At 55.6% G+C, this 1,069,809-nt stretch overlaps 316 protein-coding genes and 6 non-coding genes across 322 annotated transcripts in view; 153 read left to right on the top strand and 169 right to left on the bottom strand.

Annotated features, from left to right (window-relative positions):
* Positions 1-2,329: 2,329 nt before the first annotated feature.
* Positions 2,330-3,519, bottom strand: MFIFM68171_11083 (Squalene/phytoene synthase; the record flags this gene model as incomplete). Its single annotated transcript, XM_071066502.1, has 2 exons — positions 2,330-3,305; positions 3,368-3,519. The coding sequence occupies 2 exons, from the start codon at positions 3,517-3,519 to the stop codon at positions 2,330-2,332; spliced, it is 1,128 nt and encodes a 375-aa protein (XP_070922603.1).
* A 344-nt stretch (positions 3,520-3,863) lies between these two features.
* RAD5 (DNA helicase rad5) lies at positions 3,864-7,376 on the top strand (the record flags this gene model as incomplete). The annotated part of the gene is made up of 2 exons (XM_071066501.1): positions 3,864-7,243; positions 7,298-7,376. The coding sequence occupies 2 exons, from the start codon at positions 3,864-3,866 to the stop codon at positions 7,374-7,376; spliced, it is 3,459 nt and encodes a 1,152-aa protein (XP_070922602.1).
* A 361-nt stretch (positions 7,377-7,737) lies between these two features.
* Positions 7,738-7,823, bottom strand: MFIFM68171_t166. The gene is given in 2 exon segments: positions 7,738-7,773; positions 7,787-7,823. It is a non-coding gene; the product is annotated as a tRNA-Thr (tRNA).
* Positions 7,824-8,687: 864 nt separating this feature from the next.
* Positions 8,688-9,518, top strand: MFIFM68171_11081 (uncharacterized protein; the record flags this gene model as incomplete). Its single annotated transcript, XM_071066500.1, has 1 exon — positions 8,688-9,518. The coding sequence occupies one exon, from the start codon at positions 8,688-8,690 to the stop codon at positions 9,516-9,518; it is 831 nt and encodes a 276-aa protein (XP_070922601.1).
* Positions 9,519-12,226: 2,708 nt separating this feature from the next.
* Positions 12,227-13,612, bottom strand: MFIFM68171_11080 (Lipase 1; the record flags this gene model as incomplete). Its single annotated transcript, XM_071066499.1, has 1 exon — positions 12,227-13,612. One exon carries the CDS (start codon positions 13,610-13,612, stop codon positions 12,227-12,229), a length of 1,386 nt encoding a protein of 461 aa, XP_070922600.1.
* Positions 13,613-14,755: 1,143 nt separating this feature from the next.
* MFIFM68171_11079 (uncharacterized protein) lies at positions 14,756-15,300 on the top strand (the record flags this gene model as incomplete). Its single annotated transcript, XM_071066498.1, has 2 exons — positions 14,756-14,963; positions 15,026-15,300. The coding sequence occupies 2 exons, from the start codon at positions 14,756-14,758 to the stop codon at positions 15,298-15,300; spliced, it is 483 nt and encodes a 160-aa protein (XP_070922599.1).
* A 53,432-nt stretch (positions 15,301-68,732) lies between these two features.
* MFIFM68171_11078 (uncharacterized protein) lies at positions 68,733-70,727 on the bottom strand (the record flags this gene model as incomplete). Its single annotated transcript, XM_071066497.1, has 1 exon — positions 68,733-70,727. One exon carries the CDS (start codon positions 70,725-70,727, stop codon positions 68,733-68,735), a length of 1,995 nt encoding a protein of 664 aa, XP_070922598.1.
* Positions 70,728-71,929: 1,202 nt separating this feature from the next.
* On the top strand, positions 71,930-73,024 carry FAD1 (3'-phosphoadenosine 5'-phosphosulfate sulfotransferase; the record flags this gene model as incomplete). Its single annotated transcript, XM_071066496.1, has 3 exons — positions 71,930-72,168; positions 72,272-72,770; positions 72,848-73,024. 3 exons carry the CDS (start codon positions 71,930-71,932, stop codon positions 73,022-73,024), a joined length of 915 nt encoding a protein of 304 aa, XP_070922597.1.
* A 691-nt stretch (positions 73,025-73,715) lies between these two features.
* On the top strand, positions 73,716-74,957 carry MFIFM68171_11076 (Inosine/uridine-preferring nucleoside hydrolase domain-containing protein; the record flags this gene model as incomplete). The annotated part of the gene is made up of 3 exons (XM_071066495.1): positions 73,716-73,864; positions 73,950-74,304; positions 74,373-74,957. The coding sequence occupies 3 exons, from the start codon at positions 73,716-73,718 to the stop codon at positions 74,955-74,957; spliced, it is 1,089 nt and encodes a 362-aa protein (XP_070922596.1).
* A 2,316-nt stretch (positions 74,958-77,273) lies between these two features.
* MFIFM68171_11075 (Carbohydrate-binding module family 52 protein) lies at positions 77,274-78,076 on the bottom strand (the record flags this gene model as incomplete). The annotated part of the gene is made up of 2 exons (XM_071066494.1): positions 77,274-77,915; positions 77,978-78,076. The coding sequence occupies 2 exons, from the start codon at positions 78,074-78,076 to the stop codon at positions 77,274-77,276; spliced, it is 741 nt and encodes a 246-aa protein (XP_070922595.1).
* Positions 78,077-78,907: 831 nt separating this feature from the next.
* MFIFM68171_11074 (Aldehyde/histidinol dehydrogenase) lies at positions 78,908-80,470 on the bottom strand (the record flags this gene model as incomplete). The annotated part of the gene is made up of 2 exons (XM_071066493.1): positions 78,908-79,921; positions 79,985-80,470. The coding sequence occupies 2 exons, from the start codon at positions 80,468-80,470 to the stop codon at positions 78,908-78,910; spliced, it is 1,500 nt and encodes a 499-aa protein (XP_070922594.1).
* A 464-nt stretch (positions 80,471-80,934) lies between these two features.
* Positions 80,935-83,053, bottom strand: MFIFM68171_11073 (Magnesium and cobalt transporter CorA; the record flags this gene model as incomplete). The annotated part of the gene is made up of 5 exons (XM_071066492.1): positions 80,935-81,085; positions 81,152-81,700; positions 81,753-82,283; positions 82,339-82,645; positions 82,708-83,053. The coding sequence occupies 5 exons, from the start codon at positions 83,051-83,053 to the stop codon at positions 80,935-80,937; spliced, it is 1,884 nt and encodes a 627-aa protein (XP_070922593.1).
* Positions 83,054-84,836: 1,783 nt separating this feature from the next.
* On the top strand, positions 84,837-88,233 carry MFIFM68171_11072 (DNA repair protein RAD16; the record flags this gene model as incomplete). Its single annotated transcript, XM_071066491.1, has 9 exons — positions 84,837-85,792; positions 85,853-86,046; positions 86,103-86,180; positions 86,236-86,318; positions 86,375-86,430; positions 86,506-86,887; positions 86,949-87,462; positions 87,521-87,672; positions 87,769-88,233. The coding sequence occupies 9 exons, from the start codon at positions 84,837-84,839 to the stop codon at positions 88,231-88,233; spliced, it is 2,880 nt and encodes a 959-aa protein (XP_070922592.1).
* Positions 88,234-89,627: 1,394 nt separating this feature from the next.
* MP_IFM68171_r77 lies at positions 89,628-89,743 on the bottom strand. The gene has a single exon (XR_011606024.1). It is a non-coding gene; the product is annotated as a 5S ribosomal RNA (ribosomal RNA).
* Positions 89,744-90,239: 496 nt separating this feature from the next.
* On the top strand, positions 90,240-91,202 carry MFIFM68171_11071 (uncharacterized protein; the record flags this gene model as incomplete). The annotated part of the gene is made up of 1 exon (XM_071066490.1): positions 90,240-91,202. The coding sequence occupies one exon, from the start codon at positions 90,240-90,242 to the stop codon at positions 91,200-91,202; it is 963 nt and encodes a 320-aa protein (XP_070922591.1).
* Positions 91,203-91,994: 792 nt separating this feature from the next.
* On the top strand, positions 91,995-92,635 carry SCD1 (Scytalone dehydratase; the record flags this gene model as incomplete). Its single annotated transcript, XM_071066489.1, has 3 exons — positions 91,995-92,031; positions 92,093-92,190; positions 92,252-92,635. The coding sequence occupies 3 exons, from the start codon at positions 91,995-91,997 to the stop codon at positions 92,633-92,635; spliced, it is 519 nt and encodes a 172-aa protein (XP_070922590.1).
* A 465-nt stretch (positions 92,636-93,100) lies between these two features.
* On the top strand, positions 93,101-94,490 carry MDM10 (Mitochondrial distribution and morphology protein 10; the record flags this gene model as incomplete). Its single annotated transcript, XM_071066488.1, has 2 exons — positions 93,101-93,197; positions 93,250-94,490. The coding sequence occupies 2 exons, from the start codon at positions 93,101-93,103 to the stop codon at positions 94,488-94,490; spliced, it is 1,338 nt and encodes a 445-aa protein (XP_070922589.1).
* Positions 94,491-95,519: 1,029 nt separating this feature from the next.
* Positions 95,520-96,731, top strand: ZRT2 (low-affinity Zn(2+) transporter zrt2; the record flags this gene model as incomplete). The annotated part of the gene is made up of 1 exon (XM_071066487.1): positions 95,520-96,731. The coding sequence occupies one exon, from the start codon at positions 95,520-95,522 to the stop codon at positions 96,729-96,731; it is 1,212 nt and encodes a 403-aa protein (XP_070922588.1).
* A 647-nt stretch (positions 96,732-97,378) lies between these two features.
* Positions 97,379-99,498, bottom strand: MFIFM68171_11067 (Serine/threonine-protein phosphatase 6 regulatory ankyrin repeat subunit C; the record flags this gene model as incomplete). The annotated part of the gene is made up of 5 exons (XM_071066486.1): positions 97,379-97,936; positions 97,998-98,381; positions 98,468-98,620; positions 98,679-99,027; positions 99,101-99,498. 5 exons carry the CDS (start codon positions 99,496-99,498, stop codon positions 97,379-97,381), a joined length of 1,842 nt encoding a protein of 613 aa, XP_070922587.1.
* A 1,678-nt stretch (positions 99,499-101,176) lies between these two features.
* RPS19A (40S ribosomal protein eS19) lies at positions 101,177-102,033 on the bottom strand (the record flags this gene model as incomplete). The annotated part of the gene is made up of 5 exons (XM_071066485.1): positions 101,177-101,232; positions 101,286-101,591; positions 101,656-101,703; positions 101,762-101,777; positions 102,001-102,033. The coding sequence occupies 5 exons, from the start codon at positions 102,031-102,033 to the stop codon at positions 101,177-101,179; spliced, it is 459 nt and encodes a 152-aa protein (XP_070922586.1).
* Positions 102,034-103,783: 1,750 nt separating this feature from the next.
* On the top strand, positions 103,784-105,418 carry MFIFM68171_11065 (Ricin B lectin domain-containing protein; the record flags this gene model as incomplete). The annotated part of the gene is made up of 5 exons (XM_071066484.1): positions 103,784-103,951; positions 104,007-104,262; positions 104,320-105,041; positions 105,111-105,195; positions 105,252-105,418. The coding sequence occupies 5 exons, from the start codon at positions 103,784-103,786 to the stop codon at positions 105,416-105,418; spliced, it is 1,398 nt and encodes a 465-aa protein (XP_070922585.1).
* Positions 105,419-105,930: 512 nt separating this feature from the next.
* On the top strand, positions 105,931-106,800 carry ISA2 ([4Fe-4S] proteins maturation; the record flags this gene model as incomplete). Its single annotated transcript, XM_071066483.1, has 2 exons — positions 105,931-106,302; positions 106,366-106,800. 2 exons carry the CDS (start codon positions 105,931-105,933, stop codon positions 106,798-106,800), a joined length of 807 nt encoding a protein of 268 aa, XP_070922584.1.
* A 337-nt stretch (positions 106,801-107,137) lies between these two features.
* Positions 107,138-108,199, bottom strand: RPL7_2 (60S ribosomal protein uL30; the record flags this gene model as incomplete). The annotated part of the gene is made up of 4 exons (XM_071066482.1): positions 107,138-107,597; positions 107,652-107,818; positions 108,006-108,101; positions 108,152-108,199. The coding sequence occupies 4 exons, from the start codon at positions 108,197-108,199 to the stop codon at positions 107,138-107,140; spliced, it is 771 nt and encodes a 256-aa protein (XP_070922583.1).
* A 794-nt stretch (positions 108,200-108,993) lies between these two features.
* On the top strand, positions 108,994-109,685 carry RPS14B (40S ribosomal protein uS11; the record flags this gene model as incomplete). The annotated part of the gene is made up of 4 exons (XM_071066481.1): positions 108,994-109,078; positions 109,137-109,191; positions 109,315-109,475; positions 109,534-109,685. The coding sequence occupies 4 exons, from the start codon at positions 108,994-108,996 to the stop codon at positions 109,683-109,685; spliced, it is 453 nt and encodes a 150-aa protein (XP_070922582.1).
* Positions 109,686-110,847: 1,162 nt separating this feature from the next.
* On the bottom strand, positions 110,848-113,557 carry NIP1 (Translation initiation factor 3 subunit c; the record flags this gene model as incomplete). Its single annotated transcript, XM_071066480.1, has 3 exons — positions 110,848-112,113; positions 112,172-113,151; positions 113,203-113,557. 3 exons carry the CDS (start codon positions 113,555-113,557, stop codon positions 110,848-110,850), a joined length of 2,601 nt encoding a protein of 866 aa, XP_070922581.1.
* Positions 113,558-114,592: 1,035 nt separating this feature from the next.
* On the top strand, positions 114,593-121,776 carry PRP8 (pre-mRNA-splicing factor 8; the record flags this gene model as incomplete). Its single annotated transcript, XM_071066479.1, has 2 exons — positions 114,593-119,322; positions 119,385-121,776. The coding sequence occupies 2 exons, from the start codon at positions 114,593-114,595 to the stop codon at positions 121,774-121,776; spliced, it is 7,122 nt and encodes a 2,373-aa protein (XP_070922580.1).
* Positions 121,777-127,297: 5,521 nt separating this feature from the next.
* Positions 127,298-129,415, bottom strand: MFIFM68171_11059 (uncharacterized protein; the record flags this gene model as incomplete). The annotated part of the gene is made up of 3 exons (XM_071066478.1): positions 127,298-127,432; positions 127,513-128,427; positions 129,395-129,415. 3 exons carry the CDS (start codon positions 129,413-129,415, stop codon positions 127,298-127,300), a joined length of 1,071 nt encoding a protein of 356 aa, XP_070922579.1.
* Positions 129,416-133,444: 4,029 nt separating this feature from the next.
* Positions 133,445-137,044, top strand: rhp26 (DNA repair protein rhp26; the record flags this gene model as incomplete). The annotated part of the gene is made up of 2 exons (XM_071066477.1): positions 133,445-134,723; positions 134,781-137,044. 2 exons carry the CDS (start codon positions 133,445-133,447, stop codon positions 137,042-137,044), a joined length of 3,543 nt encoding a protein of 1,180 aa, XP_070922578.1.
* Positions 137,045-138,012: 968 nt separating this feature from the next.
* MFIFM68171_11057 (uncharacterized protein) lies at positions 138,013-138,942 on the top strand (the record flags this gene model as incomplete). Its single annotated transcript, XM_071066476.1, has 2 exons — positions 138,013-138,303; positions 138,406-138,942. The coding sequence occupies 2 exons, from the start codon at positions 138,013-138,015 to the stop codon at positions 138,940-138,942; spliced, it is 828 nt and encodes a 275-aa protein (XP_070922577.1).
* A 3,750-nt stretch (positions 138,943-142,692) lies between these two features.
* Positions 142,693-143,717, top strand: MFIFM68171_11056 (uncharacterized protein; the record flags this gene model as incomplete). Its single annotated transcript, XM_071066475.1, has 3 exons — positions 142,693-142,902; positions 143,018-143,293; positions 143,361-143,717. 3 exons carry the CDS (start codon positions 142,693-142,695, stop codon positions 143,715-143,717), a joined length of 843 nt encoding a protein of 280 aa, XP_070922576.1.
* Positions 143,718-144,578: 861 nt separating this feature from the next.
* On the bottom strand, positions 144,579-145,513 carry dot2 (ESCRT II complex subunit Dot2; the record flags this gene model as incomplete). Its single annotated transcript, XM_071066474.1, has 2 exons — positions 144,579-144,909; positions 145,044-145,513. The coding sequence occupies 2 exons, from the start codon at positions 145,511-145,513 to the stop codon at positions 144,579-144,581; spliced, it is 801 nt and encodes a 266-aa protein (XP_070922575.1).
* Positions 145,514-146,055: 542 nt separating this feature from the next.
* MFIFM68171_11054 (uncharacterized protein) lies at positions 146,056-147,525 on the bottom strand (the record flags this gene model as incomplete). The annotated part of the gene is made up of 1 exon (XM_071066473.1): positions 146,056-147,525. One exon carries the CDS (start codon positions 147,523-147,525, stop codon positions 146,056-146,058), a length of 1,470 nt encoding a protein of 489 aa, XP_070922574.1.
* A 3,136-nt stretch (positions 147,526-150,661) lies between these two features.
* CON7 (C2H2 finger domain transcription factor con7) lies at positions 150,662-152,208 on the bottom strand (the record flags this gene model as incomplete). Its single annotated transcript, XM_071066472.1, has 5 exons — positions 150,662-150,687; positions 150,742-151,068; positions 151,344-151,524; positions 151,606-151,835; positions 151,935-152,208. 5 exons carry the CDS (start codon positions 152,206-152,208, stop codon positions 150,662-150,664), a joined length of 1,038 nt encoding a protein of 345 aa, XP_070922573.1.
* Positions 152,209-163,185: 10,977 nt separating this feature from the next.
* DBP2 (ATP-dependent RNA helicase dbp2) lies at positions 163,186-165,597 on the bottom strand (the record flags this gene model as incomplete). Its single annotated transcript, XM_071066471.1, has 6 exons — positions 163,186-163,247; positions 163,316-163,471; positions 163,534-163,662; positions 164,148-164,255; positions 164,316-165,430; positions 165,497-165,597. The coding sequence occupies 6 exons, from the start codon at positions 165,595-165,597 to the stop codon at positions 163,186-163,188; spliced, it is 1,671 nt and encodes a 556-aa protein (XP_070922572.1).
* A 764-nt stretch (positions 165,598-166,361) lies between these two features.
* THI20 (trifunctional hydroxymethylpyrimidine) lies at positions 166,362-168,655 on the bottom strand (the record flags this gene model as incomplete). The annotated part of the gene is made up of 12 exons (XM_071066470.1): positions 166,362-166,400; positions 166,466-166,545; positions 166,612-166,808; positions 166,865-166,883; positions 166,945-167,053; positions 167,122-167,187; positions 167,242-167,392; positions 167,459-167,618; positions 167,714-168,110; positions 168,186-168,268; positions 168,341-168,522; positions 168,603-168,655. 12 exons carry the CDS (start codon positions 168,653-168,655, stop codon positions 166,362-166,364), a joined length of 1,536 nt encoding a protein of 511 aa, XP_070922571.1.
* A 585-nt stretch (positions 168,656-169,240) lies between these two features.
* Positions 169,241-173,734, bottom strand: MFIFM68171_11050 (uncharacterized protein; the record flags this gene model as incomplete). The annotated part of the gene is made up of 2 exons (XM_071066469.1): positions 169,241-172,733; positions 172,791-173,734. 2 exons carry the CDS (start codon positions 173,732-173,734, stop codon positions 169,241-169,243), a joined length of 4,437 nt encoding a protein of 1,478 aa, XP_070922570.1.
* Positions 173,735-175,315: 1,581 nt separating this feature from the next.
* MFIFM68171_11049 (Uricase) lies at positions 175,316-176,336 on the top strand (the record flags this gene model as incomplete). Its single annotated transcript, XM_071066468.1, has 3 exons — positions 175,316-175,452; positions 175,520-176,166; positions 176,230-176,336. 3 exons carry the CDS (start codon positions 175,316-175,318, stop codon positions 176,334-176,336), a joined length of 891 nt encoding a protein of 296 aa, XP_070922569.1.
* Positions 176,337-176,700: 364 nt separating this feature from the next.
* On the bottom strand, positions 176,701-177,341 carry MRPL23 (mitochondrial 54S ribosomal protein uL13m; the record flags this gene model as incomplete). Its single annotated transcript, XM_071066467.1, has 2 exons — positions 176,701-177,234; positions 177,321-177,341. 2 exons carry the CDS (start codon positions 177,339-177,341, stop codon positions 176,701-176,703), a joined length of 555 nt encoding a protein of 184 aa, XP_070922568.1.
* Positions 177,342-178,122: 781 nt separating this feature from the next.
* On the top strand, positions 178,123-179,282 carry CCS1 (copper chaperone; the record flags this gene model as incomplete). Its single annotated transcript, XM_071066466.1, has 4 exons — positions 178,123-178,146; positions 178,340-178,469; positions 178,550-178,627; positions 178,729-179,282. 4 exons carry the CDS (start codon positions 178,123-178,125, stop codon positions 179,280-179,282), a joined length of 786 nt encoding a protein of 261 aa, XP_070922567.1.
* Positions 179,283-183,268: 3,986 nt separating this feature from the next.
* On the top strand, positions 183,269-185,146 carry MFIFM68171_11046 (PaNoxR NADPH oxidase activator encoded by the PaNoxR protein; the record flags this gene model as incomplete). Its single annotated transcript, XM_071066465.1, has 5 exons — positions 183,269-183,502; positions 183,568-183,903; positions 183,959-184,123; positions 184,193-185,062; positions 185,126-185,146. The coding sequence occupies 5 exons, from the start codon at positions 183,269-183,271 to the stop codon at positions 185,144-185,146; spliced, it is 1,626 nt and encodes a 541-aa protein (XP_070922566.1).
* A 2,677-nt stretch (positions 185,147-187,823) lies between these two features.
* Positions 187,824-189,254, bottom strand: MFIFM68171_11045 (FAR1 domain-containing protein; the record flags this gene model as incomplete). The annotated part of the gene is made up of 1 exon (XM_071066464.1): positions 187,824-189,254. The coding sequence occupies one exon, from the start codon at positions 189,252-189,254 to the stop codon at positions 187,824-187,826; it is 1,431 nt and encodes a 476-aa protein (XP_070922565.1).
* A 749-nt stretch (positions 189,255-190,003) lies between these two features.
* On the top strand, positions 190,004-190,528 carry MFIFM68171_11044 (Mediator complex subunit 11; the record flags this gene model as incomplete). Its single annotated transcript, XM_071066463.1, has 3 exons — positions 190,004-190,111; positions 190,188-190,251; positions 190,311-190,528. The coding sequence occupies 3 exons, from the start codon at positions 190,004-190,006 to the stop codon at positions 190,526-190,528; spliced, it is 390 nt and encodes a 129-aa protein (XP_070922564.1).
* A 366-nt stretch (positions 190,529-190,894) lies between these two features.
* RPL34B (60S ribosomal protein eL34) lies at positions 190,895-191,627 on the top strand (the record flags this gene model as incomplete). The annotated part of the gene is made up of 3 exons (XM_071066462.1): positions 190,895-190,932; positions 191,025-191,148; positions 191,439-191,627. The coding sequence occupies 3 exons, from the start codon at positions 190,895-190,897 to the stop codon at positions 191,625-191,627; spliced, it is 351 nt and encodes a 116-aa protein (XP_070922563.1).
* Positions 191,628-192,494: 867 nt separating this feature from the next.
* MFIFM68171_11042 (NADH dehydrogenase [ubiquinone] 1 alpha subcomplex assembly factor 3) lies at positions 192,495-193,474 on the top strand (the record flags this gene model as incomplete). Its single annotated transcript, XM_071066461.1, has 2 exons — positions 192,495-193,131; positions 193,275-193,474. The coding sequence occupies 2 exons, from the start codon at positions 192,495-192,497 to the stop codon at positions 193,472-193,474; spliced, it is 837 nt and encodes a 278-aa protein (XP_070922562.1).
* A 642-nt stretch (positions 193,475-194,116) lies between these two features.
* MT2 (Sphingolipid C9-methyltransferase 2) lies at positions 194,117-195,902 on the bottom strand (the record flags this gene model as incomplete). The annotated part of the gene is made up of 4 exons (XM_071066460.1): positions 194,117-194,335; positions 194,391-195,142; positions 195,208-195,694; positions 195,792-195,902. 4 exons carry the CDS (start codon positions 195,900-195,902, stop codon positions 194,117-194,119), a joined length of 1,569 nt encoding a protein of 522 aa, XP_070922561.1.
* A 514-nt stretch (positions 195,903-196,416) lies between these two features.
* Positions 196,417-198,569, bottom strand: MFIFM68171_11040 (Maltase; the record flags this gene model as incomplete). The annotated part of the gene is made up of 7 exons (XM_071066459.1): positions 196,417-197,144; positions 197,236-197,624; positions 197,683-197,847; positions 197,906-197,992; positions 198,054-198,155; positions 198,212-198,325; positions 198,400-198,569. 7 exons carry the CDS (start codon positions 198,567-198,569, stop codon positions 196,417-196,419), a joined length of 1,755 nt encoding a protein of 584 aa, XP_070922560.1.
* A 983-nt stretch (positions 198,570-199,552) lies between these two features.
* Positions 199,553-200,479, bottom strand: MFIFM68171_11039 (Spp2/MOS2 G-patch domain-containing protein; the record flags this gene model as incomplete). The annotated part of the gene is made up of 1 exon (XM_071066458.1): positions 199,553-200,479. One exon carries the CDS (start codon positions 200,477-200,479, stop codon positions 199,553-199,555), a length of 927 nt encoding a protein of 308 aa, XP_070922559.1.
* A 1,057-nt stretch (positions 200,480-201,536) lies between these two features.
* Positions 201,537-206,307, top strand: eaf1 (RNA polymerase II transcription elongation factor SpEAF; the record flags this gene model as incomplete). Its single annotated transcript, XM_071066457.1, has 4 exons — positions 201,537-201,598; positions 201,676-201,828; positions 201,923-205,115; positions 205,174-206,307. 4 exons carry the CDS (start codon positions 201,537-201,539, stop codon positions 206,305-206,307), a joined length of 4,542 nt encoding a protein of 1,513 aa, XP_070922558.1.
* A 508-nt stretch (positions 206,308-206,815) lies between these two features.
* On the top strand, positions 206,816-208,342 carry MAK11 (the record flags this gene model as incomplete). Its single annotated transcript, XM_071066456.1, has 1 exon — positions 206,816-208,342. One exon carries the CDS (start codon positions 206,816-206,818, stop codon positions 208,340-208,342), a length of 1,527 nt encoding a protein of 508 aa, XP_070922557.1.
* A 2,030-nt stretch (positions 208,343-210,372) lies between these two features.
* On the top strand, positions 210,373-211,800 carry MFIFM68171_11036 (Insulin-induced protein-domain-containing protein; the record flags this gene model as incomplete). Its single annotated transcript, XM_071066455.1, has 1 exon — positions 210,373-211,800. The coding sequence occupies one exon, from the start codon at positions 210,373-210,375 to the stop codon at positions 211,798-211,800; it is 1,428 nt and encodes a 475-aa protein (XP_070922556.1).
* A 1,025-nt stretch (positions 211,801-212,825) lies between these two features.
* On the bottom strand, positions 212,826-214,433 carry MFIFM68171_11035 (LON peptidase N-terminal domain and RING finger protein 1; the record flags this gene model as incomplete). Its single annotated transcript, XM_071066454.1, has 1 exon — positions 212,826-214,433. One exon carries the CDS (start codon positions 214,431-214,433, stop codon positions 212,826-212,828), a length of 1,608 nt encoding a protein of 535 aa, XP_070922555.1.
* Positions 214,434-215,631: 1,198 nt separating this feature from the next.
* On the top strand, positions 215,632-216,148 carry MFIFM68171_11034 (uncharacterized protein; the record flags this gene model as incomplete). The annotated part of the gene is made up of 2 exons (XM_071066453.1): positions 215,632-215,890; positions 215,955-216,148. 2 exons carry the CDS (start codon positions 215,632-215,634, stop codon positions 216,146-216,148), a joined length of 453 nt encoding a protein of 150 aa, XP_070922554.1.
* A 199-nt stretch (positions 216,149-216,347) lies between these two features.
* Positions 216,348-218,954, bottom strand: MFIFM68171_11033 (THO complex subunit 1 transcription elongation factor-domain-containing protein; the record flags this gene model as incomplete). The annotated part of the gene is made up of 4 exons (XM_071066452.1): positions 216,348-216,647; positions 216,725-217,816; positions 217,867-218,625; positions 218,685-218,954. The coding sequence occupies 4 exons, from the start codon at positions 218,952-218,954 to the stop codon at positions 216,348-216,350; spliced, it is 2,421 nt and encodes an 806-aa protein (XP_070922553.1).
* A 406-nt stretch (positions 218,955-219,360) lies between these two features.
* MFIFM68171_11032 (Pre-mRNA-splicing factor) lies at positions 219,361-223,891 on the top strand (the record flags this gene model as incomplete). The annotated part of the gene is made up of 5 exons (XM_071066451.1): positions 219,361-219,623; positions 219,674-219,774; positions 219,822-220,208; positions 220,259-223,333; positions 223,398-223,891. 5 exons carry the CDS (start codon positions 219,361-219,363, stop codon positions 223,889-223,891), a joined length of 4,320 nt encoding a protein of 1,439 aa, XP_070922552.1.
* A 4,045-nt stretch (positions 223,892-227,936) lies between these two features.
* Positions 227,937-232,881, top strand: MFIFM68171_11031 (Eukaryotic translation initiation factor 4 gamma; the record flags this gene model as incomplete). The annotated part of the gene is made up of 4 exons (XM_071066450.1): positions 227,937-228,545; positions 228,615-232,292; positions 232,346-232,707; positions 232,761-232,881. The coding sequence occupies 4 exons, from the start codon at positions 227,937-227,939 to the stop codon at positions 232,879-232,881; spliced, it is 4,770 nt and encodes a 1,589-aa protein (XP_070922551.1).
* Positions 232,882-234,624: 1,743 nt separating this feature from the next.
* POL1 (DNA-directed DNA polymerase alpha catalytic subunit pol1) lies at positions 234,625-239,234 on the bottom strand (the record flags this gene model as incomplete). The annotated part of the gene is made up of 4 exons (XM_071066449.1): positions 234,625-236,400; positions 236,453-238,723; positions 238,784-238,887; positions 238,943-239,234. The coding sequence occupies 4 exons, from the start codon at positions 239,232-239,234 to the stop codon at positions 234,625-234,627; spliced, it is 4,443 nt and encodes a 1,480-aa protein (XP_070922550.1).
* Positions 239,235-239,815: 581 nt separating this feature from the next.
* MFIFM68171_11029 (Pentatricopeptide repeat protein) lies at positions 239,816-242,128 on the top strand (the record flags this gene model as incomplete). The annotated part of the gene is made up of 2 exons (XM_071066448.1): positions 239,816-240,331; positions 240,389-242,128. The coding sequence occupies 2 exons, from the start codon at positions 239,816-239,818 to the stop codon at positions 242,126-242,128; spliced, it is 2,256 nt and encodes a 751-aa protein (XP_070922549.1).
* A 2,706-nt stretch (positions 242,129-244,834) lies between these two features.
* On the top strand, positions 244,835-246,043 carry MFIFM68171_11028 (RRM domain-containing protein; the record flags this gene model as incomplete). The annotated part of the gene is made up of 4 exons (XM_071066447.1): positions 244,835-244,892; positions 244,949-245,085; positions 245,156-245,722; positions 245,786-246,043. 4 exons carry the CDS (start codon positions 244,835-244,837, stop codon positions 246,041-246,043), a joined length of 1,020 nt encoding a protein of 339 aa, XP_070922548.1.
* A 1,649-nt stretch (positions 246,044-247,692) lies between these two features.
* On the bottom strand, positions 247,693-250,611 carry YAK1 (dual specificity protein kinase yak1; the record flags this gene model as incomplete). Its single annotated transcript, XM_071066446.1, has 5 exons — positions 247,693-248,519; positions 248,575-249,313; positions 249,366-249,525; positions 249,582-249,781; positions 249,847-250,611. 5 exons carry the CDS (start codon positions 250,609-250,611, stop codon positions 247,693-247,695), a joined length of 2,691 nt encoding a protein of 896 aa, XP_070922547.1.
* A 2,779-nt stretch (positions 250,612-253,390) lies between these two features.
* PUB1 (E3 ubiquitin-protein ligase pub1) lies at positions 253,391-255,110 on the bottom strand (the record flags this gene model as incomplete). Its single annotated transcript, XM_071066445.1, has 5 exons — positions 253,391-253,593; positions 253,649-253,769; positions 253,825-254,472; positions 254,534-254,629; positions 254,733-255,110. The coding sequence occupies 5 exons, from the start codon at positions 255,108-255,110 to the stop codon at positions 253,391-253,393; spliced, it is 1,446 nt and encodes a 481-aa protein (XP_070922546.1).
* A 1,917-nt stretch (positions 255,111-257,027) lies between these two features.
* MFIFM68171_11025 (uncharacterized protein) lies at positions 257,028-258,351 on the top strand (the record flags this gene model as incomplete). Its single annotated transcript, XM_071066444.1, has 3 exons — positions 257,028-257,093; positions 257,158-257,301; positions 257,353-258,351. 3 exons carry the CDS (start codon positions 257,028-257,030, stop codon positions 258,349-258,351), a joined length of 1,209 nt encoding a protein of 402 aa, XP_070922545.1.
* Positions 258,352-258,687: 336 nt separating this feature from the next.
* On the bottom strand, positions 258,688-259,944 carry MFIFM68171_11024 (Glycoside hydrolase family 5 domain-containing protein; the record flags this gene model as incomplete). Its single annotated transcript, XM_071066443.1, has 1 exon — positions 258,688-259,944. The coding sequence occupies one exon, from the start codon at positions 259,942-259,944 to the stop codon at positions 258,688-258,690; it is 1,257 nt and encodes a 418-aa protein (XP_070922544.1).
* A 1,672-nt stretch (positions 259,945-261,616) lies between these two features.
* Positions 261,617-262,903, bottom strand: MFIFM68171_11023 (PH domain-containing protein; the record flags this gene model as incomplete). Its single annotated transcript, XM_071066442.1, has 2 exons — positions 261,617-262,627; positions 262,697-262,903. 2 exons carry the CDS (start codon positions 262,901-262,903, stop codon positions 261,617-261,619), a joined length of 1,218 nt encoding a protein of 405 aa, XP_070922543.1.
* Positions 262,904-264,701: 1,798 nt separating this feature from the next.
* On the top strand, positions 264,702-265,920 carry MFIFM68171_11022 (Aminoglycoside phosphotransferase domain-containing protein; the record flags this gene model as incomplete). The annotated part of the gene is made up of 3 exons (XM_071066441.1): positions 264,702-264,929; positions 264,988-265,466; positions 265,521-265,920. The coding sequence occupies 3 exons, from the start codon at positions 264,702-264,704 to the stop codon at positions 265,918-265,920; spliced, it is 1,107 nt and encodes a 368-aa protein (XP_070922542.1).
* Positions 265,921-266,483: 563 nt separating this feature from the next.
* MFIFM68171_11021 (uncharacterized protein) lies at positions 266,484-267,508 on the top strand (the record flags this gene model as incomplete). The annotated part of the gene is made up of 4 exons (XM_071066440.1): positions 266,484-266,502; positions 266,558-266,623; positions 266,686-266,811; positions 266,886-267,508. The coding sequence occupies 4 exons, from the start codon at positions 266,484-266,486 to the stop codon at positions 267,506-267,508; spliced, it is 834 nt and encodes a 277-aa protein (XP_070922541.1).
* Positions 267,509-267,944: 436 nt separating this feature from the next.
* CTU2 (Cytoplasmic tRNA 2-thiolation protein 2) lies at positions 267,945-269,358 on the top strand (the record flags this gene model as incomplete). The annotated part of the gene is made up of 2 exons (XM_071066439.1): positions 267,945-268,048; positions 268,113-269,358. 2 exons carry the CDS (start codon positions 267,945-267,947, stop codon positions 269,356-269,358), a joined length of 1,350 nt encoding a protein of 449 aa, XP_070922540.1.
* Positions 269,359-269,627: 269 nt separating this feature from the next.
* OAC1 (Mitochondrial oxaloacetate carrier protein) lies at positions 269,628-270,693 on the bottom strand (the record flags this gene model as incomplete). The annotated part of the gene is made up of 3 exons (XM_071066438.1): positions 269,628-269,866; positions 269,919-270,595; positions 270,677-270,693. 3 exons carry the CDS (start codon positions 270,691-270,693, stop codon positions 269,628-269,630), a joined length of 933 nt encoding a protein of 310 aa, XP_070922539.1.
* A 4,324-nt stretch (positions 270,694-275,017) lies between these two features.
* On the top strand, positions 275,018-277,138 carry MFIFM68171_11018 (uncharacterized protein; the record flags this gene model as incomplete). The annotated part of the gene is made up of 1 exon (XM_071066437.1): positions 275,018-277,138. The coding sequence occupies one exon, from the start codon at positions 275,018-275,020 to the stop codon at positions 277,136-277,138; it is 2,121 nt and encodes a 706-aa protein (XP_070922538.1).
* Positions 277,139-277,745: 607 nt separating this feature from the next.
* Positions 277,746-278,549, bottom strand: MFIFM68171_11017 (uncharacterized protein; the record flags this gene model as incomplete). Its single annotated transcript, XM_071066436.1, has 1 exon — positions 277,746-278,549. The coding sequence occupies one exon, from the start codon at positions 278,547-278,549 to the stop codon at positions 277,746-277,748; it is 804 nt and encodes a 267-aa protein (XP_070922537.1).
* Positions 278,550-279,196: 647 nt separating this feature from the next.
* On the bottom strand, positions 279,197-281,898 carry MFIFM68171_11016 (uncharacterized protein; the record flags this gene model as incomplete). Its single annotated transcript, XM_071066435.1, has 2 exons — positions 279,197-281,736; positions 281,808-281,898. 2 exons carry the CDS (start codon positions 281,896-281,898, stop codon positions 279,197-279,199), a joined length of 2,631 nt encoding a protein of 876 aa, XP_070922536.1.
* A 1,195-nt stretch (positions 281,899-283,093) lies between these two features.
* Positions 283,094-285,386, top strand: MFIFM68171_11015 (Heat shock 70 kDa protein 12B; the record flags this gene model as incomplete). Its single annotated transcript, XM_071066434.1, has 6 exons — positions 283,094-283,126; positions 283,193-283,271; positions 283,325-284,059; positions 284,128-284,440; positions 284,495-285,063; positions 285,142-285,386. The coding sequence occupies 6 exons, from the start codon at positions 283,094-283,096 to the stop codon at positions 285,384-285,386; spliced, it is 1,974 nt and encodes a 657-aa protein (XP_070922535.1).
* A 923-nt stretch (positions 285,387-286,309) lies between these two features.
* Positions 286,310-288,677, top strand: MFIFM68171_11014 (uncharacterized protein; the record flags this gene model as incomplete). Its single annotated transcript, XM_071066433.1, has 3 exons — positions 286,310-286,545; positions 286,606-287,062; positions 287,124-288,677. The coding sequence occupies 3 exons, from the start codon at positions 286,310-286,312 to the stop codon at positions 288,675-288,677; spliced, it is 2,247 nt and encodes a 748-aa protein (XP_070922534.1).
* A 1,258-nt stretch (positions 288,678-289,935) lies between these two features.
* Positions 289,936-291,175, top strand: MFIFM68171_11013 (Histone H3 methyltransferase complex and RNA cleavage factor II complex, subunit SWD2; the record flags this gene model as incomplete). The annotated part of the gene is made up of 3 exons (XM_071066432.1): positions 289,936-290,076; positions 290,128-290,362; positions 290,415-291,175. 3 exons carry the CDS (start codon positions 289,936-289,938, stop codon positions 291,173-291,175), a joined length of 1,137 nt encoding a protein of 378 aa, XP_070922533.1.
* Positions 291,176-291,723: 548 nt separating this feature from the next.
* Positions 291,724-292,419, top strand: MFIFM68171_11012 (Signal recognition particle 9 kDa protein-domain-containing protein; the record flags this gene model as incomplete). The annotated part of the gene is made up of 2 exons (XM_071066431.1): positions 291,724-291,795; positions 291,874-292,419. 2 exons carry the CDS (start codon positions 291,724-291,726, stop codon positions 292,417-292,419), a joined length of 618 nt encoding a protein of 205 aa, XP_070922532.1.
* A 598-nt stretch (positions 292,420-293,017) lies between these two features.
* On the bottom strand, positions 293,018-294,399 carry RNR2 (Ribonucleotide-diphosphate reductase (RNR), small subunit; the record flags this gene model as incomplete). The annotated part of the gene is made up of 3 exons (XM_071066430.1): positions 293,018-293,968; positions 294,025-294,294; positions 294,370-294,399. The coding sequence occupies 3 exons, from the start codon at positions 294,397-294,399 to the stop codon at positions 293,018-293,020; spliced, it is 1,251 nt and encodes a 416-aa protein (XP_070922531.1).
* A 1,120-nt stretch (positions 294,400-295,519) lies between these two features.
* MFIFM68171_11010 (PH domain-containing protein) lies at positions 295,520-296,478 on the bottom strand (the record flags this gene model as incomplete). Its single annotated transcript, XM_071066429.1, has 3 exons — positions 295,520-296,066; positions 296,120-296,331; positions 296,401-296,478. The coding sequence occupies 3 exons, from the start codon at positions 296,476-296,478 to the stop codon at positions 295,520-295,522; spliced, it is 837 nt and encodes a 278-aa protein (XP_070922530.1).
* A 946-nt stretch (positions 296,479-297,424) lies between these two features.
* On the bottom strand, positions 297,425-298,488 carry MFIFM68171_11009 (uncharacterized protein; the record flags this gene model as incomplete). Its single annotated transcript, XM_071066428.1, has 2 exons — positions 297,425-298,171; positions 298,231-298,488. 2 exons carry the CDS (start codon positions 298,486-298,488, stop codon positions 297,425-297,427), a joined length of 1,005 nt encoding a protein of 334 aa, XP_070922529.1.
* Positions 298,489-300,692: 2,204 nt separating this feature from the next.
* On the top strand, positions 300,693-303,466 carry DCP2 (mRNA-decapping enzyme subunit 2; the record flags this gene model as incomplete). Its single annotated transcript, XM_071066427.1, has 2 exons — positions 300,693-300,723; positions 300,795-303,466. The coding sequence occupies 2 exons, from the start codon at positions 300,693-300,695 to the stop codon at positions 303,464-303,466; spliced, it is 2,703 nt and encodes a 900-aa protein (XP_070922528.1).
* Positions 303,467-304,607: 1,141 nt separating this feature from the next.
* On the bottom strand, positions 304,608-308,114 carry MFIFM68171_11007 (NACHT domain-containing protein; the record flags this gene model as incomplete). The annotated part of the gene is made up of 4 exons (XM_071066426.1): positions 304,608-306,696; positions 306,746-307,361; positions 307,418-307,626; positions 307,684-308,114. The coding sequence occupies 4 exons, from the start codon at positions 308,112-308,114 to the stop codon at positions 304,608-304,610; spliced, it is 3,345 nt and encodes a 1,114-aa protein (XP_070922527.1).
* A 661-nt stretch (positions 308,115-308,775) lies between these two features.
* Positions 308,776-310,348, bottom strand: MFIFM68171_11006 (Negative regulator of differentiation 1; the record flags this gene model as incomplete). Its single annotated transcript, XM_071066425.1, has 7 exons — positions 308,776-308,989; positions 309,042-309,295; positions 309,344-309,859; positions 309,918-309,970; positions 310,025-310,118; positions 310,175-310,184; positions 310,284-310,348. The coding sequence occupies 7 exons, from the start codon at positions 310,346-310,348 to the stop codon at positions 308,776-308,778; spliced, it is 1,206 nt and encodes a 401-aa protein (XP_070922526.1).
* Positions 310,349-312,395: 2,047 nt separating this feature from the next.
* On the top strand, positions 312,396-313,345 carry MFIFM68171_11005 (Ser-Thr-rich glycosyl-phosphatidyl-inositol-anchored membrane family-domain-containing protein; the record flags this gene model as incomplete). Its single annotated transcript, XM_071066424.1, has 2 exons — positions 312,396-312,528; positions 312,603-313,345. 2 exons carry the CDS (start codon positions 312,396-312,398, stop codon positions 313,343-313,345), a joined length of 876 nt encoding a protein of 291 aa, XP_070922525.1.
* A 541-nt stretch (positions 313,346-313,886) lies between these two features.
* MFIFM68171_11004 (cyclin-dependent kinase) lies at positions 313,887-315,365 on the bottom strand (the record flags this gene model as incomplete). The annotated part of the gene is made up of 2 exons (XM_071066423.1): positions 313,887-314,742; positions 314,815-315,365. 2 exons carry the CDS (start codon positions 315,363-315,365, stop codon positions 313,887-313,889), a joined length of 1,407 nt encoding a protein of 468 aa, XP_070922524.1.
* A 498-nt stretch (positions 315,366-315,863) lies between these two features.
* On the bottom strand, positions 315,864-315,962 carry MFIFM68171_t165. Its single transcript has 2 exons — positions 315,926-315,962; positions 315,864-315,899 (listed from the first exon to the last, which is right to left on the bottom strand). It is a non-coding gene; the product is annotated as a tRNA-Val (tRNA).
* A 442-nt stretch (positions 315,963-316,404) lies between these two features.
* Positions 316,405-318,609, top strand: CRN1 (Coronin-like protein crn1; the record flags this gene model as incomplete). Its single annotated transcript, XM_071066422.1, has 7 exons — positions 316,405-316,438; positions 316,525-316,613; positions 316,691-316,833; positions 316,894-317,040; positions 317,091-317,512; positions 317,566-317,602; positions 317,655-318,609. 7 exons carry the CDS (start codon positions 316,405-316,407, stop codon positions 318,607-318,609), a joined length of 1,827 nt encoding a protein of 608 aa, XP_070922523.1.
* Positions 318,610-319,112: 503 nt separating this feature from the next.
* Positions 319,113-320,324, bottom strand: MFIFM68171_11002 (Zeta toxin domain-containing protein; the record flags this gene model as incomplete). Its single annotated transcript, XM_071066421.1, has 1 exon — positions 319,113-320,324. One exon carries the CDS (start codon positions 320,322-320,324, stop codon positions 319,113-319,115), a length of 1,212 nt encoding a protein of 403 aa, XP_070922522.1.
* Positions 320,325-321,185: 861 nt separating this feature from the next.
* MFIFM68171_11001 (Phosphoenolpyruvate/pyruvate domain-containing protein) lies at positions 321,186-322,359 on the top strand (the record flags this gene model as incomplete). The annotated part of the gene is made up of 4 exons (XM_071066420.1): positions 321,186-321,317; positions 321,377-321,544; positions 321,650-321,964; positions 322,054-322,359. 4 exons carry the CDS (start codon positions 321,186-321,188, stop codon positions 322,357-322,359), a joined length of 921 nt encoding a protein of 306 aa, XP_070922521.1.
* Positions 322,360-322,564: 205 nt separating this feature from the next.
* On the bottom strand, positions 322,565-324,728 carry GPI10 (glycosylphosphatidylinositol anchor biosynthesis; the record flags this gene model as incomplete). Its single annotated transcript, XM_071066419.1, has 4 exons — positions 322,565-323,852; positions 323,904-324,076; positions 324,126-324,356; positions 324,435-324,728. The coding sequence occupies 4 exons, from the start codon at positions 324,726-324,728 to the stop codon at positions 322,565-322,567; spliced, it is 1,986 nt and encodes a 661-aa protein (XP_070922520.1).
* A 1,098-nt stretch (positions 324,729-325,826) lies between these two features.
* On the top strand, positions 325,827-327,304 carry CAR2 (ornithine aminotransferase; the record flags this gene model as incomplete). Its single annotated transcript, XM_071066418.1, has 3 exons — positions 325,827-326,330; positions 326,411-327,112; positions 327,167-327,304. 3 exons carry the CDS (start codon positions 325,827-325,829, stop codon positions 327,302-327,304), a joined length of 1,344 nt encoding a protein of 447 aa, XP_070922519.1.
* A 4,999-nt stretch (positions 327,305-332,303) lies between these two features.
* Positions 332,304-335,341, top strand: ATG1 (Serine/threonine-protein kinase; the record flags this gene model as incomplete). The annotated part of the gene is made up of 3 exons (XM_071066417.1): positions 332,304-332,435; positions 332,561-335,123; positions 335,193-335,341. 3 exons carry the CDS (start codon positions 332,304-332,306, stop codon positions 335,339-335,341), a joined length of 2,844 nt encoding a protein of 947 aa, XP_070922518.1.
* A 1,181-nt stretch (positions 335,342-336,522) lies between these two features.
* TNA1_2 (High-affinity nicotinic acid transporter) lies at positions 336,523-338,443 on the bottom strand (the record flags this gene model as incomplete). Its single annotated transcript, XM_071066416.1, has 6 exons — positions 336,523-336,555; positions 336,679-336,893; positions 337,015-337,534; positions 337,608-337,861; positions 337,920-338,363; positions 338,425-338,443. 6 exons carry the CDS (start codon positions 338,441-338,443, stop codon positions 336,523-336,525), a joined length of 1,485 nt encoding a protein of 494 aa, XP_070922517.1.
* A 2,172-nt stretch (positions 338,444-340,615) lies between these two features.
* SAC7 (GTPase activating protein (GAP) for Rho1p) lies at positions 340,616-343,450 on the bottom strand (the record flags this gene model as incomplete). Its single annotated transcript, XM_071066415.1, has 3 exons — positions 340,616-342,690; positions 342,767-342,922; positions 343,240-343,450. 3 exons carry the CDS (start codon positions 343,448-343,450, stop codon positions 340,616-340,618), a joined length of 2,442 nt encoding a protein of 813 aa, XP_070922516.1.
* Positions 343,451-346,894: 3,444 nt separating this feature from the next.
* TIM9 (protein transporter tim9) lies at positions 346,895-347,333 on the top strand (the record flags this gene model as incomplete). Its single annotated transcript, XM_071066414.1, has 3 exons — positions 346,895-346,905; positions 346,985-347,054; positions 347,142-347,333. 3 exons carry the CDS (start codon positions 346,895-346,897, stop codon positions 347,331-347,333), a joined length of 273 nt encoding a protein of 90 aa, XP_070922515.1.
* Positions 347,334-347,890: 557 nt separating this feature from the next.
* MFIFM68171_10994 (uncharacterized protein) lies at positions 347,891-353,581 on the bottom strand (the record flags this gene model as incomplete). Its single annotated transcript, XM_071066413.1, has 4 exons — positions 347,891-349,300; positions 349,351-352,455; positions 352,505-353,435; positions 353,508-353,581. The coding sequence occupies 4 exons, from the start codon at positions 353,579-353,581 to the stop codon at positions 347,891-347,893; spliced, it is 5,520 nt and encodes a 1,839-aa protein (XP_070922514.1).
* A 639-nt stretch (positions 353,582-354,220) lies between these two features.
* On the top strand, positions 354,221-356,568 carry TRP3_2 (anthranilate synthase / indole-3-glycerol phosphate synthase; the record flags this gene model as incomplete). Its single annotated transcript, XM_071066412.1, has 2 exons — positions 354,221-354,540; positions 354,624-356,568. The coding sequence occupies 2 exons, from the start codon at positions 354,221-354,223 to the stop codon at positions 356,566-356,568; spliced, it is 2,265 nt and encodes a 754-aa protein (XP_070922513.1).
* Positions 356,569-357,187: 619 nt separating this feature from the next.
* MFIFM68171_10992 (uncharacterized protein) lies at positions 357,188-358,635 on the top strand (the record flags this gene model as incomplete). The annotated part of the gene is made up of 5 exons (XM_071066411.1): positions 357,188-357,407; positions 357,454-357,660; positions 357,717-357,820; positions 357,969-358,199; positions 358,255-358,635. 5 exons carry the CDS (start codon positions 357,188-357,190, stop codon positions 358,633-358,635), a joined length of 1,143 nt encoding a protein of 380 aa, XP_070922512.1.
* Positions 358,636-359,044: 409 nt separating this feature from the next.
* Positions 359,045-360,175, bottom strand: MFIFM68171_10991 (uncharacterized protein; the record flags this gene model as incomplete). Its single annotated transcript, XM_071066410.1, has 2 exons — positions 359,045-359,950; positions 360,005-360,175. The coding sequence occupies 2 exons, from the start codon at positions 360,173-360,175 to the stop codon at positions 359,045-359,047; spliced, it is 1,077 nt and encodes a 358-aa protein (XP_070922511.1).
* Positions 360,176-360,679: 504 nt separating this feature from the next.
* Positions 360,680-362,435, top strand: MFIFM68171_10990 (uncharacterized protein; the record flags this gene model as incomplete). The annotated part of the gene is made up of 4 exons (XM_071066409.1): positions 360,680-360,916; positions 360,967-361,236; positions 361,288-361,492; positions 361,549-362,435. 4 exons carry the CDS (start codon positions 360,680-360,682, stop codon positions 362,433-362,435), a joined length of 1,599 nt encoding a protein of 532 aa, XP_070922510.1.
* A 483-nt stretch (positions 362,436-362,918) lies between these two features.
* PTM1 (Membrane protein ptm1) lies at positions 362,919-364,881 on the bottom strand (the record flags this gene model as incomplete). Its single annotated transcript, XM_071066408.1, has 7 exons — positions 362,919-363,610; positions 363,666-363,908; positions 363,958-364,032; positions 364,083-364,123; positions 364,174-364,660; positions 364,713-364,746; positions 364,807-364,881. 7 exons carry the CDS (start codon positions 364,879-364,881, stop codon positions 362,919-362,921), a joined length of 1,647 nt encoding a protein of 548 aa, XP_070922509.1.
* Positions 364,882-365,731: 850 nt separating this feature from the next.
* MFIFM68171_10988 (uncharacterized protein) lies at positions 365,732-366,177 on the top strand (the record flags this gene model as incomplete). The annotated part of the gene is made up of 2 exons (XM_071066407.1): positions 365,732-365,787; positions 365,874-366,177. The coding sequence occupies 2 exons, from the start codon at positions 365,732-365,734 to the stop codon at positions 366,175-366,177; spliced, it is 360 nt and encodes a 119-aa protein (XP_070922508.1).
* A 77-nt stretch (positions 366,178-366,254) lies between these two features.
* MFIFM68171_10987 (uncharacterized protein) lies at positions 366,255-366,662 on the top strand (the record flags this gene model as incomplete). The annotated part of the gene is made up of 1 exon (XM_071066406.1): positions 366,255-366,662. One exon carries the CDS (start codon positions 366,255-366,257, stop codon positions 366,660-366,662), a length of 408 nt encoding a protein of 135 aa, XP_070922507.1.
* An 84-nt stretch (positions 366,663-366,746) lies between these two features.
* On the top strand, positions 366,747-367,451 carry MFIFM68171_10986 (uncharacterized protein; the record flags this gene model as incomplete). The annotated part of the gene is made up of 1 exon (XM_071066405.1): positions 366,747-367,451. The coding sequence occupies one exon, from the start codon at positions 366,747-366,749 to the stop codon at positions 367,449-367,451; it is 705 nt and encodes a 234-aa protein (XP_070922506.1).
* Positions 367,452-368,009: 558 nt separating this feature from the next.
* On the bottom strand, positions 368,010-371,822 carry MFIFM68171_10985 (uncharacterized protein; the record flags this gene model as incomplete). The annotated part of the gene is made up of 10 exons (XM_071066404.1): positions 368,010-368,063; positions 368,141-368,295; positions 368,359-368,467; positions 368,569-368,679; positions 368,737-369,033; positions 369,105-369,376; positions 369,468-369,750; positions 369,806-370,060; positions 370,160-370,174; positions 370,236-371,822. The coding sequence occupies 10 exons, from the start codon at positions 371,820-371,822 to the stop codon at positions 368,010-368,012; spliced, it is 3,138 nt and encodes a 1,045-aa protein (XP_070922505.1).
* A 1,747-nt stretch (positions 371,823-373,569) lies between these two features.
* On the top strand, positions 373,570-375,429 carry cyp8 (cyclophilin peptidyl-prolyl cis-trans isomerase Cyp8; the record flags this gene model as incomplete). The annotated part of the gene is made up of 1 exon (XM_071066403.1): positions 373,570-375,429. One exon carries the CDS (start codon positions 373,570-373,572, stop codon positions 375,427-375,429), a length of 1,860 nt encoding a protein of 619 aa, XP_070922504.1.
* Positions 375,430-375,743: 314 nt separating this feature from the next.
* MFIFM68171_10983 (uncharacterized protein) lies at positions 375,744-377,941 on the bottom strand (the record flags this gene model as incomplete). The annotated part of the gene is made up of 2 exons (XM_071066402.1): positions 375,744-377,648; positions 377,882-377,941. The coding sequence occupies 2 exons, from the start codon at positions 377,939-377,941 to the stop codon at positions 375,744-375,746; spliced, it is 1,965 nt and encodes a 654-aa protein (XP_070922503.1).
* Positions 377,942-381,419: 3,478 nt separating this feature from the next.
* On the top strand, positions 381,420-382,645 carry KTI12 (kti12, chromatin associated; the record flags this gene model as incomplete). Its single annotated transcript, XM_071066401.1, has 2 exons — positions 381,420-381,425; positions 381,500-382,645. 2 exons carry the CDS (start codon positions 381,420-381,422, stop codon positions 382,643-382,645), a joined length of 1,152 nt encoding a protein of 383 aa, XP_070922502.1.
* A 1,185-nt stretch (positions 382,646-383,830) lies between these two features.
* On the bottom strand, positions 383,831-386,029 carry SEC63 (secretory subunit; the record flags this gene model as incomplete). The annotated part of the gene is made up of 2 exons (XM_071066400.1): positions 383,831-384,003; positions 384,067-386,029. 2 exons carry the CDS (start codon positions 386,027-386,029, stop codon positions 383,831-383,833), a joined length of 2,136 nt encoding a protein of 711 aa, XP_070922501.1.
* A 1,169-nt stretch (positions 386,030-387,198) lies between these two features.
* On the bottom strand, positions 387,199-389,403 carry MFIFM68171_10980 (uncharacterized protein; the record flags this gene model as incomplete). The annotated part of the gene is made up of 3 exons (XM_071066399.1): positions 387,199-387,436; positions 387,495-388,656; positions 388,719-389,403. 3 exons carry the CDS (start codon positions 389,401-389,403, stop codon positions 387,199-387,201), a joined length of 2,085 nt encoding a protein of 694 aa, XP_070922500.1.
* A 1,291-nt stretch (positions 389,404-390,694) lies between these two features.
* MFIFM68171_10979 (uncharacterized protein) lies at positions 390,695-391,608 on the bottom strand (the record flags this gene model as incomplete). The annotated part of the gene is made up of 2 exons (XM_071066398.1): positions 390,695-391,113; positions 391,170-391,608. The coding sequence occupies 2 exons, from the start codon at positions 391,606-391,608 to the stop codon at positions 390,695-390,697; spliced, it is 858 nt and encodes a 285-aa protein (XP_070922499.1).
* Positions 391,609-392,814: 1,206 nt separating this feature from the next.
* Positions 392,815-395,438, top strand: MFIFM68171_10978 (uncharacterized protein; the record flags this gene model as incomplete). The annotated part of the gene is made up of 3 exons (XM_071066397.1): positions 392,815-393,627; positions 393,681-394,928; positions 395,010-395,438. 3 exons carry the CDS (start codon positions 392,815-392,817, stop codon positions 395,436-395,438), a joined length of 2,490 nt encoding a protein of 829 aa, XP_070922498.1.
* Positions 395,439-395,747: 309 nt separating this feature from the next.
* On the bottom strand, positions 395,748-396,745 carry MFIFM68171_10977 (uncharacterized protein; the record flags this gene model as incomplete). The annotated part of the gene is made up of 2 exons (XM_071066396.1): positions 395,748-395,831; positions 395,951-396,745. 2 exons carry the CDS (start codon positions 396,743-396,745, stop codon positions 395,748-395,750), a joined length of 879 nt encoding a protein of 292 aa, XP_070922497.1.
* Positions 396,746-397,238: 493 nt separating this feature from the next.
* On the bottom strand, positions 397,239-397,755 carry MFIFM68171_10976 (uncharacterized protein; the record flags this gene model as incomplete). Its single annotated transcript, XM_071066395.1, has 3 exons — positions 397,239-397,395; positions 397,452-397,600; positions 397,666-397,755. The coding sequence occupies 3 exons, from the start codon at positions 397,753-397,755 to the stop codon at positions 397,239-397,241; spliced, it is 396 nt and encodes a 131-aa protein (XP_070922496.1).
* Positions 397,756-399,878: 2,123 nt separating this feature from the next.
* Positions 399,879-400,966, bottom strand: MFIFM68171_10975 (uncharacterized protein; the record flags this gene model as incomplete). Its single annotated transcript, XM_071066394.1, has 4 exons — positions 399,879-400,215; positions 400,271-400,341; positions 400,403-400,581; positions 400,639-400,966. The coding sequence occupies 4 exons, from the start codon at positions 400,964-400,966 to the stop codon at positions 399,879-399,881; spliced, it is 915 nt and encodes a 304-aa protein (XP_070922495.1).
* Positions 400,967-404,831: 3,865 nt separating this feature from the next.
* Positions 404,832-407,207, top strand: ade1 (Bifunctional purine biosynthetic protein ADE1; the record flags this gene model as incomplete). Its single annotated transcript, XM_071066393.1, has 1 exon — positions 404,832-407,207. The coding sequence occupies one exon, from the start codon at positions 404,832-404,834 to the stop codon at positions 407,205-407,207; it is 2,376 nt and encodes a 791-aa protein (XP_070922494.1).
* A 952-nt stretch (positions 407,208-408,159) lies between these two features.
* On the bottom strand, positions 408,160-409,133 carry SLC1 (1-acylglycerol-3-phosphate O-acyltransferase; the record flags this gene model as incomplete). The annotated part of the gene is made up of 2 exons (XM_071066392.1): positions 408,160-408,356; positions 408,413-409,133. The coding sequence occupies 2 exons, from the start codon at positions 409,131-409,133 to the stop codon at positions 408,160-408,162; spliced, it is 918 nt and encodes a 305-aa protein (XP_070922493.1).
* Positions 409,134-410,799: 1,666 nt separating this feature from the next.
* MFIFM68171_10972 (uncharacterized protein) lies at positions 410,800-412,979 on the top strand (the record flags this gene model as incomplete). Its single annotated transcript, XM_071066391.1, has 2 exons — positions 410,800-411,565; positions 411,616-412,979. The coding sequence occupies 2 exons, from the start codon at positions 410,800-410,802 to the stop codon at positions 412,977-412,979; spliced, it is 2,130 nt and encodes a 709-aa protein (XP_070922492.1).
* A 1,200-nt stretch (positions 412,980-414,179) lies between these two features.
* MFIFM68171_10971 (uncharacterized protein) lies at positions 414,180-415,285 on the top strand (the record flags this gene model as incomplete). Its single annotated transcript, XM_071066390.1, has 2 exons — positions 414,180-414,535; positions 414,607-415,285. 2 exons carry the CDS (start codon positions 414,180-414,182, stop codon positions 415,283-415,285), a joined length of 1,035 nt encoding a protein of 344 aa, XP_070922491.1.
* Positions 415,286-416,270: 985 nt separating this feature from the next.
* TUP1 (proteinral transcription repressor) lies at positions 416,271-418,374 on the bottom strand (the record flags this gene model as incomplete). Its single annotated transcript, XM_071066389.1, has 5 exons — positions 416,271-416,519; positions 416,582-417,052; positions 417,102-417,993; positions 418,050-418,131; positions 418,239-418,374. The coding sequence occupies 5 exons, from the start codon at positions 418,372-418,374 to the stop codon at positions 416,271-416,273; spliced, it is 1,830 nt and encodes a 609-aa protein (XP_070922490.1).
* A 3,737-nt stretch (positions 418,375-422,111) lies between these two features.
* Positions 422,112-423,212, top strand: ERG3_2 (c-5 sterol desaturase; the record flags this gene model as incomplete). The annotated part of the gene is made up of 3 exons (XM_071066388.1): positions 422,112-422,359; positions 422,430-422,586; positions 422,646-423,212. The coding sequence occupies 3 exons, from the start codon at positions 422,112-422,114 to the stop codon at positions 423,210-423,212; spliced, it is 972 nt and encodes a 323-aa protein (XP_070922489.1).
* A 576-nt stretch (positions 423,213-423,788) lies between these two features.
* On the bottom strand, positions 423,789-424,205 carry MFIFM68171_10968 (uncharacterized protein; the record flags this gene model as incomplete). Its single annotated transcript, XM_071066387.1, has 1 exon — positions 423,789-424,205. The coding sequence occupies one exon, from the start codon at positions 424,203-424,205 to the stop codon at positions 423,789-423,791; it is 417 nt and encodes a 138-aa protein (XP_070922488.1).
* Positions 424,206-424,879: 674 nt separating this feature from the next.
* On the top strand, positions 424,880-425,581 carry MFIFM68171_10967 (uncharacterized protein; the record flags this gene model as incomplete). Its single annotated transcript, XM_071066386.1, has 5 exons — positions 424,880-424,919; positions 424,984-425,072; positions 425,131-425,154; positions 425,224-425,348; positions 425,407-425,581. The coding sequence occupies 5 exons, from the start codon at positions 424,880-424,882 to the stop codon at positions 425,579-425,581; spliced, it is 453 nt and encodes a 150-aa protein (XP_070922487.1).
* A 976-nt stretch (positions 425,582-426,557) lies between these two features.
* MFIFM68171_10966 (uncharacterized protein) lies at positions 426,558-427,905 on the top strand (the record flags this gene model as incomplete). Its single annotated transcript, XM_071066385.1, has 7 exons — positions 426,558-426,570; positions 426,637-426,668; positions 426,729-426,839; positions 426,905-426,992; positions 427,052-427,514; positions 427,568-427,712; positions 427,765-427,905. The coding sequence occupies 7 exons, from the start codon at positions 426,558-426,560 to the stop codon at positions 427,903-427,905; spliced, it is 993 nt and encodes a 330-aa protein (XP_070922486.1).
* A 912-nt stretch (positions 427,906-428,817) lies between these two features.
* On the bottom strand, positions 428,818-429,758 carry MFIFM68171_10965 (uncharacterized protein; the record flags this gene model as incomplete). Its single annotated transcript, XM_071066384.1, has 4 exons — positions 428,818-428,949; positions 429,008-429,097; positions 429,179-429,296; positions 429,388-429,758. The coding sequence occupies 4 exons, from the start codon at positions 429,756-429,758 to the stop codon at positions 428,818-428,820; spliced, it is 711 nt and encodes a 236-aa protein (XP_070922485.1).
* An 873-nt stretch (positions 429,759-430,631) lies between these two features.
* pli1 (E3 SUMO-protein ligase pli1) lies at positions 430,632-432,620 on the bottom strand (the record flags this gene model as incomplete). Its single annotated transcript, XM_071066383.1, has 6 exons — positions 430,632-431,034; positions 431,088-431,313; positions 431,370-431,469; positions 431,544-431,860; positions 431,920-432,345; positions 432,473-432,620. The coding sequence occupies 6 exons, from the start codon at positions 432,618-432,620 to the stop codon at positions 430,632-430,634; spliced, it is 1,620 nt and encodes a 539-aa protein (XP_070922484.1).
* A 748-nt stretch (positions 432,621-433,368) lies between these two features.
* Positions 433,369-433,814, top strand: MFIFM68171_10963 (uncharacterized protein; the record flags this gene model as incomplete). The annotated part of the gene is made up of 3 exons (XM_071066382.1): positions 433,369-433,531; positions 433,586-433,630; positions 433,687-433,814. The coding sequence occupies 3 exons, from the start codon at positions 433,369-433,371 to the stop codon at positions 433,812-433,814; spliced, it is 336 nt and encodes a 111-aa protein (XP_070922483.1).
* Positions 433,815-434,602: 788 nt separating this feature from the next.
* Positions 434,603-437,774, top strand: LAS21 (major facilitator super transporter protein; the record flags this gene model as incomplete). The annotated part of the gene is made up of 9 exons (XM_071066381.1): positions 434,603-434,823; positions 434,888-434,932; positions 434,991-435,282; positions 435,335-435,462; positions 435,514-435,884; positions 435,934-436,160; positions 436,220-436,503; positions 436,578-437,044; positions 437,137-437,774. 9 exons carry the CDS (start codon positions 434,603-434,605, stop codon positions 437,772-437,774), a joined length of 2,673 nt encoding a protein of 890 aa, XP_070922482.1.
* A 181-nt stretch (positions 437,775-437,955) lies between these two features.
* On the bottom strand, positions 437,956-441,156 carry YCG1 (chromosome condensation complex Condensin, subunit G; the record flags this gene model as incomplete). The annotated part of the gene is made up of 2 exons (XM_071066380.1): positions 437,956-438,395; positions 438,465-441,156. 2 exons carry the CDS (start codon positions 441,154-441,156, stop codon positions 437,956-437,958), a joined length of 3,132 nt encoding a protein of 1,043 aa, XP_070922481.1.
* A 317-nt stretch (positions 441,157-441,473) lies between these two features.
* On the top strand, positions 441,474-443,711 carry NOP4 (RNA recognition motif-containing protein; the record flags this gene model as incomplete). Its single annotated transcript, XM_071066379.1, has 1 exon — positions 441,474-443,711. One exon carries the CDS (start codon positions 441,474-441,476, stop codon positions 443,709-443,711), a length of 2,238 nt encoding a protein of 745 aa, XP_070922480.1.
* Positions 443,712-444,073: 362 nt separating this feature from the next.
* Positions 444,074-445,525, bottom strand: MFIFM68171_10959 (uncharacterized protein; the record flags this gene model as incomplete). The annotated part of the gene is made up of 1 exon (XM_071066378.1): positions 444,074-445,525. The coding sequence occupies one exon, from the start codon at positions 445,523-445,525 to the stop codon at positions 444,074-444,076; it is 1,452 nt and encodes a 483-aa protein (XP_070922479.1).
* Positions 445,526-447,025: 1,500 nt separating this feature from the next.
* MFIFM68171_10958 (uncharacterized protein) lies at positions 447,026-449,566 on the top strand (the record flags this gene model as incomplete). Its single annotated transcript, XM_071066377.1, has 2 exons — positions 447,026-447,920; positions 447,975-449,566. 2 exons carry the CDS (start codon positions 447,026-447,028, stop codon positions 449,564-449,566), a joined length of 2,487 nt encoding a protein of 828 aa, XP_070922478.1.
* Positions 449,567-450,530: 964 nt separating this feature from the next.
* On the bottom strand, positions 450,531-452,543 carry MFIFM68171_10957 (uncharacterized protein; the record flags this gene model as incomplete). Its single annotated transcript, XM_071066376.1, has 3 exons — positions 450,531-450,647; positions 450,709-452,153; positions 452,387-452,543. 3 exons carry the CDS (start codon positions 452,541-452,543, stop codon positions 450,531-450,533), a joined length of 1,719 nt encoding a protein of 572 aa, XP_070922477.1.
* Positions 452,544-453,842: 1,299 nt separating this feature from the next.
* On the top strand, positions 453,843-455,321 carry MFIFM68171_10956 (uncharacterized protein; the record flags this gene model as incomplete). The annotated part of the gene is made up of 2 exons (XM_071066375.1): positions 453,843-454,273; positions 454,328-455,321. 2 exons carry the CDS (start codon positions 453,843-453,845, stop codon positions 455,319-455,321), a joined length of 1,425 nt encoding a protein of 474 aa, XP_070922476.1.
* A 2,469-nt stretch (positions 455,322-457,790) lies between these two features.
* MFIFM68171_10955 (uncharacterized protein) lies at positions 457,791-461,302 on the top strand (the record flags this gene model as incomplete). Its single annotated transcript, XM_071066374.1, has 2 exons — positions 457,791-458,082; positions 458,130-461,302. The coding sequence occupies 2 exons, from the start codon at positions 457,791-457,793 to the stop codon at positions 461,300-461,302; spliced, it is 3,465 nt and encodes a 1,154-aa protein (XP_070922475.1).
* Positions 461,303-462,676: 1,374 nt separating this feature from the next.
* On the bottom strand, positions 462,677-464,472 carry MFIFM68171_10954 (uncharacterized protein; the record flags this gene model as incomplete). The annotated part of the gene is made up of 2 exons (XM_071066373.1): positions 462,677-463,933; positions 463,996-464,472. The coding sequence occupies 2 exons, from the start codon at positions 464,470-464,472 to the stop codon at positions 462,677-462,679; spliced, it is 1,734 nt and encodes a 577-aa protein (XP_070922474.1).
* A 1,315-nt stretch (positions 464,473-465,787) lies between these two features.
* Positions 465,788-467,298, bottom strand: MFIFM68171_10953 (uncharacterized protein; the record flags this gene model as incomplete). The annotated part of the gene is made up of 2 exons (XM_071066372.1): positions 465,788-467,174; positions 467,255-467,298. The coding sequence occupies 2 exons, from the start codon at positions 467,296-467,298 to the stop codon at positions 465,788-465,790; spliced, it is 1,431 nt and encodes a 476-aa protein (XP_070922473.1).
* Positions 467,299-469,035: 1,737 nt separating this feature from the next.
* Positions 469,036-469,895, bottom strand: MFIFM68171_10952 (uncharacterized protein; the record flags this gene model as incomplete). The annotated part of the gene is made up of 2 exons (XM_071066371.1): positions 469,036-469,709; positions 469,766-469,895. The coding sequence occupies 2 exons, from the start codon at positions 469,893-469,895 to the stop codon at positions 469,036-469,038; spliced, it is 804 nt and encodes a 267-aa protein (XP_070922472.1).
* Positions 469,896-471,055: 1,160 nt separating this feature from the next.
* On the top strand, positions 471,056-473,056 carry POB3 (FACT complex subunit; the record flags this gene model as incomplete). Its single annotated transcript, XM_071066370.1, has 5 exons — positions 471,056-471,066; positions 471,199-471,421; positions 471,471-471,967; positions 472,017-472,388; positions 472,453-473,056. The coding sequence occupies 5 exons, from the start codon at positions 471,056-471,058 to the stop codon at positions 473,054-473,056; spliced, it is 1,707 nt and encodes a 568-aa protein (XP_070922471.1).
* An 857-nt stretch (positions 473,057-473,913) lies between these two features.
* On the top strand, positions 473,914-477,192 carry LOS1 (pre-tRNA nuclear export protein; the record flags this gene model as incomplete). The annotated part of the gene is made up of 3 exons (XM_071066369.1): positions 473,914-473,925; positions 474,087-475,620; positions 475,682-477,192. 3 exons carry the CDS (start codon positions 473,914-473,916, stop codon positions 477,190-477,192), a joined length of 3,057 nt encoding a protein of 1,018 aa, XP_070922470.1.
* A 1,831-nt stretch (positions 477,193-479,023) lies between these two features.
* Positions 479,024-479,353, bottom strand: MFIFM68171_10949 (uncharacterized protein; the record flags this gene model as incomplete). The annotated part of the gene is made up of 1 exon (XM_071066368.1): positions 479,024-479,353. The coding sequence occupies one exon, from the start codon at positions 479,351-479,353 to the stop codon at positions 479,024-479,026; it is 330 nt and encodes a 109-aa protein (XP_070922469.1).
* Positions 479,354-481,420: 2,067 nt separating this feature from the next.
* Positions 481,421-482,976, bottom strand: MFIFM68171_10948 (uncharacterized protein; the record flags this gene model as incomplete). The annotated part of the gene is made up of 2 exons (XM_071066367.1): positions 481,421-482,820; positions 482,919-482,976. The coding sequence occupies 2 exons, from the start codon at positions 482,974-482,976 to the stop codon at positions 481,421-481,423; spliced, it is 1,458 nt and encodes a 485-aa protein (XP_070922468.1).
* Positions 482,977-491,365: 8,389 nt separating this feature from the next.
* Positions 491,366-495,977, top strand: MFIFM68171_10947 (uncharacterized protein; the record flags this gene model as incomplete). Its single annotated transcript, XM_071066366.1, has 4 exons — positions 491,366-491,571; positions 491,685-491,790; positions 491,844-494,516; positions 494,580-495,977. The coding sequence occupies 4 exons, from the start codon at positions 491,366-491,368 to the stop codon at positions 495,975-495,977; spliced, it is 4,383 nt and encodes a 1,460-aa protein (XP_070922467.1).
* A 1,232-nt stretch (positions 495,978-497,209) lies between these two features.
* MFIFM68171_10946 (uncharacterized protein) lies at positions 497,210-498,652 on the top strand (the record flags this gene model as incomplete). The annotated part of the gene is made up of 3 exons (XM_071066365.1): positions 497,210-497,848; positions 497,939-498,025; positions 498,359-498,652. 3 exons carry the CDS (start codon positions 497,210-497,212, stop codon positions 498,650-498,652), a joined length of 1,020 nt encoding a protein of 339 aa, XP_070922466.1.
* A 1,398-nt stretch (positions 498,653-500,050) lies between these two features.
* On the bottom strand, positions 500,051-503,413 carry MFIFM68171_10945 (uncharacterized protein; the record flags this gene model as incomplete). The annotated part of the gene is made up of 3 exons (XM_071066364.1): positions 500,051-500,564; positions 500,622-501,049; positions 501,098-503,413. The coding sequence occupies 3 exons, from the start codon at positions 503,411-503,413 to the stop codon at positions 500,051-500,053; spliced, it is 3,258 nt and encodes a 1,085-aa protein (XP_070922465.1).
* Positions 503,414-504,643: 1,230 nt separating this feature from the next.
* MFIFM68171_10944 (uncharacterized protein) lies at positions 504,644-507,793 on the top strand (the record flags this gene model as incomplete). Its single annotated transcript, XM_071066363.1, has 7 exons — positions 504,644-504,947; positions 505,028-505,413; positions 505,469-506,599; positions 506,655-506,987; positions 507,048-507,428; positions 507,531-507,641; positions 507,731-507,793. 7 exons carry the CDS (start codon positions 504,644-504,646, stop codon positions 507,791-507,793), a joined length of 2,709 nt encoding a protein of 902 aa, XP_070922464.1.
* A 4,364-nt stretch (positions 507,794-512,157) lies between these two features.
* MFIFM68171_10943 (uncharacterized protein) lies at positions 512,158-513,699 on the top strand (the record flags this gene model as incomplete). The annotated part of the gene is made up of 2 exons (XM_071066362.1): positions 512,158-512,431; positions 512,492-513,699. 2 exons carry the CDS (start codon positions 512,158-512,160, stop codon positions 513,697-513,699), a joined length of 1,482 nt encoding a protein of 493 aa, XP_070922463.1.
* Positions 513,700-514,163: 464 nt separating this feature from the next.
* Positions 514,164-516,053, bottom strand: MFIFM68171_10942 (uncharacterized protein; the record flags this gene model as incomplete). The annotated part of the gene is made up of 2 exons (XM_071066361.1): positions 514,164-514,215; positions 514,288-516,053. 2 exons carry the CDS (start codon positions 516,051-516,053, stop codon positions 514,164-514,166), a joined length of 1,818 nt encoding a protein of 605 aa, XP_070922462.1.
* Positions 516,054-516,952: 899 nt separating this feature from the next.
* RPS22 (40S ribosomal protein uS8) lies at positions 516,953-517,631 on the bottom strand (the record flags this gene model as incomplete). The annotated part of the gene is made up of 3 exons (XM_071066360.1): positions 516,953-517,142; positions 517,206-517,275; positions 517,499-517,631. 3 exons carry the CDS (start codon positions 517,629-517,631, stop codon positions 516,953-516,955), a joined length of 393 nt encoding a protein of 130 aa, XP_070922461.1.
* A 666-nt stretch (positions 517,632-518,297) lies between these two features.
* RPS12 (40S ribosomal protein eS12) lies at positions 518,298-518,952 on the top strand (the record flags this gene model as incomplete). Its single annotated transcript, XM_071066359.1, has 3 exons — positions 518,298-518,300; positions 518,432-518,747; positions 518,828-518,952. 3 exons carry the CDS (start codon positions 518,298-518,300, stop codon positions 518,950-518,952), a joined length of 444 nt encoding a protein of 147 aa, XP_070922460.1.
* Positions 518,953-519,251: 299 nt separating this feature from the next.
* Positions 519,252-519,789, bottom strand: PIN4_2 (Peptidyl-prolyl cis-trans isomerase pin4; the record flags this gene model as incomplete). Its single annotated transcript, XM_071066358.1, has 3 exons — positions 519,252-519,406; positions 519,464-519,566; positions 519,646-519,789. 3 exons carry the CDS (start codon positions 519,787-519,789, stop codon positions 519,252-519,254), a joined length of 402 nt encoding a protein of 133 aa, XP_070922459.1.
* A 513-nt stretch (positions 519,790-520,302) lies between these two features.
* On the bottom strand, positions 520,303-520,588 carry MFIFM68171_10938 (uncharacterized protein; the record flags this gene model as incomplete). The annotated part of the gene is made up of 2 exons (XM_071066357.1): positions 520,303-520,514; positions 520,570-520,588. 2 exons carry the CDS (start codon positions 520,586-520,588, stop codon positions 520,303-520,305), a joined length of 231 nt encoding a protein of 76 aa, XP_070922458.1.
* Positions 520,589-521,354: 766 nt separating this feature from the next.
* Positions 521,355-523,362, bottom strand: MFIFM68171_10937 (uncharacterized protein; the record flags this gene model as incomplete). The annotated part of the gene is made up of 3 exons (XM_071066356.1): positions 521,355-522,569; positions 522,624-522,930; positions 522,986-523,362. The coding sequence occupies 3 exons, from the start codon at positions 523,360-523,362 to the stop codon at positions 521,355-521,357; spliced, it is 1,899 nt and encodes a 632-aa protein (XP_070922457.1).
* Positions 523,363-523,746: 384 nt separating this feature from the next.
* On the top strand, positions 523,747-526,757 carry GEF2 (chloride channel; the record flags this gene model as incomplete). The annotated part of the gene is made up of 5 exons (XM_071066355.1): positions 523,747-524,634; positions 524,693-524,845; positions 524,898-525,012; positions 525,065-525,156; positions 525,207-526,757. The coding sequence occupies 5 exons, from the start codon at positions 523,747-523,749 to the stop codon at positions 526,755-526,757; spliced, it is 2,799 nt and encodes a 932-aa protein (XP_070922456.1).
* Positions 526,758-527,233: 476 nt separating this feature from the next.
* Positions 527,234-528,425, top strand: MFIFM68171_10935 (uncharacterized protein; the record flags this gene model as incomplete). Its single annotated transcript, XM_071066354.1, has 3 exons — positions 527,234-527,308; positions 527,370-527,396; positions 527,466-528,425. 3 exons carry the CDS (start codon positions 527,234-527,236, stop codon positions 528,423-528,425), a joined length of 1,062 nt encoding a protein of 353 aa, XP_070922455.1.
* A 336-nt stretch (positions 528,426-528,761) lies between these two features.
* MFIFM68171_10934 (uncharacterized protein) lies at positions 528,762-529,628 on the bottom strand (the record flags this gene model as incomplete). The annotated part of the gene is made up of 5 exons (XM_071066353.1): positions 528,762-528,846; positions 528,904-529,066; positions 529,180-529,317; positions 529,392-529,509; positions 529,614-529,628. 5 exons carry the CDS (start codon positions 529,626-529,628, stop codon positions 528,762-528,764), a joined length of 519 nt encoding a protein of 172 aa, XP_070922454.1.
* Positions 529,629-530,402: 774 nt separating this feature from the next.
* On the bottom strand, positions 530,403-531,239 carry VPS21 (Vacuolar protein sorting-associated protein 21; the record flags this gene model as incomplete). The annotated part of the gene is made up of 3 exons (XM_071066352.1): positions 530,403-530,965; positions 531,036-531,099; positions 531,162-531,239. The coding sequence occupies 3 exons, from the start codon at positions 531,237-531,239 to the stop codon at positions 530,403-530,405; spliced, it is 705 nt and encodes a 234-aa protein (XP_070922453.1).
* Positions 531,240-531,706: 467 nt separating this feature from the next.
* Positions 531,707-533,812, top strand: kri1 (Kinetochore protein Spc24; the record flags this gene model as incomplete). The annotated part of the gene is made up of 1 exon (XM_071066351.1): positions 531,707-533,812. One exon carries the CDS (start codon positions 531,707-531,709, stop codon positions 533,810-533,812), a length of 2,106 nt encoding a protein of 701 aa, XP_070922452.1.
* Positions 533,813-534,590: 778 nt separating this feature from the next.
* MFIFM68171_10931 (uncharacterized protein) lies at positions 534,591-538,052 on the bottom strand (the record flags this gene model as incomplete). Its single annotated transcript, XM_071066350.1, has 2 exons — positions 534,591-536,823; positions 536,884-538,052. 2 exons carry the CDS (start codon positions 538,050-538,052, stop codon positions 534,591-534,593), a joined length of 3,402 nt encoding a protein of 1,133 aa, XP_070922451.1.
* Positions 538,053-547,175: 9,123 nt separating this feature from the next.
* On the bottom strand, positions 547,176-553,508 carry ESP1 (separin protein; the record flags this gene model as incomplete). The annotated part of the gene is made up of 1 exon (XM_071066349.1): positions 547,176-553,508. The coding sequence occupies one exon, from the start codon at positions 553,506-553,508 to the stop codon at positions 547,176-547,178; it is 6,333 nt and encodes a 2,110-aa protein (XP_070922450.1).
* Positions 553,509-553,900: 392 nt separating this feature from the next.
* Positions 553,901-554,537, top strand: MFIFM68171_10929 (uncharacterized protein; the record flags this gene model as incomplete). Its single annotated transcript, XM_071066348.1, has 2 exons — positions 553,901-554,321; positions 554,380-554,537. 2 exons carry the CDS (start codon positions 553,901-553,903, stop codon positions 554,535-554,537), a joined length of 579 nt encoding a protein of 192 aa, XP_070922449.1.
* A 43-nt stretch (positions 554,538-554,580) lies between these two features.
* Positions 554,581-555,783, bottom strand: MFIFM68171_10928 (uncharacterized protein; the record flags this gene model as incomplete). Its single annotated transcript, XM_071066347.1, has 1 exon — positions 554,581-555,783. The coding sequence occupies one exon, from the start codon at positions 555,781-555,783 to the stop codon at positions 554,581-554,583; it is 1,203 nt and encodes a 400-aa protein (XP_070922448.1).
* Positions 555,784-556,752: 969 nt separating this feature from the next.
* On the top strand, positions 556,753-558,037 carry MMT2 (mitochondrial metal transporter; the record flags this gene model as incomplete). The annotated part of the gene is made up of 2 exons (XM_071066346.1): positions 556,753-557,332; positions 557,433-558,037. 2 exons carry the CDS (start codon positions 556,753-556,755, stop codon positions 558,035-558,037), a joined length of 1,185 nt encoding a protein of 394 aa, XP_070922447.1.
* Positions 558,038-559,229: 1,192 nt separating this feature from the next.
* RER1 (retention in endoplasmic reticulum protein 1) lies at positions 559,230-560,010 on the bottom strand (the record flags this gene model as incomplete). Its single annotated transcript, XM_071066345.1, has 4 exons — positions 559,230-559,315; positions 559,398-559,697; positions 559,765-559,882; positions 559,942-560,010. 4 exons carry the CDS (start codon positions 560,008-560,010, stop codon positions 559,230-559,232), a joined length of 573 nt encoding a protein of 190 aa, XP_070922446.1.
* Positions 560,011-560,770: 760 nt separating this feature from the next.
* Positions 560,771-561,743, top strand: MFIFM68171_10925 (uncharacterized protein; the record flags this gene model as incomplete). The annotated part of the gene is made up of 2 exons (XM_071066344.1): positions 560,771-560,939; positions 561,013-561,743. The coding sequence occupies 2 exons, from the start codon at positions 560,771-560,773 to the stop codon at positions 561,741-561,743; spliced, it is 900 nt and encodes a 299-aa protein (XP_070922445.1).
* An 80-nt stretch (positions 561,744-561,823) lies between these two features.
* On the bottom strand, positions 561,824-564,608 carry MFIFM68171_10924 (uncharacterized protein; the record flags this gene model as incomplete). The annotated part of the gene is made up of 2 exons (XM_071066343.1): positions 561,824-564,433; positions 564,528-564,608. The coding sequence occupies 2 exons, from the start codon at positions 564,606-564,608 to the stop codon at positions 561,824-561,826; spliced, it is 2,691 nt and encodes an 896-aa protein (XP_070922444.1).
* Positions 564,609-565,265: 657 nt separating this feature from the next.
* Positions 565,266-567,367, bottom strand: ATG15 (Putative lipase atg15; the record flags this gene model as incomplete). Its single annotated transcript, XM_071066342.1, has 4 exons — positions 565,266-565,602; positions 565,668-565,763; positions 565,824-567,091; positions 567,158-567,367. 4 exons carry the CDS (start codon positions 567,365-567,367, stop codon positions 565,266-565,268), a joined length of 1,911 nt encoding a protein of 636 aa, XP_070922443.1.
* A 1,340-nt stretch (positions 567,368-568,707) lies between these two features.
* On the top strand, positions 568,708-571,310 carry MFIFM68171_10922 (uncharacterized protein; the record flags this gene model as incomplete). The annotated part of the gene is made up of 2 exons (XM_071066341.1): positions 568,708-570,939; positions 571,122-571,310. The coding sequence occupies 2 exons, from the start codon at positions 568,708-568,710 to the stop codon at positions 571,308-571,310; spliced, it is 2,421 nt and encodes an 806-aa protein (XP_070922442.1).
* A 586-nt stretch (positions 571,311-571,896) lies between these two features.
* Positions 571,897-573,997, bottom strand: ain1 (alpha-actinin; the record flags this gene model as incomplete). Its single annotated transcript, XM_071066340.1, has 3 exons — positions 571,897-572,746; positions 572,807-573,786; positions 573,872-573,997. The coding sequence occupies 3 exons, from the start codon at positions 573,995-573,997 to the stop codon at positions 571,897-571,899; spliced, it is 1,956 nt and encodes a 651-aa protein (XP_070922441.1).
* Positions 573,998-577,084: 3,087 nt separating this feature from the next.
* Positions 577,085-580,128, top strand: PUS7 (multisubstrate pseudouridine synthase 7; the record flags this gene model as incomplete). The annotated part of the gene is made up of 4 exons (XM_071066339.1): positions 577,085-577,203; positions 577,262-577,355; positions 577,411-577,674; positions 577,732-580,128. 4 exons carry the CDS (start codon positions 577,085-577,087, stop codon positions 580,126-580,128), a joined length of 2,874 nt encoding a protein of 957 aa, XP_070922440.1.
* A 1,559-nt stretch (positions 580,129-581,687) lies between these two features.
* On the bottom strand, positions 581,688-583,357 carry MKK1 (Protein kinase C signaling pathway involved MAPKK protein; the record flags this gene model as incomplete). Its single annotated transcript, XM_071066338.1, has 3 exons — positions 581,688-581,844; positions 581,905-582,566; positions 582,635-583,357. The coding sequence occupies 3 exons, from the start codon at positions 583,355-583,357 to the stop codon at positions 581,688-581,690; spliced, it is 1,542 nt and encodes a 513-aa protein (XP_070922439.1).
* A 2,359-nt stretch (positions 583,358-585,716) lies between these two features.
* Positions 585,717-587,470, top strand: DBP8 (Putative RNA helicase; the record flags this gene model as incomplete). The annotated part of the gene is made up of 2 exons (XM_071066337.1): positions 585,717-586,348; positions 586,411-587,470. 2 exons carry the CDS (start codon positions 585,717-585,719, stop codon positions 587,468-587,470), a joined length of 1,692 nt encoding a protein of 563 aa, XP_070922438.1.
* Positions 587,471-587,681: 211 nt separating this feature from the next.
* MFIFM68171_10917 (uncharacterized protein) lies at positions 587,682-588,863 on the bottom strand (the record flags this gene model as incomplete). The annotated part of the gene is made up of 1 exon (XM_071066336.1): positions 587,682-588,863. The coding sequence occupies one exon, from the start codon at positions 588,861-588,863 to the stop codon at positions 587,682-587,684; it is 1,182 nt and encodes a 393-aa protein (XP_070922437.1).
* A 625-nt stretch (positions 588,864-589,488) lies between these two features.
* On the top strand, positions 589,489-590,645 carry MFIFM68171_10916 (uncharacterized protein; the record flags this gene model as incomplete). The annotated part of the gene is made up of 3 exons (XM_071066335.1): positions 589,489-589,530; positions 589,584-590,443; positions 590,510-590,645. 3 exons carry the CDS (start codon positions 589,489-589,491, stop codon positions 590,643-590,645), a joined length of 1,038 nt encoding a protein of 345 aa, XP_070922436.1.
* A 684-nt stretch (positions 590,646-591,329) lies between these two features.
* MFIFM68171_10915 (uncharacterized protein) lies at positions 591,330-592,262 on the top strand (the record flags this gene model as incomplete). Its single annotated transcript, XM_071066334.1, has 1 exon — positions 591,330-592,262. The coding sequence occupies one exon, from the start codon at positions 591,330-591,332 to the stop codon at positions 592,260-592,262; it is 933 nt and encodes a 310-aa protein (XP_070922435.1).
* Positions 592,263-592,775: 513 nt separating this feature from the next.
* CAF17 (ccr4 associated factor) lies at positions 592,776-594,017 on the bottom strand (the record flags this gene model as incomplete). The annotated part of the gene is made up of 1 exon (XM_071066333.1): positions 592,776-594,017. The coding sequence occupies one exon, from the start codon at positions 594,015-594,017 to the stop codon at positions 592,776-592,778; it is 1,242 nt and encodes a 413-aa protein (XP_070922434.1).
* Positions 594,018-598,004: 3,987 nt separating this feature from the next.
* On the bottom strand, positions 598,005-598,883 carry MFIFM68171_10913 (uncharacterized protein; the record flags this gene model as incomplete). Its single annotated transcript, XM_071066332.1, has 1 exon — positions 598,005-598,883. One exon carries the CDS (start codon positions 598,881-598,883, stop codon positions 598,005-598,007), a length of 879 nt encoding a protein of 292 aa, XP_070922433.1.
* A 5,404-nt stretch (positions 598,884-604,287) lies between these two features.
* Positions 604,288-606,705, bottom strand: MFIFM68171_10912 (uncharacterized protein; the record flags this gene model as incomplete). Its single annotated transcript, XM_071066331.1, has 3 exons — positions 604,288-605,402; positions 605,463-605,613; positions 605,668-606,705. 3 exons carry the CDS (start codon positions 606,703-606,705, stop codon positions 604,288-604,290), a joined length of 2,304 nt encoding a protein of 767 aa, XP_070922432.1.
* A 1,074-nt stretch (positions 606,706-607,779) lies between these two features.
* MFIFM68171_10911 (uncharacterized protein) lies at positions 607,780-610,953 on the bottom strand (the record flags this gene model as incomplete). Its single annotated transcript, XM_071066330.1, has 4 exons — positions 607,780-609,947; positions 610,004-610,298; positions 610,360-610,843; positions 610,907-610,953. The coding sequence occupies 4 exons, from the start codon at positions 610,951-610,953 to the stop codon at positions 607,780-607,782; spliced, it is 2,994 nt and encodes a 997-aa protein (XP_070922431.1).
* A 1,424-nt stretch (positions 610,954-612,377) lies between these two features.
* Positions 612,378-613,600, top strand: SUR2 (Sphingolipid C4-hydroxylase sur2; the record flags this gene model as incomplete). Its single annotated transcript, XM_071066329.1, has 2 exons — positions 612,378-613,056; positions 613,146-613,600. 2 exons carry the CDS (start codon positions 612,378-612,380, stop codon positions 613,598-613,600), a joined length of 1,134 nt encoding a protein of 377 aa, XP_070922430.1.
* A 3,057-nt stretch (positions 613,601-616,657) lies between these two features.
* MFIFM68171_10909 (uncharacterized protein) lies at positions 616,658-618,369 on the top strand (the record flags this gene model as incomplete). Its single annotated transcript, XM_071066328.1, has 3 exons — positions 616,658-616,692; positions 616,971-617,178; positions 617,236-618,369. 3 exons carry the CDS (start codon positions 616,658-616,660, stop codon positions 618,367-618,369), a joined length of 1,377 nt encoding a protein of 458 aa, XP_070922429.1.
* A 783-nt stretch (positions 618,370-619,152) lies between these two features.
* MFIFM68171_10908 (uncharacterized protein) lies at positions 619,153-621,762 on the bottom strand (the record flags this gene model as incomplete). Its single annotated transcript, XM_071066327.1, has 1 exon — positions 619,153-621,762. One exon carries the CDS (start codon positions 621,760-621,762, stop codon positions 619,153-619,155), a length of 2,610 nt encoding a protein of 869 aa, XP_070922428.1.
* Positions 621,763-622,187: 425 nt separating this feature from the next.
* MFIFM68171_10907 (uncharacterized protein) lies at positions 622,188-623,790 on the top strand (the record flags this gene model as incomplete). Its single annotated transcript, XM_071066326.1, has 2 exons — positions 622,188-623,618; positions 623,674-623,790. The coding sequence occupies 2 exons, from the start codon at positions 622,188-622,190 to the stop codon at positions 623,788-623,790; spliced, it is 1,548 nt and encodes a 515-aa protein (XP_070922427.1).
* A 246-nt stretch (positions 623,791-624,036) lies between these two features.
* Positions 624,037-624,798, bottom strand: MFIFM68171_10906 (uncharacterized protein; the record flags this gene model as incomplete). The annotated part of the gene is made up of 1 exon (XM_071066325.1): positions 624,037-624,798. One exon carries the CDS (start codon positions 624,796-624,798, stop codon positions 624,037-624,039), a length of 762 nt encoding a protein of 253 aa, XP_070922426.1.
* A 2,599-nt stretch (positions 624,799-627,397) lies between these two features.
* Positions 627,398-628,368, top strand: cdc42 (GTPase Cdc42; the record flags this gene model as incomplete). The annotated part of the gene is made up of 4 exons (XM_071066324.1): positions 627,398-627,558; positions 627,629-627,748; positions 627,853-628,231; positions 628,303-628,368. 4 exons carry the CDS (start codon positions 627,398-627,400, stop codon positions 628,366-628,368), a joined length of 726 nt encoding a protein of 241 aa, XP_070922425.1.
* Positions 628,369-629,961: 1,593 nt separating this feature from the next.
* MFIFM68171_10904 (uncharacterized protein) lies at positions 629,962-631,849 on the top strand (the record flags this gene model as incomplete). The annotated part of the gene is made up of 3 exons (XM_071066323.1): positions 629,962-631,459; positions 631,523-631,646; positions 631,723-631,849. 3 exons carry the CDS (start codon positions 629,962-629,964, stop codon positions 631,847-631,849), a joined length of 1,749 nt encoding a protein of 582 aa, XP_070922424.1.
* A 3,270-nt stretch (positions 631,850-635,119) lies between these two features.
* MFIFM68171_10903 (uncharacterized protein) lies at positions 635,120-637,510 on the top strand (the record flags this gene model as incomplete). Its single annotated transcript, XM_071066322.1, has 1 exon — positions 635,120-637,510. The coding sequence occupies one exon, from the start codon at positions 635,120-635,122 to the stop codon at positions 637,508-637,510; it is 2,391 nt and encodes a 796-aa protein (XP_070922423.1).
* Positions 637,511-638,495: 985 nt separating this feature from the next.
* MFIFM68171_10902 (uncharacterized protein) lies at positions 638,496-639,682 on the top strand (the record flags this gene model as incomplete). The annotated part of the gene is made up of 2 exons (XM_071066321.1): positions 638,496-638,552; positions 638,624-639,682. 2 exons carry the CDS (start codon positions 638,496-638,498, stop codon positions 639,680-639,682), a joined length of 1,116 nt encoding a protein of 371 aa, XP_070922422.1.
* Positions 639,683-639,886: 204 nt separating this feature from the next.
* Positions 639,887-642,246, bottom strand: MFIFM68171_10901 (uncharacterized protein; the record flags this gene model as incomplete). Its single annotated transcript, XM_071066320.1, has 2 exons — positions 639,887-640,272; positions 640,326-642,246. 2 exons carry the CDS (start codon positions 642,244-642,246, stop codon positions 639,887-639,889), a joined length of 2,307 nt encoding a protein of 768 aa, XP_070922421.1.
* A 409-nt stretch (positions 642,247-642,655) lies between these two features.
* CYS17 (Cysteine synthase 1) lies at positions 642,656-643,834 on the top strand (the record flags this gene model as incomplete). Its single annotated transcript, XM_071066319.1, has 2 exons — positions 642,656-642,779; positions 642,837-643,834. 2 exons carry the CDS (start codon positions 642,656-642,658, stop codon positions 643,832-643,834), a joined length of 1,122 nt encoding a protein of 373 aa, XP_070922420.1.
* A 96-nt stretch (positions 643,835-643,930) lies between these two features.
* MFIFM68171_10899 (uncharacterized protein) lies at positions 643,931-645,186 on the bottom strand (the record flags this gene model as incomplete). The annotated part of the gene is made up of 2 exons (XM_071066318.1): positions 643,931-644,988; positions 645,069-645,186. 2 exons carry the CDS (start codon positions 645,184-645,186, stop codon positions 643,931-643,933), a joined length of 1,176 nt encoding a protein of 391 aa, XP_070922419.1.
* A 293-nt stretch (positions 645,187-645,479) lies between these two features.
* Positions 645,480-646,300, top strand: MFIFM68171_10898 (mitochondrial 54S ribosomal protein bL19m; the record flags this gene model as incomplete). The annotated part of the gene is made up of 2 exons (XM_071066317.1): positions 645,480-645,639; positions 645,711-646,300. 2 exons carry the CDS (start codon positions 645,480-645,482, stop codon positions 646,298-646,300), a joined length of 750 nt encoding a protein of 249 aa, XP_070922418.1.
* A 3,630-nt stretch (positions 646,301-649,930) lies between these two features.
* On the top strand, positions 649,931-652,669 carry TRK1 (low affinity potassium transporter; the record flags this gene model as incomplete). Its single annotated transcript, XM_071066316.1, has 2 exons — positions 649,931-650,027; positions 650,082-652,669. 2 exons carry the CDS (start codon positions 649,931-649,933, stop codon positions 652,667-652,669), a joined length of 2,685 nt encoding a protein of 894 aa, XP_070922417.1.
* A 1,020-nt stretch (positions 652,670-653,689) lies between these two features.
* Positions 653,690-656,254, bottom strand: SSL2 (DNA repair helicase RAD25; the record flags this gene model as incomplete). The annotated part of the gene is made up of 1 exon (XM_071066315.1): positions 653,690-656,254. The coding sequence occupies one exon, from the start codon at positions 656,252-656,254 to the stop codon at positions 653,690-653,692; it is 2,565 nt and encodes an 854-aa protein (XP_070922416.1).
* Positions 656,255-656,771: 517 nt separating this feature from the next.
* On the top strand, positions 656,772-657,286 carry MFIFM68171_10895 (uncharacterized protein; the record flags this gene model as incomplete). The annotated part of the gene is made up of 3 exons (XM_071066314.1): positions 656,772-656,776; positions 656,857-656,900; positions 656,967-657,286. The coding sequence occupies 3 exons, from the start codon at positions 656,772-656,774 to the stop codon at positions 657,284-657,286; spliced, it is 369 nt and encodes a 122-aa protein (XP_070922415.1).
* A 393-nt stretch (positions 657,287-657,679) lies between these two features.
* On the bottom strand, positions 657,680-658,673 carry PRE6 (Proteasome subunit alpha type-4; the record flags this gene model as incomplete). Its single annotated transcript, XM_071066313.1, has 4 exons — positions 657,680-658,010; positions 658,079-658,519; positions 658,573-658,579; positions 658,643-658,673. The coding sequence occupies 4 exons, from the start codon at positions 658,671-658,673 to the stop codon at positions 657,680-657,682; spliced, it is 810 nt and encodes a 269-aa protein (XP_070922414.1).
* An 817-nt stretch (positions 658,674-659,490) lies between these two features.
* On the top strand, positions 659,491-661,194 carry DLD2 (D-lactate ferricytochrome c oxidoreductase; the record flags this gene model as incomplete). Its single annotated transcript, XM_071066312.1, has 2 exons — positions 659,491-661,101; positions 661,162-661,194. The coding sequence occupies 2 exons, from the start codon at positions 659,491-659,493 to the stop codon at positions 661,192-661,194; spliced, it is 1,644 nt and encodes a 547-aa protein (XP_070922413.1).
* Positions 661,195-662,558: 1,364 nt separating this feature from the next.
* Positions 662,559-664,840, top strand: MFIFM68171_10892 (uncharacterized protein; the record flags this gene model as incomplete). The annotated part of the gene is made up of 6 exons (XM_071066311.1): positions 662,559-662,562; positions 662,706-662,738; positions 662,801-662,823; positions 662,904-663,422; positions 663,476-663,619; positions 663,689-664,840. The coding sequence occupies 6 exons, from the start codon at positions 662,559-662,561 to the stop codon at positions 664,838-664,840; spliced, it is 1,875 nt and encodes a 624-aa protein (XP_070922412.1).
* A 966-nt stretch (positions 664,841-665,806) lies between these two features.
* On the bottom strand, positions 665,807-668,741 carry cdc17 (ATP-dependent DNA ligase Cdc17; the record flags this gene model as incomplete). Its single annotated transcript, XM_071066310.1, has 5 exons — positions 665,807-666,343; positions 666,403-667,171; positions 667,223-668,348; positions 668,397-668,593; positions 668,716-668,741. 5 exons carry the CDS (start codon positions 668,739-668,741, stop codon positions 665,807-665,809), a joined length of 2,655 nt encoding a protein of 884 aa, XP_070922411.1.
* Positions 668,742-669,499: 758 nt separating this feature from the next.
* Positions 669,500-671,100, bottom strand: PDA1 (alpha subunit of pyruvate dehydrogenase; the record flags this gene model as incomplete). The annotated part of the gene is made up of 5 exons (XM_071066309.1): positions 669,500-670,008; positions 670,063-670,149; positions 670,208-670,575; positions 670,659-670,792; positions 670,960-671,100. The coding sequence occupies 5 exons, from the start codon at positions 671,098-671,100 to the stop codon at positions 669,500-669,502; spliced, it is 1,239 nt and encodes a 412-aa protein (XP_070922410.1).
* Positions 671,101-672,199: 1,099 nt separating this feature from the next.
* On the bottom strand, positions 672,200-674,391 carry MFIFM68171_10889 (uncharacterized protein; the record flags this gene model as incomplete). Its single annotated transcript, XM_071066308.1, has 5 exons — positions 672,200-672,424; positions 672,477-672,825; positions 672,882-673,244; positions 673,299-673,897; positions 673,957-674,391. The coding sequence occupies 5 exons, from the start codon at positions 674,389-674,391 to the stop codon at positions 672,200-672,202; spliced, it is 1,971 nt and encodes a 656-aa protein (XP_070922409.1).
* A 2,297-nt stretch (positions 674,392-676,688) lies between these two features.
* Positions 676,689-677,894, bottom strand: MFIFM68171_10888 (uncharacterized protein; the record flags this gene model as incomplete). The annotated part of the gene is made up of 4 exons (XM_071066307.1): positions 676,689-676,884; positions 676,940-677,710; positions 677,778-677,794; positions 677,862-677,894. The coding sequence occupies 4 exons, from the start codon at positions 677,892-677,894 to the stop codon at positions 676,689-676,691; spliced, it is 1,017 nt and encodes a 338-aa protein (XP_070922408.1).
* Positions 677,895-678,772: 878 nt separating this feature from the next.
* HAT1 (histone acetyltransferase 1) lies at positions 678,773-680,246 on the top strand (the record flags this gene model as incomplete). The annotated part of the gene is made up of 2 exons (XM_071066306.1): positions 678,773-678,791; positions 678,847-680,246. 2 exons carry the CDS (start codon positions 678,773-678,775, stop codon positions 680,244-680,246), a joined length of 1,419 nt encoding a protein of 472 aa, XP_070922407.1.
* A 652-nt stretch (positions 680,247-680,898) lies between these two features.
* Positions 680,899-681,956, bottom strand: PRO3 (delta 1-pyrroline-5-carboxylate reductase; the record flags this gene model as incomplete). Its single annotated transcript, XM_071066305.1, has 2 exons — positions 680,899-681,836; positions 681,896-681,956. The coding sequence occupies 2 exons, from the start codon at positions 681,954-681,956 to the stop codon at positions 680,899-680,901; spliced, it is 999 nt and encodes a 332-aa protein (XP_070922406.1).
* A 652-nt stretch (positions 681,957-682,608) lies between these two features.
* Positions 682,609-683,563, top strand: MFIFM68171_10885 (uncharacterized protein; the record flags this gene model as incomplete). The annotated part of the gene is made up of 3 exons (XM_071066304.1): positions 682,609-682,764; positions 682,851-683,027; positions 683,090-683,563. 3 exons carry the CDS (start codon positions 682,609-682,611, stop codon positions 683,561-683,563), a joined length of 807 nt encoding a protein of 268 aa, XP_070922405.1.
* Positions 683,564-683,985: 422 nt separating this feature from the next.
* Positions 683,986-684,600, bottom strand: MNP1 (mitochondrial 54S ribosomal protein bL12m; the record flags this gene model as incomplete). The annotated part of the gene is made up of 2 exons (XM_071066303.1): positions 683,986-684,312; positions 684,385-684,600. 2 exons carry the CDS (start codon positions 684,598-684,600, stop codon positions 683,986-683,988), a joined length of 543 nt encoding a protein of 180 aa, XP_070922404.1.
* A 504-nt stretch (positions 684,601-685,104) lies between these two features.
* Positions 685,105-700,037, top strand: MDN1 (AAA ATPase midasin; the record flags this gene model as incomplete). Its single annotated transcript, XM_071066302.1, has 2 exons — positions 685,105-690,588; positions 690,645-700,037. The coding sequence occupies 2 exons, from the start codon at positions 685,105-685,107 to the stop codon at positions 700,035-700,037; spliced, it is 14,877 nt and encodes a 4,958-aa protein (XP_070922403.1).
* A 386-nt stretch (positions 700,038-700,423) lies between these two features.
* MFIFM68171_10882 (uncharacterized protein) lies at positions 700,424-701,566 on the top strand (the record flags this gene model as incomplete). The annotated part of the gene is made up of 1 exon (XM_071066301.1): positions 700,424-701,566. The coding sequence occupies one exon, from the start codon at positions 700,424-700,426 to the stop codon at positions 701,564-701,566; it is 1,143 nt and encodes a 380-aa protein (XP_070922402.1).
* Positions 701,567-702,126: 560 nt separating this feature from the next.
* YTA7 (TAT-binding protein-like protein 7, AAA ATPase) lies at positions 702,127-707,589 on the bottom strand (the record flags this gene model as incomplete). Its single annotated transcript, XM_071066300.1, has 3 exons — positions 702,127-704,244; positions 704,294-704,566; positions 704,620-707,589. The coding sequence occupies 3 exons, from the start codon at positions 707,587-707,589 to the stop codon at positions 702,127-702,129; spliced, it is 5,361 nt and encodes a 1,786-aa protein (XP_070922401.1).
* A 1,678-nt stretch (positions 707,590-709,267) lies between these two features.
* Positions 709,268-710,708, bottom strand: RPA49 (DNA-directed RNA polymerase I subunit rpa49; the record flags this gene model as incomplete). Its single annotated transcript, XM_071066299.1, has 3 exons — positions 709,268-710,110; positions 710,169-710,497; positions 710,552-710,708. 3 exons carry the CDS (start codon positions 710,706-710,708, stop codon positions 709,268-709,270), a joined length of 1,329 nt encoding a protein of 442 aa, XP_070922400.1.
* Positions 710,709-712,807: 2,099 nt separating this feature from the next.
* Positions 712,808-714,243, top strand: MFIFM68171_10879 (uncharacterized protein; the record flags this gene model as incomplete). The annotated part of the gene is made up of 6 exons (XM_071066298.1): positions 712,808-712,948; positions 713,001-713,195; positions 713,250-713,296; positions 713,350-713,637; positions 713,689-714,134; positions 714,233-714,243. 6 exons carry the CDS (start codon positions 712,808-712,810, stop codon positions 714,241-714,243), a joined length of 1,128 nt encoding a protein of 375 aa, XP_070922399.1.
* Positions 714,244-714,561: 318 nt separating this feature from the next.
* On the bottom strand, positions 714,562-715,768 carry MFIFM68171_10878 (uncharacterized protein; the record flags this gene model as incomplete). The annotated part of the gene is made up of 4 exons (XM_071066297.1): positions 714,562-714,867; positions 714,992-715,336; positions 715,408-715,607; positions 715,672-715,768. 4 exons carry the CDS (start codon positions 715,766-715,768, stop codon positions 714,562-714,564), a joined length of 948 nt encoding a protein of 315 aa, XP_070922398.1.
* A 348-nt stretch (positions 715,769-716,116) lies between these two features.
* MFIFM68171_10877 (uncharacterized protein) lies at positions 716,117-717,180 on the top strand (the record flags this gene model as incomplete). Its single annotated transcript, XM_071066296.1, has 6 exons — positions 716,117-716,150; positions 716,210-716,288; positions 716,348-716,388; positions 716,461-716,594; positions 716,662-717,041; positions 717,096-717,180. The coding sequence occupies 6 exons, from the start codon at positions 716,117-716,119 to the stop codon at positions 717,178-717,180; spliced, it is 753 nt and encodes a 250-aa protein (XP_070922397.1).
* A 198-nt stretch (positions 717,181-717,378) lies between these two features.
* On the bottom strand, positions 717,379-718,425 carry SWC5 (swr complex subunit; the record flags this gene model as incomplete). Its single annotated transcript, XM_071066295.1, has 2 exons — positions 717,379-718,039; positions 718,100-718,425. 2 exons carry the CDS (start codon positions 718,423-718,425, stop codon positions 717,379-717,381), a joined length of 987 nt encoding a protein of 328 aa, XP_070922396.1.
* A 728-nt stretch (positions 718,426-719,153) lies between these two features.
* MFIFM68171_10875 (uncharacterized protein) lies at positions 719,154-720,196 on the top strand (the record flags this gene model as incomplete). The annotated part of the gene is made up of 2 exons (XM_071066294.1): positions 719,154-719,218; positions 719,290-720,196. The coding sequence occupies 2 exons, from the start codon at positions 719,154-719,156 to the stop codon at positions 720,194-720,196; spliced, it is 972 nt and encodes a 323-aa protein (XP_070922395.1).
* A 318-nt stretch (positions 720,197-720,514) lies between these two features.
* MFIFM68171_10874 (uncharacterized protein) lies at positions 720,515-722,248 on the top strand (the record flags this gene model as incomplete). Its single annotated transcript, XM_071066293.1, has 1 exon — positions 720,515-722,248. The coding sequence occupies one exon, from the start codon at positions 720,515-720,517 to the stop codon at positions 722,246-722,248; it is 1,734 nt and encodes a 577-aa protein (XP_070922394.1).
* A 1,231-nt stretch (positions 722,249-723,479) lies between these two features.
* SNF2 (transcriptional regulator) lies at positions 723,480-728,068 on the top strand (the record flags this gene model as incomplete). The annotated part of the gene is made up of 3 exons (XM_071066292.1): positions 723,480-723,572; positions 723,653-727,723; positions 727,787-728,068. 3 exons carry the CDS (start codon positions 723,480-723,482, stop codon positions 728,066-728,068), a joined length of 4,446 nt encoding a protein of 1,481 aa, XP_070922393.1.
* A 1,419-nt stretch (positions 728,069-729,487) lies between these two features.
* NUC1 (nuclease) lies at positions 729,488-730,516 on the bottom strand (the record flags this gene model as incomplete). The annotated part of the gene is made up of 1 exon (XM_071066291.1): positions 729,488-730,516. One exon carries the CDS (start codon positions 730,514-730,516, stop codon positions 729,488-729,490), a length of 1,029 nt encoding a protein of 342 aa, XP_070922392.1.
* A 1,430-nt stretch (positions 730,517-731,946) lies between these two features.
* Positions 731,947-733,548, top strand: ZRT3 (Zinc transporter; the record flags this gene model as incomplete). Its single annotated transcript, XM_071066290.1, has 2 exons — positions 731,947-732,141; positions 732,205-733,548. The coding sequence occupies 2 exons, from the start codon at positions 731,947-731,949 to the stop codon at positions 733,546-733,548; spliced, it is 1,539 nt and encodes a 512-aa protein (XP_070922391.1).
* Positions 733,549-734,160: 612 nt separating this feature from the next.
* Positions 734,161-734,266, top strand: MFIFM68171_t173. Its single transcript has 2 exons — positions 734,161-734,197; positions 734,231-734,266. It is a non-coding gene; the product is annotated as a tRNA-Thr (tRNA).
* Positions 734,267-734,851: 585 nt separating this feature from the next.
* On the bottom strand, positions 734,852-737,170 carry PFS2 (pre-mRNA cleavage and polyadenylation factor (CPF) complex subunit; the record flags this gene model as incomplete). Its single annotated transcript, XM_071066289.1, has 3 exons — positions 734,852-736,552; positions 736,609-736,724; positions 737,056-737,170. The coding sequence occupies 3 exons, from the start codon at positions 737,168-737,170 to the stop codon at positions 734,852-734,854; spliced, it is 1,932 nt and encodes a 643-aa protein (XP_070922390.1).
* Positions 737,171-738,191: 1,021 nt separating this feature from the next.
* MFIFM68171_10869 (uncharacterized protein) lies at positions 738,192-740,025 on the top strand (the record flags this gene model as incomplete). Its single annotated transcript, XM_071066288.1, has 5 exons — positions 738,192-738,477; positions 738,532-738,572; positions 738,642-739,464; positions 739,527-739,715; positions 739,790-740,025. The coding sequence occupies 5 exons, from the start codon at positions 738,192-738,194 to the stop codon at positions 740,023-740,025; spliced, it is 1,575 nt and encodes a 524-aa protein (XP_070922389.1).
* Positions 740,026-740,361: 336 nt separating this feature from the next.
* Positions 740,362-741,388, bottom strand: STE14 (farnesyl cysteine-carboxyl methyltransferase; the record flags this gene model as incomplete). Its single annotated transcript, XM_071066287.1, has 2 exons — positions 740,362-741,219; positions 741,344-741,388. 2 exons carry the CDS (start codon positions 741,386-741,388, stop codon positions 740,362-740,364), a joined length of 903 nt encoding a protein of 300 aa, XP_070922388.1.
* Positions 741,389-742,001: 613 nt separating this feature from the next.
* On the bottom strand, positions 742,002-742,537 carry MFIFM68171_10867 (uncharacterized protein; the record flags this gene model as incomplete). Its single annotated transcript, XM_071066286.1, has 3 exons — positions 742,002-742,122; positions 742,176-742,469; positions 742,524-742,537. The coding sequence occupies 3 exons, from the start codon at positions 742,535-742,537 to the stop codon at positions 742,002-742,004; spliced, it is 429 nt and encodes a 142-aa protein (XP_070922387.1).
* Positions 742,538-742,851: 314 nt separating this feature from the next.
* Positions 742,852-744,945, top strand: MFIFM68171_10866 (uncharacterized protein; the record flags this gene model as incomplete). The annotated part of the gene is made up of 1 exon (XM_071066285.1): positions 742,852-744,945. The coding sequence occupies one exon, from the start codon at positions 742,852-742,854 to the stop codon at positions 744,943-744,945; it is 2,094 nt and encodes a 697-aa protein (XP_070922386.1).
* Positions 744,946-745,530: 585 nt separating this feature from the next.
* On the bottom strand, positions 745,531-747,159 carry MFIFM68171_10865 (uncharacterized protein; the record flags this gene model as incomplete). Its single annotated transcript, XM_071066284.1, has 1 exon — positions 745,531-747,159. One exon carries the CDS (start codon positions 747,157-747,159, stop codon positions 745,531-745,533), a length of 1,629 nt encoding a protein of 542 aa, XP_070922385.1.
* Positions 747,160-747,529: 370 nt separating this feature from the next.
* On the top strand, positions 747,530-748,163 carry RPO26 (subunit common to RNA polymerases I, II, and III; the record flags this gene model as incomplete). Its single annotated transcript, XM_071066283.1, has 4 exons — positions 747,530-747,564; positions 747,618-747,899; positions 747,951-748,070; positions 748,127-748,163. The coding sequence occupies 4 exons, from the start codon at positions 747,530-747,532 to the stop codon at positions 748,161-748,163; spliced, it is 474 nt and encodes a 157-aa protein (XP_070922384.1).
* Positions 748,164-748,709: 546 nt separating this feature from the next.
* MFIFM68171_t174 lies at positions 748,710-748,791 on the top strand. The gene is given in 2 exon segments: positions 748,710-748,746; positions 748,757-748,791. It is a non-coding gene; the product is annotated as a tRNA-His (tRNA).
* A 1,878-nt stretch (positions 748,792-750,669) lies between these two features.
* Positions 750,670-751,169, top strand: MFIFM68171_10863 (uncharacterized protein; the record flags this gene model as incomplete). The annotated part of the gene is made up of 2 exons (XM_071066282.1): positions 750,670-751,051; positions 751,102-751,169. 2 exons carry the CDS (start codon positions 750,670-750,672, stop codon positions 751,167-751,169), a joined length of 450 nt encoding a protein of 149 aa, XP_070922383.1.
* Positions 751,170-752,562: 1,393 nt separating this feature from the next.
* MFIFM68171_10862 (uncharacterized protein) lies at positions 752,563-754,600 on the bottom strand (the record flags this gene model as incomplete). Its single annotated transcript, XM_071066281.1, has 2 exons — positions 752,563-753,968; positions 754,027-754,600. 2 exons carry the CDS (start codon positions 754,598-754,600, stop codon positions 752,563-752,565), a joined length of 1,980 nt encoding a protein of 659 aa, XP_070922382.1.
* Positions 754,601-757,798: 3,198 nt separating this feature from the next.
* Positions 757,799-761,208, bottom strand: TIF32 (eukaryotic translation initiation factor 3 subunit A; the record flags this gene model as incomplete). The annotated part of the gene is made up of 3 exons (XM_071066280.1): positions 757,799-760,747; positions 760,800-761,063; positions 761,119-761,208. 3 exons carry the CDS (start codon positions 761,206-761,208, stop codon positions 757,799-757,801), a joined length of 3,303 nt encoding a protein of 1,100 aa, XP_070922381.1.
* Positions 761,209-763,122: 1,914 nt separating this feature from the next.
* GNG1 (Guanine nucleotide-binding protein subunit gamma) lies at positions 763,123-763,469 on the top strand (the record flags this gene model as incomplete). Its single annotated transcript, XM_071066279.1, has 2 exons — positions 763,123-763,283; positions 763,349-763,469. 2 exons carry the CDS (start codon positions 763,123-763,125, stop codon positions 763,467-763,469), a joined length of 282 nt encoding a protein of 93 aa, XP_070922380.1.
* Positions 763,470-764,385: 916 nt separating this feature from the next.
* Positions 764,386-765,099, top strand: MFIFM68171_10859 (uncharacterized protein; the record flags this gene model as incomplete). Its single annotated transcript, XM_071066278.1, has 2 exons — positions 764,386-764,481; positions 764,659-765,099. The coding sequence occupies 2 exons, from the start codon at positions 764,386-764,388 to the stop codon at positions 765,097-765,099; spliced, it is 537 nt and encodes a 178-aa protein (XP_070922379.1).
* A 2,081-nt stretch (positions 765,100-767,180) lies between these two features.
* On the bottom strand, positions 767,181-768,397 carry GLC7 (type 1 serine/threonine-protein phosphatase catalytic subunit glc7; the record flags this gene model as incomplete). The annotated part of the gene is made up of 4 exons (XM_071066277.1): positions 767,181-767,273; positions 767,341-767,640; positions 767,713-768,114; positions 768,218-768,397. The coding sequence occupies 4 exons, from the start codon at positions 768,395-768,397 to the stop codon at positions 767,181-767,183; spliced, it is 975 nt and encodes a 324-aa protein (XP_070922378.1).
* Positions 768,398-772,334: 3,937 nt separating this feature from the next.
* MFIFM68171_10857 (uncharacterized protein) lies at positions 772,335-776,362 on the bottom strand (the record flags this gene model as incomplete). Its single annotated transcript, XM_071066276.1, has 3 exons — positions 772,335-773,730; positions 773,786-774,816; positions 774,896-776,362. 3 exons carry the CDS (start codon positions 776,360-776,362, stop codon positions 772,335-772,337), a joined length of 3,894 nt encoding a protein of 1,297 aa, XP_070922377.1.
* Positions 776,363-779,920: 3,558 nt separating this feature from the next.
* Positions 779,921-782,589, bottom strand: MFIFM68171_10856 (uncharacterized protein; the record flags this gene model as incomplete). Its single annotated transcript, XM_071066275.1, has 2 exons — positions 779,921-782,455; positions 782,557-782,589. The coding sequence occupies 2 exons, from the start codon at positions 782,587-782,589 to the stop codon at positions 779,921-779,923; spliced, it is 2,568 nt and encodes an 855-aa protein (XP_070922376.1).
* Positions 782,590-790,702: 8,113 nt separating this feature from the next.
* MFIFM68171_10855 (uncharacterized protein) lies at positions 790,703-791,701 on the bottom strand (the record flags this gene model as incomplete). The annotated part of the gene is made up of 1 exon (XM_071066274.1): positions 790,703-791,701. The coding sequence occupies one exon, from the start codon at positions 791,699-791,701 to the stop codon at positions 790,703-790,705; it is 999 nt and encodes a 332-aa protein (XP_070922375.1).
* A 508-nt stretch (positions 791,702-792,209) lies between these two features.
* PDX1 (pyridoxine biosynthesis protein) lies at positions 792,210-793,573 on the top strand (the record flags this gene model as incomplete). Its single annotated transcript, XM_071066273.1, has 2 exons — positions 792,210-792,288; positions 792,360-793,573. 2 exons carry the CDS (start codon positions 792,210-792,212, stop codon positions 793,571-793,573), a joined length of 1,293 nt encoding a protein of 430 aa, XP_070922374.1.
* A 422-nt stretch (positions 793,574-793,995) lies between these two features.
* MFIFM68171_10853 (uncharacterized protein) lies at positions 793,996-795,997 on the bottom strand (the record flags this gene model as incomplete). The annotated part of the gene is made up of 2 exons (XM_071066272.1): positions 793,996-795,389; positions 795,451-795,997. 2 exons carry the CDS (start codon positions 795,995-795,997, stop codon positions 793,996-793,998), a joined length of 1,941 nt encoding a protein of 646 aa, XP_070922373.1.
* A 3,288-nt stretch (positions 795,998-799,285) lies between these two features.
* MFIFM68171_10852 (uncharacterized protein) lies at positions 799,286-802,741 on the top strand (the record flags this gene model as incomplete). The annotated part of the gene is made up of 6 exons (XM_071066271.1): positions 799,286-799,366; positions 800,054-800,483; positions 800,541-800,758; positions 800,814-801,165; positions 801,219-801,909; positions 801,973-802,741. 6 exons carry the CDS (start codon positions 799,286-799,288, stop codon positions 802,739-802,741), a joined length of 2,541 nt encoding a protein of 846 aa, XP_070922372.1.
* A 319-nt stretch (positions 802,742-803,060) lies between these two features.
* MFIFM68171_10851 (uncharacterized protein) lies at positions 803,061-804,089 on the bottom strand (the record flags this gene model as incomplete). The annotated part of the gene is made up of 2 exons (XM_071066270.1): positions 803,061-803,768; positions 803,856-804,089. 2 exons carry the CDS (start codon positions 804,087-804,089, stop codon positions 803,061-803,063), a joined length of 942 nt encoding a protein of 313 aa, XP_070922371.1.
* A 2,784-nt stretch (positions 804,090-806,873) lies between these two features.
* MFIFM68171_10850 (uncharacterized protein) lies at positions 806,874-809,983 on the bottom strand (the record flags this gene model as incomplete). The annotated part of the gene is made up of 7 exons (XM_071066269.1): positions 806,874-807,361; positions 807,491-807,732; positions 807,792-807,997; positions 808,049-808,244; positions 808,293-808,511; positions 808,572-808,911; positions 808,984-809,983. 7 exons carry the CDS (start codon positions 809,981-809,983, stop codon positions 806,874-806,876), a joined length of 2,691 nt encoding a protein of 896 aa, XP_070922370.1.
* Positions 809,984-810,773: 790 nt separating this feature from the next.
* Positions 810,774-812,276, top strand: CEM1 (Mitochondrial beta-keto-acyl synthase; the record flags this gene model as incomplete). Its single annotated transcript, XM_071066268.1, has 3 exons — positions 810,774-811,202; positions 811,344-812,066; positions 812,115-812,276. 3 exons carry the CDS (start codon positions 810,774-810,776, stop codon positions 812,274-812,276), a joined length of 1,314 nt encoding a protein of 437 aa, XP_070922369.1.
* An 802-nt stretch (positions 812,277-813,078) lies between these two features.
* MFIFM68171_10848 (Glycoside hydrolase family 16 protein) lies at positions 813,079-814,233 on the bottom strand (the record flags this gene model as incomplete). Its single annotated transcript, XM_071066267.1, has 1 exon — positions 813,079-814,233. The coding sequence occupies one exon, from the start codon at positions 814,231-814,233 to the stop codon at positions 813,079-813,081; it is 1,155 nt and encodes a 384-aa protein (XP_070922368.1).
* A 1,609-nt stretch (positions 814,234-815,842) lies between these two features.
* Positions 815,843-816,874, top strand: MFIFM68171_10847 (WW domain-containing protein; the record flags this gene model as incomplete). Its single annotated transcript, XM_071066266.1, has 1 exon — positions 815,843-816,874. One exon carries the CDS (start codon positions 815,843-815,845, stop codon positions 816,872-816,874), a length of 1,032 nt encoding a protein of 343 aa, XP_070922367.1.
* Positions 816,875-817,441: 567 nt separating this feature from the next.
* On the bottom strand, positions 817,442-819,865 carry MFIFM68171_10846 (Pre-rRNA-processing protein RIX1; the record flags this gene model as incomplete). The annotated part of the gene is made up of 2 exons (XM_071066265.1): positions 817,442-819,475; positions 819,536-819,865. 2 exons carry the CDS (start codon positions 819,863-819,865, stop codon positions 817,442-817,444), a joined length of 2,364 nt encoding a protein of 787 aa, XP_070922366.1.
* Positions 819,866-820,450: 585 nt separating this feature from the next.
* MFIFM68171_10845 (Filamentation protein) lies at positions 820,451-824,261 on the top strand (the record flags this gene model as incomplete). Its single annotated transcript, XM_071066264.1, has 4 exons — positions 820,451-820,453; positions 820,530-820,650; positions 820,748-823,557; positions 823,620-824,261. The coding sequence occupies 4 exons, from the start codon at positions 820,451-820,453 to the stop codon at positions 824,259-824,261; spliced, it is 3,576 nt and encodes a 1,191-aa protein (XP_070922365.1).
* Positions 824,262-824,585: 324 nt separating this feature from the next.
* On the top strand, positions 824,586-825,293 carry MFIFM68171_10844 (Dihydrofolate reductase; the record flags this gene model as incomplete). The annotated part of the gene is made up of 1 exon (XM_071066263.1): positions 824,586-825,293. One exon carries the CDS (start codon positions 824,586-824,588, stop codon positions 825,291-825,293), a length of 708 nt encoding a protein of 235 aa, XP_070922364.1.
* A 100-nt stretch (positions 825,294-825,393) lies between these two features.
* MFIFM68171_10843 (Ubiquinol-cytochrome c chaperone domain-containing protein) lies at positions 825,394-826,441 on the bottom strand (the record flags this gene model as incomplete). The annotated part of the gene is made up of 2 exons (XM_071066262.1): positions 825,394-825,941; positions 826,006-826,441. 2 exons carry the CDS (start codon positions 826,439-826,441, stop codon positions 825,394-825,396), a joined length of 984 nt encoding a protein of 327 aa, XP_070922363.1.
* Positions 826,442-827,307: 866 nt separating this feature from the next.
* Positions 827,308-827,410, bottom strand: MP_IFM68171_r76. Its single transcript, XR_011606023.1, has one exon. It is a non-coding gene; the product is annotated as a 5S ribosomal RNA (ribosomal RNA).
* A 556-nt stretch (positions 827,411-827,966) lies between these two features.
* On the bottom strand, positions 827,967-829,679 carry DUS1 (tRNA dihydrouridine synthase; the record flags this gene model as incomplete). The annotated part of the gene is made up of 2 exons (XM_071066261.1): positions 827,967-829,475; positions 829,548-829,679. The coding sequence occupies 2 exons, from the start codon at positions 829,677-829,679 to the stop codon at positions 827,967-827,969; spliced, it is 1,641 nt and encodes a 546-aa protein (XP_070922362.1).
* A 1,739-nt stretch (positions 829,680-831,418) lies between these two features.
* On the bottom strand, positions 831,419-834,079 carry BNI4 (bud neck involved protein; the record flags this gene model as incomplete). The annotated part of the gene is made up of 4 exons (XM_071066260.1): positions 831,419-831,466; positions 831,532-831,920; positions 831,983-832,958; positions 833,072-834,079. 4 exons carry the CDS (start codon positions 834,077-834,079, stop codon positions 831,419-831,421), a joined length of 2,421 nt encoding a protein of 806 aa, XP_070922361.1.
* A 4,980-nt stretch (positions 834,080-839,059) lies between these two features.
* MFIFM68171_10840 (Acetylxylan esterase) lies at positions 839,060-840,135 on the bottom strand (the record flags this gene model as incomplete). Its single annotated transcript, XM_071066259.1, has 3 exons — positions 839,060-839,236; positions 839,408-839,584; positions 839,722-840,135. 3 exons carry the CDS (start codon positions 840,133-840,135, stop codon positions 839,060-839,062), a joined length of 768 nt encoding a protein of 255 aa, XP_070922360.1.
* Positions 840,136-841,426: 1,291 nt separating this feature from the next.
* On the bottom strand, positions 841,427-843,867 carry CWC22 (pre-mRNA-splicing factor cwc22; the record flags this gene model as incomplete). Its single annotated transcript, XM_071066258.1, has 3 exons — positions 841,427-841,718; positions 841,799-843,538; positions 843,842-843,867. The coding sequence occupies 3 exons, from the start codon at positions 843,865-843,867 to the stop codon at positions 841,427-841,429; spliced, it is 2,058 nt and encodes a 685-aa protein (XP_070922359.1).
* Positions 843,868-844,427: 560 nt separating this feature from the next.
* On the top strand, positions 844,428-844,887 carry dpm2 (Dolichol phosphate-mannose biosynthesis regulatory protein; the record flags this gene model as incomplete). The annotated part of the gene is made up of 3 exons (XM_071066257.1): positions 844,428-844,430; positions 844,508-844,588; positions 844,702-844,887. The coding sequence occupies 3 exons, from the start codon at positions 844,428-844,430 to the stop codon at positions 844,885-844,887; spliced, it is 270 nt and encodes an 89-aa protein (XP_070922358.1).
* A 789-nt stretch (positions 844,888-845,676) lies between these two features.
* MFIFM68171_10837 (BCAS3 domain-containing protein) lies at positions 845,677-849,281 on the bottom strand (the record flags this gene model as incomplete). The annotated part of the gene is made up of 3 exons (XM_071066256.1): positions 845,677-848,962; positions 849,054-849,132; positions 849,275-849,281. The coding sequence occupies 3 exons, from the start codon at positions 849,279-849,281 to the stop codon at positions 845,677-845,679; spliced, it is 3,372 nt and encodes a 1,123-aa protein (XP_070922357.1).
* Positions 849,282-850,781: 1,500 nt separating this feature from the next.
* On the bottom strand, positions 850,782-851,337 carry MFIFM68171_10836 (uncharacterized protein; the record flags this gene model as incomplete). Its single annotated transcript, XM_071066255.1, has 2 exons — positions 850,782-851,053; positions 851,127-851,337. 2 exons carry the CDS (start codon positions 851,335-851,337, stop codon positions 850,782-850,784), a joined length of 483 nt encoding a protein of 160 aa, XP_070922356.1.
* Positions 851,338-851,995: 658 nt separating this feature from the next.
* MFIFM68171_10835 (Inhibitor of growth protein N-terminal histone-binding domain-containing protein) lies at positions 851,996-854,909 on the bottom strand (the record flags this gene model as incomplete). The annotated part of the gene is made up of 2 exons (XM_071066254.1): positions 851,996-852,142; positions 852,243-854,909. 2 exons carry the CDS (start codon positions 854,907-854,909, stop codon positions 851,996-851,998), a joined length of 2,814 nt encoding a protein of 937 aa, XP_070922355.1.
* Positions 854,910-856,133: 1,224 nt separating this feature from the next.
* On the bottom strand, positions 856,134-856,955 carry MFIFM68171_10834 (Polymer-forming cytoskeletal protein; the record flags this gene model as incomplete). The annotated part of the gene is made up of 4 exons (XM_071066253.1): positions 856,134-856,260; positions 856,333-856,431; positions 856,525-856,578; positions 856,666-856,955. 4 exons carry the CDS (start codon positions 856,953-856,955, stop codon positions 856,134-856,136), a joined length of 570 nt encoding a protein of 189 aa, XP_070922354.1.
* Positions 856,956-858,856: 1,901 nt separating this feature from the next.
* On the bottom strand, positions 858,857-860,128 carry MFIFM68171_10833 (uncharacterized protein; the record flags this gene model as incomplete). The annotated part of the gene is made up of 3 exons (XM_071066252.1): positions 858,857-859,534; positions 859,644-859,725; positions 859,833-860,128. 3 exons carry the CDS (start codon positions 860,126-860,128, stop codon positions 858,857-858,859), a joined length of 1,056 nt encoding a protein of 351 aa, XP_070922353.1.
* Positions 860,129-861,210: 1,082 nt separating this feature from the next.
* On the bottom strand, positions 861,211-862,837 carry MFIFM68171_10832 (C2H2-type domain-containing protein; the record flags this gene model as incomplete). Its single annotated transcript, XM_071066251.1, has 3 exons — positions 861,211-862,021; positions 862,156-862,733; positions 862,823-862,837. 3 exons carry the CDS (start codon positions 862,835-862,837, stop codon positions 861,211-861,213), a joined length of 1,404 nt encoding a protein of 467 aa, XP_070922352.1.
* Positions 862,838-867,854: 5,017 nt separating this feature from the next.
* Positions 867,855-869,126, top strand: MFIFM68171_10831 (uncharacterized protein; the record flags this gene model as incomplete). The annotated part of the gene is made up of 4 exons (XM_071066250.1): positions 867,855-867,906; positions 868,001-868,196; positions 868,542-868,752; positions 868,899-869,126. 4 exons carry the CDS (start codon positions 867,855-867,857, stop codon positions 869,124-869,126), a joined length of 687 nt encoding a protein of 228 aa, XP_070922351.1.
* Positions 869,127-872,740: 3,614 nt separating this feature from the next.
* Positions 872,741-873,747, bottom strand: MFIFM68171_10830 (S-adenosyl-L-methionine-dependent methyltransferase; the record flags this gene model as incomplete). Its single annotated transcript, XM_071066249.1, has 2 exons — positions 872,741-873,061; positions 873,139-873,747. 2 exons carry the CDS (start codon positions 873,745-873,747, stop codon positions 872,741-872,743), a joined length of 930 nt encoding a protein of 309 aa, XP_070922350.1.
* Positions 873,748-875,119: 1,372 nt separating this feature from the next.
* On the top strand, positions 875,120-877,368 carry MFIFM68171_10829 (Terpene synthase; the record flags this gene model as incomplete). Its single annotated transcript, XM_071066248.1, has 3 exons — positions 875,120-875,581; positions 875,627-876,151; positions 876,820-877,368. The coding sequence occupies 3 exons, from the start codon at positions 875,120-875,122 to the stop codon at positions 877,366-877,368; spliced, it is 1,536 nt and encodes a 511-aa protein (XP_070922349.1).
* A 48-nt stretch (positions 877,369-877,416) lies between these two features.
* On the top strand, positions 877,417-878,832 carry MFIFM68171_10828 (uncharacterized protein; the record flags this gene model as incomplete). The annotated part of the gene is made up of 4 exons (XM_071066247.1): positions 877,417-877,635; positions 877,714-878,016; positions 878,397-878,563; positions 878,628-878,832. 4 exons carry the CDS (start codon positions 877,417-877,419, stop codon positions 878,830-878,832), a joined length of 894 nt encoding a protein of 297 aa, XP_070922348.1.
* A 2,539-nt stretch (positions 878,833-881,371) lies between these two features.
* On the top strand, positions 881,372-881,893 carry PAM18 (mitochondrial import inner membrane translocase subunit TIM14; the record flags this gene model as incomplete). The annotated part of the gene is made up of 3 exons (XM_071066246.1): positions 881,372-881,422; positions 881,508-881,635; positions 881,752-881,893. 3 exons carry the CDS (start codon positions 881,372-881,374, stop codon positions 881,891-881,893), a joined length of 321 nt encoding a protein of 106 aa, XP_070922347.1.
* A 639-nt stretch (positions 881,894-882,532) lies between these two features.
* MFIFM68171_10826 (Good for full DBP5 activity protein 2) lies at positions 882,533-884,579 on the bottom strand (the record flags this gene model as incomplete). Its single annotated transcript, XM_071066245.1, has 5 exons — positions 882,533-882,695; positions 882,754-883,155; positions 883,213-883,974; positions 884,023-884,075; positions 884,145-884,579. 5 exons carry the CDS (start codon positions 884,577-884,579, stop codon positions 882,533-882,535), a joined length of 1,815 nt encoding a protein of 604 aa, XP_070922346.1.
* Positions 884,580-885,570: 991 nt separating this feature from the next.
* Positions 885,571-888,106, bottom strand: YKU80 (ATP-dependent DNA helicase yku80; the record flags this gene model as incomplete). The annotated part of the gene is made up of 7 exons (XM_071066244.1): positions 885,571-885,594; positions 885,685-886,160; positions 886,209-886,420; positions 886,477-886,874; positions 886,930-887,448; positions 887,505-887,565; positions 887,613-888,106. 7 exons carry the CDS (start codon positions 888,104-888,106, stop codon positions 885,571-885,573), a joined length of 2,184 nt encoding a protein of 727 aa, XP_070922345.1.
* A 445-nt stretch (positions 888,107-888,551) lies between these two features.
* Positions 888,552-889,225, top strand: MFIFM68171_10824 (Putative mitochondrial outer membrane protein; the record flags this gene model as incomplete). The annotated part of the gene is made up of 3 exons (XM_071066243.1): positions 888,552-888,589; positions 888,677-889,011; positions 889,080-889,225. 3 exons carry the CDS (start codon positions 888,552-888,554, stop codon positions 889,223-889,225), a joined length of 519 nt encoding a protein of 172 aa, XP_070922344.1.
* Positions 889,226-889,639: 414 nt separating this feature from the next.
* MFIFM68171_10823 (uncharacterized protein) lies at positions 889,640-890,194 on the bottom strand (the record flags this gene model as incomplete). The annotated part of the gene is made up of 1 exon (XM_071066242.1): positions 889,640-890,194. One exon carries the CDS (start codon positions 890,192-890,194, stop codon positions 889,640-889,642), a length of 555 nt encoding a protein of 184 aa, XP_070922343.1.
* A 1,695-nt stretch (positions 890,195-891,889) lies between these two features.
* On the bottom strand, positions 891,890-893,137 carry MFIFM68171_10822 (Steroid 5-alpha reductase C-terminal domain-containing protein; the record flags this gene model as incomplete). The annotated part of the gene is made up of 4 exons (XM_071066241.1): positions 891,890-892,305; positions 892,370-892,593; positions 892,648-892,712; positions 892,778-893,137. The coding sequence occupies 4 exons, from the start codon at positions 893,135-893,137 to the stop codon at positions 891,890-891,892; spliced, it is 1,065 nt and encodes a 354-aa protein (XP_070922342.1).
* A 918-nt stretch (positions 893,138-894,055) lies between these two features.
* On the top strand, positions 894,056-896,317 carry TOP3 (DNA topoisomerase; the record flags this gene model as incomplete). Its single annotated transcript, XM_071066240.1, has 5 exons — positions 894,056-894,139; positions 894,221-894,418; positions 894,478-894,826; positions 894,875-896,202; positions 896,282-896,317. 5 exons carry the CDS (start codon positions 894,056-894,058, stop codon positions 896,315-896,317), a joined length of 1,995 nt encoding a protein of 664 aa, XP_070922341.1.
* A 2,554-nt stretch (positions 896,318-898,871) lies between these two features.
* STB3 (DNA-binding proteins Bright/BRCAA1/RBP1 and proteins containing BRIGHT domain) lies at positions 898,872-899,963 on the top strand (the record flags this gene model as incomplete). Its single annotated transcript, XM_071066239.1, has 1 exon — positions 898,872-899,963. The coding sequence occupies one exon, from the start codon at positions 898,872-898,874 to the stop codon at positions 899,961-899,963; it is 1,092 nt and encodes a 363-aa protein (XP_070922340.1).
* Positions 899,964-901,847: 1,884 nt separating this feature from the next.
* MFIFM68171_10819 (SET domain-containing protein) lies at positions 901,848-903,554 on the bottom strand (the record flags this gene model as incomplete). The annotated part of the gene is made up of 1 exon (XM_071066238.1): positions 901,848-903,554. The coding sequence occupies one exon, from the start codon at positions 903,552-903,554 to the stop codon at positions 901,848-901,850; it is 1,707 nt and encodes a 568-aa protein (XP_070922339.1).
* Positions 903,555-905,321: 1,767 nt separating this feature from the next.
* On the bottom strand, positions 905,322-906,430 carry PHO13 (p-nitrophenyl phosphatase; the record flags this gene model as incomplete). The annotated part of the gene is made up of 4 exons (XM_071066237.1): positions 905,322-906,085; positions 906,146-906,214; positions 906,275-906,296; positions 906,362-906,430. 4 exons carry the CDS (start codon positions 906,428-906,430, stop codon positions 905,322-905,324), a joined length of 924 nt encoding a protein of 307 aa, XP_070922338.1.
* A 1,812-nt stretch (positions 906,431-908,242) lies between these two features.
* Positions 908,243-909,028, top strand: SOL1 (suppressor of los1-1; the record flags this gene model as incomplete). The annotated part of the gene is made up of 1 exon (XM_071066236.1): positions 908,243-909,028. The coding sequence occupies one exon, from the start codon at positions 908,243-908,245 to the stop codon at positions 909,026-909,028; it is 786 nt and encodes a 261-aa protein (XP_070922337.1).
* Positions 909,029-909,840: 812 nt separating this feature from the next.
* On the bottom strand, positions 909,841-911,272 carry MFIFM68171_10816 (Bifunctional protein FolC family protein; the record flags this gene model as incomplete). The annotated part of the gene is made up of 2 exons (XM_071066235.1): positions 909,841-910,247; positions 910,549-911,272. 2 exons carry the CDS (start codon positions 911,270-911,272, stop codon positions 909,841-909,843), a joined length of 1,131 nt encoding a protein of 376 aa, XP_070922336.1.
* A 2,159-nt stretch (positions 911,273-913,431) lies between these two features.
* On the top strand, positions 913,432-915,606 carry MFIFM68171_10815 (FYVE-type domain-containing protein; the record flags this gene model as incomplete). Its single annotated transcript, XM_071066234.1, has 1 exon — positions 913,432-915,606. The coding sequence occupies one exon, from the start codon at positions 913,432-913,434 to the stop codon at positions 915,604-915,606; it is 2,175 nt and encodes a 724-aa protein (XP_070922335.1).
* Positions 915,607-917,090: 1,484 nt separating this feature from the next.
* On the top strand, positions 917,091-918,863 carry MFIFM68171_10814 (uncharacterized protein; the record flags this gene model as incomplete). The annotated part of the gene is made up of 1 exon (XM_071066233.1): positions 917,091-918,863. The coding sequence occupies one exon, from the start codon at positions 917,091-917,093 to the stop codon at positions 918,861-918,863; it is 1,773 nt and encodes a 590-aa protein (XP_070922334.1).
* Positions 918,864-919,625: 762 nt separating this feature from the next.
* Positions 919,626-921,583, bottom strand: PACC1 (pH-response transcription factor pacc-1; the record flags this gene model as incomplete). Its single annotated transcript, XM_071066232.1, has 3 exons — positions 919,626-920,791; positions 920,955-921,252; positions 921,320-921,583. 3 exons carry the CDS (start codon positions 921,581-921,583, stop codon positions 919,626-919,628), a joined length of 1,728 nt encoding a protein of 575 aa, XP_070922333.1.
* Positions 921,584-924,261: 2,678 nt separating this feature from the next.
* Positions 924,262-927,678, bottom strand: MFIFM68171_10812 (SEH-associated protein 4; the record flags this gene model as incomplete). The annotated part of the gene is made up of 4 exons (XM_071066231.1): positions 924,262-925,664; positions 925,715-925,807; positions 925,867-927,048; positions 927,099-927,678. The coding sequence occupies 4 exons, from the start codon at positions 927,676-927,678 to the stop codon at positions 924,262-924,264; spliced, it is 3,258 nt and encodes a 1,085-aa protein (XP_070922332.1).
* Positions 927,679-928,114: 436 nt separating this feature from the next.
* Positions 928,115-929,015, top strand: efg1 (rRNA-processing protein efg1; the record flags this gene model as incomplete). The annotated part of the gene is made up of 2 exons (XM_071066230.1): positions 928,115-928,430; positions 928,489-929,015. 2 exons carry the CDS (start codon positions 928,115-928,117, stop codon positions 929,013-929,015), a joined length of 843 nt encoding a protein of 280 aa, XP_070922331.1.
* Positions 929,016-929,584: 569 nt separating this feature from the next.
* MFIFM68171_10810 (uncharacterized protein) lies at positions 929,585-930,765 on the top strand (the record flags this gene model as incomplete). The annotated part of the gene is made up of 3 exons (XM_071066229.1): positions 929,585-929,807; positions 929,862-930,093; positions 930,189-930,765. The coding sequence occupies 3 exons, from the start codon at positions 929,585-929,587 to the stop codon at positions 930,763-930,765; spliced, it is 1,032 nt and encodes a 343-aa protein (XP_070922330.1).
* Positions 930,766-931,091: 326 nt separating this feature from the next.
* On the bottom strand, positions 931,092-932,244 carry TPT1 (tRNA 2'-phosphotransferase; the record flags this gene model as incomplete). Its single annotated transcript, XM_071066228.1, has 2 exons — positions 931,092-931,805; positions 932,008-932,244. The coding sequence occupies 2 exons, from the start codon at positions 932,242-932,244 to the stop codon at positions 931,092-931,094; spliced, it is 951 nt and encodes a 316-aa protein (XP_070922329.1).
* Positions 932,245-933,740: 1,496 nt separating this feature from the next.
* On the bottom strand, positions 933,741-937,052 carry MFIFM68171_10808 (LPXTG-motif cell wall anchor domain protein; the record flags this gene model as incomplete). The annotated part of the gene is made up of 2 exons (XM_071066227.1): positions 933,741-935,702; positions 935,802-937,052. 2 exons carry the CDS (start codon positions 937,050-937,052, stop codon positions 933,741-933,743), a joined length of 3,213 nt encoding a protein of 1,070 aa, XP_070922328.1.
* A 5,219-nt stretch (positions 937,053-942,271) lies between these two features.
* CPP1 (tyrosine/serine/threonine protein phosphatase) lies at positions 942,272-944,761 on the top strand (the record flags this gene model as incomplete). The annotated part of the gene is made up of 1 exon (XM_071066226.1): positions 942,272-944,761. One exon carries the CDS (start codon positions 942,272-942,274, stop codon positions 944,759-944,761), a length of 2,490 nt encoding a protein of 829 aa, XP_070922327.1.
* Positions 944,762-945,970: 1,209 nt separating this feature from the next.
* HUT1 (UDP-galactose transporter) lies at positions 945,971-947,410 on the bottom strand (the record flags this gene model as incomplete). Its single annotated transcript, XM_071066225.1, has 3 exons — positions 945,971-946,188; positions 946,299-947,095; positions 947,160-947,410. The coding sequence occupies 3 exons, from the start codon at positions 947,408-947,410 to the stop codon at positions 945,971-945,973; spliced, it is 1,266 nt and encodes a 421-aa protein (XP_070922326.1).
* A 1,546-nt stretch (positions 947,411-948,956) lies between these two features.
* HEK2 (RNA binding protein, heterogenous nuclear RNP-K like protein) lies at positions 948,957-950,194 on the bottom strand (the record flags this gene model as incomplete). Its single annotated transcript, XM_071066224.1, has 3 exons — positions 948,957-949,100; positions 949,158-949,729; positions 949,786-950,194. The coding sequence occupies 3 exons, from the start codon at positions 950,192-950,194 to the stop codon at positions 948,957-948,959; spliced, it is 1,125 nt and encodes a 374-aa protein (XP_070922325.1).
* A 4,551-nt stretch (positions 950,195-954,745) lies between these two features.
* Positions 954,746-956,920, bottom strand: MFIFM68171_10804 (F-box/LRR-repeat protein 2; the record flags this gene model as incomplete). Its single annotated transcript, XM_071066223.1, has 1 exon — positions 954,746-956,920. One exon carries the CDS (start codon positions 956,918-956,920, stop codon positions 954,746-954,748), a length of 2,175 nt encoding a protein of 724 aa, XP_070922324.1.
* A 4,363-nt stretch (positions 956,921-961,283) lies between these two features.
* Positions 961,284-965,252, top strand: FUN31 (serine/threonine protein kinase; the record flags this gene model as incomplete). The annotated part of the gene is made up of 5 exons (XM_071066222.1): positions 961,284-961,321; positions 961,382-961,582; positions 961,723-963,166; positions 963,228-964,908; positions 964,987-965,252. 5 exons carry the CDS (start codon positions 961,284-961,286, stop codon positions 965,250-965,252), a joined length of 3,630 nt encoding a protein of 1,209 aa, XP_070922323.1.
* Positions 965,253-969,692: 4,440 nt separating this feature from the next.
* Positions 969,693-971,884, bottom strand: STE3 (a-factor receptor; the record flags this gene model as incomplete). The annotated part of the gene is made up of 4 exons (XM_071066221.1): positions 969,693-969,755; positions 969,840-970,569; positions 970,664-971,177; positions 971,236-971,884. 4 exons carry the CDS (start codon positions 971,882-971,884, stop codon positions 969,693-969,695), a joined length of 1,956 nt encoding a protein of 651 aa, XP_070922322.1.
* Positions 971,885-972,876: 992 nt separating this feature from the next.
* Positions 972,877-973,436, top strand: MTO1_2 (Mitochondrial Translation Optimization; the record flags this gene model as incomplete). Its single annotated transcript, XM_071066220.1, has 3 exons — positions 972,877-973,157; positions 973,223-973,311; positions 973,369-973,436. 3 exons carry the CDS (start codon positions 972,877-972,879, stop codon positions 973,434-973,436), a joined length of 438 nt encoding a protein of 145 aa, XP_070922321.1.
* Positions 973,437-973,922: 486 nt separating this feature from the next.
* MTO1_1 (Mitochondrial Translation Optimization) lies at positions 973,923-976,135 on the top strand (the record flags this gene model as incomplete). The annotated part of the gene is made up of 2 exons (XM_071066219.1): positions 973,923-974,038; positions 974,110-976,135. 2 exons carry the CDS (start codon positions 973,923-973,925, stop codon positions 976,133-976,135), a joined length of 2,142 nt encoding a protein of 713 aa, XP_070922320.1.
* Positions 976,136-976,685: 550 nt separating this feature from the next.
* Positions 976,686-977,652, bottom strand: MFIFM68171_10799 (uncharacterized protein; the record flags this gene model as incomplete). Its single annotated transcript, XM_071066218.1, has 4 exons — positions 976,686-976,824; positions 976,903-977,152; positions 977,234-977,555; positions 977,638-977,652. 4 exons carry the CDS (start codon positions 977,650-977,652, stop codon positions 976,686-976,688), a joined length of 726 nt encoding a protein of 241 aa, XP_070922319.1.
* Positions 977,653-979,588: 1,936 nt separating this feature from the next.
* On the bottom strand, positions 979,589-981,304 carry sge1 (Global transcription regulator sge1; the record flags this gene model as incomplete). Its single annotated transcript, XM_071066217.1, has 1 exon — positions 979,589-981,304. One exon carries the CDS (start codon positions 981,302-981,304, stop codon positions 979,589-979,591), a length of 1,716 nt encoding a protein of 571 aa, XP_070922318.1.
* Positions 981,305-982,154: 850 nt separating this feature from the next.
* Positions 982,155-984,649, bottom strand: MFIFM68171_10797 (uncharacterized protein; the record flags this gene model as incomplete). The annotated part of the gene is made up of 10 exons (XM_071066216.1): positions 982,155-982,362; positions 982,453-982,509; positions 982,623-982,807; positions 982,880-983,028; positions 983,093-983,153; positions 983,231-983,304; positions 983,386-983,426; positions 983,481-983,665; positions 983,719-983,901; positions 983,960-984,649. 10 exons carry the CDS (start codon positions 984,647-984,649, stop codon positions 982,155-982,157), a joined length of 1,833 nt encoding a protein of 610 aa, XP_070922317.1.
* Positions 984,650-986,433: 1,784 nt separating this feature from the next.
* MFIFM68171_10796 (uncharacterized protein) lies at positions 986,434-987,612 on the bottom strand (the record flags this gene model as incomplete). Its single annotated transcript, XM_071066215.1, has 1 exon — positions 986,434-987,612. The coding sequence occupies one exon, from the start codon at positions 987,610-987,612 to the stop codon at positions 986,434-986,436; it is 1,179 nt and encodes a 392-aa protein (XP_070922316.1).
* A 994-nt stretch (positions 987,613-988,606) lies between these two features.
* HRT1 (RING-box protein hrt1) lies at positions 988,607-989,139 on the top strand (the record flags this gene model as incomplete). The annotated part of the gene is made up of 4 exons (XM_071066214.1): positions 988,607-988,717; positions 988,774-988,852; positions 988,915-988,985; positions 989,041-989,139. 4 exons carry the CDS (start codon positions 988,607-988,609, stop codon positions 989,137-989,139), a joined length of 360 nt encoding a protein of 119 aa, XP_070922315.1.
* A 259-nt stretch (positions 989,140-989,398) lies between these two features.
* On the bottom strand, positions 989,399-989,824 carry MFIFM68171_10794 (uncharacterized protein; the record flags this gene model as incomplete). Its single annotated transcript, XM_071066213.1, has 3 exons — positions 989,399-989,596; positions 989,657-989,716; positions 989,774-989,824. 3 exons carry the CDS (start codon positions 989,822-989,824, stop codon positions 989,399-989,401), a joined length of 309 nt encoding a protein of 102 aa, XP_070922314.1.
* A 1,511-nt stretch (positions 989,825-991,335) lies between these two features.
* Positions 991,336-993,269, top strand: MFIFM68171_10793 (uncharacterized protein; the record flags this gene model as incomplete). Its single annotated transcript, XM_071066212.1, has 2 exons — positions 991,336-992,618; positions 992,690-993,269. The coding sequence occupies 2 exons, from the start codon at positions 991,336-991,338 to the stop codon at positions 993,267-993,269; spliced, it is 1,863 nt and encodes a 620-aa protein (XP_070922313.1).
* A 702-nt stretch (positions 993,270-993,971) lies between these two features.
* TIM8 (Mitochondrial import inner membrane translocase subunit tim8) lies at positions 993,972-994,402 on the top strand (the record flags this gene model as incomplete). Its single annotated transcript, XM_071066211.1, has 2 exons — positions 993,972-994,092; positions 994,239-994,402. The coding sequence occupies 2 exons, from the start codon at positions 993,972-993,974 to the stop codon at positions 994,400-994,402; spliced, it is 285 nt and encodes a 94-aa protein (XP_070922312.1).
* A 660-nt stretch (positions 994,403-995,062) lies between these two features.
* On the bottom strand, positions 995,063-995,842 carry RPL25 (60S ribosomal protein uL23; the record flags this gene model as incomplete). The annotated part of the gene is made up of 4 exons (XM_071066210.1): positions 995,063-995,150; positions 995,208-995,500; positions 995,567-995,631; positions 995,818-995,842. 4 exons carry the CDS (start codon positions 995,840-995,842, stop codon positions 995,063-995,065), a joined length of 471 nt encoding a protein of 156 aa, XP_070922311.1.
* A 293-nt stretch (positions 995,843-996,135) lies between these two features.
* BMT2 (25S rRNA (adenine2142-N1)-methyltransferase) lies at positions 996,136-997,005 on the top strand (the record flags this gene model as incomplete). Its single annotated transcript, XM_071066209.1, has 1 exon — positions 996,136-997,005. One exon carries the CDS (start codon positions 996,136-996,138, stop codon positions 997,003-997,005), a length of 870 nt encoding a protein of 289 aa, XP_070922310.1.
* Positions 997,006-998,766: 1,761 nt separating this feature from the next.
* UTR4 (enolase-phosphatase E1) lies at positions 998,767-1,000,024 on the bottom strand (the record flags this gene model as incomplete). Its single annotated transcript, XM_071066208.1, has 3 exons — positions 998,767-999,393; positions 999,834-999,874; positions 999,982-1,000,024. The coding sequence occupies 3 exons, from the start codon at positions 1,000,022-1,000,024 to the stop codon at positions 998,767-998,769; spliced, it is 711 nt and encodes a 236-aa protein (XP_070922309.1).
* A 5,343-nt stretch (positions 1,000,025-1,005,367) lies between these two features.
* On the top strand, positions 1,005,368-1,007,437 carry TPK2_2 (cAMP-dependent protein kinase catalytic subunit; the record flags this gene model as incomplete). Its single annotated transcript, XM_071066207.1, has 1 exon — positions 1,005,368-1,007,437. The coding sequence occupies one exon, from the start codon at positions 1,005,368-1,005,370 to the stop codon at positions 1,007,435-1,007,437; it is 2,070 nt and encodes a 689-aa protein (XP_070922308.1).
* Positions 1,007,438-1,009,530: 2,093 nt separating this feature from the next.
* Positions 1,009,531-1,012,033, bottom strand: MFIFM68171_10787 (Amino acid transporter transmembrane domain-containing protein; the record flags this gene model as incomplete). Its single annotated transcript, XM_071066206.1, has 8 exons — positions 1,009,531-1,009,699; positions 1,009,782-1,010,176; positions 1,010,232-1,010,297; positions 1,010,348-1,010,372; positions 1,010,429-1,010,564; positions 1,010,630-1,011,042; positions 1,011,107-1,011,796; positions 1,011,864-1,012,033. The coding sequence occupies 8 exons, from the start codon at positions 1,012,031-1,012,033 to the stop codon at positions 1,009,531-1,009,533; spliced, it is 2,064 nt and encodes a 687-aa protein (XP_070922307.1).
* A 1,022-nt stretch (positions 1,012,034-1,013,055) lies between these two features.
* Positions 1,013,056-1,014,915, top strand: MRH4 (RNA helicase; the record flags this gene model as incomplete). The annotated part of the gene is made up of 1 exon (XM_071066205.1): positions 1,013,056-1,014,915. The coding sequence occupies one exon, from the start codon at positions 1,013,056-1,013,058 to the stop codon at positions 1,014,913-1,014,915; it is 1,860 nt and encodes a 619-aa protein (XP_070922306.1).
* Positions 1,014,916-1,015,326: 411 nt separating this feature from the next.
* MFIFM68171_10785 (Magnesium transport protein CorA, transmembrane region) lies at positions 1,015,327-1,017,351 on the bottom strand (the record flags this gene model as incomplete). Its single annotated transcript, XM_071066204.1, has 6 exons — positions 1,015,327-1,015,815; positions 1,015,923-1,016,539; positions 1,016,614-1,016,795; positions 1,016,862-1,016,923; positions 1,016,989-1,017,072; positions 1,017,265-1,017,351. 6 exons carry the CDS (start codon positions 1,017,349-1,017,351, stop codon positions 1,015,327-1,015,329), a joined length of 1,521 nt encoding a protein of 506 aa, XP_070922305.1.
* Positions 1,017,352-1,018,954: 1,603 nt separating this feature from the next.
* On the bottom strand, positions 1,018,955-1,020,673 carry TPK2_1 (cAMP-dependent protein kinase catalytic subunit; the record flags this gene model as incomplete). The annotated part of the gene is made up of 4 exons (XM_071066203.1): positions 1,018,955-1,018,982; positions 1,019,036-1,019,410; positions 1,019,468-1,019,721; positions 1,019,780-1,020,673. 4 exons carry the CDS (start codon positions 1,020,671-1,020,673, stop codon positions 1,018,955-1,018,957), a joined length of 1,551 nt encoding a protein of 516 aa, XP_070922304.1.
* Positions 1,020,674-1,022,522: 1,849 nt separating this feature from the next.
* Positions 1,022,523-1,023,651, bottom strand: MFIFM68171_10783 (Vesicular integral-membrane protein VIP36; the record flags this gene model as incomplete). The annotated part of the gene is made up of 4 exons (XM_071066202.1): positions 1,022,523-1,023,279; positions 1,023,348-1,023,418; positions 1,023,477-1,023,500; positions 1,023,559-1,023,651. 4 exons carry the CDS (start codon positions 1,023,649-1,023,651, stop codon positions 1,022,523-1,022,525), a joined length of 945 nt encoding a protein of 314 aa, XP_070922303.1.
* Positions 1,023,652-1,024,170: 519 nt separating this feature from the next.
* TIM13 (protein translocase subunit) lies at positions 1,024,171-1,024,505 on the top strand (the record flags this gene model as incomplete). Its single annotated transcript, XM_071066201.1, has 2 exons — positions 1,024,171-1,024,254; positions 1,024,323-1,024,505. The coding sequence occupies 2 exons, from the start codon at positions 1,024,171-1,024,173 to the stop codon at positions 1,024,503-1,024,505; spliced, it is 267 nt and encodes an 88-aa protein (XP_070922302.1).
* A 343-nt stretch (positions 1,024,506-1,024,848) lies between these two features.
* Positions 1,024,849-1,026,144, bottom strand: MFIFM68171_10781 (Nuclear speckle splicing regulatory protein 1 N-terminal domain-containing protein; the record flags this gene model as incomplete). The annotated part of the gene is made up of 1 exon (XM_071066200.1): positions 1,024,849-1,026,144. The coding sequence occupies one exon, from the start codon at positions 1,026,142-1,026,144 to the stop codon at positions 1,024,849-1,024,851; it is 1,296 nt and encodes a 431-aa protein (XP_070922301.1).
* A 448-nt stretch (positions 1,026,145-1,026,592) lies between these two features.
* MFIFM68171_10780 (Phosphoinositide phospholipase C) lies at positions 1,026,593-1,028,633 on the bottom strand (the record flags this gene model as incomplete). The annotated part of the gene is made up of 2 exons (XM_071066199.1): positions 1,026,593-1,027,116; positions 1,027,178-1,028,633. The coding sequence occupies 2 exons, from the start codon at positions 1,028,631-1,028,633 to the stop codon at positions 1,026,593-1,026,595; spliced, it is 1,980 nt and encodes a 659-aa protein (XP_070922300.1).
* Positions 1,028,634-1,029,721: 1,088 nt separating this feature from the next.
* ARP8 (Actin-like protein arp8) lies at positions 1,029,722-1,032,086 on the bottom strand (the record flags this gene model as incomplete). The annotated part of the gene is made up of 3 exons (XM_071066198.1): positions 1,029,722-1,031,852; positions 1,031,909-1,031,987; positions 1,032,047-1,032,086. 3 exons carry the CDS (start codon positions 1,032,084-1,032,086, stop codon positions 1,029,722-1,029,724), a joined length of 2,250 nt encoding a protein of 749 aa, XP_070922299.1.
* Positions 1,032,087-1,033,068: 982 nt separating this feature from the next.
* Positions 1,033,069-1,033,833, top strand: MFIFM68171_10778 (uncharacterized protein; the record flags this gene model as incomplete). Its single annotated transcript, XM_071066197.1, has 1 exon — positions 1,033,069-1,033,833. One exon carries the CDS (start codon positions 1,033,069-1,033,071, stop codon positions 1,033,831-1,033,833), a length of 765 nt encoding a protein of 254 aa, XP_070922298.1.
* A 5,916-nt stretch (positions 1,033,834-1,039,749) lies between these two features.
* MFIFM68171_10777 (uncharacterized protein) lies at positions 1,039,750-1,042,044 on the top strand (the record flags this gene model as incomplete). Its single annotated transcript, XM_071066196.1, has 4 exons — positions 1,039,750-1,039,772; positions 1,039,842-1,040,200; positions 1,040,252-1,041,510; positions 1,041,568-1,042,044. 4 exons carry the CDS (start codon positions 1,039,750-1,039,752, stop codon positions 1,042,042-1,042,044), a joined length of 2,118 nt encoding a protein of 705 aa, XP_070922297.1.
* A 4,755-nt stretch (positions 1,042,045-1,046,799) lies between these two features.
* Positions 1,046,800-1,049,325, top strand: MFIFM68171_10776 (uncharacterized protein; the record flags this gene model as incomplete). The annotated part of the gene is made up of 3 exons (XM_071066195.1): positions 1,046,800-1,046,825; positions 1,046,910-1,049,060; positions 1,049,118-1,049,325. The coding sequence occupies 3 exons, from the start codon at positions 1,046,800-1,046,802 to the stop codon at positions 1,049,323-1,049,325; spliced, it is 2,385 nt and encodes a 794-aa protein (XP_070922296.1).
* Positions 1,049,326-1,050,457: 1,132 nt separating this feature from the next.
* LEU2 (3-isopropylmalate dehydrogenase) lies at positions 1,050,458-1,052,049 on the top strand (the record flags this gene model as incomplete). Its single annotated transcript, XM_071066194.1, has 5 exons — positions 1,050,458-1,050,508; positions 1,050,581-1,050,601; positions 1,050,712-1,050,783; positions 1,051,019-1,051,745; positions 1,051,814-1,052,049. The coding sequence occupies 5 exons, from the start codon at positions 1,050,458-1,050,460 to the stop codon at positions 1,052,047-1,052,049; spliced, it is 1,107 nt and encodes a 368-aa protein (XP_070922295.1).
* A 286-nt stretch (positions 1,052,050-1,052,335) lies between these two features.
* Positions 1,052,336-1,053,808, bottom strand: MFIFM68171_10774 (uncharacterized protein; the record flags this gene model as incomplete). Its single annotated transcript, XM_071066193.1, has 2 exons — positions 1,052,336-1,052,600; positions 1,052,724-1,053,808. 2 exons carry the CDS (start codon positions 1,053,806-1,053,808, stop codon positions 1,052,336-1,052,338), a joined length of 1,350 nt encoding a protein of 449 aa, XP_070922294.1.
* Positions 1,053,809-1,054,872: 1,064 nt separating this feature from the next.
* On the bottom strand, positions 1,054,873-1,056,674 carry MFIFM68171_10773 (uncharacterized protein; the record flags this gene model as incomplete). Its single annotated transcript, XM_071066192.1, has 3 exons — positions 1,054,873-1,055,925; positions 1,055,977-1,056,294; positions 1,056,372-1,056,674. The coding sequence occupies 3 exons, from the start codon at positions 1,056,672-1,056,674 to the stop codon at positions 1,054,873-1,054,875; spliced, it is 1,674 nt and encodes a 557-aa protein (XP_070922293.1).
* Positions 1,056,675-1,058,007: 1,333 nt separating this feature from the next.
* On the top strand, positions 1,058,008-1,059,443 carry MFIFM68171_10772 (uncharacterized protein; the record flags this gene model as incomplete). The annotated part of the gene is made up of 3 exons (XM_071066191.1): positions 1,058,008-1,058,083; positions 1,058,146-1,059,177; positions 1,059,238-1,059,443. 3 exons carry the CDS (start codon positions 1,058,008-1,058,010, stop codon positions 1,059,441-1,059,443), a joined length of 1,314 nt encoding a protein of 437 aa, XP_070922292.1.
* A 492-nt stretch (positions 1,059,444-1,059,935) lies between these two features.
* On the bottom strand, positions 1,059,936-1,061,155 carry MFIFM68171_10771 (uncharacterized protein; the record flags this gene model as incomplete). The annotated part of the gene is made up of 2 exons (XM_071066190.1): positions 1,059,936-1,060,045; positions 1,060,108-1,061,155. The coding sequence occupies 2 exons, from the start codon at positions 1,061,153-1,061,155 to the stop codon at positions 1,059,936-1,059,938; spliced, it is 1,158 nt and encodes a 385-aa protein (XP_070922291.1).
* A 2,900-nt stretch (positions 1,061,156-1,064,055) lies between these two features.
* Positions 1,064,056-1,065,214, bottom strand: TFC7 (C6 zinc cluster transcription factor-like protein; the record flags this gene model as incomplete). The annotated part of the gene is made up of 3 exons (XM_071066189.1): positions 1,064,056-1,064,197; positions 1,064,278-1,065,080; positions 1,065,179-1,065,214. 3 exons carry the CDS (start codon positions 1,065,212-1,065,214, stop codon positions 1,064,056-1,064,058), a joined length of 981 nt encoding a protein of 326 aa, XP_070922290.1.
* Positions 1,065,215-1,066,374: 1,160 nt separating this feature from the next.
* MFIFM68171_10769 (Serine/threonine-protein kinase ppk6) lies at positions 1,066,375-1,068,357 on the bottom strand (the record flags this gene model as incomplete). The annotated part of the gene is made up of 1 exon (XM_071066188.1): positions 1,066,375-1,068,357. One exon carries the CDS (start codon positions 1,068,355-1,068,357, stop codon positions 1,066,375-1,066,377), a length of 1,983 nt encoding a protein of 660 aa, XP_070922289.1.
* Positions 1,068,358-1,069,103: 746 nt separating this feature from the next.
* The window catches only part of MFIFM68171_10768 (Rab-GTPase-TBC domain-containing protein), a gene marked incomplete at both ends in the record, with an annotated part of 2,451 nt that continues 1,745 nt past the window's right edge, over positions 1,069,104-1,069,809 (top strand). The window contains 2 exons of the mRNA XM_071066187.1: positions 1,069,104-1,069,126; positions 1,069,193-1,069,809. The exon at positions 1,069,193-1,069,809 is cut by the window's right edge and continues 169 nt beyond it. Of these exons, the coding sequence (XP_070922288.1) occupies positions 1,069,104-1,069,126; positions 1,069,193-1,069,809 (640 nt within the window). The remainder of the gene's footprint in view (positions 1,069,127-1,069,192) is intronic.

Raw genomic sequence — 1,069,809 nt, 5'->3', positions numbered from 1 at the left:
GGGGAGCCCGGCTCGATGCTGCCACGGCGGACTTGAGGAACGGCCATGCAAAAACCGCACAATGACCACTCAGGCTCGTCCGTCGCCGAGAATAAGGTGAGAGAGATGCCGAATTGGTTTCAATGTCCGTTTTTCCAAACGAATTCCTGCTGCGTCGGGAACCTGGATTGCGCGGGTGCTTTTAAGACTGGGCACGGTGAGATCACAGCTTCGGCTCGGTTCGTTCGATGTTGGGAACCAGTGTATGTCTGGGCCAATTCGCAGGAGGAAAGCAAATATCCAGGTGGATAGGCCTGGTGGACTGATACATCACGAACTTTGGACTTTGTTCCAGCCATTCAAGGTCCGACACAACACATGCAGGCCCTTTAGACTATTTGTATGCCGTTCAATGACTGCGCGTTTCCCTGTCAGTAATTATGTGTAATCGATGGGCCAGGGGATCGGGAAGGGCCCCACCCAGTTAAACCTCGCGGCGATCTGCAGAACATCCGATCTCTGTTCCTCGGCGAGCGAGCTGTCGATCAGGGCCACTCTTGCATATTCACTCGTGCAACCTCTTTGAGTCGGAGAGTACAACGCATTTGCTTGTGCCTTGGAATCTCGTTTGAGAAGCATCGGAACAATCTATATGCCCCGTCCACAAGTTGGGAATTATTACCCAAAGGTATTTTCCAGTACTCTGTTGTTGAATGCTGTCTATCACAGGCAGGCCACCTGCAGGAGCCAGGCGTTCTAGGTCCGTGTGATTGCCCTCCCGCCCAGCGAAAACCAAGGGCCGGTCCGTTTCCCACCAAGCCCCATTGAGTGAGGTCACAAGGACCGTCATACTGCCCAGAACGTGCTGCCGACCCATACCCTGCCGTCTTTTGCGTCCTTCGACCCGGTCACCTGGGCGCAAAAGTTGGCCTTGTCTCCGCAAGGCGCCGAGAGAGGAGCGAGAAAGAAAAATTCTTGCACATCCCTTGTTCCATCATGTTCGATTTTCCGTTCGCGATATTCCAAGCCCAGCCCAGCCCAGCCCAGCGAGCTTTCTCTCTTGCACTCCTCCTGACACAATACGCAGTGTACGTGTACACTTAGACATCAGCAAAACAGCTTCTTTCCCCGCACGTCTTTTGATCGGCTCGAGCCGACCAACCCTATGAATCGGGGCCTCGGATCCTGCTCTCAACTATTCGTAGATCCCGTTACGCAGTCTCGTAGCTTCCCGTCAGCGGCATATACGATAGGTTACGAATTTTAAAAAAAGAAAAAAACGATCCTCTCCCAAAACGTCCAATTATTGCGTGCACAGAGTATCCTATCGAAGGCTTCAATGGCTATACCTCTCTGCCTGGGACCTAACCCTAAAAACCCGCCGGACTCGCCTCGGAATGTTTTCTCCGTTTTCGCATCCTCGGAGATGCTGGATCTCCAGTTTGAAGCGTTGCAAAGGGGTTGTTCTGTTGCAAAGCCTCCATGCGCCCGCTGATTTGACGAGTCTGCGTTCAAGTTACCTAAATCCCATGCACTAGTCAAGCCTGCCACTTTTTCATTGGCTCGCCCCTCCTCTAAACGCAGCATCACGTCACGTTCGCACCATCCGTCGGCTCGGTGTGGCTCGCGATTCGGGACTCGGGAAGAGTACAGCAATCGCGAAATATCAGCCGGTTACAGTACGTGTTAGAGAAACTTTGGTGCGCCGGAACACGAATTAATAAACTGAGCAGGTGGCGTGGGCAGAACCCCGCATCGGCTCTAGGGTCCGGCGCACCTCTGTCGGAGCCACCCGGTTCAGCAGGCCATCCGGGCCGGCGACCGGTCGGCTTTCGAAGCGTTTCCCGATGGACCAAAATTTATCTACGCTTTGCCTCCGCTTGGAATTACTTCATGCATTCATTGGCTGGTCCATTGCACTGGTTTTGTGGGGCTCAAGCTTTCGCCACTCTGTCTCATGGAACCATCTGGACTGTTGACCGTTCTTCCCAGTGCCAAGTTGGTGGCACCAGCCATGCATCTCTTGCTCCATGGATCGGGCCCATAAAACTGGGACTCATATACTACACAAACAAGGTCTGCTTGTGTTTTACTGTACCCCCTTTCCACGTCCAAAAGGAATAGTTGAGAAAAAAAAATTTTTTTTTTTTTTTTTTTTGGAGAAGTTTATAATCCTGCCGTCGGCTAGAGTCGGCTGGTCGCCGGTTGCCCATGAGACGTCGGCCTCCCACGGGTATTGCCGCGGGTTGGCTCCAGCTGTGATGTCAAATCGATATCTCAAGCATAAGCAGTATCCTTTGCATGTACGGCTTGTCGAAGCGCTAAATTATGTGCACGAAATATTATGGGCTCATATTTGTTGCCGCTTCAGCGCTCTCCAGAGTCCCCAAGGCAGTTTCCAACTGCCCCTGACCTTGAACGGGTTGAAATTGGCACTCTCTAAGCGCTGCAAGTAGTCCCCAGCTGCAATTGCCTCCAACAAGACACCGAAACCGCGCTGAATATCTGAGTTTGCATCCTCTAGAGAATGTGCGGCATCGGCGTATGCATGCTCTGCTTCGCCGTGATGCTCGTAGTCGTGTCCCGGGCCCTTTCCGGCCTGCAGATTTTTAAGCATCTCGCGCGCAGTAATGAGGTGATCGTTGGCACGCGTAGCGACCTGGAAGACCGCATCCTGCAGCCCCCCAGCGTTCGGCCCCTGGCGAAAAACATCCTCCTCCCTCAAGCCCACCTCAGCCATGACGTCGAGCGGGAGAAGTAGGGCGGGACTGTGGGTGTTGCCGACGCTGGATCCGGACGGGCCCTGGATGGGCTGGGAGGGTGCCGCAAGGACAGGAATGCCCCGCAACGTCGCAACTATGCCACATGCCTTGCCGATGTGACTCGAGAGATGGTCCATGTGCACAGACCGTAAGGGCATCGCCGCCAGTGTCATGTACATGAGAGTGGCATATGTGTTCTCGGCATAGTCTTCCAAGGCGGCCAGACTCGCGAAGGGCTTGTTCTCCATATGCCGCTCACGCGTGTCGATGAAGCGCAGTAACCAGAACTTGAGTGAATTCGCACCGCCGGGGCCAGCCCTTGCTGCCAGATCTGTAGCTGCACTGTGCAGCAAAATCGAGATGGGCTCTCGCGGCGGGTTGCCGGTAAAGGCGCCCTTGACGCTGTCACGCCAGAACTGCATCCGGAAGCGGCCGATGGTCGGGTTGGACACGGTCTCGGGCAGGCGAGCCAGCTCGAGGTTCAGCGTCCGGAGAGCATCATACGCATCCCGCGCCGACCGCGGGATGAATTGCCGGACGAGATATGCATCGTAATCGCCATGTCTGAGGAAACCATTAGTGATAAGTCCTCACTCATGAGCGTGCAATACCCGGGCAGGACAAACCTGAGCTGGTTTAGGCAGTACTTCCGGGCCTGCACCGCATCTGCAATTGAGTCCATGTGTGCATTCGTGTCGGTCACGACGCTGCGACGGAATTCCCGAATGCGTCTTGATGCCTGCTTCAGGCCATTGCCCAAGATGCGAACGGAAGACATGAGAAAGAAACGTCTAACGCAATAGCCCCATCTTTAGATAACCCGAGCTCCGTATGTAAGGCACCTCTTAGCGTACCAAACGCCCTCTCAGCGGGCAAGTGATGACGAGCACTGCATCAGTTCCCGCCGCAAAATGAACCCTGCCTGCCGGAAGTGCAGGGTGGGTCCGATCTATTAAACGCGGTGACGCGGTCACCTGACAGTCCCGACACCAAAAATCGCGGGTGACCCTGGCTCGTCGCGTCTCCCAGAGCCACTACCCAGGACAACCTAAGACTGCCAACAGATGGGACTCCCAGCTTGCACAATCCTAATTTCCCGATGACGGCCGAAACCTGCTAAAAATGGACTACACAGACTCTGACGAGCCTCCCAGCAAAAGACGGCGTTTCTTTTCAGACGCCGACGAGACGAGCCAGAATTGGCAGGCTGCCCCGACCACTTCATCCCCTTGCCACTCCAGAACGAGAAGCCCACCGCACATCGACGACGAGACCCGGTCGAAGTCTCCGCTCTCGGAACGAGACGTTGAAAGCTCCCTCAACCGAATCACTGGTCCACCGAGCGGGCATGACACCCACAATGCAGCACCAGCTCCCTCAGCATTCGACCAGGAGACATTCGAAAGTTTTGTTGGCGGGAATGTCAGCCCCAGCGCAATGACGGTTATCCGGGAGCACTGTGGCAATGACATAGAGAGGGCGGTTAACATGTACCTCGACGGCACCTGGAAGAACCTGAGAAGGAAGCAGCCGACTATGGCACCCGCACGTCTGTCCTCCTGGGCCACGGCGCCACGCAAACCCCAAGCTTCGGATTCCCCGCCTCGTCAGCCCTTCAAACTCAGATCAATGCCAGAGTCTCGGTACATTGGTGCCTTTGGCGTCGAGGGATGGGCAACACGGAGCGGTACGAACCTCTTGAAGCACGGCGACACTGTCAAGATCGAACGCCAAAGGATACAAGCTCCCAAACCGGCGGCTCAGAAAGGACAGGCCAAGCTTGCGGCAGCCCAGCAGACGTATCGCATTAGTGCCGCTGCAGCAAAGCGGGTTGATGTGATCGTCCGTTTCACTGACAGCGCCGGCAGGGAGCTCGGCCGTCTGGCCAAGGAGACGGCAAATTGGGTTTCGACTCTGATGGATCAAAACATATGCAAATTCGAGGGAAGGTGCGTCTACGCTCCCGAGAGACTGCGCACCAACGACACAGTCTTTCTCCAGCTCCGCTGCTCGCTCTTGAGGTCCGCGTTTTTTGCCTCGGGATTCCAAATCGCCGACAACAGGACGACTGGCCACTTTGACGAAGCAGAAACATCCGAGGAAAAGGCTCTACGGTTGAGACAAGTTGCACTCGTGAGGTTGTTCCAGGAGATCAACCTTCTCCCAACCAGAGGGAATGCTGCAGCATCGAAATATCAACGACAAGGTCTACTCGAGGCGGCCGAGATGGCCGAGAGCAAAGAAAAAGAGAGATCCAAGTCCCAAGGCCATGAGAGTCCTGTGTCCTCGTCTCGCTCAGACGATAACGATGAGGGTCAGGAGCTTGAGCAAGACCAGCTCGATGCACTGTACAAGAAGGCGCAATCATTCGACTTCGATACGCCCGAGGCAGAGCCCAGTGACACCTTTGTCATGACATTACGTCCATACCAAAAACAGTCACTGCATTGGATGCTGGCAAAAGAGAAAAACGTGCGAAACAAAGAGCGAGAGGCGTCAATGCATCCTCTGTGGGAGGAATACGCCTGGCCAACCAAGGACCACGACGACAAACAACTGCCTGAGATCGCCGGCCAGCCTGCCTTCTACGTTAACCCGTATTCTGGTGAACTATCTCTGGAATTCCCACGTCAAGAACAACACTGCCTTGGCGGGATCTTGGCCGACGAGATGGGGTTAGGGAAGACTATCCAGATGCTCAGCCTCATCCACACGCACAAGTCGGACGTAGCAATCCAGTCGCGCAGATCCAGCCATCTGGTCTCCTCAGTCAATCAGCTTCCGCGCCTCCCTTTCGCTCCCAGCCGGGACATCGTCACAGAGGCTCCTTGCACAACTCTGGTAGTCGCCCCCATGTCTCTCCTCGCTCAATGGCAGAGCGAGGCGGAGAACGCTTCCCGGGAGGGCACTCTGAGGTCGATGGTATACTATGGGACTGACAAGAATGTTGACCTGCCGGCGTTATGTTGCGAGGCCAATGCCTCAAACGCCCCTGACCTCATCATCACCAGCTACGGTGTGGTACTATCCGAATTCAGCCAAATTGCCTCCAAGAATGGGGACAGGGCCAGTAGTCGTGGTATCTTTTCGCTGAATTTCTTTCGTGTCATCCTAGACGAGGCCCACAATATCAAGAACCGTCAGTCAAAGACGGCCAAAGCGTGCTACGAGATTGCTGCAGAGCATCGATGGGTGCTGACGGGCACGCCGATTGTCAACAAGCTGGAGGACCTCTTCAGCCTTGTGAGGTTTCTCAGGGTTGAACCGTGGAACAACTTTTCCTTTTGGCGGACCTTCATCACGGTGCCCTTCGAGTCCAAGGACTTCATGCGGGCTCTGGATGTAGTCCAAACGGTCTTGGAACCGCTTGTCATGAGAAGAACAAAGGATATGAAGACCCCCGATGGGGAGCCCCTAGTGGCTCTTCCGCCAAAGCAGATCGAGATCGTGGACATTGAGCTCTCTAAGGCTGAGCGTGATGTCTACGACTACGTCTTCACGAGAGCGAAGCGCACCTTCTTCTCCAATTTCGAAGCCGGAACCGTCATGAAGGCCTTCACGAGCATTTTCGCGCAGATTCTCCGTCTCCGTCAATCATGCTGTCACCCCATTCTTGTCCGTAACCAGGACATCGTGGCCGATGAAGAGGAGGCCGGGGCAGCAGCGGACGCCGCCGCTGGATTTGCCGACGATATGGACCTCCAGTCTCTGATTGAGCGTTTTACGGCCACGACCGACGACGCTGCTGACTCCAATGCATTTGGTGCTCACGTTCTAAGCCAGATCCGAGATGAGGCCGTCAACGAGTGCCCCATCTGCGCCGAGGAACCGATGGTCGAGCAGACGGTCACAGGATGCTGGCACTCCGCCTGCAAAAACTGTTTGTTGGATTACATCCAGCATCAGACAGATCGCCATGTAGTGCCCCGCTGTTTCCAGTGCCGCGAGGTCATCAGCTCCCGGGATTTGTTCGAAGTGGTGCGGCACGACGACGAACCCGATGTCACCGTGTTCGGTCAGGGCCCCCGCATCAGTCTTCAGCGGCTTGGAGCCGGCAACTCTTCCGCAAAAATTGTTGCTTTGATCAACCATCTACGTGACCTTCGCAGGGAGGCGCCCACAACCAAGTCTGTTGTGTTCAGCCAGTTCACTTCGTTCCTCTCGCTCATCGAACCCGCGCTGGCTCGGGCCAATATGCATTTTGTGCGGTTGGATGGATCCATGTCCCAGAAGGCGCGCGCAGCAGTACTCAGCGAGTTCAAGGAGTCTAAAAAGTTTACCATTCTCCTTATTAGCCTCAAAGCCGGCGGCGTGGGGCTGAATCTCACGAGCGCTAAGAGAGTTTACATGTTGGATCCATGGTGGAGCTTTGCGGTTGAAGCGCAAGCAATCGACCGAGTCCACCGAATGGGCCAAGAGGATGAGGTGAAGGTATACCGCTTCATCGTGAAGGATAGTGTTGAACAGAGGATGCTAAGAATCCAGGAGAGGAAGAAGTTTATGTAAGTCTTGACCACCCACATGCCCTTCCGAGTCTTTCGTTGACAGCATCGCAGTGCAACATCTCTCGGCATGATGTCTGACGAAGAGAAGAAGATGCAGCGGATTGAAGACATCAGGGAGCTTCTTAGCTGATGTCGGCAGAGACTTGAGATGTTACTGCGCGGAAGCCGATATTCACAGCACAGCCTTCCCTTGGTCATAATTACGCTGCGTAATTAGTGGCTGGGGGGTGCTATGCACACGGAAGCTCTAAATGAGATTTTGTAACCTCCGGCAAATGGCCATAGATTATAGATTCCGCACGACTTAGGAGATACCATGTTCGACTACACCGGGCCATCGGATTGGGACAGAAATCGAAGGAGTATCAAAAGCGACAGCTTCCGCAGAAGGCGAGGTATACAAGACATGTTTCAATACAGAGTCGGTTGACAATGAGGAGAGGAAAAAGCAAGAGAAAACGAAAAACACAGCACGCGCTAGGCAAGTACCATGCCCACACCCGGAATTGAACCGGGAATCTCCCCATGAAACTCTTGTAATACGAGTGGGACGCCATAGCCATTAGGCCATGCGGGCTTCTCGTGCATGTGTGGTGTGTATGGTTGCGGTGGAGCGTGAATGGGTCCATGGATGGGGACGCCGCCTCGAAGGGGAGATTGCGTGGGACCAGAACCACACAATGAACTCCAGGAAATAGGGGCGCCGGAAGCCAGTGAAAGCCTGAGAACTTCAAGTCGAAGCCTACCAACCTACGGGAATTAAAAAATATTCAAGAAAAGGAAGGCAGCGCTTTGCAGTATAACTACACGATTAGGGAGGTCTTATATATGTCACCGCCATATTGAGGTTGCTTAACTAAGAGGTGCGAAGTACCTCGGGGCACGTAGGAGCTCCGTAGCGGGACTAGCCATGTAGTGCTTGCTCAGTCAGTTACACCACGCCCAGAAACAGGACACATTGTTAGGTTCCATGTTTGGGTTATCCGCAACTTTGGGGTCCAATTTATTATAAACGTTTCGACGCGATGTGTTTGTAGCGCAGTTCTGGGGGTGTGAAGCCGGCGCCGGCTCCGATTCCCACAAATGCGTTTCCCCGAGTTCATTCACGAGCCTATCAAGTGTCTGCAAAATCCGCGTTCTCGGATTGCCCGATTTGATTCCGTAGTCGGAGGCATTGTAAGCCTGCTTCCGCATAAGGCAGATGTCTCCCGCCTGCACCTGAAAAGAAAAATAAGTGCCTCAGCCTACGGCGGCTTACACGATAATTGCCCTGCCGCTGCGGCACATATGGGCTGCCGCATCGCCCCACGTCATGCCACCGAGAGAGATCGGGCGTTCAACCTTTGACCTATCTCACAACGTTAAGTTGCCCGCCACCCTTTCCTAAAAGCTATCATTTACCTCCCACCCTCTTCCAGTCATCACCAATACTTGAAGCAACATGACGAACCCCAAAACGTATTTCCTCACCCGCGGCTGGGACTTCCCCGTCAACTCCATCACCCTCGGCAGCATCATCACCAACCCCATGCAGCCCCAGCTGGCCCTCTTCCGGCCGTCTCCGGACAAGATGGGCTCGCCGGTCCACGTCACAGAAAAACCCCTCTTCTCCAGCGCCGACGGCGCGGGATCAGGCGGCAGCGGCGGCGGCGGCAAGCCGCCCGGTCTCTTCCGCACCTTTGTCAGCCTCTTCGGCCTCGGCAACGAGGAGAGCTTCCAGTACGACCGGAAGAGCGTGCTCGCCTACTCGTTCCGCGGCCTGCGGGCGTCGCGGTTCGAGCCCGGCGACGAGCTGATGCGCGAGGCGGTCGCGCAGGAGCGCCCCGCCCAGTTCTTGCGCGCCAGCGGGTACAGCGCGTCCCTGTACATGATCACGGGCGTCAAGTCCATCTGCGGCGCCGGCGTGACGACGGCCTCGGGCAAGGGGACGGGCTGGCGGGTGGCGCTGAGCGTGGGGCTGGAAGAGAGCGCGGACAGCGCGGATGGTGCCGCGGTTGGGTCGCCCGCTGTGTTTGCATTCCAGGTGGTCGAGTTGAAGGTCTCGAGCGATGGGGTTGTGACAATGGTTGGTGTGGCTGAACAGAGCGTCGCTGACTTCCAGGCTAGGTTGGATCGCGAGTTTGGTGAGGCGGAGTTTGAGGTCTCTGAGGGGCTTGATGAAGAGGATGGTGCATCGTGCAGAATTGTCGCGCCGAGTCCTGCGTGCGTCGACTTGCTGACGGCAGGATCGGCAAGGATAGATCATACCGTGCTGCATAGTGCCAGGGAATAATATATCCAGCCTTCGCGTGATCAGCTGCGAGTTAGCGTTCCCTTCTGGTAGACCATGGGGACATTTGGAGCTGCGCGGCGGTAGCTATGTAAAGAAGGATGGGTAGAGGGTAACTCAGATGATATTACAGAGTTTACGAATGTGGTACGGATGGGAGATCATTATCAAAGAAGGACATTGGTTAGACAGCATTTCTGCTATTTGCATCAGCCAGCAAGAGCCAAACTGCCCCTGTAAGAGCATTATATGATACGTCTCTATCAGGATGTTGACCGGATAAGTTAAGTGGCAGCCAGTTACTTCACTGCAGCATGAGTACCCCATATGCAGCCTGGGATGTACGTCAAGAGAGCATTCCTAGCTGCTTGTGTAGGAGGAACGGTTCGTTGCTCCCGTCCATTGCCTGCCTATAAACCACGTCTAAGGAGACACGTCAAGGGCCGTTCTCCTAATTGGCCACAGACCTATTTCTGGGAGTCTACGTCGTGCCTGGACAGAAAATCTTGGTTGGGCATGGGAATTTGTTATGCCGTATGTCGCCATGGCGAGTCGAAACCATTCCATCGGTTTCAATAAAACAGGAAGTGGTTCTTACGGGCTGTGCAATGGCGAGAGCCAGTCTCGGCTCATTTTGTCACGGTTGGAGACACAGCACCTCTGGTTCGAGCGATGCCATTGACGGGCTGCGGTACTGGAGCGAAGGCGTGGCTCGGAGGCTCGACGGCCTAGCGCTGCATGATACCGGCGAGTGATCGGGTGAGGCGTTCGTCCTGTAGCGGGCAAGTGAAAAATGGCGGATGTATGCGATAAAAGGGCCTTGGGTATATTGGGAGTTCTCGGAAAGCCCGACATAAGACCACTAGATCCACGGGCCTCTTATAATTAGAGGACAATCCCCAGTCACAGCCTCCGTTCCTTGCGCTAGTCTGATGATGGAAGGAACGCGTATCGCTGACCGTGATGGCCAGTTGGCTATCACGTCGGTGTCTCGGTCGGGTTAGAAAGCTAACCTGAGGCTAACTGGTCAAGCGGAGCCCCTGGATCGTCACGGTCCTACTTCGGCAGTATCTAGCCCTATGTCTAATGCCTCCCATGCCAGATACTTCTCCAACACGGCGGAGGAGTACCTTGCTCTCATCCTCGAAGGGCAGCTCCATCAACTTTACCCACTAGAAGCATACCTATTCTACTCACTCCTCCGATCCCATGCCGCTCAGATGCGCGGTGAGGAGCCCCAGGCCTTCTTTTTAAAGCACGTTGACGACAAAGGGGACCACTTGCTTGTAGATCATAACCATAACGTAGCCGGTGTCATTGACTGCCAGTTTGCCCGGACTGTTCCGGCCAGCGAAGCATTTGGCCCTTCTCTGCTGACGGCAGACCTAAATGGGCTCTATTCCCGAACCTCAACTATCAGCATGAACGACCGGCTTTTAGCAAACGCGTTGCGCGAACGAGGAAGCGAACCGTTAGCCAAATATATGGAGGAAGGTGACTTGGTGAGGAGATTCCAGTTCGGTATACCTGGTGGCCTGTCCCGAGCTGAAGCTTGTGAGTTACTGGCTGGTATAGTTGTTAGCCTCGGGGCCGATCCGGGAACTTTGGATATAGAGTCCTGGATTAGAGAGAGACGAGAGGATCTAGCTAGGACAGCTGCTGGCCAGGATGTGCTGAGGAAGATGGCAAAGGTGACCGAGTTGCAAGAGCAGTAGGTGGTTGTTGGATTCAGAGGCCATTATTGCAGATACTAGATGAAGATACCCGTTGTTACTGCACTAAACTGATTCCCGTTAACCCAGCGACGAGGGCTACCCTCGCCACTTGTTCGTACGCAACCTACCTAACCCCACCCCCGATAAATATCCCTCCTCCTCTCTCTCCTTATGCGGCAATAAATCTTCTTCAACCACCTGGTAGACTGGGATTGGGATATCTATAGTTAAAATCATTATTAGGGCATGGGGATACCTTTACTATCAGGAACTTGTCATAGGTTACAAGTAGTATACTTGTGATCTCGAATGTGTTCCCGCCCGGAATGGTGCTTTTCCTAATCGAATGTTGGAATGAGGTGGAGAAATCGAATATTTACGGTCAAATTTTACCCTTTCAGCAGCGATGGTGGCTCGGTTGCGCGTGTATTAATTAAGCGGACCGCGGCTATAGGGACAACCGGGACATGGATAACGAGAAGCGGATTAATGCAATAGAAATCCCATGCCCGGTCGAAGATCAAGGACAGACGCTTAGGGTCCATCCAATTCCCGAAGAAGATTGATTCCCCTTGCGTTTCGCCCCGGCATCCCCCTCACCCATGCCTCTTCGGTGAAGCCACGGCCAAGCTCTTGACACTAAATAACTAAGGAATCAAAAAGCAAGAGAAGTCTCTACGCACCATAGCAACCGGCATTTAAGAACGATAGACTCCAATCCCCGGAGAGGAGGGGAGTCAATTTTGTCTCCTGGTCCGCTGACACTTGAATGTGACAACTGCCACCGCCGAAGTAATTAGAGAGTCAGTTCCAAACACCTGGCGCAGATCCAGAGCCAACATCAGTAGTGGAAGTGTTCTGTCAACTTGTACTTAAAGTGTTCGATTGGGTCAACTACACAATTACAGGCTCTTTCCACCCATGTTCAATCATCATCCTATTGTCCAAGCCCTGATGTCAGGGTTAGGTATCTGCGTAGCTAAGCCACCTACCTCATCACGCGATCGGTTTTGCTAGATCCTGCATAAAAGTCAAGTCAACAGTTTGACACCCGGTCGCAGGAGCGGATAAAATATTGCTCCCATCCAGAACGTCCCCAAGGAAATCCAATGCCCGCTGCCGTCCATTCAGGAGCTCGTCATTGTGGCTCCCCCAATGATTTCGATGGTACAGGATATTTGCCCCCTGGTCGCAAAAGTGATTCACCAGAGTATCCGTGTCCTTTATCGGCGTCATGTCGTCCCCAACAGCGTGGTACATGAAGACCTTCGTATTCGGAAGACCGAACTGCCCCAGTGTTCCCTCCCTAAGAAACATGTTGACAATCTGCGGATCTTCCAAGTCCGCTTGCCCGCCGATGAAGTAGGCGAAAATGTCGACATAGCAAAAGTAGAGCAAAGACTGCCAGCCGCTCATGTAGCTTGCCCAAAAGAACTCGGTGGCATTGTACGGACCAGATGGGTTCAGTCGGCTGACAATGTATTCCCTCTGCGCCGGATATTGCGAAGTGACGCCGATGATGCCCTGGACCAGAAGCCCCGCCACCTGAGTCCGAGAAAGCAACGGCCCAGCAGCACCCACGTTCGCCGCCAGCCCCCCGATTGCAGCGCCGGCTATCTTCAGATTCGGCGCATACTCGGCAGCGAACTCGGCGGCCGCTTCGGTGGCAGACGCTCCGTTGCTATATCCCCATAGTGCAACGCGAGCATTCTTGAGACCATACTCGCTAGCGCTTGCATTCAGGACTGCCCGTATCGAGTCGAGTACAATGTGTCCGGCGACAATATTGGCCCCATATGAGGCAAGTGGTCCCTCAAAATCTGGAACCGACACCCACCAGCCGCGTGCCAGGGCTGCCGCCATCTCGCCGTAGGGCTCGCCCCATTGAAGACCAAAACTGGGGCTGGCATCTAGGCAAGAAGTGTCGTACGGCAGCTGGTAGGAGAGGATGGGCTGGGTGCAGTTGCTGAGATTGCTGGCGTCACAACGGGGCTTGTTTGGCAAGAACACTGTTGTCACGCCCCAAGTTGCGTTTTCTTGGCTGTCTGTTGAACGAAAGAGTACCTGGAAGGTATCCCTGACGTTTTTAATGGCGATTGGCGTCATGTTGTATGCGTGTTGCCGAATTCTCAGGACCGAGCCGGGCTCTGCAGTTTCCCATCCATCGGGCGCCCGATACCAAGGGTCCCACGACGGAAGGGGAAGATAAGTTCCGGTATCGTTAGCTTGCGCGGCAGCAATTCGGGCATTAAACTTCCAAGTTGGAACAGGAGGGTCAAATGAATCCTCGTCAATGTCGATATTGCGAAGTTTGGTGCCCCATGTTTCCGCGCCGGCCACTAGACAGGCGCAAAGAAGCAAGCAACCTGCAGCGCGAGCCATGTTTGGATTCTGTATTCCTTAGTAGAATCGTGTTGGCCAGATTTACGATAGCCACAGACAATCTAGCGGCAGTGTTATAGATCTTTCCCGGCAGGATTTTCCTAGCAACAACCGATACCAAGAAAGGAGTTATCGATTTAATGAGTCTGCAGCAGTGTCCTTCATCTACAATTCAGCGCAAAGTATCAAGGAAGGGGGGTAAGCAAAATGAGAGCGAAACGCTAAATGGGCCCGGATTTATTAACTCGATGCATGCAGGTACGTTGCTGCCGGCTGTTGTTATACGAACTATGTGAGTTGAGGTGTGATGACGCGGAAGATGTGGTCTACTGTAGCCAAGACCATATGCCGACCCTATTTGCCATCAGCTCTATCAGGGGTGGAAGGGTGGGGTAAAGGATCGATCCCACACCCGGATAGTTCATCCGGTAGAGATCATCTTCCTTTGAAATGAATTACAATTCCCCAGGGGCAACTGAGCACACACTCACCACAAATGACCAAACCTGAAACCTAAAAGAAACCGCCCGTAGGTCCCGCCAGGACGACAGAACGGGTCAGTCATTGGTGATCCTCTTTGGATAATGTTCCCAGTGCTACCTTGGACAATCTCTGAACGCGGTTCGGAAGACGTAAGCGGTAGAAATTCGGGTGGGAGATACCGGATGCTTCCGAGATTATATGCATTGTGTCCAGAGAAAGTCCCCTATCCCTGCTAGTTAGTTATAAGCACGGCCAATCCTGAGGCGGGTAGCTAGGGAGCGGCAAGTAAAGGCAGGTGTTCTATCTTAACCATATGCAGTGGTTCGGGTGCCGGGTTGCGGGGACCAGGCGTAGGACCAGGAATTGGAGGTATTGTGATCTCCATAGAACGGCCCTATCTGGGTGAATCGCCGGCTCCCCATGAATGTCCCCGCGTGATCTTTCTCGCAGTGAAACCGGCTAATCGCTGATGCCGTGTAGCGAATCAGAGCGTATATGATCTCGCGTGCCTTCTTCCAACCGACACGAGAGACGCTTATCATAGAATGCGGATGCCTACCAGGGTAATGATGGTCGGTATGTCGATAAATATGAAGGCAAAGCCCCCTGAGTATGACTAGTGTAAACTCCTTCCGACATATCCTGCCAGCCCGGTTCATGATGCGTTTAATATCCGTTCTCACACTACTGGCCACGCTCCTCGGGCCGGCCGTCGCGGCCGATGCTGTACCGCCTCCGCCAGGCGTACAATTCCTCTACAGCGCGAACATTACAGTCGGTTTGCCGATAGATGTTGGTGCCATCCCGGCGGGCAATGTCACAGTGATTCCAGTAATCGGCGGCGCGCTTACGGGACCGAAGATTGCCGGTATGTACTAAACCCTTTCCCCACGAGAAAGAAAGGGATAAGGCGGGCTAACTCGTGGAAAGGTAAAATGCTGGCAATCGGTGCAGACTGGAATTTGCAGACAAGTGCAGGCAACTATTACTCTGACATGCGAGCGCAGATCCGCACTATGGATAACTCGAATATCTATGTTCAGATGTCAGGGCTTATGCAGGGGAATAACGGGGTGATCTATGTGCGTGCGACATTCCAGACAGGAAGCACAGACTACTGGTGGTTGAACTACGCATTTGCGTTCGGCATCATGCGTCCGTCCCTCACTGGCTTTACGGTCGACATGTGGCATATGACTTACTAAACAACGGGACACTTGTGAGCTACCAATTCCATTTGATCGATGTTGTCGGTGTATCTAGCCTTAAATACACTTAAGCTCTATACATCATACGAGTTCTCGACACCCTGGGCTCAAGAGCTGGTTATTTCCTGCAACGTTGTATCTGGGTCATGTTCGTTCTCATGTCTGGCCCGAGAAACCACAGCAACATAACCCCGCGGTAATTATCAACGCAAGGTCTTGTGTTGGAAGAGGACCCCCTTTTCTTTGGGGGTGGGGAATTCCAGCGCTAGCCCACCACATACCTATCATACTCGGATGGAGCCGGTCATGCTAGGATCCTGCTTTACCATTCCTCGATAAGGACAATAAACCAATATACCCCAAATATATTGCTTCACAAGCAGAAAGGTGTAGCACAGCACCTCCCTTCAACAACATAATCCATTCAACTACGTCCTCGTCTGCGCTCTGTGCAGAAAGGCTGCTGCTTCAATCAACGGCTCATATAATTTTCCGAGATAGCTGCGCAACACGACCAAGTTATGAGAGAGTTCTTAGGTCCCAGAAGAAGTTTGATCTTTGCCAGCAGCTTCCCCACCTCCGAGGAATAGCAATATTAATCTAAAGAGGGAATTACCTTGGTGGTGGTGGTGGTGGTGGTGGTGGTGACGGAAGAAGGCCAATATTCTTAAGGTACGAAGAGTTGCAGCAATGCTTGTAGTTGATCCGCGTGCATTCGAGAGATGCAATCAGACTAACGTAATCCACCTACCTCCTAGCCACTCTAGTATCCTGGGCACCTTAATCGCGTCAAAAATCAGCCATAACACCAGGATCAATGAAGACAATACATCAGGTAAATTAGATATTACGGTGGGTAGTTAAAAAAAAAAAAAAAAACACCTAACCTCGCACTTGGCACCCAAATTCTAAACTTCGTCCTAACAATCTACAACTTCAAGATAGCTATTATTTCTACCTCCTCTATTAAGAAAACTAAATATAAGCATACTACACCTAGAAAACGTAATAGGATCATTGTCCAGTACGAATCTGGAACCACCACCTATGATATAGACGTCTAGAAAAGAGTTATTGAATTGTATATACGGAGCATTATTAAACGCTTCAAATTCCAGGACTATGGGATATCTCGACCTGGCTGTGGCTGATTATCTAAGCTAGGAGAGCGCGATCGATGACAAATATTGCGTGAGATAGTTAAAAATCCCTTCATTTAAGTCGAAACCTTATACTGTACTACCTACTCTCACATTAGCTATTATCATTATTCTTCTTCCTACACTGCTTTACTCAAGATAGAGTGTACTAGACCTTCTACTGCCAAATACATAGAAAAACTAAGACTCTTAGCCTTCGACTTCAAATTCGTCTACCATCTTCCTCCTTTTCAGCCTCTTCAGCTTCTAGTTCTAGCTGTCGAGCTAAATTATATTCTATTAAGCAGCCTGAATCTATTAACGTATATTATAAGCGAACGGTCCATATAAGCGAACGGTCTACTTTCTACAACCCTACAAATACTATCTGCAATTGCAACACAACAACACTAGGAACCAACGATAATTACATTAGAAACAGCTGAATCCGAGGATTCTGCAGCCTCCCGGCAAGTACGCGCATTATAGCCAGGCTTGCCACACACACCACAACACCGAACCTTCGTACGACCCCCCCCTGTACTACTACCTTCTGGCTGTGTATCTCCCACTACCTCCCTACCTACGGCCTTCTAGGCCAGTAGATCCTGTGCATCTTGTACAGTAAGTGACCCCCCAAGCTGTATACGTGTTCTTTTAGCTCTCCGGCGCTTGCTTAGTGCCTCGTTGGCTTTGCGGAGCGAAGAGACCTCTGACTGTAGAAGAGCAACTTGGTGCATTACAGCCATTGTACCCTTGGTAAGTTGATCTACAGCAGCTAACATCGAAGTCGGAGAGCTGTTTTGATGGTTGGTAATGCGAGTCTTGATAAGTATTGACTGCGATTCGGCTTCTCGGGGATTGTGTGGCGTCTGGAAGACCCAAGGTTGTACGGTATTCGACTGTAAGGCTGGGGGTGTTGGTATACGAAGCTGTATATCCAGGGTAGAAAGTACCCTCTCTGGATTGTACGGTACAAGGCCAGCCCCTGCAAAGCCACCTTGTATATTGCTCTCTGTCATAGAAGCAAAGAAGGCCTCGCGGAAGGCACAGAGGAACTCGAGCTTGCTGACGTGGTTGATATACATACGCATTAAGTCCTCGATTTGGCGACCGTATGCCTACTTCAGTGGCCCAAAGCAGCCAACATCAAGTAGCTGGCACTTGTGGGAAGAGTGCGGGGGCATACAGAGCGTAATGATATTGTTCTGCTTGCCGTAGAGCTCGAACTCGGTCGAGTGGTGGCTTTCGTGGCCGTCGAGGATCAACAACCGGTATGTGCCCTTTTTCCGGGATTTTGAGTGGTAGTCGAAGTGCTTGATCCAATCTAGGCCTACTACATTGGTAGTCCAGCCATTGTCGGTAGTCGCAATACGCCAGTTGGCTGGAAGGTTGCACTCTCGGTACCAGTTGGCAAGGTGGTAATGCCCGGCCAAGATAATGAAGGGAGGGATAACCCAGCCAAGGGCATTGACACCCTGGATCACTGTTGCCCACTCGCGGTTGCCAGGCTGGGCTAGCTTTGCCTTACCATAGCCGTCGGAGGTTGTAACGACCATACCCACAGAGATAATCCCCATCATAAACCCAGTCTCATCGAAGTTGTAGATATCGTCATCCACAATACCGTACTTGGCCTTGGTGTTCTGTACGAGTGCAAACCACTCGCCAATAACCTTTGGATCCTCGCACTTGGCCCTCTGGTAGTCGTACCGACGTGTCCAACGTGTCCGGAGCTCTGGCTGGCGTTTGACGAAGTTGTGGGCCCAGAGCTTGCCGACAGGGGGCGCGTCGCGTACACGTAGTAGTTGGTTGGCCATATCTTCCACACCACTCAGTCTAGGTGGGAATGCACGCTCAGATAGTTCAACTATATACTGAACTATCGTCAGCTCTTCGAGATCCGTAAGCTTCCGCGAGTTGGCTGGAATATCGCGTCGCGTAGGCCGGCCCTTACGACGGTTGCGAAGAGTAGTATGGCTGACGTTGTAGACCTTTGCTGCACCTCGTAGGCTTAGGTTTTTGTCATTTTGAAGAGCGTCAAGGGCCAGGATTAGCCTGGCTTCCTTTGAAGTAGGAGGTATGTTGGGTTGTTGAGAAAATCTGTGTTGAGTGCAAGGGTGGCGCGTCGCGTTGGAAAGTGGACCGTTCGCTTATGTGGACCGTTCGCTTATAATATACGTTAGCTAACCTAAAACTCTCCTTAACAGTCTGGGGTTCTAAGAGCTTTAGCCTTAAATACAAGGCTAAGGTCCTAGTAGGTTCAAATTTTTGAGCTTAGCTAAGTTCTAGACTTTAGTAGCATTGGATACTATATAACCAGGTATTCTACTATCTCCCAACATCCTCTATAGCTATAGTAGAGAGTAGGAAGATCTGAGATCTCCCGTTAGAATAGGAGGTTTCGTAGGCCGATAATTCTTATTCAGGTCTGTACTAGTGTAAGGAGTTGTTTACAGGTACGTTGAGGGAGTTGGGACACGATATACCAGTACCGATAAGTTAACGATTATAGGTAGAAGTCTTTACGAACAGCCTCCTTCTATCGACAGAGACTGATCCTTATAGATCAGAAGTTCCCCGCGTATACAGCTGCCAAGCAGAGTTCTTATCTACCAGGTAACGTATATTATAAGCGAGCTGACCATATAAGCGAACTGACCACTTTCCACTACCTCACCACTACTATCCTCAATTACAACACCACCGCTAGGAAATAACAATAACTGAACCAGAAATAGATGAATCGGACGATTCTCCAGCCTCCTGACACGTACGTGCATTATAACCGGGCTTGCCGTACGTACTATAGCACCGAATCTTCGTAGTAGACCCCCTTGTACTACCACTATCTTGTCGTCTTTCGTGGATTACCTGCTCATCTACAGCTTTTTGATCCAGTAGATCCTGTGTCTCTTGTATGGTAAAAGACCCTCCAAGCCGTATACGTGTTTTTTTTGGCTCTCCGTTGCTTACTAAGCCCCTTATTGGCCTTTCACAGTGCCGAGACCTCTGTACGTAAAGAGCTACTTCGTATATTACAGCTATCGTACCTTTGGCTAATTGGTCTATAGCAGCTAGTATAGGTATCGGAAAACTGCCTTGGTGGTTGGATATCCGGCCTTTAATAAAGTCTTTCTGTGAGGTAGCCTCTCGGGGGTTTTGTGGTATTTGAGATTGCCAAGGTAGTGCTGTATCTGGCTGCGAGATTAGTGGAGTTGGGGTTCGGAGACGTATATCCATTTTGGAAATGACCCTTTCTAGATTGTACGGCATAAGACCTGCTCCGGTAAAGGCTCCTTGGATATTCTTCTCGGTAAAAGAAGTAAAAAACACTACTCTAAATGCATAAAGGAATTCCAATTTAGTGATATATATAATATGTATATATATAAGTTCCTCGATTTAGTAGTTGTAAGCCCCCTTCAACGGTCTAAAACAACTAACATCTAATGGTTGGACTAGGTACGAAGAGTGTAGAGGCATATAAAGTATAATAATGTTATATTCCTAGCAGTAGGCCTTGAATTGGTCGGAGTGGTGGCTCTTGTGGCTATCGAGAACTAGGAGCCGGTATTTGCCTTAGTACGAGATGTTATATGAAAATCGAAATGCCGAATCCAATCTAGGCCTTTCTTATTGGTCATCCAGCCATTATCGGTTATACCGATATACCAGGTAGCTGGAAGATTGTATTTTCAATATCAACTTTCCTAGTAGTATTTCCCTTTCAAAAGGATAAATGGTGGGATAGCCCAGCATTAAGCATTTACTCCTTAGATAACTATAGCCCATTCGCGATTACTAGGCTGAACTTTTTTAGCTTTCCAATAGCCATCGGAGGTAGTAACAACTATACTAGTGGTAATTATATCCATCAGAAACCCGGTCTCGTCAAAGTTATATATATCTTCGTCGAGGATACTGTATTTGGCTTTAGTATTATATATAAATGTAAACCACTTGCAAATAACTTTAGGATCTTCGTATTTGGCCCTCTGGTAGTCGTTATATATAAAACGCGTCCGGAGTTCTGGTTAGCGTTTGACGAAGTTGTAAGCCCAGAGCTTACCGACAGGGGATGCATCGCATTCGCGTAGCAATCGGTTGGCCATATCTTCTATAAAACGAAGCCGAGGAGGAAATACGCGTATATATAACTCAGTTATATACTGAATAATCGTACGCTCCTCCAGATCCGTAAGTTTCCGTAAGTTGGGTCGAGCATCTTGTCGTATAGGTATACCCTTACGTCGGCTTCGAAGAGTGGTTTTATTGACCCCATAGATCTTTGCTGCAGCTCGGATACTAAGTTTCGGATTGTTTTTGAGAGTGTCGATAGCTAGGTTTATCTTAGCTTCGTACGAAGATATTGCCATTGTTAGTTGTAAAGAAATTTGGTATTTTGTATAAGGGGGACGCGTTGAGGTGGGAAGTGGTCAGCTCGCTTATATAGTCAGCTCGCTTATAATATACGTTAACGTAACGTTATTGCAGGGCATTCGCCTAGTCGTCCTAATTTCGTCGAGAGGCTCTCGTTATAATTATCCTCTCCCTTCAAATAACCTGTCCGTAGGCCCATCATAGACGCGTTATTAAAAGGTTCCATATTATTAGAGTAGTATCGTATTTGCATTAGAATCGTAGTGTATACATATAGGTTTCGCAGTCACGTTACTGTAGCAACGCGGTTTAATACGTGCGCAGCCTTAACACCAAAATAAAATGTCGCGATCTCTTTATCAGCAGGTTATCGTAGAAGAGTCCTGTACATTGTATATACGTAGTGAGTATACGGCTATAAATTGCAGGTGTATATAGGCTACCCTATATAAATATAAATATCCCGTATATCTTCAATTCTTTCTAAACTCTTCCCTCTTTTCTTCTTTAGGTCCTCGTCTCGTATGTACCGTCGTTTCTCTATTCCCACTCATCGTATGCTTTTCGCCTCCGCCTCCTCTATCGTAATGATCAGCTGTATCTCGTCGCCTCCGTCCTTATTTTAATGAACGTCAGTTCAGCCTCTACTTCGCGGTTAGCGCCGTATATATACTATATCGGTACAGCTCAGAAACAACTCGAGTGTATTAACGTATTTACGATCGACATTATCTGCGACTTCGGCCGCTCCTCCTCTTCGCGTTATACGGGCTACTAGGAGAAGAAGGAAATTTGCTCTATAGTAAGTTACGTCTATTTCACGTTATTTTCGCGCCCTAATTATATAGGCTCCGGGTAGTATAATCGGCGATTCGGTCGATCTTATATTAATACTCGTATTCAGTAATGCACTAGTATATATAGAGTCTGACGTATAGGATGACGATGTCTATACTTTTATAGAGGAGAATCGCTAGGCTATTGTAGCTGTTAACAAAGGCCTACTAAATACCTTTGTAGCTATAGAGATAGTGTATCGGCGTCAATTCGGCCTAGCTGGTACTAAAAAACCCTCTCTTATAAGTACTATAAAGGGTAGCTTTTGTATTTAACTCAGCTAATCATCATCTATAGCCTGCTTACGTTATATATATATCTCTAGTAACTACTTATCACCAACTTAATTTGCAGCTCCTTCCTCGTCCTATTCGGGCCGAGGGAGCTACTAGCTCCGAGGTTTGTCTTCTTATTCTTATCCCCGAGTTTTCGCTAACGAATCGGTAGTTCGCCGAAGAGGTATATATCTAGAATATACGTATTACCGTGTACCTAGAGATAGGGGACTTAGGGTTCGTAGCTTAGTCGAATACCAAATATACGTTCTTTATAAAGGTTCGGGAGTATATATAGGTAGACTTGTCTGAAGAGAATTGGTATATACTTATATGTCAGTCAGGAGGTTATATTATCTATATTCCTAATAGTTCTTTTTAAGGGGTTTAGGGCGTTTTTATAGGTATTTCGATATTAAGGGAATGATACCCCGGGTAATAGTTCGTCTATAGATCAATTGATCTCTCGTTGTTTTCTCTTCTATCGCGAATTATACTCTTTTCGGAACCAGATAATAAGCTTCTATATATTACCTATATCCGACTCTACTACCTACTAATTATATTCTAAGGGCTAACGTGCGTGATAAGCGAGCTGTAAAAACAAGCGAACCGTAAATTTTCCCCGTGACCCACCCTCTCTACCCTTCGCGACGTTTTCCTCCACCACAAGACATACCATCGCCGTCAAATGAAGCGCGGCTAATTCTAGCCCTCGAAGCTCTTAGAAAAGACCCAAAACTTCGTCTTTCTACTGCAGCAAAGACCTATTCTGTTCCTACAATACTCTCCGCGACCGACGCGCCAGTCGGCCTACACGACGCGATATTCCAGCCAACTCACGCAAGCTTACGGATTTGGAAGAGCAAACGATTGTTCGATATATAGTTGAGCTATATACACGTGCATTACATCCTCGGCTTTGTTACATAGAAGATATGGCCAACCGATTACTACGCGAATGCGACGCGCCCCCTGTCAACAAACGCTGGGCTCACAACTTCATTAAGCGCTAGCTAGAACTTCGGACGCGTTTTACGCGTAAATACGACTACTAGAGGGCTAAGTACGAAGATCCAGGGATTATTCGCAAGTAGTTTTCACTTATATATAATACGAAGGCTAAGTACAGTTTCTTTAATGACGATTCATACAATTTCAACGAGACCGGCTTTATAATTGGCATCATTATCCCTACTATAGTAGTTACTACCTCTAATAGCCGTAGCAGGGCTAAATAGGCCCAGCCTGGTAATTGAGAGTAGGCTACAGTCATCTAAGGAGTGAATGCTCTAGGCTGGGCTATCCCACTATTCATCATCTTAGCTAGGCAATATCACCTTGCCAACTAATATCAAGAGTATAACCTTCCGGCTACCTAGCACATTGCAACAACCGATAATAGCTGGACTACTAATAAGAAAGGCATAGATTGGATTTGGCACTTCGATTTCTATACAGCATCTCGTACAAAAGGCAAATACCGACTATTGATCCTCGACGGCCACAATAGCCACCACTCCGAAGAATTCGAGACCTACTGCCAGGAGCACAACATTATCATACTCTATATACCTCTACACTCTTCACATCTACTTCAGCCATTAGATGTTAGTTATTTGGGGCCGTTAAAGAAGGTATATAGCTGCCAGATTGAATAGCTAATACGGATAAACATCACATATATCAGCAAGCTAGAGTTTCTTTATAGGTTTAAAGAGGCGTTTTTTGCTTCGGTTACGGAAAGAATATCCAGGGGGGGTTTGCTGGAGCCGGCCTTGTACCGTACGACCCAGAGAGGGTGATATCCAAGCTGGATATACGTATTCGGACTCCAACACCCCCAGCCTCAAGCCCAACTACAGTACTACCTTGGGTCTCCTAAACGCCATACAACCCTCGAGAGGCCACCTCACAGTCAGCGTTTATCAAAACTCGAATTTCTAACTATCAGAGCAGCTCTCCCACCTCAATACTAACTGCTGTAGATCGATTAGTTAAAGGTACGACGGCTGTGATGCACGAGGTGGCTCTTCTCCGTGCAGAGGTCTCTTCGCTACGTAAGGCCAATGAGGAGCTTAGTAAGAGACGGAGAGCCAAAAAAACACGTATACGGCTTGGAGGGTCACTTACTGTACAAGAGGCACAGGATCTACTGGATCAGAAGGCTATAGGTGAGCAGGTAATCCAGGAAATACGACAAAATGGTGGTGGTGCAAAGGGGTCTCGTACGAAGATTCGGTGTTGTAGCGTATGCGGCAAGCCTGGCCATAATGCACGCACGTGCAAGGAGGCTGCAGAATCGTCTAATTCATCTGTTTCTGATTCAGTTATTGTTATTTCCTAGTGTTGTGGTTGTGTAATTGAGGATAGCTGTGAGGGGGTAGTAGCAAATTTACGGCTCGTTTATTTTTACGGCTCGCTTATCACGCACGTTACCCTGTCTACTTAATTAAGAGGGCGTCTCTTCGTACTATGGGAAATGTCTTTCAATACTATGGCCCCACTTAAAAATGGCCCATGCGTGCTCACTAAGCCTAATTCGGCTGCGTCCATCAAGATGGACATGACAATGGATATAAGGCACACAAATTCAAGCAAAAACGCCACTAAATACTGCAATTGCAATTGACGTTGTCAAAGTGCTCAATTCGCCTCAATTCGTTGATATCTTACAAGGCCCAAATAGGCGCTATTTTCCTATAGTTTAACGGCCCAGTTATCTATCTGCCTGTCCATCTGCCTGTCCATCTGACTAAGCGCCTCCCCTGCTTCCACGCCCTCTACTACGCCCTCCTCGCGATCGTTGTGGCGCCGCTTGACTGGCGATACTCTCGTTGTTGTTGTCGTTGTTGTTGTCGTTGTTGTTGTCGTTGTTGTTGTCGTTGTTGTTGTCGTTGTTGTTGTCGTTGTTGTTGTCGTTGTTGTTGTCGTTGTTGTTGTCGTTGTTGTTGTCGTTGTTGTTGTCGTTGTTGTTGTCGTTGTTGTTGTCGTTGTTGTTGTCGTTGTTGTTGTCTTCCTGCACGCCTGCGCCTTGCGCTCCACTGCGCCCAGACCTCCCCTGCCACGGCCTCCCCTGCTTCCACGGCCTCCCCTGCTTCTACGGCCTCTTCTACGCCTTGCTCGTTGCGATCCTGGTTGACTTACGTTGTCGTTGTTATCTTCTTGCGCCAGGTTAACGCCCTCCCATTGCGACGCGTGCCGGCGGATAGATGGCTGCAATCCTGTTGCCTTGGAGCGCTGGGAGCCCTGGACTGAAGCCTAGGTCGAGATGGGTGCAGTCGAACGCGGTGCGTTGGGATCTGCCGCGAAGACTTCTGTGTGGCGCGGGCGGCCACGTAAGTTGTTAACAGGATCGAATTCGTGGTATCGAAGATACTCATCCTCATCAGCTAGAGATCTATCCAGCTACTAGAATGGATAGAAATTTTCCTTCTGAAGCATGAGCCCGCCGTTCTGGTGTCGTTGAAGGAGCTTGTGTACGCAGGGAAGTCCGAACTGCGTAGTAAATTTGCCTGCATAGGGACAAAGAGGAGGGGGGTTCTGCTCTGTACGAGACGGTAAAGCTTCTATTATATGGCAATGCTCGTGTGTAATACGCTTTAAGGCGCTGACAGCGATCTTGAGAGGAGTATCGCCAAGCCACGTTTGGCCCAGAAATTCGCGTCTGAGGCGGTTTTTCTGCTCCCGCCGTGCCTCAGTGATATTGATCTTTATCTGGGCTACTATATTGAATGACTAGTTTACTACCTGCTTAACAGTACTGTTACTAGTGACTAAAAAGCTCTTGAGATACCTGTTGGCTGATTCTACTGGTGATATGGTTCGCTAGCGGAAGTTAAGATAGTTGTTGGTATAGCAAGTCGCCTAGTCAGCTACAACAGGTATGTAAGTCTCCTCGATGTACTGGATAATGGCTGTCTATATGGAAAAGAAGGCTTTCAGCTTTCCTACGTAAGGTTAAAGTCTTCCAAGGTAGTAGAATACAGTACGTATTGCCAAAGCTTGTATAAGTCAGTACGCGAGTATTCTACGGTCTCTGGAACTGAGCCAAGGTCGCTATCTTGTATAGAGAGCTGATTGAGGCGCGTGACAACTGCCTAATCCTCTTCGTCAAGATCGTTATTGTTGTTGTTATTGCCATTAGCTTACGTTGCAGTGTAAGCAGTAGCTACCTGGGCTGCAGCCTGCTTATCCCACTTGCGCTTGATGTATAAGACCACGTTTTTGTTGATGTAGAAGATACAGAGCTGCGCCTTCGCCTCTGGATAGATACATGCAACTGCGTTCCTCAACACCGCGTTATAATCCGTGATAGTAACTGTAGGAGGGCAAGCGTTAATCTCGAGGCGCAAGAAGTTAACTTGATCTATCAACTAGTTAAAACCCTCCTAGCGTTCGTTATTAATAAGGGCAAACGCGCAACTAAAGATCTTGCCTAACCCACCAACTCCCATTACCTGGAAAAAAGCGAGGCCCTTATTGTTGGTCTTATAGGTATTGTCGTAGAGCTGTACCCAAGGATTCAACGCCCACTGCTCCTTGCAAAAGTCGTCAGTCTAGAGCAAACCCTCTGGCTTATTCTGATCTTCTATAGACTAAAGCACTCGATAGGGAACGCCTCTAGCGTCGAGCATCCTCATAACCGCTTGGAATGGCGTATATCCATTAAGTACATCCTTGCACTGGTGATACCGTATATTCCTTAGTTGACGGCAGGTGAAAATGAGAGTAGGGAACCTCTCGTGCAATGCTACTACAAGCTGACGATTTATAACTAAGGGCTTGTCGATGTAGGTGGCCAGAAACGCCTTATGATCAGCGTTGAACTTCCGTAGAGACGAAATATCATCGCGACCTTCAGCTGGTAGGTGGTTATAGGTACCCTATCAGATTTCCAAGGTCCATTTGCAGTTATTGACCTTCAACGCCTTTGCAGTAGCTTACCAGTTGCAGTCTGCCTTCGTAGTAGAAGATACACGCCTCGCAATAGCATCGTCAGGTCGTATCTTATTCTTCAGGCAAGTAAAATCCACCCTACTATAGCCAAAGTCCTTGACATGGTTGACAGCGCGCAACTTGATGATATCAAAGCGCGCCTGCGCTGCCCATTCGTAGAGGTCGTCAGTCAGCTTAGCAAGAGTGTCGTATTCGTACATAAGAAGCTTGTGGTTGTACGGGGGGTTCGTCAACGGTTGAGGCAACTCTTCCTACTCGCTGTCGCTGTCGCTATCGCCATCGATTTCGACGTCGGCATCGAAATTCATCGCGGGAGGCTCACACGCAGCCATATCTATCACAGATTAGCAGTGGAATAAAGTCTACGCAAGCACTTACCTAGGTCAATTAAGCGCATAGTTCAACGCTCAATTGAAGGCGATCCTAGAGCTCTTGTCGGCGTTGTTGTACGCAAGATAGAAAAGAAGTTATCGTGATGGTGGTGGTGATGGATGGAAAAAAGGCGGTATGGGCAGTAGTGTGGCAGTATTCAATGGGGCTCTGCCAAAATGGGCCTAGTGTGGGCTTAGTGCACGCGCATGGGCCATTTTTAAGTGGGGCCATAGTATTGAAAGACATTTCCCATAGTACGAAGAGACGCCCTCTTAATTAAATAATACTATTTTCCTTTAAAATATCTTTTATCCCGAATCTCCTCGACTTCCTATTCTTTATTATCCTCTAGTTCTAGTAGAGGCATCTAGAGTAAATCGTCCTCTTTTCGACTATACTAGGGTTCCAACAACGATATAGGAAATATATTATACAAACGATCATACTTCTCTAACAAAGCTAAACGGTAGGTCAATAATCTAACCCGGTTTAGAACACGAAATAGGATAATGAATTTCGATATTAACTTCTTAGGTATCTTAAACTTTAAATTCCAGATAGATAGTAAAATAAAACCTCCTCTTCTAAACTCCTTTTCTATATAATTTTCGTTATAGTATCGCTTTTAGGTCGCTACTACTTCCAACTAATTCTACTCTAACTATTTTCTTAATTCAATAAGTTTTTCTACTCTTTCGATTGCGGTAGGTACCTTCTTCCCAATAGTATCGCCTTCGATATAACGGGAAATCGGAGGTTAATAGCCTATAAGAGCTTTAAAGGGACTTATCTTAATTGTCGAATTAACAGCGTTATTAACAACGAATTCTACTTCGGGAATGAGATTCGCCTCGATAACCGGGTTCTTGTATACAAAATAACGAAGGTATTAAATAAGTTTTTAGTTTACTCGTTCTATCTGCCTATCGGTTTGCAGGTGAAAAGTGGTCGAAAGGCACTGGTATACTTTCTGAAGGTAATACAGATCGCTCTAGAATTATAATATAAAGACTGACCTACAGTTGCTGATATAACCGTCAACGGCGCTATACTTGAGCTCGATTTCTCTATAGGCTAGCTCAGCCAACTCTTAGCTAGTAATGATAGTAGAAACGGAGAAGAATCGGTTTATCTTCGTATACCGGTCTACAATTACTAAAATAGCGTCCTTTTCAGAACCGTCTAGAGTACGGATCGCGGGAACACCTATGATAAAATCTATAGTAACCTCACTCTAGGGTCATATAGGAATCGGCAACGACTCGAGGGACCTATATAGCTTATACTGTTGTACCTTATTGACTTAGGGTTTTATATATAAACTTCTTTACTCTCTTCTATATAACGGATAATTTTATCCCTTTCTGTAATTAGTACCTTGATCCAGTTTACCCGAGTAATTTTGCTCTCTATTATAGGCATCTATTCAAGCCTGTCTAGGCTTTCTTGGTCCTTATAATCGGGTCTTCTCGAGGGCCTATCAGCCGGGTTTCACTTTCCAGGCTAGTGCTTGATAGTAAAGTCAAATCCTAATAAATATATATACCACCTAGCTTAGCGGCCACTTAATCGGTTCAGCTTTATAAATTGTAATGAGGTAACGGAAGTAAAGGTAGAATAACGAAGCAATCGACAAATGGTAGTAATGTAGTAAGAGCAGTAGAAGTAGGTTGAAGATAGTTGTATTATTCAGAATTACTGTATATCAAAATCTAAAATCTATCTTCAAGTGGGCTATAGCCGTATTTATAGAGCTAGCTTTAGTCTTCTAGAATTTTCTTCTATATGATTAATAGTGTAATTCATCGAATGACTCACTATGATTTATAATCATTGTAGAGCCTCTAAAATCCTATAGAATCTCATAGAATCCAATAGAATTTCTTTACATAATAATTACGTAAGAATATATATTAGTCATATAGCGATTATAAATCAGATTCCAAGATCTTCTAGATCTTACAGAGACTGATCCTTACGGATCAAAAGTTCTCCGTATAAGAGGATTTCCTACAGGGACTTTATCTACCCCAATATTATAATATCATCTACCGTCATTTGGCCGGTTTCCCTAGTTTTGTCCAGGGGCTCTCGTTAAAGGACCTCCCATTAGAAAAGAAAGTCCTATAAGTCAATAGTCCCTATTCGGACCTATACTAGCAGTGAGCTCTAGACTTTGGTAAGGTCCTAGTGCTTTCAAAGGGTCTTATTAGTAAATAGTTATTCGGGAGGACCTTCATCGGGTAGCCTAGTAGGCTGGCCTCCGATCTCCTTTTTCTAACGTGCCTCCCAAGCCTTGTTCAATGCCTCCTCTACTATCGGACCTAAATCATGTCCCTGACCCTGACCTCGACCCTGATCTTGATCCTGGGCCCAGCCTTATTCCTTGCCCTAGCTTATCCACTGGCTAATAGTAATTACCGCTTTTTCTGATACTGATAGCTGTTGTAGTAAAAGAGCCCTATAGCCTTGCCTTCGCCTCTGGAACCTTTTGTATATCCTGTTGCAAGCCTTTTAGATCAGTTAAAGATCATATTGCTAATAAAGATACCTATAATATAGACAGGAAGGGCTATCTAAAAGATAATAGCAGTAGCTATAAGGTTATTAAACTATATAAGGATTATAAGGTTTTTTAATATAACTAAGTAATTGTAAATAGTCTTAGATTTCGGATATAGCTGATAAGAATACTATTATTATTGCCAGTCCAAAAGGCTGGAGTAACAGAGATATCGATATTTCCTAGTTTCAGTACTTCGAACATATTAGTACCTTATACCCCTGATCAATATCGTCTATTGATCTTTAACGGTTATTTGAGTTATAACTTATCTTCTTTTATTCAATTTTATATTGATACAATATTATCTTTCTTTATTTACTGCCTTATTTAACTTATAGGATCTAGCTACTAGATATCTAGCTATTTTAGCCTATTTGGAAGGTATATAAGCAGCTTAATAGTAAAGAGGTATTACTTAAATCTATTAATATTAGTAATTAATAGTTTCTTTACTTCCATTGACGTAATTGCATAGCGAGTGGCTATATATAACAAGTAGCCACTTTTACTACCTCAATTGAACTCTCGTACAACATCGCCAATTTCTCAACAAAACATAGATACCATTACCAACTCTTGGAATCTAGATCTACGTAAAGAGTAAGTTATCGTATAAAGGGTTCTTAACTTATATAAGCAAAGATCTTCACTAGGCTACAATATAATAGAAGATATAGCTAACTTACTATATACGATGTATAGCACATCATGTATCGGGCTATACTAGGCTTCAAACTTCGTACAATGATAACTGGAGCTTTAGACATATTAGTCATGTCTATATAACTACCAGAGAGCCAAATACAAAGATCAAAAGATAATCGGTATATAGTTTAAGCTTTTCCGCAATACAATTGCGAAATATAGGATCCTTGGATCGGATATCTAGAACTTTAACAAGACTAGGTTTTTAATAGACTAGATCTCACCTACCTTTATTATCACCTTATCTGAAGGCTATAGGAGGGTTAAGAAGATCTAGACTGGTAATCGAGAATGGGTTACGGTAATCTAGGTTATATAGTTAGGCGGTAGTATTATCTCTCTATATATAATAGTTATAGGTAAAATCTACCTTGAAAGTTGGTATCGCGATAGCTCTTTCCTACCTGAATGGACTATCGATCTCTTAGAAACGGGTTAGACAAATAACTAGATCGGTCTTAATTGAATCAAGCACTTCGATAAATACTCTCGCCGTTATACAACAGGTAGAAAGCGTCTTCTAGTACTTAACAAGTATAAGAACTACCATGCAACCGAATTTGAAGATTACCATAAAGAAGATAACATTATTATACTTTATATATCTCTATACTCATCTTACCTACTTCAGCCACTTAATATTAGGTATTTTAGTATATTAAAGTACTTATACAGTAAGGAAATTAAGAAGCTCATATACAACTATGTTCACTATATTACCAAACCTAACTTCTTTCTCGTCTTCTACAAATATTCCAAATTACATCTCACCCAGAAATATACAAGGAGGTTTTCAGGAGGCAGACCTTATCCCATTCGACCCGTAGAGCGTAATTTCGTAGCTAGATAATTAAGCTTCGTACGCCAATACCTACGAAACCCCCCAAGGGCTTATACAACAGTTAGGTCTCTAAGACGCTATAGAATGCTACTGAAACTTCTTTCCAGATAGCGAGGTAGCTCTCTAACTCCAATTCTTAGAGTACTTAACCAAATTATAAAGGGTATAATGAAAGTTATATACGAGGTAGTATTGATAAAGGCTTATATACAAGAGCTTGAGGAAGTAATACAGCCTTAAGCAGATGCTAGAGGGCCAAAAAAGTTGTATCTAGCTGGAGGACTATTAGATATAAGCGATATTTTAGCTGAAAGGGATATACAAACGCAGCTAATAGAAGAAAAGCGGTTTAGGAGTGGTCGTACAAGGGAGTAACGCAGTAGGTTTACAGCACTATAGCAACTACAGCAGAATAGGACACAATTCTCGTATACCAGGACGATATAGAAATAGATGATAGATCAGATTCTAAGTAGTTTTAATTTATTATTTGTTTTGAGCCTGCCTTTTCGGACTGTAGTGTAGTGTCCCAGGATACTGTAGCCCCACCCAGCTTGAATACTATCAGCACATACCGCCTTTTTTTCCTATCCCGCCACCATACATCGTATCTTCTTTTCTATCCTACCTACCACAACGTCGACAAGAGCTTTGAAGTCGCCTCAATCTCGGTACAATTGAGCAAATTCAATCGCAGTAAGTATACACTTTCGCACGCTCTTCCAGTACTAATTTGCGGTAGAAATAGCAACGCCCGCTAGCTACTTTGATATGGATAACCTCGACTTCGATATTGTAAGCGACGACGAGCTAGAAGATTCGCCCTATCCGCTAGCGAATCTACTGCCTAACTAGTAGCTGCTTACATACAAATACGACTCCCTTACTAAGCTGACGGACGAGCTCTACAAGTAGGCAGCTCAGGCATACTTTGGCATTCGTAAGGCAAGGATAGCGAACTATATCAAGGAATTTGGCTATACCAGGGTGGATTTCGCTTGTATTAGGGACAAGATACGCCTAAGCGAAGGTGTTACGTAAAGAACCTTATCTATAACGAAGACTGGGTGCCGCTAGCAAGCCACTGCAAAAGCGCTAGCAAGCAACGGTCGCAAATAGACCTTAGAGATCCAGGAGGGTTCTAAAGCCCACAGCTATCCGCTTACTGAAGCTCGTCAAGATATTGCTATTCTTCGTAAGTTTGGTACGCCGAGCATAAAGCCTTCATTGCTACCTACACCCACCAACCGGCTATTTCGGACCGCCAAGTCACTACTATATTGCACAAGAGGTTCTCTAACCTAGTCTTTACTAGGAAAGCGCTGAGGAACCTACGATACCGCTAGCGCAAAGATACTCTCAATAGATATATGCCTCTCTAAGCTGTAATGAGGATACTTGATAGCCGTAGGATTTCTTACCACATACTCTAGGCCTTTAATAACCTAACTAAGCCTGAAGGCCTTATATAGACTAACGACTTTTATACGAACAGTGGCAATTAAATTCCTCGATTCAGCTATACGACATATATATAAGATTAATAACAAGGGGCTAGCTTTCTTCTAAGCAACAGGGATTAGGAGCCTTAGAAAAGTCTTTAGCTATGCGTTTGGCCTTATCAACAACGAGTACGAAGAAGGCTTTGACTAGTTGATGGTGCAAATCAACTATATTCCAAGGAAATCGAGGTTCACCTGCTTATAGTTACTATTATAGATTACGATATAGCGTTGAGGAACGTAGTTACGTATATCTACTCAGATGTAAAGCAGCAGCTGTATATCTTCTATATCAATAAGAACATTGTCCTCTATATCAAGTGCAAGTGGGATAAGAAAGCTGTAGCTTAGATCGCACTCGTCTATACTACTAGTTAAGCGAATAACAATAACAATATGTCGATAACAATGTTGATTTCGAGGAGGTTGAAGAAGATTAGGGCGTTGTCATATACTTCAACTAGTTTGTCAATGAAGGCACTGATCTTAGCCCAGTTCTTGATATATAGTAGAATACTCCTATGCTGGCTTTTACAAACTCTGGCTTTATATCCTGTATTCTATTACGATAGAGGACTTTAATAAGACTTGGGAAAAGTTGAAGACTTTCTTTGCTTTGTAGGGCGCTGTTATTAGCCATATCGAAGAGACTTATATACTTGTTATCAGGGACTAGGCTACTTGTTATACCAATAAGATTCTTAACTTTGATCAGTATACTATATCCCTAGTTAAATCTGCTAACTGTTATCTCAAGAGCTTTCTTGTTACTAGCAAAAGTACGGTGCAATAGGTAGTTGAGTAGTTGTTTAATATAGTCGCTGAGATGAAGATCAATATCGATAAGGCTCGACAATACTAAAAAAACTATCTTAGATGTGATTTCCTAGGCTAATTGTAGCTTAGAGATACTCTTTTGAAGATTGCCTTCAGAGGAATGAAGCTAATTATATACAAATACCGTGTTGTATAGGCGCCTTAAAGCCAGCCCCAGGGTATAGTAGCCAGATTGATCAAAGACTAGTTAAGGAGCCTTAGGATAGTAGCCGGGGCCTACAGGGCTACCCTTATCCGGAACCTTGAAACAGAGACTGGGGTGCCACCGCTGGACCTATATCTTAACAAGAGACTTGCAGACTTCGAAGTCCGGCTGTAGACTCCTCTTCTACAGGCTAGGCAAGGCCCAGAGACCCCAAGGCGCACACTAAGCTCCCTGATCTAAGAGGCTTGCAATAGGCTATATAGGAGGTTCCAGAGACGAAGACGAGGCCGTAAAGCTCCGTTACCATAACAGCCAACAATATCTGAAAAAGCTGCTATTACTATTAGCTAGTAAGTAAGCCAAGGGAGAGAGCAATGCTAGGTCCAGGGTCAGGATCAACAGAGTCAGGGGTTAAGAGCTGGACTAGGGGCCTACAGTTGAAGAAGCTTTGAGCAGAGCTTGGAAGATACCAATAGAAAAAGGAGGTTAGAGACTGGCCTACTAGGCTAGCCGACGAAGGTCCACTGATACAGGCCCAGATAGGAACTATCGGCCTATAGAACTTCCTTTTCCAACAGAGAGTTCTGAATCTCCCTACTCCCTACTATAGCTGTAGAGAGGGCCGGGAAATAGTAGAACACCTTATTATGTGGTGTCCGATACCACCGAAGCCTAGAACCTAACCAAGGTCAGAAATTCGAACCTACCGGGATCTTAGACTTGTGTTACAGGGCTAGGGCTCCCAGAACCTCAGGCTATTAAGGAGGGTTTTGGGCTGACTGATGGATTCAGGCCACTTAATGGAATACAACCTAGCTAGACAGCTAGAACTGGAAGCCAAAGAGGCTGAAGAGGAGGAGGAGATAGCGGACGAATCTAAAGTCGAAGACTAGAAGTCTTCAGAGCCCGGTATAAGACCTTCCTTTCTTTTACAACTAACCAGTATCTACTACAGTTGTTTTCCTATTACTTGTTGATAGAAGTTTTTTACCTGGCTTTTACAGCACGGTTTTCCTATGTATTTAGCGGTAGAAGGTCTAGCATACTCTATCTTGGGTAAAGCGGTATAGGAATAATAATAATAATAGGGCGCCTTACCTACCTACGTAGATCCTAACCTCCCTCTTCTAGATCTCTAAACTTAGTTAACGAGGATCGTAACGAACAGAGCGTAGAAGAGGGTATAGAAGCAGGGAAGCTCTGGGCGTAGGCGCCTAGGAAGACAACAACGACAACAACAACGAGAGTATCGCTAGTCAAGCGGCGCCACAATGATTGCGAAGAGGGCGTGGAAGAGGGCGTAGAAGCAGGGGAGGCGCTTAGTCAGATAGATAGATGGACAGGCCGATGGACAACTGGGCCGTCGAACTATAGAAAGATAGCACTTATTTAGGCCTTGTAAGATATTAACGAACTGAGACGAATTGAGTACGTTAATAACGTCAATTGCAATTGCAGTATTTGGTGGGCTTTAATGTGCGTCTTACGTCCATTGTTTTGTCTATTTTGGCTCTGTTAGAGTTGGGGTTATTGTCAAATCAAAAGAGGGATTGCGGGTAAGAAAAGGAGAGTGAAAGGATGATTCGCATTGTAGGAGCAGCGTCTGCGCAGCTATCGCTTCTAAGGAGGTGGTAGGTGACAGTGTTGAACTCTGAACCTTCCAAAACTTCCGGCGAAGCCGGCAATTTATAGGCCTTTGCGACTCCCCCCGCACCCGACGCCGGTAGCCGTATCCCTGACCCTGGCAATTCTCCTCCTGCACCTGACAGTTATATATGGAAGATGTCAGTGCACGTGCTATTTATCTGAGGCTACAGTATCCTGGGATACTACACTACAGTCCGAAAAGGTAGGCTCTTTGTTTTATAGTGCTGGTATATTATATGAGAGTTCAATTGAGGTGGTGAGAGTGGCCACTCATTATATATAGCCACTCGCTATGTAATCACGTTAATAGATATAATAAGCTATTCGAAAAAATATTGCTAGGACCTAGTATAGTGCTAGATTAATACCATTTAACCCCAATGTAATCTATATACGGCCGTGCTACTCTAGCCAACGTACTAGCCAACCTCGGCTCATTCAGCTATACCACTAAGCCTACTATCACAGACAGCATACCAGGAAATTAGATATTACTATGCAGTAGATACAGCCAAAATCTGTCATACAATCTGCCTAGTTAGTTGAATACATCAGGTTCTATCCTGAACTCCTAATATACAAGCTTGGTGAAGCTGACGATGCTTTGCAACGTAGCCTTCCTCGCTTTAATACAGGCTTCGTTATCCTCTGTCAGATCGAAAATTGGGATTGCTGTGAGAAAAGGAGAGTGAAAGGATGATTCGCATTGAAGGAGCGGCGTCTGCGCAGCTATCGCTTCTAAGGAGGTGGTAGGTGACAGTGTTGAACTCTGAACGTTCCAAAACTTCCGGCGAAGCTGGTAATTTATAGGCCCCTGACCCTGGCAGTGCCCCGCCTGCACCTGACACCCTCCTGCACCTGACATCCTCCCTTTTCTCCTGCTCCTTGACTAACTGTTAAAGACCTTCAACAGTTAGTATATATACGTCGCTAAAATACTGTCGAGTTATCTTTTTCCTTCCCTCCTTAGTCTTTGCAATAAACTTGTAGTTGATAGTTATTAACGTAATGTTATCTGCCTACGATACAAGGAACTGCTCTTTTTAAGAGCATCAATTCCTTTTTCAATAGACTTGTTACGGGGTTTCCGTCGTGGTCCTGTAACTGGTGACCTCGAGGGTGTTAGCCTTGATGCTGAGGTAGGCACTTCATGAACACTGGTATGATCTATGATAAAGTAAGATATGATGATGGTTGATTGAGTGAAGGTCCTCTGGGGACAAATCTGAGAGGGACGAGATGTAGGCTAGACATTGCTGTGCAGTGCTAGCCTCCGCTACGTAATAAGTGCCCCTCTTTCGAAGAGAAAGATAACCCCCCGGTTGTCACTATCTACTTTATAAAAGCTATATTTGTTCCTCCATTAGCTATCCCTTTGGCCCGAATTTCTTATCTGAGTATCGTTATCTTTTAACTCTTTAAAGGTCGAATAGACTAGAGAGCAGTATTCTTTTCCTTAGGCTGTGTGCCTACTGTTGTAGTACTCTATGTGCTCCTGTTATTCCTTACCTGCGTTCCGTTATCCTGAGCAGTCCTTTCTTAGATTGGGACGACCTGGTACTGTAGTTATTGTCGGGTACCTTATATTTATTAACAGACTTAGGTGTTTCGGGCTCTTAGATCGATCTCAGTATATTTGTTGTTTATTCTTTCTATAATACTGTTGTCTTTGACAGTTAAACTGTTAGCCTCTTCACTATTGAGATTTCCGACTTTAGTTTGTTTTCGAGATCGCTTAGATGCTTAGTAATATCAGCTTTAGTTTTTTTAACTGACTCTACGATCTTAAAATTGATTATTTTACTAATCGTTTTATTAACAGCTTTGTCGATAGCTTTAGCAACTGTATTATCGATATTCTCTTTTTATTTCTTAGTAAAGGAATGAATTATATCATTTACTTTAGCTATTACGTTTATAATGTCCGATATTAGGATAAAATTCTCTTGTATATTCTAGATCTTACTCTTAAGCTCTACGAGATGAATCATAGTTTTCTCTATAAAGGCGTTAATAATAACTGAATTAGTTGTAGTACGATATATAGTCTTAAATTAGTGACAAGGGATATACGATAGTAATGAAACTCGGTAAGGCCCAGCTCTATAAATAAGCTAGTGATTATACTATTTAAGTCGTTACTAGGCATATAATATTGTAGGGCCAGGACTTCCTTACAAGTCGGAGTTCCGACTTTAATAACGCCTATTTCCTCTATTTCGTATTTTATATAATATAATTTGTCTTTTATATAGCGAATATAAGTATTTATTATAAAGGAGTTTTACTCTCTAGATATAACTCTATTATAGTATCTAGCGGTTTCGTTACCGATATATTAGAGAAACTTATTGTTATCTTTAATTTTATTTTATATATACTTGATATATGTCTCTACTAGAGCAATAACTACATTATTACTCTCCTCTAAATAAAGAATACTGTATTTGATGCTCGGGTCAAGCTCTATAAAGACGTTGATATAGATAACAGGTCTCTATATACTATAGTCAAGGACGACCTAGACAACGATAAGGAGGAATAGCAAGTCGAAGAGATACTCGAGGCTAAGAAGACGAGGAGGGGTACCCGACTCCTAGTAAAGTAGACGAGCTATATACAGCCTATATAGGAACTCTTAGACAGGTTTTTAGAAACGGAGACCTTAGATATGTTCGAAACTAAGAACAGGAAAATCATAGAGTAACTAGGCCCTGAGAGGGAGGAGAGAGGTATTATGATAGGCTGAGCCCGGTATAGGCCTTGGCAACCCTCAGCCCGCTCCCTGGAGCACGGACTACCGAACCCCCTGAACGAAGCTATTCCCAGAACACACCCATAACACGTCCGGACCACCGCACTCGCCCTAATCAGAGGACCTACATATCTCCAGAATCTTCTGTTCTTTCCTTCTTTCCTCAAGTTCAGTATACTCGTAGAGTCGTCACCAGATAGTTGCAATACACTCCTAGGACCGTTATATTAGCTGAATAGGTTGCAATTTATCTGGTAGCAGTTGATTATCCTTCTAGTTCTCTCGGCAAGTAGTATAGTATATAACGAACTTCTTAACGTTCTACTACTTCTAATAGAAGTATATACCGTTAAGATCGGCTATTATCTTCTCTATTTTAAAATAGTATTTGTTATTATAGACTATAGTAAGGATATCCTTAATATAGGAGGTAGGTAAAATAAGACTTTACTCCTTACTGTTGTTGATATAGAAAAGTAGGTTGTCCTTGATCGTATATAGGCCGAATAGAAGCCTCGGTTGTCGGTGCTTTCTCTGACCACTTAGCATATTTATACTATTTTTCACTGTTTCTAATATTCCCTCCGCTAATATTATCGATTTTGCCTCTATGTCTTTATAGACGGCTCTATAAATATAACTATATTTACAGTCGGTCTTATATCCTTTAATAATAGTAACCTTCAACTCGTTACTGAGGATTAGTTATACGCTAGACCAATCGGCTGAATAGAAATCCTAGTCGCTATTAGTAAGAAAGTATACCTAGATATCGTTGAGTTTATCTGAGGTATCGGCTCGTATATATACTTTATCCTTCTTGTAGGTTAGTAATTACGAAAGGGTGTTAGGGACGACGTTCAGATTGCTAGGGATATAAAAGATATTGAGCTCAAATGGCGAAAGCTAATTGGCTACGTTAGTGAGCTTTAGGTTAACTTTAGCGAGGTCTATTGTTTAAATAATATATACCTTACTATCTTTTTTTCTTAAAGTATAGTCGGTTAGGATATTTACCGGGTAGCGGTTAGATTCGATTATCTTTCTGAGTTTTCTAACGATCTAAACAATAGCAGTGACTTCTATTTCGGTTAATCTATATTTCTTCTAGGTATTAGTAGTAGCTCGAGATAGGAATAGGATCAGCTAGATCTTTAAATTTGAAATGTCCTTACCTAGAATTAAGGTTATATCCTAATCGATACTAAGTTAAAAGGCGATAGCTCCAAATCTATTATAGTAGGCATCTAATTTAATAAATAGTAGTTTATTTGGCTAGTAATAGTGTAGGAAGGATTATTTATATATATATATAGTCTTGAAGAATTCTAAAAGCTTTTAATTCTTCTTCTATAGGGTTGAATTTGACGGTAGAGGTATATGCTTTGCGGACTCCCTTTGCCTTTATAACTAATAGGTCTTATTTAGCTCTTACTAATATAAAAAGCTCTATTTTCTTTCTTTATAATAGTATAATCTTCCTATTAAACTATATAACTATCTTCCTTGGTTATAAGGCTATAATACTGACATAGTATTCGAGATCGTCTAGGTTTTTGTAAAGGGGTTGGTTCTGGGAACACGTTCAGGGAGATGGATCACGATGTCTTAATACCGAAAAGACCTGGACCAGCGGGCGATATTTTGGTGAACAGCCTCCTATCAATTACACAGAGACTGATCCTTACGGATCAGAAGTTCCCCGCGTGAGAGGGTTTCCCACGGGGTTCTTATCTACTCTAGTACAGTGACATCATCCACCGTCATTCGGCCAGTTCTCCCGGTCTTACCCAGTAGCTCTCATTACAGTTTTACAGGAACCTCAGCTTCTTAAATATAGTAATGTAGTCGTCAGTTTTAGTAATCCCTTCGCTATTAACGATATATCCGAGTAGTCGGATAATAGGGTATACTATAAAAGACTTTTTGACTGAAATGTAAAGCCTAGCTTTATTAAGCAACTTGTAGACAATAGCCAAGTACTCAAGATACTCCTCTTCGGTTTTGCTAAATATAATAATATCGTTAATATAAGCTTTAACGAAGTACTTATATAACTCGAATAGCCTATCCATCTATTACTATCTAAAGGCAAGTAAGTTCTTAAAGCCTATAAGGACAACGTTAGATCTTTTGAGTCTTTAGGGACTCATAATAACTATTCGGTTACAATATTCAGTTGCGACTAGGAGCTAGTAGAAGAAACCGGTAGCGTCGAATATACTAAAGTATTTATTGCTTTATATAGCAGCTACTATATTATCTTAGTTGGAAAGAGGGTAGATATCTGGTATCGCCTATATATTAAAGAGGTGTAGGTCGACGACTATATAGTTCTTTATTTTGCCTATAACCTGCTTTTTAATAATGAAAGCCGGGTTGGCGATAGCTGCTGAGCTATATATAAAGTCGAGCTTACCTACTATAAGCATTGTATTAAGCTCGGTATCAAGGGGTTCGCTATTCTTATATCCTGATGGGTAAGTTCTGACAAGCTTTACCTTATTCTACTATCCTTCGATAAGTTCGATTCTTATCTTCTGACCCTCCAGTATTAGTACGATTTTATAGTAGTAGTATAGATTATATTTATCTATAGGTACCTTTATCTTTTCCGCTAGTTAGGGGTCTTTGTTGTAGATGCTGATACCTACTACAGATTTTATAATAGGTATATTATTAGATTTCTCGATACTGTAGGATAGTATATAATACCCGACTTCTATAGTAGATACAAGTTCTTATCTGAGAATAGCTCTGTTGTATTATAAGCCTTATCTCAGGGTACCATTATCTTTACAAGCTCTTCATTATCTACTTTAATATAGAGTTCAGCCTAGTTATAGAGTACTTCCTTCTATTCGATAGTAATCAGCTTATTATCTCTATCGTCGAGCTCTATGATATGTCTAAGCTTCTACCTTCTCTGATCTTCAGTAGCTTATCGGACTTATTATATACCATAAAGGCTTTTATTATTTTCTAGTCGATTCTAATATCTGTAATGTTAGAGTATTCGGATATAAAATATATTATAGGTATATTAGAATCTCTTAGACTAGTATATCTGTTATTAGCCTTAAGTAGTCTAGACAAGTCACACTAGTACGCCTACTTAATATAATTATTACTGTTTATACTGCTATAATATACCGAGTAACGCCTTATAGGGTTCTTTTAATAATTTCGCCTTCGACCTTTATATTAAATGTCGATTGGAATAAGTAAAGTCTATTAACGAGGTTGATACGAACGCTATATTTGACTATAGAGTTAGTACCGATTAATATCTTAGATCCTAGTCCCGTAATTACGTCTATATAAACTTGGAAATACCTATTAACAGGTACTCCATTAACCATATTAGGGATATAGAAATCGAATTCTACTTAAGTATCGATTTGGGTATATAAACTAACTCCTTTAATATAATATAGCTCGACTTCTATCTATCGAGGGTTCTTTACCTACTACGTAATCTATTCTCAGTCTTACTACGTTTATAAAACTCCCGATATTGAAATAAATATTAGTTAGCTTATCTCTAGAGTTCGAAATAATACTAATTCTCTAGTAGAATATTTTAGTCGGTATTTTAGTACATATTGTAATATAAGGATTAGCTTCAATAACGTATCTCTCGTTAAACGCAAGGTAGGTGTCCTCTATCTTATTATCCTTGACTTTACTAGTATTATCAGCTTTAACGTTCCTAGCTTCGAGCTCTATACTAATATCGTTTGTTTCGGGACTTAGTAGTAAATATCGAGGATATAGACTATATAGCTTTACCTTTATATATGTAGAATACCTCTTTATTGGTACTATAAACCTCTTTATCTATATCTTCTAATGGGAAGTATCCTACTTCTTCAAGCTATTAGGCCTTGTTATCAGTTATTCCATTGCTACTGATAATATAGGTTTCATTGATATAGATATATATATTGTCTAGGTTACTTTGTCTCTTAGTAAAGTAGCGTTTTCTCTGGAAGGTTTATTTTTACCTTCGGCTGTATCTACGGCCTCGGTCCTCTTAGGGATCGTCGAATCTACTATACTAGTTGTTTCGGCTAACCTAGGATCTACTACCTCTTCTAATAGAGGATCCTCTATTTTACTAATTGCTCGGGCTAGGCTAGTGAAATGGTGCAGAAACACACATCTACACCCACATACCCACTAAAAACAAGGGGGAGGGCAAAGACGGCCAAATGCCCGACAGACAAGATAGACAAGACAGGCCAGGCGACACCACCACAAATCGGGTCCCTGCAGCCTAAACAAGGTTAAAACAACATGTGCAGATAGAGCTCCCTCTGATCAGAGGGAGATCGCTTTGCACGCAAGGAGAGCTCGTCAATTGAGCTTACAACAAGTGTGAAGAAAGGTACTGAATTGATTGTCCTCCCTAAGGAGCAATGGCCAGGACGGCCCTACTTATGGTGCGAAAGAAAAATGGGCCCACGGCAAGTTCCAGCCCCTGGGCACCATCCTAGCAACCGTGTCCCTCTGATCAGAGGGACCCTGCCCTCTGGGGACTGTTTTCCCCAACTCATTAGTTCTAGCTTCACTCCCTTTTTAGGAACTGGTAGTTATTCTAACCGATATATCGACTGAAGTTTCTACAGCTTCTCTAAGTCGACAGTCGTACTACTCGTTGTTTGACCTCTAATATACTTCTTTATCCAATAGTTCGTAGGGGATTGTCTCCTCCACTTCGATATCTATATTATATCCTTTACGGATAGCGGTCTTTCTAACTCCCAAAGTATTACGATATACCACTCTATATTCTTAACGTGGTCTAGGTACTCTATAAAGCTTATTATACCTTCCTTAGATAGCTGGTACAGCTAATAAAGTTCAGGGTATAATTTGCTGTATAGTCGTATATATAGCGAGAGAAGTGTACTATCTCTCTAGACCTGTATATATGGAAGAGTTTTATAGTGAACTTCTTGATAGGTATATTATTAAGATTATCGGATACTAAACTTAGTTCAGATCTTATCGGTCTAGCTAACGATTCTGATATGAAGTAAAGCCTTTTCAATAACAGTAAGCTCTTCTTGATACTACTATAGTACCAAGTTAGTATATTTCTTTACGAAGTATATCCGAGTTGGTATAATGTATCTTATATACGAATAACATATATAAGCGAAGGCATACGAAATGCGACTACGTGACTTTCCACTTTCATCTAAAATACCTCTTCAGCCAAATATACTATAGAAAAACGACGAAAGTCAGGTAATATTAGTACTTTAGACTATATAAAATGACCTAAAGCTAAGTCCTCGAGCTACTGACAAAATCTACTCTGTAGATCACTAAAAACTGAGTTGTTGTAAACGCGGTATATAACAACGACGTGATACTCTAACCAATTTACGGAAATTGAACGACCTAGAAGAATCAGTTATTATTTAGTATATTCTCGATCTAAATTCTAAAGGATTTCCTCCCTACTTATCTAAAGTATAGAAGGTATACAACTTCGTTAAACGTACCTAGAGCTTACTATATGTTTTAATCGGAGATACGACTACTAGAGGGCCCTGTACGAAGATCTAGATATTATTTATAGCTAGTTCGTATTTGTATAGAATATAATCACGAAGTACGGTATCTAAAAGGTGAATATCTATAACTTTGACGAGACCGGGTTTCTAATGGACGTATTTCGACTATAACGGTTGTTACGAACTCCGAACGGCATAGTAAGGCAAAATCAAAATAGCCTAGTAATTATAAAAAGATAATAGTGATCTGGATATTAATATAACTAGTTAGGCAACCCCACTATTTATTATTATCAAGAGTAAATATTTTCTATTATCTTAGTATAAAGACAGCTTATTACTAAAGGATTAGGTTATCGCTGTCTCTAAAAACGGTTGGACTACCGATAAAAGAGGTCTAGAATAGGTTTAGTATTTTAATAGATATACTAAAGCTCGAATAACCGGAGTTTATTTCCTCCTTATCCTCGATAGCTATAACAGCTAATATTCAACTAACTTTAAGATAACGTACATTATCAGCGAGTCGTGGGTATCAGCGGGTCGTGGCTTTCTTGGCGTAACGCCATACCTCTCTACCTAACATCAGTTTCCTCTACCAGCACAATATACTGCCGCCTTCAAAGGAAGCCAGGGTTATCTTAGCACTTGAAACTCTTCGAAACGACAAGCAGCCAAAGCTTGAGGCCGTAGCTAAGCTCTATGACGTACCAGCTTCAACCCTCCGCGACAGACACGCTGGCCGACCTACACGACGCGACACCATGCCCAACTCGCGTAAGCTCACAGATCTGGAAGAGAGGGCAATAGTTCAGTATATAATTGAACTATCTGTACGTGCATTTCCGCCGAGACTGTGTAGTATGGAAGATATAGCCAACCAACTGCTACGCGTACGCGACGCACCCCCTGTCGGTAAGCTCTGGGCGCATCGGTTTGTCAAACGCTAGCCAGAGCTCTGTGCGCGTTATACCCGTCGATACGACTACTAGAGGGCTAAGTACGAGGATCCAGAGGTTATTAGCGAGTGGTTTACGCTCGTATATAATACTAAGGCAAAGTACGGTATCGTAGATAACGATATCTATAACACTGGGTATATAATGGGCATTATCTGTACGGGTATAGTGGTTACGACCTCAGATAGCTATAGCAAGGCAAAGCTAGCCTAGCCTGGTAACCGCGAATAGATAACAGTGATCTAAGGGATTAATGCCCTTAGTTAGGCCATCCCTCCGTTTATCATCTTAGCCCGTATAGTACTACCTCGCCAACGGGTATACTAAATATAACCTCTCGGCCGACTAGTATATCGCAACTACCGATAATAGCTAGACTACTAATATAATAGGCCTAGATTGGATCAAGTACTTCGACTACTATACAGCGGTCTAGACAAAAGGTAAATACCAGTTGTTAATCCTCAACGGCCACGAAAGCCACTACTCGACCGAATTCGAGCTCAACTACCAGCAGAACAACATCGTTACACTCTATATACCTCCGCACTCTTCCTATAAGCTCCAGCCACTCGATATTAGCTGTTTTAGGCCGTTAAAACAGGTATACGGTTGGCAGATCGAGGACTTAATACAGGTACATATCAACCACGTAGGCAAACTCGAGTTCCTCTATACGTTCTACGAAGCCTACTTTGCCTCTATAACAGAGAGGAACATTTGGGGCGGCTTTACACGGGCTGGTCTTATACTGTACAATCCAAAGAAGGTACTTTCCAAGCTAGATATCAAACTTCGTATACCAATACCCACGAACTTACGGCCTAGCACTACACAACCCTAGGTCTTCCAGACACTACACAACCCCCGAGAAGCCGAGTTACAGTCAACGCTCATTAAGACTCGTATTACCAATCATCAAAATAGCTCCCCGACTTCGATATTAGCTACTATAGACCAGCTTACCAAGGGTACGACAGCTGTAATATACCAGGTAGCTCTCCTTCAGATAGAGGTCTCTTCGCTTCGTAAGGCCAACGAAGCGCTAAGCAAGCACCGGAAAGCTAAAAAAACACGTATACGACTTAGAGGGTTACTTACTATACAAAGGACCTACTAGACTAGAAGGCTGTAGGTACAGAGGTAAAACAGGAAATGCAATTGGGTGGTATTAGTACAGGGGGAGATCGTACCGAAGTTCGGTACTATAGTATATACGGTAGGCCTGGCTATAATACCCGTACTTGTCAGGAGGGTACGGGATTATCTAATTCAACTACTTCTAATATAATTATAATTAGTTCTAGTATTATTGTATTGTAATTGAAGATAGTATTCGTAGGGTAGTAGAAAAGCTACAACTCGCTGATACCCACGACTCGCTAATAATATACGTTATACTATAAAGAAAATAATATTATTACCTTCTATATACATCCTTACTCCTCTTATATCCTCTAGCTACTTGATATTAGATATTTTAACCTATTTAAGACAGTATATAGTAAGTAGATCAAATAGATAATATAAACTAGTATAACCTATATTACTAAAAGGGACTTCTTCCTTATATATTATATAGCCTTTTAAATAGTAATACTATATAATAACATTTAAAGAGGTTTTCGAGGTACTAGATTTATTCCTTTTAATCCGAGAAGGTGATCTTATAGCTTGATATTCGTTTTAATATACCAATACCCCCGAATTTGTAACTCAGTACTACTTATACCTAGGTTTCTAAAACTCTAAATAACGTAAACGAAGCCTACTCGTAGTCTAATCTTATTACAACTCGAATTACCCAGTATCAAAACAGCTCCCTAACCGAGATTTTAAAAGCAGTTGACGTCCTTATAAAAAGGACATCTAAGATAATACATAAGGTAGTATTGATACGAGTGGAGATCCGGGACCTTCGAGCAGTAAATAAGGTATTAAGGAAGTACCGGAGTGCTAAAAATACGACTACAGGAAGGAGGATCGCTTATTGTATAGAATATATAGGATATGCAAGGCTAGAGGAATGTAGATATGCAGATTAAGGAGGAAGCGCAGGGCAGAAGTGGTCGGAGGCCGAGGACTAAGACGCGTGCACAGCGTTGTAGCAACTGCAACGAGCCCGGCCATAATTCGCGTACCTATTAGGTAGTAGTAAAGACGTCTGAAGAAGATGGTTCCGAGTAGTTTCAATTGTTTTGAGCCGTTTTAGTGGAATTTTTATGTTTCTTGTTAGATAGGTACGATTTCCTGTATTATTCGCTTATATATATTATTCGCATATAGGATACGTTAACTGATATTGGTATAGTTGTAAGGAGGTAACGGAAGTAAAGGTAGAATAACGAAGCAATCGACAAATGGTAGTAATGTAGTAGGAGCAGTAGAAGTAGGTTGAAGATAGTTGTATTATTCAGAATTTTTTTTATCAAAATCTAAAATATCTTCAAGTGGGTTATAGCCGTATTTATAGAGCTAGTTTGGTCTTCTAGAACTTTCTTCTATATAACTAATAGTGTAATTCATCGAATGACTCACTGTGATTTATAATCATTGTAGAGCCTCTAGAATCCTATGGAATCTTATAGAATTCAATAGAATTTCTTTACGTAATAATTACGTAAGAATACATATTAGTCATATAGTGATTATAAATCAGATTGCAAGATCTTCTAGATCTTACATTACTGCAATAACATCTCGATAACTAAGCGATAAGCCGTTGAAAAGGACTGGAATGCCTTTAAGGAATATACATCAAATTATATTCGAGACCTTGCCAATTCTAAGATTATAGTCGCTAAGCAGCCCAACGATACTAAATAGCGAAAGAACCAGTCCCCTTTAAATTTCTATTAATATCTAGAATCCCTCGAAGCCCAATTCCTATAGTAAGATAATAAGAGCTATATTCGGACGTTTTATACTAAACTTTTGCCCTTAATTATCAACTATATCGACCTATACGTCTATAACAAGCTAGAGACTTAGGAAGAAATAGTCAAGCTAGCTACCTAGATTTAGCTAGGATTCTAGTACCGAAGATATCGGGAATCCCTTTAGTATTCGTCCTGTTATATTCCTTATTTATCCTCGAATCGGCAACTATTATCCTGCTCTCGAAGAAGGTCGTCTTATCGAAATCGTTAGTATAACCCCCATTTTCCGACGCTATATACCAAATCTAACAACTACTCTAAGCGCCCCCCTTGTACTCCGACTAGTTAAATCCAATAGATAGTTATAGAAATCCATTAACCTGTTTCGTATATAGTAGTAACACCTATTTTGCTAATAATTGCCCCTAGAAGGGTATATCGGTTAGTAGGGTTACCCGGTTCTCAACCAGGGGATTCTACTGAAATTGCTAGGGAAACGGCAGATACCGGTAGGCATAAACTCCGGTTATACCAGTACCTCAGAAACAGGAGTTCCTACCGAAACCCGTATATATATTATCGGAACCCTATTAGGTTATTCCCCTAAACCCATTACAGTTAATCTAGATACCGGAACTGAAAGCGAAATAACCTCCGCGGAATAAGTCGGTATAGAATCGCCCTATATCCGGTATCTAGATTTCTATATTACCAAAGTTTTTAGTATTTACAAAGGTCCCTCTAGGATTAACGGACTGCCAAGGGATTACTAAGAAGATATCTATACCCTATACCGCCATTAATCACCCTATTGTCACTGATAATTCCCCTGTCCTCCTAGGAATAACAAGTCTGACTTTACTTAAGATTTTACTTTTCCCCTATAACCACATATAGTAGTTTATAACAGAAACGAATAAGGTTCGTATAGAAAGCTCTAAGAAATTCAAGAAGATATACTGGAGAGAAGCAAAAGTCTATTCCCTTATCCAATACCTAGATGTACTAGAGACACTATTCCTAGAGGAGGAGGAAGAAGAGAAAACCCCTTGAAAACTAGACGAAATCCCCTCTGAGAATACGGATTTCGTTGATGTTATAAACCTAATTGTATAAGCATTTTACCTTCTTATAAAAATACTAATTATACTATTGACCTACTCCCCAATATCATACCCCCTATTAATCCAATTTACCCTTTATTATAAAAGGAGCTTGCAATTCTTAGGGAATATTTAGAGGAAAACCTAGTGAAAGTCAGATTTACTTGTTCTAGAGCTCTATAGCAAGCTCTGTTCTTTTCGTACCCAAAGGGATAATACTCTATACCTTTATATAGACTACCGTAGCCTTAACTATATCACGGTTAAGAATCGTTACCTACTAACGTAATCCATAAGCGAGCAAGCCATACAAGCGAGCAAGCCACTTTCCACTACTCTACCACTACAATCTACAATTATCAAACCACAATACTAGGAAATAACAATAACTGAACTAGAAATCGATGAATCAGACGATTCTCCAGCCTCCTGACACGTACGTGCATTATAGCCAGGCTTGCCGCACAGACCACAACACTGAATCTTCGTACGAACCCTCCCTGCACCACCACCATTTGGCCGTGTTTCCTGGACTAACTGCTCATCCACAGCCTTCTGGTCTAGTAAATCCTGTGCCTCTTGTACGGTAAGAGACCCTCCAAGCCGTATACGTGTTTTTTTAGCCCTCCGTCGCTTACTAAGCTCCTCATTGGCCTTTCGTAGTGCCGAGACCTCCGTACGTAAAAGAGCCACTTCGTGCATCACAGCCATTGTACCTTTAGCCAATTGGTCTATGGCAGCTAGCATTGGTGTCGGAGAACTGTCCTGGTGGTTGGATATCCGGCCTTTGATAAAGTCTTTCTGTGAGGTAGCCTCTCGGGGGTTGTATGGCGTTTGAGATAGCCAAGGTAATGTTGTATCTGGTGAGGGTAGTGGAGTTGGAGTTCGAAGCCGTATATCCATCTTGGAAATCACCCTTTCTGGATCGTACGGTATAAGGCCAGCTCCGGCAAAGGCTCCTTGGATATTCTTGTCGGTAAAGGACGTAAAAAAAGCCTCTCTAAACGCATAAAGGAATTCCAACTTGGTAATATGTGTGATATGTATACGTATAAGTTCCTCGATTTGATAGCCGTAAGCCTTCTTCAACGGCCCAAAATAACCAATATCTAGTGGCTGGACTAGATGTAAGGAATGCGGAGGCATATAAAGCGTGATGATACTGTATTCCTGGCAGTAGGCCTCGAATTGGTTGGAGTAGTGGCTCTTATGGCCGTCAAGGATTAACAGCTGGTATTTACCCTTTGTACGAGCTGCTGTATGGGAATCGAAGTGCTGGATCCAATCTAGACCTTTCTTATTGGTAGTCCAACCGTTATCGGTTATTCCGATATACCAGGTAGTTGGAAGGTTGTATTCTTAATACCAATGAGTAAGGTGATATTTCCTAGCTATGAGGATGAATGGTAGGATAGCCCAGCCTTGAGCATTTACCCCTTAGATAACTATAGCCCACTTACGATTACCAGGCTGGGCCTTTTTAACCCTACTATAGCCGTCAGAGGTGGTAACTACTATACTAGTAGTAATCATACCCATCATAAAGCCGGTCTCGTCAAAGTTGTACAAATCGTCGTTAAGGATACCGTACTTGGCTTTAGTATTATATACAAGCGCAAACCATTTGTGAATAATCTCTGGATCTTCACATTTGGCCCTCTGGTAGTCGTATCTACGCGTAAAACGCGTCTGGAGTTCTGGTCGGCGTTTGACGAAGTTGTGAGCCCAGTTCTTGCCGACAGGGGGCGCGTCGCGTTCGCGTAGCAGTCGGTTGGCCATATCTTCCACAAAACGAAGCCGAGGAGGAAATGCACGTGCAGATAACTCAGTTATATACTGAATTATCATATGCTCCTCTAAATCCGTACGTTTCCGTGAGTTGGCTGAAATATCGCGTCGTGAAGGCCGACCGGCGCGTCGGCATCGAAGGGTATCCTTGTCAACTTTGTAGATCTTTGCTGCAGCTCGGATACTAAGCTTTGGATCCTTTTCAAGAGCTCTAACGGCTAGGTTCATCCTGGCCTCGTACGAAGGCGTTGCCATTGTTGGTTGTAGAGGAATTTGATGTTTTGTGCAAAGGTGAGGGGTCGCGTCAAAAAGTGGCTTGCTCGCTTGTATGGCTTGCTCGCTTATGGATTACGTTACCCCTAATTTCGGAAATTCTAGATCGAGCCTGTAAAGCAAAATTCTTCTCTAAGCTCGACCTTAAGGATATATACTATAGGATTCGCATCCGAGAAGGAGATAAATAGAAGACTGTATTCCGAACTCGATATAGGTTACTTAAATATCTTATTATATCTTTTAGCCTAACAAATACTCCAGTAACCTTCTAGAGCTATATCTATATAGTATTAGAAGGACTTCTAGATAACTATTATATATATTATTTGGATAATATCTTGATCTTCTCCCCTAACCGGGATACCTATACGACCTACCTCCGATATATCCTAGGACGGTTATAAGAGGTACAACTATATTACAACCCTAGTAAGTATTCTCTTTACCAGAATAAGTTCGTTTCCTTAGCTACGTCCTCAATTATAAGGGCATCGCTATAGATTTGCCGTGAATTCAGATAATCCAGGAGTAGCCAGAACTCTAATTATTCTATAATATCAAATCTTTTTAAGGTTTTACAATTTCTAACGCCGTTTTATTTACGATTATACTAAAATCGCCTTACCTTTGACCAACCCACTGAAAGGCCTATAAAAGAGACGGAAACTAAGAGACATTCGATTATAAGGCAATAAATATATAGCTTTTACCTGACTTAAGAATGTCTTTAACGAGGCGCTAGTCCTATACTACTTTGATCCCGATCTCCCTATTATTATCGAGACTGATACCTCTAACTTCGTAATAGGAGCCGTCTTATCTTAGGTACCAAAAGGTAGCCGAAAATATCTAATTACGTTCTAGTCGGCTAAGTTCTCTAGGTACTCCAAGGACTATAGTATGCCGGATAAAGAAATAATAGCTATTATAGAAGCCTTTAAGCATTAGAGACACTATATCGAAGGGAGTTAATACGAAGTTACTATATTTTCGGACTACAATAACTTATAAGGATTTATAAAGTAGAACCGATTAAGTAACTACTAAACTAGGTAGTATATATATTTTAGGATTTGACTTTACTATTAGGTACCAGCCTAGAAAGCGAAACCCAGCCAATAGGCCCTCGAGAAGACCCGATTACAAGGACCAAGAAAGCCTAAATAGGCTTAAATAGATACCTATAATAGAGAGCAAAATTACTTAGATAAACCGGATCAAGGTACTGATCATAGAAAGGGATAAAATTATCCATTATATAGAAAAGAGTAAAAAAGCTTATATATAAAACCCTAGTAAATCCACTAGTTCCTAGGTTGAAAGAGAGACTATAGGGAAAGGTGAAGATGCCTATTACATACTAGAAGATAGCGATTACCTATATACAAAACCCTAGTAAATTAGCTAGTTAGGAACCCGAAGGAATAGGTCATCTCCCAGAAGTTACTGTCGAATCACTGAAAGTTCGCTTATAGGAGCTTCGGGACCGAAAAGAAGCCGGATAGCTAGGATAAAACAAATTATCATTCGTCGGTATATAAGAGAATATGCCCGATTAGAAGCGGTTTATACCGTAAACCCGTTGAAATCAATAATAGAAATAATCCTAGAGCTATAAGCTATAGATCCAGTGACTTTAAAAATCAAGGAAAGGCTTATAAATCCTATATAAAGCCCGAAGGTATTACCTAAATAGGTATTAGGAAATTAATAGGAATTGCAGTACTAAAGACGATTATTTATTCTAACTGAAGAGGCCGTTAAACAGGAGTTACTCCGCTTATTTTATAACAATCCGATAACAGGCTATTTTAGTACCGAGAAAACTCTCGAATTACTATAACGGAAGTTCTTCTAGTATAGTATAAACCGAGATATAAAGGATTACTATAGAACCTACTATATTTACTAAGTCAATAAGGTATAACAGTATAAGCTGTATAGGTCCCTCGACTCGTTACTAATTCCTATACGACCCTAGAATAAAGTTACTATAGATTTTATTATAGGTTTTCCTACGATCTATACTCCAGATAGTTCCGAGAAGGACACTATTTTAGTAATCGTAGACCGGTATACGAAGATAAACCGATTCTTCTCCGTTTCTACTACTATTACTAGCTAAGAGTTAGCTGAGCTAGTCTATAGAGAAATCGAGCTTAAATACAGTGCTATTAACAGTTACATCAAAGACCGTAGGTCCGTCTTCATATTATAATTCTAGAGCGATCTGTATTACCTTCAGAAAGTATACCAGCACCTTTCAACCACTTTTTACCTACAAACCGATAGGTAGACAGAACGAATAAACTAAATACTTATTCAATACCTTCGTTATTTTATATATAAGAACCTGGTTGTCTAGACAAACCTCTATCCCGAAGTAGAATTCGTTGTCAATAACACTATTAATATAATAATTAAGATAAGTCCCTTTAAAGCTCTTATAGGCTATTAACCCCTGATTTACTATTGTGTCGAGGGCGATACTATTAGAAAGAAGGTACCTACTACAATCGAAAGAATAGAAAACTTACTGAATTAAGAAAATAGCTAGAATAGAATTAGTTGGAAATAGTAGTAACCTAAAAGCAATATTATAACGAAAAATTATATAAAAAAGGAGTTCAGAACAAGGAGGTTTTATTTTACTATCTACCCGGAATTTAAAGTTTAAGATATCTAAGAAGTTGATACTGAAATTTATCGGCCCGTTTTGTATTCTAAACCGGACTAGATCATTGGCCTACTATTTGGCTTTATTAAAGAAGTATAATCGTTTATATAATATATTTCCTATATCGTTATTAGAACCCTAGTACGGTCGAAAGAGGATAATTCGTTCTAGATACCTCTACTAGAACTAGAGGATAATAAAGAATAGGAAGTTAAAGAGATTCAAGATAAAAGATATTTTAAAGGAAAGTAGTATCATTTGGTTAAGTAGACGGGGTAACCCTCAGAATATAATTAGTAGGTCGTAGAATCGGATATAGATAATATATAGAAGCTTATTACCTAGTTCTAAAAGAGCGTAACTCGCGATAGAAGAGAAAATAACGAGAGATCAATTGATCTATAAACAAACTACTATCCAGGATATCATTCCCTTAATATTGAAATACCTATAAAAACACCCCGAACCCCTTAGAAAGAACTATTAGAAATATAGATAATACAACCTCCTAACTAATATACAAGTATATACTAATTCTCTTCGGGTAAGTCCGCCTATATATACTCCCGAAGCTTTATAAAGAATATACATTTAGCGTTCGACCAAGCTACGAACCCCAAGTCCCCTATCTCCAGGTATATAGCAATATATATATTCTAGATATATACCTCTTCAGTAAACTACTGATTTGTCAGTAAAAACTCGGAGATAAGAATAGGAAGACAAACCTTAGAGCTAGTAGCTCCCTCGGCCCGAATAGGATAAGGAAGGAACTGTAAATTAAGTTAGTAACGAGTAGTTACTAGGGACGTATATACAATATAAACGGACTATAGACGATAATTAACCGAGTTAAATACAAAAGCTACCCTTTATAGTAGTTATAGGAGAGGGTTTCTTAATACCAACTAGGCCGAATTGACACCGATATACTATCTCTATAGCTAAGGTATTTAGCAGGCTCTTATTAACAGCTGTAATAGCCTAGCGAATCTCCTCCGTAAAAGCGTAGACATCGTTGCCCTATACGTTAGACTCTGTATACACGGCTAGTACCTTACCGAATACGAGTATTAATATAAGATCGATGGAGTCGCCGATTATATTACCCGGAGTCTATACAATTAGGATGTAAAAATAACGCGAAATAGGTGTAACTTACTGTAGAGCAAATTTCCTTCTTCTCCTAGTAGCCCGTATAATATAAAGAGGAGGAGCAACCGAAGTTACAGACAATATCGATTGTAAATACGTTAGTGTATTCGAATTATTTCTGAGCCGTACCAATATAGCGTATATACAGTACTAACCGCGAAGCGGAGGCTAAACCGACGTTTATTGTAATAAGGATAGAGGTGACGAGATACAGCTGATTGTTATAATAGAGAAGGCGGAGGCGAAAAGCGCGTAATGAGTAAGAGCAGAGAAACGACAGCACGTACGAGACGAGGACCTAAAGAAGAAAAGAGGGAAGAGTTCAGAAAGAATTGAAGATACGTAGGGTATTTGTATTTCTATAAGGTGGCCTATATACACCTATAATTTACAGCCGTATACTGACTACATATACGTAACGTACGGGACTCTTCTATAATAACCTGCTGATAAGGTGATCGCAACATTTTATTTTGGTATTGAGGCTCTACGTATACTAAACCGCGTCGCTACAGCAATACAATTATAAAACCTATACGTATACACCACGATTCTAATATAAATACGATACTACCCTAATGACACGGAACCTCTCAATAACGCGTCTGCGATAGGCCTATAGATAGGCCATTTAAAGGGAGAGGATAATTGTAACGAGAGCCTCTCGACGGAATTAGGACAACCGGGCGAATACCCTGCAATAATGTTACGTTACCTGGTAGATAAGAACTCTGCGTAGTAGCTGCATACGCGGGGAACTTCTGATCCGTAAGGATCAGTCTCTGTCAATAGAAGGAGGCTGTTCGTAAAGACCTCTACCCGTAATCGTTAACTTATCGGTACTGGTACATCGTGTCCTAACTCCCTCAACGTACCTATGAACAACTCCTTATATATAAAAAGGAGTAGAATTGACTGAGTTGTGTGGTGTTGAAGCTGGTGATGATTTGGCAGCTTGGGAACTTGGTGGGGCAGCGATATGAAGATATTTAGGTGGCACATTAGCTAGGGTGGTACAGCCATATATGGATTACGTTAATAAAGTACTAGTATACTATTAGCTAGCTAGAACTCATCTATATAGCGAGACACCTTTTCTTAACATCTTTACTATAGTGCAGTTCTAAATAAGGGATTCCTAGTTACAAAAGTTAATAACTTGATAGACAGTTACTCAATAGTTATTCTATACTACTAAAGAAGATAATAACAGCTTTCAGAGACCACTTCCATATACTACAAGCAGATAACATCGCCCTCAAAACTATTAACTAGAAGTTCGTTAAGAAGCGGCTTAAGAGAAGGAAAAAGGTAGCTCGGAAACACTTTAGTGAGATACATATGTTTTCTATTAATAGCTTATCTGAGATGGTTTAAGAAATGGAGGGGAAGGAGGCTGAAGAAGTATAGTTAAGGTAAGGAAGACTATACTACGAGGTATAATTACGTTTGCAAAGATGTCTGTAGAATTTGGGCTATTTGAGTAACTAGGTAGGTTCTGAGACTTGATTTAGCTGTATCTACTACACTGTAATGTCTAATTTACTTAGTGTTTTATCTTGTTGATCCTGGTAATGTGGCTGATTTTTTGATGAGTTTGTGGTGGCCCGGATGTCAGGGTAGCCAGGAGGTAGGTGGATTACGTTACTTCTAGAATCTAGAGTCCTCAGGGCAGAAAAGCTAACTCAGCTTCCTATGTACTATTCTCCAACTTCTCTGCCAATGGCTAATGCCTTGCCATCTCTTTGTCTAAGACGTCATATATATTCCCGAATTGCTGGGATAGATTAACTTGAACCTCCAGACTAAACTGTCAAAGAGCTCTAGCACTGTATATCTCGTTTATCTCCTAGATCGAGGGCAACGATATAAGGAGTTGTTCACAGGTATATTAAGGGAGTTAGGACACGATATACCAGTACCGATAAGTTAACGATTATAGGTAGAAGTCTTTACGGATAGCCTCCTTCTATTGATAGAGACTGATCCTTATAGATCAGAAGTTCCCCAGCGTATACAGCTGCAACGCAGAGTTCTTATCTACCAGGTAATGTGATATTATTGTAGGGTATTCGCCCAGTCGTCCTAATTCCGTTAAGAGGCTCTCGTTACAATTATCCTCTCCCTTCAAATGGCCTGTCCGCAGGCCTATTACAGACGTGTTATTAAGAGGTTCTGTACTATTAGGGTGGTACTGTGTTTGTATTGGAATCGTGGTATATACGTATGGGTTTCGTAGTCGCGTTGTTGTGGCGACGTAGTTTAGTGTACGTACAGCCTTAATACCAAAATAAAATATCGCGATCCCCTTATTAGCAGGTTATTATAGAAGAGTCCTGTACGTTGTATATATATTGCCAGTATATAGCTGCAAATTGTAGGTATATATGGGCCACCTGGTATAAATATAAATACCCCGTACATCTTCAATTCTTTCTGAACTCTTCCCTCCTTTCTTCTTTAGGTCCTCGTCTCGTATACATCGTCGTTTCTCTGCTCTTACTTATCGTATGCTTTTTGCCTCCGCCTCCTCCATTGTAATAATCAGCTGCCTCTTATTGCCCCCGTCCTTATTACGATGAACGTCGGTTCAGCCTCCGCTTTATAGTTAGCGCTGTATATACATTGTATCGGTATAGCTTAGAAATAACTCGAGTATGCCAATGTGCTTACGATTGATATTATCTGCGACTTCGGCCGCTCCTCCTCTTCGCGTTATATAGGCTGCTAGGAGAAGAAGGAAATTTGCTCTACAGTAAGTTGCGCCTATTTCGTATTATTTTCGTACCCTAATTGTATAGGCTTCGGGTAGTATGATCGGCGACTCCGTCGATGTTATGTTGATACTTGTGTTCGGTAATGTACTGGTCGCGTATACGGAGTCCGACGTGTAGGGCGATAATATCTACGCTTTTATAGAGGAGAATTGCCAGGTTATCGTAGCTGTTAATAAGGGCCTGCTAAGTGCCTTTATAGCTATAGAGATAGCGTATCGGCGTTAATTTAGCCTGGTTGGTACTAAGAAACCCTTTTCTATAAGTACTATAAAGGGTAGCTTTCGTATTTAACTCGGCTGATTATCGTCTATAGCCTGCTTACGTTGCGTACGCGTCCCTAGTGACTATTCGTTGCCAATTTAATTCGCAGCTCCTTCCTTGTCCTATTCGGGCCGAGGAGCTACTAGCTCCGAGGTTTATCTTCTGATTCTTATCCCCGAATTTTCGCTAACGAATCGGTAGTTCGCCGAAGAGGTGTATATCTAGATTATGCGTATTGCCGTGCACCTGGAGATAGGGGACTTGGGGTTCGTGGCTTAGTCGAATACTAAACGTGCGTTCTTCGTAAAGGTTCGGGAGTGCGTACGGGCGGACTTACCCGAAGAGAATTGGTATATACTCGCGTATTAGTTAGGAGGTTATGTTATCTATATTTCTAACAGTTCTTTCTGAGGGGTTCGAGGCGTTTTTATAGGTGTTTCGATGTTAAGGGAATAATATCCCGGGTGGTGGTTCGTCTGTAGATCAATTGATCTCTTGTTATTTTCTCTTCTATCGCGAATCGCGCTCTTTTCAGAACCGGGCGATAAGCTTCTGTACGTTGCCTATACCCGACTCTACTACCTACGATTGTATTCTAAGGGCTACCCCGTCTACTTGACTAAATAATACTACTCCCCTTCAAACGTCTCTTATCCCGAATCTCTTCGACTTCCTATTCTTTATTATCCTCTAGTTCTAGTAGAGGCATCCGGAACGAATTGTCCTCTTTTTGACTATACTAGGGTTCCAACAACGATATAGGAAATATATTATACAAACGATTATACTTCTTTAGCAAAGCTGTAAGATCTAGAAGATCTTGGAATCTGATTTATAATCACTATATGACTAATATATATTCTTACGTAATTATTACGTAAGAAAATTCCATTGGATTCTATAAGATTCCATAGAATTCTAGAGGCTCTACAATGATTATAAATCACAGTGAGTCATTCAATGAATCATACTATTAGTCATATAGAAGAAAATTCTAGAAGACCAAAGCTAGCTCTATAAATACGGCTATAGCCCACTTGAAGATAGATTTTAGATTTTTTAAAAAAAACATGCAATTCTGAATAATACAACTATCTTTAACCTACTTCTACTGCTCCTACTACATTACTACCATTTGTCGATTGCTTCGTTATTCTACCTTTACTTCCGTTCCTCCTTACAAAAGCCAAACGATAGGCCAATGATCCAACCCGGTTTAGAATACGAAACGGGCTGATGAATTTCGGCGTCAACTTCTTAGGTATCTTAAACTTCAAATTCCGGGTAGATAGTAAAACAAAACCTCCTCTTCTAAACTCCTTTTCTATATGATTTTCATTATAATATCGCTTTTAGGTCGCTACTACTTCCGACTAATTCTGCTCTAGCCGTTTTCTTAATTCAGTAAGTTTTTCTACTCTTTCGATTGCAGTAGGTACCCTCTTCCCAATAGCATCGCCCTCGATACGACGGGAAATCGGGGGTTGATAGCCTATAAGAGCTTCAAAGGGACTTATCTTAATTATTGCATTAATAGCATTGTTGACAATGAACTCTACTTTGGGAAGGAGTTTCGCCTAGATAACCGGGTTCTCGTATATAAAACAACGAAGGTATTGAATAAGTATTTGGTTTACTCGTTCTATCTACCTATTGGTTTGTAGGTGAAAAGCGGTCGATGTCAGAAACACGACACCTCTGATTCTTGGGAAATGACAGTTGAGGATTTTATGTGTGTTGTCTTGATTGTCTTGCTTGTGTTCATTGACTTGCTCCCGTCTATCTTTGCTGGAGAGTTTGCTCCTTTTATAGACGAGATACGCGTATAGGATGACGTCCGTACAGTGGCGCAGTTAGCTGCCAGCCTGCTTTAGCTGACTAGAGTACATGGGTTTGACTCCTGCACTAGATCCTGTGATCTTGATCCTTGGACTAGCACCTGACACTTTTGACAGTTGAAAGGTGCCGGTGTACTTTCTGAAGGTAATACAGATCGCTCTAGAATTGTGATGTGAAGACGGACCCGCGGTCGCTAACGTAACCGTTAACGGCGCTATACTTGAGCTCGATTTCTCTATAGACTAGCTTAGCCAACTCTTAGCTAGTAATAGTAGTGGAAACAGGGAAGAATCGGTTTATCTTCGTATACCGGTCTACGATTACCAAAATAGTATCCTTCTCGGAGCCGTCTGGAGTACGGATTGCGGGAAAACCTATAATAAAATCTATAGTGACCTCACTCCAGGGTTATATAGGAATCGGCAACGACTCGAGGGACCCGTACAGCTTATACCGTTGTGCCTTATTAACTTGGCAAACGTAGTAGGTTCTATAGTAATCCTTTATATCTCAGCTTATACTATACTAGAAGAACTTCCGTTATAGTAATTCGAGAGTTTTCTTAGTATTAAAATGGCCTACTATCGGATCGTTATAAAGTAAGCGGAGTAACTCCTGCTTAACAGCCTCTTCAGCTGGGACGAATAATCGTCCTTAGTACCGTAATTCCCGCTGATTTCCTAATGCCTATTTAGGTAATAGCTTCGGGCTTTGTATAGGATTTATAAGCTTTTTATTGATTTTCAGAGTTACCAGATCTGTAGCTTGTAGCTCTAGGATCATTTCTGCTATTAATTTCGACGGGTCTACGGTATAAACCGCTTCGGATCGGGTATATTCTCTTGTATACTGATAAATGACAATTTGTTCTTGCCCTAGCTATCCGGCTTCTTCTCAGTCCCGAGGCCCCTATAAATAAACCTTCAGCGATCCGACGGTAACTTCTAGGGGATGACCTATTCCTTTGGGTTCCTAACTAGCTAATTTGCTAGGGTCTTGTGTATAGGTAACTCCGCTATCTTCTAGTATGCAATAGACATCTTCGCCCTTCCCTATAGTCTCTATTTCGACCCGGTAACTAGCAGATTTGCTAGGGTTTTATATATAAACTTCTTTACTCTCTTCTATATAACGGATAATTTTATCCCTTTCTGTAATTAGTACCTTGATCCAGTTTACCCGAGTAATTTTGCTCTCTATTATAGGCATCTATTCAAGCCTGTCTGGGCTTTCTTGGTCCTTGTAATCGGGTCTTCTCGAGGGCCTATCGGCTGGATTTCGCTTTCCAGGCTGGTACCTAATAGTAAAGTCAAATCCTGATAAATATATATAACTACCTAGCTTAGCGGCCACTCAATCGGTTCTGCTTTATAAATCCTTATAAGTTATTGTAGTCCGAAAATATAGTGACTTCGTACTAACTCCCTTCGATATAGTACGTCTAATGTTTAAAGGCCTCTATAATAGCTATCATTTCTTTATCCGGTGTACTGTAGTCCTTAGGGTACCTAGAGAACTTAGCCGACTAGAACGTAATTAGATATTTTCGGCTACCTTTTGGTACCTAAGATAAGACGGCTCCTATTACGAAGTTAGAGGTATCGGTCTAGATAATAATAGGGAGATCGGGATCAAAGTAGTATAGGACTAGTACCTCGTTAAAGACATTCTTAAGTCGGGTAAAAGCTATATATTTATTGCCTTATAATCGAACGTTTCCTGGTTTCCACCCCTTTTATAGGCCTTTTAGTAGGTTGGTCAAAGGTAAGGCGATTTGGTATAATCGCGAACAAAATGGCGATAGAAGATGTAAAACCCTAAGAAGACTTAAATGTTATAGAATAATTGGGGTTCTAGCTACTCCTAGATTATCTGAATTTGCGACGAATCTATAGCGATACCCTTATAATTAAGAATATAGCTGAGGAAATGAACTTTATTCTGGTAAAGAGAATACTTATTGGAGTTGCAATATAGTTGCGCCTCTTATAATCGTCCTAGGATACGTCGGAAGTAGGTCGTATAGGTATCCCGGTTAGGGGAGAAGATCAAGATATTATTCTAAATAATATATATAATAGTTATCTAGAAGTCCTCCTAACGCTATATAGATATAGCTCTAGAAGGTTGCTAGAATATTTATCAGGCCAAAAGGTATAATAAGATACTTAGATAACCTATATCGAGTTCGGAATATAGTCTTCTATTCGTCTCCTTCTCGGATGCGAATCCTATAGTATATATCCTTAAGGTCGAGCTTAGAGAAGAATTTTGCTCTAGAGGCTCGATCTAGAATTTCCGAAATCAGGGATAGTAGGTAACGATTCTTAACTGTAATGCGGTTGAGGCTACAGTATCTACGTAAAGGTATATAGTATTATCCTTCTATAAGAGGGCGCGCAGTAAACCACTCTGTCAATGAACCAAAAGATCCGCCAGTTCAATCACTCCGTGATTGAACGCTGCGTACCACTTGCTTATATCACGTACCCGGGGCTGCGCCCTCAGCCGGTCCCGTGACACCTTTTTAGGCACGAAAAGAATAAGGTTTACTACAGAGCTCTAGAATAAGCGAATCCGATCTTTCGCTAGGTTTTCCTCTAAATATTCCCTAAGAATCGTAAGTTCCTTTTATAGCAAGAAGTAAATTGGTCTAATAGAGGGTATTATATTAGGGAGTAGGTCAATAGCATAATCAATATTCTTATAAGAAGGTAAAATATTTGTACTATTAAGGTTCATAACGTCTACGGAATCCGTAATCTTAGAGGGGATTTCGTCTGGTTTTTAAGGGGTTTTCTCTTCTTCCTCCTCTAGGAATAGTGCCTCTGGTACGTCTAGATGTTGGATAAGGGAAGTAGACTTTTACTTCTCTCCAGCATATCTTCTTGAATTTCTTAGAGCTTTCTATACGAACCTTATTCGTTTCTATTATAAACTACTATACGTGGTTATAGAGGAAAAGCAAAATCTTAAATGAAGTTAGACTTGTTATTCCTAGGAAGACAGGGGAATCATTAGTAATAATAGGGTAATTAACGGCGGTATAGGGTATAGATATCTTCTTAGTAACCCCTTAGTAGTCCGTTAATCCTAGAGGGACCTCGTAAACACTAAAAACCTCGGCGATATAGAAACCTAGATACCGGATATAGGGCGATTCTATACCAACCTATCGGAGGTTATTCTGCTTTACGAATTCTATACTGACTATATTAATCTTAGCTCCGGTATCTAGATCAACTGCAACGGGTTTAGGGGAATAACCTAGTAGGGTTCCAATAGTATATATACGGGTTTCGGTAGGAACTCCTATTTCTGAGGTACCGATATAACCGGAGTTTACGCCTACCGGTATCTGCCGTTTCCCTAGCAATTTCTGCGGAATCCCCTAGTCGGGAACCAGGTGACCCTGCTAACCGATATGCTCTTCTAGAGGCAATTATTAGCGAAATGGGTATTACTGCTATAGATGAAACAGGTTAATGGATTTCTATAACTATCTGTTGGATTCAACTAGTCGGAGTGCGAAGGGGGCGCCATAGGGTGGTTGTCAGATTTAGTATATAGCGTCGGAAAGTGGGGGTTATACTGACGATTTCGATAAGACAACCCTCTTCGAGAGTAGGATAATAGTTACCGATTTAAAGATAAATGAGGAATATAACGGGACGAACGCTAGGGGGATTCCCGATGTCTTCGGTACTAGAATCCTAGCTAAATCTAGGTAGCTAGTTTAACTATTTCTTCCCGAGTCTCTAGCTTATTGTAGATATATAGGTCGATATATTTGATAATCGAAGGCGAAAGTTTAGTATAAAACGTCCGAATGCGGCTCTTATTATCTTATTATAGGAACTGGGCTTTAAAGGATTCCAGATATTAATAGAAATCTAAGGGGGACTGGTTCTCTCGCTATTTAGTATCGTTGAGCTATTTAGCGACTGTAGTCTCAGAATCGGCAAGGTCTTAAATACAATTCAATATCTATTCCTTAAAAGTATTCCAGTCCTTTTCGACAGCTTATCGCTTAGTTGTCGAGAGGTTGTTATAGTGACTATACTATCGGTTACGAGGCTTCTCTTCTATCTGGTCTAGGGCGAAAAGTATCCGATTTATATCGGTTTTGAACTACTTTAGGTCCCCTAGGAATATTCGGTATAAATCTTAAAGCTATTCTAGGCGGTGTCAGTAGGAGATATTGTCAGGAAGCTGGATAAGGTTCTTTACATTAATTGCTCTAATATACTCCTAGTCGCTAGATTCCTTAGAGGGGGACCGGTATCGCCTTCTTTTCGGGTAGGAACCGCTAGGTGATATATCCAGCTTATAGAGCAGCTACTCTTCTCGCTCTCGTAACTGTTTTACTTCCTTAAGTCGCTGGATCCGAGAACGGAGCGATTCTAATAGGTTTTCATGGCGTTTCGAAGGCGAAACCTGAGGGTCCGACAAGGTATAAGAGGGTATAGGCAGTCGACCAGCTGCTATAGGTGACTCAGATCGATGCAGCATTATAGGATGAGTAGGGGATTGCCGCCCGTTTCCTTAGCTATCTTCTCCGGATCCAGGGGTTGTAGGGGTGCTCATCGTGTACGCCATCTCGGTCAACGGTGGAACGAGAAGGATCAGGATTGTAAGGAGTTGTTCACAGGTACGTTAAAGGAGTTGGAATACGATATACCAGTACCGATAAGTTAACAATTAACGTATATTATCAGCGAGTCGTAGGTATCAGCAAGTCGTAGCTTTTCTACTACTCTATAAATACTATCTTCAATTATAATACAACAATACTAGGAACTAACTATAATTACATCAGAAGCAGTTGAATCAGATAATTCTGCACTCTCCTAGCAAGTACGGGCATTATAGCCAGGCTTGCCGCACATACTACAGCACCGAACTTTAGTACAATCCCCCCCTACACTAATACCACCCGATCGCATTTCCTGCTTTACCTCCCTACCTACGGCCTTCTAGTCTAGTAGGTCCTTTGCATCTTATACAGCAAGTGATCCTCCAAGTCGTATACGTGTTTTTTTAGCTTTCCGGCACTTACTTAGCACCTCGTTGGCCTTACGAAGCGAAGAGACCTCTGCTTGAAGGAGAGCCACCTAGTGCATTACAGCCATCGTACCCTTGGTAAGCTGGTCCACAGCAGCCAACATCGAAGTCGGGAAGCTATTTTGATGATTGGTAATACGAGTCTTGATAAGCGTTGACTGCAACTCGGCTTCTCGAGGGTTGTGTAGTATCTAGAAGACCCAGGGTTATACAGTGCCAGGCCATGAGTTCGGGGGTATTAGCGTACGAAGCTTGATATCCAGCTTAGAAAGTACCCTTTCTGGATTATACGGTACAAGATTAGCCCCTACAAAGCCGCCCTAAATGTTCCTCTCTATTATAGAGGCAAAGTAGACCTCGCGGAAGGTATAGAGGAACTCGAGCTTACTTACGTAGTTGATATACGCTCACATCAAGTCCTCGATCTACCGACCTTACGCCTGTTTTAGCAGCCTAAAATAGCCAATATCGAGTAGCTAGAGCTTATAGGAAGAGTATAGAGGTATATAGAGTATAACGATGTTGTTCTTCTGGTAGTAGAACTCGAATTCGGTCGAGTAGTAGCTTTCGTGGCCGTCGAGGATTAACAACCGGTATTTACTTTTTGTCCGGGCCGTCGTATGGTAGTCGAAGTACTTAATCCAATCTAGGCCTATGTCAGGTGCAGGAGGGTGTCAGGTGCAGGCGGGGCACTGCCAGGGTCAGGGGCCTATAAATTACCGGCTTCGCCGGAAGTTTTGGAACGTTCAGAGTTCAACACTGTCACCTACCACCTCCTTAGAAGCGATAGCTGCGCAGACGCCGCTCCTTCAATGCGAATCATCCTTTCACTCTCCTTTTCTTACAGCAATCCCCAATTTTCGATCTGACAGCCTACCGCATTAGTAGTCCAGCTATTGTCGGTAGTTACGATATACCAATTAGCTAGGAGGTTACACTCGGTATACCAGTTAGCGATGCGGTACTACGCGGCTAAGATAATAAACGGAGGGATAGCCTAACTAAGGGCATTAATACCTTGGATCACCGTTACCCATTTACGGTTACCAGGCTGGGCTAGCTTTACCTTGCTATAGCTATCTGAGGTCGTAACCACTATATCCGCGTAGATAATGCCTATTATAAACCTAGTCTTATCGAAGTTGTAGATATCGTCATCTACAATACTGTACTTTGCCTTAGTATTATATACGAGCGTAAACCACTCGCTAATAACCTCTGGATCCCCGCACTTAGCCCTCTGATAGTCATATCGACGGGTATAACGCATACGGAGCTCTGGCTGGCATTTGACAAACCGATACGCCCAGAGCTTACCGACAGGGGGTGTGTCGCGTACGCGTAGCAGTTGGTTGGCTATATCTTCCATACTGCACAGTCTCGGCAGAAATGCACGTGCAGATAGTTCAATTATATACTGAACTATTGCTCTCTCTTCCAGATCTGTGAGCTTACGCGAGTTGGGCGTGGTGTCGCGTCATACAGGTCGGCCAGCGCGTCGGTCGCGGAGGGTTGAAGCTGGCACATCATAGAGCTTAGCTACGGCCTCAAGCTTTGGCTGCTTGTCGTTTCGAAGAGCTTTAAGGGCTAAGATAACCCTGGCTTCCTTTGAAGGCGGCGGTATATTATGCTGGTAGAGGAAACTGGTGTTAGGTAGAGAGGTATGGCGTTGCGCCAAGAAAGCCACGACCCGCTGATACCCATGACTCGCTGATAATGTACGTTATGGGTAGAAGTCTTCACGAACAGCCTCCTTCTATTGACAGAGACTGATCCTTACGGATCAGAAGTTCCCCCGCATGTGTAGCTGCAACGCAGAGTTCTTATCTACCAGGTAACGTGACATTATTGTGGGGCATTCGCCCGGTCGTCCTAATTCCGTCAAGAGGCTCTCGTTACAAACGATCACCTTGCCATCTTTATTGATAGCTTAGATTAGTATGACGGTAACGTCGAGAGACTTGTATCGTTTCTCAAACGACTCCATTATTACTACAATGTCAAAATTTGCGTTTCCAGCTGCCTCAGGAATGTCTTCAGGGACGAGTTTCATATTTACCCTTCGTTGAGGATGGAACTTCTTACTAGGCCCAATATCGAGAACTACGTTCGTACGCGAATAGGTAGCAGCCCCGCGTTTCAAGGGTTACGGATACTTTACGCTGCTAGCGTCGAGGAATTGGAGTCCCAGATCATCGAGAAGGTAGACGGTGTCATTCTCTCGGTAGTTCTTGTCGAAAAACTCGTCGCCACCGCCCGAGATAACAATGATCTTCGGAAGATCTGGAAAAGTTCCCAACACCTTACCACCAGGACTAGAGGATCTCTTTAGTTCGATGCATAGGCGCCTAGGCTCAGTCCACCACGAGAGGGTATCTAAAATTCACCAGCTACTCTTTCGTCGGAATGAGGCCTCAATCACCCCTTTGGCGTGATCGAGTTCTAGATAGCTATCAATTGTCACGAGCTCACTGGGCTGTAACCTTGTCTTACGCAAGATGAAGTTTTGGGAATTCTCCCCATGGTGGAAAGGAAGCTAACCGGAGCGACAGGTGGGATTCTACAAGTTCTTCACGCGAATACCTCAGAGGAAGTCCCTGTTCTGCCATCGCAAAGGACATCTGTTAGATTTCTCCATCAAACGGTCTTTGACTGGCTAGAGCGCATCAGGCCCTTAATCGTCAAAGATGGGCCTGCGAACTATGATCCAAACCTAGCGCTGATATCCAATTTTGTTTCCCGGACTGAATGTCTCTAATGGGGAAAGGGAGCTCTCCCGCTCCCTATCTCTACGGCGTTTTCATCGTCGGATGATTTTGCGACCATTCACCAAAAACCTAGTTCAAGCTACTCCATATAATTGAGCAACTCCGGATTACTGATAATAGTGGCCGACAACCAGCCAGGATGTATCTCCCCGCCGAGGAGATTGACTTGGTTTCCTCCCATTCAGACTCGGCCGTTCGCTCCTGGCTCGCCATAAATTACGCTTGCGCACCATACCTTCGGGCAAGGCTTCAGGGCTCACATGCCATAGACTTGGAATTGACCCGAGTGTCACACATAGTTCTTTTCTGGTATTGGGACAGGTCGTAGATAGAGCTGTTGATAGTTACCGGTGTTGTTGTTGGTATCTGATTGAGCACCTTTACAGCCAGACACTAGATTTGGGTATAAAGACCTTTGAAATGCTTCCACAAGCAGAATACGCGCCTCTTTGGGTTTGGAAGAGCCCAATACACGAAAAGAGTGAGCATAGCAACAGATAGCCAAAAGAGTTTTAGCAAGCTCTCCGTACTGAACTTGGTGGGAAGGGATTCGTCGAGCTAGCTAGGATAAGGCGAGCTTTGAATGAGATCGAGCTGCCTCGGCCCCTGAGGTCGGCGATGTCAGCCAGAGCTAGGATAGCAGAGATGTACACTAGGATAAGCCCCCGGTAGTACGTCCAGCCACATGCGGAGACAGTCCTCCTGGGGCTGTTTGATTATTGAAGTTTGAAGGGTCTCTCTACTACAGCAGGAAAAAAGCTGATGACTTGGATACCAGGAAAATCTAGACAATAAAGCTTGCACAGTAAGTTCCTGAGTGCTATAGGGAAGCTTACCACCTCCCTAGTGTATTCCCGAGTGCGATACGTTCGCGGCCCGGGGGTCCATGTGGCTAGTAGCACGACTTATTGTGCGACAAACAGCTCGGTAAGTCGGCAAGCAAAATGTTAGCTATTGCTACCTGGTCCGGGCACAAAAGGTACATTATACCAAATGCAAGGCACTATGGGAGGGCCGAGAACGGGGTGAACACTCCCCAAGAAACAGCAATAGCTTGCTTTTGACAGCTGGTCAGAGGTAATCATTGACCAGCACTTGACCCAGGTAACCTCTACAATCAAAACTCGAATGGTGACACTGTAGTGCCCAGCCAGGTATCATCGTATCTCGACGAATAGTTGGTAGTATCGCTGTAGTTCGACAGATGTTGTCAATTTATTGCTATTCCCGCAAGACCGTAGATACACCCGCGGTCCTATAAGGCACGGGAGAAATGATTGTAGGAAGCCTCTGAGCACCAAGTGTATGAGGGGATGCTTGCGACTATATCTACATTGCTTATTAATAACATCATATCCAAAGGTTAGCGATGACAATTGCCTCCCATCGGCTTTAGATATATGACGCTGGGCCTGCACCTCCATACGTCGTCTCATAAACGGTCTTGTACTCGACGTCGCCGACGTAGCTCAAGCCGTTCATGTTAGCCTGATGCTCCATCATGTTGGCGAAATGATCTGCCTGTGCGTCCTGGAAGCCGACGCCACAGCTAGTGCCATATTCGTAGCCGGCATACTCCCCACCACCGGCGCCGTATTCAAACGTAGCCGCCACTTGTGTGTCTTGGAAGGCGGCAGCGTACTCCGACGCAGCTGCTGCGTGCGCATCTTGAATGGCAACGGCGTATTCCGATGCAGCAGTTGCGTGCGCATCCTGAATGGCGGTGGCATAATCCGACGCGGCTGTTGTGTAAGTGTCCTGGATGGCCGCAGCATACTCCGACGCGGCTGCGGCATGCGTGTCTTGGATGGTAGCTGCGTAATCCGGCGCAGCCGCTGCTTGCGCGTCCTGGGCAGCGCCGGCGCCATACTCATGACCGGCATACTCGTCATAACCAGCACCTTCGTCGCCGTAGTACCAGGCATACTCTTCGTAGTAATCTTCCCCCCAATACGTGCCGCCGGCGTCGTATCCGTCTGCGGGATCCTCATTCCATCCGCCTGCACCGTCACCGTGCGTACCCTCTCCGGCAGCCCCGCTTTCGCCTCCTGCATCACCGCCATCGACATCTCCGTCCCCAGCACCGCTGTCACCACCGTCCCCACCACCGAAATCGAATCCACTCGCATCGCCTCCCAGCGCAGCCAGCGTCCCCACTGTCAAAGCAGCCGCCAACCCCACCCCCCCGGCAGCATACCACTTTTTCTTGTTATTACTGCTAGACTTGGTAGCCTTAGCCTTGCCCGGTACGCCGGACGCATGAGTGGCAGATGATGGCGGCGGCGGCGGTGGTGCGCCCCCTCTGCCCCCTCTGTAACCACCTCTGCCTCGGCCTCGGAAGCCGCCCCTGCCGCGGAACGCGCCGGGGTGTGGTGGGTGTAGTGCGGGTCCGAGCCTGACTCCGGGCGCTGCCCGCCCAGCTTGAGGCGCGGCGGTTCCCACTGCTGCCGGATGAGGCGCAGCACCTTGGTTTGGAGCTTGCGCCTGCCTATCATTCCAGGGTGCGGTTGCGTGCGGCTGTATCCCAGTGGTGCCCTGCGCGAGAGAGCTACCAGGTGCGGGGCCGGTGCTCCTAGAGGCAGGAGCAGCGGCACCCGGCCACGCTGGTGGATGCTGCGCATTACCATGGATGGGAGAACCCGGTCCGTAGGCCTGGTTTGTGTTAGAGCCATACCCAGAACTAGTGCTAGTAGCCGGCAGCCCCGATTGCTGTGCTATGACGAGCGTCGTTCCGTAAGTGGATGGCGTCCCCGGTTTGGGCACCGCTGCAGCTTGAGCATTCGAGACGGCATTCTTGACGGCGCCTCCCAGCAGGCTCGCCGTCTTCTTGCCCCATTTCCCGACCGAATCCATCGTCTCCTTCCCGAAAACGGAGTTGGCCATAGATCCAATTCTTGGACCTGGTTGCGAAGGCGGGGAGGTGGTTGACGGGGGTGTATACACGGCTGCTTGGTGCAGCGAATACTGGGGTGGCAGCGGAGTCGGTTGAGTGTGGACCGGTTGAGAACCTGGGGGGGCAGGACCTGAGGGATGGGAACTGGTTGCATAACCTTGATGCGGCTGCAGCCCAGGGGTAATCTGAGAGCTCGGTGAATGTTGATGAGGGTACGTCCAAGACTGGGCCCGAGGTGACTGTGGATTATGTGGTGTCTGCCGGGGCGTCGGCGGATTCCTGATGGCCATTCCGGCCATAGCGGACGCAAGTTGGTGGTCGACAGCGTGAACAGGAGGCGAGAACTGGTGAGGCTGGCCCTGCTGAGGGTGCTGTTGAGGGCCGTATGCTGGCGGCTGCTGCGGCTGTCCATAGCCGAAATGGGGTTGTTGGTATTGGCCTGGATTATGTTGTCCCATGGCGGGCCCGTAGGCTGGGGCGCCGTTGTTGGACATGGCTGTGACGAGGTCGCTTCACGAATGCCGGCTCTTCGCGGGGTTAGTTTTGCTCAATGCTTTGGCACCGAGGCATCGTCAGCCGAGGAGCTTCAGACATTTTATGCCCAGGATACTACGTCTCGGTCAAGCAAGGGCCGGGGACCCGAAAAATGTCCAAAAAGACACTATTTACTGCGGCTGAACTTAGCGCCAGTACTGTTGCCAGTGATGATCTGTCGAGATGCTTGGCATGCAATCAGTAGGCTGGAAGGGAGCAGGCGCAGGGTTAGACCGCATAAGAAAATTCTTGATTGGGGCCTTGGTCCAATTTCAATAACGTCGATTATGCCCTGGACCCTTCTGGCGATGCTCCGGGTGCAAGGAAGTGGGCGGTTGGGCTCTGTGTTGGGAATCAGCGGGCGGCCAGAACAACAGCCCAGCCACCGTGTCAAATGCGACTGGCCCAGACAATTCAGTCAGTGATGCAAAGGCAAAGCATGATGCTCATACGCCGGAATGTGGCACTCTCCGAAGACGGCCTGTATCGCTTGCTGAGGTTACCGGAAGGGGCACCTAAATGTTAGCAAATCTAAGAGAGGCCTGCTCTCCGAACGCTATTATCGCCAGCTCGCTAACGCTAGTCTACGGCCTTGGCGCCCCAAGCGCTATCTAGAGTCGTATAGTGTCTCGGAAGAGTCATTGGTGCTGAACGGAGGTGGTATACTTTTGCCGGCAAGCTTGTACCGAGCCTTACTACAGAGGGCTTACAGGCGTCCTCGTTCAGGTGGTTGTAGGTGAAGAGCACCTCGTCTGGCGGCCCGTGGGGTCCACGTCGCCGTGGTGTTCCCAACGGCTCCGGTGGGGTTTCGGGCCCGGAGAATCGCCTATCTCATAGTGCAGATACCGGAGGCCTATAGCGGGATTATTATAGTATAATCAATAAAGGTTAATTGCGCCCGAGGACGTGGTTCCGCGCGCTTGTAACCGTTGCTTCTCTCTGGAGCGGCTAAACTTGAAAGCCCTGCAGATCCCATTGGAATGCATCTCGGGGCTTTTTTTCGGGCCAACTTCGGTTTTGTCGCTGCTGCCCCCACCGCTGCCCCGCGCCCCACCGCTGCTGACACCCGACGGTACTCAGCCCCGATGAAAGGAGCGCCGACTGTTCTCTTCCTCATGCGCAACAATTCTTGTCTCTCGTTTGTAGGTGGGAAGCCTTGGAAATGATACATGATCCCGTCTGCCGACACGATGATCCACGGATCAATGGCGTCGCTAAGGCACATGCCTCGGCACAGGCGCTTGCATCACTGCGACGTACACTACCCGACATCTGCTTCGAGCTTCGCGGCAAGATCGATGCCTTCCTCTGCGAGCAGACCGACGATGAAGTCTTGCGCAACGTGCAGAACCAGGTCAGGGTGTCGATGGGCGTGATCGGGGAGGCGCTGCGCCGATATGGGTAGGTGCTGCGTCACTTCAATGGCCGAGGTGAGGGCGGGGCCAGGATGGATACCAACTACGCGACAACTAGGCTGACCATGATATCCGGGGATTCACACAAGGCCCGATCATCTCTCGCTCTCGTACAATGGCGGCAAGGATTGCCTTGTCCTATTAGTGCTCATAATGGCCTGTTTACCCGCCTGGGCTTCTCGCCCAGCTTCTCCTCATCCCGATCCAGCAGCTCCTAGGCCGCCGTCGTCGCCGTCACCGCCGCCACCGCCATCCTCATCCGCCCGCCTGCCGAACCCCGGTGCTCCCGATCGACCGCTCCAGGCGATATACATTGTCTCTGCGCATCCGTTTACCGAAGTCGAGGATTTCGTGGCGAGCTCGGCGGATCAATACCATCTGGATCTCAAACGGTACGCGTTGCCCATGCGACCCGCGCTCGAGGCATATTTGGAGGACAGGCCAGCCATCAAGGCGATATTTCTGGGCACGAGGCGGACGGATCCGCATGGGGAGTTCTTGTCGCACTTCAACCCGACCGACGCAGGTTGGCCGCAGTTTATGCGAATCCATCCGGTCATTGATTGGCATTATGTTGAGATCTGGGCGGTAAGTCTTATCTTTTTCCCAGCGGAGCAGAACACGGCTAGCCATGTGGAGGGGACCGGGCGCTAACTCAGATACAGTTCATCCGGCACCTCCGCATCCCATTTTGTGAACTCTACAACCGGGGCTTCACCTCGCTTGGAGGTGTGACTGACACCCGGCCAAATCCGGCACTAGCAGTTAGCGGTGACACGACAAAGTTTCGCCCAGCCTATGAGCTTAGAGATGACGACGAGGAACGCCTTGGTCGAGACTGAGAAGGATACGTGCAAACCTTGGAAGGGTGCAAACCTTGGAAGGGTGCAAACCTTGGAAGGGCGCAAACCTCAAGGGGACTAACGGCGCCGCTGCTGCTTGGATGACGTTCTCGAATGTATAAACTCCACCTGTTAACCAACATCACCTGAATGCTGTTGGCCGGCTCGTCAACAGAAGGCTCAACTTTGGGTCACGCGAAGCATGCCGTCGTTGAACGCATGCCCTTCGCTTCGTAGAGGATAGAACATCATAGATGGCGTCTCGAGTCGGCCAGATCTAGCATTGGGGCCAGATCTCTCCAGTTGATGTCCCGCCGCTGCCGTGCCCATCAATCGCCCGCGGGATAGTTCTTCGCCGTGTGGCAGCGCCCCGACGGTTGCTGCGCGTTGACTTTCGCATTGCATGGGGATAGTCAACAGCGTATAGACGGTGACGGAGAGCAGACACGGGAATATTTGTAGCTTGCAGGACGTACTTTTTACGTAAAAGGAACTCGGCAATCCAAACCGTCAGAGCCCGTCCGGTTTTGCTACTGTGTGTCTATAACTTCGCGTTTGGGGCGTTAATGGAGGGTTAGGGTAATTGGAATCTGTCCCGTGACCCGGATCACCTCACAGGCCGTGTTCTCTGCCAACTGCGGGATGGTTTCCGCATTCTCCAGGCTGCCTACTATTTCGCTCAACAGCCGTGATGCCGCGAATTTTGTTTGCGGTAGCGGTCTGTGTGGTCCCTCTCCTAGCAGTCTCGGCCACGATTTGGCCCTCGCAGCAATGGCAAACCGACGACGCGGGTAGATCGAGGGGTCTGATTATCGACACTGACCTCTTTAGTGACGTCGAGTGAGTTCCGTGGCCCAGTCGCTCACTGTTCCTATTGTTTTCTTTCCATCGTCTTTTCTCTCCCCGCAGCTAATGCAGTACAAAGCGATGCGGGGGCGCTGCTGCTCGCAGCAACATCACCCTTGGTGCGCCTATTAGCGGTCAACGTCAACTATCCTTCATCATACTCGGCCCTCGCGGCATCTGCTATTCTGGCACACTACGGGCACCCGCGGACACCTATCGGCATAAAGCGACCACTCACTAATGCCACGTTCTTTGATTCCTGGTCTTTCGCACTGGGGGAGTACGCAAGCAAAATTGCTTACCGTTGGTCTGGAGGGACTTTACCCTGGGGCTGTGCCGACGACGCATGGGACCCCGTGTCACTGTATCGGAAGGTCTTGTCCGAGGCGCCAGACGAGAGCGTCACAATTGCGTCGATCGGCTTCTTTGAGAATGTGCGTGTTCATCTGACCAATACGGGACTTGTCGTTTGTTTTTTCTGCCAAGCTCACTAATACCTTAGTTGTCCGGTCTCTTGAATTCTTCTGCGGACGCATACTCTGAGCTAAGTGGGCCGGAACTGATCGCGGCCAAGGTCTCCGAGCTAGTGATCATGGGCGGCATGTACCCGTCCGGCTACGAATACAATTTCTGGGGCGATGATGCCTCACTAACCGCCCATGTCGTGAACAACTGGAAGGGGCCTATTGTCTTTTCCGGCTATGAACTCGGCGAGAACGTCATGTCTGGGATGCGGCTAATTGCTGAAGGGCCCCGAGCAGACCCCGTCCGAGCTGCCTATATATACTACACCTACAACACTTCCCGTCCTTCATGGGATATCCTGACGATCCTGTACGCTACGGATGGACTGGGAGACTTATTTGACTATGGCAATGTGTTTGGGTACAACCACGTCGCGGGAAACGGCTCGAACGAATGGGTATACGACGAGAGCGTCACGAACCAGCACTGGCTGAAACTTAAAGTATTGGAGGAGGTGGCGTCAGAAAAGATGGAAAGACGCCTAGTGGAGGCAGCATGGTCCCAAATGGGCAAGCCGAGGATGCTGCGGCAGAGCAAGGCCACGGTGGACGAGGAGCTTTAGATGCTTGTCTATGCAAGAGCCGTCTGGCGGAAGCCGCGTAATGCACGAGGTATGAATCCATATACACTATCACTGCGGGCCTCGTGGTTGACACCACTCAGGCCCCGCTATAAACTCAACTTCCAGGCCATGGTAAGAGTGGCCTAGATGAACTTTGTGCTCTGCGCACGTAGTGAGGCTCGGTTCAATCCGGGTCTGGACGACGATTATAACCCACACGGAAGGGTCGGTAGTTGTTACGACCAACACGAATGGCCGTTACACTGCTAACACTATGGTCGAAGGAGCTCAACACTCCGATTTTGACAATCCGCGCGGTAAAACACCGCGGAACGGGTCCTCGGGATCTTCCTCGTCAACCAACCCCTAGTCGGCAGGGAAAGTACTGCGTGCCCCACAGTCTCTGTCCAAGGGCCAAGAAGATCCAAGAAATGGGCGTCGTACGTGTGCAGGTTGATGTTGTTATCCACTACTGCCGGCACTCCGAGCCATCGGCGGTAATTTAATGACCGGACAGGTCCCTCTGGCCTCGAGGATACCTTACGTTGAGCGCCCAGGCGATTCGGTGTAGCATCGAGGACCCCCATTTTTCTTATCGTCTGCTGGAAAGAGCACGCAACACCCCATGCAGGCCCGCTGCAAACCTTAAGACCGATGAAGATGATGCACTCGTCTATTCAGATTCCTTGAACCGAACACCATTAGGGGCTTGCTTCCTCGACCATGGCACATACTCCTAACAGCAATCCTCTATTACGCCCACTATGTACTCCATATCCCGAACGCCCGATTCGGGGCTTGTCGGATCCATTGTGCCCCCCGACGACCTTCCATCGGTGCAAAAGGCTGCTTGACACGGAGATGAGCAAGAAACGGTGCTTGCAGCGATGCTCATCCTCAGGTTTCTTTCCATCCGTGAGCTAGCGTCTCCCGACCACAAGAATTGCGAGTGTGGAGGTGTGTTGGAAGTCACGGGCATGATATTCAGGTTCTCCAGCACGTTGCCACCTCGCTTCTCGCCGTTGGATGAGATGCCTACATGCCGCCCATAACCGGAACCAACCTGTAGGATACTAGGGTGCAAGCCCTGGCTGAAGAGTATGATGCGGGAAGCTGAATCAACAGGTCTGCATCGGTTACAGCGTAAACAGAGACCCCGCTCCGACTACCCTAGCCCATGTATGAATGTCGCGCGCCCCGGATCAGTATAACGTGCGATGACACTGAGGGCTACGTTGGTTTGGGGGGCACGGCAAGATCGGTCACGTCTACCGAGAGATGTACGATCGTTTTGGGTAGCTCATAGCATCCACTTGAAGCAGTGTCCAAGCTTCCATGCCTCTCCCTTGACGCAAGGGCATGTTTGATGTGGAATTTACCGAGCATGCAGCATATCATCCCCTTAACCCGCGTGGTCATCTCTCCTGGATGGCGTCGCCATCTTCTTGGCTATACAAGTTGCGCTTGGGCTAAGCGTACCAATTGTCGCTTCTGTAACGTTTGCCGATGCAGGTTTCCTGTCATGATGGCCTACGTTAGTGCATCGCCAGTGAAGAATACTGGAAAATGTAGGGATGGGGGCTTCTCAAAATGGAGCATACCAAGCATTGATTAGAGATATGGCAGGGAGTAACCGGAAGCTAATGAGGGGGTGATGACATCAATAAGTGCGATGACGCGGGTCGCACTTCCTATAAGTATTATACTAGAGGAGGATCACTACTCTGGCTGCCACCTGGTCCATCCTGATACTCGCGGCCGATGAAGGAGACTTGATGAGAAAGACATCAGGGCCTAATCTCGGCTGCGCTGCCTTGTTCAACTAACCCTTGTAAGGCATAGGAGGAGCCACATCATCAATTCGCCCTTCCTACTTAACTTCGGGACGACTGAGCTATACTCTGCCAGTGCAGTCGCTCACCAACGGGACCGGGAGGTAGCTGTGCTGGGCATCATTGACAATCTATTGAGCATGGGAAAGGGAGCCTCTACTATGCGTAGTAGCACTGTCGCCCCCTGAAGTTATGCCTAGCGTCGGCAATCGTCGTCGGCGATAACGTTCGATGCTTCTTCCACTACCAGGTTCTGTTATGTTTGTGACACTCGCCATTGGTTGAAAGTCATGCAAAGTACCAGCAAGCTTAATACGTCTGATGTAGTAGCGCTTCATTGATGTCATATATTACCAGTAGCTAACGAAGTTACCTGGTATAACAGCACGCTGTCCGCCTTTTTTCATATCCCGTATTATTCCCGGAAGCCAGGCGACTACCAACTCCTTTCTCTGACCATCGGATCCGAGCCCTGCCAATCGCTCTATGTGTACTGCCAAGCACTAATGGAGCCGCTCGGCAGGGGGTTGATCTTGAGGTTGATCGCGGGGCAGCCGTTGAGGATCGCCGCGTTCGTCTCGTTCTTAGCCACCAGGTTCCACTGGGTCCCGCCGCCGCCAGAGGCTCTGGGCGGGCACGCAACCCAACCCCAGCCGTTGCCGTTGAGGTTGACAAAGCCGCCGCCCTGGTAGGCGCCGAACCCGGCCGGGGTGCTGCCCGGCGGCATGAAGGCAGAGTGGGCCTGCGTGTAAGCCATGTTCCAGTAGGGGTCCAGGTAAGCCCGCTGGCCGCCAGGAACCATGACGTTCATGGATGCACCGCCGCCGCCGGCGACGATGGCCGTGATGTCACCGGGCGGGCAGGCATCCCCAACCTGGTCGGGGCAGTAGCTGCTCGTTTCACCGTCGATGTTCCAGTGCAGGCCGCCGGCGGTGATGGGCTTTCCGTGAATAGGGAGGGTCGGGTTGGACACGGTGAGGGTGAAGGGCGTCTCGACGGGCGGGAGGAGGGTGAGGACATTGTTCTCGCACTTGTACATGAACTTGCTGTAGCATGCACCGGCGCAGTGCGAGAGCGGCTCGCCCGCGGTGACGGGGCAGAGGAACTGGTTGTCCCAGCAGACGTGCTACGCGGCAATTTAGGGCATGCCCGGCCAAAGTGGCGGTATAGAACCGTGGTGATACTCACCTGTGCGGGGTCGAACTGAACCTCGCCGCATGTCTCCAGAGCAGCTAGGGCACCATGGCCGAGGCCGAGCAGTGCGGCAGCCAGAGTCAGGCGGGCCATGTTTGATATTGTGACTTGTGCGACTACTTGTCCGGTGGAAGCGAAGCGGATGAGGGGACATCGAAGGGAGCGGCTACGGCGGGATTCAGGTGAAATTTTATATAGATCCAATATCCTCAACCGCCTGTTCGTCGTGGATACGGGCTAAACAATCATCGTCATACTAACAGGGTTGTTAGGTAATCACCTAAGTGACCAGGAGGCGGGGTCTGCCCTTAGACATTGAAGCTCGTATTGTTGGTCATGGATATCATTGATCCCAAAGCAATTGCGCGCAACGGCCGGCGCCGTGATTGGTCGGCCAGTGGCCGGCTAGCATGGGGTTGGCGGGCTGCGAAACGCACCTCTGCTGGGAGACCAGTGGAACTTTTGGCTGTTGTCCTCGAAACGGAGGTACGAGGGGGGGTGGGTAAGGGTTGTGTGGGTGAGGACGGGGGGCCATCTTTGTCCTTCCAAGCCCCGGGAGGAAAGAATGTTGGTTCTTGACGGATATTGGTGCCGACTAACGGCCTGCTCTGCTGCGGGCGATCGCCTGCCAAGCCCACACACCCATGCCAACCTGCCCAAAAACTCGTATTCGACCTCTAGGTGGCCAAGTCGGTACCGCATTTGCACGCTCCACGGACCCAGCCCGTGTTTGCTTACTGAGAAGCTCCCGATGCGGCCTAAAAACAGCACCGAGCCAATGCGAACCGGTTTTTCGGCTGCTCTGTTGCAGGACTATACTGAGTAGAAGCTACCTCCTCACGACATGCATGCCAGCTCGACTGGGAACAAGCCCCAGCACACAGGCGGCCATGATCCGACGGTAGCATAGTTGCCCTGACATCATCAGAATGAGAACTTCATGCCAGGCTTCGCGAGCGTGATGATTTTCCGCTCCGTGAACTCCTCCACCCCGGCCATACCCCCAAACCGGCCATACCCGCTGTTGCCGCCGGTGCCGCCGTTCGGAAGGGGAGCTTCGACATAGACTGTGGGCCCGTTGATGTGGCAAGCGCCGGCTCTGATCTGTTTCGCAATGTCCATGGCTCTCATGACATCTTTCGAGAAGACGCTGGCGCAGAGTGAGAACTCGCTATCGTTTGCCGATGCTATCGCCTCCTCATCAGTCTCGAACTCGGAAAGTACCATGACAGGACCGAACGACTCTTTGCGCGCAATATCCATATCTCGGCTAACGTTTTCGAGGATGTGAGGCGAGATGATGGTGTTGTTAGGCCCCGCGACTGTGAGATCCCCGGTCAGCAGGTTGGCACCACCGCTTACGGCGCTACGGAGCATGTCCATGACCCGAGCGGCGGAGGCCGGTGTGAAGAGGCCGGAAACGGAGACGCCGGTGTCTTTCAGGTGGTTACCGGTCTTCAGGCTCACAGTCCTGCTGACAAGTTTGCCCTTGAATTCCTGGCTGATGGATCTGTGCAGCAGTACGCGCTCTGTTGACATGCAAATCTGGCCGCTGTATGAGAACGCGCCAAATACTACCGACTCAACCGCATCGTCAATGTTGGCATCGTCCAGCACGATGACGGGCGCCTTTCCGCCAAGTTCCAGGACGCATTGCTTCAGGCAAGTGGCGGCCCAGCCGGCAATGATTCTGCCCACCCGATCACTCCCTGTGAAGTTGACGCGGAGGACTTTTGGATGCTGGACTGCGAACTCGGTTACTTGCGGAGTCCTCTCCGGACCCGTAGGGAGGAAGTTGAAGCAACCAGGGGGCAGGCCTGCGGCGCTCAAGGCCCGCGCAACGAGAAACTGGCTCTTGGGACTGTACTCGGACGGTTTCAAGACAACGGTATTGCCGCAGACCAGTGGGCAGGCAACCGCTCGTGCCGTCAAGTTCACCTGCCCGTTTGATTAGCTCGTATTCTTTGCAGCGGGGCTTTGCCTTGGAGACAGGGGACGAACCGGAGCGTTCCAGGGTGCGATGGCGAAAACCACACCGACCGGCTGCCGTTCAACTAGGATAGACGTTCCGGGCCGATCTGCCGGCACGATTTCACCTTTGATATGAGTAACCAGCCCTGCCGTCTCCCTGAACAGCGCGGCGGTAGCGAAGATATTGACCTTGACCCAGTGCTGCGTTGCTGAGACCTCGTGGGATAGAAGCTCTGGCGCATCCCCTTCCATATATGACTCCAAAATATCGGCGACTTTCAAGAAGATGCGGCGTCTGGTCGAGGGGCTGGTTCGAGACCACCCTTGATATGCCGAATGGGCATTTTCAATGGCTGCGGCATAGTCGTCGATCGAGGCCGAGGCGCAATTGTAAATGACACTGCCTGTCATTGGGTTCCTGACTGGGAAGGTTACCGCGTCGGAACTTTCCCGGTGGTTTCCATCGATGTATAAGAGCTGCTGCTGGGCCAAAGCGCCAGCTTGGATGTCACTCATCGCGAGTTTGTTCTTGGACGTCATCATATGTGCGCTCGGCAACGTACTAACGGACGTGACACTAATGGACACACTCCCGAGACGTGAACTATACAATCAATAGCTAAACTAGACGCGAATGAGACGAACCAAAACAGCCCAACTTGGTTGATGGAGTATGTATTTACCATAGTGGGCATGCGAATACTTTGTAACAATCTGTAGGCCACAGTCCGTCTCTTGTCCCACGCAGACTTGTCCGTCCCCGCGCGGCTAGAGGGTAGACATGTCCTGGCGAAGCACCCCGGCCGGAAAGAGGGTTCCGGGAGATTGGGCAAATGCGGAGAACTCGGCATTTCGTCGAACATCAGATTTGAACGCAGCCGCAACCGAATGGGATTTCAGATCACTGATCCACGCATAACGTGATTCATTCACATGCTCTTACGGCGCCGTACTTCTTCCCAACCTAATGCTAAAAACACTCAGCGGCGCTTTTTATCACGCCGCCTCGAACGACGCTTCCTCAGGCGCCAAATGTAACGACGCTGAAGCAATGTCTTGCAATAGTCGTAGATAACTTCCCTGAGTAAGATGAGAGCGGTTGCAGTTACAACTGGGATAGCGATTTTCCAACTGGATTGGCAGTCAGTTGGCATGAGAATCGATCGGGAATAGAGTCACGAGGCCGATGGTACATACAAGTAGCCAATATCCTCATAAAGGACGGTAAACGGCTGAAAGTTTTGGCCAAAGTACCCTGTCAAGAAGGTCAATGGAAGGAATATGATGGTTGCGATCGTCAGTTGTTTCATCGACTCGTTCTGGTGGGCTGATATGGTGTTAAAGATCAATCCAATCATGCCATCTGCCGAGGATTTGAGCTGATTGAGCGTCTCAGTCATCAAGACGCAATGGTCCAGGACGTCTCCGAGATAGGTGTAAGTCAAGCGGGTGATGATGGGTTCGTGATTTGGGTCCAGCAGTGTTGCCATGGCCAGCTCCTGCGACACGTCCGTTTGGTGATCGCGCAGGGCATTGATGAGCGCTATGATGGGGTTGATGAAAGCGAGTAATTTGTTGATCTCGGTGATGAAAATGTAGAGTTTCTTGGTACGATCGAGATCGGGCCCGGTGAGGACATCGAGTTCTAGATCCCCAATCACGTCTCCGTAGCAAGCCGTGACAGGAATGGCCAAGTCGATGATGGCATCGATGATGGCCTGGCAGACCATCGACGCATCACAGGATCTGGTGCGACGAGCTGTTAGCGGCATGCCTGCTGTCACAGGGCCGGACTTACTGCCGGATGATGGTGTCGCTTGTCTGGAGACGTCGAATAATGGGTGTCTCGACATCTCGCGCTGACAGCTCGAAGAAACTAATGATAGTGTTGTCGTTGGTGATGAACATGGATACCTGTTCACAGGCTACTGCGAGGTCCCTCGATGCCAGGGCAGAATTCTTCTCCATGAATTGTGCTCGTGAGTCGTCAGGTGACGCGTGATACATCTGCAGGGTGCGGAGTTGGGAGATATCAGGAACATCCGAGAACCCACTCGCCTGCGACCTGAGGTATCCTCCCAGCTCGGCTGTACCGGATTGCTTGCCGGAGCCCAGGTCTTTGGGACCGTCGCCGCGGATCCCGCCTCGGAACACTCTCGTCAACTTCCTGACGAGTTTCCTCGGGAACCGTCCGCTCCGCTTACTCGGCCCGCTTGTCAGGCTTACACCATCGTCGTCGTCGTCCGAGTCTGACGAAGCGTCGCTATCCAGTTCGTACAGATGAACCAGCTTCTGGAGGGTTAACACCATAAAGGCGTGGGTGGGATACCTTGAGCGTAGGGTGAGACTCGGCCGCTTCTGCATACTGGGCTGTCTTTGCTTACCATTCAACCTTTGTTCGGTTCCTTGTATTCATCATATCCTCGATTGCCAGTTTGTGGAGCTTTTTGTGCCGTCCCAGGCTCTGAATGACATCCCAGCTGAGGCCGTTGACGTTGACCCAGCGGCACTTGACCCAAGTCGGTTGTGGTCGGTTCATGAACCCATTCAGTGTCTCGTTGTCTAGTTTCTGCATAGAGAATCGGTCTTCGGAGAAATCGACGACGGTGATATCGCAAGGAGCGCTCAGGGTCGGCATAGAGGCATGGCCTCCATCGGGCTTGCTGGGGTCTACACCTGGTTCGGCGCCAGCTGTGTATCGAGATAGGTCAGTAATCAACGCGCAGCAATGCTTGGGGACTATGGGGACGTACGGTGCCAGCCAGGCCCAACTTCAAAATCTTGAAAGTCATCCACCGTCTTGAACGTTCCTGTACGACCTGTGCGGCGGCGTATGCTGGGACTCATGGGCGCGAGAGTATCGGAGCGGCCGCGAGTCTGCCCGGTGGGATCCGGCACCGAACCGGTGTTTGCCGTGTCGGCGAGGCCGGGCTCGATGTTGAGCGCATAATGTGATCGTGTGTCCTCGTTGGTGCGGCTCCCGGTTGCGTCTCCGGGATCAAGGGGGGAGGAAGGCGGCGGAAGTGGTGTTGCTGCGAAATCGCGTGCAGCCGAGTCGGCTTCAACCCCATTGTTATTCGCGCTATCAGCATCGGACATTGCGACTACCGCGTCTGCATCCTGGGAGTGCCGAAAACCTGGAACTCGACTCTGCAATCGAAACCACAGTCGCTATTTATCCCGTAGTACATTCTCGGGCCAGATGATGTCGGAACTTTCAGAAGAGCTGAACAAAAACCAGGGCGGCAAGCAGCCCGCTGAATTTGGTGGGGGTTGCTGGGTGCTGGGTTGTCGGTTGCTCCCCTGGCCGTTGATTAACTAATCACATGCCCCAGTGCCGCTGATAAGGCTCCGGAAATTTCCAAACCAATAAATACCTCTGTACGGGGAAGCCAATCAGCGGCCAATGACGTTGAATGGGTACTGTAAGGCCACTCGCACCGAGTCAACAGACTACTAGGATTGTACAAGATGAGTGTGGCATTGATGCCTACCGAAGAGGCGATGAGACGACGGTATGTAAGAAGGTTTACTTACCACGTTTCCTGCCCACCTACTCAAGCATAGGATAGCTAGCTACCCTACATGGTAGGTTTCTCTTCATAACAAATGAGACAGGGTTCACAAACATGAATCGATCTTGCCGTGTCCGTCTTAGCCTTGCGGTCCGCAGATGCGGGATCTTTACTGGCTGGTGATTGTGGACACCAAGTATAAGTACTTTGACTTAAGGCAATCCATGTTGCAGTTGATTATACCGCTCGTTCTTTACCGGAGTACGGTAGAGGTATGCAATGGCCTTTGCCATCCGTTCATATAGCATAATATAGACACTAGCTGGTATTGACGCCTGGACTGTACATTTAATGATAATTTAACTAAGGAACAAGTTGCAGGTGAGCAGGATCTCGAAGCTGCCTGACTAAGCTTTCCCACGGACTTATACCAACCCTTGACTCTCTCACGTTCGCCAGTTCTTTCTTTCCTCCTGCAAAGATAGTGTACTGCAATATGGTGGCCGAAGCAGGAGACTTTGACTTTTACTTTCTCATCTGGTTTATTAATTCGCATACCTGTCCTTTCCTCCACTTCCCCAGCCGCCCGCCCATCCCACTGCCTATCAATTTTTCCTCCTCCTCCCCCTCCTCCTCCTCCTCCTCCTCCTCCTCCTCCTCCTCCTCCTTCTTCTTCTTCTTCTTCTTCTCTGTTCTCGGGGGACTCGATAATAACAAGCGCACAATCTTATTCCCATAAATCATCTCGGGCTCGAACAAGAGGAGTACGGGTAGCATTTTCATCTCTAGTGAGCACTCGCAAAGACGTATTCCTCGTTTCTCAGACTTCGCAATATTCATTCGTTGCTGCGCATCCTTCCAAATACAAACCAGCATCCTCCAACGCTTCTCTCGACTCCTCGTCCTTTCCTTGCTTTCCAAATACACTTGGCCGTTCCACCCGTCAGGGAAAATCAGCACCTCGGGAAAGAATCTCTCTATCGCACTCGCAACCATAACCTCTCGCCCCAGAGTACTCGCAACCCGCAACACCCGAATCTCGTCGTAGGAACTTTTCCAAAGCGTCCGCGCTACATCTCACTCGTGTTTATTTATTTCTTAGAATTTTTTTTTTTTTTTTTTTTTCATCAACCCACTTAGGTACCCATTTTCGGTTTTTCCAGCTCGCTCTTCGCATGTTTCCCAGAAAATTCGGGCACGAGGCTAGGTAGCCTTTTGGCTATGGTTGATTTCCCATTGGAACACGCTAACGTCTTAGCCTCCCTACCTCACCTACCAGCTATCAGGCATATTCAGGCATTCCAATCGTCGAGCCACATCCTCAAATTGGATTCTCCCACCACGCCCCCTTCAATCGAATCCACGTAATGGCGTCTCCAGCAGGACCGTCCGGTGATCCTACCATTCCCCTCCACGGCGGGAGTGGAAGCGAGCTCGTTACGAACCCGATGACAGCGCCATATCCAAGCCCAACGCCAAATGCCGCTGAGACCTTCACAGGCTCGTCTTTTGGGCTACAGCAAGCGCAAGGGCAAGCGCAGCGTGAGCCAGTCCACAAAGCAAAAAGAAGATGTGGCGACCGTGACAAGAGTGCCAAAGACTACTGGAGGCGGCAGTACGCCACCAGTCTAGCGCAACACAATTCAGACCAGCCAGAGTTAAAGCGAAAAGACACTGGCGGTGGCGAAGATTGGTACAGGTCGAAGAGACAGCGGGCATCTGAGGGCCTCGCGGCTTTGCAAAATGAGCAGAGTGTGTTACTTACCGCCGCCGTTGACAAGGACGGCCCGATTGCGGCGAGAGCAAAGCTGGGTGATGTTTCGATGCAGAATGACACATCCTGCAAGACCACAATTGAACAGCTCGGTATCATGCGAAAGGATATCGATCCCGCCAACCAAAAAGCCCTACAAGAACTAAGCCTGCTTCAAGAAGCAACATTGTCATTTGGGGTTTCGAGGTGCAAACCTGTGAGCGGAAAGTGGCGGCTCTCTGGTTTTGGCACTCCTCTCTATCATCATCAACTCATTGGCGTAAGATGGATGCTAGGTCGCGAGATGGCCCCACACGGTCCAAACGGAGGGATCCTCGCCGATGAGATGGGCTTGGGGAAGACCGTCCAGCTCCTTGCCTGCATGTCCCAGAACCTACCTGCCAAAAACGCCAGGGTAGACAAGACCCTCGTCGTTGCGCCCAAGAAGCTTCTCTACCAGTGGTTCAATGAAATCAAGAACCATTGCATAAACAAGGAGATGAAAAGGGTTTTCATCTATGCCTCCAACACGGTCATGATGGACAGGCAATGGGAGGACGAAAGTATCATGCAAGACCCCCACTCCTCCCTCGCGGTTCCATTTACCACCAACCGCTGACAGTGATATAGCCTCACTAACTACGAACAAATTCAACGTCAGTTACCACCGAAAGATAAACTCGAGGAGATTGAGAAACTGAGAGCGGCTCGGGATCCGGCATGGAAGACTGCTCTTCAGAAACACGGCGGCCCCCTCTTCCAGACCACCTGGCACCGGATTGTACTCGATGAAGCCCACGCCATCAACAATAGAAGCAGCCAAAGTAGGAAGCGTCAGCACTTGTGAATCGTGGGAGCCGGGCGCTGACATCTTGCCCAGCGTCGAGAGCTTGCAGGAATCTCATTAGCAACCTCCGCTGGGTCCTCACCGGTACTCCAATGACGAACAGTATGGATGGTAAGCTTCTGGCCCTCGTCAATATTCCATTGTAACACCCCCTAACGTGATATAGAATTTTTCTCGTATCTAGATTTTCTCATGACCCGATACAACCACTTTAACGAGTACCGGGACGCTATGGGTGATATCGAGAGTGTGCGTTCAATTGTTGATGCAGTCCCTCCTTGCCCGCCATCATTGTTGACAAGCAGCAGGAGCAGCACAAGGAGAAATTGGCAATGATTTACCAGGAGATATCATTGAGGCGGTAAGCTGCGGCAATGTCGCAATCACCGTAAACTGGTTGTTTAAGTTGTCACCCTAGGTAACTAACACAACATAGCCGAGTGGGAGACAAGTTTATGGGCAAGCCGATCATTCAGATACCTAAGACTCACCCCCCCGAGGTGATAAACGTGGCCTTCTCCCCCCTTGAACACGGGATTTACCGGGAAATCCGAGATAGGTATACCCAAATCTGTGACGACGCGAACACCTCGGCGGCACTCGGCGGTACGTCAGTGGTTCCCAAGGAGGAGATCGCCAAGCTTTTCCACTTCCTAAGGTATTTTTCCTCACACCCAGCTTTGTTACGCCCGGAGTGCCTCGCCTCCAATGAGAACCCTGAAATAAAGGGCCCCGAACCCTTGGAGGTGACTACGACAGTGATTCACTTTTACTGCAGGCTCTGCCGTAACGTGCTGGAGGAGCCTCGAATTGGAGTGGTAATTACGCGCTCCCTCGCCCTGCATTTGTTCTGTTCCAAGCGTTTCCTAACATTCATAGTGCGGCCATGCGTTCTGCAAGCGTTGCATCAGTGCCTACCGCAAGGTCAAGAGAGAGGCTCGTTGTCTGAGCTGCAATGCACAAGTGACATTAGAGAGGACCAAGCCGGCAGGTGATGACTGCTTCTATCCCATCTCTCACCACGAAGGCTTGGCAGGTGTGCTTGACGGGTCGTGCCAGAAGGGCAAACAGAGAACCGCAACCCAACGACGGAAGCCAGGTGATGACGAGTGCGGTTTGCAGCCGAGGCTGGCCGCAGGGGCTGCAAACAAAGATGGTCGTAGGAAGAACTCGGCAAAGCGAAAATCGAAGTCCACGGGCCGAAGGGAAAGGGGTAAGATCAAGAAGGCAAGAACGGATGACGGGATGGGCCCGATGCGTGCCAATGCTCGCGCGTTCCTGCGGCGATGCGACGAGGAGCCGTGGAATCCAATCCCGCATGGGGTAAAGACCAGAGCAGCTTTGGAGCTGGTACAGAAATGGCAAAAGGAAGCACCAGAGGACAATATAATCAGTGGGTTGCCATGTCTTCGTTTATAACCGTCGGCCCCTGGTGCTCACCACGATCGCAGTATTCGTCCAGTGGATTCCGATGCTCTGCATTCTAGGAAGAATGCTTTTCCAGAATGGGTTCCCATTTGTTTATTTCTGGGGTGAGATGGGAAACGGCGAGCAGCAGAGGAGCATTCAGGTTTTCCAGAAAGTTTCTGAGGTCAAGGTTATGGTGAGTACTCCCGGTGCCATTTGATTAGGTCATGACCGAGGCTGTCCCTTCACCCTCCAAGAAACATCTATCGCTAACCAACATGGCGAACACTAGCTCATTTCCCTCTCATGCGGTGCTCATGGGCTGAATTTGACTGCTGCCAACCGCGCCATAGTCTTTGATCACTGGTGGCACAAGTGCTTGGAACATCAAGCTTTCGCACGTATCCACCGAATCGGCCAGACCAAAGAGGTCCATACAGCGAAGCTTGTCGTAAAGGAGTCTCTCGACGAAAAGATTTTGAAGATGCAAGCTGCGAAGGAGGAAACAATCGCAAGTACTATGGAAGCCGGGGCCCTGACCCGAAAGCCAACGCGTCTCGAGATTCGTGACCTCCTTTGCAAGGACGGCCAGCTTGACGAGGAGCTGCTAGCGGGAGTGGATATGGATGATAGCGATAACAACGACAACGGCAGCAGCATGGCCGGGATTAGCAGTGACGACGATGACAATAGCGATGGCAACAGCAACAACGACAGCGACTACATGTGCACTGATGACGATAGTGATGGCGATTAGAATACGGATGCCGATCCTGGGGTTGGCAGCCTGCACGGGGTAGTTATCTGCTTATTCTGCACTAAGGCGACTGGGGGCGGTTGGCCAGCGAGCTCGAGAGCGTAGATGATTGATATCTATCATCTCTTCAACGCGTCTTCCCAAGGCCATCACCTTATTGGCCCTCAGGGGTGCTTACGAGAGAGGGGGCTATCGAGCGGCCGGATGATTCTAGCGATAAATGGGTTATGTAACTGAGTTAGTTGTATCTGAGGCCTTAAGGTTGGGACCGGACCTCTCGCCGATATACCTGCCAAACTAGCTGGAAAGCCGGTCTCGGGATGCCACTTAGCTCACCGAATCAATGATTTAGAAAGTCAATGAGCCTTACTGTTGCTCTGCGATGTGCAGCATGGCACTTATAAACCGGTCGGTACAGTAGAAACGAACCTTGAAGCGTATGACACAAGCAGGGAGTGGCTATGACAACAATCACGCGGGGGAGAGAACGTCGAGTGTCGACCATCAAAGTCTCTGGCTTACGCCATTGAGAGGGATGGATAGTGTACTTCTTGGTTTTGGGCCGTTTAACTAAGTAATCATCCGACTTAAACCACGGACTGGGTATTCCCTGTCCCCGAAATACATGTAGATGCCAATTTCCCACGGCGTATGTTCTACAGCAAGTGGTATGATCAAACTTCAAATGTGCGTAACCTTATCTAACCTTTTATGCTTCTGAGTGCACGCGATGATGTAGGGTCAATGGTTCCAGTCCTTACTTCAACCTTAAACCTGCCTGCGTCGAGGAAAGATACAAGCCTTTGGTCTTAGCGGATACCGGCTCTGCGTTGGGTCTTATTGGATAGAACAGAGGCCTTGCGCGACCGTCTTTGAACGCTCAGGTTTGGCAAACGGAATCCGACATTATGAGGATCTGTCCAAGAAGACCCCCCATACCCGTGTGACACATCTTCGGACTGGGGCTATCAGGTTCCACAGCGCAGCGAGTTGGCATATTTGACGCCGGTCCCCGGACATCGAGACATTGGCGATAACGGCATGTATATCTGAGACTGAATATCTTGCTGATCTGCCGGTCCTCTCATATCAACGGTGTATGCAGCTGTGATGGTATACATACGCGGGAGATTGCACGACCGTTTACATACAGACTTAAGTGGCGGGAATGAAGACCGGAAGATTTTTGACAAGCAATCAATTTGAGCAGGGCGTTCAATGAGATTCATTGTGTTTACATTCCAATGCCGGATGAAGTACTGACTGGGTTAGGGTTAAGACATATCGCAGAAAAATCGCCTAAAGCTTCTGGATGCCGCTCCAACAACAAGGAAGCCTCTTCCAATTGATTACTTGCCAATAGTTAAAGGAGTTCCCTGTCATCGAACAATCACATACGACCATACCTACTGGAAAGCTCGGGATCCCGTCCGCTCTCCCCTAGATAAACCAGTAAGGGCCAGATTAGTAGTTGGGTCGGTGACGACCAGCGAATCCCTGGTGTTGTATGTTTTTTTTAACCCTTGCGCAACCCAACGTAAATCATGGACTACGCCTATTTGAGCCATCTGCAGGTGCCTTCCTCGCTTACCGGCTCACTTGAATGTGTATTCCCAACTATTTTTCTCTTTAGACAGATTCGAGCCCGAACAAAGGTCTTCTGAGCAATTCATGCAGCTGAATATTCCTGGGTTTCATTGTCCTTGGAATTGAGGGAGATAAAGGTGAGCTTTTCCAGAGCCTGGGACGACTCTATTTCTCATCTTTACCTGTGTCTCGTGTGATCCTATTTCAGATTTACGGCGTCTACAACTGCGATCTAACCACCCACTGATTTAGCAGTAGCTACGAGTCTCGTAGATCGTTGTTACAAGACGACTTTAAAGGCAGTGGCCCAATTACACACGGCGCACAAGTTGGATGACAACCTCAGCAAATAAAAGACAATTAAAGGCATATCACAGCACAGACCCTCAACAATAAAACCACAACAAGCAGAAGTCACCATGGCGAAAGGGCCAACCAACCCGCCCCACGAACCGGCTGTCCGCGCATCTGACCCCCTGCCCAAAGGCTACCGCTTCGTCCCTAAGGGCAAAGTCTACATCACCAAGCACTGCCGGCGGCAGACGCACGACGCGCGCAAGACGCTGTACGTCGTGCTCGGGGGCGGCAAGACCAACAAGCCGGTCGGCTTACGCTGCCCGGCCTACATCTACCACTCCGTCATGTGCCAGCACAAGGCCACAGCGGCCCGGCGCGCGGCGGCCGTCCAGAAGCGCGACGCGGCCAAGGAGGGGGGCTTTGAGGACGCCATCGTCGAGCTCTTCCCGGACATTCCGAGGGGGGAGGTCCCGCGGATCGTCAAGCACGCCCTCAAGACGCACAGTCGGAGGGTGGGCAGGGCTGGGGCGGTGGGGTTGGAGGAGCGCGCCACGCTCGTGGTGCGGGCGCATATCAGGCACGTGCATACTGATTATGAGCGGTTGCTGAAGCAGGGCGTGGGTAGGCTAGAAGCGAGGGAGGAGGTTTGGGATGGGGTGAATGAGACGGTGAGGTGGTGGGGTGGTAGGGAGCTAAGACGGCCGGCTATGGTTCCTACTAAAGGGCAGGCGAAAAAGAATGGGAGGAAAGTTTCTCCTTTTACGCTTAAAAAGGCAAAGGCAAAAGGCGTGAAGAAGGCGGTGGTTTATGCAGACTCGGGAGATCATGTGGTTAGTCGGCGGATGGGCAGGGAGGTGTCGGGGAGCCCGAGAGGTGATGAGGCACCAGCACTCTCTGCTACTCCTATGGGCACCTGCCGCACGGCAAGAGGGATGCTACAATCGTCAAGAAGGGTTCACTATCTCGTCGACGACTTGGATGAGCTAGACGGGCATGCGGATGGCGGGGTGGAAGACGGTGATGCTATTTTCTGGGACGAAAGCACCAGCGGCTATGACAGCAGCTGTGGCGAGTGGGGCGATTAGTGCGGTGTTACCAGACAGTTGGCTACCGGATAATGTATGATGAGCGGCCCAATGTGACAGCCAACCTGCTTGGGCTAGTCGGGCCAGTTGGGTGTTGTTGGGCGTTATTGGATAAAGCAGGTGGCCATGGGAGCGTTCGGCACATGAACCTGTGTGAGAAGGGTTGACCAAGCAAAGCAACTTGCGACATATGTAGTGCTACTGATTCCGGAGAAACAACACTGGGCTTAACGAATAAGGACTCCGCGATCCCGAGCGGCGGAAGCATCTCAGCGGCGACTCATCTGGCTCGCTGGCTCGCCCCGGGAATGAAGCGGGGGGTTTCGGAGTATGGCACAGCTCAGCCGTCGGGGATATGTCTTTGTCCAACGGGAGCTCCGGTGAAATGCCTAATCACCATGCGTAAGGTTCAGGGATATGATGGGGTGTGAGTTGGGCCAGAATCCGGTCTCAATGGCGCGACGCGGGGATTGAGGGGCAGATTCCAGAAGCACTAGCGTGTAAGACTGGCCCAAACAGCCGCATGGTGGGAACCGAGGCGCAGGCCGAGCCACCGGCGGTGCTGGGTCCGGGTCTGGCCCGCACATCCCCACCAACCTCCGGGCTCCGGCCCTGTGCATAATTTCGCGGGGACTGCGGCAAACTGCGCGTCATGAAGGGTGACCAGTGATGGTGCGAGGGGTACATAAGGCATCGTGGCCTCCCACATGTGACTCGTGCCCGAGTGAGATCAAATCTAAGCCCCTGAACACTTTGCAACTAGACACTGCCTAGCAAATCGCACTTCACAAGATGGCCTCTGAGAAGAAACAGCAAATTACCTTTGAAGGTCTGTTTCGAGCTTCACAAATCCCCAGATGGTCTGAGGATGTCTGACTGACGGGCGATAGACTACCTCGGTGTCACCGAGGCGGCCTTTGAGTGGGCTGACAGTTACGACTCGAAGGACTGGGACCGCCTGAGGAAGTGCATCGCGCCGACTCTGAGGGTACGCTGACAAAGTGAACTTTGCCCCCTATGTCAGGTCGATGGACTGACGAGAACTCCAGATCGACTACCGCTCGTTCCTCAACAAGCTATGGGAGGCAATGCCGGCTGAGGAATTCATCGCCATGATCTCGGACAAGTCTGTGCTGGGCAACCCGCTCCTGCGGACGCAGCACTTCATCGGTGGTGCCAACAAGTGGGAGAAGGTGTCGGACACAGAGATCATCGGATACCACCAGCTGCGTGTGCCGCACCAGGTCTACACGGACGAGAGCCTGCAGAACGTTGCCGTCAAGGGCCACGCCCACAGCCACAACACGCACTACTACCGCAAGATCGACGGCGTGTGGAAGTTCGCCGGGCTCAACCCCAACATCCGGTGGTCCGAGTATGACTTTGACAAGGTATTTGCCGGTGGACGCGACAACTTTGGCGATTCGGCGTAGCGTGGAAACGGTCGGTTGCCGGATGGCTGCAGCAACGCGAGACGTTGCCTATTAGACAGGCGGACGAGCCGGGAGGGAAAGCGTAGTGCTAGCTCAGATACGCAAGAAAAAAAACTTTCTGGTACGAGCCACCATACTGGCCGAGGAGTGCATCTAAGTGCCGAGATTGTGCTATCCGAGATGTTTGTTTGTGGTTGGGTATGTCTTAGGTGATGTTGGGTTGGGATTACGGTGCTGTGTAGTGAGTGCGTGTGGGGACTTGCCAGTGATTGGTTACCGAGGTGGAGAGGTACTCCAGGTCATCGTGCTGCAAGCCATCAGCAATTATTTTACCTACCTTCTGATCCTTGGAAACGGACGACGCAGTCGAAGCTCGACTTCAGACCCGCCAATCCCGCCGATGACATACCAGAGGTGACACAGATAGCGTGCCAGCCCCGGCCGCGCGCAAATCCCATCAACGAGATGCGCGAGTTTATGCATTACATTACAAATGCCTTCTACGACGCGACCGGGTGGAACGAGGACAACACTTACAAGGAGCTCAATGCCACTGCTCGGGGTAGGCGGTTCTCGCCCGTTCTCCTCGCTTCTCCCTCTCTAACTGCTTACAGAACTCATCGACTTTCCCCTCCCTAGGGGGCTCCGTCTGATCCTCTCGTCGCTCGCAACTCCATACTTTGCTACAAGCTACCAGCTCGGCAGCGTGGGCATCGTCGATGGCTCCATCTCGTACCTGCACAGCTCCATCCCTTTGACAGACATCGCCGCGCAGTCGGATAAAATACCCCTACCGGCCTTGCTGCGGTCGTACCGGCGACTGCACGATCTCGGTTCGAGGGACACGGACACACCGGAAGCTCCAAAACTCCAATTGCCCGACGGCGCCGAGCCAGATTCGACCCGACACAGGCACAATCTCTTATATGGTCGACTCTACCTGCCACAGTCTCTTCTCGAGGGCCTGGTTGTTCGGCGCTTCAGCCCAGCCCTACAGGTCCAGCTCTCAGCCGTTAGCCAACAGTCACTGCGCAATGGCGGCACCGTATTGGGCTTAGTCCAGTATGACCAGGGAAAATATGGGGTTGAAGGTCTAGCCTCGACCGACGGTGGGCTCCTCGGCGTCCGGGGTATCTACAACTTTGGGGGAGACGCTTCATCACCAACCGCGAGCCAGGCAGCCAGTCCCGTCTGCTCTGACGGCAATGGCAACGGCCAGTCAGGGGAGAGAGAGCGGATCTACGGCCGCTTCAGCGCCGGCGGCGAGTTGTATTACGGGACGCTCAACAAATCCGGAGGCATGTCCCTAGGGGCGCGTTTCGCAACTCTGCCGGCACACCGAGGGACGCCACTGACGGCGACTCTAACCATCAACCCGCTCATGGGGAACATCAATGCCACATATGCAGTTTTGGCGAAGGATTACTGCTCCCTAGCTACAAGGATGGAATTCAACGTTTACAGCTACGAGAGCGAGTGGGCCGTGGGCATGGAGCTGTGGAGCAACCGAAGGCCGGCCGGTTTTTTGTTGGGCGCCGACCCTAGCTGTCAGCCCGAGGGCGATTCCGAGCCTCCCAGACCAAAGGAGAGAAGTTTCCAGGCGAAGATGGAGTGGCGATTGGACGACCCGGAGCCGGAACCAGAACCGCACGGCCGGGGGAATGGTGCCGCGGACAGGAGAAAAGAAGAGTACCTGGGTGTCCTGAAGGCGCGGCTTGACCAAAACCTCAGGATTGGCCTCCTCTGGGAGGGCCGCGCCAAATCGCTCATCTTCAGCCTCGGCACCGGGGTCGACTTGCGGAGGCTAGGCGAGCCGTTTCGAAACCTGGGTCTCGAGATACAATACTCGTCATGACTACCCTGGAGCGTTGTGTTGATGTTGCTGAAAAAAAAGGGCCGATGACAGCTGGGAAGGTGGGCCTCAGGTCGGGCGGGAACCTTGACGGTCAGGTTTCACGGGGCGTTTCCGGGTAGCGTCAGCATCTCATTTCGGTGGTGAACGATCGGACGATGTTGGATTCGAGGGACCGTTTGCCCTGGTGTGGGATAACCGCCTGAATGATGGAGGGAAGTGCACCGGCCGTCAGGCAGCCGACATAAAAGCTACAAGACCGGCTCTCCCAGCGGTCCAAAGCTGCCTGGGCACCTAGTGCTAGTTGAATCTCCCGCGACGCGCCATCGGCCCTCAAGGTCCTCAGGCCCTCCCGACTTAAGCCCTCCGTTCCGCTGCCTTCTCTTTCTGCAACGGTCTCCCGGTTACGCGGTCGCCGATCCCGCGCGTCCCACAACGATCGGATTCGATATCGCAACAGTCGGCGTCAATACCCTACCGGTATCTCCCTTCGTCACGCAGAATTACCTGTTGTTTCCATACGAGCAGGTTTCTGCGCTCGAGGAGTAAGTACAGCCTCGGCGCATGTATCTTGCTACTGCCCGCTGATGCTGACATCTGTGGCTCGAGAGTTTCTGGACTGTTCACCGTCAGGTGCTCGCAGCCGCCTGTTCACAAATATTGTCTGCAGAACAGCTTATCGATGCCACGTCACTGCCACGCTTTCTCGTGGCTTTGTTTCGTCGGAGAATCATTTATTTAACTCCAACCTGACCAAGCGGCCGAGACGCACATGTTCATATAATAGTTCCTCCGTAAATCGCCACGCTGCCACCAAGCAGAGCCGCCACTATCTACACAAACTAGCCATTTCCCACTGGCTGTGCGGAACGCCTGCTTAGCACAAAGAAAACGGTAGAGCCCCCCTACCTGACCAAGCTTGACCTGGACCCGTGTCAGATACCGTCTGCACACCAGCGACAACGCCATCGAGCACCGCGGTGCTACTCGAATACGGGAGCAAGGAATACAGGGTGCCGCCCATCAGCAACAATGCCCTTGTTGGCAATTCAATCACCGCTTCACCAGTCCTTGCTGGAGGCGCGGGTCGTAGGTGATGGCGAAGAGCCAATCGAAGGCTGTGACACCTCTATAGCTAGCACAACCTACTGGGGCCTGCGCATTGCCTCCATCTTCGTCATCCTGGCCGGTTCCGCACTGGGTGCCCTCTTGCCTATCTTCTTAGCCAGGACGTCAAGTATGCGAGTGCTGAAGATATGCTTCTTCATGGCCAAATACTTTGGCACCGGCGTGATTTTGGCGACGGCATGGATGCACCTTCTCTGCCCGGCGTCTGATAACCTCCGCGACGAATGCCTGAGTGGCACCCTGCCTGATTACGACTGGGCAATGGCTATCGGCTTAATGACGGTTATGGTCATGTTCCTCCTCGAAATCGTCGTATCTCACTTTGACTTTGGCTTCGGTTCCGCCCATGGGCACGGCCACGGGGCGCGCCATGAAGCTAAGCGTGATAGTGGCGCCGCAATTGGCCATCCCGGCGACGGACTGTCGCAGGATGTAGAACGTGCCGGCTTAGCTACCTCGGCTGCGGCATCCTCAGCCAGGCCTGGCACCGCTGCGACTAATAGCACGGGTTCTTACGGCTTGGACGGGGCTCGGACACTCCCGCCTGAGCTCTGCTATCCGCCACGTGGAGAGAACCATATGGGCCACCACCGGTACCATGTTGAGGGCGACGGACACGCCAACTACGCTGCGCAGCTGACTGCCATCTTCATTCTCGAATTCGGCGTCATCTTCCACTCGATATTCATCGGCCTCACTCTCGCTGTCACAGACAACTTCCTTATCCTGTTTGCCGTCCTGGTCTTCCACCAGACCTTTGAGGGACTCGGACTGGGTGCGCGTCTAGCTACGGCAACCTGGGCCCCGGGTGCCCGGAGTTGGACGCCGTATGCTCTTGGGATGCTGTACGCCGTCAGCACACCTTTCGCGATCAGAATGGGCCTCGTCGTGAGCAGCTCGCTCACGCTGGAGTCAACAACCAGCAAAATTGTCAACGGCGTCTTTGATGCCATCAGCGGCGGCATTCTTATGTACACTGGCCTCGTCGAACTGGTGGCGCACGAGTTTATGTTCAACCCGGAGATGCGTAAGGCGGGTCTGTGGATGCAGCTTGCTGCGTATGCCTGTGTTGCCCTTGGAGTTGGACTGATGGCTCTGTTGGCGAATTGGGCATGAAGCGGCCGGTTGGTAGGGAATTTGGTTTTAGAACTAGGATAGACGGATTCGCTTTTTCGGGACGAAATGAAGAATATTAGTAGAACGGTGGATTCGCGCGGCTCTGAATAGAGTGGATAGAGGTGGTGATGATTTGATACGCATGTGATGTGAGTAATACTTAATGCAGGTTTAGGCCTTGCGGGCTGTATCATTTGAGTTCTGCTAGACTGTCTGAGCAAAATGTCGGGGGATAATCAAATGGAAATATGCCCCTTGTGATGTGATTCTTGTGATACCTAAGTGTCCGCCGAAACGGTTCCTGATGGCACGGTTCAATGCTGCCGTCTCCCACCTCAGGAGTGGCTATCCCTATCCCTCTAACTCTGAGTCATTCCTATCGATCCCCACTAGCAATAGAGCCAGGCGAGTCGCGCCGTATTATAAATCGAAACGACCTCGAAACTGAACAAACAAGGCAAGGTGGTGGGAAAAGGTGGAAATTCAACGCCGGACTAGTTAATCAGCCATTCGAGTAAACCCCAACCTCAGACTCCCCTGATTGTCGAAGCGGTACCCAAATGCTTAACTCCCCAGAATCCTAGCTTGAGCTGTCCCAAAACTCCAGAAAAGAGGTGCGGCCACGAGGGACGTCGGGCGCCACCAGCTCAGGGGATCTCAACCCCAAGTCCTGCTCCTTGCTTCTGGCTGCGCCGGGCAACGCGAGCGAAGATGCTCCGTGTCCGGAATTTCGCATCTCTTGCGCTCTCCCGGGCACGAGACCTGTTGTTAGTCCGGTTCTGTTCCTCCCACTTGGCCCTCTTCCTCACCATCCATGATACGGACGATGACCGCCGCGCCGGCGACGAGGGCGTGGAGGGTGTGGCGGACGACGCTAACGCGATGGCGCCACCTCTATATGCGAACCTCTGGATGTCGTCTGCCGCGTTTGGCTGCAAGTTTGGAGCGGGGGAGGCAAAAAAGCCGGATCGGCCCGCTACCGTCGACACTGGATCAGGCCGCTCGCGGCTGGAGCTCCGGGTGGAGGTCCGGGCCCTGGGAGGTGAGGCCTGGGACCTGGGGGCCGGTGTGGCGGTTGTTGCGGTCTGCAGTGTTCCCTGTGCTTGGGAGCAGGCCGGCATTAGCTTGAATGATATAGGGTCGACTGGCTGACATCGGGGCTTAGCAACAGGCGCCTGGTCTGGCGCAGATACCCATACTTTCCACTATCAATATGGAGTTAGCGGTTTGATTAGTACTAAATGCGGAGCCAGTGCTGGGACCTACATCTTCTGGAGACGAGGTGGGAGGGACTCTGGCTTGGGTTGCCTGCTTGATAGGCGCGCGTGGTTGGGCCTCAACATCGCCATTGCCCGTACCGACATTTGTGTCATCACCAATATCCTCACCATATAGGACTTCCTCGCCATTTAGGACGTCCTCGCCATTCAGGACTTCCTCCTCTTCCAGATCCCCGCCTTCCCTGTTTTTGTCATTTTGATCGCGGGTGTTGTTGTCCTCAGCCGCCTTGAACGTCCGGACACACCTCTCACACTTACAAGCCCGGCACCCTGCCACGCTCTGACGGATTCCTCTCACGAGAAATGGACGCGGCTCGACAAATATATCTATGCCGGTCACCCGCTTGATTAAGTCGAGGAACTTCCAACACTGAACCGCCCGGCCAAATATCAGCGAAGGCCCGTAGCCACCGGGGAAAGCGCCAGCATAGATGCAGAAAAATGCATGAAACTTACATTCCCGCAAGGCCAATGGTCAAGTATAATCAAGGCTTGCTTCAAAATATCAGGCACAACGGCACCCTGCAGTTTGGGCATCTGTCTAAAATCCGTCGTCCCAAGGACAGCGTTCAGAGTGGCAATGACCCAATACATCGCCAGCTTTTTTTCCTATCGATTGGTTAGCAAGTCAGGGGCGTAGTACAGGAGCAATGTCCAGTGAACGAACGACATGGCATGCGTTGAAGCGTCCAGCATGCTCTGGAAGTGGCTTCCCATTCTTATCCCGAAAAGACCGGGATAAATTAAAACCGAGAAACTCGGAGACGTCCCGGACAAGACGGGTGTACTTGGAATTATCCAAGACAGTCTTGTTCCCCCTTTCGGTGTTTGACGTCCAGCCGCTAACGGCTGCCATTTTCACCATGGGATCCACAAGAGAGGCGATAACTCCCGTTGTCGCACTCTCGAGTTGTTGTTTGTCAAGTCTGAATACGTCTTCCGGTTTAAGCAAAACCAGTCTGTCGTCCGCTTTGTAGAGGAAAGAGCTCGAGAACTCATGTTCTCCTTCTAGGCGACTGGGTGCCAGACCTAATGTTAGCGAACAGCCGTAGATAGAAGCGGATGCCCCTCTCCGCCCAAGAAACAAACCTCGATGCACAGGCGGCGGGGTGCCGCAGGATTGTTGCAATGCGGGCACGTCTTTTCTCCTGCGTCTTAGACACGGCTCGCAGACCGAGGCGTCTGTAGGCATCCAGTTTACGAGTGAAAAAACTCGCTCTTCCATACTTGAGAGCAGTATGCCCTCTGTAATCTTTCAATGCTGTAGATGCCCCATTCCTTAGTAGGAGCCTCGCTATTGTTAAACGACCCGTCAAGACGGCTATCATCAACGGCGTTGACCCGTATGCGTCGCGGCTGTTTATGGTCTTTTTGCCGTCATCGGACCGCAGGATCTCTCGGACGTTCCGAGTTTCGCCTCCCAACACTGCGATGTGTAGGTCGCTGAGGCGCAGAGCCCGCCGATGCTCGCTTTTGAACCGGCCCATAGTGGTACTTCAGACACCTGGCGCTGGAATCACGTCAATGTCTGTCACCTATAGTGACGATTGAAACCAAGGACAAACACGAGACAAGATTACTGAGTCAAGATTCGCGGCAAGCAACGGTCATGGAAACAGTCATGGAAACAGTCAAAGTGAGCAAGGTTACGGCGAGCAAGAGCAAAAGCAGCTGAATCGAAAGCAAGTTGGGAACGATATAGAAGTCGCAGTGGTATTTAATGACGCGAGACCCGAGCAGGTGCCAAAGAGCCAAACGTGGCACAAACCTATTTGGAATAGAGTGCTGTTGGGTTTCAGAAGCGTGATCGGTCGCTTTCACGTAGTCGAACGGGAGAATTGCAGTGGTCGTAACGGACGGCGACGGTTAGGTGTGCCTATCGCAGAGTTGAAGGTGGAAGGGAGAAGAGTACGACAGCACTCCAAGAAGGAAGGATCACTGAGGCGAAGCAGGTGAACTTCGAGGAAGAGAAAGAGTTGATTAGGGGGGAAGGTTTAGGAGGAAAAGGTCTAGGAAAGAAGGTTTGAGAGGAAAGGATTGGGAGGAAAAGTTTAAGAGGAAGAGGGCTGCAGAGGTAGAAGAGGAAGATGAGAATCAAGAGTGGGCGAGAATTTCAAGCAGGAATAAATCTGGAAGAAGAATTTGGTAAGCATGTGAGTTACAGCTCAAATTACTATGAACGAAGGGGCTATACGGGCTATAATCCGTGCAGACAATCCCCATGGTCCGGCAAGACACTCTTGTTCCTTTGGATTTTACTCGGGTGGTGCTTCTTCCTGTGTTTCCGAGGCTGGTCTTTCTCCTCCTTCTGCCCCGTTGTTTTGGAAGACCCTTGATTATTGCACAAGAGCCGAGAATTGGATAGCCGCGATATTTCGCTTGATTGTTTGGGATTACGGTGGAATTCCGGGTGAAGAAAGGATGGTGATGGAGAGCCGCGGGAGAAGAAAGTGCTTTGGAGGAAAGAAGAAGCAAATTAGGAGCGGAAAAGAAGAGGGACAAGGGGCAAGCCTGCCGAATACCAGAATCCTCCGGATCTAGGATGGGAAGAATCGTAAGGCAAGACGAGGGGATCTAATGAAACGGCAAATTCAGGGGGAATAACGGCCAACGAGCACGAGATTTGGTGGAGCAGAGAAGGAAGAGCGGTGGTTTAATATTCGGCAAATGCTAAGCACGACGTTTTTCGAAAAAGAATGAGATCCAGACGAAGAAGGTCTAGAAAGGATGGAGAGGGGGGCGGGACATGGGGACGCGAAGTGTTTAATAAGGGGTTTAGCAACCAGGGACATGGTGATTGACTATGAGAAGAACCCTAAGGGTTACCAAGTAGACGACATGGCCGAGCTAGAACCGACCCACCCCACCGCCCGCGGTTTGCGGCGTTGAGGCATGGGCATGCCAGCACTATGCTAAAATATCACATCTGGCATGACCGAGGTTCGACGACACTTTTGTCTGGAGCAAGCTGATTGTGGAGGTAAATCAGGCAAGGCTCATGTGATCAAGCAAGCCGCAATCCTTTTATGACGCCTAAACCAGATGCTACCGGGAATCAAGACGGACCCATGCCGTGCAGTGCCCTCGGTTCCGATCCCACCCAAACATGTTGCCTTTGCTCATCAGAGAGTCCTGGGGTGTAAAGCAACTCCAAGAAGGACCGATTTACTCGTCATCCTCCTCCTCCTCCTCATCGGCCTCGGCAACAGTCTGGGCGATCCCTGTTTGTCCTCGAGTTAGAGCAGGTCAATACCCGGTTGGTGTGGTTACATACGGTCAAGATCACGCTGACCCTGCTGGGTGATGCGGCGGCCACCCTTCTCCTCGTCTTGCTCCAGAACCTGGATCTTCTCGAGCGCTTGCATGATCTTGCGGTCGACGCTGCCGCTGGCATCAACATGCTTCGAGGGACGGGTGCCGCGGTTCTTCGCGCTGCCGTGAACCCTGCGGAGACGGCCGACACCGACGGTCTTCCTCAGGTAGACGTGGCGGGCAACCGAGGCAGCGCGGACGTAGAACCAGTCAATGTCCTGAGGGGGCATCTCCTTGGCGGGGCCAGTCTTGACGGTATCGACCCAACCTGCACAGCGGACCGTGTTAGAGGACCGATCGATCGAGGCACAAAGGCGGTCGGTAGAACTAACCGGGCACAGGGAGCTTTCCCTGACGCTTCAAGAAAGCCGCGTAGGCCGCTGTCACGCATTAGCCACTGGTGAAGACCTCGTGATTGAATGGGGAAGCAAGACTTACCGACAAACTTGTGAGCCTTTCGTCCAGCAACACGATATTAGCATGATTCCGTCGTCAGAGATCTTTCGACCCCCTCACGCCTGCTCCCATCATCTTCCTGGTTGCTGCGATGGCCAACGGCCCATCATGGTCGGCCAGCGCGAGCCTCGCTAAGGAGGCTGGCAGCGACTCGGACAGCGAAAGAATGTTCGGGTCTCGGTCGCAGAGGCCATTCATGACAGAGAGCTGCAAGCACTTACATCGACATCGCGAACGGTGACACCTCCAGGCATTTTGGCGACTGTTTTTGAGGTCTGGGCGGAGATGGTAAAAACTGGTCGTTCGTGATGGCGGAAGTCGTGGTTTTCGGCGTGGGACAAGCCGCAGTCGCAATTGAAGACTCGAAATTCCTGGAGTGGAGGGGGGTCTTGGCGATCCTGGCTATCAATTAGGGCTGCGGCCCTGACTGCGTTTATCGGTAGTATAACCCTAACCCGAGCTGCTATTGATCCTAAATCCGGTATTGTACCCTTGTAACCCCACACATCCACTTGCGCGTCTTCATGACGCCGCACCAGAGTCACGCTTGTCTTACTGCGGGTGCCCATAAGATACGAGTAGTAATACTTGATGGGTTCGTTTGTTCTCGACAATGTGCTTTCGGGCGCAGGGACGGGTTGTGGCGGCGGCCATTTAGAAAGTCCTGTTTCGTGGCTTTGAAACAGCCGAGAAGCTCGGAATACAGGCCCTTTGTCGCCCATGGCGGCCAAATGCCTGGCCCGTCTTATTGACAAAAATGTAGTAACTATGGCTTGCAGCACTCACAGCATCGCCGGATCTTGTCGATATGGGGTCTGACTGGTGTCTCGGAGAATGGAGAACGGTTGGACGCCTTCGACTCTCTCAGGTCTGACATTCGGTCACTGTCTCAGCCCTATCGAGTTGTTAGTCTTTATCGAATAACCAATGCAGTTCGCCACTGAAGAAACGCATCTTGATCTACCTGGCGCATTTGCAAAAGTCGATGTTCCCTTATTTCGTTCTTGACAAGCCGCAGACGATGCCTACATGGATGGCATTGGTTATGGATCCAGGTTTATGGGTGAGCGCGGGAGATTGTCATGATCTTCAGATCGCTGCTCGGATTATTCCCGTGTTCGTTAGAAGCGGGTACGAGTAGGGTCCAAGCGAACCCAAGTAACCCCTGTTTCCAAACTTCCAATATGAGACGACTACCCCATATCGCCCATTCTGTGCCGCCCGAATGTTGGTGTATGCAAGCCCATTGCCCCAGTCTTGGCATCCCCTGTGACAGGTACCGTTTCACCATCCCAGCTGCAATCTCTAGGAACACAGCTATCATCCACCAGAGTGCGGGCTGGCGCTGATTAAGGTCGGATGCCCGAGATGTGCCGCAGGGATACTGGCCCTCCATTTCTGGCCAAACAAACGCCCCTCTTTGCAACACACGGTGGTAACCAGTAAGCTGCTCAGCGCAACCCCCATACAACCACCTTTCCCGCGCGCCTTTTCCGAGGTGCCACCCGAGCTGGCTGCCCCTGTGCTGCCTGTCATCTACGACGGTATCTCTGAAGCGTCAAATGATTGACTCCTCAAGCGCCCTCCAGGGCTCGTTGCCGTCATTGCCGGCCCAGCGGCTCGGCCGTACAACTTTCGGCACGAAACGGCCGTGCAAGTGAGTCTGCACGTCAGAGGATACCATGAAACTCTGCTGAGGAGCTAGGGACTCACACCCCAATCCCAGTGTGGGAGGTATACATACCAACCCTGCCGGCGCCTATACTACCTCGGAAGATGAAGCTATCATCAGGGGATAAGTAGTCCCGCACGGCCACCCGCTTCCTCGTGTTTCCTCACCAGTCTTTCCTTGAAGTCGTTCCTCCTAATGTGCTATCACAGATAGCACTATTCCTTCATTCCCTTCGATTCTTTGACCTGCCTGCTGGGCAGGCATCCATTCTCTTGGCCTTTTGAGTAGCGCCTCGGTTCATTCGCTTTGCTCCCCGTTGGCGTGTATACATCATGGTTTTTACGCTCTCTTCCCTGCTTGCCTTGGTAGCTGCCGCAGCCACCGCAGCCGCCAACCCCGTCAGTCATCGCGCCGTCGATTCTCTTAATGAAGAAGCTACTGCAGAGGCCCATCAGCGTGATAACGGAGCCACCCGCGCGTTCTCCAATGTCCAGATTAGGGTGTGTGTTGTGCGACAAGAAACGGAGACTTTGTCACGGCTGACGCTTATTTCAGACATCAGACGGGAGGTGTCTTTTCGTTGACAAGCTCTCGGGCGATTTCCGCGCCAACCTGACCCCGGTCCAGGTTGCCGAATGTGGTTCGACCGACGGACAAGGCTGGGACATTATCACAGCGGGTCGACATATCGAAGGCGACAATGCCATGCTTATCGTCAGCACGTTGACCCAGGCCTGCCTCAACTTTGATTCACGCCGACCGCCAGGAAACCAAATTGTGCTCTTCTCGTGCGGCGGGCGGGCTGACGGAGGTGCGTGACCTCCTGCCATGACGCTTGGCTTCTCCATGCTGACATCGCTTTTTCTAGACGGAGATGTGACCAACTCACAGCTCTTTGCCTTCGACGGTGGCGTTGGCCCTCTCTCTCTTCAACCACGGAACCAAGACGGATCTTGCCTCGTCGTAAAGGGCAATGCTGTCGATGTTGCTAACTGCAACGATCGGGATGACAACCAGTCTTTCACTTTTGGCGGTGCTGCCGCTGGTGGCGGTGGCAACGGCGGTAGGCGCAAGGGCAACAGGAAGGGCAAGGGCAATGGTAATGGCGACAATGGTGGGAGGTCGACAACGAGCTGCTCTAAGAGCACCCGGACGGTAACTATTACTCCGTCCTCAACCGAGGAGCGTGACCCGCCGGTCCAGACTTCCTTTACTTCAACCTCGACTACGGAAGCCCTGACGACCACATCCGTACCGGAGACTAGCGCCGGAGGCATCCTCACGGTGAATCCTACCGACCCCGTACCGGTGTCGCGGGCCGGCGGGACTCTGCAGCCCACGGCTGCCGCCGAGGCGCACCAACGTGATGAGACTGCTACACGAGCGTTCAGCGGCGTCTCCATCCGTGCTCCCAATGGGCAGTGTCTCTTCGTTGACCCGACGGCGGGTGACTTCCGCCAGAACCTGATTCCGGTCTCGCTGGTGGACTGCACAGGTGCTCCCAACGAGAAGTGGGACCTCATCACCGAGGGCAAACACAACCAGCCGAGCCGCAACCGGGACCCTGCTGCACTAATTGTTAGCGCATTGGTAAGTTGCTGATAAGGGCCGAGTTCCGCAGTGATCTTGCCCGCTAACCAGGCTGTTTGATGTTTGCAGACACAGGGCTGCCTCAGCTTTGATGGCAGGCGACAAGCCGGTGATACCGTCACCCTATTCTCATGCGGCGGCCGCGCCGACGGTGGTGGGTGCCTCTTTCAAACCTCATCTGTTCCGTTGCCTCTCTCTGACCCTTTATAGACGGCGGAACCGACGGCAACCAGCTCTTCCCTTTTATCGGACAAACGAGCTTCGCATTTGCGCCGCAGAACGAGAGAAACAGGATCTGCATTCTTCCAGGGGACGACAGGCTCGAATCGGGCCCCTGCCCTGATGATGGCTCTCAACTATTTTCCATCTTTGAATGAGTGGGAGATTGGTGTTCGGAGCTCGTCTGTCCCTGTTTTGGGCCCTGCCGATCTTGGATCAGGGTTGAGGTTTTGGGAAGCTCTAGGGCGCCACCTCCGATTGGCTTATAATTCTCTTCGTTTCTCTGGCATCTCCTGTATTATACCCAACCTTTTATCTTTTCATCATGAAATCTTGTGGAAGGCTGCAAAGCTGCTATTCGTATCGAAATATCACTCTCAATCCGGCTCTTCGTTTTCTTCTCTTTTTGTCCTTTTGGTGAAAGCCACAGACAAGGTATGGCCTGGATGATCGGTTGCGTGGGGTGAGCGCCCCGCGTTGATTCGTCAGCAAGCCAGGGACAGCCGGCCCCGGGCCACGGAGGGCTGACATCATGCCGAAATTTTGCTCCCGCAAAAAGACGCTCGGCGAGCCGATCCCACCATCCGTTCTTCTCGGCCAACGGCGAGATTCCCCGGGCAAGACCTGAACGCTACGCACAAACTCTACCTCTCGCAACTGCACAGGCGGCATGCCGCAACTACGCTGTCCCAACGCGCCAACACCAGCCAGCCTCTTCGTCCAGCTCAGCATGCGCCGTTTAGCGATAACCCCGTCAGGGCTTCCCATCCTCGATCTCCTCCTGCCACAAGGGTCGCGAATCACCAGCAGGCCCTCGATCCGCGCGCACCGCGCCGTTTCAACCGCGACAAAAACGTTTTCCGCAGCCCAGAGCCGCACCCCATGGAGAACCGCGCGCAGCCCTCCGACGCCCCTTGCCGCCCCTCCCTTCCGCACATTCACCATCTCCCCCGCCAACCGCGCAACTCACGCCCTCCTCAACCCACAACTCGACGAGGACGGCAAGGAAATGGTTCTCGAGATAACCCCGCGCGCAGCAAAGGTAGGCCCCCCCCTCGTTTTCCACCGTCAACTTCCCAGCTGACCCCGAGAACTGTTGTGATAGCGCCTCTCGGAGATCATGACCAAAGACTCCAACCCGCACCTCGCGCTCCGCATCCAAGTCGAGTCGGGCGGCTGCCACGGCTTCCAGTACCTGATGAAGCTCGTCACGCTCCCGGCGTCGCTGCCCACCAAGGGCTCGCCAGCGGATGAACATCGACAACTCAAAGAAGAACAAGGCGATGGCGAGGAGGAGGCGGCAGCGGTGGAGGAGATCCGCGAGGACGACACGATATTCACATATTCGCCCGACGGGACGCCCGGTTCGCCAGATCTGGCTGCGCCCAAGATCATACTCGACCTGCCCTCGCTGGAGTTGTTGAAGGGGAGCAAGGTCGACTTCACAATGGAGCTGATTGGCTCGCAATTCAAGATTGTAGACAATCCCCTGGCCACAAGTAGTTGTGGATGCGGCACGAGTTTCGATATCAAGATATGATACCTTGTATTTATTCCCACTTAGACTTAAGTAGATGAGGCGTCAATCCGCTTGTACAGTTACTGGAGACATAGACCTCAAAACGACAAGGCAAAAACACAGGCACAAATACACCAATCGTGCTGAGCAAATGTGTAGCATTGGGCCGCACCCTGGCCAATAGGGAGCAGACTAGATCACAAAGTTCCAAGGGTGAATCAGATGTGGTGCGCAAGAACGACATCGTGTTTGAATTCATTCCCCGTGAGCCACACCGGCTTTCTCATTTAACGCCAAGCACCCATGCAATTGCCCCTGACCGAGAGATAAAAACCGCAAAACCACCAAAGCCACCTTTTTAGTTCATCTGCCTGATCAGGGCATTAATGTGCTCCTCCCGGTTGCCAGTATCACCACCCTCGATGAAGTGCTTGAACTTGCGGGTGCGGAAGCCGCCAGTGGGGTTGCTGAGCTTGAAGGGCCACAGGAAGTTGGAAGCCTGCTTGAAGTTGGGGCCAACGGTGTAAATCTCGTGGATGAGATCCTCCATGCAGAGGATACCGAACTTGCCAAGGTTCTCCTCGATGATGGCATTGTCCGTAAGGGCGATGCGCTGGCCGTTGACCTTGCCATAGCCGCGCTTGTAGATGAGCTCCTTCACACTCTTCAGGTTGGGGTAGCCATAGGCAACCCACGGCTCGACGACCTTGATCATCTCGGCGGTCGCCTTGGTGACGCGGATGAAGACACCGTTGTTGATCTGGAGCAGACGGAGGAGCTGAAGGATCTTGCGGGGCTTGGGAGCTATTTTGTTGATACTGAGAGCTGTTAGTTACCAGATTTGATGCGGAAAATGTAGTAAGCCGACTTACCCCTTGATGCGGACGACGAAGATCAGCTTGGCCTCGGCGGGGATGTAGAAGGAGCCCTCCTGCTTGGCGACACGGGCAAGACGGATCTTCTCGCGCTCAGCATCACGGTACTCCTTGACGTACTTCTCAGCACGCTTAAAGATGACGCCGCGCTTCTCCTTGTTGGCCTACACAGAATATGTCAGCAATGTTGTCGACATTTCGCACTCTTGAGTTTCTGGATATTTTCTCCAATGGTTCGATCAGACCCGAAAGATGGTATAAGTTTAGCAACAGCATTGACGTGGGTCTAGTCGCTAGGTGTGTTGTGCATCATATCGCCTCGGGGAGTTACATGGAAAAGGGCAAACCGACCTGCTTCTTCTTCTCCTGCTCGGCAGCGTGCTCGGCGCGGGCCTTCTCCTGCGACTTGCGCTTCTTCAGGAGGGTCTCAGGGACCAGAACATCGTTCTGGGTCGGCACGGACCTAGTCAGTCAGATTAGTACGTAGTCCGACATACCGCAGTATGTGGTAGAGCGCCGGTGGAGAATTGCTGCTCGTGCGACATTCTCTCGTGGCTGACTCGATTGTTCAACGTTGATCGATGCGAGGCGCTACAGCCGAACGTCCCCCTGTGGGCGACGATGAACGGCGAAGCAGGCTCACATCTCTCAACACCTTAGACAGAGTCCAAGAAGCTATGCCAGCATTGGCCGCCTGAGGTTCCTTGTCAGGGCACGGAAACCCAGTCCAGGCAATTGACCACTGCTGCAATGGATTTAAGGGAGAAGGCAGAACCTTCAGCCCCAACACCCCGCGAGACATCTCTCAGTCTGCAAGCCGGTCCGGTTCCGAGCCTGGAGGAAAGAGGGAGAATCGCGGGAGGGATCGAGCTGGAGCGATTCCCGGTTCGCTTGCGAAACCGAGAAAAGCATCCAGTGAGAGGACCACGCCAATCTGCAGAATCTCGTCAAGTGACACGCGACGATACCATTCAGGAGTTCAAGGAAAGGCTTTGGGGTGAGGCATACGTGGAAGCCATCTTTCCGGATTTGTCGACCTTGTCGGCGGTGCTGAGAGTTGTCGTCGGTTCGGTGATCGAGGAAAAGAAATTTCGGTAGTGGGCATGAGAAAAAGGTCACCAAATTGGGGCTTGAGTGGGGCCCTGAGCGCCGAGGGTCCCTTAGGGCTTGCGCCAGAGATTTGTGGCCCAATCTCCATTTTCTGCAGCCTCTCACCGCCAGAATTGATAGGGCATTCTTCTCCCACTAGTGCCATCAAAATTCGACAAGTCGCTGCGGACGATCCATTTCGCAGGAATAACCACCGCATATCCAAAAGGGAAACCGGATCACCGTCAATATGGGCCCCAAGAAGTCCGCTCGCCCTGCGCAGGAGAACATCTCCCTCGGTCCCCAGGTCCGGGAGGGTGAGCTCGTTTTTGGCGGTACGTGACTCCCCCAAGTCGGACACATCGAGTGTTTCGCTGACATCTTCCGGCGTAGTTGCCCGTATCTTCGCTAGCTTCAACGACACATTCGTCCACGTCACCGATCTCAGGTTCGTAGGCCGCTAAACATGACACACGCGAGGGAGGCGGGTGGAGGAGGAGCTCGCACCCGTTCACCCCGCGATGAAGTCTTTGACACATGGTTCCGAGGCTAACGTTCTGGGTGATTCCAGCGGCCGCGAAACCATCTGCCGTGTCACCGGTGGTATGAAAGTCAAGGCGGACCGTGACGAGTCTTCTCCGTACGCCGCCATGTTGGCTGCCCAGGACGTCGCGGCTCGCTGCAAAGAGCTTGGCATTACTGCCCTCCACATCAAGATCCGTGCCACTGGTGGTATGTTTGGTTTGTTCTTGCATTATACTTGATGGCCGTTGACGTTTTGTTGCAATAGGTAACGGCACTAAGACCCCCGGCCCCGGCGCCCAGTCCGCTCTCCGCGCCCTGGCCCGCTCTGGCATGAAGATTGGCCGTATCGAAGATGTTACTCCTACCCCCTCCGACTCGACTCGTCGCAAGGGTGGTCGCCGTGGTCGCCGTCTCTAAACGAGAGCGATGGGTGCGTCTTCGGGGAGAGTCCGGTTCTCGTTTGGGTTTTTGCTGTGGCGTTGACAACTACGAGGGGAACGGCCTGAGATTGCCTGGTCTCCATATCCTGGCGCTTGTCACATTGATGCTTTTGGCACACCTGCAGCAGATAAAATAGAGAATCAAGGGATGGAGCTACAAAAGTAGCCCAGAACAACGCTGCCTTGCGTCTAGGTCATCAGCGACTCCCAATGACGGGTTCTTTCCAGACCGCACTGGTATCATGAAATCCCTTATGACCTCCGACTACACCTGTGACATTCGTCTTCCACATGGCATTTAGTGGAGTTGATAATTTTCAACCCGGGAATTCGTGAAGTCTGTAGAGGGTATATAAGGAGACCCCGAATGTAGGCAAGCTCGGTTTACGGAGGTTTCATATACTCGTTCTCTGTCAGCTGTGCGTGTGATTGGGATGTTGTTCGCTCAGCCCTGGCTACCGCCTAGACGCCTCGAGTGAACTGACATTCGGCACCGTCAGCAGCCTTACGCAATTCAGAAGGTTCAGTGGACTTGATCTGCGGCTCCGGATGAACAGCGCTTAAGTCAGGCGGGCTTTATACGGAGTGCACATGGCCACCTAGTCCTTATTTTACACTGAAGATCATGCAACGAAGGCCAAGATGAGAACCACGTACTGCTCGTCTTGGGCTCGATAGGCTTCTTGACTCTGATCACTGGCAGAAGCTAATGTTTCCTGCCATTGCACCGAGGGGTACTTATGATTTACAGATAGCAATCTCAGGTCGTGCAAAGCGTCGTTTCACCCGTCGGGAATGTTAGGGTTCCTAGTGACGCGCACCCATGGATGCTAAGAAGAGCTGTTGTCCCGCAGTGTTATCCAGACACGGCTTATACCACCTCTTACAAAGTTAGCGCTATAGATAGGGGGCCTTGAGGTATGGCCTGCATAGAACGAATGACGGGAGAGATGTATTTCAGCGACGTGTCTCTTCAAAGACATTGTTGTCCGAAAATGAGCCTCTGATTCTTAGTCTGCATCCGTTCTGGAATATCGAGGCCCCAAGCATTACCATACCTCAGGACCAGTTTTGATACGTAACATGTCAAGCCCAACGCAATAGCAAACGAAACCCATTTATTTCCCGCCGCCGCCCGCCTACGCACGAACCGCCGCACCAAGAGCGCCGCCTGTGAACTGTGTGCCGCCAGCTTGCCGCTGAGCATTGCCGCCAGTCCTCGCGCCACCCCTGCCTGTTCGTTGCCCGCCGGTCCTCGCACCGCCGTGTTGTCTGCCGTCTTTCCTGCTGAAGGCGTTGGCCGACCCTTGTGTCCTCAGCTCAAGTGTGCGCTCGTTTGTCTCGATCAGAGCGCTTGCCTTGTCCGATAGCGCCAGAGCCAAGCTCTGCAGGCGGCTGAGCTCCACACCTTTACGGAAGATCACTGTCTCAGTAACCTGATCAAGAGCAGCAGCGAGTTCCTCATGGCTGATCATCTTGCTGACCACGGCCGCTACCTTACGCGAGTCAAGCTCAAACATTGAGCTCAGCGTCTCGATAGCGAGCGTGTCATAGAAGGGAGCATATGTGAAGAGGTAAGTCCGCAGACCCTCTTCCTGAATCTGCTTGGCAAGCATGGCCTTGATGTCCTCCGCGCTCGGCATGAGGTCCCAGATCTTGATGCTGTGGATGAAGTGCGTAGCCTTCTTCCACTCACCAGCAGCGAGCGCCTTGGATGCCTGCATGACATGGTCGCGAGTGTTCTCGGGCGGGCCAGTGAAGATCTGCCTCTCATGGTATTCAAGCATGCGCCGGTACGTCTTGCTAATGATACGCTTCTTGATATCGGGTGAGGAGCCGGTCTGTGCCAGGAGCGGGATTTCGAGGAGCATGCTGCAGGTCAGGTAGACACACTCCAAGAGCTCCAGGTTGATGTGCATGTGGAAGGGCAGTTGCCGTTGCTTCTCGAGACGCTCTTGCTCTGGGGTAACTTGGCTGTACCGCTGGATCATCACACCCTGAGCGAGAAGCTCCTTTTGCCGGCCGCTGCCGCAGATATCCTGTAGCGTATTCTGAGCGTCGTAGACCAGCCCTTTCCGGAACGCACAGAGGCCGACCTGGACCAGGGTGCGATTGTAGAGGATCTGGGTGGCAACATCGAAGTTGGCAATGTTCTCTTGTAAATGCGAGGTGAGCATCATATCGCGCGCCTTGTAGTATTCGTCGTGCAGCGCCAGGAAATATATCTGGCAGAGCATGGCACGCGCCCGGATGATGCCTTCGCTGTGCTCAAAAAGGTAGTTGCAGAGGACGTGGACAAGCTGGCCAGCATCGCTCGACTGGGCGCGAGGGGTGATTGCAGAATCCACGGCGTCCGAAACTTGCTTCCAAGAATTCTCCTCCAAAATCTTCACGACTTGCGCCGGCTGATAACGAATTAGCAAAACCGTGGTGGGGTTCGATACACGACTCTGCGCCACATACCTTGAAGTAAATGTGATCCAGGCGCCGCTGGATGATTCGGTTCACGCTTTCTTGGGGAATTTCCAGGGAGGCGTCCTTGCGGATGGTCTCATAATAGAGAAGGCCCTGGAGGATGATGTTGTACAGCGATGCCTCGTCCGTCAACCGCTCAATGTATTCCGAGGTATGTGGATCGATGCTCTGCAACGAGCGGGTGAGTTCGTCATCGAGCCGCTCAATGTACGACACCACGCTACCCGGAACTTTGATGTACTTGTCGTTAGGGCCTAGGACGGGTGTCTTGTCGTCGTCATCCCACTCTTCTGCACCCTCAATCACAACGTGGTCCTTGTGCGTCTCGAGGAGCGTGAGCAGAGCCGCTAGTTCCTTCTCAGCTGCCTTCCAGTGCTCCAAGGGCATCGAAGACGCCGTGCCGGAACCGAGATCGAACCGAGCCGAAACCAGAGTCTGAAGCACCCGGATTTTGAGATAAGGCGTCTCGGCGACTTTATTGAGCTCCTCCATGACCCTGATCTGCTCCAAACGGTCCGTATTCTTCCTGCCTCTTGACTCGATAATTGCACGCAGGTGCTTTTGGATACTCTCGGGAGAGAACGGGATAGCCTTGCCACGCTTGTCGACTCTGGCGAATCCCTTCTCCTCATCATCCGCTGCCTCGGGAGCAAGTGCTTCTTGAAACCTGACCTTGGTGGGCTTCGGGAGGAGCTCCTCCTCCTCCTCGTCCGACTCCATGAAGGCATCGCTGTCTTTCCTGAAAGCATCAATCTGGGCCTGGTAGTCCTTATTGTTCTTCTTGATGCGTTGCTTGACAGCATTGAGACCACGGGCATTCGTGGCGTTCATCTTCTTTGGCGTCACCTTCTGCTTGGCCAGGGTCTCGTTCAGGAAGTCCTCCAACTCGGCGATGCACTTGATGTATGACTTGGGAGCCTTGCCACCATCTTGCAGCTTTGTGACCTGACGGTTGAGCTTGTCGAATTCTAAAGGGACGTTAGCACCACCGGCCTCGGTCAGGGAAACGGTAGACGTACCATTTGCGATGGAGCCCCAGTCATTGATCTTCTGACTGTTTTGAATGGTTGTAATTGTGGTCTCAAGCTCGTCGAACCGCTTGTCTTTGGCACTCTTGACCTTCGTTGTACCTTCGACCTCGCTCTCTTCGCTTTCGGAAGATGCCTGATCGAGTAGGAAACGGGAAATACCCGCCTTTTGCGGACCGGCTTCACCGTCACTGGACTCCTCGTCCTCATCCTCATCCTCTTCCTCCTCAGAAGACTCCTCCTCCTCCTGCTTCTCCTCCTCTTCCTCCTCGGTGGAGTACAACTCCTCCTCGTCAGAGCTGCTCTCGGTCGAGCTGTCGTCGCCGCCACGGAAGAACCGAGACATGGTTGCAATCAGTCCTTAATGAATGTGTGGATTATGCCGTTGTGTTGTTGTTGTATGACTGCAGTTCGCTGTACGCAGAGATGGTTTGCGGGTTGGCCAGTGATGCGAAGCGAAAACTGGGAGTAGAGGGGTCGAGAATTAATTTTTGGTGGATGGTGATTTTCTGGTGGGGCGATTTGGGGCTTGTTAGCGAAGGCTGCGGGAGGTACGTGAGTCACAGTGAGCCACAGTGAATCTCGGCGAGTCGATCAGTGCTGAAACTCGAAACCACAGGGCAAATGGTACCTGCTAACGTTATCATGCCCCACCTTTTCGTTAAGTACTTTGAGAGACCACTGGGCTGGAGCATATCTCCGGGCTTCCGCCTCCATCGTTCTATGACAGCATTTTTGGCATAAAAACACAACGCAACCACCTTGCCAAACGATTTGGGCTAGTTTATATCTTGCGTACAGAGCAAAGTCTTCCAGTTCCGGTGTCCGTTCTGGAAACAAGTTGCGCCGTGTCGAGACTGACACACGAGACTCTGCAGCCAGTTAAAGTGTCACGTGCGAATCTGATGAATTACGTGTTACATGTTCCGTATTAGTGTAAGTTTCGCGTAAACAGGTGAATCTTACGCAGAGAACCAAGGCGGAGCGCCACACACTTATGCGTCTTTACGGGGTGACTCAATAAACGGGGTTTCGGCTACAAGCTGTTGCACCTGGCAGGGGATCCGTGGCGCGCCTAGTACTCTCGCGCCACTCGTCCGTCGCGGGAGCTACTCCAGATTTTTTGTATCGAGCATCAACCAGCTCCGACTTCATCAAATCGCACACCAACGTACGCGCGATTACCGCTCAACGGATACGGTATCGTCGCCTTCATCTCGGCATTTTATGGATACTTTCTCCAAACCCGTTCGTTATTCTTGAACCCGGGGTCTGGCATCTGGCATCGCCGACAAATACAACTTCATTGAACACTAGCCCGACAGGCGACGCCTTCCTCTGGTGGTGAAGCTCGTCCGAGCTGTCAATCAACGACCTCGCGATGTCTTCTCTCCCACCGCCGCCCCCTCCCCCCGGCTGGGGCCCTCCTCCGCCACCACCTCCTCCCCCGCCGGGACCCTCATCGTCGCTCCCTCCCCCTCCTGCCGCCCCGGCGCCGCCGCCTCCAGGCTATCGCCCACCAGTTGATCCCCAGATCGCCAAGTTTGCGCAGAAGAAGAAGGAATGGCTTCGCACGCAGCGCAATCGGTTTGGCGAGAAGAGGAAGGGCGGCTTCGTGGAGACACAAAAGGCTGATATGCCACCGGAGCACTTGCGTAAGATCGTCAAGGATATCGGGGATGTCTCCCAGAAGAAGTACACAAGCGACAAGCGCAGCTACCTTGGCGCGCTGAAGTTTATGCCACACGCCGTCATGAAGCTGTTAGAGAACATGCCCATGCCGTGGGAATCGGCGAGGGAAGTCAAGGTTCTCTACCACGTCAACGGCTGTTTGACTCTCGTCAACGAGATACCCCGCGTCATTGAGCCCGTCTTCTTCGCGCAATGGGCTACCATGTGGACTACAATGCGCAAGGAAAAGAGCGATCGGCGGCTATTCAAGCGCATGCGGTTTCCGCCGTTCGACGACGAAGAGCCCCCGCTGTCTTGGTCCGAGAACATCGAGGATGTCGAGCCGTTGGAGCCGATCCAGATGGAGCTCGATGAGGATGAAGAAGCAGCCGTCTACGAGTGGTTCTATGACCATCAGCCGCTCCTTGACACATCGCACGTAAACGGCCCTAGTTACAAGACATGGAACCTTACGTTGCCTCAAATGGCAAGCCTGTTCCGTCTCAGCCTGCCGTTGGTGTCGGATGTCGTCGACCGAAATTACTTCTACCTCTTTGAGCTCAAGAGCTTCCTCACAGCCAAGGCACTGAACGTCGCTCTGCCGGGCGGCCCTCGTTTTGAGCCCCTCTACAAAGATATCGATCCCAATGACGAAGACTTTGGCGAGTTCAATGCCATGGATCGTATCATTTTCCGGAATCCCATTCGGACCGAGTGCCGGGTGTCCTACCCTTATCTCTACAACTCGCTGCCTCGAAGCGTGCACCTCTCCTGGCATTCCCATCCACAAGTCGTCTACTCCAGGGCCGAGGACCACAACCTCCCTGCATTCTACTTCGACACAAGCATCAACCCGATCTCCTCCCGTGCTGTTGCCCCAAAGAACCTCACGGTCAGCCATGAGGATGAGCTCTTTGGGAAGGGGAACATCGAGGAGGCAGAGGAGGAGGCGTTTGAGCTCCCAGCGGGTGTCGAGCCCTTCCTAGCAGATGAGGAATTATACACTGAGGACACGTCATCCGCCATCCAACTGTGGTGGGCACCTTTTCCTTTTGACCGCCGCTCGGGACGTATGGTGCGAGCACAGGATGTGCCCCTCATCAAGCACTGGTATTTGGAGCACTGCCCGCCTAAGCAACCAGTCAAAGTTCGCGTCTCGTACCAGAAGCTCCTCAAGACGTACGTGCTCAACGAGCTACACAAGAAGAGGCCCAAATCTCTGCAGAAGCAAAATTTGCTCAAGACGCTGAAGCAGACAAAGTTCTTCCAGCAGACGACGATTGACTGGGTAGAAGCCGGTCTACAAGTCTGCCGCCAAGGTTTCAACATGCTTAATCTGCTGATCCATCGCAAAAACCTCACATATCTCCATCTCGACTACAATTTCAACCTGAAGCCCGTCAAGACACTGACGACCAAGGAGCGGAAGAAGTCGAGATTTGGAAATGCCTTCCACTTGATGCGAGAGATTCTGCGGCTGACCAAGCTCATTGTCGACGCCCAAGTGCAATACCGGCTTGGAAACATTGATGCTTTCCAACTTGCGGATGGCATCCTATACGCATTCAACCACGTCGGACAGCTGACGGGTATGTACCGATACAAGTACAAGTTGATGCACCAAATCCGCTCCTGCAAGGACCTGAAGCACTTGATCTACTACCGCTTCAATGCTGGTCCTGTCGGCAAAGGTCCTGGTTGTGGTTTCTGGGCGCCCGCCTGGAGGGTTTGGCTGTTTTTCATGCGAGGCATAATCCCATTGCTCGAGCGTTGGCTTGGGAATCTTCTTTCCCGCCAGTTTGAGGGCCGACACAGCAAAGGTGTAGCCAAGACCGTGACGAAGCAGCGCGTCGAATCACACTTCGACCTGGAGCTTCGTGCCTCGGTCATGGCAGACCTGATGGACATGATGCCGGAGGGCATTAAGCAAAGCAAGGTCAATACAGTTCTCCAGCACCTCTCCGAGGCTTGGAGGTGCTGGAAGAGCAACATTCCCTGGAAGGTTCCCGGTTTGCCGGCGGCTATCGAGAACATTATCCTGAGATACGTGAAGTCCAAAGCCGACTGGTGGATATCGGTAGCCCACTACAACCGGGAGCGTATTCGCAGGGGTGCTACTGTCGACAAGACCGTGGCCAAGAAGAACGTGGGACGACTGACCCGGCTGTGGCTCAAGGCCGAGCAAGAGAGACAACACAACCACATGAAAGACGGGCCGTATGTCTCGTCCGAGGAGGCTGTGGCGATCTACACCACAACTGTCCATTGGCTTGAGTCACGAAAGTTTTCGCCCATTCCATTCCCCAGCGTCTCATATAAGCATGACACCAAGATCCTCATTCTAGCACTTGAGCGTCTGCGCGAAGCCTATTCCACCAAGGGCAGGTTGAACCAGAGTCAGCGGGAGGAGCTTGCTCTGATTGAACAGGCCTATGACAGCCCAGGAACAACATTGGAACGCATCAAGCGTTTCCTCCTCACGCAGCGGGCGTTCAAGGAAGTTGGCATTGACATGAACGACAATTACAGTACCATCAACCCAGTCTATGATATTGAGCCCATCGAGAAGATTAGCGATGCATATCTCGATCAGTATCTTTGGTACCAGGCCGATCAGCGTCACCTCTTCCCTGCTTGGATCAAGCCTTCTGATTCCGAAGTCCCGCCTCTTCTTGTGTACAAGTGGGCGCAAGGCATCAACAACCTCGACAGAGTTTGGGAAACGGCGAATGGCGAGTGCAACGTCATGATTGAGACCCAGCTCTCTAAAGTCTACGAGAAGATTGAGTTGACACTGCTGAACTCGCTGTTGCGACTGATCATGGACCACAACCTGGCGGACTACATCACAGCCAAGAACAACGTCACGCTGACCTACAAGGACATGAGCCACGTCAACAGCTACGGCATGATTCGTGGTCTCCAATTCTCGGCCTTTGTCTTCCAGTACTACGGCCTGATCCTTGATCTCCTCCTCCTCGGCCCACAGCGGGCGAGTGAGATTGCTGGTCCTCCCCAGAGTCCCAACGATTTCCTCCAGTTCCAGGACCGCGAGACGGAAACGAGGCATCCCATCCGACTTTACACCAGGTACATTGACAAGATCTGGGTTTTCCTGCGCTTCACCGCCGACGAGTCGAGAGATCTCATTCAACGATTCCTCACGGAGCAGCCCGATCCCAACTTTGAGAACGTCATCGGCTACAAGAGCAAGAAATGCTGGCCTAGGGACTCGAGAATGCGACTGATGAGACACGACGTAAACCTTGGGAGGGCCGTCTTCTGGGATCTCAAGAACCGGCTTCCGAGGTCGGTGACCACAATTGAGTGGGAAGACACGTTTGCCAGCGTCTACAGCAAGGACAACCCTAACCTCCTGTTCTCTATGTGCGGTTTCGAGGTGCGCATCTTGCCCAAGATTCGCAACCAGAACGACGAGTTCCCGGTGAAAGACAGCGTGTGGTCACTTGTAGACAACACGACCAAGGAACGGACCGCCCATGCGTTCCTTCAGGTGACAGAGGAGGATGTCCAAAAGTTCAACAACCGTATCCGCCAGATTCTCATGTCGTCGGGTTCGACGACCTTCACCAAGATCGCCAACAAGTGGAACACTGCTCTGATCGCCCTGTTTACATACTACCGCGAGGCTGCCGTTTCGACTGTCAATTTACTCGACACCATTGTCAAGTGCGAGACTAAGATTCAGACTCGAGTCAAGATCGGCCTGAACTCAAAGATGCCCTCGCGTTTCCCGCCGGCTGTGTTCTACACTCCAAAGGAACTTGGTGGTCTTGGCATGATATCGGGATCTCACATCTTGATTCCGACAAGTGACAAGCGCTGGTCGAAGCAAACCGACGTTGGTGTTACTCACTACCGTGCAGGCATGTCACATGACGAGGAGACGTTGATCCCTAACATTTTCCGCTACATCATCCCGTGGGAAGCCGAGTTCATCGACTCGCAACGCGTGTGGACCGAGTACTCACAGAAGCGCCTTGAGGCCAACCAGCAGAACAGGCGGCTCACCCTGGAGGACTTGGAAGACAGCTGGGATCGCGGCTTGCCCCGCATCAACACCTTGTTCCAAAAAGACCGCAGCACCCTGAGCTTCGACAAGGGGTTCCGTGCCCGGGCAGAGTTCAAGATCTATCAGCTGATGAAGAGCAATCCCTTCTGGTGGACAAGCCAGAGGCACGATGGCAAGCTGTGGAACCTAAATGCCTACCGTACCGACGTCATCCAAGCGCTGGGCGGTGTTGAAACTATCTTAGAGCATACCCTGTTCAAGGCGACCGGCTTCCCGTCCTGGGAGGGACTCTTCTGGGAGAAGAGCAGTGGTTTCGAAGCAGCTATGCAGTTCAAGAAGTTGACGAATGCTCAGCGTTCCGGTCTAAACCAGATCCCTAACCGGCGCTTTACTCTTTGGTGGTCTCCGTAAGTACCCCTTTTCTACGTGTGATCCAGCGTCTCCTTACATCAAACTAACACCCGAAAAGCACTATCAATAGGGCAAACGTCTATGTTGGTTTCCAAGTCCAGCTAGATCTCACTGGTATCTTCTTGCACGGCAAGATCCCAACCTTGAAAATCTCGCTCATCCAGATCTTCCGCGCGCATTTGTGGCAGAAGATTCATGAATCCGTCGTCATGGATCTCTGCCAGGTCTTCGATCAGGAGCTGGAGGCACTGAGCATCGAGTCCGTACAGAAGGAGACCATCCATCCACGAAAATCGTACAAGATGAACAGCTCATGCGCGGATATCCAGCTGTTTGCAAGCCACAAGTGGAACGTCACGCGGCCATCACTTCTTTTCGACAACAAGGACGTCATCGAGGCGACCACGACGAACAAGTTCTGGATCGACGTGCAACTTCGCTACGGTGATTATGATTCCCACGATATCGAGAGATATGTCAGGGCGAAATACCTTGACTATACCACCGACAGCATGAGCCTGTACCCGTCGCCAACGGGCTTGATGATCGGGATCGACCTGGCATACAATCTTTATTCAGCTTACGGGCAATATTTCCCCGGTCTGAAGATGCTGATCCAACAAGCCATGGCCAAAATCATGAAGGCGAACCCGGCGCTTTACGTGTTGCGCGAGCGTATCCGGAAAGGTCTGCAGCTTTACGCGTCTGAGAGCAATCAAGAGTTCTTGAATTCGCAGAATTACTCCGAGTTGTTCAGCAACCAGACGCAGCTCTTCATCGACGATACCAACGTCTATCGAGTCACGATCCACAAGACTTTCGAAGGCAACCTGACCACGAAACCGATCAACGGAGCCATCTTCATCTTCAACCCGCGCACCGGCCAGCTCTTCCTAAAGATCATTCATACCAGCGTCTGGGCCGGGCAAAAGCGTCTCGGACAGTTGGCGAAGTGGAAGACGGCGGAAGAAGTTGCGGCGCTGATCAGGTCACTTCCCGTCGAGGAGCAGCCGAAGCAGCTCATTGTCACCCGCAAAGGCCTGCTCGATCCTCTGGAAGTTAACTTGCTGGATTTCCCCAACATCTCCATCCGCGCTTCGGAGCTGCAGCTTCCGTTCCAGGCTGCGATGAAGGTCGAGAAGCTCGGCGATATGATTTTGCGGGCCACCGAGCCCCAGATGGTCTTGTTCAATCTCTACGACGAGTGGCTGAAGAGCATCTCGTCCTACACGGCATTCTCCCGCTTGATTCTCATCCTCCGAGCCTTGCACGTCAACCAGGATAAGACGAAGCTCCTTCTACGGCCAGATAAGACCGTGATCACGCAGGACCACCATATCTGGCCGACACTGTCTGACGACGACTGGATTAAGGTTGAGATGCAGCTGCGTGACCTGATCCTCAACGACTACGGGAAAAAGAACAATGTGAATGTGTCCAGTCTGACCACCAGCGAAGTGCGAGACATCATCCTGGGTATGGAAATTTCTGCGCCGTCTCTGCAGAGGCAACAAGCTGCAGAGATTGAGAAGCAGCAGCAAGAGCAGCAACAGCTCACAGCTGTCACGACCAAGACACAGAACGTCCACGGAGAGGAGATCATTGTGACGACGACGTCGCAGTTCGAGCAGCAGACGTTTGCCTCCAAGACAGAGTGGCGCACGCGGGCCATTGCGACATCGAACCTGCGCACGAGAGCCAACAACATGTATGTGTCCCCGGTGGATAGCGACGTGGACGAGATCACGTACGTGATGCCGAAGAACATTCTCAAGAAGTTCATCACGATCGCGGATCTGCGTGTGCAGGTGGCCGGTTATCTTTACGGGTCATCGCCGGCAGACAACGACCAGGTCAAGGAGATCAAGTGCATTGTCATGGTACCGCAGATCGGCGGGCTACGCAACGTTCAGTTGCCACAGCAGCTTCCTCAGCACGAGCTGCTCAAGGGCATGGAACCCCTCGGCATCATCCACACCATGTCGGGCAATGAGCTCCCGTATATGTCCGCAATGGATGTTACGGAGCATGCTAGGCTCATCGATGCCCACCCGACGTGGAATGAGCAAAACACGCTGACGGTTGCCGTGTCATTCACTCCCGGCAGCGTGTCCCTATCGGCCTGGGCGCTCACCCCGCAAGGGTACAAGTGGGGCGCAGAAAACAAGGACCTCGGCAGCGACCAGCCTCAAGGGTTCACCACGGCAATGGGCGAAAAGAGGCAAATGCTCCTCAGTGACAAGTTCAAGGGCTTCTTCCTGGTGCCGGAAAGCGGGAAATGGAACTACAGCTTCATGGGGAGTGCGTTCGGTGGGTTGGAGAAGAAGCCGATCCACGTAAAGCTAGACACCCCGATGCCGTTTTACAGCGACCAGCATCGCCCGATCCACTTTTCCAGCTTCAACGAGCTGGAGGATATTTGGGTCGACAGGCAGGACAACTTTGCCTAAGCGGATTGGGAAATACTAGGGTCATGGGCCGGAAAACGGGAGAACATATGGAAATGGGAGTTGCGCGAAGGGAACTGATATGGGTCAAGCAAAGATCGTTTGTGAGGAATGGGGAAACGTCGCTTACGGGAAGCAGCTACAGACTGTTTGATCTGCTCCTTTCGGATCTGTCTTGTAGAAATAATCTTTTGCATTTCTCTATCGTTTTTGCGGCGGCGTTTTTGCGTGTAAGGCGGGGGCATGTCTCATGTAACTCTTAGCAAAGAAAGGCATTACAATAGTTGCGGCGAGGAGCGGTTACCGCTTGTTTACTAGTAATTCAAGGGCTTATCTTGGGCTCTATATTAGGCTGTAAGATTACTTAGGCACTGAGCAAACATGCCTACCTGTCTTTGTAACTAAAGAAACTCTAACATGGCCGTATCTCCTCTTCTGCTATTGCTGCTATCTACTGTGTATGGTCAAGCATATCTTGATAACGTTTGTATCCTCTACAGTAGGAGATAACTTCGTTGAGTTGGACTCTGAGAATGAATAAATAAATAAATAGCGTTGCCAGATACCAGCTCACTTACAGCCAACTCGTTCCCGCTACGTTCTCAGGCGTGTTGTTTGACGCCTTGACATGCAAGACGGCCGCTTGCTGATGGTGTGGCAAAAGTAGGAACCGGGAGGCAATGATGAATGCGCGTCACCAAGAAGCGCTACCCACCATCCCGCAGAGCCCGGGAAGAACTATAACTGCCATAGATTAACCCCACGGTTTAGTAGTCATACTAAAGCACTACTGACTGGCCAGCGTGCGGGAGTAGCATTGCGTTCTTGCCGGGCAGTTGAAGAAGTGGGCAGCCGGGTGTCCGCGGCTGAGGGTTCCTCTTCCTGGGGGATTGGCATTTTTGCCCGGTCAAGGCGGTCAGTGTGACAGCCGCAATAAAGGAGTCCCTCGTGTCCGGTAGGACGATCGCCGGAAAGACGGGTCCTACGGCCCGCTACGACACTCCAGAGAAAAAGAGATCCTGCAGCCGTGAAATATATATTTATTGCCCACATGAACGAGTCGAGCAAGGTTTCCAGATGTTCTTGGCGGCGTGGTCGATGCGGTCGCTTGTTGCTGGAGGAAGAATTGAAAGTAGGAAGCGGGGAGGGAATTGAGAAGGAGATGATTGAAGGAAGGAGAAAACTGAGAGCGGTGAAAAAGAACGACCAAGGGAGAAAGATGTTGAGGAAACGCTTAATACATCACGCTTCATCAGCAAGTTCAACCCCGAATTCTCTGGCGTCGTTGGGGGGGGGGGGGTTCACGTCTCACGTGCTTAGGCTTAATCTAGCGTTATATTATCATTGATTATCAGGTTTTGCAGCTGGGAAGAAGCACGAACTAGTTCCACATCTTGGAGAAGAGGGTTGGCCGAATGAGCCAAGGGTTTAAGAGAAAAGGGTTAGACAACTTTACAAGTCGCAAAAAGGGGTTCAGGGGCAAACCCCACTATTACCAGCAGTGTATAACACCACTCTCTGCGCTGACCTGTTCTTGTAGGCCAATTTAGCCCGTAAACCAGGAGATATCTGCCTTTGGGGGAGCTGAGGTGCCTGGTTCTGAGATGCATATCACTCGACCAATCTCCAGGAGTTTGCTCCAGACAGCAGCCAGGTTTCAGCCAACCACGTCGGATACAGCACTGTTGTTGTAAAAGGCCGCAATAGTGTTCCTGCATGGCGGGCCGGTCTAGCTCCCCATTAACTCGGCAGATAAACCCCAGATATTAACAAGCAAACCCATAATCTAAGAGTACCGCCCAAGAGCACTAGCCGTGCGCGGTGCCCGGTGCTTATCCGCGCCCCGTTTCCTCGACCATGATCTCCTGCAACGTTGCGGGGACTACGGACCGATCAGTGCGTGTCCAGGGCGAACCTTGGTACCATAGTTGGCCAGGACCAGGCACGGTCGAGGGCGCGCGGTAGATCCCAGGGTCGTGACTTGGTGGTACTTCCCGGATCCAAAGCTTAGAAGCGGTAGCCAAGTTGCTCTAGTGCTTGGCACTGGCCACAGGGTTCTTTGTCGTGATTACCCGCTCCTGTCGGCCGCCTCGGCCTTGAAGATGGTTGAAGCCAGTGTGGGACAAACTTGGCCCAATAAGAGCCGGACACGCGAGGATGCGTTCCTTCTGCCTTGACGCGACGCGGTGTTCCTTGCATGCTCACCCGCATCTCCCTCGCTCACCGCTCCTCGAGCGAGGTTGGTGCTGTACTGCCTATGTCGGGCGCTTGTCGGGCCCGCCCCGCCCTCCCACTTTCTCTAGGACTAAGGTAGCAGCCCTTATACGTCCTGGAGGCATCGCTCGAGGCATCTCGACCGCAAAGACAACACGGCAGCGTGGGAAAGCTTTGGGTCGAGCTTGTTTATCGCATCGGTAATAAGCGCCTTCGGGTTCTGTCCGGCGCCTTGCCCGGTCGAGGATTTCTGGGTGGTCCCGGCTTATCAGGTCCTCGGTATACCTCATATAGCGGATGATATAGCCAGGACCTGAGGCATAAGATGTCCCACTATTGCAGAATGCCGTCGCTGGGCACCTTCCCCCAACCTCCAGGGCGAGTCCCGGCAACCAATCGGTTTATGCTCGCTCGAGGATTGCTCGTTTCAGTCCAGTCGCCCGGGTGGTTTTCCGGGCAACAAGCATGAAGACATTGAAAAGGTCAGCAGACACTGTGGGCCAGTCGTTTCTAGACCGCCCTAGGCGAAGTAACGACTAATGATATCGTTGCATCTGGCGAGGCCTCCTGGAAGCGTCCTGCACGCTGGGCGGGAGGTGCATGACACGGTCGAGACGGTGGGCGGTGCACGCGGTATTCCGCGTCGAGAAGGGTCCCGTACCCTTCAGGGCGCGTGAAATCTGTGCTGGCTCAGCATTCTGGCGGAAAGAAAGCGCCGCGATTTGACGCGGCATCAAGTCTTGGTTTGGTCTCTGGGATGAAGTTTCACCTCGTCGCCCGCATGACCAAATGAATCGCAATCAATACGCGACGGGGCAACAGAACTGTTGTCTCTCTCAGCTTCCTCATCTGGCGATATCACTAAGTTAGTGGGCGGGCCGGCCATTCTGCCGTTGAAGCACCGCGACAGGATAAAATTGTAGGGTATCCGACGCCCCCAAGAGCGAGTATCAACGATCGAGATGACATTGTGGTTCGACTTCGGCGGGCGTACACCGTAGGCGAAGGGGAGGATTGGAGACCGTGCAAGCATGAGACGTTATATTGGGCCTTAATCTCCGATTGGGTACACACCCGCCTGAGGTCGCACTGGTGGTCAGCCTCCGCACTCGCTTCAGCGCCTGTCCTGATATCAGGTTGCTCGGCCAGAACGGCGAGGGCGACAGGGGTGTGAAGAGAGCTGTCGTATGGGAGGGTGAACTTGGAGAAAAAACTTGACAGTGGCAATGAAAACCATGGGGTCCTGGCCGATCGACGACTCGACGGGGGGACTCTTCTTACACACAGTGTCCTACGCATAGTGAGGCTCGATGTTGGTGTTCTCTCGAAGTGCAGATCCAGCCGGGTACTTGGGTGCCCTGTCAGAGTCTGTGTCCTCTCGGATGCGCGGCGGAGAGAGATCGACCTGACAGCCGTGATGCGGGCAGGTCGACTGCCGCAATCTTCCTCGGATGCAACTCAACGTTACGTCTGGCCCCCTCCTGCCTAGCCCGGTTGCCCCAGGCCAAATCTCGGTGCGTTCCAGCGCGATGCTGCCCTAGGTAGCATCCTGACCGCTAAGCATGACGTACAGTCCCCAGGGTAATCTTCGCTTTTTGCCCCCGCTTCCCCGTTACTTTTGTCTTTAATTTTGTTGTCTCGGCGATGGTTCGCGGTTCGCAAAGTTGGGCGGGATGGGGAAGGAATAAGCTGGGGGTATTGGGAATAAAACAACTCTTAGCACTCTCTCGGATTGCTGCCGAGACAGCTTGCAGGATACCCTTGCCCTCTCCATCGAGACGTCTCGATGCGGAAAGGGACCTGGTTGCAGCAACAACGTGTTCAACTGTTTCAGGTCGCGCAGATGTAGCCCGCATCACGTCATGCAGCGCTTCGTTAGCAACTTCGCCCATGGGCAACGGCTGGAATGTTTCATTGAACGGGACTTGTGCTGCCCCGTACCTAGCTATCGCAATCCCCACAGTTGCCCCTCTCAGCGCCACCGGCTAAGCAATGCAGCAGCGCGGGGCTTCGGCGGCGGGACCTGCCCTGCGGCCAAAACATAGCACTGAGCCAAAACTCGCGGTTTTCCGGCAGCTGAATCAACATGAGACTCTCGTTTGCGCTCGCCTGGTTTCCAGGAGCAAGTTAAGTTGTTGCCTGCTCAAGGTTGGATACGGCAGGCCCTTGTTCACCAGGTGGGTCCTGTCAAAACCGTTGCGGCGCGGTGGGGGGATGTGGCAATGCTAGCAGCCAGTGGCCGAGGGCTGGGGGAGAGGGGGGGGGAGGGTGATGGGATGGAGGGGGTTCCGAGCATGCGGTACAGGGGCCGTAAACAGCATTCGAATCGAGCATCACCGTCCCTCGCCCCCACCCCATCTGTGCCTCTGCGAGAAGAAACAACAAAATAACACCATGTTTGGAAGGGCCGGCCCAATTAGTTAAACATTAAACAACTCTACAAGCAATGAATATGGAACCGAGGCAGTCGTTTCTAAGATAGCGGAGGAGAAGAGAAGGTAGGGTAAGGCCAAAAGAGAAAACAAACAATCGACCATGTTTCCGCGGCCCCGTCTCGCCCAACGTATGCCATGGTCTCCCCCCCCCCCCCCCCCCCCTCTGCGCGCTGTAAAGTCCGCCCAGCTTACGGCTTTACAACCAAAGCAAACTCCCCATCCCGACCCAAGCCCCCCGGTATGCCCCTAGGACGGTAACCAAAAATCGTAATCATCGCTCCGTCGCGTATAGAGATGTTATCGTGTGCATCGTTCCTCCCTTCCCCCAAAAGCCCACTTCTATGCTGTAGGAAACCAATGCTGTGCTGAACAATAAGGTAACTTGGAAACCGGCGGAGGGAAAAGCAATCATCGGCGGTTTCCGGGTATCTTCGTTATTAAAGCCCGCCCCTTTGAAGAGCAAATCCCAAAGTCGAACCTCGACACGTGGCCAAGACGAAGGAAAAAGTATATGTGATAGCGGAGAGCACAAAAGAAATGTTAAAAGACGAAGAAATAGGGGAAAAAAGTGTCGAGGGAGAGAGAGGGAGAAAGAGGCGTAGCCGACAGCCCCAACAGCCACCGCACGCCTCATTGAAACAAGGGGTACAAGTGATGCCAGGTATTGTCTCCGAGAGAAGTCGTGGGTGTGTTCGATGTCACTCGCTTTAGCAACCAGGGCTGGCGACGCAAACCTGTCTCCCTATTCGTGCTCGATAATCGCCGCTGAAAAGCATCGTGCGTGTTTTGCAATGCCGTCACTGCTGGAGTTGTGACGGATAGACGGTGGTGTCCCCTGCCGCAGGAGCCGGAGCTCCTGGCGGGGACAGCGATTGCTATAAGTTCTCGCCCATCAACTGCGCCGCCCTTTCACGGCAGGCTGCCGGCGTGAAGCCCGTCCCGACCTTGTTGGCGATGATGCGCCACTTCTCGTTTTCGTAGTCCTGCAGTGCCGTCCTGAGCTTCTGGTCCTGTTTTTCGTATTGTCTAATTAGCATGACAAGATCCCCATCAAATCGGCGTTCTCCCGAAGCGCCAGAGAGTTACTGACCGTTTCGTCTGTCCACTGCGTCGTTTTCGCCTTGAGCTTCGTGCAGTACCGCACTTGGAGCGTGCCGCTTGATCTTCCCGGGAAGAAGTCGGCGATTTGTTTCCATGTCAAACTCTTGTTCTCCTTCAGATCAATTAGAAGCTGGTCATCCTCTGGTGTGAACTTGAGCTTGGGACCCCTCGGCCGCGGAGCCGGAGGCGGCATCCCGGCCTGCCCCACTACGCTCGGGGCCCCTCCCCCTCCCCCTCCGTCCCCGTCCCGCCGCATGAGCTTGCTAGGGGGTCCCGTGTCCGGAAGTCGATGGTGATGATGGGTTGGCGGGGCTGTCGCTGCCTGCGCGTAAGCGCTGCCCATCGGCGTCTGTTGCATCGAGTCTAGATCGCTCTGTTCCAGGTCCGGCAGGCCGGGGACGGCGAGATCGAGGTCGTCGGGCCGCTGCCGCTTCACCCCCGCGGTAGCTCCGTGGGTTGGGGTTAGAGAAGGATAGAGGGGTGCCACGACGGCATGGGGCGACGGACCGGCACCAAAGTGTGGCGGTCCCGGATGTCCCATGTGCCGCGCGCCCGGGTGGCCCGCCAAGTGCGCTGGATCGGTGAGGATCGGATGCGGGTGGTGGGCGGCGGTATAGTGCTGCGGCAAGCCGTGGTGGGATGGATGCGGAGGCGGCTCATGTAGGGACGACGGCCCGCCATGCTGAAGCGAGCCTCGATGATGGTGCGCATCATAGGCGTGCGGAGCCTGGCTCTGCTCGCCCGAATGCGGCTCCTGTGGCGAGTAGTCGACATTGTAATCTGGTCCCACACGGTAGTTGCCCGCCAGCGTGCCTCCAATACATGGGTTCCGCCAGAGCGAACCGCTCTGGCTGGTCGCCGGACTCTGAATGGAAAGAATTTGTTGGAACTGAGCCCCGCGGGGCTATGTCGGCAGGAGCTGCGGTGTATCGCTCGGCTCGGGTAAGTCCAGCGTCCCTGTGATCCACGCCTTCCGTCGACCCCGAGAGCTGTCGGTAGCGTTGTGGTGGATTTGTAACCGGTGTCCAGAGGAAACCGAGAGGTATGTGGTGTCGCGAGAGGAAGCGAGGATGACGGGGAGAGGTAGCGGCGATGTCGGGGGCCCTGCGCCCGAAGTAGACGAGTTGGTTCCTAGAGGGCTGGGCGGACGGTGACAGAACCTTAGTGGGCCGTCCTCCAACAGCTCATTGCGTGGGTGTGGCTTCCCGTTCCTTTCGGCATGGACGTCTGGATGCGGGTGACTAGGAGATTCTGATGACGGTATGACAAGCCTCTTATTTCGTTCCTCCCCCTTGTTTGGTGCTCTACAGAGATGCAACGAAGAAATTTTGGAGTCCCGAGCCAGTAGCAGTGGGTATAAATGGGTATAAATGGCACTATATCGTCTGATGTTTGGTACCGTGGAGCAGAACGAGCGAGGTGCGGGTGCCCAGAGCTATGGGGGGGGAGGGGGCCGGCAGTAGGTTTATTACCTGCTGCCCCGTCTTGTCATCCAACTTAAAGCACTTGAGTGATTGCCCTAGTGCGAGACGACAGATCGTTCCTGAGCAGTGCGGAGCCAAAGTCACCTTGACCAACGACGGGTAGCATAATTTTGAGGATCTTATGCCATGGCCTGGCTGCCGGATATAGAAACAGGTACCCAGCCCTAGTTAATGATGCAACGGGCAGGGCAGGGGGGCCATGACAGCCAGCAGCAGCCAGGGTCGATGGCAGAACAAATTGTCAAATCCGAGAACCCCGGCCGGCTTAACCAAAACGAGGAGGCTGGACAAGGCAGACCGTCCAAAGAGAGACGTGGCCTGGAAAACGCATGGAAGGATACAAAACGTCAAGCCGGATGGAGAATAAAATGTGAAACAGGCCCTTACCATGCAGTTGGAGAAGGGCATGACGGTTGCCAACTCCTGGGGTGCTGTCAGCGCGACACCCAGCCCACCCTCTGCAGCCACGGCACTTGGCTCGCAGCGAAGCTTGGTAACGACCCTTCGCCGCTGTTCCCATCCATCCATCCTCCGACGTGTGGGAGATGGGAAAACGGTGGGAAGGATGGGGCTGGGGGGGGTGGCCAAAGGGCCCGAGTGCGGCCTGCGGCAGACTCCCTGGGAAGTCCCCGGGCGAGTTCAGATTGGCAGGTCAGACAAGCAGGTGGTGAAGATGCTCGTAGGAGACGGGGTGCGAAGATACTTGCTCCGCAGCACCTGCCGCTAGGGCCGGATAGAAGGAGGGCTTGCCGGGGCCAGGCTCCCGTATGTACAGTACTCGGAGGTACTCTCAGACGGGACCATGGTTCCTTGCGCGAGAGGCTGCTAGGCGTTGGAATGATGTGGGCGGCGAGCGGAGAACTTGGTGGGATTTGGCCGCGTTGTCCGAAAGAAGGTATAATGCAACCAGGGTAGTTATATCAGACGCGAAAAAGAGATCGGTGCCCTGGCTCGCCATAGGGCGAAGGGACAAGAAGGTTGACATGATTAGCTACCAGATTGCCGAACAGGGGAGGACAACAGGCAATACCAGACGGGCCCATGTCCCTGATCCTGTCGACCGGCAGGCCTTGATCCAACTCAGTTTGAATGCTTGATGTAACCCACACCCAGCGACGGGACTTGGCTCTCGACCTCTTTTGTCTAAGTGTAACGAGCTAACAACTGATGGCGGACTAGGGCTAGACCAGATACTCACAGGCGCGCGGGATGTACCACCTGAGCAGCCGGCGGGGGGAAATCCATGGTTCAACGGCATATCTCGTGTAGAGAAAGGCCGGTTTGCAGACAGGCTCATGGAGCATCGACGCGCCCTCATGGCGATCCACGCCGGGATGCGCGGGGGCCGACCAGGGAGCGCGTCGCTCAGCACTTGAACGAATGTACCAGATGCGCGGCCATCCGTACATCGGTGACAGGGCTGCAGAGAACGAGCTGTCGGATCCAGTACAAGCGGTGCAAATCAACCTGAATATCGCGCCGCCGTGGGCCGCGAGAAGCGTGATTGAGCTGGGCCGCGTTCCGTGGTAGCGTGGCTTGAAGAGGTTAGGTAATCTCGGAGACTCCAAGATTATCTTAATGCTCACCCCTGTCATTCTACCCAGCCATGAGCAGCGCGCTGAGCAGGCAGAAGGAAAAAAAAACAAAAAGTAATATGCAGATTACAGCGACAGGAATGCCCTTCATCTCAGAGAAAAAAGTTGCAATAACTGCAAGCAACGCGTGGAAGGATTACGTGCGCCTTGGCACAAGGAACTTGCAGCCATGGCGCGACACCCCGTGAGACCATGGAGGCTCTGGCCAAGCTGCGCATGAAGGAAACGTGTTTCATTCGAACCTTGCAATTAAAGGGTGTGTTATGCTTCGGCGAAAGGCAAGATTGAGGTGATCTTGGACTTCTAGAAAGCTGCAAGCTCCTTCTAGCTGCACGACTAGGGTTGGACAGGGCCGGGAGCCCCTGGGCTGAGCCTCAAGGTCGGTGGACATCAGAGCTCAGAAGAGCATCCGACGGGACCTGGCGCAACCCGGTCTTTGGTTCGCTGATCATCATCATAGAGAATTTGAAAGCCGAAGGCAGACACGGTGTCTTCGCAGTAGCAGCTGACAGAGTTATGCAGACGAGTGCCAGTACCTGTCGGACTCGAGAAATCTGCGGTTAGGAGTTCTTGAAGTTGGACTGCCTGGAGTGTTGATCTTTGGAAGCCGCTAATGGCCCCACACGTCACCCACCGCGCGAGATCCTGCTTTGCAGCCAATAAATTCCGATTGCAGAGAAGTGCAGCTATACTGCTTCCTCCGTGTTAAGATATTGTAGGTACAGTACTTCGCGCCTCACGATGAAATACGTATATTTCAAAAGATTAATGAGGGCAGAAAGCGATGGGGATCGAAAGGTCTGGGGTCTTGAGATGTCAGGGACGGAGCAATTGACGAGAATGCCCCTCTCCATCGCGGTGGATGCCAATCCGGGGGCTTGAAAAAGAGGGTGTCGAACCAGCGGGGCCCCAGACACACTTCCACGGCTGGGTCCCGGGAGACAGGGGGGTCATGTGGAACACTGGGAATCATCAGATGAAAACAGCCTCACTTGCTTTGTACTCCTGGTGGATGCATCGAATACGGGACACACACCCGCGAAAATGATAGAGGAGCAGCCAAAATGCCTCCCTTTTTCTTGACACCTCCGTGGCGCCCAGCCGCTACTTCTTCAGAGTTCGGGCTAGCTTCCGAGACTCCTGATCAGCGTTTTGACTCGGCCGGGGGACTGTGGAGGTGTTCTGTGCAACATCGCTCCGGATCGGGCTTGCCGTTGCCAAGGGGCTAGCCTCCCGAGACATGGGCAGGATCTCGAGAGGGAAGGGGGGCGAAGAAGAACCAACGAGCTGAACAACCTAACCCACGGCGGAGATTTGACAGATTCATGCTAGGTACCAAGGCCGCTAGTGCTGAGCCTACCTACAAACGCCTGGCCAACGCTCCAATCCAGCTGGAAGTTGAGCAACACCTGCGCCCAGAATAGACAAGAGCACTGGCCATTGATTCGGAGAATGGAGTCGCGGACTTTTTTCCCCCTGCAAGGGCATCTTGGCATGCGTCGCCCCGAATTCCATGTGAGGGACCATGCAATCCGACTTCCGACATCCGATGCTCGAGAATTGAGGTTCAGTAGACGCCTTGGCCAGGCGGTGCCGAGATCGACGTCTAGCATCCAGCAGTAGCTTGACTCCAACAACTGCAGTGGCCTAAAAGGGAAGATGAGCTGACCGAACGCATGAACGCATTGAACGCAATCTCTCGCGATCATCGTGTCCAATTGCTGAATCATACCTGACCTATCTCCTAACGTCCCAACTCCCAAGCAAGTTCTCGCCTCGCCCTTTCGGCTCGAGCCGCATGCGTCTCGGTTCCCAGCTCGTTGGTTGTACCCGCGTGCGATCGCCCTCGTCCCGGAGGGCCTGCAGGCTGCATCTCTCGTCCCAGCTGTCGGACGGGAACAGGAAGTCCCAATCTAGAAAGGTTCCTATATCTGTACGGGCCACGGCTCTCTCGAGCCATGAGGGAGCACAAGCGAGTCCCCTGGATAACCGGCAGAATATTCAAGCTTGACCACAGGCTCTTTACGCAGTATGCCCTGACGACCTAGGACACGATGGAGGCACCTCGAAGGGAGAGGGCTCCGCCTAGTGTCATAAAAATTGATGGGGAAATTTACGCAGGAAATGGCTCTCCATCACTACACTACTACTATAACATTGAAATGCCTAACGTTGGTGACCCTGTTAAGTATAAGCGAAGGTGCTGTCCTTCGCGCACTTCGTATGTCGAGGCTCGTAGTGTATTCATCGTCGATGCAGAACTTCAATGTATTGAGCTGGTGCAGGCCGATTGCGTCATGTCGGTGGGAATGGACTGCATATGCGCAAAGCTCGTCCGAGTTGCGGCCAGGAGAGGGAACAATGCTGATGAGTACTGACCTAGTAGCGCTTGGACACAGCTACCAGCGTTTGCGGCCGCGAATCAGCTCATGTGGAGATATAATGCACTTGCGAGACTTAACTTGCTTTCTTGTGTGCGAAAGCAGCGGAAGTGTTAGAGTCACCTCGTGATGCCCAGGCTGCAACACTTAGAATCACGTGAGACCGTGCCGAACGCCACCTCGTGGGTCGCGACTTCGCAGCTCGAGGTGCGTCATCTCTCTGGGTTCGCCATATTGAAATCGTTATCCTTGCAACCTTTTCTATCCCGCTCCTCGTTTCTCTGCCGAGAGTCCAATAGATTCATCGTGATTACATTTTTAATGATTTTCTTTATTTCAGTCAATGAGAATGCGACATTCATAACCCTACTGCCGGAATTCTTCACTAGACGTGCCTTTGTCCGCACGCTTACTCAATCCACACTTCCGCTTCCTTACCCTCCCCGTCCGCACGGCGCACCATGGTATCCTCACCCGGAAACTCCGCTATGCAGCCCGGTTCCGAGACGCTTGCGCCTTCCGGGGGATCGTCCGAGGAACGGACCCACGACGCCGATTCCACCTCTGTTGGTGATGCAGCTCCAACTCCAACCGCCGATGAGGCCGTAACACAACTCGACGAAGCACTCGCACTCAAGATCTTGACCGAAAATGTCCGAGACCAAGATGATCTCGAACGAGATATCACTCTCCAAGCGAGTCGTGCTTTGATCGAAGCCGAAGATAAACGGGACCAGAAGCGCATTGAGAAGGCCGAGTTGTCGAAGTCGAGACTCGAGAGCCAGCGGGAAACCCAACGGCGCAAGCTTCACACCACCCATGGCAACCCCGCCGCGAGACTGCGTATACAGCGAGAAATCGCACGCATTGAGGCGGAAATCGAGATTTGCGACAAGGACATTGCCGACTTCAACGCTCGTATTGAGCAGCGGAATCAGGAAGGCGCCGCAGACGCCGTGCCCTCCGCTGTCGGCGGGAGGCTCCCCAATGAGACACAACGTGAATACCTCATTCGGACGGGGAAGATCACCCCTTTCGCAACCTTCGGGGGCCCCCGGCCCGACGGTGTAGAAGGAGAGCTTGCCAATGCCATCATAGATGCCGAGGACGAGGCCATTGCCGAAGAACTAGAAGAGCAGACTGGGGATGGCCCTCGGTCGCACCAGAACCTGAGGCTGCCTGGCTTCGCTGAGGACACAGAGTCTCTCAGTTCCGCCGTGGAGTCCGAGTTCTCCCTACGTCCGCGTAAGAAACGCAAGGTACAACCAGCTGCCGCTTCCGACGACGACTTTGCGCCCGTCGAGTCTACATCAGAAGCGGCCACCCCTGAATCGTATGCCTCTGATGACTTCGATATGACTGATACCACCCCGAAGCGGAAGCGGGGGGGCACTGCCTTGGAGAGCGATGGCAAGGTCGATCTAAGTAACATAGACGACGGCAACGAAGCCGTCTACCAGAGGAGACTGAAAGACTGGGTGGAGCGAAGGAGTCGAGCGAGGCGCCGTCATCAGGAGAGACTGGGCCAGCCGGTTGACGATGGGGCGGACGGTGTGGAGGAGTGGTTCAAGCCCTCTCCCGATCAGCCCGACCATGAGTTTGAGAACGGGCTGAGGCTTCCAGGTGACATCTACCCGGCTCTGTTTGACTATCAAAAGACGGGCGTGCAATGGTTAGCAGAGCTGTATGCCCAGCAGGTTGGTGGCATCATCGGCGATGAAATGGGTCTGGGAAAAACAGGTTTGTGTAGCCGTCGCCTTCTCCGAGTTCTGCAACTTGAAACTCACTAGCGTCTAGTCCAGCTGATATCGTTCGTTGCTGCCTTGCATTACAGCAAGATGCTCAACAAGCCCGTCATTGTTGTCGCCCCAGCCACCGTCCTACGCCAATGGGTAAATGAGTTCCATCGCTGGTGGCCGCCGTTTCGCGTCTCCATTCTGCATTCATCCGGAAGCGGCATGTTCAATGTCCGCGATGAGGGCAAGATCGAGGACGATGTGGATGACTGGGATAAGAAGCAAACACCCAGCAAATCCAGCAAAGCGGCCAAGCGGATTGTCGACAGAGTGGTAAAGCACGGCCATGTGCTTGTGACCACATATGCCGGTCTTCAGACCTATGGAGACGTTTTGATCCCCGTTGACTGGGGCTACGCTGTCCTTGACGAAGGCCACAAAATCCGGAATCCGAACACGGCCATCACGATTTACTGCAAAGAGCTCCGCACGCCCAACCGGGTCATTCTGTCCGGCACTCCAATGCAGAACAATCTGACCGAACTATGGTCTTTATTTGACTTTATCTACCCTATGCGCCTGGGAACGCTGGTCTCTTTCCGCAGCCAGTTTGAAATTCCGATCAGGCTCGGAGGCTATGCGAATGCCACGAATCTACAAATCATGACTGCACAGAAATGTGCAGAAACCCTCAAGGAGACCATCAGCCCCTTTCTCCTCCAGCGCTTCAAGGTTGATGTCGCTGCTGATCTCCCAAAAAAGAGCGAGCAGGTACTCTTCTGCAAGCTTACCAAGCCGCAACGGGAAGCATATGAATTGTTTCTTATGTCTGGAGATATGGCCTCGATCCTCAACGGGAAACGCCAGTCCCTGTATGGCATCGACATTCTTCGCAAGATTTGCAACCACCCCGATCTGCTGGATCCAATGCTGAAGACCAAGCCTGGCTACACATGGGGCAGTGCCAGCAAGTCCGGGAAGATGGCGGTTGTCCAGTCACTGCTCCCCATGTGGAAGCGCTTGGGACACAAGACGTTACTGTTCTGCCAGGGCATTCAGATGTTGGACATTATTGAAGCCTTTGTCCGTAGGCAGGACAATATCAAGTACCTCCGTATGGATGGCAAGACGCCAGTCAAGCAACGGCAGACTCTGGTCGATCAGTTCAACAGAGATGCCGGGTTCGACCTATTTCTACTGACAACGAAGGTTGGTGGGCTGGGCGTCAATCTGACATCAGCCAACAGAGTCATCATCTTCGATCCGGATTGGAATCCTTCCACCGACGTTCAGGCGAGAGAACGAGCATGGAGACTTGGCCAGAAGCGGGAAGTCACCATATACCGGCTAATGACCGCCGGAACGATCGAAGAAAAGATTTACCACCGTCAGATCTTTAAGCAGTTCCTCTCGAACAAGGTGCTTAAGGATCCGAAACAGCGGGCATCATTCAACCTCCACGACTTGCACGATCTGTTCAGTCTCAGCTCTTACGAGGACGGAATGACGGAAACGAGCGAGATGTTCAAAGGCGGCGATATCAAGAACTTTAGGTCCTCTGGGCCGAAGGAGCTCATCCTACCCGGAAACGAACCCATTCCTCTCCCGCCGCCACAAGCCGGGATCGCCCAGAAGGCCGAATCCAACGCCACGGACGAGAAGGATGGCGACATCCGGCACATTGACGGAGTAGCAGGCCTTGAAACGTATGAAGATGATTCCGGCCCGCCGGCGAGCGAGGAGGATCGGCTCATGGAGGGTATTTTTGCTCGGTCTGGGGTTCACAGCACGTTAGAACACGACGAAATCATCAACGGCAAGAAAACGGTCAAGGCTGACCCCAAGATCCTCCAGCAGGAGGCTAACCGGATAGCTGCGCAGGCGGCCCTCAGTCTTCGACGCGCAGGTGAGCAAGCCCGCACCGTACCCATCGGTACTGTTACCTGGACTGGCGAAGTCGGAGAAGCTGGCCGCCCTACGAACGTCCGGCGCGGGCGCGGCGGGCCGAGCTCTGCACACATATTGGCTGGTGTCGCCGGCCGGCAGGGTCTTAACTCAGGCAGTGCGAGCAGTTCAAGATCTGGGACACCGGGCGTGGTGAACCAAAATCTTATGGCGAAGGATTTTGAGAAAATGATTCCGGCGTTTATTAAGCGGCATGGCGGAAAGGTGCCGTCTAAACTACTGGTTGATCACTTCAACCAGTACTGTACCGGTTCCAGACAGGCGGATGAGTTCAAGGCGGCGCTGGGGAAGGTGGCGAAGATGGAGAAGCGGGGATCGAGTATGCGGGCGGTCTGGAGTCTTAAGCCCGGGTACCAGTGATGAATTCACATCCAGAGTGTGTCCTGCCTCTGCAAAGGCTTTCTCTCTGGGCGAAAGAAGATGGGAATGTTAGACTATATACCACATGCCCACGAATTCCAGTGTGTGCTTCCCCGGAGCCACAAATCGTAGATCGCTATGAATAAACGAAGGGATGATAATGAGATCGAATTCGTGAAACCGTATGGTGCATGTTGTTGCATCGAGGTCCCGCGCGGTAATGGAGTACACCGAGCAGTGGAACTCTTGCTATTATTATCACACCCGACTATCCCGACGCCCTATAGACCGTACCAGCAGTCGACGATATGGTGATGCCCGGTCTCTTCTTGATAAAGCACTTTTTCTTTTTTTCTTTTTTTCTTCTTTTTGTCAGAGGAACGAGAAAAAGAAACAGGATAATATCACAGGGGCAATGAGTACTTCTCCTCTTTTGAGCATTGATGGCTATGTGATGAGACCAAACTAGCGAATGCTGGTGATGTATTGTTGTTGCACGTAGACCCCTGGCCGCCATCACCAGCGCGCGGATGGATGTACTGTACGGGAAGTTCTCGGCCAAAATCACCGCGCGGTTAAGGAGCCTCAACTAAACAAGCGGCGAAATATAACGGGGCTTGCATGATTGATAATAGCTTACGAGATCTGCGGGTGCGAGCCAATAAGGGGCGTTCTAGACACGAAATAGGCATGTCACTACATAAATCGGTCCCTGCGCCCCGGGATGCTTGCCTGAGACATCCCAATGGAGCAAGTATATCTTGGATCGTCCTGTTAACCTTTTCCATGACATTTCTGCAACTCCTAGCTCATCTTCATGCAGGTCATTCACCGTTCAACCACCACAACAAGGTTATTCTCAAAGCTCTATTTGTTGTGATATAAGACTTAGTAAGAATACAGTACGGGCGCTTTGACAACGTCAGCGCAATCTAACTCTATCACAACGCGAGTCAAACGCAAGAGCCATGGCTGAAGCCAGAGCAAATGAGTGCGCAGGTCCTGCGGATGCCGAATCTTCAACCGCAGAATCCAGACCGGACCACAGCTTGGTGGCCCCGGGAAACAAGGGGTGTGATACCGGGGCCGGTTCTGACTCCGTGTCCATTCCCGGCGGTGGTTCCGAGCCTGGTGCCGGCTCCGCATCCGGCCCTCGTCCCGAGACCGCACCGGAACCGGAACCGGAACCGACCCTACCGCCGCTCACCCCGCAAGAATTCCGCATCTACAACCGTCTAGCCGAGCAAATGGACTACTTTGTATATATCCCCTTCCCCTTATCAATTTCCTCTTCCACCTCTCCTACCTCATCACTTACCAACAAAATGAAACCTTTTTGTTTGGTTTTTTAAAAAATTTAGCATGAACATTTCCGCAAAACCTTCCGCCTCCTCCACCAAGCTTGCATCACAGGCCGCCGGCCCCAGAACCTCACCCTCAAACAGTTCCTCGACCAGGGCCTCAACCTCGTCCACTACTTGTCCACCCACCACACCATCGAGGAGACACACCTGTACCCCCTCCTGGCGCGGAAGATGCCCGAGTTCCGCGCCGCCTCTCACCACCACCACCAGTACCACGGGGGACCGAGCTCCAGCCGCGGCAGGGCGGCTGGGAGCGGGACGGAGCAGCGGCAGACGAAGAAAGGAGGTCCCGAGGGAGATTGCGAGCTGCTCCGCCAGCACAGGGAGATCCATCGGGGCATGGACGAGTTCGAGGCGTATCTCCGGCGGTGCAAGAACAGGGAGTGCGAGCTGGAGCTGTCGGTGCTCAAGGAGAAGATGGACTCGTGGGCGGAGGTGCTGCTGCGGCATCTGGATCAGGAGGTGAGGGACCTGGGGGCGGAGAATATGAGGCGGTATTGGACGCTGGAGGAGATGAGGGCGTTTCCTATTTAGAGCCAGGGGGCCGGGCAGGATGATTTGGGAGGTAAGGAGGTGGGGTATGAGGGTTCGTTGTGTATCCTGGAGGAGTCTCCTCTTGGGCTTGCAGGGAACATCTGTTTTCCTGCTCTAGGTCGGGTTAGGGCTGGACGACACAACAGACCAAGTTGGATAGTACTGTGAGACGCGTCGTACGATCGGAAATGACACTCTCGTATACTAAAATACTCTCATGGTTTGCCGTATCTGGGAGGCCGCTGTCTGTTTCGGGAAGGCGATAGAGGAGGCCAGTGTCAGAAGGGGCTGAGCTAGTAACGGGAACACGACTTTGGCCGAGATTATTCTCCCTGCGCACCTTATATGAGACCGTGATGCTGCAATACCATTACCGACGCTACTCGTTAAGCCCTAACCTCCTCCTGTATTCTATTCTTACACAAAATAGCCGTACACAAACCGCGTCCTCTCCAGTTCTTTGGACATCCAGTCCCAACTCTACGGGTGCCTTGCGTGGTGCTTCATCCCGCTGTGCAAGGCCACCTGAACTCTATCAAGGCGTGAGATCATTAGGTGGTGACACTGGGGTATCATTGCGTGTAGAGCCCAACAAACTAACAAATATGACTACCGCGAGTGACCGCTCAAGGCAGGATGCCGTTCTAACTCCCTCGAAACATCCAGAGCTGTTGCCTGTCCAATCTTAGCAAGACCCTTCCCCGTGAAGCACCGACCCATCTATACCCGGAGTAACGTGCGCCAACATATCGGCAGCGCCAGACTCGACTGCTTCCTCGCTCAATGCAATACCGAAGATGGCATCAGCTGTGTTAACGCTTTGGTAACTTTCTCCCTCGATGATTCCCGTGGCCGCAAAAAAAAGCTTCTCTTCCGCATTCTCGTCAGGGAGGGGCGTGTAGCAGGCCCGTGTATAATCCGAGTCGTCGCCAGGGAAGGGAATATTGTTGTTGTACGTCTCTTCAGGTAACGGAGAAAGCCTTTGTGCCGCTGTGGGAGCACCGTCCCCAGCGTATTCAACGGCCGATTCGCGTCCGTTGTGAAGTACAGCCAGCCTACTGGAGGCTGCATATGGCCCGGCCGTTCTGGCGAGGGTGGCTCTCGGTTGACGAACAGTGACTGAGGAGATCCGCGGACCAAAATGAATTGCTCTCTGGGCGTAAGCTTGCGGTCTCAATGCCTGGGGCTCGAAATGCGCTGGCGCTCTTGCCTTGTGATTTCGAGGCTGGCCGGGGTTAGAGATGATGAGCCTTCAGAAAATAATTCGGAGTTCTTACCAGAGGAACAGGTCGGTATCCGATATCCTTGACTACATCGGCATTTGCGTACGGCCTGCTCCCCCTGTATTCAAACGAAAACCCGACTGCTACAGTTGGCGGTATGTCCCCGTTTAGGACGCCGTTCAGGCTCACCCAGGATTTGTCGCTGCTGGGACTGTGGCAACGGTGGCAGGTCTTGTACCGGCACTCAAATTTCGAGTTAGGTACCCACGGCCTGCTGTCGTTAGGGTATTTCTGTCTGGCGTAATAGAATATTGGATGCTCAGTGAGGCTCCGTTCGTAATATATCGCTTCGTGAACCTACAGACGAAATGAGTAGGCAGTCACGGAAAATAATAGCAAAAGACGCACGCTATCCCGCTGCAAGAGCAACAAATTGAGCTGTTGAGGTGTGTATGAGCACATCTGCTCCGTAGACATCTCGTTGAGGAGGCTGTACTTCTCGCTCCGTGCGTCCGCGCCGAACTTGCCCAATGTCATCTCCTCGGCAAAATGCGCTCCAAGGTTATCAAAGGCAACCCACGGTCAAGTCAGCGAGATTTTGTAGAGATTGGCATATCCCACTCACCGAAAATCCCTTGGATTTCGCGTCCATGATGAGAGGGTCTCTGTCCACGGTGCACCGATAGAGGAATCCGAACGGGCACCATCGTTTGCAGGACTCGCACCTGAACATCTCCTGGTAGAGGCTCGACATAGTGGAATGGCTACATCTCGGTTCCCAAGGGGAGTGTGGAGGTTGAGGTGGGTGGGTGTTAAAGGTAGACAGCGGAACGGGCAGAGGGCCGTTGGACTGTGGTTCTTCAAGGCCTGGTGGCCTGTAAGCCTCAGCGACGTGCCTCGGATAGCTGCCGGAGGGGTTTGGGATCCCTGTGTCCATCTTGCCACCAACGAAGGTGCATTGAAGTGGTTGGTCGTCGCGTAGAGATACGGAAGGGAACGCTAACGCAGGTCCAGGTAGAAGAGGAATGGAAGTCAAGGCAGGCCTTTACTGCCCTTGTCGGTAACAACACATCCTGGGATCTTCTGGAAAAGGCGGGATGAGAGCTTAAGATAGCAGCAAGGTTAAAACACGCGCGCAGGGTAAGATGGGAAAGCAGGAGCACGCGGGGCGAGACCCGCCCGCATCAAGTCGAGGATCAAAGAGCGGCTGCCGGGGTGGAAATAAACACGCATGTTACTATATCGACAGTCCTTGGGGACGAACGAAAAGAAACAGCTCAAAGGTTCAGATCTTGATTGCGTTATCGGCGTGCGGCAGTCCTTTTCACTACAGCCCTATGGCGACTTCCTCGCCAAGTGAACATCTTGTTGGGGCTGCACGAACGTACGCACGTCCGCCGAACCATGACTTCGCCGTTCGCATCATCCAGCTCGAATTGCTGAAAAGCATATTCGGTATTGCTTGCCTGTCTGGGGTTGTATGAACTTTGGAATGCCTTACCCGGGCTCGTCGGTTCTACAATCCCCCAGTCGCGTACCGAAGACTTTGTCCATTGTCAAGATATCCTCACACCCCCTTGCAAGACACAGCTTGGGGCCCCATCTGTCAATCACACAATGGCATCGCGCCCTTCATCAACGGAGGTCAACTCAAGTCGTCAAGCGGAGGTCTTGGACATGGCATGCGGCTCAAACTTGGCGTCATCGGGCCAGCGCTTATCTTAGATTCGTGGATCAACCTAACCACCGCCACGGCAGTGGTAAGCCACAGATCGGATAGGGACGGGGGATCGAGAGACCAATGGATGCCGCGCGATGGGTCTGGACGCCTCTGCCTCTCTCTGCATCGACGAATGGTCGTGGTGGGTGGATGAGTGGTCGGGAAGCTCGGGCGGAGACGGCCAGCAGGGGTCGAGGAGCCAGGATGTTTCTCAGCAGATTCGGAGCAGTTCTGGGGGAAAACAAAGCCTCGGCCATCCGGCGAGGTGTAGCCAATCAGCAGGCCTTCCCCATGGCCTGCATTCAGGTCCCCACAACACCCGCCCCTCAGCGAGCGCTGGGCACAAGTGATCCCCCCAAAGTCGTGACGCCCAGAGACAGGGGGGGAGCTCTGCTTCCCTCCCCAAACCCCCCAATCCCCAAAAAAACCAGCCTCCCCGTTTCCAAGTCAGGTACGCAAGCCGAGATTTGCGACGGCCGCGCTGAACCTCTCATCTCCTCGTCTCCTCGCCATCAATCGTGAGTCCATGTTCCCTTCTCCGGCCCGCGTTGGTTGCAGTGCACTGGATCGCCGTCTCGACGCGCCATTTTGATCGTGCAAGGTCACTGTGGATCAAAACTCGTCATTTTCGCCCCCCCCAGAGTCGGATCTTATCCGGCTGTAAACAATAGTCGCTGGCCCGGCGGAACCCAGACATCGCAGACGAATTGTGCGCAACAGACAAGGGCAGGAATTGTGCGCGCGACTAATCAGGGCTCCATTCCAGGCTCCGTACACCGCTACATGTCGATTTGACCTACGCGAGCCATGTCGCTTAAATTCGAGCGGGACACGGTCAAGGAGACCGTCAAGGAGACGGTCAACAAGGGCGGTCTCGTGGGCGAGGCCGCCGTCGCCGTGGCCGAAGCCGCCACCGGGAACCTTCCCGGCACTAGCGGCAAGCACCCCATCGCCGCCGTCGTCGGCACCGCCATCACCGGCGGCAGAAAAAATGCGGGCACCAAGGGCTATCTTGCTGTACGTTCTGTCCTGCGGCCAACCCTCTTCCCCGGGGCGCCTGCGCGTCGCAGATTCGCGGCGTTGGAGGGATATGCAAAACATGGCAGCCCGAACTGACTCGTCCGCCGTCTAGGCCTACCTCCGGCAATTGGAGGAGCATCCCCTCCGCACCAAGATGCTCACGGCCGGCACGCTGGCTGGTGCCCAGGAGCTGGTAGCGTCATGGTTGGCCAAGGACCGCAACAAGCATGGCAACTACTTCACGTCGCGCGTGCCCAAGATGGCCGCCTACGGCGCGCTCGTCAGCGCTCCGCTGGGTCACTTCCTGATTTGGGTGCTGCAAAAGGCCTTCAGTAAGCGTACCAGCCTGCGGGCCAAGATCCTCCAGATCCTCGTCAGCAACCTGATTGTGAGTTGCCCCCCTTGTCCGTCGCCGCTTTCTTCTCCGGCTCCCGCCTTGCTAACATGGCCTCTAGATTGCGCCGATCCAAAACACCGTCTACCTCGTCGCCATGGCCTTGATCGGCGGCGCCAGGGAGTTCTACCAGGTCAAGGCGACGGTGCGCGTCAGCTTCTGGAAGGTGATGCGCGTGAGCTGGATCACTTCGCCCATCTGCCTCGCCTTTGCCCAAAAGTTCCTGCCCGAGCACACATGGGTGCCCTTCTTCAACCTTGTCTCCTTCGTTATCGGGACCTACATCAACACCATCACCAAGAAGAAGCGCCTCGATGCCCTCCGCAAGAAGCACTTTGGCGAGAGCCGCCCTCCCCGCGGCTCCGCCACCGGCCGTCCAGACGACTATCCGCCGCTGGGGCCCAACCCTTCGTACTAATAAGTCGGTTGCCGGAGATCTGGTGCCGGTTAGTGAGCGGTTGGGGCGACCGGTGGCGTTGGATCAATAACGCTTGCTCAGGAGGGACAAGGAGTGGGCAAAGGCGCATGCCGTGTGGAAATGGTTAAGGGGTTTACGATGGCATGTGTGTTAATGGGGGACTCCAAGGGAGTTTCGGGCGGTCGGATACCTGTATATTTCTGTTGTTATGTTACTGAACGTGAATTTACGCGCGCTTACGCGTTGATGGGTAGATGAATGCTAGTTAGGATACCTCGTACGTCTATTCAATAGCCTTAACCAACATGGAATCTGCTTCATCCAGGTCCAAAGCACTGTCCCAAGCCGTTTAGTCCACAATCTCAGCAAATCTCCTCTACGGGAGCATTACGTACTCCGAGCGCGAGGTTCGGGAGGACATATCATGGTTCTAACTTCCACTCATCTCCACCTCCCTTCCCGCGCCCATCAAGTCTCCCATTATCTAACCTGCCACCTCGCGTCTCCAAACCCTGTAAAGTCATGGAGCTGCTCTTGCCGAATCTATCAACCAGCACACCCAATCGCGCTTGTGAGATCTGTCTCCGACCCGCACAGTAGCGGTAACCATCGTGGCATCGACCGTAGGGAATCTCGGCGTGCCTGTCTCTTTCTTTCCGCTACTGCGACGCGCCTCATCCCTTCCAAAGATCTCTAGCGTTTGAGTCGTGCCTCAGCGCCGTGGGCGGGCGAGTTGAGCGGTAATGGCCCCGCAAAAGACCCAGATGCTCCTCCTAATTGTGAGATAGACGGCCATGCGCACAAATCACCCTCCCTGATGTCACAGGCCCAGAGTGTATTTAGCAACATCAGGCGAGCACCTCAACCCGCTGCTCCCCCCGACTCGTGGTTTTCGAGCATAAACCCGGGACTCCAGTACTCCCACTCCTCGCTCTGCTTATCCACCCAGAGCATGCCCTCGCCCACCAAGTCCTCGACGGCCGTCTGCGCCCGCGCCCGCATCCACTTGAGGTTGACCATCAGCATCGATACGCTGACGTACCCGAGCACCTGCACCGCCTCAAGCACAGCGCTCTGGTCCGTGTTGAGCTCCTTGGGCACCGAGCGGATGTAGGGCTTGCTGCCGACCTTGATGATGGAGTAGGCCGAGCCCAAGGGTTTCAGGGTGCCCACGGCACGAAGAATATCATCCCTTGTTTTTGGTTCTCCCATGTCAGCACGGCGTATTTTCCCTCTATCACTACACCAAAAGACCTAAGCTTGGAAAGGGGGAGAGAGGGGGAGAGAGAGAGAGAGAGACAGGGGAAGGTGGGAGGGATCACAAACTCGGTTATCTCGGCGCCGCCCTCGGCGCGGCCGCGCATCAGCCGCTCCCTCACCTTCCTGAGCTCGATGAGCCCGCCGTTCTCGCCCCTCGTCTCGCCGCACACCTCGACGACGCGCACGGCGAGGCCAAAGTAGAAGTCGTTGACGGTCCGCCCCAGCAGCTGCGCCCAGATGGAGCCCGCGCCGCCCGCCGCGCCGCCCGAGGCCGACGAGAAGGACGACGACGACGCCAGCGGGTCGACGCCGATGGCGGCGCACATGCGCGCGAACTGGGCGCGGAAGGTCGGGTTCGACCGTATGTCCTTGGCGTGCGTCGCGGCGAACTGCTGCAGCAGCGAGCGGAACACGGCCAGCTGCGTCTCGAGCGCCTGCGCGTTGGCCGAGCGCAGCGTCGACCCGTGGCTCGCGTACTGGGCCGAGGTCAGGCGGGAGCGGTCAAAGGCGGCGAGGCCGACGCCTTTGCGGGACATTTTCCTTTCTTTCCCTTTTTTCCTTTTTTACTCCTTTTTCGCTCTCCCTCTCTTTATATTTATTTCTTTTCTTTCCGTTCTACCGTGTGCGTTATTAATATGCGTGTCCGTGTGTATCTGTGAGAAAAGGTATTTCAATGTTGAATAATAGCAAACTAAGTCGATGAGATGACGTTGACAGGAGGCCAGTGAGCGAGGTTGACGGCTGGTGGGGCGATAAGATAAGCTTGCCATTGTAGGCCGCCTCCTGGTCTTCTCTGCCCCTGAACCCCCTGAGCTTATAGCCGGAGCGCCCACCGTCTGGTTTTGGTTTTAACTCGGGCTCCGGGCTCTAAAACCTGCGGTCAAACAACACTAACGTCGTAAGCCAGACTTTGGACCTAAAACCTGGGATTTCCGTGACTTCCCTTCCGCCCTTGGAAGCAACGATTGAACTGATGGCTTTAAACTCGAGGTACAACGCAGCATCCGAGCAAGTGAAGCAATATCCTGTTTCAATATTTATAGGTCATCCATTTCCCACCATCAACCGCACTCCTACTTTAATCCTCAAACCGCACCAGCCCGACCTCCCTCCCTTCCGCATCCAACTCCACCACAACAGGCGGGTCATCCTCCTCCTCGCTATCACCACCCTCCACACCCTCCTCCTTCCCTTCACTTACCCTGTCCCCCCTCGGTCTTCCATTCCCGTCCCCGTCCCCCCCTAGAACCCAACCCAGCCCGCGCAACCATCCCTCCAACTCCTCAAACACCTTCCACACCTCCCCGCCGGCCCCTAACTCCCTCAGCCTCCTCTTATACTCGCCCAACGCCGCCTTCAACCTCTCCTTACTGCGCGGTTTGCACATGTACAGCACCCTCTCCCCATCTGGCCCGCCACCGCCCCCCTCACCACGGTTGCCCGCACCTCCACCGGCACCCTCAGAAGCCGCCGCCTCGACAGCGTACTCAGCAAACCACAGCTGCGCGAACACCGTCTCAAGCATCCGCGTCGCCAGCCCAGACCACGGACCACTGGCAGCGAGGCGGTAGCTGCGCAGGACAATCTTGAGGACCAGGTCCCACCAGTGCGCGAGGCAGGCCGCGTTGGCGAGGAGGGTCCCACTGAGGAAGGCGAACTGCAGCTCGGCGAGGATGCTGTTTCCTTCCCGGTCCGCTGCCGCTGCCGCTGCGGTGGTGGAGGTGTGGAGGAGGGCGAGGACTCGCGCGGACGTGTCGGCTACGCTGGCTTGGGTGGCCAGGTTGGGGCTAGTATCGAGGAGAGCGAGGTCGGTTAGATCCTGGGCAAAGAGGAAGTGTAAGTCGCCGTCATTGATGCTGTTGCTGTTGCTGTTGCTGTTGCTGCTGGTGTTGCTGCTGGTGGGGTTGGGTTGGGTTGGGTAGGGGTGGTGGTGGTGGTGGTGGGAGGAGGAGGAGGATTTGGCGCAGTCCATCGAGTCGATGGGGTACTCGGTGACGGAGGTTTCGCCGGTAATGCGGGACAGAGTTTCGGGGGATATCGCCCATGCTAGGGTGTGCCAGAGGGGTTGCGCGCAGATCGGGTTCGAGACCTTGTTCCCGCGCTCAGTTGCTAGACTGGATGGTTGCAGTGTTGGGTAGACGGATTCAAGGCTGGCGAGCAGATCGCATGCTTCGGACTGGTTGGTGGGCTCTGCTAACACCTCGTTATACCGGTCCCACTGCTTTACTCGTACGGTACCCTTGTCTCCCGTCACGAACCAGTACCCGCATCGAGAGACGCTGTCCGGTTGTTGAACCCAGAGGAAATGGACACCCTTGGGAATTTCGCGGAATCCTGGAAGGCTCTTCATGGTGGTCATGGCCATGTCGTCGAGCCCGACGATGAAATGGTCTGGCAGGTTGAGCAACCTGAAGACATCGCCTTTCTCGAGCTGAGACGGTAGAGGCCGGATGCCGGCCTTCTCTATTGTGGAATCTGAAACCTGCTTAACTCTCTCACCGTTTGCGTCCCATAGAGGATCCATAGCAGCATCCGTTGTAGCCGTCATTCAGCCCGTTTGCTCGGTGTTTGCGGAGATGCAGGGGCGCTAGCTAGCGTGTAAATCTGTAACAGGGCGAAGCGGCTCTGCTCTTAGCGATTGGAGAAGGTTAAGGTAGGAGGAGAATGACAAGAGGTTCGGTGCAACGGTGCGACGGTGCCGGTGCCGGTGCCGGTGCCGCAAAGCTAACTGGGTTAAAGCGATGGTAGCTGACAACGCGCATCCAACTTGAGGTGGCAGACAGGCGAGATCGAGCATTAGGCGGCAACTTTGGCTTAGTTACCCCTGTCTCGGGGTGGCGGCAAGACTCGAGCTTTACACTAGAGGTGCATTTGACGTGACGCTTAAGCCGAGGTCTTTGACAGGTTGACGTGCAGCCCCACATATGCTATGTCGTCTTACCAGCGTCAATAGCGCGCATCGTCCCGCTAAGGTATTGCGAAAAGGATCGAGAGATGAGAATGCCCCCCAAAAAATGAAAACAAAAGAAAAAAAAAGGAATGAATGAATGGATGGGAAAAAAAAAAAATTAGATATACGTGTGCAGCTGCATGATATTGCTTTTTGGAACAGGTTCTTGATGTGATAGAACACTTCCTCTTCCATGCAATGAGGAGGGGCAGTGGATGTGTGGGCGGTGCGGGACGGGATACCGCCGTAAATCGGCGTGGCAGGCAGCGCACAGTGCCCGGCAATGTCTGTAACCTCCTCAGCCACAGTTCCCAGCACGCTGGATGACGCCTGACCCGTAACAAGCCTAGGTTCCGGGATTGGAGGTGCGTGAAAAAGATAATCGAAACCGAGAATTCTGGACTTTGCCAGAAGGAGCAGGTCGATTACGAGTATCCGTGTATGTTACACTGCTGTCACGACAGGGAGCTAAGACATCAATCAATGGCCACGAGGTGCGGGGCCCCACGGCTAGTTCCGCATGTTTGCCCTCTCCCCTCGTTTCAGGTGCTTCTGGAACCCTCTTCTTTATCAGATAATCTTCTTTTCAAGTTCATATAAAAAGGAACAGCGCGTCTCTACTCATATTCGGCCCGGGAAAACGCTGGTGGGATCTGCCCGCCGATGAAGCATGGCATACTCGCTGTGCTTCCCGGCTGTACGGGGGTACCGTACCATCGCTGGCAAGTTCGGTGGGCCGTGCAGCGGCTATGCGTCCAGGGCAGGAGTAGCGCTCGGGGTGGTTTAATCCATCTCGAAGCGATGGATGCCTTGCATATGCACTGCATCGGATTCGCGGCGGATGAGGGGGCCCGACATGTGCCAAGGGCAAATTAGCCTGTCTGCGTGCTCAGGGAGATGAGAGCCCTGACAACGTCGATGTGATGCCCGAGATGAATCGTCGCGAAGGCTGAAGTTGCTCGACTGCTCGTATCCATGCGGTGGACTAGGAGCTCCGTCCTACGCTCTCTGCCATCTGCCACTTTTTGGGAATTGTTGCGGAATACGTACGAGGCATATGACGTATAGCAACATCAGCACCGGCCAACAAGCAGCTCTGTAACATCGTGTCGCCCCAGCGCCATGGAACCAGGTGAGACCCGGGCCACCTGGAACAGGCCTGCTTCTCGATGAGCTTAGCGTATTAACTCGCTCCCTTGAATTAGCTTGCTGCACCTGGCCGCCCCGATGCCCATCCGGTTCCCGTACCCCCCCCCCCCCCCGGGCGCCGCCGCGCTTGTGCGACGGGAACCATGGCCAAGCGCTCCTTCGCTTTCTCTTCCGATGTGTGTGGTTACGCAAAGCTGAAGTAAGTGCCCACGTTTGCAGAATGATTTGCAGACCGCCACCCAGCCCTGGCCGTTTCAACATCAGAGTTAGCTCGTAGGAGGAGGCTAGACCGTATCGCGATAATTCCGTAGGTACATAGTTTTGGTGTTAGTATACGTACACTACAAAACATATTGAATTTCCTCGTTCGGTCGGAGCATCTAAGCTATGTTGGGTTTGCACCGCCTCAGTGTAACTGCACCACCACCTGGAAACGGTGATATCCACCCCCCTGCCGTGCCCGCGGCTCTCGGGCGTGCAGGGTGCTACGAGCGGCAGCCAAACATCAAGACTTCTTGTCATGGCCGGGCGTATTCGTATCACGGCTTGCTGATTGCAGTTTCGTCACGCCTGGACCCCTTGGTCCCGATGAGCGCTCCAGAAAAATTAATATATCGTCATCAATTGGAGTACATGGTGGACCAACCCTCTCTCGATTCGCTTGATATACACCGCCGTTCTTATCACGGAAGGCGTTGAAATACGCTCTCTCTTTCGAGTTGGCCCTGTCTACAAACACCCAGCTGGGTAGCATTGACATTGAATCCACAACCCGCCACAACAGGCATTAGTAACCTGTACATACCTCTCCCTCCCCTCCGCCTTCCAAACGCCCCATCTCCCCTGCCGCTGACAAGTTCAAACCGTTCTCAGTATCACCGCCAAAATAAAAATAGAAAATAATAGAGAAAAAGAACAAAAAAAGAACAACCCACCGCCTCCCCCAACCCCATAACCCCATAACCCCATCTCCCCCCATCGCTCCATCGCTCCATCCCTCAATCCCTCCATCCCTCCATCCCTCGCCGAGTCCCCCAATGTTGCTGCATGGCATTCCTCCTCTTTGATTATAATTGACCGTGAATGCAATTAAGCTTGACGGCACAGGCGGCAGACAAGACCATCAACTCCCACCCCACGCGGTGTCCCCAAGTGACCAGTATGATGCAAGCCTCCCCATGCCGGACCATGTAATGCTCAGAGTAGAATCGGTGAAACAGGTCTCAGAGAGGAGAAAGAAAGAAAAACATAAAAAAAAACAAAAAAAACATCATTGTGGTGGAAAGGCTAGGGTTCCGTCGACGATGTCGGGAAACTAAACTTTGCTCGAAATCAATATTAAGAAGGTAGGTGGGCGCATTACTGTCGCAATAGCGCGGTTTTAATCGTATTGTGGGATCGGAGCGCAGGAGCAACGGGGATCGGAAAGACAATCGACCTCGATCCTCCATGTCCAAGGCCATCCGCATGCAGTGACATCATTGGTACTTGGGTCCTAATACAATTCAGCCTAGCCGGCTTTCCCCTCGCTAGGCCAGCCTCCGCTCCGCTCCCAGCTTCGCAAAACTGTGTCCGCGTCAACGCTCTAATGGCTAGGCTGGCTGCCATTGTCTAAAACTAAGTTAGGAATAGGCCTGACCAGCAAAGCAGTAGAGCTCGACTTACGCTGGCCGTACATCTGCTGGTTCGTCTGCCCGTACGGCGATGCCGGCGAGTAGCTGGAATAGTTGTACTCGGGCATCGACTGGATGCCGGCAGAAGGGGGGGCCGAGTACTGTGTGGCCTGATAGGCGATCGGCGGCAACTGAACAGTTCTCGCTCCCGCATACGTTGTCGGCGGCTGGGAGCCGTCGGCGGCGGTTTGGCCTTCCGCGCCGCCGTTCTGCGCGGCAGCCGTGGCGGCAGCCTGGCGCTGGCGTTCCTCTTCGGCCTTGCGAGCAGCCTCCTCTTCCTTTTTACGCGCCTTCCACTCTTTGCGGATTTCCTTGAACTCTAGATTGTGGGAGTAATGTTAGTCAATGATCATACATTAAGAGTGCGGCAGCGGTTCCAGCAGCTTTGGTTGGCCCAGTTCGTCGACTTGAGAGCTGGCAAGGTGGTAGTAAGAGCCGCTTTTGACTGCATGGAACCTGATCTTCTGTGCGGCAAACAAGGCGATTCAACGGCTTTAGACACAAATGGTTGGACAATCGCCAACTGGTCAGAGGCAATTGAGGAAAAAAGAAAAAAAAAAAAATTATATACGCGACAAAGGGGAATATGCTCACCTTCTGGCGTCCGCTTCTGCCCATGAGCCTGCATCGTCACATGAGCGTTGAGATGGTTCAGGGTGCCGTAAGCCTTCTCGCATCCGTTCCAACCACACTTGTACATGCGTTCAATCTCCTCATACCGTCTCCTCGGCCGTTTGTGTTGTTGAGCGCCAGGAATCGGAACGAAAGAGTATACCTAAAATGAAGATTTGGTCAGCCAGAAGGGAATGGAACGAAGAAGGGTAGAGGTAACGAGCCCACCCGAAGCCTAACCTACCTGATTCGGCCGAGCTTGAGGAGTGGCTGAGGTTGGTGTTTGGGGGAAGACGTGGTGCGAGGGGGTGATCGGCGCGGCAGGCGATCCGGTGTAACTTCCCCAGTCAGGGCGGGTTTGAGGATACAGACTGCCTCCAGGATGGTAACCGTGGGACATGTCTTGAGGCGGAGCAGCGTAGGGTGAGTATTGTCCGTGGGGATACGTCGGACTCGCCGCCGCAATGGACGGATCTATAGGTACATTGCTGTCAGACTTGACCTCCTGAGGATTCCGATGGTTGCGTCCATCTGGCAAAGGCAGGGACGGACTTGTTGGTGTTTGCGCCATACCTGCGCTGCTGCCGCTGTGGTTGCTAGCTGCGTGGTATGTCCGCTGGACGTGCTCTGGAAACGAGCCGGACCGTGACGATGGAGGGTACGCGCTATAGTCTGACGCGGGAGTGGCCGAGGCTGAGTAATTGCCTGATCGCACCTCCTGCTGGGCCGCGTAAGGCGCAGCAGACGCGTGATCTACGGATGAGGCCTCAGACTGCGTGTCGCCGACGTTGCTAGGATAGGGCGAAGGCAAACCTGACTGCGCGTACTCGGCGGCACTGCGTTCCATAGAGGTGCCGAGAGGGGGGCGAACGCAAGTAGGCTGGCGATCGCGCTACAATCCTCCCTGCTGCTTTCCTGGCGACTGCCTGAAGAGCCGCGACGGCTGTTGGCGGTGTCGTAGACCGGCTTGGAATCAACGGGACGTTCTCTGTTGTCGTGGTCTCACACCACACCCATGCTAAGGCTGGACGAGAGGTGCTGCGGTGTGGGCGCGACTGAACGACTAGCCTGGCGCAGCTTTGGCGACAGTGTCTCTCCGGCCCTTGACGGTGGTGGTTTGGTTTGCTGTACCGGGCAGATGTGTGACGCTCAGAGACGGGTAGGTGAAGAGGATGACAAGAGGTTCAAAAGGGACAGGCTTGCAATGGGCTGATTGGCGCACAAGATAGCGCAAGAGGTCGAACGAGCTGGGGTCCCTGGGGAGGGGGGGATTCTTCTGAGGTTTTTACTTTTTTCCAAAAGTTTAATTCCCCAGTGGAAGGAGACAAGCAAGCTTCTTCTTGACCCGAACCGGATCAACTTCCACAACCAGGACAAGGGTAGACAAGCCTAAGCGGAGGCTAGAGGGGGATTGCTCGAAGCTGAGTGGGGGGGAAGGAAGCGAGAAAGGGCCCAGCACTATTTTAGTGCAAGTCGAATCCGAAAGGGCTGGGCCTTAAGACTGTTGGGGTTCCGCGCGAAACGGTTCCTCTCTGCATGCATCCAGCTGGTGGGATTTTTGGTGGACTAGCGCGAGGGTTGGCGACGCTAGGACGACCTGAGCGGCGGAGCCGCAGTGATGTAAGGCGGGCTAGTTCCCGATCGACGACGCGACCAGATGATTTGTTGTTTTGTTTCTGTCTTCTGATGCTCCCCTTTTGTGCAATTTGGGCTCAGATCGGGTCTAAGCGTGGCGTGCAGTTCACAAAGCACGAAAGTTTCGCTGAGGGAAAATCGAGTCTAGTGCGGTAAGGATTGGTTTTATACCAGAAGAGGTGGGGGAAGAAGGGGGGGGGGGGGGGGGGGGGAGTGTGTGTGTGTGCGTGTGGTGGTGGGAAATGAGGTAGATGCAAGCGCTGTCGTTCCTTTCCAGGCTCAAGGTTTGGTGAAGGAAATGGCCCACTGCACTTTCTTCACCGGCGAGGAGGGGCTGATTTTTTTTCGTTGCCAGCACTCTCTAAAAGAAGTGGATCCCGCTGGGCGAACCCCGAACAGACGACGCACTGTGATCACAGTCATTCGGCAGGCAAAACCGAGACGTCGTCCACCTCAAAGCCGCACTCCACTAGGTTACGGGTAGAGCTGTGATTTTCCCTTTATTCTTCTGCCCGTCCGTACCTGCGCTAGACGCAGTTCGTTAACCAGCCTGCTACTATCTAAGCGGATTCCGCGCCGCCTGCGTCCGCAGCTCCCTCGAGTCCCGTTTCCGAGTGGTGTTGATTATCATGCGGATTTTAAGTTACAGTACAGGACCTGGCTCAGCTCAAGGGCTGACCATCCAATCGCGCAACACAGCCGCGGGCCCCCAGCTTCCCCAGTGTGGTCAGGAGCCATCCAGGTGGGATTGCCTGCCCGGAATATGATATCCCATGTCCAGTACCCCACACCTCTGCAACGCCGCGTTATGACTCGCGCGCGAACCTTGCAACGCGCCGCCCTGATGCAGCTCTCATCCATTCACTGGGATGGAATGTATACAGCTTTTTGTTTTGTCAGGAGATGGATCCAAATACACCTAGTTTGTGCAATGATTAGATAAGCTCTGGGGCGGTGCGCCTGCGCTGTGAGCAGGATGAAGGAAACCGTCCAGGCTCGCCCTAGGGTGTTCTAAAGTGGCTGGGCAAGGAGGCAGCTCGCCGGACCTGTCGAAAGGAGGTCCGTACGCGCCCCTGGCTGTGCTCCTGATTCCCACAATCGCCTCACTGCTGTTGAAGGGAAAAATGTCCAGGGTGGCGGAAAGAGGGCGTTAGGAAAAGTGGGTAAAATAGTGGCGAGGGGCCACAAAATTGAATGGCTGACACCACAAAACCATGCCGGATGCTGCACTTTGTGGAGTTTCTCGATGGAGTCGGGGTCGTGTCAGGGGCCAGGGGCCTATGCTGGATAGTACACTATGTTGTGCACATACCACGGCACGGCTTGAGCTCAAAATGACGAGCTAGGCCGCAAGACTGAGAGCTAAGTTATCGAAGCGAGAGCTGCCTCGAGCGATCCCGACAAAGTCATTGCAGATCAGCACGCGCGCTCGGGCGGTGGCTGTTGCGTTCTGGGTTGGCTTAGTGTAGTTGGAAGACATTCAGGCAAGAGGGGTGTGGGCGCAATTCCTCAGAGGAACCTTGGGCCGCCTGGTGGGGTCGCACACGGTTCGCAACACTGTGCAGTGATCTGCGGGCTTTGGATGGGTCACTTCTGGGGTTTGCCGGGAGCAGCGTGGCTGGTCGGTTAGCCCACTTACTGTACGCTGGACCAGGATCGGGAAGACACAGATGCACAGGCTGCGAACGAGAGTGCCGAGGACTCGGGCATCGAAAGGTGGGCAGAGTGTGTGGTGGGTGGGGAAGGGGGAAAAGAGGAAAACTGACATCATTTTTGGTGCCGGCTTGTTGGTTGGTCTAGCTGGACTCTTCGCGCGACCGGTTCCTTCCGGCTTTTACGTCTCCATTTAGGCGGGCTTTGCAAGGGCAACCGCGGGTACAAGATGTCTACTCGTACCAGGCAGGCCGAGTACGAAGACTTTGGTGATAGATATCATTACAATAAATTGGCGTTTCTTGACAAGAAGTAGCAGATGGACGCCAGGATGAAGCGCATGAAAAATGATGGATACTATCTATTTCTTGAGAATTAGTTGCATTTCAATCTTTTTAGAGGGCATTAAGAGAAACGATAAGCTGTCAACTGAAACTGATGAAGTTGTCCATCAAAGTCGAACAGCTCATCTGCCGCAGACGCCATCCGTGCTGTTTAGGTTCCTAACAAGACTGGTTGATTTAAGGTTTAGAACTCCACGGTGCGGCGAGACTAAAATCGGGTTGGCGCTTGAGCTTGGGCTCTAGGATCCGAGTATCTGGGGGCGCATGCCGGACTAGAACGAGACGGCGCGTAGTAAAACCGGACTTTGATTAACGCCGTCGCGAGCTATTAGAAACCGCCTCAAATGACCACCGTGTGATCAGCCTTCTGGCCCCTCATGTCCGCCCTGCCGTTTCCATACAATGCCCGCTTGCTCAGCTGGGGCTATCGCCAAACCCGAACACCGAAAAAAAAAAAAAAAAAAAAAATTGGCGCGGGAAAGAAAGGAAAGGAAACGAAAAGAAAATTTAAGCGCAGAAAAATGAATGAAAAAACTAACATAATAAGATAAAGATAAGAACCGCAAGGGGAAAGTGAGCTGTCCAAGCCCTCATACGACCTCCCGCAAGTTTCTCTTAGCCAATGATGCAGTGGGACGTTCCAATCTTCGCTTGCCAAAAAAAAAAAAAAAAAAAAAAAAAAAAAAAACCTTGATGGGTTGGAAAAACGCGGTGAATAAACGAGTCCAGCTGGCCATTCCGAAGCACCATCCAGGACATGGTCCAGCTGCAAACGCTAGGTTCTGTCGACCCAGGGATCTAACAAGTCGCATGTGATGCTCAACACTTCTAGCATATTAACTGTCATTGCCTTGGAGGAATGGTCCGATGCCTGATGTATCGAGTTGTGATTCATCCCAGGATGAACCGCGCGGACTCGTCTGTCACACTCGAAAAGATATGGGCTGTCCAGCCAGGACCCAACTGGGGCGGATTGGTTCCTAGAGCAATCCCCATTCGGTGACTAACACTGGATATGACCCGCCAAAGGAGCCAGGACGGCGACGTCAGAGCTTCTTTGACCCGAATATCCGGATACACTAAAAATGCGTGTGATGTCTTGGAGGGGCACAGTGCACGCCGCGCGCCGCCAGGCTCGTCCCCTGGGCGCTAACATTCAGAAGCTGATGTTAGCGGGGACGGCCGAGCCAGCCACGAACCCGCCACGAATGATGGCTTGCAAGATGCAAAACTCGGAAGGGGCGGGCATGGCCGTTGCAGGTCCTCGGGCGAAGGTTGTTCTTCTCAAAGGGCTTCGCTGCCAAACACGAAAGGCTCGAGAGCGAACGCAGTGCCCCGTAACGAATGGAACAAGGCAATTTAGCCGTTCCGGTTATCGACCCTTGTATTACCGATCAACGGTGCAGGAAGCCCGCCACGTGTTGCGCAGCTTAGCGGTCCGATTCACGTGGGTGACTGGGAATATGTGGGCATTTTCTTCCGTTGCACAAAAATTCGTCGATAGCGGAAAATGAAAGTCAAAGGAACTTCGCCGGCACGCTGATGCTGGATGAAGAGATCGCGATATTGTGTGCCGTTTCAGCTCCCCCAAGAGTTGATGCGCCCAAAATCTGCAAGGACGGTTTTGAGATGCCTTTGACTCTTTGTTCCCCTACAAGTCCAATGAGATGGCGAAGGAGCGGAACATAGCATCCGGCGAGAAAGGTCGTAGACATGAAAAATTCGTAGATCAGCTGAATTGCCACTCCGTATACCGCCCCCTCGGTTGGTGAACGCGATTGACGACGAGAACATTGCAAACGGCGGTGACCAATGCGGGAGGGCTTCATTGGCCCCGCCGAGACTCGTGAAATTGTTCTGCAGAGATCAGGGAGCTGTGCCCGACTAATAAAAAGCAATTGCTTTGACCGCCTGGTCACAAAGCGTGCCCACTACTTCGCTTTGCGAATCTGCGTCTTCTCCGCATCGTCGTCCGCCCAAGGGAACAGGAGTACATTGTATTGGTGATACTTCGTAATCACACAACAGTGCAGAAAGAGGATGACAGGGTCTAGGATTCTTCAAGACAGTAGAGGACCTCTTCCATTCACACAGTGTCGCCTAATCAGGCCTCGCTTTCGGAGGCGGAGCAGGACGTGTCGGGCGGAAAAGCATGTAACCAACGCTGCAGTAATTGATCTGGGACATGCCTCGGCCCCAGCCTTTCGGGCGCTCCTCTGGCGGGCCGATCGCCCAGGGTAGGCAAGCAGGGCCTTGTCGCGCACGGCACACGAAGAGCAACACCCACCAATTCGGTCGCTGCCTGCCAATGCGGCAGCTGGTTGTGGTGCATGTTCTTGCGCCATGGTACCAATTATTGCCTTGGACACATTTTTCCCTCCCTCCCTTGTCCCTGCGGTTGCAGCATTATGGATCACTCTGATAGGGTCGCGAGCCGGAGCAGGCGGCAAGACGGAGAACCTGGGCATTTGCGAGATTTGCACATGACAGGCCATGTTGCGGTGAGCGGGGAAAAGAAAGGGAAATAAAAATAAAATAAAATAAAATAAATAAAAAAAGGAGGACAGAATGGTTTGGCTGTTCTCGAACGGAATTGGGCCGTTATCATTGCCGCGGCAGCCGGAGAGCCACATGACGACGACCGGAGCAGATGGCTCGTTGTCACGCTGGAAAGTCACGGCGGCGATTGGACGGCTAGCGGAGACCAGTAACTCTGCCAGCCGTAATGGATGGCACAATGACGCCGCATGGAGTTCAGAAGAAACTCAACCGCGTTTGCTTCACGAGCACAACGTCGAGGGACGTTCTACAGTGCTACCCTAACAGACGGGGCATGTTGAGTGCTCTGCGCTCTTTCTGCGGCTGGCCAGAGCAGAGGCGCTCCGGTTAGCTGAAAAGGGGATACCGGGGATGACGGTGTCCCCGAAATGCAGGCGGCTTGGAAAGGCAGCACTGCGGAGAGAATACAACGCCATATCAGAGTTCCTGCTGGATCGCGTTTTCTCAGAACGTGTAATCGCTGTACTGAGCTATTTTACTCAAAACGGTTAGTTTCCACTGCGCTACCGTCGCCAATCCATGGGGGCGGTACTCCCGCCATTATTCCGCCCGAGCACGCACCCAAGCCACGGGAACATGCCAAGGAAAGCACTGAGCAACCAGGGCCGCCCCCAAATTTCGACTCGTTCATCTGTTGCGCTCGATTTTGTCGGCACGTTCATGTGAACAGGAATCATGGGCGAGTTTTCGCTTCACTATCTCACCATTAAAACTGTGTTTCGTAAAGGTCCTTCTAAATCCAAGTACCTTTTGCCGGCGCTGCTCGCAACGCGGAAAGAGGGCAGGCCTGGCCCCGGTAGCTTGTCGATGCCCAGCTGTGCGACTTCCGATGCAGCAGCAGAACTGCACGTGACAGGCGCCAATACATTATTTCCGTTTCATCCACTGACTCGAGGTGTCTCCAGTTCTGATTCGTTCAGATGCAATGCTTCCGTCGTCAATAATCCAACATCGGCAGTCTCGGCAACCCGCTTCTTCGGGATCCGAAATACAATTCAGCAAACGTGCATGCACAGGGCCCGCGTCGGTCACGTATTCGTATGATTCGAGGTGTGCATCGTCATGCTATCTTTGGGAACTGTGACACGGCGCTGCAGGGCCGTCATTTTGGGTAACCTTGGGCCCCATCCCTGTGATCCGACGGTCGTGCGGTACCCGCCGTGTTCCCCTTCTGGTTTGATGAGTTGAAACCCCTGCCACTGGCGTCCAGTCTCGACCGGGTTGGCAGAGACCAGCCCAAGGGATGTGGGTGGGCATGCATTCGCAGCAGCCTTGGCCTGGCGGGTCAGGGTGTGCGGAGAGATTGGGGACTTGGGGGACACGCGGGGCGCGGTCCAAGCGCGGCAGGGTAAATGATTCGACAACGGACATCGGAGGAAGTTCCATTGGCTACCAGCGGTCCCACCGCTCTCGCTAGCTAGGCCGATTTTGGGGCATCTGATCGTTGTTGCCCCTGCTCCGCTCCTCTTTTGCGAATGGTTGCTGACCTGCAGGAAGGAAAGGGGGAAAAAGAAAAGAAAAAGAAAAAATTTTATTTGGAAATAGCATTTGGCGATGATGCCCCCTGTCCCGAGGTCCTTCATGTGGGGTGGAGTTAGCAAGATCACAGCTCTTGTCTCCGAATCACCCTTATCCTAGAGGGACGTTCTGAAACATCACTGCGCGAGCGGAGGGATCTGCCGGGACCACGACGATCAGTTCGCTGATACGCATCGTTAACGTATCGCGCTAACCGTCGGTCAGGTGAAAAGAACGTCCTTACCCTCCTAGCCGTCATCATGACACGCCATTGTGTGCGGGATCGGACGGCGCCGATGGCAACCGAGAGAACGCAACGTCGAGCGTCTCTCCTGGGATCATGCTGCATGAAAATTGGGGCATTGTGCGATCTCGTCCCGCACGTGTCCGAGTCGGTAGCGCGAGATCTTAGCCTCGAACCTAACCAACAGTCAAGAACTGCTTCGCCCCGTTACACCGGGACGCGCTCCGAGATACTCTTGTTCAACTTTGGCGCCATTTACGTCACGGTTGGTATGGATGTTCTTCTTTCGCCCCCTTTTTGCAGTACGGTCAGTCCCGGTCAGACGACGCCTCTATCGCATGCACCCAGGCGGTCCAAACAACACGCACCAAGCCGACCGCCTCCCTCAGAAACAAGCATCTGAATGTGGACCCACCAACATGGCTTTGAGAAAATAACAACATAACACACAGAGATTCCCCTCTCGGCAAGGAAAGACCTCGCCTTCCCCGCCCCTCCAGTCATTTGCTGGATCCGGGATCCAGCCAGAGCAGCGGGTCCCCGAAGATGCCCGTGAAACTAGTGCGAAATCAGATTTTGGTCTACCGGATGCGGTAATAGGCAGCTGCTGAGCAATAACCCAACGGGAGAGGAGATGATGGGTCGTGGTGCCATCACAGACATACAGCTGCGCTGAGCCGAGTTGGGACTTAGGGTAGTTGGCGCCGAGCTTTCGGCACGCACCAAGCAGCAAGCTCCCGCATGCTAGTGTAGGGCCCGGGTTGCTGGTTCTCCCCAAGCGGTCAAGTGCTGCGCCAGCCGTTCTTTGGTACGGACCCGCCGTGCTGGAGGGGAGCCGAATGCACCGGCGAGTCGGGCTAAGCTGGATACACTAAGCCCTGTGCCGTTGAAAGGATCATCTGGGGCTGCGCTGCTTTGCCGCTCCTCCGGCAGACCTAATGGCTGTCACGGGGATCCATGGCAAGCTATCGCAGTTGGTCTCAGAGCAATTCCGGGTAACAAAGACGGGAATAGCCCCTGAGATGCCGGGTGCGAAGGGACTGGTGAGCAGTGGGCTCCCTCCCATGCATTGGGTCGAGGGAGAAGCGGCGAGGACACTGGATCTGATGAAAGCGCACGCCCCCAAACATGGCTTTGGCCCTCGCGGATCAGGATTCGATAAAGAGCAGGGGACACTGAAAAAGAGGGGAAAAGTGACCCCTGCCGGGGTCTCGGCATCATTACTCGGCCGAGTGCTGACACTCCATCTTGTCCTCTGCATCCCTTCCGCATCGAAGCCGCCACCCGGTCACAGATGAAGGGTATTAGCAGTAGCCTGCAGCATCTGCCTCACCAAAGGAATTTCTGCTGTATGGGCGGCGGGATGCCTGATCTTGTATCCAAGAGGCCAGTAAACTCAAGGTGAAACTTCTAATCATGCAGAGGCGGTAGGCCACAGAGTCCAATATGTTTCGTCTCGTCGCTGCAGCACCTCCGCACGGCTCTGTATGTGCAGGGTTGGGGAGGGCATCGCCCGGTCCTCTGCCGCCCTTCTCCATCATCCGGTTCCGAAGACTACGGACAACTGCTCGCCGGATACCCCACCCGTAAATCGCCAGTTCCTTACGGATGTAGCTAGTGTAGCTCAGCGGAGGGGGGGGGGTTTCTCTCGTCCGTCCCATGGCGTCCACGCACTCGTTTCCCCAGCATTACGTGTATCACTAATCTATTAGCGGCGGGAGGGCATGCAGGCTATCGCTGGGACAGAGCCTGGCATCAACCACATGCTCACCCTATGTGACTGTCGCTATATAGATGATGTCAACCAGCCACCAGCGGCCAGTAAATGACGTCGAGCAAAGTTGGTTGACATCCGATTCACATCCTCCTCTCCTATCTTCGAATCTGTAATCCTCCAGAGAGATGAACGGCTAACTCCTCTATCTACACGTAAGGAGCATCCATCAACCCCAGCCCGTCACGGGGAGACAACAAATCGGCGGCAATGCCGGGAAATGTCTCCTGCCCCGCTCCTTGCCCATACAGGGCCAACCGTTGATGGCGAAGGTTGCAGGCGGACGGGGCGCACAGCTGCCGTGACGGACTTTTTTTACTGCGAGAACACTCCGTAACGACGTCCGGGGTTCCCGATATCGGCCATGTGCTCTCCTCTCCCACATCTGCTCCACCATACCGTGACCGCCCGGGGCCTGGGAGGCAGGATAATCCTCCCCAGTGCTGTTGTAGTTAACTAACTATGCCACTAGCAGAGGCGTCGGGCTGACCCATAAACAGCCACCAGGTAGGTGCGGAAGCCCGGAAAGTACAGCAGTTGCAGACCAAAGGGGAGCGCAGCAATCTCCGATCGCTGAGTTCTCCGTGGCGGATCGCAGAGAGAAGGGGGGGAAGAAGATCCAAAACAGGCACACTCCCGCCCGAGAATAGCCGAACTCCTGTCGCCAGCCAGGGGACTCCTTGACATTATTCTCATCTCTCTGTCAAGTGCGGGTATCCTATGATTCAGGCAAGCAGCTAAAACAGACACCTAAACTCACCACCACCCTCGGAGTTCCGCGCTTCCCATGGTCGTGACTTTCGGCATTGTATGTATTATCTCTGCTAGGACAACGCAATCAAGGCAAGTAATACGGGCTAAGCTCGAACCCAAACCGAGCCCCGCTCAACGCACACAAAGCGCGATAAGTAGGGGGAAAGAGACCAAGTTGGAAAAGAGGGTGTAAAGCTAGACAAGTCTGAGAAGTCGGCTGGCAATGCTTGATGAGGATACAATGCGAAAAAGGATAGGTGAGAGTAACTCCTTCCTCGACCGAAGGAGCTAAACGAAGCTACCGTTTTGCGAGGGTGTAGCGCCCCATCCCAATACATCCGTGATAAAAGGAGCCTGAAGAAACTGGGATGTCAATTCCTCCAGCAGCGAGCAAGCAATCAATCTCAGTTATGCAACCCCACCGAGTGACCATCAGGGGAATCGGTTTGAACATCAAACCCATGTGTCATTGCAGTTGTACAGGACGGTAAAGAACGAGACGCCAGGCAACCACCTGGCCCGACTCCTATGGCAGATGAGATGGCAAGACTGTACACATTCTACCGACATGCCTAGTGCTGTATTTGCTTTTAGCCCCCCCTGTTGCTACCCCTGCTAATAATTACAAGACATCCTTCCCCCCATCATCGCCACGATGGTCATCTTCTTCAAGACAAGGGGGGTAGGACAAGTAAGTGGTATGTGGTTTGTCCGTCTTTGTTCTGTCCGTGATTGACTGTTTGATACTTTTTCCCGGTTAAGTTCAAAGTCAAGGCAATTCTGCCAAACCCCTCCCTCACCGATATCCACGGCAAAATTGCCCGCAATAAAAATTGAGAGTATGAGAGCGTAATAGACGGATGGACTAATAGACATAACAGAGTAGTAGGGGCATTTGCTCGTTAGCATCTCCTCATCACCTCGACTCATCAGCCAGAAGGAAGGTCCGTAGAGACGAATGTCTGACGGCATCCAATCGATGGATGGATGGTTGGCCTGGGTGAACGAGCCGATGGTAAGACGGAGAGAGATGCTGCACCTGCGTGGTAAGCTCTTCGAATGCGCAGTTCCGGGGGAGGCCTTCCCCACCAACCCCATCAAGACGGAATCGCAAAAGAGAAGATGCGCCACAGCATCCGAGCTTGGCCCGAACTAATACAACACGACGCAACAGTAACAACCTCCAGCATCTAAGCCAGGAACCGACCTCTAAACCCCAAAGCCTCTACGATGAAACGCCGTGATGCCCCGATGCGCGGATGCCACGATTAGTGGGAAAACCAGTCATGGAAAATGAAATCCGGATCAATGTCCAGAGCGACATGGTAGTGAAGCGGCAGATTCTTACCACCGGCGGCTGCCGATAGGCATAGCGTTAGCGCCGTTAGCGCCGGCGCCAGAACGGCCTATCAGACATGAACGCGTAAGTAACAGGTTCCATGATCCCTCGTCGACAAATAGGATGATCACCTACCACCACGATAACCGCCACCACCGCCGCGGCCACGGTAGCCGCCATACCGGCTGCTGCCACCTCCGCCGCTGTACCGCACCATCTCGGCAAGCCGAGGATCAATGTGTTGCTTAGCCTCCTGGAGCACACCCACAAGATCGCGCGCCTGCTTAGCATCTAGTTGCAAATGTCAGCGAAAACCCGCCCGCAAAGACCCAACGGGGATGGGGAATACATACTGTCAGTGGTGAAGAACGTGATGGCTGTGCCCTTGGCGCCAGCACGGCCAGTTCTGCCAATACGGTGGATGTAATCCTCCGAATTGTTGGGGTAGTCATAGTTGAGCACATGAGTAATGTTGCGCACATCTTAAGCAAAGGAAATGGTTAGCGACAGCGAGCAGCTTCGGTTGCAAGCAACGTTCCAGCATGAACGAGCGGCGGATGACACGGATATCTAAGTATGTTTCGTGATCCTTTTGTTTTGGCTGTACTTCTCTCCTTGGCAGGCGGGCTGTCCGTTGCGGTGAAGATGCCGGTGGGAGATCCAATGCTCCAGGTCCTCGGGCCTTGGGAATCTTGGTGACAAGCTTGATCAGGGTCAAGAGATGCCTACTCCACGCTTGTACCACGGAAAAAGAAACGGTACAAGAGAAGGAATTACGGGCGTAGCACCAAGCAACTTTGTCTCGGCTACGTCACGAACCCAAGACTCCGTTCAGAAAGACCATGTAGACACGAGGTCAGGCAAGTTCGCGCAATCAAGAGAGCCCCTAGACACAAGAGTAAAGCACAGCACACTTCGATGCTGGAAGGTCGCCCAACAGGGTCGGGAGTTCTGGGGGGATACATACCGATACCACGAGACGCGACATCCGTGGCAACCATGATGGGGCTCTTGCCCGTCTTGAACTGGTCCAAGACCCAGTCCCGCTCATTCTGCTGCTTGTCGCCGTGGATCGCTGCAAAGACCGGTTAGCAACAGACGAGTCAAATCATCAAGCAGCAAGGAAGCTACTCACAAAGTGCCGGCCAGCCATCCTGGCGCAGGAACCGGGTGATATCGTCAGCCACGCGCTTGGTTCCGGTGAAGATGAGGATCTTGTTCTTGGTGTCCTTATCCTCCATAATCTTCTCGAGGTGCCGGATCATCTTGTCACGCTTCTCGCTCTCAGAAACGACCTCAACAATCTGAGTGATGCGGTGGTTGGCTGCCAAATCCATGGATCCAATGTTGACCTGGATGAAATCAGTCTGGAAGTCGGCTGCCAGGCTGCGGACCTCCTTGGGCCAAGTGGCGGACCACATGAGAGTCTGGCGGTCAGGCCTGATCTGGCTGATGATCTTGCGGATCTGGGGCTCGAAACCCATGTCAAGCATGCGATCAGCCTCATCGAGAACCAAGTAGGTGACGCGACGGAGGTTGGTCTTGCCAGACTCAAGCATGTCAATGAGACGGCCAGGCGTGGCAATGCAAACCTCGACGCCGCGTTGGAGGTCACGGATCTGGGGTCCCTTGGGAACACCGCCGTAGACGCAAGTGTTGCGAATCCTCGACGACTTTCCAAACTTTGCGATCTCCTGCTGAATCTGAACCGCTAGTTCACGCGTGGGAGCGAGAACCAGCACAATGGGGCCATCGCCGGGTGCGAGGAGGGGCTGGGCGTTGATGTGAACGATAGCGGGAAGACAGTAGGTCAGGGTCTTGCCAGAGCCCGTCTCGGCAATACCGACCACGTCGCGTCCAGAAAGAGCCATAGGCCAACCCTGTGACTGAATGGCGGTGGGCGCGGGGAAACCCTGGGCCTTGACCTCGTCCATGACATAGCGGGGGAACCCGGCCTCGTCGAAAGTCTCAACTGGCCTGGGGACGTCGCGGCCAGCGATGGTGATGGAATGGTCCCGGCGGAACTTGTCAACCTCGGCCTGCGAGCGGTTGGCGACGTCGGGATGCTCTTTGTAGAACGATTTCTCGAACTTGGGCAGCGTGCTGAGATCCCAGTTTTGTTTCTGCAAACCCGCGCCAAGGGCAGACATGCGATCACCGCCACCGCCCCCGTAGCTGCCACCGCCATATCCACCGCCATAGCCGCCGCCACCGCCGTAACCTCCGCCGGCGGAATAACCGTTAGATCCACTGCAGTCAAATGTTAGCGATTGACATTCAACGGGACGGCGTAAGGGATGGCAGTGGTAGACATACGAATAGCCGCCAGAATGACCACTGCCGTTACGATCATACCCGTTTGAATAGCCGCCGCCGCCGCCGCTGCGGGAGCCGTAGCCACCACCGTAGGAAGACATGTTTGGCAATTAATACGATTTAATAATCCCAGTTATTCTCTTTTCTTTTTCTTTTGGGACTCGTTTGACGCGCTCGTCGAAGCTTTCGGAATGCCGCGCGACCGAAGTTTGTGACTTGGCAGAAAGCACCGTGGCTGGGTGACCTGGCCGATCGAAACTGATTACGACGTGGCGAGTTTGTGCTGAATGACGAAGCGCTCGCGAAAGAAGAGGATGCCGGTGTGCTTAACGAAAGCGACACTGGCGCGCAGCGAATCGACTCGTCGTCAATAACGCAGATTAAACTAATGAGAGTATTGTACCTTGCGATGGTAGAGACTCCGCAGAACGGAGAAAGAGGATGGAGGATGCAAGTTTTGAGCAAGGTGAAAAATCTTTCGGGGTGATGGAAAGGATAAGGAAGGGATCGAGAGTCGCCCCCGGAATTTTTTTGGGGGGAACCAAAATTTGTTAGCAGGCGGCAGGGGCCCGGTGGCTCTGAAAATATTTTGCAGGCAGGCACCCTGCTCGGCTTGGCCCACGGAGCGATAAGCGAGATAACGATGGGTGCGGCTTTATGCCTCAGGCAACAAGACTTGTACTGTACCTGAACATATCGAAAAGGCATTGATCGCTAGTTACAGTATTGCTGCTACACTTTTTCTTGCGGCCCCCAATGCCAGATATTAGCGCCACGAGCCGCCGGTGACTTCATGCCACCGACCGATCAAAAGATACGATATCAACTACACGCAAACTCGATTCCCAGAGCGCGCGGCACCAATTCAGCTTGAACTATACATCTCCCAAAACGCAATCTCCATCTGCAAATGCAGGCCTGTTCAGCAACCAACGGCGATCAAGTCCACGTAAAGTGACTGGTACTGACCTTTGTTGCGTGGATAAAGATCTTGACCAGCTCTTCTATCCGTGCAGGGCTTTGACGCACCGCATGCCTCTCGAGCAGCTCTTTGTCCAGAGTCAGTCGTCGGCGCACTGTGTGTGCTATCATTTCATGTCTGCCATTGCACTCACCCGAGCCAGTCTTGACAGCCGTGACGTAGTCCTGGGCCACGTAATTCTCAATCCAAGTCCAGTAGATGTTGCCTTCTCTCTTGGACTGCGGGTCTGCGTGCAGCCGCTTGGCGATGACCCCGTACCCGAGGAGACAGGGCGCCATGGCTATCTGGAGGGCGAGCCAGTCTTCGGACTGGCCAACGTCAAGCACGTATCTCGGCCACGTTAGCAGCCTTCCTGTTTGCAATGTTCATAGGCTAGGACAAGATACCTTGTGTAAGCAGTGCATGCTGGTTGCTGTGTTAGTGCCTTTCGCCGTAAGATGTCTCATGGACGGGGAGGTTCGCGTGCCTTCTTTTTCTTCCGTGTTCTCCATCTCTCCTCTGGAGATACCAAAACCCGCACAGTAACCGATGTGCAGCTCCATCTCCTTGAAAACGTGTGTGACAATGGCCGCAGACTGTTGGTATGTACCTGTGGATCAGGCCACCCGCCTCACAGCATCTGCTAGGGTTTGCAAACACGTACCGCGGCAACATCTTCTATCGTCTTGGCCTTGTAAGAGCCGAGTGCGTTTGCACGGGCAAAGTGCGTCTGTATCAAGTCAGCAGGGGCTCGTGCGGTAAAATACCGCCGATGGGGACCGACAAGATAGAGGTAATCCTGGATCAAGTAACCCTTGAACGACTCCAGCGGCAGCGTCGCGTTCCCCATGGCCAGCACAAACGGGTGATTCACATGCCTGTCCCAGACCAGCGCAACATCAGGCCGCTCCAAGAGATACTCGACGAAGTGGCCCCTGAACCAGAATTAGCCACCAGCATATACAAAAGGAGAAGAAGAACAGGTTGAGGCGGAATCGTACGGCGAGAACGGCAGGGTATAAACCGAGTGGAAGTGATTTAGCGGCCCGTTACCGCTCCCCAGCCCCGGCGCCGTCCTGATGCCAGCCTCGACATATCTGCAAGCAGCTTTCACCGCAGCGGGAACATCCATCCCCTTTGCCAGGTTAGACGCGATAGCGGCTGCCAGAAGCACGTCAGTTACTCAACAACGCCATTCCATCACCGCGGAGAACGCCCTAAAAGGAAGAAGAGGGGGGGGGGGGGGGTTTACTCACAAGCCAAAGAACACCCAGTCCCATGCGTATTCCTTGTCTGACAAAAGTCCGTCTGCACCCTCACCACCACGTCCCCCTTGTCACCACCAACCAACACATCAACAACAATCTCCCCCTCTCCTTCATCCGCCACCTTCCCATCCCCCCTGCGAAAGGGACAGTGCCCGCCCTTGACGAGCACCCACTTCACTCCCAGCGCGCGCACCATCTCCTTGGCCATCGCCTCCAGATCGTCAGCGCACTCCACCGGAAAGTGGCCGCGCCCCGCGTCGGCAAGCAAGAGGCGAGCTTCGGGGACGTTGGGGGTGAGGATTGTTGCGCGTGGGAGGAGACGGGTTCGGAGGACTTGCAGAGCCTGTGGCGGGAGAAGTTGTGCGCCGGTTGTGGAGATCATGACCTGGGGGTAATGTAATAAATAAGTATCTACAGATGGGAAGAGGGGGGGGTTGGTGTATAAAGAAGAAAAACAAACGGGGTCGACAACCACTGTCGAGACATCATGAGCCTCGAGCGCCTCGGCAATGGTTGCAATTGTCCCTGCTGAGGCGAGCATACCTAGATTGGTTTGGCCGCCCATAGAGTTAGCTATGCGGGATGGGTACAAGTGGGCAGCGGACTCGGGCTTACCCGTCTTGACCACGTCGACACCAACATCCTCAATGACAGCATCGATCTGCTTCTTCAGAAACTCAGTCGGCACGTGGTGGACATCGTACACCCCTTTTGTGTTTTGCGCCGTGAGAGCCGTCGTTGCGGTCATGGCGTAACAGCCGTGGGCGGCAATGACCTTCTGGTCTGCCTCGAGGCCGCTGAGGTGGCAAGGTGTGTAAGTTAGCCCGTGAGCTGCCAATACGAAACTGAAAGCAAAGATGCAAGAAGAGCTACGCACGCTCCGCCTGAGCTGTCCGAGCCGGCAATTACTAGCACTCTCCCTGGCGCCATCCTGAACGGGTCAATTCGTATATGCTGTGAGCGTGGCTGAGATTGCTGGCGAAGTGAAATGGTGACGATGAAAATGCCTCTCGCTTTTCACTCGACCGACCGATATAGGCCCTGGGCTGTTCCACTGTTCCCGCGTTGCATTTCATGAATTGGGGGTGGAGATGGGGGAGGGCAGTGGGGTTTACAGCGCAGTTTGACGAGTTTATCTGGCGGCATCTTACGTACCCTATTAGTAACAGACCGCACGCCATGTCATGGGCAGACGGACACACTAGTCTTTCATGTCCCCAATGCTTGGGCTTCCATTCATTCGGTGCAGGAATAACTGGACTATTATACAGATGGGCAGAGAGAAATCCACATGGTTTGCTGAACGCCTACCGCTTTCCTATCCTCACCCAGCCCACCCAACCCCAATATGCAAGTCCAAGGTAAACCGTGACCGCCGCTGTCTCCCCCTGATTTTTCGTACAAAATACAAACGACGCCGGCTAGTGTTTCTCACTCATGCTGCAATACGCGCTACGCCGTCCCCGCTCCTTTCAACGTATCCAGAAAGAAAAAGAAAAAAGAATCGTGACGTCGTTACTGGCTCGGGCTACCGGCCAAGTCCTTTTCCCGTTCGCGCGGACCTCTTGAGGTCTCTGCCGGATCACTAATGCTCCTTTGCCTTTCTGTGCGTTGTTCATCACCCGAGCTCTCTCCATCCCGGCCTCCTTCATCTTCATCGTCTTCCTCTTCCTCCCCTTCTTCTTCTTCTTCTTCTTCGCCGTCGTCGTCGTCACCGTCGTCGTCGTCCCCTTCCTCCACCTCACTACCACTGCCTCCTCCTCTTCTCTCAACCTCGACGGCCGCGCCCGCCTCCTCCTCTCCCTCTTCCTCCTCCTCCTCCTCTTCCTCATCACTCTCCCCACTCCCCTCCTCATCCCCATCCCCACCTGCACCTGGACCAACCGTTCCTCCCCCATCCTCCCCGTACACCACCGCCCTCAACACACTCTTATCAAACAACCCCACGATCATATTCCGATCCGCCAACCGATAGTGATGGCATTCCAGCAGGCTCATAACCCTCCTAAACAGCCCAGGCTGCGAGAACCCCTTTACCGCGCCTGCGCCCGCGCCCGCGCCGATGCCCACACCCTTCGCTTTCTGCGTCTTGATCTGCATCAGCTCGTTCCTCGCCCGCCGGTGGAGCACCATGTTCGCCATGTCAATGACCAGCTCCAGGATGCGCTGGTTGACCGGGTCCGGGTCGAGCTGCACGCGGGGGATGGCGTCCTCGCCGTCCGCGTCCAGGAGACCGCCCGCGCCACCCGCGCCAGCACCGGCGGCGGCATCTTCAGCTTGCAGAGCCTTGAGGAGCGACTGCGACCTCGGGCGGGACGGGACGGCGGGGAGCCTCGCGGCCTCGGTCTTCTGGCTGTCGGGCAGCTCGATGGCGGTGATGGGCGTGTGCCTCCAGGGCTTGAGGGAGAAGAGCTGGGACAGGTCGGTGGGGATGCACAGCCCCAGCGAGTGGCCGAGGATGTTTGTGTTTGCGTCCCAGCCGTTTTCCGAGAGGATCTCCAGCCCGTGGATCGAGCGCGAGATGAGGCCGAGGACGAAGAAGGCGGTCCCGCGCAGGCTCATGACCTCGTGGTTCTGCGCGATCTTGACGATCTGCTCCACCACGTCGCAGGACTCGAGGAAAGGCGCCCCGAGCTCCATGGAGCCGACGTTGCCCACCGCCCAGAGGCAGCCTTTCACCTTGACAATCATCTCCGGGTCGTCCGACTGCATGCCGTGCTCGCGGATCGTGGCGGCGAACTCGTCAAAGTGGCCCTTCTCGCTGAGGAGTTTGCACCCCTCCTGCGTCCGGGTGAGCTCGCGGTAAAAGTGCGGAGGGACGTGGCTATCGGCTTCCATTTCCTGCTCATCATCAAACACGCTGATGCGGTTTGTGTGGTCGTCCTGGTGGTCTAGGAAAGAGCGCGCCAGGCTCGCCTCGATGACGCTGACGTACGAGTCGTTCCGGCCGAGGAACCAGTCGTCCATCTCGTTGCTGATGTAGTCCAGTCCATCGAGATAGTGGTACCCGATCGACGTCGACAGGAAGCGCAAGAGCAGGGGAGCTCCTATCTCGCCCAGATGATCGAGCGCCGGCCGGCACTCGACGATATGCTCGAGGTTGTTCTTTGTATTGCAGGCCTTCTCGAGGATCTTGACGGCCGTCGCGCAGACCTCGATCTCTGGATCGTAGAGCTGCGTCACGAGAAGCTGGATGGCCCACTTTGAATCTCCCGGCTCCTGGCCGTGGCCGTTTATTTGCGGGTGTGTCGCGTATTTGCGCAATGCGTTCGTAGCGTTGATCCTGATGTCCTTGGTGCCGGCTGTCAGGGCCTTGGACAGGAGCACACGCGGGTGGCCCTGGAGAGAATAGTCAAAGTTGGCGAGCATAAGCTTGATGAGGTCCGGACGCTGTTTGAGATCGAGAATGCGATACATCATGTTGAAGATGCGCCACCGGTCTAGCATCTGCATCCCCTTTGCGTCTCCGCTCAGGATGCCGAGCATGGGAAAGTAGCCCCCGCAGAGCGTGTCGGTCAGACGGTCCTTGGAGAACATGGGGTCTTGGGCCGTGAGCCCGCTTGTCGGGTCGCACTGCGCCAGGCACTCGGCAATCTGCCGCAGTAGTTTGTTGTCGGAGAGGTACTTGACGCCCTCGGGGCTCTGCAACAGTGCGTGCATCAGGGCACAGCCGGTTCGAACGTATTTTTGCGTATTCCTCGAGCTCTTGATCTCGGAAAATCTAAACTTGAAAGGGCGGTAGAAGCTCATGATTCGCTTCACAAACTTGGACGCCTTTATGGCCTCTTCGAGTCTCTTGCCGCTCGTCAGCGGTCCCTCAATCAGCCTCAGTATGACATCCCAATTCCACTTGTTGTAGTTGGAACTGCTCAGCACGTTCGAGTCGATCAGAAGCTGCCGGAATGTCGCGTCGTCAAAATTTACCGCAGTGTTGCTCCTAGGGTGCTCGTCGAGAGCACCAAGATCCATATTCTGCTGCGTCGAGGGCAGATAGGCTGCCGGCGACGACCTATACAGTGTCCTGCTGACGCTGCTTATCTGGTAAACGACACCGGTGGCGATGAAGTGGCTCTCGTCCTTGAGCCTGGCCGCGGAGACAAACAGCTCCGGGAGTAATTGTAGCTCGCTGCTCCACGACGGCGGGAGCAGGCGACTTGACAGTTTCAACACCTCTCCTATCAAGAGGGTTGATTTTCGCTTGAGCGTGTCACTCTCGCTGTCCTGAGTGAGTTTGAGAAGGGCCGGCACCACGCCAGACCTGACAAAGATCGCGAGCAATAGCGCAGTGTAGTGCTCGACAAAGTTCTGCTCGTCGCCGTCATCCTCGAATTCGGTATGGGAGCCCTTCTGGGTGGTCGACCTGAGATTCGAAACGCGGCCGTAGGTAGTGAGTCGCCGGCCGGCCAGGAATGACTGTGCCCATCCCGGGGTCTTGATGCGGAGAAGGGAGAATATCAGGTCCAAAATGGTCTCCCGGATAGGACCTGTTTGCACGACCATGCTACTGATCATGGATTTGATGGCGCGGAAGTTGTACATGGATAGGCTCATCAGCCCTGACCATGTCTTGAGAGCAGAAGCGACTGATTTGGCGCTTTGTTTCAGAAGCCGCTCGTTTGATGACAGCTCGTCAGTGAAGGCTGTGAAGAGAACCTCGAGCTCGTTCCCAGGGCGTAGGTACTTGCGCCGCCGCGGAGTGTCTAGGAGGTAGAGGAAGGCTGCCGTCAAGCTCTCCGAGGCCTTGTACGAACCATCCGCCAGCGCCTGGTGCAGCGGGGCCATGCCCCCTGAGGCGATCAACAGACGAGGGTCACGGACCAAGATCTCGGCGAGCGTCTCCAAGCAGATGGGCCGTAACCTCTCCTCGGGCTCTTCTGCTGCGGCGGCAATCGTCCTGACCACGGCCCTCGATATCTCACCGACCCCGTCTTTGACGTCGAGGAAGGAACGCACAAACTTGAGGGCCTGCTCACGTTCGACGTCGGATTTGCGGTCCTTGATCAAAGACCTATCGCAGTTTAGCGTGTCTGATGATGCCGACGGCCGACAGTTAAGCTAGACATACCATGTGACCAGATAGTCAGTGTTAAGGGAGCGGATGTTTCTGAGGGAATTTATATCCGAGATGGCGTATCGTATCATCCTATATCCCGCGGCGACCACCTCGGGGCTCTCGCTCAAGAGCATGGCTTGCATGCGGAGGCCGAAAATGGACCATACCAGGTCGTATTTGAGCGTGGGATGGCGCTTGAAGAGGTCGACCAAGCTGTTTGCCCTCGAGACATAGTAGTCCGCCGTCATGCCCGTTACCTCCAGAGCCTGGAGGATCTCGGTGAGCGCAAAAGTGGGCGACTCGGTGGGCTCGTCCAGGTCAGACCCGGCGCCGCTCCGAGAGGCGCTTGGGGGAGAGCGCAGGCCATTGGCGCCCGGGAACAAGCCGTCATTCCTCGTCCTCGTAGGTGTCGTTGGCTCAACCTTTGTGCGCTGGGCGTCCGTAATCTTCTGGCGCAGCTCCTTGATGCGCAGGTTCGACGAGTTCAGTTCAGCCTCAACCCGCTGGCGCTGCTCCTTGGTCTGCTTTGCCTTCTTGCTGTTCAGCGCTTCCAGCATGTTCTCGCTCCCCTCCTTGATTTTCATCTCGCGACTTAGCGCCTCGCGCAGGTAAGTGAGAGTTCGCTCCTGAGTCGGGCCATCGTCCTCGTCCAGCTTTTCTAAGGGAAAGACATCCGGACGCGAGCCGGCGCGGGAGAGGTTCAATTGGCTACGGAGCTCGGAACTGAAGCTGCCGGGCATGGGCGACGGGTTGAGCGACGAACCTCGCGGCGCAAAGCTCACGGCCGAGGCAGAGAGGTTCCGGCCTCCAGCAGGGGCTGGGGGTTGCAAGGCATCGCGCTCGAAGCTGGGCCGAGAGCCGGCGCTGTGCGCAGTGCCTCCCGCCTGCTGCTGCTGCTGCTGTTGCTGCTGTGGGACGTATGACTTTTGCGTGGGCGTCGCCGAGGAGCTCAGCATGGTGGTGGATGATGGCCCAGCCATTTGCCCTCCACGCTCGACGCTCTCGACGCTCTCGGCCCTCTTGTTGTTCGCATTCGATTTGCTAATCGGCCCCTCGCTCGGCGCATAAATACCCCGGTCGTTCAACGCATTCAGCAGTGTCGATGGGTGGCCGTTCTCATTGCACAGACACGCGGCCTCGCAGTCGCGTGTCGAGTCGCGTTCGTTCGCCTCTGGTTCTCTTGCCGAGTGCAGCAAGTTGAACAAGTTCCACTAGTGTTAGCACCTGTCGACGGGCAGTTAGTTCTGTCTGGGCCAGGATGGCAGAGGGTGGTCGGTGCACACACGAGGCCCAGCAACCGGCGCAAGTGGTGCCCCACTCGTCACTGCAGTGGCTCCCAGGCTTTCAGATCGAGGTGAGGGGTGACAGCCTTGTCAGGCAGAAAGTCTTTGACCACTAACAGAAGAACAAACAGGGCTATTGTGTGATAAGGCATGTTACAAGTATATTAACGATTGCATTTTGGCCGGTTTCTAAGCTAAGCGGAATAAACCGCAGCAGAAGTATCCTGTTCGATCCGTGCCCCGAGGACAACCTAGGACTTTAACAACCCAGGAACTCGGTCAAACTAGAGTTGGGGGTCAAGTGTGGGTGTAGTGCAGCTGTAATCACATCACATCTGTGAGCAAGTGAAAATCACAACAATGCCCATGGTGGTACTAGGTATGCATTCATCCATACTTCAATAGAAGGTGGTTTATAGGGACCGTGTGGCGAAGGGGCTGCAGGCACGGACCTGGGGTCAATATCCTGTATCTCGATATTGGAAACAGTGAGCCGAGGAACAAGTTTGGTTCAGCAAAGCTAGTAGAGGTGCAAGTGCCTCAGGGCACATTCGGGTGGGCAGGGCATGCATTATGGAGTGTATAAACTAAAGTTAGAGCTTATCCACGTCGGACGATGTTGGAAGGCGTCTGTGCCTACTTGTGTAATGACCGGTGGAGTTGCTGCACCTCCCCACAATTCGGCTCAGCCCGGAGTAACTACCTCTTTGCTTTTATTGTGGGGATCTCGGGGCTTGCCTGCCGGCGTCACTCGAACTCGGAAATTGAGTGAGCTAGGACGACGAACTGGTCTGTATCTCTTGTGTTTGATCAGTCGAGACAGGGAACATAACATGCCGGCTAGCGAGTCTCCTGGTCATTATTGCATTGATCGCTGAAGAAGGGATGGATGTCAGGCCGAGAGCCGACGCAAACCACATGGCCGGTTTCGCGGCCGCCCGGATGGCGTGGGAGCGAGGGGACCCAGGACAAGGTAGTCGGCGGATTCCGGCGCTCCACCTCTGCCCTCGCCGGCTGCGGGAAGGGGCCGTCCGGCCGTTTGCCCCCCTTGAAGATCCGTCATGCCGTGGTCGCTGGGAGACGCTTGAATGTATAAAAGTTAGCCCCTTCAGCCATAAAATATGCCTCCCCAGTCAATCAAATCTATTTGCCTCGTCATTCCGACTCGCCCCTTGCTGAAAGCCGTGCAACGTCGGAGGGCACCCGGCCATATTAGTATCTTCTTCAACTAAGATTTAATTACTTACTGCCACCATGCCTACGCTCGCTTCTGCCCGCTACGGCAAAGACAACGTCCGCGTGTACAAGGTGCACCGGGATGCGGAGACCGGAGTCCAGTCGGTTACCGAGATGACAGTGTGTTGTCTCCTCGAGGGTCAAATCGAGACATCGTAAGTTGAGTTTTCTCATTCCAATACAGCCGGGAAAGTTGTATAATCGACTAACACACCGTATCAGATACACAAAAGCAGACAACAGCGTAGTCGTAGCCACCGACTCGATCAAGAACACCATCTACATCAAGGCAAAGGAGCACCCCGTGAACCCGCCCGAGCTCTACGCCAGCTATCTCGGACAACACTTCCTCGACAGGTACCCACACATCACCGCCGCCCACATCAACGTAATCGTGCACCGCTGGACACGCATGACCATCGACGGAGCCCCGCACCCGCACAGCTTCTTCCGGGACGGCCAGGAGACGCGTAACGTCGAGGCGACGGTGGCCCGCGAGAGGGGCATCGACCTGAAGAGCAGCATCGTCGGCCTATCAGTGCTCAAGAGCACCGGCTCGGCCTTCCACGGATTCGTGCGGGACGAGTTCACCACGCTCCAGGAGACATGGGACCGCATCCTCTCGACCGACGTCGACTGCACCTGGACGTGGAAGACGTTCCCCACGGTGGCGGCCGTGCAGCACGGCGTCGAGCGCTTCGACAAGGCGTGGGAGAGCGCCCGCGCCATCACCATGAAGACATTTGCCACGGACAAGAGCGCCTCGGTGCAAAACACCATGTACAAGATGTGCGAGCAGATACTCGATGCGGTGCCCGATGTGGAGAGGGCCGGCTACGCGCTGCCCAACAAGCATTACTTTGAAATTGGTGAGTCTTGTTTCTTTCTGCCCAAAGCCGCGGACTTGGCAGCTAATTTACCGTCTTCTCCAGATCTGAGCTGGCACAAGGGCCTCAAAAACACAGGCAAGGATGCCGAGGTATACGCGCCTCAGTCCGGTCCTAACGGGCTGATCAAGTGCGAGGTTGTGCGCTCGTAATGTTTCTAATTGCGTAGTCTAATAGAGGAAAACTTCATGATCAAGGCGTACTAAGGTTTTTAGAGGCAGAGGGCGGCTAGCGTGGATGAATATCCTACCGTCATAAGCGTCAGGATCTGGATTTTGTTGTTTTATTAGCATCATCGTACCTGTATGATTCCGACAGAGTTGGGTGATTACCTCCAAACATAGACATTAACTCACTGCTCAAGATCCCCGCGAACCATCCTGACATGGTGGTATACAGCAATGTATTTGTTAATACACAGGACTCAGCGCCAGAGTCAAGATCTTGTACATGCCCGCCTCGCTCCACCCTAGCAAAGCCAGGGCCGTTCGATCGGTCCACGCCCTAACGGCCGTTCTATACTATCCTCGCCTTGTCCCCATCCCTCACGAGCCTCGCCATCTCCTCCCACCCCGCCTCCCCGACTGGCTTCCCGCCAAACCTCACGAGATTTTCCTTGTAAGGGTGCGCATCTCCTTCGAAAGCCTTCAGCCTCGCTAGCCTCTTGTCCCGCAGCCTGTTCTTGGGCAGCATCCCGCTGACGGCCTTGCGCAGCACCTCGGCGCCGCCGTGCTTGGCCATGAGCACGTCCATGGTGATGGTCTGGAGCGAGCCGGGCCGCGTGTTGTGCCGGTAGTAGGGCTTGCGCCACTTCTTGAAGCCCGTCGTGTGCAGCGCCGCGCAGTTAGTCACGACCACGTAGTCGCCGCAGTCAGTAGACGGGTCCCAGATCGGCTTGTGCTTGCCCATGAGGATGGTGGCGATGCGCGAGGCGAGCCTCCCCAGAGACGGCGGCGTGACGGCTTCGGGCGGGGATTTGACCGTGCTCAGCGTCGGGTGTGGCGCTGAGGCCGAGATGTGATGCCATACTCGGGAGTAGGCTAGTCGGGTCTGTTAAGCGAAGCGGTGGGTTAGGGAAGGTCAGGCATCTCCAGGGGGATTATGATGGCTTGTGATTGACGCGGACTGCTACTCACAGCTCCGATGGTTTGTGACATTGTAACGGGTGGTATTTATTTAGGGTGCCTGGGGCTCGTAGTGTGATTTGGAGAAGGACGAGCAGAGGCCCCTGGGAACGAGTCCCTCATCGAAGACGGCGACGTAGCCTCGGAGATGATCCACCGATCAATCGACACGCAAATCGGGGGGCGGCTGAGAAAATCGGTCCGTCGACCGGGCACCGGCAAGCAATTTGCAATTGGCGGGACGCGTCGTGTAGGTCGATGGCTGTTTCGCAAGGTTTGATGGAGCTTCGAGTGCCGGCGTGGGAAAAATCGGTAGTTCCGCCTCATGCGTGCGCCACATTTCCCGGGACTGCGGCGCAGCTCTCATCGACCCCTTCGAGACCCGAGATGACGCTAGGATCCCTGACACATGCGGCCCATTTGCCCCGCCATCAGTTTGGAGGATAGAAGCTGCCCCGCGATAAGCCGAGCAGCGGAGCAGGTTCCAGCATCCGATCGGATTTCAAAGCAAACGAATTGAAAACCGGGCGTATTCGTTGATGAGACGTGGACCTACTTGAGCTATTATTCTTGATTCTAATACGTCGGAGAGATACCAACTCCTCCGCTTACTATATCCTCCCCAGCTCTATTTTCCTGGGAGTCTGATCGCTTGATGCATTCCGGGCGCATTATTAGCACACGTCGTATCATTGGGATTTCTGGCTTAGCTTTCATCGCATCTGCTGGTAGTTTATACTCCTGGCGTCGGCAAAAAGTAAAGGAGGAGCAACAGCGATACCAGCTTCCACCCGAAAGGAAGAACCCGACCAACATGGCCGTAACAACCCCTTTTCAGGTCAGGCAAGCCACTGTTTCTTCACTGTTCAGTATCGTTTCTTCAATGTGCAGTTCAGCCGTCCCATCGAATCCCATCTCGCGCCTGAACGAACCCCCCTCCCCCCTATTTTTCGTTTCATGGTTCATACTGTCGCTCTGTCTCTCCTTGGCACGGCCAAACAAGAACCTCGGACTGATGAAACCTGAAACAGACACTCTTTGCGGTGCCCATGACCTGCGACGGGTGCGCCAAGGATATCTCAGGCGCCCTGCACAAGCTTCAGGGAATCACCAAGGTTGAGACCAATGTCAAGGATCAATTGGTATCAGTGGAAGGGACAGGTATGCCCCAGAAGACGTTCTCGTGGTGTTGCCTGGCTCTTTCTTTGTTAACATTAGGTACCTGAACCGGGGGGAAATAGCGGCACCGTCGGCCATAGTCGCAGCCATCCAAGCCACAGGGAGAGATGCCATCCTGCGAGGTTCAGGCAGTTCAAACAGTAAGTGCAGCGATGTGTTGGATTGCGCATCGCCAAGGCAGATCCTCAACTCTTCCGGCAACTCGAGGCTGATTAGATTTTGTTTTTCTCTCCTGGTGCAGGCGCAGCTGTCAGCATTCTGGAGACGTACTACCATAGATCGGACGAGGAGGTGACGCCTGCCGGCACGCCCGGGGGCAGTTGGGTGAACGAGAGGCTCGTCAGGGGCCTCGTGAGGATGGTGCAGGTCAGCCCAACAGAGACGCTGGTCGACCTGACAGTCCGCGGGGTATCTCCCGGCACGTACCGTGTTACCGTCCGCGAATACGGGAACCTGAAAGATGGGGCATCGTCAGCAGGGCCCGTCTGGTCAGCTCAGGGCCCGGGGGGTGAACACCCGCGCGGACTCCTTGGAACGGTAGAAGTTGGGCCCGGTGGGTATGGCAGTGCATTTCTCAACCACCCTTTTCAGGTCTGGGAAGTTATTGGTCACGCCTTGGTGGTTTCACGACAGGACGAGAACGATGGCTCGCCGCTAAAGAACGATGAAAACACGGTTGTTGGCGTCATTGCGAGGAGCGCCGGCGTGTGGGACAATGACAAGACCGTATGCTCCTGCACGGGAAAAACACTATGGGAAGAGAGGAAGGATGAAGTCTCCAAGGGAATGTTATGATAGCTGTTTCGGATGCTGAACACGCTACCAAGAAACTTGTATCACGAGCGGCACTAGGCTATCTGAGTTGGATTGTAGGTGAGCGATCGGATAGCCCGTCCCATGGCTGATTGGCGTGCCGACCCCGGACAGCGAACGACATGTGCCCAGATCTCGTCCGAGATCAAGCCCTGTCATGCCTGCAGCGACTATCCTGGAGGTCTTAGGTTCTCGACAGGAGGTCGAGACCGAGGCCCGCACTTTGTCGTCCAGAAGAGGTGAAAGCTCCATGTTTCAACCAAGACGCAGGCAGCCGAGAAACGACCCATTCGAGTGCCGATGCGCGAATGAGCCTTGCAGACGCAAGGTTCAACAGAGGACTCGGTATCGAGATCCTCTTCCGTACAGTTCTAACTCTTTCTTTCCTGCTGCAGACGGAAATCAAGGGGTGAGCTGCGTTGCAGCATGTTCACTGTCTTGGCGAAGATCATGCAGGAGAACGAAACGCCCTGGCGGCTCCTGGGAATGATTCCACTCCACGCCGCCGGAAGCGCGGCAGAAGTGTATCGACCAGAGGCTAGCAAAAAAGATGAGACGGAAAAGGGGGATAGGGCACGCTAGGCCCCACCCATCGTCAGCCTGGGGGAAATAAGCTGAACGGAGCAATTGTATGTGTATGCCGAGTGAGGAGGAAACTGTTTGTTGCTTATGATGGACGGCATCCTCTGCTGTGCCGATTCCTCTGCCCGCGACCGTCCACTAAGATCGCGGCGCGCTCTTGTGTCGCGATCGATCCCCGACCGGCAGCCGCCTTGAGGGAATGCAAATGTAGTATATGCCAAAGCAGTATAGGCCGGACCACTCTCGGGGTGACGTGTACGGAGTACTGACGGATTGATTACCGGAAGTGGGGGTCTGGGTCGTTGACCCGGCGCACGCCGCCCCAGCCCTGCAAGTCAGCATACAGACCAAAGTGACCTGGACCATGTGTGGAGAAGCTCGTGGCCCTCTTCGGCTGCACCCTGCAGTCCTACCCACCTTACCGGATGCCGTGATAGTCCAGCGTAGAATTCGTTCGTGCTCTCGGATTCTAGGTGTTAGGGGAACGGGTTTACAGGGTCCAAAGATGCAAGCGACTTTCGTCATGTTGTCAAGGTCTGGCTTTCGAGCTGGCATGCTCGATCTTCAGCATCAATTTGGAGTCCCTGTCCCTCTTTCACGGGGCTCAGCCCCACTATCAGTTAGTCTCATTTTTTCCGAGTCGCTCTGGGGCATCGCTTGCTCGCCCGGCTGCGACCTCAATGCCCACATGGCGCGGGAACACCACCTTGGTACAGCCACGAAGCGAGCGTTGAGCCTCCTCTTGCCATCGCTTCTGCAGGAGAACCGAGAGTAAACCACCAATATTTTTGTGATGGCGTGACAGAGCAGACGGGCGGCAAGTATTTGGTCGTATCGTCGTCCGCATCACTATCACTATCACAAAACTTGTGTTGTGCAGTTTGCCTATATCATCGCGAGGCCAACACGTTTTGATATTCCTGCAGGATTCCCAAGACACCACCAAGCTATTAGCCTTATCATGGTACCACCAACAGTGGTTGGAGATTTCGACCATGCTATTATAAAGCGCTGAGGCGGCCAACACTGAAGCATGAAGCGCGATGGCGGTTCGCAAAGGAACTTGATTGGGTAAAGTTAGGAAGTCCAGAAAGCGCGGCTTCTGCCTTCCAGAAGAACTATGCGCCTGCCAGCGCTGGCCGTCAAAACCGGCCAGAGAATGTGCTACTTGACAAGGCCACGGGCTGGTGGGATTCACGGGTTGCACAGCATCTTAGATCCCATTCTTTGATCTTGGAGAGGCTCCAGCCACAGCCTTTGCCGTCCCGCAGCAGCGTTGCGGACAGGACCCGAGGTTGAAATACGCAGTAGCCGCCCTGCAACGCAGGGGCTGGCACCTGCCGTGCGGTTGGCCCAATCAGGGGCCGGCCTGGGTCTTGGAACACTTGGTGCATGAAGAACGCTGGCCTGTGATTCGCAAGGGTTGCAAGATGTCTGTGACAGTCAATCACTTTGCATTGACCCCTCGGAGTCTCACCCACAGACTACCGCCGGGCCAAGCCAAAGTTCATTGAAGCCCGAAAGGACAACTAGACTCTGGTATTTTTGGGGATGCGATGCGCGAAATCGGGCTGCCGCCGTGGGGCTATTTGACTAGATATTCCATTCTCCCGGGGTTTATCTCTGCTAGCCTCCTCGGGCAGAAGTTTGCGTATATTGTAATGTACCGGCCTTGGTTGGCGCCTTCTGCATGGTACTTAGGGCATCGCTGAAGGATGGGCAGCGCGGTGACGTTTCCGGCTCCCGTCGATCCGGCAGCAGCTTGACATGGGACCGTTCGATCCCTGACACCCCAACTAACTCGGCGTCCGAGCCGAAGCGCCTTCCAAAAGAGAAATGGGATGCTTTTTCTTCAGGTGGTTCGACACCAATACAGAAAACATTCGATCGTAGATGTCCCATAGACACTATCCCGCTTCTTGTTGCCAGTACAGCTGGAATTGTGCAAACGAATGGGAGGGCACATCGCTGCTGCCCAAGCACACCTATCAGAGTGCCTGATCCGACCCCAGATCGTGTCGCCCTCTGGACCCGCTTTTTAAGAGTCTCGGATTGTTTCTTCTCTGCTGCCAGGCTGCCCCTAGCATCCAGGGAATCTGCACTGAAAAAAACGAGAGAGAGGAAAAGCACAATGCTTTTTACTCGTCGAGGATTCCCCTGTCGGCTGTAACAGCAGGCTTGATTGAGGAAACCCCCCCCTTCTCCCCCAACCATAGGGCGTCATCCACGTTTGGCGAGCGTAGCCCGGACCTGGCAGGCCAAGTTCCCCTTTGCGGGCCTGCATGATCACCTCCCCCAGCTCTGGCCGTCCCTAAACAAGCCCAGAAGCCGAACCCTCGCTTGTTGAGCCTGTTAGCTTGTGAGGAAACGCTCTCGTTCCTCTCTGCATGTAACTGGCATTTTGCCATCCCGCGCTGCCCCAATCATTCTTTTCCCCGTTGATCCCGCCTCGCAGGCTCTCAGATTCCCATCCTTTTTTTTTTTTTTTCCCATTTCCCCTTCAGAACCGACCTCTGGCCAGTCCTTTCCGCCAGCCCAAAAGGAAACACAGGTTCCCTAGGTTACTTTCATCATCGGCAAAGACCCGCCATTAATAGTAAGACATATTCGAGATTGGTGTCCGCGACCACCCACGACAGAATCCCGACAGCTCGGACTCGGTCTCCATACGCTGTGCTCTTTTGGTTCTTGTTGGCTGCACACGCTAGCGATAAAGCGACACGATCGTCAGGAACACCGGGGCGCTAGGCTTATCGGACGCCAACGGCTGCACCCGCCACAGTTGCCGTTCACGAGGCTCCAGGCACTGTACTCGCAGGGTTGGAAACACGAAGACGAGCAGCAAAGAGAGCTTTTATCGTCCGAGGAAACTAGCTGCTGGACAGTAACGTTGGACGGAGCCGAAGCTGTCGCTCCCGTCACATGCCAAGCAGCCGCTAACCCTTGACGGACCTGTCATCGATTCACCAGACCAGTGGTGCATTTCGCTTTTATTTTCGTTAGTTGACATACTGGGTCCCGGACGGAGCCGGACAGCCAGCAACCAAGGCAATTGGGTCTGCGAGACGAGCGGGGGAAATTCGAACCGTTTTCCGCACGGCGCCGAGCCGTCCACAACCACCCGCTGCTGACTCGAACAAGCCAGCCCCCCCCCCCTTGTTGCCGCCCAGCCCAGCTAGCGCACGGCGACCCCCTGTCGCGCCGCCTTTGCCTGCCCAGCTCCCAAGAACATTTAATAGCCACACACAACCCCTCAACAACGGGACGTTTCAACCGCCCGAACGCACAACCCTCCCCACCGAGGAACAGCCTCACGACACCTGCTCTCCCGAGGGCCGCAAAGACGGGCTTTGACAGCCTTTTCAACTGCAGCACCCTGAGACAGCATGTCGTTGAAACAGGTATGGAGACCAGACAGAGCCCCGCTGCCGTGGTGGATAACCCCGACTTACACACACATCTGTGTGCAGGAAATAGAAACATGGGTCGAGGCCCTCAAGTACTACGACAACAATGAGTTCGACGAGGCGCTCAGGTGCTTTGACAAGATCGCGGATACCTCCAAGATCCTGTTCAACATGGGCGTCATCAATGCGACGCTGGGTGAACACAAGCAAGCGGTAGGCGGCACTCTACCCCCGTCCTCTCTGGTTCTCGCCCCCGGGCGTGCTAACTCTTGGCCTAGGTCGAGTGTTACCAACGCGCCATCAAGCTCGACCAGTACCTCGCAGTAGCGTATTTCCAAGAAGGAGTCTCCAACTTCATCCTGGGCGACTTCGAAGAAGCCCTGGCGAACTTCAACGACACACTCCTCTACCTCCGCGGCAACACGCTGATCGATTACACGCAGCTGGGTCTGCTGTTCAAGCTCTACTCGTGCGAGGTCCTGTTCAACCGCGGCCTCTGCTACATCTTCCTCGAGCAAATGGAGGCCGGCATGCAGGATCTGCAGTATGCCTCCAAGGAGAAGGTGGTTGAGGACCACATTGTGATCGACGAGGCGATCCAAGACCAGGGCAAGGTCCGTAGCCGGCCGCTTCACCTTCTATTGACGTCCATGACTAACTGGTGTACAGGGCTACACTGTTTTCTCCATTCCCGTGTCTGTCGTCTACAGACCAAACGAGGCCAAGGTGCGGAACCTGCAGCAGAAGGACTACCTCGGCAAGGCCCGGCTGGTTGCCGCATCAGACCGCAGCAACGCTTTTACAGGCTTCGCCGGCACCGAGCTGAACAAGGTGGTGAGTTCGCATTCTTGCCGGTTGTCTTTTATTTTTTATTTTTATCCGTCAATGCTAACCTGCAACAAGGCTCCTCCGATAGCGCCCAAGGACGATAGGCCAGCAGAATCCCTCTCGTTCGCCGCCAACAACCTTGTCAAGCCCGGTCTGCAGAGCAGGCGACAGCAATCCGAGCCGCCGAACAACCGCAACGTCTTCCCTCCAACGCCACCACCCGAGAACGACAAGCCGTCGCAGATGAGTCGCGGCGCTTCGGTTCGCAACGGACCCAAACCGATCCCCGGCAGGCTCAACCTTGAGAAGACGAGGAGCAATGACCGCTACGAGAGGATGTCACCAGATGACGGCCAACGGTCCCGTCCGACTCGCTCTGCATCGGCCGCCCCGTCGCGTGGTTATTCTCAACGTGAAACCCCGAGAAGGAGAAGGGACGAGGAAGAAGACGCCTACCCGGATGATCTGTATGACATGTACCAGGGCGGTGGTGCTCGGAGCAGCAGGTCGCAACGGAGCGGCGGCGGCCGGGCACGGGACCGATATATCGAAGAAGAGGAGGAAGACGGCAGTGACTATGACGACGCGTCTTTCGACGAGGGCGAGTTCGAGATGGTCTCGAATCGCAGGCCGGGCACGAGTTCCATATCTGGCGGCTCCAAGCGGGGCTCCTCGAGGCGTGAGGTGCTTCGCACTGTCCGCGTCAAGGTCCACGCCGGCGACGTCCGCTACATCATGGTCGGCCCGGCCATCGAGTTCCGCGACTTTGTGGATCGCATCCAGGATAAGTTTGGTATCCGACGCAGGTTCAAGATCAAGGTCAAGGACGATGATTCGCCCGAGGGCGAGATGATCACCATGGGCGACCAAGATGATCTCGACATGGTCATGATGACGGTCAAACAAAATGCGAGAAAGCAGAAATCCGAAACAGGGAAGATGGAGGTGAGTCAAGGTCGTCGATATATCAATCAGTCGGGCAAAGAATACTGACGCAACCTCTTCCAGGTCTGGGTCCAAGAAGTGTAAAAACGCGACACTCGTTGACGCTGCGTTTACTGTTTTATACCCCCTGCCCGACGTGCCCGTAGCGTCTGGGTTTCGACTATGAAGTAATGACGGACGCTTTCACAATCATCCTCGTCAGATATGATCACGATATCCTTCGTCTCCATACCGCGCCGGAGTGTCAGTTGAAGCCAACCAGGGCTGCCCCGGCCCTGCTGGTCAGCCGGTTCAACGACCAGGACGAGAACAGCGACAATGGCACCCGGCACGTTGTTTTTGCATATTACATTGATTGAATTTTGCATAAGACTCAAAGAGCCCACGGAGGGAAGAGTGGCGTTTCTATGGGATGGATGGCTTTTATTTGGCACAGCACCACTCTAGCACAGAGAGTGTGTCAGTGGTTCGCTGTCTCTCTCCCTCTCGCAGAGACGATGCCAGCATAATATACTTGAGGATTCTTTTTGCCCCTGCCTATTTATCTATACCTGGATTTCTGTTGCATTATCCCTTTTTTGTCTCCCAAACCAGCATTACACTTACCCCTCTTGTTCCTTTCCTTTTCTTTCTTTTCTTTCTTTTTTCCCCCCCTTTTTATCGGATCGCAAGATGGGAGTTGGTTTGCTTGCTTTTTTCGTCCTCTTTGATGGAGGGAGGAAGCCTAGACAAAAACCGGTTCGAGCTGGGGCGTGATATACCGGGGATGGAAGAGGGGTTGTGATGAATGAATTAAATATATCCTGTTTATTTAGTTGATGCCCTATCCGGTCTGTCTCTTTGCGAGTTATCGTACCTGAACTTATACCCATGAACCATGTTTAGTGCTCGATCATCGTACACCTGGGACTGTCGCTTATGTGATGAGATATAGCCGAGACAAGATGGTGCGTCAATCGTACTTTAAGGGGGGGACTTGGGTAGGTATAAGAATCATCATCCTTTCAAGTACCTTCGTTATGGGACGGCAGGAAAGGTGTGAGAGGAAGCCTTTTTAGCCAATCGGAACTAGCTGGTACCACGCCAGGGAGATTATAATGACGAAGAGTGGCTGTCTCCCCCAGTCCACATCGGTGGACGTGCATATGAAGGAACGGAGGTATAGAGTGCGTCTGGGATGTATGGACTGGTGTCATTATTACCTGCCATCCCCCCATCCGACGTCCCATTAGTTCGCAAATAACCTACGCTGTACCCAGCGTAGTAAGGGAAATTGCCTTGGTCAATACAAAGTAACCATATCCAATATCCGTATTTTCGCGAGTGAAGCCCTACTCAACTGTTTAAACACCATATTACAGCTTTTCAAACACGGTCCAAAACCGGTTAGCGAGAGAAAAGAACGTCTTGGTTTATGGATTGGTATGGTTGGTATGTAGCACCACATTTAAGGGCTATGTCATCGTACATTTAGTGTAGACAGGTAGGGGCAAAATTTGGTAATTTTGTTTCGTCTTTGTCATGTACACACTGGAAACACGCAAAAGATCGCGGGCTGGCGGGCTGGCGGGCCATCCCTTCTTGCCACCCCCTGCTAATGTCTGCTTACCCGCAGTTGAAAACAGCAGAAGAAAAAAAAACACACTCGGATGACGCAGTGCCCATTCCTTTCCCCGATAGATGATGGACGAGGCGGACGTGCCTCACTCTTTCTTGGGTCGCCCCCTCTCCGGCTTCGACCGTGCTTAGTGGATGCCCTGACCGTATGCTGGCTTCTATGCCTGGGAAGGAATCGGAGAGAGGATGGAGGATGGAGGTAAACAGAAACTAGACAAACAACAGCAAAACAAACAAACGGTTGTGGCGGAAGGTAAAGCAGCCAAGCGTCTCGCCATATGTGGTAAGACGCCTGGGGAAGGTCAGAGCCAGCAGGCAAGGCATGGTTCAAAAAAAAAGAAGAAAAAAAAAAGGAAAAGAAAAACAAAAAGAACCAGGTAAAGGTAAAGGTACCTTCCATAGATGTCTGACCAAGTGGTAGGTAAGGTAACAGATCATTTTAACGCCGCCGAAACCTTTCCCCTTGATCCCTTAATCCCCCTGTGTCCTTGTCCCCCTTTCCCCGTATTGTTGCCGCTTTGTGGTTCGAAGACCAGGTAAAACAAAGCAAAGAGAAAGCCAACGCGTAAAGGATGATGAGAGAATGAAAAAAAAAAAAAGAAAAATGAAGCGAGACCTGGACCAGAAAAGAAGAACAAGGTCTGCACCAGAGAGAATATCTACACACTTTGCACACTGTCCAGATCCCGAGACGCCTGGGAAGGGAGAAAAAGAGCTACTACATGTACAATAGACGAAAAGGACAAATACCCCCCCGGTAGAGTTAAGAAAAAGAAACGCCGTCTTCCGGCTACGGGCCAGATGAACAGCCACAGTCTGCCCTTGCCATATCTCCCACTTCGGTTTCTTTCCATTTCCCTCTCACCAACAATGTGCTGCGTCTTTCTATATCCAGCAACGGTGGCTGTGCTACTCCCTGAGAACGGCAGGAAAGCAAGACCGAGGGGATCGGACGCGAATGGCCTGAGCTGTAACTAAGCCTGTGGCCCTGTAGTTGTTGTAGTTATTATTTTTTGGGTGGTGACTGTGTTGCGGACCGGTGTTGTCGCAACGTGCTTCGGTCTCATCCGTGTTCTCTCGATGATCGTAACGCGGCGGGTCCGAGGAGCGAGACGCGTCATCACGATTCGAGAGGGTTGATGAGCTACGAGCCGACCATCATACCCAGACGGCTCTCGTCCTCCATCATTTGCAAGCCGTCCAAGTTGCGCGGCTCCATTTGGGCAAGCCTACTTTCCACGCCGCCCAGCCGGCTGTCTACCAGAGACTGCATGCCTCCGTTCGCCAGGGAGCCGTTTCCGAGGCTGCTGCCGCCCATATTAGCAGGTGGCATGCTCGGGCCGCCCATGGAAGGCACACCGTTGCCGCCGAGCATCGCCGGTCTTCCACCCTCCAGCGCCTCGAGCCGCTTCTCGATGTTCTCCAGCCGCGCCGACAGCGCGTTCTCGAGTCGGTTGAGGCCCTGCGTCATGTCGTGGGCCATGCGGTCGACCTTGTTGGTCAGGCTCCGGAGGCTCTGGGCGACGGGCGTGTTCTCCTGCCCGGGCACGGCGGCGGGGATGCGCGCCTCGTGGTTGTGACGCGCCTCCTGCATGGCGAAGCGCCATTGGTGGCCGAGGTTCACCTCGCACACGGCTTTCGCGCGCCACGGGCAGTCGACCTTGCGCGTGCTGGGGTTGCGTTTCTTCGCCGTGCTGTTGTACTTGACGCCGCCCCTGTCGCACACGAGATCGTAGCGCGTCGGCTTGCCCTCGCGGTAGTTGCTCGCGCGCAGCTTGACGATGCCATAACCCTGCTCCTTGGCCGTCCGCTGGACCGAGGACAAGAGGTCGTCAAAGGTGCGGTAGATGCCCTCGGGAGGCGGCGCCAGGCCGGCCGAGGTGCCCAGCGCGGGCGACTGGGGAGGCATTGAGGATGATGAGGGTGGTGGCGGCGGCGGCGCGGCTGGGGCCGAGCCGGTTACCGACCACACCGGGATGTTGTAGCCGGTCGCGGCAGACGACGAGTTCGCCACGGCGGGCGAGGAGTCGCCGGCGGAATGATTGGCGCCGTACTGGTGCTGGAAGAAGGTGCGGTCCGGTTTGCCGGCCGAGACGGAGCCCCGCTGCTGCTGCTGCTGTTGCTGCTGCTGCTGCTGGGGCGGCGGCGGCGGCGGCGGCTGCTGCTGATGGTGCTGGTGGTGGTCGCCGGCGAGGGTGCTCAGGCTGCTCAAGCCGGACGTGTCGGGCTGCGGGGCGGGCGCGAGGGTCGGCTGCGGATCAGGGTACTGCGAGTGTTGCGGGGCGCTGTAGCCGTTCATCAATCCGTCGGGCTCGGCGACCTGGTGCGATCTCTCGAGCTGCTGCGACGGGAAGGTGGGAGGATGTTGAGTGGGCACGGTGTCGACGGGCGCGCGCACGGCCTGGCCGTGGTTATTCGCAACGGTGGCGGGTCCCCAGCCCTGGGCGGCTTGTGGAACGGGGGTTAGCGGGCCTGTGGTCGCTGTGTTTCCGGCTTCCGAAACGCGGGTGGTGCGAGGGCGCTTGCGCGGGCGTGGCTGGGCCTGCGAAGCTCCCGTAGCACCTGGGCCGTCCATGGTGATTGGCAATGTGGCACGGAACAACCAGTGGGAATATGTACTGTGTTGTGAGGGGGAGGTATGTACGGGTCTGGTAGAGGGGGGGAAAAAGGGAAAGGTGCCCTGGGCCTTGTTCTGCCGAGAGCGCGTGCGTGCGCGATCGACCTATCGATGCAGATAATAAACGGCTGACGGGTGCTGGGACAGGCGATGCGTTTTGCCTTCACGTCGCTGCACTGAATAGGGAAAAAAGAAAAAAAGAAAAAGGGTAAATTAAACCGACGGCGCCTGCTAGCGAGGCAAAGTCTGGTGTCACCTGCACTTGCTTTTTCCCCGCGCCCGGGTTGGTTGAATTGGTGATGGAGTCTGGCCAGCGGGCGACGAAGCGTGCTCTCCCCTTCTGTTGTTTGCACCCTTCAACCGAAAACCTGGCACTCGTTGGCCCGAGCTCCTACGGTCACAGCCTGCCAATTGCTCCGCGTCTCAGCCACAGTCTTGTTCGATTCTCGTCCTCCCATTTCCCTAAAGGTTGCACACCGGCAATCTGGAGTCCTGGGACCAATCACCCGTCTCATCCGCAGCAAACACCCCCGCCCCTTCTTTCATTGTTGGCTGTCGCCGTAATCACAGCACTCGAGATAGATCGACCAGCCACTGCACGCTCTCGTCCTTGTTGTTTTCCGAACAATATTTACAGCGCCTACATTTAATTTCGGGTACCCGCCGTCATTCCAGGCTGAGGGCGCCCCCCCCCCCTCCTCCCGACCATGGCATCTAACAAGCCGCCGATCCAGCCACAAGCGGCCAACAACGACCTGCAGGAGGAGGAGCGGCTTGAGGATGACCTCTATCGTTTGAACCAAATGCATCTCCAGGCAAGTCTGCCACAATAGTCCATTCGATACTGCCCTCATGGCGCTGAGTTTTACTTTTCTGACTTTTGCCGTGCAGCTGCGCCAACTTCGCTCGGTGCTTCCGCGCATGCTGGAGCCGCTGCGGACCAAGCATGCTTCGCGTGAGTCTTGCTAGTCCCGGACCGCGCGAGTCCACCAACAACTAACAGCACAACCTCAGCCCAGGCTGCCTTTGCCGCCTACATGCAGTCAGTCGAAAACGCAAGCAAGGAGGTCACCGGTTTCCGGGATCTTGTTAATGGCCCAGAGACCGAGGCCCTCTTTGCTAGGGCAGGCAGGAGCCAGAAGGAGAACCCAAAGGGCATCAAGCAGTGGCGTGCCCGCGACGACCCAGATTGGGCCAACGAGGAACGTAGAAAGCGGCCTAAGCCGTCTTGAATATATTTACTCAGGAGCTCGGTGTGTTTAGCATGGAACCGGCGTTCTGGGAATCGGAGGCGTCTGGGAGTTGCGGACGGTGTTAGAATGGGTCTGGTTATGGAAGCGCGTTTCATTTGGCGACTCACGTTTTACTGGATAATAGAAGTACGGAGTACACTAGCCACTTTGCTTTACGTAAGCCATCTTCTGCCAGCTGGTCCTGTGCCACTGTGCCACCGAGTGCCAACCCTTGCGATCGCAGCAGAGTGGGGCTTGCATTCCGCGCCCACACAGAAATTTGCAAACTGGATCTCAAAATTCATCCACCTAGCACACCGTGATCGAGTCGACGGAAACCATCACGACAACGCCAAAACCGCAGCAATGGCCCCCTCACGAGTCACCTACCGCCGCCGCAACCCGTGAGTTTCCCCGTTTTCCGCTGCCAGCGATGGTATTCGGCACGTGCAAGGATGATAGGAGGAGGAATTGGCTAACCAGGGCTTATTCGCAGCTACAACACCACGTCTAACCTGACGCGGGTTGTCAAGACTCCTGGCGGCCAGCTTCGCCTCCTCCACATCAAGAAGCGCGGAACTGCCCCCAAGTGCGGTGACTGTGGCGTCAAGCTCCCTGGTGTAAGTTTCTCGGGTTCCCAATATTGCAGATGGAGGGGAAAGGCGAGACATTTGGGCCGATCGAAGGCAGCCGGGATCGCGACGAGCCGATGCAGAGTCTGCAACACTACCGATTACCGGAATCGGCCAATCCTCCGCAGCTGGATTTGGCCGTTTCGTCAACTGCTACGACCCGCCAGCGGAAGTTCGCTCCAGGATACCGGCGTGGGAGGAAGCGGCTGAACCATTTGGATGTGGAATGCCACGGCAGTGGTCGAGCTATGGGCAGGCTGACATTTCGACCTTCACAGATCCCCGCTCTCCGCCCCCGCGAATACTCCCAGATCTCCAAGCCCAAGAAGACCGTCCAGCGCGCGTATGGTGGCTCAAGATGCGGCAACTGCGTCCGGGACCGCATCGTCCGGGCCTTCCTCATTGAGGAGCAGAAGATTGTCAAGAAGGTGCTGAAGGAGCAGAGCCAGGCCGAGAAGAAGAAATAAACGGGCTTGGTTTGGTTCGGGGCGGAAGAATGCTAGGTTGACGGTCTCATTGCTTCGGTGTTCATTTGGGAAATGGGCTCGCATGCCATACACACACAGCCGGGGTTGGCTGTCTCTGTTCTTAGGGCTGCTTTCTACTCCGGGAATGAGGTTCTCAATGGAAATGGACTTCAGGCCGTGCTTTCATGGAGCCGGGATATGGGGGCCATTGTGACATGTAAGACAGCGACGGGGTTTTGAGCGCCATGACAACCGGCTGGGACGACCGGGAATTGAAGCAAGAGTCCGCGCCCATAGGTGTTTCGAGTGGTGCTATGCTGCAGTGTTTTGGGGGCTTTACCGAATGCTATTGGAGGCCACGCTTACACTACTTGTCTAATCCTCAGACCAATCTAGCTGGTTAGACCCAAACTAAGAGAAAAAATATAGAAGCCGTGTTGGGTTGAGAAACAGCTGCCCGCGTTGTCTTAGGAGAAACCGACTCTACTACAAATTAGATCCGGCCCAGGCGCTACCCAATCTGTGTCATCTACATTCGAGTTTGGCAGTAAACACATCCAGCTTACTACACCGTAGATTGTCGGACGTTGAGCCATTTGTTTCTGTTTCCCCTTAGTTTATTTCTCTTCAAATTTCATTGTAACTAAGTACTGTGAGTGAGAAGATTGGGGAGGCAGGTTGCCCTGATGGAGTTTATCTAAGATCTTACCGAGCTGCTCCCGCACCCCTGCAATGACGTCGAGCTCCGCCCAATTTTCAATTGACGGAACTCCCGTCCCGACAGCATCCTTCACACCTCTACATCTCACAGCTAGCTCCGACACCTACCAAAGGCAAGGTAGCTCCCAACCTCACCAACCGCTCACAATGGCGACACAATCACCAGCAGCAGCGGCTCTACGGCTCTCCGCTATAAGCTGCCGTGCCCTCCGCCGAACTACCCCAGCAGCGACTAAAGCCAGACTCTACTCCTCCGGGCCGGCAAGACTATCACCACCATCACCATTACCACCAACCCCCCACCAACGCCGCCCGCAACTGCCCGCCACCAGCAGAAGGAGAAGCAGCAGCCAAGCCCGTAGCGTCGCGGGCGCCGCGACCAGCTTCCACACCAGCCAGCAGGACCCGCGGCAGCGCAGGCCGCTGGCCCACAACCGCGAGCCGGTCCCGGACCAGCCGCCGCCGACCGACTTCGGGCGGATGGACGTGCTGGGCGGGGCGCCGGTGCCGGCGACGGCGGTGAAGACGTGCCACGCCGACGGCTTCTCGCTGCAGTCGGGGACGCGCCTCGCTGGCGGGGACGGCGCGCTGCTCGTCGGCGGCGAGGCGTTTGCCTGGCGGCCGTGGCTGGGCGACGGCGCCGGGGGAGGAGGAGGAGGCGGGAGCGGGATGAGCGGGATGGGGGAGGGGAAGGGGAGGAGGAGAAGGCTGGTGAATGACAAGGGCCAGTGGGAGGTCGGCGAGGAGGGGTTCGCGCTGCTGGGGGTGCTGTGGCCGCGCCCTGGTATGTTTTCCTCATTTTCTTCATCTTCATCATCATCACTATTCCCCAACCACCCCCGGGCAACAGGTTACCGACCTACCTACCGTAGGGTAGGATTCTTGCGGTGGGTAAGAAGGCTGATTGGGATCTGGGGAAACCGCTAGATTTGTTGATTCTGGGCTTGGGACCTGAGATACGACCGCTCAGTCCGGCCACGAGACGCATCATAAGCGACCTGGGCATGAGGGTCGAGGTGCTGGATACGAGGAATGCGGCGTCGCAGTATAATATGCTGGCTACGGAACGGGGGGTTGGGGATGTTGCGGCTGCGCTGATACCCCTTGGGTGGAAGGACGGGGAATAGGTTTGAGGGGGGCGGTGAGGGAGTTGATCGTGACCCAATGCCATAAGGAGGTGTGAAGGGACGTGTACGAAAGGGGTTGTAAGAAGGGGGGATGGGGGGAGGCGCTGTAATGATAGAGCCATCAATGGGAGATGAGGATCTCGGGGGACTGTATGATATGACGATTGTGCTGGGGTAGGGACATGCTGAGGATCCCAATTTGGGCCCAGTGATGGAAGAGCAATGTGTCAATTTGCCGCACGCAGCCCATGTCAAAGCATGGACGGTTCAACCACGGGCTCCAAGGGAGCTGCTCCAACTACACTGCCAACGTCCGAGACAATCCCCGCCCTTTGGATGATCGAGACCAAACCCACTCTATTCGTCCCTTTAAACCGTGTTTCTAGCTTCTATGGAAACGCTGTAACCGCCGCATAAATTAGGCAAGAACTCAGCTTTTATGACCCTCATTATAATTCCCATTTTATCTACTTGATAGACAAAATAACCCACACTACCTTGTCTCGCCAGTCTCCCAGTTCAGTGGAAGCCACACCCCATCGCGCGATTCACTTCGGCAGGCCACGACTACAAACCGAGACCGCTCTTGGGTATCTTCACGGTATCTCCACGGTGCAACCAACGCCCATGTAAGACATACGCTTACTGAGCAGGGACGCTGGGGAATTCGACAGCGTTGGCCTCGGCCCACGCCTTGATATCGGCCTTGAAGGCCGCCTTCGCACCACTGAGGCCATGCTGCGTAGGAATGCCCTCGACGCGGTGGAACGCGTTGAGGTTCTTGTGGAGCACAATCTGGTAGCAGGTGGCGCTACCCTGGCGAGAGATGATGGTCGAGTACGCAAGGAAGAACTCCCAGATCTGCGTTCTCGGGTTAGCGTATGGAAGCGAGATATTTTGAGTTTGGATAACATACCCGGAACCACCTCTTGCCGTACTTCTGCTCAACCTTCTCGCGGTTGGCCATCCAGTTCCGGTACCACCTCCAGAGAGTGGCCGAGTAGTGCACGCCGATCGTATCGACAGCCTTGACCTCGAAGCCAGCGCCCTCCAGCCTATCGATGAACCAGCCGAGAGGGGTCGAGGCGTCGGCACCGGGGAAGACGTACTTGTTCATGAACAGACCCCAGACCAAGTCCTCGTACTGCCAGCTCTTGCGCAGACCGGCGATCTGGAGGAAGAAGGTGCCGTCATCATCCAGCATATCGTAGACCTGCCTAAGGAAGGTGTGGAAGTGACGGACACCGACGTGCTCGGCCATCTCGAGGCAGCTGATATTCTTGTAGCCGCCCTCGGGCACGGGAATATCTCGGTAGTCCATGCACAGGATCTTGCTCTGCTCCTCGGGGATGCCAGCCCTGCGCAGCGCCCCGTTACCCCAGGCGGTCTGATTGCGTCCCAATGTGATACCAGTAACCTTAGCGCCGTAGTTGACACTAGCGAAGCGGGCGAGGGTGCCCCAGCCGCATCCGATGTCGAGCAGGGTATCGCCCTGCTTGACGCCCATCTTTTCGCAGACAATAGTGAGCTTGTTGTCCTGGAGCTCTTCTAGCGTCTCTTCCCTGTTGGGATCGCTGATGATGCCCGAGGTGTAAATCATACGCGGCCCGAGGAACCAAGCGTAGAAATCATCGCCGCGGTCATAGTGGTCGCGGACCTGCTCCTCATCTGGTATCGTGGCGTTAGAACCACTTGCAAGAGGACCCCGGTGCGTGACATGCGATCCGACTTACCCTGAGACCGGGTGTGCATGATGACCTCCGGAACCATGCCCGTCAGGAAGTACTTGATCAGGCTGAAGGTGAAGCGGAAGTTGGCCCAATCGTGGCGGTACTCGAGCACGTCGAGAGCGTCGCCATTGAAGTCGACATCACCGTCAAAGTACATCTCATGGAACGTCTCCATGGGGATCTTGTTCCTGCCATAGTACTTGGCCTTGTCCTCCGGCTTCTTGAAAGTGAGGTAATGCTCCACGGGGCGGCCGGGGAGTCTAGCTTTCTCATTCTTGCGGGGCGAGAGGACGGAGAAGCCGATCCAGAAGGCGGCGAGCAAGGGAAGGGTGGTGAAGAGGGCGAAGAAGAGGGTCGTCTTCAGACCGCCCCCGACCTTCCATGACAGATAAAGCGGGACGCCTCCGAGGATGGAGAAGAGCAAGAGGTTGGAGAAGCTGTCGGTCCCAGAACCTTCGGCGGGCAAGGGGGCATTCTTGATGGTCGGGAACTGGAGGCGGGAGTCAGTAGGGCTCCAATTGGCCTGCTTGCGCCATGCGTCAAGCGTCAAAAGGCTAGGGAGGTCAGAGAAAACAATGCTAGCTCACCGACGTGGTGCGGACACCGCAGTCTTCGAACTTCTCCAAGGCCGGGGCCTTGGGAGTCTCGATGAACTCGAACTCGGACTCGCTGCCGTTGGCGCTCTGCGGCTTCGACATTGTGGCAACTGCTCAGCCCAATTGGCGGACTGTTTGAGCAGGAGAGAGAGGAATGGGGAAGGGAGAGAAGGGGAGGTGGTTGTGGGAGAGCTCTGCCCAGCACACTTTTTTAGCAAGATAGGAGGCCCATGAGTGGCTGGCTTAGTGGGGTTTTGGGAGAGCTTGGCACCCGATCCAGACTGCTTGCGGGCAAGGGTCCTGGCGGCTGCACTGTCGCACCACTGATCATAGCTCCCGCGCTGCCCCTTTTCCGCAAATTCGATGGGTTCCTGTCGTTTTGTTTTCACCGATGTTTTCGGCGATCGGCTGCGCTCTTGTGCTGACGATGGCTATCACTATTGTCTGCATATATGCAACGTGGCCTGTGGAAGAGAGCGGCGTCTCCCGTATCGACTTTTCATTTGTCCTTTCCGGATGCACCGAAATGCTGGCGAAGTCCGTTGGACGTCCACTGGATCAGAGACCGCTCGGCAGGAACCAACTGCAGTTCAGGAGTGATTCCAGCTTGTCTTCCTTATTCGCAGCCCGCCAGGTACAACCTCCCCTCCCACGGCCTCAGCTTCCGAGCCCTGTGGCCGTCCCCGTCGTCAACACCATCATCATAACTCCCAACCTTGAACGCCAACCCTTCATAGTCGGGCAGCTCAACCTCCTGGTCCTCCCCGGTGAAGTTCAACACCACCGCCGCGCGCTTTCCCCCAGCCCGCTTCCCAAAGACAAACGTCTTCTCGTCCTCCATCCCGAAGCCTTCAAAAGCCCCATGCACAAGCACCTCGGCGTGCTCTTTCCTGAACCGAATCATTCGCTTCCAGAACCCCAGCACAGACCCTTCACCCTCCTTCACCTGCTTGGCCACGTTGATCTCACCATACAAATCGTGCACCCGCATCCACGCCCCGTCCTTGCAGTCCGTAAAGCCGGCGTAGGGCGCACCGCCGTCCCACTGCATGGGCAGCCGCGCGTTGTCGCGCGACAGGATCTGCAGGCTGCGCATGACATAGTCGAGCTCGGCCGGGTCGTTGTTGATGGCCGCCGCCATGGTGTTGTAGAAATTGACCGACTCGATGTCGCGGTACGACGAGATGGGCCAGTCACGCGGGACGTTGATGGTGCCGATCTCCTGGCCCTGGTAGATGAAGAGGGTGCCTGTGAGGGAGCAGAGCATGAGGGCGAGGAGCTTGGCCGAGTGGACGCGGTGGGCAGGCGAGTCGGAGGCGTAGCGGGAGACGGAACGGCCTTGGTCTGTTTTATTTTTATTTTTCCACCCATCTGGTGAGTACGTGCCTACTGCGTTTGGTTGTGATTGCCGTTGAGTGGGCGGGTCGCTACATACCGTGATTCTCGCAGAACACCGTCGTCCAGCCGTCGGTGCCTTCGATGAACTGCTGCCACTTGGCGACGATGCCCTTCAGCAGCGGGAGCTTCCACTCCCCGAAGTGGTACTTGTGCTCGCGGCCTTGGCCAATGTCGACAATGTCGAACTGGAACACCATGCTCAGCTGCTTGTCAGCCGCCCCGACGTACTGCAGCACCTTCTTGGGGTCTGGCGTGTGCGGGAGCTCGCCGATCGTCACAGCACCGTATTTATTGAGCACCTGCTCGTTCATCTCCCGGAGAAACTCGTGCATCCTGGGGCCGTTGGCGTAGTACAGCCACGCCGGTTGCTCGTAGAAGTTGGCGTCTACGATGGGGGCGTCCTTGAATTCGACTCCTTTGGAGTACCTTGAGGACGGGCCATGTCAGTGGCAAAGTGGAACGGAAAAGAACAAGTCCCACTGACATGTTCACGACGTCGACGCGGAAGCCGTCAACGCCTTTGTCGAGCCAGAAACGCATCGCGCTGTCATAGATAGCCTTCCGTGTCTCCTCGTTTTCCCAGTTGAGGTCCGGCTGCTCCTTGGCAAACAGATGGAGGTAATACTCGCCCGTGTGCTCATCATACTCCCTGAGCGATAATGTCAGTCTTATCTCTCCTGCTTCGGACGCTTCGGAGAACAGCGCACCAGGTCGATCCGGAAAAATAGCTTCGCCAGTTCGTCGGCGGCAGCCGAGTGCCATCCTTTGCATACCGAGGAGGCTTCCAGATATACCTGCGGGTCAAGGTCAGACCCTTTTGTTCTTACGGTTGTAAGCAAGACGGGCCCGACCCACCAGTTACGCTTCGGGTTATCCTTTGAAGACCTCGACTCCTTAAACCAGGCGTGCTGGTCAGAAGTGTGGTTGATGACAAGGTCCAGGATTAGTTTCATGCCCCTTGTAGCCTTTAGCTGAACGCGGCAAATGACTTGAAGCCGGCCGGGTGGAATCACCTCTTGTGACAAGCTTCTATAAGTTCTTCCATATCTTTGACCGTGCCGTACGGAGGGTAGACCTTCTCGTAGTCCGAGATGTCGTATCCCATGTCAACCTGGGGGCTGTCGAACCTGCGGAGGGATGAACGATTAGCCCTCTGCATCGGATCACCGAGGCGTAGCTTAGCATAGAGCAGGCACGGTACATGGGCGAAACCCAGACGCCGTCAACACCAAGGTCCTTCAAGTAATCAATCTTGCTCAGAATACCCGGAATGTCGCCGAGTCCATCCCCATTGGAGTCTTTGAAAGACGCGGGGTAGATCTGGTAGAACACGGCATCCTTCCACCAAGGCTTCGTCGATGTGTCTGCCATATCCCAAAGTACTTCAATAGGCATGTCAACAAACCAAGGGAGAGATACGGAAGACAATGGAATTCAGATTTGATCTTAGTGAGACCATAGCACTTCCTAAATAGCTGCTGCTAGCCCGTCTACCCGAGAAAATTCCGAGAGGACTGGTAGGGTAAGGTAGGAGGCCATCTACGAAGCTGCCAGCGCAGAGGATGCCCCGCTATGCAGGACAAGAGCGGAGATTGTGGGAGACGGTTTGTAAACAAGGAAGAGGTACATGTAAAGTGGGCACTGGGCATCAAGGTGACAGTCGTACATCCGACCTCAACCCGCTAGGGATATTCCCCGCTAGGATGAGAACAGCCAATAAACTTGGGGGGGCATGTAGACGCCGTAACCGATGTTCATCCGCCGGCAGGCACCGAGTTTGGTAATGTTCGCACAAGGTCCTTCGGACGTTGGGTCAGGGTGAAGGCATAAAAGACTCAAAGCCGGACCACGCGTTATGCGATTAGCTTAGGTCGGCCGAGACCGATCTCATCTAAGGCTTCGGACAAGGGGGCCATCGGTGGCTAGCGGAAGTAAGGCGGCGAGAAAACGGATACTCAGCACACCCACCAGACTCACCTCAATGCTAGGTCCGGGAACGGATAGAGTTGCTGCAGTTTAGCCCCGGCACTTTCCGCTCGCCGGGGGGACGGGGGTTCCCGAGCGCATTACCGACGATACGAGCATCGAGATTCGTTTGTGACGATCTTCAGCACATATCACCTTCGTTGTGCCATCTTTCGCCTCTCTTCCCGGACCAAATGTCTGTTAGTGCATGGCACAAAGAAAGAGTGCAAAGTCACAAATACCCACTTAAATGAACTCCGAAGCAGAGATAAATACATAGTATCTCCCTTGCCGAAAACGTAAGCGCCCAAGGTGACGCTCTTTCTTTCGGGAAAGTTATCGGAGTGGTGGTATTCGGATAAGGCTGCAAAGGCTGCTGCAGATTCTTCCTATCTGTCTCGTCCGCGCTCTCGCTCTCGCTCTCGCTCCCGCTCCCGCTCCCGCTTGTAGCTGTCACCGTACCTATCATCTATCCGTTGGCGCTTCTTGCTCGCCTCCCTCTGGTAGTCGTCGAGTCGCGCCGGCCGGGAGTCTTTGACAGTCTTTTGGTTCCAAGCCCCGAGGTCCTCGGCACCTTTTGCATCCTTTGCGCCGAGTCCCGTAAGGTTGGCATGCCTAGTTACCTCTTTTACTTTACCCCTCATCTTTCCATCCCAGCCAAAGCTCCTGAGAAGGGTAGCGCCAAAGTCGTCGATGGGGACAGATTGGAAGTCCTCGGGCCGCGGTTCTCGGTCAGCGGCGTCGGAATCCAGTTTCCTGCGTTTTGGTGTACTTGAACCCAGAAGCGCCTCCATGGCTTCATCATCGATGCTCTTTGCGGCCTTCTCTCCTGCTCTTGTGTCTGGTTCAGATCCAGCACTGTCTGGCCGCCGTTTCGATTCCCCTTCTTTGGCCACCTTGCTGTCTTGCTTTGATTTCATGTTGATAGTTAAACCCCATTTGACTGGCTTGTCTTGAGACTCTGAGTCAGGTACTGGGCTACCATCGCGACGGGCTTTCTGGTCGGCGGATGCGTCTCCATGCTGACGCGTTGCCCTTCCATCACCGGTTCTGGCGGAGCCCCCATGCCTATTGTCTTCCTCATCATCTAAACCCGCGTCACTGGCGCCATAATGCGTAATAGCCTCCTGCCGGCCATAGTTCTGCTGCTCATTGTCGGCCGCGTCGTCTGATTCCGACTCCTCGTGGAGGGCGTGCGCTCGGTGTCGCTTTGCATAAGCCGGACGGGCGCGACTCTTGATGCCGTGTGGTGATGGAGCAGACGCTTTACCGAGCTGAATGGCTATCCGCGAGGATTTGCTGTCGCGGTCTGACATGGCGTGAATTGTTGCTCTTGTGGAGGATGGGAGTTGAGAGCACCCTGGAGGTACCGATATACTTTGGGGACGATGAAACGAAGCCCAGGAACCGAACTTTACATAGTGGGGCTGCCTGAGGCACAAACCAAGGCGCCGAGTTACGTTTTATTATCCGCAGCGGCATATCAAAGTTCCCCAACACACATCAGTCTCTCCACAAACCACCACGGAAAAGGCTACTCGTTTCGAACTCAATCTGCTTGTCTTTCACTTTCTTGAGTTGCTCCGTCCGGATCCGAGCTCTGGACCCAGAAACTCACCGCCCAGACAACACCAAAACAGCGGTTGCCAGGATGCGATCGGCCTGGGCCACTTGCCTTACCGTTCTTGGACCCTGCGGAGGCAAACAATGGTTCCTGAAGGCCGACGAGACCCGCGGCCTCACTCCGCCCAAGGTCGAGTGAGAGAAAGCCACGCAGGCTTTTCATGTCGTTCAAGGGGAGATGCCGATGTCACTGGCAACACTTCCTAGGGCGCAGAGTTCTCCGCCAGGCTCCCCGTTCCCCCCCGTCTTCACTCCCCTAACCCTCGTCTGCCGGATGCTGCTCGGTGTTCTTCGCCTGCCAAGCGGGAGGCCCCTCATACAGTATGGTCAGTCCAATATTTCGCAGTACCCGCACTGTGTTTCGGCTGCCTTCGGCGCACTTGAGCCTTCCAACCCCAGTGGAATTTCAGGCCTCCTTTCCCCCTACCGCAGCCCCGAGAAAGCAAGAACAAGGTCCGTTAGCGGTGGTGCTGACGACACTTCAGGCGCTGATGCATCCTGGATTAACATTTTTTTGATTCCGGCTGCATTGCACTCCCGCTGATACCCCCGTCTTCACAACCCCCTCAACACGGCACGACAGAGATTTACCGTCTGCTCGAGACCAGGTCACTCAATCAATCCAGCGTTGAAAGTCGCAACGCTCCCACTTTTTATCCTCTACCATCGCGATTTTCATATCTGCCAGCCTAGCCCGAACCGATATCGCCATCCGTTTGATCAAAAACGGATGTCGCGGTCGCCGATGACATGACTGAGGTCGGGCTCGCCGACCGCCAGAAGCTGCTGCGATCAAAGCGGGCGGAATCGAGGTGCGAATAGTTCCAATCGAGAGATCTCAATTTTCCGATCATTTTGATGGGTCATATTCGGTGTTAACTGGTCATAGATCAATTGTGCTGTCACGCAAGCGCAAACTGCGTGAGCTTTTCGCTGTTGCGACCGACGAAGATGGCATTCCGAACCACGACTTTAGCAACCCCGACGCGCCGCCAACCACACCTGCCGAAGCCAAATTCCTAATCGAGACCGACATTCTGCAGTAGGTTCCGTTGGGTTTTACTACGTTAATTTTTGGTCTCCCGGCATGTCGCGTCACGTCAAAAGATTGATTTTCTAATTCGTTATGCTTGCAGGGGTCGGCGACTGAATGAGCTGAATATACCTGCGCGCCGGAAGCCGTTGTTCGATGCACGCAAGCTTCGCGCGATATCCGATGCGGCAGCCGTCGAGAATGCACCACGTGTAGGGCCAACCCAGTCGATCGAGAACGGACTCCCTTTGACCAAGACCGACGACCCGATATCAAACGGCTCGAGGCCATTCTCTGGAGCAGCAGACCAGCATGCAGCGCCGCAGGTTCCAACAAAGGGCGTCCCGTCAGTTCAGACGCCTCTTGCCGAAGCAATAGTGCCAAAGGTTGTCGCGAAACCTAGGGATGGAGGAGAGTTGCAATTGAAGGATGCGTCCACCCGTCGAGAGGTTTCTGGCAAGGTGAATGGTGTTTCCATTCCGGATGGGCAGGGAGAGGTATTCTCAAACGGTCAGGCAAGTCTGCTGCCACCGGTGGATGCCGCTACTTCGTCAAAAGTCCCTCGAATCGACGCACAAGTCGCTCGGGCCAGCCAAGTTCCCTCGCCAACGGAACTTGACGGAAGGTTGAGTCCCAGGGACGCCGCATCCGGTATCGACCACCGGACGTCAGCTACCGACTCAACGCGCTTTACCGACGCCTTATCGTCCCCAGGTTCTACAGCTCAATCGATGCTGACCCCAGCCGTGCATGATGCATCCGCGGACACTAGCCCCGATAACGAAGGACCACAGTATCTGGAGCGACATGAGAATTCGCGTGGGGACAAGGCGCAGGAGGACGCTACGGAAGGGGAAAAACCAGATAATGCCAGCCAAGTCGTCCCACCGGCCGAGCCACCTACATTGGACGTCCCATTGCCAACAGCGATCAGCGGTGTTGAAGCGCAGCTGTTGCAGGAATCTGCGGCAGCTCAGCTCTCCCAACCGACTGGGTTCGTAAGAGCTTCTGCGCCATCACGAAATGAATCGGGGAGACCGGCAGAATTGTTAGAGGCACCTGGTTTGAGAGAACGCTCGGCAGGAGATGAGCATGTTGCGCCAGTGACTACGCAGCAAGACGATCAAGGGCGCAGCGAGAAACTAGCCGCCAGTTCCGTCAGAACCTTGCCGGTTGTTGATGTCGGTGGCGAGCAGGATGAAGGCTCCACCGTTCCCATGGAGCTTGACAAGCCAGACGGTCCGTCGAAGGCTGAGCTAAACCTGCAGTCCGCTATTCCCCCGCCTGCGCCCGCTGTTAGTGCCGCTCAAGAATTCCTAGCTGCAGACACACGCATAGTGGAGCCGCCATCCTCCGCCTCCAAGCCCCAGACCCTGGAGGAAACCGCCTCCGGCGAGGTTTCCCCAAGGCCACAGCCCACAGATGCCTCGTCCCCGCATGTTAAAGCTTTGAAGCCAGTTTCGAGGGACGCAAGTGGACCACAGACAACACAAGACCAGGAAAGCTCCAAGCCTCAGGCTCCCTCTGCTTCCCAACTCAAGTTGCTAGCCAACAAGACTCGCGATAAGCGACGAAGAAGCATCCCAACTGTGATTTTCGGCAAGCAGCCTGCGAGACATAGGCCATCAGATGACGGTTCATTAGCTGTCAACAAGCAGCGGCCAGGCCGGCTCCCATCCGATGATTATTTCATGCCTCTTTTCATTGAAGGCTTCACCCGACAGTCAACGTGGATGAAGCCGATCGAAAAACTTCTAAACCAAGCCCACAAGACGATATCAACGCCCGATCAATACATCTCAATATTGGACCACCAAGCTTGCAAGATCCTGAGGCGAGTTTATCATCTCCAGCAACACGACAAGTGGTCCTTACGGCAACCTGTACGATGCCCGGAACCGACAAGGCCGGCATCTCATTGGGATGTTCTGATTCAAGAAATGAAGTGGATGCGGACCGATTTCCGTGAGGAGCGCAAATGGAAGCGGGCAGTCGCGCGAAACCTCGCTTATGCCTGCGCGGAATGGGTTCACTCTGGCCCGGCCGAGCGGCTAGCGCTGCAAGTGAATGCAGTAGTTCCACCGCCGCCCATGGCTCTAGGGTCTGACGCTAAGATGGTCGACGCCCTTGATGCTGCCGAAGAATCCGTACCAGATCTGGTCCATTCCGATTCGCCCAGGGACAATGAGGATGAACCTATAGACGTCATGGTGGAAACCGTGGCCCCGTCGGCGATCTTCGCGCTGCAGGACGATGATGTGGTCTTTGGTCTGCAGCCGTCCAAAACAGCCGATCTCCTCTTAGAGAATCTTCCCATGTACGGGTCACCCTTGAAGATCCCAAAGTTCGACCTCTCGGGGCCGGATTACGACCCAGATGCCAAGTGGAAACGACCGGCGGTGCCTCTGAGCAAATTTGTCGAAGGCGAGATGGTTTTGGCAGATGGCGGGCCGCCACGGAAGCGCTGTCGATACGACTATCTCGCGGAAGATGAGGATGATGATGGCGATGAGGTCATCTTCGGTGCCGGTTCGGACCCCAGCGCAGAGTTGCAACCAGAAAACACCGCGGTGGCGCTGTTTAACCCTGAGATGAAAGTGATTCGAGATCGGCTACACGCTGGCCATCAATTCCGACCACCTACTGAGTATCCTATGCCCCCTCAGAGCTTCTTCGAGAGCCGTACAGCTTCGCAATGGACGTACGCCGAGGACGAACAACTAAAGTCCCTGGTCCGCGAATGCTCTTACAATTGGTCACTCATCTCGGCTATGGCGTCAACCACATCTGCCTTTGCGTCTGGGGCCGAACGTCGGACGCCGTGGGAATGCTTCGAGCGGTGGGTGAGCCTCGGGAGTCTTGAGGGTCTGCCCAACGACATGGCGAGAACCCCATACTTCAAAGCCTACCAAAGCAGGATCGATGCGGCGCAGCGGAATATTGCGCAACAAAACCAGACGGCGCAGCAGCAAGTCGGACCAAACGGGGCGGTTACGCCGGTCCCCAGGCGAAGAGCGACCACGAGCATTAGGGTTGAACGACGGCGCAATCAAAAGCATCTGGCCCTGATTGACGCCATGCGCAAACTAGCCAAGAAACGAGAAACGGCCGCCCAGAAAGCGCAGCATGCAGCCAACTTGGCGGCCATGCGCAAGGCGAATGAGGCTCCACGGCAACAGATCCAGAACAAGACGCCGCGGGACTACAGCATAATGAGATGGGAACGGGACCAACAGCTTGCTGAGAGGATGGCCGCATATGCTATGCGGCACGCGGACGCGAACTCAAGGAGATTGGTAAGGCTGAAGACTGGGGCACCATCATGATTCGAATGCTAACTCGAGCTAACCTCAGCAAAAGCAAACTCATCCCACCCAGCTCCCAGGTACACCTGGTGCCCTCCCAGTTCCCCAGAACGCAGCGCAGATCGCGGCTGCCACCAATGCCGTCAACGGCGCTCCTCGCCTCAACATGCCGGGGCAACTCGCCATGGCTGGGCAGAACCGCGCCCCAGGACGAGTTCCCATCCAAGCGCCTCCAGGAACAGTTCCTCCGGCCGTACAAGCGCGACTTGCGAGTGGCCTCGTACCACCACTTCAGATGGCAGGCGTGGCGCAGGCTGCCCAGCTCCAGGCGATGCAGGCGCAACATAGAATGCCCATGGCCAATCCGCAACCGGATATCAGCCTGATGATACAAGCCAGGACAATCCAGAGCCAGCAGCGAGCCGCGATTCAGCTGCAGCAGCAACAACAGCAACAACAACAGCAGCAGCAGCAGCAACAGCAGGCTCAACAGCAGACGCCGCAGGGGCAGCAGCAGCAAACACCGCAGCAGCAGCAACAGCAGCAGCAGCAGCAGCCTGGCACCCCACAACCGCTCCCGCAGCAACAGGTGGCTCAGCAACAACAGCAGCAACCTAGCCAGCAAGTGCAGCAACTCCCTCAAGCGAACGGGACACAAGCGTCGCCTACACCGATGCGTGCCGTTGTGAACGGCCTCAATCAAGGGGCATTCATGACCAATGCGCAGGCTATGATGGCGCAATTCAACGCGGCCAACGGCGCTGGCTTGGGCACGTCACCGGGCGCTGGTTTGAGTATGCCGGCCGTCGCAGGCAGATCGCCCGGCGGGATCCTGAACCACCATATCACGCAGCGACTCAACGACCTCGAGGCCCATTACCGGGCCAAGAACCCCAACATGCCAAGCGATGCGATTAGGCAGCTAGCAACGGAGCACTTGAGTAGGATGATTGTGCAGAGCCAGCAGCAAGCAGCCATGAACGCTGCGGCGGGGGCAGTCGCGCAACAACCAATGAATAGCCCGCATCAATATGCATCTCTTCTGCGGGCGCAGCAGCAAGCACAAGCACAGCAGGCAGCCCAGCAAGCCGCCCAGCAAGCCGCCCAGCAAGCCGCCCAGCAGCAGGCAAGTCAACACCAGAGACAGTCCAGCGGCAGCGCGACCCCGGCACCGGGCAAGTAGCCCCATGGTTATGGAGTTGGGTGTTAGTCGTACCTTGTATTATTCGAGCGGTGCTTGTGGGTTTCAAACGTTTAGAGGCCAAGTGTTGAGCGGACGGCGTCGATGATGAGACCAAGGCCAAGGACGCCTCTGAGGAACGTGATGACATATTCATGTAGATATTTATGATCGGTCAAGGAAATGATCAGCCGTATATATCGCTAAAGCCGGAAGCGGGCTGTTATGAATTCGAATAAAAGGCATGTAATAATCATTCTCATGTACTAGCCCTGCTGGAGAGCTGTCCTTGTTCAGGGGAGCTGTACTTGAGGAGGGGGCACGAGCGGGATGCCTGAGTGCTTGCTGAACCAGCGATAAGATAAGAGATGGGGCCCACTTAATTTTTCTATTTTCTTTTCCCCAGAAGAAAAAAAGAACAATAAATGCTTGGGATATCATTAAACAGCAACTATTCTACTAGAGTTTGGTAACGAGCAACTTCAACAACTAGCAAACGCCACTACCCACCATGGCTAAAAGGAAAAGAGAAGCCGCCGCAGGGAGCGAGACAAAAGTCCCGACAAAGAAAGCCAAAGCACCGCCTCGAACAAGTCAGCCGTCACCAGCCCCGAAATTAAGCGACAACAGCCCCGTGACAATTCAGATCGTTGCCGGGTCCTACGACCGGGTCCTCCACGGCATCACAGCGACAGTCAAGCCATCTTCAGCTCGATCCGCTCCCAAGAGCAAACCTAAGAAGGACAGCACTACCACAACCCCCAAAGAAGACGCCGGCGCCGTCGAATTCGCCGATACGTTCCTCTTCAATGCGCACAACTCGGCCATCCGGTGTCTGGCACTATCGCCGCCCTCGGCCCCGGCCGCGGGACAGACCCAGAAGGTGCTGCTCGCCACGGGCAGCACAGACGAGCGCATCAACCTCTACAACCTCTCGGCGCACCCCCCGTCCGACAACAGCAACGCACCGGGCGGCGACGCCGACGCCAAGCTCCTCTCGTCCCTCGCGCCGCGCCCGATCCTCGAGAACCCCAAGAACCGCGAGCTGGGGACGCTCCTGCACCACAGCTCCAACATCACCCGCCTGGCCTTCCCCAACCGCAGCAAGCTGCTGTCGGCGTCCGAGGACAGCACGGTGGCGGTGACGCGGACGCGCGACTGGGCGCTGCTGCACACGTTCAGGTGCCCGATCCCGAAGGCGCAGGGCCGGCCGAGCGGCGACACGGCGGCGGCCGGGGCGGCGCCCGCCGGGGTCAACGACTTCGCGGTGCACCCCAGCAACAAGATCATGATCAGCGTCAGCAAGGGCGAGCGCTGCATGCGGCTGTGGAACCTGGAGACGGGCAAGAAGTCGCGCGTGCTCAACTTTGAGCGGGCCGCGCTGGGCGAGATCGGCGAGGGCCGCCACTCCACCGGCGAGGCCCGCCGCATCGTGTGGGGCGAGGACGAGTTCGCCGTCGGCTTTGATAGGGATGTGCTCGTCTTCGGCATGGACTGTCGGGTCCGGTGTAGGGTTATGCGGGATACGAGGACGAAGGTGCACGAGCTCTGCTACGTGGAGACGGGGAAGGGGGAGGATGAGAGCGTGCTGGCTGTGTCGACCGAGGATGGGAGGGTTTTGTTCTTTGAGACGGGTCCCGAGGGGCTGGAGGCGCCGGCTGAGGGGAAGACGCTGCCGATGGCTCGGCTGGTTGCTCAATTGGGCGGGAAGGAGGCCGGGGTGCCGGGGAGGATCAAGGACTTTACGGTGTTACCGGTCGAGGGCGAGGATGGGAAGAAGTTGTTTTTCATTGTGACGGCGAGCAGCGATGGGCAGATCCGGCTTTGGCAGCTGGATGCCGATGACCTCGGCGGCAAGGACAAGAGCACCAAGCAGGTTGGCAAGCTTCTGGGGACCTACGGGACACAGAACAGAATCACTTGTGTGGGGGCTTTTGTCATGATACCCCGGCCAGAAGGAGCGGAGGAGAGCGAGTTTGAGTTTGACGACTCGGAAGGGGAGGAGGATGATGATGAGGACGACAGCGATGAAGAGTAGGCTGGTTATAGCAGTAGATTATGTTGAGCACCTGCCTTAGATTTGCTAAGGTAACGATCGACGATTCTGAGGACAACGCGATGAGCAGGCTGTCCATCATCAGATCTTAAACGTACTTCTAAATCTGCCAAGGTCAGATCGGCATGTCTAACAGCGGTGTGGCCCGCCCCTAGCGCCTGAAATCCAACATCTCGATCCACCAGAAGAACCTTACGGAAAGCTTGCGGGACCTATGTATGTAAGTAAACATGTTGTTTTGCAGCCGCAAAATAATGTCTTCGCGGCCATTGGCACTTGTCCGTGCGTAGTTAGCCTTCTTAGCTTCCAATCCCAAGGAGAGCGGCGGAAAACATGCCGAATTGATGTCATGTTTAAGAATTCTGGCCGTGGGCGGGCCCCATATCCGAACCAGCCCAGTCCTGGCGACTTCTGCTCTCTGACCAAAGAGCCCTGGCCTCTGAAAAACGATTCGCCCTAATACAATACGGTAAATACCTATAGATATTCCCAGAGTCATCGAAGCTGAAGACAGTCCCAGGTGGCCTCTATCCCCCAAGCAATCCCAGCACCATCCATATTTACAGCTGACGTATCCAACTACAGGCTTTGCCTAGTACATACCTAGGCACAGCGAACGGTCGTGGTTGCAGACGTCGGAAGCCTAGTTCAGCGCTAGCAAACGCTGCTCCTATTATTCCGCTTCAGGAGAACATGAGGCTTGCTAAGCGGTAGCGAAGAGTTATTGCCTTGCTTTTGCTGGATGCAGACTATACAGCAGAGCAGTCTAATATGGGCGATAAGACACACAAACCCGGCGGTTAGTGGGTTCCTGGTAGGTGTCCAGGCACGTAGCCTGCGGTAGCTTCATAGGGTTTTGTGGTGGTTCCCCGGCAGCCCCTAGACCGGTAATGTGCAGTGGTTTTCGTGGACTGTCGAGACAATAAACATAGCTAACATCACCAAGCTCAAGGAGGACGAAACAATCATCTTAACTCGGTATACTGCCAGCACTCTGTTGTTGAAGCAGCGCGAACAGGGTGGGCATTTGTTGGTTGCCGCGGCGTGTTGGTCTGCCGCTCGAGGCAGGCCTTGGTATGTGCTATACTGTACGTCACCTTACGATTCCTGTAGCTGCCCGCCGGATCTTGACCCAATGATCAATAGATCTTGAAGAAGCGGGCAAAGTGTGGGGTAATCGATGCAGGGCAAGTCATGCGACCGGCCCCGGATCTGGTGCGAGGATCACATGTGAAGGACTTCGGCCTGCCCCGCTCGCAGGGTCCAGGGGCCCCGGTCGCTTTAGCGCGTTTGCCGTGATCATTCCGGCTTGCAGGTCCCTGACTAGAGGAAGCCACATCTCCATTTTGCAGGAGACGCGATGGCTCCCTTCTCTCTGCCCTGGAACAGGTGCATGCACGCTCCCTCTGATACGGTACACCGCAGCCTGGGGGTTATAAAACATGGCAATGGCAATGGCATATTCCGTAGAGGGTGACTAATGCTCCGCGTGTTCATATTTCATGCTATTTGATTAGTAGCAGACCGTGATCCCGTGTTTAGCGCCCATGCAGGCGCTTTGAAATCCCTGCGCTGCACAGTGCACCCCAGCACTTTTGGCGCGTCGACGCACTCGATATTTGGACAGGTTTCCTCGTCTGAACCTGACGACGCAACTACCTCAGTCCGATTGTTACTTCAGCCACAGCTGGCCCGTTGCTCCGGCGTTGCGCACACACTGACTGGTTGTTTTTCATCCATTCCCGGCTTGTCTTGTGCACGACCTCAGGAGCACGAGTCATCCCTCGCCATATTTGACCGGGCCTGGTCTCTCCCTCCCCTGCGCCCAATCGACTTCTTCCCCAGCTTGCCATTCCGTGACATAGCTAGCTCAAAGGTACTCGCGTTATGTATCGAGTCTGGTGACGAAGAGCAAATCTACGTCAGCCTTCATCGCCGCGAGAGAGTGAGTGAGAAAGAGAGAAAAGCATACTCAACCACGGCGACCACAACAAAAAAAAAAAAAAAAAAACATGGACCCCAAACCCGGAGGAGGCCGCGCCTCCCCCGAAATCCTCCGCCCCATCCCGCGGCGCCCCTTCAAGCTCAACTTCTCCAGCCCCACACCCCCGGACGACAACGACGACAACGACGACAACGACACGTCAGGTCGACGGCCCACCCCAAACATCTCAGTCAGCGACCTGCGCTTCCTCGACCCAGCCTACCGACCGTCCCCCTCCTCCTCCTCCTCCCCCGCCATCGCCAGCCCCAACGCGAACCTTAGCACCAGAGACAGAGACACCCCGCTCAGCCGCGCCACCTCGTTCCTCAACCTGACCTCGTCCACCCTCTTCGGGATCTACTCCCCCTCCGCCAGGGCGGGAGGGCAGGGACAGGGAGGGGAGGACGAGGAGGAGGAGGACGGGGTGGCGGTCTTCCCGGACACGAGCGGGGTCAACACGCCACGCACGCCGGCGCGGCGGGCCGGCCTCGACGAGGCGACGTACGTGCTGATGCGGGAGCGCTCGCGGTCGCACTCGCATCCCGCGTCCTCGTCCGTCCCCTTCCCCTCCTCCTCGTCGTCGTCGTCGGTCAGGCTGGCCGGGGGAGGGTTGCGGATGGTCCTGGCGCTGGCGCTCAGGGCGGTGCTGCTGTTTGTGCTTGGGGTCGGGTACGGGGTGTTGGTGACGAGGTTTCCTAGGCGCGGCGGACAGCAGCAGCAGCAGCAGCAGCAGCAGGTGGCAGTGTGGGAGTGGCGGTATCTTGGATTCTGGGGGGTTGCTGGGGTGGTGTTGGGGGGGCTGTTGCCTTGGTTTGATAAGGTCTGGGAGAGGAGGGCGGCGGCCGGTTTGAAGGGGAAGAAGAGGAGCAGGGCGGATGGCGATGGCGATGGCGATGGTGAGGTGGATGTCGACGCCATTCCGACGGCTACCGCTACTGCTGCGGCGCCAGCCCAGGCCGAAACCGACTGGGCCCTCGTCATCCGCGGCATCGGCGCCTTTGTCGGCATCGTCTTTGCCATCCGCAAGCTCCCCTGGGCTTCGACCATGCAGGTCTCGCTCACCCTCGCCCTGACCAACCCCTTCCTGTGGTACCTCATCGACCGCTCGAAGCCGGGGTTCCTGCTCTCCGCCGCGGTCGGGCTGGCGGGGTCGCTCGCGTCATTGGTCATGGGCGTCAACACTGATATGATGATGCCCGCGCCTGCTGCTGCTGCCGGCCTGTCTGGTTCACCGGGTTCGGGCTCGGGTTCGTTATTTCCCAACATGACTGCCGCAGTGAGTAGCGGTCACGGCGCGAGCACCATGGGTGGCTTGGCCAGCCAGGAGACGGTCGAGACGAGCATCTGGATGTTGAGCGTGCTGTTTTGCAGCTGTGTGTGCTTTGGGAATATCGGGAGGAGGTTGGCGTTAAACTCGTCGGCCGCGGGACGGGGGAGGTGGGGAGGTGTGAGGTGATGTTGCTTTGTGCTTGTGCTTGTGCTTGTGCTTGTTGTTGTCGTGTTGTCGTGAATGAGCAGGGTTCTTCATTATGTGGGGAAACATAATCCACGGCCGGCAGCGGTTTTTGTATTTGATAATTGGCAGCTGAGGAGAAGGATATGATCATTGGGAAGGAGAAGAAAATACTCGGGAGAGCGAAAAGCGAATATGTTCTATCTGGCTTGGGGTCGGGTTGGTTGAAACGGGTGGGCAAGGCAGCGGGAGGCGGGCTTAATATCGATCGATACCTTGGTTTGGTTGCTATGGCATGGTAGGACAGGAAAGCAAATAAATTCATGAAAGTATCAACGACCTCATCCCGAGTTGGGCATCTTAATGGTCTTGCCTAGCGTAAAGCTTGAGCGGAAAATACGGTTGTAGATGTTGGTTAGTCTGTTAGTTCCAGTGCTTGTTGGCTTCCAGCCGCTTTGTCTTTGTTAGTTACACCGCCTTCGCCTCGACTCGGGGCCCCTTCATTCCGCTTCTTCCTCTCAAGCTATTGTTAGACTTGCTGGCAACAACAGACAATACTTGCTGCTGTTGTTGTTGTCGGTTTCTAGGAGCATGCACGATCAACCAAGACGTGACGTATCCGCCCAGTGACGGGTGAAGCCTGGAATAATCGGGCCGTCCAGAAATATATGAACGACGTCACATTTCAAAAGTCGAGACTGTTCGTCCCAGATATCATTTAAAGTGATACGCTAAAGTATGCCAACGCTGGTGCACCGCCTTGCCGTTTCCAAGCCCCCGGAAAACCCCTTAGCCGGCGCCTCTATCCGTACGGTAGCCAACTACATTACGCTGCATGATGAAGACCTGGTCGTCCGTCAATATATTCCTACACGTATCGGTCTGAAATCAGGTCTATCAGCCTGGGTATCGAGCCGGCGCCCTATCATTGCTCGCCGATGTAGTAATGTAAGGGATGTGTGGACTAGTTTGACGGAACGCAGGTGTATATCACGTATGGGAGGTCGGTGCTACAAAGGCCCAGCCACTTACCACGTTGCGTTCTCCCATATCATGATCCATCTACAGCAAATCTTCAGCCGTTCCCGCACGCTCGTCGTACCAAGCAACTTATACTTCTCGCCATCCTTAATGGGAAAGACGGCAGCAAACCACCATGAAAACAGGGCAGGGTCATCCGGACACGGCCCGTAGACGGCCCGGTCTCGTATAGAGAGCCATGTCGCTCCCTGGTTTTGCATGCGCTGGACAAAGTCGATGGCGAACCCCAGGAGATCTCGTGTTGGGGTTTGCTCGATCTCCTCAATCGATGTTGGGAACCTAACACGCAACCCGTCAACGTTGTCCAAAAGCTCGGCCGCCTCCTGCTCTTCCTCGTCGGCCACGCTGATGTCGTTGATTATCTGGATCCTCGCCACCATATACCCGTCTAGCGTATCGTGCTCGAGTATCCGGAACCTGGAGGTTCCGACCGTCTGGATAAAACTCCGTCCGTCAGGCAGGAACTCGTGCTTGACGATGCGAAGAAGAGTGCCAAGCTCCATGAAGCCGGCGGGATGATGCATGACCATACCGAAGGTTCGGTCTCCCTCAAGCGCGCGGCGAATCATCAGACGGTACCTTGATTCAAAAATATGCAGGAATGTCGGCATGGCCGGCAGTGATAGCGTGCACACGAATATGGCCCTGTCGCACCTCTGGCTTCCGTCATTCAGAGCCCCTTCAGCAGCCGCCCGTTTCCGCAACCTGACGACGTCCGGCCAGAAGGCGCTGATCATCTTGGACAGCAACTGGTTCGATGGGCACGATTCGGAATATATGCCAGGATGTATGGTCAAGGCGCGGCGGCAAAAGGGGCATTCCTTCGCATAGTCAAGCACCCGCTGTATGCAGGACCGGCAGAGTGTGTGGCCGCAGGTGGTCGTGACCGGGTTGTCGAAGAGTGTGTAGCAGAGTGAGCAGTCGACATTTGCTCTTGCCGCGCCTTTCACCCGAGCAAGGAGCTCCGCGTCAAAAGCCGCATGCTTCTCGGTCAGTGGACTCGCAAACGAGACCTCTGCGTCGTGCTTGAGATGCCCTTGCTGAGCCAGCGTGTACGTTGCGAGAAACGCTCCGCCCTGCAGAAGTCGGGATGTCGTCTCAGAATCCTTCAATGATGGGATGCCGGCCGCGGCCCACTGGTCCTTGACGATGGCGTGTGTCGTCAGATCCGAGGCCAACGGAGAGTTGCGTGCCTTTTCGAGTTCCTTTCCGATAGCGTCAAGGACGTCACCAAGGGCAACATCGACACCGCAGTCGGCGACAGCGTGGTCCTTTCCGCACTCGGGAAAAGGACACGGGAACGCATGTAGTCTGTCCGCGATGGCAGGATACGATATGTTCAATCGCGCATGACTTTCCGGCAAACAAGCGCGGCAGAGGGAGTTGCCGCAAGGCAGCGTCATGGGCTCACGCAACGGCAAAGAGCACGTGCGGCATTGTGTCAGACGGACAATCTGGCGCAAATGCTCTGGCAAGTGCCTGGCCTCTTCGGTAGAAGCCGAGGCATCGTCGTTCCCAGCGTCCAGGTCAGCCCCTGTGATATTAGGGGAAGACGATGGCCCCGCCGGAGCCTCGTCGTCTTGAGTCGAAGACATTCACACCAGCCGGATGGGTGGTGTATCGGAGTCGCACTGAGGGGTCTAAGTGGCCTCCCGCGTAGCCGGAGGCGATAGCAATGCGTCTAGGGATTGTTTGGACCAAGACCCGATGATTGGTGCGTGAGGGATGAAGGATGGCGAGACAGTGATGATGCTCGACCAACGGCGTAGCTCAAATTCACCCAGATATTCTACGCCAGGAAGGTGCACTCTCGGCGAAGGTTAACGACAAAGTTTGGGCAACTGGTAAAGCGGAAAGACATACTCACAACAGATGTTCGGTAAATCGTGACCTGAGACAGCTGAGAGGGTTGGCAGGAGTTGTCGGGGGGTGCCGGCTGGCGATCAGTGGAAAAGAGTTATGCTACTTGACACAGCGTGCAAGAGGCCTGCAGATGGCCAGACTCAACTGGCAACCGGAGGAAAATCAAGCGATGCAAAGTGCCGGACAGCGGCTGACCTGCAGAACATGATGTCGTTTGAGGTTGCAGGTGGGAGAAAAAGGTAAAACGGAGAGTTTGTCGAGAGACCGGCCGGGGTCCTCGCCCCCACTGCCCCGCGGTGATGCTGTGGGAGAAGCCAACCGGCCCGTTCTCACATATATCGGTGGGTTGCTTGTTGACGACGCTGGCTATTGTTTGGCTGCTGCTTACATGGCCTCCCACGCATGATGCTCAATCTTCCGAGACTGCCAGGCATGACTGGATGTCGGGCAGACGTCAGAGGCATCATGGCAGAACTTGGTCGGGAAGAATGCAGTGCAGTACACGATGGTCAGCCCTGGCCTAGACCAAGGACGGTTTAGTGCCATATCACTGTATGAGCTGCATTGCTTCTCTTTACTGCTACCATGCAGTCTGCGACAGAACGTCGTTTACCCTGCTGCCAGATTTGTTGTACAGCCTTTTACACTGAGCTTACGCACTAACGTACCCAATCTTGCCCTCGATCTGCCGCACATGAATATGCACATTGGGGGCCCGGTCACCCAACAGATCCCCAACCCAACCATGTATCCAGCTAATCTGAAGCCGACAGAAGCGGTCTTTAACAGAACTGCGGGGAAACACGCCCTAATCGACGCGCCTAGCGCAGATCGGCGTTGAGCAGACCGCTTTTTCTCTTCTCTGTCAGAGTCATCTGGAATTCAGCAAACTTTAACTTCCCAAAGAACCCAACCGTAACCAGTACCAACATGCCTTCAGCCACAACCGGCAGCGTCCTCCCGGACCCCGCCGTTCGCGAGAACATCACGACCCGTCTCGCCGAGCTCGTTGACGCCGTCCTAGCCCATCCCCAGATGCAGGCCCCGAACCGGAACCCCACGCTCTACCATGTGTGGGATTTCGCCATGCGCACAAAGTACATCGTCTCCGAGCTGGAGAATGTCGAGGCCGGCCGGCCGGTGCAGTATCCCGAGCAGCTACCCAACTACAAAAAACCCGATGTCGAGGGTAAGTCGAAACAGATAGTACGTTTATTTTCTACGAGTTATAATGAAGCGAAACACCCAGCAAGGCACTCCCAACCCAAGCAAAGCCAAGGAGCTGTGGACAGACGTCATGACCCGGTCCATGACCATCGACATGATGATGGCCAACCGGGCCATGCTAGCGCTCATGGGCCTACCGGACGTGGACTTTGGTGAGGAGGTCAAGGGGAAGGCCAACGCCGTGGTTGAGGCGCTCAAGGCTAGCAGCGACCGCTCTTAGGGCCATTAGGTAGTATCAAAGATCACCACCGCGCAACGTCGACAAGTTACTTCATGTCTATGTTTATGGGGTATCATGATACTCAGGGCCCGCCTCTTTAAAATAATCTCCATACAACCTTTACCATCCCCATCTCTATCTCTATTAGTCGGCCCACCAAGTCGGATCCAAACTCGATTCAATCCCTGGCAAATTCTCCTCATGAAGGAGCACCATCCCCCATCGCCACGTCCCCGCCCGCTGACGCCGCATCAGCACCCCCGCCTTCGGGCGCAAATATCACCGACTCCAGCACCTTCAACTCAGCCTCAACAACCGAACCATATAATGTCCCAGATTTAGCCTCGTCAGCCGCTTCCGTCGCCAACTTGACCGTCTTCTGGATCTCTTCCTCCCCCATGCCGGCCTCCTTCAGCCGCGCCTCCATAACTTCCGCAGCGGGCGGCCGTACAAAGATGAATCTTGCATCAAAGCCATTATCCTTGACCTGTTGCGCCCCCTGTTTCCCCGTCACCGTTAGCTCCTATACCCACGGGAAGCAAACAAACAAACGACAGAGAGCATCTAGATACTCACCTCATGGCTCAACTCCATCACCGGCACCCGGTCATTATCCATGATCCCCTCCACCACCCTCCTGCTCGTGCCATGGACATCGTCCCCTTCCTCGCTAAACTCCAAAAACTGGTCCCCGTCGCGCATGACGTTAAAGGTCTGGGCGTCCACGAAATGGTAGTCCTGCCCGTTGACCTCCCCTTCCCGCGGCTGCCGCGTGACGTGGGCGGGTACTCTGGTAAACGTCCTGGGGTACTGGGCAACCAGCTTCTTGACGAGCTCCGACCTGGAACCGGAACCAGGACCGCGGGCGAGGGCGGCGGCATCCACAACGACAATCGGCCTGCGGTCGTCGGGGAAGACGGCCTCGCCGTTTGCAGCAGCCTCTTCTGCCGTGTCCCGATCACCCTCGGGTTCCTGGGCGGGCTTCTCCTCAAAAATGACATCAATCTTGTCGTCGTCATCGATCTTATCAAAGACGGCGAGCTTGGACTTGCTGGCGATGCGCAAGGCCCGCCACGTCTTGCTCGCCTTCCCCTCTATCGCTTGCGCCTTCGTCTCGTCGTTGGTGGGCATCTCAATCTCAAAGTCGTCATCCGCGATGCCCCGCCTGAGGCTGCTGAGCTCGGGAGGGCGGTATCGCTCCGGGTCCTTGAGCTTCTCCATGGCCGTCTCCTCGTCTTCGTCGCCCAGAAAGTCGAGCGGTAGAGACCCCAGCGGCGTCGCCCGCAGCCGTTTTGTCGTGGCCAGTTTGGTCGCCTGGCTCCTGGCCTCGACGAACATTTCCGGGGATAGGAGTGGCAGCTCGATGGAGGGGCAGTTTTCGATCTTCCATCGCACCCAGTTCTTGTCCCTTGAGAGAACCGTCTCGACCATCCGGTTGAAGTAGGGTCCTTCTGGCCCTTGTTTCAGGTACTCCACGATGGCCTCCTTCATGTCCGTCACCCACTTTGTGTCGTCTTCGCTTAATTGTTGGTCCGAGTAGGTTACCGACTTATTAGGCGCCTTGACGCCGGCGAGCTTCTCCTTTGCTTTGGGGGAAAGCGCGAGGAGGAACTCCATGATTATGAGCGCCTGGACGAGAATGTTCCGGCGGAAGGCCAGATCGCTGATCTGCGGGTCGTGAGTAAGAATGCTGTCGCCGTTGACACTCTGGGACGTACCTCGAGCTTGAACAGGTCTCGGCTCGTAAGATATTTTGGGTTGAAGCCGCTGGAGAGCTCGTCGTCGATGTCGTCTCGCTTCCGTTTGAGGGCTGGCTTGACCTCGTCGGCATGCCTGTCCTGCTTCTCTTTGGTGCGTGATTGCTGCTCGGGCTTGATGCTGCGAAAGGTAGCCATCGTCGCCTCGAGTCCGGCCTTGAACGAAGCAAAGTGACTGGGCTCAAACAGCTTCTTGGGCTGGTTGAAGCTCTCCTGTAAAGACCAAAAAATGGGATATAGGGCATCCGGATCTAGTGGTCTATCCCTCTGTTGCCTTCCGTCCGTGTCCACGTCCATCTTGTCGGCCTCGCTGTCCGCAGAAGGGCCCTGATCAAAAGTTGTGACATTCTCGACGTGGTACTCGCCCCTCAAGTTGACCGAACTCTTGTCTCCCAGGGGGAAGCTCTGGAACATGAAGATGAAGACCCTCCCGCAAAAGGCCGGGTCGAGAGCTCTTGACAAGCGCCGGAGGAGTTCGTTGCAGGTGCGCAGAATGACCAACTGCTTCTGCTTAAAATGCTTGGCCGTAATGCGCTCCCGCCGCGACTCGAGAAAGTCAAAGACTTTGCGGCAGCCGGCGATCGTCTGGCTGTCGAGCAGCTCCTCGACCAGCCAGAACAAGAGGGCGGGGTCGCATAATTCGCTGTCGGAGAGGATCGACAGGATGTCGAAGAGGTTCCAGACCCGGACAAACGCTGGTGACTCGATTGATGTCGTCGCCTTGGGGGGGTAATTGGTGAGCCTCCGGGCGGACTGGCCAGCAACGGGGGTCAACTCACGATCATTGACTTGAATGTGTCGCGTACGGCAGTCTCGATGATGGCAAAGCGCTGAGTTCTTTTCGCATCGGCTGAGTCGTCAGCCATCAATTCGGGTCCAAGCGCATCGCTGAGTTGGCGCCGCAGATCTTCAAAGTTGGACTTGTCGAGGGGCGGCTCAACCGACGCTGTTCGCTTGACGGCTTCGGCGCGCTCGAGCAGGTTGTCCAGGAACGTGCCGGCCGCTGCGACGGCCTCGATGCCGTGGCTTCCTATGATTGCGGACGGCATCTTGTCGCCCTGGGAATCGCCGTGTAGAATAGTGCCGTCCCCAGTCGTTTCTCGCAAGTGGTGGGCCTTTCCTCGCCCTTTGAGCAAGACGGCAAACAGAAAAGCAGTGAGAGAAAGGACAAGGGTCAGCGATGTTTCGCGGCAACAAGCGACAAGGCTGGGGCTGCCCGCTGGGAGAATCAACCAAACAGTCTGTGGGTCAGCGGATCATTAGCCAGTAAGGTCACTGATGTGGGGTTACAGCGTGGCTTCCGCTGCAAGGCTGACCTGACGACCGGGAAGCTTGGAGCTCGTCCCAGGCGCCCGCATCAGTAATTCACGTCTTGATTTCGGAAATTTATGCGGGAGCGCGACACCTCGACCAACATCGGTTCCCGCACGCTGCACGCGACAGAAGAAATTCGAGATGCCTCCCGCCAAGCGAGTCAAGAGCAGCGCGGATGCCCGGCCGAATGCCGGGGTCTCAGGGCGACCGACCGTCGACGATTTGGAGGGCCAGAGCGAGTTTGCGACGCTTGCGCGGCAGCATTGGCTGAAGACGCCCCGACGGACCGCCAAGGTCAAGGTCAAGAACGACGTGCTCAAGCGGGAGATATGGGACGCGCTGGAGAGGGAGAACTTTCCGCTCAAGTCGCTCCTGGTCCTCGAGGGGCTGCAGATACTGGAAAGGTACCGATGTTGGCGCCGACGGGGTCCGATCTGTTACTGACTGATCGCAGCTACTTGTGGCCGGGCTACGGGGAGGATTCGTCCAACTATCATGTCCTTTTAATTGTTTTGATAGTCAACGCTAAGCGGAGGGAACGGCTGGACACATGGGGTGCGTCTCTCTGGAGTTGCTCTTCCTACGGTCGCTGACACTCGCAGACATCTTCGCCGACCGTCCCGCCGAATTCTCGGACCTCTTCCGCCGAGCCCTGTCCATGACACTCGACAGCTCACTGTCTTGGACCATCAGGACACATGTCCTGCTCTTCATCACCCATGCCTTCCAGAGTCTGGACTGCACCATCGTCCGCAAGGAGTGCGCGCCCCTCGTTTCCATTTCCATCTGGCACAACCTGTCGACCGAGGAGAAGAGGGATGCGATACTCGATTCGAACGGGCATCTGAGGAAGGCTTGGCGGGCATCCGCGAAGCGGTACGATGCGGCTGACGATGCCACGAAAGCGCGGCTGCGCTTCGAGAGGTCTTGGCTGTACACATCAGTCATGGATTTTATGGCCCTGCTCTACTCTGGCAATGCTAAGCAAGGTTTGTCGGCCCTGGGGGATTGTGTTCGTCACGCGGCTAACATACGCCAGGGCACGTCCTGTACTGCGAGCGCTTCGTAGAGTTCCTGACCGATTTGCAGAGCCAACTCCCGACCAGACGATACGTCAACACGCTGCTCCAAGACTTGCACATCCTCCCAGTTCTGACTTTGTCGCCTATCTTTAACGACGAGTCAAACGGCCTCTTACGGGACTTGTCCGATCTACTCTCCCACTACACACATTTTACCGTCGACGACCAGACAGGGGCGCAGCTCAGCCGGACAGAGGCGTACGATCGGCATTGCGCTGCTCTGGCCAAGCTCCAACGGACTGCCTTGAAACACTTCAAGGACAAGTTGACAGTCCTAGCACTGTCAAACTACGGTTCGATCGACAAGAGGACTGAGCTTGAGGGCCTCCTTCAAGCGCTCAGCGACGAGGAGCTCACGCAACTCTCGGCACTACTCGGCCTCCGGACAACCTACCCGGAGTCCGCCAAGGTGCCAACTGATCGTAGGTTTTTTATGGAGGTTCTCCTATCGACCTTTGAGCGGCGAAAGACGTTTCAGGAGGCTGCCCGTGACTTGAGTGTTCTCCCGACCGAGGAGACGCTCTTTGAGGTCGGCCTCAGGAGGACCGACCACTACGACGGATCTCGCCCCCTGGCTCTTCCGAAACTCAATCTACAGTACCTGTCTGTCGGAGACTTCCTCTGGCGCGCCATGGTGCTGTACCGCTGCGAGTCTTTTTACGCTATTCGTCAGGATATCGAAGACGCGTTGGCAAGGCTAAAACCCGAGAGCAGGCGTGCGGGCCAGACAACCTTTTCCGGTTTCTCGAGGATGGCGCTGCCCATCGCCAAACCAACCGTTCTTGAGGTCGTCCCGCCCCTCGTAGGTGACGACAAGCCCTCCACGGTGCGAGCCGAAGTGACGATCGATCTGCGGAGGCTATCACCGCACATCCGCCGAGACTGGGAGTCTCTGCGTCCAGATGACGTGCTCTTCCTCCTCGCCGTGGATGCATCCAAGTCAAAACAGGCTATTAACGGCAGCGGTCCCCCGTCCGAGGCCGAGAAACTAGGCTTAGTTTCGGTCCGTGCTGCCGAGGTCATCCAGGTGCTCGACGACAAGGGGCGGGCGATCCGGGACGCCCAGGCTTACTTTGAGGGGCACAGCCGCAGCGACTCGAGGAAGATCCAGCTCCGCCTGGACGCAGAAGCCTACAACGAGGACACCCAAGGTCGGCGGGACGTCTACGAGGGCATCAACCTCCTGCTCCGGAGAAGCGGGCGTGAAAACAACTTCAAGCCCGTGCTCGAGTCGATCCGGGATCTTACTCTGTCCGACGTCCCGCTCGCCTCGTGGCTGCACGAGGTATTCTTGGGTTACGGCGACCCTGCTGGCGCCACCTACAAGCAGCTGCCCAACCGCCTTAAAAAGGTCGACTTCCGCGATACCTTCCTGGACTGGCAGCATCTTATCGAGAGCCTGCCCGGCAAGATCATCGAGCCCAGCGACGACGCATCTGGGAGTTTCGGTCCACCCTACGTGCTCGAGACGGCCGAGAAGGCAGCAGAGGAGGCCGTCTCCAAGCCCTCTAAGAAGAGAAGGCGAGACGCCGAGCCGGCTCTTATCGCCGAGATCGAGACGATCAAGGTTTCCACGTACAAGCCGCCGAACAACGGGCCTTACCCGGTCGACGCGCCAAAACTCAACACCGTCCGCTTCACACCGACGCAGATTGAAGCCGTCATGTCAGGCACGCAGCCAGGCCTGACGGTTATTGTCGGCCCACCGGGGACAGGCAAGACGGATGTGGCCACCCAGATCATCAACAACATATACCACAACTTCCCGGAGCAGAAGACGTTGCTCATTGCGCACAGCAACCAAGCCCTGAACCAGCTGTTTGCGAAGATTGTAGCGCTCGATATCGACGAGCGCCACCTTCTCCGTCTCGGCCATGGCGAGGAGGAGTTGGAGACCGAGGGGAACTTTAGCAAGCACGGCAGGGTCGAGTCGTTTCTCGAGAACCGACAGCGATTTCTCTACGAGGTGAACCGCCTCGCCGCCAGCATGGGCGCGCCGGGCGCTCACGGCAACTCGGCCGAGACGGCTGGTTATTTCAATGCGGTCTACGTGGAGCCGGCGTGGGCCAAATTCAACGATTCCGTCAAGGGTGACGTGAGCGTCGAAGACATCGTCGGGGCATTCCCTTTCCACACCTACTTTGCCGACGCTCCCCAACCCCTCTTCCCTCCGGACGCGGACCGTGAGGCGGTATTGGAAATCGCCAACGGGTGCTACCGGCACATATCCAAGATATTCTCCGAACTAGCAGATGTTTTGCCCTTTGAGATCTTGCGACGTGACAAGGACAAGGCCAACTACCTACTCACCAACGAAGCCCGCATTATCGCCATGACGTCGACTCACGCCGCGATGAAGCGGGGCGAGATCGCCTCGCTGGGCTTCCAATATGACAACGTCATCATGGAGGAGGCCGCGCAGATCACCGAAATTGAAAACTTCATCCCACTGGCCATGCAGAAGCCCAAGGACGGCCAGGCAGCGCTGCAGCGAGTCGTTCTGTGCGGCGACCACTACCAGAACTCGCCCGTCATCCAGGGCCTTGCCTTCCGGCACTACGCAAACCTGGAGCAGTCACTCTTCTCACGGCTCGTCCGTCTCGGCGTCCCCACCATCAACCTCGACCAGCAGGGCCGCGCCCGCCCGTCCATATCGAACCTCTACAGGTGGCGGTACCCTCAGCTCGGAGACCTGCCTCACACGCAGACACACAAGGAGTTCCTGACCGCCAACGCCGGTTTCCGGTTCGACTACCAGTTCATCAACGTTCCGAACTACAAGGGCAAGGGCGAGACGGAACCGACGCCGCACTTTATCCAGAACCTGGGCGAGGCCGAGTACGCCGTCGCCATCTACCAGTATATGCGCCTGCTGGGCTACCCAGCGGCCAAGATCAGCATCCTGGCCACCTACGCCGGCCAAAAAGCCCTCATCAAGGATGTGCTGGCCCATCGGTGCGCCAAGAACCCCGTCTTCGGGCTGCCCCGGGTCGTGACCACCGTCGACAAGTATCAGGGCGAGCAAAACGATTGTCAGTCGCTCCCCCTCCCCCCCCACCCTTCAATCTGCTAACGGCGTACTGACCCGTGTGCTAGACATCATCCTCTCCCTCACCCGTACCTCCCGCGTCGGTTACCTCCGCGACATCCGCCGCCTCACCGTCGCCCTGTCGCGCGCGCGCCTGGGGCTCTACATCCTCGGCCGGCGCGACGTGTTTGAGGCGTGCTACGAGCTGCGCGACGCCTTCGAGCTGCTGCTCCAGCGGCCGGACAAGCTGACCCTGGTGACGGGCGAGCTGTGGCCATCGGAGCGGGTGCTCGCCGACGAGGCGGACAAGGAGAGCATCCCCGGGGAGGTGGTCATGGAAGGCGTTGAGCATCTCGGGCAGTATGTCTTTGAGATGACGAATACGAGGATCAAGCAGCTGCGAGCAGAGCGGGGTCTGCCAGAGGAGGCGCCGGTTGTGGAGGTCTTGGCGCTGCCGGAGGGAGAGGGAGAGGAAGGTTATCAAGGGGTGGATGGGGGAGAAGGGGAGCAAGGGGATGCCGAGGTGGTAAGGGCTGAGGGGTTCGAGGTAGAGGAGGAGTGAAAAAATCAGTAGTAATGCAGCATCGTCAATTATCCCCGATTAACAAAGACAAGGGTAAAAGGAGAAAAAAAAGTCAAGCCGCGGCCTCAATATGCGTATCATCGTCAAGGCCTGAGACCCCTAGTCTCTGGCGTACAGCCTCATTCCTCCGGCTGGGCGGCTGGGTGGGAAGGGGGAGCGTGGCTAGTGGAAGTCGTTGTGGCCCGGGCTCTATAGAGTGTAGGATCTCCAGACAATGGCTTCGCTGGCGTGAGTTTTGCCTATACGGTTTGATTGGCTTGTCGAAGTAGAGTTGTAAAAGCGGCCGAAACGTACAGTGCAAAGCGGTACCTCACGCCCAGCAGGTCTGAACACCCGAGACTAACCCAACCGTCGACAGCTTTGCATCCCCGCGGCGGATACCTAGTGGAGCCTGCGAAGAGCAGGTTCAACGGGAACATCGAAGCGGAACTTGTGACGTGATAACCTCGAGCCCGCTCTCTCGAAGTCAAGGAACGGTAACAGCCTTACTATAAATTTAGCTTAGCTCCGTGCTATGAGGTGCTAGAGATAACTCTTCATCGATCATCACGCATCTGCGGGGTTCTAGCCAAGAGCAGAACCCACAGATCCAACAGCTGCTCTCTCGTTTTATCTGACCAGCATCTTCAATGTATGGAGGCCAACGTCAGAGCCAAAAAGCAAGTGAACCAGTTTGTTGCGGTCCCACTATCACTGCATATACCATACAGTATTCTAGACGGAGAGCCGGCTTTTGCCGCTCACTATCTCCCTTATCTGATTGAATATCAAACTTCTCAATTAGAACAGTTGATAGTGGTTTCGTAGCGGGTACGTTGCCAACTAGGGTTTCCAATTCTCTCGTGCTTTCGCTCACACCGACGGGGCAGTTCAAATCACTTTTAGCCGCTGCCTCCGTGATTATCGCATAACTACTGTCCACGCCCCCTGTCTAAATAAGCGCTTGGGAACTTCCTTATACCTTCTCCTGATCGCTAGCGCTGAGCGACTAGCAGCCTTACGATAGATCTTAAGCGCAAATGATAGATTCTTCGACACAGCAACCAAGGGTGGTCTGATGAAGGTCAATGCATCTTGATTGATCCAGCTAATAAGTTCGAGATTGGCTGCTAGCAATCTCATCCTTCATCGGCTGAGGTTCAGCTGGCGTCACGTGCCTTACGAGTCACGTGTGTTTCCTCTCGGTATCCGGATTGTGTATCAATGAAGCGAAACTCCAATGTCGAACAATAGGAAACGGTAGCCCACTAGAGTTACATAGACTCGGGATAACTGGGAATTGTTCCAGCCACTTTCTGTATATCTAGGAACCCCAAAGAGCATTCAAAGCGACTGCTGCGATTTTACGACGGCTGAGGCCCTCAAACACGCCTGACCACAACACATCGGACTCAAAGCAACAGCCACTTTGCTGGGGTGAGTCAGAGCCTGTGTCGCAGACCGGTCTGCGGCACACAATTAGTCGTACGGCGCCTTATCTGCCAGTTAGCATCGTCGACAAGGCGGTGCACCGTGGCAATACCGGTTGGCACAAGCAGTTCGTCTTCCAGCGATTGGGTGTCGGCAACCGTCTCTTGGAAAGCCCAAGAAAGCCTTTGCACCAATCGACCGAGATCTTGTGTGATGGGGTCTGGTAGAGAAAGTGATCGGAAAAGGACCGCGGGGTGCCTTTGTCTCCCTCCCCGTTTGACCTGTCGCCCCACGGGCTTACGAAATGTGCGTCGCTTATTAGTCAAATCAAATCACAAGGTAGCGTTTGCTTTCCGTGGTTATGACGCAGACGAGCCGAGCCTCTTCCAGGAAGGGAAAACGTTACAGAGGAACCGGAGGGCAATCCCGGGTAAAGCAAACATATGCAAAGAAGACATCCATTACCAGGCTCGGCTTCTGTCGCACAACTTCAGGGTCTCGAAATGGGCCAAGAAACGGGGGATTCTCCCCCGATACAGGCGTATATTACCCGCAAAGAGCAGGCCATTTCTATGCTGCCTTTTCTCGACGCCGAGTTGGGAATAACACATGGTGATGCCGGTCGTTTGTTGCGACCTAAACCCAAACGGGGTTTCCCGCCAATGTTTCGTGGTTCCGGATCCGGTGTGGAGCGCGGCTCTGTCTCCTCCCGCCCTGGGCCCCGGCCTGGCCATTGACATGTCCAACACTACTCCCCACGCAGCAACGCATTGATATGCCTAGGAAAGAAAAGGAAAGAGGAGGGAAGACCTGGGAAAGTGGGAAATACGTAAATGGAAAAAGCGAAAAAAATAAATAAATAAAATAAAATAAAAAAGCAGTTGGGACATGGCTCCCACCCAGGCCTTTCCCTGATGTGGATCTTGATCCTGGTTGCCTAAGTGACTGTTCCCGCTAGGCCAATACATGACTCTGGAGAAAGTCGCACAGCTGCTGGTAATGCTGCAATATGGGACGAATTAATGTCTGCAGTTACTTGAACAAGCAGGGATCCTGCGGAGGGTTTCTTTTAGAGACTGTGTTTGATGTAGCAGCTGCAAGTAGAAGGCATGTGCTGGGACGATCGAGCCCGGCTCGCACTTAATGTTCCTGGGGGTGTCTCGAGTAGCTGACGGTGCAGAGACGACAAAGAAAATGGCTGTTGGATGCCAGGATAACCTGGTTAGCTCACCTGGTAAGAGGAACAATGGAAAAACCCCGGAGCGACAATATGAGCTGTGGCTTTTAAGTTGTCTCGAAAGGGCCTTTCTGCAGCGGACCACACCAGGCCGGACTCGACCGGGCTGACCCCACGCCACCGTCGGTGGGCCTTTCTGGAGAAGCACGGACGAAGGAAGCTTGGAGGAGCACATGTCTTGGGCCTCAGACTGGTTGCAGTACACCGGCAACCCACACGAAGAAGGCGGATCGAGGAAAATTGAAACTGCCGTATTTGCCCTCCCCGTTCTATCGGGAACACTCTGCCGGTGCCGTAGTCTACGAGGCGAAGTCTCGCTTAGCGTGTGCGTTCAGAGTCTTCGCTAGATTCCTTAGTCGCTTGACATCAAGTACCTACCTGTGCGAGAAAGCATCCGCGGACCCGCCTATTTGACGGCTTCGTTTGACACAACAAACTTATATTAACCAAGGTAGCCCGAAAACGGGCGCCGCGCTATCGCGGATTCTATCCCGTTGCTGTGTGGATCCATCTGACTGGTTTGTGTTGGTTGTTGCAGCACGAGTTGACATTGTGTGGTGGTAGGTATCTCCCACAGTCCACCGAAGAAGCCGCTAAATCCGAACCAAGCGTGGCAGCGTGTGAGAAGTGTCCGCTTAGTGAGGTGGGCGGATGACGAACCACCTGGCAGAGGTACCCTAACCGCAAATTAACGTGTGGTTGGTACGAAATACCCAAGTTTTCCCGGCACCTTCCCTGCCCTTTCGTTTTTGGTGTGCGCTGTAAAACCAGGCGGCGCACACGGCCCCCTCCGCTTCCCTCGCCATCTGGGAAGCAAAGTACCCCCAAAAATTTTCTGGCGCTTTCCTACCTCTTTTTTTTTTTCCCACCATCCTTCTCACAACCACCTTGTGAAAAGCCCCAGGGAGGAGTCTGTCTCGGATCGACGGATTCCCTTGTTTCTACACATAATATCTCTTGTATTTCTCCTTCTCGGGATTCCACATCCGGAGAACAGAGATCTACATCTCCACTCTCCCGTCTTAATTGCGAAACCTTTGGGCCACACAGGATTTCCGGTCCCGTTGCTCTTGGTCGCCTCGACAGGTTTTTTTTTTTTTTTTTTCTTTTTTTGCGCTAAAACCACCACACTCTTTATCATAGAGTTTTCTGTCGCCCAACCACCCGAACCGTCGAGTGTTAGCGGCATACCTAGAATCAGGCCGAGAGAGACGAAGTCTTGCGTCAGACATTCATTTCCCTTTCTGTCTGCGCGACACGCCGGATCCGAGATTCGACGTGGGATTTTGACCCGACATCTCGCCTTCGCACAACCCGAGTTGGACATCCACGCAACCACGAGACAGGACAAGGCTTTCGAGTCACCCGATTCCCCTTATGACTTCCACTGCGAGTCAACCGAATCAAAACCCGGCGCCAACCCCTTCCGCTCCCGCAGCCCCGTCGTATGCTTCCGCAGCCGGTGCGAACAAGAAGCCTACATCAACGACGCCGCTGATCGCGACGGGTTCTCATCCGCCCGTGGTGGTTGGCTCCTCTGCGCCCGCTGCCCAGAATGGCAAGCCCTCGACTGGCCCGCCGTTGAACGGCAGACCCAACATTACGCCGGCGATCCCCGTTGCTGCTCCGCCCGTTGCTCGTGGCAGCGCAATCGTCAATGGGGGAGCCACCGACCATTCCCGGAAGAGCTCGGTTACCATCAGCGCCAATGCGCCCGCCGGCCACATCGCAAACGGCGGTCCCGTCGGCGGCCGCAGCTCCATCCAGTTCGGTTTCGAATCGTCCCCCGCCGTGGCTCACAGCACGCCCCAGATGGGCGGCGCCGCGCCGATTCCTATCCCTGGAAGCGGCAACCCCAGAATTCCTTCCCCGGCAAATTCGCCATCGCCCATCCCGCAGATCCCCCAGCAAAGCGGCGGCCAACGGGCGCCAGCAATGTCCCAGGTGCCGCCTCCCACATTCGGCAGCTTCCCCGGCGATAACGATGTGAGTGTTCCTTGCGTCGTGCCCACAATCTTTGGTTCTCCGTTCCGTTGCTAATCGCCCCGTGTTCAGCGTCACCTTAAGCAGCACAATCCGGTGGCCATGGGCCAAAGCCCCCATGTCCGGCGCGACTCGCAGGCATCTACCCACGGCGAAGGCGTTGGCCATGGTGGCCCAGGACATGGTCGAGGCGGCTACCAGGGCCAAGGTCGCGGCCGCGGAAACTTCAACCCGCAATACAACAACTCAACCATGGGCTACACACCCCTCCGGAGCTTCTCCGGTAACAACGCGGGCCGAGGCGGCGTGCCGCCGTACCACCAGGGCCGCGGCGCAATGCAGCAGTTCCCTAACTCTCCGCAACCCCCGCGTGCGAGCCCGGCGGCCACCCCGACTATGTCTCATGGGACACCCAACATGCCCCCGGCCTCCGTAATGCCTCCGCCAGGGCCCCACTACTATCCAAATTTATTCCCCCAACAAGTAAAGTCCCCCATTATTACCAACGAACATCCCGCATTCAAGTCAAACAAGAAGATCAAGGGGACGCGTCGGGACTCGGAGAAGGCTCATCCTCATCTGCGAGCTCCCGGCGCTTCACAGAAACAGACAGGCATGGAATTCACCAACCGGTCGCGGCGCCAAACCAAGCGTTGGGACCCAGCGGTGGATTGTCATCAGGATTTCGACGGCGGCACAACCCCGCCAGAGTATTCGGATGTCACCCCTGCCTACTACAACTTCCAACCGGGACGCCCCGTCCCCATGCTTGCCCCTCCTTTCATGGGACCCATTGACTTGTCGCCAGAGAGTGGCGCTTTTGAGAAGCTGCTAACCGCAAATAAAACGCAGATTCCTCCTGGTGCTTATGGCATGCCGCCCGATTACCGTATGACCTATCAGCCGTACCCCAACCAGCAGATGCCGCAGATGCAACAGATGCAGCAGATGCCGTACATGCCACAGCACCCCCAGTTCCCCCCCGCTGCTCACGCACAGTTTGCCCCTCCCTCGTATGGACCAGGACAACCGTCAGCTCCGCCCATGTCTCGTAACGCCTCGCAGGTTTCGGACCGGCCAGTGTCGAGTACCGGACAGAATCAAGCACCTGCCATCGCCCAGGGCACTCCGCAGCAACAGCCGGCGCAAGCGGCACGCCCAGCCATCGTCTCGTCCTCGACATTTGCTCGGCCGCCCAAGAAGAGCGCGGCGATCGTGATCAAGGACTCAGAAGGTAATGTTGTCGACTTGGCTGCGGCGAGGAAGACCCCGGCCTCTCCGTCGCCGAGCATTCAGCAGTCCAAGACACCCCCCGCCGTTGCGCCCAGCCCGACCCCACCGCCCAAGTCATCAACGCCGTCTCACGGACGGACCGAGAGCACTGCTACCAACAAGACAGCGGAACAGGTGCGGAATGAGTTCAAGGACGCGGTTCGGAAGACGGCAGACGCTCCATCGGACGCCAAGGCGAAGGAAGAGGAGGCCGCCAAGGCTGCAGAAGAGAAGGCCGCTGCCGAGAAAGCCGCCGCTGAAAAAGCTGCTGCCGAGAAGGCTGCTGCCGAGGAAAAGGCCAAGGAGGAGCGTCGGAAGGAGGAGGAGCGTCTTGAGGCAGAGAGGAAGGCAGCAGAGGAGGCAAAGGCGGCGGCAGAAGCCAGGGCGAGAGAGGCGGCAGAAGCCGAGGCCAAGGCCAAGGCAGAGGCAGAGGCAAAGGCAGAGGCAGAGGCAAAGGCCGCCGCCGATGCCGCCGCCGATGCCGCCGCCGATGCCGCTAAGCAGCAGGAGAAGAAGGACGAGAGCAAGTCGTCCGGCCCTGGTGAGATGACCGACGAGGAGCTCGAACGTATAATCCGTGAGATGGAGGAGGAGGATGCTCGCCGTGAGAAGGAACAAGAAGAGATCTCAGCCAGGAAGAAAGCGCAACAGGAAGAAGAGAAGAAACGCCGCGAGGCTGAGAAGCTCAACAGCGCTGAGAACGATCGGAAGCTTCGTGAACAGGAGCGAGAGATGGAGAGAATCGAAGAGGAGCGCGAGCGACGGCGCAAGGAGAACGAGGCCAAGGGGCAGACAGAGTCAATGGCCGACCTGCTTGCCAAGAAGATCGATGACTTCAAATTGTCCGACAAGAAGGAGACGGCCGAGAAACCGAGCAGCCCTGCTGATTCGACATCGGCGGCCGCCAGCAAACCGAGTGCGGCCGACAAGTCCAAGACTAAGCCCGTCCCTCTAAACTTGACGCCTCTCAAGACGACACCGGTCGAGGCGCCCCAGCCCAGCGCAGCTCTCCAGTCCCTCCGCTCCGCCCGCTTCTTACCTGGAGTGGAGTACAACATCTACCCCGAGGGCATTGCGTCGCCCAATCCTGCGCTCAACTCTGCCGTCCATAAGAAGGGCAAGATCTTCAAGTATGACGCGCAGTTCCTTCTCCAGTTCCAAAAGGTCTTCACCGAGCAACCGTCGGTGGAATTCCACCAGCAGGTCAAGACACTCATTGGGGATACCGACGGCTCCCGATCTGCGTCTGCTCGTACTCCTGGCGCCGGTTCTGGCAGGCAAGGTTCTCGCGCCGGCCCCTCATCTGCGTTCCCCGGCGGAGCCATGGGCCAGTTTGGGGCAAAGACCCTTCCCCCCGGAACCACTTCAGAGCAGCGGTTCGCGATGTCTCAAGGCAATATGGCCAGACCCATGGGTGCTATGGCTCCCTTCAACCGCCCCGGTGCCTTCCCCGGCCAGCTGAGCCGGACGCCCTCCTCGGGTCCCGCCGGCCTGCCTTCTCCCCGGACCGGAAGCAGGCGTGTTGGCAGCAAGAAGGCCGAGACGCAGGCTGCTAAGACCATGCCGCTCACTCATGGCCAAGACGTCAAGCCTATCACCGTGTCGGAAACAGGTTGGAAGCCTACCAGCATCGGCAATAAGGCTGCCCAAGCGCCCACGGCTGTTATTGCGCAGGGCGGCCATCTCGAGCCCGCAATGGTGCAGCGCAAGGTCAAGGCAGCTCTGAACAAGATGACGCCCGAGAACTTTGACAGGATCTCGGATCAGATCCTGGTCATCGCTGGGCAGTCAAAGAACGAGCAGGATGGTCGCACGCTCCGCCAGGTCATCCAGCTCACGTTCGAGAAGGCCACCGACGAGGCTCACTGGGCGTCCATGTATGCCAAGTTCTGCAAGCGCATGCTTGAGACCATGAGCCCGGAGATCCGCGACGAGAATATCCTCGACAAGCAGGGCAATGTCGTCTGCGGTGGCGCTTTGTTCCGGAAGTACCTCCTGAACAGGTGCCAGGAAGAGTTTGAGCGTGGCTGGAAGGTCGACCTCCCCAAGCCTAAGGAAGGCGGGGACAAAGAGGCAGCCCTGTTGTCGGATGAGTATTACATTGCCGCCGCCGCCAAACGGCGCGGCTTGGGTCTCGTCCAATTCATTGGCGAGCTCTACAAGCTTGGCATGCTCACGGAGCGCATCATGCACGAGTGCGTGCGCAAGCTCCTCGAGTTCCAGGGCGTGCCGGATGAGGCCGAGATTGAATCTCTCACCAAGCTGCTCAAGACGATCGGCGGCAACCTGGATAGCGGCGACAAGGGCCGGGGCATGATGGATGCCTACTTCCAACGCATCGACAGCATTATCCATCTCCCCGAGTTGCCCAGCCGTTTAATGTTCATGCTCATGGATATTATTGACCTGCGGAAGGCCGGTTGGGTCTCCAAGGAGGCGAACAAGGGCCCGAAGACTCTCGAAGAAGTTCGAGCTGAGGTATGTTCATCTTGTATGCGGTCTGCTTACCATGAGACTAACATCGTTGATAGGCCGAGGCGCAAGCTGCACAGAAAGCAGCCGAGAATGCGCGCAACAGCCAGCGTGGCGGTCCGGGAGGCCGGCCGCCTGGTGCCCGGGGAGATACAAGGAACTTCTCGTACAGCAACCCCATCCCTAACCAGGTCGGCATCGATGACCTCCGGCGGCTCAAGGTTTCATCGAGCCGCACCTCGAGCCAGAACCCCTCGTTCGGTCCGCCGTCGATGTTCAATTCTCGGAGCAACAGCGGCCGGCGTATGGGAGGACCTGGTGGCGCTTTCGGTCGTGCCGGAGAGGACTCGGGCGCGTCGTCGCGTACTGGTACGCCGCCGACCCGTGACCGTGATTCGGTCGCACACACAAATGCATTTGGGTATGTACCTCTTTTCCGCCTGCCGGTGCCGTCTTTGATCGATGACTAACTAGTGCCAGACTTCTCGCTGATACCGGAGACCACCCGGGTTCTCCTCCCTCGACCGCCGCGTCGCCAGCGCTGTCCAAGGCGACCCTAGACACGGTGGCGGCTGGTGAGAAGAGGGAGGATTAGAGGGCGGTCTTTCCATTAGTACACGGTGTCTTGCATTCATGATCTCATGCATAGACCGGGCGGATATCTCCATTTGCATTCGTGGCGGGTTCACACCAAAAATTGCTTTTTGTACTGGGCTTGTTTCTTAAAAAGTTGGGCCGCATCATGATACCTCCTCCTCTATCTCGATAGACTCTTCCATCAGAGAGACGGCCCTCCGAGATATTCTCGTTGTTGTTTTTTTCCGCGGAGTTTTTTTTTTTTTTTTTTTTTTTTTTTTTTTTTTTTTTTTTTTTTTTTTTTTTTTTTTTTTTTCCTTTTCCGTTTACGGGATAGGATTTGACTCCTTACAAACATCCTTCCGCTTCGCTTCCGACCCCGGCTTGTGTTGATTATTACATGTTTGAAATGTCTGTATGTATGCGCATCATTTGGTACTGCCACTGCCGTTGCCGCTGCCGCTGCTCATTGCTGGATTGGATTTTGGGTTGGGCGGTGGTGTGGGTGGCGGGGAGATACGAAATGACTGGATGGCGGGAAATATGGGGGAAAGAGAGGGGAAAGGGGAGGAGAATGAATGCTTTGTTGTTATCTATCCCCTTTTTTTTCAACGCAATAACACGCATTGTCGTTTACCACATCATCTTCCCGCGGCGATACCTTTCGTTTTCGTGCGTGCGTTGCGTGTGTGTAATCATGCTCTGCCCCTTTCCCTGCTGAGGCCCAGAGGTTGAGGCTTGAAAAGTTGTTTTTTTCACCTCCCCCCCTGAAGGGTACTAATTAGCCAGCAGTAGTATGCGCTCGTGCCAAGTTTGCTGTGCTGTTAAAGTTCCTTGTTTTCTTGTCCAGGTTTCACGGCCTGCTCACTCCTCCTCCTCGCCCTCTTTTGTTCTTTGTTTCTCCTTGATTCACTTTTCTTTATCCTTTCGGTTGCCATTGGCAACATGTAATTTGCTGTGCTCTGAGCGGTCCCCGAAAGGGTAAGGAAAGAAACAAGAGGCAGAATAAGTTCGGGGGAGGTAATGTTGAACGAGTGGATGGTTGGCTGTTGCGTGGATACGGGATGGTTGGGATTCGGATCACGGATGGGGTGAGAGGGATGGGCGGAGATACGGGCAACGAAACACAGTTCTGCTTGGGGATAAATAAACCATCTTCCCACACTCTTCCTACTTTCCGGGATTAGGTGGTTAGATAATCCCCGGTGGACTGTCATGAGCCGAGTGGAGGGAAGGGGGTACGTTGGGTTTTGTTTCCTCCATGAGGGAGGTTAATCAGCGATATGTATTCGTTTGCTAGGCTGGTTGGTCTTGCTGGTTAGATAAAATGGATGGGAGGAATACTTCAGGGGGCGGGCATCATCCACCTCACTACTCTGGGATCAGCTGCAGACTTAGCGGGTCGAGGTTTGGATGAGCCCGTCTTTGCTATCCAATTTAACTCGTTGCTTTTGTCTTTAGTGTCGGTAACCAGCGATTCAAGGGCCTATCCAGATTGTTTTGTATTCGTGTTGCCGCGGTGAAGAATGTGCACCTGTTGGTTAGCTCGTAATCGTGGCTGCGATGCTACACAATATCACATTCCATGGCAAAACACCACACGTACTGCTGCCCGGGTATGTTCCAATAATGAGATCCATTAATCCAGACGAACGGCATCAACACATCATTAACCACTATCCCGAACTCAACCCGAACGCCAATCTCCCATGCCAACCAAGCCAAGCAATACAGACACAAGCATCACCCAACACATCTACCCTCAAGTACGAACAGGCCAAATCTTCGCAGATAGCGGGCCCATCGCTACCCACCGCCACCCACACTTATCCAAGTACTTATCCACCACGCCCTTGACGGTAGTAAACCTCACCCGGTTCTTCTCCGCCATCGTGCGGATCGTCTCCTTGCGCTTCTCAACACTCTCCTCTCCTTCATTCTTCACCCCCTCAGCACCAGCACCATCCCCAAAGTCCCCGGCTTCCGCCCGTTCCCTGGCCTTGTCCACATCCCACAAGCTCGCAAAGTACAGCAGCTGGTTATACATATCCTTCACACTGACTTCGTACCTCATTCTTCCAAGACAACCCCCCGTCAGGCCCTTGGGCCCAAGGCACCGTGCCCCGTAGACGCTCATCTGGCGGGTGCGGTTCCCGCAGCTTGAGTCATCGCAGACTAGCCAGCCCTCGTAGTAGCGGGCCGTCTGGGCGCGGACGGCGGCCTCGACCTGCGCGACGACCGAGAGGGTGGAGAGGGTGGCGTTGCAAGACGCGTTAGGGCAGGCGACGCCCGAGGCGGTGATGCGGTCCGGCGAGCCCAGGAGGCCTTCAAAGGGCGCGGACGTCTTGCAGGCGCGGCAGCGGAGCGTCAGGCGGGCGCAGTCGCGGAAGCGGATGCTGTCTGGGATTTGGGATTCGAGGCTGTGTATCTCGACATCGCGGCCGCCTGAGTTGGAGGTGGAGTTATTGTTGGCGTACCGGCGCACGTCGAGGCCGAGGTTCTCGGCGAGCTGCGCCGTGGATGTGCCGACGATGTTCGCGCAGAGGCGCTCGACGGGCGGGAATATCTGCTTGCCGATGTACCACTCCACGTCTGGGGTCAAGCCAGAATCGGCTTTAAGTACGTCGTGTGGAGTGTAGGCGCGCTTGGCCGGGGGTTCCGACGTCGTTTTGCTGTCGCCGGTGATGATGTACGAGATGACGTCCCCCTTGCGCATCGTCTTGCCGCGCGCCATCTCGCGGAGGGCGACCTGGACCTGTGGCATGCTGTCCGCATTGGGGTACTCCTTGGGATTCTTGCCCAACTGCGTGAGGATGATGTACTTTTGCGGAGCAACCGCCTGTTGGCGCATGTCGCCGGCAGTTTCGCGGAGGTACTCATGGATGCGCTGGACAGAGACCTCAGTGTCGTTGCCCGAAAGGATCTCGTCGAGGATGCGCTGCGAGATCTCTCGCGACAGGGGACAGTACTCGCGGCGCTTCATATCGAGCCCCTTGATTTCCATCTCTTCGGCGATCTTGCCGTTCATCTCGATCAGCTTGACGGCAGCGTACTTCTTCTTGGCCTGGAGGAGGATGCGACGGAAGACGTTGTCAATGTCGATCTCGAGCCGTCTATACCGCTTGTTGACTTCGTTCTTGAACTCGCGGCCGACCTTGAACGCGTCGGCCACGTTGTCAACGTTTGCATTGATCATGACAGAGTCGGTGTCGCCGTAAATGACCTGTAGCGACATGCTCTCGGCTAGCTCCTTGGTGCTCCGAAGAATCTCACGACCCTTGTACGTGGTGAGCACGGCAAGGGGTCTAGCGTAGAAGCGCGACTTGACATAGCCCAAGCAGCCGTACATGGAGTTGGCCGTCAGTTTCAGAGCAAGCTGCTTGATGTCCCAGGTCGCGAGCTGCTCAGGGGTAGCGCTCTTGTCCTTCATCAGGCTCTTGACTTGCCTCCGACGGTCGACCAAGGTTCTAATGAGCTTCGGGAGAATGCCCTGATCTTGCTCTTTCGGGACCGCAGGTACGGCATCTTCGTCATCAGACTGGGTACCAATTAGCAGATGGTCGGGTTCAGAGGCTGGGACTGAAACTCACCAAAGACGCCCGGTCAACGGTGGTGAAGCAGATGTTGAACTCCTGGATGATGGACGGATAAAGGGAGTTAAAGTCCATGACGAGCACAAACTTATCGTAGAGACCCTTCTCTGGCTCAAAGACGAGACCGCCCTTGTACTTGTCCTTCTTCTTACCCTCGCTGCCCTCTTCCTCCTGGGTCTCCTCGTCCAGGCGCGGACGTCCTTTGAAGGGCTGTTTGTCTGGGCAGATGTATTTGTTCCGGTGGAACTCATGGAGCAGAATGTACTCATTTCGCTCGGCGCGTGTGCCTGTGAGTGTTCTTGCCCAGGAGTTACCCGCCAAGTTCGTAAGAACTTGGGTGAGTGGGAGGATTTGGGTCCTGAGAGCCAAGGCTGCGATGAAGTAAGTGTCCGTCTCAGTGTGCGACAGGTAGTCCATCAGGCCATTTTTGGACGTTGCCCAAGTCTTGAGTGCTGCCTCGTTGTCAATGTCGCGCCGGTGGTTATCGCCCGAGAGATAGATCTTGCACATTTCGGACAAGCTCCAGGACTGGCACTTGAACATGACGGATTTGCCGGCCTCGTTAGCGAGATCGCACATGAGGCGTCCGGCCATGATGCGGCGTTCCGCGAAGACATTGCCGCCAAGCTTGCCGATGGGCGCCGGCCACGCGGATCGCCGCAGTCTTCCGATACGAGACCATTGGGGCGTCTTCTTCTCGTAGAAGCGGTTTAACAGAATGCTGTAATCGACGCCCTCCAACTGATGGCCCATGATCACGTCCGGGTCTGCGACGTCGACTTGTGCCAAGAAGAAGGACAGAATATCCTGCTCATGCTTGACGAGTTTGATTAGACCCTTTCTCCTTTCCTTAGCCATCGTCTCGAAACCAAGAGGGAAGGCAGAGCCTTGCGGTCGAATGATGGTGAAGGTGCGGCAGGGTAGTTTATCCGCAGGGGTTGTGTCGCTGAGAGACACATCCTCGTAGATCCTTGCGCTGATGGCAAAGACCTCTTGCTTGTTGTCCTTGGCATTGAAGATGGTGCGCATGGCAACGCTCATGAGGGTCAGGGGAGGCGTATCCGCGCTGTCGGCATCGCCTACTGGAGCGACCATGTTGGGGTGTTCGACCAAAACCTCCAGGCGGCAGTGCGAGGCATTCTTCAGCGCGCCAAAGTCGGCGTCCTGAATCTTCAACCAGCATGGACCCTTGATCTTCTTCCAGAGGACGAACTGCTCAAACAGAGCTGTGTTGGTGCCAAAGACATGCGAGAAAGTCTGGCCCGTGGTGCCGAGTTCGACGGCGGGCTTGGTGTAAGGGTAGAGCAGCTTCAAATACTCGCCCTCTGATGGGATTCCGGGAAGCTCGAATGCGTACTTGCGCGTGCAAGCCTTGATCTTGTACATGCCGACGTTCATCTTGGTCATGAGGGAGTCAACCTCGTTGTAGACGTCCATCATCTCGACCTGCGCAGTCGTCTCGACACTTCCGTGCACGCGGTGCTTGCGGGGTAGAAAATAGAGCTTCCGCAGGATATTATCGACCTTGACAAAGCAGCTGACATGATGACCGGTTTTCTTGTTGAGGACCTTCCCGAACAGACACAAGCTGCCGTTCTCCTCGGTGTAGTCGGTCCAAAACATGTTGAGGCTCCCGTCCTCCTCGATGGCATCTCTATAGTCGATCTTGCCGACTGTCCGGGTCTCTGCTTGGGAGCTGGTTACGACATTCAGCTTCTGGTTGATCTCATTCCAGGATGATGAGTCAACAGCGGCGTCGGGAGCCTTTACAGGGGAGGAGCTGGCAGGAGACGGATACGGGTCGGGCTTTATGATCTTCTTGATCTGTCGGGACGCGGAAATGTTGACGCTAGCGGCAGTAACGGTGCCAGCATGGGCAACTTCCATCTCATCATCGTCTTCTTCGGGAGGACTGGCCAGTGGCTGCATTCTCCGCTCAGCCACCTTAGCCGCGGGGGAAGAGGGCAAGGGGTCGCTCATGGCTACGTCGGGGACGGTAACCGGCTCGGTGTCGGCAGGGGGGATGAAGTCATCTTCAATCATGGGGGTATCGTCGACTAAAGGAGAAGATGGTCGATCGTCCAGCACCTTGGTCTTCTTGGTGGCCGGTTGCCGCGCCTCACGAGCAGGGGAGAGGGCGCGAGCCTTTCTCCTCTCGGCTGATCGGCCTCTCTTCTTGGGTACTCTGGATATGGGGGCAGGGACGTTCGCATCGACCTCACCAAGGAGATCGGCGAGGAACTTTTCGTCTTCTTCCGTTTTGATAACCTGGCCACCATGTGAGCTGGGTCAGTTCGGCACCGTTTTGAGGACAATGGCGCCACGTACCTTAGTTTTGGGTTGTACCTTGGCAGCACCCTTTGTAAAGTACTCGGAAATGTCACGGTCGTTGGCATCTCGTTTCGCCTGCTCTTCCTCGCGTTGCTTCTTGGCTGAGGGCAGACGGGTCAGCAGGAGGGGTAACAGGGGCTACCAAGCTTTGCCTACATTTTCGGTCTTTGCCGCGAGTTACCATGGCATCGTCACTCTCCGACTCGTACACGGGCACGCGGTCCCACTCCTCGCGGCCGTCGTCGGCGTATCCTTCGCCGTTGTCGTCGACCACAAAGTCATCTTGGTTGAGGCGGTCTCGCACAATCTTCTTGTACTGGTTCTCGTCGACCTCCTCGTAGAGATCGTCGACCTGAGCGACCTCGTACGTGTCGAACTTCTTCTTGCCCGCCTGGCGCAGGGCACGCAACTCGGCGAACCTCTCTCGCTTGTTGCCGGCTCTCGACATGTTTTCGTTTTGTTTACCTTGGTTGGGCAACGAATCGAACACAGCGAGAAGGGTTCACGTGGGTTCAAAGGCGTAAAAGTGGCATGCCGGCCCTGGAGTCCAAAGGGAAGGCAATTCAGGAGGAGGCGGTGGGCTGAACGGGTTGGGAGCAGAAAGTGGGATTGGCCCATTAATTGAGAGTTTGACGAGTTACAGTGTGGACGCGCTTTTCGCGTGTCTCGCGTCCTCCCCCAACGCGTACCCTTGTCGGCCATGCGGACCCTTGCGCCTTGGCAGCTGCCGATGTGCCCCACACAAACCAGGCCCCCTGCTCGCTCTGGTAGGGCAGCCAAACGAATCGAATTGACGAGACAGAGGATGGGAGAGGAAGAAAAAAAGAAAGAGGGAAAAAAAAAGTCAGCAACAAGAGGAGCAAGAAAACAAACAACACAATTGTTGACCCCGTTCCCGGCGAAACCCGGGTAGAACTCCGCACGAAACCATTCGATATCACATCTGCGACTAACCCGGGGAACGCATTGAGCAAAGCAACGACAAACGCACTCGGCAAACCTAGAATAAAGGTGCGAGGCACCGTAGCGATGTTTGTCTGTCGGGCCTGCCGCCGAAGCATTAGCGGGGTGAGCCCAAGTCCGGTCGAGTCACGGCTGCTGCGCCCGGTGCGGAAAAGTACAGGTCTGGGCTATGGCAGGCGAACGTTCGCAGCGACACACTTGACCAGGGAGAGATATCGACCGGATATCGTGGACGTAAAAGCTGCCCTTCTCGCCGAGACCGAGACCGAGACCAAAGCCCCAAACTCGCACGCACCCCAACCTAAGAAGAAGGGACCACCAATACCGGGAAGCAAGGATGCAAAGGAACTGTACAAGAACAGGCTGGAATGGGTCGTCAACAAACACCTCACCTATCTCAAGGACCCCGTCGACATCGCCGCCCATGTCAGGAGAGCACTGGACAAGGGCTCCTTCGAGGAGGCTCTCTTGATGGCGCGCAGGGCCAGCCGCAACACCAAGGTCGAGGTCAGCTGGAACCATCTGATCGACCATCACATGAAGAACCACCGGCTACATGCCGCGATAAAACTGTACAACGAGGTTCGCCTTGCTCGCTTGCCCCTGTACTCCCCGTCCGTTCGCTGACAGACCGCGCAGATGAAGAAACGCCAGCAGGTCCCCAATGCTAGAACATATACAATCATCTTCCGCGGATGTGCCCAGTCGATACACCCAAAGCTTGCAGTCGCCGAAGCCGTCAGAATCTACAACTTCATGGTCCACTACGGCGCTCAGAAACCGAACACGATCCATATGAACGCCGTCCTCGAGGTCTGTGCCCGTGCTCACGACCTCGACAGCATGCTCACCGTCTTCGCCACCGCCAACAACAACCTTCGTGCGCCTGACGCCCTCACCTACACCATCATCTTGAATAGCCTCCGACACGAGGCTACGAAAGCCGACAAGGGGCTGGGCCTCATCGACACCGAGGTCAAACAAACCATCCGTGGACACATCGACAGAGCAAGGGCGCTCTGGGCGGACGTGATTGCGCGCTGGAGGGGTGGCAAGATCCTCATTGATGAGCGTCTTGTGTGCGCCATGGGGAGGCTCCTTACTCTCGGTGACTATCACAGCAACGACAGCGTCCTCGATCTGTTCGAGCAGACTATGAGGATGCCGCGGTTAGATAAGACGGGCAACAAGCTCCCCGACGGTGCAGGAGAGGTCGAGGCGGCACCGGAAACCCAAGCAAATGCTGAATCCGACGTCGCCATGCCCAAACAGCCATCCGAAGTAGAAGCACCAGACACGCACAACATGGGACCCATTGCCCGAAGGGAGTTGGCCGCATCAAAGCCAGCTGGTATATATGCGAAACCCGGTACCAACACGCTATCACTGCTCATGACGGTTCTCGCCAAAACGAGAAAGACGTCGCTCGCGTCAAGGTACTGGGACTATTTTACGCGGGTGCTCGACGTCAAGCCCGACAAGGACAACTACGGCCGCTACCTTAAAGCGCTCTCGGTCGGCCACGCCAGCGCGCAGACGGTCAAGCTGGTCAGCGAGATGCCCGCCGAACTGCTAAACCACATCACCTTCCGCACGGCCTTTGGCGTCTGCATCCAAGACGCGCTTAACCCGAACGCTTTCGGGCATGCGTGCAACATCTTTGACATCATGGTGGCCAAGGTGCGCTATCCGGACCCGCTGACCATGCGCCTCTTCCTGCACACGGCGCGCAACGCCCAGGCGAGTCTTCTCAGGAAGGCACTCAAGGACGAGGCCAGGAAGGCCGAGGCCGACAAGAGCCAGGCCGAGACGACGGACGCCGAGCTGGACACGGCGGCAGCCGAATCTCTCACGACCACGGACTTCATCAAGATGGCCCTGGCCGAGGAAGCCAAGAAGAAGAGAAGCGCCGGACCAGTGCCCGAGGCAGCCGACGCGAAGCAACCCCCCAGAGGCGCGCCCACGCCCGAGGACCGCGAGCACGGCAGGCGCCTCATGGTCGCGCTCGACCGCATGTGGGAGCCCTTCCGGATCCTCCTCAGCTCCTTCTCGTACCCGGAGCAGCCGACGGCGTCGCCCGAGCACGAGGCGGACATGAAGCGCGCCGACATGCAGGAGGCCATGGCGACGGGCCGCGCCATGATCTCGGCCATCGTGTGGATCCTGGACCACGACATCCTGGACCCCGTCCGCGAGCGCAACTCGATCCGCGAGCTCAAGAACCGCCAGACGGTGCTCATCCGCCTCGTGCAGCGGTACGCGAACAAGCTGTACAACGAGAGGCAGGAGCCGCACGATAGGAAGGGGAAGGGGGAGGAGAGGAGGGATGCGGTGCGGGTTTTCGATGAGGACGATGGACAGGCGAGCCTCTATGCCTGAATAGAATCTTGGAGAGAGAGAGTATATGTATCTATGTGTGTGTGAGTGTGTGTGTGTGTGTGTGTGTGTGTGTGTGTGTGTGTTTGTTTATTTGTGGAGGTGGTGGTGGTGGTTGTGGAATAATGGTGTACAACTACTTGGGGCTTCGGATGTATCACAAATGTATTATTGCATGTACGATACCACAAGATTAGACAGGCATGCATGAGAAAGGGAGAGTCCTGGCCAGGATGGGCCTTTATAGACATTGTAACAACCGCACTTCCATTCTTCAATTTGCGATACACACAAACCCTCAACTGAAGTGGACATCATGTGGTAGGGTTTCGTCATATTGATAATCCAACCCCCCTTCTGTCTACCTACCACAGCCCTATGCTAACCAGCATTAATCTATATGCTATGAAAACCCCCCCCCCCCCCCCCCCCCCCCCCCCAAAAAAAAAAAAAGTGAACAGTAGCAGGACCCTCGTAGACACACCATAGCCGCTACGACATCACTATGCTTACCCCTGGATCCCACCTGCCACCATTTCCAAGCCTCCCTTGCCCCTTTCAAAGTCAAGCAAAACGGCCAGCACACCATCGTCAACCGCCTCGCCGCCTTGACAGAAAGAATAGAACGCTGAGAGTGGCCTTTCGGTTATCACGTCGGTGGGCGGCACGAACGTCCCGTCACCGGCCCGCTCGTTGCTCGGCTGCATTTGCTGGTGGTTAGCGTTGGTATTGCTGGCCTCATTCAGCCCTCGCTCTATCAGCGCCGCCGGCTTAGCCGCGTCTTCTTCCACTCCAACCCCTACCGTTTTCACCTCTGTCATCGCGAATTCCCCTTGTTTTTCTGGTTCTTCGCCGTTTATCTCTACGCATATGCCACCGCGGGTTGTTGATGTCGTCGTTGTTTCCGTGGGGTGGTCGGATGTTGGTGATGGCGGAGGCCTTACACCCGCGACATCACCAACACTGGGAGTGCATGCGCTTTGAAAGGCGGGATCGCCAACCATTGGGATTAGTGAGGCAACGGCTGCTGCTTCCGAAGAAGTTTGGCGGTATGGGCAGTCGGTGCTGGATGCTCGGTCAGGAGAGGTTGAGCATCTGGAAGGCGGAAATGGCTCATGCCCCTCGCTGCCGCCACCGCTGTCGCCGCCGTCGGTGGCGTGATGAGCCGTAGATGAAGACGAGAGCGAACGGCTTGACGTGCTACAGCCAGAATAACAGGTCTCAGATTCGGATTCCGGCCCGATGATTGACTTGGGAGACGACGGGACTTCAACGTGGGTGGAAGTAACTGGGCTGGTCCCGTCTGGTCCCCTGGTCCGTAGACAAAACGTATGTCAGCTCTTCGTTCACACAGGAGGTATAGCGGTTACCGACGTTGAAAGGTTGGGCAAGACCAAAAGAGAACGCATCATGGACTTGCGGGCCCGTGGTCGGAGACGTCTCGCAAGGGAATGGAACGAGGAGATCTCCGAAGCCGAGGGCTTCTTGTTCAGGCTGGCGGGAGGACTTGGTTTCAGCCCGCTTTCCTGGGGGCTATGTTCTGCCTCGTGGATAGCAGGCGCGTGGCGAGTACGGTCGGAGTGAAACCAACGGTGCTTGTTCCGCTTGGGCTCTACGAGCTGGGGCCCTTGATCCGCATCGTTGCCGGTTCTTTTGCGAAAGAGACGGGAGGCTTTGCAGCGGAGCGTGGACATAATCGATTGTGAGGATACTTTGGTGTTAATGCTCTCTTGTTCGTCTGATACCGACTGTCTCGACATGCCTGTTTTGTACCAAGAGAACAAGCAGTATAAGGAAAGGAACCAAGTTGAGCCCTCTGACAATGATGATGGATAGCCCTGTGCCGAGGTTAGCGATGCCTCACGCACCAATTGGCCAGGTTGACGATGGCAGATATATGATGAAGAGTCCTCAGCGGCAGAAAGGAGGAACAAGAAAAACGCATCATGATAACCATGGTTGTAGCAGTACACGAAGGAGTGACGGGTGCAAAGTAATTGGACAGGCACTACGTCCTGAGAGACCTGTCAGGGCAGGAGGCACCTATGGTGCACGAGTTTTGTATGGTGCCTTCCAGTCTAGCGCATCGAACCAAATACAACTGCACTATGCCACCAGGCAGCGAGCACCCGCGAGTGCCATGTTGTCTGCAACTTCAACATCACTCTCCAGAGACTTAAGAACGACCTAAGTCTCAACTAGAGACCGAAGTCCCAAGACTCAATACACAAATCAAGTCTCAAACTAAGATTGGGCCATAATGCGAGATCGGATGAGACGAGGGGATTTAAAACGAAAAACTCTTATCTCGAATGGCACCATGTGCCTGGTTGATCCCGTGGATTGAATAGTTGTATAGAGTCTAATAGGGTCTTATGGATTGATCAATTAAGAGGACAAAGGGGTTAATACTTCGTACCTCTATTGGACAACCGGAGTTGATCCGTGCGTTTGAGCGCCGGCTGTGATATGCAGTGCATGCAAGGGCCCCTGCAAAAGAAATGCCGTCTGACAGACGCGCTCGTTCAGCTGGTCGCCGATTGGAGAGTCGCGCAGGCGTTATCAATCACGACGCTTTCCCAAAAGCATTCACTCCAATTCACCTTGAACCATCTGAGAGAGGAACCTCTAGGCATCCGTCGTGATATTTATTCATACTCACAGTTCAGCGCCGAGAAACAAGCGGGTCTCGTCCAGCCGTCGCGCACCATGGCAGCCAAGGGCAACGCCAAAGTCGCCGCTGATTTTGAAAAGATCATCAACGAGGGTACGCCACGATGCGCCACCGAGATAGAAGACTGCGCTGACAAAGCCAATCTACAGGCCGCGACCGCAAGAAGAATGAAGCGCTCGCCGCAAAGATCTTCAGCAAAGACCGTCGCTCAAGCACTCCGGTGTCCAACTCCAAGTCCGCAGCATCCCCGTTTGGTACCCTCGCCAGCCGCGCAGGGGTGAAGAAGGTTCGATCTGCCGCCCCCCATCTCACAATCGCCTCTCCTTCAGCCCCCGTGACTGACATCCGCACCCCAGCAGCGCGCCGTATCCTCCGGCCGCCCGCGCCACAGCACAGGCAACATCGACGGCGAATGGACGCACGATCTGCACGATGCACAACCCCCGAAAGGCCCCAGAGCCAGCCGTAACGGCGCGGGCTCTCTCGCAGCCCGCATCACCGACCCAAAAGCCCCGCCGACTGGGCCGGCGAGCCATCGGCAGCAGCGGCGCGCTGCACAGGTTGCGCAAGCTCTGATAAGGTCAGAACTGCAGACCCGGGCGGCTCCAGGCGCGGCGCACGCGGCGCGGATGGAGCAACAGCGACAGAAAGCGCAGTCGGCGCTCGGCAATGGCACCACCGCAGCAAAGCCAACATTCAACAGGGGCATGACCATCCGGGGCCTAGCCGGCCCGTTCGTGGTGATGGCGCAGAACTTTGCCCCCGGTACCACGGCGGCCGACATCGAGAGCGCCATGACTCCCGTCGGCGGTATCATTACCAGCTGCCGACTGGTGAAGCAGCACCCCATCGTGATTGCCGAGATAATTTTTGAGAGCAAGGAGGGCGCCGACAACGTCATTGCCACGTTCAACAACCAAACCGTATGTCGCCCCACCTCACCCCCGGCTGACCCTGATCGGAACTGACCTCTCATCCAAAAACAGGCTGATGGCCGCGTCCTTAGCGTCTACGCCAAACCGGGCAACACCCCCTCCGCACCAGTCGTGGCCCGCCCCACGTCCGGCGACGATATGGTGGTAGACGGCTCGTGGGGCTTCGACGACCCCATGGAGACTACAGACCATAGCCAGTCTGCATCGGCCACGACGGCAGGCGGACTGTATAGCGATAACATAGTCAAGTCGAATCGCTCCGGTCGGGGCTTCAACCGGAATGGGCGGTTCGGCGCCGGCGCGAGATGAAACGAGTTGATTTTGGGTCAGTCTAATCACGTCGTCTCGGGCACGCTGCCCAGATCTCTTCGAATAAACCTTTCTTTTTCCCTCATTGTATTTAACGCGGGCCGCTGCTTCTGCTTTCGCAGTTTGACGACTAGGTATTGGAGAGACCAGGTCCATTTCCATTTGATCGAGCATGGCGTCCTTGGGCGTTTTCGGGATTTACAAGAAGAAGGGAAGGGGAAGGGGGTAGGTAGGCGAACGGGCGGGAAAAGCGCTGGCAGTGTACCATCAAGACAGGCAATAGAAATCAAGAACGTCGGTCCCGGCCGGTTATAATACGCATGGCCGACAAACTAGCTCCTGAGGGGAACTTAAAACTCCCAAAACACTTGTTACAGGGTCGTGGGCGCTTTCCAAGGAGGCGCTAAACATCTCAACAAGAAGAGAATGCAAAGTGCTCTATTTCTCACCCCATTCCCATCCTTACACCACGGCCTTGCTCCCCTTATCTGTCAACATCCAACACCATAACACAACCAATCACCCAACCCATTCAGCTCCCCAGTCTCCCACCGCTCCTCCATCCATTCCGTCGTTCCGCTCACTTGTTCTGCTTGAAACCAAAGAAACAAAGTAGTAAAAGACCAACTATGACACTGCAAGCGAATAACTAGCCAACCAGCCCAGTTAAAAACCAAACCCTCCACAACATAAAGCGACTCTGAAGGTGGGGGGCAGAAAGGGGGTAGTTGCTGAGTGTGCGGCGTGAAACAGAAAGGAAGAAAGAAATGTAGGAAAGAACCACAACATCAAAAGCATAGCGTATACCCGGCCCGCCTCCCCTCTCTCTCTCTCTCGCTTTCTTTTCGCTCGAAACGTTATCCTTCACACCGGCCCAATGCTCCCCTCTCCCCGCGCTGTATATAGAGATATGTGACCTGCCTCCCGCAACAAGCAGCCAGGCCGTCAATCCGTCCGTTCCTGAAGTGCCCGGCGCAGGCACACGGGCCGGCAGACGGACGGACGGAGAGGCAGGCAGGTAAGTACCCAGGTAAATCACCACCGAACTACCCCGCAAAGCAACGGGACCGATCAGTTAAGCTTATTCGATCGTCTCCCCTCCCCTCCCCCTCTGAATCCCGCCAAGCATGGCGTAGCACTGCTCGATGATCTGCTTGTAGCTGACCTGCCCACCGACCCCAACACCGCCGCGGCGTGCCTCGCAGGACCGGATAGGTGGGCGATGCGGGAAGGGAAAGCCTCAATGTCATTCATCAGGCGGGAGTTTGCTTGCGGCAGTAGCTGCTGCTGCTGCTCAATCTCCGAACTGGTCTGGAAGTTCTTAATAAGTACTGGGGCAATCTCGGCACACCCACATCCAACCCGCTCAAACAACGTTTCTGTGCAATTGCAGAGACTAATCTCGTATGTTGCGTGCATGCCTCACTCATCCAAGATAGGACACGCACAGCGGGCAAGATAAATGAGGATGACGACGATGACGACGTTTGATGATGATGATGATGATGATGATGATGATGATGCAAATGGGGTAACTAGCAAGTTCGAAGAACGCCGAATTGCAACGCAACCGTAACAAATAGAGGCGAGATCAATCTCCTCTGCATCTTTGTTATCCAACTACCACCGGATCTCTCGCGCTCAACGCTTCAGTGCCAAGGGGTCTGGCCGCTGCTGCCCATGAAGCCTTCTTCAAGCGTCCGCTCCTCCAGGTTTCGAATGAAATCGCGATTCCCTCGTCCCGTCTGCTGCGCTCGGCTCCCTCTCCTCACCGCCCTGCCCGGTGTCTGGTGGTCCATACCTGCTAAGCCCTCAGGAGGTGGTGGGTAATACGCAGGGCTGGGCTGGAGCCGAATAGGTTGGGTGGGGTCGAGGTGGCTGGCAACCCTCTGGATCGCGGCGGGGATTCCGCTCTGTTGCTGCTCCATTGTTGAAGCTCGCTGCCTTGGCCGGCCTTGCTGCGAGTACATGTTGGACTGCGGAATGCCTGCCGAATAGTTGGCTGGCGGCATCTGGACGGGTCCCTGTGACATGCTCATCTGGCCATATGCGCTCGACTGGCCAGAATACGGAGGCGGAGCCCCCGAATGTGCGCCGCCGGGGGAGTACATGCTGCTATTCGCATACATGGATGGCGGTTGCGCATGGCCCTGCTGCTGGTATTGTCCGGTAACCACGGAGCCATAGGCCCCTGGGCCTGTTGGGTTGGGATGCGCCTGAGCCTGGGCCTGAGCTTGGGCAGCCTGCGCTCTCTGTTTGCTCATCGCCTCCGCCTGCAGCTGTTGTTGCGTGCCGGGAGCTGGTGACCGGTTCAAGGAGCTCGACTTGAGGTTCATGGGCGGCACAAACTGTCCTGTATATTTTTGTTGTGTGATGAAAGGATGCAACTTCGCTTGCTGCGGCGACCATCTCTCGAGCGGATTGATGGTCAATAGGCCCCTCACAAAGTCTATAAAGGCGATGCGGTTGTTCATCTCTAAAACGAGTGAGTCAGCTCCGTCCACACAGGCCGGAGATTGCTTGTAACGTACCTCTATCGATCTCTGACTGCTTCATATTCTTTCGAGGCATCGGATATGACTTAATAATCTCTGGTAATGTGTTTGCCTGGAAGTACTTCTTGCTCGGCTGTTCCTTTGTGCCGCGCTCTCTCGAGTATTGCTCCATGCTCTTCAGGTGGTAAGTCCGCCTCCCGAATTCATCCTGCCTCTTTTCGAAGAAGTCCCCAGCTTGCTTGCCCATCTCGATCATCCAATTCGGGGGGTTGCCGAGCATCTCGACGATTCGCGAAACCTGGTTGTATTCTGACGAACCCGGGAATAGGGGGAGTCCCAGGAACAATTCGACCACGATGCAACCTAGCGACCACATGTCGATGGCGGAAGAGTAGGGCAGGCCGAGTAGCACCTCGGGTGACCGGTAGAACCTGGACTGGATGTACGTGTACACAGTCTGTCGCTCGTCGCACGCGGACCCAAAATCGATGATCTTGATTATCGGGCTCTCGAGGTTCTTCAGGAGGATATTTTCCGGTTTCAGATCGCAGTGGATCAGCCTCGCCTTGTTCAACAGCGCCAACCCGTTAAGGAGCTGTTGGGCAAAGACTCGGACGAGGGTCGTGCTCAGGCCGCGGAACTGATTCTGTTTGATCAGCTCATAGAGGTTCACACTCAGCAGCTCAAAGACTAAGCATAGATGTTGCCTGTGAATGAAGGTGTCCTTGAGCCGCAAGAGATGGTGGTCGTCGTTTTTGTCCAGCTTGGTATTAAGCTGGGCGGCGGTTAGCGCAGGGCGGCCGAGGTAGCGGACCACGGTAACTTACTAGATCCAAGACGGACACTTCCATCATGCTCTGGTTGAAGTAGGCGGTGCGGTTCTTGATTACCTTTACCGCAACCACCTCCTGCGTCTTGAGGTTTTGGCACTTGACAACCTGGCCGAATGTCCCCTGGCCGAGGACGTCCAGGATCAAATATCGGTTCCTGGGAAAGCAATTAGCCATCGAGATCTCTCATCGGGCCGCAGGAAATGGCCGTACTTGTGCCCCGCCTCCTCAGAGCCAAGAATATCGTTAACATAGAGAATGTAGTCACTGTCTTCGTTATCGTAGCCATCGTTCTTGACTCCTTTGCTCGGCTTTGTCAAGACCCGGCGAGGGTTTCGCGATGATTCGTACTTGAAGCCGGGGTTGCAGATTCGATAGGTGGCGGGCAGATGAACGGTGAGGGCTTGGAGGGGCTGTCGACGCGGGTCAGCGGCTTGGGCGGCAAGCGAGTCGGTTGGACGGCCGGGGGCCTACTCACGCTGATAAACCCTCCTTCAGGGTTAGCCCGTCGGAATGGCGGTTGATCGTTGACCTTCGGCCTTAGATCTGTCGGTCCCCGGATCCTCTTAAATTCTGGAACAGGACCCTTGTCGCTCATTGACATGCCCGATTGCGGGGCACGTTTCGGGGACTTGGGGTCCGCGTAAGAGCCGTCCATGGGGGTCACGGATGAAGGCGAGTAGCTTTCCGGCCCGGATGTGTAGGAATTGATGGGCGGCAGCTGGGGGGCCGCCTGACGGGTGGTATAGTAGGAGCTTTGCGGGGCGTAGTCCGACGGCCGGGTGGGCGACTGCCGTTGGGCGGGCTGCTGCGAGAACTGGCTGGCGCCGGCAGACTTTGGGCCGTACGGCGATGTGGGGGACAGAACCTCCATGGGCGAGTATCGCTGCGCGGCGGCAGACGGCTCTTGCTGGAGGTTTGCGGCTCGGCCGCCCGAGAGGTGCTGTTGATGATGGGGTCTCATGGGATAGGTGACCGTCGAATTCATGGCGCCGTAGGAATCGTGGGCATCCTGCATCTGGACGTCGCCGTTTCCGTCGCGCATCTGGGGGCTCGTCATTGGCGATGTCGCCGACGACGGGTTCAAGCCGCCTTGGTACTGATCATACTTGAAGCCGGCCGGGGGTTGCGCCGAGGCCTGGGCGCTGCTGCCATAGTCCCGCGGGGCCATCTGGCTGTTGCCATTATATCGTCTCTGAGCGCTGGCGCCGGCAGCATCGTTGTACGCCTGCCATTGCTCCATAGCTGCTGGAACAAGGGGACGACGCTTCGTAGGGTTTGCCGTTGTGATGCTGTGTTGATGTTTCGCGGCAAGCCCAGGTTAAGGCAGGTGAGTTTTGGGGTCCTTTGGGCTCTCGTGTACGGAGGGCGGGGGAGGGACCCGCACCAGCAGAAAGCGGGTCGGCGACTAAGGCAAAGGTCTCAGGGATGGAGCAGCTCAGAGCGAAGTGCTAACGTATGGGAGGGCGCTTGGGCGGACGCGTTTTGCAGGGAGCGCAGGACCCGCACGGCGCCCGAGATGGACGGACCAACAAAAAAACGAGGTGGGAATAGACGGACGTGAGGGAAATTCGCTCTGGCCAGATGCGAAGCACGGGATGCGGCCAAGAGTTGGTCAAGATTTCATTGTGACATCGTTTTGGGTGTGCGCACCTCGAAACAATACGGGTGTCGGTTAGAAGTGCCCGATGATGATCTCAGCGATGGGGGAATTGGAAGTGGAAGGTAAGATCAGGTTCCTGGACCAGCCGGGGCCCCTGCAAGTTTGCAACCCCAAACGAGTGCTGAGAACCTGAGAACCTTGCCCAGGTTGCTAGGTAGGCGAGCCAACCCCGCCGTCAGTTTTGAGTTTTGGGCTGCGCTGGGCAGCTGCAACTGGAGTTCTTCCACAGCTGACCAAAGCTATGGGTAGTACCATGCCTCTGTGAACCTGATAAGGAAACCAGAAGAAACAATGGAATGGTCCCGGTATTCGTTTTGTTGATCAAAGACGGTCAAGATGCTTTTCAAGCCGGGGATTTCAGAGTTCAGAGCAGCCTACCCGCCCCCCCCCCCCCCCAAAAAAAAAAAAAAAAAAAAAAAAAAAAAAAAAAAAAAAATTACCCCACCTAACACAGAACGGTCGATTTCCACAAGACTTGAAGATGCAGTCAACATGTGCCAGTTGCGCCGGCAGAAAACAAGGCGCCCAGCAACGCTTCAGCCCCCGATAATAAGTATATCCTGGCATTTACTAGTGCTAGAGACGGGCATTGTAAGATGAGCTGTTCAAGAACGGAGCCTGGTGAAAGCCATAGCAACATTCGGGTGCCTCCTGCGTCACATGCGTATTATTATACCCTAGACGTAGGTATTTACCAGGTTCTCATGGTGCGCGACTGCGACTGGGGGTAATTACCAAGTAATATGCACGAGCTGTAACAAATCTCCAGCAGTTGGTAAGGTACTTGGCCTACAGTACCAGAACTAGAGTTTACCACCGTAAGGCATGTTAACGTAAGGTGTTTCTCACTCGAGTCAGGTAGGGACTCAAGTAATCTGTGCAGACCCAGTGATTGTAGGATCGCCGGAACCCACAAAGCAAGGCAGGCGGTCCTGTCCTTTGCTCCGAACATAATGCCCCACGCCCCAGAGTTCTCGATTGACTTCTCGGCGCCTAAAACAAGATAGCCGGCGTTAGATCTCTTTGTTGATCGCGCATCCACAGCGACTGCATACGTTCGTAAACTCAATCCGGCACGTCTCCTGGAAATCTGAATTGTGCATGCTCGCGGGGGGGGCGGCATAAGCACAAACATCAGCTAAGTGAGAGATTGGGCATCAACCGCAAATCACCGCCACCGGGTTGCCCCCATCGACGAAAATCCATCACCCTGTAGCCGCCCCTCCAAAAAAAAGCCAATAATACGCCCTTTCATCACCGCAACCCGTCATTGGGCGGAGTGCGGTAAGCAATTGGCCACAGAAATACCCATTCAACTTGACCACACCACGCCACCCTGGAATCAGTCAGATCGCCAAAGACGAGCTGGAATGATCACCAAGAAACGAAGTACACAATGGGCGAAAACGTTGGGACAACAGACCAAAAGAATCTTTTCCAATCTTCCATTCTCCTCTCAATAACATAAAAAGAGTGGGATAACCAAAAATGGGTAATAATAGTAATAATAATAAACGAAATAAGAAAATGACATATAAAAAAAACAACCAAAAAAACAGCAGCGGTTGTACAGCCAGCCCAAGTTTTCCCTCATGACAACATCCTGCCTCTTTCTTTGCCCCCCGGTCGCGAAGAAATAGTAGAACGATCAGAAGTTGCCCGTCGCCTGCATGCCTGACCGACCGACTGATTCGAGAGCAAAAATATTGGCTCCTTGACTCCAATGGATCCATAGCAGTGTGAAGTGAGGGAAAACAAATCTCAGACCCGCCTTTTATTCCCCGGAAGACCTAGTTAGGGAAATGTGGTTCTGTAGCCCATTAAGTCAAATCAAGAAAACTCGTCAACTCGTCAACAAAGGAAGGCCGGCCAGCGAAAGAAGAATTTATGTAATGCTTCAAGTGGTATCCAGCGGGGTGAGACAAGTAGGGAAAACAAGTGAAAACCGGAAATCACGAGAGTTTTGTGCAGAGATGAAAACGTGCAGCTACAAGACCCAGAGGGAAAAGTAGGTCGTGCCCGTGGGAATCACTAGCAGAAGAAGACGAGAAACACATTCGCGTAGTACATCAAATCAAGGCGCAAAAGTAAAGCAAAGCAAAGCAAGCACCCAGTTTCCCAGCCAAAAGTTCCCCGAAAATCAACTTGATAGCTGTCTGAAGGTTCCTCAGATCATGAAAGAAGACGACGTTTTGGCGCAGATGAATCTGAAAGGCCCCCGTCCTGGGAAGCTGAGAGAGAAAGTAGAACGCAAACTTCAAGTTTCCCGCCAATGCATGACGAAAAAGAAGGCGCGAAAAGCAAGGCATGCCGAAGATGCCGTCGAGCTCGAGCTCAGCGCCGGCCTATCTCGGCGCGTCTATCCCTGGTAGCTAGAGAAACCGCCGTTGTTGAAGTTCTGGCCAGGGGGGGGCTGGTTCCACTGAGCGTTGGACTGCTGGCCGCGGCCGTAACCACCTGCGCTGGGGGGGCCACTGTATCCCATCGGCTGGCCGCCGTAGCCCGCCGGCGACTGAGCCTGGGGGCCGCCGTAGCCGCCCTGCTGACCTGGACCATAGGAGCCTATACTTAGCGTCAGCGACCAAGTTCAATGAAACCGCATTCCGAAGCTACCCACCACCGTACTGGTTGAAGTACGTAGAGGGCGTACCGGGATAACCAGGCGTCTGAGCGCTCTGAGGACTGTACTGCTGGTTCGGATCGAACTGCTGATGGTTCGGAGTCTTGTCCTTGCCCCACTATGCCCGTGTTAGATTCGTAAACCAGCCAAAGACCGCAGAAGGGAATACGTACGCTGCACTTGAGCGGGCGACCATTAACATTATAGCCGTTCAGTTGACAAATCGCCATGGCGGCGTTCTCGTGGCTGTCCATCTTAATGAAAGCGAATCCGCGGTCCGCCTGGAAACGAGATTCAACGACGAAGCCAAAGTTCTGGAACAGAGGAACAAGGTCGTTCTGGGTCGTGTACGGGGTCAAGTTGCCGACATAGCAGGTGGTCTGCCAAGCCGGCGTCTGGTTGACAATCATGTCATAGCTATGAACGCCATGAGTGGGGAAATGGTGGTGACCATACGGGGTGGTCGGCGTCATTCCCATCTGCTGCATCGCCTGCTGCTGAGCGATAGAGGGCTGGCCCTTCTGGTTGGCCCAGTTGCAGCGGATAGCGCGGGATCCAAGCCACTCGCCATCCATGGAGCTCAACGCCTTCTCAGCATCGGGGCGCTCGCGGAAAGCAACGAATCCGTAGCCACGAGAGCGGCCCGTCTTCATATCCCACATGACGCGAGCCTCGGAAACGGATCCGAAGGCGGAGAAGGCCTGGAGAAGGACCTCATCATTCACCTCATTGGAGAGATCGCCAACGAAGATGTGGAAGTGGTTCGAGGTATCCTCTTTGTTCGCATTGTTGGACTGGTAGGCCCAGTTGACACGAATTTCCTAGCAGAGCCAGTCAACATCGATTATCTCGGTTGTATAGTGCGGTTCGGGTCGAACATACCGATTGATGGACGCGACGGCCGTTCAGCGTCTGCATAGCGCGTTCGGCAGCACCGGGATCATCGTACTCGACGAAGCCATAGTTGTAGCCCTTAGCCTAAAGCATCCAAGATGCGTCAGCAGATGTGTCAGCGAATAGGCCTGCCGGGCGATAAAAAAAAAAAGAAAAGAAAAAAAGAAAAAAAAAAATTCTCGCTTACGTTCTTGTCAGGAATGATCTTGACGTTCTGAACATGGCCGGTCGTCTCGAAGATCTGACGCAGGACATCTTCAGTGACGCGGGGATCCAGGCCTCCAACATACAGAGCACGCTTGTTTGGCTCCGGGGCAGCGCGGCGACCGAACGGACCGCCGCTGGTGGGCGACATGATGCCGCTCTTGTCACCGCCGCCGCCCATCGGAGAAGTGATCGCGGTCGGGATCGGGTTCGTGTTCTGCGGGATATGCAGAGGCGGAGGCGGCATGTGAGCGGGGTTCGAGGGAGCGTTCTGACCGTTCTCGTAGCCCGGAGCACCGGCGTTGGGCTGGGGCGGGGGAGGCAGTTGACCAGAGGTCGTGGAAGGACCGTTGTCAGCCATCTTGGAGCAAGCCGTAGCAAGGGAGTCGCTTGGTGGAAGAGTGCAAGATCGCGACGACGAATAGAAGAGATGGCGCAGGGCTTTTCTTGGCAGCGCGAAAACCCCACTGAGGAGACGTCTCCGTCAAGGGTGCTTATTGCAGCGCGGCTGAAATCCCGGACCACGCAGCGCTTCCTGGCTGGAAGAACGAGAAAAGAGGGAGAAGAAGGCGGTGCTTCGAGCTCGCGTATTCTTCTCGCAGCGCAGTCGTGCGAGCAACAACGCAGTGCGGCTACCACGGAGGAACTGAAATGAATAGGTCGCGCCTGCCGCGAATTGCGAATTGCGAACCGCGAATTGCGAACTTGCGAATCGGGCTATTCAAACCAGAGGCGGGACTTGAGAGCTGCTCAAGTTGCGCCGAGAAAAGAGGGCTGGTTCAAAGCACAGACTTGCTCGGCGAAGAGGGCAACCGTCGCCGGAGACGACCGAAGGAGACGAATGTCAACGGAAGACGACAAAAACACGGCGTGCCAGGAGAAGCACGGCGGCGGAAGTTGAGATTCGAACTGCGACGAGGAGACGACGGTGTCGAGAAAGACCCAAGACAGAACAAGGAGGACGACGACGACGACGATGATGATAAGGGAAATAGATGTGAAAACAGCGTAAGAGTAAAAAGATGCCGGCCGTCAAAGGAGAAGCCCCCTGGATATCACAACAACAACAGCCGATCCAGAAGGATGCTCGCCAGAACTCCTCGATGGTCGAACGAGGTGAGGGGGAAAGAAAAATTCAAAGAGGGAGAAAGCTGCAGGCGTGACGAGGAGGGGAGGATTTTGACGGTGCCATTGTTCTGGGATTGGCAGCGAGGCATCACTGATTGGGACGAAGGGCAAGGACGTACGGGCCCCTAAGTGATCATAGCGTGCTGCCCCTCTCAAGCCGTCCGTCACCAGGCGGGATGAGACATTCAGGCCTGCCGGTGGTGTTCCGCTGCAGGCTGACCCCCTTGGCTGTGCAGCTCGCAGGGACTGAAGAATCTAAAGATGGTGCAGAGTCAGGGTAGGTTCACAGTATCGTGCAGATAAATTGGTCGCGGCGGTTTATCATGCTTGGTGCCGTCCTGCTATCATATCTACGGGTTGTTACTCGCTGAACCAGTGTTCCGGAATTTGGTGAATCAAGACAATTCATGTCTCTTTCCACACCTGATTTGATGTGGCCCGGGAGCACAAACGGCCAAGAACTGGACAAGAGATTTGAATGTCAGGCCCGGTGCCCCACACGGCTTTGGCCAGGGTTCTGGGAGACTGTTGGTAGTTTGTAGCCTACCGTACGTAGGCCAGCAGCGAACGGGCCAAACGAATCACTGGATAAGAAAAAGAAAAAAAAAAAAAGGATAAAAAAGAAAACCGACCCGCTGCGATACTCAATGCTAACAATTAGAGCACGTTCTTCCAAGATTGTAGTTGGACTGACCACATGATGCATTCCAGCGGGAGGAACCTTCGCCTCGTCTGATATGGGATGCAGGACGTGCGATGGCGGGGTCAGCAGGCGATCCTGGGGCTCCTGGGCAAACCTTACTGGGTTTAGGCGCACCCCAGGCGTCTTATCAAGTGATTGGCCCACAAAGAGCAGGGAAGCTGCACGCTTGCTTGACGCTGTGGGACGTGCAAGATGCACTTTAGCGAGCTCACTTTCGAACTCCATCAAAGTTGGTTCAGGAACCGTGAGCAATGCCGCCGTCGGCTTGCAAGTCTTGACACGTCCATCATCATATCTCATTGCCCACGGCCTTGATCAAGCGGTGAGGCGGTATATCCTCGATTCTACGGCCTGTTCACGGCCCATCTTTTGAATTTGTTGCGACCTGGCTTCGAATTGCTTCTAACTCTGTTTCGAAACAACACTATATATCTACGTTCCACCGAGATGGCGCCCCGCCCGCAAGGCGGGCAGCGGCCGGCGGACATCCTGCCGCACATCCTCAATGAGATCGTATGTGCTTCGCCTTCGCCTTCGCCTCCGTCTGCGACATTCATGTGCTGACCGGACACCTCAGGTCGTCGCAACTGGCAAGGCTTTCAAGGCCGCCAAACAGGACGGCACTGCAAGCCTCGCCGAGGTCGCTGCGGCGATGGAGGCGAGGGTTCCCGCTTCAATTGAGAGATTTAACTGGACGCTAGACGATCTAGAAAGTGACATCGTAAGTGCATTCGTGGTCCGACAATGCCGAGTCCGCCCTGACGTCGCAAAGCTCCGGGCCAAGGCCGTCTTCACGCGAGATCTCAATCTGCGAAGGGCAAATCGCAAGCCGCCACAGATAGAGCAGCAGCCGGTTGCCCCCCCGGCACCAATGACTGTTGACTTGACGTCCCCGAGGATGGTGGCAAAGGAGATTCCCACAGGCCAGTCGGCCCCTTCGCGGCCTGGAAACCCGGCTGACAAACCGGTCGCCCCGTTCCCGAATATGGGGTTTGATGTCACGTCGCCAGAAGTAGCTGCGGTACCCAGCCCGAAAATGACTCCCAAACTCAAAGAGGCCAAGAACCTTGCCCGGCCCGCCATGGCCGCAACCGCAACCGCAACCGCGGCCCCAGCCACCACCACAACCGCGGCCGGCAGGCCCGCCAGCGCGCCGCCAAAGAAGGAGACTAAGATTCCGCCGCCCCAGATACCCAAGCCGGGCACTGGCGCGGCATCAGTCAACCAGAGCCCTATCCCCACTCAAGCGCAAATCAAGGCGTCCTCAGTCCCGGCGCCAAACTTCCCGCCACCAGCGGCCGCACCGAACAATACACCAGCCGCCGTCGGGGGGCACGAGAATCTCTTCACTGACATGACGTTTTCTCTAGTGCCGCCAGGGGAGGCACAACCACAGGGCCAAAAGGAAGCGCCGGCGCCGGCGCCAGCTCCGCAAGCGCAGCGAAAGCAATCGCAACCGCAACCACCCGTCATCGACCTTACAAATATCGGGTCCGGATCCGGAGCGGGGGATGCGGGTGGGGAGGCACCTGCATCCGTAACCAACCCGAACTCCGGCAGAGCGGGCGAGGACACCAGTATCACCGACATTGATGCCGAGATCAACGGGCTGTTTGATCTGGGGCCTGGGGGCATAGACGATGTGGACCTCAGCTACGGTCTTGATGGTGATCACGGGGACAACAGCAACTTCAACGACATGTACTTTGGGGGGGGCGACAGTAGTGCGGCGGCCGAGTTCGATGATACCTATTTCAATCTCAATGGGTGATGATAATAGCAAAGATGTATCTTTTCTGGATCGGGTGTATGGTGTTTTATTTTCCTTCTTTTCGTCTCTTTTCTTTTCCTTTTTTTTTTTTTTTCTCCCTCTGGAGACGTGTAGCTACATAGGCAGATACCATTTAGGCCGGCGTTTCTCGGCGGGATTCTCATTGAAACTTTCTGATAAAGATATCATTACTATTTGACTACTGCAAGGCTAACTAACCTACCTAAGGGGCCTCGCCAGCTAACCCTTTTGAACCCTTCGTCAAGACCGCCCCCCGAACAGAGTATGCCCAATATATACGCACGAAGAAAGAATATCCTGGGAACGAAAAGCCATCTACGGACCCTGTGTCATCTGCCATATATTCTTCAATCTCTTAGGGAACCCCTCATTCCTCCACCCCTTCCACTCATAATCCATCAGGCCCCAGCTCTCGTCATGGTCCACGTTGCCCTGCCTCACATAGTAACTGCCCTGGATCGCCCACACGGCCCACTCGGCGTCGTTGCTCTCCAGATACGACACCAAGCACTCCAGGTACCGATTGTCCTGCTCGTTCAGGCCGTCAAACTCGCCACCCGTCATGCCGACGCCAAACTCGCTCATCATCAGCGGGCCCGTGTAGGGCTTGCCCTGCTCGAGCACGAAGCCGGAGAACAGGCCGTACTGCGCCTTGACCAGGTCGCAGTTCTTGAAGGGGTCGGGGAAGGTGACGGTGAAGCTGTAGGCGTGCATCTCCCAGACGTGCTTGCCGGGCCATCCGGACGTGTCGAGCATGTCGCCGGTGCGGATGTGGAGCAGGTCGGTGGAGCTCTGGACGCCGCCCACGACGACGAGGAGGTCCGGGTGGGTGCGGTGGACCAGGTCGCCGGCCTGCTTGACGAAGCGGTACCAGTCGGCGCGGCCGTTGAGGTCCTGCAGCAGGAAGGCGCGCAGCTCGTTGCGCAGCCCCATGGCCACCACCCCCCGGTGCGACTGCGCCCACGCCGCCATCGACTGCAGGCCCGTCAGCCAGTCCTGCGTGTGGAAGAAGCGGCTGTTCCACGGGTTGTAGCCAAACGCCTCGTCCCACCACCCGTTGCCGTCCGTCAGGTCGCAGCACCACGACGCCTTGGACACGTGGTTATCCAGCATGGTCATGATGCCGCGCGCCCAGAGGCCGTCGACGGCGGCGGCGAAGACGTCGCGCGTCGTGGCGTTGGCCACCCACGGGTTGTGCGAGAGGATCTGCGTGTAGATGGCCGTCATGTTGGCGACGGGGACGCCTGCGGCAGAGGCGGCAGCCGTGAAGGACTCGGAGACGGGCATGGCCGGGTCCAGGGCGTGGTCGGTGCTGTACGTGAGGCGGACGCAGTTGAAGCCTTGCTGGTCGATCCAGTCGATGATGTAGTCCATCGACTGGCGGTGCAGGCCCTCGGGGATGTTGGCTTCCATGTGCCCGGCCCAGTTGACGCAGCGGAGCTTGACGCGGTTGTTGTTGGCGTCGAGGATCCAGCGGCTGGATGACATGAGGGGGAGGGCTGGCGGCTCGGCGGCGTGAATTAGGGGTAGGAGGAGGCCTAGGACGGCCAGGAGACGACCGAGTTGAGCCATGATGGCTGGTACAACCCCTAGCCTAGAGTTGCGATATGGATGGGTTGAGTAGGTATAGACGGACCGAGTGTTCAGACAAAAAATCAATACAGTTATATGATGTTAGAGAGCTTCTAGCTTGCGGCGTAGGGAGTAGAACGTGGAAACGAGTGAAGCCTTCTCGTGGCCCAGTCCAACTCAGACGGCGGCAAGCCCAAGGGAACGTCTACCCCGAGAAACGAATGGTGGCAAGAGCGAGCGAGGCCAAGGGCAGCGTTTGCCCTTGCGTATTATAAGAGTGTCTGCAGCGCCGGCCGTCGAGTTGCACTTCACATCTTGGGGCTCGCCCTTGGATCAGATGCGGCGTAGCCGGCGCCGTCGATTTATACCATGTGTGCATCATTGGCCACCCCCTTGGCCATAAATCAGGGCATACTGGGTAGCACCGGCCTACAGATGATCTCTTCCCGGATAGGGGGTTGCAGTGACGTTACTGGCGAACCACACCAGGACAGTCTGCGAGGATTGCTGGGCGCTGCCGGTGCTACTCCCAGTTCCATAGGAGAGGGAAAGTACTTGAGTTTAGCCCCGCGAGAGCAGCGCCATACGTAGCGCGACAACGGGAGTTCTCCTTTTTAAGGAAGTCAAAAAATCTCTGGGCAGCTTTGCTCAACCCGTGGTTCTGGCTTATGATTGGAAGTTGCCGGAAATGGGGTTAATGAGGTAAGAAGCGAATGGCAGGGCGGGGGGCGGGGACTTTGGGATCTGGGGAAGTCAGAGAGACCTTGTTATCCCTCCGCTACCTTAATCCATCAAGTGCCGATGGAATGTGACCACTCAGACTTCGTGTTGGAAGAACAGGGAGGTCGCCACAGTTCCTACCATCATGCGAGGCCCATCAGCTAGGAAGGTGGGTAGTCGAAACCCCATGTCGCGGAGTAGTTGACCTTCCCTGGTCTATCGCCCGAGTCCGCCGCCGGACCGCATCAGACGATGCAAGGCACCGTCCTGAGATTGGTCAGTTGGACCACTGTAAGGTGCACAGGTGCTCGAACCAAGCCTGGGACCATATTGCAGTGTGGCGTTGTGCATGCTGAACATTCATGTGCGGCCAAGTTGTGAGGCCTCGTTGGGCCCCGTGGCTAGTCTTAGTGATCTGAGGGGTCTTGCCACGCTCCCCAAGATCTGATACCTCTTGTTCCAGGCGACATTCAGCTCTCCCCCGACCGCTCCTTCACCATAAACAGGTTTGGTCATATCCAACTTTGAAGCACAAATCCCCTGTGACCTACATATATCCCAAGAGTAAAATGACAAGCACAGCACATACTCCATGTCAAAGATCGGGGCTCTGTTTGCCCGCATTTCGGCCGGCCTCCACTCTGCACTGCAATATGGAACAACCCAATATGAATAAATAACACTCGTGTGAATTGCTGGCTTCCGCCACCAAGTCAACGCTTCTTAAAAATTATGCAATAAGTGTACGAAGAATGTCGGGGGCTGCTTCCAGCGAGCCAGAATTGGTATAACTAGGTACAGGCCAACTCATTCATATATCGTAAAATCGTCAAAGATGAACAAAAGAAAGTCGCGCTGCAAGCGCCATTAGGACTTTGCCATGAGCCACGCCGGCGATATACATCAGCCAGGATGAATATGTCCAAGAAAAAGAGAGAAAAATTAGTGGCGCCTAGTTAGGCAGCTGAGGATGAGGTTTGGCGGCGGTCTCTGCCTTGGCCTCCAGTTCGCGCCGCTTTGCCAGCAGACTCTTGAACGCGCCCAGGCATTGCACCAGGGCTTCTTCGTCGCGTGTGGCGAAGCGATAGCTCTTCTCGTCGGTGATGATTTGCAGGCAGTGTGTCTTGGTCCGGCTCAGGGGGTCGATGTCGACGACGTTGACGATCGAGGACATGTAGACGAGAAACAGGACCGACGACTCTGCCTCGTCCTTGTACAGAATGAAGTTCCTTGGGCGCAGGACGGCCCAAGACTTCTTCCACTGCCGCACCCCTCCTTTGCTGCGCAGGAACCACATCCAACCCTGCCAGACTACGCGGTCCGGATCGCTGTCGAGGTGGATGCCGCTGGCTTGGCTGGCATTCAGCGGCGCTGACGCCGGCCTGTTCGGCCCAGGTGAGGTCGGCGGAGGCTGGACAGCCAGGCTCTCGAACGAGGCGCCCGGAATTCGCTGAACGTCAGAGTCAGAGAAGTCAGAGTGACTCGCCAGTTCGGCCCCCGAGAGTCCAGACGAGTCGAGCTGCGACGGCCGCCTGGCATAGGGCTTTGCGAAACTGCGGACAGGAGGCTCGAGCGGCTCCGGAGAACTTGATGCGAGGCGGTCTAGCGAGGACACGGGGCGGTTGGGAGTCATGTCCTTGACCTGGTCGCCGCTGAAGAAAGAGGGCTGTCGGACCACCGGGCTTGCCAGAAACATCTCCTCCTCCTCCTCCTCGATCCTAGCATCCCGCCTAATCAGCTCGACCCATTCCTGAGCGTCCCGTAGCGTTGGGGCTTGGAAATGGTAGTTTTTCGAAGGAGAGAACAGGCCAAACACGTTGTCTCGCTTGTTCTTCGGGTCCTTCAGCAGCGTCACGGCTGTCAAGTCTGACAGAAAGATCTTGCGGCGAAGCTTTTCCTCCTTGTCCGACTTGTATATGGAGAGTGCGTTGGGCCGTAGCACTAGATAGATCGTCCTCCATGTCTGCGCCTGGCTGTTAGGACACTATTCTCTGTATCTATCGACGGCCCAAGCACATCAGGAGTTTCTTACCTTTGTCTTTTGGGTCCGCTTCTGCACGTAGCCGCTTTTGATGACGCGGTCAAACTCGAAGCTGCCGTTCTGGTTAACGGGCGAGTACGTGTCGACGGCGAGACGGTTTCTCGGTTTGGCAGCGGTGGAGGCTTCCGCATCTGCTCGGCTGTCTTGCGGATTGGTGCCTATGGACAAGGCCGCCAGTTGTGTCTGAACTTGTGCCATGTCGAAGGGCGCATGTAAACAAAATGAATTCAATTGTGATGTATACGGAGAAGCGTGTAAGTCGAGATGTCGGTCGAAAAAATATGGGAAGGGAATCTAATAAGCGAGCGACACCTTCGAGCGCGGAAGGGGGGGGGGCAGAAAGCGAGAGCTGTTAGCCGTCCGATGTTGATTCGAGTCCAAACGGCAGCGTTAGTGCAGGGCCGTGGCGGAAGAGGCAGGGCAAGGCCCGTGACTGGGGGCGATGCCCAAAAATGTAGCTGATACAGCGGTAACGAGAAGCTCGAATCCGACACGTGCGCTACTGTAGACCCCGAGAAGCTCGGAAGTGAGGCTTGTGGGGGCCGGCTCGATCCTGGCCCAACGTTTGTGCCCCGGGATTGATTCACAAGGGGAGCACGCACGTCCAGTGACGATTCGGCGGCGCTCGTGCCGTGATCTGAAGTTGTGAAACTGAAAATAGTCAAACGGTCGGCAGGAGGCGCTTCGTAGCACCCGGGGCTAGGGGAACCACAGGGACAGCCAGGAGCCGCAACCTACACTGTACCGTACGTGTAGGCGCGCGGCGATGGAAAAAAGCTTGGGACAAAGGCAGCTCCGAATCTAGTCGATTCGCCGGGGCGCGTCCAAGGCGACTCGAGGGGATTGAACGAGTCTCGCCATTTGATGGCGGTCAAAACAACTCGAGACAGTTCTTCATGCGATGGAGCTTGCTAGTCGTTGTTTGGCTGAAAGCACCGCGGAAGCGAAAGGGTGGTAGGGAAGCCGACCCTGTTTTCGGTTTCAGGATCGAGCATCCAGATCCAGACGTGGCGGCCGTTCTCCACCGGCCGATTGGCCGTCCTTTGTGTCATCCAAGGGGTTCCGGCACTTGGCTCGCCAAGCTCCAGGGCTATTGAGCCGTTGCAACGGGGTAAAACTGGGGAACCACCTCAAAGACAGCCCGGGCGCTGAGTTCCGCAGGGACAGGTGCTGAGGAATTTCATCCGCGTCTTTGAATTACTCTTCAGCTGGTGCAATGCTGCATCCCAGCTAAGGTTCGCTGAGCAACGCATTCGCATGGTTAGGTTGCACAGGTCTCGGATGTTGTCCTCGGGCGGCCCGAAGGTCGCCTCCTTTGACAGGTGGATTCATTGACGAGAGCTCGGAGGCCCAGATTTCATTGCTAATTATATTTTCCCCACTCCTGGATGGCTTCGTCTTTGTTGTTCTTCGCATTCGGGGCAGTCACGTGGTTCAGCTTGCGTCTTGCTTTTTTCCTTCGCGATCCCAACTTGCAATGTAAGCATGCTCCCGTCCGTACAGCAAGCGCGGCACCCTTCGTACAATTAGTGCGTGCACCGGCAAAGGAACCCATCTCCATTGTTCCGCAAAGCAGCCTATGTAGTAGTACATATTTCTAGGTTGCTGTCTCATCAACGATCAATCGGCCCAATTCCCCCGGGAAATTTGTGTTGTGCAGATGATCAATGTGCTCTTCGGCGAAGAGTCAGAGCTGTCGAAGTGTGGAGAGCACAGGCCATTATTGGCTCGTCGTGCAACCATCTGCAGTCCGCCCGCAACTCGTATCCCCACCCTTGGTGATCCTCTCAACGCTGTTGGACGAGCGGCTGCTCAAAGTTGCCTCATGACGGAAACATATGTATAAGTCGTTAGGACCTGCGGGATGGCCTGGGCTGTCGTGAACTTGATCTTTTGCAGAGGCCCAGGCTATCTGCTACCTTACCCTGGTTCTATCGAGACAGTAGTTTTGCAAGACTAACTGCTTCTTTGACTTGACCGCCATCGGAGCCCGACCATGGCGCATCCACAGAGTGCCAAATTGTCTGAAGAAGTCCTGCGGGAGCTCACCAGCACGGATTATGCGTGCTCCTCACTGGAGCCGCTGGCAGGAGGGACTGCTAATTTCATATTCAAGGGTGTCTTGGGCAGCCCTCTCCCCGACGGAGCCCGAGAGGTTGCCATCAAGCATGGGGAAAGTTTCGTTGCATCGATGCCCGATTTTCAGCTGTCCACGGCTCGTTGCGTACGTACTGGCCTCCGAGCCCCTACTGCTCTGCAATACTGACCATCAGGCTTGACAGAAAGCTGAAGAGGAGTGCCTGAAAGCTCTAAGTGGCTTGCCGCCAACCTCTGGACTCTACCCGGTTCGAGCTCCTAGGCTTTACTACTTTAACAAAGAGACGAACACCCAAGTGCTGGAGTATCTCGCCGACGCCGTGAGCTTGAAGGAGTATGCTCTCAAGCACTTCTCCTCTCGGGATCCGGCCAGGAAGCCCCTCTGCGAGGAGATCGGGCGGAGTCTGGGTGTCTGGCTACGGTGCTTCCACGAGTGGGCGGCGTCCCCGGAGCGGTCTAAGCTGTCCGAGGCGATACAGTCAAACCAACCAATGCAGCAGCTCAAGCACATGGTCAATTACACCGCCCTGGTTCAGATTGTCGATAACTTCCCGTCAATTCTCGCAGACGCAAAGGAGACGTTCAAGGAGTTGGAAGAGATGACAGCCAAAGAACTGGAGCGACCAGATCTCCAGGTGATTCATGGCGACTTCTGGACGGGAAAGTGAGTGGCCTACGGTTTGTGCACTTCGGACGACAGAAACTGACATCCGCACAGCGCTCTTTTGCCAGATCGGCCCCTGCGAGCCGGGGCAGAGATCCCCATCTTCATCGTGGACTGGGAGTCGTGCCAGTTCGGTCTGCGGCCGTTGGACGTGGGCCAAATGGTCGCCGAACTATATGAGCTCTCACTGTTCAAAGACATTGACGAAGGGAAATGGCTGATTGAGGGCTTCGTGGCGGGTTACGGTGACATAGACGATGGTTTCGCCTTTCGAACCACGCTCCACGTCGGCACACACCTCATCTGCTGGGGCAGTCGTGTGGCCGGCTGGGGATCCGAGGAGCAAGTGCAGCAGGTTGTCGGTAAAGGCAAGGAATTGATTCTGCACGCCTGGCATAAAGATCGCGCGTGGTTTGAGGCAGGCGATTTGGCATGCCTATTTAGCAGGCCGTGATCCCCACCATCTTTGCATCCGGATAGGGGTTTCGTCTGGGGCGCGTCGATCTTCGCAGCCGAAACGCTGGCGCACTCCCGAATTGGGCATGCCGGGCGGCCTAAACGGCATCTCTGAAACATACAGAGTCGAGATTTTGAGAATGCCATAGAGGAATTAGCACTTTTCCATCGCCCGCATCTCTTCCTGAAACTGTTAAATGGCGGTGCCGGGGGCAAGCCGTTCAACGCGCGGGCCGTCCGACACCCGAGACGGTCGGGTTGCATGCGCAGACGCTCCCGACCAGAACGAGTAGATCATTAGAGTTGGCGATTATAATCGGCGGTTCGCCCGTAGTGGTGTCCTCGGCTGCTTCCTCTTTGATCCAAGTTCCTATGATGCCAGACCGATCCCAGCATGGAGCCCCGTCGGTAGTCCTCCAGCTCGATCTGCTGCAAGCGAGGATGGTCCAATATCGGGGCCCATGGAATACGATCTGTACTTTTGACTATTCTTCTTCTCTCCCTCCACTCCGGATCTTCGCCGCCGGCGGTGACAGGTAGCGAGGATTACGGCGCGGGACAATGGCGCCGATGCCATCTTGTAAGCCCTGCACCTCCAGCCGAAATCTGGGTTTGACAGTCCTGACATTCTATAGGGATCCTCAAGGCTCCGCGGGTGGTTCTCATCGTCGTGTTCCCGATCATTAACTTTATTCTGTATTGTAAGCTCCCGTTGTTTATGATGCCAACGCCGTCCAAGCCCTTAAAATACTGACTACATCAGTAATTCTTTCACTCGGATGCATCACCGACTCTCTCAGCGGCATCTCCCCGGTAGTGGCGATGTCAAATGAACTAGTCAACGTCGGCGGTTCACAAATCCGTGTCGACCTACGTGTCGGGTTCTGGGGTAAGCTCTGCCTCACTCATCATCCCAGCCCGCCGTCCTCCCACACATATAATCTAACCAAACCCGTTCTCAAGGCCTCTGCTTCGGCCCGGCTCCTGTGAACTGCACCAGCAGCGTCGCGGTCTTTCAAACCAAGCGCGAGGCCGAGATAGCCCGCGAGATTCCCGTCGACCGTGGCGGCGGCAACTTTGCCCTGGCAGGCCTCGCCCTCGGCCTGCAGTCCAGCTTTGTCGTCCTCAGCGGCATCCCCGTCCTCCTCCTCCTCTTCGCCTCCCTGGTTGCAAACATGGTACAGATCTACTTCAACGCAAACGGGATGGGCGATAGGCACGCCCAGGCGGCGCTCTGGGCGCGGAGCCTCGACTGGGCGGCGGCTGCCGGGGTAGCGACCGGGTTCAGCGCGTACCAGTCGGTTGTGGCGGCCGCGTCGAGGCTTATACGGACCGTCTCTGGGACGCCGTTGACGGTAACTGCTGGGACGACTGCGTCGAATTTGTTCGCGGCGGTGGTGGGAACCACGGTTGCTGGCGCGTTGATCAACACTTTCTTGACGGCGGGCGATGCGGCGTTTGATGCGTACGTGGCGGCCAAGAAGAGAGAAGGGGCTGTAAAGGAGGTGAGGGCTGGGACTGGAAACGGAGATGGGTCGGCAAGGCTTAGTTTTAGGAGAAGACCTGCGTATGAGGCTTTCCCCTGAGGTGTTCAGAGGCTCAGGGGGAGCTGATGAGCCTAAGTGATGTGGTGATATTAGAGTACTTAATGGCTCGTTCGAAGAATCAACTGGCATGATATACTACTAGATAGACTATGGATGATACGGAAGTATCGAATATATTTCTAGGAGCTATCCTGTGCTTCATGATATCCGGTGTTAGATTCTCCAAGGAGCACTGGTTTAACCCTAACCCTCGTCATCCCCACCAACCATCCGGCATCCTTTTCCGTTTGCCCTGAACCCAACTAACAAACTTCGAGTGATACTTGCCAATGAGTGAAACCTAAAACTCGCCGAGTCTCCTTTGGATCAACCCTATATTTATTTTGGTTTACACGAATGATACCACGGTCTTTAGGGACGCCGTATTTTCCCCTTCGGAGCCATCCAGTCACCAGGTTCGTCGACCGAGTTGACGATGGAGTCAAAATCAGTGGCGAGGTCGGAGTCACTCACACGGCGCTGCGCAAAATGCCGTGCTCAAGAAGCGACACTTGATAGCAGGTCACAGGCTGTCTGCAAGTTAGTTGACGCATTTTTGATTCACCTCCATGCCACTCCATACAACAACTAATTCCGGTCACAGAGACTGCTTCATGAATTTCATCGCCACGAAATGCATTAAGCAAATCGCTATCTTGGGCAAGGAGACCCGTCCACCGCCGTCCACGTCTGGCGGTCCGCCGACGGGCACCCGCCGTTACCTTCTCGGTCTCTCCTTAGGCGTCTCTTCCACCGTCCTCCTGCATCTCCTCAACGGTAATATCGAGTTCCAGCTCGGCAAGGGCCGTAACGCCCCTTTTGAGCTTGTGGTCGTCCACGTCGACACCTCCAACCTTTCCTCGGAGCAGAATCAACCACACGATCAACCCTCCGCCGCAGCCGCCGCCCTCGACGCCTACCGGCAGCGCTACCCACGCTTCACCTTCCACTGCGTCCCGCTCTCCTCCATCTTCGACCCTAGTACACCTACTCCTATCGACTGGTCCTCCCTTATCTTTGGCCTTTCACTCCCTAAATTCCAATCAACTTCAAATCCTCAACAAAGTCTCCACTCCCTCCTCACCTCCCTCCCCCGGACCGCCGCCGCACACGCCGACATCCTCCGCCTCCTCACCCGCCACATCCTAGTCTCCCAATCCCACCTCCACAACTGCCAAGCCCTGCTCCTAGGGCACAGCACCACCGCTCTAGCCGAGCTGACGCTCGCCGAGACGGCCAAAGGACGCGGCTTCTCCCTGCCGTGGCTGATCAACGACGGGCCCAGCCCCATCGATGCCATCATCACCTCCCCCAATAGCAACACCAACCACACCACCACCAACAGCAACAGCAGCAACAATAGCAGCAGCGAGCACAACAGCAATGGCACCACCAACACCAGCGGCAAGACGAGCGGGTTACTCGTCTACCACCCGCTCCGCGACGCGCTGCGGGCCGAGCTGCGCACCTACGCCGCGCTCGCATCGCTCGCCGTGCCCGCGGACGCCGACCTGGCCGGTCCGGCAACGGCTGCCACCTCAGCAACGGGGGGGAAGACGGCGGTAGTCTCGCACAAGGACCTGAGCATCGAGCAGGTCATGGCGAATTACTTTGCCGAGGTGGAGACGAATTACCCCTCCGTCGTAGCCAACGTTGCGAGGACGACCGGCAAGCTTGTGAGGATTGGGCTGGAGGAGGGAGGTGAAGGAGGGGAGAGATGTGGGCTGTGCAGGATGCCGCTCGACGAGGCCGGGGACGAGCGGTGGCGGGGGGAGTTGGGGGAGGGGATTGAGACGCAGGGGGATGGTGGGAAGTTGTGCTATGGGTGCGAGAGGTCTACTGTTAGGTAGGAGCGGGTAGAGGCGGAATGAATTCGATGCGCGGTTGACGCGATCGTGTCTTGTTGATTCAATTTTCGGGTGTTTCAGATGTAAAAGGGGCGCTATCCTGCCACTACCCCATCCACCCATCCATCCATCCATCCCCACCCGCTGTCTAATAATGGTCTGTGGTACACAGGCCTGGTATAAACGCAAAGGAAAGAGATGCCCCGAGCCCCGAGCCCCGATGCGGGATTTATACCCAATAAACGCCAAATTATATAATGTCGGTAAATGCTTTATACTGTCTTTAAAGCAGCGCTGGGCAAGAGACGATCCTCCAGCTTCCTGACAAGCTTGTTGGTCTGCTCGGCCAGACTGAGCGTCAGGATTGTATGTGGTAGGATCCTGGCGAGATGAGGGATGACGCCCTTGTAGATGGCAAAAAAGCCCTCTGTCCGGATCGTCTTTGCCAGGCAGTCAAAGACGCCCTTATAAAGGTTGCCGTTTTGGTTGTAGAGGCGGGACATGATGGTATCTACGTAGGAGTTAGCCAACGTTGCGAGGATACGTGTGTCGCGACGACTTACCAGGGGGGTGCATAACGACGCAAACCACAAAGCCGCTGGCCGTACTGCTGGCGAGATGGAGAGCGGGTCCCTCCTCCATACCCAAATGGCGCATCAATCGCCGCTTCGCAAAGAAGTATGTCGGTAATTGCACGGAACTCCCGAAACCGGTCCGGATCATGGCCGCGCCGACGCCGCGGTAGAGCCCCCGAACCCCCTCCGCCCCATGAATTTGCCTCAGACCATCCCAAGCGTTGCGGTACTGGTGTTGCGTGCCCACGGGCAGGAAGGGCGAGTAGCTCTGCAGACGTGTCTTGACCAGGAAGAAAGGACTGCCGGCGGCGGCGCCCATGATGCCCGACGCCGCGCCGCAAAACATGTTGATGCCCAGACTTTGCGTATTACCGTCCTTGAAAATGAGCGTCGACAGCGTGTTGCGCATGGGCTCGTAGAAGCCCAGCCGGCAGCCGTTCAAGAGCACCTGGTAGATGTAGGCGCATCCGATGCCGCGGTAGATGCCGCGCAGCCCCTCGTTCCTGACAATGACGGACACGCCGTGGATCGGACCGCGGTAGTGATGCGGCTGGTGGCCTTTGTCCTGGAGCTCGCCCTGCAATTGCATGCGGATCTTGACCGTCTCGAACGGATGCGTCGCCGTCACGGCGCCGCAGGCCGCGATGCCGCCCGCGATGAAGGCGCTTGTGGGATAAAAGACATGTTAGAGTCTCTCTGCCACAAGCGCCGTTTGGATGTGCCGGCGGGGCGAAGATGGTACCTACCCAACTGTTGTCGACATTGTGCCGGGTGTCGAGCTTCTGTGCGATGCGCTGCTGAGGATCGGCCCGGCGCAGAGAGTGTTGCGGCTAGAGCCGATGTCTTAAACCGGTGTCGGAGGGAAGATGTTAGTCGGAGGCTCTAACCGTCAACTCTCTCGGCGCATGGGCATCAGAGATAAAACGAACCGAGTCGAAAGGAAATTGTCGGTGAAAGGTGAGCGATGCCAACTGCCAAAGGCCGCTTGTATCCGATTAATCATTCGCGCTGTTTCGGCTTCGTTGCTGTAATCCATGTGTTGCCTGTCGAGGCTTCCGTTTTCGGAGCGCGGCATCCGCCAATCACAGTTCAGCGCACGGACCCAAATTTTGTCCCTATTCCTGGATCGCGAGGTCAACAACTTCTGACGATAAATACTTTTATGCCCTCAGTCCCTCTGCCAAGATTCTGCCTTTCATCCCGCTCCCTTTCGTTTCCTCTGATTTCGAGTATCCTAACCAATGGCAAAACCTGACTCTTACAGATCACCGACGGTACGATGGTGCGGCCTCGATCAGTAGAACACCATCTCTGGGACGGAACGGTGTGCCTCGGCCGTGCCAGATTGGAACACCGAGGAGTTATCGAGAGGGGGAGAGTCTTGGCAGGCCGCCGACCTTGAGCGAGGTTGGCGCTTTTGGTCACTTGCTTCGGTTCAGTAGATCTGGGTGCCAGGCAACGCCGGTCTACCCCGGGGGAACCAGTTCCTCACGCTGCTTCCTTGACGGGTAGGCCCTGGGAAAGTCAATGAGAGGAAAGGGGAGGAGGTTTGCCTCGACCACGTTGTCAAACCCAGAATGATGACCAGGGATGAGATCCGGGGGACTCGGGCACCGTGCTGAGGGAAATAGTGCCTCAACATGTATCACTCGGCGCTTAGGGGAATCACACCCCCCAAGGAAAGGGAACAGATATATTTGGCGAGACGAATGATTTAAGAGCTTATTGGCAGTGAAGCCGATCTGCCTTGGGATCAATTGCACCTGTTGGCAGGGATCAGGCACTCTTGGCCTCGAATAGAAAGTCACCCTTGGAACGCGATCCAGCCAGGACCTCAACTGTAGCCGTGTCACATCTCGTCTGTTGGCTCGGACAGTCTGTCCTCGGCTTATTTTTGGCTTCACAGCGCAGCTATTGGCATAAACCCTTTGGGAGACCGCTTCCACTTGTCAGAGGCTTCATGCAAACTTTGTCCAAAGACCGGAGGTCAGAACCCCCCGGACGATATATTATCCCTCTGCGGCCGGGCCTGGTTGACCATGTAGGCTGTCTTGGGAAGTGAGGGCGGTTAGCTTTTGCTTTCCCAGGAAAGTGAAATAGGTGGCCTTGCCATGCCAGTTGTTTCCTCACCTCCTCTCTACACCAAACACGTGTGCTTCTTTAAGACAACGACCCTAACGAACCTTAGGCTCTCACGTCACTCGTCAACACTAATGTCCCATTACATTCACCAGCATGGGCGATTTCCAGAGCTGTCCTGCCATCTCAGGAGGGGCTTCTAATGTACGTTGCAAGGTATATTCTTGGGATACGTCTAACACTGTGTAGTCTCTTCTTTTATTCGACGAATTTGTTCGTTCGCTTTCAGATCTTGAAGACATTCCAAACAATCACAGGTTAGTTGGAAAACACACTCCTCGGTTCCTGGCTAACTGTGATATAGTTCAAACAAACTGTCTGTGTTTTCTGTGCGAAAGCGTGGGGGGTTGCTAACGCCCTGGCCCTCGAAATTCTCAATGCTGGCGCACGCTCCTCTCGCAAGCCGCAAGCTGGAGGGGTGTTAATCTGTCCCGAGTCAGGATGGCGTAGTAAATTCAGGGATATTTGCGCTAAAATTCCAAAACAGCACTAGCAAGGACGACGGGAGATCAGATCTGGTTTAATCGGCATCACATCTAGCACAGAAGAAAAAGACGGCCGATACCGCCTACCATGATACGCGCCCAAGTTGGAGGTCTCTCCGAACAGAAGAGACGGCGCTCGACGTTTCGGGAGGACCAGAAAACATCTCTACCAGTTCAAGTGCGCTAGTAACTGGTCAGCAGAGTGGGCAGACTGGCGAAGTTGATCTCCTCGATTTTTTCAGAACCTGGACCAGGCAGACCTTTAGACCTGCTTCCACCTTCAGATCTCTCCGACTCGCTCCTTGGTGAACTCCCAGGCTTCGAGAATCCCCACCATTAGCCAACGGCCCTCGACGCATCGAACGCCTGTGTGCAAGCCTCTGCCTCTGAAATTGGCACTCAGCCGGGTCCTGATTCGGCTCCATGGCCAGATCCTGAGAAAGTTGGCCAAGCTCCGGAAGAGCAGAAGTCACTTATCTGCGCCGGACTTGTAATTGCTATGGGCGAGCATCAAGTGACAAAACCTTCTAGAACCGCCCCAACAACACCCGAGCCAGATGCCACAGAGTTTGGATCACAGCACTTATGCGGGCTTGCGCTGCTTTTTGCATCATATCCAAGGAAAAGGAAGGTTTAATTTAGGATATTTGGGGGGATGAATTTGAAAGGATAAACCAACTCTCAACAGTGTACTCCACATCGTCCAAGCCAAACTATTCCAAGGTACACAAATGAGATTCACCGACAATTTCCTTTCTTCAAACGCCTCCGCTCATTGAGCCTTATCAGGCCATGTAGTGATAATTCTGCATCGATAAAGAACCTTCAAATCCTTGCCGCGCTTAGCCAGCTTTGAACCTAAGTGCGATACAGTGGTATGTTCGGAATCTCCCTGCTCATGACGACAATGCGGCGGATTTTTACCAGCTGGCAGATAGGCATGCATCTTGAATATCCTGCTGCCAGCTCTGTCGTCCGACATAGATTTGCCAATGCAGGCTTCCTTGCTTGCGGAAGTAGATTTCGCATCCATAATGACCTCTTTGCCCTGTACTAGTGCTTGGCGCGTCCGTGTCTATCTCCGCTGACATCTGGCACTCCTTTTACCCAATTGCCGCCGCCGTCCTGGACCATCTTCTCGACCACAACGGTCCTTTGCACAGCCCCGCCTCGGTTAGCCGCTGCGAAGTCAGTCACCATAGGTTCTGCATTTTCCAAGCAGTAGTTTATCATGTCGATCGTGACGCCTTCACAGACATGCTCCGAACGGCTTCCCTTGAAGCAGTCATCTGCTTCCGTCTTAATCTGGGCAGCCGCATCGTCTTCATTATCGACATTGACATTCTTGCTGCTCTATAACAGTGTTAATATTAATTTATGCAGGGTGCTCAAGAGAACGAGCACAACTTACGGACATCGTCACACTGCCAAAGAAAATCGTTATGATAGTAGCTTTTCTTCGGAACGTAGACAGCATCAAAAGAACTCCGCGGTGATCCTCGATGAACCCCGTAATGGACAAGGCCGCCGTCGATAATAGTAAGGCAGCTTCCCCGGACTGCGGGAGGGAAAACTACACAACCGGAGCCCCGGATAGGTTTATTCCCATCCCATGTGTCGTACACGGATGGACACAAGGGTTGTGCACAAGGGTGCTAGAAACAGGGCGACCTGTGGTCGGGCCTGATAGCGGTTCTGTAACCTATCATGTATTTTCGCTAGCCGCCAGAACTTCAACGAGTTTCCTGCGGCCCCAGGCATATTAGCTGCGGATAGACAGCAAGATAGGGGAGTTTGATGGGCTATTACTAATAAAAAGGCCGTAAAGAGAGCTATCTAACGGTATCAATATCATCTATCCTACTTAATATATTTTATTTTGCTGTGACATGAGGGCTGATTTTGTTCGCAACGGCCTCCGACCTGCCGGCGTGAGTTTTGTCAATGCCATTTGATTGGCTTGTTGAAGTGGGCCTACAAAAGTGGGTCAACAGGTACAAGCGATACCTCACGCCCAGTAGGTCTGAGCATTTGAGACTAGCAGACACGTGAGAGGGCAAGTAAAGGCTCCAGATGCCCCAAAATCGCTTTACTTGGACGAAAACCTCAGAAACCGCGTTTTTAGGCCGCTTTGCTCAGTATCTACAGATTCAACTATCCTGCCAGATTAGCGGTCTGGTCTGGCAAAGGGGGGGTTGGGGGGAGCCCGAAAAAGTGGGGCTGCCGTGGTGTTTGCAAGGCACAGCCCTGCGCCAGCCTTTGCGCCCGCCTACGTCCTCGCTGATGAGTCCCGCGCAGTCGCTTCGCAGCCTTGAGAGGGTCGAAAGGAGAATGGCGGAATTGTGTCGACTGTCGGGGGTTCTCAAGCGCCAGCTCTCGGAATGTCGGTCGATCTGGAACGCAAAGGCGAGCGATCGTGGACTGCTGTGCGCAACAGACGAGCGTCTTCGATGAGCTAGGCAAATGCAGGCCCTGATACATAAATCCAGGTGGCAGCAACAACTTCGAGAATCGTCGGCTGTCAAGCGGCTCCGCAATCGCCAGATTGAACAATTCCCTCTCACTCAACTGCAGGGACTCACCAATGGCTTCATCCAAGCGGCGACGTCGTCACGCTGGTCCCTCGGTCGGACTCAACGCACGATAACCCCCTTCTCAGTCGACTGCGATCAGCTCTTTGATCATGAGCTCTTGGGTTTGGGGCAGGGAGCTGATTCGCAGCTTGGAATTGTCCATGCTGGTGTGCTCGCCTGTATTCACCTCCTGTCAACTACCAGTGCCATCGCTCAACTCAGCTCTCTCATGCCCGATTTCACGGGAGGCAACTCGGTCTGGGACGAGCTGTTCGACGAGAAAGTAGCGCTCTATCTCCAATGCCTGATTATCGCCCACCACGCCCGTCCTCATCTTTACTCGTCACAAGAAGCCCTGGCCTCGAAGCAGCTTTTGCGGATTGCAATGGCTGGGCCCAACCCGAGCAGCTTTCCAACGATATCACTTGCCAAATTGTTCGGAACCGTAGGCCCTGATGCTGGATACACCGAGGTGCTTCCCGACAACTTCATCGGGGCGGTGCTTGACCGAGCGAGATTCGAGAACACGATCGGGAAGGAGCTCGACCGCTTGAGGGCTGGGCGTCGGTGGTATGAAGCCTACGCGCTCGTCAAGGCCCTCAACCCGCTGCTAAATCAAGAGCAGCGACATCAACGAGACAGGGCGAGTGCTCTCATGCAGAAGTTCATCCCATACTATACCTTCTGGGCAGCGTGGAAACCGAGCCGGACACGCGTTGAGCTATGGAAGGATCGCATCCCATCGACACATTGGTCAGATCTTGCCCCCATCTTTGACCTCGAGGGCCCGGATGTCACAGGTCAACAGTGCCATACCCTACGCGAGTCACCCAGATACCCCGTCACCAATCCGCCCGGATTCATCCGTCTTTGCGCCGAACCCCCAGTGCTTGTACGGGTTCTGGAGCTCCTCGACATCGCCGCATCAGTGGGACCGCACTCGATCGATTTGCTCATCCACAAGTGCATCAAGGGCGGCCCGCCGACGCCTGCGGCCCTTGCCCAGCTTACACCGGTGCTAGAGGCAGCCCGGGGTTGGGGCGAGGGTGACTGGATATCCAAGGTCGTGAAGGATTACCTCGCGGGCTTGAACGCATTACCAGATATGCGCCTGCCCTCCCTCAGCCAAGCCCTCACAGTCATGACCTGTATGCCAAAACTCCAAGCTACCTTCGGTACCGATCTCGACATCAAGCGTACCGCTGTTGATTCTCTCTCGTTCGCCCAGTCTAGGTTCTGCGACTCCCTTGAGGGCTTCACCCCCAACGAGGCCCTCGCCTACGGCATTGTTGCCCTCGGTCACGCCATGCTCGAGGCAGTCTGGTTGCACCCAGAATGGCATCCTTGGTACCTCGCTACGCTCAGGCAAATTCCCTCTCACGGAGAGGTAGAAGCAACCTTGCGCGAGCTCCGTACTGCCATCACGCAGAACAACACGTCTACACGCGAAGCCCTGATTGACCACCTCGGTACAAAGCTAGGAAACCGCTCCCGTCGCAATACCCAATCCGTCCTCGTCCCAGACACAAACCTTGTTCTCCTCCTCTCACAGGATCAAGTCTGGTACGAGCCCCTGGACCCCGACCGTGCCCGCCTTCGCGAGTTTATAAGAACCATGCCGGGGGTGTCTCCAACCCTGGCAACTACCTGCGTCAAACGCTCACGAGAAGAAGACAGCACCTTCATCCACGCTCTCGACGGTATCCTCCTCGGATACACGGACACGGTCTGCGTCAATCTCGCCAACTTTCTCGGCGCACGCACCAAGCACGCCCGCTTCCAGGTCGACGAGTGCTGGAAGGCTCTGCTCCTACACATGATGCGGCAGCGACCGCCTGGAATGCTACAGCGCGCGGCGGCTCCCATGGATCTGGCCAAGTGGCTAGCATGGGAGGCGGATATGCGTAGGTTGTTTGGTGGTGGGCATATGGATCCTCAAGGCCAGATGGGTTTTACGGCAGAGAAGGTACGTGAGATTACACGGGTCAAGACGGAAAATGTAGTAGGATGATAGTACAAGCGCAGATTTAATTGTATTTGGCATTTTGGGGACTGGTAACCTACAAACGGAGAGAAACATATCCTCCCCGAAGAGATCCACGCCCCATGTGATATCAGAGGAACTTTGGGACTTGAAATGGATTTTCAATTAAGATTCTTGGATTTCCTTATTTTCTTTCTACAGATAGAGCGAGATAAGATTCTCTTTGAAGAGCTCTTTTTTAATCACCGCAATTGACGTTCATACGTGGACACCTCTTGTCATCCTTCCAGTCCTTCCACGATACAGATCAGGCAACATCGTTAGATCCCCCTCCCCCTTCAGCCTTGACCCAGACCATCTCCTCTCAGCTTTTGCCCTTCTGGATAACGTATTACCAAAAGATGTGCACCTGAGAAAACCTTATTTGGCTCTGCTCAGGACCGCCTTTTCCGGTTCAAGCCGGGGGCCATGGAATCACTGATTCACACTCACGTCCTAAGCTTTATGGCGAAGGATGCGGCTACGCCCTTAAGTCTTCGGACAACTGCCGGGCCTTCGTGGACGCTTACGTTTTTGTTGTTGTTTTTTTCGCGCTCGAGCTCTCAAGTTCTAGTCGAAACGGATCACTTTTTTTTTACACCTCCATCTGCGTCCACCCCTCTCGATGCCTATACCTCGGCGGCTGATGCCTCGCCAGCGCCGTCTTCACCGCCCTCACCTCCCTTCTCTCATCCTCGCTCAACCCCTGCACTGTCCACGTATTCACCCGCCTGTGCACCTCGGCTAACATGGCATCGCTCTGCGCCCTTAACCTCTCCATCTCATCACTCCCCACCCCCGGCGCACTTTGCAGCGCCTTGAGCTGCGTATCGTTCCGAAATATCCTCACCAACAGCTCCGACACCCCCACGACTTCCCCCGCCTCCAACGCCCCCCTCCCGTCCCTCTCGTACACCTCCGCGTGGCTCGCAAACCGCGGGTAGTACTTATCCAGCCGCTTCTCAAACTCCGCCGCGTGGAACCCCCCCCATCCGGCTCCTCCCATCCCCTCTTCACTACCGTCCTCATGACCAGCCGCAAGCGTCTCCCCCGAATGCCTCCCCCTAGACAGCAACCGCGCCGCCCCCGGCCGCGGCTTCAACAGCGTTCCATCCTTGATGCTCCAGAATAGCCAGCCGACGCCCCAGACCAGGGCCACGGCGCTGCAAAGACCGAACACAACGGCCTCGGCGTTGCGGGAGCCGAGGTCAGTTCGGGCGGCGTTTTCGATGACGAAGGTTCCAGACGGAAAATTGTGCGTGTCGTTGAGGGCGCCCGGGATGGCGACGACGTTGGGCGGTAGCCACCCGAGATTCCATTCCGCCGTGGAGAGGTTCATTAGCTCGACCCATTTGGTCGGGAGGGAGGTGAGGTAGTTGTGGCCTTCCCAGGACTCCATATTTGGGGATTGGTTCAGGTTTTGGTCCAGTCGGGTTGAGCGGGCTGGGGTGGTTTGTTGATTTCTCCCCAGCCGAGCCTGGAGAGAGGACTGGAGAGGACTAGAGAGGACTGGAGCTGGAGTTGAGATGGTGTCGAGATCTGGGTCGAGACCGAACTAGACTGGGAGGGGTGAGTGAGGTGAGGAACTGACAAGGCTGCAGAGCTGCGAGACATGATGGGCTGATAGCATCGCATTGCCTCCACCAGACACGCGTTCCCAGCATGCAATGTCCGGCAAGGCCCTCCAGACAGGCCAGCTAATTTCATGGCCTAGCCGACACAGCCTTCTTTAGCCCCTTCTAGGAAACCCCCTCGCCGCGTTGAAGCAGGCGCCCAGGGGGCCATGGCGTCCGGGATTGACGGCGGGCAGGAAATTCTTGCAATTTTATTTCTTCTTTTCGCCAGATGGCTACGGGGGTACGTACTTGGTACTTCCCGGGCTATCCTGCGCAAAACGGACAGCCCCAATCCGTCACCTGCTCCGTTTCCATCTCGACGGGAAGAGAATTCGATGGGAATGGTGCGATGTTCAATCCTATCTACCCAATTTTGAGAAGCAGATTCAGAATCTGGCATGTTCGTTCTCGTGACAAACCGAGGCTAATATCAGGATGAAATAAACCGACCCTTCACAATGATGTGTTCAGAAGTTGTGTCATTGCTGCCGTCCCCAATCCTCACCATACACGGCTGCATCATTAGTCCAACTGCCGTGTCGACACCTGTCAATCCGCCTTCGTCGGCAAACCGATCGCCCGCCCGAACGAGATCCCCAGACTCGCATGGCTCGAGCATGACATGGGCACGTTGTGAGCCCATCTGCAACGACAAGATGCCCATATCATAGACAACCTTGAAGATCTGTGCCGGGACTCTAGAGTCCAACTGCCTGTTACTTAACCGCAAGAGCTTGTCCGTCAACGCTTTCACTACGCGGTCCACGTTGGCCTTGAACATGCCCGGATAGGTATGAGAGCCCTCGTGTTGCTGCATCGGATTTGGGTTAGCCTTCACTGCCTTCAAAAAGGCATCAAAAAAAGATGCTCTCCAGACATTGGTCGCTTTGTCGCCAGGAAATTCGAGAGATGTGCCTGTCAAGAAATTAGCGAAGACCACCAAAGATGAGGGAAGCTTCCACGAACCGTCGGATGTGGGCCGAGAGAAAAGGAGGTAAAGATGGTAAAGCCTCTCGAATCCCTCTCCAAGGCTTCCGAGACAGCCAAAGCCTAGAGGGAACTCGAAGAAGCCAGCTAAGATAACACTCCAGCATACACTTCGAACAAATATCGTCCAGCTGCGGTCTCGCTCATGTGGGTTCTGGTCGAGATAGTTTGTTGGGTCCAGCGATTTGTCGAATAAGTGTGTGCTGGGTCTTCCTACACCGGCGCTCAGGTTGGTGATCTGTTGCGAGATGGATTCCAGGAGCTGGACAAACGCACTATCCGATATCTGCACGTAGTATCTGTCCTGAGATCCGACGATGGTTCCCTGCAGAGCTTCGATGCGCTGTTGTTGCTTCTTCATTGCTTTTTCGACCTCAGTTTTGACCTTGCGATCGCCCTCTGCTTGCAACTTGTCGAGCTGCTCACGGTGTGCTTTGTTTTCTTGCAGAATTTGATCATTGAGCCTTTTGACCTCTTCGTCTCGCGAGGTTTTGAGTTCGGTGACCTGAAGTTCTAACCCCTCAACCTTTCGGCTGTGCTCCTCCCTGAGGTCCTGTGTTTGGCAGCTATGCTGTGACCGAAGCCTCCTCATCTCCTCAGCGTGCTCTCCCTTAAGATCCCGGGTAAGACCGTCATGTTCCAACTGAAGCATTCGGATGATTTCGGCGTGTTCTTTTCTCAGTTCCTGGATTTGGCCACCGTGTTTTGCCTGAAGTGTTTGGATGGCTTCAGCATGCTCAACTTTCTGACGTTCGTATGCTGCATTCAGCGTTGCCAGTTCCCGTTTAGTGGACTGAATGACATTGTTCAGCTCCACTTCCTCCTTGGCCGCTGCATCCTCCGCGTCTCTCCTCTCTTGCTCGATTGACTCGATAAGCTGAGAGTACTGAGTGATCTCTTCGCGGTGCTTCCGCCTCTCGTTCTCAAGATTCTTTGAAAGGGTTTTAATGTGTGAGTTGAGATCGTTGTTGTGTCTTTGTCCCGTTTCGAGTTCTACCCTCACGTCTTGAAGCACTTTTCTATTCACCTCCAATTCCTTCTTCGACTTCTCGAGCTCGTCCTTGTAAACCACGGATTGGCCAGCAGTGGCAGAGAGCTCGATCTGGCATTGGTTGAGCGTTTTCTCGATAGCGTGCTTGCTCTCCTCCATCCCACGGAGCTTCTGTTTAGAGATGTTGAGATCTCTCGAGTAGTATTCCAACTTCAGATTGGCCTGTGCCAGTTCTTGATCGCGCTTACTCGCAACATCTGTCATAAGCTTGACCTCGTTCAGAAGCCGCTTCTTCTCCCCGGCATCTTCTCTCAGCTTCTCCCGCAGTTTTGCATTCCCTCTTCCCAGGTCAGCAAGCTCGGCGTCTCGCCGTCCCTTCAGCTCAGATGTCCAATCCAAGAGGGTCGTAAACCAATCGTATCCAGCTTTCTTCGAAATTTTATGCTCAGTCAAAAACTCCTCGATCAGCCCGTAGATGTTTGACGCGTCTTGGAAGACGATCCTACCACCATTCAAGGTGGCTGGTGTTCGGCACCGGTCCGGATCGAGATCGTTCATGGGGTTTGGTTGGGGTACAGTATCCGCAGCCTCGACACTGTCCAATGCATCAACCCCCTGGTAGACAACCATCGCAAGCCTGTCTTCTCCATCACTGGACTTTCTTGAGTGTATGCTTTCAGCGTCCCCGACACTCGAAATAGTCAGCGTAGAGCAGTCATGAAGAACTGTGGCAATGGCGTTCTCTTGAACTTGACGGAGTTCGCTGGAAAGTTCCGAACCACTTTGGGATACCTGTTCTTGGTCTGCACCTTTGCGTTGAGATTGGTGTTCAGCATCAGCGGGCCTCTCTTTTTCTCTGCCGGTATCCTGTTGAATCTGGGCGTCCGAGTCATGCCCATCTGGAGCAGTAGCCTGCAATCCATCCTCCCCGATGGGTGGGCCTGCCGGGACGAGCTGAGACGAAGCCGGACTCTGCTGCCTTCCGTTGACGCCTATCTCATCCTGCAATGGAGAGTGTTCCAAGGCCACATTGGTTTGCTCGCCTGAAACTCGATTCTCATACTTCCCCGATCGCTGAACTTCGGCATCTTCAGGCCGACCCTCGACATCACCGCCTTCTTTAATTTCCCCTGCTTCCCTTGGGAGGGGGGCATTTTGCGATTGATTTTGAACAGGAGCGTCACAGCTATGTCTCAAGGGAGGACCCCGAGTGGCAGAGACATTTGTGAGTTGCCTTGTCAGTGGCACTGAGCATAGTGGGGTGGGTTGACCGGATGTCTTCACGGCCAGCCGAGCCGCAATCACAGATGTGCCCGTGACAGATGACTGAGAAGTCTGTCCAGCTGAATGAGGATGCTTTCCCGGGCTCGCACTGGAAGAGGTTGCTGAGGGCCTAGATGGCCTCAGAGGAGTTCTGGTAGAGGAAGCAGTTGAAGCGTCTTGGTAGGGTCCTGTATCCACTCCGTTTCTGTCTTGGATAGGATCTGCAGGCAACTCGATGTCTGTTTTGACGGGATTTCCGGGATTGTTTTGGAACCATCGTGATTGACGACCTGGGTGCGAAGTAGAGGCCGTTAGCGGTCTCTGAAAGGGCAATGGGGGTAAAAGGTTCTGTGGTGTGCGTCTGCCCGGATCTGGGTACCCAGAAGAGCCGTGGTGTTGTCTCGACACCGTCTTCAGGTCTTGGGAGGTCTCTGCGGTTGATGAACTAGGAACCGTGGTATCAAACAAGCCGCGTTTCGACTGTGGCTTTTGGGTCTTAGCTGGAGATTGTCGTTTTTGGCTTCGTGAGCCCGGAAGGAGGCTCGAGATTCCCATTCTGGCGACGATCTGAGAGTCCACCAAAAGACATGAATGATGTGTTGGAGACTTCTGGGCTGCTTCGTTTGGGGAGTAGGAAGAGGCCGAATGCGGCTTTCCAAAATGAAAGCGCCCATTGCGAGCCTGATGGACTCGGCCAGGCTCTGGGACATATGACGAGAGCTCTGATTGAACAATGGCTTTTCAAAACGGAAGAAAGTACCTTGGATGTACTCTGCGTCTTTTCAGCTCATGTCGGCGGCAAACAGCGTCACCACTGATTTGAAAAAGGCGCACCCCGGCTGGTGGGCCGCAGTGTTTGCCTCGCCGCTGTACGCGGCCCTCACCAGCGCCCACACAGGGGGTCAGCCGCACCACAGAGCGCCCGTTTCACTGCCTTCTCGGAGGATGCTCACAACTTGCTCTGCTCTGACAGGGTACCTCAAATATGCAGGTCTGAACCTTGCCGGCCAGCGAGTTTTAGCCTTTATACTCGTTCAGAATGTTCTCTTTCAATTGTTTCGGTTGCGTTGATGGGCGAGAGCAATCATGGCAGATCCCGACGAGGTCTCGCAGCTGACGGTAAGTTCTCCTCAACTTTCAGCAACCCATCGAGGCACATCCGTCCGTGCTGATGACTCTTCGCAGAGGACGTCGGCCATGCGAACTGAAAGTGGCAGTGGTCCCCGCCACATTCTCAGTGTCGATTATGGCACTACCTACACGGGCAAGTAGCGCCATGGCCTGTTGTTCCGTCGCTCGACCACTGATGCCATTTAGGTGTTGCTTGGATACTGACGAGTGGAGATGCCAATAATCCCTCAGGTATTGAGCAAATTCACACAATTGAGAATTGGGGTGGCCGTAACGAGCCCAAGGTTCCTTCCAAGATCACCTATACCGCCATCCAGGGCCGCACGGAGCGATGGGGCTACGGCGTTGGCGATAGCCCCTACGTCCTCAAGGAAACCAAACTCGACCTCGAAAAGCCACGACGTATAGAAGCGCTGGAAGATCTACTGCGGACTATCGCAGTCCTCGACTACATGAGTGTTCGCGAACACAACGTTCTCGCCGAGGACATCCCGAGACATGTCACGAAAACTCCGCTCGAAATTGTCACTGATTACCTCTGCCACATTGCCGCAGCCGTTCGGCGGAACATCCTCGCTGGGCCAGCTCATGGACTAGGACAGTTTCCCGTCGATCTCATCTTTACCCACCCAGTTGAATGGGACAAGCAGGGAATGAACCTCACTTTTCGAGCCGTCATGAGTTCTTTTGGCAAGGAGTTTCCCGAGATTGCTCAGACGAATGGGAAAATCTACATGGCGTCGGAGTCGGAGGCATGCGCACAGTACACGATGCGGGACTCCCAGGAGGCGGCCATTGGGAGTCTTGCAAAGGGCGATTGCTTCATCGTGGTCGATGCCGGTGGTGGAACAGTAGACTTAGCAGCTTACCTAGTGAAAGAGGTCGAGCCGTTTCGTGTGAAACTGGCGACAAATCCCACTGGTGAGCCCCTTTCCGTCTACTTGAACCCCCGATAGGAATTGCGCGGAAACCCACTGACGGAAAAGAAGGCCGACGATGCGGGGCTGCCCTCATTGATGACGAATTTATGAATGGCTTTCTTCCTTGTCGTCTCAGCGTCGCCGAAATTGAGCAGCTCAGGTTCTCAGGGGGGTCCGATGATCGATTCGGAGGCGCCGCACACAAATCGCTCCGCCGTGGCCAAGAGCAGGTTCTGTCAGAGTTCATCCATCTCAAGCACACTTTTGAGGGGCCGTTGGACAATGGAAACCACCCGGGACCAAGCTGGATCAATCTCCCGCGAGGCGTCGGGACCCCTGATGAGAGAATGCTCATTAGAGCTGGGCAGCTAGGCATAACTTGGTATGAGAATCACCTGGCGTTTCCTATAAGCATTTTGCTGACAGTCCACCGTAGCCAGAATATGATGGACATGTTCGAGGTCTCGCTACGTGGGACCAGAGAACTGATCGAGGGCCAGGTCAGGATGCTCGATGGGCTTCAACTTCCGGCGCGAGCCATTTTCTTCTCTGGTGGCCTTTCAAGGAACAAATACGCCTTGAAGGAGCTTACGGCCCTCGCCGGTGTCCTCGGTCTCGACCCCTTCTCCGGTTCGGACAGCTGGACAGCTGTGGCTAAGGGGGCTGCTTTGATGGCAATGGATGTCGGCTGTGGACCACTCTTGCAACCGAACATCCCATGCCCTTTCCATATCGGCGTCGTTTTGTCGACGAGGTACACATCGTATGATCACGATCTGCGGCAAAAGTACACGGATACGTTCGACGGAGTTAACCGCGCCAAAGATCACATCCAGTGGGTGGTGGCAAGAGGAGACTTGGTGACCATGGAAGGCATCAAGGAGAGAGTCAAGATCACCAGGAAGTTCAGCCCACATGGAAGCTTGAATGGGCAGATCAACGTGGTTGTATCTCGGTACGAGGGGCCACAAAATCCGCCCAGCAAGTTCACGGTCAATGATGATGGTGAGCACGGAAACATATATCTCACACTGCGAGATATAAGATGTTTTGGCCAGAGCAATTACTGACAGTTGGTTACAGAGTCACGCACCACCTACTCGCTGAACTACACTCTTGCGAGCATTACACCAGACAAGCGCAGGCGATGCCCGTCAGCCTACGTGGAGGTCCACAATGAGTCTGGTCCATCCTACTGCCAGGTGCAGCTTGAATTGGAGATTCAAGTCAGCCAGAGGTCGTCTCAGGCCGAGGTTCGGCTCATCTGGGGAAGAACAGGCGACCATGGGGGGTGGCCGTTGTCCAAGACCCAGTACATTCCGTTTTGAGCCGGACGGCTTTGCAGCAAAATCACAGAAGGTTTCTCAAAGTTTCCACGGCGCCAATGACTGGAATAATGGCTTCCAGAGGCCTTAGAAATTAGTATCCAATTTAGCTCCGATCAACTCTACTTCTGGTTTTTATAGCATCCATATAGGGGATCTTCTCCGAGATTCCATCTGAGGTGGTCAAAGCCAAATCAGATCACTGTTTTTCGGAAGGTGTAGAAGCCCATATTTCCAGCCATTGGCGCTATGTTCTCGGTTGGGCAGACCGTCACTCAGGTCTCCGAAGAGTGCATGCAGATCTCGACCCGCCAAACAAACGGTCGCTTCGGGATGCGGGTGGCGCCAGCCAGAAGCAATAGTCGAGGCACTGCAGTGAATACGACCTACAAGGTACATATGCAGTAAAATCCAAAGAAGGCGACCACTCAGAGCCTCGCCGGATGTCATCGGATCCAACTACGGACCGCCGTTTTCACCGTTTCGGAGCCTCGTCAACCTCCCTACTCAGAACATCCATCCGCAGAACATAGAGCACGCAAGCCAAGATGATTGAGAGAATAAATGCCTGCCTGCCTGGCCTAGGGGCTGGGGGGGCTGAGTAACTATTGCAGGTGGCGTGCGTCTGGATTGGCTTGGACGGCATGGATGGGTCATGGATCGGTCGTGGAATACGGAAGGACCTAGGGGAGGCATGAGAGCAAACGGCCGCTTTATCCACTCTAGTGGTGCTTCCTCAGCTCAGTTTTTTTTTGGAGGGGGGGATCGGATGAACCGGACTGACGTCCTTGATCGTGGCTTGGCTAATCGCCTTTCTTTTTGTGTTGTTTTGTTTTGTCTGCCAGTTGTTTGCAAGTTGGGACACACCACACCACGCGGAGTTCACGTCAGTTGACGCAGGCCGGCCACGGCAATCGATAGAAATCATGGCGACGAGAGGAACTCTCTCCAGCCTGCCCCCGCAGCCCCTTCCCAAGGGGGATCTTGTCGACAGCGTCTTCGTCACCATCTGGTGGTTTTCCTCGGCGTGCTTCGCCCTCATTCTCAGCTGGCAGTTGCGTACCCCGTATGCTGGGGCGCCGTTGAATTGGCTATTTCCAAGACGGAGGGCGACGTGGGATATATTCAGGAGTATATGTTTGGCTACGGGGATTCTTGCTTTGTGAGTTTTTGCTTGACTGATCGACTTTGGGAGATGATGCTAATATTTGGTGCTCTGCAGTTGGTACTTCTTCCTGATGATCGATCGATGGATTCGCTTCGACCAAAGAGCCTCGGTTGCCTACAGCTACATCGTCTTCGTCACGCTGATTGAGAGCCTGCGAGTTCTGTCAGCCATCATCTTTGCTTGGGGCAACTATAAGGTGGTGTGGGTTGAGGTTGAGACACGCTTCGACGAGATCTGGCAAGGGCGCTTGTGGACTGCTGCCAAGCTCGCCTTGTTCGTGGTGTCCCTTGTCTCCATCTTCTATGCTGTCTTGTACGTGGCCTTGGCAGGGGCATGGCTGGATTTTCTCAGTCTGAACTCGATTGCCGATATTGCTACGAAGAGGACGTCATTTGAAGTTGCCACGGCGGCTCTGTTGACCGTGTTTGCCCTGCTGGCGTTCGGATCGGCTTACTATGCCGTCCGGTACCAGTCTCGGAAGGTGGACGGGAAGGGCAATAATGCATTGAAAGTGAGCTTTGTGGTTTTGTTCCTTTTCGAACGAGTATCGCTGCTGACATATACCGGTTTAGAACCGCTGGTTGATACTCGCTGCGACGCTGCTATTCTTCATGAGATCCCTGATCGAGTTTGCGCTTCTTCTCCGTGTTCTACACCCGGAGGCGACACGAGGAAGCTTGACCCTCGCCCGCGATGTCTCATATGGCCTCCTGTCGTTCTTTTACCTGCTTGCCATCACCTCTTATGCTTCCAAGGTCTCTTCCCCTGACGACATGGGAAGAGCAGACACGCAAGATATCCGAGCCAATGTCCGTCGCTACATCGATGATAAGCTGAGCAGAGAGACCGAGGGGGAAAGAAAGGAAGCGCGCCCCTTTCTCGATATCATGGAAGAGATCGAAGAGGCCTTTGAAAACAACACGGACGGCCTCAGGGCCAGGTTTTACGCAGGTTCCACCCTCTCGGATGAAGTCAACAAGAAAACCATCGAGCAGTACTTCGTTATGCTCCGAAGCAACTACGGCCATCTAGGCTCAGATGACCCCGAACCAGCGGTGGCAAGCCCTTACCAATCCACGACGTCTCTCCTATCCACCATTGGGAATAGAATACTTGGTGCCGCATCTGACCCCGACATGCGTGGCACCTTCAGGGGAATGTGGAATCGGAGTCTGCTGGATGTTTTCCAAGGTAGTGGCCGCCAGTCGGCACCGCCGACAACGCCAGGTCGTCATGATGCCCATGATGAGGAACGGACTGCCAACATCGGCAGATTCGATCCGTTCGATACAGCCACGATATCCGAATGGACCCGGACCGAGTACATATCACGACGAGGCTCGGTCGCGAGGTCGCACCGCAACTCCTCTGCACCGAGCAGGCCCTTGGCGACACATATGGAATCGCAGTTCGAGATGGGTGCGGTAAACGGTTTTGGCCGAACCCGCGATTCTCGTATCGTCACAGACCCGACAGCCCTCAGCTCAGTGCAGGGGCGCTGGGAGCTCGCCGCCACGGAGCCACCCAGCCCTCGGGAACTGGGACCTGAACAAGCCCGTCGACCTGGGTATCCGCCTTACCAGGACAGGAGCCCACCCCGAATGCGGCGCCAGCGTGAGTCCATGGCGTCATACCGAGACCAGCGTCCGGATGGAGGATTCGAGCCGGAGCAGCCTTACCGGCCGTACCACCCTCAGGCAACCGCTGCCCCGTCCAATAATGGCCCAATAAACCCCTACGCCGTCACGAGACGCAGCCTCCGTCGGCAAAGAACGCCGGTGGAAACAGGGCTGCCTGCAACGCCGTACTTGCAGCAGGCCACGCCTCGTGTGCCGGTGAACCGTCACTATACTGCAACTCCAGAACAAACCCACTACGAACAAGGACTCTCTATACCGGGCGTCCCACCTACCAGTCAGCCGGACAATCCGCCATCCCAGGCTGTCAGCCCCCCAACACCACCGGCAACCGAGCCGGACGTTTCTGGACCGCTTTTGCCAGCCGCAACTAATACCGGCCAGCCTGGTTCTAGGCCACCGCAGATGACCATGCGGTTCCAGGTCGGGGCGAGGAACCGGCGGGCAGCGGCGAGACAGGCGTCGTCCTCTCAAGGAGTGGAGTCGTGATTTTCAACATATCTTGTAAAATCGAAAAAAAATGTAATAGATTGTATGAGGAGAGATCCCGCGCTGGAAATGATACCGAAAAATATCTGGGTAATCACACAAATCGGATAGATATAAACCCACGCCGAGTTGGAAATGTGTAATCAGAGATCACAATTATAATGATGCTGGGAAAACCTGGTGAACGCTCCTGCCCTCATTGTAGCGTGGAGAGACAGTTTCTGGGAGAGATACGATTTTGAGATGGAAAAATCCACTCAAAGATTAGTTAGATACCAGTTTCAACGGGAAGATGACCCAGCAGTTCTGTCGCAACAGATTGGGAGTTTATGTTCGTTGGACGAGTCGACGCAGAGCGCATGCTTGTGAGCGACCTAGACGGATAGCATTGGAAACAGATACCCCTAATGTCGGAAGGTAGTGTGCGGTGTAAACCGCCTCCTCGGGGCAAAAATTGCACTGAGAGGCTCGAGCGGCGTAATGTTGGATGATGGTACAGTACCGCTTAGGCAAGTCCACTTACAGCAGATGATATCAACCCGCCCCTGAGGGCCAAAATTGCAGTGATTTTTACTACTGCGCACGCAGTCACTTCAGAAATCGCAGTAAAACTGACTTTTATTCTTAGAATTTCCTAAATATGATCGCGATGGGACAGTATCCCAAATTTAAATCTCTTGAGCACCATGCTCCGGGGTTCTGGCTCTAAGATTATGGTATATAACCGTAAATCGGGGTGCCTTTTGGGGTTCCTGAGCTGTGAAGTGACTTTTGGCAGGTGCTCGGTGGTCCGAGCTCTGGGTCCCTCTGGAGGGTAGGAGGGTGCCGAAAAGAGCGGGCTGGGGCTCAGGACGGCAAAGCATGATTTCAATCTGTAATACCGACTGATGAGTTACCCGCTCTCGGAGCCGTAGAAAAGTGGTAAATGTGCCTTGAGCAGCAGGGCCGCTGCGGAGATCGGACCTATGCGAAGGGACGTCAGCGAGATTCGTGCTGCCGGAGTGGCTGCGCAAATGCTGTTGGGGGATGCAGGTCCGGTTTCCAGGGTTCTGGCACGGACCACGCTCTCCAGTCCTTCCGGCTTTCGGGGACCGTATCCGAGGAACCCTGGATTTGGTCAAGGTGGGGCAGCAAGGTTCACCGCCCGGCAGAAACCCATCGAGCTTGAGCTCCTGCCGGGCTTCAACTTTCCACATCTTCCTCCCTTGCACCTCCATCGAGCAGAGCCATTGGCGTTGCGAACGGCGGCGCATCCGAAATGGCCTCGACCCCAATGGATATTGATGATGCGTCCTCGGCGGCAGCAACTCCGTCGCTCAACATCACCCGGACGCTGGGAACTAACGTGCCCAGCACGACGGCTGTGAGCGATGTGATATCCATGTTTCGGCCGACAAAGGTATAGGCTGGATTGGCTCCGTTTCTGGTTTCCATACTTATCTATTTCTAGCTGTTTCAACGCGACGACATCAAGGAGGGAAAGCCGCAGCCATACGTTTTGTCAATTGACTTTGACGACCCAGGCGAGCTGTGCATGACCTCGGAGAGCGATGAAACGATCCAAATCTACAACGTGAAGGAAGGGAGACACGATAAGACCCTGCTCAGCAAGAAATACGGCGTGAAGCTGGCCAAGTTCACACACACAAGCTCAAGCATCATTTACGCTAGCACTAAGCAGAATGGTACGGTTTCGCGGTAGTTTGGCTCGCGCAGTGAGCTAACCTCTGTGTGTAGACGCGATCCGGTATCTTGCTACCCACGACAACTCCTTCATTCGATACTTCGAAGGGCACGAAGGTGCCGTTACCGACCTCGCCCTGCACCCTGGTTCCGACAACTTCATCTCCTGCAGCGTCGACAACACTGCGAGGATATGGAACATTGGGACGAAGCAGTGGACTGGCAGGCTCTTCTTGAACTCGCCCTATCTCTCGGCATGGGACCCTTCGGGCAACGTCTTTGCTGTGGCATCACTCATTAGCGGGAGCATCCTACTCTACGACTATCGCAGCTACGAGAAGGGGCCATTTTCGGTTTTCGACGTGCTGAAAGCCCGTGGCCCAGCAGACCCCGAGGCTGCATTCAGAGGTTGGACGAAGCTCGAGTTTTCAAACGATGGGAAACACCTGCTTCTTGGATCGCGCGGCGACGGCCACTTCCTCCTAGATTCATTTGACGGGAATCTCAAGGCTTATCTGAAGAAGCCGGGTGCGAGCACACGGCGGCTTGGCGTGGGAGAGACAGAGGGAGGAAATGTAGAGAGCAGCGGCGAATGCTGCTTCTCTCCGGATGGCCGCTACGTCTTGAGCGGCGCTAGGTCAGACCTCCTCGTCTGGGACACGATGATGACGCCGGGAAGCGACAAAGTTCTAGATACCGCGCACGTTCTGGAGGAGAAACGGGAGACGGCCGTGGTCGCGTACAACCCGCGGTTCAATATGATTGCCACAGCGGACCAGGAGCTCATGTTCTGGTTGCCTGACCCCCATGTGTAGGGCGGGATGGAGAGGTTGCTGGGATGATTGGATCTATGATATACTGGCGTGCGGCATTGAGTGCGGACTGTGAGATACCCAATTTGCATGTTAAAGGCGTACGGGCGCAGACTGGCGGTATTGTGTTTCTAATGTACTGTAACATAAAAATGGAAAGAGATGAGGGTTAATAAAAGCTTGTTCTGTGACGGTTCCGGAGATGTGGGCAAGGGACATGGAGCGACAAGCTCCCCGCACTCGGCTAACCCCACCAAAATATGGATCTCACCGATAGCACCCAAAACTCCAACCTCAATCGATCGCATGCGCAACCACTGACAGACCCGGCCCACCATACTTCGGCCGTCTCATCTGGTCTCTTCCCCCCCCAAAATAGAAATGCGACCCCTACCGCACATGTTTTGCAAATAGCCATCTTTTCTTCTGACGCATAAGCAGACCAGCGAGCAAGAAGCACGCGAGCTCCCTGGCATCCATCCTCTGCTCATCCATTGCCAACACCTCGACGCCCCAACAACTGGGGACAATCAACCATACACAAAATCAACATGCCTTACTACGAAAAATCCGAAGACTGGCTACACCAGTCCTCCCTCCTCCTCCAAGCACGCCCGGCAACGGTACGTACCCCGCAGGAGCCCTTTGTCTTGAATCCTTTAGGGTTCCTTCACTAACCATCGCCCATCAAAACCACACAGACGCGCATAACAACACGCTACCACCTCAAACCCGCCCGCCGCCCGACCAAAGCCGAAAAGAAGGCCGCCGCAGCCGCCTCGAAAGGAGGAGCTTCAGCCCGCACCCCCCAACAACCCGCAGCACAACAGCAACAGCAACAACAACAGCAGCAGCAGAGCAATCCTCCCAAACCGCCCCGCGGCCACCTCGTCCTGAAAACCTACGACGCCGCCACGGGCGCCACGCTGAAGTACAAGACGTCCAAGGCGGCCGAGGTGGGGCGGCTGGTGCAGATGCTGGGGAGCATGGGGAGACGGATGGCGGGGGTGGCGCCGGCGCCTGCGCACGAGCCGTCGGGGGCGGCACAGGAGGATGCGGTGATGGGGGACGCCGGGCCGGCGGTGGTGGAGGCGGGTGGCGGTGAGGGGCCCAGTGGGAGCGGGGTGCAGACGCCTACGGCTACGGCTACGACTACGGCGGGGCAGGGGCAGGGGCAAGCGCAGGCGCAGGGAGGGGGAGGTGGTGCGGGCGGAGGCAAGGGAAAGAAGAAGAAGGGCAAGAAGTGAGCCGGGTTATCATTGACTAGGTTAAGTTGGGGGGGGAAAGACGGTTGAGGAGGGTATGGTCTGTATGGGTGTGGGAATGGCGACCGGGGTCGGGAAAATATTACAGGTGTGCGATGGGGAAGGGACCTAAAATGAGCAAGATCATAGATGTGACGAGGAACTAGCATCAAAATCGAATTTCTGTGCTGAGGATGTTGGGGTAAGAAAAAGGAGCGATTACCATACGAGAACGTGCTTTGGCCGTAAACATCGATTCCTAATTATGAGAATCTACTCATACATCCTCAATCATGATGCTTTCTCCCGTCCACCACCCCCGTACGTAACCATAACCAGGCCCTAGCGGGTGTCATCCTTGCCTCTAACGCCAAACGCCGCCAACACAAGCAACGACCGGCCCGCGCTGCATTTTGTACATGTGATATCCAACGTCTCATAGTGAGAGACGTAAACTGAAAATTCCCGCCGTCTTCTCTACCAGAAGCATGCCGGAAAGAGGGGGAAAAAAAAAAGAAAAAAAAAAAGCAAATGCCGAGTACAGATGGGGTATTAGTGGACGAGTCGTGACAAAGGACATGAGAAACAGGCGGCAAGCACTTTAGAAGTCCTCGTCAAAGGTGAAGTCACTGCCGTTCTCGCCCTTGGCCTCGTCCTGCTCGTCCTGAGCGGCGAGCTTCTTGGTGCTGGCCATGACGCCGGCCTTCTGGTACTCGCCGACACGCTTCTCGAAGAAGTTGGTCTTGCCACCGAGAGAAATGTTCTCCATAAAGTCGAAGGGGTTCGTGGAGCGGTACACCTTCTCGTTGCCGAGGGCGACAAGGAGGCGGTCGGCCACGAACTCAATGTACTGCTTCATGAGATTGGCGTTCATGCCGAGCAGAGCGCACGGCAGGGCCTCGGTGAGGAACTCCTGCTCAATCTTGACCGCATCGACGATGATGTCCTCGATGACCTGCTTGCTGGGCCGGTTGTTGAGGTGCGAGTAGAGAAGGCAGGCAAAGTCCGTGTGAAGGCCCTCGTCGCGGGAGATGAGCTCGTTGGAGAAGGTCAGGCCGGGCATGAGACCGCGCTTCTTGAGCCAGAAGATGGATGCGAAGGCACCACTGAAGAAGATACCCTCGACGGCAGCGAAGGCAACGAGACGCTGGGCGAAGGTCGACTTCGTGTCGTTGATCCACCGGAGGGCCCAGTCGGCCTTCTTGCGGATGCAGGGGATGGTGTCAATAGCATTGAACAGGTGGGTGCGCTGGGCAGGCTCCTTGATGTATGTGTCAATGAGGAGAGAGTAGGTCTCGGAGTGGATGTTCTCCATCATGATCTGGAAGCCGTAGAAGCAACGGGCTTCAGGGACTTGGACTTCACCGCTGAAGCGCTCGACTAGGTTCTCATTGACGATGCCGTCCGAGGCGGCGAAGAAGGCGAGAATGTGCGAGATGAAGTACTTCTCATCGTCGTTCAGCTTGTTGTTCCAATCGTGGAGGTCCTTGGACAGATCAATCTCCTCGGCGGTCCAGAAGGATGCCTCTGCCTTCTTGTACATCTGCCAAATCTGTGGGATCTGTTAGCACGCGTTCCACTTTACGCGTCCGGACGCGTCGCACGTACCTCGTGGTACTTGATGGGGAACAGCACGAAGCGCTGAGGGTTCTCCTGCAGGAGGGGCTCATCGGCCTCGTCGGGCTTGATGGTGGCAGCTACAGCAGGCTTTGTGACCTCCTTGGCCGACTCCATTGTAGACTTCTTGTGGTTGGCGTCAATCTCCGCCTCTAAGGTGGCAAGGTCGGCATCGAAGGGGGCGTTCTCCTTATTCGCGGCAGAAAAGTCGAGCTTCTTCACGGGCGACGCCATCTTGAAAGCCTCAATGGCAGAGGCAGCCTGCATAGTGATGCGTGTTAGCTTTCGAAACGCGGCAAGACGCGTCGACGGCGGGACGCGGGGCAGTTCACTAACCTGCTTAGAGGGCGTGATCTGTGCGGTCATTGTTGAAGATGAAGAAGTGAGTTTGGTGTAGAGCCGACAAAGTGCCGTCCGATTGCCAAAATAATCAAGAGGCCAATTGCTGGGAGACGATGGTGGCGGGTTTGGAAGCTGTGCAGACGAAGATGGATGGGAGAAGAGAGGGAAACGGGAGCGCGATCCTTAAATGCTGCACGTCCGCACGTGGTCCCACCCTTCTAAGTCTGCGCGTCAGGGAGCAGGGATGCGCGTCGACGCGACTTTGGACCCAGCACTCTGCGGCGTCAACACCCAACCACCCCATTCACTCGCCATTCACTTGCCAAAATGATCCACTTTGGCGCTGGAAGCCTGGTCGGCCTTTCTCGCTCTTATCAGATCTTCGAGCCGGGCCAGCTGAGGCACGGCGCCCAGCGCGCCCAAGATCCCGCTTCCTTGTCAAAAGCCCTGCTTGAGGTTCCCAAAACCCATCCGCATCTCCACTATGACACACTCGTCCTTGACGGCGCTTGGAGCTTTGTCACGCTCCCTTTTCCTTCCGTCTTTTGTTCTCTTTTGTTTTTGGGGGGGTTGAAGAATGATTTGGATCCAACTACTCGCCAATGGAGCGATATATTTCCCTGTAGTCCTCACCGTCGGAACATCAGAGCTCAACCACGTCTGGGGTGTTAGTGGTGGGGAACCACTCTGCTTTACAAATCGATTTCTCCATCCGCTGCAGGCAAGCATCGGGAGATCCTTGCCGATTCCTGATTACAGATGATGACTTACAAACAGTGACGGCCCACCATCTTTTATCTCGGCAATCGCCGCCCTTCATACGCGTGCCAACGACCCGAAAGATCCCATCGAGCTAGCCCTCCTGCTGTCGCGCACACCGACTCGTTCATGGTTTTTGGGAATGGAGTTCATTGCTATTCCTAATGACTGACGTCTTCTTTTCTAACCCACTAGCCGATCTCCGATTTTGCACCCGCATAAACCACCATAAGCAAACTCCTTGACGCCGACACAATGCCCCGATGATATCTGATGCTAGTACCCAGTTCGCAATCTGTACGCCATGACCAAACAGACACTCAAATTTTCAGTCTGCTCAGGACGCAGCAATGTCCTCGCTCTAGCACACCTCCCATAGGCAACGTTAACCCCTCCGACCGTCCCTGGGGTCTTGCACCTGTCGTATCTGTCGTCCTGGAAGGCCGATTGTCCTCTGGCTTGTCAGACTCCGCACAGGTACTATTGATGGCCGGGGACCGCCTATGTTCCCTGTCGGAGGCGGTGTCGGCCGAGATGGTGTGCGTTGCGCGTGAGCGACAGGCGCGGGCACCGTCGGTGCTGGCTCGACAACCCTGCTTGGCTCGACGCCTGCCTCGACATCCCGGTCTCCTGGACCCATCCTTAGTTCGTCGGGGAGATTAACCTTTGTCTCGGTGTCTGGGTCGGTCAGGCCCTCTCTGCGAGCTTTCGCGACCTCGGTCAAGTATGCGTCAAGCAGCCAAGCATTGCGCGTGTTGGCCCGGTAGAATACGTCGATAACATCGCCAATGATGGGGACGAAGCCGGCGGCAAAGTCAATCAGGATGTTGGTGAACATCTGGCTGTACAGTCGCTTCGGCAGGCCGCCCTTAATCCCAGCAGCCGTCTTGATCAGGGCCAAGGCCATGAAGAAGTCGGCAAAGTCACCGATCCTGGCGGCAATCAGTAAAGCTAGACCGACGATCAAGTGGGGTGCAGCACTTACACAGGCAAGAGGCCGATGATGGATGACCAACCGAACTTGAGTCCAAAGCAACAGCAGGTAAATCCCATGTCCCACCGGTAGGCCCTCTTGCGGACGCGCCTGAGGATCTTCCCCTCCTCGTCCGTTAGACCCTGCGGCAGGGGCCTCTCCTGTGACTTGTACTTGACGATCTTGCCATTTTTCACGACCGGCACCCTTTCAAGATAGGGGTTCTGGTTGTCTGTGTTAGTCGACCCAGGTATTCAAGCTTGCATTGCCCGAGCGGAGGAGATGTTACGCACTTCCGCGTTAGTGTTTCTCTTGTCCTTGCGGAGTCTCCCGAGGGCCTTTTTCTCAAGTATCTTGAGTGCCGGGTTCATGATGACTTTTTGGCTAGGTCGGTGTTTGCAGAGTTCAGTGGCTGCACGGAGAAACAGAGAAACTCGGGCAGGGTGTCGGCCGAGATAATAAACTGTCGCTTTGTTGCGGCGTTTGGCGCTGCAGATCTGGCGATGAGGGCGACTTGCGGCGGTATTGGCCACGCGGGCTTGCTTTGTGCGTTTCAGGTCCGCGCTTGGAGGCCTGACTTAGAAACACTTTTGGCGCTGGCTCGATAAACGCCAACCCGGCCACCTGGTCGCTCTGGGGTTACGGGGTGAGAAGAAAAGTTAAGAGCCGCCCGTGGCCCACTGGGCAGCCCTGGTTTTCATTTATGTGTGGTTTCGGTCTCATGCCTGTGTCTAGCCCGTTCACCAAACCACGACGCCTGGCCATCCGATTCCTGTTTCTGGGCGATGACGTCCGTGGAGACCTCCCGTACATGCACAGCAAACACCCCTGCAAGCCCTGGAATGTGCCACTGCGACGTGTCGTCCATCGTCCGCACGTGGTTGGCCTCCCGCTTTGTTTCGCTAGCTTAGTGGCGTACTGTGCAGCACCGCCACAAATTTAGCGCTGGCAGCCATCTTGGATGGCCAAAAGGGGCCTAGCGCCAATATTTGGCTTATGACAGTTACTAACGATCGAGTATCCCGAAGCCGACGATGATGAAACGGAGGGAGGAAAAAAAAAAAAAAAAAAAGAAAATTGTGTAAGCCGGAAGTATATTTAATGAGCAACTAGGCCAATATTTTCTACCTCTCAGGTTTCGAGAGAGAAGCAGCCGGAGTAACGAGAAAGGGGTGGAGGGAAACAGGCAGAGATAAAGATCAAGTGAAAGAAGCAGTAGGAAAGACGGAGGCGCTACAAAGGAAGATACGGTTAGCGTTGGGACAAGACGTGGGGGCCGGGGAAGGAAGGAAAAGAGCAAGACGAGATGGCATATGTCTAAGGGAGATTCGCCGTGAAATAGTTGTGCTTCTTCCGGCGCAGTAAGTATCCGCCATCCACCTTCGCCCAGTCCTTTTTGACCGAGGACCTCGTGTTGCCTTTGTAGTCCTTATAATAATATTTCCCATGCTTCTTCGTCAGTTTGACAGTCTTCTCCTCAGGATCTTTCGGGCCCGCGGAAGATGCGGAAGGAGCTACTCGTGGGGCACGCAGGTCGCCACCGAAGGCAGACCCGGCCCTACTGAAGTAGGCCGTTTCCCAATCTTCTCCATCGTCTTCATCCCCATCAGTCTCGCCGCCCTCATCGTCACTTTCCTCGTCAAACCCCGCAAGGATCGCAGCCGCTTGAGGAGTGCGCTCTTGCATCGTAGTGTCGTTCGTCGCGTGCGGCCTGGTTGCGCCCGATGTGTTGTGCCTTATGCCACGTCTTTGATGAAACGCAGTGCGCCAGGTGTTCAGGGCTGGATACGAGTAGTCGATATTGTTGTCGCCATTCAAGGACATCATGGCCAAGGCCCACAGGGCAAGATTGGCTGTGAGACGGTGTCCATGCGCGATCCAAGGAATAATCTTGTGCTGCACGTTGAAATCCCAGTTCAACGGATTGTTATCCGAATAAAACCTGCTCAACGGTTGGCTGAGGTAGCCACTGCCGCTCCACATAGACACATCCGAAGAAGACTGGCTACTGCCGGCGGCATCGTCGCGCGAAGAACGGCCTGCGGCCAGACCTGCTCCAGTGTACTGGCGCGCAATCAGGAAACGACAAGGACGGTGTGTGTAACGATGAATCCGTCCCGGACTTGCCACTCCGCCGAGTATGACACGGTTTGGACAATGGCGTTTTGCCATTCGTGGAACCTTGCCGGATCGTCATGTAGCTCAGGCCACCATTTGGCGCTGATCTTGGTGTCGCCTGGGACGAGGTTGAGATACGACCCGCTTTCCTCATCTATTGCTGCATCCGAGACGCAGGACCAGTCGGCCTGGAAGCCACTGCCGATCCCCGGATACCGACCCCGGACATCGGAATCCAGCCACGGCTTATTCTTGAGTTGCATGTGGGGCCGGTCAGAAACGCCGAACTTTTGCCAAGACGGAAGCGCGCTCGTGTGGGCAAGGGCGGTATTAGTCTCAGAGACAAAAGGCGCCGATTATCCCAAGCTACTCACGCACTCGGGACTCAAACACTACTTGCAATCAGAACATTGCACATCACCCTATCTATTTCTATCGTTCCTTGTATCGCCACTTCCTTGACTATGCCGAAACACAAAGACACTAGTCGTCGCTCGCACAAGCCCAGCCGCCTGCCTCGCAACGCCAGGGCCATCGCTAGGGAGAGAGGCCTTGCGATGATGAGCGAGCCCTTCCTTGATAACAACATTATGGACGGCACACATCCCGGCTGCTCCCTGGAAAATTTTCAGAGACCACGCCTTCGACGAGCCCCTACGATCTAAGCTCTGTGACGTTCATTGAGCGCGTCAACTCGGACCCTAAACCTTTCTTAAGCATTAGTGAGCTTGACGGCGGGCTAGACGGGTACAACTGGAGGATCCGCTTCGAGAAGGGCGGTCCACCTTTTGTCTTGAAGCTGGTGGGTCGCGCACAAAGCTTCCTCTTTCCTACCAGGCAGACTCTGTTTTCGCCTTCTCGCTTGTGCTCTCTCTCTCTCTCTCTCTCTCTCTCCTATCCCCTGGGTCCCGCCTCTCTCACGCTAACCGCCCTCTTTCTTCACTAGTTCTGGGATGCTCAAGCTCCCGAGCCTCCACACTACTTCGCCACACAGCGGGAGTGCCAGAATACCGCGCTGTTCCAGATGATGCAGGCAGCCGTGTCGGAGGCGAATGCGGCGCTCGGCCCGATTTTAGTTGACCCATCACCGGAGACTCGGGAAGTGGCCGAGGCCAACCTGTTCGCCTTTTCTAACGAGGCCCGGGCACGCAATGCAACCTTGGAAAGCACCGCGGGCTTGATGCAGAATACACAGATGCCGCGTATACGGCAGTGCTTCGGCTGGATGCGCTTTACTGGCGAGGAGCTACTCCATCGGGTGCCCATGAGGCTGCTCCCGCGGTCCAGCGAGGTGAACAGGGTTATACGTTCTATTGATAAAGACGTGCTCTATACTGCTATTGTCTACGAGTTTGTCGAGAGAGGCGCAAACGACTCAGTGGTTGCGCAGGGGCGTATTGGATTTCTTGTGGTGCGTCGGTTTCGGCCACGTCCCAATCACGAAGGCAGACAATTACGAAGGCAGACAATTGGGAGAGCGGAGTTCTGCTTGATCATTCAGACATTGTTCATTGCATCGGGCACGGATGGGACCCGGCGTTTTTCGGGTATAGAACGGTAGATCAGATACTCAGATAGCCCACTTCTTAGAAGGGCGGCTCTATTTAGGGACAGCGAAGAAGGCTTACACCTCATCGCGAGCGAAACAAAGTACACAAGTGGTGGGGATACAAAAGATATACACGTTATCTAGAGGAGCATTCACCCCCCTGCCATTGCCCGAAGAACCTCGGGCGGATGGCATATTATTCCCCTGCCCGCTCCTGTTTTATGGAGATCATGCCGATGTTTCCCCTAATACACAATGCATCAGACGGTTTTGCGTCCATACCTGTTGCGGATGTGAGAATAGCCTCACTTGCTCGGAAATGGTTGAACAGCCAAACTAAAACAGAAACGTGCCAATGTGAGAAGGCAGTATCTGTTTCTCGTTCTAAGCTGGCCGATGGCAACCCGAGCGTGGTAGTGGGGGTACAATTAGGACCCAAACAGGAAGTCTGAGAGCGCCACAAAACATTGCCGAAATAGGCCTAGCTTACTTGGGCCATATGCTTGGGTTGTTGAGTTGGCGCGCCACACGTGCAACCGTCCCACTAGCAGTTATCGTGAGCCCGTGAGTGTGGGGCAAATGAATACCTTCCACGTCTGCACACGTCGCTGTCGGTCCCTGCCCTGCAAGAGAACATCGATAGCGCCCAAACAGCTCTGCCCAAAATCACTCACATTTCTCTCAAATCACCGAATTGAACTGTTTATCACAGGGCTTTGACGGAGCACCGCTGTCTTTGCGCAAGCTGGTGGGGGAAGTCGTTGCAGCTGATCCCCGCCCTTGGACCACCGACCGCGACCGACAACGACCGAGAACGACGGCTCAGCAACCCGGCAAGTCGGAGCAACGAAAAGAAACGAGATAAAATCATCACAATATTATCCAACGACGTGGATATGCTCGATACAACGCATCGCCATGGCCGAACACAAGATGACACTCGAGGATTGTATGTTTGCTCGACACCTCCGCTTAGTCCGCGCTATTCCTCTGCTTGGCCGCCCGCTGACTTGCACACAGGGTTGGACGACCTCTGCGTCCGCTTCATCATCAACCTCCCAAAGGAAGACCTCTCAACAGTCTCGCGTATTTGCTTCCAGGTTGAGGAGGCGCAATGGTTCTACGAAGACTTCATCCGTCCTCTGGACCCTACGCTGCCCTCCATGTCTCTCCGGAGCTTCTGCCTTCGCATATTCCAGCACTGCCCGCTGCTAGCATCCTTCTCAGTCGAGAACCACATGCGCGCATTCGAAGAGTTCCTCCAGTACAAGACACGAGTCCCCGTCAGAGGCGCCATTCTCCTCAACGAGGCCATGGACTCGACCGTGCTCGTCAAGGGCTGGAAGAAAGGGGCCAACTGGAGCTTCCCGCGAGGCAAGATAAATAAGGACGAGGATCACCTGGATTGCGCCATTCGCGAAGTGTATGAAGAGACTGGTTTTGACATCAGGGCGGCCGGCTTGGTGCCCAAGGACGACGAAGTCAAGTACATTCAGATCTCCATGAGGGAACAACAAATTCGACTATACGTTTTCCGCAACGTCCCGATGGACACTGTCTTCCAGCCGAAAACGCGGAAGGAGATTAGCAAGATCCAGTGGTATAAACTCTCAGAGCTGCCCGCCTTCCGGAAGAAGAGCAACAATTACGATGACGCCGCCGCCGCATCAAACGCAAACAAGTTTTACATGGTGGCTCCGTTCTTGGTGCCACTGAAGAAATGGGTAGTCCAGCAGAAGAAGAAAGATGCTGCCCGAGCGGCGGCAGCGAATAACTCTCAACCGGCTATCCAGCCCGAGATCCCCGTCGAGGAGCCCCTCACCGAGGACGACATTGGGGCCCAGACAGAACCCGTCGCCGCTCCTTCGAACGACACGCCAGCGATCGAGACGCTAGAAGGAGCTACACTCGAACTTCAGCGCCTTCTCAAGGTCCAGCCGCCGACACAGGGCGTACAGATGACACCGTCCGCTGCGCTACACCCGGACAAGGGAGAAGCACTGATGGCAATTTTGCAAAAGAAGGCCACCCTGACGCCGTCTGAGCAGGCCCATCAACCCGACACCCGTCTCCCACACACACCGTTTGATCATACGTACAGCAGCGCTCCTGAACCTCAGAGTCCGCATCATCACCATTCGACCCATCGGCTACCCGATCCCAACCCTCAACCGCCCCCAACCTTTACCCTTCCAACCAGCACGGCGCATAGCGTCTCCCCTAGGTATTTCAACCAAACTCGAGTACCTGCGCAGGTGCAGCCTCAGGTCTACGGCCCCAATCCGTTCATGAACGCGGCGCAGCAACCGCGGAAGGAGCCCGTCCTTGTACACCCTCAGCCGCTGCCGCCGCAGGTGCAGCAATCCCGCCTCACCAGGGGCATACTCTCCACTCCAGCTGTTCCAGAGACTGCCGGTCAAGCCGGTCAAGGTGGTCCGCAAACCCAACAGGGAGGTGCAAATACATTCACGGGCAACAGGTATGACGCCTACGCGCCTCAACAGCAAAGCGCAAAGTCGGTTCCATTGACCGGCCACGCTATGGCGCTGCTCAATACTTTCAAGAATAATGCAAACAACGAAAGCAAACCTACTAGCCAACCTAGCCAGGACGGTGCGGCTCTACAGGCGAATAACCAGCATCAGCAGCACCACATTCCTTGGACTAACCTGCCGGCCACACAATCATCAAACCCTGCAGCGCAATTTCTGCCACATCACATGGCGCCTGTCGCGCAGCCGAGGACATCACCCCGTGCCATGCAGCATCCAGAGGTATCCAACACCATACCTAGGCATACGCAGCTGCCAGATTCGCACCGATCGGCATTGCTGGACATGTTCAAACGATCGGGCCCCAGATCTCCATTGAGCAATGAGATCACTATGAAGCCCCGAAACGCACAAGACGGCCCGGGTTTCGCAAGGAGTGCGCAGCCTGGCAGTCCCGGCTACAAAACATCGTCCACGGCCAACGCGATGGCGTCGGCACCGGAAGTCAACGGTGTACCAGTACAGACGAACCCCGAAACCACACTCCCGTATCGGGCCGTCCAGATCTTGAGTCGCCCGAAGCAGCCGGAGGCCGGCAAAGTCCAAGATTTCACAGGAGCACAGACACAGATGCATCATTTGCAACAACGCCTCAGCCCCTTGGGGTCAGCCAGGCATGACGCCCGGAACTCAGGCCGCCCTAGCTTGCCCTCTCCCCGTGACCGCTCATTTCTGCACCAGATGGAACAAGACGCCAAGAGATCGCCCCAGCTCAACTACGCCGGTCAGGTGGCTGCCCAAGCGGCTGGGCTCCCATACACGCAACCCTTGCAGCATTCTCCAACCAGCGGGCATGCCGTTCTGCCGTTCCATCAACAGCAGCCGGCGGGCGTGCTCCGACGCCGACAGGACTCGAATCCCGAGCAGCGGCAGAAGCTACTGTCGCTGTTCGGTAGGGAGCATGCTTCGCCGACGGGGTTCACGGCCGACGACAAGGGCAAGGCGAGGGAGCTGCCGTTTGACCAGGCGCAGTCGACCACTCCTCGCTCCCGCGTAGCATCCATCGCTTCTGTTGGCCGCGGCGAGAATGTAACGAGCAGCTCGCCGACGTCGCGGCGGGGGAGCCAGACCCCGATCTCGCCGGCTGACCGCAACTTCCTGCTCTCGTACCTGGAATCCGTTTCGAATTCTGCACGGTAGGCATGGCGTCAATGGGAGGTTTACGTCTGAAGCTTTGGGGTTATAGTTTGTATCATTGGGATGCCACGGTATCTATCTTGAATGAACTAGGTGATATTTATCTCAGAAGCCAAGTGGGATACTGGATTTGAGCGGGGTCGGCAAAGCTCAGCAACGGAAGATGCAACCGTGATATGATGGATCCAACATGCAGCGCTGCAACATTGCGCCGCAGAATCTGATTCCTAGGTCATTACTATAGCAGACTCGAGCCAATATCATCTGGGATAGCTTGTTCGCCTAGATATGCATCGTGCGGACGCATACCTCTGGGCAATTCGCAACCTTACACTGGCCTGATGTCGTCGAGGTGAACCCGGATAAATCCGTAACCACAGGCGGGAAGTAGTTAGGGCAAGGAGGTAACAAGACTATCCTGCTTTAACGTACAGTTGCACTACCCAAATATACCGGGACGGGAGGAAGTGTTATGTCGAGCGACGGGAGAGTGATTCTTTCTCTAACACTAGTAACAGCGACGACCATCCCAAAAATGCCGAGAGTCAACAGCAACTCTAACATCGACAACGGATTACGGAGCAGACGGCGCGGCCAGGTCGGCCAGGCGGCTCAGTTGCCTCTGCATGAGCGACGACTTTGGAATATGTGTGAGTAGGATAGAGATCGATCGCAGATTGCTAGCCAACTAGGTCAAAACTGAGGGTGCTGCGAAGCATCATTGGCATAGAAGTGTTAGAACTAAGAAGTAGTGGTATGTTTTAGTGGATCCTTGGGGCCTATGATCTGGGGCTAGTGTAATAGGGTCCAGCGAGAACTGTGGTCCTGGCTGTAGAGCTGTCGGGCGCCTAAGTATGCGCCTCTTGCTCCGGAATGCTTATGACTAAGCTAGTTTTGCTGCTGAGACTGCGGCTAGTAGCCCCTAAGTGTTATTACCGACCCAATCAGCCTCGGATCTGGAGACGGAATGAAGGACATGTTGGGATTCCGGCGAGATTCTGACGGGCTCATGATCGAGGACGGTCATGGTGACTCTTGCGCGAGCTTAGGGTGACTGAAGTTGGTATCAAACCTTTACGGATCGGGCGATCAGGGGCAGAAGGGATGCAGTATAATGCGGGTGTTCAACGTCAGCGGTTCTATCTCAATCCTCATCTATAGCGCCATGGTGTTGTAGCAGTTCCGCCACCATGACTTTGTTCCGGTCCAACATTTCCACCTTCTCCCGACTCAAGTCTCCGCTGTCTATATCATCTTGAGTGATGTCCATCTGCGAAGCCTGTAGAGCAGTCCTATAAGGTCGGTTTTCCAGTATGAGATCCACCTCTGCTCCAGCTTCTATCAACCTTTCCACACACAGTACCTCTCCCCAATAAGCAGCAGCCACAAGGGCGCTACCGTACTTCCCACCCTGAAGCAGCATATTGATATCCGCACCTTCCCGGACCAGGTGCTCAACTATCTCCGTCTCGCCCCCCGCAGCAGCAGCAGCAAGGGCGCTACCGTACCTCCCAACCTGAAGCACCATATTGACATCTGCGCCTTGTCGGACTAGGAACTCGATGATCTCGACCTCCCCCCTGAATGCTGCTGCTATTAGGGCACTGCCGTAGTTTCCAACCTGAGCCGGCATATTTATATCTGCACCTTCCTGGACTAGGAACTTGATGATCTCGTGCCGCCCCCAGAATGCTGCTGCTATTAGGGCACTGCCGTAGTATCCAACCTGAGCCGGCATATTTATATCTGCACCCTCCTGGACTAGGAACTTGATGATCTCGTGCCGCCCCCAGAATGCTGCTGCTATTAGGGCACTGCCGTAGTTTCCAACCTGAGCCGGCATATTTATATCTGCACCCTCCCGGACTAGGAACTCGATGATCTCGAGCTGCCCCCTGTGTGCTGCTGCTATTAGGGCACTGCCGTCGTTTCCAACCTGAGCCGGCATATTTATATCTGCACCCTCCTGGACTAGGAACTTGATGATCTCGATCTGCCCCCTGTCTGCTGCTGCTATTAGGGCACTGCCGTCGTTTCCAACCTGAGCCGGCATATTTATATCTGCACCCTCCTGGACTAGGAACTTGATGATCTCGTGCCGCCCCCAGAATGCTGCTGCTATTAGGGCACTGCCGTAGTATCCAACCTGAGCCGGCATATTTATATCTGCACCCTCCCGGACTAGGAACTCGATGATCTCGATCTGCCCCCAGAATGCTGCTGCTATTAGGGCACTGCCGTAACGTCCAGTTCGAAGCGGCATGTTGACTTGCATTCCCCGCCTGACTAGTTTCTCACAGATAGGTCGGGAACCTCCTCTAATAGTAAGGACCAAGAGGTTCTCACCATTGTTGTTCGTTTGCGACAAAGGGATTTCTGCGTCAGCCCACCAGTCTGATAGCAATGTATAAAGCGAGAAACGGCAGGCCAGAAGGACGCTAGCTTCTGTTGGAGATATGTTTCCCCTTTCGCCCACAGAACGGCAAGGGGAATTGGATAGCTTGTGCGTAAAGATTTTGTCCGAGAAAACGCGGTGATGCCATTGCCGGTATTGAAAACTGCTCTTCTCGAAAGATCCGAGAAAGTCTTTTAACAGGTTGGCTAACACGGGGTCCGGCTCTTGCCCCTCTAAGGCCTGTACGTGCATTATCCAGTAATGCTGGATATACATCTGAAGCGGGTGATGTGGGTCAAACAGGCCAGGCGTCTTGCTCAAGTCGCCGCCCGAAATGCCGCCCGTATTGTTACCGAGCCCGTCAGGCCCGTGGGTTTTCGGCTCCTCATATGACCCAGTGAGTATCTTGAGGCATACTTTGGCTGCGTGACAGTGCGCCTGCAGCCGGTCCCAGTGGTTCTGTTCGAAGTATTCCACCACCGAGAGATGGGAGAACCTCCAAATTTTCCGCTGTGAGTCGAGGAGGAGCAGATTGTTGCAGAGATGAAGCAGCTGGGACTCCGTAATCTCAGAAGACAACTCGAAGGCGTCTGGATCCGATCCCAGCCGTACCGCGGATAAGAGCTCCTCGCTGTCCAGTGGGTAGCTAGCACACATCACCCACTTGAAAGCACGGTCCGCGAGGGCCCTGTCGTGCTTATTTCGAACTCCGATCTTCCCGTATATCTCGTCGTAGGCGGCCGCAAGATCGGCTGGAAGCTTTCCTAGCCGATCCCGTACAGCGGCCTCCGTCTCGAGCTCAAGTATCTGCTTGATTTGCAGATATACCCACTGAAACCTAGTCCATATTAGTCGATGTTCCTCACTATTCTCTCAATGCAACTTACATTCCATCACTGCGGTCGAGAAGGGCCTTAACAATCTCATCCCGCAACGACGGAGACATGTCTGCCCAGCCCTCGTGCTTGACAATCTCCTCGTCAACAAATTTCCGTATGTCGTTTTCATTGTGTCCCGCTCGAATTTCGATGTTGGGCTTGTCGAGGAATCGGCTTCGGATATCCCGGTCCGGGCGGCTGGAGATCAAGATCCTGAGTGGCTTCTCGGATTTGGACAGCAGGAACTCTATCGTGTCCACCAGTTCGCGACGCGAGTCCGGGTCGCATTCATCCAACGCGTCAAGTACAAGCGTGGTGCTTTGGTAGAGATTTACCGACTCCAGCAACTGCTCTCGGCAGGCTCCGAAGCCGAGCTCCGATCCCTCGAGAGTCATTTTATGCCATAGCTCTCGGAGCTTCTTGCGCATCTCTCGGGGGTGGCTAGCAGCGGTTGACAGTTGGCGGACATAGCTTCGAAGGACAGAAAGGGGTTTTCGACGTTCTTCCTCGTTCCGATTGCAGTAGAAGAATGCAAAGCCCTCTTGGTTCGGGGATCGTTCAAGCAGGCTCCGAATGTGGTCGATGACCTTGGATGTGAGAAAGGTTTTACCAGCGCCAGCTGAAACTGTTAGCCGAGATATTTCAAGAGCAGAGTGAGTGAGCCGGAGATAGAATACTAACGAGAACCTTGAAGCCACAGGACCACCGACGAACTAGTGCGCTCCCATTCCTGGAATTTCTTGTGCCGCAACAACCACTCGCATGTACCGGCTGTTCGAGCCTCTTTCACCGTATTGTGGTGCTTCCCGTATAGTATCGGCGATACCCATTCCAGAATCCTACGTCGCTCCTCGTTGTCTACCCGTTCAAAGTTGTCGAGAAGAAGTCGTCTGCTCGATGGAATATCAGCAACCAACCAGCCTCCTAGCAAAAATACTGCAACGTACGTCTGGTCGATGTTGAGGGCCACGGAAAGCGTATCTCGGAATTTGTTTTGGATCTGGATAATGTGGTCGACATCTCCGCTCTCAAACGGCCACTTCAGGTCGAGCAGCCCAAGGCGAGCCTTCAACTTGGTCCGTTTCCCCGTTCCCAGTTTCTTTACTAGTTTATTCTCCCAGTCACCAAGCTGCGATAAGCACTCTTGGAGCGTGTCGCAAAAGGCCTGCGATGTCTCGAGCCTTGCGCGGTTCGGGCCTTGGAGAAGTTTCTCTGTGTCTCCGAGAATGGTCTTCAGGCTGTCAAGCTCCCCAGACAGGCGCTCGATGTCGGATCTCGCATTTTTGACCGCCTTGCCGTATTGGTAGCAAAGCGTCACGATACGGTCTAGGAGTTGGACGACGGCGATAACGCTCGCAGCTGCCGAGAGCCCGTCCATGGTCCCGACGGTGTGCCGCAGCAGAATCGCCGGGGATGAGGTCGGTAAGGAAACGGATGACTTTAGCAAATAGAGGGAGTTACTTCGGTCGACAATCCTAACAGGGTCCTCACAGAAGAGAACTGGCAGCGCAGTATTCTTGATGTCTAACGAGGCTGTGCCCCGCCTCGGGTATCACGTGGCTAAGGGACCATCAACTCATTCGCTTTATATTCCAGCTGAGGCTATTCAATCGACCCCGTTGTGAGTGCCGACATGTCGTACATATGCAGAAAGCGGGGCCGTCTTAACGGTGACTCCTCGTTAAAAGGGGCGACCCCTATGAGCAAGCGAGATATCAGAGAAAACGTAGCACAACGCTCACCGTACGAATACAATGTCTAGACGACCCAAAGGCAACGGTCCGTGTAGTCTCTCTCTAATACCCCTCAATTATGTAGTAATACCCCCTTATACTGTAAGCATTCTGCCATAACATCGGGGTAGCGATAGCGTATCCGTAACGCCCGCCACAGGCAGAAATATGCCAGCTGCTTCTGTCTTACCGTCGTAGTCATAAGCACCGCGGACGCCGGGCTCTTCGTTATCGAGGCCAGATGCGGCCACCCCTCGCCCGAGTTTTCACCACCAGAACATCAGGCCAAGCCGCGACGTCAGCATCCTAGGCGGTGATTCCCACAGACTTCTTGGGCGTAAAGGCCGCCGTAATCTCATCCTCCTTCCCATCATCAAGGTTCAGTAGCTGGAAACGATTGGGCACCGCTGCTAACGTCTTCTTGGGCGGCGGAACCTCCTTCCGAAGTTTCGACGGCTGCGGCGGATATGGCTGGGCGCATTCGTCAATGTCGTAGTCGAGCTTCTTGTGTTTGTACCGCCTATTGGCCTCGTTAGTTTTGAGATCGGCTACCGACTTGAAGTGATGCATACAAGCGACTCTGCATGCATTGACGCGCGTAAATGGCATTGTGCACCGAGTTCAGACTGATGTAGCAGTTGCCGCCAATGAATTCCACCTTGACCACCACCAGGTTGTGGATATGGTCCAAATCCTCGCGGATAGTCTCCTCGGTATGTCGGCTATCATACCCCTGGATGACCAGGTTGCGGGTGGCACCCATCGCGATCTTGCCCGCGACGTGTCCCGGTAAGACGAACTGGCGATCGTTCCACTTGACTTCGATCTGCTCACAAGTCAGGGACTACTGCGCGCAACACGGAAGGCTACCCACCCGCTTGTTCCTGATGTAAAGGTCATGGCGGCGGACGTGGTCGTGGAACTTTCTTGCATCGGCCGAGTGAAGAAATGAAACTGCAGCACAACGTTCGTGGCTACGCAGGAACACGTCTAACAGCATACCGCCCCGCACCGCATTCGTGATATCGGCGTGCGTCGTGCCCTCGGCAAGGTTCGCAAGCTGGACGGTGCGAGTACATTGACGCTCGAACTGCTGCCGTTGAGCTTGGGGTTTGACGTGGTTTGCGCCAGGGGGGCCTTCGGCTGGCGAGTAGATCTCGCTCGTGGTATCCTCGTCGTCATTGCCGCCATCATCACCATCATCCGCACAGGTGGGTCGTTCGTGATACCGGCCGTGGAGGCTGCCGTGCGACGCTCCGTTCTGCCGGCTGGATGGTTGCGGTGTGGATGAGTAGAGGGGGGCACCCCCCTCGTCGGTCGGGTTGACATTGCGCTGCGGTGTCGACTCGCTATTCCCCGCCTGGATTGTATCGTCATCTTGACTGAGAAGCTGCCCTCCGTTAACCACCGCAACCATCGTGCCGTCCACCACGGGGCATGCAACATACATCCACCGTCTCCTCTCCTACACCGCCGCGGAGCAAATTACGCCTAAGGTTTCCTAGATCTTGTGTTAGCTGCAAGGAACACAGTCTAATGTGTGCGGGAGAAATACCATATCGCTTAGCAGTAGACATGAGGCTGTCATATTCGGCCCGCGAAATGACTATGGAAGACAGGCGTTCATTCGCTTCGGACGATTCGGTATTCTCGAAGATGGTTAGAACTTTGGGTCTGGGATTTTCAATGACGATTCCGGACGTACAAATCGGGCCCTGCGCATTGGGACGGTACAAGTCAGCTTCAGGCACCGGCGATTGCGGCAAATGAGGGCATGTAAGTGGTGTTCCTGGTCAAGTGCAGGGATAGCTCACCTCCGCACGAGTGTATCGAAATACTCGCGGTCAATGGTCACATTGGCGCCGCTTGGCGACGACATGATGGCCACGCCCCCAGATAGAAAGCAGTGGAGAAGGCAAGTAGGAATTGGGTGAGACTACCCGTTGGCGAAGGGCTCGCCCGAAATAGTGGCCGCCGTCCCAGAGATAATAGCAGCGGTCGGCTGGGAAGGTATCACGGGAGATCGAGCTGCAGTGACCAGGGCCGCACTAACCCGCCTATCACTGGGCCGCGATTGCACTATCCCCACGTGTGACACGCTGCAGCTGCGCGCATTGGCGGGCACCTGGAGCTACCTGGACTTCCTTACTGTGGTAGGCCGCTTTACCCAAACCCACCCTCATTATTGAGCCATGGGAACCAACAGCACTTTCGAACCAGGAACATGGGACTCCAATTTCCAAGACTCATCGCGAAGGTGGTCCGATGAAGAAGAAGACTTCGTCCCTGGCACCTGATTCAATACCGGGCAAAGCTAGGCCTGCTGACAGAGCCGGCTCATCTCGTTTCACCCGCCGGGCTTCAAAGCGTGGACTAATTGTGCCATCAGAGGCCAGGATGAGCAAGCTTGTCTCCATCCCAGTTTGCTGCGGGCAACTACCGAGATATCGGCATTCGTCAGAGACTGTTCAAACAGCCATCGCGTATTACTCGTCTGGGAGAGACGCTGCTGATTACCGAATGAGCAACAACGGGCCGCTGCCGTCACGGGACAACATCGCTGCCTCGCCTTGTAACGAACTGTCTCGCCGATCACTAATAAGGGTGCCGAGGAGACCATCAACCTGCGACATGCAACGCTGTCGATACAATCTGACGGTCGATGTAGAGGTTCAGGGGGATCCAACAATCAATCAATGAGACCTTCCTAGCTCAGCAACGTACCGCTTTTCCTTGTCAGCCAAAGGTTGAGATGACAGGACGGTAAACAATTCAGCAACAGATGGCAGCAGCATGCCGCCTCTTTTTGCCAGCATTGCGTCAAGGGCACATGCCCGAGCCCCATCGTTGCAGGCAGCGGATGGAACGAGCCACCGCGAGTGCGAAGTTGGAATGATGGATTTGCGGCAAAGGTTTCACGGCGGCGGAGATCTCCACGGGTTTCGGCCGGCGTTGGAAGGTCAACCGACGACACGCAGTCAGAGGGGCCGGAATGCTCTCCATTACAGCGCAAAAAAACATCCATGGTTTACCCAGCGCGGTAGGTAGTAGTGAGCCCCACGCGGCCGGGCGATCATCTGGCAGTACGAAGCGTAGCAAGATGGAAAAAGGGAAACAGATCTTGATTTTTATGCCCTTGGGAAACAAAGCGTGAATTGCGCCGGGGTTCGCCGCTTGGTGCATTATTTTTAGCCGGCTCTCGAACACGAGAACACAATGCCTTCTTCCTTCAGTGGCCCCGCTTAATACGAATGCCGCCAGTTGCTGGCTTTGGGTGGGCAACGCGGTTTCCCGGCTCCTCACAGCGCCACCCGGACAGCAGAGGCTCGGGCTGAGCCAGGTACCCGCCCTGTTTCTGATTGGTTAAAGGGCTCCTGGCATCCGCCGATGGCCAAGCATTGCACTCGCTGCACGAATCCCGTCGAAAGCTGAGCTGTGGACTCTGGTGCATTCCAGGCCGTCTTCCGAACACCTGCTTTTCGGCTCCCGTCGTTTAGCCCTCGTCTTCCTGTTTCTTCAGCAACCACCTACACTCGCTTTCTTGTGTCCGATCGCTCGCTTCATTTGCTCAACTCCCCTGCAAATACCTGTCTTAGGTATTATCCCGATAGCATAGCCAACCTAGCCAAACCAGTCGGCTTCGTTCAGCGTTGGGTTTTTTGTCTCGACGCCGTTTCACGCGGGTCTTATTTACGGTCAGACCAGTAATAGGGGCTACGCCGCCAACCCCAGCGAGCTCCGTGGCACATCCCTCTATCCGCCGAAAAAGTGACGGACTACAGCAAACACGTTTTTCCGACAGTCGACTAAGCTAATTTTTCGGGGGATATTGGTGATCCGTGGGGGAAATTAAAATCCCAGGGCGTCATTCTCTTTGACTTCCCCTCCACGATTTTCCCCCCCCAAAGAAACACCGGATAGCCGTCATGAAGGCCCCCGTATCCGCAGGCCATCTGGCCGTTGCACTTCTGTCATTGGCACCCGCAGTCTCTGGCCTGAGTTGGCCGGGGTGGCTTCCGGAACTTGACACACTAGTTGTCCGGCAGGAGGGCGATTCCGGTACGGATGACCGTTTAATTACCTAGCTCCCGTCATAACTTTTAGACAACGTGCTAACATGCAGCACACGCTAGACTCGCCCTCGCCCACACCGACACCGACCGGCGGGACCGACAGCAATAATGAAGAAGACTCGGAGAGCAGCACGTCAGGGGGACGCATGACGCCCATCACAACGAACCTCAACACGGGCGGCATCACGCAGACGGGCACGGCGACCGGCCGCCCCACGGGCAACGCCACGCGCACCGACCCGCCGCGGCGCACCACGTTCAACCCGCAGGACCCGGCGGCGGGCGTCGTCATGGTGACGCCCGCCGTGACGGCCGGCTACCAGCTCTACAAGTTCGGCGACTTTGTGACGTGGGGGTGGAACTACACGAACCTGCAGGGCACGCCGACGGCCATCGACGTGCTCATCAGGAACAGCAACGTGCCGCAGCCGTGGACGCTGACGCAGAACATGTCGTTCGAGGAGGTGGGCAGCTACACGTGGGACACGAACGAGTACACGCAGAGGCCCGAGGTGGTCCAGACGCCGCTGCTCACGGACCAGTACACGCTCATCATCCACGACTCGGACGGCGGGCCCAGCGACGCCCCCGAGCCCGGCTACCTCGCCCCCTTCTCCGGCTTCATCTTTGGCCTGTACGAGGGCCAGCCGTACGAGGATACCAACGATGGCTGGCAGTGCGCTTCGTGCAGCGGCGCCATGGGGGGCATGAACGATAGGGCTGTGGGCGCCGCCGTGGTGATGAGCGCTGTTACCGTGCTCAGCTTTACGTGGTTTGTGGCCGGCTTTGGAGCGTATCTCTGATTTTGGTGACTATGAGAGTGATAGGAAATAAGGAGAAAGGGCGATGGGGGGGTGGAGGGGGGAGCGCCGGGTGACGAAATATTGTCTTGTAATGTTTTTTTCTAGGGCTCCGTCTGGTCTATTACGCTACCTAATGAGGCAGTGCAAAGAGTTGGGATGGGCGTTGGTTTCTCTTTTTCTAAAGACATAGTCATCATCAACACAGATTCTGAATCCATTGGTTCTGGTTTGGCAGAGGTCTGAAAAGGGGGTGTGAGAGAAGGTGATTAACTGTCGGTCGCATATTGTGGATTTCCTATACTTGAGAACATTTTGCATATAGGTATAGTAGGTAGCTTAACGAACCATATCTTGTTCATCTTATAATTGCGTGCCACATGGCCCGGGTCAATCATATTCTGTCGGCTATGACGGAACCTACCCGGAACTTGGTCATAAGGCGCCTACGAAATACATAGCCACAGCTCACTACCTTGTGAATTAGCAGTAACCTAGGGGCTAGTGTTGATGCATGTTCTAGTAGCCACGCCACGTCCTGGAGCTAGACCATCCTGAGTGAGAACCCCCCTCCCCTCTCCTCCCTCTCCCTCCCGGAAAATATCCCGCTAAAATCGACCGCCCCTAGCGTCGCCGCTTGCGCTCCCCGCGCGGGTGCGTTGGGCGTCTCTCGTCTCCTCCTCCTTTCCTGCCCCGCCTTGCTCGGGAAGGTGGGGAACATGGCCTCCTGTTTGGGCTTGGGATCCTGTTTGAAATACTCGTGCGCGAGCACCTCCCTCGCGCCGGGCCGCTTCTCCGGGTCTAGCGCGAGGAGGCCGTTGAGGAGGGAGACGCCGGCCACGGTGAGCAGGGGGAACTTGGCGCGGATGACAGACCCCGTCATGGCCGCGGACGCTTTGCTGGGGAGCCGCAACCCCCGGGCGTTGGGCAGCCTGCGGAACGAGGGCCAGGACTCCTCGGTGGGGACGCCGCACAGCTCAAAGATCTTGGTGAGCTCGTCGACCTCGTTGCGCCCCTGCAGGAGGGGCTCGCGCGTCAGCAGCTCGCCGAAGATGCACCCCATGCTCCACATGTCGATGGCCGAGGTGTAGCGGGTTGCGCCGAGGAGGAGCTCGGGCGCGCGGTACCAGAGGGTGACGACGAGTTGTGTCAGTTTGGGCGGGGGATCGCCCACGTAGCGGGCCATGCCAAAGTCGGCGATCTTGAGCTGGCCGCGGTTGTTGAGCAGGAGATTGGAGGTTTTGAGGTCGCGGTGGAGGATCCAGTTATCGTGGAGGTACGAGACCCCCGAGGCGAGCTGGAGAAGCAGCGTCTTGACTTCGGAGGCGAGGAAGGGCTCGGGCATGTCCTCGAGGATGGACTTGAGGTCGTGTTCAACGAATTCGAGGACGAGGAAGATGCTGTGCCGAAAAAAGACAACGGGTCAGTGTACAAGGTATTTTGTGGAGGGTTGTTCAGCGAGGCAGCTGTACTTCTCAATCTTGCTCGTGTCCTCCCCGACGACCACTTCCTGCAACTTGACCACATTCCGGTGGTCGCAGTCCTTGAGGATCTGTATCTCCCGCAGGCCCGTGACTGGTAGGCCGCTGCGGTCCTTGGGATCTATCTTGAGTCTCTTCAGAGCCACCACTTTGCCCGTCGCGAGCTCGCGGGCCCGCGACACCCAGCCGTACGCGCCCTCCTCAATATCGTTGAGTTTGTCATAATTCTCCACGCTGCGGCACCTGCCAAATGCGCCGCCATCAAAGCGCAGTAGCTTTAGCGCGCCAGCGAGCTGTAACGTCTCACGCTCCGGCGATATCCTCCGACGCTTCGTAGGGGGTCCGTTTGCGCTGTCGCCGTCCTGTTGAGTTTCTGCGGCGACTGCGGCGGCGGCGGCTTCCCGGGCTTGCTTCTCAGCTTCAAGCTTGCGCGCCTTTTCGGCTTTGAGGCGCTTCTTTTCCTCCTTCTCCTTCTTCAACTGCGCCTCGAGCGCCGCATCCGCCTCCTCGTCTGCCCAGCGGGACTTGGGTTTGCTCGCCATCCCTTCAGAGAGGAGATAGTTCGCGGGCGCACACAGAGTGTATGGGTAGGCAGAAACCGCTTTACCACTGCCGCGCAAAGAGTCGGAATTCGCGACGCCGTCTGTGGCGGCGGGCGGTTGGACGGTCTGTAGACATCTCTGGAGTTTTGGATGCGATTGCTGGGGCAAGCGATCCCAGTTTGTTTTTGGAGGTTTCCTGGTTGGTCAAAGCTTATATTTTCTACAGCTAACACAGGTAATAACAAGGTGCCTTTCAGCATTTCAGAAATAACCTCCCAGTAACAGATTGCTAGTAGCTAAATATACCGTAGCCATGGGCGCTTGTTCTACAGTAAAGCCCGCGAGGCTAAGTACAATGATTTCTCAAGTTGGAGCCGCGAGCGCCCACAACCCTCAACTGTGCGTCCTATAACATAACAAAGAACCATATCTCCTCTCATTTAGCATCGGGGTAGAAATATAAGACCTTCACCTGGCAGCGGACAGGAAGGGCAAAAATGACCGACCCAGGGATCGAACCTGGCACCTTCTCGGTGGAATTACTCCAGTTTATTCAACTTTGTGAACGAGACGTGATAACCACTACACCAGTCGGCCGCGATGACAGAAGGAGCCGAATAACAGTGCTATCCAGGGTTGCCATTGGAGGGGCAAGTGGTAGAAGGGCCGCGTGTGGACCGAGCTAATCATGCAACAGTGGAAGAACCCCGCTAACTATCTTGCTCGACAGCCCTCCTCGAGCAAGCATAAAACTGCATGTTGGGAGGGGGTCTTGGATAACGGACCACTGAGAATCACTGAAGATCATAGAGGGGCATCCTAGGAAACGCCAATCGCTGGCCCAGGGACAGGGGCTGGAGCGGACGGACCATGCGCTAAGGAGGCCAATCTCTCCCCCGTCAAAAGCTACCTTTGTCTCTAACTCGCTACCTACTTACTTTCCACTTTCTTGCAGCTGCTAGACGAGCAGCTGCCTCAACCGCCTTTTACTTTTTGACAAGAGCATCCCCAAGGTTCTGCTTGATAACCCGTCTTCCAAATGGCTGGCCGATTTGTTCGCGCGTCGAAATACCGTAGGCGGCCCCGGCTCTGCTCGCGTGCTCAACCGCGAAGTGGGAGTGGCATCGCATGCGGCAGCTGTTGACTGATGCTGTCGCAGGACACGTCTTTGGCAAGCCCACCAAAAAGGAGTTTTGCTACGACAACCTCCATATCAGCCGCAATGCCTGGGATACCAACTTGATCAAGGTACTGTGCTGCCTTGTAGCCGCGTCGCTCCGCCGTGTCGCATCGCAGCCCGACCGCTGACCCCCTGACCCTTCCAGGTGAACCCCGAGTACCTGTCGGTCAATTGGGAAGCAAGCGGTGGCGGCGCGTTTGCCGTAATTCCCCTGAACGAACGTGGGAAACTCCCCGACCAAATACCCCTATTCCGAGGCCATACTGCTGCCGTGCTGGACACAGACTGGTGCGTGGCCGTCCCTGCCCGTTGCTTCGGTGAGGGGACATCGACCTGATCTGGGCATAGGAACCCTTTCAACGACCGCATCATCGCCTCGGCCTCCGACGATGGCAAGGTCTTCGTGTGGGAGGTGCCCCAGGGATTTACGCTCTACACAGACGCCGAGGAGGTCCCCGATGTCGCCCCCGTCAGCAGGCTGCCTGGCCACTCGAGGTGCGACTGCCGCTTACCTCCGCGACCCGGTGCACTAACTATTCTTATAGAAAAGTCGGGCATGTCCTCTTCAATCCCGCCGCCGAGAACATCCTCGCTTCCTCGTCAGGCGACTTAGCCATCAAGCTGTGGGACATCAGCACCGGCCAGGCGGCTATTACCCTCAAAAACCCAGAGATTGTGCAGAGTCTGTCGTGGAGCGCCAACGGCTCCATGCTGGTTACCACGTCCCGGGATAAGAAGTTGCGCGTGTGGGATGTTCGTCAGGAGACGCCGGTGCACGAATATGCCGGCCATGAGGGCGCCAAGAACAGCCGCGCAGTGTGGATGGGCGAGCACAACCGCATCGCCACGACTGGTTTCTCAAGGATGAGCGAGAGGCAGATTGGTCTGTGGGAGCCGGGCCGGAAAGAGCCCATCGGCGGCTTCACGTCGCTCGACTCGATCTCGGGTGTTTGCATGCCGTTCTGGGGTGAGTTTACCTCTATACTCTCTGGTCCGTGGAGGCATTCCTAACAGGCACAGACGAGGGCTCAAACTGTCTCTACCTGGCCGGAAAGGGGTAAGTTTGACTTTTCGACAGTGCATTTGTCGTACCTACTCACACTCTCCAGCGATGGTAACATTCGCTATTTCGAATACGAAAATGACAAGTTCGAGTTCTTGTCCGAGTACAAGTCGGCCGATCCCCAGCGTGGAATCGCATTCGTACCGCGGCGCGGCATTAACGTTCACGAAAACGAGGTTATGCGGGCTTACAAGACGGTCAACGATGCGTATATTGAGCCTATCTCCTTCACCGTGCCCCGCCGCGCCGAGACGTTCCAGTCAGACCTCTATCCCCCGGCCACCGGCCTCAGGCCCGCCATGTCTGCCAAGGAATGGCTCGACGGCAAGACGGGCGTTCCGCCCAAGATTGACCTGGAGAGCGTCTACGATGGCAACGCCCCTGTCGAGGTTCCCGCCGATTACAAGCCGCCTGCCGCTGCGTCAGCTCCTGCTCCCGCTCCCGCCCCCGTCCCGAAGAAGGAGCCTGAGCCAGCGCCGGCCCCTGTGCGCGCCCCGGCCACGGTGGCTGATCAGAAGAGCTCTATCTCAGCGATGGCGAACAAATTCCAGGACGATGAGGAGGAGGAAGGCGGGAACGACGACGCCGAGACATCGAGCTTCGAGGAGATTACGCGACCTCCTCCCCGCTCCGCCGTGCCGACCCGGTCTCCCAGCAAGCCGCAGCCAGTCACGACAGCTGCTCCTGTTACCCAAACGAAGTCGGTCTCCCCGGTCAGGTCTCCCCAGGCTACTGCGGCACCCGTCTCCCGCGCCGCCGCTGCGAGCCCCGCACCCTCGACCTCGGCAGTTGAGGCATCGCTGGAGCAGATCGTGAAGCTCATCGAGCACCAGGGCAAGGTTATCACGGATCAGAGCGAGAAGATCACAGCCCAGACCCAGCTCATTGTCCGCCTAACCACCGAGGTGGATATGCTCAAGAAGAAGGTCGGCGCGGGCTCGCAGGACCAGAGCGAGCGTATCCGGCAGCTGGAGTTGGAGCTGGAAGAGGCGAGGTCGTGAGAGTCGGCAGCTGTAATTACTGGCGAGTTTGGAAAGACGGCAGACGGTGGATGGTCTGGCTACGATCAAGATGTTTATGAGCAATGGACGGGCGTTTCAGGGGCTCTTTGGAGTACAACCCGCGTGTTGCAATTGGGCTAGCGGTCGGGGAAAAGCTCTCGTTCGTCGTGGCACTTCACTGGACAGGCAGCAGAACAAACCAAGATCAACTTGCTGAGCCGTTTACGAGTTGGGCCACTGCCCTTGGTCCGTTGGTTTCAACGGGTATGACGAACTTATTCCGGCGTGGCATCATCCACGTCGATATCACAAATGACCCGGAGTCCAGGACGGTAGAGAGCGTTAACTGTAGTATACCAGCCTGACAAATTGTGCTCCGTTCTAGTTGTGGACAGAAAGTAATGCCTGTCATCTACTTTGGGTGGTCTAGCGAGCTGAACAGCGTCAGCCCCTCGAATATCTATATACACGTCTCGCGGAACGAGTATCGCATACATTTCGTCTCAAGATCCGTCCTCCACTCTGGTTGAGACGAAATCCTGCACATCCAACGGCTTCAGATCTGGAAACACTCTATCAAACCCCGTCCCTAACCCAGCCATCAACTTCTCAATCTCCTCAACCTCCCTATCGATCTTGGGGTCCCCAATCGCTCTCAGCATATCCAGATCCTCCTCTGCCGCCTTCTTCTCCTCGACAGACAGCCCTCTGGCCCTCTCCAACTCCAACGCCTCCAGCGCCCCAGCCTTATCCCTCCACTGCCCGCCTTCCCCCCTCTCATTCGCATACACAACCAACCCATTCCTCCTCACCACCACAACCCTCCCCACCTCCTCCCCGCGATCCACCCACCCCACCGCCTCCGCCAACCCCCGGTAACTCTCGTCGTGCACCGCCCGAGGGGTAAGCCGCACAGGCAGGCCGCGCGACCCGGCCTCAGGCAGCCGCCGATGATACCGCGCCAGCACCCCGAGCCGGCTCAGGCCCTCGGGGACGGCTAGCACCGCGACCCGCACGTCGTACCCACCCCCACCCCCATCCCCATCCCCCTCGCCGTTGCCGTTGCCGTTGCCATTGCCGTTGCCGCTGCCGCTGCCCGCCTGGTTGGCAAACACGCCCACGAGCCTCTCAAACTCGCCGCTGCGCCGGCACGCGCTCTCCACCAGCACGTCGGCGCCCGCCCGCGCCGCGTGCGCGCACACCCCGCGCAGCCAGGCGGCCGCGTCGGCGCCGGCGAGGCGCGAGGCGTGCGGCCCCGGGAGGGCGGCGAGGCAGGTGTGGTAGTGCGGGTGGTAGGTTTTGTACGTGTCGGCGATGAGGTGGACTACGGCCGGCTGGGTGGGGTTGTCCTGCTGCTGCTGGTGCCGTTGGAGGGTGTTGAGAAGGAGAGGCGCCAGGCGCGTCTTGCCGGCCCCCGTCTGGCCTAGGATGAGGATTGCTAGGGGCCGCCGGCGGCGCTGGGTTTGCGGTTGGGAAGGGGAGCGGCTAGGGAGGAAGGGGTACAGCTCGCGGGGGAGGATTTGTGTGTGGAGGATGTGCTCGTGTTGGGAGGGGGTTAGTTTCCAGGAGGCCAGGAGGGCCGGGATGTCTGGGTTAGTGGTTGCGATTGTGGAAGGGTGTGTATCCTGCGGGTTGGGGTGGTGGTTGTTGGATGCTGGTGGACGAGACGCGGCTTGCGTGGATCCGTCGAGGACAGATTCTTGAGGGTCTGCCATTCTCCCGCTATTCTAGTGGGTTGAGCGCAAACCCCGGAGATTATCTGGCGTCGAGGTATCTGCCGGCTGACGGATGTATACTCCGAGGATAGGAGGATCTGGTTTAGATAGAACCAAGGTATCCAAGGTTATTGAGCCGAGTCTGGGCAACGCCTACGGAGCTTGAGATTCTGGTTTCAAACATTGGGTTATGAGCCTTGGCGTTGTACATTTATAGTTGAAGCTCGACCACCCTGGCATTGTCTGGAGCGAAGATGGAGGTATCATGGAGGTTACATTGATAGCGCATCCCTACTAGCGCTCTGGAGGTGAGCACCGTTACGTAAGTTGACATATGGGACGCGGGATGGCCATGGCGGGCGCGGGTGGGCAGCCCGGCTCGGTGTGCGTATGCGCGGAATGTAACATGAACACTTGCGGCCTGCCAGGGACGCCAATACGCAGCAAAGCTGGGTTGCACTCCGTCCGGATGGCGCCAGTTTTGGTACCGAGCTTGCAGTGCACAGTATGTCTGTACACTCCTGCCCATTAGTATCCCTTGGCTAAGTTCATCTGTGAGATACTTTCGAGATATCTCGAGAGGTGCTCCCCGTCCGTGGAGACCGTCCGCCGTATGCCCCGGCCGAGTGTGTTATTCCCGGGTGCAGCCCGAATGCCGAGTCAGGACCACGGGCTCCACAAAGTCGGGCCCGTTCGGGCTCCCTTGGCAGACGGTCCCACCGTGCTCCGATACACGCTCCGGTGAGGCCGAAGTTTCCTTCGGTCGTAGACATCTCATCTGATGAACAATAAAAGTATCTCTACCCCCTTTTCTTTGCCCTCTCGTTATCACTCAGCCACCCAACTACCCAAACACCCACAATGATAAACCGCGCAGCCACCACCCTCCGCTCCTACCTCTTGGACCCCTCGAAAACCCTCGTCTGCCCCGGTGTGCAAGATGGTCTCTCGGCACGCGTATGCCTCGAGCAAGGTTTTGAAGCCCTGTACATGGTACGTCCCTTTCCACCCTACTGATTTCTCTGCTCCCATATTCATGAACCTCATCACAGACGGGCGCAGGCACTGCCATCTCCACCCTGGGCGCCCCCGACCTAGGCCTAACAACAGCAGACGACATGGTGCGCAACGCGGGCATGATCGCCTCGCTTGACCGTTCGATCCCTGTGATCGCCGACGCAGACACCGGGTTTGGCGGGCCGGTCATGGTTGCGCGGACAGTATGGCCCCCCCTTTTCTTCCTCTCTCCTTTTTACTCCCTTAGGTGTCCACCCTCAGAATCCTCAATATTTCAAAGAATAATAGTAACAGAAAAAAAAAAAAAGGTAGAGCGCTATATTCTCTCAGGCGTCGCAGCCCTGCACATAGAAGACCAAGTTCTGGCAAAGCGGTGCGGGCATCTCCTCGGCGAGGAGCTCGTTGGCACAACGACGTATGTCGCGCACATCCGCGCGGCCGACGCGGCGCGCAAGGCGCTCGGATCGGACGTTGTGCTCATTGCGCGGACCGACGCGCTGCAGAGCCTCGGGTTCGACGAGGCCGTGGCGCGGCTCCAGGCGGCCGTCGCGGCCGGGGCGGACGTGGCGTTCCTAGAGGGGATCAGGAATCTCAATGAGATGAGGAGAGTGGTCGAGGCTATGGTTCGTCTCCGTTTTTCTTTCTCGTCTCCTCGATTTTTCTATCTACCGTGGTTAGTATAAAAAGAAAGGCAGGTGACTGACTGGCGCAGGCACCGACGCCATGTCTCCTCAACATGGTCGCCGGCGGAGTTACGCCTTTAGTGGATGCGGCCACAGCTAAAGAGATGGGTTACAAGATTGTCATTTGGCCGTGCTTTGCCATGACGGCGGCGTATCTTGCGTACCGGCAGGCTGCCGAGGAGTTAAAGACGACGGGTGCGATTAAGGAGAGGCTCAAGGACGACGGCAAGACGGTGGACGGCGGGGTTCGCGAGTTATTTGAGCTCTGCGGGTTGAGGAGGTGCGCAGAGTTTGATAAGGAGATGGGTGGGAAGGCGTATGACAAAGGCGTATAATATCGAGCAAGATGCTGAAAACGAATCATACGTGAAAGGTACTAGTGATATGATCAACTGATAGATACCAGTCGCACAGAGGAACTGTGTTGAACGTCTGTCTCTTTACCCACGCTCACATACATAACAGCAAATCAGTATCATACAACTAATAACACATCCTCCAAGGATGGCATCACAATATACCGCCTATCCACTCCATGACTCACGAGTCATCCACCCATCTTCCCCGCTCATAACCGGCCTCATAAACCCCGGTGTCCCAAACCACCAACCTCCCCCTCCTCCTCCAGTCCTCATTAAACGCCCCGTTCGAGGCCGACCACGCCTTCCTAAGCTTTACCCCCATCTCCTTTCCAGGGGCATCCTCCCCTTCAAAAAACTCCCTCAACAGCCCCTCAATTCCCTCAAAACCAACGATGTACCTCGGCATCTCTCCCCCTCTCCCGCCGGCCTCCTTGCTCGCAGGCCACATCTCCCCGGTCAAGAACCCGACGCCATACCCTCCATCAGCACCCCTCCGATAAAACCTGTCCGCCTCGTCAAGATACCCCTCTCTCTCGACGCTCCCGGGGGCGGTATGCAGTGGCGGTTCGCAGGTTAGGGCGCGGGCGCGCAAGGCGGGGTAGACGAGGTGGGAGCGCCAGGGGGTTGAGTGGCAGGGCATCAGGAACAGGGCGAAGAGCTCGGTGCTCTTATCGCTGTTGTTTCCGGTATCGCTGTTGCCGATGAACAGGGCATCCGGGTGGAGCCGCTCAAAGTCGGTGCGGAGGAAGTTGACGACTGAGAGGACCGCGGACTGGTGGTAGAGGGAGAGATACCCCGCTATGAGAAGGTTGAGGGAGAGGATGTAGGCGAGCGTGAGTTTGTGGCGGAGGGAGACGGCGGTGGGACGTGGTGAGGACGATGATGATGCCGCGGCGGCGGGCGCCTTGGTGAAAAAGGCTGTGATGTAGGGTGCCCCGATTATGTGTAGGATGGGAAGAAGCGGGTAAATGAAGCGGACTTCTTTATGAGAAATGGTGGATAGGAGAATTATCATGGCCGTTGAAGTCAAGGAAAGAGTCTGGAGTATGTTGGATTGGCGGTTAGGGAGCTTCGTGGCGGAGAAGAATGTCTTCCACAGGCCAACAAGACAAAACGGCAGAAAGGTAGTGGTTAGAAGCGGAACACCCTGGAGGAGGTAATAATGCCAGGGCATGTGGCCGTAAAAGACGGCAAGAGACTGCGAGAGGTTGAAGTAGAGCCACTGGTACGGCGGGAAGGTCCAGAAGCCGAAGTAAAGACGGTCTGATACGAGAGACAGCGCTAGGACCGCCGTGCCGCAAATAATTATCTCTCGGAAGAGCACTATCAGAGACGATGAGCCTAGGGCTGATTTACCGTGACGAGTCAATCCCATGAGCGACACGCCCAGAACGCCGAGCCATATGAACAAATTGGTTGGCCGCAGCAGGACGGCAATGGCCGCAAGTACAAGTGATATCCGGAGGCTACCACAGTTTCAGTACGGACTGGGCATCACTGACCGCGATAAGACCTACCTCATCACTCTGCCTGGCTGGTGTAGAGGCACATGTTTGCCCGCGTTTGCACTCTCGAGAAGCTCCCACGGCCAGTAGGAGAGGGCGGCTATAGTGAGGGTCGTTTCCAGCGAGTTGGAGAATGTCCTGGTGGAGCAGTACCACTGCCAGGGGTTGAGCGCCGTCATCCACAGCTGAATCGGGTCAGCACTCGGGTCAGAACACATCGGAACCAGAACTGACTGCAGCCCACGGAGCATTGCTCTCTCTGCCGTACAAGTCCATTGCCAGCTTCCACGTGTAAAAATCACCCAGCGCGGCAAACACTGACTGCAGCGCCCCGGGCAAGGCCACGAGGATAAAGGCCCTAAAAGGCACGAACAAGTGCAACAAGCCCATCAGGCTATCGGCAGCCTTGTATGCCAGGCCAAAAATGGCGGGATGGAGTGATGACCTGAGCTGATGTTGCCATTCCTACGGGTTCGGTGTTCGACGTCAGTAAGCAGATACGGCATATGCATCCAAACCATGAAAATGAGACAGTGAGTGTACCCAGGTCAGCCAAGCGCCACTGTCGCCGCCGAATGCGATCCTCCATGCCGGCTCCAGCGCCTGGAAGTACTCGTCTGGCTGGAAAAAGGTGCGCACGCACAGGGCGTTGATGAAGCGGAACAGGAGAAGCAGGCTGAGCACATCTCGGACCTGAGCAGCAGCGACTTGAGCATGTACATGCTGCACCCTCTCTCTTGTCGCATCTGCCGCATCTGCCGCATCCGCCGTGGCTGCTGCGTCGGGAACTGTCTTCCGCCGCACTCGCAGCCCTTCGGTGCCCGGATTGGAGCTCATTGCCTGACTCGGCATCAGGCGTGCGACGGCCAGTTCCGGTTGTTGACAGTCGTTTCCTGTCCTGGCTGCGTCCAGGAGTCGTCTAACTAATTACGATTCTGGGAAATATCTGACAGTGGCGTCGCCGACTGCTGCCAGGTGGTAGATACAACGCTCAGGGTGCACCTCCCGCATCACGCTAATTAGATAACGGCCGTTGGTGATTGGCTCGTGCCAGCCCTACAGCTGCTGCGGGCGAATCACCTGAGCAATCGGTTGGCCAGTCAGACGGACCAGACCCCTGTAACACCGGGGCCGAGCCCAACGCCCCAACTTCTCCGTCTCCGGCGTCGCTTCAAGACAGTCGACCTCACCGCAGCCCGGAGCTTCGGGATGATTGGCTCAAGGGAGAGACGTCACTGGCTGGTCTCGCCACCGGAAATTGCTTTACCGCGGACTGCTAAAACGGAAGGCCAAGGGCCGCGCACTCGGATCACCTGGAGACTTGGGAAAAAGAGCCTGGGAACGAGGTGGGCCGCGGCGGGCGGGTTTCACAACGGCGGCGCGCTCAGCATCGGCAATCCCAGGACCGGCCAGGGATCCGAGCCCCACGTGAGGTGGTTCGGTGTTGTCATGTTGTCATTGACGCCGCTTGCACTTGCACTTAGGGGTATGGTGGCGTTTCACTGAGTCCACAGAAACTGATTTTCCACTTGCATTGGCAAAGGGAAGTGTTGGGTAGTGCCGGGCGAGCCGTGCCGTTTATAATCCTCCCTTTCTCCCGCCTTGTATATTGAACAGTTCCTTTTCTCTTCCGCAGTCACCAATTGAGTTGTGAGGATTCGCGGGATTGCTTCGCTCACATCCGAATTGCTTCTAGATTACCCCCCGGGGTCTCTCGTCAAAGATTGCGCTAGCGACCTAAACCGCCTGGTCGGATCTTGGTCCCATTCTTCTTTATCGGTTCGATAGTGATAGTGGGGTAACCATCTGCACCACCACCAACAGTTCCCTACGTGCTGTCAACCAACCTTGTCATAGTATTCGTCTGTCGTCATACCTGTCATACGCGGCTGGAGCCCATCACAACGTAACGCTACACAGTCAAAGCGAAGCACAATGGCACCGCACGCGGACAAGGACAACTCCCCAGTCCGGGCCAACGGCCACCCCAGGGACCGATACCACGCCTCGTCAACCAAGGGCGCCATTGCCGCCGAGAACGAGTTCGCCGCCCACAACTACCACCCGCTCCCCGTTGTGTTTGCGCGCGCCCAGGGCGTCCACGTGTGGGATCCCGAGGGCAAGCACTACCTCGACTTCCTCTCGGCCTACAGCGCCGTCAACCAGGGCCACTGCCACCCGGAGCTGGTCAAGGCGCTCACCGAGCAGGCCGGCCGCCTGACGCTGAGCTCGCGCGCCTTCCACAACGATGTGTTCCCCGTGTGGGCCGAGAAGGTGCGCAACCTGTTCGGCTTCGACATGGTATTGCCCATGAACACGGGTGCCGAGGCGGTCGAGACGGCCATCAAGATTGCCCGGAAATGGGCCTACAAGGTCAAGGGCGTTGCGCCGGGGCGCGCCCTCGTCTTTAGCGCCGCCGACAACTTCCACGGACGGACAGTAAGCCATTTTCCCGAACCCCTTCTATTACAGACCCTCCCTCTGAGACCTCACCTATTAACCGGTACCCCGGGAAATAGATGACGGCCATCTCCCTCTCGGTCGACCCCGAATCCCGCGACAACTACGGCCCCTACCTGCCCAACGTGGGCGCCGTCAACCCCAGCACGGGCGCGCTCATCCGCTACGACAACATCCCCGACCTCGAAGCCCTCTTCGACACCCACGGCCGGGACACGGCGGCCTTCATCGTCGAGCCCATCCAGGGCGAGGCGGGCGTTGTGGTGCCGTCGGACACGTACCTGGCCCAGGTGTCGGCGCTTTGTAAGAAGCACAACGTGCTCCTCATCTGCGACGAGATCCAGACGGGCATCGCCCGCACCGGCAAGATGCTCTGCTCCGAGTGGTCCGGGATCAAGCCCGACATGGTCACGCTGGGCAAGGCCATCTCGGGCGGCATGTACCCCGTCAGCTGCGTGCTGGCCCGCCGCGACGTGATGCTGGTGGTCGAGCCGGGGACGCACGGCTCGACGTACGGCGGCAACCCGCTGGGGTGCGCCGTCTCGATACGGGCGCTGGAGCTGGTGGAGGAGGAGGGGCTGGTGGAGAAGGCGGAGAGGCTCGGGAGGATCTTTAGGGAGGGGGTCGAGGCGTTTGGCAGCAAGGTGGTGCAGACGGTGAGGGGCAAGGGGTTGTTGAATGCCGTGGTGATCGACGAGAGCGCTACAGGGGGCAGGACGGCGTGGGACTTGTGCATGCTGTTGAAGGAGAAGGGGGTTCTGGTGAGTCCGACCCCGACCTAGCAGAAGGGAGATTGGCTGGCTGACCATGACTAGGCTAAACCGACGCACGGCAACATTATCCGATTTGCGCCGCCTTTGGTCATTACTGAGGAGGAGCTTCGCGGGGCTATCAAGATCATTGGGGAGGCGTTGGCGGAGTTGCCTACGGCGAAGGTGACGGAGGGGCATTGATGGGATTGCGTTTCTGGGTTGGGGAAACAAGGCAGGCGGATCGCGTTACCGCCGGTGGTGCATATTGCATTTCTTTTTACACTCTGTGATACCACATCGGATTGGATTAGCATGCCCGGACCGGACTGGACTGGACCGAACCGGAGGGGGACTGCAGGGTGATGCCTAGGAAAGTACGAGAAACGAGACGGGAGAGGCCTTGGGTGGATTGGATTCGCATGTTCGGACTGCATTGGGTATGATCTCGGGGTTTCAGGGTGATGCCTAGACTGTCTGTTCGTACGCCTCCTCTTTTGTCCGAGCAGGCAGCTGCGGGAGTGAGTGATATAGCGATACCTATCTGGTTCTTGCTGCATCGACAGACGGGAAAGGACCGGGAGTTGCATGGATGCCAGGCGCTTGTGACAGCTAAAGCCAAGCAGAGTGGCCTTGAATCGTCGTCTGCATCCATGGCCGCTTGACTGCCGAGGCATGTGATGGGATTTCGTCTGGTCAAAGATGCGTAGTCGGAGTTGTCCTGCCTGGAAGGAACCGTCCGCGTCGTCGTCCAATCTCAGAAGGAGATCCTGGTCAATCATTGACCAGCGGGCGGGCGGGTGCATGAGGACGGCGCGGGTGCAATTACAGTCGTGTTCCGCGAATTGTGTGCGTGGCGGCTCGTTTTAGTCTAAGAGGATCCCGTATCGACAGATAGATGGGGTATTGTCCCCGCAGATCTAGATCCAATTTGTGTATCTCGTGGCAGAGGGATTAAGAGGCGTTTTTAATTATGAGTGTTGTTTCCAACCTAAGTCCGTGGTGCTACAACCAGTCGTGGTAAGAATGGCGGCTAAGTGGTGGGAGAGCCCAAGTTGCTGCAGCACCGAAAAACTGTATATGACGTACAGAGGACCCTTTGGATTCCATCAGAATCAATCCATGCGCGCATGCTAATTTTATCGGCTGGGTGATGGTATCATCATATTCTCTCTGCTCGCCGTATCATAGGACTACTTTACTAGGCTTTGGCCGAATGACATGCGTTGCCAGCCTTCCACTTCCACACGCGCGCAGCTTAGTCAATAGAGGGGTAAAGAGTGCGAAACAAGCAATAACCGTCGTCCAATACGTGTTGCCGTGAGCAGGTTTTACCTCAGTCGCTCTCCCCAGCACGGTCCGTAGTGTGGAATGGTTGCCTTGTAGGCTGCCCATCATCCATCACACCTGGGCCTATCCGTGGTTCAATGGCGATGGCTAAATACCCCCAGTTTGAGATGTTACCATTCGGAGAGGCCCCACTCTCCCAGAGATCCTTTCAGATCCCGCGGATAGCTTAACCTCAAACAGGAAATGCATGGACAGCAAAGTGTTGATATTGTTGATATACCAGATGGAGGGTGAGTGGACGGGTGGGAAATACCGGGGTGTGGCAGCCAATTGCACCTCCTTGTTGGTCCGGCTGGGGTTAGTGAATGTCCTCCCATGAAACCAGCCCGTTTCTTTCCTAGGACTCGACGTTTTTGAATCCGTACTGTACAGATCTGTTCTGCAGCCGACGGGCCCTCTTCCCGGGAACCAGACTCTTTTCTCGAATGATGGAATGACACATTCCTTCTCCGGTTACTGATCGATGCTGCACACTTGCATCCCGTCCGCTGTCGATGCGGACACGTGAGGTGGTGCTGACATCTGCGGTGCTCGTTTAGTCATCGGCTTGCCCTGATGTCGGTTAGATTGCTGCAGATGTCAATTGTCCTCTGAGATGCCCCAATGGGCCAGGACGTGCAGCACTGATGATGGTCATCCAACCTGGGGCCTATCGATGACTTGGGGCCGTGCCTTGTTTCTTGCTCGAGGCACCTTTCCCTAGCACTTGACGGGTATGGGATTGGCGACGCCATGCTCGCGAGGTTGACTCGGTTTGGCCGGCCGGCCCTGTTTGTCCACCCCTTCTCTTTTGGGATTCGCCGGTTCCGAGACAAGGCTGGTGGTGCCTGTCGCACGGGAGCAAGCGCGGGGGTCTGCAGGGTTCTCGCTCAAAGGCTGGAAAGGGAGGGCAGGTCGATGAAGTCAATGGCACTACCCCGATCGGCAGATGGAAACTGGCGATGACGCCGGCCAGACAATGTCGACATCGGTGGACAAAGAAGACAGCGGACAGCTTCGTTCGCTTCAATGTGTCCGGTGACCAAGGCACCCGACCGCCTTTCGGCTAAGACGTGGCGTCTTTCTGCCAGCCTTCTGCACCGGAGCCCCCGATTAGCTGCAGTTCTGGTCCAGGCCCTGGCTTGCGGTCGTCCGGGGATGGTGTTCCCCAGGAGACATTGGCTTGTCGAGACCGCCTGTTTGGTGCTTGGCACTGGCTGGATCTGAGATGCATGAATTGACCGCCCTCCAGCACAGTGCGTGAGGGCGCGATGGAGTCATGGCCTCGTGGGCAGACAGAGCGGGCGGACAACATCCAACCGGGAGCTTGGCTGGCGCCATGGATACGAAATCTCACTAGTTGCTTGATGGGTCATGCAATCGAGTGTTCGAAAACACGAAAGAAGGAGGTGCTGCTACACGCTTACAGATAGGCAGTTCCGATAAGTCGAGAGAACCTCTGTGGCCATCGATAAGCGGACAGGGGCTGCGATAACCGTGCAATGGGTGGCAGAAACAGCCTCACTTTCAGAGAGCGCCGAGCGCCGATTACAACCATGACCCGCTGTTGTCTGCAGCTCTCACTTCCCTTCCGTGGAAGCGGCACCCGGTTGCTCGGGCTTTGGTCTCGCCTCTCCCTTGGTCCACCTCTTCATATAAGTGCTGCGGCGGGTAACCGGCAGAGCAAAATGGCGGAACTGTACGGTTCCACTTCCGGCAGACTGCCATTGTATGTATGTAGGACATCAGGGACCTACCGACACGACATGCACTTGGCTCTAGTGGAGATTAAGACCATTCTGGGAGTCGTTCCTGACAGCGATGCAGCGACGGCGTGGATAGCCCGTCCACCTGACTGGACCCCCATGCCCTCGATCCATCAACAAAACGACACTTTGTCGATCGGATGCAGTCTTCTCGTAGCCTTCTCAGCGCTCGCTGGCAAAGTCACCGTGGGCTTGCTCCAAGCTCCCGCTCGGCCGTGGCACAGAAGCCGGTGGCGTTTTGTGTGACCTGTGCTCTTTGAGAAGTGTCTTGATCTTGCCCCGTCTTTGGCTGCCGTTGCATCTCTTGCGTGACAGTGCCAGAACCGACACGTCTCGATTCAGCAGAGACACTAAGAGGGTATCCACAAGTGCGAACCGCCGGCTCCGGTTGGTGGAGCCGTTGTCCATCTGTCGTGACGGCAGCAGCATTGAGCCGACCCACAGGAGCAGGCATGGGGGGCGGACAGTCGGGGAGACGGGCTGAAGAGGCAAGATAGGAGGGCTCGACAGGTGAAACCGCTGCCATCGGCAAGCCGATGCTTATTTCAGCATCCGCCTCCGAAGACGCAAGGGAAGCGGGAAATGATGAGGATGGCGATGAGGGCAGCATCTGAGGTCCGAAACCTGTTGGTGCCGGTCAGCGGCTTCGGCTTGGGGCAGTGAAAGGCGGATGGTGTTATCGCGGAGCCTTATCGCAAAACTGCCGTTTTAGCGCGTCTCAGAGGCCAAAGCTACGTAAGAGCGCCTTGTATGTACCTCCTTGTCGCTGTGGGCCTGCCGATCGCTGACTTCAGCCGGCAGCTGTGCGCGCCAGCCAGGGAGAGGTACTTGGGAGTACCCGGCTTTTAAGTGCACAGCTCTTGGCTTGATGGGGTCGCGCACTCGTCACGAGCACCGTACTGGGGGCGTCACTCGCACGTATCCCTCCCAACGGCACGCTGTGGCCCAGTGAAGAGCGGCGCCGAGGTCCCGTGCTTTCCGCTCTCAGCAGCCCCCGGATCCCCTAGCAGGTCCCCTGCTCTACAGCATCGCTCAGCGGGCGCCCGGCAACAGGAACAGGCCCCCCAGACCCAGACCCCCAGACCCAAGCCCAGGTATCGTCGTCACCTGCATCCTTTCAAAGTCGCTCCCAGGTTCCTTCTCTCTCTTCCCATCTCCTTTCCACCACAACATTCTTTCGCCATCGCACATCACCTTCGTGTCCGCATTGCGCCGCCCGCTCTACGTCTCTCCCCGATTTCGCATTGTTGGGAAGCTGGGGGATTAGCGCCGTCCGTTCTGCAGCTGGTCGAGTCTGAGTCATTCAGTTGACCTGGACGTCAGTGTGCCGTGTGGAGCTTTGCCTGCTGATAGCTCTCGCTGCTCCCCCCAGGCACAATCGGCCATCTGAGCTTTGGATGTCCCCCTTCGCCGCGCCTCACGACGCCCACCCGCTGCTGCTACCCTACCTACGCTAGACGCAAAAATATAGAGTCGCTCTCGCGGCGTCTCTCTCCGGTCCTCTCAAAAGCACTACTTTCAACAAGTGATCTCCGTGGGCCCGCCGCTCCTGCTCGACGTCAGGCTGCGTCAACACACACACACACACACACCTACACCACGCACACACCTAGGTGCCTTACCTTGGTACCCGAGTTCTCGGGGCTTGCCTTGTTCAACACCCGCGCAGGCGGCCGTCCATCGGACCCCCATCGACATCGGGATCGGAGCACACCTAACGTCCCCGCCAAGGGATCTCTTTGCCGTCTCTTCTTTCGCCGACGGCACCTCTGGGCAGTCAAGAGAGCCTCCAATCACCCGCACCCGGCCTATCGGATCTCTACCGCTCCCGTCTGGTTTGTCATAGGCAGCACGCCCCCATCTGGCCCCCTGCACCACACACGACGCCAGCAGTCCCCGTGGTCGACCCTAGGCTCCCCCCGTCTCCTCTTCCCGCCGCCGTTTCCTCCCCTCCTCTCGTTCCCGGTCACAACGTGTACATCATCGGAGTTGCCCGCACATATACATGACGATCAGGTCGGCCGCCGACGTCTTTCGAATATCATAGGCCCTCGGGCTCACTTTCCCCCCAGCCAGCTTCCTGTCCTCGTCAACACCTGCAGGGAGTCATGGCGGAACGACCGTCTTCCGCCTCGTCGAGGCGGACAAAGCCAAGCAGCGATGGTGCCATCGGGCACTTCGTCATAGATAAGGAGATAGGCAAAGGAAGCTTCGCCCAGGTGTACTCTGGTCGGCACAAGGTTAGTTTGATCGCGCCGGCTGTGGCCACGGCATGCCCGGGGTGGAGAGGATTCCCTCGCGGGCCGGTGCCGTCGTTCAACTCCAGCCGCTTCCTTCTCTGCCACCTGCTAACTTGTTTCTGTAGGTTACGGGCGCCCTGGTTGCCATCAAGTCTGTCGAGCTTGCTCGTCTAAACAAGAAGTTAAAAGAGAACCTCTACGGGGAGATCAAGATTCTCAAGAAGCTGCGGCATCCGCATATTGTCGCCCTCCATGACTGCGTCGAGTCGGATACGCATATCAACCTCGTCATGGAGTACTGCGAGCTCGGCGACTTGTCATTATTCATCAGGAAGCGGGACAAACTGATTACGAACTCGGCCACGCACGAGCTCGCCCGTAAATACCCCGTTGCCCCGAACTCGGGCTTGCACGAGGTCGTCACCCGGCATTTCCTAAAGCAGCTTGCTAGCGCTATCAAGTTCCTACGGGAGGGGAACTTCGTTCACCGCGACGTCAAGCCTCAAAACCTGCTGCTACTGCCTTCGCCTCAATGGCGGGAGGCCAACAAGATGGTGAAGCAGATACTAAGCGCTAGTCATGACTCTCTTACACCAGCCGTTGGCCTACCCTCGCTCCCCATGCTCAAGCTGGCCGATTTCGGCTTCGCCCGTGTGCTGCCCTCGACCTCGCTCGCCGAGACTCTCTGTGGCTCGCCGCTGTACATGGCTCCCGAGATTCTGCGCTACGAGCGGTACGATGCAAAGGCGGACCTGTGGTCCGTGGGCACCGTGCTGTACGAGATGGCAACGGGAAAACCGCCTTTCCGCGCCGCGAACCACGTGGAACTTGTCAGGAAGATCGAGGCTGCTGACGACGTCATCAAGTTTCCCCGAGATTCCATTGTCAGCTCTGAGCTGAAGGGGTTGATTCGGGCTTTGCTCAAACGGAGTCCCGTGCAGCGGCTTAGCTTTAACGACTTCTTCGAGCATCCCGTCATCACTGGCCCTATCCCAGGCGTCGTTGAGGACGATATTCTGGAGCAGGAGAGACAGTTCTCGCCTACGAGCAAGAACAGCGGCAAGTCGGATGAGGTATCGACACCGTCGCGTAAACCGTCTCTCCGGAGAAGCCCGGTGGAACAGGAGGGCGCTCCTCTCTCACCAAAGCCGCGCAGGTCGTCGCCACTCGCGACCCCAACTGAGCCCAAACCGAATCCGCTGGAGCAGGTACCCGGCCCCCGCGAGCCTATGAGCTACTCCCCGCGACAGGAATCTGGTGAAGGACTCGGCATCCGCCGCCCAGCCATCCAGCCATCTACGTCAGCGCCTACTCGGCCCATTTCGTACGTTGACCGGAGCCGGCGGTACTCGAATGCCTCGCTGAGGGCCAACATCCGCGAACCTCAATCCCCGAGTAAACCCCTTACGGAAGAAGAGAAGGCCGCCCAAGACGTCGCATTTGAACGCGATTACATCTTCATCGACAAGACGGCTGTCGAGGTCAATGCACTTGCTGACCAAATCTCCATGTACCCGCATCAATCACAGTCGCCAAAGTCTGGCCAGATCGTTAGGCGCGCCACCCAGCAAGGGAACCCGACTTCAACCACCGGTGCTGTGCCTAGCCACTCGTCCAGGAACCACCAAAATCGGAACGACCATTACCGACAAGGTTCGTATGACAAGACGTTGTCCAGCAGCCCCGGTTCCACGACGTCGGTCATCTCCAAGGCGATTCAGGACGCCAGCCTCAGGTTATTCGGTTTCAAGTATGCACCACACCTGCTCAGCAAGGGACAATCACCGCCACAGATCTACAGTCCATTCCCAGCCTACCCGACACCCAGTATACCTGCTGGGTTAATCTCGGACGGGAAGCAGAGCACGCCAGTGGACGAAGATTCTCGTGTCGCCCAGTGCATCGAGGAATACGCAACGCGAAGCGACGTGGTGTACAGTTTTGCCGAGGTCAAGTACAAGCAGCTCATTCCTCTAGCTCCGTCCATGGAGCACGGTCTCGGCGGTGTCCCCGCTGATAAGATGGCCGAGGACGACGAGGGGCTTACGGCGGAGGCGATAGTCGCGCTGTCGGAAGAAGCGTTGGTTCTATACGTCAAAGCGCTCTCACTCCTCGCCAAGTCGATGGACATTGCCAGCCTGTGGTGGTCGCGCAAGAGCCGGACAGAGTCGAGCAATAGCATCCACTCGGCCGCGCGGGACTCTGTCAACAGCCAAGCATTGGCGCTGAAAATCAACGCGGCCGTTCAGTGGATTCGAGCTCGATTCAACGAGGTGCTAGAGAAGGCCGAGGTGGTGCGGTTAAAACTGATCGAGGGACAGAAGCAGCTGCCCGAGGAACATCCCTGCCACCCTAGTAACCATCCGCCGGAGTCGGGTTCTATTAGCGGCTCGGGAACTGAGGGCGTCTTCCTCTCCAACGGCATAACCGCCGAGAAGCTGATGTACGACCGTGCCGTCGAGATGAGCCGGACCGCGGCTATCAATGAGATTGCCAGCGAAGACCTGCCCGGTTGTGAGATCTCGTACGTTACAGCCATCCGTATGCTGGAGGCCGTACTGGATAACGATGACGATCACCTCCCTAAACGCCGCGTCTCGACGTCGTCAAAGGACGAAAAGCCTGTCGCTGCTCGGGAGGAAGCCTCCAGCGATATTAGCAGCGACGACAAGCAGACTGTGCAGAAGAGTAAAGCTACCCCAACCGTGTATCCCGTCATACCATGTAATGAACCTTGTTGCTGACATGTGGCTCCAGTGATCCAAATGGTCAACACGAGACTTTCATCTCTCCGGAAGAGAACGCATGCTATTGCGATGGCTTCGAGGACACAGCAGCAACAACAGCAGATGATGGCGCGACGGCGAAGCGGCGATGTCACGCCGCGAAGTATACCTGCCGCGTGAAGCCGAGAATAAGGTTTGACGATTTGATGATCAGTAACGAAGATATCAGAGCTCGACTAGGAGCTCATGCCCCACGGCTGGACAATTTTTTTTTTCGGTATCTCCCTGGCGTCTGGACCTCCGACTGTGCCAGTCCGGTGTGGAAAACGGAAGACTCCTTTGCTTGTGCAAACTGACGTTGGGGTTCGAAGGGACCAAGTCATTCATATATTGGAGTTTGGTTGGTCGGCCGTTTGCCTTTTATAGCATGGCTTACTTGCTTCGTTCGGTTTTGGTTTTGGGGACGGAGTCATGGCTGCTGCTGACCTTGGTTTGGGGGACTAGCGCAGCAGACAGCAGCATCCTCACGGGCTTGCCATGGCGTTTTGAGTGAGATTAGGGGGTGCTGACACGGCAGCAATGGAGGCAACGGGATGAGTGCTACTTTTGGATTCTTTCTAGGTTCTCGGCGTCTTGGGCGACCTGGGTTGTCCGCTCAAGCTCTCTGAATACCTTGCTCTTTACCCTATGAAGCCTTTGTATTGTTAATCATTTCATGGAACGGGATGGGATTGGGAGTTCCTCCGGGCGGGCGAACCAACTTTTCCCTAGCTGGGCTGGAAGGAGAAAGGTATAGGCGCGGTTTTTGCAGGCGGTCTTGGTTGCATTGATTGATGTCTTCTTTTACCATGGACACCATTGCCCGCATATAAAGAAGAATGGCACAACGGAAACGGAGGCGGACAGAACGTATATGTCGGGTGGTGCGAGTGGAATAAATTGGCAAATCATCTACGTTCATGAAAGACGGTTGGCCGCGTTGTGTGCTCTAGGATTTTGGTCGCCGCTGCTCTCGCGAGGAATCAATTTTGTCAACGCAGGTTCTGAAGCGCAACCCCTGATGGTTCTGGGAGTCTGAATCGGGCCAGGTTGTGGATAAGGGCCGCGAAGTGAACGGTGCCTTCTGCTCTCCACATCCATCACGGTGGTAAATCGAGCATGGCCGATTCCCTAGAAAGAGAGCAATATCCACGCCAGGACAAAAACCTCTTGTTCTGCATAGCGCATGTAAACACACGACCACGGCCCGGATGATATGCTCGGAAACAATCGAAATTCTAATTCTTCTCTCATGGTATCATCAGATCCAGAAGCAACAACCAACCACAATTTCTTATATATAAATTCCGACTCTCTTCAAATCAAAGCATATACCTAAACTCCGGATTGAGATCCTAGTCATCCCCGTTAGCAACCACCCACAGAGTTCAAGGGGGAGAGAGAGAGAGAGAGAGAGAGAGAGAGAGAGAGAGAGAGAGAGAGAGAGAAGGGAAAGGAAAAAGAGCCAGAAATCTTACCCCAAGCTCCGTCTTTTCATGCTCCGTCAGCCCAATATCCCTCGGCCGCCGACTCCGCTTCTTGTTCTCCCTCATAATGGCAAACGCATATGCGCCGCACGACACCAGGCTCAGACAGATGAAGCCGACACAGATGGCGTACCCCTTTGTGAAGAACGGCGCGTCGCTTGTCACGAATGAGTAAGTCGAGATGATGCCGCCGATGTTTCCGAACCCTATTATTTGGGGGTGGGAGTTGCTCGTTAGCCTTCTGCAGGGTAAAACCAAAACTGAAAGATCGGGGAGGGGAAAAAAAAAAAAAGGGGGGGGGGGGGGTGTGGGGGGAGGGGTTTTTACCAATCTGCCACGCACTCCCCACAGCGCGCCGATGATGGCCGCCTAGGTTCATGTTGAACCAGCACACGATGACGGGCATGGCCGAGTAGGTTCCCATGCAGATCAGGAACAGGCTGGCGTACTGCACGGGCAGGTTGTCGTGGACGTTGATGAGGACGGCGAAGCCGGCGAGGGAGATGGCGATGGCGCCGACGCAGAAGGCGAACCGGTGGCGGACCCAGTCCGACAGGGTCGCGACCACCATGGCGAAGCCAAAGGCCACCGCCCAAGGCGGCACCGACCGCAGCTGCGTCTGGATCGGGTCGTACCGGTAGCTCTGGATGATGGTGGGCGCGAAGTAGGCGTACGAGTAGGCCGGGACGATGAGGCCAAAGTACATGAGCCCGCCCAGCCAGATCTTGTAGTCGGACATGACGGTGATGACGTCCCTGGGCGTGATGCGCCGCTCCGCGCCGCTGTTGCCCTGGTCGGCGCGCAGTCGGGCCTTGACGAATTCCCGCTCATCGTCGCGGAGCCAGGTCTGGGGGATACTCATGAGTGACGACTCCTGGCTATGGGATTCTGGAGGGGAGGGACGGGAAGGCTTAACGTACCGACTGCTCTGGAAAGGAGGGGAAAGTGAAGAGAAAGACGAGGCCCACGAGCACGGTGACGCAGCCCTCGAGGATGAAGATCCAGCGCCAGCCGCGGTAGTCTCTCACGTAGTCCATCTTTCCGATGGCCGAGGCCAGGAGACCGCCAAACGCGCCCGCCAGCGACGTCGACGAGAAGAAGAGCGAGAAGCGCTTTTGCGCCTCGGAACGCCTGTACCAGGCGCCGAGGAGATAGAAGCACCCCGGGAACATTCCTCAAACGGGGTGTGTTAGCTTGTTACAAGGACATTCTCTCCGTAGGTCCTTACATACCGCATTCAAACAACCCCAAGAAGAAGCGCGTCGTCAGGAGCCCCGCGTAGTTCTGCACCAGGCCCTGGAAGACCGATACGGCACCGAAGCCGAGGCAGCATATCGACAGCCAGATGCGGGGCGAGAAGTGCTTGAGCAGGATGTTGGAGGGAATCTCGCAGATGATGTAGGGCACGAAGAAGATGGTCAGGGCCGTGTTGTACTGGACGCCGCTCATGCCGAGCTCGTCCTCGAGCCCGAAGGCGCGGGCGTTGGCGATGTTGACGCGGTCGAGGAAGGCCAACAGATACAGCACGATGACGAACGGGATGATGTGCAGGTCGATCTTGGTGGTGATCTTGCGCTCCGTCGTGTGGGGCGGGCAGATGACCTCGCTGCCGGTGACGGAGGCCGAGTCGTAGGCGGGCGCCGCCTCCTGCCTCTTGCCATCTTCTTCGTCTGAAGCTGCGGATTTGTCAGCGCGGATGCACCACATGCATGGCATGAGCGTGAATTTGAGTCGTACGGCGCTTGAGTTCAGACATGGCTGCTGGTCCTGTTTGCTTCGTAAAGGCTTGTCGAAGCTTCCAGCAGGGATCAAAGTGAGTCCAAGCCTGGAGACGAAACTGAAGAGTCCCGCAGGGCCGACGGGAAGGGAGCAAAAGAAGGGTAACGCAGGGACAGATCTACAATCGTGAACGCACCGGCCGGGTCTTATGTACCTGCACGCCCGGTAACGCCGACGGGCAGGTTGCGCTGGGCGATGGACGGCCTTGATCGACGCTTTTTTGCCTCCACCTTTGGTCCGGCTCCCGGGGAGGAGCTCTGAGGACCTTCCGTACTGAGGTTAAGCTGCAAGTATCCATGTTGCGGCAGGGATGGGATGCAACCATGGCATGGGCGATCCACAGCTGCGAAGGCCGGAACAATCTACGTAGTATGTCTCTAATCCATCTCGTGCCATGTCGATGGCTCGGTAGATTGCGCGTTATCGCCCTGTGCGGGACGTTGTGCAATGGACTCGGTAATTCTGGGTGGAGCGCTCCGTCGAGCCACTGCGACTTGCGGCACTCAGCTTCATGGATCAGACGTGCTGAGCAAGCCCTGCAAGGGCGGCTGATGCAGACTGTCCCCTGGGTGGCTAACTGGGGCCGATCCGCTGGACAAAGTTCGAGAACGTCAGGTGTCGAGGAAACTTTTTACCAAAAGGTGTTAGTGCCGGTGGCCTCAAATCGCCAAGCGACGAATCTTTGTCCGACTATCGGCATCCGTGTATGCAAGCCTGCCATGGTTACGTATATATACCGTGCCGTAGGTATCCACGAATTCCACGATATCCTCGTTTGACTTGTTTAAATCCGAGTGTGTTGCTTCCTCTCGCGCTCAATAGCGTGTGGCAGCTTCAAGCAGAATGGGGGGATTGGGAACTGTTCTCAAGGTGCAGAACCTAACCCCCCCCCCCCCCCCCCCCCCCAACCGAAAAACTATGCATCTGGCCCGTTCTTGCCTCCGGCCATCCGACCCAGTTATAGGCGGGGTCCGGTACAGTAATGTACCGGAGGGTTGCGGAGAGATCCACCGAGGCTCCCATCGTGTGCGGTGAGCGTGTCTCACCGGATACATGGACAGCTCAGTCGGCACTCCGAGAACGCCGGAAGGTAAATACGAAAATGTCATTCCCCATCTCATTAGTAACCAAGGCTGGGACGAGCCACAAGCCACCGAGCGACAGCTCCAATTCCGACCAGGAGTCCTCCACACAAGGAGCCAAGCAGACCAAACCTGAGAGCAGTCAAGGTAAGCTTTTCCCCGGACGGAGTGGCTTGGACAGGGGTGTCATGGCGGGAAATGAGGACGAACGGCCAACTCCGCATCCAACGGATTCCGCGCCTGCGGGGAAAAGATGCGGCCAGACTAAAAATCCTCCAAAAGCCAAGAAACCCCCTCCCCCCACAAACCGCTGTTCGACGCGGGGCAGACAAGACGGCTTGCACCGGGCGACCTGATGTGGTGCAGCTATTCGTAGTTTGCCTTCAAGTGCCTAGTGTAGCCGGGACAGAGCCTACTCAAACCAAGGCTGCTAGGACGTCGAGAGGTTCACAGATTTCGTCATCAGGCATCAGGTTCCATCAACTATCTCCAGTGTCGCCGGATTACTCTACACGTCCATCAAAATCGTATCTTCTTTGCCGCTTAAAAAAAAAAAAAAATAAAATAAAATAAAAAATGAATAAACAAAAAATCATCCCTTTTATATCCCAGTTGCCACCCCGTTTTCTTTTCGCGCATTTGTATTGCATATAAACCAGGGGAAAAAAAGGGGGGGGGGGGGTAAGGGCAGGGACGGAGAAGAAAACATAAATAAACAGGAGGGCGAGCCCTTCCCATGGATAGAAACGCTGCTCTCCGCCAATGGGGAAAACACAACCATGGTGGGGAATCTTCGTAATAAATAAACACCTCTAGGCAAGCCCCCACAGCTCCCGACACCTTGCTCAGCACACACCGAAGTAAAGCCGTCCTCGACAGCACGCCCACGGCATGCCAGAACATCAAGTTGAAAACAAGGTACATCGTAAAAGATTCGTAACGGCGTTGAAACAGTAGAAGAGATGAGGAACCCGAGTCTCACTCCCGCAGAAGCCTGCCAGCTTGGAGGTCCCGTACGACGGGCAGCCGTCGTTGGGCAAGTCCCTTCCCTGACTTTTGGAGATGGATTATTGCTGACCTCCCGACTCCTGCGGCCGCACTTGTGGCTGGGGTTGAGGCTGGGGCTGCATCTGTGGTGTTTGCGGTTGCTGCGCCGGTGTTTTTTCCTCTTCTGCACGTTTGAGATCTAGGCTCTTCCCGCGCGACGGCAGGAAGCTCGATCCGAGTGACACCGTCCGTTGATCCCCTGGCGGCGACTTGTTCCTCCGCTGCTCAACATTCTCCTTGTGCTCGCGGTACTTGTTCTTGATCCAGTTCCCAAACTTCTTCGAGTCGTCCTTGTTTTCTCTGCTGCCGTTGCCCGCCGTTTCACTCGAAGTCGCCGATTCGACGTTGGCGATGGCCCGGTCCGACGAGTCCCCCGTCATGCTGTGCCTGGGCTTATGTGCCGAGCTGCTTATCGATGCGCTACTGGCGTCCGCGTTCGAATTCGAGCCGAAAACCGGAGGTGAAGAGGTAATTGACGGCTGGGGTGGCGGTGTGGCGTCATCCCTTTTGCGTGATAGCCGCCATCTCTTCTTCTTCTCTTTGTCGTTGGGCGTATCTGGACTCGTGATTTCCACCGTAGCATTAGTGGTCTCTTCGACGAGGTCGAGATCGGAACCTTCGTTGAACGAGCTGTTTAGTGACGTAGACGGGGACTTCTTGGTTTTCAGAGGCGCCTCAACATTATGGAGGCGAAGATTGTCGGCGTTGGCATTGCTGGGAGGGACCTCAGAGGCCCGCGGTGTGGGCTCTGAGGGTGTCTCCGCCGCCGGTGCGGCAGCGGGCCGTTCAACGCTTGCGGCCTTTGAAGCAGACGGTATTACTTCTAGAGGGTTGGTTGCCTCGGTATTGGGGGAGACTGTCGCTGAGTGGGGGAGCGAGGCCGTTGAGCTATGAGCGCTAGGGTTTGCACTTCCCGGTCCCCGCTTCTTCTTCAACTTGTTCGGTTGGCGGCCGTCACTCTCAGTGGTCGAAAGTCTCTGAAATAGTATGGGTAGTTTCCGCTCTTTAGACGGGGTGGTGGCTTCCGGAGTGGTAGGCTCGAGGAGCCTCTCCTGGCTCCTTGCACCGGGAACAGACAGGTTGAGTTGCGATCCGGATGGAGCTGTTGACGCCTGTATTGATGGCGCCGATGAATCCGCCGGGGGTGTGGCAACCTCCTCCACGACTGGTGGCGGGGGCACTACCGTGGTAGTGGGTGGAGCAACAGGGGTTAGAGCGGTGACTGGTGTATCGTTCCGAGACGTAAATCTCCCGGACTGCACGGCTGGCGACTTCTTCGACGGTACCGTGTTACTCCGCGCCAGCCCGCTAGTTGGGGTTGCGGTCAAAGCTGGACTGCCGGGGCTGGGGGCGCCATTGGAATGCAGCGACCGCCTTGACGACGTGGACTTGTTTCTCCGAATCGAACCGTCCCTGGCTACACTCTCGGCCCCGGCACTTGCAGTTGATGCGGACCGAACGATGCCCGACTTGGGGTTCGGCGTCGACGGGAGCACAGGGGTACCCTTCTGCACCTCTTCGACCGTCTTCTGGTCCGCGGCCGTACCTTGCATCCCGATGAGGAAATGATCTTGGTTCTCGATGAGGAAAATAATGACGTCTTGGTTCAGCCGGTACTCCTCCGGCGCCATGGCGTGGCTGGGGTGAGAGAGCATGCCGGGTTGGAAGATGGCGGCTAGATTCTGCGGCGTCATTCGATTCTGGTCCGACTTGGCGGCAAATACCGCGAGCAGATCGAGGATGTACAGTAACAACTGGCGGTTCAAGGGGGGAAGTTCCGTGATGAGCTGCTGATATCTCGCGATGGCCGAAGCTTCGTCAAACACTTGGGCCGGGCGTGGTGCTTGGGCGTCGCCGGTTGCCTGGGCTCTGGCCCCTTTCAATGGTTCTCGGAACTTCTCATAGAGATCCAGAGGGACCACCGGCTCGGGGAGGTCGTTGAGGTAGCGACGGAGGACGTTGGCGGCATCATGAACTGTGTAACCGTCCCAGACAAGACCCTTGCCATACCTATCTGGGGAATCAAACAAGGTCTTTAGCTCCTTGATGCGTTTTTCAGACCCGTTGAGGCGGAAGATGCCCTCAACCTCGGTCGCTTTGGGTGCGTCAGTATTTGTTCTCGTGTCTCGGTACAACGCAAGTTATGGGGATTGGTGTTTGTTTGTACGCACCCCTCTCTTTCAGAAAAACTCCACATTTCGCTACGACAATCGGAACATAGCCGTAGATGTAGCTCTTGCCGTCCTCATCAACGAGCGAGATGGCGACGTTGGCGTACGTGATGCTCTGCCGCAGCGGGACGCCGAAAATGCCCTGGGGGCGGTAACCTGGGACAATTAGCTTCGTCTCTGGAGAAAATGGCTTCGGACATGATCCACGAGGGCACCTCCCAAAGCGCCAAGTCAGGATACGGGCGAGGACGTCCAGCTTGGGCACTTCTGGCGGCCTTGCCGGCTGTGGTTCGCTCATATTCGCACTTGCTCGATGAGCGGAACGTTTTTGCTCCGGGGGCAAGGCCACAGGCGACGGGACGGCTGCTGGTCGAGATAGCCGTCCACTGCCTCCACAAATATGGATCTCTTCCCGTGGGGTCTGGGTCGGGGTCTGGAACAAGAGGCAATCATGGTAGACGGGATTGCTGTACCATGTGTTTCCTGGTGCTTTGAAGGCAGCTTGAAGCCTTTCCACCACGATCTCAGATCGCGCCTGCTCGGCGGCGCGACCGTCGATTGTATCTGCGAGGCCGCAGGAGTGCTAGGAGGATACGGGTCGGCTGCCCGGGGTTGTTGTTGTTGCTGCTGCTGCTGCTGCGGAGCGGGCGCCTGCGGTGGCGGCGGCGGTGCGGCGGACGTCATGGTTGCGACGGCGCGACGGTGGGCGGCTGATTTGATGCCGCCGCGCTGGGTGGTGCGTGTGCTGTGTGTTTCGCCGTCGCCAGGTTCAAGGTATGGAATTCGGATCGAGAAGGGTACAGGAAAATGCAACAGGGGATGGAATAAATGCAGAACCCCGGATTGCACGTGGTGTCTCAGGGAGATGTGGGCGCGATGTGCGTGCTGCGCTGGTTTGCAAGACCGTCGGGGGCTGATTGTCGTCCTGCGACGCGATGCAGTGGTTCGGCTGGGACCCGTTTCTCGGCTACAGAGTGCTTGCCGCCGATCGCAGAGCCTCGAGCTTCTGTAGCTTCTATAAGGTTAGCCGGCAGCGAGATGGCGCGCTCGGTCGACTCGGGGTGGCCGGGACGCAGCACAGTATTTCGTCGGTGTGTCCGCTCTTTCAAGACCGCGTCGTGTTTGGCGATGAGTCTCGGGAGTTTGATTAAATGGAACCCAGTGTGCGACAGCAGCGAGGAGGAACGGCTGGGCTCGCTTTTGAAAGACTGGGGAAACTGCGGGATGACAGGGGGCCCTGTGAGTGCAAGCTCGCCGGCGCCTTTTGCGACCCCAAAAAGAGCCACTGTGCGCCCTCCTCCCCCGCACTGACTTTCGCGGCTTGTCCCCCTTGCTACACCAGCCGTATTGGTACGGTGATCTCTCGCTGGCAGTGATGAACAAGCCCAGGCGCGAAGAGCTGGTTGCAGCTTGGCATGCAGCTAAAAGCGACGGCAGAGAGCGTTATTTACCGTGCTCGATCCATTGGGATGGCTCGGATGCTGCACCGATCGTGCCCTGTGAGATTAGCTGTGTGCACACAGTACGACGAGCAGCTCGCAGCAAGAGAGAGCCTTAATCGATCCGCTGGCCTGGTATTGATCTCCGGGTCAAACCGAGAGATCATCGTGGCACTAAACCGAGATCAAAACTGGTCCGGGGGATTTCTACGCAGCAACCGCTGCCTGCAGGAGATAGTTCTGTCGCGCATCTCCCGTGTCGAAGGTGCAGCAGGGTTCCGCGGTGAAGTGGGTGTTTCAATCTGGGCTGGTTGACCATCTGGGTCACTTTTCGGAGCTTGGAGTTTGCTTCAATACACATATAGTAGGGCATATGATCTTCGCTGCAGATCGCGGCACTCGACACTCTCAGCAAGAGGATCAATACACTTCCAACCGGCCCCATGAACTGTGTAGGTGGGGTGACATCTAGCAACCACATGGGAGATGTAAGTGGCCACGCTCGGTACCGTACCTCAAGACTGCGGCCTTCCCGTCTCTACGCTGGAGCGTCTTCTCCCTGCTGTGTACTAGGTCACCGAGCCGGACCCTTCCCTCCTTGAAAGGTTGAGCAGCTCCGAACCCCGCTAGCCCGCCTGCGACATCAAGGACAAGGGGCGCATTTCCCAGGTTGGCATCTCTCTGTGTCTGCAGCAGGAACCGACACGATCTCCGGCTTCTTGCCGTCTAGGGTTCGGATTGCAGCTCAATGGAACGTCCGCACGCTCTTGACAAGGCGGCTGCTCTTGATCGCTCTCGCTCGGTGCACCTAATGACGTATGTAGGGTTTTCCTGCAGCCCACCCAAATGCTCGGTTGCCTGGTTGCCCAACATGGCGCTGCTGACATGCATCTAACCCTGCTTCTGCTGACAGATTGGATAATGCAGAACCATGTGTCGCCCAGTTCTCGATGCTCGACGTCTATTCTCAAAAGGCAATGAGCTGGTTGTCCAAGCTCGAATGATTTGCAACGCTAATGTTCCCTTGTTCGACATGCGAGTGTGGCTTTGTTGTCAAATATAGATGTTAGTTCGAGTCCAATTAGCTAGCGGCTCTGGGACCTGTCGCTGGACAACCGAGACACGCGCACAGATCGCTTCTGGTTCTTCGATCCGGAGAAATCAAGGTAGTATGACTATATCTAACCGCATCCGGCTCGACGCTACGGCTCTCGGCCAACTCCCTTGGCCTACCAGAGGCCAGTATTTTCCTTTCTTTGGATTTTTTTTTTTTTTTTTTTGGCTTTCCCCCGCCCCTATTTTTAATTAATTGATGGTACGGCTACTGTTGGAGGTGGTCCAATTTTTAATTTATTTATTTTTTTATTTATTTTTTTTTATTTTTTTTTTGGGTTTTCCTGACTCGTCGAGTTGTCGTTGGCTGCCCCTCCCAACTGACGACCCTGCAGCTCTGCAGCAATGCAGCTACTCCATCAGCTGAGCAGCCAGATGCAAGAGACGGCCGCCATCTTGGAAGCTTGCCTCTGATCATCGACCAGGAATTGCTCCGTCTGCAAGGTTCCACTCATATGCACTGAAAGTGGCTCGCGCTGGTCAGTGTCTGGGGTTTCGCTGGTCAAGGAAGCTGGGCGGCGCAGACGGCCAATGTTGGTGCGCACTCGTTTTGGAGAGTTTGATTCGCGAGCTAGACGTCTTCGGTGAGACATGCTCACAAGGCCGCAGGCCTCGTCCATACCCCGGGCCGCTCAACGCGAGACCGAGTTGTCATGTGCTCAGCTCTTTGCGAGTCTCGGGGCTGGTGCTGTATGCGTCAAAACTCCGAATTGCTTTTTCACCGTGTTGAGCAACGGCTAGGCATGGGTTACGATTGACCAATTCCGTCCCGCCACTCGGAGGTGTGCATGGAGCAAGCACGACAGCTATGGCCTACAGTACACAGCGAAATGTCATTATCTGGGTAGCTGCAGGTTTGTTTCATGTTCAGCCTTATATGGGAAGCGAGCCCCAGTCTTTAACTTTTGCTGATACGAGTTCTTGGAGGACGTCATAGGTTAAAAGTCCAATTTATCTCACTCCACCTCGCTCCGGCCACTCGGGGGCCCCGGCGTGGTTTTCCCATTGGCGGGCCGTCCAAGACATCGGCGATGAGTAAGCCTGGTTGAGACTATTCCGAAGCGCAACAAACTGGACCGAAGCAAGCTGACAGGAGCACTGCGCTACCAGAGCTGTGACGCATGGCCAGACTTGTGCTCTCGGACAAACAGAGAATCCTTGGATGGCATGGTTCTCAGTCACCGCCTCATGCTACCCGGCTTTATCGTAATCGAAAGGTGTCCTGTCTGAGTCTGTCACATGTCATGTCATAACGTGCGAAATGGGAAACAATGCGCTTCAAGTCCGAGCGTCATTGAGAAGCCTGTTTACCCGGTTTTGTTTGATATTGTAGTCGATTGCGAAATTAACATTGAGACAAGCGTTGTATCCGGTGGCTCGGTTGAGCTTCCGGCCTTGTGCACAGACCAACTGCCCGGCCAGATGAATTTTGTTATCGCAGACAGCTCCAAGAAAAGCAATCCATCAGCATCATCGGTCGAACGCCCATCCATCGTATAACATATTTGCCCAACTCCCAGCATCACCAACGCAACCACTAAAGATCCCACACCCCTGAGAAGCCCCAGTAGAAGTCATGGACGCAGGGTAAGTCGGATCGCGACCGCACTTCCAACGGCACCAGCCAGAACAATCGACTAACCTTTGCTCCCTTCCAACAATCCAGCCTGACATCCGCCGAGTCGCGCGAACTCGAAACCCGCCTCCAGAAACGCCAAATCAAGGACTTTATGAACGTATGCGCCGCCAATTATCGGCCAGGGAAAACCCAGTCCCCTTAAAACAGAAAACCCTTAAGCCCACTCTGCTCACACATTGCTCAGATGTTTGGCAACATCGTTGACAACTGCTTCAACGCCTGCGTCGACGACTTCACGTCCAAGGCGCTCTCTGGGCGCGAGAGCGGCTGCATCAGCCGGTGCGTGACTAAGACCATGACGACCAACCAGCGGCTGGGCGAGCGCTTCGGCGAGCTCAACGCCGCCATGACGGCCGAGATGCAGCAGAAGCGGTAAACCCGCATGGCATGACAATGACGTGGCCTTCTATTACGCTTTGGAGTAGGGTGCAACAAGAAAGAAAATTTGAGGGGGGAACACATCGCAACTCAATATGGGCCCCTCGAATGGGATGGGTTGTATATTAATGACACTGCCGAGGAAAGATATTCATGGGGTTTTCTCTGGTGAACTGAGCACTCAGGCTGGCATGAACGGAAAGGTCGGCCGGTCGGGTAGGCCGGGCATGGTCGTTCTATCTGTGTAACAATAGAGGGATAATAAGGGGTAATTCCATCACGGGGATTCGGGGTGGTTCTCACAAAGGAGACGCTCCTTCGTTACCCATCTAATCAAAGAAAAAAAAAAAAAATTAGTCACAAATCTCCTGAGCCATCTAGTTGTACTCAATAGCAGTGGCCATATACAGTGAACAAACAGTCTCAAGCAAGCAAGCAAGCAAGCAAGCAAGCAAGCAACGGAATCAATTCCTTTCCACTCCGCCAATACCTACTAAACAAGCAAATAACACTAACTGAACAACAGCCAACCCCGTCATCATCAACAAGGGTTGCTCACTCCTCCCCTTCCTCGGCCAACACATCCCTCACCCCTTCCAACAAGCCAACCGCCTTCTCCTCCAGCCGGCTCTCGCACCCGCTCACCTCACTCGCGGGCGGCATCCCCCGCCACTCCATCTCCCTCTGGCCCAGCGGCAGCAGCCTCTCCCTCAGCACCTTCCTGCTCGCCAGCCAAAACTCGACATTCTCCAGCACCGCGCCCGCGTCCCACCCGCCGACCTCGGGGATGTCCCGGCTGTTGTTGACCCTCAGCATGGCGAGCACCTTGGTCAGCAGCGCCAGCGAGTGCACCTCGGAGATGGCGACGAGCGCGACAAAGTGCTGCGCGTTCTGCTCCGACGACGCGGTCCGGCTCAGGCCGGGGGCCTCGAGCCGCTCGACCGAGGACTGGAGGAGGTTGGGGAACTGGTTAAGGACGAAGGCGATCTCGGGGGCGATGGTGGCGCCTAGGGCTCCCAGGATATTCAGCAGCAGCGGCAGGATGCCCTTGGCCCAGATGGCGTAGCACCGGGCTGCGCCGGGGTTGTCGGCGAAGGGGGAGACGTTGGCGCGGCGGATGGCGGTAGACAGGTTGGCCGACGTGAGGTGGCCCAGGAGGCCGTCGCAGGCGAGCTGTTCGGCGATGGCCGGGAGGGTGGACAGCTCGAGGAGCAAGAGCAGGGCGAGTTCTCCGTATACCGGGTCGCTTCCTCCTCCTTTGCTGCTGCCGCCGTTGCTGCTGGTTGTGGGGTTGGTCCCCCCCGTGAGTCTGTCGGACCACGAGAATAGCGAGGTGGCTACGTGGAGTATGTCGTACGAGGACATGATGTTAAGGACTTGGATTTGGCATTGGTCGATGCCCGGCACGCTGAGGCACGCTTGGAGGATGGCGGTTATGAGGGCGAGGTCTTCGGGCGTGGTGGGCGCGTCGGGCTCGTGGACGAGCGTGGCGAGGGCGCGGAAGGACCGCGCGACAACCCGGTCGAGGATGGTGAGTACTAGCTGGGTCACTGCCGCGGGGCTTTCGGGGGAGGTGGTGGTGTTCGTTTGCGGCGGGCCGTTGGCCGAATGGCGGGTGCTTCGTAGGATGACAAAGAGGATCTTGAGGAGAGTGCGGAAGTAGGGTATTTGATCCTTGCTGAAGGGGTTGTCGACCCCGTTGATGGTGGCTGAGATGAGGGTGAGCAGCTGGGTGATATCCTTGGGCAACTGTGAGCAATCCGCGAGACGTTGTAGGAGTGTCAAAGCGAGGCTCGCCCGCGAGTGCGAGAGAGCGACAAAGATGTTCTCTGGCGGTTGCGGGCGCTGGTTCGATTCCAGGCATTGTGCAGCGACTTGCAGCATCTGCTTTGCGACAGTCGAGTTCTGAGGCAACAAACAGATGCTGAGCTCCAGCAGCAGATACTCCCACGCACGGAATAGCGCCTAGAAACAGTTAATACCCAGCTTTCACCGTAGAGCACCAAGTCACTTACGATTTGTGCCTCCACTAAGGAGAGGTTCAGATTCGCCATCACCATCTCTCGCCGGAAGCCGTTTTGCTTTGCCCCGGCCCAGCCAGCATCATAGTTAAGCATGCTCTCTGCAAAATCCATCGCGTAATAATACTCCGACCCGAGATCTCGTGGTACCAGCAGAGTCCTCTTGAAGTCATCAACCGAGCAGCCAGAATAACGCTTGGCAAAATTCCTTGCGAAATTGGCATGCAACGAGGCGTTGTATCCCGACACATGAACGCCGTTCCTCAGGAAGTAGTCTAAGGAACTCACCAGTTCCGTCGCAGAGCTCTGCTCTTGCCGCATCTGGCGCAGATGGTACAGCTGCATGGCAAAGGTCTCGGCGATGTAGGCTGCGATCCGCGCTTGGTAGCTAGCCTCTTCCGGATCTGCTCTGGACCCGGCTGTGTATGAGTCGAGGTTGCTGGCGTAGGTCTGGAGATGCTTTAGGAAGAGCTTATCTTTCTGCATGGCGAAGATGGTCCACGGCCAGTAATTTTGTGCAGAGGTGAAGAAGTCGAGAACAGCAAGCCTCTCTCTGCTAGGAATGGTGCTGATGTGTTGTAACGTTTCGAGTGCTGTCGACAGCACGGAACCGGGTGAGAGCTGGGAAATCTTTGCGTCACCCTTCAGCGCTTCACGGGGTGTCTTGCCTGTGAGAAGACAGTTCGCCATCCATTGCTGCCGATTCCGCATGATTGTCGAAAAGAACTTCCATGTGCTGACAACTTCCGGTACCCTATTGAACGGCTTGTCCAACTGGGACGCGATTTGGATGAAGGAGCGAGATATTTGTGTCCCAAGGTACCCTAGAAGCGACGGTGGCTCACCGCTAGCCTTCCCAGCACTCTCGACGAGCGCGCTCAAGAGGGAGATTGCTGGCATCTTGAAGGAATGCCTGATGGCCGGCAGCCGAGCAACAAGGGAAGCTGATTTGAAAAGCTGTGTCTGGATGACGGCGGATGGTTGATCCAGATAGTCGGCAACCCGTAAGAGCGTGGTGGCGAACGCTAGGACTGTTGTCAGCCTCTCCGACACGATCCGAGTTCGTTGGGGGTAGAGCGTCGAGTCGGGGAGCTGGAAGGCAATCAGTAGAGTCGAGAGCAGCGGCTGGAAGCGCAGAGAGCTCGATGACGTGGAGAGGAAACTCTCCACGATGTAACCGGCCGCAGGGGCTAGGGAGCCGGCCAGGCTCTTGGACACGTCGGTTGAACCAATGCTAAACGTGTACGAGATCAGTTTGTGCATGATTCCCACTACATCCCGGACCAGGACGCTGCGATCGACTTCAGACGTGAACCTCCACGTTGCCGAGTTCTCAAACACGTCGATGGCAGTCTGGGCTACGGAGAGCGTCACACGGGAAAGGATCTTATCCGAAGTCCCGAGCCACGGGTTCTCCTCCCCCTTTGCGCGAGAGCTCAGGTTCGTACCCATCCTCCGCTGCACGGCGCTCGTCATGGAACTCTCCACTAGGCTAGAAAACAGCTTCACCGAAGACGAAAGCAAGTCGAACCGTTCGGCAATCATGTCGAGGTTGCCAGTAATCTTGGACAGGCGTCCAGACCGGGTGTCGCTGTTGATCAGAGCGCACCGTGCCATGTAGGCCCAGACGCGGCCAGGGCAGACAGCAAGTGCAGCATGTAGGAATTGGACGCAGGATGACAGGGCCGCGATTTTGGGGCCATCGAGGTCCACAAGGTCCTCCTCAACCAAACTATCAAGAGTGTCGCAAATGACACTAATGATGTCTTTGGTGCGTGGCAGCAAGCGGCTCGCCTCCTTCAGGATCCTTATACCACTATCGGGATCCACCGTCGCCCTCAGAACATCAGCCCGCAAAACCGTCGCAAGTAGCGAGATTCCCTCGATCACCTCATCGACGGTGAGGAACCCCAGCCCACTGTCGTACATGCCGCCCATTATATTAACCTCGAGACGCTTCCCAAACAGTGCCAGGGCGGAATGCTCGAATTCCAGCTTGGCTACCTTGCCCACATCGGTGACGAATCGGCCAAAGGTTCCAGCTGGTATGGTGAACTTCTCGTCCGGCGAGAATCTCCGCTTGGACCTTGGCGACGAGTCAAAGAGGTCGATGTCCCTGGTCAGACGGAAGGAATTCGTGTTTTCTTCCTCATATACCAGCTCATATGACCTATCCCACTGATTGTTCCAATCGACGGTTAGACTTGGGGTGCGGAGCAGCAAGCCTGTTATCACGTCTAAATTCTCTTGGTCTGAGAGCAAGCCGGCCGACAATATCCGACAAAGTGAGGAGAAGGGGAGGAATTCGTAGGGGAAGCGGTTCTGTGACTGGGCTGTATATTGAATCCGTAACGTGTCGTCTTCCAGCATGCGAGTGTAAAGGGCTTGCACAGCCGCATTGGCCGTCTCAGGCGACATATCCCAATACTGGCTGCCGGCTGACAGGATTGAAAGGAGGCACGAGACTGGTTCGGACTGGTAGCCCACAACATGGGAGCTCCCTTTCAAGAGATCTAGTAAGACCAAGCGCGCCCGTACGCCCAGTATAGGCCGGAATGCAGCCATCTGGCCGCTCCCAAGACACGTTGCCATCTCAGGTATGACTTCGTAGACGCCGCCCCGAGAAGTGGTCGCCATCGCCATGGTTTCGGCTAGCTGGATATCCCGCTCCAATTGTTGGGCCACCAGGAAGGCATCGTACTGCGACGTCTCGATCGAAACGATGCTCCCAGCCGAGTTTCGACGTTGTCGTCCAGACGGCTCGTACTCGAGCTCAAAACCGGCCTGAGCTCGCTGGTTTTGCAACAGATCGCGCCGTTCGGCTCGCTCCTGGTAGCCGCGATGCATCTGGTGGAGGATGATGGACCAGGCGAACGCCACAGGGGCAGCTGTCGTTAGGCCAGCATTCGCGGCAGCCGTGATTACGGTGTGGATTTGTGTTAGTGCTTCGTTCGAGCCAAGGTACGGATCCTCGTACTCGAGCAGGTCGAGGTCCTGGGAGAGGTACAAGAGTGCCCGTTCAAGGTTAAGCAGCTTCAAGGAGATAGTTGCCACCAGACTCCTGAGCGGCATCACCAGCTCGGCAATAAGCTCATGGCCCTAACGCGAGGTTAGCTCTGTCAGGTACGCAGATGGAAAGCATACGGACCCCAACAACGGATTCAAGGAACTCGTAAGTGTCGACAAAGGTAAACCACTGGGTCACGATCTCGGTCGCGTTGAAGCAAGGAGTCGCGAGGTCCAGGATCTGGAAGATGAGTGCCATTGCGTGAATAGCCTCGGTGAGCGCCGTCCTGACCCAGTCCACCTCCAACTGGTCGGTCACAAGATCCTGGTCCACGGCAGTCGGGCCGTCTTGAGCTCGCATCATGCAGTCGTCGAGTATTCCGATGTATGTCGGCGCCAGGGCGTCAAGTCGTGCCGTGTTCGGCACCTCGACATCGAAATCGAAAGCCTCCTTCATAACGACACGGCGGATGACATCGGCTTCCGGGTTTGCGGACGATGACCGCGAATGGAGCAGAAAGGTGACGAGGGCGTCGGCGGCGCTCAAAAATGACCGGCGCTCGGACAAGTAGGTGGTTAGGAGACGCTGGCGGCGCCTGGTCTCGCTCTCAAAATCTGCCCATGTCGACTCGGCATCGACCGCCGTGGTCACGTTCAGAAGCGCAAGGATGCCGGAGGCCTGTGCATCACTGACGCCGGCAGCTTCCTGGATGTTGGCGACGTCCTGGGTAGACAGCGGCCCGGTGAGGTGGCTGTGAGCCCGCGACTGGTATTCCACGAGCACGATGCGGAGGGCGGCCACCTCGTTGACATTGGCGCTCTTGCTCAGCCATCGAGCGTCGTCCTTGATCGTGTCGAGGTCGTAAGGGTCGTTCGGCGACGGGACGATGTTGATAGCGCCGGTCTTGGTCTCAAAATCGAGACCGGACTGCTTCGACGGGGGTTCGAAGGTCCTGGCGGGTTCCTTCAGCAGCTGATGGATGTAGCCGTCTTGGAGGAAACCCGACACGGCGGGGCTAGTGAGGCGGTCGCATGACGAGTCCTCGAGCGCGGAAGCGATGATCCTCCACGACCTGGACGAATGCATACGGTGTTAGAGCGTTTTACTGTCTGGGAAGTTGTACCTCGGGTGCAGCGCAACGTACAGGATGATTTTCTTGCCCGTCAAACACTCCTCCAATGGAGGAAAATAGTGTGTTCTATCGGTCAGAGTAGCCATTTGCAACAGGCTCCATCCGCATCCGAGCTGGCCGGGTCAGGGGATGTGCAATGCGACAACCTGGGGCCGGTCCAGGTGGTGTGGTGGGAAGCGGGTTGGTGGTGGCAGAGCTCGGAGCTGCAAAAAGTTCGGAGTCGGCCTACGGTACTGTACTTTGACGCGCTCTCAGACGCGAGTCGCAAGCTCTCACAGGGCGGGCTCGGGGGCTGGGCAGCTGGCCCGGGTAGCACAAGCCCGTTATTTTTCAGCTCCCCGGTCCCACCATTTGCGTCCTTATCGATAACAGATTGTCACTGTGACCCTTGTCAGCTTACCCGTCGAGACCCTTGTTTGCATAGCGGGGATCGAAAAGGCGCTGACTGTTCTTTATTATCCACCGGAGCTTCCGAGCACGCAGGAAGCGACTTACAGATTTCGGAGGGCGATTACTTTGCTTCATGCTTTTCATATAATAACGACGCTCCTAAATCCTGGGAGCCGTGACTCACCTGGATCGTCTTGGTTCTTCTTCTAGTATCCCAGACGTCGATTGCCCTGGCCCATTGCCGCTCCGAGGATTTAAGCTTCTTTATATTTTCTGTTTCTTTTCTACTTTGCCCCTACTTTGCCCCTCCTAGCTCGGCTGACAAAAAAACAAAAATGCCCGCACTGGACATTATTGACCACTCACCCCACCATCCCGATCCGTCGCCCCTGGTCCCGACGGCCACCAACCTTATTCTCATCGACAACTATGACTCGTTCACCTGGAACGTCTACCAGTACCTGGTGCTCGAGGGCGCCAAGGTGACCGTCTTCCGAAATGACAAGATCACGCTCGACGAGCTCATTGCGAAGAAGCCCACCCAATTGGTCATCAGCCCCGGCCCCGGCCATCCGTCCACCGACTCGGGCATCAGCCGCGATGCCATTAGACACTTTGCGGGGAAGATCCCCATTTTTGGTGTTTGCATGGGCCAGTAAGTGCAATGCACCTCGAACCACCCTCACCCACGCCTCTCCTCTCCCCTCCCCCCCCCCCCCACTGACATCCCTGTCCAAGACAATGCATCTTTGATGTCTACGGCGGCGACGTGAGCTTTGCCGGTGAGATCTTACACGGCAAGACATCGCCTCTTAGCCACGACTCAAAGGGTGTTTATGCCGGCCTGGAACAAGGCCTGCCCGTCACTCGCTACCACTCGCTCGCTGGCACGCACGTCACGCTGCCCGAGAGCCTGGAAGTGACCTCCTGGATCGCCAATGAGGACGGCTCCAAAGGTGTCATCATGGGCGTGCGCCACAAGGAGTACACCATAGAGGGTGTGCAGTTCCACCCTGAGAGTATCCTGTCTGCCCAGGGGCGCACCATGCTCAAGAATTTCCTCTACATGCAGGGAGGCACCTGGGCTGAGAATGAGCGACTGCAGAAGGCTGCCCAGGCGCCCAAGGGTGCGTCCCCTGCCAAGAACAACATTCTCCAGAAGATATACGCCCACCGCAGGGCTGCCGTCGCCGCCCAGAAGCAGATTCCCTCCCAGAGGTTTTCGGACTTGCAGGCCGCCTACGACTTGAATCTAGCGCCGCCTCAGATCGATCTCGTTGAGCGTCTGCGCCAATCGCCATTCGACGTGGCTCTCTTGGCCGAGATCAAAAGAGGGTCGCCGTCCAGGGGCATCTTTGCGCTCGACATTGACGCGCCCACCCAGGCCCGGAAGTATGCACTTGCCGGTGCCAGCGTCATCTCGGTCCTCACGGAGCCGGAGTGGTTCAAAGGCAGCATTGAGGACTTGCGTGCTGTGCGCCAAGTTCTCAATGGAATGACGAACCGGCCCGCTGTACTGCGGAAGGAATTCATCTTTGAAGAATATCAGATCCTCGAGGCAAGGCTCGCCGGTGCCGACACTGTGCTCTTGATCGTCAAGATGCTCGACGTCGACGTCCTGGAGCGGCTCTACAAGTACTCCCTGTCCTTGGGTATGGAACCGCTGGTCGAGGTGCAGAACTCTGAAGAAATGGCCACCGCCATCAAGTTAGGGGCTAAAGTTATCGGTGTCAATAACCGAAACCTCGAGAACTTTGAGGTCGACCTGGGCACTACCGGCCGGCTCCGGAGCATGGTGCCCAAAGAGACCTTCCTGTGCGCGCTGAGTGGTATCAACAGCCATCAAGACGTTCTCGACTGCAAGAGGGACGGTGTGAACGGCGTGCTCGTTGGGGAGGCCATCATGCGAGCTCCTGACGCATCCCAGTTCATCAGGGAACTGTGCGCTGGTCCGCATGCGCCCGCACCTCAGTCCGAGTCCGAACCTCTGTTAGTCAAAATCTGCGGCACGCGGAGCGCGGAGGCTGCCGCCGAAGCCATCAAGGTCGGTGCGGACCTCGTCGGCATGATTTTAGTTCCCGGAACGAAACGCTGTGTCTCGCACGAGACTGCCATGGCTATTTCTGAAGTGGTCCATGGTAACAAGGACAGTGCCTCGAGAGCGGTGAAGCTCCCTCGGACGGCGACAGACTTCTTCAGCGTATCTGGAGAGCTTTTGAGAAAGAAGAGCCCCTTGCTCGTGGGCGTCTTCATGAACCAACCCTTGGAAGACGTGCTTGAGAAGCAGCGGCTGTATAACCTCGACATTGTCCAGCTGCACGGCGATGAGCCGGTCGAATGGGCGAGCCTGATTCCTGTTCCGGTCATTCGGAAATTTAAGCCTGGCCAGATCGGTCTCGGAGTTCGCGGGTACCACGCCGTCCCACTACTGGACTCCGGTGCTGGCTCGGGCAGGCTGCTTGACGTCGAGGCTGTGAAGGCCACGTTGGAGAAGGACCAGCACCTGTCGGTCTTGCTTGCCGGCGGGTTGGAGCCGGAGAATGTCGTTGCGTCCGTGGCATCGTTGGGTCCCCTCGCGGGCAGGGTGCTTGGTGTGGATGTGAGCAGCGGAGTTGAGGTGGATGGCAAGCAGAATCTGGAGAAGATCAGGGAATTTGTGAAGGCTGCCAAGGCAATTAGGTAGTTGGCTCAGTTAAGACATTGGTCAATACCCCTGCTTATTAGGTCATTCTATCCTTCATGATGCCTTCGTCCTTCTAGACCGGGACGAGAACGTGAGGTTGAGCCAGCAAGGTGACAGGCAAGAGCGCATTTCCCTTTTACTACTCTCTGAAGCACCATCATCCGATCGTATATCCTTCCAATCAGAGCTCACGGGCTCTATTATCTTCTAAATATCACTGGCAGGAACCAGACATCTCATCCGCTGGTAGCTCATCTTGCAGGACTGGACCTGCCGTCTCCTCCCTTCCTTCGTACTCTGCGCTGGGAAGCCTGTCGTCTACACTCCGTCCCCAGGACGTACGCTCTCATTCCGACTCCCCATTGCCCTCACACCCAAATTTTCCGTTTAACTTACCCCTTGATTTGCTCAGCAATACGCTTCCTCACCTTTCCACCACCCGTTTACCTACCCATCCCCATCCAAGGCCTACCAACAACTTTCTTATCCCATATTATTCTTGTTCCTTACTTCCTTGCCTTACCTTCTTCTTCCCTCCTTTTCTTGCCCTCCCTTTTCTTCACCACTCGCTCCACCCTCTCTTCCCGTTCAGAGGCATTAGTTCAAGACATCATCTACCATGGGTCCCCGCACACGCAAGGAAAGGCCCATCTTCCGCGGCCTCAGCATAGCGGTGGCGGGCAACTTGACCTCGGCCAACAGCCAATGGACCGATACAAACATTGCCCGGTGGGTGGGGCTCAGAGAGGGCAGGTTCGTTGGCTCGGGGGAGGCGATTGATGGATGCGTTACGCACCTAGTTTGTGAGAAGGGTGAGTTTGAGCGGCGTGGGAGCAGAGGTACGTCCTTTCCCCCCTGGTGCTCTTGGCTTGGCCTAACGGGTAGCAAAACCAGTCCGGGACGCACTCAAACACCAAAGGGCGTGCCACATTGTCTCGCTGGACTGGCTCGAGGACTCGATGCAGAAGCGTAGGCGGCTGCCTGAGGAGGCGTTCTCGTTCATCCGGACGCTGAAGCAGCAGAGGGAGAAGGAGAGGAAGCGGATGCAGGTGATGAAGGGGCTAGAGCAGGCTGAGAAGGCGGTTAACACGAGTATGTGCAATTTTATTCTCGATTGTTAGGTTACGGCAACGGCTGATGACGGACAGATTTATACCATCCTTATTGCGACCACACTTTTTTTCGGTATGAGGTGGCGTTGACCAGGGACGATGAAGAGCAGGGGATCCAAGGGGAGCGGTACATTCTCACGGTGAGTGCCGTCCAGGTTTGTCCATCTGCAGTTCGGGTTTACCCCTTTATTGGCTTTCCAAACCAAGCTGGGCTACGGATTCCCTCTTGCCCTGCTCATCTCGACTAACGTCACCAATGTATCTCTTTCACTCTGCTAACCAACTCAGATTCACGAATCAAACGCCAAACCACACCTCTATTGGTTCGTTATCAAGTACTACAAGAAAAAAGGAGACTCGCAGGTCAAAGTTCACCGCCCAAACGATTCGCCCGGCCTCTTCGCCCGCGAGTTCGCCCTGTTCGAATCCTTCTTCCTCAGAAAGACGGGCATCGCCTGGGCGCAGCGCCTCGTCAAAGCGGGCGCGTCTGACAAGACTTTTTTCCGGTACACGCCGCCGGTGAGTAAGCGAGACGGGTGTTGGCAAATCGAGGAACTAATACGGTGATGTAAAGACAGGTGGAAAGCCAGTCGGCTGGGTTCCGGCTGAGTACGTACCGCTTGAACCCCCCGAGGCGGCTGCGGCGGATAGCACCGCGAGCGGTAGTACGATCATTCCAGCTCACACGGACGAAAGTACCATCGATATTCTAGAGGAATCTAAGCGCAACGAAGAAACCAACCCCGGAAATACCCCCGCTTCCACAAACACCGCAGACGCTGCTTTAGCATCCGAGCCTCTGAGCAGCCCGGCAGGCCCAACCACGACAGTTAGTGCCATATCTCCAGGGGCCGACAAGGACACTTTTCTGGCGCCAGCACCAGTAGCCGAAGTCGAAGCACCCGTATTTTGCTGTGCTGCTGATTTGTCAATGGATGTCCACCTCATAGATTAACGAGCGGCTTGACGCGGTCGAGATGGTCTCGCATGAAAATATCACAGGACAGCTGAAGGGGTTGAGAATGGGAGGAAAAACAATTGTGGGATGACAACGCATAGAAGTGCAGCACAACACGGCCCGGCAACAATGTAATGGCAATAAACGGGAGGGCGACGGACGGACGGGCGGGTGAGCGCAAGTTCCAAACCTCTAATCCATTCCCTTTCCTCAGCAGGCAATTAGCGATCCACACAGACGGACGGACGAACAGACAGGTAGACAGGTAGACATTTAGACAGGTAGTCATACATTCATCATCATCATCACCACCACTAAATTAAACACCCTTCTCAATTTCCCCTTCTACTCATTAACCCTTCCCACCCCCTCCATCACCCCCCATCCTTCCAAAAAAAAACAACCCCTAAAACCTCAACTTGGGCGCCACCCCGACGAGCAAGACCAGCACGACCATCAGCCCATAGACCATGGCATACAGCCTCATGCGGCCCCACCACCCCTCGCCCTCGGTCATGCGCTGCAACATGCCCATCCGGCGCGTGACCCCCTCCATGCCCTCGCCCGTCTTGCTCATGCCCCGGCCCGCGCGGTCGACCAGCTCCTTGTCCTCCTCCAGCGATGCCGAGAAGGCCTGCGACGACGCCTTCAGCTCCGAGGCGAGCTTGAGGATCGACTCGGACAGCGCGTCCTGCTCGGCCCGCTGGTGGTCGAGGATGGCTTCTGTTGTGGTCGTTGCTGGGAGCGGCGGCTGGTTGGCGGGCCGGGGCCCGAAGAGAGCGGAGCTGGAGGTCGTTGTGGCGGCGGCGGCGGCTGTTTCGGATGGTTGAGGGGGCGCCGTTGGTGATGGTTCGGTGTGGCGGGGGCGGAGACTTTGGGAGGTGGTTGTTGGATCTGGACCGGTAGTGGTGGTGGTTGTGGGGGGTTGTAGTTTTTCGGAATGGGGAGCGTTTGCTTGTGATTGTGATGACGGAGGAGGCGGTGGCTCTAGAGGCGGTGCTGTTCGGCTTGGCTCCTCGTCTGGCGGCTCCTGAGGTGCGATGTCGGGCGACCTGGTTGAATCCATGCTCTCGCTCGGGGTGACAATGATGTCGGCCAGGATGTCCTCCCCATCCGACGTGTCGGCCCCTTCGTCATCGTGGTTAGCAGCCGCGGCGATCTCGGCCAGATCGCTGAGGCGCTCTGAAAGTTGGTCGAGGACCTCCCGTTTCCGCACTAGGTCGGCCTGGGCGTCATGTCGACGGGCGTGGATCTTGACCGCCAGCGCTTCCTGCTCGAGCTTGGTCAGGAGTGACCGCGCATAGTTGATGTTCTGCGCAGGTAGAAATTAGCATAGTCTCTAAATTGAGAATGAAGTTATGCCTACCGTCTGCGCCTTTGCCCTCTCGTACTCGCTCGCACGAAGTCGTGCTTCGCGCTCCGCATCGGCGTGCAGTATCGTCTGCTGCAGCCGACTTAGCAGGAAGGTTAGGTCGGTGAGCGGATCGGCATGGCGACTGGCTGATGTCGGCGTTACACCAGGGATTAGTCGAGCCATTGTGTTGTCGTGTCGGAAGCGGTTGATCGGGGAATGTCGACCACGGACTTGATAAGGAGATGTTCGGGGCGAGTTGACATGTGGCGGAAGCTTATCCGGTGTGGCTTGCGGCTTTCTGACATCACTGGTGCCAACCCTAACCCTGCTGGCAATGGGGGAGATGCTAACATGGAAATCCGCCACGGCACAAGGGCATTTTGAATGCCTAAGCAGTCATTGGCTTCGGGCGAAACAGGAATCGCATGCCAAATAAACCATATCTGCCTCGGAACGTGTCAATCTCGCACGGGGTGGCACCGTTTCATCTCATGCCGCTGCTTGGCGCCAGGGTTAGGGTGTCTTTGCGATAAGATGCCGTCTTGGATAACGAAGTGTAACACCCGGAAAGCTACAATCAGAGCCGCCGCTTAAAGGTTGGGCTTCCCCCTCTGCTAGTATCTGCAATCGTACCCTATGGTACTGTGGACTATGCAGGGTTGATATCCGCCATTCAAATTGTTCAACATGAAGTCCGCAGCGTTCCGGGCGCTGAGGAACACTCGCTGCGGTTCTCAGAACTCGAAATATCTTGTCAACAGAGCTTCGATTGGCTCCATTCGGGTCTTGAACCCAAGCTCAAGTCTAAGGCTGGGAGTGAGTCGGGCTCCGCGATTTCGGAATTTTTCTACAACAGCACGATTATGGGACGAAGAGAGACAATGGTCGACACCTCTAGCGAAGCAATTGGCCGAAGCCATCTCGGTATGTCCGCTCAACAACAATCTCATCCGCTCACTCGCTCATAGCACTAGGCAACCGGCCCCATACCCCTAGCCAGCTACATGCGCATGTGCTTGACTGCTGATATTGGCGGCTACTACACGGGGGCCATCGAGGAGGGCCGCGACCAGTTCGGCGTCAAGGGCGACTTCGTGACATCGCCTGAGATCTCGCAGACCTTTGGCGAGCTATGCGGCATCTGGTTTCTGACCGAGTGGCTCGCCCAGAACCGCCCGAGCAAGGGGGTCGAGCTGATCGAGGTGGGCCCCGGGCGCGGCACTCTGATGGATGACATGATGCGGGTACGATATCTTGCTACCCTCCGGAGAGCATGGTTGCTAACTCCCTCACAGACCATCGCTTCCTTCCCGGCCATGAGAGACAGCATCGACGCCATCTACATGGTCGAGGCCAGCCCGGAGCTCCGCGCGGCACAGAAGCGCCTCCTTTGCGGCGAGAACGCTCCCATGACCGAGTCCAAGGTTGGGTACCACAGCATATGCAAGTACAACATGCTGCCCATCGTTTGGACCGAGACCATCAAGTCGATCCCCATCGGTATGTCCTCCTTTCGCAAGCCTCCTGCCTCGCCTAACTAACCCCCTTCCCCTCAGCCCCCCAAAAGTTCCCCCTGATAATCGCCCACGAATTCTTCGACGCCCTCCCTATCCACGCCTTCCAATGCGTGTCAGTCCCGGCCTCCCAATCCACCCCCTCTGACCCCAACATCACCGACAACTCCTCCCCCTCGTCTAAAACCACCCACCCCACCCTCCAATGGCGTGAGATGCTCGTCTCCCCGACACCCCCGGGCTCAACCCACGCCTCGCTCAGCACGCCGGCCTCCCAGTCCCGCGACACCCCCCCGCCAGACTTCCAATTGACGCTCTCGCCGACGCCGACCCGGCACTCACTGTACCTTCCGGACGCCTCGCCGCGCTACCGGGCCATCAAGTCGACGGTGGGGGCGGGGGCGCTGCTCGAGATCTGCCCGGACGCGTCGCTGTACGCGGCCGACTTCGCCGCGCGCATCGGCGGCACGCGGCAGCACCCCAAGCCGCAGCCGTCCGGGGCGGCGCTGATCCTGGACTACGGGCCGGGGGACGGCACGGTGCCGGCCAACACGCTCCGGGGCATCCGGCGGCACCGGCGCGTCTCGCCCTTCGCCGAGCCCGGCCTGACCGACCTCTCGGCCGACGTCGACTTCCGCGCCATCGCCGAGGCCGCCACCAACGCCAGCGAGGGCGTCGAGGTCCACGGCCCCGTCGAGCAGGGCGTCTTCCTCGGCGTCATGGGCATCAAGGAGCGCGCGCAGGCGCTGATGGACCGGCTTGCCGAGGGCGACCGCGAGGGCCGCGACAAGATCGAGCGCGCGTGCAGGAGGCTAGTGGATATGGGCCCCGGCGGCATGGGCAAGGTGTACAAGGCCATGGCGATCATTCCCGAGAAAGGGGGAGCGAGGAGACCGGTCGGGTTCGGAGGCGATGTGGGGCCGCTTTAGAGTTTGATGGCTGTGGTGGGCGAGATTAGGTGCGGTTGAGGGACATCAGGAGACATATACGTAATTGAGGATTTGACTGGGTTTTGCGATGCGGGTTAACTGGTGTTCGAGTGTACTTACTGTATCTGGTAGCTGGTGAGGGGTGTATGAATACAAGGATATATCGGAACAAGCATCGGACGAGATGAATCATTTCCGGGATGGAAGGTTGTGCCAACTGTGCCCAGGTACGTCCTCTGTAAGGGCAGACATGTCACAACATCACGAACCACCAACCATCACCAATGCTTATAACAGCAAAACCATGCGATCGAATACCAAAAAGAACCCATCCGACGACGCCTATACTAGTACATGCAAAATCAAAGCCAGAGACTCGCAGTCCAAATCAGCCCTATTGTTAGCCACGTCTATCACCTCCCATCGCCCAATTACATATACTGCATAAGATAAACTATTCCAACCCTGCCTGCCGCACTCCATCTATTTCCTGACCCGTACGAGACCCGACTCTTCGCCACTCTCGTCGTCCGAGAACTTGTCCCCGTCCTCGCCCACCGCGAATATCGTCTCCCCGTCAAGCGACTCCCTGGGCAGCGGGGGGCTGGGTTTCCTCCTCGGCTGCGACTGCGCAGCGGCCGCACCAGCCGCCGACGACGCTTGCCCCGAGTTGGCAGCCGCCGGCGCCCCGTCCTGCCTTTGCTTCGCACTCCCGACCCTCGCCTCCTCGTCCTCGTCGTCCGACTCATCGGGATTGCCAATGTCCAAATTGGCAATCTCAAACGTCCCGTCGTCCTCCTGGGCGATCTCGTCGCTCATGGCGAAGCGCCGGTTGTTCGGCGTCGGGCGCCAGACGTAGGCAATGAACGATACGTCGGCGAAGTAGACGACGTTGGGCCAGCCGTCAAACAGGAACCAGCGCGTCTTCCAGTGGAAGGGGACGTAGTCCGGGTCGCGAGCCGACGCGAACGAGAAGGAATTGAAGACGAAGAAGCCGAAGACGACGAGGATCGAGAGGAGGATGCACCACCACAGCTTGCGGTACATGGACTCCTTGACGTGCTGCTTGCGCTCGCGGAGGTCTTTGAGGGTGAAGTTGAGCGAGTTGAGGGTCCAGACGTAGAAAGCCGTTAGGGTCCCGGCGAGGGGTAGGACCACAAGGAGGACAAAGATACCTAGGGTGGTTAGGATACTTGTTGGTGCACGTTTGTCGGGGTAACGAGTACTTACTTGCGTTTTCCGGGGTGATGACAAAGTTGGTGATGGCGTAAGCGATGCCAAATACAAAATGGGCAATGGCCAGCCACCGGACGTAGATCATGGTCCGGCCTAGGGTCGGCTTGACCACGCCGTAGCCCATGCAGACGATCAGAAGCAGGAAGAAGGAGAACGAGTTGCGCGCCGCGTTGAGGACGGCGACCACAACGAGCAGGACCTTAGAACCGATGGTCGACCCGTTCCGGTTGAGGTAGTCTGGCCCGGTTAGTTAGCGCATCGTTTGAGAAAGGGTAAGACGACATACTGTAATAACCCCAGGTCATCAGCATCTCGATCAAGAGGACGATGAGGATTGCCGTGATGTAGTTCTGCACAGGTACTACGAACGATCAGCGAGAGCCCTCGGCAGCAGATGGAGGCAACACCTACAGATGTCGGAGCGATACTGGAAATAGAGGAAGGCCCAGAACCTGTGATGGTCAGATCCTATCCATGATTCCGCCTTTTGGATTCCACATACACCAGCAGCAGCGCATAGGCAATCGTAATGGCTCCATAAAACGGCAGCTTAGGGATTTGGGCGGCCAAGAGCTCGCCGTAGGCGTTGCGGAACTCGACGACGGCCTGGTATTTTTCGGCCGAGAACTTGTCTGTGACGACGCAAAAGTATCCCGTCTTGGTGATGGGGTACTTGATCGGGCCCGACTTCTTCAGGTGGACGGCCTTGGTCAGGATGGCATTGGCTGCCTCCTCGGTAGCGTTGGGCGCCAGTATGAACTCGCCAATGTTCTCCTTCTGGCAGAGCCCGTCGTCGACCCACTGTGGCTCGCAGATGCCGATCCGGTTGAGCTTCCCCTCGGGCACCACGCCGATGAGGTCTTGGTCGATCCAATCGAAGATGAGGAGGCTGACGACCGGGTCGTCGCCCAGGTCCTTGCCGACGTCGGTGAATTTGACTTGGATGAAGGGGTCGACGGGCCCGCCCCATGCGTTCTTGCTATACATGCCTGTCTCGTGTCAGGCTGGTCGGGTCCGCAGTGGGCGATACGTTGAACAAACCATAGCATTGTTGCCTATTGTCGTCTGTCTCGTCCTGTGATTGCCCTTCGCATCAGCCAACGCCCGGGCAGGCGGGAATCGCGGCAGCGCTCACCAATGCAAACTCCAATGCCCTGGCCGTCCATACTGACAGCACCAGCAGGGCTAGTGTGTATGCCCAGCGTCTCATGGTGGACTGTGGTGTTGCGGCTCACGGTCTCGATCTCGGTGCGGTTGGGTGCGTTGGGGATCGGCTCAGGGCGACGTGTCCGGGAAAGTGTGAACCTAAAGATTAAACGACAGAATGCGGCATGGATCCGCCTTTGGCGGGGGCTCTCTGCCTTGATGCCAGCGGCGCAAAGGTGAGGTGAGCGATGTTGGGGGCGAGATGGGAAAAGAACCAAAAGCTGCCCCTGGTGTCCTGCTCGATGCACTTTCTCGGAATGCGCTAGGTATCGAGGTACTGAATGCGCAAGCTCAGGTTTCAAATGCGGCCACAGTATGCGCGTACCGTGCGCCAATCTTGAAACGCACGGGTCGGTAACATCTGTGCACTGTGACACGCGCTTGTTAGCCGCGGCTGAAACGGATGTGCCTCTGCCGGCTGCTACAGCTGGCAACTACTGTGTAAGTCGGCCGCTGACATGTACATACAAGTCTCGTTCTCGGTCTCCATGACAGCCGAGCACTAAAGGATAAAAGAGAAATAACGCTCCCTTGTTTCTCAGTTCATGTTCATGAGAACGGTAAGGCATCAGAGACGAGTCCTCGAAACATTGCGCATAGACCTAATCCGGGCCCGCAACAGAAGTTGCATCCTGTCCCGTATGCTTACAAGTCCTAACTTGGTGAGATCCCAACACCATACCCGTCTCACGGCCATGGAATTACCCAAACAGAGTTGCCCCCGCGCCAAAATTGGCCATACCTCACCTCTTCATGCAGCCGAGAACAAGACCGAGAGAAACGAACACGTAGTGGGCCCAACGTGGCAAAGGACAGTTCCCGCTGCTTGTAGCGTCAGACGCGCCCTCGGCAGAATGGATCCGTTCAGCATCATAAATGATCTGGAGACTTGCTACAAATACGTCGTCCGGTCCGTCGTCGTCGCCTACATCGACATATATTTGGCGAGTTTGGCAGTACCAACAACGTACTTACTACTTCCTCACGTAAATGCAGATATGGCAAAGCGCTGGTGGATTTCTGCCAGAGATGGAAGGACGCAGATGCGGAACTTGCAGACAGGGTCACCACGGTTGAGTTGTGCTGGATGAATACGTCGGTCCAGTTGCAGCTCATTGAGGCGTTACATCCTGTGCTGAACGCCGAGGTGCAGAGGATCTTCGACGACAGTCTGGCCGTCCTTGCTAGGAAGCTGGACCTCGCTGTTGCACTGGTGCAGAAATTGCAGGACCGAGGTCAGATCAGCGTCCCAGCATCTTTCACTTCTGCCGCAGAGCCAAAGGCGCCAAGTATGCGCTGAATCAGAGCGCATTAGATGTCGCAATCCAGGACCTCGAGGCATGGCAAGGACGTTACTAGGTGGCCCTGGACCTGAATATGCGCGATCCGAACCCCCTGATTGACGAGAAGCTGATGCAGATGCCCAAGACGCGGAATGCGCAGATCAAGCAGGACGGCGTGGCTGCAACCACCAGCCCATCACCGCTCTCTCTGACGGAGGCCATCCGATACGCCCTCCAACCCACAAGGACCCCGCCATCAGTTTTCCTACAAGATACGGCGCTCGAGACCTCGGCTGTCCCCTTCAGCAGAGCAAGGACAGCCTGCAAGCAGAGCTCGTCCAAGACACAGTGGTTCATCCTCGACAGGTTGCTCTGCAGGCCTGGGACGGACGTGCAGGCTCTGAAAGATAGCGTGCGCAACCTAGCACGCAAACTGAGGCGCGCCGACCCATTTGCCTTTGGGCTACTTAACTGCAAGGGCTTCATGCGGGTGTTCGAGTAGTCGGCATCCCGGGCGGACCTCGCAGGCTTCGACCTGGTCTTCAACTTGCCCTAGGGTATCGACGTGACGCAGGTGCATAGCTTGATGGCCCTGTTGCTTTCACCGAACAGCCCGCCGTCGCTGTCGCGCAGAGTCCGCCTGGCCCAAGAGCTGGCCACATCGGTCAGCTACGTGCACACGTTCGACTTTGTGCACAAGAATATCCGCCCCGAGTCGGTTCTGGTGTTCCAGGAGAAGGAGAATTCCCAGCTTGACACCTGCGCCACCGCCATGATCACTACCAACCAACGGTCCCGTTTCCTCATTAGATTCGAGAGCTTCCGGGCGGCCGAAACGGGTTCCAACTTCATCGGCGACCTGGACCGGGGGTCCAACATCTACCGCCACCCAGAGCGGATGGGCCAGCGCCCTGCAGAGGCGTACCAGATTCAATATGATATCTACAGTCTTGGGGTTTGCCTGCTCGAGATTGGGCTTTGGGAGCCGCTGGTCGAGTATCCAAGCGTTGGGCCGACCTCAGAGCCCAAATATGGCCGCGTGGGCCGCGACTTTGATAGTACGGGCAAGGATTGGCTCTTATTCAAGGATTATCTGGTTGTTCTGACAGAGAACGAGCTGCCTCGAAGGATAGGCGACTTGAATGCCGACGTTGTAGTGACCTGTCTGACTTGCTTGGACAAGAACGGCAACTTTGATGATGAGGCGGAAGTCGCTGATGCAGACGGAATCCCCGTTGGAGTGCGCTTCATTGAGATGATATCTGGGCAACTGAAGGAGATCGTGCTATGACAATGGACAAACATGCGAGATGGCCTTTTAAGAACCAAAAAAATGTGTCGCGGATACCTGAACCCCTTAAGGAATGTGTAGAGCAGGAAGTATCTTTGATGTTTGATGGCCGTAACGACTGCCGAGCACCTGCGGAATATACCTTTATAATAACCCAAGAGAAAAAAAAAAAAAGTGACCTTTACCCGGGAAGTTACTAGTTAAGAATATGCTACAATAGTGTATGGTTTGTAGGATAACTGCCCAGGGGATGTTAGGATGCAAAACAGGCGTTTTGCCGTTTACAGATCTTGACGGTACATGCTACCCATACTTGTCTATACCATAGGGCATAACCCAACAGCATCAATACATACTAGTAAGTACCTCATCGCCACCTCACCACTAACCCCCCCTAACCCTGAACAACCCCCTTGTTCTTCGTCGTCCATCATTGGACGGCGTCTTTGTGGCGTAAACGGAAGGCCCCTTCTATTCCAACGATAGTAGACTGTAGAAGAGTCCACTGTAGAAGAGTCTGAGTCGTTCCCATCTATGCCGCCTGCCCACGCCCCTTTCTCAACCTCCCTTCGGCGTCCAGTTTTCGTGCTGATCCTTCTCTTCCTGATCGTCCTGTCTTGAATTGCACCGCCTAGTTGATTAAATGTCCCAGTTCGCCTGGGAGGGGGATCATCATTTTCTCCCATCACCTTGTTACCTCCGCCGCCGGGGCCATCACCCGTGCTGCCTCCACTTCCGCCTCCACCTCCGCCGTTTTTACTACGCCGAAGCCAGCTCGGGAGACGAAGGTTCGCCCAGTAGGCGTAAAGGAGACAGCCGATCCAGATCGGGATGGAAATGCCAACTTTGTGAGACGGTAAGTTGGCATGTTTGATCTTGACTTTGGTGAGACAGAGTGTGCACTTACATATGATGGGGAAAATCCAATTCGGCGAGTACAGCAATTCGCCCTTGTCATCGTGCTGGAACAAAGTAATGTTCACGGCGAAGAGGGATGTGAAGAAGGACAATGGGAGCTAGGCATATGGAACTTGGCATCAGTTGATTAGGTCCGCAAGAAAAAAGGAAAAGAGGTGACTTCCTTAAAGAGTCACAAGTTGCCTGGGTAGGTACAGACAAAGAGAATGGTGGTGATTGTAAAAACCAAGAGTGTCCTGCCCTGCTGAACGGCCTCAGTCGACTGTGAGATGGCGATTTCGCTTTGTTGCAACGTGAGAGTTGCATTCACCTATACGGCTCCTGTTAGCTGTGGAAATTCTTCTCCAATGTCCGTATTTGGTCGTACTGCGTTGTGAATGCCCTTGGCGACTTTGTCCATCTCGTCAATCTCTTTGATGATGTAATTAGCTGAGCGCGGCACGTCAGGGTCGCTGCGCAAGAGTCTCTCCTGGACGATCTTCTGATATGATGCCAAAGCTCGGAGAATGCAGAGTTCATCTCGGATGTCCTTGATCAAGCAGAGAAGGCTGGCCGTCGCACCAATGTTATTTGACCTTCTCTTGATGGAAATATGACCCCTCTCTGCTTGACTCTTCAGGTTGTCGTTGGTGAAGTTTTCAAATAAATCTGCTTCCTTTATCGCCTGCTCCGTGACGGATCAGTAACAGCCGATTCTATCCATGGAATGGAAACTACAAGAAGGGGGCAAAGTACCGCTTTGTTGATAGCATATGAGAAGATTTGGTGAGCGGACAAGCTCTTCCGGGTGCCTTTGGTTGCAATACCAGTTTGTTGTGCTTCTCCGTTCGTCCTGGTAGTGAAGAATTTGACACAAGAGTCGACGATGAACTTGCTCATCATGTGGGCCGAATTTGGCTGCGGACGGCCCTTGCCTGCCTCTGGTTCCTTGCTGAGCTCTCTGAGGATAATGGTGGCAAGGTCTTCCACGTTATCAGGGCGGTGAGTTGACGAAGTGATGATAGTTTCTGGTAGTATCAGCCTCGTTTTCCATGGGAGAGCTTGGGGAAAGCCCTTTGATATAAAATCGACCTGCTCAGGTTATAACTCGTAGCTCACCTTTGTTGAGCACCCAGACCCATAGCTCGTCTATCTGGAGAACGGTCCAGGACTTCAGCCCTAATTTTTTCACATCGCCATCGAGCTCTTTGGTAACTACTTGATCCTGGTTTCGGCGCTTCATGTCCCTCTCCAGTTCGTCGTCCCCAGCGGTGTGGTAATAGAATTCGTCTAGGGTTCTCGTTCCGTGTATGGTTTGACCTTCATAGGCATCTAGTAGTTGTTGATATTTTGGATCACCCGGACCGTTCTCCTCGATTCTTCCAAACCGAACATAAGGTATCTGGTGGTCCTGGTTCACATCTGAAAGCTCCAGGTTATACTTGGGTTTCACTTACGTAGACAGCCATCATGTTCTCCAGCTCCCTTTGTGTCTCCATCTTCTCGGCCGGCACTCTGCCTTGCTGGCTTTTAGGTGAGTCTCTTGTGGTGCATATCCAAGGGCTTTTCTCCGCAACACAGTGGGGTTTCATGAGTCGCGACTTGGAAGACCCATGAGGAATTTCCTGCCAGCTCTTCTTAAAGAAGGACATCATTGAAGCTAACTGGCCCTCCTCCCTCTTCTCCTCCAAACCTATGGCAACGACTAGGTCCTAGACGTGGTTGTTTAGCATTGATTGGTCTTGTCTTTGAGCTGCATACGCTTGAGCAGCTTAGTTCAAAGATGAATGGGATCTAATAAGAGAGCTTACGTTCATCCATTGCATCTAGTTTCTCTTTAGCATCATCTCCCTCCGGGAATCACAGGCATTCGATAGAAGGTCTTACATTGTTCGCTGGCAAATGTATCCACCGAAACTTGAAGTCCTCTTTAGCGAACACCTTATTACCGTCTGTTTTATTCAGTTTGCCGCTGGTACCATTGATCCAGCCCCTGGCGTCTGTCATGATGCGGATAGGACCTTCTTTACATATGACCTGTTCCACATGCCGCAGCTGACGAAGGAAGCCGGTTCGGGAGCCTTCGGCATAGAAGTCTGCAAGGACTGCGTCGAAATCGGACATGAACGCCTTTGCCTTTGGCTTCTCATATCGCTCAATTGGAATAGACGTTGGCACGAACGGCGGATCTCTTAGGAGGTCGACGGTCCTTTCATATTCATCCGTCTTGAGCATCTGAAGATTGGCATCTTTCGGTGTAACTTCGCCTTCCCGCTTCCTCGACCACCTATCCGGGACCCTCCCATCCGGACCACGGAGAACCCTTTTCGGCCTTTTTACCACTCTATCCCCATCCAGGTCGGTTGCTTCAAGTCCATCCTTGATCTCGGCGGCGATTTTTAATGCACGCTTTCTGTTTCTGTCGTTTTCAGGCTTTGGTTCCATGCTGTAAAGGAGCTGCCACACAATCCGATCATTCCCGGTGCAGGCAGCCCAGTCTAGAGCATTCCAATTGTTCTGATTCTCGGCGGGATTTAAGTAAAACCTCGCAGCTGCGGCTCTCTTGCCCTTCTTCAACAATAGCCGAGCAATGTCATGCGTCTCTCTGTTCTCAGCAGCCCAACCAAGCACCTGATCATGCACGGCATCATTGGTGGCGTCCGGTGACAGTGGCGAGTTGGCCACCTCCTTCGCTAAGATGAAGAGTGCGGTCTCTCCTTTCGCATTGGGCGCAAACATATCTTCCCAGTTCATCCTTTCCATGAGAAGCCCGATTATCTCCTTGTCGTAGGAACCAGAGCTTGCTGCGAGGTGGAGTGGTGTTTGAGATTCATCGTTCTTGGCCGCCACATTAGCCCCGTGGGCCAGCAAGCACTTCACCACCTTTTCACTCGATTGAGCATCACTACCACTGGTGAGCGCGATAGCCCGTATCCAGCCCAGGTCATCGGACTCCCTGGGGACCTCCACACTGTCGTCGTCGGTTTCGGCCCGGCGGCAACTGGCATAATGCAGCGCGGTCCAACCATCTTTGTCGGCCATGTTGGCGCCATCTTCATCTCCCATGGACACGAGGAGCTGGTTTACAATATCCGCGTAGCCGCGTCTGCTGGCTTTGTGTAGTGCAGTCTGCCCAAGTTCGTCGACATTTCTCGGGTCTGCCTGGCCGTCTTGCAGGAGGATTCTCACGATCTCTCCATTGCCAAAAAAGCTTGCCTTGTGCAGGGTAGTGCGGCGGGCATGATTGGCGACATGCACTGAAGCTTTGCGCCTGAGCAGGCTCCTGACAAACGTCTCGTTTCCAGCCACGCTTGCGAGCATGAGTTGAGTCCAGCCTTCGTTTTCCGCCGCATTGACGTTTGTGGTATCCTGAGCCAGAAGTGTCTCGACAGTATCATCATCCGACTGACTTATAGCCACTATCAAGGGAGTCTGACCATCCTTGTCCGCTATATTGACGTCCGCCTTTGCCATTATAAGCACGTCTATCACTCCACTGTTCGTTTGGCGGACGGCCTTTGCCACCGGTGTTCGACCTTTGTTGCTGACTGCGTTGATGTCCACATTCTGCTTCATCAGAAGCTCCACAACCGCTACGCTCGCGTGTCCAGAAGCCGAGTATAACGGGGTTCGACCGTTCTTATCGACTGCGCCGACGTCTGCGCCGGCTTTAATGAGCAGTTCTACAGACTTTAGGAGGTCCCACCGGCAAGCTATGTGCAGCGGTGTAACGCCATCCCACCCCGTTTGTTGACTTCAGCTCGCCTCTCGACAAGCAATTCCACGATATCTTCCGTCTCAACGAAGCATGCGGTCATCAAGGGAGTCCATCCATTCCCGGAGCTCTCAGCATTGATATTCGCGTGGTTATCCAGGAGCAGAGAAACCAGGGTTGTTGACGCTTGCCGGATGGCATGTGTGAGAGGAGTGTATCTCTGACGTTGATCCCTTGCTTCCAAATCTGCTTTGTGATCGATGAGAAGACGGGCCATATCCACATCTCGCAGGTAGCAAGCACGGTTAAGTGGCGGGAACCACTCTCCATCTCTGTTTGGCGAGGCCTTGTGATCGAGTAACACACGCGCAACGTCTATATCTTTCTGGGCAACGGCGATACCAAGCGCAGTGGCTTGGTGGTCATCAAGAGCGTCAATCTGCTCTTGCGTCATGGCTTTCAACACGCTGCTCAGAACATTTTTGTTTGCGCGTTTGATGATCAAAAGATGCAACAAGGTATATCCGCTGGGTGTTCGAGCGCCGAGATTGGCACCTTTGGCGACGAGAGCCGGAACCCTGTCAGGGTCGCTCTCGGCTGCACCCAGCAGCTCCTCGCCGGGAATCGGCCACTCATGGTTATCGTGATCTTGACGACTGCCCGAGGATCCGTCATTTGGGATATCTCCTGGCTCTGGCCTCTAATTTTCCCGAGAGGATGAGGCAACGCTCTTCGTGTCGGCTAGCTCCATGGCGACCACTACATGACAGAGATAGTACGCACCAGGTAGATAGATGAGACAGGAACTTCAGGAAGTATGAGAGAGCTGAAATAAAACCCGGGGGAAGGCTGGACTTATTTGATGCCAGCCACCCCCCTCCTGCTCTCCCTCTTGAGTGTGCATCGAGTCCGTGCGCCCACCCACCCGATTAGTATTCCACTCGTCCAGACCTTCTCCGTTTGCCTTACCAATTTGGGCGCGCCGAGTGCATCTGATGACCTGATAGGCGAGGAGGGGCGGGAGTTGGGCAGCCGGAACCAAATGCTACCCGATAGTTTTCTGCGCCGGGCCCCAGCCATTGCTCTATCGCAGGTGCGGATCTAGGTCAGCCAAAAATTTGCCATGTCTTAGGTGCCATACCTAAAGACCTGATCAAAGTGCCCTTGTAGTTAACTACCTAGCTCTGTCCAGTCCCGCTCCTCCACAGACCAGATACTACCGCAGCGCGGAATTCTCGAAGGACAGGTCAGGTGACCCACCTCAGCAACGCTCGGGCCACAGGTGCTGCTGGATAGTGGATACAGAGTAAACGGCCTCCCACTTCAGGTCAAGAAAGGCTGAGAAGGCTCCGAGGTAGTAGGTACTAAGTAGGTCGCGCAGACCGAATGAAGGAATCTGAAAACGGTGCACGGGAATTTCAGGGGGGTCATCCTGTCGCAGCTGTTTTGCTTGGAATTCTTCCGTTTCCCATCCAGCCGTAAATCTTGCATCGCTCCGCCGCAAGCATGGGGAAGGGAACAGACAAGCTCTACATCACACACTCGGAGTGGTCATCATCCGACGCCTACGGCGCCAGTGTTGGCGCGAATGCCGGCTCGCGGGCCCAGCGCAGCGGCGCCGCCGCCCACGCCAGCTTCAAGCGCCTCCCCTTCAACTTTTGCGCCGCCAGCCTCCAGCCCTTCAAGAATCCCGTCTGCACCGTCGACGGCACCATCTTCGACGTCGAGGTCATCAGCGCCTGGCTGGAGAAGCACGCGACTAACCCCATCAATGGCGAGCCGCTCGCCGCCAAGGACCTGATCCGCCTCAACTTTGCGCGCAACGCCGATACCGCCACCGGGGGAGGCGGCGGCGGCGGCAGCAGCAGCAGCAGCGGCAATGGCGTTCCGACCGATGGCAAGGGCGATTTCATTGACCCCGTCACCTTCAAGGTCTTCACCGACAACACGCACATTGTAGCCGTCCGCCACGGCAGCTACGCCAACGTTTTCGCCTGGGAGACGGTCGAGCGCATGAACATCAAGGCCAAGATGTGGAGGGACCTCGTCGATGACGCCGAGTTCGGCCGCAAGGACATCATCACGCTGCAGGATCCCCAGAACGCCGCCAGTCGCGACCTCAGCCGGTTCAAGTACCTCCAAGACGGCCAGGACGCTCTCCCCACGCGGGAGCAAGAAGAGCAGCGCCAGCAGGGCGGCATCAACATCGACGCGCTCGGCCGAATAGGCGACAAGGTCCTCCGCGCAAAGGAAGCCGTCCAGCGTGCGCGACAAGCCCGCGAAGGAGGCGACGTCAACCGCACCACCAAGTCCCTGACCGCATCCAAACCCACTGCCTCCTCCACCCCCCGCCCGCCCTCCATCCAGGACAAAAAGCTCCCCGCCAACGCCGCAGCCTACACCACCGGCCTGGCGGCGGCCTCCTTCACCTCGACGGGGCTCACCCCCTCGACGTCGGGCGAGCGCGCCCTCCTCTCGGACGAGGAGTACATGCTGCACCCCAAGCGCATCAAGCACAAGGGCTACGCACGCATCGAGACGAACCTGGGGCCGCTCACGCTCGAGCTCCACACCGACACGGCGCCCAAGGCCGTGTGGAACTTCGTCCGCCTCGCGCAGCGGGGCTACTACCGCGGCGTGGCCTTCCACCGCTCCATCCCCAACTTCATGATCCAGGGCGGCGACCCGACGGGGACGGGCCGCGGGGGCCAGTCGGTGTGGGGGAAGAGCTTCGCGGACGAGCTCGAAGGGCCGCACGCGCACGACGCGCGCGGCGTGCTCAGCATGGCCAACAAGGGCAAGAACACCAACTCGTCGCAGTTCTTCATCACCTACCGCCCCGCCAAGCACCTCGACCGGAAGCACACCATCTTCGGCCGTGTTGTGGACGACGACGACGGCGGCGGCGGCGGCATGGCCACGCTGGACAAGATGGAACGGACCCCGACCGAGCAGGGGACCAACCGGCCGCTGCACGACATCGTCATCAAGGACGTGGTCGTCTTTGTCGACCCCTTCGAGGAGTTCCTCAAGGAAAAGAGCCAGAAGGAGGCCGAAAGCAAGGCGAAAGCCGAGATTGCGAGGCGCGGCGGGACCGAGGACGACAAGACGACGTGGACGGGGAAGAGGATACGGAGTGAGCGGGATGGGGGCCGGGACGGGGCGAGTAGCGGTGGTGGGCCCGTGGTTGGGAAGTACCTCCAGAGTGCGCTAGCGAATAATAATACTAAATTGGCCGAGGGAAAGGAGGGGGAGGAGGAGGGGCGGAAGAAGGATGACGAAAGGGCGGTGGAGACGTGGGAGGAGCCGGTGAGGAAGAAAGCAAAGATGGGGAGAGGGGGGTTTGGGAATTTCGATGGGTGGTAATGTGGGTTTTGTGATAGACTGTACGGCATTTGCATTGCTTGGCGTTGGGAAGGAAGAAGTGGCGGGTTCCAGTGATTGGAGTTGATTTTGTTTAGGTTCGTCAAGGTCTGACTGCGAAGGGCAGTCGGTATATACCATTGCAATAAGAGATATACATGTCATGTAATAAATGTGCTTCCCTGCTTGGTATGTGGGACGTTCTCTCCCCTTCCCCCTTTTTTTTTCCCCCGTCGTCCATCTCGAGCTTGTTACAGTCTCGATCTCAGTCAAACCGCATCCCTTTATACTGCCCCTCCCCCCCAACCTCTTAGACTTCACGTCCACACCATGTCAAAACCCCCGGGTGTTAACACATCCTTGCCCGGCAACCCGTACCCGTGTCCCCCCATCGCCGCCATGGGTTCTTCCTCTTCTCCTTCTCCCTCCTCTTCCCTCAACCACTCGGGAGCCGGCTCGTGCTCGTCCAGCAGGTTAGCCACCGCATCCGCCTGCCGGATCCCAGTCTCTATGTACAGAGTCCGCAGCCGGTCAACGACGTACGCCCTCATCTTCTCGGAGCACGCCGTCGACATGCCGACGACGAAGAGCGGCCAGACGACGGTGCTCCTCGCTGACACGAGGAGCATGTAGCGCTCCGCCTCCTCCTCGGCGTTCCCCGCGCGCGTCACGTCGAGGATGGTCAGCCCCGACAGCAGCCGCCTCGGTTCTGAAGGGCTGCATACGCTGCTGGCCGAGTCGGATGATCTCGATGACGGCGAGGTGGGCGGGCTCGGTGGCTGCCGGATTTCGACCGTCGATATCGGTGTGGCCCCTGGGTCTAGGCTCTCGATGCTGCCGTCGGTGGTGTTCATGAGCCCGAGGTGTTGCGGTACGCTCGCGGTGACGGCGTGGACCATTCGTTTGAGTTTCCGCCGCGCCTTTTTGAACTCTTCGACGTAGCGGCTGGAGGATAATCTCGGTGCGAAGCTCTGTAGATCGTGGTAGATCTCGGAAATAATGGTTTCGAGGAGAAGGATGCGGGCGGTGAAGATGCAGTTCCATACATTGGCCTGCCGTAGGGACGGGTAGAGATGGCAGATCCCTGCATATACCGCCGGGTGGTGCTCCGTTACTTTGAATGTCCGGCACTGCGAGGATGGTTGGAGCTGGACTGTCAGCTTCTCGAACTGCTCTTCGATACCGAGCAGCATCTCGACAATGATCTCGCGATCTGTCAACGCGCCACTCTTGATCTCGAAGCGCAGTTGTAGTATTTGCCAGACAAGTGGTACTAGGTGTCTCGTCGGACATTCCGGCTTGAATGTCCTGGCCATTTCGTGCCAGAGCTCTATTAAGCAGTTCGGCATGGGCACGTTTCTCTGGGCGCAGCTGATAATAACTCGTTGACAGAGCATCGAGAACATGCTCCTGCCCGCCCGGGTCTGGAACTGAGCGGGTCCTCGCATCCGTGCAAGCGCCGCAGCCCCGTTGACATGTTTCTGGAAGGCTTCGACCGTCAAGGTTCGTGGTGTGATTTCCGTCATCATCTCGAACACCCCGAGGATGAGGACGGAGAGCATCGTGCTATCCTTGACAACCTCGGCCGAATCCTTTAACGCGTGGTTTGTCAACCGCAGCGCCGTTCCATACGACTTTCTGGCGGCATCCATGAGATCGCTCGACTGCGTCATGCTAGCGAGGCCCATCAGTCCCACCGCCGTCATGCTAGCAAGAACCCCGTCGACTTGACCCGGCGCCGACGACGAAGGTTTCCAAACGTCCCGGAGGAAGTCAAATCTCTGATGGCATGCAGTCTCCTCCATCGTAACGTATCGTGAGAAGAAATAGGCGGTGCCCTGTTCTTGGCAGGTCGGCGCAAGGGTGTACTGAAGAGCCATTGCCGGTGTCACCGGCCAGCTTCCGGACTCGGGTGACATGAGCCGGCTGCTGTCGTCGCGGTCCAAGCCATCCCCACCCGCCGGGCTGCTCGCCACCGGGGTAGCGGGAACGACCAACGACAGCGGCTTCCTCCGGGGCTCGGGCGTGAGGGATGACCGGCCCTCCGAGTCGGATGGTGTCGCCGGGTCAATGGCGAGGTTTCTCCTGCGGGCCCTTGCCTTGGCCTTCTTGATGACGTGGGAGCTCTCATCGCGGAACATGAGATCCACGATATTCCGGTAGCCTGGGCATTCTTGCTGTCTCTTTTCGCACTGCCCACACCCCGGTTCTCGTTGGTCGCACTGTCGGCTCCGCGTCAGCGAATCCGTCCACGACCACGATACCCGCAAGTTGACACCTCGAGCGTTATGCACCGCGTCACCATACCTAGACACCAAAGACGGGGCTCACCCGGCTCGCTCCGTCGAAGTGACCGCCGGGTAGAGTTGCGTAAAGGAAAAAAATTTTTTTTTTTTTTTTTTTTTTTTTCCTTTTTCAAGGAATACAAAAAGGCATCTCGAAAAGACAAACTTACACGGATCTTGCGCTCTCGGCAGCTGGAGCACCCCTTGCTTGGCTTTCCGCAATAGACCATCTTTGGCAGTGAGGCTTGACGCCGAAATTGGCAGTAAGCCCGGTGGACACGACGCGTCGGACGGCGCAGTCACCACTCTCCCGAACCATTCGCCGAAGGAGCTCTCACGGTTAGTCCCGGACTGGGAACGTCGCCGCCTAGTTGCCGAGTGCTGATCCAGGCCCAGGCCTAGGCCTAGGCATGTCGAGTCGGGAGTCGGCAACGGTAGGAAGAGAGGGGGGTGGCGAGAAGGCCGGCGCTGTCTAGACCCAGCACGGGGCAAGCGTCGTTTGCGGAGTCGGTTCAGCTCGAATGATCGTGTTGAACGACGGATTCGCGTGTCGGGCTGTCTAACCAGAATCTGCTGGGAGAATGCCTAGGCAAGAGCCTGTCCGGCTGACGACCTTCTTAAGCTGGATCTGGGTGTGTTGCAGATTATGGAGGCCGCAGCACGAGGTAATTATTCCAGGCGCGGTGCACGTCGAACGGGACTCAGTTCTGGCGTCTCCTGAGCCAATTCCTCGGTTGACTTTTTGCTCATGCCGTAAGGTAGGGCTCACAGGGCTATGGCTCGGGCGTTCTGCAGTACGATGCCGGGTGGTGAGCGCGTGCCAAGGTGCCCCCGCCCACACACGACATGGGAAATCGAAACACAGCCCCTGGATCGCGCCCACAGCCTCCAGTTACCCGTGTACCTGGCCGAGAGTAGATCTAGCCTAGACATCGTCCGAGAAATTGGGAACAGCCCGCGCGACCAGTGGGCACGATGTGCTGAGAGAGGGCCAGACCAAGGCCAGACCACGGCCAGGCCCGCGAGGTATTGGCCTAACCAGTGGCCAGTGCGCCAGCAGGGGTCTTTCCTCTTCGGGGATGCTGTGCGAAGGCGTTCTTCAAGCACGAGTGACATTGGGGCGGCTTGGCGAGGCTTCCAGCGGCCAGGGGCATCAGAAAGCTTAAACGACCCCACGGCACCCTATTCGTCGCACGCGTTCGCGTCCAGCGAGAGCGGCGGGACGGAAACGCTGACCACCACGCCGCTCGCTTCGCCTGCAATGGCTGCAAATGGCTGCGATGGCTTGCAGCCTCAATGCTGGTGAAATGCTTCGAGAAAACTTCTGTCGACGGTCTGGCTGCTCACGCTGCATCTGGCACTCCCCCCGGCAAGGACGACATAGGCGGGCTCGAAGTCGGGAGCCAGATCTGCGAGATAACACCAAACACCGCCGCAACAGAGCACTGCAGAAGGCAGCGGTGGGTCTAGTATAGAGGTGCGTCATGTCAAAGTAAGGGTGCCCGAGACATTGGGGCAGAGACGTAATTTGCATGTATAGTAGCACTGCATCGAATGCTGTCGTTGAACGTTGCCCGGATACCCTCGGGCCGTCGAACAACTGGTGGCCGTCGCGACCTTGACGTGTGGGCAGACGACGGTGCCGTCAACGAGCTGCAGGGTGCAACAAGGGCCTGGCTGCAGATCAAGGATGGATTGCAACGTTGCCGCCACCGAATTCCGAACTCGAAGCTCTCGTGGAATCGTTACCGCCCTTGACCGTGCCTGATTTGGCAAGATTATCCCCGAGGCGCAGGGTTGAAATTAACGCCGATCCTCCAGATGTCGTCGGGTCACACAGCCCTACACTAGGCCCGGTCAGGGAAAGCGGTTGCTGCGCAAAGGTCCACGCATCGATGCAGCAGCACGCGTCCTGTACTTTACGTAGTAGCGTGTACCAAAGGGCGTACTGAGGATTCATTGCAGCTCCAAACTCTTGGTTGTTTGCGTGCAATGGCACCCAATCAACCACCTCAGCAGCGCATCGTACATAGCCCCGATGTTCCAACCCGGTGCGGGGCGCTTTGTCGGACCCGGCAGATGCACGGAATATATACGCTCCCACATTTCCCTCGCTGCAAAGCACGTTATTGTGGCTGATACTGCATGGTCAAAGTGCAGCCCAGGTATTAAAACAGTCGTACGCGGAATCTCAATGCCAATATTCTGTGGCTGTGCTCCCGCAATATCTTTCGAGCACCGGTCAGTCTGCCGGCTATTGACGACTGAGTAATTGCCCCTACATAGCATCGCCGGTATGATTTATCCTGGCGGTGAAGAACACGGTCTTCTCTCGACCAATCTGCTCCTTGTTCGATCAGCCCTCTGAGACGGAAGTCGACCTCTTGGCATGCCGGCCCGACCCTGGCGCCCGGAATAAGCCCCCCACATCGGACGAGGCCGGGGTCTGTTTAACCAGCAGCAACCCCGCGAATCCTGTGTTCTCCCACAGCGCTGGGCCGCGAAGATATTGATGGAAGCCATAGGCCGGATTACGGCAGGTTGCTTTTCTTAGCTTTCGGCACGGTTACACATCCAGCCGCTCCAACGTCTTCCGACCCCGACGCACGGCAGTGCTGTTTCCCTAAAGCACACCTTCTCTTTCACCAGTCTCGAAACAAGCCTCCGGAAGCCACCCGTTCCGGCCAAACGCCGCCGCCGCCGCTATTTGTGGTCCGGGCAGCCTCACGCCATGACCGACAAGCAGCCCTCTCTATCTATCGGCGGTGAGGCCCCGGAATAGCACTGGGCTGCTAGCATGAGATGCAGCGAATGAATGGAGCCGGAAACACGGCCGCAAATTGTAGCTGCGTCCACTGCCCTCTAGCGCCGCGGGATTGGAAGCGTTCCGAGGAGCCGACAGGCAGCTGTGGGGGAGACATAGATGCGCCGCGAAGATGGTGGCCAGTGGGCGTGTTGCTCGATGGACACACGACACACGATGCGAATGGTTGGGTGTCCCGGCTCTCTTGTTATTCGTTGCTGCAGATGCTCGAGTCCGGTTCATGCAACGAGGTGACAGACATGGACGCTAGGCAGCAAGGATGCAGAAGCCAACGGGCCGAATTCAAAGCAACAACTTCCACATTGCATATCCTCGTTTCGGCAGCCAGGGACTCTACACAAACCTTGAGAAGCTGTCGACTCTTAAAACACGCCTACATAAAACCCCATGATCCTATGCTCATCTCCGCGATTGGCTGCTACAGGTAGGTATGTAAGCTGAGAGGCAGTTTCCAAAGATAGACCTGCAGACAAAGAGATCACTAATCAAAGGGCGTGGCGAATATGGATCGTTGACAGCCCGGTTTTGGGCTCCGAGCTTGCCTTCATAGAAACCCCAGTTTGGAGAATACGGACCGCATCGGCGTTCCCTATGGGATCAGAGTACGAGACACGAGCGAGAAGAAAAACAGGGAGAATATGCCCAAATTGCTCCCAGCCCGTTAGATACGGGGCTAGCGAGAGTAAAGGTAGTGTAGTTGCTGGTAGATGCTCTTAGCCACGCACCCAACCCTGAGGCAGTTCAGGGTTATGGCCCTTCCGTCAAGGTGCCCCTCCATAATGAACCTACCCCGCCATACTTATTCCCCGGCAATCCAGCCCAAGACTTCAACAAGCAGAACACATTGGTAACGGATTCGTGTACAGCAAGCTCAATCCGCTAACATGCCAGTAAGCTCTTGTACACTTCGTACCATCACCGTCCCAACCACTACTAACAAGGCGTTTTTCTCAAAAACAAAAAGCTCATAATCATAACCGGCCTCCCAACCTCGGGTAAATCCACCCGCGCTCAGCAACTCCACGCCTACCTCTCAGAGCGCATCTCCTCTTCTCCCCAACAACAACAGCAGCAACAGCAACAACAACAACAACCACAACCACAACCACAATACCGCCTCCACCTGATATCCGACGCAACCCAATCCGTGCCCCGCTCGGTGTACGACCTGTCCCCCTCGCAGCTCCCGGCACACGTGCGGTCGGCCAACGCGTCCGAGAAGGACGCCCGCGCCGCCGTCTACGCCGCCGTCAAGCGCGTTCTCTCCCCGCGCGACATCGTCGTGCTCGACGGCCTCAACTACATCAAGGGGTGGCGGTACCAGCTGTTCTGCGAGGCCAAGAACGCGCGGACGCCGAGCTGCGTGCTGCAGGTGGGGTGCGGCGTGGAGAGGGCGCGCCGGGTGAACGAGGCGCGGTTGGAGGCGAGGAGGAGAAGAGAGAGTAAGAGGGAGGAGGGGGAAAGGAGGGAGGGGGAAGGGGTAGAAGACGCGAAGGAGGAGAAGGAAGGGGAGAAGAGTGGCCGGGACGAGGACGACGGCGACGAGGAGGAGGAGGAGGAGGAGGAGGAGGAGGAACCCTACGAGCCGTCTAACTGGGAGAACCTCGTGTTCCGCTACGAGGAGCCCAACCCCATGACGCGGTGGGATTCGCCGCTCTTCACCCTCATCTGGGAGGACGACGAGGCCCAGGCGCGTCAGGTGTTTGACAAGATCTGGGACGCCATCGCCGGCGAGGCCAGGAAGGCCGTCCGCCCGAACCAGTCGACCGTGCAGCGCGACAAGGATCCCGGCGGGGATTACCTCTATGTGCTCGAGCGGGAGACGCAGGATATCGTCAAGAAGATCCTGGAGAGGCAGTCTGACGAGGGCGGCGGCACGGTGAGCATTCCGAGGGTCAATTCCGGTGAGGGCCAGAGGGAGGGCGAGGATCTGGTGGTCGAGCTGCCGGGGAAGAAGGTCGGGCTGCCGCAGCTGCAGAGGTATCGGAGGGCGTTTGTGGGGATGAATAGGGGAGGGATTGGGCTTGAGGCGGTAGGGAAGCTGGCGGCGGGGCGGTTAAGGGAGAGTTTTGTGGGGTATCTAAACGATCATTTTGAGAAGGATGGCTAGGGGGCTGCAAGGTGAGGGGCTGCATCACCGAAAGAGGGTCGATAGGTACAAACAATACCTCACGCCCAGTAGGTCTGAGCATCTGAGACTTGGTGGTATTCTATCGAAGTACCAAGATATAATATAAAGAATCACCCTTCCTAACCTACATTTTAGAAAGCCAAGCGATAACTTAGACATCATTATATCATTAGATAGGGGCTTCCAAAACAAGCTTCAGTATATATTTTATATAGTGCCGATCGTTTTATAGACTAACAATTGATGTTTGAAAATGTTGACTTCTTTAGTATAGGCCAAAATATTCACAAACAATTACAGACTCATTCGGAAGGCTATTGTCAGGTAGCCCACATCTACAATGCTCCGGCTACAACGACTTGCACTAGTAAGGTAGCCCCGTCCCAAGCCAGCTGCCCGGCTGGAATATTGAGGCTGTGTGCCAGAGACTAGCCGCCTCCGCTATACAGAAATCTTCGTGGTAGATCTTCAAGTACCGCGTTCGACTATGCCCACCTCGACCTGGGCTTTAGTTTATGGCTCCTGGCGCTCTGAAGCGACGAGATTAAAGCTATCTATCCGTAGAGACACGTCGTAATAGGGGGGCGTTAACCTGGTATAGGAAGTCAACAACGACAACGCCAGTCAATTAGGGTCGTAACGAGCATGGCGTGGAAGAGGGCGTGGAAGCAGGAGAGGCTGGGCATAGTGGGAGCGCAAGGCGCAGGCGCCTAGAGAGACTACGACAACGACAACGATAACGACAACGGGAGTATCACCAGTCAAGCCGCACCACAACGCTCGCGACGAGGGCGTGGTAGACGGCGTGGAAGCAGGGGGGACGCTTAGGCAAATGGATAGTCAGATAGACAGTCAGATGGACAACTGGGCTACCAAAGTGTAAGATAACAGCGCCTATTTGGGAATTGTAAGATATCAACGAATTGAAGCGATTGGGCACTTTGACAACGTCAACTGCAATTGCAGTATTTGGTGGGCTTTTAGCGTTGAAATGGTCCATCTAAATAGGAGTGGTTAAGGGTTAGGGATATATATAGTGTATGAGGCACCCGCACAGACCACTACAGGCTGGTAAGACCTTTCCTACAGTCCGAGTAGAACCCCTTTACATTATAGGGAGCCTTAGAAACAAGCACAATTCAAAGCAGCCAAAAGCAAACCATTCTAATTATCCTCCTCTTCCGTATCCGTGTTTGTCGCGCTAGTATCTTCATCCTCCTCGTCCGTCCCGCTCTCCTCATCCGAGTCACCCTCGTCCTCTTCCTGCTTCTGTTTCCTCTTCTTAGGCCGGGGTGGTGCGCCGCCCTTGGCCGCGTTCATAATACCCGCGATGGAATCTACGCACTGGTCAGCTCCTTCTATCATTTCATAATCAACGGCACTGGAAAAAGAAAACTCACCCTCTTCCGGCTCGCTAATCTCATCTTCGACCTCCATCTCAGCCGCCTTGCTCGCCTCCTCCACGATCAGCGTCACCTCCATCTTAGTGTCGAAGCCCACATAACTGTCGCAGACAACGTGCATAACAAAGGTATAGTGCCCGGCCTGTGGCGGCGCTTGGAACTGCGCCTTGAGCGTCTGCATGGCGAACGTCGGCGTCTTGCCGTCCTTCTCAAATATGGGCTTGTCGAACTGGGCAAAGGTAAACGGCGGGACCGCCACGCGGCCCTGCTTCGAGTCGGTCAAGAAGACGTTCCACCTGGGGCTGTGCTCCCGCGCAAAGTAGGGCGCCGCCACGAGCGGCGCCGGGATGGGCTCGTCCGAGGAGGACTCCATGATCGGCTTGCCTGTCTTCTCGTCTTTACCGACCTGCTTCTTCGCAGGCTTGCGTCCGAGGAGGGCGTCGAGGTCGTCCTCGGCCGGGTCGATGTCCTCGAGGTCGGCGGGATTAACTTCAGGGACGTTTTCGCTTCCGGGGGGGACGAAGCGGCCTTTCACGACCAGAGTTACCAGGGATGACGGGATGATGAAGCGCTCGCCGGTAACCTTGAAGAAGGCCTTGGCGACACGTAGGAAAGGGAGTTGCTTGGCTACGCTGATGGCTTCACGGTATTGTTCTTCCGTGAGGAGGCCCTTGCCAACGACTAGGCTGCGGCGCTTGGCGTCTGGCCTGTCCATGAAACCCTGGACGCTAGTGTGGATACGTGAGTCGCCCTCGACAGCCTTGACGACGGCTGGGGTGAAGTACGGCAGTTGGAGGAGCGGTGACGACTTGGGGGGCAGGGCCTGGATCAGGTGTTGGCTGGCGTAGTACGAGGCGAGAAGCGGGCTGGTGTTCATGTAGGCGAGCGAGATGGCAGTGAAGGACTTGTTGAGAGAGTGCGCAATCGGGCCAACAGCGAACTTGGCCTTCTCCAGCGCGGGATCGTCGAGTTCGACACGGCCCAGGTATGCCCACAGCAGCGCCAGCGCCTTCCGTTGCGGCCCGCTCTCGAGGTTCTCCAGCTTCTCTCTGTCCTTAACAGAAAGACCACCAGCTAACGGAGAGAGTTCACCCTCGGCAAGGATCCTCGATTCCACCTTGGACAGGCCCGAGTCGGCCTTGTCTCCCTTGAAGAGCTCCTCGTACTCCTTGCCAGTGCTGAGGGCGGTGACGACGCCGCCCTCGTCAATGCCATCCTTGTACTCGCGGAACAGCCTGTTTGCGCTCTCCATCAGAACGCCCTCTTTGGAGCGCCTGAGCGTGCCGTACCACCAGGACCCGACGAGGTAGGGCAGGAGCACGCCAAAGAGCACCGAGTAGACCAACACAACGTATTTCCCGTTGCCGTCCGACACCATCGCTTTCGGCAACGCAATGTTGATGCTGAACCCCTGCTTTCCATCCGGATTCCCGTACATGATGTAGTTGTTGCGCACATCCTCGTCCGTCAGCGCCTGGTACGCCTTGGAGATCTCGACGTAGCGCGCGTTGAGGTCCTCTAGAGTCTCGTTCTTGGACGGGTCTGGCTTGGCCTTGTCGGGGTGGAGCCTGAGCGACAGCTTCCTGTAGGTGCTCTTAATCTGCTTCTCGGTCGCCGACTCGGGGATGTTCAGGATGTCGTAGGGGTTCCAGAGCTTCTGCGTCGGCGCCTCGGTCGTCTGGATGAGGTAGAGCATGTAGCCCATGATGGCCCAGCCCGTGACGACGGCGATGATGAGCCAGAGCTTGCGGTCTTTGCGCTTCTCCTGCTTGCGCAGCGAGGCGACCGTGTCCGAGTGGGCATGTTTAAAGTTGGTCTGGGTGCGAGCGAAGGATGCGGCAGGGTCTCGCGACCGCTTGACTAATAGGTAGGTGAGCGGAGAGGTGATGATGAAGGCCAGAGTGAAGACGAAGAAGGGCCAGAGGTAGCCCTCCTCGTCGTAGGTGTAGTCGGTACTCATGGTGGGCACTCGACTGGATCTCCACGACCAGGACCCCGAATCGACCCCGGTGTTTCCTCAAAGTAACACGAGATTTGAACGCCTGTTTGTGTTGATGGCCAGCAGGTGAACAAAAAGAAAAAGGGCCCTAAAAAGAAAAACCGTGCTCGCGGCCGAGCATCAGTAACGAAAGCCAAATCCAATTTCAAGGACCGACAAGACAGCGTGCAGGACAAAAAAAAATAAAACAGAGGTCTGCACTCGGTGGAATTGGCAGAGATGCAATGTGGCGGCTTCGCTGGTGCCGTTGTCACTTTTTGGCGGAGTGCAACAAGTGAATCGTGGCCTCCAAATCTTACTATGTTAACAGGGGTCAAAGCTTCAGGTGCGGCAAGCCCCGGTTCGCTGAAAGCAAGGTACCCGGTACCTCTTTTTAGCCCCGCCACCTGTCCCTTTGCCGTCTTGGCGATGCTGCTGGTTGGCTTTGGGGGAGTGTACACTATTAATACTATCAACAAGGCCCGGGTCCCCGTCTAGCTGTTGGTGGTGCAAGGAGCATTAAACAACTCGTCAGAAAATGAGCATCTTACGGGATACAGAATACGTGGTAGAGACGCAGTGCTGGGAAATGGAAATAAAATCAAATGCCTTCATCGTCATGATGGGATGAAGCACGACTGACTACCTGTCTATCTGTTGGAATGCGGACAATGTGATGTGATGATGATGCCTGAGAGCCGAAAAAGGCCCAGTAGTCATGAAATTATGATGATCCAACAAACGCCTCCTCCAATGTGGTGTAATGTGTGCAGAACTGGCCGATGGTCTATACCGAAAAAACAAAAACCATTCTTTTTGATGATGGCAGGCCCCAGCTGCGGTCCCTCTCACCGGGTGGCGACCGACCTCACCATCAACATGCAAATGTACAACACTCCAGCCCCTACTGTCAGTGGGCCCCAGAGATATGGAGGGAGAAGCACCACGGCTGCCACCAACACGAGCCCATATCGACGCAGCCGTTCCAGCCGCCTGTCCCGTTCCTCCTCCGCCTCGGCCCGCCACGCCGCCTTGATGCCGCTCCCACCCCTTTGAGACCATCCCTGCTCTTCCCCCTGGGATCGGGTGTCGTGGCTCTCTTCACAGTCGTGCTCGCTTCCGCCATTGGTCGCTTCTCCCTCGTCGGATTGTCACGAGAAGTTGAAGCCCTGTGGGAAGCCCCCCCTTCCGCGCGGCCGGTCGTTAAAGGAGAAGCTCGCGCCGCCCGGGAAGCCGGCTCCACCATGGAAGCCGCCGCCACCGCCAAACGCTCCGCCCTGGCCCATCATCGAGAACAGGATCTCTGGGTCGATGCCACCACCCATGCCGCCGCCGAACATGTCTGACGGGTCCGCCAAGTCAACACCGCTGTCGTAACGCTCACGTTTCCTAAAACATCTGTCAGTGGGCTCTCGAGTTTACTCAGCATGGCGGTGGTGCGACTTACTGAGGATCAATCAGCGTCTCGTGCGCCTCGCTGATGTCCTTGAACCGAGCCTCGGCAGCCGCATCCCCGGGATTCTTGTCTGGATGGTGGACAATGGCGAGTCTCCTGTAGGCCTTCTTGATATCCTGCTCGGTCGCAGTCTTATCGACGCCCAAGATCTTGTAGTAGTCTTTCCTCTGCGACTTCTTGAGTTCCAGCTCCGCCTTCCTGATTTCTCTGGCGATGGTCCGATCCTCCGGATCAAGTTCCTGGATAGACTTCCACTCCCGCACGGCTGCCTCCCATTTCTCGGCCAGGCCTAACGCATTTGCCTTGGTCTTGCGGGCTTTGATGTACGAGGGATCGAGGCTGACCGCTTTCTCGGTGTCGGCAATGGCGCCATCATACTGCTTAAGCTTGATCCGGCACATTGCCCGGTTCTGCAAAATCTTAGAGTTTGTCCCCTTGTTGGACGGGTCAACATCCAAGGCGGCCGTGTAGATGTCGAGAGCCGCTTGCCACCGCCCAGCTTTGTACTGGGCGTTGCCTTCCTCCTTCATCTTCTCCAGCTTCTGGACCATCCGGAGCCACTTGATCGCGTCCCTGAAGTCGGGGTCGCAGCTGAGCGCCTTCCGGAAGTGCTGCATAGCCTTGTCGTTCTCACCTTGAGAGTAGAGCGCCCGGCCCCGGAGCACCAATGCCTCCGGGTCCTGGCTGTTGATCCGCAAGAGCGACATGGCAATATTCTGGACTTCTCCGAGCGAGTTAACGTCGCCCATCTTCAGGAACGCCTCCCCCCGCATGAGCTGCCACTTTCTCGGCTTTAGCGCACCGACACCAAGCAGCTTCTCGGCCATGTCCAGGGGATGCAACACCATTGAGGCTGCCGTGCCGTCCTTTAGAGCCGACTGCGCCGCTCTAACATGACGTAGCATCTCCTTGGCGGGAGCCGTGTCCTTCACCGACGGCGGCGGCTGGATGCGGCCGAATGTGGCGATCGCCTCCTCGGGCTGGCCAAGGCTGGTGTGGATGCGGGCCAAGCGTAGAAGAATCTTGGAGTTGTGGGGGTCCAGATCCGACGACCGCTTGCAGTCCTCCAGAGCCTCGCTATACCTGCCTGCCGACATGAACGCTGCCGCTCGGTTGCCAAGGTAGGTAGCAGAATTGGGCTGGAGATTGACGGCTGTTTCAATTTTGGGATGCATCAGCGGGGAATTGTCACACATATCTATCGTACCGACTCACCCTTGGTATAGAACTCGAGTGCACGGTTATAGTCACCGGCCTTGAAAAACTTGTTCCCTTCATTCTTGAATGACTCGGCCTTCTCGGCTTCTGTTTGGACGGGGCTGGACGGCTGCGATCGGTGGGGCGGCGGAGGGGGGACGACCTCGTCTTTGCCGCCGTTGGCCGATGAGTCCACGCCGTTAGTGACAGGCACGGTGAAGGAATTCGAGTGCGAGGGCGGCGCCGGTGGGGGGGACTTTTGCCGTTGAAACTGCTGTTGAGGCGGTGGGGGAGGAGGCGAAGAGGGCTTGCCGCCATTGACGGGCTCCTTGTCGACATCCATCGAGTTCCGGTCGCTCATGGTAGACAACTCGGATAGACGCTTACGCTGTTCGGGAGGTAGGTTGAGCGGGTGCGTGTCAGGGTCGATCTTTTTCCGGCGGGACGACGAGAGCGGGGAATCGGTCGAGTGCCGCGCAAAGGGGCGCGAGTTGCGCGGCGACTGCGGCTTGGACTCGTACTCGTACGGCGGCGGCGGCGAGGGCGGACGCTGGACTCTCTTGGAGGGCGACCGGGAGCCCGAAGAAGACTTTGCGGGCGATTTGGTGGGCGAGGGAGGCTGCGGCTCGATAAACCCGGGATCCTCGACCTCCTCTTCGGCGGAGTTTGGCTTCTTGGACGATATTTTGGAGAAAAACTTCATTTGCGAGTGAGCCTCGAAGATATTACTCTAAAAAGCCGTGCTTCTGGGTCCCGATTGTTATAAAGCGGTTGGTCCGCAAACGAAGCTCCGAGGGGTGGGTGACTTCCAGGCCAGGTCAGGCTTTGTATCGCCGGCGCTGCATAAAGGCAAAAATAGCTGGAGGATTTTGGGGACGGTACCGAGCGTCCAGGTATCCTGTGGTATTGGGGGGGGTGTGGGTGTGCATGCAATTGCCTGGCACCTATTTTTTATTTTAAATTTTTTTTCCCTCTGGCAGCGTAACCGCCAAAAAATTGAAAGGGGGGGTTTTCCTGGCTGGCGGGAAACTGGGAAGTGGGCAAAAGGAATTGTGAAAGTCTGGAGGTCGGGGATGGTTCAAAAGTTCGCAAAAGAAGGCAGCAGGCCGATCAACCCATCACGTTTTAGCAGATTGAAAGGGTTTAGACGATTTCTCAGCCCACAGGCAAATCACGGAGCCCTTTCGGCCTCTTGATTTGCGATTCGAAGGAATATTGAGCTGGCTGGGGTTGCTCTGGAAATTTGGCAGGCAGAAGAAAGTCATTCGTCCCGTCCAACGCCCAGCACCCGAGCGTGGGGACGTGGCCAGCTGCGGGGGGCAGCGGCTTCCACCCGGTCGTCTCTTCAACCCCCGGGGGTGCTGCCCACGGGACCAGCTCCCAAGGCTGCTAGCAACCCCCGCTGAGACACTGAAGAATTCGAATGTCGGGGCGTATCGCTCTAACCGGCGCTCAGCCGGAGGCCGGCACTGCCCATTTCTCGAAGCTTCTGTGGGTCAGCCTGTCCGCAGTCGGGGCGCATTGCGCAGCGTTTGCAAGGCTCGAAGCCCGTTTGTCATTGAGGGGAAGAGCAAGAGGGCAATCAACAACCGGATTGATTTCAATCGGGGCTCCCATGGTCAGCGACTGTTTTTTTTTTTTTTTTTTTTTTTTTTTTCTCTTTGGAGGTTGGCGACTGCTCACCGGTTTGCCTCAAGGGCCTTGCCAGGTCAACAGAAAGGCCAAAAGGGACGCTAGGCGCGGCCTGCGCATTGAACTGTGACAGCCACCGCGCGATGGTAACAAATTCGTAATGCGACATCCGTTTATTGGTTGATAATCCCCGTTGACAGCGCCAAACACCAAACCGATAGGCCCAAACCATCAAACCATCCCCATAGCCCGTTACTCATTACTACCACGCGAAATCCAGCCGCCCAGTCATGACGCTTGTTGATAACCATCGGCAGCCCCGCAACGCCCATGCACCCCTCTGGTTGGTGCTCCTGGCTAGCTCACGCATCCTCCGGGTCCTCTGAGGCCTGCTCACCCCCTCCGTTACCTCCAATGATTGTGTTTACAAAATCATGGTACCTGAACACCTCACCACGCTTGCCTAGGCCGCCACCGGCCCTGCTCTTGGTGAAGGCTCTCCGCCCCGTGAAGCCTGCAATGACCTTGTCCACGTCCATTGCCGTCAATGGCTGTTGGCCAGGCTCCGGTGCGGTGTTCAGCAGGGCGTCCCGGAGCTCCGCGAGATCGACCTGACCGCTGTCGTCGTCGTCAAACGCTGAGAATGCGGACAGGAGCTCCGAGCTCGGCGACAGGGCAGCCAGCGCAGCCGAGATAGAGTTGAGGAACATGGCAATGGTCATGGTCTGGGGTCCAGACGGCGGGAAGAACTGCGAGACGTCGGACGCGCTCGACGGAAGGCCTGGGAGCTTACGTGTCAGCCGGTGCGCTGAGAATAACAAAGGACACAGGCCCTACCCAGCTGCTTAAGCATGTCGGCAATGTCCTCCCTGTTCACGGAACCATCGCTGTCGCGGTCGAGTATCTGGAAACCTTCCCGCAACGTCCGGACCTGGGAGGGCTGTAGTTGGGATAATGTGGTCCCGTGCGCCGCTGTGTTGGTAACCGCTGACCGATGCGCGATGGGCGGCGGGGGCAGGAATTCTTCATCGTCATCATCCGGCGCATCGACCACTGTCGCGTGTCTGCGGAGTGTCCGGCTCTCTGGCGTAGGGGTAGTCACTGGGCTGCTAGCGAACTTCGGGCCGCCCTCGGAGAATCCTTGCTTCGCGGGCGACGCTGACGGGGTTGTCTGTCGCAAGGTGGAAGGAGATGCCGGTGATTGTGGGCGGCGGAATGGCGAAGCTCGAGTGGTCCCGTACCCCAGCGGGGACGGCTTGAACGGCATGGCCTGCATGGCTGGTCAGCATAGCACACAAAGAAATCCGTTTCCACAACAGCATTACCATTTTTTCTGTCGCCGTCTCTCGGGCAGTGTTTGCAAAACGTAACAGGGAGATTTTCCCCGGGTTCCCGACTGCTGTCGATTGGTGTGTAGATGTTGCCCCGTTGACAAACAATACGCGCCCGATGAAACGCTGCCCTGTTGGCAAAGACCAATGTCGAGAAATCTATGAGCAAATTGATTCCCAGCACCAAGATGTTCAGTAAACTCTTTTGCTGTCTGGTTGGGCACCTAGCCGTCGTCAATGGCGATCTGCAGCAATCTTGGAAAGCCGATGGCGGGACCAAAGTAAACAATCTAACCGGACAACCACCTCAGCAAGGTAGCAATGACGAAGCGCCACTGCTGTCAGGCCGCAATGGGGGGCATTTGTGGCTGGGCTCTGTTGTGGGGCTGAGGCTGGGCTTCTGCCGGGCCATGCATGTTTCAAACCCCTTTTTGCAGGGATTGGACAGGGAGCGTTCCCAGCAGCGGCCAGATCCGTCCCCTCCCTGAACCCCTCACTGGCTCAGCCAGAACCCCTGTCCGGAGTGCAACTCAACCCAACGGTTCACAGCACCAAAGCATCGTTGGTTGAACGTCCTGCATCTCGGCTTGCAGCCGATCCGTGTGTTTCGGTGCCGCGCGTTCCCACGGCGGCATTGACTCGGCAGCCCGTTCCGTCGACGAGTTCCCAGCCGGAGACGGGTGTTTCGAGTTGGAGTCTCCGGGCGCCGTTTGCTCCCGCCCCTTTTAATCCTCACACGGTAGGCCAATCCAGAAGACCGGTCCGGCTCTCCCCCAGTCGCATCTCGCTTGGGACCGCGTTCCCCTCTCGCACCTCTCGTCTCTGGGCCGCGCCCGCCCATTGGACCCAACAAATCCACACACCATTGTTGCAAAAGACCGGGCGCTGGGCTGGAGCGGGCAACACCCCATCCGCCGGGTCGGGAGGGGCCACCTAGGCGCCTGTTTGTGCTCTTCTGCGGCCAATTTCATTCCGGTGATTTGCGGACCGAGCCCGAACGTCTGGTTCGTGCAACTAACTGTGTCGCACATTCAAGGACAGCCCGAAGCAGCGCACCCTCAGGACGGGGCCCGGCAAAAGCGAGGAGGCTCGTTGGATATTCAGCCAAGCTTGGATAGGGGCTAGTGGGCGCGCGTAGTGTCCGCATGACGATGGCATCGACCCAGCAAGCGCTGCCATTCCTCACACGAGCCAGCAGCGCGGCCGGCTATGCCAACGGCAAGGGTCTGAACCATCGAAGATCGCTATCAACAATCCCGTCATCGCGGTCCGCCGCCGAGATGTCGCAGAGTGCGCGGCCCGCCCGCTCCCCGCAGCCCCCCGCCGGAGTGATCCCCGATCTCGACCGGGCTTCGGACCCGAGCGCCAAGAGCAAGACGTCGTCACAGCACAGTTCCCTGTCAGCCGGCGCACAACGTCGCTATGACCCCGCGGTGCGCCGGCCCCGCAGGCTGCGCTCGCAGTACCCGCGCGGTAGTACAGAGAATCACGTCGAGTACATCTTAGTCGCGTCGTTCGATATTGACCGGGGCCCGGTCATGGAGCACCAGTACCCGGTGGCCATCACCGGCGACGAGCACATGCTTGCCGAACTCATGCTCCCCGACCAGGCCCACGTCAGAAACCAGGACTGGACAATATTCTTTCTGCACAAGGACACGAGCCAAGAGGAGGACGACGCGGATCGGCGCGCAAAAGAGGAGAGGCGCGCGCGGCGGACACGCAAACGGGACCGGGCCAAAGGAGTAATACACGAGTCGGACGACGAGGAAGAAGACGGCGATTTGGACGACGACTGGGACGACGACGTATCCACCGATACGGAGCCTGAAGGCGGCGAGGGTCCGCCTTTGGTGTACGTCCTCAATCTCGTCAACACAAAACAGGACAAGACGGTCAAGAGAGGCGCCGTGGTGAAAGCCATGGCCATCTGCACCCGGCATCCCTTCCTGCATATATACAAGGCGAGAACCTGCTCTCCCTCCGTATCACTGCACGCCGGCTAACTCGAGCTCAGCCCCTATTATTACTAGCCCTGGAGGAGTACTTCAAGTCGCCGGTGCCAGAAACCTTAACCATGCTGTTCAATGCCGTAAACGAAATGGACTTGTCGTTGATGCCGAAGCTGAGTTTGCTGGAGGCGCACCTCTTACAGTCGAGCGACAATAAGGATCTGTTTGTTGAAAAGTTCGAGCAGATGATCCAAGTGCGGATTGCCGAAGAAACGGGGGAGGGTGTGGCGGACCAACCACTAGACGCCAGCCAGACGCCGGCGAAGCGGCCTGGGATATTCCGTTCGGGGACCAAGGCGCACATCGAGGGACAGGCGGCGTATGTGGTCCCTAGGGACACGCACGAGTTCGAGAGCAAGGTCATGTACAAGGGCATTCCCATTCCGATCAAGGTGCCCGTGGCCGTCATGCCTGAGATTGTTGGCGACTTCTCCCTGATCAAGCTCATCCAAAACTTCTCCGACTCGCACGCCAAGTCACCGCAGACCTTCTCCACGCTGCATCCGCATCTCACGACAAACGGCGCTACCACACACCCCATCATCGTGCTCATCAATGCACTATTGACGCAAAAACGGGTAATCTTTCTGGGTCACAACATGCCGTCGGGGGATGTCGCCGAGGCCGTCCTCGCGGCCTGCGCGCTGGCGTCTGGCGGCATCCTCAGGGGCTTTACCCGGCACGCCTTCCCGTACACCGATCTCACAAAGATCGACGACTTGCTGAACGTACCGGGGTTCATCGCCGGTGTGACGAACCCGACGTTTGAGCATCATCCGGAGTGGTGGGATCTGCTCTGCGACCTGCCGAGCGGCAAGATGAAGATCAGCAGCAAGATCGAGGCGGCGCCGATCACGGAAGGGCTGGTGTACTTTCAGCAACAGAACCCGGCCTACGCGAACCTGGTGTACAACTCGTCGTCGTCGTCGTCCAACAACGACCTGACGGGGGACGCGGCCTTCATGGCTGACATTCTCCGGAGCATCGCCACGCGGGCCGGGGAGCGCGTCATCCGAGCTAAGTGGCGAGCGTGGGTGCTCAAGTTCACGCGGATCGCGGCCGCGTTTGAGGAGAGCGTGTACGGGGCGAGCGCGCTGTACATTGGTAGTGACGAGCACGAGGCTAACATGACGGGCCCGGGCGGCCACGGCTATGTGTGGGCTGACGAGGCGACCAAGGCGAAGGAGCTAGCGGGCAACGTGACGAGGATTGAAGGGTGGAGGAATACTAGGAGTTACTACAGCTTCATCCAGGTGGGCAAGAGCTTTACTCCCAATTTCCCTTTTGAGGAGAGTATCAGACTGACCGCCGAAATCGTCAAAAACACGAAATAGGACGTGGCCAAGGTGTACACAATCCGCCCGCTCAAGGGTCTCGACCTGGCGCACATGCACGACCGCCTGCGGACGCAACGGCTGACGCCGATGCAGAGCAAGGAGATCTACGACGCATTTGCAAAGTACGTGCACTCGTACGACGAGATCTGCCTGCTGCTGAGCGTCACGCCCGAGTCGCACGCGGGGCTGTTCTACATTGCGCTGGGCCTGTTCCACAAGGACCGCGACGTGCGCATCAAGACGGCCGACCTGCTCGAGCGCATCGCCGAGCACGAGGCCGGGCAGCACTGGTGGCGGTCCATGAGCCGGTTCGAGAAGCTCGCCTACGTGCGCATTAAGCGCGAGGCCGAGGCCGAGATGAGGGCGAAGGTGCAACAGGAGAGGGAAGGGGGTGGGTTTAGTCCGGTTGATAAGAGGGTTAGCTAAGAGAGAGTGAGGGAGAGAGGGAGGAGGGGCGGGGGGGGAAGTTGATACCTAATTTCTTTGGTTCGTGCTTGATACCGCGGAATATGCTTGTCGGCATGGTGTTTGTCGGACGCTCGATTGATTTTGGCATGGGGAAGGAAATACGAGTCCTATCATGGTGTTGCATTGCTCGTACGTATCCAGAAGCTTGATTACACCATCGCATAATTTTGCACCGTTATATTTTGGCCGTTTCGAGCAAACTGAGCAACCCTGTCTCATTCCCCCCTTACAACCTTCATTTCTTCCCCCCCCCCCCTCGTAGACCCTTTACAGCAGACCCAGGTGCTTGGCCGCGTGGTTGACATGGTCGTCGCTGAACGTTGCCATAAAGTAATACGAATGATCATAGCCCTGTCGTAATTTCGTATTAGTGCCTTTTTTATTCTCTCTAGGCTCCGTCTTATATAATCTTCTTTGAAAATAAAGGAACATATAAACAAAATAAATAATTGAACAAATAAATAACTTACCTCCTGATACCTCACAGTTAACCCGTGTACCCCAGCTTCCTTGGCCGCCTTCTCAAAATTCTCAGGCAGCAACTGGCCCTGCTTGTAGAAATTATCCCCCGTGCCCACGTCCACCAGCGCCTTGAGATCCTTGCCCGCCCACCCCCTCACCAGCTCGGTGGCGTCGTGCTTCTTCCACTCCTCGCGGTCGGCGCCCAGGTACCCCGTGAAAGCCTTCTCGCCCCACGGACACCGGCTCGGGTTGGCGATGGGCGCGAAGGCGCTCACGCTCTTGTACATGCCCGGGTTCTTGAGGTACAGCGTCAGGGCGCCGTGCCCGCCCATGCTGTGGCCCGTGATGGACACCCGGCCGCGGTCGAGGTACTTGCCGTACTCGGCGTCGCCGAACAGCGCCTCGGGCAGCTCCCGCGTGACGTAGCTCTCCATCTTGTACCCCGCCTTCCACGGCTCCTGCGTGGCGTCCACGTAGAACCCGGCCGCCTCACCAAAGTCCCACGCGTCCTTCTCCCCCGGGAGGTTGAGCCCGCGCGGCGACGTGTCCGGGTAGAGGAGGGCGAGGCCCAGCTGGCTCGCGCGGTGCTGGAAGAAGCCTTTCTCCGAGCAGTTCTCCGGGGAGCACGTCAGGCCCGAGAGGTAGATTAGGAGGGGGACTTTTTGGGGGGAGTCTGCGGAGAGGGCTTGCGGGGGGAGGTATAGGTTCACGGCCATCGGGGTGCCGGTTGTGCTGGACGGGTGGGAGAGTTTGAAGAGTTTGCCCGAGAAGGAGGCGATGGTGGCTTTGGTTTCGAAGGGCATTTTGGCGGTGCTAGAGCGGTAGCGCTTGGTAGTTGTGGTGGTAGTGTTGGTGAGGAAGGGATAGGATGAGGGATGAGGGGCTGATCCGGGGAAGGCGGAGGAGAGGACGGTATAACTACAGATACTGCTACCCGTTATGAACCGTGGTAGACGGTGTCTGGGCATTCCCGCTTTATCCAGCCCCGCCCTGGATCCCAATTGACTTCGGCCGTCAATGGCAATTGAAGCACCCGAGACACGGCCGTAACCCCACCTTTATCGACTGCCGATTAGGCGGGGGGGCGAGGGGTAAAGAGAGCTTCGGAAAAGAGGTCCACAAGCCGTCCATGTCGTCATCACGCTCGGCCATGCACTTTACTCCGACGAGGAACGACGGACGACAGGCGACAGACGACCTTCATAATCCCGAATGCCGAAGGTAAGAGCTTTGTTATTCCCCTAGCCGTACTCTCTATTGTTTATGAATACAATGCTCCCCAACCAAGCCATTGACCTAATTCTCGGTCGTACTTTCGTTCAGGTGACACCTGAACGAGGTGATGAGTGTGTCCCAGCCAATGGCCGTCAGGTTGAATTTGTTGGGGTAGTCGGATGACACGGCGCCAAAGGTGCACCCCGTCGGCGACCTGCAAATATCTTCGCACCTCAAGCTGTTTTCCCGCTGTCAGCATCCCTCGGGCTATCTTCGATTATCACTGCCACTCACAGGCGGGGATAGCAGAAAAACGGCCCCTCATCGGGGGCAAAGGTGGCCGCATTCTTGATCAACGGCTCCGGCAGGTTGTGGCATGTCTCCAACTCGTATACCGCATACTCACAAAGACCGCCCGCATTAGCTTCGGCGCAGATGAGGACCTGCCGGGTGAGCTGTTTAGTCGGTGGCGCACCAAGGCATCTTTCTTCACCTAGTTAACACTTACCCCGCCAATTTCACGCTTCTCGAGGGGCACCGAAGATGCCCGCGTAGAGCAGGCTAGGAGGGTGCTGAGGATGGTGGCGGTGAATAACATGGTGCGTCGTGGTCCTTGATGCTTGGGGCTAAACCTCGATGACCGGGTGAGAAGCTAGAGAAGGGATGACAGGGGCTCAGCACCGGGCGGCTACAGCCCTTATACTCTGGTGCAGACATGCGTGCAATGTCGGTTATGCACGCGGCGAAACATCCACTCGCTGTTGCAAGCTGGATTTGCCGGATTGAGCGGCTTCGTATTCCCCAGGCTTCGACTGCGTAAGCCAGCTTCGCCGGTGCGGTGTTGCTCGAATACAGCTACCATTCGTGTCGATCCAAAAAGAGACCTTCACCAGCTACCAATGCCGTTGGCGGAAATACGACCCCTGGGAGCGAATGCCTATCTTGTCCAGAGCCCTGGTACGAAGCAGGGAGCTGATGCTACTGTAGGAGCAATGCCTCGGACTTAGTCATGTCCGTGATCCTTCTCTGTCTACAGTCCCCCGGGTTATTTCCCGATTAGCTATGTGGACGGTGCACTTCCATCCTCTTACTGCATAACTATGATCATCAATGGCCAACGGAACGAGAAGAGAAGGAAACGGTCTTGCTCTCATGCAGGGGGTGAATGACACACGTGGTCACGTGGTTTCGCGATACTCACCTTTGATGTCCGTCTTGTCGGGACTTTACGACCATCCTTCAACATCCTGGTATTAAGTACTCGGAAAAACTGGTCTCCCAGTCGACAGGATGTCTAGATGTAAAACTGTGGGCCATTAGTTCAGTGCTCCGGATTAGACCAACAATGGGAATGTGCATAAAGCAAGGCGTCAATACCAGTCTACGTTGTCTGTCACCCATTTCCCCCCCCAAAGTCGGTCAGCACCTCAGGGGCAAACTTGGCATATACATGACCACAGTGCAGCTCTACGAGACCGTATGGTTTGCCATGTTAAACCACCTTGACAGATCAAACCAACCGACACTGACCGGTCTCTAGCAACACTCGCAACCAGCCCGTCATCAAGAGCATCCGACAGGCACGGCTAGAGAACAAGCGCAGTATCCCAAAGCACTTTCAACATGGTTACACCCTTCCCGCTCTCGGTTGATGAGATCCAGGAACTAGCAGATCCCTTTCCAGCGCTTGTCACGGACCGAGACCAAACTAATAGATCGCGGCTTCATCGGCAAAATCGTGAAAATGGACCCGTGGCACAGGCTTCCCGCGCAGCAATTGGTGGAGGACAAGTGACCTAACGAGGTTGATAGGGAGATGGATGGGACTGCGGCATCAAAGGCTCCCGGACCTTTGAAGACAGTCCTTTAGAGGCTTTGCTCTGACATACCATATCGCTATCAAACAGCATCTAAGGTACTATTTAGCAGACCCCTCTCCAAATCTAATTAGTCCCTACCTTTAGGGAAATGTTCCCGCATAATTTGTCTTTACGTTGTTAGTCAGCACCAACTTTGCGGAACAAGATGTTAACACAATCCGAGTAAGACACTGAACATCCCTAATGCATCACACTTAGATTGGTTTATTGCCAGCAAAAGGACTATTTACCACAGCCATCTCACCATTCGTTATCTTGAGAGACTACGACCCGAGGGTGGGTTCTTGCATATTTACGTAGATGATCTATTTTCCTTGTTTTAGCCAAATAATATCTATCATCTTTGCCACCACACTCATAATTCAGGTATGACGAATCAAAACAATCTCCATTCACCCACACCCGCAACCAAGACAGATCGACCTTGTTCGGCACGGCACGGCACGTAAATTTAAGAAAGAGGATAACTCCTATTCTAAATCCCTATATGTACAATAAAACATTAAGTTACTAACTATCTAGCTACCCGTCATTTAGACCCGTCCCCTCATAGAAGCCGCCTCTATGAGAGACATGGCCGCCGTTGATCAGTCCATCCATCCGTCGCCGACCGCCCAACCAACCTTTTATGATCATGACCCCCCAAGTTCATAGTTGCATTCCAATGCCAGTCCAATCCATCTAAATGAGTGTCTCGTCGTCAACTGATCCGAGAAAAAGAAATAATCAAACGACGCTCAGATACTCCATCAAACTTTCAGGCCCAAAAAAGAGTTTGTGCTTATTTCCACCACAGGGCAGAAGAGAGCATCGGATCCGATCGCCAACCCATTTGAATGGATCAAATGAGAGCCAACCCGCCCACAATGCCTACCACAAGCGCGGCCGCAGGGCCAAGGCTGTTGGCGCCAGCGGTAGAAACAGGCGGCACGCCGGTAGTGGTCTGGTTGGCGGGGGGCGTCGGGCGGTTGGTAACCGACGTCGGGACGGTGACGGTCGTGGGAGGCAGTGGCTGCGAGGTGTAGTGGATATCGCTCTCAGTCACGATGACAGTAGAGTGGGCCGTGACCGTCTGCCGGGTCGTCACGGGCACGTTGACGGTGTAGTCGATTTCCTCAGTAACGGTGACCGGGATCACCTCGGTGACGGTGTGCACTTCGGTGTTGGTGAGGGTGATGCTGAGGCGTTATGAGCATGAGTTGAATAATGATTTTTGGGAATGGGTAAGCTTACGAGTTAGTCTTGGTGATCTCGATGGTAGAACCCTCAGACACGGTTGTGTAAGTGACCACCGGGCAGGTGACCTGGTATTTCCACGTTAGCACTTTTAACGAATCTAGTACACAAGGCCAGCGTAAAACACACCGTCTCGTAGACGTCGGTCGTCTCGTACTCGGTCACGATGTTGGTAGTGTAGACAGTCTCCGTCTTGGGGATCTTGGTGACGACAGTCGAGGTCGAAGTCCAGGTAACCTCCACTGTCGAGCCGCCGACGACCTTGGTCTCGGTGACTGGGCAGAGCTCGGTGAGAGTGGTGTAGACGACTAAAAGTCGACCAACGGTCAGCAAAGCCGTGCGTCCGGTCCAGGGGCATTGCTTACCTTCTCCCTCGGTCTTAGTGACTGGAGGTGCCGTCTTGGTCACCACGACGGTTGTGGGAACGGCAGTCTTGACGGTACTGGTGGTGGTGTAGGTAGTGGTATAAGTGTGCCCGGGCTTCGTGATGGTCTCGGTGATGGGGCAGACGGTTGTGTAGGTGACGATAACCTCGGTGGTCACCGTCTCCCAAGTGCCCCCGCCGCCATGACCGCCTCCATGGCCACCTCCATGGCCATAAGTCCTGTCATAAAGTCCCCTATTCACCGCCGGTGGGATGTTGGCGCCCAAGGCCGAGGCGGCGAGGGCAATGAACGAAAGAGCTGCTCTCATTTTGTTTGTTATGTCGTCTGTCGACAACTATCGTGGCCTGTAGCGAACTGTATGTGGACGAGTGGATCCTGAGATGTCCAGGTACAATGTAGAGGGCGAGCGAGGGTCTTTGATAACCTGAGCGAACGAGTTGCCTGCAGGGGAGGACCCAAGAGGAAGCGAGTTGGAGACTCGAGACCGAGATGGCTGGGAATGGGGGGACAACGGGAGAGCTCCTAACCGGGAGCCGGTTGGTTTATACACAATCAGAGCGGTGGTCTCCTGGTAACGTAGCGGCAGGACCATGAGAGACAGAGAGAGACGGTGGTACGGTGGGGTTCCGATGACATCTTTGCTGCCGTCCAACGACAGTTGGACAATCCTATCCGGTCTGCATGGCAGCGAGCATGGTGGGGTGAGGGTGGGGATCGGTGGCCGCGAGACTGGACGGATGGAGCTCCCTTCCCAGTGTTAGGAACCGCGAGGTTGGGCAGACAACCCAGTTGTGAGACCGAAGCGGAAGTGGCTCGAAAACGGCCGGCACAGTATAGTACATGCAGACAAGCCGTGACCGTTGGTTGGCCAGTAGGCCTGTAATTTGCCATGTAGGGTATAGAGCTCTATACGGGGAGGCTAACAAGAAGCACCGCTTGTCAGATGTTCTCGCTGCAAGCCGTCCTCGAGTCCCTGCTCTTGCCCGAGGGCACTGCACGCCACATTGGAGAGAAGGATGCCGTGGATGCTAACTTGGAGCGCTCCCGGACAAAGGGCACGGTCACAGACGGGGATCCGTCCGCCGTCTTGTTGGCTGACAATTCCATGGCTGCTTGTTGTTTAGCGTCCTCGGGTACGGCGGCACAGGTGGCCGGTCGTTCACCGAGACCAGAAGACTACATTATTATTCCCAGCGCAGATGACAGCGCGAACGGCCCGTATCAGTGCGGGCCCGGTTGCGGCGGAAGCAAAAGCATGAGCTCTCAAGCGGTAATGTAGCACTGTGTGTTGGTATGGAGTCCGCCCTCCCCCAAGAAGGGACGCGGCAGGGGTGAGCATCACCTGAAAAATCCTCAGGGCCTGAGTGGTTGGCGCGCCCGCCAACTGTGAACCGACCCCGGTTTCCGTGATGTCGACCCCTGCGATGATGTCGACGTCGCCGGGCGATGACGGCAAGCCTGCCAAGCCCCCTTGTTTTCCCTTATCGGATTTTCTTGGCTTGGACTGGACCTGTTGATGGTCGCGCCGGGCTCCATCGAGAAAGCAGGAATGCCTTTTACAGTACTTGTAGCTGAAGCTCTAAGCACTCGGCAAGGACTGTCGCGGGCAGTCAAGTGTGCTGATGATTATCGGGGATCTGGCTACTCGCTGACGCGCAGTGCCGACCTATGTCTCGCTGCGCAATATGGGGATGCGATGACATTGGCCGTGGTGAACGATCGGACTCTGGGGAAAAAAGCTTGGAGGTGTTGTTGGCGACCGAGTTCGCGCGCAGATGTGTTGCCCGGCCACATCGCCGATCAACTGCGGTTGTACCTGTCATGTCGCAAGAAGCAAAAATGAACGCAAAAACGTGTGCCCAACCCGCTCGTGTTCAGCGAAGCTAAGGCAGAGCCAGCACGATCTGCAAGGACGGCAGGTTGACGTGGAGACCGCTCGGTCCAGGAAACGAGGAACGAGGACGTCAAACGGAGAGCGAACTGCAGCTCACTACGTAATCAGACTAGGCATCGATATTAGCCCTTGCACCAGCTGCCGGGTTGCCATTCCCATTCCCATTCCCATGTCTCAGCAACTCGGGGGGGGGGGGGGGGGGGGTTTGTTGCAGTGTAAACTTTGCGATGTCAATCCGACCTGTTGAGGATTCATGGCGTCATCGAGCAACACTAACCCAACACTAACCTAGGAAGGTGATCCGGGCGGCCATTCGGCAGGCAGGGTGGGGCTATCCTGGGCCATCCTTGGCCATCGATCCCGATCGCATGGTCTGAGTGGCTTGCCATGTTTTGCCAAGCGCTCTTATTTTCACATCCTTATCAGGTATTTTCCCTCACAAGTCTCGTGCTCGCTCGGGAGCGGAAGACGAAAATCTCGAGGGACGCCAAACTCGACGTCCCGAGGTGACACCGCCCTGGGGAAGACCTCGTACAAAGCCCAGCTATCGTCGTCACGGACCGCTCTAGGCCCCAATCATTCATTATGTTAGCAGAGTTTCTCGGTCATGGCGCCGCCACCAAACGCAGTGCCAGCTGCGCTCCGGCTTGTTGCCTGTGTTTTATTTAGTGGCAATTGGCCAGTTCGTATGCATGTTGTGTCCTGTATGCGAGCTTCAAGTTATCAGAAAGCGACCCGCGCTGGCTGCCCCGGACTGTCTCGGTGCTCCTGCAAAGCTCTCCGACCGAGGCACCTGTTTCCCGCGACCCACTGCTGATGTCCTCAGTCAGCGAGCAGGCCCTGGGAAGAAAGGAACGACAGTCGGTTAGCCCTTGAGAGATCGTCCGGACTAGGCCCGATGTCCCTCAGCTATTGGGAGTGCCATTCATGCCTTCGAAGATGTGAGTGGGGAGCACAAAACGCATTGACAATGTCGCGACGGGCGTTGTTTGGTTCCACCACATCGGTAGATGCAGAAGTGATCTGTTCGACTCTGTTCAGCGCTATTTTTGCAAAACCGCTGACAGCCAGCGTCCAAACTTCAATAGCTACCGTACTGCTTCTTGCGCTGTTCGAACATTGGTTGGCACACTCGAAAGAGCGAGCCTTCTCGAACGCTGCTGCATCGCGTGAGCTGGGTTCTGGGTACCTACGGTCTTGGCAAGTCCATTACTTATTGGGTGCCCTCTACGGGGAATAGCAGGCCTCCCTCGATTGTCTTGTTTTCCCCACAAGCTAATCCAAGCTTTCTGAAAGCCGCTGACACTTTCTGAGGGCCGAGACCCGAAGTCACCACGGCTGGCCGTGATACCGGTGCTTCGGCATCCATCACCCGTGATAGCGGTGAGCCGAGAATCATGATGCAAGTCGTCTTTCCGAGCCTCCCATATCACCGCTGATCTTGCTTGGTTTTGCAAGGAAATCAACTGGAGGCTGCTTGGCTATCCAGCCCCAACGACCCGAAATGTCCTTGCGGCCGTTGCAACCCCCCGCCACCGGTAGGTAGCGGTAGCATTCAACACTGGTCATGCGAAGTATCACATTCGTTCTCCGATTTGAGATCATGGCTTGTATCTAGCGTTTAAGGTCTCCTCCCTTGGCGCAACCTGTCGCACCGCACGTCGAACCCACCGTGGCCGGCACCAACGGTCATTCCGACACATCCGATGCCAGTAGTTTTGTGTTACAATCAATAGCCGAATAGCCGCACGGGAGCGCGACAAGTTCGGCGGCTCGATGTTTTAGGAGGGCCCCGCAACGCCCTAGCATCAGCATCTCGTATCCGTCCAGTACAGTCTGTTGGTCTCAGGCTCTGCTTGCTAGCCTTTATCATATCTCTGGGCACGGAAATTCCAACAATCCCTTGATAACCACCCCGGTAATTCGGAACGGCTCTTTTGTAGTAGACGAGCGGCTGTTCAATGCCAACTGGCTGGTCCTGGCTGGACGGCTGCAAGTTACATAAAAAGTGCTGTGTGGTTTGATCCACCGAGATTGGTGCATTTGGTCAACACTGAGGTGCTCAACAAAATGTGTTCTCTCCGCTATAGCAACAACACTGTACAGTGCCTCGCTGGCCAGGCATTGGCCAATCAACATCTGACTGCCGATAAGTAATCGCCGAAATCGCGGGGGAGGGGTAATTTTCCCCAGGAATTTTTTCGCGCTCTCGACACGCCTGGAGGAGGGGCGGCATGCAGGGCAGAGAAAGGCCGATGAAATTTGATCCAGCGTGAAGATGTCGTCTCTCCGAATCCTGCTTATCGGTAACGGCGGCCGCGAGCACGCCCTAGCCTGGAAGCTCGTCCAATCGCCACATGTAGAGTCTATCATTGCAGTGCCCGGTAATGGTGGCACCGCGGCGCTTCCCAAGGTCACTAACAACACCTCTGTGGCCGCCGACGACTACCCCGGCCTCGTTGAGCTCGCCAGGAAGAACAGTGTCAACCTGGTGGTTCCCGGGCCCGAGGCGCCCCTCGTTGATGGCGTCGAGGGCTTTTTCCGCGACGCTGGCATCCCAGTCTTCGGCCCGTCCAAGGAAGCCGCGCGCATGGAGGGCAGCAAGACATTCTCCAAGGACTTCATGAAGAAGCACAGCATCCCTACCGCCGCATACGAGAACTTCTCCGACTACGAAAAAGCAAGCCAGTATCTCAAGACGGTCAAGCACAATGTCGTGATCAAGGCCACCGGCTTGGCCGCAGGCAAGGGTGTCATCATCCCTCAGACCCAGGAGGAAGCCCAGCAGGCGCTCAAGGAGATCATGCAAGACAAGGCATTCGGCTCCGCCGGCGACGAGGTCGTCATCGAGGAGTTCCTGACCGGCGACGAGCTGAGCATCTTGTCCTTCTGTGACGGCACCACCATCAAGTCACTGCCTCCCGCCCAAGACCACAAGCGGATCGGCGAGGGCGATACTGGCCTCAACACGGGCGGCATGGGTTGCTACGCCCCGACGAAGCTCGCCACACCCGAGCTGGTTGCGCGCATCGAGCGCGAGATTCTCCAGCCTACTATTGACGGCATGCGGAAGGACGGCTTCCCGTTCCGCGGCTGTCTCTTTACGGGGCTTATGATTTCCCCTGACGGCACTCCCAAGGTGCTGGAATACAACGTGCGCTTTGGCGATCCCGAGACGCAGACGGTGCTCCCCCTGCTCGAATCGGACCTGGCCAAGATCATGTATGCCTGCGCTAGCCCGGTGCCATATCTAGAACACGTCCCAGTCAAGGTCTCGTCCAAATTCAGCACTACCGTGGTCGTCGCTGCCCCGGGCTACCCCGAGTCGTATCCCAAGAACATCCCAATGCAAGTGACGGCGGCGCCGCAGGACATCACTATCTTCCACGCGGGCACGAAGCTCTCTGGCGACTCCCTACTAACCTCGGGCGGCCGGGTCATCGCGGCGAACGCAGTCGGCGACTCTCTCCGGGCCGCCGTTGACAAGGCCTACGAGGGCGTCAAGCTGATCAACTTTGAAGGCATGTATTACCGCAAGGATATTGCCCACCGCGCCTTCCGCAAAGCCGCGGCCACCTCGGACAAGCTCACGTACGCGCAGTCAGGCGTGAGCATCGACGCGGGCAACGAGCTGGTCAACCGCATCAAGGCCGCCGTGGCCACTACCCGCCGGCCGGGCGCGGACGCCGTCATCGGCGGCTTCGGCGGCGAGGTTGACCTGTCCGCCGCCGGCCACCCCGGCGCTCCTATCATCGTCGGCGCCATCGACGGCGTCGGCACAAAACTCATCATCGCCCAAAAGATGAACAAGCACGACACGGTGGGCATCGACCTCGTCGCCATGAACGTCAACGATCTGGTCGTCCAGGGCGCCGAGCCCTTCATGTTCCTCGACTACTACGGCTGCAGCCGCCTCGACGTGTCGGTCGCCACCTCGTTCGTCGAGGGCGTCGCCAAGGGCTGCATCGAGGCCGGCTGCGCCCTGGTCGGCGGCGAGACGGCCGAGATGCCCGACCTCTACTCGGGCGACGACTACGACGCCGCCGGCGCCGCCATCGGCGTCATGCGCCCCGGCCAGCGGCTCCCCCGCAAGGACGCCATGGTCGAGGGCGACGTGCTCCTCGGCCTGGCCTCCTCCGGCGTCCACTCCAACGGCTTCTCCCTCGTCCGGAAGATCGTCACGACCAGGGGGCTCGAGTACACCGACCCGGCCCCCTGGGATCCCTCGGGCAAATCCGTCGGCGAGGCCCTCCTCACCCCGACCCGCATCTACGTCAAGCCCCTGCTCGACGCCCTCGCGGCCCCGCGCGCCGGCGCCGCCATCAAGGGCATGGCGCACATCACCGGCGGCGGGCTCACCGAGAACGTGCCGCGCATGCTGCCCAAGCACCTCGCGGCCGAGATCGACGTGGGCTCGTGGGAGGCGCCCCCCGTCTTCAGGTGGCTGCGCGAGTCGGTGGAGCCGGCCGAGATGGCGCGCGCCTTCAACAACGGCGTCGGCATGGTGCTCGCCGTCTCCGCGGGCCCCGCGGCGGACGAGGTGGTCCAGCGGCTGGAGGGGAGCGGGGAGACGGTGTACAGGATCGGCCGGCTGGTCAAGAGGGAGGGCGGGGAAGGGTGCGTGCTGAAGGGGCTGGAGAGGTGGGCTGCGTAACAGCCTGTCTCGAAGAACCTAAAATGGTGTCCGGATGGGGAATTGCGGGGAGTCAATTTTCGGTGACCCAGGTAGTCAAGGCAATTGATTTTCTTTCTTTTGGTCGGTCGGTAAAAGGTGAAACAAAAGTAGACGGTTTTTGAGGCTTCGCTTTGTCCTCTAGTTGGGTGTTTGTTTGTTTGTGGTTGAGGGCGGATTAGAGAGGGATATTCGGAAGCTTGGGTCTGTGTTTACCCCGGCAAGCAACAAACAAACACAAACAGACGTGCCAGTACCAAACAGGCGAGTGAAAAACCAGTGATGGGTGTCTAAATACCAAAATTGTGACGATAGTTGGATTAATGAACGTAAACCCGGCTTGATGGCGGTGACCCAGGTGCACTCGAGAGCCAGTTCAACAAGCCCCTTTCTTGCCTTGTTCTGCAGACCAGGAGAAACTCTCGTTAAAAAGAAGCAGCCATGTCAACGAGAATAATACAGTATGAACTTTTCACATGTTGATCAAAACGAGCCAAATTCTTCTCTTCAGAATTCGATTCATCGAGGAAGGCCACTTCGGGATTCGCTCCCAAGAGAATTTCATATGTCAATTCTAATGAGTTGTCTTTAACGACTAATCCCATCTATCCATTGCTATCCACCAACCACCATTTTAAAATTCACCAAACACCGGCGCTCTCGTCACGTCATCACGAACGCGGGCGCCTCTGACTTGTTAAGCCTGGGAACCCGGTTCCTCGTATCAAGGGGCATAAAATACAAATGCGCTCTTCATACATGCTTCACAACACCGATCCAACCCGAACCGAAAAACTCGTCAGGAAATAGTGCAAAGGGGGCGCCTTATCCTATTCCAAAAGGTACGACGTCCCGTCCGGTACAAGATTTAGCAGCTCGTTAGCTTCTCCCGTAACTTTCGTCGCGGCGTACGTAAGACGAGGTCCCGCGTTTCTCAGGCGGAAACCCTCGCCTCGGCCCCGGTGGCCATGCCAACTCCGTTTGTCGCCCCGTTCGTCCCATCAGCAAGGGGCTTGCCCCGTGCCCTCTCCGTCAGGGCAATCATCTCCTTGAGCATCAATTCGTGCGTCTTTATCGTCAACTGGTCGACATCGGCGGCGGTGAGACCTTCTGTGGAGATGGGGTCAAGGACTGCCGCCGCGGTTAGCTACTGATAGCAAAGTGCGAACAGTGAGGAAATGGCTTACCCTTGCACGGTATACTTCCAGATTTGAAAACAAACCCCTTGGGGTAGTAAATATGGCTGTAGTTCGCGACCACGACCGGCACAATGGGGACCTGCGCCTGCACGGCGAGGTGGAAGGCGCCCTTCTTGAAGGGCAGCAGCGTCGGCTCCTTGGCGTAGCTGCGTGTGCCTTCGGGGAACATGTAGACGCTCTGGCGGCGGTTGCGGATCTCGTCGGCGGCGCCGCGCATCTTCTCGCGCGAGTCCTTACTGTTAGAGCGGTTGAGGAAGATTGTGCCGCTCAGGGCCATGAACCAACCCAGAAAGGGAATCCACTTCAGGGAGGCCTTGGCCGTCTGGCTGCAGTACTTTGGGAATATGCAGCCCAGCATCAGCACATCGAGCTCGGTCTGGTGGGGTCCGATAAAGACAGCGGGGCGAATCTTGTCGAGGTAGCCATTGGGGTCCTCGACGTCGAAGGTCACGCCAGCTGTCACGAGCATGTTATATTTGAAGCTGCGCGCTACGGCCCATTGCGAAAGCTGGCCGTAGCCGACGAGGCGAAGAAAGACCGAGGCGACGACGCCGAAGATCGAGCTAACGATCATCGACAAGAAGTAGGCCAGTGCCCGGGCCACGAAGTCTGCCTTAGGTACCCCCACGGATGAGAGCACGTAGGAGAAGAGGATGGCGGCGACCCAAACGGCCGCCACGTAGCCAATGCATGCGAGGATGGCCACCATTGTGTGCCGAAGTTTGCGTCGGGATTTGCGTCGATGGCGGGCGACGGGAGCGTACAGAGTTGCAAAGAGAGAAGCCCCGGCGTTGGTGCAGGGACGAGGTCGCCGACTCTAGAATGCAAACTGTGTATGCCTCCCGGAGAGTCCAGGCTCTGGCTGCAGAAAGTTCCGGAAGAAAGAAGGTTTGGGATTAGGTCTTGACTGCCCGCTGGGGGAGTGGAACTCGGGGTGGCGCTAGAACCTCTCAGGGTGACCTGCGAGCAGTCCTTGACTCGGGCAGCCGGCTCTCGAGCGGTGGAGAGGGGCTCTCGGGAGGTAGAGAGGCTCGGCGGGAGCTGGTGTCGGGCGACAGGACAGCGCGCTGCGTCTCTCGATACCGTGCTGTCGGGTTAACGTTACGCGGAGCGAGATGCAGATGGCATGTTCTGAGGATGCGGCCTCGGAGTCAACGGCTGGGCGAGTAGACGTGTGACTTCACCGTCGGAACCAGAAGGGGGAGAGAAAGAGGAGAACAAACGAGACATGGAAGGTTTGGCTCAGTGCTGCAAGCTATAATAGCGTAGCGTAGCTAGCAGGAAGGCGCCAAACCACAGCTTCGAGGGTTGCGAAACTATGCGATCACGCCCCTCTACTAACGGCCTCAGCAACCCAGGTGAGCGTGACGGTTAGTTATTGCTCGGTGATGTTGCCAGCTGACCTTCTCCGTACTATGTAGTTTCTCCCCCAGGCACCGACCCACTGTATTCCCGGGCAAATCGGGGTGCCAAGGCGGTGAAGGTTTTGGGACAGCGCCCGCGTGTCAACCCCACAGCATCTCCTTCCGAGGTTGAGAAAATGGTTGGGACTAACCAGAATTTTTGGGGGACGGTGGGGCGGGCTGGGCCGACAGGCAATGACGCTGTCTGCACGGAGCATTCCGTAAGCTTGGCATCGCGGGGACATGGCAGAGAGCTGCCTGACGAGTTCATGATCCGAAATGCACATGATGATGCAGGTACTGCGCTTTGCATAGGAGTTCAGTGCCATCATACGCAGTAGCTGGGACCTGCTACACACAACAAGTGTCATTTCTCGACGTGTTGCTGGAAACCATTCCGTCCCGGCTGTACACAGTACTTACACACTGGAATTTTTACAGCAAGGCGGCCCCCGTTTCGTACAGTATGCTCAAGTTACCTGCAAAGTCCGTTCCCGTTACGCTGGGTCTACGCTAGTTATCTCGGTCGCGGGCAGGTCTGGGATTGTGATTCAAGAAGCGAGAGAGATGAAGCAGAGCGGACCATCACGTGTAAATACATGCCTGCTGTGGCGGCGCAGGCGCTGTGAATTTTAGCCGTAGTTCACCCACTAGCGTTACGGACAGGGGCTGAAGGGCGACGTTGGATGCCGGAATTGGGGAATCGAACCGCACAGTCCCAGCACCAACTCCCGTCTCAAGCCAAGGTATCCACCACGGCACACCGAAACCGAGACCAACTTCGACCGCGCCGGCTTTCCACACCCATCGCTAATCGCGCATATCGAAGCACTCGGCGTGCTCGACGAGCCGCTAGCAGTGATTCCATTCATATTCTCACCGCTGACCTAACGGAGGGCCAATGGCGACAGCTGCAGCGCCGCGATAGCTCCTTGTCGTCCGTCCTCCCTAGGTCACCATCTCGGATCCGCCATGGCCGCATCCCGTCGCGGCCAACCGGCCCTTTCCGTGCGGCTTCCGCAGCCAACCTCCTCGGCAGTCTTGCCTGATCTCCCGCCCATATCCGCGCTGTTCCTGATCGACTTCGATGTTAAGGCCGGCTACACCATCGTTTGGAAGCGTGCCGTAACCGGCTTGGAGCTTGAAGGCACTGTCGAGTACAAGAGCCTGCCGTCTGGCCTGCACACCGTGCCTGAAGACCTGATATACTTTGTACATGATGGCAGCCACGCCGGCCTCAGCGCCTTTGTCAACACGCCCACCGACGAGGAGGAGACGCGCCATGCGCGCATGATTGCCGTCGGCGTCCTGGTGCCCCTCAGCTACGGCCGGCTCGGGAGAGCATGGCGCCACGCCGAGGGATTGAAGGAAATTGCTGCCAAGTTGGCTGCGGATCGAACACAGACACACCTCTTGGAAGAGTACTGGGAGATGGCCGGGGCGCGCGAGACGTCGGTGCCCCAGCCATTGAAGGATACCCCGCTTGCTTCGCCTGTCTTCAGTCTCAAGACGAGCCGAGCCGGTCTAGGAAAAGGCCACGCTAGGAACCGGTCTGCCTCAGATGGCACCGCTCTGATACCGCCGGGGCATAGGCTCTCGCCGTTTCACCCGGCCTGGAGTCTCACGTCGCTGCTCGACACATTCGGCCCTTTGATCTTTCCCATACACCGCGCCGCTTTGCTGCGCAAGCGCATCTTGATATCCTGCCACGCGCCAGTGCACGAGATTTGCAACTTCGGTATGCGCCGCCTTTCCCAATGTCTACGCATCTGACTAACGTTATCCCAGTGTACGATATCTCGGTCCTGTCGAACATCCCCCTGTCCGTCTGTGACGTAATAGACCCCTCGGCGCCCGTTCAACGCCTCCGGCCGCTCTTCACCATCGGGGTGCACGACATATCCTATCTTCTCGAGCACCAAGCCGCTTTGAAACGTGCTAGTCAGGATGACGACCAAGACGACCCCATCAACCTCGACGATGCCAGCGCGGGATGGGTAGCCTGCACGACCGACAGCATCCTCGCCATGAAGGAAGGCCTCTGGGACATGCTCATCACCATGCCGCCGGTCTACTCCGCCAACGCCAAGCAGCGCGTCTGGCCAACCGTCGAATGTCCAAAGGGCGTCCCAGTCAAAGCCACGCAGCGTGACCTCCGCCGGTTCCGCTCCCTCAGCGTCGGTCTCGCCCGGCTCGCCGCGCAACCCCCACTACCGCCATCCGACACGCGAAGCCTCCGCTCCGAGACTAGCGACGCCGCCTCTACCTCGGTCCCCACCCCCCCCGCCATCCGACTCTCCTCTTCCTCCAGACCGGGCACGGCAGCCTCGGCGGCCGCACAGGACGGCCACCGCACAGCAAGAAACCTGTCGTCCATCGCTGGCCCCGGCGTCCTCGCCGACGATGTGGAAACCATCGTCGAGCCCACCACCTGGGCGGCGCTCGCATACAACGGCTTCATGTGGTGGGCCTCAGCAGGCGAGAAGCGGCACGGCGACGAGCTCGACGAACAGAGCCAGGACGCCGGGCTCCTGGCGGGGTTGGCGCCGCTGTCGCCTGTTATGGCTGCTTCTGGGCCGCAGGGCCAAAGGAGAGCGAGTTTGGGGGCGGCTGGGATGGTTGACTCGCTGGCTTCTCTTAGTCCGCCTGCCGCCGGGGTCTCTAGGAGGGGAGGGGAGGGCGGTGGTGGTGATGGGGCGGAGGAGGAGGAGGGAGCGCGGGAAAGGGAGGGGCCCGGTGAGGAGAGCCAGGCGAAGGTCGAACTGGCGGTTGTGGCGTATTTCCATCGGTTGACTACCGGTGTGTTGTCGGTGCTAGCGGATATTGTGGACTCGGCGGATGAGGATGATTTGTTGGATTTGGGGTTGGACGTGGATGGGGAGGGCGGAGTCGAGCCCGCTGCTCCCGGTACGGCGGCTGTGCTGGGTGAAGAGGATGGGAGTAATACCATCAGTGAAGAGGCGAGGTTGTTGGATGCGGGGAATAGTAGGGGCTGGGTGAGGGTCGATAGTGACGCGCTTGCGCAGATGGGCCTGGATGTCTGGAGTCAGGCGGACGCGGATTTTGTTCGAGAGGTCACGGCGAGGTACTTTTCGAGACGGGCGTACGTTGAGACGAAGGGGGTCGAAGTTTGCGGGGTGAGGGTTTGTTAAGTGTCGATATTGGGTTTGTGTTTATGGATTACAGGGTATTTATTATTTATCATGGCCTGCCAGGAGGGAGTTTTATCGGAGGGGGGGATTGGGAATGGAAATGGATGGTCTAAACGCACCGGCATCGTGTTGGCGTTGATTATGCGCGTGCTGTATGTGAGACAGACTATGATGTTCAGTATATCTTTCGTGAAGCGGGCAGGGTATTACTTCCCTGGGATTCTGCGAGGCTGGTGATGTCTCTGTTAAGCATACTGGAACCCTTAGCCATTGGTACGCCGTGTCTGGAGCCGACCATAACTTAGACATAGCAGTTTGGCTCCTGTCATGTCCCTGAGTATCAATACACATGTGGGGAGGGAGTCCAATGGCGGCCTGCCCTTCGGTTTGTTCTCGGGAGCCAATCCACGCCTGCTGCTTCCGATAAACAAATCTCTCTGGTATAGTGGTAACAGACCGATCCGCCTTCATGGCTTAAGATTCTTCGGGTCATGCTCGAAGGCGGCCTGTCCGATTTCTCTCCGGTTGGGTTAATGATAGACTCCTTGCAGGCGCTCCGTGTCGGCTGGTTACTAGTGAGTGTTCGCAGTAACCGGTGTGAACAGAACACAAGCAAGGGTTCACCATTAATCAAGGACTCTAATCCCGCGGGTTAGATCTCTCGGAAAGATGACGTTTTCGCCTGGCTTTTGTTCTTGTCAGATAACTTTAGCTCTAGCCACCGCAGAACATAAATGATCAATGTGAGAATTAGTTAGCGTTGCTGCGAATCTACCAGAGTGTGGTACTGATGAGTTATTATTTGTATACTTGGGAAGTTGTAGATTCTCAAAATAGATGCGCGTAGAGCTGGTTCAAAGTTAAAGGGCTACGGCCAACTGCCCCTTTTCTTCATGAGCAGTACTCAACCCTAACCCCGCTGGCAGCCGGTTCAGTCTTTTAGCTTTTCGCTCTTCCGAAGCTCACCAATAAATTCACTTTACCACTTACAAAGAACACCGCTCTCAACCTCAATTCTCCCAACCTTAGGGTTCGCAGCTAATCAGTCCCACTTCCATCACATTTCCGGATCTCATAGCTGGCCATCATATATCCTTTTTTCTCCAGTCCTGGCATATGGGCGTCATATTCTGGACCACATCTATTGCACCCCTAGGTCCTTGATCGGTAGTATATCTGTATGCTCTAAGATTATCGATCATGTCGGAAACACTAGAGGCAGAGCTGCACCCAACACTCGACCCGATAGTTCTTAACACAGCTATCTCATCCCTCTCACCCGCTCTCGAAATTCTCGAGCGCTTCCACCACCGCAACAAGAATCAGCATCGCCTGTCGAAATGGTGGGCCCAAGCCGACATGCTGCGCCGCCACACGCGCAAGATGCTGCTCTGCTTAGATAGTGGCGTGGAGGAAGCGGAAAGGCTAGCAAGGATTAAGGCAAAGAAGAAAATGAAGACTCGAAGAGAGGCGGGCGGTGATGCGGAGCACGAGAACAAGGAGGCTCGAAAGAGGGCAGAGTATCTCCGCTGGAAGTTAGGGCCCGGGGCATATCTGTAAGCTGCTGCATCTGTTTGTTCCGTTGCGGTGTAAACACTCCATCATCCATACTAATATCCACCGACAGCGCATTCACCCAGCTCTCCGCAGACCGACAGTTTGCCCATCTCGGCCTGATGCTACTAGGCGTCCTGGCACAGATCGACGGGGCGCTTATACCGTTTACTCCGTCCCCTAGGGGCGCCGCGGCAAAAACACCGGCGCAAACAACTACTGCTCCTACAAGCCTTCGGGCCGGGCAGCTAAACCCAATCCCCTTCCACAGCAAGGCCGACAGTCCATCCAGCGAGAACGCCGTCCTGCATCGGGATCTAGACCCAGACGGGGATGCAGACATGGGCGTCGCCGTTTCGAGGGACGACGTCATTCTCCAGTCGATCGAGCAAGCGGCAACCGCTCGATCAATATCGGCACCGGTGCTAGCACAGAGCCAGACGCAATCTCCGGCACCAGACTTAGCCAAAGCTACTAATGCCAGTAGGGAACCGGCAACACCCCACCCAAGATCAGGAACCGAGTCCGAACTACCATTACCCAAACCGACAACCTCAACGGCAGAGACGGAAACGGGAAGCGGCATTCCAGGACTAGCGGGGGGGAGAAAGCCAAAGAAAAAGAAGGCTCCTACCGGCGACGAGTTCGACGACATCTTTGGCTCTCTCGACAAGGACAAGGGCAAAAAGCCCAAGAAGAAGAAACGGAAGAAGGGAGACGAGTTTGATGATATCTTCGGGGGACTATTGTAAAACTGTGGGGGTGACTCCGAGTCGTTATCCCTGGGTTTTTGAGTTTCCACCGAACCACAGCAGCTCTTGTGGGTTAGAGGTATCATATACCACACAATCTATCATTGTCCTTGCCACGATGAGTAATACCACAGCCCTCCTCATCTATTTGCCGTGTCGTCAAAATCACTCACAAACCTCACCCATGCCGCTTCCCAAACAGAAGCCCCTCGACGAAAACAGACTTAGAAGTAAGAGTGGTGGAGTAATAACCCAATAATAGCATAAAACAGAGCAAAGCTGGTAGCTCAGCTATCGTAAGCTACACAACACATCCAGGTAGACAAAACAGCCCACGGGAAATCCAATGACCAAAAACCAATACAACAGCAGTAGAAACGAGAGGAAAGGCTCAATTCCACTCTTCAACCAACCATTCAACCAACCATTCAACCCATCCCTCCATCCATCCATCCATCCATCCATAAGTCCCATTCCTGACGCCACGACATCCAGATGGGGGTGGTTGTTTAAGGCAAACCGCCCACATGTCAACAACCACAACTCACAACACAACGCAACGCAACAACACAGCAAGGAACTTCTCACTAAATCCCTCGGTCTCGCGTATCGCAGCTCTCTGCACCGTGACTCACGTCCCACCGCCTCTTGATTACCCTCAACAAGCCAACCCCCTTGTCGAACCATCCATCAGCCACTTCACAAGGCCTTCCCAATCCTACACCACAGGAGTCCTCGAATTAATACTTACGCTCAAAAGTATGAACAAGCCAATCCAGATTTTGACGTTTAGCGGATGCCAATGGTTTTGCGCTATCCGACCCGCGGCCGACTAAAAGGGCCGTTCGATACTAGGAATAGGATAGTCGTGATGTGGGGGACCGCTTGGTTCCGGAAGGAAGAGAGCATCCTCCAACTTCGCATTCCGCTTCTCATTTTTCTTCTCCTCCAGCAGCTGCCTCAGAGATTGTTGGGCCAAATCGACCTACGGCCGGCGATCCAACCTCGTATACGACCAGATCCTGGCACGAGTATCGCCGGAGCCCGTAGCAAAGTAGCCCCCATTTGGCGTAGGTACGGGGCTCGGCGCGACTGAGATGACCGAGTTCTTGTGGCCCTGCAGCATGAGCTGCGTTTGACCTGTGCGGGGATCCCAGAACTGCACGCCGCGGTCCTTAGAGCCCGACAGGACCCACTCGGCGTCGGGGGTGAGGGCTACGCTGAGGACGAAATCCTGTTTCAAATTCGTCTTAGTAAAATCATACTTCCATAACGGGTGGGATAGGAGAAACATACCCGGTGGCCCTCAAAGGTCTTGATGCACCGCCCACCTTTTAGCGGTGGCTGCTGGGGCATCGGCCGGCTGGCCGTCAGCTCCCACATCTTGATCGTCTTGTCCAGGCTGCCGCTGACGAGCTCGCGGGCGTTGGGCGAGAAGGCAACACTGTATACACTGTCCTTGTGCCCATCCGGGCCTTCGAGCCTTTCGACGAGGAAACCGGTCTTGATGTCCCACACCCTCACGCTCTTGTCGAGGGACCCAGCAGCGACAAACTTGGTGTCGGGAGAGATGGCAACCGTCGTGACGCCATCCTCGATGCTCAATGTCATGGTGCTGTTGCCCGTCTCAATATCCCAGAGCCGGACGGTCCTGTCCCCGCTACCAGAGGCAATAGTGCGTCCGTCACGCGCAAAGTCGAGCGAGTAGATATCTTGCTCGTGGCCATGGAACGTGTTGCGGATCTTCCCTGCTTGGATGTCCCAAACCTGGTCGAGTTAGCATACAGTGGGGAACCATCGGTGAAGAGAAACCAACCCTGATCAGCTTGTCTTCGGCACCGGTAGCAAGGTATCGGCCATCCGGGCTAAAGCAGACGCTTCGGATGTAGAGATCGCCATTCACATCGATGCTCTCATCCTGCAGGATGCAAATCTTCTCACCCGTGACGACATCGTAGATTTGCGCCGATCTATTGCACCCGGTCGCGACATACTTGCCGTCATGGCTGAACCTGACACAGCAGACAACACTCTCGTGCTGCAGAGTGTGCACAAGGTCAACGTCCAGGACCCGGGCAACGTGCTGGTTGAAGATGGCGAACCAGTCGTCCCTAACTTTCTTGATGTGGTTTGGCAGGCGTTCCACGTCCAGATCGCCCAACGAGTTGCTCTGGGGAGGCGGCGGCGGCGGGTGCTGTACCATCCGAGCATGATCGGGAGTAGGATGGGTCGGCACTTGGGGAGATTGACCGGGGTTGTACGGAACCGGGGTGTTGATTTGGGGCGTCGCCGGACCAGCCGCTGGGGGCCTTCCAATAGGTCGCTTGCTACCGGGTCCCGGAGAGGCCGTACTGGGGGGAGGCTGAGGGGGGAAACCGCCGGGCGCCGGTCCCTGCGGATATTGCTGTTGGAATGGAGGCTGCTGAGACGGCGGGGGCGGGGGAGGAGGAGGACCCTGCAGTCCGGGAGGCGCCGGGGGCATATGGGGTGGCTGCTGCTCCTGCTGCGGTGGGTGGGGCGGAGGAGCCAGACCGCCCTGGCCGACCTGGCCCGAGAGTATCGCCCCGATGACGGTGTTGTTCCCAGGGTTTCCAATCTGCGGCGGCTGCTGCGGAGGGACGACGTGCTGAGGAGGCGGGTTCATGGGGCCTGGCGGGCCTCCGCGAGCCTCTAGCTGGCGGCGCAGTAAGGTGATCTCCTCCTCGTACCTAGTTCTGAGGTCAGCCTGCAGCTGAGTAAAGCGGCGCGATGCTGGATGGCATACTTTTGCTTGAGGCTAATCTGCGTCTGCTCCATCTGATAGACCTTCTCGCGGATCATTTGCATCTCCTGCACCTGGGCCTGAACTGTTGAATGGAGCACGTTAGTGCCTATCGGCATCCCTAGCAGCCACGCGATACCAGGCCGGCGTCTTTGTCCCATTAAAACCCTGGGAACACAGTGGGCGGCTTACTTTGATGCTCGTATCCCTCGCTCTGCCGAGCGTGCGACTCAAACTCGGCACGGATCTGATCGAGAAGCTCGTTCAGACGGGCGGCGCCGTTGGCAGGGGGGACACCCCCCATCCCACGGTGCTGATACATCGACATCGTGTCCGGTCAAAGGCTCGGATGTTCTCCCCCCTCTTTTTTGGATCGAGCACGAGGCGAGGCAAATGTTGGTGATGGGACCGTGATTGGACTGCGCCGAGTTGCGATGGCGGCAACGGGAGCTGATGAAGGAAAATTTTCCCAATCAACAACAGCTGGCGCCCTGGATGGCAAGCGTCCCCCGCGCGCGCGAAAGGGCAGCAAAACGGCAAGTAAAAAAAGAAAAAAAAAGTCTTGGCGCGGATCGGGTGCACGTCGTCGGTGTGACGGCCGAGACTAGAATGCGGTCCGCGCTTGTTGATTTTTTGGTCGTTGACGGTGATGGTGGTTGGGATGGCGATGGTTGGGAAAGGGAGCGGAGCGTAATCAGGAGAAGGAAACAGAAACGAAGGGCCCCGGAGTGGAGGGGGCGGCTAGATCGACTTGGGGAAGCGCAAGGCAGTGTGCTGCGAGCCAAATCATTCTGAAGGGGAAAAAAAAAAGGTACCTTGGGCGACATGCGGCGGGCCATACACCAAGTTATGGAGCTCAGCAGGCAGGGACCAGGGTGCAAGTGCGGCGTCTGCAAGAAAAGCGGGCCTCTGTGGGCCCAAGTCAGTGCGCCGCCAGGCTGTCTTAGCGCAGCCGTTCTGGAAAGTGGAAAGGAGCGGAGTGGGGTGGGGGGGGGGGGAGTGGGCCCCAAGGGGCGTGTGCAGACCCCACCTGCAAGCTGCAGCAGTGGAGTGGTTCCAAACTGCTCACATGTTTTGTTTCCCGAGAGACCAACCACCCACCCATCCGAACTGCAACGGGACTTTTGACAGAAATTGCCGGCGTTGCTTTTTTTCTCACTTCACCCACTCGGCTCTCGGGCGGCACGGATATGCAACCATTCGCTAAAAAAGAAAAAAAAAAAAAAAGCAAAAAAAGCAGTATTTCGCCCCAACACGTTAAATTGCGGCCGGTTCTAGCCCGATTGGGTGCTCTTCGCAGTTTTCCGCGTCCCGGACGTGTAACACCGTCGTTGTCGCACATTCACCGAACGCCACACCCCGCCAGCCTCAGGGTCCGGTCTTCACTTCCATCATCATCATTGGCGTGAGCTGTTGACCGCGCACAATTATCCGGTTCGTGACCGGGTGGCCACCGTGTCTGGACCGGCTGTGCGGCCTCGGCAAACCGAGACAAACCACCCCGCAGCCCCGCCCTATCCATCCTGTGACGGGTGCTTGCATCACGGCTCCGCGGTATACACCCCGGTGTGGGCAGCGCAAGGTCAATCAAGTGGGGGAGGGCTTGCCCGTTTGGGCTCACCTGCAGTCCTCCCCTTATCCAGCTGGGAGCGGTGGCACACGATAAATGGGTCCATCTGGTACCGTCTAATCGTGCCGGTGGGTTTCGCTGTGGAAGGTCTGACGCGGCTGCACAGTTGCAGTCTGAGCCCGTCCGACCTCCTGTGCAGTAGCGCGTACAGTAGCGTCGTCACCTCTTGGGTTTCTGTCATGCCAACAAGGGAGGTGCCGGAGGCGGCGATCCGCGCGAGAGATGCTCTCGCAGTGTGGCTTGGACGTCGAGTAGCTGCGCTTCTCATGCCCGTTGGGAATGGTCGTGGTCGCGGCAGCTCGGCCAGCTCTGCGTGGTTAAGCTGTCTCTTGCATGCTGACGGTTTGTCATTACCACAACATGCATCCTGTGCATAAGCATCTGTACAACACGTCTCAAGTTGGAATGCTGCTCAGTTTGTGAGCAGCGGGATACTGTTCCGAGACACAACCCTATCTAGGCTCACCGCTATTGACCTTGTCCATGAAATGGCTCATCTGATAGCAGACCGGATTATTTAGCTGCATGGTCAGCAAAGGCAGGATTATCAGTAATAGGTTCACATGATAAGTAGCTGGCCCGGAGGTTGGGCGGGGGATTACGGGGCAAAAGTTCAGATTTTCCTAATCTCCCGGCTGCGCTCCTGGGTTGGGTGTGTTGCGCACTGCACCGGAAGCTTTCCGGGTACTTACTAAAAATGCGTGATTGCAAAGCCGAATCGGGAGGCAGGCTCTGCGGCCCGAGGCATCTCCGATCCCGAGCCCAACCGCGCGCCAGCCCAGTGCAGCCATATAAAGCAATCATAGGAACTCAGAGAAATAAAAAAAGAAACACAGATCTGAATAGCAGATTCATTATCAACCAGACAGCGTGAACCCATCCGAACCCATTTGCCCCGCCGAATTCCGGCACAGCCCTATGGAACAAGGCGGGTCCAACCCATCTGGCCTGGGACCCTGGTGCTTACGGCCCTCGTATAAATCGAGCTGATGTCATCACTCATAGAGGCGGAAGGATAATTTTGAGTCCATCTGGCCGGTGGGACATGAGAATGATGTCGCCGTCTTATCTGAGACGTGGCGCGTAGGTAACTGCCCCCGCTAAACCCGATTAGGCCAATGAAACAAACTGACCACACAGTGATGCCCAGGGAGGAGAGTGTGTCGTTCCAACTTAGCTGAAGAAACTGATAGTCTCATCTTAACTTTAATCTAGGTTTACATGTAGTATCAGGCTTCCAATCAGTCGGCTCCTTCGACAACTTCCACCGGGCCCATAAACCCTGGTCATCCCACACCTCATCTTAGCATTTATGAAGTCGGAACAACAAGGCCAAGGGAGCAAGCTACGGTACCCACCACCTCTCACCCGGTAGCTTGGCGCGCTCGCTCGTCGTTCTTCCTACTATTCCAATATCTTTCGCGTCGGTTCCATTATTCGAGTCAGGACATTCACAGCTTTTGTTTTCTTTAGCGAGACAAACCGCATGGGTGCGAGTTTTGAGACGCTAGCAAGACGGACCATGCCTACAACAGGCTCATTACTCTAATGGCTGCCAGGCCGAGAACCAACTTGCTTGGAATGACCACCGGGGCTATCTGACCGGAACATCCCGTTTCATGAAGCCAACGCCTCGGGTTCGACCACAGATAAGTGAACCGTGCCTCCTCCACGAAAAGCACGGCCCAGTCCATTCCAGGTCTAATTTTCAGCTCAGTTATGGTTGGAAAGCCCCTTAAATTCCCATGACAAGTCCACACCTAGTCATCTGGTTAAAATCTTTTTTTACTTTCGGCCGAGGGGGGAATTGTTTGATGGACACCATCTGACCAGCTGCAAATCTCGTCCCATTTCGTCGCGTCGCATCTCTGTAGTTCCGGGAGCTAGTGGATGTGCCTAGCGAATCACAGAGCCCTGATCGTAATCGTCGTCCAACTTTGTCCCGATGTTGCGCGACCAAGCAGAAGAAGCGAATCAGTCCACCAGCTAACCCCAGCCATTGCGATAGCGGCTATGGAGTATTCATCCCATCTGGCGCGGCCCGGGTGTGGGGGAGGATGGTTTGAGATGAGTTCTGAGTAGCTGCAGAACCTTGAACTACGAGGGATGCTGTGCAGGGGAACAACTTCTTGCTGATAAATAAGCAGCTTGCCCGCAAGTAGTTTGGTTCCTGGGAATGGACAGATGCAGGGCATGGAAGTAGGCTTAAAGAAGAGTTCTTGAACACGGAGCCCAGTCCACTTCGTTCTTAGCTACGGAAATGTTGTCGTTCAAGACTGTGTGGGTTGGAGGGGTATTCACACAAAGACAGCACTGAGTCAACCTGCGCCTCGCCGTCTTCGTCTCACCCATTCCGATATCGCAAAAAGCCCACTGAGCCATTACCTCTTCGTCTTCGACCAGCGCTTATTTCCGTCGGGTGGGCTTCTTCCGAGATGGATATCGTTCTCGAACTCTCCGACACTTATCTGTTCGACTATGTGTACGCCTGGGCGCTACCAGCTCGCCCGGCTCCTTACGACTACCCGGCAGAGATTCCTGCCAATGCCACTATCACTTCGACATGGGAATACAAGCCCGCCACAGCCTTTCTCTCAACCCAGCCGTCCCAGGCCGCCCACATGAGCGCATGGACTAGAGACAACATCTACCGTCAGGGGTTCTCGCTGTTTCTGATTTTATGGTTCGCAACTTCTCCCTAACCACACTCCTCTGTCGTGACATACTGACGGGACACACCCGCGCGGCTTCAGGCTCTTCGGCCTCCTCACTTACTTCGTCTTTGCTACCCTCTCATACATCTTCGTCTTCGATAAGAAAACACTCGAGCACCCCAAGTTCCTTAAAAACCAGGTCTGGCTCGAGATAAAGCAAGCCAACGCCGCGCTCCCAGTCATGGCCGTCCTCACAGTGCCCGTCCTCTCCTCGAAGTGCGTGGCCACAGCCTCCTCTACGACACCTCGTCCCAGGGGCCCGGGACGTGGTACGAGTGGGCGCAGTTCCCGCTTTTTCTCGTCTTCACCGACCTGCTCATCTACTGGATCCACCGGTGGCTGCACCACCCGCCCGTCTACAAGACGCTGCACAAGCCTCACCACAAGTGGATCGTGCCGACCCCCTTCGCCAGCCACGCCTTCCACCCCCTGGACGGGTTCGCGCAGAGCCTGCCGTACCACGTCTTCCCTTTCATCTTCCCGCTGCAAAAGCTGGCCTACGTGGCGCTGTTCGTGTTTATCAACTTCTGGACCATCATGATCCACGACGGCGAATACGTCGCCAACAATCCGATTATTAACGGCGCCGCCTGCCATAGCCTGCATCATCTGGCGTTCAACTACAATTATGGTCAGTATACGACGCTGTGGGACCGTTTGGGCGGGACTTATCGCGCGCCCGAAGAGGATATGTTTAGGAAGGAGGTCAAGATGAGTAGAAAGCATTGGGAGAAGGAGGTGAGTGAGATGGAGAAGATTGTTGAGGAGGTGGAGGGTGGGGATGATCGGGTGTATGGGCCCGAGAGTAAGAAGTCTCGGTGAGGAGGGGATGATGGTACTATTGGAAGTTTTCACATGATCTTCCTTTTCGGGACATGTAATCATGGGAACAGTCTGGAAGGCGATGGCGTTCAACTGGTAGTGTGCATATTTCGACGAGATGAAAATAGTGTAATATTCGATTCAGTGCCACCCCAGAGACGACTACAAGTCCTCGGGAAGAGGGCATTCGTCCCTGCCGGACATTGATGGTCCGCCCACCCAACCTCGCACCCAAGTTCCTGACCCAGGCCATTCGCTCAAATATAGCCCGCCGCCCTGACCCCCCCGCAAATGAATCCCATTAACGCCCGGCAATACCGCTTGGATAAACATAGGAGAGGCGATGATATCTCAAGAAGGAAATACTAACGACAGTACAGCCGGCTGGTGGTCACAAGCACCAAACAAACCCAGCTCAACGCTTCCCTCTTCAAATCAAAAGGAAACGAAAAAAAAAGGGGGAACGGAAGGAATAAATAAAAAGAGCCCCGAAAAGCAAAACCGCTCCTCCCTTTTCCACAAGATATCGAAAACCAAAGAGAAAGAGAAGCCAACCCCACTTCCCCGCCCCACCCCTCACGAGAAACTAACAAACTTGGGATCCCTCGGCCGCCCGTCCGGCCCGATGCCGTTCTCCCGGAACCGCTGCTCCATGTACACCCGCCGCGCCTCGTCAAACAGCAGCCGCCTCTTCTTCATGATCTTGACAATCTCGCGCTTGGCCGCGTCGTCCAGCCCCGCCCGCGAGTCCCCGTCCGCAACGTTCCCCGACAGGTCGAACGTGGTCGACGACAGCCCGGCCTCAATGTCGCTCTCGAAGGACCCGCCCCCGCCCCCGCCGCCGGGGTTGCTGCTCAGCCGCGAGTAGAGGTAGCCGCCCCCGGGTATGCGCACGGATTGCAAGGCGGGCAGCCAGTGGCGGCGGGTGAGGTAGAGGGTTGTGGAGAGGGCGAAGGTGAGGAGGGTGAGGGAGTAGAGGAGGTAAGACGGCATCTTTTTCTCCGGGTTCGTTTCTTTTCTGAGGGGCTCGTTGACGTGTGATTTAGTTCGGTTCGGTTCGGTTCGTGAAGATGAGTTTGTCCCGCGGCGTTGGTTGAGCAGTCGGCGGTTGATTGAGAGTCTCGCGCGGTATGTACGTGTGTGGCGGAGGCCTCGGGAAGTTAGAACGATGCCGCAGCAGGGATATGGCGGAAAGAGATTGGACCGTAGACAATGGAATTAAGGAGAGATGAACGAAAGGAAGGTAGAAGTTAAGGGCGCGCGATGCAGTCTAAATGCGCATTTCTGTTGGGCGCTGGATGAGGTGCCCCATATGGTGATGGGAAGTCATCCGAGAGGCGATAATGATCAAGGGACCGTCGGCATGAAGCAAACACTGGCCGAGATGTGGTCGACTTGAGTGGCTTGGCGTTAGCCGACTGACGGGGCGTATGTAATGCAAGGCTGTGCACGGGCCATTTTCTACTAAGTGGCTACTAACTGGACTGAGCTTTTGGATAAGTTCTGTCAGATCGATAAGCTAGCAGCGCTAGCCCAGAATCGGCAAGTTAAGCGAGCACACATTCGCAGCGGCAAAAATCCAGGTGTTAGGTCTGAAATTCGAGATCACGAAACTTGCAGACGACTTGATTCTTACGCCTTGCTAGTTCAACGTCCGCGCCCTCAAAATGTCGAACGTTTCCGCCGACCTTATCTGGGAGATCTCCCGTAAGTGTTTTTGCTCGTATTTTGGGAGGATATGCATGGTTTTCTAACGCAGTTTGTTGTCCAGGCCCCTACAACTCTTACCTCGTTAAGAGGAAGGGTGTTGCCCAGTTCTCCCGGGATCCCCTTAACCTGACGAACCTGCACTCGCGCAAGGTACGATATGGGAAGCTCGGAATCGAAGGACGTTGCGGCTGGCTAACACAAGAACTAGTTCGCGGGCTTCGTCAATGACAAGGTACGATGATTCACAGCACGACCTCGGTCGACGTTTGCGAAAGAATTGCGGTCTAATACGACGGGTTAGGCTCTCGGCATTGTTCCCAACGAGAAGGGTGGCGTTCAGGTGATCAGCAAGAAGCCTGCTGCGGCGAACAAGCCCGCTGCTGGCCTGCACACCGTCACCTACGGCGGCAACAAGACGACCCGCAAGTCAGTGCAAGCTGGCCCGCCGAAAGCACGGAGAAGTGCTGACGTTCTTTCTTGATAGGACCTACAAGGGTGTTGCCAACCAGGTCGCCAGGAACAGCTACCGCCCTGACCTCCGGCAGGCCGCCGTCGCTCGCGCCAGTGCCATCCGTCGGTCCCAGAGGCCCGTCAAGCCCGAGCCCGAGAAGAAGCTGAGAGGCACGGCCGCCAAGAAGGCTGCCGCAGCCAAGGAGTAGGCGATGGCAAAAGGCGCTAGGGGAATCGGAAAATGTATCTCTGTATTGGAGTCCGCATCCCTCGCTGAGAGGTGCATGACATACGGCGGAATGCGGGGCAATAGGACAGGACGGATTGCCAATCTTGCATTCGGGAATGGCCACGGCGTTTGATATCCGAAGAATCAAATACTCAAGCGGGGCTTTTGCAACCAGGAATGGTGTTGCGGCACAATACACATGGTTACCGCGGTACACAACCGTCCGCGTGCCAAGCTAGCAGTCCGGGTGTTGAACCTACTTGTGTGGCGACATCTAGATGACCGGAAATGGATGCCGGAATGTTGTCGAATCCCTCGAATCCACAAGAGTGGCACTGCGCAAGCCTCAAGCTGAGGCATGAACCATATCCCGGTCTTCCCCGATTCCCCAGATCCGACAGCCGGGCCTCGGAATCCACATGTTCGGGGACAATAGCCGCCTCCCGTGGTAAGGCAAAGTAAAGCGGACGTAATGATTACTGTGAATCGGGCTGGGTGTCTGGCGAGAATAAGAGTCTGAATAAGGCAGTGAAACTCGGTTGTCCACAAAGCGCCGATTTCGCTTTTCATGCAGCCTGTTAGGTAACAAAGCGAATTGAGCCGGGCCACTCCGCGTCCTCCGAGGTGGGAGCAACGCGGGGCAGACGGGAGCTGGTGCAGCTCTCGCGGCCCTGACGACAGAGGCTGCGTGCCCCACGACCCCGCCAAATCTACTTAAGCTGCCAAGCGCCTCTCTGTTCATGGCCTATTTTATGGCACCATCTTCCTTAGTCCAACAAACCATCGTGTAATTCCTATCATTGCGTCTTCAAAGTAAGAGTTTTTTGTCCCTTTTTGTGCCTTTCACACCCAATTGCCCATTCCATTGGATTCAGGGGGCTGACTTTGAGCTGCCTTGGCAATAGCGTCACCCCTCCACCGACACCCCGCTTTCGAGTTCGAACAGAAGAGTCAAGATGGTCAAAGCTGGTAAGGGATGCGATTTACTATCTTGTTGCGCGATTTAGGCAAAGAGAAGGTTGACATTGTCTACAGTCGTTGCTGGCGCCTCTGGCGGTATCGGACAGGTTTGTTCACCTCGTACTATCATTGGGAAACAGCCATCATGTTAACTCAATGCCCCGCAGCCTCTGTCCCTGCTGCTGAAGCTCTCCCCGCTTGTTGACGAGCTCGCCCTGTATGATGTCGTCAACACCCCCGGTGTTGCGGCCGATCTGTCGCACATCTCCTCCAACGCTGTAAGTGGCAGAGCTAGGAGCAATGAACGAGTGGAAAGGGAATTGGCTGACTTTGACCGCAACAGAAAACCACCGGCTACCTACCGGCTAACGATGGCGCCAAGACGGCCTTTAAGGATGCCGACATCATCATCATCCCTGCTGGCATCCCTCGTACGTATCGGTTCCGTGACGATGTTTTGGGATGCGGTGCTGACAACTGCTGTTCACAGGCAAGCCTGGCATGACTCGTGATGACCTCTTCAACATCAACGCCGGCATCGTCAAGGGTTTAATCGAGGTTGCCGCCGAGGTTGCGCCTAAGGCTTTCATTCTCGTCATCTCCAACCCCGTCAACTCGACGGTCCCCATCTCGGCCGAGGTCCTCAAGGCAAAGGGCGTCTTCGACCCCCAGCGCCTCTTCGGTGTCACCACCCTCGACATCGTCCGTGCTGAGACCTTCGTCGCCGAGGTCACCGGCAAAGCCAACCCTCACGAGCTGACCGTCCCCGTCATTGGCGGCCACTCTGGCGAGACTATCGTCCCGCTCTTTAGCAAGGTTAGCCCTGCTGTCACGATCCCCGATGACAAGTACGCCGCGCTTGTCAACCGCGTCCAGTTCGGCGGAGACGAGGTCGTCAAGGCCAAGGATGGTCTCGGCTCTGCCACCCTCTCCATGGCGTATGCCGGTTACCGGTAAGTTGCATACTGCACGGGATCCTCCTCTGGCACCTCTAACTCGTGCTTAGATTCGCCGAGAAGCTCCTCAAAGCTGTCAAGGGCGCCAAGGGCCTCGTCGAGCCCAGTTATGTCTACCTCCCCGGCATTCCAGGCGGCAAGGAGATCCAGGAGAAGACCGGCGTTGACTTCTTCTCTGTGCCCATCGAGCTTGGCGTAAGTTTACCACTGAGCTGTCCCCTGGCGGTAACGCTGACAGTACCTCTAGCCCAACGGCGCCGAGAAGGCCATCAACATCCTGGCCGACATCAGCGACAAGGAGAAGACTCTGCTCGAGGCCGCGATTAAGGGCTTGAAGGGCAACATTGAGAAGGGCGTCGCCTTCGCCCACAACCCTCCCCAAAAGTGAATATCCCCCGAAGGAAAACAAAGTAAATCCCTTTTCTCCCCCGCTTCGTAGGCAAGCCCATGTTTCGCGAAGCAGCATACAGGATACCTTTGTGGCTTTCCCAGATAGCCCGGGTTATGATGGCCGATAGAGCAAAATAGAAATATCCTTTTATTTTCCTCAAGGGCTAGGAGGCTGATTGGTTGTTTTTCTCAATAGGCTGTAAAAGAGGGCGCGTGATGCTGCTGTTTTAAGGGGACGATCGACAAATGCAGTGCCCTGATGATGCCGACATTGATTTCTTCCGATACGCCACAGACCGGACATAGCTATGTTCCTATTCAACCCATACTCGGCATTTTTGCCACCTCTCGGTCACTGAAATTATCTGAAGATGGGAAAATCCCGCCGGCGGAAGCGACCTGTAAAGTATGACGGTGGGGGGTTTGCGGAGGAAAGGAGGCGTCAGGATGCGGGATCGACGGTGGGAACTTTTGACTTTGCTTGGGTGGGACAGAAAACTGGCTGGCTGCATGCTATAGCAAAACCTAGGTAAAGTTACCGCTTTGGGATGCTGCTGGGTATAGACAAGATAAGATGCATCGCTGCAAGGAACAAGAAAGAAGTATTAGAGTCCTGCCGCCCGTCCTTTGAACCAAACAAAACAACGAACGCCGCCCAACGCTGTGCCCCTGTACTAAGTTTACCCCCTCTGGGCCGATCTAAATGTCTGTTCCTGGCCTAGGTTGATCCTGAGTCCTGCTGGTGCTGGTGCTGGTGCTGATGCTGCTGCTGCCGACACCCAAGGTAGGTAGAGACTCTCCTTGCTGATCCATCTCTTTGGTGTTTCAAGTCCCCAACCGGGGACAAAACGAAGAAGAAAGGAAAAAAGAAATGTGATAGAGAAGGAATATCTGCCAGCGGTTGCCTAGCTCATGTCTTGGCCGTGATTGTCTTGATCTGAAAGACTGCGCTGGGGAGTTCGCTCGTCTCGGCTTGTACTGTCGCCGTGATGCCCATGGCTGCCAGCGCGCCGCGGACGATGCCGCAGGGGAACCAGAGGAACTTTTTTCCAGTCATGGTTAGTGAAGGCCTTTGTACAAGATGTGGTGGGGATAGCTACCGGCTGGGCGCGGAGGACTGCCTGGCTGCCCATTTCGGCGCTCATGCGGGCGAAGGGGCGGAAGGCGTTGTCTGTTAGGACGTAGACCCCCTTTAGTTTTTTTCGTGGTAGGTGGTTAGCATACTGGTGGGTGCGGACGAACGTGAGTTAGGGTGTGGGGGGGAGGAATACCCTGTGGTTCGTCTTAAGATTGTCCACTTGTTTCCGAAATACCAGCGTCCAGAGATCCTTGCAGAGAAACTTAATCACGTCGAGGGTGTCGTTGAAGCGCGGCCGGTCGCGCGAGAACCTGCACCGCCCAGCCTCGTCAGCAACCCGAACTTCCTCTTGCCAGGCCCGCCAAACCAGGAGCGAGCGAGGGCTAGGGTATGTATACATACCTCTCCACTAGCCCCTGCCCGACCCGATATCCGATCCCCTCCAGCCGCCAAAACACCGCCTCCCTCTCCTCCTCCTCATCCATCACCGGCACCACCGCCTTCCCCCCAGCCACCCCCGCCCCATTGATCCCATCCCCCCTCCCCTCAAGACCGGCCACAGCAGCAGCACCGCCCACCCCACCATCCACCCCGCCAGCAGCGGCGCTGACCTCGGCCTCCTTCTCCCTGGCGTCCGCCTCCAGCTCGTTCGCGACCCGGTACGCCATGGGGACAATCTCGATCATGAGGAAGTCGAGGCACGACGAGGACAGGAAGCGGGCGGTGGGGTCCGAGGCGTTGTAGGGCGGCATGACGGGGTCGAAGTTGGACATTTTTGCGCTTCCTCGTTTGCGTTCCTCTTTGAAACGGACGGTATTACGATTATTGGGGGGGGGGGGGGGGTATGTATGGTTTGTGCTCGTCCGCTTTGTTAGCGGGAGGGTTGTTGTTCTTGGGGCCGCGGCGGCGCAAGTAGCGGCGCGAGGTCGAAGCGCGAGGATGAGGAGGGGTGGTGGCGGTGGTGGTGGTGTAGTTGTTGCAAGGACTGATCGGGCATTGGCTGGTGCGTGTTTGCAAATTGGAAGGGCGAGATTCCGGTGTTATAAGACGGTAGGATTCATCTATGGCCGCGGTCGTTTGCGAGAAGTCGGGTTGGCGCCCAGTGTGTCGAGTGCAGAGCGTTTAATGTCCTACACGTAGAAGATGTATCTCTCTGAGAGCACGGTTGCAGCCAAGACCCGTGGATGGAGCTGCATTAATGGAAGCTCAATATGCAAGAATACAATATGCATATAAACAGTATTAATCAGGGATAACGAAACCACACTCAACACTTCTCGCATGCGTCTTGGTATTAAACCATTGCGATTGCAGCTTTCCTAGCCGAAAGGTATTATCAGACGGATAGAGCTCCCATATGCCATGGTATCTAACGCTGCCCGTGGCGATGACGCCAGGGTGGACAGCCGCCGTTCCCCGTTGCCCAACCCGAAATAACTCCCTGCTCACGCCCGCCGTCCCTTACAGGCCGCCCACCGTATTTCCCCGCCAAAACGCCTATTTCATGCCGAGTTCGCCTGCCCGTAAATGCAAAATTATGGGGAAATACATCGGTACAAACGGCGCACCGCCCCCCTCCCCCGCCGGTATTTCGTAGTGAGATTGCACTCTCATCGCCGGCCTTTCTTGGATGGAGTCCCATACTTCTAGTATGAGGAACCTGGATAACCATTGTTGCCATAGTTTGCTCGCTTGACCGGCCGAGGCGGCTCGTCATCGTCAGACAACGTCAGGTCGATCACCTCGGGCGCTGGACGCTTGCTCGACGACCTGGGACCTGTAGAGATGTCTGCAGACACGGCGCTTGCCGGCGTACCGAGGTACGGTGTGGAAGCGGAAGCCGAAACTAGGCTGGGTGTTTCCGTGTTCCTGCTGGTCATCTTGGTGACTTCCGACGAGACAATCACATCATCGTCATCGACGTAGCTTGCTTCCTGCCTCTTGGGCGTCTCGTCTCTCTTTGCGCCCGGCACGGTCCACTTGCCGTCCGTCTCGATTGTGACCTGCTCAACGGAGTCTGAGGTCTTGGCTAGTATTTCACGTGCGTACCTGGAATCCCCGGTTAGCGGCGGGTTTACATGACCAAAGGGGGCACAACTTACTCGTCGATGGCCAGCTGGTCAAACGGCGCAGGCTTGTTGCAGATGGGACATATCCACTGCGGCCCCTGCTCCTGCAGTTGCAGGTATGACGTCGCATCGAAGCACTGGATGTGGTTACAGCTAAGGGCCCGACATGGGACCCTCAGTCTCATATATGTAATTGGACATTTGAGACTCAGGTTTTGTGATGTGGCAACCACATCCGGATCATTGGCCTTTTTCGTGACTGGAGACCATGTAAGCGCGGATCGCGAGGATAAGATAGGACAAGGGAGTTCTGACTCTCGGCGACGACAAACTCTTTGCGAATCTTCTTCTGGATCCTGGTGACCAAGTCCTCGACTGGGAAGGTCTTGCAAACGACCACGCTCAAATAAAACTTCTGCCGGCCCGGTTAGCGGAGATGCTTGAGTAGCCTCGCCAATTCATACTGACGTGGAGAGACGGTGCGCCTACCTTCTGAGTCAGAGCGTAGGTAAATTCGACCGTGTTGGCGTAGCCGGCGGGCTTCAGGCGCAGCAAGTCGGTGATGTCAACCGGCCTAGTAGACCCGGGTTTGTTCTTCACCCCTCGCAAATTTGCCTTGATGTCCCCGCCGTTCACCTTTAGTTCGCATTGGTAAGGGAAAGCAATATCCTGGAACCCCGTGTTACCGGCAGCACAGAACACCATCACTCTGAAGCTGGGGTCTGTTAAGGGCTGCTGGAGCGCGGCATGATCCTGTGCCCTGATGGTGATGCGCTCCGCGTTGCGGTGCGCGGCCATCACTGGTCCTAGTTAGCAAGCAGATCGATTAGCAGAGCGGAGGAAACAAACGTGACACCAGACGCACCCTCGAGGGTCTTGATGTCTCCAACCTGGTATTGCAATTCGTAGAAAGGGCTCGGCTTGAAGTAGATGCCTGGCGGCAGTAGCGGAGCACTAGGCCGCAGCCGAGAGGTCGTGCCATTGGACGCGCCTGGATAAGGGAGCGACGGCTGGTTGTGCGATCGCAGCCCATTAGGCGCGGCGTAGCCTGCGGAATTGTAGGGTGGCATGGCATAGTTCGGGGGTGTCTGCGGGCGCGCTGCCGAGTAGAAGCCGGGTTTCGGCAACGGTCCAGCACGCGGCTGTGGTTGTGAGTGTGGTTGCGGCTGCGGTTGCGGCTGCGACTGCGAGACAAGGGGCGCGGCAACGAAAATCGACGTCTGAGACTGTATGCTCTTGCGGACCTCGTTCAGCCCGCCCCAGTCTCTCTCGGAGGCGCAATTGTTGATATCTGTCGGGTGAATGTGAGCCATGATGCCTGCGCGGAAGTCGCTCGAGAGGGGCGGCGGCGAAGTTGGCGTTGCAAGAAGAAGGGAAGAAAACACAAAGGACGACGTATGAACGAAAGTCTTGCTTACGGTTGATGATGCGCCTTTGGAGATCGCTTTTGTTGCCGGTCTTAGGGATTCCATTCACGGCGCAGATGGACTGGAGCGCTGCCTTGGAGATGGCAGGAATCTGAATGGTTCGGATGAGGCTTTGAACCTCGGCCGTTTTATCCTCCATCTCCCCCCAATAAAATGTGGCCACAGGCCTATCCAAGAGTCGCAGTGAGGAAAGGGCGACGCAGCAGGACCCTTGGGATGCAGCCCGATGAAGCCTCGGGCCTCGAGTCGCAGCGGTTCCTCGTTGCTGTAGATTTCACTGGCGCACGCTGCCGTTTAGAGCCCAGTGACGCGGCGCTGCCATTTAGCGCTGCCAACTCGATATAAGACGTTTATCGCTGGTGAATGTGACCTTCTCTATCCTCTGCTAGAAGCCGCGATCTCTTCCCCGACACCTCCGCTGAGAGGAAGTCCAGGGCTGTCGTCGTCACAAAAAGGCGGAAATCCGCGGCAGAAACGCCTTGCCGGGATCGAGTCCACTGGTGCCTTGCGACTACGACATGAGCCCGTCCACAGCTCGTCAATTTGAGATGTGGAGTAAGTAGCTGATACAGGGTTTTGATGCAGGGTCTGGGTAGATTGGCGAATGGATTGCGTGGGTGTTCGCCGCAAACCGTTCGCAAAGATACGCCCCGGGGCCCCTCCTTTAAGTACTGATACACGCCCAGCCACTGGCTGACCAGTGCCGGGGTCCTGGTAAGTTATCGGGGTGAGCAGTAGCGAAAAATTCAACCGCAGTTCATCAAAATGCTTATATCCGTGCGCTCGACTTTTGCCCACCACCAATGCCCCATTCAAGTTAATCCCCTTCGCTCTTCAAGCAAGGGGCATTCAAAAATCCCGTTGGCGTCTACATTCATACAGAAAACATGGCCAAAAGCGCAAGAGCAAGCACTGTCAAGTCGAATAACCAGCGGCTCAAGAAGAATGTCTTTGGGCCAGTCGAGGCAGCACGGGCCGAACGCCTGTCTGCAAAGTTATTAGCGATCGCTTCCCAGCCTAAGCCGGTGAGGGAGGTCGAGATGAACGAAGGTCGGTTATCTTCTGGAACCAGCCTGTAGTCACAGTTCTAACGAATGCTTGCAGAACCGGTTGAAGAGTCCAAAGACGTCGCTGCGGAGAAGGATGACAGTGAGTTAAAGTGTTGTGCGCAAGACTTCAGGGACACATGAGTTGACGTTCCGCAGCAGCCATGGAGGTCGACGGCGCAAAGCCGGCGAAAAAGAAGCTAAGCAAGAAGAAGATTGAGAAGCGCAGGGGCAAGAAGTCATCCATCGTATTTCCGATGAGGGGCCCCAAACGGAACAAGAAATGAGAGGGTTTGGTTCTTGATGTCTACACCAAGTGTTCCGGGTGGCTTTCTAGTCTGAAGCGGTATCATGGCCGATCTACTGGTTCTCGACTGAACCCCCGATCGCCGCTACGAGGCTCACAGATCGAGAGATGGAAGTTGGCGGGACGTCACTCATTGTGAGCGGACCGGTGGAAGTAGGGTTTTGTTCACAGCATGAGCCTGCCGCGTTGAGCACGGGGGGCGCTGCTCAGTTCTCCTGGAGAAAAACGCACGGTACCATAACCCCCTGCAGTGGTTAGAGAAGGGCGAACAGGGCCAACCGACCATGACAATACAGATTGAGAAGCCAAATTTCTCCAGGATCTCCTTGGCTGTGAACTGGCTAGTAATGACCGTAACAGACCACTCTCCAGCAAAGCGCCAATATCGTTCCCACCAGACACGTGCCCGTATCGAAGACGGTGACCCTCGGCACCTCCCAGTGTAGCGACGGTGGTGGGGCCCAGGGCAGGGGTCTGTTTCTTGGCTAGAATAACCCTCTGCAATCTATCCAATCACCGGAGGGCATCTCGATGCGAACTCCAGAAAGTCAACGAGGGGCCGCTAATGAATAGGAAACACCAAGACCCAAAATATACCCCTTCCCTTATCCTTATCCCGGAGGCCTGCGATATTTTGGGGGCTCCCGTGATGCTGTATTTTGCTTGGATATGGCACGTAACTGCGATTGAGCCCTTCAGACAACTGTGCTCCGAGAATTTCAGTTCGAAGCCCCAACTGCTTCTGCTCTCTGGCGCCGTCTCCCAGAGATGACGCCGCGTCGCAGTCGCGATGGGACGTTGAGCTCCGCGCTGCTGGTTGCAGCAAATATCTTGGTCCCTGCAGCTATCTTGGTGTTCGCAACCGGTTTCTTTCCCTACAAACCATTGCTCCCTGGCCTGGCTAGCTACGATGCTGTAACCGAGTATGGCGATCCTCCCGCGGCGCCGTTTGATAAGCTGGTCTTTATGGTGATCGATGCACTGCGAAGGTACCGTGGTCGCCCTATTCGCCGTTCCCCGGCGCTAGGCTAATCAATTGGCCGGTTGGGACAGTGACTTTGTCTACACTGCAGACAGCGGCTTCGACTACACACAATCGTATGACCACTGTACCCATCCGTTACAAGAGACGCGCGCACACTGACGGACCGACCAGGCTGATCCGCAATGGCGCTGCGCTCCCATTTACGGCGCATGCCACCTCCCCGACCGTCACGATGCCGCGGCTCAAGGCCATTACGACCGGCTCGATCCCTTCGTTCCTCGATGTCGTGCTCAACTTGGATGAGGGCGACGAGACGTCGAGTCTGGCTTCGCAGGACACATGGTTGGCGCAGATGAAGGCCAAGGACACAGGGAAACTAGTCATGTTTGGGGATGACACGTGGTTGAAGCTGTTTCCCGGGACGTTTGACCGTACCGACGGGACGACGAGCTTTTTTGTCTCGGTGAGCACGACTTTCAAGGGGTTCGTAACGGAAAAGGGCTGACAGACGGCAGGACTTCACTGAGGTGGACAATAACGTCACGCGACACATCGCCGACGAGCTTCAGAAGGATGACTGGAACACCATGATCCTGCATTATCTCGGGTTGGATCACATTGGCCATAAGGGAGGGCCGAAAAGGTAGGATAACCCGTTTGCAGAAAGATGGATAAGACGTTAACGGCCCCAAAGCCCTCATATGATTCCTAAGCAGCGCGAGATGGACGGAATAGTCCGGCAAATCTATACCGCCATCGAGTCGGAAGAGCATCTCCACTCGACGCTGTTTGTGGTCTGCGGCGACCACGGCATGAACGATGCCGGTAACCACGGAGCGTCTTCGGCAGGGGAAACATCCCCTGCCTTGGTGTTCATGTCGCCAAAGCTCAGAGGCTTGAAGAGTAACCTGCAGTCTCCAGTGCCGGAAGACGAAAGCTTCCAGTATTACAGCACCGTCGAGCAGTCTGATGTTGCCCCGACACTGGCTGCTTTGCTGGGATTTCCCGTCCCCAAAAATAACCTCGGGGCGCTCATTCCTGAATTTCTGCCATTGTGGTCTAACGGTATGCTTGGCTACCCAGTATCGATGCTGCCGTGCTGACATTGTCTCAGAGAAAGTCCAAGTCCAACTCCTAATGCGGAACGCCCGCCAGATCCTGGATATCGTCATCGCCGCTTTTGGAGAAGACCTTTTCGATTCAGATACACGCAGGGACGGACCTGGCGAGTCCAAGGGAGATTACCAGGAGTTGGCGCATGGATGGCAGGACCTGACGGGCCGCTATAGCAAAAGCGCCGACGGCGACAACGATTCCGAATTGACGCCATTGATAGTGAAGGTAAGCCTTGTACGCACATAGATTTGCTTTAGCCGTGATACTGACGGTCGAGTATCCAGTGGCTTCGCAACGCCCAAGGAGTCCTAAGTGGAATGGCCAGCAACTACGACATGCCCAGACTCTTCCTGGGACAAGCCGCTGCCGTGGCGGCTCTCGCGGTAGCTGTCGCTGCAGCAGCTCGGTGTGTTAACGATAAGCTCGCGTCGTACATCCCCTTTGCAGGGATTCTCACCGCCTACGGCGTAATGATGTTTGCAAGCAGCTATGTCGAGGAGGAACACCACTTCTGGTACTGGGCGGCGACCGCATGGTTTGGTTATCTTGGGCTCAGGGGGTTCAAGCGGTATGCCGTTTTCGCTCCCTGCACTGTTCCAACTCCCTTCCACTTCGGGCTCACTAACTCCTCATGCAAAATAGGGGCAACACCTCCGCTTTCTTCCAAACGCTCTCCGCCACTTCCATGCTCCTCGCCATGCGCCTCATCAGGAGCTGGAACCAAACCGGCCAAAAGTTTGCCGGCGAGCCGGACATTGTCAAGATGTACCTGGCAACCAACCCGATCCTGCTATGGTGTCTCATCGGGGCGACATACTTTTGGGTGCATCAGAATCTGATCTACGGTTTGAACGGGCTGCCCATATGGCTCAGCTTTGCGGGATCGACGGGGCTGGTGTTGGCGGCGTTTACCTTCAAGGTGGCGTTTACGCTGGAGGATGCGCCGGAGCTGGTGACCGACTTTGTCAAACAGCTGCTGCAGTTGAACTTTACGCAGGGTGCGGATCTCGTGTCGCGGGCGAGGGCTGTGTTTATCGGGATTGGGCTGGCGGTTGGCGGAGTGGTGGGGTATATGCTGGCGGGGAGGAGAATTTCGAGGGGGCAGTCTGGTACGCATTTTACATTTTCCCCTTTCTCTTCGCTTCTCCCCTTTTAGGCCTTGTCCCTCCACGCACACACTGACCCTTGCTTCCTTCTCTAGGCACCGCAACCCTCCTCACCCTCCTCACCCTCCTCCTCCTAACCCAGTCCCGACCAACCAACATCCCCCTCTTCCTCCTCTGCAACATCCAATTCCGCCTTCTCCTCTCCCAATCCCAATCCCAACCCCTCACCCCGCTAGAAATCTCCACAACCACCCTCCTCCTCCAACACGCCAGCTTCTTTGTCTTTGGCGGCTCCAACGCGATCTCCTCTGTCGACCTGTCCAGCGCCTACAACGGCGTCGGAGAGTACAACCCCTTCCCCGTCGGGGTCCTGACCTTCCTCGGGAACTGGGCGGGCCCCGTGTGGTGGGCTGTCGCGGGCGTCATACTCTTGCTTTCTAACAATCACGGCAACAAGCGCGAGAGCAGCAAGAATGGAGAGGGATTGGATCTGTGGAAGGGACATGTCGCGGTCCTGACGCTGTTTGTGGCCGGATCGGTGGCGGCCGTCATGGCGGCTTGTACTGTGCTCCGCACGCACTTGTTTATTTGGACGGTTTTTTCCCCGAAATACCTGTATTGTGTAGCGTGGAGTTTGGGGCAGCATTTGCTGGTGAATATTGGGCTGGGCGGAGTGGTTTGGGGGCTTGGGGTGTGGGAGGGGAGGGTACTTGGGGGGGAGGTAGGGAGGTAAAGGTGGTGTGAAGAACCAGAAAGCGTGGCATCATGTATTTGACTCGTAATAATAATCTGGACAAGTAAAGTCATAGCACCTGGACATTCATCGCCTTTCCCTCATGTGGTAAGTCATCCGTCCATCCGTCTAACCCATGCTTGTACCCTGAACACTCGTATAACCACCGTCCCTTCAGTCATTACAGCTCCTCCTCGTCGTCTGACAGCAACTCGTCAACGAGCGATTGCTCCCGTGACTGCTCCTCGGGCTTGGTATGAATAACTGTCCCGCTGTCGTCATCTTCCTCCTCCTCCTCCTCCTTGATCTCCACCTCGTGCTGCACGATCGTCTTCTCCTCGACCGCCATGCGCTCGTCCAGCCCAATCGAACTCGCCCTGCTCATGCTCCTGCGGAACTTGCCGCCTGCAGCCGCCTCCGCGACCGTATCCAGGTTATTGACGATCTTCCCGAGGCTGACGTGGATCTTGTAGAGTGAGTTCCGGCTGGTAGCATCGGAGAGGAGCTGGTTCTCGACTGCCTCGCAAACCAGGGCGTAGACTTCCCTGGTCTTGTCCTCGGACGAGGCAGGGGAGACATACAGCTTGCCGAAGAGGGCAGCAGTGATTTTCTTTTCTTCTTCTGTTGGACGGGGTCAGCAAAAAGTGAAAGAAAAGGGGAATGGGAGGTAAGGGATGAAGGTAGACATACTGGGTACATTGCCGCTCAATCTCTCTAGGATGTCCCTTGCAAAGTCCAAATGGACGTCGGCATTGACGAACTTCTTCTCGGCATCGAGTGACCCGCTCCCGGGAGTGTAGCACTTTCTTGGGTCCGTCCAGTCGACGAGGCAGGCGGCGATGGTAGAGAGAGAAACCATCTCGTCTTCAATGTCCGCATCGTCATCCTCGAAACCCTCGCGGACATTGTACAGCGTGTGCAGCGCGTCCAGCGCGACGCACCGCATCAGATCCTGGTTCTCGGGGCGCGAGTAGCAGAAGACGGGCAGGAAGTAGTTGAGCGCCTGGCGCACGCTCTGGTTGCCCGAGCTAGCGGGCTCGAAATAGGCAATCACCAGCGTCTTGAGCAGCTCAGCAGAGACGTCGTGGTCGCTCACGACGCGGCCGAGTAGTAGCTTAGACACAGCCACAGTTGCGGCCGCCTGCACCTCGGGATGTTTGGCGCCCGACCGTAGCGCCTTGATGTAGACCTTGAGAAGGGTCGGGTTGGACGACATGAGCTGCGCGCCGTGGACGTTGAGAATGTCGGTCAAGATGTGCAGCGCCGTAATCTGCAGCGCCGTGTGGCCCTTGCTGAAGAAGTGCATAAAGAGCGTCAGGTTCTCCTCGGCGAGGGACCGGTCCAGCAGGGAGCACAGGCCTAGGCATACCAGGCCTCGCTCGCGCACCGGCGCCTCGTGGCTTCGGACTGCGGGGACGACGAGGTTGTTGAGCATTGCCACGAGGTGGTCGTTCTGCTGTAGGTCGCCCGACACGTTGGAGAGCATGCACTGCACGATGTGCAGGCACTTCATGTTGATCACGATCTCCTTGATGGCCTTCTTGGCAGCCTCCTCTTCCGAGAGCTCGGGGGTATTACTCTTGCCGCGGTTGGTGGGGGTGCTCTCGCGGCTCACCTCGGACCTTGCAGAGTGGAAACTTTCGTCGTCCTCGGCCGGCACGTCGTCGACGATGGTATCGTGAACGTCGGCAACAGCCTCGAGCACGATGCTGCAGAACTCCTTCTCACCAGCCGCGTCGGGAGCGCAGATGTCTCGGAGCACATTTACCGTGAGCTTGGTCGCCTCGTCTGGCAACTCTGGAATGGACAGGGTCTGACGGAGAAGTGCGAACATCTTGCGGCGTCCAACTTCGTCCGAGTAGTCGAGGGTGAGAGCAATGTGGAGGAGCTGCTCTACTATGAACTCTTGCTCCACTGTGTCTTCCTCCTCTTCCTCGTCATCTGCTTCCTGTTCCTCGGCTCTCTTGATAGCGTCAATCAGGACCTTGATGTACCGCTCGAGATAAAAGGCTACCTTGGTGACCTCGGGCAGCTTCTCCTCGATGAGCGACTGGAACTTGCCGTTGCCCTCGCTCTGGCAGAAGTCGTTGAAGGTCCGGACGACAAACACGGACTCGGCGCTGAGCGTCTCGAAAAAGTTGTCGTCGAAGCACATTGCCTCCCGGTAGTCGGGCCGACCCTCCCAAAAGCCCTTCATGGCCTCGAGAGCGACGCCGTTCTCGCCGCCAGAGTTCAGGACGTCAATCCGCTCCAAGAGCTCCAGGAGCGCATCGAGATTTGGCGGCGACACCTCGGCCGGCTGGCCAGACTCAGCGGGCGGTGGGGTGCCCGCGCAGTCCTCGATCCACCTCTCGCGGAAGAGGCGGCCGGCAGCCTTGCGGACATTCTCGTCTCGGTCTCTCAACCCCCACCGCAGCAACTTCTCTCTCATGGAGAGCGAGAGGTGGCGGAAGTCACCTAGTGCGGGTAGCAGACGTGAATACACGGCACGGCGTGTTGCCGCATCCTGATCGCGGGCCCTTTCTAAAAGAAATGGTAGTGTAGACGGGAGTATGGGCAGGTTGACCAAAAGTGACCGCCTCACATCAGCACTGGGGTCGTTTTGCAACACCTCGAGGAGTTTCTCCAGGAGACCGCTCGAAGCGTCGTTATCGCTGTCGTCCGAGTCTGGCTCAGCCTCCACAGGGTTCCCAGCAAGACGGCCCAACCCCAGGACCGCCTGGGCGCGCACCATAGCCTCCTTGTCGCGAATTCTCCTCAGCAACCCCGACCGCAGTTTCTGGAACAAGTCGTCGTCGATGGCGTCGAGTGAGTTGATGATGTGCGAGATCAACTGCGTCGAGCGGTAGCGCACAAACTTGTCCTTGGCCGTCAGCAGCGGCAGGATGGTCTCCATCAGAAAACCCGTCAGGCGTGTGCCGGGGGTCTCGTGCATGGTGCTAGCATCCGCGTCGACCTCTCCCAGCAGCTCGGTGTCCTTGTCGACGGCATGGCGCAGGAACAGGCCGACGAAGCGGATCGTCTTCTCGCCGACGCCCTCGCTCTTCTTAATGGGCATGACGCGCAACACACAGCGCACAAACTCGGTGTTGAAATTGTCCTCCTCGAAGTCGGATGCGGCGGCAGCGGCCGGTTTCTTGGTTGCCGTCGGTTCGTAGCAGCATGCCTCCTGGATCTTGCGCAGCGTGACAGCAAGCTTGCGGTGGGTTGCTGTCGTCCGCTGGGCATCGCGGAAGATGGCTGTGATCTGAGTGCGCAGCGCATTATCGGGCGTCTCGGCGGGGATGTCGATGTTGGTCGAAGAGGCGCGCGATGCTGTTGATGCGCGGGTGCCCCCCGCCGCCGAGGACCGGGTCGACCTCGTCGAGGCTCTCGCGGGCATTTTGGGCGGCTGCCGGGTGTGTGCTTCGTTCTTGGTTATGTTGTCTGAGTATTGGTTGGCATCCGCATTTCGCCTCTGTGAAGGGGAAGCAGAGAACGGAACGGAACGTCGTTGCTCTTGTTTGTTTATGGCAATATTCCCAATCCGGTTTAGCGTTACATATTTGGAGGGGTTCACCCCCATGTCTTTCCGATCAGCCCCACATCTTGCACGATAAGCCGCTTATCGTCGTGGATCCAGGATTTTTTCAATTGAGTGGGAGCTCAGATCAAAAGGTTACCAACCCGCTCGACAACTCCCGCGAAGACAGCTTCGAGATGGCAAAGTCCGGGGACAAGAAGCGCCAACGCGACGCCGAGGAGGCACCGGCCGGGCTAGACGGAGCGGCTGGCCAGACTTCCAATCCGCCGACCAAAAAGGCGCGGGTCGAGTCCCACCGATCGCTCTTCGTCCGGTCGCTCCCTCCAACGACCACCAGCGAGTCGCTTACCGAATTCTTCTCGCAGCACTATCCCGTCAAGCACGCCACTGTTGTGCTGGATCCCAAGACCAAGACGTCAAGAGGCTACGGCTTCGTCTCGTTTGCCGACCCAGAGGATGCTATCGAAGCCAAGGAGAAGCTCAACAACGAGCTCTTCGATGGCCGGCGGTTGAGGCTCGACATTGCCCAGCCACGGCACCGCGATGCTGCCAAGGCCGGCTCTGAGGTTGCATCCAAGGTTATTGAGGAGAAGCGGAAGCGCGAGGAGCAACTGGAACAAGCTCGGAAGCCGCCGAAGCTCATTATCCGAAACCTGCCCTGGAGCATCAAGAGCTCCGATCAGCTGGCAAAGTTATTCCAGAGCTTTGGCAAGGTCAAGTATGCTGATCTGCCAAATAATAAGGGTAAACTTTCTGGCTTTGGTTTCGTCACGCTTCGCGGCCGCAAAAACGCCGAGAAGGCAATGGAAGCTATCAATGGCAAGGTGGTCGATGGGCGGACCTTGGCGGTGGACTGGGCGGTGGACAAGCAAACCTGGGAGAAGCAAAAGGACGGTGCGGAAGCAGATGAGGGTGATGCAGGATCGAGCAAAAGCCCCAAGGCGAAGAAGTCCAAGAAAGCAAAGGAAGAAGATAACGACGAGGATCCAAATATGACCCAGGAAGATCGGGACCTAATGAATTTCTTCAAGAATTACGGGGACAACCTAGAAGACGAGGAAGAGAGCGATGAGGAGGGTGAGAGCGATGGTGAGGATAAGGATGAGGTCGAAGATGAGGACGAGGATGAGGATGTGGATGTAGGAACGGGCGAGTCCGGCGCATCTGAAGACGAAGACGATCAACCGAAAAAGCAGATGACGGATAATTCGACAACGCTCTTCATCCGCAATCTTCCGTACACGACGACTGACGAGACACTCAAGGCCCACTTTGCAAAGTTCGGTGCTGTGAGGTACGCCAGAGTTGTGATGGACCGCGCTACCGATCGGCCAGCCGGCACTGGGTTCGTATGCTTCTTCAACATGGACGACTGCATGGCTTGCTTGAAAGGAGCACCGCGCCATCGCCCTGCTCCCACGCTCTCCAAGCACTCTATTCTGCAAGACGAAACGGTCGATCCCGAAGGCAAATACACGCTCGAAGGCCGAGTATTGCAAGTTGCTCAGGCCGTGAGCAAGGACGAGGCTACGCGCCTGGCCGAGGCAGGTCCGGGTCGTAAGGGCAAAGAGAAGGATAAAAGAAGACTCTTCCTCTTGTCCGAAGGCGCAATTCCCAAGGGCTCACCCCTCTACAACAAGCTTCCCCCGTCTGAGATCAAGATGAGGGAGGCCAGCGCCAAGCAACGGAAGAAGCTGATCGAGTCCAACCCCAGCCTGCACCTCAGTCTGACCCGTCTCGCCATCCGCAACCTACCGCACAACCTCGGTTCCAAAGAGTTGAAGGCTCTTGCCCGTGAAGCCATTGTAGGCTTTGCCAAGGACGTCAAGGAGGGACGCAGACAGCCGTTGTCGAAGGAGGAAAACTCGAGAGGCGGCGAGCAGGACAAGGAGGCAGAGCGCCGCCGGAAAGAAAAGGGCAAGGGTGTGGTGCGCCAGGCCAAGATCGTCTTTGAGACCAAGGAGGGCTCCAAGGTGGACGAGAAGACCGGGGCGGGCAGGAGCCGCGGTTACGGTTTCATCGAGTACTCGTCTCACCGGTGGGCTCTCATGGGCATGCGATGGTTGAACGGCCATGCGCTGAAGAACGAGGCGGGCAAGACTCAGCGGCTGATTGTCGAGTTCGCCATTGAGAATGCCAACGTCGTGCAGAGGCGGCGGGCGCAGGAGGAGAGGACGAAGCAGCTGGGACCGAGGCCCCCGAAGACAGAGAAGGAAGCCGATGGTGGCAAGTCAAAAGGGGCTAAGAAGGGCAAGAGCCGCAAGGGAGAGAAGGAGGGCGATGGCGATAAGCTTCCTCCCACCAAGGAAGCTAGAAAGAATGCCGACGCTAAGCTTGCGATGAGGACCAAGATCATTGCAAGGAAGAGGATGATGCGGAAGAAGAAGGCCAAGGTGCGGACGGGGAAGAAATAGGAGGCAGTGTTGATTACTTGACCAGGCATACCTGTACAGCAAACAGAGCTTCAGCGCGTTATACTTTTGAATCCGAATTTGCTTGCTCAGCTTTGCTCACTCTACGCCATCAATCTGTTCCATCCCCTGGTCCTCCGTAACCCGCCACCTCGCCTTTTGGCTGCTCCCCGTTGTCAATCATCTAAGCTCCCAAGTCATCCTCAGGTTCATGTTAGCCTACAGAGTGACAACGCCATATTACTGGAGGGGAGAGGTAACTATCTACAATTCAGAACCATACAATCATATACACATAATCAATAAGTCATCGGTCTTGATGAGTGGGGATTGCAATGAAGTCAACCAACCAGCCAATCTTAGCTTCACTTCCAGAACCAGCCGCCATCCTTCCTCTGGTCTTTCGAGCTGCTAGACGGGTCCCTGTCACCTTTGTCATCCTTTTCGTCCCGGTTATCGTTGCCAGACCCTCCGAACGTCGCATGCCACTGCTGGGATTGGCTCGATGAGCTCTGAACCTGCCTCATGATGACGCGGCCGTCTTCGTCCGTCCAGGTGGTCTCAGTCTTGGTGCGTGTGTTTCCGCGCTCATCCACAAACTCAGTCTTGGTGGTCTTCTTTGTGATACCGTTCTCCACGAACTCGGTCGTCTCAGTCTTGGGCGGAGATGCGGGCTTGGCCTCCCAGAAACCGTCATCGCGTCGGCCCTCAGAGATGGACTTGAAGAAGTTAGACAGCGAGCGCTCGGACTCGTTGAACGCCGAGCGAATGACCGAGTACAGATCGCCCTCCGTCTCAGGTGCATCCTTGTCCTTCTCCTCAGTGGCATTCCTACCCCCGCGCTTCCGCTCCCCTTCGCTCTCGCCCATGATCTCATCCTCCAGCAACTTCCCAAGCGCCTTCACAACCCCGCCAATATCCGAGAAGAATGACCCAATCTCATCATCACGGTTCTCCCCAACCTCACTCCTCCTTCCCCTTCCCCTCGAGGCCCTCTCAAAAGCCGCCATCTCTCGCTCCTCCCGCGCCACACGTTCCCGCCGCCTCCTCTCCACCCACTCCTCCATCGTCCGCGGCGACCTCTCGGCAGGGCGCGACGCGTCCCAGACAGGGAAGTACACCTCCCTCAGGCCCGCGCTCGCCATCCTCTTCAGCCACCGCATCTCGGCCCAGCATCCGTAGGCGCCGTGGACGGTGAAGGCGTCGCGGTAGTCGGCGAGCGCGAACAGGTGGTGGTGCCAGCCGGGCGAGCGCTGCTCCGCGGCGCGCCGCCGCGGGTCTGCCATCTCGGCGGCCGAGCTGGCGAGCATCAGGTCCTCGAAGGCGTCGAGCCAGCCCGTGGCCGGCTGCGGCGCGCCGGCTGCCGTCGCGCCCCCGCGGCTGCTCTCGTTGGGCCGCGGGTGCCACCCCAGCTCGCGGTGCAGCCGCAGCGGCGAGTAGGCCGACTGCGTCAGGAATAGGTCCCATGCTGTCTGCGCCTCGGCGCGCGAGCCGCCGCGCAGGGCGTCGAGGGCGGCTTCAAGCTGGGGGGAGGGCTGGAGGCGCCGGAGGGCGTGGGTGTAAGGGGAGGAGGTGGTCTGTTCGTAGGGTGGCGGGATGCCGTGTGGCGCGGAAGGGGAGCTGGAAGTACTTGGTTCGGTCATTTCGGTTGTTTTGCTGCTGGTTGTGGTGTTGGTGGGTTCTGCGGTGTGGTTGCTGTTGCTGCGGGACACGGCCGACGAGAGGCTGACAACGCTGTTGAGGCCCGCGTGGATGTTTGCGTCGACGTGCTGCTTGAAGCGGACAAACGGGTTGTTGGAGGGCTCTTCGTCTGGCATCGGGGATGTCTATTACTGTGCTGCTGATGCGTCGACTCAAATTGACCTGGTGGGTGTCGTGGGCGGTTGACGTTGATGATGCGTCCGGAGAGGGTGGGACAGCTTTACGTTAACTTTAGCCAAAGATAGATGGACTTGCCCCGCGGTGGAGCTCGGTGGAGCTATCGGCAACGTTATCAAATTGCCGGGTCATCAATTACGCTTAACAGGAGGTACTGTACAATACCGCACAAATCAGGTCTAGTGGCCTTTTTCCTCCCATCGGTTTAAAGCATCTTTCGCTCCACGTGACCTATTTACTGGCAATCAGGACCGAAGCCTTCTTCTCGGCCCTAATTTGTTTCTCAGCCAAAGCTTCCAGGTGCCGACCGAACCTCGTCGCCTGCTTCATGTAAATATTCACTATTCTCCTAAACCCTGACCCGAAGCTTTTCGTCACGGCCTAGATCGGGATCAACTTCACTCACTCGTCAAGACAACCCAGCCAGAATAGGCCATAATGAAAGGGGGCCCGGGGTCGGGGTCCAGAGAATACGAAAGGGCCCTAGTGGTCCAAAACGGATGCACAGGACCCATGGAAACGGGGGTTAGTTAGCGAGCCCATCAAAGCAGATTGGTTCCTCAAACAAGCAAACAAGTTCATTGTCTACAATCGAATGTTTCCTTTCTTTTTATAAGTGAAGTTTCTCGTATCTAAGTCCGTCCTCCGCACCCTCATTCCCTCCTTGCCCACTGTAAACCACCCGTCTGATTGGAGAGCAAGCAGATGATCCATCACCGTCCGGAACACGGGTAGTGGGCAATGCCGATTATCCGAGAGTGGATATGCACTTAACCACCAAGCAATCCGTTCTTCGGACGCAAGTAATTACCATATTTTTGTTGTGGGACATTAGAGTCCAACGGTGACGCGAGCTCGTCTTTCCGTTATGCCTTGTGGCAGAAATATTTTATGTGCTGTTCATGAATGCTTCGCCGCAACTCAAACTGTCAAACACGTGCCAAGCCCCGACGCCGCGCCAAGCAATTATCCGCATCGACCGGGGTTGCATGACAATGACGGAGGTCGGTGGTCGCGGGTTGGGGGGCCCTGTGCAGGAGTCTCATCCTCGCTCGAGCGGCACGAACCAACACGGCGGGAGTCGCTAGACGGGAGATCCATAATTAGCTCCTCATCACCTTTCCTGCGCTAAGTGATGTTTTGCAAAGTCGCACAATTTTTTGGTGCTGTTATCTTTCCCAGCTCGATGGTTCCCCTACCGTTTTCGTTGCTGCGCAGTGACGGAGCTGCCAAACTGAGCGGATAATTAACGACGCGAGCAACTCTAACCGCAAACCAACCGACGCCACGAAGCGCTCGTACGGTACCTGGGCCCCAGTTCGACGTCGGCGCCCATGATCTGCCGCCAGCTTGCTTCGAAAGACCGGTGCGCCTGTGCTTGTCCCGGGCCGACGGCCATCGTGCCTTGAACAAAGCACACGCAACACCTGCGGGGAACCATGCATCTCCCTCCGCCCTCGTCCGCCCTGGCCGAGCGCGCCTGGCCCGCTTGGCTGTCCTTCCTCGACAACAATGGCGGCGACTCGGACGGCGAGCTCCAGAACTGGTCCAGTCTGATTGGCATCATTAGTGCCATCTGCGGCAACGCGCTGATCGCCCTCGCCCTCAATGTCCAGCGATACGCCCACATTAGATTGCAGCGGAAGAAGTTGCAGATACGAGAGCGCGCGAAGCAGGCGATCAAGAATGCCGTTTCCGGTGCGCACGCCCGGGGAACGGGCGGGAGGTACGGCGCCGCGGAGACATCAAATGGGCACTCGGGTGGCGATGCCACCTTGTCGAGGCCCAGCGTCGGCAGCAACGGCCGATACAGTGAAGACGATGGCCGCAATTCATCCGAGACGGACCCGCTCGCGCAGTCCTTCGAATTCGACGAGTCACATTGGACAGAGCATTCCAGCGACAAAGACGCCAAGGTTGCGTCCACATACCTCAAAGACCCCTACTGGTGGCTAGGACAGGTGCTCGTCACGGTCGGCGAGATGGGCAACTTCCTTGCCTACGGCTTCGCCCCGGCATCCATCGTCAGCCCGCTCGGCGTGGTAGCCCTCGTCTCGAATTGCATCATTGCGCCTATATTCTTCAAGGAGGTATTCCGCCACCGCGACTTCTGGGGCGTCATCATCGCCATCACGGGCGCCGTGACCGTCGTCCTGAGCGCGCAGACGGAGGAGACGAAGCTGGGCCCGCATGAGGTGTGGGATGCTATTACTACCATGGAATTCGAAATTTACATGGGCATTAGCTGCGCGCTGATCGCGCTGCTCATGTGGCTGAGTCCTCGCTATGGGAGCCGGACTATCCTGATCGATCTCGGGCTGGTAGGCCTGTTTGGTATGTGGACGATAATCTGCAAAACAGAAAGAAACACTGGCTAACCGCCTTTAGGTGGCTACACGGCCCTCTCAACCAAGGGCGTATCCTCGATGCTCTCGTCGACGCTGTTCGGCGCCTTCACCACCCCCGTCACCTACGGCCTCGCCTTCGTCCTCCTTTTTACCGCCGTTATGCAAGTTCGATACCTAAACAAGGCCCTCCAGCGCTTCGACTCGACCCAGGTCATCCCGATCCAGTTCGTCCTTTTTACTCTCTGCGTGATCATCGGCAGCGCTGTCCTCTACCGCGACTTTGAGCGCACCACCGGCGAGCAAGCCGTCAAATTCGTCGGCGGCTGCCTGCTCACCTTTTTTGGCGTGTTCCTCATCACCAGTGGCAGGCCGCGACAAGATGATGAGGAAGAGGTGACGCTTTCCGACGCCGAGGGCATCGAAGAGACTATCGGTCTCACAGAGCAGGACCCCGCTGCATCCCCTCCGGCACCACGCCAACCGTCCCGTCGGGCCAGCGACGCGGCACGGTCTCGGCGGTCGTCACGCGCATCGCGCGTCAGTTTCAAAGAGGCCATCAACAAGCCCCTGGCGGCTTTGTCAGAGTCGGGCTTTCCTACATCGCGAGCTCGCCCCGGCACGTCCTCTAACCAGAAACCCTCCTTCATCAACGAGGATGACAGCGACGACGACGGCGAGCACTCCCCCTTGCTTGGCAATCCCTGGCGCGAAAGCGGCTCACCGCCTGAGCACCCTCGGCCCCCCTTAGGGGCCCACGCAATCTCGTCCGATTCGATCATGTCAGTCGTGACCTCAACGGCAGTCACATCCGACGGTGAATTCCAAGCGCCCTCAGGCGCGGCAACACCGCACCATTCAAACCAACACCAGTACAGAATCACGACCATGCCGGCCGCGGGCACAACCCCCCCGCGGATAAGCACCACAGCCACTACCAACACTACCACCACTCCGAGCGCCCGCCCTTCCACCCCGCGCACATCCCTCAACCTTCACCACTACTCGGGTCCCGTCATCTCCCCCTCCCCTTTCTCATCCACCCTAACAGCCGTAGTGGCCGATAAGCTGCTCGCGCATCTCGACGGCGCCGGACACAGCCCTACCGCCACGGCAGGTGCCTTATTCCCCGCCGGGGGGGCGGGGGCGCGCAGCAGCAGCAACAGCAATAACAATAGCAATCCTCAGAGAGCCGCAGCGGGGCTGAGGAGTAGTCTGAATCTGTTTGTCTCGCAGCAGCAGCAGCAGCAGCAGGATGAAGAACAGCAGGGGTCGGGCGGCGGTACGCAGGGGCTTCGGCGGAGGGAGAGGGAGGGGAGTCTGAGTGCCGTGGAGAGGAACACTGGTGGCGCCGGCTTTGAGGGCGGTCCTGGTGGGCTTAGAGGGCGGGCGAGGAGTCTGAGTTATACGCTTGGCCTGGGGAGCTTGTTTGGCAGTCCGAGGAGAGGGGGCGGGAGCCTCGCGGTGAGGAGGGTTGGCGGTGGGGATGGCGGTGTGAATGGGAGAGATGAAGAGGAGGGGTTGTTTGGCGGGAGGCTGCTAGCGAGGGCGAGAGCCGGTGCTGGTGCTGGTGCTGGTGCTGGTGCTGGTGCTGGTGCAGGTGCGCGTGCCAACCCGAGTTTGGAGACGCTGTGATTTGGTGGATTGGTCATATCTATGTGAGTGTTTGGGGGGGGAGGGGATTCTCTGGTAAAATTGGTGGTGGCTGGGAGCGCTGCTTTGTTTTTGCCTTTCCAGGGGAACAGGACATGTGAATAATACTGTCTGTCTTGTCTGGGAACCATTACAAGGAAGTCTATGGCGTGTCCACTCTCTGCTGTTTCTCTCTCTTTTTCTTTTTCTTTCTTTCCTTTCTTTTTTTTTTTTTTTTTTTTTTTTTTTTTTTTTTTTTTCCCCGCCACATATCACGGAGCATCATGCATTGGATCGGAGTTTGTTTTCTGCTCGGTTCGGGTCTTTAATTCTTCGACTGTATATGCAGCGGCTAGTGTTGTCCATACTTGGCTTGGTGACGGGTCTCTGGCCAGCATGCCTCAACTCACCCTATATTCTTCATAAACTAGTTGTTTGCCACATAGCACATAGAATACTACCATATAATAATTACTTTATGAAGGTCGTCGAGGCCGCGTTGGTCACATTCTCTTTCCGCTTTCTCGCCGAGATGGGTGATGGGAACTGACCGTTTCGTGGTAGGGGTCGCGCCCGGTCAGCAAGGTAAAGTGTGTCTTCATTACGGCAGCGTAGAATAACAACAATTGGTATCACTTCCTTCTTAGTCCGTCCACCCAACCATCTCCAACGCTCTCCCGTCCTGCAGCCCGGAATCACCACCCATCCGCCCGCCCCGAAACCAAAAAGACTTGGGCTGCAGGAGACGCCTTGCGCCCGCGAGGCAGCATGGGCACAAAAGAAAAACCAACAACGCCATGTCATGCCGGCTAGCGTAGTCAACCCCGGTCAAAGCGGTGTATGCAAACATATAGGGTATGTGGTGCGCCATGTGTATATACGAATCATCATCAGTCATACGACGAAGACCGATCAAATGTGGTAACTGAACAGAAAAGGGAGGGACGAAGCAAAGTCTATCTGGCGATCAATGGATCGTCGTGGCGGCGGGCGGCTCTGACGGCAACGGGGGCCCCTCGCGAGATGCGCTAGGCGTGGTCGGCGAAGCAGGGGCGATTTCGGGATCGGGTATCTGGATGTCGAGCTGCGAGAGTCAGCACAAACCGAGAATAAGTCGTAGGAAATTCTGTCGGTATCAAACATACCGTCATGTACCCCGTACGTTTCAGGGGAACGATCTTGGGCGGCACGGCACCCTCCTCAGCCGCGAACGTCTTCTCCATCTGGGCGTTCCACTGCTCAATCCATTTATCGAGATTCCGGAGGCGGGACTTGACGGCCGTGAAACCAAAGTCGTCCCATAGCCATCCAGTGGCGACGCCCAACACGCCGTCTAGGACGTTCCGCCAGTCGTAGGGGCTGAAGATGGGGACGAGCTCACTGTTCAGCTTGTCAATGATACGCCGGAACTCCTGCTCGGACACGCCTGCTGGGTCCAAGATGTCGGGATACAGATTGGAGAAAGTGGGGGCCAGGTCGCCTTCGAGGAGCCAGTCCCGGCGGACCCTGATGATGCGTGTTGTCGTGTATTCGGGAGAGTCAATGGGCACGTGCGGGTTCAGGTGCGGGAAGCAGGGATGCTGCGGGCCCCATTCCTCGCCGTGATCTGCTGGTTCGTCTGGGTCGCCCATGATGGACGAATTGCTCGACGAGATGGCGGACCCGATGCCTGATATCCCAGACGCCGTCGAGTGACGGTTGTGCGGGCCATCTGGGCCACGCTCTAGGTCGGGGGGGAAATCATCCCCGGCGTTCTCGGGCGGAGCCATGACTTCCTTTCCCTTTCCCTTGTCCACCTTCTGTTTCGACCCGTGTCCAAAGCTGAGGCCGAAAGGCACCTGCAACTTCGTCAAGCTTTGACCCCTGCTCCTACTCCTAAACCTCCGGGTTTCGGGTATCGCCAGGTGGGTGGCTGGCTCGCGGGAGGGGCCTGCTTCTGTCTCCTCGGCCGGCGATGGAGTAGGGCTTACGCGCTTCTCGTCGTACGAATGGCGGAGAGAAGGTGGCAAGCCAATGCGCTGCTCAATTCCGGCGCTGCGCTCAAACTGGAGACTGGCTCTGGTGGAAACAGAATGGCGGCCGGGGACCTGCTCGCGGAGCGTCAGGAGGGGGTAATCGCCAGCAGCGGTGCCAATGGGGTCGGCCGGCTCGATTGTGACGTCAGGCGGAGGCCGGGCGAGCGGGACCGGTGGAGGAGGCGGCGTGGATGGACGACGTCGCCTGCGGGTTGGGGCGGGAGGTGCGAGAGTCCTGGGGGTCGAGTTGGTGGGGTTCCAGAGACGGCCCGCGGACAGATGGCGAAACGGGCGTTGCAAGGAACCAGCTTTGAAGTGCGCGGAAGGGAGGTGAGTGCGGAATGGGGATTGCAGGAAGGAGTGCTGGGCACTGCCGAGGCCCCTTTGCGACACGTTGTTTCCGGGAGATGGCCGGGTAGACGTTACTGGCACGGGCGGAGAGGGTATCGGGACGGGAGGACCAGAAGTGTGTTGCGACGGCGAGGACACGGTCGGGTTTGCTGCGGGCGACGGTCGGGTGCCGGCCGATGCATCTAGGGCGGTCGTCTTGGTGGGGGGTGGAGGACGAGCAGCGGCTGCCGTGGGTGAAGCCGTGGGGAAAATCTTTCAGCGGCGACCGCCGAGACGGCCTCCGAGAGACGGTAGTGCCGTGTTCCCCTTCTTCCTTCTCCCCCGCTTCCCCGTGTTGTAAACGGGGCTTTCCGATTCGGCTGTACGCGATCCGCGGCGGGCTGCAATCCCGCGGCCCAGCGAATCTTGTCGGGCCCGTCACGCAACGTCGAGAATTGCCCAGTTGCCCCGGACTGACGAACGGCAGACGGTAGCTGGCGTCTTGGACAGCAGCAATCGAGATGCGGGATGGGGATTGGCAAGCGCGGAAATAGACGCCGTGGTGGGTTCGCAATGATTGGGTTAGGCCTTGTTGTGGATTTTTGCCAGTATGCAGGGCGCGATTGATGGCCCATGATGGGGAAGCAAGTGCATGCAGCTCGTGCAACTCGCGTGCTGTCAGTTGGCGACAGCTGAGACCCGTCCCCTCTAGAGCAACATCTTCGTGACAACTGATTTGAACGAGATAGTGCCTGGATAGACTCCGAAATAGCACTATAACCACATCCAAGTTTTGTCAAGACAGAGCTTTCAGCTGCAAATTCTTCAACACCGGAATTCATGCCAAGCGAAGCCCCCTTGCTGACCCTAACCCTCTGGGGGTTGCCTGCCCTAGAAGTGAACAGTTTCTCCGCCTCGTCGTTTAGTATCGACGCCTCTTGACAATCACAATTACAAAATACCAGAACCTATTCAATCCGAAGATTAAGGTATATAGCTTAGGTTTCCCCTCCATAAAGTTCCCAAATATCCTACGTGTGATGCATCCGACATATATATTAGTTGGCTAAGCAGCAGCTCCTCACAAGCCGCCAGCCAAACTCCCCATTCTACATATTTTCCTTTTTTTCTTTCTTTTCTTTTCTTTTTTTTTTTTTTTTGGGGGGGGGGGGAGGAGGCGTCTAATTGCTTTCCCCTTGGTCTGGCTCTGTGTCTTTTATGGACAAATAGCCAATTTTCGCAGCAGCGTCCTAAGGTTATGCCCAACAGCATCACAATCAAGCTCTACTCTCGCTCTCGGCCATTGTTTGGTCTGCTCCTCATTAAGGCGAGGAGGGTGGATTCCTTCTGTGAATCATTACGACGTTTCTTGCAACGCACCATTGTTCCCGCATTGCATTATCCTCTGAAGCTGCAGCACCAATGCAGTAGCCAGCGTCGAACTGTGGAGAAATGGGACCGGACGAACAGGAGGTGGAGCGCCCCGCAAAGCTTGTCATCCACCCGATTGGGGTGGCACAAGGTGGGGGTGTCAATGCCGTCACTGGCCAGCCTTCATCGCACAACGACTTTGTTGGATCGTTCAGCCCGATTCAGCTCGCCTAGTCCAGCGTCTTCATCCGTATCGCCAGGATGGCCTCTCATTACCCGCACCGCTATCGGTTCAATATCAGGAGACGGTAGTAACTGTCGTGCTAGACAAAAATCCCAGGTCACGGAGCTGCGCCTTTTGAGTTGCCCTGGACATGCTCGAGACACACGGATTCCTGATTACGTCACTGCAACAGCATCCTAGGGGCACTTATTCACCTCATTCCTAAGCGGGCGTCTCACCCTCACCCCGTCAAAACGCTGGTTTGGATACATCAAGAGCAGGATAGACGGCTTTCGATAAAGTGCTCGGCCACCCGCGCTATCTCAACTGACAACTGACAATGACGGACCCACCCACTAGCCCGGGCATCGGCCGGTCATCATCGATTGCAACCGGCGTTTCAGCGGACCCGTCAGCGACGGTCCGTCGCAACACCATGCCGCCCGATGATGGAGCACATATCCATCGCCGGTCCACTTACGGCCAACTCAGTTTCGACTCGTTCCCGGAGGTCCGACGCCCGCGCCGCAGCTCAACCTTCTCCGCCTATAGTCTGAGCGAAGTAAGCCGGGACTTGCATGATGAGATTATCAATCCCGGGCCTATCTTGGATCACGAGGAAACATCGTGGCGCTCATGGCTGCCCCTCACTTTCGCCGTTTTGCCACCAATCGCCGGCCTTGTCTTTAAGAATGGCAGTCTATTCCTCACAGACATTCTTCTCCTGGGTCTCTCTGCTGTCTTCCTCCACTGGTCCGTGACGGCACCATGGTAAGTCATCATTCCGTCCTCGCGTTGCAGAGGACTAGCGTTCACCATGCCTAGGAAATGGTATCATTCTGCCCAACAAGTCCGGGAGGAGGAGGAGGCTATATTGGAGGCGGCAGTTGTCGACGACATCGACGAGGGTGTCAGCTTCAAAGCCCCGTCGCCCAAGCCCGGGAAGGAGGACGGTACAGATGAGAACGGGGGAATAGCTCGGTCCGAAGCGGCCAAGTTTGAGAGAGCGCGCCTGGCCGATAAGGCCCTGGATGACCTGAGGTCGCACGAAACCATGGCATTATCGGCATGCTTCATCGCACCAGCAGTGTCGACATACCTGCTGTACCTGATCCGGAACTCGCTAAGCCGCCCCTCGGAAGGCCTAGTATCGGACTTCAACCTCACCATCTTCTTCCTGGCTGCCGAGATCAGCCCGCTCTCGCACTCGATCAAGCTCATCCAAGCGCACACGCTCCACCTACAGCGGATCGTGCACGCCAACCCCTACCGCGAAGGCCGGGTGACAACGGCGCAGTGGGAGGAGATGGTCGGTCGCATCGCCGACCTGGAAGCGCGCGTGATTGCGCACGAAGCCGCCCAGCCGGCCGTCGTCGATGCGTCGCCCGAGAGCCACGCACAGCAGACGAAGCAGATGCACGCAAGCCTAGTCCGGGACGTCCGCGCTGCCGTGCAGCCCGAGATTGACGCGCTCAACCGTGCCGTGAGGCGCTACGAGAAGAAGGCGAGGGTGTTGGCGGTTGACACGGAAGGGCGGTTGCGGGACCTCAGCACGCGCGTCGATGACGCCATTTCCTTGTCGGCTGTGGTGGCGTCGCGGAAGAACGCAGGGCAGTGGAGCATCGTCGGGTGGGCGCTGGATAGCATATTGTATTGTATCATGTTGCCTTTTCGGGTGGTGATCAAGATGGTTATCCGCGCGCTGCGGATGGTGTCGGGGCGTCTGAGAGGGGGGAGCAAAGGGGTCCATGACGGGGAGGTGGTGAAGTCTGGAAGAGGGCCAAGGATGAGCTCAATGCGAGTGTCGAGGAGACAGTGATGTGCTGCTGCAGCTTTGATGCATATGGGGCGATTGGGTACAAAGCGCCTGTTAGATCCCGGATATTGAATACATCCAGTTCGTGTTGGCACTCACTCTGCTTGTGTATTCCCAGCAAGGACTGTTATACATGGCCTCGTTGCTCTCCGCAAAATTGATCATTTATCATTGTATATTTACCCCGTACACATTTTGTCCCCTTGTTTTCGCTTCTTGCATCCCGCTTCTTTGAGATCCTCAGTTTCCCATCTATTCTACATATGTCCTCAATGTCAAGTGCATCCTGCCTTGACTGGTATCTCAACTGGAACACCGTATAGTAGGCAATCGACGTAACAATTGAGAGGTGTGATGTGGGCTCTCAAGGTTTGGTCACAGCCTAACCTTGCTCTTGGACACTGCAATTGCCGATACTAAGTAATAGACATCTATGCAGACTTCCCTTCATTTCAAAGCTTCCGAGCTCGTGAGAATTGCAGTGCGGATTAAAGAGTAGAACGAATATGAAAATACCGCCAAAAAATATTTGGAAATGCAAACGCTGGGGAAGTTGGGTCCCACATCTCTCATATGGAGGAGAGGGGCGGACGCTGGAGGAAACACTGGAATGAAACTCGAAGACAAACGCTGGGTCGAACTGAGTACCTTTTCGCTATAACCCCCCCATTTGACCGCTCAGCCATTTGCGCTTGCAAGTCATTTGGGGGGGTTCGAAATTCATCGCGGCGGACGTTCTATATCTATGACAGGAAGATACAAGGACCTAGGGACGCAACCATCGTTGACCCGTTAGGGCTGTCGGCAGGTGCCCGCAGCTGTGTGGGTCGCCTAATGCAATGCTACAGCGCCATCCCGATCTACTACCACATCAGGGATCGGCAATCTGGAACACCTGTACGCCTTTGGCACACTTCGCACCCTCGGTTGCTTTTCTATTGAAAAGGCTTGGCTTGTGCTGCGTGTATCAACAATCCACCGTATAGGCGACTAATGTATGCTGTGGTCTCCTCGGTCCTTTTCCCCCGAGTTCCCTTAGGTTCGGATGCCTTCGACCCATCAATCCAAGTCGTTCACACCTGGCGGGGTCACGCCCAGCCCTCACCATCCCGTGGCTTGGCTATTCAGGTACCAGTCGCGCGGTCTCGGCAAATCAATCTAGTCCATCACTGTCAACAAGTTCCGGGCTGGTTGGAAAGACGGGCTGATATAGTGGTCTTCATCAGGCAAAATTGACGAAATTCTCAAAACATGATCAGAGCAGCTACGAGCCGGGCAACGGTTCCAGGAACCCGCAGGGGGCGGCTCACTTGCCGCTGCCCCTGCCTTCCACTGCCCGACTGCTCGCGAACGCGTCGTGGTCAATCGTGTTCCGCGCTCCCGGATGTCGACCATTTAGCCTGCGTCAGTTCTGTCTCAACCGGAGAAAAAGCAAGTCGATGTCGTTCCACCGCCCGCGAGATGCGGTCATTGGCGGTGGGGTCTGGCTGACTCGGCGAACTCGGCGGGAATGGTTAACGAGCTGCCGCCGACTGACAGGAGGAGCATGCGTCTTTGATGGAATTGCAAGCGCAGCATTGGTTCTTTTTGCGACGAATCACGGGCTGCAGGCAATTTGAAGTGTGAAAGCGCCCAATTCTCAGGAAGCCCCTGACAGGTCGAAGACGCAGCATTTGCCAGGTCCTGGGCCCCTGTCGGCCATGCGCACCCTAGTCACTAACTCCGACACCGTTACGGCAACACAACAGCCCCACGTCGAATCGTCGACGTCGCCAGACTCGCCGGCCGTCCGCTCATCTCAGACCCCGGGACCGGCTGCCCACTCGAAACATGGCATGGCTTGGCCGGCACCATGACGACCGGGACATATCCTAGTGTATGCCCTGAGGCCTCTTCGGGTAAAGGGGATTGGATGGGCCCGAGGCCAGGGCTGCCCACATCTCTGATTTCCTTGGTTACTGTCGTCCATCCATGGGTCTTGTTTCTTTTGTCGGGTCATATTTCCATGGCTAGCGTGCATACCCAATCCCTGAGCTCTAGCCGTCCCGTGCTGTCACTGGTCCTCGCCCGTCCATTATATGCCCGCCTGTCATGTCCCGTAGCCCGATCATTCATACTCCCCCGACTAGATGGTGTCTAGATCCTGCTTGTTGCTGCTTCGACAGCATATTCGCTCGCTGTTTCAATTCCTCGGTCCTAAACTCGTCTACACATTCACTCGTTACGTCCAGGACTTTGGGTGGGCTTTTTGATGTCGAATTCGTCCCTGGTGCGAGGCTGGTAGCCAATAATTCTCAACCGTCCCCGCGATCAGAGCCACCGATTTCTTGCACAGCAGACACGGCGAAGCATGTTTTTTCCAGGGCACTACATATGCCTCCTAGTCGAATAGTCTGATGTATTACACACCGGGCAGAATCCGGAATCCGTTTGGCCTCATCCTTGTTTATAACCCGCTAATCTCTTGAAACAATGCGGCTTTGGGGGAGCTCATGTGGACGGGCTCTTTTATGTCTATGTCTCCTTGCCGGCCTCATAACCGTCGGAGCACAGAATCTGGGCACAGAAGGTGAATCGGTTACCCCCAGCTCGCCAAGTCGGACGTCGATAGACAATGGGCAAACGACCACCATCCCGGCGACTGCATCAGTTAGCCTCGAGGATATCTCGGCCGGTCCTTCCGCCGCTCCGTCGAGTTCCCGGTCCCCAACCACTCCCGCTGCACCAAGCTCTACTACTGAATCTACTGCTACGTTATTCAACTGTATGTGACCTCGACTGTCAGAAGAGAAAGCCACTAAGCATGCGCAGTTACAATACCTGAGGGCCAGCTGCCACTCGAACCCGTCATCACGCCCGGATGGGCTGTCGCCGGCACTATCCTCCTCGGGGCAGGGCTTGTCTATGCTTTGGTCGGGATCAGGGTGACATGGCTACATACCTTCTTCAGCACAGCCTTTCTGGCGGGCTTAGGGACCACCGTTCTGATACTATACCTCATGACGCCGCCTGTCGGCAACGCTGTCCAGGGGGCGTATGTGGTAGCTGCTGTCTGTACCGGGGCAGTCTTCGGTGGCCTGGCTGTTGTCTTCCAGGATCTTGCTGAATGTCTAGGATGTCTTCTCGGCGGGTTCAGTCTTAGCATGTGGCTGCTGACCCTGGGACCTGGCGGACTCATCCCTAACATCAGCGGTAAGGTGGCCTTCATCGCGGTTTTCACCGTGGCGGGATTCGCCTTGTACTTTAGCCGCTGGACGCGGACCTACGGCCTTGTTGTCTGCATTTCCTTCTCCGGAGCGACAGCAACCGTTATCGGTATCGATTGCTTTAGCCGTGCTGGGCTTCGGGAGTTCTGGGCGTATATCTGGGCGCTGAACGACAGACTGTTTCCGCTTGGGGCAGTTACGTACCCCCTAACACGCGGCATACGGGTGGAGCTTGCCATCACCATTATATTATCCGTCTTCGGCATCGTCTCTCAGCTCAAGCTGTGGCGCCTCGTCAAGGACCGTCGCAATGAGGGAGAGGGAGAGCCACCCGAGCCCGAGCGGGACATGCGCAGCGAGGAAGAAGACATTGGGCGTCAAACGGAGGAAATAATCAGCCGTGAGCGACGCGAGTGGGAGCGTGTGTATGGAGACGGCACAGCGAATGCCCTCGTCGGGTCAACAGACTCCGGTGTTGGCGGCATGGAGGGCGAGAAGGAGTTGCAGGATAATGGTAGGACTTTGGTAGACTCTGCGACTAGGCCCGAGTCGCCAGCCGAATCGCCGCCGGATACAGTGGTTCCGCCCCAGCCACTGATCGAGACATCTGGAGTGCAGACCATCATAGCAAAAGATGTCGGTGATGGCCGTGTGACAGTCAAGGTGGCCGAGGACGATATGCCAGAAGGCGTCACAGTTGAGGCGGCTGAGAAGGGCAATGGTCAAGGCGAAAACGTATCAACGTCAACGGCGAGGCACAGCTTCCAGGAAACCGTTGAGTTACCAGTTGTCTACCCTCCGTTCACCATTCCTGTTGCCAAAAATGATGACGACAGGTCCTCTGCAGCAACGTTTGCCGACGAAGGAGACGGATTCTCTAACAAAGCTGCTGCCGAAAACGGGAACGATGGGACAGTGCGAAGTGCCCAGACCCAAGACTTTAGAGTCGACCGTCTCACAAAAGGATGGTCGACCATCTCGGGCAGCCCCAAAGGGATCTTGTCGCAGCATTCTATGGCACACCAGGGAGACGACTATAATGGGATTGAAGAGAGAAGCGAAGCGTTAGCTCAACCAACCAGGGAGTCCAGGGACGATATCGACTCTATCCTTGCGAACTTGGATGATACGAGCTCTGATGGGGATGTAAATGCCATTCAAGAATGGAAGAGTCTCAAGGCAAAGAAAACTTCGGAAGAAACTATGATAGCGGAGCATGAACGGACAGCGCCATTTCGAGACGAACCAGACGATGTGATAGATGACAGCCTGGAGTCGCCGGAGCAGACTGTCAGAATTTCACCAGAACCGTTCGCGACGCACCACGCGACGGCACCAGGACCACCGCCAGGAAACGCAGAGCGTGTTATGGAGATTGGTAATATCGCAGGGGATAGGGAAGAAAACGTGTCAAGCCCGGAGCAGGCCCAGTCGTCAAAGACGGAGGAGCCGGGAGATGCACCCGTCAAGCCTCCGGAGTCAACAGTATCAGGGCCATCTGCTACAGCGAGTCTTACCAGAGAGAACCTGCCTCCGGCATTTTCACATGTCGCGTTGGCATACCGGACGAACGAATGGGCAAAACACCTCAGCGTTGCCGAGACACCCGAACCAGACGCCCTGCAACTCCATGAGTATGCTGAACTTTCCTCAGACGCTCAAGAACAGCCCGCGTCCCTGGATATTATCGACTTGCAGCAGACAGCTGAAAATGCCACCCCTCCCCCGGCGGCCCCGAGGGCATCTAGCGTACTACCGAACTTGGCTCTCCACCATGGTATGGTAAGGAGCAATCCGAGGACATCTAGTTACACAGAAATGGGCCAGCCCGAGAATAAAGGAATTCCTCATCGCCCCGCTCCCACAATGCTACAGCCGACGTTGTTGGCCGAAACCATCGCGGAGGAAGGTGACGGCGCGATGCCGCCCCCAACGGAAGCTGCCTGGATGGCACAGTCAATGGGCACTCCCTCCCAGACTAACCCGAGACTCCCCATGTCGACCCCTGCGGCGAATAGCCCGGGGAGGCCTACCCCTCAACATGGCAGGCCACAGACCCTGATGGGTCTCCGCGAGGCGTTACTACGGAACAGGGCCTCTGCTACGTTTGCTCGGCCCGAAGCCAACGGTCCTTACATCGCCCCTGAAGCATCCCCAACCCCAACCCCAGCCGCTCGACCGCCCTCTGGCGCTGGAGAGACACGGCACTACAACGGCCTCCCATTCCCTCATACGGCAACAACCCATTCATCAGGTGAACTGGACCTCGACGACCTCCCCCTCTCCCAGCGCCGCATGATCATCCGGCGAAGCAACCTCAACCTAACGCCAGACCCAAGCCTACAGAATCCCATCGCTCTCCCTACCCCCACAGCCGAAGCTGCCGCCTTCGACTCACACCAACCCCAGCGCACAAGCCAAATCAACAGCGCCGCGTCCGAGGCAATCCGCCAAGCCAAGCTAGCCAACTTTCGCAGCAGCGTCGCTGCCGATTTGCTTGCCTCCGGCGCCCTCGGCGCAGCCACGGCAAGGAGATCAAGTAACGGACGGGACTTCTCCTCGGGCGCTACGGGCAATCTCCAGCGGAATATTGAACTCCAGAGGAGCATACTCCTTACACAAAAGGAAGCGGAGGGGCAGCGGAGGGAGCAGGAACGGTTGGTGCGGGAGCGGATGGACAGGGAGTTTGACGAGCGGATGCGGCGGGATGGCGGAGCGCTGATGGAGGCGCATCGGGAAGCTATGAGGCGGTTGCAGAGGGGAGCGGGGAGTACGTGAGACTGGACTGCCCAACGGTGTGTAACCCTCGTTAGCTTTAATAGGTAATTCTTTTGATGGGTATCGAGGGGAGGAAGACGATAAGCAGTGGCGAGGGGATACGGGAGAAGAAGGTGAAACGGAAAATAGGGAAAAGAAGCGAAGTTGTGATATCTTGATGGGTCCCATCAATTCTGTTTTGTCGATCAACCATTCCTTGAGCTTCCAGAGCTTGTATGTATACATAGATATACCATTCCCTAGAGTAAGATGTTTTGATCCAATACGAGCTATGATTGTTATTAGATATGATAAATTCGGTAGTCGTAATGACACTCTTAAGAGTTGCCGTCAAAAACAGAGCCATGATAGGAAACGCTTCGTCCCAACACCAGGCATCGCGCCTTCTATCCTTAGTGGCGTTATCTATCCAAGGAGCTCCTTCACCTAATGGCTGGATTCACTTTTCTTTCTTTTTCCTTTCTTTCTTTCTTTTTCTTTTCTTTTCTTTTTTCTTTTTTTTTTTTTTCCAGCACCACTAACTCGCTCTTCATAGTATCCGCGGGCACGGTTGACCTACACACCTTGCAAACTTGGCCCTTCAACCGACCCAGCGAGCCCACCCCACTCCACCAACTCCTTCCGCCTTTACCCTCGACTGAACCCATCTCCTCCATGACTCGCAGCGTCCACGCGAAAGCGGAGGTACGCACAACACGCACACAAACCGAAATGAATCAGCCAAGATGCTCCCTCTCGATCTAGCTACAACGTCATCTTGTCCAATGTGGGATTCAACAGCCAGCACAACAAAAGCTGCGTGGAGCAGTGGAAGCGCGGTACGGTATGTCGTCCTTGCCCCCAAAGCATCCCTCGCTCAATTCCATCAGAAGTTCTTAGAAGACTGTCAGATACCAAATAGCGCAGGCTCATAACCAGGATGTCACTCGCTCGAAACGAGTCGCAGCTAACACACTCGGTGCCCCCCCCCCCCCCCTTTTTTTTTTTTTTGCTGATAATGCTATTTTACAGTTTTTTAGGCTGCGGCGTTTGTTCAGTGCAAGCCAGGGCAGTTCGGTCGGTCACTGTTGTGGGTGAGGTAGGGACGTGGTTGTTAGGCATCGTGTGGGTTGAGGCGGGTCTTACACGCTCACCCCAGCAGAGGTGACAAGCAGTTGCTTCCCATATAGCCCCGTTCTTCCACGGGCACGGGTCTCTCGGTTGCACGCGTTCTTTGGCATACCCAAAAGTATCTAGGTATTAGCAGCAGATCAAAAAAATTCTAATCGCTTGCTTGCTTTTCCAACAAGGTTGCCTCAAGAGGCATCTAACCGCCTCGACGCACCAATTACGTAGTCTACAATACCTCCATAATCATCATCATCATTATCATCATCACTCCACTATAAAATCCCTCGGCGTCCCCTTCTTTGCCCACTCCCGCAGCACATTCTTCTTGATCTTCCCCGTGCTCGTCTTCGGAAGTTCCCTCACAACTTCGACCTCACGAGGCACCATAAACTTGCTGATGGAACTCTGGTGCTTAGCCCAGTTAATCATATCCCCGGGCCTGAGCACCTTGCCCTCCTTGACCGTCAGGTACGCCTTCGGCCGCTCCCCCCAATGCGAGTCGGGGACGGCCACCACACCGGCCTCCAGCACATCCGGATGCTCCACCAGCATGCTCTCCAGCGCCACCGATGAGATGTTCTCGCCGCCCGAGATGATGATGTCCTTGGCGCGATCCTGGATCTGGATGCTCCCGTCGGGGTGCCAGACGGCCAGGTCCCCAGAGTGCAGCACCCCGCCGGCGAACAGCTTCCTCGTGGCCTCGGCGTCCTTGAAGTACTCCTTGCAGCAGATGTTCCCCGAGAAGACGATCTCGCCAATTTCCTTGCCGTCCCTCGGCACATCCACGAGCACCCCCTCGGGCTCGTCGGGCTTGATCACTCGCGCCGGCAGGCTCGTGACGAACCCGTGCCCCTGCCGCGCCATCTTGGCGTATTTCTCGTGCTTGGGAAGCGAGTCCCACTCCGGGAGGACATAGCCCCTCGTGATGGGGCCGTACGTCTCGGTCAGGCCGTAGACGTGGACCGGGTACAGGTTGAGGTTCATCATCTGCTCAAAGAGGTGGGCGGTGGGCGGGCTGGCGGCGACCGTGACACGCACGGGGCGTGGCAGGACCTCGGCCTCCTTGGCGGCGCACAGCAGCGTGTTGACCGTCGGCGCGGCGTTGAAGTGCGTGATGCCCTCCTCCTTGAGGAGCTTCCAGATGAGCGGGTAGTCGATCTTGCGCAAGCAGACGTGCGTCCCTCGCACGGCGCACACGGCCCAGGGGAAGGTCCAGCCGACGGCGTGGAACATGGGCAATGTCCAGAGGTACTTGCATCGGCCATCCGGGACGTTCAGCCCCGACTCGACGACGTTAGCGAGCGTGGCAAGGTAGGACCCGCGGTGGGTGTAGACGACGCCCTTGGGCTTCGAGGTAGTTCCCGAGGTAAATGGGATGGCAATCATATCGTCCTCGTTGGCGACCCTCTGGGATATGAGGTCTGCCCACCCCTTGCCCTCGGTCTCGCGGTCGTAGTTGAGCCCTTCTAGGACCGCCTCGTCAAAGGGACCGCACAGGGCACCCTCGGTAGCATCGGTGTCCTTGCAGCTAGTCAGCCCAGAATTCGTGATTTCAAATCGTTCACCGTGAGACAAAAACACACCAAATCCACGATAATCGGCACATCCGGGTGCGTCTTCCGGTACGCATCCAGCAGCCCTTCGTACTCGGCGTCCACGATGATAGAGTCGACCTCGGCAAAGTCCATTATGTAGGCAATGTCCTCGGGCTTCAATCTATAGTTGGCCGGCACCATGACGCCACCGGCGGCGACGATACCGTAGATGGCCTCCAAAAAAGCCGGGGTGTTCGGGGCGAGCAGGCCGACCCGCTTGAGGCCCTTCTTGCGCAGGTAATACGCCAGACCGCGTGCGCGGTCGGCCAGCTCCATGTAGGAGCGCCTCAGGACCTTGCCATTGGCGGTCAGATGATAGACGGCCTCGGCAGTGGGCTCGATGGAGGCGGCGCGCTCGAGGAAGTATGTGGGTGAGAGATGGGAGAAGTGGTTCGGGGAATGATTGTTTGATAGGGGTAGGAGGTGGCCCAAGACGTTCCTGAGCCTCGACGGAGGGCCGGACATGGCGGCTGTGAGAGATGGGAGACGGTCGTGGGCGACAGGAAGCTATCTCCGGAACAGCCGGCCGGTATTTTGCAGACCGGCGCGTGACCAACAATTAACTACGCGTCGGTGAGGCTGCGGAGGACTAGACACGTGGGGGGCAGCGGAACGCGGAGCCGAGAATATAGAGTAGATACTAAGGGCCGTAATGAAGAGGCGAAAAGGGGTGGCACAGGGTGTCGAACGTGATCCCGGCGAGTTTGCCGATTGAAGCCGCCGGTAGACCGAAGATAGTAACAGTCGGAGGGCGAAGGGAACCGAATAAAGAAGGACCCCTATTCTGCGGATTGATGATGTCTCAGATGGAAAATAAAAAGAGGGAGCGGACTATAAATACTCCATAGATTCGGGACCTGATTCAACCGCGGGAAGGCGCAGGCTCAGGAGCAGGCGAAGGGAGGCAACAATAATTCCAGATGTCCGGACTCCATCTCCAACTTCCTCGGTCAAAGCTGGCACCACGAGCGGCAAGCTTTCCGGGGTTCTCTCCGCGAGCCTCGCCGTTCCCCACGGCGGACGACTCGAGTTGCAACGTCCACTAAGCCAGATCGGGCAATATGAAGAGACGAGCGCCTCCACTACGCTGAGAAGAGACTGCCACACAAAAAGTTTGGGAGGGTGAGCTGTTGTACTATTGTTCGGACTATAAAGGAAAAAAAAAAAATAAATAAATAAAAGGGGACAAAAAGGGGCGAGGGTAAGGCCTTATTTACTGTTTAGCAAGTTTAGTTTGCAGTCGAGAGTGAGACAGCTCTTTCTCGGCAGACGGGACGTTTGCATATCACAGCACACGCGAGAGAAGGCAATTCCAGGTTGAAATGCTGTCATTCGTTCCTCGATCGGTCCCTACGCCAAGATCGTTCCCCGCACCCACGGCAGGCTTGTTTCCACCGCTTCCACTAAACCGCAATGGGAATCATGGCTCCGCTTACAGCTCTACCCCACATCCCCTCGGAAGGGGAAAACAAGCAATTCAGGGAGCCCGCCCTCTCATCTCAACCGGGAACCGCCTCCTTTCTCCCGGTTTCGGGTTCGCTCCGCCAGATGCATGTCACAGAACTCCCTGCTCAGAAAAGACAAGCCATCCAGGCAATCATGGATTTCGAGGCAGGAAAAGAAAAAAAAGAAATAATAGTATAAAAAATTCACTCTTATCGTAAAACTATCATGACGTGGTAACCTCATAGAGCTAGCTCTTATGGCAGCAGGGAAAAAGAACAAAACAGAAACGCCCGGAAAGAAATGATAACAACCCCATCAAACCAACCCCGTCCCCTTAGTCCTTCTTGATCAAACTGTCGAAGAGCGGCTTGAGGCTCTTGGCGCTCTTCTTGGGGTACCGCTTCTGGTCGTTGGCATAGTCGACGAACGTCACGCCGAAGCGCGTCTCGTAGCCCTCGGCCCACTCAAAGTTGTCCATGAGCGACCAGGCCATGTAGCCCATGACGTTGACGCCGTCCTCCTCGGACGCCTTGGCCATGGCCCGGACGTAGTCGTCAAAGTACTTGACGCGGAAGTCGTCCTCGACGATCTGCTCGAGCGTCATATCGTTCTCGCCCTTGAGCGACGTGCCGTTCTCCGTCACGTAGATCTTGGGGTAGCCGTACCGCTTGCTGAGCCAGTTGAGCAGGTCCCGGAAGCCCTGCGCGTGCGGCCGCAGCCAGAAGGACTGCGTCTCGGGCCCGATGCAGTCGCCGTTCTTGTTGTAGAAGAGCGTCTCGAGGTTGCCCAGGAAGTCGTCCTCGGGCGGCACCCCCTTCTTGTGCTTGATGTAGTTGGCCGTGTAGTGGTTCATGCCGTAAAAGTCGTTGGACCCCTTGACGAACGCAAGCTCCTCCGGCGTGAAGGTCGGCAGCCGGTCGCCGAGCTGCTTGCGCATCGACTCGGGGTAGTGGCCAAAGTAGATGGGGTCGGCGAACCAGCTGATGGCGAACTCGATCTTGCGGTCGCAAGCCTCGACGTCGGCCGGGTCCTCGGGATCCCACGGGAGCGTGGCATCGCCGTTGAGCGTGATGCCGATCTCGCCGCCCTGGGTCGGCTTGAAGTCGTCGCGGTACGCCTTGACCGCCCGGCCGTGGGCGACCAGAAAGTTGTGGCCGACGATCCACGGCTCGCGCGCGCTGTCGCCGACGGGCGACTTGCTGCGGTCCGACGTGCGGCCGGGCGCGAAGTAGCCCGTGTTGTAGCCAAGGATGGACGAGCACCACGGCTCGTTGAAGGTGATCCAGTGCTTGCACTTGGGCATGGCCTTGAAGCAGACGCGGGCGTAGTGCTCAAAGTCAAGAGGGAACTCCTGCCTGTTCAGGAGGCCGCCGTAGCGCTTCTCTAGCGCATCGGGCAGGTCCCAATGGTACAGCGTGATGAAGGGCTCGATGCCCGCCTCGAGCAGGTCGTCGACGAACTTGACATAGTGGTCGATGCCCGCTTGGTTGATGGGATCGTTGCGCCCGCCGAGCGGGATGATCCGCGACCACGAGAGGGAGAAGCGGTACGCGGTAACGCCTAGCGACTTGAGCAGGTCAATGTCCTCCTTGGTCCGGTGGTACGAGTCGCAGGCCACCGCGCCCGAGCTGCCGTCGGCAATCTTGCCGGGGATGGCGCAGAATGTGTCCCAGATGGACGGGCCACGGCCATCTTCGTTGACAGCTCCCTCAATCTGGTACCTGTGACGGGGGCAAGAAGGCCCAATGTCAGTTGGGGGGGTTTGCTCACGGGCAGAAGAGTGGAGAACGGCTAGACTCACGAAGCAGTCGCGAAGCCCCAGTGGAAGCCCTTGGGAAGAGACATGGTGGGCGAGTTTTTTGGGAAGCACACAGGAATCAAGGGACAGACAGAAGAAGGGGTATCAGACGGGGAGGACGGAGAAGACAGAGAGGGAGCTATGGTTCCCAGCAACAGGATTTCAAGCTGGGGGATGAAGGGCTTCGAGCTGCCTTATATACAAGAACCATCACCACAGTTTCAAGCACATTATTCCCCATTCTCCCGTGTTTCGGACCGTCGACACCGACAAAAAGGCTAGGCATAGCCTGAGATGCGGGCGGCGATCGAACCGTGTGCAGCGCTTGCGCACGACATGGGCCAGGGACCCCCCACCGCGGGGTAAAAGATGGCGTTGGCGAGGAACAAACACGGTAGGGCGGGTAGGGCGAGAGAGGTCGGTGAGTGGTCGACGGGCAGAGGCCCGGAAGTTTTGATGTGGGCAAAATCCACGGGAGGTGGAGACCCCCTACACGCCCACAATGACACCCCACCAACCCCAATCAGGGAAAACAGCCAGTCCCGGGCCACGGAAGACAGCGCAGAAGAAGCCGAGAGTGGCCTTCTGGAAGAGAGGCCAGAGCCTCCGCCAGGCCGGTACCCAGGTACCTTACATACCGGGAGGCTCTACTCTGCCTGAGAGCCGCAGATGCCCATACAGACGACACGTCGTCCAGCGCGGCCTGGAGACGGGCAGATATGGGCTCCGAACCGCGCCAAATTCTGGCGACAATCTCTCCCGGCCCTCTCCCCACCCCGCAGAACCCTTCCGGAAGCACGGCCCGCGGAAGAGCAAGCCTGGGCGCCGGCAGGATAAACTTCGGCAAAACCAGGCGTGGCGGTAGCGAAAACGGGGTCACGACAGGGGCGTTGTCGTAACGAGCACGGCACGACACCGCCCGCGCCCAGATGAGCCTCTTCAACCGCCCGCGAATGTTTGGTTGCCCATGCGCCCTGGGCGAGGCGAAACGACCGCCGCGCCCGTCTGGCAAAAGCCCGGCGGCTGGGCGCAGCCTGCCGATGGCTAAACCTCGGCCAACCTGGCGATTCAGGAAGCCCAACTACGAGCGTAACCGACGGGATCACTTCGGTTCGGGAGCCATCCCGTCTCACACCGTCTTCCACTCTTCTAGGGGCCGGCAACCCCGGCCTGCAGTCCCGGACGCATGAATTTCAATAGTCAGCGGCAGTGGACCTCCAAGTGCACGACTGCATCGCCTGTGGTGCCGTGGGAACCGGTTGCTCCTGACTGTTATCTCGAATCCTATAACTCGGGCCTGACCTTGCATCTCCGTGGATGAGGCAACCGTCTAAATGCATCTTCCATTCCTGCCGGCCTTTGAGAGCGTGGCATGATATTACCTGCCCGTGTAAGTTGGGGTCCCCATCAAGATCTCTTGTGTGAAACGACAATGGCGCCAGAAATAACCCTAGAGGTGCCCCCGATGATGCCTAGTTGATGCCCCTTTTCGCGAACCCAGTAGACGCCAAAGATGCATGGAGGACTCCTGCACCGTGATTCCCCCGGGTGTCGTCAAAGAAGCCCTTGCTCTTAATCAGGGACTGTTCCCAAGATCAACGCAATCCACCCACAGTTGCGGATACCATTAAGACAGGAGGGAGGGAAAATGAAAAGAGGCAAAATGCTTCAAAAAGAAACAAAGAAGAATAAAGAGAGAGGGGGAGAAAGGAAAGACAGAGAAGTGAAATAATCAATGATTAACTCAACGCCCAAAACAAGCCGATGCTCAGATACATAGGCTGTCAATTGCCTCCGCGCAGCACCCCCTCCATACTTCCAACCGCAGCCGTCGCCTCTTCAAGCTCGCCAATCTTCCGCTTTCCGTTTCTCGAACTCGCCGCCTCGGTTTCATCACCGTCCTCCTCGGTCCACTCAACAACCTCCCACTCGACCCTCACCGTGCCGCTCGCGTTCGTTCCCTTCCCCTTGGCCCTGCGCAGCGTACCCAGCCTGCTCCCGTCAGTGAGGGAGTCGAACCACGGCAGCGCGCCGACCGTCCCCAGATGGCCAAGCGACGCCGCCAACCCCCGCCCCGCGGCCTCCAGCATGTTCGTATCCCCGCCGCCCTCCGCCGCGTCTCCTTCGTCCTCCGACCCGGCCCCGGAGGCGGGCGAGCCGGGCAGCAGCCCCAGGTCCTCCAGGTCGGCCAGATCGCCCGGCGACAGGCTCCCCAGTGTGAGCTGGATGAAGTCAGCCTCGCTGCGCGGCTCCTCGGACCAGTACGACAGCGGCGTGCCGCAGAAGCCGCAGAAGTGGCGCATCGAGTGCCGCTCGCGCGGCGACGTGTAGACCCGCTTGATCTGCGCGTTGGTCTCGTCCGGGAAGAAGGCGCACGTGCTGCTGTGGTACCACTGCAGCGGCACGCGGAGGTAGGCCGGGAGCGGGGAGCCGGTGGCGAGCTTGTGCGAGGAGGGATCTGATGGAGAGGGAAGAGGTCAGTAGGTGGGATTAGAGTTGGGTGGGTAGTCTTACGGTGTGATGATGGTTGCGGGTTGAAGAGCACCTGGGCGAGGTGGGCTGTTGTCTCGTCTTTGGGAAATTGGATGATGTAACGGTTGCGGCCGCAGTGGCAACCGCCGCGGAGTAGGCGGTCGGCGCTCATCCTGAACTCTTCGGGTGGGAACACTAGGTAAGCGCGATTCGAGTGACGGTGTGCAGTGATCTGGCGAGGTGGTCTGAGAGGTGGAATCGCTGTTGTTCGGTGCGAGGTATCGTCAATGGCCTGTCCAGGTGTCTTGCCCTGGTTCTCGGGACGAACGGTAATCAAGTCAAGGCAAAGCCGTTTAGGCGGGGTAGAGTTTAAATGAATTCGACGGGCAGGCAGGCAGGACAGCTGGCGCGAACTTGCAGCATGTTATGCCGCGGATGCAATTCAATGCAAGTAAGGTAGGCAGACATTGTGGAAGAGACTAATCGCTACAGTGACTTAAAGCCTTGAGGGTAGGTGATCCAGAGTGACGTCCGATATCAGTCCCCTCCACCACTCACGCTGCGCAATGGCAGCTCTGCTTTACCCTGGCCTTATCTTAGTGCTAAAGTGGTTGCAGCATGCGACCCCACCATGGCTTGCCTGCCTGGTAGTACCGTACAGTACATTGGCTAGCTTTTGCCTTCGTTGGCCAACCCGGCACAACATTTGCTAATGGGGCAGTGGCCAGGTAGCAACCTTTAGGCAGGGTAGGCTCCAATACAGACTACCTTACTACTAGTAATAGACTTTGTGGCTTCACTGTGCTGCACCCCCCTGCGTGGTAAGAAATCAGCAGTTTTGATCCGCTGCCAGGATGTGCCGCCGGGCAATTTGTCCTTTGAGTGGTCCTTGCCGTGGATCTCTGGGCTTCGCGAAGTTCGCTTTGAAGACGTGTTGGCTAGAGAAAAGTTCGTCTGAGCCGTCGATTAAGCCCGTTCCGTGTCTGAAGTCAGTCTGGTCATCACATCAACTAAGATGCCTACTAATAACGAGAATTGCAGTGAAAACAGAGTCAGAAACAATGTTGGAAGTTACTAAGACGGAGATAATCATGACGGTCCGAGCTCTGAACTTGCGAGTCTGTCCTTGGATCGCCACAGCCCCACATTGACTTCTCACCGCCCGGCAGTTCTTCATGGGGGCAGCCAATTTAGCTCTTGTCGCGTCACGCACCCCGGTCCTTCTTGAAGCGCGCCAAGTCCCAAGTTTCTTTGAATCTCCAACTCTCTGCCCACACTGGCGAATTCTCAGTTCTCCATCTCGCTGTATCTGGTCCAGACAACCCCAACATCATGGCAGCTATGTGAGTATTTGCATATCGCCCATATAACCCAGCATCCGAGACACCGACAGAGCTCTGCCCATCCCAATTTTTCCATTCCGACGCTTGCGCACATTGCCGAGCCTGATCCGTAGCTGACAACGCGGATAATAGTGAGAGCTTCGACAACATCTACCTAGACTTGTCCAGGGAGAATGGCAAGTGCAGGTTTGCAGAGAATGGCCTCGGCTGGAAGCCAGCGGGTGGTGGCGAAGCTTTCACTCTCGACCAGAGCAACATTGGCGGCGCGCAATGGAGCAGGGCAGCTAAGGGTTACGAAGTAAAAATTCTGCAGAGGAACTCGGGCATCATCCAGCTAGACGGTTTCCAGCAAGAAGTAAGACCACTGGAACTGACGCGCTAGCGCGGCGCTAATCTCGCAGCAGGACTACGAGCGCTTGAGCAAAATCTTCAAGAATTGGTACAGCACCAATCTCGAGAGCAAAGAGCATTCATTGCGCGGCTGGAATTGGGGCAAGGCCGAGTTCGGCAAGGCCGAGCTCTCCTTCAACGTGCAGAATCGACCCGCCTTCGAGATTCCGTATTCGGAGATATCTAATACGAATCTCGCTGGCCGCAACGAAATCGCGGTCGAGTTTGCTGTCGGCGAGGCGGGCAAGGCGAACGGCGCCAACGGTGCCACTCCAGGGAAGGGCAAGAAGGCTTCGGCCGGGAAGGACCAGCTCGTTGAGATGAGATTCTACATCCCGGGCGTGACAACGCGGAAGGAAGCCGAAGGCGGCGAGGCCGGGAGCGACGCAGACGAAGAAGAGAAGAGCGCTGTGGCACTTTTCTACGATACACTGATAGAAAAAGCGGAAATCGGAGAGACGGCTGGCGACACGATCGCCACATTCCTGGACGTGTTGCATCTCACACCAAGGTTCGTAGACCGTCGCGTTGATCTGAGCAGCTGGCTAAAACTCCTCCAGAGGGCGGTTCGATATCGATATGTACGACGCGTCGTTTCGTCTCCGCGGCAAGACATACGACTACAAGATTCAGTACGAAGCCATCAAGAAGTTTATGGTACTTCCGAAGCCCGACGACCTTCATTTCATGCTCTGCATTGGGCTGGATCCTCCGCTGCGACAGGGCCAGACCCGTTATCCATTCATTGTCATGCAGTTCAAGCAGGATGACGAGGTCACGTTGGACCTCAACCTGTCGGAAGAAGAGCTCAATGGCAGGTACAAGGACAAGCTGCAGGCTCACTACGAGCAACCGCTGCACCAAGTCGTCACATACATCTTCAAGGGTCTCGCAAACAAGAAGGTCACAGCACCTGCAAAGGACTTTACAACGTGAGTTTTTGTTCTCAGAGGTGTCGAGGGGAGCATTGTTAGATGCGCTGACATTTTGCTCCAGCCATCGCCAGCAGTACGGCATCAAGTGCTCAATCAAGGCGAGCGAGGGATTCCTGTACTGCTTGGAAAAGGCATTCATGTTTGTGCCCAAGCCCGCAACCTACATTTCATACGAGCAAACACAGTCGATCACGTTCTCACGTGTGGGCGGCGCGGTATCGGCCCTCTCAACATTCGATATCACGGTCCACATGAAGAGCGGCGCGGGCTCCTCGCAATTCAGTAACATTAACCGTGAGGATCTTAAGGCACTGGAGGATTTCTTCAAACTCAAGGGACTGCGGGTTAAGAACGAAATCGACGAGGATGCGAACCTCCTGGCCGCCGCGATGAGGGACGAGGACATGGCCAGCTCGGACGAGGAAGTTGTCGGGGCCAAGGCCGACCGGGGCTCGGCGGACGAGGATGAGGAGAGTGTGGACGAGGACTTCCAGGCCGAGTCCGACAGTGATGTTGCCGAGGAGTACGACAGCAACCATGAGAGTGATGGTTCCGGCAGCGCAGAAAGCGATGTTGACAATGAGGTTGACGATGAGGATGAAGATGAGGACATGGAGGAGCCCGAGGAGGAAGAGCGGCCGAAAAAGAAGAAAAAGACTGGCTAGATCGTCACGCAACCAGGCTGGGCGAGGTCGGCACGTAAGGTAATTGCGGGCAGTTTATTCTTTGGGGCGTTGAAGGCTGTGTGTGTGGGATTCGGCAGCGACTCGTTGCACCACCCTGGGCTAATAAAAAGACTGAGGTGCCTAAGAGAGGGTTTTGCTTTTGCCCACTAGTCACCTTGATAAGGGTTTCTAGTTTGAACAGATATTAAAGACACACAGGGACCGGGCCAAGAGGTAGTAGCGATATCTATCTCCAGTGTCTTTCAGTCAAACCTTGTTTACCCATAAAATATCTGATGGTTCTACTAGTCGGTGCTGTCCCTGCCCCATGCTCGCCACGATATGGCTCCAGACATTGAGGCAGCACTGAGAGGGCACGTGCGCCGGTACCTAGAGATATCATTACCCCACCAACGTCAGAGTGCCTGATGAAAGCCTGGAATCCACGTTTTGACTTTTTTTCGACTCACTGCCCCACCACCCCAAGCTTGTTCGGCAGCGCAGCATTCCATCAGCCTTTGTTCTGCTCAGCTTCTTCTAGACAGACTTTGCTCACAATACCCACCTATTTCACCACCATCATCCAGTTGCACGGCAATACCAGAGACGTCTGTCTCCACGTCGCGCTCCTACACTCGCATTAGTTTCCCTTGAGCCATCGTGAGACCGCAGGCAATGGACGCCAACTAAGGAGGGGTCCTATCATGCGTATCCGGCGCCACATCTGCCGTATCTGAGAATGCCGACTACTGCATTCCCTCTCCAGCTGCCCGGGTTATAGCAGCTTCGCGAAACGACGATTTCGCCCCGCCGCTGACTTGCAAAATCTGCTCTCCGACATAGGTTTTCTTACGGCAATGGACGCCCAGGTGAGGCCATTTCCCGGCGCCTTACATTCCCCGCAAAAGCTCTTCAATTTCCCAGCCCCGCCATCAAAGCAGGGGAGAGAACCACAAGCTTGCTCCCGCTCCCCCGCCCATCGCCGCCTTGCAGACTAAGCTTTGCTAACAACCCGCCCGCCCGCCCGCAGATCGAGAATGCGATCGAGATCGCCTGGGACCCTTCTTCGGACCAGGCTCTAAAGGGCCAAGCCTTCGACTTCCTCAACCAGCTCCGCGCCGACCCCCAGGCCTGGCAGATCTGTGCATCCCTTTTTACCCGAAACCCCCGAGCATCCGAGGTCGTCCGTCTAGTATCGCTCGAGATAGTCAACAATGCGGTGCACTCGCAGGCCCTGGACGGCGGCGGGCTCGCCTTCCTCAAGCAGTCTCTGCTTGACTACGCCAGACGCGTGTACGGCGGCAATACCCAGGAGCAGATAGACCCACCACATCTTCAAAACAAACTTACGCAAACCCTGACGTATCTCTTTGTCTCGTTGTACAAGGAGGGCTGGGAGAGCTTTATCGATGACTTCCTGGCGCTCGCCCAAAAAGACAATCTCCCGGGGGTGATCATGTACCTGCGCATCTTGGGCTCCATCCACGATGAGATCGCCGATCTGATGCTGAGTCGCCAAGAAAATGAGGCGAAGCGTAACAATGATCTCAAGGACTTGGTGCGAGAGCGAGACATGCGCAAGATTGCCGCGTCTTGGCGGGACATACTGGCCCGGTATAGCAACCAGAACGACGTCGTGGTCGAGTCGACGCTAAAGATCATTGGAAAGTGGGTGAGCTGGATCGACATCCACCTGGTCATTAACCAGGAGATGCTCAACCTCCTATTGCCCCTGGTCGGGAGGTCGAAGGCGGCCGGAGGCGAGGATAAGGTGAGAGACGTTGCTGTTGATACCTTCACCGAGATTGTGGCCAAGAAAATGAAGCCCAGCGACAAGATCGAGATGATCTCGTTCCTCAATCTCCGCGAGATCGTCACACAGTTGCTGGCAAGCCCGCCTCTGGAAGAGTGGAAGGGGACGTCCCGATACGATACCGACCTTGCCGAAGCCGTTGCCAAATTGGTCAACACCATCATGACAGACGTGGTACGCGTGTTGGAGGACAGCAAAGCCGACCATGACACGAGGGCAAAGGCTGAGCAGCTTCTCCGGGATTTCCTGCCATCCCTACTCCGTCTCTTCTCGGACGAGTACGACGAAGTCTGCTCGACCGTTATCTCCTCGTTGACCGATCTCTTGACCTTCCTTCGCAGGGTCGGGACACTCCCGCCCGCCTACTCGGAGATGCTGCGCCCGATCTTGAGCGCTGTTGTGCTGAAGATGAGGTACGACGAGACATTCAACTGGGGGAACGAAGACGAACAAACAGACGAGGCTTTATTCCAAGACCTGCGCAAGAAGCTTCAGATTCTTCAGAAAAGCATTGCGTCTGTCGACGAGAATCTCTGTATAGAATTCTTAAGCGATCTAGTAGCAAACATGTTTTCGACCCTGGAACAACAAGGATCGCAGATGGACTGGCGGGATCTCGACCTCGCACTGCATGAGATCTATTTGTTCGGCGAGCTTGCTCTGCCCAACATGGGGCTAGCTCAGAAGAGTCAGCCAAGCAGCGTCGCCGCCGAGCGGCTCGCCGTCATGATGAGCAAAATGGTCGAGTCAGGTAAGGAGATCCCCCGAGTCACCTCTTGCCTTGGGACCTGTAAACTTACCCACATCTCCAGGCATCGCCAACTACCCTCACCCCGCAATCCTTCTTCAGTATATGGAAATCTGCACCAGGTATAACAACTTCTTCGAGAACCAGCAGCGCTATATCCCACAAGTACTGGAAAACTTTGTCCGGCTGGTGCACCATGACCATGTCAGGGTCCGAACAAGGTCCTGGTATCTGTTTCTCCGATTCGTGAAGACCCTCCGGGCACAGGTCGGCAATGTGGCCAAGACAGTGATCGAATCCATCAGCGACCTCCTACCCATCAAAGCCGAGGTCCCGGGTACCGATGCTGACGACGACATGTCGTCTGATGAGTCTGACCACTCAGCGGATGCCGTCTTCACCAGTCAGCTCTTCCTCTACGAGGCCATCGGGTACATCTCGTCAACCTCGGCCACACCCCCTGCCGATCAGGCGCTGTACGCGCGGTCGGTCATGGAGCCGCTCTTCTCGGACATGAGCGTACACCTGGAGCGAGCCAAGTCGGGGGATGCGCAGGCCATACTACAGGTGCACCACATTATCATGGCTCTGGGGACCCTAGCAAACGGCTTTGCCGACGCCACTGCCGGACAGGGGGACCGGCGACCGCAGCCGCCACAGCCCATCTCGGACGAGTTCTCGAGGGCCGCCGAGGCCATCCTCATTGCACTGAACCAGCTCAATGGCAGCGGCGAGATCCGCGCCGCATGCCGGTCAGCCTTCTCGCGGCTGCTGAGTGTGCTGGGTTCTGCCGTCTTGCCCCAACTGCCCCAGTGGATCGAAGGGCTACTCTCTCGCAGTTCTAGCAAGGACGAGATGGCCATGTTTCTCCGCCTCCTGGCACAGGTGGTCTATAACTTCAAGGGCGACATCTATACCATTCTCGATCTCCTCCTGACCCCACTGCTCCAACGCGTATTTGGCGGGTTGTCCGAGCCCATCAACGGAACAGACGACGAGGTCCAATTGCAGGAGCTAAGCCGTGAATACGTATCGTTCGTGCAAGTCATCCTCCTCAACGATCTCGGGGGCGTCCTGGTCAGCACATCAAATCAAGGCGTCTTCGAATCACTCGTGTCGTCCATCATCAACATCGCCAAGACGCTCACACACGGGAACCTCGTGTCAAGCCGGATCGCCTGCAATGTGCTCAGCCGGATGGCCTCGCAGTGGGGAGGGCCGGATGTTGCCACCGTCGGCGAGAACCCGGTCACGACGGGTCAGCCGGCGCCGGCTATCCCCGGCTTCGACCAGTTTATGATTGAGCAGTTTCACGGGCTCTGCTGGGAGGTACTGCAGGACTCGGGGTTCCGGCCAAACAATGACGCGCAGTCACGGCAGATTCTCAACGAAATCGCTGGGATTCAGCAGCTTATTTACCTCAAGACGGGCGACTCGTTCATCCGGCATTTGCAGACGAATACGTTCCCCCAACTCGGCATAGACGGCACCGAGTACCTGCGTGTACTGACCTCCTCGACGGAACGCAAGCCGGTTGTTACGTACCTTTTGAACTTACTCAAAAGCCGGAGATAGCGGGTGATGGTGTATACGTAGTCGAGGCAAATCCGATGTCCACTTAACCGCCCTTGACCTTCCTTGTTTTATTTGAATTCCTGTTGATTTCTTACTTTCCTATATCAACTATCAGCGGCAAGAGTGATTTGATTTGATTCGATTTGCATTAACACGGGAGTTGGGTGGGAAGACTGACTGCTGGCCCCATGGCAAAGACAAAACCAGAATTATACGTTTCCATTAACACACACATCCACGTCCCGTTCGCCGTCCACCATTAGCCAACATACGCCTTGCGAAAACACACTGCCACATGTAGATGGAGTTGCTTCTTACTGCACCCGATGGGGCTTCTTGTCTATAGCGATATTTTGATGAAGCTGGGTTGAACGAGGGGGAAAGGGGGCAGGGCAGAGAGCTTGCTTTAGCTGTGCTAAAGCGGAAGAGGATGGTGGGAGTCTAGATGGGGAGGTGGGACACTGCCATTCAGACAACCCCATGGCCCTTTATTCTTTTCTTTTCTCCCTCTCTCTCTTTCTCTCTATCTATCTATTTTTTTTTTTTTTTGTAACACGGTCTTGCTTGGCGTACCAGTCTATCATATCCACCGGTACCTAGCTCTCTCGTGGGGAGGATTGAAATGGTTAAGATCTTTTATCAGTAGAAACGTCTATACGGAGGCGTAACTGTCCGGATTCCCCGTCTGAACACGCATATTGTTGCAAAAGATATGAGGAAACTAGGAAAGGCGGAGACCGGGCTGGTTCGTCAGTGTCTGTTTTCTCGATTTGCAATCAGTCATCGTAACTGGCATGACGCCAAGCTCCAGGTTACAGTACCCGCCTATTGGGGACGTCTGATGGTGGGTAGGCTTCCGTCCTTGGCTTTCCCCACGAACCTTTAGACACTTGTTCTATATATCTTACTGTAATACTAGTTTGATCCTAAAGTCTTGCAACGGTGCAGGGCCATTTATCTGGAGAATGGTTTCTAAATCAACTTTCTTGCTCGGTTGCAAGGTTATTAGATCTAGCAAGCGGTGCTGTCCTCTACCAACATCCTAATCCCGTAAAGTTAAACACGGCGAAACGTACACCAGATATTCACACGGTTCAGCCTTGAGGCGGAATATCCATTTTCGCAGGCGCCCACATAACAGCAGTCATCCGCCGCTAAAGCACTGGGGTAGAAGCGACGCAATATTCGGGTAGCTGAAGCGAAAGCTCAATGATGAGGCTTGCAGCGTTGAATTCAATTACATGGCGGCGTAAGCGAAGGAATGTTTCCTGCTCCGCATACAGTACTATTACTTGCGTTGCCTTCAGCCCACCTTGGTAAGAGCAACGATGTTGAGGCGCCAACATGGATTTTCAAACCAGCCCCTTACGCCTACTCGTAATGTGTAGGTAAGATCCAATCTGCCACTGGGCTAATGCAGTTACAGTCTAGCACCTTAACAGCGCCGGTTCGATATACATTCTCGTTACTCCTTCCTCGTTAATACGCCGGATATCGAATACAACCCGCTTCCTACCCTAACTTCGGCCACAAGCTGGAGCACACTCTCCACACGACTACATGAGGTTAGGCGGAGTTGGGGTCTCATGAACTGGCAGCAGTATAGTCAGCACAACCCAACATCGAAGTTCACAGACTTGGCTTATGCGTAGGTGTACTCGCTGTCTCGAGACGCATGCATCCCCGCCGGTGCAGCGTTCGCTCAAGGGCCCAGGCATGTCCTCGACTATCGTGGGGCTTTGGGTTATTGTTGCCACGGGCACGGACACATGCTTACCGAGGACATCGAGCGCAAAGGTTCGGGAAAATAGCAAGGGGAAGCCCATGCATATCAACCAACCGCGTCAAAGGTTTGGGCAGGGCCAAGTTCAAAGAAATGATCTTCTGGTCCGGGTCTGTGCTTTTGTGGGAGACAAACTCTGGTGATGATGCGCGAGGAGCCCGACTCTATGTTGCGCAGTGACTGAGCTTCATCAACAATGATGCAGTAGAAATGAAAGCCATCAAGGGGAAAGGACATGATATAGCACTTGATGGCGATCTTCTCCCTCCGGATCATACGGTCCTTCAGGTACTGCTCCTGGATCTTGATGCGTTTCTTGATCTCGTCATGGAACTCCGCTTCCATGCTTGGAGGAATAGCACCGAGCGCCTCCCACATGTCGCCGGCGTCCCTGGCATCCAGGAGTTCATCATGCTCCTGGATTCCTTCATTGACCGACTCGAGCTAGTTCAAGACATCATTGAGGGCGCTGGCCACTTAATAACATTTACATATCTCACCACCTATCCATACAACGTAAGTACATCTGCAGAGTCAAAAACAAGTTTCTGCATTCTACTCTACCAACCCGCAGCCCGAGTCAGCAGCCAACGCGACTTGAGACTCAACGTGGAAGACATCACCACGGATCCTCCCCCTGACTCACATTGCCATCCCCTTCGACACCCTGCACCCTGAGCAAGTTTTCCCAAGCAAGAGCGGTCTCGACAATTCTCGTCGCGAGACCAGGCCGCGGTGTACCTGACTCAAACGAGAGCTCGCGACGGTCCCGGCCCGGTCCCGGTCCCGTTCCCAACGCCAGCCTCACCACCGATCTACCACCGCGGCCCCTATTACGCAGCGGCCGCAAACAAGATTTCCATTCCCGCACCCCGCGAGCAACCGCGCTTCGCTGGAGCCGCCCCACCGGCGGCCCTGGCGTCGGACTGCCCCCGCGCCCCCCCGCTGCAGGCCAGATAGACGGGCACCGTGGGTGCAGCGGCAGGGAAGCCCCGCCGGCCGGCGGCAACCTCCCCAAAGCCTCGCGTCATCGCCTGCTTAACCAAGGGGCAAAAGATGACCGCCAAGCGGCGGCGGCGGCGCAGCGAGCGAGCGAGCGAGCCGGAGGAATAGCACGGGTCGTTGAGAGCTCTCGGCTCCGTCTCGGACAGCTGAGCACGCCTGTGCGGCCCGCGCGCGTGTGTGTCATCCGCGGCGCGGTCCGTGGGCGGCGAAGGGCCGACGCCGGCTCCCGGCTCGGGCTGGGAGCTGGGCTAGACTGGACTGGGCTGGACTGGACTGCGAAGGCCGGAGAGGGTGGGGGCGTCGCGGACGAGGACAGCTCAGAGTTGAATTTGGACTCGTAGCGGAGGTGGATTGTGTTGGGGGGTTGGAGAATGGGGGGTTTTGATGGTGAGTGAAGTTGTGATGAGCGAAGTTTGCTAAAGGGTTTGTGACGTGGGGGATGGGCAAAGGTTGGATTCGGGGAGGGCTGATATGGACAAGGCATTTTGGGCTGCTCGTTGGGGGATTTGGATCTCAACTAGTAAGTACTTGGTGAGAGATTGTCTGCCTGGATATCATTACCAGCGGTACTAGCTGCGTAGGGAATACGAACGTATTTCTGTCCTCTTCCCTTGGCTCTCGCTTGAAAAGCCTTTTTTTCGGACAGTGAATTAGTGCCTCGCGGAATAAGGACTATCGTCGCCTTGGTTACCATCTCATTTTCCTTGTTTTGTCCCTTTTTTCCTTCGGTTCTCTTCATCTCTTCCCTCCTATTTCTTCATTTTATCTTCATCCCGTCCTCGACTGTTGTCACTGCTAGCATGAGGGTTAGGATAGTGATCGCGTAGTAGGGAAAGATGAATTACGGCCCTGCGAGTTGCCCGTGTTCCAAAGGCAAGCTCTCAACAAGACAGAAGAACCCCTGCATAGCAACCTAATGACAACGGTTATCGCAGTGTGAGAGAGTATCTACCATTCACGTCACCGCCTACGTTTATGCCTGACGTCGTGATAGTGCCTAGCTAGGTATCACCATATCGTCGATTGCTAGCGCGAAGTACATCAGTCCATGAAGATCAAGATTGCCAGCAATATTGATTACGGAGATTTCCCTCTCCAGAGCTAGACGGCTAGTCGCCCAAAGGGCCGGCGAGTTGCTTCTATCCAAAGTAGTCGTGACTTGGCGAGCCGGATAGGGTAGAGCAGGTAAATATACTGTTGGTATCCAAGGATGACTCGTGAACTGAAGAGATAAACTAAGGCTTATCATCTCCGAACCCCTGCTCCAGGTAGCTAAGGTACAAAACCCCAAGCATTACCAGTAGTATGTACCTCCCGAACCATCATCCCATCCCATCCCATCCCATCCCATCCCATCCCATCCCATCCCATCCCATCCCATCCCATCCCATCCCATCCTATCCAGTCTCATCACAACCAAATGCCCCAATGCAAAGAAACCTAATCAACCAAAACCCTCCTCTCCAGCTCTCCGAACCCGGACAAAAACCCCGCAAACAACCTCACCGCAAACTCGACATCCCTACTCCCCCCCGTCTCCCGAATGCTATGCATACTCAGCTGGGGATTCCCCAGATCCAGCGTCCTGACACCCATCTTGGCTGACAGCATGGGACCGATGGTGCTCCCGCAAGGCGAGTCGTTCTTGACGACAAACAGCTGCAGGGGCACGCCGGCCCGCCGCGCCACCTCCTGCACGAGCACGATCCCGGGCGAGTTGGTGGCGTAGCGCTGGTTGGCATTGATCTTGATGACGGTGCCCTTGTTCATGGCTGGCTGGTGGTTCCGCTCGTACTTGGCCGCGTAGTTGGGGTGGATCGAGTGGGCCATGTCGGCCGACACGAGGAACGAGGTGGCGAGCGTCTGTTCGAAGGCGGTCGAGGTGGCGTCTACGGGGGATGAGGAAGAGGACAAGCCCGGAAGGACGGAGAGTCGGCGGAGGATGGCGGGTAGGAGGTTCGAGTCCGCACCGTGTGCGGATAGCGAGCCGATCTCTTCGTGGTCGAAGCAGGCTACCAGCCGGATGGAGGTGTCTGTGGCGAGGGTGGAGGTGGAGGACTGGACCGACTCGATCAGCCCCTTGATGCTGCAGAAGGTCATATTGAGGTTGTCGAGGCGCGCGGAGAAGATGAACTCGTCGTTGAGGCCGCCGAGGCAAGCCTTTTGAGTGTCGTAGAGGACAAGCTCGAAGTCGACGATCTGGGAGACGTCGACGCCGGCTTGCTGGGCGACGAGGGAGAGGAACGCCGGATGGTGCCGCTCGGGCATGGCTTTGAGGGGCTGGAAGTCGCCGTCGTCGGAGGCCGTCTCTGTCGCCTCGGCCGGCTTATTCAGCTCGGTCTCGGCCAGGCCCGCGACCGGCAGGAGCTCGTCTTCCTTGTTGGGGTTGAAATTGGACTCGCGGTGCAGGTGGATGGCCAGGGACGGGATCCTCAGGATCGGCTTGTCCACCTTGACGAGCTTCTGCACGAAATGACCGTTGTCACCTTCACCCTCTCGCACCAGCACCCGGCCGGCGATGCTCAGGTCCCGGTCGAACCAGCTATGCCAGATGCCGCCGCCGTACGTCTCAACACCGACCTGCAGGAAGCCGTTGGCGGTACGCTTGCTGACGGGCTTGAGGCGGAGGCAGGGGGAGTCGGTGTGGGCACCGATCATGCCGATGGGGTTGCCGGGCTGCCACCGTTCGCCGACGGCAAAGGCGACGACCGAGGAGCCGTTGCGCGTCAGGTAGTACTTTCCACCGGGCTTCACCGTCGAAGCCCAGTTGTCACGCTCCTTGATGCTGGTGAAGCCGGCGGCCTCGAGGAGTGAGGCGGCGCTGGCGACGGCATGGTAGGCTGTGGAAGGAGCGCGGGGTCGTCAGTTCACATCCTTTGCTTTCCTCAACCACACACCAGCAGGGGGTAGGCGGTTGGGGGGGAAGGGGCCGGCATACGAGTCGGCGACGCGTTGACAAAGTCTAGCAACTCGAGGGCGGATTTCGGGGGTGACATTCTAGCGGTGGGACGGAGAGCGGATGCGGAAAAGAAGCGTGCTGTCGCACGGCCAATCTGGACTCGTACCACGGCGCGGGAGCCGGAGCAGCTGGAGCACCTGGAGATGAAGCACCTGTGCAAGGAAGCGGCCGAGACGAGCTGAAGCGAATGCACCGTTGAGAAGGCCCGCTTGTTGGCGAGCATTGAGGAGAGTGGTATATTTAGAGGTGCGGGGAAGAGAGAAGGCATTTCCGTCCACCTACCACAGAGGTCAGGTACCTTAGCTCCAGCTGCGCAGCTTCCCCTTCACAACCGACTTCAGCTCCTCAGCGGGGGTCTCGCTTCCCTGCAGCCGCTCTGCGTCTCTCAATTGTGTGAGGCGCCCCAGACGGGTCCACCTGAGTTCCGGCAGGGTGCCGACGGGCCGGGTGCGAGACTTCCCCGCAAACGTTGTCTTTGAGATGTCCCTCCCGGCGTCGGTTCTGCAAACATCTTGCCGTGCGCCATCCGTACCCAGTACCGGCCGGCCGGCTCGCCAGCAGTTATTTGACTCCCACAAAACACGGTTTAATTGGTAACGATGGCACTCCAATCGATTGCAGAAACCGATGCGCAACCTTATCGATTAGAGATCCAAAGCACGCTGACCAGCCAATCGCTGTCAAGATAATTCCAATGTTGCAGTGTACGGTATCCACTTCTCAGGCAGGCGTTGACGGGAACGGTAACTGCCGCCTGGCAACCTTGTCACGTTCCGGATGTGGCCGATCTTTGCAAGCTGGTAGGCCATCTCGGGGGGGGGGAAGGAGCTTCGCTGAGAAAATTCTTTGCTTTCTGCGTCTTGCATCTTGCGCGTTGACAAATGAGACGGATGACTGCTCAGACCTTCGCCAGCCCATTCGGGGCAGCGCCTGGTTTGCTGCTCCCCCCATCGGTCAGTGCTAATGAACTGATGATGCTGACCGCCCCATATCTGGTCTTTCACCGAGTGACGCACATCTACCCAACCGGCACAACACAGCACAGCCCAGGTCACGGCGTTGTACCAAGTCAAATCTTGGTCGTAGAGCAGGCTGTAAGCCTCGTCTTCGAGGTATCTGCAGTCAGAATCAGAACCGGACTGACAAATTTTCGCAGAGGCCCGCGCTGAGCGGCCGCAGGCAGGTTCTTGACGGTGGACTTGCATTTGGGGTGCGCTGTTGTCGGTTGGGTTGTCACCAGCCCAGCTACGCGAAGGGGGGCCAAGCTAGGAGAACAAGTCATCAATGGTGTGGCATACACACATGACACGCATGACCGGTTGTGACGGCCTGGGTCTGACGTGGATGAGAAGGCTGAGGCTCTGCTCTCCCACTTTCCGTCACTTCACCCTTCTACCCCTTCTCTCTTCGTTCTACGCTGCCAGATTCAATTCGTGGGTTCTGGTACTGTACTGTCCGAAGAGGCTGCGGCAATTATGCCCAAGCCCATCATGGCTGGGAGGTGCCGATCGGGGCCGACGCCACCAACCGATACAGATCAGACATGCGACACTCCCTCATCATCTGGGCACTGGTGGTGAGAACAATTGCCGGATATTCCTGCAATTTTACCGACATGTAGAGTCTCTGCTGCTACCAGGCACAGGCCAATGTCAACCACTCAAGGTCCTCTTTGTGAACGTAAGCAGATAGACAAGGGGCCGGAGGGTTCGCGACGGGCCGGGCAGAGGCAGCAAACATGTGCAAATTCATAGGCCTAAACCGTGGATCTTTCGTTCCCCGTTTTTCAATGCCACCTGTTGGCTCGAGATCGCTAGGGGCCAAGGTAGGGGCCGAGGCACCGCTTCTCGTCTAGGTAGCATGGAGCCTAGCTGTTTAGGTCGCGTCTCGTCGCCTTGGGCAGGTGGGGTTCAGAAGCTCGGCTGTTGGAATTGCAGTAAATGCAAAACTGCCATTCCCCCCGTTCGATGGCTCAGAGCAGTCGAGGCAACTCAAACTTGGCCACTCAATTTTTGCTACTGTGTTGGCAAAATTAATTATTGCCTGAACAAACCACCGACCCTGACCATCTGCTCTCATTCTTCCTGCCTGTCATCCGCCATGTGGAATGACACCTTGGGTGACCAGCCAAGCCAGGGATTTGGGTTAACCTGCATTGGAGATCAGTTCGGGCCCGGGTCCAGCCAAGGACAGGGGAACAGTGAGAGAGGGAAAAAAAAAAAAAAAAAAAAAAAAAAAAGGAAATAGAAGAAAGAGGGAAAGTCATAAAAAGCAAACGGGCAGCCCCAATCCGGTGTGATCACATCGAGAAAATGCAACACAGGAACCCCAAACCTACCCGCACCTGTCCCTTTTCTGCCATGACCGGGCCAATGGGCAGGGGGTAACGAAACCCTGGCTCGCGTGGCTTATCCGGGCAGCTTGGCCAATCGTAGTGCCCGAGCCGGGTAAGGGCCCTTGGCCCCGCGCAGAGGCGTTGCTGGCGACTCGATGGGTCGCATTGGTGTTCTTGCATGTTGAAGGAATAGCGCGACAAAGGGAATTTGGTCTGGATGACGCGTGTTTTGCACGCAATGGTCCTAATCCATTTGCACCCTTACAATCTATCCCTTTATCGTTGAGGGATGGGGGCCGGAAGGTTGTCACCGGGAGAGAGAGGGAATCAGCCGGGCTGTGACGATTTGGGTCCAAGCTCTTCAGATCCAGCCCACCTTACCCACGCCGCTGAATTTGGCCGTGACGATCAGACGGCCCTGCTGTGTCAAAAAGCCTGAGCAATCCCCAAACGGTGCGGTTTTCGGTCTGTATGCTACCTTGTCTTTCCTTTCTCGATCTCTGGTGCGCCATGCCCGCGCCGGAACCGAAATACTCCCTTGTGCTGCCTGTCCGCCGACGTTTCCCACGTCATCGGAACGTGCCATCTCGAGATCCCGGGTACCGGGTGGTGGCCCCGCTTCTTGGATCAAGGGAACAAGTCGCTTCTTTGAGCCATCATCTTCGCTGACCGAAATCTGCTCAGTTATTCTATCACGGTTCGAAGCTAGGCAATGCTTGAATAGTCTTAGTATTCGCTGCCCTCTCCGCCCACAAGCATTTGGCTGTTGTGTGTGACTTGATCCATATCAAAGCGGTGTTATGTGACGGACCCCATGCAAGTTTCTCCATTTGCTAGTCTATGCAACTTGCGGCCTGGCGTCTCTTCCTAACCTTTTCTCGGCCAGATCTTGGCTTCCCACCTCCAATTTTCATCATCATATGAACGACTGTTGACAAGCCTCCTTCACTCTGCCGGCAGGATATCGGTACAAGAATCGAGGGCACGAATGACCCTTGGCGTTCTACGTACCGGGTCGTGAGACACGGTACTTTGGTGTACCCGAGGGGAGCCGGAGGTACGAGACCCGCTCTGTGACCGGGGTCTGGTTTAATTCGAGTTTTGCGGAGATTTGTGGAGGTGGGGCCTCAACCGTTTGGCGATCAACACACCCGCACCAGATTCTGCCCTCGACCTGAGGATCGCGGAACGGGTGGTCTTAATGATCGTCGCGAGAGAGAAGTCGGGGTGCAGATTCGAATCAGAATATCTCAGATTTCGTCCAATGTTTGCAACACAACCCCTTTCACCATTGACCGATGTGGTAGTGACACCCCAAAAAACCTTCTTTTGGTGCGCACCGCCGACCCGAACCCAGATTCAATCTTGACCACGAGGGGCATGTGGTTTTCCCCGGATCCTGATCATATTGTACAGATTGCATCCCGCTGCACCTCAGTGTGGGGAGCAGCCGCCGAGAACAACAGGTAAGGTGTGCAGAGAAATAGATGGTGGCATCATGCACCTCACCACCGAAACGGTTTGTCACCAACGGCAGTAATTAACAGTTGTAGCATGGAATAGGCGACGAGTTCCGCATGGAGGTACCTGATCTTCAATTGCTGTATAATGTTCTCATCCCCATCCCAATCCACGTCACTCGCGCGCCCTCTTTCCAGAAGCAACCAAAGGTTGGTAGCCGTCCGCAGGCTAAATGGATGTTGTATCATACGGGCAAGCCCCTGTGTTAGCACCACGCGTGTAATAAAAGACTACTTTCGGGATCCGTTCGCAAGAGCATGTAGATGGTGTCGGGAAAAAAAAAATACAGAAGTAAGTTATCCTCTTCTTAAATTGCGAGGGGAGGTGATCGGGGCCTCATCACCTTATATGGGTACCTGACGAGAAAGCCTGAGCTACCACCCCAGTGGCCTGCGTTTGCGACTGGACCCCGACTTTCCAAAACACAACCGTTTAGCTTGATGCACCGTCATTTGTTAGAGGCTGACAGGTACTGTACAGTACATACCCGGATCCCAGCACCCGACAGCTCCATACCGGCAGATATGCAGCTCAAAAACACGAAGTCACTGACTCCTCTCTCTTGAATTCGTCGTAAAGGCTCCGGCTAGTGGTTGTATCTCCTCCGCCTCGGATGGAAGGGCTCATCTCGCTGCCATTCGCCGTGTGGTCGGTGCCCTAGCACCAGACTCGCGCTCGCCCGGGATCCCCAGACGACCTATGATCAAGCTTCAGGGGATGCGGATGTAGGCTGCCTTCAGCTTGGCTTGAATGGACGTTACCTCGGTCTTATGCCAAGCCTCGCCGCACACCGACGCTGCTCAGCAGGCTTTCTCTGTTGGACAAGAGTGGTCGAACTGTTGCCAAAAATTGGGCTGCTGTGATCTTGATAGTTTAATGTGGAGACCGACGGGCTGTACCTACGACGGACCCAAGCGTGTTGACAATGTGAAATGGGTGGGCGATTCTGCCGCTCTTCCCCTCGCCCCACCACGCAGCCGGGGTCCCTTGGCAGACAAGGGGGATGTTGTGGGTCCTGGAGTCCAAGAACAAAGCTGTGATGGCACAATGGAAGATTAAACGGTTGGCAGCCGACACGAAAATAAAAAAGAGACAGAACTTTGTGAGCTTCTATCAGTACTAATGTCCGACGGCGGATTCCCGAATCTGCGGGAGGGCGCTCATTGAGTTCACCACTTTATCACAAAAACTTGGCCCTCTTTGTCTCCCTCGCTTGGTGGATGGGGCCCAGCAGGGTTGTTCCAGCCAAGGGAGCTCGGGGGAACTCAAGGCCTAGAAGTGAGCACTGCGCACCTATCTGCGTGCAGAATATCTTTGATCCCGATCGTAGGCTTCCTTGCTATTTTGGCGTACGCAGGCATAAATTCCTCGCATTCCTCTGCTATGGTACGTACCGGCCTGTGGTGGCTTAGTCCCCTACCAACGCAGCGTAAAGGAAGATGAGATGTTCACTTACAGGGCCCGCAAATCCGATGCCGCCCCACTCCATTTGCTGCTCCTGCTCCCTGGGAGCAAGACGATGTAGGTATACCGCCCGACTCTGCGTTTTGCAATTTTGGCCTCTCCCTCAGACAACTGCCAAGATGGACGGCGAGAACCCCCGGACGGCGTTGGTTTGGCAGGTGGATGTCAGTGGCTGAGCAAGGGTCATCCTGGTCGTGATTCAGGGCTTCGCGCTAGAGTCGGGCACGGCACGAGAAACACAAGCCAACCTGTTCCGGCACTGCGCGATTGACAGAACCCGCCAACTCATCTGGAAGCAGTTAGTTTCCTCGGCCAGCCAGAATTCCTCTTGCACCTCCATTGCCTGGCGACCGCGAGAGGCGTAGAATATTGGTACAGAAGATGGAAACTAATGCCCCGGTCGCCGCCATAGCCGCACTATGGGCTTGAGAGCAAGGACGTACCGTCGTGCTAGGGTGATTCTAACCGGGCCCAAGGACATCAACAAATCTCACCTGGAACCCCGTGTTTGCCTATCGAATAGCGTTCCTGCAATAGCCGAAGGACCGGTTGGTCTTCATTCCAGTGAAGCCGGTGGGAACTAGCACGGCTCCATCGACGAGCGGAAGACCTCGATGAGGAGCGAGTGTTCTGGTTGGCCGTGTCCGTCGAGGTGATTCGGCAACGCCACCATCAGGGACGGGCTCTGGTCCAGCGCCCCACCCACTCGCAGGCTGCCCAGCCGCATCTTGCCTTGTCGCACTTGGCTTTTCGTCCAGTCCAGCATCAACAAGATGCATTTTCTTGCCTGCCTGCCTTGGCTCGAACATCTTCGCTACTAGCACAGCAATTACGAGGCTCGCTCACCCTCTCTCTCGATGTCGGCCGCTTGGTATTAGGTAGCGACAGGCAGATCTGGGGCATGACGGGCGCTTCAAGCTCATTTTCTGACACTTGTAGCAGCCTTGCCTTATGAAAATGGGTTCTCGGTGAATTGAACAGACGGCCACGCGGGCAGGAGTGTGATGCGACGGCCTTCTCCTCGCGGCAGTCGGCCACCCTGGATCTTCAGGCCCTGTTCTCGCGCAGCCCCTGGTCGCTTGCAGGACTTGTGGTTGAGCATGGGTCGAACTGCACATAGCCAATCACGTCCTGGTATCCGGAGCGTACCTCTTGCGCAGACATTAGGTACCTGTAAAGTCGCTGCTTGTTGCGATCGGCCCATGACCGGGCAAGATCCAAGATAACCTTATCGAGCCTCTGGTCGCAGTCACAATCCAAAACTCGTTCGGCGAGGGCGGCGATGGGTAATTCCCAAAAGCTGCGGCCCTTGCAGGCAAGTAGTGATTGATAGACGCGCCCGCCGGTGCTTTAGTGAGAAAAAAAATAAATTGTGCTTGTGCTTCAATGTCCTAGAAGAACAGAGAGGGGAAAGAGAATTTAAGCGTCAACCTCGAAAATGAAGATGATGAAAGGCGGCGGCTGCACTGTGCAAGCACCTAATGGCCTGCCATGCAACCCCTGACAAAGCAGGAATGTATCGGTCTGAACCCTGCTGAGACCCTCACGATTGCAGAGAATAGCTGCAGCAAAGCTTCCAATTCATTACCAGTGCTGTTCTCGGTCTCTATTTCCGAACCCCTGTGGTGCTAGCACCATTTGTGCTTTCTTTCCCTTCTCCAAATAATCTTGTCGCAAGGGAGGGGGTGTGTGCATGTGCGTGTGCGTGTGCGTTTGTGTGTGTGGTAAGATCATGTACAGTACCTGTAGAGGGATGGATGGGGGACGAGGTGGCAATCAACTGCGAGAAGAAGGTTTGGAGCTTGCCGCCTCCACTACCCTGGGCTGCTTTTAGCGCTAGCCGCACTCGTGCGAACCTGAGGTACCGTCGCAGTACTTCCGGTACCCGCCCGGTACATCCAGGCCGCCCTGCGCTTGGCTCTGGGCTGCTGGGTTCCACCGCCAGCAGCCATCTGACACTGGCTGGGTGTGTGTGGTGGGCAGAGCAGCAGCGCATCCACATCATCCTGCCCAGGTTCTTTTCTCCCCTTCTCACCTTCCCACTAACTTCCCGGGCACCACCACCGCCTCCCTCCCTCTTCTCGCCTTACCGTTCCCGACCTCAACGCTCTTCAGGCACCCATGGTCAAGCATTCTCCTCATCATCTTGGTGAATTTTACGTCGCGCGCCATATTTTCTAGCATTGGTGTCCCTTTTGGTCGCTTTTTCTTTTTCACTTCCCTCTGCAACTGTAGCCCAGGATTGCCGCCTGCTGCACCACCGCCGCCGCCTGCTTTCTTGCTTGACCTGACAGCCATTTTTGGTCCGCCACTCGCGATCACGCTCGTTCTCCGACATATCTTCGCCATCGTCAATCACCCTCTTTCTCTCAGGAAATTGGGCCACGGAACAGGACGTTAGGCGGCTAAGGCAACCATCTCGACTCGAACCCCACGCACTGCAGACGCCCGCCATCGGCCAGGCAGGACAATATCCCTTTCCGAGCAAAACGTCTCGGATTGACCTGGACCAATTTCGACTGGTCTATCCTCGGCCGTGTTTGCCCACTGCGGCCACGCCTTGTTTTTGCGGTGGAAAAACCGGGATTTGGTGGACGGGTTGAGGACGGCATCTCTCGACCGCACTGCAACCGGGTGACGCGAAAATTTGCGGCACCAAAGCCTCTGGACGGCCTGCGTTCTCTCGGTATCGAGAACTTACCTACCTCCCACTTTCGGAAACCGATGCCCTCGCTTTTAGGCCGCGTCTTCTTGTCCTGCACAAACGCGAGACCCTGAAGGAATCGCTTACAACTGTCCGACTTGCGCCTAAGCCGTGTCCCGCACGGCCGACACAGTCGCTCGGACACGCAAAGTACCGCACAGGCACGAATAGCTCGACCCTCGGCCATTTCACGTGCAGGCACTTCGGAATATATGGACACCCGTGGGCAACGGTAGGAAAGGAAATCCATCTGCCGGCTCCGTGTCTTGCTGGAGGTTTAGAAATTGTCCCACCACTACCGCAATCGCCCAACCCCACGTAAACCCTATCAAGGCCATCCCAGCGTGGGTAACTTGTGCGTCAAACACCCCGAGAGGCTGACTCTACCGTCCTTCCGCGGCCATGGCCGCCAATATGCCGCAGATGGCCCCGAACGGCCAGATGATGATGTTGCAACAACAGCATCAGCAGCGGCAACAGCAGCAAGGCCGGATGACCCTCCCGGCTATTATCACCAACAGCCTGATGCAGAGCACGGCTATGGCGCCCATGGGCTCATGGCAGAGCAGTTATAGCACCAACGAGCGATACGGGAAAGTCATGAATCTGTACGAGTTACCATCCTCCTTATATACGTGTGCTGTACGCGAGCTTGGCCGTTCTATTGGCGATGCCTCGTGCTTTCCTTGCTGGAACAGTCCGCCGCTAACTATTAGCACAGGTTGTCCAATATGTCCTTGGCCGCACAAGATCAACAAGGCTGGCAAAAAGCGTGCGCTAGCGCGTTGGAGGTTGAAAAGACCTACTTCTTGCAGGCCCCAGACAGGGTATGTAAACCCTTTGTAGTTGCGAACCTGCCGGCTTAGCTAACGTGGCCTAGCAATCATATGATCATGGCATAACACAGAAGGCTCAAGAACTGTTCCAGCGTCGGCAAAACAACGCCACTGAGCTTCAGAAGCAGCTCGGTGCTGATGCTGCGAGGCAAGCCCAGATTCAAGCCCAGCAGCGGCACCAGCAGATGTTGCTGAACCACATGGCCGCCGCAAGGGGCTTGGGCCAACCAGCCCAGCACGGGTTTCCAGCCATGCCGAATCAGTTCCCTGCCATGCCTCCGCAGCCGCCACATATGGGAATGGGTATGCCCAACCCGATGATGCTCCAGAACCGCCCAGAACAGCGCCAATACCCAATGCAGATGGGGCAACCACGGCAACCAGGCGTATTCCCCAAAGACATGAGTCAGCTGAATCAGCAGGAGAAAGCGTTGGTGAATGACCTGGCTGCGAAGATCATGAACCAGACGCCCGAGCCGCTAAAACACCAGTACCGGCAAATGATGCAACAAAGGTTAAATCCTGCTCAACTTGCCGAGTTTACCGCCGCGGGCCGGGACCCGGTCTTCATATGGTTCCAGACTGTTGCGTTCGATCGGCTTCAGAAGCAGGCAACGACGCACAGAAACATGATACAACAACGCGCGGGATTGCCAGCAAACATGATGGCGCCGGCACCGCACCAGGGCCAGACGGCCCCGGGTCTCATGGGTGCCATAACGCAGCCGGTTATGCCAGAAGGTCAAATGTTCCCCCAGAACCTGGAGAGCATCCGGAACGAGCAGCCGATTAACCTGCTCGCTCAGCATACTGGACAAATGGTTGTGCCGGCGAGTACCGCACCGGGCAGGAATGCGACACCTGGCGCCATGGCGGGCCTTCCGCCGCAGCCTCCGCCCGGCGGTCAACAAGGCCCGAATCAGACGCCGCGTCCGCAGGTGCAGCAACCTTTCGCCATTCCGCAGGGCAAGATGGATCCCGCGGCTGTCCAAGCACAGGCTCAGTCTCGAGCACAGGCCGTGGGCCGGACCATGCAAGGCCAGCCCAGCGGGATCGCTACTTCTGCTACTTCGCAAAGCCCGGGTATGAACACATTAAACACGCCGATGCGGCAGGCGCCCATAGGCCAGACCAGCGGGCAGGCCATGAACCAAGGCAATCCGCAAATGGGCGCAACGCTCGACCCTCGGTTCAACCATCAGAACAACACCAGGCCGGCGTCGTTGCAGGGGAATGTTAACAATGGGGCTATGGCGGGAATGATGCCAAACCTCACCCCCGGAGCTCCGCAAGATAACGGCATGAGAGAACTCATGGCCAAATGGGAGCAACGCTCCTCGGCGAATCACGGACTCCAAGGTCCCAAGCAGGGCCAAGCACCTGCTCTGCCGGCGCATATTCAAGGCGTCCCGATTGGCGGTCCAAACCCAGTAACTATGGTGAATGCGGCTCCAAAGGGCAGCGCTGGGATGCCGCCGGCGATGCAGCCGCCTGGGGCGCAACAGCAACAGTCTAACGACAGGGCTAGGCTCATGGACTACATGCAGAGCCCGAATGGTCAAGCCACGATGAACAGCATAGATATACCCCCCGACCTCGTGAACCGGCTTCGCACCAGCAGCAACCTGCCTCACGAGATCCGGAAATGGGGCCAGCTCAAGCAGTTCATCCGAAGCAACCCCACCGCCTTTCAACCCCAGATGGTGAACCACCTTCATCAGTATCAGGTAACTCAGTTTAAGAACATATGGGACAAGAAAATGGCAGCTGCCGCTTTGCCCGGCGCCCCGCAGGCACCTCAGGCCGCCACTCCACAACCAAAATTGCAACAGAATCCACCGCAATTGCCCCCTGGAGTCACATGGCCTCCGGTCGTCTTCCAGGTAGCCCCGCAGGATGTGGAATCTTTCCGGAAGCATCCCAAGACCCAGGCACTAAGTGACGAAGCATTACACGACTTCATCAAGAGGGTTAAACAGGATAGTTTCGCCAAGAAGAGTTGGGCCATATATAACGCGCAGAACCAGGCTAATGGTAATGCCTTTGCCGGTGGCCAGAGGACGGCCACCCAAATTCCTCCAACTCCAGTTACGCAACAAGGCGCTCCGACTCCGCAGCAAAATGCACGCCAGGGTGCTCAGGCGCAACCTGCTCCGCCGAAGCCAGCGGGTGCCCCGGCGCCGGCGCCGGCGGACGTGGTGACCACTCCGGCTTCGGCAACCCTCAAGACCGCCCGACCGCCGCAGCAGCAGAATCGTCCGACGCCGCAAAATCCTTCGCCTGCGTCCGCTCCAAAGAATTTGAAGAGGCCTAGTCCTGACGATGCCAGCGATATGCCTGTCCAGGCACCCAACGCTTTACAACGTCCCCCATCACAGCTCGACATCCAACCCCCAGCTGGGGCCGCGAAAATGAGCCCTGACCAGACCCCTCAGAAGGCAACAGCCGTGCGGAAGCACCCGCAGCAGAATCAGCCCCAGCCCGACTACTCGTTGGAGAAAGCGCGGCTAAAGGACATTCTCAAGGAGTCGCAACGATTGGTACTCCAGGAGCAACAGCAGGAGGTAGAGATAGCAGTGTCGCCGTCAGAACTGCAGGAGATGCGCGCCAGACTCACCAGGGCGTGCGCACTCATGGAAAAGTTACGCGCCCAGGGCCTCCTCCAATGGTACCGCCGCACCAAGGACGACGCCCGAGCAACAATGTTCTTCAAGATGGTATGTTTTACGCCCCACACCTCGATGAATTTGCGAGGGAAGTTGTGCTTACTCTTCATGTAGCGCTACAGGATAGTTCGTCAGTTCGTCGATGGTGAGAAGTTTTCGCAAGTGCGGGATTCTTTGACCATCTCCAAGGATGAGCTGGATCAGTTCATCAATATGACGGAAGGCATGCTCCGGGAGGTATTGAGAGCGAGCCAAGGCTCGGCCGCCGGCGCACAGCCGGGAGGCCAACGCCCTGCGCAACCGACCCCGGCTCCTACGCCGTTGAGTGCCGCAAATTTGGAGAAACAGACGCAGGCGCTCAAGCAGGCACAGAACCGGACGTCTGCCAAACCCGGGCAGCCGCCCGCCGCGCCGACAACAGCCCAGCCGCCGTTCCAATTTAGTGCCCACATGTCGCCTGCTGGGAATCCCGAATACTTTAGCGAGCAGCGCATCACGCAGGCGAACTTGGCCATCCCGCCTCGCAAGAAGGCGAAGACGACACCAGGCCAAAAGTCACCACCCATGGCTCAACAACAGCAACAAAGCGCCAGCGCCTCTTCACCACATGTGAAAGCGCCGTCTCCTACAGTTGGCAGAAAAGCGGAACCAGCCAAGGTTCCACCCAAACTAACATGCCCCGAGCCCGGCTGCGAGTTGAGCACCACAGGATTCCAGAGCGACGAAGCGCTTAATGCCCACCGCCAAGAGGAGCATGTCAAACCATACGAGAACCCATACGGGTTCTTGCGGGAGCACATGACTGCTACCCTGGGTCTAGACGCGCAGGGCCACCCGAAGCCGTCCCCCAAACCCAGCGGCCAGGAAGCGACCCCTCTCGCGGCGCCTCCGATGAGCGCTAGTCTCTCCAAGCAAAGCCAGACGCCGAGGGTCAAGGCCGAGCCGGCGGCGACGCCAATGTCCAGAGAGGCTTCTATGCGACGACAGGGCAGCGCAGCCGGCGGCAAGGCGGGCGAAGGCGTCGGCACGCCTGGCAGGATTGCTACCCCCCGTCTCGGTGATGGCAGGCCCGCGGCTAGCCGACAAGAGGCAGGGGTCCCGCAGATGGCCCTAATGGAGGATCCGTGGTTGAATTCGACCATCGACCCCCAGAACCTGTTTGCGTCCGTCGGTTCGGCCCTGGATCTTGTTACTGGAAACATCATAGCCGACTTCGGGACTTATCGGTCTACGACGCCCAATGACACACCCGAATCGAGCAAGGATAGCGGCGCCTCAGAACCGACCAGCGACATCCCCGAGGGTTCGACGTTGGACATTGATATGAATCTGCTACTCGACAACGACATCCTTTCGGATATGGGCAAGATAACCGTGGAAGGTTATGATGGACTGAATAGCGACATGCTTGGGGCCGAATCTTACGAGTACCTGTTGGATGACATGATGACCGACTTCTCCAAGCCTTTTCAATTCGACGCGTCGCTGTACTCAATGGAACCGCCACTGTGATGGGTCGGTATACCGGACGGACGCACGGGTGAAGGGGTGAAGGGTGAGGTGGAGGATCGAGTTTTGGATACCAAGGCATTTTGATATTTTGCGTCAACGTTGGAGGGTGCACAGCAGGATTGGGCAAGGTACGGCGGTTATAAATCACGATCGAGACCGACGAGGTTATAATGAAGTATGGATCAAGCATTGGCTGGGAAGGAAGGCTGGGCGGAATTTGCAGTAAAAGGAAGGCTGGCTGGCTCGTTATGGGTTGAACTCTTTTTTTTTTCCCCTCTCTTTTCTCTTTGCTTCCTGCGTCTGATGTTTTCGGTGAGCATGGTTTTACTGTGAGTGTAGGAATTTCCGGTCGAATTGGGGCATATAGTGGAAGGTAACGGCCAGGCAGGGTGATACCCAGAATTCTTTACATGTACTTTTTTTCTTCCCTTATTTTTCTTTGCTTTTCATTTCTTTTCTTTTCTTTTCTTTTCTTTTTTTTTTTTTCTAGGTTCGCGGACTGCATGGGTAGGATTGAGAACGGACTGTGAATGATCAGGCAGTGATGCAGTGCGATAGCGAGGCATTGTATCAGAGTTGAAGTTGATGGACATAAGCCGGCCACAGCCAAAGCCTAATACTATGCATACTGCTGAAACCCCTCGTTTTGTGGCCTGCAGCGGTTCCTTGCAGCCGCTCCACCCAAGATATGAAAGCGCGGGGTCTTTGCGAGCAAAAGGCGCGCCACCTTGCACTGAGGGTCACAATGTCCCCACCAAGAACTGAGACCCTTGCCAAGACGTCGTCTCCAATCTTTCTTCGCATGGCGTATCACAATAGGGTACCTTAACGGCCTACCCATGCTGCAGAAAACGCGTTCTTTGCAGCATCCCCGCCTACCCGCACTAGTAATTACTGCCCCGTTTTACTAGGGCGTATTTACAAATTGCCCGTCGGGGCACCCCCCCCCCCCCCAGCTCCATTTTAAACTCTCGCGTACGGAACTTGGCCATTGCTTTTCGTGCTCCACCCCAGCCCACCTTGACCGCGACGACGAAGACGCGTTTTCGCTACATTTATTATCTCGGCCTTGCCGCGATACGCTGACTTTACAATCCGCCTGCTCCTTTCTCTCTGAACTCGCCAGTTGCTCTTTGCTCTTTGACTCGCACCACATCCCCACCGACCTGCCGTTGGTATACGCATCAAGTGCTTCGTTCCGAAGACACACCCCCTGTCTCCAAAACCTTGAAATGAATGCATCGCCGGTCAAGCGTCGCGTCCTCGGTGCGCTAGATCCCAACGCGCCCTCGCCCAAGGTCCGACGCGACCAGAAGCCGGAGTCACAGCAGAGTCCGATCAAGGCAAGCCTCAGTACTACCACGGCTCCAGCTCGTACTGCTTCACGCACGCCAGAGGTGGAATCTCCTAGCAGGAAACGCCCTCTCGCCGCCCCATCAACGACCCCGCATGCCGACATCGACAGCGGCGAGGAGCCAGCATCCAAAAGACCCTGTCTTGGAGAGGACGCCGAAGCCCAGCGGATAGAATGCGACAATGTAGCCCGTACCGTCCGTATCCTATTGTTTTTCTCCCACGAGCGTAGCACTAACGATGGTCCTCAGCAACAATTCCCCCGTTCCCCCCTTCAATCCTCTCCTACCAGAGGAACCAGAAAGCATCGGTCCCCCTCCATCGCTTCTACCGCCTCCATCTCCGTCTTTGATACCTCAGCAGCGGCGAACGATACAACCCTGACCGAACCGGATCTTCATGCCAACCCCGCCCCGGTGACAGCTACAGCAACAGCTCCACCGCCACGGCCCACAACCATTACAGCACCGCAGAGAAGATCACCAGCCCCGCGGTTAACGCGTGATCAGGCACGAGAGGTAAACACACACACGCACACACTGCCTCGAGGGATGAAGCTTGATAGGGAATATAGCCTTGCTAACAGAATGGCCTTCCAAACGAAGCAGAAAGCCGAGATCCTCCGGCTTCGTCTAGGCCTAGCAAGCTACAAAGTCCGCACCGGCCAGACCGACGTGCCGCTCGAGAGGCTGCAGGTGAGACCTGTTCCGGGGGGTTCGTTGCTGGGGTTAGGTCGGCGGACCGCCGGCGGCGGACCTAGTCAAGCTCAGGGACAGGGAGAGGGTTTGCAGCAACGTACGCAGGCGTGCGGGGTTAGACTGGGCGGTTCACTCCCTGCTCCCGCTTCCGCTCCCGCTTCCCCTTCAGGTTCTGTATCTGCATCTGCATCTGGTGCTTGCATCGGTGGTGTGGGGAGGAGGAGGCCCTTGCCTGGTGCGCCGCGGGTTCGGAGGGGGAGTGAGAGTGTTGAGATGGAGGAGACGGCGGGGGCGATAGCGGCGGCACTACCGCCGCAACCTGCGAGGCAGGCGGGTGGGGATGGGAGGAATTTGGCGGCGGATATGTGGACGGAACGGGAGAGTGGGAGGGAGCGGCAACGGCGCCAGCGCCAGCGCCAGAGCCAGCACGGGGAGGAAGAGGGGGATGTGAGGGACCAGGGCGAAACGCAGGGCAGTGGGGCGTCCAAGCGAGCGAGGGACGAGTCTGCTCCCGGCGATGCTGCCACGTTGCCACGCCGGAGAAGCGCTGCTGGGGATTGCGGAGGCGGGGATGACGCGAGCGGCGGCGCGGCGAGCGGGCTGCTTAGCTTAGCGAGGAGCTAGAAGCTCCAGGTTAAGTTGAAGGGGAGAGCTCGTGATTGCGGTCGTCGGCGTTGAGTGGTTGAGTAGGAAATTACGGAGGAGGGGCGAGCGTGTACGTACATTACAATTCGTTGTAGGGAGGGGATTTGTGTGCGATTTCTGTTGCGGTATACAGGTCCCGGCGTTGGGGGCCTTCTAGGTTGAAAAGATGTTGGGTGTTGATTATCTAGATGTAATCTTACATAGGCATTTGTGCCGGTTGCAGTCTGCGCGACGGATGCCAAAGGGTGTAGACAATGGGATAGGCCCCGGTTTTTCTGAGATAATCGACTGCCAGAAAGTACCCTGCAGCATCAGTTGCAGGTATCTGAGGTACTTGGCCAGGTACAAGGCAGTACCTTGCCGTCCGGTCCAATCATCATCTACATACTCGGTCTCGTTGCATCGCCCCCGCACACAGCGCAACAACACACATCCCCGTCCCGCTTCTGATCTCCGACCGAGCACATTACGGGAGTTTCCTGGGCTGTCATACGGCGTCAGGGGGGGCCACAGTCACAGAAACCCGCCCCTCAGCTGAAAAGAAAGCCTGCAGGTTCAGCTCGGCTCAGCTGCCGCCTGCCACCTGTAACCTGCACACTGCAAGGGACATCCGACACCGAACCAACCGGGATCGGTCCGGCCGTTTGAGTAGAGGCAGCCACAGCACGTGGAAGTCACTGATCTGGAGTAACGTTCTGGCGAGGTTTGTATGGTTGGACTAATTTTGGACACCGGTTACTTTCTCGGGCCGCGTTCTGCTGATTTCCCTTCCTCGCTCCCCTTCCTGTTTCCCCCCTCGTCCTAACATCCAGTTCCTTATTTTACCTGGTTCTTGGTATGATTAGGTTATGGATAACCCCTCCCGCCCCGGCGAAGTAGGTTATCCTACATTTGTTCTGAGCGAGAGTGAGGAGCAGCGGAGCTTTGCAGGCAAGTATCCCTTACTTTGCAGGTGTCAGGAACCCGTATGCTGACAAATATAGCTGATGAGGTCTAGATATGTTCGTTTTTGTGGGGGTTTCATGCGTTGTTCTGCACTTCATAGCTGTCAATTTCCGATATGATTCAAAGCCGCAGGTGAGATCGACTAAAATCAGGTACCGATGACCCCGTTCCAAAATACCCCACGGTATGATTGAGCGTTTGAAATTCTCAAAAGGTCGGGCTGCGTTTGAAAACAGTACTAGAGGGCGCGACTCGTCGGGAATAAGTAGAATAGGCAGGGTTGTAAGCAGCACAAGTAGGATTAGATACCTGATATGTCAGCAACGACATTAGGGTGGCCAACTGGGGCCAAGGCTACTACTAGTAGTCCAACCGGGCTCTAGGATTCTACCTTGTCAACTCGACCTATATGCCGCGGCCCTTCCCCTTCCATCACTCTAAAAGCTCTGCAAGATCCACATGCACCCTCAACCCCTTTGTAGCCATGGTATTAAACACAGCCCTCAGCTCAGACGAGTTCATCCACCCAACCAACGTCCCGAAAGCCTCCATGTAGAGTTCCTTGGCCCACGGGCAAGCGGCAATCGCCCGGTAAAACACGTCCTTAGCCTTACCTCTGAGCTCCTTGGCAGAGCAACAGAATCGTATATAGCTCACCCACAGCTCGACGCTGCCTTTGCACGCGTCGCTGTTGATCGCCACTTCGAGGGCTGCCCGTGTCGAGTGTGCCGTCCCGGCCTGCGCTTCGTGTCGGATCGCGAAACGCCGGGTGCTGAGGCAGTCACGAGGCTCGACGAGCGACATTGTTTGGAGAATTTCTCTGACTGGATCGTCGATGCGGAGGGTTGACTGGGACCAGGCGAAGAGCTCGAGGAAGATTGTGTTTGAGGTGAAGAGCTTGACATAGTTTAGGAGCTGCTCTCGGATGTAGATTGGTCGATAAGGCCTGTGTGATTAGTTAGCACGCAACGCCCAGAGGTCGTGGCGGGATGGTGCGGTTCACCCGTGTGTCGCGTGGTAGTATAGCAATCGCGCGGCAATTTGCAAGAGTCGCTCGTGGTGTGGTGACTTGACTAAGTTGCGAGACTCGAACTCCCGAGAGAAGCTGTGGATGCTACTCAGAGCCGCAGTGATGTTGCCTTGCATCTCGGAAGCCGGCCCACTTCCTTCCTCGGCGACAAGATACGCCAGTAATGCCAGGCTCTCAGCATGTTGTACCGCAGTTTCCAGCTGCATGGAAGAGAGCGAGTAGTCTCGGGTGCTGGATAAATGTGATCTAACTTTGAGGAGTAACGCTGGAGAGACGGCGGGGCCCTCGAACCCTGTTTCCACCGAGGCACAAAGACGAACAAGAGCCATCTGCTTCTGGCCGGCTTCGAGATGAATCCAAGCCCAGGTATTCCAAAGCAGCTGGCTGCTGCGTGCGGATTGCTATTCAAGTGTTAGTAGCGCTGACGCGATCTTGGACGAGCAGCTTACCGGTGTCAGGCTCGTTGCCGATGACAAGACCTTGTAGGAAACGTCAGGATTTTGATTTGCCGACTCAACCAAGGCGTACGCATTGTAGAGCCTGATGTTGGCACTGTACTGCTTTAACAGCCTCTTTGCAACTTTTCTCGCTCCGGCCGGCTCATTGAGCCATTCCATGGCCAGGTAGTATTCTGCCAGCTCTTCGACCTTACAGGTCGTGACCAGACACCTGAGCGTGCCGAGCACCCACGAACAATCGAACCGGCTGTCTCCGTTAGACAGCTTGTCAAGGTACCTGAACCAGGCATTCCCAAAGAGAAGTTCCTGGGAAACTGCCATGGCCCCACCTTGCTGCTTGAACTCCGGGACTCTTGTTGGGAGATCTGCTGCCGGCCCAATATTGTCACGGCGGAGTCCCCTGCCGAGTGTCGAGGCCCTGCCCGCAACGAAGGGGTCACCCAACAGGGCAGCGAATTCCTCTCCAGCCAGGCCCGCCGCTGGAAAGCCGCAGAAGACGAGAAAGGCGTCCACTAGCTTTGGTTTGACCAACGGCAGAACGCGCGACGGAAACCAGACAAGAAGCTCTTTGATATCCGAGAACATGACAACTCTAAACGGATCGTCATCTGTCCCTTGGTCGAGGGTCCTTGCCGGCATGCGCGCCTTCTCCGCTCTCTGTTGTTCAACGGCAGCCCAAGCCTTGAAAGGATCTTTCACCGACGGTATATCCCCCAGCGGCTCTCTCTTCGCTTCCGGCGGATCGTCCATGGCCTCAACAAAGTGCCACCAGCCCTTGGCGCCCTCCTCCCCTATCCTCGCCACCTCGGTCTCCCAAAAATCAGCAAACGACTCCAGCACCAAGTCGGCATCTTCTCCTGCTGTCACCGGCCGACAGAACGTCATCTCCAAAACAGCCTGCCACGCGGCCACCGCCAGCTCGACAAACCCGGTATCGCGCAGAAAGCAGGTCAGCCTAAGCAGGAGATAAACCACTCTACCGCTCAATAGCTCCACCACCTCTTCTTCTCCAGCCCGGGCAGCCACCTCGGTCAACTCCATCCGCAACTCCCTCAACTTCCCCTCCATCAACCCCCTCCCCTCCTCTACAGTCAGACCCAAACCACCGCTCCCCGTCATCTCAAACCCCAAATGTTCCCTCCACAATGCAAAACTCCCCGTCTCGGCCTTAACAACTCCATCCCACTTCCTTCTCAAGGCCTGGGCGTCCCACACCCTTCCGCCTTCTCTCATCATGCCCACCAGCAACCGCTCCCTATCGGCCCCGGACACAGCATGCGGCAAGGCCTCTTCGTACAGCGCTAATTTCAACTGCGCAAGGGCCTTGGCTTCGTCGGCTGTTCTGGCACTGCCTCCGGACCGAGAAGGGAAGAGGGCTTCTTGGAGGCCGATCAGTTCCAGCCAGGAGGCGGTGTCGGAGGGATTGGCCTTGACGGTGCGGGAGAGGGCTATGGAGCGCTGCTTGGCGGTGGATAGTTCTTCGACTTCATGGTCGGGGGGAGGTGAGGGGGATCGAGAGGGGGAGCGGGAGGCAGAGGAGGAAGATGACGGGGAGGATGGGGAGGTCCCGGGGTAGATGGATGGGTGGTTATAACCGTCGCCACGTTTGCGTTTCCTGGATGAGGGGAGGAGCGGGATAAAATCCTCTGCGAGGGACGCAGCTCGTGGGGCCGCAGTTGTATCGGGCTTGATGCGTTTTGGCAAGGAGCGGTTGGCTGCTGCGACGAGGGCCCTGTCGCGAAAGGCGGAGCCGGCGCCGCTGCCGTCACGGTGGTCCCTGATGCTGAACTGTTCCCTGGCGCCGTCGCGGTGAATGGTCAGGAAGCCGGGTGAGCCTAGGATCCCGCTGGCGAGGAAGCGGCGGTAGGAGGGGACCTTGGAGCGATCATTGGTGCCGTATTGCAGGATGAGGGGGTCGCCGTTCTTGTCGACGGTGAAGAGGTTGTTGACTAAGGAAGTGGTAACGCCTTTGCGGTCGTCTCTGTGTCGCGTAGATGCAAGCTTTGGGCTGCTTGTGCGTGACGGATAGCGTTCACGGTGACGGTCATGCTCGGAGTCCCGGTCGCGATCACGTTCCCCGTCCCATGTGCGACGGGAGTGCCGAGACTCAGATTTCCGATCACGATCACGATCACGGTCACGGTCCCGTTCATGGCGGTGGTGATCACGGTCCTTTCGGCGATCACCGTCTCTGCGCGCCTCAGTCTCGTCCGATGCGGCCCGGGGACTGGGCTCGGTCTCTGCCGTGGGTTTCGGCTTGAAGGATCCGAACTTAGGCACAGCGCGCTGCCGCTTCTCCCTGTCCATCGTACGAACCTGGAGGGATTCTGTCGGAACTACCGTCACCTGCTCCGGGCTACGTCTCCACGGCCTTTACTGCTCTCCCGTCCGAGTCATGCAGACACCGGTACCGTTGCAAACATCAAACACATCAATCGGCCATCAATGCTGCACTGGAGGTGGCTGGCAGCTGTCAATGGTTGAGCCGCAGACGGATATGACGTTCCACTGCAGTGCACGTAGTATTCCGTGGTCGTTGCGGGCGTTGGCCACGGGATGCTGCCGATCTGTTGCCCAACAGGTGCCTTTTGCCTTGGCCGAGCCAGCGCAACGTCGGCGCAACAGTGCGAGCTTCCCAAGGATTCAGTGGGAAATCCCAGGCGATCCTTCAGGCGTCAGGTCGCGGCTGCAGCGCCTAAAAAAAGCGCGCCAATGGGCAATTGAGACGCTGGGCAGCCATGACATAAGGGCACAGTAGGGCCCGCTGTCGGTTATGCTTGGCTTCCATTCCCCAAAAAGGCGGCTCCAAGCGAAGCTTTGCCCGGGTCATTGCTTGTTCCTCGGCTGTTTGCTCAGGTAATCATGGAGGTCTCGGACGGGAGTTGGGACGACTCTCAGGTTTATTTATCTCGCCTCGCTCAGGCCACGAGCACCAGAGTACAAGTACCTAAATTGAATACTGAATCTCGAAAGCCACGCAATATGAGAAAGGCTGCTGTCAGTGCCAGACGACGGGGGCCATCTGACTGCTGCTGTGCTCCCCTGCCGCCCACGCCATGACGCCAAGTGAGACACCGATGTGCGCACGTGGGGGGGGCCTGCACCCGCCCCTAAATCGGCCATCGAAATCCACCTTCTCTCCGCTTCCAAACATCACGGCATCCTGGCTAGAGTCCGGCTTCAAGGCCGCGAGATTGCGGCGAGGCTGCTGCGTTGGGATTTTCCATTTTGCATTCTCATTTAGATCGTGTTCGGTTCGTTTCTCTTCGTTTTGTATATCGGTTGCCCCTCTCGGGCCCAAGGGATCGAAGCTGCGCCTCTGTTGCACGGCGTCGATGTTTTAGCATCTTCATACCACATATCTGCGTAAGGGATCTTGCATCTTGCCTCGAGCAGATACCGACTCCTTTTCATCTTCCAAGTTGGCACTACTAAAAGCAGCGACGACGGCCCAACGACGCGGCCCGGGCCCGAATTCCTCTCTCGCGAACCCGCTCCTCGCTCACTCCACCAACCAGCCCCCCGCCCCCACACCTGATGGCGAGCAGGGGACATACGCCTCGCCTACGCGAGCCCGCGCGCGACGGCACCAGTGATGCCAACAATAACACCAATGACGCGAGCGGCGCCGAGCACCATGGGCAATACCTCTCGCTCCCGAGTTCGCCCACCAGCTTCCGCCGCCAGCCGTCCTACTTGAACCGGAGGTCGTCTAATGGCGAACCCGCCGACGAGCGCTCTCCGCTTTTGGGAGCGGGGACGCGGACATCGCGGATCCGCATACACAGCGCGCATGGCTCGCCCAGGGTGCCTAATCTGTCTAGAAACCAGAGCTACGCCGGTATGTCTAAGACACCGCAGCCCAGCTGACCGATGCCAGTGTGTGTCCCCTTTGCTGATCATCCTCACCCCCGCTCGCAGACAGCGTAAAAAGCACCCGACACCACGGCCGCGGGCACTCCTGGGGCCAGCGTCTGATCGAGGCGCTCTCGGACCGCCAGGAGTCGTCCATGTCCGACTCCAAGGGCTCCATCTTCGCCGACGACCGCGTCTGGTACGACCAGTTCACCTCGACCGACTGGGTCCACGACAGCATCGCCGATGCCTACCGCGTCAAGGCCCTGCGCAGCCGCAAGGATTTCTGGGGCCGTGTCTATGTCCTGTTTGATGGCGCCCAGGGCTGGATACTCAGTGCTCTGGTCGGCTTCATCGTTGCCGTACTTGCCTACGTGGTCAACGTGAGCGAGGCGACGGTGTTTGACTTCAAGGATGGGTATTGTGTTAAGGGGTGGCTTATTAATGAAAAGGTGAAGGACCATGGCCGTGTGATTTGTGGGCAAATTGGGCTGACTTTGAACGCAGAAATGCTGCCCTCACGGCCCCTGCACGGACTGGCGGGACTGGGGCGAGGTTCTCAACGGATGGCCCTTTGGCGAGCAGTCGACCGAGTACGTCGTCTACATCAGTTGCGTCATCGCCCTGGCAAGCCTGTCTTGCCTCCTCGCCCTGACCACCAAGACGGTCGTGCCCTCGGCGTATCGCCTGTCGACGCTCGATGAGAACCTCGCTGCCGAGGCTGCTTCGCCGCCGCCCGAGAATGGGGATGAAGGGGCACTCACCAGCCCCCGCCGGGCGCGCGAAGAGGCAATGGCGCCACCCATGGTCTACTACTCGGCAGCCGGCAGCGGTGTGGCCGAAGTCCGTGTTATCCTCAGCGGCTTTGTGTTGCACGGCTTTTTGGGTCTCAAGACGCTCATCATCAAGTCTCTTGGCCTGATTCTGAGCGTTGCCTCTGGCTTGAGTCTGGGCAAAGAAGGGCCCTACGTCCATATTGCGACCTGCGTCGGAAACATTGCTTGCCGTTTGTTCACCAAGTACGACCGCAACGACGCCAAGAGGCGTGAGGTCCTCTCCGCAGCTGCGGCGGCCGGCGTGGCCGTGGCGTTTGGCGCACCGCTTGGTGGTGTACTCTTTGGCCTCGAGGAAGTGGCCTACTTCTTCCCTGCCAAGACGCTGTTCCGGACCTTCTTTTGCTGCATCACGGCTGCACTGACACTCAAGTTTCTGAACCCCTACGGGACCCACAAGATTGTCATGTTCCAGGTGCGGTACCTCGTTGATTGGGAGTACTTTGAGGTCATCAGCTTTATGATGGTTGGCGTTTTTGGCGGTGCGGCGGGCGCGCTGTTCATCAAGGCATCTCGATATTGGGCCAAGACCTTCCGCCGCATTCCGGCTATCAAGGCGTATCCGCTGTTGGAGGTTGTGCTAGTTGCACTCGTGACGGGCCTCATCGGATACTGGAATGTCCTGACCAAGCTGCCCGTGGCAAAGCTGCTGTACAACCTGGCTGCGCCTTGCGACGACCGTGATAACAATCTGGAAGATTTGGGATTGTGCCCAGAGCATATCGATGATATCCCTCCAATTCTGCTCAATCTGTTCGCCGCGTTCTTAATCAAGGGGCTGCTGACCATTATTACTTTTGGCATCGTATGTCTCCACCCCGTGCTCGACCTTGGAGGTCTGATATCTAACAGCGTTACAGAAAGTCCCAGCCGGGATCTACGTCCCGTCCATGGTGGTCGGCGGTCTCATGGGCCGCCTGATCGGCCACGTCGTGCAGTGGATTGTCATGGCCACACCGGACTGGGGCGTCTGGGGAACCTGCGGCAAGATGCCCAACGCCACGTGCATCCAGCCCGGCGTGTACGGCCTCATCGCCGCCGGCTCAACTATGTGCGGCGTTACCCGGCTGTCGGTTACACTCGCGGTCATCCTATTTGAGCTCACCGGCAGTTTGGACTACGTCTTGCCGTTTTCGCTGGCGATCTTGGTCGCTAAGTGGACGGCTGATGCGATTGAGCCGCTGAGCATCTACGTACGTTACGCCCTTGGTTTGTTCATCTTTTGGGGAGCCCTCGGCTGACACTTAGGGCAGGACCTCCTAACGGAGATGAACTCTTACCCGTTCCTAAATAACAAGCACAAACCCATCTTCACCTCGGACCTGGCAGATATCGTCCCCCGCGTCCGGAAGGAGCGCACCATTGACATTAGCAACTCACCCGTTGTGCCCGCGCCGAGCCTCAGGGCTAAGCTGGAATTGCTGCACAGGGCGGGGGAGCTGGATGGTGGTTTGCCGATTATCAGGGATGGGGTTTTGGTCGGCTTGATCCCTGCACCGGATCTGGAGTATGCCCTGGATAACCTGAGGGATGAGGCCAACAGTCTCTGCTTGATGGCGCAGGTGCAGACGATTGAGGATTCAGATGGGGAAGGGGGCGTAGACCCAACTGATTTCACGCCTTATATTGACCCGGTACGTTTCCTTTTCCCTTCCCAACGCTTCCTCCGCTCTTTCCCACATTTCCCCTCCAGTCCAGAGGTTTGGTTGATTACATGCTAACATTTGACGGCATAGGCACCTGTCGCGTTGGATATCAAGTCCCCGATGGATTTAGTGTACGAGTGCTTTGTCAAGTTGGGGCTGAGGTATATCTGTGTGTTGAGGGATGGCAAGTATGCTGGCATGGTAAGTTTCTCTTTTCACCTCTTCTCTCCGTTGCCCCAGCAAGTAGCTATTGGTCATTTTTGGCGTTTGCTAATGTCTATAAAACACAGACACATAAAAAGACGTTTGCAAAGTATATGCGCGGATTGGAGGAGAAGGAGGGACATATGTGAATGCGGATCCGCATCTACACTTCTTTTTCCTGCTAGAGGTTCTTTCCCTTGACATGGCTCGGCGCTCATGCTTTCAATAGACCTTGCCTGCCGTTTGGTTCTACACTTGTTTTAGTACGGCGGATCTTTCAGGATGGCTATGGCGAGGCGTTTAGGCGGCGCTATTGCATTTCTCTTCGTTTTCACTCTTGGGTGGAGAGGGAAGGTTGTCTTTGTTTGAACTGTGTACCTAGTACCTAGATATCCTTAAGCCATGGTCGGAGTAAGGTAATATACAGAGGGAGCTTGGATTAATCTTGATTCAAAGCATCCATTTTGTGCCTAAGAACGCATCTCTCTGTCTCTCCTCTAGATACCATGCACCTTAGTAAAACCCGGTTTAGAGTATTCGTTGTCCCCATAACCCGCTTCCTTCCTCCTTACCGCCACTATCTCTCCTTTTATTCTCTTTTTCTCTTTCTATATCTGCTTTGCTGTTATTAGCATTACTACTTCTACGTAGAGTTTGCTATTTAATTATATTCCAATTTCTATGTGGGTAGTAATCAAACTGAAAAATGGGTATGAAAAAGAACAAAGTTCTTCTCCAACGCAATACTCGGTGTTGATGATTGTATTTCTTTTCATCGTCTTCTTCATTGACCCACCCTGCGTCTTCATGTACTTGACATTCAGGATGCAGTTTATTGTCATGGAAATTGCGATGCGGCAACGAGATAATGAGTAATGCGAGGGAAAAAAAAAAAAAAAAAAAACCTGCTGGCAATACGATGGGGGGGGGGGGACCCGAGGCTATATGTTAGCATACTGGACTAGTTTAGATCGTAAGACCGGGAACTCGAGCGAAACGAAGCAGTCGCGCGGCTTGCCGTAGCCGGGATCGAAACAGGCTGTTCATTAAGGACGGCATTGCCCGTTCCCAAACGTAGTCGGGGAATCCGCTGGATCCTGGGCCGAGTAGGCAGAGAGCGGCAGGCGGAAGAGGTGAAGTTTACCAGGGTCGTCGTTATATGCCACATCGGCCACTCTCTTCTCGTGGTTTCCTCTCCAGCCGAGTGGTTTATGGTTTGTCGACGTCGCTCGTTTCGGGGGTCTTCGCGGATTTTAAAGACCAGCGGGGCACTGGGCGAAATTGTCGATTACCGCCCCTTGTCTGCCACTAGCGGAAGGTCTACAAACCTGACGAGGAACAAAAACGCAACAAAGGTAGGGGAGAGAGATCCTGCTATGAGAATTATACTTACCCAGGCATGTTGTCGTCGTTGTTGTTGTTGGCCGAAGAAGAAAAAGGGAAATGAATCAAAAACGGCCGAAACTGCGAGGATTTGGTAAATTCAAGCGGCCTGGCTTGCACTGGTCTCTGCATGGCAAGAACACCGGTCCATACCTGGTGTCAACCTCCCATGGCAAGAGCATTCTGTAGTTGGTGCGTGACTCCAAACAGAACACGGGAAAGTGTCTTCAGAGACATCTGAATAGCTACCGAAACTTCCCTCACCCTTCCAGGAACAACGTAGCTCCTCTCTTCTAGAGTTGGCTTATCCCACATCAGATAATGGAGATATCCTCACCTGTCGCTCCGTCTATCCAAGCAGAAACTAATCGCTTTGACAATGGACTAGTAACTATGTGGACGCTTCCGTGCAAACCAGATGCTGCTATGGAACCCGCGCCTGAAGTAGTAGAGGAGCTTGGAAGTAAGTATCTCCATGACACCACTGTCTGGTCTGTCTACTTGCTTGGTCTGGTACGCGGTGTGAGGGGTAGCTTAGTTGGCTCGGGAGCGAAAGAAAGAGCGGGTTGTCATGATTCCTCTGACTCCTTCCTCTGTGTATTTAGGTAAGCGATAAGTATCGACCGACGATTAGCACTTAGCAGTCGCCGTTATTGTATACACTCCGACAGTACAATCTCGTTTAGATTGCAGTGAAGAACCATCACATAACGGCAACGGTGTCTACGTCGCTCCTACTACTACAGTAAGGGTACAGAGTGAAGTGTGAATGCCGCAATCGGCGATACGAGCTTGTCGGTACTAGCAGCCCGCTGCTTCAATGCCGTTTTTGCCCCACCCCAGGACCCAAGCCTCAGGTATCTCGCCGTTGTGTCCGTCTGTGCCGTACAGGCTCATCAGCCCCCTGGTTGTAAGAGGACCTAGGGGGTGCCGCTCGCTTTCCTGCTTATCATACCACACATCACCATCTCTCATAGACCAGCCCACAGCTGGAACCCACGCATCATTCCGCAGGGTCACGTAAGTGCAATCCCATTGCCCCGAGCAATCGTCCCTCTGCCCGAAGCAGGCAATTTCGGTTTGATCACGGCCCCATAAATGCGGGATGAGGTTTCCCACATCAACTTGCTCTAACCAAGCACGGTTGCCGGCCCATACATAAACGACCACAAGCCACTGGCCAACAAGATGGGATAGGGGCTCGGTGGCATGAATGTCTCCTGCCGTCGCCCGTACCCGTTCTGAAAAAAAGACCCGCCATCCCCACGTCCGCGGTCCCAGTTGCTGTACCGCTGCCACCGAAGAAGCAACCGGGTAATCTCGCCACCGGCGTAGTGCTACGTCCTCGTTACTCTTTGTGATTTCGGAGAATTGTCCGGGGAGGTCGACCAGTAGACATCGGAAATACGCCCTCCACGGCGCCGTATCCTGTCCGTGAGCGTCGTACCGCACCCCTACGCCAGCCGGAAAGTGCTGGGATTGAATCAACCATTTGAAGTCCCTTTGAGGGCTAAGCCAAGGGGGGGTTGGAAGTATTGTCTGAGAATAACGGCCAAGGTTGGAGAAAAACGATTTGCGTAGCAGCTTGCCCAGCCAGGAATGCTGCTTGGTTTCACAGTCCTCGTCCTCGGGACAGCGCATGGTATCCTCCTCGTAACGTAGCCCAAGCAGTTCGAAGTAGCCAAGTGGGGCCGGCTCACGAGAGAGGTTCCAGTTTGAAATGAGCGTATGTTGTCCGTTCCGTTTCTCTCCAGGATTGTCCGCTGCGGTAGCGGTGGGTAGATGCGGTCTTGTTTCCGGCCCAGCCGACTTCTCGATGCGTTCGTCTGACATTGATGGCCGATCCAAAGAGAATAAAACATATATCAATTTTGCCAGTGCTAGCTAGTACTTACCTATAGACAACACAACCCTGGGCAGTGCAGTGTTTTATGCTCCGAGAGCCTGCACAGGCCTCACAGAGTCACAGTTGCAGCGCCGGTTGGCCTAGCCAAACTTTGATCAGCGCGGGTTGACTCGCCCTACCACGGTGCTCGGACCCGTTGTAATTAGCGCATGTAGTGATGCTCAATTTGCGCAGGAACACCACCACATATCTACGCTCTGTAGAACAAAATGGTGGATGAGCACGGAGCGGGGAGTATTTGCCGTACGGCAGACCTTAGATGAGACTGGGCCTCTCTAGCGTTCCAAAGACCTAGATACCTCACGGCACCTTGATGACGCATGTAATGATCGAGCGAAATAGCCCAGCCTACAGGCGCCGGAGAACGAGCATTTAAGGACACCGGTCGTTTCACTAAGCACCCAGCAAGGCACCGTAGCCTAGGTATATACCTTGGGTACTGTGCCTATAATAGAGTGATCTCCTAGGGTGCTGTCGTGCGTCTTCGGTTTTCATATCTAAGTGTAAGCACCCCTGTAGAGAAGAACAACTGCAAGAGAATATAGGCGAGGTACGCATCACAAATTAGACTATCACGTGCTAGTAGAGTTAGACATTCGATGGCGGGCTAGCTTGGACCATTTCCACCCTGTAGCTCATAGGGAGCGTGACTCAACAACCTGGCAATGATTGTTAGGTTTGATTTGTGTTTCTAGAAGGGCCTTAGCCTTATACTGTATAAAGGTCTAGTAAGAGGTTGGTGTAGGGGTGGTAGTTTTATTCATTTGCCTTTTCTCTTTTTATTTTATTTTATTTTTATTTTTCAAAATTTTTATTTATTAACATTTAATTATTTTTCATGGTTTGTCTCGTCCTCATTGTTTGTTCTTTTTGGTTTCGCCCCAAAATTGGGTTAGGGTTCTGTTCTAAGGTCTTTGGTGCAGCACAAGCCCCTACCCTGGGCTTCATTGTCCATCCTCCTCCTCGGGTTCATCGCAAGTATTATTCATTTTACCATATTGGACTTTCATTCTTCGCTCCAAGTTTCTTGGAAGGGCGATCCGGCTTGGGCGACAAGGGGTTCCAGACTTTCAGCCCCATCCCCCGATTCCGGATTGCTTGGCGCCTTGGCCAATTCCATTCGCGACCGCGCCTTTGCAGCAACTCGTGGACTCGCATTCGCATCCTTGCAACAGGCTCGCTCGCTCGAGCATCGCGCGCACGAAGACAGCAACGCCGGCAAAGATGTCTTCATCACAATCGAGAAGCGGCGGCGAGCGCATGATCCACCAGGATTATATCGCCAGGATACGATATTCCAATGCGCTCCCGCCGCCACCGAACCCACCCAAGCTGCTCGACATCCCCAACACGGGGCTTGCGAATGGCCAGTACACTACGCCGGGTTTTGCATCCCGCCTTGCTCGAGAGCAGCCTCTAAACATAGAGGCCGATGCCGAGCTTGGAATGCCTCTAGACCTGGTCGGCATGCCAGGTGTCTTTGACGGCGACGAGAGCTGTTAGTCCTGCTCGGCCGGCCGCTATTCTTCCAACAGACGAGTCGCTAACACCATTGCAGCCATTCAAGCTCCCGCCCAGGTGCCACCAGTCCACCCGCACGACCGGCTTCTCCTCCGCCCTCTGTCGACGCTAGGCAAACCCAAGGTTGGCGACACGGCCGTATCTTTCCTACGACGAACCGAGTACATCTCGTCGGTTCAGTCGAGGCCGAAACCGACCGACATCATGTTCCTCAAGCCGTCTTCAGGGAACGCCCTAAAGCGCCCCGAGAAGCGCAAGGCCTCCCCCGAACCAGACAAGGGGACACCTGCGTGGATCAAGCGCCGTATTGAGAAGAGCTTCGAAGTGGCCGCCGCCAACCTTGCAGAACGCAGCCGAGTTAAGCACCCCTCAAAGCGCAACGTCAAGATTGTCGATGCTTTCCCCGTTCTCCCCGACCTGGAGGCATTCCCCGACTCTGGTGCCTACGTAACCGTCAAGTTCAGCACGAACCCCGTCAACTCAAGTGACTCGTACGACACGCGCCTCCTCTCGGCCATCTTCAAGCCCATCGAGCGGACGGCAGCTGAAGAACAGCTGTACGAGACCGCCAAGGCAGCATGGGAGCGCGATCCGAGCCTGCCCAAGCCGTCGCAAATGATGAACTACGACCTCTTCCTGCCCGCTGACGCGCGGACAGGACAAAATTTCCGCGCCAAGTTCGACGTGGACAATCCCAACCGGGACAGCAGCTCGCTATACACGAGCAGCGAGAGCGGCGGCAGCTTCCGGTTCCCGCGAGTGCGCGCGTACGAGACGGCGCAGGAGAAGGAGATGGACCATGACAACAAGTACGACGAGGAGGTTATCCTCGCCTTCCGCGAGGACGAGGCCGAGAGCAAGGGCCGCAACGACGACAGCGCGCAGAAAGCCGTCTACTACTACCCGGTCATGCAGCGCACGACCATCCGCAGCCAGCGGACCAAGAACATTGCTCGGACCATTGGTATTACGGATGAGGAGGAGAGCCACCTGGATGAGCTGCACGTACAGATCGATGACCCGAGCGAGGAGCTCCAGGCTGAGCTGCAGCGGTATAAGCTGCAACCGGTTGGAGACCTGCCGGACGAAGATGAGGAAGAGGAGGAGGAGCGGGAGGATGGGCGTCGGCGGTCGCAGAGCGACCGAGGCTCGGCCAGCCCGGCGCCGAATGGAGACCGGGCGAGCCCAGAGGGGCGAGTACACTCCGAGGAGGACCAGGATGCTGAGGGAGACGAGGATGAGTAGAGGGCCGAATGTGGGAAAAGTGATTCTGGTTCAAGCAATTGGTGTGAGCGAGGCGTTCTTCTTGAGCCAGTTCGTAAAGCGAGTTAAGGAACATCCACTGAGGCATGATATCTAGACTATACATATTGCATCAGGAAAATTACATATCCTAACCGCTTGCAAGATGTGACGAAACCCAGAGCCCAGCCTTCACATCTATAAGCGTCACATTATTACACCAAATCGTCGCCTAACCAAATCCCGAACAGCCAACTCCGTCCCTTATGCTTTCTGCGTCAATCAGTGACGCGTCTATATTCTCCTCCCGGCCAGGCGGGCAAGATTTGGCGCGAATGCTCTATCTCTTTTTGTCCCTTGACCACGAGATAGGCCATATTTATAGCGGTATGCAGATTCTAGTATGGGAAATATTCGTTTCCCCCTTTTCTGTGGCCCGAGCGATCTTTTATCAGATCCGTATTCCGTCAGCCAATGAAACCGATATTTTCTCTGTCGTCGTCAACCACGCGACCATATCTGTCCCCGCCGTCAGTACTGGCAATGATCACACCAAAACAGGAAGGGGGACTGAGTTGGGGGACGACTCACTCCAACAACAACCTAAACATCCACACCTCCATATCCTCATTCCTCAACACCCTCCCCGCCCACTCCCGTCCCTGCACCGCCACCCGTTCCGCCTCCTTCTTGCCCAGATCCCCCTCGCTGAAGAACCTGACCGCCTCAAGCCAATCATCCCCCTGCAGGCTCAGCGGCACGAAATGCGCCCACGGCTTCAACCACTCGGAATGCCACTCTCGGAAGATGGCCCACTTGAACACCAAGCTCCTGCTCTTGAGGAGGGCGTAGAACCGGCCCGAGAACGCGTTCCCGTCCATATCCAGCACGTGCTTGTACTTGAGCGCGTCCTCCTGCTTGGCATACTCCTTGATGGTGAAGAACTCCTTCTGCGCGTTACAGTCGCCGTCGTCGCACTGGCCGACGTGGGAAAAGTACACATCTACGAGGGATTTGTAATCCCCCCTGGGCACCTCCTTGACCGTCCACTTCTGGTTGCTCTCGGTGCCCGTGTTGACCAGGATGCGGGCCTGGTCGCGGGCGTTGAGCTTGGTGACGAGCCGCTGGCGGTGCTGGTGGCGCCAGCCGCCGTTGCGCGAGAACCCCCCCGTGGTGGAACCCCGCCAGTAGAGCCGGTCGAGCTTGTTGCCCCAGGCCGGGTCCTTGTCTTCTTCGTAGGGCACCTTGCCGGCCCAGTACCAGGGGGAGGGGTAGATAATGTCCGAGTACGACGAGATCTTGGACTGTGAGAAGATGGGGAAGAGGTCGTGCACAACGCCGTAGGCGTTGGGGCGCTCAAAGAAGCCGTAGGTGGAACTGAGCGAGGGCGAGAGGCAGATGTCGGACATGGCGGTGAAGTTGTAGACGAAGCCTAGGTCGCCCATCGCGTACCGGTCGACAGCGTCGTAATAGTCGGCTTCTTCGAGGATACGCGCGGGTGAGTCGGGGGGGCATGACGTGCGCGAGTGCGTCCAGACGGCTTGGTGGGGAAATGCGTTAAAGCGCGTTTGCTTGAATTCGTCGAAGCGGTTTTCGTAGTTCAGCCCTTCGGGTTTCTCGGTGAAGCCGTTGCGGAGAGATTTGGCAGCATTGGCCGCCGCCATGTTGACGGTCCGCGCGCGCTCCACGAGCCGCACCATGTCGTCGTAAGGGACCACGACGCGAGACTCATCATTGACGTTGAACGCCAGGTCCATGTCGGGCAGGAACTCGACGAAGCTTGAAAGCATCCCCCTCATAGCGTCCTGCATCCAACCGGCGCCTCCCTTGAACAGAGTCACGTTGCCTCCGCGGATCTGCAACGACATGAGCTGGTTATCGTACCCGATCGCCTCCCGCGCCCGCGCCCGGACCGTCGACGGCTTCAAGCCCCAGAATGGCGTCAACAGATCTAGCACCATGTCAAACTCGTCCACCAGCTGTACATCCTTGCTCTTTGCAAAGGCCCACCACTTGTCGAAGTGGGGCGGCGGTGGCAGCCCATACCGACGACGGTACTCGGCTACAGCGTCGCGCAGGGTGCGCGATTGACGCGCCTTGACTTCCTCAAACTCTCGCTCGGCATCTTTCACAAGGTGCCATATCGGATGCGACCCGCCGGGCGCCGCCTTCGGCTTCGGGTTGCTGGAGGGGACTTTATTGCTGTCGCTGCCCGGGCTGGCTCCGGGCTTGTTCGTAGGCGCCCCTACCGGGGATTGTTGGGGTTTGAAACGACCTGGAGACGCCTTGGAGAGCGAGTAGATGCAGATGAGAAAGAAGACGAGGGCGCCAAGGACGCCGATTTGGCGGTTCCTCATCCTAACTGCGTCGTATACCGGTCGCGTCACGCTGCGGCAGCAAGGGCGCGCTTCGCCCATGCACGTGTAGCCCGTGAACCACCCCACCAATTCCGGCCTCCGTCGGGCGCTTCCGTCTCAAAGTCGCGAATTCTACCGTTGATCTGGCGGCGGCGGCGGTCCTTTCCCTGCTTCCGAAAGGCTTCCGGTTCTCATTGGGGCGCTGGGGAAAGAAAGGCAAACCTCACGTTGAAAGGGGGGGTCGAAAATTCTGGGCAAGAGACTCTCGAGCGGTACCTCGCCGCTGAATGAAGCCATGGGATGGCAACTGTCCACTCAAACCTCAGCTTGCATAAAAAAATTGGGGGCCCTGTCCAGGGCCAAAGAGGCAGCCTGCCGAGGAGTCTGGGGGCGCTTCACATAAGGCAACCCATGTCTGTGGGGACCATCTGAATTTCCGGGCCTCCTCAGTGGGCGGGTTCTTGCATGGTGCCCCTTGAATGGCTAATTGTGAGAGCAGTTATGCCCGTGATCGATCCTTCGTACGTCCACCACCCTGAACACCGAGGATACGAGGAAAATAAAACAGGGGTTATGGCCGTATTCAGATCGCTAGGAAGCGACTTGGGATAGACATTTCGCCTCATTAAGCTGCAATAACACGGTCGTAGCAGGGGAGTGAGCCGTGATTCTCCCCAAACCCGCGGGTCAAGGACCCGAAGTCTCACAATGTCACTCGGAACCGCAGATCCGGAGGAACGATTCGAGACATCACCTTCAAGGGACAATATCTGCGGCAATCCTTGACGGAAATGTATGCCGTGGTTTATTCACGGGGATGGTATTTCTCAAACACAGTTCAACGCCGCACATATGCCATGCCTTTTTAGATCCGTTCGTGTCCCGTTGGTTTTCGGTATCTAGTAGAAGAAGCCAATGATCTTGCCAGAGACGTGCTTGCGCCTGGCCTCCTCCTGGTCCATGATACCGGCCGAGGTGGTGAGGATGACGTAGCCGAACTGACGAGCAGGGAGGAGCTTGACAACCCACTTCTCGAGCTCGGAGAGGCGGACGTTGTAGCGGGGGGAGATGACACCGCACTTGTTGAGGCTGCAAACACCGTCAGCACTTGAGAATCTTAAAGTGTCCCCGTCCTGCTCTAGAGGTACTCACCGGCCGTTGAGTTGGACAACGATCTTGCCGCTGCGGTGGTTGTCGACCTCCTCGAACTCGCCAATGTAGCCTGAACACGAATCCAGTCAGATACTTGTTGCGATAGAGTAAACATTGGACATCATTGGGAGACTCCGAAAACGTGTAAGATCCTCGCATTGGTGTTTAATTTATCGGCAACTTAAAGGGCTGGGGCCGTAGGGCAGAGATAGACCGTCGCCTAGTTATCATGCCGAACGAATCGTTGGGAGAATCCTGCACAGCGGGAGCCTGAGCCAAGGGGTTCGCCTTACCATGGCGCTGCATGACCTGCAGGAACTTGACGATGACCTTGGACGACGGCCGGATCATGACCTGGCGCTTGCCGGCTTTCTCGGCGTTGTTGATGCTGTTGAGGGCATCGTGCAGGACGGAGGTGCGGACCATCTTGACGGTTGTTGGGTGGTCGGGATGGAGATTCTCAAATCGTCAAGGGAGATGAGGTATCTGCCAGAGTGCCGAAGCGTGTTACGTTAGCCTTCCGAGGCTCGGTGAGCATGGAGAGTGCCCTCGTCGACCGCTCTTAGGAGGGTTCTGCCCGCTCAATTGCCGGTGAGGAGAGCGTATCATGGTGCGGGTCTGGTCGCCCCATGATTGCTCTCCTCGGCCTTCGCAAAAGGCATCATCCTGCTGTCACGTCATTCCCGAGTGCGAGATTCTACCTTACCTCGATTTTATGCCTGCGAAGATGCGGACGCGAGAAGCCGGTTCGTGGTTGATGGAGAGGTCGAAGATCGAAATATCTCGACAAAAAAAATCACAATGGGTGCGGGAGCTGTGGTGGCCCGTGCCCGCGAAAACTTGCCCTAACGATCGCTTTACCATGGCGCGCTTAGCTCTCTGTTGCCTAGCCGCACGTGGATTCCCTGCGACCACACAAAATTCCGAAATTCGGGGCCCACGCTGATTGGGTGGGGCAGGTAGCCTTCGCACATAATCCTCGATTTCTTGTCACGGAGTCGGGATCCTTTCTCACCACACGAAGAACAAGAAATTCAGCAATTACTCTTCGAGGATCGCACCGACAGCTTACCTGCAAAACAAAACGCCAAGATGGTGAGGCACCCCATCTACCACCCCCGATTCCCTTTCTCCCTGTCCGCATCCTCGATCGTGGGACGAAGCGACCAGCGAACGGCTTCGAACAAGTTCCGAACAAGAGCAGACCCCGCTAACCCCCGATCTAGTCGGACGTAGAAGAGACCAATGCCCCGGAAGTTGCCGAGGAGGTTGAGGTGTCTGCCGATGCCTCCAAGGGCCAGATGTCGGTTCTGGATGCTCTCAAGGGCGTCCTGAAGCTGTCTCTGATGCACGACGGTTTGGCCCGCGGCCTGCGCGAGGCTTCCAAGGCCCTCGACCGGAGACAGGCGCACATGTGCGTGCTCAACGAGTCGTGCGAGGAGGAGGCCTACAAGAAGCTCGTCATCGCCCTTTGCTCCGAGCACAAGATCCCGCTGATCAAGGTGCCCGACGGCAAGCAGCTGGGCGAGTGGGCTGGTCTTTGTAAGTAAGCCCGGCGATAGATAGCTGGTGGCGGCGGGAAAGGAAGGACGTATGTTTGCTGACTTGTTCTTGTTTTGCAGGCGTCCTCGACCGCGAAGGCAACGCGCGCAAGGTGGTCAACTGCTCCTGCGTCGTCGTCAAGGACTGGGGTGAGGAGTCACAGGAGCGCTCCATCCTCCTCAACTACTTCCAATCCGAAGCTTAAGATGGCGTTGTGCAAGCAAGGGTTGCGGCGTTTTCTTACGGCAAATGAGGAAAATACGGAACATCATAGAGGTATTTGAGACGGGGGTATTCTCGGGTTCGCGATCCCGACGACACCTTCTTCAAATGTACTCTACACTCTCACCGGTTGGCATTTGAAACGGCGGGATATATGGGAAGCCCCTTCGCGCGGCCACCTCAGCATATGGCATGGGAAAAGCAAGACAAATAAAAACCAAAAGAAGCCTTTGCAACTGGCATTCCGGTGGTCATGGACCGTTCGGCTACGTACTCGACGTGCTACTTGCGATCCTCGACCATGATGATATGATAGCCAAAAGTCGTGTGAACCTGCTCGAATACGGGTTTGTCGATGGTGCTGGGTTGGAGTGCAAATGCAACCTTTTCAAAATCCGGATGTAGACTCCCTTTGGCCTGCCAATCCAAGGAACCTCCTGTGGGGTGGAAGGTATGAGGTGAGCGTACACATCGAGAGAATTGGTATCTCTTACCCCGATTTGCCTTGTCCTCAGACATCTCCCTCGCCACGACGTCAAACTTCTCGCCGTTTTTCAGCCTTTCTAAGGCCTCATTGCTCTTGGATTGTTTCTCACACTGTCGAGGGTAAGCGTGCGAATGGGAAAAGATGGCTTTGGCTGCAACTGTGCGTGGCATGTCGAATCGCAAAACTTACGAGAATATGCCGGACTTTGACCTTCTGAGCACCCTTGAGCTTGGTGGTCTTTTTCGCGTCACTCTCTTCCCCTCCCTTGGCACCTTTCTTGTCGGTACCTTTTTTGCCGTCCTTTCCACCCTTTGCTCCTTTATCTTTGCCCATTTTGAGTGGTGCCAGCCGTTTGCTATGATTACGGTGGATGGGCACTGTGTGTTTGATGAGTTAGATTGGAGAGAAGGTGCCCTTGTGTGAAAACATGGCGGGGTCCAGTCGGTTGTCGTGAAGCTTAAGTTCTGAAGTTGGAATAAGCACATTAGGGTTAGGGTCAGAATGGATTCATAGGTCCAGCCACCAATACAGGAACAGTTCAACATCTACCCGCGTATAATTCTGGGTTCGCCTAACGTACCCGAACTATTCACAAGCATTTTGGAGCGGCTATCCCTACTTGACTTGCGATACAAGTCTCAAGCCCATCTTGCGAAATGATAACAGCAATTTAATGACAATAGAACAAGACACAAAGGTGAACAAGACGGTAAAGAAAGGAGAGCAAGAGAATGAAGAAGACAAGACACGTCTATAGATAACGGTCTTTGATTGGGCTGCCTCTTATCCCTCGAGGCTTAGGACGGGTGAAATACATTTCTTTCCACGGCCTGCACCCGAAACGCTCTACAGCCCTGTCCTTTCGATGGTATCCAAGTCGATGGTTGCGCAGCCGAACGCTTCTTCGAGGGCAGCCCGCCTCAAGAAAGCCGACATTGAGGGGTCGTCAAAGCAGTCTTGGACTATTACCAACTCTAGCCACAACTCGACGAGCTGCTCCAGACGCTGGGCGCCGCCGAAGGCTTGAACCAAGGTCGGCACGGGGACTGGGTTGTGGGCTGACCATGAGTTAGCAATAAGGCTTCCGAGACCCGGACCCGCTGGCTTCCTTACACCGTAATCTGGTAGGCATGGTGATCGACTTGGTGAAGAAACCGTGGAGAAGGTTTTGCAGTTTTAGGCAGAAGTTGTACTCAGTCCCAGCTTGCTAACACTCCCAGTCTCGAATTATGTTTTATCGCAATGTGCTCTTCCGTTCGTTGGGCAGGACGAGAAAAACAGAAGAGTTATGTAGTCGGTGGAAACGGCAGAGTTGCAAATAGTGTTTTGCTGTGAAACTTTGTAAAAAGGAGAATAAGTACTGGTCGAGGTAGAAGAAAATGATTCATCGGCCACGGCAAGGTGAGGATCCAAAATTAATGCAAGACATCGGACGGTTTTTATACAACTTGGTTGTGAATTGATTGTTTTGTCTTTAATATATTTTGCATCATTATCTTCGTAGGATCGGACGAGCGCTAGAAACGAAAATGATGTAATTCTCAGCTGAGAAGACACTAGGTAGTTCACAAATGGTGGCGTCTTCGAGGACAGACACCAAACGGCGTGGACTAATCGATGAATGCGGTGTTAGAGCAACCGTTGCCCTATACGAGCGGCATTGGCGACTCTTTGAGCGAGCATCAGTGATCGGATTCTGGTTTAATAGCTGAATACAAACCAAAAAGAGGTTCGAGGCACTGAGAGACATCGAGGTCTGGCTCCCTACTCCGAGAGAGGATACTGTCCGAAGCTGGTGGCCAGATGGAGTCTGAGAGCGCATTTCGGTTTTGACGTTCGAAGATGATTCCCGTGATCTTTCGGGGCCATAACCAAAGCGAGCTGCCACGCGCGTGGCCTTATCTCAAAGTAGCCAGCGTCGTCAAAACATCCTCTAGCGCCTCGTCCAGAGCCACATCTCCCCGTATTTTCGCCTTCAGCTGATTGGCGATCCCCAACACCGCGCTCGTTGAATGGATGTAGCGCTTCTGCATTCCCTTATGGGCATTTGCCAGCAATGTTGTGACAAGCTGCAGCGCCGCGACCTGGCACTCCGCCAACGCAGGCGGCTGTTCGGCTTCCGGCACATAACAGGCCGCCACCTTGGTGACGAAATCCATCCACTCTTCCCTGGGTCCGCCTCGTTCCGCTTCGGCAATCTGCAGTAGTACACGAACAATCTCGATACCCCGCATGGCGCTGTTTTCGTCGCTCACGGTGGAGCTAGCCTGGAGGATCGATACTAGGTCGTCGGCAAGGGCCTGCCAGCCACCGTTGACAAGGAATGCTTCTACCCCTTTCTTTTCCACAATGACTCCCTCAAAAGCAACCAAGACTGGCCGTCGGAAGTCCAGTTTGCCCCGGCCGCCATTTCGGTAGAGATCGATCAACATGTCGGCCAACCCGGCCGCCTCTTTTCTTAGTAGATCGTTGTCGTCTTCCCTCAGCCAAATCGCCAAGGTACGGATAGCCGCGAGAATAAGTGGGTCCTCGGCGGCGTCGTCGCTCTTGGAGTCCCACGCCAGGGTGAAATGCGAGCCGGAAGAAGTGTTGGCTGCGCCGACTCGCGCGTCGGGGTGTAAGCCCATTACGCCGGCAACCGAGGCGTCCCAGCGATCGCGGAGGTACTCGATAGTGAGAGACATGGTTTCGGAAATGGCCTTGCGGAGTTTGAGGAGGAGATCTGGTGATATCATCCATGGTAGGTTGTAGCTGTCGTCTGCATCCATGGAACGGAGGAGGTAGCCGATGAAATTGGAGACGACATTGAATGCCGACGTGAGGCGCCGGGAGGTGTCGGAATACTGGGGGCTATTTAGATGTTCTAGGAGGGTGGGAAGGGTGGAACGGATGTCAACGAGGAGAAGGTTTATAAGAAGATAGGAGAATGGGTTCTCGGTCTTGTTGTCCCGCTCGGTGAAAAGGAGTTGGGGTGCCTGGACAGGGTACACCTCGAGGAGAGAAGCAGACAGGTTGGCAAAGGCAGCACGGCCGGCAGCCGTGGGACGGCTGGCGACAAGATCACGAATGAATTTCCCAAGAGCCGGTAGCCAGCTGGGATTCAGTGGGAGGACCTATGGTTGCTGATGAGCGTCTTGTATCGGTGCTGATGTAACCGGGGGCCTTACATCTGGCTCCAACCTCGGCAACAAGGCCGCCAGGAAGGCCAGCAGTGTGACAGCATCGGTCCCCTTAAAGCTCGAAACAAGGCGGCCGATAGTGCTGTCGATGTTTGATCTGAGAACCGTCTTGTCCACCGCTGTCGCCATATCGTTGAGCCATGCATATGATAAAGTGTCCAGCACAAGGGGTTCCGAGGGTGCAATCTCGGTCAGAGGGGTCAAGTCTTCCACCGCTGTGAAGACCCGCGCACCACCTGGCTGGCTTACTAGAGTTACGAGAGTCTCTAGCGCTAGTCGTGTAGAGTCATTTGAGCTATCTCGTCGTCAACGGATGCCCGAGCTTTGGTTCCTCAGGACCGAATCCTTACCAGTGAAGAAGACAAGCCACGAGCTGGGGTATCCGGTCAAGCAGTTTCGGGCTCTGCCTCGCATTTTCTGGGAGCAGTGCCACAAAAGTGTGCAGCACAGATACAGCGAGATCGAGCATGCCAGTGGCATCCCCCCCTGACGACGACTGTTGCTTCCCGCCAGTTTTGATCAGCCGGTCCAGGAATTTGGGGGAAATACTCTCCCAAACGCTGACGATGACATCTTCGTTGCTTCTTAGTTCTGGACTATTGTCAAGAACCGATTTGAGCAACGCAAGACCGACAAATCGCGATGTGTCGTCCTTTGCACCGAGCAGCGACTGGATCTTCTTGATCGAGCCTGCATGCTCTTCGGGTGCCCGTGCATTCTCGCTCATTCTCGAAGATCTCAACTCCTTTTAGATTTTTCCATCTACTGCAACCTGACTAAACGTAAGTCCCATCAAAAGGCGCCTCTGAGAATGCATTCGCCTTTCATGATGTTGGCCCCACACGGAACTTTTGTCATTGGATCTCGATCGAAAACTTCACCACATCTCGGCAGACAAGCACGGACCACTAGCTTCAGCTTTCAGCCCTTCGCCTGGCGATAAGATAACGGCGCAGACGACAACAACCCTTCGCCTATCGCGACGGTAGCCCCAGCTTCAAGACGGGAATAGTGTGAGGGAGCGCGTCCCCCAAACGGACTAGCAACGAGCCGAACATCTTCTATTCCTACCTGAGATGAGAATGGCCGATGCATCCCTGCTTCGCCCAGCATGCCCCCGTCTCGAGCACTGAACAGCGGGTCATCAAACTCCGGGCCCTCGGCGCTCTCGCATCACCCCTCGAACGACAACACCTACGACGACACCGATGAGCTGGACCTGCTCGGCGACGACCCGCAGCACGACCATGATAACGACACGGCCGCCATCTTAGGCGGCGATCCTCTTGGAGGACAGGGCCAGCCCTCCCTCTCGTCCCCTCTCTCCTTCAAGCGCAAGAAGAAACAATCCGGCTTCTTTGCGCAGCCAGCAAGGCTCATCACCGCGCTAACAGGCGGCGCCATCAATCCGTCTTCCTCCTTTCGGACCTCCCAACCACACAACAATGACCCGCACCCACAATCACCGCCGCCAGGTCTCGGCCAGAATACCCGCCTCGACCCCCTCGGACCCGGCGCTCCCACCGCCTCCTCCAAAACCGACACCGCCACCTTCCCGCTAGACTGGTACGCCGAAGGCCCCGGCCGGAGAGTAGGCTACGAAGACCTAACAGCGATCGACTGGATCTTCGAGTACACGAAAGAGCGCCAGCGCCAGCGCATGTTGCACTCGTCGTCCGTCTCGTCCATACCGATCCTGGGCTACATCCAACGCTTCGTCGACGCGAGCCAAGTGTGGGTGGTCCTGATCTTGACGGGGTTGGCTGCGGGTGCGCTAGCGGCGGGCATCGACATCACCAGCGACTGGTTGGGGGATGTCAAATACGGCTTCTGCTCGAGCATTGACGGGGGAAAATTCTATCTCAGCAAGACGGCATGTTGTTTCGGCTATGATGAAAGTAGCCAGTGCCGGGGGTGGCAGACTTGGGGGTTGGCGTTAGGTGCGACGTCCGGAGGGGCGGTGTGGTTTGTCGAATATGGGGTTTACTTGGTTTTGGCGGTAGGTGAACAAATATGTTGGGAAGGGCAGGAGCGGATTATGCTAACATGGGTGATAGGTTATGTTTGCGTTTTCGGCGAGCTTACTAGTCAAGGAGTACGCGATATACGCCAAGCACAGCGGGATTCCAGAGATCAAGACGGTGCTGGGCGGGTTTATCATCCGGAGGTTTTTCGGGATCTGGACGCTGATCACAAAGTCGTTAGGACTGGTAAGTCTTCCCGTGTCAATTGGAATTCGTGGTTGCTGAGTGACATGGTCAGATTTTGGCCGTGGCATCTGGGATGTGGCTGGGCAAAGAAGGCCCTCTAGTTCATGTTGCCTGCTGTTGCGCCAACTTGTTTACCAAGCTCTTCCCTAGCATCAACAACAACGAAGGTGTGTGGACCAGCTCGGGCCTGTCAGGGATTATGGGCGCTAACTTGAACAGCGCGGAAGAGGGAGGTTCTCTCCGCCGCAGCGGCTTCTGGTATATCTGTTGCATTCGGGTCCCCCATTGGGGGTGTGCTCTTCAGTCTCGAGGTGAGCACCGCGCCTTGGCCTACTCTCATGTTCCGCCCTAACCTCCGCAGCAACTATCATACTACTTCCCCGATAAGACAATGTGGCAGAGCTTTGTATGTGCCATGACAGCCGCCGTGGTGCTGCAGGCATTTGACCCCTTCCGGTCGGGCAAACTGGTGCTCTACCAAGTAACCTACAGCTCCAGCTGGCATGGCTTCGAGCTTGTCCCTTTTGTCCTTCTGGGCATCCTCGGCGGTATATACGGAGGGCTATTCATCAAAGCAAACATGAAAGTGGCCAAGTGGAGGAAATCGACCGGGTGGCTGCCAGGGCCTGTGGCTCAGGTGGTCCTGGTAGCTTGTCTAACCGCCCTCATCAACTATCCCAACAACTATATGCGTGCTCAGTCTTCTGACCTGGTGTCGAACCTGTTCTCTGAGTGCTCAAGTCTGCATGACGACCAGTTCGGGCTCTGCGAGACAGGCGCCGCCTCTGCCGGCACCATCGTCCTTCTCATCTTTGCCGCGCTGTTGGGGTTCTTCCTAGCAGCCATCACTTTCGGCTTGCAGATCCCCGCCGGCATCATCCTGCCAACCATGGCCATTGGTGCCCTCTCCGGACGTGCCGTTGGCATCGTCATGGAGATCTGGCAGCGCAACCATCCAAAATTCATCGCCTTCCACACCTGCGAGGAAGATGTCGCTTGCATCTCGCCCGGCACCTACGCCATCATCGGCGCAGCGGCCGCCCTCGCCGGCGTGACGCGCATGACTGTCTCCATTGTGGTCATCATGTTCGAACTCACGGGCGCCCTCACCTATGTCCTCCCCATTATGGTGGCCGTTATGATCTCCAAGTGGGTCGGCGACGCCTTCTCACGGCGTGGCATCTATGAGTCGTGGATCCACTTCAACGAGTATCCCTTCCTCGACGCCAGCGAGGAAACAATGCCCATCCCGGACATCCCCGCTTCCCAAATCATGACGCGCGTCGAGGACCTCGTTGTGCTCACCGCGACAGGCCACACCATCGCCTCCCTGACCGCCATCCTCGAGTCCCACCCCTACCGCGGCTTCCCGGTCATCTCGGACCCCCGCGATGCCATCCTGCTGGGGTACATCTCTCGCGCGGAGCTCGCATACAATCTGCACACTTCGACCCAGCCGCCCCGCTCGCTGCCCCCGGAAACAGAGGCGTTTTTTGCTCACCAACCGCTGGCTGATCCCCGGACGACGCTGGATCTGAGACCCTGGATGGACCAGACCCCGCTTACACTGCCGAGTAGGAGCCGCCTGCACTTGGCGGTCAGTTACTTCCAGAAATTGGGGCTGCGCTACGTGTTATTTGTGGACAGGGGCGTGTTGCAAGGGTTGTTGACCAAGAAGGATGTGTGGTATGTGCTCAATGGGGCCGAGGAGACGCGCCGGACGAGCGGGAATACCGGGAATGCCAGTGACCGCGGTGTTAGTATTCACGGTGCTAGCGGTCACGGCGGGTTGCAGACGGGTGTGGCGAGGGAGGATGGCGAAGGGGAGAGTGCCGGTCTGCTGAGAGCCGTTGGGATTGGTGATGATGGCGAGCCGGTTAGCCCAATGGTGGATGGGGGGAGCATACTATAGAATTGTGTTACTATTTGGTAGATTTGGCATTTATTATCTTTAACCGGTCTCAACAAATAGATTAACTGGAAGTTACCGTACTCCCTCCCGTCGCAGGGTGGTTTATTGATCTTGATGCCTTGAGCGCAAGGCAGCCACTCAGGGGTGACGTCACATTGGCTCCCTTGCCCTAGCTTGTCTTCTACTGGCTTCGCAGCTGCTCTATGTCGGACTTGAGGGTTGTTTATTCAAGAATCCGTTTCACTTATACGCCAACCGTGAATTCGTCACACAACGTGCGGTTCATTGGTGCCTGCAATAAAAGCTCTCGACAGAGACCCTGTGTGGGCCCCTCAATACCCACTCGCTATCGATTATGAACCCGGCCCGCTTGTCACCGCCTTGTCTCCCAACATAGACGTCTCGGGATCCCGTCGATTTCCTTGACTCTTTTCTAGTATATTCTCGCCAATCTCCTTGATCCTCAGGATCACGCCATGTCGGGATATAAAGATATCCTCAAACATGGGTGGCATCCCGAAAAAGAAGGGACCACGCTCAAAGGCCAAATGGTACGCTGAGTTCGTTGATAAACCATTCCCAGGTCCATGTACTTACATGCCGCAAATCTAGAAAAGTTTAGTCGGCCGTGGTGACAATGTAGGCCGCTCTATTCCAGTTGGGACTCACATGGGCACCAGTGATTGACCATAAGCCATCATACTTCAGACCCGCCGCACCTCTAGCCATACCGCCGCGCCGCTCTCCTCCTTGCGTGACCCATCCACCTTTGCTCCTCCACCCAAGCGATACACCAATACAACAGGCAGCGGGGGCGTCAGTCCAGCGAATTCCTCCTCCCCGGTCTCCCAAACTGGGCCAACTGCTCCACCGGCGCCAGCATCTGAAGAACCGGCCCCTCCTACGAAGCCATGGCGTCTGGATACCACCGGCCTCTCGACAGCGCACTTGCCTCTTCCACCGGTAAGGAGAGACGGGGCAGATGGCCGATCACCACCACCTCCACCCTACACGCCATCATCAGCAACCGGAGCAAGCAGTAGACCGCGCCCTCCAAACCTTCCGCCCCGTCTCCCACCGCGGTCCGACTCTGCATCCCCAACAACCACGTCGCCAACAGCGGCACCGGTGCTACCAACCCGCGCTGCTGTTTCCAGTTCCGCTCTTCCGCCAACAAAACCAAGAACGGCAGCTTCGGGCGCGGATCAGGGATTTTTAAACCAAACCGCCGTCAACCGACTCGGCGCGGCGGGCATCTCCGTTCCCGGGCTCGGTATCGGCTCTGGCCTTGGCTCTGGTCCACCAGCTCCCCCCCCCGCCACGCCAGGTCGCACGGTGACTGGGTCTGTGCCCAGCTCCGGAGTTGGTATGGCCCATCGTTCGAATCCAAACCTCAGCGAGCTCCAATCCCGCTTTTCACAGCTCAAGACATCATCATCACCTTCCCCCGGAATTCCCACACTGAGAGCAGCAGCTACTTCTACAGCTACAGCAGTTGCCAAAAAGAAGCCCCCGCCGCCGCCGCCGCCGCCATCCAAGAAGAAGCCTTCTATTATCAGCCACGGCCAAACCAAACAACGACCCACAGGGCTGAGCAGCGGCAGCGGTAGTGATGCAGATGACGGGGCGCCACCGCCAATCCCGATAGCGACAAGGCCGCAGTTTTAGGGAGTACTGGAGGCATCACTTCCCCGTGGGTGAGAGTCATGGGGTATGTGTTCATATCGCCTATACAGTTTCACTCACACACTGGGATTGTGATTGTCGCAAAAAGAGTATGACGGGTGGGGTGGCATCGGATTGTCTGTTTTGGCGGTCGACCAAACTTCTACATGAAGGTATCATGAAGAGAAAAGGAAAAATCTCTTAGTTCTGCTTCGAGCTACCTACGTGAATTGGAGTATTTCGAGTTGTAGCAAAACCTTCTAGAAAGCAGTTTTTTGTTCCCACGGTCCGTGGAGACGAAACGGAGTTCGAGCCGGGTGAAGAGGCATTGGAGCCTCCTTAGACCTTCTCCTCCTTCAGGCCGTGCTTCCAGATAACGATGTAAGGTGTGATACCGTCCTCACGATAGTTGAGGAGCACAACCCTAGCCGGAGTTAGTTCCATTCATCCGAAACCAGTGGTGTTGAAAGTAAGCACTTACATCCCATCGGGATTCGTCGACTCGCCAGTGTAAAACTCCCAGTCTTTGAACTTGGGCAGGATTGTATCCTTGACATAGGCTTGGGCCTTGGTCTCAAACGCTTTGACTTCCTCCTCAGACTTGCCAGCATCCTGGAGCGCTTTCTTGACGCTCTTCATGTAGCCTGCGTTGCACGATGTTGAATTAGCCATCCCGTAGGGTTGAATTGGAGGCAGTATAAAAAAAAAAAAAAAAAAAAAAGGGAGGTTCCTCCATAACCCAAAATATGTTATTTACTTTTAAGGTACGGCAGGTACGACTTCTTGTCGAACGAAGTGCTCTGGAGACGGAAATTGTGGACGATGTCGATGACCTTGACAGCCTGGTCCTCGAGAGCCTCCTCGGCCTCTTCGGCCGACGCGTTGGCGCCAATGTCTGCAGGAGGAGAAGCATCGTCAGCTAGCCATCGATGGTTTCCACTGCCAGAAACGTTCAAAAAGCAGACGCACCGAAATTGTTTTCACCCCCCACCGTAACCATCTTGCAGTTGACCTCATAGACGACGCCATCGCCAGCCTCTTTGATGTCGTACGAATCCGAGACGATTTCGTCGCCGGTGATAGTATCCTGGCCGAAGCGGAGCTCGTGTCAGTAGATGTGCCCGCTCCCTTACGCGCAACAACGCAACAAGAGATGTGTTGCTTCGGCTTCTTAGACTCCGGATTCCTCACCTTGTAGATAATCATTTTGGAAATTGCCTCTGCGAAAGCTTATTTTGTCTTAACAACGTTGGCTGTAAGAGAAAGGTCAATTTGGATGGGAAGAAAAAATTGAAGTGGGGTGAGGGGGGAGAGAAAGTGAGTTCGAGGAGGGGTAGGCGGGGCAGCTTTCAGGCGAAACGGCAGGCGGCGTGACAGCCTGGCTAGGCCGAGACTGGTACTCATGCAACCAGGACGAGGCCCTGGAAATCTCATCTCCTGCATTAACCCTGGGGTATATCTTTTTATTCTTTATTGTTCTTGGCGATGAGAGGCAACTTTGAGTTATCCCCTTATTAGGTTAGGGTTTATCATGTGAAAAGAGTGGATTGGGGCCCACTAAGCAGGCGCATACATCAGTCTGCGTACACTCTGCGTACACTCTGCGTCCAGGGTTGGGTTCTAGCCTCTTTCTTTGGAATCCTACGCTGGAGCTTCGATTTCATACCAGCAATCACAACATCCACTATCTGAAGTTCGTAACATGTACAGATATCTAGTCATGACCCAGTTGTTATTACGTGCCCCAAGCCTACTGTGATTGCCAGCAAACTTCAAGGCAAAAGAGCCGTCGAAGGAGACACTTTGGACACACTACCTGGATAGGCTGAAGCGCGAGATGTAGAAATAAATGCGAAGGGAAAAAGCAGAAACACTATTTACTCCTGATGACCTGCCCAGTGACCAAACCACTCCGTTTAACCTGTAGAAATACCAACACTCGTAATCAGGTTGCCCGTCAGACAAGCCTCATCTAAGGAATCAGCAAGCACAGCCCTCCTTCGCGTTCGGATCCCGTGGCCCGCTAAGGTTCACTCTCTGTTCCTCGGCACGGCTGGCCGCGTGTGATGCCCCGGGCCCACGGGCCGTCTTCAGAGATGTCTCGGGAATGGCGTTAGCGATCGCCGTAAACACTTCGGTCACGTTGTAGCCTGTCTTGGCGCTGGTCTCAAAAAACAACAGCCCTTCCTCTTCCGCGTACGTCTTGGCCTCCTCGGTGGTGATCTTTCTCGCGTCGCCCGAGTCCTCGCCCTCAGTACCCTCCCCGTCGCCGCCATTCCCAGTCCCGTCGCTTGTAAGATCGAGCTTGTTACCGACGAGTGCGATGACGATGCCGGGAGACGCTTGCCGCTGCAGCTCGGCGACCCAGTGCTTCGCCTTGATGAGGGATGTCGGTTTCGTGAGATCGTAGACCACCAGGGCGGCTTGCGCGTTGCGGTAGTACATGGGAGCCAGCGAGGCGAACCGTTCCTGACCCGCCGTATCCCAAATCTCAAACTTGATGGTCCGTGTCGGAAGGTTGCATTTTTGTGTCAGGAAAGCCGCTATAAGGGATAGTTGTGGTTAACGGGTTGCCTTCGTTCAAATCAACGCCTGAGACGGTGAGCGACGTACCTCCTATTGTCGGTTCCTTGTTTTCTTGAAAGTCATTGTTGACGAAGCGAAGGACGAGCGATGACTGCAAACACAAGTCCGTCAGCGCCTGCGGGGGGAAAGCGAGGAACGATGATGGAAGCCAACCTTGCCGACGGCAGCTTCGCCGAGGAGGACCAGCTTGACGCTGCTGCTAGGCTTGACCGTATTGCCCGAGTCGGCCATTTTCGGTTTATATGGTCTTGCTAGTGGCTTGCTGCAAATGTATTTGATCAGAAACGGTGGAAAGTGGTGATGGGTGCTGGTGTTGTGGATGACCTGTGCGTTGATGGTGTTCCTTGGGGACGGGAATCGGAGTGACGTGATAGGCAGACATGGCTTGGGAGCCAGGATAGGTAGGATGCATGCGACGACTCAAACCAACGCCTGGGGCGGTCCACCGAACAGCAGCCTCAAACGCCTGGGAAGTGCCAATGTAACAGCCGCAGCCCCGACAGTGCACGGGCCACGGAAGAGGCGGGTGGAAATACAGATTGGCCGGCTACCACCGTGTGCTTGGCACTGTCTGGCGGCAGATAAACTCAACTTGCCCCACTAAAAAGTTCAGCGCTTTCCCAAGCAGCCGCTTAACGCAACAACTTCCCCGTTGTGTTTCTAGTATTGTGCACCGGGGATCTTCGGACCATCCCAAAATGGCAGCGGCTTTTGCAAGAACCGCCAAAGGCGCAGCCAATGGCGACAAGATTGTCCCCAAGAAATCTCTGTTCGACGACTCCGCATCCAGCAGCGAAGACGACCAAGAAGAAGGTGGCGCCACGCTTGGCCCGTCGTCACAGCTCAAGATTAACGAGGAGTACGCTCGCCGATTCGAGCACAACAAGAAGCGGGAGGAACTCCATCGGCTGCAGGAGAAGTACAAATCTGCAGACGGAGAGGACCTAGACTCAGAGTCGTCTTCAGAAGACGAATCAGAGGACGACGAGGCCGTGCTTGTTACCGAAGACTTGGATGCCGAGATCTCGGCCACGCTCCAGGCCATCAAGAACAAGGACCCCAGGATATACGACAAGGATGCTGTTTTTTACAAGCCATTTGACGCCGACGCCGAGCCGTCCAAGAAGAAGGAGGAAAAACCGCTCTTCTTGCGCGACTATCATCGTGAGCGCTATCTAAGCGGCGATGTGGGCGCTGACGATGATGGCGATGCTGCCGACAACGCCCCGAGGACGTTTGTCCAGGAGCAGGCCGATCTTAAGAAATCCATTCTCTCCGAGATCAACGCCGCCGCCGCCGCCGCGGACGAGGAGGAGTGGAGCGACGATGATGCGTTTATCAAGCCGGTCAAGAAGCAAGACGAAGTGGCCGAGAACGGTATCCATCCGTCGCGGGCAAACCGGGTCCAGCTCTCCGAGCTCGACGTTGCGAATGCCGACAAGAACCCCGAGGAGTTCCTGTCCAAGTTCATGGCCTCCAAGGCGTGGGCGCCTGAAGAGGGCTCCAAGTGGCAAGCATTCGAATCTGACGAAGGCGAGGACCAAGGCGACGTTGCTGACGAGTTCGAGCATGCCTACAATATGCGATTCGAGGACCCTGCCAAGAGCAATGAGTTCCTGAAGACCTACTCAAGAAACATGGCAGCAGCGCGCTCCGCCAGGAAGGAAGAGCTGACAGGCAGAAAGAAACAAAGGGCGCTCGAAAAAGAGAAGAAAGAGGCCGAGAAAAAAGAGCGGGAGGCTGAGCGAGCCCGTCTACGACGTTTGAAGATCGAGGAAGCTTCGGACAAACTAGCCAAAATCAAAAAGGCTGCCGGCATGAGCGGCAAGACAGTCAAGGACGAGGAGTGGATAAAATTTTTGGAAGATGCCTGGGAGGACGACAAATGGGAGGAGGAGATGAAGAAGCGGTTTGGCGACGAATACTACGCCGAGGCTGACGACATGTCTCTCGATGAGGCCGGGGACGATGATGGAGGAGAAGAAGAAGAAGAAGAAGAACGAGAAGGAGACGGCAAGAAGAAGAAGAAGCTCAAAAAGCCCAAATGGGACGATGACATTGACATCAAAGACATCGTCCCTGATTTTGACGATGAGTCAAAACCCAACATCACCTTGGACGACGATGAAGAAGATCATGAAGCCCAAGAGGACGAGGAGGAGGCTACAGACGAAAACTCCGATGACGCGCGGCCCGCCAAGAAGCGCAAGACGGCAAAGGATATCAAGAATGAGAAACTGGCCGCAAAACGCCAGGCCCGCGCAGAACTTGCAAAGATTGAAGCCCTCGTCGATACCAAGATGGAGCTTGACAACCCCCGTGCTCTAGCATCCAGCTCCAAAAATAAGGGCGGCAGCGGCGCGCCGGCTTTCCGGTACCGCGAAACGTCGCCCAATTCGTTTGGTCTCACAGCCCGCGACATCCTTCTCGCTCCGTCAGACGCGGCTCTCAACGAATTTGCCGGGCTCAAGAAGCTAGCCACGTTCCGCGACGCGGAAAAGAAGCGCAAGGACAAGAAGCGCCTCGGCAAGAAGGCCCGGCTGAGGCAATGGCGCCGTGAGACGTTTGGTAAAGCTTATGAGCGTACGGGGCCGACGTTCGGGTTTGAGAGCCTTGTAGCCGGTGCTGGGGCTGCTACTGCTGCGAGCGGAGCTAATGCCGTTAAGACGGAGGGACCCCGCCCTCATGCAGCGAAGACTGAGAATGGTGGTGCCGGCTCGAGCAATATAATTGAGGGTGAGCGGAAAAAGAAGAGGAAGAGGTCAAAGAACAAGGGGAAGAAGGTTGTTGAGGCGGCAGAGTAAGAGTTCATGTCTGGAGTTCTGGAGTGCGGTGCATTGGGCTAGTTCACCTGTATGGAAATCTGGATTTGTAGAGTCAATAGCTACAACAGGGATATCCAGTTTTGGGGTTGAGCTTCAACTACACGTGTAGCAGAACCGCATGCTCGTTTAACGAGGGTTGGCCAGACGCCTTGTCCCAGGCATATATACATACAAACAAGGATCCGAGATACGCATGGTCCATGGATCAATCAATTCTCACATTCGCACTCGCACTCGTACTCGCGCTAGCACTCGAACTCTGCACCAAAGAAAAGCCTAATTACAAGATTCTTTAGCTCGAGCCCCTGTATCGCACAGAACCGATGCCAACCCATTCTTCCATCCGTCTCATCGTCCCGTACAGTAACGAAGACCGCCAATCCTGATCTCGCATGTTGAAAGGTCCTTGCTCAGTCCACAGGCGCCACCCCGTATGTGTAAACTTATGTACTTGACGCCTCGCTTTGTCCTTCCTTTGCCCTCCCCGTAAAACGAAATCAAAAAAGAAATTCGCTCGCCGTATCGAATGCGCTATGTTGTGAGTCAGATGTGATTGCCAAACCTCCAATGAGACCGATCCCGTATATATACTTGCAATACTTGCAAAGACAGGAAGGAGCAGGACACAGAACATGAACTTGTAACTCCGAACAACATGCCACGCCACAACAACCGCCATAAACGCATCAACGTCACACTCTCCATCTATCTCTACAACCCATCAACAACCGACGCGACAGGAAGTGACGGGGCGAGCCTAATGACGGTGCATCCCGCCAGCACTCATCCCTCCCCCGGCCCCTCCTCCTCCGCCACCACTCCCACCCCCGCCAAACATACTCGCGAACCCATCCATCCCTCCTCCCAACCCTCCTCCTCCAACCCCTAAATCTGCCCCAATCTCAGGGGGCTCCATATTAAACGGCATGAACCACGCCGAGGAAGGCTCCCCAAATGCGGCATGCAGCGCCGCATCCGCAGGATGATGATGTCCGTGCCCTCCGTGGCCATGACCTCTGTCATGATGACCTCCTTCACCGCCGTCAGCCCACCCCGCCAGACCTCCCAACCCGGCCCCTGTGGGATCTACCCCGCCCCCGTAGGCACCAAACACTAATTGGCGGTCGAGGCGGCTCATCCCGTGAGCTGCTGCCGTAGGGAGGGGTATTGCGAAGGGGTCGGGAGGGAAGAACGATGCTGGCGGGGCCGCGTGGTGGTGGTGGTGGTGAGAGAGATGGTGGGATACCGCGACAGGGGAGACGGGGGAGAGCGCGTGGTACGAGTTTGCCGAGTGGGCTACCGTGAGGGGGTTGAAGGCGGTTGGGCCGCTGGCTTGTTGCTGGCCTCCGCCGATGGATCCTTTCGCCGAGCTGGAAAAGGAGCGCTGGTGCTGGAGGCGAGCGGCTGCTGCGGCGTGTAGTTGCTCGGCCGTGGCGGCTTGGTGGCGAGCAAAGTCTGTTTGGAGAGGCTCGAGGCCTTGGTCGGGCCCGCCGCTGCGAGATGTGGTGCTCGCTTTACGGACCATAGACTTGCGCTTGAGTTGCGAGCCGGGCTGCCCGGGGCGGGTGATTCCGTTGGCGGCCGCGTTCTCGGCGCTCTGGGGTGAGAGGCTGGTAAAGAACTCTTCGACTGTGTGGAGCTCTGGTTTCTGCTCGAGTACGGCGTCGTCCCCCTTTTCCTTCTTCTTGTACGTGGCAGGGTCGAGGAAGTCTGATTGTGATACTCCATGGGGATAGCGATCAAACCAGTCGCCGTACTGGAAGATTGGCGACGCGGCACTCTCGTTGGCGGAATTGCCTTGTCTCGCTGCATCGGCGCAGGTGCGGTATTGCTCGCGGAGGTTTTCCGACATCCAGTGGAACATTCCCCAGTACCGCTTCATTTTGGAGAGGAACCTGACGTTGGTCGCTAGATTCCGCTTCGACGTCGCCTCCATCGTGGGGTTTCCGTGAAAGATGCCAAAGATGTGGACGGTACTCGATAAGAACGCGCAGTATCCGGTGAATGGAGCGGTGATGAAGTGCGACTCGGCGTCCTTGAGCAGCTCCGATATCCTGTTCGCTGCCGCAAACGCCTTCGCCCCCGCTTTCGTCACGAATGCCTTGGGTACGTCTTGTTGCGAGTGTGCACTTGGTGGCGATACGGCAAAGCGGTTCATGAAGAGGATGTTCTGCTGGATGGAAATGTGTAGGAACAGGAACTGGTTGGCCATGTTGTCCGTCTCGTGCAGGTGGAGATTCTCCGGCGTGTAGGTCAGGGACTCGGGCAGCTCGCTGAGGATATCTTCGGTCTGCTTGATCAGTTTGGTATACTCTGAATCCGGGCTCCACATCGGGTGAGGATCCAATTCCTTCCCGCCTTGGTTGAGATAACCAATGATTCGTCCCCATAACGCAATGGCCTTGATCATCCAGGCGGCGACCCCCATGTTGTCCTTCGCATCAGTGGCCTGGCCCTCAGCGAGAGACTCAAGAACCTGGCCGCTAAGGGTCTCGGTAGGCCCGGGTAAGTCGTATTGGAAATTCTTCTCTTTGATGGGCAGCGGGATCTTCAACGTCTCCTCCCGAATGAATGTCGGCCGGTCCGTTCCTGACGAGTTGAAGCGGTCCATCAAGAAGCAGGCCCACATCGTCCGCCGACGGATTTCACGGTCAATGAAGCTGAGCTGCGTCTTCCCCGATACCCGGAGGGGATCGTGTTCCAGGTCCTTGTGTAGCTGGAGTGCGAAAGCCATGCGGATCGCTTGCCCTCCCAGTGACCAACTTCGTCCGCCATGACATGTGCCAAACTCGTGCAACCCTAGGATCAGCAGGCATGTCAAAATCGTAATATTGGGCCACTCATATCGTTTCGTCAGAATATCACGGGCTACGGAAGCCCATTCCTCCCCGCGGAGAAAGTTCGGATTCGTGTTGAGCTTCGGGTGGTTGGAGAAGCGTGCGGAAATAGCGCAGACTGAGAGTATCAAAACTGGGGGAAGGGCGCCAGCCCTGGTGAGGCGATCATGGTTAGCATTAGAATCAAGGAGGGATTCCCGCAACCGGACATACTTAAGCTTCCTCATAAAGCTGGGCTTGTGGAGGATATGGTAAGCCTGGCCGTAAATGTTTTCGAAGAAGACCTCGGCGAGGTGCTCCTGGATATCCTTCGAAGGGAGGGCATCGCCCCCTTCGAGCAACAACTTGCTCTCTTCAGCCTCCTGCACCAGGATCGTGGAGGGCTTGTTCGGTCCATCAAGCTTCGACCTCGACGGAGCACGGGCCCAGTGGTCCAGATCTGGGCCAAAAGCCTCGTCAGCGCCGCGCTTCTTGGCGGCCGCTGCTTTTCCGGCCGTGAGGGTTCCCGGGATCGCCGGCTTCACCACGGCCCGGGTCACGGATGACGCGATGGCATCCTGCTCCGCTTTTGGCACGACCTTGATGATGCGCTCCTCCATCCGCTTTAGCCGCTTATCCAGCATGGCCATGTAGTCGGTCCTCGGAGCGGCCTTGCGCGCGGTGACCTTGTAGACACAAGGAATGCGCGACCGGAGACAGTGCTTGCATGCAGGCTTCTCACCAGAACAGCGGATCTTTTTGCGACGACACGCAATGCAGGCTAGCGGTAACCGTTTTCGCTCTTTTCCAGCTTTCGTTTTTAGCTCGCTCCATGCAGGCGCAGCATCGGCCTTCTCCCCCTTAGACTTTCCGCCTAAATCCGTCCCATCTCCCAAGCCACCCGTCGCTAGACCGAACTCATCGGACATGGGCTCCTCCAAAGAGTTCGCCCCGTTGCCGTTGCTGTCTGGGGTGCCATTCTCGGATAAGTCCGGACTGGTCCGCTGCTGGCCGTTGGCGCTGCCGTAGCCTGATGTCTGGACGGTGATGGACGTGACCGAGTTCTGCTGGTCCGGCATGGACGATATGGACGGAGGTTGGGACGTCGCAAACACATCCGGACCGTGATCGTCAAAGGTAGCCGTCTGCAGGCCATCCATGGGAGAGTCGTCTAGCGGGTTCTGGTACGAGAACTGAAAGTCGGCAAAGTGGGAGGCATCGGCCAGGTCATGGGCGGCCGTAATGGTCCCCAGCGTCTCATTAGAGCCTTCCAGCTTGAGGGCTTGCAATGCGGCGGATTCGGCCTGCGCGAGGTGAGGTTCGGCGTCGCCGGCAGAAGGGGAGAATTCGAGATCCAGCGACGGAAAATTCTTGAGGCCGGCTTGAGTGTCGCTTGGTGACATGGCGAGCGTGAGCAAGCCTTTGTATCCAAGGCGTGCAAGACCGTTGATTGTTTGGGACTGGCAGCGAAAATGAGGCGGCTTCAAGAACCCCCACACAGCCCAACCTGGCCAGGCCTCAGACGCTTTCTCCACTCGGACCGGATCGTCTGCGATTGATTCTCAACGCGTCGCATAGATATGTCTCATCGCACTTCTCGCGAACAACGGTGAAATGTCGACATGTCCCCCAAATAGCAGAAGGTATGGAGAGGGGCCAACAGGTGCAGTAGGGTTAAGCAGCCCAGTCGACGTCGTGCTTCCCAGAGTTTCCCAAGTGGCTCCGGTACGATGGGTCCTGAGCGGCGTCTCCAAATGTTGATGATGGGGGAAGAGAAATCGGGGAGAGAGGGGAGGCCAACTGGGGTCGGAAACAGTGGCGTCCCAACGAGCGAGAAGGTGGATCGCTGAGAAAGGGTCTAGCGGAATTGGTCGAGAGAAGCGTTTTCGGTGATTGAATTGTGGGGTAGCATCCCAGCGTTTTCTGCGCGGGCGATCCAGAGGCCAAGAAGTACCTAGCCCGCCCGGGACAGGGTACCTTTCCGCGACACCGAGTCGGCTGTCTGTTGCTACTGCCACAATTGGACGTTTGAATGGGATCCAAGATGTTGTCGAAAACGTCCGGCTGCGGGGACCGCGAGGAAAAGGGACGCGGTCTCGGCTCGCTCGCAACGGGGCATGCAGCCAATATACGGCGAGCGGGCGGGAAGAAGCATCGAAGACTGGGGGGAACAGGGAAAGAAGGTTGGCCTAAATTCCGCGAATGGAGGAAATAGATTGATCACGGGCAGGTTGGTAGGCCCAAAGGAACTTCGCAACTTGAAGCGGGCCGACTCTTGCAATTGCACTTATCAAGCGGTCTCCTCCCCTCCCTTACCCCCCCTCCCCCTTCCCTGATTACCCTTACCACGCCAGGCCAGGATTGCAAAGCAGAGCGACGAGAAGAAAAGGAGACAAGAAGGCTGCAGCACTGGACCAGTACGCGCTCCACCCCAGCCTGCACAATATTGTGCAGCTCCAGCAGCAGTGCGCGCTCAGGTGGCCGAATTCTGTACCATCTCGGGCCCTTGTTCCGCTCTGGGAGCGCAACCCAACCCGCAGCAGCCACTCTTGGGCAACCTCATGCATGCACCTCACATGCGTCAAGCAGAGACGTGTTGCGTGCAGCTGAGGCAAGCCACAGCAGCGTCATCCATGGGACACGAGTCCAGTCAACAGGGGAGTCGGGCTTGCTTCAAGCCTCTTCCATGTTCCCGCATGGCTGCGCCGCGCACGGGCGCCGCTCCATTGCGGAGCATGTACCCTTCTATTTTACCTCATCTTGTGGAGGCAGCGTTTCCATGCTGGAGGCAGCAGCCTGTGAGCCACGACTTGGGGGGGTGTGTGAGTGGGCTCGTGTGCAGCTTGCAGTGACGGATGTAATTATATGTGCGATGGCAAATTCCGAGAATACGCCGGTACGTGATATAGGTACCCCGAGCCAAGGATTGACTTGTCGACTTTGCATTCATCAGATCTTTCGTTGCGCTCGTGATATCTCCCCGCGCTGCTACTGGCCGTTGTACCGAATTACCCCATGGGGCCACATCGACGACACCGCTGCATGTTTTCTTTGCGATACTGTACCGCTTTTCCAAGGCTCCGGCGGAGATTGTTCAGTGATCGTCGTCGGGCGGAATGAAGTCTTGATTGTTGCGGGGACCGGAACTAGCCCTCGGGTCGACAAGCCCCGATCAAGGAGCGAGCACGCGGGACCAAGACATTGGGGCGCGCTAGGGTCGATGACAGTTTTGGAGCGACAAGTGGCGCGGAACCTTCCACCACGATTTCCCTGCGGTAGAATGCTAAGATACGCCATTGTATCTTGCGGCTGTAATCGTGCCATGCGCTGCAATGCGATGGCCGGAAATCAGTGCGGCTGTCAATTTAAATAGACGTCTGTTTAAAAGAAGCAAAAGACGAGGAAACGATGCAGGAAACAAATGCAGCAAATGCTGAAAGACAGCAACTGGACATGGTCCAGCCAGTGATCTGTCAGGCCGTTGTCGAAACGATCGTGCATCCCTGTCAGAAGCCTGGCGTGGCCGCCACTCCGCTGCAGCACAGTTCGCAGCACGGCTAGCGAGGGCCGTTACGATAGTGCGCCACCACGGTCGATTTAGGAAGGCCAGAAGTACCTCACACTCTTCTCTTTTGTGCTTTCCAATGGTGAGTCAGCAGAAAGCTGTTCGTTCATCACATCTCTGTAACAAAGGAAAAAAAAAAAAAAAAAAAAAAAAAAAACCCTTCTATCCAGTCCGCCGACAGTTATTATCCCCGATTGGCCAAGCCGTGCAATGCAAACACTCAATCCTCTCGGCGTTTTTCTTAGGTACCCCGCCTCCCCACACTCTTGAAGATCTTACGCTTCACTGCCCATGCCATCTTCATGACTAGGAGCAATATACAGAAGGCACCGAAGCCTTCTGCTGCATATTGGCGCCGACGCGATACCCCCTTTACACAGTCGCTAGGCGTCCATCACCGGACCAGTCCCGTTGGCTAGGCAGCTAACAAGGTCGGACAGCAGCCCACAGCACCGTATCCGGTATTTGAAGTCCAGGTATCACTCGGCGCTTACGGGCCTGGAGTTGCAGTTCGCACTTCGCGCTGTGCTCGCATCAGAAAACGGGCGAGGGCCCCGTCACCGGCCTCTCTCGTGGACTGAAAATGGTCAGCAAGACGTTGTGCGACACCGAACCCGGCTGCGCCCAGGACACTCAGCCGTCTGTGGAGGGTTACACGGCTCGATTCGATCCGTCCACTTTCCAGCTTCCGAATTGGCATATTGATTCGTCTATCCGATAATTATCCGCGGTTGGAGGGAAGGGGTGCCTGGCTGTCTTGCATAGACACCGCAGCGCTTCATGCGCTATGCACCCTTTCACTCGAGCACGCCGCGGCCGGGTGGTGGCCGAGGTGTTCATCCAGCGCGCCGATTGCTACCCCAGGAATATGTCGTCCAGGGAGGGTTAGTCCGGCCAACGGCTGGATCTTCGGCCCCCCACCGCGACCCCATGCCGAACCGCTACCACCTCAGATCCTGGATCAACGACTCGGGGGGAGCGGCGATGCGGGAGCTGATCTCAGCGGCCAATGCTGGAGTGCGGTCAAGGAACCATCTACAAGGCCGTCTTACCAGTGCTAAGGCTCTCTGTCCTTTTGCCTCTCAACGTGGTCGAAGAGTCGATCTCGACATGACGATTGAAGCTGAGTCGCCGTCTGATGACCCACTGTCTATCGCGGATGTCTTTTTGATCCGCTCTCCCCCAGTCATGCATCCCGCTCATCCACTTGCAAAGCAACCAGGAACGGCACATCGAGTCCCCGATTGAAGCTTGTCTGTCCAATGACAGCCTCGGCGGCCCGCTTGGTGAACTCAACTTTGAAAATGTTCCGCATTCTGGTCGTGTGTGTCTCTCTGCCCGCCAGCCCGGATCGCTTGTCTCGAGAGACGTCAGAAACATGCCACCTGAGCAAGTCTAGAGCTTTGGGCCCAGTCATGGGGGGTTACGCAGTAAACGAGCAGGCAGATATCGCCACACCCTGCCGACCCCGTCTCTGGGACAAGTATGACGGCCTTCCTTCTTACTAGGGAATCGTGTGCACTCTATCGGTTCTGTCAGTTGTGGCGTTCGCCCCCAGAGGTAGACCGGTGGGTTCAGGACCCCCAGCACTGCGCGACTGGAAAGTGTCAGGTCCAGACCACTTTCGCTGTTTTTGGGAGATTTGGCGGGTTAAATTGAACAGGCTGATCGAGAGACACCCGGTGCAAAGGGGGGGAGGGGGGCTTGCCAAATACCAACCAACCGTCATCGGTCGCCTGACATCAAAACTGACTAGCGCAGTAAAATGCCTTAATAACCTGGGAAAAGAGACGAAGCTCGCGGGGATCTGGAGCAACTGCTGCCCATAGCACATAACCCCCTCCCCCCCTTCTCCCTCTCCCTCCTCTCCTTTCTTCTTGCGCTACGTTCATCGGTAGCCAATAGGGTAATATCCGGGCTACATTCAGAGTTTCGGGTCATCGTACCGGTCCTTTGCAAATTGCTGCTGTGCTTAAGCACACCATACCTCCTGTGGAGAGGCATATGCCAATCTGACATACAAATTGTTGGAGGGATGGAGCGGGCTAACGGCTTTATTTCCTTTCTCCCTCGCTCTGCATCTGCACGACCATTCGGCCGGCGGCTTGCTTTATTCGGCGGAGGCGCCTGCCTTTAGATGCCACGCGTGTATCTCGCTCATTCTTGCGAGTCCCATTCTGCTTTCCGGTACTTCCGATTCGTGACGCAAGCGAGGTTACGATATTGTAGTAGGAATGCAATGGTAGCCTCGCTTGACTTCTGTCTTCATTTTGCTGCTCTTTATCTGTGTTGCGCTCTCTTATCTCCGTGGCCCGAGACGGACATTATCTATTTTTCACTTTCAGGTTATTCCGAACGTAATGGGCTGTAAAACATCAAAGGCAAAAAGATGCTTAGGGGGCGGTATTGATCATAATAGTCCCACTTTGGCCCTTGCGTAGTGTGAGGGACACATCTCGATCCGAGCTCTACTAAGATACCGAAATAGTAGATAGGGAACCCGGCGGCGGATGGAACAGACCGACTGGATTGCATGAGAAGAAATGGATAGAAGAGGGGCAGCCTTTGCTTCTTTACCTTCTTTGCTTTGACGACTCATGACAATCCTACTCCGGCTCACACCTCATCAACCCCGCTCGATCCTTTCCAACTCATACAGCCAGTACTCCCAAGAACGCCGGTCGTGAGGATTCTCCTCCTCTTCGCTTTCCTCTACTTCTTTCTCCAACTCCTCCCACACGACTCCAATACTCTCAGCTTCACGTCTCTCCCCGTCTGACAGATCGTCACCTTCGAGACGTTCCAAAACCTCTCTGATTCTGTGCACCCAACGGCGTCTCCAAAAGTCAACAACACCAAGGAGCCCCTTGTTTGGATCTTGGAAAATCGCGGTTACTTCGCCCCCAAGTTCACCCAACAGCTCTTCCAGTAGTGCCAGCTCATATGCGTGTTCTTCTTCGATCTCATCCGCGTCATCACAATGTCCTGACGTGCGATACCGCGGGTTGAAGAAGACTCTGGTAGGATCGCAGCACGTATGAGGGATTTTCAGCGCCCGGAACGTGAAGAATCGAACGGCCGCGGTATGATGCTGGATATCGTAGTAGGCCCCAAAAAGCTCAAGGTACTGCGAGAAGCTCAAAGCCAACAGTTCAACAAATGAGCAATGGCCGGAGAGGGAACTGGCTTCTTTGCCACGGTGCAACCTTTTAAACAAGTACGTCAATGGGGTGCAGCTTCCGAGCGAGCACCTGCATTGACAATTGTCAGCAACTTCGAGTCGTGGCAGCGCAATATGGAGATTTCGGATCCATATTTCGAGGGTTGTGTGCTCAGATGGCTGGTCTAGGAAAGTTGGCAATGCCTCGCCGATCAGCCAGAATATATAATGGGCGGTGAATAGGCCTTTGCCTCGGTCGAACGACGCGAGATGATGGAACAAGACATCCGCCCCGTGCTCTGCAAGCCATTGTAGGTACGGCAGTTCAGGTAAGGGATAGCCGTTTACCTGGTACTGTAGCATGCCGTCCCACCAGATATCTGTGTCGCGGAAACCACGTGCGAAGAAAAGCTCAGCATCGATGGGATTTCTGAGTGCTTGGTAAACAGACCGAGCAGCTAACGGGCCTAGTTTCCTGATGCCAAGCGCCTCCGATATTCGAATATCACGTCCTCGCAGCAGCTGGAGAACCTGAGGCACAAACCAATCAAGAACCCCCTCATCCAGAAGCCCCAATGGTCGCAATTCGACTGTCGGGAGTGTATCGAGAGCAAGCTGCTTGAGTCTTTCTCGCCGGTTCCTCATGTGGTGTATGTATCTCAACCGGCACCGTTGGGAGGTTTGGTCGAAGATGGCTTGCGTGACCACGGGGACCGCGCAGTCAGCCTTGAGAAGGATACTCAGACTCTCGGCGCAACTGCAGGCTCGGCATTTGAGACGACTCTTCCCGTTCCAGCATTGTAAGCCACCGAGAGCCAGGGCGAGCTCTACTGGCACAAAGTTATCGGAGTCCCCCTGATTGAGCAATGCATTTCCCACGACGGCGGCTCCTGTCAGGAGCCGTAAGCACGAAGGCTTGTCCACCGCGAGATGGAGCGGAGTTTGACTGAAAAAGTTCCGTTCGTTCAGTGTGGTTGGATGATGTTGTAACAGATGCTTAACCTGTTCCTGATTGTTGGCCAGGATTGCTAGGCTTAGGGGCCCACACTCATATGCTGCGACAAGATCACTCAATGTTTAGCACCTTCCCGGCAATAACTACTCAAGCAAGACAAGTAGGTAGTAAGAAGCGATGAGGCGAACCTTCAGCTATTTTGGTTGAGCTACCGAGGAACCTGATCGTTCTGAGGCCCATATACGCCCTGCTGTCGACGGTCTTGGTCCGGGCTGGGCGTTTGAGAACAGGTGGGCCGAGTTCTGTGGCCGATTGGAAAAAGAGCTCGGCGGCGGCAGCATACACATGCTGTGAACCGCCGTATCCTATTGACATTAAATAAAGCGGTGTGCTGCGAGGTGTGTCAGCCGAGTGCCAGATTCAAAATTCCGTTCCGTGTTAACCGAGAACTCACCGGCCGTATGAATCATAGCCGGTCATTGGAACTTGATAAGCAACGAAGCATTTGAGGAACGCCAGGAGGACGTCATGATCTTGTCTAAGCTGAAATCGTGACGCGCTTCTGTTAGCACTAATGGTATCATGTCATTGGCCGACGACTGGGCAGAGACGCCTCAGCGTTAAAACCCACATACGTAGTTAGCAGCATGGTGGACCAAGGATCGGTTACGCGAATCGACGGCTAGAGGAGATGCCCTGCGAGACTGGAATAATTGCACAAGCCTGCCCAGCACCTGAGCCGCATAGACATCCCGCCACCGTGGTGGCCCTCCTCGTATAAATTCAGGTGCGGACTGCGAGCGTCGTATTAAATCCAGCATCCTGAATGCCGGCGCGCTCTTCTCATCCACAGTAGGGTAATAAGTGAAGTTTGGGCTGATGCTCCAGCCTCCTGCCCCTGACGTGGTCGCGAACGAGAGTTGAACGGCTGCGTTGAGTAGACGCCTTAGTCCAGTGTATCCGAAGCTAACTTTCCGATTTTGAACTGAGCCTTCCGCCTGAGCAAGCGGACACCCGGGGAGATGCTCCCGGGTGGTCGTCTCAGAGTAGAAGGTTAGTGGTCCCCAGACAGAGCCCCTGCGCTGGTGTTGTAGGCGGGGACGGCAGGAACATGCGAAGCTGCTTCCAACAAGCAATGATAACGTGTTTGAGAACTGGTCCTCGTCGTTGTTTGCCATTGATGCTCCGGGGCGTGCCGCGGGCTTCGCCCGAGTTCTCGAGGCATCACATAATTCTCTCAGAGCATCAGGCTTCCCAACGAGTCGGCCAGTAGCCACTCTTGATATCAGTTGACGCTGAAGTTTATCTGTAAGCCTGGATTTCGTCGAGCAGGATGTAGCATGGGTTACACACCTCTTGACAACTGCCGCTCATGGTTGTTTGAAGACCAACAAGTACCTGCCTCATGAGAGACTCTAGGTTGTCAGTCCGTGCCTGAATTGTAGGAAGGCTGTGGTGAATATCCGTGACCTGGGACTGTATGGCAACAAGTTGCGCTGACATTCCCAGAGAAGTCGACTCCAGTGACCGGACGGTTGTTCTGCTGAGATGTCAACGCCTGGCACTACTACTAACCGAGCTAAGCATACGATGACTAACACGCTAAGCGTCTGCAACGGTAATTGAAGCGCTTGATTCGCACGGTATAACCTCTTGTCTAGTTGCTCGAGCTTTGGGCGATTAAACGGATAGAGCAGCTTTTTACGCTGACTCTTGAATCTATCTCGCAGCCCAGATGTAGATTGACCGCTATCCGACAGATCCGCGACCAGACTGTTTAGAGCTTTCAGCTCCATGTTGCAAGACTCGAGACAATCCCGCAGCGCAGCCGACCCATCGTGTTGGGACTGGATGCCGGATTGTAACAGTGTCGTGCTGATGAACCGGAGTGATTTCTCTAGAGCTTTGTTTTGCTGTCGCACAGAAGCGATATCCTGGTCGCGGCAATCCAGGGCATCAAGGTAACTTGTGATGCCGCTCGACACTTGAATGCCTAGCGACACTAGGCCCGTCCCCAGACCGATCACGGACAGCGGGTCAGCCATGACACGTCTTTGGAGATAGTAGGAATGAACCAGAAGGTTGTTGAAGGAGAGCCCATCCCAACCGTGAAATGGGAGGGGGACATCCTGCGTTAAGACCTGACCAAGGCTGAGGGCGGCAAGAATCCCTGCACCAACGAGACGGCAGGCTGCAGTGTCTGCTCCCAGTGGACCAATGAAATGTGCAGTGGCCGGCTGATGAAGGAAAAAGGAGAAGAGTTTCATAACATAGTTAGCTGTCGGCGCTTCGGATACGGAGTGCAAGTTGTTAACTAACTGGATCGAACCGCCCGGGTTGGCGCAGTCCATCGTGATGGAGGTGATAAACCGAACAGCAAGAGCATGAGACAGCATAACGTGAGGCTCCACCATGGGGAAATAGAACCCAAAGTCATGAAGCTCTTTTGCATCGGGATACATCTTTTACTAATCAAGTAAGACGTTGCCAGTGTCAGTAACACTGCAGCTGAAACAACCTTCTCGAACCTACTCGCTTTAGTGTTCATGCCACTGAGGACCGGTCCGCAAAGCACTCACCGCTTCTCCAAGCTGGTATCAACTTGAATGAATTTACAAAACTCTGCTCATCTACACTTAAACAAATGAAAACACCCCCAAAGTCTAATGCCAACCACTCAAGCAACCCAAACAAAAGCCTTAACACCCAATCATCTATCATCCCATCACCGAAATGCAATTGAATGCCCTCATATCATGAACCCCAACCGAGCCCCCTTAAACTACAAAGTAAGCAAACCAGGACTCCTCTCCACTCACAACCCGCGCCCTACCGGGTACATCTATCTACCCTCTATCAACCCAAACCGGCACGCCATACACCACCACACCGGCCCCGGTCACAAACCGAAACTTGCACCCCCTCTTGGCGCTCGCCACCGCCTCAACCAACGACATCCTCCCCTCGGCACCATCTCTATCCCCCCCCCTCTTGGTCACCGCGCCCCTCGGCAGGACTCCCCAGTCCTCCAAGCACCCCGCCGCAAACCGATCGATATCCCGATCCGTCACGTCCCACAGCGTGCCCACCACCGCAGGGCTGCCCGCCATCAGGTAGTTCCACACGGGCCCGCTCGGCTCAAACTCGCCCGCCTCGAGCAGCGCGGCGCTGGAGCACCCCATCAGCAAGACAGTTGCCCTGCAACGAGGCGAGAGGTGTCTGATGGTGCGGGAGCGGATGTATTGGCCGCCTGAGCCGTGGCCAAAGTAGAGGAGAATGTCTGAGGAGGTGAGGGCCGAGGAGAACTCGGCTTCGGTCGGCGGGCGGGCAGTGATTCTCTTCCAGGATGGTGGATCATCTGAGGACGACGACGGGGATGCGCAGGGAGGGAGGTGGGTTTCGAGAGGCTGGGAAAAGGTGGACTGCGTCGAGACAAGGTCGCCCGAGGGGTTGAGAATGTAGGTACCCCTTGCGAGGGAGGCACGGTGGCCTTCCGGGGGCGCGTGGTGCTCTTCGCCGGTGAGATTTTGCTCCGCGCATTGCTGTCGCTGTCGCTGGTCGAGGATGAGTTGACGGAGGCAGGCGAGCGATGGCATGCGCGAGACGGCGAGCCCCTGCATGCAGGGGAGTGATTCCCAGGGAAAGACGTGCAGCGCTTTGTCGAGGAGCAGGATGGTGTGAATGCCTGGGTTCGGTTCGTCATCCGTCTTGACAGCTGAGTGGTACGCCTGCAGAGCGTCAAACGTCTCAACCACCATCGAGTCAAAGTCAATCTCGTCGTAGGCGTTACGCTCGCCGTAAAACTGCAGAATGTCGACGACAAAATACAGCAAGTCGTTCAGCTCGTCGTCGAAGTCGCAGCCTGGCTTCGTGGCGTCGCCCAGGCCGATGAACAGCTCCAAAATGTTCACATCGAGAGTAGCCCGGACACCCTGCGCCGCCTTGCCCTTCTTCCCGTGAACCTGTCGCCGCGAAGGGAGATGTTTATCCAAGATGTTCAAGAAATCCTTCTGAAACTTGGCCAGCAAATCTGGCCGGCGGATATGCTGCGAGAAAATACCCCTGAACCCGCCCAGCCAGATCTGCTCAATATTCTCCAGCAACTCCCTTAGCCGCTCATCCAGCGCCTCGCGCTCGGCCCACCAGGCACTCTTCGCCCCCTTAACGCTCATGTCCCTAGAGTCGTGGCACGTCTTGTTAATCAGCTTGACAACCTCGAGCAGCTCGGCGCGACCTTGCTGGAAGTCAAAGACCTCGCTGTCCGCATCACGGGAACTCGCCCGTTCCAGGGGCAGCCGAATGACAAAGGGGTTCTGGCCGGCCTGGAGCTTCGTAATGCAGAGATCGTGGTTGCCGTCGCTGAGGGAGATGGAAAGCACGTTCCAGGCCTTTGGGACGATGTCGATATAGTCCCGCTGGATCTTGTGCAAGTCGAGCGTGAACCCCAGGCTTGATCGCCTGGCTGCGGCAGAGCTCAAGATCGGCGGCCACTCTGTTCCGTCGTTCTTGATCGCGCTCTTTTCTTGGACAAGTGCCTTCCGCTCGCGACGCCAGGTGAGGTTCCGAGCGAGCTCGACAGAATACGAAGTTTGAGCCGAATGAGTCGTCGCTTTGGCCTTGGTTGACATTGCCGTGAGGAAGAGGCCGACATTCTGGAGCATGCCCGATATCTTGTGGATCAGGCTGGCGTCACCGCTCAAAGCTGCCACAGAATGAGCCTCGAGAAGGTAATCGTGGGCTTCGCGCAGGTGCTCGACATAGAGCCGAGGTGCCGTCTCGCTAGCCACCTCTCTTTGGCTCGCGGCGGCGGCGCTCCGCGCTTTCCTAGGCGAAGAGGATTTTATGGGAGAACGAGCGGGCGCCGTCTTGTCCGCACCCGAGAGTGCAGGAAACGAAATGGTCGAGTCCTGGATCACTGAAAACACGGGATCCTGGGCCATCTGCTCCATGCTCATGCCCAACAGACAGGATGCCATGGTAACTTGCCGCATGGGAAGAACATTGGATGCCTTCGATGCGGCCGCGGCTTCTCCAAGAACCGACTGCGCCTCTGCCCACTCCTTTCTGCTGAGCATAGATGCAGCTTTCTGGACCAGAATCGCGGCCCGCAGCTTCGCCAGCTGAGCGTCTTCGACGGGCGCTACCGGTTTTGGGGCTACGGTGGCCTTCGCTTTCGTCTTAGCTGGTTGCCTGGCCGTCCTTTTCGCTGGCGCCTGCCTGGTAGTTTTGCGGGCGCCTCTCCCAGGTTTCTCGGCAATGTTGAGCTTCGCCATCTTGTTCTCAACCACTGTGGCGGCGATCGCTTCGTCCGCGCTGGGGTTGGGCACTACGAGGTTCCCTACGATTGCCTCGGCCTTTGCAAGCAGAAGCTCTGCCCCGTCCAAGTTGTTCTGAGAGAGATACATCGAGCTGATTTGGCAGGCGAGCGTTGCGGCGGAATATGAGCGATCGTCGTCGGGAAGGAGGGCGGCAGCTTGTTGCAGCATCTCGAGCGACTTTTCGGCCTTTGCGGCTTTCCACGACAGCGATCCAATCCAGGCTGAGCATTGTGCGTTGTAAAATTCGGAACCAACGGTCTCGGCCATCTTGAGTGCTTGCTCTGCGTAGTACATGGTCTCCTGAAACATGCCTAGGTGAGCGTACACCGATGAAAGCCAGAAAATATTGCGGTACAGGCCGTAGAACAATCTCCAAAATTCGGGGCCTGGATCCTGCCGCTGGGTCTCCATCTTAAGCTCCATCGCCGACAGGTCGACCGAGTGGTCGTCCGCTTGGTTTTGCTCAACTGTGGGTTTGGGCGCGAGTTGAGACTCTAGCTTTACCCAGTCCTGAAAGAGGGTGCGAACGCTCTCTCGAGCGTAGACAAGAGCATGGTGGGAATCGCCACGCTCAAGGGCGAGGATAGAGTACAAGTAGCAAGCGTTTGCCACGAGACGTCTCCTTTCGGCCCGGCCGAGCTTTTGGGAAGACGTGTCGGCGAAGGCAAGCTGTGCCTGAGCGAGATGGCCTTCGGCTTGCCTGAAGTTGCTGAGCGCGACAGAATGTTCGGTGAAGGCAAGGTGAAAGTTTGCAAGGACATCGCCCGGCAGTTGGTCGCCTAGATACTCCTGCGCAGTCAGGAATACCTGCTCGGCCTTGGACGACTGGCCCAGATTTGTATATTGCAGCGCCAGACAGGAACTGTGTCGCACGACATCTTCTGCTTTTGGCCCCTCTGCCACCCGAGCCATGTCCGCCATCAGCTCAAGAACGACCGCGAGAAGATTGTCCCGACCCTTCATGCGGAGGAAATCGGCAACGGATCGTAGGTAATCCAAGAGCCCTGGGACATCATCGACTGCCTTCTCCAACGCTGTCTTGTCCTGACATGCCTCGATGATGGATCTCCAAGTGCCGATTGATCGCTGAAGTATGTCGGTGTCGCGGTACGCATCTGCCGCTGCGGCTAGCGAATTATAGAGGGCCTTCAAGTGTGCGAGAAATCCTGCTAGGCCCGTGTCCTCCCCGAGGTCGCCATGATCCTCCAGCTGTGCGGCGTCTCTAGCGACCGAGAGCAGTTCGGGCGTCTGGGCCAATCTGCCAAGCGCTGAGCAAAGTACAATGAGTAACACCCTGAGTCGCCGAATGGGATACCGAGTGGGGATGTAGGTGCGGAGCAGTGCATCAACGACGGGATGTTCGAGCGTGACTTCGACCTGCTTTGTGTTATCCTTCAGCAAGATAAATCGTAAGCGGTGCTCCAATGCGGCCGCCCGTTCCGCCTCGGGCAGATCCACCGTCCAGTCAACCCAGACTTGCTCCATTTTTGAGACTGCCAGGAGCGCGCGGGAGAGGGCCTCGGCCTTCTCGCTGCCGGTCCAGACAACCGTGGCCGATTCGGTTGCTAAGGAAGTGGCCACTGCAGTCAGCACGCCGTCCTCCAACAGACTTGCCCGGATGGACTGAAGGGCACCGAGAGCTTCCTCCCCCCTGCCGAGTGTCCTGCAGAGTTCCGCCATGCGTTCCAGTTTGAGGGTGAGTTGCGCCTTTTCTTTCTCTGCGCTCGGCCGGTTCTTGACGCAATCGACCGAACGACGCAGGGCGCGGAGAGGGGATGCGTCCTTTGGATTGGTGGATTGCTGCCGTAGGGAGCTGTACTGCAAGTAGTAGAAATGCGAGATCTTGACAAAATAGGATGTCGAAGAGTCAGATGAAGCCGTGTTTCCTGTGTATTCTAGAAGGGTGGTGCAATCGCTGAGAATAGAGTCCATAAGGTCCCATGAGAGCCGAGTTTGATCCAGGCACGCCTTGATAGTCATGAATGCCGAATCGAGGATATGTTGAAGGTACTGCAACATAAGCTGCCGCCGTTGTTCATATCTGAGGTAATCCTTGGTGCTGCCTTTAGGCCCAGGAGGTTTACCGAGCCATCGAAGGCAGAACCGCGGGCATTGAAGAACAAACGTCTCTAAAAGCTCCTTGATTGCCGGTGAGGGTTGAAACGTGTTATCATCGCGGCTGCCCTTGGCAATGGTGAGCAAGAGATGCATGGCCGCTTTGCGGACGGCGCAAACATTGGCCAGGAGCTCGTCCAGTTCTGCAGTATCCCCCCGTAACGGACCTTGAATGCCCGCAACGACCTCCTTGAGAAGCTGATCGTCCGACAGGTACTTTGCGGGATACTTGAGATGAAGAGACAGTAGCTGTGCCGCAAGAGAACAGGTCTTCGCGATCGATTCACTTTTCGTATCCATTGCCTCGCGGAGTTTTGTCGCCCACGACACGGCGTCTGGAAACTGCTGAGCGTCCCGCGCCAGAGTCACCAGCGCTTGATAGATACCGGCCAGAGGGAGTTTGGAACCGCCCAACGGTTGCAGGCCCTGGCCCCGCAGCAGCTGATAGATCCGGTTGAAGACGTTCAAACAGGCGATATAACTAGCCTTCGAACCTTCCAAGCTCCGTCGGATGTAGGCGCCGAGGCATCTCGATAACGGGACCATGATGTCCTTCTCAACATCGCCCGTGTGCTTGGCCAATTTCCACCAATGCAGCCGGGCTTCGAACGCAAGCGCCTGCAACTCGAGAGCAGTCGCTGGAGATATGCTCAGTCGAGACTCCTGCGCTAGGATGTCATCCTTGCTAGACACACTGGGAGTGAGAGACAGGAGACACTGTGCAACCGTTTCCATCTGCCGGGCGATCTTGCCCACATCGGCACCTCTCTCCCCGGCCGCCGTGATGAGCAAGCTAGTGGGGGATGAACTCAGCTCTTGTCGAAGATGGGATGCCGCTGCCTCGATGGCGGTTGGCTTCTTGGTTGCTGCGAGGAGTCGTAAAGCTTGGATTTGGGTTGTGATGACTAGCAAAAGGCTCTGCCCTGAAGCCTTCAGGCCGCTAAAGTCGAGCATCTCTGAGAATATCTGGGCGACGTTCTTGGACTCAGCACCGGCTGCCTTGGCCTGCTTCTTCGCTTCAGTACCGACAAGGCCCTCCAGTTTCTTTTTCAGAACGCGCAGTTCCTTGACCGCCTGTTCGTGGAGGCCCAAGGCGATCAGCTTTCCGACCAAGGCCGACATGCCGGACTCGAGTTGCAGCTCCGGAAGCGAGATCTTGCCCGTGGAGGGTAGTTGGCGCAGTGCGGCCAAGGCCACTCGAGCGCACTCAACGACGGAAAGGAGATTTGTGTTATTCGTAGGCTTGGAAGACGATCGGGCATGTCTCGTAGCGATGGGAGAGGTGGACTGCCGGTTGAGCGAGCGAGGTTGCAAGGGGGTCATGGGGACCGAGCTTGAGCGCCGGAGCACGTTGTTCGTTGCCGTCTTTACGAGATCACCACCCTCCTGTGCCGGTCGCCGTGCGGGAGACGCGAGGGCTGGGGCGGGTTTCGCAGCTTCTCCGAGGGTTTTGAGCGTGGCATTGACGACGTGTGTTGCAAGCGTCACCTTTTCTCGTATCGACAAGCCATTGTCGGCGGTGGCAGCAGGTCTGGCGCGTTTCGATGCTGTTCTCGAGACCGTGTTCGCTCTCGGCCGGGCGGGGTTCACGGTCTTGGGGGCAGTTCGAGGGTTATCGTCGGGGATGGACGCGTCGTCCTTGGGGAGCAACAGGCTCTTGAGCAAGGCCGACGTGGCGGGCGAGCACGTCGCGACCGACGAGACTGCGCTGCGCACAGCGTCGGCCTGGGCGCGTGGGGTATCCATGAAGAAGATGTCTAATGGGCTGATCCTTAATCATATCATGGCCGAATCCTAGGACATTATCCAAAAGACAGCAAGGCTATGAGCGCCCGAAAGCAATGATGAAGTTGGGATCTCGAAATCTCGAACTGAATCCCGATTTAGGTGGTGCAGGCGTCAGTCAAGCGTACTTTACCAACAGGGGTTAGCCAAGGTCCAAAAGCGGTATTGACTCCACGTCGAGGAGCCGATCTGGGTTGGCCGGGCAACCGCCTGGAAAAGACTGACCCGGAAGAGCTTGGACCTTTGCCGGCCGGCAATGCAACGACCCGAAGGGGCCTGCTGCCATGTCAAAGTTTTAGCGGGTCCCCTCAATTCTCCAAACGACGACTTCAACACGCGCGTGGGAAGCAAACATGAACCGCGTTGCACTTCAACGTGGGCTTCTAGCCCCCGTGTTTAGGCAAAGGAATCATCTTCAAAAGCCAATGGGCATTAGGTCACGCGCCGCAAGCTCCGTTACGCAGTCTTCCTTCTGGAGGGAGCTCATCCCAAAGCCCCTGCGATCACCCACCCATGGAGCCGGGTTGAAGAAGGCGAAACCCGCCAAGGGATGGAATCCTGCAACTTTCTTCATTATTATTTTCCTGTTTATTGGGTCCATGTCCATCCAGATGATTGCGCTCAAGAGGGACTTTGCGACGTTTATGCGCCGGTCAGATGTCAGGATCGGACTGCTCCGGGAGGTAGTGGAAAAGTTACAGAAGGGGGAGGAGGTGGACGTCGAAAAGGTGTTGGGCACCGGCAATCCAGAGAAGGAGCTTGAATGGGAGGAAGGTTAGCAACCCGCCGAGATCGTGTTCAGTGGGAGTAAGTACTAACAGGGTTGGTACAGTCCTAAAAGAGATCGAGCGCGGGGAGGCGGCACCGAAGCAGCGAAAGAAGCAACCAGAACCGCCTCATGCGCCGAGTCCCGAAGCCGTCGTTCCTCCGGCGCAAGAGCCAACGCGGGCGCAGGCGCAGAGCACTCTCGCTACCAAGGGCTTCTTCTGAGAGGGGCCTGTTGGCAATATCTAAGAATTTATACTGTGCAACTTTATGATAACATATCTTTAAACACGGCGGCATCCTTCTGCTCGAACGGGGCAGCATCCGGCTTAACACCAGCCTCCCGTAATCCGGATTGCCGCAGCTCTGAAAGGAGGGCTGGCAGCAAATTGTCTGTGGACATCTCCACTCTTACACCCTGACCACCGGTCTGGCCGGCATCCAGGTCTGCGAAGAAGATATCCTCGCCTCTAACACCACCCGTATTTACAATAGCGATCGGCATCCCCCTGTCTTTGGCGCGCTTTACCAACCTCCACGCCGAATACGTCGCCAAAGAGGTGGCGAGGACGAGCAGCCTCCCCGCCTCGTCGATCGCATCGTCGGCCGCCCGTTTAACCCTGGCGGGAATGCTCTCCCCAAACATGACAACAGCCGGCTTGAGAATACCGGCATTGCCGCTCGAGCTCCACGCCCCGTCATTATCGACCTCGACCGTCGCCTTCGTCCCATCGGCCAGATACGACGGACTACTCAAACACTTTGGACATGCCGGATATCGGAAAGTGGTATACGGCGCCTCGGGCAGCTCCACGTCGCCATCTGGATTCATCCTGATCCCCCGCGCGCGCTTCTCGTGGGGGTCCTCAGTCTCGAGCGCCCCCGAGGCGATCGCCTCTTGCAGGAAGGTGTTCCACACGGGATTCAGCCTCGCCAGCTCTCCCTGGAACCTCTCCCTAGAAAACTCGTTCCAGCATGATGTACATACAGTCGACCTGAGATAGCCGTGCAATTCGAGCGTTGGAATCTGCGGGTGCGCCCGCGCGTGAAAGGAATCCACGTTCTGCGTGATGACTCCCGAGACGAGGCCTAGCCGGCCCAGATCCCGAATAGCGTAGTGGCCCCTGTTTGGGGACGCCTTGTTTAGTGTTGTCCAGCCTAGGAAGCTCCGCGCCCAGTAGCGTTTGCGGGCTTCGTGGCTGGAGAGAAACTCGTGGTAGTAGATGGGGCGGTACGTCTTGTTGACGCGGTAGGTGCCGTTGGTGCCCCTGTAGTCGGCCAGGCCGCTTGCGACGGAGAGACCGGCGCCCGTGAGGACGACGGTCGAGGGAGGCAAGTCCCGTGGCGGCGGAGTGTGGAGGAATTCTTGAAGGGCGGCGACTGCGCCGGGGAGGGAGCGGGCAGTGGGCGGGACTATGGAGGGCGGTGGGAAGAGGTCTGTGTAGGGGATTCGCATGAGCGGTTTATGCATTGCGGCTTATTATCTCCTGGGCTTTGTTTGGTGTGGCTTGACGAAGCTAACTAAGACGGTCCGTTATGTCATGATGCTCGCGGAGCACAGCTTGTCATGGGTCGGGTGGCTTTGCGGCGGGCGGCGAGGTGTGCCGGTTCCGTGCTCCGATGCCCCACCGGTTGGTGGATCCGCTGGACTGCAGCTCAGCGGCTGGCCAGTGCACAACCCCTTGTCAATCCTTATCCCGGTCCCGGGACTCATCATTCTCGTAGTGCCGGGCCCTCTGCCGCGTCTACACTCGCTTCCATCTGCAGGGCGGCGGAGAGTGGTGCGGTGCAGGTCGCGTTTCGAGCACGGGAGTGTGCCCACTGCGGTTGCAGTTACCGCTTTATAGCCGCGAGTGACGCGTGTGCGTTTCCAAGCTTCAATTGGGAATTTTGGTGCCTTGAAATCCAACCTGTCCGAAGTACCTTGGGCCGCCAATCCCGTCTCGTCTTCCTTTCTCCCGAATTGGTAAGACATAAAAATACAGAATTGTTCACATACGCCGGCGCGCAGGTTGACAATCTGTTGCCCTGCCGCTCGTCCGTTATCGCTCAGCATTGTCCAGTTACCGATCGCCTGAGGCACAGGTATCTTTGGCCCAACTCTAATCCTTCGTTTTTGATGCCTCCCCTGGGTTGTAGGCGATGCCCAGGGCCTCCGCAGGTGCTGGTGCGCCTGTGTGCGACGCCTGCTGCGTCACAACTCGTACCGAGACGGGCACGGAGCCGCCAGCCTCCATTTAGCCCGGGGACACATCACCCACATCTCGAAGCCGTGCGCATCTATCAGACATTCCCTGCCTGCCGGGCATTTACAAACCGGTTACGTCGCTCATTACATCCCACGTTGTCGTTGTCGTTGTCGTCGTCATCGTTATCTCCATTCCCTCCCGTAACAACAGCAGCCGGAACAGCAAGAACAAAAGCTCTAGCCGTCAACATCATGGGGGCAGGAACCCAGACACGAGGCCACGCCGGCCATTCGCACCACCACCACCACCACCACCACCACCATCACGATAATGTCTACCTCACTTCCCAGAACAAAAACGACGCCGGTGTGCGCATCACGCGCATTGGCCTCTACTCCAACCTGGGCATGGCCATCGCTAAAGGCGCAGGCGGCTATGCCTTCAACTCGCAGTCCATGATTGCCGACGCATGGCACAGCTTGACTGATCTTGCATCCGACGTGCTTACTCTAGCCACCGTGTCCTGGAGCTTACGCCCGCCGACCGAGAGGTTCCCCATGGGATTCGGCAAGGTGGAGAGCCTAGGGTCGCTGGGCGTGTCGGGCATGCTGCTTTTTGGGGGGCTCTTTATGTGCTTCAGCAGCTGCGAGTCCATCTACGCCCACTTCATGCTCGACCCGGAGGCAGCAGCAGCCATGTTGGAGCACGGTCATGGCCACGGCCACCACCACCACCACGGACACAGCCACGGCCATGGTGCAGCCCCGAGTTTACACGCCGCCTGGCTAGCGGCAGGCACCGTGGCGGTTAAGGAATGGTTGTACCATGCGAGTAAGTCGTCAATGCCCACGTGCCCCTTTTCGCTTTCCCCCTTTCAACCCCCCTCTTTATGCCCTCCGACAGTCAGTTAACGTTGCCGTTTCCCCACCAGCCATGAAAGTAGCCCGCGACCGCAAGTCCTCGGTCCTCGCCTCAAATGCCGTCCACCACCGTGTCGATTCCCTCACAGGCATCGTCGCCCTCCTCGCCATCCTAGGCGCAAATTTCCTCCGCGACGCCACCTGGTTGGATCCGGTTGGAGGCCTGTTTATTTCGCTGCTTGTCATCCGCGCTGGTCTCTCAAATACCCTCTCAGCGCTGTACGAGCTCGCAGATAAGTCCATCGACGAAGAGGTGCGGGAATCAGTCTCGAAGCAGGTGGCCAAGGGCATGGAGGGCATATCCCAGGGGCACGAAGTCGACCTGCGCGACGTGACGGGCGTCAAGTCGGGCCAGAATTATCTCGTTGATCTAGAGCTGGCTGTGCCGAACCTGTGGACGGTCGAGGATGTGCGCGAGGTGGAGGAGGTGGTGCGGACAAGGGTTGGGGCGAAGGTGAGGGGGGTCAGGCGGGTAAGAGTACGGTTCGTGCCCAAGACAGCGCCCGTACCAGATCGGTTTGATGAGTTCATTCCCGGCGATGTGAGCCCAAAGACGAGCCCAGAGCCCGAGGAGGAGGATAATGGGCATGCGCATAGTCACCAGAAGTCGCAATGAGGAGTGCATGACATTGCATTGCGTGTTGGGCTTATCATAATATATGATACCACACAAGCATCATTGATCTGCAAAGGAGGAAGATGCTTGAACCTGATACCCCTGCTTTGGACAGCCCAGGGCCAGTTGGCACCCTAGGTCTAGTGCAAAATATGGACATTTATCCGCAAGTCTCACTTCGGACTGAAGAAGTGTCTCACTACCCCCCCCTGGGACACACGACGTCTCTATCCTCGAGCTCTACCGATAGAGCCTACCCTGAGTTTACCTAACTATAGAATCTAGAATCTATGATTTATTTTTTAGACGGGAGTATTTTCTTTCGGTACCCTCTGTTACATCTGCGTTGTTTTGCTGCTCCTTTCACTCCTTTTCTATTTGTCCAAATATGATATCAAAGCTGGGTATGGAATTGTGAAATTGAGGACTTGTGCGTCTCGCACAGTTCACCCCACACACGTGTAAATATGTAGTAAAAGGTAATGGGATCAGGGAAGAAAAGGTATTTTCCAACGCAATATCCCACATAAACGTGGCACTGTAATTTTACACACATATAAAAAGAAATAAAAGAATTACAAGAAGGGAAAAGAAGCGCGAGAAATTACCAATTATGATGATAATGACAACCGTCTCCCACCCAGATATGTGTGGTAATCTTGGTATTGAACGTGAGAACAAAATAGAGTTTTCTCCAACACAGTAATCACCCCTCTCAGGTATAAACCCGCGCCCGCGCGCTGAGCATCGGGGTTACCCTAGTTGTGTGGTTAATGTTGGTCTGTTGTTTGTACTTCATTATTGCTATTTGATCCGAGTGTTCATGGCCTGGACGGTTCCAAAGTCAATTGTCACTGTCTATTACCTATACCAAACGATGTCCCCTGCATGCCATCCCGCCGCCCTGACCATCACCACCCGCAACTCCATGACAAGTCCTCCTCCCATTTGAAGGCAACGATTGCGCCGAGCCCACCCCAAAAACCCAGCGCTGCGGCTGCAAGTGGATTAAAATGAATACGTAGCTTTTTACAGGACCGTCATGAGTTCCGAGCATGCGTCATAATACATAGAGAAACCGCCTTCTATCGCTTAAATGCCGTTCCCATGTGTTTCCCAAGACCGGCAGGACCGAAATAGCAGCCGCTGCCGAAAAACAATGTCGTGGCCCATGGCCAAACGAGCAGTCGGCTCACGAGCTGTTCTTGGTGTAGCGCGCCTTGCCAATTGTGAAGGGCACATAGCGATACTTGATCATGTGCTGAATTTGCTTTCTCACTGGACGCAGTCTATTAGCATTGATCTTTTCACAGGAGCGCAACCCAAAAAGGAGGGGGGATGGGGGGAGGCCGCCACTCACTTGTAAGGATGAAGAGCATGAACCAGTACATGACCAGCACGGGCCAGAACACCGGGACATTGAATACCTCAAACCAGCTGCACACGAACGAGATGGCGACGGCGCGAGTGGCCGAGTGCCAGAACTTGAACTCCGGGAGGCGACGGATGAAGGGCCGGAACTCCTCGTCCTGCTTGGTCGGGAGCGTGCCAATGGCGCCGTCTTCCATATCATTGTCGAGCGCCTCGTTGGACGGGTCGAACTTGGGCTGGAGGAAGGCGAGGAAGAGGTTGAGCAGATAGATTCCGAGGGCGTATGCGACTACGCGAGGGACAGAAAAAGGTCAGGATTGTCTTTGTAGGACTCGGGGCGCAATTTGGCTACTAACCGATGTACCAGCCTTGTGCGATGAAGACGCGCAGGAAGAAAATCATCAGGCCCACGCCCGTGCCAATCCACCGATAGAGGACAAAAGGGGTCGACCGGTCGAGGAGCGCTTGGTATTGCTGCCAACATGTTAGCCACGGCTGGCGCGACGCCGTAGTGTCCTTTGTCGCAACCGCACCCTCTGTAGTTTGCTCGTCTGCGCGCTGAAAGTGCCAAAAGGCGTCGTCGGCTCGTCTGGGACATCCATCGCGACGAGGTATATGTGTCGTATCAATCGGTTGTATTGAGCGTGCTGAAAAGCGACAGCGTAGGGGAATCAAGGGGTGCTGGGAATCGAAGGTGGCAGATAACTTTTGCCCGCTGTCTTGCGCGTTCTTTCGCTTGAGGCGGTTGGCAGGAAGATCTGGGTTAGTTGGTTAGTTGTTCAGCCACGAGTTTAGGGGGAATTTTGGATGTGGCGCCCCTACCGCCAAGACATGCAACACCCTTGCAGCCCCGTTGTCCACTCGGTTGGGCAGTTGTGGCGCAAGCTCTTCACCCTTCCCCTGGTCTCTTAGTCCCTTGGCGATGGATGCTGTGACGTTGTTGGTCGGAAACGGTGTTGCGAGATGTCGATGTACTGTACCTCCCTCGTCCGAGAACCACTTCCCATCTGCGACGGCTTCTGGAGATGTGTCTTTAGGAGGTCGGCAATTACCGAGAGCCATCGAATATACCATGTTAAAGTCTTGCGTGCAATTTTTATTTCATGTAAATGTTTTCCTCCTCCACAAGGCGTGATGTGATATTTGTACAGTACACGCAGGTCCTTGAGAAGCATCCACGAGCAGTGGCATGGGTCTTGGGCCGAGGATAACCTACGGGAGGGCGGCAGGACGGTGGGGCTGCACCGGCCGACCTTCACCACGTCGCAGAACCGGGAAGAGAACGAGACCACTCTCAATTCTTCACAGGTTTTGCGCTGTCAGTCCCTTAACGCGGTATCCTCTGTCGCAATCACAAGCAAAATGCACACAACAGCAGCAGCCCGTTTGAACGCCCTCCGCACCCTGCGGCCTGTGGCTTCCCGCTTCCAGCCGGCGCACTTCCCGAGGGTCGTCTGGAGCTTCTCTGCGTCGGCCGGCCGCAGCTACGAGTACATCCAAGTGTCGGAGCCTCGGCCGGGTGTTGGTCAAGGTGATTAACCACACAACGGCCCAATTGAGCTCTCCCGAAGAAACCGCAGTATACTCACTAATCCCCCCACCAGTAACCCTAAACCGGCCCAAGGCCCTTAACGCCCTCTGCTCCCCGCTCATCGCTGAGCTTAATACAGCCCTGCGCGAGTTCCAAGCCTCCCCGACCGTCACCGCCATCGTCCTCACGGGCTCCGAAAAGGCTTTCGCCGCCGGCGCCGACATCAAGGAGATGGCCCCGTTAACCTTCAGCCAGGCCTACAACACCTCGTTCATCGAGAGCTGGTCCGACCTGACGACGGCCTTGAAGAAGCCCCTCATTGCCGCCGTGTCAGGCCACGCCCTCGGCGGCGGCTGCGAGCTCGCCCTCATGGCCGACATCATCTACTGCACGACGACGGCCAACTTCGGCCAGCCCGAGATAAAGCTAGGCACCATCCCGGGCGCCGGCGGCAGCCAGCGGCTGACGCGAGCCATCGGCAAGAGTAAGGCGATGGAGCTGATCCTGACCGGTAAATCGTTCAGCGGTGAGGAGGCCGAGCGATGGGGGGTGGCTGCGCGCGTGTTCCCCAGCCACGAGGCGCTCATGGAGGGCGCGCTCAAGACAGCCGAGACGATCGCGGGCTACTCCAAGGTTGCCTTGCAGGCGGCCAAGGAGGTGGTAAACAAGAGCCAGGACTTGCCGCTGCGGGACGGCGTCGAGTATGAGCGCCGCGTCTTCCACAGCCTGTTTGGCAGCCAGGACCAAAAGATTGGCATGAAGGCATTCGCCGAGAAGAAGAAGCCCGAGTGGAGCCATCAGTAATGTGTACTAGTAGTAGGCGAGGCAAAGTACAAATAATATTCATGCATTCCTGCCATTATCCCAAGAACCACAAGATATCTCTACCTGCCCCCAACGATCCTAACATACGGTGCCGGAAACAGCCCCCGATTCCCCATATAATACCCATGAAACCACTCCCCATTAACATCCTCCACCTCCGCGATCTCCGCCCCCTTCGGAAACATCAATTCATCCTCAACCCCAACGGCCGGAATCCAACCCCATCCAGCCGCCGCTTTCATTCCCGTGCCCCCATCAGGCGGAAATCCCTCCGCGAATCCCCGAATCCGACCATTATCCAGCCCCAACCCATCCACAGACATCGAGACATCAACTGTCATCAGCTTCTCCATCTTCTTCTGGTGCCCATCCACCCACGAACAAACCTGCGCCCCGCCCTCGTGCGCTTTGATCTTGAGCCGCCATCCACCGACCTGCTCCCTGGCAACCCTCCTCCTCCGATGATCGTTGCGATCAGTCACATACCCCACTACTACCATCCGATGACCCTGTGGGCAGCGACGCCACCCGCCGGGTCCGTTCTCTGGAGCGATGGTGCCATCAGAGACGAGGGTGTTGTAGCAGGGAAAACAGAGGTTATAACCTCCCGGCTGTGGTTGTGAGTCCGGGCGTAGCAACTTGGACGGGCAGGAGTAGCAGTGGTAGTGAGAATCCGAAGGTGGGATAGGGCCACGGCAGATCTCACAGGGTGCAGTAGGCGTGAGCGGTTGGAAGCTGCCTATCGGTGAGGAGTTGGCGGGCACTGGCAGCGGGTGGCGAGCGGGCGGGAGGGCCGGGCTGGACGGGGGTGTTTCTGTTTGAGCGTCCTGGTTACTCTCCGGGGAGGAGGAAGACTGCGGCGGTCGGTAGGCAACGGCTAGTAAGGGGTGACTGCAGCACCGTCCTTGGTTGACGCAGTCGTTGCAAAAACCCCACTCGCCCTCATTGCAAACGTCGCAGCGCCAGTAGCAGTCGTTTGCCCAGGCCGAACAGCGGCAGCAGAAGGTGCCGCTTTGGAGCCGGTCTATCGGGTTCTCGGTTGTGAGGGTGCGGCGGCCTTCGGCGCCACCTGGGATAGTTTTGGGCGGAAGGTAGCGGTTTGCTGTAAGTATGTGGGGAGGAGAGGTTGGTGGCCCGGTGAAGTTGTGCTTCTCCCATCTGTTCCAGGCTGCTTGCCCAAAGCCGAACCAATGCAAGCAGCCTTTGCGGCGACGCCAGCAGTCGAGGCAGATGTTCCACTCGCCGTTGTGGCAGAGGGAGCAGTTGAAATGGAGCTCGTACTCGATGTGCTCCTTGGAGCAAGTGTTGCAATTGATTAGCGGTTCTTTGTAAAGCGGAACGCGGGTTCTTCGGGTAGACGGCAGCGCTTGCGAGTGGAGGCCGGGACTCAAGGGACCTGAAGTGGGAGAAAGGTCTGGCGACTCCTGGCGGGAAGCAGAAGCCGTGACGGTCGTAGGTGAGCTGGAGCTCCTGGCATCGGTGCCCATGCTTGGCCTCGCGAATGATGAGTCGCCTGTCCCCGACCTCAGAGTAAGGTCCGTTTGCGAGCGAGCCCCAATTCTGTTGACATCCGGTTGTGTAGGAGCAACGGGCGCCGTGGCGCTACGGCCGCCGCTTTGAGTTCTTCGTCTCCGGGATGCATCTTGGACCTCGAGCAGAGCCGAACTCGAAGGGGGATACCGTCCGCGCTCCTCGTTGCTGCTGGCGCTTGGCGCCCTCGAGTGCACCGTATGCCTGCTTGTTGGCCTTGACACCTCTCCTGTGCGTGATCTAGGCCGCCCGGACACGTCCGACCGGTGCGAATGCGCGCTGGCGTTGCTTCTCCGGCCACCATCCCGTCTTGATCTCTCGCGGTGGCGCCTCCGATAGGCCTCGGTGATTTTCCGGCTCAGTTCGTCGTTGTTCTCCAAATCGAGATTATCCAAGTCCAGGCCATCCAAAAGTCCCTCTTCTTGGATTTGCCTAGCGAAGTCTTCAATCTCCCGCTCGATATCCCTTGAATCCAAGCCACCCGAGCCGCTGATCAGTGACCTCAACGAAGACTGGTGTTCCACCTGCCGCGCCCCAGCTGCAGCAACCTGCTCCATGGCAGACCGCTGTCTCGACTCGCTCCTCCGCCTCCTCCTCCCATCCGCAGCCGAACTCTCGGCACTCCTAAGCGCGGCACTCTGCGCCCTCGGCCTGCTACCCGGAGCCCTAACTCGACTCCCTTCCCTGCTACTCCTCCCTCCGCTCGCCCTCGCCACCGCCGTCTCCGTAGCCTCCCTTAAACTCATCCTCTGCACCTCCTCTAACAACCTTCTCTCCTGCTCATCCAACCTCCTCTGCTCCTCGGTTCTTTCCATAAACCTCAACCTCGGTATGACCCTCTCTCCTTTTTTGTACCGGCCATCCATCTCCTTTTTCTCGTCCGCGCTCTTCCCCTTATCCGGGTTCACCGCCAAAAACATGTCCAACCAAGTCGCAACCCTCGGGTCATGCCTGGTGTCTCTCACCCTGTCCCTACAGCTGGGGCAGGTGAATATCGCCGTTTCGGGCGGAGGCGGCGGGCCGGGAGCGGCTTCCACCCGCGCAGCCTGGAAGCGGAACCATTCCTTTAGGCAGGCACCGCAAAAGGTGTGTAGGCAGTCGAGGAGAGTGAGGGGGTTGTAGAGGAGGTCTGTGCATATCTAGAACGAGCATCATGAGAAAGTAACAAGGTTAGCTGAGTAGTTCTGACGCTGCAGGACGAGGGAAAAACGAAGGACGTCTGGATAGACGCACAGAGCAAGTTAATTCTGTCTCAAGGTTGAGTGTCGGTGCCGGTGCCAGTGCCGGTCCCGGCCGTGACGGCGAGTCTGCCATGACCGTCCGAACCCGGCAATCTGGTTACTCAAGCTCGGGCAGCAGCAGGGGACCGGCCTTGAGTCGCAACAACAGCGCGGGGTAAGGGAATGAAGGGGATCGCTCCCCACTATTACGTGGAACGCAGTGCTCTTGTGGACTATACACCGGAGTTGGAAATCACTCAAAAGATTGTAGTTGCAAAATGAGGACGAGGAAGGGAATCAGATCGGATAACGTACTCGGTTCCATAGTCGATGGTGAACGTGTGGACCGGATACGACAGTGTATGCACATGGGTAAGGTGCCGAGAGACGGGGCCGGGCAGTGACAGGCTGAGCTGCGCTGCAACGACTGGAAAGCTGACAAGGAACAACATGAGTGGGCCAATCCGCTCCGCAGTGGGGAGCGACGCCTCCCAGCAGCCTTGAACTTGGGACTCGAATCTTCTATCATGAGTATTGGTTATTTGATGTATTCTAGTGCTATGTGCCGCATTTCCTGACAGTAGCAAATCGCTATGTTACCCTTTCAACCTGGCAAGAAAAACTCCCCCTGTCTTATGCAAGTCCCTAGCATTGCTCCGAATCTGTCGAACTCCATGAGCCTGGAACATATCCCCGTACGCCGTAGAGTAAGACCCAGTATAAACCAAAAATTACACGCCCTACAGTCTTCTTACATGTCCTCCTTGGGTTCAGGAGCGCCGCCTTCCCATTCCCTGCACATGCCGTACCAGGCCCGGTCGATACACCGCGGCTTTTCTGGAGGCTCCTGGGTGGGAGCTGGGGATGGCGGGATAGAGGTGGGCATGCTTGGAGGGGAGGTGATGGTCTGATGCTCCTGCGTTGTCGTAGCAACAGATTCGGTTGTAGTCTCGTCGTAGCATCCCCAGAACCGACCTGGAGTTTCACACGTTGTGCTGGTTGCCGACGGCGTCGTCGACGTCACGGTAGTCGTTGTTGTTGTTATTGTTGTCGTTGTTGTCGTCTTGTCCTTGCACCCGAACCACCCACTTGACAATGGTTAGCAGAGTGCATAAAGAGAGCGCAAACTGATCGGAAGAAGGGGTCAACTTACGGAGTATGGCACGTCGTGGTAGACGACGTAGTCGTAACTGCCGATGTCTGAGTGCCAGTAGTGGTTGTCGTTTCGTCCAAGCAACCCCACCAACCCCTGCAGTTCCGCAGTCAGTTATCGGTTAATGAAATCAAGAAACGAAAGAAAAGGTCTTACGGCGTCTTGCAAGTTTCGGTACGGGTGCGGCTCTTGGAAGTCGACGTCGACGTGCTGGCCGTCGTGGTGGTTTCGGTACCGTTGCTTTCATACATCTTCCAGTTGCCACAATCCCTGCATTCAGGGGTAAATTTGCATTCCGGGACCGTGTCATACTTCCGGATAACATCATTGATGACCGACCGGATCTTGTGGGTTCCGAGACCGACGCGCCAGCCCTTGTCGCCCACTGTGTCATAAACGCACTCTCGACCCGTATGGCAGGCTGTCTCCAGAGCGTATCCTCCAAAAGAGCATGACGCCGTAGCCCCGTTGCAGGTGCCAATATAGATGGGGTCGGCAGTGTGCCCAAAGTGAAAGGTGCCAGTGTATTCTCTGGTCTGAGGCGCATCAGGGTCCGCCCCTGGAGGGACCGGTAGGCCCAATCTTCCTGCGGCGAGCGCTTCGGGGACCGCCTGGAATGTTACAACCGGCACGCCATAGGTTAGGCCAATGAAAGAGCTGACAGCTCCGCCTAGCGAATGTCCCGTAACCCAAACATTTGAGTTGGGATAAAGCTCCGTAACGTTGGCGTACAGCTCCCGGGCAGCCTGGTAATATCTGTTCTCCTCGCGCAGCGCTTGTGTGACGCACGTGTTGTTGCAGGTGTACGTGCCTGTCGCGCAGTTACAGACCTGGTGCCAGGTCCATGGACCTTGTTGCGCGCAACAGCAACTGAAGAACAGGTTGTCGTTGATCTTGTCGTTCGTGGTAGTGCCATCCCCGTCAAAGACGGCAACCGAAGTCCCCTTCAGGCCGATGACGATGGTCGAGTTGGTCTCGTCGGCAAACACATGACCACGGAGCCCGTCGCCTTCCCACCCAAAGTCAGCGCTCCGGTTAAAGGGTGCACCAACCTCCTCCCAGTCTGCATCGCCCGGCTTTGCCACATATGCATTCGCTGCCATCAAAGCCAAGGTCAAGATAGTGTCCTTGTCGGTGACATTCGGCCCCGGAACCTCATCGATCGTCCATGCAGATGGTGAGAGAACCGAAACGAATCCGCGCTGCCGCGCCTGGGCGACCATGGGGTCTACCACGCTTGGTCTCCGATCGACCAGTCGTTGTATTCGATGCGAGTTGCTGCGCGCCCGCAGGGGACCGATGCGCTGCGCCTCGAAACCGTCCTCGGCTGCTAACCATAGCTGCGCATCGGGATGAACTACATCTTTTTTCCGATGGAGTTGCGGGTGTTGGTAAGTGCCGTGATGGTAGATATGTCGAAGGGTCTGTGGGATGACGCGTCAATGGTCAGCAGCTGCTCTTGCCAGCGAGCACATCACGGGGCCACTCACGAAAGTGTGTTCGGCGGGTACTGGGGGTTCCGGTATGAGAGGTATTATCAGCGCAGGCTCCTGAGAGAGAGCAACCTGCGCGTCATGCCTGGTGTTCGCCGCCGCCGAGATGGGAGATGCAGCGAGGGCGAGGAAGGACAACAGCAGTTGGGCAGTGGCTCGGCCGGCAGAAGTGCACGTCGCACTCGCCTCCTTCCTCCTCAACAACATGCCAGGCTGATGTCGATATGGGAATAGTTGAGGAAAGTCGTATCAAATCAAAGGAGAATAAGATGCTGCGCTTGAAGTTGAAGGGAAGAGAGATCGATCCCCGCCCGTCCCGTGCCGGCGTTCAGATGACGACGGATGAGCTGCCGATCGGAAGGGAGCGCCACTGCCAATCAACAAGGCTCTTATCGGAGCGTGCTGTCACTGATAACCAAGGCGGGTGGGTCTTGTACTCACTCAGCTGCTCAACAAGCAGCGCTACCCCGTAAATGGTGGAGCACTAACACGCGCTAGTTTCCCTCGGCTTGTCTGGGTAGCATCACCACATGACATGTCCGCCTGAGGAATTGTTGAGGCGTTGCAGGTGCCTGAAGATGCTGCGTACTCTTGTGCCGACCTGCAAACATGGGTTATTTTCCGCTACATTGGTAACTGCGAGAAATTGGCTCAAACTTGAACCCTTCTACAAAACTGAACCCACCGAACTGTTCCCATCCAAACAGACGTCTACTCGGCCCCAGCTGGATCTGGCTTTAAACATCCAGACCGCCTTAGTGTAAACCGATTAATCGACAGGGCTGAGGACGAATCAGAGACCTGACGCCGCCTGCAGACTTGGCCTCAACACTCAGGGCCCCGGCCCGTTTCGAGCGTGCACCTTGCAGGCCGCGCCGAGCGGGTACGGACTGTCCTACCAACCGGAAGAGTTCTTTGCCCATCGACAGAGCAAAGTAAAAGATCGACGACAACGGCGCGCTAGATAGAGCCTCTCTAACGTTTGATTCATCGCCACTAGGTTTTTCTGTTTCTCTGAAACTTCATTCCACCACAAAAAGTGCGCGGCTCCCAAGGCGGTAAACTGTTAGTACTCTCTGTACTAGAACGTGTCAATGCTACAGGCTCCAATTTCAGGCGCGTCGACTAACCCGCACTATCTTCGGGTGTCAAAGAGCTCCAGAATCCGTTCCACACCGCGAGGATAAGGAACAATTGAGAGCTCAGAGAATGCACGTGTCTCGCAACTAGGCGTCCTTGTCTCTAGATATTGTGAAGCATCTGCGGTTTGAAGGCTTGTTTCTTGCGGTCGGTATAATCCAAACGGCTGACGGGTCTCAACGCTCGGCCAGTGTGACTCCCCTGGCTACCATCGCCAGCCCGGTCCGCGGTTTCAAAATCCCCTATTATTATAAGCTGGCGCTTCATGCATTGGTGTCGAGCTCCGGTAAGGTCAAGCCAATATTGCGACCGCACTTATTCATTAGGGCTGCAAGTGCATCGAGCATCCGGAAGGCTTTGTGTCGCGCTCCTTCTTTTTCTCCGATACTCCATGCTAATCTGTTGCAATGCTCGCCAGCTTGAGCTTGAGCGGTAGCCCTATGGCCTCCAACCCCACAAATCCGGCGCATCGCCAGAGCCCGCTGCGGCCCGTACGATCTTTCCGAGTCGAGCGTTCCGTGTCCCCCGATAAGACAACGCGTGCAAAAAGAGCAAACACCATTGAGAATGGTCCTGCCGCCGCAGCTGGGTTGCCGCAGCAAACGGCGCCCGGTACCCAGGTGAAGCTAGCAACCGAGGCTGAGGCGCCAGATATGTTCGAGAGCAGGATAAGTGAGGAGACTGTAGAGCCCCCCCGAGCTTCGGTCGACCTGGACGATCTCCCTATCGAGGTAATCAGTCTGACGGATCGCTTCATCGACACCCTGTCAGCCAAGGTGCACCCTCATCCGCCAAATATTGATAACCTCTCTCGTCTCTTCCAAGATTTCTATGCCACGGCCTCGTCACACATCCAAACTCATGTCGACAGCCTGGCCACTCTTCAGAGACGTGAGGAGCCGTCAGTGCCCCCGCTCTCGTCACGTCCATCAGCAGCCAGTCTATTACGCACGAAGGCTACTTCACTTGGTACCAAGGAGAAGCCCAAGGCTACCCCGCCCAGACGTGACTCAGAGCAGCAACTGCTGACCGCTGAAGAATATGCGGACCGGAAGAAGGCGAGAAAAGCGCTGGAGCAGAAAAAGAGTCTGTTGGAGGAGGCCGTCGAAAGGAGGTTATGCGAAGGCATCTACAACAAGATCTACCGCCACCGGAGCACACAGGACGAAGCGCAGGACGCCAAGCTCCGGTCCAAAACAGCCGCTCTCGCAGTGGTCGGCATCGGTCCGGCTGATCTCGGGGTAGAGCTCGGCACGGCTGACAGCGACCTGGAAGCCGCCGCTAAGAAGCAGGCAGAAGTCAAGGAATGGCTAGAAGGGGCACGGAAGGAATTGATACTAATGAGCCAGTCAAGGTACCCCCTAGGGAAATTGAACCATCTCAAAGCGGCGCACAAGAGCATTATTGATACGCTCTCCCACTTTCATCCCTCCTCCTCGGCCGATGAGCTCATGCCTATGCTCATCTACACCCTCATCACACTACCGCCCGAGAATCTTAACGTCATCAGCGATGTCAACTTTATACAGCGCTTCCGCTGGGAACCGAAACTCGTAGGCGAAGCGGCCTACTGCCTCACGACTCTTGAAGCCACCATCAGCTTCCTCCAAACAGTCGACCTCTCTACCCTCCGCGCCGACGAGACGCCCACCGGACCCCTCAAAGCGCCGGACGCTTCGCCAATTCAGAAAGGGGAGACTTTTCCCCCAGCCTTCTCACCCACCTCGACGAGCCCGGCTTCTCCGAGTCCCAGCGCCTCAGGATCAGCAGCAGCCGCCAGCCTCGGCGCAACCCTCAAGCAATCCCCTTCCTCCACCGGCTTCCGCGCAACCGTCGGAGCCCAGCTCCGCGGGCCCCGCCGCCTGAGCGAACTTGTCAACACCCCTGCACAGGCCCTCAACGCCGCCAGCGACGCCGTCCTCAATACAGCCGATCAGGGCCTTAAGACGATAGGCACCTCTCTCGGCGACAGTTACAAGTTCCTGCTGGGTAAACTGCGCGAGCGGGCGCCCGACGCGCTGCTAGTGACCAAGGACGGCAGCGGCGATCCCGTTGCTCTCGTTGTTCCCAAGACGCTTGATGATGCCCGGAAGCTGATCGGGACCAGCCCCCCGCCTCCCGGAGGCGGCCAGCTGCAATCTCTGGAGGAAGAAGAGGATGTTGCTTCAGTAAGCGGGGCGAGCTCACTGCTGTCGATGCGCAGCCCCAGCCCGGCGACGGCCGAGGAAACGGAGCGTCCGCCGCTGTTAAGCTTTATCGCCGGGAGCGCGAGGAAGGTGTCGAGGGATCATAGCGCTGATAGTACGAGGAGTGCGGGATCGAGGAGGGGAGGGCCGGGAGGGGAGGAGAGACAGAGGGTTGATACGAACATGACTGCGGCGGGTGGGACGGGTACGACGGCTATTGCGACAGGGTCGTCGCCTATCGTTACCAGTCCGCAAATTATGGACTCGATGCGGAGTTTGGGGAATTCATTGAATCCCATGGCGAGGTTGTCGGCGGGGATTGGGGGGTTTAGGGGGTTTGGCCGGTCTTCGGCTCCGACTCAGGCTACTCCGGTTAGAGCACCTACGCCGCCAGTGAAGGATGGGACTGGAACGAATAAGGGCGGAGTGGCGGAGGGTGGTGATTTGGCAACGGTATGGTTTTCTTTTTCCTACTCTACTTAGCCGTTCCGTTTTCCTCTTCTTTCCTCTCTCTTCAAACCCCCCCAGCCCCAATTTTTTTTTTTTTTTTTCTTATTTTCATACTTGTCTTTCATGATTATATGATATAACGTGACCGAGAATAGAAGGAGAAATATTAACAATACGATATGCAGGCCTTCCCAGATCTTGCCGCGGTACTTCCGCCAAGGGAAACCCCGAAAATCAACCCGCCTGTCAAACACTTCATGGAGATGCAAAATGCCGCCGACTTGAAAGTAGGCGAGGTGTTTGAGTTGCTGAAAGATTACAAGCGGCTTGCGGGGGCGCTGAAGGACATGGGTGCGTTCAAGGAGCAGGGGTAGGAGTTGCTTCGAGCGAGCGGTCGTCTCAGTTATGTAGGATTCAGGGATTTCGCGTAGGTGTCACGTTATTGGGTGCTTATAGATATAGATGGACTAGTGGGCATGGGCTGGGTACTCAGTAATGTCAATCGGCTGGTTTCCATGGGTCTTGCGGGCCAAATAGACAGCAGTGCATTTGTTGACATGTTCACTGGATAGCTAGAGGCGCATACTATCAATACTCCAAACCCGTTTTGCTGTGGCGGATTGCCTGATCGAACGTAAGAGGCGGTATCGCTGATGCACGGAGATTTATCAGTTTATATCTACCAACCCAAGCAGCATCCTGTATCCAGTCAACATCAACGGATAATATAAGTATAAAAATATATCGGCCAACCTGTCAAAGGGTAATATGTTGAGAAGAGGGTCCCTCTCCCAGCAATCAACAACAATGATGTGGTTGGAACCCCGGGACTATCCACGCTATGCTAACACAACTATTAAAGAGAAATAGATAAAAGACAGAAAGAAAAAGGAAATACGAAAACGAACGTACCGCTCTGATACTGATCAAGAGCCGCTGGATAAGCTCAAGCCATCCACCTCAATGCGCGCCATTCATCCCCCCTGCTGTCTGTTTTGCCGGACTAACCCTCCCACTAATAGTCCCTGACTCTCCCTCGCCAATTAGTTTATCCATGAACGCGATGTAGTCAAACTGCGGCTGTCCCCGGTCGGACTGCATATCCGGCCCACTGTGGGAAGGCATTATCTCCACCAACTTCTCGATAACGTCGTCGGGGACAAGTGAGTGCCGCAGGTCCATCTCGGTCACGTACGGCTTCCCGTCGGCGACCTCCCTGAAGCTCTGGAAGACCTGTTCGGCCGTGTTCTGGTCCTCAGTCACCTCCACCATGAAGCGGATAAACTGCTCAAACGTAACACGATCGCGTCCGTTGGAGGTAGCGACGAAGTACTCATGCATCTCGTCCTCGGAGAAGATCAAGCCTAAGGAGGCCAGCGCCGCGCTGAATTCCAGCTCGGACAGGCTATTCGAGTCGTCGCGGTCAAAGTGCCGGAAGACAGACTCGAACTCTTCCAGCTGGATGGGCGTGAGGTTGGTCATGTCACGCGCCACCATCTGATTCTCGAGAAAAGAGAGTTTTTTGGAGACGGAAGACTTGACCAGCGACAGCTCGTAGCAAAGCTCATCGTACGTGTACGTGGTGAAGTCGTTTTCTTCAATGTTCGCTTCTTGGCATTTGGCGTCAACGGCTTCGATGGTCTTAAGGAAGGCATCCAAGGGGGGCAGATTGTCTGAGAGCTTCCGCACGTGGTGTAGTTGGTCTTCAACGTCGCCTTCCAGGCCTGAAATGGCTAGTTGTATCGTGTTGAGCGCCAGGGCAAAGTCGTTCGCCTTGTCAGCGAAGGATTTCCGTAGGGCATTTTTGATGCTGTGTCGGCTGTCAGTTTTCCATCCCGGTCTCCTTCGGTTATCTGGCGAGTCAACCTACTCCCTTATGGTCTCATTGATCAGCTGACCCCGATTCATCTCGGCCTTGGTCAGGTTGCTCCATTCCTTGTCCAGCACCTCCAACCTCAGCTCCGCCGGCGGATCATATGGTCGCAACCGGTACGTGCCCAGCTTGGTTTTGATGTTGCCCAATAGGGTCGCCAGCTCGCTCTTCTCGGCCACCCACTCCCGCTTCAGTCCCCTCTTGTACGATGCAAACTCACCAGCTTGCGCCTTGGCGTCTGCATAGGTCCCCTCAAAGGTCGCGAGTTGCCAGCTTTCCATCTGCTCGCGAATCGCCTTGAGCAGCGCCGCCATCCTCCGCTCATAGGCGCTCTGCATGTCCCAAGCGCCCCGCATGTTGTTGACAAACTTCTCAACACGACGGCCCGCGTTCTCGACCTTCTCCATCTGTGAAAAAGCATGGAACCAATAGGCGATGTATGTCATCAAACTGCGCTCGTCAGGCTTTGCCACGTCACACACGTCCTCAACATCGAGCAGCTTGGGGATGCCGATTTCCCTGTGAGCGATATCGAATGCCATCTGCATGTTGCCGCGGTGGTCCGACTTGTCGAGCGCCTCGTAGTCAATCAGGTCCGGGCGGTGGATGTCGAGCAGGGCACAAAAAGCGAGCCCGTCGTTCCAGCTGCCACTGAAGTCGCGCACGTCCACCTCGTCATAGCACGCCGTTTTTCGCTGGCACCACAATAGTAAGCCCTCCTTGGCTGTCATGCCCTCCTCGTTGATGTCATTGATGGTGAAGCGTAGAATGAGGGTCCATATCAGGCCCAGGATGATCTTTCGGTTCCCGTCCACCACGTCCTCGGCACCGATATTGGTCATCTGTATTCCACGTAGCTTGATAAAGTTGAGTGCGAGGTTCGCATTCTCGAAGCGCTGCACGCGCAGCTTGGGTTTGGCGGCATAGCGACCGAGCGATTCACCCGAGAGGCATTCGAGTAGGTGGATGAGCAGGACCTGGGCAGGAGATAATCAGGGCGACATTAGCAAGCCGACGTGCCGGCGGGGATCCCAGCTCGGTTTCGAACAGAAATTTACGTACGCCGTCACTTAGATCCTGCACCAGGTCCTTGACCTCTAGATTCCTGACCTCCAGCTTCGTGTTCAGCCATTTCGTAAACGTCTTTTGCTGGACCGTGATCCACCGCTGCTGCTCGGCATAGGCCATTTTGTTGAAGAGGGCCGGCTGCGGAATTTCTATCCAGATCGGGCCTTTAACGATCTGAACTTCTGACGTTGCTTGGTTGAGGCGCCTCCATTTGCTAGGGGCGCGGTAGTTTCTGGTGGTCACATTGTGTGACTTTCCAATAATCTTCGCGTGCATCCCTGGGATAGTCGACGGCCCAGCCCCGCTCGGCGGCAGCCAGACTGTGCCAATAGCGGCCTCGGCTGCAGCAGCCGATATCGATAAGTCGGGTCTCAGTTTAATTGGTCCGACAGCACCCCTTCCTGACCTCTCGTTCCTCGTAAATCAGAGAGCAGAATGCTCGACCGGCCTGGAATCGTGCGGCGGACGAAAGGGCTCATTTGCATCCCAAGAAATCACTTCTGGGCATGCACCGACATCCTTTCCACCACGAAGCCAACGTCGGGCCCGCCTTCGGTTTATATTACCGGACCACGGCGTGGGTGCTCTCGATTCGACGGGTTTCAGGCAGCTACAGCCTGTAGATCAAGCAGCCTGTTGTTATGCCTTGGGCTCGTAGTTCCGCCAGTTCAAACCCTTCCGCCCTTGCAGCGATGGTTTGATAAATTAGCCTCAGCAGCAGTTTCTTAAGCATGTAAGGATATTTTGCCCATCCGTTGTAGTGGTCTCCGGGCTTTCGACCGGAATGTCCATGCAACCCGACGGGATCGGATTCAACGACCGCTGGCGTGCATCTCACCTAACATATCTTAATGGCAAAGATATTGCGGCGCAGGCCGGCTCGAATGTCTTGGTCGGCTCGGAAGTCCATGAGATTGGTGTTCCAGTACATCGATCTGGTGGAACTAGCCAAGTTGATGCCACCTGCGACACTCAAGTGGTTTCCAGAAAGAGAAATCAGGGTTTGAAGCAGACGCCTTCTCAAGTCAGCTAAACCTTAAGGATGATCCAGCAAGCAGAACCGGATGCAACCGGATAGGTCTCCCGGAAGTACCTCACCTTTCCATAACACGCTCTCTGGTCTATGTAGGCACCCGTTGTCGGGGATTCAAAGGGACAAGGTTGCACATTTATCAATAGCCCCCCTAACCATAGACAATTAGCATGATGTCCATAAAACTATGGTGGTACCTTGGACACTAATACTATAAGGCACATTGGCAAAAGATCGTGTCCAACCCTCTCGGACTTCTGCAAAACGTTTTAGACTCTTCATAGGAGTCTTCCCGAGCCAAGCCCGCTCAACTTGAGTTACAAGGGGATAATGGACGACTGCACTACGGATTTCTCCGAACGCTTTCTTTGCTACGCCTCTGTGATGTGAGGTCTCGGAAAATAACACTGGGCACTCGCATCGTCTGCTAATAGCGACACTCATGGGCTGTAATACCATCGCTTCATGAAGAATTTGTACTGCGCTGCCAGCACCCATCAGGATACGGAAGGTATCCTGGCGTGACACTTTTGCTCGTCAAATCATTATTTCACTTTCCCCCAAACCCCCTTGAATCCCACTAACTGCTCAAACTAGGGGATTACACGATTGTAACGTATCTTGTAGAGCTAGCCCTCTTTTTCCCCCTCGATCACCCCCCAAAATAAAGACGCTAGCAAAACCGCCATTGAAACTGTCCACAGTACTTTTGTCGTTCTCCATGGCCTTCACAATTCTCATGATCGCTTACCATGAAGCCGATACCACCATGGAAGAATCCAAGCCTAATTTGGGAAATACTCTCCTACCTCTCTTCTGGAAACGTCCGGTCAACGCCTCCCATTAATCCATACACGCCGAGATCCATCGTACCCTAAATACCCCCGCGCCTGACGAACGTCTTGCACAGGTCAGTTGCAGCATTGCCATGATAGATTTAGATGGCGCAAGGCTCTAGGAGGGATCAAAGGCTGGCGACAACACGAACGCGACGCCCACCATGGTCTTCGCTGATCTCCGGGCCAGCGTCGCCTACAACGCCATTGCCAAGCCAGTCTTTGCGGATCGAACTGCGTTCGGGGCATTCCCCTATCGCTTCCTTCTAGGTTCAAGAAATTCAAGTTTTCCCCAGAAGTTCACCCTTTACCTACAATGCCAAGGTTCTGATTGCTCCCTCCCAAATCAAGGGACTCTTTTTTTGGTTTTGCATATTGTATGAACAGGCACTTTGCAGTCACACAACTTATTTCTTTCTACCGAGAATGTACCTGTGAGCTCTATGTAAACATGAATTTGATGTCTAACTAGCATTGTGTTGCTATTCCTCTAGTGATTATAACGATTACCTTGACTAGAGTACAAAGACCGTTAACGTTAAAGCGCACTTTAATCCGAAATGTACAGTATTGACAAGATAATAATGTGGAGTAGACATTTGTTGGCGCTGGTGCTTGATGCGGCTCGGCACAAGTACCCCGGCCTGCCAGGGACCGAGTAGAGACGGCAGCTGGCCAATAACAGGATAATACACTTGCTGCTACAGGAAGGCGGTGAAGTATCCACTCTCCAACCCGCCCCACTTACCCCGCGATTCTGCCGTGATAAACCTACAGGAGACCCACCATTTCCACCACAGCTACCGACTTTTTTCGCAACTTCACCCAGCCCGATCTTAAAGTGAAGTTCTGCGGCTGCGAATGATAGAGCATTGGCAGCACACTTTTCGGTCTGGGAAAAAATAAAAATAAAAAAATAAACATAAAATAAAAATTCAAGGTAGGCCACTTTTCTTTTTCATTCCATACAACCTTTCAGACCGAGACCACTTTCTATGTGTCTCTTGCCTTTTCCCGATTCCTGTGTGGCCGTTGCTGTTGACTGACCCCAACTTCACCTGCAGGTGCAGCACGGTACGGTCTACAAAAGGCATCCACTCGCCCTACATTTCCTCTCCAAACACATCACACTTACTTTTACATTGCGACTTCCACACGCCGTCCTTCTTTCATTTTCCCTCCTCCCCGTCCTAAACACCTCACAGATCTGACCTTGAACCCCAGGTCACTGTACAAAAGAAAAAAAAAAAAAAAAAGGCAATTGCCACATTCGGTATTGTCCAGGGTTGATCGCAGCCCATTCGCGACCCGCGGCCGCTTTCGCTCGCTTCGCCCAACATGTCTCAGCGTCCTGGCACTCATGTGCCCTCGGTACGCGCTGAAACTGAGAAGAGTCTTGGTATTACCCAGCGTTCTGCTGCAATCAACTTTGCCTGGTCTGGCGATATCCGTAAGCGGTAAGTCTTTCTGCGATCTGCGCCCCGCCATGCTAAGATAGCCGCTAATTCGCGCCAGTTACACCGACTTCCTCGTGAATGAGATTTTGAAGGACGGCACTGTTCTCCATCTCTGGGACTATGAAGAAGACAAACCCGATGCCCAGGTGCAGGTTCGTACACATTCTTCTGTCACAAATGGGTCGCTCTAACTGAACTATTTAACAGAATCACAGCGATCGCAATGTCAACACTGGCCATTCTCGCAAACAGGACAACAACACAGATTCCAAACCAGACAACAAGCCACAAGTCCACCCAATCTCTGAAGACGATCGCAAGATCCTCACAGGTTTGATCGGCGAGACTCTTGCCCAGAAGCTGATCGACTTCGATGAGAGGGTCCAAGCCAAAGTGGCACTTGCCCCTGAAGACCGCAGCGTTGTTTTTGACGCCATTACTGATCGCGGGGAGCGGGCCAAGGTCCACCAGGTTCGTCACCCCGCCCCCTTCGCGACCGTATAATAGAGCTCTGTTGACGTGTCGTAGGAAATCCGCCGCATCTTCAATTCCCGCATTGAGACGGGTGCTGACACGAATGGCATCATCACCGCGACTGCCCAACAGTGGGCCGTCAATCGTCGGGTTGCTGGCCAGAGCCATGGATCTCGACGTGACAATAACCGCTCTCGTGACCAAGCCCTGAGCTTCTCGCAGCTCGGTGGTGAATACCTTCACTTCACTTTGTACAAGGAGAACAAAGACACCATGGATGCAATCAACACGATTGCACGCCTTCTCAAGATCAAGGCTTCCAACTTCGGCTTTGCCGGTACCAAGGATCGCCGTGCCGGCACTGTCCAGCGCATCAGTGTCCTCCGCCAAAAGGCTTCCAATCTGATCTGGCTGAATTCGCGTATTCCCAGCGTCAAGGTCGGAGACTTTGAGTACTCCAAGACTCCACTCCAACTCGGGCAGCATGGTGGAAACGAATTCGTCATAACGCTCAAGAACTGCTACCCCCTCGGCGGCAACGACTGCTCTGTCGCACAGCGCATGAAGATGATTCAGCAGTCCGTCGAGTGCGGCCTCGCCTATCTCAAGCACCATGGCTACATCAACTACTTCGGCCTCCAGCGCTTCGGGACCTACTCCATTGGCACCCATTTGCTCGGCATGAAGATCTTGAAGGATGACCTCGAAGGCTTCATTGACGATATCTTGCACATCGACGACCATCTCATCCAGGAGGTTTTCAACAATACACCCCAGACCTATGGTCCCGGAAAAGACCTTCAAAGCAACCGTGACGACTACAATCGCGCCCGTGCCATTACTACATGGAAGACAAGCAAGAATGCGGACAAGGCTCTCGAGCACCTTCCCAAGCGCTTCAGCTCCGAGGCTGCCATCATCCGCCACCTTGGCAAGAGCCCGAAGGACTTTACTGGAGCCATTCTGAGCATCACCCGGGGTATGCGCATGATGTACATTCACGCCTACCAGTCGTACATCTGGAACTTCGTTGCCAGTCGTCGTTGGTCCAAGTATGGAGACAAGGTCATCGAAGGTGACCTTGTGTTGATCTCCAGTGGCCGTCGACATGAGGCCCCCGATGGCGAGTTCAACGCCTACGACGACTACGATGACGACAACGTCTATGCTCAGGCGCGCGCTTTGACAGCTGAAGATGTCGCCAGCGGACAGTATACCATCTTTGACATTGTCTTGCCCACTCCCGGTTATGATGTCATGTACCCTCGCAACGACATCGGCGAGTATTACGTCGAGTTCATGGGCAAGGAGGAGAACGGCGGCCTGAATCCTTACGAGATGCGCCGCAAGCAGCGCGAGTTCAGCTTGAGCGGCAACTATCGTCCTCTCATTGGACGTTTCATCGGCGAGCCCCAATATGCCATCCGCGCGTACTGCGATGATCTCGAGCAGATGTATCCTACCGATCTCGACTTTGCCAATCATAAGAAGGCCGCAGCGAAGGAAGCAAACAAGTCGTCTGTCGGCCGCTGGACTCATTTTGCCAAGAATGCCGCGGCATACGATGAGGCGATGGCTGCTGAACGCCGCCGCAGGGCCGACGAAGAGCCGCCTTCGGAGAGCGTCGCCGTCACCAACGAGACCTGGGTCCAGACTGGAATCGATGGCAGTGCCAAGCGCGTTAAGCTCGCGCGTCACCATCAGCACATCAGAGACCAGCCGGGCAATGAGCTGTCTCATGGACAGGCTTCTCCTACCACGCCAACTTTGCACAGCGACAAGCCCGACCTTGTCATGGCAGATGCCAAGACCACGTCCCCCCATGTCGGCGGCGGTGCATCTCTCGCCGGCAACACGCAGGACACATCTCCCCGCATGGTCACGGATTCCGATCTGATCCCCATGATCTCCATCCCCGAGGGCGCCATTCCTACTTCTGGTGTCCGCGGCGTGTCTGATACTTACTATGCGTCCATTGGGAAAATGCCAAGTTTTACCGCTCTTACCTCTGTGCTTTCCGTGGAAGCCAACACGCAAGCGACCGCGGATGGCGGTGCCGCTTCACAGAGCCAGCAACCTGTCCATGGGTCTCTTTACCAGGAGCACAAGCCGGAATCATTCGATTTACACGGTTTGTACGGCACGCACCTGCCGCACCTCACGGCCTCGTCCATGTACACCGCCAATGGCCGGGCCAACAACGTTGTCAAGGACACGGAGCACGTCAATGGCAAGAATGCTTCGAGCGAAGCCAGATTGGTCAACAACATCGTGCTGCCCGAATTCCGGTCCGCATCGCCCAATCCGATCTCGTCGGTGGGCAGTACCATTGATGAGGAAGCCATCGATCCGAACGCGCGCAAGATTGCCGTGATCCTCAAATTCCAGTTGAAGGCTAGCAACTATGCGACTATCGTGCTCCGTGAGCTCATGGGCACGACAGTCGAGTAGTGTGTCTTGGCTCGCATTTATTGCTGATGGCCTCGGATGTATCACCAAAGGCCATGGACACAGCAGGATGTTGTCTCAACCAATCCTTCTCATCTCAAGCAGTACAATCTGTCCTTTCGGTTCTGGATCTCCATTGATTGCATCTGGCACCTCTTGTTGACCTTATTTCGTCCGGCCGAGCATATTACTGCTCTGAAACGGCTACCTCGTCACTACTCTGAACCGAGCGCTATCTGGGCTCGCTGGCTACGCATTTCAGCGTCTTTCCTCTTCTTTTGTTCTTTTCATTCATTCTGCGATTGTGCTCCGCTGATGGCAACTTACTCTTTGGAGAATGTTGCTGTATGCATGAGGCGCCGGTGGACGCTGCGCGGATTGCCCCATCTCGGGGCTACTTTTTATCTGGGAGCTTGTATGTATGTACCGACGTGGCAAGCGGAGAAAAGGGATCTGCTTTGCAAGTGGCTGCCATTAAATTGGTGGCTCGCACATATGCATGGGACATGGCATCATCTGGAAGTTGGGTGTCAACCCGGTATCTGGTCTTCTCATCGTGAATTGCTCTTTTGGCGTTGATTGTAGAGGGGAGGGAACGGGATGATACCATGACGGACACTTGAGATACCCCTTTGCGGACGGTAGATAGGTTATGTACGAAATTATGTTTTAGGCCGGGCCTAAGTAATTGATCCTTTGATGGCATTCCTGGTGCAGCGTAATGTTTGTTGTTCGGTTCGGTCCATGCAACTGTTATTGGCACTCATACTAGTACCTCGCACGAAGTTCGAACCTCCTGGATATTCCAGTCACGGTGTACGGAATCGAAACTTCAGTTGCTCTTCGAAACCCAATCTTGCTTCTTCAATAGGTCCTGCCTCCATGTGGACCGTAGACTTCAAACCAAGAAGTATTATATATGATCTGAGCAGTATGATTGAGTCCGCTGCCACACACACCAAGGGTTCCACACAGAGCCTGCCTACCCTCCCAAATTCTCCCATACCCCCCCGCCCAAAAGACCATCCAGCAAAAATAACCGCTATCCAGACCCCTTTCTGGTTCCCGCCCGCGCCCCATAAGTCCAGTCTCGCGGTATCTGACTTTAAACTGATACAGAACTGCAGTCATTCAAACCTTGCTTCCATCTGCCGTCCCCGCCCAAGCTTCAGGATAATAGCTTCCCACTTCTCCCTGCACCTCCGCACAAGAGGGATTCTTACGCTAAAAGGTGTCTTCAGTTTCCAACTTCTCGCCAGTGACAGTGGTGCCGATACAGGTGTTGATGTCGATGTAGTCGATAATGATGATAATGGAGATGTGCCCGTATTGTCTATTGATGTTGGCTGCGGTGTAAAAGGTGCAAATCGTTCTAGTACGACGAACCAACGAAGCGATGACGGTGACATCTCCTAGGGTGCCGTCTCCCATCCTACGTCACCCATTGCTGTCACTTTTCCCATTGTGGCGGTCGTGCCGATCAGTGGCGGGTTGCCGTCATCTCCCCGTTGTCTTCCGTTCAGCTCACGCTCAACTAGGCCACATCTGGGATTCTATGCCTTCTAAGTTGAACCCTGGGCCTGGGGCGCCTGCTCGTCCCAGCCCCAAACCTGCGACAGATAGCGAGCCATATTGACACGTTTGGAGCGCATTTCCACCATCCATGGGTGCTCTAGCATGCGCCAGGGGCTGGCCCGGCGGCTGGGGTCTTTCTCGAGACTGATGCGAAGTTAGCCTGATGATGAAGAAGAAGAAACGAGGACAGTTGGGAACACATACCAGCACTCGATAAAGTACTTGAACGAGTCGGTCCAGAAAATGTTGGCGTCGGGTTCATCCTTGAGCGTAGGGATGGGCTGCCGGACAATGTAGGTTAGAAGGTCGATGAGACCAGCCCGAGGCTGCATCTCTGTTCCATCGGCGGGGAAGGGGAAGCGGTGTTGGGCAACTTCGAGCAATGTGACGCCGGTAGACCATACGTCAGATGTGATGGTGTAAGACTGGCCGGTAATGCGTTCCGGTGCCATGTAATAGCTGGTACCGATGAAGGTGTTGGCGTCGCCCTTGGTGCCGAACTCGCCAGATACGCCAAAGTCGCAGAGCTTCACCTCGCCGTTGCGGCAAAGAAGGATATTACTGGGCTTGATGTCGCGGTGGATAATCTTCTTGCTGTGCAGGTACGTCAGACCGCGAAGAACGCCCTCGGCAATCTTGCCCAAGACTTTCTCGCCCGTCCGTCCGCCAAGACGCTTGACTTCCTTGTAGATGCTGTCCAGTGACCCGCCCTCGCAGAACTCCATGGCGATCGAGATGGTCGCTGTTGAGGGGTCGGGGAAAGCACCGTAATACCGGCAGATGTGTTCTGAGGCACACCCCTTGTTGAAGCCCAGCTCGCGGAAAATCTGTCTTTTGACGTGGGGGTCGGGATTTGTCGTGATTACCTGGATCGATGTCAGTAAAAACACTTTCTTGTCGACGGGGAGAGGTTCGGGTAGCTGCGTCCACGCACCTTAAGGGCAAACACAGTGTTGCCGCCCTTCAGTTTGCATTTTGTCACGGCACCTCCAGCACCCTCGCCCAGGCTCCCGAGCTCGATGATCCTTTTCTCCATGGCCACGATCCGCCAGCCCTCATCATCCAGGTCTTCCACGTCCGATGCCCTCGCCTTCTCCAGACTGAGCTTATCAAAGCTTTCCAAACCGTGTAAACTGCCCTCACGCTCCATCCCAACACCTTCGCTCGCATTCGAATACAGCGACCCGACGGCCGAAACGGGATCCGAGGTACCCGTCTGTCTTGTTGACCCGATGCCATATTGGCTGGCAAAGGAAAGAGCGCTAAATTGGGAGCCGGCGCTGGTTGGGTTGCTGGCGCGGCCGTCAAGCGGCCCGAAGCTGCCGCTTCTGCTGTGGGCGGCGCTACTTTCGCTGCCACCACTAGCGCTCTGCTGGCTCAACGCCTTGATCGGTTGTTCTTGCGGTGCTACGGTGCTTCCCATAGGGGTAGCAAGGTGAAGGGTGGGCAGGGCCGGACGACTAGGAGGCGCCCCCGCATTCCCGACCGGCTTGACGTTGGGAGACGGAGGGATGGCGAGACCGAGACGTGGGGCGCGGCCGCCGGGGCGAGAGCCGGGGATGGCTGGACGGAGAAGCGGGGCGGGGGCCGGCGACATTGCGGGAACCGGCGATGGTGATTGTTGTGGGAGTTCGAGTGCGGGGTTTGACGGCTTCATTGTATTCCAACACGCAACGGTCAGCGACATGCCCCAAGAGAAGACAAGCCAGGTTTTGATGATGCTTTTCCCCGCTAGACCCCCCTTGGGGTGCGATCCTTCAGACGGTATCCACTCGTCGCCTGACGGGGAGCTCCAGGGACAAAGAGCAGGGCAGAACCGACGAAGGCAATCACGAGAGCACGAGGCGTGCAGAGAAACCGAGAGTTACAACTGGGGACCTGCAGACGCGAGAAATGCGTGGAATCGGTGTGAAGTTCAAGAGGAAAAAGTCTCATACCATGGATGCAGCGACCTCGCCGCTTTGGTTCTCCGAGGTGGCCATTGGGGCCTGGTGGTGCGTGGGTTGCGGGCCAGGCTCCTTCGCTGTCCACCAGCGACTGGATACGGCAAACTACCTAGTCCGGTCCGCAGACAAACAGGGCGGGATGCAGTGGGATATCCAAGCTTGGCTGGGATAATAGGCCCGAAGCGACAAGCTGACCAGCGAAGCCCGAACCCGATGGATGGGGGTCGTCGAACTGGATGCAGCAGCAACTGAGTGTGCTGTAGTACAGTACCTGTAAAGAGCGATGGATGATGTGAGGACGGGCAGTGGCCTGATGGATGTAACGGGCGCGAAGGAGTGATGGGAGCTGTTGCTGCTAAGGCCTCGCGGGACGGGAACTGAGTGAGATCAGAGTCGAGATCAGGGACGTTATTTGCCTCCTTGGTCCGGCTCAATCGTCGACGGTTGGGAGCGGGAGGATGGTCCTTTGAATCAAAGCCACCCCTCCAGTGGCCAGGCGCCGGTTCCAGGGGGCGCCTGGTTCCACACTCGAGCGATTGCTCCGGTCCGGCCAATGTGATGGGACGGGATCAGGGGGCCTTGGCCCTGAAAGGCGGGGCGCGGATAAGAACACAGGCCTTCCGATGAGTCGGGTTGGTGGACCCGGACAGCCCAGACGGCGCAAATGATGGGCTTTCACCTGAACGGGGGAGCTCGATTGGGAGCAAAATGGAGCGAGTTGTCTGATCAGGGACTGGAGTGGGCAAGGAGCGGGCGATGAGGCAGCTGAGGCCGGGCGGCTGCTGCGACAAAAAGGACTCGCTCGGGCACTCTTGGAACCCGGGCACGGTCAAACCAACATGAGAGGCCCGAGGCAAATCAAGAAGCAACACGAGGACCAGCTGCCCACGAACATTTTTAAAAGGATTCGAGGGTCCTTGGATCCGAGCTTTGCTGCAGCTGCAAGGGATTGGAAGCCGCCGTAGAGGGAATCACCTCAACAAACAAGTGCTGGGTTGGCCGGCGCCGCCCTGCAGAAACGGCAGTCTTGATGAAAATGTAACTACCCTCATACCGTGCAAAAGCCTGGCTCCGCACTATGTGTCGTAGATCGCGCATCTCAACCAACGATGAGGGACTCTGTGATACCCCATCCTTGCTATAACATGTCACTGGGCTGACGTGAGCGGGAGCGTGAGCGGGAGTATATGATGCGGGGAAGCTTTGATATTCCCTTGATGGCCTTACAATCTGATTCCCTCATCGATAGGAAATATCGTCGCCTAGATGGAACTGATGCGAATGTGCTGTATCGGGCACTTGAGGGCGTGGAATTGCGGTTGGTTTGGGGGGGAATGTGGGGTCCGCCGTAATCTCCAGGAGCAGTAGCAGAGGGGCACCGATTGAGCGGCGCATCGTGGCGTTGCTGCTGAGCCAGTGGTGTGCACTACCGTGTTCTGGTAGGATGTCAACGACAAGCCTTGTCTGCAGGGTGAGGAACCATGTTGCATCGCATTGGCCGAGATGTAGGTGTCCGGCCTGGCTGCATGAGAGCTACGACGAGCCACCACCAAAGGCAGAGACTCATAACAACAACGCAAGTCTCGTGCTTGACTGGTTCTGCTGAGAAGCGCTTGGTGGCGGGGACGTCAACCAGCGACTCGAGCTTGAGCCCTGAGCGTGGCACAGTGCACGAAGCTGGGTGGAGATCAGCAGACTCCCAGGTGCTTTACTTGTGTAGAAAGTGGCTTTTCCCAAGCGCCCGGCTGGTGCATCGCCTGCCTCTAAGCGCCGTGATCCGTGGTGGCGGCTCGTTTTGAATTTTGGTGGATCCCGGTTCCCGAACCGAAGCCTCGTTCCACTCACTCACACACACACACACACACACACACACACACACACACAATCCATGCCAGGTGACCCACTTTTTCACGCTTGATCTTCCAACCAAAATTTTTGATGGCAGCAAAAACGGCCATGAATCGACTCTCAAAGGGCCTTCTCAGCAACCCGACAGGGCTCTCACAGAATTGCATCTGCATGTGCCGCATGGTACGAGGATAGAGACTTGTGCAGATATCTAAGCCAACCATGCCATCAATCGCGCCCGCGAAGGGCAGATTCAGGGGTGAGCTGGTAAACCAGGTCAGCGAGAGCTCAGACTCAGACTTGGATGCAGTTTCACCAACAACCGAAAGTCAGGATGCCCCATCAGATTCAGATTCAGGTCCGGACTCAGACTCCCTAGACAGCGCCAGCCCCAGGAAACGGCGTCGCACGTCTCCGGCGCATAGGCCTGCTGATGATGATGGTGATGATGATGATGATGACGTTGATGCCGCGCCCAAGGTCATCAAGTCTACATTCAATGTGCCGTCGCGCATAAGGCGCAGCAAACCTCAGGCTGAAGATGAGGTCGCGGCTGCCAGGCCCCTCGACCTCGAGCGTGAGCCCACGCCACGGGTCACGGCCCCAACGGATGCCAACACCACGTTCGACTCGCTCGGCGTGCGGCCGTGGCTAGTGCAATCACTGGCCAATATGGCCATCAAGCGGCCCACGGCCATTCAGAGGGAGAGCATACCCATGCTGCTCCAGGGAAGAGACTGCATCGGCGGGAGCAGGACCGGTTCGGGTAAGACGGTGGCCTTTGCCGTTCCCATTCTTCAAAAATGGGCCGAGAACCCGTCTGCCATCTTCGGAGTCATCCTGACCCCGACGCGGTGAGTGCCTCCCCGGGGCCACTGGCCCGCCCAAGCTTGCCACGTGCTGACCGAGACCGCAGAGAACTTGCTCTTCAGATATATGAACAGGTCAAAGCCATCTCCTCGCCACACTCTCTCAAGGCCATCCTCGTGACGGGAGGCTCAGACATGCGGCCACAGGCCATCGCCCTGGCCCAAAGACCGCACATTGTCATTGCCACCCCCGGCCGCTTGGCCGACCACATCCGCACATCAGGCGAAGACACGATATGCGGACTCAGGCGCGTTCGCTTTGTTGTCCTCGACGAAGCCGACAGGCTGCTAGCGGCCAATGGGCCCGGGAGTATGCTCCCGGATGTGGAGGAATGCCTTGGCGCGCTGCCTCCCCCGGCCGAGCGACAGACACTCCTGTTCACGGCTACCATCACCCCCGAGGTCATGGCACTGAAGAGCATGCCCCGGCAGCCCGGGCGGGATCCGGTCTTTGTCTGTGAGGTCGACACGGAGAAGCTGGCCATCCCGACGACGCTGAACCAGATGCACCTCCAGGTGCCCGTCACGCACCGTGAGCACTACCTGCACATGTTCCTGCTCACGCCGGCCAACGTGGACAAGTCGATCATCATCTTTTGCAACCGGACGTCGACTGCCGACTTCCTGCACCACCTGCTCCGGCTGCTCGAGCACCGCGTGACGGCGCTGCATTCCAAGCTCCCGCAGCGACAGAGGATAGACAACCTGGGCCGCTTCCGCGCCTCGGCCGCGCGGATACTGGTGGCCACCGACGTTGCCGCCAGGGGTCTTGATATCCCCGAAGTCAGTTTGGTTATCAACTATGACATCCCCCGCGACCCAGACGACTACATCCACCGGGTCGGTCGTACGGCTCGTGCCGGGCGGAAGGGCGATGCTGTGACGTTTGTGGGTCAGCGAGATGTCGACCTTGTGCTGGCTATCGAGCAGCGCGTAGGCAGACAGCTGGAGGCGTGGGAGGAGGAGGGCGTCAACCTGGAGTCGCGCGTCGTGCGAGACGCGTTGAAGCTGGTTGGTGAGAAGAAGCGAGAAGCGTTGCTGGAAGTAGAGGAGCAGAGAGAGGTGGGCGGGAAGAGGAAGAGGGGGAAACAGAAGCTTCGGATATGATGTGTTGGCTGTTCGGCGGCTGGTTGGTTGGTGAGTTACTAGCGATCTTGTAGACCGAGTCACAAAGGCGCATTCCGATAGACGGATAACCAGCAGACCAGCTGACCATCCAGCCAATCTTTCATAATCAATGGGATGTCATAATCATGCCAAGGCTCGAGCTTCCCTCAATGTTAAAACTGCAGTGATGTAGTCTTCGGAAACGGCCCGTCTATTTCCCATACAGCCCCAACACCTTCACCGCATTACCCCCCATCACCATCTCGGCCTCGTCGCTCCCCTCGCCAAAGGCCCTGTTCACCGCCCGAGCATTCAACCTCACACTTTCCCACTCCCCGTCCTCAACCCCCTTCTCGCCTCCCACGGGCGGGAAGAAAGGATGGTCCGTTCCAAACATCAACCTCGCCGCGCCTTCTTTACCTCCGCCACTCGCTTCGACCGCCGCCCTCAGCCCCACCTCCGAGTAAATCACAGCGTCCAGATAAACCTGCTCCCTCAGCACATCCCACACCGTCCTCCGCTTCCCCTCCTTGACGGCCGCGGCAAACTTTTGGTCGTGCAACACGCAACTCTCAATCCTCCCCGCCAGGAACGGCAGCGTGCCTCCCGAGTGCGCCAGAATCATTTTCAGCTTGGGGACGGCGTCAAACACCCCGGCGAGGTACATCCTCGCCACGGCGATGGTCGTCTCCATGGGGAAGCCCAGCGCCAGCGGCAGCACGTGGCCATAGTCGTCCTCGGCGCGGGAGCCGAAGACGGAGTTGGGGAGGCCGTAGTGCGGGTGCAGAAACACGGGCAGGTTGGACTCGGCCAGGGCGGTGAAGATGGGAAGCATGTTCGGGTCGTCGAGTCCGGAACCGAGCCCCGAGGTGCCCAGGATGATGCCGCGGCAGTGAGCAAACTTGGGCAGGGAGGTTGTGACGAAGGAGAGGATGGCGGCTAGCGGCGCGGTTAGGGGGAGGGAGGCGAAGAAGTAGAGACGGCCCGGGTGGGAGGCGCACATGGATTCGAAGGACGTGTTGATCGACGTCGCGATGGGCGATGCTTCGGTGGGCGAGAGGAAGTCGAGCCAGGGGTTGGCGAGGGAGAGGACCGAGATGGAGATATTGTGCGTGTCCATAAAGGCGAGCTTTTGGGGGAGGGAGGTGAAGTTCTTGGTTAGGGGCCGGCCGGGGGTGACGGAAGAGGAGCCATCGCGGGCGGCCTTCTCGAGGGAGGGTACTTCAGCTTCGAGGAGGATCAAGCGCGGATCTGGGGAGTTTGGAAAATTCCGGACAAGGGGGATTGAGGTGCGCGAGGTCAGAATCGAGATGTACTCGGAGGGGTACATGTGCGTGTGGATGTCGACCACGGGCACCTTGCGTTTGGTAACAGTGTCTTCTGGTTGCGTCATTTTAGAACCGGCCCGTGTTGTTTTCTGGCTCTGTTCGAATTGGGAAGGCTGAAGGACCCCTAAAAGTGTCAAGCAAGTTATCAAGCATGGTATCGCTCAACGGAGCTTGCACGGGTAGGACGGTCCGAGTGTTGGAGCCTCGCCGCCAAGCCGGACAGACTCCGCGACTCCCCACTTGCCGCTGCGGACGGGACCCCAACCCCGCCTCCAGTGATCGGCATAGTGGAGCGCTTATCCATGTCCAACAGCCGGGTGGGTCTCGATATCACGACGGGGAACGAACATCATAGGAAGCGAGAGCAGTTGTCCTGCTTCTGATCCCGAAGGATTCGCTGTCGATCGTCCCCAAGGCCGGCAGTTCACCCATGATGCTCTACGCTTGACGGATATAACTTGGCCTTGTCTGCCGTTGAGGTCCTTGGGAGAGGTTCAGGAGAGTTCCGGTAGGTAGCACAGTGTGAGCCATCGAAGTGCGCAAGTGCAGTAGGCCTGACAACGCATTCAAAGCCTCACTGAGAAACAAAGAGACGTCCGTATCCCTCCCATCGCCGAGCCGGTCCACTGGGCATCAGCCGGAACAAGGTGACATCTACCCTGAGAAGCGCAGACAACTACGACTTCAATCATGGAAAAGGCAGCCGTGCAGGGCGACGGGCTTGTCATCCCGGTACCAGCACTCCCTCGTCTGAAGACCCATTAACCGATGCCTAACACCCACAGCTCATCGATTTTTCCAAATTCATCCACGGCGGTGAAGTTGAGAGGCTCGAGACAGCCAAGGCTATCCTCACGGGCTTCCAAACGGCCGGCTTCATCTACCTCAAGAACATCCCCATCACCGCATCTACCCGCGCCCGTATCTTCGACCTTTCGTCCAAGTTCTTCAAACTGCCAACCGCAACCAAGAGCTCACTCGCCTGGACCACCCCTGAAGCCAACCGCGGCTACTCGGCTCCAGGCCGCGAGAAAGTCAGCCTCCTGACCGACGCCAAGGACGTCGACGCCCTACGCCTCTTAATCCCGGATATGAAAGAGTCGTTCGAGATGGGGCCCGACAACGACCCGGCCCATCCCAACCACTGGCCCGCAGAAACCAGTACCGAAGCCGAGGCGCTCGGGCTTGCCGGCTTCCGCGAGACCCTGGTGGACTTCTTCCACCAGTGCAACGCCCTCAACGCGGAGGTGATGCGCGCCATCGCCGTGGGCATGTCGCTGCCGCACGACTTCTTTGACTCGTTTGTCGACGACGGCGACAATACCCTGCGGCTGTTGCACTACCCGGCTGTGAAGAAGAGCGTGTTCCAGGTCAACCCCGACCAGGTTCGTGCTGGAGAGCATTCCGACTACGGGTCCATCACGCTACTGTTTCAGGACGAGAGGGGCGGGCTGCAGGTCAAGAGTCCGAATGGGCATTTCGTAGATGCCACGCCTATTGAGGACACTTGCGTGGTGAATGCGGCGGATTTGCTGGCGAGATGGAGCAATGATACCATCAAGAGTACGGTGCACAGGGTTGTCGAGCCGCCGAGTAAGGAGGGGGATGATGAGGGGGATATGCATCCGCCGAGATACAGCGTTGCGTGAGTGTCCTTCGGTTGCTGAGGGAGGTCTTGTTCGCCAAATCGTCCGGACTGACACGATGCCAGGTACTTTTGCAACCCCAACTTCAAGAGTTTCATTGAGGCTCTCCCTGGGACCTATGCCACGGAGGCAGACAAGAAGTACGAAGGCATCAACAGTGGGGAGTATCTCCTGCAGAGAATAAGGGCTACTTACTACTGATGATTATGGTTGCCGGTTCTTTTTGCTCAAGCTCTGTTGTTTTGCTGCCTTGTTTTCGGTTGGTCATGTCAACAGTGTCCGGTTCGCGTAGTGATACTAGTCGACCATTGGCAGGTTATTATGCCAGTTCCGCAGAGATTACAGTCGGCGGTGCGGCCGGTAAAGCTCCGGTTCCCAGAACTTGAATATCAGTAGCAGTAGCGGCTGCTGGTGAATCAGGCTGAGAGCTGCTTCTACTCCCTAACCGGGCTCCGTCAATGTCACTCGCAATTCAGGCTGTTAGTACAGCCAAAATTTCCGCCGCAGATTTTGGGCTCTCGACCACCACCTCTAACAATCCATCTGGCCGAGGTACATCGACTACAGTATGCAGAACTTTAAGCCTTGGTTGATGTTGAAGGTACTTTGAATCGCCCATTGCCCAGTCCAACCCCCCACCTAAGACTACCGGAGCTTGCGACGCGGTCAGTTGACGAGCATCCCCCGAACTTATTAGGTCAGTGCTTCGCTTAATTAAGTCCGCCATCGAATGCGGTTCGACTTGAATGACACTAGATGGGGTAAAACTTTTGCGAGGGTCTACTATGGTGTGGAAAAGTGGGGCCAGGCAGATCATACCACCAATGGCCAACCCACTTCCCGCACTTCTCTTTCAACCTCCATCAACACCACGAAGCGGCAAGAATGGCCGAACAAGACCTAGTCAACTACGCGCGCGATGCCGCCAGTCACGGTGATGATCTATTCGCTCTCTTGGCGACCGACGCCACCGCGTCCGAAGCTGACATACGCAGAGCATTTCGGCGCAAGGCTCTCACGGCCCACCCCGACAAGGCCGGTGACGCTTACGATCCAGAGCTCTACGAGCGTCTTGAGCGCGCCCGCGATGTGCTCCTTACACCAGAAGCTCGCGAGGCCTACGATAATGGCATGCGAGCCGTCCTGCAGAAGAAGTTGCAGCTGGAGCAAATGTCGCTCAAGAGGCGGCAGCTGGTCGAAGACCTAGAGCGGAGGGAAGAAGAGGCCAAGCGCGCCAAAATGGAAAGTACGCAGATGCCTGACATGGAGCGGGCTGCCATGGCTGCAAGGGGGAGGGCTAAGCTGGAGGAGATGAGACGGCTGAGAGAAGAGGCCGAGGTACGCGAGAGGTTGGCGAGAGAGAAGGAGGCGGGCGCCGCGGGTGGCGGACCATTTGTGGCGTCGACAGGCGATCCGGGCGCGGCCAGACCAGACCCGAACAACGGGCAGGCGCCAGCGTCTACCGGTGACGACTACGATCAACGCATCGCCGATCTCGAAAAGCGTTTGAAGGAGAAGCAGCAGCGCAGGGCTGAGAAGGAGCAACGCAAGGCAGAAAAGAAGGCGAAGAAAGATGGGACGCCGTTGGCGCCACTGTCGCCTGGAAGGGAACACCTAAATAACCCTCCACCACCTCCTACCGCGGCAGTACCACAGGCTGACGAAGAAAAGCGCTCCACGAGCCCGCCGCCAGCTAACAACCCGCCGCTAACGGGCAGCTTTGCCGCTACCTTGGCGAGGCTGCGGGCTGCCCAGGCGAAGAAGGATGAGGAGAAGAGAAGGAAAGCAGGACAGGAGGCGCAAACTGCGGGAGCTTGACTGTGTTATTGTTGCATTATAGACCTATGATACCCCTAACGCTTAGATAATTCAGGCGCCCAGTACAGATAAGAATATACCCACTGGCTCATATTTGCCCCATCATAGACCCCCTCGCCGCCAACACTGTAGCTGGCATACTTCGCCTTATCTAAAGGAGGAGATCCGGAGCGGAGAGAGCCGCCGGGTCCCGACGTAAGCCTCCAGGCACCAGCACCGGAACCGCCAGAAGAGAACTCTAAACCGGAAGAGGAGCAACGAGTGGCTCGCGGCGGCCGGACGAGGCGAATTCTCTAACTACGCGAAGCGGAGACATGGTCCCGAACGCTACCAAGATCGCTCCCCCCATGCACCGGACGAGGCTCCTTAGCCAACAAGTGGATCTACAACGAGAAGCCAATCGCATCAACACATGAGCTCTAACTAGTATATTACAAGCATTCAGTTTGTACAAACAGTGCACGCCCGCTTACATCCTCAGGGGGCAGCTCGGCGTACAATAGGACACCCCCCTCAATGAGGCCCCTCTTTGCTGCTCAACCTTTCCCTCAACCACTCGGGCACAAACGCCTTGATCTTAGCATTTTGTCCGTCCCCGCCTTCGCCTTCCGCCTTCAACTCCACAATGAACTCATCCTCGGCATTGAACCCTACTCCCCCCGTCTCTCCCGGCAGCACAACATCAGTCATTATCTCTAGCCTGCACAACGCGAGCCCCAGATTCCCCACCCCCTTCAGCCACTTGCCCGCGCTCCGACCCTTCTTTCCAACCCTCCCGATGCTTGCCTCGGCCGGTACCATGTCAGCCGTCACGCCAACACTCTGGTCTACCGCGGGTTGATACTCCAACTTCTCCGGGACTTTGCTACCATCAGAAGACGGGTATACGAGGCACGGCAGCACCCGCTTCCGTACCACTCCGCGATGCTCCGTCCGGATGGTCAGCTCCTGCCCCACGTAACACCCCTTGCGAAAGTCGACGCCGCCCATCAGATCAATGTTGCTCTCGTGTGGCAGGGCCTGTTCGCGGAGTATTTCAGACTGCCCCTCGGGGACGCCAAAGAGGTAGCGGCGGATGAGGTAGCTTTCCTCAGCAACCCGGGGAAGGTCCAGGTTCGGCGCGGGGTTGCCGCCGGGGCTGCCGAGGGTAATGACGCGGCGGCCTAGCCCTGGGGCGCGGGTGTCAGACACGGTGATAATGCTCGCATCGGCCGAGGCGGATGGGGGTAGGACCATATTGGCGTCGTCATCGTTCCATGCATGCCATACCCTCCCCTCGTCTTCGTCCAGCACGCGCACGTCGAACTTGGCGCGCAGCTTGTACCGTTTGATGTGCTTCTGCAGACGCTCCGCCTCAGACGCGTCCACTTCAACGAGGAAGCTGTTAGTAGGGTCCTTTCGGACATCGGGGTAGATGAAGACGTCGTGAAGGACGCGGCCTTGGGCAGTCAAAAAGGCTGCGTAGAAACCCGGATCGGTGCGCACGTGCTGTTGTGGGCTGCCGGTAAGGATGTTGGCTGTGATGACTCCTTGTAGGTACTTTGCTGCGTCCGGCCCGGAGACCGAGATCAGCTTGCGCGAACTCAGAGCGGCGACGCCGGAGCGGGAAGGGCCCGGGGGAGCAGCATGGCGGGGCCCGGAGCGGGAGAAGGCGCGGCGTTGATGCCGAGGTCCCGGAGCTCCGAGTCCCTGCCGGGCACGGCATCCCTGGCAGGTGAAGGCGCCGGTGAAACTAAGAACCCTCGCCGGCTGCATCGCAATTCAGTGGGTATGCGCAACTAGAGTGAGGGCTTGGCTTGGGTTTGTCAAGAAACTGGGGCCACGTGCCGGAAGCTCGTGGACCTGGCATTCCGCGCGGTGACGTCGATGGATGTGCCCGGACGTCGGGTCTTCCATTCGAATCTGTCCGTCTCGGCAGCAATAATTTTGCCGATCGGCATAGCAGGACTCCGCAAGGCCGAGGTGGCCTGTGCGGTCAGCCTTGTGGCCCCCCGGGTAGATCTTCAAATCTCCGCGTCCGTTTCCCACGCGAACCTCCTCTTCGGCATTAATGTACGCGATACCTCCATCGGTTTCTGCAAGGAGACGCGTCGGCTCTAACGACAATCCCCGATGCCTTGTCTCCGTTTCTATTCAAGTTAATCTCGCGGGAAACATCCATAACAGTGACCATCTAAATTCGAAACTCTGATGGGCCACACGTCGATTCCTAATCCATCCGTCCACCACTACCTCTGGCAAAGAAACCTGTATCACCCGACAGGCCAGCTAGCGAGCAGAATAGCAATTCCCGCCTTCTGATCTCCCAAGCGTGTAACCTCGAGAGGGCATGAGCATCAGGGTGACAGTGTGATCCCGACATGTCAAGTCATCATTTCCCTGCACACTCACTTAACTCCGGGATGGTCCGGGTGGAGCACAAAGCCACATGCAGCTCCTCCGCAATCCGGCGGGGTTCGGGTCGCTGTGTCAGTTGACTCACGCCGAAATTCCGCCAGTTCTCACCAGAGCTGGCGGGAATAACGGAAACCGGGTTTGGCCTCACGAATCAATCCGCATGACCGTAGCCGATGAGTAAACCCGACGGAATTGGCACAGACAGATGGTGTAGAGAGGTCATCAAGCCCAAGCCCGGTTTACAACGGCCCGCAAGGCAACGAAAGTCAAAGTTGCCTTGGGCAACCATCACGAGATCACCAGATGCCGGCATGGATATCCCGCACGGAACTCACAATCATCGCCTTGCAATACCGTGATCGCATCAGAGAACCCGTCGTCACAACATACTAACAAAGCAACCTGTGACATTGTGCAAGTCAGACTCACCGCCTTGATGTTATATTCACGTCTGGCCCTTCCCGCCTCTCACTTGTTATTCTAGACCGTACACTGCCGTCACCCGAAGTGACTTTTTAGCATGTCCCTGCGGTTCTCGGGACGGATCCGCTGATCGGAACGATGTGATTTGGAGAGGAGAACGGGCAAAGCATCTCGACGTCGCACAAGCGCAACCCCATTCTTACTTCGCAGGTCCCTTGCCCGATGCCGAGACCTTTGTTCAGGGCCCTGCATTGTAAAAAACCCTTTCGCATCGTAGCCGATGAGATGGACGGTAAGGAAGTGAGGTCTCAGAGTAGCACCGTTTTCTCTTGCCAAGGCGCCGTTATCGCGCCTCCTTAGAGGGGGAGGCTGATGATCTTCCGACGTGTTTTGGAATATCATGTCAAATTGCCAACATGCTTGAACAGGGCTTCGTCCTTGCACATGAGTTTGTTGGAGAGGCCGACCTGCCCGGTCATCCTGTTTCTGTCACCTTTCATGTTTTCCCCTCCCCGCTTATCAAGAGCAACAAACGGTATGTAAGACACGCCAATGCACCCCAACGAGCGATGCCGTAGAATGGGCGGATCAACTGACAAACTCGCTGTTTCACTCGAGGCCGGCGATCTTAGGCCTGGTGATGCCCCAGAGTTCCGCTGATGGAGAGCCCTCCACACCTCTTTCCGGGACCTCTGCCGAGTTCCCCACTCATGCCGAGGCTGGACCTTTGAGCGAAGAAAAATAATGTACCACGTGGGGAGACTCATGATTTACTCTGCAAGGGAAAAATAAATAAATAAATAAAAAAGAAGAAACCAAGCCTTCTCAATGCGGTCATAAACTTTGGGCTGTAATTTCGAATGGCTATTGCCTTGGTTCAAACATCACCCATAGCAGTGTCAGCAAACATCTAACACCACCTCGAAAGAGGTTCGATTTTAGTGTCCAGCACTGCCCACTTCCACCCGTTTCTGAATAAGGTATTTCGGGCATGGGTCGTGGTGTCGGCTGAAGTTAGGTCAGTCGGGTTTCGGAACAGTCAAGAGGATGATTCGCAGAGGGATCTGAGGCTGTCGCTTGTTGGCGTAACGTGCCCTTGCACATCACCAACCCAGGGTACTTTTCCTTGAAGGATGATCACGAATTTAGCCCCGGTAGTCGATTACGTGTGGCTCTCATCCTGCCCAAACCGACCACGACGGCGGTACCCGCGGATTACCTAAACGAGGTTCCAGGTGTCTGGGATGAGAACCGAAGCAACAACTCAGCCACCCTCAGGCAGCATCCGCACTTGCATCAAAATTGCCCAGAACGGGTAGGCGTTGACCTCTGCCAAGGCGCTCGAGTCAGCCAGAGAAATTAGGCCTCAGCATTTCGCCCTGCACCGTCATGCAGGCATGACAGTGAAGACGCAGTTGCGCCGTCATCGTGTTAGGTTGCGGTGAGGACAGCAATCTGTGCTTGACTGCCAGCAAAGCGATTTCATGCAGCCCAACAGTACCTAATAGCATGCCGTGCGGTCAATCCATCAAGTCGACAACGGGCCAACCTGATCTGGCCGCCGTTTTGCAGCAGTGGAGCGTAGCAATTGAAAGAGTTGAAACAGGCCCTCGATCGAAGTCCTAGGCCAGGAAACCTTCCCCCCCCCCCGGCCGCCGCCCGCTGCCCGCCGCCCGCCGAAACCCTTCGCGGGCCGCCCAAAAAGCCTGACTTATCATGGGGTTGTTTTGGGGAAATTACTGATGATGAATCATGGTTGCGCACGCAAGCAGTCACGCCGTCCAGCCACGCACACACACGCGCCCACCGAACTGCAACATGGAAACGACGGGAAACCCTACCCTTCTTCGCATCCCAACAAACAATCCGGTGCGGATTCGTAGCCCTCTCCATTCTCCACCGTATTGCGCGCGTGTGTTCTCCGCTCGGTGCATCCACGTAAGTCACGGAACGCCTAAGCGAGGAGTGACGTGAAAGCAAGAGAAGGACGCAAATGACGCGCCGGAACCCCGAACTGGCCGAAGCGCAGAGCATGCTTTTTTTTTCTTTTTTTTTTTTTTTTTTTTTTTCCCCTACTTCTTTTACCGCCGGAGAAGGGTTCGGTCCTGATCCCCTGATCCCGGATTTTCTGCTGGTCAGTTGGGCAGCCTCAAGCTGGGGAAAAACTCCCCTGTTCAGGTACGAAGCGGAGAGATACAAAATTTCGAGGGAAGAAATGTCCCCAGACTGCAAAATACTACACGGACACCAGGGGCGTGCAATCTTGCCAATTTTTGTGTGACCGCGAGTGAATCATACCGCTGGCTCGGAACCGATCTTCTTGCGCCAAGCCGAGGCATACACTTAGAATCAGCTTGGTCAAAGTTCCCGCTCCCCCGATTCTCGGCCTCGTGATTGGCACCATGAACGAGCGAGCCGAGACAGGTGATGTCAATTGGGAACTCTCCAGTATCACGTTGCAAACAAAGGCGCGACGGTTACATGATGATATTGTTTTATTCCCTGTTATGGAGGCTAACCCAGTCGCCCCCGTCAGAGCTTCTCACTCAACCTTCCGCACATCCAGTGCGAGGGAGCGAAGAAAGCCCATGAAAGTTGTGTAGATGTCCCGCGTCATTATACAGAAATGAAGAGATACAGTCCTTCAAAATAGTACCGTCTTCCCCTTAGGGTCCCTCCCCGAATATCCCAATATTGTCCCAGTATTGAGTGGTGACCAAATATGAATGTGCTGAATGAACTGATAGCCGGCTCAATGACGCCGAAATGTCTGGAAATCCAACCCATATTAACAAAGCAAACTTTTTTTTCTTTCGCTGCCAGGATGCCAAATCGCTTGGTATCATTCGAAACAGAAACGCCACCCATGCAGAATGAAGAGCACTAAGACAAGACGCAGAAATCAACGTGACGAGACTCGCTCTAATACACTGCGATCTCCCCCGAGATGAGTCTCGCCGGGTTCCGAGGCGGGAGGTAGAAACCTTCCTCGTAGAAAGCTGTCTTGTCTGCTGGATCTGTCGTCGGTGCTTCTGTCGTGCTGTTCTCCATCTGCTTCTCTTCGAATGCCGGCAGCATCGCTGTAGGTGGTGAAGGCGGCATCGGTTCATCCTCAGTCGAGCCGTCCGAGTCGTCGTCAAGCTCGGGCGGCGAGTCCATCACGCAAGCAGAGTGTGATGGGCTCCTCCGCAGGGCCAGATGTTCGTAGTCTTCCTCATCGTCGTCCATGTCGTAGTCCTCGTCGTCGTCCTCCTCGTCATACCCATAGGGTTTTGTTGTGGTGGATGGTGGAGGCAGCAGGGCGTGCGAGGGTATCCTCCTCAGGGAGACGACATCGGCCATCTCGAGGTCCTCGTCGTCGTCGTCGTCGTCAAAATCCATGTCCGAATCCGAGTCGGACTCGGACTCGGCGTCCTCGGTCCGCCAGCTGTGCTCGGGCTCCTCGACGATCGTGTCGGCCCATTGGATGTGCCGCTCCTCGCTAGCCGGCGAGGCGCCGCGGACGGATTGGTTGAACCACGATTCTTGTTCCCTCTCGGCATCGGCGAGCTCTAGCATGAGCGAGTCGAGCAGGTTGGCGTGTCCGACGAGCAGGCGGAGGTTGTGGTCGGGCCGGGAAGCCTCGGAAGAGAGCTTGGCCCGGGCCTTGTGTGCAAGAAAGTAAGTCTGGGCAATCGACATCTTTCGGGCGGCCCTGAGCTTGTAGGGCGATGCTGGAGCTGGAGAGGGTGCCGACGAGTAGCTCAATGGCCTCGGCTGTTGTATGCTACTTGTTGTTGTGATGGGGAGAGGAGAAGACATTTTTGCTGAGCGGACAGCAGGCTTCCAAATATTTTGCTGCTTTTGGCGATTTCTTTTGCGCCTGTGAGTCAAGGCACCGAAGCCGCTTGCGGAATAGCCGAGTTAGGCAGGCTCAGGGTGTGAATGCAGGCCCGCGGTGGGGGGTGGGGTGTGGCCAGGCCAAGGACCAAAAAGATTGATTGGGGAGCTTCGCTTTGGCTTGGGTAGGTATTTGTACGGCTAACCGGCGAAGGACACGGTAAAGCTTGGAGCGCTCGTTCCCGGAAAGAACTAGGGATGAAAAGCTCTAGACTGGACAAGTCCTAGGCTGGGGAAGACGAGATCAAAAGTGGTGGTCTTTCTGGTCGAGGTCTGAGGATGGCGTGTGCCCCGAGGGAGGGCGGCCCCAAGTCCTTTTGTAACTTGAACGGGTCCCTTGACCGTCTTGTTGGCGTTCTCGGCTCCGTCCAAGACAACGGCGGGTCACCAGCACAAGGCTGTTGTATCATCCGCAGCAGCTGACAAAAACCGAGTCCGATCTCCATCCCCGGCCCGCCCTTGTCTCTTTGCATAATTACCCTTGCAGGTTAGAGAAGCGGGGCCTTGACCGCGCCCTGCGCCGCCGCTCTCACAGCAGACAACAGCCAGGACTCGAGACGCGGCGGCGGTGAAGCACCCATGGAGACTTTTTGCGTTGCTCTCAGGCACTCGGCCGCATCGATCCCCCGTCTAAGGCCGTCTCCCCGAGCCATGCCAACTCTACCTGACGCAGCATCCCATCGCTTTTTTGGGTTGGACGCCGGCTGCTCTGTGATGCGTTGCTGATTGATTGATTGTTGGCACGAATTTCTAACCCGTTTCGGCCAACGCCGCTCGTGCTCTCGGCGGACGGAGTTATGCTCCATCCTAACACCGTTCCATACTGATGAACGCGGTCTCGGGCTGATTGGTTAAGCTCGCGATTGACTCAGTGATACGGGGTAGCCATGTCCTGCATCCATGGATGTCATCTGGACCCGCCCGGTTCTCATCGCGTGCGATCGCGGATTTCCAAGGGCTGGCTTGATTGTTAATCAGCAGCCAGAGAGAGTAGCACCCTGCCTCTCCACACGTCAAGATACGCACGAGGCGTATCGTTACAGCAATGATTTCCGTGTCGTTCGCGTCTTTCCGTGGGTTTCTGTCTGCATTAAAGTTTATCTAAGCAATGTAACTCACAACCCCGTCGGTGCCCTGTCCTGGATTTCTAATTCTGCGGTGATGGACGGGGACTCGCAATTTTTCTGCGGTAAGCGTCATTTCACTTTTGACAATGCGCGCTCCGTCCTTCCGTCCTCGGTCAGTCAATCTGCTTCACTGGCTCGACAGGGCAACCCCCAGGCGTCGCAAGCTCATTTTGGCGGTTCCCTCGCAACACGTCACCGACGCACCATCTCATTGTAGTTGGGGCATTACTAGCCTCATTTACGCAGTACAGACACGCGACAGCAAAACGGACGGGTTGACACCGAACTCGCAGTCCTCAGATTCCCGTCCTCATTTCGATGCCGCATCCCATAACATTGCATGCATGGAACATTCCTAGAACAACCGCACCGCCCCCTTGCGGACCAAGTTATCGAATGCGAAAGCGTCCTTGAGCTACCGGCGGTGTGGAATGAATGCGGTCAGATTGCGAAGGCGAATGAACGACTGCGGATTCGCCTGCGACCGTAACGCCGAGTTCGACGGCAGCATCTGCACCGCCGACGCGCGCTGCGGGGGAGGGGAGATTTGCTGTGGGGACCGCTGTCTCGGCAGGGACTCGCTTTGATTCGCCGGCTCCGCTCATAGGGCTGATGACTTTACCACATGGCGGCGGGTTGCGCCCTGACAACGATGGGGATGCCCCCTCGCTCTCAGCTTTTGATTAAAACCCAAAAGGGCGCAGCTCAGCCACGAACATTCTGTCGGTACCGCCTCAAGCGGACTTTGCTTTGGTGGACGACATGGAGCCGCGACCGGCGACCTGGTCTGACTGCATCGGCCTCCTGCCGCTGCGAGCAACGTTAACATCGCGTAGCATCTCGGGACACCGCGCACTTGCTCCGGCGTAGCGGACGTCAGGCCCGGAACATCTTTTCGAAATGTATCCGGAATTGGTTACGGATATGCAGCGGCGTGACGGACTATCATGAAAGGCGAAGATACCGAGATTTAAACGAAGCTAGGAAAACTGGGGATGACAAACTGCCTCGGGTGCCGGCCAATGGCGAAAGTCTCCGTATCACTCGGGTGGAATTGAATGTTGCCTGGGGAGCCGGGCCCAAAGTGGTCCCTGCAGCAGGAGCCTCGGCTTCTCCTCGCGTCCGTTGCTCAGTAATCCATTATTCGCAGCGAGACCATTACGAATTACGATGCAGGTTACAAACGTGTGATGTCATGACACTTCAAGTTCCTGATGGTTTCATGATGCTGCTCACAAAAACAGCTATTTCCACTGGGTCGGGAGTTTCTGCAAATGGAATGCACCTATTCTACTTAAAGTTGAGCCACTTGCGGAAGGAATTGGCCGTATAATTTGCTCACTGCGGGCAGTCACGCTGGCTATCTCCCAATGACCCGCTGTGTAGAACGTTCCTGGTGTAAGTCGCTCAGGGAGGCAACCAGATAGAGAGATGCCGTAGCGCCGTATTGTAACCGGAGATAATCGAGCATGCATGGTCCGAAACGGTGCACTTACACACGACGTCCCGATAATCCCTCGCGAAGTTGACAAGCGCTGGCTGCAGGTCCAAGCTTAGTGGGCACATAGAATCAATTGTCTCGCGACGTCGATTCCCGAAATGCCCGGCTCTATCCCGTTTGCTGACGCACGTCTATACCAGATATGCCCAGAACTTGCAACGGACAGACGGCCTCGGAAACACGATTTCTAGAGACACTTGTTGGTCGTCTCCCGTTTCCTGAGATTGCAACGACGCTCATCACACCGAGCATGGCCACTATCATATCAGAACGGCGGAGCACTTCAAGCGGATTCGTTACAGGCCGGACAAATTTAACAAAAACGACGAGGGCGAGGCCTGAAAACAAAAGGTTGAAGACAATACCGCACTGAACTATTGTAGCACTACCTCTCACTAACGGTTCTTCGAATCTCAACCATTTACACCTTTGTAGCTTATATATCGCTTATACCTTATTACTCGTGTCGCATAGATCAAATCAGATTACCCTATATTCTGGGATAGAAGTTTATTTTTCTCTAGACAATGCCTCTTCGGACCATCAGAAGCGTTTGGCTACATCATGGGCAATATTAATCTCTCTAAATTTTTTATCTGGTTTCGTCCATCTTTTCCTCTCATTTCCTTTCCTCTTCTTTCTTTCTTTTCCCTTCCTTCGCTTTTCCCCCTTTTCCCCTCTACCTCTCTCCGCCTCTCCTTTACTTCCCTCCCCCCTTTTTTATTGATACACACACACACACACACACACACACACATATATATATATATATTCTTCATGGAGGTTACGGTTAAGTTCTATGAAGCAAGTAGGTTACAGCATGTTGAGACACTTCCAATGGTGCAAAAAGACGCTCTCTTGGAACTTGATTACTCACTTGAGAGGTTGTTGTTAATGGCTTGTAGCCTATCAGTGTTCTGACAATCCGGGTAGCGTGTGAATTTTTAAGGCCTAGAATATCCATGCCCAACAAGGACACTGATAACGATGCCGGATGGTACTTAACCCAGCCAATTTTCTGCATAGCGTCAAACCTTTCAAAATCAACGTTCGTCTCACGGACCCATATGCCTACGCATGTGCCATCCTCTGGCAATGGGAGGCTCGCTACAAATCATCTCGTATTTTGTCGACTGCAAGACAGTCGTCCAGATTCATTGGGACTAGGTGTACAGCAGGAATCCGCCCCAATAGTATCCCTCCGGAAACTCAGCTCTGCCTATCGCTCTCTTGTAGCAAGATCATCTCTCATAACCAACAACAATACGCGCTCCAGTCCCGAAACTGCCCATAACTTACCGGCGGGCAACATCCGGAAGTCCAACTCTTACGCGTGCCACGGTTGCAGCAACCTAGTTGGTCCTATTGACTTCCCAAGACCGACGTATTACTGGGAGGACATTGCTGAGCTGTGGTGAGATGAGGGGTTGTGTTGGGCCATATATCTTGAGTCGACTAATGACGATCATGGCACTGTACAGACCCGCAGAAATCCAGAGCCCCGTAAACTTCGGCGACCCATCCCTTCTCCACAAGAATGAAGCTTGGGTCTTTGCTAGTCAAACCACAATGACCACAAGAAGCTCTAGATTCCCACCCGGAGCCACAACCTGCCAGCTTCAGGTTGTTGCTCGTCAATGACAACTTTGACCAGCCGGTCATGCTGTTATCTATCATCCAGTGGTTTGATGCGTGGATCCTCGGACACGGCCAGAATATTATCGAAGCTCTCGTGGTCAAGCATCAGGCAGAAGCGAAGGCGCGAGTTAGGCGCGGCGTGGCGGAGGCGGTTTTGGCTAAGGTTACTCGTGGATCTGGGCGTCAAATCGTCTCCCAACTTCTTCCAAAGCGGCATTGACGGGCATCTCTAGATCCTCTACGACCTTCGTCTGGAAGGCGATTGATAAAGATATCTTCATTAGCGAAGGCGTTGGCGTAGATACCGGGCCGCTTAATAACTCCCGGAAATGTCTTATCGGAGCCTGGAGTGTAGATGGTGTGGAAGATAGTATAGCCTCAACAATAGGGATAATTGTGACTTCCATCATGGTCGGCAAGAAATTGCGACTAGTGTCTTGATGCGCGTCGTGTTTCAGGGTCTTGAACGAAGTGAAGTGCCGGTCTGGCTATCGCCATGTCAAGGGTCTGAAAGGTCGCCATGCTTTCTCGATCGCGTTCAATGGCTATGGAAGACGATGAAGAAACGGAAAGTGGAATAACATTGCGACCTAGTGCTTCGGTTGAATGCTCAATGCTATGTTGCTTGTCCATACTTAGACGCCACTTCACATGTCTTACACGCGCTAGTAACGAGGAATTGGTTTTGGCTTGAAGGCCTGACCTCGCTGATTTCGACGAAAGGGGGAACCAGATGAAGGCCTGACGTGGTGCCCCAAATACATAGTAGAGTAGAGAACTGCCTTGTTCTTGGACTACTCAACCCCCATGCTCTTGGTTTTGTCTACCTCCAGCAGCAGAACAGACGGGCATCGACATGGCTAGAGCAAACCACCCTTCCACGACAGATATAATAACTAGCTCAATGTTCCCCCAAGCTTCGTGTTTTCCAAGCACATAAAACACCATACCCAGATAAATCCCTCCATGCACACCCACACTACTGCACTTACAGGAAGAGACAATGTCAGGCCTGCGCCTGCTCAATAGGCAGTTAGGCCACAACTTCCAGTCAGCCCCTTCACCGCACGCCATTCCAAAATCGTTCCCACTCCCCCACCAGCCACCCATAAGCAGGCAAATGCAAATAGTGTTTCGTCACCCACAGCGCCAGGCCGCCCAACACGCCCAGACTCCCCAGCACTTCTAGGGCAATCAGCCCCTTACTCTTCAGCTCGTCCGCCACCTCCAACAAACCAAGGGGGTCCTGCCTCCGGCGCTGCTGGTTATTCTGCCGATACTGCTGCCGTTGCCTTCGTCCCCCACGAGGCGACGAACCCGACGGGGGAGCAACTTCGTAGCCCTTCCAGTCAGGAAGGGAAGGCGAAACACCCCTCTCCCTCCTAGAACTTTGACCAGACGCTGCTGTTGTTGGGACCAGACTCCCGTCTTGTATACACTCGCTGATCTTCTCGGCCAACCAAACCGCCCGATCGCCCCTTGCAAGCGCAGCGTACTGCTCCCTCTCCCGAGCCAGGCTCTTTTGTAGATCCGCGGCCCAATTCGCGAGGCGCACCTGTGCTAGGCGCTCTTCCCTCTGCGTATGGTCTGCCAGGCGGGCGAGAGCATACGAGGACCCCGTGGCGCCCATGGGCGGGGTGAGGACCTGGCTTGCCGAGGGAGCTGCGGTGAGGGGGTGATTACTAGCCAGGCCTGTCAAGGGGCCCGGATTATATAGCGAGGTTGGCATTCTTGATCGGGGGCTAGGGTGGCCACCGCCGTCATTACTCTCTAGTTTGCGCCACTGGACGTATTTGCGGGCGGCAGAGTGGCGTAGCCAAGAAACGCCATTGCTGCTAAAGACTTGCTCGACAAGGGAGGCGAGCTCGGTTGGGATCAGCGGCTGGACGTAGTCCGGTGACATGAGTAGACTAGCGTCCATGGTGTCGTGGTCGGAGCCTGCGGCACTGGAGATGGCGTATACGCCTTGTTTGCCGGGGTCTGGGGACGCATAGCTGGGAGAGGGCATGGAGAAAGAAAAGAGTCTGATGTTGGCTTCGTTTAGTTGGCCGTAGATTTGCTCCTTGCTTGCTGCTACCTGCGCGGCCGACATTAGGTCGGCCTGGGCGAGGAGGAGGATAACGTTGCTAATTGGTGTGATTTGGCGCAGATAGTGTATATCGACGGGACGGAGACCTGGTGGACAGTAGGGTTAGTGGCAGTTTCCGAGGCGGCAGGAGATGGACGTTAGCGCACGATTTGAGACCATATAAAACACGACGTCAACCTGGATGCCACCCTCTCCGCCCAGCAGATTCAGCAGGTCTCCGTCGCTAAGGCAGTTCTGGCTTATTCGCTGTAGGTGAGACTCTATATACTGCGCCACGGGGGTTATTGTGTCCATCGACTGCTTTTGGTCAGCTCGGCGTCTACAGGATGGTGCTCTAGTACGGAGACGTACAGATGACCCGCTCCCATATCCGGGAGTATCAACGAAGCAGATGTTGCGGTCCAGCACCGCATCACCCAAGCTCTTCCTACGCCGCAAGACGCGGAAGTCGTCCACCTCGGACCACCATTCGGGGTACGGCTTCGTGCTTGCATAAATCTCGGTGATCTGGGCTGTCCCAGAGCTCTCCCTCCAAGACTGTCGCCGGCCACTCCTCTGCTTCCCACCAGACGCCCCGGCAATGGTCGGCATAGATCTCGTCAGAGACGGAGAGAGCAGCGAAGACGGTGTGATAGGATCCACATGGACAATATGCTCGCATGACTGCACGATGGCCTTGATCAGCGACGTCTTGCCGACGCCGCTATCCCCGGCAATCAGCACCTTCAGGCGGCCCATGCGCTTCCCCTCGTCGGTAAAGGGCCGGCGGCTCGGCATCTTGATGCTGGGCATGATGAGCTGCGGGGCACTGCCGCTGTCCATCATGGAGGAGCTTGCGGCAGGCTCCGACTCCTCTCCTACGTACGCTTCTCGCTGTCCGATATCGCCGTCCCGCATGCTCGGGGTGTGACTTCCCAGGTCTTCGGAAAGACAGAGAGAGTTTCTCCTGGAGGAGACGCTGCTTATGACGGATGCGGGACCCGAGGCTCCGAGCAGGACCGGGGTAAGAGGCAGGGAGGCGTTGGGAGTTCCTGATGATTTGGGAACCGGCGAAACCGGCGGTAAAAGATCGTCCTCGCCGTGCCTGGGAGTCTCAAGCGGGCCCTTTGAGCTCGAGGGCCGAGTGCCGGTATCCTTGTCCCTCTCGAGGTCATGGTGCGACGGTCCGCGGTGTTTCGGCGGCTCCGGGTTTTCGGCGACTGGGACTCTTCTCTTCTCTTTCATGCGGTGTGATGGCGGCGGCTGCGACTGGGACGACGAACCGATGGCAGCCTCGTCGGCGAGGAAGTAGGTCATTTGGGGAGCGGCGGGCAGGTTGAAGGCGGAGAGGTCGTCGTGGTTGGAGGTGCGGGGACGCCCATGAGCGTCATCACCTGCAAGTGGTCGCATCGTGGTTGGACTGCATGGAACAAGTTGAAATAATGGATCAAAGACGGTTTGCGGGAGAAACGGGAAATCAAGTATAGATGGTTAAAGGATTATAACGGGTCCCTCGCCGAGAGGATGCTCGACGAGAGTATTGTGGTACTGTACAGAGAGTAGTAGGTCAGGTACAAGAAGAGGGGCAATGCGGACAAAGCTGGCATCAGAGCAGCGTCGTTAAGGTTCACGCGACTGAGGGGCGGTACATGCACTGTACAGTACGTACTTCTCCCTGCCTCCTCATCACCCCAAGTGGGAATGACATGCCCATTGAGGTGTTGCAACGGCGCGGTGGTCCGTCGACTTGACCCCGCCTCTGCTGCCCCCCAGCCCCAAAGCCAGCCAAACACGGAGCCAAAGCGAACATAGCCCAGCTATGTGGCTTTTCTTCGCCGTCCAATGCTGATGGAAGAGCAGCCGGCGGAGAGTCCCCGTGGTCCTTCGCTTGGCCAGTACTGTGTTAGCTCGCGCTGCGGGCTCACACATGCAGCTTCCCGTCTCTGTTGGGTCCCTGCTCCACTGTGGAGGCACGCTGCTGCAGAGGCGCCGAAGCTGCAACCTTGCATCCCCTCCTTGCCAGCCACCTAAAGATAGAGAGAGCGGATGCAGGAACCAGAGGTTTGCAGCCTTTGTCGCCGTGATGTGGTGTGCGGTTTCCTCCTACCCAGGTAAATATTTGCACTGTACCGCAGAACCAAAACACCCAGAGGCAACTACGCTGGGGTCGGGAGCAGAACTGGGCTTAGCCAACTTCAGCGTATCTGGATGGGGCATTGACTGGCGATCGGTCTCGCCCCTCGACTGACAAACCGACCCAGACAGGCAGAGAGACAATTGCTCTACCTGATAAATACTCGAACCAAACAGGACAGGCAAAGCAAGCGGTATGTGTAGTCCCCGGAGCATGCACTTGGCAGCAAGAGGGCAGAATAAGGAAAGAAACATCACATTAAAACACCCCAGATGCACTTTGTAAGTATGTACAAGTTAAAAGGATACATTGGTGCATCCACGCCGGCGATGGGACCAACGCCATATTACCTATTCATACCTAGCTTGCTCTCTCTCCGCCTCGAGCCTTCTCATTCTCTCCTCCTCATCGTCCACGCTAACCACCTCACCGCGTCGCCCCTTTCGCCGGCTGCTTTTCCTCGACTCCTCGCCACCTTCATCACGATCCCGCCCGCGCTTTGCTCCCGCCAGCCCTGCCAGGCTCGCCATCCGCCGCGTTTCCTTGAGTAGCCGCTCACGGTCTCGAGCCGCGCGCTCAGCAGCGTGGGGGTCCGTCGCTGCGGGCCCGAGACCGGAGTTCGTGGGCGTCGTCAGTGAGGAGCGCCGGCTGCTGTCGGCTGCCGCGCCCTTGATCTCCAGACCACGACTGCCCGATGGCTTGGGGCCAGCCGGCGGGTTGAACTCCTTGTCCGCCTCCGCATCGCCCGACGCGTTAACCACCGACACTTTACTGCTACGGTGGCGATGCTCCTTGTCGCCGCGGTCCCGGTCCTTTCCCCGGTCACGATCGCGATCTCTGTCTCTGTCCCTGTCTCTGTCTCTGGCCCGGTCGCGGTCACGGTCGCGATCACGATCGCGGCGTTCCTTGCGGTCCCTGTCCCGCTCTCTGTCACGGTCGCGGTCACGGTCACGATCACGGTCACGGTCCCTATCGCGATCGCGATCGCGCTCCCTCTCCTTGTCGCGATCCTTCTCTCTATCGCGATCCCTCTCAGTTCGATCATAGTCCCTATCACGGTGAGAGCGGTGACTCGACTTCCGGTCCCGATCCCGATCCCGATCCCGATCCCTCTCTCTCTCCTTATCCCTCTCCCGCCGTTCCTTCCGACTGCTCCGGTGACTCGACCGCCGCGATTCTTCAGCCGCACCAGCAGCAACAGGAGAAGCCGACCTCGACCGGCCCTCATCACCACCATCATCATGCTGCTCGCGAGGCTTCGACTCCCGCTCCTGTGTCCCTGCCCTGTGCGGCGAGTACTTCTTGCGGTGCGACGACCGGTGGTGGTGGTGGCGGCCACTTTCCTCATCATCCGCCGCCGCGGGCGAGTGCGACCGCTGCAGGCGGCTACTACGCCGGTGCTCCTTGCGATCGTAACTACGACTGCGACTGCGACTGCGACTGCGGCTGCGGCTGCGGCTGCGGCTGCGGGTACGGCTCCTATCCGACTCAGGCGACCTTGATCGATCGCGCTCCCTTTCCCTGCCATGCTCCCGATCACGCTGCCGGTAGCCGCTTCGCGAGTAAGAATCCCGCTGCTCCCTTTCCACGTCATCGCCACCACGCTCCCTGCTTCTCCGCCTCTTATCCTGATTGTACCCACGGGAGGACCCGTGGGGAGAAACACTACTCCGAGATCTAGACCGCCCGTGACGGTCGCTGGCAGCTGTGGCGCTGGTAGGCGTCGGCGGCTTGTTGTTGCCGTCGTCGACCCACCCCCGAGCCTGGAGATGTCTATAGCTAGTGTTCGGCAAACCCCGGAGCATGGCTTTCGGGCCTTTCGGGGCGTTCAGGGGGACGTCCGGGTTATTAGCGCGCGCAACAGCACCGCCCTGAGTGTCCCCGGTTGTTTCGCCATCGGCGTTGTTTGGCCCTTCTGGGGCGCCGCCGCCGTCTCCTTGCGGTGCGGGTTCAGCAGCCTGCCCCTGGTTACCCCCTTCGTCGCCGTCCTGACCGCCATTGTCACCACGCAGAGATCGTCCAAACTCGTCGACATTGGCCTCGGGGTTCCCTTCGCTACCGCCGGAAAAGCCGCCTTGGTTGCTCATGCCGTTCGGGTACTGTCCGTCGTAACCGTAGCCTTGGTCATTATAGTTTCCGCCACCGCCGTATCCGTGCTGGTAGCCTCCTCCGCGGCCGTATCCGTATCCGTAACCGCGGCCGCGACCCCTACCGCGGAACCCGTACTGACTCCGGCGATAGTCATTGAACTGGTGGTGGCCATAATTACCTTGATTGTATCCTGTCTGGAAGCCAGAGTTAAACGTGCCATAATCACCATTGCCCATGCCAGAAGCGCTTGGATGATTGTAATTATCTTGGCCGACATTCCATGATTGCTGTCCGTTCCAGTTATCGGCTTCGCCCCCGTAACCTCCCATCCCCATATTCATGTTCATGCCGTTCATGCCCATGCCTTGAAAGCCCCCGCTCATGTACATCTGCATCGTCATCGGGTCCATGCTCATGCCCGGCATGCCTGTTCGCAGCGAGTCAGTCGCAACGAATCATCTAGGGACTGGCAGAGAGACCAACCCATCATCGGAAAGTTGCCAAATCCGTTTTGCATGGCCATCATCATTTGCATCTGGTCAAATCCAGGACCAAAGCCTGGTTGCGGAAATGCGCCGTTCGTTCCGTCACCCTGCATCGCCTCGGGCTCTCCCAGATCCAGCTGTTTTTCGTTGCCGTTATCGGCCTCTTCATTCGTTGCTTCGGCGTCCCCGGCGTCCCCGGCGTCAATAGCCTCGGCGTCCTGTTGAGCCGGGGCAATATCAGTCGACGTGTTCACTTCGGATTCGCCGTTTCGTATATCATGGTGCTGCTGCCCCTAGTTTCGCTGTAAGTAAGGGCTAGGGGCGTGCTAGATAAAGAACTAGGAGGGGCCCTACAGAGTCCTCCACAGCCTCCTTGGCAGACTCAGCGCTCTCCTGGCCAGAGAGTGTTTCCGCACCCTCCTGACCATCCGCGATAGTCCTAGGAGCTGGATCTACCGCTGCGGCTTGCTGCTCTTCGACAGGCCCAATTCTCTCTGCATCGGCTGGCATGTTTGGCTCTGGCATCACCGGCGCAGTCGCCGAGACCGGGCTAGGGTCGACGGGCGTGATGGGAGCGGCATCTTTGGGCCGGCTCGACTCGCGCTTCTTCTCCTCGGTCCGCAAGAACACCTTGATGGTTGTCCGCAAAGCCTTGTGTGGCTTGCAGTCGTCGGCCGACAGAGGGGAGTGCTCGCAGACGGGACACGAGGTGGGCAAGGTGGATTGGCAGCTCTCGCAGATCGCCTGCTCGCAACACGGCAGGCGGAACGCGTTGAGAGCCAGCTTGCTACAGATGGCGCATCGGAGCTTCGCTGGGATATCGTCCTGGGACAGGGAACTGGATTCCGCTTGTTAGACGTAATGGTCGAGGTGGTGTGTACTAGGGCGATTGGGAACTTGCCTGATGAGTTCGGCCTGCGCCTCTGTGATGGCTAACGACGCCGCCATCCTGCGTTGCAATCCGCGATGAACGCGGTGCTGCACCCGGGAAGAGGGTCAAATGAGGTATGAGGCGGAGGTCATTGAGTTGTGCAGAGTTGGAGAAGGCTTGCGGTGCAGGCAGAGTGCGAATCCCCAGAGAACAGCTTTATGGCCGCCAAGCTTTGCCGAACAGGATAATCTCGATGATCATAGAGACAAGTCAAGACCTGTGGGGATAGCCTCAAAATCACGTTGAACGTTGGTGTGGCACCCAAGCGATGTTGAAAGCTGACGCACAATGTGTCGCGTTATCCGCGCCTGTTCATGACCTGGCGATGAAAATTTAGCGAGACCCCCGCACGTGGCCAGCCCAAGGGTTGGGCATTGGCCGTTTTGGGTTAGGGTTGGGATTCATGGTGCAAAGGACCCGGTTGAATACAATTCAGGCTTCTTCCCTCCTATTGTTGGAGCTGGGCAGGCGAAAGATTTTGGTATGTTTGCCTCGAACACTGTCGACTTCATCTGTCACCGTTACTTACCTTACCGTTGCGAAGTAGACGTGTGGAAACACCGTTTGTGTTGGGCGGCATCGAAACGGCCCATTCGAAACTCGTCCCGGTAGGCAGCACATGGGAGTATGGCCCTATGCCTCCAGTTGCCCGCTTAGCAACTGACCGGAGGGCCGTCGTAACTCCGACAGCCGGATCAGGATTCCACGACGACGGGGCCCTACTAATCATAACTCAGACAAGGAAACTCCAATATCCAACGCAGCCGGCGTGAAGTCTGACCCGCGTACCTGGGTTGATGGGCTCATGAAATTACAGCCATCACCAATCACAGGGCTCCCGCGCATCGCCGATGTGGGTCAAGCCCTCTCGGCCTCTCGGGGCCCGTCGTGATTCCTTGTGGGGTCTCCTCGGAGCATCTCCGAGTCCTGCAAGAGCTGCAGCATGATTTGCCGTGTTCCTGCCAAGCCCAGCTAGTGGTAACCAATTTTTTTCTTTTCTTTTTTTTTTTTTTCCCCCCCCCAAGAAACGGTTTGTCTCGTGTCAGAAGATACAGCTCGTCTGATGGATGCCCTGGCGGACAGTAGATGGCGACAGCGGATAGTCTGACTCGTACATGCATTTCTGTCACGGTTCGACTTCGCCTGGGTTCTTGTCCTCTCATGGAAGTGGTGCCATTGGTGGCCAGACATCTTTTAGAAGCCGGAAATTGAAGGTTCTGGGCCGTGCAGCCCGCTGCAGTTGTCAGGGACTTCTCCACTGCCGAGCGAGCCGCCTTTTTCTCCCCAACACCAGCATCTCCTCGCCACTGCTTTTCCGTCGAGTGATCACACAGCGTTTAGCAGTGATTGATTGATCGATTCTGCGGCTCTCGCGCCGCGATCCTATTTCTTTCTCTTCCCGTTGTAGTGCCGTGCTTCCGCCACGGCCTCCGGTCGCGCCATGGCGAACGCAACCGTCACTTCCGATCTCCCCCCGTTGCCGGCATACGAGGCCCGGCCGATGCCCGATCTCCTGCCCTTCATATCCGACTTTTGGCTATCACTCATTCTACCGCACATTGCATACTGGGCGGTGTCTATGTTCTTCCATGTCATCGACATTTACGACCTCTTTCCGCAGTACCGTCTACACACTCCCGAGGAGATCACGCAGCGCAATCTCGCCTCCCGTTACCAGGTCGCCCGCGATGTCATCATCGAGCAAATAATTCAGATCGCTACGTCGGCTGTCTTGTCCCTGACCGAAGCGCAGCAAATGACGGGCATGGAGGACTACGACGTAGCCGTTTGGGCAACCCGTATCCGGCTGGCGCAGCGCGCACTCCCCACCATCCTCGGCGTGCTCGGACTCAACGCCGCGTCCATCTCCAAGAACATGGCTGCGTCGCACCCGCTGCTCGCAGGTGCATTGGCCGGCGGCCACTACCCGTTCCTCACCACTACGCTCGACGGTGTCACGGGGACCCCTGTACCGGCGTTTGCGACGTGGGAGTTGCTAGTCGCAAAGGCTATATACTGGGCCATCATCCCGGCCTTTCAGATGTGGATCGCCGTCTGCTTCCTCGATACTTGGCAGTATTTCTGGCACCGAGCCATGCATCTGAACAAGTGGATGTACAGTACGTCACACACAAGACACATACACTCCCTTCCTCATTTGTGAATGATCGGAACCCCGTCGCTAACAAGTTCCCCCTGCGGCACATAGCACACTGGCACGCTCGCCACCACCGTCTCTACGTGCCCTACGCCTACGGCGCGCTGTACAATCATCCCGTCGAAGGCTTCGTTCTCGACACGCTAGGCGCCGGCATCGCCTACAAGGTCGCGTTCCTCAGCCCACGCTTAGGGATGGCTTTCTTCGTGGGCAGCATGATGAAGACAGTCGACGACCACTGCGGGTACGCGCTACCGTGGGACCCGCTGCAGCACATTACGAGCAACAACGCGGCGTACCACGACATTCACCACCAGAGCTGGGGCATCAAGACCAACTTCTCGCAGCCATTCTTCACCATCTGGGACCGGTTGTTGGGGACCATGTGGAAGGGAGACGCGAAGCTGAAGTATGAGAGGACGAGGACGACGGCCGAAATGAAGGAGAAGGGGAGGAAGCCAGAGGCGAGATCCCTGGTTACGAACGGCGAGACAGAGGCCAAGTAGTTGCCGCTCGTTTGTTATTGTCACTGTCGTTGTTGCTGCCGTTGGGTGTCGGGATGTGTTGAGGGGACCCGTTATTTCTTCTTCTTCTTCTTCTTCTTCTTCTTCTTCAGCCCGTTCAGTGGCACGTCACCTTCGCTGGGCGGATGATGAGTGGGCGCTGGAGCGGCAGGTAGGCGGGCAGAGAAGCTTGTCCTGCCCGTTGTTTTTTCCCTTTTATTCTTGTCCCCTTTTTTCGTTGTTATGATGAAGGGGATGTATTACGGTAATACCTGTTTTTTGGATCGTCCCCGACACTTCGCGCAGCAACATCACATCCGCAGCAAGAACACAACAAGAACAAAAACACAGCACATCGGGCATAAGGGAGGCGTTTCGTTTGTTTATTTGGATCATTCCCTAGCTCAAGCGGGCAACGATGGCGCTTAGCCGCCACATGAGTCGGTCACCATGGGAGTAAGTTGAGGAATGGCATGTGTTTGATGTGTATAAAGACTCACCGCTCGATGACGGTTCAAGGGGAGTGGCGTTACGACGGAATTACGTGCCTGTGTCATTTACGCTAGAATTAGGTAGCTACCCGAGCTAGCCAGCAGGCACCGAGGTGCTCGGCCGAGTTGACATCGGACAGGCTACAACAGGAGACGGAGCGGAGAGGAGCTGTCTCTGGCCTTTTTATAATGGTAATATGTTTCTTGACACCATCACGGACCAGTGTTGTGTCTGGGCGTGAGATTGAGGTCTGCGGCGCAGTTCCGTTGGCGGGATGCCGGTCCAGCCGGTTGCGGCGCGTTTGCTGCTCTGGCCGCAGTGCTGCTTCCGGCGCGGGTATTGAGATGGTGTGCTAGAGGTAAGCGGTCACATTGGGGGCTCCGGTCTAAGCTGCTTCGTTGAGGCGCAAGGTGGACTCGAAAGTTGTTTGGCCGTTTTCTCCCATGGGTAGTTTGTGCGACCGCCCGATGTTTGAGTAGGCGCGGGTAACTATAGGATTGCGAAAGGATCCCGTCTTTTGCATGAACTCGGGACGGTAGCCTTGGCGGATTACTATAATGGCATTTTAACTTTGGAGTAGAGTTGTAGATCATGGGTATTCGGGATCAGAATATATGTGGGATTGCAATACTCTAGATTTAGGAGAGTCAATGGTGGAATGGTGACGAAACTACAAGTCGCTCAAGTGTGTTGGTACTCCCCATCGAGGTTGAGTCCTGCAAGGGCAAGGGCACCTGGAATCTAGGCTTTTCGTCTCTGATGACTCGGGCCCGAGGACGACAAAACAACAGACAATGCATTGAAGTCCAAATGATGCCTTGTCCAATCATCATCACCTGATGGCATTCGCTGTTAGAGTGGGTCCTTGTCTCAGGTCTGAATTGGCCTGAACAATTTGAGATCGGGCACCTCCACAAATTCATGTGTGACGGCCCATTTGCATCTCGTCGTGATTCCCACCTTTTCACTTTTAGTACACAGTTACAGCACCCCTGGCAGCTGGGGTGATCTCATCAACCCCAGGTGCTCCACCAAATATTGGTAAAGTGCGGCATTTTCCCCTTGTTCAGAGCCTCGATATCCCGGCAAAACATGGCCATGGCGTGAGGGCGTGAGAAGACGCCCGCTGAGAGACGCTTCTCTTGCTGATCCATCGGCTGCGGGAGTTGGAAACACACAAGCCAGCCAGCCGCATGCATGCGCCCTGTTTCTTCTGGAAGGCCGGCGTGCAGTCGCCAGTCCCCATTTGTCTGTTGACGGCGGCTGGGTTGGGCCGCTGCTGCACCTTGTCATCATGTAATGCAGCAGTAGGCAGCCTTGGGCCAGTGGGAACGGCCGAGCTGACGAGAACAGTCGGTTGTTGTTTATCCTTCGGTTTTCCGGCTTGCAACTGCACAGTGGATTGGGTGATGGATCAACCAGTTGTCCAACTGCCCACACAACTCTCCTCATGTCCGAGACCCAGCCCAATTCGTCAGTCATCATGGCAGCATACGTTTCCAGGTTTCACTTCGATCCAGCTCTGATGCATTTTTGAAAGGGGAGGGGGTGCCCTGTCGACATCGGACACCGGAACCTGGATAATGGCAGTCGAGCCAACTCCACCACGATCCGGGCTGCCAGAAATAAAACTCCCAGAGCTCCAAGTGAAGTTCAATATACCCCAGATATCGGCATATCCTAAATTCAGGGTCTCGCTTAATAAACAGCTCGGCCTGCCGCCCGCAAAGCACGAACGGGAACGGATGCAACAGCCCGCTCTTGATCGACTGCACCCCGGTCCCTCCTTGCTTCTGACCACGCCGCGGCCCCGCTTCGTTGCCGTGGCTGCCAGGGTGGCCCCCGGTGAGAGAGCCCTGGCGAAGTGAGCGGTGCATGAATGCGGCCCAATCACCAGCCTCGATCGTGGTGTAAGCCATTCGATACCTCTGTCGTGCCCTTGCTGCGCCAGACAACAGGCGGCCATAGCGCTGTCGACAATCTTCCCAGATCCCTTGGCGGTCCTCTGAGGTTGTCGGACAAGAGAAAAAAACCCAGCCTGAACTAAAATAATGCTCGTCACCCTCCGTCTCGTCCCCGGACATCCAGGGTTCCACCATGACGACCTACGACGGCCCACGAGGACTCAACGACGACTAGGCCCTTTAAGCCCTTCGGCACCCTCCCTAGGTCGCAGCATCGCAGCGTCGCACGTCGTCTCATCCGTGAACTCCTACCGCTGCGGCAATCACTGCGGCACGGTCTTAGTGTGTTATTCCTGGGGGTTCATCCGAAACACTGACCCTCGTCGCTCCGCTGCTTGCGTGGCTAAGCGCCGGCCACTCAACTCCCACGGGCTCGCGAAATCACGGCGCTTCCGGGGCTGCCCAGGCTCCCTAATTGGTCAAACGCCGCATCCTTCATTCTCCGCGCTCGAGAACACGTTGGTTGCTTGGGACGGCTCGCGCCTGTTTCCTGCCGGCCCCGTTGTCTGAGTCGCAGATACCCACTTTATAAGTCAGAGTATCCCGTCGTGCCTTCAGAGACTCGGTCCGCTCAAGCGCGACCAGTCACTCTCAGAATCTCGGCATGGATCCGACGACAACGCTCTTTACCTTCATGTTGTGAGTTCGTTTTGAACATAATTTTGTTTCCGCTCTTTCCTTCAACTTTATTCGCCGCTCAGTCTGGTCCTGTGCTTGCTTTCATTGCTTGTCCTGCAATCACTCTCTTTTGCCCGACGGACGCACAGGTCGCTATTCGCCCCTCAACAACTGTATGTCTCTTAGCTACGGCTGTTTTTCTTGGGGGGGGGGTTTGGTCCCAAACTCTGCTCATGGGCTTGGCTGTTGGGAGAGGCAGCGCCAGAGTATTGCGTACTCGGACACTAACATCCATACAGACAAACGCATCCTTCTGTCCAAGCTGTCCATCTCGTTGGGTCTTGGGACAACTTCACCCGAGCCTATAGCATGGAGCGAGATAGCCGGCGGGATCGTGGCCAATGGCGTGGTTGCTACACCTTCAAGGACATCGTCTGTGAGGGTGATGCCGGCGGCATACCAAAAAGGACTGGAGGTCTCAAGATGGGCCATACCTACTACTATTATGTGAGCGCACTCTGCCGAAACATACCGTCACCGGCCATGCCACTAACCGGAGATCAGTATGAGCTCGACGCAACTTCCGAGGCTCACGATCCGACTCAGCCATCGACCAACACCTGCCCTTACCTCCCGGGCCAGACCGTCAACACGCTTTGGGTCCCCGTTGAGCAGTCTTGCAGAAAACGCAGTGCCTCATTGACTTCGCTCCGTGAGGAAGATTTCAAGACAATGGATCCGGCCAGCAAGTTTGTCACCCCGAAACCAGCCTTGACCCCGACCCCGACGGAAACAAGCCGCTGGCTAGGGACTGCGCCGCCACGCGGGCAGCATCAAAGGCGCCTCTCAAGGTCCATGTCCCCGGGCTCCTGGTCGTTCTCACCCCGGAAGCTCTTCAGCCGCAAGTCAAGCTCGTCCTCACTCAAAGACGCCGAGATCCCCAGAGCAGAAGATGAGCGGAGTGTCAGGTCCGAAGGTAGCCGGTCCAGGGATATCTCACCGGAGTCGCTTCGAAGGTTTCTGGTAGATGATGGGCCCCTCGAGGAGGAACAGGAGGCCAATAATCGGCCCGCAATTGACATCCCGGAGGATATCACTGAGGAGAACGAGGATGATGACAACTTTGCCACCTCGGCTGTGTCCGAGACGATGCAATTCACTGGGCTGTCACCTCCTCCCAAACGAACCACCTCACCCTCCCCGCCAGCAACGATAGCTTCGCTGGCACAGGTCGATTTACCCGCTCCCGCTGCCCCGACACGGCCGCCTCCTAAAGCGCCAAAACTTGAGACTCTTAAAGATTCCAACCAGGAGTCTCGCTTCTCTGCGTCCGTCTTCTCTTCCTGGCTCGTGCCGGAGTCTCCGGATTCCAACTCTCCGCCCGCCTTCTACCACTCAGAAGACGAAGAAGAGGATGAGGAGCCCCCGGCGGTTGACAACGCGGCCGGCCAAACCACCAACCCGTTCGCCAGGAACCTCAACGCTACGCTGTCGACTTACAGTCTGCCTCGGACGGCCGGAACAGCAGGCAAGCTGAGCGTCATGACGAGCAAGTCGGCGCTTGAGGCAGAGGTGATGGTTGAGGATGGGAACGCTAGTCCGCTTCTGTCTAGTCCTATCCCCGACTCGGGCCTTGACGACCTGGTTAGTGAGCTAGGGTGGATGGCGGACATGATCAGGGGCAAGTATGCCGCCTGAATGGGATTTTTGTTTCCGTTTTTTCCTGCTTGCATTTTACACAGATTTCTATTTTTCTTGCTGGTCGGGATAAAATGGCGTTCTCCAAAGAGTTAGACGGGGCTGGCGGGTACACATAGATGGAATGGGCTTAGAATTTTTTTTTTTTTTTTTTTTTTCGGGTTCTCTTGTCTGATGTGCGTTGATCGGGTTGGGTCAAGGCGTCGCCGGCTTGAGCGATTGATCTTGCTACAAAGGTATTGCAGTATATGCGCATCGCCGCTAATTTTGTTTAATGCGGAGTCGGCGGTTGGATAATTGGATGGACGGATGGATGGACTGATGAAGCATGCAGGACATGGGGTATGGCTCTGGCTATGATTCCGACAGTTGGATGTCTGGATGAGCGGTACAGGAGACGGCCGTCATCTGGCATGGCATGTTTCTGTGGCCAAATATAGATAGATAGGTAATAAGAAGGCTGGATTGGATTCGGCACGTGGACTCAAGTTATTTCATGCCCCTTGCCCATGAATGAGCGTTGTTCGTCACACTGTAGCCCAGCAAAGCGATTTGTGGTAGTGCAACTTGTAGTTTGTTTCGACTGGCTCAGATATCACTTGGGGTTGATTTAAAGTTTAGTGTCTCTCTGTATGACTGCAGCACTGGTCTACATATGCACAAGGGATAAATATATCTCGTCTATTGCACAAGTTGAGACGGATTTAGTAACCGTTGTACGGTCGAGTCCCTTGCAGGATTTTACGTTACCCTCTATGCACAGATATACAACCACCACCAGTCCTAACCCCCTCTAAGCGCCTCTTTAAAACTATCACCCAACTGCTCTCCCAACAGCCCATGCTGATGAGCGAGATGCCAAAACCGATGCTTGAAAAGTCTTCTCTTCTCCGCCTGCGTAGCAGCGGCAGCACCAGAAGAACCAGCGATGTGCTCATCCGCCTTGCCAATCCGCCCCGCCGCCTCGACGATCCTCGCCGCGGCTTCCATCTCGCCAGATTCGATCACGGCCCGCAGCAAATCATGCAGCGTCGAGATCGTGATATTAGTCCCCGACACAAAAACCCTGTCAAAGATGTCTAGCGCGCGTTCTGTCTCGCCGGAATGGCAGTACCCCTTGATCACGCGCTCCCAAAAGACGCGGTCAATATCCTTGTTGTCGTGCAGGCGTCGGTTCTCAATGAGGGTGGTGACGGCGCCCGCGTCAGGCGGATCCCGGGAGAAGTAGTGCTCCGCGAGCATAGTGTAGATATGCGAGGTGAGTTCCAGACCGCGTCGCCAAATATGCGCGAGAACCGCCTTGACCGGTTCGTTTGCTCGATCGCCTCCTTCGCGGAGTAAGAGATAGAGGATTTTTGCGTAGGTTTGCATGTTTGCTTCGATGCCGGCGGATTTCATCTCGGCGAGTATGCGCCGCACCAGCGCGACTTGTTCCGCCGGGTCGAGGTTGCCTATGTTAGTGAGAGTGCCCTCCAGCATGACGGTGAAAGTGGTGACATCGGCGTGGATGTTGACGCTGCGCATCGTATCAAAGAGCTCGTCTACGGCGGCCATGTCGCCGCGGCGGAGGAGGGGACGGAGGAGCGTGTTGAAGGTGTAGATGTCGGGTTCGACCCCTTGCTTGGCGGCCCAGGCGAGGACACGTTTGGCGTCGGCGTCGCGCTCGAGGCGGAGCAACCCTGCCAGGGCGGCGTTGACGGGTTCGGCAGTCAGTTGAACCGCGATGGCTTGGTTGGCGGGGTTGCCACGCGCCTCCCACACCTTGGCCATCTCGTCGAGCGCGCGGAGCCCAGCGTCTGGGTCGCCGCTCACGAAGAACCCGTGGATGCGGGCTGTCCAGATGGCCGTGTCTAACTTTGTGCCCGAGGCTATTAGCTTTTGCCAGACGGTTCTGATGCCGTCGGCGTTGCTGGCCTTGGCACAACCTTGGAGCATAGAATTCCACGTCTTGATGGTGGGCTTAATCCCAATATGCTCCATGTTGTTCCAGACTCGGATGGCCAGCTCGGGCCGCCGCATGGTCATGTAGGCCAGGATAAAGTAGTCGAACAATTCAGGGAACTTGGTGAGTTCCTGGATGTGGGCGTCATCGGGCTTGGCTGCATCGCCCCAGAAATCCAGCCAGGCCTTTTGCACCGTGCCTAGGTTCCTGCTCCTGATGGCATTGCCGAGCTGCCGATGGACCGTGTTTCTCAAATCGTGCGAGCCCGCCTGGGGAATAGAGACGGGTTTTAGAAAGGCGGTGCCCCTGTCTTTTGCATATTTGCGGGACTGCATGTACCGGATATCCGGGAAGGCCTCGAGTAACGCGGAGAAGTCGCTAGGACGAGGCGGCCGGGATTGGAAAATCAATGCCTTCATTATCTGCAGGAATGGGGCGGCTTCCTGTTCGACGGAGCGGGTGCGGTTGAATGGATCAATCAGCAACTTATACGTCGCGTACGCCGCGCAGGTCGGCCTAAGCAGGGTCGACGGCGGGTACTTTGGAAACATGGTCCCGAAAGCCTGCCAGAGCGTCGGCCGTCGTTGGGGCTTTGCATCCGCCGGACGGGAGCCAGATTGGGGCTGTCTCTGCTCTGGATACTCGACCGGGATGTCTCCCTCGGCCAGGAACCTCTGCTCGGCAAACACCTTCCAGGCGCCAACGAGGTCTCGCAGGAAAGTATTTCGAATGGCTATGGCGCTCTCGTAATTCTCGATTGAGGTGTAGTCATTAGGAGATGGGCTCTGGCGGCAGATATGCTGGATCAACTCCAACACCAAGGTAGCCCAGACGATAGGTCTGAGGACATCCAACTGCACCATGATCTCCGTGATGCGGGTGACGCTTGGGAGATGGGGAGAGTCGAAGACTCGTGCCTTCTCAACGGCCAACCTGTCCAGCAGCACTGTGCCAATTTGGTTCTTGATAATCTGTGGGACATCTCGGCCGGCGTGTGTAACCTGGGGATACACAGTCTCCATAAAAAAGGCGTACGCAGCCTCCAACGTTGCGCCCTCTCGCTCTAGCATTGTCTGCATCCGGGCAACGTCCTTCACCAGCTCGACGCTAGCATTCCCATACAAGGAGCCTGCTTGCGTGGCGGACGCCTGGGCTTGCCTCTCGACAATGTTCTGGAACATGGCGAGCGAGGAGGTGCCACGCGACGATGGGGAGCGACGTTGAGTAGAGGAGCTCGGCGCGGGCCGCGCTGTTCTTGTTTGTGTTGTGCGGCCCCAAGCTTGGCCAAGCATGGCCGTCGAGCGCGTGTGCCAATCCGCATCGTGTGATTGATCCTCGTCAACAGCCGAGTTGTAGGTGCTGTAGCTCAGGGTTCCGCGGCGCGCCCGGGCCCTCGACGTGACGAGAAGCCTAAACCGGCATCGCAGGCAGACGGTCCCGAGCTCGCGCATCGTCGTGGTTTTCGGTCGAGTTTGCAAAACATCCGCGCACAGAAGACACGGATGCCGTGAGCAGCGCCGGCGGCAACCGTTGTTGAGCGATTGCGCAGACGCTACAACTCCCAAGTGCGGCGCTGCATCTGGTGTCCCTCACTGTCGTTTGTCGTTGCTGTCTTGGCTCAAAATTTGGAGACTCGAGTTGCAGCCACTTAATCGCCGAGACCCGATAGCCCCACCAAAGATCTGGCGGGCTTGGCACGGATGCTACATTAAATGTACCGCGGAACAAAGGTATCGTCGACGTCACTCCCTGTACCTCGACCCCCCCGATGTACATAGAACACCACCAATTGTCACCCGGAACACCCAGCCTCCATAGCGGCACTCCCAAGATATCCCATATATAGGATCCGTACCGAGGCGGCGGGCCAGCCACCATGACAACCCTCATTCCTCGGGCCCCGTACACTGACGAGGAGCTCGGGAAGCTCTATCCCGAGCACCTCGAGCTACAGCTTGTGCAGATCTTGATGCGCCACGGCGAGCGGACTCCCGTATCGGCTCGCTTCCAGAATGCCGGCCTGAAGCCCTTCTGGCCTTATTGCTCCAGCGTGCGCCAGATGAAGTCGGTCGTGCTCGCCGCCAGCGACGCCTCTTCTAGTAGACATCCCTTTGAGACACTCCAATGGAAGCGCCGCCTGGAAACATTTGGCGACAATGACGAGCCCGTTGTCGCCCGCGGCCCCGAAAGCCAGCTTGACGACATCTGCGACATGGGCAGCCTAACTGACGTCGGCAGGCAGAGCACTTACAAGTTGGGTCTCCGTCTCCGCCAGCTCTACGTCGACCGCCTCGGCTTCCTCCCATCTACCATCAACTCGGCCGACTTCCTCTACCTCCGCTCCACCCCAGTCCCGCGCGCTCTGGAATCACTCCATCAGACCTTTTCGGCCTTGTACCCCCCCTCCGCCCGGGAACCGGGGCCCGACGGCAAGCTTCCCTCCCCCACCATCCTCACCCGCACCCCCGGCGACGAGACGCTCTACCCCAACGATGGCAACTGCCGGCGCTTTGCCGAGCTGTCGAGAGCGTTTGCCCAGCGCGCCGCGGATAGGTGGAACAACACGCCCGACATGGAGTACCTCAACAAGCTCTTTGGCAAGTGGATGCCGCCCGACACCAAGGTGGCTGTTGACTCTCGCCCCCGGCTGTCTGGAGTCATGGACACCGTCAATGCCACCCTCGCGCACGGGCCCCAGACGAGGCTACCGAAAGAGTTTTATCACGAGAAAGGAAGGGAGATTATGGAGAAGATTGCGGTGGAGGAGTGGTTTGCTGGATACAAGGAATCGAGGGAGTATCGCATGCTGGGGATCGGAGGGCTGTTGGGAGATGTCGTTGGCAGGATGGTTGGTAGTGTTGAGCAGAGCAGCGCTGATGGCTCTCGTCTGCTGGAGAAGTCGGGCCAGGAGATTAATGGGAGGATAAGATTTGGTTTGAGCGGGTGCCACGATACTACCCTTGCAGGGATATTGGCGAGCCTGGGGGCTTACGACACTGATCGGTGGCCGCCGTTTACGAGCCATATTGCGATTGAGCTATTTAGGGAGTCTAGGATTCCTGCGCCGGCGGAGGAAGTGCCACAGCGTTCCTCCGGGAAGAGAAGCTGGTGGGCCTCGTTGTTTGGCTCTAGGGCATCTACTCCCAGCAACATCAGGCGTAAACCCACGACAGAACTGACTCCAGAAGAGAGGGGAAAGCTGGAAGGGTACTACGTGCGGATGCGGTACAACGATGAGCCCATCACTATCCCGGCGTGCAGGATACCGGGAAACCATCTGGAAGGGGACGAGTCATTCTGTACACTGGTGAGTGAGTGGAGAGAGTCGCTGGTGACTTGGGTTCACTAACGGTGCATCACAGGCTGCCTTCAAGGCCGTAGTTGACAAATTCACCCCCAAAAACTGGAAACAGCAGTGTCGCATGAATAGGGACCGGCCTGCAACGCCGACCGGGGAGCCGGAGTGGGCGGGTTACTGAGTAACTTGAGTTTGAATGCGTCTGGTGCTTGTCTTCGTCTTGGATTAGCCCGGAGTCGTAAGTGAACAGGATAACGATTAACTAATGCACCGCTCGAGCAGTCTATAACCCTGGTACAGTACTTACCACGACTTCGTCCGTACTTCACCGCTCGGGTGTTGAGAGATCGATTCTACCCGTTGTTGACACTGAATTGTGTGGCGGAGTCGACGCTGTCCGTCGTATGAATTTAGATAACTCGTTTCCTTAAGCAGTCGTGTCCATCACAATCTGCACCTCCCCTTTGTGCTGTTCTTGTTCTTGCTCTTTCTGACTCTCCAGTGCCAACCCCATTCGCCTCTTTTCCTCCGTCTTCTCCGCCTTGACCCGCCTCTTCCTCGCTCTCCGCACCTCAAGCTCCACCCCGGCCATCTCAGCGCTGACCGTGGCTAGTCTGGGAATGATATCCTCTATTGACTTGATCGCTTGACCCTGTGCCTGCCGGAGGGGCAGCGGCGTTAGAATGCCGAACCAGCGGAGCGGGTCCGTAGGTGCCTTCTGGGGTTTCTCTTTATTCTTGGCCTTCTCTCCCACTGGGCGTAGTTCCTCCTGCCCTTTCTCATCACCTACGGCATCAGCATCGGCCCCCTCCTGCTTCCCAGGCCCCTCTGGATCTTCACCGCCGCCCTCTCCTTCGTCCTTGACAGACTCGGTCCCACCCTCGGCTAGCGGCGCTGATGCTGGAGCGGGGTAGGCCTCAACCTTGAAAACCGGCGCACTGATACTGAGGCCATTTTCACCCGTGCAAAAGGAACCATGGTTGATCTGCAACCGCCGTACAGCCTGCATCCGCTCATCGTAGTAGTCCTGCCCGTAGTAGCGGACGCCCCGTTCGGCCGTAAAGTTGGCTCGCGCTAGACTTTGGAAGACATCTGCCTGGAGTGTGCTGAGGGTGGTGCGGAGGGTAGTATATTCATCAAGGAGTAAGAGGTAGCGCTGTAGTAGGGAGTCAATTGTTGCTGTTTCCATCTCTATTGCTGATTGGGTGGGCATGACTGAGTTGAGGGAAGGAGTGAGATGAGATGCGATGAGATGAGATGAGATAGGGTTTGCAGTCAGCGCAAGGTTCATTTAGGTGGGGTGAGAGGATGCCGATGTTGTCGGAATAACCGCCCCACCAGACGTCCTCCTTCGCTGTCTCAGGTTGCACCAGAACAACAAATCAGAATTCTGTCCATTCCTGCAAGCCAGTAGGAATAGCTACATTGACCTTGAATTCACATGCAAGATAGCCTTGATCAGCATCGTGTATTTTCATAGATTGCACAGTATCCGAAAGAGACCAGTGCCAACGCGTTTGTCACTTCTTTCCCTAGCACATGCTCAGCTGGCCCTGGAAAAAGGCCGCAGTGGTCACGCGTTTGACGCCTCGTGGGACACGCTTCGAGCCGGGACACATGCATGTCTCAAAGAACCCGAAGGATCGCGCAATGTAGATGAACACCTACTGAAGATCTCGCAAACCGCCGGCGATCCGTCAGGCCTGGGTTAGGGTCTGCCGTACTGTAGTTAAGAAGTCAGTCTTGATAATATAGTTCAAGCAGTCCCGTCTACATGCCGCCCATGTACTGTAGAACCGAACAAACTCACCAAAACCGTCGAAAAAGAGGGCAATAAAAATAGTCTGTAAAGCTAAATTGTAGGGGAAATATTACAGCAAAATAAAGAAAAGCGAAAGGGAATACACAAGAGGAAGGGTAAGAACAAGATAACAGTAAGGATAACGATAACGAGAACTGTAATGGTGACAGTCCTATTCCCATCCAGGTGTAACAACGGAGCAAGTGGGCGGGCTGTTGCGAGGACAGAGTTATTCATGTGTTGCAATTCAGGAGGACAGTTTCTGCAAAAGCCCGGGAAAACGTTCTCTTCTCCCAGATCCGTGAGTTTTCAACTCCTTGGAGATGAATATCAGCCGGATATTGCACCGGGGTCATGTATGGTCCGCTGGTGGGTACAAGCATGATGTAGAATATGCAGATGCCAAACAGAAGCTTCCCAGAGCTCCAACGAAGCATGCCCCACCTGCCCTCGTCCACAGCCCATCACAGGACCCTTGCCAAGATGGGATCCTGGCTGCCGCGAGTGTGCGTTTGCAAATCCGAATCGACGCCTCGGTCCTACTTACCGCACGTAGGGACATTTCCAGGGCGAGCTCTCCCTGGTTTGATACGCAATGCCGTCGTAGTCTACACTGGCAGGACGCTGGCAGGCACTAGTGCTGAGCATGTGGTAGCGCCAAACAGCTCATCGCTTCCGATTTCGTCACAGCTGCTTGGACGTGGACACGGAACGCTCCCGCCCTTCTTTCATGCAAGCCGTTCTTGTTGCTGCGTTGCCGCTGCTACGGGTGCCCTGCCCGTCTATTACGACGCAACCTGTGGCTATGTCTATTTATGCAGTTGTCCTGGCTTTGCGAGTTGGGCTTTGAGATCGCCGACTCTTGGTATGGGAAACGCGACAACGGATTTCGTAGTGGGAGCCCGAGAATAACCGGAGAAAGCCCAGCGCCCCCAAATATTGGCTTCTAGAATCTCCAGGACATTACCGAACGAACAGAGGAACAGTACCATGCTCGACCTCTTACCCAGCTCCTGCACAACTTAGCCGGCACGGTCTACGATCGCAAGACGATAGAGTAGCTTTGTGTTTTACGACCTTGCCGAAATGGCGTATTCCAGCAGCCGTGGCAGCTCAGTCCCTCACTTCATCACGCCTCAATTGAGCCTTGAACATGTGAAAATGACGGAACGCTTGTAAACGAAGTAAGGTGATATAATTACGGAATCCATCCAGCTTTGTGGCTTTCCCAAGGCGGAGCCTGCCTGTCATTCGAATTCTTGCCCGAACTCTGAAGCTTCATCCCAATCAATCCTGTTTTCTAGAAATCGAGATTCGCTTGGCATCTGTAGAACCGTGCGCGCTTCCATGTGCCTGCCACCTGATGCCGGGGGGTCTCTGGTGGTTGGCAGTCGTTTGTGACGAGCGCCGCGAACAGGTCCAATGCGGGCGCCTTGGGAGGTCCCGGCACAGAAGGTCCCCACGGTCAGTCTGTCAGAGGGCCACTTCACTGACCGCTCGCCTGCCCTTTCCCGCCCAGGCCTGCCAGGTTTCTCCAAGCTCCCCCGTAATCTTACGAGGCTGCTGCTTGCGCTACCAAAACTGCCGGTCCCCTTAATTCGGAAGCCATCTCCTATTTTATTTCAATTGCTGCTGCTTTTGCCAACTGCTCGCCCCGGACAGATTCACCCATATTTGCTGCTTCGTCTTATCGCACCCCAGCCCTCTTTGTCTGTGCAGAAACAAGTCCAAGATTGGCCGTCTCGAAACATCGATCGGCTTCATTCGTCATCGGCTCCCGCTTCTTCCACCGCCGAAACCCCATTTCTGTTTCCCGCCTCCCCCCATCCCTTCCGACTCCACTCCGCCCTCACACTCTCGAATTGCCCGTCGACTGCAGTCTGCGATAAGGGGTAGAGGTTGGATGCAAGCCTTGGTTTCTCGAGGCGGTCGACGAGCCCTCTGATCAAGCGCCCTACTCCTGCCCCGGAGCACCCCGTCCTCGAAAATGGTGCTCGGAACCATCAAGTGCGTCTGCCCTTTCCTCCCCGTAGCGAAGTGGACATCCCCCTCTCCCCAAGCCATGGCGCTCCGCAGACGCGCCCATACAGCTGGTCATTTTGGGCCTGCTGCCGCTCTTTGGGGGATGGCCGTCTGCGCCAGACGCGGGTTCGAATAGCGCCTAGAATGTTCTGTAGGAGCTTGAGCTTGATCGCTAACAGATTGTCCCGTTCCTTAGGTGCGTAGTCGTCGGTGACGGTGCGGTCGGAAAGACATGTCTTCTCATCAGCTATACGACGAACAAATTTCCGTCGGAATACGTACCCACGGTCTTCGATAACTATGCTGTCACGGTCATGTATGTTGGAACCCGCCCGAGAGACCTCTTGGTGCTTGCGCAACGCACTTCCACCATCTGCTCCTTTTTGTCTTCAAGCATCCTTGCTAAACTGATCCTCCCAGGATTGGCGATGAGCCGTATACGTTGGGGCTGTTCGATACCGCCGGACAAGAAGACTATGACCGTCTGCGACCGCTCTCATACCCTCAGACCGACGTTTTCTTGGTGTGCTTCAGCGTCACTTCGCCCGCTTCGTTTGAGAACGTCCGCGAGAAGTGGTTTCCCGAGGTGCATCACCACTGCCCCGGCGTCCCTTGCCTGATTGTCGGCACCCAGGTGGATTTGCGGGACGATCAGCAGGTGGTACAGAAACTGGCAAAGCAAAAGATGCAGCCAGTGCGGAAAGAGGATGGTGAGCGGATGGCGAAGGAGCTTGGCGCGGTCAAATACGTCGAGTGCAGCGCTCTCACGCAGTACAAGCTCAAGGATGTTTTCGATGAGGTAGGTCCCGGACGTTGGGGGCAGACCCAAAGGTGTCTGTATCCGTTGATGGCTGACCAGCAAATCGCCAGGCTATCGTTGCGGCACTAGAACCTCCTGCTCCCAAGAAGAAGCCCCACAGATGCTTGATGCTTTGATCCAGGCTTCTAGCACATGTGGTATAGTCGTCTAACCGATCCCACCTCGTGTGGAAACGGCTTAACAGGAAGGAGATATCTGGACAGCTAATCTATTTGGGCCTGTTCCGGCCTCCATCGGACCGCTACTTGAGAGTTGTTCGGAGAAAGCGCAGCGGTTCGAGATCGACGGAGCCTAACACCTTCCATGAGTTCATATGGAAGAAGAGAGATTAGTGGGCGCTCGCCAAAGCTCCCGCTCCATCTCCCTTCTAAGCTCACGTCAACTCCGTTAGATACCGCGCGATTGACAAAAACGGCTAGGTTGCCTTCCGGGGGAGTGGTCAGGCTTGATCGAGTCTTCATTTTTCTACTACAGAGCCCTCAACCCTAGGTCACTCAACTTGCTGGTATCTTACTTGGCCTGTCAGCCGCATTTTCTTCCTTCTTGATTCTATCTCCCTTGTCAAGGGTGGGCAAAGTCATAAACCCAGGGCAGGAAACTTTTGATAGGACAGTTTGGCGGTGGGGTGCAATTGAATCAAGGTTACCGATTTTCTCCCAACAGCACCGCAATCTGCTGTCGAAAGCCGGTCCTTCTCCAAGTATAATCAGCCCTGCCCTCGCGGCATGCGAATCTCAATTGAAGGACAAAGTCTTGAGAGCAACCGGTTGGACAGGCAAGCGGGTGAATTGTGGGTTGATGATTTATATGATTACGGTGCAAGAATTGAGGGGGAGGTCATCCGCTCGCAATGTGCCTCGTGCATTAGATACCTGCCAAACCCTGCGCTCAGCTGCGGTATGCAGCTGTTTCCGCTGGGCAAGAGTGCCGTTCTCTTGAGAACATTCCTTAAACCCTGGGGCACATCTCAACGAACTGGAGCTTTCCCTGCTCTACATAGAACCCTAACCCTAACTCTAGGAGAGAGAGTGGAAGGGGGGAAGAGGAAGGAACAGAAATACGACGAAGTGGAAGACCACTCTTGAATTTATATACATATATACCTCTGTAGTTATGTGAAACTTGCATGGGACCGGTCGAGAAATGCGTAAGATGTGGATTTCACATGGGCTACGGTACAGTGGACTTCTTGGGCTCACCCAGATTGTCTTGATAAAGACGAGGCGGCTTCAGGAGTCATGATACCATCCGTCGTCCAGGAACTTAATGGTCCATGGCTGTTTCTGCAGTATGGAATACGAGTAACTCCCCGTATATTACGTTGGCCGAGGACAAAAGCATTATCGCACTCACAGCGTAGCCGCATGCGACCGATTGGAGCACTGGAAGCTCGACGATGAGTCAACGGGGAGATCCCCCTTGGATCGTGGTTGAAACGTTCAGGACGGTTGTTCTGGACCATGCGGGCCTGCCGGGCAGCGAGGTCGGGTATTACCAGAGTTCTCAAACAGCCAGGAGGTGCGCTGTGAGTCATTATGTCCTTTGGGCTGAAAAAACCACTGGAAGTGCCTCAGTCGTCAATTGCCCCGCCAACTTTTCACCTCCCGCTTCGACCCCACCAAACTTGCACACTTGTCCACTGCACACGACTGCACAACCCCTCCTCGATTCGAAAAACTCGCGATTGACTGCGCACCGGCGCAGACAGGATGGCCACAACCCAGGAGCTCGCCGATCGCACCAAGGGCGACTCAAAATGCTACATTGACCCAACCACCGGCAAGGACGACGACAGCGCAGACGGCTCCCAGGCGAAGCCCTATCAGTCGCTCTACCACGCCCTGATCCAACACCTCGATAAGCCCGCACCGACGTACCTCACCCTCACGCCCGCAAAGGACGGGTCTAGCAGCGATGGGCCTATCTGGGAAGAGCCCGCGAAGAGCGCCATGAAGAAGGCGTTAGGCCGGGTCGACGCTTACAAGAAGAAGCTGGCCAAGGACCAGGCCTCGGCCAAGAAGGAGGAGGAGGAGCGCATGCAGCGCCTAAAGAATCTTGAGGAAGCCAAGAAGATTGTGCTCAAGGAGGATCCCTCGCTGCCCCCCGCCGTCCGGATCAAACTGAACAACCAGTCGGTCGAGCTCGGTGGTGGGACCAAGAAGGGAACCCGCGTAAAGGTCTACGGCCGCATCCACCACCTCCGGCCGCAAAAACACACCACCTTCATTATCCTCAAGGATGGGTACGGCTACCTACAATGCGTTCTACCTGCTGGCGACCTGACCAATACGTACGATGCTCTGATGTTTGCTCAGGAGACCGCACTCGTTCTCTACGGCGAGCTGCGCAGTGTGCCGCCTGGACAAAAGGCGCCCGACGACCGGGAACTCCTTGTCGACTACTACAAGGTGCTCGGCGCGGCACCGAGCGACCTCGAGGCCATCACCAACAAGGTTTCTAAGGAGCAGGATCCGTGGGACGCGCAGATGCTGGATAGCCGACATCTTGTGCTCCGGGGTGAGAATGCCTCGACTGTCATGAAGCTCCGTGAGTTTGTCGAGTTGGCCTTCATCGACAGCTACCGCGAAATGGAATTCCGCAAGGTGTCGCCTCCAGCCATGGTGCAGACGCAGGTGGAGGGCGGTTCCACACTCTTCAAATATGATTACTACGGTGAGGAGGCATACCTAACGCAGTCGTCGCAGCTGTATCTTGAGACTGTGATTCAGTCAATGGGCAATGTGTACTGCATCGAGAAGTCGTTCCGCGCCGAGAAGAGCTTGACCCGTCGCCATCTTTCCGAGTACACCCATGTCGAGGCTGAGCTCGACTTTATCGAGTTTGAGGACCTGCTGGAGCACATCGAGGAGCTCATCTCGCGGGTCGTCGACAAGGTGCTGGCGGACCCGGCGGCGGCGCGATACATGAAGCTGTTGAACCCCAACTTCCAGAAACCGTCGCGGCCGTTCATGCGGATGAAGTACGCCGACGCCATCGAGTGGCTCAACAAGCAGGATCCGCCTATCCTCAACGAGGAGGGCAACCCGCACGTGTTTGGCGACGATATCGCAGAGGCTGCCGAGCGCAAGATGACGGACATTATCAATCGACCCATCTTCCTCACGCATTTCCCCGTCGAGATCAAGGCTTTTTACATGAAGAAGGACCCAAGCGACTTGAGGGTTACCGAATCTGTCGACGTCCTCAGTATGTTGAACACTGGCGTCTTTTATTTTGCCAGGGCAGAAAATGTACTTACCAGTTGTGCAGTGCCTGGTGTTGGAGAGATTGTCGGCGGCTCCATGAGAATGGATGACTATGACGAGCTGATCGCAGCGTATAAGAAGAACGGCATCGGCCATGAGCCGTACTACTGGTACACTGATCAGAGAAAGTGAGTGTGCCCCACTCCCCGCGCTATTTCGCTCACTGGAGTGCGTGTTTTGCTGATCATTCTGTTTTACCGTTAGGTATGGTTCTTCGCCGCACGGAGGGTATGGGTTGGGACTGGAACGGTTTCTGGCTTGGATGGCCAACCAGCATACCGTTCGCACATGTAGCTTGTACTCGCGCTTCATGGGTAGATGCAAGCCTTGATAGTCTACTATCGGGTATAAGTCTCGAAATAGGAAAGGACGCGCGGAGTTTGGAGCGGGCTCGCTGGTCATGGCTTGGGCTGCATTTATTTACAGAGCCGAGTCTACCGATTCGGGTTTGAACGCACCTCGATAGATCTGCATGCGAGACGGATAGCAGGCCTGGCTGTCCCTGAAGGCGAGAAAATGGTCTTTGTTTGTTTGTTTGTTTTGTTTCATTAAGAGAATTGTGCCGTTGACCGTGGCCATTATGCCCTTAATGGCCGGCCTGCGGCGCTGCGGCGTTGACAGGGCAGTGTCCGAAATTTTTGGTGGTTTTTGATGATCCAGGCGGCAGAGCCGAATCCTCGGGCTCGAATCTCTGAATCCCCTGGGAATTGCGTGTAACGAACGATGATATGCCTGCTGTCGATCATCATCCGGCCGGGCCGGCCGGCCTATGTTTTGCGCCGGACTTAGAGCGAAACTTCGCAATTGCCCGTTTCATTTTCGATATCTTGAGTGTCTGCAAGAAGGCTCTGCCCACACGCTCTTAGGGAGGATAAGGGGGTGCTCTGGGAAGTAATAAACAAGGAATCTGGTTGACTGATGTCGACGTCTCGTTTTTCCCCGGTTGCAATAAGGCTTCACTACAGTCTCCTTTTCGGCGTTGCACAGTACATTTTTAGGGGGGGATTCTCAACAAGAAATTCGGTTGTCATCGCTCTCTTCCATGGTCCCCAGCCGATACCCCTGGAAGGCTGGTCAGTGGATAAAGGGTGTAAGATGCATTGTGCAAATTGTGTCGACTGCTAAAGGCTCATTATCACCTACCTAGAGCGCCGCATTTGATATAGACACCGAGAGGCTATCCTGAATGTCGGCTGCAAAAGCGCCTGCCCTGATCGTGGTTTCTGCTGTTGCTGGTTTAAGCTACTGATAGCGTGTTTTCATCCTTGAAGAATCTTAACGATCATGTACACAGCGTAGTCACATACGGCAGTTTTCGACTATTCTTTCAGCTTCCTACAGTCCATAACTATGAAGGTAGTAAGCATGTGAGTTGGTATTACAGGCGCATTCGCTCGTATAATCTTTCCCTATCCCCCTACCTCGGAGCTCAATTCTGCAATCTTCAAGATGCTGAAACCAATAGGCGGTGGGAGACGGATGCGATTGACGCACAGTATGATATCTCTACTCATACGGAGTTTACAGGGCCGTCCAGCCCCTGCATGACAGTTTCAAAAGCCTGGGGAACGGAAATCTGTCGTCCTATTTTTACTTGAGTAGTGCGGTTTTGGGTGGACACTGAGACGTCCTTGCAACCAGGTTGAACACTGCCCCAATTCGCCTCGAGATTCCCCGTGGTCCCGACTTGGGTGGTAAGTTGGTGCCGGAGCGTGATGTGCGCGGCGAGCTAGGTATCACGGAAAGCAGTGATGCTGACAGGAGATTGTGAGAAATGCCGAACAATACCCCTTCGGTCCTACTTCTAAGGGGGAAAGCCCGAAAAGAGCAGAGAAAAAAAAAAAAAAAAAAAAAACGAGGCCTGGTCTTTCTTACTCCTGCGACTGTCTCTGTTGCGGCTGTCTCTGTTGTTGATGGGTGAAGCCAAGGGCACCACCGCTCTCAACTGCGCACCAGTTAACGTTGAACGACAAGGCGTCAGCAAGATGAAGATCTCGATGGGCAAAGGAAATTCACATCCAATCGGAAATTGGGACGGTTAAACAAGACGCCTCGACCAGAGGTTACATGACAAGCGACGGGAAATGACCCCTCGGTCCTGTTGAATAGTCACAGCGTATATTGCTTTTGGGAACCTATCACGGGGATGGGATTGAGCTGTGGTAGCACACGGCCCGCAACTCAATGTGCTTCCTCCCCCAGAGTGTTACCGTCGCCCTGTGCCCCTTTGACCACCATCCTTTGTGCACCGGGTTGCACGCATGCCCCTGGGACCGCCAGGACGATGCAGGGTGCTCCTGTAAGCGGCATTGTCGCAGGAACCCGTGGCTGGGAAGGATACCCGGTATCGACCCGGGCCCCGTCGGTCGGGCTGGCCGGTGCCGCGAGGGAGCTCGAAGGAGAACGACCAGACTGGGACCTCGATCGCGTCTCACAGCCCGCATGGCGTTGGCAGTCAGGAACAGGCAATGGGTGGTCTAAAGAAGCACAGGACTGGAAAGAATTGGGCCAGATTGGGGGATCATTATTGCACACCCTGCCTTCTGGCAAACGAAGGCGCCTGCTGATTGGCAGGGCGACTCTGAACGGTACCCGCTACAAGGTCGCGTGCTGGACACGGCCGGGGCATTCTCTCGCCGGAGGGAAACCGAGGAGAGACCTAGCACAAAAGTACCACGCTAAAACGGCCACGGTTCCCTGCTCGCAGCAATTAAAACGACTCTAGCTCATCCACCTCACTTCGTCTCCTCCTTGGCCCCAATCTTTCACCTCCTTTTTTTTTTCCCTCCGCTCTTTTATCTGCACCACACCCTCGTTCGTTCGACTTTGTTGTCGTGCCACCCCCAACCTCGACCTACCCGACGTACCGTTGATTCTTTTCCCTTCCTATCATTCTTTTATAGATAATAATTATTTGGTGCACACTCCCGGGACAAGCTCGCCGTCGACGCGAATCTGCCCAAGTTTTTTGGTCCCTTCGTCCGGACGACGGCTTCGAGTGCCTGACGCCAATCCTGCCTCTTCTCGACGCTCGCTTGAGAAACGCTCGCTCAATTGCCGATAGAATTTTAATACGACCGATCCTTCTTTGTCCGGACCGCAGGAAGACGCTCCCCGTTCCGCCAGCTCGACTTCCTCTCTTGTCGACTGTCTGTACTCGGAAAACGGCCTTCTGAAAGAGATCGAGCGCATTGGCTAGCCAGGATTTCTTTATTGGGAATCTAGTCTCTGCTGGTGTACTTTCCGCGCCGTTCCTCGGCCTCTTTGCCTCCCTAGGACGTTCGACATCCTCGGGCTTCTCGCGCCCTAGATTCTCGACCGGCCTACCGTCCGGACTGCGAGTGCCCGGTTCTGCTGCAACAGTCCCCAAAACCGTCCCACAGCGGAACTCAAGCGGGAGGGAACTTGAGACGGCTTTGAATAGGGCCGTACATGCTCTGAGATCCCATTGAGCGCTCTCTCTGCCTGTGCGACTGTCGGTGCATTCCAGCACGGCATATCCTTGCCTCCCGTGCCTTTTACCGGGCACGTCTAAATCTTCAAAACGGCGGTCCTATCTCACGTCACGCGGGACAGTCTTGTCCCTCCGCATCTTCTCGGGATGCAGGATATGTCTGGTCATCAGGCCGGGCCCAGCGCCCCGGGCCGCTTTGGCCACGCCTCCAAGCCTTCGAATAGCGATACGGGTTTCTCCCACGGCGCCTTCACGTCCAACATTTCTGGCTTTGCCGACAGGCATCCTCGCCGCGGAAACATTCCTACCATCAACACGCAGCCCATCCAACCTCACCAGCAAGGGCATGCCAACGGTGCTGACTTGACTACCCCCGGCACCGCTTTCGACATGCAGTTCACGCCGCTCCTCCCTTCCCAGTTGCTCCTGGGCAGCCCGTTCCAACCGGGGACGCCTGCCGCCTTCGCGAGCCCGCATTTCCAGAACGTAAACAGTTTCCAGCAGGCCCAGCAGCAGAATATCCAGCAACAGCAGAACGGCGCGTCGAGCCCGGTGCAGCAGAACATCTCCCCCCAGATGTATCAGTCGATTGTCTCGCCCTCAGCCTACGGCGCGCCTCAGTTCTACTCGCCCCAATCTCCAACCGGTTCCTTTAACAACGTGGCGGGCCAGATCCAGGTCTCCATGCAGCCAACGTCGCCCGTGTCCATGGGCCCTGGCATGGTCACCGGGACCAGCCGCACCGTGTACCTGGGCAACATCCCTCCAGACACGTCCGCCGAGGAGATCTTGGGACATGTCCGCAGCGGACAGATTGAGTCGGTCCGTCTGCTCCCGGACAAGAACTGCGCTTTCATCTCGTTTTTGGATGCGAGCTCCGCCACGCATTTCCACTCTGATGCCATCTTGAAAAAGCTCTGCATCAAGGGCCAGGACATCAAGATTGGCTGGGGCAAACCATCGCAGGTTCCGACTTCGGTCGCCCTTGCAGTGCAGCAATCTGGTGCCTCTCGGAACGTTTATCTTGGGAACCTGCCCGAGGATATCACCGATGAGGAGCTGCGCGAGGACCTTGGCAAGTTCGGCGCCATTGACACGGTGAAGATTGTGCGCGAGAAGAACATCGCGTTCGTGCACTTTCTGTCCATTGCCAACGCTATCAAGGCTGTTTCGCAGCTTCCCCAGGAGCCTAAATGGCAGTCACCGCGCCGCGTATACTACGGAAAGGACCGCTGTGCCTACGTCTCCAAGACGCAGCAGCAGAACGCCGCCCAGTACCTTGGAATCGCTCCTGGCTATGCGCACATGCTGACGGGCGCTGACCGTGATCTCATCTCAAATGCTCTGGCTCAGCAGTCGGTGGCCGCTGCCGCCGTGGCCACCACTGCCGGCGGCATCAGCAATTTGGGCAACCGGACTATCTACCTTGGCAACATCCACCCCGAGACCACGATCGAGGAGATTTGCAACGTCGTCCGCGGAGGTCTGCTGCACCACATTCGATATATTCCCGACAAGCACATCTGTTTCGTGACGTTCATCGACCCCACAGCTGCGGCGTCCTTCTACGCGCTGAGCAATCTCCAGGGGCTAATGATCCATAACCGCCGGTTGAAGATTGGCTGGGGCAAGCATTCTGGCGCACTCCCACCCGCGATTGCCCTGGCTGTTAGTGGCGGGGCTTCCCGAAATGTGTACATCGGCAATCTCGATGAGACGTGGACCGAGGATCGGCTGAGACAGGACTTTTCCGAATATGGCGAAATCGAGCTTGTTAATACGCTGCGCGAGAAGAGCTGTGCCTTCGTCAACTTCACCAACATTGCGAACGCAATCAAGGCCATCGAGGCGGTCAGGGGGAAGGAAGAGTACCGGAAGTTCAAGGTGAACTTCGGCAAGGACCGCTGTGGTAACCCGCCGCGGCAGTTGCAGCAGTCCCAGTCTCCACGTGGTGAACAGGTCCCTTCGCCGCCTGCAAACGGCTCCCAGAACGGCAACTCCCCAACTGGCACGGCTGGTGCTACCGGCGCCGCTGCGCTGTTCAATACGTCAAATAACCCCCTCACCATGTACCTAAACCATGTCTCTCAACAGGCGCAGCAGCAACAGCAGCAGCAACACCATGCGCTGGCCGCTCACCAAGCGGCCCTGTTTGGAACGGCTGCTTCCTCACCTAACGAGCCGAGTCTTACTCTGGAGGTTCCTCAAGGCCCGATCTCTGGCCACCAGCAGTCGGCTAGCATTTCCAACGGTTACATCAGTAACCCGGCCACGTCGGGTGCGACCACCATTGGCGGCCTGCTCGCCCCAGGCAACCCACGTGCTTCTCACAATCGAGCTGTGAGCCTGCCTGTGCTGGCTCCTGGCTTCGAGAACGGTGGAGCCAGCCCGAACAGCCTCCACGGTAGCGCCGGGGGAAGCGATGGTGAGCGCCGCGGACATCAATACCAGGCCAGCTTCGGCGGCATGGGCGCGGGTTATGGCCTCGGCCTTCAAGGCAACCTCAACGGCTGGGTTGAGGAGGAGGTTGCCAACTAAATCCCCCACCTGCTCGGGTAGAGGGGATGTGCGTAGGAGGCGGTGGACCGAAATCCCGGGAACACAATTGGCTATTTGTTGTAATTGTCTGGTTGAACTTTTTGGCTTTGGTGCTCATCCTTTTCGTTTTTTTCGTCTGCTCCTTTACACACTCTTCCATTCCTTGTAATTGCATTGTTTCTTGCCCGTACCCTGTTTGGATTTTTTGTCTTGGTTCTCGCTTCACTTGATCCCGGGAATGGTCACGGTTCCCCTCTGCGCGACGGGAGAAATTAGTTTGGGGGAGAGAGGTGTAGAGCCTGCAGGGACGAGCGATGGGAAAGGAAATGTTTTGGGAAAGAAAGGCTCGATTTTCGCCTTGACACCGCGTCTGTGTGCGGGTAGGATTATAAGGAACTCCATGGAAAGGAAAATGTCATTGGATCGGCTGGCGGGATCGAGGATCAAGGGCGTGCATGGGTTGATGCTGCTTACAGCTAGCTAGCTGTAGGGAAGAAGGAAAAGGACAATCTCAGCAATGTCGACGTGTATAGTGCGAGTATATGGAAAGATGGGCGGCTGTGGTCCTGGTGGCATAATACATATCATCTACTCTATTCTGGCCGGTGTAGCCGCTTGGTTGCAGAGTGTCGCTATTGGTGAGACGGTACGGCCTGGAACGTGGCCTGCAAGTGCTGAGGCAACGAGAGACCACCACGGGTAACGTAAAATATCCAGGAACATACCGAGCGACTCGTCATTCCGAAGGAGAGCAAGGTTGGGTAATGAGAGCTGTGGCCTCGCCGTCTTGTGATTATTATGTACGTCGACCTCGCCTCCATAGACAACCCTAACCCTTAAGATAAGCCGACTTTACCCTCCACTGTTGCATTTGACGCGCATTTCGCATTCCACTTCCAAGACGGAGCGCGTCGTCGCATCATTGCCGTGACCAAATGCAGGACCATATTCACACTGCAAAACATATCTCGGAAAAACCACAGCCATGGCCTCAAGATCTGACACAGAGCTCCTAACAGAGCACTTTGGTTACCCGCCAGTGGTCGGTTCCTTTCCCCTGTCCCCTTTTCTCTCTTTCCTCACAGAAACTAATATGTTCCGTTCCCACTATAGTCCCTACTTGACGAGATAATCAACGCGGTGAACTTCCTCGCCGAACGTGCGCTGCACAGCATCGAGCAGGGCCTGCTGAACGCGCCGCCCGCGTCGCTGGGCTTCAGGCCGTCGAAGTACTCGGCCGGCCGTCCCAATGGTGATGCCAATGGTGGCGGGGAGACGCCCGAGGAGCTGGCGGCACGGATGCACCGCGAGGAGGTGGAGTCGGGGACGCACCAGTTGGAGACGCTGCTCTGGGCGAGCATCGACAAGAACTTTGACCGCTTCGAGATTTACGTGCTGCGGAATATCCTGACGCTGAAGGCCGAGGAGATGGGGTGGATGAGGTTGGGCCATTACGACGGGTTGGAGTTCCCTGCTCCCGGGCAAGAAGATGCTGCCGCTGCTGCTGGGGGAGGGGGCGACGATGGCAAGCTGACTGTGGAGAGCGTCAACCGGTTGAGGAGGAGGCTGCAGGCGAGCCAGAGGCTGAACACGATGCTTGTGGCGGAAAGGGCGAGGAATGCGGCGCTGTTGGGCGAGGTGAGGAGGCTTGTCGGGGCCGGGGCGGAGATCAAGGCCGAGACGACTGTTCCTGCTGGAGGGGAGGAGCAACGAGGCGAGGGGCATAGGGACGGGAAAGAGAAGCAACAGCAGCCGTTCCGCTTCCTCCGCGACAAGGGCCAACTCACCGACGGGGATGCCGAAACGCCGCTTACGACAACGACGGCATTTTCGTTGTCGCAGTTGCAGGCTCTGAGAGAGCTGTCGACCTCGCTAAGGGAGATCATGCCCGATTTGGCTGGCTCTGCTGGGGACGAGGAAGACACAGAGAGCGTTGACAAGGGCGGGAAGAAGAGTTGGCGGCGGGAGAGGTTGGAGTATGTCGAGACGGCGACGCGGAAGCATCTGGAGAATGTGCGAGGGCTGGAGTTCGGCAAGAATGGGGAGGTGAGGGACGGCGAATGGGATGGTGGCGGGCCGAGTTTGGCCAGGGGGGAGGTAGAGAGTCTAGAGAAGGTGGTTACTCTGCTTGGTGGTGGTGCCGGTGAGCAAGATAAGATGGACGAATCATGAAACGATGGGTAGGTTTGATTCCCATACTGGCTGGCGTTTTGAGTTCAGGGAATGGAACACAGGTAGCAATAGCGGGTTCGGAGCGGCGTTTGGGTCTAAATCATGATACCACACCCGTTTTCCTCTTAATTGACTTGTACACGTCTAAACCCGGCTCCGGCGTGCACTTATACCCTTGTATTGGAACGGCATGTTGATCGCTAACTATGTGCTGGCTGATTTAGGGGCTGTCGGTTCAGCTCCTGCGGCTCCTTTCAACCCCTCTATTGGCTCTAACCTGGGCTCATCCGCGGGCCTCTGCTCCTGTTTTTCATCCATTTTCTCCCCGTCAAGCTCATCTTTAGGGGCCAATACCGGTTCAGCTGGTACCTTTGCCTTCGATGGGTCCAGAAACCAGTCCGGCGTACCACGAGCGGCATAGTCCCCTCTGCCGACCCACGCCCCGAGAAGACGGCTCCATTTATAATCCCCACGGTATACGCGCTGAATCTCGCGGTAGGCATAGCCGTTGTAATACGGCAACCCTGTCTTGGGGTCTCTGTACTTGGCAGGGTGGTTGGTGATGACGCAGAGAGGAGGATGGGCCGGTTCTGCAGGAATTGTCAATATGTAAGTAAGGTCGTAACAATGAGAGGATACTTACTAGCGAGCTTATTCATTTTCCTTCCGAACAAGATTTGCGTCTGCACCTGCCGGTCTTTGATGGCAGTTTCGTCAAAGTTCTGGAGTATGATGCAACTGCGGGTTACCTTGCCTTCGCGGAGAGGCTCAGAAGCAGTGGCAGGTGGTTCTTGCGGGGCGTCAGGCGGCTTTGTCGCTGACGGCTGCGCAATTCCCTGGCCCGGTTGCAGCGGGGTGATAGGGGTTGCGGGGAGTGGAGGAGGCGGAACGGTGATTTTGTGTGCGGGAGTCGCTGCGGTAGATGTCGTGGCGGCTGGTGGAGGCGAAGCGGCGGAGGTGGTAATCGGTGTTGAAGGAGGCATAGAGAGTGGAGAGAGGGTATGTGATGTATTCGGAGCCGCGAGGACGTTGGATTTGCCGCTTGCGTGGGGGTATCCCAGTATGGGCATCTGTCCTCCTAGCATCGGAGGCGATACGCCTGCTGGCGGAGCAAGAACAGGCGCGGCAAGCACTCCTGAACTGGCCGGTTTGGTATCCGGCGGCGGGGGAATAGGCGGAGGTGCCATCGCCGCTGGTGTAGGCGGGGGCCCAGGTGGTGCTGCTGGTGGTGGTGGTGGTGCTGGTGCTGCTGATACTGGTGGTGCTGCTGGTGGTGCTGCTGGTGGTGCTGCTGGTGGTGCTGCTGGTGGTGCTGCTGGTGGTGCTGCTGGTGGTGCTGCTGGTGGTGCTGCTGGTGGTGCTGGTGGTGCTGCTGCTGGTACTGGTGGTGCTGCTGCTGATGATGCTGGTGCTAGTGCTGCTGATGCTGGTGTCGCAGTGAATGCGTCTTGTGCCGGGGAATCCGTGGTACAGTCTAGACGTGGGATTGGTTCTGTGTTGGATAGAGCGGGACCATCTCGGTTCTCCATCTTGAGGCCCGGCGGTTCATCAGCGGTCTTCGTGCCCGTCTTCTCTACTGGCGTCGTGGGCGTGGATGGTTCGCCGACTATGTCCGCCTCTTTGGCTGCCAGCGCAGCAGCAGCCGACTGTCTCTTCTTCCGTGGCGCCTTCTCCTCCATCGAGACTAGGTTCCCAACGTGCTTGCTCTGGCCCTCCTGCAACTCCTGGATGCCGCTCCAAAACGTCACCACAGGCCCGTCGAGCTTGCGGCTGTTCAGCGCCGCAATCTTCTTTAGGCGTTCCTCTTCCCTCTGTTTCTCCGCCTCCTCCCATCTGTTCAGGCTCTTCGAGTTCCTCTTCTCGACGATTGCTGCCTCCGCCAGACGCTCTGCCTGTGTCATGGGCGGCTTCTTCATGGCTTCTAACATCTTGGCCTTCTTCTCCATCCTCTCGAGCTGTTTCCTTCGCCTGAGCTCGTCGGTAACCATCTTCTGGTGGAGCTGCTGCTTGCTCATCCTGGTTGTCTGACGCTCCGAAGCGCGTGTGGGCATGTCGGCTGGAGACGGGAGCCAGCTTGTTCTTTCGGATTTCTTCGGCCGCGGCTGTCGGACAGGCTGCTCGATGCGGACCTTCTTTCTGAACTTGGCGGGTATGGCCTCCTGCGCTTTTCGTTTCCGCTGCATCATCCGCTTCTCTCGAGCTTGGCGCTCCAGCTCCTTTTCCCCTTCCAGCTCGTCGGTGTTGGCCTCCTTATCTTCCTCGTCCGAGGACGAATCCATTTGTACGTCCGACGCGTCATCGTTCTCGTCGTCGGTGAACCCCGCATCGTTTTCGTCCTCGGCAAAAAGAAGTTCGAGATCGGAGTCTTCTGCAGCGGGTTCCTCGTTTGCAAGCATCGACTTCATTCGGTTTCCGGCCGTCGACCGTTTCGCGCGCGACGTGACGAGCCATTCCACCTTCTCGGGTGCCCCCGCGTCACTTTCGCCATCGCTGCTGCTCGTGCTTCCCGGGTCAGATAGCTCGTCCAGCGACGACATCTTACGCTCGTCATCGTCAGTCGCCATGCCGACTGGTATCTGAACCGCGTCTCAAACTGGAAACGTTGTGCTTTCAATCCCGGGTCGCCATGCTTCGGGTGATAAAATACATTGTAGAGTCCCGAAAATCTGGGTGGAACCGTTCGCGTTTGCAGGGGGCGGGCATTTCTTGGCATCTTTGCCGGCGGCAAAGCTGCTTCCAAACTCGGAAACGCCCACGTTCCCTGTTGAATTGCGCCATCGGCCCGGACACCGAAGAGCCCCACTTCTCGCCGGTTTACCGGCCGGTCCTTTGCCTCCATTGTCGAGCGCCCGACCAGCCATTGACGCTGCAAACTCTTTATTCGACTTCCGTCGCGTGTTGATTCGACAAGTGTAAACCTTTTAAGACCCAGCTACACGGTCCACCAAGCAGCAGCGCAAGATCTCACCCAACATGTTCCGCCACGGCGCCCGCAGCTTCGCTACAAGCGCACGGTACTTTGCCGCGGCGGCCGAACCCAGCCAGCACCTCATTGCTGTGTCGAAAGCGCAAGGGATAGCCAAGGGCTTGACTGGAGGTAACAGGTTACTCTGCAAACCAATTTCTTCGGGTCTCTAACGCTGCCTCATGCTAGCCATTGGCAACACGCCTCTGATCCGCCTCAACCGCCTCTCCCGCGAAACAGGCTGTGAAGTGCTCGGAAAAGCCGAGTTCATGAACCCTGGCGGGTCCGTCAAGGACCGTGCAGCGCTATACGTAGTCAAGGACGCCGAGGAGCGGGGGCTTCTCCGGCCGGGCGGGACTGTGGTCGAGGGCACGGCGGGCAACACGGGCATCGGGCTGGCGCACGTGTGCCGCAGCCGGGGCTACAAGCTGGTCATCTACATGCCCGACACGCAGTCACAGGGCAAGATCGACCTTCTGCGACTGCTGGGTGCCGAAGTCTACCCCGTGCCCGCCGTCGCATTTGACAACCCGCAAAACTACAACCACCAAGCCCGGCGGCACGCCGAGCGCCTCGACAATGCCGTGTGGACGAACCAGTTCGACAACGTGGCGAATCGGCGCGCGCATATTGAGACGACCGGCCCCGAAATATGGCACCAGACCGGGGGCAAAGTCGACGCCTTCACGTGCGCCACGGGCACGGCCGGCACGCTGGCGGGGACTACCCGCTATCTGAAGGATGTATCGGGCGGTAGGGTCAAGAGCTTCCTGGCCGACCCCCCCGGGAGTGTGCTCCACTCGTATATCACCTCGGGCGGGAAACTGATTGAGCGGACGGGGTCGAGCATCACCGAAGGCATTGGGCAGGGGCGCATCACCGACAACCTGAAGCCCGATATTGACTTGGTGGATGGGTCCCTGCACATTAGTGACGAGAAGAGCATTGAAATGGTCTACAGGTGCCTGGACGAGGAGGGGCTCTACCTTGGGGCGAGCTCGGCCCTGAACGTGGTGGCTGCGAAGGAAGTGGCCGAGAAGCTGGGCAAAGGCCACACGGTCGTGACCATCCTTGCCGACGGCGCCTACCGGTACGCCGACAGGTTATTCTCGAGAAAATGGCTCGAGTCGAAGAAGCTGCTGTCGGCCATCCCGGAGCATCTGCAAAAGTACATCGTCCTGCCATAGCCAGCCAGCAAACGCAATATTGTTACAAATAGACACCTATATACATGTACATGAGCGACATTCAATACCCGTAGACTCCGTCTATGCTAGCCTCGGTTAGTCTTCCTCGGCCGCTTCCTCCTGAGATGCCCGCGGGTTGAACAGCTTGTTGTAGATTATCTCTCCCCTTCCCCCCTTCTTGCGGTCCTCGGCAGCGAGGGCTACTCTGACCTCGGATTCGACCGCGTCGGCCCGGTTTTGCAGCTGCATTGCTAACCCGGGATCCACCACCTGTGCCGCCAGGTTCAGCCCGTTCAGGATAGGCGACGCAACCCAGAGATACTCGTTCCGGTCGAGCAAATATGCCATCTTCTCCTTGTTCTTGTACGATAAATCCGGCTGGAGGTCGAGCAGGCCGGCGCCCTCGGGCCATAGCCTTACTAGCTCTTCGGCGTACTTTGTCACCCTCCCGTTCTTGTCCTTGCCCTCCTTGTGGTGCACGGCCAGCGCGGCAGCCATGTGCAACCTCGCGGCTAGGAACTGCGGATCCCGGTAAAACGGATACCGCCCTTCTGAGTCGGGTGTGGGTTTGTGGATGTCGCGCTCGCCTTCGAGCAGATCCAGAACCGTCTGGATCTTCTTAAGCGCGCTCTCGACCTTGGTCCTCTTGAAGTCATTCTCGATGGCGGGCTGCTGGATGTAGCAGAGAAGTTCGCTGATGGTCTCAGACGTGGAGAGCCGGAAGCCTGTCTTGTCGGCATGCTGTATGCACCGGATAACGGTATCGAGGGAACCAGCCAAGGCAGCTTTCCGGACGATCTTGGGCCACATGGTCGGGTCTAATTTGCGCTGTGCACGCTTGAGACCCTGGAGCAATGGCATAAGGTTGTTGGCGATGTAGGAGGGCTTCTTCATGCGATTGAGGATCCTCGTGAAGAGTTCTTTTGTGTTGGGGTAGCCGGTTATTTTGTCGACGTAGTAGAACTTGTGCACGACGCCGTCAATCTCTAGCCGGAAAGGGTCGCGCTGCAGCTTGTCCTTCCACTTGGGGGAGTGCATCTTCTTCTGCTCCTCCTGGGTAAGGTAGGTCGGTAGGATGAACTTTTCGCGAAACGTGTTGAGGTCTTCATTGAGCTGGCGCGAGCCGGTCGATTGAAATGAAATGATTTCGCTCGCTTGAAAGAGCAGGCATGTTAGCGAAGTCCTCTCGAGGACAGAAGGTTGGGTTCGCATGTTTGCGATGCCAGATACGTGCCTCGAAGCGCTGACGATGCCGACAGCAACCTCCTCTGGGCGCCAACACTGCTGGATATTGACGCCCATGTCTGGCTCCGGGCGGCCCGAAGGGCACTGGGACTTGTCGTGCCGAACATGGCTCCTTGACGAAGCAGTTGATGTTTGCCGTGAAGCTTAATGAACCGCGCGCGACCTGCAAAAGGGCTGAGGCTCGCCGAAATTCCCCTGCTGCCATATGGCGTTGCTTGACCTGGTTGGCTGGTGCCAAAATTTTGTGGGCCCAGAGATCTCAAAGCTCCACCAGCGTCCAATCGGCGCCAGCTATTGGCTGCAAGTTCAACATCTTTGAACCTCAGTTTCCATCGCATCGACTGAAACGAGCGTCTGCTGCTTCGCTCGCTCAGTAAACGACAGCCCCGAATCCCTCACCATGAATGTCATGCCGCTGGCAAGACGGCCGTTGGGCTGTCTCAAGACGAGCCTGCGCCGGGCGAGGCAGCAAAAGACTATTCTGGTCCGGAGCATGGCAACCGAAACGGCATCGCCCGACTCACCAGCAGCAACAGCATCAGCACCAGAGCATGGCTTCTGTGAGCCTCCCCGCGCATTCTTCTCCCGTACACTCAAATCATTCTGACTAACCACACCGTTCAAACGACAGTCCGCCTTACCGACCGCAAAACCAAGTCGATCCGCTCGGCCTTTGCCGTCTACCCATCCACCGCCTCTACCCCAGGGAGCACCCCATCCACCCTCCTGCCCCCGCCCAAGAAACCCCTCGACGCGCTACACGAGGCTCAGATCAAGAAGATGGACCCGACCGGCGCGCGCACGGCGCTCTTCTCCAAGTCGAACCGCGACGCGGTCAAGGTCGGCGACATCCTCATGGTGACGCACCGGCGCGGCGGCGAGCCGTTCGCCGGCGTGTGCCTCTCGATCCGGCGGCGGGGCATTGACAGCGCAATCCTGCTGCGCAACCACCTGAGCAAGGTGGGTGTGGAGATGTGGTACAAGATCTACAACAAGAACGTGGCCGGGATCGAGATCGTCAAGAGGAGGCCCAAGAGGGCGAGGAGAGCAAGGCTGACGTATATGCGTAAGCCGAAGCATGATATGGGCAGTGTTGAGGAGATGGTGTATGCCTGGAAGAAGAGCAGGAGGGTGTTTACGACGGCCAAGTCGAAGAAGGAGCTGGCGGCCGAGGCGAGGGCGGCTGCTAAGGGGGCTAAGGGGGCCAAGGGGAAGAAATAAGGCAGGGGTGGGTTAATGGTAAAGGTGTAAGGTTGGGATGCTGGGCAGGTCATGATTTGTTAAGTGCTTCCTAGCCGTGTATACCATGTATAGAATATACTTGTGGGAACTTGTGGGATTGCGCGCACGCTGGAAGATGTGATATCAAGAACTCCTTAGACAAGACGCTCGGCGAGAGAGCAAGTCTAGGAATATGCTATGGTTACACCACACAATACTGGGTCCGCGGCCGCTCCTGATACACGTCTCATTCGTATAGCGAAGGGCAAGCAGCTGGTTGCAGACTGTTTCGAGGCTTCTGGAGAAGCGAGCGCGTCTCCTGATCCAGCTCTCCAATCATCTCTTCTTTGTATATGTTGATAACGTCTACAACATAAGTATAAAAGATGGGCGGCTCTCTGTTCCCGTTGCTGTCCGAGGAAACGTATCTAGGCAGGTTATCAAGCACCTGGAGCGGAAGCCATTGGCCTTCCATTTTCTGCAGCAGAGCTTCCAATACCGTCCACATTTGCGCGAGAGTCTGGTATTTCGCGTGGTGCTCTTTGGCCACATTACAAAACATCACGATGGCGGTGTTCAAGTCCGCAGAGAGAACCTCGCATTCTATCATAATGGATGCAACTATCTCGGCTTGTTCCCTGGCGCAGCCATTCCGGAGAAGATCAAGCACGGGTCTCTCAAGGAAGGTAGCTAGTTGCCGGGAGATATATAGCTTCGCTGCATTGCGGAGATGTGTACTTAAGTGTTGGTCTCGGAAAAATCCTGGCAGAGCCGAGAACTCAAAGCTGTCCGCAAGAATAGCTGAGGGCCAAGATGCTTAGACTCGATCCAAACAGAGGTTGAGTCGAGCGTGGCTTTGTGTCTGGCGTCGCGGTAAACGGTAACATTAGGAGGACAGGCTAGACTGGAAATGTACTCACGTCCATTGCCATGGGCGGCTGAGCCCGAGATCGTTGAACGCACGCATGGGACTTCGCTCGTCGTTCGCGCTGTCTTCCAAAGCGTTTATAGCCTTAGGAAACGGCCCGGTTCTATAGCTTAAACGGATGGCTCCGACGCTAGGGGAACAGTCGTCAACTAGATGTTTTCAGACGGGTGTGATATTGTCTCGTACCTGATCAGGCTCTTCCTTTGAAGGATAGTAAAGGCCGTGATCGTCATGCTCTACCGGCGGCGAAGTTAGGCTCTCAACGGCTGTGGACGAGCGGTTGCTCAGCACTTCCTCTTCTTCCTCACCCTCGCCTACCGTGTCTCTGATCGACTCCAGGGCAGCCCAACCGGTTGCAGCAAAGAGGCTTTCACCCTGTGCGCAATGTGGCATGTTTGGTCCACTGCGGACCGTGTCTCGGGTTTCTTCCATCTTAGAAGTTACCGTCTGGGGTACCTCCTTACTACTCTCCGCGAAATCCTGCAGAAAATGTAGATGACGGTCGATGGCTGCTAGGCATCCGTTTCCTTAATCGTGCCGAGAGCCAACTGGTTCAGTGCTCAGTGCTTATGGGGAAGTCCCCTCAAATCTCCAAGAGCCGACCGTTCCAACCTCCCGCCGGCCAAAGCGTCCAGGACTATGGGCTGCCAGTGACACTGAAAGAGGCTAGGGTAACATTCTATGGTGTCTACATTCGTCTCTGTAAATCCAACGGTGATAACAGCATGTGAGTACCGCCTAGCTTTTAATTACTACAAGTTAGTCATCTCCTATGCTTTAGAAGATCCAAGCGAGGACATCCGCCTAACACAGCTCCGCATGTCTGGAGTAACGGAAGGTGTTTTAGCTTAACTTTCCTACTGAGGGGTACGGTGTCCGAGACAGTCACCGAATTGATTGAGACTCGTGTCTCGGGAACCACCGGCGGGAGAAAAAGAGGGCAGAAAAATGAGCCATCGATGCATGCCAGCAGTGTGCATGCATATGCATGTATTGGACAGTACATCGTAGGGCCGTCTAAGCCGGTTCCTTCATCTATTTTCTCACTTGACCGCTTCCTCCCCTCTTTCGCTTTTTGTTCCCAGGGGATGAGTTAACCCTAAGCGCGGATGCAGCGGGCAGTGCCGGTAAGTGTAGCATGCGAAAGTCATCGGCAAATTCCGGTGCATGGATACGCACCGGTTCTTCTCTTTTAGCTTAAGTGCACACTAGCTGCAGCACCTTGTTGGTCGGCTGCCATCTGGTTGGCTCCTGCTGCGCCAATTCTCGGCATTTGGGCAAGGCTTGGCAACATCAGCATCCTTTGGACCCCTTGTTTCCTGAGTCGTTTGTTTCGAGTTTGCTAAACATAACTACGTATTTCAGCACACTGCCCGTTCCTTCTCGCCATCCCGCGCGTAATCGTGCCGCACGATGGCTACTGATCGCTGCATGCCGCTGGTGCAATCCTTGGTTCGAACCGTCTCGAGGATCTCTTGTCAGCATCTGAGATCCAAGAACTTGAGGGATTCTCGGTTGGTTCGCAGTCCCTTGCCGATTCTCTCTGGGCAAATCCCTCGGAGGCGGTGAAGGCGCTGCAGAGGAGAGGGCGGATGCTCTGATATTTCGATATTTGCTCCGGACCTGACTGTCCGATGCATGTTTTCCTGCAGGACCAGGCGGCCGGCAGAGTAACGTAGCAATCTGGACAAGCCATTTCAGTCTGGTTGTCCTCAGAAGTTGTTGGAACCCCCCACGTGTCTTCCAAGGTAAGTGTATGTCCCAGAGAGGAGGATCGTCTCGCAGGGATTACACCATGGACCCGCTTCAGTCCAGCCAACACCCGGGTCCAAGACTCTTGGCGCGTCCCTTTGCAGGTGGGGGAGGGGTTTTCCCTCCGTACACAGTACGGTGCTATCCGTATTGAAGGGTATTACACAGACCACCCAGCACTACTTTTGCAGGGCGATCGAAGGGTGGAACATATATATTGAAGAACAGTACTCTATTGCGACATCCAAGCTACCTTTTAAAAATAATGAAAGGGGACTCTATATCGCTTTTGATTAAGATAAAAACTTCAGTAAGAAAGGAAATATCTTCAATTCGCGTCTTGTGGGAAAATCTGAAGTGGTTTCCGGGGGTTTGATGGCGGATATCGTGCAAGTCGCTAGCGCGGTAAAATGATTGAAAGCAGTTGAAATGGCCTCGGTAGTGCACGAGCCAAAACCTCTGAGGGAAACGTCTCCTGCAGGTGGTCCTTAGTTTCTTGGCGTCGCTCTTGGCTGGCGTCCGAGTGCAGTAAAGAACGCTGCTGCGCCTCCCTGGTTGATGACCCGTGATTGACTGCCTTGGCGACGAAAATCCACCCTTCAAACTCGCCGACCTCTTCCCACTTTCTATTCTCTAGATTGACATCTGATTTTGCGTTTGTGGCAGCTTCGGGCTGAGCTCTCACTCTGGCTGACAGCCGTCGGCGGACAAGACGTCCCGCAATCCTCGATCGGAAGCTTCTCCTGCTTCTTTCGCCTTCTCCATCTCCATCTCGCTACACCATGCCGGCCACGGGTCGCATAGACAGCTGAGTCCTGCTCTGCAAGCTGTTTGGATTTTGCGGCTTCTTGGACAAGCACCCCGTCGATTGGTTGTTTGCTTTTCGGATACTAAATTGGCAAATCTCATCATATTTTGCTGCGTCGCTCAATATATCACAACCATTCGCAATGGAACGCTTCAAGCATCTGCTCGTGGGGCAGATCAAGGCGCTGCGTCCGTCATTTATGTCCAAGACACCCCACTTTAACTTTATCACCGCGCACTGTGAGTGTCATGCCGTTAGAGCGTCGTTCGCAATACCCTGCTAACTCCAGCCAGATTTCTGGATCGTCGGCCTAACCCTGCTTGGATCTGTCATCATCTACGGTGTTGGCCGTGGGAACGTAGCATACATCGATGCCCTCTTCTTCGCCAGCGGGGCCAGCACCCAGGCCGGCCTAAACACAGTCGATGTCAAGCAGCTCAACACCTTCCAGCAAATTATCCTCTACCTGTGGTCGATGATGGCGAATCCCATCACCGTTCACTCATTCGTCGTCTTCCTCCGTCTCTACTGGTTCGAGAAGCGCTTCCAGCACGTTGTCCACGAATCTCGCCTGAGGAGAGGCACCATCTCCAGGTCCAAGGCCAAGGCAAACCCCGACATCGACGATGTCGAGAAGGGTGTCAATGGCCGGAAGATCACCGTTATGCTCAATGGCGCCAGATCGCGCATCACGAACGATGGCACCCTGCTAGAAGTCCAGATGGCCCCGGACCAGGCGGGCCCGGGCCAGGCGAGACCTACGCTCAGAGCCGAACCTACGAGCCAATCCTTGCCGGGTAGTGCCGTTGCGTCACCAGAGTCCCGCAAGCCCGAGATTAAATTTGCTCGCACCGTCACCAAGAGCGATGGCTTGGGCGAGGACGCGCTCAAGCTGCCTCCGTCGCGATCAGACCAAGAACACATTGCCATCTTGGAACGACAACGGAACGCGGACGATGAGGTGCTGAGAATCCCGAACCCGAGGGATGCCGAACGCGGCGTGCGTCCGGAACCAGTCGAGGCGGCATGTGCCGAGGAATCGGAGCTGCTTTCGCCCCGCGCCGACGGATTGGGCTTGGCCATCAACGGTGAGCCCCAGCTACACCGTGCTGACAGCCGCCACCAGGCCATCACAATAGAAGAGCCCGACCGCCACAAGCTTCAGACAACCGAGTCGGACGATATTGTTGACGACGTTAGGGCGGCCGTGCACGCTTTCTCGTTCCTCAAGATTCGGAAACCCGGATTCCTGACTCGCCGCAACAAGAAACCACACAGCAAGGAGGATGAGCCGGGTACTGGCCCTTCAAAATTCCATAAGCGACGCCAATCGTTCCAGACGATACGTAGTGTGTTCACGAGGGACAAGGTCGAGGGCACGCCCTATCTCAGCTGGGAGCCCACCATTGGACGAAACTCGGCTTTTCCCGACCTGTCAGAGGAGCAGAGAGAAGAGCTTGGAGGCATCGAGTACAGGTCTCTAAAGACGCTCGCTCTGATTCTGGCAGGCTATTTCTGGATCTTCTCCGCCATCGGAGTTATAGGCATGCTACCTTGGATCCTGAATGTGGACACCTACGGCCAGGTCGTTGACGAGGCGGGCCAGAGCAGGACTTGGTGGGCTTTCTTCACAGCCAATTCGGCCTTCATGGACCTGGGTTTCACCCTGACCCCGGACAGCATGAACTCGTTTAATACGGCCCCGTGGCCGCTGCTGTTGATGAGCTTTCTCATTGTCATCGGGAATACCGGGTTCCCCGTCATGCTTCGCTTCATCATCTGGGTCGCTTCTTACCTCGTGCCCGTCGGCACTGGCGTCTACGAAGAGCTGCAGTTTTTGCTCGACCACCCTCGTCGCTGCTTCACCTTGCTCTTCCCTTCTGGCGCTACCTGGTGGCTCTTTTGGCTACTCATCATCCTCAACGGCGTTGATGTCCTGTTTTTCATCGTTCTCGACCTTGGGAGCGGACCGGTAGTCGACTTGCCGGCCGGCATCAAGATCTTGAACGGCATCTTCGTAGCAGTTTCTACCAGAACGGCAGGCTTCTCGTGTATAAATCTCGCGCTCCTCCATCCTGCCGTCCAAGTCTCGTACATGATTATGATGTACATCTCCGTCTTCCCGATCGCCATCTCCGTCCGCCGGACGAACGTGTACGAAGAGAAGGCGCTAGGTATATACAGCCAACAGGATATTGAGGAGCAGGCAAGCAACACCGATCTATCCTACGTCGGGGCCCATTTAAGGAGGCAGCTATCGTTCGATTTGTGGTACATCTTCGTGGGATTTTTCATCATTTCAATCACAGAGGGCCCACGCCTCATGGCCAACGACTTCCCCATGTTTGCCGTTCTCTTCGAGGTTGTCAGTGCCTACGGCACCGTCGGGCTGAGCCTAGGTTATCCCACGGTCAACATGTCGCTGTGCTCCCAGTTCAGCGTAATCGGGAAACTGGTCCTCATTGCTATGATGATTCGTGGCAGGCACCGTGGTCTTCCATACGGCCTGGATCGTGCTATTCTGCTTCCCAGCGAATCGCTCAACGCCAAGGATGCTGCCGACGCAGATGCGAGAATGGCAAAACAGCTTTCGCATGCGTCTGGTGCCACCGGTGGTCCTCGCGCCGCCAGTCTGAAACGACATAAGAGCCTGAGTGGTGATCATGGCAATATTTTGACCTCACTGCTGCACCCCGGACCGGCTGTCCCTCACGAGCCAGCGATGGTAGAGATCCATAGGAGATCCACGGATCCCGGCGGGGAAGACTCAGAGCCATACGCAACTAGAGTCAGCTCACGGCGAACGGAGCCCGGTATCACGAGGAGATTCGACTTCTTCGCTTCGCCTCGGCCGCGCTCTTCTAATGACAACGGGAAGTAGTTGGGTGCGATCAACAACTTTCCGGCGGTGGAACTTTTAGCTTTGTGAGGCGCAGTGTTTATCATTTGGCAGTGTCTTGAGCCAGCGTCTGGTTCGCAGAGGACCACTGCACTCTGGACTGGGTTTCTGGCCAAGGCAGAACAGGTTATCACAAAACTGGGACAGGCAGCGCTCCTTTTCTATTTTCTTTTCGGTAACGGAGCTTGGCATGGGCCGAAGCACTTGAGCATCTAGTAAACACCATAGAGCACGAACGTCGGGCACTGGGATACATTTGGCATCGGAGTATGGGCGTTCGGCATAGAAAAAGACTAAAAGGGGGGAGGGAAGTTGCTGCTAGACACGACGCACAATACATTCCCCCACGGGGAAGAAGGGGACAGGCGTTGTTCGGCAAACTTTGATGGGTATTGTCGCTCGTTACGACGACCACAACGACGTCAGGCAGGTATCGCTGTAGGGAGGTCCATCGTTTTTAGAATATTGTAATGCGCGTAAAGACCTAGTTACTGGTGATTACTCACTCCTAATCTACTACGGCTGTTGGCAAGAGGATACAACTTGTGACAGTCGGACCAGATGGGAACAGGCTTTAAAATTACCGGTCCGATTTGTGCGGCAATTGTAAATCAAATCCCAAGGTAAGCATTGGTCCAGAAAAAGAAGATCGGAAACAGTAATCGAAATACGGGGTGTATCGACGATGGCGATAGAGAAAGAGAGAACAGGGCGGAATGATGTGCAAAATGACTACTTGCTGTAGCTGCAGTCCTTGGAGCATCGTGATTCTCAGCACCCCAAACAAGTCGCTAACAGGGATCATGGCAGATAGGGTGTCTATGACATTCTCGTGGAAACTTCATAGCGCCGTGTGGCTTGTGGAATGTGTTTGGGGCAGTCCCGGTAGTAGTCCCAGTCTATCAACGCCGACCCATCCAATCATCCATTCCCAAATCAAACTCGTGATACATATAAACAAACCCCCAAAACAAGTAGTAGTTATCCCCTCCCACAAAAGCTTCACTTGCCCGCCGCCCGCGCCGCCTGTCTAGCCTTGTCCTTCTCGCGCTGAATCTTCTTGAAGAAGGCGCTCTGGCCCTCACCCTTCTTGGGCTTCTTGAGCGCCTTGTTGGCCGCCTTGTTCTGCTCAATGTAGGCCATGTCTTGCCCACCGCTGAGCTCCCCTAGCGTACCCGCTGTGCGGCGCACGCCGTTGCCCTTCTTCTTGCGACCGCCGCCCCCACCGGGCCTGCCAAAGAGGTCGTCCGTCTCGACGTCCTCCTCGACGCCCTTGTCATTGTCCACGAGCGTCCGCTGGAGGAGTTCCCGGCATTCCTGGGGCGTGGCGAAGGCTAGGTCCGGGGTCTGCTCGATGTTGGCGAGCTGCGTGATCACCTTGAACGCGTAGCCCTGATCAACGAGGAAGGCTTGGCGCTTGGAGGAGTAGTACATCTCCTGCGTGTCTTTGGAGACGAGCGAGTAGAAGAAGGCGTTGAAGCCCTCGTCGTTGCGGCGCTTGGCCCGGAGGATGCGGCCTAGGCGTTGGGCTTCCTGACGACGCGAGCCGAAGTGGGACGAGATCTGGATGAGGACGGTAGCCTCGGGCAAGTCCAAAGACGTATCGCCAATCTTGGACAAGAAGAGCGTGTTTACGTCTGGGTTGTGCTGAAAGTTCTCGAGGACGTGCATCCGTTCTGTCTGGCTGGTGCCACCGTAGATGAAAACTTTTTTCAGCTTGAGTGCGTACTGCTTGAGGGAATACAACTCGTCTGAAAAGACAATGATCTTATCGCCGCGCTTCTCGTGGTAGTTGATGAGATACTGGCATGCCTGGAACTTGCGCGGGTTCATAGCGTATAGCGTCCGCTTCATACGTGCGTCCGCCCGCAGATATTCGTCGTAGAATTCTGTCGGCATCGGGCACCAGACCTCCGCGCACTGCACCTTGGCGATGTGGCCTTGCTGTGATAATTCCATCCAGTTGGCTTCGTAAAGCTTGGGCCCGATAAGGAAGTTGAGGTGCGAGATCTTGTCGTCCTCTCTCAGGAGCGTTGCCGTTAAACCGAGCTTAGAGTGCGACTTGATGGAGGATATGACCCGCCTGAACATTTCGGCAGGGACAACGTGCACCTCGTCCAGGAGCATCAGACCCCATTCCCGCCCTCTCAGGAAGTCCATCATCTTCTTGGAATCGTGCGAGCGCTCCCGGCTGTTGGTGACCATGGAGTAGGTGGTGACGATGATGCCCGTACTGCCAGAGAACTTGTTCTTGCTCTCGGCCGTAAAGATGGCGATGTCGTCCGGGTTAATGTTAGACCACTTGAGGAATTCCTGGCGCCACTGCTGGACAGACATGGAACTGGTACACAGTACGATGACGCCTTTCTTGATTGTGCAGGCGGCCGTGATACCAACTAACGTCTTGCCGGCGCCGCACGGCAGGACGATGATACCGCTCTTGGCCCGGCCGTTGCCGAACATCTTGCTCAGGCTCTTTTCTTGGTACGGCCGGATTTGTGTGTTGGGGCGGAGGTCAATCTCAAGATTCGGATTTACGTCGTCATTCCTGAAGTCATATTCTTCCAGGATGGGAAAGCCAATGTCAAGGCAGCGCTTCTGGACGATCTCAACCGAGTTGTCCGAGATTTCAAACGCATGGACAGCTTCTTTATCCTCGTCATCGTCTTCTTCATTCAGCGTGGCAAAGAGGTCACCTTCGTTGGCGGTGCCGCCTTGCTCGTCGGCCTTCTTGTCTGGTTGTTTCAGGTTTGCTTGGTGGACGCCGGCCGCGTTCTGCGTGCCCGGAATGACGAGCCCGCCCATGGTGGGCGCATAGCTGGTCGTGAAGCCGTCAGACCCGTGAACACGAAGGCCGCCTATCACCTCGTCCTTAAGCAGCATCTGCAGTACCTTGGCATCCACGCTCTCTACGAAATATTTGTTCTTCTTCAGGACCAGCTTAACCTTGCCGTAGCTCTTGGTGCAGTCGTCGATGGACTTGCGAACGGCCGCAGGCAGAGGCGTCTTCAAGAACCGTTCCAGCGTATCTATGATGTCCTTCGGCCGGAGACCCACGGATACCGCCGCATAGAGGCTGTGCATCGTCAGAACGTACTCATGGAGAAACGTCGGACGGGATCTCGGCTCGGCAATGGTGATGAGGAAGTCGGTTGCCCCGGGGGCCTTGGGGTGGAAACGCTCGAGGATGATGGTGTAGTTCTCTGGGTCTATCCACAACGGGTAATTCTGGTGGTCGGGCTTGAGAGGGAGGTGAGAGAAGTCACGCTTCCGGAAAAACGGAGTGGCTGCATCGTAACGCTTCAGTTCCTTTCCTTTGTCGTCACTTTGGCTCTGCATCCGCTTCCCGAGAGCGAACTTGTTCACGAATTCGTCAGCCTCCTTGCCCATCATCGCCTCGCGCTCCCTCTGGGCCTCGGTAACGTCTTCGTCAACGTCGTCAGCATCTGACATGACTTCGCTGTCGAGACTGCGTGGCGTCGCCGGGCCGGGAGTGGACATGGCAGAGGTTCGCCCCGCCTTCGCTACGCCCGTCTGCGCCGATGGCGCCTTTCGCTTCGGGGGCATCGTCGCTGTTTCTTCTGAATGTCCGTCACTGATGGCCAGTGCCGGAAGTGAAGAAGATTGACCTCGACGATGTTGATGCCCGACGCCGTCAAAGGAATTGACAACCCACAGAAGTGACGGCAAGGATGAAGTTTGGAAGAACGGAAGATTGGCCGCCGGTGCGAACCATACAGTACGTAAGCTGGTTCTAGGCACTACCCGGAATTCCGGGGCAGTCAGATTACTAATAAGACAAGGTCTCAGCTTTTGTGCAAGCGACTTGGAGCCGAGACAGCGGTCTATACTAGCGTACGGATACACCACAGTACATGCCCCGCTACCTGAAATCCCCGCTCAGTGGGGAAGCCAAAGCAACCCAGTGGCGCTTGTGCGGCTGATCTCGGCCGAGAAGAACCGTAGCCGCTATCTTGCGAGAAAGACGCTTTACCACTACGCGGGACAGTTCTCGGCTAGCTTCTCGTTCCTTGACTGTAGACCTTGATAGCAACACTCCAGGAACAAGATTTCACCGTCCAAAATGTGGTACGTCGCCATGAAAACCCCAAGCAAGAAAGCGAGCCCCTCCGTCCTCGTGACAACCCAGACCTAACCAACCCTCTCAGCAAACACATCCTCAACGCCCAAGTATCGATCCGCTCGCCATGCTGTACGCCACTATCCCTCTCTGTGTACCCCCAAACTCGTAACCACCAATTTAACAACAGACCCCCAGGCCGCAAATGGTTCGACTGCGTCGAGTGCCACCAAGAACAAGAGGACCACCCGCTCCTGCAGCGGTTCGAGATGACGTTCGCCTGCAAAAAGTGCAAAAAGTGCTTCCGCAAGGACGCCCAAGAATTTGAGGAGGCCGACGAGTACTGCCCGCACTGCGACAACCACTTCGTGCTCGAGGCTTTGACGCCCAAGGCGGCGATTACGGTCGAGGGCGCAGACGCCCGGGTTGACAGCCGCATGATCAAGGACGAGCGCGTCAAGGCCGAGGACCGGAGGACCGTGTTTGATCCGGACGCGGATGCCGACAAGTTGGGTTGAGTCGTGTAAGGATGCGGGAGGGGGTGGAAGGGGAGAAGGGGAGAAGGGGAGAAGGGGGGAAGGGGAGAAGGGGAGAAGGGGGGAAGGGGAGAAGGGGGGAAGGGGAGAAGGGGGGAAGGGGAAAATGGCATAGCGATGGAATTTATAGAAAGATACCCGGATGGGGGACGGAGAGCATCTAGACGGGAGTCGAGGATGTGTGTCCAAGCTCACGAGAAAAGAAAATCATGTGCATCTTCTGCCGTGATCGCATCTATGGTATGGTCGTACAAAGTAGGAGTCTTGCGCTTGAAGGCGGCAAAGCAGCAACAGCGTGGGCATATCGTGCCGTTTGTCTATCTCACGGCGACTTTAAGGCCCTAACTTGGGTTTCCCCTAGTCATATCGGGGTTTTTACTGGTCACCAGACTCGTCCTGGCTCCTCGTCAATATAGTAGCGGTTCCTGTTCCGGGGGTCCTGCCCGTCTTCTTCTTGGCCGCCTCCTCCTGCTTCTCCTGCTCAATGTTCTTGACATAGCTCTCAATATCCTCGACGGGAAGCATTTCGATAGGCTTGCCAGGCGCCATGATGGCGATCTCGATATTCTTGGCGCCGGTCTGCACCACCTCCAACAGCGACTTGATGGCCAGCCGCACCGTCGCCTCACGGTCCATGTCCTCCTTGTAGTTCCGCTCCAGGAACTCGCGCACTGTCTTGCTAGAGCGGCCGATGGCGTTTGCTTTCCTGTCTCGAATGTCAGTCGTGTGCCCGAACGGCCCGAGCGCACCTATCCTGTGTAGTGGGGAGCGCACCATGCAGAGTAGATGCCCGAGGGTTCCGTCTGGTAGAGCCTAGGCACCTGGTTGCCCTTGTCAAAGCCGACGATTAGGGTGCTGATACCGAAGGGCCGGACGCCGCCGCTCTGCGTGTACCGCTGCTGCACGCCGGCGACATACTTGGTGATGTACTCGATGGTGACGGGGTCCTCGAGGTTGAGACGATGCGACTGGGCTTCTAACCGCGCCTTGTCCACCAGGATGCGGGCGTCTGCGTTGAGGCCGGCGAATGCGAGGCACACGTGGGTATCAATGAGACCGATCTTGGATGGCGTGATGCGCGTGTCCTGTAACTTCATAGCCGATCGCTTCTCGCACCCGAGGACGACCACATCTTTGCCTTTGACACCCACGGCGCAGGTGCCCCTCTTGACAGCCTCACCCGCGTATTCAACCTGGAACACATGCCCATCGGGACTGCAGCGAGTCAGTGTATTATTAGCGTGTTTAGCTTCGCGACTTGGACGGACCTGAAAACTGAAGACGAGCTTTAGTTAGCGACAGGTGCGGAGCTACGCGTACCAGGCCGAGATAACTCACCCGAGAGAGCTCTGTCGTATCCCGAAGCCATGATTGCCGGGTATGAATTGTCGCACAGTTTTCTGGACAGTTATTGGCCGTCGGAAGAGGAAACTGGTCGTCGGGGAGCAGTGGTGGGGGGGAAAGGGTGGTGTAGTCGCTCGTATCCGATCGCCGTTGGCGTCTGGTTTGGATAGCTTGGGCAGGCTGCCACAGCTGTGACGACGAGCTCGAGGCTGACAAGCTAACCAGGTCCAAGCGCAGCCTGGGCCTGCGGGGCCAATCCAGGTGTGGTGGAAAGTATTTGCAAACGCCAAGTCAGATTTTGACGACCCAGTTAAGCACGTACTTCCCCAGGTACTTGGACAATTGAATGTAAATGGCCATAACCCCCCACTCCAGAACAATCTGACGGAATATCCAAATACAACGACCCGCCAGTATGGTCAGTAAGTACTTTTTACTAGAGAAAAAAAAAAAATGCTTTAGGCATACTTGTTCCTAACTGCAACGCATAGGCTTGTTGTTGACATGGGTTGTGTGCTCTGTATTACGAGCCCGGAGTCCGTTCGTTGGCAGGTGGCCCGAGCATGCTGCCAGCTTGCGCCACCCGGCACCGGACTTGCGACATCGAGCCGAACCAAACTTGTCGCCGGTGTCGCTGACTCCGGGTGAGGCCGTCCTAAACCTTCGCGTTGCCGCTGCGTATAATACATATATTCATCAAGGCGCTCTTGGATCCATCAGGTCCCTAATAAACAGGCGCCTGGCGTCAACCATTATACCATCCATTGGCTTTGACTTCCAACTCGCTCATATGATATAAGCCCGCTTCCACACTTCCCTCTTCACTCCATCAGCCGATCACCATGGCCACCCGTTCTCGGCTGGCGCCGGCCTTAAGAAGACTTTCAAGGACCCCGGCAAACTTGAACCGGCAATGCTCATTGCAGCAATTCCTATCTCGCCCCGAGCGTCACTTCAGCAGTTCCAGGCCACGCCTCTTCCACAGGACAGCCGTGGCATCCAATGGCAATTTCACAAGCGAAAAGTATTCGGACATCAAGCGAGACGGCCGCTTTGCCCAACTCACACAGGATCATGTCGCCTACTTCCGGGAGCTCCTAGGGAGTGAGTCAGCCATCATCGATGGTGTGACCAATGATGCTACCGACGACATTGAGCCTTTCAACAGCGACTGGATGCGCAAATACCGCGGCCACTGCAAGCTCGTGCTCAAGCCCGGTTCGACCGAGGAGGTCAGCAAGGTCCTCAAGTACTGCAATGACAATATGCTGGCAGTCGTCCCGCAGGGTGGCAACACCGGCCTGGTTGGCGGCTCGGTCCCGGTGTTTGACGAGATCGTCATCAACATGAGCCGGATGAACCAGATCATCGAGTTCGACGAGGTCAGCGGCACCCTGGTGGCCGAGGCCGGGTGCATCCTCGAGGTCGCGGATCAGTACTTGGCTAGCAAAGGCTACATCTTCCCTCTGGACCTCGGGGCTAAAGGGTCATGCCACATCGGAGGAAACCTCGCCACCAACGCTGGCGGTTTGCGGCTGCTCCGGTACGGAAGCTTGCACGGAACGGTGCTCGGGATAGAGGCCGTGCTCGCCGACGGGACCATTGTTGATGACCTCTGCAAGCTGCGCAAGAACAATACGGGCTACGATCTGAAGCAGCTTTTCATTGGCGCCGAGGGCACCATCGGCATCATTACCAAGGTATCGATCCAGTGCCCCCAGCGCTCACCTGCCCAGAATGTTGCCTTCTTCGGTCTTGAGTCTTTCGACAAGGTCCAACAGGCATTCAGAGAAGCAAAGGGCCAGTTGTCCGAGATCTTGTCTGCCTTTGAGCTGATGGACGAGGGCAGCCAGGCGTTGGTGCGACAGGTCACAAACAACAAGCGGCCGCTGGAGGAGCAATATCCGTTCTACTGCCTGATCGAGACGAGTGGCTCCAACGCCGATCACGACGGTGAGAAGCTGCAAGCCTTCCTCGAGGACGTAATGGAAAAGGGCATCGTTGCCGATGGGACACTCGCTCAGGATGAGACACAGCTCAAATCGCTGTGGGCTTGGCGAGAGGGCATTACCGAAGCCTTGGGCCACCTCGGCGGCGTGTACAAGTATGACGTCTCGATTCCGCTCAAGGAGTTGTACCAATTAGTCGAGGACACACGGGCCCGGGTCGACGCCGCCGGGTTGCTCGGAGATACAGAGGAGTACCCCGTCCGTGCTGTGGTCGGCTATGGGCACATGGGGGATGCCAACCTCCACTTGAATGTGTCTACGAGACGGTGCGATGACAGGGTTGAGAAGGTTCTAGAGCCGTTTGTCTACGAGTGGATCGCAGAACGGCAAGGCAGCATCAGCGCTGAGCACGGTCTTGGTCTGATGAAAAAGAAGTACATCGGCTACAGCCGCAATCCGACCATGATTGGCTTGATGAAGAACATCAAGCGCACATTCGATCCGGTAGGAATCCCAAGGCTTCCCTGTCTCTTTAAGAGTGGCGTCACTGACATTGCGGCGCAGAATGGTATCCTCAACCCTTACAAGTATCTCTAACCTTGGCGAGATGAACCTCCTCCAGCCGCACATGCGCGATTTGTCAAAGTGTAAGCGGCCGACCGGCCTATCTGCCCGCCCTTGTACATTAGCTAGCGGCAATGGGCCGTGAATCCCTGTCATCAGCACTTTGTTCCGAGTCTTATCTCCGGTCACATTCAGTGGGAAGGCAAAAGAAAAGAAAGTCCGAGTGTTCCACGGATTTAAATGAAAAAGAATCCTGGAACAATTCCGGTGTGGCCATTTACTACAGTTAGGGGCTCTTGATGTGGCTAGTGACACGTCTTGATTTCAAGGTTGACCAGCCGATGAGCCGCTGACGGGCCTGCCATTCCAATTGGACGGGTTGCGAACATGACACAACTGGGGACCCCTCCCTCCGTGCCGCATGCCCCTATCGGCTTCTGGACCAATCCAATCTTCAGATGACCAGGACGCTGACAAAACCCCCTGGTCATCAGATGTCGCTATGCCCGTCGGGCCTGCTGCAGGTGGCATTGGCAGAGCCCCTGGCTATGCAGAGGATGTTGTCCATGGAATACTACTCAGCCCTATGGTAAGGCTCGGCGCCGGCGCCATGGCTTGCGAGCTGTCGACGCGATCCCGCGGAGTCTCCAACGGCGAGCCTGAGCGGCTTTCCCGCGGGGGTGGTGTGAAGCTCTTCCAAGAACCCCAGATGCCGATAGGTTGCGCGACGAGAACTTGGGAGGTTCCTTGCTCGTTGTCCTGCAGTCATGGTAGTGCCATGGCACATTGTGAAGTCGTTGGACAAGGCCCTCGGGCTCCACCGCGGCAGTCCTAGTGGGGGAGAGTCGAGGCCGAGGCCTGGGATCCCGAGAAAAGTAACGGCGTGCCTACATATCTCGAGGGTAATGATCTCGCTAGCCCGGGGATGTTTTAGTAATTGCCGTTTTGTCTTGACAGTCCACGCGACTCCGTTGCACGAGCCCATCAACCATGCCAAGAAGACGACGCCCACGCGTGAACCCAGGTCCCAACAAGAAACCCGACGGACAGCCCACTTGCCTACTTTGAATATATCTTTCGTGCGGCAGGCTAGGTCCCGTTGCCATCAGTCTGCGGCGCCACTCCCCGCTACCAAGTCTTCTAGGTGCTAGACCGGGGGCAGTTGGGTCGAGATACAATCCCTCTCTCATTCCATGAAACCAACAACAGACTAGCTAGGATCGACGTCCGGCCTTCCGTTGCGTGGCCCCCTCAAGACCTGACGACAGCCTCGAGGAGAGTACAAAGGGCGCCTGGCCGAACTCGTGGGTTGTCATGGTTTGTCCTACGCCAACCACTACGAGTCGCTGCGGTACGACAGCCCGTGTCTTACTTCATCTGCAACGTGATCAACAAACATGGGTGAGAACGCCATCTCATTGCGGAAAATTTCCAGATTTTTCCTACCCCCGGCCCCCGTCCCCCGGGTGTTGTTGGCTTGTTTCTTGGCTTTTACCACACTGGGAGACAACCTGCGAGTTCACTTGGCTAACTGTGACGCGAAGTGGGAGTTCCGGGAAAGTTCAAGGGCTGCAACAGTAGGTTTACCGTCGGCTGATGCAGCTGTCATTGCTCCATGGCCTGCTAACCTCTCCCGTAGCCTGCCGCCTTCGTCGAGTAAAAGTATGTAACAAGCATCAGGCCATCTCGGCCATCTCGGCCACGAGTGGACGCGGGCACAAACAGGCTCACAGTGCTTTTAGTGCGACAACGAACGACCGTTTTGCAGGAAGTGCATCGATACCGGCAGGGAGTGCGCCGGCTACGAGCGCGAGACCGTGTTCATCATCGGCACCATCGAAGACCAGGGGCGCTGTTCATCACATCCGCCTCGAGTGCTGAAACCGAAGAAGGACAAGTCGCCGACACCGAAACCAAAGGAGGACAAGCTCAAGCTTGCTGCCGAAGAGCCCCTTCGGCCTGCCTGGGACGATCTGGTCTCTGTCTCGCACCAGAACGAGAGCTACCGGCTCCAGATCGCCGCCCTTCACACGAATTTGCAGGCTGTTGCGAGAACTACAGATGGCCGTAGCAATGATGCGGACAGCAAGTCTGTCTTCGTCTCGCTTCCGCCCTACGAGGCTCCGGACGTACAGCCCTTCCTTAGCGAGGACGACTTTCAGTTGACATCGCAGTGCTTGGTGCATCTTGCGGCGCCGGATGACGACGGGAACGGGGATATGCAGACGGCAACCGACAGCATACTCATGTTCCTCTACGAGGTAAGCTCTTGACCGCGGAGGTCGACGCGCCGGGGACTGACCCAGTCGCGTAGCACAACAACTCGGTCTACTTCAGCAACCACCCTCATTGGAAAGACCCCTCGGTGCAGAATAATACAGTTAGGCGGATGGGACCGGAGCGCTTCCGCTCGTTTCCTAACCACCACTTCTTTGCCCGAGTCTACCGGCACAACGCTGTAAGCCGCCTTCCGGAACATTATCCACCATGTGCTTGAAAGACGTGCTTACACTCCGAGCGAAACCAGATCTTCGCCGCCCTCCTCAACCGCACGCCCACCTTCCTCTCCGGGCCCGAGTGGCTCTCCACGCCCTGGGAACTCCACCCCAAATCCCCCTTCGACCGCCTCCTCGACATAATCACCCTGCTCCCCGCAATTCTACACCGCGCCGACGGCATCCTCTCGCGAGAGCCTACAATGGCCCGCCGACTCATGTGCCAAGATCTCCTGAACAACTGCCTCGACATCGAACTACAACTGAGCAGGTGGTACACGAGCTTACAACACCCATCCGCCTCTTCAACTTCTACCTCAACTCAACTACAACCCCTATTCTGGCCCACTCCAACCTCCCAAGCCTACAACCACCACCACCACCACCACCATCATCATCACCACCACCACCAGCACCAGCAGCAAACGCCTTCCCCCTTCCCTTCTCCATTTGCCTTCCCCTCTCAGACCACCGCTCTCTGCCTCATCTACTACTGGGCCGCCCTGATCCTGTTCTACCCCAACCTCTGGAGGCTCTACTGGGCTGTCTACGAGCCCGTGCCCGAGGACTTCCCGCCCCAGCAACATCACCCCCATCAGCACCATCAGCACCACCAGCACGCGGTCCCTACCCATCCTGCCGGCGGCGGCACCGCGATCCTGCCCGCGGGCGTGCAGACCAACATCGCCGGCATCAACCCCATGCGCTACAGCTTCAAGCACGTCCGCGAGCTGGCCGCCAACGTGTGCCGTGCGTTAGATGCGGCGCTCGAGGGCTGTGCCCAGCCGGATATGCTGCTAGCGCCGCTGTGGGTGGTGGAGCGGTTCTGGGGCGACGTGGGCGGGCTTGGGGGCATGGGCATGGGTACGGGCATGGGGATGGGCATGGGAGCGGGAGGCGGAGGCGGAGGCGGAGGCGGAGGCGGAGGCGGCGGCGGCGGGAGTGGTGAGTTTGGGATGAACATGGGCATGGACATGGGTGTGGGTGTGGGTGTGAGTGTGGGTGTAGATGTGGGTATGGGCGTGGAGGGGATGGGCATGGGCATGGAAATGGGATATGGCACAGGGGACGGCAGGCTGGAGGCCGTGTGGTGCGAGGGGTTCCGCGCGCGAGTGACGGCAAGGGGGAGGGATATCCAGCAAGTTGTCCAGGGACGCGGTTGGGTTGATTTGACCAGCTTCTGAGCAGCCAGCTCATCGTGGTGGCTTGGGTGCCGAGCTGGTCTGGGGTATCGGGAGGGGGCGGAGGTTGGGCTGGGTTGGAAGGGTTGGTTTCTTTGAGCTGAAGTTTACGGCCCAGCACGTGAAGGGACAGGGTACACATGGATACAGGGATGTTTTGTTCCGGTTAAGCTATCAGGTTTTTAGAGCATTGTTTCTCTGGTTTATTTGTCCCCAGGGGTTACTTTTTACCCTTTGATTTTGATAATACTGGTAGACGCTCCAATCTAATGCTCTCCGCTAATTCCGAAACTTGGCCCGAAAAGGAAGGTCTTAACTACTGGTTCTGGCCTGGCAACCGGGGATGGTCCAAAAAAACAGTCATGGATTGACGTTGAAACCAGGCTTAATAAACAACCCCTGGATCGTGATTGATTCCCTATGTGTGTTGGTTGTTGGGTAGAGCAGCCAAGCGGCCGGCTATGTACGTGCCTTCCTGCCCTGCGCCGATTCTTTCCTTGGCGAAGGATCTGACATGCTACGTAGCATGCATAACGCTATCGACGTTGGATCGACCGTTGGTGCATTGGGGAGGTTTGTTGGTGCAATCCTGTTATAGCGCGGCCGCCGTACACGTACATCTGCGGAGAAAAAGACGCGGGCGCGCCGCATTTGTCACGCTCAGGGATAAACAGGGGTGAACGGAGCTACCGCCAATTGCTCAGCCACACAGCAACAAACCCCTGAGTGGCGTACTCTATATCGGAGATACTGGATTTATTATCTCTGAGTTAACAGAGGGCGTGGTAGAGGTGCAAGGAAGGCACATCGGAATAGTTCCGCACAACTTCCCTTGATTTGATGGTTGTGTTGACAAACGGGTTCGCCAGTTGGAATTCATCACACATGCAACCCCCTGACCGCCATTCTCGGCCCCCAAAAATATCATACAATGCCACAGTACCAGTACATCTAAAAGACCCCACCAGACTAATACTCGAAATCGTCGTCAACCGCAGGCCCTTTACTTTTTGTTACGCTCTCCTGCTTCCGGTACATCTCGGCTACCTGCCTGCTCGTCGTCGCCTCATCCGGCTTCTTGTCATCGCGGACCTTGATGAACCTGGGGAACCGCAAGCTGATGCCCTTCTCCCCGCTGGGGTCCACGCCCTCCTTCATGCCAGCCTTGTACCGGGGGCTGAGCGTCAGGTCAGCCGTCTTGACCTCCCACACGTAGCGCGGCTCAAACCAGACATCGGGCTGATGCTGCCCGCCTGAGCTGTGTGCGTAGAAGGGCTTGGGCCGGTCGATGACGATTTGTGAGAGGGATTTGTGCAGCTCTTCGAGCACGGCTTCGCTGAAGCCTGTGCCAATGTTACAAACCGTCTCGTACGTGTCCGTACCCGGGTTGTAGCATGCCAGGAGGAAGGCACCGTAGACAGAGGTACGTTTGCCCCTGCCGTGGTAGGCGCCCAGGACGACGAGGTCGAGGGAATCACCGATTCCGGAGAGGTAGTCCTTTTTGATCTGGATTGTAAATTTGGTTAGCAATAACTCTACGTTGCCTGCTGTGTATGGAAATTTACCTTGAGCCAATTCCGACTCCGCTTGCTCGGCTCGTATCCGCTTTCCTGTCCGTCCAGCATCTTCACCATCAGACCCTCGCAAGACGCTTTGACCGACTCATCAAGGAACGTCTGGATCTCGTCCAGCTCCTGGCCGTCCATAGACGTGGCAAAGGCAAATTCACCTTCAACAGGGGTGAAGGACTTGTGCAGCAGTTCACGGCGCTCCCGGAGACTTTTTTCCACAACCGCCTCGCCGTTAAGATAGAGAAGATCAAAGGCAAACACGCACACCTTAACCTTGACTTCCTCCAGCTTGACGTCCTTCTTCTTCCGTGTCATGAGCTGTTGAAAAGGCAGGACCTTCTTCTCTTGGACATCCCATGCTACAGACTCGCAGTCCAGGACGAAACTCCGCGTGTCCTCCTTGACCCATGTAGGGAGCTTGGCCAGGACATCGGGATATTTCTTGGACAGGTCTTCGGAATTCCTCGAGAAGATGGAAGCCACGCCACGACCGACTTCCTTGCTGGCGCTTGATGTTGACTGGCTGAGTTCTTCTCCCGTGTCCTTGGCGACGTAGTGGATCTGCGCTCTCTCGCCGTCATACTTGTACTCGCAGGTAAAGGTTTGGCCTTCGAAGCGGTCTAATACTTCAGTAATAGCCTTGGTTGGCTTCGCCAACATGGGCTTGAGCGGGACGCCAGGGCGGAGCTTGCAGTGCTCTCTCAGGTTCATGATGCCATGCTCGACCATGGCAGGAATGATGACATCGTAGCTAGGCAGCTCACTGTAAACTGTTAGCGTGGATGCGAGCAATGGTATTGGAGGCACCACAGACCTGTACACCGTCTTGAGGATAGCCTCGCCCTTTTCAATGTCGCTGGTGCTGGGCACCTGATCCTTCTTAGCCGCCTCATGCGCCACCATGGCCTGAGCAAGAGAGACAATGACTGTCCGCTCAGCCAGGCCAAGTCTCAGCTTGCCTTCGAGAAAGCGGATGAGATACTTGGCTTCGCTCGGACCGCCTTTATCCTTTGTAATGTCCACCTTGCCAGTTGAGCCCGCATCCGCCGACGACAGGAGTTTCTTGATGCTATCGACCTTCCTCCCCTGCGCGCCGTTGCCGGTCATGGTAGCGATCGCCATGAGGCCCTTATGGACGCCCCGAATGGTTAACGCCTTGGGCTTAAACATGGTCGGCTGGGTGGACCTCGACTTGACGGCGACTAGCCCGAGATCTCCAATCTCCTTCTGGTCTTGCTTGATAACCGCCAAACTACGGCCCGTCGACTCTCCGATCGCCTTCATGATCAGTGACTCGCCGATACCGAGCTCAATGCCGGCATAGTCAGGGGCGAGCTTGTTGATCATGAGCAGGACCGTCGGCAAAAGGTCATCCGGCGTAAGCCTCAAGACCTGGCGCAGGAATAGGGCGCAATGCGCCATAATCTCAAGTCTCTTGGTGGTGAGCTCGATGAGCGAGAAGGTCCTGCATAGCGCGGCGTATGGCACAGGCTCGCCTGGTTTCCAGTCCGGGTATGGATGCTTCACCTCCGACTTGAGGCTGGCCTGGATCTTTTGCCGCGCCTTCGCCGCCACTTCGGGTTTCTCTTCCTCATCTTGAAGCTCCTCTTCCTCAACTTCGGACGCTGACTCGGGCGTTTCCTCCTCCGCCTCCGTCCTCATAGCCGGGGTTGGCTCAGCCTCCCTTTTCCGGGATGATCTAGGGCTCGAAGACTCCCTCGCCTTCTTGGCTGCCGGCGATGGTGGAGCATCTTCCATCACCTCATCCCCCTCGTCATCGTCATCCTCAATCACCCTCCGACCCTTTCTCGGCCGCTTGCTAAGTGGCGCTGCTACCTCGGCATCCTCATCCGCCTCGGCGGCAACTGCTTTACTCTTCTTCTCTGCCGCCGCAGTCGACTTGGTAGGCCGACCTCTCTTCTTACGGGCATCTGTTGGCTCTAGCCGTCAGCCCACACCACCCTCCCGAATGCGCGCAATCAACTGACCTTTCTTCTCCTGCCCCTCCACGTCGTCAATTACCTCTTTATCGTCCCGCTTCACCTCCTCCTCATTTACACGATCCTCTTCCACCGCCGCCCTCTTCCCAGCCGCGCCGTTCGTCTTCGTCGAGAAACTCAACTTCGTCTGCTGCTGTGGCGCGGGCTTGCCCTGCTTGCTTCCATTCGCCTGCGCAAAAAATTTCCTGCCGGCACCGTCAGCACAGCGCTTCAAAAACCTGAGTAATATTATAAGAACAAGCGAGGCCTCCAACAGTGGATATATTATGCTACCCACCCCAGAGTCGTCTGCCCTGTTCTCACATACCCCAGCGTAGCCTGTTTAGGCGCCATCGTCTCGCCCTTCGTATTCCGTAACAATGACAGAGACCTTGTTAATACACTTGAGCAGCTCAACAACCCGATCCTGGTTATGAAGCGACAGGTCGTTATTGCAGTCGTGGTCGTGGAAAACCCAGCGACGGGGAGGCGGGGGCGGAGGACGGGAGCCAGGGTGGGTGTCCGAATTGGAAGGGGAGAGATATATGGATGGGAGGGGGAGGGGGGGGGGGGGGGGAGAACACCGGTCACTCGACTTCCATTTGTCTGAAAAGAGAGAGGGGGAGAAGATGATATAGTCAGAAAGAGAAGAAGGGGGGGAGGGGGGGGGGGAAAGGTATTGCGAACGGTAGAGCCAATGGTTCGACCCGTCCTTGACGCGCTACGTACGCGACTTTTCGTCAAAGGCAGCAGCGGGCAGGGAGTCGCGTAAAGTGCACGGTCACATGAGCTGAAGGGTGCTGAGCCCCACTACTTGCGTGCGGGCAGCATTACCTGCAAAAACGTTTGTTGAGCACTCATGATACTCAGGATCAACAGGCAGCGAATCCCTCCCACATCCTCGGTCATCTTGTTCGACATATCAATTGCCGACATCCAGCATGTCCCATTCCCAATCTTAGTTTCAGGCTTCCCAGGCTCTATCACAGATTAGGATAATGTACAAAAAAGACCTTAACGCACAGCACCTCCGCAGTCCCCGCAGTCCCAATCCCGCCATGTTACGATTCTAATGTTTGGATAACCATTGTTGGGCACCAGTCGGGATCCTCCTAGTGGAAGTAGAAAGCCTCGTCGGGTGTGCGGCCGCGGATGTACTTTGGCTCAGATCCCCTGACGTAGATATCTTCGAACAGGATCTTGGGAGTGGGCTCCGGGGGCGCCATAGCCTCGGCTGCGGCGACTTCTTCGTTGACGTGATTGCGTGCCTCCTTGTCAATGCTCTTGAGCTCATCCTCCTGTGCGACGCCCCAGTCCAGAATGTGCTGCTTCAGGCCGGCAATGGGGTCATTGGTTGACCGCATGCGCTGAATCTCTTCGCGGGTACGGTAGGTGGTGCCGGGATCCGACATAGAGTGGCCACCATAGCGGTACGTGACGTACTCAAGTACCAGCGGGCCGTTGTCCTCAGCAGTCCACTGCTTGCCGTACTGAACGGCAGCCTTCACTGCCAGGACGTCCATGCCATTAACCTTGAGACCAGGAATGTACTGTCCGCGCTTGTAGTAGTCCGTCAGGGCTGACGAGCGAGCCGCAGACGTACCCATGCCGTACTTGTTATCTGCGCCCAGTTAGTATGGTCCCACACTCCTGACAAAGCTCAGTGGCAACTCACTCTCGCAGCCGAACAGAGCAGGAAGCTTCCAGAGCTTGGCCATGTTGAAAGCCTCAAAGACCTGGCCTTGGTTGCTAGCACCATCACCTGTAGAAAATCGTTAGTACTCTCGGCTCTTGGTTGACCTGCCGCTGTAATCCCGTACCGTAGAGAATGACGGTAGCCTTCTGGCCGCCAGTGTACTTCTGGGCAAAAGCAAGCCCGGCGCCAACGGGGACCTGGGCGCCGACGATACCGTTGCCGCCGTAGAAGCCCTTGGTGAACATGTGCATGGAACCACCCTTGCCGTACGCGATACCCTCGCGGCGGCCGAGCAGCTCGCCGATAATGGAGCGGACGGTGCCGCCGCGCATGTAGGCAAAACCGTGGCACCGGTACGACGTAATCACATCGTCCGACTTCTCGATCGCGTGCTCGATACCGACGGCGACGGCCTCCTGACCTGTGGAAAGATGGCAGAAACCCCGGATCTTCTTCTCCTTATATAGCCTGTCGGCAGCCATCTCCATCTGTCTACAACACGGTGTGGTCAGCGCGCCTGGAACAATCAAGAGCCGCTACAACGTTTCGGGCCGGCGGCTTCAAATTTCGCATACCTGACGACAACCATGTCGTGGTACATCTGCTTCAACTGCTTCTTGGTCACCTCCAGGGTATAGGGCGGCGGGTCGAGCTCGTAGGTCTCGAAGCTCTCATCGCTGAGCCTGACCTGGAAGGGCTCATCTTCGGACTAATTCGGTGCATCGCGGTCAGCAAAACATCGCATTTCCTTCATCAACGACAATTTTGAAGCACCGCAAACTCCACATCAAGACATTGAAACCAAGAGAGCATCAATGGCGGTGGGTCCGACACCAGCACAACGATCACCTGCGCAGCGAATAGCTCTCCACTCACCTGGGGAACGGAGCTCTTGTCCACCTGCGCCGAAGCCGCATTGGTGGTGACGTTTCTCCTGGCAACAATTGAAGCGGCAGGAGCGCGCGCAGCAGCGCGCAGGGGCAATGCCCGCGGTATCCGGACGGCTCGCGAGAGCATTGTGTCTGGCGGGTTGGGGTTTGTGGAGGGAAATGAAGCGGTTTTTTTTTCTGCGAGACCGCAACTGCTGCGTCCTGCCTTTTGCTGAGAAAAAGGACCAGATTTTGGCGTTGGGGCAATGATGCTTGTTGAATGTAAGCTAAGCTGTTTTGGGGCAAACTGACATGGTTGGGGGGTCCGGGCTCCATCGGATGTCCAGGCCCTTCCGCGCTATTTTGCGTGACAGCGCGGCTTGAGCCGACCAAGTGGGACTGGAAATGACAGGATCCGCCACATTCTTATCGAGGGCTGATAAAAATCAAAACGAAGACTTGATATATTCAGCGACGCTTCTAAGGCAACCTCTACCTTTTACTATTTATTTCTTTTTATCAGAGAGGAATAAACGGAAATACGAGAAGACAAGGAAGACAATGCTGAGAGTAATTGGCCCGTAAAACTCTTCCCGAGCTTACAGGCTACTTAGCGTGTATACTCGGGTCCGATTGGGGAACGCCGCAGCTGAGTTGTGGAATGTTTCGTCGCTGTGCTGGTTCCAGTCCCCTCCAAGAATGGTGATGTTGCAACACATCTTACCGTGACAACCCAAAATCAATTACTACACCAAATTGCACTCAGCTAGGTCGTCTGTCCGCTATAATCCCAACTACGCCTGCACCGGCTTGAAACATGCACCGAAGGCCACCACCTCCTCACCTCTCTCCTTGAGCGCAGCTAATCCTCCAAGATCCTCCCCAGTCCATACTCCTAATAAATATGAACCCCATCACATAACCCTCCCAATGCTTTACGTCCCTAATATCTTTGCCAACTACCAAAAAATTAACCATGCTAGTGTGTAAACGCCATAGCAATGCCACTCCGCTCTGTTGAACAGCCCAGAAAGGTTTCTGACTCCCCTCATTCTCCGAGATATCCGTATGCCGATGTCGCCTGTAGGTGCAACCGAACGCGTAAAAGTTCTGCGAGTCGCTTTATGTGGGGTATGCGCGAGTAGAAGAATAGTCGAAAAAGAAAAAAAAAAAAAAAATGTCAAAACAAGTGTATATGCGTGCCAACGATCGTAATGCGACAAGTCGTAACAAAACGAGACTCATTGTCATTCTTCGTGGAAGAAGGTTGAGCTGCTCTGTTGGAGGGGAGCCGTTGAGGGGCCGGCATCAGGCATCTCCACGTCAAGCATACCGCTTGTCGACGTAGACCCTCGGTAGTCGAGCGAGAATGCACTCAGAGGCCGGTCCGGGGCTGCAGCATCGAGCCTCCTCTTCGGGGCCAAGGCCGTTCGCTCATTAAGCATCTCTTCCGGAGGTGAGAAAGACCACACCTGAAACACTGGTTAGGACTCTTCCACGCGACGCTTGCTTATGCATGCTTACCTCCATGACGGTCCGGCTGTTCTTCAACGCCATCGCAACACACTTCTCTTCCTCAAAGGCGACGCGCCAGACCGCTTCGCTTTGCGTGATGAGTTCACGGACAAGCTGCCCGGTCTTGAGGTCCCAAACCTTGACCCGCCCGTCACTGCCACCGCTTACGACGCGCGTGTCGTCGAACTGCAGGCTTGTCACGCTGTTATCGTGGGCAGCTAGGCGGTGGATCGCGCAGTACCTCTCGAGCGACCATACTCTAACTGAGCCGTCGCTACCGCCGGTGACCAGCGTACCACCGCGCATCTGCAATTGTCCCACCAGGGATGTGTGGCCCTGAAGAATGGCTTGACACTCGCTAGAGGGAACCGTTAGCTTCCGCGAGCGCGCACGCTGATCCCAGAGCAAGCTTACCCAGTTTGAGCGTTCCATATCCTGACGCTCGTGTCGAGACTCCCAGTCGCTACTCTATAGCCATCAAACGCAATGGCGTAGATATGGCTGTAGTGCCCCTGAAGAGTGTGCAGACAGCGGCCCTCAGAGATGCTCCAGACCTTTGCAGTCGCGTCGTAACTGCCAGAAACCACAATATCACCCTTGATCTCCAAGCAGCGTACGCTCGCTTGGTGTCCTACGAGCACGTTCTTGCAGACGCCAGTCCTGATGTCCCAGATTCTAAGCGTCGTATCCCTGGAGCCCGAAATGGCGGTGTTGGCGTCCGACATTTTGAGGCAGCGAACCGTCGATGTGTGGCCCCGCAGCGTGTGGGAGCAGTTGCTAAGTTTCCAAGTCAGCACATGACGAGCGCCAGATCCTTGCACGAGAGCTTACCCAGTCGTCAGATCCCAGACACGAACGTCACGATCACAGCCGCCGCTGACCAAAATGTCGTCCCAAGGAACCATAGCCCAGACTCCCATAACATGGCCTTGCAGCGTGCGCAACGCATTCCCCTCCGTATCAAACACGTGAATCTTGGCATTGTCAAGAGCCACGATGATGTATTTGGAAGTGAGATGCAGACTCGTGACAACGCCTCCGTCCTGCGTGATGTTGCGCGAGATATTGCGGCCGCCGGCCCGCCAAGCCGCATCAACTAAATACCTCTGTTTGAAGTGCGACTTGTACGACTTAAGCATGGGCCGCGTATTGGAGCTTCCGTCAAACGAGGCCGGCAACGACGTGGAAGTGAGTGCGCCAGAGAGACTGTTTTCCGCTAAATCGTCATCCTGCTGGCCGAAAGAATAGGTCTCTGGCCTAATGGAGGCGGCCAGGTGCATGGGAGGTTGGACCTCAGACAGTCTCCGCTGGTAGTCGTGTTTCACGCAGAGGTTCTTCCACGTCATGTCGTCGCTCAGCAAATCCCGCCATCTCCTCGAGACCTGAGATGCACGCACAAGCACCTTAGGGTCATCGATGAAGGAAAGGATCTGGAAACTGTTAGCTACAGGGTTCTCGGCTGGTAGGTCTGGAGGGGCCCAAAACGCACTCGCAAACACAGTTCATCCGGAAGCGTCGTGAAGGGGTCCTTCTTCAGCAGCGGACTGACGAACTGATGAACAAAGCTCAGTTGCTGGCTCGTACAAATATTCAGAAGATCCGCGAGCAGTCGAGTCCTCTGCGCGCCGTTGCACTGGACGAAGTATTGTCGCAACCCCGAGAGATAGGCCTCCTCGCTCTCCTCCGCGTTGCTCCAATTTAACCTCGAGTGTGATGGGCCCGGGGATGCCGCAGGTGTTGGCGGGGGAGGGGGAGAGCCTGTGACCTGCTCAAAGTCGGCTGCTGGTGTGCTCATGCTCGGGGTCGGGGGCCCTCTAGGACGTTGCTGTGAGAGCTTGACACTGTGTGTATTCAACGACAGCCCCTCATCAAACACACCACCCCTTCTCTCGGAAAAGCTGAGCGGCCGGTTATATGGTGCCATCTTGCAACGCGCGTGGCAAAACAGACCAAGTGGAGTCCTCGGGCGATGCGGCGGCGTGCAACCCGATCGTAGAAGAGGAAATACAGCACTCAGTAGAACGGACTGGGAGTTCGGCAAATTTCGAGGTTCTGTCTAGTCTCGCCGAGGGCGACTAGCCTCCAAAAGTCGTGACGCAGAGAGGTCGTCGGGCTCGCGTCGCCAAGGGCCGACTCCGTACGCAAGTAATCGGCTCACAAAACGTACAAGACGCGACAGAGCGCTTCGAGATGCTGTGGCTGGACGATCAGGTTCGGCAACCTGGATTTTGCGGTCGTCGAGAACAAAGGATGGGACCCCAAGAGGGGACGGAGGGTGGAAGGCGAAAAAGGGGCGCGACGCGCCAAGTCGAGCGGATCCGGCAGGGAAGGGATGGCAGATGGAGTTGGCGGATACACTTGTGCTAATCCATCCGGAGCTCGCCGGTGTTCGACGTCGTCGTGCGCAGGTATCAAGGGAGGTCGTCGCGGAGGGCCAACTGCTCTGGGCCGGTTGTGAGGGCTGAGGAGAGGAAGAAATACGAGGCGGGAAGGGGCGTCGCTTTGCCTGGGATGCTATGCGTCGAATGAGGAGAAGGCTGAGTGACAAGGGGGGGGATACATGCGACTTTGTACCCGCATTCAGGGAGCGGCTGCCCCACAATGCACCATTCATCCACCACCAAGTCCGCCACCTGTCTTGCGTCCACCTCCCGAAAGCCTGGTCAAATGGAGCCACGAGGGGCAGTCACCAAACTCGAGCCATGCGCCGGGAAGTGCACCGTTTCGCTGGCAGCATTGCGTAGCGTGATAGTACCTGATCTCGCTGTGGGTGTTTTACGTGGTTTTACTGCGCTGGCATGTTGGGCTGCCCGACTTTGATTCAGGGTCCAGCAACAGCGCAACACAGCAGCGATGGGAACCCCATCCACAGGCGATCCAGCCCCTCGAATCCTGCATGTAAGCACCCACAATGCGGCCCCGAGGCTCGATGTAGAACCCATCCATCACCGCCGCCGCTTGGGCATGTAAAATCTGGTATTGCCTCTTTGTCCCTAAGGCCCAGGACGGCGGACGCGTCATGGAGAAGACACAATCGACCTCGCTAAAACAGGTCACAGCCGTTTCTTGTCTTCAGTTGAACCAGTGCACTGTTCGTCCGAAGCTCCTCATCCGACAGGCGGTGCGCCATGGCTTCCAAACCTGAACCGCCTCCGAGCAACTGCTTCCAAACCCGCGGTTCCTTGCCTTGGGAAATAGTGGTTTTGACCGGTGACCTGCGGAGTGACGGGTCTGCAGAGCTGCAGAGTTACCCAAAGTTTAGACCCTGCACGTGTCGGGCCCAATGGGTTGATTACGGTATAAGTCGGGCTGCGCCGCCATCTGCGTGAGGCGCGGTATCGCTCTGGATTGCATCAGCATGCGTCCATATTGCTGCGGTGTTTATATCCATGCTTGATTGATGCACTACTCTCTGCCTGCATGGGAGCGGAAATGCTTGGGGGCCGGTCCAGACAAGAAAGACTCCTTGCTCCAGGTTTGTCACAGTGGCCGGTTTGAAAGCAAAGACATTATTTAATGACCATTCCCCATTGAATCAAGATAATGGCAATATCCCTTGGGCCACATATTCGTGCAACACTCAATAGCCGCCGAGAGGGAGTTGTCGCACGATCGGCTGTGTGCCCGGCCGCTTGCACTGACAGGTTTGAAGCGTCCTGATGCATCTCCCTCAACGCCCGAAAAAATGCCCATCACATCCAAACCTCCTATGCAGCGGTGGCTGACCAGAGTTGAGGCCACGCTGTTCCTCCCTGCTAAATGGAACTCCTAACTCCTTCACATCGAGGTGTCCAATTTATGTCAGACGGATCTCGGATCCAAACTGATTGATTGAAACACTGGGCTGCCAGGAGTCTTGGATGGGGCCTGAAACGACCCCACTTCTTCAGATCATTTTAGATTTAGCCTTGTTTGTTGGGATTCGAGCTTCGCCAAGAATCGGCCAGCGCGGCTTGGCTGCGGAGCAGCGTCGAGGCCGGTTGCGTCATCATCAAGACATCCGATACCTTGTGGGATGGAGTTGTGATGCCACGCTGGCTGTAGAGGCAGATAGCAGGCGTACTGCGTAGTATCATGAGTTGAGCCTTTTCTGTTTCCGCTGATGACATAATGAAGACACATCTAAAGACTCTGATATGCCTCGATCGCAAACGCCTTTCTCAGTAGCACCGCGATTGTTCTTAGAAAGCAGCAAATTCCCGCCCAGTGCCTCCGAACGCCTCAATGATGATGATGACCGAATCGCGTGAGCAGTGGTAGCAGCATCCCGACCACCGTCGCAAGAGTATCCCGCATCTGTAGCTTGCCTTGCCTTTTATGCGACGAACTTCCGCCATCAGAATACCCATTAGCGCTCGCGTGGTGGTCGTGGCCTGCGGAATGGTTCTCCTCCTGCATGGCATGCATCGCGACGTACCTTGGGGCCGATATCAGTGGGATGCATCAGGAGAAGCTGAAGAAAAGCCACTTACAGGAACGTCCCACCGCTGAATAAAAGGAGCATACCAGTCCACCAGTGAGCGGACTCGCCCTCCATGTTCTCGCCGCCGATTAGGGAGACGATAAAATATGTCGAGAGTGCTCCGGCGGGAGCTGCTAGGCTAAAGACCATGAGGTGCCATCGAGCCGCCCGTTTCGATAGACCTTGTTTCAACAGGATAGAAGTTAAACCAAAGGCAGCAGGGGCTTTGTGCACCAGAATTGCAAAGAAAATTATAAGCCCGACATTCAAGTTGGATGTCGTGGCCGATGCGCCCATGGCGATCCCGTCCGCTGCGGCATGGATGACCAAACCTGTCGTTGTGGCTAGGCTGCGCGTTTGCTTAGGTGACGGCGTCAGAGAACCCAAGAACCCATCCGACTCCTCATCACCAGCCGCACTTGGCCCGGCCAGATTATCCAAGCTCACATGCCTGCTCGTCGGGGTCGATTGGAACTTGTCCGTGGCATGGCGCGGCAGCCGGTCAATGAGGAACATTAGGGCGAACCCGATGACCAAAGCGAACCCAATATGGAATGCGGGTAGTTCCGGTTGTACTAGCGTGCTCTCGTCCCTTCGTCGTCTGCTCGGCGGTGTGACGTGCTCTGAGTGCGCCCCTGTCGCCGCAAGAGCCTCAATGCCCTCCGGCACGATGACTATCAGACAGCTCCCGACAAGCAACCCAGCGCCAAGGGAAGCGACGAATCGAAGTTGAGGCTGTGAGAGGGAAAACGACAACGGGAGCACACCGGCCATAAAGGAGCTGCCATACAGACATTGGTCAACTTTTATATGATAGAGGGAAGGCGGGGACATTGGGATCGACATACGCGACGGCCATGACCACCTGCCCAGAGCGATTGATTAGCACGTGTCGCCATCGTCGCCCAGCGCCGAAGCGGGGCTCGACTCACAGAGGTCACAATGAGAAATATCAAGCTGGCCATCTTGAACGGCTATCAATGGTTATACCGCAAGCCGCGCTCTCCGTTGGCGATTCATGGGCACAAGCAGACAGAAGCATGCGGGGTGTTGGATTAGGTTGCAGTGTTTCCTGGCGAGAAGCCGCTCGCTGGAAATTGCTCGGTTTGGCCAGTCTGTTGGACCCTTCGCAATTCAGGCAGATCAGCTCGACAGCGGCTACATCCGACCGCAAGCCACGGCCGATGCCCCGCACAAGTTCCCGTCACACTTAACCACAACTGGCTAGCGTCTTGCGCTTTTGCACGCACCCCTGTTTTCAACGCACGTACCCATCAATGTGTACAACAGGCCCGAGTCCAAGACCCTACCTTGTCTGCGAAAATGGCTCCGAAGCGATCCGTTCAAGGGTAGAAATGGGCGCTTATAAGACAGCAGGAGCCTTCTTTCAAAGAAAAAGACCTCTGTGCCTGCCTTCACTTAACCCCCAATCCCAACCCATGCCTTTGTTCCCGCGGTGCACTGTACACACCAGGAGGTTAAAGATATAGACAACCACATCCCATTAACTAGAGCAAGAAACTACACCCCCGGGAAGCTGGTTGGTAAAGCCAGAATGACAAGGAATTCTTCTACAGAAATTAAAGTAAAATAAATACTTTTCCTCAAGTTTAGTAGCACAAATAGTGACCGGATCAACAACACAGTTGTTTGGCATCTAAAACACTGTGTGGAGAAGGGACGGCTCGAGCTTTCAATTAATGGAACCGTTTCGACCGCGACTTGCAAGCGCGTCTCGCGATCCTAAATCACTTCAAAGTTGCCATTGCTGCTCAGCACTTTCATTTGTACCCAGCAGCACTCCCCCAAGAAAGTGAGGCTTCTATATTCAGCGTCATCCACCATGTCTTCAGGCGACGCTTGTAAGCAGCTAGAATATCCCAATTCATCTCAACGCGAATCGCTAACATTCGACAGGGTCGTCGTCGTCCAATGACGCGCTCGTTCTGTCCCTCGTCGCACCGACTCCGACCGGCGTCAAGGCTCTTGGGCACAGCTTCCACCCGAAATTCACATACCCAATATTCGGCGACAGTGAGGAGATCTTCGGCTACCAAGACCTCCAAATTAACCTTCGATATAATGCGAGTGATATGCGACCGAACCTCTCTATCTCCTACAGCAAGAAGTTTTCAGCTGTCGGCGACACCGAGGCCGCAGATATCAATGGTATCTTACATGACTTCTTGCCCGAAGTGGCCTTTCAGAAGAAAAGCGAATTTGAGACGGCGATCAAGAACGTCCCGGAAGACTGGACCCCTCCAGGCGCGTTGGTCACGACGTTCAGCACCCTGGACAGCACCTTTGAGGTCTGGAAGGGGAGCTTGATGGATCCTGCCGTCAAGCAGCTAGTCAAGCGTATCCAGATTCTCGTGCCGCTCTTTATTGAAGGCGGGAGCGAAATTTCAGTGGATGACGCAGATTCGGACAGGTGGACGGTCTTCTTCCTTTACCAGAAGCGAACGCCCTCCGGCGATTCCACCCGATCCCCTTACGTTTTCGCCGGCTACTGCACTGTATATCGTTTCTTCCACTTCCGCCTACCTACAACTAGCCCCTTGCAAAACCCGGCCGACCTTCCTCTCGGCGGAGGAGACTTTGACCTATCCGAGCTCCCTTGCCGCACCAGGATTTCGCAATTCGTCATCATCCCGCCCTTCCAGAAGAAGGGCTTAGGACCAAAACTATACAGCGTCATCTTTGAAGAGTATATCAAGCACAAGCAGACGGTTGAGATCACAGTTGAAGACCCAAACGAGGCTTTTGACGACCTGCGCGACATCGCAGATTTGCACTACCTGCGGCGGCTGCCCGAGTTTCAGGCCCTGCACATCAACACAAGCGTTGTCATCCCGAAGACCGGCCCCGCGCCCAACAACATCGTCGACAAAGCCGCCTGGGATGCGGCGCGCTCCAAAGCCAAGATCGCCCCCCGCCAGTTTGCCCGCGTCCTCGAGATGCATCTCATGTCGAAGCTCCCCGAGCCCGTACGGCCCGGAATCTTGCCGGACAAATCGGCGACAAAGGCGACCAAGGAGCAAGAACACGAGTATCGCCTCTGGAGACTGATGGTGAAGAAGAGGATATACCGACACAACAAGGACGCACTAGGCCAGCTTGAGATTCCCGAACGCATCGAGAGGCTCGAGGAGACCGTGTCAAATGTCGGGTTTGACTACGCGCGACTGCTGATCAAGGCGGAGGAGCAGCAGAAGTACCTGTCTGCTGCCAATGGCTCGACGGCTAATGGGAAGCGCAAGGCGGATGAGGATGGTGAGGTGCCGGTGAACAAGAAGGCGAGGGTTGAGGAAGAGTGAATAGGCTGTTTCCTGGCTCTTGTGCTAGGTATCTCGTCTAAGCCTCTCGAGATTCTTTGATGCGGGCAGTCACGGAAGGGGAGTGATGAGCATGTGTGCAATTGGTTTGGGTGTATGACCTGAGCGGCTATGTAAACTTCGCGGCGTTACGGCGATATTAGGTGGTCCTATTATGGATGCATAGGATCTTATTGATTTCAGGGGAGACTACAGCCGACGTATTTCATGTTAGATCCTGTCTATCGGATTGTAAACCACGGTTCTGCGGGGACGAAGCTTGTAAACGACAAGCCATACTCAATTATGTCGGCTTGCTTTTCTGTAATGCGCTAACTGCCTGTTGTTATCATCATTCACCCTTTCCCTTTTCTCTTTCATTCTCTTATTTCTCCGCTCCGTATCCCACTTCCCCTACGCTCCGACCTTCCTCACCGGTGATCCGTCCCGGAGGATATGATGAACCCGACCAGTGTCGTCATCGTTCCTTTCATCGATGGCATTTCGTGGATGAGCTCCCACGCCGAAAAAGTTTTCTATGGCCTGAAACGTCAGGTTCGCTTACTGTTTAAAACACAGATCTATCCCAAATCCCATCAGAACCGGAAGAAGCATACCGTATATCTGGACACCCACAAGCTAGGCATAACGAGGCCTACTGGAACTGATTACTCGGAAACCGAGTCCCATTCACCCCCTGCACGCCCTGGCCCAACTGACTCGCCACTACCGTCGCCTCCCTCACCGCCCGCGCGACCGTCCCCCTCACCCTCCCTTCCTCTAGTACCAACAACCCCCCAATCGTACACCCACCGGGTGTGCTGACCTTATCCCTCAGCAGCGCGGGATGATCCCCGTTCAGCACGAGCCCCGCAGCGCCCTTCATGGTCTGCGCCGCCATCCTCTGCGCTTCGGCGCGCGGCAGGCCCATGGCGACGGCCCCGTCTATCGCCGCCTCCAGCATGAGCGCAAAGAACGCGGGGCCGCTCCCGCACAGTGAGGTGCACACGTCCATGGTGGACGGCGGGAGATAGACCACCTCGCCGATGCGCTTGAAGATCCACGTCACCAACCCCATCGTCTCCGGGTCGAGCGGCGGGTTGGAGATGCCGATGACGGTCATGCTCTCGCGGATGAGCGAGGCCGTGTTGGGCATGGCGCGCACGACCCGGCAGTTGGGCACGGCGACGCCGCCGTTGGCCGTAGCGAGGGTGCTCCCCAGTTGCGCCTCGGTCACGCCGGCCAGGATGCTGATCAGGAGTTTGCCCTCCAGGGCGGCGGCCATCCCCCGTTCGCAGAGGACCTCTTGCACCATGTAGGGCTTGCAAGCAAGGAGGATGATGTCGGCGTTTTCGACTGACCGGACGTTGGCGTTCTGGGCAATTATGACAGAAGAGGCGTGGGACGAGAAGGTGGCTTTGAGCTTCTTGGCGGATTCGGGGCGTCGGACGCAGGCGATGAAGCGAGAGGGGAGGCGTGTGGTTGCGGACGTTTCATAGAGCGGCGTTGAGGTGCCTGAGGCCGGCTTGTTGACCTCCTGCATTTCATCGAGGGAGGCTAGAATGCCGGAGAGGATGGCAATGCCCATTGTGCCTGAGGAACGTCAGAATACAAGTTCTCAGCATGAAAACTGAATGGAAGGGAAGACTTACCGCAGCCCAGGACGGCCATAGTGAGCTCGGAAGAGCCGTTGCCATTTTGTAACGGATTCATTCTGATTGTGCGCTTGCGATGGTTGTGTGGTGTTGTTTGGGTTGATGAGATTGGCAATGCCGATAGCCGGAGGTAGATTTCAAAGGGCTGTGTTAAATGAGTGCAAGTGAGGAACCCCTTCTTATGTAACGAACAGGAGGACAGCTAGTTCGAAGCCGAGAGTTTACGAGATAATACGGACGGGATCGGACCGTGATTCTGATTCAGTTTCCGAATAAACCACCCGCAATGGATAGAAACATATGATATACCTGAATCTCCTGCAGCCTTTCACATGCACTCTCGACACCTCTCGCCAGCCTCCCTGTCGAGACAAAAGTTTTGCAAAGATCCAACGCCAACTTTGCCCCGCGCCTGGCCAAATCCATCCCACCTTTTCTCACCGCCTGCTTTAAGGAGCTTAGCGTAGACCCCACGTCCCTGCAGTTGGAATCGGCGCGCCAAGATGCGACATGCCCTTTCCTTACCACAAAGACTGTGGGGAGCGCTGGCTTCCAGTCCCCAGAGGAGCAGTAGCAACAACACCCGCGAAGCCAGCTTCCACATGATCATCCTTTGAAGCATGCTCAGAGGGGACCGAAACCCGCAATAGCAGTCGAGAAGCGCCAACTGACAAGAGAAGCGAGGGACAAGCGACTACGACGCCAACACAATGGCTGACCCGTTCGAGGTGCGCATGCGCTTCACAAACCAACTCCGCCAGCTCAACGCCTCGGTGACTTCGGCTCAGAAGGCAGCACAGTATGCGCTGAGATACCGAGACATGGCCGAGGATCTACACTCGTGCATCCTGGAGCAGCTCGAGAGGGTAGGTGGAGCAGATTCCTTGCATGGTTGAACTGGTTGGTTTGTCAAAGGGCGGTTGGTATTGGCTGACCAAGAGAGAACAAACAGAACAACATGAACACTCGAGCCAACATTATGTTTTTTATTGAACATTTCCTTGACATGGCTCATAAAGATGGCCATGTCGACTACGTAGGCATGATGCAGCGCGATATTATCCGTGTGGTAGATGCCGTAGCTCCAGACGATGGCTCGGGGGCGGCAAATGTCAAGGTTGTACGGAAGGTGAAGCTCTCTCTCTCGATACCATCTTTAGCTTCATATGTTAATTCCCCAATCCTATCTAGGTCCTCAATGCTCTCCAAGACAAATCCTTCCTCGAAGTTGAAGCTGTCACCCAAATCGAAGAGGTCCTGAAAGAGCGGGAAACGGCGGCGCAGGACATTGCTATGTCATCCCCGCCCGACGCAGACGGGGCTTTAGGCCCCATGGTCGCCGACAGCCTCGGTGACATGCCCCCGTCACAGACGGTCCCACCGCCGTACAGGAAAGAGGGTAGCGCACCGGCCGGCCTGGACAAAAAACAAATCGAGCAGCGCATAGAGGAGGACCGGGAGCGGCACAAACGGCAGCGCGAGAATATCTGGGCGGTGCCCGGGACGGACGAAGCCGAGTTGGACAAGCTGTGGGAGGAAACGAGCTCGCTCGGATCGGATGACCATCGCATGGGCGAGGAGGAGTATCAGGAGTGGAAAGCACAATTTTCGAGTGCCTGTCCGCACCGCAGGGAAGAGAAGACGAATGGGGAGGGGCATCCTTGATGTCTGGGTGTGTTGTGAACTTGGAGCAAACTGCATTGGCTGGCGTTCCTCTTATGGCTACGGGGGCAGTAGACTGCGGCGTTGGGCTAAAAACGGACCGAGGGAACATGTCTTTTGCTTTGAAAGGGGCATTTTTGGGTAGGTGGGGATAGCATCGAAGGCTGACCTCAACAATGGGAGATGGCCGTACTTGGGGAAATTACTCCTGTATAACCATAGATACCCAATGCAGAGGTGATTGCTTGGTATATATCGAGTTATAATGTTACATGGTCTTTTTGTACATGCAGCGAAAAACGCCGCAGGCTGGTCTGTAATCGTAACATGCCGGTCTGGCCTGCCTGGTCCGCGTCTCTGCTTGTCGAACCATTAGCTAGCGGCCCTCCCCATGCCATCCCCGCCCCTGAACATCACTCTCTACTTTACTCCATGACCACCGTGGCACCCAGCTCCTTCATCGCCGCCACAATCTTCTCGGCGTCCTCCTTTGGTACGGACTCCTTCATGACCTTGGGCGCGCTCTCGACGAACTTCTTGGAGTCTACTAAGCTGAGACCGAGCAGATTCTTGACCTCCTTGATAACCTTGGGCTTGGCGGCCGCGTCGAAGGCCTGGAGCTTCAGGGTGAAGAGTGTCTTCTCGGCAGCGGCGGGGGCTGCCTCCTCTTCCTCGGCTACGGCTGCAGGGGCGGCGGCGGGGACTGCAGCGGCGAAGCCGCCAACGGGGAGATCGGGGATGTTGAGGCGCGACTGTTTGGCGCGAAGGGCGCATTGGGTTAGCAACCAAGTGGTCTAGAGCATATGGCGGTCTGTTTTACGCACCTTCAGGCTCGCAACCAGGTCTGCCGTCTCCAGCAGCGTCAATTGGCTGATCTGGTCGACAATGGCGGCGATCTTGGGGTTCGCTGCGGCCTCAGTCGAGTTGTACCGCCGCGTCATGCGCTGCTGCTGGAGGAAGGAGCTCGAGGCGCGGATCGGTGTGCTCGTGCGGAGCTGGCGGGCGCAGCATTGCGCTGCGTACCTGCAGGACAGCGACATGGCGGGCTGGAGTGTGCGGAGGAGCTGGAAACGACGGGTGTCGGCCTGTTAGGGCGTCGGGATTGGCGTCGCGATGGAGTGCTGCGGTGTCGTGAATCCCCGAATTTTTTTGGCCGTCGTTCGAAAAGTCTACCGGCCTGCCATTGATTGGCTGGCGCTGAGCAAGTGACTTGGTACTTTGCCGGGCAGGGACGGCAGGAGCAAAATAAATCCGAGCACAGGCCGTGCCGGGCCTTGGCCGGGGCTGCTGGGCTGCTGGGGCTGCTCGGGCTTCCACTACAGTACAAGTCACAGGGGCCCGTTCCCCAAGCTCTAGCGGGCTCTCGCCCCGGTCTCCCTTCTGCAGCCTGTCCCCGCAGGCGCTGCCCCACTATGCACGGCTGGATGGAGGGAAAAAAAAAAAAAAAAAAAAAAAAAAAAGTTGAGATAGGAATTGGGAATCAGTAGCAGGTTCACATTTACATGAACTCACTTCGATAAACACGCCATCTCCGACGCCCGAAGATGGCCACGATCGACGTGAGCCGGCAGAGGGAATCTCTGCTCAGTGATGCGGCAACATTGCAACATTTGCCGCCTGAGCTGCTACTCGTGATCCGGGACCATCAGTCGACCCAGCTTTTAGAGGCAATCGCCAATGCAGCCCTCCATGCCCCTGCCACCGACAGGATATTTGCGCATTTCGGGTCTGTATTCGCCGATATCTGCGCACGATGGGTTCTGTCTTATCCAAAACTCGATGTGAAAGTCCTTGCGTCGTTTGCCAGGATTCTGCCCTTCGCCCAGTCACTGTCCGTCTTCCTCATCTCTCATCTTGAAGGAAGGGGGGCAGGCATATCCGGAGGCCCTGGTGCGAGGCCGCTCGAGTCTCTCGACTTGAAATCTTTTCACGGTGCAGACCTTCCCGTCGTCCTCCTGGCCCTGTGGAGGCTCAACAATTTTGACAAGAGAACATTTTCGCCACTTTCAAGACCCTCCGAGCTCCAAGCCCTGTTCGCACACCAAGAGCCTGCAGTCAGATATCTCGCCGTCAGGATCTTTTGCCAGCTCCATGACGCTTCTGACCAGAAACTTGAGGCTCTTCTCGGCAAGCACGTCCAGAGGGATGCCGGCCTCGTTGCAGATTTGGACGGGAGGAAGGCGGATTATGTGTTTCTGAGTCTGTATGAGGACGCAAGGAGTCAAGATGTCCGGCGCCTTCGCAGTAGTATTCAAGCAGCTGGGCCTGCCGAGCCTCCTCAGCCGCGGATTCCAATGCAAAATCTAACCCCTCTTGTTGTCAAGTATGGCAAGACAGTCGTCCCGCGGCCGTTGGGTCCCGTGAACACGCTAAGCACCTTAGCACTCACACCAGTCACTGTTGAAAATCTCGAGAACCTCGGCAGCTTGTTGCAGCAGTCAGGCCCTATTTTGCTTCATGGGTTATCCGGGGCTGGTAAGACGTCCCTGGTTCATGAGATCGCGAGGGAGCTGGGCAAGCAGAAGCAGCTTGTGACACTGCACCTAAACGAACAAACCGATGCCAAAATGTTGCTTGGCTTGTACACGACAGACTCCAAACCTGGATCCTTCCAGTGGCGCCCCGGTGTCTTGACCACGGCAGTGAGGGAAGGAAGATGGGTCTTGATTGAGGATCTCGATCGCGCGCCAACCGAGGTCATGAGCACCCTGCTGCCGCTCATCGAACGTGGAGAACTGCTAATACCCGGCCGTGGGGAGAGGATTCGGGCATCTAGCGGCTTCCGCATCTTTGCTACCGTCAGGACATTGCTCGGCATGAACGATAGGGAGAATCTGCCGAATCTGATCGGGCTGCGCCTCTGGCACCTTCTACACGTCAAGGCTCTGCCCCGGGATGACCTGAGAGACGTTATCAACGGCAGGTATCCCCTGCTTCACAAGTACACCTCTGGAGTGCTGGCCGTGTTCGATCGGCTCATCGCCTCCACTAGCGGCTCGACTCGCCTGTCTCTCGGCCGAACCGCCCTTGACCGGCCCATTGGCACGAGAGACCTCCTGAAATGGTGCGCCAGACTAGAGGACATCCTGCGCGCGGCTGGGTGCAAGACAGGCGATGAACCTATCACAGACACTACGAGAGATCGAATGTTCCTCGAGGCCGTCGACTGCTTTGTCGGCAGCATGCATGAACCATCGTCGCGCAACATCTTGATCGCGGCGATTGCCAAGGAGATGCATCTTTCTCCTGAGAGGGCACAGCACTACTTGACTAGCTACATCCCGGAGTTGGAGGACAGCGAGTCGAGGTTGATCGTTGGGCGCGCGTCTTTTATCAAACCGAGACGGACGAGCAGAGTGACCAAATCAAAGAGGCCATTCGCTACGACAGTGCATGCCAAGAGGCTGCTTGAACAGATTGCAGTCGCTATCAAGCACCGGGAGCCCTTGCTGCTAGTCGGTGAGACCGGTATCGGCAAGACGACCGTGGTTCAGCAGTTGGCAGAGTCGCTGGGCCACCAAATAGTTGCGGTCAACCTGTCGCAGCAGAGCGAGGCAGGCGATCTCCTGGGCGGATTCAAGCCAATCAGCTCACAGACCCTGGCAATGCCCTTGAAAGACGAGTTTGAGGATCTCCTCGAGAAAACGGGGGTTTCTGTCGAGAAGAACAAGGAATACTTGGAACGCATTTCCAAGCGGTTCGCCAAGGGCCGGTGGAAAGAGGTCTCCAAAGAGTGGCGGAAGGCGCCCAAGATGTTTGAGGCAATTCTAGCCAAGCTAGAGAGCAGCCAGGCTCGTACGGGGAGCTCGGAGGACCAGCCTGCGAAGCGCCGGAAGACTGAGTCAACGAAGCTGCAACGTCTACAGGATCTCAAGCCACGGTGGGAGTTGTTTTCTCAGAGCCTCGACCAGTTCGACCGACAGATCGCCAGCGGCCCAGCCGGGTTCGCATTTGCCTTCGTCGAGGGCAAGATTGTCAAGGCCGCGAGGAACGGCGACTGGGTCTTGCTCGATGAGATCAACCTCGCTTCTCCCGACACCTTGGAGAGCATCGCCGGGCTTTTCCAGACCACACCATCTCTTCTGCTTTCGGAGACGGGGGAGATTGAGAGGATCCAGGCGCACCCGAATTTCCGGGTATTCGGCGCCATGAACCCTGCCACGGATGTTGGCAAACGTGATCTTCCGCTCGGTTTGAGATCCCGATTCACTGAGATCTATGTCGGGAGCCCCGACAGGGACAAGAAAGATCTGCTCACCATCATCAAGACATATTTGAAAGGAAACAACAGCAGCATTGATCGGCTGGCAGATGATGTTGCGGATCTCTATCTCGAGATCAAGAAGCGAGCAGAGCTCAAGACCTTGGTGGATCAGGCCAACGAGGTGCCTCATTTCAGTCTTCGCACCTTGACCAGGGTCTTAACATACGCCAATGACGTTGCACCTTTCTACGGCCTTGAGCGTGCTCTCTATGAAGGCTTCTGCATGTGCTTCACAACATTGCTTAGCGAAGAGTCAGAGCAGACGGTCATGCCCCTGATCCGCCAACATTTGCTGAAGCGGTCAAATATCCTCACCCAGCCCCCGAAGCGACCCAACGACGGGAAGAATTATGTCTCATTCAAGAACAGGAATAAAGACCACCAGTACTGGCTATTGCAAGGAAACGAGACGCCCGTTGAGAGGGAAGACTATATCATCACGCCTTATGTCGAGCGGAATCTCTTGAACCTGGTCCGCGCGACATCGACTCGCAGATACCCAATATTGATTCAGGGTCCGACTTCAGCCGGAAAAACGAGCATGATTGAATATCTAGCCAACTACACCGGGAACAAGTTCGTGCGGATCAACAACCACGAGCATACAGACCTCCAAGAGTACATTGGTACATACGTGTCAGACTCGGAGGGAAAACTCAAGTTCCAAGAAGGCGTGCTCGTCCAGGCAATGAGGGAAGGATCGTGGATTGTGTTAGACGAGCTAAACTTGGCACCCACCGACGTACTCGAAGCTCTCAACCGTCTCCTCGATGATAACCGGGAACTTCTGATCTCTGAGACACAAGAGATCGTTCGGCCGGCAGAGAACTTCTGCTTGTTCGCCACCCAAAATCCCCCGGGCTTATATGGAGGCAGAAAGGTCTTGTCACGGGCGTTCCGTAACAGATTCCTTGAGCTTCATTTCGATGACATCCCGGAGAGCGAGTTAGAGACCATCTTGCAGAAGCGAAGCCGCAACACCGCGCCATCAGACTGTCGTCGTATTGTTGCCGTCTACAAGCAGCTCACCCGCCTTCGTCAAGAGAGCCGCGTTTTCGAGCAAAAGAACAGCTTCGCTACGCTCAGAGACCTCTTCCGTTGGGCGTTGAGAGAGTCAGACACGCGTCAAGAGATTGCAGAGCACGGCTTCATGTTGCTCGCTGAACGTGTACGAAAACCTGAGGAGCGAGACGAGGTCAAGAAGGTCATTGAAGAAATCTTCAAGGTGACGATTGATCCGGAGCGTCTCTATAACCTAGAGATTGCCCCTGAGCTGAGTAACGTTCGAGCAAGGAACAGCCAAGGGGTCATCTGGACGAGGGCAATGCGGCGTCTGTATGTGTTGGTGAAGCGCGCCATTAAAAACAACGAGCCAGTTTTGCTTGTGGGCGAGACGGGCTGCGGTAAGACGACCGTTTGTCAGTTGCTGGCCGAGTTCGAAAAGAAGGAATTGCATATCGTCAATGCTCACCAAAATACCGAGACTGGAGATCTGATCGGTTCACAGAGGCCGGTGAGGAACCGTGGAGCCATCTTGGAATTGCTGCTTCGAGATCTCTCGGAGGCCGCAGGTATCCTGGGAAAGGGCAAAGATTCGCTGGAGGCACTGCAGGAGTGGTTCCGCTCTCTTGTCCCCGAAGACCTTGCTAAGCTACCGGAGCCCCTCAGAATGAGAATTCACGCTGGAACGACAAGAAGCAAAGCGCTCTTTGAATGGAGTGATGGTAGCCTGGTCCATGCAATGAAAGAAGGCAGCTATTTCTTGCTCGACGAAATCTCCCTTGCAGACGACTCGGTCCTGGAGCGTCTTAACTCAGTACTCGAACCACAACGCAGCCTCCTTCTCGCCGAAAAGGGTATCACCGACTCCTTTGTCCAGGCCACTGGAGGTTTCCAATTCTTCGCCACCATGAATCCTGGTGGTGACTTTGGCAAGAAGGAGCTCTCTCCAGCGCTGCGGAACCGCTTTACCGAAGTTTGGGTGCCGGCATTTACAGAGGTTGACGATGTCCATGACATTGTCCTCTCCAAGCTTGACAGCAGGTTCAAGCAGCGCGGCAAGAAGCAGGCTAAACCTATCTCGCGGATCATCGTCGAGTTCTCTTCCTGGTTTGGCAAGACTTTTCGTCCTTCCTCCGCCACCGCTTTCTCAGTTCGAGACATCCTTGCGTGGGTCGAGTTTATGAATGCGTGCCAATTCCCTTCTGCCGAGCTCTGTCTCCTACATGGAGCGGCAATGGTTTTCATTGATACCATCGGCGCTAATCCATCTGCGCTGGTGGCCGTCGACCCGAGAGAAATGGCCTCCCAACGGCACATGTGTCTTGAGCAGCTCAGCGGGTTGTGCGGCGTCGATCTTGCGCCGCTATACTTTCAGGTACCGCACGTCAGGATTGATGAAAATTTGATCTCGATCGGGGATTTCAGCGTGGACAGGTTGATGGCCGGGGGGAACATCGATGCAGGAGACGAGTTTAGCGTCCCGACAACAAAAATGAATGCTATGCGCGTGATTAGGGCACTGCGGGGGACGAAGCCAATCTTGCTGGAGGGTAACCCTGGCGTAGGCAAGACGACGCTGGTCACTGCGCTGGCAAGAGCTTGTGGGCGGCCGTTGACGAGAATCAATTTGTCGGACCAGACAGACTTGATGGATTTGTTTGGCACAGATGTGCCGGTTGAAGGGGCTGAGGCAGGAAATTTCGTTTGGCAGAATGCACCATTCTTGGAGGCAATGCAGAAGGGCGAGTGGGTGTTGCTGGATGTGAGTATATTCGGCCATTGGGTTTTAGTGAAGGTTTGCTAACTGTGTCTCAAAAGGAAATGAACCTGGCTTCTCAGACGGTCCTGGAAGGTCTCAATGCATGCCTCGACCACCGTGGAGAAGTTTACATTGCAGAGCTGGATCAGGTCTTCAAGCGACATCCTAACTTCAAGCTCTTCGCTGCCCAAAACCCCCACCACCAGGGCGGTGGCAGGAAGGGCCTTCCCAGCTCCTTCGTCAACCGCTTCGTTGTTGTTTACTCGGATGTCTTCACGAAGCAGGATCTGCTACATATCACTGCCAAAAAATTCGATACGATCGGAGGCAGGACCCAACACCAGCTCATCGAGTTCATGTCTAAACTCGACGACGAGGTCGTCAGCAGGAGGTCGTTTGGCGCGCTAGGCTCTCCCTGGGAGTTCAACCTCAGAGATACCCTCCGGTGGGGCGACCTGTTGACTTCGAGCAATGCTCTACTGGCCGGCCGACAACCAGATGACTATCTGGATGTGATCATTCGACAGCGCTTCCGGACGGGCCGAGACCGGCAAGAAGTTAACAGGCTCTTCGCGGAGATCTTCGAGCGGACCCCTCAGGACCATGGCCTCTACCATGACATCAACCCCTATTTTGCGCAGGTCGGGCTTGCTACACTGAAGAGAAACCCACTCTCACAACAGACCGCTTTCCCCTGCATCGATGTGGTGCCTAGACTCAAAGAGATCGAGTCGATCATGATTGCGATTGAGCAGGACCTTCCGTGTATCCTGGTTGGCCCGTCAGGCAGCGGCAAATCAGTTCTCTTGGCTCATGTCGCTGCGCTGGCTGGGAAGTCTCTCGTCATTTTCCCTCTCAACGCAGATGTGGACGCTATGGATCTCATTGGAGGGTTTGAGCAGGCGGATCCTCATCGGGAAGTCCAAGCTTGCTTGTCGAAGCTTCGGTGCGCTCTTCAGGACCGGATTCTGCGCACGCTTCCGGACCTTGTGCCCAATGCTGCGGTGGACTTGATGGCTGCTCTCCAGTCCATGACGGGAGATGTACACCAATACGAGAGCATCCTGCCGTTGATTGAGACTCTACAAGCGGATACACTCATCACTGATGGCATCGCCACGCTACTTTCGGAGACTTCAAAAGCCTTGCGCAAGCCATTGACGCTGGAAAATCCCCGCTTCGAGTGGCTCGACGGTGTAATCGTCCGCGCCGTTGAGGCCGGCGCCTGGCTCGTCCTGGACAATGCAAACCTCTGCAGTGCATCCGTGTTGGATAGACTCAACTCGCTCCTTGAGCGCCCGAACGGTATCCTCAGCATCAACGAGCACAGTGGGCCAGGGGGTGAGCCGAGAATCATCAAGCCCCATCCAGATTTTAGAATCTTCCTAACGGTCGATCCGCGGTACGGTGAACTTTCGCGGGCTATGAGGAATCGTTCAATTGAGATTTATCTCGATGGGTTGCCTATGGACATACCCGCTGTGCAGCGAATCGCGCCCGTTGATGGGAATCTGCGGCGATTCCACGCTGCAGCGAGAATGCTGGATGGGTCGTCTGATGGTGGGCAGCTCGTGCCCCTGGCTTTCGACATTCTATCTCTCGGTGATAGTAGTCGTATTGATGCGTACCTCCGGGCAATTCGCGAAGGATTGAGTGGCTCCTCACCAGCGCTGATACAATCATCTGCGGCCGTTCGACAATTGGACCAACTGCTGTCCTACATTCAGTCGGAAGACGCCAGCGCTCTGAGACAAGCAATTGCCAGTTTATACACTCCCTCTCCGGACAGGATGCTGATGCCTCTGCATCCACTGATTAACTCACCAACGATTCCTCTCCTAGAGCAAGGCCGTGGAGGGCTGGCATACTGGCTTGCCACTTGTTACGAGCTCTACCTCGACATTCAGAGCTGGGATAAGGCGATGGAATATCAACTCCGACAAGTTAATATCAGCAAACCATCCTCGATGAACCGACTCCAAAGGTCGTCTGTCTCAGATAAAATCGCCTCGTTGTCCAGAGACTCGACTGCTAATGCTAAGAGATTCCTTTCGTCAACGCTTCGAACACTCAAGGGGTCTGTATGCGAGAAAGCAGATGAGCCTGGTTCCTGGAAACAGCGCCGTGCGGTGCTGAGGAGGCTGATGCTGTTCTGGAAGCGGACTTTTCAGTCGTTGGTTGCGGCATCATTTGACGAGGCTCGATTCCAGGCGCACTTGACTCAGGGGTCAAGTCTCTTGCAGTCGAGCATGGCTACTCTACAAGAGATTGATGATCGAAAGCTACTTTCTACAATATCCGCAGACCTGGAGCGCGACTTTGTGGTCGGATTCAAACTCTCGAGCGGACTCAGCATGGAAACCCTTTGGCATCGCCTGCGTCCGGACCCAATTCCGGATTTGCAGACGCTAGAACAAGTCACGGAGATGGAGCGTCTTGCGGATCGCTTCGATTCGCTACGTTGGCGAGTCGATGCCAACATCTCAACTCTGAGAACTATTCAAGATGCCATGGCACGAGTATATGCTGTGATCAGAACAGGCAAGGGGGATGCTGCCGATCTAGTGAAGGACTTACAGTCGGAGATAACCACCCTTGAGTCGAGGGTGGGAGAACACTCTACCGCCCACCAACCATTTTTCACATCCAGCTTCGAGGGCCTGAGGCAAGCACTCGTCCTGCACCAAGTCTTCCAGGATGCAGTCATGCAACCAGGCTCCTCAGACGTGGCTGTTCTTTCCAGCATGCCCACCGTCAGCTTGATGCGGTTGCAGTGCCTAAGACGGACCGCTCTGCAAGCAGTGGACTACATCCTCGCTCAGGACAATAGCGAAATTCACCCTTGGGACGGTACCCTGTCTAAGTCGCTGCTGCTCAAATATGATGCAGCGTCATCAGCGAATCTGCATGAGTTGAGCTCTCTAGAGGTGGAAATGCCCATCATGGGGAGGGCCCTTACCAGCGCTTCCGAGGCGTTCGCGACGGATCCGCTTAAGAAGGCCGAGCAACTGCTTTTGAAGCTGATGGAGGAGGTGATATCTACTCACGATGAGACTTGTAGGGGACAAGTGACGACGGTCTACCAGAGTCTTCTAAGCCGTAAGGAACTCTTCCCAATTGATGGGGCCGACCTTTCAGCATGGCTTCAACAGGGCGACGTTGTCGAGGCTCCTCGGGGTTCTTTACCTACGCATCTCAACTCCATCTTTGGGACGTACTTCTCCAAGGCTTTGTTAGCGTTGGCGGCTGCAGCCAGGGGATCCCAGCCTCGATCTACATATACTTCCATTGCATGGGTCCGGTTCGCTCTGGGCTGTGTTCAGCTCTTCGTCCCTGACAAGATCTTCGACCCCCACCATCGGGCACAAATCGAAGCGGAGGAGCACCAGGAGTTGTATCACAGCCTGCAGAAACAGATAGCTGCTCTTGACGCGTTCGAGCTTGCTTTCACGGGCCAGTCGGCCGGTCTACGTTCGCAGCTTCTAGTGGAGGAGGCCGTAGGTTTGGGCGAGCCGCCGTCAGTCCAGCCAATCTACCGACCTGGCGGTGCTGAGCTCCGCAGCCTGCAAGGAGAGTTCAACAATGTCTTGAATGCGCTGATTCGGAGCGACGTCTCGGGGACGCACTTGCGCTCAGTAATCCCGTCGCCGTCATCGTCTGGCCAAGCGGCGGAAGAATTGGCGCTTGTTGAGCAGAATGTGGCGCTCCTGATCACTCGCTTGACAGCGAGGTTTGGGGCCTACCAAGACTTGACTTTACCCCTGGTCAGCTTCCTCCGTTGTTTAAGGATGGGTCTCTCTCTTAGCCGAGGCGTCGGCTCAGGTACCCCCGACGAGGAGGGTGACTCGCAGGCTCTGATGGGAGTTACTCCCTTCCTTGACGGCACTGTGTGGAAGGCTGAGACGGCATCTCTGCCACTTCGTTCGCTTGAGTTTCTCTCGTTCGTCCAGGTTGTTACGGCAGTGGAAGGCCTTGACAAACTCCCCGTCTTCCTGCGCCGTTCGCTTCATGAGTCCCTTGCGGCTTTTCACGAGGAATGGAGCAAGAAGCTAGAGGCCGACCGCAAGCTCGAAGAGAGCAAGACCAGCTTGTTCAGGTTCAAGGGAAGCCTGGAAGATCAGGAAGAGTATGACCAGGAAGAATTTGACCAGCTTTTCCCCGACTATTCACAGGATGACGAAGACGGCGTGCCCAAGCAAAAGAAATCTCGTCATGGCGGCCGTGAGCTGTCTGTCCTATTGGCGGAAGCGCACGAGAAGATCTTCCTATCAACTCCAGAAGCGCAGCAAAGCATCAAGGCATTGTGCACCCAGGTTTCTCGTAAGGTTGCGCGCGAGAAGCGTGGCAATGTTGGTGCCGAGCCCGAGTTAGACAGCAAGCTTCTTCCTGCTGCGATTTTGGTCTTTGAAGAGCAGGTGAAGGCCTTCAGCTCAAATGTTGACTCCTCCAACTACAACTTCTACACAGACGCCAACCTTGCCGAGGTTCGCAAGGTGCTCGGCCTCGTCAACGCCATCAAGAAGCGCTTCCTAGAGCTGCAGGGGATTGATGAGATTGGCCATCACCAGACACTGGCTGACGTGGTCCTCGCGTGCGATAAGGTGCTGGAGATGGCGATTGATGACCCTCTGGCAAAGCTCATCACCGCTATCGAACGTTTGCACGCCCACGTGTATGAGTGGCACGAGGGCGGCTGGGCCAGCAAGGCACATAAAGCTACAGCACTGTACGAAAAACTAAGGGATACTATCTGCGACTGGCGCGGTCTCGAGTTGTCGAGTTGGTCAAGATTGCTTGACGCCGAGGTCAAGAAGAACTATGACGATGCAAAGTCGTGGTGGTTCATCGCCTACGGGGCTGTGATTCTCGAGCCGTGCTCCATTCTACAGCAGGGCCTGGATCCCAGGGACCATGCTGTCAAGCTCCTGGGGATTCTAGAGTCTTACTTTACCGGTGCAAGTATGGGTCAATTTACTGCCCGCCTGGATCTTCTCAGGCAGCTTAAGAATCAGCTAGACTTGCTTATGCTGGACGAGCCCGCCCTGGGCCTGATCCGTGACGCTGTTCAGAACTTCATTGCCTTCTATAGCCGATACGAACGCAAGGTCGGCGACACTATCCGGGCCGGTAGGGCGCCGCTGGACAGGATCATGAAGGATGTTCTGTTGATGTCGAAGTGGCGGGACAAGAACATTGATGCGCTCAGGGAGAGTGCGCGCAAATCACACCAGAAGCTCTTCAAGCTTGTCCGCAAGTTCCGCGCTGTGCTAGAGCAGCCTGTCAAAGCGATCACGGATCAGGGACTTCCTGAAGAGGAGCACTCAAGCGTTACGGCTTCCGGAAACACGTTAGCGCGCCACGAGGCCGAGGCCAACAGAGAGGCAATATTGCTCTGCCAACATATGCTCCCAGGAATCGAAAACCACCCCCACTGGGGTAGGATGTCCAACCTCCCCGCCGTTCTCAAAGCCATGTCCAAGCATGGATCCGTCCCTGCTACTACGGTAAACGCTGCAGAGACACTGGACAGTTACATTTCGGATCTCGTCTCGTCTATCTCATCACTGAGGAAAGAAACCCCCGCCACGCTGACAGACGAAAACAAGGAGCTCGTCCGCCACCTCAAGACCCGCAAGGTCACCCTCTACAGCGATACCCTCAAGACTCTCCGCGCCATGGGCTTCAGCCGCAATCTAGGCACCAACCTCCTCCAACGGCAGAGCTCAACTCAGGTGGTTCTTGTTAGCTCAGGCGTTGTGCCTCCCATCGGGAATGGTTCCGAATTGGACGTGATCGAGTACTTCTACCACAAGACACTCGATCTCGCGCCGCTGTTCCGCCACGCTGCTCTGGAACATTCGGATGACTTGAATCGCGAGGTGGTGCATCGGAGTATTGGGTATCTGGAGGGGGTATTGCATGTCATGTTCCGGCAGCGACAGTTCCTATCTCGGGTTGCTATGGCAAAGAAAGAGCTAGATAAGGTCCTCGGTTTTGTCGGGGAGTTGTCGATGGGTGCGGATGCCTCCTTCATGCCTCAAGAACGCTTGACGAATCATACTCGGGTGGTTCGCTGGCTTGCACAGGTGCTAAAGTTTGGGGCCCACCTTGTGGATATCCATGGCAAGCTTGGTGGTGTCGAGAATGGGGGGGTTCGGCTCAGGCTTGAGGGATTCATGGAGACCATTGCGAAGCTCGATGCTACCCATGATAGCTTGCCTCGTCTCCCCGCCGGGTTCAGCTGCTCTAGCGTGGACAAGTACCAAGCCGACGTGGAGAGAGAGCTGGATCTCCTCCAGGTCGGTCTCGAGGAGATTGCGCGGGAGAGAGCTGACCTGGCCTTCGTGGTGCGGCAAATTCAGCTATGGACTAGCACCCAGATCGTGGAGGTCATCAACGGCACATCCAATGGCGATATCAATAGTTTTGCCGCGGCAGCGTTGACCCTCTCGACCAGGGTTCTCGTTGCACTGCAAAACTTCCAGAAGGCTGCCCAATCCCTGCCCCCGACAATAGAAGACGCCGGCTGGTTCATCCTATACAGCGACAACCTGCAAAAATCCATTGACGCCCTCCGTATGACCAAGATCACCGAGGAGGTTGAGGCACTCATTCACCACCTCAAGTCCCTCACTTCCAGCCAACCCGCCGCTAGTGCCGTCCTCCGCGTTATTCACCCAGTCCTCACGCAGTATTCCTCGGCCTGCGCTCAGAACCTCATTCAGTTCTCTGAGTTACACCGAACCACCTGCCGCCTAGGCTACTGCCTTTCGTCTTCCTTCGTCCAAATCTCGTCCCAAGGCTTCTGCACCCCGCAGGAGAAGAGCGACGAGAAATCCGGCGAGTCAGGCAACGTCGAGAGCGGCACCGGGCTAGGCGAGGGCGAAGGGGCGGAGGATATTAGTAAGGACATCAAGGCAGACGAGGACCTGTCCGAGCTGGCGCAGGACCCGAATAACAAGACTCAAGGCGAGATTGAGGACCACGAGGATGCGGTCGACATGGGCGAGGACGAGCTAGAAGGGGAGTTGGGAAGCGTGGCTGGGGAGGATGAACAAGACGAGGAGAACCAAGGCGATAAAGATAAGGACGGGGAGGAAGAGGAGGACGAGATGGAGGAGCAGGCGGGGGATGTGGACGATCTTGATCCGACGGCCGTGGATGAGAAGATGTGGGACGGGAGTGGCGAAGATGACGCGGACAAAGATCAGCAGGGGGAGAATGAGAAGGGCAAGAAAGATCAGGATCAGAGTGCGGCTGCTGAGGGGAAGCAAGAGGAGGAGAAGGTGGGGGATGAGCACGACGAGGGGAATGCGCCGCCGGAGGAGTCTAGGGAGCAAGGAGATGAGGACGCCGAGGCGGAACCTGGACAAGAGGAGGAAGGTATGCCGCAGGAGGAGTTGAATCGACAGGATCAGAATGTGCAGGAGAACGAGACTCTGGCGTTGCCGGAGGATATGGATATTGAAATTAATGACGGGGAGGAGGAGAGCGGGGACGATGACGATTTGGATGGACTGTCCGATGTGGAGAAGCCTGAGGAGAAGCCTGAGGAGAAACAACCCGATGTGCCGGAGGATTTATCTGGCGGCGGTGATGACGAGAGACGCGAGGAAGAACATCAGAAAGAGGATAACATTCCGGAAGAGGAAGCGGAGCAGGAAGATGAAATTGATGTGGCTGGGGACAGAGAGGAGGAGATGGATGTGGACATGCATGAGGAAGAGGAACAAGAGGAGGGTCAGGACGAAAAGGACGAGAAGAAGCCACCTCTTCCTGACGACGGGGCTGGTGCGGATCAAGACAATGCTGCGCCCAGCGATGTTCAGAGTGGAGGAGGCCAAGCCCAAGACGATGCCGACATGCAGAACGACGAGGCTGAGAATAAAGCTGGCCAGAGAGATCAAGGCGCGCTGGGCAAGCAATCGACCGAGGAGGACAAGGCGCCCGGCAACAAAGGTGCACTTTCAAGTCTAGACCAGGACCAGGGACCGTCTGATGAAGCCGAGGATATGGATTCGAAGGATGCTCAGCCGTTCAAGAAGCTCGGGGATGCGTTGGAGCGGTGGTACAGGAGCCAGCGGGATATCCAGGGTGCATCGGAGAACCAAGAAAAGCCGGAAAAGTCGGCCGATGACATGGCTAGAGCTGAATTCCAGCACCTTCAGGACGAGACTGCCGAGGCTGATACTCAAGCCTTGGGAACCGCCACCAACGAGGAAGCTCGGCCGATGGATGATGCGATGGCGATTGATGCAGAGATGGACGAGGGCCGTGACCAGGTTCTGCCTGAGGATGAGCAAGAAGGGGAAGACGAAGCAGATGTGGACATGCAGGATGTTGAGCCGACTGAGCCACAGGATGCTCCCAAGAACGACCGCGAGGACGGCCGATCCGGCGTTGCCACTCGAAAGGGAGCTTACGAGACTGATGAGAACGAGGGAACGCAACGGACCGAGGCTTCCCAAAATGAGCTCGAGGACGAGCAAATCCAGGAGACCTCCACCCAGCTTTCAGCTACGCACATCACCGAGCAAGACGACAAGGCCAGGCCCCTCCGCAGTTACTCAGAGGCCCTCGATATGTGGACTAGTTTTCAGACCAAAACACAGTCCCTCTCCCAATCCCTCTCCTCTCAGCTTCGGCTTATTCTCACGCCCACCCAGTCCACCAAACTCTCGGGCTCGTTCCGCACCGGCAAGCGCCTCAATATCAAGAAGATCATTCCATACATCGCGTCCAGCTACAAGCGTGACAAGATCTGGATGCGCCGCGCCATACCGTCCAAGCGCGCCTACCAGATCCTCCTCTGCGTAGACGATAGCTCCTCCATGTCGGACGACAATCGCTCCTCGTCAGGCCGCCTCGCCCTCGAGTCCCTCGTCATGGTCGCGCGTGCCCTGACGGTTCTCGAAGCCGGGCAAATCGGCGTGCTGGGGTTTGGGACGGACGTCTTTGTCGCGCACGCACTGACAGACCCGCCTTTTGCCTCGCACGACGCAGGGGCGAGGGTGCTGCAGAAATTTACCTTTGCCCAGGGCGGCACGGACATGGTCCGGCTCTTGCGGACGACGATCGACCATTTCCGCGAGGCCAGGGTCCTGCAGGCCTCGGCGCCGGGGAGCGAGGACCTATGGCAGCTTGCGCTGATCCTGTCGGACGGGCTCGTGCAGAGCAGGGATCATGCGCGGTTACGGCCGCTGCTGCGGGAGGCGATGGAGCAGAGGGTCATGGTGGTGTTTATTGTCATGGATGATGCCAGGGAGAGCAAGAAGGGCCATAGTGTCCTGGAGCTGAAGGAGGCGAGGTTTGGGCCGGACGGCGTACCCGTGATTCACCGGTACCTGGACTCGTTCCCGTTTCCGTACTATTTGATTGTGCATCATTTGGAGGATCTGCCGGGGGCGCTGGCGGCGCTGTTGAGGACTTGGTTCGCCGAGGTCAACTCTTAAGTGGCGTTTGATATAGTCTTGACTTTGTATTGCTCTGTTCTGATGTTTCGTTGTTTGGTCCTGGCTTTTGTCCTTGGAGTTTTGGTATGAAAAGTTACGGGCCCAACCAGGGCCAAAAGTGTCATTCCATTGATTATTTGGAGAATTGAGGCCAAGCGAACATGCGGCGTTGAGTCATTCGGTAGTATGTGCAAAAAAAAGTACTAGTAACGAAGAACAAACCCATCGCCATATCTGACCCAGGGATTTCCGCACCTCCCCCTTATGCATTATTGTGTTCTTATTTTAACCGCATCTTTGTCTGTCTTTCCACAACTGCCAAGTAGTGGTCATTTGTGCTTTAGATATCTCCTACGGTAGCGCCTATGCCGAACAACACGCCTGCTATGGCGTCCGGCAATGCTAATAATACTCCTCTACCATACCGCGAAGGGGATCTAATAGAGCTAGAAGTCTTGCGAAATTATCTCGACCCGCCCTTGCCCCAGCCATGTAGAGCAACCATCGCTCGGATCTTCGCCGTCACCATGTCCCCCGTAATGGACATCATCATCTGGCCCAAGCTAGGCGCTCATATCCGGGCCGTACTCAAGCTTTACGACCGCCGATTCGGTGACGATCTTCGGGGCTTCTACTACAAACACATCCCGCACACACCGGCACGCGAAACGGCCTTCCAGTCTTTCGTGCGGCAAGGAAAGATGTCGGCTTTCCTCTGCGAGTTGAACGAGGAAGAAAAAGTTAGAATCATCCCCCCGCAACCTTCGCGCCAGCTCTACGATGGGGAGGACAGGAGCAACCCCAAGGAAGACGCCGAAAGCATTGCGAAGTACGAGGCGGCGCTGTGGCGGCAGTGCAACCAGTACTTTGACAACGAGACCGAGGCGTATGATCGGTTGAGCGAGATCCAGGGGAAGTCAATACCGCAAATGTACGGCCATGTACGCGTCTTGGTGCCGAGCCCCGACGTACCTCGGGACCTGCAGCTATCGCCGTATTTTGAGGTCAAGGGCATTCTCTTGCAGTGGGTCAACGGATACAGTCTGACAGACTTGCCCACCTCGCCGATGGCGCCCTCAGACACAGCTGAATGGGCAGGGATAATACAAACCGCCGTCGATGCGGCGCATGACATCAACAAGCGCGGCGTCGTGATGGAAGATTGCCAGCCGCGGAATGTGGTGATGGATAGACGGTCACAGACACCGTTCCTTATCGACTTTGCGCAGTGCGACTTCAAAGACAGGATGATTGAGCGATGGCATGAGGAGGGCGAGGACAAGGATAAAGACGAGGACGAGGACGAGGACGAGGAACCGAATCCGGAGGCCGAATATTGGGTATTCGCAATGTCTAGGGACAACCCCGGCGCGATTGGCGCCGTGATGAGAACGAAGGTGCTGAAGACGAAGGGTATAGAGTTGGACATAAAATACCCGGACAACGGGAAGATCCTCGAGAACATCAAACGTCTTAACATGCCAACAAAGGAAATAGAAGGACATGTGTTTTCGGCCAAGGTATTATAGGCCAGTAGTTCCTAGTAGCGCATAATGGATATATCGTGTATGTTCTCTAGTAGTCCGGGCTCCTGAGGTTTCTCTCGGTTACAGAGAACATTTTGGATTCTTTGTCATAGAACGTTTGCTATATATGGCAGTAACCATGTAACAACAAATCGAATAGAACCGGTGTCATACGGCAGGATGTCCAATATAACGTGGCACACATGGCACAAATATGAACTCGGCCAATTAATACTGGCAGGGGAAAGGCGCTCAATATCAGGACAGAAGTCGAGGAATATAGGGAAAGGAGAGCGTAATCTACCGACTATAGAACCAACCTCCCGTTTCCCACCCGTCCCTATGTGAGAGAACCAAAGCAAGAAAAGGAAAGAAGAGGGAGAAGAAGCCGCCAATGAAGATCAACAATACCGCTTGTGAGTAATACTAGTAGTAATCCAGATCTGTCACGCTGCCAGACAAATTATTTATGTCTTCCTGCCAAGTCCACACCCACCAAGCAGTCCATCCCTCGAAAACTCAATGCCACCCCGCCACGACCGCCACGACCGTCACCAAGCATTTTACCCCCTACCTAAATAAACCCAGGGCTCCTCCCGCTGACTCTGACTAGACTGACTCCCGGTCTGCTGGCTGATCCCCACATTATGACTTCCGGGGCCCTCCACGCTCTCCAGAATCTCCCCGTCCCCTGCATCCCCATCCCCATCCCCGTCGCCCTTCCCCTTATCCTTACCCCCGCCGCCCCCTTGCTGTTTCTGACTATCCACCAACATCCCCTGCACAAGCTCAATGTCCCCAATGGTGTCGTTAAACACCGAGATCATCCTCGACAGCACCGTCATGCGGTTCCACTGGTCCCTGGTCCGCCAGATCTCGTCCATCAGCTCGCGGTAGATCTGCTCGAGCTGCTCGACGCTGCATCCGGCCGTGCGGTCCGCCAAGCCCTGCCAGAACTCATCCACCTTGCCCTCGTGGATGACGGGCTGCTGCGAGGACGACGCCGAGCCGCCAGACCGCGAGGCCGAGGCGGATTGGCGGAGGGAGGCGAGCGTGTTGAAATGGGAATTGGAATTGGAATGAGAATGGGAACTCGCGCTGGCCCCGCCCGGACCGGTTCCGGCCTTCGAGGCACCAGAGCCGGGCGTGGGAGCGCCAGGCCCGCTGCTGTTACTGCCGCTGAGCGAAGCATTGTTGTCCGCGTCGTTGAGAATGTTATCCAGCGCCGTGGCCGGCTTGCGCTGCGAGGGGCGCTGCGACGAGGGCGGGCTGCTTTCTTCCGAGATGAGACTGGCAGCGGCACCGCTGACGCCGGGGTGCATGCCCATTCCGTGTCTCGGCTGCAGAATGCCTTTGGCCATGGCGTCTGCTTGGGAGTGCGCCCAGTCTCTCTGGCTCGACGGTGCCTGGCTCGGGCCGGAATGACCGCTTTGGTGGATGCTCTGGTCCTGCGTGTCGACGAGCTGCGACGCCCCTTCTGCGTTATTCGCCATGCCGTTGGTCTGCTGCGTGCTCCAGTTGCCAGAACCGCGATTGGTCGATAGCTCCGACGTCTTGGTCGTTGATGCATCGTTTAGGATGGCAGATGGAGATACCCCAGGGGGGATCGACGTGATCACCGAACGCTGTGATAGCTGCGTCCCGGCGGTTGCCCTAGTCGAATCTCCTAGCGGAGGACGCGGCCATTGAAGCGGCGAGACGAGGTCTGCGCGGTGGCCAAACATGGGCTGGGTGTCGTCGTCTACGCCGCCCATGTGGACATCATCGCCGTCTCGGCGGGATGGTACCGACGTACCATTCGTTGCGGGGTGGGAATCAGTCGTGTCCGGATGTCCATTAGACGGAGGACTCATAATCGGCTGGAACCTCGCTCCGGTCGTGCGCATATCCCGGGTCAGAGGAAGCCCGATTCCTACTGGGCCCTGGGAATCGCTGTCACCGTCTCCCGGGATGTCGGATTGGATCAGGTCAACCACCGGCTGCAGCGCCTTCCTCTTGCGAGCCTTTTCTTCGGCCTCCTTAGCTCGTTGCAGCTGTCTCTGGTAGATCTCCTCAAATCTGATGCCCTGGTTGGCAAGCGTCTGGGCAATCTCGTGGACATCAACCTCGACGTTGGTGCGGAGCTCGTTCGCTTTAAGCGTCCTGTCTCGGTCGCCAATGTTCTTCGCGTCGAGGTAGAGTCTGTTGATATCCTTGTAGAAATCAATTGGCCTGGCATAGTAGCCATTCGCCAGACGCTCCTCAATGGTAGTCGACTCCAAGTTGTAGAAGAACTTGCCCGTGGCGACCTCTCGGATTCCTTCGGTGCCTTCTTTATCCCTTGCAATCTCATATGGCCGCTGCTCGCCCTCGGCAAGATCGGGACGAACGAAATTCGGGTCGGATTCGTCAAAAAGGTAGGCTATTTGACTGAGAGGAATCACTGGTTGCCTGAATTTCCGGTACTTGCGGTGGATCTGATCCATGATCGGCTGCAGGCGCATCTTCAGCAGGTTCAAATGGTGCAGATCCGCCTTGCGCTGAGCTTTAATCTCCTCCTTGGTCAGTGTTTTGGGTGGAGGCGGCGGCGCAACCGGGAGATCCTCCAGTATGCGCTTCTTGCGATTTACGGGATCCGGGAACTCGGTTGGGGATTTCCTCAAGTGGCGGACGATATTCTCAAAGAACTCGAGGCGGTTTTCCTAACACATGTTAGCTTTGATCCTATTTCTACACTGAGACGGCACTTACCCGCTCGGGCCGCTCAACGACGGCTCGGTTCCGCTTGGAGAAGCCAAACAGCTCCTTGAGAATCTCGGGCGCCAACAACTCTGGTGTGCACTCCGCGGTGGCTAGGAGAAGGACTGGGTCGGAAGGGGCGATGCTCCTTAGCAATGTGGTGAACGTCGTGATGGCAGTATCGCCAATGCTGTTCCACCAGATGTCGACCCCTGGGATGAAGATGACGCTTGGCTTGTGCCGCTTCACTTCCGTGAAACGGCTCACAATGACCTGCTCCAACGGCTGCAAAACTAGTTAGCAAGCGTTCCGCGCTCGAGCCTACAGTATAAGCTTACCCGTCCATCCCCCAACAGAGTTGCCAGATCCATCGTCTGCACATGTACCCCTTCCAAGTGATGCAAGATTGCAGATGCCAAGTAGTTCTGGCCCATCCCAGGAACACCAGAGATGAGCAGCCGCGGGCGGAAGATGCGCGAGCGTTCAAACTCCTGATGCATCGCCTCTCTGCCAAATCCGTGATCGGCATCCTCATATGGTTCGTACATGGCTTCTTGAAGAGCGGTCGTCTTCTTGGGCCGAGGCAAGATATTATCAAGGACCTTCAGGATAGCTCTGAATTGGTTCCTGAGGAGGGGCTCAACGCTCCGCGGGAGGGGGATGGCCGATGACGAAGTCGATCGCTCGGACGAAGGAATCATCTTCTTGACCGAGATCATAAAGTCCGAGGCGTGAATCGTGATCTTATCGGGATCCACCACCAGCTTCTCCTTTGAGGTGTAGATCTGTGGATATGTGCGCTGGATAGCATTGAGCGCAGCCTCGGTGCAGAGAGCCCGCAAATCGGCGCCACCATACCCCTTGGTATTCTCCGCGAGAGCGTCCTTGAACTCGTCCGATATACCCCAGTCCTTGGTATGGATGTCAATAATAGACCGCCGGCCTTCCAGATCGGGTAAGGGGAAATAAAACTCCCTGTCGAAGCGCCCTGGCCGGCGAAGTGCCGGGTCGATATTGTCCGGACGGTTCGTTGCTCCGATCACAATGACCTGACCGCGGCCGTCCATGCCATCCATCAACGCCAGAAGCGTTGAGACGATGCTCGCGTGGATCTGCTCCTGCTTGCTTGACCGCACAGGCGCAAGGCCATCAATCTCGTCAAAGAAAATGATGCTAGGCTGCGTCCTTCGCGCTTCTTCAAACAGCAGACGCAGTTGCTTCTCGGCTTCACCGACCCACTTGCTCAGCGCGTCAGCCCCCTTGCGCATGTAGAAGCTGATCTTGCGGCCTCCGGAGCCAACGGAGTTCGCCAGGGCTCTGGCAAGCAAGGTTTTACCCGTTCCGGGCGGTCCGTGGAACAGGACACCCCGAGGAGGCGTGACGTGAAACTTGAGGAACAGCTCAGGATATAGAAGAGGAAGCTGAACCATCTCCTTGAGCTGATCGATATGGCCTTGCAAGCCTCCAACCTTGCTGAAGTCGACACTCATGTCCACGCCTAGAGGATCGGCATCGGCAAAAGCCTTCTGGTTCTTCACCTTGCCAACCTGGGGTGTGGCTGCTCCAATACCACCAATCCCATCCACATTGTGAGTCTGGCCCATAGGGTTGAATAGGCCAACCGGCGGCGCTGCCGAGGTCGGTGTCATGCCGACGGTACCGCCGATGCCAGACCGCTGTACCATCTCGTCATCACTACTGTCAGAGTCAACACCACCTGTCGCCCCAGTGCCCCAGGGCCCTCCAAGTAGCGACCCAGCTCCGCCACCACCGCCGAATGGGCCGTAAGTAGTGTTGAGATTGCGCTCCCAGACCAGGCCGCTGGCGCCTTTGCCGCCTCTGCGGTTCCTTGCGGGCGTCGTTGTTGGCTCATCATCGTCTTCCTCAATCTCGAGTGCAGCAGCATCAATGGCGGGAATGCTATAGTTGACCGGCTTTGTACGTCGTTTCGTAGTGGCCCGTTCCTCGTACTGGATTGACGGTGATCGCCGGCGGCCGCGACGGGGCCGCGACCTGGAGCTCTCCCGCAATTCTTCAAGCTCTTCCGCCATCTCATCCTTGTCGAGCTCGATCTCTTCGTCTCCCGAGTCGTGCCTGTTGCGGCGACTTCTCCGACTTTGGGCACGAGAGCCACGTCCCCGAGGTGTCGGGGTAGATTCGGCATCAGCATTGCCATCACCGTTCTTTGAGGCTTCTGAGCCGGAACCTTCCCCTTCCCCGGATTCGTCGCCGGGCTCGAAATCGCTACTCGGTTCCTGCAGACTCTTTCCACTTCGAAGTCGAGATTTCCGCGTCAGACGACGCCGTCCCGTGGGACTTTCGGGTTCAGCTTCAGGTGCAGCTGGCGCAGCCGCGTTACCTCTTGTTGCCCGGGTTCGTCTTGTGATAGGCGCGTCATCGTCGTCTTCTTCTTCCTCATCGGCCGGGGCATCTTCAGCCGGGGCAGGCGGCTCTTGCTGATCCTCCATGGCGGCATCCTCAGCCGCTTCCTCGGCCAACACACCGTCATCTTGATCACTTCTATTCTCCGGTTCGTCCTCATGCTTAGTAAGGGCGAGCTCGTTCGGCTCGCCCGGCTCGTCCATAGGCTGGTCAGGCTCGTCCTTTGGTTCACTTTCCTGTGTCGCCTCCTCTATCGGATCAGGTAGCTTCTTGACGCCCTTTCCTCCACGCGTGGCGCGAGTTGCTCGAGCCATTGCTTCCGGGCTCTTACTCCGCGATGCGCGGGCAGGCTGCGCGTGCCTCCCTGAATTTGACAGTTCCACAAGCGGCTCCTCAACTTCTTCGGTGCGCGCTCTTGTACGACGCATCGGCGGAGGGTGAGGCGCCGGCTCTTCCTTCCCGCGTTTCGATGCTCGTTGCGCCCGCGGATTCGTTTTCAGGACCACAATTCTCGACGGACGGCTTGGTGGCTTTGCGATTTCTTCGACCTCATCTTCGCCGTCATCTGAGTCTTTGATCACACTCGCATCGTCGTCACTGCTTTCCTTGTAGGATTGTTGTTTGGCAGCGGCCTTCCTCATTCTGCGGCCGGTCGCATTCACCGGCAAGTCTTCGTCTTCTTCTTCTTCCTCTTCCTCTTCTCCAAAGGAATCTTCCTGCTCGCTGTCGGAGAGCTCGTCGTCGTCTTCAATGTCAGAGCCTCTGTATCGGTTAGATCGCTTGCGGGATCCCTTCGGTCTCGAGGACCGCGACTTCTTGTGGCTCCGTCGCGGGCGGTCTTCGGTGGGGTCGAAATTTTCGTCTTCCGAGTCCGATTTATTGGGGTCGAAGCCCTCGAGGATGTCGCGCTTGCGTTTCGACGGCATGGTTCGCAAGCTTCGGCTGACAAATTTGAATGCGCAGAGATGCCAGAACAGCTACAGCGGCTCGCAAAAACACGGCACGGCCGAGAGCGAGACTGGTGATGTTTACAAAGACACAGTGGTGACAGGTGTGAAAGACACAAATGTGCACTGAGCAAAATGTGTCAACACTATCGACCCGATGCGCGGCGTGCCTGCCCGAGCGAGCGGACGACATGGGAGGGGGGCTGGCGGAGGATGCGATTGATAGAAAGCATTACTTACACCACGGATTCAATCCTCCTGCCAATCACACAAGACTGGCATTCATCTAGTCTTTCCGGGCGGATGTAGCTGATGACTCGCGCCGACTGCAAATACAGGGGTCAAACTTGGTCGAAGCTGCACACACAGAACACCGGAGGCACCGTGTACAGGGCGTGATCGAAGGGAGCGAAATGCAACGAAGAGATGGCGTCGACCGGGGGAAAATATGACACAGATAGAGACCGCCAGCAATGGCGGGAGGCGGTTTGGATGCCTTGCCAGGGCCGGATGGAAGAAAACCGAGTTGCGCTGCTCTGGGTTGAGTCCAGGTTCAGCGGGAGGCAAGACCAAAAAGGGCGAGGGAGGTTCGCGCGTTTCTTCCCTCTTCACGCGGGCCCGGTTGGCTGCTGACACTTGACATGCGACCAATTAGCGGCCCGAAAACTCGGGTAAAGTGGGTCTAACGCCGCTGCAGGCAACAGCCCCCTTCGTGAATCACCTCAGAAAATCGCAATTCACGACCCGTCCAAATTCAGTCGCAGCGAGCGCGTCGCGAACGAAATTCAGCCATTGCCCATGGCAAACACACAAATTCGCAAGATGAGTGCCTGAATAGAGTAAATCTAGTTTCACTGCTTTATTATGTGGCTTTATACGACCCAGTCACCCAAGACGCAAGACACCCCGTTCATAATTTGCGGTCGCAAAAAATCCATCTCGAAACGCGCTCGAGGCGCATCACGACGTGCTTATCGCAAGAAAGGACAATGGCGTCATGGTGTGCGATTGACCTTCGGTTGTGGAGAGCCAAGTTCCCACGTGGCCGATGCGGCTCAAGCGCCGAAAAAGAAGGGATGGCAAACCCGGCACCGGCCCAGCCCTATGGGTCCCGAGCCGACGGACCTAAGGTATTTTCAGATTGCCTGCCGTGGTCTGTGCAAGTCCTTGATTGACCGTTGTGAAGCGCCAGGGTCTTTCTGGACCAGCGGCGTTCTGGCGTGGGCTGGCTGACTCTCGCTGGGTCTGGAGGGGCTTTGAAGGAAATGGGGATTCTGCCCCTCCGGACCCCGCCGCCCTGTGCCGCTCTAACCCTCGGTTTTGAGAACCTCGCGTCCAGCTTGGTGCAATGGCGGATGAATCAAAGTGCTTTAAGCTTATGCGGTTGGGCTCGTTTCACCGCTGACCATAAGACAGAGAGGCTTTTGTAGTTTCGAGCTTGATGTAGTATATATATATATATATATATCCGTCTAGCTCTAGGACTCGTCATGGCATAGGTGACGGCGGCGGCCTGGGATCACCCGGCCCTCCCATACCTGCCAAAGCCGGCTCGTTGGCAGCGTCTTCCGCCCCAACGCCTTCAAATCGCGCTCATTGTATGTAGCATTTGCCCATGCTTCTAATCTCCCAAAAATCAAGCTTGCCGTATACCACATTACCTGCGCCTGGCCGGCTGTCGCATTTTCGGGAATTGCAAAGGCAGAGCCAGCTTGGCAATGTGGTTGACCTTGTCACCGGCCTTGGACTGCTTCATCCGGGCACCAATTTCCATGAAGTACTGGTTGAGTTCCTTCTGCTCCAACCTAAGGTCCTCCCTCAAATCGAACGTGTTGACCTCAAAGTTGTCAATAATGCTCGCAAAGACGCAGCAATGCGTCATGAGCAAGTCGATGTGAACCTTGCGCATCACCCCATTGTCCGAGAACTTCCGGCGAATATTCTCAATCACCACCTCGGGAGCAGGGGACATCGCCTGCCGCAACTTGTCTCTTCTGCCGATACGCTTGGTGCCCCGTTCTCTCCCCTGTGCAGTTGTGGCCCAGAATATGATCACCCACAGAAGATACCGCATAACCTTGAGTCTTTCCACCGCGTTCTCGTTGCTGGCCACGCGGTTGATGCGATGGGCAACGAAGCGTGAAGGAACTTCCACCGGCTCCAACTTCTTTACCTTTTCTTGCCAATCCATGACGGGTATCGCGTGGAGTATTTCGGCACCAATGATCTCTGCAGGAACGTAGACGTCCTGGATTTCCTGGGCGTCTAAGTTGCCCCGTGGCACAGGCCGGGCCGAGTCGATAGCGGCCTGGAGCTCTTCGCGCGTGGCCATGTGGTGGCTGGAATTTTTGATGGTATCCACGAGAGCACGGTCTTCCTGGTCCAATTTCCCGCTGGACTTGGCCGCCAACATTGCGTTTTCTGCGACTGCTTGGAGCGCCTTCTTTGCTTTCTTTGTTCCGAATGCTTCGCCAAGTTCCATTTTCATGTCTGAGAAAGTCTGCAAAGCAATCAGCATTGAACTCCAACCAAGAAGACATGAAACAGTTTCGGCATACTGATTTGACAGGACCGTCCTCAATCGTCTTGCTCGATGCCTGTTTCGACCGGACCGTCCCCCGCACCACCATCTTCTTCGCCTGAATCACTTCCACTTCTCCGGACAGCGGATCAATGACGGCGAGAAAGTGGTTGAGTAGCGTATCTACGCTTTTATGGCGCTCTTCCCTGGCTGTGTAGTCTATTGACCTGTGCGCTGAGGAGTGTAGTGCCATCTCGGACTGCGCGGGGAGACCGCCGCTCTTCCGCCGCTTGGTAGTCGACTGCTCGGCCTTTTCGTAGACATTGAAGGGGAAGGAATCCGAAAGGGAGATTCCTGGTGTCAGAGCTAGATTTTTGGTCAGCGTTGTCCGTTCCGAGGAACAGGGTGGTGGAGCCTCACCTACTACAGGGGGCGAGACCTGTGGCTTCTGCAGCTTCGTCACGGAGAAGGAAGTTGCGACCGCTGGCTGATCTTGCTGAAACTCAACCTTTTTCTTCTTAGGTTGAGGCGCGCCCTCCGCGGGCATCCTCCGCTTCTTTGGTGGCGAGTCTGCCATTGCGGATACGTCGTTGATCTGTGAGTGTTATGCCTGGCAATTGCTGTTATCTTTAGTAGGACGGGACACAGCGGTTTGGAGATTGGCCAGCGCTGGACAACTTTTTTTTCTGCCAGCAGATGGAACGGCAGCTGCTTCACCGCCTTGAGGGGCTAGGTTAGGCCTACCGTCCCACTCTCGCATGGTGACCCACCTCTGAGCTTAAAGAAGCATCCATTTCGTGGCCAGGGCAAAAAGAGCGAACGAGTGTCTCGGATGCGAAGCGAGGAGGAAAGCCATATTTCCCATGTCGTCGCACAATGTAATCTTTTCGGTATGGCGCCTGTAGCATACCTCCAGGTCAGAGGGAGCTCGGTTCAGTATGACGACATTGAGCAAACGAGAGCGTGCTGAGCGCCTTTTGATAACGAGCTGCGCACAAGATCCATGGACGTCAGGCGGCTAGGGCTCGCAATGCTACTCACTGTTCATTTTACATTTGCAACAACGGTGATACCATACGGGTGACTCAGAGCTCAGGTGTCGTCAATTTCTGCAAATCATGATCCTGGACTCGCAGTCCTATCGAAACCCCAGCTTGCCTGGATTCCAGTAAACGCCTGCCTGTCCAGCTCAACCCTAAATTGACAGGCAACCAGTCATAACCATAAATCATGATACCACCAGACCAATCCGTGCCATGCATGCCATCAATTTGTCGATGCATGTCCCCGGTGAGGAACATTATCGTTGAAGATTCTCTGGGTGCCGAGAGTCTCTGGCCCACTTGACGACGGGCGACGTCAAACAGCGACGGGCTTCAAGGCGACCGACAGGGCAGTCGCTCTGCTCAATTCGCTAGGTGACCCAACTGTGATGCGGGGGACTGGTTGAGGTCGAGTGAGAGCGGGCATTTATTTGCTGCGCAAGCTGTCAGTGGTTGTTCGGCGGTTTCCCCGCGGCCGCGATGGTGGCAACTTACGACCTAGCCCTCATCTTTCTTCTCTTGCGCTTGAGGCGGCGAACGCGCTTCTTTCTCCACTTCGCTCTCATCTTGACTACGAAAAGTCAGTAATAGTGGAAGTGTGCTTTGTCGAGGTAAGCTTACATGTTAATTCGTCGATGAGAATTTGCGTGTTGGTTGAAGGAAAGATCAAGATGCAATTTCGGGAGGGGAAGTCGACTTAAACTAGGGCAAGAGGGCAGCAGCCCTGTGGGGTAAGGTCAGGTGATTCAGCTGTTTGCAGCGCTCTTTGTTGGGCTGCACTGGCCCAAGCTCCTTTTACCCGCTCGACGGACCGCGGGTCCACAGTGGGACCACTTGAACACAAAGTCGTCATAGCTCCTTCTATGAAAGTTTCGATCGATAGTTCCTTCGGTTTTACAGAGCTAGTAATGAAAAGCCGCCTGAGATGCGCAGATTTGAGACAGGCAAACCGACACCTCAGTACCTTATTCAAGACAAACTGTCGGAGCCAGACTTTCGTACAACTCCCGTCCCGTCCACTTGAGCCAGTGTCACGCCAATGCCGTTACCTGCCCTTGCACAAGTGTCATGGGAAGACAAAAAGTACACATCCCCACACGCGAGGTAAGGTTTGACATCCGCTGTTTAACTTGTGCTTCTCTCTACACCATTGCCATATGGAAACAGAATGGCTTCTTGGATGGTAGAAGCCTCTTTCCTAGACAATTGTATATATACCTCGGACACTTCGTTAGCATTTTGTCAAGAAGGACACCAGCTGTTGTTTGTTGCTATCATTCTCACTATCATCGCCACCTTTCTATCGATAATCAGGGTTAGGGTTATATGTGAGGATAGAAGGGGGGCTACTGTCCTGGAGCACGTTTCCCTCCCTATGAACACCTGAGTCGCTGTTGGCCCTGACGCCTGATTTCTAGGTGTCTTTCTCATTCTCCCTAACAAGACCATCTCCGTCGGATGAGATGAGTGGAACGACGTCGTGCTCGTAGACCCGAGGGTCTCGAGATATCAGCTGGAGATTTTCTCGGTCATTGTGGATGAAGAATACAAACATGCTCCGCTGGTCTTTGTGCGGGATCGGGAGTCATCTAACGGTACTTGCGTGAATGGACAACGGATTGGGTGCAAGGCGATGCTCTCTCCAGCAAGGCTACTCGAAAACGGGGACGTGGTCACCATCGGCCCACATCCTGACTTGACACTCAAGTACACGCAATTGCTAGACGTGCGACCTACATACACTCTGAGCCCGCTGCAGCGGCAGGAAATCGAGGTAAGATTAGAACCCGTGAAAGCGATAGCCCAGTACTAATCGTCTCTATCAGCTCTTCCAACATAGATATATCATCACCGGCCGTACAATTGGCAACGGTGGGCATGCAGTGGTTTTCCTGGCCACGGAAGTGGAATCCGGACAGCACGTCGTCTGCAAGGTTCACGATGTTAGCCGATTTTCCGATACATCGCAGGAACTGCGCAGGATTCGCCAAGAAGCAACTTTGTTAAGCACGTTGGACCATGTACGAATGTGATGAGCCCGCCTCGCTCGCGAGCATGGAACGCTAACTGTGTAGCCAAACATCCTGCCTATCAAGGCAGCGTTTGCGACTCATCAAACCATGTACGTGAGCACCGGCCTGCATCGAAGGCTACATAATGGCTTACACACGGCAGATACATATTTACTGAGCTGGCAACAGGCGGTGATCTCTATTCGCTCCTTTTGAGATACAATAGGCCGGAGGAGCATGTAATTCGGTCAATCATCCGACAAGTTCTCCGTGGTGTTGCCTATATCCACAGCAAAAATGTCGCCCACCGGGATATAAAGCCAGAGAATATCCTGTGCGGGGTGACACCCCAGATCCCATACCGGATCATGCTCTCAGATTTTGGGGATTCGGGCATTGCAGGTTATGGAAGGATGAAATCGACCGTTGGAACCCGCTTCTACCGGGCTCCGTGCGTTAAGTCAATGTTTGCATCTGACTGGCAAAGCTGACAGGTTCTTAGAGAATGCTACATTCCGGGTCAACCCCATGACCTATCGGTCGACATCTGGAGCGTTGGTATGCTCGCTCTGCAGTTAGTCCTTGGTCATGAGGAGTTCCCCGGCCTTAATTCTATTATCTTCAAGAACCAAACCGAGGTCGACGCTTATGTGGCCTTGGTATTTGGCTCCTCATCGCATTGTGCCCGGATTTCCCACGCGGGTAAGAGCTTCATCCGCGACTGCCTAACATACGACAGCACGAGAAGACCGACGGCACGCCAAGCATTCTACCACAGCTGGCTTCAAGAACCGGAAGCCGACAGGAAGATGTTCAAGCTGCTCGAGGGGAGGAATAGCACCTTGTGGAGGCCTCAGCGAGCCAAGTTCCCGATTATTGAAGATTTGACAGCCGAGTCACTCGCCAACGGCAAGCATGAAGGCTCTGGTGCGAGGCCGGACTTGCATGGTATATTGTCGTCGCATTTCAAAGACCAGGATCACCTACAACCCGTTTCCCCAAGACCTCTGTCTAAAGATTTTAGATATTTGCTCGGAACCAATCAGGGTTCCAGTGAGCATGGCGAGAAAGGAGGACCGGTGCCCAACTCATCACCATCAGCGGCGCTACAACACAAAGTTGGAGCTTCCACGAAACAGAAAGAGGTGATGCCAGACAGAGATCTTATGAACGGTCAAGGGGGGTTGTTTTATCCCGCTAACTAGCTTACGATAACGGATTAGAAACCTTGGAGCATTTCCTTTGCTTACTTCTGTACTTCATAGCTAAAGTCTAATAGATATTAGAGGAACACTCTAGATAATTATTGCCAGTGAAATACAACCGCTAGCGGGCATCTATCAAATACAACCATGCGACAGACCAACATCAGGAATCAAAGCTTCGAACTATCAGCCCTCATTCCCTCATCATCCTGTTCCTCCACTGTCAAATCAGGAAGCTCAGCGGGCATGATCCTCCTCGGAGATGCCCCCTGAACAACGGCATACTTGGAAAAGTCAGTCACTCGGGCATGTTTCCTCAGGAAGTCTTCGTCCAGTTCGAGCTGTCCATTTACCACTGACGCGGGCGCTTTGAGCATAGTAACTATGGCGTCCGAAAAGATGGTGGGTTTCCGTAGGTCCTTAGCATATGCAGGATCCTTGCGAGTGAACTGCTCCGTCGCCGCTGACTCAATCGCCTATGGAACCACGGTATCAACTTATCTCGTCCAGTTCCGGTTCTTAAAGCGAAAATTAAAAGAAGGCGAGTGGAGGAAAAGAAAAAGAAGAAAGGAATAAAAAAAAAGAAGGAACAGAACTCACTGTCGCCGGCCACACACTCGTCACCGCCATCCCCTTCTCCACCAACCCATCTCTCTCAAAATCCATCCCTAACCCTTTCGTGAACACGCTCATCCCTACCTTTCCTATCGCGTACGCCGTCTTCCCCCGGAAGAACCGGCTGTAGATCGGCGGGCTGACGACGATGATCCGGCCCCCCTTCCCGTCGTCCCGCTTGAGGTGCGGCAGCGCTTCTTGCACCGTGCCGTACAGCCCCTCGACGTTGACACGCTGCATCAGCTGGAAGCGCTTCATGGGGGTTGCGGACACCGGAGCCCACCAGATGGCGCCTGAGTTGTAGATTAGGACGTCGAGACGGGAGTACGTCTACACGAGAGGTTTAGAAGGGGGCGCGGAGGCAAAAATGGCGGTGGAGTTGGGGGAGACGGGCGACTTGCCTCGATTGTCTTGGCGATGAGTTGTTGGATGCTGGCGTAGTTGGTTGTGTCGACTGGAATGGCGGTAGCTTCGCCCCCGGCGAGGGTGATCTCGCGGGCGACGGTTGTGATGGTAGATTGGGAGGAGTTGGGGTTAGGGGGAAAGGGGGAAAGTTTGGCTAGGTCGGCTGCGGAGGTGGTGGTCTTGGCGGCGACGACCACTTTCAATGAGAGTTAGAACATCATGATGCATTAGATTTCTTAGATAAGATGCTGTTCACTCACTTGCATATCCATTCTTTGCCAAATCGATGGCGACTTGACGGCCGATACCTCTGGACGCACCGACCACGAGGGCCACTCGCTTGTTAGTGGAAGTCATGACAAGAATGTGTTGTCTTTGGATTGAGAGTTGATCTGATGACACGACTAACAATAGGGCAATTAAATACAACGGACCCGGCAACGTGGTAGTTCCACAAGTCGGTGCACTTGGTCTCTTCGGGAGTGATTAGTGATCTGCCGGGAGTCGATTCGCCGGAGGCCAAAAGCCGTGATGTGGGGCCAGCCGAGGTAGCCGCCGGCCCCGGTGCCAGCACATGCCGTGACAATCAGCGAGGCTCGTTTCACTCTTATACATCCATGTAGCGAACTTACAACCCCCGAAATCAACAATTAGGAGCACCACACCTTGTACGGCTCATCCCGCAACTTCGTTGTATCCATTGAAATGGGCGGCCGAATCGATTGTTACCTCGACATTGGTGAGTTCGCCCCTGCTTCGCACCAAGCAATGTAGAAACAACCAGTAACAACTTTTCAGCGTCGCTCTATAGTTACCTCGCCTTTCTCGAGCTACAAAAGAACCGCGAACTTCTCACATCTCACAATGTAGAAGTCGAGTACGCAACCAGCTCCCTACTCCCATCGGAACATCCTACTCACCGGTAACCTCATCCAGATTTCACCCCGTCCTTTTAGGCGCCATCAACGCTGGGTCAGGTCCGTCCCCGCTCTCAATCCAACCCATTTTCCCCCTATCCATCGCACTAATCGCAAAGTACTGCCTACCAGGCAACCGTCCACCCTGGACCCTCCCCGCCAAAGCCACGTACGGTGCCTTCGACGCCCGCCGCGCCATAGCCCGTTTCCCAGGCCTTCAGGTTAAGTTCCCGGCCGACTTGATGAAAATGGCCATGACAGTTCTCGTACGTCGTTTTCCCTTTCCTCTCAACCACCGTACTAACCACTGTATCCCATCTGGGAAACCACAAGCCCCTCCGCTGCCTCCATTACATCAAACGCACGCGCCCGCCCCATGCATTCCTCTCGGCGCTGCACTACCTCTTCTATCTCTTCTGGTCGCCGCCTAACACGGACTTGACCAAGCCGGAGAGTGTAGCACAAGCGTTGGCGGAGGTACCGGCTGGGTTTATTGGTGTTCTTGGTGGTGAGGCTGGCGGTGTTGTCGACCAGGAGACACTGTTTACGGCCGAAGAGGTGCAGGAGATTATGCGGGCTGCGGGAACGAGCGAGATTAAGGAGTTGCTGAAGACCACGACGCAAAAGGCGTTGGACCAGGGGGCGTTTGGGAACCCTTGGTTGTGGGTTACAAATGGGGAAGGGAAGGGGGAGCCGTTCTTTGGGAGTGATAGGTATAATTTGCCCACTTGGTCTGCTGCGTGAGTGTGGGTGCTGATGGCCTGCAGGTTCCGTTTTGTTTACAAGTTCTTGGATTTGCCGTACCGGGATGTTACGCTACTGCCGCCGGGGCCGGACAAGTCGAAGCTCTGAATGGCAGATGGGGGAGTTCTGGGCACATTTAAGACCGGGGGAACTCATCATTGATGTAAATATATATCGTGGTAAACGATCCAGTTCATGTGAATGCTCGTACCAAACCGGGTATACCTTCCCTAACGCCATGGATCCGAACCCACTGACCTTTCACCGTAAGACACAAAGACCTTACCAAATCGCGTATAGTACATGCTAGGCCCTCCCAGCCATCCTCGCTCGCCTGGCGTCCTCCTCCCTGACCGCCTCGCTTCGTGCCAAAAAATCTTGCCTTGCCGCATACGAGTGTTTCGACCTCCCCGCCAACTCCAGCTCGTCCTTGATACCCTCTCGATCTACAAAGCCGGCCCAATCCATCCTGCTCTTCTCTACTGTGTTAAGCTTCTTGGCATTGGCTAGTTCTCGCGCCTGCAGTCTCGCAGACATGCCGAGGTTGAGGTCCGCGCGCTGAGACATCCCTTCGGCGACAACGGGCTCGAAGCGAGAGCGGAAGGCCTTTCGAGGCATGCGCTTCTGTTCAAGTGAGGAATCCTCCGCCGAGTTTGAGTTCGGGTCGTTTTCGGCGAGGTAAAGCTTTGCCTCGGCCGAGTCGCGCGGGACCAGCTTTTCTTCGGTGTGGACCTTGCCCGCAAAGTTGTAAGTTCTTTTAATGCGAATGAAGTCGGATTCCTCAGTCGGAGCCTTGGCGTGTAATTGGGGCTGTGAGGAGGGCCGAGTAACATCTGTACTTGGCTGCGTGGTTGCGGACTCGTCTTGGCCTCTCTTGCCCACAGGCTCGCTGTTCATTTGTGCCCATAGCGCATCGACGTCAATGGTAACTGGTCCGCTAGCGGCCGCTGCTCGCCTCTCGGCCTTCCTGTAACGTAGGGGTTAGTAAAAGCAATTCCTTGTAAAGGGGACAGTTGGTACCGCATACTCGACGGCACGCATGCTTCGCGTCTTGACCATCCCACCTTCGCCTCCATCATCCTCGTCCTCATCGGCGCCATCTTTCTTCTTGGGCTTCTTCCGCCGTTTCTTTCCCTTTTCTATTATTGCTTCGTCGCCCGAGTTCTCAAAGTCGACATCATCCTCGGCACCAACGTCGCTGGCGTCAAGTTTTCTCTTTCCTGGGGTTTCTTTCTTCACATTGGCCGCTTCATCATCGTCCGAGACAGAGTCCTCGGCCGGTGCATTTTCGGGCGCGAAGTCGGAGTCTTCTTCTGACACGTAGTCTTCTTCGTGGTCTAGCTCTAGAGACATCTTGACGCGTCGGTACTTGAGATGATGTCGTGAGAGCGTGTCTGCGGAGCAGGAGACAGACCAGACGAAATAAAAGCGGGTCTTGCCAGGATTTGCCTGCCGGATTATCCAGCCCTCGGCCAGTTCTGCCCCGCCCCCGCCCAGATCCCCGAGCTGGTACCTAAGAGACACAATTGTCGACTAAGATATGGAGAACCGGCCCAGATCGGCAACTTAATAAATTACTTTCTTATAGACGGGATAGCTGGGATGATTCTACCCTTGAATGACGGGTTTCTTCCGAAGCCTTTCTTTAGACATCACCCAACCACATCCAAGAACTGAGCGGTCCAGCAGCTCGGATTCCGTTATCCACCATGTCCCAGACAGACACTGAACCATGGAGACGTCTCCGGATTTCCTCCGGGCCTGCTAACCGGGCTCGTGGGCCGACTCGGAACCGCTATAACACATTTGGGAAGCTTAGGGCGCTCCCGTGCCTGGAAGGGCGCCCGCCGTCCAATGAGATGGGGCTGGTTAAACGAGATGCTGCTTCCCCGCATGCGAAACCCCGTCGACTTGGTTTCGGTACGTGCTTCCTTGTGTACGTGTGGTGATCACTGGCCGCCCGGTTGCCTCGCTTGGCTCTCCCTATAAAGGACTCGATGTTGCGCGTGAAGTGAGACAAGGGTGACACAACCAAGCCTTGGATAGCAGATTTGCTTTTCATCAGAGTCCAGACAGCCATAATGTCGCGCGTTTCAGTGCTCACCCCGGAGGAAAAGGAGCACTTCCTCAAGCATGGTTGGGTCAAGTAAGACTTCCCAGCTGTAGCATTGACCCATCTTCTAGCGTTTCCCAGCCTTGGCTCTAACAGAGGTCCAGAATCCCCAACGCCTTCACTAAGGAACAAGCAGAGGCCGTGACCAAGGACGTCTGGACCCGCCTTGGCATGTCTCCCACAGACCAGTCCACCTGGACCCGTTTACGCACTAACATGCCCTCCCACACCGAGTTTGACGCCTCTCAGTTCGCCCCGCGCGCCTGGGCCGCCATCTGTGAGCTCTGCGGCGGCGAGGAGCGCGTCGACCCAGCCTCGAAGATGTGGAAGGACTCGCTAATCGTCAACCTGGGCGCTGCTGAGCATGAGGGCAAGCCCATCCCGCCCCAAAATCTCCCTGAGTGGCATGTCGACGGCGACTTCTTTGTTCACTACCTCGATAGTCGCGAGCAAGGGCTACTGGTGACGCCGCTCTTTACGGATATCTTGCCGAATGGCGGTGGGACGATGATCTGTCCCGAGGCTATTCCGAAGGTGGCAAAGCATCTGTATGAGCATCCGGAGGGGGTGTCGCCGCGGATGACGCCGCGGGGTGTTGAGGGTTTTGCGCAGGAGAAAACCCTGGATTGGTTCAATGCGGTCGCGAAGAGTTGTGATAACTTCTTCGAGGCGACGGGCAATGTTGGGGATGTGTACCTAATGCATCCGCTGATGCTGCACGCGCCGTCGAGCAATGCGCTGAGAAAGGTTAGGATTATTACGAACCCGCCTGTCTCCCTGAGGGAACCGTTCTGCTTTGATAGGGAGGATGGGAATTATAGCCTTGTGGAGCAGGTCACGCTGCGGGCGCTAGGGAAGGAGAGGTTGACTAGGTGGAAGATCGCAGGACCTAGAGAAGGAGTGGTCCCCGAGCGCGTAAAGATTCAGGAGAGGATGAGGATGGAGGAGCTGAAGAGGTTGGAGGAGCTGAAGAAGGCCGAAACGGGGGTGCAGGTTAGCGCGGCTGCATGATGAGAATAGCAGATTGTTCTGTTGATGAAGCGTACTTTTCCTGATACCTTGGGTAGTAGCCGAGTTAATGGAGCCATCTACATATTAACTCAGGTGCCTAATATGTAGGAAGTGCGTCTCTGTGCTATGTAGCCTGTTACCCGCCAATCTGTGAACCCCAGATGCCAAGGTTTTAGTGGCTTGGGTTGTGGAACGCGCCAAGGCCTTTGTTAGAGCATGGATTTATCAAACCGACGAACCCCACGATTTATTACCCTGTAACGTCACAGTTCTACATCTCGGCTCCAACATAATCCTCATAACGTAACTGCCGCCAAAATGGGTGACAGCGACAGCGACGACTACCACGTCGAAGAGCCCGTACTAGCTGATGACGACCCCATGCGAGCCTTCATACCGGCCTCGTTCGGGAAAACATCCAAGGAGGCAAGCATCGCAGCGCAGATTGAGCAGACAAGACGACAAGTCGAGAAGCCACAGCCGCAGAAGCAGAAGAAGGCGGCTTCTGAGAGCGACGGCGACAGCGACTCGGACGATTCAGAATCAGATGATGAAGACGAGGCGGAACGGTTCCCGGTGTCGCACGAAATGATTCTCACGACCCACGACCGCGCAGTCACAAGCATCGCGCTGGACCCTGCAGGGGCCCGCATGGTCACCGGCTCTCTTGACGGCACACTCAAGTTCCACGACTTTGCATCTATGACGCCTACAACTTTGAGGGCCTTCAAAAGCGTCGATCCATGGGAGACGAAGAAATCAGCGACCAGCGATTCGCATCCGATCCAGCATGTCGAATTCAGTCGGCATTCAGGCAGCGTGTTTCTATGCGTCACGGCACATCCTCAGGCGAAAATCATGTCGAGAGACGGCAGCATATTGACCGAGTTCGTCAAGGGCGACATGTACTTACGGGACATGAACAATACCAAGGGCCATGTCGGAGAAGTGACGACAGGAACGTGGCATCCTTCCGACGCAAATTTCTGCGTAACGGCTGGGTCAGACAGCACACTACGAATCTGGGATATCAACAACAAGAGAAGCCAGAAGGATGTCATCGTGTTCAAGTCGAAAGCTGCTGGCTCTGCGGGACGCACAAGGATGACGGCAGTGGCTTGGGGCGCCCCCCTTCAGGGAAACAGCTCAGTTCTTGTCGCCGCCGCTCTGGACGGGTCGCTGGTCATGTACAACGGAAACGGGCCTTTTACCAGACCCACGGCGGAAATCAAGGAAGCCCATCGGCCGGGCACGTGGACTGGGGGCATTGACATCAGTGCCGACGGCCGGATGGTGGTAACGCGCGGCGGCGACGGCTTAATCAAACTCTGGGACACGCGCAAATTCAAGGAACCCCTGGTCAAGGTCGAGCACCTCTCAACTTCTGATCGTTACCCGATGACCAACATCAAGTACTCACCCAATTCCTCGTCTATCATCACCGGGTCTGCGTCTGGCCACCTCCACATCCTGAACCCGGCAAATCTCCGCCCAGAACACGTCACGCCTATTACCCCCGGAGTGCCGCTCATAACCGTAGACTGGCACCCGAAGCTCAACCAGATCATTACCGGCTCGGCTAACGCCGAAACCCGCGTCCTCTACAACCCCTCTTTGTCGAGCCGCGGCGCGCTCGAAGTAATGTCGCGCGCCCCCAAGAAGCGACACATCGACGACGACCCCTCGGCAACAATAGACCAGAGTATCGGCATCTCGGGCGACTCGATCGTCACGCCAGGCGCGCAGCTGGGGTCCAGACGTGGCGGCGTCTCGGCATCGGGCAAGTCCCGCGACCCGCGGCGCCCGCAGGTGCAGCAAATCACACCGTTTATGCGCAGCCAGCCGGACGAGAAGCACATCTCGGAGAACATCCCGCTCAGTCGTATGCTGCACGAGGATCCACGCGAGGCTCTGCTCAGGTATGCGGATGTTGCCAAGAAGGACCCTATGTTTACGGGCGCATGGACAAAGACACAACCGGTTACGCAGTACGCAGAGCTGAGCGACGAGGAGGGGGAGGAGGGACCGGAGAAGAAGAAGGTTAAGAGGTAATGAATTTGTATCTGGGTACTGGTAGAAGGGTTGCTAGGCGTTTCGTGGAGTTTGGCTTATGAGAAAACGATACCAAGGCATCGATACACTGAAAATGCTTGGACTGAGAGGAATAATTTAGCAAGCTGCAGGGCTGATCCTATTTTTTCGGTTATGCTTGTACAATTATACGCCGATGAAGGTTTACCGGGTAACGGAGTGGTTATTAGAGTCGACGAGGGTCACACTGGCAACTCCACCATCGGAACTTCGGTGTATATAATGGACGGGACTCTACAAGCTAAACGGAATAACATTGAGGTCAAAGAAAAGAAAGGACGAAAAATAGAAGTGATTCGTACCAATTACAAGGCCATATCTACGGGGGAGATGGTTGCCTTACAGGTATCAGAAAAGCAAGCTCGTAACCAAAAGAAAACGTGTAATTGTCCAGCAATAGAGGCTCGGGTCCTGATTGCACCGCTGAGAAACATGCTCAGCTGACAGAAAGTCGTATCTGGTTGGCCAGCAGGGAACGGTTCCGAGGTTTTGCCGGGAGGAATGGGCTGTTTCTGTTACATAAGCCGTGCTGGGCCCTGCGCGCGCAGACTGCAGCACAGGACCCAGCATCGTCCGCGCCATTCAATCTTGTCGGCTTTCTGCCTTCAACCTCTCCATCGTTGTGAGCGCGCGCATCAAAAAAATCACCAATCTCCCTCCGCGACTCATCGAGGCCATCTCGAAATCGCCGACCAAACACGGAACGCGCATTCCCCCGCGCATCCCATCGGTCCACCACACTTCCCAAGCCACCTTCGGCTGTCTTTCACTTTTTTCACCACGCCCGTCCGCCCTCTGCTGCTTTCCTTTTTCCCCCACACAGCACGTCGCCCATCGCCCCCCCGGCACGCGGCTGGACACTTTCTCAAAACCCCATCGAGCTTGCGCTCGTTCCACCGACGCGACACCATCCCCACGGGTCGCCGTCCACCCCCCGCGTCGGCACCGGTCTTCGGTCGCATCGTTACCGTCGCTTAATTGCCACCCTTATTTTTCTGAGGTGCCGACACCAGGCATTTCAGCCGTCTCCCTCTCCGCCTTCGTTTGTCAGGTGCGCCGCGTAGCCAGTATCCCATCCAGGGTTCCACTACCCCCCCGACTGCGACTGCCGGCTACCAGATATGCGCGGGCAGTGACGGCACAATAAACAATTGAGATTCGGTCGGCATACTTGACACCGCCTGCCATCACCATGGCCAGTGTCCAAGCGCCGCCTGCGGTGCAGCACCCAGGCTCTGCCATACCCGCGGGCATGACCCAGCAGCAGGCCCAAGAAGTCTACATGGTCCGTCCTACTCCCCCCCTTCCCTCAAGCCCTTCATTTGTTTATACCGTGATCGTCTTTCGATTGCTAACCCTTAGTAGAGGTTCCAGCAAATGAAGAAACAGGGCGTTCCTCACACCGACCCCGAATACATCAAGGCCCAGTCCATCCTTGCTGCGATCCAACGGCAGAACGAGTTGCGCAAGCAGCAGCTGCAGATGCAACAACAACAGCAGCAGCAGCAGCAGCAACAGCAACAGCAACAGCAGCAACAGCAGCAACAGCAACAACAGTCAATGGCAAATGGTGCGAACGGCGCCGTCAACGGGTCAGGACCCGTCCGTGGTGCTCAAACCCCTACCGCACAATCGACAATGCCCCCTTCGACGACTGCACTTGGCGCGTCCGCGTTACCTGCCGCCTCGAACGCCTCCGCTCCCGCCGCGACTAGTACTGCACCGGCACAAGCCCAAGGGTCTCAGGTACCAAGTCAATTCACACAGGCGCAAATGAACCTCCTATGGACGCAGATCAGGGCCTTCAAGATGCTTGGCAAAAATGCCGGTGTCCCCATGCAGGTGCAGAAGGCCATCTTCGAACACCGTGCTCGGCGCCGGGCATCGCTCGGTAAACAAGACACGCAGGTCTCTTCCACAACTGCCGCCTCAGATACCTCGCCGCAAGATGCGCCGAAGCCTGGCGCAAACGGGACAGACGCTACCCAGGAAGAAGCCTCATCGACTCCTCAGCCAAAGGCGTTCAAGACGGTCAAATCACCCTACGACGGCGGACTCGTACGAAAGAGCATTTCGTATATGGACCATGGACGCCGCAAGAACCGTCTCATTATCCCGGGCATCTTCCCCACGGGAATCGACTTTGAGCAGGTGAGAGCGGATCGCGAGAAGATTGTTTTTAATCGCATGAGCGCAAGATATTCGGAGCTGAAGGCTCTCCCCGGCAACCTGGCGCACTGGGATGCCTCCAAGGATGTTATTGTGGCCGACGACACCGCTAAGCGAAAAGCCATCATTGAGATGAAATCATTAGCCTTGTATTCCAAGCAGCGGGCTCTGAGGGACAGGATCGGGAAGCAGATGATGCACTACGACAACCTTGCTATGACCACAAATCGAGCCTTGTACCGTCGGATGAAGAAGCAGAACGTCCGGGAAGCCCGCATCACCGAGAAGCTTGAGAAGCAGCAGCGTGATGCGCGTGAGAACCGCGAGCGCAAGAAGCACAACGAGTTTCTGCAAGCCGTCTACAACCACAGGAACGAAGTCGTCAACGCGGCCCAGACCCAGCGCGGCAAGATGCAGAAGCTTGGTCGCCTCATGTATGCTCATCATTTCAACATTGAAAAGGAAGAGCAGAAAAGGGTTGAAAGAACAGCCAAGCAGCGTCTGCAAGCGCTCAAGGCCAACGACGAGGAAGCCTACCTCAAGCTGCTCGACCAGGCCAAGGATACCCGTATCACTCACTTGCTCCGACAGACCGACGGCTTCCTACATCAGCTTGCCTCGTCCGTCCGTGCTCAGCAGCGCCAAGCTGCCGAGCGTTATGGCGATGATGCCGACATTCCTGATGACAGTGACGTGGAAGAAGATGATGAGGAGAGCAGCCGGAAGATCGACTACTACGCTGTTGCTCACCGCATCAAGGAAGAAGTCACGGAGCAGGCCGGCATCCTGGTTGGCGGTACACTGAAGGAGTACCAGCTGAAGGGCCTGCAGTGGATGTTGTCGCTCTACAACAACAATCTCAACGGTATCCTAGCTGATGAAATGGGTCTCGGCAAGACGATTCAGACCATCAGTTTGATCACGTACCTGATCGAGAAGAAAATGCAGAATGGCCCGTACTTGGTCATTGTTCCGCTCAGTACGCTGACAAACTGGAACCTCGAGTTCGACAAGTGGGCCCCTTCGGTCACCAAGGTTGTGTATAAGGGGCCGCCGAACGCCAGGAAGATGCAACAAGAGAAGATCCGCCAAGGCAAATTCCAGGTCTTGCTCACCACGTACGAATACATCATCAAGGACAGGCCTCTCCTGAGCAAGATCAAGTGGTTCCACATGATCATTGACGAAGGCCACCGCATGAAGAACACGAATTCCAAGCTGAGCGCTACCATTCAGCAATACTACAGCACCCGCTTCCGCCTAATTCTCACGGGTACTCCTCTCCAGAATAACCTGGCCGAGCTGTGGGCTATGCTCAACTTCGTCCTGCCAAACATCTTCAAATCCGCCAAGACATTCGACGAGTGGTTCAACACTCCGTTTGCGAACACCGGTGGCCAAGACAAGATGGAACTCACCGAAGAAGAACAGATCCTCGTCATTCGCCGCCTGCATAAGGTGCTGCGGCCGTTCCTGCTTCGCCGTCTCAAGTCGGACGTTGAGAAGGATCTTCCGGACAAGACAGAGAAGGTCATCAAATGCAAATTCTCGGCTCTCCAAGCGCGCCTGTATAAACAGATGGTTACGCATCAGAAGATCGTTGTCAGCGATGGCAAGGGTGGTAAGACGGGCGCCCGTGGGCTGAGCAACATGATCATGCAGCTCCGGAAGCTCTGTAACCACCCCTTCGTGTTTGACGAGGTCGAGAATCAGATGAACCCCGCCAACGTCAGCAATGATCTCCTTTGGAGAACGGCCGGCAAGTTCGAACTCTTGGACAGGATTCTTCCCAAATATAAGGCGACGGGGCATCGTGTGTTGATGTTCTTCCAAATGACCGCTATTATGGACATCATGGAAGACTTCCTCCGCTTCCGTGGGATCCAGTATCTCCGCCTCGACGGTACCACGAAATCCGAAGACCGGTCTGACTTGCTCAGAGACTTCAACCGGCCGGATTCGCCATACTTCATGTTCCTCTTGTCCACCCGTGCGGGTGGTCTAGGTCTGAACCTGCAGACAGCCGACACGGTCATTATCTACGATTCCGACTGGAATCCCTTCCAGGATTTGCAGGCCCAGGATCGTGCTCATCGTATCGGTCAGAAGAACGAGGTGCGGATTCTCCGGCTGATCAGCTCTGCCTCGGTCGAAGAGAAAATCCTTGAGCGCGCGAGGTACAAGCTTGACATGGACGGCAAAGTCATCCAAGCCGGTCGGTTCGACCACAAGTCTTCCGAGACGGATCGTGATGCCATGCTCAGAACTCTGCTGGAAACGGCAGATATGGCAGAGTCGGGCGAACAAGAGGAGATGGACGACGAGGAGCTCAACATGATCCTTGCACGGAACGAGGACGAGCTCTCCGTCTTCCAGAGACTCGACGACGAGAGGGCTCGTGACCCCATCTACGGCACAGCCCCTGGTTGCAAGAATGTCCCGCGCCTCATGACCGAAGACGAGCTCCCGGATATCTATCTGAACGAGGGCAATCCTGTCGAAGTAGAGTCCGAGGTCGTTTTGGGCCGTGGCGCTCGTGAACGCACCAAGGTTAAGTACGATGATGGGCTCACAGAAGATCAATGGCTCATGGCAGTGGATGATGATGAAGATAGCCCCGAGGCAGCCGCAGCACGGAAGCAGGCGCGCAAGGATAAACGGGAGGCCAACAAGCTAAAGAGGATGGCCATAATGAACGCATCCATGGAGAACTCGCCCTCGGCCAGCCGCGCCAGCACCGAAGACGTCGAGACTCCAGTCAAGAAGCGCGGGCGCAAGCCAGGCAGTAAGAATATAGAAAAGCGCAAGGCTGAAGACGGCGACGACGAACCGCCGGCCAAGAAACGCCGTGGTCCGCAGGGACGTCCAAAGGCTGTTAGCACAAACGGCTCCGACAGCCGGCTTCCACCAGAACTCCGTGAAAGACTTCAGAGGAGTGTGAAGCGCATTTTCGATAGCCTGATGAACCTCGAGGTGGATGACGACGAGCCTGAGGAGAAACCTGAGGGGGAGAAGGACGACGAGGACGGGCCGCCAAAGCGTCTCATTATCGGACCATTCGTCAAGCTGCCGCCGAAGCGTGACTGGGGCGACTACTACGTCATTATCACCAACCCGATTTGCATGAACGACATCCAGAAGAAGATCAAGAAGGAGGAATACCACAGCTTATCTGACATGCGCAAGGACCTGGAGCTCCTTGTCAACAACTGCAGGACGTTCAACGAGGAGAGCAGCGGCATTTGCGCTGACGCGAACACAATAGAGGTGCTGCCCCATTCCCCATTTCCTTAACACTCTTCTTCCCCATCACTAACATGTTCCGGTTAGGCCTTCTTCCGCGCTCAATTCGAGAAGGAATACGCAGAGAATCCCGACCTCCGCGCGCTCGAGGACTCATCGTCGTCGTCTGCCCCGGGCTCGGTTAAGGATGCCTCGGTCGCTCCTCCCTCGTCATTTGGCACCACCGAGCAGACCCCGCAGCCTACTCCTAGCGGGCCGCCGAGGATCAAGCTCGTGTCGAGTTCGAACGGCGCAGCAGGAGGTGCCGGCGGTGGTGCCGGTCCCATGGTAAACGGTGGGAGCAGCAGCGTGCAGAGCGACGAGGATTAGAGATCCAGTCGTCATCGCGCGTCGGTCAAGGCAGACGCCTCAGTTCCGTCTCCTTCCCTCATCTCGTCGACTGCTGCTGCTGCTGCTGGTGGTGGTACTGGTACTCCCACCCCAATGGGAGCGCTCGGGGCCAAGTTGCGGAGAAGCTTGGGGATGCGGAGGAGATGAGAGCTGTGGCTGCTCTTCTGGTTCTTGGGGGTGTTGTTTTTATCGCAGATTTCATTGCGGGATCCCGGATGATGGCAGAGAAGGATTCGATGAAGACCACCGGGTGGATAAACGGATGGATGAACGGGATGGCTTTAATTGGCAATGGCGTTGCGAACTTTTTACCCTATTTGCGCTTTTCCCCGTTTTCTTGTTCGTTGCGTTGTTATCTCGGGGGCCCGGGTGGGTGGGTTGGATTGATTTTACCTGGGGAAAGTCAAGATGGTGGGGTTGGGAAGCAGGGGAATGGGATGGAATGCCCGTACATGCCCTGTCCGCCTTGTTCTGCCACGGAGAATGCGTGGCGGTGCTATTTGGCGCTTTGCGTACTGCTTGGGGCTTTGGGTTGCTGTTGCTGTCGTGGTTGACGGGGACTGTGTTTGAGTATTAGCAGCAAGGCAGCGAGACTTGTTATGTTATGTTATACTTACCTAGAGGCTCTTTTTTCTCTTCTTTACCTCGTCTAGCCAGTTTGGCGGGGAAATATAAGTATCCAGTACTCAGCGAACTGCTCTCTCACGTTTTCTTCTCGGCTTGTTTGGTGGGGACCGACTGGTATGGTGCCTTGGCTAGCTTGTTGGTCTCAGAGATGGAATGAGGTGCGGGAGGTTCGGTGAGGGGAATGCCACATCTCTCTGTCTTTACCACCTAATCGCGTGAACAAGGTGGATTGGGTTGGTTTTGAAAGAGAGAGGGGTGATGGTAATCCAGCTTCTGAATAGATGGTTATCAGGCTTGAAACCCGGAGGCTGCTAGCTTCTCGGGCAGTGGAAGGATGATCACTGGTTTTGATGCGCCTTTCTATGACTTTTTGATTATTGAGCTCTCCGAGTACTAAGCTGATTTCTGCTGACAGGTTGGAGCAAAAGGGATGCTCTAAAGGTCCGAGTTAGTATGAACATGGTTAGACAAGGTGTGTGCTAATATCTGGAATATATCTATTCGAGCTATGTTTATTTACTGTGACACACGGTTCTAGTGCTATACAATGTATGCTAACAAGAAAAGCAAAACTCTCGCTCAGTGTTGTCTCTTCCCCTACTTCTATCCCTCTCTGTCTCGAAAATAAGACGAAGCCAGCGATGCTGAAATCCGAACTACTTCTATGCTACCGCCCTAAAGGATGACCGGGAGAGGTTGTGATGTTACAGGTAGGTATACAATAGCAAGATCGATGCTAACAATGCTCTGAACAACGCTGCTTCCTCCCCGTTATTTGGCCTTCCCAAACGCCTTCTGCCGCTCAGCATACTCCTTCACCACGATGGAGCAGCTTGTCTCGGTGCACAGCCGCTTCCGCCTTTGCGGGGGCAGCTTGCTCGCGAACTCGAGCCCGCTGGCCCTCTCGACGGCCTCGATAGGCACCTCAAAATCGGCCAGCGGCTTCTCGTTGGGGATGCGCGCGTTCGGCAAGACAAAAGCGCCGAGAGCCACCTTGCCGCCGGGGGCCGCCTCCTCCTCCTCGGCAAAGATGACCTTGTAGAAGTGGGTCGGCACGGCCACGTTGGGCGGGTTCCCGATCATCTCGTACTTGACGTACCACTTGCCGTCCTGCGGGTCCCGCTTGGGGAGGTACAGCGGGCCCGTGACGATGCGCACGCTGGGGTACTTGGCCGTCAGGCGCCTGCAGAAGTCCTCGAAGTGGGCCCAGTAGTCGCGGTTGAAGCCCTCGCCGACCTGGGGGCACATGTTGCTGAGGTAGAAGGTCTCGTCCATGGCGCGCTGCGACCACTTGCAGTCGGCCGCGGGCACCTGATGGCCGCGGTCGTACCCCGAGCGGAAGTAGTCCTTGAGCTTGGCCTGGAACTTTTCGGGGATGGACGGGTCCTCGAGGAAGACGCTGTTCTTGCGGTCGCCGTCGCGCACGGCGAGGGAGGCAGGCGTGATGTGCTCGACGACCCAGTGCGGGTTGCGGGTGCGCCGGTCGTACGAGGAGACGAGGGCGCTGCGGTGGGCGAGGTCGGCTACGGGGCCCGGGAAGCCGTACTGGAACAGGCCGGAGGGGTCGACCGGGCTGGCGGCGGCAGGGACCGGGGGAGGGGCGAAGATTTGGGAGGTTGGGACGGGAACTGGAGAAGCAGATGGCGTGGTGGGTGTTGTCGGTGTTGGTGTTGTTGTCGGAGCGGCTGTCTGGGACGCCTCGAGCCGTTTCTCGGAGCGCATCGAGTACATGGCGGCGGTAGCAGCTGCGCCGGCACCTGCGCTCACAGCTGCAATCACGGCAAGCGTAGCTTTCGACATGATGAAGGCTTCTTGTCCGGCCGGTTATGTGTTTATACTGTCTTCGGGGCGAATCAGGTGGGCCGGTTCGCGATGACTCGGCTATTGTTCACGCGGCTGCGGTGGCCGCCTCGTGGCTTCGGGAGGGGCGTGATGTCGAGGTCTTGAATGTCTCGCGCTGGAAATTTCGCGGTGGTCCCTGCGCGACATAACACTAACCTCTGTGCACCTCTTCCGCATACCACTCTTCCTCTCCTGAGGTTCTATTCCATCCAACCCCAATCAAAACAAATTAGTATGAAAAGAAAGAAAAGACTCCCTCTGGATTCTGAGATATTAACATGTGTCCGTAGAGCAATTCCGGTGGACAGGCAGCCGGGGTTATCTCAAACCTGGGCTACATTGATACATACGGGGACCTCTGCAAGGCACCTGTGCTAGAGAGCCTCATCGCCCAAAGCCACTGCGATTTACAGTAAAGTAAGGTAAAGTACAGTACCGTACAGTACCTAGTCTAGTCCTCAAAATTCTATCTCGGGGACAGTGGCTGCTGTTATGGCACGGCCTATTCTTTCGCCAAGAGACAACAGCGCCCGGTTGTTAGGCGGTCGCATTCCGGGTCACAACTTTCCACGGCTGTGCACAGATTATCCAGCTATCAAGGTGTCCGTCAGCCCTGCAGAACAGCCTGATCGAGTGGGAGGGTGGTGATTTGCAATCGCGACACGGGACATCCCTGTCACAGGTGGGGGGGTTTTTGCAAGTGACCCTCGATGCGACTGGGAGTAAAATGATGGCATGGAACTGCCGGGTCGGGTGTTGTGTCACCAAACGACCTACCGCGGTTCTAGTGTAGGTCCCCATGCAGGCACCGACTGCCTACCTTGCCCTCCTCGCTCCGTCCCTATCTGTGCTGAAGACACTGTAAGCCGAAAGGAGAAGAGGCAAATAAAAAGGAACACAAATCGAGGCTTTTTTAACCACGGCTGTCATGGCCTCGAGGGCCCAGTTCTGGCGGTGGCTGCATGATGCAGCGTTGGCCTATTTGGGCAGGCTAGAACCTCGCAGGCCCGAAACCTTTTCCCCCATCTAGTGTAGAGCCGTGGGATGGTACGTACCCGGGAAGGCCATCGAGGTTCTCACACCCTCTCGGATGACAACCTGAAGGTAATCTATCTTTTTGTTCGCCTCGCCCGCTTGCCCATTTATTTCATCCGTCCTTTGTCCCCCATTCCCGTCTCTCCATCACCTATCTCGAGTCGCATCTGGGTTGCCTCGCTAAATAATCCGGGGGACTAATACCGGGGACGCACCACACACCACGCACCACACACCACGCACCACACACAACGCACAACGCACAACCCACTACGTCGATCCTAAAATATTCGATAACCGGTTTTCTGGGGATAACGCCCGTATTTCGCGGACCCCCTCCAGCGTCCAGCACCATGGATACCAATGACATGGATAACGACACCCGGGGCTGGGTCATGTGCGCCGTGAGCGGCATCGCATGCATCGTAGGCGCATCCGTCATATGCGTCGATATACCCGTCCGCCTCATACCGAGCAAGCGCCATTTCCGCATCCAAGAGAGCAATGCCTTCCTTGCGTGCTCGCTCAGTCTTAGCTTCGGCGTCATGGTGCGTAGACAAACATTTCCCGTACCCTGAGCGCTCGCTGTTAACCTGCCCTCGCCCACCCAGCTGTTCTCTGCCTTGTATAGCATGCTGCCGTCGGCGATGGGCTATCTTGCCAAGGATGAGTGGGATTCGCAAGCAGCCGGCTTCGTGATGATGGGCTGTTTTGTCGGGGGGTTCTTTGGCATCCAAGTCATCTCGCGAGTCCTACACCAGTACATGCCCACGCATGTCGTTGACTGTGACCACACGCACAAGGAGCTCCCCGATGAAGAGCACTCGGCCTACCACGGCCGCCTGGCAAGCAGCGGCCGTCTCCGGAGGAGATCCTCGCATTCGACTGCTGATGACCGCCCGCACATGGCAGAGGTACACAGCGGTACTACCGAGTCGACCCCCCTGCTCGCCACCGAGGCGTCGCATAATGGCCATGTCCATACCGAGGTGCTCGACCGTGACTCGGCGCCAGCAGGCGAGGCCGTCACACATTTCCACACGCGGCGTGGCCGCACATTCCCGCTGCTTAGGCGGCCGTCCATAATGCAGGTTCATAGCCGAGTCATGTCCTTCTTCAAGGACACCAAGGCGAACTGTGACGAGGACGGCCCTTGCTATGGGTACTCGGACCCTTGCGGCCAGGAGTGCTTCAAGCATATCAGCACACGCTCCGCTATCGCACGGCAGGCTATCATGCGCACCGCGAGCAACTCAATGCCGACGGGCGTGCTGGCCGACGATCACGAGTCGGATCACGATGTCTCCGGGATGACCCCGCGGTACCGCCTTAGCCGCACTCACTCGCACGATCATGCCCACAGCCATCACGACGATCACGAATCCCACGCCCACATGTACACCGCAGACGCCCACTCCGAGTGCCGCTCTTCGATACACGATGACGTTGAAGCACAGCACCACCATCATGTCCCGACCAACGCCTTTCTATCCATCGGGCTCCAGACTGTCATTGCCATCGCGCTGCATAAATTCCCCGAGGGCTTCCTCACCTACGCCACAAACCATGTCAACCCGTTACTCGGCCTGAACGTCTTCATGGCCCTCTTTGTGCACAATATCGCCGAGGGCTTCGCTATGGCATTGCCGCTGTACATGGCGCTCGGTAGCCGCTTCAAGGCCATTTTCTGGTCCTCGCTGCTTGGAGGCTTCAGCCAGCCGCTTGGTGCTGCCATTGCCGTCGCCTGGTTCAAGCTTGCCAAGAGATCCCACGTTGTCATCAACAACACCGCCTACGCATGCCTGTTTGCCGCAACGGCCGGAATCATGGTCAGCGTTGCGCTACAGCTGTTTGCCGAGAGCTTGAGCTTGAAACACAACAGGAACTTGAGCATATTCTTTGCGTTTCTGGGCATGGCGTTATTGGGTATAAGCAATGCACTCGTCACTCATTAGCAGAAGAGCCTCGTTACTCGGGAGAGGTCTTGTATGTCTGACTTGTTATGGTTTCACGAGGGAACACCGATATTTGGCGTCAAAACGGTTTACATTGGCTGGCTGGAAGTCTGGGATAGACGGATACAGGTTTTAGGATTGGGCGGCTATTTTACTGCACGGGTTGGAGTCGGATTTGGCTTATTTCTAGCGCGCCGGACATGCTTGTGTACACGACTAGCGTACGGCTAGAGCATGTTATTCTCGAGCGATCTCCTCCGGTAGATACTATCAAGTATTCGCAACGGCGATTCAACACCCCGAACATAGAGGCTGCAAGGGCTTGAGCCCCACAGAGACAATAGCCCATCCGCTATCCAACCTAGAGAACTCGCCGTAGGTCCCAATGAAACTATCCCCCGTATGTCAAAGAACCGGGCCAGGTAAACAATCCGGGCTTAGATACCGCGCTGTTATCCCGCTGTCCACCGACCGACATCACCCAAGCATACGGATAGTACCAAAGTAATTCCCGGCCAGTTAATGTCTGACATTAATCATCAAACCCTTCCGTAACATCGGAAACGTCCCTCACGGCGCCCGTTTCCATCAATGCAGCCGATAAGCAAGCAAGCCTGATTAGCATAGTGGCTAATGCGTTGCACTTGTATCCCAAAAAAACCTTCCTGTTTAGATTCTACGAATGCAAAGATCACTGGTTCGATTCCAGTATCAGGCAGCCTAGGCTTTTGTCCACCTCTGGGGTGGACCGCGAGTAATACAGACAGACTCCTTTTTGCATCTGTAACTGAGAGCTTAGTGTTCGTTGTGTTCTGTTTTGCCGATAATCTCCCTGCTTGTTCAGAGTCATAGCTGGGTGAAGGGGGCAACGCCGGAAAGAGATTACATTGCTCACCAGCTCAGAAATCAGGCTGGAGACGGAGAACGGCGGATCTGCCAATGAAAAAAGGGATCCGATGAACTGTTGAATCCGACAAAATCAAGCCAACGTGCAGACGCCATGTAGACACAGCAAGGAATCAAACGCCTAGTTCACCTCCGTTCCCTGGTCTTATATCCACGAAAAACTTGGCTTCTACCAATGAAACCTGTCGAAGCTGTTGTCAACGCTGGAGGGGTATTTATACCAGAGTCGAACAAGGTCTCGAAAAGGACCATCAAGGCCTCGCTACCTGACTCGCATTGTGCGATTCCCCCCGCTAGCACTATTTCTCCCCCGTGCAGAACATACTTTTACAGTTAGCTTCCTCCCCGCCCCCGCCCCTGCCCCCCTCTCATCATCCCCTCTGTTTCCTGGCGACTCCTATCTCACGCGGGTATAATGCCCCTTGTTCTGCTCCATCCGCAAGCTCTCCTCTTGACTCGGCAGCGGCGCCCGTCTCCTAACCCCGGCATCATTCCCATGCTGATCGACGCCGAGATCGGGCGATCCCTTCCCCGCCGCGGCCGCAGCCGCAGCCGCAGCAACCACATGCGGTGGCGGTGGCGGCGGTGGCGGGAACCCAGGCGGCAGGGGGATCAAGCCGGGAGGCAACATGCCGGGCGGCGGCGGCGGCGGCGGGATACCATGCTTCTTCATCAACTCCGCGATGACGGCGTAGTCGGGGGGGTTCTTGGGGTCCACACCCGGCAAAGGCGGGGGGGGGACGCCGCCCGGCAGGCCGGGCAGAGGGAAGGGCAAGGGTGGCGGGGGGATAGCCGCACCAGCACCCACACCCGGGATGCTGCGCGGCGGAGGTGGGGGGATGAGGCCGGGGAGGCCGCCGGCTTGTTGGAGGGGCAGGCCCGGGATACCCGGCAGACCCGGGACGAGCTGTTGCTTGATGGGCATCTTCTGGTCGACCAGGCCGTCCATCTCATCCTCCATCTCCTGCTCCTCCTCCACCTGCCGCATGTGCCTGTGGCCACGCCGGTCCCAGGTTCCCTGGGCCTCGGCCGCCGCCTCGCCGATGTGGTAGCGGTCGTTGAACGACTCAGCCTCGCCCGGCCGCGCGCGCGCCCAGAACCGCGTGATGCGGTCGTTGGAGCCCGAGGCCAGGATGTGCCCTAGAGGGTGCCAGTCGAGGGACCAAATGGCGAAGTCGTGGGCGTAAGGGATTTTATGGGCCGGATAAATGGTTTGGGCGGGGGTAGAAGCCGGGTCGGCCGTGTCATACGGAGCGACGGATGTGGTGTGTCCGGAAGGAGTGTTGGGCTCGTCCAGGAGGTAGTGGAAGAGCGAGCCCTCTGAGCCGCCGGTGCTGAGGAGGTTGGAGTGGACCGGATGCCAGGCTATTGTGGATATGTCCTTCTCGTGTCCCCTGAGGAGGCAGATGTCGCGCATCATGCGGAGGTCAAATACCCTAGCGGTCTGATCACGGGCGGATGTTGCTAAGCACTGGCCCCGAACTCTCTCAAATAGCGTCTTGGTTATGGTATTCTTGTGGCCGTGGAGCGTCGTCAGACAGCGCCCTGTCCTGGGGTCCCAGAGCTTGACCAGATGGTCTTTTGAACCTGAGACGACGAGCCCCTTTGTGGGGTGCCAGTCGCAGCTCTTCGCATCCCAGCCATGGCCCGTCAGGGTCGACTCGGCCGCTCCGGCAGCAAAATCGAAGATTCTAAGGGTCGAGTCGTCGGAAGCTGTGATGAATTTGGCGTCGGTCGGACTGAATGCTAGGTCTCTAACAGGGTCCTGGTGGCCACGGATGCTCTCCACATTGTTGAAGTTGGGCTGCCAGTATTTGATGATGCCGTCATGGTCGGCAGACACCAGCCAGTCGTCGCTATGTGAGTATGCCAGGGCTCGAATGGCTGAGTCGTGTGCCTGCATGATGGTCTCAAAATTGAACCCAGTACCGTTCCACAGAGTAAACTCTCCGCTGCTAGAAGCTGTCAGGAGCCTCCGGCCCTCTGGCGTCCATCGCACCACATTGATTGGATGCTTGATTTTATTAAGAGATGAGTGCAAGTGGCGCGAAGGCACCGAGTCAGCGGGGCTTACTACTCTGGCGTGCGGCGGAAGCATCTAAAGACAGAGATGTCAGGTACAAGTTTATTAATAGGAGGCGAGGCGGGGCTCACATCGACAATGTAGCTAGCGCTTGGTCTCTCTGTCTCGCCGAGGAACGACCCCTTGTAGCGCGGCTGGCGATTTCGCATCCAGTGCACGATGGTAGCGCCATAATCGGTGACGGGACCTTTGCGAGACGAGGTCAGTTTTCCATGTCTATCTCGCACGAGGCATCACCAATAGGCGACCAGGCTGTCTGCCATCTTCCCGAAGCCAGGGTGGAGAGAGGAGGAAGGGAAGAGATGGGGAGCAGAAAATAGCTTGGACATGTTTCCAGCAGGAGACCACGGTCCCCGACGGTCGTCGTAGCAGTCGGAAGCGGTGCAATGGCCACGGTAAGCACCGGCGTGCACCACCCACCTCAAAACATGTCGTGAAGGCCTCGGCATACGGCAGCATTGGCAAGAGTTGACGATGCAGAAGGGGATTGATAGTCGAAGAAGGCTATCTCAACTTACGTCTACCTCGGGCCCTTGGCGGGGGAGGGCCATCATGTCCTCCGCCGCCTCCAGCACCGCCTCCTCCACCAAACCCGAAGCCGAAACCCTTGTCGGCGTGGCCGTCGTAGGCCATTGCGATTTGACGGCTGGCAGTTGGCGATTGGCACTCTTCCTCAACTCAGTTCGCGAGCAACCCACAATCCGTCTATTGATACTTTTCGTCATGCGGATGAGGGTAGAGTCATGTGAAATGATACCCAGCGTGTGTTAGGGGAAATTTCGATATATCTCTTCGCTTGTTTTGCGAATTGTCAACCAGACCTTTGGCCTCGACCATCTTCGGGTCTTTGTCGCGCTCAAACCGCGAATTGCGGACGGCGATTTTGGTGAATGAGCAGCATGTGGTCTGTGCGCGGGCTTGGCTTGTGCCCGCCAACACGGTGCCAGAACGGTTGCCGCTGCTGCAGCCCACGCTGCAAGCCCACCTTAAGGTCACTGCTCGAGGCCCGATTCGAGACCACCTATTCTTAGACGCCCTGCCTCACTTCCATTCTCATTCCAATGTTCTGTTCTAACGGCTCGGCCACCTTGTCGTCTAAATCATGTAAGCATATATATGTGTGGTTATTCTTTGTCTTCATGCGCCGTTATAAGCAAACACATATGTATATAAAAACAAATGTAAGTGCATGGTAGGCAACGTAAACCTAGTAAGTGGCTCGGCTAAGTCCTGCGCAGGGAGCAAGTCGTCCTAGGCTGCCTTTCCGATAAGGAGATGGCAGATACGGTCAGCGGAGGTGGATTCCGGTCTTTAGCGTGTGGTCCCGGAAACGTTCCAACTTGGCGCTTCTCACGAATCTCATCAGCAAGAAGCGGAATGTGATTCACATGGTGGGGTCCAATGGGCTGGTTACAGTGCTCTGGGCTTCTTTTTATCGGCCGGCCCGAGTGGGTCGGCCTCGGCGCCGCGGCTTCCTAACATGCAGGTTGATAAGGGCAGCCAATTCTCGATCTTCGGCTTGCCACTACCCACACCGGTTCTACCAAATGTTGTGCATGCTTAAGCAAGGTGAGTATCGCTCATTCTGCCTCTGGTGCTCCCTCTGGTGCTCCCAGGACAACACAGCTTTCTCACCAGTGACTTCAGGATCAACATGGCAGAGACAGCGGCGGGGTCGAGCCTCGAGGGCACACGGAATGTCGTCACTCGCCGGGCGAATGCGGACACCCGTGATGAGACGCAGGACAACACCACCGCGCTAGCCACGGCCAAGTCCAATGGCTCTGCGAATCCATCAGTGCGATTGAAGAGGGCCTTCCGCCAAAAGTACCGGCATGTCGAGGCCATCCATTCCCAAACGAGACCGTCGTGCCTCAGTCATGACACCACCGAGACGCCCAGCTTCTTGGGATTCCGCAACCTCATGGTGATCGTGCTGGGTATGGCGCCTTCGTTTTCCTCATTTATTGCTAACGCTGACGCCAATTGACTAGTTGTTGGCAATCTCCGCCTGGTCATCGAAAACATCCAAAAGGTTTGCGACACTGCTGGTCTTACTTAGCCTAGCGTGAAAAAGTCGGACGAGCGCTAACGGGCGATGCAGTACGGCGTCCTGCTTTGTATTAGGTGCCACGATTTCCGCAAGCTCGATGTTCAGCTGGGGCTGTCCCTCTACTTCCTAATCCCATGCCACCTCCTGATTGCCTATGTCATCGAGCTGGTAGCGGCCCGCCATGCTGGAGCCTCGCGAGTCAAGAACAAGAAGAAAGACGGGGCCACAAGTCCTACCGAAGACCAGTTCAAGAAGTTCCGGCGGACCTGGAGGCTGATCTGGATCGCCCACGCCATCAATGTCACCATCGCTCTGGTCTTCACCACATACCTCGTCTACTACTACGTCCACCACCCCTTAATCGGTACTCTGACCGAGGTACACGCCATCATCGTCTGGCTCAAGACCGCTTCGTATGCCTTCACGAATCGGGACTTGCGCCACGCGTATCTGCACCCAGTCCAGGGCGAGCTGGATGCGCTGCCAGAGATTTACAAGCAGTGTCCATACCCGAACAATATCACCATTGGCAACCTCGTGTATTTCTGGTGGGCTCCCACGCTCGTGTATCAGCCCGTCTACCCACGGACCGACAAGGTCAGGTGGGTCTTTGTGTTCAAGCGTCTCGGCGAGGTCTTCTGCCTCAGTGTCTTCATCTGGTTCGCGAGCGCGCAATACGCTACTCCGGTGCTGCTCAACTCGCTCGACAAGATCGTCTCGCTGGATTATTTCTCTATCATCGAGCGGTTACTCAAGCTGTCGACCATCTCCCTTATTATCTGGCTAGCTGGCTTTTTCGCCTTGTTCCAATCGTTCCTGAATGCGCTTGCCGAGGTTACAAGATTCGGTGACCGCTCGTTTTACGATGCCTGGTGTACGTACCCTGCCTTCCATCCGAATCCCTCGCTGTGATAACTGATGCGGCCTATACAATAGGGAACAGCGAAGGCCTCGGCGCGTATTGGCGCACCTGGAACAAGCCCGTCTACCAATTCTTCCGCCGCCATGTTTACTCGCCCCTGCGCTCCCGTGGATGGAGCCACAAGGCAGCCAGCTTTGCCGTCTTTTTTGCTTCAGCCGTCCTACACGAGATTCTGGTCGGCGTACCCACACACAACATCATCGGTAAGGCTCCCGTTACCACGCCCATCCACCCATCAATTAGAGGGCTCCCCCACTCACAATGGTTATGTGCGCAGGTGTGGCGTTCATGGGCATGTTCTTCCAGCTGCCCTTGATCCAACTCACGGCGCCCCTCGAAAAGATGAAGTCGCCGCACGGCAAGCTGCTTGGCAACACCATCTTCTGGGTATCTTTTACCGTCCTGGGCCAGCCGTTTGCCGCGCTCATGTACTTTTACGCATGGCAGGCCAAGTATGGTAGTGTGGGTAAAGCCATGGCACGGTCACCGCCGCCGACTTGCCCTGCTGTCTGATCACCACTGGGCAGCTGCTTTTTTATTTACAATGTAGGATTACAAACGATTGGGCGGGGTTACGAGGGCATGGTCCGGCAAAAACTGGTGGGCGGGGGACGGGGCGTTGTTATAGATGGTACTCACTTAAGGTAAGGTAAGGTTAAAGTGTAGCGATCGACCAGCGGCGAAATTATAATACACACAAATCAGTTCTACTTTCTTTGATCAACGCAATCTCCCTCTCTCCCTCTCTCCCTCCCACTTTCCTTACCCTCCTTATCCAGAATGTTATTTACATCTACTTCTTCCGGTTCTCGTTTATCCCTCTTGACTCGGCCACCTCTGGCCTCCCTGTCACTTCACAAACGGAATCTTGGTTCCAACCCTCTTCCTATACTCCTCATACTCCCTCCCAAAGAACCTCACCAGGAACTCTTCCTCGTGGCGAACCCGCCTACTAAAGAACCTCCACAGCACCACAGCATACCCCACAAAACTCACCACATTCCCCATGACCATCTGGGTCCCCAGCGCCCACCAGAAAAACCCAAAGTAACTCGGGTGCCTCAGGACCGAGTACACGCCGGACGTGACGAGCACGTGGCCCTCCCCCCTGCGGCTCTGGACATGGTGATTGAAGCTCGGCCCGGCCTGGACCATGGCCACGCTGCGGACCGTCTGGCCCAGCAGCACCAAGGCGAAGCCGAGCAGGGTCAGGACGGGGCCCGGGTTATCGAACGAGTCGTCCAGGAAGAAGAACACGGACGAGAGGAAGGGGGCGCGAGGGGTCCAGCGGGCGTCGGGCCAGGCGAGGTGCGTGGCCAGGCACTCGAGCGTGGCGAAGGTGTGGGCGATGGCGTAGCCCGGCCAGTTGGACGTCAGCAGGAAGGACGACACCTCGGCGGCGCGCGTGTTGTACGCGGCCGTGGTCCAGAACTCGAGGAAGTGGAAGGTCGAGAGGGAGGCGAGGAAGAAGGGGAGGCGCCAGAGCGGCGACGAGGTGCACGCGAGGATGGTGAGGCTTCCCGTGACCCCGAGGGCGAGCGCGGCGCCGAGAGCGAAGGAGCGCGCGGCGATGCCCGAGAGGGATTTGCTGTGGTGCGGGAGGTAGATGCGGTCCGGGCTGCTGCCGTTGCTGATGCTGCCGCTGCCGCTATAAGAGGAGGCAAAGCTGGGTGTCGAGGTGTTAGTGATAGTGGTCGTGAGTGGGGTCTGTGGGGTAGTGGGTCGGTGCGGTGTGAAAGAAAGGGGGTATGGGGAGATTAATCGGGGTTCAGTGAGGCGTGTGAGGCTGTTGGATGGGAGTGCGGGAAGAGGGCGGAACTATATCAAATACGTGCCTATCGGGCGACCAGCGTCGGCGTTCAAAGGTGCTCTCCATTGTATAAGCTGCCGCTCCCACGTGGTTGGAATGGGGCCCGACCCGGTGAATTGGGTCCGATAAAGACTCGGCCATGAGAAGGCTTGGCCGTCGTTTCTGCGCTTCTTCGTTTAGGCCATCTTGGGCTGCCGCCACCTGTATCTTTCCTACAATTGATTATGAGGTGCTAGTATATAGCGGAGCCGGGTAGTTAGATGGTTTGGTTTTGCTGTTGTTCTCCACGGGGCCTAGAGTCCCAACAGTTGCAACTCGGTCTCTCCGGCTCGGGGGTTGGGTGTTGGCGCGGATTGACCCCGGTAGGCATCTCTTGCTTGGCAGGATCTGCGCATGGCAGAACCCCGTTATGACGCAATCACCGTGTTAACGTTGGTCTGCGCCCCTCTCAGCGCATGCCCGCGGTGTCTGTTCGGAGGCCAAAAAATATCGACTGCTCCGGTGCCAATATAAACGGAGATATGCGTGATTCTGTAGTGTTGTTGCGAATAATAATCGGGTGTTCGCAGGGAATGAAGTCACCCTGCATTGCCCACAAGGCGGGCAGAGAGCAATACCTGATGCTGCACACCAATGCGACTAGCCGGCGTCTCTGTGCTGCCATCGCTTTCCCTTCTCGTTATAGACCGCCTTGTATCCTGAATGAGGACACAATCAAAACCAAGACGTTGACCCAGCCCCAGACAAACGGTATCCAAGTCGACATTGTGTATCCGCCGGCAAGATAACCCGCGCCTACTCTGTTCCCAACATTAGCAGATGCTAGTATGGTCATAGAGGCTAGGATACCAACATCAAACCCACGACGCTCCCGGCTATGAGAGCTTCGGCGCCGGCGGTAAGGGCGTACACGAGAGGAACCAGCCACAGGTACTTCCAGTGCGACCTCCTCTTGCCCACCTGCATCAGCACGGCAACGCCTACGGCGCCGAGGTGGAAGAGACCATAGAGGATGAGGGTCCAATAGAGGGTAAACTTCCACATTTCGTCCAGCTCGTGGAGTATGACGGTCGGCTCCTGCGGCGGCCAGAAGAGGGACGGAAACGGAGGAATCGTGTACCCGGCCGAGACATCGCGGCGGACCTGGCTGCCAATTCAAGTCAGCAATCACTAGCCAAGTCGGCGAAAGGAAAAGACATACGATGGGCTCTCCATGGTGTCGGCGCTGAGCACACGTTGACGGCTTTGTTTGTTCGCTCTCAGTTCTTTGACAGGGGCTTGCAGATGCCGGCGTATGTAACCCGCCAGGAAGCTGGAAAGCTTGGTTGGCGCATACACCTGTTAAATGCATATAATCCGTACCTCGGCACTGGCGCCGCCCTTCTTTGCCTTGTGCCGACGCGCATGCGATCGACTCTTAAGACGCCCAGGACATCCCTCCAGAATACGACCAATTAATCGCCCTTGCAAGAAACAGAGCCGCCGTGATACGGGCCATCGGGCTGATGACATAGCGCCATCCACCCATCATGTCGATCGATCGGCTCCTCACGACAGTCCTGCAACTCTACCAGGATGTGCACGACGATGCGCGAACCGAGCAGATCTACGGGACGACCACAACATTACTCACGAACCTCTCGAACCCGCTGAACCTCTCGCTCCTCACATCCCAACTTCTCACAGCCCCAGCGATATGGGGCCGCAGGGACGGCATGCGCGCATGCTACCGCATCATCAGCATCTACAACACGGCCGCCATCCATGTGCGCCGGAACGAGATAGAAAATGCCAAAAACAAGGGCGGCCAGCGCGCAGGCAGCGGCCTGGGCAGCGATGCGTGGGCGGCAGCAGTTCTAAAGGGCGCTGACGAACAGTCGGGCCGGTGGCAGCATCTCTTGGTATTCAGCGGCGTTCTGATGGGCATGGAGAGCGGCCATCGGCAATCCCTCAGCAGCGGCATGCGCTCGACCGTCGAACAAGCTGTCGTAACAGCCACGAACCTCGCCCTTCAGATCAGGGAGCCCGAACCCCCCGCCCCAGCCGCCCCCGTGGCTCTGGCGCTCAACTATGCCTTCCCGCTACTCTCCGATTCATCACGCGCCGCCCTGGATTGCGACGCACTTGTGCCAGTTGCGGCAAGGGCAATGCTTTCTAGGGAAGGGTTGGAGGATGGCATCTTCGTCGCCACAATCGACCAAGACGTGCAACAGTCCGACGAAAAGTTCATGTGGACTGAGAACTCCCCTTCCTTCCTGCATCTCAGACGGCTCGAGCAGAAGCCGCTCATCTCCGGGCTGGGGCCGCTATCGAGGTTACTGGCCCATGCTGCCCAGCACGCGCGAGATTCAGGCGTGGTACTGCAGCTACAGGATGATTTGATGACGTTTACAAGCAGGCTGCTACGACATTGGCAGGCCAACAAGCTGTCCGAGCTTGAGAGCTCAGAAGAGGACATCTTCCTCACCCAGGAAACACTCCAGAGCACGTGGCCAGCTCTATGGCAGTTTCTCAAGAAGACCATGTACGCTATCGTCGCAGTCCTCCAAGCCGTCGTCGCACGCAGTCTGCTCGACCGCCATCTCAGAAAGCACGCAGTGGCCCCAGTGGTAGCCACCAAAACCCTCCACACCCTCCGAAACCTCTACTTCATCTCCTCGCGCAACGGCAGCGACGCCTTCCAAGTCTACTCCTTCACCTACCTCACCTCGCTCGACAACCTCTCCCGCTACGGCGACGCCGCCGCCGCCTTCCTCCAAGAACTCCGGCCCCCCACAGCAGGCTCCATCCCTCGCCATCCCCTCCACCGCACGCTCGACCTCTTCTACCTCAACGTGGCCGAACACCTCCCGCTCAACCTCCCCGTCGAAGCCTGCGACGCCTTGATCGTCCAACCAGCCATAGCCTACCTCACCTCCCCCGCAACCCACACAGGCCCCTTATCCCCGCGGATGGTCGAGCTCTTCGAATCCGCCCACAGCGCCGTCCTTGCGGCCCTCTCCTGCCCGCACAACGCGCCCCTGACGGCCGACCTCGTGCCCTTCTACGCCGACGCCCTCTTCTCGTCCTTCCCGGCGCACATCTCCCCGCGACAGTTCCGGCTGGCGTTCAAGACGGTCATGCAGATCGTCTCGCCGCCCTTCCCCGTCGCCGAGAGCCACCCGCAGCTGGCCGAGACGCTGTTGGAGATGGTGAGGTTCAGGGCGGTGTCGGCCGCGAGGCAGCCGTTGCCGGCTTCGCCCTCGCAGGCCGGTGCGGGCGGGGCCGGCCAAGGACAGGAGCCCCTGTCCGAGCAGAGCACGTTGGTCCTGACGCTGATTGATTCGCTGCCGTTTTTGCAGCTGGGGATCTTTGAGGAGTGGATGACGCTTGCGGCGGCGGCGGTGAATGAGATCGAGGACAGGCGGTTGAGGGAGGTGGCCAAGAGGCGGTTCTGGGATGTCTTGGTGAGCGGGGAGATGGATGTGGAGAGGGCGGCGATTGGCGTGGCCTGGTGGGGCACGAAGGGCGGGAGGGAGGCGGTTTTGTATGGCGCGAGGGGACCGCCGCCGCCGGCACCGCAGGGTATGTATATGATGAGCGGGGCGATTGTGGATGAGCCTGGGAGGGAGAGTAGGCTGTGAAGGGAACGAGAATAAGATATACCTCTATCAGAGCTTTATAGCGTTGAACGCTCGTTGCAGGCACCGCGGCGGTTAGCCTACATATATGACGCTCTGCTACTCATGTCCCGCCCGGCGACACCGGAATGGCAAATGCAACACCTGCTTGTTCGTTCCGGTTCGCCGGCTACCGCCACTATGTACATAAGGCCCAGTCAAGCAATGGCTAAGCCAGTGTTTCGTGGCTCCGTACCATACCTTTTGTCGCGAGGGTCTGCGAGGCTAAAGGACGCTGGTTTGCGCATAAGCTCAAGGCTCTAGTACATACATACTCGAGATGTGCCACTCTGCTCGCTGGTTGCCCTGATTGGGTTGACGAAGCGATGATCGCTGTGAACCATTGTATATTTACAATACCAGTGGAACACAGCCCGGTCTGCTGATTCTTACCCGCGACTCATGATAAGAAAGGGAGTGTGACGTTTCGGAACCCGTCGGATTCACTGTCCTCCTTCTTGGGTGTATTTCGTAAACTGCTCATTAAAAAAGCTCAGGGTATCGATACACAACAGTCATTCAACCAAAACTTGTTTGGATCTAGCTTTTTCATTCGCCCAACGCCTCAAGGTCAATCAGCCTCCGCATCTCAGCCCACTCGGTGTCAAAGTCGGGTTGCTCGTCTTCCAGAGGCGTCGCCGACTCAATCCAGAACTGGTCGTCAGCCGCGGCCATCTCAGCTGGCTCCTGCAGGCGTGGATCGATGGCCTCTTCCTGGTCTTGGTACCCATCATAATGTTCGTTCCGCAGATGCTTTTCGAGGTCATGGTGGCGGATAAATTTGGCCGGGCAGCCCTTAACCGAGCACGGGATAGTCCTGGTCGGCACGGCGGCCGACATCTCGTCCGTCTCGCCCGGCAGGGCCGATTGCACGGTGAAGAGCCTCGGCGGCCGTTTCCTCCCGAGGTGCACATACCGGACGTGTTCCTCTAGCTTCAACCTGCTCACAAAGCTAGCCCCACAGCCTTCCTCACTCCAGTTCCAGTCGGCGATGTCCTCCGTCTCATAGGTATTCACCTGCCCGCAGACGAACCGCACACCCTCATGCGCCGTCCTGATGTGCGTGTTGAGGTTTGATACCCTCGTAAACTTCTTCCCACAACCTTCCCACGTGCACTCGACCGTCTTCCGATCCTCCACTGTCGTCCCGGAATGGTACATATCCACATGCCTCTCTAAATCCGCTAGACTCCCACACCTGACGTCGCAAAACACGCAGTTAACATGCTCCTTGCGCATGTGGGCCTGGAGCAGCAGCAGCGTCGTAAACCCGACCCTCCTCCTGCTCCCGTCGCCCCCTTCTCCTCCCCCTCCTGGCCCTCCTTCTCCTTCTTCCCCATCCCCATCCCCATCCCCGTCCCCTCCCTTCCCGCACTCCTCACACCAGAACTTCAGCTCGCCATGCTCCCTCTCCACATGCCTCCTCAGCGCCCCGGCGGTATCGAACCCGGCGCTGCACCCGCCGTCCCCGGCCACGGTACAGACAAAGGCGGCCAGGCCCAGGTGGGCGACACGGACGTGGCGCTGCAGCGTCTGGTGCTTGCGGAAGGAGAGGCTGCAGCCGGGGTAGCCGCGGCAGCGGAAGCGCTCGGCGCCCTCGTGGACGGCGGCGTGGCGGCGGAGGCGCGTGGCCGTGACGAAGGCCTTGCCGCAGCCCGGCTCGCCGCACGCGTACCGCCGCTCGTGCGTGTGCGAGCCCTTGACGTGCTGCGCCAGGTGCTTCTCCTCCAGGTACGTCTTGCCGCAGCCCGCGTAGGGGCACCTGTGCGGGCGGTCGTTGGTGTGCGAGCGCAGGTGCGCGGCCAGCCGCGCGGGCCGGTTGAACGTCTTGGGGCAGTTGGGGTAGGTGCATTTGATGGTCTTGAGGTCCGACGGGAACTTGCGCGTGCGCCGCGACGAGGCGACCGAGGTTGCGGCCGGGGTCTGGGTGCCGGTCGGGTGGATTGCGGTAGTGGTGGTGGTGGTGGCGGTGTCATCTGCATCATTGTGGCCGCTGCCGTAGCCGTCGCCGTCGTCGCCGTCATCGTGGATCGAGGTGGTTGTTGAGTTGGCCGACGGCGGAGCTGATGCTGGGGGAGTGTTGGGGTCTTTTGATTGTGCTTGGAGGAGAACGAGTTGCTGGCGCTTGGACGGGCCTTCAGGCGGACCGCCCACGTCGTCTGTGGCCTTTCGCTTCATGGCTCTGGCGGGCGGGGGAAGAATGCACCAGAGCGAGAAGCGAAGGTGTGAGCTCGTAAAAGCTTCAATCCGGGTTCCCGTTCACAGACCGATATTCCCAAATTTTTGTGGGCGCATTAAACTCCCGGCAGGCAACTGATAAGCCCACCCCTGCAACGCAAGGCTGTGTTTTGTCAGCCTCGCTTGCGGTGGTGGAGGGCCCCACTCAAATTTTTTATTGTCCCTCCATCGGCCGTGTCCAGGGCTTTCGCAGCGTTAGCGGTCCGCTTCAACAAAGCAATTTGCATCTCGGCCGGTCTTGTCAACCGTGGCGCATCCCGAACGCATCCTTCATCCACGAAAATCCCACTGCCGCACCTGACCTAGAATAATGTCTGATTACGCTGACGACGACCGCGAGCCCCTGTAAGCTTCGTAAATGCTCTGCCGCATAGAGAGTCGCCTCTAACTCTTCGCAGCGGCGACGAGCCCGCCTTCGATGAGGACCCCGATGAGTATTACGAGCCCGAGCCCGAGCCCGCCGATGAGGACGAGGCGGCGCGTGCGCCGGAACACGAGGGCGAGAATCCTGAGGACCAGATAGTCCCCTCTGGCGACCCCAACGCGGCCGCCAACCACGGCAAGGGCAACGACAAGTCGCACAAGGACAAGAAGATCCCCAACGACCAGCGCACAACCACGCCCTTCATGACAAAGTACGAGAAGGCACGCATCCTGGGAACGAGGGCGCTGCAGATCAGGTGGGTTGTGCCGCCCGACGGAGCGAGGAACGAGTTCTGATGAATCGGCAGCATGAACGCCCCGGTCTTGGTCGACCTCGAGGGCGAGACGGATCCGCTGCAGATCGCCATCAAGGAGCTTAGGGAGAAGAAGATTCCCCTTATCGTGCGCCGGTACCTGCCGGATGGATAGTAAGTGGTTGCTCTTGGCTAGCTGTTTCCGGCTGGCGGCTAATGGTGTACCGTAGCTACGAGGATTGGACTTGCGAGGAGCTCCTGCAATGAAGGCGGGCGCGCTATGTGTTTTGAGAAAGAAAACAAGAAAACCGAAATTGCATTAGCGAGGGCGTTGGGGGTATCTGCTTTACAAGTTGGAGATCTAGGGGATGATCCCGAGGGAGGAGGAGACGATGGTTCCCGCCGTGTCAGTGTCGCGCCAACTTGTTCGTCTCGTTGCTGGCAATGCCGTTCTGCTCATCTCCCATCTTGTCGCCCTGTTCAGCTCAGACAACTCAGCTCAGCCTTGGGGCGCGCATTGGACCGGGATGAGGCCAGAGTAAAGGTACAAAGCCATAGTAGGATAATACACAACCAGCCAACCCAGAAATCTTCCATCTCATTACAGCGTTGCGGGACCGGCAATCGTCACAGAAGGACCAATCAACGGGACAGGCACCCGCATAACTGCCCATTCAATGCGAAGAGATTCTGCCGGCTCGGCGACCAACCCACCTGCAAGCGGATCTGTGAAGCACTCCATCCACATCCACAGACAGCCCACTTGCGCACACACAACAAGCCAAGATCCGGCCGGCAATTTCCATCCAAGAAGGGCGACTAGTCTAGTGGTCAGGACGCTTCGTTGTGGCGATGCAATCCCGAAGAAACCCAGGTTCGATTCCTGGGTCGCCCATCCTTTTGTCTCGCCACGAACTGGTTAGTACTTGAGTCTCTAAGAGTATTGTTGTGAAATGGGAATGCGCCGTTCAATTTGCAACAGTCAGCAGCGATTTTGCACTTTACGACTCAATCTGATTGCCTAAAGCGATTCTAGAAAACACCTGCGCATGTTCTTAGAGAATCGAGATAGGAAGAGAACTATTTTTTTATTTATTTTTCTTCCCCCTACCAAACCGGCTTAGAATCTCTGTCATGCCACCACCAAGCAATGATGCCTCCCGCGGAGACGAGTTTGGTCGGTAGGCGGCGCGAGAGCTAACATTGAGGAAGGGCGTAGCGCTCACGAACGATCGACATGACAGGACTGGCCATGATGCAGAGGTGGTCGTAGTCGACCTCACCATTACCCTTAACCGTGGGTGGTTTCGAGCGCAGCGGAAGAGCATATTTGCGATTGCGAGTGTCCATATTTCGTGTGTACGGCATGACCCGGGTGCGGCAGGCGATCGCGGGACAGACACCCAGCGAAAACACAAGACGATAACGGAGACGGGAAATAATGCCGATGCCGCTCCGGACTCAAAGCCTTTTATGTCCGGTTTTAAAACGGAGAAAGAGGATTCGAGCACGGCTGCGGGTACGTTAGTCTGATTCTCCCCAAGTCGATGCTATCGAATATGACCGGCCACCTCCCCTTGCCGGGTACGTCGAACCACTCCTTGATAAGTAGGCAGCTTGGCTTTGCCGAGATCTGACTCGACGGCGGGCTTCACGGAAGAAACGTGGAGTCGTGACGCCTTGACCTCAGGAGTTGCTGTGATGGTAGGGATTTTGCTGGTATAAGCAGGGCTCGCTGAGATGCTGGACGAAGATGGCGAATAATTGCCAGAGGGTTTGCTGGCCCGGACGCTGAGTAGTCTGTCGAAGAATCGGAAGCTACCGTCCTAGCTGCTACAGTACTGCTCCGGAGCAGGAGAGTTGTGACACGAATGGTACAAACAGTGTGGAGGATTCGAGTGAGACTACCTAGCTTGGCCCAGTGACACATATAGGGATACTGTTTTGACCTGGTAGCAGACAAGCCTACCTAGTCTTGCGCAGGAACGCTCGGAAGATGTAAAATGCCAATTCTCGCAAACCACCGGAGATGGCCGGGAGAATGCGAAATGTCACATTTGATCTCTCAAGCCGTATTCTTCACCCCGAATCTAGCTTGCATGCTCTCGACAGATAGGCTGTTGGTTGGTCGTCTCCAGTGGATAACCTGACTGCCCAAGGTTTTGCAGGATATTTACTTGGACGCCTTGCTGGCTGTTAGAGCAGACCGCTGCAATCTGCCTTGAAAGCCGATGACTACGTGCTCATGTACCATGCCCTGTATTCTCCTGTGTGGGGTTGGCGTGGCACTTATGAGGTCGCCAGATGATTAGTGACAACTTGGTCATTGCTAAAATTAAATTTCCCGAGTTTGCAATTCGTTCTGGGTGGCATGCACGTTGTCGAGACGTGCTCACCGGAGGACCGAAACTGTTGGGGTTGAGGACGGGTTTATTCAGCGACTCACTGGGAATGACAGGCCGAAGAATCGGATCTGCATGCCGTAATCATTTAGGCCGGTACCGGGCTTATACCGGGTTCGCGTTTGCTTCACTTGTGCCGGCGTGATTACTATTCAAGAGTCGGTCCCTGCTTCAAGCCGAGGCGAAAGGGTTCGTGATCTCGGGAAACACCACACATCGCCAATTCTGTTGGGAAACTTGGGAGGGAAAGGCGCAAATTTTAGGTATAAGTCCTTCAAGCTGTTCGTTCTTTTTTTTTCCCGCAGTCTTCCTTGGACTGGACAGCAACTAGCTCCAAAGTCTTTTACTCAACCAACATCATCTCTACCGCGATGCCTCTCTGGCTGGTTTTCCACCCCGAAGGGACCTTCAAGACCCCCGAGGACAAACAGGCCCTCGCTGCTGATATCACCACCCTCTACACCAATGGCGGGTTGCCCCCTTTTTACGTGGTTGTCCAGTTCATCACTCAGCCTCACTCCAACATTTTTGTTGGCGGCAAGAACCCCTCACCTGACAAGCCGTTCATCCGGTTTGCAGTCGACCACCTCGCCGTCCACTTCGGAGATGATGGAGCGCGTAAGCTGCGTGTGATCAACCGGCTCGACGACCTCATCAAGCCCCATGTGGCTGACAAGGGGTATGACTGGGAGTTTCATATCGATGAGACGCCCAGGGAGCTGTGGAAGATTAACGGTTTCATCCCGCCGCCGCGTGAGTGACGATATTGCGTCTTGAGTTGAGTCGAGGCTGACTTCTATCAGATGGGAGCGAGGCGGAGAGGACATGGGCGAAGGAGAATAAAGCTTCTGATTGGGCGGGAAAGCCTTAAGTTCGCTCGAGGCGGGATGGAAATGACTGGTCTGCATTTACGGGATACGTAGGGACGAGATTCTATCAAAATGGCTACCTCCTAGCGAGCAGTCGCTCAAAGATGCATATGTTTAATGGAACGTACCAGAGCTGCGGGGGACGATTCCTCCTGCCCGGTTTCTATCCTCGTTTTTCTCCGATTCTTCGCGCGGTTTAACCCGAAACATAATCACAAAAGGGCATGGGGCCAAATGCTGACGAGATGCTGCGCATATTCGGTCTGTGGTTTGATTGTAGCTCTCGAGGAAACGGTATGATTGTTCTGGAGTCATCACGGTTAGCTAGTCACCCGGCCAGTACCATCGGAGTGAGCCAGTGAGTTCCGCCGACACCATTCTGCCCATCGTCTCAAGTCGGGTCTAGCAGGATCTTTGGTATTGATATAGCCCCCTGCGAGTCTTCATTGTATGCCTGTCCCCTTGGAATTCTTGGGGTAAATCAAAGCCCGAGGTCTCTATTACTTTACGGATCTAATAACTAACACATGATGGGCTATTAGCCATTATATCTCAAGCATGGTATTTAAGAATTGATTGGACAAATCGGCACAGCCCATGATAATAGTAGATCTTGCTACATATAGGAGTAAGCGGATGAAGGCAAATTATCTCAATCAATCACAGCGTATTCGGAGGCAAAACAGCAGCACGGCCGATCAAAATAACCTCTCCCTTGTATCCTGTTCTCTTGCTCCTAGGCGCCGGGCTCCCAGATCCAAGCTTCTTCTGAGTAGCGCTTTGGTGTTACACTGCTTACCTGTTAAGCGGGGTTGAGCGAACTTGCACGCGTACAGCTGACTTTGAAAGTATGTACAGTACCATCCAAGATATCCTTGTAGGGGGTGTGGACTGCCATTTTCGGCTACTCAAACCCCGGCACCGGCGCTTTCGTGAAACATAGCATTTGCGGGCAATAGATGGCTAACGTCTTCCATTGATATTTTTAATAGTGCGCAACACCGTTTTGTGATACCGTCAGTAGAGATACACGGCGTCATTGGTGTTCTTCAAGACGTGCTGTCGCTCTTGCTATTATCGCGTCAATTACATCCCTCCGCAGAATCCTTGCCGCTCATTGCCTCTTAGCTACTTCGCAACAAAGCCGCATATCATTCTGAAAGATGCGCAACCAGAAACCACAAGTTTAAACACTAAATATTAATATTTACCATCTAAGGAGTGTAAGAAGCTACAGTAATCTTTTATGCAGTGGTCCGATCCGGATATCCGTTTTCACCCCCCCTTTCCCCTTCATCCCGGCCATACACTATTAAGTACCTTGATGTCATGTCCTCATCGATCCTCCTCTTTCTCCTCTCTCCTTTCCCAGCAGAGCGTTGTAGAGAGATGGGATTACCACTTGTCAAAGTCCTTGCACTTGCCGGCGCCCGTCACGCCGCGGTTGACCTTCAGGCAGTCGTGGTACTGGGCCTTGCACTTGTTCTTGGCGCCGTCAAAGTCGTCGTCCCAGCCCCACTTGAAGGTCCTCTTCTCGACGCTGCGCGCAAACTCAAAGAAGCTCTTGGTCGCGCTGGTACCCTCGGCGTCGCGGCGCCAGCCCCAGCCCCGACTGCCGCCCCTGCCGCCCTTGCCCTTCTCCCTGCAGCCCTCTGCGTAGACGTCGAGGCAGTCCTCGTACTGTTCCTTGCAGGCGTCGGCGCAGGCATTGGTGCACTGGTTACGCTTGTAGCGCTTGCACTTCTTGCTTTCCGTCTCGGTGTAGCCCTTGAAGGGGTAGTTGGGCCAGTCCTCAGCCAGGTCATTACACGTCACGACGGGCATCTCGATGCCGCCAACGGGCTTGCCGGGGCCGTAGCCGTACGACGGGTTGCTTGGTTGGATGCAGATGTTGGTGGGGGTCGGGACGGGGCACTTGGTGGTGCTGGACGATGAGGTCGTCGTGGCGGGCTTCTTGGTGGTGGTGGTGTAGCCGTGACCGGGCTTGCTGGTGGTGGGAGGGACAGTCACGGTCGACTGAGGCGGGGCGCACGTCGTGGTGATGATGGTCGTCTTGGGGGGGTTGTGCGGGCCCCTGGGGGGCTTCTTGCCCCAGAAGTCGACCTTCTTGTGGCCGCCCTTGCCGTCGCAGTGCTTCGAGATGTCTCCGCACCACTCGCCGAAGTCGAAGCATTCGAGCACGTCAGGCCACCCGGCGTGCTTGAAGCACGAGGCGACCTGCAGAGCGCAGTTGGACCAAGCAGCCTTGCACGACTTGACATCGTCCCAGTCGGGCAGCGGCGACGAACACCACTTGCCGCATTTCCACTCGCATGTCGGCGGAACGACTGTGGTGCTCACGCAAACGGAGCTGCTGGTCGTCGTGGTCGACGATGTCTTGCTGTCGGTGGGGGTCGGCGTGGTAGTGGGAGTCTCGGTGGTCTCGGTGGTCTCGGTGGTCTCGGAGCTACAGGTGGTGGTGCTCGACGACGTCTTGCTGTCGGTGGGAGTCGGCGTGGTAGTGGGAGCCTCGGTGGTCTCGGTGGTCTCGGAGCTGCAGGTAGTGGTGGTCTCGACGTCCGAGGTAGAGGACGCCGAAGAGCTGGTCGACGTGGTCGACGACGGCGGCAGAACGGAGCTGCTCGAGACGGGCGGCTCGTAGCCGCACGGCTCCAGAGACTGGAGCTCATCGGCGACGAACAGGTTCAGGCGACCCCGCCCACCGCACTTCTCGCCGGCTGCGCCGTTGCAAGGCATGTCGCATTCGCTGGCATCCGCAGCATATGTGTCGTTTCCGATGACGACGCCGCAGTAGCACTCGCCTGTCCTCATGTTAGATGATGTGCTGTTCATTGCATGGGCTGGTCTATCATGACATACCGCCAAACTGGGTACCGGCAAAGGGGAAGCCGCCATCCCGGCAAGCCTGCAAGCACTTGGCAGTGGTCAGGGTAGCAGAGTCGAGTTGGTCCTGACGGTAGACCAGGGCGCGGCCCATGCTGGACTCGTCGGTCCAGCAACCAAGGGGGTCGTAGTCCTCGATGGTCACGTCCTCGACGGGCTGGAAGGTGGGATCCTGGTAGATGGAGAAGATGTTGTCGGAGCCGCAGATCTGGGACGAGTTGCCGTTGCACGGCATGTTGCACTGGGACTCCTCGACCTGGGGACCGTTGACTGTCTGGCCGCAGTAGCACACGCCGTGGTAGACGAGACCGGCATACCGATAGCCATTACCCTTGCACTCGGAAACGCACTTGTCGACCGTCATGTCATCGGTGGGCGCGGGGCTGCGGTAGGGCAGGATCTGCGGGTTCCCCGTGTCCCGGAAGCATCCCGAGTAGACAAAGGGCTGGAAGGGGTCCAGGCACGGAGGAAGGGGAACCTCGGTGGCCTGAACGAGACCGACAAGGGCGGCCGCCGCGGCAGCGGCAGCCATGGTCCTGAGCGCGGCCATGGTGGGGGAAAACGAGAGCCTGACCGGAGCCTGGGGCTACAGTACAGTGGATAAGGGACAGGTAGTAGCGAGCGGATCGACAAGGAGAAGAATCTGCACTCGTCGTGGAGGGGAACCCTAAGGAGCAGAAAGAAGAGGTGACGGCCGAACGCCGGGGAACCCGAGTCTTTATGCAAGCTGCTGCTCATACTCTCAGAGCAACGGCGAACGACACACTATTGGACCAAGGGCTCATCGAGTTAGCGTAGCAATGCCATGGCACCAGGGTCGAGCCGGAGAAGCTTGGCCTTAGGGGTCTAGGTCGGCCTGATGATGCCGTGTCGATGCGGAAACCCTACGCCATCTGTTTTTGGCAACGGCTCGGATACCCCTGGGAGGCACCTGCAGACGCTGGGCGGCGAGAGGCGGCGAAGCAGCCCCGTGGAGGAGCCGGACCATGACAGGAGAGACCGTGAGACCGTGACGCTGCCTAACAGAGAAGAAGGCATGGATGGCGGGCGTTCCCTTTGGCAGCCTCCCATCACGGCTCACTGCGCGCGCGCTTCGGGGTTGCTGAGCTGGCGGGGGAGGCTGAGACATGCAGACATCGAGCCATGGTTGCCACGCTTCTTTGGTGGGTGTCTGTCCTCAGCTCGGGCCTTTAGCAGAGTGTGGAGATTGGAAGAATCAGGCGAGGAATAAAAACATCATGGCCCAAAAGGGAAAAGGAAACGACCGTGCATGCCCTGTCATTTGACAGAATCGGGGTGTACCTGCATTGACCGGGGTCTACACATAGTGTGCTGGTGTATGTCGCATCGGCGTCTCCACTCTCCACTGAGCTTCTGGCCAGAACGAGAATATTTGGACCCCGAATTTCCAGCTCGTAACCCCTCCTTTTTCGCTCGCAGTTTCTCGCAGTTCAATTGCCAGAAGAGGCCAATGTCTGTGGAAACCATGGCAGGCTCAGTGCAGTTGGTTGTCATCCATAGACAACATGTTATCACTCAGCATTGTCTACACACCTATGCTGTTACCCGTACGCGAGATCCAGCCGCCCGGATCCAGGATCCCCTCGATCATCCCGGGGTCTCGGGAGCGCACGGGGCTCTGCGTCCCTGATTTTTGATATTCCGGGGCGCCGCACCACGCTGTTCGCCCTACCTTACACAGCTGTACCTTAGCATTCTTCCAGAGCAGCTGAGTCGTCCAGTTGCATATACGGCCTCTCATGCGAGGCGGCGTTTGCTTGTCCGTCATCATGATCTGTCCTGGGTGCGCGCATATAATATTGAGGCAGTTTGCATATTTATTGTCCTGGGCTTGTCATAGTGTTCAGCCGTGCTGCACATTGGGTCCTGATCACTTGGGCCCTTTCGGGTCTCCTGAGGGAACTATTGTGCCGAGTTGGCTGTCCGCCCGCTACGACGTGGTGATTTCGCACCTGCATCGAGCCAGTCACTGAGCCGCTTACTACTTGCAGGCGCCCAATTTCACCCTGCACACTATGATTGGTGCAACCCTCGAAAAGGGGAACAGGCGTCTTTTACTGCGGTATATCGCCGGGCATCCGAAGCGAGCTTCCTCTCCCATGACGCGCTGCGTCGGCGCGGCGTTGCATAAGGGTCAGAATAGACTATTGATGCTAAGACCGGGCCCGATCCTCCAAACAAAATCGAGCTCAGCTCAGCAAGGCTCGCTTGTGGGAATATTCGAGCAGCAAGCCCCTCATCCATGAGTGGAACACACGAGGCGCCGTTGTTGTACCGAAAGCCGCCCCCTCGTCATTTCCACGCGTCGCGCCTCACTGACTCGGAAAAAGAGCGCAGCCGCATCCATCCTCATCAGTCATCGTCACAGTCGTAGCGGGAGCGACGGCAGGGTTCCATCCCCGGGACCAGAATCACGGAACACTCGGCAGCCTCACGGCACATGCCCGTGCATACGAGCTTTTCGCGCCGAGAATCTAAAAGGAGAGAAGCAGCAGCGCGCATGCAGCATCTGGGATGACTCGGCAATCCGTTGCCGCCTCAGCTCAACTGGTGCTGGCAGCTGCTCGGACAAACTCCTGCCGCCGTCATGTAACTGTACTGGGCTATACGTGTAAAAAAAAAAAAAAAAAGAAAGAAAAAAAAAAAAAAAGGTCAAACATGCCGTCTCAACCACCGGCGCAGCTTGAGAAGACCAGACAGCTCCCTTCAATCCCGCCCTCCCGAATGAATATCAACAAAACTTGACCATACAAGAATACACCTCGTAAAAACCACTTGAAACTTCGATGTCCAGATCAGCCGCGCCTCCTCCTTTAGAACATTCCAACCTCAGCTGCCCAACACGCAGCAACACTCAGGCAGTATCCCTCAGCAAACAGCACAGTGAGTAAGTAGAGTAGCATCAGGAAGGATCGGCGCTCCGCATGCGCAGAACCAGAAAGAATCAAACAAAAAAGCCAAACAAAGAACCCAACCCACAGGCTCTCTCTCTTGACTTTCCTTAGCCGAACGGTCTCGAACCTCCAGGGCTGTCCCGCACCTTCCGATGGATGCACGAAGGGTCGTCCCGGGCGCCGATCCCTTCCCACACCGGACAAGACAACAGAGCTCGGTTACAACGCTCAAGGGCGTGCCATGCCATCGCACCACACTTCGACAACGTTGGGATCTGATAATTACATTTAGGACCTTCCGCTTTTCTTTGCTTTGCTGATGAATATTGATTTCCGGCGCTTCCGTTGCGGTTTGATATTGCGTGTTGTTTCTGTTGACTGTTGAGGGTGCAACAAATGGGGTAAGAAAGGTGAGGTTTTCTCCCCAAGGCAATGCCACAAACAAGAACACAAACGAACCTTCACTCCTGCCCTTCAAGCAAGATCATCCATTACGAACCATCAAAGGACCTGAAGGAATGCTTGTTTAGCAACCTTCCCTTCATCGTACTCATCCAAGCCCATCAAGGCTGATGCAACAAACTGGGTAAAATCCATCATGAGAATAAAAAAAAACACTCCTTTTCCATTCTCAACTGCCCATGGGTCCCCCTATTACGTCAAAGGCGTGATAGACGTGATGCTACTCTACATGCTTGCCGTCCCATACCCGCGTAACGAGCGAGAAACCTAGACCCAAAGCAAAAAGGGAAACTCCCAAAACAAGACTTCCATCAACGAGTGGCGAATCCACGACTACCCGTGCCAAATGCCTCGTTTCTAAGCCGGCCATCCTAGTTGCCAGCATTCTCGCCCCGCCGGAACTTGGGTACGTACTTTCCGGGCGCGCCGCTAGCTTTGAGCGGCTCCGGCGCTGAACCACCCTCTCTGCCGCTGCCGCTCCGGCCTGATCCTACCCGGTCCATGGGTACACCACGGCCGGACGCGACTCTGGGCGGCGGGCCAGCCCGCTCCGGAGGTGGTGCACTCCCACCACTGGCCTTGGCAGCTTCCTTGTCGCGCCAGCTGGTTCCGGCCTTGTTGCTGATAAGATTGAGGCGGGGAGGGCCAGCTGGCCTGTCGTTGGAGTCGGCGCGCTCCATAGGAGGGGCAGCAGCCCGCACCGGAGGAGGTGCAGTGTCCGAGGTGCCCTGCCCTGCGGCGGCCTTTGCCGCCTCGCGCTCTCTCCAGCTGGGCTTGTTTCCGGCAAGCTGGAGCCGAGGGGGGGCACCAGTGCCAGCGACCGGAGCAGCCGCAGCCGCAGGTGCCTCTGCACGCTCCCGGGTAGGGATCGCAGCCGCGACAGCCCTCTCGGCCTTGCGCCGGGCCATGGCCTCCTCTTCGCGCTGCTGCTGCCGGGCCTGTGCCTCCTTGGCCTTCTCACGCTCCTTCTCCCTCTCCTCTCTGATCCTGGCAAGCTCCTCCTTGCGGGCTTCCTGCCTCTTTCTCTCCTCCTCCTTCTCCCTGGCCGCGCGCTCCTCGGCCTCCCGGAGAGCACGCTCCTTCTCCTCGCGCTCTCGCTTCTCACGGAGCTTCCTCTCGCGGTACTCCTTCCTCCGAAGGTTGACCTGCTTCTCTAGCTCACGCTCGGCATCACGGCGACGCTTCTCAAACATGTCGCGCCGGCGCTCATGCAGATCCGCTCTGAACGACTCGTAGAAAGGCATGAGACGGCTCAACCGGTGCTTGAGCTCGACATCCTGCTTGTGTTTCTCCTCGGCGTCCTTCAGCGTCTGGATCTTGATAAGTTCGTAGGCAGCCAGGTCGCGCTCGCGCTGTTTGGCATAGTCCTCCGGCAGCTTCTTGGCTTCCTCCTTTCTGAAGGCGCGCTCAAGATGGTCCAGGCGCTTGGCAGTGACGCGGAGCTTCTCGGCGATGCTGTTCTTCTCCCGTTCAAGTTGCTGAAGTTTGATCATGCGGATCTTGTTGGTGTCCAGGGCATCGAGATCCTCACCCTCCAGGTCGTCAAGTTTCATGTCCTTGAGCATATTCTCAACTTCCTTCCTCTTGATCTGCTCCCGCTCGTTGGCTATCCGCTTCTGCTCCCGGATCTTCTGCTCCTCGGCCAGCCGTTGAGCCTCGGCCTGTTGCAAGGCCTGCTCCTGCAGCATCTTCTTCCTTGCGTTCTCCTTCTCTCGCTGAGCCTGAGCCTCCGAGGCCTTGTCTTTGCGCTTCTGAATAATGTCCTTTCTGGCGAGGATTTCGAGGTGTTCCTTTTCCGCGCCAGCCTTGGCACGAGCGAGGGCGGCATCGCGAGCCTTGATCCGAGCCTCGTTGAACGAAGGATCAATGTAGCGGCAAGTTGTGTAGAGAACCTCAGCCAGGCGGGTGAGCTGGGAGCGCACGATTTGCGAGGGGGTGCTTTGAAGACGCTGGACGGACCCGGTCTCGCTCTCGGCGGAGCCGGCAGCAGACCCAGCGTGTACAGCCTTGGCCGAGGAAAAGACATCAACGTCAAAGCCCAAAACGCCGGTGGCATGATCCATGCGGATCGCGAGGTCGCCCTTCTTATTGCCGTTCATGATGAACTTCTCAATCATGGCGCGAGTGACCTGGAACGGTTCAGGGAACTGCGCCAGGCTCTGGACGAACTCGAGGTCGACCGTCTCGTACACCTGAGAGAGCTGCTGGAAAAGCCGAGTGAGGATGACCTGCTGCAGCGGCACAATGTACTTTTGCATCTCCTCGTCGGCGCCAATCTGGGAGAGAATGGGCGAGATCTTCTGGCAAATGGAGAGAGGGTGGAAATCGACCTCGAGGATGTTGTAAAGATCCCGAATCTGAGGCCGGGCACGGCGAAGAAGCGACTTGGACAAAGCATCACGGAACAGGCCGGCACGCGTCGGGGCTTGGGACATGCCGAGGAGGTGTGTCAGGCGCGAGTTCTTGTTCTTGCGGGTCTCGTCGAAGTCAACCATGGCGCCCCGGGATCGAGTCGTGCTGATGACAGGGATGGACAGCGCTGAAAGGATCACAAAGGTAGCGGCCCTTTGCAGATCAGCCTCGCTGGAAGGCGGGTTATCGGCCTTCTTGCTCTGACCGGTAGCAACGAGCGCAGCCGACTGCCGCAGTAGGTTGTAGTACCGCGACCAGGCAGCGGCGTGGAAGAGGTAGTTCTCCCCAACGAGGAAGATGCGGGTCAGCTTCTCGTAGTAGTTGGCCATCATGATATTCTTGGGCGGCCGCTTGCTGAGGTTGAGTAGGGTGTGGATGTCCTCGACGCTGCGGAAAGCCTCCTGCCATAGCTCCAACTCAACGGCCACGTTCAGCTGCTGGAAGCGGGTCTCCAGATGACGCTGCAGGGTATCCGGGTCGCTCAGATTAATCGCGTGCATCTGAGCCGAGTATTTGGCGGCCGTCTGCACATGGTTGCGAAGGAGCTCGCAGAGGCGGCGGAACTCCGTCTTCCGGGTATACTTGAGGCAGAAGTCGAACGCCTGCATAGCAGTACTCTGGTACAGCAGCTCCAGCCGGGCATTGTTGCGCAGGATGTCGAGGACGGTCCGGTAAGCCTCCCAAAGGAACTTCAGCCAGGGGGTGACAATGGCGCGGTCGGTACGGTCCCGAGACTGCTCACCGGAGACGGTGGCTAGGAGGATGGATTCCGGGGTCTCGCTAGCTTCGAGGTCGTCGACGCTGGCGGTCGCCGTCGTGGCTTCAATAGTAGACTGAACCTCGTCGGCTTTTTGTTGAGCGGCAGTGACCTTCTCGGCGGCCAGCTCGATGAACTTTTTGAGGACGAGCTGTTTCGGTCAGCAAAAGGCAGCAACCCCGGCGCCAGGCAGCCAAACCAACCTCTATTGTCCCAACATTGGTGTTCTGAGCGATGTTCTTGTACTGGTAGAGGGCGTCCTTGGCGAGTTTTCCCTTCTTCTGCTCGACTGCCAGCTCGACCAACAGAACCATGACCGGCTCCAGCGACGTGATGGGGACATTGCGAGACCGCTTCGACGTGACATGCTCGTGCAATAGAGTCAAAGCCGCAGGGGCCTGATTGACCCCGATGAGCTCGCGTGCTCGCTTGAGGACATTTTCGGGTTTTTGATGCGGCGGGGGAGGCTGCGGTACCGTTAGTCGACACACTACAATAAGAGCCGGGCGGTCCGTTGGCGACACGGAGGGTGACGATGCAAGGCGGGGAGAGGTGATCACGGAGTGGCGCCTTTGAAACCACGGCAAAAACGTCACGGTCACAACTTACCATGATGGGCAACCTCCTCTGCGCGGCGACAGGTCTCGAGGAGATCTAATGGATTTCTGAAGAGCAGCGCAAGGCAGCGGTGGAGGGGTTGCTGACGGCTTGGCTGGCGCTGTCCAGAGTTTTCTCGCCTCGTGGAGAATGCGGTGTTGGCGAAGCCCTGACCAGGCAGGTGCCGTTTCTGAATTTCTGTGGGCTGCAAATTGGAGAGGTCACGTGATAAGAGGTCAATTACCGGTCGATCCGGTCGACCTTTGGGTTATTTAGATGGCTGGAATTGTGGAATCAATTGGCTGCGGAAGATAGTTTACCTGAATCCTCAGAACGTGTACTATGCCAGTTCGGCGCTTCGTCTTTTCTCTGTTGCGAAGTTCGCTCCTTGAGGTTTTGCAGGCGTTTTTGAGGGCACCAGCGGTGGGAAGAGGTGGGGCATCCAACACATAGCGGGGCACTGCCTGCAAAGTTACGGGTACGGCAAGTGGAGACGTAGCAGATATCGATGCCAAGAAAGATATTGTGCAACATCCAGGTGCTTACTGTGAGTGCTGGGAAAGCAAGATTGACGTATTTATGTCGCTTGGATACACATAAAATTAGCGTAAGAGGGCACAGTGCCAGAGATAGTTGCGCTTTGCAACGCAGCTAGAAACCTTAGCTAAGGTCTCTCAGGCAGGGTGCGTTCACTTATGCCGGTAATTAACAACAGCAGAAAGCGCAAGCCCCTGCTCGTCGGGGTTCCAAAACGCCGGCTGCTTATTACCACCGTAAATCCCTTGAAAGTAAGAAAAGCAAGTAAGAAAAAAAAAAAAAGATAAAAAAGAACCAAGGGAAAAAGGGGGATAGGGAAAAGAGCGAAAAGGAAAATGGGATGGATAATCGTGATAACGGCCGCGATCCAGAAGGGCGGTCAATACCAAGACATCATTCATAAACTCCATGGGACCGACGCGATGTTGGAGCCACAGAGCGCGAGGCGGACAGCACGGCCGACTAAAGTAGTTAATTACCTACTAAGAAACTTCCTAACGTTAGTCTCTCACGGCTACCTTGAGAATAGAAGCCGTCTCTGCCTACTAGAGCAGGAAAATTCAGAGCCATGGGCGATCCCGACCGTCCGTTGCTAGCGGACCCAATCTAACCTCCCCTGGCCATCTCATTTTCTTTTCTGCCCGGCTGGGAAGGACAGGGCACGCACGGACCATGAACGCCCGCTCCTGAACTTGGTGCCCTGCTCTGCTCACTCGGCACCCCTTCCCGTGCTTTGCCCATCTCGACGCCTCGCCAATCCCGTCCGCCCATTCCAAGACTCTGGCCATCGGCAACCGCATACCAGTCAATCGCAGCGTCTCCGGAATCCCTCGACAGCCCTGACACGCGGCTTCTAGCGCCCGATACTGTCTTTTGAGGTGAGTGCATTCGCTTGGTTTTTGGACGCTGTCCTTCCGGTGTTCCCGCGATGGAGCGAATGGTGCAACCTGCGCACCCTGCGACCGGCAGGGAGAGCAATCACGTCGAGCCAATTAGCCCCAAAAGGGGGAAGAGGATGGAAATGACTAGGAAATCACGGGTTCGCAATAATGAGGGGACGAGGGAACAAGAGAACGAGCCCGACACGTTGAGAATTCAAAAGAGATTATCGCGAATGGCAGACTAACCCGCCATCATGAGCAATCCAGCAGCAGCAGCACGGACACCGCCGATTCACGGGCTCTTGGTTACGAGCTCCAACCGCCTATTCGCGAGCAGGCGAGAGCAGCGTCGCCAGCCGACCGCAGCAGCAGCCTACTCGCCCTTGAGCTGGACCTCAGACGAGGGAACACCGCCGTCGCCGCCGTCATTTAAATTCCGAAGACAGCCTGGTAGCCTCTTTCGGGAACCGCGACTTCCAATCCCCGCTCTGCCCCCGTCAACCCAATCACAATGCCTCAATACACATCGCGCGATGTCGGCGATCCGTCGCAAATTAAGAAGAACAAGCAGAGCATGGCCGACCTCAAGCTCCGCCGGCTGACGGAGCTGAACGCACGGCTACGCGAGGATCTCGACCGGGAACGCATCCCCGTAAGCCAGGCTTCGAAGAGGTAAGGACGGATCCCGGATCCGCGTCGCTTTTGTGACACCGTCCCCGCTAACCCGGGCTTGCCAGCATCATCGCCTACTGCAACAGCACCAGGGACTACATGGTACCCAGCGTCTGGGGCCCGGTGCCCAAGGGGGAGGATCCGTACGCGCCGCCACAGAACGGCGGGTGCTGCGTAATCATGTAGTGCTCGCTGCAAGAGAGCTCGACTCGGAAGCGGAGGGCCGTCTCATAGCCTTGAGATCGCGTCGTAACTCGGAATCGATCTGTGTCTCACCGGAGTGTCCTGGCGCTGCAGACGGACACGAGTCGCTGGACTCGCCATATCGACACCTCCAAAATAATGTTCAATATTGGCACCGGAGCACGGATGATGGGCAGGAGGGCTAAAACGGACAATTGAGGGAGGACAAAAAGGAGGGCATCATCCTGCACCAGCCGCCACGACGGATCATCCAAGAGTTCGCCAGGGCATGAAGGAGGAGGTCGCGAAACGGACGGGACGACGGCACGGCCTCCTATGATGACGCTGTTACTCATACCCTTTTTATTTTATTTTGGCGATATCGCAGGCGGGCTAAGTAGCTCTTCAGCATGTAATACCTTTACTTCCTTCAATGTTTCTTCTCTTTTGTCTTGTCTTAACCCCCGCGCTGTATTTTGGCTCCGCCAACCCCCCTGCCCCGCGTTTTTCCCGCTTCTATTGTACATAGGTTTATTGGGTCTTCCCTTTGGGTTCCTTGAATGGATTCACGATATGAGGAGCGAGGTGAACGAAGAAAGGATTTCAAATTAAGGACGCGTACTACACTCTGCGTTTGTGTTTACTAGCGTTAGTGACTGTTAGCGACCCAAAAAAAAAATCCAGACCAGAAGTTTTGAGCCCCAGTTGATCTGTGATATGAACTTTGAGAGGATTTGGCGGTGCTCCTTCTGGGATCAAAATGACGCACCACGAACTTTTTGACGGTTTCATCTTCAGGACAACATCAGCGAATCCAAATTGAGCCCAGTATCACAGAACAGTACGCAGCAGTCCACCGACGGAGATAGTGCCAAACTCCCAAGAAAAAGAAGAAGAAAATTTGGCTTTTATAGTTGCAATGGCCGAAATTACAGGAGGACCAGCGGGGCCGCGGCTCCCTCGCATCACGATCCAGTTCTGCACTCAGTGCAAGTGGATGCTCCGAGCAGCCTACGTAAGTGTTAGCAATCTACTTTGCTCGTTAGCAACTGTTGATACTATATTTTCCTTCCCCTTACCAGTCCCAAATACCCCTCCTTAATTTCAATCCATTCGCTACCCTAACAAAACAATTCCCACCCACCATCGCCCTCCCAACCCCCCCCCTTTCATAACTAACACCTCACCACAGTACGCCCAAGAGCTCCTGTCAACCTTCTCCACCTCTCTAGGCGAGGTTGCCCTCCAGCCCGCAACAGGCGGCATCTTTGTCGTCGGGATCACGGCCCCGGCCCCGACCCCGGCTTCGGGAGAGGAGAGCACTGCTGTGACTGCCGACAGCGATCAGCAGCAGCAACGCCGGCCGGCGACGGCGGCGACGGTGCTGTGGGACCGCAAGGTGGACGGCGGGTTCCCCGAGACAAAGGAGCTGAAGAGGCGGGTGCGGGATGTGATTCAGCCGGGGAGGGATCTGGGCCATGTTGATCGGGATTATGGGAAGGGAAAAGGGAAAGGTGAGGGGGAGGAGGTGAGAAAAGGTGAGGGGGAAGGGAAGGCCGGAGAGAAGGGAGGGGAAGAAGGGGGTAAGATGTGTACTGTGGGAGGAGGGGGAAAGTGCGAGGATTGCGATTGAGAGTGAGCGGATAGGAATTGGTAGGTACAGCGATGGGAGGGCATCAGCGATGGGCCTTGAATGATGAGCCCGTCTTGCTACTTGAAGACAGCTGCCTCGTTTGGCTTGCAGTTCTGTTATCATAAATGTGGCCATCATCCCCTTCCCCCCACCCCCGTTTCTTCCTGCATTCTCCATCTCAGTTTCTGGGCCCCATCGTTTCCTCGACCGTTTCGCGGCCATTGCTGTTGCCGTGTCGTTGACCTACGGTTAAGGCTGCGACGGTTCCGCGTGGCAAGATACCAGGGCTACAGTCCTAGGAGACAGTTGCTTATAATCCGAAGAGACAAGCTTTTGATAATTGCCAGCTTCCTGAAACCTGGGAAACGGCTAGCACGGCCAGCCGTGAACTGGTGGGGAATGCTTCTCTTCCAATCTTCATAACTAGCGGTCATTTTTGTTTAATACTCACAGCAACCGAATTTCTATTCATTGTCAATGGTGCATACTTAAGCGAGACCCCTTCCCCGTTGCTGTCGTTGTGTCAAGCCGAAATCAGGGTATCTCTCCGATCATTCTCTTTCCCGTTCATTTAACACAAGACCCGAGACTCTGAGTGACTCATAGACGGGCATGAACACTCAAGCAAGCGAAAAAGCAAAGCAAGGACCGAAGACTTTAGCAATAAGACTAGGAACATATCTCTCGCAACCACGGTCAGAAGCATCACCTGCCCGAGCAGCCCGCCGCCCTAATCCATCCATGACCGTTTTCCAACCCATGACATAAACATACACACGGCCATGTACGCTCCCGAGACCGCAGGCCTCAGTTCCCGTACATCCCTTCCCATACCCCATTCCCATACCTTGCAAGTCGTCCGGGAGATACCGTCGACACCCCGCCGAGCACAACCCGCTAGCTACTCTCGGCTAGCCACCATCGACCTCACCCTCAACAAGCCGAACAAATCGTGCACTGCAGTCATGAGAAAAACATAGACAAAGAAAAAGGAGGGAAAAAAAATTGACAAAGATAAGACAGAAAAGAAATGGGAAAATCATGAAATCCTACACATAAAAAGAATAATAAAAAACAAGAATTCGAGGCTGACCTGATCTGATATCCCCCTTTCCCATCCATACTAAACCTATAGCAGCCGACTAGCCAGCGAGAGCGAAGAGAAAGGAAGCAAAGGCAGACAAGACATGGAAAGGTTTCAAAGCGCAAGTCAAGGCAGCCCCGGTTTTCGTCCGCCACAATCCCCGGCCCCAGCAACTCTCTCCTTATCCAGCAGCCGTCCCACCGTTTCTACCGCAACCTTTCCCCCCAAACCCTCAAAGAGGGCATTGCCGCATGTCGTGCCCTGATATCACCGGCATCTCATGGGTCATGGAGGGCGGGGAGATAAAGCACGCTGGCCTTGTGGAGAAGCCAACGAGGTGCAAGGCTGATAAGAGAAGCGGTGGTAGTAATGGTAGCAAGTTTCAATGTCAAATCAGGGCTGGTGTGGACGGATGTAGTGTGGACGAGAAGATGATTGCTGAATTGTACAGGCCGTTCCAAACCCCCCATCCTCGAGCCGAGCGGCGGGCCAAAGGGAGCGAACAACGACCCAGTATAAGGCAGTTAAGATAGATGGCAGCAGCAGCAGCGCAGTCAGAGGCCACAAAAAAAAGAGTTACCCTCTTTCTGAGCCTCCAAGACCCGAGCAACACCAAAGTCCCCGAAGAGCGCAACCCCCGCTTATCTATACCTTCCGGGTCCCTCTGATAGGCGTGACAGAAAAGGAGAGTCGTTATTCGTCCCTTCCAAAATATTTTCTTTGCCCCTTCAACTTTTACGTTCGCAGGATTAATAGACTGACACGGTTCGGCTAGGACGACGATGACGACGACGGCCTAGCTCGCGACGGGGGCTCGGTATACGTCGAAAGAAACGGAGACGGAGGGTTCTGGTCCCTTGGCGATCAAAAAAACGTAGAGGCAGTAGACTTGCTGACGAGATGAAGGTGATTCCGTCGTTGTCGCTTGGTGCGGTAGGAAGCAATTTTATCGGCGGCCGAACCTAGAAAGACGAGGAAAGTTCGTATAAATTCTCATTTACGACTTGGATTGCTTCCTGGGAGTGGTGGGTCTGCTACTGCTCCCGAGGCCGTGAACGTACTTTTGTTTCTTCTCCGCAGGTTTGAGAATCTAGAAAGCATTGTTAGTTGAGTCGAGACAACCTCGTTGACAGGCAAAGGGGTGGGGGGATGCTGACCTGGAAGGAGCAAAGCAAACTTTCGTCCACGCTCATCATGGCACCAGCGTTGTCAAACTCGCCGCAGTAGTTGGGGGCGCTGAATAGCGTGACGAGTTGACGTTTGGAGAAGAACTCGTACCCATCCTCGACGACCTGGTGTGCACGGCAGATGAGGTCCATGTCGTGTTTTTGGAGGAAGCGGGAGACGACATCGGGGCCGAAGGTGAACGAGACACCGCGATCGTTCTCGCTCCACCCCGTGATATCCTTGTCCGGATCTGACCAGAGGAGATCGCAGAGCAGGCCGCAGTCAGGGATCTGGAGATTCAAACGTCAGTCTCGAATTCAGAGATAGAGGCAAAGAGGGGTTGTTGGATGTGCATCGCATACATCAGTGGGTCGCATGACACGACGAATCTGCTCCATCGAATTCAGGTCGGGACTGAGACCACCGTGCATGGTGAAGATCTTCTCGTCGATGATGGCGGCAATGGGCAAGCAGTTGAAGCAGTCGGTAAACGTCTTCCACAGCTTGATGTTGTAACGACGCTTGCACTCATCGTAGAAGCCATAGATGCGGTTGATGGAGGCGCACTCGTGGTTACCCCGCAGGATGAAGAAGTTCTCGGGATACTTGATCTTGTAGGCAAGGAGCAGGCAGATGGTTTCGAGCGACTGCTTGCCTCTGTCTACGTAGTCGCCGAGGAAGAGGTAGTTGGCCTCGGGCGGGAAGCCGCCGTATTCAAAGAGACGGAGCAGGTCGTAGTATTGGCCATGGATATCGCCGCAAATCTGCGAACAGACAAAAGATACATTTAGCCAGAGAACCAGGACGGGAGAGAGGTCACGCGAGCCGGGCGTGCCAGCCCGCCAGGGAGATTTGTGGTGGTCTCACCTTAATAGGAGCTTCCAGCTCGAGCAGGATGGGCTGAGAGATAAAAATCTCACGGGCCTTGGTGCAAAGATAACGGATCTCGGCCTCGAGCAGCTGAACCTGCTTACCCGGCCGGCTGCCCCGCACCTCCAGAAGGCGGTCGATTATCGAGTCGAGATCCACTTCGTGCTGGTCCGCCATTGCAAAATGTCCACTGTCCTCCCGGCCGAAACGATGGCGCGCGCAGATAAAGGGGATTCGGTAGTGACCGGCAGATCCCAAGCAGCCGACAGAAAGAGACGGAAAAGGAAGGCACGCGCGAAGGGACTTCGGCCTGACGATACACTTCTGGCAACTAAATAATGGCGAAAAGAGGAAGGAAAAGAATAGTCAGCTCTTGTTGCCCAAACTTTGATTGCGGATGGCACTTGGTGCGATGCGGGTACAGGAATCCGGGCAGAAGTGCTGACAGACGACGCGACGCCAACCCACAACCAGAGATAGTGTAACGGAGCCGACTCGAAAACTTACCTGGTGCTCGAAACAGGGTGATCTCAGCAAACGAGTGGGCTGTGTCGGGAGAACAGGAGGAGGGGGAGGAAAGCCCCTTCGTCGTCGTCGTCGTCGTCGTCGTCGTTTAGGCGATTGCAGGAATGACGATGATGCTTCCGATCGAGCTGTTTTCTAGTGCCGTGGAATGGTGCTTATTTTTCTGTTATCGTCACCGGGTTTGGGCGGACGGCTGCGGCAAGTTTGCAGCGAATGGCGCGGGCGATACAGTTGCTGCGTCGTCGGGAAAAATGGCACAGATTATGTCGGTATCACACGGCGCTTTCTATCAGCAATGGGAATACCGTCAAAAAATCGTCCTTTGGACGTGTGTCGCTCGCGGTGGCAGCAAGGCCGGTCGTCAATGCAGGGAGGTGTTTGGGGAGGCTGCCACGGTCGGGGACGTGGACTGCTGGGTGCAAATCACTTCTGCTGGCAGGAATTCGCAGATGTTGTCTCAATTTCAGCAAGGTGAAACTGTCGACTGCGCGGTGCCTGTGATAGGACTTTGGTCGCCGGTTGGGATTTCGTCTCTTGGTTGGAAGAAATCACGCTGTGTGTTGGGATAGAGCGTCAAGAAAAAAATCAACCTAGTTGGCGGTCGTTTGGGGACTTGGGTTTGGAGGAGGAGACCACGGCACACACCGGACAGCGCCAGGCAGGGTCGGTAATGAGCATGGACACTGCACAGGGCTACGCAGTGTGTCGGAAGGCATTGGCGGACAGGGCCGCTGTCACCCCCATCTGCTGCGCGCGAAAAATTGTAGAGCTGCCCACGCGGGGCCTTGCTGATGGTGCGAGTCACTACTAACTCGATTACGAGTCGATTCATGACTCAGTTGTTAGAAAGATACCCAAGCCCAACCTTCGTGCTGGGATTGGCCGGGGCAGCACCTCGCCCAAGGTGGGTGTCAACCCCTCGCCCTCCCTGCCCTTGGCAATCTTAAACGGACCTTCTTTGACTTGTTGCATTTGTTCTGCGGCTCGCAACGAACTGAAGACGTCGACAGACGGTGGCCAACAATGCAATTGCAATCGCCATACATTTCCCGTCCGGTGCCGACCCGCTATGCTTTGACCCCAGGCCGTGGAATACCTGACGCTCCCGCTTCCCGTCAGCTTCCGAGCCTTCCAGGGGCATGGCGGGCATTCGCCGGCCGGGAGGGGACCGGGCTCTCCCTCTACCAATGTTGCAAGACAGCCAGGGAAATGGGGCGCCGTTGCTCGGCTCAGCTCTCAAGGCAGGAAATTCGCCTAGGCTTCGATGGACGAGTCATCTGTCACATATACTACCATACTTCATTACGTCGGGCTCCTGGTATGCATTCGGAACGCGAGTTCAGTGTGCCATGATATTAAGTACATCTGCACGTGATGTTGGGCGTGGTGGGGCGAGTTGGCGAGACTTGGATGGACCAACTGAGAGTTGGAGGACTCCCACGCAAGACCTTTCTGGCCGCTTCGCTTGGCGCCGGGCTCCTCTGGACTGCGCCCCAGGAGATCCTGGGCGACGTGGTTGAGGTGTCAAGTTTGCGGCCCTGGGCGTATTGCCGCTCGCCTTTGTCGTGGGATAACACCTGATTTGTTGGGGAACATTGCCTTCGCCTCTGTCCAATCCCCATTCCTTTCGCCATGTTTGCTTTGTATTGTACGCCCTTGGCCGAGGTTTCATTCAGCGACTAATCAGGACCACCCCAGTCCACCGGTGCTGCGCGGCTGCATTCGATGTGCCTTTCGGGCGGCGAACCACGGCAGTAGAAACCGGCACGGAATTGGACGCCTGCATGGCCTTGCGATGCTGCGTACATTGAGGTTTGACACACCGCATGTCGGGTATATCTCCCATTTTGTTGCGAGCGTCGGATCGTGAGGTTCTGGAACCTCCCCCAGGGATGATTGACAAGGGAGGATAAGGGCTGTTTCAGAAGCGCCAAGCATTTGTTTTCCCCCTTTTACACATCGCAATGGAAAAGTTGCCTAACTGCTGTTGACTGCCCCGCACTAACTGCGCCTGCGCTCAGCTCGCGGGCGCTGTCGGCAAGCGGGGTTGCTCCCCTCGCTGCCCCTCCGCGATGCTGTCATCATGCGCAAGCAGCCAACCGTCGCCAATTGGATCTCGGTCTGGGGGAAACGAGAACCATCAACGTCGCCCCATCGCCGTTCGAAAAACATGCACACTGAACACACAGACACAAAAGAGATAGGCATCGGTCACATGATCGGCCCGCACAATTACTCATCGATGTGCCCCCGGTCGGAGACAACCGCGCCGATCACGGCTGCCATTGCAGGCGTGCTCCTTCATCTCTCCCATCCAGTCGATCCGTCCCGGCGCTGAGTCCTGCCTGCTATGACCCGGCCGAGCCCCTGCCTTATGTCATCGATGGACCCCTGACAGGGTTTGTGTGACGACTAAGAGCAAGCGACAACCTCATAGTGCACTGCCGATAGACAAGACGTCGGATAACAAGACGCCATCATTTTTTGGGGCAGGACAGTAATACGCTCCCAAGCTGTGTGTGCCCGGTTACTTTGGGATAATCAGGCTGCGCCCGGCGCCAGCTGAGAGGTCATGCGGTCATCCTTGGAAGGCAACCGTGCCAAATACAGACAAGCAACTGCTAGATGATGCCAAACTTTGGGTGAGGAGCCAAACTCACTAACGTGCTCGTAGCACATATTACAGACCTGCGGGGATAGCGAAAATATTCACCCGTTACGTACCACAAATGTTGCATGTCACACCTCGATTACTCGACTCGGTGGGCGGGGAAGAGGCGCAAGAATACAATATCTTACGACGCTTGAGGTATCATCTCGCGTTTCCACACATCCACCCCGAGCTATCAAAGCTGGACGAGAGAAGCCCAACTAGCGTACTCATCAATAAAAAACCCCAACTATTAACCATCTCCTCATTCCATCCATATCGCAGAGCAACTAACACATCAGCCAAAACCAAGTCCATCTCTCTCGACAGGAAGTAGCTGTGTCTTTCCCAGCGAGACAAAAAGGTAACAGGCAAATAAGGAGAAACAAGACAACAAAACCGCTGTTAGTTAATAAACTCGCCGACGCCTCGCGACTCCAGGTAGAAGGTAAGCTCACTAGTAGTAGTAATAGTAGTAGTAATAGTAAGCGAAACAGCAGTAGCAACATAATCCCGACACTTAACAACACGCCTAAAACGGAACGAAAACGAGGCTCTTGCCAAACCCGTTCCTTCCTTGACTCCCCTATTGCTGGAGAACACCTGCGTCTTGCATAAAAGGGCGAATAGGAGAAATGAAGCACGGAAAAAAAAAAAAAAAAAAAAAAAAAAAGTTGGGGGGGAATCGATCAAGAAAGGAAAGAAACGTGCCAAAGAGAAGGAGCAAGAGGGAAATTTTTGAAAAGTGAAGCGGTGAAACGGGATAAGCCTACTTCCTCTCTCCAAACTCCTTCGAGCCGAAGCAAGAGAAGGAAAACGAAGAATAAGAATAGAAACCTCCGGCCCAAGGCCCGGCAGAAAGTACTCGTACACCTCTTTGCCGCCACAGAAAAAGAAAACAAAAAAAAAAAAAAAAAAAAAGACAACACAAAACACTCATCACCTCCTCCGCGCACTACTCCTCACCCCCCTCCTCGCCGCCGCAGTAACACCCGCAACAGCCGGCCCAGTCCCCGCCCCCTTCCCACTCCCGCTCCGCAAACTCTTCTTAGGCGTAGCAGCCGCCACGACTCCTTTGGCATTATGACCACCACCATCAACCTCGTCATCCCCGACCGCTGCCGCCGCTGCTGCTGCCGCTACCGGTGGCGACGCGGTAATCGTGTTCTCCTCGTCCACGTCAAACTCGAGGTCCTTGAGCGCGTCGTCATCCATGTCCGTCAGCTCCTCGCTCAGCGCGCGCCGCACCGCCTCCCGGCCCGTCCACTGCTCCTCCACGGCCGAGGTGCCCTGCAGATCGAACCCTGAGAGGTACCAGGGGATTCCGCCGGCCGAGAGCATATTGCTGCTGTCGTTGCAGGATGCGGCGGCAGAAGCGGAAGAGGAAGAAGAGGAGGAAGAAGAGGAGGAGGAGGAGGAGGGCTGTTGCTGATGGTGGGGTTGTCCGGCGAAGGAGCCATGTGATTGTGGCGGTGTGAGGGGACTGGGAGCTGAGTGGGGTTGATGATGGTGATGAGGAGGATTGTGATTGTGACTGTGAGGTTGGGGGTAGCTGCCGGGAAGAGAAGGGGGCGAGTTTGAGTTGGGGTCTTTGGTGAAGCCGTTTGCGAGGGGATGGTGATGGTCTTCTTTGCAGGGTACCGCTTCGGGTTGTTGTTCGGCTGGGGGTGAATGGGCTGAGGAGACGGCGCCGTTTGGTTTTGGCGTGCCGTCGTCTTCCTGCTCCTCGTCCGGCGCGCTGACCTCGATGTTGTCGTCGCCACCGCCGTGGACTTGTGAAGGGCCAGGCTCATCCATTGCTTCGTCATGGCCGGCGTCTGCTTCGCCGTCGGCATCGGCATCTACACCCCCTTCGCTCTGGTCTGCTACGATGATCTGGCCCTCTACCGGCGCGTCGACCATGCCCACATCTTGATCAGATTTTGGCGCCGGATTGTCGTCCTGAGATACCGTGATACTGATGATGGCTGGCTGCCTCACCTCGAGGCTGGCCTCGATCATGCCTTCGAGCTCCTTTTTGATGGAATCGAGCGGCTTGCCGCAGATGTCGGCCTCGGCTCTTAAGGCTGCCTCGAGGTATGGCTCGAGGGATTTCAGTATCCTCTTGCCGAGGCGCCTCCGGTCTCTGGCTTCCGAGTAGTTGTTCTGCTTCATCGGTGATGTGTCCAGGTGTTCCACACGCGGCTCTTGGTCTTCTAACGGCCGTTCTGTGTTAATGCCCACATTGATAGCCTGGCACAGGTCGTGCGCGAAATGTAATGTAGTAGTGTAGAAGCGCTCGTCCAGCTTGTCCTGCAGCTCGGTAAAGCCCTGCTTGAAGATGTTCTTGTCAAGTCTATGATGCGTCAGCGTACGGTCCCGATCGAAGCGCCGAACCAGTCTCAACTTACAAGAAGGCCTTGTCAAGGACCGGCTGCAACACCTTGAAGACGGGGAAATAGCACGTGTCGACAAAGTCCTGCTCCATCTCGGCCTCCTCAAGCTTATCCGTCTCGCGCCGCACCAAAGCGTCGGAGAGCTCTTTGAGCTGCTCGAGGTCCTTGATAAGACTCCGGCAGAATTCTACCCTCCTCGTCAGCCGGGCCTTGCCGGAAGGGCCCATGGCTGCGAAATTACGCCGCGTGAGCTCCATGGAGGAGAAGGTTTCCATCTGCAGCTGAAGCCGCTTGAGCAAGGCGGCACCACGGCGGGCTTCTCTCTTCAGCGTCCAGTACCGGCATGCCTCCGCCACGAAGTCTTTGCGCTTGCGAATGGGAAACCGGGATAGGGCGCTCTCGACTAGGTCGTATACTGCCTGCGGGATGACGGGCGCCCCCGACGGCAGCTTCCAGATGTTTTTGGCCGGCTGACCCTTCTTCTTGTCCCCGAGCACGGCCGAGACCTTTGCACCTGTCATCTGCGATTCGTCGGGCGGGTGCTCAGTCATAGCGTTGCGGTGGGTGGCAGCCAGCTGAAGGGCCGAGGCTTGGCTGTCGGCCCAAATGCGGCCCTTCATTGTGCGCTTGTAGAAGCGCTTGGCGTCTCTCGTCGCCTGGCTGACTCCGTTTTCCTTTGCATAGTCCTGCGGACAGTGCTTGTCGCAGAAGGCCTTGAGCGGGAGGGTGCCGTCGAGCACGGCAAGGGCGCCCTGGCTGTTCTTCATCTTCAGGAATAGGCGGCACCGCCTGGCGCAGGTCACATGGAAGGCCTGGTAGCAGCTCTTGTTAGAGCACTGGATGCAGGCGCCCATCCGCTGGTTGCAGATGTAGCATGTCAGCCTCCACCGCGTCTTGGGAACCTTTTCCACTTCCATCACCGGCTCCATGAATGTGTGGTTTCCAAGAGACACCTCGGGGATCCACATGGCGCACAGCAGATGCGCCCATTTTGACGAGTTGGTCTGCTTGAATGCTCCATCGGTATTCGGACAGAAGATGCACGTCTGCAAATTCAGCGTCAGCACAACGAGCACATCCTCGACGGACCCACGCACTGCTCCGTGAGCCTTTCAGGTCACTTACCGGAATGCCGCGTCCAATAAGCTGGCACTTGCGACACAACCACTGCCCCTCGGGAATGAAAGGAACGCCATAGCACTCTTGGTGGACGGCAAGATCGCAACCGTCGCAAAACACAATCGCGTTTGTGTTTTCGCAATCGCCGTCATCACAGATGGCGCATTTGCTATCCTGCTCCTCTCCGGTGTGCGGCTCGCCATTCACTGCGGCTGCGGAACTCGAACGTGGCCGATGCGTCTGTGGAGGCTTCGGGTTCGGCTTCGGTATCCTCTTCTCAAGCGCATGCCACTCCTTCTCGATTTTCGTTATTGTGATCTCGAAAATCTCGCGCGTTATGCTTTCGAGCTCGGCAGCCTTGCGCTGTTCGTTGAGCTTCCCCAGCCACATGTCGTCCTGCTCATCCATGTCGTATTCGACCCGTCCCACGACGCCTGCTGTATGCTGGACAGAGTCGCTGTCGGCTTTCAGCGCGGCATGCTGGTCATGCTCTTCTTCGACATTTGCATCCATCGCTTTTATCAATTTGCGGTCCGGCCGAATGTAATTGTCGCTCTCTTGATAACCAACATTCATCATCGACTTTTCCACATATCTCGCTTGGCCAAACTGTTTGCTCTCAAATACGGCGACGCGGTTGGTCTTGCGGTACGAGGGCTGCTTCAGATCGAGCCTCTCTTTGGGAGTCTGGTTGTGAATGGGGAGCACTTTGGGAACCTTTGGCGTCAGGCCAAACTCCAAGGGCCGAGTTGCGTACAGCGAGACCGAGTCTCGGGGCGGCCTGCCGACCCGACGCCTGCTAGGCGTGTCCGCGAGCGCCCCCCCGAGAGAAGGTTTGCCCTGTCCACCCGGTGTGCCGTTCAGCGCGTTCCCTAATCCTGGGTTTATCTCCTTGGTGGGGGTGCTCGCGCCGTTTAACGGCGTGGAGGAAGTCTGGGCGGCCGGAGTGGGCGGCACGGATTTCATGACGCCGTCAATCTCATCGGCGTGGAACACCATGAAAGTGGCCTCGATGTCAAGATTCGGGTGAAATTCCTCCCACCCGCGCTCCTCGCGTGGTTTATATCCTTCGCTCTGCACGACGGCCGCCGCCACGGCTGCTGCAGAGCTATATTGCATATCATCTCGCTCGTCTCGGTTGACGGCTGTCCGGATCCGGGTGCTTCGTTCTCTGCGGGGATAGACGGCTGGGGATGGCTGCGCATGAGATGCGGCTGACACTCGGGGTCGCGACGCGGTTGTCGAGCCGCCAAGTGACTCGGTGGGGATTTCGGTGCCGTCCTCGTCAACGAAGCGCCCACCCCCACCAGGACCTCCGGGGATGTAGCGCCGTCGTTTCAGAGGCGGTTCGGTAGCTGGGCCGTCGGGAGGAGCCTTCCTGACGCGGGACGCGCTCGCGGAGCCGGACCCCTTGGGGCGCCCACGGGGACGGCCCCTTGCTGTCCGCCTCGGGGTTGTCGGAGGCGGAGCCATGGGCGGCGACTCGAACTATGGCGATTCGCGGCGGATACAGCTTTCAAGGGAGGCGCAGACGAGGGGAAAAGGGGTCAGTGAGTGTGTGTCGTTCGATGCGGGGTCACTCGGGGCGGGCGGCGACTATTCTTGTGCATTCGTTATCAACGCAAATATTCGCCTTGCCGAACGCGACCGTGTGCCCGCTGGCCAACGAAAACCCCGTTGCGATGGCTGATGATGAAGAATGCCGGGGGTGGTCAGTAGCGTTTGACGACGTGACGTTCTGGAAAACGCGAGGCGCCTCGTGTGCCGACCAATCAGCACGCTCCGGTCAGATGGTGGAGTGGCGGATACTGCTTATGCTGCTTACGTAAGAGCAGCCGCAACCATGGGCCCGAGCGTCAACCAGGCGGCCGACGCATGTGACATTCAAGCGCGTCGCAGCTTTGGGCTTTGCGCAGGCCGCAGATGACGGTCTCGAATGCCGCACGGTGGTCACTAAGGTTGTACCATGCTGGAGCAAGACATATCAAGGCTCGAACAGTGCAATTGGCCCTGCTGAGTGTCAACTAGTTTACTTGATCTGAGCGGGGACGCACTCGACTCCAGCGCAATGGCCTCGGGGAATGCCCCGCGAAACTTCATTCGTAGTATCCTTGCATCCAGAGCTCTGCAATCGATAAATTGATGAATCAAAGTGTTGACTGACAAAATGTACGTCCTAGGCGTGTAGTCCATTCTGACGTAATCGCTTTCGCTTGATAACTACGTGGTAGCAGAATGGCTAGGCGTTCATTCCTCCGATTAATCCATTGCTGCCGGCGGCACCTCTCCGTAGGGCTGAGTATTTTGAGATCCGTCCGAACATAGTTTCCCAATGACGTGGTCGGCTTCTGGCGAGCCTTGGCACACCCCAACTCGTTCCACTTTCGCATTGAGATTTCTCGATCAAGAGCGGAATGCGACAGGCCAATCAGAAGCTGAGCGCATAGGGAGCGGTGGTCGATGCTACCGATCTAACTCGATCGTAGCTATCTCGTCTTGGCCGACGAGTCTCTCCTACATGTCTGCCTGCCGATTCCGAGTAGCTCCGATAGCCGATCTCAAGACCCAAGCAATTGACCGCTGGCCCGGGCCGTCCGCATTCAATTCCCGTGTGGCCCACCTCTCCCACGTTCAACAGGGTACTTCAAGGGCCCCCCTCGCCCCCTCATAGGGAGACTTGTTGGTGGGGCTGCAGTGGTCACCCCAAGGCACCCCCGAACACAGCTCCCAAAGACCTTTGCCGATGACGATTCAAGTGCCGATTTTATCGCCCGACCTGGCGCCTTATGCATTGGGCACTGGGCACTGGGCACTGGCCACTCGGCTCGGTCGATGGGCAACATTCCTGCCGAGTTCGATTCCATTTCGTACCTCCTTTAAAACGCGTTGTATCAGGCGGTCAAGGAGAAGTTTCTCGGAACAACTGCAGTTACTATGGATTGAGGCGTCGCCCCGTACGAACTATTCCAACGCCATCTCAAGTCCCTCTGCTGCCTGAGAACAGGTCAAGAAGAGGCATTGCAACCTGGCACTGGCCAATCAAGTTATCCTAGCGTCTTAGAGCTCGACAATCAATCACTGCTCTCGTTTGACATATCTGTAAGCTACTCGACACTGCGGGCAACCTTTATCTCCTGCGATCGGCCCCATAGTTAAGTAGAGTCAAGGTGATCTCTGGGCTATAGCCGTTTTAGCAAGGCCAACACACAAATGCTGTTGCAGCGCCATCTTCATCGGGCCGTCCTACAGCCATCAACACTTCTAGCACGATCCACGTAGACAACTTAAGGTCCAAGCGATTCGGTTATCCGAGCACGCAGACCATAGCTGGTACTTATTTATTAGGGTTGCTTTCCGTGCCGTCCATATCACAGATGCATGTTACGGCATCAAGGAAGAACGGAGAAGAAAAGAAAGGGATTGAGAAAAAGAAAATCACAGGAAACTGATAGCCGAATTATTTTGTAGCCAATACAACGACATTGAAAGTTTTTAATCGATCAAACAGATAATTACAGCGGAGGAGATAGACCAACCATCGCACCCTCTGAATGCATCCAACTCCCAGAACATTTACAGCTGCGAGGTAAGCCGCAACCGCCAAGAGCATCTTGTTCATGTGCTCGGTACACCAAGGTAAAATATTTTCTTGAGAAGGCGCCAGACAGCAGTTAAGTGAAATGGCAGGCCAGAAACATACCTTGAATCAAGCGCGACAGAGCAGTAGCAAGCAACCGATGACAACAGCAACGATGATGCTGATGACGATGCTAACTACGAAATTGGGTTTCTCCTACCCATCATGCTCTTACATCATACCGGCGATACCGGCAGTTCTCATACTCCACCGACTCCTCTGACTGCGCTTTCTAACGATTCACTCGCCTTAGTAAAACGCACTGATCACAACAGATCTCTCAAGCCCATCAAAGACAATTCAGGCCAGCAAAGCTTCTGTTAACCCTCACTTCCTCTTATTAGTCCTCTTGTTGGAAAGAGTCAAACAACCGAAATTACCGGACAGCTATACTTCTTTTAAGTTTGTTTAACGCATATGTTATTCGCACTGAAATACCATCTGAGACGGGAACCAAATGAGATGCGAACCCAGACAGCGACAAGACCACCACGCAACACACACACACACAAAAAAAAAAAAAAAAAAAAAAAAGGGAAGGCGCAGGAACAGAATGACGAGAACACGCACCAGAACGAGATACGCACACTCCAGACACTAGATTAGTCTTTCAATCTTTCGCTCTCAAATTCATTGCTCACCAACCCTATCTCTCTTCTGTCTGCCTCTCTGTCGCCCAAGTCTTTTCAAAACAGCAACCAAGCAACCCTGGCATTAATCCTCCTAGATTTTTGTCTTACACAACAAGATCTTAGCGCCCCCCTTCCTACACCCAGATCTAAACGCAGCTGTCAAGACAGCCCCGCAGATGGAACGGATCGATGGGTATTACGAATCAGACCAGGATCGAAGAATCCATCCTAGCGGCAGCAGGAATGCCCACTTCCAAGAACGCCCATCCCCCATCATCCCAAAATGAGACACCAAAACGCCGTGTATGCTTGTATGCGCCCAGCCGACCGATCACATGAATGCAATGCGATGCTGTGATCTCCAAATGCAAGAAAACAGGGAAAGTCGAGCCAAACAGAAGAAACACTCCTTATCCACGACAGTAGAAACAGAAAGCAAAATGCGATAGGGGGGATAGGTATTTCGTCCAATCCAGGCGTGGAGCCAACCGTTTCGTTAAACCGTTCGTAGTTCGTTCCATCGTAACAATGTCCAGTACAACTAACCCAGTCAATCCACCCAATAATAGACTACACGGTATATGGCCCTCTGTCCGCCCGTCTCTCTTCAGCTCCGCAAGACCGCTAATGCGTCGTGTCAATGAGGAAATTATGGTCTGATAGATCTGACGAGAAACCCAGACGCGAAGGCATAAAATGGGGAAAAGGGGGTATCTCAATATAGTAGCAAGGTAGGGTAGTTGGTTTGAGAGCAAAAAATATTTAGCCGAGTGTGCCACCACTGTGGATGGCTTGCACGGCCGAAGTTCGGGGTATCGTTGTGACGTTTGTGTGATGATGCATGGGCGGGGAGGCGGCGCCAAACTCGGCAGCAGCTTCGTGGTAATTCGGAGGACGTGAAGCAGGGTCCCAGCCCTCTTCGCTGAGCACGCTCAGATAACCGTTCCCAACCTTGTCTCGGAGCGCCTCAATCTTGCGGCGGTAGAGCTCGCCACCTACATCCCAGTCCACGTTGCTCCCGGGAGACCCGAATATCGAAGGCAAGTCGGGGATGCCGGCCGTGTCGGTCCTTGGGACTTCGGGGGGGCCGCCCTGCGCGCTCGGCACGGGGCTTTCGGCCAGAATGGTATGGGACGCCGTCTGAGTCTCAGGGAGCTGTGAGGTACGATAGTTGCTCCCAGAGTCCAGCGTCGCCCGGGCACCTGGCACCTGGCGGTCGACGGGCTGCGCATAGGGAACCGGGCTATCATTAGTAGCGAGGTCGACTATGCGACGCTTGGGCGCCCTGCGACGCCGTGTCGAACTAGTGTTGACTTCGCTAGAGGCAGTTCGTGGTGAGGGCCTTTCTTTCCGGAGGACTGCCGGCTCCCTGGGAAGGGCATCGTAGATGATGGCCGGTTTGCTAACGTCAACAGCGGGTATCTCCGGCGGCGGCGGTTTGACCACTGGTACGGCAGGGGGCTCCTCCACTCGCTCCACCAAATAACGCTTCTCCGCGTACGTGGGCCCGGTAGCATCGATTGTGATGTCCTCGGTGTAGCCGGGTGTCTTGCGGAACAAGTTGAAGATCGTGATCCGGTAATCGCGGTGGGTACGTGTGAACGGATTGCCTTCGACGTACACCTCACGGATCTCAGGAATTCCGGTCAGGCGGGCCAACTCCATCGGGTCAGTTAGACGATTGTCTCTCAGATCCAGCCTCTCCAGGGGGAACAACTTTTCGATGCCTGCAATGGAGTGGAGGCGGTTCGCTCGCAGGTTGAGAGCGGTAATAGCTGGCAGCGGGTTGCGGATAAGGGAGTGCAACGAGTCAATCATGCAATGTGCCAGGTTTAGAGCGCGAAGTGCAGTGAGATTGGCGAGACTGTCGGGGATCTGCGTAAAGAGGTTGGAGGAAAGGTCGAGCGAATGGAGCGTATTAGCAAGCGGGGCTAGGCTTGCTGCGGGAATCGTGGTCAGCGAGTTGTCCGCCAGGCTAAGGTGCTTAAGGAAGCGCCACTTGGAAGCTGGGAGGATGCCCATCGCTAGGAGGTTCGAAGAGCTTCCGCGGGAGTTATGCCAGGAATCTGAAAGACTTGAATGAGAGCTTCCGGAACCGGAACGTCGGATTTTGTAAGATCCACGCACGTTGGCCGATCCGTTCCGGGAGCTCGAAGGCCGCCGGGGCGAATGGCTCCGCTGCCGGGTCTCCTTGGTGGGCGACTTGGGTTCGTCGCTGTCAATTCTGACAATGGATGGTCTCCTGCTGTCGGGGCCATTGGATTCATCCTGGCTTGCCCCTACTTCGCTGTTCAGCGACCCGACAGGCAGGTCTGTTGTCGACTTGCGCGCCTCAGGGGAGCTCGGGGTCGATGTAGACTTGTGTAGTTCGACGTTGGACACTGTCGGACTCCTCCGAGGGCTTGCCGCTGTAGCCCACGGTGTGGTGGGCGACGACTGGCTCTTGGACGTGCGCCGCCGCCGCTTGTCCATGTCATCCAGTACGATATCAATCAAGATATCTGCCGGATCATCAACACTGGCACGCTTGAGCGTGAGGGATCGGAGCTGCTCGGCAAGCCTGTCCCAGCCAAAGAACTGTCTGAAGTCGATGTCGCTAACTTCGAGCGCCTGCACGTTCTTGAACACGTACAGGGGCACGGCAGAGTCGAAAGGGAACTCCTCGTAACCCCTGATAAGCCGCGCCCGCCAATCCGGTGCAAGCCTCAAGCACGGGATCTTGGTGAAAGCGGAATAGAGATACTTCAAATCGGCCTGGATGGCAGCCTTTTGTCTCTCGGTCCGGGCGGCGGATATGCTCGAGCCAATTCCAAAGCTAGCCCAGAGAGCAGACATGCCCGACATGACGCTCCTGATGCTCGAGACGGAACGAATCGAACCGACGTCGGAGCCGCGGCTCTTGGAACGCTGCGACTGACCAAGGAAGGACACATAGTTCGCCGACGCCGTGCTGTCGTGCAGATTCTCGAGACGGACCTTCATCGGTCCGACAGGTATGCCTAATTCCTCAAAGCGCGAGAGCAAGTAGAATAGATGGTGGGGTGTGAGAGCCAACTTTGCCGACTTGACATTGTGCGATGCGAAGTTCAGCGATCCGAGCGAGAAGGCGGCAGCTAGGGTGCTCGACGTGGAAGCGGATGTCGCGGGCCGCTCCGGAACCGCTGGCGAAGAAGAGAGAGGCACCGGCGGGACCGACGAGACGCTCTGGGAGGACCCATGGCGTGGTACATTCTGCCTCCGAAATTGCAGCGCGTTGGCGAGAGCCTTCTCGTGCGTCCGGACAAAGCTGGCCAGTTGCTGTTTGAACCGAACTGTCAGTTCCGCGTTCCGTTGCATTCCGTTGCATGTGCCTGCTCGTCGGGAAAAGGGAGGGGTTTCACGTAGAGACGGAAACATACCTTTATAAAAAACTCGCCGTCTTCCGAGTCCATTGTTTAGATGTAGGTATGCATGAGAGTGCCGTAGTCAAAGGAGCGAATGGCTGCGAGTCCCAAGCCTGGAGGGCGGGGAAGTCGCGGGATCGTGAACTCGTCCTCGGTCCAACGCTTATCGACGGCTCGGGACGCGAGTGTTACGTTTCCAGCGGCGTTGGTGATTATATCGCGGCGGGTGTGGGAGAGCAGCCTGGACAGCGTCATATGTCAGTTTGGCGATTTATCACCCCGCACAAGAAACGCCCAATGTTGTATGGCCGACGAGTAGGCACGGTAGGCCAGCCCACCAGCGAGGACAAGCAGGCACACGACCAGAGAGTCTTTGGCGGCCAACGGATATGATATTCAATAATCGCGGACAGCCAAGCCGAATGTGGTGGGTAGGTGCGGCGTGAGTCGGCCAGAGTCGCAAAAAAAGGTCGTCGACTAAAATCGGTCGGGTGCGGGGGACAGCGGCTATGCGGCGCACAATATAACCTATAGGCGGGCGTAGGTGGGCGCAGACGGGCATGCGGGTTAGGAAGACGGTCTCGGTGGGACAAAATGCTCGGAGGTGTGGTCCGGTCCGGTCATTGTACGGTTGTCGTGTGGTCGGCAGGTCTCTCCCCACGGTTTCAAGACTGAAGGCCGGTTTCAAGGCCAAAGCTGGGCCAGGAGCAAGGCCGCGGACAGTGAAATCCTTCCACTCGGCAACAGCACCCGTCGGCGTCGTCATCGCAGCTCAAGGACCGGGCCAAGCCAAGCCAACGATACGCTCAGTTGGGCTGGGCCGAGGGGCCGGCCCGGCAACGCAAGGCGATGGAAGGAATGAGCCATATGGGTCACGCGCATGCACACAGGAAGGGGCGGAAGCTGGAGGCCAAGGCCCGTTGGCGTTTGGCAGGCAAGTCACCGGATAGATGATCAAGAAAATTCCTGGGTGTCATGTTGTCGGACGACCACCAACGCTGCGGCGCACAGTCTTGGGGATGCAGCAAGGCGGTAGATCTAATGGTGCGGTCGCTCGCTGGCAGGCTGGGAAGAAGGCCAAAAGGGAAAATATGACAGAAAACGACGGGACTTACCAAAAGTCAAAACTCGATGGCGCAGCCACGTGCCTGAGGCCTAGTGGTGAGGCAGGTCCTGTCCTCCTAATCCGATCCCCGGATGTTCTCTCGGAATCCGTTCGACGCGGCCGCCGCGACAGGTAGTCAGTCCCCAGCACGACTTGAGGCGAGCGCGAAGGTAAAAGGAATGATCAAGATGCTAGGCCGCAGCGACGTCGAGTATTATAGCAGCCAAGGAATCTGCCCGCGCGCTCTCTCACTCGCACTCTCGACGCGCCGTTGAATGCTGCGTCGTTCGTCGCAACCACACGCAGAAGTGGACGGGGAGGAGAGGAAAAATTGAGGGTCTTCTGTTGGTGGTGAGGGGGCGGGCAGCAACCATATTAAAATACGGAAAGGGTCCAGATTTGCGGCACTAGCAAGAGCCCGCCCCTGCAAGGTTAGGCGGCGCCCACCTACCTGGAGCGGTAATGGACGACATGCTAGCGGCGGGGTCGCCTGCGGAAACCTGGAAATCCTGGGCGACCACGGGCTAGCGCAATGGGCAATTTCACGCGGTCCATTCCATCCAATCCGCTGGCAGCCACAGCCCGCTCCAGCCGGCCGCTAGACTCCCGTGCCTCTTGTCGCACAGTCAGGGCCAGCTCCGTGATCAGGGCCTTGATCATCGGCCGTGAGATCGGTCGGAACAATCCTCTACTGGAGATCAATCATCGACTCTGGGGCTCGCCTGTTTCGCAACATTTTTCCACCACAGCAGGAGGGGAAAAAGAAAAATAATAAATATAATAAATAAAATACAAGAACCGTGCCTCACTGATGCGCAGCAGCAAAATCGGGCATTAAATGGCGGCAGCAACGAGGCTTGAGCTGCCAGGCGTCAGGCAACACACCCGTCATTTCGCTTCCGTTTGTTTCCTCGACGACGGGACGCCGTCTTACAGAGCTCGTTATAGGTACCTAGTTAACTGCACCCGGAAAGATCTCGGCATCCTCCTCCGTCCCAACCTGAAGGCTCGTCGCAAACCTATCTACCTCAGAGACATGACGACAGAAACGCAACACCGCGGTAAGACATTCTCGCACTGAAATGCAAAGCTTCTGCCAAGTCGGCTCGCAGTGTGAGCGCCCTCAGAGGCTGCATCCTCGACCAATAGCGGCTCTAGAACAAGGGGAGCGTTCATACATAGGGCTCCCTCCCGCAGCATGCAGCGCGTCTCGAAATCGATGCAAGTGGCCAAGCGCAGACATACCTGCGGTGAGCCGACTTCTCCAGCAAGACTGCGTCAAGAGCGGTGTATGCGATGCTGCAGAGGCTCGGTTGGAACTTGGACACATAGTACGAATGCATCCGCATGCCTAACTGTCTCACAGCCGATATGAGAATGCCCTTCGGTCCATGATCAACCCCGGCGTGGGATGGATGCATCACACGGTGGGTGACACTGTACATAGCAGTACAATCTGGAGCACCGGCTGAGCTGAAAGGGCTTGGCCATGTGGTAGATCAGCAAATCAATCTCTCAGATTGTGCTCTTTTTGGGGAAAGGGAGGTGCACTCCTGACAGCCGGGACCACCCGAAGATCCCTCTCCAGGCATCATGTGTTTCCTTCTCGAATTTCGAGGTTCCGGGTGCTCTGGAGCAAAAGTCGAAGCATCTGGCTCGCCGGCCACGCGATTACTTCCCTCTGCAACAGGCATGATGCTGTTCAAATGCTCGCCGCGCCGCGATGTTTACTTGGGCCCGGCAGATTCTCGCTAAACCCCCCGGGAACCGGTGATTACCTCCTTATGCGTCACTGCTAGCGGCTAATCGCTCAGATTGCAGGCTCGCTTCACACTTCAGCCCGCGGCAACAGGGCTGCCTTTCATGAGGAGGCAGGACTGCAGACATCACCAAGCATCGAGATCGTCGAGCCGATTGGCAAAAGGAGCCAGTCACAGCTGCTAGAGATGCTGGGGAAACGGAGAAAGCAGGAGAGATTTGCGATGACGGTTGCACCCATGCCCTGACAGTTCAGTTCCCTTAGTAGCCTAATGCGAGTCTGCAGCCAAAGTGGCAGGGTCTGCGCACGGTTTGCCAACCCTGGACGACGCAGCTCCCGGGTCAATGGTATCACAAACAACCCAACGCTGGATAAACCAGCCGGCCAGGGTTTGCGTTTGCCGGTTCTCGATACCTTATTATTAGGGGAGTCTATAGCACAACTGCCGCCGCGCTGTATAGTATCCCTCTTCCGCCAACCCGTGTGTTTCCGTCATGGATTCCATGTTTTCCGCGCAAGACGGATAGAAACATATATCAACCGCCGCGGCCAACGAAATAACGGAAACCGAGCGCAAGGATCGCCGCTCGCTTGACAGTTTTTGCGACTAGACCAAGCCGTTTGAAGCTGCCGATACGGGACGCAAAATCTGGGACTACCAATATCATACACACATTGTCCTGATTCCTGGAGAATGTTCGATATGCCTCTACGTGTAGATATGAAATGCATGCAACACACCTTCTCGACTTCTAGCGGCAGTATGCGATTATGTCATACTCCGCAAAATCCTAGGCTTGACGCTCTCTGATTGGGAATGGTGTCTCAGTGGCATGTCATTCTGCTCCAAGCCTGGCACAACCCTGCAACCACACATATCAATTTCTGTCGCTCGTGGGCTTGGCCCGGGCGCGTTGTGTTTGACCCCCACATCATTCCCCGTCTCCAGCTTCTCGACAGCCAGAACCAAGGGAGACCTTTGCTCTGGCCTAGAGGAAATGCGCTCAAGTCAAGACGGGATCATGCGACAAGAGGATCCATGGACGGACACCACCCCATTACTCGTACGGCTACTTCCTGCGGTTCCTGTCTCGCGTTCGCTTTCTTGAGGGTCGCGGGGAATTCAAGTCATGGTCGGAGAGACACAGCGCTCGCGAGAAACACACCTCGGCAATGTCATGTGGTACGTACACACGGCGTTATGAAGGGGCATTCGCCAGAATGGCACCGGCAGTATCATGGGCAGTAAAATTGCCCGCCCCAAGCCAGCATCCGCAGCCTCACCGCTCCCAGCCGACTGCCCTTGGGTTAAGGAGGATGTTGGATGGCAGCAGCACGTTTTGCCACATCTATTATTGGTCGTCGCTGAGTATTTGCCGGCCTGGGCATCAGAGGATGATTGGGCTCGACCCCTCCACCAAACCGTAGTGGTTGTGAAGACGGGTTATCAGATGCAGATCCATGGCGACAATCCCACGAGTGTACTCTGCTACTCCGTACACGAAGCGGGGTATCATCGAGCCAAGCGAGATGCAGCAGTCGAGCTCGGTAGCTGCAAGGAAACAAAAAGAAAACGGGAACGTCTCTCATAGAGAATCGGGCAGTATTCGTATTCACAGGCCTCGGCTCGAGCCGGCGGATTCTCGTCGATTCCGTCAATTTGCACACCCACCTCTGAAGATCTCTAGATACCCGCAGCAGCGGCCGCATCTCGTTCAACCGTCGAGCAGATCCGTCCGAACAAGCCAGGGCTTTCTTGTCTATCCCACCCCACAACTGCGACCCTAGTGAGGAAGATCAACACCGCCTACTCGTAGGCTTGGGTTTCATGCCGGCTGTCGCGCCCAATAGGAGGTTTCTTCTTGGACACTTACGTGCCGGTAGGACCCCACAGTTATTGCTCGACCAGTGGAGTTTGCGACGAACACTGGCCGAACATTTCCCTTCCCCAGGGGCTGGTTATGACGTATTTAACATTCGATGCCCCGCTAAAAAGTCAAAGGCCGCGGGAACACGCCGTCCCCATGATGGCGCACATGACGCTTTGGATCCCGCAGCGCCCCCGGATGCTGGGATGCTGCGATGCTGGAATGTAAACCGCAAGAATGTGTGATGGGCGATTCGAGCGTGGGGTCAGCAAGCAAAATCACGAGAGCGCCAGCGGCGCTTGTGAGCCTTGTTTCGCCCTGGTTCACAAGGGTGGCACGGTGACTGAACCAGTTACCCTTGCCCCGGGCTTGCCCAATTCGTCGCTTCCGGGTCGTCTCATTCGGTGACTGACCTTGCCGGGTTGCCGGGGGGTGGTCTTCACCCCGGCATCCCCGTTTTGACCCCCACCCTCTCGTGATGCAGGGTTTTCTGACCGCTGCCGATGAACAGAACGGACAAAAGGTTCAACTGCGGGGCAGAGGGGTCCAGGTCAGTTAGTCGGACGTTCCCAAGTCGCACACGCGCTCCCATCCTCCTCTACGATACGCCAATTCCCTTAACTCACTTTCTCAACCTTCCTCTCCTCTCTCCTCACCGCTTCTCCTGTTGCGCATGCAAGCAAGCCATGTAGGATTCTGAAGCAGAGAGAAGGGGGGCAATTTGTGCGTTTCTGTAGGTGCGCAGCCTGCGGCCCAGGATTGCCTGAAATATGGATGCAGATGCATTGCATTAGTTTGAGGAAGGCATAGTTTCTTCTTCCCGTCCCTTCGTTTCCGCACACGGAACGCCGACATGGAGGGGTATTTCCGTTGGCAACCTAAGGGTCCTTTCTTGTCCTTTGTTTTTCTGTTCTTTTTGGGGCGGACCTCTCTAAACATCCAACCACCTATACCTCCTACCTACGCAAGTATACAAACATTCACCGTAAAAGAGAAGACAGCGAGCAGCGGACTATGACGAGCATACCTCCATCCTCCTCCCTACCCTACACCCCCTCTTGATCCCCCGCCTCCGCAATAGCTCCGTCGAGGTTCGGTTGGTTCGACAACCGTTGATCGCAACCCCCCCCCCTCCCCTCTTGCCTGCCCCGGATCTCGCTTCTCCACCACCGTCAACCCCTGTCCCGGCACCAGATTGCCGAAGTCGGACATTCTCCGCCATGCGGGACAGGGACGATGATTTGCAGCAGTACAGACGGGGTCCCGGCTGACCGCCTGCCGACTAGACGAAGCACACACTTGCACCACTTACAAGGACATACATATACCATCGCTGCACGACATATAGCCCCCGGTCTGACGGGTTCGGGTTGTTTCAGCCGGCTTTGTTAGTTGATTGACATTACGGAATAAAAGTCTTGCCTGACACAAGGCAGAGGCGGCGGCGGTTTAGCCGCCGCTGTTTTTGTGGGGGAAGAGATCTACAATTGTCCGAAGGAGTTGGGTTGTGGGGAACCCCTTTCAGAAGCACTCGCAGTTCAGTACATCCCAGAGGAAAGAAAAAGACAATGGATGGCGACCCCTCTTCGCCAAGTTCACTTGGCCCTGGAAATGGGACGATGAGGCGCGTAAACTGTTCTTTCTTCGGCCAACTTTCCAAGATCCGGCTTGTTTCGTTGCCCAGAGTTAAGTGAAGCACTAACTTTCCGTCCGCCTTGGTACCGAGTCACGAGCTCTGCCTTCCCTCGCCTCGCGTTAGGTAAGGTGGTTTCCAGCTACGTAAGGACATTCGCGCGTACCAGTGAGCCACGGTTTTTTTTTTTGCGCGCTCCCGTGTAAGAGGCATGGTGTGGGGGAGGCAAAACGAGGACTACTGCTTTTGGCAAGGAGTCACATGGGCCGCGTTGCCTTTGCCTCTCGCGAAGTTTGTTGCCCACTACTTACCTGGTAAGGGAGTTGCTTAATTCATTGGCTGTGATGGTAACACGGGGACGAGGCGAATGTCTTGACAATTGTGTAGCCGCGGCTAAGCGACATACCTAGTACTTGTGGATTGCCGTTTTTTCCGGATGGGCTTGTGCTTTCAGAAACTGGCGTTGTAGGGCAAAAGATGTGATGCGCCTCACTTGCCCCGAGTCCCTACCGGACTTGGCCTTTTCGCCCCATTGGTGATCCTACAAGGACACGTTCCCGGCAAGTCTGCAGTGTCGGTGTGGACCTCGGGGAGGGGCTTCTCTGCAATGTGTTCATATGTTGGAGCGGGGGTATAACGGTTTGCGGGATGATGCAACAGCATAGACTACTGATGGGAAGAAATATCTGTATCCTATGAGGACGGAGAAAGGAATTTCCCGGTAGTTGGAAAAGGCGGCCATTGGGGTTCAGTATTACTTACGATGTGGCAAAGAGTGTTCTAGGTAAAAGAATGGAGTGCGGCGCAGGACCGTATAAGGTGCCAGAAGTGGCCGTCCCATGGAGAGTGTTGCCAGTTACGGCTTGATTGCTTGTTACATTCCGAGGTGGTTGATGATAGATGTAAGTGGAGAGCTGGAGGGGATACGAATAGGGGCCAAAAGTGAAATGTGATTGTGGCTCTTTCCTTTGTATTAGTAACTTATAGTGGGAAATCTACGTACAGGGACGTCACGTCGAGGGCCATATTGCTCGTGCTTTATGACTGTTTGGTGGAAGGATAGACTCGTGCAATAGGCAAGAGAGTATTGGAGTGAGACAATGGAGTAGTTAGAGAATGTAACGCTGCTACCTACTTATTATTCTCCCTCTATCTCTTTCCCTCATTCGCGCACAGGTCTGTGGAAGTTCTAGGAAAATACTGCAGAAGAAGCTGGTAAAAAGGAAGCCAAGTCAAAAGGTAGAAAGGGGTGTTACTGAGAGATTGATGGAGCCACCAGGAGTTTACAGGTAATGGCAACGTGCAACCGGAGACAGCTGACTCGAGGTTGTACATATTTAGAGACTAACAGCGTCTCCTAATCTAGAAGGGAAACTGGTAGAAGAGTCCTCCTTAGCTTAGATCCTCACGCTCCTTAACACAAATATTGATGACCTATTCTGTGTACGGAGTATATAGCCATGGAAATTTGCATAGGCATTGTAGGGAGAGGTGGAGATTGGGAGTTCTATGTGGGCTACCGTATGGTGAGACGCTTTCTACGACCAGGAGACGGTCTCTTTGTTATCGAATTGCGTATTTCTCAGGCTGGAATTTGAATCCGGGACTCCGAACAGCATGGTCAGGGCGAACGTCAAACCCTCAACCAGACAAGCAGGTTCCACAAACTGTTCCTGATGGTTCCAGTTCTCGCCGGGGTTATCGCTCCTCGTCATAGAGGACGTCAGTGTTGGGTGGATGGTAGCACGTACTAATCATACACCCTACTGCTTGTATCATACAGTAACACACCCCCGTCAATTCTTCAAAGCGTTCGGCCTCACGGAGAGCAGTCTGTCCATGGCTCGCCCACTATCCAGCGCCCAACCACCCAACACGTCAAGCTTGTAGGCCTGGTTTCCCAGCTTAACCTTGGCAAAGCCTTCGCGGTTGAAAGACCGCACAATCCCCGCCCAGGCACCCCCAAACGCTTTCGCCGCGTCCCGGAACGGCGACGTCAGGATATGATCCATGGTATGCTTACGTGCAAGGATCTTGGCTTCGCGCGCTGCCCGCTCTGCACGTACTCTCTCGATCATGCTCAACGGTCGCTGTGCCGCCGCGTCGTGGTTGAGCATGCCGAATACGCCGTACATCCTGAATGGTAGTTGCACCTCGTCGGGTTGCAGAAGCGTCTTCTTGGACCTCAAGAAGGGCGCCATCCGGCTCGTTGCAACCTCGATCATGATGGGGCTCTGGACTGAGGTTTTGGTAGCTAGCTTTGCGATGGACGAGGTGGGCACGGCCTCGATGGAGCGCACGATGCGGCCGGCACCCATTATGAAGTACCCACCCATGCCGGCCATAAAGACGCAGATGATACCGAAAGCGTGTGGGATCCACCAGCTGAGGCCGTCTGGCGGGGACAGGTAAATGCTCCAGTATTGATATACCGTGTACGAGATGCAGAAAGCGCCCGAAGAGAAGGAGCCAATTCGGTACCAAAGGTGCGAGGGCGCCTCATAGAGCAAAGTGCGCCCTTTGAGGGCTAGTTGCTCGGCGTACGAGGACGGCCGGAAGGTAGCTCGTGCTGCTGCGGAGCTGACGGCAGGTGTGGGTGTGGGCTTGACGGGAGCATTCGGGGCGGGTCTCGGTCTAGGAGATGTCTTTGCGGCGGTCTGTTGAAAGAGTCGGGGCGATGAGGAGAAGCGGGCGCGGAGGACAAGGCGTGCTTGTAGTGCGGCACACTCGCAAGGGACTTGTTGCCGTACGAGGAGCAGGAGACGGGCCCCCGTGCCGCGGGAGAAGGAGGCCATCTGGGGGTGGTCTGTCATCAGCTTCGAACTCGAAGGCATAGCTTTTCTGTCAATACATACCTTGACGGTATATTCGACGTCAATTCTCGCGCCAATTGGCTATGCTACAGCATCGATCGCCCGTTGCTGCGTCCGGTTGGCGGGGCCGAAATTTTGTCGGTGCCGGCGCAATGTTTGCGCGACGTGGGTTCTTGGCGGTTGTTGCCGGAGCCTGGATCATCTCGTGATAACACCCTAATTGACAGACGCCGAAAATGGATCCTGTCCCGTCGCGCGGCCCGGAGTCTGGTCCCGGCTGAGCAACCCTGTCGGTCAAACTTGGCGGGAAGCTGGACCGAGTTTAGGTGGTGGCCCAAGCTCCTCTTGGCTTCCCAACATTCTCGCTGCTTGCCTATCCCGGCGCCGGCGCCAGTTGTCTCGTAAAACCAAAAAAAAAACGGAGATCCACCACGGACTTGCACGTCGGCCTGGACACTCAATTGAGTTCCACACACTCACAATCGCCGTTATGGCATCCTTTGCAGCTGCGTGCCGCGTATCTGCGCGGCTTGCGACGCGCACGTTGAAACAGGATGCTGTTGTTAGAGGTCAGTTCCGGACTCTGCCCCCGGCGAGAGACGAAAAGTCCGCAAGCTCACGGCTAGCTTCTGTGACGCAGGCTACCGGACATCGGCTGCCGCTCTAGCCGCCCAGAATTTCTCAATGCCCGCTCTATCCCCCACGATGACCGAGGGCAACATTGCGAGCTGGAGGGTCAAGGAGGGCGAGAAATTCTCGGCCGGTGATGTGCTCCTCGAAATCGAGACGGACAAGGCGACAATGGATGTCGAGGCCCAGGAGGACGGCATCTTGATGAAAATCATGCAGGGCGACGGCAGCAAAGGTGTGCAGGTCGGCACGCGCATAGCAGTGATCGCTGAAGAAGGAGACGACATCAGCTCGCTGCAGATCCCCGCCGACGAGAGCGCCCAAGCAACCAGGGCCGCCGAGGCCCCGAAGACGCAAACTCCGGCTGCCCCCGAACCCGAGTCCGCGACCTTTACACCCGCATCCCCAATGGCTGCTCCTAAGCCGGGAAAGAAGAGCTCAGGCCGAACCTACCCCTTGCTTCCCTCCGTGGCCCATCTCCTCAAGGAGAACGGTCTTGACGAATCCGCGGTTAGTGGCATCACGCCGACCGGGCCAAACGGTCGTCTCCTTAAAGGCGATGTGCTCGCGTACCTGGGCAAGATCAGCGCTCAGGCTCCCTCCGAGGTGTCCTCCCGCTTTGAGAAGGCATCGCACCTCGATCTGAGCAATATCAAGGTTGCCAAAGCACCCGAGCCGAAGAAGCCTGCTAAGGAAGCTGCCTCTGCCGTCCAGCCACCTTCCACCCCGGTCAAGTCGCTCGTGGCCCTGCCCGTCTCGTTGTCGGCCGTCATCGAAGCGCAAAGGAAAATTCAGAAGTCGCTGGGCGTATTCCTCCCTCTGTCGACCTTCATCGCCCGCGCCAGCGAGGTCGCAAACGGCGAGCTTCCGCTCCCGGCCGGCTACCAACCTACGGCGGACGAATTGTTCAACCAGGTCTTGGGCTTGGACAAGATTGGCGGCCCGAAGGTGTCCCGGGGTTCTTTCGTTCCGCAGATTGCTGCCCTCCCGCCGTCTTCTATGCTATCACCGCCAGCCAAGAAGAAGGTGGACATCATTGATCTACTGGCGCCGTCGAAGCCCAAGCCGGTTTCGGGGAAGAAGACTTCTGTGCTCCCAGGTGCATCCACGGGCCCGAACGTCTTCAGTCTGCAGGTGCCGAAAGGGGAGGAGAGGAGAGCCCAGGTCTTCCTAGAGAGAATCAAGATTGTTTTGGAGAATGAGCCGGGAAGGTTGGTGCTCTGATGCTGATGCACGGTGTTTGGTATGTGTAAAACGTAATCAGGTTGCGGGTAACATTAGATCATGATTGCTTTTCCTATTTGGACAGTTCTGATTGTGATATGAGTATGTACCACCAGAAGCCCTCCCACCCCAATCCACCCCGTTGTCTGCTATTAACGTTTAAGTGGCCCTCCGATTCATGCAGTCATCACAGCACGGGAACAGGAGCAACACAAGCCGGCGCCAATGGGGTTGCATTAACATAGTATCAACGTAATAAAGACTCGCTGCCGACGTCCTAACATCCATGGATAGTAAAAATCAGCGTGCCACCCGCCTTGCCCTGTGAAATAGCAGCGCTAGCGCCACCCAAACTTGCCGAGGTGAGAAGCAAAAAAAAAAAAAAAAAAGAAACACAAAACGAACATGAGATTAACGTCTCACTAAACCAACCCCTCCAAACCCCCAACAGCCTCCGCAATCTCATCCTCCTCCCAGTCCTCCCAACCAACGTCCACGTCAAACCCGTTCGGCCGCGCAGTCCTCACATGCCCGACCCTCAGCCCTTCTACATGTACAGCCTCGCTCGGCCACTTCACCACTCCCTTGAATCCCTCGCTCCAGGCAGTGTGCATCATGCCCTCCCCTTCGAACAGGTGCGGCACTGTCCGTCGCATGCCCGCCAGTGCGCGCTTTCCAACCTCGTCCACAGAGTCGCTATGCCGGAGGGCAAAGAACCCATCACCCTCATCGCCCTGCCCAAACACCTCCCTCAATCGTGTCTGTTCCTCCGCGGGAAGCATACCGAGGCCCATCAGAAAGCAATCATACTGACACAAGCTCGTCCGGGCAACCCACGACCCGCCCTCCGTAGCACGCCGATACAGCCCCGCTAGGGCCGCCACACAGCCCAGCGCACCCGTGCCATAGTCGGACATGGGGAACGGCGGGACCACGGGCTCGTCCAGGCCCATGAACTCGCCCTGCGCCCAGGCAACGCCGGTCACGCAGTCGGCAATCTGCTGCCACCCGGCGCGGGACGCCCACTCGGCTCCTTCCGCATCACCGCCGCCAAAACAGTCCTCCACGACGTAGACGTACCCCCTCCCGCGCTTCCGCGCGACCTCGCCCAGCGTCTCGGCCCCGTATCCCAGCCGCGCGAGCGCGCCGGGCCGGTAGCCGTCGATCAGCACGTCGGCCTCCTCGAGCAGCCCGGCAAAGACCTGCCTGTCGCGGGCGGAGTTCTTCAGGTCCAGGTGCACGGCGTGCTTGCCCGTGTTGACGTCGAGCTGGAAGAAGGGCACGTCGGGCAGGTGGGGCGAGGTCACCTTGAGCACCGAGGCGCCGTGCGCGGCGAGCGAGCGGCCTATCGTCGGCCCCGCGATGATGCGGCATAGCTCGAGGACCTTGATCCCCCGCAGGGCGGTGGCGGCCGGGTTGGTTGCCCCGGTTGGGGGAGGGAAGGGGACGGGAGGCGTGGTGGTGTCGGATGGGTTGGGCCGGACTGTCAAGGGGGGAAGCTGGGCGAGGGCCCTGCCGTGCGGGGTGCGCTGGAACTGGTCCCAGGTGAGGGCTTGGATGCCGGCTTGACGGTTTTGTAGGTTGAGCTGGTCTAGTTCGGCGGTGGTGTACCGCATGACGGCTGACTCGATGTGGTTGATTATGGTGCGGTAGTCGGTGAGTTCTGGGTTATGCTTGGGCAGGCCGAGCATCTCGAGCGTCACGTCGGCGTCGAGGGAGCCGTGGATGTGGTAATACTCCCCAGGGTTCTTGGTGCGGTAGAGATTGGCCGAGAGGCGGCGGTACAGTACCGACTGAGCTTGGTTCAAGTCCGTGTCTGATGAGGTCAGCAATGCCCTCTCGGTGAAACTGGGTTATGCTCTGTTTTTGTTGCTTACCGGGAATCTTCTCCCTGATTCGCGGATCTGCCTTACCCATGCCATCGAGAGTGGTGAGGTAGGCGGACATCAGGAAGGTCGAAACCTTATCAGTATCAACCTGTATCTTCCGGCTGCTCATGCCGTACCGGAGGTCAGCAATGGCTGCAGCGAGGCAGGCCTCGAGACCTTTGATGGCCGCGACAGCATCCTGTTCTTTGAGAGGGGTGGGGAAGTGCACCGCTTCACCCTTCCCTGACCCCGAACTGATCTCGACGGTCCTCACAAGTGGACGTATGGCCCCTGGGAGTTCATCGTGGCAGAGTTCGCACAAGCGTTTGAGAGCATCCTGCGCCCCGTCGACCACCGAATATTGCGTGCAGTTCGTAGGAACCTGAGCCGCAAGTTTGGCATTCATTATGGGTGTCCAAGTACCCTGCCAGCGGCGGAGTGCTGAGAGTAGGCGAGCACTATGCGGCGATACATGGCCTATCCGTTTTCCGTGCAACGGCTTTTTGTAGCTTGTGCCGGTCCAGTCCCAAGTTGGGAGAGAAGTTGTTGATGCCATGATTATTGTTGAGTTGTCTCCAAGGCAGGAAGCTCCACGAAAGTTGATCCTGCTGGGACCAACTGTAGTTCACTCACTCTGGAGAACAATGGGCAAACTATGGGGTATAAAGATACAAATAATACATGCCGTCCAAGGCGCGGGAGTGACAGCTAACCACCCAACTCTGGCTACTAGCGTTCTTTATACTTTCATCTAGCATCTCGGTGAGACCCCCAACACTGGAGCCGGATGGTGATCTAATGTCATATCCGGTATGAGCAAGGAAGAAGCAACGGCAAACACGGTGGTATCCATGGCGGCGGCAATGCTCCTCGTCTCCCCCCACAAAAACGGGGTAAACTGCTCAAAGGGGTAGAGGGTCCATGGATGAAAGGGGCAATGGTTGGCGTCACTAACACGGCAGGGCCGCGCTCTCTCTTTTCCTTCCGACGGTCTCCATGGCTAGCCGGGCCCGAGGAGGCGGGCGAGGCGTTGGTAGGGTCCTAATGTTCGCACCACGCGCCCCCTCACCAACCCCTGCTCCACAAAGGGGGAGAAAACAGATGGCTCGGCCCGGCATGGTCCTCTATCGGGATCTTACAGTGTGACGGATCCAGTGACCAAGCCGTTTTGCGGCGTAGATGTGAGACAGAGGTCCACAGAGCAGGCTGGGAGCGTGATCACGGGGTGAATGGGATCCGACGCTGTCGCGTCGCTTTCAACGCAATCTGGGAGCCGTTCAGGAGCTGGTGAGGTCCGTCGGCAGGCCAGTTACACGAGTCATATTATCAAGATGCGGGGACCTGTACTCCATATACCGTACCGTACACCATCTGTTTGCTGCTCCTTCACCCGCCAGCGGTCTGTGGGGCTAGCGTTACGCAGTATGTCGGTTGATTAGCTGCTGGGAAATCAACCCGCTTGGCGATGCCACTATCGACGATGGCGATCCTGGGGAAGGCTGTAAGTGCGGGGGGTCATCTCCTTCCGGAGCTTGACGCCGCTCCACGACACCGTCTTTCAGCCGAGGCACCAAACTTCACGACCGTCGGTCGGGTTGGGCTGGAGACGCGCATTCGTACCCTGCTTCGTATATGGAACGTGAGCCGGGCGGTACGCTCGCTGGGGGAGATTGGCGAATCGCCAGTCTGATCGGGATCGACCCAAGCCAGCGGCTTGGCCTGCGAGATGTGGTCCGCGTTCCAGCCCGCGACCCCCCAGCCTTGCCCGTAGTCACCTGGCGTCTTTCACATGATTCAACCGCCTTCGCAAGCATTGCCTTGCAAACAACTTAGTGTCAGTACGAGTCCGGACCGTCTCGGGCTCTGGACTCGTGGAGCGGCTGGGAAGCACAAATGGCCACCCCCATGCCCGGCCGGGGAACCCTTTGTTTGCTGCCGTTCGCCCTGGGCGACGGCATTGCTCTGCCCAATGCTGCAACGGCATCCTGGTCGGCAATCTGTCCGTTTGCTCGGCATCCTGATCCAGGCCGGCCCAAGGTGGTAAAGGATGTGCCGAAAGAAGCAGTGTGCGTTTGACACGACCCATTGCCCCGTCGCCCGCTTCTTCCCTCGTGGGGGGATCTTTGAGGAAATGTTCAAATCAGGCATCTGTAAGATACCGATGTGGGGCAGGGCGCCACTAGCCCCACATCAGGGTTCTTTTGGGCAGCTCCCTTCCGTTCGTGCAGCCTTGTTCCAGCGGCCTGCTGGTGCCCTGCTGGTGCCCTGCTGGTGTCCCGGCGGCGGCCTGTCAGTGGGCGCCGTCCCCCAAAATTTGGGGGTCGATCTCTTGGTAGGTGCATTATCCGATGATGGGCGAGGTGCCTTTCAGCGGGAGGGACCGCCCTCTAGCTCCTCATCTTGCATTATTAGCAGCCCTTAGCACCCGGGCCAGGCGAGTCGCCTCATCTTCAATCCATTTCGGATTTGTTCGCGCCATTTCTTCTCGCATCGACAACACGCCCGCGTTTTGCTGCCTGGGCGAGGGATCTCGCGATTTGAAATCGAGCGCAGCCAGACGCACCAACCGAGGAGATGCGCCATCGAATGATGTGTCACGCAGAAACCTGTCCTTCGCCCCTCCTGCGTCCACGCTGCAGCCGCCTGAATATGGAGCTGGCCATGCGACCGCACCCCCCTCCCTCCGTCCTCATCCCGGGCCTGGCTGCCCAGGCCACCATGGCGCCAATACCTCGCCCTTGTCTCCGGAGCATTCTGGGCTGGTAGTCGAGCACCGATGACAGGCATCACCAGGCAAGCCCGTCAGCTTTTGGCGCAATGTCATCTTCAAGCAGCATTCGCATCCAGCCCAATACGTCTGGCCGCAGAAACCGGTCCGCGGCTCGGTTTGGGGGAGAGAGGGGAGAGAGAGGGGAGGGAGGGGGCGCCGCTTTATCCTATCCCGTGTTGAGGCTTGCTAGGCTGGCATCGCCTATGCCCCGCACTCTCCTTCGATGCCTGCTTCATGCAGCCACGGATAGCTGGCACTCTGTTATCCAAGTACTTTGAATCCACGTGCTCCGGTCCCGAGATCTGACGCAAAGCACTGCCGGTCGGCCAAGTCACTGGTTATCATGCATTGAGCAGATCTTGGGTAGATTTGGGCGCAAAAAGCAACTTGCTGCACGGCCCATCGACATCCAATGTGCCACATCCAGATGTCTGAGTAGGGGTTCTATTAGAGCCATCGTCCGCGTCCGTGGTGCGCTTAGGACCCTGTCCCCCGACCCCGCGACCGATTTCCCATCCATTTTACTTTTCCTGACGGTCGCGGCTCTCTCCTAGTGTATCCGTACTGCGGTACCCAACCCCCAGCGGATAAGTTAGAGCTCTCCCGGGAAACGCTGACTGGCGTTCTCCACCGCGCGATCCAACGACGTCAGGTTCCGAACTGACTGAACTGCCATCCGGAACCACTGTGCGGCACAGCGGTTCGTGCCACCAGCGCTCTCCCGCTGCGGCATCTGAACTCGAGCAGTCCAGAGTCGAATCCATTCTACCAGGCCCCTGCCGGCGCCGACCTACATACCTACCTACCACATTACATCTTCCGACAAAGCCGCTTCCCCATTGCCGGACTGCTGCCGACAGGAGCTTGTCTCGTGCATCATCCGCTCCGCCAGATACACCCCCGCCGGGCGCCGCTTCCGATCGCACTAGGACCCGTCCATCGTCCTTCTCGCCTCCAGCTTGGCTGCACCGTTGCACTTGCGGCTGCTGTCTGCCCGCTCAGGAGGAGAGTCTGCTGCCCGATGGCGGGGCGCCTGCGCGCGTCTCCCACGTATCCCACGGCTCTCTCTCCGCCATGACGCGACCCAAGGTCCCAGACGACAAGCGCCAGCGCACCGCTCAGGCTTGCGATTCTTGCAAGCGCCGAAAGCAAAAGGTTCGTTCTTGTTGGACTTTATTCTTCACTTGCTGCCCCGGCCCGTGTGGGTACCTCCCTCGTTGAAGATCGCACAGTGGCTGCGTTGAAATCTGCGGGGGCCCCCCTTCTTGTCACTTGGCTACCTTAGCCCAGAGGCCCAGAAGATGTACAATACACATTACAACTGCACCCTTTCTCTTTAGATGTCTCAGCCCGTGGACCGCCGTTCCTTTGCTCTCGGCCCCCCCCCCCCCCCCCCCCCCCCCCCAATTTCTCTTCAAACCTCACCTTCTGTCGTCCCCGCTGGGCCACACTCCGCCCAGGTCTGGATCTCTCTCCTTACTCCTCCCCAAGGGCACTGCTTGCCTCGAACATGAACGTCCAGGTTCGCGTCGTGTTACCCACTTGCTACGGAGCACAGTGTGGTAGGGAAAATGGGTGACCTGTTTGAGTGTCACAGGTTGTCTGGCGTTCTGTGCTTCGGCTCGGCGGTCGTCACCAGGACACGCATCGTTCGGGTCCCCAAGGGGTGAAGTGGCCGCCTTTTCTTCTTGGGCCTGATTGGAGCCGAACCCACTGCTCCGCTACGGATCCGGACCTTTTTATTTTTATTTTATTATTATTATTATTTTTCTTGAGCGACTCGAATTCTCTTCGATCCGTCCTCTGATGACTTCTATTCTTGGCTGACACCGGCTACTCCAGTGCAATGGCTTGAAGCCCTGCCACACCTGCCTCAGGAGGAAGCTAACATGTTCTTACACTCCAAACAACGCGTCCGACCATGTTTCTGAGGACGCTGCCAGCTCGCCGACTAAACGGCGACACATTGAGACCTCGCCCTCATCCGTGCCCGCTGCTCCCGACGTCTCCGAGACCTCATCTCCTCAGTCTCGCGAACCAATGCAAACCTCCTGGGAGGAGGTGAGGAAGAGTGAACCGCCGCCAGGGGATGCCTTGATGTCTGGAGTAGCAGCGCCGCCTCCGCCCTCGCTGCCTGCCCAGGAGCATACCCGCCATGTCTCATTCCAAAATCTCAAGAAGCTACCAAACCGCAGCAACGCCAATGGGTTATCCGAGGAGACCAACATCTACACCGAGACCAGGATGCTGCAGGATCAAACCGGAAGGCTCCGTAGGTGGTTTTTGATGTTAGTGTGGCTTCGCTAGAGTTCGCCTGACCGGTCTCTAGTCTATATCGGGGACGCCTCCACGCTGTCCATCCTCCAGCTAATTCGCATTATTGTCGAGAACACCGCCGGATCGGACATGGGTTCACCGTTCATCGATGACCCCAAAAGGCACCGCATCATGGAGAACATCATAAACTTCCCCGAGAACACCCGGATTCCTTGTCCATTGCCCGACGAAGCTACCGCCGCCGTCCTCATTAAGTCATACTTTACCAACGTTAGTCGCACCCACCCCTTGATCGGTGGAGGATGGCTACTGATACTCTGGTCAGACGTGCGGTCTCATTGAAATTTTCGACAAGCCCAAGTTCCTCAAACTCGTTGGCGAATGCTATAGGGACCCACCGTCCTCAGACAAGTATTTCCTATGCCACCTGTTTTTGGTCTTAGCTCTCGGCTTGCTCTTGGCTACTCCGGTCCCTGGCAGCCCGGAAGAGGCGATGGTACAAAAGCAGCTCTCAGCCGTACCCGACAGGGCAGAGCTCTTCTTCCGGAGCGCCAAGTCGATGTGCGACCCCGGTGCCGGCTTTGAGGATGCGGACTTCTGGTCAATCCAAGCCTTGTCGCTGATGACGATCTATATGCTGGTGGTCTCCAAGAGGAACACTGCTTACGCGTACCTAGGTTAGTTCTCCCGACGCGCACCATACCCGCCGCTGATGATAACCGTGAGCTAGGGATGGCCGTCCGCTCCGCGTACGCCTTGGGTTTGCATAGGGAAGAGACTATGTGCGACGTCATCTACACGCCGGCTCAGATGCGAGTCAGGAGAAACCTCTGGAAAACCCTCTTCGTCCTCGATCGCTTCTTGGCCGCGACTCTAGGGAGGCCGGCTGCGATTTCCGAGGACGACTGCTCGTGCACCATCTTACCCGACAGAAACTTGACTGACTCGGGACCTCCCGGTGAACTAGAACCCGACCCCGTCCACGTCACTAGTCTGGACTCGTGTGTCGCGACCTGCCATGTCATTGGCGTGACGTTGAAGGTCTTCTCGCGGAGGAAGATCTCGACCGCCAAAGTTCAAGAGATCATCGATATGTCCGGAGACTGGGACCAAGCCTCACGCCTAAGCTTATACCGGCGGCAGTCGGCCGGGGGTCCCACCGACCCAGCGTACGGCATAGCATCGCTCCATGTCAACCTCCTGTCGCTGCATTCGTTGATCCTTCTCACCCGGCAACTCTTTGTGATGCACAACTGGAAACTCGTGGAACAGCGATCGGGCATTAAGAAGTCGTCCCCGATCCGCGAATCGCCGATGGCCCGATTCTCGGAAGCATGTGTCGTCGCTTCCTACCGAACGATCAAGTTGGTCCGGAGCGCTCGGGATGACGGCTACCTCCCGCGCAGGAACCCTTTCATCATGTAAGCGTTCCTGTCATTTCAGGCGCCTACGGTGCTGCTGGGGCGGGTTCTAACGTTGGACAGATACTTCATTTTCGCTGCGAGCCTTGTCATTCTCATGAACCAGTTTTCGTCGTTGTACTACGCCAAAGAGTACGAGAATACCATCGCGGACGCCATCAATATCATGACGTACTGCGCTGAGATCGATCCGCAAGCGCAGCGCGTCCTTGAAATCATGAGCAAGTTTGCAGAGGTTGTCGCAAAATGGACCAGGGATCACACCTACGATGCGCCCGAACTCTCAACGGACCTCAGTTGCCTCAACAGCCAGGCTGCAACGTCCCGGCCACCTTCGGAGCGTGCTATTCCAGGGCCCGCCATGTCTAACCTGCAGGACCACGGCGCTCCCCGCGTTGCCAGCGTAGCGGACCCAGGCTTGCTAACTCCCCCAACGATACCCAAGCTGCCGCTCCTTGAGACGCAAACCCCAAGCGCCCTGTCGGATGCACGGATGAGCGGAATGCCATCGCAGCAAACGAATGTCCCCCCTGTCTCGCTTGTTGGCGCACGGTCTAGCGTCTCCGCTCATTCGTCGATTGAGGGCTCGGAATCGCTCAATGGAAATATCGAGTTCGAGTTTGACGGTCTATGGAACAGCTTCATCAACCATCTCCCCCCCGTCTCTACGGTGGCCCCGGGCATCAGCAATCTTGCGCCCCAGTTCCCTCCAGCAGTGGTTGGCCCGCCGACTGAGCCTTTTGGTGCGTATCCGATTCCCACGGAACCGCAGATGCATCCTCCGACCGTAATCACCGGTAGTGTTCCGTTATTCCACGCAAACTTTGGCTGATACATAGGGGGTACACTTCAAGACAAGCCCGGTTTCTAAAAGGACGCTCCTCACACGGTTGGACGCACGACGTGATACAGAACTTGCGGGGCGGAGTCAGCCAGGCTCGAACCTTGGTGGTAGCACCGTTGGACACACTGGGGATTTTCGATGGTCGAACGGTCTTTGGTATGTGGCAGAGCGGGGAACGACACACATATGCTCGGAAATCTCGGGACAGCAAAACTCATGTTCACCAAAGCCGGATTTGAACCGACGCACTACGAAGGGGGCTCTCGCCTGAATATACCGTTCCATTTTCTTTGGACTACACTAAAGCTCACCCCCGACCGAGGACAAAGTCGTACTCGAGTGTCCATCGCGCGTTCGCATCGCCCTCCCTCGGTACAAATTCAACCACTAGCTCGTCCTTGACAGCGAATACGGCATCCTTGGCGACGTACTCATCCCGGTCGTCATACAACTGCGTCGTCAACGTCCGGAATCCAGGGCGAGATACAATGAAGTGGATATGCCCCGGCCTATACGGATGCCGGTCTAACAAGCCCAAGAAGCGCCCCGCCGGCCCATCGTCTGGAATGGGGTATGCGACCGGCCGAAGCGCGTAGAAAGCATAACGGCCATCGCTATCGGTCGCAAAGCGGCCACGGAAATTCATGTCCGGCTGCGCCGTGTCTTGCTGCTCGTACAATCCGTTTGGCGCCGTATGCCAGACATCGACGATTGCTCCCTCGATGGGGGCTCCCGAGCTCGAGAGGACCCGGCCCGTCACATAGGCCGAATCTGCGACGGCTTGCTCGTACCAAGAGACCGACGGGTCGAGATTCCGGACAATGGAACTGCCGTTCGGCAGTAACGGCGCATCGTGCCGGTAAAATGGGCCCAGAATGGCAGAGGGTGTCTCCGAGGTAGAAGTCGCCAGCATCTTGGACGTGATCTCATCGACGAGACTTTCGAGTCCTACAATATCACAAAGGAGTTGGGTCTCGTTGCGTCGATCATCCGACATCCTTCCGCATTCGTTGATCTGAGTTCAAAGCGAAAGCACAGTCAGCCTACTGTCCACCACACTGCTGATAGCTCCAGGTCATGAAGCAAGGAGAGTACCACTCACGAATTCGACGGCGGCCATCCACTCGCCAACTGTCAGGTTCACTTCACGCGCGAAGTCGTGAAGATGCCGCACCAGGCTCGGCATCACTTCCGCCACGCGGCGATGAGCATTTGGGCCAGTGGCGGCGATGACCTTGTCGGTGAAGGTCTGGTCATATTGTGGCTTTTTTGATATGCCGTTCGTCCTGAACCCCATTGGCGCGTTAGGGGCCAGGTCTGGTATCATCTGTCCCATTTCCGATCGAAGGGGTTTGAAAGAAATCAGCAGTCGGCGAGCCGGTTCACAAGGAGAGGTGCAAAACTGGAATACACAATTGCAGACGAGGATGGGGGAAGAGAGTTTGGGGACTGAGTTACGAAGGGCCAGGAGCTTCAAGTACTTGCGAAAGGGGCCGGAGCAAGGGACTATACCATGACGTCGCGTTACACCTCGGCGTATGCGTCAGGGGGAGCACAGAAGAAGAAAAAAAAAAAGAAAAAAAAAAACAGGGACAGTCTAACTGGGCGAGCGAAGTTGGACGGGCATGCAAACACAGGGCATCATCAACAGGAAGTCGTTTCGGCCGACCTCCCAACGTGGTGTGGAAGGAATTAGCGGCGCCCGAGCACTTTGTGGATCGACTGAACAAGGGGGGTGGAATGTCACCCGGTCATGCCGCTGTCTAACTCATCTCAGAATGGGCCGAGAGTCGATGTCGACGTACCGAACGGCCACGGCAGCCCGCCTGTGCGCGTGCGTGTGTGCGCGTGGATGTGTGTGTGTAACGGAGGAAATGCACTGTCGAACCGGCGCCGCCGGATCGCAGAGGTTCGGTATGCGAAGCGGGAATATCTGAATCACCAACGACATGGCAGCACAATCTCACTTGGCCTGCGAATGAGTCGCCATCTCGGCCCAAGTTCCAGGTACCGGGCGAACTCGACAGTTTCATGGAATGATTTCGACGTTGATGACTTCGCTGTATTTCGAGACTGGCCAGCAACGAAAATGTGGGTTAAACATGGAAGAGAACCGTGGGTAGCAGCCATGCAGGAAGGGATGAGCCTGGTTAAAGATGTAAGCATCCCTGGTTAGTGTGACATTAGCACGTAGCTGACCGCTTTGCAGCTGCTCGTTTCTCGGCGCCTGATTACCTGTAACAGTAGTCTATCTTTTTCTCCAGAGCAGAACTTGGAACCGACAAGGCAGACTTGTGGAGCCCTGGCTTTTGTGACAGCTGCACTTGGGCTGCATCCAAGGCTTGGTTCGGGCCAAGGGGCGCTTCTGCGGCTGAAGGCAAACAAAACGGAGTGGGCGGCGAACTTTGTCACTGTGAACGGGGTGGTAAAAACTACGGACTATGACCGATGTAGGTTTGGAACGCCAGGGTCCTGAAACTCTGCAGTTTAGGACGTCCTCTCGGCTTCGAATCCGGTTTGGGTCAACCAAGGCCACCATGCCCTTGGTAATCCCATGTCAGCACCCCGAGCCCGGAGAAAACCGACACGAGGTTCAACGGCTGAACTACCGGGAGAACTGGCCAGGGAAGCTCATGGAACTCGCATACCGCCAGTTCGTTACGACACGCCATCCACCCAATCTCGATCGATTACCGGATTCTGTCCCAATCCATTGGTCGCGACTATCGAATGCGGCTCCCGTCGAGAATTCCCAAACGCACGGCTGTGTCATTGTCAGGATGGCGTGTATCTCACTCGCCAGGCATTCCGATAGGCTCGTTCACCGTCATCGCCTTCTTGGCAGCAAGGGCGATGACAGGACATGCTGCGTCTCATTCACACCATGGTCTGCATGAAACTCGGGATATCATGGCGGTCAACAAAATTTATGGGTCGATCGACATCAGAAAGAAGTAGTGGTGATGGGTCCGTGTGAAGCGGGTTGCAAGCCTCTCGATTGCTCACATCTGATCGACGATGGCTTTGCGGATTGCAATTGGCTACCAAACGCCTCGAAACATCTCATTGGGAAGATCGAGAACGCCGGTGGCTGAACCCGCATGGAGTCGCCGTGCTTATTCATAGACAATCAACACACTGTGGCGTGGTTTGGCCAGTCTGTGTCTCCTGTCAGGGATTTTCTACTACGCTAGTTATACTCTGAGCCGTCGGTCGGCGAGAAGGCGGGTTCCCGGTCGGCCGGCCCTACCGGACTCAGTGGGGAGCGGTCAGACCTCAACACCCCCCCTCCCCCTCTCCCCCCTGTGCGACTTGCAATTCTTGGATCGCCCTCTCACTGGATGGTACCCAGCAAGGCGTCAGATGACGGGAACATATGCATGTTACATGGGATTTCCTTCACCGCTCCGGGAGGCATGACAGGATTCTAACACGCTACTCCGTTGTAGGTCACAGTTCATGGGATGACATTGTGGTGGAATGCGGCCCTCAATGCACGCGAGCACGTCTCTCTGTGAATCCCGCATACATTTTGGCGCACATGGTGGATGCATGCATGCGGGTCGGTTAGCAGCAGGCGAGGGACCCGGTCAGGGATTAGCAACGGTTCTGGTTTTTTTTTTTTTTTTTTTTTTTTCTTCCTCTTCTTCTTCTTTTGTATTCTTTTCCTTTCATTTCTATTCATTTTTTTTTCTTTTTCTTTCGTTTTTATTCTTTTTCTTTCGTTTTCATTCTTTTTCAGTCCTTTTCTTTCGTTTTTATTCCTTTTTATTCTTTTTTATATTCTTTTTTTCTTTCATTTTCTTTCATTTTTCTTACGTTGTGGGGAGACAGCAGCCGCCGTGCTTAATACGAGCCGGGCCTTGCCGGCTTGCCGCGACTCATCTAGAATCGAACAAACTGGCAGTGGCAAACTTAATGCATGAAACAAAATCAGAAAAATGATTTCCATGGATTGGGGAAAAAAGTATATGTAATTTTAACCACCACACTCCCAACATCGCTCCCCCCCCCCCCCACACAAAAAAAAAATTGGCCTGCGGAATATACTTTCTCTTCCACGGTACGACGGTCGTGGGCAATGTCACATATATCCACCATCCCAGTCCCATATCTCCATTTACCAAGTCTCCGGCCCAAACGTCTCCCCCGCCCCCACAACGGCCTGCACGGCGCTGCCCTTGTAATCCAACGTGCTCGTCACGACATCGTTGCCCCACCACCTAGGCGGCCCGACGTCGCGGAGCGTGAAGGCGAAGAAGATGACCAGCGTGCTCAGGGCCAGGCCCAGGTCCAGCCCGGACGAGGTTAGGAAGTTCAGCCGGCTCCACCAGCCAAAGTGGCGGTGGCGGATGACGTACTGGAAGACGAAGCCGACGATGCCCCACGAGAGGTAGTTGAGCGGGGTGGCCGGAGGGATGGCGCCGGCGCCGCCGAAGATGAGCGGGGCCATGAGGTAGCGGAGCCACGACTTGGGCCGCCGCCGCGCGAGAAAGTAGATGACCAGCGGCGTGACGGCGCCGAGGCCGAAGAAGAAGAAGAGGGCCGAGTAGATCTGGCCCGGCGAGAAGATGCGCTCGGGCCCGATGAGGCCCCAGATTACCGATGCTGTTTTGTTTTGTTGACGCGCGGTTAGTGGAGTAAAGAGTAAGGAGGCATGAAGAAAAAAAATAAAAAAGAAAGAAAGAGAGAGGAAGAGAGAGAAAAAGGGAGAAGGGGAGAGGGAAAGGTAATTACCGGAGAAGAAGACACGGCCGCCGGGGCAGGTAAAGTGTTCCGGCTGGTTGGGCTCGCAGACCCCCGGAATGTTCTTGAGCGCGTAATTGAGGACGACGACCTGGATGAAGCAGGAGAGGGTGGTGGCGACGACTTGAGCTATGAACATTGTCCGCGGGGGGATCTTCATGTAGTGGCCAAGCTTGAGATCCGAAACGAACGTGAGGGCCTGGGACATGGTGATGTAGCCGAAGGTTTTGAAGCTGGGGGAATGTTAAGATAAGATGGGGGGGGGGTTACGGCGCGGGAATGGGGTACTCACATCATCAGCCCCAGCGGCCGGCCCGGTTGGACGTAGCCGTAGACAAACTCGGTCAGGACATTCAAGCCGATCTGGTTGTTCGTGACGGCCTGGATGATGCCGATCGGGAGGGAGAAGATGAATGAGATAAACACAGCCAGCAAGAACGCCCACCAGGTCATGTTGGTCGGCCAAGCGAGAACGGTCACGAACCCCAAGCCAAGCATCTATTGCGCCGGTGAGATTGGAAGAAGGCGGGCAACGCGGGTGTGACATACCACAACAAAGAGTGACATGTACCACCATGTCGGGGCCTCCTTGTACCGTCTCATCAGTTTCATGTGGATATCTGGCTTTTCCGTGGTGCTGCTCTTATACTGCCGCCATATGGTCTTGCCATGGTGCAGGTACGTGTACACCACGAGCGAAGCGATGGCGGCGAAGGACAGGCCGTATGCCAAGGCAAATGTGGTACTGCTCCTTGTCAGTCCTGGCTCGGTAGCACGGACTATGGCAGCGTACCTCAGAAACAACGGAGAGTAATTCTTGTAGGCCTCCTCGTCCAGCGTAAAGTCGGACGAGAGAATGCGAGACACGTTGTAATGCTTTCCAGTGTTGTCGTACGTGCTAGAGTCACTCATGGGTAGGTACTGGGCGTACCAGGCCCCGCTGTAATGAAGCACAGAGGCAAGGAATATGAAGAATAAGACGACCCCAATCATCGTGTTGGCGATAGCGTGCCTGTGTCTTGATCAGCGCTCGCCCCATGCCGTCTCGTACGAACTCGAGGTCGATACTTACCATGGGGGAATCAATGGGGATCCCACAAATCCGGTAATCTGCGTCCAGTCAAAGGTGATTGGCAGCAGCGACAGACCGGTCGAGTATCCAAACAGCTGGTTGATAACGGGGCTGTTGGGCGCCATCCAGGTGATGAACGCAAACGAGCTCAAGAACTGGGCTAGAAACCCGGGGATAAAATAGTAAATGAAGGCTCCGAGCGTGACAATGGCGAACCATCTGTACCGGGGCATCGTCCCGCCAATGACGGTCGGGTCATTTTCCTCGCTGGTCTCATGCATGGCGTTCATGAGCGTCACCGACACCAGGTTGCTCGGCCAGATCATGGCGGCAGGATACACTATTTTCGGTCAAGTCAGCAGACAGCAACGCCAAGAGATAACCCAAAAAAAGGGGGGAGGGCAAGCAATACCCAAAAAGCGCCTCATCATTCCCGCAATCCCGTACCCAAGACTCTGCGTGGAAATCACAAGCATCAACTGCCAAACAAAGCCAAAGTCCTGCTTATAAAACACCTTTTGTGCCAGGATAATATCCGTCGCGTACGCCACCGAGAAGGACACGCCGGCCATGACGACAATGATAGAATGCTCCTTGACGTTGAACGGGCCCGGATTCAGCTCCAACCTCCACCCCGTCGCCGCGGCTCCCCTCGTCGACCGCCGCCCCCTTTCCGCCCGCCCGCCGCCGCCGGCAAACCGAGCAGGCAACGGGATGAAGATCTCCTTCTCGGGCATGAACCGCGCCCAGCCGTGGCCCAGTGGCCAGGCGATTACCTGCGCGATCAGCGCCCCCAGGCTGATGCTCGGCGAGCGCAGCGAGAAGAGCGTGTTCATGGACGCGCCGAGGAAGATGAGGGAGAGGCCGATGGTCCAGGCGCGGAGCGTGTTGCACGGCAGCGTGTAGTCGTCGTGCGGGTGGACGGCGGCGCGCACCTCCGGGTAGGGGGAGTCTTCTATCTCTCCTGGGTCTTCTCCTTCGTCGTCGCCGTCGCCGTCCTCGTCGCCGGAGAGGGAGACGGAAGACGTGGACCGCTTGCGGTTGCCCGAAAGGGGTGCGAGGGGGATGGCAGCCTCGTCGTCCTGGTCATGGTCACGGGCGGAGAGGGAATGCCGTGGGAGGGTTTGGTGGCGTTGGCTGTAGTCAGCGGGGAGGTTCGGGTCCAGGAGGAGTTCGTCTTCCGAGTTGGTTTCCGAGTGGGCGTCATCGTTGTCGTGTGTGCCGCTGGCGAAGAGCGACAGGCGGGCTTTGAGGTTGGCGAGGGGGCTCTGGGGGCTTGGGAAGGGGGGTGACGCGGGGGGTTGTGGGTGGGCTCCGTCGGGGGTTGATGGGGCATCTTCTTTGACCTGGGTGTCTGAAGCGGAAGGTGTAGCCGTCACATCGGAGGATGTGGAGCCTGAGGGAGAGGACATATTCTATGACCCTCGCGAGAGGGAGGGGCGGTGGGATTGGAGTTCTATCTCGGGATCATGAGGGAACGAAGGGCGTATAGGTTGAAGGGTTATTGTCTCGAGAAGTTAACTCGGGCGCCCGGGCCTCTACTCTGTTCCAGTACCGTGTTGTCCAGTGATGGCGCGGTAATGACCCCAATGTCTAGCCGCCCAATAACTGGCGTTTGTCTCGATCCCGGGATTATGGGTGGTACGCAAAGGTGACCCGGGGCCTTGGAACAAGCTGTTCCGCGTGAGACCCGCCCGACGAGAGGCCACTCTGCGTATGGACCGAATTGGCGAGGAAGATCAGCAAAATTAAATTGAAATCCCCCCCGCAATCACAATGAGGCCGGATGTTCAACCAAGAAACAGCTATTTGTCGGAATATATGAGTTGTCGCAACTGTTCTTGTCAAGCTTCCTGCTTATTCAGGGCGCTTTCCGGCCAAGTGGCACTCAGGACGTCTTTGTCGGTTTGTCCCCCGGCTTCCCCACCATCACTGATCTGGAACCAACCCCCAGCTCCTTTGGGCCAAGAATGGCAGGGGTTTCATAAGGGTCTCCCGCCCTATGCTAACCTAACCAGGCTAGCTCCAGGCTCTTCAACTGCCAATCAATCGATCAACCAATCGTTCAATCGATCAATCGATCAAATCAATGTTCCGTTCTTGGTCTGCAACCTCGCTGGAGCTCCTGCAGCTACAACGCGCTCTCTTATCAGAAATCCAGTTCTTACTATCACCGAAAATACCACCCCCTATGGCCCAACAATGCGCCGCGTCGTTGTGACTGGCCTCGGCGCCATCACCCCGCTCGGCGTCGGCGTCCAGCCGACCTGGCGCCGCCTGCTGGCTTCCGAGTCCGGGCTCGTCAGCGTCGCCAATCGCGGACGAGACAGCGTCGAGCAGGCGAAATGGCGGGACCTGACCAGCACCGTAGCTGGAGTGGTGCCTACCGAGGCAGAGATGTCTATTGGCCGGAATCGCGTCTGGCGGCCGTCGGACTGGCTAGAGCCCTCGGATCAGCGGCGCATGTCCACTTTTACTCAGTATGCCGTGGCTGCCGCAGAGATGGCGCTGGAAGATGCCGGCTGGAAACCCACGAAGCCCGAAGAGATGGAGATGACGGGCGTTTGCCTAGGGAGCGGCATTGGTAATCTGGACGACTTCTACGCCACTAGTGTGGCTTTCGAACGAGATGTAGGCCTGGCTTTTTCCGTCTCATTTTTCCTCTTCTGACGTCTCTCCTTCCCCTTTCCTACTTGGGCCACAGCCCCGGGATAGCTTCTGCAATACCGTTACTGAGATGGTGGCTTGGTGTTTCCCGCCGCGGTCGTGTAGGGCTACAAAAAAGTCTCGCCACTCTTTGTCCCAAAGATCCTGATCAACCTCGCCGCAGGCCACATTGCCATGCGATATGGATTCCGCGGTCCGAACCACGCCGCTACCACCGCCTGCACTACGGGTGCCCACTCGATTGGGGATGCTGCGCGCTTCATTGCGTTTGGCGACGCCGATGTCATGGTGGCTGGCGGAGCCGAATCCTGCATCCACCCACTAACTTTTGCCGGTTTTGGCCGTTCACGGTCGCTAGCGACGGCATACAATCATGAACCCCCCGCGAGCTGTCGGCCGTTTGATGCGGACCGTGCAGGCTTTGTGGTCGCCGAGGGTGCCGCCGTCGTCCTGCTCGAGGAATTGGAGCATGCGAAGCAGCGGGGCGCCACCATACTAGCCGAGTTGAGCGGCTATGGGTGCAGCGGCGACGCACATCACATGACGGCACCGAGAGAGGACGGGTCGGGCGCCCTGTCGGCCATGAAGAGGGCGCTGAAGAATGCTGGGGTCAAACCGAGCCAGGTCGACTACATCAATGCACATGCTACGGGGACCCAGGTCGGAGATGCTGCCGAGGCGGCATCCATTCGATCGTTGATGACCGGAGAGGAAGGGGTCGACGACGAGAGCAAGGTCACAGTGAGCAGCACAAAAGGCGCCGTCGGCCACCTCCTGGGAGCGGCTGGGGCGATAGAGGCTGTGTTCGCCATTCTCGCCATCACCGAGGTGAGGTTTCCCTTGGAACCCCATTGACTCTGCGGCTAAATCTGCCAGAATGCTGTTCCGCCCACGCTGAACTTGCGCAAACCCGATGTGGGTGTCAAGTTCAACTTTGTGCCGCTCCAGGCTCAGGCCAAAACGGTCAGGGTGGCCATGTCCAACAGCTTTGGCTTTGGGGGTACCAATGCCTCGCTTGTATTCTCCGAGCTGGACTAACAACCGCCCTGGGGATTGCTGTTATTTGAGAATTCGGGCCAAGAGACTCAGCAGCTCGAATGCTTTCCCACCAAACGCCCTGTGCGTTGATGGGGAGAGTGCCCTTTGTCCTCACTTCTGGCTCGGGGACGAGGCAGGACTTTAACTACTCTATAGACACCTTGGCGGCTGTCGCGCTCGACATGACCACCTTGTGAAGACTCATATCCCCATCAAGAGCCGGGATACCGTTCGGGCTCTTTTCAGCAGAGTCCCTAGTACGGTCCGAGCATCATTCGCTGGGTCTATCGATGCTTTCTTGCTTCACGGGAGCGGCGGATGCGGAACATTATACTCAAAAATACTCGCTGACAGAATGAAACGCATTTCCAGCGCTATAGTGCCGATGGTCCGATCCCGAGAGCAACCTGGCCATCACTTCGTCTCATGGCGAGGAGCTCCCAGTAACGTGATCATCTAGGAGCTGTATTCGCCAGCCGGATTGGATTGTACTACTTTTTTCGATACAGGAATGAGTCGCTCCTGGTGCGATAGTTGAGGGCGGACTGACGGTGCCATCACACTGGTAACAATTGAATGATTTGTCTTCCTTATCCCGGCCGCTACTCAAGAGCCAAACTTGACCCCTCGGGAAAGGCAATGGATGCGGTAGCACCCAACGGCTAAAACTCGAGGGCGGGGTTAGGTCCGGGCAAGTCAATGGCACATAACCGAGAGTGGATATCCACTACAAAGCACAGTGATATAAGCATTTTACCAAGTTAAGAGTACCACCCGCACCGAACGCCGGAAACCGATCCGTCTACCCCAACAACCCAGCTAAAAACAAACTCACTACCCCCACCACTCCCACCACCCCTATGGGCATCCACGCCGCCCACCTCCCAGCCGCATTCATCGCGGGCCCATTATTCCACAGCATAACCGGCCTCCCCAACTCGGGCGTCTCGTCGATACTGCACACCCTCCCACACAGCCCTTGCGTCCTCTCCTGCCCTTCCTCAGCAGTGTTGTTAAAGACTACCTCGATCCACTGCACCTGCAGATAAGCGGCATCGTTCACGCTCATGTTCCCCGTCCACTTGCCCCCATCGCTCCACGCGTTCAGGATGATGTTGCTCTCGTCCCGGGGCGCCTGGAAGTCGATCTGGGCGACCAGCACGTCGTCGATGTACCACGTCGTCTTGCCCGGGGTCCAGTCCATCCGGTGCGTGGCCCACTCGGTCCAGTCCCTGCCGCCCGGGATGCTCACGTTGCGGGTGGCGTGGACGACCACGTCGCCGGCGTCGGTGTAGGCGGGCTGGTTGGTGTAGTGGATCAGGTTGCGCGGGTCGGCGGTGCGGATCTCGAGGTCCGCCTCCTGCACGTCGGCGAGCGTGTCGCCCCGGCGGTACGTGAACATGGCCGTGATGGCGCCGCGGGCGCCGACGGTGCGCGCCCGCATGCGCACCGAGAGGTGCTTGTACTCGGCCGAGGCCGACTCGATCTCGGCCGCCGTCTGGAACTCGGCGAGCCGCTGCGTGCGCAGCGTGAGCCACGTCTGCGACGCCGGGTTGGGCTCGTTGTTGGCCTCGATGTAGACGTTGTTGGGCGAGTTGACCATCAGCACCGACGCGTCCTCGCGCAAGTTGTGCCGGTTGTCCCAGTTACTGAGCATCCAGAAGTCGGTCCATTCTTGCCTCTCGAAGAAGGCGCTTGTCTTGTCCGCCCCGGGGCTGCTGTCTGCGTCGCGGATGGTTGGCGGTACCCCAGCGTATTCGGAAAGGCTGCGGAAGTCGAAGAATCGGTGGTTGGCAAAGTAGCTGCTCTCGTTGCCGTTGGTGAGGAAGCAGCCGCAGTTTGAGTCCTCGGTGAGGCTAGGCTCTGCTGCTGCTGCCAGGGGTGCAGTGGCGGAGATGAGGATGACGAGGGATGATAAAGAAGCGGGCAGGCGCATCATCCGTTTGAGCGCCTCCATGTTTTGTCGCACTTGGATTAATACTACGAAAGTCCTTTCAAGTCGATATACGTCTGGGGATGGAGCACGTGCGGCGTACAAAAGGAGGCGCTTGAGTTACGTAAAGGCGAGGGACCGGGATGGGCGAACGGCATGCCACCAGCACACGGGTATTGGGATGAGATCATAAAAGTGCTAAAACAGCGGGACAGTAGTAAAGACAGGGCTAAAGAGCACGGGAAGAAGCCGTTCAAATAGGAAGAAGACCCAGGAACAAGCGACACTGACAGGTCCCGCGGCCCGCCGGGAAACAACAAGCAGGACCTTTCTGTCTGTTTATAGACATGGCATGGAGGTTTGTTCTCCTGGTTCAGCCAGGACGGCGGCCGAATCTATTGGTCAATGCCTCGGGGATGAGATGGCGATCCAGACCCGTCCTTTGGGTGGACCATCCGAGACGCCTCAACCTTGGGCTCCTTGTGGACCGGACGGCCCGGATCTGGGACACATGCCCCAGCGAATCAGTATCCATCCGCCTCGTCGGACTCTGATCGACGGCCAACAGCAGGCGTGAGCGGTGGTCAGGGATCAGCATTTTGCCATACAAGGTGTGCGCAGTTGACGGGCCATCGACATATCCGGCTAAAGAGAGGCCAGAGGGCTCGGCCTAAAAATGGAGGAGCGGGAGATGGAGAATTTACAGCGGCTCTCGCTGATCCTACCGCGAAACCGGAACCCAGGGTAGCCTTGCAGCCTGGATGCGACTCTGGCGGCGCCCGTTCTTATCAGGAACCCGGCCTGCAGCCCTGAAGCTGAGACGGGCATGTATAAGAAGCGGAGGGATTGGCAGATTCGACATGTCGATGACTGCCTGTTTCTGTCCGGGATGGAACCGTGCAGAGGGATTTCCAGGACACGTAGGCTGCAGTTGCGTATGCCATGGTAAATCTGCGACGAACCGAAGATGCTGAGATGGCGTCTCCGGCGTCGACACCAGGAGGAAAACACATGATGCGACCTCTGGAATGCCATGCCGGGACGGCGCAGCGGGTAGACGATGCCCAACCGTGAGGCCAGAGGCTACCGGCTATTTTGTAAACGATGGTCTCTTTCTAGAAGGAGGAGAACCATCCCTGGCAGATCGTAGATCGACATCGTGCATTCTTGTTGACTGTGAAACCGAGGCTGAGAGGTGAAGGTGAAGAAGGCCAGGGAGCGAGTTTAAGCTTTTTGGATCTTTGGGTGATCAACCAAACGGCAAACCCGCGTGCCAGCGGCTTTCTCGGAGAGGCTGGACCCACTCTGCGGGACAGGGGCATGCCTCGATTGAGGAATACTTCTTTTAACTGGAAGTATTACCTTTATCCAGAGTGTTCAACCGATAGAAGCATCTTCTCCAACAACACCGCATCTCCACCTAGGTCAAGGTTTCGGTGGAAGCTCGTGGACCGCGAGAGGCAGCATTCACGTTTGTCCCCGTTTCCGGTACTTTTTCTACTTCTCTTTTGTACTCTCTCGTGCCTATTGCACCCGTAGTCGGTGGCCGACAGTGAATCAGCATCGCATGTCTCGACAGTCGCGTTTCGAGCCACCATCCTCCAATTGACGATACCTGCTTCGATACTGGACCATGTCGTCGACGGACGAGGCTCTGGCCGTCACGCCCGAGGCGCGCCCCGAGAAGCAAGATAAGAACCCCATGGATGAAGTGGCGCAGGCAACTGGACAGGTCGAGGCGCGAGAGGCCGGAACCCCATCGGCTGCGGCCAAAAGCTCGCCGTCCCCCTCGGACGCACAATCCGAAGGCGAATGCTCCGAGTCGGACACCTCTGAGCAGATCCCACCCGGAACTAAGGCCGCGGGTGCGACCGCTACGATTGCGGATGAGACACAGCCTCCTCTCCCGAACGAGCCCCTCCCAGAAGATCACGCCGGCGCCGGCGCCGCTGCCCCGCCGTTACCGAACGAACCCCTCCCTTCCACCGACCCGACTGCTCCTCCACTTCCCGCCGAGCCCGCCCCCGGGCCGGAAGACGACGGCTGGGAATTTCACTGGAACCCCAACGACCAAAGCTACTGGTTCTACAACCGCTTTACCGGCGTCTGGCAACAGGAAAACCCGCGGGTACCGAGCAGCTCCACCACCACAACCACCACCACTACCGCTCCAACGACCACAGCAACCCCCGCGGCTACAACCGGCGCCGAATCTAAAACAACCCTTAGCAACCCCACCTCCATAGCCGGGGGCTACAACCCGGCCATTCACGGCTCATACGACGAGAACGCGTGGTACGCCCAGAACCTGCGCACCAGCACCACGGCCGCGCCGCCGTCGGGCCCCTCTTCTTCCCTCGCCCCAGCATCAGCAGAATCAGCAGCATCAGCAGCAGCGGAATACGTCACGGAGGGCTTCTTCAACCGCCACACGGGCCAGTGGCAGCTGCCGGAGCAGGGCGCGGAGCGGCACTCGGACGAGGCCAAGGCGCGCCGGCAGATGCGCGCCTACTTTGACGTCGACGCCGCCGCCAACATGCACGACGGGCGCAGCCTCAAGGCGGAGCGCGCGGGCATCAAGCCTAGCCGGTCCGAGCTCAAGGCGTTCAAGGAGAGGAGGAGGCAGAAGAAGGAGGAGAAGAGGAGGGCTTGGTTGAGGGATTGATACTTTTTTGGTCTTACATTTTCATTTTGGTTCCTTTTTCTTCTGGGGGTGGTTGGTTTTTTTTTTTTTTTTTTTTTTTTTTTTTTTTTCGGGTTGGTGATGAGGGGAGTAAGTCGCGATGCGTTCTCTCTATTTTTTTGGTTGTTGTTTTTACGGGCTACAGAGCTATTCGATATCTATCCATCTTGCCCCCCTCCTCCTATCTTTGGTAGGTTTGGCGGACTAAGATGGATAGCGCGCTGTGTGGCTTGATTTGATACCTGATTTCGTTTCTCTTTCTGAGCATTTTCGGGGCCACGGATTGGGCTGGGCTGGGTTGAACACGGCGCCAAAAACATGGCAGAGGCAACAATAGAGGGGCGTTTGAGAGCTTGGCTTTGGGGAGAATACCTGGAACGGCGATAATCTAGCCAACTGAATCCTGGTAAAGCTGACTTTCGCGAGAGTTGTCACGGGATGACAGTACCCACAACAGTTTTGCTTCTTACATGTAGAAGTTGTGTAACGGATAGTACATAAATGCACGAGATATTTTTAGCTTAGCCGAGTATATTTTTCACAGTGGTATCACTCGTCCTCCTCATCCGCCTCGTCCTCCTCGTCATCGTCAAGCGTCATATCGATCTGAACGCTCCCCTCGCTATCGCTATCACTGCCATCCTCCTCGGCTGGCTTGGCCTTTGCCATGGTAGCCACCTGCTGCCGCTGCTGCGGCGGTGGCGGCGGCTGTACTGGCGCTTTCCCCGTGTCGACCCGCTTAGACGGATTGCCCACGTCAAACTGGTCGCTCTTGCGCTTCAGCGGGGACACTGGAGGCGGCGGCAGCGGTTCCTCCTCAGCACTATCATCCTTTACCGGCTGGTTACTGTTGGTAACCACCGCAAAGGGGTTGGTGTCCTCTGCCGCCTGGACATCCACATCCATCTCAACCGCCCACGCACCGCCGGCACCACCTCTCGCCTTAGCAGCACCGCCCTCTTCCTTCCCCGCCTCCTCCTCCACCACTACAACCTCCTCATCCCGTCCCGTCCCCGTCCGTGCCTCCTCCCCATGAAACCCAACCGTCCCCTCCCTCAGATCATCACCGCCATCCCCCCACTCCTGTACACCCCCCCGCAACCCTACCGCACCCCCCCGGATCAGATTACTCCGCAGCACCTCCACGCCCTGGTCCCGCGGGAACTGCCGCACCAGGAAGGGCAGGATGCTCGGGTAGTACCGCCCGCGGCTGTCCTTGTATGGGTGCAGGCAGGACGCGAGCATGGCGTCCTTGCTGTGGGAGAGGATGGCGGTGCGGTCGAGGAGGCCCCTTGTTTCTGGGGCGAGGTGCTGTTGCGGGAGGTGGGAGAGGAGGATGGGAAGGAGGAGGGTAGCAGGGGAGGAGGAGGAGGAGGAGGCGGAGGAAGAGGAAGCGGTGGTGATGTTGCTTGGGTTGGAGAGGTAGGCGTCTGCGTTGAGGGCGTTGGCGGTGGGTAACTTCTGCGGCTGTTTGGGGTTGGTGGTGCCGTTTGCCGGGGCCTGCGGTTTGGATTCGGGATGGCCTGTTGTTAAGAGGATGTCTTGGCAGGAGCTTTGGATCAGGGGCGTGAGGGAGTCGACGGTGAGCCGCGGCAGAGTGGGGCCGGCGAGGAGGAGGAGATCCTTTATGAGGGTGTAGCAAGTTTCGCGCATCGAGGGGACTTGCCGGCTTGCGGTGGATACGCGGACCACTTGGTCGATGATGTCTGTTGCAAGAGGGAGAGCGTTCTCTCTGAGGCGACGGATCATGGCGGTGTGAAGGCGCAAGGCGGCCATGTGGATGTCTGGAAGCACGCTCCAGAGTTCGGCCTTCTCGTCTCTTCCGATGGCGGGGTTGGTTTCGATGGAATCTCCCGTGGATGAGGGAGGGGTTACGAGCGTTATCCTTGCGGTTAGGTCGAGTAGCTCTCCTAGCGGAACGGTGACGGGCGCCTTGGTGGGGTTGCTAAAGAAGTCGGCCAGAAACTCCAAAAGACCAACGAGCCTCTCGGATCCTGCTTGCACGCCCGTCCAGGGTGGGAGTTCTTCGGCCGAGTCACCTCCACCGGAAGGGTCTGCACCGGTACGCGCCGGTTGTCCTCGGTAGCCTGTGGTCGACTCCCATGACTCGACCACGGGCCGGAAGACCTGGTCGGTTGTGGCATGGCAATCCAGAATCGATGCTCTGATCGCCTTGCCCCATTCTTCACTGCTGCCGTTCTTAGGTGCCGTATAAGACAGCAGGACGAACAGCCGCCGAGAGCTTTCCCTCAGCGTTTGGGGGACGACGAGCGGGTCTGACGAGGTCGGGGCGATATATGGCCTGAGAGCAGCCTTTATCTGAGGAGCATAAGGCCGTAGGGTGGTGGGGTAGAGCACTACAAGCTTGGAGAGAGAACAGGCAACCGTGTCGATGAATGCTGCCGGCGTCTTGAGCGGTCTGCCGGATGCCGTGGGCTTGATGAGCTGCAGACAGGCCATCACGTAGCTTGGGAGAGTCGTGGTGACCATCTCCCTGATTAACGTTTGGTAGCCTTGGATCAGCATGTAGATTTTGGTCAAGGTGACGATGCACAACTCCTTGGAGGCCAGCGGATCAGGTTTCTAGAGAGTTAATTAGCCGGTGCGCTCAGTACTCGTCTCAAGATATCGTTGTTTGCATACTTGCAGTACTCCTATCAACCCCCTGATCCAAGGATCTGATGCACGCAGGCTCTCCCATCCGCCCACGTCAATGACGGCCTTGACTAGGCAAGCAGCAGCAAAGCGGCCTGAAGGCTTCTTGCCGGTCAGGAGCATGGCGATGTGCGTCCTGAGCTTGTGGACGAGCATGGAGGTCTCCGAGGCTTTGTCCTTTGTATCCGGAGCCGCAGACAGCGGGCCGCCGCAGCGGACGACATGGCCCACGAGCAGCGGGCAGAGACGAGGGAGGTGGTCGACTGGTGTCGACGCCAGTCGGCGGCAGAGTACCCTCAGATCTGGTGGTGCAGCCATGTCGGCTGGAAGATAGGGCTTTGAGAAGTAAAACGATTGTGAAGCTCAGCTCAATTCCGACTCGGGATGCTGCCTGAAATACATGAACAGTGTTTTTCCCAAGAAGTTGAGTAGGAGATCTCGGCGGGGATGTCGTTCTCAAAGGCAATCGACTCTTGCAAGAAAAGTCGCTATTTACATGTCGATATTTCTCTTTTGGATGTTTCTTTCTTACCATTTTCTTACTTTTTTTTTTTATTATTATTTTTTTTTTTTTTTATTATCGATTAGAGTTGCTGTTGGACCCCTGTAAGTGCTGCTGGGGCGCTAGCCAATCCTGACCCTCGGTTGGGAGCCCGAGCATAACTGTGTAAGCATGTGCCGTCCCGATACCATCGCACATTACGGAGTACCACCGCACTCATCAACAAGGGCCAGTCCCAAGATTTGGATCCGCCCTGGGCTTTGCGTTAGTGGATGATGCCCGCTGTTCCAGAACCCCCAACTCCACCCCGATCCTGAACCTCTCGAGAGGAACGGCCCCTTGCCCACATGCCTTGTTTGATCAAGTCACTGTAGTGCAAGTCGGCTTGCAAACCAGCCAACATGGTAAGCCCGTCCAGTGCGCTTCTGCTCTTCGATCCGATAATCTTAGGCTAACCTACTACTGCACCCAACCCGCCAGCCCGACCCGACCAAGGCCGCGCATTACCTGCAACAGCTCGATGGTGCTCGCTGCGATGAGAACTGGGATGCCGTGCCCGAGCTGATCCGCAAGGTGCGGAAGCATGCTCCGGAGCGGGCATGTACGTCCTCTTTCCTCCCGATCAACCCCTTAAGCCCCTTACCCCCCCCCTAAAGCCGAGGCGCCCTTCTAACAGTCTCCCGCCCTCCCCACAATAGGCCTCGCCCTAACCGCCGAGATCGAACACTCGATCGCCAAAGCCAACCTCAAGGCGCCGCAATCCACCAACGACAGTAACGCCCACGACGCCGCCAACCTCGACGCCTCCGCCCAGCTCCCCGCCCTCATCTCCGCCCTCGAAGCCGAGAACTCCCACCCAGAAGACCGTTTCCAAGCCCGCGTGTGCGCCGGCTGGCTGCTGTGGGTGGTGCGCGAGTACTCGGCCGCGCTGGCGCGGCTCCCGCCGGCGGCCAGCCTCCTGGAGGAGGAGAACACCGCGGCGGCAGACAACGCCGGCGGCGGCGTGGCCTCGTCGTCTTCGTCGGCGCAATGGACCAAGGTGTGCGCGCTCAAGGCGGCCTACCTCCGCGCCAACTGCCTCGCGCGCGACGGGCACCGTCACGGCGCCCTCCAGGCCTTCGAATCGGCCCTCCCCGCCCTCGGGAGCGTCTGGGCGGCTGGGCCCGCGGGGGCGCCGAAGCAGATGAGGTACTGGGCCGAGCTGTTCCTGACCGAGTATTGTATGCTGTTTAGCCAGGCGGTGCGGGATGGGGCGCGGTCGTTGAGGGAGGGGGACTGTCTGGCCTGTTTCCGGACCTGGGCGAGGTATTGGGGCGGCGCGGCTGGTGGCGGGGTGGACGGGGTTGGGGGGTACGGGTTTCGCGGGTCGGTGCCCAGGCGCCAGGTCTGGGCCGAGTATTACTTTGCTGTGTCGGAGATTCTGCAGGGGGACCTGCCGTTTCCTGCTAGTGGGTACGCTGTCGTGACTACTGGCAATGAGTCGGGGAACTTGTCGGCGAGGAGCCAGCTGAGGGCTGAGTTGAAGAGGGTCGAGGTGGTCTATCAGGGGTTGTTGTTTGCCGAGACGAAATTCCCCAGGGCGGACGAGGAGAGGGCCGAGGTGGAGGACTTTGTGAACCGGCTAATGCAGAACTGGACCATTTTGAATGGGCGGGGATGGAAGGAGTATGATCTTGGTGCTGGCGGGAGGGAATTGCTCTGTCGTGGGACGCTGGACACGCTGTATGGTGCCGCGGCCAAGACATACCACTCCACGGCCATCTTGAGGCATCTGTTCAAGGTGCATCTTGCCGTGGCCGAGTTTGATCTGGCCTTTATGTCATTTGACTCTTGGTTCGAGCTCGTCAAGAAGGGCAAGGCCAGAGTGGAAAAGACAGGCCACCAGGAGCCGGCGCTGGATGATGATGCAACTGTGCTGGAGACGATTTCGGCTTGTATTGCAGCTCTCTGCCGGTACGGCGGCAGGGAAGCGGCGGAGAAAGCACGCCATCTGGCGTCGAAACTCGAAGACATGGTCGAGAAATTGGAGAGCGGCGACTCGGACAGCGCCGATCACGCGACTCCTAGGGACGAGGTGCCGCCCGGCGTTCTGGCGCTGGCGTGGCAGTCGATCGGACTGGCACATGCCCAGTGGGCTCGCATGACGTACGAGTCCGAGTCTCGAGCATCGTTTCAGGAGAAGGCGATTCAGTGCCTGCGGAGATCGCTGTCCTCGGAGTATGGCCATCCAGTGGACGTCAGGGGCGTGTTTGCCCTCGGAGTCTTGTTAGCCGAGCAGCGTAAGCTGTCGGCGTCGATCGAGCTGGTCAAGACGTCCCTCCTCGCCGAGAGGACGGGCAAGGAAAGTCAAGAGCTGCGCAATGGGCTCTACTGGCGGGAAAGATCACTCATACCCCTCTGGCATCTCCTGGCGCTGATGCTCAGCGCTCGGCAGGAGTACGTCATGGCTGCCCGGGCTTGTGAGGGCGCTATTGAGCAGTTTAAGGATCCGTATGTCCTCTTTGGGAGTAGACACCTGAATGCGACATACCGGAGCGAGCACCTGAACGAGGCAGGAATCAAGGACGAGAAAGCGGGCGGTGACGGTCTTGTGGATGAGATGGACGACTACGAAAAGGAGAGCATCCTGCAGATTAAGATAACGCAGCTCGCCATTCTCGAACTGGTCGAAGGCCCGGCGGTCGCGGTCAACGCCAGCGCCGAGTTGCTCACCCTGTTCCCAAGATTGTTTGGTGACTTGGAACAAAAACTCGAACTCAGCAAGGCCGAGCCGCCCAAAAGCTCAGCCGCTACGCTCCGCAGCCTGAGGGGCAGCGTGTTCGGCGGCCGGTCGGACAAGGCGTCACGCCCTAGGCAGAGCGTTGCTAATGCCGGCGAGAAACTAGCGACGATCCCGTCCCGGCCGCAGACCACGCAGACGGTCCAGAGCGTTGGGACGGCTACATTAACCTCACAGCCCTCCAACGAGCAGTCCATTGACCCCCATTCGAGTCGTAGATCCGTCAAGTCTGAGAACACGAAGAGGAGCCGGAACAGCCTTCGAAAGCGGGACAGGAGCGGTAGCCGGCCACGGGCACGCAGCAGCGGAGGCCCTCCAGTTCCGCCGCTAGACGGGGACCGGTACTTTACCGCGTTCGATGCGCCGGCACCGGTGTCTCTAAGCCACGGGGTGTCTGATGTCTCGTCACGCTCCGGTACCGCCATGGCGATGGCTGTTGGGCAGGTCGGATCGTTCGTGCCGTTGCTGCCGTACGTACAGTTCTCGGCCGAGCATAAAACAAGACGGAGGAAAGGGGTCCTCGTCAAGGTGTGGCTTGCCATTGCAGGGTACTACCGCCGGGCTGGTCTGCTCGATGATTCCCAAAAGGCAACTGCCGAGGCCCAACAGATTGTGCAGAGCTTGGAGGTGGACGTCGCGAATGACGCGTCCGAGTCGCTGTCCGTGCGGCAGGCTGGATGGGGAATGGAGAAGAGCGTCGAGGAGGTTTGGGCGGATGTCTGGGCCGAGGTATGTCGCATTGCCAATTCAGATAGGCGGATCGATGGGGTGGCTAACTAAACTGTCTGCAGAGAGGAAACTTATCACTTGCGCGCGAGAAGCCATACCAGGCGCGCGCCGAGTTCGAGGCAGCACTGACTCACTTCCCAGACCATCCGGCTGCCATCGTCGGGCTCTCTAATATCCTCATGGACATTTATTCGGAGAAGCTGCTTCCCCCGCCGGCCGTACCGGGACTGGATCTCAGCGGGCCGTCACTAAACGACGACAACCCTCTTGTTACTGATGCGCGCGCCACCCTCATTGTGCATAAGGAGGACAAGTTCCCTTCATTGCCATCAGAGCCGCTCGGCTTAGGAACGTCAAAACCAAAGACGAAGAAGACAGCAAGCGCGGAGCCATTCGGGCACCCACCCACATCGCCCGCGTCGGCACTCCTCGGCCCGCAGCTGCCGCCCCCTCACAAGGCCACATCGCTCCCGCTGAATGACAGGCTCGCGGCCCGGGACCGTGCGCACGGGCTCCTATCGGGGTTGACGAAGCTGGGGAGCGGATGGAACTACTCGGAGGCGTGGCTCGCGCTGGCGAGGGCGTACGAAGAGAGCGAGCAGGTGGAGAAGGCGCGGGATGCACTGTGGTGGTGCGTGGAGCTGGAAGATGGAAGAGGGGTGAGGGAGTGGAGCATTGTAGGGGCGGGAAGTTATATCCTATAGACTTGGAACTTGGTAATGCTATAGTAGTGAATGCCGCTGCGACGTTTATATTCTAATAGACAGAGAGGTACAGTATTCGTTATCAACAGCTGCCCAAATAATAGATCAATTCAGGAGCTGATACATATTCTCTTGGGTGGATTTGTCCAATGAGAATTCAAGATGGCTGTAGGTTTATTCCCCACTCTTTCCATACCTTTGGCAACCTCACATGAGCGAGCGTCACTCACTCAGTCACTCACAACCTCAGCCAACCCGACTAGACACCACCCACATATTTTACCAAACACCCCCATCATACCAGAAAAATATCACCCAATGAAAATGCCCTCCCCTCCACCGCTGGATCTCACCCTCGTCCTCGCCGCGACCCGGGACATGGGCATCGGCCGCAACGGCACCCTCCCCTGGACCGGCCTGAAAAAGGAGATGGCCTACTTTGCCCGGGTCACCAAGCGCCTGCCCGGGGCTCTCCAGAACCGCCAGGCCGCCCAGAACGCAGTCATCATGGGCCGCAAGACGTGGGAGAGCATCCCCCCGCGCTTCCGCCCCCTCGCCGGGCGGTTGAACGTGGTTGTCTCGCGGAGCCAGACGCCCCAGGCGATATTGGCTGGGGACAAAGACAAGGACAAGGAGAAGGAGAAGGAGAAGGAGAAGGAAGGGGGTGTGATGGTGGCCAAGTCGTTGGAGGAGGCGGTGGAGTACCTTGGGCGGCTGTGGGATGGCGATGGCCATGGCGATGGTGAGGGCCAGAGGTTGGGGAGGGTGTTTGTCATTGGCGGTGCGCAGATTTACGGGGCTGCGCTGGGGATGAAGGCGGAGGCCAGGAGAATCCTGCTCACGAGGGTGAGGAGCGAGTTCGAGTGTGATACATTCTTCCCGTTGAGGTTAGACGAGAAGGACGGGGACGGGGGATGGAGGAGGGCGGGCCAGGCGGAGATGGATGCGTGGGTTGGGGAGGAGGTGCCGAGGGGCGTGCAGAGCGAGGCGGGGACGGAGTATGAGTTTGAGATGTGGGAGAGGATAGATTGAGGGACGGTGGTGTTGCAAAATGAGTTGCCTTCGTCGTACAATTTCTCTAGATTGGGTTGTTAACAGGACAGAGGTGTTTTACACAATTATACATGGCCGGCTACGGGCGACTCTTGGCCTCGCCTGGCTTGCCGATGATCCCGGCCTGCTCAAAGGCCGTCCGCATCGCCCCTGAGGGCACGTCCACAGACTTGAACTCGTCGATCACGGACCGCACGATCGCCTTCTCTCCCTCGGCCTCGACCGCCTCGTTGGGCATGTCCCCCAACTGGGCCAGCCCAGCCCGCATCCAGCTCACCACGGCCGCCAGAACTCTTACGTCAACGTCCTCGGATGCCTTGAACAGGTTCCGCCACACAGCCGACGCCAGCACGGCGTCTCCTTTGACCAGCCCCTCATCGTAGGCCAGAATCAGGCCGCGCCACTGTACAAAAAGGTCCTTGAGATATTGCTGGCGAATCATGCGCGATGACAAGTCGTGCACTAGCTCCATCTTGGCCTCGGCCTGGTAGAAGAAGTGGTTGACCAGTTGGGCCTGCCAGGCCTGTTGCGAGACTTTGTCTAGGCAGCGGAAGCGGACTACGAGGAGATACATGTGTAGCATGGTAACGTGGGCCCAGGTGCTAAATGTCGGGAGGAGGGAGAGATCTGGAGTTTAACGGAGCCGGTTTAGCCACATGCGAAAGAGGAAGAGAAGTTGGGGTTGACCCACCATTGTGCCACTCGCCGCCCTTGCTAACACCAATCTCCTCCCCATCCACCGTTGTCTTTAATGTCCCCGCCTTGCGATCCGCCGCCTCAATTACGTAGTCTGCTTGGGCGGCGCATGCTTTGTACAGGCGCTCGGTCGCCGCGTAGATGTAGTAGTTGCTCCTCTGAGCCCCGAGGCTTTGGACGACGCGGCCTACTATGAGCTTCTTCAGGTCGAGCTTTTGCCTAGGCGATGGCGTGTGGAGGGCTCTTCGGGCGGTTCGTCTTGGATTACTGTTAGGCGTCGCCGCAAGTAACGACAGCGATGTCGAGGGGATAGCCATGCCGGCGCATATGGACGAGGGCGAGTGGACGTTGTGGAAGAGATTCTGCCGCAGAGGCGCCCCTAACCTCCGCGGCAGCAAGCCGAGGCTTGCGCTACAGCTTGAGCAGGCCATTTGGTGGGCGGTGTCTGGAATGAACGAGGCCGACGTAGCTCATGTCGCAGAGCTCATCTCACAGAGCTCGTCTTCGTCTAAAAATGGTTATCTAGAAGACGCGATAAGGGTTAGGGTTGCCTTGATCGTGGCATCAAGTAGAGCGAATACGACGTCCTAGGAAGCGCAGAAGAGAACGTTTGTGCCATAAAAAGACCGTTATTGCCTCTTTCTATCACTTACGACCATACCTACTGGGAGACTCATGATCCTATTTTCACATAAGTGGGGAAAACGGAAGCCACCTCTGTAGGGCCCACCATTGAACAAGTATCTACGAGGCCGATGCCTAACCATCCGTAGCTTCCACAATGCTGTGGCATAAGAACAGAGGGAGATTCACCGAGGGGTTTCAGATTTGGCACCACTCCCTAAAGTATAAAAATAAATCAGATATTCGATTCGAACTCGAGACCTTAAGCTTATCTACCCAAAAAAATTCGTCTCTTTGATGGTCCTGCACAGGACATGTAAGCCAACTTGACCACGAAGGTCCGTAGACGATCGGAGTAGCTACATTCTTTCCTATATACCTTATAACGTAGGTGGGCCCAGCTTCTCTCATTCCTCGGCGGCCTACAGTAATTCCTTGACCTTAGCACGGCGACCGAAACCTGTCAAGGTTCAGCGCCCACTCTACTCCTCACCTCTGACTGCATCGCCTTGCCGTTGGGAGGTGAGACATACGGCCACTGAAATGTTGTCTTAAGTCCGCGGGTGGCCTGTCTTTCCGGCGTCAGATGCATCCCATTTTCCGGAACTCATCATCCTATTTCTTGGACTCCAGGGCACCCAAATTCGGCATACTTTACACCTACGACTAGGCACATGGGAAACCTCGGGATCCCGTCCGCTCTCCCCTAGATAAACCAGTAAGGGCCAGATTAGTAGTTGGGTCGGTGACGACCAGCGAATCCCTGGTGCTGTATGTTCTTTTTTTTTTTTTTTTTTTTTTTTTTTCGAGGCTGTATCCGAAATATCTCCAGCCGTCGACCTATGAGAGCGAAAGTCTCTAGAGTTTCGTTGGCAGAAGCAATCGGGATAGACCCGTGGTGAAGAGGTGAATAGGTGAAGCTTTTGTTCATGGGCGAGAACAAGCGCCTGAATAGTGCGGACGGTATGGTTAAAGTGGGGATAGCACGGTATGCTCCCGCTCGATAGATTCTGTATTCTGTATCCTATCTTTTGGCTAGCTTGCCTAAGTGCATGGTAACTCTGTGGGCTCTGCCTTCTGCCCGGTAGCTTAGATGCGGCAAAGACGTATATACATATCTGTAGCCTCGGACAGAGCAGTAATGCCCAGCGCTGAGTACCGGTCTAACGGTGCGCGCTCGCGTCAGAGTTCCGAATCATTCAGAATCCAACTCTATCATCAAGTTTGATGGTTCCGCAGCACAGGGGAGTGAGCCATCCAAGGTATATTCCATCTTCTCAGGCCGGGTTGATGGCAACATAGCTTGTTCATCACCTAATGGACCAGAGAGCCTCACCCGCTTACCAGCTGGCTGGGCGGATAACTCGTCGTCTTCTCCAGCTCCCCGGTAGCAGCAGGTTTATCGTTAGCCACACCATCTCTGCTCCTCTTCACGTCTTTATCCTCCGCCTTTCCAACTTCCATCTCGGCCGCCATCCTCTTCTTCTCTTTCTTGCTCGGTTGCACCGCCCCTTTAGCCATAGCCTCTTTGGGAAGCGGCCGGATGATGGGTTGGACAACCCACCACGGGCGTTTGCACTCGCGGATGGCGCGTGCCGAGCTCTCCGGGTCGTCCTCCGGCTCCTCCTTCCCAGCTTCAGCGGCAAGAGTATCCTCTTCGACGCTTTTCCCATCGGTCCGCTCATAGTCAAGCAGACCCTCGGCGACCTTCTTCTCTACTAGCCTGCAGATGGCCTCATACGTCTCCATATCCCCCGTCCGCACGCTCGCAAGTGCATCCCGCACATCGTGGTGGCGCGCGACAAAGTGCCGCAGGAGGTGGAACAGATGCGGTTGCATGGCGGCAAAGTTGGTCGAGTGCAGCGCCGGGTTCTCCCTCGCCAGTTCGTTCTTGCGCTTCTTGGGCTTACCGGCCTTTCCCCCTCCCCCTTGCGACCGCATGCCTGGTAGCACAATCTCTTCGTCCATCCAGGCCGTGTCGTCGCCCGGTTCGAAGAGCGGTCTCCTCGCTGGCGGCGGAACCCCGAGGACGTACTGGTGGAGGATGTCGAGGTAGCGGCGGAAGACTTCGTCGACGCGCCAGCCGCCTCTGCCGTCTTTGCCGTGCCAATAGCCGCGGACTTTTTGGTCGGCCGGCGGGGGCGGGGCGAAGATGGCCGGGTTGCTTAGGTTGCCTTCGGCGCTCATGACGCCGTCTGCTCCGGTGGCGGCGAGGCACTTCTCGAGGTCACCGTGCTGGAGTATGTTGCCGTTTGCGAAGAGGACGGTTTCGGGAGGGAGGTTGTCGCGTAGGTAGCGGATCATTTCCCAGTCTGCGAGGCCGGTAAGGTGTCCCTTTTGCTCGCGGCGACGTCCGTGGACCGTCAGAATGCTCGCCCCGGCGCTCAGGACGTTCTGCGCGTACTTGAGCGTCGCCTCTTTTGTGTCTAGGATTCGGATCTTTGCGGTGACGGGGATATCAAGGTTCTCGTGGAGGGTGTTGATCAGCTTGTATATCAACTCCTGGTCCTCCTGCAGAAAGGAGCCATAGTGCCCCGCCTTTGCGATGCCCTGCGGGCAGCCCAGGTTGAGATCGACGGCGTCGCAGTACGGCGCGGCATGTCTTGCAGCATTGAGGAGAAGCTGTGGATCGTTTGCGCAAAATTGTACGAAGAGGGGCCGGTCGATGGCGGGGTTGCCGTCGAGGAAGGGGACATCGGAGCCGGGCTTTGTCGGTTGGAACTGTTGCATGCGGTATTTCGGGTGGTCGGCGAAGAGCTTGGAATGAAACATGGGAGAGTAGGCAAGGAGGCTCGGCTTTTCCGACTCGGTCATGAACGATCGCGACAGCATCCGCCAGGCCTAACAGAGTCACGGCGAGGTTAGTCTCCCGAATCCCCCCGCCAGAAAGCCCCCAACCCTTCTTGCACTCACAAATTCAGACTGGTTCACCATCGGCGCCACGATATATTTCGGTGAGCCGATACTCTCGTAAAACGCGCGGCCATGCAGCTTCGGCCTCCGCAAAACCGCGGGGACCTCTTTCGCGGTCTCGTCCGAGGCCATCTTGAATTGTGGCCGTCGACCGGCGGGCCACAGCCACGCAACCGACGAGCGGAGGCCACCTAGGATACCGGGCGCCAGCGTATCTCGTGTCGGCGCCGGGGGGAGCGGCAGGTAGCTCTCTGAGCAACAAAAATCCAGCCAAGGCTAGCCCGAGAACGACCCAAGACCGCAATACCGCATTTACTATCTATCGTCAAAAAGATAAGGGAAAAAAAAAAAAAAAAAAAAGTACCACTCTCCTCCGCCTTGCTGCAAGGCTGAGGAAACAAGAGCTCCACCACCCCATGATTGGCTCTGCTCCTTTCCCAATGCGGGATGATGCAACAAGCCTGCAAGGGTCTACCATTCGGGTCCTCGGGGCCGCGAAAGCACAGTTAAACCCACCTCCTCGTTCACACGGTGCTCAGTACGGGTGCTCTAATTCCCAAACCCCACGCTGGGATGGAGTTCGTGTGCTCGTATCCAAAGACCTCGTGGCGCCATCAGCATGGATCCGCCCCTCCAACCCCAAAACCATCCGAACCATGAGGAACCGCCTTTTTTACCTTTCCACCCCGCCTCGCTTATAGCGGTATGTAGCAGTGTGTGGACGTCGCTTCGAGAAGGTTCACCGCCCGACCTCCTCCCACGCTGGCAACAGGCAGAACGCACGTCACCTGGCCTCCCCCTCGTATACACGTACGGGGTTTGCATGCCCGTTTTTAGCCCCCGAAAGGCCGTTGGAAGGTGGAGTGCATTTAGTGCTTCGGCAGAAAAATTGCCAACCCAGCGGCGAACTCGATACATCCCGCACCGTTACACGAAAGAATGACACCTAACTCGGAGCATGCACGAACGAACCTTCGAGACCCGTCTATGCTTATATATCATCATTCAGAAAATCCCCTAGCGTAGTAACAACGCCTGCTTGTTATGTAGACTAGGCATACGTATTAACGACGGCAACGACGGCATCGACAAAAAAACGACGGCTGTGGCAGCGATGACTATGTAGAGAACCATAAACAACCCAAAAATAAGGAGCACAGAGGCAACGGAGACAAGATAAACAAACGAGAGAGCAACCAGAATTAAGCCCCCCAATCGAACAGCCCCCGACATTGACATCGTGAGGAACCTTTTTTTGCCGCTTGAAATGAGGGAAAAGAAAAAACAAAAATGAAAGAAATAACATTGTCCTGCGAGACACGCTCATAGCTGCTGCGTTCTCGATGCCGATTGTCTGATCAAATGGTTGCGGGTCTCGTTGGACCATTTGACCGCCGCTCGCTGTAGGAGAGAAGAACCCTTCCGAGTTATGCTCCATGCTGTTCTCCGTACCAAAGCCCTGTAGCCGGGACCCGTCCACCAAGCTCTATCGCCCTCTGGCGTCGGCTCTTCGCCGTCTCATCCCCACATATCCCACCATCATCTCCTCCGACATTCGTCATTCCCACCCGGTATGGCGTCCTATGACAGCAGTCGACCAAATGACGTTTTGGCTGGCGCTAAAGGAAAGAGACAAGACCAACTCGGTTTCTGCTGTGCGTAATTAAAATCGGGGGTGCTGTGGTGTGCAAGATTCTAGCCGCAAAAAGCTGTCAAGATCGATGTGAAAAACGCCGCGACACCTTACTATGCTGACCCTAAAACGCCTCGGAGATGTGAATCCCGATCAAATACACGATGGGGTTCTCGCTGACCCTGTATGGAAAAAGAAAGGAGCCGAGAGATGCAGTTTCGGACTGTGACTCTGATCGTCAAAAGAAGTGCGTATAAATCTTTGAGTTCTCATGAACTTCCATCTCCTATTTACACAGTTAGCTTCCATAGGGCAACCACCGTGGCCACTCAACCCGTGTCTACTACTTACCATCTTAAAGCTGTTCAGCTCCTCCTTGATTTGCTGCGCCAGCATCGGTGTCAGGCGGTTGCACGTAGCAATATCACCTCGACGGTCATACTCTTGACTCGGCCATGTCTCAAAGAAGACAATCCGGGGGCTGAATGTGGCGTTGCGCTTCATGCTTCCTTGGGGAGTGCTGGGGGCGCTGTCATGGCGGAGTCGGAGAGCGGAGACGAAGTAATCCTCGCTGCCAATCGTCACAGTCCCGGCCCGCCTATGTCCTTGCGACTCCTCGTTCGGGGTGCTAGGCGCGCTTGAGCTGGGGGAATCCGTAACGTGGGGAACGCTCGGCAACTCGAGAGCGGCACCCTTGTTGTCCGAAGGCCGCGGCGACGGGCTCGAAGAACCACTGCGATCTAAAATTCAAAACCAGTTAGTCAGACCCGGAGGTCACGGCCATAGGACGGCGTGGACTTACTCTTCAGGATTCCCTTACGAACGGCAGCCAACACCTCGGCCCGCTCCTTCTCGCCCCCAACAATACTCTTCCTCGCGGCGGTGCTGTCGGTTCCTGAACTCCCAAGACGCTCCGAGTCACAGCTGGGGACTTTCGCTGCGTCGATCGAGTTCCTCTCCAACCGGGGGAACCCAGTTCCACCGCCTTGTGCGCGAGGATCAGGGTTCACATTGACCCGCTCTCGTTCAGCTTCTGCAGTGATCATGGATACAGCAGCCTGAGTGCTCTCGGGCTGCGTCCCCTCCGTCACCGTTGCGCCAACTACCGACTTGGGCCGGAACAGTCCAACGAGGGATCGAGTACCCTTCTTCATACCACGGCCCATCTTACGAATCATAATCGAAGCCGACGACGCCGTGGACGAGATGGAGAGGTTATCCGTCGAGCCTGAAAAGAGCCTGCCGCCGGCATAGATGTTGCTGCCGATGCCAGCCTCCTCTTGCTGCTGCGCGATGCGAGCTTGTTCGGCATCGTAGGCGTCTTCGGGGTTCCGTTCCTTATGAAGCTTGGCCGGCGAATTTTCCGCCGCGTTGCTCTCGTGTACGGCTTTCCGGAACTCGGCCGCGCTACCAAACGAAAAGGCGCGCCGGAGACGTGATGTTTTGTTCCTTGCTCTGCCCCCCTTCTCATTAATCGCCGACAGCTGCTTGAGAGCGGGGCTCTCGAAGCGAGGCGTAGATGGCTTCTCGGGCTCCCGGGTGGCCGAATCACCGGCTTCGGCCGGCCCGTTCTCACCTTCCGTATCCATGGTCACTGGCTTTGAAAGGGGAGACGGGTTTACGGTTCGCTTGGCACTCGCGGCATCGGACGACGAACTGCGTGGTGGGATATTAACCAGCCGGGGATAATCTTGGCTGGAACCGGCTTGGTCAGGAGGAGAAGTCGGCAGGGTGGGGTTACCAGTGGGGTCAGAGGAGCTGGCGTTGCGGTTGACGGACTATTGGTGGGAGACACTCGGTATTAGCGGTGCACAGCAGGCAAGGCCTCCCCTGTGATTGGACAATCCCGGAAAAGAGGTGCAGCGAAGAGGCTGCAATTTAGGGGACTTACAGAGGACGACCGGGAGCTACGACCAGAAGAGCGGCTGTCTGAGCTTCCAGTTCGACCGTCGTTACCGGCCTTGTCGACAGTCAGATAATTCCCAGTTTTGGCAGGTCTGTTGTCTTTATCGGCGCTCTTCGGGCGAATCGATTCTTCCGGCTGCTTAAGTTGGGGCGGGGTCAGAAAACCGGCAGAATCCAATGCGGGCATGCTGCGCCTGCGAGCCCTCTTGATCTCGTCGTGGGATTGACTGCGGGGAAGCCCCATATCATCGACCGCCGATCCAGACAACGCGCCAACAAAGCTGTTGGGCCTATTTGACAGCGAAGGCTGTGAGGGCCGTAGCTGACGGGTAACTTTCTGATCTGTTCCATTTCGGGTGTTGCCTGCGTTCCCATTGGATGTCGTGGGTGGAGCAGAACTTCCCCCTTGTGAATCTGAAGATCGCAAAGCGGAGCGCCGATACCTCTCTGGAGGTACACGAACAGGCGCCGCTTGGGCAGGCCCTGGTTGCAACGATGCACCATTTGCTTGTGAAGGCCGAGGAGCTGTTGTAGCTCCCCGACTGCTAGGAAGTGCAAAATCATCTCGAGGACCAGAACCCATCTGCGGACCAGCAGCGGCAGTGCTGGGCAGATTTGTCATGGACACGCTGGCCGAGTACCGGGAGCGTGCTACATTTGGTTGTAGGTTGTCCAAGGTCTGGGCTGTGGGCACCGCGGGCGAAGAAGATGTTCGATGTGCTCGGGTTTGCTGCCATTGCGTCGTCGGATTAAGACTCGGGGTGCTCGTGAAAGCATACGGTTGGACAGGGGCCGAGCCGCCACGGTACACCACAGGAGCAGTGACTGCAGCAGGCAACCCATGGATGCTGTTCCTCTGCGAAGTGCCCGAAGTATACGGCGCACTCGACTGGACCGGGACCGTCTGGAGCATGCCAGAGGCAGATGATGGTCGTGTCTGGAGCATCGTGGCTGTTCCGGACTGCTGAGGGTAACCTTGCACGAGAGCCGCCATATCGGAAAGGAAATGGCCTGCAGCAACGGTACTAAATTATATGACTTTGTTGGTGTGCTTCCCGAGTTGGGGCCGTGCGGTAGCACCCAAATGCAGGAGTGAAGAGTTCGGGATCGGGGCAGTTTCTGACCCAAAACACCGGTTAGCAGGGTACTTTAAAAAGCGAAATTTGGGCCGCAAGTGAAATATGATTCTGTGAAGGAGGTGGGGGGGGAGGAATCGTTGGTTGGGAAGAGGCTCTCGGGCCTGTTCCAGAACACCATGTTGAGGTAACATACCTGCCGATTTCAGAGCGAGGATACAGAACACGGGACGAGCCTTTTCAAGGGGACTTTTGTGAGATGAAGACTTTCAATGGTCTCAGGATAGAATCGAAGGACGCCTGCGGCCAGGGAGAAAGAGGATGGTAGGCGGCTTGAGGGCTCGAGGGTTCGGTGTTTCGTCTCCAAAACGAAGCTCGCTCCTGTCTCCCGTGTAGACGTGTTACTGCTTCGCAGCCCGTCGTCGAAGAGGTACGCAGCGCCCACAACCGACACCTGCAAATTCGGCGGCTATTGGAGCCAGAACATCGAAATGGCCCGGAAGTTGGTGCCGTGAGGGGGGCTGAGGCGGGCAGCGAGTGTGACAGGGCTTTTGGAAAGATGCCCGAAGCAGGCCAGTTGGCTCTCTTGCGATTGGAGGCTTAGAAGCGAATTGTAGAACGCGAAAGCAGACTAGGCGAGCAGATAGGAAAGCAAGGCAGCACGAGCGGAGGAATCGCTACAAGGCAAGTGGGAATGCCCCAGATGGCGGTAAGGGCGGTTGAGAATCGAAAACAAGGGGCGTCCCAAAGGAGGCGAGGCTCAAGAAGAGCGAGGGCAGGGCGAGGCTGCTCGGAGAGTTTTGGGAGGAACGGCCCCTCGGTCGCAGCCTGAGAGGCAGATTTTCGAAATCGGGGGGGGGCCACGTTAGGCGGGAAGAGAGAGGGAACAGAAAAGAAAAGAAAGAATGATGGTGGTGAAGTAAAGGGAAAGATGCCAAACGACAGGACTGAGCGAGATGGATCCAAGGGAAGTTTTGCGGGTTGGCGCTGTCCCCGGTGGAAAGCCCAGGCGTTGAGAGAACAAGCAACGGCGGTGCGCTGCCAGAAAACAAGCCCCTGGAACGAATGGAGTAAGGTAGCTCCTGGCGTTCGTCGGCTTACGGGCAAATTCCAAGACATCCCATGCAGCCAGTCCAGACACACCACTGCAGGTGCACTCCACTTGCTGGGACTCCACTGAAACGCATCGATCGCTGGCTCCGGGGAGCAGCCCAGGAAAAGTCAAGGTCAGGTACATGCTGTCTCTTGCCTCAGCCAGGTTCCATTGACACAGTACAGTACCGCACTGTACAGTACCGCACTGTACAGTACCGCACTCTGCAACCCCCCTCCGCCAACGATAATAAACGATGCCATGGCCCCCCCCCCCCCGATGGGGGACTCAGGGGAGAAGGCCATTTCGCCTCGGCTCTACTACGCAGTAATTCGCAAATAAGTGCTCCAAATTGGTCCCGCCTCTGCGGAGCACTTCGACCGGTTTTACATTCCTGGGCCATCTTCGTGCCTCGCCGGCTGTAGATACCTTAAGGAAGTCGGGTATCATGGCTGCAATCATCATCGGCGCCTGCGCGGCTTGGGCTGGCATGCCTCCAGCTTCATTGGGAGGCCCTTCCCTCGTTTTCAAGGAGCTGCTGTGTTGACGGACCGGCCAGGAGAGGGCGCCATGATTGGCTGACGCACAATGGGACGGGCGGGCATTGACCCAAAGCGCGCTAGCAGGGCCCTTTGCTGCGGCCAGAATCTCGCCTTGCCCAGGGGACGAAGGCGACTCGATGTTTTCGGCCTGCCGACCGCGTTTCTTGCATGCATTTTGCTGCGTACGGTCTACACTACCACACCACGTCAAAACAACAGGCTCGGAAGCAGCATGATTTAATTTGGATCAACGCCGCAGCCTGAACCGTCCCCCAATGTCCATCTCCCCTCCCTTGCTGCCTCGATGTCACCGAGCCCCGTTTGCATTCCCCAGTCTTTACGGCTGGGCCCGGAACAGTCTTACTCTGTCGGGCTTCTGGAATGTTGTAATGATCCTGCCAGCTCTATCCGGCGTCGGCAGGCTCCAGGCGGCATTGCGGTCTTGCAGACCCCGGTAATCTAGTTGTGTACGTGGTAATTCACATCCAACGGGACTTCTTCAGTGGATGAGCGGCAGTGGCAGTAGTGCCTGTGCCGTTCGGATTCGGAAGATGCTCGGTCACAGCTTCGCAGGGCACCCCTTTTTACTCAGGGCGATCCTGAATCCCAATCGCAGCGGCGGGCGGCACTGCAGGGAACAGGAGATCCCACAAACAAACCCACGCAATCCAACGCCAAGCGAAGCACCATGACCGCTGCAGCTCCGCTGCAACACGTCTGCTGCAACGAAGGCAGCCGTGCCCGCCCGATGGCCGCTGGATTTAATTGAGCAGTATTTTCCCGTCTCAAAGTCTCGGGTCGTCGCACAGCAGCTTTAAAGCCTTCCAAGCTGTCCAGCCCCGGATCCGGTTTGTCAAGCACAAAATTTAAACGATACTTGGTGACGGGACGGACGGCTAGATTGCAACGTCAACGGCGGCGGGGAGCACTCTCACAATAATAAGGGATTCCTTGGCCGCTTGATATAGTCCATGGGCCTGTGCCCCCCGTGGGGAAAAGCACGCCAAGCCAGGGCAATCACCGATGCTATCTAACACCTTCCAGGTTGTTCAAGTCGTTGCGTCTTGGTCAGAGTCGACATACCCGATAGGGCATGACGGCCCACCGTTACACAGTTGTGTTCTGGGAATACCCATTTAACACGATATGTGCGGCGGAGGCACGGCGCATGCACCTTGGACGGCGTCATCCCACAGCCACGCACGTCGGCTTGTTTTGTATTCGGTTCTCGGAGCGAGGTGAGAGATCGACCGTGCCAGTGGCTGGGAAACGGGTCTATTACTCAGAACAACCGCAAGCGAGTGTGGTCTAGCGTGGAGGGTCCTCGAGCAACTGGTTGCGGCTTTGACCGGAATTAACATACCTACATAGACTACCAGGGGGGGTAAATCGGGGTTCGGATACGTTAGAGAAAAACTCGGTGTGATGCCATCAGACAAAACCCGCGTAATGACCTGTACATGCTACATATGTAGGTCCTCCACTGACGTTTTCAGTGCTAAGGCATACAATTACGCCATCCGACCGAGGCAGCATACGCCGAAACGTTCTTTGGAGAAAACCAGCAGCTGAGGCTGTCGATCATCAGGCTGTCTCGGGGTTTTCGAATGCTTAACCAGAGACGGCACCAATGGCGAGGCAGTCCCGAGCGAGCTGGCACGGCTTGGCACGAACTTGGGAGTTGTCGATCCCTTGAATCGCATCTGGTGATGCAGCTCTCCGCTCAGCACGTGCGACGGCATCGAGGCTCTTTGCAACTCTTGGGCAAAGGGCAGTAGCGGGGAGGAAGAGAATGCCGATTCGCTACGGCAGTCCGGTCAGGCAGCCACTCGACAAGCGGGCTGCATCCTGCTGTAGTGTTAGGTACGCAAGCTGATGACATTAGGTGCATTCTCGTGGGCCTCAGCCGATCTCCGGAGCCTCGGAGAGCACGGCGCGATGCCACGGGCCAGTGCCCGACCTGTCACTTGCCCCGCTTCCATCGGCATGCAGAAGCCGGAGAGACGTCAGGACAGACATCCGGCCGCTGAATGGACAGACCCCAGACCCGGAGATGGCGTGGAAGCTCCGGCCACGGACACGGCCATCAATCAACAGGGGTCATGGCCGAGCAAGGCGCTGCCAAGGATTCCGGTTCCCAGCGGTGATTCGCCCAGAGAGTCGTCGTCAGCATGACTCTGGGAAGCTCCAATGACTGCATGTCGTTGTTGCACACTCGGTGGCCTGTTCTGTCAAGTTCGCAGCTCGCAGCTTTCCGGTCCCATCTGTCGTGCGGAACAAGAGAGCCTTCACCCCGAGCCTGACCCATCAGCCAGACCGCTTTTACGTACACTAGTATAGCAACTGTCTAGCTAGCTCTTAGTGGCTGTTTCAGATGAATTTCAGTGCCCCGCCAAACGCCAAGCTTACTGGACGGGGTGTGCGGGTGGACGGCTTCCAGAATATCCACGGGCAAAAGCAACCAATCGGTCAAGCCCATCACTTTGTGATGGTCTTGTTTCTCCACGGCCGTTCTTGTACGCGCAAAAGCAGGGCACTTCCCGGCATCCTGGACCAAAGAGCCACTATGTACAATGGAGAGCGGCAGTTGATCCGGGCCCACCTCATTTATTTGTGTCTTGTCGCGGGCTTCCGCGTCGTCCGCATCATGCATTCAGCTCCGCCAAGACGGTCCCCCACTGGCGCCCCCCTCGTCAGCCCTCCAGCCCTACCCTTCAGCTGCAGCCTTGGGAAGAACGGGGTCCTATATTGCTCGCCGGTAGCATGGTTCCACCTTTGTGTTGTTTTCCGTTTGACACGTAGCCGGTGATGCAACGACGAGGACGTCGTATCATGTTGTCGGAACATGTCCCTTCGTAATCCCGTCGCCTCGTATCCGAAGACATGGATATCCAGGTTCGCGGGCCAGAGAGCACATGCTAAGCGGATGCTTAGACGAACCGCGGTTCTGACAGCCTGCACACCACGCACGCAGCAGGTGATGACGAGATGAAGGGTGAAACACGTCACTACCGTATGGTATGTACAGTACATGCTTGTCGCGTCCTCCAGCCCACCATTATCAACCAAAGCCATGACAAGAATGACTCGTCTCCATCCCAGCAGCGTCCCTGCAACGAAGAGGCTAGGAAAACTCATTACCTTGTCCATGCTACACCGCAGTATAGCCCAGCCTCGGAAAACAAGGAGTCCTCCCTTGCGGCTTGAATGGGCCGTTACAAGAAAGCAATGACAACCTCCGGCATCCTCCCCGGCCGCGTGTATTAGAGAATGAGCTTACTAACGATAAACGCCAGCGCTTGGTGCCCGTATACCCGCCCATACCCCTGGTGTGTGTCCGGGTCCGTTCCGTTGGAGCAAAACGGATCCGGAGAGTCGCAGTACGTTTGGATCCTGTCCTCGAACGCAGGACAACGGAAGTCTTTCGGCCGAGCGGCGAACTGCGCACCGGGGGGCAGGTAGGTGAGGTGCCTTGGTTAGCAACCATGATCACCTCCGTAGTAGCGATGATGATGATGATGATGATGATGATGATGATCATAAGAAGTTGGGAGGTGCTGGGGGAAGGGAGGGAAGAGAAAAAAAGGGGGGTTGGTTTAAACAAAACTTACCCCGCCAGCCGTGGCATTCCCGACGTTACCCTTCCGCCCAGCAACATACCTCGGGCTGCCCATGAGTATAATCGCCGCCACGTTGCCCGCCACCTGCCGGCTGACCAGCGGCACCGACGAGTTCAGACTCGGAACATCCGGCCCACCGCAAAAGGCGTCGTCCATGATCTGCGCTCCCTACAAACCCAACCCCCCACCGCCCAAGTTAACATCTCCCTAATCTCACCATCCCGGCCCCCCCTTTCTTTCCCCACTTGGTACGTCTCGTCAAGGAAGGGGGGGGGGGGGGGGGGGGGGCAGAACAACCAACTCACCTGTGAATACCCGTGCATGATAATCACGGTCCGAGGACACCGCGCCGCGAACGCGGCCGTCTGCTTGACCACCGCCGCGATGCCGACCGTCACGCTCGCGCTGTAGTCGGGCCCGCCCGCCGCCGGGTAGACGATAGCCTCGGCAGTGGTAGTAGTCCCGGCGCCGGGGAAGGCGCGCCCGACGAGGTCGACGAGGGTCGACGAGGAGCCGAACCCGGGCGGGCTGGTCGTCTCGCGGGCGCCGAAGATGTGGAGGTTGGGGCAGGGTTGGGGTTCGTCTTCTCCTTCCTCTGGTTGTGGTCTCTGGTTCTGGGGTTGCGCGGATAATGGCGGCGGCGGTGGTGATGCGTTAGTGGTGGCGGTGAGCGCTAGGCTGACGGAGAGGAGGACGCGGAGGAGGAGGAGGTTCTTCATGGCGGCGATGGTGGCGATGGTGGCAGTGGTGATGATACTATCGTCCCTACGGCCGGCGGAGTTTGGAGGCAGGACATTCTCTTGTTGTCTGACGTAGGGGAAAGGGTGGAGAGGGTGGGGGGGAGAGAATACCACCACAGGTAATATGGCGCTGGGTGGTATCATATGGCCCCTTACCGTGACGGCGGATGTCGCCCTCCCTCATCACATCTCTCACCGCAGCCTCTCGCCGTCGGCACGCCGTCGGCATTGGCTGCTTGCCGTTTCGTGCCTCTGAGCCGATGGGATATGGCCTAGAAGGGTAAAGTCATGGTTGGCCCTAGGAACTCCTGATCGCCCTCTGGCGCATGAAGAACTCGACTGGTAGGTGGTGTGCGGCCGGCCGGAAGGTGGCTTTAGCCGCAATCCCCGGGCAACGGTGGACGTTAGAGGTCTGGCGGTGTGCAAGTTGTAAACATCGGGTCGCAGAATTCTCGAGGAGGAGGTAGTATTGTACCTACCCGTCCCTCTGCCGTTCGTATAAGCCGCTCGGGGTTGCAACCTCTTCTCAGTGAACCCCATCATCAATGTTTCGAAACAACAGCAATCACAAATCAGATTCGAAACTCTACCAACAATATTCTCCGAGAAGGGCCAGATGCAGCGATCTCCGACGTTTGAAGGTCGTGGCCCCAAGACCTTGAATACCCTGCACCGTCTCGTGTTGCAGATCATTACATATGGCTTAGTCTGCAGCAGCCGGGCCGTCAGCCTCGAACAAGGATGCGCAAGTGTTCCAGTGGACCCATGAAGAAGACGTGAAGGTAGAACAAAATCCCCATTCTTATATCGATCGTACTTTGAAGGTCGATAACAATGCCAATAGCACTACAATTTAGTCACCTTCCCGTTCCATCACCATCAAGGTAGCAAGCCATCATCCCAGAACACATATACATAAACCTGTACAGGACGCCAAAGGAGCCAGCCACTTCCAAATGACGAAGAAGGGTAGGTATTATCATTCTTCGGACCCACAACAAATCCATATGCCTACCGCAGCTACTACCTATCCACCCTCCCTCGCTTAGCACGAGGCACTGGCGGCGACCTCGACCTCGAGCTGCTATAGTATCTTCTCCGCTTCCCATTCCCCACAGGCGACCTACTCCTAGTTCTACTCCTACTATCCCTCGTCCCCTTCCCATAAGAAGGGCCTGGCCGGGCGTCCCGAATCGGCGAGCGCGTACGCGTCCGCGTGCGTGAGCGCGAGTGGGAAGACCAAGACCTGCTGCGCGTGCGCGTGCGCGGCCTAGCGCGGCGCGGCGGCGGGGAACGGGAGCGCGTTGGCGAGCGGGAGTAGTAGCTTCTGCTGCGACTGGGACTGCGGCTGCGAGTTGGACTGCGGGTGTCGCTGCGGGCTCTGCGCGGGACGGGAGAGCGAGACGGTGTGTAGCTGCGCGAGCGAGAGCGGGAGAGGGACCGCCCTCGCGAGACAGAGCGCGTGTAACTGCGGGAGCGGCTGCGGCTGCGGCTGCGGCTGTATGACCGATCTCTCGTCTTGCGAGGCGGGGTGCGGGAGACAGAGCGCCCCCGGTCCAGGGCTCTTCGCGGTGTCAGCGAGCGAGACCGCGATCGTGACGAGTAGGATGAGCGGGTATAGGAGGAGTAGCTTGAGGCGGACTCCGAGTCTGAGTCTGCAGCCGGGCCGGGCAGGGCAGGTTTCGGCATGTTGGCCAAGAATGTCCGCATCTCGTCCGTGAGGAATCCCATCTTGATGGACGTGAAATAGTTGATGGCGAAGCGGGTGTCGCGCGGGTTGTCGTGCGGGAATATGCCCTGCAGGCTGGGTTGTAGCGTCTCGTCGCTCATCCGGGCCTTGAGCTTGGCGGTGCCCAGGTTTTCTTGTAGGTCTTCAAACAGGATCTTGATGAAGATGCGGCTCGCCGCAGTCGTATCCTCTTGGGTTAGGTGGATGATCGAGAAGACATGCCATCCTATGGCGTCCGAGGCAAGTAGATGGCCAAAGAACCGGGCAATGTTCCGGAGCTTGTTGGTCTCGTAACGGTGGATCGTCGAGTAGTACTTGGCGAACGACTCCTCAAACAGATCCATCCACATCCGGTTCAGCCGCGCGAAGCGCTCTCCTAGCAGGCCCATGAACTTGAGGTACACCTTCTCCTGCGCGCATGACTCGACGATCATAGACACCAGCTCTGGCTCCTGGCCGGCGGGAAGGCGAAGCTTCATCAACTTGTGGGCGGCTTCTTCGGGGTCCGCGCTCGACTGGATGCTGAGGTATATCGTCCGTCTGAGGTTGACGAGGTCCGCATTGCTCTGATCCTTGATCTCGATTGCCTTCTGCTCCTCATCCTCTTCCTCGGACTCGCTCTCGTCTTCATCCTCGTCGTCCTCGTCGTCGCCGCTCTCCTCTCCCAAAATTTCCGCCTTCAACCTCTTGTACTCGTTCTCATTGGTCTCCCAATCGGGATCAAACTTGAAGACGTTCAGACCGTCTTGGGTGTTGATATCGTCGTCCAGCCCAATCCGGTGCGTGATCTGATCCTCCTCCTCCACCAAGTCCAGCTCCTCCTTGATGACCGGGTTGTCCTTGTACTTGTCCTTGCGCACCTGGAACAAGACCTCGATCATGTACTGTGTGCGGCGGTCGATGTCGGCCTCATGTAGGATGTTCCGGAACTGTTCAAAGACGGCATGGGCAATTGTCGGGGACATCTCCTCTAGAAACAAACCGACCTCTCGCATGAGCCCAACAGCAATCTCGACGCTATCGTCGGTCGGCTTCCGCAGCAGTAGAAGCAGTATCTGGGCCGCCAACATCTCGTGCACCACTTGGTTGTTGACCAGATGAGCAATGAACATGGTCGACGAGAGACACACAGCCTTGTCGTTCCTCTTGAAGGCCTTCCGGAAACGCATTATCAACCGCTTGACCAGTAGCTCGCCCACCTGGGGCAGCTTTGTATTGCAGATGGCGGCCAAGCAAGCGTAGATCGGGGTGAAGGGCAAACTCGCATGCTGCGCCTTGAGCAGGCTCTGGCAGAACAGACCGCGACCGCGGATGAGGTTCTCGCCAAAGAGCTCGGGCACAACGAACTTGATGTTGGCCGTGTTGACCTTGTTGACGAGGCCATTGATGGACTTCTTCAAAGCCTCCCAGGCCATGCGCTGGTACTCCTTGCTGCTCTTGTCGGTAATGGCGGCCTGGAGAGCGCGCAGCTTCTGAGGTGGAAGGTACACGCCCTGGCTGCGCAAATTGAGGAGCTTCTGATACTCGGCCCTCGCATCGGCTAGCTTCTCCTCCTCTGTCTTGGCTGGGGGTTCCGGGGGCGGCGTGCGCTCCTTCTTGGCCGGTCGGTATCGGTCGGCATCGCGGCGCGGCCGTGGGGGAGGCGACTGTCTTCTTGGGGGAGATGGGCTCCGTGACCCACCACGGCGTGCCGGTGACACGTCTCGCAAGTCTCGTGGGTCTCGAGACAAAGATCGATCGCGACGAGGGGGTGAAATGTCTCGTGAGTCCGGCGGGCCACGAGAATAAGAACGATCACGACCAGGTGATTGAGGGCGTTCGCTGGGCGATCGACGGCGCGGTGGCGACATGTCTCGTGAGCCCCGGGAGTCTCGAGATAATGACCGGCTGCGACACGGGGGTGATGGAGAAGGTCTGCTGGGTGATCGATCATCTATCTCCATCCGGTGGCGCGACGGCGATTCGACCTCTGCCGACGCCATCTTTGTCCGCTTCCCTTGCTCAAGCAGTGACTCTTCCTTTTGCAAACAGACAGGAGCAAGTTCCCCGGTGAACGGGGTTGAATGCTGAAGGCGGAATGTCCAGACCCCAGAAGAAGAACAACAGACATTCGACGCAGAGAAGGCAAACCGGTGATGGCAGTCGCAGCAAGCGACCAAACACAAGCAAAGTTGCTTTTGACGAGGCTGGTGCAGCCAAGAAAGCGAAATAAAGTGGGCCATGCGCTCCACTTCCCTTTCCGCTGCCTGCCAGGGTTAGCGGCCAGGTCCTGAGGCTGAAGCTTGCAGCACGGGCGCGAACGCGAACCCCTGGCTACATTTTTCTGGGGAGCTCTGCAGAGGTAACCGTGGCGCGTGGAACCCTGACGAGCTTCAGCCATCCAGGCCATGTGATGAATCCGCAACCTCAAGACTCACAGCAGACGCCGTAACAACAGATCCGCAGCAAAAACAGCGCATCGAATTCCCAGGACGAAAACGCGCCCACACTCTTAAACTCATAATCGATCTTTCTGTTTCAGTGGACTCCCCCCAATTCGACGATGGTCCGTCCCGTCCATGCATCCAACCCACCCCCTATCCTCCGCAAACCACCAAGACTAACCATCCGCCTACACAACAGCTCGACAAACTCGTCGGCCTCGCCATGCTCGTGGCCGCCTCGGTAGTCTTTCTCTACTATACCATCTGGACGCTATTGATGGTAGGCGCCCCAGTCCACTTTCCGCTTCCCTACTTCAAAGATCACCTACCCGAAATGATATAACACACATATATATACATACTAACAAACAAACCCCTCCCGGAAAAAAATAGCCCTTCGTCGACTCGGACCACCCTCTCCAAAACTTCTTCCCGCCCCGCGTCTGGGCTATCCGCATTCCCGTCATCCTGCTCCTCCTCGGCTCCGCCGTCGTCGGCTCTTTCCTCAGCGTCGTCATGATCCGCAGCAACAGGAAGAAGGCGGCCAAGGCCAAGGCGGCAGCCAAGAAGAAGGCGTGAGTGCCTTAGTTGGTTGGTGAAGGGAGGTGCTGATGCTGTCTTTCGGTTGGGTATTGGCGCGGGCGGTAATCACGGCGTGGGGGCGGAGGAAGGCGTAGAGGTTAGAGTGGCTACCCTATAGAGCTAGGGGCCAACATGTAAGAGAGAGCCTGCGCATTGAAAGAATACTTGACAAATTCTACCGTTGTAAATATCTTGGTAACCGATTTCATTGCCGGGTAAGGTAAATCTACAGTCTGTTTCCGAGAGCTAGCACCAACACTGCGTGAACAACAAGGCAAACATCGACATGCAGAATTAGAGGAGGGTGAGAGTCTTGCGCTAGGCTACCTAAATACCACCCTCGCTTTCCTAGACTCAACGCTGGGCACAGGCAGACAGACAGTGCCGCCAGGTGCAATAATTACAACTCTAGATATATCCACAAGTACCCAATAAAGCCCACACAAGACCCGAATCCAAGGTACATGCTCCATGGCTCGAACCTGCCCAGCATGACTAACCAATATCGCGCCGAACCCAAGCACCGTAGCGGAGAGAGCCCCAAGTTGCTCCAATTATGCAAGCAAACCCCCGAATGCAATGAAGGAACCCGCAAAGATCCAGCGCCTCTCTCTAATGGCATACCGCAGCATTGCATAGCGAGGGATATAGCCCATGGGAGCGCACAGACAAGCGGAAACGCAATACAGAGTGAACAGAATGCCAGTCCAAACAAAGCCAACAACGGGCAAGGTCCCTTTAAAAAAAGATTGATTGCGCCCACTCGCTCGCACAATCAAGCCTCGATCAAACCCTCTGGTCAGCAAAATCGAGCACTTCGCAATCGTCTTCGAAGAAACCGTCGTCGTCGTGTTCGGGAGCCCCGGCCCCACGCCTGCGCCGCGTCGTAACCACAATCTGCGCCTCGTCATCACCCGTCCGCTGTAAAATCCTTTCCATCGCAGAAGCCGGTAGAGCGCGCGAAGCATCGAGCGGAACGGTGAATGTCTCATCATCCAGTAGATGGGGTAAGCCCAAATCAAGTTTCGTAGCCTTGATGGGCTGTCCAAACGCCCACGCACCCGTCGGCATAGGGGAGGCAGTGCCCGGCGAGGATGACGGGGTGTATTGAGCTTGGGCTTGTTGCGTCGGCTTCGGTCCCTTCTTCCGACGTGGCATAGATCCCTCCTCTAGGGATGTCGCTGCCAAGAGGGCGGTGATAGACATGGCTTGATCCTGGACCAAGCTCTGAGACGGCGGTGCTAGTTCATAAGGCACCACCCGCCTGTCTGTGTGGAATGGTTGATACGGCGAGCTCGATTCGATCTCAGCTTGCGGGATGGATGATTCTGCACCAGCATCGTGAGGCCGGCTTCGGGGCTTGCCCTGGTCAAGCACCATGGTGTGACTGCCAACATCCAACTCCCTCTCCGCGGGATCCATGTACTCGTCAGGGTCGATGATGCCCTTGATAACTGGGGGCAGGGCGTCATCCGATAGCAATGGGAGCTCAAAGTCCTTGTATCGGGAAAGGCGCGGAGCCCGTTTGTCACTCCCCGAAGCGGTCCTCCGAGTCTTAGTCGGGAATGTGCGGACAAGACCGCCGCCGAGAACGAAGAGAGAATGGTCCCGCCTCCGAGTAACCCAGGTCACGCATGATGGCCCAGGGGGTGCGGCCGAGTTCGGAAGCGAAGCCCTGTTCTCTCCAGTCTGCCGAAGCTGACTGATTGCATTGCCCGTCTTGCCTAGAGAATGGCTGATGCCGGCGGCAATGACCTTGCCACTGTGAGCGGCGTAATCCCCTATGCCCGCGCCTGCCAGAGGCGGGGCATTGGAGTTGCTTCTCCGCGGACGGGCGATAAGAGGCCGGGCGACCTCGCGGACAGAGCTTAACGCATTGGATGCGATTGCAACAGCTGAAGTCGGCCCGTCCGCAGCGGTGCTCTTAGTCTCCTGGGGCCGCCGACGACGGGGAGGAGGCCATGTAAAGGCGCTTGACGGGAGGTCTAACAAGTGGACAGTGCCCCGCTCGGTGACCATGGCTGCACGCTCGCCGTTAGGGCGCGTCCAAGCCACTTCGACAATACGTGCCACCGTCATCCGGGAGAATTGCGCAACCTGCCGTACCCGCGGGCCACCCGAAGGCGAGCCGGTAGCCTGCAGTGAGGACGGTTTGGTTTGTTGGATACGCATCAGGTCCCAGACGGTCTGCACGTCGCCCTTGCTGCTCGCGCTGAACAGAAAGAGGCCGGAGGGCGCAAATGACAAGAAGCTGCAGCCGTGAGGAATGCCAAACGTGGCGACAGGATGCGGGTTCACGAACGAACCAAGGGTCTCAATATCCAAGATCGAAACCATTCCTGGCTCTTTCGCTACAGGCGGCGCGACGGTACCGTGTGTCGGTGGAAACTGGGGCACCTCGTGGCCACCCCAGCTCTGGGGCGCGAGGGTTGGTGATCGTGGTTGTTGTGTCGGCTGTGGGTTCCAATAGTTGTTCCAGGCTTGCAAGCCCTGCTTTCCGAACCACTTTGCACCCTGGATCAGCTCCTGAGTAGCGTCGCGCATAATTTTGTTCATGACACTCTCGGACAAGGGCAGTTCAACGTCTGAGTTAGCGGGCGGTAGCTGTGGTGGTGTCATGGAAGTCAGTCCCGGGGCACGGCCGTGAGCGGGCACCGGGACTAAAGCCCGCAGAGCGATTTGAGATGATGGTGCCGCAGGGCAATACGCAATCCATCTTCCACTGACGCTGAGAACCGCGGCCTGCGGTCGAGGACGCGGCGGGAGAGGGGTACGGCCTCGCTCAGGCTCTTGTGAGGCTTCCCCTTTCGGGGGCTGCTGAAGAGTAGTCCAGAGCTTCCCGTGGCACCTAAAATGGTAAGGGTGGTCGTTCGAAGCCGGAGTTTGCCGGTAAACCCAGCATTCGCCGGTGATACCGGACGACACGACAACATTAACGCCATCCGCATGGATGTGGAACGCACCGCTCGGGGGAGGCGCCTGAAAGTTTGGGCTGGTGATGGACGACTTGAGGGGTATCTTGGGCGCCTCAAGCAGAACGCTCACCTGACGGCCCGTTTTCAAGGAGAATACCTCGACCGCCGTCTGATAAGATTCGACAAAGCCAGCGGCCATCCTATTTCCAGCATTCTTAACCGGGGGGTCTGGGCCAACATTTGCCATGGCCTCAGATCTGTCCGCCGAAACGGCATCATAGTCGCCTTCGATATTGACTTCAGGCGTCGGCGGCGGGGTGCTTGGCCCATGGATGACCACCGCCACCAAAGGGAACAGGTCGGCACTGGCTGATGTCCACGGCAGGATCTTGGCATGATATACCCCCCCGCGCAGGCCCTTCAGGCTAGCCACACTTTCGGTGCCCCGCTTCCCAACGGAGAACACCTCCAGGCCGCCCTCATAGCCGGCGAGGACCACATTGTCCTTTCCAGGGACGTGGTCGGCATTTGGCGGGGAGAGGGTGTCGAAGCCGAACCAATAGCCCTTCTCACCCGCTCTCATACCGGACTTTGGGTGCAGATCGAGGTCGAGAGCAGGGACGCCGTAGAAGTGCGGCTGCGGTTGATGCGGAAGTGGCGGGTTCGAAGCAGCTCGGACCTGGGCGTAGTGCGAGTGCATCGAGCTTCGTCTAGCCGCGGCGGCAGCAAGGTGGAGATGGGCCTCTGGAGGGGAAGGGGAGTAGTGGCCATCCATTTGGAAGCTCAGCGGACGTCGGGCAGCGTTTGGCGGCGAGACAGAGGATGGGTGATAGCCGACAACGGGCCTAGGCGAAGACCAGCCAGACCTGATACCGCGTGTATCCTCGTAGGAGGAAGGAGCCGTGGGCGGGGACTCCCCGACCAAGCTGATGAGGTTCCCGGGCGACCCTGCCATACCTGCATAAACCCCTCTCGCCCATTCCCTTGCACTCGGTGAATTGCTTGTTGCGTAGGATGTCGACGAGACAGCGTCGAGCAACGGCGAGTTGACCGGGTTGTCGTAGGACGGCACGCTGGATGGCATGCTAGATGGCTTTATCTCTGGAGAAATCACGGGGGAGGGGTCGGAGGAGGAGCCTTTGGCGGCGTTCTCGTCGCTGGTGACGTGGTCAGCCTCGGCCGTCTCCGACTTGCGACGAACCAATCCAGCAGCCGGATCATTTCTAACACAGAGAGAAGGAAACCCACGAGAATTTAGCACCATGTTTCGTCACTGCCGCGACCACACTGCCGCCCTCTTTGCCATTCTTTCGGTCCTTCTTGGAGCCTGTTGCGAGGCGATGGGTTAGCGCTACATCCTGGAGCCCACGTCTCGGCCGGAAGGCGGTGAATAGATTCCGTGGGAATGTTTATCGCACGGGCACGTAGTGGTCGAACGCGAGATAAAGAGCCGGACGGACTAGACAAACCTGGCATGAATGGCAACCCAACAGATATGGGCGAGCGGCGTCCCGCTCGCACGGAGCAGTGGCAGGCACTCCTAGGCGGGCGGACAAGGACGGTGCCAGCTGGTGTAGCGACTCCCGGATACGTGAGCTTCAGTGTACCGGATGGTTATTAGGGTAGCTGCACAGCGTTCTAAGATCGACGTATGACAGAAATCGACGGGCCGGCCTGTTGGCCTCGATGCGTGCGGGTTTGGTCGGTCGGTTGCGGACAAAGGAGCGGCAAGTCTAAAGCGCGGCTCAACAGGAGAGTGATCTCCCAGCAACACGAGAGAGAAAATAGAAAACGCCGATTATGCAAGATGGATAAGGAAAGGGAAAGCTCATCAGTTTGAATCGTGATTGAGTGTACGTAAAGGAGCGAAGGGTTGTTGGTTTCGAAGATGAGATGACTGGGACGGAGAGATGCGTCAACAGCTCTGCTGCTGTGACTCGGAGCAGACCGCTGAAGGGGGGTTGACAGGCGCTATCACCTGGACACCGCGTCGAGGGAGGGGCTTGCAGCAGCTGGGGCCGCGGTGGGGAGGGGTTTCGCGCTTCGTTCCTGGGCGGGCTGGGGTCCCGGTAAGGATGTGGGGCTTGTTGGGGTTCCGAGTGTTCTTCAGCTCTGGACGGAATAGCGCGAATGCACCCCTAGATAAGCATGGATAAGCGTGGGCTGTGGGCCTAATTTCTGGATCGCCGGTCGAGTTGGGCAAGATGATTTCCTCGGGACGCCTTGTTGGGAGAAAGACTTCGACATGCCGGCTACTCGCATGTTAGTGTACACGGCACTATGCGAGATTCACAAGTCGGTACCGGCTATTCGAGGGAAAGCATCGGACTGTTCTTTGAGGCACTGCTGGGCTGTTGGTTCCGACCTTACGTCATTCCAGACCCCCGGGGTCATCCAGCAAGGTTTCGTGGCTCAGGCGGGGCCTGACCTTCCGTCTTGTTGGGTGACAGCCACTGATGACCTCGGTCAAGCGCAAGCTCGGGACGAAGCGCTATACAGGAAATTTTATCTCTATTTCTGGCTCCGATTCCGGATCTGTGCCGGGCTTGACGGCAGTTTTCAAGTGTCCGGCATGATCTCGCCGTGTGAGTCGACTGGACAGTGTGCCGGTCGTTGCCTTGGTCACCCCGCGCCCTCTGGTTGCCTCCACCAACCAGCACGTCATCTTCGCCAGAGTCCAGGTCTGAGGAGAAAAGAGTTCTTCTCCCCGAAGCACCCCTCCGTCGGCAGCATTCTCTTCGCTTCGAAATCACTGCATTATGTTCGGGCACATGGGCACGGCTTCCGCTCTTTTAACCCGCTGCCATCCGAGGCGGGCGAGAATAATGACGAGCAATGACATGCAAGCACCAAGACGCTGGTATGACATGCGGGGGGGGGGACAATAGACCACATGAACACCAAGGAGGCGAGGACGAGGCAAAGTTCATCGCATTTAGGTAAGCAGAACTTGCACAGACGCCCGATACTCAACCCTCATCTCTGCAAATACACCCTGTAAAACCCAAACCTCCACTGCGAAGTTACCTTGTCCCTGAAGAGCCGGGCATGCCCAGCCCAGTCGACCGCAGAGTCTCCGCCCCCGTTTCTTAACCGATACGCCACAGCACCGAAGAGCATGAATTCGGCTTCATTCATGGCCGCCACCACCGTCCTGCCAGCATTGAAGCTGCCCGGAAACACTTTCACAAGACGGTGCTTGCGCTCTTCGACGTCCTTCCACATGCGGAGTCTCAACTTGCGGATCTCTGGAAGCAGTTTAATCACCGTTCTAGTTGGGTCATCTGGCGGCACTGGTTCGGCTGGGCATAACTAACTAACCTTGCTTTCCTTTGGCAATGTCGTTCCCCATAATTACTGTTGCATCATCACGGAAGTAGCTCACCCACTCATCGATCGAGTCCGGCGTATCAGATACCGCGAAGAAGTTGGTAATGAAACGCTTGACAGACGACTCCGTTGGAATATTATCTGGGTAGGCTGGCTCATAGCCTGACTCGCCGCCAGGCAGTGAGGTAGCATTCATCACCATAGGGTGTAGAGCGTTGTCTTAGCTGTGCAAGTTGCTTCTTTGTTCAAGAAGTGGCTTCGTTTGAAGCCCTTCGGTGCTGGAGAAGTGGAAACGTATTTCAAGGGTCTTGGTTCCTGCTTTTGGAACTGATCATGCGTCCCGTTCCCTCAAAACAATTGGTTCTGACGGCTTTGCCAACTCAAACCATACGCAATTATTACGTTTGCTTGCTTGATGCAGGAACTGGGACGTTACTTCAGTAAAAGCTTAGCCTGCTGATACCCGGTTAGGACAATTGATGGGTCTTGGAAGATCATCCCCGTTGTCAATGTCCCCGTCTTTAAGGAACACTGTAAAACACTACTTCTCTCTTGCAGGTCGACCACCAGAAATTCGGGGCATAGTGCATGCAGTAAGGTAGTACAGAACAGGAACGTCACTCTCCAGTTCGCCCAAGCTGAGTAACTCACTTAAAGATTCACTTACTGCTACATCACCAAACAGCCATCCCACGCAACGCAAGATCGGTCTTGTACAATACCTGACCCGTGTGTCAAAGCCATGTAGAGAACAGTGTGATACCTGGGAAAAGCGTTCGCAAACCAGCGTCCAAAAAAGGCCCACCCGCCCTAACCAAAACTCCCCCTTACCCCCAACTCCCGCCTCAGGCCCGGGATTGTCAAGCCTTGACACCCCGCGCACTAACTTCCCCTTTCTCGCCAATGTTCAGCAGGACCCTGCAGTCAGGACAATACCACTTTGTCGTGCGAGCCGGAATGTCCGAGAGCCCGACACACTCGAGATGGAACCACTCCTGCTTGCAATTCTGTATCCCAGTCAGCCATCACAGCCACAATAATTCCCCACCCCCTTTGTTTAGAAAAAGGAGAAAGATAATAGACGACAAAGAGTTGAGGAGAACTCACATCAACATTATCACACTGAATCATCGTCCCAAAACTGACCCGATTACACAAGCAATACCTCGGCTCATCCGGGTCAATCACGTTGCCCTCGTCGTCAACCTCCACCTCGAGTACGTCTCCGGCTGCCCCTTGTCCCATGGCTCCACCATTCCCAGCACCACCACCAGAACCACCAGCACCACCGGTTCCTGCTCCGGTTTTGTTATCTCTGATTTTGTTCCCGCCAGCCCTCTTCTTCCTCGGCGCCGCCTTCCTCATCCCCACCGCGCTGTTGCCCCCGCTGTTGGTGCGGCTGATGATCCCTGGTGCAGGCCTCTTAGTCCGCTTGCTGGGGGGCCGAGCGGCGGCTGCGGCTGCTGCGGCAGCGGCAGCTGCGGCGGCGCTACCACCAGCAGCACCGGCTGTACTGCTAGTACTAGAGGCAGCAGCGCCCTGTGCAGCCGCCGACATGGTGCCCGTAGTGGTGAAGGGAGAGGAAGAAGTGCCCGTGGCTGAAGACCCCTCCGTCATCCCCATTGTCGCCGCACGCTCCGGTGCAGGCGTGTTCCGGGCGGTACTAGCGCGCCGGGGACGGTCTGCGGCCAGAGACGGCTGGGCTGGTTCCTGGCTCGTGGCCTTGCCGCGGGATGCGGGACGGCGGGTGGTCACGGTGGTCGTAATGGAGGAAGGAGGCGGGGCGGTGGTTGGAGGTGCGGTGATCGCTGCCGCTGCTGATGTTGATGGAGCGTCAGGATCGGGTTTGGGGGTTATATCGGGGCTTGTTGAGCGGGAAGAAAGTGCAGCAGTGGCTGGCGGGGCTGTTGTTTGTTGCTGCTGCTGCTGCTGTTGTTGCTGTTGAGTGCGAGCCGCCTGAGACATGCGGGTTTCCCTGGCCGGAGGGAGTATGGGCGTTATCGACTTCTTTGGCGAGAGAACAGGAGGAGGGATCGGTGTTTCGGTAGCTGGAAGCTTGACAGGCGCGAGATTGTTCGCTGCGCCGGCGATGCTGCTGGCCGGCGAGGTTGCTGACGCCACCGACGTGGCCGACTTCGCCGTGATAGACTGGTCCTGGCCGTGTATCGGCAGAGGAATCGGCGTGGTAGAGTGAATGATGCCGGCAGTTGACGCGCGCTGAGGGTGTGGCGCCGGAGTCTCTTGAGAAGGCACTTGCGAAGCGCCCGGGGTAAGGAGCGGGGGTGGGACAGGCGTCTCTGTTTTTGTCCGTTTGAACTGAGGCCTCTGCGGTTGACCCGCAGCCCCTTCCGGCTTCTCAGCGTCGGCGTCGGGAACTGAATCTCTCTTGCGCTTCTTCTGGGCTTTCGCCTTCCCGGCCGCCTTCCCGGATTGGTCCTGGACGTTGGGCGGAGGGGCGTCAGACATGAGAGTTTTGGCAATGGCGTCGAACCTCCGAGCAGATTCCTCGGCCTCCTCAGCAGCCATCTTGGCCAGCAACTCCCGTTTGAGTTTCTTAGCTTCGTTCAGCTTCATTCCGCGATTGCTGAGGTTCTTCTCGTCTGACGTTAGGGCCTCCAGTGTCAGCGCTCCAAGAGGCATCCGTTTCTCGCCCGTGTCTGGATCAAGGGTTGGTACCGGCATCTTGCCCTCAAAGACTCTCCCTTCCTCTTCGGCTTTCTGTTTTGCTGCTTTGAAGGCCTCCACTCCCCGTCCCAACGCGCTCAGCTCCCGTGCCACCATGGTATCACTAGGTGTCCAAGCGGCGTTTTTCTTCATACGTTTCCTGAGCCTAGCAAGTTCGTATGGAGTAAGCTGGCCCCAAGGGGCATCCGAGCTTCCAATCACAGCATTCTCTGGCGGAGGAGCCAGCTGTGCCATGGCAGCGCTTGTTGATAACCCAGCTCCCGGGAGGTTCGGCGGCGGGACAGATGTCCTCGGGCGTGGTGCCCTTCCCGTCTTCGGAGTCCTCGACACCTTGACCACCTTGATGCGCGCCTGGGGTGCCGGCGTGAGCCGGTTGGACAGTCCCTCGTCGTCGTCATCTTCCTCGTCGGAACTGCTGTCGGTACCTGTCATGTATGCGTCGTAATTCAGCTCGTAGGGGGCGAGTACTTCTCCGGGGACTGTTATTCTCGGTACTGGTGGCCTTCGGGGTTTTTGACCGTCCACGCGCAGGGTAATCTTTGGCGCCCGCGACACCTGGGGCGACTTGGTCGTGACAGGGCTCTTCTGCTCCTCTGCCGTGGGGTAGTTCTCCAGCATCGTCTCGAGTTTGGCCAGTATGGTCTTGGCGCGGGTATAGTGACGGTTGACGTTCTCGGCCATGCGCTGAGCCTCGGCAAGCGAGTAGACGCGCGAGTTCAGCGCTTGTTGCAGGTTCTCCGAGATCTGCGCCCGCAACTCCACGGGGCCGATCCTCTCGGCTGCGGGCAGGTTGGGGAGCTGACCCCAGAGGGTGGTGAGTTCGTGAACTTTGGCTGATGCATCGATGTATGTCTGGTCGAGTTTGCCGATCAGGGTGAGGGAACGCGTCATATCGGCGGGTAGGTATTCGGTGAAGTCAAGGAAGTCGGAAACGGTGGCCTGCGCGTCGGGGTCGGCGCGCATGTCAAGCGGGTTGAGGGGGTTGTTGATGGATCCGATCGACTGGATGGCCTGCTCAATCGAGGGCGCGGTCTGGCGAGGCGAGATGGCCTCGTCCATGTCGGGGCGGACAATTTCTGCCGACGCCATCTTTGTTGCCCACGCCGGTTCTCGGCTCATCCGCGTTTGGCCGGGGTCACGTTGCGAATCCGTCCTTCTCAGCACAATCTGCTAATGGATAACGGCAGAAGCCTGGGCCATAGGGGCAGCACAGTTGCAGTTCGGATTGCTGGTGGCGTGTGTGGACGCTGCGGATGATGGCGGGACAGCACCGCGTTGAAGATGGAGCTTCGAGCCCGCGCCAAAGCTTGATCGGCAGGCAGATGGAACCACGACCGTGCACCCCCGCGCACGGAAGCATGGCGCAGCTGCATACATGCGCTAAGCTTGATTAGGGTTGCTGGTGGATTCCGTTTCGGGAGTTACTAACAATCCTCTTCACCCAAGCCGGGTCCAATCAGAGCTGCTGCAGAGCTACTCCACTGATCGGTCGCTGCCAGCGTTTCGTACTCCATCGGGACAACCCCCCTTTCCCCTTTCACTCACCGCGCTGCATCCTCAAGGTAGACACTGTCGATCGGTGGGGAGTCAGTCAACTACCGTACCCGAGGCTTAGCGTGCACGTACATGTATATCTTACCCAAAAGTTCATCCGACGAGGAGATCTCCAGCCTCAGCACAGACTCGTTTTGAACACGTCAGGACAAGCATCAACAGGCAGCAAGCGGGACCTTGGAAATTAGATGGATGAGAGGCAACCCAACGTTCCCGCGATTATAGCCATCTGTCTATCTATCAAGTCTTCGATCACGGCCATGGCCCCGGTCAAGGACGTAGTGCGAAATCTAGCTAAGCTGGCAGGAAACCTGAAAAGCAACCAATCAACAAGTACAAGGCAGCGAGCCTATTCTGTAGCTTCCCAAGTTATTGTAACGGCCGGTCCGTCGTAAAATCATGCCAAAACTGATGGGGAAAGGGAAAAAAAAAAAAAAAAAAAAAACGACCAGATATGCAAAATCGACCCCGTCGTGTGATTGGGGAAGGAATGGAAGAAGAGAAAGGTAAAGGAAAAGAAGGAAAGAAAGAGAAAAGAAAAAAACATCATGCCAGACCATGCGTAAGTTGGTGGTATACATGCTCCAATCCAACAACCGAACCCATTCCATCCGATTCATCGTCATAACCATGAAAGCCAGCGCAGGAAAAAAAACAACCCAATTACCAAAAAGGAAAAGGAAAGAGAACTCTAGAATCAGACCTCGACCTCATGTCCCGACGACACAACAAGACCACTGAGTGCTGAAAAGTCCCCCTTCACCGCACATAGTTATTCCGCTGAACCAGCTTCGCACCATGTACTGTCTCGCCCTGCTCGGTCTCATACCAAGACTGGTCGCCAACAGTGGTGAGAGATGCATAAGCCGTGAGCGTCTTGCATTTACTGCGTTGGGTCCGGGTCAGCGATGTCGTTCTTCCAAGTCAGGTGCCAGGCAATATCAAAAGAGAAACTTACAGATACCCGTTGATGGTCAGGTTGCCCCAGACTTCCAGATCCCCTTGTACCTCGAGCGTGCCGTTGATCTTTAGCTTGCCAAAGATCTTGACTTTGTCCCTATACAAAAGAAAAAAGAAATAAAGTCAGCAACTTTTCCTTCTCCCACATCCTGTATGTGACCAAGCAGGGGAGGAAGAGATCAAAACTCACATGCAGAGCACACTCCCGTTGACCTTGACGTTGCCAAACGACTTGAGCTTGCCACTACCACCCGAGCCACAACCGTTAGCCTTTCTCTTATTCCGACCCGAAGAGTCGAAAAGAGGGGGGGTTGGGGAGAAGGAAACAAACCTGCAAGTCAGATTGCCGCTGACGCCGATATCCCCGTATGCCTCAACCCGGTCCCGCACCGCAAAGTCCCCCGTGAAAGTGATCGACGCCATCGACTTGACCGACCCGTCCACCTCCATCGGCCCGCGCAGGTCGATCGAGTTGTCCGACTTGATGCTCTTCTTCTTCTTGACCGAGCCGCTGGACGAAGAAGAAGCTTGCTGGCCCGACGACGACGAGCCGGCTGTGGTGCTGGTGTATCCCATCATCATGGGCTGGTCAAAGGACATGATTTGTTCGTACTCGTACATGGTCGTGGTTGGGGTTGTCGTGGAAGGATGGGGAGACGTGGCGGAGGTTGTGGTTGGTGTTGGTGTTGGTGTGGTTGATGAAGAGGTAGTTGTCGTAATGGGGGTAGTGGCAGGTGTAGTTGCTGTCGATGTCGATGGTGTATCTTCCGTGGTCAAGGCCGCAGGCTGTGGGCTCCTTTTCATGTCTTTTGGACTCGAGACTCGGGGCTCCCAAGGTGACATCAACGACTTGATCTAGCAGCACGATGACTCCTCCAAGGCATCTCCGTCATGCTTGATGCGCCCGCCAACACAGGAGGATAGTCAAAAAAGAGAATGAGGCTTTGCGATGAGTAAGGTATTGCTGAGGGTCGTATTCGAGGCTCGGAAGGGCGATGTTCGGGAAGCTATATAGAAAGCGGCAACCTCTCGAGGTGATGACCACACAAGCCCGAGATACAAGCCCCGGGAGTGCTCGTAAAGGTGTAGGCCAAGGTGTAGGGCAGGCTTCTACCCTAAACCCCCCCCCCCCCCCCCCCCCACCTCCCTCCCAAGATAATCTTCAACGGTCTTTGAAGCCACCCCGAGACCCGGGACCCTGTCAATAACCGTTGACAGACCACCAGGCCGGGACCGACCCTGGTTTCTGCCTGTGGGCACTGACCGAAAGACTCCACGGGAGCCCCGTCCGGAGACAGCTATGAGTCGTTCCTCGCTTGTCATTACCACTTCCTTGCCCTAGTTTATGAGCAACGGCTTCTTGAGTTAACGGGAGAGGCGCGATCACGCGGCTCACAGCCCTCCATCCGAAGCGATATGTAACCTCCTCCCTCCCCCCCCCCACCCCCCCCTTCACATGGGTGACCCCCTCGTTGCCCGTTCAAGCCCCGGATCGGAGAAAGAAAGAGGGCATATCCCAGCTCCGTTTTCTTTTTGGTGCCATGGCGGTGGGAAGCGACTTAGACGCTGATAGCAGAGCGCGTGCTCTTGGCATTTGGAGACAGACCATGACACGCGATTGGCCGGTTGGGCGACCAGGGGAAGAGGCGCAGCGTATTGCTATTAAATGTTCTGCTCAATACAGACGCAGCAAACAAGCGACCGACTGCCGCAGCCGCTCGATAGTATCCGAAAGCGTTATTTCGCGCCATCCTCTTGCAAGAGAAACTGTCCAGAAAGGAGAGGCCGCCGAACCGTTTCCGTCTGTAGGGCAACGGCGTCCGGCCCTGGCACGAAATGAGGCGCCGATTGTCGCCCTGCCATTCGCCGATCCGGCCGGTGCTGCCCGCTAAAAATAAGGCGCAGTGCGGCTGAAAGAAGCTAATAAGTCGCTCCGCTGCTTGTGGCTCCGTTTGCCACGCCCACCCACCGTTTTTCCGCTCTCGCGACCATTGCTGAATCGGAAACCGTTCTCTTACCCCCGCCAGGCCCGGAAAGCCTTACCTTGCCCATTAGGGCCATATTCGGCGTTCAGCTGGTGTCTTGGCTTGGGGTCGCTACCTGATCTATGGGCTGCCGTCCTTGCCGCAGAGGCACGCCATGTGTGCCGGAACATTGCCAGTCGTGAAGGTATGCCAGCCAGCCGCTTGTGCAGCCGCCGATGCTTTCAGCAGCCGCTCTTGGGTTTCACGAGCACGTCTGCGACCACTACGATACCACCGATTCAAGCTATCACTGCTACCTCCACGTGTTCGGATGGACGATCGAAATGGGTGCCTGTTAATATGGATACCCGGCCCATGCGAGATCCGATGGCCAAGGGGTTTCAACGTGCCTGAATCTCGCATTTGCATGGCCACCCACGCGTCACCCGGCCGTCAACTAATCCGCCGGTGCCTTACATCGACGTGAACGCGTCGTCCCCGTGAGTGTCACCCGGCAGCCTCCGAGACACACGCAGGCAGCTGCTAGGACCGGGTGTCTCATGCGCTCCCTACGTATCTCAACGAGAGCCCAGTCACGAGGGCGGCGATGACCCATATGCTGGCGTACACCGCGGCGCCGTACGGCTCGACACCCTTGATTACCATTGACGTGTTCAGGAATGTACCGACAGCAGTGAACAACATGGCGACGGCTGTCCGCCGGACCGACACCTTAGTCTGAGTTGTGTAGCCCCACAAGTTCCACGCCACCGTCTGCCCGAGGGTGGCGTTGACGGGATCGAATTCAGCGTTCTTTTGGTCCTGCTGAGTCCGCCCCGTCGTGACCAGTGGTGTGAAGATGAACGCCCGCGCTGCCAGTCCGAACAACAGGCTGAGCACCTGGCTCGTCGCGTGGCCGAAGCCGAACAGGGTAGCATCTGCTGCAGGTCGGATGGTAGGGATGCCGTCAAAGTAGAGTACCAATGCGTCGGGAAGGAAACTGCGGCTTGCCAGGAAGAGGGTGACACCGTAGACGAGCGCCGCCTGGAGGGAGGTAAGCAATTGGATTCCCCTGTCGACGACGATCTCCCGGTTTGTGACGTCCGGAGCGGCTGAGTGCGCGCCAGAGAGCCGGCGCAAGAGGAGGAACGGCAGGAACGCTGATACGATATCGACGCCGAGGTAAGCGCCGGCGGTCAAAGCACGAATGTCGTAAAATACAGAGACGAGAAGTGTCTAGCCAAAGAGGGTCAGCGGGCTGCGCCCTGCCATGTGTAGGAGAAATCCCCGTGTGGATGCGGCGTTTGCGGCCCTGCGCGGGGAAGGCTCAAAGGGGGGTACTTACTGTAGGGCCATGCGAGAGAAGGGCGAGGGCTGCAAGATCGTAGCCGTCGTAGTCACCGAACCAGCCCAGGGCCAGCCCGAATCTGCCATGCCAGCGAAGGTTAGCGTCCCAGAGCTGAAGGTCAGCCCTCCTCAGCCCTAAGCGAGAAAGGAGGGCGCGATAATGGATCGAGCACCGGCAGACACATACAGTCTCCATGCGGCCAGGACTGCCGCCTCAGTCCTCGAATCTGTGGGCCTCGCAATGCTTGCCAGCTCATTCCGAGTCCAGTAAGCCAGGAACGATTGCCCGAGCGAGGAGAGCGCGAAGCTCAGGATGATCACCAACGCAAACCGGGCGGGGCCGGGCAACCGGGCGCGTCTCGACAGTGACGTCTTGGCTCCCGAAGACTCGGCGCGCCCGGCCGGAGTTGCAGGGGCAGGCAATGCAACTGCGGCACCAACAGCGGTGAGATCCTCAGCCGCCGCCTCTTTTACTCGGCCCATCACGGGTGGGATGGTGAGGAAAACAAACAATTGGAACCGAAAGCAAGCCCAAGCGCCACAAAGTCGTGTTGCACCGGGCGATCGGGGTTAAGAGATCTGGGGTGGCTTAGAGCAAGATGAGAGAGAGAGAGAGAGAGAGAGAGAGAGAGAGAGATGAGACGATGCGAGCGGGAGGATGAGAGCCTCGTCTCCGACGTGGTGTTGAAGATGAGATTGGACGGTGAGAGAATCCGTTTGGAGATTGAGCTGAGGTAAAACGTGTGGGGGGAAATTGGGCCCACACGGACGCTCAGTGGAGCAGTGACGTCTTTGTTCGCTTCATCGAGCGCTTCGTTTCCCCTCAGCGCCTGGCCTCCCGTGTGCCTTGTATGTAATTACGGTTCGACCGCTGGCCGTCGAGTCAGTAGTCGCCTTTGCTGCCCAAGCCATACCGAGCAAACAGACACCAGACAACCCCAAGCTTTAAGCACCAGACATGGTGATGCGGAAATCCGAGATATCAATGATTTTCACTTCATACAGTACTCAAGCTCCGCTAGCTGAAAGTACTGTGCAACATCCGCAAAACCGCCTCCTTTGGTTGGGGATCTCCAAATCTGGAAGCGTTGGACATACCACACCCCGCAATCGGTAAGTCGATTTTGGTTCCTGTGTTCCCGCCCTTCGCCAACCGCACAGACAAGGTATTATTACAAAGTGCTTCCCTCGAGCCATGTATTGTGGGTATGTCTTCCATTTATTTGGGACTTTGGTTGCGGGAGCAAAACGACGGACCGGCAATGTCCTAAGCTGTTGCCTTTTCGAGCTCCCATCAGTGCCAGAAGTCCGTGGTCATCACTCAACGCTCGCACACGACCCTCACTTTAACCTCGTGGAGCTGGTCGCCTCCTCGATCCCATGCGACGGCTCACGACGCTCTCCACTCTTCGGTGCTAAGGGCCGTCGGCGGAGCGACCTCATTTACACGCTTACAGTATAAGTATACAAAAGAAAATAGCATCCGTCGTCCATGTCATAAATCCCGGCGACCGTCGCTTGCCTTCGTCGCGTCGAGCTCGAGAAAGTTCAAACACGCCGACAACTTATTCCTCCATTCTCCCAAAGACGCCGTCGTCGTCTTCGTCGCTTCGCGCCCGGGACCGCATGTCTTCGTCGTCGTCGTCGTCCATGACGCTTTCGCTGCTCTCCTCCATCTTCGCGTCGGCCTTCCGCAGCTCGCCGCGCGTGAAACTTTCGGGTGCACCGCTGGGGTAGCTGTTGATGAAGCTTGTGCCTGACAACATCCCCTGATCGAGATACTGGGCGGGAAGAGGCGGAACTGGGGGAGCATCGATCGGGAGGTGGACAGCTCGGGAACCCCCATTGCTCCCGAAGCTGCAGCTGAGCAACTCGACCGCCGCGGCGAGCTCGCGGTCATCCTGCCCTGTCGCGTTCCTTCCGGACGATGTCGGTCTCTGGTCTTGGCTTAGTTGCCGGAAGTGGCCAAAGCCCGAAACGCTTGGCATGCTCCCGGCTGCTGAGGAAGCATAAGGCGCAGTCTGGTACGACCGCGAGAAGGTGTTGCTGCCGGTATGTCTGGGGCCAAAGCTCCGGTAAGACGCATTGGTGGCGTTGGTGGCATCCAAATGCGGCGGCGGTGTGGTGTCAGCCGAGCTGTGGTCCTGCTGTTCCGAGTAGCCGCTCGCCAAGGGGGATGCTGAATCTCGGTCGCTATGAAAGTCTCGGGCTGAGTCCGGTGGGGTGGCGGCGGCGGCGGCGGAGGCGGCGGCAGTGTTATTGCTTGCGCTATTGTTCATGGCGACCAGGACCGAGGCAGCCTCCAGGAGCTGGACTTGCTGGTGCTTGGAAATCAAGAGCTTGGAAGTGTAAGACCATTCGGGAGTGTGCTCCCACCTGACGGGCAGACAAGTCAACACAAGTGTCTTCAAACAACACAGTCGAGGATCCACAGCCGGTACGGGGTTTCCAACTCCGCGCTCAGAGACCACGTGGTGGGAGAGGGTAGGGAAAGGAAAATGGGCACAAACAAATGCTTGCTCAAGCAGCTGCTATGCTTGTATCCCTTCCCGCACTTCTCGCAGCGAAGTTCCGGGCGGTTGCTCTTCCGACCCCCTTCCTTGACAAGAGGCTGGCCATCGCTGGCTCTTCTCAGGCGGGCCTTTTGGAAGGCCGACTCTGCGTCATCCCCAGACATGTCGTTGAGCTCGTCGTCGATTGCGCTGTCTTGTGCACCGCCCGTTCCGGCTGCCGTCGTGAACTTGCGAGTCGGGAGACTAGCGGGTGGAGACGGGAGGCTACCGACAACCGCCGATCGGGAGAGGCCATTCTTAGACAGCGTATTCCGGCGCGAGTTAACGGCAATGGGGAGTGGCGTGGGCATGTCGCCGGATTCCTGGAGGGCGGCGGCCACGGCTGCCACATTGGCTCCTGTATTCGTCATGCTCTTGCGGCGAGTGACGCGGTGGGTGCCATTGAGGGCGCTGCCGATGATTGAGTGCGAGTTATTGCGGGAGTGGGTTTGTCGGCTAAGGGAAAGGCCACCGGTTATGGAATTGGAGGACATGGACGGCCGGTGGCTGAGCGGTCGCGAGGTTTGTTGCGTTTCCTGAGAGCGGAGGCAGATGGTCAGTACTGCTTGCTCCGCGCAACGGAGAGGCCGGGCTCGCAACGGGCGTCAGCCGGTCTGGAATCTACCTTGGAAGAGGCCATTGCCAAAAGCGGTGCAGAGATCCAACTACAGTGGTCTGCACGGCTCTCCCACAATTCGCTCCCTGTCCAAACGCGTGATTATCCAAAAATATGCTGAGCCACAAATACGCGCGCTGGTGGTCGGTTGTTGGCGTGTGTGTCGTTGGAGTCCACCAGTTGTTGGAGGTCGTTGGGAGCAGCTGGTCGACAAGTTGAAGCGCGGGGAGGAACAATAATAATTTCGGGTCCTACTAGGGTATTGCCAAGGTGGGCGACGATGCAGCCAGTCAAGCTCAGGACACAGGGTTCCAAAAAATTCGCCAGCAATTGGGATTTCGATGAAGGCAGGGTCAGCGGCATGGAAAAAATGTCGAGCAACGAGCAAAGATGAGTGGCTGTGCCTGCCGCAGAGACGATGTGTGAATGAAAGAATGGCCCGACGAGAGGAATGCGGGCCACAGTTGGGGCGGTTCAAGTGGTGGGCGTGGTGGCATGGGACGAAACAGGTCTGCCCTGGTCAATCGCCGCAAGACAAAAAAAAAAAAAAAAGTTGAAAAAGGATTCGAGGAACAGGCACAGCTGGCCAGAACGCCGAGCTCATTGGGAAGCTGTAGTGCTTTCATAACGCAGACGGGGTGGAAAGTGCGAGCACATCCTGGGTCACTTGCCTGGGGAATTTGGTGGTGGGAATACGGGCGCTACAAGGGGGTACGCCGTGGACCAGTCCCGCCGATGCCCCTGCTGGGTATCTCCTGGGCGTTTGCCTAGGGGACGGGTACCTGGCTTGCCCCGTGCTTAAAGAGGCCACAGGAGCACCGGGGTGTACACCTCGGTACTGCAGCTCACCTGCCTGACCGAATGCAAGCAGCGTGTGTCTGGGGCTGCGTTTGAGTGGACAACTGGCCGCAGGCTGCGCGGTGTTCCATCCGCACTGTGGAAAATGTGTTCCAGAGGGGTTATTCCGAGTAGATGCAAGGTCAATAATATGCTGGCTCTCCTGGGCTGCTCCCCTGCGTCTCTGGGTGTAACACCTCGCCGGCAGCATAGGAACCTGGCTGATTGGGGTAGAATATAAAAGGGTGTGAAGCGATTTTGGCCAGGACTCGGCACCTCGCCCTTTCGTAGACGCGGGCGCTGTTCTTTGTTTTGTCGGCTTGGCCATGCCATTGAGGTCTTTGTGAGCTCGTGCAAGCACATGGATTAAGGGAATTCAAATAATTGGGCAAAATACAAGGGCCTCTCTAGGGGAGGATAGCTTTGCTGAAATTGGCAATGCTGTTGGCCATTGGGGAAACACTTGTTGACCTCGGGGATTTCCCGCCGTTGCGTTTCTCTGCGTCGGCGGTTCCAGCCGTGTGACCTCTTCCAAATGCCTTACTTAAACAAAGCAGTGAGGAGGTGCCGGGTCACGAGCTCAGCCAATGCTAAGACTGATGGTATCCACAATGACTCAATGGTCCCGATTAGGTGAACAGAAAAGCCTGGAATTTGGACTGCCCAACTCTCGCCGTCCGGCAGCAGCGAAGCTGGACCGGCTCTAGTTGAGATAAAATGGGAAACACCTCGTCAGTTGGGTGTGGAAAAACTACCCAGGAAGCTGACGGACTGCCTCATGAACCTGATAGAACTCCAAAGCGTACACAAGAGGAACCCCAAGCGTTACCCCGCCTGCCCATGCTCCCGGTCGGGACCGCTCTTCCAGCCCGCAAGCAAGCCACAGCAAGAGGGGCAAAGTGGGTTGTTGTGCATTGTGGACCGGTGTCACTTCAATATTAATTTGAGAGACTTTGATGGCTGTGGGGGAGGGAATGGAAACCGGTAATAAGGGGCGGCGAGCATAAACGCTTGTTTGTAATGCAGAACACTCAGTTTCTGCCTTTGGCTAGGATGTAAAGAGCAGAGGGACCTGGAACGATCAAACGACGATTAGCCATCCATCATCCTTTACTATACAACGCAAGGAACGTCTCTCACTCAGGTATTAGGTCCAAGAACGAGTTATTCGACTCGACTGCCTCTTGGCCCCAACATATGCCAAGCAGCATTTGTGTTCGCGGCCAGCGGAGAAGTACCATGGGCCCGCTGCGATATGGTAGCCACACTGTGCACTACCGCAAGCAATGTCGCGGACACTAAAACGACGCCCCTTAAGGCCCGGATTGTGTACTGCCCTGAACCCCCGCTGAAAATGCCCTCGGCAATATGGAAATTCCAGCTTAATCTCAGAGTCGAGTGTTGTCACTTTGCTCGGGCCCAGGACTCATAAGGACAGATGCTCCACTTCCTCGTCCTAGATTGTACATTTGTGAGCACAGCGCGACCTGATGGTGTCAAAACAGCTGAGGGCTAATTGGGCTTGGCCCAGGAGCTGCACGCCCCGTCCCCTAGATAACATCCATTCAAAGTTGCAATCCACCAATAGTGCCGGAGTCCTGCAACCCCCTCACCCCGATCGGTCCGTTCTTGAATGACTCCGCTCTCGCCAATTCCGCTCCAGAGATGTTATGTCGTGATCACCGGGTCGCTCTGCTTTTATTTGGCTCTCACCCGGCCCTACTGCCGGCCCGCCTCGCTCGGGCTGTTGGGTTTGAAGAGGCCACGACCAGGCCAATAAAATTCGCTGTCAATAGCACCACAGCTTGGCCAACTGGGAAAGCTACACAAACGTGACTGCTTTTGCTTGTCAGTTTCCCTGGATACCTGCATAATAAACGTGGGCTCGACCACGTCTGTGATGATGTGGGCATGACCAGAACGATTTGACGAACAGCAACGGACCGTCCCTTGCATAGCCGGCTGTCCCGCCTCGACGAAGCCAAGCCGAGATCCCCAACAACAGAATATGTGGCGCTGCAGCGTTTCAGACACAAGCTGCTATCAGCAATCTACACGAGCTACCAATCTGGCAAACAAGTAGTGATTTCCAAGGCACAGAAAATTTGTATCCTGAATATCCAGCTGGCCTGAGTACTACACCCCTCTGTATCCACCGGCCAAGACGGTGGGGGGGTGTAGAAAGATAGAGATAAAAAAAAAAAAAAAAATTAAGAAAAAAATTCCGAGTTCCCATGACGCAGCCCTCGTGGCTTGCTGACGGACTCGAGTGTATTCCTGACATTGGGAAGCAGGTGACGTTGGAAGGGGATCCACATCTGACCAAGAAATTACTTGGGCTGCTGGCCGTGGGCCAGGAACAGCAACCCCAAGTCATGGGTTGTGCACTTGGTGGCAAACCAACAAGGCTGCATGTCGAAATGTAAGGTCCCAATCTTACCCGATGATCAAGCTTACCGGATCTTCACCCCGCGTTGCACCGACTCCCCGATTTGCGAAAGCGGTCCATTGACGTGGGCCCCAATATTTTCTTTTCCACGATTTCTGTCAGATCAACTCATCGTCAAGCAAACGGGGAAAAAATAGCAGCGAAGGATCAGCACTGCCTGGCCCTATCTGCTGGGTTCGGTGCACATCCCGCCGCGTGCGTGAGAGGCGAGGCCAGGGCTTGAGTCTAGAGATGCGGCGAGACCCACACCCGGGTCGTGTTTGAGGTAACTCGAACTCCTGGTCCACCTCAGCTAGCAACAATATTGGATGCGTCCGAAACCAGGGCAGGCGCTTCAGAGCAAGCCTACCTTTACTGACACCGGGCTGTCAGAACAAGTTCGATTCAATCCGAAAAGGTCTTGTATCGAATGGGGCGATACGACTTGCTGACATTGCCGCAGCTCGCCACCCAGTAAGCCAGACTCAACTTGGGTATTGACGGCTTCGCCGAAGCTTTCTTTTACTTGAGTTGGCTCTCTTCAGCTTCCACTTACATAGATCAATCGATCGATTACCCCAAAGGGGAATGCTAGAGGAGATCTTTTCATGAGGGAGAATAACGGTAGAAGACCACGGAAACGGTGGCTTTGCCGTCAAGGAATCCGTTCTGCCCACGGCGCTGAATTTGTAATGATTTGAGTGAGATTGGAAATCCGTGTGTCACTGTAGGGGCTCCATCCGCCGCGTCCGAGTTGGCAGTCTGCGATGCTGGCTACATCGGAGATACTGGATCCCTTTGATCGTCCCACAGGGCTAGGACTACAACTACCTCCGTGGACACCCCGTTGAACCGGATGGTCCCACGGCGCTTCTAGCCCGGCGGTGGAGGAGCAAGCCGAGGAGGCCACCGAGACCTCCTAGAGGGAGCGGACTGGACGGGACGTCGTCCGCTACTGCCAAGTCTCGACCTCGTCGCAGGGTTGTACACCGCTGAGGGCGGCATCGAGGCGACTCCCAGTGCGAGTGGCGGCGGTGCTGGCGACCTCTCCTAGCGTAGCACCCACGCTGTCCCCGGCAGCGTGGAAGCGACTGGTTGGTTCGCCGCAAGCGTCTCCAGGGGCGAGAACGGCGAGGTAAGTGGGCTTCCCAGCAAATCCAAGAGCCGTTCGTAGAGAGAGGTGCACAGTCAGGGCGTACGGCGCCCCGGTGACGGACTTGGTTCCCACGCAAGCAATACAACGTTCCTCGACTGCTTGCTATCTTTGCACCCTTTGCAAGCTTTCAGCAGAACACCCCGACGGGGCAGTATTACGACAGTGTCAGAAACCTTGCGGTAGCCTCCCTACCCTACCGTCAACACCCAGGCGTCCTGCCTTGGAGTTTGTGTCCGACTCGGTGCAGGTTATGATTGGCATAACTGCTCCTAGGCCAGACGGGGGGATGCCGGCTCCTTCCGCCCATTGCGACTCGGACAGTGTGATCTAGTTGAAGGGTGGGTGTGCCGTGGTCGACGCGTATCAACTGAGCTGTAAGTACTTTGGCGTGTTTCCGGGTCTTCACTCCCGACACCGTACTCTATAACTACGCAAGGCTTGACTAAGAGCAGCATTCGTAGTTGGCCGCCCAATTTCCTTGATCTTCCAGGCATCTTATCTCGCCCTCTCGGCCTTTCAGCTTCTCCATCTCTCAACTCTTCAGTCTTTCGACATCACAACCCAAACCCCTCCCCCTTCCCCTCCCCCTAACCGATCTTGGGTTCCATCTCGAACCAGTCATGGGATCGCAACGTCCCCATTTTCCGGGGCGCGCAAGCAAACCATCGTCTTGTGCGAGACCATGTCCTTTACCCTAATCCTTCAACACTCCGGACTTCGATACCTTCCTGCCCCTCGCCCAACACCCCACCACGGGGGGGGCCAGGCCTGCTCCACGCCGTACTTCTGACAACCTTGTGCCGCGGCAGGCCCGAGGTGCAGAAGCGCGTCTTTGACGAGTGGGACCTCAAGGGTACCGAGCCGCTGATGACTGACTGTATAGAAGCGGGCGTCGAGATCCGCACTACCGCAGAGGAGCTCAAGGAAATTCGAGACGTGGCCGACGCCACACCCCACTGTGGGTCGGGAAAGTTACCTCAAGAACAATCCTGACAAGCCGGGCATGTACTGCTTGGTTATTGCGGGTTGGTTTGGCGACCACATGCCCATGCCGCCGGGGAATTCTTGTTTTACCATGTTTTATCTTTGGAGTATCTGTTCTCCTGAGGACCTACGGACATTATTACGGCAGCGGTTCCGTACGCTGTGCCGAATCTCGATGCTTGGTTTTTGAATGATGAGTGTGATATGGTGCCTATGGTGTAGGGGTACATCAAGTTGCAAGAGACGGTGCAGTGTATAGATATGTATATGGGTAAGGTATATCCTATGTAAGGTACTAGATTTCGTGTCTGATTTGAGTCAAGGGCCCGGGCGTACGATGTGAATCTCGGAAATACGGACAAGTATGTCGAGTGGTGGAAGATCACGGCGGGCATCTGGAATGGCAACTGCACAATTCTAGTGCCCGAGTCGGATGAGTTGTGGCCTCAGAAGGGTATCGTTCTGAGCAATATGGGGACGAGGAGACACGAGTTGAAGTATGAGAAAAAGGATATTGAGAGTGTCGAGAATTGGGTAAAGAGATATGGCGGGGGTCCTTAATATAGTTTGTTTAATTCTTTTTTTTTGGGGGGGGGGGGGAGGGGGGGGGGGGTATTCTTCTTTTTCCTCTTTTCTCCTTTTACTGTTTCTGATAATGGGATTAGCGCTAAGAGGTATAGACTTTCTCTATGGCGCCCATGGAGGACAGAAGCATCGTCGACCATGGTGCGCTTGACGAGTGCTTTAATATTCATAGCGTCAAGGGCATCAAGTTTGCGAGTCTCAGCTTCTGCCCCGACAATACCGGCTGCAACACCGACTGGGTTGCACACGTTTTAGCGAAAACAAGGTCGGACCCCACAGGTTTCTGGAGTTTGAAGGCTTTTGGCAGACGACCGGGTCGTTAACTGGGACCCCGAGATACTCGGAGAAGATAAAGAACGCTCGTTTGGAAATATATTAGGCGGTCGAGTCCAGACCAATTTCTAGTTTCGATACGCTCCGTCCTCGCTTTGCCCGCCACCCGCAGCTAGTTACGACGGCTTTCACGGGGACAGCAGATAGGATGCCTCTGGCCATCGGGGCACTCCGCCGGGTTGATCCTGGAGTCCATCCGCGTTCGACCGTCACCGTCGTGCGGCACTATGTACGTATACTCGGGCGGGCATAGGATCGAAGGATCCTCTTCCCCGTCGGCGCACCTCCGGGCGACGTAGCAGGATGTCTCAAGCGGGTCGTGCTTCCACTGGCCCCGGTAGCGTTGATCATCACGGAAGCCATCGGGCAGGGTTTCCCCGGCATCGTCGTCAAACCTGTGATATGTGTAAATACGAGATTCAACCAGGAGTTCAGTTCAACCCACCTGCCTCGCCGGGCCATCGATGGCCAGGGTTGATATAGTACCAGTAATGGTATCAAGCATACGAATGATAGACGCATGACAGCGACTGGGTCTTGGAGTTCTCAGTAATTAACGGCTTAGTCGTAGACAATTTATGGGCTGTCATCAAATGTCTTACACTATTCCTGTTTGACAACCTACCATTAGGGACTCTTATATATGTATATGTATATTAGCTGATCGACTGGCGTCGGCGCACAACTGGAGCACGGCCGTCGACTGAGCCCACCGTCCTCCTAGTGCCGGGCCTGATGGCTGCAGTACCGGCCAACATCATAAACCGAATCTTGGGCGGCGTCGACGCTGACGATGGCGGATGATGCTGGTATGATGTCATGATACCGGCACGGAGGGGTCTGGCGGAGTTAGCTGTGCGTAATAAAGCTTCCCTGAATAACTCATCCGGAAAGACTGAAGGCCGGCAATGACTGGCCAACTGGGGGGGCACGGAACGGTACCGGGTGATTACTTTAGCTAGATTTGTCAGGCCACATCCCTACAAAGATTTCATGAAACCTGGATGCTCTCCCGGCACTATGGTACAAAACCCACGAAGACATATTTTTGGGGTTGTGTTGGTATGGAGATCTGAAGACGTTATTGCCCCGACGGCTCAGATCGACTGCGTCGCTAACATGAGACCCATCAACAAAGCCCACGGAGAATTGAAACAGAGCCCGCCTGCTTTCTGATAACCAACAGGGCCAAGGTTTCATCGTTGACCAACGGTTGGGGGCACACCGCCCCAAGCGGCATTTCTCTAGACGACCAACAAGACAAGGCTTCACTTCCCAGCCAACTGCTTGCAGCACGCCCCAGTTAACATCGCAGATACCTAGATGGTGGTGTCATGATTCCACTTTCAACCAACGGCCTTCACTACGCCTCCAAGATCAAAATAACATACCAACATGTCAAGGTTTCAATTTCAACTAACCACTTCCGAAAACTCCAGGTAGCATGCGCGCATAAACAGGGAGCACCGTTTACCTGCCAACGCTTCGGCATTGCCATGGCCAACAAAACACCTAGAGGGTGGTCGGTCAAATGCGGCCATCTAGAAGCGGAATTGATTGGAAGGACGTAAGTAACTCCTCGCCGATACCACAATGGCTTCCTGTTAGGCTAAAACTAGGAAATCAACTTAGACGAGAGTCTGGAAACAGAATGATTATACGAGTGTGTGTTCTGCGTTAGTGAGGCAGCGATTCGAGCAAGCAGTAAATTGATTGGGAATCAGGAGGACATCGAATGGCGAATACGAACCATGCGGAAGATAGCAAGAGATCAACCCACTAAGTTGCTACCATCTGCGATACTTGTCTCGCCAAACTCGAACTGTTCCTTGATGCATATCATTTACGGTTGTGACCGACGCATGCCTAGGCTTTCGCCTCGAATTGCTGGAAAAGACTTCGGTTCTCAGAGACTACCTGGCCTTACAGGTTTCCAGTGTGTTCTTTCGCTCGCCTCATCCCATAACGTACAGTATCTCGTGCGCCTCGGGAATAGCAAACCCGCTTCTCCTAACAAGCGAGCTCAAGTTCTCAATCACTGTCTGGCGACAGCCCCAGATAATTCTTTTCCAAGGTGCGATCCTCCCGTGCTGCTCCTCGCGTGCTGCTCCTCGCGTGCTGCTCCTCGTAATGGTGAAGTGCTTCTGTGTCGAGAAAGTTCTTCAGTGGTTCCCACGTCGGTTTGACGGAAACCGCCCATTTGACAAACACTTGACTGCCTCTTCGTCGCTTCCTAGTAGTTCCCAATATTTTCTCAATCACCCATTCAATACTATCTCCTGTCAACGCTGGCCCGCTGGGGCCTACGCGTTATCTTCCGTCTGGGAAGCGGCATCGCTTTGTCGAGTCACGCCTCTTGGTAGAAACACCGGATCCTGGATTCGCTATGGCCTGATCGGTCGTACGATTTCCGTGCATGCGTCCCACGTGAACTGCAGCTGGAGAGTTGCCAGACCGTTCACCGTCGCACGCTTTGAGAACTGCATCCCTAAGTGGCCATTCCTCGGACTTCGCTATAGTGACACACGCAGTCCCTTCCTTGCCGTTAGTATGTTGGGGGGATAGCCGGGTGGGGATGCATCGCCGGCCGGAGCGTTTCAATAATGTCGGCCCGGCCAAGTGTACTCCTATACGATGGAAGGAACCATTGCTTAAGATACCGGTCTTCCGTCGATAGAACAGCGATACCTGGATTTATAGCATCAATTCTTGATCTGTACCTCCATATGCCCGGAGACCAAGGTTGCCGCATTGAACAAGCGGGGGAATTCAATATCTCATACAGCCGGCCAGCAACATTACGTCAGAGTATACTAAAGGCGCTAGTATGGAAAGGAAGATGCATTAGATCATGCTGTAACCTAAATAAGCATGCATACAGTCTGTTATCAAAGCAGTGAGTGGGACATAACTATATTTTTGGAGTGTTAGGTGCCTAGGATATAATTAATAATTAGTACAAAGTGGAAACAGTGGGGAAACTCTATGTTGGCAATAAGGAGCAAAAAAAAAAAAAAAACCGTGCCCCACTTAAGGACTACTTTTGCGATGTGGACAGACCTTGGCTACTACTAATTAACTAAGGTATATTGTATAGCGGAGTTTCGATTATTGTCAGTCGAAACGGGCCAAGATCTAGGCCCGAACTTATGCCAACTTCTAGGTCTGGCTATGATTTGGGACTGCGCAAGCTTTATAAATGAAATATTGAAGCACTTAGAAAACAACGCTGAGTTATCACATTATGGTTCAGCATTGAAAAATGGATAAGCTTAAGGTACTAGGCTAACAAAGAACGGTTCGGTGATTGTCTCTCGTCAATGCAACCCATTATGAACCAGCATCACTTCCTGATTCTCGGCTGTCTGATCTTCTTCGCCTTTTGGTTGGGTTGTGACTGCCTTGTCCCTCCTCTGAGGCAATAACCCACGCTCGTTTACTGGATGGCTTCACAGGACACGAGGCCTTCTTCAAAACCGACTGCAACTGCTTCTTCTTTTCTTTGCATTGAGTTACGGACTAGTAATCACAAATACCTGAACGAAACAATAACCCGTATATCGCGGTAGTGCAAAGCTCTACAAAACGTCTCCTATGTTCTCTCTCAGTTGTCCACAGCACGCTGAGAGATGACACTATACACTGAGGCCTTGTCACTCTCCAAGCTCTTGGTAAAGCTCCTCGCCATCTCATGCAGTTCTTGTATCGGCCCTGCCACGCCCTCGGGAAAGTTCTGCTCGATGTTGAGTCGCACCTTGTGGAACCAGTGGATGACCTCTTTGTTGGAAGGCATCATGCGGACGTCCCGTACGACAAGGCCGTTCTGCTCGAGCGTGCTCGTGAAATACGAGGGTGATTTGCGGTTGCCGCATGCGAGACGATCCGCTTTGTCGGGGATGGGGGAGCGGTACTTTTCCATGTCACCCTGGAAATGGGAAGTCAGTCTACATGCGATAGAAACCAATTTGGAGAATAAACTCCTGCTTGTGTTGGGTCTCTCACCTTGTACAATGTATCAGAGATGAGCAATATGCCACCAGGACGGAGTCGTTGGGCGACCTGGGCAACCGAGGCTTCGAAGACATCATGCAGGAAATGTGTGTAGACGCCACAAACAACTACCAGGTCGTATGGTACTTCCGGGTCGGGGAGTAGGTCAACATCCTGGCCGTTGCAAAGGTAGAGGTTGATGCGGTCCTCGAGGTTTTCCGGGAGATTCTGGGCGCAGTAGTCGAGCTGGCGCTGGCTGATGTTGATGGCGTCGAGGCGTGAACATTCGGGGAAGTGGTGGACCAGACGTCGGGCTATGTAGCCCCAACCACAACCGATGTCGAGGATCCGCCTGACCGGTTGTCTGGTAGCGGCATCCAGGAGCCCTGCGAGCTCGAGTTGACGGTCGAAGTGGCGGAACTCAGAAGGCCCGACAGGTCCAGGAACTGGCCCGGCTTCGAGCTCAGTCTCATCGAACAAGCCAAACAGGAAGCTGAGGTTGTCGCCCAACGCCTTGTGCCACATCTCAGGGGGGTCATCGTATGTGTAGACGACCTTGTCGTGGCACGTGTCAGTTCGAGTTGTGGGGATCAACTGGATCCTGTTTGTATCCTGCGACATGGTTGTATCAAGAAGTAATAAGTTGATGCTAAGTAAACAATGCTTGGACTCCCCAGAAGTCCCTTCGAAGCAGTTCAATACCGGATGTTGTCTAGAAGATATTCAAACGTTTTAGTGCTCGCCACGAGTGAGCGTCTTGGCTGCTGACGATGAGGGTTTATCTACTCCCGGCAGGAGAAAGAGGCGTATCTGTCAATACCTAGACCGTATAGCCCAGCGCTGACAATTCCGAGATGCTGGTGACATCATGACGCCCAGCCAGACACCATAATGGCCTAAGTCGGTCATGCTGGTGCCTAGCTGGGCGTCATCATGTTGCCAGTAGATGTGCCATTGCCAGCGCTGGGCGATACGGTCAGGACATGGTAACATCGTGACCAAGACCCCCCTGCCCCGGCTAGGTAAACAGGAGGGACGAAAACATCTGCCGTTCGGCTTCCGTTGGTTCGTTATCCGCCTCCGGCTAAGGGAAAAGATGCCGTCTAAACCATATCGCTTAAATCCAGATGGGTAATGTCCCTATCTACAGTCTTCGCCAACTTGATGCTCCTCCAGATCATCACAACAGGGAGGCTGGGCACTTGATTGCACCCACGGCCTTACCGGTGTCTCGACCCGCGGCCGTGCACAATTCATTAGGGTGCCTCGCGCAATAGATGATGAGAAAGGACAAATTCTCGGCGATCCTGATGTTGCGAAGGACACCGGGGAAGGACCCGAGCCCCCGCTTCTCATGAACATCTCACGATGGAGTTACCGTCCCCGAGCAACGTTTAGGGGCGTGTTAACAGAGAATGATGACGGCGAATCGATAACATCATCTTAGCCACTATCATAGCCATATCCTTCCCGTTACCGTGATATGAACCAGCCCAGGGGATACGAGACTAACGAATCTCCAGGTATTGGCACTTTGTATCCTGGAGCCCTAACAGAATAGACTTCTTTACATCCGTCCGTAAAACTACTCGAGATTTGTTCGCAATCTATTTTATCAGCTCCCCGTGTGTGGCGCAATCGGAAAATCCTACGTCTGATTCCCCAAAGAGGATATAATGTCCTCCCGTTGTCGACAAGGGCCAAGAGCATACGACATCATCAAGTCGGCGGCAGATGGAGGCTACTTCCGGGACCATCTCTCGCTCCTGTATCTAGACAGATTAGGACAGAAGCATGCATGTAAATAGTCGCATTGATCTTCGCGGGCTCATGTCCGTCTTATTCCCCGTTACGCCTGGATAACACAATCATAAAAGCAGGTTTGAATCGGGGCCGTAGGCAATGTCCCTTCTGACCTTTCAACACGATTGTCGGCGCGCAGGAATCTCTACAGTATGGATTCTGTTTCCCTCGTCAAGTTTTGCACCTGAACATGGCCCCAAACGCATTTTCGATCCCAACCGGGACAGTCTTTCATCTCCCTCCCGCCATTACCCAACTTGCCGAAGGCTGCCATGAAAACTGCTTGGAGCTCGACCGACTTAGTGACAGCATCGCACGTCCCTATCTGATCGAATACTTTGGGGATGAGGAACGAGCCGATCGTTACCTGCGACAACGCATCAGCCACTTTGGCTGCGCTGGTTACCCCTACGCACCCCGAGAACGTGCCCAGAATATCAACAATCTGATGATCCCCGTGACGCTCTTCGACGACACCTTCAGCAAGCCGGGCGTCCAAGAGAGCATCGCTGCCGGAAAGGCTCTCCATGCCCGTTGGTGTGACGTGTTTAACGGCAAGCGCCCAGACAGGCCCGGCAACGCCGCCTTCTTTTACGTCTTTGAGACGGTCGAAGCCGCGGCGGCACAAATGACCCCGGGCTTGGACCGCCGCGTGCGCAAGGCATGACTCGACATAGCTGACAGTCACTTGGATGAGGCCGTGCTACGCAACAACGATATCACGCCCGCACTCGATCAGTACATGGAGAAACGTCTGACCAACATCTACGGCTGGTGGTTGACCACGCACGTGGAATACGCCAAGGACATCGACATCGGCGAGCTCTCGTCGGACCCGGACATCCTCCTCGCTCGTGTTGCGGCTATTAACCATATCACCTTGGTTAACGACCTTTATTCATTTCCCAAGGAGCTCGACGCCAAGGAAGCCATGAACGCCATCCTAGTGCTGATGCGCCGCGGTGGGATGGGTTTGCAGCAAGCCATCAACAAGATCGTCGACCTCATTCATGAAGCCGAGCGCAACTTCATCGCTCAGCGTGACATGATCCTCAGCGGGCCCCTGGGGAAGCGGCCAGATATCCGCGAGTATCTCGATGGCGTGGAATATCTTATGACGGGCAACCTGCGCTGGTCGCAGATGTCACCGCGTTACTTTGGAGATCAACACGATGGAAGCTTTGTACTCAGCGGCGATATCACGATCACACCGAGACTAACGGTCCATGCGCCGGCAAGGCCGGCGCCTCAGATCTGAACAGCGTCCAGGGCTCGGCTGAGTCATGGATTCCGGATAACAAGTAGAAAATGCAAGTTTCTTTGGCTCTTTGCGTTTCAATCCCAAGAGCCTGCATAATCCCCAGTGCCCCATGCCGTCTCTCAGTGAGATTGACGCAACCATGTCTATGATCGTAGTCAACAAACGGAGGGGTGGTTACACTGAACTGTTAATGTCTAAAGAACTGATAAAATAAGGTGGGTGTTGGTTATCCAGGCCCAAAAATTAAATTAATAGAGGCCAAGAAGCCACACTCCACAACCGCCCATTGTTAGTACAAGGCCCCTGCAATGCAACCCGATCTTCTCTAAAGAGCCTTGGTGCGTCCCGGAAAGGCGCGATCAGCGGGACCTGGATAACATTCACTCCCGTTCATGGGGCGTCCCTTATGGGTTACTTCCAATGTATCGCGTAGACTCCTGAACCCCCACGCTTGATGACGAGGCAGGTCTAGCCATGCCTTCAGGACTTCCACCCTCGGGCGACTGTCCGAAGGGCATGCTCACCTATCTGCTCTCCCGCCACAGCTTTAACCTGACCCTCCAAGATGCTGGGATATGGGCTCCTCATGGTTCAAACAATGATCCCTGACAGCCCAGATACTTACCTAGCTCGTTGCTACAATCTCGTACAATCTCTTCCTCCACCCCCTATCCAAGTTCGCAGGCCCCATCTGGTGCCGCGCTTCCATTTTACCCTGGGCATACCGCTTCTTCTGCGGGGAGCAACCCTTCTCCGTTCACCCCCTCCACAAGAAGTACGGCCCGATCGTGCGCATCTCCCCGTCCGAGCTTTCGTTCGCGCACCCTGATGCATGGAGAGACATCTTCGGATCCGGCCTGGGCAAGGAAAACGCGAAGCATCACGTCTTTTATGACGCCATTGCGTTCAACGGCGTCATCTCAGCCGACTTTATCGCCGCCGAGAAGGACAAGCACAAACTTCTGAAGAGTCTTATCGTCGACGGACTTTCGGAAAGGGAATCAAACGACAAGAGAGCATCATCGCAGGCCATGTGGACTTGCTTATGGATGCCTTGCGGCATTAGCTCCAGGCAGCAGATGCTGCCAACTCCACACATGAGCCCAAGTCCTACGGCGAGGTTGTTAACTTGGCCGAGTGGCTCTGCTGGTCTGTCTGCGACATGGTCGGCGACTTGACATTCGGGACGCCCTTCGGATGTTTACAGAATCTGGAGATGACTCCGTATGTCGACTTGCTGTTCCAACGCGGCCAAGATTGGAGGGAGGCTCATTGTGCTGTATTACCTCGGACTTGGCCTACTGTTATCGGTCCCGGTATCTATATTTGCCGGACTGTTCTTGGCGGTGTTGGACGAGGCAAAACTTATGCTCTTAGCTAGGATCGAGGGCTCCGAGGAGAGAGACGACCTCATCGGTCCTATCATCAAAGCATATAAGAACGGAGTGAGTTATCTATCATAATCCGGCTCAGTCGACTACTGTCAGTGAGCCGCTGGAAGCTAACATGATTGTCGCCCACAGAACCTTGCCTTCCAAGACGTGCTCAACTCAGCCAACAGTCTGGTCACCGCCGGCGCTGAATCCACAGCTTGGACGCTCTCTGCACTTTTCTACTGTCTCTCCGCTAACCCGGGGTCTTTAACTCGCCTGATTGAGGAAGTTCGCTCGACATTCCAAGAAAGCCAGGAGATCAGCCTCTCCAAGACGGAGAAACTGGCATACTTGAACACATGCATCAAGGAAGCATTAAGGCTCTACCCGGCACTATCACAAAACATGCCGCGGGTAACGGTAAGTGGAGTCCGGGTTATCGCGGAAGTCCATGTACCGGGGGGCGGGGGGGGGGGGGGGGGGGGTTAAGTCACGCAACGTCCAGTGAACGGCGTATCGTTGAGCTGAACAAAACGGCACTATCACAAAACATGCCGCGGGTAACGGTAAGTGGAGTCCGGGTTATCGCGGAAGTCCATGTACCGGGGGGGCGGGGGGGGGGGGGGGGGGGGTTAAGTCACGCAACGTCCAGTGAACGGCTTATCGTTGAGCTGAACAAAACGGCACTATCACAAAACATGCCGCGGGTAACGGTAAGTGGAGTCCGGGTTATCGCGGAAGTCCATGTACCGGGGGGGCGGGGGGGGGGGGTTAAGTCACGCAACGTCCAGTGAACGGCGTATCGTTGAGCTGAACAAAAGTGCTCTGCTCAGGCTATTGTGTCGATTAGCCCCTACGTCATGTCACACTTCAGTCGCAACTTTTCAGAACCCTTTGCATTCCGCCCCGAGAGATTTCTCGGAGATGCCAGATTCGCCCAAGATAAACTGGACGCTTCGCAGCCCTTCTCATCTGGACCCAGAAGCTGCGCCAGTAGAAAGTACATCGCCATTCCAGGCCGTCACTCAAATACAAAACTAATCCAAGTCCTTCCATATACGTAGTCTATTTTACGCAAGTTCTCGTCTCATCGTCTCAAAGTTGCTGTGTAATTTTGATGTCGAGCCTATAACGGAGACCGAAAGCTGGGGGTCCGGGCACAAAGTCTATCTCTTGTTTCAACATCGACCGCTACGGATGAGGTTAAAACCGGCAAATAGACGAGGAGGTCACGTACTGCCGCATCTGAAGTCGGTGGAAAGGGACTAGGGAGTTCAAACGGGGTGTGTGGCCCAAAACTTCCTAAATGTCCTGCCTTCCCAAGATGCTACCAAAGACTAGGATTATCATTGTCTAGGTATCCCAAGGCTCCAATCCCTTTTCAACCTCCCGCTAACGTATCCTGCATTTGATATACCGTGAGATTCTGCCGTGTGGGTATGATGGAAAGTGGTAGAACTCTTAAGAGCGCTGTTCGTGACTGGTCTGCTCACTCCACACAGTTATGGAGACCCTCTTATTCTTGCGACGCTTGGCCCATCTAGCGGACTGAACGGGCGGAAGCGGGAGACGAGCCACTCCTGTGAACATTAACGAGCATTGTTCAGTCAACTGCTGGGTTCTCAAAAGAAGGATTCGGTGTAGTGTATTGCAGATCCCAGGGGAGTAACTCAAGAACATCGTCGTTCATAATAGCTTTGTATAGCTTGTAGGAAGGAATGGAGTCAGCTTGCGAAAGTCATAGCGAGTGAGAGGATCGACCAGATAAGAAACCTAAATCATTGTACAGTGAGGCGATAGAAAAGCTCAGGCACTATCAACACTAACCAGGCCACGACCGTGTTCATACTTGTCAACTGCCTGTGTCTCCGCTACGTTCTCGAAGGGTTCTCACGTCGCATCTCCGCTTCTCCGCCTCACAAGGAATTCCAGGCCGCCGGCATCCAGTATTCTATAATTGCAAATTCCACTGCTGAAGGTGTTCTAGGGCCACACAGTTGCAGAGCCCTGCGAGAGGGGTTGATCTTAACCTTGGCGTAGTACCTTACCGCAATGGTCTCGGGAAAACGTCCTGGAAATTGCTCGGTGATCGTGAGCCAGGACAGTACTTGCTCCTTCAGCTTGACAGATCTTTGCATCATCCTGTGGCGTGTATCTCATCCTTCTCAGAGTTGGCTTGGGGTTTGCTGTGGTGTCGTCGTCCTTGGTGGATCTTGTGCTCCTTTGTCTTGCCGACCGCTCGGGTGGGTGCCCTCTCGGTTGGGAAAGCGGAGCTTCGATTCTCCGTTTACATGGTACCCCTTTCCGTGCTCTCCACATGGGTCCCCAAGTGGACTGCAGCTGGAAGGTCGGTATCCGTCTAATGTAAGGCGCTTCAAGACCGCGTTTCCAAGCGTCAATTACTCAAATCTTTGCGACCGGGGCTTTGACTGTCTCCTCTTCCAGGACGAATCCCTGCGAGGATGGGAGGATGGGAATGCTGCGTCGACTCCGACGCTTCGGAGGGCAGGATGATCTTTGAATTTGCCGTGATCGGGAGTTGGCGCAGTGTTGATCTGTCTGCTCCTGAACTGCGAGTCCGCCGGTAAGCGTAAGGGTGTTCATCCTACGGCGCTTGCGTCGTGGCCGTCGGATGAAATCATCACCCTGGTTGTGCTCGGCGTCGCTGTCTTTACGTTTGTAATGACTAAAGCACTTTAGTCGAACTAGAAATGACTGCTTCCGACATTAGACCTTTAGTCTTACATCAAATGATTTTACGGAGGCCTGGAGAAAAGTCTCAGATCAGTCGTGAACGAACCCACCAGAGGCAATCGGTAGCCGTAGACGGGAAATCACCGTTAAAACTGTTTGCCGCAGCTTGGCGAACAGAACCAGCAAATGACATAGGTATATTTGCAGTTTGAACCGGATCATAGCCAGTAAAGTAACAGCAAAAACAAAAGCTCACCACTGACCCCCCCGTCGGATTTGTTGCAAAGGAGGTCAGTGGCTACGAAAACCCCCCCGGCCCTGGGGATTTTTCTCCGGTCGGTCGATTCGCGGCAGACTGGTGACTCAGTCGGGAATCGAACCCGAAGGCTCGATCCCCATGGCCCCGGGCGGAAGGGCCAAACGCCTCGACCCCCGTAACCGTTCGGCCACAGGGGGCCGGGGCGTTGAAAACGTGGTGTGCAAGACTAGTCTATGTACCCCCCGCGAGATGCCGGGTGCAGGTTACATTACTCGGTGGGCGCTTCTGCACGTCCAGTGGCGTCTCTTGCCAATCCATTTCGCTTTTCAGGCGGGCATCAACGCGCACTGCCATACTAGTTATTACACGACGACGGATCACTAGCCAGAATCCCGGATGTTGTTGTCGATTTTCTTTGAAAAAATCTACAGTATCATTGATCCTCCTGGCACCGAAGCCGTTGTCAAAGTGAGGGCCTCTCGCTATATGCTCTTTACTCTGACTCAGGTCCTCGAAGCTAACAGGACTGTAAACACGAGACTACTATTATCAATATTGATGCTTATAGCGGGATTACAGGAATGCCAAGCCATAAACCCCGATCCATGCAATAAGGTAAATTACGGTTTTATGTACACGTATTGCGCCCTGGTCGTTCTCGGCGGTTCGGCAGCGGCAAATCCCGGCCGGCAGAAAAAGTTCCATTCCAAGCAGTTCACCTGCGCAGAACGCATCACATCATCACCCTTCGAATCTGCCAGGCACCGCGCCAACCAAACCCACCGTCTCTGTTCCCTCGGCCAGCAAAGGAATTAAAAAAGGGAAAAGAAAACGAACACACCCCTTAAACAAAACATGTCATCAGCCGTAGCAATCGGCGCGGGCGTCGCAGTCGCCGCCTTCCTCGTACGAAACCCCTCCGTTCCGCCCTCACCCCACATCCCATTCTCCCAAATCGACTAACAAAACCCCTCCTTCGCACCCACAATAGGGTAGAGCGGGTCTCGTAGCATGGCGGCGCTCGCGCGGCGGCGTGGGCGCGCTGGGCAAGGCGTTCTACAAAGGCGGGTTCGAGCCGCGGATGAACCGGCGCGAGGCGGCGCTGATCCTGTCGCTGAGGTGCGTCGTTCTTTCTTTTCGCATCGAGGGAAGGGGGAAAAAAAAAATAAAAGTATCAAAGGGAAGCTGGGCTCGTAAGACTAACTCACGTTTTCTTCCGTTACCCTTTTGCACAGCGAGAGCAGCATTACCAAGGAGAAAGTCCGCAAGGCGCACCGCACCCTCATGCTCCTCAACCACCCCGACCGCGGCGGCAGCCCGTACTTGGCGACCAAGGTGAACGAGGCCAAGGAGTTTTTGGAGAAGAATACCCCTTGACGGAAGGCGTTTTCTTGGTGGTTGGAGAGGGTTGTTAGGGGCATAGAGATTACTTGAAGTAGGAGCGGGCGCGCCGAGGCCAGTGAGGATCGTTCCGATTATGAGGTGAGGAGGGGAGGCCGGCGATGCTGGCCAAAGATGGTGGCATCCACGGCCCCGGCGAGGTTGGACGCTGTGTCCAGCGACTCCCCTTACCCCTTCTTCACCGGAATACTCGAACCTTACGCTGTCGACAACGAGGACGCCGACGTGTACAAAACATAAAACACATCATAGCAATGGCGTTGGGGATATGGAAGGAGATGGCTTGGCTTTTGGGATCGGTTTGACTTTGGTCATGTCTTGGCTCGGCAAAGCAAAGCAAAGCAAAATCTGACAGCTGTATTTTAACGAGGTTTCGATCTGTCTATCTGCGTAGACAAGAGGAGCCCTTGCTTCTATTGACATTCGAAAGACTCAGCGTGGGTGGCGACTCTCCTCTAATATATCCTTTGAAAGAAGCTCGGAGCTGTGGGCAAGGTGTTAGGCACATAAGTCAATCGCTAGTTTCTCGTCCAATGGGCTTCGAAAAACTGCGGATGGGTCCGTCGTGCTCCTGTCCGATGCCCTTTCCCCGGCAACTTTGCGCCCTCATAATCATCACCACCAGTCCTGGCTGCCAGTCTTCTCGTTACCGGGGTCGAACTCGGGCTCGGGACTGACGGGTGTGATAGCATCTCCTCCGTCAGTGTCCTCGCCGCCGCTGGCCCATTCTTCATGTTGCTTTTCCTTCTCTTTGAACTCCGAGTACGGAATGTGGTGCCTGCAAAAAATCCATCAGCAACCCTCATCGAAGCTATGTGTAATGTGATCAAACCTACTCGAGAAGCTTGTCGTCGGTCTTTTCAAGGCTCATCAACCGCTTCTTTACGGCCAAGCCGATCATGGCGCGCAGTGTGTAGACCGCATCATTGCCGGCATTGTGGAGATCTCGAGAGGGAATGCCCAGATAGTCAAGGACGGATCCGAGCGACCTTCCGTCGTTGCTCCGGCCAACAGACTGGTGCATCTCCCTCGTGTCGACAATCTCGACGACATTTCTGGCCTTGGAGAGGCTGTAACCAAGCTTCTTGAGGTAGTTGATATCGGCCGATGATTCGTGGAAAACGAGAACCACTGGGCGCGGCCTGAGGGTGCCGTCGACGGGATCGGCCAAGGTCGCATTGTCAATCAGCTTCTCGAGGACCGCGGGGATCTCTGCTTGTTCGATGAACTCGCTCGTACTACCTATCATCAGCAAGTGTTAATCACTCTGGGGGCCGGAGAGAAAAACAACAAACCCAAAGCTAAAGTGGTTAGCACAGCCTTGAATGTAGCGCGAGTTTATAGCCCACGAATTCTCCTTGACGCGGATGTGCCGGGCGCTGATGAGCTGGAACCAGTCTTGACCTCCGTCGCCTGGTGCGACACCTCGGATATCGTTAGTGTCCAGCATGGCTATGCCGACCTCGGTGATGAGTGCCTGATTTTCCTCGTATGCCTCAATATCAATGGCAACGAACAAGACCGAGCCCTCTGGTTCCTGGGTTATGGGCAGATGGACGCCGAGAACCGCGGGCTTGTCAGGCAAAGGGGTTTCCCGGCTGGTCAGCTTCTGGCGGAGACCGAGGTAACGCTGGACTCGCTTGACAGACCGGCTCCAATCCCTGTGGCGCTGTATGCGCTTGATACGGTTCTTGTCGGGCTTGCTCCTCTTGTCCTTCGTTCTCTTCTTGGCCTGGTCAACAATGGCAAGGAGGTTCATAAACTCCTCTCTGCCGCAGTGAGTTGCGTGGTCCAGGGCGTCTTCAGGCTTGGGCGCGGGAACCGCTGCACACAGGGTCTTGAAGCACTCGGGGCTGTTCGAGCGACCCAAGAAGCGCGGCCGTGGGGTGTTACCGTGACCGAAAGACATCTTGAATCTCTCCTCGTTCTTGCCCGGGGGAATAGTGAGCTGAGTCTCGAGCTTGGCGTTGATGACATCCAAGAGGTGCTGAAACTGGTAGGTGGGCACAAATATGGCGGGTTTCTGGCCCAGCTTTACGGGCTGATGTACGTAGTAGCTATTTGCCGTCAGTTACAGCGTTATGAGGGTGGAGGAAGCAACTTACAGGTCCCAGACCCGGTTCTCATGAAGGGCATCCAATGTAAAGAGAGGTGCAGCCTTGGCCAGACAGTCAGTAAGACAGGTTCCTAACCTCTACCGACCGGATATCAGTACTGAGTTACTCACCCGCACGCTGTTTCGCTTCCCGACATACATGTCCGGATAGCCTTCTACAAGGTCCCATGACACGAATACCTCTCCCTCTTGGGACAGCTCCCCCATGGCGAGGCCAGTCTCTTTCCAGTTGACCTTTTCCAGCTTCTCAGGGTCTTGGACATACAGCGGCTCATCGGACGCATACTCGCGGGCCCTGTTGTGCTTGGAGACATAACTCTGCGCCCGCTCCTCTTCGGTGAGATGACGATAGCTGAAGATCATGCCCGCCGAGTCGTCCGAGTCCCAGCCGCAACCGCCCTGGGAATCAGAAGCCCTGTCCACCTCAGCGATGGCTTCCTCTTCGGCGAGCTCGATGGAGCGCCAGCTCGAAGGGTCAAAGCCGTCCCAAACAGCTGCGCCATGAGTGAGGGCCTGGAGGCGACGCAGGAACTCCTCGTCGTCCATCGCTACTGATCTGAGGATACACAGTGACGAGCGGTGCAGAAGAGAGTTGGAGTTTGCAACACCAGTGCGCTTGTCGGAGGGGCGGTGCGGGTTTCACGGAAGCGGCCGGGAAAGATATACCGGGTTGTGAGAATTCGCTGCGGTCACCAGACTCTTTAGACCCGCATCGCCGAGAAAAGCAGCAAAGCAACCCGCAGCACCTTGTATTTCCGATGTGCGTTCAACAGCTGAAGGGCGTTTCAGACGATCACGCTATGAGTGCAATGCAGACTCGACACTCAGCGGCCAATATCAACACAGCCGCAGCAGCAAAGGCTGAAAATTCAAAACCGGGATCGATGCGAAAGCCCGTTGATCTGATAGATACCGTTCGATGTATGACGTGCCTCGCGGAGGTATATACTGAACGTGATGCGTGAACGCAACAGACGGGAAAGGGGGAAGGGGTGGAGGAGGCAGCAGTCGAATCAACGGGGCGTAGCCTGGTTGTTCGTGGTGCAACGAAGCGCCCAGAAAATATGTGCGTGAGGCTGAATGACAAACAGACGGACTCTGCGGAACCGCAGATCAGATCTGCAATCAAAAAGAAGTCGGGTGGTTGGCCGTCCTCAGCTTGCCAGATCCCAAGTTTGCATCGTGAACGCAAAGCATGTGGCTGTGGTTGTAAGCATAGTCGAGCTGCTGTGTGCACGAGCAACCTGAACCTTGCCGACTTAAAAGTGGAGCAACTCTTCTAGACCCTCACCTCGGATTCTCATGCAGTCAGGTAATTTTGCAATGCTGCTTTCCTGATCTGATGGATACGGGGAATTGGGCCGCAATGGACACACAAAGCTGGGTATCGCTCGAGTATGACATTACTAAGGATATTGCGTTGCAAGGGCTGGACACGGGATGAGTTCATACGCCTTGGGCCTCAAGATGCCTAACACCTTCCAGAGTGTCCCCGTTGCAGCCCACCGTCTCATCGCTACACGTAATGGTCCCTCTTCTACTGGTACACGACGCGGTCCACCTGGAAGCCACCTGTCAGCTTCGTTACCTCGCGAACTACCGAATAGTCAGTTCATGCTCAGCCACTCCAAATCAGCACACACACACTTACCGTCTTGGCCTCATCTTCCGTCACCTCGGAGACTTCCGACTCATCTTGCGTGATCAGGCTCAGATGGCCTCCAATGATGTGCTTGAACCACATCTCCCTGCGGTCCCCGTTCAGCTCCCCACTCAGCATACTCTTCTTGAGCGCTGTCAAGAATCTGTTGTACAGCGCCGGAAACTCAAGGCCAATAAGCTCTTCTCGCATGACACGCAAATTCTCGGCAGCCCGGGCATAGGAGACATCCGCAAAGCTGTCGTGAATCAGCTTGCGAACGATCTCACCCATCTGCCTCACTGCCTTCTCGACGGTCGCATCGTCCGTCGCCGTTGCGAGCGCTTGCTTGAACTCGGGTATCGAGTTCTCCATCGAGATGGTAGTACGCTTGCTCTCTCCCAGGAGGGAGTCGATATCGAGGCCGGAAAGGGGTTTGGCTTGCTCCTTCCTGCCGCGCCTGCCCTGGGCCTTGGCGGGAACTACATCTACCGTTAGACAGCTTTCCAGGGGGGGATGCCGAACAAGAAACGTACCCTTCTTGATCTCGGCCGCGTCAATCAGCGCCTCAATCTCCGGTTCTGCCTTGTCTATGAGCTTCGCGGGAGGCTTTGAGTAACGCAGGAGGATCTCGGCTGGTGGCCCGATTGGGGCCTCTGGATCCACGGCGCGGGCGCGGATTGCTTGGTTCATATGATGAATGATGGGGTTGTACAGATCGTCGATTGGGGCATATTCTGCCGGTTTCCTGAGCCGATGTGAGTGCGGATACTACGAATAAGACGCGGCAGCGGCAACACCTACCCTTCATCGTCCTCGCCGAAAGTAGATAGATCCATCGAGTCGACAAAATCGCTCATCGCCTGCTTCAGGTCCTCAGAGGGCAGCAGCCGGTGTTCCGTGAGGACGTTGCCAGTAACGGTGAGCACCTTGTCCAGTGGAGGGAACTGGTAGCTGCGGACGTCTTCAGCGAACGGCAGGGGCACGTCGTATAGACACTCAAATTCATCCTCGACGCCCGGATTTGGCTTCAGCAGGCAGATCTGTGGTTGGGCATCGTCTTTCTGCACGTATCTCGCCACGGCATACGACTCGAGCTCATGGAGCGCGTGGATGAATGCGGAGAGCGCCAGTTCCGCCTCTTCATTGTGTTTTTGGGCGACGATGATGCCGGCTTCGCCCATATTGAGGAACGGATCGTACTAATGCACATACCATCAATATCGGAGAAACCGGGTCGAGCAATGTCTGACTTACGCTGCTGAACGGTACGAAGCCGAGGATCGCAAACATCTTCTTGGTTTGTAGTTTTGTGACAGTGAGATCCGACTCACTGAAAGGCACAACGGTCCGGCCGTACTGGTAGCCCTTGGCGAGGTCTTCAAACTCAACATCCCGTTTGCCGCCTGGTGCATCGGGGTCGTTGACTTTGTAGGTGCGCATATGCTTGACGCCGGAGAACTCGGTCCCGCCCATCTCGACATCCTCATCGAGAGTCTGCGATTGGGAAAGTCCGCCACGGTCGGGATTGATGACCACCGTGCTTGCTGGAGGCGGGAGGGCGCGTTTGGTCTTGAAATAGCGTTCCACATGGATGCTTAAAGCGCTCTCATACTTGCTGGGGTCCCCGAGCGTGAGCGGGCCGTCATAGGCCTTGAAGGGCCTCACGGGCTTGATGCGAGGAATGGCCAGCTCCTCGACAGCCTGTGCCATGGTCCCAAACACGCCATTATCACACTGCTCGACCAGTTTCCAAAGGATCTTTTCGTTCTTGGCCTGTCCAGAGTCAGCAATGCTCCCTGACAGTAGACGAGAACGCCTGGTCAACTTACCTTTGCCGAGGATTTGTCCTCTTCCTTAAAGCCGTACTCGGCATCGTCAAAGTCAATTCCGCTGCGCGGCGTTAGATAGTTGGTCAAGAGGAGCATGATGCAACTCACACCACCACTAATTCGATGTTGAAGTCGTTGAGCCGGTTTGCAACGTCCTCGGACGACTCGTCATCAATCGGCGATTCGCCGTTCGTGACAAGGATAATCCTCCGATGGTACTTGAGCTTCTTGGTGAACACCTCAATCATGGACAGGGCGACCACAACTGCCGAGATAGCATCTCCCCCAGAGACGAAAGACGTATGGATGGTCGACCGCAGTTCCCTCAGCGAGCTCAGTGTCATGGGGCCAATCTCTTGGAGGACGGATATGTGATCGTAGCCCTCAAGGCCTTCCCGCTCCTGAGCGTTGTTGGTCTCTTCGGTGTTGAGACCGACGACGCCGACCGTCCAGGTCTTGCGGCTGGCGGCGACAGTGGTGGAGATCTTGTCCCAGACGTATCGCATACCGAAATCGAGGTCTGACTCGTCCCGGCCGTTGTGACAGTCGGCCATCGACTCGCCCAGGTCGACGATGTACACGGTTGCTTCCTTGTCCGCCATTGTTGTAGTAGCCCGGCCGATGGTGCCGCAATGGACGGGTTTGTAGGTAAATTAACAGGGCCGCAGACGGCACGCTGGCCTGTAAATCGGGGATTTTATGGATCCCAATGCGGATGGCATCCTCGACGGGTTTCCAGGCAGCACCGCCAAACTGGATCGCGTTAAGCGGTCGCTGCCTCGCGTCGGCACATGTTCTCGCGTCATAACGACCAATTTCAACCCCTGTAGCCGCCTGCCTGGGCCCTACGGGACCCACCAAGCCATCATGTTCGCCAAGAGCATTGGCTCCCCGCTTCGGTGATTGGGGGCTCAACGCCGACCTCACTTGAAGCTCCGACTAGTTTTTTGCACTGCTAAATCTCGGGAAACACTCTTGTCCGCTGCTATTTCATTGATAGAGAGATAATACAATATCTCCACAGATTTCTGGTTTATTACCTTCAATATGGGCCTTTTCTCGCCCGCTCCGTATCACATTCTTAGGTGAGACAACTCGAGTCAACTCTCAGCAGCTCACTCGAGCCAGTACATCAGAATCCCTTCCCTAACAGCTCCCAACCACCCGCCCAGCTATGGTACCCTTCTAGGCACAACCTTCTTCCACACCTTCGTCGGGGGCACCGCCTCCTTCCGGGTCCTCGACCGTCCCCAGTTCGCCGCGCTCATGGCCAAGATCTTCCCCATCTACTTTGCCATGCAGACGGCGCTCCCGGTCGTCATGGCCCTGACCTACCCCGCGAGCAAGAACCCCTTCGGCAGCGCGGGCGGCGTGGCCGGCGTGCTGGACCACTCCAACCGGGCGGGGGTGCTGATACCCCTGGCGGGCGCGTTCCTCTGCGCCCTGGCGAATCTGACCGTTGTCGGGCCAGCGACGACAAGGTGCATGGCTGAGAGAAAGCAGCAGGGTGAGTCAGCTATCCGGCTAATGGACGGTTTGGGCGTTGAGGGCGAGGAGAGGTTGACGTTAGAACAGAGACAGAGTACGGCAAACGCTCACAGGAGGTGTTGGCTCTCAACAAGAAGTTTGGAATGCTTCATGGCATTTCATCGCTGCTGAACATGGGAACCTTCATTGCGTCTCTTGCCTACGGTTTCACGCTGTCGTCGCGGCTGTCGTGAGTCTGTCCGCAGGGCAACGCAGACCTGGAGACCATCTCCGTTTAGCACACACCGTTAGTAGAATTTCCCTATTCCTATCTGCGCATACTGCCTCAATGCAAACGAAGGAAATTACAAATCCGTATAGGGCGTGATCGAAACGTTGTGCCACGCCTCCTAGAGCAAAAGCAAATAACAAGAGACAAAAGAAAGAGAACGCCACGGTCCCGTTGATCCCAAAATGCTGTCTAGAAAGAGGCCTCGCAACCCAAGCCGATTTTCTTTATATCCCCGGCCACGAAAAGAGCCAGACCGTTACGCCCATGAAAACACGGATTCTCCTTCCCGCCTCCGTCTAACCGCGCCATAAAAAGCCGGCAATCTATCAATCTCAAAGACCCTTTCCCCCTTCCCAACGTAAAAACCGAAAACTTTTCATCCCCTCCACGCCCGTCTCTCCATCTCCTCCTTGGCCCTCAGCAGCTCCCTCTTGGCATCCTCAAACTTCCTCGCGCGCTGCTCGGGGTCCACCGGCGGTGGCGCCACCTCGCGCGCGTTCTTGACGTAGTGGCCCAGCGACCGCTTCCCCGGCGGGCGGGCCAGCAGCTCCTCGAGGCTGGGCTCGTGCGCCGGCTTGGGGAAGTCGCGCGACATGGCGTCGAGGGCGACGACCTCTGTCGCCGAGCGGCGGGGCGGGGCGGGGCGCGATTCGTCCTGCGCGGTGTCGGCGGCCATGGTGATAGTGGTAGCGGCCCGCTGGATGGTCTGCGGCATTTTGCCGCTGTCGTCCAGTTGCAGGTCCGTGGAAGACGTCGCGGCGGACGAGGCCGTCGACGACATGGAGGGCCTACGGTACGGGTAGTCGCCCTCGCTCGAGTTTGTGGGGGACGACGAGGAGATGGAAGGTTCGGGTGGGGAGAGAGAGGGGAGTGGTGAGGCGGCCTGTGCCGAGGTTGGCGGCGCGGGCAGATCGGTGCGCTCGGCCGTCATAGTAGATCTGCGAGGGAAGAAGGAAGAAAGAAAGGCGTAGAGGGGGTCTCCCAGTGAGAAAGCCATTGTGGGCAGGGTTTTTATGGGTGACGGTGGGTTTACGAGACTTGGACTTTGACTTTTCCGGTTGAACCTTAAATTAATGCCCGTCCTTCTTCCGGTGCCTGGTGAGTTCCTGAATTCCCAGGATCTTCCCCGCGAGAGTTCGATAATGATTGTTCAGGGAAGGTGCTGATGCCGGAACCGGTGGAAACCCCCACGGTATCCACAAGACCTAACCCAGATGGTCGCGTGGGTGTTCCTGAATGTCGTGCTGGTGGAAGGTACGAGGAAGCTCGGCGAAGGCACGCGTGACTGTCTGAGCGTCGGGAGTGGAACCGAACCAGAGCGGGAGATAGGATGGAAGCGAGAGCGAGAGAGTGAGCCTGTGTCTGAGGCTGATTCGCTGTTGTCGTCTTATTCGGTGACCGTGCTTGCAACTCCGGTGGTTCGGACAGCCGTGTACAGTAAGTATCTGTATCGAAGAAGAGCGTGACTCAGAATCCGTCGCCAATTATACTTTCCAAGTTCAGAAAACGAAAGACAAGAATTATTATGTGACTAGATTAATGTACGATGCAACGCTAACAAACCCGGATCCTCGAGGCCGCTGCGGAAGGGAAAGGAGGCCATCCACGGGAATATATATAACTTAAAATCTCAGGGGGGCTTCTCCGCCCGCTGACCCTAAAGCTCCATCGTCGCTTCTCACGCCGGCCACTTGGTCCCAGCCAGGGACCAGGAATTCTTCCGCGCCACAGCCAAGGACCGGGAGGGAAGGTCAACTTTCATTACCACTCGGTAGTCCGGTCCACCGGGTTTGGGATGAGTTGCAGAGAAGTGGACGGCCTTAGCTTCGTGGCCCCCTCCACGGCGCTTCCCAAAAGGAGCAGCAGAGAAAGTCCGAGGCCCCACGTTTCAGCGACGCAGTCTTCCTGTGCTTGACAGTTGGCCCGCATTGGAAGTTTCGCACCCCACGCTTGAAACTGGCGTCCAATCTGCGCACAGCGGCAATTTCGCAGGATGGTCATGTGGACAATCCTGAAAGACCACTAGCGGGGTGGAGACATTTGGGCGCGGCTGAAGCCTTGACCCAGGTCGATGGGACGCTGTCAATCTGCGATCGAGCCTAAAAATCGGAGCTTGCTTGTCATGTGCTTGGTGCCTTCTGTGTGCGAAGCTTGTCTGGTATACTACGTATAGGTAATTACTGCCGTATGCACCTGGAATGCAACTGTCCCGATCGGGGTACTAATCGTACATGCAGATTCGACCACAGCATGTTGATGGGTTCCTCCCCTTTTCTCCGAAATGACATCATAATAACCCCAGACGCCGAACCCCAGAAGTGGGCCAAGATCAATTTGAACACGAAGACGCGGCCATCGAAGATCTACCGGAGCTTAAATGGGATTCTTGTTTAGTCAGACGGTAATCCGCGCCACACTCCTTCCCGCAAACCATACTGTGTCCTACTCACTCCGTTAGGACATCACGGCCAACAACCCCCGTTGGCCACTTTTTGCGACGCCCAACCCCGCCATCAGCATACGGCTCCTGCATTGAGACCATGGCTGGCCGGCCCCATTACTGCTGAACCTGGGACATGCTTTTGGCTGCCGGAAGTGGCCCATTTGCATCTGCTTCGCCTCTGCCTCACTTCTGTTTCTGCTTTTGTCGCTTGGCCAGATCGCTGGTCCGGATAACCTTGGGCTTCACGACCGGTGTCTTATAGGAAGAGAACCGCGTCGGCACGAACATGCCAACATTCCGCTGATATTCGACGTACTCGGCATACTTGCCGGCCGTGATGAGTTCCGTCAGCCAAGTCGACCCCTGGAAGAGCAGGATGAGAAACGAAGGGCCCACGCCAGCCCAGCTGTACAACGTCTTGGTTGTGTAGCAGCTCCATTGGTAGAGGAAGAACCAGATGGATTGCTCGGCAGCAAAGTTGGGGTGCCTGCTGTAACCCCACAGTCCGGATGCGATGAATCCCCGGTCCAGGTCAGCTTGTTCGAAGCCTGAGGGCACCTTGGCAGAGGCCAGGTACTGCCTCTTTGCTGATTGGTACACTGCGAGTTACACATGGTTAGCCTTGACTTTCATGGGATAGTAGGTCATCTTTCTCAGCCGTACCCCACTGTTGGTGGTCTGCAATGTACTCGGTGAGAACGAGTCCGAGTTCGATTGCCATGTAGGCGACGTCCGCACTGGTGATGCCGGGCTCAATTCTGGACGCAAGCAGAATAATATAAACTGGCGCTGCGATCAGAAAGAGCAAGATGCTCTGCATGAATGAGATGAAGGTCCAGTTGAAGACGTGGAATGCAGCTTTGGGCATTTGTCCTCTAATAATCTCCCTTGATAAGTTGTCAGCACACGGGTTAGTTCGTATTGAGCGTTGATACGCCTACCATCTATAGTCCTCATGACCCACACTATACCCTCCTTTCCTCCAGTAGTTGAACGTAAGGCGAATCTGGGGAGGAGCGTCATCAGCATATCGTCGTATGCTCCGTTTCAATCTCCAGGTATTCAGCTTACACTCCATATGACGCTGACAAGCAAGACTGTATCGATACGCTGGGAAGGTATGCCGGACAGGCGTGCCCAGGCATCGAAATGGGCGATGTACAGCGTTGGCAAGATGCTCCAAGCACGGTCTACCTGGGAATAATTGCGGTTGATCTCAGCAAGCACAAGGAACACTGCGCCGAGTGCCACCGAAATGGCAAACCCTGATATGAGGGGGTTGGTTTCGGCATAGAGGCTCAACAGACGCTCACGGCCTGAGACGACATCGAGCAGCTTCTCGGGGAGGGCATAGAGCTGCGGTATGAAGGGCTCCACCACTTTCGAGAAGTCGGCGCAATCCTCCAACGTACCGATGCTTGGAAGTGCCATATCGGGATGATGCGGCGGATGTTGGGCAAGCTGAAGGTCGTCTGTGTTTCTGGTGTATTTGATGTCATCAAAGGGGATGCGGAGATGTGAGGCGTCTCGGCGTCATTATCCCAGGCAACTGGGATGGGTCCACGGCCGGACATGGGTCCCGGCAAGCCATGCCTGTTTGGGGGGGCGGCCTAAAAAAAACCTGGGGTGCAATCTTCATTTCTAACAAGCACTTAAGCAAAGGAAAACTTAACTCGTTCGATACAATGTATCATCTGACTATGGGGTAATAAGAAAGTCCGACATGTTCCAAATACCCATACCCGAGCATGCTGGAAGGTGACACAGCCCAAGATTGTCACCGCTTTCTCTGTGGCAGAATTGGGCGCCAAGAGGCGGTGTGCCAAACTTACGATGATTACAGGAGATTTCGCGGCCTTTCTAGTTTATATATCCGATAACTGCATATTTAGTCGTTGCCATGCTGGGCCCCGAAGTGCTCCATAGCTCAACTCTTCATCGCGGTTTTCCCGAACCCGAACACCTCTGGGTCCGCCGCGACGCGGTGTCAGCTCAAAGACGCGTCTATGGCCGCTAAGGCTTAGGAACGAGGCGAGAGTCTTCTGAGACTTTACTGCATGCGATTCCATATCGCGCTGGGAAACGTATCAATTTTGTAGACCGAATTGCAAACAACCAGAGGAAATTCGTGCTTGCTCTTTTGGCGCAGAGCGTTCTTTCCCTCTGGACACCTCAGTTCGTCTGCTTCCAACAACTTCCTCCGAGGACCCAGAATGACTCTGAGCGGAGGAAGGCGGGCTCGGATCACAGTACCAAGCTTGTCTAAGGTGCTGTTACCTTGAGCGACCAACGATACATCATCTGTGTTCCGGCCCCGTCCCCGTCCCCGTCCCCGTCCCAGCAGCAGACATGACGCGCATTCTCTGCGTGGCTGAGAAGCCGTCCATCGCAAAGGCAGTCGCGGGCCACCTCTCTGGCGGCCACTACCAGACTGTGGGTATCCTCTTCCCGAGGAGATATTGGCCAACTGCAAGTTCCTCGCCGTCAGACACAGCAAAGCTAACACGGTTCCAGCAAAACACGCGAGACACTTACATAAAGAACTACTCGTTTGACTTTGACTTCGGTGCGCCATGGGGACACTGCTCAGTGACCATGACCGCCGTAAAAGGTCATCTCACCGCAGTGGAATTTCCGCCCGACTTCAAGCAGTGGGAATACCCGCCTCCCGATCGTCTGTTCGATGCGCCGGTCCGGACGGTGATACCAACGGTAGGTGATGTTGGTTTGCCTTCTCACAGGCCTCAGCTCACCGATCTCACGCGCCACAGGACAACAAGCATATTGCCAAAAACATCGAAGACCAGGCAAGACGTGTCAGTGTCCTGGTTATCTGGACAGATTGCGACAGAGAGGGCGAGCACATCGGTAGCGAGATCCGGGACGCGGCAAGAAAGGGCAACAGCCAAATTCAAGTCAAACGGGCACGATTTAGCAACGTGGAGCGAGCACATATTCTGTCTGCCGCCAGGCGGCTGGTTGCCCTTGATGACAAGCAGGTCGATGCTGTCGCCGCGCGCATCGAACTCGACTTGAGAATTGGCTACGCCTTCACTCGGTTCTTAACCTTGAATCTCCGCACACTGGGAGGGCCCATGTCTCAGCTCACGTTAAGCTATGGTAAGCCCGTCTCCCACTCTGTCCGTGTGGCCCGGCTGACCCGCAAAGGATCCTGCCAATTTCCAACACTAGGCTTCGTTGTCGATCGATACTTCCGCGTGAAGAATTTCGTACCGGAGCCTTTCTGGGGAATCAAGGTGACGCATGAGAGAGACGACGTCAAAGTCAACTTCAACTGGTCCAGGCATCGGCTGTTTGATCGTATGGCGGTCGTCATCCTCTACGAGAGATGTCTATCCGCCAAGACTGCAAAAGTCACCAAGGTCCAGGAGAAGCCCACCAAGAAATGGAAACCGCTCCCTCTTACAACGGTCGAGCTGCAGAAGATGGCCACTAGGTTCCTGCACATGACTGGTCAGCAGGCCATGACGGTAGCGGAGAAGTTGTACAATAGGGGGTTCATCAGCTACCCCCGCACGGAAACAGACCGCTTCGACAAGGGCATGGATCTTCGGGCGCTCGTGAGGAAGCAAACCCAAGACAACAGGTGGGGCCCGTTTGCGCAGGGTTTGGTGGACGGGGGGTTCCAGCAACCACGTCAGGGCCGGCACGACGACAAAGCCCACCCACCGATTCACCCCATCACATATGCCGCACCAAACGTCCTTGATGACAACGAGAAGAGGGTCTACGAGCTCGTTACCCGCCGCTTCCTTGCTTGCTGCTCTGAGGATGCGAAGGGCGTTGCGACGGACATCGAGATCTTATATGGAGAGGAGACATTCAATGCGCATGGCGTTATTGTCCTGGAGCGTAACTATCTCGAAGTATACCCCTACGAGAACTGGACCGGAACAGCCGAACTGCCCAAGTTTACGATCGGAGAGCGATTTGAGCCTGCCGAGGCCATGATCACGGAGGGCAAGACCAGCGCGCCAGGGTACCTTACGGAGGCTGACCTTATCGCTCTCATGGACGCCAACGGTATAGGCACGGATGCAACCATGGCTGAGCACATTGAGAAGATCCAGGAGCGGCAGTATGTGAGGACGGTGGAACGCGGCGGAGGAGGCGCGAATCAAGCCGAAGACGACGATGTCGACTCGCCCGCTGCGAGAGGTGGGCGCGGCGGGCGGAGAGGGCGTGGAGAGCGCGGAGGTGGACGTGGCGGACGTGGGGGGGGGGGCAATCGCGGAGGACGAGGAAGCGTGAGGGAGTTTATCCCAACCAGCCTCGGAGTTGCTCTGATCGAGGGGTTCGATCGTATGCATTTTGAGACAAGTCTCGGCAAGCCTTTTCTTCGCAAGGAGATGGAGCTCAAGATGAAGGCTATATGCGAGGGCCGTACCACGAAAGAGGTCGTCCTACGCGAAAGTCTTGGCGAGTATCGCAACGTCTACAACCAGTCGAGAGAGGAGCTCAACATTCTCAAGGCAGTGAGTGGCCACAACGCTTCGAATCATTTTGCACCCCCCCCTCCCCCCTTCTCCGGCCCCCTTCTGACCAAATCAATAGGCCTGCAGGCAATATGTCTTTCAGAACGGAGTATAGCGGGGCATGGCTGTTTCTCCCAACGCGGCCTGCATGTGGCTTCGAGCCGGAGCCAATGTGGGGAGCCAACGTGTGCTCCTGATTGCTTCCAGCCGAGGCGCGAGCGACACCATTGCCGAGATGAAATGCAATTGACTTAGAGGAAGATAGGCCGGCGGTTTCATCGGGGCGGTGCGTACTGCCCATCACCAACTGCGAGGGGATTCTCATCCGAGTGCCGGATGCAGCTGGCGTAGCTGTGAAATCACTGCAGAGTTAGAGCGCGTCGCCCCGAATAACGCTTTCCAGCCACTCAATCAGGACCGTGATAGAGAGAATGGACAAAACTCGGAGCCGCGACGGAGGGCCGGTGCCACATCGGGCGGCGACGGATTTCCTCGGAAGGGCAATCCCCGCATCGCGAGAGAAGGTCTCATCAACGAAGTCAAGGAACGCGTGCATGTCGTTGTGGGGAGGGAATCTCTTCGGGCCAGCGGGGTCCACTCTTCCCATCGGTGGATTCGGCCCTCGACTATCGCTCCACCATCCGAAGCTAGTGAGTTACGATCTTGGGGTTTGTCGGCATTGACATCGTTGCAGAGCTTCACAAAGTGGGGGAATCAGACTGGATGATGGGGCAACCGTCCACGGCTCCCCTTGCGGGGTTCAGAATGCGCCCCTGCGTGGTCCGGGGGTGGCAACAAGAACGGCCTCGATCATTTCCTCAAGGTTGAACCCTATTGCTGCGCGCAACGCACGAATACTGCGCAATTGAAACATTCGACAATTCCACAGAATGCTGCGTAAAGCAGTCCATAGGGGGGGGTCAGGTGGACTCCAGCCAAGATATGCAGCCATACACCAATCGGGTCGTCCTTCTCGAGAAGCGTGATTACTCTTTTCGGGACACATCTAGCTGAGTGAGCCGAACGCCGGAGACGACAGCTTCGGGGTCATTTCATCCTGCGGGAATATTCGGGCATTCAATTGCTCGTCGGGAGCCCTGGAGCCTAATACACGAACTACAGAAGACCGGTGCAGGTACTGAGAGTGAAGTGTGGCAGTTAATCTGCGGGGCCTTGTGGTCACTGCCCTGAATGGAGCGGGGTGATCCAGTCGTATTCTCTCTCTTTCCGAGAAATCAAGCGGGTGCTGGCGGGCGACTGGCGGGCGAGGGGCTGCGCGGTTATTATCACTCGACTTCATCTTCGCATCTGCCCAAGGGGTGGCTTATCAGGACCATATGACTAGGGCTGACTTCCTAGTTGGGGCGGGGGGGTTGGCTGGGTGAATAGAGAGGCTGTATTGACAAAGTCCGAGGCGACAGCCTACTCTCCAGATGTAGCATGCAGCGACTGCTCGTCAGCAGACAAGATTAGAAATGCATAGAAAGCAGGCTCCCGAAACGCACGCCTTCCGGTGGGAGGATTTGCTTCGTCATCGCGATGGGGGAGGTACATTCCAGAGAACCGGAAGGTGGGTTGCGATGCGACATGGATCCGGCCTCGCACTGTACCCGTATCCTATGCTGCTCCACATCGTCATCTGGGGTTTTTGAACGAGCCCTGCTCCTTGATTCATATTTATGCTTGTGTTTTCTTGTTTTCTTCGTTTTGACCAAACCCTAATGATTTTTGTGGGAGAGATTCTGTGGTTTGTGGACGCTCTCATACAGCACAACATACACTAGAATTTTTGCAAACACATCCATCGCCCAGCACATTGAGAAGCGGCGAAGAAACCCAACAAAGAAGAAACAAGAACTTCTGCCGTGGAAGCCATGGATTTTTTTTTGTAGCCAGTCAATGTGCCAGGCCAGCGGCACGGTGCAGTGACTGGCTGGTCGGTGCGCCAGTCAAGTTTTCTGTTTCCAGAGCGTGCATACCGTGGCCCTTGCACAAAGCCAGTGGCCGGCGCTTGTCCCCTTTTGATCTCTGCAGGCATGCATGATCCTTGTCCGCGTCGGCCACCGCGAGCTGGCCCCAGCCGTCACTGCCCGTCAGCGATACCGAGTGCATCCTGTCCAGCGGGAGGTACCGCAGAGGTACATCGCGCCTGGCCTGCTGACTGTCGGTATCGCAGGTATTGCGCATGCCCAGTCCCGGTACCTTACCGGTTCTTGATTGTGCTCTGCCCCCAGGCGCACTCTGGTTTATTAGCATGCCCTGGACCGGCGATTCCTTGTCCTCCCTCCTTTTTGCTTCTTCAAAGCAACAACAACACGACAATCCAAACACTTGACTTTACCAAGAGAGAGTCATCTCTTGTCACAGAAGATCATCGCAGCAGCTCTGCCATTTTTGCCCATTGCGCTTTTGTCCGATCAAGCCTCGTCTTCGTCCCGGCCAAAAGTGGTGTGTATACAAGCTGCGCATTGCTTCAGACTGAGTGAGTGTGACTCAATTCCTCCCGCCCAACATTGGACCGACAACAACCCACGATGGCTCTCGCGCACGGCAGCAGCCAACGCCAGACAACGCGCCGCACCGTGTCCAGCTCGGGAAGGAGTGCTAACGCACGGGTGCGCCGCATCGCAGACACGTCTCGAAGCAAATCAACACCCAGAAGTGTCAACATGGCAACCATGGCATCTGCTGTTCGCGATATCGCGATGACCTCCGGCCGAGACAACTTGACTGCTGTAGCGGCCCGGAGTGTCCCTGTGACGAACCATCCGACCACCCTCCCGACCCCTCCGAACTCCATATCGCCCTCGCTGCCTCCCCACGGGCTGAAAGCCCAGCTGCAGAGGGCACGCCTCGAGCCCATCGACTCGGATCTCGATCTACACGACGACCGGGAGGAACCTCAGGCAGGACTCGGGTCGCCTCCCCACGACTCGTCCGGGGCCATCACGCCGGCCATGCTGGCCAAGTTCCACCTGCCCGAGATCCTGCTGAACCACGGCCCGTTGCCGATCCGTCATTTGATGGGCTACCTCACCACGTCAGTCCCGGGCTTCGCGGGAATCCCCCCGGCGAAGGCGCGGAGACTGGTTGTGGGGGCTCTGGAGGGAAGAGGGAGTGGCGGTGAGGGTGGCGGTCTGGACGGTGACGTGGAATTTATGAAGGTGGGCTGGGGCCGCTGGGATGCGAAGCGCCGGGGCCAGCCGGCTCGAGACCCGCTCTCGCGCCGCACATCGCCTAGCGCCGGCGCCCACCCCACGAGCATCCCGATCATCAAGGCCGCCGGGTGGAACACGGACCGGTCACGACTCGCAGCAACGCTCGGGTCGAGCCTCGGGGGCGGCTCCTCGGCGGCCTTCTCCCACGACGACCGCTTTATGGACATGATGGACCACGAAGCCGACAAGATGTCATTGGACGGCTCCGGGTCTGCATCGTGCTCCGAAGCTCCCGACGACGATATGAGAATGCGCACCGACGACCCCGAAGACGCGACCGACGACGAGGACTGGGCGGCCGTCGGGGCGGCGGCGCTCCGCGCGTCGTCGTACCAGGCCCGGAACAACCAACAAACCTCCCCTTTCAACACTGTATATAACTCGGGCGGCGGCGGCGGCGGCATACGCTCCTTCTCGGCAGGGATGGCGCGGCCGCCGCAGTTCCGCAACATTGACTTTTCAGCATCGGCGTTGGGGGCTGTTACCTCTGACGCACAGGAGCGCGAGGCTGTGGAGGCTCTTCTTCGACTTGGATCTATGTAATACCACCATTTTATGCATGGCTCGGCGTTTTCAACAGGGGGCGGGGCATCATCGTCATCATCGTCATCATCATCGGCAACAAACAAACCATCGCCGGGCGTGGGGATATTTTGGGTTATGGAATTCTGGGTTCTGGGGGCTGGCTTAGGGGATCCTCCTTATCTTTATTTTTTTTTTTCTTTTCCCGGTCGGATCTGGTTTGGCCGATTGACAGATCAGGCCTTTGGTACTTTTTAGATGGGAACGGGATGGGCGACACGGGAGGGGCTTTTCCGGGAGATGGCGTTCTCTTGATCAACTGTCATTGGGAGGCAGGCATGCCTTCTTGATTACGCTCTCGACTCGACGGCCTGGACACACGAGTACGTCTCTTACCCGATCATGAGGAGTCTTTATACCTTTCCCGCTTTTACACGCGCATCGCATTACCGTCTCGTCGAGGCATCCTGTCTCATCATCGAAATATTTGATTCGCCGGAGGACTATGATCAACAAAATTCCCTTTTACTGCGGGCCGGACACCGATCGGCGAGATCGCCGTCTCCACCTCGATGCTTGGCCGCTGCCTTCCCGTCAATGCGCCGTTTTACATCCCTGACACACAACCACTCACGACCGGCGTCTTATTCATTTTTTAACATATATACATATACCATTGTTGTAATGATGGGATAGAGGACCTTGATGCCTTGGATTCATTCATTCTCTCTTCTTGATTTGAAAGTAATCCTCGCGCACTCGGTCCGGCTGGGATGGTTAGGAGCACATCGGAACACCTCTCTTCTCTTGACAGCCACTTTTTCATGGTTTCTGTGTTCGCTTTTTCTTTTTCTTTTTTTTTCCTTGTTCATGAACGAGTTCCGAGTCGAGCCTTGTTAACTTGTTGTATATACCCCCTCTTTGTTTTCCCTTTTCAAACCCTTTTTCAATTTTGGCGAATTTTTGAGGTTCTTCTTGTTGTATGCGTGCTAGTTGGGGTCAGGGTTACCTTACGATGGCTTGCTTTTTCTATGTCTTTTTTCCCAATTATGACGGAAATGGTTGGGAACAGGCTTGGGTTCTGGGGATATTCATCATCATGGCCGTCGGCATCATATGGGCACAAACAGATTGACGGTCTGGACTGGCTGACTAGCTGGTCCATGGACTGTCATCACTACTGGGAGGAGAGTCGACCGAAACACTGCAGCCTTTGCCAATGGCATGGCATTCCCCGTGCTGTTGCGCTATTCCCTGTGACTCACTGGGGAAAGAGGTTGAGGCAGTAGAAGTAGGAGAGAATAAATACCAAAAAAAAAAAAAAAAAAAAAAAAAAAATATCTTGGGCGTCTGTCGTATTGACGGCCTAGACCTAGTTTTCATTGAGAGGAGAGAGTCTCTTCGGACCGTAAAACCGTCTCGCCGGGCTGCAACCTCCCCGCTTACACATGCTAACAGTGCTATGAAAGTTTTATCTAAGTACATTCTACTAATGGAAAGTCTCTTTTGACGTCTGTCGCCATGTCGCTTAATCCTGGACTGAGCCCCGATCCATGATAGGTCAAGCGATATGAGCGGTAACGATGCGGATCGACTCGTGGTCAAGGTTACACGTAAGTGCCGGAGGTATATGCCGAACTTGTCAAATACCAACATTACAGACCGATCTATCTGCCCCCCTCCCCTAAACCCTCGCCTAAAGAGACGGCAGGCAGGCAGGCAGGCAGGCAGGCAGGCAGGTAGGTAAGTAGGTAGGTAGTTCAACGTTAAAACTTCACCCTAGCACAGGCCCAGTTTCAGACCCGGCCTCATATGATACGTTCCGAACTAAGGTAAGGGGACCAAACCGCCCCTTTCCCCGCGCCCCCCCCGGGGGCCCCCACAAAAAAGACTCCTCTTCTTTACTTAAGAGTCGCACAATTTCAAGCCCTTCTTCAGCTTGGCGGCCTCGTCCCTACACCGCTGGCACATGCACCAGCCGCCCAGGCTCCCCCGCGCCCACTCCCGCCGCTGCTGCACGGGCAGGTCCACGTCGCAGTAGTGGTTGAGGATCTCCTCGCCGGCCCTGATCCCGCCCAGCCGGTCGCCCAGCACCCTCTTCTCGCGCGCCCACAGCACCATGCGGCCGCCCCACTCCCAGGTGACGTTGGGGTCGCAGTCGTGGTTGGCGAGGCACCACAAGGGGTGGACGGCAGCGACGTCCGGGCGGCCGTCGCGCGGGTTCTTCCGGGCCGAGGCGGTGCCGCGGAACTTGCTGTAGGCCGTGTTGAAGACCCACAGGTCGTGCTGCTCGAGGGTCGCGTAGATGTCGACGTCCATCTTCTCGAGTATGTGCAGCGGTATCTCGACGTTGTACTTGAAGTTGAAGGGGAGGGTCCACTCGGGCGGCGGCTCGGCCATGACGGAGCAGTCGATGTCGTTGAGGTGGGTGGGCACGAAGTCGCCCCAGATGTACATGATCTCTTTGACTTGGAGGGGGTGGATGTCCTGGTGCGACGACATGGCGAGGAGGCGGGCGAGAAGGAGGAGGTAGAGCGACTGGTCGGCGTCGCGGGCGTCGGGGTCCTTGGCGATGGAGTCGACGTCCTTGTCGCAGACGGCGGGGTGGTACTGCTCTTGGGCTTTGGAGAAGCAAAAGTCGTCGCAGAATATTGTGTCGTAGCAGTCGGGGCAGCTCACCGCTTTCGAGTCGCGCTGCAGAGGCGGCAGCTCGGTGCCGCAGGCGTCGCACGTCGACTCCTTGTGCCGGTTGTTGGCCGTGAGGAGCGAATACTCCTCCAGGACGGCCTCGCCAGGGGCGATGTCTTCCTTTGCGAACACGCCCAACTGGCTGCAGGTGGGGATGATCTCGTAGCCATCCGTGCTGCTCTCGCCCTCGAGCAGGACAGGGAGCTTTGAGACTCTGACCTCGCACTTGGGCGCCATCGTGGAGAGCTGCTTGTTCAGGAACGAGAGCGACTCCTCGGAGAAACGGTCTGGCTCGTACGTGTTCCAGGGGTACACTTCCCTGCGCACGACGCCGCCGTCGGGAAGGCCGCTTACCTCGACAGGCTCGTTGGGCTGCATCCGCAGTCTCCGCCTGGCAACTTGCTCAATGTAGCCCTTGATCTCGCGGAGTTCTCTGTTGTGGGGCACCATGTCGAGGCCCCTTTCGCAGAATCTCAGTGCGCTCTGGAGGCAGCCACAGAGTAGGAGGCTGAGCGAGAGGATCTGGAAGCAGCGGACCGAAGCGACGTTGGCCAGTAGGTGGTAGTTCTCGTCGCTATAGAGCCCCCCGCCATTTACCAGCCCGGGGAGGTCCAAGATTAGGTTGCCATGCTGGAGCACATCGGGACAGGGCGTGGTGGAGTAGCCCTTGAGAGCCTCCAGGGCCCGGTCGTGGTACTCGAAACTCTCCTCGCGGGCCTCATCCGCCAGGAGAAGGGCACGGTAGGCGTCGCCGGCGGCAAGGTCTGGGTATGCGAGGTTGGAGTAGACGACGGCGCGCTCCAAGTAGATGATCAGGTCGTAAGGGGAAGCGCCAAGTGCATCTGTCAGCTGCTGCCGGCGCTCGAGAAGAGGGCCCCGGCTGGCTTCTCTGTCGTCCACCACGGATGGCGAGGAGCTTTCCATGGCAAGGAGGAAGTTCGGAGAGTAAACTTGAGAGACAAGGGAAAGTGGGACGATGCCGCTCACGCCACGGGCTGGTTCCAAAAGGTCCAGACCAGAGAGCCAAGAAATATGAGAGTGTGGCGGGTGGTGGGCAAGGTATCCTGGGTACGTAGGTAGGTATATACCTAGGCAAGTGTGATGACCCCCCGTGGTGTAATTTTTTTTTTTTTTTTTTTTTTTTTTTTCCTCTTAACCCCCCTTCTCCTCTTTCTCTCTCCGTTTTGTTTTCTCTCTTCGGACAGAGGGGCTACTCCATTGAGACGGAAAAGATCAAAAACACATCTAGGCGTAACGGCTGCTGCAATCTTGGCTCGCCCTGCGGCACAACAAGCGAGCATACCCAGGTCACTAAAGTACTTACCCTAATGCCAGTCCCAGAGTGCGAGGTCGAAAAGCCACCTCGCCAAGACTGGGAAGGACGCGCAAGTTAGTGTGCTGGTACCCATTGCGTAGCAAGCCGGGGGAAGGGGCGCAGAAGCCACCGAAGGCCGTGAGACCCTGTTAGACCCTGTTTTTTTGCACATTGTGGTCCCTGGAGCCGGCAGGTGATTCGGGAGACGCACGGGGGGGAGGGGATGCCATCGGCCGTTGTTCCAAATAGTCCCGGCTCCTGCAGCTTCTTGGGTTTGGACTGCAGAGCCGGAGCAACCAAGGCGAACAGGGCAGAGGTCACCTCAAGCCCAGGTAGGCGTAAAAAGTCCGGCCGCGAGACGATGCTCCCCAGTGTCGTCATCACGCCGCAGCACCTGCTGCTGCAACCCCCGGAACCGCTACTGGTGCGTCCCCGCAGGGAGCAACTTGTCCGCGGCGCGCCATGGCCAAATCCTGGATTTCGGACGGTGGAGCACGCTGATATGTACACGTACAATAACGGCCCTAGCCGCCCGCCGACGCCGACATCACGATGCCGGCACTTGCCAAATGGTTCGACCAGCACAGCCGGAAGGGGACGCCACATGACTTGATGGTGCTTATTATCCACGCAGGTGTCGAGTAAAAATGTGGTAATTCTTTGCGCAGAATGCATGCCTTGGCCCAGTCCCCATCGTGGCTTCGCCTGGCAGAGGTTGAGATGTCGCGGATCCCCTGTGCCCCACAGTGGCCTTGTGCGAGGCGACTTGCGCTAAAACAGGGTTCACACCCACCAAATCAGCGAATTCCGGGCGGTCTCAGATTCAGGGTCCTGCTGCAAAACGATGGCTTGCATGCGACGCCAGCGGTCCATTGGCCCCCCAACATCTCGAAACGAGGGCACTACGTCATACCTTGGCGGGTCATTTGACCCTGGCCAAGTTCATCGCGACTTGGCTTCCTGACGGATGAATGCCCTCTTGTTGCGGGTGACAGGGCATGGCTCGGTTCGGCTCGGCCATCCTCTTCGTCCCACCGCCCACAACATGCCGCTTTCCCGGTATCGGTTTGGGGTCCGGCTCTGGCTGACAACGTCAAGCCCGTGGGGAACACGTCTGCGCACCCCAGACCTCCAAAACGGAACGGACAGGCGGATTGGGTCACTAGTCTATTGGTCGCCTTCTATGATCGATCTACGGGACGATGGTCGAGAACCTGAACATCCGGACTGCTGCGTGCCAATCCTATCCTACGCCCCCTGGTCCCCAGGCTCGGCACGTACCACACCACCAACTGCTGGCTCCACAAATTTCTAACCTCAAGTCGACGTCTTCGAGAGGACGTGGACTTCATGGCCTTCTCACAACGGCACCTTCCCTATTCCGCCGCTGCGCCCAGGTCGCTCAGCTTGTCCACGTAGAAGGCCGGGATAGCGACCGCATCGGGTGCCTCCCAGTCGGATTGCTTGCTGACGCCCGTCAGGACGGCAAGCGTCCCTCCGAGCCTCCCCTCTATTCCGAACTTGACATCCGTGTTGAGGCGGTCTCCCACCATACACGTGCGCTCGCGATCCAGCTGGAACTTGCCCTCGATGGCGTCCATCATGGCCTGGCTCGGCTTCCCAAGTGCCAGGGGCTCCTGGCCCGTCATGTACACGAGGGGTCTGCTCATGGATCCCGCCCCCGGGAAGAAGCTGTGGCTCATGGGGAAGGTCGAATCCACGTTGGTCGCCAAGAAAACCGCACCCCGTCTCAGGTACTGGAGCGCGTGTGACAGCTTCAGGTAGTTGATGTGGAAGTCGAGGCCGACAAGCACGCAGCCTACTTCTGGGTCGAGCAGAGATCCATCGGCGATTCCCTTGGTGTCCTCGGGCGTCAAGTCCCTTCTGAAAGCCGGGTCGGTGCCGCCGATAAAGGGTATGTTTTCACTCCTCAGCTCGTTCTCGATGCCCGCCTCCCCAATGACAAACACCTTGTTCTTGGGTGGCGCCAACTTGAGGATCCTCGAGATGTAGATGGCAGAGGAGTATGCCGAGCCGAAGATCTCTTCGACGTCCGACGGGATCCCCAGGCTTGTGAACTTTTTAAGATACTCCTGCCGAGATTTTGTCGAGTTGTTCGTCACGAAAACCGTCTTCTTGCCTAACAAGGGTTAAGCTAGGTGGCTCCAACGACAAGGACCGATTAGGAAGCTGATCTAACCTCGGGATCGGAGCAGCTCCAACGTCTCAACGACGCCTTCGAAAACATGATCGCCAGACCATATTACCCCTGATAGAAAGAGACACAGTCAACATCCGCCGTGAGAGGGCGGGGTTCGACATGTCATACCATCGCAATCTAGTAGAAAGACCTGGTGGCGGTGAGCAATGCTGTGATGACGGTCACTTCGCAGATGAGTCAGGAACAAGAACGCACATCGAAGCGGTCGATAAACTCGTTGATGGCGGGAATATCGCCCGTGAGGTACTTGGGTTTCGCTGCCATCTTTGGAACGGCAGGTCTTTCTTGGTAGGAACCGGGTCGATCACAATGCAGTTGCAGCGACTGAACACGCAATCTCAACGGCTAAAAATCTTGTGTGTGTTTACTGTAAGCGGTGACTTCCTTCGCCGAGTTCGCTGCTGCCCGACCCCTGCGATCCCAAATTAAAAACGCTGCCATTGATTGGCTGGGCGTCGAAGCTCCTACTCGGATCATCAACAGAAACCACTTCTGCACAGTCAGGACTCGGGGTTAAGCAGCTCTGCCTCGCTGGCACTCTGTAAACAAGCGGCTGCCATCTCACCACCATGCTAGTAGTGTATTTTGACACGAATCGGGTAAGGGTCCAGCAACAAGTGCATGGCTTGATGATGATGCAGCCATCACACTCCATAGCTGTGACCAGAGCCCAGCCGATGACGCAATGGCTTCTGCCCGCGGAGACGTACCCCGCTTCGCATCCCAAACGGAGCTGTCGCTCTCCAACATCCCGCCCTGATCTGTCGACCGAAGAAACTATCTGAACGCTGGAGGAATCGTATGATTTCGACATCATCCCGCCCCGCATAAGGATGGGGATAATTATGTGCAGGACAAGCGTTGCCTTGCTGTCACCCTACCTAACCCCACATGTCCACTGAACCCCTCCCCCAACCCCCGGCAGCGGCCCTCTCTTCGTCCTGTCCCAACTGGAAGGTTCTCGACAGACGACGGTCTGTTGCAAAGAGGGTGCAGGGGAAGAATGACGTTCCTCATATTGGCGAGATATACGTAAGAGGCGTACCTCGGCCTGTTCGCCATCCTGCACTAGTAGTTGAATACGCGCAGTCTCCAGCGCCAGCGACAACTAGCGTAGGGCATCCGTCGACAGGGAGCAGGCGTGTTCTGTCAGCACCCGGGCCTTTATTTGACTTGGACCCCGGGATCGTCATGAACCCGTCACCGGCCATCCAGAGTACAACGCTGCAGGGGGGACAGTCCTTGATCGACAACAGTAAGATCTTCGAACATTGCCAAAGTGCACAGGGAGCGTGAGAAGACCCAACAACATCCTTTATGTTGAGTGAACCACAGCAAATGTTTGGGTTGTAAAACAAAAGTGTTGTAGAAAGCGCTCGAACTCGGCAAGCGCCTGTAACACAGAGCTTCCGGGAGGGTACCCGGGCAATAGCTAGGTCTATGGAACCCGTCGCCGCCGGCCCGGAGATGTTCCTTTCCCGATAGGCAATCTGGTCCCGTCGAAACCTCATTGTTACGCCCCGTCATTATCGTCATCAAATTCTTCAATCTTCTACTGTACAATCCAAATTTTGCTAGTGGAAGACCGATGCCAATGAAAGACATCCGGACTGGGCAGTGCCATAGCGCGTTTCCGCCATCCGCTACTTCTTCCCCTCTGTAGCCGGGCCATATTGCCGGCCTATCGATAGCTGACCGCCAAGGCCTTACGCCGCCAAAAAAGATCCCCAGCAGCTACCCCTCCAAGCCACTTTGACGCCCCTCCAATACCGTTACTGCGGGAGAACCCCTCCATCAGAAGCCAGCCCCTCCACAGAAAGCAGCTACGAAAATCCCGCTCGAGGCTGGGATAATCGTTTTCGTCTCTCATCTTCTTCATCTACGGTAATACCTTTCTCGGCAACTTGACCGAAAATCTCATCCGGGGTAGTCCCAGGCCCGCATCGACCTCCTTTGACCGTTGGGTTCGGCGTCCTCCATCGACAACCCCGGGCACACACCCGATATCAACACCATCTTAAGAAAAGAGGGAAAAAAAAAAAAAAGAAAACAAAGGAAGGACCAGACATCAGCACCATGTCGAAACCGGCCAATCTCTACTCGTTCCCCAGCGTGGGCGACCTTGCCCCGGCCCTTCGCGCCTATGTGATAGAGTGTCAAGAAGCCGGCATCGCCCGCCATGGTGTCTTCAAGGTAGGGGTGTCGGGTGGCTCACTGCCAAAGACGCTCGCACAGGCGTTGCTTGCGCCTCCGTCTTGGAAAGGCGACACGGTCAGGTGGGACCGGTGGGAGATTTTCTTCGCCGACGAGCGCGCCGTGCCCCTCGACCACCCCGACTCCAACTATGCCCTGCTCAAGGCCGAGCTGCTTGACAAGCTGCCCGCCAGCACGCCCCAGCCTGTGGTGCACACCATCAACCCAGTGTATCTCGATGATACGCAGGAGTTAGCGGACCAGTACGAGCAGGTCCTCGTGCAGAGCTTTGCCAGCCGTGACTCGGTCAGGCTACCGATTTTTGACCTGCTCCTGCTCGGCTGCGGCCCGGACGGACATACCTGCTCGCTGTTCCCCGGTCACGAGCTGCTCCGCGAGCCGGACGCCTGGGTCGCCCCGATCGAGGACTCACCGAAGCCGCCGCCGAAGCGGGTCACGCTGACGCTTCCGGTTGTCACGCACGCCGTGAAAGTTGTTTTTGTGGCCACCGGGGCGGGCAAGAAAGAAATTATGAAGGAAATCTTCGAGAAGGGCAACGGTCTCCCCTGCGCGTTGGTTAACGAGGCTGCTGGCGACCGCTGCAGCTGGTTTGTGGATAATGCCGCTGTCGAGGGGGTCAGCTACCCGAGGAGGCCGTTCAGTTTATAGGTTAGCGAACAGGCCGACTCATCGGGGAAGCAGAGGTCCCGAAAGGGTTCATATTTTCTGCCGCGGGGAAGGGTGGTCTCTTGAGCTGGGGCGGCAGCAGTGCAGCTTGGGTTACGAGCGCGGAGAGCAAGAAGGCACCAAAACCCGGAGGAACAGGTGCATAGCAAAGGAAATATTGGAATGGAGCCCGCTCGGGCTGGGATAGCTTTCGTTAGCATCTGATATCCACTGTTTTGTTATTTGCTTTACTTCGTGGCAGGGGGACTGATAGGAATCATCGCCGGAGGCAGCCCCTGTGAGGACCAGCATTTCTTATGGAACCCGGGACTCTCGCTAGCCGGATATGCGATTATGAAAGTAGAATGGCACTCCGCTCTCACTGGCTTCCCTTGAAAGAGAGACTGATGTGAAACTTACCCGAGGAATGGCTGCTTTGCGGCTCTTCTCTGTATCCTTATATCCCCAGCCACCCATCATTATGTCAGATAACGTATTGGATTCACCATCGGTGACTTTGTTGTGGCTTTGTTCTGGCAGCGTTCTCAATTACTAACGCCTTGGTGGTTTGGGAAGAGCGAAAGTGACAATAGTCGGAACTCCTACCATACATTGAATGTTTCTAGATTAGTGTCCGCTATACCTAGTCTCTTTACCTCAGACATCCCACAAAGGCCCGCCGACAATATCAACCTATCAGTCAAGATACTATAGATACGAACTACAATCCTCCACGCCACGTTACTTTCCCTGTCCACCGCCGCAAGCCAAACCCCCCACCCCCCACCCCCGTTGGCCACACGTCGGTTCCCCTTTCAGATCAATCCCACCAGCAAACCAACCGCGCTCGCCTGCTTGGAGAGACTCGTGCCCCCGAACGGCCCCGCCCAGCCGACATCGTAAAAGTCGCCCCAGCCGCGCGCCCGCGCGTAGGCGCTCGCCGCGTTCTGCTCCAGGTATGCTCTGTATGGATGTTGCTGCTGCTGTTGTTGCTGCTGTAGTTGGCCTCCGGAGGCGGCGTCGAGCTCGGCCAGGTTGGCGACAAAGATGCCTTTGAAGACCTGCTGGTCGGCGTTGCAGCTGCCGTCAGCCTCGCAGGGCTCGGTGAGGATCCCGCTGGCTCCTTCCAGCGGGCGGGAGAGGGACGGGTGGGAGAGGACGGCGTTGGCGATGGTCTGCGCGGCGGTGAGGTAGGTTACGTTGGTGGTGGCGTAGTGGAGTTCTGAAGAGTTGAGAGGGACCCCCCGGGTTAGGAGGTGAGTGGATGGGTGAAGAAGAAGGGAGTGGGGACGGTGAAGGGGAAAGTAGAGAGAAATGGAAAGAGTTTTTTTTTGGGGGGGGGGGGAGGGAAAAGGAGTAGAAGAAGGAAAAAGGAGTAGAAGAAGGAAAAAGGAGTAGAAGAAGGAAAAAGGAGTAGAAGAAGGAAAAAGGAGTAGAAGAAGGAAAAAGGAGTAGAAGAAGGGAGTCATCAGGGGGGTGGGGAAAAGAAAGGAGAAAAAGGAAAAGAAAAGAGAAACACGAACCGACGAGACCGCCTAGTATCACCCCCTGATTATACGTCCACACAGGTAGTCTGTTATTGAAGCACACGCCGTCCACGCCCTGGGCTAGGCCGTCGTTGATGAGGTTATCGCTGTTGATCATGCCCGACCGGCTAAACCAAGACCACGCTTTTTCCGCCCGGGACAGGTACTGGCTAGCGTCTTTCGTGCCCTTGAGCCGGTTATACAACGACGCGGCGAGCTTGATGTACAGCTCGTTGGCGATAGCGTTCTTGTACGTCCGGGACCGGATGTCGACGAACATGCCTCCTCCGCAGTCGCTGTCGGTCCAGTACTGGTACATGTAGGCCTCGTCCTTGACGGCGATCTCGAGGTAAGCCGCGTCGCCGGTAAGGTCGAACATGCGAACCATGGCGAGCGCCCACCACGCCGTATCGTCGGTTGAGTCGGCGCGGAACTCGCCGCCCCCGTCCGGCCACCAGGGCAGGGGCGCCCGCTGGACTTGGAGGATGCGGTTGACCTGGTCCATGTACTCGCGCGAGCCTGTCTTGCGCATGAAGTCGATCAGGCTTGTCAAGGCGACGCCGTTCAACCACCAGGGATCAGCCGGGGACCAGCGACCCTGGGTTGGATCATAGAAGGCGCTGTTCATGGCGTCGACGGCGGCCTTTGCTACGGCGGCAACATCACGCCCCTGGACATCCCAGAGGAGCCCAAACACGGCGAGAAGAAGGCTCAGTCTCATCTTGTCAAGTACGCATGCTCATCTGAGAAAAGACGTGACGCGGGGGTAATGGCGGGTACCCAAGGCTTTTTGTACAGCACCGAGAAGCACATAACATGCATTGCCTACTCTAGTCTTGGAGCGGCCTCGTCATCAGGTAACAACCGCAAAACTACGGCAACGGGAGGAGCACTTTCATCAGTCCGTCACCCCGTAGCGCAGCATGCCCCCTTGACGAGGCACCGCGAGACGACCGCGGTCGCTGGTTATTGGACTTTGACAGGGGCAAGTCAAGATCTGGTGTCTCGGTGATGATTCCCTTTATTTTCATCTCATTTTATTTTTGTTTTCTCTTTGGCTCATCACACTGCCCTCGTACTTTCCACCTGTAAGTGTAACTCCTGTTGTTTCCTTGTGAGCGGGCGCAAGCTGAGTGTATGATGGGTTACCCGGCATGGTCTTTTACTCGATGCATTAGCGTGCGCAGGGTTATTCATCTGGGCTCTGCTTGCTCAAAGCTTAACCAGGAGCCGAGAGCGACGACCTCGGTTTAGGTATTCCGATGTTGAGCATTGGAGGAGTCGTTGCGGTTTTACTGTGCGGAACTGCAAGGCAACCTCCCCTTGTTCCGCTAGCGGAAACTAACAAATTGCTCGAGTGAGATTAATATATTTTGCGTCGTGCGGACTAGGAAGCGCATCCAAGGATGCATCTCGACAACGTGCTGGGTTGCATCTGGGTCAGGAACACGGTCGGCTGGTGCAACCTAGAAGAGATAATTCTGGGCCTTTGAGGGTTGACCAACCACACCCTGCAGGAGGGCCTGTGACGCGGAGTGTCTGGAGACATTGAAACGAGGGCACATGTTGCGAGACTCTGTGCCTTCGTTCTCTAGAACATGGGAGCGCACTGGACGAGGCCACGGTCCAAGCCCAGCCCTTCGCAAACCGCCCTTCGGCATCAATCCATTGGGACGGAGGCACGGCTCGGTTCTCTACCAACTCCGCTTTCAACATAACGAGGGGCGCAGAGATTTAGGATTCATTAACCAAAACCAACCGCTCGCTGCACGCCTAATGAGTACATCAGTTTGAACTATTTCTATCTCATCCTGCAATTCCAGTTCGTGCAATGGTACATACCCAAGAGGCATGCTTATACGATGGGAGAATCCGGGACCCTGGTTCTGGTATGGAGATTCTCATGGCCCAGTGGAATCGGCCACTGGTTCGGATTGAGGAACGGGTTCGCAGGTCTTTTTGCAAGGTCCTCCCAGGCAGTTCCTAATGCAAGCCCGCCCGGATGCCCGGATACCCTGAACACCGAGGCACTGGCGGAGCCCGTGCCTCCTCGCAGCTCCGCCAATTCCCTCTCGCCGCCATCCATCTCAACGGTTATATAAGCACGGGCAAATACGTCGTGGAGGCAAAAAAGAAAGTGATAATGGAGATCTTACTGATCCCACTATGGGAAAGGATCGCTCGCACGGCATGAATGGGCAAACGAATGTTCTTTACTTGATCAATCAGGCCGGTGCCGAAAAACCGCAATCCAGGCGGCCCATGACGTTCCCGCGCCCACGGCCAACGGCTTTCCCATGGCCAGTCACCGCACTCGATGGGGCCGTTGGCCCAGTCAGCAGTGCTTTGGGATGATGTGGTGGCTCCCCCTGTCATTAAAATATGGCCTTGGCTCGCCTTTAACCAGTCGCCGTTTCAGCCGGCCATGGGCCAGGGGGCGAGGGAAGATCGACTAATTTGAGCCCTGTCGGGGGCTGCCTGTTGCATCACCACAGAAGACCTTGAAAATCCGGCTGCTCTTCAAGTTCCCCGGAGAGCCGGCCGCGCATGGTATATACCCCCCTTTATGCCCACACCCGACCTTTGGCGTACTACACACAGTACAAGCACTTCCTGGCCGGCGCAGGACCCCAACAGACAGTGGAAAAGCGCTTCTTTGCCAGCCGCATGCCTGTCGTGAGCAGGTGTCCGCGTATGAGCCAGGATACCCGCCGCCCAGCCAACTATATATGCGACACCAAATGCGGGTCTCGCGACGCGCATGTCTGAGAAGCAAGAGCAGGATCAGTTCCGCCGCCCGGGGTCCGACTGTGCAATAGCAGGCGGCCACCTATATCATCTACGCGTTATTCAGCCGGAGAAACGGGTTCGGGCGGAGAGATGATGGGAACAGCCACGCTGCAGCCTCCCAAGTCGGGGCGATCTCGTTTCTCGAAAGCTCTCCCAGCCCCTCCTTCCTTGCCAGCGTTCGACTTTGAGTCGATCGAGTCGGTCAAGCCCGAGCCGCAGGCGCCACTGCCACCAGTCCCCCGCAAGGAACCGCCCGCCGTCCAGTCCGAACCTCGACTGCCAACCCTCCCACCGCCGAAGCCATTGTTCGAGTGGGAACAGGACAGGGGAATCGCCATGGCCACGATAGCCAAACCTCTGGACTCTCCGCTCCCGCCCTTGCCCTTCAAGCCCGCCGGGCCACCGCCTATGAGCATCCCTCGACGGCCCGTTGCTGCTCCCGTCGTCTCCCCGCCACCGCCAGCTCCTGCTTCTGCTCCCGTTCCGGCATCCGCGCCAATTCCCGTTCCAGCGCTAGCGCCGCCTGAGCGGACGCCGTCACCTGGCGGCTCCTTCTCCAGTCTTCTGTCTGCTTACTCCAACCACACCACCGAGTCCACGCCGCGGTCGTCGACGAACTCGACGACAAACGACATTCCCAGCTCCAAGAACCCCTATACGGTTGTGTCCCCGACCTTGGCCACGGAAAGCAGTCACACAAGGTACAGAGCCTACACACCGCCAGCGTCGTCGGATCAAAATGCGCAGAGGCACGAAGCCAACGGATCACAGACGCACGAGGCAGACCGGGACGAGTTGCCACCTCCGCCGCCGCTAAAAGATCCTCAACGTGGCTTCCAGCGGCCCCAGACCCCCGCCAGCCTGCAGACCCAGACGGCGCAACCACCGACGTCTACGCAATCGACATCCCCGCTGGGAAACACCTCTCCACAAGAGCAGCTGTGGCGGCGAAGATCGTTAAAAACCGACAAGAACTTTGCCGTTCCGGAGCTCAAACTCGTTTCGAGTCACGGCTCCACCGCTGCGTCAGTCCAGAACCCGTCACAGGGCGGCCCGGAGGGCTCATTTCCGCAGCCGATCCTGCCCGCCCAGGGCCAAGGCGAGACATCCACGCCGGCAACGACAACACAACCTCAGCCGCCTCGACGTGCGAACGTCGGGCTGCCGGGCCGCAACATCCGCCCTGTGGTTCCCAGCGAAGAGTCGACTTTTCAGGGCGACGTGAGCATGGGGCAAGGAGTGTCTCGTATCAAAGACAAGCTCGGGTACAGGAGGCAGAAGAGCGAAAAGGACGCGAACGTAAATGGGCCAGAAGCACAAGTATTCCATGCAGCGACGACGCTGAGCCCCCCAGCATCTCAACCCACAGTCTCTCCGCTCTCTCCTCCACGGGTTCCGACGCCCGAGTATGGTACGAACGAGGCCAAAAGCCCGCCGCTCGGCACAATCGGGTCGCCCGTATCGCCAGCGTCTTCACCAGAGCCGCCCGGTGAGCTGAACCCGGCCGTAGCCGGCAAAGCGGGGGGCCCACCTCAGGGCCAGGTACGACATGCAAAGAGCACGCCTTCTCTAGCGGCAGGGGCGGGCAATCCGGGGCTGGGCGTGCAGGCGCCGATGGGGCTCCCCACATCGTCTGCGCCCGACCGGGAGCGGGGTCGGGAGCAGACACAGCGTCCAGCACGGACCCCTTCCTCAGGCAGCGATGACATGCGGCCCGTTTCTGCGGCTACCCGTAGCGATGCGCAGAGCTCAAGTTGGGATCTCAAACCGATATCCGAGACAGGCTCCATCGAAACGCTGAAACCAATGTTCCGACGACCGCCCGATGCCTACATGGCGTTCGAGGAGCTCCCGCTGCGGGAGCCGGATCCTTACCAGCCAGACACGACGGACAACGCCGGGGCGGCGCGGTTCCCTCGGAACTGGTACACGCCCCTGCCGGCCGACGCGATCCTGGACCCCCGGCCGCTCGCGGACAAGCACTATCGGTGCCTGACAAACCACCGGTACATGACGGCGAACCGGCAGCGGACCAACCCGATCGGGTGCCGGACGTGCGGGCACAAGGACCGCAACGCCGAGTGCTACATCTGCAGCGCCTGCCACCTCAACGTCTGCTCGGGCTGCAGCGGCCTGCTGCGGCGCTTCAGGGGCGACCTGCGCCAGGTGCTGCGCCAGGTCAAGGAGAAGAAGGCCGCCGAGATGGCCGAGAGGCAGCACCTCGAACTCGAGGAGTCGGCTACGGCGGCCATTCTCGAGGCATAAAAGTCGGGTGTAGATGGGGAAACTTGGAATATTCGTTCGTTTCTCTGATGTATCATTTCATACACACATACTTTTTCTTTTTTTTTTTTTTTTTTTTTTTTTTTCCCTTTTTCGGGCTTATGGGGTTGGTTCGAAGAATGTCTGATGATCTAGAGTTTCAGAGGGCAAATTAGAGGTTGTGTGGCTGGGCTGGCGGGCGGGCAGGGTAATGTGTGCTTAAAGGATTGCGGCATGAAGAAGAGCTCAGTTGTCACAGGTGGGAGGTTGATACCATTTGCATAGAAAAAGACGAGAGGGAGGCTTGTTGGTTTTTTGATGGTTGTCTGGCGGCGTTTGGAGAGGGGAAGGGTAATCTCGGGCGGAATACGGATGGCCGAACGGCGTCTTAACAATGAAAGCCGTGTTATGACCGCCTTGTGGCTGGAATGGAGCATGAATCGGTACTTGTTGAACGATTCTCTATGGCTGGGAAGTTTTATTTGGTCGTCGACGGTGATCAAAACTGAGACCTCTATGTCAGGGACTAAACGAGCTAGGGCGGCCGCAACCCTCCACATAGCGAGCTGGGACCCCGAGCTTGCGGCGCCATTCCAGCCTGCTGGTAGTATAGTTCAGTGCTACGTACCCAACTAGCGCTCCTTATGACGAATAATGAGCCGATATAGGAGATGTTTTAACAATATATCGAAGCGGAGCTCGTTGACTTCTACTCGAGTGCAGATGCACAAAGCACGCGGAGGAGGGCTCTTAGCATTACATGACGATGTCTTGTTTACTGAGCTATCATGCTGACCGTCAGATACCACACCCTACAGCAGCCCAGATGCTGAGCGAGATCTCAGCCTTCTGCTCAAAGACATCAAGCCATAATGCTGTCGGAGACTCACTGCTAGAACGCGGCCACAGATTTCTCGATCCGCCGTGCAAACCGTCGGCCAGACGGCGCCCAGGCTAGACACTCACAAATAACCCGGGCGAACCGTTAATGGACTCATTTTCTGCCTTACTGTGCGCTAGTCGGAGGCTGTCGTCGTGTCTAGGGATGGTGCGAAAGGAAGATTTAGTGCGGCTTTTGACTGGTTTTCCGCCTAGCTGTCGACGATGCCTAGTAACTTGTCGATCTTGCGCCTGACATGTCACCTGTGTGACATTGGCCCGGCTGCTCCTTGCGAAAGACAGCGGCCGTCCTAGGAGGACTTTAGATGTTGTCGACTTATAGGCTGTGAATGAAGAGAAGAACGGCGCCTGAAAGAGGCCCTAACAGAGGAGCTTGGGCCAGCATCAGCACGCGGCTAGGAACCGCAGCGTTTAACTGCAAGTGAACTTATGGTAATCGCAAGCCAATCGCAGGTTTAACTTGCAGAGCAGCACAACGCAACGCAAAAGAGACCAGCTGAAAGAGACCTTCAACATCAACACAAACAAGAACTAGCGTGCCCACGGATCGCAACACGCCGCCAACTCTGTGGGAGGCAAACATTAAAATGGCATCATCGGCCTCATCAAGCGGCGCCCTGTCGCGTGCACGCTCCCTGCGGAAACCCAGCACCAGGCCGGAAACAACAAGCAGCAGCGGTGAGGGCCAGCGGAACGTGTCCCCGAGCAGGCTGCCCGTCAAGGGTCTGACCTCGTCGGCGGCGACCACAAATCGCCCCTCGAGAAGTGGCACCACGACGACAAAGACAAGCCGCCCACTATCAGGCGTCTTTGCGCGCATAACGTCGGCGACGACGTCTTCGGCCCGCCAGCGCGAGCATGACAGCTCCGGCCCTGAAGCGCCGGCGCCGACGCCGGCCGGTCGGCCGACCCGGGCGGCATCAATCCGCCAAGCATCCGCCTCAACCCGGACAGCAACATCCGGTGGTGCAACCAGACCGACCACCTCTTCTGGCGTCCCGACATCCCGTCCGCGTGTGGCCTCCAACGCCGGCGCCGGGACGATAGACTCGGTGAAGGGCGGCCAAGGGCAAGGGCACGTCCGCGCCAAGTCGTCCGTCACCACGCTCTCGAGCGTCACCACCCTCCGTCCGCCATCACAGACCTCTAGCACTTCTTCATCCACCGCTACCACCATTGCTACCACAGCAACAGCAGCGGCTGACCGTTTCCGTCCGCCGCCATCAATCCTCAATCGCAAGCCCCCATCAGCACCGACGGCCTCTTCTTCTTCTTCTTCTTCTTCTTCTTCCACAGTAGCAGCACCACCCCTCAGCCGCCGGCCCTCAGCATCATCGGCCAGCACCTCAGCCTCCCAACCCGCCGGACCCAGACTAGGTCGACGTCCCTCAGTACCCCCCAAATCCCAAGCTCCTCCCAGCAGCATCAGCAACAACAGTAGCAGCAGCAAACCAACGTTCACAACCCACCAACAGCACTTCTCTCCTCTCAAATCCCTCGCCCCCAAACCCCTAACATCCACCTTCCTCGCACCGCCCTCCCCCTCCAAACTCCCCTCCAACATCGCCATATCCGCCGAAACTGCCCGACTCCAGACCGAGCTGCTCCAGCTCCACCTCCTCCATCGCGGCGGCCACGCCGTGCTCGACCAGTGGAAAGACAGCGCCCACGCAGCCCTCAAACAACGGTGGGAGTCTGTCCGGGACAAAGACGACCACGTCACCGGCCTGGAAGGCGCGGTCGAGGAAGCCACCAACATAGCCGCGCTGCTCAGCTGGGCCGGCGGCGGGGCCGCCCAGAAGATGGACGAGGAGCGGGTGATGCTCCTGGACGCGGTCGTGTGCTCGCTCTGGGCGGCCACGGAGCGGCACGACAAGCTCGCGCGGCGCTTTGAGCGCTGGGCGCGCCGCGCCGAGGAGATCCTCGACGCCCGGCGGCGGCACCGCGACGGGGGCGGTGACTCGGCCCCCCTGCAATCCGGCGCGGGCGGAGAGCTGGTCCTGATCGGCGAGATGGACGCGGCCTGGAAGGCCGAGTGCGCGGCCCTGGCCAGGAGGCTGGACGATTGGCGCCGGAAGCTGCACGAGCTCGAGCCCGCCCACCCACCCTCCCCACCACCACCGCCACCGCCGTCGTCGTCATCGTCATCATCGGCCGATCAGAAATCGAGCCTGGCGCGGATCCTGGCGGGCTGTCGTGCGCTCGTGCATGCCATGTCGGCCGAGCTGGATATCATGGAGGAGATGGAGCGGGAGGCCGTGGCCGAGGAGATGCGGTGGGTGCGCGAGATGAACCGCCGCGGCCTAGGCGGCGCTGACGAGCAGACCCGGCGAGCGGGCGCCATCTGGCGGGTGTTATGAGATTTGGCGGTCGTGGAATTATATATATATATATATGACGCTGAAGAAAAGGGGAAAGGGGGCCGGGGGGAGCGTATCATACCAACGGCAGGAGGCAACTTATAGATTTCGACTACAATTGTCTCATGAGGTTTCCATGTTGTAATCACGCCCATCTTTCTGACCCAAGGCAGAGAGACCCGGAATAGAAATCATTGACCCCGGAGGGCCGACCTCCGTCGTCAATCGGGGGCGTAGGACATTACGTCTTGTAAAAGACTGTCCGAAATGGAATTCTCAGTCGTCACTTTAACCGCGTTCTACGTTCGAGACCATTTCACAACAAAAGCACTTATTCCTTTTGTGACGAGAGACCTTGTATTGCAGAGCGAGGATCATCTACAGACTACAAAAGCCATTACTGTACAAAATACAACCTATACCATCGCTAGCTAGCGCTGCAAGCTACTCAAAGTTTTGTGTGCGCTCTGCCCATGACCGTTGGTGGCCTTTCATTGAATTATGGAACCTCCGGAGAGACCCCTGAGAACGCATTCGCCATTTCCCCATTCCCGTAAGCGAATGATCATGTCGAAACAATGCGCAAAACGTTGCTAGTCGAAATCGAAAATGCCTCCACCTGTTGGGTGGCAGGCTGAGAGTAAAGAGGTATCATGCTGAAACATAGAGGGAAACACGACTGAGGCATGGTGCGTGTGCCTCGGCCCATAATAGCTCTGGGCAATTGACGAGACGAAGAACTCGGGAAACAAGGGCGCGGGTCTAATGTCCCATCGGCGGCAACGACGGGTAGGCGACGCGGCTGCGGTCGCTGTGGAGCATGGGGTCGATGCGGCTATTGTCCGACTCGTCCTCATAATCGCGGCGCTCAAGGCGCTGGCGGATGGCGCTGCGCAGGAACTCGATGGTCCGCATGTGCTGCAGCCAGTCGTCGTACGTCTCGCCCTCGGCAGCCTCCGACTCCTCGGACGGCGAGCTCACGGCGGCATCGCCAGCCTTGGGAGTGGGAATGCGGTCCGAGTCGCGGCGGGCTCCGCTGGCGCTCTGGAGCATTCCGCCCGAGAGGCGGCGCTCGTTGTGTGTAAAGGTCGAACCGAGAGCGGTAGACGACGGGAATGGCAGGCCAGGGCGGCTGGGGAGGGTCGGATACGAGACCGAGGTAGAGCTGTGGCGCGACGACGGCGACATGCCCGACGACGAGGTGGTAGGCGAGTGGCCAGACGTGTACGACATAGCGCTCGACGGCGGCGTGACGGCGGGGGTGCCACCGGTCGAGTGGGCCGGGGCCGAGAGGGGAGAAACGACCTGGCCAGCCGTGACCGAGTACGGGTCAACGGCCGGGCGCGCACCGTAGGTGGGAGACTGGCGCATGTCGACGGGGGCATAATGCGAGTTGGGCGAGCCCGTGTTCTCGTACACGGTGGCCTGCATCTGCTCCAGCATCTGGTCGATCTGCTGGAGGTCCTCCTTGGTACGGAGATTGGGCATGGGGGGTAGATAGTAGTGCTGGGTGAGCGGGCCGTGCGACGCGCTGCCGACACCGAGCGTGTGCGGCGGCTGCGGCATGTACTCGGTGGCCACGGCGCCCGTCTGCAGGCCGAGGGTCGCGTGGATGGGCATGAGCGAGCGGCCGATCTGGTGATACGAGGTTGGGTCGACTTGGCGCCGCTTAACACTACCAAAGAACTCGTTCAGGTCGTCGAGCCCCCGCTTGCGCGTATCTCCAAAGGACGAGGCTTGGTGGCCCATGTAGTCCGGGCGCGGGCCGCCCATAGGCTGCGAGTAGTACATGGGGGCATGGTACGAGGGCTGAGGGGGCGGGGCATGCTGGCCATAGTAGCTAGCCTGACCATTCTGGTGCGGATGGCCAAAGTGGGCCGAGTTAGTTCCACGCATATGGCCATTGTGATCATAGAAGCTGGAGGGAGCTATAGAGGCGGGATTAGCCTCGGAACGCTGAGAAACCAGGAACCGCCGGTCGATCGGGTGCCCAGGGCTGCACGGCCGGCCAAGCCACGGCGGCGTAGCCGAAGGGCGGGGCCGGCCTTGGCTGCAGCGGCTGGAGCGGCTGGACGGAGCCGAGAAACGTACCTTTGGCCTGATGGGGTCGGTAGGCGGGGTTCATGCCACCCGGCTGATCCTGGGGCGAGCGGCTGGGGACCAGGACCGAGTCGTCGGCGTGCGTCTTGATGTGCTTCTTCAGGTCCTGCGGGCGCTTGAACGACTTTCCGCAGAAATCGCACTTGTGGGGCTTGAGAGGCACATGGACGCGGATGTGAGACGTGATGTGGTCTCGCTTGACGGTGGTGGTCCGGCACTGGTTCCATTGGCAGGTGAGGTTCAAGTTGTTGGTGCTCTTGCGGCCAACGTGCTTCTCGCAGATGTGCTCCTTGAGCGACCGTCAGTAACAGAGATCCCCCTGTCGGCATCGCGCAATTGGATCATCAATGACTTACATAGAGGGCCTCGGCCGTGGTGAAGCGCTCATTGCACTCGGACCAGCGACAGACGAGGCTCTCGTCTTGGCCGGTGCTCGAGGTCGAGCTCGCCGTCGCTGTGGTCGAGGGCGCGGGGGTGGTGCCATTCGAGGTCGAGGTGGCCGAGCCGGAAGACGGAGCGGCAGGAGCGGCGGCGGCAGCGGCAGCAGCAGCAGCATTATTGCTCTCCTGGGTCGGAGAGACCTGCTGCTGCTGTGCTGAGGAGGGTGTGATTCCCGACATGGTACGTGCGTCGTTGCAGTCGCTCAAGGCGGGACCCGATCGACTTTGTTCGGCGCGAACTTTGGCCGGCTCCGAAAATCACGTGGAGTGCACGGGTTTTTGGAGGATGCGGGAAGAGGCAGCGGCGCGCTTACACGTCAGGGCACAAGGCAAAGCCCTAGAGCCCCCACTTTTTACCAAGAGCGCCGAGAAGTCGAGTGACTGTTCGCAGTGGCAGCGCCAAGGCCAAGAGCAGATGGCGCGGGACCGGACAGAAGATGGTGCTGCGACCAACAAAAAGGCAAAACAAGGCCAGAGCAGCGCACGAGAAGAGCGCTAAACTGGGTTGTCTTTCCAGTGAAACCGCCGTTCAAGGGGAGTTGATAGAGGGAAGAGCGACCAACCTTCGAACTCGGGAGAACAGCGGACCATTCTGTCTTTATTACGCCTTCTGCCCTCATGGCAGTACATTGGCCGGGATGCTTGGCAAACCTTCTTGGCAGTCTCGGCCTCGGATGCCAAGCTGATATCATTGGCTGATTCTAGCACCCTCGGTCCGCCCCTCGTACCTGCTGTTGCGAAGGGCCGTCACAGCGTCCACGTCACCGGGTGTTTCCGCCCATTCGTCACCTCAGCTCTTAACAGCGCGACATGGGTGCCAAGCAGCGCCAAGAACCGCCAAGACAGGCCAAGGCTTGGTATTTGCCAGAAAATCCTTGGCGGCGCTCCATTGCCCCCCGTCGTCCATGGGCTCCAGGTCACGGCTGGTCACACGCTTTGCCCAGACTTGTCCGGCTTCTCATGCGGGCTCCTCTGGCCCCTGCTGCTTCTTGCCCTTATCCAGATGGAAGCGGTTCCTCGGCCCCATCGCTAAAGGGTCGGGTTTGGCTCTGGTTTGTTCTACGGGGATGGGATTTGGGGGAAGGCGGTCGCCGTCCCCACCCAGCGGATGGGTCCGAGGGTCGCGTCGGGCATCCATCCATTCATTCCCTCTCGTCTGGGCTGCTCTTAGGTAACGGGGTTGCCGGGGTGGCCATGTCCATGCCGCACCAGCAAGCGTCTTCCTCGGGCAGACGCCCGCGCGCGACTGGGACTTTAACGCGATATCTAGCAGAATTAGAAAAAAAAAAAAAAAAAGAGAATGCCCTCTCGCCAGAATGCGTCGTGTCGACGGTTCCCAAGCCGGCGCAACGCAACAACCGTCATTTCGCGCGCACATGCCAAGCTTCCCGCTCGGCCAAGAGATCACCCTCCGCGTGCCAAGCGCTTGGCGACCCGTCTTCCCCGATACCGTTTGACACTTTGAGCGAATACCATCAGCTTGGGTCAAGACACAGCCCCCTTTCGCTATGGGAGCCTTCATTAAAGCGGCAGTAGGGGCACCGAGCCAAGACACACGGCTGTGGCGAGTCAAGCCGACCAAAGACGGCACACGTGCTCGACTTCCGGCCATGCTCTGGCCAGACCATGCTGCCTGCCCTTCTTACGTTATACTGTACCGCGCAAATTCCTCCCGTCGGTGAAATGCCTGCGTCTCCTGACACCTCCCTCTCCCACCCCACCATGGGTTGAGCCCCTCTCCTGATAACTATCAACTGCCCCCACCATTTGTTGTGATCGCCTGCCAAGCAAGCCCAGCACACGTAGTACTCGAATGCAGGCACGCAGCTGTCACAAAAAAAAAAAAAAAAAAAAAAAAAAAAGCCCAGTGGGTGTTCATAGCAGACGCCCCTAAATCCTACAGGTCATCTCGTGCATTTTGGTATGTATATAGGTCCTGGCTTGCCGCATGCAGTGCCGTCCGCGCGCCCCTGGCGAGAGCGGGGAGGAAGGTGAACAACAAGAAGCTTTCTCCTTTGGGTTCGGTAAGCCGGGGTCGCATCACGGCCCTATGGGGTAGCAGCTTGGCGCTTGGCAGGCCTCTGGGCGTCTTGGCCCCTCCTTAAACCCCTCCGTTTGACCCCGAGTGAGGGCCTAAAGAGGTCTCGGCGTCTTGGTGCCCAGACCGAACTCCTGTTGGCCCGGTTCTTCTCTTCCTGCTCTGCGAGCACCGAGTGCTCCCAAGCGACACCAAGGCCGCGGGAAAGCTCTTGGCAGGCGGGACAAGCCAAAATGGTCTTTCGTCATCAGCGCGGCTGATCAAATCTGGAAGCCGGGGGAAAAGCTTGTCAGTTGGAAATTGCAGTTTTGAAGAAAAAAAAAAAAAAGAAAGAAAAGAGAAAAAAAAACCCTAAGGCGCCAGCCACGTGTGGTGTCCCGCCTTGTCGTACGATACTTACACTAGATAGCCCCCGTGCATTCCGGGGCTTCTGCAGAGCTCGAGATCGACAAACTGTGCCATGTAAGCAGAAGGCAACTACACCAACGCAGCCCCCTAGCCGCCGGCTTGCTCAGCCTCCATCGCTCGGCAATGTCTGCATTACTCCACGTTCCTTCTTCTGGGCATATTCCGCTGTTGCCGAGCCGAGATGCGACGTAGAGCTCCCGTGGACCTGTCCGAGCCACTTCAACCTGTGCCGCCTTCCAACGGCTGGCGCATGCTAGAATGTACTCCGAAGAAAGGAGATTGTCTTTACGGATTGCAGACAGCTGTCACTGGGACTCAAAGAAATTGGAGCATCATAACCGGGAATTTCTTCACATACACACAGCATCAGAAAATACATACATACCAAACCCCTTTTTCTGGCCCCCTTACCCTAAGCATAATCCAACTCCTCATTAACCCTCGTATTACAAAGACACCTGCATTCCGGGACGGGGCACTCGCGGTGCCGCGCAAACCACTGCCGCGCGTGGTCCAGGTGCAGGACGTGCCCGCAGGACACGCAAAAGGTCGGGAACCGCGCCGTCCGCCGGACCTCGGCGTCGCGCGACAGCTCGGGCCGGTCGCTCCGCGGCATGCCCACCACCTCGAGGCACACGACGCACCGCGGCAGGCGCTGTTTGCAGTTGGGGCAGCTGATGCCCGCCGCCACCATCTTCTCGGTGAAGGGGTTCGCCGACTGGTAGTGGTGCGCCCGCGCCTCGGCCCGGGGCATGAAGTTGGGCAGCCGCCCAGACGCGCTACCGCTACTACCGCCGCCGCCACCACCACCACCACCACCACCGCTGCCGCCGCCGCGACGCCGGGATAGCTGTTGCTGTTGTAGCTGCTGCTGCTGCTGGGCCAGAGACTCGGTCTTGATCTCGACGTCGCAGTAGACGCATCGTAATCCGATCTGGCGGCTCGCCGGGCGCAAGGTGGGACGGCCTTGGTGCTTGCTGCGCTTGGTCGACTCGACGTCGAACTTGACGCGGAGGAAGAAGGCGCGGTGGCGCTGGAGGTAGGCCCGGTAGGCGCTGCGCATGGCCCCGGCGCGCACGTCGTCGATGAAGCGGGGCGCGCAGATGGACAGGAGGAGGGTGGCGGTCTGGACGTCGCCAAACTTGTGCACGTAGCGCGCGAGTATGTCGACGAGCGCGTCGGTGATGCCCGTGAGGACGATGCCCTCCATGGCGCCGGCCGCGGTGGCTGCGGCGACCTCCCGTTCGAGCCAGGCCGTGAGGGCGTCGTCGTCAAAGTTGCGGACCGCGACGAAGCACCGGTCGCGGAGGGGTATGGAGCGCTGGTCGGCGATGACGGCCCAGTCGCCCGTCGCGATCATGGATGATATTGCGCGGAGGTAGGGGTCGGCTCTGGAGGCTACCTTCTCGTCGAAATCGAGCGTCTCCTTGGCCTCATTCCCGCTGGTCTTGCCGGTGAGCTGGAGGGCGAGGGAGACGAAGAGCAGCTCGGGATGTTCCGTGCTGGCCTTCTTGAGCACCTGGACGGCTCCTTTTGTGTCACCCCTGAACAGCGCATGAGCAGCGACCATGGTATACCAGGTCGAGCCCCTCTTCGCGCCTGCCCCTGACTGAGCTTCCTCGAATTCTGTCTCGTAAGAGCGCCCCCAGCTGCACATTTCGAGACACATTTCCCTGTGATGAGGTCGCTTTGTGTCCACTTCCCCGTCAAACCTTGGTATGCCGAGCTTTTTGTTTATCGCATTAAGGCAACGCTCCCATCCGATCTCGTCGGGGGGCGACGCGCCATCCGACAGCCTCATGCGAGGTTTGCTTCCTATTAGACGTAAGAGAGGTACTTATCCAAGAAGTACGAGGTCGACCCACCGAGGTTATTAGTCCATATGGTGTGTACGCCCATGTAACCTAGGTCTAATGGATGCGACATCATGCCGCCGTCTATCGCTGCTTCCTCCGCGCCTATTTCCAGCACAGTAAGCAGCCCGGACACATCATGGGGTACTAACGGCCAAACTCACCAGCGACCCAGGCCCAAACATCCTGAAGCCAGGGATCGTCTGCGACAATCTGTTGGTTCTTGGCATAATCGAAACGGTAGCCCTCCTTGGCACGGAGGAGCATGGTGTGATCCAGCACAAACCGGGCTTTGGACGAGACGGCCGCCATGTCTCTAGCATCAGTGAGTAGTTTCTCGTGGCGCTCCAGCTGGGATGAGAGCTCCGCGTCCGGCTGAGTTTGTTCGCTTTTGGAGGCCAGTCTCAGTGCCTTCAGCTTGTCTGCGACCGAAGATGCTTGCTCAAAAGCTGCTGGAAGATGGCCAGCCTCAGGCTTCGCTACAACCATGCGCTCTTCCGCAGAGGAGCTGGTTAGGGCCTGCTCCACCAACGCCTTTACGTCGGCCTTGTCTGGCCCGAACAGCGCTATGTCAGACAGAGCCTGCTCTGTCAATAGGGGTCCAAAGATGTTCTGAGACTGCGGTGGCTCGAATTCCATCACCTCTTGGTAAGGAGGCTCTTCCGCCGGCTTGTCAGCATCTGCTTTTGGGGCGACGCCGTTCGGCATGCCCTCGAGTCCGCGGTGCGGTGGCTGCCAGGGTATCAGCTTGAAGGGGTACTCCGAGGTGAATGACGGCTTCTCCAAGACGTCAAAGGCACCACTAGCCCGGAGAACCAGCACCCGGGGCTGAAGAACAGGCGAGCTCATGGTAATCCAATCAAAAGAGACTATCTTGTCGTTCTTGCGACTGGGCTCAGCATAGAGGGGGTCCATCTCGTATGACCGTCGGACTTCCAGCAGCTCTGGGCTGCCTTCAACCCGGACGTCTGCGTCCACATGCTCGTGTCTGGTGGACAAGATCCTGAGCTGACCGGTCCGGGAGAGTACAGCAAGCATGCCGGAATGGTCACGGCAGAAGCGGAGAGACCGGATGAAGGAGCTTTTAGAGTCCATCGATGCGGGGTCTGTCTCGGCGTCCACGGCGCGGTCAAGGCGCAAGGCACCGCCCCACGGCAGGTTATCCTGCTCGAGAGCCTCAGCATAGGACGGATTCACGTCATGGCGGCTAATGGCGCGACGGTCCCAGACCATGACGCCAGGCTGGTCCAGGGCAGAAGAAGCAAAGTAATTCTGGTCCGCATAGTCGATGGCAAGGTTGTTGCAGCACTTGGTGTGGAACTGGGCAACCGGGCCATGGCTCTGGTCTGGACTACAGTCAGCTATCTTTCGTGGACGTAATTGGGTCCCCAGCTACCTCTCAAATCATGTATTCGAAGACCATGCCCCTTGATTCCCGCGACCAGCACGCTTGGGTTGTCCTCAAAGAATCTGACGCTGGTCACAGAGACACTGGGCTCGAGCCTATCAACCGGGTCCGAAGGGAGCTCAATATCGGCCGGGAACCCGGGGATTGTGGTGTCTATGGAAGAGAGCCGGCTGACGTCCCAGATGTAGAGGCAGTTGTCGCTCCTGACCCTATCGAGGGCGACAGCAAGCTTGCCGGTCGTGTTGAATGCCACTGCTTGGCAGGTGCGCGACATCTTCAGTCCAAGTTCCAAGTACGCGTTGGAGTTGTCGTCGACGCGCAACAAGTTGACCACACCGGTTGACGTGCCCACGGCGACCAGGCCAGGTACCGAGGGTGACCAGTCGTATGTGGTGAGTGGTGGGAGGTCATCGTGCTTTGCGAGCTTCCTGTACTCAAATTGACCCCGCTGTGCACGCCCCGTCGGCTCGTACACCTGCACAACGCGATGCTGCAGGTTAATGTGAATGAAAGAATCATGAGCGGCATTGGGCGACCACTTGATGAGGCCGGAATCGGGGCGGTCCATCGTGGCTAGAGGGCAGAGCAGCTTAGGTCAAGGATGAGAGCTGGGGGGGGGAGGCAAATGAATACAATTGTCCCTCAAGTCGGATCAATTCGAATCTCTCAACCTCTAAAGTTGTCACATCCAGCTACACCGGGGTTCCATGCACCCGTTGGATTGAGTATAACAAATGAGGAAGCACAACCATATCCCGAAGCTACAAGTTGCGGAGTGGTTCTAAGTGACTTGCGAGGAAATCTTGAGGCACTGGTAATTGGTAACCCTAACCCTTATCGCCGGGTCGCGGCAGGCAAACGGAGGGCAGCTCGATGCCCCAAAATTTCTAGCGGTTTTCTATTCCTTTTGCGACAGTCGACTCCCCGAAAACAACAACTGTCAGGGTTTACTCTGTAGCAACCGGGACCAGTCTAGGCTCAGCTTGTGTGTACCATCAGAAGATATGGGCAAGAAGAGACCGCACCCAGGAGCCGAGTCTTTGGGCATCGATTTCGAGGGTGTCGCGAGAAAGCGACACAGGACCAACCGCGGACTCAAAGCGAGACCAAAGAAACCCGTGGACGACAGCCTCAATGGGATCAAGAAGCGTGCTAGGGCAATCGAAAGGCTGCTTGCTCGCGACAACCTAAAAATCCCGGCAAATAAGCAAAATGAGCTCGAACGGGAGTTGGCGGCGCACAGAGAGCGCATCGCCGAGGCTCAGACAAAGAAAGAGAGGAGCAAGATGATACAAAAGTATCACATGGTCAGGTTTTTTGGTATGTCATCACGCATCCGCACTGGGGCGCTGCTGTCATATCTAACACCTTCGGGCAGAAAGGAAGAAGGCGATGAGGCTGGAGAAGCAGCTCGAGAAGAAGCTGGCGCAAACCACGGATCCAGATGAGGCCGCACAACTTAAGGCTGACCTCCACGTCGCTCAGGTCGACATTGACTACGCCAGATATTTTCCCTTCATGGAGCCCTACATTAGCTTATATGCGAAAGCAGCCTCGGGAGAACGTGACGGGGAAGGCACGGCAGCACACTACCTGCGTTCTCCAAGGCCACCGATGTGGGCTGTCATCGAGAAGATTCGCGAGGAGGGCGATGCTGCGCTGGAGAAGCTGCAGAATAGACAGGCACAGGACGGCTCAAGTTCAACGGCGTCTCGGCAGCCGCAAGAAGGCGATGCCACCGCCAAGCGTCTCTCCTCTACCAAGGGGACAAAGAATGGAGTTCCACCCCAAAGCATAAGAAAACCACAATTAGGATCGGTCAAAGTGGACGAAGCGGCCGGCCATGCAGGCGACGATGACGAGTGCAGCGATAGCGATGGCGGTGGATTCTTTGAAGAGGACTAGATATGCTTATCTACATTGCGAAGCGAATAACTACTGACTGTCATTGCAGCCAGCCTACCTAAGGTAGATAATGATACCCACAACATGGACAGTACCGGTCAACGGTATCAAGTGCGTGCAATGTCTCAGTTTCGGGGTTTGGAGCGCACTGCGTAGAGGCGCGAGCATGACCAATGGTAGTTGCCCGTTACTGGACAGTCGCTCTCATCCGAGTTCAGGCAGCTATCCAGCCCGCAGTGAGGCCTACGGCATGATAGCAACATCCAACTCGGCCCGCCGAATGCCTCCATGAGAGCCAACCAGACATTTTGTCGTATTCTCTGTGCCTCTGTGTCTCTTCGAATCATGCATGGCCCTGGTTCTTTTTACGACATATAATCCAAGATTGGGCTTGCCCGTCTAGTACATTAATCAATCACCCCTCCCCCACTCCGCCAGCCTTATCTCCCGTTGCCCTCGCCATGTCGCGACTCGGCAAACGCAAGCGGCTTTCAACATCCACCATCTCTGCCCCAACCCCAAGGATCAAGAAGAGAAAGATATATGCTACCAGCGACCGCGCCCTAATCATGACGGCCAACAACAGCACCAATAATAGCAACGGCAGCGCTGGGGGATCCTTGCTCGAGGACCCTATCGACTATACCGACCTCAAGGTCTGGATCCACCAGCAGGAGACAAACCCGAAACCGATCTCATCTCTCCAGCGAAGAGCCCTCTCAGATCTCATCCTCTCGTTGCGATCGGAAGAGCCCGAGCTCGGCGATCGGGACTGGATTAGTTTACTCCAACGTGCGTGTCACATCAGTCTCTCCTCTCATACATGCAACTTACACCTTTTACCAGAATATGTCAACCTGCGCAAGCCAAAAGGCGCCTCAGCAGGATACCGCGTGGAAGACGCCCCAAAAGATAAATGGTCCTGCTTGTGTACCTTCAAACCCCTCGAGGACATCGACACGATGACATTCCCTAACGAGGACTTCGGCTTTGTCCACGTCGGTAACACCCTTGACATGCCAGTCTTCGCCCGCAAAAAGGACGCCAAAAAGTACGCAGCGAAGTGCTGCGTAGAATGGTGCGTTCTATTCCACCGTCGAAGACTATTAGAAAAGAAAAGAAAAAAAAAAAAAAAACTCCCCCAATTAAACCAGCTAACACGATCTCAACCAGGCTCGTGGCAAGAGACTATATGCATTTGGATGGGGAAAAGGCCGTCTTCCCAATCTTCAAGAACATACGAAAATCAGCAGCAGCACAACCATCAGCTCCTCCTCCTCCTCCTCCTCCTCCTCCTCCCACCTCAAAAACCAACGGCACCGCCACCCCATCGCAACAGGCGGGCGGCGGCAAAATGCCCAAACCAGCTCACGACCACGCCGCCGCCACCACCACCAGCAACCGTGCAGCCGCGGACGTGTACGACGACGACATCCCCGCCACGCAGCGCGTCAACGAGATGTGCCGCCGCCTGCGGATCGTCGCGCCGCAGTACAAGATCACGGCCAGCGACAAGCAGAACTGCTTCAGGGGCTACCCAGACTTCGGCAACGACAGCGTCATGATGCCTGAGGGGTTGGGGAAGGTCGATGGAATTTACGGCAAGGAGGCAACGAGGGGGATGATTGCGGAGCATGTGTTGGCGTGGTTGCTGGAGGAGGAGAAGAGGAGGAAGAACGACGAGGACGAGGTTCTGCCGGTTGTGAACGGCGAGGGTGAGGGGGCGGCGCTCGATGCGGGAGGTGACTGATTGATGTGGTTTTTGGTGATGAGTGCAGAGTGAGGTTACAGGTCTGCTGCGCGTGCTTTGGATGTGGGAAGTTTGCTACGGTATGGGGCGTGGTGGCGCGGTGGTGAAATACATTATAGGAAAAGTAGATCTGACGCTGGGATATAGGTAGGATACACATTTGAGAGTTATGCTTATTTATTTTTATATATATCAATTCGAGGGAGGAAGATCATGAATTTGTATAGGTGACGAGGACGTCCACACAAAGATAGCGCAGCGAGCTGGCGATCACGCGAGCCAAGATGTTTTGACACCCTCCTCTCCATTCACGGAGATAAGGTATCTCACCTCCCCCGTCCTCCTCTCCCCCCTCTGCCGCCTCTGCCGCCTCTGCCACCTCGGTTCCCCTTATTCTTCCCCTGTGGTGTGCGTATCTTTAGCCCCTGCGGCAGATCTGCCACCTTCTCTCCATCCTTCCAGAGGACACCAACGTTCTGCATCCGTCCTACCACCTCCTTGAAGTACTTTGCCGACACCATGCCCTCGGCATCCCCCTCGGTTAGCACCACTCCGTTGTCGCTCATCCACCACTTCATGCCGTCCTTGATGCTCGCGACGACATCGACATAGATCAGGACCTCGGCGTCCCTGCGCACGCCACTGATAACTCCGGCCTGGTCCTCGGGCAGGCCAATGCTGCAATGTACGTGGTTCCGGCCCATGGGCTTCAGCCCCCCGCTGGCGACGATGGCGGGCCAGAAGGCGAAATAGGTCCCGTGCACGACCGTCTCGGGGACGGGGACGCTGCCGTCGGGGAGCGCGCCGCCGTCCTCCGAGGGTATAGCGATGGGCTTGAGCAGCCCCTCGCTGTCCAGCTTGATGCTGTGGCCTTGGTTAGCACGGATCAGCCAATGGGATGGGTCGGTCGAGGACTCGTCCAGGTCCGGGTTGGTGGCCGGGTTGGGCTTGATGGCGAAGCGCTGCTTGTCGCTGTCGCGGACGGCCGCTGCAATCTCGTCGAAGGAGGGGGCTAGGGAGCGGATCGGGCCCCATTGCAGCTGGCGTGTGCGTGTCAGTCGTTTGTCTGTTGTACCGGGTGGGGTGGTGGTTTGGGGTGTGTCGTTGTCGTCGTCTCCCTCATCCCATCCATTTTAAACCAACTATCAACCACCATCACGCATCCCCGTCAAACCAACAACGAGCAGCTCGGAACAAGATAGAATAATAACGAAACGGGAAAGGGGAGAAATAAGAACTCACCACCTTGTCCAGCGGCGCAAATCCCTCCCGATCAAGTTCAATCCCTGCGTTCCCCGCCTGATGCCTGAGCAGCCTCGAGAGCGCCTTGGACAAATCCACGTTGCGGCGACTCCTTCCCGCCGCTCCTCCCCTCCCTCCCCTTCGGCCGCCTCCTTTATTACCCTGCCGGAACGATGATGAAGGTATAGCCATATCCTCTCGGCGATCCGGATCTGCGAGTAGGTCACTGCTGTCCATGGCTTACTTGTCGATGTCTTCTTGATCGGTTGCTGCGGTTGGGGATAGTGCCGGTCGTGGATCTAGTTCTGCTGTTGCCAGACAAAGTTGAAAAATGAGAATGGGAATAAAAATGAGAATTCAGGGAAGACGATGGTGAGAAACCGGGTGCCTGTGCTTGCTCTGATGCCGGTGCGATGTGCAGAATGAAAGAGCGAATATAAAGAGTACTCACTTTTGATAGCTTTCGCGGCCTGAGCCTTATGCGGCGGGTTGGTCTGGAGAGTTGGTGGCGGTTGATGAGTGATGAAAGTTATAGCAGGCTATTCTTCGGTTCAAACATTAACTAAACGGGTCCAGACAACCACGAGGGACACCAATGCAACTTCTGCTCCAGATGTAGTGCTAGTAAAAGGTTAAAGCTAATGGAGAGCAATGTCAACACTTTTCGGCTTTATTAAAGGATTCTAAGCCCAGCCCAAGCAGCCGACTCAGCTCATTCGGTCTCGGCGTGAGTCATCCAGGACACGGTTCAAAGAGCTAGCCACACTGCGCTGTCATGGAACGAAGCAACTGACATACCCAGGAGAAGCCATCTGTCGCGGCCAAAAAAAAAAAAAAACAAGTGATACATTCAACACCTCAAACAGCTATCTACAGGCCCCTGTACCCCACACCGTCTGCCCAAGACTCGTCTCCTCCAGCTCCCATCTCCACCCACCTCCAGGGTATATATACCATCCAATCCTGCAGAGCCCAACTGACCAACTCGCCGCCAACACCGGAAGAGCCTCAACCCAGAGCGACAGGCCCGGGACGGGGACACGCCATGGTAGACAGACATACGCAAGGCATAGTGCCCGTATACCAAGATAAGACCCCGAGATCCATTGCAGAAACCAAACAACCAAAGCAATCATACCCACAAGAAGCGCAACAAAACCATTGCATTACACATATCACATCCACCTCACCGGTTTCCAGCCCCCAAAACAGACGCCGACACCAAAGTTCCCTTTCCTTTCCATTTTCCACCTCTTCTCCTTACCCCTCGTTGCCCAAAGCGTGCGTCTCGTCTGTCCGTCTGTGTGCCGGTGCCATAGGCGCCTGTAGGTCGTTCACCCGGGGTAAACCAATACGCCACATTAGGTAGTCGACCAACCAACCAACGCAACCCACCCACCAACCCCGGGATAGAAAATATAAATAATATATCCCGCGAACGACATTGGTTCTCCCAAAACGACAAGCCATGATGATAAGGTCGATGATGTTGATGACGATGTCGAGTGAAAAGTCGTCAAATGCCTCCTTTTCCCCTCATCCCCCACCCCCAAAGAATGCCAGAAAGATGCCAAAATCAGCAGAAATCTGCCAACTCCACAACGACCAACAACATTTCAAAAACACAAGCCAAAATAAAAACGCCCCGGGCATGATGATATCTGTGTATCTCAATGTTGGTACATTCGTGAAAAAAAAACATGGATTGTCAGTCATAAAGGGGCATCACGGGGTCATCTGTAGTATCCTCCTCCTCCTTCTCTTCCTGATCTTTCCGATCCTGATCCTCCTGCCTGGGCAAACTGCGCCGATAACGGCGACTGGAGGCTGGGGATGCCGCTCTCGCGCGTTCTCCGACTGAGGCTGCCCGTCCGGTTGAGCATGGCTGTCTGGCTGAGCGAGGGCTGGCGCTGACCCCTCTCATCGGTATATTTCTCCGCCATGATGTTGTTGCCTGCCTCGCGCTCCGGCGTGCCTCGCTCAAGGTACCTCCGCGCCGGTGTGACCGGCGCCGATGCTGGTCCGGAGCCGTTGGTAATCGTGATTAGGCGTGTGTTGAGGGAGGCTGGGAGCAGCCGACGTCGCGGCAGCGCCGACGAGATGGCTGGGCTGCTTTCGGCCGGGGACTGTGGGTTCGCGGAACCGGCGTCGCGCGGAGCCGCAGCCCGGAAACTGTTCACTTCGGTGATGGCCCTGGACGGTGCACGAAAGCGGGACTCGTCATCATCCTCTAAATTCTTCCTGGAGCGAAGAAGCAGTGAGGTCTTGCGCCCTTCGCGGCTCTCCTCTGGTTCTTCCGTCCCGGCCCTCCTGGCCCTCAACAGCAGCGACGATCTTCTCCCGGGCTGTTCCTCTGGTTCCTCTGTCGCAGCTCGGCGTATCCGGGCCAGGAGGAGAGATGACTTACGCCCTGCGCTCATTGGCTCCATCGGCGTTGTGGGCGAAGCGGCGTAACGTGTACTAGGAAGCACGGTCGTGGCCAGCATTGATTGTCTCCTCTGTTCCAGAGTAGTCGGGGCCCGAGGACTTGCGCTTGGCTTTGTTACCGTCTCAGCCAACGCACTAGGGCGCATCTGACCTGAAGCCGCTGCAGGTTTGATAGATGTTGGGCTGAGCAAGAGCTCATTTTCGCGTGCGGCCGCTGTCGACTGAGATTGCTTGTGCTGGCCCAAATCGCCAGTCAGGGCTATGCACAACTCGGTCAAACTCCTGCAAATGCTCTCCGCTTTCCGGCGAAGTTGCCTGTCAGTGACCCCGCCATTGAATCCGATCGTGCTGGCACCACTCGAGATCGGTCCCGGTTGTCCAGGGGCACCCATCATCGATGACAGGGCCAGCGCGTCCATTGCAGCTGATTCGATGGCGCTGAACACATCTGAGCTGACCAGGCCTTTTGTTTTGGTGAGCGCGGAGAGGAGCAGGGGCTGCGTCTCGCGGTTGAATGACGCGCTGCTGCTCGCGTCTACCTGTGCTGCGCCGGTGTTCGAGCCGCGTTTTGGCGACGCTGACATGGTTGTAGCGTTCGTGGTGGCAGTGGGCGGGCGGTCGTCGGATGTCCTGGATGTTGTGGCTCCGGAAGTGGGCGGCATCTTGCCCGTCAGTTCTAGCCTATGGATCCGTGATTTTAAGTCATCCAGCTCATCCCAAACAGTAGAGGGCGCGGCTGTTGAGCTAGAAGACTCGGTCCCTTCAACGCCCTGGTTCGTCTCAGAGCCGGGCTGTGGCTCGTCTTTTTGAACATTTGAGGACCTGGGAACCAAGGGCGAAGAATTGTATGCCCGACTTTGGCTCGGTGGGAGATTCGAGCTCCTGTATTGTGTGGTCTTTGCGGTCGAGAGGTTGTTGTTCTCTGTGATGGACTGTCTCCTGCGTTGATATGCCGATGCAGTCTCTATGAGCGAATCCTGAAACGAAATCTGCCTAGGCGTAATCGGAGACGGCTTCAGGGGAGTCCTGCCCGGCTGGGCGCGGCTAGAGCTCTCGGCAGCGACCGTGGCTGAGGGTTGATTTTCCCTCACCGTCGTGCGGTATGCTAACTCTCTCGTCATCTGTTGTGCCGACTGGCTGTTTGCTCGGGCTCGCGCGCTTTCGCGCTGATCTGAAAGGCGACGCGAGATCTGGGGCGGCGAAGTAGTTTGAGACGAAGGGATGGCCGCCGAGAGAGGCCGGCGATGTGCGGATCGAGCAATTCGTGACTACTTGATGGTCAGCTACCGAGTTCTGCCTGGGCTGCACCATCGGACAGAGGCACAAAGTGACAGGGTCCTTGGGTCAATTTAGTTGCAGTTACTTACAATCACATTCTGTTCCGGTATCTTCCCTTGTCCTTCGGGCGGCGCGCGGCGCGCCGTGTCCTCGCCGGCGATTCTCATAAAGATGTCTGCTGTGTTGTCGTTGTCCGTCGTCGTAGTTAAGTCTCCAGACTCCGGCGGGGCGGCGTGCGCAAAGTCGTCGTCGGTACGCCCTTCGAGCGCGCGCAACGCGCGGTCGCGCTGATTAGGATCTGTGACTTCTTCGCCGAATGAGTCTTCGGACACGCGCCTATTGTGCATGTCGATGGCGACGCTCTTCCGGGATCCGGACGACCGGAAAGATCGGATCGGAGGGATAACGGCACGGCTGCCGGGGTTGGAGGCGGTGATTGGTGGTTTGTACGATATTGGAGGGCGCGACGCCTTCTTGTCTTCTGTCTTTGAAGTATCAATGGCCCTGGGCAACAGGAGTTCTCGCTGGCCTTGAGCCCACTCCTTGGTCGCACTCTCGGGCGCAGGTGTCGCTTCGCCGGCCTCGCCGGGTTCGTCGGCCTTGGGGCCGCGGTGGCGGTTTGAATTTAAATGCGCGCGGGACTCAGTTGGCGTTGCGGCATGATGCACCACAGGAGAGGCTGTCAGACGGCGCTTGGTGACCGGAGTCGCAACGTAGGACAATTGCGATCGAGCCGCATACACGTTGCCAATGACCCTCGGGGTGTCTGGAAATGACGCAGGACGCTTGGTTCCTATCGACGGGTCGGAGGATGCGGCGGCGGAGGGGAGTTGGAACTTGAACGAACGAGACCTCGTTGGAACGCTAACGCTGACTTGCTGTTGCGTTTCAAATGAGGCGGGTCTCCTGGGGAGGTTTTGGGCGCTGTTGTGGTGGTGGAGTGCGTCTCGCGACGAGCCAGGGACTCGGGGGGGTTGCTCGTGCGCCTTTTGCTGATTTTCGTCAAGGGTGGCCGGGGTGCTCTTGGGCGAAACAGGCGATGGCGGGATGTGCTGCAGCAATGAAGGTAGCGAGATGGTATCCTTTTTCAAGTCGGCAAAACGGAAAGCGGGGAGCTTGGACGAATTGTGGTTCTGACGATGGGCGTGGAAGATGCTGCTGTCGCTGCTGAAAGACGAGTTGTTGCTGGGGATGGGATTGTTGTTGTGGTTGTGGTTGTGGTTCTGGTTGGCAGTGCTGCTGGTGCTGGTGCTGGTGCTGGTGCTGGCACTGTTGCTGTTGTAGGGGGCCGCTGTGGAGTTGGGGCCACGGCCCGCCTCAGCGAAACTGGACGATGTCATATTGCCCTGTTGGGTCTCCACGCCGCGCGCACACCTTCAGCGCCGACTCCTTCCTTTTTTTTTTTTTTCCTTGTCTTTCCGCCCTGCCGCCTTGCGACGTCTGTTGTTCCTGGTTTCAAAACCGAGCTTCGGGTCTCGGCTCTCGGGAGGCTAAGTTTCGGGACGCGGGTTGCATTGGCTGTGTTGTTGGAAAATCCATAAGCGACAAGCGCTTGTTCCCGCGTCGACAAACAAAGGAGCACCGCGCTTGGGTGAGCAGCCACGACAGTTTGCCGATATTAGCTGCGGGTTTGAAAGCGCGACAGTATTAGTGCATCGGGAGTAGATGCAAGCGACGGGAGATGAAGAGCAGCTGGCTTATGAGTCAAGTGACAAGACACAGGAGGAGGGGAAGAAAGGCGGAGAGAAAACGTTATGATCTGGGTTGGTGTTGCGCGGTAGGGTAAGGTAAAGAATGAGCGAGATGGACTAGTGGGCCAATGGGCCAGCGCGAAATCACCAGAATGGAGCCCAGAAAGGGTGCTTGTGCTCGGTGGCCCCACAACCTCACAGAGTTAGTAGGGCGAACAGTGGCGCTGACGGACAACGAAGCAAGCTGCACATCCAGACACGGAGCGCCGAATGAGCAGCCCAATTGATAAAAAAAAATGTCAGGCGTCGCGAGGGGTTGAGGGCTCTCGACCATACGGACGCCACAATTCGACGAGAATTGTGTTCTGTTCCCCTCTTCTACAGAAACCCGGCCCCTTTACCCCTTTCCCACAAAGGGCGATGCCCAGGAATAAGTGACCTGGATGGGGTCCAAGGAGAACCAGGCTAGGCTTCAATCCCTCGCTAACCCACAGTAGCTATTTAATTACCTGCTACGCATTTCTCTACCAGGTATACGCACATATTGGGGCCCCTTCATCTGTCCAACGACGGCTTCTAACTTGCTTAAATGGCCGGCTCGTGTTACAGACGACATCGGCCAAAAGCCTCAACTACCCAACTTCCCTCAGGCACCCATGCGTCTTATTTCCGTTGACGCCCAAGCGCAACATGCAGGTGTTAGGCAAGGAGGGCACTTGGCCCCGCACATCTTCCCGCACCTCCTTAATAGGCGTGGCGTGCATGAGCAGGGAGGCGGCGCACCGACCAGTGGAGATGGTAATTACAACGTAGCAATTCAGAGACGGTCAAAGCGACTTGGTAGATGCATCCTGCTTTGCTATCCGGGCGACTTCGGTCTCGCAATTCAGAGGAGGGAACGAGATGAACATCGACAGCCCGACCACCATTGCATGGGTCGCTTCACGGTCCGTGGTGAGAACCATCGGTGGATGATGAGGTGCGCCCGGGGCCTCACCGACCGGGGTGAGACGGGCCCTGGCATGCTCTCCCGCTCCTGCGCGAAACGCAAAGAAGCATTGGCGAATCGGGATCATCTGTCAACGTCCAGCAATGGAAACGTTCGATGCGCACTTGCATTTTGAGCCCGTCTTCTCTGCGCCGATTCCGTCGGCAGGCAAAAAATGGAGGGGGGGAACAAAAAAAAGAAAAAAAAAGAAAAGAAAAAAGGGGGAAAGGAGAGGTGATGTACTCCTATCTAAACCATAGTTACCTGGAAATCGCATCTATCAGTAAGTTTGTGAGCTGCAGCCAGATACGGCCAAACGAAAATACCGACTGACAAGCGCATTTGTTAGCCACCAGTATCGCGGCTAGTGTGGATATCATAAATGTGGTTATCGAATGAGACATGACTCTCGCTACTGCCAGTGAAGGGGGGCTTCGGAGTTTATTAGCCTAGCGCGATGCAAGGTAGACGCCCTCACAGGCGCCCCTCATCGGCCGTTTCTCTGCAGACCAGAACACAGATGCGAAGGCAGAAGCTGATTGCAATACCCTTGTGTGTTTGGGAGGAATAGGAGAGCTCCGAAGGCGCAATGTTGACGAGCGTGGTTGAATACCCGAGGGATAAGCACAGACTGCAAGTTGGCTGCTCGATGTCACAGACCTGCTGCAGTTTCACAGATCAAAGTTTTTCTCCTTGTTCTCCTGTGCATCGGGCCCGGTGACCGCTCCAACTTCGGTCGAAGACGGCTGTGCTGCGTTGCTTCAGCTTTGGCAAGCCTGTTGGGATTGTTTCCGGCCAGGGAGATGATGACGGCGTCCCTTAAGCACTGGTGTTTCAAATGGCCGAACCCTCGCCTATCTGTAACCCACCCCCTCCCGCTCTTTGTCGAAAAAATTATTGACATCTTGAGTCCTGGCAGCTGCTGTTTTTTTCCCTATTTGCAAAGGTGGCCGGCCATATAAGTTGTGAGGTAAATATCAGCCGATTACTCATACGGCATGCTCTTTTCGTCCAAAGGCAGGACGCTCCGGTCTCAAGTAGGCGGCTCCATATAAAGTGGACGGGAGCTGGCAAAACCTGATTTCTGTCAGCACGAGCTATGCAAATTCCACTCTCTGTGTTCATGCGTCATCTTGACAATATCGGTGTCGCGACATTTGAAAGGATCGTTTCCAAGGCTTGATGGACTCGTCTCAGAGCAGCTTGCACAACGCTGCACCGAAACGCCATGGACTTATTTGAGGTGCTCCACTGGCCAAAATGGGTTGCAGATGGAGCAGATGGCTTCTCGAAGATGGGTACCCAGGGCACATGGGGGATCCAGGGATGGGACTAGCGAGAGGCGGCAGTCCTTGAATTTATGGGAAATCCACCAAACTGGAAAGCCTTGAGGCTCTGCTCTTGGCATTTTCCACCACGGTGCTGGCCGAGAAGCCAATTGAATCAGACTGCCCAGCTGGCCGAACCCCCCACTGTCGAGTAAGCGAGATGAACAGCACCCAGAGCGCACGTTCCAAGTACCCACCAGTGCCCCCGCCTCTCGAACCTCGCTCGTTTCAGGTCTCCTCCGGCCAATTGGGACCCCAAGGCACAAGTACTGTACACTAGGGAGGACTGCTGTCGTTGGAAGGGACAACGGCCAGAGAAAGCATCCCGTAAGACGGGAGTAAATAGATATAAATATAAATCAAACAATCTCGGTCCGACAATTTAGATTACATTCGTGCATAGATAGACATGCAGGTCATTTTCTCCATGAGGACTCGGTCCGTTACACCACGTGGTTTACTCTCTTCGGGGAACATGGGGCTCCGGATCCTAGTTCGATGAAGGTGCTGTGTGGGAGCCGCAGAGCCGTCATGTCAACAATACCACAGTAAACAGACCTGCTTAGGGCATCTTGCTTCCCCGCATTATGATCGAGCGTCTTGGGCCCCGCCTTTGATGGCAGGTTGCGGCGAACTCTCTGGAGCCGTGCGGCACAGCTGTCGAACCGCCGGCCGAGTAACTATACGTAGGTAAATCAGACGGGAGGTTCCCGAACAAGAAGTGGGATGACCGACGAGTAAGACCTGACCGTCGAATTTTGCGGCGGCCGTCATCACGCTGCGAGCCGGTGTCAATCAGCGTGTCCGGCCCCCTCTCCGACTGAGCGGCTCGGGGCTACGGGCGCTAATAATTGGGGGGTGCATCGCCAAGTGCCCCATCACCGTAGACAGTCCAACCCTCCGGTCCTGGCATAAGCGCCAACAAACCGCGCTGCCTGGGTCGAGGGCAAATGAGGCGGACGGGACATGCGGCCCCAGCAGCCTCGTTGCAGGAAGTTGGCAGAGACTGCAAGAACAACAAAGATGATCGGGAGAACACATTGCAGAAGTGTCGGGGTTCCTCTGTCATCTCCCCGCTGACTTGGGTTCCTTCAGCCGGGAAGGATCAAAGTGCAGCAGCACAGAGAGAACAGGGGGGGCATCCAAACAGTCTTCGCGGTGATTGGCCAAACGAGCATCAAACCGAGGCACGCCTCCAATCAGGGCCGCCGAGCAATTTTGCGGCCATGGTTGCACCGTCTATTTATAGTATGGATTGTTTTGAAGCAAGCAAGTCGCAGAGGCGGCTAGCCGCCGGCGCTCCCCCTCGACGTGGAGTCCCTCTGTGGCCGTCTGCCATTGGCCTCGAGCCTCCCACGCGGGTCCACAGTCCAACCCCAAGGCCCCTGCACGCAGCCAAGGCCAGTGGCTCCCACTTCCATTCCCGAGCCCATGCCCGATCATCACCGAGCCGGGGGCTCTGAGAATGTGTGTGCCAGCGTCTCCCGGGGGTGTTCTGCCTGCCCAGACTGCCCTGCCTCCTGCCGCGTTCCCAATTTTGGGCTTGGTTGTTGCGTCCCTTTCAGCGCTTCGCTTCTTGCTTCTGCTTCTGCCTCTGCCTCTGCGCCTGCCTCTGCCACTGCCACCGACCTCCGGCCATCCCCGTTTCTTCGATTCACGCCAATCCTTGTTCTTCCGAACCAATTCTTGGTTTTTTTTCTTCCTCCCCCCCCTTCCCATCTTCAGTTCTTCTTCCCACATAACCCCTTTCGCAACCACCGGATCTTGAAGGGACGGAAGAGGGATCTCACGCAGTTTGGACGGGAAGAGGCGCCTTCGAGATCCAGATACTCGGTTATCGAGACAAAGGAGCCCCGCTGTTTAACCCGCCCGTTCGACTCCGGGTCCTCTCCCTCCTGCTGTCCCAGCTCCTCTACCACGGCGACTGGACTGGATAATGTTTTGACGCCTGAGCCTCACGGTCGCCGGCCCCTTCGCCTTTCTTCACTTTTGTTGATCCTTCATCCGTCTTGAACAAGCGCCCTCTTTGCTGCGCCGCAGTTCATCCGCGCATCTCTTGAGCTAGACCTGCCCCAGCCTCCACCAGGACCAAAGCGCCGTCTCGAACACCCGGCCCCCCCATTGTCCCTCGGTCGCGACGCCGATTCGGTTTCATTTTTCTCTTTCTTTCTCGACGCTGTGCGGCCAGCTTCGTCTATGGAAGACATTTGATCGCAAAGCAGTTGCGGGATCAGGGGAACGATTCTTTTTGTCCAGAACATCTAGGGAGTACAGCAAGGATTCAGCAGCGCTGTCCCGCTTGGCCCGACATTGTCTTCGCGCTTCTCGACAGGTTTATCTCAGGTATCCTGCCTAGCTAGGAATCCCGTCTTCAATCCGCGGTGCAATTGGAGAGCATCGCTTCCAAATTTGCCTCCCGGCGACTATCAGACGGTGGGGTGGCCAGGCGACCGGGTGGCCGCCCTGCGACGGACGAGAGTGCGGCTGCGACCTGATTGAAGCGCAACGAGGACGAGACCCGGGGTGTCAAACAATTCTCAGAGCCGCCGAATATGCCTTCCGCCGCAGTTCGACGGTTGTATGAGGACCAAATACCCTCATTCATGTCTGTCTACGACGTCGACAGCGAAATCATGGACCACGCGAATACCCTTACGATCGTCGACCCTAAGCTGGTGATGGAGGACGGGAAAGTGCCCGAAAACTCGCAGCCGGAATTGAGGCCCGGTGCCCTGCCGTCAGAATCTGCTCACAGGCACAACGATAGCACATCAACGCAAATGACAGGGTCCGCGGACTCGTCTCCCACAACCACAGTGTCGTGCACGGATTCGTCAGACCTGTCGGACCCGTCTCCATCTTCGTCTCCGGACTCGCCCGTCAATCTGGCCCCCCTTCAAACCTTCGCGCCGACCTCGTTCGCGGGGCTGTCCAGCATGGCCGGCCTGACGGTATCTGACCCGAACCGAGAGCGGCCCATGACTTCCCCAGCACCTAGGCGGCCTAAGAACATGAAGGGTCTTTCCATCCAGCCCCCCTTCAGCTCGATTTCGTCATCATTACTCTCGGAGCCGTGCTCGCCTTCTTTCATCAAGCCTATGATTCCTCCAATGAAACGCAAACCCAGCCAGCTTAGTCTTAAGACAAATTCATCGGATCTCATAGCGCGCACAACACTTGACATTCCGAGCTCGCCTGCGGTTCCACCAATCCTTCAGCGCCGCGCCTTGAAGCACTCGACGTCCTCGCCGCAGATGCTATCGGGGCTAAAGTCTGCCACATTCGGTCCTGTTGGTGGTATGACAATACCAACAGTGCTGGAGCGGAATGAGTCGGGCCTTTCCTCTTTCTTGCGCCCGCCGCGGCCTTCAGGCTCCTCTGGAGTGGCGTCGTCAATTGCAGAAGAAGATTCGCCGATACGGACGCAGATCGCGAATCGTGCTGCATACGAGATTGAGCCCTATCACGAGGTCGAGAACAACGAGGACCAGAAGTCACCTGGGTATCCGGACGGCCCTATTGCTATCTATGGCGACAATGTTTATCTGTATCTCGAGCCGACCGCGGAAGAGGCTGCACGCTTTGATGTTGTGATCAATGTTGCCCGCGAAGTCACGAATCCCTTCAAGACTGCCGCGGGCAGCCAGCGATCGCCGGGCCCCGAGGAGAAACCCGCAGATGATTCCCCGATCCCGGACACGGCCGTGACAACTGCTAGCTTTGCCACTGCCTTTGAGTACTTCCCAGAGGAGGGCTCAGCCGGCACACCAACTACCCCTAAGGCGCAGCCTCTGAAGCAGCCCGAATACATTCACATGCCTTGGGATCATAACACGGATATTGCCCAGGACCTGATGACGCTTTGTGAGACGATCGATAAGCGAACAAAGGAAGGGAAGAAAGTCTTGGTTCACTGCCAACAAGGCGCCAGCAGATCGGCGAGTCTGATCATCGCATATGGCCTCTACCAGAACCCGGAGTTGAGCGTTAATGACGCGTACTATGCCGCTCAGGCGAAGAGCAGGTGGATCAGCCCGAACATGAGACTGATGTACTGCCTGCAGGACTTCCAGAAGGAAGTTTCCAAGAGGCGGCTGGTGCCAAGCGCGGGCTTCAAACCGCGGGCCGGAAGAAGCCCGACAAAGCACCGGGCGACGTTGTCAGCAGACAACATTGAAGCGCCGCCAAAGGAGCCGCTGACGGCCCCCCTGCCCACCGACGGCTTGACGTCGAAATCCGCTAGCCCCGAAAGGAGTCCGGTCCGGTCTCGACGGAACTCGACCCCTAACAGAGGGGAACCTATCTCGCCTGGCCCGTCATCTGCGCCCTCTAGCTTCTCGTGGACGGAGAAAGAAGACGAGTCGGATCCAGGGAAATTCGGTCGGTTCAACCTCGATTCCCGCCTTATGCCCCCGCATACCGACTCGGGCTTCGCTTCATCGGTCAGCTCGCTATCCAAACCCCCACCGTCCCCAGGGCTCGCCCCTCCTTTGTTATCAAAGCCACCACGATCACCGGGGTTTGCACCTCTCTCAATATCAAAGCCGCCGCCGTCCCCCGGCCTCGCGCCGCTTGAGATTTCGAGGCCGCCGTTATCACCCGGGTTTCCGCCGTCGATTCCATTTTCGAGACCGCCCCCTTCTCCCGGTTTCGCCGCTCACAGGTATGGCGCCGTGGAGGGGGGGCTGGGTTTCGGGTCGCTAAATCTGGGCCCGTCGCCAAACTCGATTGGGAGAAAGGAGGTGGTCCCGGATCGGCATGTTACGGTTATGCGGAACTTCCCCGACGATGCCGCTCTCATGTCACCGCGTGCAGAGACGATGACCAATAACCCGATTCACGAGTCATTCAACGGACTTGCCGGCATGCAATTCATAGAGGTTCCGCCCACGCCGAACGAAGGGTTGTTCTCGCCGCGCGAAACCATGTTCCCCCGTGACCCGTTCCTCCCCTTTGGCCGGCCGATCCAGACGGCGGATCCGCGCAGTCCACCCACCAAGGGCGAAACCCCGATCGTGCGGTCGATCGACGAGATGATATGAAGGCTTCCTTTTGGGGTAAGCATATCAACTGCCTCTGCATTCACCACGACCACGTCGAATTGGATGGACAACAGGCCACGCCGCGACGGATGTCAACATATTATATTCTTCGGCGTTAGATACGTCGAGCCGTCACCAGCAACCCCAACATCCAGCCACTGGTTTAGTCGCCATCAGCGTATCGGTCGCTCAGCGATGGCAAGCCGAGACCGGTTGTTGATGATAGATATACCATACCATACCATAACCACCACTGACTCTAAAATCATGATTTCCTTTGTTCGCAGCGCTCAACGTCTTGTTGGTGTCTTTTGAAGTCTCGATTCGCAACAAAACGCGCGCATCGTCGGCAGGTGGCGTGGCGCATTAGGGCTTTGGATTCTTGGGGACTTCGAATTCTCCTGGCTGGGCGGCTTTTCGCTAGGCTTCTTTTCCTTTGCTTCTTATCAATGTCACTCTAAATGAAATGTATAATCTAGAAGTATGATCTGGGCGGTTAGGGGCGCATGAAAACAATCGGATGGAATGGGAGGACGGAGTCAACGCGGGAGACGGAGTGGAGGAGGCAGTTTTTGTCCTTTTCGAATTCAGACATGGCCATACGCAGACGCGCGCTGAGACGGCGAGGGACGGCGAGGGCCAACAAGAGACGAGACGATCAGTCGGTTCGAGAAGAGGCGGCCGGGGAGCAGCATTCAGGTTGAGATGGCGCGTGCTTGTGCGGAATTACCCATCTCTTGAGGTGGCATATATGACTTTGTCTGTGTACACATATTATCTGACGGAATGAAACTAAATCAAGATTCGAAGTAATCGGCGCGCCTCATACTTCCCCGTTTTGATGTTTGTCCCGCCATACAAGATGGAGACACTACGACTCTTGCTATCTCGGATACGACTCACCTTAGTCTCGTCCTCATGTTTCCTCCACAGTCGGTCATCACATGTTGTGACACTGGGACTATCAATTCCTTACCGGTCTCAGACGAGAATCTCTTCCACTCTTTGTCGGCCCAACCCCGTACTTTTTATGTCTGCTTATGTGTATGTACAGTACAGTACAGTACATTACTCTCCTTATCCAACAATTACAATCACTCAACTTTTTGGCAAATCAAATCTATCCGCTCGAAACGGTTCTATGCCATGTACCGGAATTTGTATGTACAACGAAAAACGAGCAACCAAACAACAAGGGGCCCGAAAATACTATTGCGCCTTCTTCTTGGCCGCCTCCTTGGCCAGCTTCTCGCGCCGCGCAATCTGCGCCTCGACGCCGATGCCGCCAAACACCAGGCCGACGCCGAGCCACTGCATCTGCGACAGGCGGTGGCCGAAGGCGACGACGCTGAGGATCATGGTGAACATCTTGCGCGTGACGGTGACGGTGACGAGCAGGACGGACGAGAAGGTCGAGAGCGTGTGGACTGTCAAATGAATGGTTGGTCAGCTTTCCCCCCTGCCCCCTAATGTCGGATATAAAATAAATGAAAGGAAAAAAAAAAAAAAAAAAAAAAAAATAAGAGAAAAAACTCACAGATAAACACCTGCCCGACACACCCACACAGCGCAAAGCCCAGCACGTCCCTCCACACAGCAGGGTACCTCCTCAGAAACTCCAGCGCCGACGCCAGCTCCCCACCGCCCCCCGTCACGTCCATGCCGAACCACTCCCCCAGCGGGGTGTGCACCAGCCAGGGGCTCAGCAGGAGGTAGGTGCCCGTGATGGCGCCGGAGAGGAGGTTGTTGGCGGCCATCATCTGCGGGCCGGTGTAGGGCTGGAAGGTGCTGAAGATGTAGTCCTGCGTGCTGTTGGTGAGGCCGTCGAAGAGCAGGTTGATGCCGAGCAGCAGCATGCCCCAGGCCGTCTGGCCCGTGTGGCTGGCCGCGTGCTGGCCGTGCTTCTTCTTGCCGCTCCCCGAGTGCAGCGTGAACACGGCCACGCCGCACGTCACGGCCGCCACCACCAGGTACTTGTAGAGCGGGTAGCGCTTGCGGAAGACGGTGATGTGCAGGAACATGACGGGGAGGAGCTTGCAGCTCTTGGCGAGGATGAAGGTGATGTAGTCGATGTGGGCGAGGGCGGCGTAGCCAAAGGGGGCGGCGAGCGCGTTGGTGAAGGCCACTAGGAGCAGGGGCGGCAGGATCCGCCGGTTCGGGATCATGGCCGGCACCGGTTGTCCGCGCGGGGTGCTGAGGATGGAGAAGAGCTTCCCCCCCGCGGCTGCGAAGAGGGATTGGATTGTGAGGAGGAAGACGGAGAACTTGAAGCGCTCGTTGGCGGGGCCGTAGGTGGTGGTTGTGAGCTTTTCTTGGAGGTAGGCCCATGTTAGGCTAGACCGAGCGAGGTTAGGAAGAGCCATTTCTATGAGTAAAGAGCGGGGGGGAAAGGGCTCACAAGGAAGCGTAGATGCCGGCAACGTCGATGATGAGCGTGGTGATGCCGGCGTCCTTCTTTGCGACGGGCGCCTTGCCGCCGGCGTCGCTGCTGCTGCCACTCAATGCCTGGCCATTGGCCTTTCCAGTGGCCTTCTCCGCCGTCCCGTCTGACGCGTCCAATTCCCTGCGTTGCGTTGTACGGTCGTGTTTGCTGGCGTATTCCGAAGACGGTTCGCGCCGGATGGGCGTCGCCTGCTTCGTGCGTGCCATGGCGGGATGTAGTGGACCTTCAAATGGGACCGCGGCAGCAGTACAAGTCAGGTTCTGGTATATAAACGGGAAGCTCTCGCTTTACTAGTATCAACAATAAAGATCAAGTGAGAGTCCGCGAGAGCGAGAGAAAGAGAGGAACAAAAATTCCCAAAAAAAAAAAAAAAAAAAAAAAAAAAAAGACAAAAGGCGAAACGAGGGATTGCGGCGTCTGGAGGTTATGTGGCCAACGGATGGTGGCATGCTTCGAGCTCGCGATACGTTAGCCGGGGTTGGGTTGCGCCGCCGCATGCCATTGGGACAGGGTGGCTTCTCCCCGCGGTCTAAACCCCTTTTAGGGGTCCCATTACACTATCGCGCTAAAGCGGCCCGACATTTTTAGTGGGTCAGCCAGCGCGGCTGCCCTGCCGTTAGGGCTGTTTACCGCCCGGCATGGTGGGGTTTCCAGGTGCCAGCTCCGGCGTGATGTATGCCAAGAAAAGGAACCGACATCCAGAGATGTTCGGGCTCGGTAGACCACACACGGACGACACCCAAAATATTATCCAAGGCGCGCGCCATGGCAGCCGTGTAGGGAGCTTCCACTGCGTGCTTTTGCAACGACTCTTCGCGTCTTGGCCAGCCGATTGTCAAATCACACCCTCTCTAACGAGCGGCCCCGAGGCCACGGCAGCATTCGAGAATGGAAGGCTCGGTCATCATGCTCATATATTTATCTACTCCTGCCTCCACCTAGACGTCTCTCATCTAGACATCTTCGTAAGATCTGCTGATGGTTTGACAAGGACAAGCCCCGAGAGGGAACTATCTAGTGATGACGGCAATTGGGCCGGCTGCACAACGTGCTATGGCCCTCCTTGCTAAAGAAACTTGTGGTAGGCATAAACTGGCATTCGTCGTCGGTACTGTGCGTGTGCGCGGGCCGAGTCCAAGCCTCGCGTGTGAAGGATACGGGGTTGTTTGAGAGAGTAAGCGGATGACCGAAAGATGCGAGGAACTGAGCTGCGGAGAGCTGGCGTAGACTTTGGTATCAATTTCGGTGAGAGGATCAGTCAGGAGGGCGGAGGAAAACGGGGGTAGTCGGTCTTAAGATTCAGAAGACACCCGGCATCGGCTGCGATGTTTGGCTCTGCCTCTTCTCCTTCGGTAGGCCTCTGGCGTAGACCGCGAGACCCGTCATGGTTGACAGGCGTGGAATAGCCGGTTTTAATCGCCGCCGAATAGAATTGGTAAGGTGAGTGAATGAAACCGGTTCAAAATAAGGGGAAAGAAAAAGGATGAGAGAGAAACCCGGCGAAGTGCTTTTTTCGGTAAAGGAAGTGTCGTCACATCATTTCCCACCCGCCGAATGATACGCCTTGCGGCTGTCAGATCTGGAAACGACCCATAACGAAGGGCTGCCAAATCCGACCCAAACCAGGAAGAAAAGAACCCCCCGGGAGAACTCGGCTGGCCAGTTGGTAATAATCCCACTCTTGTAACTCCAACGGTTACAACATGTACGGTTTTATTACAGCCTGGAGATCGGTCGGTTACCCTGCGTGACCTACTCGGAAGGGTGCGCGGCCTGTTGCTGGCGCCGCATCTTCTCCGCCTCCAGGTTCTCGTAGAGGAGGAATAGAGCCGTCTCGTTCGCCTTGGCCGTACCCGTGATAGTAAACATGCGCTCGCCCGTTTCGTCATGGGGAGCCTGCAGCTCATGGTTAGCGGCGAGTGAACGAACGAGAGGATCGGCGCATAAACTCACCTTGGCGATAGAGATCCGGGCGCCGGAGGTCTTGCGTATCTCGCTGATCTTGGAGCCCGCACGTCCAATGATGCAGCCAACCATGTCCGCAGGGATGCTGATGTTCTGCGTCTGAATCTCCTCCCCATTCTCGTCGTGGGTCGGCGGGCCACGGGCCGCCGCATCGGAATCAGAACGGCGGGTGTACGGTCGAGACCCGCCGTTGCTGAAGTCGGCGCCATTACCTGTCCGCGTGACGCGGGAGCCAGCGTAGGGAGCCCGATCCTGGACGTAGCTGCTGGCCCCCGCGAGCCCTGGCGCCCCGGCGCCCTGCGTCCGGACGACAGGATTGTACAGGACGGTTCCGGTACCCCGCTGCCAATCGTCGATCAAGCACTTGCAGATTTCCCAGACAGCACGTTGGATGCCCTCGGGCGTGCCTTGAACCTCGACTATCCGCTCGGTCGATTGTGGCAACATCTCCTTCTGTGCCACCATGCGCACGCCGGATACATCCTGGATGTGCTTGATCTTGAGACCCTGGCGACCAATGATTGTGCCCATCTGGTTGTGGGAGATGAGGAGCTTGATTGCTGCGGCAACAGTCAGCAGCTGCAACACCCGTTGTTCAACAGTTGATGGACCATACGGTGAGTGCCAGTGTTCTGAACGACTCCGCCCATGCCCATGGCGGGAGCGCCCTCCAACAGAGCCCGGGCCACGACAGCATAGGCTCTGGAGATGGCTTCGCATCCGCCCGTGATGGTCAGCACCCGGTCGTAAACGCCTTGTACGACCTTGCTGACACCGGCCTTCACACCCGTCTCGTCGCGCAGATCCGCGACGTTCTTGCCGCCTTTCCCAATGATGACACCAGCTTCCTTGGAAGACACAATCGCCCGCAGGGTGAGCTGCGTCTGGGCGTACTCTTCATCCGTCTTTGGCGCCGGATCCCCATCCGGGCCCAGGCGAGGCTCATTGTCACTGAGCTTGAGCTGGTCAATCGACTCGGAGAGGTCAGCGCCATTAGGCGGGATCATGTCTTGAGGAGCCGACATGTTGGCGACAGACGATGTGCAAGCGTGGTCGGTGGGGTTCTTGGCTGGTCAATGGGATTGCAGGCGACAGCGGGTTAAACCGTCTCGACCTGAGCAACGTGCCGAAAAGGCGGTCGGTCGGAGTGTGACGTGACGGTTGAGAACTCTGCAAGAGTTAGCTGGCGCAAGTGGTTGAGGCCAAGCCACGAAACCATGCACAAGGAAAGCCGAGAGGCGTCACCGCAGCAGAACGAGAACTATCATGGGGTATCCCATATATCTTGAACCGACGCCTGTTTATCCCTTCCTTTTGACTTGGTATTTTTTTTTTTTTTTCCTTCCACCTTTTCCCCCGTCCGGTGGAGAGAAGGAGACAAGCGCCTAAGAGAGAAGGGAGGAAGTGGTGCGCGCCGCGGGCGAGCTACCCTGGCTGCCGATGGCGGGGCATTGTCCACATACCTTTGCAGCAGGCGGCGGGCGGACCCAATTGGCGTGCTTGGTCCGGCACAGGCTAGCGAGGGTTGTTGGAGGCGGGGTTTCTGGACTGTGCGCAAACCCAGAAAAGGGAAGATACGGCGGCGGGGACGGAAAGGGGAAAAAGAAGAACAAAAAGAAAAAAAGAAGAAAGTCAGGCCCGGGAATTCGGAGGAGACGGGAGCCGACGCAAGGATGGCAGGTTCCCAATTTCCCACGGTGCGAGGGAGGGCGCGGGATGAGGAAGGACGGGCGATTGGGGGGAGGGAGATGGGGTTTGGGAGGTTGAAATTCACCACATGGGAGAAAAAGGTGTGGAGGAAAGAAGAGATGGAAGGTTTGAAAAACGAAAAGAGGGGTCAATGGGTTGGCGGAGGGAAGCTTTGGGTGACGAGCGGCGAGAACCAGGGCAGTTGAAAGAAAACCTCCAAAGCCCAAGGCCAGTGCCGTGTCCAATGCCTGTGATAGGTGCAGTACAGGACAGGTTCACAACCGCAAAAGTGTGGGCTGTCGTGAGAATGCAATGACCTTACTGGCGAGGCTCCGCCGAGAAAGACGCACCGGCCTCATCAAGCCTCGACCTTCTTCACCAGGGCTTCCAGGGCTACCAGGTGAAGCTCCCATGTTCCGCCACCACGCGGCAAGCTCTACGGCGGGGGCCAGGTGGGGTTCGCGGCCGGCCCTCACTGCTCATATGATCGTGGCATCGTGCCTCCCTGCATCAGGGAGCTGTCCCACGCAAGCGGCCTGTACTGTATGTACGTGTACCCATGTAGCAATGTCGCCTGCCAGGCATGTGCCGACTTTCCACAGGTCTTCTCCAGACCGTTCATCAAATCGCCGGTCTCGAGGTCGCGATGTGCCGTCTGCGTCGCTTGCAGCAGGTACCCACAATCTGCGCTCTCCACCAAGTAAGAGGCCCGGTGCCCAGTTCTTGGTCTGTGCTACCCTCTCCCCTCTCCCCTCATTCCTCAATTCAGGTCCCTGTCCGCATGCCGCTGCGTTTCCCCAACCTCATGAATTTTCTCGGCACCAGAGATACTGTACAGCGGAGCACGGCTGCAATTGCGCTCTCTGTCAGTCACACGGCCGGAAGCAGCCCATAGCAGCGCCAGCTGGTTTTGTTGGTTCTATTGGATCCGGCGGCAGGATCCTGCGTCAGCTACAGAATGGAAAGCTCTAGTCGCCGCGATCTTGGTCAAAAGTCTCCCATCCGGCAGGTGTCCCACTGTGTATGTGCACTTATTTCCAGTGAGCTACCCAGCTACCCAGCTACCCCTACTTACCCACACCTCTGTTCGACAATATGTATGTAGTACATACAGAACAGTCCCTTGCTTCTGGTCCTTTTCCAGACCCGAGTGGGCCAGCGTGGGGCTGGCCCCGTCGGTAGGGGAGCCTCGATTGTCCATATAGGATCCGGGGCATCGTCGTAATGGGACGTCGTTCGCTACGGACATGGCATCCCACTCAACTGCAGAATTCTCTAGAGGGTTTGACCCCAATCGAGACAGCCCAACGCGCCATTGGCTCATCAGGGTCGGGCTAAATTCTCGCCAGGATACTTGGCGGTCTGAATCGAGCTCTCCTTGGTCCCTTAGCTTCGTGGACAACGGTTCCTAGCACCATTCTTCTAGTTATCATTCGTCTAGCAGACGGCAAGTCCGTTGTTTGCTCTCGCGGCCTATTCCTTTCGTATTAGGGCCTGTGGGGGAGTACCGGGCAGGCATCGTGTAAGCGACTCGAGAGTTGAATGGCCCCATCATCCATCCTTTACCCACATTCCATCAGACTGTTTCCCTCCAGGACGCCTCGATGCTTCGATGCAAACCGTCGGAAACGGTCTCGGGCCCCCAGCTTTGGGCTGCGTCGGATCCTTCTTGCGTATCCATCGGACTGCATCGAGGATGGGTGCCATCGGCCAGATGGTGAAATTTCGGGCCGTCAAAACGGTGTGCATATCCAAAATTCCCGGTCACAAATCTCTACTCCCTTGCGGGGGCAGTCTATGCTGCATTGCGATAGAGGTAACAATATGTGTTGTGCGACTCGAAGCTGCAGAGCTCGCAGCCGCGGGCGGGCGAACCCAAGCCCGGATTGAATTGCCTGATTGCGAGAGAGCGATAGAACAATCAGCGCTCAAATCTAATGGACTTGCGAAGACTCAGCACCCCCAGTCTTGACAACGACCGGCTTATAGCCCGCTATCTCCGACTGGCCGGCTTAGAATCCAGATACTCGCAGAGCCCAGGATGAGCCCCCATTGCCCATCCTGTCCTTGGATCAGCGCTCCTCTCTCTAGAGCAGCTAGCCCCGATCTAGCCATTGACACTGAAAACCTTGTCAATTGGCCGGCCCGCCATGCTGCAAGCGGGGGTTCGGCCACGCGCCACCGGTGCTCGATGCAAGCGCGGCCTCGCTTACCACCGAAATGGCGGGCGAAGGATCCATGGCTGGCCGGCACGCACTGCGGGACGCTCTCGCTTGCCACACAGCCCATACCCAATAAGCTGGAGCGTTCTCTTGTTGTCATGTGACGCTAACATGCTGCGGTTCAGTGAATGGGGACAGACGCGTCCATTCCAGGGAGCAACAGCACTGAGCTGGGAAGATTTGTTGTATGAAGAATAGCATCAATCTTAAAGTTCCATATCTCTAAATTGATGGAGATAAGCCTAGGGCTCAGTGAGAGGAAGGAGGAAACGCACTAGAACACACCTGTTGTCGATGCCTAAGTAATGGAGGCGTTCGGGTTCTACAACCAGTCCGTTATTTTCTAGTATCCTCCATTTATATATTCAATAGCGACGTCAGATCATACAGGCGCGGTCTTTCCCCAGCTAGTCAGAGAACCAGCTCAGCAGCACTGGTCGCTCTGTAAAAACAGTCGGGTAATTTGATTGCTACATATTCCTCTGTAGCATCAATCCATCTTACTCCCTGGTGCAAACCCCTTCCTCCATCTGATCTTGACACCAGTCAGTACAGTAATAAACAAATTAATCCCAGATAAGTCACGCACTGACCTCCAGAGAGTGCCATGGACGCGTTTCACTAATGAAGGAGGTAACCCAAGCTAAACAGTACGGCACCAAACCCGCAGGCAAACTGATTGACGTACACCCTATCGCCCAGAGCCTGATGGAACCCGTAAATGGACTTTATCGGAGTACCTATGATGAACAGGGTAATATCAGGTATAACGGCGTCCATTGCACCAGTTCCAGTGCATAGCCGGCCATGTACATGTATGGGGGGGGCACTGGGATTGGAAAGGGGTCCAAGCAGAGCCCAACGAATGGGCTCATCTCACAGTGCTTATGAGTGGGCTATGCCAACTCTATCAGCACCGCATTGCAAGCGCCTGAGGGCCTATCGATCAACTCAGTAAAGAGGCTTTGCACGAAGCAAGCAATAGAAGCGAGGCGATCCCCATCACTATCTCGATCCTTATCCACCAGAGGGGCAGCCACGAAACCCAAATATGACCATTGCATAGCACCCAACGCCAGACACATGATAAAAAAAAAAGACCCCTCCTTGTTGCGTGTGCTATCTCCCCAACCACGTAAGAAATCTAAATCTCGTGCAGGCGCGGCGTTGATAGAGCAAGACGATCTGATGATGACGATGATGATAGACAGATGTGGAAAGGCGCCGTAATGCTATGTCAGTGAAACATTTGACTCAGAGAAAGACGATGAAGCCAGCCAAGTAACCCACTTAAATCCGCCGCCAGTAGCTCCAATGCACCTCCTCGAAACTCCACCCAGCAAGAGACACCAACACCAAAACGAACTCCAGATCAAACTCCCCAGTTCCCGCCAGCCCCTTGTCCTCGTTTCCAACCAGATATGCCATACCCCATACCCCACCCCATATTCCTCCCTCATCGTTGCGTACCTAATCATAACGCACCAGACCAGCCAGCTCGTATCAGTGATTGCGGCTCCAGATGACCGCGTACCCTGCAGCGTCATTTTCTCATCCCTCCCCCACCCCCCTCTGGATGTCGTCTCCTTCACTCCCAATCCAGATAGCGAGAGAGAGAGAGAGAGAGAGAGAGAGAGAGAGAGAGAGAGAGAGACCACCAAAAGTTCACATAACAACACAAACCGTCGTCCTCGCCCTCCTTCTTCCCGTACCCCCAACACCACCTCCTCCTCCAGCGTCCCCACCAGTACCAGTAACACCACTCCCGCCCGCGGCACCTACACCCCCCTCCTCCTCATCATGCAGCTGTTGCGCCTCCCTCGCCCTCCTCCTCCTCCGCCTCCTCCCCGCCGCCCCAGAGACTCCCGCCTCCTCATTCGCCTGCATATAATCCGCCCACTTGCGCTCCAGCCTGCCCGCAGCCGCGACATCCCCCCTCAGGACCCGCTTCGTGTGCTCATCTACCGTCATCTGCCAGCCGTAAAAGCACTTGAGCGAGATGATCTCCGCCGGCGCAGCAACAGCAGCAGCGGGAGCGGGAGCGGGAGCGGGAGCGGGGGCAGGAGCCTTGCCCTTCTTCGCGCTGCGGACCGCAGCAGCAACCATCTCCGCGTTCCGACTCAGGACCTCGCGCGCGCCTGTCCACGTGACGTTTGAGCAATCGTAGACGACCAGGCTGAGGCCTACGACGGGGAGGGACGGCGCGGCACGGCGAGGGGCGGCAGCAACCGAGGACCGCTCGCGTACCATGGCGGCGGCCTCGGCTAGGACAAGGTCGCTCACGTGCGTGTTGTCCATGAAGACGCTCTTGAGGCGGGTGCAGTTCCGCATGACGGGGAGCATGCCCGGGTCGCCGAGGTTTTCGCAGTAGCTGATGCTGAGGTGCTCCAAGTAAGGCGCGCAGGGCGCCTTGGCGAGGTGCTGGGAGAGGATGGCGTTGGTGAGTTCCGAGAGGTCCTCCAGCTCGAGGTGAGTGAGGCGGGGGGTGGATGCGAGGATCGGTTCTAGGGCGGCATCGGTAAGGTGAGTGATGCCCGATAGTTGCAAACCTTCGAGATTTGGGACCAAGTAGCCTAGGGCCTTGACGCCGTCGCTGGTGAGGCGTGAACAGCGGGTGAGGTCGAGATGGCGGAGCTTCCGGGGAGGGGAAATAGGGCGATCGGTAAGGTAGTCGATCTCGGGATTCGGGCCGTGCATCATAATTTGAAGGGCGGCGTCAGTTAGCTCTTCACAGCCGGCGAGGACAAGCCGCTCGAGGTTGTTCGTTCGAAATATAGCTTCCGCGACATCAACGTTGCTGAAGCCCCTGATCTCGCCAGCCCGGAGGTCTCTCAGTTTTGGGCATCCCTCGACTACGAATTTGATGCCCCGGGCGTCCGTCTGCTTGCACCACGAGACGTTGAACACTTCCAGTTGCGGGCAGGAGTGGGCAATGATCTTGCAGGTGACATTGTTAACCGCTGATAGGCCGGTGAGGTTGAGGTTGGCAAGCTTCTCGTTGGCCTTGAGCAGACTATGCAGCGTCGACCGCTGGAGATTTCGACATCCCTCCAGCGTGGCATTGATCAAGTTCCGACATGCCTTCACTATCACCTCAGCCCGCTTATAGTGCTCCACTTGGACGCAACCCCTGAGATTGAGGTCCTTAACAAAGGGACCAGCCGACATGATGATCTTGGCGAGCGATTCGGCCGGTATCTCCCTGTAGAACTCGGAAGCGTCGAGGCTGGTCCATAGTTGACCGTCAAAGCACAGCTTGTAAAATTCGCTGGAAACCCTCGAGGCTCGGACGAGCTCCTTGGGTCGGAGGAACGAGAGCACGTAGACCTTGAGTTCAAGCGGCATGCTAGCCCATATGCTGAATGTTCTTGTTTTTTTCTTGACCACCGCCGGCAGTGAAACCGTGGCCGATGCGGGCATAGCGTGCTCGACTTTTCGAGTGGCCAGTACGGATTCGATACCGTCATTCACGGGCGATTCGGCGATTGGACTGGCCGGGATCGACGTAGGGGCGCTCGAGGCGTCGGCCGTAGACGCTTGGGAGAAGTAGGAGCCCGTACTCGGCTGGCCGAAGGGAGAAGCGCTCGATGCCAGGCTCACACAGGAAAGGGTACCTGACATGCCGTAAGGGCTGCTTGCGGATCTCGGGCGGCCATGGCGGGCTAACGAGGGCGAGGACGAGATACGCTGCAGGCCACGGAGCAGCCTCTGGCGCCCTCTCTTCTTCAACCGTGCTTCTGCCCCGTTCTCGATGGCACCATCACCAGCAATGACACCGTCCAGGTCATCAGGGCTCGGTGGCGTGCTCGGGACGGCGTGAAGGATCTCGAGGTCGGCCATGGCGGCGACTGATCCGGGCGCGGCACGGCTCAATCAGCGTTGAGGTACAAAAGACGAAGTTGCAAGCGGTCAACTCTTCGGGGCTGTGATGGTTGGAAAGGGGTTGTTCAAACACAGCGTTAGGAGGGAAGTGCAAGCCGGTTTCCGCTCCACCTGCCCAGTTACGGGCTCGGGATTGGTGAGCCGGGCGGTGGCGTTGTCCGGCAGCCCCGTGTTGCGAGATCGATGAGGGTGGGTGGGGTCGTCGTCCAGGGTCAGCGAGTGAGAGGCACAAACAAGGGGAACGGTGACCGGACAAAGGAAGGGGTCCCCAACAGACCCGTGGACGGGCTTTGCCAGTTTCCTCCTGACCACCTAGCAGAGAGCCATTGAGGAGATGTGGGGATGTCGGTACTTTGTAGGCGATCAAAGGCCTAAGCGTGTGTATAAAAAAAAGCCGCACGCTGCCGGAGAAGCGATGATGATGTCGACGTCGCTGGCACGGTCTGTCCGGTTTTCCTAGTTGTCGGGTCGATCAAAGCGGGGAGCAGAAGAACGGGAGCACAGATATTTTGGGGCCTAGAACCTGGACCGTCTAAACCGGTTCTCGAAGCTGCTGATCTACCTCAGGGAGGGATCATGCTCTTTTTCCTAGAACGGACGAGGTGTGGCTAAAAGATGCAGGGTCGACCGCCAAGATACCGATAGCGACCGAGTTGTCCGCGTGTCAAAAGCCAAAACGACGAAACGGCGAAACGACGAAACGACGAAACGACGAAACGTGGAGACGTGGAGACGTGGAGACGTGGAGAAACACCAAAAGTGACCTGGCAAACGAGAGTGGACCAAAGCGAGGGGAGAAAAAGACGGAAAGACGGAAAGAGAAGGCTGAGAGCGAAAACAAGGGAAGCGGGCTGTTCTCTGGATTTAATCCAATGGTGACTGCTTGTTCCATTACTTACTGGAGCAAGACCTGAAAGCTGCTCGCACTATTGCCCATTCAAGCTAACGTTACCGGTTGGTCTGTTACCTCAGGGTAAGCCAGTGAAACTGCTAACCCAACCAGAGTGCAGCGGCTTCGGGGTGCTGTACTGCATGTACAGGAGTGCAATGCGACTAGGGATTGAGATGGAGCGGCGGGGCTCAACCTGACCCGGTAATTCCCAAGTACGGCGTCTTAGGAGTGTCGGAATACACCCGCAAGCAGCCGAAGCAAGCCCCTCGACCCGGCTGTTAGGTAGGCATTCCGCAAGCGCATATGATCAGCCTATCATGGCACAGTTGGCTTGTTCCGTGACTTGCAATCCTGCCCACGATTGGCTGTGGATGGTTGTCTGGTGAAGCCTTCCAGGAGGCTGTCTAAAACAACATGGAGAGGGTGGTGGGGGTGCCCAGGGTCTTATCTTATCTCCGTGTGGTCTTGAACCCCAGGAATTGTGTCGTCTCTGGAACTATCGTAGCAGACATGATTTCCTCAGCGTTCTGAAATCATATATTCGGTAGATGTACAATGGTGGTCAGAAATTTGAGCCCATCACAGACGCTTCTCTGCGGCAAGAAAATCCCTTTGCTGATTCGCGCAGTGTAATCACCCCAATCCGGACACCCTTCCATATTTATTGGCTTGCCTACTTGACCCCGGCAGTCTTGGTGTTGCCAAGTTGACCCCAATTGTGCCGCAGTTGGGCGGCTGCGGTTCAAAAGATAATGCAGGGTCTTGCCGGAGTGTGCACCCGCACCCGGGCACGAAGCAGCTTGCGAGCTCTCGTGTGTTACCGTATCTACCTTGACCATACTCGATTCCGTCCTATCGAGCTTAGCTACTTATCTACTAAATGATAATCTTTGCATTTTTCTCCTATCCTTTCCCTCTTCCATATCTCCCTTCCGAAGCCAAGTATTCTTAGGTACGGTCATGTTCTGCGGGGACACGGCTGATTCGTCCGGGTTGTTAGCATCGTTGTGTAACTCTTCGTTGAGCCGCGAACCAGGTAAGGATAGGGGTCCAGTAAGCTCATGGGATCTGCGTACAGTACACTACAGGGTTTGATGTCCAATTACCGTACATGCACTGTACATTACAATAGAGCAGTCATGCTGGCCTTGGGGCAGTGAAGCACTAGAACACTTCTGCGGCAATTAGGAATATGAGAGGGGTGGGGGGAGGAGGGGAGGTTGTTAAGGTCCGCTGACATGACTCGCAGTGAACGCCCTCTCATCTGACCGATGTTCTTGTAGGGCCAGGGAAGAAGAAACAATGGGATTTGGCCACGAGGTCAGGCCGGCACAGCGAACTGCCTAGGTAACTTGTTTCGCTCCAGCAGCGGGGAGTACGGGACGTCTGGTGGCCGACAACCGGCACCCACACCCAGTGGCTGTAGACTGTTTCACCAGGGAAGGCCGGCACGCAAGCCGACCGTAACGGGGGATTTTACCCCGGGCGGAACCAGCGCCAAAGGGTCGGCAGTGGGGTCCAGATTTTGGCGACAGTGCCGACCTCCTCCCGCGCCTTCACTTCCTTCCCCACCAACCGCTCCAAACCTGCCGCGATCGCATTCTTCGTCGACCTGGCGCCGCTTCTGCTTGGCAAGGTGGAACTACCAGCTCTTCCCAAAGTTTGTGTGCACAAGGTGAGCACGTGTTGCGGCGGCCGAAGGCAGCTGACTTCATCACCCCGCCGGCAACCCTAGCCCCCGGGGTTCGGTAGCATGGGCTGTCGCCTGACGGGGAGGTGGCTTCGCGAACGGGTACGGGCATATCGCACCACGCATATTTGTGTGGTGGTGCTCTGAGTTGAGTTGTTGCCTGTGCTGGTTACGAAAGGGCCGGAAATACCACAACACACCACCGGTTCCCGTATGCAAGGCATGCCGGGTGATCAAGGTCAAAAGCCGGTTCCTGTACGGATCATTTGTTGAGCGCCGAGTTTGGCGCAGGTAAATGCACCCCACGGCGGGCGGCGGCGTCCTAGGCCCGCTCCATGACTGGCATCATACACCCCACACTCTGTCTTGCGGCAATGGCGAGAACTCTGCGCAGCCAAGGCGCCTGAACTCGGCTCCCAAAGGTAGGCAATGATCATCAAAAGCAGGGTGCGGTACGGTCTGCACGATGACCTCGTCAGACGATCGGTGCCAGAATGCTCTCGGCGCGGTTCGCCGCTGCTGGAAGCCGCCGGCGACGGGACCAGTGGGCAACGGCGAGATGCTAGTCAGTGAGACTCGTGTGAAAACGAATGGATCGAACAATCAGAGGCCTAAACAAGGGTCAAAACAATGCATGTCTGATCATTCCTTCCGTACATGGCTGCCGTCTTTCCGGCCAGTATTTCACATGGGTCCGAAGTTGGAGGGCAACGGATCGAAAATGCGAAGAGAGAGGCCGGGGTCACAGTACGCGGGCTGCGTGCTCAGACTGTGGTGTCTCGGTTTCGATGCTAGTGTTGTGAGGCGGTCCGATCCATCGTTCGTCGACCAAAGGCACAACGGCCAATCCCGGAAGACTGCACCACACAGGAACCTTATGGCAACTCTGAGAGTAAAAGGTGGAAGCCTGACGGAGCAACGGCCCGTCGTGGTAAACGGAGAACAAGAAATGGATGGGTTTTGTCAGCGAGTTTAGCAGCACGGCTGAGAAAACAAACCACTGACAACAACGAAGCCATGTTTTTCCCGTACAATGATTCATTGTGTTTACGTTGTTGATGCCTGCCCTGGCTGCTATGGCCTCAGGTCAATCAGGGCCTGGTCGGTACTGTGTGAACACTGTGCTTCGTTTGGGCCAGCTCGCCGGCCCATCGTTGCTCATCATGCATCCAAAGGCTGGGGGGTTTTGGGATATGCCGCTAAATATCGGCGAACCTGGCAACTGACAGGTCAAGCCTGCCCAAGCTGTTTGGGTTTTAAGCCTCAAATTTCTGTAAGATTCTTTTAGGCGGCATTCACGTGCGGTTTTGGGCTGTGCTATCATCTACTGGAAACCTGATATCTGACTGGACCGTCATCCGCGAGACCGCGAAAGGTGAAGGAAGGGAGAAAAAAAAAAAAAAGTTGACGAGCCCACCATCCCGCAGCGTGCTGGATAACGGCGCATCATCCTCCCGCAGATACTCAACGCATTCTAACCGCAAAGTTGTTCGCCCGTTAATCCGCCGAAGCCGATACGGTTGCTTCCTAGGTTGGGGGTAGCCAAAGATCGCCCAACCGGCCGTTTCAACCCGCGCTTACAGTTCTTTATTATCAATCGGCAACCCCGCCAACCGACGGTCCCTCATCGACGCACTCGAACAAGGCGCCACTCGGCCACGCATCTCTTGGCCAGAGGAATACCGCACATTCCCCTCTGTTGTTTCCTCTAGCCTGGCCAGACACTGACCACGCCAATTATGCTCGGGATAGATGGTGGGGACTTGGACAATGGTTGGTAGATACCTCGGCTCGACAGCCAAAAGTGCTTCTCCGTCAAGCTTTGTGCTGACCAAAGGCATGGTGCGCTCATGGCAGGCGACGATACACGACACGATGTCGAGGCCCGCGGTAGGGCGAGGCTTGTGCCAGCCTTGCAGATTCCCAAGAACAGAAGCACCGGAAATCTCGGTGTCATGGCCGATAGCCCCGAAAAGGCTCGGATCCGTTTCTCGTTCGATGCCGGCGTGGCCGCCTCGGAATATGACACAATGTCAAGGTCAGCCTGGGGTAGCGGGGGAGGCCGTAATTGTCTAGTCTGCCCTTAGAAGCTGCCGTTGCGCTGTCAGACAACTGCCTCGGCCGGCGTGTTTCGCTGCTCTTCATGGCCCCGATGCTGACACGGCCATGTTCTCTTAGGAGTTCCATCATGACCGATCATGACCGCGGTTTGGGCCTGTCTGGGCTTCGGCGCATACGTCAGCAACACAATCCGATGCGTACCCCGACCATGCCTTCGTCGTCGAGCCGGACGCCCTCGATAGGAACTCTCACAAGGTCATCATCTCTCTCAGTGATGGTAGAATCGCACGGTCACTCCATCCCCCTATCCCCTGGCCCAAGTTCTCCGGCGTTTACTGAAGACCTCTCCCGTTTCCCGTCCGAGTCGCTGCATTCATTCTCGTTTGCCCACCAGTCCGAGGACCTAATACACAACCGCCAGGCTGTCCTGAAGCGGTCGATAGAGTTCATGAAGGACCGGATGGGATGGTCAGTTGCTTCGAGCGCAGCGATGGCCAGCGCCCAAGCACGGGTTACGGGGGACGTGGAGACGCAGAACATGCTCGACCTGCTAGCCAAGGCGCACCTGGTAGGGGCCGGCAATATCCCAAACGGAGACCCTAGCTTCCCCACAGGGCCGTTGAGCGGACCAGCGGCTATCTCGGATGAGAATGTGTTTGAGAAGGTGTTTGTGCCAAGGACAGCGAGCCCCGAACCCATCGACAGGACTCCCCTCATATCCCCAACTGCAGCGACACCGGCACCAGCGGTTAGCGATATTCGAGGTTCCCGGCAGGATGTGTCAGTTTCGGCGTCAGCCGCTCCGTCCCAGTCACCTCCTCGTGGGGGGTTGGTTGAGTCGGAGGGTTCTTCAAGGACACCAACTAACGAAAGCCGAACAACGGCGCAGACCTCCCCGCCGCTTTCGAGGCGGCCCAGCGCTTTAAAGCGGACCATGACGGATACTGTCCAGGTCTCGGTACAGCAGAAGCTTATAGACGTCATGGCGCAGCCCTTTCTTGCCGTCGAGCTCCCGCAGCCTGAGCCCAGGTCCGCACAGCCCTTCCCCTCCGCCTTTAACCAACCGCCCGCCGTGCCCTCCGGTGTACACGGCCACCACCTAACGAGGTGGGTGCCCGCGGCACAAGCAATCTTCACCACCGAGTCGAAGCCCCCATGGACGATACTAGCTGCGAACGACCTCGCTTGTCTGTTGTTCGGCGTCACAAAGGCCGAGGTCCGGAAGATGGGCATCCTGGAGGTGGTGCAGGAGGAAAGGAGAGCTTGGCTAGTGCGCAAGTTGCAGAAAGGAATCCACGATGACGCTGGTGACGGTTCAGAGAGCGAAATCTCCCAGCCGACTCCTGCCGTGCAGTCGTCAAGTCTGCTTGGCGCCCGCGCGGGCGGGATTACGGCGAAGCTCCTGAGCAAGCCGAACTCGAGGTCGCAGACGCCCAAGAACGGCAGGCGACCAGCAACCATCCACAGTGGCGATCCGAAGCCGCCGAAACCCGGGCACGCTCATCACACCAGCAGCAAGTCTAGGGGTGTGCTGCTCTGCGGAGACGTTGTCCCGATTCAGGTAAGTTACGCATCTAGCCAGAAGGGAGAGATGTCATGCAGTTGACTAATTGTCGGTTTAGAAACGAAACGGTGCGACCGGCTCCGCCAGCCTGTGGGTTAAGGAGAAGCGGGTTGGTTTGATCTGGGTTCTGGAAGAGATCCACGAGGATGTTGCGTACGTAGATGTCGACGAAGACGGGAACGTAACCAAGCTCTCAGGTGCTCTGGGCCCGATCTGGGGGAATGAGAACCTCCAGCCCGGCTTGGATATCGGCAGGCTAATCCCTCGGATTCCCCGTCAAGGTTTCGATCCACGCTTCGGAGAGATCGACTACAGGGAAATTGCCAAGAAACGGTACTATACGTGTCGCAACTGCGATAGAATCAACATCCCGGCGACGGTGGAGCAGGTCAGGGGTACCACCGAGCTGCGCGTGTCGAGTTTCCCGCACATAGCCGGTATCGTTGTGGTCTGTCCCGTGACACTAACCATCAAGAGCTCGAATTCCGTCTTCTGCAGCGCGCTCTTCGGCCACGAGAAGCCGGACGGCATGTCAATCAGCAGCTTGGTGCCCAACTTTGACAAGGTCTTGCGCATTCTTACCGACGAGGACGGCATCCACCTCGTTGACGGCATTGTTATCCCGGAGCACTCCTTTAGAAAGGCTGCGGCTTTTGTCGCGCTGAAGGAGGGCCAACCGGATGCTGCCACGGGATTTCTCCGACCCGAGGGTCTTCCAGCTCGGCACCGCGATGGATCCGAACTCAAAATTGACATACAGATGCGGGTGGTGAAAAGCGAAAAGCAAGTCCCGCTGCGCGACGAAGCAGTGATAGAGGGTAGCGACGAGGAGTCCCCGTGCGGCGAGTCGAGTGACAAGTTCGTCGTGCCACAGTCAGAAATGGTTTATGCGCTCTGGATTACATATTCCAGACACCTACACGCCACACGGACGAACCTAGGGGTTGCATCGCCGCTGCTCTCTGGTATGGCTACCCCTCTGCACCAGCCATCACCGGGGCAGACGCCCGCCCACACGCCGCTGGAAATACAATCCGACTCGGACGAGTCACACAAGGAGGAATCGACGGCTTCTTCGCTGGCGCGGCAGATAAAAGAGGTCGCCCTCACGGCTGCCGCCAAGATAACTGGCTCGCAACGGGCGCCCGAGCCGCAGAAAGAACAGGCCGTGGCTGCGAAGCCGGTAGAGCCACCGCACAAGAAGACCATCGACGACTTTGTCATCCTCGAGGAGATGGGCCAGGGCGCCTACGGCCAGGTCAAACTGGCGCGCTACCGCAGCACGGGCAAGAAGTGCGTGCTCAAGTACGTGACTAAGCGGCGGATTCTCGTCGACACCTGGACACGAGATCGACGGCTGGGTACGGTGCCGCTCGAGATCCACGTGCTCGACTACCTGCGCCGGGACGGGTTCAAACACCCCAACATTGTCGAGATGGAAGACTTCTTCGAGGACGACGTCAATTACTACATCGAGATGGTGCCGCACGGCCTGCCGGGCATGGACCTGTTTGACTACATTGAGCTGCGGGCAAACATGGATGAGCAGGAGAGCCGCAGCATCTTTGTGCAGGTGGCGAGGGCGATCCATCACCTGCACACCAAGGCACTCGTGGTGCACCGCGATATCAAAGACGAGAATGTCATTCTCGACGGCGAGGGCCGTATCAAGCTGATCGATTTTGGAAGCGCGGCGTATATCAAGAGCGGACCTTTTGATGTATTTGTCGGTACTATCGGTAAGCCTCTTCTCCCTTTGCCCCCTCCTTTTCTACTTGCATTTTTTTCCACCGTCGGCTGACCGACTGGGGATACAGATTACGCCGCGCCCGAAGTGCTCGCGGGCAAGCCGTACGGTGGCAAGGAGCAAGATGTCTGGGCGCTCGGCATTCTCCTTTACACCATCATCTATAAGGAGAACCCGTTTTACAGCATTGACGAGATCATGGACCGCGACCTGCGCGTTCCGTACACCATCAGCGACGACAGTATCGACCTGATCAGGAAGATGCTCAACCGCGACGTGTCGCAGCGGCTGGACATTGACCAAGTACTGGCCCATCCCTGGTGTCGGATGGAGTGATTGCTGGAGAAGGCGGCTGAGCCCCCGGGGGGGAAGGGGTTGGGGTTGAGGTCGGGAGAGGTTGACGACTTTGGGAGATGCATTATCCCCAAGAAGGGAACGTATTGTGCTGGCTAAGTGGGGTTAGCATTGGGCGGGATGACAGGTGAGTGCGCGGGTGGTTGGAAGGCAGCAGCTTTGCCTTGCGAAGCGAAGCAAGGCAGGCATACTGGGCTATAAAAAGCGGATGAACTCATGGAAGGTTGGTTTCGGCTTTGGAGGAGAGCGTTTTTTTTTTCTTTTCTTTTCTTTTTTTTTTTTTTTTTTGGCTTCTATTTTCCTTTTTCAGTTTGGGCGGCTGCATCATTGGTGACGGCGTACTTTACTCATGTCGTACATGTTCCTGCATGGTTTGATAAGACGAGACAAGAGGTTATGATACCGATTTCGTTTTCTTTCTAAAGACATTGCTCTTGTTGTTTGGTTAACTGGTGAGTGAAACCAAGGAAAGAGAAGAGAGGGCAAAGTTTGCTGAATGCTGTATGAGACGAGATATGAGGTATACGCACACATAAACATACTATATATATACAAGAAGCCACAGTTTGTTTTCAAAATCCCACTGCCATGCTCGTCTCTTTTGGCTATACGTTTCTCGAACAACTTCCTAACTCAAGGTCAATGACTGTAGTCACTATCAGCCCTCGATTGGCAGCCACAGTTTCGGCACTTAGTATATATCTATAGGCCGTATTTATCTCCATAGACGGAATTAGCTAGTTAAACTTGCATTACAAATATAGTACTAGTTAGTTCAAAGTTACTACGAACAGTTCCATATCCTATATTAAGTTGGGGAAAACCGCCTCCAGAAACCTGGGACCCCACTGACAGGGGAAAGGTTACTGGGACGACGCTCTGGAGGCTGGGTCTTGCAGGGAACCCGGTTTTATTTCAAGTTGTATCTCAAGTAAAGCCATCTGGATCATTGATCCTTGACAAGACATCCAATTCCACACCTTTTCCTACAGGTATTGTATTACGCGGTAAAAGAGAACCGTACTGTCCTGCAGCGCTTGGGGTGTAGCCCGCCATGAGTGACTGCTCAGGGGCCATCCACGGCGTGTATAAGAACCTGAGCAATCATCAAGTTTTCACTCAATGGGTTTACCTTGTTTTGTGTCACCATGCGAGTGTTTATGCAGTGTCTACTCCAGAGTCATATCCGACGTTCTAAGTATTATCCGTTACGGGACCCTAGACCCAGACTCCGTAAAATATTGTTCGCTCAGTTTGAGAGCTTTCCATGCGTGAGGGGCTGGCCAAAGCCGGCCAGCAGATGATGAGAGGAGCTTTAGGTTTGCAAGCCTAGACAGACGAAGAACAGGAAGGTAATCAACTGAGCGAGGCGGTCACAGTTCGCATGACTAGTTAGGCTATCAGGGGGTTAACGGGGGCCACATGAAAGAATGAAGGAACCGACTAGCAGGGTACGAAGCCAGAGAAGAAACATGTAGGAACGATGTCATAGGGTTAACAGCAGAGTGTCCTTTCATTTCTGTCGGAGAACAGATTACCGAAACATGGTTGAGGGACTAACTGGACGGCATCCTGTTTAGGTGTCTCGCAAGCCTGCTTCCTCGTTGGCCACGAATTGAAACCGAGATTCCTCTGCTGGCACTCCAGAAGGAAACTTGGGCCTGCAAACGCGACGTCATTTCTGGGGCCGGATCCGGGGACTTCTTAAGGGCTTGGCTTGGTTGCTCCTCGACAGCAGGCGCAGAGCCTGAGAGCGGCGGCTCAGTACAGTACCACGCACCGCACAGACAGGCTCTACCACATTTAGCACGAGGCAGTTCGGGCAGAAATGAGCCTCTTACACGCCACACTGGCCTGCAGTTCATTTCCTGCAGTGGGTACTTTGGTCATGGCCAGAGGCTCCTTCCCATATATCAAAAATATCGGTATAATTACTTCGTAATACCTCGAGCGGCGTTTCTTGATAGGTGCAGAGTCGTGCAAGATTCGATATCTGCCTGTGCCCAGCATTCAACCCAGCTCCCCGTCTCAAGATCGCGTGATAGTACGCCGCAGTTGATGACCGAGGACAGGTAGCGCAATAGCGGAAGAGGCTGGAAGATTGGTGTATGATACGGGGGGGATATTGGGAGAGCGGGGGCAGCCGTCTTACCTCCTCGGCTCCTCCTTCCATACCTACCTGATTTTCATCAATTTACTACTCCCCTACGACAGTCTCCAGTAACCCCATCATAAATCTGGCGTCGCGACCCCGCAAGGCTCATTTTCTGCTTTGCCGCCCAGAAGATGCGAGAAGTAGGGGATTTCTAGCCCACCAGTCAAATCTCGGAGACATCATGCATGCAGTGACCGCTACGTAATTGACTCGATGAAGAGAGAGACCGGCCAAACTCGCGATGCAAGGCGACCTTGAAGATTAGCCTGAGCGCATCAATAGCTCTATGATCACACCAGAAGCGTGCCCATCAAGGCTCTCTGCAGGTGCAAGTGACGTGTGGCCTGGCGATGTCGGCTCACAAGAGTCACAATCCAGTCTGCCCGCTGCCCGCTGCCGGCAGCCGCGCTAACAGCTGCAGTTCTGAGTCCGAATTGAGTAATGGAGACCGAAACTTAGTAATGGCAACAGAAAGGGGCCGGTCGTTGTCCTGCAACTTCCCCCGCCTTGCCCTTTGCTTTACCTAACCCTATCTGCAAGCTCGTGCAGGCTCAAATTAATTGGCATAGGTTTTTCATTGTGCCTCTGGGGAATGGTGTCCCAACGCCGTCAAGAAACCGAGGACCATAATCAAAGTTTTACCCCTATTGGCTGATTTGTTCATCTCTCAGAAGGTACAGTATGTATCCCTGAGGGTGCGTTGCGGACGTCTCCACGACCGTATATGTCACCTCCAGGTTCACAGTGCCACGTCAACGCAAGGTGTTGCCTTGAAATGAATGTGATACATTTTACCATATGCATTCTTCAGCTCAACGCACATGTACCACCTTCGAGCGAGCATTGTGCTTTGGCGCCCTCACTGTTTTCTTCACGAGCCTTAAGGTCAAAGGGCCTACTAGGCTAACGTCGAGGTTCTGCGCCGAACCTTTGATTACATAATCTGTCGCAAAGTCCGTTTTAAGACTTGTCCAGGAACGACCCCGATAAGGTCACAGCCTCCAGTGAGAACAGAGCCTAAAGATAGCTAAGATAGTGGTCTAGGTAGTATGGAGCAAGTGATTCTCTTCAGGGAGATATGGTGTTGAATAGATTAATATTATCGTAATAGGATTGGTTTTGCGTTATTAAACTACTTTCCATTTGCTTTTTCTTTCTTTTTTTAGGTTCTATAGATTTTGCTTATTTTTGTTTTCATTTTTTTACACTCCATTGAATTATAAATAGCTTCGGATCACTCGACGGATGCATACACTGTTCGCTGCTCAAGAACCTAAATTAAAGCTCCTTATTTATAATTACCTAGCTATCGTTTTTTAGGGCGCTCAGCGGAATGGTGTAGAAACACACATCTACACCCATATACCTATCAAAACAAAGGGGAGGGCAAAGACAGCCGAATGCCAGGCAGACATACAAAATGGGACAAATCAAGCCAGGCGACACAGCAGCAAATCGGATCCCTGCAGCCCAAACAAGGTCAAAACAACATGTGTAGATACAGCTCCTTCTGATCGGAGAAACTGTTTCCCACGTAAGGAAAGATCTTCAACTGAACTTGTAGCAAGCAGTGCCGAATTAGATGTCCTGCCTGAAGAGCAATGGCCAGGACAGCCCTACGTACGTATGGTGCAAATTAAGATGGGTCTTCAACGAGTTCCAGCCCCCGGAGCGTCATCCCAGTAAGTGCACCCCCCCCCTCCCCAGCTCATCAGTATGTCTATATACTGCGTTGTCGCATTATAGTAGGAGGACCGCTTTGTAACCCTGCCCTAGACATTAAGCGTTGACACCAACAGTAATAATGAAACTCTTAGATATATATATATATGACGGAGATTACGTGCCGTTGGTAGTAAAAGCCTGTGGTGTTCAATTTAATACAGGCCAATGGATAGCTAGCTGCCTAGTTCAAGATGTATTATACGGTGGCAAAACCGTGGGGAGGGAAAAAGGACTGTGAAATCTGGAGCAGAAGTCCCCCAAGTAAGGCAGATTCACTTGCAGAAGAGGAAATATTGACAGCAATTAGGGGAAATAAGCGAACGGAAAGAACGAGCAAGGTATCTTCCCTCGCCGTCCGCACCTAAAACCTGGGATCCGTCAACGCATCCACCCTCCGAGGCAAATACACGCGCAGTCCGCGATATATTGCAATGATAAAAGAAGAGGAAATGGTATGTAAGAAAAGAAGACCCTAGAAATTTTCCGCAAAGACAAGCCCCAGCGACGCAACAGGACGAAGAAGGAAGAAGAAAACAACCCACTCACCACCGCACCCCGCCAATCCCGTTCCCAATCATTCCCAGCGACCTCTCGACAACGAGCGCCTAACTCGCAGCGGAAAGCCGCCCACCCGGAGGACCACCACCACCTCTACCACCACCACCACCACCATCACCATCAGGACCAACCTCCGTCGTCGACCTCGCAATCCTCGTCTCCACCCTCACCCCACCGCGATACTCTCCCCCGACGGCCGCGGCAGTACTGCCATCGCCGTCATGGCCATCGTTCGACCACACCCGCGTATCCACCCCGACCCGGGCCGGCCGTTGAGCCGTACCACTACCACCACTACCACCACTACCACCACTACCACCACTACCACCACTACCACCGCTGCCACCGCTCTCCTCCCAAGGCTGTTGGTCTCGGCTGCGTGAGGTCAGTGGCAGGGAGTCCTTCCGCGCCGCCTTGCGGGACGACGACGAGAAGGAAGAGGAAGAGGAGGATAATGAAGGGGAATGAGGGTGGTGGTGGTGGTGGTGGTTGTGGTGGCGCGAAGAGGGGAGGATGGATAGGCTGGGCATGGCGACGAAGGGGTTGCGGCTTCGTCCTCCGGCTGCGCGGTGCTCGATCCTGGCTGTGGCGGAGTCGAGTTGGGTGGGGGCGAGGTCTGGCCAGGGGTTATTATCGTTGCTGTTGCTGTTGCTGTGAGGGTTCTGGTGGGTGGGCGAGCGAGGGGGGATGGCGGCCTCTGGGCGGTGTTGGAGGGCGCCGCAACCTTTTTCGGGGTCGGGGAGGACCTGGGTTTGGGTTGGGGAGGGGAGGAGCGGCTTCTCCGAGCGGCTTGAGAGAGAGCGGTGCTCGGCTGTGGGGAGGATGTGGCTGTCGGTGTCTTTGCGGGTTGAATTGGTGCGGCTTTTGATTGGTTTTGGTTAGCATGGGTTGGAAAAAAAAAAAAAAAAAAAAAAAAAAAAAGGGGGGGGGGGGCGGGGAAGAGGTTGGGCCATACCCCGATGTCGCAAAACTCTTGCCGCGGATAGACCGGGTGAGAGAGGACCACCAAGTGAACCTGCTCCGTCCCGGTCTGGGCTGGTACTCGTGCCGTAGTTTTGGGAAGATGTGGGCTAATCCAATGGCGAGGAAGCACTTGCGGTACATGTTGAGGGCCTCGGTGGTCGTGCCAAAAGGGATAAATATGGCGATGCCAGCAACTTCGGCGAGGAAGTTGTGTCCCATATCGACCCAGTGCATCAGGTCCGAGGTGACGAAGGAGATAAAGTAGATGTTGAAGGGGTCCGGGCCGAAGTGGACAGCATCAAAGTTGAGGGCACGGGGCGGGCTCTGACGGAGGTTGGCCGAAAAGAGGAGCATAGTGATTGGCAGCACTACAACAATGACACACAGAGTCATGAAGTAGAGCTTCTTCCGGACCCGTTGCTGCCTCTGCGCGGTGATGCTGTCCTCGGACTGGACCACGTCCCGGGTGACCTTCTCAATCTTCCGGTAACGGTAGAAAGTCACGACTGGAGTGAGCACTTGTCAGTGATTGTTTGAGGTAGCAAGGGGTTCTCTTTCACTCACCCGCCATGACAGCCGCCCCCAGAATGAAAATAGGGGTCGGCAGAATGTAAAAGACGAGGTAAATCCAGCTGGGGTAGTAGACTGGGACGCATCCGACCAGAGTGTAGACGCTGTATCGACCGCCAATTACAACGTAGGTGAGGGCGATCTGGATGACTGGCACGGTGAAGATGACCAAGGCCGAGATGATGCGCTCGCGGCGCCTCTCGCTAGCCGTAGGTTTGATGGCACGGTCGAGGGCGACCTTGGAGGCGAGACTACGCATGATCTCGAACAGACTGATGTTGAAGGCGGAATGCATGGCGAAATAGATGTAGTTCTCCAGGTCACACCAGCCGTAGCCCGCGAACCAGTCGGCGACGTTGTTGTCCGGCCATATCAGAGCGTTGACAAGGGTGAAGAAGTTGATGATCATCATGGTCACGCACAAGACGGTGCCGGCGAACTCCCCATTGCGCCAGAGAAGGCGTGCCGGGACCCAGGTGACGAAGAGGGAGACGAAGCCGAGGAAGACTCTGAAGAACAGATTCGCCTGGAGGCTCGGGTATGTGTAAGGGGGGCCCGGTCCAATGCGGTCTTCGGGAGTAGTGGTGAAGCCGAAGAGCGCCCATTTGTTGAAGGGCCGTGAGCCATCGGTCGGAGAAGACATGGCAACGCCGTGCTGAGGCCAAGTCAAGAGGCGAGTAACGGAGAGAATGAGAACTGAGTGAGGTGAGGAGCAGCGGAGGAGACTCTGAGGATGGGAAACGGGACAACATAAAGGGAGCATGAGGCGAAAGCAGGAGCACGAGGAGCGGCATTGAGAACAGCATGCTGGACCATGGCTTATTCGTCTATTCTTGGCTTATTGAGTGAGCGGAGCTCATTGACATAAAGTACTGGTCGGCGGGGTGGTGTTGTGGAGTCGGTTTGACCAGAAGCTCATGATGAGCGTTTATTGAAGCTCTATTCAGATCCCGAAACGGAAAGGTTCAATAGCGGTAGGAGGTTGTCGTCGTCCAAGTCAACAAAGGGGAGTCACATCTTGTGGCCGCCAGCGACCCCATTTCAGGGGCTTTCTACAGAATTCCGGCACATCTGCAACAAGTTCGGGGACAAAATGCGATGCGTCACGCCGTGAGTTTGATTGATATTACGGATCGGGTCCGAGAGCAACTGCTGCGTGGCCCATGTCGGCGATTGCGTTGTCGTTTCCCTTTTCTGCGTGAAGCCGCCGAGGGCTTAATTGGGCAAAGCACAAAAATGACATGAGGAGGCATAAACGTGCTCAGAAGATTTATGTCGTCGACGAAGTGACGGTGTCAGTTGGGTTGACGAAGGCTGGAATACGCATCTAGCGGGGCCGTGATTGTTCTGTTGATGTGTGATGGACGGTGGTTTGCAACGAATGAGCGAGGAAGGAAGGCGGCTACCACCAGCCACAGAGAGGCACCTCGGATTGGGGCTGAGGCTTTTCCAGTCAAGCCACACAGCCTTGGCAAATTAGCACTTTCGCGTCTCAAACGCGACGTCCAGGATCAACCAGTTTAAGACACCGTCGCGACGCCATTCGATAATTCTCCATTGCCCGTGCTCCCTGTCCCGGCACCGCCGCACACAAAATTTCGAGGAAGTGGAAACAAGAAAAACGAATAGCAAAGCATGTCGGCCTTCCTCCGCACCGCATCCCGCGCCATCTCGCGGCCGGCGGCCTCGCGCACTTTCAGCTCGACCGCCTCGCGCCCCGTCGCACGCATCACCATTGTCGGGAACCTGGCCGACACCCCCGAGCTGCGCGCCTCGAGCACTGGCCGCGAGTACCTACGCTACTCGGTGGCTAGCAACACTGGCAGCGGCGAGAACCGCAAGACGAGCTGGTTCAACGTGAGCTGCTTTGCGGCCGAGGGCAACAGCAGGGATTTCTATCAGTCGCTTCCCAAGGGGTGCGTGTGGTTGTCTGAATTGCGGCGTTCCGCGGTTGGCTAACGCTCTGGACTGCGTATGACAGGACTCTGGTAATGGTCGAGGGCGACGCCTCCATGTCGTCCTATATTGATGCCGAGGGCAAGCCGAGGCAGGCGCTGAACATTACACAGCGTATGGCATCCTCCCCGCTTGGCCTGAGGATGACGCCACGAGGCTGACCATGTGTAGGTACCCTGGATGTCATCCGCCGCCCGTCCAACCCAAGTGCCGAAGGCGAGCAGGCTGGATCGCAGTAATTTCAACCGGCCGTCATAGTGTCGGGGCCGGGTGTGAAAAAACGAAACAAAAGAAAAAAAGGCCCATCTCGATAAATACGCTCCCCTCAGAAGCTGTATCAATTTGGACGCGGCCTGCTGTACTGTTGTGTTGGTTGACGGGACATCGTGTACTTGTACAACACCTGCTGCGCCAGCAGACTCTCCTTATTCACTTGGACGTATCTGATGCTCTGCTTTAGCTTGAATTATACCCAATCGCTCTAGCACAAACATGTCAATCTGTATCCAGAATGCCCTGCAAAACCCTCAAATCCTCTGCGCTGTCGAGTTGTGCCTGGATGCCAAGGCTCAGCCTTAAACAGGACACGGCAGGGTGTCGTTAGCGGGCTTATCGTAGCAACCCACCTCCTTATCAATTGAATTCTTCCTGAGCGACGTCGTCTCAACCTCCAAGCTTCGCGACGTTCATGCTCCGAACGCTGCGGTTGGTGCAACCCAACAACCATGACGAAGCTTCGGCTTCTTAGGGGCCTCGGGCGGCCACTCCGATGGCCGGCTCGTCAGTACAGGGTCAATTGCAGCAAGAGGAGGACATTCGCCACGGTTGTTTCTGAGTCGAGGTGAGCCCCTACTGCTCCGCTCTCGTCGTTTGCGCCGTTCGGATTCTCAACCCCTGCGCGAATACATGCAGGCCGTTCGACGTCATTGTCGTCGGCGGAGGCCATGCCGGCACCGAAGCATGCGCGGCAGCGGCTCGTGCGGGCGCCCGGACGGCTCTCATCACTCCGGATATCAACAATCTCGGCGTCTGCTCGTGTAACCCAAGTTTCGGCGGTATCGGCAAGGGAACCATCATACGCGAGGTCGACGCGCTGGACGGATTAGCTGGACGCATCATCGACAAGGCGGGCGTGCAATTCAGGGTGTTGAACCGTAAGAAAGGCCCGGCAGTTTGGGGACCCCGCGCCCAGATCGACCGCGCCCTGTATCAGAAGCACATGCGCGAGGAACTTGAATCATACCCAAATCTATCAATCGTCCTCGGCAAGGTGTCCGACATTGTTATCGCCGACAACCATGGCGACCCCAACGGCACCGCCGCCAAGAGCAAGATCACGGGCGTACGCCTCGAGTCGGGCGAGGTGCTGCCCACGAGCCAGGTGGTCATCACCACGGGCACCTTCCTGGGCGGCGAGATACACATCGGACTCAAGGCCTTCCCGTCGGGGCGCATGGGCGAGGAGGCGACCTTCGGACTGAGCAAGTCGCTCCGGGAGGCCGGCTTCCAGCTCGGACGGCTCAAGACGGGCACCCCTCCGCGGCTGGCCAAGGGCAGCATCAAGTGGGACATACTCGAAGAGCAGCTCGGCGATGAGCCGCCCATGCCCTTCAGTTATCTAAACGACGCCGTGGCGGTACAGGACCAGCTGAGCTGCTTCGCGACCTACACCAACTCTGCAACCCACGACATCGTGCGCGCCAATCTCGACAAGACAATCCACATCCGCGAGACGGTCAAGGGTCCGCGCTACTGCCCCTCGCTCGAGTCCAAGATAATCCGCTTCGGCGACCGAGAACGACACATCGTCTGGCTCGAGCCCGAAGGCTTCGACAACGACGTCATCTACCCCAACGGCCTGAGCATGACGGTGCCCGCCGAGGCCCAGGAGCAACTCCTGCGCACCATCCGCGGGCTCGAGGACGTCGTCATGCTGCAGCCGGGCTACGGCGTCGAGTACGACTACGTCGACCCGCGCAGCCTGAAGCGGACTCTCGAGACAAAAGCCATCCGCGGGCTCTTCCTGGCTGGGCAGATCAACGGCACGACGGGCTATGAAGAAGCCGCAGGACAAGGTATCATCGCGGGCATCAACGCGGGCCTCTCGGCGCTTGGCCGCGCGCCCATCACCCTCTCTCGGGCCGACGCCTACATTGGCATCATGATCGACGACCTCGTAACCAAGGGCGTGTCGGAGCCCTACCGCATGTTCACGTCGCGCAGCGAGTTCCGCCTGTCGACGCGCGCCGACAACGCCGACACGCGCCTGACGGCGTCGGGCCGCGCCTGGGGCGTGGTGGGCGACGTGCGCTGGCGGCGCTTCCGCGACGACCAGCAGCGCGCCGCCGACCTGCACCGCGTCCTCCGCTCCACCCTCCTCACCCCGCAAGCCTGGCGGCGCGCCGGGCTCGCCCTGGCCGCGCTCAAGGACGACGACACGCGCCGCCGCGACGGCGTCGAGGTGCTCCAGCTGCGCGGGGTGCAGCCTGCCGACCTGTGGCGCGCCCTGCCCGGCGTGGCCAACGACAACGACAACGACTACAGCGGCGGCGGAGGCGACGGCGGCTTCCCCCGCCGCGTGCGCGAGCGCGTCGTCGTCGACGCGCTCTACGCGCCCTACGTGCGCATCCAGCAGGCCCAGGCGGCGCGCATGTCGCGCGACGAGGGGCTCGCGCTGCCCCCGGACCTCGACTACGACGCCGTCGTGCACCTGTCGCTCGCCGAGCGCGACGCCCTCAAGGCCGCGCGGCCCGAGACCATCGCCCAGGCCCGGCGCGTCGAGGGCGTCACCCCCGCCGGGCTGGTCAAGCTGCTGCGCTACGTGCAGAGGCCCGGCGGGAGCGGGAGGGAGACGGTCGCTGCCGTTGAGGGGCTGGATGTGGAGGGCGTGGAGGACTTGGAGACGCTGGATGCGAAGAGCAGGGTGGCCGAGTTGTGAGCTGTGAATGCCGCGGAGGGGGGGGGGGGGGGGGGTTTACTGTAAAACTACTAGAACTTTTTTCGAGGTCGGGAGGAAGAGGGCGGGGGGAGGGTATTGTATTTGTAGAGGTACATGACACATTATGGATGATGCTGGGTCAGCATCAAACGGTCGGCGTAGCTACACAGTCGTCTTTCTTGCGTTTTGTTCAATTGGATTTGACTTTGTATGTATTAATGATGCTTTGCCGCACCGCAGCCTCCTGTCTCCTGTCTTCTGTCTGAACCATGCCCTGAGAATAATCATACAGCTGCGCAGTCGCCCTTGACTGGGACGGCTACACTCGTGGCTGTCTCCAGCCCTAGGGGATGTTTTAGGCGCGGCAGCTGCTCAAAAAGCGATAGTGGCCTGCTCTCTACCACATCATTATTTGATCGGCCGACCGTCTTCGAGGGAATACGTTGATAACTCCCAAGCAATTTAACAGTACCATGGGTTCAGCTTCCCTTGGAATGTAGCGGGAACCTGAGATGACGTGCTCGGGTTGACACTAGGCGCTATTCACCTATCACCTTTGCTCCTTGTCCTTGCTGTTCGCCTCTCCCCCTCCCTTTGGCGGCGGCTGCGGCTGCGTTAGGATCTTGACGGCGTCCTTGCTGTAGACGTAGCTGGCGCCGCTCCAAATTGTTGTCATCGCGACGACGTACCTGCAATGCGAGAGGTTAGTAACGGGCGGGTGAAGACCGGCGAAGAAGCGCCGCGAGAAACCGAAAGCGGAAACGCACTGCATAATGCCCAGTGGAGTACCCAAATCGACCGATGGAACCACGGGCGCAATCGTGGTCAGACCCATGAGCCCGAGTTGCAGTGCCGTATTGTACTTGCTGATAGTAGTGGGCCGCACCTCCGCCGAGGGCAACGAGAAGTCCCAGTACCGCGCAAGCGTCTTGGGCGGGGGCAGCGAGATCCAGCGGTAATAGATGGCCGAGATGGCCAGGGCTACGTCACGGCCGAGGATAATGACGGCGAGCCACACTGTAGGGATTGCGATTAGAAATCGCTAACGGGAAAAATGGCGAGAGAGCGGAAACGGAAGTGGGGCAGCGGGCGCATTACCTGGAAGCGCCCCTTTCATCGCCAGAGCCACTGTCAGCACCGTCATAAGCGTCTTGTCGGCCATCGGGTCAATGACTGTCCCAACCACCGTCTTGAGGTTCCAGCGGCGGGCAATCCAACCATCAAGCAGGTCGGTAACGCCAGCGTAGGCAAACAGGCCAAGGGCCATGGCGTGGTAGTCGTGCAGGATGCAGTAGCCGATAAAGGGTGCGGCAACGAGCCGTGAGGCAGTCAGCAGGTTGGGGACCGTGTAGATGTTCTCGCGGAGCGTTGTCTTGGCCATGACGGGCAGCATCTTGCGCAGGGCCGAGGCTGGTGAAGTCTGGGGTTTGGAAAGCGGCTCTGGTCTAGGTGGCCTAGTTGTTAGCTAATGCGGCCCATGCAGGTCAGGCTTCCAGGCTGACGGCAGGAGGACGCATCTGAGCCGTCAAGTTAAAGAGGAGTGTCGGAATAGGGCCAATCGTACCTCGCTCCCTCTCCCGCTCCCGCTTCTGCCTCTGTTCTGGCCTCAGTTGGCTTCCCAGCCCCCGACTTCCATAGCGTAGATGATGTAAACAAAGTCGCCCGCCCTCGGCCCCTAGCACAAAGTTCCGTGAACCGCGCTCGGCGAGCAACCGCACCCGGGGTGGAGCCAAGCAAACACGGTATGCCAGCACCTGTCCAGGTCGCAATTGAGAGCTTTGTCAGCCCTCGGAGATAGAACGACATTACGATGACGACAAGGCCGTGTCTCGGCCTACCATGCGCATCGTCCTCTGGCTGCGGCCCTTGTGGCGTAGGTTATCGCGCCAGATCAGCGGTCTTGGCCGTCAAGCCAACGATACGCACTGTGCTCTTTTTCGTAGGGGACTTCTTGCTATGCGCGGGCTCCCAAACTGCAGCGAACACCAGCAGTGAGTCAATGGGATGCGGTCGCGGAGAGAAATTGTGCCGTTAGCGCCGATGCGCGGCACGACGACGGGGGTTCCAGAGACACGGCCCTTCTCTGTCTATCCAATTGGCCGTACCTGCCTAGTTCCAACGAATGCCCTCGGCGTAGGCCCGGGACAGAAAAAGCCGTGGCTCGGGCCAGTAAAGCTGGACGCCAGTAGCAATAGGGCCCGTCACGTCAAAGATGTCGCTTTGTCGGAGGTCGTCTAATCCCGGAGCCAAGGCACCACTTTCTTCGATGATGTTATTATTTGACGTTGCCCAATGCAATCGCACTGAAGCGTGAAAACCTAGATGGCGCCAGTGGCAAGGAAAGTGAACTAGGAAGTTTTACATATTTGCTTACCAGCTGAACCAAGGGTATCGCATGAGGTTATTGGGGTTTCGCTAAAAATGCAGGGATGGGAAGTGGGGCCCAGATTCTCAGGGAGACGTTATCGCTCAGAGGTTTTGGCCCGTGCACTACAGGGGCGATTTCAATTGGTTTCAATCAATTTACCGCGCTGGGGACTTGTACGAAATCCGCCTTCAACCCTCCGAAAACCAGTTCAGATTTTCCTACCATAAACCAATGGAAAAAATTCTTTTTTTCTGCTAAACTATTACCTTGCTCAAAAGCGATATAGAGCCCTCTTTTCTTTTTTAAATGGTGGCTTGGGTGTCGCGGTAAAGTATTGTTCTTCAATGCACATAAATTTGGCCTCTTGATGAGCTTCAAAAACAGGGCTGGGAGGTCTGTGCAATACCCTCTAATACTAAATACAGTGTACATCACCCCTGTAGTGCACGTGCCACAACCTCTGAGGGATAACAGCTCCCGATTCTCATCACACGCATCTTCGCAGCGGCACATGCCGCCATGGGTAAGGTGTTTTGGGCAGCCCCCTTGTTTGTGTGCGTGGAGCTACTTTATTCCCACGACGCAATCTTCAAAAGAGGGACAATGGGAGCAGAGGAGCGATTGGGAGGGTAGTCTCAATATCCGCTGACTACCTCTTCAAAATATATTCCGCTGCATTGCTGCTTGTCAGTCACCTGGGCGTAGTTGTTCTGAAGAAAAAAAAAAAAAAAAAAAAAAAAAAAAAAGCTTCTGCAACATGCCAGATGATCATCTAATCTGTCGTAACCTCATCCAACCCGAAAGCCAAGAAACCTTTTCCAACAGTGCGGGATTCGGCACGATCCCCAACTCCGGAAAGCCAATTGCTCACTAGTACATGGTATCAAACGCTCTGCAAGGATTCAGATAACCGCCCAATGTCCAATACGCCTTAATCCTAGGACGCTTTGAGACAAAACAAAAGAAAGCAACAAATTAGGCCAACCACCCAACAGACAAAACTAACATCGAAAACAGAGAACCAAGCCCAACCCAGAAAGTACCCCAATCCTAAGACACCCCGAATAACAGGAGACCTGCGCCCATCAAGAAGCCCCAAAGAGACCGTCGCCCTCGAGCCCCCCCGCGCGCTGAAGAGCCTTGAACTCGGCGTCAAAGTAGACGCCGAAGTCAGGCAGCGCCGGCTGCTGCGGTTGCGGTTGCGGTTGCGGCTGCGGCTGCAGCTCCCACCAGGCGAGATCGTCCTCGTCCGGCTCCACACCCATCACCGGCCCGTCATCCAAAGACCCGGCCAGCATCGGGTCGTGCTGCTCCTGCGGGAGGGCCAGGTCCAGGTCCAGGTCCACGCCCAGGTCCACGCCCAGTTCCATGGCATGGACCTGGACCGGAACCGGGACCTGAGGGGCTGGGCGGACCGGGGCCGGGAAGGCAGGATGCATCTGCCGCGGCGGCTGCGGCAGGAATTGCTGCTGTTGCTGTTGCTGTTGCTGTTGCTGTTGCTGTTGCTGTTGCTGTTGCTGTTGCTGTTGCTGTTGCTGTTGCTGTTGCTGTTGCTGTTGCTGTTGCTGTTGCTGTTGCTGTTGCTGTTGCTGTTGCTGTTGCTGTTGCTGTTGCTGTTGCTGTTGCTGTTGCTGTTGCTGTTGCTGTTGCTGTTGCTGTTGCTGTTGCTGTTGCTGTTGCTGTTGCTGTTGCTGTTGCTGTTGCTGTTGCTGTTGCTGTTGCTGTTGCTGTTGCTGTTGCTGTTGCTGTTGCTGTTGCTGTTGCTGTTGCTGTTGCTGTTGCTGTTGCTGTTGCTGTTGTTGTTGTTGTTGTTGTTGTTGTTGCTGCTGCCGCTGCTGATGCAGCCGCACTTCGATCAGCTGTTGCTGAAGGAAGTGCCGATGCTCCGCCAGGGCCTGGGCGGTCAACAGGGGATTGGCATTGGCCCGGGGCTGAGGTGGCGGCCGGACCGGGGCGGGGACGGGAGCCGGGGACGGGGACGGGGCCGGAGCTGGAGGCATGGCACCCGCGGGCTGCATCGGCAGCACCACCTGCTGTGGAGGTGGCAGGGGGGCAGGCTGGACCAGCTGGACGGGCACTGGTGCCTGCGCCGGCATCTCGTTGGCCAGGGTTACGATGAGCTGGCCGGGGAAGATCCGGGTTCCATGCTCCCAGCTCCCGGGTTGCATGACCGTGCCGGCGCTGCCGTCGTCCCTGATGGCCTCCTTGCCTTCGGGCCTGATCAGCAGCTCGTCGCGAGGCTGGAGGAACAGCAGCGCCGGGTTCGCCGACCGCACCCTCGGGAGGAGGCGCATGCCCTCGAGGGTGTAGTAGGCGACGACGTGGTACTCCTCCCCGTTCGCCTTGCCCACGAAGGTCTTCTTGACGAGGCCGCCCGCCTTGAAGAAGTAGGCGTCGTACAGGGCGGCAACGTAGGGGCGAAGCCGCTGGGCCTCCTCGTTGGCGCTGAGGTTGGCCGTGGCGTTCGCGTTCCTCTCCTTGTTGTTCTTGCGCTCGCCCGGCGCCGGGTCTCTTACCTCGCGGTAAAAGATGAAGGGGTCCTGGAGCCGGCTGGGACTCCAGTTCACACCATCCGTCCACCGCGTCAGGTTCTTGGTCCTTTCGCGCTTGTAGACGAAGATGTTGCCGTTTTTGATCAGGGCCGCCCGCTCGTTCTCAAGTGGGCGGCGCTCAACGGCCGTCAGCACGCCTTGTAGGCATGCCTCAATGAGGGCAACGGCGTCCATGCCGTCGCCGACGAAGCCCCAGCATGTGGGCTGCAGGGGGGCGCCCTCAACAGCACCACTCATCCGCCGGGCCATCTCTTGTCTTCTGACGGTTGGGGCCGGCACGAAATGGGAAGGAAGGATACCACCTGATGGGAGTCTTGGTTTGGACGGTGGACAGGCTGGACAAGCCGGAATTGATGAAAGACGTGTAAAGTGGATGGAATGGACAGAGAAGAGATATCCAGCTGGGCAGTTGAGAACTCGAGAGATGCAGCAGCCAGAAGGGGCGGGGGCCCGTGTACTTATGCGACAAGGACTGGATGTCGTAATGCACGAAGTTCGAGCTACCGCGGCGCAGATTTCAGGGCATATGCACAAAAGCACGTACAGCGACGGAGGAGTGGGTGCGTTAGCGTGCCTACCTAGCTCTTGACGCCAACGCGGGTCGACTTGGACTCGGTGCCGATTCCGCGCAATCAGCAATCGAGACGGCCTTGGTGTGTACACGGGATGGCACCTGTTGTCCAGACTTGCAACTCAATCTCACCCCTCGCGCCTCGCTCTTCCAGCTTCTATTGTCAGTCAAAATCCGCTTGTATTCTTTCCTCCCCCCCCTCCCTCCCCCCCCCCCTTTCTCTCTTTTTCCTCCGGAGCTGATACAGTCTACGAAATTGGTTTACATTCCCTCCGTCTTGCCTTGGATTCATCTCAGTGCTCCCGGGACAGCACCTTTGGCGCACGGCGTCCGTGTACATGGATGGATACCGCTCTCAGTAACGGCGCATGGCCATCGGGGAATTCTCGGCCATGTGACAGCGATCCATGCAAACAGTCAATTATGTTGGCCTAATTCCTAGTAAACTCGACGCTCAGGGTGCTGATCGGAATGGCATCCATTGTACTAACTACTGCCTGGACGGTCAAGGCACCGATGGGGATGGCATCATGAAGCTTGGTATAACCACGGCGCCGCGCTATCTTCTAAATTGGTCGAGAGCTGCCTGGCAGGCCACTCCATGGGGACCGGGACGCAGCCCCTGAATACGACATCTAGGTCGGCACTGTGACTTTCGTGTCCCATCTCCGGTCGAAGACCTTGTTGGCCTGGCCGGTGAACTAAACCCGAAGCCGGTACCAGAACACCACATTCCCTAAATGAGGAGACCTTCGAGTCAGCGGGACGGCCGTGTTTGCGCTCTGTTCCCTTGGGCAGAGAGAGAAGCGTCCTAAGGAGTACCTACCAATTACGGCAGGTAAGCCTAGGCCTGCCGGTTCCACGATCCGTAACGAGCCGGCCCCTTTTCGGTGAGGTTAGAATGATGGAGTAATCTTGCTCGCTTGCAGCCGCCGCTGCCCGTTCACAATCGGTGACGTTATATTTCCCAGCGAGCAAGGGGTACTGCGTACTCACCAGGCACTTTCAGAAAGATTGGCACTCCCAACGTACGCGAAGCAGTGCGCCATCTTGGGCCTAACGTAGATGATCTTGCTGTGCATTAACAGGCCATCACGGACAGACTTGCAATCCCTCAGGACGCTACGGGGGAACGAATCTGCTTGCCACCATCGGGCTTGAAAACAAATGGTCCCAGCACTCTAGCGTCGGAGATATCAGAGTGATCAGCGCGAGAAGAAGGCTCGAGAGACGGTAGGCGTCCGAGGACTTACGTTCTTGCCACCTTTACTGCAGGCGACGGTGTCTCGGGATGGGAAGTAAACGCGCACATGGTCCCGTATGGCGCCGGGCTTTGTCGAGCCGGAGGCTTTAGTCCTACGCTCGCTGTTTCGAGTCTCATACTCCTCCAGGCCAGAGTCGCCTGGTACCGTCAGAACATAGAGCAGCACGTGGTGCTGTTCAAGCACCTCAGGATGGGCACATGCCTTGGCAAGCGTAGTAAAGTGCCCGCAGGAGATCATCGTTGGTGGCACCGAGGGACGAACACTGAGCAATCCCACCCGCCTCAGCACTTCTCTTCCCCGACGCGTGGGCAGTCATTGGAACGTCGAAAGAGCACTGACCACGTAATCCAGCTCAACGGGCCTCGAAGAACCGAAACCGAGGGACTTAACCATGCGACCCAATCCGCAATACCCTTATCACTGATGCGTCAGTTGGGCCGCCACCGTTTGCGACAAATACACCGCAAGGGTGCGGCGGCGAGATATGGGCTCACCTGTTCTCCTCCATGAGTTATTGGCGCTGTGGGAGCCGGCTCTGTTGGGGTCTCCTGTTAGGTATTGAACCCCTGTAATTGAAGGGGGGACCCACATGGAGTGCACGAAGCCATAGCGGCTCGTCTCTGAGAAATCGTAATTTCGTAGACTGCCTACGAGCCTCTCGTCCAACCCTTGAGCGAGTAGGAAATAAGAGAGTTCCTCGCCGAAAGGTGTGAGCTTCTGGGCGTCCCGCTGTTCTGCTGACTGAAACTTGGGGAGGTCGATAATGAAGACCATCTAGACCCGTGGCCGTCAGCACTTGCCCTTTCTTCCGCAACAGAGCAACGTACATTCTCCATCGTGCCGGTTTCTCCCCAATCATACGACATCAGGTTGCCGGTTGGGACGGCGATGCGCATGTAATTCCCGTACTTGAGGAGCTGAAGTTTGGAATGCATGCTGCCCATTGCCTGCATCGGGGGGAAACAAAACCGGATTCTCTCGCGCGGCACGTTGGACCTCATCTCTTCTCTCTTTTTGCCTGTCAGCGTGTTGTCCTATAAAAACCGATCCTCGACAGGAACTGCTCACCTGCGCCTCGTCGGCGGCGAAGGCAATCAGAACTAGCTTCGTCCGCGCCAAGTCGATCTTCGAGAGGAGCCACTCCTCGTCCCACTGGTACGAACTCAACACGGCCAGCTCGAGCTGGTGTTTCTGAAACACCTCCTCTATCTTGATGTCGTCACCGTGCCGCGGCTGGCCAAACGCCCACGTCTTCTTGACGACCCCTCGTGGAAAAGGGAGACTGGAATTTCGTGTTTTACCGGCCGAGACAGCTGGCTCCAATTTCGCAGGTACCTCTTCCTTCTCACGAGCAGGACCCGACGGCAGCGATGACGGCGCGGTAGCTATCCTTGGGCGTTGCGCCGGTCTCGATGAGGAAACGTCAGCGGGCCCGGATGCCTTCCGCTTGCTCAGTCTCGCTAATCGCTCTTCCTCCATCTTCTTCCGATCCAGGCCGAGAGCGGAGAGACTGGACGATGGAGCAAGCGTGTTCTCTGTTGCTGTTGGCAACTGCGGGCGGGTGTCGTCGGAATCCATTACGCTGTCAAGCTTGTCGACATCGCAATCGTCTTCTTGTGTCAGATCAATGAACCCAGAAACACGCGCTTTATTTGTCCGTTGAGTTGGGGCCTGATCGAGCGAGCGCGCGATGGCGATTCGCAGGGCTTCATCTTCGTCTTCGTCCCCGTTGATCTCAGCGACCCAATTGTCGGCCATCATTTAACGTCTTCTGGAGCGACTGCGCAAAAGCTCGGCGAAAGGAAAATGAAAATTGCACTCGCAAACGGAGAGAATTACCTGTTGGATTCAAATTTTGGATGATACGAATAAAGTTGGCAGGGAGTGTTTGTTATCTGAGCATGATCATCACGGTGTTCTTTCGAGGTCATGTGACTGCCGCCGCATTCACATTGTAAACAAACAAAAAGGGGCAATTGCGATATCGGTTTACGACTACCGTAGCTCAGAGAAATTACATGTGACAATTGGAATACGGGGGCCCCTTATTGTAGTGGAAGACATGCTCGGTTCCTTCCACTTCCCCCTCTATTAAGTGTCCACTCGCTTGTATGAGCGCCTGCTTCCTCGTGTTCTCCTACTCGCGCTCGAATCAGTGTCTATGAGGGAACCTGATGTGGTGGGAATATCGTGGCTTCATGACATTCCAAAACTGCTACGTATGTTCTGTCTAGAAACTGATGATGGTCGAATCCACAATATATGTTCCCCCCGAAAAAAAAAAAAAAAAAAAAAAAAAATTCTTTTTCTTTGCCGTTTAGTATTTGTCTGGGATATGCGACATGTCGCAATGTGTTCCGGAAGACGACCGCCCCTCCAACCTTCCATCCACCCGTTGTCATGGCCTCCCGCCCTCCGTCAAGCTCAAATCAACTCCATATTCAGGGCAGATCCTCGCCGGAGAAAGGAGCGAGCGACTGCGCGTGACGAAGGGCTGTCACATCAGGTATCCTCCTCTCCTAGCCCCCAGTCCCTGACCCTATCCCATATCCCATGCTCCATGCTCCATGCTCCATGCTCCATGCCCCATCCTAATCCATGGGGGAGAAAATGGACGCCCAACCACCCCATCTAACCATTCCATTCGCAGACCGAGTTCCCAGAACCTCCCAACCGAAGTAAGCAAAAGCAAAACAACCGGCGGCAATGGGTATCAGCTTAAAAAAAGAACCAGCGTCCTCAATACAGCAGTCCCGATGGGTCCATACCCGCCTCATACCGATACCAAAAAAATGTGGTGGAAAAGAAAACGACATAGACCCAAAAGACCTGATTCGCCGGTGTGTCTTAAAGAAGAGGGAGCAAACCAAAGACAAAATGATATGCGCCCGTCTCGTTATGTTCGAGATGCCCCATGCAACCCTTTGCCTTTGCTTTCCGCCTCTCCTCCTGCTTTGCCTGCCTCTATATCTTAGCCTCGGTTCGTAGCTCGCCGTCCTCTCCGTCCCTCTAATGAGTGAGTGAGCCTGGCTGGAGCGGAAACGTCCAACAGACGCCGATGCAGAAGATGAGATAAGTCGGTAGGTAGAATGAAGTGACGAGGAGAACGTGTGAGAAATGGAAACCAAAGAGTGTATGTACCACCCCCCATCCGTCCAGAGCTGATGATGCCGGCAACGCAAGCAAGCAGAAACGCAAGCAGGCCAACCCCGACCTGAATCCGTCTGCAACGTGCGCCCGAACACACAAACCACAGCTGTGCCGCGTCCCGCTCCCCAATGCTCCTATGACAAAAGCCCAGCCAGCCCCTTCCTGGAACCCACTAGCTTGTCCACCGCACCAAACACCTTTCAACGCCGGAAGAAATCAAAAGAAATAAGATTAACACCATGATGATTCCAGATGCGACAAGTAAGATGCAATGCCGATCTGACAAACGAGAGCTGTTGCACATATCGCACTGTGCTTGGCTGCCTGTCCAGATATAAAGAAGGGGGACAGACAGCGGGTACAAACATATCGAAGATATGATGCCGCTCATCTCAGGAGCTCTGGTAGTTGGCCGGTTGCCGCGGCGGGATCGTTCCCAGACTCAACTCGGACAGCCCGGCATCGATGCCCAATAGCTGACGGAGACTGTTCTCCATGTTCAGGATCTGCGGCGAGCGGCTGTCATCCGGGCTCGCGGTCGGCATGTTCGACGACGCCGAGATTAGATTGGTCCCGGCCGCAACAGGTCGTTCATCAGGAGGGCTACGGCCGTGGGATACCGCCGCTCCGGCTTGAGCCGGGGGAATCGCAAGGAATCGCTTCAGCTTCTCGCTCAAGTCCAGCGGCGCACCCTGCTCCCGCGGCAGAGACGCGATTTCCGCGGACTCGGCTGGCTTCTCGCTGGAGCGAGCGGCTCGAATGCGGTCTTGGTAGGGCGTAGAGAACGCCGGACCCATGGGCCTGCCAGGAGTACCGTCAAGTTCGCTGGCTGAGATGCCTCCAGAGGGGTTGCGCTGGAACCCGGGCCGGCGAGAGCGCGCGCCGAACCCGCTCGGAAGAGTCTTGGGCACCGGAGGAGACGCCGACTGGACAGGCGGAGAGAACGGGGCGGGTTCCGACACCGCGAGGATGTTGGCGGAGCTTGCTCTACGGGCACGTTCTTTCTCAGCCCGGTGGGCGCGGAAGAAGATATCAAGCGGCGACTCTTCGCGGGCCGGGTCCGTGGGCAGAAAACGGTGCTGCGGAGTGGGCGCTTCTGAGTCGGTGGCAGGCGGAGACGGCTCCCGGCTCACGCGGCTGGTGTCCCGCACACTAGGCGAGTCCAGTGCCTTTGCGAGGAAGCTTGGGATCGGCAGGGATGAGGGCGCGGGAGAGGCATGGAAAGTTGCACCGGCAAAGGCGGGTGCGGCGATGGACTTGGGTGCTATCGTTTGCGGCGGCGTGGTTCGACCTTGCTTCGCAGGAGCGGGCGACGAGGCTTGCTTTGCTCGCGCCTTGTTGCCTCCGTTTCGAGGCTTGGACCTGGCTTGGTTGGGTTGTGATGACGGAGCAGGGCTGTTTGAGGCCGACTTCTGCGGTGTGAACGGCCCGGCGAGCTCGAAAGGAAACGCGGCTTCGGACGGCATGTCGTTCTCCGAGGCATAGGTCTTACGAGCAGCAGGGGAATGGACCGGTCGCTTGGCGCGTCGTCGAGCCGGAGTGCTCTTTTGGGGTAATTGCGGTTGTTCCATTTCCGTGAAGGCGCCGGCACGAAAGCCGCTCGACGAAGAGCAAGGAAAGCGGTGGCGGCGCTGCGATGCACGACAGGAAGGAGAGACCCCCGGCGTCGAGTGCGGCGTGTCAGTTTTCTGTCGATCGAATGACTGTTTGCGCCCGCGAGGCGACAGCTTATAGCGCTGAAGGCGGGGAAGGAGAATGCGAATAACCGGCTACGCAGGGCGGTCGCAAAGCACAAGGCTGAAGAAGGGGTTGTCGCGATGTGTGTTGAACTAGTATTACTGCAATAATATGAGAGATATTCTGTTGAGCTGTGCTTCCGCTGCGCATGATTGTGGTATTTGGGGAGGTGGGGAGATTTTCGGATTTGTCGTCCTCAGGAGAAGTGAGCTGCGATGGAGGCTGGGGAGAGACCCTGGCAATGCTGAAAGCGGAGGCTGTGACTGCCACCGGCCAGCCTTTGTGCCGGGGAGGGAGCATCTTCCACGACAAGGGGGAGGTCCGGGGTCCCGGCCACGATGCTGGATGGTTTTCCGAAAAATCGAGGTTATGCAGTTATCAGTGATAGCTATCTGCCTAACGCCTGTGGCGGGGCTCTCGACCAGCTTCCAGGCCAACGCAAAGTTGCCTACCACCAAGGTGCCGAGGAGCGCTCGCCATTCCCCGACAACAGGCCAAACAGCGGCCTGCCCAAGACAAACGGCCCCGTCTTCTACGGCACTCTTTTTACGTTTCAGAGAAGAAAAGAAAGGGCGGTCCTGAAACAGGTCTGTCACTGATGTCATGGGCACCGATGTAATCGATGGCAGAGCGGAGACTAACCACTGTCTGGAATCAGTGTCCCCGTCGCTCCGATAGTCGAATTAGCCCGAAACTCTTACAAGCCGGGTAGCCTGGGCTTCCCACTAACACGTCGACGTCTGCTCCCATTCTCTCATTCGGCAACCCGGGGCCGCTTGTGACCCACGTATCCTGTCCACCCCGCTCCAGGTTCCTTTGACGGTCACCATGGCCGACGTCGAGATGACTGACGCGCCGACCGCCGCGCCTGTTGCCAAGAAGAAGGGAGGTGCCGATGGTGAGGGCAAGGAGGGGAAGAAGCGATTTGAGGTCAAAAAGGTGCACCGGATCCTAGCCCGCTGCCGTTGTTTGACCGCATGCTGATGACGCTTTAGTGGAACGCCGTCGCGCTTTGGGCGTGGGACATCGTTGTGGACAACTGCGCCATCTGCCGAAACCACATCATGGATCTCTGTGAGTACTCCCGCGACGCCAAATTCCCTAGGACAAAACAACTGACGTTCTGCTCTCTTCAGGTATTGAGTGCCAAGCCAACCAGGCATCGGCGACCAGTGAGGAATGCACTGTCGCTTGGGGAATCTGCAATGTAAGACCGCTCTCAAGCCTTGGTCGGCTGGAGATTGTTACTAACCCACATGCAGCACGCATTCCACTTCCACTGCATTTCCAGATGGCTCAAGGCCCGTCAGGTTTGCCCTCTTGATAATAGGGATTGGGAGTTCCAGAAGTACGGTAGATAGACGGCACGAGGTTTGGACGGCGAGGGTATTGCCACTGATGATCGAGCGTATGGTGGTGAAGCGGCAGTTGCAGTATCAACCTCCACGGACATGCCAGCTAAGGGTCATGCAAACCAGTATGGAGGGGTCGAGCTTTGACCATAGAGGGCCCAACATAGAGAGGCCCGACAGACAGAAATTGCTTGCAATTGATGCTCTGCATCCCTACTTCTGCATCTTTTTCCGCCCTCTTGCGCGAGGAGACATGCTTCCTTGATTTTTATCTAAACGCCTTGTCATCCACCACGAGGTTTGCCGGCGCTGTGATACCTCCAACTGGTAACCATTTCACTGGATTTCGGTTGAAAAAAGGCCAAGGCGGAACGACGAGGACAAAGACTAGGGCGGTGCCCCCGAGGGCGACGTAGACGGCGAGTTTAATGTCCTGCAGGATATAACCAACTACAAAGGCGATGGTCTGGGGACGGACAAGTCAGCAGTGCGGCGAATAGGCTGGGAGTCAATCAGATCAACCTACTCCGACAAGTGTCAAGGCGACATTGACGAGGAATTCAGCCAGCTTCTGGCCCTCAAAGTCCTAGGAGAAGCGTCAACAATCGTATTCAGACGCGGCGCTCTGGCATGTACAACGCACAATCTGTCCCTCAAACACGTCGCGGATTTGGTCCAACAGCTGCTCCGCCATCTCGATACAGTTCCAGCGCGGGTGTCTGTTGACGGGCAGGCTGCTTGTTGGGGTTGGCTGAAATGATGCACTGGTGGCCGTTCCGGAAGCGGTTAAGAAGTGCCCATCAGCCTCAGGCACTCAACGTGGCTTCAGAGCTGCGTCGTCTTCCCTTGCAGCCTCTCGCACATGCAGCGACTCTGGCTGCGGGATCCAATGCAGGCAACGAATCACAGGCCAGAGCCGGACAAAGAGGCTCCACAACATCCACCAAAGGCGCTCGAGAACCAGGCCCATGGCGCCTGGTTTTGGGGCTGTGGATCGCAGGGTACCGGTACACTCTGCCGCAAGTACCGGAAGACATCTGATATTACATGCGGCAGCCCATGCCGCGCAGTTCGTGATATCGCATCGGAGAGGGGACGTTTCCATTTGGCATAGATTGCTACAGGCAATTGATGAGGCGAAACAACAAGCCCACCCGTTCTCTCCTACGGGGATTTCTTTCTCAAGGTACCAGAGTTGCTTGGCCCTTGAACACCCACCGGGCGGATCTTTGCCGATGACTAAAGTTTAACGGCAGTCGCGCTAATGGCGAAAACTTTCCCTTTTCCAAGGTTCAGGGAAAACCCTCACTAAACCAACAATTTAACAAACGAAACCCCCCTTGTAATTGGGAATTTCTTTGATTGAAGCAAACACCCGCCACGCTGCTTCATCGGCAGATAAGCTCCATCCACATCGCGTCTTATTGGCCTCAACCCTCTTGCTAGCTCTGTTCCTTCCCCTTGGTTCGTCCACAGCAGAGTCGCGGGCGTCATCAAGCAAGCAGACATTGACTCGGGTCGACCCCCGACAACCAAAACTTACCTTGGCTACCACTCACCCGAACTTTCAATCCCCGATAGACCGCGCGGCCTTGATCACACACTATTATTACCTAGCGACGTCCTTCAGGCCGTCTCAGTCGAGGACACCGAGGCCACCGACAAGAACACCGACTCTCATCGGCCCATCGACATTGGGTATCAGCTGGCGACGCGCTTGCTAAGTTAACGCTGCACCAACACGGGTCGACCACCTCTTTAGCATCTAAATCTACCAAGTTGGCGGGCCCCATCCGTGGAAAGGTTTCTCGCCGTTCACTCCTGGGCCCGGAGCTGGTCTACAGCGGAGTGAACAAGCAACCCCCGTAATTGGTCTTCCCCGCAGCCGAAGAAGCTATTTTGACTACCTATCACGGGACCACCCTCAGGCCGCATATTTGCTGTCACTCAACCAGCCTGTCGGGTAGCCGCAAGCCGACCTTGGGCATCAGTTGACAAACACACGAGCGTCGTCGTCGCGGACGGCTGCTGGCCGTTCGCTGCCATCCGCTGGTGAAGGAAGCGAGCATCGCGTACGGCAATATGCGTGCAGACTGAGTCCTCAGCAGGGGCTCCTTGGGCTGTGTTAAGACCCTGTGACTTGTGGAAGGCAGAATCATATCAACGTCCATTTCACCGACTACGAATCACCAAGACATCGCAGCAATGTCCGATCAAGAGGAAGTCGTCGGGAACTCGGGGTATTCGACCCCCGTTCCCGAGCTCGACGACCACAGGAACCAGTCCGCTTCGGTCCATAGACCCGACCGCCCTCGTCGGGGCACCTTCGACTCGCTCTACGGGGCACGTCAAACAACCCCGGCGGGCTCCTCCGGCGAACCAAGAGTGCGGGACTTCGAAGAAGCCGTTGTTGACGACGATGCCGCTGAGAATTCGCCCACCGCACGGCGAACACGGCGCCCAACCACGGATTCTGTGTCGGAACGGTCAGTATCGCCACCGAACTCCGTCAAGGCTTTCGCCGAAGCCCGTCGGCGCGAGCGCGGGCTTTCTTTCTCCGAACCGAAGCCAGAACGCAGGCCCGAAGAGCTAGAGCTGCAGAGGACCGCGTCAGTTGCCAGCCGGCATAGTTTCCGCAGCAGGCAGCACACTGTCATGACTGACGATGCTGCAAGTCTCGCCACGAACAAGTCAGCGGAAGAGGATGTCTGCTTCCCGCTGCAGGACGAGCAAAGGGGCGACAATCTCTACATCGACTTTGACTACCTCGAGAACTTCATCAAAGCCGAGAGCGAGGCCCGTGCATCGGCCCGTCGGCCTTCCGCGATCCGCGTGTTCCCCGATCTGCGGCCGCAGTCCGATGAGGCCGTCGCCCCGGCTCCAATGGTAACTGTCGATGGCGACATCCTGAGCATGCCATTTGACACCGAGAGCCAGCCTGAGAAATCCGAGAAAGGGGAGGATGAAGAGCAAGCCAAAGTGGTGCAGCCACCGCCGCAGCTGGACCAAAGCCGGGTGAGCTTTTTCTCGTCAGCCTGGGAGTCGACCATTCATGCCGCCGACCTGGAGGGCCTAATTCTGCCAGGAGAGGACATCCGCGGCCTCTTTAGCTTTCCAAAGGGGGAGACGGACGGTGTTTGGTGGTTAAACATGAACAAGCCGTCCGAGGAGGAAGTGCGCGCCGTGTGCAGAGCCTTCGGCATCCACCCCCTGACGGTCGAAGACATCACTACGCAAGAATCCCGTGAGAAGATCGAGCTCTTCCCGTCGTACTATTTCGCCTGCTTCCGGTCGTTCTGTATCGAGGATGACGAGGAGACCAAGGAGAAGGAATTTGTGCCCTTCAACATCTACGTGGTCGTTTTCCGCGAGGGCACGCTGAGCTTCAGCTATGCTAATAACTCGCATGCCTCGCAGGTAAGGAAGAGAATCACCATGCTAAAGGATTACGTTGCCCTCAGCAGCGACTGGATCTGCTACGCTTTGATGTAGGTTCACCCCGCCTCCCCGTCGTTCCGTCTGGTCAAGACCGAGGTTGGTCGCTAACCGTGAGATATAGAGACGATATTGTCGACTCGTTCGCTCCCGTCATCAGCAAGCTTGAGAGTGACACCGATCAGATCGAGGATGAGGTGTTCATCGCGCGGACGGACGACATGGCGCAATTCCTACGCAAGATCGGCACTGCGCGCAAAAACACCATGGCGTTGATGCGGCTGTTGGGCGGCAAGGCGGATGTCTTGAGGGGTTTCACCAAGCGGTGCAACGAGAATTACAAGGTAACGCCGCGTATGGACATTGGTCTGTATCTGGGCGATATCCAAGACCACGTCGTCACCATGATGAACAACCTCGGGCACTTCGAAAAGATGCTGTCTCGCGCGCACAGCAACTACCTAGCCCAGATCTCCATCGACGGCATCGCTCAGGGCACAAACACCAACAGGGTTCTCAGCAAGATCACACTCCTAGCGTCCATCATCGTGCCGCTCAACGTGGTGACGGGCCTCTTCGGGATGAATGTGTACGTTCCGTGGCGGGATATGGAAAGCCTTGGGCCATTTTTCGGCATCCTGGGTTCCCTCATCGGCTTTTGTATCATTGCCTTGATACTGGCATGGAGGTATCGATGGTTTTGAGTTCGGAGAAGCGGCGGGTTCCCAGTCCGAAGCAGACACGGTAGGGTACGCCTGTTAGTGAGGAGTCGGGTTAAGAGACGGGAGGCGGTGTTCTGGAGAGCAATGTAGAAGCTGCGTTGGTTACATGTCGATGACTTGAAGAGGTAGATTAGATAGAGACATGGCTTCTATGGCACTACAGCACTCTCGGCCACCAAATTCCTAGTTCAAATGTGCTTTGGGGACATCGCAAGCTGTGTGGAGGTCATAGAGACACCATGACCACTTTACAAAGTCGTACGAAACGACGATGGGAAGAATTTCGGTGTACCTGAATTCCAAACTCGGACATGGTTCTGCTCCTACGCCGAGGGACAGAGAAAGATGAGAAGGAGGAGAAAAGAGAGAAGATGCTATAGATACAAGTGAAGCCCTCCAAGATATATAGAGGCGCATTGTAGAGGTCTCTGAGCTCAGTACGGAAGGGAGCAAAGCTATGTGAACCTCCCCGCTCACCGAGGCCCAAGCTTGAGAAGCCCCCTCCGGATACAGTTTCTCATTGGTCACTCACCGAGTTTGGCAATAAATCCTTGCCAGCCGATTACACAGTCAAGTCCTCGCTAAAAGTTCAACATCAACCACCATCCCAGATCGACCTACGTTACCTTCAACTCAGCAAACCGACCAATTGACCGACTGGTTCCTGCCCCCCTTAAAAGCACAATGTCATCCTCGACTGATTTCTCCATCGAGCAATCCGACCTCGACAAGCTCAATGACAAGGACAAGTCGGAGCTGCGCCAGTTCTTCGCCAACGAGGAGCAGCGCGCCCGGATCCAGTCGCGTATGTAGCTACTCTACTTTGCCTTTGCCCCTCATCACTACCCGCCCCGCGCGGGAAGACAGAGATATGTGGCGAAGAAAGAAACGAGCAGAACCGAGAGCTAACCGACACTCGTTCCTGCTGGGAACCACTACGACAAAATGCAGAAACTCACGAGCTCACCGGCCTCTGCTGGAAAAAGTGCGTGACGGGCAACATCAAGAGCAACGCTCTCGACAAGGGCGAGCAGACGTGCCTGGCCAACTGTGTCGAGCGCTTCATGGACGCCAATTTCGCTACTATGAAGCACCTGGCGAGTCTGAGGCAGTAAAAGAAGGGGGGGGAGGACACGGACAGCAGGGGAAGGTGGCCAAGCTAAGCTATAGAAGAGGAGGGGATATAAATGGTTGAGCTTAGTGTGGACGGGCTTGGTCGGGCTGGATTGGGGTAACGCCATCTATCTCGGCGCCGAAAAGGAGCGCACGACGGAGAGAGAAGACAAGGCCATTCCGAGGTTAACAAGAAGCAGTCAGCCCCATCGAGAGTTGTCGGACGAGCGAACGAGCGATCTATCCTGTGCCGGCGGCGAATACCACGGCAACGAGGGACATTGTACACTATCAATTGGGTATTGGGTGGATAAAGGGGAATAGACGGCAGGGTGACGTGCAATCTCTATCCATGTTTAATCAAGATACGGCGCGTTGGCCTAGATTTGATCACAATTGAAGGGAACCGGCCGTCCTTGTCTTCGGGGTTGGCCCCGTATCCAAGCAGTCGGTAGTTCTACGGAGCATAGCATAGAGATGGGACTCGGAGGGCTGCTTGTTTTAACGGCAATACGAAGGGTGAAATGTCAATTCTTTTCATTGCCAACTCATGATCCCATATCCCAGGTATCTGACGCCGATCGAAATGCAATCCGTATCCCTTCGATGATGCCGCCTTTTTTTTTTCATTTCTTTTGCTGTCCCCGGTCCAAATCCAGGTTTTAGACGAGGCCAAGCTTGGTGGCAGCGATGTCGAGGGCATCGACATCAGGGGTCAGACGAGCGAAAGCCTTCTTGGAGCCATCAGGGCTGCATCCGGGTTAGTCTCTGTTCCTCTACCTGATTTCCAACCACAGGGGAACTCACCGGATCAGGGTGTTGATCTTGATGGTGTCAATGTCATAGAGCTTCTTCAGGGCCTGCTTGATCTGGGCCTTGTTGGACTTGACATCAACGATGAAGACGAGGGTGTTCTGCTCCTCAATCTTCTTCAGGGCACCCTCGGTGTTGAGAGGGTGGATGATGATCTTGTGCTCATCGAGGCGCGGCTCGTGAGGGATCGACTTGCGCGGGTACTTGGGGGCGCGCGACAACTGAAGGGTCTTGGGCCGGTGGAAGGTCGTCGAGTAGCGGGCCTTGATCTTCTTATGTGCGTGCACCTACAGCGGGACCATTAGCTCTACCAAAAGGGAATTGCGAACCGAAGCAACCAAGTAGCTACTTACACCCTTCAGCGCAGCCTGGGCAGCCTTCTTCGCCTGAGCGCCCTTCGCGGCCTTCGAGGCACCGCCTGTCGGAGGAGAGACTAATCAGTAAAAGCATTCGCCTGAACAAGGGAAACCCGTCTTGTTCAAACTCGCAAGATCTGCTGCTGCTTTGGTGCATCACCTCGCCGCCACGGCGTCGACGGCGAAGGTGCGCATTGAGCGACGGCCGAGTTTGTACGTGTGCAAGTCCATCGTGGGCGCTTATGTACCTTTCTTCGTATCCTTGGGAGCCATTGTTCCGGAATGTGTCGGCGCTGGGCGAAGCTGTCGAGTCGGTCGTGGATGAGGAAAAGAGACTGGACACCGGAATTTTGGCGAAAAGAGCTAAAATTGTGTGTGCGCGCTGGTGGTGAGGCTGGTGCTGTGGCTAGTGTGGGTATCAGCTCCCGTTCTGATTGGTTCACCTCCCAATCGATAAGACGTAGGGATTCCCAGAACGTGAATGCGAGCTCACTCCATGAGGGGTTAAACTTTTGAATCAACCCCAACTTCCAACTCTCGCCCCACGATACGGCAATTCGGATCTCATGGCTCTGAAAAAGAAGAAATCACAGAAGAGTCTGGCAGCTGGCCGGCCTCCGGTCTTTCACCGACCAAAGTCAATGTCGAGGAAAGCTACCAAGGCAGTCATCAACCGACACCACCTGCTGGAGAAGAGGAAGCAGCAGGCCGCTGCGAAAGGCGACAAGGCCGCGGTGGCAGCTATTGACGCTGAACTCAAAGCCCTTGGCGGGATTGAGAGCTATCAAGAAGCGAGTTTACAGGGCCAAAGGCATGACCGAGGAGGCGACAGCTCTCGAGTTCTCATGCAATGGTTGCTACCATGTCTTTCCTCTGGGGCCGAGGCATCGAACCGACAACTTCGAATGCTCGAGGTCGGTGCCCTGAGCACGCAGAATGCATGCTCAAAGAGCTGCCGCTTCGATATCGAGAGAATCGATCTAAACAGCCAAGAGGAAGGCATCCTCCAGCAAGACTTCATGGAACGACCTTTGCCTCGGGACGCGTCCGAGCGTTTTGATATCATATCCCTCTCGCTCGTTCTCAACTTTGTCCCTGACCCCAAAGGGCGAGGGGATATGCTACGCCGGACGATCCATTTTCTACACGCTCCAGGGCGGCACCTTGATGATCCACAATTGGCGGCGAACTTTCCGAGCCTCTTCTTGGTCTTGCCCGCGCCGTGTATGACAAACTCGCGTTACCTCGACGAAGAAAAGATGGTTTCTATCATGGCTTCACTCGGATACACAAAGACGGCCTCCAAGACCACCCAACGGTTAGTGTATTATTTGTGGAGGAGAGAATCGAGTGGTGAAGGAGCCGGGCGCTCGTTTCCCAAGAGGGAGATACGATCTGGGGCAAACAGGAACAACTTCGCTATTGTGTTGGACTAAACTACCGCGAGCGCCTTGGAGTCCGACTCGATGACTCCCAATATGTACGCCACGTCACACAACCTGGGAATTCTCTGTTCCCTCATTCATGATTGGGGTTCTGCGACAGCTAGGCAACGGGACGCTCAGGCTCTCCAAGGCCGCATTCCAAAACCCGAGGCTTTGAGTTGTCGACAGCTCCACGCCGAACCCAATGTCCCAGTTCAACAACCATTGTCGTCGTTCGGCAAGCCACTCCGCTGTCCTACGTTAACCGGTCCCCCTCAATGGCATATTACTGGGTGGTATCGGGAAAGGTGTCCGACCGGAACCTGGCGTCAAACGAGCGTCGTCTTGGGTCTTGCTGCCACACCTCCCTTCTAGGTCACAAGAGTTCGGCAACGGTGTGTAATCAGTAGCACTAATTGGTTCAGGGTTCCGGGTCACACCGTCTTGGCTTCAAAGTTGAAGCCTAGCGAAGATGAGTAGCCAACGCCATCGGATTTGGTCACTCATGGGCGTACAAGTTTCTGGACTACCCCGCACCACGACGAGCCGGGTGGATGCAGCTCTGAGACTCCTTAGTCCGTGTAGCTGAGCGGTGAAGCACTGGCCTTGACTAGGCTCGTTGCTTCGTCTGGCTTCCACTGATGGTGATCTGGTCGGGCTCGACATCGCAAGGTACCGTACATTCGTGCATACAATTCTGAGGCATCTCTGGCTGTAGATACCGAAAGCCGAGACAAACCCAGATTCGCAGTCCGCCCGAGTCGCCTCCAATTTGCTTTCCCGCCTCCCAATGCAAAAGAAACGAAGTACCCCAGCCACCAGGTACAAGTCGGGGCACAGCTTTCGAGGTTTGCAGGAACCTTGACGATCAGGAAGCCCGGTTGGGCTGGCGATCACCCACCCACGAACGCACTGAAGGCCGTTCGAATTCTCCGACTCGCTTTAGATCGTGCCAAATGTATGATGACTTTCCACTGTGTCCATGGTCTAGCCATATAGTCAACAACCATTAAGCATTCTCCAGCATTCCAGACCCAAATGGCACAAGCGCATCTAACACTTAACCATGAGTTTGCAATAATAATTATCAATTTGCCAACTAAGCCACTACACTGTAGCTTGATCCCGTGATATTTACTAAATCAAGGACGTTGACGATCAGATGACGACAACTCATTTGAGGGGGCGTGTGGGGCATGCTGTTGGTGATGGCAGACGCCCGTTTGACGCCAGCCACAGTTTCCCCGGATTCTAGTGTATGAGGGGTAAGGAGAAGCTAAAAGCACAAGACTTGGCGTTTGTATCACGCGGACAGCCGGGGACTCGACAGGAAACCGGGGAAGACTCCCCAAGGCCCCGATGCAATCCCATATCACCGCACAGCCATCAGGATCCATAGTCGCGTGAGACGCGGCAGCCTATCGGGAAGTCGGTGATTTGGCGGGTAGGATAAGGGGAAGTGAAGCCAAGAACTCAGGGGTTCGGGTAGCCGTTGTTAGCCTCCCGGTATCCATGGCTACACTACGAACCCAAGCAAAATGATGACAGGCCACCACACCAGTCGATGGATGGCTCCTGGGTCGCCTAGCGCGACAACCACTGGGCAGTAGTGGGCGGGTTACCGTGGCTGGCTCGCCAGTGAGACCCCTGGACCAACGATATCGAGTGGACTGACGCCAAATGTCACCCCAGTGATGGCATATCCCGAATCCGTCTACGCACAGCGAAAGAAAAAGAAAGTGTGTGGCTTACGGCTGGGCTAAAAAATGGGGGCTACAGCTCGTCAAAGCTCCTGATCACCCGGTGGCGTTTACGCGCCTCCTCCGGCAGCTCGGCATTGCCGGGACGCTCGACGACGAAGCTCTGCATGCCGGCCTCCTTGGCCGCCTCGACCTCCCTGACATTGTCACTGAGGAACAGCCACTCGCTGGCGGGGATGTCCGCGTGCTTGGACGCAATTTTCTCATAGCTCGACGCCTCCGTCTTGGGGCCGGCGTTGACCGTATCAAAGAAGTCGGCAATCCCCGGGAGCAGATCGGCCGGGTCCCCGTTCGTGTGCTTGAAGAGGAGCTTCTGCGCTGCAACGGATCCCGACGAATAGATCATGATCCGGACGGTGTCTTCGTCGCCTTTGCGCCACGAGGCGATCTTGGGCGCGACATCCGGGAACAGGGGAGCCTTTAGCTCGCCGTTCTTGTAGCCCGATTCCCAGAGATAGCCCTGGAGACTCTTGAGGTACGAGATCTTGACATCGCGGCTCATGAGGTCCTGGACGTGCTCCTTGAAGGCCTCTTGCGAGGCGGCATACTCCGGCGGGAAGGCATTCCTGTACTGAGCAAACGCAGGACTGTCCCACTGGGTCTTTAGAACCCCAGGGAGCGCTTCAAGCGCATAAGGGAACTGGAAAAGTAATGTTAGTATTATGAATGTTGAATATACTGTGCAAAGATGGTGTAAACTTTAGATGAACCGTCCAACCGGGCTTCCAACCGCGTCTACTATACTGCCAGGATACCTGGCAAGCGAGCCAATGCGCAGATGCCGAGGACTAACGCGGATGTAAATCACACCCTCCTTTCCACTTCCCGTCTGGCTCTGGTTTATCGATGGTGCTGTGGCACACCAAAGGAGGGCGGGCGAGATTGATAAGGAGTGGAGCAGCAGCAGACCACTAGGCTTGGGGGGGAGGGGCAGATCCCGCCATGAGTGGCTCGACCGCATGTGATGGCCGAAGGAGGGTAGGACCACCGCCACAGTGCCGAACGAGGAGAGCGTTGCTGTGGGAAGGACTGGAGGAAGGAGGAGCGGGGGGAAGGCGAGAGGCGTTCGCGGGGACTTACAAGAACATCCTTGACGAATGAGATAGGACAGACGGTGCCCTCTGCAAAGGAAGAAGCCAACCGTATTAGCCAATCCGTGTCTTTGAGTTCTTGGACGATCGAGCGACGTAGCGTGTAGGCTAATGCCAGAAAGGGGGTTGGGCAGTACCGATGTCGAGCAACACCACCCGGGGTTTGTTTGCGGTAGCCATGGTCTCAGAAGACCAGGGTCGCGAGGTCCGGCACGATGGGCCGGATTCGGGGGTCGATGTCGGCACCGGGACGGACAGGTAGGCCTGAGAGTCGAAGCCAACAAGCCGTCAAACTGCCGCCGCGAAACTACCAGGCGGTGAACAGTTGGGTCGAGGAAGAGTGAAGCACGATGTTGCGTTCGGAGCGGATCGGGATATCGAGAGGAGCAACAGGAAGCAGATGAAAAATTTTCCCTAACTTCTTCTGGACGAGAGATTAAAATTCCGCTTCGCCGGCATCAATTCGACATCTTGATCATCACCATCGAATTATCGGACGAAGGAACGTGCACGCACACCGAGATTATTGCTCCTGGAACGTCAACTTGCAGCTGATGATCCGGGGTTGGAGAACCGCTGCATCAACAGACATTCAAAAAGGAAAGGCGGTCAGCGAGCAAGCTTTGCCCAAAAGAGCGAGACTCTCGAGACTCTCAAAATTTTGGTCCGCAGACCTGCAGCAAACGTACATCAAGGCTGCATGTCGCCTACAAGTTTTGTGGTGAAGCACAGGAACCCCAGCTCAGAGAAGGGGAGCCGGCAGGTGGTGTGTGTGATGCATCGCTCCCATTGGCGCACAGCATCGACTTTCCACCACACATACACAGAGAGAGAGAGAGAGAGAGAGAGAGAGAGAGAGAGAGAGAGAGAGAGAGAGAGAGAGAGAGAGAGAGAGAGCTGCTGCTCCTTCATGATGTTCCACGGTCCACTGCATGTCCCCCCATTCAGGGTCGGGCAGCTGCGTACCGTACACTGCGTAGCACGTATGCACCCTAGTTTCCATCCCGAGCGGCAGGATCACAGGCCTGGGTTATCGACAGCGAACCAGTCCGGTGTGCAGCGGCAAAATGTGATGCGTCCTTGGTTCATGCGGCGACCGCAGGGTCAAAAATACCAACATCGGACGAAGCGTAAATTCTGTCTCACCGACATCTCGAGTGAACACTTGGGGGAGGCTGCCGACGTGATTGGGTTGGTAAACAATCCGGCTATGGCAACGGCCCATTCATGCCAACGTCACCAGACCGGTTGATACGGCGCCGCTCGCCATTCGCAGAGCGAGGAACAAAACATGGCACCCGATGCCGGTAACCCAGTGACCCCGCGTGTCCGCGACTGGTTGCTCAGATATCATAGCCGGTTGCTATCACACTCGTGGCTCACTGCGGAAGACGTGGACGGTTGAGATGTCTTCGGACCCAAACTGGGAGGAGGGGCGGTCATCAACCGCAAACGCGAACCCCGCTACAGAATCAAGCGTCTCGAGCTGTCGATGCGGGATCTGCGCCCGGCTTCATTACACGAGAACGGCGAAGGACCCTGAAGATTGGCGTTTCTGGAACGGAAGGGCAGCGACGCCCCAATGCTCTGGATCGCTGGCCGATGGAGTCCTGGTAAACAACACTGAATGCAAAACACGCAACGGTTCTGCGGGCCATTTGGCATGGCGTTGGGCGCCTGACAAGGAATAAGGAGGGCGGTCCTGCGATAGCGATAGGACCCCCGACTTCGCTGCAGATCAACCGCCCACGTCCATCTCGGTTAGCGCCAGGAAGCCTACAGCTCGTATCGTAACACCGACGGCAAAAGAGGGTGGGATGGCAGCGGACGCGTGTGGTTTGGCGCGACAAATCCGCCCGATGCTTCTCAATTAACGACTTGCTTGACCGCTCGGCGATCAGTTTCGCAAAAGTAACCATCCTGCATCATCATCGGTATTGCCTGATGGCCGCCAGCCAATTCTGCTCGCCATCTGCGTAGGGCCAATGAACTACGACCGGCATCCGTCTTGATGGGCCTAGATTGGCCAATTGAGCGCTCTCCGGGAATGACGATGGGCCTACCATCCACCCTCCCTGACTGTGTACTTGGGCGATGTAGGGACGGGTAATACCCAGCGTCTCACGCAGAGAGTGGGAACGATGTCTGTTCTGGCCGGCCAAACGCCAATGTGGGCGGGTTTCAACTGCCCAGCCGAAACAGTTCTTGCACGCAGATTGGCCTGAGGCCGGAATGCCCGGCGGGACCGGGCATTCAACATTTGGCAGCCGATGACGGACTTGGGTCACACGACGTCAGAACGAGAAAGAAGTGGCATCACAGTCGCCGGATCACTCGAAGTCTCGGCCCTCTTTCCTAGCAACGACGGAGCAGCAGGGAGTTTGACCTGCTGTTGAGCATTCCTCGGCAGTTGCATCAACGTGTATCACCTGTGGCTCGTTTTATCGTTCGATGAGGCGAGGGCAAAGCTCAACTGGTCTCGGAGGCATCGGAAGGTTCGAGAGTTTGTGGTGCGCCGAAGCGTGGAGATGGACAACCGACGCCCAAAGCTGAAGCTTCAACCGTGATAGACGTGGCCGATTGGAATGCCCCCTTACCGATCCCCAACGAGATACAGTGTGGGGTTATTGGACGTGTGCGCTTCCCATGATTGCCTTCGCACCCATGCCGTTACGTCTGCGCTACCTAGTTTGAAAACCGAGCTCGATCATCGCGCTGTGAACCGCTCTGGCTGCTATTTTGGCGTGGGCGGGCGACAGGAGCAATTGGAGAGCGCGTGCCTGCGCCGCAGCGCAGGAGCGAATGATGAAAGGGCCGGATGCAGCCAGCCAGGAGTGCATGTCGGCCCCACTTTTCCCAGTTCTGCTGGACTCTGGGTGGATGGGTCCGCAGGTTATGGACTTCAAAGTGAAACAGAAGCTGCTGGAAGCAGCACAACAAAGCCAGGGCAACATTTCCAGCGTTTATTGCTGCCTGAGGCCAACAGTCCGCTTTATCCGGAACGGAGCTGCGGGCGCTGTGAATGCTCCGTCTCGTTTCCGCAAGGCTCTTACGCAATCACGCAACCGTCTGGTCATCAACCAAAGCACTCCAGTGTCCCACTCCTTCGTTCCGGGCTCATCAGCTGGGACATTGCCAATTGCCCATCGCGGAGCTTGGCCGGAAAGTGGATGGATGGACCCTCCTGTGTCCGGGGAACGCACACTTGGCTCGGCAGGCAGCGTGGTTGTGGGGCACAGGCTCGTCAGCGACAGCGAACGTGGCCACACCAGGAGCCCGCCAGGGCCAGGGACCAGCGACAAGTGGACAATTCGGCCCCCGCGAGATGCAACTGTACCCAACTCCCAAGTCGCTCGCTGTGGTTGGCGAGGCGAGAGGGTACTACTGCCCCTCGAGTTGGCGGTGTAGTTCCTAAGCAGGCAATCTGCCACGGCACGGGCCTCGGCCAGTAAGTGTACAGTACCAGCGTGTCGAGGACTTGACGTGTGTCAAATAATGCCGTCCGGGGCTGGAGATTGTCTGCAGCAAAGACCGAGATGGCGCTAATCCACACCAGGACTGCCTACCGCCCGAAACGGTTAGCGGAGAACGGAGATGGACCCAGGCAGCGCCTGGGACGGCGATGGCGGTGTGCTGTTGTGGCAGAGCTCGGCGGATGCCATTCGTCGTCATCTCCCATTGTGTTGTGCAATGCAGCCTGGCAACACGACAGTGTCGGAAGGCGTCGCAGACACGTTGGTCGTCGCTGCGAAGGCAGGCCAAGCACCCAGTGCTCGACCACCCCCCCTTCCCCCCCTCGACGCCATGATCAGCGCGCCATTGGCCGCGACAACCCATGTCCAGACCCTCCCTGGCAAGCACACGAGTGACCTCCCTTGCCAGTCGAGCCAGCCAAGCACCATTCCCCTTTGATCATGGCTGAGCCCACTTTCGATGGCCACTCTCGCCCAGTGTTGCCTCTCCGTTTCTGGTCCATTCCACCTGCGGCTTGCATCTTCTGTCCAAATGCTCCCCCATCCCCCACGTTTGCCAACTCGCCGCTCCCCTACCCTTCCATCGTCCCCTCGCCTTCCACCGCCTCTTCTCCTGCCACCCTCTCTCCTTTTGGTCGTATAATTCCTGCACGCCATCGCCGTCGCCGTCGCTGTCGCTCGCCGCCACCGCATTACAGTTCTTCTCCATCCTCGACTCGAAGAGAACTGCGATTGTTGACTGCCTCTGCGCTGCGTTGCGGAATCAACCCCTCAGGCATTCGAGCTGCCGAGCATACGCCACCGACAGTCCAACCAACGATCGATTATCTGACTGTCTCAACTCCCCCCGCGTCCGCAAGAAGCTCGTCTCGTTGCGAGACGACCAGCTCAATCCTCGACTTTACGACTTCTCGGAGCGTCTGGCATCGAGTATCCATCCTCGAATCCTCAGCGTCCCGGTCCCCGTTCCGCACCCAGTTCCACACCAACAAGCCCGCAGCATTTCGTGCATTGCCTCGCCCCGTGGCACCTTGAGCGCTCCTGACTGCCCTGGACCCGGTCGTCCCACAGCTGCCCGATTCCCGTTCACTCCCGAGCCTCGCAAGCTCCCGATCGGTATCCACCGCGCGTGAATCACCCAAAACACCTCGTGCCGAACAAGGGGGTCGAAGAGTCATCTCTTCGTCCACCTGTTCCCCAAAGAACCCCTACTTCCCGCATGTTTTCTTCGACGATCCGCCAGGTGTTCCAATAGCTGCAATTCCTTACCTGGTTTGCTGTCTTCTGCCACCTGGTCTCATTCGCCATCGTCCTAGCCTTCCTACCTCCCCTGCTCCCTTCGATTTCCCTCCAACGCTGTCCTGCACTTGACGATACGCTGCGCCAGCCTTTCCCCAGCTCAGCCGTTGACGAGTACGTCTTTCAATCAACGACAGCTCTCTTGCACCTTCCACGGCACCGGACTCGTTGGTTGATTGCGCAAGACACCGTCAAGCTTCAATCCCAAATCCTCACGGTTTCGTCGGCTACGCTACCTCGATCCCAACAACATCATCAACAACAACAACCACCACAAATACACGTCACTCACTCTCTATTCTGCACCGATGTTATAACGACCATTTCCTTGTGTTTCTTTCTGGACCACGAGTCCTATCTTCTGACGACCATCTCCAAAGCGCCTATTTCCTTTTGTTCCATCAAACAAAATACCCGCCCATGAGCCTCGGATAGTGAACGACTCGGAGCTGCTTGTGTTTCCATTTCCTTTTACCGCTTTCCCGCTCTTGTATATCCTTTCCTTTTTTCTCTGCCCTCTTCGGTTTCACTTCGACGACTCGACACTTCGGACGTTATTGCGCAATCGGCCGCTTCGCCTGTATAAATCGAACTCTAGGGCACTCTCGATAAGACTGGACTCGATCGACATAGACCGGCCCGGGCAGTACGGAAAGCTCATTCAGAAGTTGTACCACCAGCCTCGGCCTTTCCATACACAAACCACTATATCTAATACTCAAACCCCCCTCAATTATCTTCAGTTTTCGCCATGGAATGCCTCCGAGATGACTTCCACAATGGCGTCATTATTGGCGGCCGGTATCAGACTATCTCTCCACTCAACCACGGATCCTTTGGCATGGTCTTCATGGCCCGGGACCTCGAGACGCATCAGACAGTCGCCATCAAGTGTCTAACGAAGAAGTCGGCTGCCACAGATGCCGGTTTCGACTTCGCCATCGACGACAAGTCTGAAGAGCTGGTCCTGCACGGTCGGCTGGATCCCCATCCGAACATCGTCAACCTGATCGATTCGATCGAGACGGATGCCCATGTCTACCTGGTGTTGGAGTTTTGTCCCCGCGGTGACCTGTATGAAGCGATCCGCATGGGCCATGGGCCCCTGGAGACAGAGCACGTGAGACGTTTCATGCTGGAGCTCGTCGACGCCGTCGCATACATTCATTCCAAGGGTATCTACCATCGCGATATCAAGCCCGAAAACATTTTCCTCACCCAGTCTGGCTCTATGAAACTGGGTGATTTCGGGCTTGCCACGACTGAGGAGTGGACCTACGAGACGACGGTGGGAAGCGACCGATACATGTCACCAGAGCAGTATGATTCGGCTGGTGCCGGATACTCGCCTGCTCAAGCCGACATCTGGGCCATCGGTGTCTGTCTCCTCAACATCTTGTTTTCGCGGAACCCCTTCACTACCCCGACCGAGGCGGACCCCTTGTTCCTGGATTTCTCGCGCGACAAGCAGTCCTTGTTCGACGTGTTCCCGTCGATGTCCCAGGACACATACGAGGTCATCGTGCAGTGCATGAACTTGGACCCGACCAAGCGGTCTCTAGCCCGAGCTCGGGAGGCCCTGCTTCGCGTCGTCAGCTTCACGACTCTCGACGAGGCTCTCGATGATTTCTGCTCCGTCGACTGCCGTGTTGTGCCGAGCTCCAATCGCGAGCCCCTCCGTACTCCGTCCATCCAGAGTCCGCAGGTCGACAACGGCGCGTTCCCCTGGGCGAAGGCCCTGCAGGCGACGCCTCCGAAGCCCATCCGGCAGCTCAGCATCATCCCGGACGACGAGATGTACGAGGAAGACTTGTTCTCCAAGTCCGGGACGGCTACCGACTGGATGTCGGGTACAGCCCAGACGCCCTCCATGTCGTCGTACATGGATTCGAACCTGGGTGCTTCGATGCAATCCCTTGCGATGCCGGAAAGTTTCCGACCGAAGCTACCTCTCAAGGCTGCGAATAGAGCCGCCCCGATGGCCGCATCGCTCCCTATCAACATGTCCAGGAACCGAAACCAGTCTGCCATGTCTCTGGTATTTGGGCGCAAGGATACGGTATCCAAGAGCTGGAGCGATCTGTGGGATGAGGACTTTGAGGAGGAAGAGCAGGCAAGGCAACTGCAGGCCCTAAAGGAGATGAACTCGAGGACTTGGAGCCAAGAGAGCAAGTCGACGTCGACTCCGGCAGGCGATGACGATGACACGCCCCGTCTGGGCTTGTCACCGGCTACCAAGACCGCCAGCCTCGTCAACGATGAGAACAGGATCCCGTCGATCGACGCAGCGTTCGATCAAAGACTGGAGCAAAGCATGGAGGACGGGGATCCCGAAACGGATGACCTTTTCTTCTGGGAGGCCCCTCCTGTTAAGGAGGAGCCTCAGCTCCCTAGTCGTCAATGTCCGTTCCCGAAGCGCAACCACATGGACAAGTGGGCTGCTCTCGGCGAGCGCCGGCGGGCCTACACTGGCAGTTCTCCATCCAAGGTAGCCAATGTCACCCTTCGGACAGGTCGTCAGCTCGGGACTGGCGCCCCCGCTGGTTCCCCAGGCAAGGGACACGGCGTGTTTGACATATACAAGGACTCACATCACTCCCCTCAGACTTCCGGGAACCACTCTCCTCAACACAATCATCATCACAGCTCTCACCAAGGCAAGCGGAGCAACCAAGGCAATCGTGAACGCACCAAGGAGTGCCCTTGGAACAACAAGGGCCGCGACCGAGACTGGAACTGGAATTTCGACTGGCGCCGTTCGAAGCGCAATGCGTTTCATATCGAGTGGGTTGGTAGCTGGCAAGAAGCGGCCCACTCCTAAGGGAGCTGGGTCATTCGAGTGCTAGTTTACCACTTGTGGTTGGGCCATCACCGATTTCCCTCTCATTATCATCATCATCCAACACACCTCCTCCGTCGATCGAACACTGATTATTTTTTCCTTTGGTGTAAAGACGTGCTGACTGCTTGCTGGTGTTGTGTTTTCTTTTTCTTGGTGTTTGCCATATGGCAGGAGCATTGGTTGGTTTCGTTCATCAGATCAACAGTTTTCAAGTTGACACAGAGATCTACATCTGGTGGGAGTTTTCTATTTTTATTTTTCATAGCATAGCATGGGGTTTAGAACGAAACGACAAACATATGGCAAAGCGGTGTAAGGGGGCGCCGGCGGGCTTCAAATCAGCAAGAAACTGGACACTGGGTTGGACTAAACTTGAATGTTTTTTTTTTCTTGTTCAGTTCGGGATAAAACAGGCACCGCAAGCATTTGGGTCAGCACTTAGAAGAGTTCTTTTCTATCGATCGACGGGGGAATACATTGGAGGGATGTTTTTGGAGGAGTTGGATGAGCTTTGGCTTTCAACTCGCTTTCTGTGTATTAGATAGTTTTTCTCGAATACCAGAAGTTACCCACTCGAGATTTGGTTCTTGCCATGCAGTGCCGAGTGAATGGTGAAGTTGGGAGGTCGTGGGAGGGGACCGACGGCGAGTAAACAGCCTAGATCACTCTATTGTCACCTGTTGATTATACAAGGGTATCTGGCGTGACAAACCGACCGCCGTGCTCGGTCTCTGCAGCTGCGATGCCACTAGCATGCAGTTGTTTGGGCTGACACTTCATCCCCAAGAACACGCGTTGTGTCTGATCAGCGGCCATCATCCGAGCTGGCGCGGATTGTAGACAGCGCATATGCAAGGGAAGTCTAGTCAGTCATCTGTCACCATTGCAGGGTTCTTCTTCCGGACGCCCAACTTGTCTTCTCCGCGATCATCTTCTCTGGTTCTCCAACAACCATCGGCAGCGTCCTTTCAGACGCGGACGTCTCCTTTCCGGCAATTGCCTGGTTCCCCCCCTCCTTCCTAGCCCGGGATCTGGACTTGCAACTTCTGCGATCACGAGAACCGACTCACTAATTACGAGCCTATCTGTCTTGTCGTGTCCTGGGCGTGCCACAGACGAAGAGACACATCAACCGACCGGGTGAGGTCTGTATGTGCGCACATGCACCAAGCCACCCAGTCAAGCGCTTCGAATAAGCTGGTCCAAGGCAGGGGGGGCGGGGAGGGGATGAGGGGGAATGGGGGTATCAATGTCAAGCCCCAGGGGTTTTGTTGTTGAGTAGCTTGTAGGTAGATGGTGCATGATGGCGTATGCATTGGGGTCCCTCCTATCCCATCGCGACACATAAACCTCACAGGTTAGACACAGTCCCACTTCACCGGACAGGGTTATGCAGCGTCCCATGTACGTATGTATGTATGTTGTGTACAGGACAGCAGCAAGTAGTAGCAGAAAATAGCGCAGATACAGACGCACGGGAGCTCTCGAAGCGTCATCAGAAATAGCTATTGGTTCGATCGATCGAGTCTGATCACGTACAGCAAACCAGTTCTATGCCGTTCGCGGTTGGTATGGTTATGTGTTGTTTGTTGTTGGCATGCGACAAGACTCCCGAGTTCCGAAACCAATACAACGCAATGCACCTCGTCTCGCCTCGCCTTGCTTTCCCCCACATCTATCCTATCTCTCGCCGGCAAGCTTCATAACCCCGCGACGGCAACGGACGGTGATAAACGACTGATAGGACACAAATCGGTTCCCCCAACCCCCGGCCACCGGCTGCCGGCCCAACCGAACCGGTGGAATGCATTGGCGTGTAATGTGTGTATACGATCATGCATGAAGGAACATCAACGTGACCCCAAGGCAAAGAAGATGTGGCCCCATAAGAAACGCCAGATGCGATGTGATACAACAATTAACAGCAAACCATCCGCCCTCAACAAGGCTGATTCGCTCAACGACGGCTAGTGCCGTCCAACCCAACCAGCCCAACCCCCCAACTACTGCTCGCCATGTGCGGAGGTCGTCGGATAGTACCCCAGGACTTTCCGACGACACTAGGAGTATGGTTATGATGGCTCTGGAGGCTCGGCACCAATCAAGCTCTTGGGCAGGAACGCCCAGACGGTGCCGACGATGGACAAGACGAACGAGAGGACCATGACGGAGCCTGCAAAGATCCTTTCCCTAACTGGGATCTCGTGGCCAAAAAGCTTCAGGTAGAAGGCGAGCGGTAGGCTTGGGCGTCGTTAGCTTGGCCATCCAGCTGCCGTTTCATAACGGAGGGAGGGAGGACATGGTGACGAAACAAAAGACTTACGTGACGCAAATGGTAAAACACAGAGCACTTCCCATAAACGCCATGATGCTATCGAAAGCAGGGAACACGATCGAGATGACCAAGAAGCAGAGGATGACCGACACGCGGATGACGATCTTCATGGCGCCGCGGAAGGACATGGTCCTCCCTACAAGCCCCGGGTTCTCAGCGACCGTCTGCTGGTGCAGACCCAACAGTACCTCGGCCGTGGCCACGATGGGCCGGGCGTTGAGCGGGACCTTGGTCAGCGGGATGATGCCGATGAAAAGGCACATGAGCAGGGTCAGCGTGCGCGGGTAGCTCGACTCCATCAGGATGTTGGACGTAATCTCATCGCGGACCTCGTCGCCGAACATGAGCAGGCCGGCGACTGCTGTGACTGCGTCGAGGAGGTACTAAGCGACTGTATCAGCGGAGTGTCCATGCGGGCTATGATTCGGAGAGACGTACGGTAAGGGAGAAGGTGATGGCCAGGGCCCGTGTGTATTTGTAAGGGTGTCTCATGTCACGGTAGATCTACAATCAGGTGAGCATCTCGGTCTAGCCCCCGTTATCATCTCACTTACATTGGGAAAGACGCCGTGGCCGCCCCTATGGTCAGTCAGCAATTGCTTTCACGTCTTGGGGCATCGCGACTCTCGCCTTACCATGGGGACATTAACAGCCCGAAAGATAGTGGGAGCGTCAGCCAATTCGCAGGGAATAGGTAGGTCTTAGCCGGCTGGAGAAGGGATCCCGGAGAGGTTGGTTTAATGAAGCCGTCAATGAGCAGAATGAGCACAACTGGAGGATCGAGTATTAGCAAACTCCCCTCCCCCAACTGATGTTGGTTTCACTCGGTTACCTACTTGAAAAACAAGAGAAGATACCAATGACGCTCGTGAAGCTTAATAGCCTCAGCGGCAGAAAGTTTAGGGGCACCAAGATGATTGCGCAAACAATTTTCCAACCCGTCACGGACAGAAGACCTGGCAACAGCAGGTCGAGCGAGTCGGCAAAGATCACGAGGAGCGCAACGCAGGCGGCTAGGAGCTCGAGTGTGAACAGGACGCTCGTAGCTATGCGGGCGTTCCGGCCAAACGATATGAAGGCGAGATCAGAAAAGGTGATGAGACTCGGGTCTAGATCCATGCACTTGGCTAGGAGCTTCGCAGTCCACGCCGTTACAGCCGCAGAGAGGGACAGGAAGATCATGCCGCAGAGCCAACCGGCATATTTGACGCCCACGGGGAGACTCAGGAGACCGATGCCAATCAAGACACTGCCAGGGATTTAGTAACCAACTCACAGACAAGGCGATTCCATATCGGCAGAGCAACACATACTTAGTCGAGTTAAACACGGTCTGAGGAAGTGTCGACTGTCCCTCGACGGCCAAAACAATCTTCCCGTCCTGCTCCACCTCCTTCACCAGGATGGGCTCGATCTCCCCATCGGGCACGTTCCCACCCGCCTCTTGTTGCTGCCGCCACAAGGCCGCCGCCTGCGCCATAGACGCCCCGCTGGCGTCGGAGGGTATCGTGCCATAATCGATGGCCGAGCCGTAGCTCCCAACAAGCGACGGCGTAGACAGGTGCGGGGGGATGGCGAAGATCGAGCCGCCCGAGGCGCTGGAGTGGCTGCCGACGCGAAACGCCGGGGTCAGCTCGTTCTCTAGCGCCTTTTGCTCCCGTTCGCGGAAGTCGAGGCCCGGTTGCTGGAAGGGCGCGTGGCTGGCGCTCGGCTCGGGGCTCTCTTCGCCCGGGGCCGCCTCGGCCTCCAGGTGCTGCCGCAACAACGACTGCCGGACGGAGCCCGGCTCCGAGGACGCCTCAAGATCGCCCCGGTCGTACGGGCCAACATCGCCGCCGTCGAGCCCCCCGATCGGAGCCTGGTCCGGTGCAAAGACGAACGACGGCCGCTGCGGGATGACCTCGGTAAAGCCGGCGGCGCGCTGCCAGCTGCGGGTGAAGGAGCGGATGCTGTTGACGCCGCCAATATCGGTCAGGGCAGTGAGGCGGTGGGTGATAGAGGACCTTTAAGTGGGTGGTTAGCCATATTTGTTCCTTGGGATTCCATGGCGTCGTTATTGATTGGAGGTACCTTCGGCGCCTGAGCAGCGGCCTATTGTCCTGACTTGAGTCGGCACTGCGGCCCAGTAGAGATTCATGTTCGAATTGGACGCTCCGATTGCCCAGTGATGAGTTGCTGCCAGTCCGGGACAAGCCGCCGCGCTCGTACTGGTCCCACGTCGTCGGGTTCCTTGACGTCATTTGGGGAGAGGGCTTGGGGGACAAGATGAAGATGTTTTGCAGATGATGCGCACAAGATCAGAGGCTCGAGGCAAATTCAGCTCTAGATCTGCGTCTCTCGCGAGGGGCATCGCGGGGCCAGCCCAACGCCGGTTGCGATGCAGGGACGGACCTGGCGAAGGCGTGGAGATAGTGGGGTGGTCAAGGATTCCGGGCGGATAGAGCACCGCAGCGCCTTGGTTGATAGACACGATATGTGGACTGAGAAAAATAGTCAAGGCAGCCTGCAAAAGTGAGTCTTCGGGGGGAATCGCTGGCCGTGCGTTGGACAAGTACGGTTATCGGGCGTTACGGGGTGGAGGCAACGTTTTTGTCGGTATTCAGACTTGATAGCGCCCGCAACGACATCATCATCAGGTGCATGGCAGCTGTGGTGCGGCTAGTCATAGTTTGTGCTTTGATTGAGTTAACGCACAGCACAGGGTAGTGCCAGCGGTGGAGTCTGGAATCTTCGACCAGCCCCCAGAGCGAAGAGGCCGTAGCCCTTGGACAACTCGGCAACCTCCCCCTACCGATCTTGTTGCCGTCAACTAACGTCAAGCAATGCAAGATTTGCGGAGAGCGTTGCAGCTGGGGACGCTCTTATCGCAGCCCAGTCTGATCAACCGTGGTGATTGGGCAATTGAAACCCCACTCACCGTCGGCATTCCAGAGGAAACCCACCTTTTTCGATCATGTAGTTCTCTTCCTTGCTCGATTCTTAGATTCTTACGTGTAGAATTAGATAAACATAACTGGGTTGCAGTCAATGAATCACCGACAGAGAGAGACCTGGCAAATCCCGGTCATGTGGCGTCTGTGCCAAGCAGCGGGTAGCGAGACCCACCAAGGTGACAGCCGTCCGACAGGGGATCAAGAGCGGTAGAAACTGGCAGAATACTCGGCCATGCAGATTTGGCCCAGGGTCCCGTCCAGATTATTATTTTTCGTCCCGCCCGGGCCCCTAGCTCAACAAACCCATCTGCGGCCACGGATTCGCGACCATGTGGAGGACAGCCCGGGACTCGGTTTGCCTCATATGCCGCTCGGCAGCGGCACCCAGGCAACCGCTCCTGGAGCCAGGGCAGCCATGGATCAACCAGCGGACCTTCGCGACGCGCCGGGAGCGTCCGTCACGCATGGTTCTCTCCGACCGAGTCGCCCGCGGGCCGCCTGCGAGGGGAGCCGATGCCCCCAGGAGACCCCGGAACCGGCCTGACGGCCCCTTCGCCGGAATGAACCGCACCGTTGCCAACATCGACCCCGCCAGGCAACGCGGGGCGCTTCAATCGGATTCGAAGGCCCGCGACAGAGACGCCAAGGGCAGGGGTGGGGACGAGAAGCGCGACTTCAAGGCGCTCAAGATGCAGCGCGCCCTTGCCACCATACCGTACGGCGAGCGGGCGAGGGTCAAGGCCCGCATGTCGGACATCGAGTCGTTTGACCAATTCGACCTGCTCCCCTCGGTCAAGGAAGCCGTCGAGAAGGACGTTCTGAAGGGCATGGTGGACATCAAGCCGACACCCATCCAGCGGTTAGCCATCCCCGCCCTGCTAGGTCAGCCGCTCTGGTCGCGGGGGTCCTCAAAGACACGCCAGAATACGCCCGATACGGACAGGGAGGAGTTCCTCTTGGCTGCTGAGACCGGGTCCGGCAAGACGCTGGCCTATCTGCTCCCGACTATCAACGCCCTGAAGGCGGCAGAGGCCGGCGACCAGGAGGTGGCCGCCTACAACCAGCGGCTAGAGGCTGAGAAGGGACGCCGCGGGAGCCAGCACGTGTCCGAGTGGATCGACAAATTCGAGCCGCACCCGAACCAGGCGCGCCCGCGTGCCGTCGTGCTGGTCCCCACAGCCGAGCTCGTCGACCAGGTGCGCCGTGTCGCCAAGTCCGTCTCGCACGCAGCCAAGCTCAAGGTTCGCGCTCTCTCGGCCAACTACACACCCGCCAAGATCTTGAACAACCTGTACAGCCACGGCGGCATCGACATGCTCATCTCCACCCCTCATCTTCTCGCAAGGATGGCTGAAAAGGACCCCAACATCCTCGCCCGCGTGCACCACCTCATCATCGATGAAGCCGACTCCCTCTTTGACCGCTCCTTCTCGCCCGAGACCTCCAAGATTGTCGACCGCGCCATGCCCTCGCTCAAGCAGCTCATCCTCTGCTCGGCCACCATCCCGCGCCGCCTCGACAACTACCTCGCCGCCCACTTCCCGCGCATCCACCGCATCACGACCCCGAACCTGCACGCCATCCCGCGCCGCGTCCAGCTCGGCGTCATCGACGTCTCCAAGGACCCTTACCGGAACAACAAGCTCCTCGCCTGCGCCGACGCCATCTGGTCCGTCGGCAAGGACGCCGCCAGCCACGAGGGCCCCGTCAAGGGCGAGCTGGACGTCAAGCGCATCATGGTCTTTGTCAACGAGCGCGAGACGGCGCCCCAGGTCGCCGAGTACCTCGTCTCCAAGGGCATCGACGCCATCGCGCTGCACCGCGACACGCCCGAGCACCGCCAGTCCGAGATGCTCGAGAGCTTCACGAGCAACGAGCCCATGCGCATCAGCAAGGACGAGGCCGAGCGGGAGAAGGCCGCCAAGGCCGGCGTCAGCAGGAGGCACCTGGCCAACACAAAGGTGATCGTGGCGACGGATCTGGCCTCCCGGGGCATCGACACCCTCGCCGTCAGGCATGTGGTGCTGTATGACGTGCCGCATACGACCATCGATTTTATCCATCGGCTGGGGAGGGCGGGAAGGATGGGGAGGCGAGGCCGGGGTGTGGTACTCGTCGGCAAGGATGATAGGAGAGATGTCGTGGCTGAGGTTAAGCAGAGCATGTTTATGGGCCAAGCTCTGATTTGAGAGGGGGGGGTTGGTTTGTTTTGTATGATATCATGTCAGCGATTGTATGTATAGTGTACAGTTACAGGATCGCATAGAACAAGGAATAGATACCTAGGTGGCTAGATCGGATCGGATTAGGAATCTCTTGTCTTAGTTTTGAATTCAGAGATCTTATTTTGTGATCCGTCTTCACTTGGCTGTATGAAAGTACAACGCCCAAAAAAAGTTTAATAAATAACCATATATTTCACACGCCAAAGAACTTTAATTTACAGCCGCTTGCTCCGTGTATATACAACGCCGTCTATGATCGTCAATCGTAGCTCGTCGAAAAGCGTCATCATCGTGGTCGTCGTCATCTCATCGCCGGAGGGCAACGGTCTCGCCGTCATCGGAAAGACGACACCGAGTGTTGAAAATGCACTATTCCTACTCCTTCCCAACATCCCACGTCCGCACCTTGCTCAACGTCCGCTTGCGCATCGTCGCCATGATCTGCGCCTCCATCTTCTCGATGCCCTTCTCAATGTCGGCGTCCTCCTTGGCGTACCGCGCGTCCCGGCGCTTGTCCCACCACCGCCAGAGCAGCACGATGATGAGGGTCATTGGGACCGTGATGGCGAAGTAGATCCAGAGCTCAGGCGCCACGGGGCCCCTCAGTGACGACGAGTCGGTCGCGTCGCTGCTGCTGCTGCTGCTGCTGCCGTCGCCCGCTCTGCGGTCGCCGTCGGGCAAGAATTCGAAGAAGCTCATCCCAAACACCGAGGCGAGGTAGGTGGCGGGCAGGAAGATGGCGCCGAGCAGCGAGAGAATCTTCATCGAGGTGCTGTCGCGCTTGGCCGCGTGCGCGAGCCGTCGCTGCTCGCCGGCCATCTGCAGGCCGAGCTTGGATTCCTTCTGGGCGATGATGTTGTACAGCTATTTGCGGTGTTAGTATGGTAAAAGCGTGTGGATGTGTGAATAAGAACACAAGTGGAAAGAAAAAAAAAATAAGTAAATAAATGAAAATAAAAAGGGGGGCCCACCGCCGCCCGTTGTATGTGCAGCCGTTCCAGCGTGATGTGGGAATAACTCTCAATCCCCTTCAACTTGGCCTGGTAGAACTCGAGGCGGCCGAGCATACTGCGGTGGAGCCTGTCTACGTCGCCCCCTTTGCCGCCGTAGATTGGTTTGTCACGGGCCATGGACCAGAATCTCTCCATGGCCGTGTGCATACCCATGATGATCTCCATGTAGGCCTGGGGCCGCTTCCAGAGCACCTGCGAGTGGCACTCTACGAGGTCGCGGTTGATTTGGTCGAGATCGACCATCGACTCCTTGATGTAGCGGCTCTCCTCCTCGAGGACCTCGTTGCGCATGCTCACGGCATGCTCAAGCATGCGGAGCCATTCGCGGGCCTCACGCTGCTTCTGGTCGTTCTTGGCCGACAGCTCGTGGCTGAGTATGATGACGGGGAGCACCAGTGGGTGCATGACCTGGGTCGCACACGCCTTCAGATGCCGGATGCTCTCCACCATGTCCGACGACGGGGTCCCCTTGGCGAAGCCGGTCGTGATGCCCGTGCGAAACGAGTGCGACAGCATCAACTCGTAGCCACGCGTGAACCCCTTTTTGCGCACATCTGACTTGCGGAAGATGATTTCTGGTTCCCACAGTTAGAAAGGGGGGGCAAGGGACGAAACAAGACGTTGAGACGAGCGTTGGGGTAGAGCGTACGCAAGTGCGGGTCGTCGTCGTCCTGGTCAAAGGCGCACCAAAAGAAGGGCGCGACCACGCTGGTTCCTTCGATGGCACGGAAAGGAAGGTGTAGGGTCCGGACCATCTCTTCGTATCCCTTGTGCGTGAGGGAGATGTGCCGAGGGGAGAAGGTCTCTGGTTGCTTTGCATTTAGCTGGAGTCTTGTGGGCGCAAGCTCCTGTTAGTACAGCTTGAGCTCGGCATATTCTATCCCGTCAGTGACGCACATCAACCGCATACCGCTGAGTAGCTTGACTTCAGCTGGCAGCTTAGGCGGCGCAAAGGCACCCTGCAAGTATCATATCAGTACGAATCGCGTCCATCTGTGTAACGTGGGGTAAGTAAGATGCTCACCCTACGATGCAAAAAGTTGCCGAACTCATCGGGTAACTCATCGAGGCGAAACCGGTGCTCCTCAACGGTGTTGAGCGAGGGATCCTAGACCAGGAGAAGTCCTGTTAGTTGCCGTCGGCAATAGCACCATCTCGCCGCCTTCCGCCGCCTCCGCCGCCTCCGCCGCATCATTAGAAGCCTATCCTTTGCCCCCGACATGTGCCCCGCAATTGTTTGTTCCTCGCTCCGTATCCATCGGCGATCACGATCCCGGAGTGGAAAGGAGGGATCACTCACCGAATAGTTGAAAATCTCCAAATAGCTTGTAGCCTCCTCGACACACTTACAATCTTCCACGTACGTCTGAAACATATAATCGTCCATTTCGTGAGCGAGGCGCCGCGAGGAACAATTTTACGATCCAGCCTGGGTAGAGCTTGCTCTCAAAATTATCCTGCGTACAGGAAACACAGGCACAGCACTTTCGAACGCCAGTAACCGGAAGCTGGAGTAAGACGAATCATCAAGCGAGCAACGAAAAGAAGCTGGTAGCTTTTTTGTCTTCCTCTTCCTCTCTCTCAATTCTTTTTTTTCCTCTCTCCTTCCTAGCTCACGGTAAGGCATGTCAGCTTCACCACCGACCGAACTAGGCCCTCGCAAACGAGCGAACCAACGAACAGCTCACCAACCACCTGCGTATCTCACCTTCCCCGGGACAAGCCGACAGGGTCCGTGCGCACAGTGTGGGAATAGTCACATAAAGTATCGTACAGTAACACTCCGGCTACCACAATCGGCAGCGCTTGTTGAACTTGGAAACCCGGCTATCGACACATCTTTGAACATTCTGTACAGGGTCGGACATGGAGACCCGGGCTCTTACAGAAGGTAATCTGGTTGTAAGGCCGAAATCTGCAGCCAAAACCCATTCTACTACTCCCAACCCGACCCTTGTAATTCGATCCGGTAAACAGTGCCCAGCCGGTCCCCTACAGTACCATAACTACACTGTCTTGACCAAGAAACCCCACGTAAAGATACCTGCCCCTCTATATCCCAGCGCTGCAATTCCATTTACGCCCAGTTACTTTGGGGCAACACCCAGGGTTACTCTCATGGATCCGAGAGAACCAATGAGCATGCCCCAATTGATGGTGGCTGGGGGCGGGCAATGGTACCGTCCCCTCGGAGAAAAAAAAAGAGGACGAATATATCATTGCTCTACACTGTCAGGTAAAGAAGTGAAACGAAACGAGACGAAACGAGACGAAACGAAATTGACGGATACGGAACCGGGGCATGTGGGGGACGGCTTACACTGCCCCCTTTCATATGTTCACATGACACAATCTCTGCTCAGGAAATCAATGCTACTATACACTAGAGGGAAACCTGCTTCCCAAAAGACCATGGTGTATATACCCTCTTAAAACTGCCTCGCTTGTGCCTCGGTTTCTCTCACGACGCGTCACTAACCGGCATGGAACCCGACCTCTTCCCCCCTTGAAGTTCGGCCGCCCAGGCTGAAATAAGGTTAGCTACCGTCCCGTTGGCAAGGATCTGCCGGTCAACAATTACCGGACAGGCACGAATTCCACAAATTTTAGAAGCCAACATTTGGTGGGTGGTTGGGAAGAAAGCGGGGGCCCCGTTCACCCTCCCACAGTGCACGCTTTCCATTTCCATCACTTTGAAATCCGTACTATGTACAGTACAGCTGCCTGTGAACAAATACCCTTCGAGGTTCCGCGTCGTATAGGTAGGTAGAGTAAGGTAGATGCCACAAGTTTCCATCCATGCCAAGGGAGGAGCCGCCCAAGTCCTTGTTTTAACTTTCCAAGCTCCGTAAATTCTCAAAGGAGATATTGTCCATCCAAAATCGTCACTGTCATACCGTAGCCAGGCGCCCCTGGTCCGACTCACAACCGCCCATCCTTATGCAAACAGCAGACCCCAGCCCGTGCGGGAACTTGATGGGTTGCCAGACTCAAAAGTCCTGGAAGAGGTGGCCGAATCTATACGACATCAGTTCCCACCCCCCAAGACCGTGCAGGCACTAGAGACTTACTCGTCATTTCCCGGCTGCCCGTATCGCTCCGTCTCCTCGGGGTACCTATCAAACTGACTCGCGTCTCCGGCGCCCGCCTTGACCGGCGGCGAGTACGGGGCGTCGATGTCTTTCCTCGCCAGCCGGTCCCACGTCACCTCGGCAAACCATGGGTGGTTCTTTACGTCCTGAGAGCCTCCGTAGAGGTTCCCTAGCCTCTTGGTAAGATCCGCCGTGATCAATCTTTCCAGAAGGTCCTGCGCATCCGCGTTGATGTATGCCGGATACTTGACTTTGCCCCGGAGGATGTTTTCGTAGATCTTCATGGGCGACCCGCTATCCCAGAAAGGAGTATAACCGCAGAGCATCTCGTAAATCAAAATGCCTAATGACCACCTGAGATACGCGTTAGCCCTGGATATCGAGACACGGTTGGTGACCCTCGCGCCTCACCAGTCTACCGATTTGTTGTAACCCTTGTTGGAAACAACCTCGGGCGCCAGGTAGTCGGGTGTGCCGCAGAGCGTCCACGTCTTATCGGGCACCCGCTTGGCAAAACCAAAATCTGTGATTTTGAGATGCCCGTGGCGATCGAGGAGCAAGTTCTCGGGCTTTAAATCCCGATAGATGATATTACGGGAGTGTAGGTACTCGAGAGCCAGCGTGACTTCGGCTGCGTAGAACTTGGCCACCGGATTCGGGAAACGCTGGGGCATGCGAGTCAGTAATTCGTGTCTGCCCCGCGTCCATGTCCTTTCAACTTACCCCGGATTTTCGTAATAGCGAGAAGAGCTCGCCTCCCTCTACGAAATCCATTACCATGTAGAGATTCCTCGCGTCTTGAAACGTGCCCCAGAGCGTGATCAGGAATGGGTGCTTCACCTCGCCCAGCATCCTCCTCTCGTCGTTGGTGTGCTCGATCTGCTTCATCTTGACGACTTGTGCCTTCTTCAGCACCTTGATGGCGTAAAACCGGCTGTTGTGCCTCGATTGCACCAGATGGACCCTGCCAAAACTACCCGTTCCTAATGTCCTCAGCAGCTCAAAGTCCGCCAGCGAGTACTTCCCCTTGGTCACCCTGACCTGGTCCGGTTGCGGCTGTGGCTGTGGCTGGGGTTGCGGCTGCTGATGGTGATGCTGCTGTTGCTGTTGCTGTTGCTGTTGCGGCGCCGTTGAAGACGGCTGGGGGGGCGCAGTTCCGCCATTGTTCGAGGAGTGATGAGAATAATGGTTTCCCAGACGCGGCTGGTACCCGACCGCGCCGTCGTTTTGTGGTGGATTGATCAGGTTCGAGATACGCGGGATATTCTGAGGCTCTGTGCCCGGCGATGGACTATGTTGTGGCACCTGGTAGGGTGGTTGCTGCACCGGTAGAGTATTCATTGGGTGTTGCTTCTCGGCCGCCGCCTCGGCCGGCTTGTTCTGTTGCGTAGCAGCGGCAGAGATAGAGGCGGAGGAGTGGGGAGTGGCAGTTTGCGATGCGGCACTGGAATGCGAAGACAGGCGGGGAGAGGTGATTTGCTCAAAACCGTTCTCGGCTGTGGTGGGTGTTACGGGGCTAGTTGGCTGGCTTGATGACGAAGGGCCCGGATTGCTGGGATTGCTGCGGTTGCCTTCCCTCGTCCGTTTTTTCTTGAGGAAGCTTCCGAGAGCGTGCATGAAGCGCGCTGGGAGGAGACAGCCGAGAGGAGCGCCCTGGGCTGTCTAATTGGGTAGACAGTTGCGACTGAGCTGCACGACAATCAAGTGGTGGGCCAATTAACCGATGCCGTCCGTCGGAGGGGCTCGGCGGGAGGTGACACCGAAGATCTGGCGGGGTGAAGTCGCCAACACTCGGACGGCCGACCGCACGGGGGGCTGTAAGATCACCGAACTGTCAGAAGATGCGGGAACCACGGGATAATCACCAGGTCAGAGAAACCGGGGCCTAGCAGCACCAGCACCAGCACCAGCAAAGCCGTGATGCTGGAGGGGGCGGGTACGGAAATTGCTGCAGCAGCCGCGCTCTGCGAACGGCTGCCACGGGGGTGGGCTTACAGCAGCGGCACAAAGAGGTTGGCACCGGACTTTGTGCCCGTTAACAGGTACCGACAAGAAGGTAGCAGAGAGACAGGTGACGCCCTGCGGCGATTGAGATTCCAGAAGACGGCAAACTGCGTGTTTGCGCCACTCCTCCCTTGCAGCTCGATCCAATACTGCTCCCCTGGAAACCGGCCGGTCCGGCTAACTTGAAGGCCTGTGAATCTAGGAGGGCCGACTTAAGAGCAGCTGAGCCTAGGGCTGGGATAAGGTATGTATGTATATTGGAGGCTCGGCGTGGTGAGAGAAGAACGGAAATGAGGTCAGGGCGACGGATTGGGTTCCTGCAGAGAAAGTGCCAGGATGGCGAGTGAGCGAGGCGTGGAAGAGGAGGGGGATCGGTGTGGGGGCAGTGGAGGGCCCGGCTCATTGTCCCGCAATGCAACTTGCTCCAAGCGACCGCGCCTGAGATCGTTGCGAACCCGACCCAAGGCAATCTTTGTCTCTGCAGCCTCCGCGCCGAAGCAGGCAAGGGAGATTGTCGTGTCATTCCACCTTTGGCTCGTCTAGGCTACCGGCAGCAGCGGCTCAGGCCCCCGGTGGACGATGCCCACCTCAGAAGGGGCTTAAAGCGTTGGGCGTCCCATTGTTTCCAGTGTTGTGTTCAAGCTTCTTGGATCGGTGGCTGGTGCCCTCTGATGGACCCAAGGAGGGGCCTGTGGTGGGGTGCCGCTCACGAACAGGGATTGGCCTGTCGACGATTGGTGCTGCCCTGCTCCGAGCGTCATCGCCGGAAGATCCAATCAGCCCAGGCAGGCTGGCTACGGTCCGGTGGGGCCAGAGAGCCCCTCGGTGGCCGGCGTCCAGGGTGACCCTTCAGAGCTGGATATCAAAGGCGTCATCGCATGACTTGCAACCTGCGGTGGCCGCGTCCGGGCTGCGGATACCTCCTACTTGCGTCAAGACACCCGGCAACGACGTGCCAGCGCCCGTCGCGCCGCCCCCTCAGACAATTCGTGCTGCGGCGGGAATGACGGAGTCTGCCCCCGAGCCCCACAGATGGGTCGGGGTTGTTTGTGCGTGCCGCCGACCCCTTTCCAAGACCGGTCCCGTCCTAAACCGTAGGTAGACCTGCAAACCGTCTAATTCCGACGGAGTGGGCCGCAATGGCTGCACAAAAGGCGTGGACCATTTTCATGGCAATGTGTCTCTGGATCAACTGAATCTCTGTCATAAAAATGAAGCCGTTAGAGACGCTCAACTCCGCCCAAGACCTCCTGAAACGCGTTACTGATACATGAGTAAGTGGATTCACAACGCGATTGCGAGAAGACGCTCCCTGGCTCTTGTAAAACCGCTAAAGGTCAAAGCCAGGAATTCCTCTTGCCATGCAACACGCGCGTGTGTGTACGGTTATCTTTTGGTTTTCTGGCCGTTTATGATGGTCAAATTCCCCACGGTTTCAAACATCCGTCCAAACGTCGTCTCCTCAGAACCGGTGCCGCTTGCTGTTCGTCCTCCAGGCCGTAAACCCCACATACGCACCGCCGACGACCATGAGAAAGAAGATAATTTTCATAAAGAACCAGGTCCAGCTGCTGCCACCCTCCTTGGTGGCCGACTTCTTTCCTCTGCCACTACCAGGGGTCGGCCGGCCAGTCGGCTGCGCCGTGTACAAGTTCTTGGCATTGATCGAGATGATGTCGTGGTTGTCGCTCAGCTCGCCCGTCTCGGCGCTAAAGCCGAGGTAGGCAACCTGGGGAATCGCCGGCGGCTCGTTCGTCTCGAAGCACAGCGTCCACTCGCCCTCGGACTTGTACTGCAGCTCCAGCTTGAGGTACTTGTCCTGGAAGTAGGTCAGGCGGAACTTGGTCGGGACGCTGGCGTGTCGAATGCCCCTGGCCGAGCAGCCGGCAAACTCGGTGCTTTTGCCATCCGTGTCTTTATCGTATGATGTCTTGCCGTCGCCGACCATAGCCATCACGTAGGGGAAGACGACACCGGGCCGGTTGTTCTTGTACGTGTCGAAGAAGATGCCCAAGCCCTCGAACCGGTCGGCGCTGCCAAATACGGGACCAACCTTCCCGCGCTCTTTTGTGAGCCACATGGCGAAGCCGTCGCCATACAGCTGGTTCTTTCCGTGGATCTTGAATTCCACCTCAATCTCCCAGTTTGTCGCCGTCAACGGCACCCTGGAGAAGAGCCATCCGTGTTGTGACGGATGGTCCGAGGTCAGGCGTATGTATCTGCGAGGAGATCGCGTCAGAATATCTTCTCCGAATGAAGTGCTTTCGCAGGGGAGTGGCGTATTTACTGGTCGGTGCGGACAATCGTATCGCCTCCAAAGTCATACCACCGACTCTGCATGTCCGAGTCCAGGTACGGCTAAAACCAAACGTCAGACCGACTTGTTGTCTCAGAGAGCAAGTATAAGGATGCACACCTGGACAAGTGTATGTGTTCTCAGCTGGATAATACGGTCAGCGCCAGAGTCGTCCACGAAACCACTCTGCGGAGCTACACACCCCTATGCTCTTGACATTATCCTCGTCCGCCTGAGCTGCACCCCATGCAAGCGTGGCCAGCCACAAGGCCGACAAAGTCGACGTCACCAGCATTGTGCCCCGGCGCCGGCGAGTGCGGTATCGAGTCCGGCCGGGAGGGGAAGAGAAGAAGAATCGGAAGGAAAGGAGCGATGGTGAGGGTTCTGCGGAAGCCGAGCCCCCAAGTTCAAGGGCACAGAATAAAAGGAAAAGAGAATAAAAGATCTGAACGAGTGCGCAAGGTGTGGCCGTTTGGTAACACTTGAGCCGACAAGAGCTCGTGTGGTCGGAAGGTCGCAACGGCTCTTGTGCGCGACAAGACCTTAACGGATCCCTTAGCTGGCCTTTTCGGACTGGGGCTGCCGCTCGCCACCACGGGGTTGGTTCCCGGCCGTGCTGAGCTACCCCTGCCTGCAGCGCTATTGGGACCCGCTTCCACACATCCCTCCGCTGATACGGCACCCACCAGCCTCACCTGCTGCTGCACATGCGCCACAACTCGGAACTTTTTTCTCTGTCATCGTCAATCAACACAAGCAAGTACATAGCCCGGCACCACCCAATCCCACCCCATTACAGCCGCACAACGCAACCATGGACTCGGACTCGGTAAAGAAGGCTATCATCAGGCAGGCGCTCCAGGCGACCAACACGGCCAATGCGCGGACGCTGATCGAGGCAAGCATGCTCTTCCGTTCTACCTTGAGCTTGGCTAAATGTTACCGACTAACACACGGCAAATCCAGAATATCAACGAAAAATGTTTCGAGAAATGCATCCCCAAGCCCGGCGCCTCCCTCTCGAGCGGCGAGCAGACGTGCATCAAACAGTGCATGGAGAAGTACATGGCTGCGTGGAACCAGGTCAACTCGACGTACATCCGGAGGATACAGGAGGAGATCAACAACGGCACCATTTCGAGCCAATGAGCTTTTCTCGCCATATGGATATCGGGTATATGAAGCTGTATCATGTATGATCGAGGGGGGGCGGTTGTTGAAGAACTTTCCAGAGGAGTGATTGTACGATATGTACCGAAGATGCATCTGGGGTGCGGGATAGACGGGGGCGGAATGGGATGATACAGGAGATACAAAGCTTGGGTATCTGCAACTTGGCCTAGGGAGTGTGGAAGCATAACAATACTACCCACGGGCCGGCACGTTGCCTCGTGCAACGGAATCATATCCAATCCGTGCCGCAAGAGAAAAGACCTAGGGTATCTATAGAAACAGCATTAGTCTACTCGTATGTATCAAAATTCCCGAATGCCTACGGTCCTTCGTCCAAGCCCTTCTTCTTCGCCTCCTCGGCCGCCCTCTTTCTCGCCAGGTACCTCTCCTTGGCGCTGGAAATCTCGGCCTCCGTCTTCCTGCTCTTAGACGCGAGCTGAACCTTTGCCATCTCCTCCTCCTCCTCCTGCCTCGACCTCTTGAGCGTCTCCTCCAGCTGCGCCTCGAGCATGCGCGTCTGGCGCTCCCGCATGGCCTGCTTCCCGCCCGCGGCATAGACGCCCTTGCTCTGGTGACCGCTTCCGGCCTTCGATGCCGCCGCCGCCGCCGCAGCAGCTTGCCGTTCCCTTTCCATCTGCACCTCGGCCTTCTTCTTGGCCGCCACGTTCAGCCCCCCCTTCAACAACTGCCTCTTATCCACCACCTCCCCGTCCTCATTCACCAAGACGTTCCCACCCATGGCGTTGATCTCCCTCGCCCGTTCAGCAGCGCTCTTTTCCCTGCCCCCCTCTTCCCCATCCACCTCCCCATCCTGGGACTGCGCTGCCGCCACCACCTTCCTCTCCTCGGCAGCCTTCACGAGCGCCGCGTGCTCCTCCTCCCCGCGCTCCAGCATCCCCCGGTAGAAGTCGGCCAGGCCCCGGCCCTTGTTCTTCTTGCGCTCCGCCTCCTCGCGCCGCTTCTCCTCCTCCTCCAGCCTCCGGTTCGCCTCCTGCTGCCGGCGGTACGCCTCCGTCACGAACTTCTCCTTGTCGGCGAACGCGTCCCCCTCGGCCGCCCGCTCCCGCTGCAGCCGCCGCTCCTCGGCGATCTGCCGGTCCCGCTCCCGCACGTCGGCCGCCTTCTGCAGCGCGTCAAAGTACCGCGGCCGCTGCTTGTCGGCTGCGTCGGCCGACTTGCTGCTGCTGTTGGCCTTGGCCGCCTTGAACGAGTCGTAGGCGGCGTCGTAGTCGTAGATGGACGGGTCCGACTGCTCGGCCGAGGCGGCATACTTGCGCGAGGTGAGGGCGCTAGAGAGGTCGGCGAATTGGGTGGCTTTTTTGGACTGGGGAGGTTGTTGGGGGGGGAGAGGCTGCGTGCTCGGCTTCTTTTTCTTCCGGTCGCGGGAGTCGTCTGGAGAGGGTGCCGATGTCGCGCTGGCGAACCCGTCGAGCTCGGAGATTATTTGGACGGTGTTGTTGTTGTTGTTGTTGTTGTTGTTAATGTTCGAGGCGGCCTCGTCGCCTGACCCGTCATCGTCGCCTCCGCTGCTGAAAGGGGTTGGCTTCCCTCGCGCCGGAGCGGGTTTTGACGGCCCGGACTTTTTAAGTCCGAAGGAGAAGGCAGGCTTGCTCATTGGAGTAACCTTAGAATTGGATGACGGTAGAGAATGTCTGATATATTAGGAGCCGTTATTGCAAGTCGCAAACACCGAAGTGAAGCAGTTGTCGCAAGACGCTGGGGTCCATGAAATAAAGTGGGGAGCAACACCAGCCACACCTCCTTATCGCTTCCGATAAGCGTGTCCCGGCAGGCAACCCGAATTCTGGCGAACCCAGTCCTTGATCACATGGGGCATCAAACACTGATGGAGACGCTCTCAATTATCTAGTCGACAAGAAATACTGGGCGTAAAAGCTCAATCGAACTCATAAGCGGCCCGAATGCGCGAGATGGGCTCCATCCTTCTTCCGGCGCGCAACGCATATCTAGACTCTTCCTACCGCAGTATCCATACAACCAGCTCGTCTACTCGCCAACCAAGCCTTATAAACCATGTGCAAAGCTCGCCAAAGCAGTTGCCATCAGCTCAATTTCATGCCCACTTTCACCAGCACCACTCCTTCCGTCTCAACCCCCTCAGCATCCACCAAATGCACAAACCTGTAGCCCTCCCTGAGCCGATCGATCCTGACGCATGCCCAGCCCGCCAGCGAGTCCTTCCCAATTTCGTCGTCCCTCACCGAGAACCGCACAAACGATAGCTCGGGCACCACCCCGGGGATCTTCTCGAACCGCAGCTCCTGGCCCTTGAAATCCGGGTCGCACCCCTTGTGTGACTTGGTCTTGGCTTTGTACTCGCCTTCCTTCTCCTTACCCTCGGCTGGGACGGCGTCGGTGCCGTGCCGCTCGCCGGGCTCTTCGACGTGGATTTCCACCTTGAGATAGGGGCGGAAGGAGGACGGGTTCTCGTCGCCTAGCGGGAGCGGTAGGGATTGGGCGGCGATGACCTGGATTGTCAGGTCCATCGTGTAGTGCTTGACGGCGGTTGCCTGCGGCTCGGGGTTGGCGGCGGTGGTGGGTGGGAGGGGTTTGTCGCAGCGGTAACCTGGCGAGGGTTATCAGTGTGTTCAAAGGGGGGAGAAGGGGGGTCAGCAAGGGGGACACACCTTCGGGCTTCAGAACGTATCCTTCAGTCCCGGCAAACATGCCTTCGTTCAGCATCATTCCCTCATCCCAATTCTGCCAGTTCAGCGCGACGATTTGGATGCCCTTGCGCCAGAATACGGCCGGGTCGAGGTTGGAAGATCGGATGCGCAAGCCCGACGGATACGCGCGCATCAGGTAGCGGCGGTTGTGGGCGAACAGCTCGCGCGCGCTCTTCTCGTGCACCTCCATGACGCCGTTCTCGGACAGCGAGAAGATGTGCGCTGGCATCGTCGCCTCGGGCTGAGTCAAGCTCTTGAATGAGACGCCGCGCATGTAGATACCCAGCTTGCTCAGCGCCTGGATGATCTTGGACGGCTTGCTCTTCTTCCCGCCCGGTTCGTCACCCTCCGGCCCCGGGCTCCCGCCCTCGGGAGGAGCGTACTTCACCTTGACGAGGATCTTGCCACGTAACTCGGCCGGGGACGGCAAATGTTGGGCCTCCTCCTTTGGTTCGGGCAGTAAGAGGTCTCCCCACGTCTCCTGCATGATCGCAACCATCGTCATCTGCTGCTCGGGGCCACAGTGGGTTTCCAGGCTGACAATCAGGGGGGCGTCGGTGACGACAAAAGCGTGGGCTCTAATGGCGACGCATACTTCCCGAAACGACACCTCCTTGGTCAGTGTGTATCCATGCAGGACCCTGGGCTCCTTGACGCTGGCGGTTCTCGTCAGAGATGTCGAGCCTCCGCTCGCCTGTTTCTCGAGAGGCTTTTCCCCGGCCTCTATTCCACTATTGCCTATTTTTCTTGACGATGAGCGGGCCAACTTCTTCTGCGTAGCATATTTGGCGAGCTTCTTACCCAGGGATGTCCTCTCTAGGCGGCTGGCGAGAGCGCTGGGCAGCACCCTGCTAACCCGCTTTTTCCTTTTGGCCTTTTTCTCCTCGTCGCTGCTGCTGCTGCTGCTCGTGCGACCATCCTCTGAGTCCGAAGGCTCATCCCCGTCCCAGACGTCAATTTCGACACATCGGCAGCCGCGCAGGAGGACGTTCTTGTAGGCGTCGGCACTCGAGTCGCTCGACAGTTGGTTTCCCGTCAGGTACGTATTATGACTCGAGCTGATGAAGTAGCTGGGCAGCGGCCAGGTGAGATCCTGTTCCTGGGGCGGCGCAACGACGCTGGTGACGGACGACTTCATATACTGAAGGAACGTGTCGAAGTCCCAGTCCTTCCGGCCGGCTAGCTCGGCGGCGATTTCAGCATCGCTATCCTGTTGTACTCCCTTGACAAAAGCTGTAATCTTCGCGGGGTCCCAGGTCTTGCCGCTGCCGGCATGGGCCGTGTATATCTTTTGCAGGTGGGATAGAATTGGCCCCTCGAGCGTCCTGACAATGTGCGCCTTTCCAGATAGCCCGCCGCCCGCCTGATGGCTACCATCAGGCAGAGGGTGAGAGCTGGCCGCTGCTGTGGCTGACATGGCTGGTCGCAGCTCGCGGCTCGCGGACGTTAGCAGAACCCAGAGCAGCTTTCTGAACAGAAACGCGGAGAAGTGCAGGTGTATCAGCAAGCCGCACGAGGTATCTACCCAGATCCTCAGCTCTCTCTGGTCAGGTGGGCGTTTGAGAAGCTGCTGCTTATCAGTCAGACCAATTCAGGTCACGTCAGGTCGCACCAGGTCCCAACGACGGCCTCCAAAACACCAGTGTTATTCTCAGCCCCTTTGTGCCCCTTCCGCTGCCCAGTTGTTGTCACCCCGCATTGGGCGAGCAGGAGACCTCCAAGACCCCACCAATGATAAGTGAAACATGATAAAAGGTACCCCGCCAAACCGGGGTTGTCAGGCCCCTAAAGCGAATCTTTTGGGAGTGCCACCCCACTTTGCTCAGCTGAGCTCGAAACAACCCCAGGTGACATGAGCACGACATGACCTTACTGTATCAATGAGACGACACGACGGCCATCTCCCAGCGTGGGGGATGGAAGTCAACCGTCCTTTGCGTCGCTTGTTGGCGTCCAACAGATGCCATGTAATTGGTCTCGATGATGCGGTTTGTTTTGGGGGTCAGGTGGAGTTCGGGCCGAGAGTCGGAATTGTTGGCCTTCTCACGTACCTTTCCGGTCTAACGATCAGTATCGTGAAATTAGAGGTGTGCTCATCACATCGCCGGGCCGTCTAGCACGACGTTGAATCGAGCCTTGTCAGAAGCTGGCTGCTATTGCACAAGCTTCAAAATTGTGGCTTTTGGCGTTGAGGGCGTTGGCTCTGTACTCCCGGTTTTACTGAGCAGTACTCGCTCAATGCCTCAATGGCCTTTGATGTATGATCATGTAGTATGTGTGCTTAGTGTTTTCCTAGGAACCTACCGCTGTTCTACCTATCTGGCAACTAGTCAGATCATAACAGACCGCACTCCTTTCCCACCTAAAAAGCGCAAATCCTGGCCGACGCAGGGCCTCCAGGTGCATCGCGAAGTGCGCCTCCAACTCCTCCGGCCCGGTCAGTGCTAGCAAAGTCCAACCACAGATCTCATAACCAGTTCATGATCCACCCGCCACTTGCGCTTTTCAATACTGCCAAAGCACCTTGTGATAGATCGTCCTGCTCCCCAGCATCTTGTACTCATAGCTCGTGATCCACGAGTCATTTGTCGGTAGTTTCGCAAAAACACTCGCACCCTTCCACACGACGACCTGCTCGTCCATCTCCCTCGCACTCCTGCTCACCAGGATCCGGTCCGCCAGATCCAGGCGGAGCGCTTTGAGTCTCTCCTCAAGGAAGGGCGCAAAGTGGGGGATCTTGGCCCCCCCGCCCACCACCATGATGCTGCCCAACAGTTCCCGCACTTTCTTCTCGTCACCCTTGGCCGCGTTCTGGATGCTTGTCATGATGGCGATGTCAAGCGGCGCCAGCGGCAGTACGGCGTCGCGTTCCGCGGCTAGCGACTTAGCGCTGCGCTGCTGGGGTTGTTGCGATTGGGACTGAGCGAGGCCGTCAAAGGATGTGGCTGGGAGGACGGAGGTGCCGTTGACGGGGCCTGGGGTGCCGCCGTTGCGACCGCTGGGCGCGGGGCTTCCGTTTACGTCGCGTGAGCCAAAGATGTAAGGAGCAGGAATGGGTGTGCTGGCGCCTTCTGGAGCCGGGGACGGCGCTTTGGAGGTGCCGGGTGTGGCGGTCGCGTCGCCGCGGCCAAGGAAGTTGAAGGGCTGGGTTCGCTCTTTGCTCGGAGTTGCCATGTCGCCGGGCGCGCCGCTGAAGCTAGCCGCTGTTGCTGTGACGGAGGGTTGGATAAGTGCTAGAATGCCTAACTGAGCAGCTGAGGCTGGGTCGTCAGGGACCTCGACATCGTAAGCATTGTAAGAGCGGTCGATCAGCTTCCGTCTGCCGCGGAGCTTTGCGGAGTTGTCGAATATCGAGGGGTCGTAGAAGCCCATGGGCGCCAATATGACCTCGTCATAGAACTTGAACTGATACTTGCGCGTCGACTCGTTCGGAGCGCGCAGGTGGAAGTCAAAGTTCTGCACCGAGATGTTGGCTTGTGAGAGGGTGCAGTACTTGATCTTGAGCTCTTCCGCCAGCAGAAAGTCATACCGCCGGCGAAGGTTGATCTCTTGATAAGGAAAATTATCATAGAGCATCATCTTGATGAAGGTCTCAGTGACATCGTAGCCGCCGTATTTGAGATTGATTCTCGAGTCCTCAATGCAGAGGCCATCTTCCACACAGGAGATGGACGTCTTTTGCGCGCCAACGTCGACCACGCAGGCTTGTGTGTATCCTGCGCCGAAGGTAGCCGCCATACTCTCCTGAATGAAGGAGACGCGGCTGAACTCAAACCACTCAATGCACAGGTGCAGGAGTAGCTCGACGTACCGCTTGTCGTAGAGATCGGGGATGATGACGACGCAGCTATACTGCTTCCGATCCGCGTCGTGCTTCAAGCCAAGCTCCAAGCGGAAAGCCTGCTCGAGTAGGGTTTCAAGGTCGTTGAACAGCTGCGTCTTAGTCGAGTAGTCGTCCTCGTTGAGCCAGCCGTGCTGGATCGGCCACCATAGCTTGAACTTCGGATTCGAGTTATCTGGGATTCGCTGCGCCTGTTGCCCAATGAAGATGGTTCGGTCAGACTTGGAATCCTCGGGAGCATTGACATCGGTCCACTCGATCTGCAGAGGATCATTGTGCTGATGGATAATCTCTGGCTCGATTCGCCGGTTGAAGTTGACGACGAGGTCTTTTGAGTTGGGGAGCACCTTGCGCTTGTTGGCCCGCATATCGATCTTGAGGTCGTTACACATCTTCTGGTACTTCTTTGCCCATTCTTCGCCGTGTTGCTGGTCCATCGTCCGACCTTCGAACTGGCGCCGCGGCAGCGCCTCGTGCATCTCGGACTCGGTCTGCGAATACTTGGTCGCTAGAGTCATGGATATGGTCTTGGGTAGGGCGTCACTGGCAAATCCAATCCGTAAATTCTGGCTCCCGGGGTGTATTACGACTATCTTGGACGGGTCCATGAAGGCTGTCGAGGGCGCCGCGCCGTCCTCGCCCTGGAGGTCATCGAGAGGGAGAGGGACCTCGCCATTGGTGGTGCCGAAGGCGCGATTACGATCGTTGTCTTTCGCGGTCTGCACTAGCCGGTCTCTGTTTGCCTCGTTTTGAAGCCGGAGCGATAAGATCTGGTCATCGCGCTTCATGTAGTCCCTAGCCACCCATGTCAGTCCCTGGACGCTTCCGACAGCCAAGAAGCAGTCTCTTACGTATAGTAGTTCTTCTGGTTGATGGGTGGCACATCGGGCCAACTAGTCTGCTTCATGCCATTGTCGGTGCGCTCCAGCCCTGGAATACTCGAGTCAGTAATTGGAAGCCGCATTCACGTAGATTCCGGGAACGCCTACCTTCCCTCAGGAGGACGCGCTCGCTAACTTTGCCCACCATCTTGTCTGCGTTCTCACGGTCGCGCCAGGTGGGGTTTTGGGCCTTCTGGTGTTATTCTCGGTCAGAGAGGATGTGGCGATGAGCGAGATAGGCGCCCGGGAAAAAGCCCGTAAAATTCAGCGTTAGGTAGCTTGGTGATTTTGTCGTGTTGAGGTGCCGCGACGCGCCTGTGGGGCGGTTGGCAAGAACCGATTCGCTGCGTCGGCGTGGATATACAGGATTCTCTTAGGTATCGCATGTGTTCATTGTGCTTGTAGAAGGAATGGCGCGTCTCGTCCGTTCGTGTGCGCCGCCTATCGGTGGCCTTGCACCGAGACTTGGTGTTCGACGGCTCTTCACCGTTCAGGATCCTCCCGCGACAACGAGAAACCCCTGCCTCTCTGCAGGGCAACAAAGACATTAGATCGGTTATGGACTAGCGTTGTTGCGGGGCTGACAGCCTTGCCAAGGACATAGTAGTCGTGTCGAACAAAGCATACGCCAGCCTTCAACCTCTCGACTTCCATCACTCCTGTATAATTTAATAATTTAGCATCTTACTTCACAGGACAGACCGGAGAACATCTCGGCCCCTAACTCCATTCGAGCAGCCACCCAGCTGTAAGTTGTTGTCAAGTCCGTCTGTGCCAGACAAAAGCTACACAGTATGCCTTCAGCAACCTGCCAGTTGCTAACACCTGGCAGCACCTGTTGATGACGTCGCCACTTATACCTGTGTTCGGACTCGGGTGTTATTTAAGAGGTGACACCTAACGCTGTCAAATCGATTCAAACGACAACTTCTCGCTGTAGAAGAAGCCCAAGTCTATAGCAGAAACCAAGCAACTCTTCTACTTATTAACCATCAATCCGCACCACCGTACGGAGCTATTCCGTGCCACTCTTTGCCCTCCAACTACCCGCCCGACTCACCTACACCCGCCGTCCTACCCGTCAGACAGATCAATCAATCGGAGAACATCCATATTATCATCATATCAAAATGCCCCCCATCAAAGTCTACACCAAAAGCCCCATTAACGCGGCCAAAGCGTCGGGCATCACTCCCGAAACCGTGGCTCCGGCAGCGGACAACGCCGCCGTCCCCCCATCATCATCATCATCATCATCATCATCATCATCATCACCCACACGGACCTCTGCCGTGACAAACCAACAATACCAGCCTACGAGAACACAACCTCTCCCCCCTCAAAACCAACCACCTCCCCCACAGCCAGGCGCAGTCCCCCGCCTCCCCGAAGCCACGCCCTTCCCGTTCCCAACGCAACACGGAGGTCCCGCTCCCCCAGCGCCAAGCCCGACTGCCGCTCCCGTCCCGCCAGGGCAAGCGTCGACCCAGTCAGACGCTCGGAACCCCGGCGCGGCCTATCCGCCCCAGATGTCTATCCCCCCTCCGCAGGTGGGGTATAACCAGCGTGGGACATCAACAACAGCAGCCGCGACAGCAGCCTCAGGCCATCCCCCGCCGCCAATGGCGGGTGGGTATCAGCCCCTTCAACAACAACTACAGCAGCAGCAGCAGCAGCAGCAGGGTTGGGGCGGGACTGGGACTGGGATGAATGATTCCCGATCAGGGTATGCGCCACCGTACGGTAGTGTTGGGAACGCTGGCGCGGCCTCGGGGGGAGACGAGGATGTAGGCATGCTGAGCTCGGCCATGAAGTTGGCCAAGGCTGCTGGGGAGAGGCTGTCTGCTGCCGAGAGCGAGGTTTGGAGGAGGATCAATGGGGGGAGTCAGGATTAGGATTGGGGATGTGAATGGCCTTGTGAGATGAGGCTGGGTTGTTGGGTCTTTGTTTCCAGTGTTGCGTGGGATGAGTTGGTCATGCTCTTGGTGTCGGGAGCTGGGGTTTCATCGAAGCGCGGGACCGGTTTGGTAAGAGGGCGGACGAGGTAGTGTGGCCCGATTTTGGGCCGTCAGTGATACCAATGTCAGTTTCGAGGTATGAGACCCGCCGCTGTAAGAAGGCGGTAAGTTGGCTTGGTGAAACTTGCTTAGGTCTCGAGCGATCCCCATACTAGCCCATTCCTTTCATGTTTGTAACGCAGGTGTTGTGGGTAAGAATGGGGCGCAAGAGCAGGATGCCTATGGAAGGAATTAAATGCCTTCTGAGACGATCGAGATGCTGCTGTCAACGCCCCAAACACAGTTTGCAGAACCTGGGCGCTCGGGGGATTTCCACGTGTCCATCCCACGAAACAAATCATGCATCGCTGACCGAGAGTTTCGCCGCCAACTCGCCCTTGGTTATATCACCCTTCTCCTCAGCACGGATCCAGAATACCAATCCACCTAGAGAGCAGAGCGTCGTAGTTAATAAGCCGTGATGAGACCAGGCTAGCCCAATGTGTCGGGATCTTTCGCGATCCGGCCCAGCCAGTCCCTCCAGACTTTTGGGTGGGAGGGGGGCCGGGGTTTGGTTCGTAAGCCAAGCGATTGGTTTGGCAACTTTCATTCCCCCTGGCAAGGAACCGCTGTTTGCGGCGTAGTGCGGCGTGAGCTGCCCAGCCTTCTGGGTAGGAGCTCCCTTCACCGGCTTCTATCCCTAACAGAACAGCCATTGCAAAGTGTTTGTAACCCTCGTTCTGGATAGATGGCCTGTGCCGCGGGCGAGCTGACACAGATCCTCGACCCTCCTCTAAACGAATCTATCTGTTATCGGTTGCCCGGGATAGGGCCCGTATCTACAGGTAGCGGTTACGAGGGAAGTCGGTCCCGGGATACCGGCGGGAGTCTCCGAGTCAGCTGCTCGGGATGGTTACTCCGGTGTTGAGTAAGCCAGGTAAGCCCTGCCAGAGGCCTGCTTCGCTCAACGCTAAACGCCTCTGTCTCTTGGCCCTGCTTGTTGACTTGTATTATCTATGGACTCAGGTTTGCCCAAGAGGCGGAATAGATAGGCTGAGTGGCGGTTGCGGGATGCGGTGTTAAACATCAAACACAAGAGCAAGCGATGTGGATCATGTGAGGGCGGAAACGAACGAGCCCGTCGGCGCGGTACCAATATACGCGCGCTCGGCACCGACGGGGTGGTCCGGTAATATCTCGCGCTTTTGCTCGCTTCTCGCTTCCTCTTCACGCCGCCGACGGTGCACCTTCCCCTCCCGTGGAATCTGTCGTGGATGCTCACCCCCACATTCTTGTGGCATATCGGATGGAGGCATCCCGTTGCTGGAATATCCCTCCGTATCCAAAGGCACACGTTTCTTCAGTTGCCTACCTAGCGGACGGACAATCCACACTGAATGGACTCCGTCCCGGAGCGGGCGGCCTCTTCCTGTGGAGAGGATCGCGTCATCATTGGCTTGGGGATCTCCATAAGAGCCGAGTTATAGGCCGCGGGACGGCTAAAGACGATATAATTTCCCAAAGCGGCGGGCATTGTCATGCAAAACCTGTGCGATCTCCAGTGCTCGGTAGGCCTGTTGCGCGCTGGCCGGCCTGGGCTGGTCTGCCGGGGTCTCCGGAATAGCAACCAAGCAGGGGACGAGAAACCTCGGCCCTGCAGAGAACATGTCATCGAAGTCCTTTGGAAAGAAGCAACTCTGGCGTCCGAGCACTCGCGGCGCCCCCGCATGGCGCCGGGATCGGTCAGGATCAGTCAAAGATGTTGATGGAAGTCGACCTCCAGAACCCGCAAGTGGTACCGTCTCTGGAGGGCTGCAGTTTTGGTTGATGACATTGCTTGTCAGTATTTGCGTAGCTCTTGGAAAAGAGGGTTGTGACGGAGATAGGCGATGCAGGTACCGGCCTGACAAATGTCAGGCACAGGAACTGGCAAGGGGAGAGGGGCCCGAGTGGCGTAGCTTTTAGTGTACGCTTCCCCGCATAGGATCACTGTTCGACAATTGCCGCCTGCGGCCTTGGATAGGCCAAAGCTTGGCTGGACGACATTTCCTTGGACAGGAAGGAGTACTGTACCTGTCAGGTAATACAGCCCGTACTTCCGGAATTTGTGCCGCACGTCCACGACACACAAGTGCGCGTCGGCGCCAGCCCTATAGGTCAAGCACCCGACGTACAGCACCTATCGTCATGATTATCACGCCAGGCAAGGGGCCCAGGCCCAACGGGGCTTAACAAGGGATCATATAAGAGGAGGGCGCCGCTGTCGACGTGGAAGAGGCGCACACCGAGCAATGAGAGGGCACCAAATGGAGCAGCATGAACAACAGCCGGCCGAGCGGGTGGCAAAGTCGCTTAGTTTCGAGGTGCAAACTGGGAGCCTGGGTCCGCCGGTTCGATTGGGGAAACAAATCTCTCTGCCTTTGGATGAAGGAGTGCTGCAGGGAGTCAGCGCTGGGCTGTTGGGTCAGAAGAAACGAGAGAAATTCGAAAAAAAAAAAAAAAAAAAACCCCATCAGTCCAAAACAAGGCCCAGAGAACCTTGCTCGAGACGGAGTAGCAGTAGAGATCGGGAAGAAACGCTAGTGTACAGGAGCAGATGAATGGTTCGAGATCCACCAGATCACCAATCCTCCGTGTCGCGTCGCTACCATGTTCCAAACACCGAGCGATGGCGACTGCGGGCGATGAAGGGGTCGTGGCGGTGCTGTGCTGCAACATGACAAAACATCCATCATCCACCAGGTGAGCCTCTGCAATCTGGCCCAAGAGCCAACCACATGGTTACCTAGCAACTGGTAGGTGTTGAAGATTTGAAATTGTTAACCTGATCGAGCACATTCAGGTTCGACCTCTGTCGGTTCCGCCAAGGGTTCTTGCGTGCGGCGTGGCGCGCCGGATGACAGGGCGCGGGAATCGGGGCTTCGGTTATCAGCAACCTGCAACCCGCAACCCGCAACCTGCAATCCACTTCGGAGAGTTGCGATCGGGATCTCAAGAGCAAGAGACGAGGGGGCCCTGGGCCCCTGCCCTGGGCGAGACAAGAAGGTGCTCTGGAAGAAGGACGTTGCGATGGATGCCACGCAGAACGTGACATGGGTCGGTTCTCTGCGACAAATGTGAGACAGCTAGGAGCCCTGCAAGGCCCCACTGGAGTCGAGTTCCAGCCCACCACCGCGCTTCCCACAAATCGCGGATATTCGGCCTTGTGCCACCAACTCCTGTACCGATTACATCAGCAGCGAATCACGACGCGCCGCTGCCCCACTGCAACGTCAACCTCAAACGCTGCAAGCCCCTGCTGCGAGTCGCGTCTTTCCCAACGACATCTGCTCACCGCGACGGGCCACGATTGTTCCTGCCCGCACCACCATCACCGCCAACATGGCGAGCGCGGCTTTCCCGCGCGACTGCGCCGGGCGCTGAGCCCGAGCATCGCCCGGGGAACCCCTCATGGCGTCCAAGGTACATCCCTTCAAATGCTGCAAGCCCAAGCAATCATTCCCGTCCGGTTGAGGATTTTTGTGGGGTTAGATGGAGGCGCCAGCCAGCCAGCGGCCATTCCAAGATCGCGAGGCCCTCTCTTTTTTCCCTTCTTTTCCAAATTTATTCTTCCCGCCAATCCGATCTCATCAGATCACCTTGCGCACGGCCGTCCGGGTGTTCTGGTGCCTGGCAGCCCGCCCTGACCCGTCAGGTCACCCATTCACAGGCGCAGGAGCGGCCGTCTGTCAGTCGATGACACGGCCGGGAAACTGACGGATTGCAGCACTGCGTTGTACAAGTCGCTCCGCGCGTTCTGGTTGCTCATAATTAGCGGACGAGGTACAAGACAGGTCTAGTAGCAAGCCTGCCCGTCGTGCTGCCCCCGGAACCAGAGTCTGCTATCGGGCCTGGTCTGGATTGCCATCCTGAGCCGCCCATCGTGTGGACATCTGGTGCAAGGCGAAAACAGCAGTGCCCCCCGACGAGATCCGGATCGCCGGTGCCAAAACGGCGCCCGATGCTAGATGCGGTCCTGCCAAACATGCTCGACCTTGATCTTCGCTGCAGAGCGGGGGCTGACCTTGGCTAAAAATGTCGAGTTTCTCGCAACCCTCTTGCGGCGACTGCAACCCATCGGGCTTCGAATATCCTCCGCCGGATCTACGGTGCAGGAATCGCGGCTCTGGCGTGCCAGGTCGTCTGCTTGACCGACTCTTGTTGTGTCAAACGAGTAGCAACATCTCGCGCCTCAGTCTGTGGACGATGACAGCTCTGTGTATTTTCGGCCTGATGAGTTTCTTGCCTTGGAGCCCTCTTGTGTTCTGCCCCCCCCCCCCCCCCCCCCCCCAACCCCGCGCTCTATCCATGTTGCCACCATATCGTACACTCGGCACACACACGGATGAGACAAGCCACCTCCTCTGTGTCTTCCCACAGAGACCCTCGTCGAGCCTCAGCCTCCGCAGGGCCGGGTCCCCGCATGGGATAGCCTCGCCCACTCCTTAACCCCCTTCGTCTCGCCCAAGTGGATTGCCTCTGTCAGGTGCCGGTTCCTGGACCAGCGACATCGATTCTTCCCTTCTCTGAGGCTTCCATCTTGGCATCCTCCCAGGCTCCCTGTCATTGCACTTACATCCTTGGGTCTGCTGCGGCTCGCTCCCCTCCCTGCTTCTCGGCCTTCTTGCCCCAGGTTCGGGTTCGGATCTTGGACACTTGTGGGAGATCCCCTGCCGTCCGGTGTTTTGTCCGGGCTCCCCTACTTCCCCAAATGGGAAGAATTGTTCAGAGTTCCAGTCCCAGTCCCTGGTTCCTCATCCTCTCACACCTCCCCGCTGCCCCATCACTGATGGACAGCTGCAACCCTGCCTACCCCTGCCAGCCCATCCCAACCCTGCTCCTCAAGATCCCTGCAGCCGTCTGCTTCGAACCGGCCAAGCAGTTTCTCGCACACCACCTGTCCTCGACATCAGAGACGCAGGTCAGGTTTGTGTGAAAATCCGGCTTAGCTCCAACCGGTGTTCCGAACTCGACCGTGCTGAACTATAGCCCCCGTCCCGTTGACCATCACCTCTCAGCCCACACGGCTTTCTCTCTTATACCCCCAAGGGTCCTACGCAGCCCCGCCATCCGGGCCTCTTTTTTGTTCCCTCCGCGTCATCCCACCCCCCAATCTCTTCACAACTGGCTGCCCATCCACCTCTAGTCACTCCTTTAACAAATTTTTTGGTTCGGCGCCCCCTGATATATATCGGCTTTCTGGTCTATAATATACCAAGAGCTGGCTCTTTCTCCCGCTTTTCCCCGGACGGACGCCAGTGTGGACCTACTTGCCTGACTTGTCGGTCCTGGCCCGACTCAACACGTTCCTTTTCCCAGCATCCGAGACCTCGACCCGTCACTCCCTGTCTCGCTTCCCATCTCGCCACCTTGCTGTTGACATTTCTCGCATCTTGGCCCATCTGGAGGCTCACCATCATTCACCAACACCTGCTACCGAGATCATATCCGGACACCGAGACACTCATTAGCCATCACCACATCTACACCGGTCTACGCGGGCGCGCGGTGCCTTCTCACTCTAGTCTACCAGTCTTTATCTGATGCTCTGGACCCGGCTATTGCGCGTGTTATAAGATCCCGGTAAGTTTCCAACAGCGGCCTGCTGGAGTCTCATGACACACAATACGCCCTGTCTAGTGGATCCCCCGGCGGGCCCGCGACCACCTAGGCTCGATTCTACCCGTGCATTCATGCTAACGTTCCAAGGCCACGCTCGGCTCCCGCTCAATAATAGATTAGCCGCACGCTCCTTGCGCCTGGAGTCGTACGGCTATGGATTCTACTCAAGCACAACTGTATGCCGTTTCCCATCCCTTCCCACGCCTGACCCAGAAACACAGGACTTACTCGAATGAATAATATAGACGGCACCAAGTACAGATACCTTCCTTCACCTTCAACGAGGCCGATAACAAGTTCAGGGGAGACGTCCCGCCTCCTCGCCATACCCCCATCGTCGCCATGAACGGGAACGCGATGCCGGTTAAGACGGAGTCAATGGCAGCGCCGCAAGGAGTATGGACGACGCCAACCTCTCAGGGCTTGAGACCAAGGCCGGCCACGATTCACGAGGGCTTCTCGTATTGTGTTGGAGAAGGGTTTGAGGGTCTCCCGGCGTGGGACTCATCCTGCGTGCCGATACAGCAAACACCAAGTGACGCGATGTCGTCTCGGCCCGTTTCTGTCCATCAAGACTTCTACCCCACCACCACGATGGAGAGTAGTGAGTGCTACGACCGGCATGGAGCCATCGGGGGACTAACAGTCCTGCCAGACACGTGGGCGCAGAAACCGTGCGGCGATAGCCTGGACATCCCGGGACTGGACTCCGAGATGAACATTGGCCAAGCCTACACAACCGACGAGGCGATTCCGATCCTTGACCTCCGATATCCCGGCCCTCCCTTGGAGGGCGATTCAATGGCATTCGACAATGGACTGAACCCGCGCAGAATGTCTGGATCGTCGTTCACCGTGTCTACATCTGGCGCTTTGTCGGAAATGACGTCCTACGAAGATTTCTCTGCGGCCCTCTCGGATGCACCTTCGCTCACTTCAGACTACCCGCCGCCGTCTAATAGGAATTCAATGATTTCCTCGACCCAGCTGTCCCCTGTCGCATCGCCGAGAATGACACCTCAGACTCGATCCGAACTGGTACGCACTCAGAGTAGGGGGAGGGCATCGCCGTCGCCTCGTCCGGGAGTGCGCGCTGCTCCGTACTCGGTTGAGAGCGCCAGGAACAAGCGTTGGTCCACCGGGTCCTATGGCACGACACCCAATCGACGACCGTCCCCGTTTGTCTACCATCATCCCCACGACGCCTTCAACTTACATGCCCGCATGACGTCGCGCCACTCTTCGCCCACGATCGCCCACGGCCAGTTACCCCTCAACTTTGGGAACCTCCAAGCAGCACAGCAGCACCCTTACCTCATGAGCAATGCCCCGGCCTTTCATCGCAATAGCATGCTCTTGCCGACGCAACTACCTTCGCACGCCTTCCACCCGGATGCGCATCAGTTTGAGAATGCTCCTCCGCTGCTTTCTCATGGACTCTTCCGCATGCTCCAGAGCAATGCCGACCCTCACTCACTGCACAGCCACTATACCGACCTTTCAGACCCCCCCGACTTGTACGCCTCGTTGCACGAAGAGCAGGTGCCCCCTCCGCCCGAAGACATGAACCCAACCGACCAAGACCTTGTCCCCCACGAGCAGGAACTCAGGTTCGACGGCGACTTGTACACACCGAAGTGGGTGCGAGGCCATGGAAACAAGCGAGAAGGCTGGTGCGGCATCTGCAAGCCGGGCCGGTGGCTTGTGCTCAAGAATTCCGCCTTCTGGTACGATAAGAGTTTCACGCACGGCATTAGTGCCGCAACGGGAAATCCGTTCCAGGAGCCGCAGGAGACGAGGCGTATGGATGGCAGCCCCGACGTGTGGGAAGGGCTCTGCGGGAGCTGTAACGAGTGGATTGCGCTGGTAAGCAGCAAGAAGAAGGGGACCACGTGGTTCAGGCACGCATATAAGGTAAGCCCATCGGCCATCTTCTGATCTGCTAAAGCTCTTAAGCTGACCGCCTGGCAGTGCCACACTCATCCTAAGATCAAGGACGCGCCGAAGCGCAGGAGGGAGAGTAGTTACACACGGAACCAGACGGCGACCAACATCGCGAAACCAAGGACAGAGCCGCTCACGCCACAGATGACGCCGGCAGTCTCAACTGCAAACACGCCAACTCCAGCGAAGGCTCAGGCTCAGGCCCAGGCCCAGGCTCAGGCACAGTCGAATGCTCAGCCTCCACTGCAGCAAGCACAACGGCCGCGATCGTCTCAAGATCACCAACAACAACCCCCTTTGCCTTCACAGCAGCCAGTGCAGCAACCGCCACAGCTCAAGCTGCAGGCTCCGCCAATGCCTCAGCATCATCGACCTCCCAGGCCGATTCCCCCGCAGATACACACCCACGCGATTTCGGCGCCTCCGCAACCGCCTCCGCGGTCAGCGATCATGAGCCCGATCGGCCCGATCGGCGGCATTGACGGTTTCCCGAACATGATCTAAGTCTCATTTTTCATTTCAAGCCAGATTGGTCGCTCTCTCATATCTTGTTGCCGTCATCGCGGCAGCAATGATCAACTTAATGCCCGCTATGAACCGAAAGCAAAATCAATCACTTCATTCTTCTCTTTTGGCAGCTGCCGCCGATGATGATGTTGACGATTTTCGGAAAACACAGAGTAGTATACTTATATAGACTGGCCATGGCATAACTTCATTCAGCGTGAAGTGGGAAAGCTTGGGTTAAGGGGGTTGATATCAAGCTTGCTGTCGGGGATGATTGGCGTTTTATTTTATTTTATTTTTTTTATTTTTTTTTTTTCCCACCTCCTATTTCCTTTGATTTGGCGAGGCAAGAGGCGGAGGCAACATCTTAATTGGCGAGATACCATGTCATTTGACTCGACGACTTCAGCACGCATTTGTTTGAGACAAACGTCCAGATTTCACACATTTCTTTTGACTCAGTTTCTTTCGTTTTTCATCTTGTTTTTTTTTCCGGTTCAATTCTCCTCTTACTCTTTTATCCGCACCCTCAAGCTGCTGGCCGCTTTTCTGCTTCGAATCTTGCGCGTTTTGCCGCCTTTATTTCATATCGTCTTTTTATCGTCTTTTCGTTATTTCTGCATTCAGTTCTCTCCACCCTCCAAGCCTCAATTTAATCATAGCGTAGCTAGTACTTTAGTTTAGATAGTTTAGTTAGCGAGTCATGGCGTGAACGACACGTTGATACCCTGGGAGGCGGGCGGTGGTGGATATTGAGGAAAGGCTGGTACTTTTTATCGGGGGCAATTGGGAGGAGGTGGGCCAAATTGGAAGACTGGATGGAGATGGATAGTTTTAGTGGCTATGGTTAACTTGGGCAGTTTGATGGAGGGATGAGTGAATCTGAATTGGTTTACTACTGATCTTGAAGAGTGCCTGTCTCTAGGTCGTGCTGCTGCTGTGATTCCAGTTTCTCCAAAAAGGCTCTGGATTTTCCAAGATGCGCACACATCTTACGACCCAATTTGTTGGTGGTATGAAATAGCATACCCGAGGTACAGAGCAACACCCCTGAATCCTGTAACCGATGGTTCCCGATAGGACATGCGGCAATGTTACCAACAACGCATCTCATCTAGGCACCGACCCAAACGGAATACGTGTCTCTCTTACAATCCCGTGCTTTCGGTTTTCCTGGGAATAATGGAAAGGGGCTCAACGAGGTTGGGGATCTGATTCGACCCCCAACTGTGCGGGATTCAGGGACACACCCAGCTCGGTAAGACGGCCAACCTGGAGCTTCGTACGATGGAGGCAGGAGGGGTATCGGCAGTACTTTGGGTTGCGGGCGGCAGCTTTCGATGGTGTACATGCGGAAGAGACCTGGGGGCACATCCCGATTTGTCTCCTCGTCGGCGATCGGAGTAAGCTTGGGCTGATATGCTCCCCTGGGAAGTCAAGGATATTCAATAAATCTGATAAGATTATTGAAGAGCTGCTTTTGCCTGGCCGCAGGCCCCTGGCTCATGGTGTGCTTCGTGGCTGGCCCGGCAACCACTGCTCGCTGATGAGGGAATAGAAAGGAAATTCATGTCTCTGCCCTATGGAACCAACCCGGCAGGGATGCTAAAGTGCTTGCAGATTCAGCTGGCCTCGGCGGGGTGTGGCGGATCTTGGGCCAGTTGTGGCTTTCCCTTGCGCTGAGCGGTTGAACAAGAGGAAAGAAAACTTAGGATTGCATTGGTCTCTCAGTTTACCCAAACAGAGAAAGCCGCATTCACTATCCTCGAGTCGGGTGTCAACACACCAGAATGGTGAGAACCTGCAAAACCTTCTCGGTGAAGCAGTTGGAAGAGTGTACCAAGGACTCGAGGACGACAGGGGAGAATGGCGGTTTGCAGCTGAGCCTGCTGACTGGCTCGGCTGCCCCGCCAATCAAGCCTTCCCGACAGACCTGTCCAGCCATCCGTGGGACTGGGCGGGATAGAGTGTTCAAACACCACACCAACACCTCCGCGACGTTTCATCAACCGGCCCAGAAACGCCTCTGAAGTTGCACACGGTACGCTCTTATACCACAGCAGCGGTCCGCCAGAGCTATTTTCAGTTCTTCCAGCCGACGGGGGTATGGTCGTACATACTATACTTGGCGCGGTTAGCCCCCCACCCACTGGGCTTGGGACGACGAAACTCTGCCGACTCTTGGGACCTCGAAATTGATGATGCTAGTTTTACTCCAGGTTCTCGGGATCAGCATCAATTATCAATTTCCCCATTTCCGAGGAAGGCATTGGTAGGCATGCTTGCTGCTAATTAAGGATTATGAGAGAGAGAGAGAGAGAGAGAGAGAGAGAGTGTGTGTGTGTGTGTGTGTGTGTGAGAGAGAGAGAGAGAGTGGGAGGTGGGGGGGAGAGACATCGACATTCGGGGTAGGCCCTACGGGATCCTGCTTCTTGGGAGCGTTGGTGTTCTGAAGATGCACATCCAGTGAGGTGAGGCGTCCAGTCTCGGCGCTTATGAGCAAGAAGCAGCATCAATTTCCCGTGTTGCATTGACGCAGGAACCCAGCGACTGCTACAGGTCAGTTATGGACGGCTTCTTTAACCCCGGATTTACCGTGCAGGACACGAGACGGCGAGTACAGTTCCGTGAGCTCCAAACCTGTATTGAGGCCCTTCAATGGTAGCTGCAGGAACATACATACCTTGACCCACCGCCGTTCATCCTGTTTGTTGGCAGGAAAGTAATTTGCCCACTAAAGTATGCAGTACCGAGCCAGTACCAAGCTGCAAGCGGTGAGAGTTCTCCGGATCCGGGCTTTGTGCAGGAATTGGCTGTTGCTGTCGACATAACTAGGTACAATGGGATGCATGGGAAACCGGAATAAATTTGCTCGCCCCCCCCCCCCCCCCCCCCCCGACATGTCAGGGAAAGAGATCGTCAGATACGAGGGTAAACCTATGATGAAAGAGCGAGAGATGAGACGATGCAATCACCGGTGCGCTGGCAACTGACAGGCCGGACTCCAGGTGTCAGAGCAGGGCTGGAGACCGCTTACCCCACAGAATACCTTCTTATTGGCTGTGACCAGACAAACAAACCTCACAAGTCAGAACCAGAAATGGTTCCTCCTGAGCCATGCCTAACCGAGTTATCTCTCGTCATTGTAGCCTGGTTCTTTCTAGTTGCGACATTGCTCTGCACCGAACCTCTGCACCGAATCTCTCCACTGGCCCAGGGGACCCTCTTTTGGGGGTCGCTGCCTCCGGAGCTGCTGCTAGCAGGGGGCCTTTGACTCATCTATGGTGCATGTCTTGGTCACGGCTCCCCGTGCAACGCTGAGCATTGGCTGGGGTTGCACTCAGCATGCTCGCTTTCGTGAGACCACGACCTGCAGACGCACGATGGATCGGTCTCCCCGGGGGATCGCGGATCCTGGAGTTAGGTTATCTGGAGACTCGCACAAACCGCCCACAGCTGCCTCTTGGATTTCACCACATGCGGTTTCCCAGGCTGTGAATCAACAATCTCGGCTCTGCAGTTGCTTCCGTGTTAAAGCCGTAGGTGGGGGATGCCTGGCCCTATCGGTATGGCTGAGTTCAGGTCCCCGATGAGCGGTCGAGGAGACTGCCTAATAGGCACGTAGCACTAGCTTAGGTATCTCGCGGGCGATTCCGAAGATGACAGACCAGTGGGTGGGGTTCTACATATGTACTATGGAGCGAAGTGTAGTACGGCTCCCGTCTTCAATGTTGAACACGTCCGGCGATTAATTCACAACAGCATGCCCGCTGCAGGGATCCCATCCTCGAGACAACGCAAGACCACAACCTCCCTTCTCGGTGCTGGAATTCACCGTCCCATCTGCCAGGCAGCTCACTCCCTCTGCAAGTGCCTGAGCGGCCAACATTTTTTGGTCCACCACACCCCCCACTCGCTCTTGCAGCAGCAGGCGGGCCACCAGCCACCAATAACGTTACCACTTGGCCGCAGTACCCTTCAATCCTTTAGCCGCCCCTCGGTCATAGACATCCCGCACAACCACACAACGAGGTTTATACCAAGTCTCATGCGGCAGTCGCCCTCCCTTTGTTGCCGCCGGCCCCAGATTCTCAAGTCTCTCTGGACACTGTGGGCAGTCGAGGGACCCTCGCGCCAGGCCAACTGAGAGGGCAATTGTCTGTTCTACTGTGCCTTAGTCGGTATGTATTATAATGCGTCTGTGAATACATTGGATACGCACTCCGCCATCTGGTATCCGCAGGGGGCAGCTGTGCCGTTGGTTGCCCAGCGCTTCCGGCTCTTAGCCCACCCAAGCAGCACAGACCCGACTATACGGCAGCTTTTTGCATGCCGTGTTTTCAGCCCCCCAGAAATTGGATGCTATATTTCGTTCCTAACCTTCGCCGGCATTGTCGCAACCAAATGAGATCTCTCCCTGATGTCTTGACAATTGCCGTTTTATTCCTGCCCCGCCTTGTTGCCTAGGTCTGTTTTTTTTGAGGGGAGGGGATCCAACATCTTTTGGCCCCGCTCAAAACCCGCGTTTACTGACTGGCTTTGGCATCCAGGTTAATGTTTGCTGCCATTACTGAACGAAACTCGACGACGGATTGATGAGCATAGTTTCCGGGTCGGGGCGAATATCGCACTGAAACATTGGCGAGCCGACACCCGTTCTCTTTGAGACTCGAATGCTTGGTTCGACCCACCAACCACTCCGATCAATCGACGCTGCTTGGGATATATGCTTGAGACAGAATCGAATCTGCTATGAGCGCGGATCAGCTGGCCTCCAGGTTCGCATCCTCCTCTGGCCCAATGCGCTCGGAATCGTGCGGGTCGCCCGGTTGTTTGCCATGCTGATAATCGAGCCTCCTTAGCTTTGGTGATCCAAACGCTCAGCCTCCCACGCCTAAACGGACACCCACGTTTGCCATCTTGCCGAGCCCCGTTTTCGAGACGCCCAAGAAAAATCAGGGACGGTTCGACGAGTCGGGCGGGTGGACTCCTCGCTTTGCCGAGGAATATTCCGTCTTCAACGCGACGCCGGGAAACTTGAGAGGCAGTCGAGACCCCTTCCCAGATTTCGGTCCGGCAACCCCGTATTCCGTTGGCGTGGGCCAGGAACGGCCGTTGTCCGCCGAGAGGACCCCCGCGAACAAGCTCTCACCGAACCAAAGCCTTCCCTTCTCCCTTGTCGAGTCGTCTGAGGTGGTGCGATCATTGCCGGCTCCCTTGCAGACGCCGACATTTGATCGCTCAGCCGCTGTCGATCAGCTCCCGGGATCCGTAGGGAGGCGTGTGAAGGCGCGTGGCACGGCTGCCCTTGGATCACAAGGGCAAACAGTAACCCCGCCCCCGACGGCTCGCAAGGGTGACCGCAAGCTTGCACCTAAGCTTGACACCGCCGCCATGCAAAATGACCAGGACTTTGTTCAGCAGCCGCACTACATGGCGACCACCCAGCAACAGGCCATAGGCAACTTTGTGACGGCTCAGGGCGACATGTTCGGTTACCCTCTGTCGGCCCCGGCTTCCGCGCCAGCATTTGGAGCGCAAAGATCCTTCTGGGACCCGGACCCTAATCTCGCTGGCATGGACATAGATTTCGGGGCGAACGGGGGAGACGTCTTTCAGCCGCCAACTCCGCAGCAACCTCCCGGACCAGAGGATTGGCAAAGAGTAAACCAGATGTTGCAAGACCAAAGCGGCATCGCAGGGCATGGAGACGGACATGTCTCTTCAGGCGATCATCAGCCTTCTCTCGTCTCCCAGGCACCCGTACCGATGCTCGTAACTTCGTCGACGGAGCATCAGATGTTCGCCGTCAGTTACCCCACAGCTATCGATGACCCGTTCAGGATGGGTGATAACGGTGGCGCCGTGAACCCGGGGCTTCTTTTCAGCCGGCCGCAGTCTGCAAGCATGGACACAGCGTCTTTTAACCAGCCTATGCAAGCGCCGAGTTCATCAGGCCCCATGACGAGCCAGGACGGCCCAACAGATAGTCGAGTGCCATCAATCCCGAATGCTGCTGGACCTAGTGAATCGCGTCGTTCGGTCAGCGTTAAAGATGTAACTCCAAGGAAACAAGATCGGTCTTTGGCGAGCTCTCCGATCAAAGCTACCGGCCGTCCAGGACTCTCTCGCAGTTTCAGCGAGAGTAAGGGGAGGAAGACAATAGGCCGGTCATCTCTGCCTACCCTGGCACCGGCTCCACGGCCACAGTCTCAGTTGGTAAATAATGCCGGAGTCAGTGCAAACCGCCCTATCGTATCACAGCCCCAGAGGCCAAGCGGAAGGGTGTCGCCATCGAAAGGCACTAACAACCGGCACCACCACCGCTTGTCGAGCCTCTCCTCGATTCCCGAGACCTCAGGCCCACAGATGCGTACGCAAGCGAAATTTACCATTGACGCCAATGGTCGCGCCCGGGTAGAGACCACTGTCGTTGTGGTTGATGAGCCTCCCTCAAGCGCCCGGAAGAGACATAGTTCGTATACCGTAGCACGTCGTCATCAATGGGACTCATCAGACGACGATGATTCGTCATCTACGGATGACGAGCCCATCATCATTCCCAGCAGGAATACGTCATTTGCGCTTCCGGACCCTCGGAAACCGACGACCATCCATCCGTTCCACAATTCGCAACGAAGCGTTAGCGAACACAGCACCACGTCGTACACGAGCTTTCAGGGAGGGTCCCAAAATGACGCGGATAGCGATGGAGAGACGGTGGTTAATGATTTGACTCCGACGCGCAAGGCTTCTGGGGACGCTGCTAGTGAGCTCCGGAAAGTGCGTGAGAGCCGACAACGGCAATGGTCGGCGTCCAAACAGAAACGGCTCTCTTCGAGCGCATCTGGGACAACCGGGTTTACGGGCAACTACGCCGGGCAACCCGCGACGTCGCCCACAACCCTGAGCGAGACAAGCTTGCCCACTCCGACAAGCGACTCAAGAAGCCGCGGTGTCCGTTGCATCTGCAACCGAGCCGAAGCCGGCCGGAATGACTTTCTGGTTCAATGGTGCGTATCCGCGCCGAGCTTTGCACACAATGATCAGTACTAACAGACGCCAATTAGTGAATCATGCGAAATGTGGGTGCACGGCCACTGTGTCAACATTACACAGCGGGACATGCCGTCCATCTATATCTGCGCGTTCTGTGCGAACACTCCAAACATGCGAGGGGGCAGGCTCCGGGACAACGGCCGCATATCGGGGGCAGTCGGGCCTCCGGGGTCGGTCACATCGCCGCTTGCCCACAAGTCGTTCAAATCGTTCCGCTGATAGGTCAATCCGCAGAACTCCGCATCCTGAGAAAGGGCAACGGATCACGCAACAGGCAGTTATGGTCAGGCGCAGCCATGTAAGGGGTTTGGATGAGCCTCCCGGCCAGTTTAACCTTAGCATAATACTGTGATGGAAGTAAAGTCCGAAAGGAGATGGAGCCGGCGACGGCGAGCTTTGCAGCGAGCTGCCAAGTACATATGATACCCGAACGTTCCATATAGCCTTGGATGATTGACAACGAGAGGTGGGCAGAGAGAATCAAGCACAGACGCCATGAACCGACAGACTGTTGACGACGAATGGTCGCCGTGCAAGGACCAATGCATGGCGCGCAGCCCCGAAACTGGTGTAGTGCCCTACGGTAGCCTCGAATCCCGGCCCCCATTCTTTGTGTTTTACGTCCGAATGATCACCATGGGCGTCCGAGACGCGCAGATAACTAGCGGTAGTCGTCAACGGTGGGGGCTTTATGCATTTCGGGTGTAAGGGTAGAGCAAGATCGCCTAGGCATACGACGTATCATACGTGCTGGACTGTAAACATAGGGAAGTCCTAGAACCGCAACAGGGGAAATTCTTCCGATAAGTCTTGTCCATCATCCACTTCTCCACTGGAGCTACATGTATCTGCTGTACTGTACCTGCTCGGGCGATAAGACTTGGGCCGGTTACGGAACGACTGACTGTCTATCGCTGGATCCATGGGCCGCATCATTGCTACGGCAGTTTTGAGAGGACTAGATTGCGGAACCTGTCGGCCAACCTTACCCCGGGGCCCCCGGAAAGCGGAAAGCGGAACGCGACCATCTGCAGTGGGATGCCGAGCCTCTTCTTTCTCCCCACCACAGGGCCGACTTCGGAAGGCGGGGTTCGGGCCAGGCCAAAAGCAAGGGAGATGCAATGAGGTCAATACGAACGCGGGGCCGAGATTTTCTTTAGTTTAGGTTTTGCTCTCCTTGGTTTTTTTCCTTCTCGGACTCCGAAGTACTGGAAGGCTTAATCAATACCTTCCCTTGTTTATTCATTCAGCTCGTGAAGGGATAATCAGTCAGCTCTCCCCTTCCGGTATCCAGAAGTCGACGGGTCGACAGAAGAAAGACCAAGGAAAGGGGAAAAGGGAGCAAGCAAAGATGGCGACGCATAACATTGTCGTTTTCGGCGGTGACCACTGCGGTCCCGAGGTATATATTCTACTATGTTCCCTGTCGATTGGGATGAACGAAACGAGAAGAAACTAATCATGCTCCCCATAGGTTGTCGCCGAGGCAGTAAAGGTGGGTTGGGCTCGAATTCGCGCCGTTCCGTCCTTCACGCTATACCCCACGAGCGTGACGCAGGAGTAGTCTGTGAGGACCGGAAGCTCACCGCTGCTGCTCGATCACAGGTCCTCAAAGCAATTGAAGCGAATAGCCCTTCAGCGGGCAAGTTCAATCTCCAAGACCATCTTATGGGAGGCGTAAGTTGCCGTTTTCCTGTCGCTTCCCGCTCTTGAGCTCCGGAGCTACCCCGCTGTCTGTGGAGTAACAAAATGGATCCATCGGGCATGACCGCGTTCCCGATTCATGGCACCTTGACGGCCTGCTACACCCAACACTTTCTCTGTGCCGGTTTCTACGGCTCGCGACCATGACGTTCCACGTTGTCTCTTTCACGGTATCGGATTTGCTAATGCCGCCTCACCCAACACACAGGCCTCCATCAACGTCCACAATGACCCCCTAACCGACGAGGCTCTCGCCGCCGCCAAGGCCGCCGACGCGGTCCTCCTCGGCGCCATCGGCGGCCCGGAATGGGGCCCCTCCTCTCCCGTGCGCCCGGAGCAGGGCATCCTGAAACTGCGCAAGGAGCTCGGCACGTACGGCAACCTGCGGCCGTGCAGCTTCGCGTCCGACTCGCTCGTCGACAGCTCCCCGCTCAAAGCCGAGGTCTGCCGCGGCACCGACTTTGTCGTCGTGCGCGAGCTCACCGGCGGCATCTACTTTGGCGACCGCAAGGAGGACGACGGCTCGGGCTTCGCCATGGACACGGAGCCTTACAGCCGTGCCGAGATTGAGCGCATCGCCCGCTTGGCCGGCTTCCTGGCGCTAGCCAACAACCCGCCGTCCAAGGTGTGGAGCCTGGACAAGGCCAACGTGCTCGCCACCAGCCGGCTCTGGCGCAAGGTCGTCACCGAGGTCTTCACCAACGAGTTCCCTCAGCTCGAGCTCAACCACCAGCTCATCGACAGCGCCGCCATGCTCATGGTCAAGAACCCGCGTGCGCTCAACGGCGTGGTCATCACTAGCAACCTGTTTGGCGACATCATCAGCGACGAGGCCTCGGTCATCCCCGGGAGCATCGGTTTGCTGCCTAGCGCCAGTCTGGGGGGGATTCCGGATGGCAAGGGCAAATGCAACGGCATCTATGAGCCGATTCACGGTGAGCTTTCCTCTATTGTGGTCCGCCAGAGTCGTGGAAGTGTGCGTGGGGCTGATTGTTTCCTGCAGGCTCTGCCCCTGACATCTCGGGCAAGGGTGTCGTCAACCCCATCGGCACGATCCTCTCGGTTGCTATGATGCTCCGGTACTCGCTCAACCTGCCCAAGGAGGCGGCGGCGGTCGAGGCGGCTGTCAAGCTCGCCATTGACAATGGCACGCGGACAAGGGATCTGGGCGGCAATGCTGGCACCGCCGAGATGGGTGATGCGGTTGTCGCACAGCTCGTCAAGATCCTCCAGGCCTAGGGGAGGAGGTGTTAGTGTGTTTAGAGCAGTCGATCGAGCAAGGGTGAATAAGATATTGTGTATATTGGGCGGAAGCATTACCAGGAATTTACGTCAAAAGCGGGACGGGATGGGCGGAGAGTTTGGAGCTGAAGATCCACGGGTGGCGCTATGACAGATATGGAGGTGTTGGCATTGAATTCGAGTCCTCCCCGGGGGCGCGATCTTCCCTGTGAACCGCGCTTCTCGGAAGAACGAGCAGGGGCGAGTTCGAAGAAACATGCCGCAGACGGTGAACTTGACAAGGCTAACCGACGCAGAACTCTCCAACAACAGCAGAGACGCCCAGGCTCATCTTGATGGCCGTCTTATCGTCCTGTTTGATGGAGGCGAGGGTGGTGGTTTTGCCGTGCGCCTCTTCCACAATGTTGGAGGCATCCGGAACAGGAGCGGTAGTTCTGTCGTCGGCTGCCACCCCAAGGACAAATAGGTCCAGTCTCTGCAGCTCCTCGTCGTCTTGACCGGCTCGAACGACCCGGTCGAGTGCGCCGTCGTCAAAGGCAATGCCGTGCCTGCGATGGGTATACCACATTAATGCATGCAGTGCTTGATGATATATTATTCCCAGAGAAAGTCGGGAGCGGGGGGGGAAGGGAGGGAAAGGGGGTTCACTCAGAAAAACCTGCAACGCATACCATAAAAGCAGCCCCAGCAGCCGCGCGTCCTCAACCCTTGCGCGCAGGGCCACGTCAGTGACCAGCTCGGGGATCGCACCGCACAGCTCCTCCCAGAAGATGCCCCTCAGCCGCGCCGCATCGGGGAAGTAGATGAACCTGCTCCCCGGCGGTGGGTACCGTGAACCACCATCGCCATGTGCCCCATCCGCCGAACCGCCGCCGGCACTCGCGCCGAGCAACTCCTCCACCCCGTACAGCCCCACGCCAAACGGCAGGTACTCTGCCTCGGCCCAGTCGATGAGGCCGCGCAGCTGGATGCCGCTGCCGCTGCAGCTGCCGCCACCGTCAGTGCCTCCGCCCGCGCAGACCATGATGTTAGCCGGGACCAGGTCGCCGTGCGTCAGCGCCCACGGAAGCCGCGCCTCAATGTCCCCCAGCCCCGCGAGCACCCGCCTCACGACGGGCCGGAAGCGCGCCGGGAGGTGCGCGTGCATCTGGTCGAGGCGCCAGCGCAGAGTTCGGCCGACGCGGCGTTTCAGAGCGGGGAGGAGGGGCGAGGTCGGCGGGAGGGCGGAGTAGTACGATGTCGCGTGGAGGCGGGCAAAGGAGCGGATGAGGGGTTCGAGGTTGGGGTTGGGGTTGGATGGGGGTGGGGATGGAGATGGTAATGGAGCTAGGGACGGAGACGAGGGCGGGGAGGGGGATGGGGATGCGGATTGGTGATGGTGGTTTGGGACGGGGAGGTGGAGAGAGGAGAACGGGATGCCCGGGATGCGGGAGAGGGAGTATACCAAGAGCGAGTTGGACTCGTTGTCGCCGGCTCCGCTGGCACGGATTGTGTCAAGCAGCTGGACATGAGGGGCGAGCTCGCCGAAGGTGTTCCGTGCGACCGACGTGATGTCGAGGTCGAGCCTGTGTCTCGGCGGGCGAAACTGGAGGATGGTGTCGTCGTTGAGATAGAGGGTATAGGAGCAGTAGCCTTGAGTGGGCGCTTCTCGAAGCGCTGCAGAGGGGTAGCGAGCCCGAGCAAAGCGCCAGCATTGAGAGCGGGCATTGCTACGGTCCCAGGTCTTATGGGTTTCCTTGTAGCTCATCTTGTCCATTCCTTAGGTCAGGTTGACACATAGACGTTATCGCGACGGTCCCGGGATATACTCCTAGTGAGCACCAGCAACGAGCGAAATAGAACCAGAGGTCAGACGAGCGAGGCAATTCATGGGCCGTCCAGTTTCTTGTGAAGCCGCCAAGCAAGCCACTACACTAGTGTCGGGTTCTGGAGATGTAGTGTAAGCCACAAGAACCATCACATCCACTTGTGCGTAGACAGCCAGCAGGGGGTGCGGTCCAGGGTGCATTCCAGGGTTGAGTTACGGAAACGATCCTCCATTTTAAGATGCCCGTATTCTTCCCCAAACCTCCAACTTCGCGGCGCACGACAGTGAGGGATAGGTTAATCCGTGTAACCATCCTGATCAATCCCCCTCCTAATGGTCTGAAACAGACGCCACCCGGGAACGAGCCGAGTCCATTTTAGCTGCCCGCTCATTCACCAACATCGCCCGCCAAGATGGCTCATGCGGGGTTCCGCGGCATTGACTTCTCATTGGCCTGTCGTTATTTGGGGGAGCTCGAGTTCCCCGCATCCGATATCAATCGCCTTCAACTTCAACGGCAACGGACACGACCCAGTTCTATGGTGATGCCAATGCCCTGATGTGCGGAATTGCTCCTAAATGATAGACCGAATTTCCCTGGAATGAAAGTTCTTGAATGCACACTGGCTAGAAGCGTGCCGATACCGCGTACGATACAATCTCGTTGACCCGCTCGACTCAGGACCTAGAGAACCGACCATCCTACTCTCCCACCTACTCTCTCACCCGCCAAGCTCCCTCCAAAGCGATATGTGCCTCGTGTTTGCTTTTCCCCCTCAAACAATTTCTAGCATTCCCTCCGCGCCGTATAAATTGGCGCATAGCTTCGTTCGCCGTGCTGCTCACCCAATCGTCGCCTTGTTCCCCGTCATCGTCCACCACTTATATCCAACGCCTACCCCAAGCCCGACAAGAATCGCTGCCGAAGCGGAAGTCAACACCCTAAAATGATCAGTCAACCCAGATGAATAGAAACAAGGAAAACACTCGAGCTCCGGCACCAGTACTAAGCCTTACGTCTTCCTCTTGCCACCAGTCAGTCTGTTGATGAGCCCCCCGATCAGGTCCACAAATAGTAGCTTGAGGAAGGCCCGGATCCAGCTCCTTCCCTGGCTAGCCTGTACTCCCGTCAGGTGGACCGAGTCCGGTGTTTTGGGTGGATCATCCTGCGCACCTCTCCTCCTCAGCTGTTCAGAATTGCCCGCCTTCGCCGCAGCCGTGCCCGTGGTTGTTGCCGAGTCAGAAGGCTTCTTGCTACTTTCGGTATCCCCCGCCTTGGGGGCATTGATATCTGGTGCGCCACTAGGCGTTCCGCCCAGTTCAGCTCTCTTGCGCGACACCGGTGACGCCTCCGGTGTGGTGATGCGATGCTCCGGCGTGGCCGTCATGGGGCTGACTCCATCGGGCAAAACAATCCCTTCATCCTCGTGATTGAATGGAAGTTTTAGATTTTTGGGTTTGGGCTCCACGGGATTAGAAAACACAACCGCTGGCGGGAAGTTGACCTCGTCGTCTCCGGTAGGTTCTTCGGCTTCCGAAATGGAGTGTAGCGAGCCCGATGCGGGACCACTCTCAGAAGCGCGTGGTGACCTTGGAACATCCAGATTCTTCGAGCTACGTTGGGCGGCCGGTGACGGAGGCGAGGCCGCTGTCAACGCGAAGTCACCCGTGATATCCTCCGTTCCTCGCCGTGACGGATTGAACACCGGCGAAGGGGAAGTAGCTTCGAACGACTGGTCCACCTGGAGGCCCGTCTCCAGCTTTCTCATTGTGTCTATAATGTCGTCTCGGCGGGATGGAAAACGCTCCAAAGTCGGGTCATTTAGATCTAGCTTGTCAGGATCAATGTCCTCTTTGGGCTCCGGGCCGCCAACATAGTCTTCTGTCTCATTATTGGCCGGCCCTGCCTCTTCGTCAGATTCGTAAAGGCCGACGCACTCATGTGCGAACAGGGGCGACTTGTCGGCAATGTATCCATCCTGGTCGCCGAAGGATTCTTCACCAGGTCCCTGGACCTCGAAGGCCACGCTCTCGCCTGGTGGTTGTTCGAATATGAGGATTGGGTTCTGTTATCTCAGCCCACTGCGTGCTATATCTGGGGAACGGCGATTACAAACCTCGTCATTATCAAGCGTCTCAGCAGTGCCCGCCACCTCTGCAGCAGTTTCCGCGTCCTCAGACAGTGGAGTAGGTGTACCCTTACGAGCGTTGCTGCTCCAGGAATCAACTCTAGGTGTTTGGCGCCTCGGCACCTCTTCGTGGAGGAGGGCGGCAGACTCTGCCACCTCTGCAGCAGTTCTCACAAAATCCGGGGTGCTTGTGCCGGAACGGTGGTCAACCTCAGCGTTGATGGCGGGTTGGAGGTGCTTGGGAAGAGGTTTGCCAAGTTTGGGGAACCCGGTGTCATCGCCCATGTCTTGTTGACCTCGGGGTTGCTGAGAGAGGGATTGGGGAGATCTAGTGACATTAGCATAACTTTTATTGCAATCCCTCCCAGAGCGTGCGGCTGTACTTGCTCTTTCAGAGGCTTGACTTCCAGCACATGGTTGGTGTTGCCGGCGCTGTCCGTCATTGTCGGTGCATCCCCGTTCAACACCCACCAATCGCCATTGCCAATGCGGAATTTGTACTGGATCTTTGAGCCGGGCTCACCGTAGACTTCTTTTTTGAAGTCGTATTCCCCGTCCGTCCGCGTCGTATGTTCCATCTCTTGCGGCTGCCATGGCGGATTTGAGAATGTGCCGGCCACAAAGATCGGTGGCCGGGTTCCGGGCTTGTGGTAGGTTATGACAACGGGAATTTGGGCGGCCGCCATGCCGGGCAGGTAATGGTGGACGCAACGAGTGGGATTACGGGGTCGTTGGAGCTATCAGCCTGATGTGTGCGTACTGCTCTCTAGGATCTCCCAGCGTGCGTGGGCAGCCATGCAAAACAGCCCTGTAAGTGATTGGTGATCGGCATGAGCAGAAAACTGGAGCTGCTCTGGTGCTGGCACCCTGAGAAGTCAGTTGGAAGAAGCGGACAGCTAAGTCAGCACGGGTTGACCGAACCAACATATGCGCCGCCTCGGACAGTTTCAAGGCGGGGAGGTATCACGCCACCCTCGAGAGCTCGGTGCGCGGCTTGCAGCAGCGGGGTAGAGTTTCACGGCAGAAGGAGCAGTACGGGAAACAACACGGAAAACCAGAAGAACGTTGGAAAGGCATATGGACTTACGAAAGGTATCAATGCCCGGTAATGGCCTGCCAGGTTCCTTTCCGGACGTTGTTGTTTAAGGGATCAAGAAATGCACTTAGCGGGACGCTCAAACCGAGAGCATCATGGTACTGGAACGGAGAAGGTATGATGGGGAAAGGTTAGGTATCCATCAAATTGAATGGCTATTGATCCTGCTGTGGCGTAGCAAGAGCAGACTATTTCTGATTTTGGGGCCTTGGGGACCAAGAGACCGGCGCAAAGAGGACGTGCCAGCTGTGGACGAGACTGAGAGCGCTTCGGGCTGGTAATGGCATCCGGGCAGCAGGGCAAGACACCGAGGAGACCTAACCAGGAGCTTCCTCCCTGATCTTGGAACAGCTACGTGTACTTAGTACTGTACAGTAGCAAGCATACATTTTTTGATAACGCTATGAGGTAAGTACACTAGAACATTATCGGCCTGCTGCTGGCCATTGGGAGACCGTTGAAGCGGAGCAGGCCCAAGGCTGCTCGGCGATTGATAACAGGGGCAGTCTCCATTTGAGCGCCGATCCCCCGCACATTTCTCCTCCCCGTTAACGTCATCGACACGGAAGCGAGAGCGGAGAGTGGTCAAGAGTGGCAGAAAGTTTATTGCCGCTTCTGACCGCCAAAGACTTAGATCCACCTTTCGATCACAAGCAGCGGCTTTTCTGCTGCGCTGCTTCATCAGGTCCACTCGGCCGGGGGTCAAGGTTAAACTACGTATAACACGGAAGCTGTATGCTATATGTCTTGCCAGCGATGCGAGCGAACTGATTCGACCAGAGAACCCTGCAGAGCCGGCGGCGCTAAAGATTAGACGGGGCGCTTCTTGGCTCTCGGGCTCCGTCAGGCCCTGCACGTCTTGCATCCCAACCGTCGCTGTCGCAACACGTCAAGCATTCAACCACGCCCTCTTATTGCTCGCCATGGAGGGCCTGCCGCCCGAAACGATCCATGTCAAGCGCAAACGTGGCACCGACGATGACGCTGTCGACTTTCTTCGTCCGTAGTGTTCGCATAGCCCTCTGCCTGCCTTGTTCGTTTGCTGACGGCTGGGACCAAAGGGCTCGAGAGAAGCAAGCGCTACCGCAGCCTGTCCGGCGATAGCTCTTGGGTGTACCGGCGAAAGCAGGTTGGTGTAGAACACGCCGACCACGGCGCTCAGCCTGCCGTTCCCACAACCCCCGCGATCCCTTCCATCCAGCCAACCGAAGAGGGCGAGGAGAGCCGGCTCCTCGCGCATGCTCGCAAGGCGCCCCATGGCCCTGCCGCAAACCCTGCCGTAACACTACCGGTGCGGGCGTCGGCACCGCCGGCGCTGCCAGCAGCGCCCGTTTTGAGTCATCCAACCACTGATCATCTACGTCGATTCCACCTGTCAAGATCCAACTCGTCGCAGCCAGCCCCTGGCCTGCCCAAAAAGCGGGGTGCGCCAGCCGTGTTCGTTGAAAGGAACTCAAAGAAGCGAGGGGAATCCCTCACGACCGTCATCCAGGAACACAATGTGACCCATGCAGGGCCAACTCAAGCTTCTGGCGACTCGGCAGTCGCGAGGCCTTCTTCACCTGCAGCCCAGCAGCCTGCTGCCAAGTATAAAAAGCCAGGGATCAATGCTCGTACCAAACCATCGACCGAATCGAAACCCTCTCTCCCCCCATCTATGCATCGTGAGGGCACTAATATGGACGAACTATCGCGGGCCATGGACAGCTGGACACTCAGTGAGATAAGCAAGAACCTTGAGAAGATGGACCAGTACGGCGTCATGTCCAAATCTAGCCCCGTAATGTCACGGTTCCGGCCAAAGGCCCCAAAGCAGCGCTACTTTGAACGCCACCCGGAACAGAAGAGGGTCCCGCAGCAAGCCGCCACCGCCGCAGTAATGGATGTCGACACCGAGGACACCACCGACGAGGAAGATTACGTGATTGAGATGTACGAACGTGTTCCTGCAGAGCGGCTGCGGGATCAGGCGGTGCCGGCACACCGTGTTGGCCTGCTCGTCTTTGATACCGAGCCTGATATGGTCGAGTTCTATTATGGCAATGAAAGTGACAGTGAGGAGGAGTATCTAGAAGATGATGAGAACGAGGATTGTGAGTGGCTTTCCATCGGCACTGATGTTTCTGAGACAGGCTAACGCCAATGTCATCCAGCCGAGAACCATTACACAACAGAATATCCCGATGAAGACCTCCCGTGGGATGACGAGTTCGACCGGGGCGCGTACCACTATATGACTCAGAATGCCTCGGATTTGGAGGAGTTTGATGAGAGAGACTTTGTCGATGAGGTCGACGAGACCGATTTTGTCGACGACGTCTGGGAGAGGTGTGATAATATTGACAAGTTGCCGGGATGACACCAAGAGATGAGGACGGCGGCCAGTTGCAGCGTGTATTCTACGTTTAGAACGAAATATTGTTAAATCCTACGCACACTCCATACAATTCAATATCGTGTCCATCTCTCCGAAGCATTATATATGTCGTTGAGTTCAGATCCCTATCCCTCCAAGTTCATTAAGCATCGCCATCTCAACCCCCTTTCATTCCCTCATTTTCTAGTACCCCGTTTAATTTTTTTGGACCCGCACCTTTTGCTTTTTCGACCTCACCAACCGTTTTCGGGGCTAGCTACCACCCAATTTCTGACAGGGAACACGAGAGAGGATACAGGGTAAGGAAAGTGACTTGAAAGTATGAATCAGTTTTGCATTACGTCCGTGGCTTGTATAATAACCGCGGCAATCTGGTCATCACCGTCGATAGGGACGGGGAATCCCTGAGCCGTGTACGTGTAGGACAGATAAAGTGGGAAACGAAGAGAAGAAAAAGGAAGAAAGATAGAAAGGTTAGAAATAGATCACCATCTCACCGCACTGCGTTCGAGCCTTTGCGGCGAGCCACGCCTCCCTCTGCAAGCGTCTTCTCTCGGCTATCTTACTTGTTAGCAAGCACAACCCTATATCGCCGAGTAACTGAGAAACATGAATTGGAGGACGTGGAGACCGGAAGGGACCTCACCGAATTCCCTGGCCAAAACCCGATGCTCTGGCCTCACCCAGTCATACCTCTCCTCCATCAGCTCCTCAGGGAACCTCTCCATGAGTGAGACCCTAGCAACCCGACACTTGACCTCTTTGGTGAGGTGCGGCACCCCACGGTAACGTCTCCATTTTTGCTTCTTGTTCTCCTGCGCTTCTCCGCCGTTCTCTTCTTTCGTGTGGAGATCATTTCCGGGCATGGTGTAATCGCGCTCTTCAACCTCCCCGTCCGTGTAGGGATGATGTTCCGGCACAATACTCTCACTCCCCGCCTCTCTAACATCGATATCATCCACGCCTGGGCGATCGAGATCGGGCAGGATCAGCAGTCCATCGTCCGTCGTGGCCGGCATGTGCAAGTTCGTCCGGTAGTAAGCGCACTCGAGCCCGCCGACTTCGCGCCTCAGGTCCGGCCAGCGGGTCATGTAGACCGCGTGGAGCTGTCTCCACGTCATTTCCAGGTCGATGCGGTGGTAGATGATGAAGATTTCCTGTTCAAAAGTGTAAGGCTTGTTGTTGCGCTTGGGTCTGTTCTCAGTGCTCTGCGCCTCTGGTGTCTCCGGGGGCGGCGATCTGGACTCGGACCTCGTACGCTCACGCTCACGCTCCCACTCACGCTCCCACTCGAGGAAGCGGCGGTTAGCTATATTGTAGGGTGCACTGCTGCGGCGTCCCAGACGACGCTCGGGACTTGGGCGGTACCGTCGGCGGGGAGTGGATAGCGTCGAGGACGATGATAAACTTTTGATCTCCGGGACAGAGAAGGAGCGGGGGATATGGTAGGTCGGGTTTGACCTCGGGGGGCTAGGCGGCGAGCACAGGCCTAGAGAGTCGTGTGATGCCGACTGCGGGCAGGAGGGCAGTGCCTGCCAAGTTGGGTACTGCGGAGAGAAGAGGGATGGGGAGGAGCCTGTGGGAGATGGGAGCGGAGTCAAGGGGCTTGTTGGATATGCCGGGGCTGGTGGCGGCGGGATGTCCCTCAGTAGCTGAGCGATGGGAGGGAGGCGCTGGTCTTTGCACAGATGCATCGAGTCTGCTAGTGAGAAGCTTTGACTGTTCAGGACACCTCGGCTGCTTGCCCCGCCTGGCGTGCAGGTGGAAAAGGAGCCGAGGGCACTGCCGGGATCCCCACCAATATCCTGCGGACGGTTTCCATCGACCGGCGGTAATCCCACCTGGGTGAGTTGACGTGTTTGGAGTGTGAGATTCCTCTGGAGTGCCGGTAGGGTGCGGCCGGGTGGAGGCGATGGGAATCCTCCCAGTTGCCTGATCCCAGGGAGTTTGGTTTGAACCACGGTGTGAGCCATGACGTGAGCCACTTGGGCTTGCCAGAGTCCAAGGCCATGTGGGTGAGGGGTGGGAGGGATCATGATGAACAAACCGATGAAGGCAAGCAGGGCGGTAGCTAACAGGGCGGCTGGGAATTACGGGCGGAGCAGCGGAGCAACGACCGAGACTCAAATATGAACAAGAACCGCGCGTAGAAGTGGGAACGAGCTGGGAGAATTGAGGTCGGAGCCAGCTTAAGACCTATGATACAGAGTGGAAATCCGCAAGACTCTCCTATATACATACGGATTGCCCAAATCTGAGGCGAGAATCAGTAAGGCCGAATCTTGGTCGCGCGAATGTCTCGCACGGCAGCTTCTCATGGATGAAGATCTTCTCCACTACATCGACTAATGCCAGCTACTCTCCTGTCGTCACCTCCTGAGCATTTCCCAGGCAGCTAGCGGTCTGTAAACGTCGATAGTATTCCGGCGAGGGGTGAAAGTATCGGAGATACTCAACTGTCTCGCACGCGGGTCGTCAGCCGCCAAGGAGACGGGCCGTTCAGAATGAGCCACACTGCTCTTTTGGATGAGGACGAGCCCGGTAGAGGCTCAAGTGAGCGGTGGCGCAACGCGAGGGAGTAGATGTCTCGACTCCTGTCCCGGACACGTCTCAAGCATCATGCAGCTGTAATCTCTCTGAATCCAAGTCTGGGCTAGTTGCTGCATCACCGATCCCTATACGGCAGCCTGCCGGTGTGATGGTTGCGGTGGGGTCTCGGTGTTTTCTGAGAGCGATACAAGCCCTCTCCGGCAACCCAGTATGCGGCGGCCTGGAGTGACTCGGCAATGCTCTCGTTCTGTAGCTCATCGGCGGCAAAGCACAGTATGTATGGCGCAAGAAAGCACCAGCACCAGGCGACATGCGCATTCTCCATGTCCGGGATCATGCAGCTCCATCTTGAAGGACTAAACTGTCTGCAGTAGCCGCGGTGCCGTGACAGCCGAAGACGGAGTGAATCTGGGCGCAAACTTTGCTACATGCCTTGGGTGAGTGCTGCTCGACTCCCTCGTCGGTAGATGAAAGGTTAGGCAGCGGTGCCCTTCGTGTCCAAGCATATCCCGAGATCCTGCAGCTGCGTTGCCGCGCCCAGCTGGCCATTGAGCGGGAGCAAGATCCGTCAAGACCATGGCAACTGCAACCACTCACACCAACCGCGTCCCTCGAACTTGCAAGACGCCAGGGACGCCCAGAGCTGAGGTCGCCTAGCGAGTGCTCTAGCTCCACCCACCACTTCCGATCAGCCGGCGCCGGAGCTGAGGGACGGACGCGAAAGCGCCCTGGCCAGAAAATGGGGAAGTAGGAAGCGTTTGGATGTGGACTGTCCGAGTCCCAACTTGGCTTGCCGCACAGCTTGGTCAAAGTGATAGTGCGCCGACAGCAGGGGACGTGGATAGCACACCCCTGTTACTCCGGCAGCCACGATTCCATCGAAAGCGGCTAGCGCGCTTGTCATGAGGCGCTCGCAACCCTGAACCCAGCCGCCGTTACACGTCTACCAACCGCGAGACACTTCCGAAAGCTCCGTCGAGCATATGGCACAAGAGAACTCGAACGCCCGGCGGAGCCACTGGGAATCGCTGACCAACGAGACTGAGCGCCCTTCGCTCTGGTGCCATCACTTTCCAAACCACCACAAGCAAATGATGCTGGCACCAGCGTCGGTATCGCGCTTGCCGAATGTACGGTGAAGTGAAGCCACAAGGACGCCACAACCAAGTTTTGAGGTTGTGGCATCCGGAAGCCCGCGAGATAAGGTAACGTCAGCTCTTCGATCTTTGCTCTTCTCCTTTCGCGTATTCTGCACTCGCGTGGCTCGCTGATTGAAGCGCCACTTCAAAGAATGCAGGATAGGGAAGTAATCAACTTCAAGATTGCGTCTATTACTGTCTACTACTAGTACGCTGCGGAAAGACGCTTTTCCTTCGCCCGCCGCCCATGACGGGACAGGCGAACCTTGGGCGGGGACGCAGGAGCAGGAAATGATATGTGATCGATTCTCTCCTCTTCTCCCCTGTCCCTCGCTGGGCGAAGAGACCACAACCTGGAACCAACTGAATAGCGCCTTCTGAGGTCCCCCGCTCCACTTAGCGTCTTGCATACACCCTGTGCAGCCTGCGCATGCCGCAGTCAGGAGCCCGGGCGATCCCGCCTTCAGCCCCTCACGTTACAGCCGCCCCGTCATAAATCGCTGCTCGGATGCGCAAGTTTGCGATTCCTGTGGAACCGCGTTCTGTAAATCGGGTTGTTGACAGCGCCTCGGCTGAGGCAGCCCCGCGACGGCTGATGATGTCTCAACGGATACCGATCTAGGAACAACTGCATACACCACGCTAGATCTGGCATGGCTCGTGTGACGGCCTCACCCAGCCGTGGGGAAGGTGGCGCAGAGGCTATCGTATTTTCCAACCACCATTACGTGCAATTTTTCCGTCTTCGTCGACAGGAAAGCACAGTTCCAGAAGCTGAGGCCTAGTCGTTTGGTCCCTGGCCCGAGAGATAACTACGGAGTCGTCTGTGCGCCGAGTACCGCAACCTCGGGGTCAATCCCCCAGAATACCAGCATGCCAGACATCCTCACAACTGAAATGCTAGGTTAGAGCTTGCCCTTGTGACTTCCCGTCGGCGGCCCCCGGTCCTTGCCCCTTCCCTCCACGACAACGCCCGGTCGAGCTCCGGCATCCAACATGCTCCGGCCGGTTATCGTGTCTTTGAAGGACTCGTCCCCCGAGAACCTCCTGCGCTCAGAGTCAGCTAGTCTGGCAGGTAATGATCTTCACAGGCGTGCACTTGGTTGACAGCTTCCGACGAGACTCACCATCCGCGCTCTTCGCCCAAGGATAAGTGGGCACAGTCGCTGTTCAGTTCGCAGTCCCACCCCCCGCAGACCCCTCGGCCTCCCTTCCAACCTGACTGTTGGCGGTCCTTGCCGTTGGGATGATCGGCATTGTGTGCATTCTCAATTTCCACCGCTGCACGTGTTGCTTTGGTCATGGATACCGAACTCTGCCGGCGCCGATAGACGCTCAGCCCGCATGTGAAGGCCCGAAAGTCCTCAACTCCGATATCATCAGGCATCTGCCCTGTCAACACCCGCCCCAGGGCAATAATCACGGCGGCATGCGAGCATAGCAGGATAGCTCGCACGCCATCCCGGTCGCATTCGGCAATCAAGGCATCCATGGTTGCCGCTACGCGGTCGTGCAGTTCGTCGATGGTCTCTCCCATGCGGCTCGGCGTTACTGCCGGCCTATAATCCGGATCAAGCAGCCCAGGGAACAGCGGTCTGAGCGTCTCGGTGCTTGCGGGAACGGGATGCTCGAAGTCTGCCGAACCATACCACTCACCCAGACCAGTCTCGCCCCGGATCTTTAGCGACGTGCCGGCGGTTGTTGCGGTTGCCTTGCGCACAAAGGGTTCGACAGTCTGCAAGCAGCGATAGTAGATGCTAGAGTATACGCGTTCAACAGGCGGCTCTACGACCAGCAGCTTCTCGGCGAGCTCGTTCGCCTGGTCGACGCCATGCGCTGTTAGGGCTGGATCAGCAGCACCGCCTGTGGGGGACCGGAGGAAGGCCGTGTAGTTGCCGTTGGATGGATCGACGACCCAGTTGGACCGAAACTGCCCTGTGTCAGTCATCTTGCGCTGCAGTAGCGCGAACATCTCCATATCTTTGGCATACACGTGCTGAAGCAGGGGCTCTCTGAAACAGCACTCACCCCGTGGCGGGTAACGTAGATCACCTCTAGCGTCATGGTGTCCGCAGGACGGCGGCGTGGCCTTCGGCGATGGCGTTTGCTTTGGACTGGACACGGGATGCTCCGACGATAGGTCCCAATCCGACCGCTGTGAAACTTGTCAGTACCGGCAGGTATGGAGACGGCACCACCGTCCTTCGGCTTGCCTGATTCTAGTATAGGGTGTCTGGCCGAGCCAGCCTCCTACGCACAGTTGAATTCGCACGGCCCCCGATGCAAGACGACAACAGTCTCCCTGCGGCCGTGGTGCCGCCACCTGGATCAAACCAACTCGCTCACTCGATCTGATCGGACCCGGAGTCAACTTCCCACTATCTGTATGTAACCGAAACGGGGAGTACCAAGGAGGGTTTGCCCCGGTGTGCGGTCCGTGGCGGTCGTGCCATGCGTAAAGAGTGCGGTGTGCTAGGAATATGCACAGAACGCACTACTTGTGCATCTTCTGTTGCCATGCAAGTACCTTATAGTTGTATGCAATGTAACTTTGGATGGTAAGTACCTGGCCGGACTTGTCACGTCGGCATGCAGCAGGTGGGAGCGGACTCGGGACAGCCAGGAACAGCCCCGGTTGTCTCAGCTGAGTTCAAAACAACAAATTTTCCGAGGTGAGAATCCGGATGAGACGTGGCCGGATGCCTGGAATAACCTGACGCGAAGCACAGGCGAAAGATGATGTGCGGGAGTTCTGATGTTGAGAGAATGGGAGAGGATTATGGACTTGGACTTTGTTTAAGTTTTAGGATGGATGGCGTTCAGCTGATGTTACCCGGCACGGTGGGGAGCCGAGGCATGTCGTCGGCAGAACAACCCTAACCCTCGTAGAGTCCCCCTTTTTCCCTCGGAAGTTAAGACACCACTCAGATAAGACGTTTTGTTGACTACAACCTAGGTAGGAAGCACAGCGCACCAGAGACCAGCAGTGGATTGCAACCTACGATGAGAATAGCCTTGCATAATAGTTCTAGGTGTTTGTATACCCGACGCCTTTTAATAGGTAGTTACTCTAGCAACTCCGTTCACTTAGTTAACAAACTGCTCAAAAAAATTAAAAGTAATCATCCAATCCTCCGCTGATAATGCTCACAAGTATGCTCCTCTATATCCCAATTTACTTCCCACCCCCCTTCTTCCATTTTTTTCATTACGTCGCAAAGACACTACCGTTGCCTCAACTCCTTCTCATGGCCGATCCAGAAATTCCTGCACTCCCGATGGCCCCAGAAATCCACCCACCACTCCCCAAAGCTATCCTCCACCTCCAAATCCACCTTGGCAACCCTCTCATCCCTCTTCAGCCCGCAGACCACGCACGCCCGCGGGGCCGTCGGCACCCCCTTGGCCGTCGACACCGCCATCGCGAGCCCCAGCTCGGGCACCCGCAGCGGCGGGTCCGCCCCGGCGGCGCGCTGCGCGGCGTTCACGCCCGCGACCACGGTCCGCAGCCTCCCCACCTGCGCCTTCCACGCGGCCACCACCTCGGCCGCCTCGCGGTCCTCCCGCGCCGACTGCGCCTTGTCCACGCTGGCCAGCTTCATCCCGCGCTGGCCGGAGCCGCCGCCGCCGCCGCCGCCGGGCGCGGCCGAGATGGACATGCTCTGCGAGAGGAACTTGTCGCGGTGCCAGCGCTGCTTGCGGCCGGCGATGAGGCGGCCGGCCACGGTGGCCAGCGCGAGGTAGCCCTTTAGAAAGGCTAGCGTGGCTGGCGAGGAGAGCACGCGCTGATAGGCGGGGGAAGTGGATGAAAGGGTGAGTAAGGGTTTGAGAAGGGAGGCCGAGGCGAGGTCGAGGAGCTGCGGGAAGAGGGAGAGGAGGATGGAGGGCGGGGGAATGTTGGTTGGTGGCGGGCCGGGTTTGTCGGTGTCGGTTGAAGGTGGGTGTTGGGGTTGAGATTGGGGTTGGGATTGATGTCGAGGTTGAGGTTGACGCGAGGGGAGGGTGGTTTTTGTGGTAGTGGATGTCGCGGCGGGTTGATTGTCCGTGCCTCCCCAGTCTTGCCAATCCCATTCAGGGGCTAGAGTGGGAGCAGAAGTCGCCGCAGGCCTGGATTTTACTTTTGGAAGTGGTTTCGTGGTCCCGGGCTTCGTAGTCACGGGCTTCGTGGTATCGGACAGGTCTCTGAACTCCTCCCACTGGCTGCCGAATCCGTCATTCTCGACAGAAGGCCACGCAGTCACTGGGGAGGGGGAGGCCTGGCTGGGTTCCCCGAGAGCCGTTGCTCCTATGAGGGGTTGCACCTGGAGCTGCTTTACAGGTTCGGGCTTCCTATCGTGGAAGGATCCGTAAGGGGATTTGGGCGCCTCCGGGTACGAGGATGATTTTCCGTGAAATGCTGCATTCGACAGAGACAGACCAAGGGGCTGCTTCTTGGGTGGTGCAGGCGCCGAGTCCAAGGACAAGAGATCCAAGGCTGATTTGGTCGTGGCAGCCTGATCAGTGATGGCACCGGTCGCCCCAGTCTCGAAATCTCCAAACTCATCATCAGCGCCATTGGCACCGTTTGCTGCCTCAAAGTCGACGTCAAAGAGGACGTTTGGATCGGGATTGCGCGCCGGCTTCCGCGGTGGCTGCTGCGTCTTGGCGTCCTTCTCCCATGATGGCCGCTCCTGCCAAGGCGCCGGGGTAGATGTTTCTAGTCCCAAATCCAATAGTTTGTTGCTCAGCATATCAAGTGTTGATGCTCTCGTGACGCGGGTTCTAGGCGGTCCGGTCATGGTGCTCGGAGCAGCAGGCTGTGGAGGCGGGTAGGCGGGAGCCACCTCAAAGTCACCCCAGCCATCATCGTCCTCTTCCTGCTGCGGTGCCTTCTGCGCAGCCGATGATGGGACGTGTTGGCCTGGGAAGCTCCCTAGACCCCCCAGACTTCCGAGACCACCAATATCCCCCCATGCGCTGTTCGTCTGGGGCTGGCTGGTCGTCTGCCTGGTGGTAGGCTGCTGAAACGACGGCCATGGAGCAGGTTTTTGACCACTCTGAGGTTGCGACGCAGGGGCATCAAAACTTAAAAATGAGAACGGCTCGGCCGCAGCCGAAGCAGCGGCGGCCGAGATGGGATTCGAGATGGGATTTGACTTGGGCTGGTTTGACTGGGCGCTCGATGTTTGCGGCGAGTCCCCGAACGCGGCAAAAAGGTCGGCCGACATGATGGCAGTTTAAGATGTCCTCAACTCGCGAGCCCAAGGATAGGGAAGACGGGCGGACATGGCGGAAAACGAGCTGAAGCTGTTGGTTTGGCTGCTGCCCTGGTTGGCGCTGTGCCGGGTCGGGGACTGTTATTCAGGGCTCAGCTCGGGAGATTTACGCGGCGGGGCTGGTTCAGCTCAGGGCCGACCCACGAGGCGCAGGGATGATTCCCTGCTTCCTTTTGAAAGACCTCGCTATCTGTGTACGAGACAAACGTTCGGTAACTTGATAACTGGTGATAGGAAGCGGATAATAAATGAGTCACGCCAGTATGCCCGTCCCAGCGCGCCCCTGCACGGAGCGACCAGTTGGCTCAATCCCACCGAGATGGTTCGAAGTCGGGAGTTGTTCAGAGAATCGGATGGGAACAGGCACGATTGGGCCCAGACACAGGGTCGGCAGCATGGGTGAGAGATCCCTGCTTCGGGCTATGCGATTGGGCGGGAGTCCACTATTGAAGCTCCACCCCATAGCTGTCCCGCTGCCCGCTGCAACTCATTGACGATGCCACGCCACAGGTCGCCATCACCCCAGCTTGAACACCAGAAAGTACCTTAGTCGAGGCGATTCACCGCGCATTTAAGAGGGCGGGACCGCGTCAACCCTGACGGTCGGTGGACACGGCTACAAATAGTTCCACACTCCACCATCACACAACTTCACCATACAACCGGGCAATTTCTCAGAGCATGCTCAGCACATGGTCATGAGGTCACTGGCAGAAGCAAAGTGCGAACCCACTTCGCCCCTCATCCTCCGCTCTCCGAGCAAAACCCCGCTAACAGCAGCCCCTAGGTCAAGATGGGAGGAAACGTTCAAAGACGGCTCAGCCATCGCCAACTTACAACGGGCAGTTAAATTCAACGGCCCTAATAGCCCGTGTGCCGCCGGTTTGAGGTCCATTTGCTGGAAGGCTTTCCTTCTCTTCCGGGCTGCGCCCCCCGAACAATGGCCCGAACTGTTGCGCGCGTCGCGCTCGTCTTACAGCGCCGTGTGCCATCAGCACCTGCGGTATATCAGGCATCCAGAGCAGCTCGCCGCGCTGTCGGTTGATCCTCTCGCCGACGACCCGGACTCGCCCTGGAATGCTGTACGCAAGGACGAGACGGTCCGTGCCGAGATCCTTCAGGATGTGCGCAGGCTGCCGGACGGGCCCTTCTACCACGAGGAGCGTGTCCAGGCTATGATTCTGGACATACTGTTCATGTATTGCAAGCTTAATCCCAACGTCGGCGGCTACCGCCAGGGCATGCATGAGCTGCTGGCTCCCATCGTATGGGTTGTGGCGCAGGATGCCGTTGACCAGACGACCGCCACAACCGACGATCCTGCCGATGCTCTCATCGCCGAGATGCTAGACCCGGTCTTTGTTGAGCATGACGCTTTTGCTCTTTTCTCAAAGGTCATGGAGA

Source organism: Madurella fahalii, assembly GCF_045866475.1.
Source record: "Madurella fahalii IFM 68171 DNA, scaffold_6, whole genome shotgun sequence".
NCBI lineage: Eukaryota > Fungi > Ascomycota > Sordariomycetes > Sordariales > Madurella > Madurella fahalii.
The sequence above is the reverse complement of the archived record's forward strand: the minus strand, read 5'-3'. Positions and strand labels throughout refer to the sequence as shown.